This window comes from Camelus bactrianus, chromosome 3 (assembly GCF_048773025.1).
Source record: "Camelus bactrianus isolate YW-2024 breed Bactrian camel chromosome 3, ASM4877302v1, whole genome shotgun sequence".
NCBI classification, from domain to species: domain Eukaryota; kingdom Metazoa; phylum Chordata; class Mammalia; order Artiodactyla; family Camelidae; genus Camelus; species Camelus bactrianus.
The window spans coordinates 94173283-95050102 of NC_133541.1; the positions used below are offsets into that span (position 1 = coordinate 94173283).

The 876820-nt window shown below is 47.1% G+C and overlaps 5 protein-coding genes, 5 long non-coding RNA genes, 2 other non-coding genes and 2 pseudogenes across 19 annotated transcripts; 5 read left to right on the top strand and 9 right to left on the bottom strand.

Moving 5' to 3' along the window:
- Positions 1 to 31438: 31438 nt before the first annotated feature.
- On the bottom strand, positions 31439 to 498770 carry FSTL4 (follistatin like 4). Of its 6 annotated transcripts, none has more exons than XM_074360663.1 (16): positions 498638 to 498770; positions 398251 to 398386; positions 368250 to 368283; positions 230018 to 230266; positions 156841 to 157034; positions 154147 to 154270; positions 98240 to 98406; positions 84945 to 85065; positions 58544 to 58705; positions 58018 to 58152; positions 57059 to 57085; positions 54450 to 54568; positions 45748 to 45897; positions 41522 to 41629; positions 34537 to 34646; positions 31439 to 32763 (listed from the first exon to the last, which is right to left on the bottom strand). In XM_074360663.1, the coding sequence occupies exons 1-16, from the start codon at positions 498664 to 498666 to the stop codon at positions 32061 to 32063; spliced, it is 2568 nt and encodes an 855-aa protein (XP_074216764.1). In that variant the 5' UTR covers positions 498667 to 498770; the 3' UTR covers positions 31439 to 32060. The 6 variants fall into 6 exon arrangements, with proteins under 6 accessions (XP_074216764.1, XP_074216767.1, XP_074216766.1 ...); XM_074360666.1 differs by lacking the exon at positions 498638 to 498770 and adding an exon at positions 405908 to 406129; XM_074360665.1 differs by lacking the exon at positions 57059 to 57085.
- Positions 223189 to 226279, top strand: LOC141577080 (uncharacterized). The gene is made up of 3 exons (XR_012505636.1): positions 223189 to 223326; positions 225553 to 225754; positions 226069 to 226279. It is a non-coding gene; the product is annotated as an uncharacterized LOC141577080 (long non-coding RNA).
- Positions 498771 to 631273: 132503 nt separating the features above from the next.
- Positions 631274 to 659882, bottom strand: LOC141575282 (uncharacterized). Its single transcript, XR_012502755.1, has 3 exons — positions 659536 to 659882; positions 658730 to 658887; positions 631274 to 631475 (listed from the first exon to the last, which is right to left on the bottom strand). It is a non-coding gene; the product is annotated as an uncharacterized LOC141575282 (long non-coding RNA).
- A 27654-nt stretch (positions 659883 to 687536) lies between these two features.
- On the bottom strand, positions 687537 to 687611 carry TRNAA-UGC (transfer RNA alanine (anticodon UGC)). Its single transcript has one exon. It is a non-coding gene; the product is annotated as a tRNA-Ala (tRNA).
- A 13173-nt stretch (positions 687612 to 700784) lies between these two features.
- C3H5orf15 (chromosome 3 C5orf15 homolog) lies at positions 700785 to 712432 on the bottom strand. Its single transcript, XM_074360672.1, has 3 exons — positions 712243 to 712432; positions 703671 to 704197; positions 700785 to 702249 (listed from the first exon to the last, which is right to left on the bottom strand). Exons 1-3 carry the CDS (start codon positions 712379 to 712381, stop codon positions 702118 to 702120), a joined length of 798 nt encoding a protein of 265 aa, XP_074216773.1. The 5' UTR covers positions 712382 to 712432; the 3' UTR covers positions 700785 to 702117.
- A 47-nt stretch (positions 712433 to 712479) lies between these two features.
- LOC123613229 (uncharacterized) lies at positions 712480 to 715281 on the top strand. The gene is made up of 2 exons (XR_006720580.2): positions 712480 to 712660; positions 714933 to 715281. It is a non-coding gene; the product is annotated as an uncharacterized LOC123613229 (long non-coding RNA).
- A 115-nt stretch (positions 715282 to 715396) lies between these two features.
- VDAC1 (voltage dependent anion channel 1) lies at positions 715397 to 740517 on the bottom strand. 2 transcript variants are annotated; one of them, XM_074360671.1, is made up of 9 exons: positions 740365 to 740517; positions 729259 to 729331; positions 728683 to 728732; positions 727825 to 727977; positions 727677 to 727729; positions 721954 to 722181; positions 719154 to 719304; positions 717250 to 717307; positions 715397 to 716346 (listed from the first exon to the last, which is right to left on the bottom strand). In XM_074360671.1, exons 2-9 carry the CDS (start codon positions 729323 to 729325, stop codon positions 716255 to 716257), a joined length of 852 nt encoding a protein of 283 aa, XP_074216772.1. In that variant the 5' UTR covers positions 729326 to 729331; positions 740365 to 740517; the 3' UTR covers positions 715397 to 716254. The 2 variants fall into 2 exon arrangements, with proteins under 2 accessions (XP_074216772.1, XP_074216771.1); XM_074360670.1 differs by having other exon boundaries at positions 729259 to 729328; positions 740365 to 740432.
- On the bottom strand, positions 719699 to 719772 carry TRNAA-GGC (transfer RNA alanine (anticodon GGC)). Its single transcript has one exon. It is a non-coding gene; the product is annotated as a tRNA-Ala (tRNA).
- Positions 740518 to 748267: 7750 nt separating the features above from the next.
- On the bottom strand, positions 748268 to 765136 carry LOC141577081 (uncharacterized). The gene is made up of 4 exons (XR_012505637.1): positions 758634 to 765136; positions 750230 to 750307; positions 749977 to 750069; positions 748268 to 748878 (listed from the first exon to the last, which is right to left on the bottom strand). It is a non-coding gene; the product is annotated as an uncharacterized LOC141577081 (long non-coding RNA).
- LOC141577245 (mitochondrial pyruvate carrier 2 pseudogene) lies at positions 751368 to 753947 on the top strand (annotated as a pseudogene).
- A 28206-nt stretch (positions 765137 to 793342) lies between the features above and the next one.
- Positions 793343 to 812617, bottom strand: LOC141577082 (uncharacterized). The gene is made up of 2 exons (XR_012505638.1): positions 812223 to 812617; positions 793343 to 810991 (listed from the first exon to the last, which is right to left on the bottom strand). It is a non-coding gene; the product is annotated as an uncharacterized LOC141577082 (long non-coding RNA).
- Positions 811499 to 844034, top strand: TCF7 (transcription factor 7). Its single transcript, XM_074360669.1, is given in 13 exon segments — positions 811499 to 811978; positions 812173 to 812239; positions 812727 to 812851; positions 833397 to 833508; positions 834388 to 834478; positions 837343 to 837462; positions 837939 to 838101; positions 838209 to 838316; positions 838822 to 838870; positions 840063 to 840135; positions 841477 to 841645; positions 841647 to 841691; positions 841693 to 844034. Coding segments are annotated over 13 exon segments (1698 nt in total). The 5' UTR covers positions 811499 to 811528; the 3' UTR covers positions 841819 to 844034.
- A 5419-nt stretch (positions 844035 to 849453) lies between these two features.
- On the bottom strand, positions 849454 to 863479 carry SKP1 (S-phase kinase associated protein 1). 2 transcript variants are annotated; one of them, XM_045507733.2, is made up of 7 exons: positions 863322 to 863457; positions 862546 to 862649; positions 860419 to 860515; positions 855446 to 855519; positions 852507 to 852650; positions 850986 to 851126; positions 849454 to 850338 (listed from the first exon to the last, which is right to left on the bottom strand). In XM_045507733.2, the coding sequence occupies exons 3-7, from the start codon at positions 860513 to 860515 to the stop codon at positions 850303 to 850305; spliced, it is 492 nt and encodes a 163-aa protein (XP_045363689.1). In that variant the 5' UTR covers positions 862546 to 862649; positions 863322 to 863457; the 3' UTR covers positions 849454 to 850302. The 2 variants fall into 2 exon arrangements, with proteins under 2 accessions (XP_045363689.1, XP_010969918.1); XM_010971616.3 differs by lacking the exon at positions 862546 to 862649 and having other exon boundaries at positions 863322 to 863479.
- A 3009-nt stretch (positions 863480 to 866488) lies between these two features.
- On the top strand, positions 866489 to 866898 carry LOC105082254 (NADH dehydrogenase [ubiquinone] 1 beta subcomplex subunit 4 pseudogene; annotated as a pseudogene).
- The last annotated feature ends 9922 nt before the right edge of the window (positions 866899 to 876820 follow it).

Sequence of the window (876820 nt, forward strand, 5' to 3'; positions counted from 1 at the left end):
CATTATTAAAATGTCCCATTTCCTCCCTTTGATTTGAAATGCCTCTGTATACATATAAATCCATTTCTGAATTCCCGGTTATATTTTTCTAGTATATTTGCCTATCTTTACATTAATACACAGTGTGAATTCCTATAGTTTTGTAGTATGTTTTCATGTTTGGTAGGACAAACTCCCCTCTTTTTCAAACTTCTTTTTACTACATTTATATATTTACACTTTTTAAAAATGAAAAAAATTAATTTATTTTTCTATTCAGACTTAAATTCTAGAGCAGTTTATGCTTCTTAGCAAAACTGAGGGAAAGGAACAGAGATTTCCCATATACTTCCTATTTCCACACGAACCTCCCCTGTTATCAACACCCTCTACCAGAGTGGTACATTCATTACAGTTGATGAACCTAGGATGACATGTCCTAATTACCCAAAGTTTGTAGGTTGCATTAGGGTTCATGCTTGATGTACATTCTATGGGTTTGCACAAATGTATAATGACATGTATCCATCCTTAGATTATCATGCAGAATATTTTGACTCCTCTAAAGTTCCTCTGTACTCTACCTATTCATCCTTCCCTCCTCTTAACCCTGGCAACCACTGATATTTTATTGTCTTCATAGTTTTGCCTTTTCCAAGATGTCATACAGTTGGAATTACATATTATGTAGCCTTTTCAGATTGGCTTTTTTTTTTTTTTTCACTTGTTAATATGCATTTAAGTTTCCTCTGAGGGTGGTGATGGAAACATTCAGGGTTAACATCTGTGTTCTTGTTACCAGGTTAGTTAGTCACCACTGACCCAGGCCTTCTCTGGCTCTGAGTGTCTACTTTGAAAATGAAACATCTTTTATTTTTCCATCATTTTCCTTCCTTTCCCTCCCCCCCGCCCCCTTTCTGTCTTTCTTTTTTTGTATTTTATCCTGGCCAGTGGCATTTCTTTGCAGTTTTTAGCTTTTCTCTCTCTCTCTCTCTCTTTTTTTTTTTTTTTTTTTTTTTTTGCCTTTCATGGATTCCTCAGGTTTTATGGTCCACTAGAGTTTATTTTCCTGTTTTGAATGTAAGTACTTATTTATTATTAAAGCTCTTGCTATTATTTTTATGAATTTGTTGCCAGAGGAGAAGACTGTGTTTTGATTTAGTTTATCATCTTAAACGTGAAACTTCACTGCTTTTTCGTTTTTTCCTTTTTGGAATTTTGAAAAGAATTTTTGTTTATTAAAAAAGTTGGAAAATTATTCTGACCATCTAGAGCCACATTTGTGTTAAAGAACAGACTATTACAGTTTATGGTTTATACTTGTATATTTGTACTTTAAATAATAAAAAGTATAATAATGAATTAGTTTTAAAAAATAGGACATAGAATGAAGGAAAAAGGTTGGAATTCTCTCCAGATTCCTAAATTATTTACAATCTGGGTCTGACTTAACAACTGTGTTCATTATATAAAAATATAGAGGAGTACAGAGCAAACTCTGATGAGCCCATCACCTGTTCTCCACTAGCCTGTTTTATCCCATGTCATTATCCTGCCATATTTTCTTTAGATTGAAAAATAATAGATAGGATATTACAGATAGGGTTGAAGTGTCTTACATGCCCTGCCCTTATCCTGTTCTCTTCACCCCCACTCCTGATCTAACCACTGACAGGGATTTTTTGTTTGTTTGTTTGTCTTTATTATGTTTTTGTACTATCATTAAATATGAATGTATCAAAAGACAATGTATAGTATATTTTCAGTGTTTTAAAAACTTTATATAAATGATATCGTATTGTGCATATCTTTAAATAAGTTGCTTTTTAAAATTCAACCTTCTGTTTTAGTGATTTATCCATGCTAATACATGTGGTTCTAATTCATTCAGTTAACATTCCATTCTGTGAATAGACCACAATTTTTAATGTTTTTTTTCTTTCTTTTTTTTTTTTTTGCCAATGGTCCATTTAGATTGTTTCCAATTTTTCTTTATTACTAACAGTGGTACTGTGAACCTTCTTTAAATGTTTCTTTGTGCATTTGTACTAGACTCTCTTGAGTATATGCTTAGAAATGTAACTGCTGGATTACAGGATATACACATCTTTAACTTAATTAGATTTTGCCAAATTGCTCTCCAAAGTAGTGGTGCCAATTTGCACTTTCTCTAGAAGTATATAAAGACCCTGTTTCCCCTGGAGCTAATCAGCACTGGGTGTTATTGGACTTGTTAATTACTGCCATTCTTATGAGGGTAGAATTATATTGCAGTGTAAACTTAAATAGCATTTTTCTGGTTATTAATGAAATTGAGTAACCTTTCATTTTATTATTGCCCATAAGGTTTCACTCCTGTGATTTGTGTGTTCATATCTTTGCCCAGTTTTCATTGGAATGTCTTTTCCTTACTAAGAATTTCTTTGTGTAGTCCAATGTACTAATACTTCTTTTATATGTCTATAAACATCTTGCCTTAGATTGTGGCATGTCTTTTCACTTTTTTTTAATTGAAATACAGTCAATTAAAATGTGTCAGTTTCTGGTGTACAGTGCAATGTCCCAGTCATGCATACACATACATATATTCATTTTCGTTAAAGATTATTACAAGATGTTGCACATAGTTCCCTGTGCTATAGAGAAGAAACTTTCTTTTAAATCTATTTTTATATGTAGTGGCTAACATTTGTAAATCTCAAACTCCGAAATTTATCCCTTCCCACCCCGTTTCCCTGGTAACCATAAGATTGTTTACTATGTCTGTGAGTCTGTTTCATAGATGAGTTCAGTGTCTTTTTTTTTTTTTTTTTTTTAGGTTCCACATATGAGTGATATCGTATGGTATTCTCCTTTCTCTTTCTGGCTTACTTCACCTAGAATGACTCTCTAGGTCCATCCACATTGCTGCAAATGGCATTTTATCATTTTTTATAGCTGAGTAGTATTCCACAGTATATACCACAGCTTTATCCAGTCATCTGTCAATGGACAGTTAGGTTGTTTGAATGTCTTGGCGATTGGATATAGTGCTGCTATGAACATTGGGGTGGAGGTATCTTTTAAAATTAGAGTTCCCTTCCAACATATGCCTAGGAGTAGGATTGCTGGATCATATGGTAAGTCTATTTTTAGTGTTTTGAGGACTCTCCATACTGTTTTCCATAATGGCTGCCCCAAACTACTTTTCCACCAACAGTGTAGGAGGGTTCCTTTTTCTCCACATCCTCTCCAGCATTTGTTGTTCGTAGACACTTGAATGATGGCCATTCTGACTGGTGTGAGGTGATACCTCATTGTAGTTTTGATTTGCATTTGTCTGATAATTAGTGATATTGAGCATTTTTTCTTGTGTCTTTTGGCCATTTGTATGTCTTCACTGGAGAATTGCTTGTTTATGTCCTTTGCCCATTTTTGGATTGGGTTTTTTGTTTTGTTATTAAGTTGTATGAGCTGTTTATATATTCTGGAAGTTAAGCCTTTGTCAGTAACATCATTTGCAAATATTTTCTCCCATTCCATAAGTTGTCATTTTGTTTTGTTTATGGTTTCCTTTGCTGTGCCAAAGTTTCTAAGTTTAACTAGGTCCAATTTGTTTATTTTTGCTCTTATTTCCATTGCCTGGGTAGACTGCCCTAGGAGAACACTGCTATGATTTATGTCAGAGAATGTTTTGCCTATGTTTTCTTCTAGGAGATTTATTGTGTCTTGCCTTATATTTAAGTCTTTAAGCCATTTTGAGTTTATTTTTGTGTATGGAGTGAGGGAGTGTTCTAAATTCACTGATTTACATGCTGCTATCCAGTTTTCCCAACACCACTTGCTAAAGACACTGTCTTTTCTCAATTGTGTATTGCTGCCTCCTTTATCGAAGATTAATTGACCATTCGTCTGAGGATTTATTTCTGGGCTCTCTATTCTGTTCCATTGATCCATCTGTCTGTTTTTATGCCAATACTATGCTTTTTGATTACTGTAGATCTGTAGTATTGTCTGAAGTCTGAGAGGGTTATTCCTCCAGCTTCATTCTTTTTCTTCAATATTGCTTTGGCAACTCTGGGTCTTTTGTGATTCCGTATAAATTTTACGATTGTTTGTTTTAGTCTGTGAAAAATGTCCTGGGTAATTTGATAGAGATCACATTAAATCTGTAGAGTGCTTTGGGTAGTATGGCCATTTTAATGATATTGATTCTTCCAGTCCAAGAGCATGGGATATCTTTCCATTTCTTTAAGTAATCTTTAATTTCCTTAATCAATGATTTGTAGTTCTCCATGTATAAGTCTTTCACCTCCTTGGTGAGATTTATTCCTAAGTCTTGTATTGTTTTGGATGCAGTTTTAAAAGGGATTGTTTTTTTCCTTTCTTTTCCTGCTAATTCATAGTTAGTGTAAAGAAATGCAACTAATTTTGCATGTTAATCTTGTATCCTGCTACCTTGCCGAATTCTTTTATCAGCTCTACTAGTTTTTGTGTGGAGCTTTTAGGGTTTTCTATATGTAGTATCATGTCATCCACATATAGTGACAAGCTTACCTTTTCTTTTCCAGTTAGGATCCCATTTATTTCTTTTTCTTGCCTGATTGCTGTGGCTAGGACTTCCAAGACTATGTTGAATAGACATGAGAGTGGGCATCCTTGTTTCGTTCCAGATTTTAGTGGGAAATCTTTCAGTTTTTCACCATTAAGTATTATGCTGGCTGTAGTTTTGTGCTAAATAGCTTTATTATGTTGACATATGTTCCCTCTATAACCACTTTGGTAATAGTTTTTATCATAAATGGGTGTTGAATTTTCTTTTCATTTCTCTTATGATATCTTTTGAAATATAGACATTAAATAAATTATTTTTAAAATAGGTACTATAGTCATGTGGCTAACCATACTATAAGTATAAATGAAATGATTTTCTCTCAGTCTTACTCCCCATCTGTCCAGCCCCCTGGCACTGTTTTTCATTTCTTGTGCATCCTTTCTGAATTTTTTTTGTGTATAGAGAAGCAAGCAAGTACAAACATCTCCCTGCATATAAAATGTAGTCAAATGTATTTATCTTTTTCTTTATGGTTTGTATTTGTAGTTACTTGTTTAAGAAAACTTTTTCTCAGAGTCATATAGATATTTTCTGTTTTCTTCTAGAAGTTTTATGGTTTGCTTTAACCTTATCTTAATATGGTTAATTATCTTAGAACCAGTGAATTGCATATGTTTTCTCCCTGTTTTTGTAGTTGTTGTTGTTGATATACAGTGTTTCAGATGTACAGCAAAGTGATTCCATTATACATGTATATATCTATTCTTTTTCAGATTCTTTTCTATTTTAGATTATTACAAGAAATTGAATATAGTTCCCTGTGCTATACATTAGGTCCTTGTTTATCTATTTTATATATAGTAATATGTATCTGTTAATCCCAAACTCCTAATTTATCCTTCCCCCTCTTTTTCCCTTTGGTAACCATAGTTTGTTTTTTATGTCTGTGAGTCTATTTCTGGTTTGTAAATAAAATTTGTGTCTTCTTTTAGCTTCTACATATAAGTGATGCCAATTTGTATCTTTTTTTAGATTCCATATATAAATGATATCATACCAAAGATGTATTTGTCTTTGTCTGTCTTCACTTAGTGTGATAATCTCTAGGTCCACCCGTGTTGCTGCAGATGGCAATATTCAATTTTTATGGCCAAGTAATATTCCATTGTGTGTGTGTGTGTGTGTGTGTGTGTGTGTGTGTGTGTGTATTTTATTTTTATTGAAGTATAGTCAGTTACAATGTGTCAATTTCTGGTATACAGCATAGTGTCCCAGTCATGCATATACCTACTTATATTCATTTTCATATTCTTTTTGTTTAAAGTATACCACATCTTCTTAAACCATTCACCTGTTGATGGACACAGGTTGCTTCCATGTCTTGGCTGTTACAAGCAGTGCTTCTATGAACATTGGGGTACATGTATCTTTTTGAATTAGAGTTTTTGTCTTTTCTGTATATATACTGAGGGGTGGGATTGCTGGATCACATTGTAGCTCTAATTTTAGTTTTTTAAGGAAGCTCCATGACGCAGTGAACATTCTTGGTTTGTTGCTGACTCTAAAGAGAATGAGTTTAACATATCACCTTAAACATGATGTGAGCTTTAATTACCTCTATTATTTAAGATAATAACTTTGGAGGCTGCAATAGGCCTCCAAATCTCAGTGTCTGTAACAAAAAGTTTATTTCTTGCTCAGTTAACTTTAAAACCATGTCTTTCTAGTGGGTGGACAGTTAAATGATCACACCAGGGACCCAAGTTTTTTCCAAAACGTGGCTTCCTAGACCACCATGGAAGTGGAAGGAACGTAGACGGTCACACAGGAGGATTTTATGGGTCAGGCCTGGAAGTAGTGCACACCACTTATGCCTGCTTTTCAATGGCCAGGACTCAGTCATATCATCACAGGTAACTGAGATGGAGGCTGGATTCTGTAGTGTAGCTGTGTGCCTGGGAGGAGGAAGAAATGAGGTTTGTGCATATCCAGGCTATTTTTGCTAGTCTGTCCTTCTATTCACCAAAGATGTATTTCAATCTGGGTCACACTTGTAACATGGTACCCTCTTCCCAGGGGACACATGCCAGGGCACATCTAGTTACTCCCTCCAGACCAAATACCAGGAGATCTCTGGTAGCTGTGCAAGTTCTTTTAGGTCCTGATGTAGTTCCACATCATCTGATGATCTGTGAACTCGTAAGTTCTGGCTCTCCCCTTCCCCCAGCAAATGACCCAGTGGTGCAGCAAGTTCAGAATGGAGCCCTACATGGATTTCTATTCAGAAAACGGAAGAAGGGGACATATGCAGCAGTCCCTGGTCATCAGCAATGATTGAATGCCGCCAGCCAGGCACTGGGAGGTTCCTCTGCCCGCTCAGTTTCAAGTGCCAGTAATTGTACCCAAAGGACATTACTAGAGATAAGTGTTACTAAAGATAATTCTCAAAACTGATTTATTTCCCAAGTGCGGTCCCTTCTATTCCTAATTAGCTGAGTTTTTTTTTAAATCATAAATGGGTGTTGCATTTTATCAAGTGCTTTTTCTGTATTTCTTGAGGCAGTTACAGATTTTTCTTCCTTAATGTGTTAATGTAATGAGTTATACTAGTAGATTAGAATTTATCGATACTTGTATTCCTGGGATATGCTCTTCTTGGTCATGAGGTATTGTCCTCTAAAAATCTGATTTGCTGAAGTTTTATTGGGAATTTTTCTGTCTATCGTTCATAAGTGAGATTGGCCCATAATTTTCATTTCTTTTATTGTTCTCGTTTGGCATTTGTTTTAAGAGTTCTAGCATCATAAAATGAATTGAGGAGCTTTTCTTTTTTTCTATTTTCTGAAACATTTTGTGTAAGATAGAAATGCCTCTTAAACTGTCTGGGCCTGGTATTTTTGGTTTTGTTTTTGTGAGAAGATTACCTATTGATTTGCTTTCTTTTATAGGCTTATTCCGGTTTTCCATTTCTGCCTGAATTCATTTTGGCAAGCCATTTTTCTAGGAAATGGTCCATTTCATTTAAGTTTTCATGGAGACTGCATAAAATTGTTCATAGTAATCTGTTATGTTTTAAAAAAAATCTGCTAAAATTGTGATAACTTCATCTTCTTTTTCATTCTTAATGTTGTTTGTACTCTTTCCTGATCAGTCTTGCTGTGGATTTGCTATTTTGTTAGTTTTTGCAAAGAACCAGATTTTGGTTTTACCAATCCTTTCATCACTTGTTTTCTATTTTTAAAATGTTCTTATTCTATTTTTTTGTCTTTGATTTTCTTTAGATTTACTTCATTCTTCTTTTTGTAATTTCTTGAGTTTAATGCTCAAATCTCTGATGTTTATTTAGCCTTTCATTCTTTTCTGATATAGGCAATTTTTTCTAATGCACGTATTTCCCTCTGCTGTTGTATGTGTATCATACAAGTTCTGAGATACATCTTTAATAGATATCAAATAGTATCTATAGATGTATCGCTCATAACTTAATTTGTAATAGTTTCTACTGTCCATTATCATTTCTTCTTTGACTTATGAATTATTTACAGTTACACATTTAAGTCTCCAGATGTACAAGGATTCTTTGGTTCTTTCCTATTACTGATTTCTGTTTTACTGCACTGTGGTCAGAGAACATGTTTTATGATTTTGATTCTGTGGTACTGAAAAAAATTTTTGTGGCATTGTACCTTGTACATGGCTGGTTTTTTTTTTTATAAGGTTTCACATGGGTTTGAAAAGATTGTGTTTTCCCTAATTGCAGGGTTCTGTAGCCAACTATCAGTCAAGCTTATTTGTTGTGTGGTTCATATCTTCTGTATCCTTATCAATTTTTATTTGCTCAAGACAATTATTGAGAGAACTGTGTTAAAATTTCCTGGCGTGATGGTAGACTTTCAGTTCCTCCTTGTAACACTATCAGATTTTCTTTATGTATTTTGAGGCTGTGGTTTTATAATTTCATCTGCTTAGTGAGTAGCTACTTTTATCATGTAGTAATTCTCTTTACCCTACTGTTTGCCTTAAAGTCTATTGTCAGATATTAATATAACCAAAACAGTTTTTTAAAAAATTGCATTTGGCTTGTATTTCCAATCCATTGTTTAACATTTTTATTTACATATTTCTTAATAAGATATAATTCACACATCATAAAATCCATCCTTCTAAAGTATACAGTTAAGTGGTTTATAGTATATTCACATAGTTATGCAACCATCACTACTATCTATTTCCAGAACATTTTCATCTGCCCCAAAAGAAACACTGTCCTCTACATTTTCCTCTCCCCTAGCCCATGACAACTACACCTCTACTTTCTGTCTATGGTTTGCTTATTTTGGGCATTTCATATATGTGAATCATAATGTGGTCTTTTATGTCTGACTTCTTAGCATGATATTTTCAGGGTTCATCCAGGTTTTAGCATGTGTCAGTACTTCATTCCTTTTATTGTTTGTTTTTATTTTTGTTTGAGGGGGAGGTAATTAGGTTCAGTTATTTACTTTAATGAAGATACTTGGGATTGAACCCAGGACCTCGTGCATGCTAAGCACGCACTCTACCACTGAACTTATACCCTCCCCCCTTTTTGTTTTTTAAAATTTATTAAATTTTATTTTTGGGGAGGGGAGAGGGAGATAATTAGGTTTGTTTATTTATTTTTAGAGGAGGTACTGGGGATTGAACCCAGGACCTTGTGCATGCTAAGCATGAGCTCTACCACTTCAGCTATACACTGCCCCCTTCATTCCTTTTTATGGCTGAATAACATTCCATTTTATGGGTATACCAGTGTTTACCCATTCGTCAACTGATAGACATATGAGCTTTCCAATCCATTATTTTTATCTTTATGTATGCTTGTATCTTCCAAGTTTCTCTTACAAACAACATAGAGGAAAACTATATTTCTCAAATATAATCTAACAATCTGTTTAACTGGCAAGTTTCTTCCATTGTGATCACTGCCATTGGGATTTATTTCCAGCATTTTATTTTGTCATTTTTATTTATCATGCTATTTCTTTCCTACTTGTTTTTTCCTCCTCCTTTGTCTCCTTTTGAATTGATACAGAGGTTTATTTTTTGAGTATATCAATTCCCTTTTACTCCTTCTGTTGTTTTGGAAATCTTATATTCAATTTCAAAGTCAAAAAAATCCCTCTTCCTTCTGAACAATCTAAGGACTTTAGACTACTTTAGCTTGATTACTTCCCTCCTATCTGATGTATATTGTTGTCCAACATTTTAACTCCATGTTGATTTTATTTCCCTCAAGGTGATAATTCTGCTTTACCTGTTTAGATGTATATACTTATTTGTCTTGAATTTCTTTCCTTCTCAGTTTAATTTCAGTCTTCTGAAAATTCCTATGTTAGTAGTTTTTCTGGCATTAATTCTAGGTTAACTGTCATTTTCTCTAAGCACTTTGAGCATGTTATCCCATTGTTTTCTTATTGCTGTTGAGAAGTCTGTCAGTTTGATTGCTGTTCTTTAATAGGTAGACTATCTTTTCTCTTCGGTTACTTAGAGGATTCTCTTTGGTGATCTGCTTACTGTTTTACTACAAGAATGGATTTATTTTATTTTTCCAGTTCAGTGCTTGTTCTCACAGCCTGTTGACTCATGTATTTCATCCCTTCTCACCCATCATTGCTGAATATTGCATTTGTCCAAACTCACCGTTCTTTAGTTGGACCTCCTATTAGATGTGTGTTGATAGTTTCATTTTGTCTACTATATTTTTTAACCTCTGTTTATATTTTCCATCCTCTCATCTCTTTTGTCACATTTGAAACAGTTGTGCCCCTCTAGCTCACAATTCTAATGTGCTGTCCAGTGTGTATATTGAGCGTTCCATTTCTATGTCTATATCTTTCATTTATGGAAGTTCCACTTTGCCCCTTTTCATCTTTGCCTGTTCCTTTTTTGCAGCCTATTTTTTTTCTCTTGTGATTTTCAATTCCTTTTAAAATTTTTTATCACTTAAGACATGTTTCTATCAAACTATTTTAGTATCTGAAATTCTTGTGGGCTTTATACTGCTGTTTCTTAATTGTGCTGACTCTTGCTCATGGTGGATTTTTTCACTCATATACTTGAGTATTTTAAAATTTTGAGCTCATATTATACATAATTTATCTGTGAGAATCCTGTTTAGTCTGGATTGAGGGCATGTCCCTCAATAAAAGATATGCTTTTGTATATACTTCTGCTAGATGCCCCAGTGGGACTACTGGCCCAATACCAATTTTTATGCCTGATTTCTCACTTTGGGGGCTCCTGAACCACAAGAATAGTATGAATTTGAACTTGAAATCTATCTATATATATAGTGGGTCCATGGTTATGAATTCTTAGAGGAGGCATTTTTCTCTCACCCAGATATAGTGTCACATGTTTCTTCTCATTTCTTTGAACCAGTGGGTAAACCTCTTGAGAAACCTCTTTGCTTGAAGATGCAATCCTTTGACTATCTCACATTTATTCAAGAGTTTCAGTTTATGGTTCCTCAGTTTACTTGAGTCCAAGATTTTATTTTTGTTCCTACTTTAGTATCAAAACACAGGCCTCAATTTGGTTGTACTTTCTCTTCTGATTTATCTTTCTCTTTTTGGTAGTTTTTGTTGTCTTCAACTATGTGTTTAGGAGTATTTGTTAAAATTTCCCCAGCACTACAGGTGGTAATGGATTTTTTCTTTTTTGTTACATAGTTCACTAAACTGCCAAGAACAGACATCTTTTGATGAATATTTTAATGTAAGACATAACATAGAATGGAAAAGTACATATAACATAAATGAACAATTTAATAAATAATTATAATCACCACTAGGCCAGGAAATAGAACACTCTGTCAGCACCCAAGAACACCCCTCTGTGCCTCTTCTCAGTTGCAGTCTCTTCCCTTCTCTCGTTATTTTGACTTTGATGACAATCTTCATTTTTTGCCTCTCTTCATAGTTTTGTTACTTATATGTGTCTCTGAGAAATTACAGTTTAGTTTCAGTTTTGACTGTTTTTGAATTATACTCTTTTGTTCAATATTATGTTTGTTAGACTTAGAATATTGTGAATGGCTATACTTTGTTTTCATTGCTGTATTTTATTATATGAATATATCATAATTTGTTTATTCATTCTCCTCCTGAAAGACATTTGAGTTGTTTTCAGGATTTACTGTTACAACAAATGCTGCAATGACTATTTATTTATTGAGGGAGGGAATCAGGTTTATTTATTTTAATGGAGGTACCAGGGATTGAACTCAGGACCTTGTGCATGTTAAGCGTGCGCTTAACCACTGAGCTGTACCCTCCTCCTCTCATGCAGTGACTATTAATGAGCATGTATCCTGGTATGTACGGGCATGGGTTTCTATTGTGTATGTACCTAGGAGTAGAATTTCTGGGGCATAGATTATGAATATCTTCAACCTTTTAAGAAAATGCCAGGGGAGAGGATATAGCTCAGTGGTAGAGTGCGTGCTTAGCATGCATGAGGTCTTGGGTTCAATCTCCAGTACCTCCAATACAAATAAATAAATGAATGAATAAATAAATAAATAAATAAATAAACCTCTATTTAGTATGATATATTTATAAACATTTTTTGCACTAGTAATATTGAGTCAAATTGCCAAGGTAGTTTAAAAATATAGAACTAGACCAGAGACATATTTCCAGGATTGAATACCTCATTGGTCTAGTTTATGCAAAACAGCATAATCTGTTATGTTAATGTTATTTAAAATTTTGTTTTATATTTAATTTTTAAAGTTGCTTTAGTTTTGCAGCTCCATAAGAGTTATGAACATAATGAGTTCATATCTAATTTTATATCTATACTATTTTATTAATGCTAGAATAAAGAAAAAGTCATCACTCAAGATCTGGGAAATACAATTTTCTCTGAAAAGGTCCTTATATCTTTGAGATTTGAGAAACAAACCCACAAGTCTAGACTGATCCCATATATGTCACCAGTCTTACCTTTCATTTTCACTCCCCCAGTTCTGTTTTCCAGCCACACTTGATCTGCTTCTGTGCTCTGGGTGTGCTGTGTGTTCTCTCCTCTGGGCTGTTGCACATGTAGTTCTCTCTGCTCAGAGCCAGCTCCCCTCCCTCCACCTTCTTCCTTCCCTTCCTTCCTGCTACCTTTCTTTAGTCAGGCTAGCTGCAACCAGATCTTGGAGATGTTGTGTAATTTTAATTTTTATATCCTTAGCCTTAGTGCAGTGTCTGACACAGTATATGAACTGGTTACGTAGTTGTTGAGTGAACTAATGTTAACATTGCACCTTATATGTGGTGTAGGCCTATACTGAAGAGATGGATTTTAAAATCAGACTTGTAAAGCCTTTACAGTTCTTTCTGAATTCTGTTTAAATACGTCACAAGTCTGAATTTGAAAATATTTTTCAAAGTGGTTGTACCAATGTACACTATACCACCCATGGGTGAGTTTTCCTGTTGGTTTGCGTAGTCACCATCATTTGTTATATTAGTCATTTTAATTTTTGCCAATCAGATTGGGATGTATTTGTATCTCAAATACATTGAAATTTCTTTTAAAAATTTTTTTTATTGAATTATAGTCAGTTTACAGTGTTGTGTCAATTTCAATGTAGAGCAAAATTTTCCAGGTATATGTGAACATATGTATATTCATTGCCACATTCTTTTTCACTGTGAGCTAACACAAGATCTTGTATATATTTCCCTGTGCTATACAGTATAATCTTGTTTATCTATTCTACATATGCCTGTCAGTATCTACAAATTTTGAACTCCCAGTCTGTCCCTTCCCAGTCCTCTCCCCCTTGGCAACCACAAGTTTGTATTCTATGTCCATGAGTCTCTTTCTGTTTTGTATTTATGTTCTTCTTTTTTTTTTTTAGAGTCCACATATGAGCGATCTCATATGGTAATATTTTTTCTCTTTCTGGCTTATTTCACTTAGAATGACATTCTCCAGGGACATCCATGTTGCTGCAAATGGCATTATGTTGTCGTTTTTTATGGCTGAATAGTATTCCATTGTATAAATATACCACATCATCTTTATCCAGTCATCTGTTGATGGACATTTAGGCTGTTTCCGTGTCGTGGCTATTGTAAATAGTGCTGCTATGAACATTGAGGTGCAGGTGTCTTTTTGAAGTAGGGTTCCTTCTGGATATATGCCCAGGAGTGGGATTCCTGGTCATATGGTAAGTCTATTCCTAGTCTTTTGAGGAATCTCCATACTGTTTTCCACAGTGGCTCCACCAAACTGCATTCCTACCAGCAGTGTAGGAGGGTTCCTTTTTTTCCACATCCTCTCCAGCCTTTGTCACTTGTGGACTTTTGAATGATGGCCATTCTGACTGGTGTGAGGTAATACCTCATGGTAGTTTTGATTTGCATTTCTCTGATAATTAGTGATATTGAGCATTTTTCATGTATCCATTGATCATTTGTATTTCTTCCTTGGAGAATTGCTTTTTTAGGTCTTCTGCCCATTTTTGGATTGGGTTGTTTGTTTTTTTCTTGTTAAGTCGTATGAGCTGCTTATATATTCTGGAGATCAAGCCTTTGTCAGTTTCATCTTTTGCAAAAGTTTTCTCCCATTCTGTGGGTTGTTGTTTTGTTTTGCTTATGGTTTCCTTTGCTGTGCAGAAGCTTGTAAGTTTAGTTAGGTCCCATTTGTTTATTCTTTTATTTCTATTGCTTGGGTAGACTGCCCTAGGAGAGCATTTTTGAGATGTATATGAGATAATGTTTTGCCTATGTTTTCTTCTAGGAGGTTTATCGTGTCTTGTCTTACGGTTAAGTCTTTGATCCATTTTGAGTTTATTTTTGTGTATGGTGTAAAGTGGTGTTCTGGCTTCACTGATTTACATGCTGCTGTCCAGTTTTCCCAACACCATTTGCTGAAGAGGCTGTTTTTATTCCATTGTATGTTCTTTCCTCCTTTGTTGAAGATTAGTTGACTAAATTTTGTGGGATCATTTCTGGGCTGTCTATTCTGTTCCATTGGTCCATATGTCTGTTTTTGTACCAAATACCATGGTGTTTTGATTACTGTAGCTCTATAGTATTGTCTGAAGTCTGGGAGGGATATTCCTCCAGCCTCTTTCTTTTTCTTCAGTATACATTGACATTTCTTGATTTTATTTTGTTTATTTGATTACTAATGTGAATGAGCATCTTTTTATGTTTTTATTGGCTATCTGAATTTCCTCTTTTTTGAAGTGCTTTTTCAAGTCTTTTTTTTCCAGTTCTTGATTGGATCTGTAAATCTTTTTATTATTGACCATGAGAGTACTTTATATATTTTGGCTATTACTTCTTTGTTGGTTATATGAGTACTAAATGCCTTCTACTTGTTACCCTATCTTTTATATTTTGTGTAAAGAGTATAAATTATTAATTATTATTAATAATTTTAATATAGTTAAGCTTATTAATGTTTTGTATGTTATTTAAGAAATTAATTCCTACATCAAGGTCATAAACATTCTTTTTTTCCTACTAAGTGTTACTTTTTTTTTTTTTTTTTTGTATATTAAGTATTACTTTTTGAAATGTGCCTGGAGATGATTTTTGTGTATGGGGTAAGAAAAGGGTCCATTTTTTTTTCCCTTTATGGATACCCTTTTGCCTTAGCAACATCTACTGAAAAAAGTTCATCTTTTCCCAACCAATCTGCAGTATACCCTCTGCTATGTATTGAATTTTCACTTTTTTCTACTTCTAATTCTTCTATTCATTTCTGTTAACCTCTTTGTCTATTCTTGCTCAATTCCATAGTCTTCATGACTATACTTTTATGCTAAGTCTTGTTATTTGATAGGGTAAGTCCCCTCAACCCTTTATTTTCTTTAAGTGTCTTAGCTATTTGTGGCCTTTCAACGTCTATAAATTTTAGAATTAGCTTGCCAAAATCAGCTCTTGAAATGATGATTGAGATGATAATTGTTTTGTAAATCAGCCTGGGGAAAATTAACATCAGTATATTATTAAATCTTCCCATCCACCAACATGGTACGTCTCTCTATTTAGTGTTGTTAATATCTCTCACTTAGAGTTCTCTTCAGAGAGATCTTAGATATCTTTGTTGATTTTATCCCTGGGTACACTTTTAATGCTATTGTAAATGGCATCTTTCACAAGAGTAAATTTTATTTTTACTGTTTGTGCCAACATACAGAGATAGAATTGATTTTGTCGTACTAATTCTTTTATCCAGTAACCTTACAGAGCTCTCATTAATTTTATTTTTTATACTTTATTATTTTTAAGTGTTTACAATGACTTTATTCATTCATTTTTAATAATGTATCCTGTATATTTATTTTAATTTTCTACCTACACAATCATATAATATTTATTTCTTTCAAATCCTTATACCTTTTGTTTCGATTTTCTTATCTTATTGATCTAGTTAGGACCACAGTGTACAGGGCTGAATTGAAATGGCAAGTAAAATCTTTGCCTTGTTCCCCATCTGAACAGGAACACTTTCAATGTTTTACCATGAAGAATGTTGCTGTAGATTTTCATCTTAATAATAAAGTTTTCTTCTAATTTTACTTTGCAAAGAGGACACTATGAAAGTGAATGCAGTTAGAATTTTTTTTCAGTGCTTTTTTTTTTTTTACATCTCTTGAAATGCTCATGTGTTTTACCTCCTTTAATCTGATAATGTGGTAAATTATATCATTATTATTTCCTAATGTTAAGTCAACTTTGCATTTCTCAGATTAATCAGACTTGGTCATAATTCATGATCCCTTTTCTAAGTTGTTGGATTCAGTTGCTGATTTTTTTTTTTTAGGATTTTGGTATCTATTTCATAAGTCAGATAGGCTTTTAACTTTTTCTGTCTTGGATTGATCTTGTTGGGTTTTGGTATAAAAGGTTATTCTGGCATCACAAAATGAGCTGGGAATTTTAGCATTTTCTTTCTATTCTGTGGAAGAATCTATAAAACTGGTGTAATGCCTTCCTTAAATGTTGTTAGAATTCACTGGTGACACTGTCTGGGCCTGGAGGTTTTAAATTTAAAAAAAACCTTGAGATAATTGTAGATTCACATATAGTTGAGAGAAATAATATAGAGAGGTCTTCTGTACCCTTAATCCAGGTTCCTCCATATCTTGCACAGAGTACAACCTCACAGCCAGGATCTTGACGTTGACACAATCACGACACAACATTTCCACTGCAACAAGAATCTTCCATGTTGTCATTTCATAGCCAGACGCAGTGTCCTCCCACCCTTGTGCCCTTTCTAAATCTCCGACAACCACTAATCTGCTCTCCTTGTCTATGATTTTGCCATTTCAGGAAGTAATATAAATGGAATCCTATATTCAGAATGCGACCTTTTGGTACAGGCCTTTTCACTACTCAGCATAATTCTTTGGAGATTCATTCAAGGCTGCTGCGTGTGTCAGTAGTTTGTTCTTCTTTTTTGCTGAGTGGTGTTGCATGGTGTGGATGTGCCATGGTTTGTGTAATGATTCACATTTCAGATATTTCCAGTTTGGGGCTGTTATGAATAAAGCTGTTATGAACACTTGGATACAGGTTTTCATGTGAAGCTAAATCTTCGTTTCTGTAGGATAAATGCCCAGGAATGTAATTATTCGGTCAGAGAGTAGTTGAAAAACCTGCTCAACTGTCTTCCATTTTACATTCCCATCTGCAGTATATGAGTGATACATTTTTTGCTGCATCTTCAGCAGCATTTAGGGTTATGACTTTTTTATTTTAGCACAGTAGTATTTAAGAAATTCTGAGGGGGAGGTATAGCTCAAGTGGTAGAGTGCCTGCTTAGCATGTACAAGGTCCTGGGTTCAATCCCCAGTATCTCCACTAAAAATAAATAAATAAACTTATTTACCCCTCCAAAAAAAAAAAAAAATTCTGATAGTTGTGTAGTGATTTTTCACTGTGGTTTAAATTTGCATTTCCTTTATGGCTAACGATGATGAATATTTTTTCATGTGCTTATTTACTTTCTATATATTCTCTTTGGTGAAAGTTTGGCTTTAGAATTTTAGAATTCATGTACTTAGCGCATTTCCTAATTGGATTGCTTGATATTTTACTGTTGATTTTGAATGTTCTTTGTAATACACGAAGATACATGTCCTTCACTGGATAGATGGTTTGCAAATCTTTCCTCCTAATCAATAGTTTATCTTTTCATTCTTTAACAGGCTCTTTCACAGGGCAAACATTTTAAATTTTGGTGAGTGCTCATTTACAGATTTTTTCTTTATGGATCATGCTTTTGGTGTCAAGACTAAGAACTCTTGGCCTAGCCCTAGGTTCTGAAGATTCTCTATTTTTTTGTAAAAGTTTTCTGTTTTCATCTTTTACATTTAAGTTCATGATCTGTTTTGAGTTAATTTTTCTGTAAGATGTGAGTTGTAGGCTGAGGTTCTTTATTTTTTGCATGTAGATGTCTAACTGCTCTAGCACCATTTGTTGAAAAGGCTGTCTTTCCTCCATTGAATTTCTTTAGCACCTTTGTCAAAAGTCAGTGAGCAGACCATACCCAGTTATGTTGCCTTGTTCCCAGCTGTATCAGTCAATCAGGAGATTGAATCTATACCAGTTTGAACAGCAGAAATTTATATAAAGAGTTCACAGCTAGTGTCAGAGTTTTAAGAGGATTCTATGTGGTCCAAAGTGCCAAGTACAGAAACGTTGCTGACAGCCCGATGTAGGGAAGAGTGGATAGTGAAAGAACTAGGATGGCAGGGAGGGCACATCCCATCGCTCCATCAAGGCTGAGATTCAAATCACCTCAAGGAAGGCATGAATACAATAGTAACACACAGTCAGTGCTGAAGAAACTTGCTAGGGACAGTGAGCCCCAGTTGATTTGCCAGGTGGGGAGACACATGCCCGAGGGTGCAGCTAGACATGGAACGGAAGTGGCTGCTGGGCTGTGAGAGTGTGGTCTGAGGGCTTCCGGTCAGACTGCCGCCAAAGTGTATTCCAGGTGAGGAGGACACGACGTGGGGTGTCCCTGAAAGTGCAGCTGGGCTTGTGTGTGAGGGCTGCTGATGTGAGCATCAGCAAGTCTCCCATACTAGTCCTCTGGCTCCTCAGCTTAATGAAAAGGAAGGAGAAGAGGACTCAAGAAGGACAGTGCCTTCTTGCGTCTACCAATTCAGTGTCTGCCAGAGCCCTCTGCAGAAAAGCATAACATTGAGCCTGCTGGCACAGAAGGAAGGTATGCAGAGTTCAGCTCCACTGTCACAGTGCAGGGGAGAGGAGGGGGGTTTGGAGTTGAGAAAGGCTCACTTGGTAACTGCACACCAATCTTGAGGGAAGGTGTATTATGGTTCTTCAGAGAAACCGAACCAACAGAGTGTACGTATGGATGTGGGTAGGTGTCTGTCTAAAGGAATTGGCTCATATGTTGTGGAGGCTGCCAAGTCCAAAATTTACAGGGTAGGCTGGTAGCTGGAGACCTTGAGAAGAATTGATGCTACAGTTTGAGTCCAGAGGCAGTTTGCTGGCAGAATTCCCTCTTCCAGGGGTGTCAATTTTTTCCTTTTAAGGCCTTCCATTGATTGGGTGAGGTCCACTCACACCATGGAGAGTAATCTGCTTTACTTAAAGTCTATTGATTTACATGTTAAAATTAACCCTCACAAAAGGCATTTAGTTGTTCACCAATAAAGACGATGTTAGCTGTAAGTTTTTTGTAGGTGTCCTTTATCAGGCTGCAGAAGTTCCCTCCTATTTCTGCTTTGCTGAGAGTCTTTTTTAAATCATGATTGGATGTGGAATTTTATCAAATTCTTTTTCTGCTTCTCTTAACATGATCACATGGTTTTTCTGTTTTTACTCTATTGATATAGTAAATTACATTAACTGATTTTCACCTGTTAAGCCAATATTGCATTTTGGGATAAATCCTACTTGGTCATGATGTGTTATTCTATTTATATGATATTGGATTGGAATTTTTAAAATGTTGCTAAGGAAATTTGAATCTTCATTCTTGTTCTTGAGAAGTATTGGTCTGTTTTTTTTCCTTGTAATTTTTTGACCTGATTTTGTTATGTAGGTAATGCTTGGCTCATAGGATGAGTTGGGAAGTGTTCTTTCCTCTTCTGCTTTTCTGGAAGAATTTTTGTAGAATTAGTACTATTTTTTCTTAAATATTTTGCAGAATGAAACCATGTGGCACAGAGTTTTCTTTGTGGGAAGTTTCCCAGTTATAAATTAATTTTCTTCAATAGATGTAGAGCTATGCAGGTTATCTATTTCTTCTTGAGTGAGTGTTAGTAATTTTTCCTTTTGGAGTTTGAGAATTTTGATTAGTAGAGACTTAAATTTGAGTTTATATTGCTATTTCCAATCCTTAAGTTAATTACAGGGTTTTAATGAACTTTTCTGGAGTTTTTATTTGTATCTCTTTTCTTGTGTGTTAACATAAATACTGTGGTGGTCTTTAATGTTACTCACCTGATACTCTGTTTTTAGCTCTGCAGGAGCATATACAATTCTGAACTTCTTTGCCCTCTTGTGGTGGAATTTGCCCCCCTGACATGAATCTGGCCAATGAGTTGTGAGGAGAAATAGCATTTTTTTCACTTCCAGGCTAGATCACCTAATTGCCGATTCTGACTCCAATTTCTTTTGCCTAGCCTCAGCAATTGTGAAAATGCATTGAGATGGAGTTTTTATTAGCCTGGGTCCTTGTGAAACTATAATGAACAGAGCATCACATCCTGACAATCTCTATTGGATATATGGAATGTGCAAGGAATAAATCTGTTGTTTCAGGCCACTGAGGGTCTAAAGTTAATTATTATTACAGCAAAATCTATCCAGACTGATACCATTTCTTACTTGCTTTATCCTGCTAAATATATAAGACAGCTTAAAAATAACAATACAAATAATATTAATCATAATATCATTATGGTATATGTTAGATATATACTATAATATTATTAGCAATAATGCTACTGAGTGAAGTTTAATATTTCTTTTTACAGTTCTTCTAGCTCTCAATATGACCTTCTTAGGATGAGCAAACTACTATGTCCCAAAGTCCCTTGAAATCATCTTCTTTCTGTGACCATGTTACCTATTTTATATATAACTGAAACATCTTTAAACTAAACTTGAGGCTTAAGGTTTTTTGAGTGTGGGTGTTTTGAGTTTGGTCTGCAGAGGTGATTACGATTTTTCAGAAACCTTGACCCCTGCTCTCCTCAGCACCAACACAGCCTCCTTGAGGTTCCCTGGAGCTGGGGTGGGGATGAGTTAGTTGACTTCTAGTTCATCCTTAGCCTGAGGGTATAGCCCTTTGAGGCCCCAGCTTTCTGGGGGCGAGGATGTCCTAGCAGACTCCCACCTTCAGTGGGTCCTGACTGTTTCCTTGTGAGGCTGTTGGAATGAAAGCCCATTGGTTAGACAAGTCCTCTTAGGAAAACTTCACGGCCCTGCTTCCAGCTCTGGGTTCCCACTCATTTTCTTAAGCTCTTCTCACCTGCTTGATGTTTAAGAAGATGATCTGCTTTTAAGATATTTTTATCCAGTATTTTTTTTTCCTGTTTGCCAGATGTTCTTTTTTTAAAAAATTTAAAAATTTTTTATTGAAGTAGCATCAGTTACAATGTGTCAACTTTTGGTGTACAGCACAATGTCCCAGTCATGCATATACGTACATACATTTGTTTTCACATTCTTTTTTCATTAAAGGTTATTGAAAGATACTGAATTTAGTTCCCTGTGCTATACAGAAAGTTTTTTTTCCTCTAAAGTGAGCTTTCATCTTTTTGTTATTTTCTTTTTTTTTTTTTTAACATTTTTTTATTGAGTTATATGGCATTTAACAATGTTGTGTCAAATTCCAGTGTAGAGCACAATCTTTCAGTTATATGTAAACATACATATATTCATTGTCACACATTTTTTATTTGCTGTGAGCTAGAAGATCCTGTATATATTTCCCTGTGCTATACAGTATAATCTTGTTTATCTGTTCTACATTTTGAACTCCCAGTCTGTCCCTTCCCACCCCCCTTCCCCTTGGCAACCACAAGTTTGTATTCATTGTCTATGAATCTGTTTTTATTTTGTTTTTGTTTTTTTAGATCCCACATATGAGCGATTTCATATGGTATTTTTCTTTCTCTTTCTGGCTTACCTCACTTAGAATGACATTCTCCAGGGACATCCATGTTGCTGCAAACAAATGGCATTGTGTTGTCAGTTTTTATAGCTAAATAGTATTCCATTGTATAAATATACCACAACGTCTTTATCCAGTCATTTGTTGGTGGACATTTAGGTTGTTTCCATGTCTTGGCTATTGGATATAGTGCTGCTTTGAACATTGGCGTGCAGGTATCTTTTCAAATTAGAGTTCCCTCTGGATATATGCCAAGGAATGAGATTGCTGGATAATATGGTAAGCCTATTTTTAGTTTTTTGAGGACTCTCCATACTGTTTTCCATAATGGCTGCACCAAACTACATTCCTACCAGCACTATAGGAAGATTCCCTTTTCTCCACAGCCTCTCCAGCATTTGTCATTTGTGGACTTTTGAATGATAGCCATTCTGATTGGTGTGAGGTGATACCTCATTATAGTTTTGATTTACATTTCTCTGATAATTAATGATATTGAGCAGCTTTTCATGTGCCTATTGGCCATTTGTATGTCTTTATTGGAGAATTGCTTGTTTAGGTCTTCTGCCTATTTTTGGATTGGGTTCTTTGTTTTTTTGTTATTAAGTTGTATGAGCTATTTATAGTTTCTGGAAATTAAACTTTTTTCAGTTACATCATTTGTGAATATTTTCTCTCATTTTGTAGGTTGTTGTTTTGTTTTGCTTATGGTTTCTTTTGCTGTGCAAAAGCTTGTAAGTTTACTTAGGTCCTATTTGTTAATTTTTGCTTTTACTTCTATTGCCTGGGTAGGACATTGCTAAGGAGAACATTGCTACGATTTATCCAGTATTTTTAATGGTTGGGTTGTTGGAATGATTGAATCTGCCATATGCTCAGGGAGGGAAGTCTGACCACTGTTTCTGAGGTAGGAATTGATGAAGCATTAATATGGTAGTGGCTGGACTGTGGGAAGGATTCCATCATCTTTCCGTTAGCCCTCCTGGGTTTTGTCTTTCTTCCTGCAGTTGTTTGGAGAGGATAAGGCAGGTTCAACTTTTTCTTGTTGCTTTCACTTGGGAGATGAGTGTCTCCCCTCACAGTGCCCTCATTCACCAAAGACAGGGTCCTTCTTGTCCTTGCCTGCCCTAGATGGAACAAGAGTGGATGGAAAACATGACTCTCTGCCTTGCACCTGTGTGATTCATGGTTGGGTGTCAATGTCAGGTTCCTCCTCTTAATATAGACATAATGTAGAATAATATAGTTCATTGTAGACATTTTAGAAAATACAAATAAGCATAAAGAAGAAAACTAGACCACTTAAGATCCCAGAATTCAGTGATAAACATTTGGGCCCATTTTCCCCCTAGTATTCTTTTACAAAAATGAGAGCATACAGCATGAGTGTTGCTGTATCCTGAAGCAGTACTAGTGTGGTTGCCTAGCAGTACATCAGCCAGTGCTGATCAGATTGTCCTTCGGTTTTCAGAAAGCCCGATCAGTGTGAACACAGGACCATGGCTCCTTTTAGGGTTTCCCTGGGATGTCTGTGAGTCACGTTCTCTTTCTTGTGCCCCCGGGGAGGCTTAATGTCTCCCTGTTGGTCTGTCTGGGGGGTGTGTTCTGCCCATTGTACACTTGGTGGGCCCTGTTGATTGTCTGTTCCTGTCCCTTCCTCCTGGGCTGCTTGGGACACTACCCAGCAGTTCTTCTGGCCACTCCTGACCAACACTGCCTATCTGTAAACTGGATTTCACTTTGGCAGGAAACTCTGGCTTGAAGGGATAAACTCTGATGGCCAGTGTCTTTGGAGAAGGTGGACTAAGGAAAGAAATGAATTTTCTTTGGACAGATGAAAATGGTATCTTTGTACACAAAAAGATGATACCCGTCTAGACTTGAATATGATATAATGTACTATTTATTGCATAACATTTAGTTTTTAAAATTTTGATATTAACTTTAGATTCAGGCATAGCCAGCCCTGGCTAATAGAGAATTGTGTTTCTGGGACCATCTGCTAGCCTCCATCCATCCAATCTTCCTTCGTGGCTCACTGGTCCCCTGTGTGTTGGGTTATTAGGACCCTAGGCCTGTCTTAGTTTGCTCAGCCCCCTCTGGGGACTGTACCCCCCTACTTCTCAGTTCTCTCTTTCCCTCCTGTATTCCCCTCCCTCCCAGCACCTCATTCTCATCCTCATCTGTCCCCACCCCGCCTATGGAGCCCCAGCTTGTTTGGACACCTCTGGCCTACCAGACCCCTGTCCCTGTAGCCCCTGATAGAAGCTCCTCTGTGGTCATCAGGGTCCCAGGGTTCTGTGCTCATAGGAAAGGATCTGTGCATGGCCATCTGTCAGTTTCTGCCTGCTTCCCATAGGGGCATCTGCTTTCTCTGTCTTTATTCCTACAGCCTCCCCTTGAGCATAGTGACCCCCAGGCTATGGGTAACTGAGTGCCTGAGCCTCAAGGCATCTGGGTCCTGGATGCAGGCTGGGAGACAGAATCACTGCTCTTGGCAGCATCTTTCCTTCTTCCACTCTGCGGCCCCAGTTCCTGGCTGGGAAGGTGTTTCCCAGAGCCCAAAGGATGCTCTCTGTTTCTAGGACAACATGGCGCCCCACCATGCTGCTGCTGGCTTTGCTGTGTGTGATGGGCTCCCCTCACATAGCTGTCATGCCTCTGGTGCCATCACTCTTGCCTTCTCTCGTGTCAGTCCCTTGCTTTTGCTCTTCCTGTCTGCAGGCAGGCCCTCACCCCTGCAGCCTCTTATCAGGCCTTACCATTGACTTTCACATCGCCTCTCCCAGAGAGCCTTTCTCACCAAGCCCCTCTGCAGGTCCCTTGGTGACCCTGTGTGCCAGTGGCTCTTGGGTCCATTCGACTCCTGCAGACTGTGGGTTCCACCTGGGCACAAAGATGGATTTTGGAAGGTGATGGTTGAACAAGAAGAGTGGGTACATTGTGAAGGCTGTGATGGAGTTCTGGCCTTGGGTCCATTCAATTCCTGCAGACTGTGGGCTGCACCTGGGCTGGACCTGGGCACAAAGATGGTTTTTGGAAGGTGATAGTTGAAAAAGAGAGTGAGTACATTGTGAAGGCTGTGACAATGTTCTGGCTATGGGTGGAGCCAGAGAGCCTGCCCTCCTGCTCCATCTCCTGGAACTGGGCGTGTGGGAGCTAGGACCAAGCACTTTGCCTCTCTCTGAATGGCCTCCTTTCAGCCGGGCTGGGAGGGAACTGGTGTAACACTGGATAGGCTAGAAGCTTGTCACCTGTTTGGGTTGGGTCTTGTAGCGGGCTGCAGTTTTGCTGTTCCTCCCCCCTTCAACTCCCAGTCCCAACACCTGGTGTCCTGGGGCCTGTGAGCAGAACGTAGAAATCCAGGGGCGGTGCAGTGCTGAGCCCAGCCTCTGTGGGCAGTGAGCAAATTGACTATTGCTGTCTGCTTTCTATTGAGAGTTTTTGGTTTCTAATTAGATGCACTTCTTCTTGCCTGAGGGGACTGGCCAGACCCTAGATCTTCAGGGCTGGTCTGGGCAGTTAGGTCTCTTCACAGAAATTAGAGTAGAGCAGAACCCCTACCATACATGGCCTCTACCATCCAGGCACTGCCCTGCAAGGAAGTGAGGCAGGTGCAGCTGTGGTTCAGAATTTTTGTCAAGTTGGGTATTGCAGGGAGCAGGTTTAGTGGTTTAAGAGTATGTGTTTGGGTCTTGTAGACTTGGATTTGAATTGTGGCTCTGTGGCTCTGAGTCTGTTTCCTTGTCTATAGAATGGAGATGATAACAATTCCTCCTGCCATGCTGAGGGTGTGGTAAGGTTAAAACAGATGCTTATTAAGTGCGTATCACAGAGTGGGGCGCATAGCGGTTACTCCCTCAGGAGAGGGGGAGCAGCGTCTTGTATATGTCATTGTGATAGTTAATTTTGTGTCGACTTGGCTAGGCCACAGTACTCAAATAGATACTCAGTCAAACACTATTCTAGATGATTCTGTGAGAGTATTTTTTGTTAATAAGATTAACATTTAAATCAGTAGCCTTTGAGTAAAGCAAATTACCCTCCATAGTGTGGGTGTGACTTATCCAATCAGTTGAAGGCTTTAACAGAAAAAGCCTGAGTTCCCTTGAGGAAGAGGGAATTCAGCAAATAAACTGCCTTTGGACTCAAACTGCAACTTTTCTCTGGGTCTCCATCTGTCCACCTGCCCTTTGGATTTGGAGTTTCCAGCTTCCACAATTGCATGATCCAATTCCTTGAGATGTATCTTCCTCTCCCCCTGGCTTCCCCCGCCACACACACATACACACAGTGTGTGTTTCTCTGGAGAACCTGCACTAAATAATGATCATGGTGCAGTGGCCTTGAAGCTCACCAAGGGCAGGGACTGTGTCTCCTTTGTCCCGTCCTCTGTCCCCCTACCTGGCGCCATGCTGGCACATAGCAGGTGCTTCACATCAGTAGCTTGGTGATTACTGAGCACTTGATACATCCTACATTCTAGCTGGAAAGTCTGTCCCAGTGAGAACCAAGAGTGACTGGAGTCAAGAACCGATTAGAGTCTGAGGACTGGATTAGATTTTAAGGGCCTGCAGGGCAAGTGATGAGAAGTTTTGAACCAGATGTTGGTTGTGCATTTTGGGAGCTGAAACTTCAGCATGGGGAAGAGAGACTTGTGGAGTTGGTGGCTGCCTTTGTCCAGCCTCTCTTTGGACTGGGCCACAGCAGGGGCCATCTCACCTTGGCCATCAAGGACCCATAATGACGATAGAGAAGGACCCCGGGTAGTCCTGCCTTAATCATTTTTCACTTTAACAAGTGCGAACAGACTGGCACCAAAAAAGGTAACTTTTCTCAAGTTTTATTGTAAAATCCTCAGAAAAAGAGCATTTACAATGACAATACTTTATGATAATCTGTGAATTGTCTTCATATCAAGTGGTCCTGCAAATACATGGCGTGTCCAATACTGTGCAATACGTCAAAGTAAACAAACTTATTTCTGATGTCACATACAGTTACTGTGTTGGTACAAATTTCTACTAAAGTTGATGTATTAAAAATAATTTATATATATCTTATAAATAAGGAAAAATTCACATGTATAGTAATTACAGGAGGCCTTTTGAGAAAAACCAGTGATTACAGAAAATATATTTTGGAGTCTACACAACTGCTCAAAATAATGTAATCTGCCTCGATATCAGAGATCTGGACAAATGGTGTGTGTGTGTGACTTCATGTCTTGAGGGTTGTTCACTATTGCGTGAACACAGTGTGTGTGACGACCGCAGCAAAACTCCATGCTTTGCCTGCTTTTGCATGACCTCACACGGCCTTCAGAAGTAAGAGCAGCAGGCGGAGGGAATGGTGGGGTGTGAAGGGGTCAGGTCAGGGGATGGGGAAGTCAGGGTGTGGGCTGGGGGCACCACAGAGGGTGTGCTGTGGGTCGGGGGCTTACAGACCGCTGTCCCTCACCTCTCTGAAGCAGCTGAAGTAGCACGGGACCCACAACCCGTAAAGCTATGGCAGATGTCATGCTGGGCAGTAGATGAAGGTTTAGATTTAGGAAATGTTCTCATTCGAGAGCTCCTGTGCCCCATGTCCAGCCAGTACTGGTGGCCTTCCTCAGAAACACAGCTCTGATCTTGAAGAGGGTATCCCCAGGGGGGCAGCGTTATCCGATCCTGCCATGGTGACAGGTGGGGAGTCGTGTGTCACCAGGCTGGGTGGAGGGGCGGGTCAGCAGTTATGCTGTGGAGTGCAGGCTGTGCCTTTTACAGCTCTCTAGTGCATGGCCTGCTTTCTGGGGTTACAGGGTAAAGGGATGGCCCCATATTAGTCAAGGTGAGTTGTAAAGAGGGGTGTGTGAATGGTGGTTGTGTCCAAAAAAACAAGCACTTGTTCAATCCTCTCGTGCTGGCTAAAGAAGCCTCACTGTGAAATTTTGCAGGTCAACCCCCACTCTCCTTATATCTTCCATAATTTCACACATTGTGTTTGGTTAAATTCCCACTGCTGTTCACAGGTCCAAAGGATGCATGAGACCATGCTTGCTGGGCTCCTGGTGTCTGCTGGGTGGCTGGTGCCTAAACTGTGAAGGCTCAGAGAAGATTTTCAAATACTCGAGTGGCTTGGCCTGTAATCTGATGTAGACAAAAGCAGGAGTGGGTGGCATTCCACCAGGTATTTGGGGTCTTGCAGTCACACCTTGGGGACAGGCACTATATATTTCTTCCTTGAATCTCTGAAGCCTCTCTGTTCTATGATCTCTATTATTCTGGAGAGAAACCAAGGCAGCTAGTGACTTTCTTGAAGAGAACTACTTTGCCTCTGTGCCATTCTGAGAGCAAATAGAAGCATATGGCCCTATGAATGACTTCTCACTTGTACCCCAAAGTAAGGAAGCAGCATGGCAAAGGCCACGGGGGGCTGGTGTGGCGGTCAGGTGAGTTGCCTCTTGAATTGTAGGAGTGGCTCATGAGCAGGAGGCCCAAGGCATAGGAAGGGAGCAGGAAGGGCAGAGAACAGAGTGGGAGTGGATGGAGGTGTAGCTCAGACCCTCTAACGGACGAGGCTTGGCTGAGATGTCATGGTCTGTATTCCTGTCTGATAGTTTCTGATAATAGCTGACTTCCCTGACAGTTGTGAATTCTCTCTAGTCTTGATCACCTAACTCCAAAGGGCTGTGAGCTAGGGTTTGGGGGTGTGATTCTGGGCAGCAAGGAGCTGAGTCCCAATGGGTTCTGACTGCACTTGGAGTGGTATCCAGGGTCCTGGGTAGGGGAGGATGGCAAAGGACTTTGTCAGTATCATTGTCATCCTATGTCACCTGTCTGGCCTGGCACAGGGGCCACATTCCGGGGGTGCTGGGTGCAGGGAGACAGATGTGAGGTATATTGGTGGATGCATAGGAGGGAGTTGGAGCAGTGTGAATGCTCAAAGAGGCTGGCTTCTGAAGAGGAGGATAGGGGAGTGAGTTGTGGGATTTGGTAATGAAGATGGTATGGCATCCATGGCATATGAATGAAACACATTGTGAAAAATGAATCAATTACTTTTTAAGCCCCTCGTAGAAAAATATATCCAGCATTAATCTGTTTCATATCTCAGTTCTGAAATCTCCTTTAGTTCACAGGTTATTGGTCAACAGAAAAGAAGTGGCTCACGAAGCCAACTCCAGGCTGCTTCCCTCCATGAAGACTCAGCAGTTACAATTCCCCAGGGTAGCAGGTGGTTCTTGGCTTTATTTGGGCTTGAGAGCTGTCCTGGGTGCCTACCTGGAGCTGGGAGGAGGGGAGATGGCCGGGATGGAGTGGGAATTACAGGGACTGAGCTCCTGTCTCCAGTGATGTGAGCTCTAGGTCAAAGGACCGGAAGCTTGGTATTAGCGTGGGCCCAGCTAAGACTTTACAGGGCTCTTCTGGCTACTTCTGGGGGCTGAGAGAAAGCAATGGGACCCCCAAATGCCTTGGAGACTCAAGAAAGGAGCCTGCGCCAGCCCCAGGCAGGGCTTGCTGGGTCACGGTTGTTGGGGCTGGGATGACAGCATTTGGCTCATTGTGTGTGGTCTACAACCCAGCCTTCTCGTGTAGAAAGTTCATGCAGTTGTCTAGAAGCAGACCAATCCCTCTTCATACCATCAATCTGTGGGTGTCTGGGCGGGCTTTTGGACCCAGCACCTCTATGCAGGCAGAGTCCTGCTCACTTGGGCAGAACAATGAAGGCCTCCTTTTAAAATCCTTAATGTCATAGGTGTAGATTACTTGTGTGTTTAAGTTAAAAAAAATACCTATGTTGAATTTTTTGAAACTAATTTTATTTGAAAATTCAGAAATTTTGGAGTAGTTCATTATGTGAGTGGCTTTTTGGGTTATTCTTTTGGTAAAGGGAACATTTCTTTAATGTGAAATAATAGTAGTTGGTTGGTCACTTGTGTTCATCAGAAGGATCACTGGCTGGGTTTGCTTCAAGGCCCAGCTATCATGATGACTTTGCGCACCAGGGGCTTTCAAACTGTGTTCCATGAGCCTCTTCTGGGGCTGACGTGTGGGAGGAAGGGGCAGGCAGCGTGCTGGCCAGCCAGTCTCCTGCCTCCCACCCAAGCAGTTTTGTTGGTTACACTGCTGGAAAAACATTTACCTTCCTACCTTTGTGGATTTGCAAATTTCAGTTTTCAGGCCTGTGATTCCCTGGTCCTATTTAGTTGTGTCTGAGATGCTGGCAGCAAGACCTCAAGGGTCCGTCTCCAGCTTCATAACTGCACAGAGAAAACAGCGAGGGGCAGATACACTATCCAGACACACTCAGAAGTGGAAGGAGTAGTGGAAAAGGAGCCAGGTGCTGCTGAAGTCACTCCCAGTTTAAATGGCCAGTGGGGGCTGGGCTGGTCTTGTACTCAGGAATCCTGCAACCCAGGGGGCCGATATTCTGGCCCGGCAGCTGGTGGGCTCTTCCTCTGCTAGGCTCAGAGACTTTGATTTTCTTCCAGGGGCTGCCACGATCTAGAAGATTGTTTCAAATGGAGAAGCTTGTGAAACTTGGAGAGTTTCAGTGATAGCAGTAGGAGTTTGGAAGTAATGTGTCAAGAGACTGAGGCAAGAATGGGGAAAAGAAAAAAGGTAAGATTGTTTTCCACCTATCTCAGTCATTGTGAAACTAAATATGCTTTTGAGGTCAGTTTCCTCAACTTGTATTTACATGTTTTACCTTAAAAAACCTAAAATATGAATATACACATCTAGGCACACTCTCGGGAGTTGTAGGGGACAAGAGTTTGGTGGACCAAGATACATGAGACACACCAGAGGACTGGCTGATCTCAGGAAATCTGTTGGGGGCGGGGGCAGGAGGGGGGTTGGGTAGTTAGGTGGGAGTGAGGAGCAGTTATGTGTATTTCCAGTGAGACGGTCTCTGGTCTTCCTCTCCCTGAGAGGGGCCATTCCTCAGCCGCACAGGAACATTTGGCCATGTTGGCAAATGAAGGCAACTAAACTTGCTACCATGTCTGTGATGGGACCACTTCTCCCACTCCTGGCAGCGTGAACAATGATTATACAAGTCGGAAAGCATGTAAGCGTGCTTTGGCCACTGCTGTGCCTGAGAAGAAATGGGATGTTTGGAGAGCCCAAGAGAGCCTCTCCTTGCTGAGATTCTCCAACACAGGCTGTCTTCACAGGGTTGTTAAATTGTACTTCTTGGATGCCCAATGGGGAGTCCGCCACAGCCTGAGACATTTGGGAATAATGCACCCGTGCCAGCCCGCATCCTTCTGATTCTGACTTCTGGAGTGTGTGTTACTGGGGAGAGAGGGGCCCAGATGTGCTTTCTGTGCCATGATGATGCAGGGCCACAGGACAGGCGAAAAGGAAACTGGGTTTTAAAACAGATATACCCTAAGGAACCTGCCTGGACCCCACTTGTATCCTTGGGATTTCTGCATTGAGCCTGGAGGGCACTGTTCTGCAGGCCACCCACACCCTGCCAGGCAAGCTGGTCTGTCCTGAATCTGGCTTCCTGGGCCTGGCTAATAAATGTCCCCCTTCAGTGGTAAAAGCAGGCACATGGGGTTGGTCTTGGTCTCATGCGGACCCAACCCAGAACGGAGTCTTTACCAGTGTTGTGGCCTGATCTGCACTTGGGGGTGTCCGGGTGCAGAGGACCTCCATCTTTTGATGACCATCAATCTTCTTTCTGGCTGTGCGGTGGTGACACAGAGACGTGACCTAAGGCAGGGAAGAATACAGCTGGACCTCGGAGAGCGTCTTTCTGCTTATTAGCATTGGAGACTATAAAAAATTATTTTTTAATCAAAATTTCCAAAATAAAGTGAGTGATTTCCCCATTCCCCAAGATGCAGTAAGTCTTGTTGGTGCTCCCTCAGGCTCACAACAAGTCAGATGGAAAGAAAAGCGAGAAGCAGCTGCAAAGGAGAAAATGAGGTCCAGGGAGAGGGCGGCTGTGGCCCTCAGGCCAGGAGGGAAAGCCCTGCTCCTGGGGGGAGCCTGTGACTGCAGGCCCAGTTTCAGGCCCCTCCATCAGGGTAAAGTCTGGCAGGACCCGGCGGGAAAGGAGAATGACTATGCGAAGGCAACCGAGAGAAGCGTCAGCCTAGGAAGCAGGAGCTCCTTCCTGGTTCCCCAGCGGCCCAGGTAACGTGGTGCGTGGCTGGGCGCAGAAATGATTCCTTTACACGGTGGCATGTTCTCATCGTAGCTCAAGGCAGAAATCATACTTCTTAATGAAAAACCCCGATTTTGTTAGCAGCGCGTACCTTATACTAGCAAACTTGCAGGGAGACCAGTGTTGAACCACAAAGCGAAGACAGGTTTTTGCTATTGTCTGTGAAAATGTACAGGGCGCCTGCTCGGGGCTCGGTGTCAGGACGGGGAGGTGCTCTGTGGCTGCTTCATACCTCGCCCACCCACACCACGGTGGTCCCCCCCTTCACGCCTGCCACCTCACACCGCAGTGCGTTTTGTCTCCCACTGATGAGAAATAGCGACTCCCGGGCTGGTGTGAGGAGGTACTGACCAAACAGCCCGCTGTCCCTCACGATCCTGCGGGGCCCTGCCCAGGGCTGGGCGGGCCCCACAGGTGGCTCCTTCAGGCCCTTCAGCACGCCCGTCTTCCCCGTGGACAGCTCCAGGAACAGCAGGTCCGGCTGGCTCTCCAGCGTGGCGTACACATAGTACTGGTTGCCCTGGGTGAAGGAGCCCTGGAACGCCACGTCGGAGACGCCCTGGCTTACTTTCAGGTCATAGAGGGTCTGGATCTCCCCCCGCAGCGTGATCTCCTGCACGTGCAGCTGGGGGCTGGTGGCAGCAGCGCTGACGACGAAGCGCCCATCGGGGGACGTGTGTGGGGTGCCTGTCACGTTGCCGTTGGGGCCAACCACGGCGTCCGTGACGCTGTCGATCAGCAGCTGCGGGGCTGCCGTAGAGGAGCTGTCCTGTCGGCACTGGATGAAGAAGTAGCCGCCCAGGTGGGTGTGGGCCATGGCCTGCGGCACGCAGCCGTGCCTGTGCAGCCCGATGGTCTTGAGGAGCATCAGTGTCTCCAGGTCGACTTTGTGGATGGCAGGGTCAGTCTTGTTGAAGATGAAGCCGAACCTGGGAGGGGATGCAAACTGAGGTCAGAGGTCGGGAGGCCTTTTTGGGTAGGGGATCTGTCATTTGTCTTAAATGACTGCTCCCTTTATCATAATCCTTCAGTGATCCAACAGCCTATTAATCAGATCTACCACTCTGCAGGGGATGGTCTCATAAGCGATTCATCTATGATCTCAAACCAGGTGCAGGTGAGTTACATATTCCTGGACAGATGCTCTTGTAACATGCACACATCTTCAGAAATGGTAAAGGAGGAGGGCAAAACTGCCTGCAGCGGCTTCTCCCTCTGGCGTGCCTTTGCTTTGGTTTTCCTGATGCCCTGTGCCAGCTGGAAAGTGGTGGGCCTGTGGCTGGAGGCAAAGGACCAGAGCTGCCTTCCCTGACTCTGTCTGCGAGGAGGACAGGACAGGTGAGCCTATATCCGAGCTGTTTTCTGGACTAACTGGTGAGTCAGAATCTGGGGATGCAGATGCAGTGGAACAAGGACAGATGTCCTAACGGTGCTCTCTTGCTCTGGGAGAGGAACGTTAGGGCAGCCTCTTCCCTGGGCTGGGGATGAGGGGCACGTGGCTTGGCTCCCAGAGCCTCTGCAAATCTGAAGAGGGTCGTTCCTTCCAAGGGCTGTTGTTAGGATTCAATCTAAGAGGGAGCTTTAGTGGAAGAGCCCAGTGGGTGGTAGCTGCTCACACCTGGACTTTGTGAAATTCCTCTTTGGGGGTTGGTTGTGAGCTGCAGAAGGGCCTGACTCCGGGCAGGACTTCCCTCTAATTGTAAGAGGCTCTGCCTACATCCCTTGCTCACAGAGACCGCTGGGTGATATGTTCACCTGCAGGAGTAGAGAAGAATCTCCTCCACCGTTTTCTCTTGAATAACTAACTGCACCTCAGAGTGAGGAAAATGCCCACTTTACAGCATCTTTAAAATATCTTTAAAGAGCCAGAGCATGGAAAGAGCACACTATAAGGAACCGTAATGTCAAAGCCACGTGCAGGCTCTGTAGAGCTGGGTTTGCACTACTTCTAGCTGAATCCAGCTGCTTTGAGGCTTGATGACTTTATAGATGGGCCCGCTCAGTCTTCTGGCAGTGGTGCCTTTACAGAAAGTGTCAGGAGTTCTCTGAAGTGAAGAGGGGAGGGGAGAGGCCAGGCTGGGACAAGGCTTGCAGTTAAGGCCACAGCTGTCATTATTAAGCTGTTCTTCTGGATGGTAGCCAAGCAGGCACCCAGGAAGCCTCATTTCCCTGTGGGCCCCCTGTGTTGCCACTCTGGGGACTCCTAGAGGAACCACAGGTTGTGCTTAGCAGAGAATAAGGCAGAATGGGGCACTGAAAGGAGAGCTGACTTTGCATTTAGTCTGACTCTGCCAGTTTCTGGCTGTGTGACTTTGGCCAGTGTCAACTTCTGTGAGCTTCAGTTTCCTCATCTATAAAACAGGTTTGAGACCACCTCTGCTAGTTTTTTACATCAGGCAAGGAGAGGGAACTCAGCTAACCACAGCTGTTTCCTTCTTTCCTCTACTGTCTTCACCCAAGGATGAGACTTCCTGACCTCACTGGGCCCCTGAGGGCATTAGGAGCTGGGTACCTTCCTTAAATTTAACAGTTAAGGACTAGGGATGGATCGATTTCTCTGTCCCTTTCTGATGGGGTCCAAAGGCAGTCCAGAAGGAGTGAGGGAGACACTGAAAAGGAGCAGGGCCCTCCTGGGTGAAGCTCCCCCATGCAGGGCTGAGCCGGGGCAAGGAGCAGCTTAGGTCATTGCAGGGCAGTCTTACCTGATGTGGTTGATGATGAGATTTGTTGGGGGAATGAAGAAGTCATCCACTCCTGCAAAGGGTGTGCGGATGAGGTGCTGGCCCTGGCTGGTGCTGGCTTCCGTGATCACCTACCACATAGAAGGGAAGTCCTTGTGAGAGCCCATGCAAGCAGGGGGTTGCAAACCTGTAGACATCTGTCCACGCTGGTGGAGACCCCGGCAGACAGGCTGCTTGTGAGAGAGATGCTGGGCAGGCCAGTCTCAGGGAAGGGGTGAGGGCAGCAGAGCGGGAGCTGCTTGGGAATGTCGTAGGCAGGGGCCCATCCTTCCTGGGAGAGGAAGGTTGGGGCAGGGGTCATAACCTGCACTGTTCCCTCCTGCTCTGCCAGGCCTGCCTCTGACTGCACATTGTCAGCTGCCGTGATGTGACAGCAGTGAAGACTTGCAGGGACCATGTCAGGGCTTCTGAAGATCCCCAGAATGGAAACATGTCTGCTCAGAGACAAGTTCCCCTACAACAGGTAATCCCATCTTCTCAACACCTAGACCACCCTGGGAAGAGAGAGAGCGAGCTTTGAAATAACGAGAATGTTAGATGGTGGAATTGTGTACTGGTTCTGTATTTCTCCTGATGCCTGGTGCCGGGCTGTTGAGCGTCTCTGTCATACCCTGCTCGCAGAGGCATCTCTGACAACTGACTCCATCGTTTATTAGAGAAGGCAGCATCCTTTCAGAGATGCCAGACATTTAGATGCCTGTGATTAGAATGCTGGGGAGGGTTCCAGTTTCACAAAGGGGACTTGCTGTGAGAAGTGAAGAATTAGGTCCTGTGTTTTGTACAAATTTGTGGTGACAGAGCATGGCTGCCTCTATTCTCCTGGAGGTAACACTTTTTCTCCCCTATGATCTTGGCAGGAGGCAACTTGAGCCATTCTTTGGTGTGTGTCCCTGCTGTGTCTGTATTAGGAAAGGGGCCACTGGCAGCCCAGAACTGAGCCAAGTGATGTCTGGGGTAAGACAGGATGATAGCATGGTTTGGAGGTCCTGCCAGAAAGCCCCCTGTAGTCAGGCTGGGCTTCCGGCCATCAGCAGTGAGGCTTTGGGCACGGGCAGGCCAGAGACACCTCTTGCCTTCTGCATGTGCTCATGAGCCTCCAAGCTCAGGTGCTCACCCAGAAAGGTGGCAGACCTGCAGCCAGATAAGGGGCTTGGCCAGCTTGTGGGCAATGTTGGCTGGAGCACCCCAAGGGCAGGCCCAGACCCTCTGAGCAGGACAGGAGGCAGACACTAGACCCAGACCAGGGAGGTGAGATGCTTTTCCTGATCTTCATTTTGTGGCCGTGTATACAGAAGGAAGGATCCAGATTTTTGCAGCCTGAGGCTAAGGACATTGTCTGGTGGGTCTTTGTGACTCTCATGGCTTAGAGCTTTGGATGCTTTTTACCTTTTAAGGGTGGGACTGCCTTCTGGCTCTTATTCCAACCTCAAACCTGCCCTAGGAAGCAGGCCGGGTGCTGTCTGTCTTGTCATAAAAGTTTTTCGGATCATGCGTCCCTCAGGGGGTCAGCAGGCAGAATGCCGGAGTAGAATGATGAGGGCTGTGATATTCAGTCTTGGGGCAGCTCTACAGTTAGGTTATTTTCCTGTGATTAAAAAATAAACAGCCAAATGACACCTCCACGGCAGGTCCGTGGCACAAAACTCAGAAGTGGGCATTGAGAACATATCAGTATCAGGAAACTGGATCTTAGAGAGTCTGGGCGAAAATGCCAGAGAATTCCAAGAAGCCATGCAATGATTGCTTGGTATCAGGCCTGTCATTTTAGCTTATAACAGAGATGGAAAATTACAGGCTGTCAGCGGTCAGTGTCATTCATGCTTCACCACTCTGACACCCTATATTCAGAGGTTACTTCATCAAAACCCAGTAGTCATGGGCCATTGAACTGATGTGGGCTCATCAGCCTTGCTTCTCCAGTGGGTCACGAGTTCCTTCTTGGCCTGTGTCCTAGCACATGGCTGGGCACGTTTGTATGCAAGAGATCATTGTTGAGCCTCTCAAAGTTGCTGGCTCTTTGGTTGGTTCAGGAGGTGCACATGGGTGGCTGGATAGCAGGAGATTTTATTGGGTTAGGTGGTAATCAGCATGAGGTAAGGAAGTCTGAGCGTCAGCTTCAGGGGGATGGACGAAGACAGCTGAGAGGTGACAGCTGCGGAAGGGCAGGGCACAAAGTACCAAGTGGGACAGGCTGAGAGGCAGCTAAAAGCTGGGCCTGGGAGTGAGGTGGCATGAGTGTGATGGGCAGGATTCAAGAAGATGCCAAAGGTTCGAACACTGGCTCCTGGGGTAGGGCCTTGGTGGAATGAGCCTCATTTATAGGCCTGCTTTCATTGTAGTCAGAGCAAAGTTTGTTTAACCAGTTCTTTAGTGTTGGATATTTAGAAACAGTAGGATATTATTTTGAATGTTTTGTAAATATGAACAATTCAGTAACACATTGTTGGAGCTAAATCTTTGTCTCCATCCCTGATCACAGCTTGTGATGTCAGGTTGCTGGACTGGAGGTAGTGTTTTGAGGCTTCTGGTTCACATTTCCAAATGGCTTACCACAAAGTTGTGCCTGCTGACAATCCTCGGAGCAGCTTTTGCAAGCAGTGGTTTCCTGAACCCTACCTAGCCTACAGAGATGAAGGTAGGTTTATTCAGTCAATTTCATTTTCTTGTCATAGTCATTTTCTTAGACTTTCCAATTACGGTGATGGTGAGCCGCATGGTCTAATTCCTGTTATTAATTAAAATGCTTTTACTGTTTTGTCGTTTAGGTAAAATTTGATCTAGGTTTCCAGGAAACAGTCTTCATTATGTTTATGAATTTCCTTTTATTCCTATTTTTAGGTTTGTTTTATTAAGAATGCCTGCTGCATTTAGTTAAATGCCTTTCTAGCATTTATTGAAAATATTATAGTTTTCTTCTGTTTTAATTTGCTTGTGTTATAAAAAATGTTGACTGATTTCCTGAGAGGGAACCATCACTGCCTCCCAGGAATTTTTTCCTTGCTTGAGCATTTAGATGCACTGTTGGACTCTATTTTTAATACTAAGGAGCTGCACATTTTCCCCGCTCTGGTCTGGGATAGTTCAAATCATACTGAAATTATATTTTGATTGTTTGATAAAACTCAGCTGTACATTTTTCTGTGGTAGAGCTTATCTTTAAAAAACCTCTTCTCAGGTAATTGTTCTCTTTCAAGTTTTCCTTTTCTTAGGTCAGTTTATTTTTTTCTGCACTTTTCAAGCAATTGTCCATTTCTTTACCAGGTTTCCAAAGGGTTTACTAGTTATTGTTTGTTCTTTGTTTTGTTTCTACTAATTTCAGTCTTCTAAATAATTCCTTCCTGCCAGTTACTTTGTTCTTTTTCTAATTTATTAATACACATACTTCCTCTGCAGGTTGTTTTTTTTTTTTATTGAGTTATAGTCATTTTACAATGTTGTGTCAAATCCCAGCGTAGAGCACAATTTTCCGGTTATACATGAACATACATAAATTCATTGTCACATTTTTTTTTTTTTTTTTGCTGTGAGCTACCACAGATCTTGTATATATTTCCCTGTGCTATACAGTATAATCTTGTTTATCTATTCTACATATGCCTGTCAGTATCTACAAATTTTGAACTCCCAGTCTGTCCCTTCCCAATCCTCTCCCCCTTGGCAACCACAAATTTGTATTCTATGTCCATGAGTCTCTTTCTTTTTTGTATTTATGTTGTTCTTTTTTTTTTTTTAGAGTCCACATATGAGCGATCTCATATGGTAATATTCTTTCTCTTTCTGGCTTATTTCACTTGGATGTCCCTGGAGAATGTCATTCTATGTTGCTGCAAATGGCATTATGTTGTCATTTTTTTATGGCTGAATAGTATTCCATTATTCCATTGTATAAATATACCACATCATCTTTATCCAGTCATCTGTTGATGGACATTTAGGCTGTTTCCGTGTCATGGCTATTGTAAATAGTGCTGCTATGAACATTGAGGTGCAGGTGTCTTTTTGAAGTAGGGTTCCTTCTGGATATATGCCCAGGAGCGGGATTCTTGGGTCATATGGTAAGTCTATTCCTAGTCTTTTGAGGAATTTCCATACTGTTTTCCATAGTGGCTGCACCAAACTGCATTCCCCCCCAGCAGGCTTTTAAGACACAAGTATTCCTTGTGCACAGCGTTCTCTGTGTCCACAGGTTTTGCTGAGAGGAGTCTCGTATTCGTTGCTTTTGAGACAGTTTGTAATTTCCCTTTTAATTTCCTCTTTGATCAGCAACTATCTAGGAGTGTTTCCTTATTAGGCCACATTTTAATTATTTTAATTATCAGATAATGTAGCCTATCACATCAACTGTTACAAAATTTGTTAAAATTTTCTTTGTAATTACTGATACATGAACCTGTGGAAAAATTTTTTTGGCAGAGGAAAGGGTTCCTGTATATTAAACCAGGTTCCTTACTCATATTAATTTTCCCATGCCATTATTTTGTCTTTTCGGTATGTACAACTTAGGTGCAGTTTAAATCAAGTTCTCCTTGTATTTTTAATCACTGTTGTTTTATATATTTAGTTATGTTGTTTGCTATGTCTTGGCTGTTCATCTTCACATAGTATCTCTCCTTAGGCTGTTTAGTGCATTTAACCTTACATTTCACCTTGTCTGATATTAATATTACACTCATGCATATCTTTTTTGTTCCCCTATCATCACTATTCCCACTCCTTTCAGTTCAGCTTTTTATTCTCCCTTTGTTTCATGTGTTTCTTGTAAACAGGTAATAGCTAGTTTTCTTTCCCTCCCTCCCTTCCAAAGCCAATGTGATCTCTGCTTTTAACAGGAGAAATCAGTTTGTCACATTGGGAATAAGTAGATATTTAACTTTCTCAACTATTAATTTCATACAGTATTCTCTATAGCATCTCTTACCCCCATAAGATGACATTTTTGAGTGTTTTCACTACTCTTTCCTCCACTCCCTACTCTTACTGAAATAATTTATCACTTTTAGTTATAGGCTGGTATCAGACTTTCAGTGCATCTCTTCTAATTCAAATGTCTTTATTTAGCACTTACACACTTCCAGATAGTCTCTCCTCATCGATCATATTTTAATTTTGGACCTTCCTCTCTGGGTTTATTACTTAGGGCTGTCTCCTCTTAGTGTTATCTGGTTCATCTGATGTTTTTCTGGTATCTTCCATGATACACTCTCTGAATTCTTGCACATCCTCAGGCCTTTCTTCTGTCCTGAAAGGTAAATGATACCTTGGCGATCAGCCCTTTTATCTTAGTAACATGGATATGTGATCCTGTGGTCTCGGAGCTGCTGTTGCAGGTGGGAAGTCCAATGCCAACCTGGCGGTTCTTTCTTTTACAGGTAATTTGTTCTTTCTGCCTTGAAATTTCTAGTATTTTCACACCTATTCCTGGAAAGAGCATAAACGTGGTGGTGTTCCTCATCGTTTTAGCTGGGAGCTTGTAGATCCCTTTCAATCTATGTGATAAATTTTTTCAACTTGGAAGTTTTATTCCCAATTTATTTAATGTTTGACTCCATTCCAGCTGTTACCATTTCTCTTTCTAAATTTCTTTGGACTTTGAAACTCCTTTGAGACTTCACATCTCAGTCTTTTCATATATATTTGTTTTGTGACTTGAGAGATTTTCTTGCTCTGTATCTTTCAGGCTACTATTTTGAGTCTCAGTAGGAACCATGTCTTTTCAACTCATCTGCTGCAGTCTTAAATTAGGAAATCATTTTTGTTAATTTTTAGTTCTGGAAAACATTTTTTAGTAGTCCCTCCCCTTGAATTTTCTTACATGCTTTCTTAGAGTTACCAGACTAAATTCCAGGCTTATATTCTGTTCTGAGAGACCTTTATTCTGGCTCCTGGGTCCTCTCAGTGAGTTGCTTTTAGCTGTCATCAGCTCACTGGGGCCCAGGACAGGTTGATGGTGTCCATAGAGCAGCAACAGTCTCAGTTTACAGGCGGTGAAGAAGTGTCCTTCCCCTGGCCCAGCACAGGTAGGCAAGGCAGATGGCCAGTCCCTGGGAGGAAGCTTCTGGGGACTGTGTGTCCCTGGCCTCTTACCAGTCTTGGGAACAGGGTGAACTTGGCTCCATTTACAGCCCTTCTCATCTGAGGTTCTGGGAGAGAATAAAAGCCTACGATCTCGAGGTATCCATCATATGCAATGAATTAACACCTCTCCTGTGCCTCTAGATTAGTTCTATGCACCATCTTTGGGAGAGTTAAGGAAACAAGCATTCAAAGCACTTTTTGTAGGGCTTCCTCATCTTATGTACCCCTGATGAGAAAGGCTGAGCCAGGCACACTCAATGCCGGGTTGGTGTTGACCTTCCCCGACTGGTAGAGGAGGGAATCCCCGAGGCCTCCTGGGCCCAAGCTCTTCCCAGGAGGCAGCACAGTGCAGTGGCTGAATGTATGCTGAGGGTTGGACCAGGGCCAGTTATTAACCTTCCCTGTACCTGAGCATACCGGGAGCTCTCAGAAACGTGTGAACATACCGTCTGCTTCCTCCTTCCTTACTAGCCAGCGCTTGCTGTGACACTGTCCCGCAGGCCACACGGCCCAAGGTGAGGAAAGCCCTGGCTCCTTTCTCACTGCTTGGAGTCCAGAGGCTCATTCCTGCTTGGCCCTAGGAGCTCCTGGCTCAGGAGAGACAGGTGGTGTAGGTGGGTGGGGGCCAAGAGCCACATTCTGGTTGTCATGACATCAGAATCCTATCCATCATCAGTATTTTTGTCTTGGACAGCAGACCTGGCTGATTAACTGCTCCAAAGGGTATTGTCCTGAGGTGTTTTCTACTATCTCCTCAGCCTCCATGGACATATATTAGATAAATGTGATTAGCCACCTAGGGAAGCAGGAGACATCTGTCAGACAGGGAGAGAGTCCTTTCCTGCAGGTGGCTTCCATGTGCTTAACATACCTGGAGGCTCGGTTGGGACTTGTGCACATCTCCCCAGCTCAGGACCCACACTTGGTCGTGTGACTTGTCGTAGGACAGCTTTGCCGGCAGGGGGTCCACACCTATGGACTTGAAAAAAATAGCAACAAGTTGGTCACTGATGTTGCAGAAGCTGATTCATTTCTGGGCCACTCCTGGGTGAGTGGAAAGCCAGCTTAGCAGCTTTGGCAATGAGCCTGTTTGGGAACCCAGGGCAAACCCCTTGTGGGTTTGTCTTCAGAGGCATAAAGTTGGTTGTCAATAATGTTCTCCCTTTTAAAAACTTCTTGTACATTTTACTTAAAGGGGAACCAGATCATCTTGGCAAAAGCCTCAACACAGAGGCTTTCCATTTTCCACTCAAGAATCAGTTTCAGGACCCTCCCATCACCTCTCCTGGAAGCCTTTGGGGCCTCTTGACCTCTCAGCGTTCCCCAGCTCCTCCCACAGGGCCATCTGACTCTGAGATACCCATTGACACCTGTCTCATAACTTGGCGCAGACGCTGTCTTGTACATCCTTCACCCGGAGCCCCTGGGACTCTGACTGCAGCACAAGGTAGTCTTTTCCTACTGCTGTAACTCACATTCTGCTGTCTCCCGGGGACAGAGCTTCCCCAGTGGCCTGGTCAAATGGAAATGTTTTCTCCTTCTCATAATGTAGTATTATAAGTTCTAAACCTCTGTTTCATGATACACATCCTCTGACTATGACCCCTGCCCTTTCTGGCATTGGCCAGTCTCTTAAGCACTCCCTTTCTTCATCAAGACACTGCCTTCTCTGACACTTTCTCTGTCCCCAAGTTTGGTGACTTCATTCAAATCCCTGCTTTCTCAGTTCCTTCTTGGTTTCAATGATCTTTTCTTCCTCCCCACTGCAGCCACCATAACTTACACTTTGTCAATACAAGTTCTGAAATTTCAGCTTAATCCACCATAGTCTAGCCTGTCTGGGTTGGGGGTGGGGAGCTATCATCTCTGCCCTATTGGTTAAAAATTCTCTAAAGAAATGTCTGTGGAGTCTCTGAATCCACTTTTTCTTCATTGCTTCACTGAACTGTTTTCGAGCTTCATGGCAAATTCACAGATCACTTTGTGATCCTTCTCTACTTGACATTTCAGCAAGATTCCACATGGTTAACTATTCCCTTCTAGAAGTGTTTTCTTCACTCAGCCTCCCACCTCTCTGGCTTCTCTTCCTCATCCTGACATCTAGCTACTTCTAAATGTTGGCTTGTGCCACGTCTTCATCTTTGACCTCCTTCTGTCTACATCCTTTCCCTAGGTGAGCTCATCGAATGTATAGCTATAGTTTCAAATAATCCACTATACTCTGATGACTTTAGAATTCATTCCTCTGTTGATGACCTCAACATACACACAAAAAAGAACTCTTGATTTTGCCCACCTCTGCTGAAATATATTTCTTCTCCAGATCACCACCTTTGAAGTCTCCTTTTACTTTCCTGCTCTACTTAAAACTTCCTGTGCCCTGAAGCCCCAAGCAGATGGTGTATCTGTTTTCCTATGCTTCACATACCCCAGGTCCTTTGTTCCTGCCTCCAGCTACTCCTCCTTGCTCCTATCATCTGCCAGCTTCTCTTCATTTACCAAAGCCTGCAGAGTCTGGCACTGTCTTCGTCTACCCAGAGCTTCTTAGCCCACCAGTACTGATAACCACCTTGACACTGTCACTAATATTTTGTTGTCTCTCTCTCTTAAAAACCTTGATTACACATTCTCCTCCAGCTACCCCATTTGTCTGCCCTCTTCCCAAACTTCCCTTAAGTCTGGAGTTCAGTCATTATCTCTCCTTTCTGCTTGACTTTCTCCAATCATATTTCATATTCTCATTCTGAGCTAGTGTAGAGAAGGAGACTGAAAAGCTAAACGAGAATACATATGTGTAACTGAATCACTTTGATTTACAGTGTTTCAGGTATACAGCAGCTATACTTCAGTAAAAATAAACATTAACAAATTGATAAACATTAATATAATTCTCAAAACCCTGCTCACTGGTCTGACTTTAAATTTGCACACACGATCCTTAAGTGGGCCTTCACTATGACCCCCAAGTCCTACCTCTTTCCTCAGACCTCCAGCCTTAGTGATAATTCTCCTTATTTCACTGAGAAAACAGAGATAACCAGAAGAGAAGGTCATCCACCTACCACCAACTGTATCACATATTTGCACCTGTGCCTGAATACTTTCCATTTCCTTCTGTTATGACAAAAGAATGTGCTTTCTGTCCAAGGCTAGCATTTCCACCTGCATGCCCTGGATTCCACGGACACCTGCCTGCTGCGGTGACGCAGAAGAAAGGGAAGAGTTGTGGGAGTAGTTTTCCCCATTAGCATGCAAATGCTGTAATGTCACCTTCTTTAAAAGTTTTTTGCATTCTCTTCCAGCTAATGCCTCATTTGTCTACTTTTACTCACATTTACAGCAAAACCCTTCAAAATGGCTGGCTGTATTCACCATCTCCGCTCCTTCACTTACGACTCGAACTTGAATCCACTCCTGCAGGCTCACGTTCTGCCATTATCATCCTACCTGTTCCTGCCAAGGGGATCCACGTGGCACCAAATCCAAAGGTTAGTTCTCAATCTTCATAACATACAAATGCCGTCAGCAACATATGATGCCACTGGCCATGAACTCTCCCTTAAAACGCTCTATTTTGGGCTTCTGGAATACCACCCTTTCCTTACTTTCTTTCTACCTTTCCGGCTACTCCTTCCTGGTCCCCTTTGTTGGCTTCCTCTCTCGTCCCTGATCTTTATCAGGAGTACTTCAGGGCTCCAACCTTGACCTCTATGCTATCCTCAGCGATTTTCCCCAGTTCTCTGGGTTTAACACAGTTCATATGGCCACGATACCCAAGCTGATGTCTCCAGCCTAGACCTCTCCTTTGACAACAGACCCTTTTATCCAATTGCTTCCTTGACACCTCTACTTAACTATATTCTAGAGCAGCTTAAACTTAACTGAATTCCTAATTCTCCCCTCTGTTTCATGGCCTGTACCCCCTGCCTTGCTCAAAGTCTCTATTATAGTGTATTAGTTTCATATTGCTCCAGTAACACTGCCACCAACTTGGTGGCTTAAGACAACACAAATTTATTCTCTTATGGTTCTGGAGGCTCGAAGTCCAAAATTAATTTCACCAAGCCAAATCAGTATGTCTGCAAGGTGGTGCTCCCTCTAGGGGTTCTAGGGGAGAATGCATTTCATTGACTTCCAGCCTCTAGAGCTGCACTCCTTGGCTCACAGTCCCTTCCTCCAATCTTGGAAGCCAGCATTGTAACAAACTTACTTTAGTCCTTATATTGCCTCCTTCTCTTGTCGTCACATTTCTTCTTGCCTCCCCCTCTTGAGGATAATTGCGCCTTGCAATTAAAGCTCACCCAGAAAATCCAGGGTTAACTCTTCCATTTCAAAATCCTTAATTTAAATTTAATCACACCTGCAAAGTCCCCTTTGTCATACACGGTGACATCATAGGTTCTTGGGATTAGGATGTGGACATCTTGGGTGGCCATTATTCAACCCAGCAGAAAATCCTTTGGACCTCACATTTAAATGTATCAAGACTGATCACTTTTCACCACCTCCACTGGTGTCATCATCTCTTACCTGGATTATTTTAGTGGCCACATCTCTACACTATCTTCCATTATGCTCTTAACTGAGCAGCAGATTGACTCTCAAAATGTCAGATTATGTCACCCTCTTGATTAAAACACTCATAGTGGCTTGCTATCTCAGTGGACTTCCTTTAACCCTGACTTTGCACATCCCACTCTTCCCTTCATCACTCTACTCCAGCCCCACTGCCCTTCCCTCTGCTGCCAGAGCAGGAATCCCACTTGGCATTCAGATCTCAGATTCTGTTCACCTCTGGAGGGAGGAGCCACGTAACAAAGTCCTGCAGTTCCTCTGTCCTATGTAACCTGTAAATAGCTCTGACTATCTACAGCCCCCTGAACTTCTGATTGAAGTTGTTCGGCTTGCATATTGATGGTTGTTTTCCAAGCACCTAGACAGGTGACATTTGATGAGAAATGCACATGAATCTTCTTCGCCTTCCCCCTAAGTCTGACCACCTCTCCTAGAGCTGGGGAGTACGCAGAAGGCAGAGGGCTGTGTGTGTCAGGCTGTGCCCCAGCACCACAGTCCCGTCCCTCCCTCAGAGAGATGTACCTGGAGGACTTTCTGGGCTTGCACGTCTACCACGAGGACTCTGCTCAGTGCTGGCTGGGCCACGTAGATGTAGCGGTGCCTGACGTTCACGGCTGAAGCCCACTGGCAGGGCTGGGTGGCGCCTCCTTCCCTTTGAGGACAGATTTCTTCCTGTAGAGGAGACAGGCTGCCATGGGTCTTCTTAATCCTGTTCTCCCCACCATTGCTGGGTTCCCTCTCCCCTGATGCTCCCCCTCTCAGGCTCTTTTGCATCCACAGAGCACAGCACACATGCGTTCCTGCATCTCCAGCTTTTCCTTTCCGGTTCTGCTCATCTTTCACTTCCTCCTGCTCCTTCTAAGGCTGTCACTCTCCATCAGCAGCTGCCAGATCCATGTTCTTCCACTCTGGTGTGCTACCTCCTCCCTCTCCTCATCCCCATCCATCATGTAAAACACTTCTGTTAATGGCCAGACTCCTGAAAGACCTACACACTCTGTCTGCTGCCACACGTCCCACATGCTCCTTAATCTTCTGGCTTTAGTCCTCATCACAGAGCTGGCCGTGTTCTCACCAAGTTCCACGTAGACTTCTCAGTTACTAAATTAAACCTCCACCACCATTTAAATGAACCTGAGGCAATCTCTGACACTGTGTTGACTATCCGTCATTCTTTTCCCTCCTTCCTCTCCAGTGGCTGATCCTTCTCTGTCGCTCAATCCTATCCCTTTGCTGATATGTAGAGCTAGAAGGCTCAGGGTTCACTCCTGGATGACTTCTCTCAACTCCACTGCCTTTGTTAATCTTTGTTAATCCAAACCTATGACTTTAAATACAGTCTATGTGCTTACAACTCCCAAATTTATATCTGTAGCTCAGCCAGCCTTCTTCTCTGAATTCCAGACTCACATAGCCCACGACTTAGCTCTACTTGGTTGTTTAATTTACATCTCAAACTTGTAAGTATAAAGTCAACTCTCAATGTTACTTACCATGACTGCTCATTCCATTAAAAAAAAAAAAAAAAAAGGCAGCTCCCTTTTTACTTCCTTAGACCAAAACCTTTGAGGTCATCTTTACTCCACTTTTGCCGTGCACGCCCTCGGCCTTCATCCAATGCATCAAAAGGCCTTCGGCTTTACCTTCAACAATATATTCAGTGTAGAATGTAGTTTGGTACAGCCATTATGGAAAACAGTATGGAGATTCCTCAAAAAAAAACTAAAAATAGACTTACCATATGATCCAGCAATCCCGCTTCTGGGCATATATCCGGAGGGAATTCTAATTCTAAAAGACACCTGCACCCCAACGTTCATAGCAACACTATAGACAACAGCCAAGACATGGAAGCAACCTAAATGTCCATCAACAGATGACTGGATAAAGAAGTTGTGGTGTATTTATACACTAGAGTACTACTTAGCCATAAGAAAGAGTAAAATAACGCCATTTGCAGCAATTTAGGTAAGCCAGAAAGAGAAAGAAAAATACTATATGATAGCACTCATATGCGGAATTTAAAGCAAACAAAAAAAAGGACACTATGACCTTATCTACAAAACAAAAACAGACTCGCAGACATAGTAAACAATCATATGGTTACTGGGGAAAGTGGGTGGGAAGGGATAAATTTGAGAGTTTGAGATTTATAAACGCTAGCCACTATATATAAAAATAGATTTAAAAAGTTTCTTCTGTACAGCACAGGGAACTATGTTCAATATCTTGTAATAACATTTAATGAAAATGTATCTTGTAATAACATTTAATGAAAATGAATCTATGTATGTATATGCATGACTGGGACAGTGTGCTGTACACCAGAAACTGACACATTGTAACTGATGCTACTTCAATTAAAAAAACATATATTCAGAATTGAACACTCTTACCACTTCTACCTCAGGCCACTGGGCTCAAGCCAAATCTGTCCTTTGAGTAATTGCTTGAGCATCCAGACTGTGCTCCTTGATTCCACAGAAACCACAGGGATCACTGTGAAATACAAGTTGGCTCAACTCCCTCCACCCCAGTAACAACCTTTCTCACTGAGAACAAGGTCCAAGTCTTACCTGAAGCCAACAAAGCCACAAGCGCTCTGGCTCCGGGACTCCTCTGACCCATCTCGGGCTTTTCTCTCCCTTTTCCACCCTCCCCGTGCAGGTGGCATGCCACCCTCATGCACCTGTGCATTGGTTGTTCCCCAGATGTCAACCTGGTTTATTTCCTCATGTCCTTCAGGTGTTGACTTAAGTGTCACCTTCTTGAGACACCCTCTCTAGCCTCACCTAGTTCAGTGCTGCCCCCTCCACCCTCACCTTGATGCACTTCTCATCTAGCACTTGACCTTCTGCCTTTGTCTACGTGGGTTTAGCGTTCTTTCTTTCACTAGATTGTAAGCTCCTTGAGAGCAGAAGCTCTTTGTTGGGCTCACTGCTAGATACTTAACACCTAGTAAAGTGCCTGACACAGAATTGGTGCTTAAGATATATTGTTAAGCTCCGTTCATTTCTTGCTTCCTTCCTATCAAGCCTTCCATCCGTCCATCTGCCAACCCATGAACCTACCTATCCATAGACTCAACTTCTTTCTTTCTTTCTTTCTTTCTCTCTTTTTCTTTTTTTCTCTTTCTCTCTCTCTTTCTTTTTTGTCTCTCTCTCTCTCTCTTCCTTCCTTTCCTTTTCTTTTTCTTTCCTTTCTCTCTCTCTCTCCCTTCCTCCCTCTGTTTCTTTCTCCCTTCCTCCCTCCCCATCCACCAACCCATCTATCTACCTACCTTTTTACCTAACTATTGATTGGTCCAGTCACACACCCTGTGATAAATTGATCTAACAATCCAACTCCCTATCCACCCACCAATTTTCCTGCCTTCCTCCCTTCCTCTCTCCTTCCTGATCAATTGATCTACCTACCTACGTATATACCTATAATCTATCTAACTTATATCCTATCTATCCACCCAGCCACCCACTTTTTGATCCATCTATCTGGGAACGTATCTCCCTATCCATCCTTCCTTTCTCTCGTTCCTTTCCAATCTAGCTAGCTAGCTAGCTAGCTACCAGGCTATCTCCCTCCCTCTCTGTCTTTTTACCTACCTATCCATTCATCCAGGCACACTCTTTGGATCCATACCTCTAGAAACCTACCTCACTCTTCCTTCCTTCCTTCAATCTATCAGCCTACCTATTATTAGCCTACCTATCCACCCACCCACCCATTATTCTGTTTTTTTACCTACCTATCAGTTCATCCAGGGACACACCTTTTGATACATCGATCTAGGAACCTACTACCCTATCCACCCACACAGCCACCTTTCCTTCCTTCCTTCCTCCCTCCCTCTCTTCCATCTACCTCTTGCTTTCCCCCTATGTATCTATCTTTTAGCCTGCCTGCGCACCACGCACCCTCCTATTTATCTATCTCTTTACATACCTATCCGTTCGTCCAGGCACATGCACTTTGGATCCATACATATGGAAATCTACCTCACTATACTCATTCCTTCCTTCCTATCTACCTACTTACTTATCACCCACCCTCCTATTCTTTTTTTTAACCTGCCTTTCTTTCTGTCGCCTATTTATCACTCGCTTTCCCCTTCTGTCTCTCTCTGTGTATCTGTCTTTTATCCTGGCTGCGCAGCCACACATACTGCTATTTGTCTATCTCTTTACCTACCTATCCATTCGTCCAGGCACACGCACTTTGGATCCATCTTTCTTCCTATCTATGTATCAGCCTACCTATCCACCCACCCTCCTATTACTCTGTTTCTTTACCTACCTATCAGTTCATCCAGGAACACACCTTTTTATTTATCCATTTAGGAATCTACTACCCTATCCAGCCACCCAGCCACCCACCTTTCTTTCTCCCTCTGTCTCTGTCTCTATGTATCTATCTTTTAGCCTGCCTGCGCAGGCATGCATCCTCCTATTTGTTTCTTTACCTACCTATCCATTTGTCCAGGCACACACGCTTTAGATCCATACATCTAGAAACTTACCTCCCCACACTTCTATCTTTTTGTTTCTTTATGTACCTATCAATTCGTCCAGCCACACGCCTTTGGGTTCATCTATCTATGAACCTAAATCCCTATCCACCCGCCTTCTTTTCTTTCTCTCCCTCCCTCCCTCCCCATCCATCCACCCAGGAAGGAAAAAAACAACGTATTTCTTGATCTTACCTTTACGTCTTAAGTCTTTACTCCATTTGAGTTTATTTTTGTATATGGTATTAGAGAATCTTCTAGCAGTAGCTGTCCAGTTTTTTTCACACCGTTATTGAAGAAAGTGTCTTTTCTTCATTTTATATACTTGCAACCATTGTTTATGTTAACCATAAGTGAATGGGTTTATTTCTGGACTTTCTATCCTATTCCATTTATCTACATAAATGCCTCCACCATACTGTTTTGATTACTGTATCTTGTAGTATAAAGTACTTAAATGTAAGACCAGATATTATGAAAGTCCTAGAGGAAAACAAAGGCAGAACACTCTTGGACATAAATCGCACCAATATATTTCTTGAACCAGCTCATGGAGTAATGGAAATAAAAGCTAAAATAAACCAACGAGATGTCATTAAACGCTTTTGCACAGCTAACGATACCATCACTAAAAGAAAAAGAGAACCTACAGAATGGGAGAAGATATTTGCAAGTGATGTGACCAACAAGGGACTAATTTCCAAAATATCCTAACACCTTATACACCTTAATATCAGAAAAACAAGCAGCCCATTAAAAAATGTGCAGAAGACCTAAACAAACATCTCTCCAGAGGAGACATCCAGATGTCCAACAAGCACATGTAAAGATGCTCAACATCAGTAATTGTCAGAAAACTGCAGATCAAAACTACAGTGAAGTATCACCTCACACCAGCCAAAATGGCCATCAGTGAAAAGTCCACAAACAATAGATGCTGTAGAGGGTGTTGAGAATAGGGAACCCTCCTACACTGTTGGTGGGAGTAGTTTGGTGCAGCCACTATGGAGGACAGTATGGAGGCTCCTAAAAAAAACTGAGAATAGACTTACCATGTGATCCAGCACTCCTGGGGATATATCCAGAGAAAAATAAAATTCAAAAAGACACATGCCCTACAGTGTTCATAGCAGCACTATTTACAATAGCTTGGCCATCAAAACAACTCAACTGTCAATCAATAGATGACTGGATAAAGAAGATGTGATACATGTATACAAATGGAACATTACTCAGCCATAAAAAAGGATAAAATAATGACTTTTGCAGCAATATGGATGGACCTGAAGATTGTCATTCTAAGTGAACTAGGCCAGAAAGAGAAAGAAAAATGCCATATGATATATTATGTGGAATCTAAAAAAAAAAAAAAAATGACACAAATGAACTACTTATTCAAGAAATCAATCATGTAAGTAACAAATAATATGTGTAAGCACATTTGACTGTCCTTTATGACTGGATTACCACATTCTGTTGATTCTTATTTTGTGGTTGGCTTTATTCCTTTGAGAATTATGTAAGTTTAAAAATCTAGAGCTAAAGCTGTAATCTTAGAAACAATGAGCAGTACATCTATGTAAACTAAAACAAAGTGCAGTATATTGTATATGTTGCATTTACATGGAATATAATGTATATGTGCAAACTGTAGTAATTCTACCTAATAAAACTGAAAAAGGGGGAAAAACACTAAAAATAGACTTACCGTATGATCCAACAGTCTCACTCCTGGGCATATATCCTTAGAAGAATATAATTCAAAAAGACACATGTACCCTAATGTTCACAGCAGCACTATATAGGGTAGCCAGGACATGGAAACAACTCAAATGTCAATCAACAGATGATTGGACAAAGAAGATGTGGGCTATACACATACACACAATGGAATACTACTCAGCCATAAAATAATTGCCATGTGAAGCAACATGGATGGACCTGGAGATTGTCATTCTAGGTGAAGTAAGCCAGAAAGAGAAAGAAAAATGCTGTATGATAGCACTTGTAAGTGGAATCTAAAAAAAAAAAGGACACAAATGAACTACTTTTTATTTGTAACTTAGATGATTGATTTCTTCAATATGTGTAAGCACAGCTGACTGTCCTTTATGACTGGATTACCACATTCTGTTGATTCTTATTTTGTGGTTGGCTTTATTCCTTTGCTAACTATGTAAATTTAAAAAGCTAAAGCTCTAGACTGTTCTTAGAAACAATGAACAGTACATATATGTAAAAAAAAAAAGATATTTTTTGAACAAATAAATGAGTGCAAAGGGGACCTTCTTTCCCCTTGTCTTCCATGATATACATTCTCATGTTTGTCATTCTGACTCTGGCCCGTCGCTGTCTCAGTCTTTGTGGTTCACCTTGGTCTTTCTGCCCCTTCACTGCTGATAATCCTCAGGGTTCTGTGCTAGTGCTCAACTCAAATCACTCACACCCACCTTTGGCGATCTCATCTGCCGTCCTAGCTTTAGCTGGTGCTCGCAGGTTAATGGTTCCCAGATCTTTGCTTTAGCTCAGAACCACCGTTTCCAGTTCCCATGTGGTCCTCTTATAGTCATCTCATACTCAACCATCCACACCTGACTTGTTCCTCACCTCCATCCCTGCTCTTCCTTCTGGGTCCTCATCAGCATCTGGTCAGCTAAGTTCAAAGCATCTTTGATTCTTCCTTCTCCTACACAACTCATCATCCTCACTGAGTCCTTCTCCTGTTCCACTGGCCACTCTCTATCATCACGTCTCATCCTCACAGTAACCCCAATCTGCATGTGGGAAAATGGAGGCTTAGAGGGGTTGAGTAACTGTTCTGAAGCCACTCAGCCTGCTGAGTGACAGCAGTGGGATCTGCACCCACCTGCACAGATCCTAGTTCTAAAGCCTGTCCCCTGACTTGTTAATCCTGCTGTTTCACGCTGGACAAAGTGGACATCTAGTCCAGCAGAGAGGCCGGAGATGCTCCAACCTCCTCCTCACTCAGCACTTTAGAAGGACGGTTAGTTCACCTTCCTGTGAGGTGTCTGGGCACTTTCTAGATGAGAACTCTGTTGCCGGGACTGTCCCACAGCTGATGGTGGTCTTGGGTTGCCTGAAATGCTGGCAGGACCCCTCCTACTGTGTCTTGTTCTAACTTCTTCAGAAAACTGAGCCCTGATTAGGATTTGAGAGACTTCCCCTGCAGGCTACCGGTTAGATTATTGCACATATATGAGATATTAGTGCCAATGTGCTGGGGTGCAATTATTCAAACCTAACTGCAAGAAATGAACTAGGACTACTCTTTCTGGATGGTTTCATGGCTCTCACATGGAGGGAAAACTCATCACAGGTAACACTTTTAGAAAATGATTAATTCAAATTAAGTAGCCTGGAAAAGAGCTGTTCCCAAGTTACAAATGTGAGAAATGCCAACAGTCCAAGATACACCAATAGCCAGCACAGCAATACAACAAACTTTTTGGAACTTGCCTGGGCCAAACCCACTTGCTCCATGAGCGCCAAGCCCATCACTGTTCCCCAGTTTATTCACTGTATGTCCTCAAGGAGAGGGCATGGGGGACTTCTAGGTGACCCTCCGATTAATGCCATAGTTCTATCCTCAAGTAGCTAGGGATTAGCAGAAGAGGTCAGACCTCGTGCAAGAAACCACCAACACAAGGCCAAGGGGATACCAGTGGGAGGCACAGAGCCATGGGTGGGGTGGGAAGGCCCAGCCGGGGACGCCTCCCGCCAGCTGGGTCTTGAGGGCTAGAGGGGTGTTCCTGCACCTGCTACCCGCAGTCGTTTCCCCTGCCTCTGCCCGCCACGTGTCATGTTGCCACTTTCTACTTGGCCTCTCTGTTCACAGCAGCTTTGATGCTCGGGGGGTTCACATGTTCATGTTCTCTCCTGTTTCCTGGGGTCTCTAAGCTCTAAAATCTACTCAGTTCTCCCATCTCACTGCCACTGGCTTAACCCAGGTCCCCAGCCTCCCTCACCTGGATAATTTCCACAGCCTCTTCCTCAACTTCTGTGCGTCCAGTGCAGCCCTTCTGATCACTGCCCTCACTGAGGCCCTGCACATGTTCCAAAGCACCCTGGCCGGGGCGTCCTGCACTTGAACTCCTTCAGTGCTTCCCGTCAGAACTCCTCAGCCCTGACCCTCACCTACTGTTGTCCTAAGTCTCAGGCCCTTCCCACATCCATTCGTCCTTCCTGGCATACACAGTACTTTTGGTTCCCTGAACGTGACGTGATGTTTTGTGTCTCTGTTCTCCGTGTTCATGGCATTTCCTCTGGAAACCCATCACCCATTCCCACTTGTTCTTCACAACTGAGCCCCAGGAGCCCTCTCTGACTCTGTCCTCCTCAGGTCTGGAGGGGCCGCTCTCAATGCTCCAGCGCTCCCTGCAGATCCTTCTAGCAGTACCTACTTGGCAGCTGCCTGTTCACGCCGCTGTCTCCGTCATTTGATTGTGAGCTTATGGAGGCCAGAAACCCATCAATCCTCCCTGGCCTCCCCTTGGGCTCAGTGTGTGGAAGTGGCCACTGCAGGAAGGAGTGACTTTAAACTCTCAGCCTCCTATGCTCCCTCCTCAGCCTTGGAACACATCTGGAAGCACACCACATACAGCAACTGGAATTTAAGAAATCAGGCGGCGCACGTGGTGAAAGACTGCCAGTCAGGATGCTGTGTGTGTGATGCGGACGAGCACCAGGCACAGACACTTACGTAGCTCATGAAGATCTTCTCCGTGGGTTTGAGGTGCCTCTGGATCTCACAGTCCACAGGGTGCAGGACGATAATGCCATCATCGGAGAAGACGTAGAACATGTTTCCCACGCTGAGGCCTGGGGGGAAGCAAAAACACAGCCGTGGTTATGCCCCTCCTAGCGCTGGTCCTCAGGCGGGGTCACATGCCACGTGCAGCACACATGAAACCTGCAGGCACCGAGTGTAGGCCTGGTGGAGATGGGGTGCAGGAGATGAGCAGGCGGTGCACGGGGAGAAACTGCTCGTCCATGGAAGGCTCTGCAGTCCCCAGGCTGTCCCCCCAGACACGCACACCCGCTCTAGCTCAGCCAGGGCTGGCCATCAGCATGTTTTCAAATAAATGACAGCCTTGGCTCTGATACACATTTGACCTTTCCTGTTCTGTAAGGCAAAGCCACCCTTGGTCCTTGTCAACTAGTCAAATTAGAATGGATCACGTGATGCCAAAAAAGAAAGGCTTTGATTTTTAAAACACATTTCTGTACAGCACTGCTCCCTGGAGAGTGGGGGCGTCAGAAAGCTATTTCTGGTACTCCTTTGTCCATACCTGGCCAGTCTGCGCCAGTGAACCCCTTCCTTCAAGACGGTCTGCTCCAACCTCTGCCCCACCAGTTTCTCTGTGGCAGTCTCACGCCAGGTCCTGCCATCTGCCTGTACCCTGCCCCCCAACACCCTAGCCCAGGGCCATGGCTGTCTGGGGAGAAATCTCCTTAGACTAGCACAGAGGGACCTTGGGGACTAGCTGCTTCAGTCTCCTTATTTTAAAGATGAAGAAACTGAGGCCCAAGGAAGGGAGGGTCTTGGTTGAGGCCACTTGCCTTTGTGCCGAGCTGGGGTTGGACCCGTCCCCTCACCAGCCTCTCCAGAAAAGGTAGACAGGGCACAAGGATGGGTAAGGTCCACAGTTCTCACCTTCCTCCCTCCCATCTTTCTTTTGAAGGTAGAATGTTGAAAAGATTTCTATGAATTCTAAGAAAATCACATACACAGAGCCAGACGAAGCCGGCCAGTGCCACGTCTTGGCTCCCACACAGCGGCCCGGCGATGGGATTTGGGGAGGTGGCACGCACTTACTCTGACCCCTGTGTCTTGGCCCCAGTAGGACCTTCTCTTCTGTACACTCTCACCAGGCCAACTTCTCTCTCTCTCAAACCTAAGGGCCAGAGTGGGTCAAAGTCCCTGCAAAACCACAGACCCCAGGAACAGCCTTGTGAGGTTCAGGGAAAATCAATAGCTGGAAGAACCAACATGAGACTGGGACGGGCCGCCGGGCACCCTAGGATTCCCACCGGGACCTATGCCGAGTGCTCCTGGGTGTTTCCAGCTTCTGAGAGGCTGGGGTATAGCTGTTCCCAGTGGCAGAAGCCCTCCTACCCAGAGCCCCTCTCAGCTTTTCACACCCTCCAGGGTCTCCTGCATTCTCTGCAGATCTGAACTTGGGGACTGGAGTCCCTTTGTAGGAAACTCCCCTGAGAAAACACCTTTTAAAGACGCAGAGCCAAAGCTCTCTGTGTGCACTGTGGCCCGGGAGCTGGGTTCAGGTGGCATCAAGGGACCACTGTCCATGATTAGCGGCTGTAGTTATGACCTGTCCTTCCGAGGATCCCTAAAGCCTATTGGCAGCAACTCGTTTTCCAGACTCTGCCTTTGTTTTGCTCCCAGACTTACAGTGTGAGCTTTAGTGCCTGACATTCAGGAAACTGCTCTGAGCGTGTGTATGCATGCACGTGGTAGATGGTAACAGCATGCGAAGTTCCTGAGGACAAAATAAGAGGAAATATGCTGGTTTTTAAAGGAGGCGATTTAGTGTTTAACCCCAAAATTGCATGGTGCATTCTGCCGCTTCTCATACTCCCCTCCCTCGCCACTGAGCTGGAGAATAAGGCACCTCTGGACTCTGGTGGAGGGGTTCAGAGCCAGGGTTGGGGTCCACAAATGCACATGTGCCCAGGCCCAGCCTCAGGTTCTTTAACCCAGTGCCCACATGTGCCCACTATGTTTTGAGCCATGTGACATTGTCAGTATCAGACCATTTTTGATATACAAAAATGGCAATTTTGTATGGCCCAACCTAATACCTAAAGATGGTTGGATAGATACAAATTTGAAAAACTATACCATTCATTTAAAAACTACGTGTAGATACACACTTACAGAAATCATGGTAGCTCTTTTCTTCAGCATTTCCTGGAAGCATACGCTAAATCCCAGCACCAACATCACCTCCTGTAAGAAGGTTTAAGGCCCTGATCGGACCAGGAACCCCTGCCAAGAAGTCTGTTTCAGTGGAGGTTGCAAACTAGCTTTAAATTGAAACTTTCCTTTTTAAGATCCTGGTGGTCTAACGTCCATTAAAGACACCAGCTGGTTTTAAATCTGCCTCTCAATGTGTGCCACTTGCATTTGACATGGACTTCCCCTGTCCCATCTGATTTGGCCCATGGACCCCACCTGGCACACTGCTTGATGTTGGGAAAAGCTGATGGTGGCTCATGGAAAGATGGCCTATCACAGAACCATGGACACACATGATCACAGGCACGACACAGAACAAGTAAGCATGGTACCTTCCTCTCGCCATAGAATGTTTGCAACTGCAGCATCAGAGAATTAGGAAAGCAGGAACGTGATTGAAGGAAGGAAAAAAAAGAAGAAAGCCACGTCAGAACCTTCATTGCAGTGATTCAGTTCATGCGCATCCTGGTGTCTAGTCCATCATGTACCGAATCTGCACCGCTCGTCACCTCAGCAACAGGACTGGGGAGAGGGACTCTGGAAGTGGACAAATGCTTCCAGGGCTCAGGACCCTTTTGGTTCCTACTCAGTCAGGTCCCAGGATCACAGAAGCTAAAGGGATTCTCCTCTTCTGTAAATGATAATGAGCGAGCAACATCTGTCCCAGATCTCCAGGATTATTTCCAGTAGCAAACAGATTTTCAACTAGGGTTTTCCTTAGGAAGACTATCAGATACTTCTGATTATCTCTCTTGATGATGAAGACTCAGGTCAGAGTCTTTGATCAAGGGGGAGAAATCATGCCCAAAACCCATGCCACTGAAATGACACCTACAGTGTCACTTAGGGACCAGTGACTACAAAGGAGAGCCCGCTTAGGGCCCCATGTGGCCAGTAATCCCCGGAGTAAAGTCACGTGTGCGGGAGTGCACAGGCCAGTTCCTGGGCCACGGCGGGATGGCAGCAGCTGGTGGGTGGATAGTGTGAACGGTTTTGTGGATGAGGGATGCAGCCAGTAGGAGGCAGAACTGGGGACAGGATATACAGGCTTCTTTGTGATCCTGGGTTCTGTCTGTGGTCCATGGAGTTTCCCTGTCTATGTTTCCAGAGTCATCTAGGTTGCCAGGGAAGGTCTACTCACCTCTGGCTACCCTCTCTCCCCAGCTTTGAGCACAGAAGCATATGATGTTCACCCCTGCCTTCCGGGGCTCACGGTTGGTGGCTGTGGCCCCTGCCACCCAGTATCCCCCAACCAGCTCAGTGAGGAGCTCAAAGGCAAGAGTGGACTCACGGGTCTTTCTAGCTGAGTCTTCAATGAAGAGTGAGGAAATATCTTCATCCACGCCCACTTCATTTTTGGCGATGCAGGTGTACGCCCCTGTGTCTTCATACCGAACACTGCCAATGTGGAGTTCGCTCCCGTTGGCTGTAGAAGGGACAGTGCTCAGGGTGGCTTGCTCAGCTGGGACCTCCACCCGCTTCCTCCTCTCTCCTCTCTATTGAGAGTGTTGAGGTTAACAATACAGCCCTTCGGCATGGCTGAGGGCAGCCAGTAACCCTAATATATGTCCAGGAAGGGCTGGAACAGCTGAAAGGAATTGCAGGTGACCTGGGACCGAACTGACCGGTCTCATCATTGTGCTCAGAAAGCCTGTAAGATCTGTGTGAGTCCAGAGAGCAGGAAAAGTGGGGGAGACCTTTGCTCCTCAAATATCTGATGTAGAAACAAATCACTCCTTTCAGTTCCATTTCTGAGGAGAGTCTCACATGCAACTTGATGCGAATAGCAGCACAGAGACAGCAAGCGGGGCTCTTACCTAAAAGGGAGAGCTGTTTTGACATCTGGGTTGAGACATCCATGCCATTTTTCAGCCAAGAGATTCTGGGCATAGGAATGCCCTCTGCGTGACATCTCAGGCTGGCCGCCACCCCAGGCTCCTGTGCTTGGGTCTCTGGATAGACGCGGATGACTGGTGGCACTGTGGGTGACAGTCAGTGCTGGTAAGGAGAGGCCTTTACCTGCCTCCAGCCCATTGGTCCAACCCTGAGACCCTGCCCAGAGGGCTGAACCGAGAGGCAACTCTGGAGTTCTCTTTGTAACCAGCTTGCAGTCATCCTGCAGCAACTCACGCCCTGAAAGGAAGGGCTATAAAATGGATGGCAGGCAATAAACACATCAGGCTTTGTGCCCTGTAATTCATGGCTTTCATCATTATTCTAAATATGATCAGAAAGACATCCAAATATTTAAGGCTGTTCAGCTGCTACACGTAAAGAGCAATAACCGCTGAAATTTATTTCTAAATGCATAAAATTCAGATATATTATTTCTGTTATCAGAAAGCCACGGGACAGGGGCTTAATTTCTTGCAGGAAGTGCTTCACAAGGCACTTATGGGTACTGACTGGCAGGGCTACTAATTCCATCACTGCTCTGGGGAAGCCCGCTGATCTTCCGGGGGTCATGTTTATTTCTCCACTTCTCACCCCCTGGAACATGGGTGAAGGCAGGTGGGCCTCCTTGGCTCTTGACTCAGCTGGGGGCCCTGGCAGTCAGGTTCGGGGCTGGGATGTGACCCGGCCCACTCATCAGATGAGCACAGTGGGCCACGCATCAGCACCCTCCGCGGAGCTCTGGCCTTTCTTATGTGGGCTGTCTGTGGGCAGGGACGTGGAAGGAGTGAGGAATGTCTGAAGAATCTTCCCTCCTACCCCCAGATCTGGGCCCAGGAAATTAAAAACAGTATCACTTTCAGTGGAATTGAAGACTCTTACTTGTTCATGCATTTTACTCTACATACTTCCAAAAAAGGGTTAGCGACAGCTTACGTAAAGGCACCCACCCGCACATTAAACTAAACAAAAACATCATACACCTTTGGAAAGGTGGGAGATGGATTCTTCCTGAAGCAGGAACTACATTTTCCCAGAGTTATCTGGATGCTGTTATTGTCCAATAAAAAAAAAAAGCAACCCAGTACATTAGGAGAGAGACGGTAACTCTTGGGACCAGAACTAGAACAAACTGATGTGTATGTAGAAGGAAGTGCTAACGTTGATCCTGGAATCTGAGTAAGATTTCTATGTATCTGTGCTTGGGTGGGCTGAAGACAAAAGGAAAATTCCATCACCTCATTGAGAGAATCAGACTCTGCAGCTCTTGTCAAACCCGTTAGGAGGGATTTCTGGTCAAGACAGCTGAGTAGTAGGACCACAAGCTCGCCTCTCCACAGGACTACAACAAAATCGTGACTGACTGCTAAACAACCAGCGAAAAAAAAGACTAGAACTTAGCAAAAAACATCTTCAACTGGAAACATAAAGAGGGAACCACAGCAGGATGGTAGCAGGGGCGTACTCACAATATATTCGGGCCCCATACCCCTCAAGTGGGCAACCTGTAACCTAAAGAACAATTAAGTCGCAGAGGCCCTCCCACAGGAGTGAGAGTTCTGAGCCCCATGTCAGGCTCCCCAGCCCAGGGTTCTGCCATTGGGAGGAGGAGACCTCAGATCATCTGATTTTGAAGGTCAGCAAGGCTGAACTCTAGGAGCCCCACAGGACTGGGGGAAATAGAGACTTCACTCTCTTGGGAAGCATACACAGAATCTCGTACACACTGGGTCCAAGGGCAGAGGCAGTGATTTCATAGGAACCTGGGCCAGACCTGCTTTGCTGCTTTGGGAAGGTCTCCTGGGGAGTTAGGGGGCAGCTGTGGCTCCCCCTGGGTACATAAAAGCTGGTGGTGAACATTCAGACATTCGATCAGTGTTCCTTGAGGCTGATATCTTGCTTGGATCATTAGCACCAAGACCTAGCCCCACCCAACAGCCTGTAAGCCAAAGTGCTGGGAAGCCTCAGGCCAAACAACATACTGGGTGGGAACGCAGTCCCACCACCAGCAGACTTCCTGAGCCACAAATACGTCTAGATGTGCCCCTAGACAAGGCCTTACCCATCAGAGGACCAGGATCAAGCTCCACCTAGTGGTGCACAGGCACTGTTTTCTCCTGCCAGGAAACCTCCATAAGCCTGTAGTCCAGCCTCATACACCAGGAGCAGATACCAGAAGTAAGGAAAAACAATCCCAAAGCCTGTGGAAGGAATCCACAAATGTAGGCCAGACTCTCACTGGGACCAGCCAGACCCTGGCCCTTGGGTGACAAGAGATAAGTGTACTGCTGGGACACATAGGACGTCTCCCACAGAGGGCCACTTCTCCAAGGTTGAGACATGTAACTATCCTACCTAAAAATACAAATAGAAATCTATACAATATGAGGTAGCAGAGGAATATCTCCCAGGCCATGGCACAAGATAAAATCCCAGAAGAAGAAATAACTGATGAGGAGGTGGCAATCTATCTGAGAAAGAGCTTAGAGTAATGATGGCAAAGAAGTTCAGAGAACTCAAGAGAAGAACAGATGCACAGAGTGAGTTTTTTTTTTTTTAGTAAAGAGTTGTAAAATATAAAGAATACCCAAACAGAGCTGAAGAATAAAATCATTGAAATGAGTAACACACTAGAAGGAACCAAGAATAGAGTAAATGAAGCAGAAGAACAGATCAATAAGTTAGAAGACAGATTAGTGGAAATCACTACTGCAGAACAGAAAAAAGAAGAAAGAATAAAAAGAAATGAGGATAGTGTAAGAGAACTCTGGGACAACATGAAGTGCACTAGTATTTGCATTATAGGGGTCCCAGAAAGAGAAGACAGAGGGAAAGGATCTGAGAAAATTTTGGGGGAGATAATCACTGAAAAATTCCATAACTTGGGAAAGGAAACAGTTACCCAAGTCTAGAAAGTTCAGAGAGTTCCACACAAGATCAACCCAAAGAGGAAAACACTGAGGCACATAGTAATCAAACAGACAAAAATTAAAGATAAGGAGAAAATATTAAAACAGCAAGAGCAAAGCAACAAATAACATACAAGGGAGCTCCCATAAGGTCATCAGCTGATTTTTTAGCAGAAATTCTACAGGCCAGAAGAGGGCATTTAAAGTGATGATATATTTAAAGTGATGAAAGAGACAAACTTACAACCAAGAATACTTTATCCACGCACACACACATACATATACATACAATGAAATACTACTTGGCCATAAAAAAGAATAAAATAATGCCATTTGCAGCAACATGGCTGGACCAGGAGATCTTCATACTACATAAAGTAATCCAGAAAGAGAAACAAAATACCATATGGTATCACTTATATGTGAAACCTTAAAAAAATAAATAAATAAAGGAAAAACACTACGAACTCATCCTTATAAAACAGAAACATACTCACAGATGTCGTAAATAATCTTATGGTTACTAGGGAAAGGGGATGGGAAGAGATAAATTTGGGAGTTTGAGATTTACAAATGTTAGCCACTATATATAAAAAAATATTTTTAAAAAGTTTCTTCTGTATAGCACAGGGAACTATGTTTAATATCTTGTAATAACCTTTAATGAAAAATATGAAAACAACTATATGTATGTATATGCATGCCTGGGAAATTGTGCTGTACACCAGAAATCGACACATTGTAGCTGACTATACTTCAGTAAAAAAGTAAACAAACCACAAAAAAAGAAAAAAACAATCAAACCAAGAGCTGATTATTTGAAAGAGTAAAACACAGTTGACAAACCTCTGCCCAAGCTCACCAAGAAGAAAAGAGAACACAAATAAACAAATAAGAAAGGAAAATGGAGAAATTACAACCAATACCACAGAAATACAAAAAAACCATAAGAGAATACTAGGAACAACTATATGGAAACACAATGGACAACCTAGAAGAAATGGACAAGTTTCTGGAAACATACAGTCCACCAAAACACAATAAGAAACAGATGACTTGAACAGACTGATCACTAGAAATGAAATAGAATTAGCAATAAAAAACCTCCTTGAAAACAGAAGTCCAGGACCAGGTGGCTTCACTGGGGAATTCTACCAAACATACAAAGAAGAATTCATACTGGTCCTTCTGAAACTCTTCCAAAAGATTGAAAAGGAGGGAGTACTCCTAAACTCATTCTATGAAGCCACCATCACCCTGATACCAAAACCAGACAAAGACACTACCAAAAAAGAAAATTACAGGTCAGTGTCACTTGATGAACACAGATGCAAAAATCCTCAACAAAATTTTAGCAAACAGAATCCAACAACACATAAAAAAGATCATACACCATGATCAAGTTGGATTTATCCCAGGGACACAAGGATTGTTCAACATATGCAAATCCATCAGTGTGATACACCACATCCACAAAAGAAAAGGACAGTAACCACACAACCATCTCAATAGATGTAGAAAAAGCACTTGATAAAATTCAACACCCATTTACGATAAAAACTCTCACAAAGTGGGTATAAAGGGAATGTATCTCAACTTAATGAAAGCTATTTATGACAAACCTACAGCCAGCATAGTACTCAATGGTGAAAAACTGAAAGCCTTCCCACTAAAATCTGCAACAAGACAAGGATGCCTACTCTCAATACTTCTATTCAACATAGAAGTCCTAGCCACAGCAGTCTGGCAAGAAAAAGAAATAAAAGGGGTCCAAATCAGAAGAGAAGTGGTAAAATTGTCACTATATACAGATGACATGATACTGTATATAGAAAACCCTAAAAGCTCCACATAAAAACTATTACAATACAAGAGACCCACTTTAGGGAGAAGGACACATATAGATTGAGAGTGAAAGGATGGAAAAGGATATTCCATGCAAATAGAAAAGCCAAAAAAGCAGGTGTAGCAGTACTGATTTCAGACAAAATAGACTTTAAAACAAGGGCCATAAAGAAAGATAAAGAAGGACATTTTATAATGATTAAAGGAGTAAAACAAGATGACGATATTACAATCATTAACATATATGCACCCAACATAGGAGCACCTAAGTACATAAAACAACTACTAACAGAGATAAAGGGTGAAATTGATGGGAATACAATCATTGTCGGAGATTTTTAACACCGCATTAACATCACTAGACAGATCTTCTAGACAGAAAATAAATAAGGCAACAGAGAAATTAAATGATACAATAGAAAAATTAGATTTGGTGGATATTTTCAGAGCATTACACCCCCCCCCCAAATAGGCTATACATTCTTTTCAAGTGCACATGGAATATTTTCTAGGATTGATCATGTACTTGGGCACAAAAGAAGCCTCAACAATTTTAAGAAGATAGAAATTATCTCAAGCATCTTTACTGACCACAGTGCCATGAAACTAGAAATCAACTACAGAGAAACAAAGGAGAAAAAAAGGAAAGCATGGAGATTAAACAATATGTTATTAAAAAACCAATGGGTCAATGAGGAAATCAAAGCTGAAATTAAAAAATACCTTGAGACAAATGAAAATGAAAGCACAACCGCACAAAATTCATGAGACACAGCAAAGGCAGTGCTAAAAGGGAAGTTTATAGCGATACAGGCCTTCCTCAAAAAAGAACAATCTCAAATAATCTAACCCACCACCTAAAAGAACTAGAAAAAGAAGAGCAAAAACACCCAAAAGTCAGCAGAAGGAAGGAAATAATAAAGATCAGGGAGGAAATAAATAAAATAGAGATTAAGAAAACAGTAGAAAAAAATCAATCAAACCAAAAGCTGGTTTTTTGAAAGAGTAAATAAAGTTGACAAACCTCTGGCCAAACTCACAAAGAAGGAAAAAGCACAAATAAGCAAAATAAGAAAGGAAAATGGAGAAATTACAACAAATAACATAGAAATACAGAATATCATACGAGAATATTATGAAAAACTATATGGAACCAGAATGGATAACCTAGAGGAGATGGACAAGTTTCTGGAATCATACAGTCCACCAAGGCTGAATCAAGAAGAAACTGACCACTTGAACAAACCGATCACTAGAAATGAAATCGAATTAGCAATAAAAAACCTCCTTACAAATAAAAGTCCAGGACCGGATGGCTTCACCGGGGAATTCTACCAAACATACAAGGAAGAACTCATACCAGTCCTTCTCAAACTCTTCCAGAAGACTGAAAAAGAGGGAATACTCCCAAACTCATTCTATGAAGCCAACATCACCCTGATACCAAAACCAGGCAAAGACATCACCAAAAAAGAGAATTACAGACCAATATCACTGATGAACATAGATTCAAAAATCCTCAAGAAAATATTAGCAAATAGAATCCAACAGCACATAAAAAAGATTATACATCATGATCAAGTGGGGTTCATCCCAGGGATACAAGGATGGTTCAACATACGCAAATCAATCAATGTAATACATCACATCAACAAGACAAAGGACAAAAACCACATGATCATCTCAATAGATGCAGAAAAAACTTTTTATAAAATTCAACACCCATTTATGATAAAAACTCTCACCAAAGTGTGTATAGAGGGAACATATCTCAACATAATAAAAGCTATATATGACAAGCCTACAGCCAGCATAGTACTCAACGGTGAAAAACTCAAAAGCTTCCCACTAAAATCTGCGACAAGACAAGGCTGCCCACTATCACCACTGCTATTCAGCATAGTCTTGGAAGTCCTAGCCACAGCAATCAGGCAAGAGAGAGAAATAAAAGGGATCCAAATTGGAAAAGAAGAGGTTAAAGTGTCACTATATGCAGATGACATAATACTATATATAGAAAACCCTAAAAGGTCCACACAAAAACTACTAGAACTAATCGAAGAATTCAACAAGGTAGCAGGTTACAAGATTAACACTCAAAAATCAGTTGCATTTCTTTACACTAACGATGACTCAACAGAAAAAGAAAGTAAAGAAACAATCCCCTTTACAATAGCACCCAAAGTAATCTAATACCTAGGAGTAAATCTAACCAAGGAGGTGAAAGACTTATACACAGAAAACTATAAAACACTGATGAAGGAAATTAAAGAAGACTTAAAAAAATGGAAAGATAATCCATACTCCCGGATTAGAAGAATCAATATTGTTAAAATGGTCATACTGCCCAAGGCAGTCTACAGATTTAATGCAATCTATGTCAAATTACCCAGGACATACTTCACAGAACTAGAACAAATCATAATAAAATTTATATGGAACCACAAAAGATGTAGAATTGCCAAAGCATTACTGAAGAAAAAGAAAGAGGCTGGAGGAATAACTCTCCCAGACTTCAGACAATTCTACAGAGCTACAGTAATTAAGACACCATAGTATTGGTACAAAAACAGACATATGGACCAATGGAACAGAACAGAGAGCCCAGAAATGATCCCACAAACTTTTGGTCAACTAATCTTCGACAAAGGAGGCAAGAACATACAATGGAGAAAACACAGTCTCTTCAGCAAATGGTGTTGGGAAAACTGGACAGCAGCACGTAAATCAATGAATCTAGAACACTCCCTTACACCATACACAAAAATAAACTCAAATGGATCAAATACTTAACCATAAGACAAGATACAATAAACCTCCTAGAAGAAAACATAGGCAAAACATTATCTCATATACATCTCAAAAATGTTCTCCTAGGGCAGTCTACCCAAGCAATAGAAATAAAAGCAAGAATAAACAAATGGGACCTAATTAAACTTACAAGCTTCCGCACAGCAAAGGAAACCATAAATAAAACAGAACGACAACCCACGGAATGGAAGAAAATTTTGGCAAATGAAATCGACAAAGGCTTGATCTCCAGAATATATAAGCAGCTCATATGACTTAGTAAGAAACAACCAAACAACCCAATCCAAAAATGGGCAAAAGACCTAAACAAGCAATTCTCCAAGGAAGAAATACAAATGATCAATAGACACATGAAAAAATGCTCAATATCACTAATTATCAGAGAAATGTAAATCAAAACTACAATGAGGTATCACCTCACACCAGTCAGAATGGCCATCATTCAAAAGTCCACAAACGACAAATGTTGGAGAGGCTGTGGAGAAAAGGGAACCCTCCTACACTGCTGGTGGGAATGCAGTTTGGTGCAGCCACTGTGGAGAACAGTATGGAGATTCTTCAAAAGACTAGGAACAGACTTACCATATGACCCAGGAATCCCACTCCTGGGCATATATCCAGAAGGAACCCTACTTCAAAATGACACCTGCACCCCAATGTTCATAGCAGCCCTATTTACAATAGTCAAGACATGGAAACAGCCTGAATGTCCATCATCAGATGACTGGATTAAGAAGATGTGGTATATTTATACAATGGAATACTATTCAGCCATAAAACCCAACAACATAACGCCATTTGCAGCAACATGTATGTTACTGGAGAGTTTCATTCTAAGTGAAATAAGCCAGAAAGAGAAAGAAAAATATCATATGAGATCGCTCATGTGTGGAATCTAAAAAAAAACAAAAAACAAAACAGAGACTCATAGACATCGAATACAAACTTGTGGTTGCCAGGGGGTTGGGGGGAAGGGACAGACTGGGATTTCAAAATGTAGAATAGATAAACAAGATTGTACTGTGTAGCACAGGGAAATATATACAGGATCTTGTGGTGGCTCACAGCGAAAGAGAATGTGACAATGAATGTATGTATGTTCATGTATTGCTGAAAAATTGTGCTCTACACTGAAATTTGACACAACATTGTAGAATGACTATAACCGAATAAAAAAAGTTTAAAAAAAACTACTACAGCTGATAAAAGAATTCAGCAAGGTAGCAGGATATAAGATTAACATGCAAAAAGCAGTTGCATTTCTTTACACTAAGTATGAATTAGCAGGAAAAGAAAATAAAGAAACCACCTCTTTAAAAAATCTCATCCAAAACAATAGAACAGTCAGGAATAAATCTTACCAAGGAGGTGAAAGACTTATACCTGGAGAACTACCAAACACTGATTTTGGAAATTAATGATGACTTAAAGAAATGGAAAGATATCCCATACTCTTGGACTGGAAGAATCAATGTCATTAAAATGGCCATACTACCCAAGGCAATCTACAGATTTAATGCGATCTCTATCAAATTACCTAGGATATTCTTCACAGAACTAGAACAAACAATCGTAAAATTTATATGGAATCACAAAAGACCCAGAATTGCCAAAGCAATAGTGAAGAAAAAGAATGAAGCTAGAGGAATAACCCTCCCAGACTTCAGGCAATACTACAGAGCTACAGTAATCAAAACAGCATAGTCTTGGTACAAAAACAGACATATGGATCAATGGGATAAAATAGAGCCCAGAAATAAACCCACAGACGTATGATCAATTAATCTTCAACAAAGGAGGCAAGAATAGACAATGGCGAAAAGATAATCTCTTCAGCAAACAGTGTTGAGAAAACTGGATAGCTGCATGTAAATCAATGAATTTAGAACACTCCCTCACTCCATACACAAAAATAAACTCAAAATGGCTTAAAGACTTAAATATAAGGCAAGACATGATAAATCTCCTAGAAGAGAACATAGACAAAACATTCTCTGACATAAATCTCAGCAGCGTTCTCCGAGGGCAGCCTACCCAGGCAATAGAAATAAAAGCAAAAATAAACAAATGGGACCTAATTAAACTTACAAACTTTTGCACAGCAAAGGAAACCACAAGCAAAACAAAATGACAACCTACGGATTGGGAAAAATATCTGCAAATGGTGCGACTGATGAAGGCTTACTTTCCAGAATATATAGACAGCTCATACAACTTAATAGTAAAAAAACAAACAACCCAATCCAAAAATGAGCAGAAGACCTAAACAAGCAATTCTCTAATGAAGACATACAAATGGCCAATAGGCACATGAAAAAATGCTCAATATTGCTAATTATCAGAGAAAAGCAATCAAAACTATCATGAGGTATCACCTCACACCAGTCAGAATGTCCATCATTCAAAAGTCCATGAATGATAAATGCTGGAGAGGGTATGGAGAAATGGGAACACTCCTACACTGCTGGTGGGAATGTAGTTTGGTGCAGCCATTATGGAAAACAGTATGGAGAGTTCTCAAAAAACTAAAAATAGACTTACCTTATGTGCCAACAATCCCACTTCTGAGGGAATCAATTCAAAAAGATACATGCACTCCAACATTTCCAGCAGCACTATTTATAATAGCCAAGACATGGAAATAACCTAAATTGTCCTCTGACAGACGACTAGATAAAGAAGTTGCAGTGTATTTATATAATGGAATACTACTCAGCCATAAAAAAGAAAAATAATGCCATTTGCAGCAACATGGATGGACTTGGAGATTGTCATTCTAAGTGAAGTAGGCCAGAAAGAAAAAGAAAAATACCATATGATATCACTTATATGTAGGATCTAAAAAAAGGACATACAAACTTATTTACAAACAGAAAGAGACTCAATAGACTTAGAAAACAAATATATGGTTACCAGGGAGGCAAGGGGGTAGGAAGGGATAAATTGGTTGTTCAAGATTTGCAGATATTTAATATATATAAAATAAGCAATACTGTATAGCACAAGGAACTATATTCCATATCTTGTAGTAACTTATGGTGAAAAGAATATGAATACGAATGTATGTATGCATATGTATGACAGAGGCACTGTGCTCTACACCAGATACTGACACAACATTGTAAACTGACTATACTTCAATTAAAAAATATACAAAAATAGAGTGGAATTGATACATCTAAGACCTGGTTATTCATAAATATGAATAAAATAGCCAAAATTATGGTGAGTTTGGTCAGTGAAAAAAATAGAGACCACAGAGGAGATGAAAAAATATGAGATTATCATGTTCAATTATAAGAAAATCTCAATGAAATGAATCACTTAAAAGGAAACGTTAAAGGATGGACATGGAATTAAGAAGAGAATATTTACAACACTTTAATATACTACTCTTCAGTTATGCAGGATGAGTAAACTCTGAGGCCTGCGGTACAACACAGAGCCTTTAATCAGTAATATTATGTTGTGCACTTAAACGTCTATTAAGAAGGCAGATTGCAGGTTAAGTGTTCTGACTGCAAAAATAAACAAGAAAAACAAAGGGACACGAGGAAACTCGTAGAGGTGACGGTTATGGGTGATTGTGGTGATGGTGTCATGGGTATATGCGTATGTCTAAGCTCATCATACTGTGTACTTTACAGATGTGTAGTTTATCAATTATACCTCAATAAAGCTCTTAAACAAAGAACTACCAACCCCCAAAGCACCCAGATTAGTTTTATAGGGAAGTTCTTTTGTACATTTAAGGAATGGATAATTCCTAGTACAATAGAAGATGTTCCAAATTTTATCGTGAAGCCAGTAAAACCTTGACACCAAAACCTGCCAAAGACAGCACCAAATTGATGAGCATGACCTAACTCACTCACGAGAGATATCAAAATTCTAATATTAGCAAATTAAACCCAGCATGGTAGTAAAAGAACATACTACCAAGTATACTATGTTACAGCGATGAACTATTGGGAAAGCTGTAATTAATCATACCCAAGTCAAAGCCAGTCAAAAAAGAGAAACCAATTGATTCTCTTGCTCGATGCGGTGAAAGGGCCTTTGAAATAAATTCAAAATCCATTTCTTGGGAGGAAAAAACCTCAATAAAATAGGAACAGCAGAATATTTTCTTCCTACAATGAAGAATATGCCTATAAAAAGAAGAAACAGCCCCATTCTTTCCAGAATGGTGAAACATTAAGTCGGGAAAGCAGGAAGGGGGAAGGAGGCAATGCCAACATTCTGCTGGATGCTATTGTCAATGGAAGGCAAGAAATGGGAGGAACAAATATTAAAAAGATGGCAAAAAATGATATGCTCCACATAATGAACCCAGAAGTAGTAAGTTTTAGTAAGTTAGTACCATACAGGGCCAGCACCAAAACAAAACTGATAGCTTACTTATAGACCAGCAGCAACAAAGCAGAACAGAGTGGACTGAAACGAAGGAAAATGTAACATCTCACTGCAGACATTAAAAAAAAAAAAAAAGGCTTGAATAATTGGAGAGAGATGAGCTTGGATTGGAAGACCTGCTGTTGTTAAGAAACAAGATACTCCAAATTAAGCCAAACATTTAACCTCATTCTAATTCACATCAATCGTTGGGGTCTTGACGAAACAATTCTAAAATTTAGCCAGAAGCAAAAATGTGCGAGAACAGAAGAAATTTTGAAAAAGCAGAGTGATGACTGTGATTTTTCCATACCAGATATTTCAAAGTATTTCAAATATTATAGTAGCAAGTAGAGAGAGGGGGAGAGGCGGGGGATGGGGAAGGGCTGAGGGAATTCCCGTTTCTGAGTCCAGCACATTAATGGTCTTGTTTGATTTTACCAAGTTCTGTCAACTCACTATTGTGCAGCCAACAATTATTGAGCCCCAGCCAAGTGTCAGGCATTCCAGACACAGCAGTAAGATCTGCCCAGTGCCTGGCCTCGTGAAGCTTCCTATCGGGGAACGCTGATCAAACAACGGCAAGTGCGATAGAACTACCAGAAGGGAGCCCTGGGGACATGGGACAGGGATCCGGGAAGGCTCATCAGAACAGGGCACCCAGAACCACTCTCTCCACCTCACAGAGGAAATCCTGACCTCCCTGGTGCCTGTGGGGCCACACCCTTTATTGACAGAGTTCCTGGTTCACTGGACAGACCCAACTGGAGGTTTGTGGACTGGCCCCCTCAGTGAGATGGCCAGTGGGCAGCACCAGCCTTGAACACTGGCCTTTGCCTCTGCTCTGACCTTTGACGGGAATCTGTGGACCCACGAAGTTTTCAAACTTGAATGTGTGTCTGCACCTCTCAGGGAGGGGCTTGTTCAAACAACGCCAAGCACCCCCCACCTCCCGTGTCTGACTCCAGAGGTCTGGGCTGGGGATGGCGGGTTTGCTTCTACCTACGAGGTACCAGGGGAGACCCTGAGTCAGTCCTGACTTGGAAGCCCTTGCAGACCAATTCAGGGCTAATGTTCTAGGTGGCACTGTTCTAGAACAAAGTGAAACCTGACTGAAAGTCAGTGTGGAATGAGACGTTCACTTAAAAATATAGGACCAACTACTGGGCAGAGACACCTGGACCTCCAACTGGCAGAGGCAAAAAGACCGCTCATAAATGCTGAGTGAGACGCACCGTCAGCAGGCCTTGAGGTCTCCAGAAGCCAGTCATCCTGGGAGCTAAGGCCATTCCTTCTTGGACCTCCAGCCCTCCATCAGCAGGACCAGAGATGGCCTCTGACACCCTCATGCTCCACCTCCCAGTGGCCCCTCTCCTCAGTTCCCTCGTCTCCAACCAAGGATCATTAGGACCCCTGCATTCATGCCCTTGATTCAAGATCCTGTCAGTCTTCCCAAAAGCCTAAGTCTCTGGGGCATCCCTCGTCCCCATAACCTTCCACTGTGCCACCAGCAAAATGCCCACTGTCCTCAAACTCTTCTGTCAACGTTCTTTCACCTTCTTGCTCAGACGGAAACCTGGTGACACCCCTTTTGCTGCCTCTTGATTGGATGTAGGTCTCTCTGCCCTCAACTCCATGGCCTGGGTGGTGGGGCAGGGGTCCTCCTGGGACCTCATTGTCACCACCAGACCACTCTTATTCCCTTCTCCAGAGAAATGCTCAATTTTTAGTCTCATGCCGTCCTCATTCCTCAATTCCATCCCCTCATGCTGCGTCGAGGATGCGCTCCTGCACTTCCCTCCCACTCCCCCTTTCCACTTGATCTTTCCTATCAGGCCATAAAATGCTTTTAATTTCCATCTTGGAACTCTCACAAAACCTCTTCACCCCAACTTCTCTCCCCGGCTCTGTCCCATTTTTCTTCTTGGAAGCACCCTGAAACGTTGTCCTATTTGGTGGCTGTCACTCCTCTTCCTCCCTTGAGCCAGTTCTGGACAGACTTTCCCCACCATGTCAGGGAAACGGCTCTTCTCCGGGCCACAGTGACGCCTCCTCCCCATGTTGACCTTGACGCAACAGCCAGCTCTCTGTCCTCCCCTTCCCTGACCTGCCTGTGGCATTCAGCACAACCCATCACACCTCCTCCTTGGCCCCAGACACCACCTGGCCCCAGACGCCACATTCCTACCACACATCACATTTCCTCTGTCTCTGTGGTTTCCTCTCCGCCTGCCTTGCTCTTTCTCACCGGCCCCCGCCCGGCTTTCAGTGCTGCCATGCTCGGCCGTAGGACATTCTCGTTTTGAATTCCTACAGGGTCTATCCTGGTCCACTGGCTTTAAGTACCATCCACTCTGTGAGGCATCTGCAATTTCTATCTCCAGTCAAACCTCCCCCTTCAGCTCCAGTCTTAGACACCCAAGGGGCTGCACGACTCCTCACCTCTATCATGTCCCCGCGGGCTCCTCATCTTTCTTCCCCAAGCCTGCTCCTCTGCCCTCTCCTCGTCTCGGTGAATGGCCACTCTACTCCTCCTGGTGCTCAGACCAAGACCATTAGGAGGCATCTTTGACTTTCCCACCAAATTGACACGAGTGTCACCTTTTCAGTAAGGCCTGCCCTTGCCATCCTACCTAGAGTTTCTACCTTTTTTCTGACTCCCCTTACTCCCTCCCATTTTTAAGTTTTCCTCCCTAGGACGTTTCACCCTTTGACACGCTCCATGAGGACAGGGATTTTGGTCCATCCATTGCTTGGCCTGGTGAGTGGCATGGGGAGAAACTCAGGAAATGTTTGTTGAATGAATGATGACGGTACTGAAGGATAAGGTGGTCCCGGCAGCAAAGCAAGGCGGAGGGGGGAATGGGGGCGGGGAGGGAGCCTTCTCAGCCAAGGGAACAATCAGTGCAGGGCAGGGGAGTCAAGGATCCACTTTGTTCTAGAACAGTGCCACCCAGTTCAGTTCAACAGTAGCCCTGAATTAGCCCGGGCAGAGAGTTCACGGGGCTGCCGCACGTGGCGGGGTCGGGGCGGAGCCCACATCACGTATGCGTGCTGCATGTACGTGTCTGTGACCACAGACTGTGGGCTCACGGGGGCAGAAGCTGCTGCTGCCCCGCCTGTGACTCAGCGGCCCGGGCCTCCCCTCCTGTCGCTCCTGAGGGACTGGCATGGAGGAGACTGAAGCAGCACAGCCTGGGCAGGAGCAGTGGGAGGGGGCCCAGGAGACAGTCCCAGGTCCCCTGGGCCAGAGTGGGGTCAGAGGGCTTCCCAGCTCCACGCCCTACACAAGGGGACCTGTGACATGGAAGGCAACCCCCTGGGGCACCAAGGAGCTCCTCCGAGAAGCCCATCTTGCCCTGACTTAGTAAGTGGAAAACTGGCACAAGGATGTTATGGGGAAAAAAAAAAGAATCATCCCATGAGTTCGGTGGGAGCTCAGCTACAGCCTCCAGGACCCAACTGTCCTCACGTGTGATGAGGTGTCGCTAAGACTGCAGCTGGGAGCCCTGGATCCAGCCTCCGGCCAGGACACAGAGGGCCCAAAGAAAACCCTGGGCAGGGAGGCGTCTAAGACCTTGGTCCCCTTGGTCCCTGCTTGGCTGGGGCCCCGTCAGGAAAAGTCCTGCATTTTCTTTGTGAGAGACTGAGAAAGTGTCTGCCTTCCCAGGGTAGGGATCGGGTGGAGACGAAGCTTTCTGCTAGCAACAAGGCAAAGACCCAGCTGTTTTCATCTGGTCCTGATCTCCCCTCTTCTTTTCTGTTAATTCACACACTAAAAATTATTCGAAATTAATATAGCCTGGGTAAACACATTTGTTTCCTTTTAAACTTGCAAAACCTTCCCGTGAAAACATTTGAATACATAACACAAAGGCCCATTTTCTTTGGGAGACATCGATCATTTCCCAGGTGAAAGGCAGCATAAATATGTCCTAAGTAAGAGGCACATTCACAAAAGTACCAAGCTGGAGTAATAAACAGATTCGGGAGATTATGATTGTGTTTTGGGAGGGAATCGTTACTTGTCTGAACCGTGCGGAGGTCGAGGGTGTTTTTAATTTAATGGATTCATCATTTATGTCTGAAGTTTTCGCTCCTTTCTACGAAAGCAGTGCAGGAGGTTTGCATGAAGTTATAAATCATGTCAGTGTTCAGGCCTCATCTCTGGGAGGCCTTCTATGGGGAAGTTCTATTAATCATTTGAGAGAGGAAGTAGTTGCCTGGAAGGGTTCCCTTGAGCAAACCATGTCAAGGCAGAGTCATGGATGGGGAAGCCTCAGAAGATGGTGGCCCAGCCTGTGGATGAGGTCCTGCCCCTCCACCAGGGAGTGGGGCAGCTCCAGGCAGAAGTCTATTTTATTCCTTGCTTTGGCAGCTTCCTCTGGGTCTTGATTTTCTCATCTGTATAATGGGTGGGAAGCTCCCTGAGGGGCCGCCAGCTCAAATCATCTTTCTCCACCACTGACTGTTAAATATGGCTTGAGAGAAAACAAAATCTCCCCCATATCTGTCCCACCTTGGACTCTGAATTGTATCTGGCCAGGCATTTCCCAAGCACCTGACACATAGCTCATCAGGCCTGCGAAGCAGGAGGGACTGCAGTTGTCTTCACTTCACAGGTGAGTTTACTCACCTAAGACTGCATGTCAAGGAAGTACCAGCACTGGGACTTGAACCCAGGTCTCTCTGGCTCACAGTTCATGTCTTGACTCTGTGACAGAGAAGCTGCCACTCAGGTCTGCACTGTGTCTCGGGTAGAACAGCCCTACCCAGCTCCTGTTTGTGGGAGTGGGATCTCTGTCTCTTGGGCCCACCGGCCACACACTGCCTTCCCAGCACATCTGCTGTTCACCTGGAGTTTTCTGAGCCCTAAGTGAGGCAGGGAGCTGGCCAGGGCCTCCTTCCGCACTTCATCATCCTCCGCTTCCTGTCCTCCCTCTGACCGAGGAGAACCCAGCCGGAGGAGCTGACAGAGAACATCGCTTCCTGTCTGTGTGTCCTCAGCTCAGTCAGCACAGGCCAAGAAGGCTAGGCCAAGAAGGGCCCACACCCAACCCCCTGCAGCACAGCTGGGCGACAGCACTGAATGCTACACAAGCTGCTCAGGGACGTCTTTCATGCTTGTGACTCATGCTTGGGATGACGGTGAAAAGGAACACATCCTACAGGTGAATCTGTTACTAGCTTCTCACTCCTTTTTCACGAGGTACCTCAGCCAGACAGCGTTCCTTCCCTCCTGAGCACACACGGCACCTTGTCAGCCCTCCCAGGTCTTCCTGCCCGGAAGCTCTGCATGCCCACCGCCTCTGAGAGCCTTCCAGCAGTGCAGCCCTCCCGGGCCTCTCCTGGGAAGCCCTGCAGCATCAGGTGTCTGCATGTGACCTGCTGAGCTCACCTGGAGCTGGATGACCAAGGCAGTGGTTCACCAACCTCAGTCCTGCTGAGGACAGGGCTGCCCTTATATCTACGCCATGGGTCCTTTATCAGACGCTTGCTAGGTCAGCTGTTTCTGACCAGGCCTGTGCTCAGCACCAGGGCTGGGATAAAGGAGGCAGGGTTCCTATCCCCCACAGTGTGCCCCCCACAGCAGAGCAACACTGACCTGCCAAATGATCATACTCACAACCTACATCTGGATTCTCCAATAGCAACAATGCAATGTCCTGGTGGGGCAGGGAGGGGAGTTAGGGCAGGGTGGGGCAGGAAAGGCAGCAAGAGTCTAGGCTTTGTGATGGTGCTGACCTGGCAGTGCGACCGCACAGTTGCTGCAGGGCTGGCGGCTCTATCAGTGCAGGCCTCTAAGAGAAATGCGTGGAGTTTGATCATAGAGTGAGTGTAGGAGCTGCATTTGGCACTGGGGACAGCACTGACCCGACAGCAAGTCACAATCCAGGTGTGTGACCTAGAAGTTGGTGGATCTGCACTGGTAGAGGGCAGAGAAACTGGGGGACTCCAGGACAGAGCAATGACATTCCCACAGCTAAAGTGGGGACAAGGGTAGAGGCAGCGAAGAGTACTTAAAGTGCTCCAATCCCACCTCCCAAGCGCCACAGCTCAGAAACAGGTCTGGGAGCCTCCATGCCAACAAGAGGGGAACAGACCTGGCCCCTGTCAGGGCTGTGACAACTACAGAAGGTAAACGAGGCCCTGCTCAAAAACCAGGGCAGGCTCTGGTCACCCCAACACTGGCCACACACATGGGATAACAGCCAACACACACGGAAGAAAGACATTGCAACCATCCATACTAAAAACAGACCTCGTAACAAAATTATTAGAGGCACACAGTCTACGCAGGAACACATCCTCTTTAAAAAAGAAAAAAACAGCCCTTCAGGACCACAGTAGGTGACTGATACTCTGTAATCCATTGTGCCAGAGAGAGATAAATAAAATGAAGAAGCAGAGGAACTACTCCCAAGTAAAAGAACAAGAGAAGTCCCCTGAGAGAATGATCAATGAAATAGACCTCGATAGTCTACTAGATCATGACTTCAAAAAGGGGATGATGAAAGCACTGAAGGAAATAAGAGAGACTAGGAATAGAGAGAGAATACTATAGAAACTATAAAGAGGAGCCAATTAAAAACAGCAAACTCATTGGCTAAGAGCTGAGCAAAAGGCAGTCAAAAGTAGACAAGACAATGCACAGGAATGAATAGGTGACTTAGAAGACAGGATAACAGAAATCACCCAATCAGAACAGCAGACAGAAAAGCAAGTAAAAACCAGTGAAGGCAATATAAGGGATCTATGGGATAATATAAAGTGTGCCAACATATGCATAATAGGGATTCCAGAAGAAGAAAGAGAAAAGGGGATTGAAAAGGAATTTGAAGAAATCATGACTGAAAACTTCCCAAATGTGAAGAAGGAAACAGATATCTAAGTACAGGAAGCACAGAGGGTTCCCAACAAGAAGAACCCAAACAGACCTACACCATGACATATTATAATTAATATGGCCAAGGTTAAAGATAAAGAAATGATTCTAAAGGCAGCAAGAGAAAAACAAAGAGTCAGTTACAAGGGAACCCCCATAAGGCTTTCAGATGATTTCTCAACGCAAACTTTGTAGGCCAGAAGGGAGTGGCAGGATATATTCAAAGTCCTGAATGAAAAAAAGCTGCAACCTAGGATACTCTATCCAGCAAGGCTATTCTTTAGAATAGAAGGAGAGAGAAAGAATTTCACAGACAAGCAAAAACTAAAAGAATTCAGCAATACTAAACCTATGCTGCAAGAAATATTGAAAGGTCTACTCTAAATAGAAAAGAAGCAGGGTGCTATGGAAAGGAGAAAACCATAATTGGAAAGGTGGTAACTACAGCTACAACAAAATAAACATGAAGATGTAAAAGAGGACATCAAAATCATTAAAGGTGGGAAAGGGGAGCAAGAAAATATAGATTAAAAAATTTTTTTTCATTCTTTTTAGGATGTCGTTGAGCTTATATAACTATCAGTTTAAAGCAAACAGATGTAGTAATGGGTTAATATATTCATAAAACAGGTTAACCACAGATCCAAGGCATACAATAGAGTCATAAAAACCAAAAAGAAACCAAGATAATACAAAAGAAAATTATCAAACCACAAAAAGAAAAAGAAAAAGAAAAAGGAAGGAACAAAGAGGAAATACCAAATCAAGTTCAAATGGAAACTAAGTTCAAAATGGCAATAAACATACATCTATCAATAATTACCATAAATGTCAATGGACTAAATGCTCCCATCAAAAGACACAGAGTGGTAGATTAGATAATAAAACAAGAACCTACAATATGTGGCATACGAGAGACCCACTTTAGGGAGAAGGACACACACAGATTGAGAATGAGAGGATGGAAAAAATATTTCATGCAAATGGAAATGACAAGAAAGCAGGAGTAGCAGTACTGATTTCAGACAAAACAGACTTTAAAACGAAGGCCATAGAAAAAGATAAAGGAGGACACTACATAATGATTAAAGGAGTAATACAAGATGAGGATATTATACTCATTAACATATATGCACCCAATATAGAAGCACCTAAATATATAAAACAAATACTAATACACATAAAGGGAGAAATTGATGGGAACACAATCATGGCAGGAGATTTTAACACCCCATTAACATCATTGGACAGGTCTTCTAGACAGAAAATCAATAAGGCAACAGAGATGCCAAATGACACAATAGTACAGTTAGACTTGGTTGATATTTTTAGGACATCCCCCCCAAAACAGAACATATATTCTTTTCAAGTGCACATGGAACATTCTTTAGGATAGATTATGTACTCGGGCACAAGAGAAGCCTCAACAAATTTAAGAGGATAGAAATTATTTCAAATATCTTTTGTGACCACAATGCCATGAAACTAGAAATCAACCACAGAAAAACAAAGGAGAAAAAAACAACAGCATGGAGATTAAACGATATTCTACCAAAAAACCAATGGGTCAATGACAAAATCAAAGAAGAAATTAAAAATACGTTGAGACAAATGGCGATGAAAACACAACCACACAAAATCTATTGGCTGCAGCAAAAGCAGTGCTAAGAGGGAAGTTTATAGCGATACAGGCCTTCCTCAAAATACAAGAACAATCTCAAGTAAACAACCTAACCTATTACCTAAAAGAATTAGAAAAAGAAGAGCAAACAAAACCAAAAGTCAGCAGAAGGAAGGAAATAATAAAGATCAGGGAGGAAATAAATAGAGATTAAAAATAGAAAAAATATCAATCAAACCAAGAGCTGATTTTTTTTGAAATTGACAAACCTTTGCCCAGGCTCACCAATAAGAAGAGAGAGAACACAAAAAAACAAAATAAGAAAGGAAAGTGCAGAAATTACAACCAATACCACAGAAATACAAAAACCGTAAGAGAATACTAGGAACAACTATATGGAAACACAATGGACAACCTAGAAGAAATGGACAAGTTTCTGGAAACATTAGACCACCAAGACTGAATCAAGAAGAAACAGACCACTTGAACATCGGATCACTAGAAATAAAATAGAATTAGCAGTAAAATACCTCCCTGAAAACAAAAGTCCAGGACCAGATGGCTTCACTGGGGAATTCTACCAAACATACAAAGAAGAACTCATACTGGGCCTTCTCAAACTCTTCCAAAAGATTGAAAAGGAGGGAGTACTCCCAAACTCATTCTATGAAGCCACCATAACCCTGATACCAAAACCAGACAAAGACACTACCAAAAAAGAAAATTATAGGTCAATGTCACTTGATGAACATAGATGCAAAAATCCTCAACAAAATTTTAGCAAACAGAATCCAACAGCACATAAAAAAGATCATACACCATGATCAAGTTGTATTTATCCCAGGGACACAAGGATGGTTCAACATACACAGCAAGTCAATCAATATGATACACCATATCAACAAGAGAAAGGACAAAAATCACATGATTATCTCAATAGATGCAGAAAAAGCACTTGATAAAATTCAGCACCCATTTACAATAAAAACTCTCACCAAAGTGGGCATAGAGGAAACATATTTCAACATGATAAGAGGTATTTATGACAAACCCACAGCTAGCATATTGCTCAGTAGTGAAAACCTGAAAGCCTTCCCACTAAATCTGCAACAAGACAAGGATACCCACTCTCACTGCTTCTATTCAATATAGAACTGGAAGCCCTAGCCATAGCAAATAGACAAGAAAAAGAAACAAAAGGGATCCAAATTGGAACTGAAGAAGTAAAATTGTTCATTATATGCAGATGACATGATACTATACATAGAAAAAGTTAGAGGCTCCACACACAAACTACTAGAGCTGATAAAAAGAATTTGGCAAGGTAGCAGGATACAAGATTAACATACAGAAATCAGTTGCATTTCTTTACACTAACAATGAAATATCACAAAAGGAAAGTAAAGAAACAATCCCTTTTAAAATAACATCCAAAACAATAAAATATTTATGAATAAATATGACCAAGGAGGTGAAATAATTATACATGGACAACTATAAAACATTGACTAAGGAAATTGAAGATGACTTAAAGAAATGGAAAGATATCCCATGTTCTTGGACTGGAATAATCAGTAACATTAAAATGGCCACACTGCCCAAGACAATCTACAGATTTAATGTGATCCCCATCAAATTACCTAGGACATTCTTCACAGAACTAGAAAAAACAATCCTAAAATTTCCAGACTTCAGACAATGCTACAGAGCTACAGTAATGAAAACAGCATGGTATTGGCATAAAAACAGACATATGGATCAATGTAACAGAATAGAGAGCCCAGAAATAAACCCACAGACCTGTGGTCAATTAACCCTCAACAAAGGAGGCAAGAATATACAATGGAGAAAAGACAGTCTCTTCAGCAAACAGTGTTGAGAAAACTGGATAGCTGCATGTAAATCAACGAAGTTAGAATACTCCCTCACACCACACATAAAGATAAACTCAAAATGGCTTAAAGACTTCTACATAAGACAAGACAGTATAAATCTCTTAGAAGAAAACATAGGCAAAACATTCTCTGACATAAACCTCAGCAATGTTCTCCTAGGGCTGTCTAGAAATAAGAGCAATAATAGAAAAAAATGGGACCTAATTAAACTTATAAGCTTTTGCACAGCACAGGAAACCATAAGCAAAACAAAATGACAACCTATGGAATGGGAGAAAATATTTGCTAAAAATGAGACTGACAAGGTCCTAATTTCCAAAATATATAAACAGCTCATACAACTTAATAACATACAAACAACCCAATCCAAAAATGGGCAGCAGACCTAAACAAGCAATTCTCCAATGAAGACAAACAAATGGCCAATAGGAACATGAAAAAATGCTCAATATTGCTAATTATCAGAGAAATGCAATCAAAACTACAGTGAGGCATCACCTCACATCAGTCAGAATAGCCATCATTCAAAAGTCCACAAATGACAAATGCTGGAGAGGGTGTGGAGAAAAAGGGAACCTTCCTACACTGTTGGTGGGAATGTAGTTTGGTGCAGCCATTATGGAAAAGAGTATGGAGATTCTTCAAAGGACTAAAAATAGACCTACTATATGATCCAGCAATCCCACTCCTGGGCATATATCCAGGGGGAACCTTAATTCAAAAAGATACATGCACCCCAATATTCATAGCAGCACCTTTTACAACAGCCAAGACATGGAAACAACCTAAATTGTCCATCAACAGATAACTGGATAAAGAAATTGTGGTACATTTATACAATGGAATACTACTCAGTCATAAAGAATAATAAAATAATGCCATTTGCAGCAACATGGATGGCCCTGGAGATTGTCATTCTAAGTGAAATAAGCCAGAAAGAGAAAGAAAAATACCATATGATATCACCTATATGTGGGATCTAAAAGAGGACAAACTTATTTACAAAACAGAAACAGACTCACACATTGTTAAACAGTTATGGTTACCAGCAGGGCAAGAGGGTGGGAAGGGATAAATAGGGACTTCAAGATTTGCAGATATTAACTAATATATATAAAATAGATAAACAAGTTCATACTGTATAGCACAAGGAACTGTATTCAATATCTTGTAGTAAGTTAAGGTAAAAAAGAATGTGAAAGCGAATATATGTATGTTCATGTATGACTGAAGCACTGTGCTGTACACCAGATGCTGACAATACTGCAAACTGACTATACTTCAATAAAATATATATATAAGAAAAAAAATTAAATTAAAAACAAAAGAGGCTTTGGTGTCAAGATCTGTTGTGCAGTTACTAACTGTAGGGCTGGAGGTCTGGGGCAAATCACCTAACTGCTCTGAGTCCCAGTTTCCTCATCTATGAAACAGGAGTGGTGCCCAGCAGGCAGCAGGTACTCAGTAGATGTTCCTATTGTAATTGTGTCTTTCATACCATTCTACTTTCAACCACACCTTCCGACACAGATATGACAGTTTTTGTTCTCTGTCAACGCAGCAAGATTAACTTCTGGAATACTTTGAAAATCTTATTCCCAGGTCAGCAGGCAACGGACCCGTCTGGGAGGCAACACCAGCTCTACTTTAGTACAGTGCTCCCATGAGGGAGCTGGTGAATGAACCCAAATGCCACCCCCAAGTACATGGAGGTCAGCCCAGCCCAGAGACCTCATGTGCCTGTGGAGCTAGGACCATCCAAGTGGCCCGGACCAGCCCAGCCTTCGGGAGCTGAGCACAGTGAGCGCCGTAACGAGGGAGAAAACCCACCACAGAACGTGGAGGTCCCAGTGTGCTGCTGCCTGACTCCAGTACTCAGGCTGGGAGAGAAGTCTTAAATCTCTCAGCAATTAGGAAATAGATCTCAAGTGGGCCTCTCTCTGGATCTCAGTGGTGGAGGTTTTTCTGGTTAGACTCCCCAGGGCCCAAAGCAGCCTCTTGAGAACTGCTGGGTGGTGGGTGGGTGTGGTGAGGTGGGAGTGGAGGGCGAGGCTCAAACAGGACCCCCCAGGGCCAGCTGCAGTCTACCTCCCACCCAGGTAGCGACAGGGAGCAGCCCATTGTCTCCTCTGGGCCCAGCAACACCTCACTGTGTCTGTGGGCCTAGGCGTTGCTCCCGGATATGGTGCCAGGAGTGCAGAACTGGTTCATTCACACCATGAGCTCTGTCTCAGAATTCTGGGCTAACACGGGCCCGAGGGCCCTCCCAGCACCGTGCACCTGCCATTAATGTACTGAAGGCGTTTCAGACCACATACTCTCTTCCAGAAGCCCGAGGTGAGGACAGGCCCCCACCCATGAGTTACTCTGGGTCCTGGACAGGTGACTTCCCTCCCCTCCCCACAGATTTGTTCTGGAGGAAATGAAGGGGACCAGGCTCAAGCCCTCTCCTTGTGCCTTTGGTTCTTATGAGGTAGGGGCAGGATGCAAAGGGCTGGACTGAGGTTCTGGGACCACTGGGTGATTCCCTTTCCTGGGCTGGTCTGAGGACCCAAGGGACCTGGGCCAAACTGCGTGGAGTTGTTCTGCAATCACACATTCATGGACATTATACGCTGCTGGGCACCGCTTGCCAGCTGTGGATGGTAAAGCCCTCTTTAACTAGGAGCTAGGAACCCCTGGGTTCTTTCTGATGAAATACAGAAACTTCATTGTATGCCTGGATTCAAGCCAACAAGCACAGCCACAACCCCCTCCCCACTCAAATTAAGTATGTCCCAGCTCAAGGGAAATACTAATAAAATATGGCTCAGGCATGTATGAACATAAAAGTCCCTAAAACATCCAACAGAACAAACGCAGAGAAAACTGAGCTCATTCTGTTGTCCTTAAATGATTGTTACGCAGGATATTAGAGGTCAGTGACATCGAACCTTATGATGTAATCATTCTTGACACCGTGCTCACTTTATCTCAGAACTGAAGGCGTAGACACCAGCAGGCACAAAGGATCTGGGAGCTTTCACATCATTCCTTGCTGCACGGACACCCTGCTCAAGCCTGTTGGGTGATAGCAATGATGCTCAGCTGGGCTTGGCTGGACACGTCTGATTGCTCTGAGGTGCTAATCTGCCGTGGCACTGTGACAGCTTGTTTGTTGTGATGGCTGGAGTGGCCAGCAGTGTGACAGAGGTCAGAGCACAAGCCCTGGGTCTAGAATGACATCTACCAGTGGTGTGACCCCAGGCAAATGACCTTACCGAGAGACTCATCCCTACAGTGGGTTGAAGTATACCGACTCAGAGAGTCCACGTGCTGTGCTAGCCCAGGGACTGGCCAGGGAAAGTGCTCAGGACAGGCTGGCTATTGTAACTGTTATGCGGTCATCAGGAGGGGTTAATTCTTCCTAATTTCTAGGAGTCCTGACTTTTGAGTAGCAAAGACAAACTTGCTAAGCCTGCTGAGGTTCTGCTTGGCTGGGCCCAAGCTGAGGCTTGTTGAGCCTCTCGGGGAGCGAAATGAGAACCAGCCACTGTTGGAGGGAGTAAGGCCTCCCAACTGGACAAGTGATACAGGTCCACAGCACCTGAAGGAGGAGGGGTGTGTTCTAGACAGTCTCTGCTTCTCACTAGCCAGCACCACGTCACCTGCAGGGCACACTCCATATTCCACAGGGGCCTGCTGGAGCTGCTAGGCGTGACTCACCTAAATGACTCAAGCCCTCCCACCTGGACTCACTTCATCAGCGGAGGCTTTGGGTGAAGCCAGACCTGGAAATGAGTGGGCAGACTCTGCCCCTGCCCCACCTCCACCCCCTCGCCCAGCGCCCTTTACTCATGGGAGAGATGGGATACTTTGGGGTCAGCTATTAAAAACAGCAAATGCAGGAGGGGAAGGAGGGTTGTTCTGAGCATCATTTGGGGAGCGCTTTTGGGGGCGACATGCATGGAGCCATTTACTAACCATTCACCTGCAGGACGTGGGTCTGGAACAGCTGCTCGTAGCCAGAGGCGTGACAGGTATAATTGCCCATGTGGATGGTGGTCACCTTGGTGATGTAGAGGGAGTCGTCCTCTCCAAAGTCCTGTGTAGGCAAGGGAGACAACAAGATTGGTTTCTCTGCTGAGTAGGCTTGGGAAAGATAGCCAGGTCTCCAGTTTTGCAGGAAAACAGAAAGCGGGCAGCTGCAAGAGACCTCCTTTCTGCCTGGCCCCTCGCTCAGCCAGAGTGGCCTGCAGGGCTGGGCAGCAGAACCTCCATCTCTCTTTTGTGTTGCTTGCACAGACCCGCAGACCCGGTAAATCCTTTTAAGGCCTCCTTCACCTTCTCTGTGAGGCTGCTCGAACCTTCCCCAGCACAGAAGGCCCTCTCAATTTCTACAACTGGGCTCACCTGCCCCTCCTGTTAATCTGGCTGCTGATTCGCTGGTTTGCTGGGGGCTCTTATCCACCTGCTGAGAAGCTCTGGAGGGCGGCCTCCTCCAGGGCTGGGAAACTTTTTCTTAAAGGGCCAGAGAGCAAATATTTTGGCTTTGTGTGCTATTGGGTTTCCGTCAAGTACTCACCCCTGCCTTGTAGCATGAAAATAGCCATACAGGTGCCTAAATTGATGGATATCACTATGTTCCAATGAAACTTTAGTTTTTAAAAAAGGTGGTGGTCTGGATTTGGCCCACGGGCTGTAGTTTGCCTACCATTGGTTGAGATCTCACCTCCATCCCCAAAATAACTGCAGGCAGCTTGCAGAGATCTGGATAACCCAAGAGAAGGGAAATAGAATTCTGAAGAAAATGAGGGCAAACAGAAAACAAGGGCAGGGACATAAAAGAGAGGTGGGAGGGGCCGATGCCAGGGGTCCCACGAGAAATGGCTCAGTCAGCCTTGTCCCTGTGACCTCTGCAGCCTCACAAGGTGGGAGCCTATTGGGCCAGCATAGGGGATGGGCAGGAGGGGGCGGGGGAATGGGCGGGAGAGGGCTGTGGGCCGCTCAGAGCACTCCCCCAGGCCTTTCCAGCCGACTGCATTCCTTCCTGCAGAACCACACACAGTGCTGGCTCCATCCAGGCATCACTGCAGACATGCCAGGGAATGGAATTACCTGGTGTTTCAGGGAGACCCCTCTTTAGGTTTGGCTTTGGCTACTAAACATCTCTGAGGTGTGGTGTCAGAGCTGATGGGACAGAGGAGGTCCTGGCTCACTGGTGACAAACAGGACTGGGTAGTGTCGGCTGTGAGGACTGACGGGGGAGCCAAGAGCTGGCACTCAGGAGACTCAGGTTTTACCTAGAACTCTGTCACTGACCAAATGGCCCTTCATCCTTCTGGGCTCTGGTTTCCTCGTCCGTAAGCTGCAGACAATTGATACGCCCTGTCTACCTCGTGGGGTGTTGCAGAGATCTGGCAAGAGAATGCCTGTGAGTACATTTTCCAATGAGGGGAGCAGGACATACATAAGGGACACTAGTTTTCTTATCATTACCAGAAGATGCAAAACTCCTCATGACCCCCTGGAGACAACACCAACCCATCCCACCCGCTGATCCCCCTGCCCATCCTGGGCTTCCTTTTTCCCACAGAAGCAATCTGGCAGCAGGAGGGTTGGAAGGCCACTGGTCAGTGTGGCACGGGGTCGTCCAAGGGCATCTCCTGGTCCTTGTTTGCCTTCGTGCTCCTGCTCCCTGAAACGCTGGCCCTCTGCCTTGCTCACTCCCCAGAGGCCTGGCCACAACCATCATGAGTCCTTTAAAGTTGTTTTCTGGCTAATTAACCCAGTGAGGGGGAACAGGCCCAGGAGAGGTTTGGCTTAGGGCACAAGCTGGAAGCAGGAGAGGGGACGCATAGAACCTGCTCTCAGTATCAGACAGAAAATTCTCTGAAGTGCTCCCAATGGAGTAAAATATTGGAGAAGGCTGCTGGAACCCTTAAGAGTTTTTTCTGAGACATTGCTCTGCTTTAAAAAGCCCCATTCCTATCACTTGGTGGAAACTTCAGTAATAAAAATAAAACACCAGATAGGTGATTTGTCCTGTGTCATAACAGAGTCATAAAGGGTTCATACCGGAGTTGCTTACGAAAAGTTAATGGTTAGTCGATTCTGGGGCTGACATATTTCTAATCTAAGCTGTTTCCTGGGTCAAAAACGAAGTCGGCAGGAAAATATGTTTTGCTTGGAGTCTCAGTGGCGGAGTGGTATCTTGAAAGAGGGCTGGGGAGCTGGGTGCAGCCTCCACCCTGGGGGCCCCTCAACACCTCACTTGCTTGGTTCCAGGACAGACTGTCTCAAAGGGCAACACCAGAGCTGTTTGCAGGGAGTCTGGTGCAGGGGGTCCCCTGGCATCTTCCCTCCATCTGCCTTCCTGAGCCTTCATACCCCCAAGCCCTTCCTAGCAGGAGAACCCTTGAAGTCTCAGGGTCTGGTACCCTTTCCTCCTGCTGCCACCGAGATGGGGTTGCGATCACTGCATTCCTCTGACTGAGAAGAGCTCCAAGGCCAAGGTTCCCACAGATCAACAGCAGACTGATGCCCAGAAATAATTGCAGCTCGCCATCCTCATGAGCTGACTGTGTGCTGGGAAACTTGACACAGATCGCCTTGTTTAAGCCTCAGAAAAAAACCCTGAAAACTATAAAGCAAAACAAAAGCCCCATCCCCAAAGGGTGATAAGGTAGACCTCTCCTGCACAATTTATTCAGTCTGATCTCTCACCCCTTCCACTGCTACTGGCGTGGGCCACAGCACCATAGGCTTGTCTGGGGATGCACAGACCTCCACTGCTGCCCCTCTTCGGTCTGCCCTCCACACAGCCCACACCCCTCCTCACCCACAGTCACAGCCCTAGGGGGTCTGCAGGGACCACCTGCCATCCCCTCTCCACCTGACTTCTTCCACTCTCCCTTGCTCATTTCTCTCCAGCACTGCGGCCCCTTGCCATTGCCTGGCATCCAGCCCCCTCAGAAACATTCTACTTGCTGGCCCCCGCACCCCCTGTGGCTATTGGTCTGGCTTGCTCCCCCTCCCTTCAAGTCTGTTCAGCTGTTATCTGCTGGCTCTATATGTAACCTCCATGGGGCACCTGGCACGCAATTACTACCACTCAGCATACTTTTTGCTGCCTGTCTCCCTGACTAGAATTGGGAGCTCCATGGGGGACGGCAGGGACCCCCGTGCCCGGTGCTCACTGCTGTGCGGCCTAGTATGGGGCCAACACAGAGCGGGCCCTCAGTAGATATTCATAGAGCGGACTGGACCAGGCGCTGAGCAAGGCTTTCTGCAGGGACTGTGCCCTGGTTCTGGTTCTTTGGGTTTGACAGCGGAGGCTCCCACCTCCTATCTTCCTATGCCCCCAAATGTTGCCAATCACATGGGTCCAAACAAGGTGGTCTCAAGTCTTGTCCCCGCTTCCCCAGCCTGACTCCTTCTCCGTGCTGCATCCTCAGGCCTGGGAAGGCTGAGATGGCTCAACTCAGAGCAGCAGGCAGAGCCCGTGCATGTAATCCCGCACTGGGCTGAAAAGCTCTTGTGAGCCCCTAACAAAGTCACTTAACCTCTCTGTTTTTCCTAACTGCTCCCAGGAGCAGAGGCATACCTCTTGGGTGATCACTCAGATGTGGTGTGGGGAGCGGCCACTTTTCAAGGACACGCAGGGCTGCTGGATGCATTAAGGCTCTACATGAAGCACCCAACTTATTACCAGCCTGTGACTTAGGCTCTGGGGAGAACTTGACTCTGTACTAAATAAAATATTGTCTCTGGGCTAAAACAATAGGCACCATATAATTATAGGAAGAAGTGCATACTATTTTTTGGAACATGAACACTTGCTACAGAAATCAAATTTACCTCATTGGCTGTGAGGAAATTACTTTAAAAACTGATTTATAAGGAGCTACATAAAACTAAAACCTGCAATCCTTCCTCTCCTGAAGGTTCTCTGAGATGTGTCTGAATACTGCTATCACTGCTTGATTGCATCTCTGTAATTGTCTTTTTATGGATGGCTTTTTTTTCTCTGCTGCATAGAAATGTATTAGCAAAATCAAAGTTCCTTCCAGAAATAAACAGATGCCAGATTAGACCATTCTTTGTATTGATGCACATCTGTCTTTGGAAAGGAGACAATTTTACTTAAAGATATATTTTTTTGCCTTTTAAAAAGCTTTCCTTAAGTATCTGCCCTTAATAAAGAAAGTAATTAAATGAGACTTAAGTATTAAACAGCATTTAAGCAGAGGGAAGACGGAGGATGTTGTCATAGTGATACATGTGAGTCAGGTCTAAGTAATATGAAAATGAGCCACCAGTGCTGATTATTTCATGACTAAATGTCAGATACAAGGACTCCAGAGTGATTTCAGAGGTTAGGTTAAAGGTACTGTCCATGCTATAAGTTAAAACTCAGTTTAGAACATTTATTCAGAGCTTTTCTCCCTCTGCCCTTCTCAGGGGCACTCTTGGCTCTATTTGAAGAGGATGAAGTAAAGGAGAGTCTTTCCCCCTATGCTTGTTTGACTCTGGCCCCCAGAATTTCACTAACCCTAACATCCCACCTGCATAATTGTTCAAACGCAGTGGGCCCAAACACTGAGCGACGCAGTGCCTTGGTGATGGCCGGTCCTCAGAGATGTCTGCACTCCCACGAACACACACATCGATTATTCAGACCAAGCAGGGACCAGATGCATCAGTGGTGAGCACAAACACCCTCATGAGTACACACAGTAAAGATGAGCACGCACACACACACTGCAACCTACTGCTCTCCACAGCTGACCCCCGACCCCAGATCCACAGTGGGGTTCCTGTGCCCATCACCTCCCTTTCAGCCCCTCAGAGGACAGACTTGTCACTCTGCAAGGACCTGCAGAACCCGTCCTCTTGATCAAAGAGGAGTCCCTACAACTTGAAGTGATGTTTGAGTAGCCACTGACCCCTAGCGAGGACTGCTGTGGACAGTCAAGTGTGGCTCGAGCAGCCCAGAGGGGGTCTGTCCTCCTGCCAACACCCAGGCTCAGCCCAGGCCACAGGCATGAGCGAAGGCTTCCCCAGGACTGCCGGGAGTGTGTGCTCACTGGCTGACTGGGGTTTACGTGGTCAGTCTCCCCCATGACTGTGAATGCTGAAGGGGCGGCACCTCATCTCTCTGTGCACCCTGTGCTGTTTGCAGTGTGCGGCATGGTGCCTGGTGAGTAACTGGTTCTCTGTTGGTGTTTGTTGAATGAGTGGAGGTGTGTTAACCTAGGGTGCTGGCTCTCAGGGAGCTGCAGGGAATGGAAGTGAAGAGTAAGGTTACCCAGAGAGAGGTCTGGCATCTGCCCTCAGCTACTGGGAGGTGAACTCTAGGCCTTGGGATGTGCCTTTGTTTGCCTGCGCACACCAGACCATCAATGCAATTTATGACGGCAGCTCAAGGCCACGTGGTACCTGTTCTACCTCCTGAGCAGCTGGAGACCAGGGGTGAGCCGTGCAGGCAGTGTGGGATTGAGCTCCAGTGGAAGCTCTGGACACTGGCTTGGGCGAGGTTCCCTGATTGGCATGTTGTTACACATCAGTGCTGGGACCCACGCCCACGCCCGGAAAGGAAAGCGGAAGCTCTGCGTTTGCCCCTCCTGTTCTCTGCCCTGTGGACTTCTTCTCTCGGCTGCTTCCAATCTGTACTCCTTCCTGATAATAAACCATAACTGTGAGTATAACAGCTCTCAGTGAGTTCTGTGAGTCCTTCTAGTTAAATTATTGGACCTGAAGGTAGTTTTGGGGACTCCCCAAACTTGCAATTGATGTCAGAGTGAACCACTCCTCTAACTTTGTAATTGGCTCCAAAACTCAAATGGGGGGAGTCTGACCCAGTTGTGTGGGTAGTGAGCATTTGACCTGGGGTCAAGCCTGAGTGTCCGAGTGCACACAGGTGCCTGGGCACCTGCACCAGAAGGCTTATGCTCTGAGTGCTCAGCTTGTCCATCCTGAGGCCAGAGGGCAGACCCCTCTTGACTGGCCAGGACTGCAGAGTATCATGTGGGTGAGTGGCAGCGCACGGAGCCCTCTGCTGAGTTGAAGGCCTGAGCCCCTGCATGGGGCTTTGGATCCTTAGCCGATCAGCCTGGTGTGTCCAGCTGGGGCGGGAAGGGACTTGGGCAGTAGACTGCACTGCAGGGGTCAACTGAAGTTCTAGACCTGGAACCTGTTACCTTCACCTGGGAATCCTGCAGTCCCCTCCCTAGGGACACCTGTATCACTAATCCCCAGGCCAAGAGGGCCTTCCCAGCTTCTCTAACCTGGACCACACTCACAGCCCAGGCACCTGACCAGCATTCCTGCTGTTCCTGAAACACTCTAGGGAGGATTTGACTGAATTTCCTTCCATGGCTCATTTCAGGGACCAACAAGGCTTGCCATCAGGAATTTTCCCCTGATGTGGCTTTTAAAACTCTGGTCTGCTGTTGGAGAGTGTAAATCGGTGCGACTTTTTTTGGAGATCTGGCAATATCTATCAAAACAGAAAACACGTCCACCCTCATTGAAGTCATTCCACTTCTAAGAACATATCTCACAGACCTACATAACCAACGCGCAGAGAGGTGTGTATTAGAATGATCACTGCCGTATTGTCTGCAGTAGATAAAGCCTGAAAATAGCCTGAATGTGAGCTCCCCTGTGTGGGGCTTGGGGCGGGTGGAGCCCAGGCAGGGAAGGTGCTTGGATTTGGCTTGAGGCTCTGCATTCAGGGTCTGGAGGCTGGATGAGAACCTTCCTGAGGGACTTTGTACCTTGGAGATGTGGCCAGAAGAGGTCACTGAGCACAGTGATGCCTCGAAGCCAGTACTATGGGGAAAGAGGAGTGACACTGAGGAGGCCACTGGGAAGGCCAAGGACAGTGGAGGTACTTGGAAGAGTCCCTTCCATGAGTTCCACAGGCTGATGTACCACGGGCCTGGGTCCTGTCTCTTGGAGAGGTCTGGCCAATTCTCCTAGTGGTTTGAGTTCATCCAAAGCTCAAAAGAACTGGATATTCATCTGCAACCAGACCTTTTGAAACAAGCTGGAGAGAACTGGCCAAAACCTCTGAGTGCTTCAAGTATACTGTTTTCCAAGATTTTAAAACAAAATGTACCCAAGCGTGTAATGAGATTATTTTCATGCAGAACCTACAACCACCGTCTAGCATGTTGCAAACAGCTCTCCATGCTAATCAAACGCCTCTCATCTTTTACAATGGATTCATGACTGGTTCATATAAAGACAATAAAAATTAAATGAGTCATGAGCTCCTAAATCATTCTCTTTTGGTCTTTTTAATAACTCACTTCCAAAGAAGAGCTGGCTGCGAGCATATGCTTCATTAGAGTTATTTGTTCGTGGTTTTACACCATTTAGGTATGGGAAAAAAGTGAACCTTTTAACACATCCTTCAAATACTGCCACAAATACTTTCTTCTAATGGGTTTTGTTTTTCTGCTTTTATCACTGTACTCTGCCTGCCGACATTTAAAAGCCCCAAATAGTGAGATTTGGTGAAAGAAAAAAAAAAAAACAACAAAAAAGAGTGGCTCTTTCAAGTCGTTTGAAATATCCTGGGTTTGTTATAGGCCTTTTTTTTTTTTTTTTTTTAAGAAGAATACAATAGAAAAATGTTTCCTCTCTCTGAGAATATCTTGGCCAAACAATTCCATGTGCTGGTCTGAGAGCTTTCTGCCCCCTTCTTTGCTGTGGCGAAGGCCAGTGGCTAATGAGACCTGGAGGACCAGACATCTGGGCCGCGTCCACTGTGGCCCCATCCACTGGAGCCCGGGCACCGCAGTGGTCACTGCGGAAGCAAGAGGCAGGCCCAGCGGCCCAAGAGCGAGGCCTTGGCAATGCTGGGTGCTGGCTGCTGTGTCCCGGAACAAGGAGCCCAGAGCACGCCAGCTGGAGTGTGCAGGCTGGCTGCAGGCCCTGGCACGTTCCTGGACCTTCTGAGTGACAGAACCCCTCTGGCCTCCCAGGGGTGTGTGAGGAGTGAGATGATGCTTGTGAATGGACCAGCACGGGAACTGGCCCCTCCAGACACAGGAGCTGCTTAGTACTAATGATGGAGACACCAGCACTGACGCTAGCAGGGACTCCGGGCTCAGTTGTTTTCTGGGAGTTTGGGGATGTCTTCTCCCTGCTTCTGCTCCCCTCATGGGCAGCCCCTGTCCCTGAGGATATAAGGGACAGTGAGGAAGACAGTTATGAGGGGAGAGCAGGTAACACCACTGGGGCAGAGCATGTAGGCTGGGTTTGGGGACGGTCCCTTCACTTCTCTCTGATCAGCTACTTTGTGGTCTGGGCCGGGTGCCGAGGCCTGGGGTGGGTTTGCACCTTGTTCTGCTTCTGCAGAAAGTGAGGCAGGCTCCCCCTCCCCCAGAACCCGTAGTGTTGAGGCCAGGGTTGGGGGAGGAGCATGTGACTCTGCCTCTGAGATGGGTGACCACCCAGCCCCAGAGCCTGGCTCTGAGCCCTTGGGAGACACAGAAGGTGGGGGCTCCATAGTCCAGGTGAAAAAGTGAGAAGCCTCAGGGGCATTCCTGTCTCCTGTGCAGGACTCTCACGTCCCACTGGTCCCCGCCTCTCACGTGCCTTCCTCATCACAAGACTGTATGATCCCTGGGCCCAGAGAGCCCTCAGAGGCTAACCTGGTCGTCTCCTCGTATCTGCGGCGACAAGTATCTCACTGTCTCCTAAGGCAGAGTTCCTCCCGAGTATAAGCCTCCCCCAGGGGCTCTGGCTGTGGCCCATGGGAGTGACCGGTGCCCTTCCTCCGAGTGGTATCATGCTGTCTGAGCTGAGCAGGGCCACAGGCCACCGCAGGCACACAGTGGGAGGCCTGCAGGGTATGGGCTGGTCCGGGCACACCAGCAAGGGCGTACTCCCGGCCAGCGGCCTGGCCCAAGACCAGGACAGGCAGAGCTCAGGGGCCCTGCCCCCCACCCCTCACCCCCACGCCTCCAGCTTCCGAGGTGGAGTAATGGCCGTGGGTCCTTGAGGGCTGAGGTAGGGGCTGCAGGGTCAGGTCTGAAGCCACCCAGACCCACCACTGCTTCAGCAAAGAACACAGCAGCTGGCTGGGAAGTAAACAAATTCCAAGCCGCCCTTTGTTAGTTCTGGGGAACGCGCGAGTAGAAAGTATTGATTTCTCATCACGCAAACAGAAGTAACATAATCCAGAGACGTACTGCTGGGAGGCACAGCAGGGCAGGGGATCTATTATCTATCTCTTTTCTCAGAGGAGGAAACTAAGGCTGTCCTCAGTGCTGCCCTCTGACTCGGGGGGTTTGTTTTCCAGGTGCGGCTGAGGCAGGGCCCCTCCTGGCCTGGGCTGCGGTATCCTGTGGGGTGGGGGCTCAGGCATCCCTGGAAGGGCACACCAGGTCCCTAGAACCTGCCACACCCCGCTCTGCGTTTGTGGCTACCTCACTCCCACGAGGCTGGGGCAGTGTCTTCGCTCCACGCTCTGGCACAGGGCTTGCTGCTCTCGGGCACTTAGCAAGTGAATCCAGAGGACGGTCCCCCTGTCTGCCAACTGGACAGCCGTGTATACACTGGTGACTCATGAGTGCTCCTGACAGCGACCCTGCTCTCCGGGGAATCTGAGTGGCTCCTTCTCACTCTGCTCTGGGCTAGAGGGGCACATTTCCTTTCTGATCAAATATGATTCTGATGCTGGAGGCATCCTTGATGTTTGCAAGTCAGAAAAGTTTAATTACATGTGTCATTAGCATGGCATTCTGTAATAGCTCTGTGGCTGAATTCATTAACAGAATTCTTAACAGATAAGACAAGGCAAATTAATATTTTGTTGCCCATGAAAGCTTCTCATTAAGGGAGTAGTGAAAAAGTGATTAATATTTTGTTGCCAATCAAGAATGTCTCATACAGATGACAAAGAAAGGAGGCCCACACCTCTCCGTGCTCTAATCTCCCCGCCTTGGATTTTGTAGGCTGATCAGCTTCGCCTTTTGCGCAGCGTGTAGGAGCCGGTCGCTGATTACGAGGCCGGTGAGTGTGTTTCCTCTCTGACAGTGGCAGGTGGGGGCAGCCACAGAGATGCCACAGGCTGGGGGGCACTATGAACACATCAATCCCTGATCTTTGCTCCACCAGGGTTGCCCTCCTGAGCTGTTCTCCCTGGACCACTCTTGCTTCAGAAATGCCCTGTGAATCCTGGTGACCTGGCTCACCGCTCTCCAGCCTGATTTCCTCCTAAGACTGCTCTCCGCACTGGCACCAGAGTGGGGCTGCACGGATGAATCCCTGCTGAGTGTCAGGCACTGGATCAGGTGCTCCACACACACGCTTAGCCTGAAAATGCCCCTGAAGGAGGATGTCCCCATCCCCATTTCCCTACAGGCTCAGAGAAGGTATATGGCCAAGCCAGGGTGGCCCTGAGCTTGCTGGAGGTGGCTGGTCAGTGTCTCCCCTGGATGAATCAAGGCTGACCTGGACAGTGTAGCCTCATCCCTGACCATAGGCAGCAGTGGCACCCCTGGGTCACATCTCCCTGAAAGGGGAGCCTCACTAGACTGCGCGGGCTGCTGGGCTTGGACTCAGGCTGCAAGGGGTCGAGAGCGTTATCTGGCAGGAGCAGAAGTGATGATAACAATAGTAATAATAAGACTGGGAGCGGTATTAGCATGGACATGGGCTAAGAGCTTCATGTGTCTTTGATTCCTCACTATAATCTGTGAGGCAGGATCTACTATCTAGCCCTTTTCTCAGAGGAGGAAGCTGAGGCTTAGGGAAGTTGAGTCATTTCCAAGGTCACTCAACTAGTAAGTAGCAGAGCTGAGTAAGTAAACCCTGGTCCCTGTGACCACAGAGCCTGGGCCTTCATGAGTAGGCCGTGATGCCGCTCTCCTCTCCTGAAGGCAGATGCATGTGTGTGTGTGTGTGTGTGTGTGTGTGTGACTGTATGTGTTGTGTGTGTGTGTGAGTGTATTGTGTGTGTGTGCCTTCATGCATCAGGCAAGGACCCCTGTGGGGCTGGCGCTGCCCTGTATCCCCTGTACCCTCACATGGGGGTTTCTGAGAAGCACCAGGTCCTGCCTGTTTGTGGGCTGCTGACTTGCCCAGAGCAGCAAGTGTTTCCTGGGAGGTAACGAGAGGCCATTAATCTCTAGTTGCACCCACAATTACGCAAATTGCTAACCTCACCGTGAAAAGTAGAAATGCAATTGAGTTGGTGCTGGAGGCATGTTCCAGGGAGGGGAAAAATACTCAAAGTGATTAACTGATGGCAGTGCATTAAGAGGAGTTCTGCCTCTGTCTTTAATTCTGATGTCTTTAAATAGAGCATCAAGTAATGCATGTGGATGTTCAGACAGACACAGGTGGACCTGTCCTAGTTCTGAATCAATTACTACCGGCCAATCATGATTAAAAGCTGACAACCCACCTTGAGAGATTTGCACACACAAATGTGCACCTCAGCACACACACGTGCCCATGCACACATACACCCACACCCTAGTCTTTACAAACTGGACACTGTCTCCCCTTGCTAAGATCCCAGACAAGCCCTGGGCATCTTAGGCTCAGAAAATAAAGAACTCTGTCCATCCAGCATCTGTCTATCAAGCAGCCACCAGGCTTGTGGTGGTACATTCAGAGATGAGTAGGATAAAGGCTGTGCTCACTGTAGTGCGGGAAATTGCAAGGAAACGATCCTGCCTGGTGTGACAAGGGTGGGAGAAGGGCACTTCTGCACAGCTTTTCCAAGGTGGGACTATGGAGTGGCCCCCACTTTCCATCTGCTTCCTTCATGATCTCTAGGGTGCATCCAAAGGGACCTAGAGAATAGAAGAGTCCCAACCTTGTGGTTCCTGCAGAATTTCATGCTGGACCTCTCTCCCCACAATGCAGTCTCAGAGCTGGAAGGGATCTTCAGGGTCATGGGGTTTAGCTGCCTCTATGGCTAGCAGGATTGTTTACCATGGACCTGCTTGAGCTTGCATGCCTCTAGGGATGGGGAGCTCACTACCTCCTATGATGGCTCATTCCATTGTGGGCCAGGGCTGACGGCTGGGATGGTCTTCCATCTAAGCAGCCCAAATTCGTCTCTTTTCGGGGTGCACCCTGGCCCTTCGTGATGGTCCAACTCATGGGGTCACAAAGCCCAGCTCCCTCTGCCCCTGCATGTCCCCCACCTGCTTGGAGCTGCTAGCAGGAACCAGTCACTCATCCCACAGGCCTCCCTTCTCAGAGCCAAGCAGCTGCCCCTCGTCTGCTTGAAACTTGTACTCCTGTCACTGTAGCTCAAGACCTGTCAGCCACTTGGCAGTGCCCTACGTGGGTGACATCACTGTCTCCTCACGTGAACTTCTGGGAAGCCACCTCACCCCTGTGCCAAACCAGGGCCAGTAAATATTCTTGACTCAGTCCCTTTATTTTTCAAGTCCAAAAGAAGGGAGGCACTGCTAACCTTGCTTTCCCAATAGCTTCATTCACAGAGGATCAGCGGTTTAAGAAGCTGCTCAAAGTCATAAAGGCAGAGTGAGATGATGCTGGGATCGCATGGCAGGCTGCCCAGGCCCTCAGAGCCCAGGAGTACCCCTACTGCTCACGCTAGGCTGTGAGAGCTCAGGAGCTCTCTTCTTTCACACGTCACCTCCACAATCCCCTGCTCAGCAAACAAAACCCCCGGGCAGCTGCTTCTGTTCTGATGTCTCCTTTCATCTCCCCACTGGCCCCTCCCTCCAGCCCACCCAGCCCAGAGGCTCATGTCTGCTCTCCACAGGGAATGCCATGCATCCAGCTGTCTATGTTTTCCCCAGCTTTGGGGTCCAGAGTCTTTCCTGGGGGCACCCAGCCAGATGCTCTCCCTGCCTGAGAGCCTCCTGCCTCGATGTGTTCTCTGTTAGCCTGTGGTCCCTCCCTTCAAGTGGCAGGCTCGCTACACAGCCCTCTCCTCTCACATCCCATTCCCACACCCACCTCCTGGCTCTGGAGGCTGCAGCCTGTACGGAGACCGCCTGCCTCGCCCACTGCGCCTCCCTCGTCCACCTTATTCTGGGCCTGGCTGGCAGCTTACAGCCACCAGAGTGAGCCACAGCTGCCCCCGACCATACTAATCTCTGCAAGGGATGGGACTTGGATTTTCTGGTACCTCCAGGTATCAGACAACAGGCTGGAAGGCACCCACGTGGGATGTTAAAAGAAAGCCCTCTGGCCCTGCCACTGCCACACGGTGCACAGCTGGCTTCCCTGGGAGGTGCGTCTGTGCTCAGAGTCAGAGCCAAGTGACTTACATTGATGTCTTCCGAATCCAGGAAGTTCAGGGCTAGCCCGTTGCGCTTCCAGACGATGGGTGGCCGTAGGTCTCCGCGGATGGCGCAGGTCAGCACTGTGCTCAGCCCCACGGTCACTGTGGCCACACTGACCCTCTCCTCGGGGGCGAGGCTGAGCTGAACCACCTCTGTAGGAAAAAGGAGAAGGCAGTGAGGGGCAGGCTCAGGGGGTGGAGTCTTCACTAGAAGGGGATAGGGCCGTGGGGGGTCGACTGCAGCTCAGGAGCCTGGGCAGCTTCGGGAAAAGGAACATTGTCCACACTGTGCTGAATGAAGGTACAGATGGACACATCTCCTGGGACCAGGGATGCGACTTCCATTTGAATACATTAACTACTCAAAGAGGTCTGTGAGTCAAATCAGGTCAGGAACCACAGCTAGCGCAGCGGAAGTGTCTGGGCTGTGGATCTGTGAGCCGAGCCACAGATCCCTGTGTGGCCTGCCTGGGCCATGTGGGCCGCCCCGCTGTGACCAGGGCCAGATGTGCTGGGCCCTGCCCTGTGCTCGCCGGGTCCGGGGAAGCCGAGGCCTCGCTAAGCGCAGTCAAGCTCTGCTGACCGGGCGGACAGGTTTCTCCTCCACCTGGGGGCAAATTAAAGGTTGCACTGTCTGAAGCCTGGGGAGTGAACTGGCTGACCTTTGAAGGTCTGTTGCTGTCTAAGGATTCTCTGAACTTGGATTTGGCTTTTTGTTCAACGACCGTGCACTGTGCAGCCTTTAGTTTTTTGAAGTGTACTTTGGGCTGCACAGATTATTAATCCTTACCATTTTACACTTGATAACTGGCATTAAGACCAATCATTCATCAGGCAAATGCGAAGGGTCTAAAATATTTCCCTGCAATCACAGGCCTCTTGAAATTCTCAGGATTTAGGAAAAAAAATCAAACTCAGAGCATTCAAAGCCAAAATGGGATCAGGTTTGGAGGGAGAGGCACCAGCTCACGAACTGGACTGCCACCCTCTGCTCTGCCCCCAAATCTACTTGGGGAGATTGGGGAGGCAGCGGAGGCAGCATGAGTGGAGGGAGGTGGGCTGGCTCTGGGGGCCTGTGTTTATTCTGGGATGCCAGCAAAGATCTGGGACCTGGGGGAGTTCCGACAGGTGTGGAGTGAGGCACAGACCTGGGAACTGAGCTCTGTGACTCAGTGGACACTTCTGAGCTGTGTCCAGGCAGTGCATCTGTGCTTATACCCTCTTGCCAGTGTTTGTGGGGGAGGGAAGGGGGATGGAGGGAAAAGAGCCACAGGTGCCAGGCACTGCAAACCTAGTGCAGTGAAAATGGGTGCAGTAAGGTCCTGTCCTGAACACCGAAGCCCTGCCCCTCCACAAACATTCAGTGGCCCGGCCCTGGGCCCACAAAGATGAACAAGATATACACTAGGTGCTTAATCAACGCCTGTTGGGTGGATGGATGACAAATGGAGAAAATGGAAATAAAGAAGGAAAAAAGCCAAGAGGCCAGTGGAGAGGGGACAGTCACACACAGGAAAAATGTGACTCCCAGTGAAGGACCCGCATGAGGAAAGATAAGCAGGGAGTGATTGATGCAGACGCAACCGGCATCATATTTTACAAACATTAAAGTGATGCATTTCAAGTTCCCTCTTAAATCATGTTCCGCTGGCTGCCCTTCTACCTCTGAGTCATGAGGCATATCGCTCAGGGCAGAGATGGCACTAACCCTCTGTAGCAAGACCCAGACTTTGGAGATTTGGAGGGGCAGAGAGAGAGAGAGAGAAGAACCTGCTAAAATTGTTTAGCTCCCACTGCACTCAGAACCCAGAGTTTTCCCCAAGCGCAGAGGAGGTACCTCTTCTTCCACAGGACTCTGGACTCCACCAGGCTGAGGGCACCCAGACACGAGCACAGCCAGGTCTGACCTCTGCACGAGTGCCCACAGACAGGACCTCGGGGGTCCACGAAGGGGAACCAGAGGTGCAGAGGAAACCAGCTTGGGCAACTGGGAGTTGGAGACCCAAAGCATTTTTATTAGCTAGGGCATTACTTACATGAGCTCAAAATGATTAGCTTGGACTAAGCTTTACAGTGGATTGAATATTTAGGAGCATTCTCTCCCAGTGGCTGGTGGGTAGGGATGTGAAGGAGCCAGATGTGTCACACACACACACAAATCTGTTTTCCCTGCACATCTGAGCACCAGTGAGAGCACAAGGAAGAGACCAACTGGGAGGTCAGGGAGGGGCCCTCAGAGGAAGCAGGATCTCCCCAGGGTCCCAGAACCTGCTTCTCCAGTTGTGGTTTCCCCCACCACCTGCATCTCATCTCTGGGGGCGACTGGTTAAAACACAGACTCCCACCCCTCAAGCCCAGGCTGGCAAAAGACACTGGTGGCAGGGTGTGCATCAGATGTGAACAAGCATCCAGGGGTCTCCGGGGCATCTGAGGCCTGAGAATCACCGCCTTAAAATGTAAGGGGAAGGGTAGACGGAAAGGGGGCGTGTGGCTGGGGGATGCGGAGGTGAGGCAGTCTGGTTGGCAGGGTCTCAGGGGCCCTAATTACCAGGCTAGGAGCACAGGCCCTCATTCAGAATGTAAGACTTACGTGCAAGGTAGGAGCCCCTTCCTCCATGCGGCCCCAAACTCACATGATTTAAACAGATGTAGGAAAATGTCTGGGGAGCCTATAGCACAGGGCTAAAACAAACAAACAAACAAACAAATAACCCCAATGGGATGCCTGTGCGTCTCTCCATCCGCTACTAGGACAGCCGGTTCCTGCATCTTTCCCGAGTGCACACCCACCCCTCTTCCTCGAGCATTTCTATGTCTGAAGACGTGCACTTTTTGCAGGAAAGACTCATGCAAAATTACAATGCTTGGATACTGACAAAACCATCATAATTCTGCTCCTGTCAGCTACACAAATATTAACCAAACAGCAAATATTTGGATCATTTAAAGTTTAATTAAATGAATGTTTTATTAGATTTAGTTCATGTCAATATTCCCCAGATCCTTTAAAAATTCTGGAGAGATTTATGGCAACTGAACTGCTCCTCACTCCCAGTTATTTACTGTTTAACACGCCTTCCCCCAGCAGGCCCCACTTCCCCGTGAGTGACCTCCCAGGGTGATTTCCCAGCAAGTGAAAAATGAGGCAGCATCATGGGCTGGGGCTCGAGTGAACGGGGCAGAAGTGGGGCTATGGCTCTGGACACCTGGCTTCCAGGCCTGGCTCTGTTGGTGATGCCCGAGTGGCTTTGGGCAGGTCCCTTCTGGTCCCTGGGTCTCAGTTTAGACATCCATGAAATGAGGGAATGGGCTCTGGGGGCCCAGCCAGCTTTTAGGCTCTGGAACTCTGAGTGCATGGTTCTGAGCTGATGTCCCTGCTCCCCCTCCTCGGTCCTGCCAGGACCTGCTGCTCCCCTTGGTCCTCAAAGCCACCTGCCTCTGTTCTTTGCCCACTTGCCGTGATGGTACAAGTGATGCCTCAAGTGGCAGCATGAACAGCTGCCAAGCCCCACAAGGGAGTCCCTCCTGATAACCCCTAACTCTCCCCTTCCTCTCCATCCAGATCCTCAACAGCCTCCTGCGTGGTCACCCCTCCAGTTTCCCCCTGCTGCTCGTGAGTGTCCTGGTCACTACTTGGAGTACAAGGTACCTCATAGCTCTGCTCAAAAGCTCCCAGGGGCTCCCCACCACCCACAGATTCATCACGGAGGGTTCAGAACAGTCCCTGACCTTGCCCTGCATTCTCTTCCCAGGTGACTTAGCATGGCCCCGCTGGTCCCCGCGCCATGTGGTTTTGGGCTTAAGCATGTGCCTACTTGGCACCTTCTACTTGGTTCTCACGCCCTCACGGGATGTTTCTGCAACCCTGAAGTTTTAACACAAGGAGACACTTGGACAGGTATTGGGTGAGGAAGATTGAAAGAGATTATTCTGGTGAATTTGTCAGGACTTTTTCAGACTTAACTAGCAGAAACTCTCAGAAATGCTCAACTAGTTTAGGGGGAAAAAAAAAAAGGAGGATGATCTTAATGCCCATAACTGGGAAATCTAAGGGGGTGGAGGCAGCTGCGGGCATCCGGCGTCACCAACAGTGGCATTGTCTGCTGGGTGGCCCCACACCTAGACTGTCCCTGTACACAGGATCCCAGAGAAAGGGCCCACATCTCTCCTGAGAGCCCTTAAAAAAAGCATGGGGAGAAGTCCAATGGCCCAGACTCCCATCCTGTGTTATTCCATGAAGCAGTCTCCGAGGTGAGGTGGACGGAGTACTCTGCAGTCACAGGACTGACCGACACACAGGCCTGGGCCACGTGACCACCGCTGGGGCCAGGTGCTGGGAGGTTGGGGGTGGAGTCAAATGTCACGACAGAGAGGATGTGTTGGGCAGATCGACACTCTAGGACCACCACAGAGACAGAGAGAGGGTCTCTTCTGTCCCCTCTATTGTGTCACTACCCCACCTGGAAGTCTCAACAAGGTGCAAGATGGTGAGGGCAAGATGGGTGGAGCCTTGTGAGACAGTGAGAGGCATCAGAGCGAAACCTGATTTCTGCTATTGCCGTCCACCCCCACCTGCCCCTTCTCTGCAGAGTAACGGGGGAGGGCTTGGTGACCGTGGTTTGGCCTAGCTGAGGGGACCCCAACAGACCTCTTGAGCCTCACACTGGAAGGGGACAGGAGGGGCCAGGCAGGAAGGTGGAGCAGCCACACTGCAGCCCTCCAGGGAGCGGTCTGTGGAAGGGCCCCCGAGGCGTCCTTCCAGCTCCTGGCTGTGGCTCTGCTGCTCCCACAGTGCTGACCGTCTGTGGTCCCACAGGCCACTCTCTGGGAAGGGTCCCAAGGTCTCCTGTGCCCAGAGTATGGGGGGGCAGTGAAAGAGGGCTGGGTGAGGGGCTCCTGTCATGTGGGTCTGGGGTGAGGATGCATCTGTAGAAAGAGGCTGGTGTCCCTGCACAGGGAGGGCTGGGCTGGGGAGCTCGGTGGCACTACTGGCCGAGGTGCCTACAGATAGATGCTGCTTCTGCTGTAAGAGCTGGTGCTGGAAGGCTGCCTGGTGAGTAGGCAATTCAAGGAGGGCACGAGGGTTGAGGGCTTCCTCACAGCTTGGGACACCCTATGGTCCAGGCTTTGGGGCATTAGTGGGCTTCCCCTCGTTCCGCCTGGGATGAAGAGGCACAGGTGGCATTGCATGACTGTCAAGGTCAGCGTGGGTCAGTTAGCACAAGAGAGACCGTCCTGATACCCTCGCCAGGCTGCATGTCAGCAGGGAGATCCCAGCAGGGCTGTTCTGTGCTCTGGTGCCTAGTGTGGCACTGGGCACACAGTGGGTGGGCTTCGGGCCAAGTCCTGGGAGACACCTCACTAGCTCTCTAGGCCCTTCAGACCAGAGCAGCATCACCCTTGCTTTTCCAGACACAGCCCTCAGCCTCCTCCCTGCACACATGCTCTCCTTGCTCCTTGGAGCTTGGAGAGAAGGGCCCTCGTGGGGGATTGATGGGCCCACCATGAGCAGGCGAACGAGCACCCTTCCTGGAAGCATGAGGCATAAAATTTCCGTCGCTGGAGAATTGGGTTTTAGTTCCTATTACAGCTTTCCCTTAATCTCAGGCGCTATTTCTCACACTGACTTGAACTCGATGAGACACTCATAAACCCATCAGCACCCTCTCAAGCAGACTTCTGGTGCTTCACAGCAATAGAAATTAAATTTCTCAAATTCCTGTCAAGTTGGCGTTAGTTTTCTTATGCTAGAAATGCACTAATGGAACACATTCCTACCTGGACATTTGCCATTTTTCAAATGATGCTCTTGGTGGAAAGACTCTAGTCAAAAGCTCAGTCTACCAGCCCTCACATCAGTGCACTGATGGAGCTTAGCTCAGGGTGAAGCTGGGCTCAGGGGCCGGCTGGGGAACCAGGGTGATCTGCAGAGAGGCCTCTGCAGCGGCAGCCTCATTTCACACTGTTCTCCTTGTACGAGGGATGTGAATCCCCGGTGCCCTGGGGGAGCTCCCCATCCCCAGGTGGCCTGGGAGCTGCCCACATAGCTGTGGCCCCATGTGACAAACTTCATTGATCTGACCTTGCTCCTGTGACCAGGGCCACACTGGGAAGTTGGTGAGTGGGACAGAAACCAGGGTAGAGTGCTGCTGGCTTTCAGACTGGAACTTACTCTATGGGCTCTCCGGCGCCTCCAGCTGGCTGGCTGCAGATCTTGGGACTTCTCAGCCTCTATAATCATGTGAGCCAATTCCTTATAATAAATCTTTCTCTCCATCCATCCACTCACCCACCTCACTGGTTCTAATACTCTGGAGAACACTGACTAATGCAGTTGTCATCCACACTCTCTTCTTTTCTTTCATGGAAGACAGCATGGCCATGCATTTTGTGAGAACAAAGAACACAGCCTCCAAGTTGCTGCTTGAGGAGAGCTGCCTGACCCTATCGGACCTGATGAGGGTGAGAAACCAGTCCTTACTACATTATGCCCCTGAGATTTCATGGTTTCTACAGTATTGGTGTTGATTGCCTAATACACACCCCACCTCTCCAAGGGAAAGAAATACAAGTTAATTTATCTCCATGGAAGAAACTGTAATGAGATGTGGAACAGACCCTCGGGAGGCCAAGTCTCTCCGGTCAGAACCCTCAGAATCCTCTGATAAGAGATCTAACTTCTGTTCCAATCCCTAGCACAACTTCAGTGCAGGAAGCTCACTCTCTCATCCCGCTGCCGTTTCTACCACTTTCACTGCTAGTGTCCAAACTCCCTGCCTACTGGAGGGGGTATCTAAGGGTGGGCTGGGAGAAAATGTGGAAATAAATTACACAATACAATATGCTCCGTAGGCAGAAAGAACAAGATGCCGAGAGAGACTAGCAAGGGAGTCCTATCAAGGTGCAAGTGGAGAAATGTGGGGGAAGACTTGTGAGTAGGAGATACTTAAGTAGAGATCTGTAAGATAGGAATAAACCATCCAGGCCAAGAATGAGGGGAAGGACATTCTAGTCAGAGAATCAGCTCATGCAAAGGCCCTGAGGTAGGCTTAGAATGCTCTGGGAACTGAAGAAGGCCAGTGTGGCCAAAGCACAGGGAACGGTGCAGGGGTGCGTGGCACAGACGCAGTCACAGAGGCGGAAGCGGCCAGGTAGAACAGGCAGAGCCATGGTTCCTTAAGGGAAGACTTAATGGTTTCAATTTAAGGCAATGGAGAGTGATGGGAAGGATTTTAAGTCAAGAAGGACTGTGATATGATTTGCACGCTGAAAGGACTACTCTGGCTATTGTGAGAATAGACCATTGGGGGAGAGGAGAGGATGCTGGAGACCATCTAGGAGCCTGAGACAGTGGTTCAGGGGAGAGATAATCAATGACTGCAGATATGGGGAGAAGAAGAAGGCACGGGACTTGGAAGCAGTTTGGATGAGGGGGCAAGGGAAAGGGGCTTCAGGATGACTTCCTTCCGTGATCTGGGCTTGATCCTCTTGCATAATAAATACAGTGCCATTCCCTGAGGTGAGGCAAGCTGGGAGGGGAGGTCCAGGGACCCATACACAATCTTGGGGTGCCATCTCTGTCTTGACCGATAGCCCCCCAAACCTCCCCAAGGCATGTGACCTGAAATGCAGATTACAAACACATTGTAGCTCTCTTCACTGAATAAGATTTGAGGAGGATTTCTAAAAGGTGGTTTTTCTTTTTTTTTTTACTACAAGCCCTCGGCCGAGGAAGAGGATGGTCGCCAAGTCTCTATTATCAGGACTGCTCTCCCCACGACCCCAGGGACTGGACTGGGGTGTGTCCAAGCAGCAGAAGCCAGACTGGGAGCAGGTCCCTGATGTGTCCTCACTCCACCTCCGCCCCGCAGCCCATGCCGTGCCCCCTCTGAGCAGGGACTGTGCTTCATGCATGCAACGGGGAGAAGCCATTGGATCTTGCAAGAATATGGATAAATATAGCTTGTTTTCTGTTTAATTATTCAGTCTCCTGAGAATGCTAAGTCATAGCTGCGTTTTGTTAACAGGCATCAGCAGGCCATTTTGGAAAACAGCTTATATCAGTGTATTTGTTTTTGTTTCAAATTCCAACTTCCAGAGTGTGTCACAGCTCTGATGAACTCCTGAAGAGGGGTTCCTGAGGCTGACCATGGGCTCTGCTGCTCCCAGGGCCCCTGGAGCTACTGCCAACTTCTGTCTTAAAAGAAACACTGCTCACAGCCTACGTTCCTTTCCAGCATGGTTCCTAAGGACCTTGGCTCATAAACTCCAGGTCCAGGGTGAGCCATGCTGAGACTCTGTCCTTCCTCTGGGTTTTAGTTTTTCAGTTTCCATCTGAGAAACTCCCACAGCTTTGGTCACAGTATTTATCAACATGGCAGGGAGCTCAGCTGAGTCCAACCGTTGAAAGGAGAGGAAGTCTGTGGAGCACTGACCCTGACAGCCTGGCTTGGGTCTTGGCAGAGAGGGTTAAAGGCTGAATTCAGAGGAGCCTTTCCCTCACCAGCTGGTGATGCTATGGGCACAAGCAGGGCAAGGGTAGCATGGAGTCAGGGAGGAAGCCCCTGGGGGCAGTGGTCAGAGATGAGGCTGGAGATGTGTGTGGCCAGGAGCCAGACTGGCAGGGCCCCCTGACAGTGGTGAGGAGTTTGGGTTTTATTCTATGAGAAACCATTGGAGGATTTTAAGCAGGAGAATAAAATGGTCTGATTTACACTTTTAATGACCACCTATGTATTGGTGGAGACGTTTTCAGTTGCTTCAACAGAAAATCCTGACTGGAAGGGGCTGACTAGTAAGGAAAAGCTATGATCAACACCACGAGGAGAGCCCGGTGGGAGTTTCCCAGGGAGGCTCATCCCGTGGTACCAAGACGGCATGGGGCACACGGGCCCTCTTCCTCCTGCCCTGCAGCCTTCTGTGTGCAGCTGTGCAGCACAGGTTTGGGCATCATAGGCAGGCACTCCATCAGAGGGCGAAAGGAGGGACTCTCCCTTGTGCGTGAGCTGCAGGCACAGGGAAGCCTCTCCCAGAAGTCCTGGCGCCCCAACTTCCCCTCAGGTTTCTTTGGCCAGATTTGTGTCACGTGCTCACCCCAAAAGCAGCCACTGGTGAGGACCACCATGGCGGGCTTGGGGAGGCATTTGACTGTGGGAGGAGGTGGGCCAACTGAGGCTTTGTCAGAAAGGGTGGAGGGTGCTGGGGGTGGGGACCTGCTGTGGTTGTGAGGAGGGTGGACACAGCGGGCCGCAGAGGAAGCCGGGAGACCTGCTAGGTGCCAGACTGATTTGGGACAACTGTTGGAGGCAGGGCCAACAGATCTGTCGACTGACTAAACATTAAGGGAATGAGAGAAAGGGAAGAGTCAAGGATGAATATTAGAATTTTGGCCAGAAGAACTGGGTGGGTGTTGGTTGCGTTTACTGAAAGGTTGAGGAAGAAAGCAGAAATTTTAGCTAAAACCACAGTAGGTGGACTGATGGGTAGGCAGTTGGCTGTGTGAGTCTGAGTCTTGGGAGAGGGGTCCACGCCAGGGAGACAACTTTAGAATTCATCAATGCGAAGTGGTATTTAAAACCACGGGACCAAATGAGATCACCAGGGATTGTGTGAAGGGAGGGGAGAGGGCTGAGAACCGAGTCCTGGTCCCCAGGGCGGCTTAGAGGCGGGAGGGTGAGAAGTCACAGCAAGCCCGGGCAGGAGCCTGTGAGGAGGGGCGCGGGGCCCCTGTGTCCGGGGCTGCCAAGAGCTCCATCAGGCTGGGGCTGGGATTTGATCACCAGCTTGGCCACACAGAGGGTGCTTGGGAACTCGACATTTGGAGCCTCTAGTGTTCCATTAGAGGCCTGAGGAGTGAAGTCAGCTTTGGAACGGACTGAGAGGGAGCAGGAGGTGGAGAAGAGGAGCTCGTTAGAGGAGCTCAGTCACTAAGGGGAGCGGAGAAATGGGGTGTTGGGTGGAAGGTCACAGCAAGACTGGCTTGCAGACACAACAACTGGAAAAACACACCTGTGGGAACCATCGAACGTGGAGGGCGAACTTCATGATGCGAAAGAGGGAAGGGGGCAATTCTAGAAGAAAAGCCTCTGAGTGGGTGAGAGTGGGCAGCCCCCAGGGAGTAAGAGGAGGCCTGACCACTGATGGCGCAGACTTTGTGCTTTGTACGGGGGGTGGGTAGAGCCTGGGTGCAGACGGAGACCTGGGGGAGTGTACCTGATGGGGAGAGACAGGGAAAGGCCTGTTTGGTGTACCTTAGTGCTTCTCAACCTGGGGTGACTCTGCCCCTCAGGAGACATTTGTAATGTCTGGAGATTGGCTGTCACATCTCTGGGAGGGAGTGTTTTTCTCTTGGCATCTGGTGGGTGCTGGCCAGGGATGCTGTTAAACATCTTACAATGCACCCGAGATCCCCACATCAAAGAATTATCTGGCCCCATGGCAACGGGGGCACCATGGAGAACCATGGTCTACATTAGTAACCACAGTCAGCAGTGATAATGTGGCTCGCACAGCTCTAAAAGAAGCGCCCATTCTTAATCTTTGAAAGCCAGAGTCCTCTCTCTCACTGCCCTTTCCTGGGCAGGGCTGCCCCGCACACGTGGACACAGCCCTGTCTGGACCAATCCATGTCTTGGTGGTTGCACTGTAGGGGTTAGAGGAGGCCCTTCGTTCCTCACCCCAGCACGACAACAAGGCCAAACCTTACACGGGGGCTCGGCCGGCAAGCTTCCCTGCTGACACGGGACTTGGTGGGCCCCCTGCTGCTCCTCTCTATGCAGGCGGGTGACGGGGGTTGGGAGACCTCACCAACTGCGTGTTATGAGCATCATAGTTGTGACACAGAAACCAGCTCACTTGCCTTTGGCTGAAACCTTCCCTGTGTCGAGCAAGATGCATGGCACCAAAATATTAGGAAGTGAGAAATCTCTCTTCCTTGTATGGGGTATTTATCTTTCTCTTCTGTCCTGGGTAGGTTCTTTAAATTATCTTTCAGAGGGAACCCTATAATGTATGCTTTGTCCAAGGACAGATCTTGGTAAGAAAAATGCCTCCCGATTCCTCTCCAAAGACTCCTCCACCATCTGTCAGTTTGGAAATCTCCACATCTTGACCCGCGGCAAATTGCTTCTCGCTGCACTCGACCACGTGGTGCCTGCCTTGCGAGGCACACGCGGAGGCTGCAGGCTAGCTGAGTGAACGGTCCGTTTTAGGGATGAATGAGCCAAAATCTCATCCACTTCTCCCCATCTTTACAATTACAGCCAAACCGCCCTCGCACCTCTCTGAGTCTGCCCTTCCTCTTCATCTCCTCTGAGGCTGCCCCGGTCAGGACCTCATTATTGGCTGAAACAGCAGCCTCTTCTCTGGGAACATCTCCACCAACAGTCGGCTCCCCTCCAGGACTCCTCCCTGCTCATTGTCCCTGGAGGGAGCCCCACTCCTCCACCTGGTATTCAAGGCCCACGAGCACCTACTTCCAGCTGCATCTCCACTTAGCTTGAGCCAAACTCAGCTCTATGACACATTTTCCACCTGTGTCCTGCCCTAGACTGAGAGAGGGTACTTGGGGTACAAACCCTCAAAAATAGAGAAATTCCAATAATCACAAGAGTAGTGATCTTCAACTATTTGACGAATGCATTTGGTGGGCTGAATTTTGGAGAAGTGACCTCCAGACCAAATGCAGGGGAGTCATTCCCCAGTGAGAGACTCACAGGCTGGCAGGAGGGGCCCAACAGGCAGGCCACCCAGCATCCTTGCAGGGCCAGTGATCCCAGATCTCATGCCATTGGCAGGCCTGTCCCCACGTGGAGGACAGGAACATGAGGCCCAGAGAGTTACAGCGGCAGGACCGACACCCTACAGTTCCGCACGCTGCTGTGTACTTCATAGCACTGCATTTCGATGGGGTTGGAGAGGGCGATGATAAAATTCCAGGAGAGAATCTAGACTGCATCCTCTAGCAGCTAATGAGTCAGAGAATGGTAACTGAAGAGTTAAATGTGGTGTCTCTGCACCCTCCCCCTCAGCCCCTTAGCCAGGCTGGGGGAGCGGGCAGGGGGAGACCTGAGACCGAGCAATGGCAGCACTGTCCCTGGCAATGGGGACAGATTTATCTTGATTTCATATGTGTTTTTCTTGTGATTGTGGCGCTGAATGTCTTTACAGTTACAACTCAACAGTCTCATGCAGGCCGGGGCCACTGCAGGAGCTCGAGTGCCCTGGGGATAGGGGGCCACGTGCACAGCCTGAGAGAGGTCAGCATGTGACAAACGGCGCATTGGGAGGCCTGCACACTGTGTGTAGGGATGTGTTCTGGCCCCACCTGGGATGCAGCGCATTTCAGAAACCTACGCTGAAGCTGGGCTGGGCCCAGGCCCGGTTTCTCTTCTGCGCATTGTACAACAGGCCTGGGTTCAGGTGCAAAGGCGTCAGAATTCTTTGAAATAAGACAATCATCTGGGTTCTATAAATACCAATTGTATAAACAAACTGCACAGGTACCCTGTCTTCACTTCTCCATATCTGGAGACCCCAGTTTCACACCCCTACCTGCTTGCTTTATGATGACATCTGGCTGCCTGGAGGGCCCCTGGGAGACTGTCTCCTGCACACTGTAACCCTATCTGTGCCAGGGCGCCCCTTCACAGCCTCACCTCTGTCTCCACTCTGGCCCATCAGGAAGGAAAGGGTTCTGAGAAACTAGTTCCGGCTGAGGAGCCAAGAGCAGCTAAGTACAACCCTCCCAGATCCTGGTCGCGGTGCTTCTGGTCTCCTCTCACCTCTCCAGAATTCGTCTGCAGGCGTCCTGGGAAGGCTGGAGTTGGAGAAATGACCCTGACACCCAGAGGCCTCCTCCTGCCCTCAGCTCCAGGGAGGCCACATACCACTGGGCCAACCCAGCCGACCACAGGGCCAGTCCAGTGGTCCTTGGGAAGAACTGGGATTCACTGGTGCCATAGGCTCCTTCTGTTAAATCCATGGCACTTTAGAAGAATAGAGTTACAGGCTTGGAGCCCAGCTGAGCCCCTCTCTGCTTGAACCATATGGTATGGTGGGAAAGCAATCACAACTAAGAAAGTCCATCTGTCCCATCACACAGTCACTCATGCCGCACCCCACCAGCTGAGAGCCTTCTGGGCGCCAGGCCCTGTATGCCCCAGGGCTGTGTGGCCCCTGGCATTCCCGGCAGGGGCCAGCCTGAGCTCTTGTGGACCTGGTGCTCTGATGCCCACAGGACCTGTACCCTAGACGGCCAGTCTTCTCCCTCACCTCGTCTTCCCCCGCCCATCCCCCTTCCTGGGCCTGGCCTCATTCTCCACCTGTTTCCTTTCTCATTCCTTCAACCTCTTGCCCTCACAGTCCCAGGTCTGATCACCTCCTCCTTCCTGGGCCTTTCAGCTCAGCCTGTCCTCCACTCCCATAACCACAAGCCAGAGCCTCCAAAGGCCTCCTGCCTCCGGGTCTACGTTCTGACACCCATCCTGACATCTGGGAAGATCCTGGCGCCCTCTGTGAGCTGGTGCAGCCTGTCACTTCCTACTCCAGCTCCTCACCTTTCTCCACCCGCTGCACCTTCCTGAGGCTTCCAGGCTGCACCTGTGGCCACGCTCTCTTCTTGCCCCTAATGTTGGAACCATAGCCTTCTCGGGGTGCCCCACACCACAGGGGCTGTCATGTTCTGTGGAGACGAGGTGAATGGACCCTAAATGAGGTGGCATCAGCTGAAAAGGGGTACCTAGCAGGGCACACTGGGGTAGGGGTGAGGGGTAGGCAGCATCAGGAGAGGCAGGAACTCTCTCCGCCTGGTTTTCAGCTGCCCTCTCAGCATCTTGTATGGGGCCTGACACTCAGCTGATCCCAATAAACCCCAGTTGAATCAAGGGATACTAAGCTTACCAATATAAGAGGGGGTAAATGGGCAGCCTAGGCACAGAGGGACAGAAGGCCAGGCCAGGAGCTTGAGGTGCTGGGGCTGGGGAGGGTGGTAGGGAGCGGTGTGGCATGGGTCATAGCAGCCCTGGTTTCCCAAGCCCCCTGTAAGCAGGCACCATGGGAGATGCTCCACCCCATGGCCACCTTGCAGGGTGGGTACCTTATTTCTGCAGCTCAGAGAGGCAAAGGGGTGGCTCAGGGCTGCACAGCTGGGAAGCCATGAGGCTGCGGCTGAGCTCGGGTTCACTCACTGAGTGAACACGTTGGCCATGACAGTGAAGTTAGGACTCATAGCCAGGGCCTTATTTTGCCTCCCACCCCTTCCCCTTCACACTCACTGAGTGATGGGGGTTGTTCAAAACCCCAACCAGGATGTACTCTCCCTGAAGGCTGGCAGCGGGCATCCCAGTCATGTTGTCCCCACACCCCAGGCCCAGAAGTGTAACTTTCTCGTTAAGGGTAAGCGCACAGCCACTACACAGCACGGTGGACCTGGGGCTGCCAAGCCCAAAAGCCTCACTGCTTGTGACCACAGTGCTCCTGTTAGGTCCTGGCTGGGCGTTGTGAGCCCAGCTAGTACTAGCCAGGACCTCTGAGCATGTGCCCAGTGTGGGGGCCTCTGTGTGCAAACACCGGGTACACAGACCACAGCATGTGCAGACAATGTGGCTACTGAATGCTGTTTCCATGGCACTGGCCTTGAGAGCTGAAAATGAGTTCCCTTCCTCCTGGCAGTTCTACAGACAGGCCAGGAAGTTGTGGGCAGAACGGCTTCCCGTGGTCCCGAAACAACACCAGTTTAATGAGCTTCTGCACACATGGGGCAATCACCAGTGAAATGTGTCCATTAAAATGTATGTGGTTCAGGATGCCTGGCCCTCTCCCAGCTGAGAAGCAGCTGAGGGCAGACGCCTGGTGAGCTGGGGGCCTGCCTGGCTTGGGCAGGATCCCCCAAGCAGCCCCAGCCTCACCATCCTCCCCCAGAGCAGACTTCCACACTGGCTCCTGACCTCGGAGAGAAGGTGGTCAGCTAAGAATGGCATGGAACAAATGCCTGGGTGTCAGTGGAGCCTGGGGGATGCAGGAGGGCCAGGGCTTCGGGGTTTCTCTGTCCTGCTATGAGAAGGTGGGGTAGGCAGCCACTTGTTCCTGCCCAGCCCTTCACTGACTAAGAAGCGAGGGTCCCTGGCAGTGGAGAGCAAAGGACACCATCCACGCCTGCCTCCTGGGAGCTGGGCATGGACATTTGGGGAGCAGGCGTGGTTAGCCTGTAGCAGCTGTAGCTGCAGGGGCCACTGGCCCAGGGCAGCGACCAGGCTTCCCTTCTGGCCCTGGCTCTGCACTGTGTACCTTCAGCCTTTAGAAGGTCATGACGCTTCTTCCCTAGAAACCAGAAAGGGGTGAGCATGCCACTTGTCCCCATGCCCTCGGAGAGCACCAAGGTCCCCAAAAGGCACAAAGGTAGAGGGCCTGGCCTGCTGGCTGCACAGGGTGGGCCTCCGTCCTTGCACTGCTTCTCTCCCTGGAGTCTCTGTGACCCCATTCCTCAGGATCACCCTCCTGGGAGGAGGAAAAGGAGCAGCAGCAAAAACCTGAGTGATTTTGATTTGACGGGTCCTGTTGGGGAGGGAGAGGAGGAGAAAAGGCATGAAAGACAAGAGGAGAGAGGGAGGAGGTGACAGCTGGCTGCACCCTGTTAGGCACCCTGCAGCCTAACAGGATTCTGGGGGCCGGGTGAGGAGGTGGCCGTGGGTCAAGCACAGAACTGAAATTGACAGTGGCTGAAGGAGGCATCAGCCGTTGGGAGGCCGCGCACCCACTGTGTGTCAAAGATCAGCATGTCTGCAGTGGCTGTGAGGGCCTCTCCCTGAGCCCAGGCCTAGGAGGACCACAGGGCAGGTGACAGGGCATCCTGGGGCTGCAGTTAACCCGGTGGTGGCAATAAGGACAACCCTTTGTCACAAAGCACTTGCCCATCCAGGGTCTCATCACCCTATGGGGAGGCTAGGCAGGGAGGAAGCACTTGCCCATCTCACAGGTGACTCTGTGGCCAAATGAGGGGAAGCAACTTGCACAAGGTCTCAGAGGGGCTCCTCTCCCTGATGCCCAGAATGGTCAGATCGATGAAGGCATGGGGGCTGCCGTGAGGCCTCAGTGCCTGTGATGGGGAAGGTCTCAGTGTTGCCTTCCTGCCAACAGATACCAGAGTCCATCACTGGAGGGTCCTTTTGCAATTGAGACGTACTTGGAAAGGCAGAGCCTACCCTGGCTATCAATCGTTAACACAAAGGAGACTTCTAGATCTTTCCATCTGGTGGGGAGTTTGGCTTGCTAGGGCAGAGGAGCGGTCCAGAGATCAGAATGGGCACATCCGGGTAGAAGGTCATTAGACACAGGAAGCAAATTTTCCAACCTTCAAATTGCACTGTCCTGGCTGAGGTGCGAAGGCGGAGGGCTCCTTCTGGCAAACAGCTTCCCTTTTGGCCCCTGGGGGATGGTTTCCCGGGGAGGGCAGCTAATACCCCCGACTTCTCTTCCCCCGACCTCAAGTGCTGTGTGCTATGGGTTCGCAGGCTGTGTGGCTTCACTTGGCTCCAAGCAGTGCCAGAGCTGCTGTTTCGCTTCCTAGATTACATCACAGGCTCTGGGAGCTTCACTTGCTTGTGGCCCAAGCTCTGGGGTCACCAGACTACAGTGCAGAAGATTGTGCATTTTAAACACAGAGCTGGTCAAAGTTGTGCCTTCCCACCCCACGTGGTGGACAGTTTGATGTCAACACCCAGAGCTCCGTTTACCCCTCGTCTGTGCCGTTGCCTATGTGGCGGGAGGAGTCTGTAGGCCAGCATGCCCTGACACGGGAGCTGGTTTGAGAAGCTGGGCTGATGTGTGTGTGTTTGCGGATGGCTAAAAAGTCCCAGGAGTCGTGAGGCCTCTGCAGTTCAACCTAGAGTTGGTGGAGGCATGGCTCATCTGTCTTTGTAGCCCAGCTTCTTAGGAATAAATTCCAAGTGCAAATTTCAGCTGCCTCCCTCCTCATCCCGAGACAGGGAGTGGACTGTTTAGTCTTTCCAAACTTTCTAACTTTGGAAATTATAAGACAGAGAGACAAGGGCCTATAACTTTTGAAGGAGCTGCCAGGTACCTGCAAAATCAGACCCCCCAGGAGTATCTGTGAGTTTATTTGACAGTGTATTTATGTGCAAAGATGTCTTTGACCAATGATGCCGATTGTAGTTTGTTTGTGGTAATGAAAAACTAAGAACAACCTGACACCCATTATCAGGGGACTGGTTAACTACACTATGTTTCAGCCCCCAATAGAATATTATACAGCTATTGGAAGGATCCAGGTAAATCTATTTGTACTGACTTGATAGGGTTTTAAGTGAGAAAAGCAAGTTGCAAAACAATGTGTAGAGTCTGATCTGAGGTCACAAAAATACCTGTGTGGGTGTTTGTCTAGGCACAGAAGAAATCTTGGATGGGTCCACAGAGGTCGTTGTCCCTGAGGGATGGGACTCAGGGGCAGTGGGTTTGGGGAGGGGTTATCTTCAACTTCTTGTGCAGCTGTGTAAAGTTAACATATGCTATTTTGAAACAAAAAAGATATTATTTCAAGAAGAAAATGAAAGGAAGTCCTTGAGAGCATCTCTCTTTCAGGTCTCATGGTGACTGGACAGGGGCAGTTGGATTTGAGAGATGAGTTCTTGGAATTTGCGCTCTGGGAGTTTTCCATCAGCCTGATGCTCTGGTGCAAGCCCTCACCAGAGGGGAGGCCTGTGCCTTGCTCCACCTGAGGTTTGAGGGACCTGTTAATGCATTTGCCTTTGAGCTGACTTTGGGATCTAGAGTTCTACAAGGCACGGTAGAACTCATCTTGTTAGGTGATGGGCTGCCGAGCTGACTGCAGCTTGGACCTTCATGAATATTGGTTTGGTGAACACTGTGCTTGTAAAGCTGACAGAGAGGAGGCTTCATTTGATGCCATCAGTCACTCACTACCAACTTCTGAACGGAAAGCTAAATGCCCACATACATGGTTGTCTTCTCTCTTCCATCCCTCTCCCAGTCTTTAGTTCAGGTCCACCTGCCCTGGTAGCCCCTAACTCAATAGAGTGTGGGTGCCTAATACGGCCCTTCCTGTTGGGTTCCACTTCGTTCTCTCCATCACCCAACATGGAGATGGGGAAGAAGAGCACAGCCCCTCTCCGAGTGATTTAACAGGATGCTTTAATGATGTACTGAAAATGAACATTGACCCCAGGTAAGAGGTGCTAAACTGATACTTTAAAAGCATACCATCCCTTTCGCTCTGATGGACTCTCCTCCTTAAATCACTGTGTTGTCGTTTTTACGATGCACATCTAGCTATTGAGGCTACAGGACTGTGAAATGTCATATAAAAAAGCCAATAAGAAAAAATAAAATTAAGTTGCAGGGAGCGTGCATTAGCATTTCAAAAATGTTCTGTTGCATTATGCTATTATTCTCTCTCTGTCAAGGGGCACTGGGATCCTGTCCTCCCCATAAAGAGACTGTGCCACAGAACGTATCAGCGCTCCATTCTGGAAACGGTGTGGCAGCTGAAGGGCACAGTTACGCTAATGGTGAAATCCATTCTGGACTAAATTTGATAGGACACTGGGGTCATCCACCTCCTCTGATGACAAAGTCTTGATTGCTTCTCTCCTTGTTGGCTCAAGCCTGTGGCTTTCAGAGTTTTGACAAATTAATGTTTTCAGCACTTCTGCCCTGGAGGAAAGTAAAGAATGAGATCTGCTGAGGTGAGGGTCTGACTCTGCGCTGCAGGTGACGATGTCGGGGCTGGGATTCTGTGGGGCATAGGCCACCGCCAACCCGCACTTCCCTGCCCAGCAGCGTGTAAAATACCCTAAATTGCCCGAAGCCCAGACCACTTGACTTGCTGGATCTAGGGTTGAGTAGGCATGGCCTGCTGTGCTGCTGGAAAGGGCAAGTTTAATAATCTTGCTTGGGTCAGCAGGATGGGCCACCTCTGGGAGAACTTGTTCCTGTCCTTGGACTTCAACCCCTTGGCTCTCTGAGGGCTGTCTGACATTAGAGTCCAGCTTGTGCCTCTTCACGAGCTGGACTTGCAGGCCTGAGCTGGGCCAGATGGAGGGATGGTATCCGCAGAGGACAGGAAGACCAGCCAACAGTCGCCTTGAGGAGCCTCTGGCCTCCCAGGTAATTATGGGCATGCGATTCCCTTCTCTGGCTCTGAATTTGCCAGATTGGGGAAGATGAATCCAGTGCCCCCAGTTGCCGATTACACTAAACCACTGAGACAATTGCAGTGCTTTATCTGGACCTTTCAGAAAGCTGACTTGTTCCTTAGGAGCCATCGGCTTAATGGAATTCTGCTGTATTATTTTCCAATGTGATGTGCTGCAAAACTGGGTCGGTCAGCACTTTAGTTTGGGGAATATATTTTCATTTGAGAAGATGCCTCTGTGGGGCCTCTTGTGGCATTGGTTTGGGAAGCACAAGGCTCTCAGCACCGCTGAGGGAAGAGGGCCTGGGGGGGCCACCACGGCAGGGCAGGGAGCACTGAGCACTGAGCACAGACCTGCCAGCGGCGGCTGGGCCTTTTATTTTCATTTAAAAAAAATATATTCGGCATCAAGTCCAGCAAGTGAGGTTCTCCACTGAATTGAATGTTACTCTTAATGAGATACCATGTCCCTTCTCTTCTCAGGAATAGAGACCTTGAGAGTTTTTCTCAGAGAGCAAAAACAAACTTTTCACTGTTTTTGCATTTCCTAATAACATCCTGAGTTGTAGCCTGAATTTTTATGCAGCTAATTATGAGCATGACTTGGCCATGAAAGATTTATACGATCAGAAAAGAAATTACCTGTATTATCTCTGGGCAGGTGGGGGACGAGGCAGGGAGGGAAGTTCATCAGTTTCCTAGGTCACACAAACGGCACCTGCAGGCGCTGGCTGAGGCGGTGGGACTGAGGGATGTGGGGGACGCCCTCCTGGCACACGCCCCGCCCCCCAAGCTGCTCGCTCCTCCTCCACTAGGACAGCCAGTCTTGGCCACGGGGCCCTGGGAATCAGCACTTTCTCCCAGCACGACATTTCCACCCTCTGCTTCCTAAGACCAGCCCACCCAACTCACTGTCCTGAGCAAACGACATTAAGCACGTGGAGGTGACAGGGTTAACAGCGAACAGAGGCATTGCACAAAGGGGCAACTCCCATGATCAGGATGGAAGCTGGAATTCTAATGCATTTTGCCCCTTAAAGTTTCATTTTAGTTAAAAACAAAGACAGAAAATTAACTATGTGGCCATTCCTCGAAGCCCTCAACCGAAGGAATGAGTGTCTGCCAAGAAGCAATCTCTCTTGCCATCATCACACTCACTAAATGACTAACGTATTATTTCTCTGTGGAAAAAGCAGCTTGCCCAGCATGGCGGTAAGGAGCGGGTGATGGAGAGCTGGCCTGGAGAGCGTGGGAAGTCATGCGTGTGTTGGGCCGTAATGCAAGTTTAGTTACCCGGCCATTTGCTGAGGCCCACAACTGATTAATATACACAGACTTGTTCATTTACTCAGCATTATGTTTAATCATTTAATTTCACAAGAGTTTTCAGATCTTTTAATCATCCTAATATTCTTCTTATTGCAACATATTACTAAGCTGTTAGTTCAATTCAATTAAAAAGTGTCATCCAAAAGTAATTTATTCCATGTGCATTGTTAAGTGGGTACCCCAGATATGTCTGCATTTTAAAGGAATAATAACTCTTCCGATTTATCAGCCTGCAAATGACTGCACTGCGTTAGCACTAAAGGCGACATTGCGAGTGGGGAATGTCTGTGGGCACTGACTATTTCTCCAGATTTTGCTCTAAGATTCAGAAGAGACTATGAAAACTTGGACCATCTGTTAGTACTCAGGAGACCTCTGAAAACTCAGTGTGGCTCTCTGGTCCCGATAATATATACAACAGCACAGTCTCTGAGCTCCCCTATGGGGCCTCTTGGCTCGAGTTCTCACCAGCACTCCTCATTTTAGAAGCAGGTGCAGGAGGCCTTCGAGGACCAGGGTTTGGGGAATCTCCTGCCGTGGGTCTGCTGGGGAGACTTTAGTCCCCTCACCCCTTGTCAGAATTCTGTCCTTTCTGGATGACTTCTGAGATATTTCCTCTGTCCTCCCCAGAGTGGTGCTGTCCGGTGGAAACATAATGCAATGCAAAGCCACCCAACTGATTTAAATGTTCTAGCAGCCACAGAAAGTAAAAAGAAACAGGTGCCACTAATTCCCATAATATACTTCATGTAACTCAATGCATCTAAAATACCATTTCAACATTTAATCAATGAAGAAGTTAGTTAATGAGGTATTTTACGTTCTTCTCCCATAAAAGGCTTTGAAACCTGGCATGCACATCTCACTCTGGACGAGCCTCATTTCAGGGGCTCAGTGTCCACCTGGGGCTAGTGGCTACCATATTGGACAGCGCAGCTCTAGAGCCCTCCAGCAGGGGGGCCTTGTGTAGCCAGGCTGTGGGCTTGTGGCCCCCCCTGGATTGAGGTGGGAGCTGCTTGGGGTCCTGGGGGATCTGCCTGCAGAAGTTGGTGAAGCTTCCACAGGGGAACAGAGCAGGGCACATTGGCCACTGATGACCTCTGAGGCTCATCTGACCCTGAGGTTGCAGGAACCCAGCTGGTTCAGGAAGGGATGGCTGGTGGGAAGACACAGCTGCAAAGATGTCCCTTACTGTCTTTCCTTGTCCCTAGGTCTTTTGGGGAGCCAAAGGGAAACTCAGGTTTCAGGTGATGGAAGGAAGAAACCACTCCAGCACTAACAGGGGCGCTGGTGGTAGGCTCCCCATCTGCTCCTCACCCCTTCCCTGCCTGGCCAAGCGTGACCCTGGGCACACAAGGGGGTGCTGACTGGTGGGGAGGTCCCTTTTGCCTCTGCACCAGGAGAATAGCCCTGAGGGCTGATCACCAAGCTCAGGGAGTAAGCTTGTCCTTAGCCTGCTATGTCTCCCAAGGAAAGTCAACCTTTCTCTGGGGAACCAAGTCCTCTATAATGAGGACACTTGGGATATTAATGCCTGCACTTCGAGGCCTCAGTGTTCCTTCTCTTTGGGCAGACCAAGGCCAGTGGCTGGGGCTGATGGAGGATTGCTGCAGACATGTGCTCTGGGCAGGCAGGGATGTTTCTTGAGTCTTCTGACAGCCGCTAAGTGCCATTTCCACATCCTAGAACTTTGAGTAGTTAGTCCCCTGGGTCTGTCCCTTATCTGGGCCAGCTGAGAGCCTCAGGAATTCAGGGACAAACAGCGAGACCTGGCAAAATCTCATGCTGTCTCCTGCTCTTGCAGAATGCCCTGCCTATTAATATCTCACTCTAGGAAAGGGGCTATTTGTGCTGTTTTCTCTTTCTTTCTTTCTTTTTTTAGGATTACAGCAATAAAAAAGGGAAATTAAATTAGCAACTCTGCGTGAGCTTATAATCCATTAAAGTGTCTTCAACTCCATAACCTGCTACCTTAAACTATGGTCACTTACTTAAGTGGTTTCAAGAAAATAGCAGTATTCAGCCTGGCCCCATTTTGCACCAGCTACAATAAAAGTGATTGAATGCCAGAGGAGCCTGGGGGTCTGGTCCTGAGTCAGAGGGCTCAGCCTGCCCACGTGATCAAGGACGCTAATCCCTTCCTCAACAGACCCAAGTCCTCGCCCCAGAGCACACACCCAACTCCAAGAATTAGTCAAATACAATTACACACACGGGGTGGCCTCTCCAACCTCTATTAAATAGTGGGAAAATAAAACTGGCCTCAGAGGAAAATAGCACAAAGGAATTACAATTAGGAACAAGAACAGGGTGTCCGCAACAACAACGAACTCTTGCTGAGTGCCAACGGCGTGCCTGGCTCTGTGCTACGTAATTTGTGGAGCCCAGTACAAAATGCAGGGCCTTTGTTTAGAAAAGTAATAAGAATTTTAAGATGGAGACTGTACAGCATTAAACCAAGTGTGGGGCCATCTGAGGATGGAGGCCTACGTGGATGCTCAGGTCCCCTACCCACGGTGTGCCCTGGTCCACACTGTAGGTGCATTAACTGACTTAATTCTCACAAGAAGTCCTATTACGCTCTCTATTTTACAGATGAGCAGAGGCTCAGAGAGGTCCAGAGACTGCTGGAATGAAGGTTTTGGAGAGGTTTGAAGGGAGGAAAGTGGCGGGAGGGCGGAGTTATCTCCCCGCACACGGTGAAGTTGCAGAAAACCTCAAAGAACTGCAGCAGGCTACCCCAGAATCAGGCTGTGAGCACTGATTTAGTCTCAGGAAAAGAATATCATTTGTCCCATTAAATTAATGTTGTTAATTTGAAGTTTATTGGTTTTTCAGTTTGTTTTTATTTCATTTATAAATTTGTTTTAGCTTTATGGCTGGAAAAGAGCTCTACGCATAAGGAACGTGTACCTAGTTTTATGTTTGTACATATTTAACTAACATTATACTACACATAATTCAAGCCAACAGAGGGAAACCACAAGATTCCCCCTTTCAGTGGGGTACGCCTGTTTCTCAAGGAGGGAAATGCAACTCTTGTGCCTCAAGGTGGTGCTGCGTCCAGCGCAGCTCGGGACCGTGTCTGAGGACGGGTGACGCAAGACTTGAGAAACAAAAGTAAAGAGCAAAGATGGGACCAGGGAACTCAAGATCTCGTGGATCTAGAGTGCCGAAAGCCTGGTCGACATCATATTTATTAGGAGTATACAGCTCAGAAAAAAATGCGATCAAAGAGGTGGGGCTTTAGATATTCCATGCGATAAGCACTAAGTTCCGCTTGCTGATTAACTGATTAATTTCAGGCCTATCCCTTCCAGGAACAATCACCCTCCTCTATCCTGTTATTGCCTCTGGGACATCTCTAGATAGCAAAATTTCACATGCTTTCATGCCAGAACAAAGTTCTGTTAATGGATGACCTGGCCTTCCAGGACCATCCATTGTTTTACCCTAAGGAAATATCTGCCCTCCTTCTTGCCCTTATGGTCAATCTCAGGATTGCCCCTCACAAATTTTCTTTAGTGTAGTATGTGTTACAGGTCATCCTGCGTAAAACATTAAAACAAAGCAAGCATGTGCATTTTAAGCAAGTAAGTGTGAATATAATATTTTAAGCTCATGGAAATTTAGGTGCAGCTTGTTTTCTAGTTGCTTGTTTTCCAGTGGCTTGTTTCCCAGCAAGGTGGGAGCCATGGAGGGTGCTTGCAGCCCTAACCCTCAGCTGGCTGCCAGCAGGGGCTGTGCTGGCTGGATGCTGGACCCCAGTGGAGAGAGAGGGAGAGGAGGAAGTGGGGGAGAGGGAAGGGAGGGGGGGCAGGAGGGGACAACAGGTGGCTCCTTTTGAGCAGGTAGCTCTCTAAAGTGTCCTTGAAGGTCTCTCTGGCCCTGGCTCCCCTCCTGGCTGATGCATCACATCCCTTTGCCTGGGCCCAGGGAGCCCTGAGCCTATGATTCAGATTCCCAGAGAGGGACCTACAGGAACACCCAGGGCCTCAAGGCTGTGGTGGGGGAGCAGATATGACCTCTTAAGGGTAAGTCACTAGCTGGCCCTGAACAGGTGCCTTGGGCCTAAGGGCCACCCCCCACTTCCCCACCAATGTCTAAGTCCCTACTCTCACAATAGGAGCATGTTTAAAACCAGCAGTCAACACCTTGCCACTTTTGACTGGCAATTGCATCCCGAGATACAATTCCCACAAAAATGTATGTCAAATTTTTGTGTAAGAACATCCATAGGAACACTGTTTATAATTGCCCCAAACTGGAAACAAGCCAGGTACATCAACAGTGGAAGAGTCTTACAATGGAACATTATACACCAACGAAAAGGAACAAACCTCTGCTATTGGTGAAATTCAGCAGATGAGTCTCACAAACATGGTTTTGAGGAAGCAGCCAGACACAAAAGGGTCATATTATATGATTCCATTGATATAAAATTCAAAGGCAGGCAAAATGACTCCCAGGCCATTAGCTTGGCTCTCTAATAGTATTAGAAAGGCAGGGTAACAGTTACACTTGGGAGGAGGTGGGGGTGCCTGGGTGCTGGAATGCTATGTTTGTAAATCAGGATAGTGGCTACACAGGGATGTCCATACCTATGTCATTGAACCGTGAACTTATGTGCACTTTCTGTGTGTGGCATAGGTCAACTACAATTTAAAAAATGACAAACACACTCTAATTTGAAACATAGGGCTATATAGTGAACACAATATATAAAGAGAAAAAAATATACTGTTACTGCTCCCCATCAACCCCGACCTGCCTTCCAATGGGAGAGTCCTGGGGGGAGCCTCCGTGGAGGCCAGGGCCTTCCTTGGCCTCATCTGCCCAGTGGAATGAGCCAGATGCTCTGGGTAGAGCCACCCATGGTTCTCCAGGGGATTCAGGGGCCCTGGCTTTTTTCTCCCCACTTCGAGCAAAACCCTGTTCTGAACTGGGACTTGATACCCTGGATGCTCAGTGTTGCCATGAAGTAAAAGATGAAGAACTGCCAATCTGGGGTTAGTCAGGGACTCTTTTGTGAAGATATCCATGTGACAAAGGATTTCATCACCCTCTGCTCATCTCTGTGACCAGAGTTGTGTGCCCCTCCCAGCTCAGTCCCAAGGCTTGGACCATGTGACCCTCTCCACAACAGCAGGAAGGCATGCCTACTTCACAGATGGGACATCTCTTCCCAGGGACCTTAAGAGGCTGCATCCCCATCATATCCGTAGGGACCTGGTCTCATGGCCTATGCACAGGACGCCTGGGTGATGTTCTGAAGCACCCAGAGGTCCCATAACTGCTAGCTAAAAAGTGCCAGTCCACGGGAGGGCCAAGTGCCCTCACCCTGTCCAAAAGCCTGCCTCCCCTGCAGCTCCTGGGTCTGATGCGGCACGTGTGTTTGGGGCAAAAGGGATCTTATGAGACCTTGTGGAACCCCTGCAGAGGCTCCAGCGCTCCTCAGTGCACCACGGCCTCTGCCATGCCTGGGCTGCTGCCTTGACTCTTACCCCACATCTCACCGGCCAGCCAGCCACTCGGACAGCCTTTCTGTTCTCAAGTGTTTCTTTCCCACATTCCATCAAGGCCAACACCACCTTATGCTTCCCACTGTGTCATGACTCAGTTTTAATGATGACTTTCCCCATCCATCCACCCCGCCCTCTGAGGGCTCCTCAGGGAACATCAGAGGGGTGAGGAAGTTCACCCTAGAAGACTGGGAACCAGGTGCTGGGCTCAGAGGGCCGTGCTGGAGAGGGGCAGCCCTCTCTGGAGGGGGTTTCTGACAGGCCTGCACACCACTCTCGCTTCGAAAACTCTAGCCACTCCCTGACAGCTGGGCAGGGGCATGTCTGTGCTTCCACTCAGGACATCAGGGAAGAAAGGGTCCTTGAAGACCATCTGGTCCCCCTCTCCTCCTGCAGGTAACTAAACCAAGGGAGCCTCAGGTACACAGGGTCTGATAGCCTCGCTGGGTCTGAAACTCAGGCCCCAAACTCTCAGACCAGGGAGGGGGTGCTGGGCATCACCTCTTGACGATGCAGCTGCACACCTGTCTAACCCCCACGCACTGCGAGGCCCCAGCCCCTCGCCAGCCCTGGCCAGCCTGCTCATACGGTGTGGTTGTAATTCAAGTGCTGCTGTGATGCTGGGGTTCGTGTAGAAGAATGTCAGTTTCTGTAGAGAAGTTCTTTAGGGCTGACTGTGTGTTCTTTGGATTTCCAGCACTCTAGACCATAGCCAAACTTGGGTCTCAGGAGCCTGGGAGGAAGTGCAGGCTGAGCCTAGACTGACCACTGCACACATATCCTAGGAAGTTCAAGGATCCCTTGGATGGACCCAAGGGAACATGAGAACATGTGGCAGTGGGAGCTACAGAGCGTGGGAGTGGTCAGGACGTGGAGGTGCCATAGGGCAGGCACTTGTGAGGGTCAAGCCAGCGCGTAGCAGGCGTGTTATGCCAATTTCCTGCCAGGGTTACCTCCTAACGGGCTATGGTGGGTTGAACAGCATCCTCCTGAAATTCATGCCATCAGAACCTCAGAATATGAACTTATCTGAAAATAGGATCTTTGCAGATGTAATTATTTAAGGGTCTCAGGATAAAATTATCCTGGATTTATGGTGCTCTAAATCCAATGACTAGTGTCCTTTAAAGAAGAGGAAAAGACACAGAAACAAAGAGAAGGACATGTGAAGATGAAGGCAGAGACAGGAGTTGTGCTGCTTCAAGCCTCGGAACACTGGGAGCCAGCAGAAACTGGAATAGGGAAGGAAGGGTCCCTTCCTAGAAACTTTAGAGGGAGCATGGCTCTGCCAACACCTAGATTTCAGACTTCAGGCCTCCTGAACTGTGAGAGAATAAATTTACATTGTTTCCAGCCACTGGGCTGCAATTTGCTATGGCAGTCCTAGGAAACTTAAAAGGGGGCCTCTCTTGAGTTTAGGGGGGAAATCAACCCACAGCACACTCCAGGCCTACATGGGGCCACTGCTGTCACCCTGGCCAAATCATTTCAGTGCCCACCCACCCCCCGAGGCTTCCAGAAGCCACACTACTTAGCTGGCTCATGTGGAAAGCAGCAGGTAGGCATGGGGAAGAAGAGCTTGAAATCTTAAGCCATGGGCTCTGTCTAGCCCACTCACCCAGTTGCAGTTGGCTCAGAGTGCGCTGCCTTGAGCCCAGTCATGAATATTCATGAGCCAAGTTACCGAAAGCATCTCAAACTCCCAGCCAAGGTCCATGCCATGAGGGATATGGACTGGGCCAGGTGGGCGCAAATGAGGCATGAAAGTCATCCCCTATTGCTCTGAGAACTGCTCCTGAAATGTGGCTGCACCAAGCCCCCAGCCCTGAAGGGAGACTCCTAGACCTTCCCTATCAGGAGAACGGAGGCTCCTCCAGGGCAGGGACCTAGGCTGCCTGGTCTCACAGGGCCCAGCACAGAGCCTGGCACCCCATTACTCCAAACCAAGCCCCACCCACAGCTGTAGGGGTCTTTAATAAGCAGCTGTTCACCGCACACTGTGTGAGATCCAATCTCCTTCCTTTTGAGAACTACGCACCGACAGCTTCCCTGCACCACTACATCCCAACCGTGCGGCCTGCCTCCTGCTCCTGCAACACAGGGAGCTTGTTCCTGCCTCCGGGTCTTTGCACGGGCTGTGTCCTTGGCCTGGACTTGACTGGCTCCTTCTCATCCTTTAGGTCTCTTCCTTTACCTTATCCCTCAGTGGGACACCTCACCCTGTAACTATCCCATCTAGAGTGGATCGCCACTGTGTTTCAGTCTCTCTCCCCAAAGACTATAAGCTATCTGAGGGCAGGAACCACATTAGGTTTTGCTCACCATTGTAACCCAGAGACCTGCCCAGCGCCTGGCATGTGCAACACATTGGGTGAACACTTGGTGGGTGGGCAGAGAGGCCTGCACACTGGTTCCCTGGTTCTCTGGGATGCTCTGAGTTGGGGGAGGGGTCACCCTCATCCTACCATTTCCACCAGCCAGACCGCCAGAGCCAGCTAGCTCTCCTATTTGCTTGGTGTTTGTGATCTGCATTAATGGCCCTGAGGGCCACTCAAAGGTCATGGATTCAGAGTCTCCCAAAGACCCCTGGCTGGGTTCTGTAAACACACTACTGAGTAAACCTCAGAAGAACCCTATGAAACAGGTGCTCTTTTGACTGTCATTGTACAGATGAGAAAACTGAGGCTCAGAGAGGCGAACTGATCCAACTGTTCAGGGCTCCCCACCCGAGTTCCCGAAAGGCTGCCACAGTCCTGGTCCAGGTTTCTCCCAAGATGTGGGATAAATAACCAGAATGAGAGAATAACAGAGAAAGAATGTGATGGGACTGGAGACTGAGGAAACGCAGCCAGGGAGGGATTTTCTCTTCTCCTGAGGTACCAGTGCAGGGTTGGCACTGGGCAGGGCTGCTGTCCTGGTGTTTGGTTTTCCTAGGGATGGGCTGGGTCTCAAGGGAGCCAGTCAGAGCAGAAGTGGCCATGGAGTTTGTACAGGACTTCTGCCCAAGCGGTGGCCAGGATTTCACTACACGAACGGCTGGCAAGCCTAAGTCTGGGAGCAGGGTTCGTGGCTCCAAGACAAGGGATCAGGCCAGAGACTGCCTATCAGGTGGTGGAGCTGGTCGGGCATGCCGGTGCCTGTTTCCCCGGCAGTAGGAGTTAATGGAGCACTCACGATGTGCCAGGCCCCACGTGGGCTTGGGAAGTGGGAGATAAGTCCAGGAAGCTGAGCACAGGCCGGGCAGGGGACACCTGAGCTGAGTCTCGAAGGAGCTGAACCAAAGGATAGCGAAAGATGACCAGGAGACAGGCTTCCAAGCAGAGGACAAAGTATACGCGAAGACCCGGTACCCTGCTATGGGGACAGACGAGCAGCGGCAGGAACACCAAGCCACACGCTGAGGGCATGGCGGAGATTCCCTAAATGTTTGGGGCCTGAGAGGAGTGGCAGTGTATCCCTGCGTGTTCTGGGTGGGGAGCCTGGGCCGTCTGAGGGAGAAGCTGTCAGTTCTGGTTTCCTGCCAGCTCATGGTTGCATTATTCCAATGAACATTCAGAGTAATTGAAATATGTAATTGGAAAACTCAAAATGAATTTTAATCCCATTAGCAGTAGGGTTGTTTTCTCCCCATAGGACACCCCTTGGGAGAGGAGATGGAGGCGCAGTGGTGCCTCCTGGGGGCGTAGTCGAGGCCTTCTGTCCTAGAAGATGTCCCCTCTTCACGTCCCAGGCTAGGGCTGCCCCTGCGGGGGCAGATGCCTGGGCCACTTTGCCCCAGGGTGCGGCCTGCTGATTGTGCCCGGTCAGCAAGAACTGCCCTGAACTTTGCCTGGGCTCGGCTGCACTGAGCCAGAGGTTCACCACCCTCCCTCAAGTGCTCTGAGCCCCTGGACCCCGCTCTGGAAGGGTCTGTACTAACCTTTCTGCCACAAGGAACAAACAGCCCCTTTACCATGAAGGAAGTTTTCTCTAAACAAACACCACAGTTCCTCAAGGCCCACCTGACATTTGCCTCTTCTCAAGGAGACAGATGTCGACACTCACCAGGTTCTGAGAACTGATCTGGGAGCAGAGGGGCACGAACTGCCTGTGAGCACAAGGTAGGGACCCCGGGCAGGGGAGGTGCCACCATCCCAGCAGATGCGCCACTGTTTCCCCACCAGGCCACAGAGGGCTGGTTGTCAGTGAGAGTTTGGGTGTCCCTAACCGATTGCCCCCTAAAGACATGTTCCAGGAGCCCTACATGGAGCCTTTGGGCCCTGAGCCCAGTTGTGGGTGGTGTGCGCATCTTCAAGGCTCTAACAGAGCCATGCTGTGCCTTGAGGATTCAGCTTTGGGGCTGGCCCTTGGCTGTCCAGATGGCAGACAGGGACTTCGGCCCTGTCTTGGAAAGCTGTGTCCGTTGGAAAATGAGAAATGTACCCCAAGGTAGAACTTGTGAGAACTCTATTGGGAGGTCCAGATCTGGGGGGCAGCCTGCCCTATTGCTCAAACCCCAAAGTCAGAAACCAGTGGCTTTCCTCCTCATACAGGCCCTGGGTGGCAGATCATGAGGCCAGCGAATTCTCAGTGCGGCTTGCAGGGAACTGAGAGCAGGCCCTGCAGGTGTTTGGCCCAAGGGTGCAGACGGAGCCAGTGGATGCTCATGGAAACTGTTCTGGGGACTGTGGACAGAGGGTGCTGGCTCACAGCACCGTGTTAGCAGGAGACACACGTGTGAGGTGAGGGCTGATCTGCACAGACATGGGCGGGGGTCCTGCCCTGACCCACCTGCACCCTGGGAGAGACCGCATGCACTTCTGGAGCTCTGAGCACATCATAAGGAGAAAAGCTCACAAGTCTGTGCCCCCAGGTCAGACTGCTGCTGATCAGAGGGTTGTTTCCTTCACTTAGAACTGAGTCGTCATTAAAAACACTATCTTTCTATTGTTGAAGTGTGACATTCCTTCTTGATCCTAAGACATGTGTCCCTTGGGGCAGAAGCTGGGGGAAGGAGGTGGGCAGCAGGTGGCAGTGAGACAAGCAGACTTGCCTTTGGTATCTGCAGCTGAGACTCCTGCAGGTGTGGGGAGCGGCCCTCCAGTCAAGCACCCACTGCTGTTCTCCCCCCGAATCTCCCCCATTGTCATCCCCCTCCCCCACCAGTGCAGACATAGCACCTGGCACAGCTCTGCCCGGCATACGCGGCTCTGTAACTGCTCTGGGCCCTGATTCTGCTTTGGGCATTCGGTCTTTTTCTTATGTCCTTGGCCAGCCCTCCTGGAAAAGTCTCAGGCATCCAAGACCTGGATAAGACCCCCACCTGCCAATTTCCTTCCTACTTCCTGTTCTGGTTGACAAACTAATACTTTGAAATCTGAGACAATGTCCAGTGTCAACTGCTAGGGAGACAGGTGAATCAGACACAGTCCCTGCCTTCCTTGAACAAATGAGCTTTTTTTTTTTTTTTTTTTTTTTTTTTGCACTGGGGGAATGCAAATAGATGTGAGGAAAGAGACAGGCTGGGTAGGGCACTGGAGCAACATGAGCACAGCTGGCTGGGGCACGAGACCCAGGAGTGGGAGAGGTGTTGAGATGCAGTGAGGCAGGAAATAGGATGCCACAGAACGCTCTGGAGGAGGGGAATGCGAGGTGATGGGTGATGCTTTGTGAGCCCTGCCAGGCAGCCCTGCGAGGGGTCGGAGCACAGCATGGAGTCAGACTTGGCACTCTTGATGCTGCCCTCAATGTTCCTGGCCAGTTCCTGGGGGACAGGGAGGTCTCCACAGGTTCCTGTGCTCTCTTCTTATAAACAGAAAGAGCCCCAGCTGAGATAAGACAGAGTAGGCAAGAAAAATTTATGAACAATGAAAAGGCAAAGGGAGATCATGACGGAGACAGAACTGTTAAAACTCTGTAACAGGAATAATACTTTGGTTTTGTACAGTGCCTTGGCAAAATGAAGGGAGCTGATAAAGCTCAGGTAAGGTCCAGCCAGGTACCAGCCTGGCCGGGGCCTCAGCCTTGCCCCCCAAAGGCTGTCTCTGGCACCAAAGACTCTCTCTGACCTGGGCAGCACAGACCTGCCCACTCCCTTGGCCCTAATACCTCACCCTTCAAGCTACCATGGGGTGGGGTCTGAAGTCACACATTTTCCTGTCAACAGTTCTCAGATATCATTTCCCAGTGTCCTTCAAGTCCTAAGGATTCAAGTCCTGCCACCCAGGAAGCCTCCCTGACCCTCCAGCTCTCCTGATCTCTTTCCTCCAGATGTGGCCTTTGATGCCCCGGCTGAATGGAGCTTGGCACCGCCTGACACAGCGTGGGTCTGGGATGCCCCAGCAGCAGCAGGAGGAGCTGGCATCAAACTTTCCCCCAACCGCAGGATGGGCCCTCAGCTCGGCCATGTCCAGGCACAGACTGTCAAGACCTGCCTTGAGAGTTGTCAGCGCCCTCAGGGTTGACCTCAAGCCCTGAGCATAAGGTCCTGGCAAGGGAGCCAGGTCAGTGGCCCCATGCCGAGGGCACCAGTAACTCAGCTCTGCACTAAGCCCTGTTTTGGGGGCCAGAGCACAGCAGAATCTGCCCTGGCCTGCCTTCATGGAGCTTGCGGTATGGGTGTGTGGGTCATGTGGTCACAACATGAGGCTGACCGACTACAGAGTGTCCCAGGTTGTGAGGTCAAGCAGTGCTTTGGAGCCTGGGTTCTAACACCAGCTCCGCCGTTTGCTGACAGGGCCACTCTGGGCAATTCCTTTACCTCTCGGGGCCTTGGATTCTTCTGCTATAACATGGGTATCATGAGGGGATTGGCTCATAGACTTTTCGTGAGGATTTAATACGTAGAAAATATTTAGCATGTGCCAGCTCATGGTAACTATCTGTCAGCTTGTATTACTGTCTGCGAGGGACAACAGACCCCAGGGCTTCGGGAGACCTGCCCAGACCTCCAGATTCATGTACATGAAAACACGCACGTTGAGTTTTTTCCCGAGGAGATCTTGTTTTTATGGAGCATATTAGATACACATCCACCCACTGCAAGTTAATCATCTCTTCAGTCTTGACAGAACTTCTTTCTTACTCACTGGCCATGGTTCAAAGGGGCTTTTAAATGTTTTTATCTTTTTTTTTTTTTAATGGAGGTCCTGGGGGTTGAACCCAGGACCCCACGCTTGCTAAGCATGTGCTCTACCACTGAGCTATACTCGCCACCCCTCCACCCCTTTTTAACTTTTAAAAAACATCGTCTCAGAGAAGCTGCTGAGTGAGGAGAGAGAAGCATAGCCTGGTGAGCTGTGGGTGAGGGGGTGGCGGTGGGGCGCTGCCCACCCACTAGAGACCCTGCCCCAGCTCACGGCCGCGTCCTGGCATCGGGGATCCGCCCCACACATCCAAAGCGAGCAAGGGGCAGAGGGAAGGGGCAGATTCCTGGAGGAAAGGGCATTGGAATGGGTCCACAGTGATTGGAAGGATCCTGACAAGCCGCCGGGATCCTGGCTGCTTTGTGAAAATAATTTTGGTTCTCTTTGTTTTCACTCAAAGTGTGTGTGAGCATCTGGAAGTTATAAGACACACTAATCACCTTGATGCTGCCTACAGACCATATTCCTCCTCTTGGGCTTGAGTGGAGCGTTTTCAATCCCATAAAAGGAAAACCTAATTTGAGAAGTATTGATTTTAAATTTCTTTCCATCTCTTTCACTTAAAAACAACCCCTCAACTCTGGGCAGCCCCTGCCTTGCCAGGTTGCGCGGACTGGTGATCACATCTTAACATACACGGGGCCAAATGCCAGTGCTTTTCAGCCAGAAAGCCTCAGCTCTAAATGTATCAAAGCTTTAAAAAGTAACTATTTTGCAGGGGAAGGGAGCACCAGGAGTCACAGCCACAGGCCCTTTTGTTAAAGCAGCACTGGTTTGGGGATGCTACCCGGGTCTGGACTGTACACAGAAGGCAGCAGCTGGATCATTTCCTTTTCTAAGATGTAGGCATGGGAATCCCTCCCAGCTCAGCCCTGGCCCTGCCTCTCCTCTGCCCAGAGCTTTGGATGCCTGGCCTGGCGTTTGAGGCCTGTAGGCCCTGGGTGACCTCACCACTCTGGCTCCCGCTGCCCCCGACTGCCTGCACCCTGTGCTCTGGGATTCAGCAGTGCCCTCTTTCCTGAACGGATTCTGCACCCTCCAGCCTCCACGTCTTTGCTTACACTGTTCTTCCTGCCATTTGGTTCAGTCATACATATCCTTCTGGATGCCATTCAGATGCCAAATACTACTTCCTCCAAGGAGCTTTCCATGACTGCCACACCACAACCTGCATCTTTCCCTTATCCACCCCTCCTCCTGGGAAGAACAGTGCAGTGGAAAAGCTGTGTGTTTAGGAGTTGGACTTGCCTGGGTTTAATCCCAGCTCTACTATTGCCTGAGCTTATCTGTACAAGGGGGTTCACAGTAGTACCTGAGGACTGAAAACATAAAGTATATAAACTATTCAGCACAGTGCCTAGCATGAAGTCATGGCTCAGTAAAGAATAGTCATTGCCCTTTTAACAAAAATCATTAAATTTTTAAGCATGCCAGCTCTACCTCTTCCTGGCTGGGTAGCCCTGAGGTCAAGTGACTTACCCTTTCTGAGGCTGGGGACTTGTTGAGTCTGGGGACTTTAGACGAGAGTCTTGGGGACAGGCGCGGCTAGGGAGAGCTGCTGCCTGCCCCCCACCCCGCACCCCCCAGGGTCCCTCCCTTCCGGCCTGCTCACTGTATGAGCTGTTCTAGGCGGTGCTGTTACTCATGTAGAAACAGTGTCGCATCAGTACTTACAGGACCAATCACAGAACCTGCCCAGTCGTGAGTGCCTTCAAAACTGTCACAGTCACAGTGTTCAGAGCCTGACAGTGAGAACTCATCAGAACAAAGCACTAAGCTTCTAATGAGCCCCTACCCCACCCCCCTTGGCTGTGGACACTGGGACAGGCCTTCTTAGGGGGGCCCTTTGATCCTGAATTGCTGAGGTGCGCCCAAGGCCAGATGGTACCTGTGAGAAAGGCTGTGGTCCAGCTCTACTGACCTCCCCAGGTGGCAGCTCCTGTCAGGACAGCTGGACGGCACTGAAGGGGGCACACAGGGACTAAGGAGCACCCCACCTCTCTGGGTCTTGTGCCACCTCGCTGATTGTTCTACTTGCTCCTGGGTCACAGGAACAGCTCCCTGCCCTCTCTCCAAAGACAGATGTCAGAGTCTGTCAGTGGCTGTTCTTTATACCCCAGAGGTGTGTACCATGCCCTGTCCTCTTTCCTGTCCCTATAGCCGTGTTTGGGGAAGCACACCAAGGCCTGTAAAAGGCCCTTCGGGGAAGGGAGCTCCAGGTACTGCCCCTCTCTGATGGGACATTCACCCAGAGCAAGACAGCTCCGGGGCACTGGTTTCCCAACTGTTATGTCAACATTGCAGTGGTGCCAGAAATCCAAGTGGAACTCAGGCATGGGACACCCAGGTCTCTTCCTGCCCATGGGTGAGTGCATTCTGTACCACCCCGGAGACTGGGATAACAGCAGGGACCTTGGAGGCTGCCAGGTCTGGAGCCCCAGGGCAAAGCGGGACAGAGCTGGAGGTCACATGTCTCAGCCTGGCCTGGAGGCCCAGTCCCAACTGTTCCACAGTTGATCTGCCCAACTTCAGTCCTGTGTCATGCAGACCAGGAATACCGCAGGAACTTAATCAGTGTTGAATAAAGGTAAATTCTTGAACCCTCTCTTTTAATCCCTTCTCTGAACCTCTGTCTCACCACAGGGAAGAGCCCTTCCCTTCTCTCTCTGTCCAGGTCTACCCCATCCCCATTCTTCAAGTCCATCTGAAGTCCACCTTCTTCCAGGAAGCCTGCTGCCCTTTATGCTATTTCCACAGCACCTAGCACGTGGCCCCTGTGGTTTAGTGTCCTGCATTCCTGCACTGCCCGCTGCGAACGGGCCTCATTTCCCTAGATGTGTCGGGAGCTACAGAGCGCGGGCCTGGGTCACCACTTTCCTCCCCTTCTCGAATGAGCGACTGGGCATGTCTCATTTCCCCAGAATCTCTGCTGATGGGAAAGCCCTCTAAGACAGTGCTTCAGGCCCCAGGAATGAGTGAGGGACCACAGGGTGGTGGGACAAGTGTCCTGCAGTTGGGGTCACCTGACTCCCAGCTCACCTGACTCCTAGGTGGTCAACAGCATGGCCTGGTAAAGATGTAGCCTCGAGCCTATCATTCTGTCTCCAGAGCTGCCCAAAGCCAGGCACCAACCCTTGGCTAAAGCAACATGAGGGCTCCATGTGGCAGTAGGGGTGAGGGGTTTAGTTCACCTGCCACAGCCAGGCAGAATTGTTTATTTCCACTCTCCTTGGTTATCAGTTTACTTGATGAGAAACAGAAATAGAGCAATGGCTTCTGAAACAATCAGAGGCATCCACACTTAACCCCTCTGCGCCAGCACAAGACTCAGCACGGACAACGGAGCTGGAGGGCAGGGCTCCTGCAGGGCCATCGGGAAGCCTGCCAGCTTCCTCCATGTGGAAATAGCCCAGAGTCTTCCCTCTCAGCAAGTCAGCAGTACCTCGGAGAGGTAGACTCATGAGGGCAACTGGGAGCCCCATGGAGTTATACATTCTGCAGGGACTGTGGATCTTGATGGGTGTCTGAAGCCCTTGAGTTTTAGCTGCAGACATTAAGACTGGTCCTGGGCTGCATGGGCTCCCTGGAATGAAGCAAAGCAGGAACTACAGAAAATGAGGCCTGTGGCCCCAAAGAGCCCTCTCTGGGGCATTCATGGATGATGCTGAGCACCAGCCTGCCCTCTGCTCAGTGACTATCAGATCACTTGGAGACGGGCAGGCAGGGAGACAGGTGCCCAGGGCTCCTGGATACCTGCCCTTCACCTGTGGTCTCTTGCCTGCACCTCGCAAATCCACCTGCAAACTCCTTTTCCTTCAACATAATTCTTTGGGGCCCTGTTGAAATGCCAAGACTCTGCCTATTGGCAGACAGCGACCCTGGCCCAGTGAGCCCCACTGACGCCTTCCCAGTCCATTGCCACATCTCCCAGTGCTGCAATCTCTCCACCCGCCTCCAACTCTGGTGCCTGCTCCCACTGATACATGCAGCCTCTCAAAGACTCAACCACCCACTCGGAGGCACTTAGCAATCTGATTATAAATGAAATATGTCTAAGGGAAAAGGTGAAAGTACATCAGTGAGACAGGAGATGGGTTTGGGGGGGAGGATGGGAATTTGGTCAAACTAAGCATGTGGTACCCTCAGTGATGACCAAGGGGACACCAGGGGGCTGGTGACGACCTGCAGCAGGAAACTTGGTGTCTGGAGGTGTGGGCGGGGCAAGGCCCCCCTGAGGAGAGAAGCCTGTGTAAACGTCTCAGGAAGGCCCTCTGCCTGCTTTTGTAAATAGAGTTTGACTGGAACACAGCCACGCTCACCGGTCTACGGCTGCTTCTGCCCCACAATGTCGGAGTAACGTTGTCGTGACAGAGGCCGTGCGGCTTGCATAGCCTCAACTGCTTGCTGCCTGGCCATCTATAGAAGAAGCTTAAGAGGCTGGCAAAGGAGGTGGAGGAGCGTGGAAGGCAAATGGTTACTCAAGGAGAGGGAACAGTGGGGCCTGAAGAGGTCAAATCTGCTAAACGCCATGGTGTATCTACTGTATATGCCAACTGTAGGTCACCAGTGACCTTTGTAGGCCTCCGTTTCCTTATCTGTACAAGTGTGTGAGGTAGAGGTGGTGATGGAAGTGGCCAGGCTGCAGAGGGAGGAGGCAAGGCCATGGGGTCCATGGGCACAGATGACCCCTTTAAGATGCTCGGCTGTTTCAGGGAGAAGAGGGGGGCTGCAGGCAGTAGGGTGTATGGGGCAACTGGCAAACGCTTCTATACCAGATCCAAGCCTTGAAAACTTTTCTCAAATATCTGAGTCTGTTCTTCTATCTTGGTTACTATTGTCCAGTCAGCTGCACAGACTCGGCCTTGTCTCCAGTCTCCACCCAGGTCTGTGGAGCTGGGAGCTGGGGTGGAGAGGGGAGAGCAGCAGACCCAGGGCTGAACCTTGTGGGTCATACTGCCCTGGTACTGGCCCTTGCCAGGGTCATCTCACCAATTCTTTCCCGTCTCTTACCCCCTTTTCACACCAGAGCCCAGAAAATGCCTACTTAGTCTGCTTAGTTGAGGCTTTGCCATGCAGGCCCATCCCTTCCTTCTGGGGCTGCAGTGGCCCTTGGGTTCTCTCTGTGACCCAAGAGCTCAGCCTGCCAGGCTTGGCCCCAGTCCTGCCTCTAAGTGCTCCTCCCAAGACTCTGCTTCCCTGCCCCATGTAGGTGGGCTTTGGGGTCTCTGTCCCACCTTGCACATCCTGTGCCCAGTGGCCCACTCTAGGAGGTGTCCGGGCAGCCCTGCTGCCCTCCTAGAGTGTGCTGTCATGTTTCATCACAGCGGTGCCAAAACTCGACCCGCAGGCCAGCCCTCGAATAAAAAAAAAAAAGAGTGTGAAGTTAAGTAGCAAACTCATCATTTGAAAATCTCACGTTCCCGGAGATGGGATGATTCCCATTAACAAAACACCTTCATTTTCAGAAAATCCATGTTCACAGCTTGCTCTGTAGAGCTGCCCCCACAAGTTACGATATATATTTTATTACAAGGTGAAAAGAGACAAAAAAAAATCCTCGCATGGAAAAAAAAAAAAGCCCACTGACTCTTTATAGCAACTCCCAGGGCATTTGATTTAAAGGGACATTGTCATCTTTAATGTTTTCATCCAGAGGAATTAGAGAGCGCCACCACGATAATTTAGAATCTCCTGATTTAAGGGGCAGCCTCCGTGGTCTGGCTTCACTGTATTTCCCTTTTTATGGTTCCAGAGAGTATTTTCTGAGAGATAATAATGTTGGGTGATATTTCTCCTTTGTCATGTAGAGGCCTAAGAAGAAAATTAAAATCGCTCCTTTCCTTTCTTCCCCACTCTCTGAGGCCAGGATGTGGATCGAGGAGGACTGTCATGGGCCACCTGCAGCCACTTCATCTTCCCAAGGCCTGAGCTGGCCTTCTGGTGCCCCCACTGCCGAGACGGGGAGGCAGGCGGCTATCCTGGCCCTGCGGGAAGCAACTCCCACTCCAGCCAGTAGTCTCAAGGGCCTCTCAGTATCGTCTCTTTCTCTCTGCTCCCACTCCCGTCTCCATGTTCAGGTCTCCATCCCCACCTGAGTTTCCCAGCCCCCATGGGTATCTCCCCTGTGGGCATCTCCAGGTTAGTCCTTCTCAAGCTGGCTTTGATCCAGCCCCTCCCTGCTTCCCTGGTCTCCCTGACTTCCTTGACAAGCCCAAACCCTGTGCCTTGGATCTGGAGGCCTGTGGCAGAGACTGCTGTGTGCTCACCTAACCTGCTTCCATTCCTTCCTGCGGATGCAGCTAGACTACATTTCCCAGCTACTCCTGCGGTCAGGTGTGGCCAGATGACTTCTGGTCAATGGGATATGTCAGAAGGGATGCACCCAAGTCCCTCCAGGGCTCCCCCCAAATCTCTTCTACTCTCTCTATCCTTCTATATACTGGCTAGGTACAGGCCATCCAACAAAGGAATCCAAGCCCCAAGGAGGTGGCAGAGCCACAAAAATGAAGACGCCTGGGTCCCTGTGTCACCACGTGGCCACAAACTGAACTCCAGCACTGAACTGTTACAAGAAGAAATAAATCTGCATTGTGTTAAGCCCCTGAGATTTGGGGATTTGTGCCTGCATTTAGCCTCCCTGACTAACATAAGTGCTTGCTCCCCTGGTTCTAATCTTCCCCTCCAGCATCATCTTCTGTTTCTCTCTTGCTTGTCTATGACACAAGGAGCAAACTGGCCACGCCAGATGGTCTGGGGCCTTCCCATGTCTGCACTTTTGCTTAGGCTTAGTATGTTCCCTCTGACTGGGATGCCCTTCCCTACTCCCATGTCTGCTGATGAAATTCAACCCATCCTTCTCTGAGGACTTCCAGCAACACTTTGATTGGAGGTGTTACAGCAGTTTCCAGGGCGTTCTCTTGGCAACCATCACATAGCCTTTTTGCCTCATCTTTGCATGTGTATTAATTTCCCACAGGAGAGTGAACTCCTCAGAGGCAAGGACCAAATCTCCCTCCTGCCCAGCTCGGCCACGAGGTACGCCACGTGGTGGCCAGGGAGCCAGCTGTGGAGGCAGACTCCCTGATTTGAGTTGTAGCTCTACCACCACTTACTGACACTTTGGTTTCCTTTTCTGTCAAATAGGGATAAAAAGAGGACTCTACCTCAAAGAACCCACTCCTAGGGAGAGATGGACATGCCCATGTCACCCCTCTCTGCTGTAGCCATCTACTGAGTCTGGGTCACTCCCTACTTCCTTTCTGATGCTTGTAGCCTCTGGCTGACAACAGTCTCTCTGACATTCCTCCTGTGTTTACATCCACTGGATGATGTAACTATCCAAGTAGATTACTCTGCCAGCTCTTCACCTTACATCCCTCATTCCCATGACTACATCTCAGAGCCCAAACATTGTCATTACAAATAACGGCAACCTGGAAAAGCTTATCTTCGGGCACCCTCTTCTCTGATCACCACCCTCCACCAAATGCAAAGCATTTGGGGAAAATGCTCTCTACAGGAACCAAGAGGACCATTTTTCATGCTACATAGCATCACCCCAAACTGCTTTGCACTAATGTGTCCTGTCTCACGCGTGAGATCCCAAAGAACTGTGTAAACATGTATTCATTGATTTTTAACAACATCCCTGCCAGACAAAGGAGGAATCAGTCCCTTGATTGAAGAAAGAAAACTCAGTTTCATGACAGAATCAGGCACAAAGATGGAGTGTGGGGAGCTCCAGGGTTCCAGGGGCGAAGGAGAAACTCCTACCTGTCCTCAAGCCAAGGCTTACACTCAGTCACGTCTGGCCTCATCACAGATGTGCTAGTGGGGGTGCCGCCATGTCAGTGCCTGGATTTGAACCCACCACCTACTACGTCCCAGCTGGATGACCGTAGGCAAGTTACTTAATCTTTCAGTGCCTTGATTCCTCAACTCTAAAATGGGGATAAATAGTATCCTTTTTTTTTTGGAAGTATAGTTGATTTACAATGTTGTGTTAATTTCTCATGTATAGCATAGTGATTCATTTATACATATATATATATATATATATATATATACTCCTTTTCATATTCTTTTTTATTATAGGCCATTACAATGTATTGAATATAGTTCCCTGTGCTATACAGGAAGACATTCTTGCTTATTTATTTTATATATAGTAGTCAGTACATGCAAATCCTGAACTCCCACATTATCCTCCCCATCCCCTTTGTTCCCTGGTAACCATCAGTTTGTTTCTATGTCTGTGGCTCTGTCTCTGTCTTGTAGATAAGTTCATTTGTGTCCTTTTTTTTGTCTGTGTGTTGGTTTTATAAAGATTGTTGTCACGAGATAAGATAATGCAAAGCTGGTTACCATCAATAAATGTGATTAGTGATAATAAATGTTGTAGGAGAGCCAAGGGCCACAGCCCCACTGCCTGCCTCCTACGTCTGAGTGCTGTGCACCTGACTGGTCCCAGCTCCCTGTCACTCACAGCCCACAGATGCCCTGGGGGACAACAGGGAGCCACAGGAAGTACTTGCCAAATGGGTCCCGGCCAGCTGGGAGGAGGGCCACTGCAGCCCCCTGCGGTCCTTCACTGAGTGTGCTGGGAGGGCAGACTCTACACACAGGGGTGCTTCTGGTGGAGTGGCCTTTGTGGGCTCGGATGCTGGGGTGGGAGTGGGCGGGGTTGGGCCAGCTGTGCCCCCCTCCACTGGATACACCTCCCCTCCCCCAACCACTGGTACCCGCAAGGCCAGCACCTGACAGATGTGAGATACCACACAGGCCCTGCTGAGACACTCTGGGCATCGGAGCATCTAGAACTACTCAAGTGGCAGTTACAGCCTAGCTTGGCCTCTGAAGCCAGACTCCTGGGTTCAAATCCTGGCCTGCAACTACAGCTGTGAGGCACAGCCAGCTCTTCCAGTGCTCGGCGCTACTGGCTTTTTCTCCCAAATGGGCTGATGGTCAGGATGCATGGATTCACTTAGAACAGTGCCATGGTGCGTACTCAGCATGCAATAAGCATCGGCTCTTAATGCTGTTGTTATTCCCCAAGGCTAATTTTATGGCTTTAGAAGCAAGCTCTGTAACACATCGCGGGCCTGGCAGTTGCTCTGCGCCAGAGGCTTGGTGTCTCTGCACTGCGTGTTGGGCACCAGGTCTGCCCACACGGCAGATACGCCATCATGGAGGGCTTCCCCGAGTGGGCTACAAATCCAAGCTACCTCCAAGCAAACCTAATGAACTTGCGGACAGGATGACAGGGCCAGGCCTGCCACGGTTACCTCTGTGTTCCCAGGGCCCAGCCCAGCACATGCCTGGAGCAGGCACTAGGTGTGAATGAGAACCAGAGAGCAAATAGTCACTTGTTTCTTTAATTTGGAGGTGTTTCCTTAAACTTATGTTTACTCAGAGCTTCCTAACCTGATGGTTTTATGACTTCAAAGACCAGGGCTATCACAACTAAAGCTTCCTCCCATAAACAAGCCACGGCGCTGAGCCACCTGACACAGGCCAGGGGTGTTTCTGTTCACTCTGGAGGCTTACTGTCCTCCACAGAGACTGCAGGAATGGCTGCTGGCCAGGCAACTCACCCTGGAAGCACCCCTGTGTCACAGCATCCCTGCCTGGGGCCCGGAAGGCCATCCCTGCACATTCAGGGGACCCCAACTGCACCATCATAAGGACCACAGGGTCTCCTGTGGTGAGGGCCACCTCCCGCACCCGGGCACCTTGACAGATGTCCTGTCTGCAGGCATCACAGGGCTTGCAGGCCTCGGCCTCCTGGGCCGCTGTGCTTCAAAGGATCAGGCTTGCTGCGGGCAGTCTGGTCCACCACAGGCCTTTAAAAGTCGAGCTGCCCGGACTCTGGGCCTATGACTATTTCATCTACCCAGCTGCCCGGCCAGAGCTGCCCTCAATGGGGGCTGCGGCCTGTAGTCTGGTGGCCAGGGGTCAGGGATTGGGCTGGGTCTGTGCCCTTCACTCCAAGCAAGATCAATAACCTTCCTAGACTTTCAAGAGAGGTGGGCCCACGAGTGTGGAGTCTCAGGCAGGGCCCCCATCACAGACAACCCCAGTCCCTCTTCCTGTGTCCATTTAACCCTGGTTCCGCCCTCCTCTCCAAAACCACCGCTGCCCAGAGCCATTAATCAGCAGCACATCAAGCTGCTTTGAGTTTTCCCTCCTTCTGTCTCTGCTTCCCCTTCACAAGGGCTGCTTTCAAACTCTAACCAGGTGGTGGCTGGTAGGCAGGGAGGCAGGGAGGCTGCCAGGAATTCGAGCATGAATAATCCAAAGTGAACAATCAGCCTCTGAATGATGGAGGGCTGACTGCAGGGGACCAGGAGCCCACTCAGCCCACACCTTCATTGTTAATTTAGAGAACACAAGGAAAACATTCAAAGTGCAAGCGCATTGGCATTCCTCTCCGATTAGATGTAGCTACTGACTGTTTCTTCACCCAGCAGAAGCTGCTGCTCGCTTAGATGCTACACCAGCAGCACTTAGGTCTCCCACTGCCTCCCCTCCTGTCTGGAAAAGGGTGAATGTATCTCTGGCTGGAAGTGATCGTGGGGCTGGGGAAGGTGAAACTCCAGGAAACACTAGCAGAACTTCTAACTGTAGGACACAGTCAGCTTGAAAAACCATGGGGCAGACCTGACCTTTGTGTTCAGGCTAAGATACGCCAGGTTGCCTCCCAGGGCTTCCTGTAGGTGTGACCCATCCTGCTCTCTTTCCAAATCTCTGTTTTCCTTACAGCCAACCCTATGCCTGTGAACATTTCATGTTTTGTTTCTCCTCCAACCTGAAAGCCCTGAGCTTCATCAGGAAATGCTTCATCCACTGCCCACCATGCCACAGGACGTGAAATCTGTATGTGCATTAACCCTCAGGCCGTCTGAGTTCCCAGGAGGGACAGGACTGCACCACTGCAGGCATGGTCAGGACCCCTGATTCAGCCCTTACCCCCCACCTACCCCATTCTCACCAGGGTGGCAGATGTGGTCCAGGAGACATGACCACCACTGTCTTCATAGAGAGAGAGGGTCACTGAGTCCACTTGTCCAATCAGCACCCCAGGTGTCAGGGCTGGCTGGGCCCTGGGTAGCCTCAGGAGCTTTCTCCATGCCCTGTTTGACCTCTAGTCCTTTCCTGTCCAGCTTCAGACTCACCATTGGTCCTGTCTAAGCCAGTCATGGGCAGCCTCCACTGACCCTAAAATCCCCCATCGTGCCCTGTGTGCTGGGTGATGGTGGCCCCACATGTGGTCCAATGCAGTTGCTGCCTGAACAGCACTCAACCTGGCGAGTTCCTCCTCGGCTGTCAGCCTGAGCCCAGTTGTCAGCAAGGTGCCCCGGGGGAGGGGTGGTCTAAACACCCATGAACAGCAGTATTGTTCGCAAGCCACCCTGCTGTCGAGCACCAGCACATTTCTAGGCACCACTGCACAGAGGTGGACTTTTGAAGACTGGGGCCAACACTAGGACTGGACAGGGCTAAAAGGAGGAGGCTCTGGAAGTGTTTTTATTTGTGGGAGCTGAGAAGGGATTGCTATTTGATAGGTTCGGGGTTTGAAAGGAAAGCACCCCTGTGGGGAGACCTGATTGCTCAGGGAGCATGGGGATGTCTGTTCTGAGTGACAGGCTGCTCCCTGGGGCTTCAGCTTCCCTTGTGTGGCTGAAGCCCACCAGTCCTAAGGGGCTCTTTCCATGGTGTCATTGGACAGGGACCTGGTAAATGTGTCTGAAACCACGTGGGGCACAGAGACTTTGGGATCCAGGAGCATGTGGTACAGAGGCCCTTCCTCTACAGCAGCACATGGTAAATGGCCCTCAGAGCAGGTTTGGCCTCACTGATCCCTCCCTCTGCCCCGAGCCAGAGTCACAGATAGTGGGGGTCCCTTGGGATCTTGGCCTCTGGGGGTAGAAATGGAGACTCCAAAGGGTCCTGCCTAGAGCAGGGCCTGTAGGCAGTGCCTAAGTGCTCAGGTCTGGAATCTGCAGCCCTGGCTTTGTCTGGGACTCGATGTTAGCAGCTGTGGGCCCCTAGCAGGCCCCCAGCCTCCTGGGCTTCAGTTTTTTTATCTTCAGAATTTGGGGTTAGGAGGGAGGCCCTACCAGGTGTGGGCATGGTGCTAGGTACGCAGCGCGCGCTCCAGAGAGCCGTCAGCGCCTGGCCAGCGGGGCTCTACCTGGAGAGGCTGGAGAGCTTCGCGACGACAAGTGAACCAGAGAAGGCACTCAGGGGGTCCGCCCACCTGCCACCTGCAGAGGGGCAGAGTCCTCTGGGCCCCGTTTCCACTCCCACCTGCATTCAATTATTTGCAATCCTGACAAGTGTACAAACAGTTGTTGTGCCTGAAGCACCTGTCTGAAGACAGACGCCCATGCCATCTGGGGAGGATTGGCTCTCCAAAGGCTCAGCTCACAGACGGCCCGCACACCAGCCTCCCTCCCACCTCCCCCTGGGCAGACCGCACCGTGGAGGAGTGAGGAACCACATTGTGCCTGGGGACTTGGAATTCTGGCTGAAGCCTGAAACAGAAAACCACTGCTAAGGAGCTCCATGTTTAAAGAGCCACAGAAAGCTGCTTAGTGCTGGTGGCCCAACGGCTCAGTGATCCTCAGCGCATTCTCTCCATCAGCCCACCAGCAGGAGAAGCCTCAGGATTCACTGGAAAGTCTGCCCAGAGGAGAACGAAACTAGCTTCCTGCCTGGACCTCTGCTGAGACTGTGGTCTAAGCTGGTTACACAGGTTGCTTGTCCCAATACCGGCCTGGATCCCACAGGTCCAAGAACAACAGTGGCCTCCAGAAGCAGAGGCAAAGGTCTGAGCTCAAGAACCCACTCAGCCCTGTACGAGCTAAACAGGAACTCGGGGCTCAGAGTACATGGCTGTCAGGAGGCTTGCTGCCTACCCAGAATTGGAACACCTGTTTCTCTGTCAGTGGGGACACCCATTTCACTGCAAAGGGCATTTTCATCCCAGTCCACTCCTTGGCCTGGGGCCTCCTTACAGCGTCCAGCCTGGAGCCTCCGGGAAGCACTGGAAAGGACTTGTCAGATGCCGTAGCTATGAGGGGATCTAAGGGTGGAATGCCAACTTTTGGGGAAAAATAAGTTCCACCAGCTGAGCGGTGAGTGAAGCAGGGCACGGGTGGGTGCTGCCTCGGCTGAGGCCACGTCTCTGCCAACTTGGTGATCCAGCTGACCCGACACCCCTGTGGAGCCAGGGTGGGCCGTTCACCCTGGCTAGTGCCACGCGAGGGTGCTAGGAGGGCCTCCGCCACCAGCCAACTCCCGCCTCTGTTCTTCGTCCTCTCCAGGAACGGCTACAACTACCCCAACACCTGGTCTCTTTACTATAATTAAAAAAAAAAATCTATCATGGTCTTAATCCTTTCAACAAATGTTTATCAAGCACCTAGGACATACACCAGGCTGCAAATCCACCTTATGGAAAGCTCTAGGCTTCTCTCTCTCCCACTCCCTTTTTCTCCAGTTAGAACAAAATGCCTTTGGCAATAACAAACTCGCCTGCTCTCAGAGGCAGCCCCAACCTTCATTTGCCCTTTTTGCCTCCAAGGTTTGCTACTGCCTCGTCCCTTCTGCTACTGTCTGGCCTTTGCTCCTACGTCAGCCGCCTGCCATCTTCCCTGCCCTCGGTCCTCTGTCCAGAGGGGCCATGCCCTGGGCCAGGGGAGGCACCCTCAGCCTTTGGGGCTGGAGAGTTGCTGAGTAACAGTCACAGAAGGGGAGGACTGGAGAGCCAGCGGGTGTGGCGGATGCAGAGAAACCATCGATGGGTCACTGGCCTGTGGTCTGGGGTCTCCAGCAGGCCCCTCACGTGCCACCGACTGCCTGCTTTAGGGCATCCCCTGCCCTTCCCTTCTCGCCTACCTCTGTCCATCCAGACCCCCTCTGTGCCCAGGGCCTGGCTCTCCAGCCGCTCGTACCAGGGGCCACCCTGGTGCTGGGCTGTGTGTGTCCCTGGCCCTGAGAGTGGCCCCACGCTATCCGCCCAGGTGGTCGCTGTGCCCATGTGAGCAGAGCCCTTGCTCCTCTGCTTGTTCCTGCCCAGCCCACAAGCTGGGCCTACAGAGAGGCGGAGGGGGGTCTCATGGGGGCACTGTCATGGAGCCTGAATAAAAGTGGCTGGAGAGGAAGGAAAGACCACAAGGCAGAGGACAGTGATATATGCTCTAAGCACTTTTTCCTGGGCGTGGAAAGGCTTGGGAGGGCGTACCTCTCAGACACACATCCAGTAGGCCTTCTCTACACCTTAGAGCACTGGGAGGTCTCCTGGTGCTGCAGGGCCCACACCAACCCCCGGCTCTACCCACACTGAAACTCAGGTGCTGCTGCTAGGATGAGAACACAGTGGGCTCGGGGGTCCCCTGCCTGGCCTTCACCTCACTTTCCGGGCTCCTGCCTGGAGCCTGGGAGGCAGCCTGGGCATCTAAGGAGCCCCTTGGAAATCTGGGCTCTGGACAGCTCACCCACTCACATCCCAAGCCATCCCAGTACTCCAACCCCAGGGAGCAAGCTCAGAATTCAGCAATGCGCCCTTTAGTGCTTCACTGCACGTTTAGGTCCTCTGAAATCCTCACAAAAGGTTTTGCAAAAACACAGAGATTTATGAGGACAATAAGGTGCTATCCTGGTAAAAAGCTGACATCTAAATTGTTCTCATTTTATATCTTTGTAATGAAATTCCTTGTTTCCTCTGCAGCCATTTCTGAGTATTTACTAACATTCAAGTTTACTTTTACTAACTTCAAGTTTCCCCATGGTGCATCATGTCAAGCTGGGCTGGGTGACATGTGAGCGTCTTGACCCAGAGCCTGCCCTGCAGCCCTGATGGGAGTTCTCACCCCAGAACAGTGAGGATCAAGGTTTCCAGAACCCTTGCCCCTGCCTCTCACTCAAAGAGAAGGGTTTAAAAAAAATCACCAAAGCATCATGTTTTAATGAGTTTTCTTTGCAATTTATATATAATAGATTTTCAATAACAACCTATAATTAGTTCATTTTCTACTACTCAATTGTTCTTCACTGAGGCCATTGACAGCTTCCAGCTGAGATTTTAAAAATGGAAAGCACTTGACAATGCTGGAAAGTGCTGGGCTCAGCAATACAGCTGTTAACCTCAAACCACAGGAGATGGGAAGGAGGTGGTCTGGGTTTGAAAGTTCCCAGAAGAAACGAGTGGAGGGCAAGATGGCTGGTCAGCAGCAGTTCTGGCTCAGAACTGACCCCTCTACAGGGTGATGCATACCACCCCTACTCCGCATATGGATAAGAACACATTGAACACCCCCCTGCCCCCATATCCCCGCACCAAGGGCTGCCAATGGCTTTTCCTGCATAGCTGGGGGCACTGGAGGGGCAAGCATGCCCTCAGCTGTGCTTCTGCCTGCACGGAGAAGGACAAGAGAGAGCCTGGAGGGACAGCGTTCATGCACTGGAGCATCAGTTCCTTGAGGCCTTAGACAGTAGCTCAATTTCTTGTCCTGATAGTCATACCTGGAGATCTGAAGTGAAACGGACTTCAAAGGTTTGCTAGGGCTGGTGTCTGCAGCAAGGAAGCCTTACGACTTCCTCCAGCTCCTGCCAGGCTGCACAGATGGCTGGGCGAGGCCACTCAGATCCATGTTAAGTTGGCCTACTCCTGGCCTTGTCCCTCTGCCTGAGTGCTGCCCTCTGAGGCCCCACCGGTCAGCCATCCCCCTCGTGACAGCCTCCTGACTCACCCCAAGTCTGTTGCCCTTTCGGGACCACACCCTGACCCTACCTGTCCAGGACCCTTTCTCCTCCCTCTCTGTCTGGTTTTCTCCAGCTCTGTGTTCAGGCCTCACTCGAATGTCCCTTCCAGATCTCTCGGGGGAGAGGAGGTCCTCCCTGCCAAGCCTGCTCCCAGTGATTCTCTGTCCTATCCCCTACTTTGTTGATTTGGTGGGTGCTCTCTTTCCCAGCCACCCGCTGTCAGACTACAAGCTGCCCGCTGGTTGGGCCTGGGGGTCCAGCTGTGTCCTCTGCTTGCCCCAGAGTGGGCTCTGGGCATGTTGGTTGGCCTCACGTTTTCCTCCTTCTAATCCTCCCAATCTTCATCTGAACCTTTCCTCACGCGTGGCCCCCCTGCCCTGGCCAGGCTCCTCCGGAATGTTCTGGTGGCCAGCCTGCCCCCCTCAATGAACCCTGCCCTCCACGTGTGCCTCTGTGTGGCCCCTGCCCAGACGCTCCCTGCTTTCCGAGCCTGCCCCACACCAGCGCCAGGGCAGACATGCCAGTCTTCCCACGTGCTCCAGTAACCTGCTGCTGCCTCTCCTGGGGCTGGCCTGAGTCGGGGAGCTGGGATCTCAGTGCTTAGTGGTTCTGACCCAGAGGCCAGCCTCTCAGACTGCAGGGCCCAGCGTGGGGGCCTCAAGCTGCCAGAGGCTTCAGTTTTCAGCAGCACATGCTGTGTCCTCCTCTGTAGGTGTCGGCTTTGTAATGTGGCCTCAGGCAGGAGGGAGGTGGCCATGGAGGCCCAGCAGGGCCTGTGCCAGAGTCTGAGAAGAAGTGCAGACCCACATTCTGTGCTAACGAATTATTCCCCAAGGTGCACAGCTCTGCACAGAGAGGGCAAGGCTGACCTCCTAGCTGAGGGCAGGAGCTGTGGGGTTGAGCCTGGACCTCTCTCAGTGGGGTCTGCTGCCACCACTGGGGATGTGGCTGTGGGCCGAGGAGTAATGCTGAGCGGAGCCCTCATCTCCACACGCAGCTGTCAGGGGTGGAGGAAAGTGGGCAGTGAGCAGGAGACCTAGCAGAACACTTACCCTGAGGAGGCACAAGGGCAGTTAGTGGCCCTGGAGCAGAATGAGCTCAATGGGACAAACAGCTTTGCCTTCATTAAGGGAGCATTAGGCCCACGTGGCATCAGGGGCTCACCTCACAGCCCAGTCCCTCCTCCAGCAGATCAGGGACTCTGGGCTGCTGGGGCAGCCCCAGGGTGCCCTCTGGCTTGGTCTGGCCTGTCTGGTGCTCGCCCACCAGCAGTCCCAGCTTGGGGCCCCGACAAGGTACTTCCTTTGCTTCCCCTGGGGACAGGTAAAGGCCCTCTGGGACCCTTGGTGACAGTCACATTGTGTCTGGATCCCTCTGCTTGCCAGGTGTATTTATTTCTCCATATACTTCATCCTCCTCACGAACAAAGATTTACCAAGGGCTTTCCAGGTGCCAGACTCCCTGCTAGGCATGAGCATAACACTTTCTGGCCTCATGAAGCCTGTGGACTAATGTGGGCCGGATGACAATAATGTGGCAAAGAGTGACGGAGGCAGGGAGGGAGGGTCTGGGAACACACAGAAATCTTCATCATCACCGTCTCACCTCCATCACTGACCTGCCTGGTTAGTGACTACTTAGCACTTACCATATACAAGGCACCATTCTAATCACTTTACATGCATTATCTCATTTAGTCCTGAGTAACCCTGTGTGGTGGTTATTATGTGCATTTTACAGATAAGGAACTTAAAGCTCAGCTTAACCTCTGGTAATGACCTTTCCAAGATCACACAGCTAGTAACATGGCAGAACAAGGATTTGAACCAGGTCAGACTCAGTCCACACTCAACCACCAGGCCACAGTCTTGTTACTGTGTAGAGATGAACCCAGGCCCATTGGCACACAGAGGAAAGTGTATGGATTTTGGTAGAGGGAAGAGAATTAAGGAAGACTTCCTGGAGGAAGAGACCACTGAGCTGGGACTTGAAATTCAGGGAAACCCATTGTGGGGACAGTGAGAATCTCCTTTCTAGAGAGTGCTGATGAGTTGCAAAGTATGTTTAGATGCATGAGACTCTTTTGGAATCAGGCATTTGGGTTCAGCTCTGGTTCTCCCACCTGCTGGCTGTGTGACTTATGTTAGCTACTTAACTTCTCTGAGTTTCAGTTTTTTTCCATCTGTAAAACTGGGACATAATACACAGTGCTGACATATGATAAATGTTAGGTTTCATTTTGTGCGACTTGAGTAGTAAGACTTCATTCCTAACTAAAGCGATATTAACAAGTAAAAAACCATTCATATGGCACAGTCACTTTGGCTGCAGGGCCACATAGCAAGCTCACGTCGAAGCCTCCTAGGAGTCCCTCTCTCTACTGGAGATGAGGAGAAAGCACCTCCACCTCTGTCCTTGGGAGGGAGTGGTGAGACAGCTCCTCTGTCTTCCAGTTTCTAATTCCTCTTTTGGCGCCTCCAATTTAGCCATTTTATGCCTTTGAGCAAATGAAACACCAAGGGCAGTGAATCAGTTTTTTCTGCCACTTGATTTGCAAGTCATGTGTGAAGGAACCAGTTTCTCTCCCTTTGGGGTTAGGGGAGTCATCACAGGATAGACTTAGCCTCAGCCGACACTGAAACCAGTGCACAGGTAACTCTTACTCTCCAAAACTCAAGAGCCAAATAGATACAGGTAAAATTTTGGATAAACCCCATGCTATGTGAAATTTCACTACTCCCTATCCCAAAGTCAGGAACCAAACGAAGCAAGGTAAACCAGTATCCTCGCCAGCGGAGCTCCCTGTCTGAACTCACCCCACACAGATAAGCAGTTAGTCAGACCCGGGGAGGGATAGCTGCCGTTGTTTTATTTTACCATCCTGTTCATCGCAGGGTGGCTGTGAGGGCTGACTTAAGATAATGTGTCTGGCACAGGGTCTGGTCTGTGCAGGCATCATACATTCTGGAGGATAACGGCCTGCAAGGTGAAGCTGCACCATCCTTTCATTATGCAGCAACAATGGCAGAAAAACAGCTGTAAGTTCACCAGGTGACCACCTCCTCTGTTTTCCAGAGTTGCCCTCGATACAGAAGTGTTGCAATAGTCAGATTAAATTGCTGTTTTCCCTCCTGCTTGCCTGGATCTGAGGGAGGGCGTCTGACTCCCACGGTCAGCTCCCTGCTGACCTCCTGACATGGGTTCTCCTCCTGCACACTATGTATCCGTGATCCAGGAATGCTCACACGGGAAGCCCTTTATCCTGCACTGTTAACTGCACAAATCCTTCCTTCACATACCAGCACATTGCTCTCATAGGATTAATTAAAAGGACAAGTATCTTTCTAAAAAGCAGAAGAAACTCATAATGAATTTAAAGCAAGAGAAAGATCCTCATTTAAACAACATGTTTTTCCCGTGATCCCAACCCAAGCATCCAGAAAAGCGTCAAAACATGCATTATTGAAAAGATTTTTAAGCGAGCAACTTTTAGATTAATTTCTGGCAATGAACAGACAGGGCTGGCATGCATCTTGTTCACCAGTGACCCTGGAGCCCGGGTCTCTGCCTCACAGCAGGGACCACTGGTTCTGTGGCTTTTGTGGGGCAGGGTCAGAAGGAAGGGTGGAAGGCACGTTCCGAGAGGACGCTATGTCTTTAGTTCCTAGATCAGCCTGTGATTTGGAAAGCCAAAAGCAACCGGACGAGAATGTTCGGGTGATAGATGGAGGAAGAGAGAGAGGCCACCATCGCATTTCACTGCCATCAGTGTACCGAGATGGGTGATTCACAGCCTTTGCTCCTTCTAACAGAAAGAGGCTGAACTGACTTCCATGGCTAAGGGAACTTTTCCTGGGGAGGGTCACCTGTTCTGCGGAGCCAGGAGGAGGGTGCAGCCCCACCATGAACCAGCTCAAATGGGCATGGCAGCCGCCAGCCCTGAGATTGGTGGCATTGCCCTCAGCCAGCTGAAGACAATGGCAAACACCAGCCCAGCTGCAGTGAGGTCAGCTGCATAAGAAGACATTCGGGAGACCGTCCCTCCTTCCCTGGCTCAAACACTAAAATCTTGTAAACACAATCCACTTCTCCAGGGAAAAGGCCTCCAAACCCATCCTTAAATAGAGCAACCGAGTATGTGCCAGGAGTCACCCACAGACCCCACCCTGCCTGGTACCCAAGGATCCTGGCAAAACAGAAACTGAAAAATACAACTTTAAAGTCTCAACCTTTGCCAACTCCAGTTTTGAAAATTAAATCCAAAATATTGTTGCTGAAACGTTTGAGATATTACTTTCTGAGTTTTAGTGAGGTTTCTTTAATGCCACTGATTTCTGGGTAATAAGTTGTCCCTCTATGTCTCATTTCAATTACTATTTAACATTCACTGAACCATACATCTATTCCCAGAGCGATGGGAATTTAGCTTAGAGTTCCTGTGACTTTGAAAAACCACTGATCCCATGTGCTCCGAGTGGCCGAGTGTTGGGCCTTTACAGTCGGGTTAACTCATTTTGCGGCTTCCTTAATGGCTGTGAGTTTACATTTTATGGCATATCTATTATTTGGGTTGAGCTGTGATGAATGGTTTGGCTGCCTGGTTCAAAACAAGTCCAAGGCGACAGCAGAATCTAGTTTGCTTTAAAAATGATGATTATAAAGCTTTTCAAATAATAATCCAGGAAAGAGGGAAACAGCACGTTTCTCTGCATGAGACCTATGGCTGGAGGTGAAGAAGATGACTCCTCTTCTTTTCCACGGGGAGCTCCTGCTTATAAGGACCTTCATCAGGGAGGCCTCGTCTTTCATCAGGGATGCTGCTGTTTCCTCGAGAGCAGAGCCAATGGCTCCTGTTTGGCCCCAGACTAGTTCCCAGGAAGCAGGCTCATGGGTCAGAGGCTTCTGTGGCACCAGGTACCAGGAAGGGGCCTGACCAGCGCCATTCTCTGCATGATGATGCCATCATGGGACATCTGAGTGGTGACAACCTTAAAGCCCAGCCTTGGCCCTGGCTCTTCAGAGGCACTGATCTTTTCCTTCACTCCTTTTGCAGAGGGGCCTGAGCATTTTGCAGACAAAGCATTGCTGGGAATGTCTTAGAACTGTCCCCAGACAGCATGCTGCTGCTTCCCTAATGGGGGGGCTGCTTGCCCTGTCACCTTCCCCGACGTCTGCTCTTTTCTGGTTCATGATCTGTGAGATAAGCATCATCAAGGGGGATCAGTTCAGGGAAGGTGGATGGAAAGGATATTTCAGGGGGTGGATGCTGAGGAAGGAGGGGAGGGAGAGTCTTTCCCAGAGTGTGCAGGTCTGTGCCTAACATTGGGCAATCCTGAGGGAAAAAATGGCCTAGCCCTTCTGCAGCACCTGTGTAAATTTCTATGTTGTAAATACTCCCACTGTGGCTGATTGAAAGCTACTGACTGTTTAACTGTTTGCCTTGCAGAAGTCCTGAAAAATCTAACAATCGCCTCATAATTGAGCTAGGTCTCCAGAGTTGCTGATACTTCCGTACATTCTAAAATTTAGAGATTTATTTCAGGGAGTAAGCTCCTCAGTCCATAAACACTTCCCACAGCAGATGGAGCCTTTCAGGCATTCACACCTAATTATGAATCACTACCTGTAGGTAAGAGTTTCAATGGAGGCAGGAAAGAGGAAGATGGGGAGCCACACCCAGTCACTGTACATCAAGCAGAGCCCTGCAAATGGGGGTTGAACTTTGGTCCTGGGTAATAGAAATAGAATAGACACTGCTGTGGAAAGGCACCTTGTGCGTCAAACTCACGGACATTTTCCACAAGGAAGAATCACACTCGATTCTCTCCTCTGAGGGTATATGAGTACCTCTCCTAGCTGCCACAAGACCCCTTCTTGCCAACAAATCACGAGGGCTCCTTCTCAGGCCTTGTGAATATCGGGGATAACAACAGCACACAGAGGTGTCAACACGAAGCAGGAATGTCTTCCTGAAAAATGGAACTGCAGGCACAGACTGGGGTCAGGGCCGAGGATGCCCGGACCTGTAGTTCAGAGTACTCAGGGCACCCTGGGGATCTCATACCTGCTTCCCCAATTTCCAGGCCTGCAGTTAGGAGCTGTGAGCTTGCAGGTCATGTCCAAGTGCGCCTCACACAGGGCACACACACTACGTGCTTTAAGCAGGGCCTGAATGCTGTTTGACATAAAGGGCTTCATCTCCTTGGTACCTCTTGTCTTGAGTTAGGGCTCTGCACCGCCTTCCCTCTCCTCTCTGCTGACCTTGTCTGAGTTATCTGGGGCTCATTCTTGCATTTGCATCTCTCAGAAGCCCTGTCCCAGCTCCAGCTGTGGCTCACATGTGGTCATCTTTGGAGGAGCACCTCAGGGAGATGACCTAGGTCCTTAAGTCATCCTACCAGGGCATTGTACGCACCAGTGACCCCAGCGCAGGCCCACTCCGAGCACCTCCTCTATTTTCACATAGAGCATCTCTCTTCTCTCTTCTCCCTTCTCCAGGGATTCCCCTGCCTCTCTTCAAGCTGGATCCTCACTCTCCATCGTCCTTATTAGTGACTTCTCCCTCTCCTACCTGGCCAAGCCTCCAGGATCCTCCTGCAGGATCTGCCCCCAGGTGCAGTTCCCCGACGGGGCCGCGGCACTATCTGAGGATATCCTAAAATCTGCTCCCTCCACACGCAGTCATGGAATCCCCCAGAGATCAGAAGTGCCCTCCCAATCATGCTGAAATCTCAGTCCTGGGTTCCCCACACAAAAGCAGCAGCGAGAAGAGCCCTTATCCAAAGGGAGCAGAGTCAGTCCCCCCTCTCCCACCCACCTTACTCTTTTCTTAAAACTCAGGCTTATTGCAAAACAAATTCAACTGCATTCACCTATAAAAGAAAGCAACCTTAGAAATAACCAAGGACAGACTCCAGACCCTTGACATCATTTTGGTGTGGGACCTGTGCCCACCGGGAGCCCCAGCTGGGGCCTGACTTACGGAAGGCTGTGTAGAACTCGTGGAGGGTCAGGGAGCTGTCTCTGTTGTAGTCATCAAATTGCAGGAGGTCGTCTGGCGAGCACCCCAGGAAGTCCTCCTCCAGGTCCTGCCCCTCCAACACGTGCTGTGGGTGAGAAGGGAGCAAGGCCAAAGCCAGGAGTGAGTTCAGAGCTGTGGGCATTGTTGGTAAATGGCTCAGGCCAAATGGGACTGTGGTCACTGGCCTGGTGGGGCAGGAGGGGAGAGGACTCCAGCAACAGCTCAGAGGGCCACGGTTGATGTTTAATAGATGAAAAAACAGGCTCAGAGAGGGAAGGGGCCTTCCTAAGGTCACACAGTGATTGGGGCTGAGTAGGGATTAGCATTCAGGTCTTTTCCCTGTCTGGGCAAACAGACACCATGGTCTGAGATGTGAAGGATCCTTGCAGTCACCTGGTCTACCCCTTCGTGCTATAGATAGGGAAAGAGAAAAGAAGGCACCTGATCAAATAACCCCAGCAAACAGTGGCTGAACTCAGCAGCTCCCAGCTGTGTAGAGCTGGACAGTCCCTGCTCCATCAGTGCACCCCTCCCCACCCACTACCAGTCCTCACCAACCTCAGGGCAGTGCCTCCTAGCCACAGCACAGCCCACAAAAGAGGAAGCTGCCATTCTGCTGACCTAGGCCTAGCCCCCATCTCTTCCTGCCTTCTCCTGCCAGGAACGCAAACCACCACCCTTGGGATTCTGTCTTGGGGACCACGGGCAGGCCCTTGTGAAGTCCTCTCAGGATATGGCCTGGACTGCAGGGCTCAGAGGCCCCCCAAGCCTGACCAGTCACCTTTTGGTGTATGTGTCTGGAACTAGAGTCCTGCAAGGACAATCTCAGAAGAAAGAAAATGATTTTATTTTACTTGGTGGGTGAGGGGAGGGGAATAAAGGCATTTTCTCTTTACTCAACAGTCTCAGCTGGGCCTGCTATATTAAAGGCAATTTAATGTGATAATGTTAAAAAAAATGACCCTTCACCCAGCAAGTAAGAGTGTTCGATAAAAGGGAGATCAACCATAACGCCCGAAATCAATCTTCCAAAGATGAAAATTTCCCTTTGTCTATTTCTGCATTGGAAATTGATTAACTTTTCATATGATCAACACGTTTTTCCCTGACGCCTCTGACTCAGTGTCAAGGAAAGGCCCCCTTTAGCAGGGCCCTGCTTGGCAGATTTATGAAATGGACTTTAAATACATTAAATTTTAAAGAGGAAATCATAGTCCAATTACCACGCTTGTTAATGGCTTCAGGTGCCTTGGGGCACTTCCCTGCCAGGTTAGAGCAACGTGCCCAGGAAGGTTCTGTTTACCTGGCAGCTACCCAGGAATCATGTGGGCCAGGGGTGCCACAAACCCCTAGCTGCCTCTGTCCAGGGCGAGTCAAAGCTGCCAGCCCTTGGTGCACCCCACACAGCCTGCAGGAGGGGAATGGCCATATGGCTCTTCCTGCAGGTAACTGTAACTAACAGGACCTGGCCCTCCCCAGAGCAGCATGGGTCAGCTGTGGGTCCCTGGCACTGCCCCCTGGGGTCTTAGCCATAGCTGGGGGCTGAGGGCTGATGGAGGTGGTGACATGCAGGCTGGCCTGTGCCTGGGAGGCCTCCTGGGGCACAGGCCTTGGATGGGTTTGCATGTGTTGCCCTGGTGTGGGTGAGTAGAGTGAGGTCTGCAAGTGTCTTAGGATCCCTGGTTTCCAACGTGCTCCCTGCAAGCAGGCTCTGGACTGGCTGGACTCGAGAAGGGGACCCTGTGTGGTGAAATGTCTGGGTGATTGCTCAGTATTGAGGTTTTGTGGGTACCTGCTGTCCCCACAGACCTTGAGGGGATCAAATGGAGTCTTGGGGTGGGAGCCCTCCCCCATGGTGCCCCCTGTACTGGGAGGACAGCAGGTCCAGATTTGTACATCTGCCCTCCTGGGTTTTGTCTGAGTTCATCATGTCCCAGGCAGCGCACTCCTCAGGCAAGGTGCTTGATTTCTTGGATTCGGGGCTTCCTTATCTAAAAATATCTGTGAAGTGGGATAACAGTAGCACCCACCTCAGAGCAGAGGGTGGCTGAAATGTTCAAGGAGGAAACAGTGACAACAATAAAGGTGATTACGATACTAATGATAATCACTGTCACCTACTGAGAACGTACGCCGTGCAAGCAAGCAGGCTGGGCCGTGGGCTGCTGCCGCCTGGACGTCGCAGAGTGGCAAGGTCCAAGGGGGCGAGGACCTGGGGATGTCCGGGTTACCGCTCCAAAAGTGTGTGGTGGAAATGAGCCTGCTTCCTTTTAACCTTCCTGCTGAGGCAAGTGAAAGACTCAGGAAGAAAAGACTTATTTCCTAATGAAAACATCAGAGCCCAGCCCCGCTGAAGTGTTTTGCCAGCTAGCTGAGAGGGCCTCAGAGCTTGTTTGTAAATATTGGCTAAATGTGGCTGGTGGGAAGGAGACAGCGACATGGTTCTGTTTGTCAGATATTCTCAGAGGGTTGAACAGGCGCTCTGACTCCCGGGAGACGGCTTTTTCCTGCAGGAGCGGGGCCTCCTCGGCGGCTCGTTACAGAGTCAGTTACAAAGGACTCTCCCCACGTGGCTCTCCCGCTTCTCTTGGTCCACACACTGCATGGAACACCTCATTCCTCTGCAATGTGATTTCCACCGCGTGCTATACCCACCTGGGCCAGTTCAGAGCTGCTGAGGTGGCCGTCCCCATCTGCATCCAAGTCCTTAAACAGAGATTCCACCAGGAGGCGCTTCTGGGAGGCAGGGTCTTGTCTGCTGCCCCCTTCATGGAGCGGCTGCAGGCGGGTCTGCAGTGCCAGAAGGACCTTCTTCAGGCGGGCATAGTTGGCCATGGTGCATGGGTCACCTGGAAGAGAAGATGGGGTTATTGCAGCGAGACTCCTCCCTCAGTATCCAGAGAACGTCCATCCACCCCACCCATAAACAGTCACTGGGCACCCACTACGTGTAGTGCAGGCTGCACCCGGAGTAGATGGGGCTGGTTCATCATCTGCCTACCAGTCCATCCCATAAATATTTACTGAGCCCTGGATACATGCTACATATGATGCAAATGCTGGAAAGAGCCTGTTTGTTCATCTTGGAAATGTTTCTTGAACACCTACTCCATGCCAGACACAGTGATGCCAGACGGAGGGGACATTTGTCGGGGGAACTCCCATCGGCAGCCCCACAGCTGCCTGAGGAAAGCCGGCCCCAATTCCATTTCGTAATAGCTCGTCTTTGCCTTAATCCCACCTTAAAGGCTGCTTTGGAATCCTTGGCCTCGTAGACGAGGGAGGTCTAGTTAACAGGACTAATAAGCCCTGCTTACAGTAATTAGGTACACTCCCAGAGCTGGAGTACTTAAAAATGGACATGTGTACACAAGCCTACGACCAAGAAACAAAAGGCAGCTTTAAGAAATTAAAATCGAGGCACCACAGCCCATTACTCTTAGGCCTTTTATCACAGGTGTGCTCGCTTCGCAGCATCAGAACCACGCAGCGTTTTAGCAAATGAGGCCTGGGATGCACCGCGACGTGACATAGTTTATCTTGCTGGTAACGGGCCACGAGGTGTTTCCTTGCAGGACTGCACCATGAATAGGGGCTGCCAGGCTGTTAGCAGAGCAGGGCATCCCCTCCAGCCCCACTTCCTAATCTCCCGGGATGGAGTATGTGCTTCCAGCACCTGGCTTGGCTGAGTCCTAGAGAACAGGTGTGAGCTCCTCCCCAGCCATTCCAGGACGAAGCCTGTGCGCTGTTGGGAGGGGAGTGTCTGGGGTCTGGAGTTTTTCCCCTTAATTCCAAGGCCAGCTCTGGGCACCAGCTAATAACTCAGGGTTGGAGAGTCAGTATAAAGCACTGAAGGAGAGCACTGGCTCTGGAGTCCGCCAGGCTTGAGTCCTGGCTGTGCAGACTGAATGTGTACCTTGTACAAGGTGCCTCAGTGATTTCATCTGTGAAGTGGGGAGAACGGTGCCGCCCATATAGGGGTGTTCGGAGAGTTGAATAAGATATACATATAAAAGGCACAGCACTGACTTGGCACTGAGTAAGCGCTCAGAAAATCATAGCTCCTCTCTCCCTTAGTTATTGGAACCGCATTTGCTGAAGAGCAAGGAACTGGGAAGCTGCTTGGTGCAGAGAGGGCTAACGGGGAAATCTGTTTTCTCTGCCTCCCTCACCGGACAAGCCTGGACGGTCCAACCACTTTCTCTTGTGCTTTTTTGTGTTTTGAAATTTTCTACCCACTTGTGGTCAATTGATTCTTGTCAGAAACAGATGCCCGTTACCATTTCCTCCTGCATGTTTATTTAGAAAAAAAATCAATTGCTGTGTTCAATATAATCAAATCTATTTGTTCTCTGAGAGTTTTCCTGCTCTGACAAGACCAGCTCGCTCTTCCCCCTAAGCTTGCTGGCATCCCTCTTTGGCCAGGTAGGATAGCCATTCCTGGAAGCGCTTAGGGTCCCCAGTTGGCAAACGTGATTCTTAAGTCCATACCGCTGCACAGTGTTGCAAATAGTGGCTTTGTCCCACGATAACACGCTCCCACCCAGGGGAAGACATGGTAGGCCACGTCTGGGCCATTCTCCTGAGCCTACATAAAGGTCAGTCTGGGGAAAGGATGAGAAGAGTTTTGCCCAAATCTTGTCCCCTAGCCTCCAAGGGGGTGAAACCAGTCCTGGCCTATGGACAGAAGTGGGATGTGGTATGTGAGTGAAGACAGAAGCTCTGGTGGATATGGTGATCGAAGTCTCTGGGTGGAGGATCCCAGGGACCTGGGCTGGAGGGCCTGTCAGGCTTTCCTGGGGACAGGCATTCATGCCCAGAGGCCGGGGAGCCTGTGCACACAGTGGATGGATATGGGGCTGATAGGAGGCTCGACTCAATGCTAGCATACAATTAGGCTCCACACTAAGAACACAGTCCAGCAGGGCCACCCGAAGGATGTGCCCCACCAGGTCAGATGGGCAGAGGCATCTCATCCTCGCTGGTCCTCCCAACCAGCCCCCCATCTTCCTTATAGCCCTTGGTGGGCCCAGATCTCCTCTGAGCTGCCTGCTGCCCTGGGCCAGGGGTCTGCAGCTAGACAGCACTTCCCACACTGGCATCCCAGGAGAACCATGGAGGTGGGTCCTGCTGGGTGGGTTGCGTCAACCTCCCCAGGCTCTGTCCCCATTACATTCCCAGAGCTCACTGTGAGTTCACTGTGGCTTCTCTACCTTGGCCACTTCCTAGCACATGCCTCCTGGTCAGGAAGGAATGGACATGATCAGAAATCAACTTGGGGGAATGGGTGGGTGTCCCCCGTCTTCAGGGCCAGCTCCTTGAGTCCCTGTTCTGGCCTCCTGCTAGGGCCAGACCACCAGCCTCGCCCTTCCCTTCCTGTTACCAGTATTGACTCACAAACTCTGTGCCCGATGCTGGGTGGCACACTGAGGATACGATGGGCTTCCCGCCCTGGGCATCAGAGGGCCCATGGAGGGAGAGCTAAGGAGGCCAGGGTGAAGGAGGTCTCCCTAAGGATGAGACCTGCTGGATGAGGGTTCTGTGGGAGGAGGTGGCAGAGGGAAGGGAGTGCCAGGCTGCAGGGATTGCAGGGGCAAAGCTGGTGGCACCGTGTGCCTGGAGCCCCAGGGAACCTGGTGTGTCTGGGCTGGAGCGAGGTAGAAGGGGGCACAAGACAAGGCCAGAGGGAAGTATGGAGTTGAGTCAGGAAGCCAGGCCCTACAGATCATGCTTTGCAAAACTTCCTCTGTCCTTTGCTTTACCGAGCACCTCACTGTGCCTGGTGACTGCTGGACTTAGGGGTCCTGACATACATCGAGTGGCTCCTGGAAGAGAATCTGAAATCCTTCTTCATCCCAGGAGCAGTTGTACTTTATGTGAGTTTCAGCCTCAAATAGTTAAATCATTGGCCCAACGTTCCTGAGCTCCTCTAATATCCCTCCAGCTCTGGAGGGTCCATAAGCACCAGAGGAAAGACACCGTAATGGTGGCATTTCTGCACCGGTGGAGATGGGCACTTTAGATTCGAAAATCCAAACTCCCTCATCAAGTTCTTAGATATTTCATCTCCAGCAAGGACTGCCCTTTCAAAAAAAGCCTTCCCTCTTGGTTTCCAAAATGCATAGCTTCTGAGCTAGGCACGTAAAAGCACTAGTTTACTCAGTCCCAGGTTCAATTTTTCATTCATGATCCCCCCTCATCACACAGTGGGGTCAGACGAAGTAGCTCACAGAGGTGGAGCGTGGACATCTGTGAACCTGCCAGAGCTGGTCTCTAGCTAAAGGTTCCTACCCTACTGCCAGTTTTAAACCTTTATCTTATTGCAAAGGAAACATATATTCATCAAAACAAAACAAAACAAAACAAAAAAACCCAAAAAATCACTTGGAAAGTGCAGGTGAGTATAAAGAAAGAAAACAAATCACCCACAATCTCCCTCCCAGAAACTGGCTGGAGGTGAAGCCAGGTCCCCTGCACAAGTGACCCTGAGCTGTGAGTCCAGCCCTGGCTGCCTTGTCAGCTGCTCAGGCCAGAGGCCCCACCTACACAGCCTCTGTTTTCACACCTTCCTCTTCCTTTACTCGATTTGGGCAAGAGCTTCAGTACCCAAGGGCCTGGTCCTTCTCATGGTCACGCAGGTCATCACTATCCACCCACCTGGCCAGCCCACCAGGAGACGACAAGCTGAGGGTGGAGTGAGAAACGACTTCAGCAGCACTGGCTCTGCGAGCGAGCGTGCTGCCCTGGGGGTGGGGGTAGGGGTCACCCTGGGGGTGGGGGTAGGGGTGGCATTTACCGCTCCCTCCAGGGCTGTTTACCTGAATCTCCACCCGGCTTTCTTTTCCTGCATTGTGGCTGCTGCTGAGACATGGCCCGATCTAAACTGGCATCCCCCCGCTTCAGAATTCTTGGTGCTCCTCCCCTTTGGAGGGAAGGTCCCTGGAGGGGGGACGGCAGAGGCCTAGGGACCACAACACTCCTCCCAGGTGCCCCCACCATGGGGGCTGATGATGACGATGGTGAAAAAGGCAACACCCAGCCCAGCCGGTCCTGGGAGCCTGGAGCCAAGGACTCTATGGCCTGGCCTCACTCTTGATCCAGGGAGGGTGGGGCTTCCAGAGACTGGAGAGGAGGATGTTTGTGTATGATGCTGAGGTCTGTGCCCTGAACGAGCTCACCTGGGGCTGCCCAGTCGGGACCTGTAGGAGACCTGCTGCATGTGTGGGCAGGACTAAGGATTTGTACTAACCACATGCTTGGAAAGTCATTGAGTGTATCCTTTGTATCTTGGTGGTTTCTAGGTAAAGAAAACTTTGCTTCATTATAACATGGGGATTGTTGGGTCTCCCTGGTGAGCTTGGCCAAGTCAAAGCCTTCTGATGAGGCTTGGAGAGTCCCAGGGAAAATGCCTGCAGACCCAGCGCTCACCGTGCTCTGATCAAATCCGACAACGCAGGCCTGCTGGTGCCTTCTCCTGGGCTCTCTCCCCTCCTCTTCTCTCTGTTCCTGTGGGGCTCGCTCAGCACCCTCCCACTCACACAGAGAACCGCCTCCCTCCAACTTTCTCACTTGTCCTCCCTATACCTATGGAATGTTCTTTTGTGCGAGACTTGGACCTGTCTTAGTTTGGGCTCCTGCAGAGCAGCCTCTGAGAGGAGGACGGAGGGTGAGCAGTGCCTTTGGGGAGGATCCTAAGAAGTGCAGGAAGGAAGAAGGGAGACTGGGGAGGGCGGAAGGCCAACACAGGGTGGGGTGCCACTGAGGGCGCCTGGAGCTCAGCCTGTGGGACCTTGGAGAGATGAAGTTGAGCACAACACGTAGCTGCTCCACTGAGATCCCAGGGGGCAGGGTGCCCTTCCGCCAACTTCCAGCCCTTGTCGGCTGAGGGTTGCTCCCGGGGCATAACCCCCGTCTGATCCAGCACTTCTGGCCTCCCCAAGTGAGGCCAGGCTGCCCTCAGGCTGACGATGAGGTTGGATGCTATTTACAAGTGTTACCGGGAATAATCCACCAAAGCTGCACGGAACGTCTGGGTTGACTGCGGGAATCTGGATGGGGTGTTATCAGCGTCTGTTACATCCCTCTGTGGGACTGCAAGCTCCAAGCCGCTGGGACGGCACTGGACAGACAAACATGTGGCATTACAGTGTTAAATGCTTGTGAATGTGGTTAAGAAACCAGTCCTGTGGCTCCAGGGCAGAATCATTAAGAAGCCAGGGTGACTTTCCTGGGGTCTTAAGGGGGAGACAGACTTCTTCAGAGGCTGCCACGTCCACCTGACACCAACTCCACTTGTAACAATCATGGCAAGCTGGACAGAGCACTGGACAGGAGTCAGGAGACCCTCTGGCCCGGTCTTTGAGCGGCTGTGAGTCCCTGACCAATTCTTACTTTAGAATGGAGGCAATAAGAGCTCTGACCACCTTACAGGGTCCTGACATAACAGGAGGTGTTAGAGGACTTTACAGCGTCCACGTGGCCAGGAGAGCCTGAGGGCTTCTTTGTATGAACAGGGCTCGATGCCCCAGCTGAATCAGGGCCTGGAGCACTTGCCTTTGTCCCCGTCACTGATGCCCAGCGCCTGGCACAGGAGGCCACTAAATCAGTGAAGCCTTCCTCCCTCCCTTCCCATCTCCGGGAACATTTCTGCTCTCAGGGATCGAGGCTCATGTCCCGGTCAACCTGACCATGATGAGAATCCCCAACAGGCCCGTGGAAGGGCCCAGCCACCCTCCTGCCGGCTGGGCTGCCCTCTGTGTGGTGGCGCCGGCCCCGCGCGACCAGCCCCCGGCCCTGGCCTCAGGCTTCCCGCCGGCACGCGTGTGTGGGGCTCCTCCTGCTCACAGACCAGGCCTGTTCTGGCAGATAAAATATTGATCAGCCTGCTGAGGGGCCCACAGTGTGATCCTATTTTCATGTCAGAACTTGGTAATGAACCACATTTATCAAGCCTGTTCTCCACGAGAAAGGTCAGCCGCAGATCTGGCTAAGCTGTTATGACACCTCATTAATCTAGTTCCCTCCATAATTGTCCCTCTTTGAAGATTCTAATGTTCTCCTCTTCCCGCCACACTCTCTCCACTCCGAGGGAGGTTATTATAGTGGAAACACAGGCACACCCGCATTTAATTTTTTGAGCCAAGAGAGATAGGAAGCAGGTAGCAGCCTCTGGAATTAAACGTCCATCAAGGGCACACTTTCTACTGCAAAACAAAGAGAAGCGAAGGAGACACTGAATATTCCATCAGCCACGTGTGCCCCTGCCAGATTGGGCCTCAAAGGGATGGTCTTTACTCTGTGGCAGGCAAAGCTTCCGGTCCCAGGTGTGGGAGGGGCTGCTCGCTCCCAAGAGTCAAGGGTGTACCACGTGGGCAAGGTGGGAGATGCCAGCCAGGCAGCTGGGAGCTCAGATTCTAACCGAGAGAGACAGGCTGTGTGGTCAAGGCCCCAGATAGGCCCACGTCCTGGATATGAAGGCACCTGGAGGCAGGAGAGGGGGTGATGGAGACACCTGGCACCAGGAAGGGAGGAGTGGTATGGGGGACTGGAGAGAGTCTGTCTCTGCTTGCCTCCCTCTCCAACATCTCACCCCCATCTAAAGAGTTCCTGGCGTGCTGCCCCATTCTTCTCTGTCTCTGCACTGTCCCTAGGCATCACCCTGTTACTCCCATACTGTTGGGGTCAGGCTGCCCTGTTACATGGGAGCCCCTCGAGGCCTGCGCCTTGTCTTGCTGCAGAGGTGTGACCCCAGCCCCCGGTCCAGGCACCTGCATACAGAAGGTGCTCATTAAATGTCTGCTGAATGGATGACAGTGGAATCTTGGTGGAGAAGGGCTGCAGCCCTGCCCTGAGGAGAGGACAATCCCAGCCATCCTGAGCCACAGTGACGGAGGTCTGGAACTCTGGAGAGGGCTGGGGGCCTATGTCATCCATTGTATCAGCTCCTGGAAGTACGGGGTGTACGTGAGATATGGGTTTGGAGGGGCAGCTCCAGTGTGTGGTACATTTAGCTGGGGTGTGTGTATGGACGCTACCTCACTAGTGGGGCACCCCAAAACCTGCAACAGTGGCCAGAGTGAAATCTGGCATGGCCAGGTAGGGGGTGGTGAGGGGAAGGTGGTTGTGAGCCACAAAGGGGCGGCTGTCCCGTTAGACATTGGGTCCCATGGAAAATGGCTTGTCTGAACCCCTCTGGGGGGCACATGCAGCTCCTGAGGCCTGCCTCTGAAGAAGAGGAGGATGAAGAGTTCTGCCCTCTGGTTCCACCACCGGTCAGGACAGCCCTGCAAAAGGACAGGCGGGGGGCCTGTGCTTGTAACAGCAGCCCAGGTGGGAAGGCCTTGAGGGTGAATTCAACCATGGCACAGCTTCAGGAAAGGTCCAGTTCCATACCGAGGCTCTGATCAGTAACTGAGCACAGAGCTGACCCTGGCGATCCTCTGTGCTCCCAGCAAGAGCTTTAAACATGGGTAGAATTTTGAGGGGTCATGATGGGGGATCCCAAGGCCCCCACGAAGACCCCACCCCTGATGGCTTCCACCGTGCTGGCCCTTCCCTCACCGGGGCAGCCCTGCACTTCCAGAGTCCCCTGCAAACCCAAACTTCCAGGACAGGGGACTGCAGGGCACAGGTTACTCGACATCACAAACTCCTCTGCCGTTAGCAGAAGCCATCCCTCTTGGGGATGGATGTGGGCTAAGGAGCAGGTGGATGGGAAGGAAGGAAGTGCTGGGTAGGGGCTGGCGGGCCATGCTCTGAGACGCCAGCATGCGGGGGATGGGGGGACAGGGACCGGGGATGGGGGGGGGTGTGGAGGCCAGCTCCCTTCCCAAGCCATACACAGGCCCTCCCTTCAGAAGGCACACAGCAGCCAGCAGCACCCTGAGCCACACCCTCGAGACTCCAGTCCTTCCTGGACCTGGCAGGGAGGCCCAGCCCCTAGGCTCAGGTCCTGAGACCCTCACCTGGGAGAACCCCCAGAGAGGCCCAAGGGAGAGACCAGATGTGCCTACAATCTCTTGGCTGCTGTTGGGCCCGCTCATGAGTAGGCTCTTCCCAACCCCGACTGGAACATCAGCAGTCCTGTTTCCCACATTGTCCCCAGAGGGCCTGAGAAATAATGTTACTGCCGCAGACAAAGTTGCGATCTTCACCCCCAAAGCAAAAACTTAGCTTAATTGTCTGGCACCAGCATCGCAGCTGAATGCGGTTGTATTACACGGCCTCAGTTGCAGTGCACCAATCTGAGGTCTATTTTGAAGCTGCTAAGCCGAGCAAAGAGCAAGATGCATTTCACTCCCCGGTCTAATTTATGAGCCGCCGTAACTTTATTCGAGTTTAGCTTAAGAGGAACAGATGTTTAACTTGATGTAAATTCATGAACGTTAACAATCTTTCTGCTGCCATTTCTGGGAAAATTTAATTAACAATAAATGGCAAAACCAACGGGCTTATCTTTAGGATACATTTTCACTAATACAATGTAGTTTTACTGATGGTGTTGATCCAGCCACAAAATTCTGAAAATTTCTGGAGATTCTTACACACACATGATACGTTTTCCTTACAATCCCCAAACAGACACAAACAGGTGTCCTCAAAGGCATGGCACCTGGTGACTGCCTGCTGGCTGTCCCCTGGGGCCTGTGACTTCTGAGCAGATGAGTCACTATCGCCACACTCAAGCCTCCTGGGGAGGTATTTACCCCGTGGCTTAAGATGCAGCTCCTGGCCCCTCCCACTACCTGCAGAAAGCAGCCTGCAGAGTGGCTCCCACGTACCCATTCCTGGAAGGCCCTTTCTTTAAGTCTGACTTTTCTGCAAGGCCCAGCTCCAAGGAGCTTCTGCCTGCTCCAAGCCACACACTCTTGTTTAGCCTTTGCCTCTGCTCATCTTCTCCACAGACTGTGACTTTGCACGTCCTGTGTTGAGCGTCTTCAGTCTCTTAAAGAACTGGCCTTGGACTATAGTGGGCACCATCATGGGCCACGAGGGCTAGCTGCTGCCAGCCCATAGTTTAGGGTGCTGGGCTTGCCTCCCACCTGCCATCACTCCAGGATCCACCTGAGTCCCCTCCTCACTCACTAGTCCCAACCCCACTCCCAACCACATGCCTACCACACTCATTAGCAGCCCTTTACTGTCCCAGACTCCAAAGAGGGCCGCAGCATCAGGCTGACCAACTGTTCTTGCTCAGCGTTCCCTGCTCTTCTTCCTGGACTGTCCTATTTGTCACTCCAGCATCTGGAATGTTCTGGGTTGAAGGTATAGGGTCCACTTTGGGCCCACAGAGAGGATATGGACATCAAAGGCTCCACCTGGCCTTCTGAGCTGCCTGGCCCAACACACACCATGCAGACCACACCCCCCCTTCCCCAGCTGCTGCACAAGAGCAACTTCCACTCAGTTGCTGGGTGGAAGCAACCACCTCAGCCTGCGCCTGAATTCGCGGACGAAACCTCATCTCGATTTTCACCCAGCATCAGGTAATTTAAATGAACAGAACCACCCAGAGCTTTGCTAGATAAATGGTACATTTGCTCATGAATGCCTAGTTCTATTGATGTTGCTATACAATCTGCCGTTTGACATTTACAATGCTCTCTTCCATTCCTATTAGAGAAAGCAAAATTGGTTGGATTCCTGGGAGAGGGATCCACATAGACTTTTTAAGGTTGACTGGCACATGTATCAGGTGGCCCCCGAGTGAAAAGATAATGTTTGAAAACTTGAATAAATGCTAAAGCCCTCCCAGCATTAAGAACTTTAGTTTTTACTCTTGTGTTCCTGGGAAACCCATATAACTTGGTTCCCTACCAAGTCATCCATGCTTTCTAGAAGGAGGACACTGACTCCTTACAGACTCCGGCTCCTCCACTGCCCCATCTGGAAGCTCAGTCTCCTGCCCGCTCCCCACACTGCCCTCACCAGCACCGAGTGGAGAAGCAGTAGTGCTGGACCAGGGGGCGGCCACTGGAGTGGATGAGGGGGAGACAGTGGGCACCACCCCTCCTCTGGAATTTCATCAGTTTTGTTCCTGAGAATTGCGTGGAGGCCCCAGCCCTCCAAGCAGCTAAACAAAGGGAAGAATCCTGCTACTCAGATGTGGAAAATTCAGCTCCTCAGGGGTCGATGATGTCCAGAAATGCTGCTGCTTTGAGCTTTGAGCTTTGAGCTTCTGTGGTCTTTGAGTGGCCACTGAGCTGAGGGGGACCTCGCCCAGAGACACAGCAGGGTCTGAGGCTGCTGCTGGCTCAGTGAGTGCCTGGGACCAGACTCCTGGAGCCAGGGTGAGGCTGACATTCAGGCAAAGTGAACACTTGGCTCTGTGTGAACTCACAACACAGGAGAGGAGCTCTATAAATGATCCCAGGAAGGGGCGGAGCTATTCCCAGCACTTAATGGGTGGGGCCGGGGACCTTAGGGATCCCGCTCTTTGTAGTACAGTCCTGCCCAACAAACCTTTGCTGGGCTGGCATCTCATACAAGTTTTCAGATGTCCCGCTGGACGGTCACGGAGTGAAAGATCTAGTCAGTCACTGTTTTCCTGTTCCTAGAACCTAACATGATGTTACACACAAATTATTTGCCCGCCAAGGTTGGCAAGGGTTTTCCAAAGAGGCACCTATGCTGTATATTATAAATTCGGTTTTCAACTTTATCAAGAATTGTTCACCATTTTGGAGACTCACTCCTCTAGATGCAATGTCACTTGAGTACTCAAACTGTCAACCTCACATGCCTGTCACAGGCTACTTCTGCCGCCTCTGTGTTCACAGGACCCACGTGCCAGGGCTGACGTCTGACACTATGAGTCGGTGTGTGTAGCTGGTGTCCAAACAGTTACACACTGAAAGGCATGTTTTATGCCCACGAGTTTTCCTATATTTTCCCTTTATATCCCAGTTCTGGTTAAGACACATATTCACTTCAAGATAATACAGGGATGTTATGGAATATCTGCTATGAAAAGGCGGCTTCGGGTCTGAGAGGGTTAAAGACAAATCATCTATGTGAACAACTAATATCTGGTTTCCCCCAACTTTTTTATTGTTGGGGAATAATATAAAACATAATATAAAATATACCATTTTAAGTGTACAGTTCAGTGGTATTAAATACCTTCAGAATACTTGCAACTATCACCATCATCTGTCTCCAGAACTCTTTCCATACGTAAAGCTGAAACTCTGTCCCCGTCCCCCTCCTCCCAGCCCCTCAGCCCCTGCAGCCACCATTCTTCTTTCTGTGTCTATGGCTTTGACTATTCTAAACATCTCAAATAAGTGGACTTGTACTGTATTTACCTTTTTGTCTCTGGTTTATGTCTCTTAGCATAACGTCCTCAAGGTTCATCTCTGTTGTAGCATGCGTCAGAATACCCTTCCTTTTTAAGGCTGGGTAATATTTCTTGTATGAGCACCACATTCTGCTCATCCACCCACTAGCTGATAGACACTGAGTTGCCTTCAGGTTTCACCTACTGTGAACGATGCTGCTATGAACATGGATGTATAAATGTCTCTTACAGATCCTGCTTTCAGTTCTTTTGCATATACACTCAGAAGTGGAATTTGCTTGTGATTCCAGAAGTAGAACTATTGAATCATATGGTAATTCTATTTTAAATATTTTGAGGAACCGCCATACCATTTTCTACAGTGGCTGCAGCATTTAATATTCCCACCAATAGTTCCTGAGGGTTCTGATTTCTCCATATCCTTGCTGACACTTACTTTCTGTTTTACGGATAGTAGCCATCCTAATGGGTGTGAGGTGGTGGCCTTTCTCCCGTTGACACTCCTTGGTTCTGAGATTTTAAAGGACAGTGGGAACATTGTGGGAGTCCACCTGAGCACGTGTGTGTAGCCTCGGGATGTGCCGTGTACACATGTGTACTTGTGCACAAGCCCAGCCTGTGAAGGCCAAGCCCAGGGAGACAGAGGGTGCAGGGTCACACCCCTTGGCCATGGACCCTGCCTGGCCCTAGGAAGGCGTGTCCATCCCACTGGGGACAAGTGGCCCCCTGTTTGCATAACCAGGACACACGGGACCTGCCTCCCTCCTTCTCCAGAACTGGGCTCTTTCCTGGCTCTGTTCTTGTGGGATGCCCCTGGGCAGGGCCAGCCGGTGAGGAGACTGGGATGGAGAGGACTCTGAGCTGGTGTCTCACATGCCTGGCACGGCCTGTGGTTCTCTCCTCTCCTTGGGGTTGTCTGGGGGTGTCTGCTCAGACCCAGTAATCCTCAGCTTCTGAGCCAAGCCAGAGAGCCACTGGCTTTTAAAGGCAACAAGCAGAGACGCTCCCCCTTGGGCATGAGGGGTGTGTGGACTGCAAATCGATGCCGTTGAACTAGGGTCTCCAGGAAAGAGCTGCCTACGTGGGAACACGTTCCCCATTTCCACCAGTGGATGCTTGCCTGGGCTCGTGGGATTATTTACTTTAGAAGGGAAGGTATTACAGGAAAACTGCCTGAGAATGGTCTCAGAAGCCAGGGTGTGCTCTAAGCTGGGGATTCATGACTTTCTGTAGGCTCGGCAGGAAATGGCATTTCAGACAGAATTACCTGAACAGAGGTTTTTAGATCTGAGATGACTCGGAGAAGTTTCCTGGGGTTTGAAGATTTATCCGAACCTCTCGGACTTGTATGATTGACAGCAAATCCCAGGTCAAAACAAAGCAAAACAAAACTCTACAACAACTCTGAGACAGAACAACAGCCTTTTGGGGCGAGCTTTGGGGTATTTCCAGGGCTTGAGCTGCCCAGAGGAGAAGAAGGCTCTCCTTCCCCGCATGTACGCAAGGATCTGGGGATTATCCACACTGGAAACCTAGCAAAATTCAGGCAGCCTGTGGAGGAAGCCCAGAAACGTTTGTCTCCGTGAAAGTCGGCTCCGGGCGGGATGTGTCTGAGCTGAAGGGGGAGGTCACAGGGGTCCTGGCTCCCGTCCAGACCCAGAGCCTGGCAATGAGTCGCCGGGAGCCGACAGTGAAGGGGGGGCAGTGGGGACTGAAGAGGAATCGAGGGTAGGGCTCCTCTGCTGCTCTGAAAGCCCCTCCTCCTCCAGCAAATTGAGTTATTCCAGACACAGCTCAGCCATATCGCTGTCTGCTCTGTTTGCTCCCCAAACACCGCAGTGGGATTTGCAGCTGCGCTGGCTCTCATTAGATTCACACGCTGGGAAATTGCTCAGCCCGCTCCTTGCTCTCTTTATTCCTAAATTCTCATCTCCCAAGAATGGCCTCCTCATTGCCTTATCCCGCATGAGAATGGATTTGGTGTTTTAAGAGGTCTCTGCACCCCAGGAGATGGGAGTGATAGGGACCCTCCAGGATTCTCCCAAGGAGGATGTCTACAGCCTGGAGCACACCTGGGGGCAGCCAGATGGGGCCACGGCTCGGGGCTCTTCACACCCGGCGCTGTGGGCAGGTGCCCTGTGTGCGTCCCTGTGGGTGAGGTTCTGTCTGCCTGTGCCGTGGGACTAGCATGCTGTGCCTCAGCCTCGGGGGATGCTTACCTGTCTCCTTTTGGGTTGGGCTTTGAAAATGGCATGTCAAAATTTGATGAAAAACTTCCTGTGTAAAAGGGCAAATCTGAGAAACCTGGTGAGGCTCAAAACCCTCCAGTTAATGATGCTAATGTTCCCTAATAAAAACAGGAGCTATCAGTTAAATAAGTCAATCAACTCTCACCTTGATTTGTGTTTTCCCCACTAATGGTGCTCTGTCTGATGAGTGTAATGTCCTGGTAAGATTTTTAAGAGCGTGGGGTATCCAGCAATTCTACTCCTGGGCATACATCTAGAGGGAACTTTAATTCAAAAAGATATATGCACCCCAATGTTCACAGCAGCACTATTTACAATAGCCAAGACATGGAAACAACCTAAATGTCCATCAACAGATGACTGGATAAAGAAGTTCTGCTATATTTATACAATGAAATACTACTGAGCCATAAAATAGAATAAAATAATGCCATTTGCAGCAACATGGTTGGTCCTAGACAATGTCATTCTAAGTGAAGAAAGCCAGAAAGAGAAAGAAAAATACCATATGATATCATATATATGTGGAATCTAAAAAAAAAGACAAACAGACTTATTTACAAAACAAAAACAGAGTCACAGACATAGAAAACAAACTTACGGTTACCAAGGGTGGAAGCGGGTAGGAAGGGATAAACTGGAAGCTCGAGATTTGCAGATACTAACTAATATACATAAAATATATAAACAATAAATTTATACTGTATAGCACAGGGAACTATATTCAATATCTTGCAGTAACTTATGGTGAAAAGAATATGAAAATTAATATATATATGTTCATGTATGACTGAAGCATTATGCTGTACACCAGATATTGACACAGTATTTTAAATTGACTATACTTCAATAAAAATGTATTTTAAAAAAAGAGCATGGGGTGAAATGCTCTGTCTTTCATTTCTTTCGCAGGCCCTTAGCCGTCTACACGGGGCCAGGTGCACAGAGGACACTGGATGAGAAGTCCTTACACATGCAGACACACACACACACATACAGCTGTAGGTTTGGGGTGCAGCACAGTGACATTTGTCCTGTGCCAGTAGCTCAGCCCCAGTCTTGTCCCCCACCCTGTTTACCTCTTAGAGACCCCCCCACAGCCCACCCAGCACACGTCATAGGCCACAGACCCTAAGAGCATGGAGTAAAGGCTTTGGCATCATGTGGTCCGGCCTCCTCCTTGTGTTGACATAGAAACTTAGGCCAAGGAACAGTAAGGGTCTAACTTGGGGCCCAGGGTGTTGGTGATGGAGCCAGGCTATCACCTGCCTGGCACGTTGTGCTCAAACTCTTGGGAACCTTTCCTGCCCCAGCTCCACCTTCCTTCTCTTCTGATTCTCTTCTGGCTCTTGAAAAGAAACCCCATGAGATGTAAGACACTCATGGGGACAGATTAAGGAGACAGATGGGGAGAGGATGACAGACGGTATTTTCTATATCACGAGGTGGGCAGTGAAACCCTGCCCAGATATGAGGACCTGTTCCTGGGTAAATCTCGCCCCCACACACGGCCTTTTCCGCCAGCAGCCTTAGCTCAGAGTCTCATCCAGTGCCTGGAGAAGCAGGGCACACAAAGGTGGGGACTTCCAGGTCCCCCAGTTGGGAGGAGTTGGCCGATGCCCAGGGCCCACGCCCCTTGGAGAAGACAGAGCCACACTCAGCGAGGGCGTCTCCACTTGAGCCAGAGGCTGCCCTGAGCCTGGGCGGTCTCTGAGAGTGATGGAAAACAAAATCTAGAAAGATCCATGATACAGGATGCCACTCAGACACAGAGCCGCTGGGGCAGAGCTGCTCTTGGGAAGGGGGAGTGGACCAGACAAGGCCTGACCTGAAATGCCCTGTGTCTGACCTGTGGGCTACTGGAAGGCCCAGGCCCCACCCAGGTCCCACCCCGGTCCCAGGGCATCCCCCAGGGCAGGAAGAGCCAACAGGAGATCTCTATTTCCTACTCCACTAATAATTATAAATGCTTCCATTCAGAAGGCTCTCCTCTTTGTGTGTAGAGCTATTGTAACTCGTGCTATTAAATTCCGAGGTAGTTGCTCTGTGTTCTAAGTGCGGTGACCACGTCACAGTCGGCCTGTGCCTGCTGCACTCGCTGGACCATTCTCTTCCATACTCACATGGAGCTGTTCTTAGCGCTCTGGCCTCTGCTCTCTTCCCCAGTGTACCTCCCTTCTTGGGGCCTCTGCTAAGTGACAGTGTTGACTTTTGTCACCAATCTGGTTTATCATGTCTTTTCTTTCAAAAGGCAACCTGCACAGGGTTACGCTTGGATGGGGACTTGAATGGGGCAGAGTGTGGGGCGCTTCCAGGTGCTGCTTATGAGATGTGTTCTCTGTGAAAATTCATTGAGCTATGCACTTATGATTTATGCATTTTCTGTCTGTGTCATACTTCAATAATATGCTTATTTAAAAGAGGCAACCTGACATCTCTCAACATCAGTTACCTTGGGAAGGGTCTTTGTCCTTGGCCAGACACAGACCTGGGTGCATGGAGAGGGAATGGGGCTCACAGGAGAGGGTCCGTGATGTGAAACAGCAGCAGATTGCCTGGTTCCTCAACAAACCCCCTGGACTGGGCATCCATGGGCCAGGTGCCAGGCTATCCACCTTCCCTGGAGGTGTGTGTTAGGTTCTCAGGCCTGGGTCTCTGGGGAGGGCGCTGGGGTGAGGTTTGCCGAGGAGCCTCAGGAGGAGGAATGGAAGAGGCCGAGGTCGGGGAATCTGCACTGTCTGGGGCATCCTGGCCTCACCCTCACCCTCAGCTCCAAGCTCAGTCCAGGAGCTGGACAGGCCCTGTGAGCAAGGCTCTGAAACACCCTCGTGTGCAGCCTTGGCTCACGTCATCGGGGCTGGCTGGCAGCGGGCGGCTCTTGGCTCAGCGGTATTGCTATAGAGACAGGCCGTTCTCCATGAGAGTTGGCCCCTGGCATCAGAGTGGCCTCCTTGGAGGCCCCTGAGCACAGAGAGCTGGTGGGTAAGGTCCGTGGAGTGTCTTACAGACCACGCCCTGTCCTGCTCTGCCTCGTCTTCCCCTCCTGGGCTCCCAAGTTTGCAAGGACTGAAATGAGGGCCCCAAAGCCCTGGCTATTTGGCTCATGTGGCCCAGAAGTGGGCATCAAGGATCCCCTGCTCAGACAGGACTGGGATGGACCCTTCAGCAACCTCCCATCATGGTCCAACTGGGCCCGACTCACCAGCCGGACGGACGGACAGCATGGCTGGCCCTGCATGGCCTCACCCTCCTCTCCCCAAACCCCTCCCTGTCAGGGTGCTGGCCTGCCTGGCTGGGCCCAGCTCCAATCTCCTCTCCTGGAAAGCCGTCCCTGGCCAGCTCCCCTCTCCCTTTCTGTGGCCAGCAGGGTCCAGACCCTGTGTCCGACCTCCAGCATTAACTGCCCTGGGGCACCAACTTGCTTTCCTGTGTGTGGTGCTGCCTGCCAAGCAGAGGGCCTGGTGTGCCACAGAGGGAGCTTCAGCAGCAGGAAGGAGGTGCACCCTCTCTGGGTTCTGCACCCAGCATGCCCAGGTGGGATGCCCAGTCGCCGGGGACGGACTAATTGGTCCTAAGCAGCATGACATTCAGATAATTTACACCGGGGTAGTAGAGGGCAGTTTACTCCACAGCGGGAGATAATTTATAACCGTTCTGAATGTCTGCTTTGGCAGAGATGGGCAACCCCGTAGTTCACCCCTGCTCTGTGAATTCACAGGGACATGAATTACTGCTGGGCTTACCGTAACTCTGCATCTCAGGCTGAACATCGGCCAAAGGGGCACTGGGCAAAGAGCTCTGAACCCCCAAAACTGGGTGGCAGCCCCTCTCATCTGGAGGTCCCAAAAAACACGCTGGCATCCTCCCCAGCAAAGCTGTCCAGCTGAGGGAGGAGGAAGGAGTGGAGGGAGTGTGGAACGAGCACAGCCAGCCCTGAACAGGCCTTGGGTCCTGTCCCTATTTACTCAATAGATGTGCACTGACACCCCTTTGTACTTGGGGTGTGGGGGTGCCAGCCTTGGGCCAGGCAGTGGGGAAGAGAGAGGACAAGGCACAGGCCCTGCTCTCCAGATGGCCAGGACCTGAAAAGACAAGCAGCACGGCCAGGCTGCGTCCTTCCCTCCTGCGCCGGCACGCCCGGTCCCACCTACAGACCCGCTGCACAGGCTCCTCAGGCAAACCTCCCACCAAGGGACACCGTGCTTGCACTCTGAGTGGCAGTTTCTGTCCCTGTGACCCGAAAGACAAAGTCAAAGGTATATTTTCTTTTTTTTTTTTCCAAAGGTACATTTTCCAACTAAGAAGAGGGCTGTACAGAATCCTCTGCAACTGATTTGTACACATACTTCACCTGGTCTTTAAATGAAAGGTGATGAGGAGAACTGGCAATGGCCAGTGCTGCTTGTTAACTGGGGTGTGTTAGTGCGGAATGGAAGCCCACCGCATCTTCACGGAGGGGACCTGGGTCCCCTCATCGAGTCACACCCACCTGAGCAAATGGCTTTTAAACGATCCAGGCTTTTAAACGACTTAGTAGAACTAATGGATCACAGGAAAGAGTGTGGGACTAAAAGTAAATACGAAAGGAGGGAGTCTGCTGGCTTGGAAACCGGGCTGCTGCACGGGAACACCAGTGATAATTACATTTAAAATGCTGCCCGTGTCTTAGGGGATTCTTCTCCCACCTCGTGTCTCCAGGTTTTAGGCTGCATACTAGAGCTGCACACCTCTCAGAGCTTTAAATATGCACCAGGGAATGAAGGATTGTCATCCCATTCATCAGAAAGCAAACATAAGAGCTGGAAAAGCATCCTTCCCAAGGTCAGCCAGCTCAGCAGAGTTGATTTAGCTTTTAAGTGATATGTGGTGAGCATCCTGGCAGACACTGTTTGCAGAAATGGAGATTTAGTACTGAAAACAGTCATGACTCTTGCCTACAAGTCACTTATATCTGTGTGGCCCCATGTGAGGGTGTGGGAGTGTTTAGCACATGTGTGGAGGGCACCTGGCAAAGGACTTCTGTGTGCACAAGTGGGAGATGGACTCTCTGGGTACGTCAGTCTCCTGGGTCACCCATGGAGACACATGTGGTCAGCAGGTGAGTTTGGGAGGGTGGGCTGGGCTGGATGGAGCTAGTGGCCTCTGGCACCCCTGCCTGCCTGGGGCAGGGCATGAGTGACAGCCATGTTTCCAGAGGGACCTGGTTCATCCTTTCTGCCACTGTTGCTGCGGCCCAGTCCACCCTGTGCACTCTGGACACTGCTAACTGCCCAGGGATGGGTAATTCTGCCACTCACTGGCATGGCCTATGAACAGCCCCCAGGTGCATGCCCATGTGACACTCTGCTCTTGGAGGCCCCAGTGGGGTGTGGCCCTAGACGGCAGGGAAATCCTCTCTACATTTAACGAGTCAGACTCCTCGGACCCCCGGGTGTAGGGTGAGAGTGGGTGCCTATGGAAGTTTCTGGGAGTCCCATCTTTTTCCAGAAGAAACACCTCCAGTGCCTTGACCGCAGGGAAGCCACAGGGCCCAGAATAAACCCCCCTCTCCCTGGTGGCACTGGTTGGGGGGGCACCCATGTAGTGACTGTAATGGAAATATCAGTTATCCTGCTGTAAAGCAGTCACTTTAATATTTTACAATGACCGTTATAAACCTGCTAATAAATACCTTGGCCCCACACCACATTTTCTGGTATCTCTAAAGACACGAGGAGCAGGCAGGGGAGCCATAAAAGAAACATAAAAATACAGTTGCAGATGAGCCTAAAACTCATTCTATTGAAACTTAATTGATGAGAAAAGCTTCTGGCCCCAGAGAACTTCAAGGCCCATCGTGCAGATATTTGATTAAGCATCCCCATTTCACAGGCTACACTAAACTGGAAATCGTTATGCAGTAATTGCAAATATATTAATAAAATGATGATGTGGGTTTGCTCGGGACAGAAAACAGGAATGAAATAATTCACTCAGGTAACTCAACAAAAATGTACAGTCTGCCCCTGAGACAGCTGGGAGCAGTGTTGTTTGGGTCTCAGTCTTACCAGCCTGCTTGGTTTGGGGCCCAGGCCTCTGTTTTCAAAGGCTCTTGGGGTAGATGGAAGCACAGCCAGGCTTCAGAGCCACTGCCCGAGCCCAGCTATGTGACCCCTGAAGGGCCTCTGGACTTATCGTCCAGGAAGCCACCAGCCTGCCTGTGCTCCTGACCCCAGGCAGAGACAGAGAGCCAGGCCCCTCGGACAGCTTCAGCCATCACCTCTCTCCCAGACTACTAGAGGGCACAATCACATGTGTGTTAACTACCTAAGATCTAAGACAAAGCCAAGATGACTGCCCCTAACCACCAGCTGGCTTCCCACTGGAAGTCAGCTGGGCTCAGCCTCTGACTCCCATACCCCAGAACACAGCCAAAGAGAGGTTACCAGCCTCTTCTGGTGGTCCCTGGGCTCCCTGCCAAGAGTGTGTGTGGTGTGTGTGTGTCTTTGTGAATCAGGGGAGGAGCTCAGGAGTCCCAGGAATTGATAGGGAGATGGGGCCAGATGACCAGTGGACCATAAGGAGAGCTGGGAAGGACTGCCCCTGGGGAAGGCGGGCTGGAGAGTCTGGCAGCATCATTGGAAGCTCAGGGAATGGCAGGTGTGTGAGCAGAAGGGGAAAAAGTGCTGGACCCTCACGTGGCCAAAGTAGGGCAGGAGGAGCAGTGTGGGGAGTGGCTGTGAGGGTCAGCGGGTAAAGGGAAGGGGCAGAGCCAAGACAACTCGAAACCAGAGAGAACGAAACTGTGTCGTCGTTAGAGCAATGCACACCAGCAAGAAGAAGCTTGGAAACCTTGTATAATTCATCCCTGAATGAGCAACATCGTTTGTCTTCCACTTACAATACCTCAGTGAGGAGGCAAGCTGTCGACTTGCTCATTTGCCACATTTTCACTCCAAACACCAGAGGAAGGAAATACATTTGCAGTCGGCTCCGGCAGGGGCCGTGTGTCTCAGTGGGCCCAGGCACTTTGGAACTGCACGCATCTTTCCAAAGGGCTGCCCTGGACACCCGCAGAGCTGTGGGCAGCATGGAGCCCCTGCACTTCCACAACATGCGTGTGCATGTGCACACACCCACACAGGATGAGAGGACGCAGTGAAACAGATGACGTGTGCACCCGGGTGGGGTGGTTCTCCTGCAGCCCCGACACCAGAAGCAGGCAGAACAGACGGGACAGAAGGGCAGGGCTGCTCCGGGGCAGGCACTGCAGCAGCTGATGGGGCCCTAAGGCTGCCCAGACCTGGTACTAAACGGGCATCTGCCCAAGCAGGTCCTTGGAGACCTATGTGTGTGTCTGATCTCGGCTCCCTACTGAACTGAAGGTGTCCCTGGGAGAGCTCTATCTCTGACACAGAGATGTGTTCTTTTCTCTGAGCCTGGATCTGTCGGTTAGTCGGAGTGTTCTCAGCAAGGGAAGAACAGGAGAGAGAAGGAGAGGGCATCAGACCCAGGCAGTGTGGCTGAATCTCCTCCCTAAACCCTCACCCCTACGCAGCTCACTTGGCTGTAAAATTATCAAGAGCCCATGGCACGGGGCAAACTGCTGTTAAATGCAAAGAACTAAATTAGAGCCCTAAAAGTTCCCCTTTCATGGGAATTATGAGAAAATTTGGAAAAAGGAAAAAAATAACCACCAGTAATTCTTGAAGCTCTAATAGCAAGGCCACCTCTATTTCTGCATGGTCCCTTCTGCCGTTTGCCTTCATGCTGCACATATTTACATTACGGCGCTGACAACACTCATGGTACCCAGAGTTCTGCCTTTGTAACCATCTCCGGGAAGACTCGTGTTTCCACTAGCTACAGATCCTTTCCCTGGGAGGGAAGCCACTTCTCACCCTCCTGGAAAACCCCCCATACCGTCATCGTCCTGATGACTGTGGGGGTTTGGGCCTTTCCTTTCTTCTGAGGAGAAACAGGCCTGGGAGCTCTCCTACCAGCTCATCAGGATGAAGGATGCTCCTGTCATGTGGGTTATTATTATGCATTATAATGAGGGCCCACCCGCCCTGGAAAAATTCACTTTATTTTAGTTAGCAAGAAGTAAAGCAGAGCATAGATTTCCTAAGCAACTCTGGAAAAAGGAAAATTCTTGGACCCATCCTCTGAGCCCTCTGTGAGGAAGACAGAGAGAGGGCTGAGGCTGGTTCTGATGTGGAAAGTCCTCTTTGGACCGTTAGCTGTGCCAACAGAGGGCTGGACGCTCAGCATGGATGCCAAGCCCGCTTGCAGCCAGCTGCATCTGGGCTCCCTGGGAGGTCGGCCCAGGGCCACCTCTCTGTTCTGGAAACATCTGAGCAGCCCTGGAGCTTCACACAGAATGTGGAACACAGGGGACTTTTCAAAACACTGTGTCATCCTTCTGAACCCTGGGGCTTGAGACTCAGATCTAAAATCACATGAGTCAAAACTACACTTTTTGGTCAAACTGCTTACCACATTTGAAAGAGGAATCTGACCCTGTACTGCAGCATCAAGTTTTTATGACTGGGGGCTGCATTTTGTGTGTTCAGGGCGGTAAGAGACATTTTTATTAACGGCGCAGTTCCCATTTACTGGATTTCTATTTACTCTGCAAGACCTAATTCTGTATTGTCATTCTGAGAGCAATGCCACTGGAATTCAATCACTAGATTGTGAATTTCTTGAAGCAACTTCTATTTAGTCAAGGCCAGAATCTCAGTGGGTGGTAATAAATATCAAAGCACAGGATGGTTGAGGAAGCGAAGTAAAAAACCCCAATCAAATATGATCATTGATCAACACTGAACTGCCTTAATCATCTCTATGCTAATTCCAGATATATACACACAGAGTGGCGTTTTCATCACATAACTACATTGACATTTTCAGCTGAGAAAATATATTGAGCAATTCAAAATTGAAATCTTTGGAGAACAGCAAATATATAAAATACAGTAAAAGGCACAGAACAGAAAAGGCAGCAAATTCTTTTGACACAGCCTGTGACAATGAGTTGGGTAGAAACTCTTTAGATGTTCAACGTGGCGCCACTTTTTAAATATTTTGAGAGCAAAATATGCACACCATAAAAACAAACCCCCCCGAAATTTAAATCATACATTGAGATCAATTAGGCAGTCTTTCTTACTCCTTCACAGTGGAAGAAATCCAATCCCCTATCCTACCCTATTACTTCTGATTTAAATGATCTACAACATTAATTTTCACCTTGTTACATTTTGTAACTACAGGTAATAAGTGTCAGTTTCCATTCGTTGGCTCTAAACGTGAAAATGAATAGAGTATTACTAACGCTCTGGTCCATCATCCTCAGCAGAAAGACACAGCGAACCTCCCCTCAGGAAAGGAGGTGGCAGCTCCTGTGACTCTCCTGTGCTGTTTAGAGGAGGCTGTTTCAGGATTCACAGCCAAACAGTTCTTTTTCTTCATCCTCCTCTAGTTATGCAAAATGGTGATACATTTTAGCTTGCTTAATATTTGACCATGCCTTTCTTGGTCAGCAATTTGTTTTCCCCATAATTTTTAACTGCCTTAAAACTGTATTAAGAGATTTCTTTCTTTCTTTATCATATCACAAAGGTCTTAGAGCTTCTTAATCTTATTTTTGTGAAATGGAATCTGCTTTGTTATTGAGGACTTGCTTCTCAGAAGCTCTGACTTCCTCTTCAAACCTGAACAAATCGTGTCCCAGGTTTCTTACACAGCTGTCCTGCCTGTCGTGCTGGGGTTCATTGCACACCTGGGTTAGTTCTGCTGTTTCTGGGACCAGCTCTTCTTGTTAAATACCTCTTCTGTCTTACTAGATTATATCACTCCTACTTTTTTTTTTTTTAATTAAGAAAGAAGGTAATATTCTGTGTACTTGTGTGTCTAAAATTGTCTTTATTTGATACAAGATTCCAGGTACGAAACTGCTTGCCCTCAGAAATTTGAAGGCAATTACTTCACTGCCTGCCAGTGCTGATAACGCCAGTCTGATAGCAATGATTCCTGACTCTTTGTCGATGACATGTCTTTTCTCTCTGGAAGCTTTCAGAATCTTCTCTTTGATGTTCTGAAATCTCACGGGGATACGTGGCTGTGGCTCTTTCCTATTTCCCCTTCCCAGTTCTAACGACGACGTCTTTCCACCTGAAGGTCTGCGTCTTCGTTCAGCTCCAGGGGGTGCTCTGTTGTTACTCCCTGGATCATTTCCTCCTCTCACATTTCTTGGTTCTCTCTTTCTGAGTCGACTCATCTGAATAGATGGATATAGTTCCCCTAAATGGATCCTCATCTCTGTTTTTCTCACCTTTTCCATCTCTTCAAGTTTTAATCTATATTACAGGCTACTTCCTCAACTCTTCCTTTGACTCCCATTGAACTTTTAACTTTAGGAACTGTATTTTTAATTTCCAGGAAATATTTCTTGCTCTATTCTTCTTTGTCACAGTAGCCCTTTCTTTCTCTCTCTCTTTTTTTAATTGCAGTACAGTCAGTTACAATGTGTCAGTTGCTGGTGCACAGCACAATGTCCCACTCATGCACATACACACATATATTCATCTTCATATTAAAGTAGTCCTTTCTTATTTTATGAAAACATTATCATCTCAAGTCTCCCTAAGAGTTTTTATTAAATTTAAAAATTCCCTTTTGTTCCATGTCCTCCGGGGTAGCTGTGGGTTTTGTGGTTGATGCTCTTCCTGATTCTTCTCTTTAATGCTGGTGGTTTTCTTCAGGCGTCTCATGAATGCTGTTGGTCCAGTCCCTCCATGTGTGATCAGGCTGATCAGTGCACTTAGCTGACACCAGTTTCCTCTGTGGTTGCCCAGGTCCTTTGCCCTGGGAGGGCTGGCTGTGAACTCTGCACCACAGTGTGCATGTGTGTGAATGTGTGTGTGTGTGTCCCCCCGGTGGCTCACTTCAGTGTGCACAGGCAGACAAGCTACACTGCCCAGTCCTCCTGGACTTCCAATTCCTTGAGTCAGATCAGCCCCACGTAGCTTCCTCTTCCTAGTTCTCAAGAGGACCTTGAACATGACAATTATTAACTAATAAAAACAAACAAAAAAGTTTCTACCGTTCATTAAGGGCCTACTCTGAGCCAGATGTTTGACAGCTGCTTTATTTCCATTTATCATATTTATTTCCTCCAACCACCCTACTTTTCCTTTTTAGAGGCTAGGAAAAAGACTCAAAGACAGGGGGCATCTGCTCAAGCTCCCATGTGTGGGAGATGGCAGAGCCTGAAGAATCCAGCTCTCGGTGGCCCCAGAGCCTTGCTTCTCCCAGCACTACCTCCGTATTTGTTTGAGGCCAACAAACCAAACTTTACAACCTCCAGAAATCTACAGTCACTACCACCGCCCCTCACCATATCACCCCCACACTGTGTGTTTTATAAGTTCACAGTGTAGAGAATTATATTCAGTATCATCTCCAGGTCTGAGCTGGAGCAGAAACAGCTTTTTAAAGATGTGCAGTCACGTGACAAAGTCTCCACTGTAACACGGCCAGAGAGGCAGGTGTTCTGGTTGGGAAAGAGCTCCCAGGGAAGACTTGAGACCCCTCCCATGAGCCATTCACAGACAGGACTCTGGGCTTCAGAATCAGGCCTTATCTGCCCCAAGGAGACTTCTGGTTCTCCAAACACAAGAGGGCAAAACCACACATGGCATGGCAGACCCAGCTGGGCCTGCTCTGATGACCCAGGTCAGAGCTTTCACTGAAGTCAGCAGTGGCACTGTCACCTGCAGTCATCCTAGCTCAGAGAGGCTGGCCCCCCAGCCTCCTAGAGCACCAAGCCTGATTCTGCCTTTTGCTCCAAGGCCTTGGAGCTCCTGGAAAGAGCCAGCCATCCAGAGTCCTAAACACATCCTGATCAGTCGGCCCCCCAACCCCACCAGGAACAAACCCTGCAGACCCCATCTCTGTTGTGAAACTTCTGGGCCATGGTTCCAGGGACTTTCCGTCCAGCAACAAGCAGCACCTTGGGGGCCAAAGAGTTAATGCAGAAAACAAAAAAGGGCCTGATGGGCTTTAGCATGGACTTGGAGCTACCGAAAGTAACCCCTGTGGTCATGTAAATACCCTAAAATCAGTTCTCATTGAGAATCACAGCAGCCTTGGGAGACAAGCAGAGCACAGGGTGTTACCCCCATCTTACAGATAAGCAAACTGAGGCCTGGCAGTGAGTGTAATAGTCAGATTCCTCTAAGGGCATAAAAGAGGAGCTTAGGAAATTAATTTTCTTTACTAACTCAATTTTTAAATTAAAGTTACACTCTGATCCAGAAAGTTGCCCTAGGTGCCATCAGAAGTGTAAGAGTTGTTTGAGAGAGAAAATCTTATTGCAGAAAGGAGCTAAGGTGGCTTCAACACCGTCAAAATGTGCTGGGGTCTGTGTTGAGCCTGGTCATGCTTTCTAGTTCCTCTTTGCTGGTCTCAAATCTTCCCTGTCACTCCCCAGGGCCGAGGAACCCTAGATCCAGCTGCGCCAGGACTCCGGGCCTCTTCCCAACACTTGCTGCTCACAGGACCCCTTCAGAAGGCCAGTCCCCCACCAGGCCTAGAAACTGAGAGGACACACCGAGACAGGCAGAGGAGGGCAAAGGTACAGACTAGAGTTCAACTGCAAAACTCCTTTGCATTCAAAACTCTGCAAACTGGGGCAAAAGCCCGCCCTGCAGGGTCTGAGGATTTCCCCAGGAGAAGTCAGGCCCAGGCAGACCCTGGTGCTGGGCAGGGGGAGACTAACGGGTAGTTCCCAGTAATTCAATTCCCACTCGGCGGGTGGCACCTGTGGGTCTTGCGCCCAGAGGCCCTCTGCCTGCGCCCCCCCAACATCCTGCCCCTTCACCCTGCTTCCCACACTTCACTCCACAGCCCACTCTATTTTATGAATGCACAGAATGCGAAATCATCCAGTCTGAAGATGGAATATGTTAGCCGCAGCCAGAGACAGCAATGAATTTTACAAATAGCTTTCTAGAAGCCCTCATTCAAGTTCACAAATCAGGCCCATAACAACCCCAATTCTACATCCCCGCAGACGGAGATGGCCGGCTTCTCATTTTAGGTGAGACCATTTGTCTTGAGCCTAATCTCGTTCAGGCAGTGTGGGACGCTCAGAGTGAGCTTGGATTTCCCCAATTGTCTCAGACTGCAGATGAGAGACACCCTTCCTTGCTCACGTCCACTTGGAAAGAGCCCCAGGTAGCCTGCTGGAATGCCAGAGTCATGGGTCATCACCACTGGTAGGGATGGAGGGACCAGCAACTCCTCCCTCAAAAGACAAGGAACCCAGAGCTGGGTCTTCTCCAGAGCCACCACCCAGGGAGCAGGACAGTCTTTCAAAATGATAGCTCGTGGTTTTTCATTTTCAGCAAATAATTTTTTCTCTCCTCCTTTCTTTCATCATTAAAACGAGACACAAGGCTGAGTGTTATAACCTCAGGGGAGGGCAGGGTGCACAGAGCACAAAGGTGTCAAATTCTTGGCTCGTGAAACTCATAGCAGAGACAATTTTCTGGAAACTAAGTCTTCTCAATTTGCAGAAGACAGGCTTTTTGAAAAATAATTTATTTCTAAAGCTCTAAAAGCTTGGCTTTTAATAGCAAGAAATAAAACTATGGAGTCCATAAAATGTGGAGCAGAAGCAGCTGTGTTGGGCAGGATGTGTAGGAATCTAAGAGCTCATCTTCCCTGCAGTAGAGACGGAGCCTCTGGGCAGGGAGAGGAGTGGGGAGGAACTGGGCGATGAGCTCAGTAAAGGCCGTCCCTGGTGTCCCTCTTCTAGGGGGCCCTTAGGGCCCCTTTCCTTGGAGGAAGTGATCAAAACTCCATAAAAGCAAGCAGAGGTCCCAGACGAGAGGAGCCCTGTGCCATGGGAGAGGGGCTGCAGCCCTGCTAGGTTACATAACCCCGCGTCCAGCCCGGTGTGGGGACTGGAGGCCAGAGGGGCTGCGGGTGTCCCTCAGGGTGGGTCTGTGGGCAGCAGCAGGACACCCTGGCCGGGTGTCCCCACCTCGTCCCCCATGACATTTGAGTCCAATAGTCTGAACTCACCCATGGTTGCCTCCTCCATTTCCTTGTGGAGGGACTAGTAACTTATCTCTGCCTCAGTGTCCTCACTGAAAAGTGGGGACAATGCCTCACCGGGTAGTCGTGACGATTAAGTGAGATGATGCATGCAAAGCCCCAAGCACGCAGTCTGCTGCAGAGAAAGTGCCCGGAAAACACGGCTCTTATTACCGTTGTGAACAACGACACGCTGGCTTTGAAATCAACTAACTTAAACAAGCAGAACCGGGGAACTCCTGCAAGCAGGCTAATTAACACATCTAAGTCATCATCATCTTTTCAATAACTGCCAGTTAGAGCCAGGACACAAGGGCTTGCGGGGTTTGTAATCAGTCAGTGAAATCACAGCATAGTTCTCTCAAGTCCACAGGCGAAAAAACGAAACACGTCTTGTGACAACTCTACTCCTCTTTGCAGAAGAAAGGCTGGGGTGTAGACATTGCCTCTGTGTGAGAATTGTGACCCAAGACAGGGGCATCGGGCCATTCTGAGGGGAAAAGAAACAATGATCTTCTAATTGCTAAAAAACTGAGTGCACGTCTGTTTCCCTTCTTGGAAGCTTGTCAGTGCGGGCGTGCATGCACATGTGTGTCTGTGTGTGCATGTGTGTGCGTGCACACTTACACAAGTCTCTCTGTGCGTCCTCCTCCTCCTTGTGGCAGCTAGGTCTCTGAGGAGCTTCAAATGATGCAGAAACCACTGACCAACAGGACACAACCCCATTGCACCAAGGAAACTCAGCACAGCCAGCACTTCAAAGTGTAATGCCGCGACGCTGACCACGAGTGGTCACACCATAAAGGGCCCATGTTATGGGTGGACTCTGTATCTTTTTTTGTTCTCAGATAGAGTATCACGCACCTCCCAAGGGTGATGGTCATTGGAGGCACTGAGGCAGGACCCTTGAGGACCAGTGTAGCTGTGTAACTTTGAGATTTTGGTACTGAAGAGGCAGGTGGGGAGATGGATACTGGAAAGCAACTAGCAGTACCTGCCTTGTGTACATTTTTTATTTTGATGAGCAAAGGGAATTGTGCACAGATCTCCTCGCTGCCCTCTCCCTGCATTTCCACTCCATCCCTCCAAGGCCACCTTGTGGTTTCTAATATTCCGTTGTGTTCTGACATCTCTTGCTGTTGCCTCTGCCAGTCTAAGTGCTTCCCTTTTGTAGGTAATATGTTTTTGGATCTCTGGTTGCTCTTCAACTTTTCTCATTATCTCTGATGCCCTACAGCTTTACCATTATTTGCCCAATCTTAATTCCCAGCCATTATCTTTAAACATTGTCTCTCTCTCTCTCATTCTTGTCACTTTCACCTTCTCTAACCCCTGTTAGATGTGTACTGGATCTTTTCATTCTGCCATCCGTATTTTAGCTGCTGCTTCCTACTTCCGTTCTCTTTCTCTCTTGATGCTGCATTCTGGGTTATTTCTTCAGCTGCCTTCCAAATCACTAATTCTCTCTTCAGCTGTCTAAATCATATTTTGAATTCTTACTCATAATGACAATTACATTTTTTTTCTATAAGTTGCATTTCACTATCTTTTTTAGAGTATTTAGTTCTCTCAGGATAATCTAGTCTTTCCTATATCTTTAAATATTTAACATACTTCAAAAAGTTACATTTTAAACAAAGTTACATAAGCCCATAATTTAAAGAGCCTAAAGTTACTCAAGGCTCTTTATGGAAAACAGCAAGCCTTTGCCCTTTCCTTCCATTTCTCTTCCCTAGAGGCAGTCCCTTTCAGCAAACCTTGGTTATTTTGGAATTAACCTTAGAAACATACTACTTTTTTTAGTGTTAGGCATTATCCATTAACTTCTCAGTATGGAAGATGAGAATTTAGCTGTCTTTTGCATAATTCTTCCCCCCACTCTAAACAGGCACCCTCCTGTCTACCTCCTCCTAGTAGAAATATATAACATTTTGGTTAGCTCAATGTTTGTTTTATAAATGCTATTCACAGCCAAGACATGAATGCACCATGATGGCACCCTGGTCCAAGGGAGGAGGCCCTGGGAACTTTTCTTTTCTTGAACTTAAAAAAAAAATTCTGGTGATAATTTTTGGTGACAACCAACCAACCAACCCCTCTGCAGTAGAGGAAACAAAGGCCTGCAGGTGGGCTGGCGCCAGACTGCTCCCAGCCTGAGGGGTGCAAGAGGGGTCCCTTCCACATCCAAAAGGAAGTGAGGCTCTCCTCTGGACTCACTAGGGTTTGGTGACAAGGTGTGTGAGGTGTCCTTTCTCAGATGGCAATAACTTGGAGTGAGAATGAGAGTGTTACACAGATACCTTAGGGACTAATACTTGGTGGAGGGGGATGGCAGCAGCTGGAGCCACAAAAGGACAGAGCAACACTTCCTGGAAGGTTTTCTTTAGAAAGTTTCCAGCTGACAGTGTTACAGTGGAGACTCTGAGGAGACCCCCCCCCCCCGAAATAACAACTTCAGAAGCAGGAAGGAAGCATGCTGCATGCTGGCTTTGTTGGCTGCAGGTTTACACTGTACTTCCTAGAGTTTAGAACATTCTTCCTAGTGGTGGCAGGAACCTCAAACACGCTGGGCAGTGTAGGGGGCACAGTCGTCCCTGGCACTCCCCCTGTTGAGGATCAGAGCTATGACCAACAGGGGCAAAGGAACAAGGGGTGGACAACAGAAAACAAATGGCCCTGGCCATCCGCACTGTGCGCAGGCGGAGAGGCTGGGGCTGTGCTGGGCTCCCCGCTGGGCGGCCTCAGGAGCTCACACAGCCTCTCAGAACCTTAATTTGTCCATCTGTCCACCCCTGATATGCAGGACTACCCTAAGGATTGAGAGAAATGATACCGACAAAATGGAGTGTGGGAAGTTTGTAGTGCTACCCTGGAGAGGGTGGGCAGCTCTCACCAGAGTGGAAAGAGAAGGAGTTAGAACAACACACTGATAAGCTGGTCTCACTTGGCCCTAGAACAAAGGAGAGCAAAATCCCTGCTGCTGAAATGGGAACGTGATAGGTAGTTCTTAAAAAGGGTTTCTGTGAATGTGTTCAGAGCAGGATGGAGACTGTGGGGTAGACCTGAGGGTTTCCCAGCTCAGCCCTGCTGGCTGAGTGTGCATGGAAGCTGTGAGCTGGAGAGGACGGCATGGGGAGCCTTGGTGGCCCAGGTCTCTCTGCCTTCTGCCCCCAGCAGCTCTGTGCTCACCCAGCCTCTGGGCCTGCCCATTACCACTGTGTGTAGATTCCTTTAACCTTCCCAGTGAGGCCATATAAACTCCTTGTGCACAGAGACTGGACTCATCCCTGCTATGGCCCAAGACGGAGCCCCAGAGAGTGGGCTGGCTAACGGCTGGGCACTGGGCAGGTAATCAGTGACACCCGATCCACATCCAAAAGGAGGCGAGGCTCTCCTCTGGCCTCACTGGGGTTTGGTGGGAAGGTGTGTGCGGTGTCCTTTCTCAGATGGCAACAACTTGGAGCGAGAATGAGAGTGTTACACAGATACCTTAGGGACTAATACTTGGTGGAGGGGGACGGCAGCAGCTGGAGCTACTGAAGGACAGAGCAACACTCCATACCCGTTAGTGTAGCTAAGTGGGCACGGCACCAGCCCTCTAGCTGGTGGCTCTGTGACCGTCTTGTAATCCAAAGGTCATGCCTGTGCCCAGGCAGATCTCACCTCCCTTGTATCAAACCTCTAGCCCAGGAGACTATTGCTCCACCGAGTGGTGAACAGACTGACAGCGGCCCCGTGAGGGCGGCACTGTGCGTGCGTGCACAGGTGTGGGAAATGCCACTGTGAGCCTCGTGCTTGCTCTGCGCCTGCCGGCTCCTGCCACCCCCACCGTGGGCTCTGTCCACTGCTAACTGAATTCAGGAAACCCCACTGTCGGCAGCAATCGGGCTCTGGCTGTGGTATAGATTTCACTGGTCCTGAGCAGCTGTCAGTAAGCAGTTTGCATGTGAAAAGACTGGAAATACAGGACACCAGTCACAGGTGGCAGCCGCCTGTGCTAGACGTTCCTCCAGAACAGCTGAGGGAGCAGGGCTCTAGACGCCTGAGCATTCTAGTTCACAGATATTCCCAGATGGCTTATCAAGTTTTGAAGAGAGAAAGCAAATAAGCAATACTTAGCATGGAACTAAACTGAATATGACTGGATCTTTCCTCAGGCTCAGGAGGCTTGCCAAGCTCTAGTGGAAACTGAGAACCAGCATTAACAACTGCATTTGTAAACGGTCAAAAATAAATCCTTCAGCTCTTCAGGTTTTAATGGCCAAGAAGGGGTTTCTAATCCTTTATTTTGGACTCAGCGTTCCATTTTTCGTGCTGGCCCAAGATCCCCTCCACACTCCTGGAGCCTTGCAACTGACACCCACTGCTGTGCCCTGGTCTGTGGGAGGAGGTGTCGGGAACCCTCTGATGCTCAGTGAGGGCGGGTGTCCAGGCCTCCTGGGCTACCCAGTCTGGTGGCATTTTATCTTTTAAGAGGTAGAATTTCAAGGCATTTCACAGAGAATGGGGGGCCTGGGTCCCGAGGAGCCTTCAGGGTCATGGAGGCCAGGTATGACTCACTACTCAGATCTCTCTACAGGGGCCCTGCTAAAAGAAGTCTTTGTAGTTAAAAGATAGTCTTGCAAAGCAGACATATGGGGGCAGGCTTTTTACATTGCAAAGTAATTCTTATTTACCAAATATTCAACCACAAACACATACGGTGTGTCTGTTGGGTGCCAAGACCCGGGAACACAGCTGGGGCATCACCAGCTTCAGTCCCTCTGGGTGCTGTGGGTACTTCCAGGGAGGGGCAGAACCTGGATTTGGGGATGGGGCCCAGAGGGCCACGTGGAGGTGGTACCTGGAGGGTGCATCTCTGACTGAGAGAAAGAAGCATGTCACGGAGAGCCTGGGTGGCCAAGGCCAGGTCCCTGACCCGAGGTCGGCCACATCCCGAGGGGGAGAGACCAGGCCAGAGACGACAGGTTGGAGGCCCCTCAGCAGATCTCAGAGGAATCCCCAAGCTGTTCTCCAGGTGGGAACAGGTGCCAGAGAGGCCAACAGGGGGATCTGTTGATGGGCAAATGACAGTAACTGGGCAGCAGGAGACTAGAAACCACTCTGTGAGCAGAGCCTGCAGGGGACGCCACGAGACTAGAAGCTTAAACTGAAAAAGAAGTGAAGGGCCCACTCGTGGTTCCAGCATGCTGCCTTCTCAGAGATCCTTGGGTCTATATGGTCTTTTCAAAAAAGGACCTCCTGAAGCTTCCTCTGGGACTTTATGAGGATGCTGGGTATGCAAACGAGACCCCCTAGACCACATCAAGTAGCCCCTGGTCTGGAACAGTCCATCCCAAAGTGCACTCGCTCACAGCTGAGCAAATCAACTGGCACTTAATCTCCTTTTCACTTTCAGGTCAGTTTTACAGTCCAGGGCAAGAAGAGGGGGCAGAGCCCAGCTAAAGCTGTGCCAGCCCTGGAGTTGAGAGCCCAGGGGGCCATTGTGGAGCTGGGGAGCATGGGGACCATAGGGCAGCCCTCAGGCAGGGACCAGCAAGCTGCTGGTCAGCAGGGCCAGATCAGACCGCTGGTAGGTCTGGGAGGAAAGAGAGCCTTTGAGACTGGATGTAGTCTCAGGCCAGGGCTAAGAAGAGCAAATGTGATAGTTGTGGCAGTTTTTCACTTCCTTCCAGGCTGCACTCTCCCAGGGCTCTGCCCTCCCCACCACACTCCCACCTGCAGTTTGCCTCCTCCACACTGGGCGCCCTCGAGGCGGGCACGGGTCTTTCTCCCCGTCTCCTGGCTGGATCCCCAGGGCCCTCCCAGCATACGCAGATGGGGAATCATACACAGAACCAACTGGCAGGAAGTGAAAAGGGCACGTGCACCCGGTTGGGAGCCAGGGAACCAATTTCTAGCTGTGCTTGGGCTTTTACTGTTTTACGGAATGCAGTTTAGAAAGATGCTGATTTCAGCTAAGGCTTCGAGCTCTGTCTGACATCATTCCTTGTTAAGCAGAAATGAATTCTTCCCTTGGACGCTGCCTTCCCAAGTGATGGGGAGAACTGCACCCCTGCACACCCCCACCCTACGACTGTGTCCTCGTTGCCTCACTGCCTCCCACAGGCTTCACAGCCACAGCTGCCTTCACAGGGTTTCTTGCCTGATTCATTTCTGAAGATTTGCCTCCTCCAGCCTCACTCTCTACAATCCCCCTTCCCCAGCATGAGGCAGGGGCAGGGGACTTTGCTCTGAGACACCCACACTGAGGTCCCCAAAGGAAAAGTGTTCTGGGACCACCCTTTCCCCAGGCCCTTTCCTGAGGACGCTGCCACCTCCTCTCTGGCCGCTCCCAACACTTATCGTGTGTGGGCGGAGTAACCCATCCAGGACCAGCTCAGGCTCAGGACGGCCAGCCGGCTGGCCCTGGTGTCAGCTCAACCTGGCAAAGTGTGCGCCTGGCCTGCTCCAGGGCATGGCCTCACCTGCTGCTCTCACCGGGTCCTTCTCTCTCAGGACAATTGGCAGTCTGCAGTCACATTCTGTGGCTGCCTGAATAGACTGCCGCAGACTTGATGACTTCAACATGGATTTGTTATCTTTCAGATCTGGAGGTTCGAAGTCCAAAATAGGCCTTACTGAGCTAAAATTAAGGTGTCGGCACATTTGTCTTCCTCTCTGGCTTGCAAGAACCCTTTTGATTACACTGAGCCCACCTGGATAGCCTCCCATTACAAAGGCCTGAATGCCATCACACTTGCAAAGTTCCCTCTGCCATGTGAGGGAACATGCTCACAGGTTAGGGTGTGGGTACCTTTGGGGACGAACATCACTCTGCCTACCTCACTGTGCATCTCAATCCGTCAGTTCCAACATTAGCCAGTAAAATTTCTATGGAGAAATTATGTTGTACATGTCATTTTCCCAGAGAGTCAAACGGCAGCGCCTGGACTCTGATGGCAAAAGTGGCTCCATAATGGGGGGCTCTGTGGGGAGGATGAGGGGTCCCCTCCCCTCACCACCCCAAAGCTGCTCCCAGACACTTTGGGTTCACTAGGGTGATGGTGCCTGTCCAGCTGGAGTTTCTTCCCTTCTCAGGGTCTGGCCTGACCTGGCTGTTCTCTGACGACAACAAGTCTGCAGTAGGGGATGGATTTGCAAATGCTCCCAAGATCTTTCTTTCAGAAGAGAGAATTTTCCTGGGATCGTTCTTTTGTAATGAAATGTTTCAAAGTAACACACACTCCCTGAAGACAAGTTGGAATGTAAAGAAAAGCACCAAAAGGGAACTAAGTCTCCTATGGTCCCAGCACCCAGAGCGAGCATCCAGCTACAGGTACATAAATGGAAATTCTTTTCCGGGGATCAATTTGTACATGCTGTCCCATGAAATCTTCTTTGCTCTTAACCTACTGTCAACATTTTATGGTGTCCCTGGATGCTCTTCTAGCCAAAACATGATCTGTGACAGTGGGGTAGGATTCCGTCCTTCCCTCTACCGTAGAATGCTTAGTTTCTGGTGGCTGTTCTGTAACCTTTTCTCACTATTACAAGTAACGCTGCCCCCTAAGCCTTTTTTGCACTGTTACAATGGTTTGGGACACACTCCCAGCCACGGAAAAGGTGCAGAGTAAACTCCAAGAAGGCAGGTACCATGCCTATCTTTTTCATGGTGTCCACAGTGTAAAATACTATGCCTATTTAATAAATGACTAGGACACTGATGAATAAATGTGATGAATCTCAAAATCATTCAGCAGAGCAAAAGAAGCCAGATGCAAGAGAGTACATAGTATATGATTACACATAGAAGTTTAGAACAGGCAAAACTAATCCATATGAAGGAAAGCAGGCTAGCAATCCCCCAAAACTGCCCTGACAGACCAGAGCCAGGCGTCCAGAGCTCCAGTCTGCCCCAAGACCCTACACCCTCTACTTCCTAAAGCGTAGGAGGCAGGTTCCAAAAAAAAGCAGGTTTCCTACAGTGGTCCCAGGAAACAATGGTCCTGACAGTGGATGGAAGCTCAGGGACGTCCCCCTCTACTGCGTGCAGGGGCTTAGAGGCAACATACATGGCCCCCCCTCTCCATCCCCAGTCATCTATCTGCATCATAAACTGCAAGCACAATCTTCTCTGAACTTGTTTTTCAAACTGTGAAGGAGGACTTTGGGTGACTTCCCCCTACGTGCAGGTAGCCGTTCTCTGACCTTTTAAAGCCTGTTTTATGGTGAGAAAGAAAGACGAACCCACTGTTTAATTCAAAGCTGGCTCTGGGATCTGACCTTAACACATGGAAATGTGTTTCGGCCCAATGATCATTTTGCAGAATCTAAATCCGAAAATATTCTTATTTGTAATCTCAAGTTAAAAAACATAAACATTACTATTAGTGTCTCTTAGAGTTTGTCTTTCAGGCAATAAAAACTTTTTGCAAGAAACCAGCCTTCATTCTTCATGAACAATCTTTAAACTCACGAAGTTTGATAAGCTGGAAAAGGAAACCAGACGAGGCAATAAAATCCCCATAGGAGAGTTCCTACTGATGTGGGTACAGCTTGAGGGAAATAAGAGCTGACACATTTAAACAGCAAACTTCTCTTTACACCATCCCATCATGTTCAGTAAAAATAGAAAGAAGCTCAAAGAGGAGGCTACATTTTCAAAATTTGCTTTAATTTCAGGCAGTTAAGAGCAGCAATGCATTTCCCCTTCGAAAATAATAAATAAAGCTCCGGAGTAACTGCAAAGCCTCGCCATCCCCTCTGAGATGGCACATCCCTCTCTGCGCCACGCTTCCCAGTTACCACTGCGAGTGATACCCCCTCATACGGGGAGTTTAATTGCCATCTTTCCGTGTGTAGCATTTTTTGTTTCCTAAAGCAAAATTTGGGGAATTAAATCTTTGAGAATAAAACGGTTCAATCACAATAACACAACTGTGTATTAACTTTTCTCTCTCCTAGGAGTTTATAAACCTCAAAATTCTGCTCTGAGCCAGAAGCCAATTTTAGAAGTGGGTTAAATGACCCAGAGTCAGAAGAACATCCGATTAACTTTTTTCTGGGCCCTTCCAAATGAGACCAAGTCTGAAACATGACTCCCGACCTCTTCTTGCTCCAATAAATTTTCCAAGGAGGGGTTCACATTCCAACTGCACGACGCTGGCTTCTTTCCAGAGCTTTCTAATAACTAGATGAAAAGCCCTGTCTAGATGAACACTATACCAGAAACGGGAAGGAGCCCCTTACTTCTGACCCTTTATCTGTCATCTTGAGATGTTACAAGGACAATTGGACTTTATATTTATTTACTACTCTAATTGAGAAGCATCCTCTCTTCTGTCATCTGCTGTTCCTTCTGTAACGAGCAGCAGGAGCTCTAGTTCCTGCCTGCGCGCCCAGTTCTTCCCCAGCAGCTGTCTGTCCCCACGAGACCCACTTCACAGTCTCCTGCCCGGGAAGACTCAGAGCCCCACGGCCTCACGCCCATACACCTTGGCCAAAGCGCACACGTCTCTCTTGCAGGGTTTCCTGCTCTTGCTCCTAAATGTCTTCTTTCACCAATACCCCCCCCCCAAAAACCCCCAAAATTTCCCTGCCATTCTGACTCTTGGAATGTGTACTCAGAGAGCCAAGAGGAGGTCCAAAGGGCTGTGAAATGCTTTCTTGATCAGCCACATGTCCCTATCTAAGACAGTGGTTCTCAGTCAGAACTGCCTCCTAGTGGTCTTTCTGGAAATCCCTGGAGCATTCTGGATGGTCTCAATGACTGGGGTTGTGGTGGGCAGGGGAGGGCTGCTGTTAGCATTGAATGGAAAAGGACCAGGGATGCCAGACACCCTGCATGGCACAGGATCCATCCTTCACAACAGTGAATCGTCACATGTCCCCATTTTGGGGGAATGTCTCATTGGCTATTCATGTAGGTGAAAAGATAATGATTGGAGCCTAGAACCTAACTCTGGTTATTCATAAACACGAAGTCTCTTGTGCATGGTTTTTATATATTTGGAATTTTCCTGGGATACAAGTGCTATGAGAACCAAGGGAAGAGTACCCATTATTTTGTTCAGAACTTTATCAAAAACTGTTCACCATGACCTCATCACCAAGGGCTATGCATTGTTTGTGGAATGTGCTGCCAGCTCCGTACACCTGAGTCAGCTGCATTCGTGAGGGTGCTTCCATGCCAACGTCTGGCTACCTCGCTATGAATTCTACTGTGGTCTTGCATGAGCACACGACATCCTGGAATACGCAGTATTTTTCTACACACTACTTTCTTTGTATTTCTCATTTCTATTTCAATCAGGGCATCTCCCTTTGAAATCATATGTGTAAGCAGATTATATTATCTATAATTTTCATTTCAGGGTAATAAAGGGGGCATCACAAATGACTTGTTGTAAAGAGCGGGCACCCAGATCTGACAGTGTTGAGAACCAGGGCTTGAAGATGTGGCCGTGGACTTCAGCCGCCCAGCCTGAAAAGGGGAAGCCTTCGTCTGCTCACTTGCTTGTGTGTTCCGCAGTTCTCTCCCCCAGCACACGTTGCCTTCTAGGTGGCCATGAGGGGTCTATACACTCAGGGTTTGTCTGCTGGGCCCAGGTGCTGAGGCCTCTGGGCCTGCTTCTGCTTGTGTGTAAAGGAAGGACCCTCTCCCACCCAAACTGGAAAATGCTGCCCCTCCGGCCCGGGAAATAAGGATTGGAGAGGGTGGTGCCGGCTCCCCGCTCTGGGACCTTCCTCACAGCCCACCCACCTGTACACTGCCCAGCCTCCTCTTCTCTTCTCCTCTGCAGCTGTTTCTTCACTTTACTTACATTTTATTTTAAAATTCTATCTCATTATTTATTTTAACTTCACTTAATTTCTATGCTTTTAACCGATCTCTCTTTTTAATACTTAATTTACAAATTCATCCTGTCTTTTTATTCTTTGCTTTTCTATTTTATCTCAAGTTTAATATCTGGGATTTAAATTCCAGTCTTCTAATTCCCTTTCTCCTGTCTCATGTAGCTGTCGGCTTTTAAACCTCTTGCTTTCAACCTCATCTAGTTAGTTCATTGATTCTCCTCTCTTCTGACTCATTCTCCTGTGGGGCACATAAGGCAGTGGGGGCATCCACTGCAGCTGCCCTCAACCCTTGCTTTTCCCCAGAAATCCTGGGAATTCCTCCCCTAGACGATTTCCCTTTCCCGTTTTTTCCTGCTCCTAACCAGACCTTGCCCTGAGCTCAGTTCCCCTGGGAAGTCTTCTTGACCACTGCAGCCTACAGGACACGGGCAGCCCTGAATTCCTATGGCCAGGAGCAACGAAAATCTTTATTACCCTCCTTTTGATTTTGTCTCCTTTGCTCTTTCTTTTAAAAACAACAGCATTTAGCGTCCACTTAGGAGGCCAAGCAAGGATGTTCGTGAACCTCCAGTGTACTTGGCGCAAGAGCCAGGATGGCATTGGGCTGCGAGGTGAGGGCATCCCAGAGCTGGGAGGCCAAAGCCACAGGAGGCAGCTCTCAGTCACTAGCTCGGTCCCACTGCAATTTCCCACACCAAGGGCTGCCTAAAACGAGCACTGTCCAGACCCCATTGCACACCTCGTCTTTCCATCAGCATTAACAGTTGTGTGCCAGCCTCTCTGCACTGAGACCATCTCACACTGAGCTAACAATAGTTTTCTATGGCTGGGTTAATTCACAGACAGTGGGACAGAGGGCATTAAATTAACACTTGCCACTTTGCAGCAACTCACTGGCCTTCCCGCTGACTGGAGCCCACCTCTGGCCTTAAATGTGCTGTCAGGAGCAGACCTTTAAATAACCCCTTCCTACTGAGCACACTGGCTGAGGCGGCACGTGCCAAATTCCAGCATCAGCAGGCAGAGTGGTGGCTCAGAAACACGGGATCAGGCGTGTCTGAGGGGTGGGTGTTCCATCATCGCCCAGCCGGGAAAGTTCAGAGCCCATCCTGAGCTAGGCTTGCCTCTGAGACAGTGCGTCCCCAGACTGCTCTTAAGCTCTAAGGCTAGGTTCTGTTGTGGGTGTAGGTGGGCAGTGGGCACCAGTGAAGCCTGCCATCAGCAGGCCTGTGATGCCCGAAGGGACACATCATGCTTCCAGGGGATGAGGAGACTGTCGCTCCGGGAGGCAGTGGGGCTGTGAAAGGAAGAACACCCTGTGCCAGGGGCCTCCAGCTCCCGCTGGGTCCTGATTTAAGGCCCCAGAACCAAGACTCCTTGGCCCTCCTGGACAAGCCATCCCTCCCGAAGCATTAGCAAACAGCGCCTGGGAAATTGTGCGTTATGAGGCAGCTGCCGAAATGAATCCTGAAGGAGATGGTACATTTTTTTTTTCAGCCACTTAATTGAATCTGTGGCAGTAAATCTTTTAGTCTTCTCTTAGCATTTAGAATTTCAATTTACTCCATGGATTTTTGTGCTCAACCCCCAGTGAAAATGAGCATTTGTGCCGAAAAGCTTTTAATCAACTGTTCTCAAAATGTCAGTCCTCCTTATCTCCAAAGCCCACTGAAATCTTTGCGCTTTTGGTTTCAAAAATATATTCTGTGTATCCTGTTTCTCCCTTTCAGTTTCTAGCATCCTTTATCGTGGTTAAATCAGAGTCATTTTTGATGTTCATCCCTCTCTTAATCTTCTCAGATTTCTTTTTAAGGTGAGCTTTCCACTTCAATCCAGCTTCACCGACCTATTAAGATTCTCCGTGGCTGCTGCCTCGTAGATGAAGACACGCTTCTGTGGAAAGCCCTCACAAAGCCCTCTGTTTTAGCGCACAGAAGGTTAATTGCCCGGTCTTTAATTAAATCAGTCATTTTGCTTTAACGTTGTTTGTGGAACTCCGTAATAAATGAAGCCATAAACCTGTCCTCATTTTATGACGAGTTTGAGTTTTGACTGGTCTTGCTCACTCTTTTTCCAAAGGCTGGTCATGGCAAAAGCTAATTTCTAAAAACTCCTTAATGGAAAAAAAATAGAACTTTGGGGATTTTAATGGCAAGTGTTTTATTTAACCACGGTTTAGGGAGAGGCACTTTTTAATACTTTTCTGGTAAAACAAAAAAGGCTAAACCACTGGCTTGGCCGAAGCCCCCAGACAGGGCCTCCCTCCCCAGGGCGGGATGCGCACCAGGGTCCAGCTCACCTCCGGACGCTGCTGTCATCTGAGTAGCCACCAGGGGACAGCATCCCCCCCCCCCCCCCCCCCCCGGGCTGATCTGCTAATCAGCACTCCTGCTGCCCTGACCCCCTGCACGGGGCAGCAATGTTCCATCGATTTCTCTCTGGCCCTCTGATTTCCGATGAGCCTAATCAGCTGTGCAGCTAAGTCCTCGCTCCTTGATTTGTCAGGAGAATGAGTTATCTGAGCAGACACTCTGTGATTTGTAGGTTGGAGGACTCAGCTGTACTGCTGTGACCTTTTCAATATTCTGTTATTAGGTGGGCTGGCCATTTCAACTTTCTCCTGAACAAAGTGTCTTCCATGTGTGAAGTGGGAGAATGGCCAGTTAATCAGAACACCCAATGCTGAAAAGGTCGGACCAGGGCCACGGGTATTAACATTCTCCATCTGCATTAGCATCCTGCAGCCTGCAAAGCTCACATCCCGCAGTCTCTGGTGGGACCAGACAAAGGGATGAGGTTCAGCCCGCAGATCCTCTCCTATCTCTAGCAGACAGGTCTATAAGGTTCCCTCTGTCTGAGTCTCTGGCTCCTTCCCTGACCTCATCTCTCACCATTCCTTCACTTCATTTTTGAGGCTCCAGCCACAGTGGCCACTCCATGCCTTGAGCAGGCCAAGCTCCTTCCAGTCTCGGCCTTGCATGGGCTGACCCCAGCCTGGATCTCTCCGTCCCCAGGTTTTTGCACAGCAGCCTCCTGCTGAATATTCAGCTCTCAACTCAGATGTCACCTCACAGAGGCCTTCTCGATGGAGCCCCTAGTCATGACACTCATTGAAACATCACCATATTTACTTCCCTTTAGAATCATTTACGACACATGACAATCCGTGGGGTTATTCTGTGTCTCACTCTACTTGAATGTGAGCAACTCAAGGGCAAAGATGCCACCTGTCATGGTCACCCCCGTATCCCCAGCGCCTGGCATAGTCACAAGGATACAACAGATCCTCAATAAATGATTACTGACTGTTACGGACTGAATGTTTGTGTCCCCCCACATTTCATGTGCTGAAATCCTAACCCCCAATGTGATGGTATTTAGAGGTGGAACCTTTGGGTGACAATTAGGTCATCAGGGTGGAGCCCTCAGGAGTGGGATTAGTGCCTTTTAAAGCAGGGACAGGACAGCTGGTGTCTCTCTTTGCCCTCCACCATGTGGGGATACGAGAAGGCAGCCATCTGTAAACCAGCAAGTGGGCCTTGCCAGACGCCAGGTCTGCAATGCCTTGATCTTGGACTTCACAGACTCTAGAACGGTGAGAAATAAATGCTGTTTAAGCCACTTAACCCAGGCACATTTGTTACAGCAGCCTGAATGAAGACAGAATGAAGGTAACAGTACAGTGTTCTCAAACATAATCCCATAATTCAGACCCCACACTGAGCCCTGAAAGCTTTCTTCAACCTGCCTCCCTGAGCCCCCTTCTCACCCCTTCTTGGGAAGTTCCACAGCACATGTTCCCAGGACGTGGGGGCCAGGTGGGGCCCAGCACCCAGGATTTTAATTTACTGCAGTTATCCATTCAATATAACAGCAAGTGACTAAAAGAGATTTTTATACAAGCACAAGGCAACAATGTCACTTGTTGCAATGAAGCCATTTTCAAGACTGAAGGTTTGAACTTAGGCCTTCTTAAAGGACCCGCCCTAGCTTGAGAGGGCAAAGAAAGAAAAACCCCACAAGCACCCTTTGCTTAATTGGAGGGGGTGCTTTACTGCTGACCAATGATACATCTGAACTTGGATTTGTATTGAAATGTTGAAACTCAACAGCATCCACTCTAGTGAGATGAGAGGGAACCACTCTTGTGATTCAGTGACCTCCCTGTGAAGGCCTGTCCTGTTAGCATCTTTGGGGCAGATGGAGGTGGAGGAGAGCTGTCCTTTCCTGGAAGTGCTCAGCTCAGGGTTGAAGAGGGTGAGCAGACCCCACTGAACACCTGCTTAAGGCGGCATGGGGTGGGTGGGTACTGAGAAGTGCAGATCACTCACCCTACAGAGTGAAGACTCCAGCCAGCAATGCCGACACCAAAGGCCTGAGATACGTGTCCACATCCACACAAAGTGGAGGGGCACTGTTTTTAGCACTGTCTATAAATGGATGGGGTTGGAAGTGTTGTCTCTGAAATGATATGGAAGATTCTGGCCCAGAATCTCTCCCTTCAGCCCTAAGGTAAACAAAGAAACAGCCATAAGGCATAATTTATTCTTAGAGGGTTTTCAGGAATCCAACCAAAGCCTCCTAGAAAGGCCTGTGCTGCTTTATTTCCATTCCAGGCAGCCGCTGGGTGTTCAGGATCACGGTGTGAGGAGGCCTCACCGGCGGCACGGGCATTTTTCTGTGAGCACGTCTGCACCAGGTTCCCGGCTGCAGTGAGTGGGACCACTGAACAGCCGCAGCTTAGCCTGCTCACTCCCCTCGGCTCTCCCTCATCTGGAGGATGAAAGGTGTTCAGAAGTGCAAGGAAGCAGGTTTCCTTGCCACTGTGGGGTTTTCTGCAGTAAGGCCACACCAGGAGTTGGGCATCAAAGATCAGGGGAGTAGAAAAGGAAATTAAAGCTAATGGTTTTAAAGGGCCTGCCGGCTATGATCCTTGGGAAAGAACAAATCAAATGCAATTCCATAGGTGACAAGGGATGTACCTGAATAGAAACCTAACACAATTTCTCACTGCATTTGGCGGCTTGCTCAGAACTTTGTTCTCCATGCTCTGCTGTTGATAAACCCAGGTCCAACAAGCAGGATCAAGATTCCAGAGCCTGAGACCTTGAAGGAGCCAGGAGAACATGGTCTTATCCAACCCCTCCATTGTGCCGATGGAAAACACAGTAATCCTTTCAATGAACCTTGTCTGGGGAGAGTCTGGCCTTCACCCTCTGGCTCCTGGGGGGTGATCTCTGAGCCCCAGAATGTCTGGCCTGATAAGGGTCTTTACTGACCTGCAAGCTTTGGGCCCCATCAGATTGTCTACAGTAATAACGCAGTTTATGATGGGGTGGGGTCGGGGGTGGTGGGCACAGGCTACCTGGTATCAGCTCCACCTCTGAAAGGGCTGGAGATCAGTTGGCCATGTGAGCAGTCGGCCACGTCTGTGTGACTGAGCCCCAGTAAAGTGTGGGGATCCCAAGGCTCAGGTGAGAGTCCTTTGTTGGCAGTACTCCACATGTTGTCCCACATCACTGCTGGGAGAAGCAAGTGTGCACAACTCCTGGGGGAGGATGACTGGCAGCTCTGCTCTTGGAGCCTCCTGGACCCTGCCCTACGTGGCTCTTCTTTCTGCTGATTATCATCTGTATCCTTTTACCGTAATAAACCATAACCATGAGTATACTGGCTTTTCTGAGTTCTGTGAGTCCTTGTAGCAAATTGCCAAACATGAGGGTGGTCTCAGGGACTCCCAAACTTGCACTTGGTATCTGCAAATAGGGGGATCTTGTGGCCTGCCCAACTCTGTAGAGACTGAGGTTCAGAGAGCAGAAGGGAGACCCAGAGAGAACTCAGTCGTGCTGGTGCCCAGCCTAGCGCCCCAGCACCACAGGTGCATGGCATGCTGATGCTCTGAGCTGGGAAACAGATGTGTACCAGGACAGAACTACAGGCGGGGGCCCTACAGGAGGGCCCCAAGGGCACCTCCACTCTTGGCCTTGCTATCAGATACACCTGGATCCTTCAAGCCCAAGTCTACCAAGTCCTTCCCTTGTGCCCCAACTGTGGACACATTGTTGGTCTGCCATCTGGCCCATTCTAATCATTTTATTTCACTGAGTGAAGATCAGTTGGCAGGCCAGGATTTTTCTTGATGCCAACTGGCTTTTCTTGCAAAAGGGGATTTTCTGGCCGACAGCACGTCAGTGGGAAAAGCCATCCTTGAGGCAAACATAGGTGACCATTCCACTAGATGGAGAAGTCATCCCAGTAGATGGAGAAGTGGCAGACGCCAGATTGCAGGGTGACCTGGGCTCCATACGGGGTTCTTGGCAGGCATGTGCTGAAAGCCACCAGCCTCCAAACCACCCAAGTCTGCCCTTTCCTTGATGATGTTAATCTCTTTATACCTTTCAAAGCTCAGTGCCCATCTGGCATTTGAGAATTGGCTGAAGAGAATCATGTCTCTTAAAACAAGAAGCCAATTATGCAAGTTCTTGCACTTGGGAACTGGCATCTCACTAAAGCACAGCAGGAGCTGCCCCTCCTTCAGCCGCCTCCCTGGGGCGCAGTGCTCCTGCGGCTCCTCAGCGGGGCTGGGCTGGGCCCCCCACTGAGACAGGTAACGTCACTCACACAAGACTCACGGAACGTCACGGTGGGAAGGCGACGGAGAAAATAATCAGGCCAGCCCCTCACTGTACAGAAGGAGAAAGTGAGGCCACCTGCCAGGGGCAGGCTGGGGGCCAGGTTGGTTCAAAGTCATGACCCCAGGAGGTTGCAAAGCCAGGCCAGCGCAGCACCCCAGCCCAGCGCAGGCCTCATCCCCATCACTCTGGCGCCTGCTTCCTCATTTGCCACAAAATCTCAGCTTAGGCAGGCCCTATTCTGGCAGGCAGGTGTCTCCTACATGGTGAGAGTTTGGATGCACCAACTGGCACACTGGGCCTGAAATGGCATCATTAAGTAGCACTCATGTCACTCGATTTTCTGGGTGGACTCCTAGTCACCCAGTTACCCGAACTCTGTGAACTCAGACTCCACTCCCCTCCCTACTTCTGAAGCCCCAGAGTCTCAGAGCTGAGGACAGAACCCTCGGTGGCAAGGACACAAGACAGCTGAGTTTTGACAGAGGTGGAAGAGCAGCACTTCTCCGCCCAGGTGACAGTGAGGGTCTGGTGGGCAGTGCCCTTTGTTAAGGCTGGTCCTGGCTCTCTACCTCTGACCTGAGACCATCCTGCTGGGCTCCAATCCCACCTCCTCCAGGAAGTTCCCCAGTCCCCCAGCATTCACTGTTCCATCTCCTTTGAACTCTCACCGTGTGTGTTCAGAGACCCACATTCTTTTCTGGCAAGCACCCTCCTGAATCATACCCTAATGATTTTCAGTCTGCCCTGATGAGACTCCGAGGTCTCCAGGGCAGAGGAGAGAACTGGGTGCCTCCAGGAGTTCTCAGCTTGTGGCCAAGGGGATGACAAGGTAACGTGGAGAGTGCAGCCATGGTTGGCAGGCTGGGCAGTGGGCAGCCAGATGGCGTCTAAGACCGACTGCCCCAGCCCCACCACTTTGCCAGAGCTGCTTCCACCACTTGGCACCTGACCCTGGGCCAGTCCCACTGGAGAGGCTTACCCTGGATCATTTAAGGATCCCTGGAGCAGCTGGAATTTCTAAAAACATCAGCCATGGGCCCTGCAGGAAGCCCGGTGGAGGATACATAAAGGAAGAAGGGGCCTGTCCTACCCTGAAAAGAGACACCACGGTCTGTGTCCAGGGCAGGCCAGGGTGGTCAGGGACCTGAGGATGGGTGGAGGAGAGAGCCACGCAGGCTGGGGAAGGCTGGTCTTGGGGAGCATCATGGTTTGGATCCACAATCTCACCCGCTTGAGATGGGGGTGGGGTGTGAGAGAAGCAGCAGTGCTGAGGAGGCAGGAGAGACTGGAGGTGGGCATGTGCTGAGGCAGGGAGGGAGGACTCATGTCACCTGGAGGGGCCATCCGGCCTGGAGCCCAGGTATCTACTCCAGTAGACGCTGCTGGACCTCAGTGCTATTTAAGTCCTAATCAGTTTATTTAAATTATGCTCCCATAACAAACAATGCCCGCTGATCAGTGTGACCATTTTTTCAGCCCTCCCTCCCAGGGCAGAGAGTCCTCCTTCTCTTCCACCAGCCTCCACTGGTGCAGCCCCAGAAGGGGAGGCCATACGTCCTGCTGCTTACACAGCCCCCGCTGTTGGAAGGCTCACCATTTAATGGAGCAGACTGCTTCCAGAGGGGAGGAGATGAGATTCAGGATACTGACAAGCAGAGTCTGAAATCTGCCTCCCTGCCACCCACCCACAGGCCCAACATCCATCTGCTGGAGCGCCCCTTAATCCCACATCAAACTGCCAGGTGAAGGCCCTTCACACTTGAAGAGAGTTTTCTTGTTTCTCTTCCTAGGGAGACAACGCTTTATGCTGAGATTTGGGGGACCACTGGTGAAAACCTACAGTGCTGTTTTTACTGTCCCATGGATTGAAATTTCTAGACTGTGCTATCCTAGTCTTCCCACCCTGGAGGCCACCTTCTTGTCACAATCCCCCTAAACACACGAGGCCAGGAAGAGAACACGGGACTCAGTGGGGTGTCCCCTCCCTCCCTCGTGGTCCCTATGAGGACTGGGTCATTGCCAGGCCTCTAGGTCGCTGTCCACCAGGCCTTCTAACAACCTCCCCTGGAGCCAGTCGGAACCCCACCTTCAGGCTTCAAGGAGGGGCCTTTAAGGTGGGAAAAAGCCAAGGAGGGCAGTTACAGAGACTCCGCTTTGCTTTGGACCAGTTTCAGGTGACACTCACAGTGGGAAAAACAAGGCGGAATGAAAGTCAGGTGGTGTAGCTTTAACATCACGTACCCAGAATGGATGGGGGCACATTCTGAACATCACTCTCTCTAGACCTCTGGAGGGTTCCAGGAATCTGCATTTCAAATGTGGCATTTTATGGTGGAAACTGAGCTCCCAGGGGAGAAGCAGACATTTGTGACACTGACAAGGAGGACACTGTCTCTAATTGTGCCCGGAGGGAGGGCAGCTCCTTGTTTCAGGCTCTCCTACCAGCTGCCACCTGGTGGGAGCGGCGTGGCGGACCTTCCAGGGAGGAGTGAAGGTTGTAGGAAGAGCATGTGAGACTCTAGGGCCAGCAACCACCTGCCTGTATTTATAGGAACATACAGGGGACTGCCTGCACCTTAAGTCTTGGGCCTTGGGAAGTGACGGCGATTGGGAAGATTCATTCCAGTGGGTTTATGCCATCTAGAAAAACATCTCAAGAGTGATAATGTGAAATCCACGGGTCACAGCACCACGCAGGTGGGCTGTGCAACGAGGTGTCTATAGAAGAAGAGATTCACCGTGCGTGTACGAAAGGGAACTGTGTGAACAAGCAGCAGCACCTACATGAGAACGTGTGAGCTGGAATATTCTGCATCGGGGGCCAAGCCAACCTACCCAGTAGCAGCCCACAGCACTGGCTTCCCCGCTACGTCTCCACAGAGAGGCCGAAGCAGCTGAGGGGTCTGAGTGTTACGAGGGGACAAATATCACCAGGACGTAATGGCTTGGCACAGGTTGGAACGGTCCTTAAGCAGGGCAGCTGTGAGTCTGGGATGCTGGCCCCATGCTGGGTGACCATCTAGGTCAGACCCCCAACTCCCACACTCTTTGCAGGGGAAGCCCTGATCACAACCTAGGCCATGCAGTCTGGGATGGGGCCACAGTGCACCTTGGTCCCCTGAGGTGGGGTGCTAATGTGGGTGGCCAGCACCCGAGCAGGGGACAGTCCCCCAAGTCTCCGTATGAAGTGTCATCTGGCACACAGCACGTTGCTCCCCTCCACTCTGGCTTAAAGAGAGCCACTCACAGAGCTTTGAAATTGTCCCCTACCTTCTGGAAGATGAGAAGTTGCTTCCCTTACACTCTGCCTTCCTCCTGAGGTGAGCTTTCCCAGCCGCACAGACAGGAGGGCTCTGCTTGCCTGAAATGGAGGCCTTTGGGCAAGGGAACCCCAAGCCCACTCCTGAGCGGTAACTCAGGGCAATTTCACAGGCTCTGGGGAGGTCCTGCTGCCCATTCTCCCCTCAACGGCCCCACACTTGGGTTACTGGCCTGGTCACAAGGAGTTCATTTTATAATTAAAGGCAATTGTGCATATTTCTCCTATTCAGCAACTATGGAGACAATCTGTTCACACTAAGGTCCTTTCGGGGGAGGGTTCATGTCAGTGCAGAGCTTAAGGGAGGAGGGCAGGGTCTCAACAAGGGACCTGAGCCCAGGACACACAAACACTTCAGCAGAGACAAACTCTGAATCACCACCTCCTCTATGTACAAGGAAGTTGTGCAAGTAAGACTCAGCGACTTTTAGAATCTCCCTTCTAGATGAGAATAGCGATGGCATGACCATCCTGGTTAAGTACAGGTTCTTCTAACCGAGTTCCTAGAGGAGAGTTAACATCCTCATCTCAACAATTCAGGCCTCTGACAGGGAGACCTTGGAATCCCAACATTTTAGAATTGGAAGGAAATTTGAGGCCATGAGAATCCTAAGGTAAACATCCAAGATGAGCGGGCTAAGTTCCACGAGTGAGCTGGCACAGAACCTAACCAAGCACACGGTCCTGAAAGTGTTTACATGAAGCAGAACTGCAGGGGCTGTTTCCATTTGGACACCTCTGCCTCTCCTGAAGGCATCCTCTGCCCACCCATCCCAAAGGCATCCTCTGCCCACTTAACCTGCAGTGAACTCCTGCTACCCACCACCTGCCCTGCCGGGGCTGGACGCCCTTTTCCCAAGAGAGTGATGGTTTGATTTGCTGCTGAGTGAAGAAATCACGTTTAAAGTGCTATTTTGGAAAAAAACCAAAAAGTATGTGCATGGGTGTATATATACACATAAGGAAAAAAACTCTAGTTATATGCCAAAATATTATCCACGGTTCTCTCTGACCGTAAATACATTTTATTTTTCTCTTTAATGCTTTTCTGCATTTCCTGAATTTTCTGCAAATAATACATAATAACTTTGTAATCATAAAAACAACAATAAAAAGAAAGCAACAGTGGTTGCTTCAAAAAACCCCAATCAAGGTTTTCCTGCCTTGATTGAAACAGCAGAGCCTCATGCTAGTTCCCCATTGTCAGGAAACAGCTGGAATGTTGGGGAAAGCATGAAAGAAAACAAACTGGTTAGTAGAAAGTGGTGGAGGAGCTTCAAAGTAGGTGCTTCTTTGTGATAAAAATGTACCTTCCTCTACTCTTGCTCCCGTTGGGTATGGTTGATCCATTAGATGCAGCTCCTCAAATATCTACCAGTCTGGAAATCTGGCTTTCTGTCACGTATGGATTAGTAATAGACTCTAAGGTTAATTTGTTTCTCTCCCACTGACACAATTTAAAGTGAGATCAACCCTTGTGAGAAAAAAGTGGAGACAGCAGCAAATGTTACAAGTCACTGAAGGATGCATGGTCTGGAGAGCAGACATACTGCTTGTAACAACTGATATTCAGACCCAGACAAATGGAAACATAGGCTATGTGTGGGGATTAAAAGATACAGCTGTATAAAGATGTCAGTTCTCCCTGAACTGACCCATAGATTCAATGCAATACAAATCAAACTTCCAGTGGAGTGTGTGCACACATGCATGTGTGCACGTGCACTCATGTGCAGGCACTTAGCAAGGTGATTCTACAGTTTACTGATGGATGGAAAGAACCAAGGACAGTTGCAGTGCTCCCAAAGAGGAATAACATGGGCTTGCCTTAGGAGATATCAAAACTTATTATAAAATTCTACTAACTTGAGACAGTGTGGCACTGGTGTAGGAATAGATCAAATGAACAAAGGAAAGCGTTCCATGACAGGCCCCTGAAAATATAAGCATGTGCTACAGACAGAGGTGTTACTGTAGATTGCTGGCGGAACAGATGGACCTCTTAATAACTGATGCTAGCACAAGCTGGGATCCATGTGGGAAAAAAGTGGCCTGTGTTTTATACTATACCCTAAAAAATGACTTCCAGGTAGACTGAAAAATAAACATGGGGTTCTACTCCTGGAAAGATGGCATGAGGAGCTCTGTAGACATGCTTCCCAAGAAATAACCATAATTGGTAAAATGATTTTAAAAACGACTCTTTAAAGTGCCTGGAAATTGTCTTAAGGGCATACAAAACATGGAGTAACTTTTTTTTCCAAGAAGACCTACTAAATCTCAGTAAGAACAGTGAGAATCTTACTTAAGCCATGCCCTGCTTACTCCCCCCTCCCCTCTCTGGATGGGAACGACCCAGGAGATAGAGCCCCTTCTCTCCCAGCTCTCAGTCAAGGCCTATAAATATCTCCCTGGGAGGGCAGGAGACCAGAATTTTTCACCCTCCCTTCCTCCATGTTGCATAAGCTAAATTCAAGGCAAGTCCCACTGAGGGATCTGGGGTTGTAGGCCAGCTAGCTTACCAGGGAATACAACAAACAAATCAAAAATGAACAAAGCTTCAGAGAAATATGACATACCATTAAGCACATCAACATATGTATAATGGGAGTACTAGAAGGACTGGAGAGAGAAGGAACAGAAAAAATAATTAAAGTACTAATAGCTAAAAATGGTACAAAGGATCCCTCAATGTGATTGACAGCTAACTTCTCATCAGAAACAATGAAGGCCAGAAGGCAGTGGGAAGGCATATTCAAAGTGCTAAAAGAAAAACTGTCAGACAAGAATGTTATTGACAACAAAACTATTTTTCAAATACACAGGGAAAATAAGGACATTCCCAGGTTAACAAAAACTGCGATAATTTGTTGCTAGCACGTCCACCTTACATGAAATACTAAAGGAAGCCCTTCAGCCTGAAAGCAAGTAACCCCAGATTGTAATTCAAATCCACACACAAAAAATAAAAAGGACTGGGGAAAGTAATTATGTAATTATACAAGACAGTATAAAAATATATTTCTTCTCCTTTTTTGTCTTAGCTGATTTAAAAAGGAATTGTATAAAACAATACATATATAATTGTATTGTTGGGCCCATAACATATAGAAATGTAACATATTTGACAAGAACAGCACAAAAGACATGAGTGGATGCAAAATTGTACTGGAATAAAGAAATGATACTAAATGGTAAATTGAATCTCCAGAAATAAGAAAGAGAAGCAGAAATAGTAAATAAGAATGTTAATATAACAAATTCCATAAATATCTACCCATCTAGAAATCTACCTCCATTTCCTTTCTTCCTTCCTTCCTTCCGTCTGTCTGTCTATTAGCCTACCTATCCACCCACCCTCCTATCTTTCTGTTTCTTTACCTACCTATCAATTTGTCCAGCCACACACCTTTTGATCCATCCATCTAGGAACCTACTACCCTAACCACCTACCCAGCTACCTACCTTTCTTTCTCCCTCTTTATCTATCTATATGTTTATTACATAAGACAAGGCTTATTACATTTAAAAGGATTGAACTAAGATAAAATATGTTCTCCCACTACAACAAAATGAAATTAGAAATCAATACCAAAAATAAAATTTGGGAAATTCACCGATATGTGGAAATTAAACAACAAATTCCTAAATAACCAATGGATCACAGAAGAAATTACAAGGCAAATTAGAAAATACTTTGAGATGGATGAAAACAAAGATGCCATACAACAAAACTTATGGTATACAGCTAAAGCAGTGCTCAGAGGGGGAGGAATTTACAGCAGTAAATGCCTACATTAAATGAAAACCAAATCTCAAATCAATAACCTAAACTTTCTACCCTGAAGCACTGGAAAAGAAGAGCAAACTAAACCTAAAGCAAGTAGGGGAAGGAAACGGTAAAGATGAGAGTAGAAATCAGTGAAGTAAAGAACAGAAAGATAAACAAAATCAACAAAACTAAAGGCTGTTTCCTTAAAAATAATCAACAAAATTGACAAAACTTTTAGCTGGACTGATAAGGAAAAAAAATACAGAAGGCTCAGATTACTAAAAACAGGAATGAAAGAGGGGACATTACCACTGACTCCACAGAATAAAAAGAATAATGAGGTAATAATATGATATGAACTATTGTGTACTAGCACATTAGATAACTTTGATGAACTGGGTGAATTTGTAGAAATACAAACTACTGAAACTGACTCAAGAAGAAACAGAAAATCTATGTAAGTAAAGATATTTAATTAACTATTTAAAACTTATCACATACAAAAGTGCAAGATCAGATGGATTTATTAGTGAAGTCTACCAAACATTTAAAAAGAATGAATAATAACTCAATAAAAAATGTTAAAAAAATTAAATAAATAAAAAGAATGAATACCAATTCTGCATAAAGTCATCCATAAAACAGAACAGATGGGAACACTTCCCAGCTCATTCTATAAGGCCAGTACTACATTGACACTAAAACTAGTCAAGGCATTACAAGAAAATAAAACTACTGACCAGTATCTCTTATGATTATAGGTACAAAAAAATCATTCTCAGTAAACACTAACAAACCAAATCCAGCAACACATAAAAAGAATTATATACCATAACCAAATGGGATTTATCCAACTAATGTTAAGATTGGCTTAGCATATGAAATTAATTCACGTAATATACAATATAAATTTTAAAAAGAACAAAATCACATGATCATCTTAAGTGTTGCAGAAAAAATACTTGACAAAATTTAACATTCCTTTTTGATAAAAAGCACTCAACAAAGTAGGCACAGAAGGGAACTTCTCAACGTGATAATGCACATCTGTCAAAAACCCGCAGCTAACGTCATACTTAGCAGTGAAAGACTGAACGCTTTCCCCTAAGATCAGGAATGAGACAAGGATGTCTGCTTTTGCTACTTCTATTCAGCACTGTACTGGGGGTTCTAGCCAGGGCAGTCAGGTGAGAAAATGAAATGTAAGGCATCCAGATTAGAAAGGAAGAAGTAAAACTATCTCCATTTATGCTCCCATTATCTTATACATAGGTAATTCTGAGTCAATAAACGAGTTTGGCAAGCTTGCAGGGTACAAGATCAATGCACAAAAATCAAACAGATTTCTATACATGAGCAATAAGTGCTCTGAAAATGAAAATAATTCAATCTATAACATATTCAAAAAGAATAAAATACTTAGGAATAAATTTAACCAAAGAAGTGCAAAGGTTATACTCCAAAAACTACTAAACAGTGTTGAAAGAAACCAAAGAAGACCAAAATAAATGGAAAGACATCCCGTGGTCATGGATCAGAAGACTTAATACTGTCAAGATGGCAACACTTCCCAAACTGATCTACTCATTCAGTGCAGTCCCTATCAGAATCCCAGTTGACGTCTCTGCAGAAATTAGTAAGTTGATCCAAAAATTCATATGGAAATGTAAAGGACCCAGCATAGCCAAACCAGTCTTGCAAAAGAATAACAAAAGTTGGAGGATTCACATTTTCTGATTTCAAAACTTACTACAAGGCTGCAGTAATTAAGACAATGTGGTATCAGCCTAAGGACAGACATACAGATCATTATCAACAGAATAGAACTGAAAGCCTAGAAATAAACTCTTAACAGTTATGGTTAAATGATTTTCAACAAGAGTGCCAAGACAATTCAAAGGGAAAGAGTAGTCTTTAAAACAAATGGTGCTGGGACAACTGAATATCCACAAGTAATAATATGACATTGGACCCATATATCACAGTGTATGCAAAAATTAACTCAAAATGGACTTAAGATCTTAATATAAAATCTAAATGTAAATGCTAAAATGTAATATCTAATTGTAACTGCAGTAACTGTAAGCCTCTCAGAAAAAAATTGGAGTAAATCTTTGTGATCTTGGGTTAGGCAAAGCTATCTTAAATATGACACCAAAAGTACAACTGACAAAATAATAAATAGACAAATTGAACTTCATCAAAATTATTAACTTTTGTGCTTCAAAGGATAACATAAAGAAAGTGAAAAGGGAATCCACAGAATAGGAGAAAATATTTGCAAAGCATATATATGATAAGAGACGTATCAGGAATATATAATGAACTCTTGCAACTCAATAAGAAAAAGATAAATTGTCCAGTTTAAAATAAAGGATAGAAATAGACAGTTCTCCAAAGAAGATATACAGATGACCAATAATCACATGAAAAGATGCACAAAATCATTCTCCACCAAGGAAATGCAAATCAAAACCACATGAAGATACCTCTCCACACCTGGTTGGAAGACTGTAATTAAGAAGACAGATAATAACAAGTGTTGACAAAGATATGCAGAAATTGGAATCTGCATGTGCCGCTGCTGGGAATGTAACATGGTGTAGTTACTTTAGAAAATAGTTTGGCAGTTTCTCAAAAGGTTGAACACAGAGTTCAGGTATTACTCAGCAACTCTACTCTTACGTAAATACCCAGGAGAAATGATTATATATATATATTATATATATATATATATATATATATATATATATATATATATATATATATATATATATATATCTCCACACAAAAACTTGTACACAAGTCTTTATAGCAGCATATTTATGATAGCCTCAATTGATAAATGAATAACATTTGGTATATCTATGCAATGGAATTTTATTTGTCAATAAAAAGGAATGAGGTACTTATATATGCTACACTACGGGTGAAACTTGAAAACATTACACTAAGTGAAAGAAGCCAGTCATGAAAGACCACGTATTCTCTGAATTGTCCAGAATGGGAAAGTATGTAGAGACAGAATGTAGATTATGGTGTTGGCTGGGGCTGGGGAGTGGGGGTATGGCTGGGGTAGGAAGGAATGAAGGCTGACTGCTAATGGGTTCGGGGCTTCTTTTGGGGGGATTATGAAGATGTTTTAAAATTGTTTATTTTGATAGTCACACAACTCTTGATATACTTTTAAAAATATTGAATTACGTAACTTAAATGGGTGGCTTGAAAGGTATGTGAATTATATCTCAATATAGCTACTACACACACGAAAAAAACCCTCAAATGTAAAAAGTAACATTATAAAGTGGAAGATGATATAGAATAATGCAGGGCGGCAGGGAAAATATTTATTTTAAAAGGCACAAAATTCACTAATTATGATGGAAAAGGTTTTTGTTTTTGAATTGAGACATGATTGGCATGTAACACTGTGCAAGTTTAAATGGTACAACATGTTGATTTGATGCCTTTACATACTGCAGTATGACAAATTCATTAACATGAAGAACTTCTATCCTTAGAAAGAAACCAAGAAAGAGTGAAAAGTCAAGCCACCAGTGGAAGAATATGGTTGTAATAAATATAATCAACCAGGAGTAAGTATCCAGAACACATAGAACACTTACAAATCAATACAGAAAAAAAAAAACTGAATGGAAAAATGTACAGCTACTTGAGAGAAGAGGAAATCAAAATGGACAATATTGGATGAAATGATGCTCAATCCCACTGGTGATTAGGGAAGTCTCAGGCAGAACCACAATGAGCTAGCACTTCATACCCGCTAGACTAGCAAAAATTAAACACGTTTAGCTGCCACAAGTGTTAGTTGTGTGATGGTTGGAACTCTCAAAAGCTGCTTATTTTCGGGGGAAAGGGGCCAACAATTTTGGAAAACAGTATGACAATGTCCAGCTAGGCTAAAGCAGCACACTGCCCAGGGATATACACTAGAGATGCTCCTGCATGTGTGCAGTGGAAGACGTACACAAGAAGACATATTCCAGCAGCACTGCCTGGAACAGCTCCAAGTGGGAGCGGAAGCTGGCTGCCAGCAGTGGGATGGATAAACGATGGTGTATTCACATAAGGAGCTTTCAGCAACGCAAACGAGCAAGTTACAGCTGTACTCAACGCGGATGAGTCTTACAAATAGTGTTGCATAGGAGCAGCAAATCAAAAAAGAACACCTACAGCGCAGCTCCACTTATGTGAAGTTCAAGACCAGGAGAAAGCAAACCACATCTCAACAAGTATTTAGAGGAGACACTGTAAAGAAAAGCCAGAACATGCTGATTACAAAAGTCAAAGAGGACAGTAGTCACCTCCAGGGCCAGGAGGAAGATGCAAGTATGGTGGGGGTCAGGAGAGAGGGGGTGTTTCTAAAGCACAGCTAATTCCTGGAACATAGCTCTTCTCAATGTTTATTTAATTTGCACACAGACATTTTGTATCCTGTCTGTATGTCATGTATCATCATAAGAAATGAAGAAAAATACTTCACCTTCAACTAGCAGCTTCCCCTCCAATCCTGTGAACATGCTGGTGGCTCAGCTCTGCACGTGGGCACACCTGGGTGCAGGGGATGGCCAAGACTCGGGGAGCCTGACCTTGGAGGAGGAGCTGAGCCTGTGGGAGTGGGCATGGCCTTGGACACTGTGCACATCCTGCTGGAGGGGAGGGGACACTGTCAACAGGCGAGTAACAGGCTGAGTCCTGTTCATCGAGCTTTTCTCAGTCCCTCCTTGGCACTGCAATCATCAACCATTTGCTGTTCTACTGACCAGCGTGAAAACCATCCAGTCCCTTCCCTGCTCTCCCTCCCTCTCCTGAGCTGGTGTTTCTGGCTTGCTGACTCCATGTCAGCCCAGAATACAGCAGTGAGCAAGGCGGATCAGGTCTCTACAGTTCAGTGGCGGGACGATGTTCCCTATTACCTCCTAATTAACTGATCACTATCGTGCCAAGGGATGCAGAGGAACATTTAGGCTTCCACACACTCACACTTATCAAGCCAGACCCACACCCAGGCCCAGGTCAGAAACGTGGAAAACGTTGTGAAGTCTTTTAGTTTTGTCCTTAAAATATTAATTTTGAGGATATTCTTGAATACTCAGAGGCTTCAGGGATATAAAACTTGGTCATTAGGAAGCAATTTGTGTATGATTGATGTCCCTGCTTTTGTTATGCTAAAAATTTCAAACAGCTCTGACACGAAACTTTAAAGAACAGATTTTTTTTTGTGGCTTCATCATTTCTGTTTGTGAGTTCAGGAAACCTGGTGTGCAAAAGCTAAATGTAGATCTAATGACCAGGAGGGACTGAAATTACATGTAAGGAGATTGTTTTCTTCTGCTGCATGCGGTGAGACGAATTTTAGCCTTAAACCCATTAGCCCTCCTGTTCTGTTTTCGGGATTTACAGCCTCCGTATGGACTTTCTTCAGCTGTAGAGAGGGGCCAGGACGTGACGGGGAATGCGGTGGCCTTTTGCTCCTCCAACGCACTCCCACATGGCAATGTGTTCTGATGAAAGTGTACGTGTCCATTTGTAGACATGGCCTTACATGTGATTTTGACTATAGACTGAGTGGAACCTCAGAGCACAGCCCAGCCAGAGCTGTGCTCACTCACCAAACTCCCTTCCTCATCAGGAACGAGCGGGGAGCTGGTGTTGAACAGGGTCTGTGTGACACTGCTGGGCTGAGATGGCCGTGTGGTGGGAGGCCAAGTTCCTTCTGCCGGGTTACTGAGATTTGTCAGGCAGCAGAGCCCAGCACACCTCTGAAGCCTCGGTCCCCCCTTCTCAAGGGGAATAATTCCCACCCACCCGCCTGACTGTGTGTTCCCATCATCCCCTCCTCCTCCCTCTTTAAATTGGAGGCAAGAACACTGAGAAAAAATTCATCTGTTTGTTGAGTTAGTCACTTATTTATAACCAAGTCTGTGGTAGAAAAACTGGAGAGAACAGTTCCTCTAACCTTGCTGGCTCGCATGGAGGCGATGCCATTCACACCACGAGAGCCAGATGGAAGGGCTTCCATCCCCGCCACATGCTGGCCGATGACATCCAGGGGAGGGTGGACAAACCAGTATTTCAACGATGGTCTAAACGCCAGTGAAACTGGTTAAGTCATTAAAACTGCTTGTGCCACACAGTGGATACTCCCAGTTCACCGAGAAACGTGTAATTTTCCAGTGCTCGTTTTAGGTATGCGTGGGCACACCCAAGTCAGACCTCCTGGGGAGAGGGGTAGACAGGGAAAGCAGAATGGGGGGAGGAGAGCAGATGGGGGAGGGGGCGGTGGGGGAGAGACGCAGCGAGTCTGCACCTGCCTGGTGAATATTCAATCAGCTTCCCCCACTCTCAACTGGCCTCTGACTCCAGCTGGCCTAGGCCTGTGTGCCGACACGGCCTTTTCTGATGTATTACTCCTTGGTCCATTTGGAAGTGAACCTCTGCCTTGGCATGACCACCTCCTCCCCATCAGAGCCTTACTCACTGGGACACTGCCCTCCCCTGGGCTTCAAATGTCCCCCAGCACAGCCCCTCCTGTGGCCCACATCCTGCACTCACTCCTGGTCATCCCTGGAGCCCAGATCTCAGTGGGCTCCCAGCAGGGGCTCTCTGGATGTGGCCCGGAGTGGGGAGGAGAGCCTCCCTCTCTCAGACCTCTGACCATGTGCTCTGGGCACAGCCCTCTACAGCAAAATTCTCTTAGCTTCACAGATTCCCAGCCTTGCCCTCTGGCTCTGAGATCTCCCTGGTGAGAAATCTCCAACCACAGTCTCTGTGGTGGTGGGTGGAGGGGACAGGGGAGCCCGTCTGAAGGACTTGTCCTGTTTGGGTCAGGCAAAGATACTTGTCAAAAACAAACGTCAGCCCCAATGAATGACAAGCCAGAGCCCACGTCCCCGGAAGGAGTTTTTCTCCAATTAACTTCAGTCATGTACCTGCCTGTCTGACTGACCGGCCCCGGGGACTCTGGGAGCAGATGAGGCATCCCATCACTCAGCGGGGACACTTCAAACATTTGCTCTGTTAATTGGCCGCTGTCTTATTAGGAGGCTGGTCTCCTGCTGCCGCCTTCACTACCGATTTCCAGGAGGGACTACGGCTCCCTGCTCTCTCCCCACCCTCCAGTCAGCCAAGGCTGATTAAATACTTTGATTCCTGTTTCTCTGAACCTGGCAGCTTGCCAGCCAAGGTGTGTGGTTCTAGACAAAGGTATCCTTAGATCGGAGCCACATCAGGGTTTCATCAGCAGCCTTTGTGCCCCGGCACCATCTCCCGCCACCTGTGTACCTTTCTCACAGTCCAAGAAATCTGATGCCTTCGTTCCCCTTTGAGTTTTCTCCCCTCAAGTCTGCATCTTACACCATTTGAGTGTTTAAGTTTAATTTCAAACAGTTATTATTTTAAGCCACTAAGCTCATGGAAGAGAAGAACTTCACTGGGAAAGCAGTGACTGGCAGAAAGCACCTCTAAGGCTGGTGGATGCGGGAGGGTGGGGACGTCTGGGGGGTGCTGCTGCCCCCACTCTCCCGTGGAGCTCGTGGGTGCTGGGCTACAATTTGGGGAAGGCAGGTGCAGTGACCCTGAGAGTCAACACTCCCTCGACAGCCCAGGGATGTGGACTGAGCCCCATGGTGGGGGAAGCACACTGCTGACTGGACACCCAAGCAGTGCTTCCTTTCTGACCAGCGTCCTGCTCTCCAGACAGGGTGGCAATGGGGTGCGCCCCTGACAAAGGGCCAGTGTGGCTGCAGGGCTGTTCAGGGCCTGGCCCAGATGGGACGCTTGGCTCCTGCCGATTGAAGAGCCTCATGCGAGCCTACCCAACGACTGGCCTGTACTTCCAGTTGACAAGGACAGGCTAAGATCTGAGGGAGGCAGTTAGAACAATCCTGGGGGGAGCAGAGAGTGGTAAATTTTATGTGTCAATGTGGCTGGGCCACAGCACCCTGATAGGTGATCACACATAATTCTGGGTGTTTCTGTAAGGTTTTGAATGCGATTAACATCTAAATCAGTGGACTCTGAGTAAGCAGACAGACTTCCACAATGTGGGTGGGCCTCATCTAATCATTTGAGGGCCTGAATAGAACAAAAAGACCAATTATCCCTCAAGTAAGATAGAATTCTCCAGCAGACAGCCTTCAGACACAGACTGGAACATTGGCTCCTTCTGGGTCTCCAGCTGGCCCGTCCTACAGATTTGGGACTTCTTCGCCTCCATAATCACAGAAGCCAATTCCTTATAATAAATCTCTCTCTCTGTACACATCCTACTGTTTTTGTGTCTCTGGAGAGCCCTGACTAATCCAGTAGGGGCAGGGGGTGGGGCTGACTCTGCCAACCCCAAAGCATTTGAAAGCCTCTTTTTTGTTCCTCTTTGGATAACCCGGTTCTACCCATCATGAAGCACTCAGCCAGGACAGCACCTCCTCCAGGAGGCCTCCTGGCTCCTTGCATAGCAGACTGGAGGTGGTCCACTGTGGTGCTCCCCATCCTGGTTTACAGGCATCTCTGCGATGAGCTTCCCACTGGCCAGGGCCACATCACACTCCTCTTGAGTCCCCAAAACTGTGCAGGGTATACAGCAGATGCTTAGCATTGCTTGTGGAATAAATGAAATGCTGGGTTGTTGAGACCTGCCAAGCCATGCATGGCCACATATAGTGACCACTTTTTTCTAACAGTTTTTTCTAACAGTCCTAAAACCTAAAAGTGAAACTTGGTCCACGTAATGTTGAGGACAGACTCGCTGCTTTACTTGCCCCAGGAATGTGAGCCAACAGCTGGAATCAAGTCAGGGCACACCTTGGCGCTGCTCCTACGACCCTGTGTGATGTTGCCTTTTCCCCGATCATACCCGCTTTGAACCCATTCTCCAGGGCCACCATCTTGGGCCATCCCACAGGCTCCCAGTCCCCCTAGGGTCCCACTGGGGCCGAAGTAGGAGGCCGAGTCCGCTGGCAGCAGGCCTGGTCAGTGGCTCAGCCCCAAGCCCACTCTGTCCACCAGCACCTTTGAGGTTAGCACACACGGGCCCCAGCTAATCCTGACCCTGGGCCAGATGGGCGGTGCTCACTGCCAAGTCTCTTTCCTTTCTTATTTATAAAAAACAGCACATATACAGAAGGCATAAGAGAAGGAGCAAAGGCAACACAGGCACAAACATTTTCAAAAATATCACCATTTCTTTGCTGAGGCAAGCGGGGCTATCAGGGAGGTGACCATCAGCTCCATGTGTGAAAAACGCCTCCTTCAGAAGAGAACGTGCATGCAGGTACCATCTGCCACGTTGGTGAGCAACAATCATTGAGAGCTTGAAAAGTCCGATGATTCCCAAAGCTTGTTTTCTTTCATGAATTATAAGAATTTTTGTATGTATAAGAGACGTGGCAGAGCAGTAGGTGCTAGGACAACATGCAACATTTAAATAAAAGTCAGAGAGATGCACATCTGAACTGCAGCTCTCCCCCTCACCAGCTGGGTGATCTGCGCAAGTCACTGAACCTCTCTGAGCCTCGGTTTCCTCATCTGCTAAGTAAGGGTAATAGGAGCCCTTCCCCAGGGGAGGGCTGGGGAAGACTGAGGAGGGAGTGAAGGAAGTACTCAGCCTGGGCCCGGCACACAGCAAGCGTGTGCTTCTCCAGGTAGCTGTGACCCTGCCCTCCGTGCACATCCAGTCTCCCATCTCTTCAAGAGGGTGAGAAGTGAGAAATCATAGTAATTTGCTGCAAATTTTGATGATTGTGATGGCAGCCACCTGAGTCCCTGGCGAGATGTACCCAGGGGAAGCCCAGCAGTGCCTTCACTTGGAGTTACTTCCTCCTGGCCCTGTAGACAGGCACATCCAGGCTGCATCTTGTTTCCCGCCAACTGTTTCTCTCAGTTAGCACATGGGCTCCTGCTGGTGTTTCTCACAGGAGAGAAACCGCATTCCCCAGCAGTGGGCTCTGCCTTACGTCTCTACAGACCCCCGATCTCATTAGGTCCTCCTGATACCCACAACTGTTTGCTCTGAGGGCCACAAAACTTATTAAAATGGAAAGTTTGTTCCTTTACGACTGTAAGCAGAGTATCTATTGAGACAAGCCTGGCATGTGAGCAAGATCTTGCTGCTCAGTGTGGCAGGGGCTGGGGTGGGGCTGGGCAGGAACGCAGGTGAGAGGGAGATGCAGGGAGGCCCAGGGGACCGGGCGGCCCCCTTCCCCTGCGAGCAGAGCATGCTCACCAAGCTGGTCATGTCCCACGTCCATGTGGAGACAGCCACCGAGGTTTAAAACAGGTTGTATGACTGTCAACTTCTCTTTACTGTTCAAACAGATGTGTATAGGCTTTGGCTCCATGTACTCTCACCCTGGCTCTGGCAAAACAGTCCAGACTATAGAATTATGGCTACCTCTGTGTCACTGCCATTATATGTCACCACCGAGGCAGTCAAAACTTCCCTGTAAACAGCACTTGGGGCCAAGCAGATGAGGGACGCCCTTGAAAATCTGGAGTTTTGTTCGTGAGAGGAGAAAAGAACTTACAAGCTTACTCTGTACATAATTGGGACAGTGTGTCACTGCCCGTTCCTGCCACCACCTCCACTGTTACCGTGGTGCCCCTGGTGTCCCACGTGGAAATGTCTTCCTCACTCTGCGGTTTTCCTCCTTCTACAGTTTGGCAAAGATCTCTGTCTGTCTTTCCTGCCCATCACCGCCCTGTCAGGAGAGGTTCTGCCAGAAGACCCTTCATCCTCCCATGGCCTCTGATCTGAGGTTCTCAAAATCACAGGGCAGGCTCAGATGGGGCAGTTTAAAATCTCAGCTATGAGGGCCCACGCAGAGCTGGGTGCGTTTAAGGTCTGCCCGACTGGGTGAAGTGAAGGTCTCTGCAAAGCCCATTTGCAGAGGGTAGAGAGAGAAGGGGGTATGGGGAGAGGATGAGAGCTCAGCTGGGCAGAATCAGTAGGGCAGCAGGGTCTCACAGAAGCACTTGCTGAAACACTGGGTATCGGGCCTGCAGGCCACACCTCAGCTGACCTATGTGGGTGGGAAGGACTAAGGGACAGGCCATGGAACACAAGTTCCCCAAAGAAGACAAGTAAACAGACATGCCTGCCAGGCCACTGGATGAGCCCTTCTCGCTACAGAGAGAAATGCACAACTCACACCCTTTCTGATAACAAGTGGGCAGAGTTCACTGCGTCTGGTGATTTTAATTACCTGCAAGCAAAGTGATTTTTACTACTTTCATTTGGAGAGCTTTTCAAAAGTAGCTTCACTCTGATGACCTTCATTAATGAGTGACCAGAATGCATCAAAGCAGAAATGAGCACAAGAAGCAAGGTGGAGGGCAGGGCAGGGCAGGGCTTGCCAAGACGCGGTGCTCAAGTTGGGAAGCCACTGTGCAGCTCTGCCCTCATGACCCCGCTCTCCTGTGGCACCTGGCACAGGCCTACCTGCAAGAGGACCACGGCAGGTTCCTGGGTCCCAGGGCTCTGCAGAGCGCGGGCCCCGGCTTTGCCCCTTGGCTCTCTCGGCTGAGGACTCACTTCCACAGGCCGAGCACTGGACCTCCTTATTCATGCATTTGATGAGCCTGCTCTGCCAGGGGTGTCAACAGTCACCTGCCTCTCCTTGGGTTACTTTGTGGGTCTGCCCGTCCCCCGAACTCCCCTAATTAACTTCTGTTAATTTGGTGCAGTGGTAAGTGTGCCTCCTTCTCTTTGGAGAAAAAAGATGGCCCCACCTGGTCCACTACTTCCCTGCCCAGGAAAGCAGGCAGAGTGATGCAGGGGCTGCAGGTGAGAGAACCAAGAACAGGCTGACCTGCAGCCCTCGCTCGACTTCCGTGCCCACTGTCCTCCCGGCCACTGGCCCCTTTAACTCCTTACATCATCAGGGAACAGAAGAACCTAAAAGGGACTCCGCATGCACAGAAGAGCCGGAAAGTCCTTTCCTTCAGTCTGTTAGTAAGCAGGAAACACGTTCAGGCAGGGACCCAGAGTCAACATATTTGAGTTGTGGCTGGTCTGACAGCTGCTGAGTTTGTCACACAGATAATTAGATAAACTGCTTGGGCACAGAGATTCAATACGTGGTGTCATTTAGTGGCTGGTACACGGGGGCCTGGATCTTAATTGAAGGCGCAATAGGGGAGAACCTTAAAGAAGTCCCAAATCAACTTCTTCTCGCTCCAGTAATTAAACATTTGACTCCAGATCATCATCCAAAGCCTCCCAATGTTGGCCGTGGGCTCCAGTACATGGTGCTAAGCAGCCTGAACCAAGGGCCCCCTTCTCTCCATGCAGAGCCTTCCTCCGGTGGCCTCCTGCAGGGAAGCTTGGGGCGGGACAAGAGGCTCCGTGTCCCCCCACCCTCACCTACTGCTGTTCCCCTCCTTCCTCATGCTCCCTCAGTATGCCTCCCCCTTTGAGCAGGGTCCTCCCTATGAATCCATTGCCTCCTTTGCTGGGACCCTGTGACTTGCGCTGCATGCAGGGCCTCCAGCTAGGGCTTCCGCCCTCTCACATGGGCCCTCTGAGGGGCTGCATGGGTCCGATTTAACCCATAATCATCAGTTTGTGCATTCATCTAAGAAATGAACGGAGTATCTCCAATAAGCTAGGGATAGAAGGATAAATCACATTTCCCCACTTGTAAGGACTCCCAGGACGGTGGGAAGAAAGGCAAGCTAACAAGAAGTTGTAACAGAGGGAGGACCCTGCTCTTGCTGGGAGTTCTGCTGGCAGCTTGGTCAGCCTGGGGCTTACGCAGGAAATCCCCTGGGCCCGGGAGGTTTATCTCAGTTAGAAAGTGAACTTAGAAATGCTTGGTGACGAGCCCCTAGACAGCCTGTCTTTTCCAACCCACATGCCAATCACAGCTTCCTGGAGGTGGTGAAGGAGGGGGTCCCCTCGAGGCCACCTCTGGGTGGGCGTGGTGGAAACTAGAAAGACAACATAGCACAGTGGCTACAAGTTTGGGCTTTCAATGTGGACAAGGCCCTACTTGGATGATCTGTCCCCTTACCTGTCCGACTTCCTCTCGGACTGCCTCACCTTTCCTTGTTTGGCTCCAGCAACCCTGCCCCTGTGTCGGGCCCTACAGGGACCAGGAGAGCTCTCGCACCGGGGCTCTGCACTTGCTATCCCCTCTGCTGGGGCTCTCTTCCCCTGGGTACTCGAGAGCCTTACTCCCCAACCCCCAGCCTCCTTTAGGCCTTTGCTCAAAAGTCACTTCTTATGTTAGATGCTAACCAATGCCTTTCCCTGGCTGCTTCTTCTCCATGGCACTTGTCACCGCCTAAGACACCTCATCTCTGACTCACCGTCTCCCCCACAAGACCGCAAGTGCCGTGAGGGCAGGAATCCTGTCCATTTGGTCACTGCTGCGTCCCCAGTGCCCAAGGAGACCTGACTCACAGGAAGCATGTGCTCACTGAATGAACGGATGGAGGGGGCAAGCAGAAGGGTCCTGTGGTCTGAGTGACCTCCTGGAGGGCTCACCCCTGAAAGCCACATGGAAGGTGGGTTTGAAGAAGTATCTGACCAGGAGCTGGGACAACAGTTAGGGACCACAGACGTAGTCCAGGTGAAAGACTGGTGAGATGGACGTGGGTGTGGCAAATGAGGCCAGAGATAATCCTCAATAATCGAGAAATAATAAGGAAGTAAACTTGGCACAGCTTTGGTGCGGGGGTTCAGCTGCAAGGGGGAAGCAAGGAAGATCCCAGTCGCTTGGGGGTGGGGCTGCTGTTATCACCGAGATAGAGACTGAGGAAGAAAGAATGTCAGGGGTGGAGGGGCAGGGAGGTGGAGAGTTCACGTAGGAAACGCTGGATCTGAGGTGCCCAGGGGCCTCTGACAGGCAGCTGGAGACCTGCCACCAACTTGTGGAGGAGAGATCTGGGATGAAGATACAGCTGGGTCTCAACGGCAGGTGAGGCATGGCTGGAACTGTGAGAGGGGGAGGCATGGAAAGAGAAGGGGGCTGAGGAGGGGCCCCCGGAGAACCAACCTCCCTAAAAAGCTTCCAGGGAAGGACGGGCCTGTCAGGAGTCTGAGGGGCAGGGGCTGGACCAGGAAGACCTATGGATGCCACCGTAGGGGGGAAGCAGTAAGACCACGCCTGGAAAGTGGCATTTAGAAGGATACAGTGATCTGAACAGGGACAGGAGCCAGCTGCAGACGCTGGTGGGCAGAGCGAGGGGGAACTGGGGAAGTGGAGGCAGCCAGGGCAGGTAAGGCTTTGGGTATCTGAGATAGGATGAAGGGGAGAGGTGAAATGGTGCCTAGAAGGATGCCGGAATGAAGCCAGCTCCTTTTGGCTTTAGGATAAGACAGTGTGAGCTGTCAGTGCACACAGAGAAGGAGGGGCTGGAGAGAAGAAAGAAAGGTGCCAGGAAACAACACTGTGGGGCCTTGGAGGCTGCGACTTGTTTCCATAAGTGAAATCAATGCAGTGTGAGACGTTCTCAGCTCAATACCTTATTAGCAATTTTTAATTACTAGCATGTAATTAATTCATCCAAAGTGCAGCAGTTCTGTGAAGCACACCATACAAGCTGCACTGGTAGCACTCTTGCACATTTGCAGGGAGTTCACACCAGGGCACTTTCTTGCATAAACCTTAGGGGAAATATCCGGAGAACACACGTGCTTGTTTTCAGTCATATTTCTTGATTCTGGAAGCAGATACTATAAATGGGATGACTGGGACCTGAGGGACACGGTGCTGTTGGTGATGCACTGATGCTGGCAGAACCTACGGGGGAGGCTGCAAGAAGGAGGTGGTCAGTGAAGATTCCCATTGGTTCCTGAGGCCTGGGGATGTATCTGGCCCCACATGATGGCCCAGAGAGCAGGGGTGCTGGGGACTGGACCTTCACCTTCCTTTTGGCTATTAATTCCATGAGGTCAGGCCTGGTGTCCTAATCATACTGGTATCCTCAGCTCCTGCATGGCCTTTGTACCCAGTGGACAGTCAGCCATGTCTGTGAAGCTGGGTGGCTTGGTGGAAAATGGCCTACCCTGCTGTGTGGAACTCAGAGTGAAGGCCAGGAGGGTGCAGAGAGATTCCTTTGGAAGGCTGGGGGAGCAGCAGCAGCCTCTGGTGGGTCTGGAGTGGAAGGACAAATGGGAGCAATTGGAAACAGGAAGAGGGCCAGAGACACAGTGGAGGCCAGTGCCAAGAAGCCAGGAGGGCACACCCCAGAGGCTCTGCTGTTTCATGTCCAGCCTCTTCCAACAGCCTCTGGATGATCCTGAGTTTTCTGCTCCTTTCTTAGAGGGGAGCAAGTGATCTGGTGTTCTGGCATCTGGGGGCCCTGCGGTTCAGGATGACTGAGCCCGCTATCCTGAAGAAGCTCCCAGATGGACTCCCTCCTGACCTGCACAGCAGGGAGGCCTAGCCCAGCAACAGAGGCCTTTCCCACTGACCAGGGCTTCCAAGCCCTCCCTCTACAAAGGCTCCTGGGGGGAAAGGATAAAGAAGCCGCGTCTGCTGTGAACATGCCTTGCTGGGACCCAGCTAAAAAGGGCCCCAAAGCTGGGGGTGATTTTGAAGGATGGGCTGCAGTGGCAGTGCCTGTGTGACTTGGGACAGATACTGACTCTTTCTGGGCCACAACGCCCCTGTCTGGGAAACAGGAAAGTTGGACTAGTTCATTGGACACTCAGTCAGCTTGAGTTCAAATGACCTAGGTTGGCGCACGGGCCCCACTCTCACCCACTTGCCTGCATCTACCCATAGTCAGACCCCCACTGCCCCCTGCCAGGGCCTACATTTTAATCACCTGCTCTGCCCTGAGTCTGCAGTCACATCATGTCTGCACCCCAGGATGCCCGCACCCACCCTTCAAGATGTACCTTGAATGCCTCCTCTCCAGCTGCCTCCCTATACACTCCATTTTTCATCCCTCCCAGGCTCAACGGACGGTTCCTCAGAGCCTCTCATGCATTCCAGAAACTTCCTCTAGGCCTGGAATCAGGAGCTCTTCCTTCTCTGTGAGCTCAGGGGGTGAACTTGGATGACTCATTATATCTCTTTTCAAAAAGCAAGGCAGCTAGAGAAGGTGATGTAAGTTTGACCATTTGGAGGTCAAGCTCCAGTCATTCATTAAATAAATGTGGAGGACCAATGTTCTTCTCTCCCCTTGTTCATAAGGCACCTGCAGCCCTGCCCTCTCAGCCCATGTCCAGCTTTGTCACACGTGGGCAGGGGTCTTACAGCCTCCCGCGTCTGCTCCTCCACTCTGCCTTGATGTTTGCAACGACATCCCGACATCCTGAGTGCGGCTGATACCTCTGAGAGAAGAGCGCTCACAGTTGCCTGGCACTGCTCCTTTTTGCTCATGACACTCTATAAGGTAGGTACTATCATCAATCCCATTTTACAGATGTGGTAAATGGGGGGCACAGAGAGCTCATGTGTCTTGTCCAAGGTGGCGTGGTACAGCCCCATGGCCGATCTAAACCTGGTGCCTTGATCCTGTGCCACGTGCTCCCTCAGCGTGGGGCTCCCCAGGATGCCCTCTCAGGCTCCAGCAGAGTGAAACCAAGTCCCCAGGATGCCAGCCCCACCAGGGCCCTGCACCCGCAGCTCCCGCACCTTGGGAAGCTGAGTCTCCGGCCAAGAATGGGCTGAGACACAGCTGGGAAAGTGAGTAGCTCTCCCTGGCAGGGCAGAAGACACTTCCTGAAGTGTGGAGATACCCGGGAGGCGTGAGACTCAATTTATGTTTCTAAAGCAACAAGATTCAAAGTTACAACAACTAAACACCACTAAGAAGAAAAGAAGCCTTTGGCAGCAAGAGCTAGCTGCTCTGCTAACGTGTAACAGAAGGTTGGGTTTTTATTCTTGTGTTTAGTAATACTTAAGAAAGAATGGTTTGCAACTGAGCTTAGAGTATGTTTACTTTTTAAAATAAAAAGTGGCAATTATGCTCTCTGATTTCATAAACCTGGGAATTCCCCTCTGAAGCACCCAAGTACACCTACAAACTCCATGCAGGATGAGGAAGCTTAAGGGTCTATTTAGAACTGAATCCCTAACAGGTTCCTGTCTCCCATAATTTCCTGGTTTGTCTGGAGAACTGCCCAACTCTGACATTGTATCATCTGGGATAATACAAGCCTGGCATGGTGAGTGATGGCTGAGAGGCGAGCTTGTCTTCTCGAATAGCGTAGGAGATAAAGCGTGAATTCAGAACTGAGTCAGAAAAATCATTTAAAAAGTGCCAACTAGTACACAAATAGGAATGCCATGTCACAGATAACTTTTAAGACACAAAACTCTAGAAGAAGTTAAAGGTGCAGAGAAATCCACCCACTACTTGGTGTTTACTGGTGGTATTTGGTGTCGAATACAAATGTGATTCTAATTTTGCCCCAAGGAGAGAGCGAGATGACCTCCCACCTCCCTCATCCCTGACTTTCAGCGAGAGAGACCCTGTTTAGAACTTCAGGAGAGCTGGTGTCGAGCCACCGATACTCGCTGAAGCAACGCTCTGCAGTTCAGTTTTAATTTTCTCACAGGCTCATGATCCCTAAATGATGCTGTATTTCATTCTGTATTCACATGGAATCTCATTGCCATAGCAACTGGAATGTGATGCCAGAAGTTTTCTTGTAAAGGGGCTCTGAATGTTGCCTCTCCTCCCTTGCTGAGGGATGTGAGGGGCACGTGTCATGTGTTCGCAGGTGGTGCTCCTGAGAAGCCCCCACACCCCATGGGGAAGCAGGGGTTCTGGTGGCAGAGTACGCTCTGAACCGCAGTGGCCTGGCCCAGGCACCCACCGCCATGTACCCCGTGCTCCACATGCTCTGACCCCATAAGCATTGTCCTAATAGTGAATTCTGGAGGCAGAGAAAGCCCAAGAGAATGAAATCACAACTTCTCTTTGTAAAGTCTGGTAGGAAAAGAGAATGAAACATAGATAATTTCAGAATTTTTGTTTGCATGGAAAAAAAGATGTTTTTAAGATTCCTGGATCAAAAACTCCCTGGAAATTTGAGACAAAAGACAAATTGCCATCAATGGAACTCAAGATGGCATTAAATACTCTGCTGCAGTCTTGGGGTGAAGGCTGCAGGAAATTGTCCTTTACATCCACCTTCCTTTCTTCCAAGAATCCCCTCCACCTCTCCCCAGGCCTCTATCAATCCATTACCTGCTGCTCCCCATTGGAACCATGGTTCAGGCGAAAGTGGAGAAGTGCTAACCCAAAGCACACTCCTAGGGCTGGCCTGCCTGCCATGCCCGCCAAGGCCCTGGAATCAGTGAACAGGCCTCCACTGTCTGCCAGGCTCTCCCTGCGGAAATGCTAGAGGCAGAGAGGCCAGCCCGCCTTCACACCTCCAGGGACTGGAGCTGGCCCTGAACAGGAGGCAGTGAAGCTTCTCCATGGGGTCCAGATTCACGGGGCCAGGTCTGCAGAAAGGGGAGCCCTGGCTCCAGATGGGCATCTCCAGGACAGCATTAGGGCTCGACTCTCAGCACTGGCCCCCCAACTCTCCATCTACCAATAAGCCACCTGGGTCCAAGACCTGCTGAGTAGAACCCTTGTCCTCCCCTCATAGCTTGTCCTACAGTGGACCAGATAAATGATGACAAGAGGTGTCACAAACACCTGGCACATGTAATGTATCCAGCACATGCTGAGGGCTTTCTGTGCAGCACCTCATTTACTTTTCTCCAGGCAGCAGGTGCGAACTGCCAGCAGCCAAGGAGGCCTGGAGAGGTGGAGTCACGCACCCCAGGTCACTCCTGGAGCTTGCAGGTACCACTCTCCACTGACAAGGGATCTTTTAGAGAGTGGCTCTGCCACAGCGAGTGGGTGAGGATTAGCAAAACCTGTGACAAACTCAATGAATCAGAAGGATTCGGTGGATAAATTCAATCGGCACGAGGCAGAACAGAGACCTAATCTGCGTGCCTGCCCCCTCCCCATGCTCACCAGCTCACCGCCATCCCTCACCGCAGCCAGTTTTGTGGTGGTTGATTTTCCCTCGTGTGAAGTGAGAAATGCTTTTTAAATAACCGGTGGTGAGGGAGGCTGTGCACACTCTGATGCAGAAAGAAAAACCTCTAGAAAGATGCAATCTGGGTGATATTGGAAGCTGGAGAATGGAAGATCTGTCTATAAAATTCAACACAGCCAATAAATCTGGAGCCACTGGTCGAGTGTTTAGTGCTCATGGTGCTGAGGCGTCAGCAGGCCTGCACTGGGCAGTACGGCCAGGCCACAGACGTTTTTCCTGGGCTCATTTTGGCCTCATTTCCATAAAGGGCCTCATGATTTCAGAAGTACCTCTGCATTCACGTCATAAGCGCCACGTAAGGGTCCAAGACTATTCCCATCACAGGATAAACTGGACTTTCCAGAGCCCCACTGGCTCTGGGCCCCCTGAGGCCAGGGCCCGCAGGCAGGGTGGGGCCCTGGGCTCCTCCGCCGTGAATCCTCCCACCACACTGTCCTGGCGCCCGTGAGCGCTCGGCCCCCACTCTGGGTGCCCAGGCCCTGCAGCTGTGACAATATAGAAGCCCTGTCCACCAGTGTCGCAGGCACTTGGCGAGGTTCCGCCCTGCCGTCTCCTCCCCTCGACCCAGCCCTGCCCCACAGCAGGCCTCTGAGCTCACGCAGCCCCAGGTGGACTCCCCATCACCACTGCCCCCACAGGCTAGTGGGCCGGCTCCCACCTGCGCACATGCCACTGCTGCCACCTCACAACACCTAATTTAATCACTTGGTTTCAGGGTCACAAATATTTCTACAGGCTGTGGCAGGCGCCATTCACTAGTACCACATGGACACGGGAATTTGCGTTCTAACTCTCACATCATCAGGCTTCTGTGGGCTGTTGACACCGTCTTGGTGCAGGCCCTGCGCCAGGTCCTGGGAACATACTCATACACCGAGAGTCACAGCCCCTGCCCTGGAGGCTCTTAACCGGTTACTGGGATCCTGCACAGCCCTTCTCACTCAAGCGCAATGCAGAGCCTTTTTTTTTTTTAACAACAACAAAAAAATGATTTATTTGCAATACAGCCTAGTCCCCATCACTTCAATACAGCATAGGCGTAGAAAAGAGTCATACTGCAAGCCCCTTTGGCACCAACTCCACAGACACGTTCTGATGTCCACATAGGGCCTTCCTCATCTTGCTCAGAGGTGTTCGGCCAGGGAGCACTATGCCGTCTGTGACCGCTCCAGGCCACAGCTGGAGAACCTACATGCGGGAGACCACTGTGCTGGGGTCCATCTGATCAGAGTCTACACACAGCACAGCCTCCTGATGCAAGAGGCTCTGTCCAGAGAGGCAGACGTGCTCCCTGCCCACCCTGTGTGAGAGACCCGGGCAGCACCTTGCCAGCTGGCTCCCGCCAGACACATGCTCTGCACCAGGCAGTGCGCCTCCCTGGAATCTGCTCTCCCAGGGGCTTCCCCTAAGGGCAGGGGCCTCTGGAGGAGGACACAAATGAACATGCACTGCTGCCATGCTGTTAAGGTTCCCGTCTTTCTCTTTTTAAAGACACATTTAACCTGCATACTCAGCACCCAGCTCATTTGTCAGAAGGACATTAGAAATCCACGCCGAAACCCACAAGCACAAAAGGAGCCGTCTCCTACCTTTAAGGAAGCAGTCCTTGCTGTGGGCAATGCTGATCTTCTTTCCCAGCAGGCAGGCAGCTCGGTGGAGCTCACAGTGGTTTTCGTAAACCCGCCCGTCGGAGCCGCAGACAGGCATGTAGCTGGGCCTGCAGGCCTCTAGGCACCGGCACTCAGGCTCCCCGGTCTCCCTGCTGAGCGTGCACCTGCTCCCACGGCCGCAGAGCTTCTTCCCGCAGGAGGCCGGCAGCGCGTCGTGGCCGGAAAGTCCTGCCAGCACACAAACATAGAGGGTCAGCTGCAAGCCCTCGGGGGTGGGGGCTGGGCCACCTGTACAGCTCTTTCAGGGCATGCTGACAGAAGCTCCATATGCCTGTGAAGCTGAGGCCTGGGGGCTCGGGGTGCCCCATGGGGTCCTTGCCCCTCTAACGGGGGTGGGGGGAGTGGTACGAGCAGTGCCCTGCCATGTAGAGCTCGGGTTTTACCGCTGGCTCCCATCAAACATCTCAGACACAACCCCTGCCCATCCTGGGAGGGAGGGGCCAACTGAGGGCCACATGGAAGTGGCAAAGCACCAAAGGACCCTGCTGACTGAGAGGAGGAGGGCTTTCCAAGGGACAGAGGGCTTGAGCCAAGGCTCTCATAACCACATGGCAGGGAGCATTTGCCTGACTGAGGCAGGAGACCTGGCAGGAGGAGGAGTTTTGTGCAGGGGTTGGGGGAGAGGGGATAAGGGGTAGCAAGGTGTGGTTCTATCTTGCTGGACTCAGAAAGCCCAGCAGAGGAATTTCTGTCCACTGTGTTAGGCAATGGGGAGCCACTGTGGAGTCTAAGGAGTAAGTGTGGAGTAGGGAGGAAGAAGTCCTCTAAGTGTTCGGGATCGGGGGGCAGCCAAGGCAGGGAGGCCAGAGGTTGACCTTTTCCTCTGGGGAGAATATGGTTCTCCAGGACACACTAGGTCAGTGGTGGCACCAGCAGCCTCTGTGCACTGCTCAGTCCTTCTGAGCACAATGCTGCAGCCGTGGGCGAGAAGCCTGAGGCCGTGGAGACAGCAGCTCCTGTGCTGCTGTGGTCTCATCCCCGACACGCTGCTGTGTGTCTCCTGCCCCAACACATGCCCATAATGCTCTCACGCAGTGCTGCCCAGAGCTCACACACCAAAGCAGCAGGGCAGCTGGCAAAGCGGCTTATTGTTGAAATGGTACACTTATGGGGAGGGTCAAATAAGCATCTATAACCCACATGACCAAAGAGTCCAGAAAATCGGACAATGGCCACATGGCATGAATGGCAACAGATAGGAAGTTGAGAGAATTATAAAGGGACATCAGAACACAAATAATTAAAACATGAATGCAGATTTTATGGCCACAGAAATCTTTGCTTTTAAGTTTTAATTAAATCTTCTTCAAAATACTGGGAAGACAGAATGGCCCTGGCAGTCAAGAGAACGTATGGCCTCAACTCCTATCCCATGGGATTAAAATGCCTAAAGAAATTAAAAAAAAAAAAACCCTTCCTTGTCTTGTTTTTGGTTAAGTCTGCTTTTCATCATTATAGATTTGAAAGGGAAAAAAATAAGTTATCGGTAGATTAACTGCTTGATTCAATAACTCATTTAAATTCCTCCAGCCTTGGCAAGCTAAGAAATATTGACTTTTTCTTGAATCATAATAAACTAGAAGGTCAAAATATCTCTGAGCAGCGTAAAAGTGCAGACCCTAAGTGGGCATCTGAGTCTCCTTTATCCACTTTGCTAATTGTTGGTGTGTCACACGAAGGCCAGGTGGCATTCACCGGCCCCAGGGCTCGTCCTGCCATCAAGGCTGACGGGCAGCAGGAGCCAAGGCGCTCGGCAGTGGGGGCTCTGGGCTGCAGGCCCTCCACCCCTGGTGTTTAAGGCTGCTTTGCCACAGAGTGTGTTTGATTAGCTTGATTCTCCTGGGTTGTTGGAAAATGGGTTACCCTGGAAAGTGCTGGCGGCTGTTAGAAGAAACTACACAGCTAGCTCTAAAAATATCAGCCTTTGTTTTTTTCCCAAGACGAGGCCAGGACACAAGGCGCTGCCACTGTATCACCGGCTTAATAAGCTTCCCTGTGTGATGAGAAGGACACCTGCTAACCGCCCCATTTTGAAGAAACAGAGCCTGAGTTTCTGAGCCTCTGGTCTCTCAGCTCCTGCTCTGGTGCTTGTGTCCTGCCCGTGCTGCCCACCCAGACCGAGCTGTCTCTGGGCACAGCAGCTCCAACTCACCCTCGCGGTCCATGCCCTCCGTGAGGTGTCTGCTGCCACCTCAAGCCTGAGTGCTCCTCTCTGACTTCCCCTACCCAGAGAGGGTTGGCCCTGCTCCCTGGCCCAACGGGTCAGGCCCCATGGGGGGATGGCCTGTGTACGTTCAGAATTTAAGAAACACAACAGCTTTCCAAGCTGCTCTCCTTAACCCTGTTTTAGCACTCAAAGGCCAGGCAATAGCCTGAGATGGGAGGGTGGAGGGGGCCCCGCATGCAGTGACCTGTTCACAGTAGCATCTCTCTTGCCTCCTGCAAGTGGGGAGATGGAAGGACGGGGGCACGGAGGGAGACAGCAATCCGTCGAGGTGGGCCTTCTGGGGTAAAGGGGACTAGAACCTGGAGTAGCAGGGCAGGAAGGTGCTTCAGAGACCACCTGGTCCAGACCAGGCATCAAAGGAAAGCCAGCTCGCCAGGGACAGGGGTGGGGAGAATCCCCCAGCCCGACCCTTTCTCCTCTGAGACGCCCGCACGCGCAGGCGACAGCGAACACTCTGAGGACCAAGGCTACTTGTGGTGCCTCCCATGCCCACGTTTGATCAGCCTGCAGGTGTGGCTCTGAGGTCCTCCCCTAGGCTGTGCTCTGAAGGGTCAGTGTTAAGAAAACACTCGTGCCAGCCTGTGTTCTTTGAAGTTGCCAAGAGCACTCAGGCTCTCTCTGACTTGGAAATCGGCTGTTGGCAAATATTTGATTCCTAATTATCTGCAATTAAGACAAAAGCAGCTTGAAAGCCCTGCACCTGCCCTTCCCAGTCTGTGGCCAGCAGGCCCCACGACAAGCTGAGAACACCGTTCACAGGGGCGGCCTGGGGTCCCAGCCCCGGCCGCTGAGATGCCGGCCAAGCATGGTTTCGTTAAACGAGCCCCTTGTCGCCACTTCCTCCTTGTTATTGAAACAGAATGAATTCCCCACTCCTACCAGGACGATGATAAAACAGTAATGGGGAAGGTAACCAAGTGAGACTGCCAGCAACTGCCTACAGTATTTATGGGACGACCATGACGCCTGAAAAAGACGAAATGTGCTTAATTTATGGTCATAAAGAAAGTCGTTTACCCAGGTTAGAAACTGATCATCTTACCAAATAAGCTGCTTTTCAACACTAATTAAATTTACTGAACACGGTCAGACATGGGAATTGTTACATGAAAGTTATGGTGGCAGGAGAAACAAGTCCATTTGTACCAGTCAGTGCTAAAGCCTCCCTCTGTGATTCAAACAAGGATTCTCGCTCGATGTGACAGTTACAGACCCAGGAGTGCCCACTCCGAGCGTGGCTGGGGGTGGTGGAGTGTGGCAGTGGTCGCAGCCAAGCCTGCCGGACCCCAGTAGCAGAGGGATAAGAGGGGGAATCCCACAGAGAGAGCAGGCCTTCCTGGTTCATCAGAAGTGGGAAGCCTCACTCCTTTCCTCACCTCTGACCACGGCACAGGGCACAGACAGCTCAGTTATTCTGCTTCCAAACTCTGACTCAGTCTCTGTAACTGGTTCCTGGGCTCAAAGTAAACCAATGAGTGTTCTCCTCTCTGTGCCCCGAAAGGCGCACAAGAGGAAACCCTTTAGCAGTCGACTTGGGGATGCTAACTGCCTGCAGGCATGTTTGTCCAGTGCAGCATTTTCCATCTGAGAACCTGTGGTCCTCCGCTTGCCACCCTCCCCCCTTACACAGCCTAGGGAGGTCACTCAAGGACGTGAGCATATTTATACTGCAAGTACTGCCTAGTTTCAAAAGGCAGACTCGGCACAGCACGCTTCATACGTAATTCCTCGAGGAAAGGCTTCCCTGGCAGTTCCCTTACATCGGGAGTTTCCTTGACTCATGTCAAGTCTGTCCAGCTTCCAGGGGAGTCTGAAGTCACACATTCCCAGGGCACAGTGACCAGAACTGGCCTGCAGCACAAATTCTGCAGGCTCCACTGCACAGCTCCGGGCCCCTGACCTCAGGCGAGCCCTGGAGCTCAGTTCCAAAGGCAGCGGCCTTGGCACAGGTTCCAGTCCTGCGGACCACCGCTTCCCTCGGTCGGTCCTGGTGTTTCTCTTCCCTCTGGGAGCCCTTTGCACTGTTAGGCCAGCTCTCCCTCTATATTGTATGATGACAGTAAAGTTACCTGACTCAGAGCTTTCCCCCTGAGGCCTCCCACAGGCATGCTTCACTTAAAACGGGCTCCCAGGCGGCTGGCCTGGAGCTTGTTCTAGCTGCTTGCCAGCACGCCGTACTTCCCACCGTAAAAGTGAGGACCCCCTGCTCCTATGGCTCCCAGACAGAGCAGCAGGCTCTGGAGCAGGGCCCCCGCAGCTGGACATCACAGTTGCTCAAAACTCCAAGGCAGGCATGGGGTGGTCCCTCTGGTTTCAGGGCAAGGGCCAGGTTCCACGTATGTCCAGAGCTCAGCACAGGGCCTAGCACAGAGCGGGCTGAGGAAAATGCAGGTGAAAGATAGTCTTTTTAAGACACTGCAAAGACCCAGGGTCGCTGGCTAGAGATCTGAGTAGTCAGAAATCAACGAGTCTGAAGAAGCAGACGCAGTGACACACTGAGTAGTAGCCACAGTGGAGATTGTGGACAGCACTAGGGTGGGAGACGAGAGACCTGAGTTCTGTCTGGGTTCCACCCAAGGAAGTCTCTTTCACACGGGAGCTTCAGCTTCCTTTGTGATAACAAGAGCGAGGTGTCCAGAACTTCCTCGAGACTGAAGAGTAACCTTGCATCTGTGAATTTAGGGTGTCTATAAAAGCCGTGTTCTAACTTGCTCATCTTTTGGCTGTAAGAAAACTACAACAATCACTTCTTTTTCTTTTTGCCTCTATTTGCCCTATCAAGTTATCTCAGCTGGCCTTTGAAGAGTTGTTTCAGAGACATTCTTGGGAAGAAAAGCGGCATAAAAATGTGCAGCACAATAGGATTTCTGCCCTTGGAAGAGTTTCTTTTACAAAACGGTTTTGTTTTAGAGCATTTCCTCCAAAAACATTCTTATCCCCAAGTTCCTGTTCTTTGCCTAAAGCCTCTCCAGTTTGCATCCGTCTTATTCTCTGTCACCAAAGCCCTCATTTTTCCTCCTGGTACCAAGCTCCCTCGTCACTTTCTCTAGCTCCTCAGGGCTCCCTGTATCTTCTAGCTGACGGGCTGGATGTTGCTGCTCTCCATGGGTCTTCACTCTCTCACTGATGCCTCATTACGTGGGTTCGTTCCTGCTTCTCCACCAACTAATGATTCAAGGCCGTGACTCCTCTGGCTGCCTCCAATTATTTCAAGGATTATTGTGCAGACACTCAGCATGAGCCACTGTGTTGCTTCCCAACACTTTAGACTTGCGAGCACAGAGGGGATGCTGAATTCTTCAAGGGCCCTTTACCTGCTGCACAAGTGCTGCCCCCAGGTCAACACATTACCTGGGTAGATCACTCGTCATGGACGTGCCTTATAACCAGAGCGCATAATATGTGCTTTGTGATTATTCTTTTAAAGAAAGAAATGCAGCTCAGTGAAAATACCTAATACTAGCACAGAAAAATTTGGTATTTTTCTCATCAGAAGGCTGTCAGTTTCTCCTCTCAAAGATTTGTGCTTTTCTCTCAAGGGGATTAGTAGCCATAAAAATATGTGCTGAATAATATCAAAATAAAGCTTAATAAGAGTATCAAATAGATAACTGCATTTCTTCTCAGTAGCTACTGAGGCCTCTGGCAGGTGGACCCAAGGGCCCTGGGAGGCTAGCTTTCTGGACGAATGGGTGGGTTGGGTCTGCTCTACCCCTGAGACCGGAAGAGCACAAGGTGACCAGAAGGCAGGAGGCTGCCTCAAAGTGTGTCCCCAGGGGCCTGTGGACTCCTACACAGAGGCCCTCAGGGTCACATTTCCTACCAGACTCTGGATGTGAAACCACTACTGCATCAAGGTACTTCGGTACCTGACTTGAGCCCCAGTGGACAGGCAGTGGACAACAACCACCTACACAAAGGGAGTCCAGCCTCCGGGGGAGGAAGAACAACCAGAGTTAGAGCTGCTGGAGGAGAAGGATGACAACTTCAACAGAGACAGCAAAATACCCAAACTCCAGGAGAACTGAGTACAGCGCAAGGAGGCTTTCCAAGAAAGCCATGACTGCTGAACCAAGAAGGAAATCAGAGAAATTTAAGGGGAGAATGGTCACTATGGAGACTCAAATTAGGGTCCTCCAAGATCAAGCAGAGGACATACCTCCAAGTCCAGAGCAAAAACAGGAAAAAAGTCCTAAAGTTCAGGAGTTATTCCAAATAGTAATGTGAAGGGAAAAGGCACAGAGGAAGGCTTAAGTGTGTCCTCTTAAATAGCCAAACACTGTTTTAATTAACATCAGGATCGAGACGGATACTTGTCATCATTATTTTCATTCAAAAAGGAAGTATAGAAAACAAGAAAATAAAATAATTGGTAAAAATTCGGAAAAGGCAACTCACAACTATCTCTTTTTGCTGATTGTGTATCTGTATACTTAGAAAACCCAGAGACTCTCGGCAAAAAATATTAAAATTGTAAGAGAATTATGATGAGGTGGTTGGACAGATGATAAATATACCAAAATTAATCATTCTTCTCTTCATTAGCAAAATATTTAGAAATGGAAAGGAAAAAATAGTCTACTCATAATAATGGTAAAAACTATAAAATATTTATGAATAAATTTAACAAGAAAGTCATAGGACTGATACGAAAAAGACTATAAAATCTCATTGAAGGTCATAATATAAGATTTAAACAAATGCAAAGACATTTCTTATTCTTGGGTGGGAAGACATTACCATAAATTTACAAATTTAATTCAGTCCTTTGGGAATTGGATAAAATCATCTTAAGAAGTTCATTTGGAGGAGTAAGTGGCCCCAGATAACCAAGAAAAACAAGAAAAGGAATAGTGAAGGGGGATGTGCCTTACCAAATAGCAACATCAAACCAGAGAGCTGCTATGATCAAATCAGTAAGACACTGACTGAGGAATAGACAGATGAATGACTGTAGACGTGGCAATAAAAGACAGGCTCCAGAAATAAATCCCTGTATCTGAAAATTCAGTGTATGACAAGAGTGGCCACTGAATGGGGAAAGTGGCAGTCACTTGATAAATAATGCTGAGGCACCTGGCTATCCACTTGGAATAAAACAACATCGGAACCCTATTTCACACCACATAAAAGCCACATTAAAATAACTGCAAATGTTTAAGCTATTCTTATTAAATAATGAGGAGATATAAAAGAACACTTATACACCCTGTGGACAGCATAAGCATTACACTACGATGAACAACCACGTACCCACCTACCCATTTAAAGACCAAACCCAGTTTCATTAGTTTCGAATTTCTCCATGTTCCCCCCTCCAATTCTATTTCCTCGTTTCCACTCAAAAGGAAACAGGATCAGGAATTTTGTATTTATTATTATTTTGCTTTTCTTTGTAGTTTGATCTCATCCTTGTATTTCTATGCAATATATTGCCTTTTCCCCATGTTTCTGAACTTTACAGACATGTATCATATTGTATTTATGTATCTGAGAGTTACCTCCTTTGCTTTTACACTATGTTTTGTTTCATCTACATCTTTGCATATACCTGACATTCATTCATTTTTCACTTACAGTGCCCACTGTATACATGTGTCATCATTCATTTATATAGTCTAATTAGGTTGTTGTTTGCCTCTTTCTGTGGTCCTCTTTCTTTTGTTTCCTTAGTCTGGATCAAATACTTCACCTTTCATTTTTTTCTTCTACTCATATAAAAAAATATACCCTATTTATTCTTCTACTCTGCATTCCATAAACTTAAAAAAATGTGTAATTAACCCAGGGTCTAACATTAACCAATCATTTTATCCTCCATATGAAGAACCTCAGAGCATATAAATTCCAATCGCTCCTTTCCTGACCTAAATATATGACAATAGTACATATTCTATCTTTATTCCTCATAATTCCTCCTTATTCCTCAAATTCTCATAGTTGTGTGTGTCTAAAACATCCGTTTTTCAGGGGGAGGGTATAGCTCAGTGGTAAAGCATGTGCTTAGCATGCAGGATATCCTGGGTTCAATCCCCAGTACCTCCATTCAATCAGTCAATCAATCAATCAGATTACCTCCTCCCACCAAAAGATCCATTTTTATCCTCATTTTAAAGAAATATTTATGCTGTATAATTAATTCTGTAATCACAGATTTTTCCTCTCAACTCAATAAACATTTTACCCCCTTGCTCTTTGCCCTCACTGAGATGTCAGCTGACAGCCTTTCCTTTCCTTTGCAGGTAATCCATCTCTTCTTTTTGGATAGTGTTAAGATCTTCTCTTTGGTTTTCTGCAGTTTCTCTATGATGTAAGTATGCATATTTCTTTGCATTTGTTCTGCCTGTAATTCATTGGGTTTCCAGGAAGTGAGGATTTAAGTCATTCATCAATTTATGAAACTCACAGCTACCTTCCTTTAGATATCTCTGCTCCATTATTTCTCTCCTTTTTTCCCCCAGGCATTCTGATTAGACATGTGTTACAAGTTCTTGTTCTACCTCAGTATCTCTTATCTCTTTCACATCCCCCGTATTTGGTTTCTCTGTGCTGCATGCTGTGTAATTTTTTCCAATTCATCTTCCAGTTCCTGAATTCCCTCTTCAGCTTCTTCTAATCTATTCTTACATGCTCCCACTGAGTGTTTAACTTTGAATTTTTATTTCTAGAAGTCCTATTTAGTTCTTCACAATGATATGTCACTTGTAGAATCTCTTGATTTTCAATCATATTTCAATCTTTAAAATATTAAACATACATATTTTATATTCTGTGTCATTTTGCTGTTTGTGCTGCTTGTTATGTGGCGCTTTCCTTCATGGCGTTTTAAGAATTTTTTTTTTTTAAAGAATGATCTCAGATTTCCTGGAAGTTTATCTGAAAATTTTGGATGCACAGTTTGAAGATGGGCTCATCTTGATTGTGCCAGACACCCAAGGACTCCACAGTTCTGGGTTAAACTCAATTTCATGTCAGATTTTTCCGACTACCTAGGTAGTTTGCATCTGACCCACAATTTCCTGTGGCGATCAGCATATGCTCATATGGTCATATGTCATTATGGGACTTTTTCCCTCTACTCTAATTTTGTGCCAAGATTTGAGACAAGCACATTTTCTCATACTTGCAGGAACAGGGTAGGTTTCTTTCTTGTTTACTCTTCCACTATGAGTGTAACCCCTTGGAGTCCCAGGTAGGCGGTGGAATTTTCCCAAATGTGTCCACCTTGAAAGGACCTGGGACGTGTCCCTGGTACCCTGAATTATGCTGAGTGTACAAACTAAAGCTGATGTTCACCCAGTTTGGCAAAAGCCCTCGAGATAAAGCCAGTGTCACGGCTACATTATCTCTCTGGGTTCCTGGTTTCACTTGCTTCTTTAGCCTCTAAGTATTCCTTATATTCTTACCAGCACATCAATGCTTAAAAGAATTTAAAAATATATTTCTCTGCCACATTGCCAGTGGCAGAAGTCAGATTATGACTTTTAAAAATATTACATAACAATGAAGAAACTAAGATAAACACAGAGATATGGCTTTCAACACAGCACTATTAGCTCTTTGGAAAGTTCTGATAACTGTTCTTGCCACACAAGAGACTCAGAAAAGGCTGGGTCATTGCCAGATAGCCTGTGGTAATTTTCCTGAGTCCAGATGCATGTTTAGAGCAAATTTAAGCTCTTCCATCACCAGAAAGTCAAACAAGAAAGAGAAGTCTATTAATGGGGTGTAGTGGAGGGAAAAAGGACACAGCTGTCTCCAATAACCTATGTCCCTAACTTCTACCTCAAAGCCCAGAGTGGGGCCTCTCAGGAGCAGTACTGTCCTCAGTATACAGATGTAGCTGGAGACAAATGCAAGGTCAGTGGCTGAGCCCTTTGGGACCACTTCTGATACAAGAAATAAAAACGATGGAGTTGAGTCTGAAGTATCTTCTGAAAAAGCAACGCCTTTAGGCACAGTGAGGGTCTCTGAGCCCTAGTGTCATCTGATCTCTAGTTTATATTGACCCAAACAAGCCTGCTCTCCTGAGGCAGCAGCGTCAGAAAGTGAGGGCTTTACTCTCATTGACACATTTCTACCTAAAGCATGGCCAGAAGTCATTCTGTAACTGGTATTGGTTCAATCTTACTTATAGTGGCAAACTTAGACAATATTAAAAATCAAAATATCCTTCTAAGCAGGTCATAGTAACTAAAGCAAAATTATCTTTGATTTGTTACAACAAGCATACTTATTATCTCAACTTGAAGCATGTCAGAGTGAGTTCTGCTTTTTGATTCTAAGGAGAAAAAATGCTGATAATATTTTTGCTTCAAAAATTCATAGTTAAGAGGGAGGCAGCAGAGCATGATGGTGGCCAAGGTGGGGGAAGGGCATCACAAGGAAGGGGACCCAAGGATGATGGTCAAGTTGGTTCTGGTAGGCAACTGCATTGGGGGATGGCAAGGTGGGATTGGGACCCACAGAGGAAGGTGGGGTCAGAAAATTACATTACATACAGGGCACTGAGCAGTAAATAAACACAATGAGGATAATGGGAGCTAAGTCTCTCACTGAAGAGGAGAGTTACAAATATGAAAAGAGGGAAGCTAGAAGGAACCCTACAGAATGCACCCTGTAAGTACACACACACATACTTTCTGCATCTCTTCTCTTAGAGGATCTGGGAGCAGCAAAACCCCAGGAGCGAGGAGCATGTTTTACTATCATGTCTTGGTTTCTAAATACAATTCACCACTAACGTGAACCAAAGATCTCTGAAGAAATGGCTTATTCCAAGGAAGGGGCAGGGCAAGTATAAGAATAGCCCAGAATATCCTGTTGTGCCAGAAAGTAAGAAAGCACTTTAAGAAATCATGGGACATATCAAAGGATGCAGAAGCCAGTTTGAGGAAGAGCCCACTGGCCAATTCTGGGACACTTTGAGCATGAAAATAAATAATGATAGTAGCAAATAATATCCCAAAAGAATAAAGAGAAATGCACAAATCCAATTGATTTTTTAAAAGTGAGCAAATAAATGGGGAGAAAATTCTTCCATACAAGAGAATTTCAATTAATAAAAGTAGAAGAAATTAAGGAATTAGAAAATTTTCATTTGGCAATCATAGTACTAATTATTTTAGGCCAAAAAAAAAAAAAAATCAATAAATGCTACAACTAGTGGACGAAAGAGGAATAACAGGATACTTACATAGTTTCAATATGTCTTATCACAAAACAAGTTGACATCAATTCTTAACTGGTGGGATGCAGAAGAGCTCATGATAACTTCAGTTACATTCTTGCCCTAAATTCATAACCTTGATGTAGTCATGAGGAAACATCAGACAAATCCAAATTGAGAGACATTAAGATGACTGGCCTAAAATCTTTAAAAAAATGTTAAGAATATGAAGGGCAAGGAAGGACTGAAGAACTGTTCTAAATTGAAGCAGGCTGAAAACAGGTGATTTGGTTTGAATTCTCTTACTAAAAAGGACACTGTTGGCAAAATGTGAATGGGGTCTTTGGTGAAGTACATATGAGAGTTCCTCGTATCATTCTTACAATTTTCTAGTAATATGGAAAATTAAAATAACAGGGCATCTAAAAATTCAGACAGAATTCTACTTCTGTCTTGGACAGAGAATTGTACAATAGGTTGTTGTTCCCATTATAACAAGAAAAACCAGATGAATTAAAAGTCCTATCTTTTTCAAAGTCATGTGATAGTAATGAAGAAATACATGTCTAAGTAAATCAAATTCAGAGAAAAACAAGCCTATAATAGAATTAAAATATACAATATATGAAATAAAGGCTTTATTAAATGGACTTTGATAAGAATAAGCTGACTGGACACAACAGATAATGAGATCAATAAATTCAAAGACAAGTCAATAATAAAAAGGCCTAGACTGAAGTGCAGAGAAGAATAATGAAAAAAAATAGAACAGATCACTAAAGAGCTGGGGGATAATCTGACCAGGACTAACATACATATAATTGGAGTTATAGGAAACAAGAGGAAGAATAGGGCAAAAGGAACACTTGAGAAGACATTGGCTTAAAAGTTTACAAAACTGAAAGATATCAACCAAATATCCAATAAGGTGAGTGAACCCAAGTAAAAGGAACTCCTACAAAGGAAACCACAAAGCAAACCACCATCAAACTACTGAAAACCAATGATAACAAGAAAATGAAAACTCAGTCAGAGGAAAAAGATACATCAACTTTAAGAGAGTAGTAAGAATGATGTTTTATTTCTCATCAGAAACAGTGGAGGTCCCACTCTAAGAAGAAAAAGAAGGAAGCAGAAGGAAGAAAATAAAGGTAAGAAAAGAAATCACCAAGCTAGAAAACAGTCCCACCAGCAGTAAACGAGTGTTCTGTTTCTCCCATACCCTTGCCAACACTTGCTACGGTCAGTCTTTTAAATTTTAGAAATTCTAATAGGTGTTTAATGGTATATTCTTGTGGTTTTAATTTGCATTTCCTAATGACTGATGATGTTGAGCATCTTCTTATGTGCCTGCCATCTGTAAGTATTCATCCAAGAGAAATGAAAGTTTAGGTCCACGAAAGGACATGTACAAAAATCTTCATAGGAGCTTTATTTATAATAGTCCCCAAATGCGAACAGATCTAATGTGAATCAGCAGGAATGAGTCAGCAAACTGTGATGTGGCCATACAGCAAAACACAACTCAGCAATATAAAGGAACAAACTTACTTTCCAAGACACAGAGAAAACTCAAACACGTGACGCTGGGTGAAAGAAGCCAGACGCCAACGGTTCCCTACCCTACAGTTCCACTTACATGGTGTTCAGGAAGAGCTAAGGTCATCTGTAGTGATCAGAACTGTAACAGTGGTGTGGGGGAAGACTGACTGGAAAGGAACTGGAGATCACTTTCTAGGGTGATAGAAATGTTTAAAGTTTTGATTTGAGTGATGGTGTATACATTTGTCCCAAATTATTGACAAAGACCTATACATTCATTGCATGTAAATTATACTTCAATTTAAAACAAATCCACGTTCAGGTTTTACTTTTTTTAAGACAACACTTCAGATTAAGTGATCACAAACAGATATTTAAGAAATCTTTTACATTGTTCCCAAATCCGAAGCAATGCAAGGGCTTATCACCTATACAGGTTGGGTGGAAAGACTCTGGTCTTGATTCTGGGAGGGTGGTGGGGCCCTCAGACAGGGCGCCTGTGTAAATTCCCTGATGAAATCAGATAATCTCTAGCAGTGCCACCACAGCGCAGGAGCAGGAAGTCAGTGGGAGCCTGGCTGTGACCCGGAGCTGCTCATGCCGCAGAGCTGCTTCTGAAGCCAGAGAGGGTCACAGAGCAATCCTGTTTGGCCCACCTTTCTGGGATTACAGGTGGGTATGTGACTGGGGCAGGAATACAGGGTCCCCATACTCAGAGGGACCCTGTGACTGGGGATTAATGCTCTGGAGTTGCTGGCTTGAAATTCTTAATAATTATCTTTGAATTTGTGTTTTATAAGAAGATCTGATGGGACAGTCACTGGAGGATGTGTCAGGGCTTTGAGCCCTGCTCATGTGCAGTCCTGACTCATGCCACCTCCTCATCCCAAGATGGGGCTCTGCTGCCTCTTCCTACCCCTGCTGCCCTGGGTGGCCTTCCCCTACTCATCTTGGCTGCACCTTCCACCTTAGGCCAGGAGGGGGTCACTTTGCAGGAGGGATCTGCATTTTGTCGTTGACCTCCACCCCTGGCAGGAGTCCGGATGGGGGCATGAGCAGGGTGTTGGACCCATACTGCCAGGCACTTCAGGGTGGGGCATGATGGTGCTGCCCTTGCCCCGGGCTGACAGCACCACGGTACATATGGTGGGGCCCCTGGCCCGCCCTCTAGTCAGCTACTGCACAGCCCCCGGAGCAGGGCATGCAAGCCCTTGGGGGAGGCCCATCTGTGCTGGGTTGGGGCATGGAACTCAGGGGAGGTGGGCTGGACTTTCTCACTCTCGCTGGGGTCCCACATTCTCACTGTGCAGTGAGCCTTGCAAGTTCTATCGTCATTCCTGGACTCCCTGGCTGCTCTCTGCACTTCCCCTCTTGCAGGATGCCAGGCCAGACGGCTGTGCTTAGAGGAGGCCTAGTTTCTATTTGCTCAGCTCTCCATCTGCTGTCTCGGTGTATGTTCTCCAAATGGCCACACCCTGACCCTGGGAGACACTGTTAAGTTGGCTCTGGAAGTAGAGTCTTTCTGACACCTACGCACTCCCTTCAGAAATGAGTCCAAATGCTGCTCTTGGGAGAATCACGAGGAAGCCTAGCTTGTCATCTTGAATGACAGCTCATAGGACACAGAGCTGGGCAGAAGGGGCAGCAGGCTGGGCTGGGCATTACTGGTGCAGATAGTGCCCCTATTGAGCACTACCGTGTACCAGGCCCTGTTCTACATACTAGAGATAGAGTAGTGACCACAACACACACAATCCCTGCCCTTATGCAGCTTAAAGTCAAGTGGAAGAGACAGACAGGAAGTGATCAGTGTCATGAAGAAAAAGAAATCAGTGAAACTGGATGAGGAGGGAAGGGGTGAGAGGTTATTCAGATGAAGTGGTCAGGGAAGGCTTCTTGGAGGAGGTGGTGGCCTTTCAGTCTATACTGAGGTCCTTGCATGAAGTGAGGGAAAGAACCAGAGAGGATCTGAGGACAGAACAAATGCCAAATCCCTGCAGGGAATGGAATGGATTTGGTGTCTTCAAGGAAGACCAAGAAGGGTGGCTGGGGTGAAGGGGATGGAAGGAGAGCGAATGAAGATGGAGGTGGGACAGAGCCAGCAGGGCCTTGTGCGGAGCCTTGACTGCATCCCAAGTGTGATGACAAGCCACTGGGAGGCTTTGAGCAGGACAGTGAATCGATATGATTTACACTTTTAAAATGGATTCTGGCTGCTGGGGGAGGGGTGACAGACATGGTGGCCAACAGAGACGCAGAGAGACCAGTTAGGAGGCTGCTGGAGATGCCAGAGCAAGAGATGCCAGTGGCCTGGACTAGCCGGGACAGGGGGAGGAGCGGACGGGTTTCTGTGCTATTTTAGGCACAGCTTGCTGACACAGCAGATGATGCTGTGCGTGAAGGAGAGGGTCAAGGTTTTTGCCTGAATAACCAGGTAAATGCGGCTTAATATTCACTGAAATGGGGAGTATGGGGGATGATCAGGTTTGGCCATAAAATCAAGAGTTTTGTTCCAACTACGCTGAGACTGGGATTTCTAAGTGTCCAAGAGAAGAAAATCAAGGGGCAGTTGGTTCTGTGAGCCTGGAGTTCAGGAAAGAGGTGTGAACTGGAGACAGAGATTTGGAAGATTTTAAAATCATGAGACTAGATGATATCACCCAGGCAATGAGTGCACATCAAGAAGAAAAGAGTGTCAGCCTGGAAAATTATTCTTAGACAATTCTCAAGTGTGGAAATTTGTGAAATTTAACAATTCCACCTCTGCATTAGGAAATTTGTGTTTAATTTGAAAACGATGCGCTTAATTAGGTTATTCAGCCTACTTTAAAAGAAACTCTTGCCAAACCTATCTTATTTTTCCTTTACGTGTACAGGATGTTAACAGCTCAGAAATAACACACTCGGGCCTCAGGACTGAGGTTACTGTTCTAATGAATGAGGCTCCTGGTCTGGTGCTCTGAGAGCCTGAGGCCAAATGAACAGAGAACAGACCAGAGCTGTGTGGCCTTCCAGCAGCCAAGCCCCAGTTGTGAAGTTTCTGTCCACAGTTTCTGTATCAGGACCGTAAAGGAGAAAGAAGAGGTCCCCTGGCATTTCTGGCACAACAGTTTGGAGCTGGCATGTGGGCGGTGTCCTCGGACCGCACAAAGTAACTTGTTTCCTGGCCGGTGCCTCCGCCTCCTGTCTGACCCCTCAGCACTGCTCACCTCGATGGAGGCGGCAGCCCGAACCTGTGTTCATTTACATCAACGGAAACTTCAGTCCTCATCCCATTCACGTGGCACCTCTGGCTGTTCCATACGCATTTTAGGAGCTGAAGTGAGCACGTCTTCCTCCCTGGGGAGGCTCCCACCTTGCTGCTCATGTACCCTGTGCCCCCGCCGAGGGACTGCCCATGCTGCTCCCCGCAGAGGAGATGCTCCGCATATCTGTTTCTGAACCTCACAGGAGGTGTGCTGCCTGATTCCAGGGCAACATGAGGAATGAAGCCTCTGCCCCATGTAAATAGGAGCTTCCAGACAGCTGTGTGCTGGGAAGAGGTGGTGATGGTGCGGAGAGGGAGAGGTGCAGGGAGACTTTGACTGGGGACTGGAACGGGGACACGGCGTGGGGTGGAGGCAGTGACAGAGGTGAGGGGGAGGGTGGTGGCAGGATTGAGCAGTGGTGGGATGACGGTGGAGATGAAGTGGTGGCCCACGGCATGAGGAAGGGGATGGTGGTGGTGATGACAAGGTGGTTAGAAACAGACTGTTTTCTTCCGCTCTAAGAATGAGTCTCCCAAATGACTCATGAAGGAGACCATGGGGCCTGCACAGTCAGGAAGAAGACAGATAGGAATGAGTATAAGCCTTTCCACAAAACAACACTCAGTAGGCCCATAAAGGCTGGGCACCCACAGGTCAGGACGAGAACCCATCTGTGCACATGGTCCACGTGCTGAAGCCGAGGGTGGAGGTGGGGGCAGTGCTGTGGGTCCAGTGGTGAATCAACTCACCCTCAGATGTCACCACTTGCTCCGGGGCAGAGGGCATGCACAGATGAGTGGGGCCGTGCCTGCCTCTGTGAACCAGGATTGGCTGCCCGTAAGAAAGGGCACCCAGTGCGACAACACCAGGGGCGCCTGTGCCCCTGGTTTCAGGGACCACCGGGACGTGGGGCAGGCAGCTGCTCTGGGGCAGATGGTGCCTCTGAGCTTTCTAGTAGTCCAAAAAGTCCCTGCAGAGGAATTTCACTCACCAGTTACTAGCAGAGACCTGTGGGCAGTGCAGGAGGCCATGTTGGGAAATCTTATGAAATAATCATGTCAGTCTGAGGAAAGCACTCTCCTGAGACCAGCTGACAATGCAGGGAATTCATAGGAAATTTGAGGAATATACAACCTGATGGAAATGAAATGTTTTAGAGATGGGGAATAAAAGAGATTTTTATTCAACGCATCAGAGACAAGGAGATGGCATATTTTGAAGAGCTCTGAGTTTGAAATCACTCAGTTTTGATATTTCAAATGTCCAGGGGCACCTACGTCCCTTCCACCTCCCCTTGGTTTGCTGGTCCATGCCACCCCTCTGCTGGTGATGCTGCAGTACTGATGGGTTAAATGACGGTGTCCTCTGAAGGGCAACATTGCCCATCCCAGGCCAGAGGAAGGCTGGTCTGGACAGGAAAGCTGGCAGTGACCCAACCATGTGGTCACATAGGCAATTTTAGCTGAGTTCACTATGGACCGTTCCCATAACTGGGCTCACTTCTAAATACCCGAGAAGGGAAAGAATGCTGGCTCTGGGGTTGAACGATCTTGAGCTCCACATCTGGAAAATGAGAGAACAAATCTTCCCAAGGCTGGCAGAGAAGAATACAGCAATGAGCATAAAACACTTGGCACACCCCCTAGTCCACAGCAGCCTCCAGAAAAATGCTAGCTCTTTCCTCATCTACTGATGAAATGATCATTCCATTAAAAGGGAATCTATAAAAATAAATCAAAAGATCCTTTACATGGCAAAATTTCTCACCTATATCAGATTTTGCCCAAATTTTACACTGTGGATTAACCTATTTTGAGTGAACATAAAAGAGCCATGGGCTCACATTTATCAAGATTTTACTATGTTCCAGACATTAGAAGTGTTTGATGTAGATTTTCTTCATGGGTGATTGTGTTAAGAAGTTTTAAAAACCCTTTGCTACACAGGTTTTAGTTTGTGTATCTTTTTAATATTAAAATTTCATTAAAGTGACAAAAAAGAATGAGATTTAGCTAAAGCCCAAGATTTGTCCCAGAAGCTGTCCTCAAGCTACACTGATGGCCTGTCCTGACAGGTACTGCCCTTCAGCAGGACCCAGAGCAGGGCATCCTAACCGGCATACACAAGACGAGGCCCTTCCTGGGCGGTGAAGCTGTTAAACTGCCAGGCCTGAGGTTTAACAACTGTCCACAGCAGGGGTTGTGCTGAGATATTAAGAAAGAGACATAAGGGAAAACTATTTTGAATGTGAGTTCAGATTGTTCAGCAGAAAACTTGGCAAAGTAATTAGCAGACTCCTGTGAGGGAAGATTTAAGGCTCAACTGACCTCCTAAGATTCTCATGACATCTGAATCTCCACTGCTGCAGATTCATTTCTTGGGATAGCCCTTCTGGGTTCCTCTCTGAAAGTACAGATTTAAACTTTAAGTTAAAGCATGCATGCATGCATGAATGCATGCATTCATTCATTATTGAGTAATTTGTGCTCCTATATGGGTTAGGCACTAGGTCCTGGGAAGATATTAGAGAACAAGACAGAAATGGACTCTGCCCTGAGGTTTATGGCTTATGACCACCATGTATGGCTGTGCAGTTTGTGCACTGCGCAATATGTTTGGTGGGGGATTAAGCCCAGTTCATAGCCTATGTTTCCTGGCATGGGGTTGAATTTGTCTGGATGAAGGGACACTATTTTCTTTGCACAAAGATGCCATCTATCTGCCAAGCCAAAACCCCATAGGGCTCTGTTTGCCCAATTGGGGCGCTTTTATTCTGATATATACAATGGCTCTGGAGCTGGCACTGGTCCTGGGGAATTGGTCCTGAATGCACAGTCACAGGGCCATGACTGTCTCACTGATGTCTCCACACCTGTTGGTGTGGGCAGGCCTTAAAGGGAGGACAGAGACATGGAAAGGAGAGTCTGTGTTGGAATCTGGGGTGAGAGGAAGGGAAGCAGGAATGACTCGGGCAGGCTCCAGTCCCCCTGCCCAGGGTTGAGGACCCCACTGGACAAGACTTCCCTCTCTCTGGTCTTGGCCCCCTCTTCTTCTGTTTAGGGCCAGGTGGAACCGGACTGTTTTTGACCTCCCCTATAGCTCTCATCTTCCCTGATTCATTCACCATCCCTGAGAGTCAGCCTGTGATCTCAAAAGAAACCATCTCTCCCAGGTAGGAATTCTTAAAACACAGAATGTGCTATTGGAACAGCGAGCATGGTCCTTTATGCCTGACCACAGGAGGGTCTTCCCCACGAAGGGAAGGAGCACAGAGTAGCTGGGAGCCTGAGGATGTGAGGAGGAGACCTGCCTCCTGCCCCTCCCTGGGGCTGTGCTGACTGACAGGACCAGTGGACTTGGGTGTCCTGTATAATGAGTTGCTGTCACTCCACTGGGGCTCTGGGCAGACAGGCCACAAGGCCCTGCCAGCTCAGTCACTCTCTAATTGGAGAATGTCCCGAAGGTGGTCTCCTGCCAGAGGTCATTAGAGGAGAGACCGACAATTCTGATTACTCATAATGCAGCTCCCATGGCCAATGAGCAGCACAGGAGACTGGGGGAAGATCTATCGGCTCTGTGCCTCCTGGCAGGGTGGGACAGTGGGGCCGTGAAGGGAAGGAAGTGGTGGCAGAGAAGGGGCTGGAGGAGGAGTAATCTGTGGGCATCTGTCCTGTTGTTCCTCAACCTGAAGTGGGCAACATGCCAATCCCTGCTTCAATGACACATGGAGAGAAACTCTAAGTCCCTTCTTCAGCTTAGCAAACACCACTGCCCTCACAAGGCAGGAACCCTACCCTGGCTAAAATATCCCCTCCTTCCAAAAGTCAGCACAGGCTTTGGAAGGAGTAAGCCAAGGTTTCAAGTCCTAAAACCACGTCTCAGTCTCAGCTTGTCTTGTCACATTCTCAGCATTTGACCTCTGAGCTCAAAGGCTCAGGGGAAGTTTGGTTGCACAGAATCAGAAAATGCCCCAATGTCCCTTCCTTTAGGCTAGCTCACACCTCCTCCAGAAGATTCTGGCAGTGTCACCAGAAGAGTCAGCCAGCCCTGGTTTACAACTTTGTTTCTGCTTTTATCAGCTGTGTGGCCTTCGACCAGTCCAATAACCTCTCTGGGCCTCAAGTTTCTACAGATATAGAGCAGAGATAATAACTGGTACCTTGCCTAAGGATGAGAGATGGCTCATGCACAGCTCCCAGCACAGTGTGGGGCCACTAAAAGGTTCTTAGAACTTGGAAGGGCTCCTTGTTCTATCAGTTTGTACAGCCAAACACTGTTCTCAAGGAATGAACCCAGAAGCCTGAGAGAACAGGGCTCTTTCTGGCAGAAGAGCTGTCACTGTCCATCTCAGGGCTTGCCTTTCCCCATTCGCAGGGCTGCTGCCTTCTCTAGGGTCTCCAAGCCCTGAGAGACACTGGACTCCGCTTTGTAGGGGCGGTGGCAGGGGGAGGGCTATACAAGAGTGCTACTCACCTGTGCTTCCTGCCAGGAGTGCAAATAACTGGGGGCGGAGAAGGGGTGAGTGTTCAGCGTAAAAATGCAGATTCCTAGACCCCATGCCCAGAGATTCTGATTCAGTAGTTCCGGGACAGGGCTTGAGAATGTGCTTTTAAATGAGCACCCTGGCTGAAGTTAGGCTCCAAAGCTGTGGACCACATGCTGAGAAGCCCTGCAAGGCTCCAGCTCCTATACCTGGGACACACGGGGTGCTGAATTCCGGAAGATCCTGGCCTCCCCCGCAGCCAGGGAGGCAGGCCTGCTTGTGCTGAGGGTAACATCTGTTCAGAGTTTTCACCTGGCCATGTGGCACCAGAACGTGGGCATCTAGGTCTCCCAGGGCAGGTGTGGAGGACATCTGCTGTCCACAATGGATCCTTCTGTAAAGCTGGGGGTGCTTTCTTAGAGGGTGAGAGAGACAGCTGGGGGTGTGGTTATTTCAAGGACTCATCGGAAGCCCCTAATGGGAGAAGAATCACCTCTAAAACCAGATGTCAACTTCTATTAGTTGGGAGGTTGCAAGTAATGTGTGAATAACAATGGCTGAGGTGTGCCAAACTGGGAATGAGTTACTTTTAAGATAATGAATTCTGAGTGGATTTAAATTTATCCTGATAAAAATCTCATTCTCACACACTTGCATTCTGAAAAACTGTGGTATATATGAAAAGGGTTGCAGCTAACGTGTGTGAACCGGGCCGGACTTCTGGTCTACCATACCTGGGTATGCTACACTGATGATGTAACCTGTTGCACATGTCATGACAGAATAAGGACTTGCTGCACCACCTGGGTGGTGATCTGTGGCTCTCTGACTTGTCCCAGGGCCCCTGACCTGGTGTCTTGCTGACCTCTCCCTGCTGTCACCTCTGACTGGAGCCTTGGGGGCCTCTGAAAAGGCCTGTGGGGAGTGCCCTGTCCAAAGTGAACAAAACAGGAAAGACAGAGGGTTGAGATGGAGGGCTGAGGTAGGCCCATTACAAGTTCCAACAGTCCACTGTGAAGACAAGACATTCTGCACGTGAGAGACTCGTGAACGGGGGATGCTGTGCTGGTGCTTGGCTCGGCAGCAGCCGCAGCGCCCTGTGCAAACAGGAAGTGACTGTCCAGGTGTCGGTGTGCCACGGGCATCTTCACTCTGCAGACCAGCCCACCCACGACTGCAAACATACAAGTGGGCCCTCGAGCTCGGGATGCCCCTTTCTCCTTGACCATTAGCCTTAACGCAACTCTAAAATGGTTTCTTTTTTTTCCCCCTGGGGACTTTTCCTAAGCCCCAGCCCAGGACCAGCACACAGTTTGCCATCCCCAGCCACCAGCTTGCTTCACTGTGAAGGGAGTAAATGTGATATGTGAGCAGCACCAGCTCTGTTACCTCGTTAGACGCAAACATCATTATTCTAAGTTGTATCCTTAAGTCCTGGCTGCATTTTTTGGAAGTGAATGAGTGCCTCCCTGTCCACAGGCAGGGATTTCAGTTCTCTTTCCTGCCTTAGAGGTGGGCTCCTACGAACACCACAAAGGGCTGGGGGAGGAGGAATCAAACACTAAAGATCCCATAAAAGTAGCCTTGTGACCATCTCATCTCTGGAGTGGGCTAACCTGGGTCCTGGGCATGGTTAAACTCGTCTGCCCCTTGGTGGCTCATGTCAGTGGAGCTGTGTTCTCAGGAAGCCCATCACCACAGAGTCACTAACACTCAGGAGCTGCCCCTTAACCCTCAATTCAGATGGTGGCGAGGATGACGACGGTGATGGCACTATGTGGGCTGAACTCTTAGTGTGCACCAGGCTCCGTGCCAGCTGCCCTGCGGGCAGGACCTCATTCATCTTCATCACAGTTTCCTGAGGGAGGTTCTAGTATCCCTGGGTTTCAGGCGAGAAGAGAGGCAGAGGGAGGATTCTATGCCTGGATTGCCTGGGACCAGATCTTGCACTCAGACCACCACCACCCAAGGAAATAGAAAGAAACAGGGCAGCTGTGACAGCAATCATGCTGACAGAAGATGTCCAGGATGGGAAATAGGTCCAAGCTCATTCTCCCTTCAGAACCTGCCTGGCTCAAAATTAAGTCTGTCGTCTGTGGATCTCAAGGCTCTTGAGCTTAAACACATTTGAGGCCACTGGGGTTCACTGTGTTACGGGTGTCTGTACTTCCCAGTTGCCCACAGGAAGGAGGACGGAGCAGGGTAAGCTGAGGTCCCATTCCCACGAGGCATCAACTCTCAGCCTGAGGCTGTGGTCCCTCAGCGACCTCCCAGAATCCACAGGCACACACCACACCAGGGTGTAACTCAATTAGAGGATCAAGTCCCTTCCCTCCTATTTCAGGTTAACTGGGTCTGTACCATAGTTCACACATTCTTTTTTTCAGATCTCTGATTATTGATTAATGGCAGGTCATTGGTCACAGACACACACTGCATACCATCAGCATTTGAGATGTAAGCCGTAAATAAATGCTCATAATTAGTATTTGAGGAAGATTGGGTTGCCACAAGATACACAGAGCACTTAGAAAATGTGAGATGCAGTTCTTCCTTGTCCAGGCAATTTCCAAACTCTAGATATAAAGCTGCCTGTGCATGGAACAAAAGTTGGAAGTGAGTTTTTCACACTAGGGGCAAACTTTACAAGAGAAGAAATAATTGGAGAAAAACTGATTTAGTTAATTGTCTTTGTTTCACCTGCTGTTTCTAGGTACATAGAGCTAGACATTCTTCTTCCGACCTAGTCTTGCTTCAGCCACAGTGGCCCTGCGGGGGGAGTCTTGCAAGCTTCTGCAAACACTTCGCCATCTCCCAGGGGTTGGGCTTAATGGGAAAGTAGCATTTGCAAAGGTTTCAGGGAGTGGCTGTGGGACATTGATGTTTGTTGCTATGGAAATGAATATAAAGTCTCCAGTTCATCACTGCCATCTCAGTAGGACCTGGGAGAGGAACGGACAAGTCAGAGCCCTCATACGTTTGGTTGCAGATGCATTCGTGAACTCACAAAGAAGTGGAATAATAACTGTTCAGGCATGCCTTTGCTCCCTGTGTGTGTCATTTTAGCCAAACTCATATCAAAATCTTACTCTACAAAAGAGTAAAATATGGCTTTCTAAAATAATAAGCTAGCCTGCTTGCTTGCTTGCTTGCTTGCTTGCTTCCTTCCTTCCACAAATTCCCTTTGTGCAATTCAGTATGAGTCCACTGGGTAGAATTAGAGGTAATACAATCATTTGAGGTTTTCACTGCTGGTGGAAGGACACACACATAATTGGATGTAGAGATACCTGGCTGACCTTGCTTAACTGTGACTTGGCAAAACCACAGAGGGTGGTCAGCAAAGTCCTCAGAAGGCTTGTCCCAAAGGCATGGACGAGGCCTAGAGGAAAAGGGCACCTGATAAAGACACGAGTCCCCAGCATAGATCAAAGCCCTGCCATTCCTGAAAACTGGTGGTGAACCATAAAATTTCTAGTGAAACTTCCCGGTAGACAGTAGTTAGGTGCAATCAGAATGAACGGGTGATGGGAAGAAAATAGGGTAATGGAGAGAGGGCGGGTTACACATTCTGAAGGAGAAAGTCCCAAGTCAGGGAAGGCAAAAATGGGGCACTCATGCCCCCACTCCAAAGGCAGAGGGGAATCACCCCACCCTTGCCCACTGAACCCAGGCGTGGCCTTCTCCTTTCTCTTACTTACTACCGAGAGATGAGAGTTACTACCTGTGGGAGATTATAGAGGGCAACACATTATCCAATGCCTCTGAGAGGCAGGGTCTCACTGCCCTCCCCTCAAGTCTGGGCTGTCCTTAGTGACTTGCTTGACCATAGAGTGTGACGGACATGACTGGGACTCCTGAGGCAGAGAAGCCTTGCAGCTTCTACAAGGGTGTCTTGGAACACTCACTCTGGAGCCCGGGCCACCCTATAAGAAGTCTGACGATCTGCAGGATGGATTTGGGAGGAGAAGAGGGGTCCAGTTGACCCTGCCAAGGTACCAGACATGTGAGTGACACAGGCCAGGCCCCTCAATTCTAGCCCAGCTGGCAGCTGAATTCACTGAGCACCCCACCAATGCCATCTGCAGTAGCAGAACACCCAGCTGAGCCCTGACCACGTTCCTTACATGACTGTGAGACGTAATACTCAGGTTGTTTTTTAAAGCTGCTAAGTTTTGTGGTCATTTGTTTCACCACTATGAGTAACACGAAAACCACACAAGTGCTCACAGGTCTCCCTGGGTACAGATAAAAATTGTGTTCAGGGTCCAGTAAGAACTTTGAAGGCCTTTCCAGTAACATAATAGTAACACTAGTACTTATTAAGTGCTTACTCTGTGCAAGACACTTGGAGACATTTTATATGGAATAACTTATTTATATGTAAAATCTCCCCAGGTATCTGAAGACAGATACCAAACTCCCATGAATGGAGCCAAGTAATATTGGATTTATCTCACTGACAATTAACTCCACCAAACAGAATACCTAACAGAGGATTTGACAGAGATCCAATCATCTCTTTTCTCTCATTGGTGCCTCATCATAGCCCATATGAACTGGGCAAGACGGGTCCATTTTATACACACAAGCACATACACACACACACATACACATATACACATATATTTTAACATATGAGGAAACTGAGGCTCAGAGAGGTTGTGATTTGTCCAAGTTCATACTGGTTAGAGAAGAAAATGGAATTTGAACCCAGATATGATAATTCCCTAACCAGTGCTTTTCCATAACACATGGCCTCCCCAAACATGTTAGCCAGTAGAGAGAGGTTCTCACCATGACATTCCTGCTTCTCCCACAATATCTACTCCACACAATGAAGATCAGATGGGCCTTACAAAGGAGATGAACTCTAACTTTCAAAGAGACATGTGCAGCATAAGAGATTTGCAGCACCTAGGTGCTCAGGTTTGCCTCTGCAAAGTCCCCTCATGGGGGTGGTATGAGGACTAAGAGTTCAAGTCGCTGTGAGAATTGAACCAGGCAAGGCACACAGGGAGTGGTCCATGAGTGAGGATAAGGCTATCACTCATTTATTAACTCACTTGACATTAAGTACTAAACATCTGCTATGTGCATGCGATATTTTAGGTACGAGGGATTCAGTAGGGAACAAAATAGGCAGAAATCTGCTGCTTAAAGACCTTACACTCCAATATGGAGCGGAAGCGGCTATGAGATGGGATGCTGGGGGGCTGGCTAGGCCCACTCATTAGCTAAGTGATCTAATTTCACAAAACAGCCTTGGATCATAACTGATTCAAATTTATTCCACTGCAACATGACAACTCAGTGTCCTTTGGGGACTCTTACCATATAGTCACGACCATAAACACTAAATGTGTCAACTTTTGGATGTGCTCTAATGCCTTGCCGTGTGAGGTCATGGCACAGTCCCCATGAGCAGTCCTAAAGAGGGGCTTACAAAAGGGGAGGAGGCTTCTTGGGGCCCATTTCATTAAAGGGCATCTGGCTCCTCTGAATTCTCTACCTCTGACTTCTCAGGCTGTCACAGTGGGAAGGAGAAATTCCAGGAGTTGTGAGGCAAACAAGTATCTAAGCTGCTCTCTCTTTCAGTGAGTTGAAAGCCAGAGTTGAAATCTTGCATGTTTAAAACTGGAGCTCATTGGAATTCACCAAAACCTGGACAAGTTCCCCAGAGACCTGCAAAAGCCTAATAGTGTGATTTGTTTCTGAAGCAGGGGACACTGCAAATCCATTCCACCTGCCCACCCACATAAATGTCATTTTCTGGTCTGGGAGGTTAGAGAGGGGAGGGATTTCCCACTCTTTAGTGGGATGCCCTTCCAACCTGTAGATTTTACAGAGCATTGTTTGAAGATTGTTGGTCAAGTAGCCTGTTGTGATTTAACCTTTCCAATTGTGATGAAACATTTTTGGTTTCATTTTTTAGCTCACAGATTCAGCTAGCATTTACTGCCTACTAAGGCAGGGTTCTAAGTCAATACAGGAGGCTGTGATGGAGTTTACACTCTAGTGGAGGAAGTTTAGACAATACACAAAGAAATAGACACATGAAAAAAAAATTAGATGGTAATGAATGCTATGCAGAGAATTAAAATACACTGATTTGATCAGAAGGCCTCTTGGAGGAGATCACATTTAAGCTGACACCTGACAGGAAGGAACCAACTATGTAAAGGGCAGGCGGAAGCATCCCAGGCAGAGGGAGAGCTGGTGCTGGTCCAAGGCTAGGGACGTGAGGGGAAAAGCAGGGATCAGAGAGGCCACAGCACAGTGGGAGAAGTGAGAAGCTGGAGATGAGGTCAGAGAGGCAGGCTGGGATCCCTAGGGGCCTCTGGCCTTGGTAAAGGAAAGAGCTTTGGGTTTTACTCAAGGTGTGATGGGAAAACCCTGGAGAGTTTTAAGCAGGAGGTAATGTGATCTGATTTACATTGGAAACATTACTCTGGCTACCGCATGGAGACTGGCCTATAACAAGGCATGGGGGAGGAAGAGAGGGAGGCCAATGAGAGGCTGCTGTATTTGTCAAGGTGAAAGATGATGTTTGCTCTGACCAAGGCACTGTAGAGGGGATGGAGCAGGTCTGCAAGACTCAGGATGCGTTCTGGAAGTACAGCTGATAAAAGTTGGTTGATGGATGCCATGTGGAGATGTGGGGGATGGTTATAAAATAAATGCAATGTTCTTCAGAGAGAGTAACTCAACAGTTTAGTATATTTCACCCTAGTATATCCCAGTTACATAAACATACAGATGTATTTTTATAAAATTGGAAGCTGGATATAGTTTTACATCACGCTTTTCAACTTAACGTTCTTTTTGTGAGTATTTCTACAAGTCATAATTTTTAATGGCTGCATAATATCTCATCAAATAGGGCATACCATAATTTCTCTAACCAGTCACTGCTTGACATTTGGGCTGCTTCCAATATTTCTGCTATTATAAACAAAGCTACAGTCAACATCCCCAAACATAAATCTTTAGGCAATCTCTGATTTTCTTTCCTTGTGATAAATTGCCTGAAGTGGAATTACTGTATCAAAGGATTTTGAAAAAGAGACTTGATAAACAGGTACTGACAAATTACTTGCAAGAGAGGTGGTATCGTTTTATATTCTCATTGGCTGTATTTGATAGCGCCTATTGCACTTTATCTTGCTGAAACCGAATTTCATCATTCAAAATAGCCAACTTAATAGGCAAAAAATGTATTATGCTGTTTTAATTTGCCTTATTTTGATTATTGGTGAGGTTAAGCATCTCTCTAGTACTTAATGATCATGCACATTTGGTGGATGGAAGTGAATGTGTGTGTGTGTACTTTCCACCCATGCTCTTCGCCAACTTGGCTATTTGGATGGAGATCTTTTTAAATTGATCACTGAGAACTCTTCGTATAGTAAAGTCATTCCTAACTCCAGCTACTTTTTTCCCTTTGGTTTTTCATTTGCTTTATGCTATTCAGAAGCCTAAAGATTATATGTCATCAAATATACCAACCATTTCCCTCATTACGTCTTCCCCTTTTGTTTGGTTTAGGACAGCCTCATTCATCTGGATAAAAGCATATGTATATTTATGTGGTGTATATTTATTTTATGATTTTTTTGCAGAGCATGAAGCATCAATCTCATGAAATGTGAAAAGTTCTGTGGTCAAGTAATTCTGGGAACAGTATGTACTCTAGTTCTCTCTTGAAATGATCTAGTTCATAGAAGCAACAAAGATTTTGAAAAGTTGGCAATAAAGAAATCTGCTGACCTTGGCTTAACATGATGCTTCCCAGATTTATCTGACTATAGAACCCTTTTCCTGTTGTGATTGTTAGGATCCTATAAGAGTGTTTTGGGGCAAGCTTTACAAGAGCCATTTTCTCTTACTGGAATCATGGAGCAATCCTACTTTTTAAAAACAAACACTCATTTATCCCAGCAGCATCTGAAAAGAACCTATCCCTTCTTACAGTTCTGAAATCTGTCTTTATGTTAGTATTCTGTATGTAAGGCTTGCTCCTTGCCCTTCCGTTCAGCTCCGTTGGTCTGTCAAAGCCTCACACTACAGCTCTTCCCTTTCCTTCTGTTTCTAGCATTAACGTTAGGTTGATGTTATTTGGTACATAAAGCTCCTTGACCACAGCATCTTCATTACAGATTTTATCACTATCAGACAACCTCCTTTGTTCTCATTTAATGTTTTTACCTTGAAGTCTGCTTGGTCTATAAAATTGCTACCTTTCCTTTTCTGTGTTTTTGACTAATAGATATTTGCCTCCTCTTTTTCCTTTAACCTCCTTGTGCCACTTGATTTTCATTGTCTGCCTTTTCATATTCTTATTCGTCAAAAATGCATCGAGTACTTTCTACATGCCAAGTGTTAGGCACTAAGGAATACAATGGTGATCATAAAACAAATATGGAGCTTACCCTTATAGAAATTAAAGCACAGTATGAAAGATAGACATCAGTCAATCGATGATTTCCCAGATGTATGTAAAATTACAACAGTGGTGTATGTTTCACGGCATATGGCATTATGAGCTGCTAAGTGCTACAAAAGTTTATAAAGGAGTGACTTCATTTGGTTTGGGGGAGTGCTGAGGAAAGGCTTTCCTGAGGGAGAGACATTTAGGCTCAGCCCTAGAGGATGTTTTGTTAACCAGATTGGGAGGTGGGCACTGGGAGACTTCCAGACAGATAATGATCTTGTGGCAGGAAAGAGCCTGTTGCCAGCAAGTGGGGCTAGGTGCCAAGAACCAGGAGAATATGGTACGAGTTGAAGTTGAAAAGGTCAGCGGAGTCTGACCATGAAGCACCTTTTAAATTCTGCTGAGGATTTAAGCCTTTGTACTAGAAGCAATGAAAAGTCATTAAAGAGTATTAAGCAAAGGGTTTACAGGCAGTGATGTGCTGCAGACTTCTGCACACAAGAGCAGAACTGGGCACATCTCTTCCCAACTCTGTGTTCAGTGACATCACTGAACCGGTCACTTGAAATCACCTGTGGTGGCAATATTTACACCACAGAAATTGGCAAATGCTACATATCAGGTCTTTTCCCCCTTTTAGCGTCACATAACTGATTGACATAATCACCAATTGCATTTTGAAAAGAAATCACTCTGGTATATGTGTGGAAAATAGATTTCAAGAGAGCAAGAGAGGATATAGGGAGATTGGTTAGGATGTGATTATGAGAGTCTGGTTAAGAAATGCTGTACTTTGAATCAGAATGGTTGTAGTGGAGATGGAGAGAAGTGGGTGGGTTTGAGATACATATAGGATGTAAAGCCAAACAGACTTGGTGATGGAGTGGATCGGATAGCTGTAAGAGAAAAAGGTATGGAGATGGCTCCCAGATCATTGGCTTCTGTAAACGCACAGTTGGTGGTCTCATTTACTGACATATAAAAGCTGGCTGACATGTGTTTTGTTTTTGTTTTTGTTTTTGTTTTGGCAGGAGGCTTGGGGATGGGTAAAGACTATGAGTTTAGATTTGGACAGTTTGAGCTTGAGCTGCCCGTGAGACAAGCAAGTGCATGTGCCAAACAGGAAGCTGGACTTCTGGGCCTGGATGCCAGAGCAGAGGTCTAAGGAGGAGCTATAAAGGTGAGTCACTGCACCTGGGTGGTACTCGAAACTTGGAGCATGGATGAGGCAACTTGAGAATACAGAATCAGAAGAGAAAATTGTCTAAGACTAAATCTCCAAGATTAGAGCTTGAGGCAAGAATATTTATTAACCAACATTTAGTGCAAACAGTATGTAGTCAGGCTATGGGGTTTTTTTGGTGGGGGAGATCATCAATTTAGAAATCTTTGCCTTTTCATTGGGAAGCTGTTCTTTAAAATCTTTCTTCATTATTTCTGTTATTAATGTTCCTTTGCTTTGTCTTTTTCCTGTTATTATTTTTCCATTATTCCACTCAATAGGCTGAGTTTTCCTCCTTTCTTTCTTTCATTCTTCCTTCCCTTCCTCCTTCCCCCTCCATTTCTTCCCTCTCTCTCTTATTACTAATGAATTTTAATATATTGCTCTAATTATATATACTTAATTCTGTAATTAACTCATTTGGAATCTCATGGCCCATTCTTTCATGACACAATTTATCTTTCTGGATATTTATTCTGATTCATTTATCAATGGGGTAGAGTACTTTAAAGTACTTTTTTTTTTTTTTTTTTTTAGTATGAAAAAGCAGGAAGATGTCACATGCTTTTGAACTCATATATCTGAGAATGTCTTTCTCTTGCCTTCACACATGAACAACAATTGGGAAGGGTACAAAATTCTTGGATCATAATCATTTGCCCTTAAAACTCTAGCTACTGCTCCAGGATCCTCTGGTATCCAGTATTAACAGACAAAAGTCATGAATTGATTTGCTTTTTTCCCCCAGGATGCTAGTAGAATTTGTGTATGTTATTTCAAAACCCTTTCCAGGACATGTCTATGGACTAGGCAGTATTAATCAGGACAATATATTGTGTTTGTGGAAAGAAATATATTAGGGGTTGTAAACAGAAAAGAATCCATGAAGTCCTTGAAATCAGGGACAGACATACAGGTCACTAAGACGATGTGGAGAAATAGATACTGGAAGTGAGGAAAGAGGTAGATGTGGGAGAAACTGCACAATTTTTGCCTTCATAGGATCACAAATGTGACATGAGTAAGGAACACAGAGGGAGTTTGACTAACGCAAGCTTTCAGTGAAGGCAGAATTTTAAATTCATTATCCTGAGTGTCCTGACAACGGAGCTCACCCCTCAAGAGCATGGCATTATAAGGAGGAAAAACCACATGCAAATTAACTGCATGAGATGTAGAGGATGAACAGAACTGGTCTAGTTAGCTCCACCTTTGGGGAAGGTCTGAAGAGGAGTTAGGGAAGTATTTGGGCTGCAGGCAAAGACTGTGGTTTATGAGAAATGGTTTGTATTAACTGTGAAAGGCTCAGACGAGTGTAGATGCTCAAGGGCTGTTGGAATCCAACGCACCTTTTTTACTTCTCCTGCCCACTCTGGCGGTAGTCAGTAGAGATAATAAGTCATGAACCTGTGAGCTCACACTGCGTCGCCTACTCCACCAACTGGTAACAAGAAGAAAGCCTGGACAGGGAAACGGCAAAGAGCACTCCCTGGGGGCCTGGGGTCAGAGCCGGGGGCAGAGCGATGCTCTTGCTGGGACTCTATTCCCAGCCTTTGCCGATGTCCGGGAGGTTTGGGCCGTGTTAGGGGTGGGGTGGGGGCAGATGATGAGAGAGGAACAAGAGTGTCTAGAAGCTTTTTTCCCCCCTAGAACTCCGTGAGCCCTTTCAGTCTATTACCTATTGCATTTAAATAAGACATCCTTTTTAGAAGCCTCGTGACATGACCAGGCCCAGATCTGCCAGTATCTGGTTACTCTCGGGGCTGTGTGTTTCTGCCTTAAATCAGTACAAGTTATTTCAGAGCTCTGGGTGGACTGATGACTGATATCACAGGTTAACATTTTTATCCTGTTGTCAGGTGGCAGGTTGACTGTCCTCTCCACCGCTAAAATATCAATCGTTCAGGATTACCAGGAGTTACAAGTCAGAGGAAGCAGAGCACTGGCCTCTGGTGCCGCTTCAGGAATCTTCAGGTGCTGACCCCTGGGACACCTGGGGCAGCTCCCTTTCTTCATGGGGCTGTACCCGCCTTGTCTCTGAAACAAGGTCTAGAATGAGAGATGTTCCAGCTCTGGCACTGGAATCTAGGGCTGGAAAGATGGTGTCACTGTCCAAAGATGGCCTGTGCCTGGTGGTGTGGCAGGCCTGGGCCGCATGTGGGCAGAGCGCGCCGTGCCATGTGGAAGGCTCTGTGGAAGGGAGCTAGGTCCAGGGTATGCACGTGTTCGGCCCACCTCCACCCACCCCCACGCCTGGCACCCTCAGTGGTGGAAACCTCCTCATTAGGAATTCACTCCCTCAGTGGTAAGAACTGTTCTCATGAGGGCTCAGACCCCTGGGAGGAGTCAGATGTTGATCTACTCATTTTAAGCATAAACGACTTGTTCAGACACTCTAAGGACCGACAGACAGTTCTCGGAGAGCAGAGCTCTGCAGGTGGGAAACAGATGGGGTGGAAGAAGGGAGCATCACAGGTTGATAAGCCATCACCATGGAGGATAGACGAGGGACAGAGAACTGAGTGGGAGGCCTGAGGAAAGCATCTGTGACAGATAGGGACACGAGACCCAGGAAAAGGTCCAGGGAAATTTGAGTCACTTATACCAGGACACAGAGATGGCTGGTGGCAAGTTTAGGACTAAGGAACCCAGTTGCTGACTCGCAGCCCATGATGTTGCCTCCCACCCTCTCACAGGCATGTTCCAGTGTGGCCGGGCTGGGCGATTCCAATCTATGCTCACAGCATCATTAGTAAAGTCAACATCTATCTGGTGAGCCTGGCTTCTCTCATGTATGGGTTTCAGTCCAGGCTGGCAGGTGGGAAGGGGGATACTCCAGGATGGAGCAGCATGTCTCTGAATGGGTGTGGGCAGCCACCCTGGTCAACCAGTGAGCTGCTGGCATCATGCCCCTGATGGTGAGAAGCTGGGCCCATGGGGACAGAGATCTGCCTTCCCTCTGTCTCACAGAACCCACAGGAGACTCATTCCCTGGATCTGAAATTCCATCAAGCACTAGCTAGGCACATCGGAGGCAGGGCCACACAGCATCCTCCAGAAGGAATGAGGAGGCATCTCCATGCAACAGTCTCATTAGATGATCTGAGGTGGCAATAACCTCCTCGTGGCTAATAGCTTAAGGGCAGCTGTACATCCATGTCATGGCGCAACAGAATCTCAGCTGTCCTTCTCCCTCTATGCGGTTACAAGAAGATGCAACAAGACTGCAAACTGATAGCACAAGCATCTCTTTCAGTTCCCAATCACTTATCTTTGTTGCTAATGTACAGTTGAGATATCTTGCCATTACATCACTAGAATGAAAGATGCTAAATAGTCTGGGCCAGCCTGGAGTCAGATCCAGTTTTATTGAACATCCTCTTCTGTGGGTTTTCTTGAGAGATGTGATGTTGATGCTTTTTATCTACCTTTATTTATCAAGATTAAGGGAAAAAAAATCCTCATCTGTTTTTGGCCAGAGTCAAAAAAAGCATGGTTAGCAAAACCAGTACAATACAGCACAGGTGTCATTCTTTGATTTATCTTTCAAAAAGCTCTCATGCAATGGTACATCACCTTGAACTCTGGTGGAAGTAAGAAGAAAAAACATAGAGGCATCTGTGCAAATGACTCCCAGTCAAAGGACCCCAAAATTCATGCCCTTTCTTCTCCTGAGACAGACAGGCTCAACCAGGCTTTCACAGTCACCAAGACAAAAACCACTCACTGGTTAAGTCGCAGGAGACCATTAAGCCAATCCCGCCAGAATCTCCAGGCTTCAGACCTTAACCCTTCTTGTCATGTACAACTTCACACTTAGTACCTTCTGTAAAGCAACAACAGGTGCCCTGCCTGTTTTATGAAACAAGAAAAAAGCACATTAAGTCAAATATGATGTTTTTAAAGAGTATTTTTGAAGATTCATTTTATCAGAGAACCGTTATCTCTAAATCCACCTGCGGAAATACCATGCTTGTTCCATATGGACCACCTTTCTTTCCGCCCTCCCCAACCTCCCTTGCAGAAGGTTTGCCACATAACACCTCATGTTCATAAGGTAAGTGTGACATTCTAATTAGAAATCAAACGTGGTGGTGGAGTTAAATGTGGAATTTAAATTCACTCAAGGTCCAAAAATATCCAACTGTTGTGATCTAAGATTCTTCCAGGTCCAAGAAAGTGATAAGGGGAGGTTGGTTCCTCTAATGTGCCTCAAAGAGGAAATGGCAACATTAAGGATTCCCACCTGGGAAAGGAAAGCCCAAATGTTCTAAACATCCAGGCTTGAACAGACTTCTCACGCTCTCTGGTGTTGGGGCAACTCACTTACACTTTTCGAAGTCCCCTTCTGCTACTGTATCTGCTCCTTGAAACCAGGCAGGCGGGCGAGCCCTTCAGACCCATCCTGCTGGACACAGAGGATGTTAGGCTTTTCTGATGATATTCTCTGACCTGAGTACCTGTACTTGGTGAGGGGATGGTTGGTGGTGCCCAAGGTCCCCTTAGTTAAGGAATCCCACCCTCCTAGGCCAGTGCCCTTGTGGGTTCAGCCTGGTGCTCTGAGGGCCCCAGCACTGGTAGGTCAGTTCCTGCCACAAGGGCCTCTAGACTCACAGAGACTCCGTCCTGACTCTGCCCCTTGTGCCACGTTTCGGCCAGACTTCAGCACCTGCAGCAACCCCCACTCTGTATGAGGCTCTCTCTGCCCTGGCTTTTGCTTGTCTGTCCATCCTCTGCTCAGAACAGTCTCCTCTCCCTTCTTAGCCTTTCAGTTTACACATCACATCATCTGAGACCGCTTCTCACTTTCCGTAAATCTCCATTTGGGGATTAGGTTCCTGTTGCACGCTCCTCCAGCACCCCTCCTTCCCTCCAGACACCTGTGCTGAGCTGCAGCTGTCAGACCGGAGTGTGTGGAGGGGAACCGTGTCTGTGCTGGGGACTCTCCATCCCCAGCTCCTTACAGTGTTTCTTAACTGACTGAACAACTGAAAGGAAGATAGAAGTGAAAAGGAAAACATTAAGATAGACAGATAGGTAGATATCATCTGTCCATAGCCCCTGCTACGGTACGAAAGTGTCCTTCCCAAATGTCTATGTTGAAACAACCCCAAGGTGACGGTATTAGGAAGTAGGGCGTGCGGGGAGTAATTAGGTCACGAGAGCACAGCCCTCATGAATGGCGTTACTGCCCTTACAAAAGGGGCCTGAGACAGCCCCCAGCCTCTTCCAAACCTTGGGTGGACACAGTGCAAGGCTGGCAGTCAGCCACCTGGAAGAGGGTCCGCACCAGAACCCGATCACTGGGAATCCTGATCTCGGACTCCCAGCCTCCAGAGTGTGAGAAATAAATGTCTGTTGTTTATAAGCTGCCCAGTCTGTGGTGTTTTATTAACAGGAGCCCAGCTGACTAAGCCCCATGGGAGGGCTTGCCCACCAGACTGCCAGGGCGGTGAGACGTGCTGAGCACAACTGGCCAGCCCCTGCTTCTCCATTCCCACCACCGACACCCGCCACCAACGGTCCAGCACCTGACCCAGCTGCAGCCAGGTCTCCTTCTTTGGGGACCACACTGGTCCTCTACTTTCACTCCTGCTTGGGCTCAGTTCACACTCTGCCCCACTCTGGGTAATCCAGAAAGGTCTACGCTTTATGCACTTGGACCTTCTGTCCCTTGCTGGACCCCTGTCTGCCCCCAGCTGCTGCCCTATCTACGCCCTGGCCAGGCATGAACTAATGCGTTGGAGCTCCTGGGCCCTGGTTTCCCTTCTCTTTAGCCTGTGGGCTCTCGGGACTGGGCAGTGGCACAGGTGATGAAGGGGCTTCTGCAGGGCACTGGGTGGGCATGTCCACATTGAGGTCTCATATGGTCCCTTCCCTTACTCCACTGAGCCCACAGCATCCCCCTCCTCAGCCCCCAGGAAGAAGGGCAAGATGCCTGATTGCCTGTAGTCCCAGTTCAACCCCCACCATCTCCCACTACTGCCACTGAGCTTAACACGGAGCTGCAGAGAGGGAGAGCCGCCCAGAGCTGGGCCCGAATAGCACGTGGGAGAAAACAGGCCTCGCGCCTGGCACGCAGCTCCTCTCAAAAGGCCGGGTCTGACGACCCAGCCATGCAGATCTGGTTCTGATCCCATTTAGTTTGCACATTCAAGATTAAGTCTGCTTTCTTCTGACATGGGAAGCACCATCTACCCTTAAACAACAGAGAAGGGGAGGGGCAGCTGGCAGCTAAAAGGCCTTGCTGGGTGAGGATTAACCCGTGGGGACATCCACGTGAAGGACAGGTCTGGGTCCAGGTAGGCACCATCAGATCACCACCCCGAGCAGCTGTGGCCTTGGAGTGAAGGTCCAGCCTCGTCCCAGTCACCTGTGGGTGGGCTGCCACCCCATCGGCTTTGCCTGCCCTGGTGTCTGATAGAGTCCTGGGGCGCCACGTCTCAGCCAGGCCCTCCATCCAGGGGCTTCTAGGGGGAAACTGCATTACCCAGCAGCCAGTTGACCCCACCTGGAGAGTCTCTAAGACACCAGCTGCCAGGGACAGATGGCTCCCTCCTAGCACAGACCAGGATGGGTGGCTGGGGGAGCGCCAGGGCGGCCTTCAGCCAGGGCTTTCCTCCTCCAGAGTGGATGGGCCCTCCAGGTCCCCTAGACTGCGTATTCACCTGCTAGAGCAGCAGAAGTATTACACAAGGGAGATCTTTGGAGATTATTCAACTGAGTTTTGAATTTATGCTTGAGTTTTTGAAGAAGAAGAAAAAAAGGCAACCCTCTTTAAACAACTTCCATGAAAGGTTGTAAAACAAAGATAATTTACATGTGGGAGCAGATGGCAGGCTGGGTGCTCTTCTAGGCAAACCATGCATCCCCCGGCAGTTCCTTTTAATGGATGCTACACGTTTATATGTGGTTTATAAACTCAAGGGCTAGCAATTTCCCCGAGCAACTGTAGGGCATAAAAATGCTAACAGTCATGACCTTCACTGCTCCCAAGGAGACTCTCCTCTTATCCCGCCCCAATGCCAGGGCCACCCAGAGCCACATGAGCCCAGCAAGGTCCCCAGATCATCGTTTGCAAGTAGATTCTGACAGCTGCCAGACCAAGACTCCACAGCCCTCCTCTGCTCCTGAGTCTGCTGGCATCTGGTGCCCCAGCTCCAGGTCCACATCCCCCTTCTCTGATGTCTGCTCCATTCTTTTGAATAAGGGCTCCTATCACTACCCTCTCCCAGAGCCCCTGCATCAGGAGAGCCTGGTCCTGAAAGACCGTGCTGCCTTCTCCCTCCCAGGCCCTCCACAGGTGGGAGCCCTCCCATGGCCCAGCCCCAGCCCAGTGTCTCCCACGAAGGTCCCATTTCAGCTCAGGCCTCTGTAGGACGTGCTGCTCATTACGGAGCCCTCCCTCTGGCCGGGTCCAGGTCACAGGCCTGGCCCCTGTCCTCACCAGCTGCGTGGCCAGCACACCCTGTCCCCTCCCTGGACCTTAGTCTCCGGGTGCTCTCACCACCAGTGGCTTGGCTGTGGAGCAGCAGAGGTGGGTCAGGAGACATGACGGCGAGAGCACAAGTCTGCAGCGTTTGGATCCGGAAGAGCAAGTAGTTCACGTGGAGCGGAGAGAAAAAGGGGCTCCTATCATAACAGTTCCATTTCCTTTTAATCTTTGCAGGACCCGACTGAGACAGTTCATTCTGGGCTCCTCTGCCCGTGCCATGGGTCACTGCGTGTGCGCCACAACAGCAGGGGCGCGGCAGGGGGAGCAGGAGGAGCAGAAACGGCCGACGCAGCAGGAGTGCTTGTGTGCTAGACCTCATATGTGGGGTGAGCATCGTTACCAACCCATGTCAGTCAGGGAAACCAGGGCGCAGAGTGAGGAAAGACAGTCCCAAGGCCATGTGGGGCTACCTGAAGCCCAAGTTGCCCGCTAAGCCACTGTGCTAGTCTGCCTTTTCTCAAAGCGAATCTTTACTTCATAAAGCAGCAGGACATATTGCATCTCCTGGAAATTTTCAAACCTTGGGCAAGAGAAAAGCACCCTAGCTGGCACAGGGGAATACACAATATGCCTAGCGAGACCCAGGCCAGATTCCTACAGCTCAAACTGGATAAAGCTCACAGATGCACACAAAGAGCAATGAGGTAGGCAGGGTTATTATTTTTTAAACACCATTTTAGTGCAAGCTATACAATCCCACCATTCTGGTGGAAACTTCCTAATTTTTCAACAGAACTTTCCTTTTTATCTTTTTTCATGGAACAGATGGCAGCAAGATTTTTATCTCAAATAACTTCAACGAGGAAATTGTTATTTCTACCCTGTGTTTGCATGTGCGAGTACACCACGTTTCATATATTTGCATGAAAGTAGCTGTGTTTAGTCCTTGCTCACTCTTGAGATGCCGAGAAGACACTTTAAATTAAGCACTCTCAGTAACCAGTGATCATAAAGTAGCAGGAAGATAACATTGCACTAATTTGCCCCTGCTGAAGCCATATGCTGCTTCCCACCCCAGGGCTGCCTCTCTGAATGGTTTCTGTCGACTCTGTAACAGAGTTATGGCTTCCAACCTTCTCTTTATACCCTGTCTTCTGCAGGCCAGGTGACCTTCCTCAGTGACGTGGGAGAGCACTGGACCAGCACCCACACATCTGAGGGGGAGAAGCACCCAGGGCCACATGCCAGCTCTACAACCTGGGCACAGGTGTGCGAACAGCCTCTAGGGGCCTATGCCCATGGGTGTCACTCCTGTCCCCAACACCACAGAGCTCAGCCCTTGAATGTGTCCCCTCACAGCAAACACAGTGTCAGATGCTCCCCTACCCCTGGGGCTGACAGTGGGGCCACATTCAAGACAAGGGACTCCCCTCCATCACAGCCCCTGCCCCCCACTGGCATTTCTGTCTCCTCCCAATGGCACTGATGTGGGTACATTAACACCCCCGCCTTAGAGACAGAGGTGGAGGCTGATATTGTCGACAGCTCCCAAGGTTGGATGCTCTTCAGTGTTTCTCAGAGGGTGGCCCTGACCTCCTGCAGTGTTTGTTAAAAAATGTCCTACTGATTCCGGACCCCGAGGTGGGGTCTCTGAATGCTCTGTCTTCTGAACAAATGCCCCAGGTGCACAAAGCAGCCTGACACCCACTAAAGGTGATCAGACAGGCATTTAAATTCAAGTTCCCATATCCAGGCTCTTTTTAAACCACAGTTGCCACCAATGTTTCAGGTAATCGACTCCCTCACACCCAGATGTTTAATGGCCAATTGACTAATTCACACTGGGGAGGTAATTCCAACAGTAGTTTGAACAGATTTTCCCTCTAAGTGAGTATCACATTTTAGTAGTGGCCTTTCGGCATACAGACAGACACTGAAAAGTGAGGGGGGAAGCACGCCCAAGTCCTCCTCTCCTCTGGCCCCCTTGGTGTGTGTGCTGCACCTCACTGAAACTCCTGCGGTCCCGTGGGGCAGGGTGGCTGAGCCTTGGCTCTGCTCTGCACCTCAGTGCCTCACCCTAGACCAGCCCTGCCAGGCAGACCGTGAGCACCGAGACGACCCCCGACCACCCTCTGCCAAATGCTGGGCCTGATGCCTTGTTTGGGGGGCATCTTAATACCAGCATGTAGGGTCCCATGGAATTATTGCTAAGAAGTCTAGGACATGTGGGCTTCTCTTAAAGTTACGAGTAGTAAGTGGTCTCCTGAGAGAGGCAGGTTTTAGGGCTGGAATCTGGGGGTTGAGGTCAGGAGACTAGAATCTGTGACCCAATATAGTAATGAGGTGTGCCCTTGAGTGGGGGGATCCTGGAAGACAGAGCCCGAGAGGATGGGGTCCAGAGAGATGCCTGCCACAAGCATCCTGCCTGGGTGGAGTCACAGCCGTCTCTCCAGCATTTCAAAGTTCACATGAATAGTTTCCAGATTTCTCTCTGAGATGGCTGATTTTCCCGCTGTGGGCTCTCTTCTCGATGCCCTCCCCACAACACCACAGTGCAATTCATTTTCCCTACAGGTCTAAGTACTGGCAAATGTAGGAAATTCAAAGAAAAGGAAATGGCGGGAAGGTGGGTTTGTCCTGAGTGAAACAGATCTGCAGCAATTAATCTGCAGGCCCTCCGCTATGGGGGTACCACTGGCCCTTTACTGCGGACATGTGGTCGGCTGTCCAGCTGAAGTAACAATCCCGGCTCCTCCTTCTGCGTTTAGGTCAAGTTCGACTCAGACATGTGAACGTCTTCTGAGTTTGGCAGGAACTACACAAGACGCTTTGAAACACCACTTCCCAGCTAACTTTGAAAGAAGAGTCTTTTCTGCTTAGAGCTTACCCTGTTTCTTCACCACACACAAACACCAGCCTTTCCTCTGTTTCTATGCTGGGGAAAAAACCCAGGATGCAAACCCACAACCACCGAGCCAATTTCAAACAGGGAAACTCTGAAAAGCAGGGAAGACCATTCTCTTTATGATATACAACCTGAGTCTCCCCAACAGGAGGCAGCAGAGGAGGTCACCTGAGGGGACCCACTGACCCTGGAGTGATGGGCCCCTCAGGAGCTGAGGGCTCCACCAGGACTGTGCCTTCATGGCTGCCACTTTCACTTAGCCGTCTGCACACGCCCTGAGCAAGGGCTCCTGTATGCTCACAGCCCACGGGGCCCAGGGGAGCCCTGAGAACCATCACCAGTCTTGTCCGTCTTTCATAATTCAGGAGAATCAGGGTTAAAAAAAGTGCATGAGCAATCGACATAATTTATATGCTGCGGTGGACAAGCTGGCATCCTTTCGCATCATAAAGTTTAAATCACGGTGGTTTAATACCAGATGTAAGTGCAGCTGTCCTGAGCGGAACGCCATTAGCTCCATTACGACGGGAGACGGTACTTTCCCCAGTTCAGCATCCCCAGGAAAACATCGCACCTGTCATCTCAGTGCCACAAGCAGCTGACTTGATGCAGGAGTCTACCAGCGCCTTTTCAGATCACATCCATCAAGGAGCTGGGGCGTCCACAGAGGACGGGAGGCCAGGCTGCAGACCGACCAGAGAGGGGCCGGCCATGCCAGCACTTGGTGCCTGCTGGACAGGACCTGGACTCCGAGTTTTCCCAGGTGGCCTAGCTCTTCACACTGCGGGGATGGGGGGCAGGCGTGGGGTGAGTGCAGGGTTGGGGGAGAGGAGAAGAGGAGAAGGAGGGAGAAGAGGCTGAGGGAGGGACAGAGGAAGAGGGAGGAAGAGAAAGTGGGGAGGGAGGGGGAAAGGGGAGGAAGGGGGAGAGGCAGGGAGGGGAACTGGTAGGGGACAGTGGGCACTGGGCCTGAGCAACCTGGATGATAAAGCCTTCCCCCTGCCGCCCAGTTTTGGCAAAGCCCCTCGAGGGCAGGTTGAGTTGACCTGGGCAGGGACTGTACACCTTGCCTAGTTCCACCTATGCTGGCTAATGGTCAATGTTTCCATTCCAAGCAAGAACTCCATTGAGGGCCTATTCTACACAACGGGAAAACGTGAGAATGTTAACAGCAGCGAATGGGGGACAGGGCTCCACGCACCTCTGGACAGAGCCACAGGCCAGGCTCTGTGGAGCACTATGCAGGGCAGAGAGCAGTCTCATCTCACAGACAAGAAACTGACACCAAAAAAGGGAAAGGATTTCTCCCACACCCCTGGGGCAATTCAGAAGGCAAAAGAATTGTCAGAGTCAGGCAGAAGAACTGGGATTTTCTATTTCTTTGGCAATGAATGGCTGTAACTCTTCACCACAGAAAGAGAGCCCATACGGGGATCACCATGAGCTACGAGCACCAAGGTGGCCACAGCCGAAGAGAGAGGACCATCTGTCCCGCTGTCTGCCAGCCCTGTCACTTCCCCCATGTCAGGAGGCACTGCAAGTGCAGGCTTAAAAGACCCAGTCCCTCTTTTTCCTGGTACCCACAGCGGACTGGGAGGCAGACCTGCAGGGTACCTGGGTTCCATGGGGTCCACATACAGGTTGAGGGAGCACAGAGGATGGAGCCCCCTGACCTGGCCAAGGAGCAGGTGGCAGCAGTGAAGGTCAAAGTTGACCCCTGAAAACACACCCCAGGCTCCAGGTCAGTCTCCTATCAGCCCACCTGGGAGCCACGGCACACACCCGGGTGCAGCCTGTGAATGTGCAAAACCACTGGGGCCAAGAGCTGTGGCCAGGATGCTGGGCTGCAGGGGCCATGACCCTTGCAGACCAAGGTGACTGGGAGACGAAGATGTCATCAGTCTGTAAGGTCGGCTGCTTGGCCCAGTGTCCCATGTAACATAAAAACTCCAGCTGCACTGCTGAGAGCCACTCCTGCCTGTCTAAGAAGCTTGTCTAAGAAGATACGGACTGTTCAGTTTTCATCTTCCTTTGCTTACATCTCTCAAGGACCAAACCAAAGAGATGGATTTTAAAAAGATGACAAAGGTATTTGTGTTGCACCAAACAACGAGAGGAAAACAACACAGTGAATACTTAGCGGGATCCACAGCTGGGAAAATTTTCCTGATCTAAGAGGTTTCTGTGCAGGCAATTTCTGTAGACGGTTCTCATTTAAGTGGAAATTCCTCCAGAAACACTAACAACAGCAGCTAACACGTCCAGTGCTTTACTAGGTACCAGGCACTGTTCTGAGAGGTCTGTGAGTATTAACTCACTTAACCCTTACAACTATTTTGTGAGGTACATACCCTTATTACATGGACTTTGCAGATGAGAGAACTGAGGCTCAGAGAGCTTAAGCAATTAGCCCGAGATTACTCAGCTTATAAACAGCAAAGCCAGGCTTTGAACCCAGGCACAGTCTGTGCCTGAAGTCCATCATCTTAATTATGAATGTGCCGAGAATGGTAAATAGTCTGTAGTGAAAGCACTGAATTAACTTTCACAAGAACTGCCCACAATTCCAATGACCTGTGCAGTTAGTTTGGAGAGATTTATTTAGGAAGTTTTAATAGACCTTGACATAATTAGTTTAGGGAGTCCATTCCAGAAAGAATTCAGAGAGAGACTTTTCCAACAGGGAAAGGTGGAAATGCTTGCCACTCTGAGCTTCTGAGTCCTTCTTACACAGAAAAGGGGTTAGCTGTCTTTCACTAGGGAAGCAGGGCCCCAGGGGACTGAGTGAGGCGTGCTGGTGCCCCTCCCTCCCAGAGGGACCACACATGACACAGCTGTGCTGTCCTCATCTGAAAACCAGACATGATGGGATGTGGTTCTTCTCTGCTGCAGGCTCCCCCTGCACTGTGCCCCACTGGGTCACTGAATGCTCCCAGCAACCTTGGGAGGCAGCTGAGATGCAGAGGGGAAGTGACTTGGGATGATACAAGCAGTGCCTTGTGAACTTGGATACGTGTCAGTGTCTACGACTGTCCATGCTCCAGAAGGAATGAATGGATGGATAAACAAATGAATGAACAAACAAGTGAACACACTACTCCAGATCCAAACACAACAAAGGCAGTGGGAAGGCAAAAAGGACATACAGTTCTTCTCTCTCCTGCAAGGAGGCCTCATTCATGGGGGGGAAGCACTAGAGGTGAGGTGAGCCCAGCAACAGATCCTCACTATGGGCTTGGATGATGCCACCGTCTCCTCAAGTCTGTAATCTGACATCATCCTCATCATGTCCACGGTCTCACTATGACAATACTCTGAGTGGACAGTAGCTGGACTACAGCTTCCCAAGTTCGTGTCCTGAGACTAGATGGACTCCTGTGTGCGTGTTCCCCACCAGGCAATGGCACCTGTTCCAGGAGCAGCTCCTTGCTGTGCCTCGTGTTGGTGACTCACAGAGGGGACGGCGTTCTGACTCCTCTGAGCTGACTCCGGGGATCGACACCTTACCCAGGTCAGACCCTGAGGCTGGCCCTGACCTTTGCCTGGCCCAGGCTGCCAATTTGGGGAAGGAGATGGGAGAAAAGGAATAAGCCGCCTTCTCAGAGTCCATAACTGGGAGCCACAGCACACACCCAGGCGAGGGTGTGTGGTCCCCACGAGGGCCCATCACGTGGTTAGCACCCAGTAGGAGCCCTGGGGTTCCACTCAAGACTAATCAGGAAGAAGGTGTGTTGAGGGGCTGGAGGCTTGGGGTGAGGGTGGCCGCCAGCCTGTGACGCAGCGTTCTCAGTTCTGAAAGCCATCGCAGCATTTTTATCTTTCACAAAAAATGGAAACGACCAAGCTGGGTGGAGATGAGGCATACCGGCAGCAGAGCAGCCATCAGAAGAGAAGTATAAACCATTCTCAGCAAGAGAAATATCACATTTCTTCCTTAATCAGCGATTTTTAATTTATTTATCTAGCTGAGCTATGATGGATATAGTCTGCCCAAATATATTACATGGGGTAATGCAATCTCTTATCCGGAAAACCACCATATTATAGATACTATCAAGCTACTTCCTCAGAAGTGTTCGGTACCCTAGCAACCAAAAAATAAAAAATAAAAAAACAACAACTAAGACATAAAAATTACATTGAATCTGCAATACTCTGTTGAAATCGGCTTTGCAATAAAGTATGTATTGTAAAAACAAAGGTTTAATGATATATCAGTTTGGTGAAAATCTGATTACAAAGCAAAACCACATCCATCTAAGTAAAGTTGCAGAGCTTTTAAAAAAGAGACTTGGCAACAAGTCCTGGGCAAGCTCTATCTGAAAGGTGCAGGACGCGGCTTCTCCTCAACGGTGGGGCTGCGTCAGTGAAACCCCTTCCTCCACTCCCAGCCCTGCGACGCCAGCCCCAGTCCTCAAGTTGAACTTGCAGCAGCAACTACCAGAGTTTGTGCACTCACACAGAGGGCAGATGGTTGCTTGGACACATGAAACATTTGCCAAGACAGTGAGATCTCTCTGCCCCTAAAGGTGGCATTGCACTCGAGCTGGGGACACTGGGAGGCCCCAGAGAGACGGCTGCCACACCGTGTTACCAGCCGCCATCCAAATCCTGCTGCCCTGGAACGGGGTTCTTACGGATGCCACACACAGTCTGCCAGTCACTGGCTGGGGTGTGAAGGCTTTTGTTTAGCACCCTCTGTCTTCAGCAACCAGACTGAACCAGGAACTACCGAGACCCCAAGATGTGTGGGCTCCAAAGCACTCTGTCCTATCACTGGGCCCTCCTAGTGGCCTTCTGTTCTAGAATGTTCTCTGTTGCCAATCTCCTCCACAGTCTGGAGGGCTGCGGGAAAGGTCCATGCCTTACTTGACTCGGTGTCCCACCCCCAGCGTGGTGCGTGGCACGTAGTTGGCCTCACTCCACATGAGTTGGTTAAATGCCCAAATGGCAGGCTCTGTGCCAAGGGAGGAGGGCTGAGAGATGAGCAAGAGACAGCCCTGCCTGGAGCGGCTTCCAGCGCAGCTGGGAGAGGGAGAGAAAGGTGGAGGGGGCATATCCAGTCTCCCCGCTGGGCCCCCCTTCCTCTTAGGTCCTTCACCTTCCTGGGCTCCTTGCCTCACTACTTCCCAGATTTTCTGCTCCAGAGAAAGAATAAACTTATATCAAATGGCAGACATAGCATCTTGAGGAGCATTTTTATTTCCCAAGAAAATAATAGGCAGGGAACGTTTAACATAAAAGAACGAAGGGAGAGCAGCAGGCGCGGTGCCCCAGGGTGAAGGCGGCGGCAAGAGGACAGAAGTCTCTTCTTTAAACACTTACGCAGTGCCTCTTCCTCTGTTTCTTAACCTATAAGGATTGCCTTTTCAAATGAATTCGCCCTTTTAGAAAGGGTCAGGCAAGCAGGCTTCACCAGTGGAGGCTGAGGGCAGAGGGTCCTTGAAAAAGGCCTGCACGAGAGAAAAGTCTATAGGGAGAGAAAGGAGGAAAATCTCTGGGGAGGCTTATGTCAGGTAGAGGCCTTACCCAGGGAGGCTTCCACAGCACAACATGGGCTGGGAGAGGAGTGAAAAGGCAAAGGCAGGGAGCTGGTGATGAGATCAGACTCCTGGGCCTGTGGACAAGCGTTCCCAGGCAGGCCCCACTCAGTGACAAGCTGTGCTGTCCCCACTCCCTGGGTAGGATGGCGGAGCCTGGAGACCGGGCAGTGTCCAAAGGCCGTGCTTCTCCGTGCCTACGGAGAGGTCCATAGAGGACCTGGTCAGCCAGCCCTTCTCCCAGGGCCCCAGGCATCCTGTCATCAGCAAGGCCTGCATCTGCCATTCTGCATGGTAGGGGCCATTCTTCTGGGGATAGTGACATTAGCAGCTTGGGTATTTCCTGCAAAGAAACTCAGGCTTTTCACTGAGCAGATCAGGCTGTCAGAGGTGATTTCCGGATTTCATTATGATCCCAGGGGCCCACAGGGGAGCTCCTCAAAGCTCCTCTGTAGTGTGACTTCCGCATCACGTCTGGAGTACACACACACACACACACACACACACACACACCCAGGCCAAACATCCCGGTGGGTAGAAATGAAGCCCATTGGCTACGAAGTCAAGTCCAGCCTACACGTGTGGAGGACCAGCTAATGCCCTGCCTCTTGACCACACTGCCCGAGACCCAGAGACAGGCTTCTCCTGTGCAGGCTGACAATCGTCGGTGGTCACTGACATGTGGGTTAGGACTGAGAATAGGAAGCTTTCCTTTTTTTTTTTTTTTTCCCTAGAAAGACTTGCCAAAGGTCAAGGCATAACATCAAACACAGTTTTGCTTTTTAAAAGCCACCCTTCAGCACAAGTAGCAGGCCACTGAAGCCAGAGATCTTCTTCACCAGCTCTGACTCAACACAGGGACATGGGCCCCCTGTGCCCACCCAGTGATTCAAGAAGTTCTAAGTGGAGATATACCCAAAACACACACACCTGGCCTGCTCGGAGGTGAGAGGATGCCTCCACTCCGGGCCACCTGCACTCTGCCCACCTCTGGCTCCATTCCCAATCTGGTGGTGTCCCTGCAGATGGCCACCCAGTGTGGAGCTCACTGACAGGACCCGTGAAACAGGCCTGGGGAGATGCCATTCCACAGACCCTTAAGCAAGGATGAAGCTAAATGCACTGGGTGGAATTTACAACCTACAATCTTTTGTAACATTGTTCCCAGGGTGGGGAGGTAGAGAAGGAACAAAAAGAAAAAGAAAAAAGAGAAGAGAAGAGAAGGAAATATAATTTCAAATTCATTCATGATTTATCTGTTCCCTCTGCGTGGCTGCAGGGGAATTTTAACTCTGCTGTAAGATGGCCTGGCTGTGCGAGGCTGCAAGCCACGGAGCTGCAGCCAGCTTGGGCAACGTTAACCCCTCCTCTGCTGGTTGCTTCCAGCCGTCATCGTACTGCTGCCACCTGGCCTGGCATCTGGTTGATCTCAGCAACTGGGCAGGACATCACAGGCCTTCCGGGGCACACAGGTGGGTGCACCTGACTCACAGAGACTTGCCCCAGTCCACTCACAAACAAAATTCTCTGGAGCCAAAATGAAACAGAACGCATTTGAAATCTGTGTCCTTTCCACTTGTGCTGCTTTCTCCTTTATCCAATGCCTTCCCTTTGAAATGCTGTGAAGCCCTGAAGGGAGGTGAGAGAGCAGTGCGAAGCAGCCTTTCAGAAATGTCAGTTTCCATGTTAGCGAGCGGAGGCAGCGGGGCCAATCAAATGCTCCGTCGCCGCCTGTGTCGCTTGCTCAGATGGGCTCCATCTTCAAAGGAATCATCAGCATCTCAAGTCTGCATTGCCCCACACGGTTTATAAAAGCCCTTCCTCATGCATTTCCCCTTTCAGTCTGTTTCTGCCATTTAATCAAGGAGCCTTTAACTTCCATAAGAAAAGCGGGCACAGCGACCTTGGAAGGAGTGGACAAGGCCATTAATCAATGGTCTCCACATGCAAGTGAGGGGAGGCCCATTCGTACAGCCGAGCATCAGATTCCAATTACTGCACAAAACTGCGCCCAGAATAAAAGGGTTAATGCCAATGTCACTGGGCAAAAGAAACACGGGGAAAATTCATTCCCACAATCTGGCCTTCGACAAGCATCCATCTATCTATACGTTCAGCTGAACCTCCCCTTCCCATTCCACACGGTGAACAGTCATTGTTTAAAAATGTCACGATAATAATCAGCTTTTGCAGAGAAGATATGAAAAATGTATTGCAAGATCAAAAGGCTGATATTGTCTTCCAGCAGATTACACATTCCACCCAGAGAAAGGCTAATCTGATGTCCTCAGAGAGGAAATAGGTAAACATTCTCAACATTATCACCATCTGTGTTTCATTTCTTTGGGCCTACTCAAGAAAATAGTTATTTATATATAAATAAAAAAGAATGATTTTTGTCCTTAAGAAAATAGTAATGGAAGTCTTGAAATATCTGTTTTGGGTTTTACAACCCCAGCCAGTGCATCCAAGGGGATACATGGATGCCATCACCCAACTATCTTGGGGAGAGGCAGCCACACTCCTCCCATTTCCATTCTGTTTGCACCCCAGCTTGAAGTTAGCCTTGGAATTGGCCAAGGCAGTGTCCCACTGCACCCAGTTCACCAGAGGAAAATGGGCTCTCCTTGATGGGAGCTCCAGAGAGGTGCCCAGGGGTTGGAATCCCAGCCTCTCCACATCCAGTAAGATTTTTGTCCTGAGTCTGATGCCAGCTGTGAAATGGGGACAACCCAGACTCAGCGGTGTGTCCAGGGATGATGGGCAACTCTTGGCCATTTATGAGGGTCCTCACAGGTTGGAGGGGCTGGCATGACTGTCCTTAGCAGCAGAAGTACTGTCATTAAACACAGTATGGGGTCGGGGAGGGAAGAGTCCAGTGCTTTGAAACCTGCAGCTTTTTAGGTGATTTCACATAGTGTTTTCTGAATGACCTGCTGTGTGCTTAGGCCTTGGCCAGCCTCCTGGGCAGGGCATGACACATTCTGAAGGAGTGCTGGCCAGCAGGGGATGGAGAGTGGGTGCACACACCGCCACATTCTAGCAGGGGCAGGTGGGGAGCGTCATGGGGAAGGGAGACGTCCCAGCCTCTCTCACCGTGAAGGTGGGCTGGTGCTGGTGCTGACAGCTCAGATCTCTGCCTCTCCAAGGGGAGGTGCACTGTCATCTCCCCTGGCCCCAGCAGACCCATTGGCTGAACCCTCCAGGGGAACTTTCAGCCAGCAAACTTTCAGAAGCCAGGAGGTTTCACTGTTTTCCCTGTTTCCTTGGGCCTAAGAGGCTAATGCAAAGGGCACATATGTTGATTCTGAAGCTGACAACAAAGAGCAAGGCTAACTCATAAAGCATTCCCCAGTGCTTTCCCCCCGCCCTGCATCCAGGGAAGGGTTGGGGAGGGAGGCCGCCCATCAGCAACCACCCCGCCAAGAGCCTGCACCTGGAACTAATAGCATAGCAAGAGTCAGTCACTACTTGGGACAACCAAATATGATTAGGATTAGATTTGTGCATTCTAGATTTTAAAGAAACATTTGTCTAGAATTTCAACTACACATTTAAAATTGTATTAGTTTTAAAACATTGTTTTGCTCTCAGAAATCTATAAACTTGAGTAAATTCAATCAATAGATATCATCAAACATCTAAGGAGGGGACTGTAGAGAATTAAAAACAGAACAAATTGTCCTTGTCCCCAAGCAGCGTAGTCTGAGGCAACAGGTCAGAGAGAAGAGGTAAGAGACACTGGTTCCCAGTGTCTGAGGTGCCTCGCGGACAGAAGGCATGGTGAAACCATGAGGGGCCACACCCAGGCTGGACACCAGCCTGGGCTCCGTGATGTGAAACAATTTGGTGTTTATTTCTTGTTTTAGCCTTGATGGGCTCTGGGTTGTGCACACTTGGCGTATGGACTGTTTTTGAATGACCACCTCCCCTTCCCTTCATCAAGAGTTCTCCCCACCCCATCAGGACGGGGTTCTCTGTGCCACAGTGCTCCTGTCAACCAGGGCAGCAGCAAAGCTACACAGGGGAAGACAGGACAGCACCCTCTGTGCGGCCCTCTGCCCACCCCACCCTGGGGAGACTCTCAGAGGCACAGCCCTGCTTCTTCCCTCTGTGGCCAGCCCACCTCCTCCCTCCGCAGTCTTGGTTCCTGCTCTCCCGCTAGTTCCAGCTCCGGTACTTTCACTGTGTTGTCCTTTCTCACACAAACACACGTCTTCTCTCTTCTTCCTGTCTGTGAGCTCCAGGGCTCTGCTCCCAGAGAAGCCTGGTAGTAGTCCTAGGCCCCATCTCCAGTGAAAAAAGAAGGAACAGGACATATTTTATAGTGAAACTAGGAAGAACAGATGTCCATTGGAGCTTAACACTACCTGGAAGACCCTGAAAGTATCTGATAGTCTCTCTGGAAACTTTCCTCAGAACTTATTCACTGGGGGTGGCAGGGAAGGCCTAGGTTCTAGTCTCATGGGCTGTGTGACCTTGGGCCAAATACCGCAACTCTCTGAACCTCAGTTTCCTCATTTGACAAAGGAGGGCTTGAACTCAACTATCACTCAAACCCCTCCTACACTTGCACGCTGAGGTTAGCTTCTCACCTTCCTTCAGGTTACACCAATCAAGAAAAAAACCCAATTTCCTCTTCAGTCTTACTGTTTTACTTGTAACACTGGGGTCTCTGATATTAACCACATGTGTAGGGTATTTTTAGCTACATTAAGGGTTAAATAAAGTTTTGAACCCTCGTCTAGAAATGAACCCCCATTCCAGGGAATATGTCTGTGGAAAAAAAATGCATTCTGGCTTCCAAAGGTCCAAACAATGGCCTCACAACAGGCACCAGACTGCTGGGAACAAAACCCTCCTGTGAATTGTGGACTGCTTGCAAAATCACTTGCTCAAATTCCATCTGTTGACACTGCTTTTCTATTAAAATTTCCATTCTAAGAGGAAGATGCCATAGCTAGTGTGGGCTTCAGTCCTGTGTCTCAATATTGGGACCCACCGTCCATCCTCCCCTGTCGTAACAGACTGATTGCCTTCAGAAGCGGTTCTTCAAGAACAACGGGTGATTCTCACATTCTCAGCAGTTTGGTCTCTTGCAAGGGACTAAATTAAATTCCTAAGTAGTTTACTGGGGCATTTACAAATTTCCTGTCCCATATCCTAGCTCCATAGTGTAATCTCCCAGTTTTAGTTCACCAACGTTTCCTGCTGCAAATCTGTCCTTGAAACATCTTGGGATGAATGCAGATTTGATTTCTTTTCCCCGAAACCAAAAAAAAAAAAAAAAGTCAAGTTTCCAAAGAAATTCTACTGCAGTTACAGGCTACAGGCCCTGCAGGTGACAGATGAGACAAATCTGGGGGTTCACACATTTCACACCGGTGCCCTTGGAGATGGGCCGGGGGTTCAACCCTGTTCACTGCTATGCTATTTATATCTGAGCATTTTATACCATTTAGGTGATTTACTATGCCATTTGATCAGCCTGGGTAATAAATCTTGTAAATTTTTTTCATTTGAGAGCTCTGCCCCTTCACCCCCAACACATTTAAAAGGAAAAACCAAATGACCTGGAATGTTCAAATAAGAAAATAATTACACATTTTCATAAGCACACCTCAGACACTTCCAGCTCCCAGCAAGAATGAGGAAAGCTCTACCTATGCAGGTTTGGAGGAAGAGACCTGGCAAGCACCTCTCTGAGATCCCTCTGCTAGCCACCGTGCGAGAGGCAGCAGGTGGGACGTCTACTTTCACAGATCATCTGGCCTTGTCCTGAGTCACTCACAGCTGAGAAGGGGGTGGTGGGCATGGAGAAAGGCAGACATAGCTCCTCTCTCCCACATCCCCACTGGGGCCAGACAGCCGGTGACATTTGCTCCTACAAACTCCCCTCCGATCTCTGAGGCTCTGATGGCAGCTGGAACCATCTCAGAGTGAAAGCTGGCCAAGTAAGGGGCCAACTGGGTGCCAACGTGTAGGCCTGGCACACACAACCCTAAGGGGCAAGGCCTGGGACTCAGCACTCCCTTCTCCCCAACACCCAGGCGGGCCCCTAAGAAGCACTGCTGAGCTCTGCACCCCTTTGCTGTTAACACCTTACTCAGCCTCGACTCAGTCTATTAACACGGCACGCTGTGGCTCAGAATTCCCTTCACCTCGGGTGGACTGCATATAGCACACGAGGATGCGACGGTTGACTCCACAACTTCCTTTTCACCCACATTATTAAAGACATTCCTGAAATCCCATTTCCAAGCCAATGGTTGGTTCAGAAAGAGGCACATATCCCACTCCAACCAATGAAGGGTGAGGGGCAGTGCTCCGGGCACTGAAGGATTACGAAGAGACAGCCTTTTGCTCCCGTGGATATTGTAATGTCTGCTGTGACTCCTGCAGGGACCAGACAGATGGCAGAGCCAGTCCCCAGGGAGTGGCAGGGTGAAGGAGTCTGGTTCTTAATGGCATTATTGATGGTTGGAGCCTAGGGCCTGCCCGACCCACAGCAAGGTGTGAAAACTATCTTTCCCTAGCGCTTGGGCCACTTTGAGTCTGTAACCTGAGAGCGCAGGGTCTCGGGGATGGGAGACACGCTCCAGGGATCCTTTGCTCTCCTGGGCTTACAAACAAACAGGGTCTGGCCTGGACTTCTGCCCAGTGTCTCAGGAATTAAACCATGATTACTAGGCATGGGGCCCCAAGCAGAACTCAACAGCCAGGGGCCTCTCCAGCATACTTAGTGACAGTGCGCGGGGTCTTGCGGGTCACGTTCTCCCCTGTGAACACCTGGTGACAAAGACTTAACCAGACTTCAGCCAGGCTCTTGAGTCCTTGTCTCCACTAGGCCTTGACCTTGGCCTGCTGAGCCTCGTTTTAGGAAAGAATTCTTCTAATAATCCCCGCACTCTCGATATTCTCTCCAGCTCCTTTCCCCAAACACCCTTGATACCTCACCCAGGCATGCTCAGTAGTTTTCCATCCCCATCCTCACTCTGCCTGCTGGCTATAAATCCCTGCTTGTCCCTGTTGTTTGGAGTTGAGGTCAGTCTCTCTCTCCCCTATTGGAGTAGTCCCGAATGAAATCTTCCTTGCTGTTTTTAACAAGTGTTAGAACGACATCTCCCGAGCACTCCCCAGCACTCCCCCTCAGCGCCCCCACACTGCGGCTTGCTTCCTGGTGGTTCAGGCCCGGGCAGCAACGCGCAGGAACAGGCCTGTTACCCAAAGCACCATCTCCTCTCTCATCTCGTCCAGGTCTCTCAACCTCCTGGTACAAAATCTTTACATAAATAAGGAACAGGGCTTTCCATACCAGAATGAGGATGAAGGTTTAAAGTGCAAATATCCTGTGTCAAGGAGTCCAATTAATACACACTAAGGTTGTGAATGGCTGATGGCCCTTCCTGAGAGCAAATGATGAGAGGATGAATACAAATGGCTGCCCACAAGCCTAAATTAATCAACTAAGGCACTGAGCACCTGAAGGCAGGTAAGGGGATAGAAAGGACCAAAAAGACACATGGAGGCTGACGAGGGAAGGACTGACGCCTGTCATCGCCAATTTGCTGCAGGGCAGCCCCAAGCCTTCGTGCACCAAACAATTCCACCACGTCTGTATCGAGTCATTGTTCTAAATTCAGCTCCACTCACCTCCCCATGGGACAGACACTGGGCAGGAAGTGTGCACTCACTGACGTGTCACAACTGTCTCCCGTCTCCAGGGTCTCCCCAGATGTTCTCCCTAGAAACGCTGCTCCTGATGGCGCACACTTGCCTCAGGGATGTTAAAGCAGCTCTTGTCCCGCACTGGCACAACACAGGCACCACACGGGACCTGCCTTGGCCACGTCTGAGCATGAGTCTATCTGTGGCTCTACCTGGACTCTATATACAGGTTTTTCTGGTTCAATAATGAGAAAGACAGTCACATCCCCACCACCAAATGCCCTAAAAAAAAAAAAAATCCATAACCAAGCTTAAAATGTTCAAGTTGAGCATAGAAAATAGGTCTCTTTTCACAAAAGAAAACTATTTACTAGTTTTATAGCAAAACATCACCAGCCTGGTGGGCAAGTCCCTGTGGCTGCTGTGGCCCCGGCTCCAGGGACCTCTGCCCCTCTCTGCCCAGCAGCTGCCATCCCCACAGCAGAACCTGCATCCCGACCCCAGACAGCGAGAGCAGCTGTGGTACAGGAGGTGGGGGCTGTGACTTCAGGGCCTGGAGCCAGGGAGAAGGTGACCCCAGCTGCAGGGTTTGTTGGGGGAAATTCTCAAAGGTTATGTGAAAGAAGCCATTTTCTGGTTTCATGCTTTTCCTATGAAATGTTGCCGAGTGAACTAGTCGTTTCAATCACACCTTTCCAGGGCCTGCCTTCCCTGGATAGTCTGTGTAGTGAAGCCCACCTGTGGGCATCTCCCCCGCCCTGGGTGAAATGACCATGTGCCCACGAGGCAGTCGGGCCTCTCACTGCCAGTCCCAGGTGCTACCGTGCTGTCCTCCGCAGCCTCTGCCCGGCCCGTTCCCTCCTACGCCCATCACTACCTCCAGCCAGAGCACCCACTCCACTTCCCATCCATCCGTCAAAGTTGGGCTCCAGTTCTGGTTGCCTTCTTATGCAGCTGAGCCCACGTTCATCTCCCCTGAGCTCCTCCCCTGAGGCCACAGGACTGCTCCACAGAAACATGGAAGGCACCCCGTGCTGTCTAGTAGGACTCCTTGCTGCTTCCCATGTGACACGTTCTCCCTAGATAGGGAGTGAGCTTCCTGAGGGCAGCCCCAAGCCACATGTCCTTCAAGACCCCAGTGGGGTCGGGGCTCAAGCATGGGGAGCAGGGGGGATTTAGGGGAGGGGAAAACTAGCCGGGGCAGAGAGCCTGAGTTCCTGGGTGTGTGCAACCCAGAACCAGTGGGTCCCTGCTCCAGGAAAAGGCAGTGAGATCACACCCACTGGCCCCTCACACAGGGGAGCACTGGCCCAGCAGTGTCAGGGAAGGTGCCACCACTGCTCCAGGGAGCATGTCATCTCCTGCCGGGCCTCAGCGTGGGGCCTGAGACTCAGGCCAGGTTGTGTGACAGCCCAGTGTGATCTGAATGTCTGCTGATGGTGGGAAGAACAAAGCCTTAAGGATGAAATGGCACGCAGACAAGCGTGACTAAAACACCTTCCACGGGGGATACAGTGTTTCCAAGTCATTATATTGATGGTTGAAGGTTGAAGACACAAGGTAGTTTCGAGTATGTGGGATGAGCATGTGCTTCTGTAGGAGCAGGAGAAGCAGATCAAAGCAAGGAGGTGCAGGCAGCTGAGCCCGTGGGCGGGTTTCCAAGAGGCCAGGTCTGGGGCCTAAGGAAGGGACAACGATGTATGTGACTCAAGTTTCTGTCATTTAAAATTCTTCTCCAACGGCCACTGGAATCTCTCAGGCATGAGTCTAAACCTTCTCTTGCATACGAATCTCCAGGGCCGATAGTTTAAAACACTCATCTCAGAGACTGATTCACCAGCACTGGGGCAGGGCCCCTGAAGCTGACTTTTAAGAAACCCTCCCAAGTGACTGTGATGCTGGTGATCTGTGTCCTGGATTTTAGAGCCCCTTGAGTCCTGAGATCAGGACAGACCTTCTGGCGGCATCCTCCTCTGTTTTTCCAACATATCTTCAGGGAGAAATTTAAATGGATGAATGCTTCTGTGTTTTGGGATCTTCCTGTAGGGACACTGAAAGGGGAGGCTGATTGTCCACAAGACCAGACCTCCGCCCCTACGCTAACCAGGCTCCAATGCTTAAGGGAGAGATGAGGAGGGGGTTTGCTCAGTTTTCAGCTGGGGAGCAGGGAGAAAGGCTAATTTGTGAACGTTACTTCGTTTAGAGTGAAAGGAAATAGGATACAGCCTCTGTTATCCAATGCTGACCCACTCTTTGAACAAGTTTCTCACCATGTTACGCTCCTCACACAGGAAAGGGTGGTGCTGGGTGGAGAACAGAATCCCTAACTGAATCAATCCATCTTTCTTTTCTCCTGGGGTAGCTCCTGAATTTGAGCTGGGCTAGAACTCCCTGGGACAAGAGAATTTACCAATCCTCCATGCTACTCATTAATCCACTGTCTATCCATCCACCCATCTATGCATTTATCCATCCAACGTGTATTGAATTCTCTCTGAGTAATAGATCTCTTGCCACAGGCCAGGAGAAGAAGGCAAACAAAGCAAGGACCCTGCTCTCTCAGTGGCTTTCAGCCTGGAGAGGGCAACAGAGAGACAAATGGATATGGCACAGCAAACGTGCAATGAGCTCCAGGTCTAGGCCCAGACGGCATGAAGGAGAAAATACCTAACTCCTCCCGCCGTGTTAGGGAAACGTCACAAGGCACAGATACTGGGCCTAAGGGCTGAGGGACGGGGAGCAGTCTACGGTCAGAGCGCATGTATGTGCGTGAGTGTGTGTGTGAGCATCACATCCCACTGGGACATGAAGCACAGAGCAAAGCAGGATGAAACAAGACAACGTTCCAAGGCCTGCAGGTGGAGGCTGGGCTTCCAGCTCCCTGGTGCTAAAGGCTGTCTGGTAGCTTACAGGAAGTCACAAAGCTGTTCAGAAGTGGGGAGTTAGGATCCAGTTTGGGTTATTTGTGTTTCAGGTATGCCCAGGGTAAGCTGTGAGTTGGGGGCTGGGAGGGAGGTGGCTCAGCTAGTGGCTACTCTAGTGATCCAGGCCCCCAGGGGTGGGCGTGGGTCCAGGCAGTGGCAAGGGGGATGAGCAGGAGGACATAGCATCCACAGGGAGCAGGACGGCTTCCAGGCCACAGTCGGACCCTGAGGACACTCGGAGGCGGCCAGCAGCAGAGACTTCCCCGACCCCAGCCCCCATGGGGCACGCTGCTCACCCAAAAAGGTCCTGATCGCCTAAGTGCCCTGTTCCTTAGGCCTCCCTTATGCCTGTTAGCTCAGACACCACTGGCTGTGAACTAAATGCTCCTGAAACGTTTCTTATACATTGCAGACATTTTTCTGCCCTGAAACACTCGGGTGGTTTAATTTGTTTTCTGAAATAACAGAAGCAATTAGACTAATTGCCTTCAGAATGGGGCACTCATAGGGAACAGCCTCCGTGTGCACAGGCACGCCTAGCAGACTGCTTCCAGGCCAATCATTTACGGAGCAATCTGCCTGCAGTGTCACAGGCAGGTGTCTCGGCAAGAGAAAGGTGTGCGGGTGCCAGGCACCCCACTCTACGCCCCTGAGAGACTCCTCCTGCTGAAAGATGAAAGTAAGAGGCTACTTTCTGCCCTGGTGAGCCAGGAATGGTACTCACCCACCTAGCTCCATACCTCTGGCACCACCAGGGGCACTGAGGGCCTTCCTCAGTGCCACGTGGGTGTTACTGTCCCAAAGTGTCATGCATGGACTGCAGATGACACTGTCCTACTGAGTGAGACCGGACTCCAGGACCACCAACCAGGACAGCTGGCAATGATACCTGGACTCGGTTCATAGCCGTCTACAATTCAGTTTATTCCTCTAGCAAGCAGCTAACAAGCAGTACAAGGGATGGTGATGAGTTAAAGACGTAAGAGGGTGAATGTGGCTGTGTCACTCCCTTTGTTTTCCCACGGAGGTGCACTGGAAGCTTCTTAGAGAATCTTACTAAAGTTGCCCGCTAAGGCACGGGACACAGAGCTATGGAAGCGCCACCGCTTACAGCCCTAGCCACACTGGCATCCTAACAGCAGTGCCCCGACTCAGGCACCAGGTTTGCGATTCAGTAAGCTGCACTCCCAGGCCTGCCTCCAGGTTACAGCTTTGAGATTCCCTCATGCACCAGCACCAGGTACACTCCGCTTATCTGCTCCCTGTATTGTAATGTCCACCAAGGGGCTCTCAGTGGCTATCCACGACCAATCTCACCTCTCAGATCCCACAGCTCAGGGCAAACACACCTACTTAATCAATGCCCAAGTGCAGGGCAGGATGACCTACAAGATATAATAAGACGCAGGGAAGGGCTGAGAGAGTCCCTACAGGTGCAAGGATTCAGGAGACCTCCTCAGAGGCTCTAAGGGGTGGGCAGGATTTGAAAGAGGTATGAAAGACAGGGCATTTCAAATTGAACAAATGCACAGATTTGTAGACGCAGATGTGTCTGAGGGTGGTTGGTGGTGTCACTAGGTCAAAGGGCAGGAGGCAGAGGAGAGCAGATGGAGGCAAGCTTGGAAAGACAGCTCTGGATCAGAATGTGAAAAAGCTGGAAGGCCAGCCAGGTACTGGTTTCTCCTTTGTGGGCTGAGAGAGCCAACAACTCCAGTTCTGAGGACCACGAGCTGCCATGGCCAGGGTTGTTATGGAGTCAGGAAATTTGCCAGAAAGCTCAGCCCAAGGCTAAGACAATGGCCCAAGGGCCCGTAACCCAAACGGTGGGTTGAGACCCATCCGTGCTGAGCATCTGCTCCCTTCCTCCTGTATCCACCGTTTAAACCTGAGGTGAGCACCACTGTGTGGGGTACCATGCAGGCTGAATACACAGTGGAGAAGAAAACCAGCACAATTCCTACCCTCTGGGTACCTGGGGTCCAGCACACTACCCACCAATAACGTAGTTGACACACACATCATTTGTATGTAAATATGAACTGGATAAGGGCTTCAAAGAAAACGAATAGGTACAGGGATAAGAAAGGAGTGGACTTGGAGTGGACTCTGAGCAGTGCCTAAGGATGAGAAAGCGGGTGCCGTGTGGGGGGCTTGGGGCAGAGGGAGCCTGGCTCCTTGGATGAGGCCAGAGTGTCTGGAGCCAGAGGCAGAGGAGAGTGGGGACATGCTGAGGCCGGGAGGTCAGAAGGAGCTAGCTCATGCAGAAGGGCCTAGGGGTGGGAGGAAGGGGTTGGATTTTACTGAAAGGGCACGGGAGAGATGAGATGGGGTTACCTGTTAGGTCGTCACTTTGCCACAGGAAGAAAGGGCTGTGGGGGTAAGAACGGAAGGAGGGGGCCCAGTGCGCCGGGGATCAGAGTCTTGGCTTGTCTAGATTGGTGGCAGTGGGGGTCGAGATGAGGGAAAATTTGGGATACAAACACAGAAGGTAGAGCCCAAGGACTTGATGCTGGAGACGGGAAAGGGAGGAATGACAGACAAATCAGTTTTCCATTTAAGCAAGTGCGTGGACTTTAGTGCTGTTCCCTGAGGTGGGCATGACCGGAGGACAAGCAGATACTTCTGAGGGCTGGCAGAGCTTTGTTTTGGGCATGTTAAGCTTGGGATGCCAAATACAAATACCAGAAGGTCAGATCTTCCAAACAGGTTAGAAACAAAAGAAGAGAGTTCAGAATGACAAGTAGACACATGCATTTATTCCCTTCTCCTCCTGAGCCTCAATAAAAATGACCTTAAAAGAATAATCACAGAAATGAAGAAAATGGAGAGGCACCCTCAGTGAGCAAGGGATCTGAAGACATTTCTGGAAGAACATTCGCTGGTGAGCAGGGTGGAGGACACCTCCACCCACAGCAGCACGACCCCTCCCCCAGGGGCACGGTGAGCAGCTCTGTGTATGGAGCTTCTCATATACAAACCCTCATGCAGAAAGACACCCAGAGGGTTCTTCTGTAAGGAAATGGACTGAACTGCCTGAGGAGAGCCACAGCGGTTAACATGGGTGTCGGCGTCCTCCTCACTTGGGCACCTGGCGCCACCCAGCATGATGCCTGGCTCACAGCCTGCTCATCCTAAAGTGGGAACTGCTAGCTGACAAGCCCTGCCTGGAAGCGAAGCTCCCCTTCACTTGTACCTTCTGCATTCTCACATTTGGACAGTCAACCAAGAATCACCAGACCCACAACCTGAAGCAGACAGAGCAACTGGGAAACAGATCAACAAAAAAGGGCAATTAAAGGGAACCACACACAAAGATAATCCATGTGACAGAAGACCACTAAAGGTACAAGCAGAATTCAAACAGAAAACCAACAATGACTAACCAGTATCCTCAAACAGTTTCAAGACATCACTTCTGGAAATCAGAGAATGAGACAGTGTGCTTGGAAATTGAAAGCACAATCCAAGAAATAAGAAGTTCAATACTCAAATTGGATGATAAAGCCAAGGGAATTTTCCAGAATATAGAATAAAATATATGGAAACAAACTTTGAGAGAAAAGGTGTGACAGCAAATATTGGTCCAGGAGGTTATATATCCAAGTAAGATTTCCAGAAGGACAGAAGAGAAAACTGAGAAGAGGAAATTGTTTCAAAAAACCTTGTAATAGCTTTCATTTGAGGAAGGATATGTGTCTTTAGATTGAAGAGCCCACAGAAGGGTCCACAAAGAAAGGCACATGTAAAATTTTATAACACCAAGAATATCAATTTTTACTTTGTTCATTGTGAATTTTTTGTAATAATTTTTATTTTGTAAAATTTTGCATTAAATACTCATCTTGATTAGTGAGCTTTTGTGCTGGAAGTGAGGGTCTCAGGCACCTCACCCTAATCCCAGCCCTTTATATGCCAGGCAGAGACAGTGGAGATAAACTAGTGAGACAAACTTCCTGCTCTCATGGACCTTAAAGGAAATAGAGATTATCCTAAGAGCTTCCAGACAGATTAAAATGGAGTCAGCCACAAGGAACAAAAATCAGTCTAATTGGACTTGTTATCAGGCACACTTCTTGCTTGAATATGATACCTTTAAAAGTACGAAGGTGTGGTTCTCTCTACAAGCCTATATAAAGCACACTTCCCATCACCCTTGAAGCTAGACAGGGCGATCTGACTCATTCTCACAGAGAAGGTGTGGATAGAATGATACGTTACCTCTGGGCTGGCTCAGTTAAGAGCGGGTGAGCCTTGTCCCTACTCTTTTGTTCTTGTCTACAGTACCCTTGGAGGCCCCAGTGTAGAAGGACTCTGTCTGGATCCCCGAATTACTGTATGGGGCAGAGAAAATTCCAGTATGAAGGAGGAAGGAGCAGGCTGTGATGTGAGCGCACAGTAGACTCTTCGGTGCCGCTGGTATTTGAGTTATCCCACCTTGACTACTAGAACGGAAATTTTCAACTGTAATTCTACATCCAATCTGTCAAGTATGAAGACAGAATAAAAGCATTTTCAGACATTTGAGGAGTAGAAAGTCAAACTCCTATATATGCTTTCTTTGGAAGTTACATACAGGTGTTCCCCAGCAAAAGGAAGGTGTGAGCCAAGAAAGGCAAAGTCAGAACATCCTGGGAGGAGTGGTGTAACAACAACAACAACAACAACAACAACAACAACAACAACAACAACAACACACCCAAGAGGACTTGAGGCAAAAGAAACAACAGATGATAGAAGAGACAGTGTGAATGAATGTGGGGCTATGTGAAAGGCAACTGATGGAGGGTGAAAAAGGGGGACTCTGTCTGAACCTGATGCCAGAAATCAGTCTTCACTGAGTGACATGAGGGGTCACTATGCTGTGAACACAGAGAATGAAATGAAAAACTAGTACATCATTTGACTCTCCATGGAACAGTGTTTCATAGTCATAGTAATATAAATGTAATTTATTTGTCCTCAACTTTTAGAATCAGCCTATAGACAAATGATGGGAGGTCATGCAAATGCTGACATGATAGGAACAGATCTTGGCCTCTGAATCCAACCCCAGCCTTTAAAGATGAATGAACCAGAACTGGGACATGGATGTGATTTTCCCCAGGTCCCTCAGAGTGCAGCAGGGACTGGGGAAAGTGACCTTGCCCTCCTGGCCTTCATGCCCTGTCTCGCGCACTGCTCACCTGCCCGGATGCACTACCAACAAGCTGGGGCAGGCGGACCTTCCGCCTGCGACCTCGCTTTCTCAGCAGATTTATCTTCCAGTTCCAGCTCTGAGAAGCCTTCCCGGCCCTGTTTCTTTAGACACTTCTCCTCCCAGTAGGGGCAGCTGTTGATTCCCTCTCTAGAGAAGATAACTCTGCCTGTCCAACATGCTCTAATCTAGTGCTCTGTTCCTATAGTTTCTGGATGCTACTGGAAAGGCTCCAATTTGAAAAGAAAAAAAAAAATCAATGGTGTGTTTTGTAGAGGTGGCACATCAAAACACATTAGTCACTCAGCAGTTGGCCAGGAGGCAGCACCAGAGCCCCCGGTCTGCAGGGCACTAGCGAGGGGGGAGCATTGCTTGGCCTGCCAGTCAGGACTGGACAACGTGGCTCCTAGTCATGCATAGTGGGTCCCTCCTAGGGCTCTGTGAGTCTGGGATCAGGACTGACCTGGCACACTTGGGACGAGGCCACTGTCAACAGCCTGATGTGACAGCCACCCAAGTGGTTATGGGTTCAAGAGGTCAGCGAGACCCGGCCTCTGCCTCCAGTCTAGGGCTACTTCCTAGATATGCTTTCACAGCGTGGCGTCCACATATAGGGGTTTAGGGAGGACAGAATTTCTAGAGAAATCTCGCCTCAGGGGGTGGCATGACCTACTCCACAGTAAAGCAAAGACTTCAGGTCTCAGCTCAACTCTTCCTGCCGAACTTTCTTCTCATTCTAGGTTCAGTGAGGCTGCAGGGGAGCTGGTCCCCATCTTCAGTGCTACCTACGTCTCCCTGGAAACTGAGACACAAGGTGCACGGCATCCAGGGTGGTGTCCTGGGCACAGCTGGTGCCTGATAACCAGGGCACAGGACACACAAACACACACAGTCTCTCTACCCCAACCTCTGGGCACCTGCCTTCTGCCCACTCGCCACGCCCAGTAGCTCCAGTCATGCTGCCAGAGGAGGAAGGACAAAGGGGAGGGGGGGCAGAGGGCTCGCTGAGAGGCAGCAGGTGCTGAGGACCCAGCTAGGGGACGTGGGACCTCCGTGCGGCGGGCCCAGGCTGTCCTGGGTCAGGCCCCTTCTGCCCCAGCCCACTGAGGGAGCGCGCCCAGCCCCACCACGCCCAAGGGAGCACGCAGGCCGGCCTTGGACTTGCTGGTCCATGTCACCCATCCCATTCTGCACCTGTCATCAAGGGATGGGCAACCCCTACGGCTTTGAGGTCTTACAAGCCGGCACTGCAGCCACGTGCCAAGAAGGGGCTTCGTTTCCTGCTCCCCAACCCCAGCATTAATAAGGAAAGCACACCTGACTGCCAGGAGGGGCTGATGGAGGGAGAGAAAACTCTGAGTGCCAGACCAGTGGAGAGGGCTGGCGCACCGACGATTACTCTTAAATTATCAATAAACAAACAGCAATTTCTTTGTAGTTTTAACCAGCACTTGTCCCAGTGAACTAATTAGTCCTGTGATTTAAACTGATGGTACTCACTCACCCCCTCACCCATGGGAGGGAATCAGCCTCACAGGGTCCCCGGCAGCCTAAGTTGTCCGATGGTCCCAAATCATTCTAATACTCGGCTCCCACAGCCTGGTCCAAACAAGAAGAGACTGAAAGGGAAGGTCTGCAGGTCTCAAGGGGGCTCACATCCAGCCCAAGCCCGACCCGGGACATGGCCTTGGCAGACATTTAAGTCGGGGAGGGTTGGGAACATTCTTAGCTACGAACTAAAACTAAGGTCCAGGCTGAACTTCCTGAGAAGTTTGCTCCATCCGGACACCTGCATAAAGTTTCCCAGTTCACGAACAGGTGGGCGAGAAGGGCACACAACAAAATGTCATTTATAATTTAAAATTCATTACTGAAAAGGGCTCTGCAGTCATAGTCCAACTTCAATCATTTCGTAGATGCCTCCACGAAAGAGGCCCCGTGTCTGGTAACGGGAGGTCGTGCAGGGTTTCCCAGGACTACTTTCCCCCTTACCAGGCCTCCCCGCTCCCCGCCACAACCCTCCTTCCTGTCAGAAAGCTAGTTTATCTCTGGAGAAGTTTTATGCCAGGGATATATGACCAGAATACATGAAGGTCTTTTAAATTTATTTTCAATAGCCCTGCTACTCCCTTCTTTATGAAATATTTAGCATTTAACTCGTTATTTCTGCTGCCGGTGAAGTCTCAGGTGCAGGTGGCTTTGTCGAGATGGCAGAATGTCACACGAAGGTAATTGTTTCTCTTTATTTCCTCTAGATAGAGAATAAGTAATAGGCGAGTCTGAATTCTCGGGCGGTGCTTCCATCATGGGCTCTAACGATAACGTAAGCCAGGAGATTGAACTTGGAGTGCTCTGCATAATCAGCTCCTCCCCAACTCCAAAAATTTGCCTGAGAAGGAACCTGCATTCGTGCGCCACTTCTGAGACCCCGCTTCTCCTGGGTGTGTGATAGTCCCTGCTTCCTGGAAGCTCTGAGTGGAAGAGACTTTAATATCCACTGTCCAGAGTTGTCTGGGCAGGCGGGACCAGCAGGAAGATGCTCAGGGAAGGAGGAGAGAATTCAGGGGAGAAGGGAGTGGGGAGAGGAGGAAAGAGGTGGCCAGAAGGGCACTGGAGGGCAGCAGGGAGGTGTGAGAAGACAGGGTCATGGAGCAAAACCAAAGAGCACAGCACCCAGACGAGAGTCCCGATGAGTGTCAACCAAAAGGAATCAATCTCCAAACCTTCTGAAGCCTCTTCTCTTAGCTTCAAGTAAATTATGTTACATTCGACTACAAAAAGATGAAGGAAGGAAAGGCTGATCTATCTCCTGTTTATCCCCCTACCATGTCCTTATCTCTCGTTTACCTTATTACAATTCGGTGTCAATACACAGCAGACTCAGCTCTAACTGCACATTGGTCTAAGCACGTGGCTCAGCAGTACGCCGTTACTACCTTACACCAATGCTTTTGTACCTCAAAAAAACTGGAGACTGAGAACAAAGTTTGTTTGTTTTTCTCCTCCAAGCATTTTAAGCAGATAAGGCATAAATATTCATGAATGATAGGAAAGCTAGCTAGAGAGAAGTGGTAGTGGGGAAAATGATTCTGTGAACTTTTTATAGCCCAGTCACTTTCCTCTGTGGTAAACTCTTACTCAGAAAAAAGGGCATCCCGTGACACATTTACCATCCTTACCCACGGATGTTCATTCTCTGAGGAGACAGACGTCTCTGTCCAACGAAATGTTCCCACCAAGTTCTCCTGTGCCCTCACTTTCCTATTCCATCACAATTCCTCTGTTCAGGAGCCAAAGGGGGTCTTTTCTATAGAGTGGCCCTCACTGACCCCATGTCAGTGGGACACCCATTGAGTGATCTTCAGAGTTATGTATATCTATCATAAGCATAATTGGAAGACTAATTTGTCAGTTCCTTCTAATGTCGTAGCGTGAACCCCAGAGAGTGGCTGGATGAGGGACCAGGCTAACCCGGGGTCAGAGGTACTCAGTCCCGGGGGTTGGGGGTCATAGGATTCTTCCCTCATGACCTGGCCTTGCTGGCAAAGTGTTTCAACAGCTGTGGCTGTGCCTGGCACATAGAGAGTGCTTCATAAACCATCTTCTTATTGAGGACTTGTGAGTTCTGCCATGACCACTCCACTCAAAGAGCCTAAAGACTAATGCCAGCAACATGGAAATGCTTACCCACGACGTCTTAAGTCTGGTTTAAAATAACTGCCCGAGCGACTCAATTGTCCGCGACAAAAAGAAAATCAACGAAGGAAGGAAAGGAAAAAGGGAGAGTACTAAATACATTCCTCAGATCTGCTAATAGCGCAACTGGCCTATAAGAATATCGTTCTGACTCCCAATTTATTGGGATAAGTTTGAGATTTGCAGACACTAACTATTACATATAACATAGACAAACAAATTCATACTGTATAGCACAGGGAACTATATTCAATATCTTATAGTAACCTATAATGAAAAAGAATATGGAAATGAATATATGTATGTATATGTATGACTGAACTATTATGCTGTACACCAGAAATTGACACAACATTGTAAACTGTACTTCAGTAAAAAAAAAAAAAAAAAAAAGATATTGCTCTTATTTCTCAAGGGAGAAAGTCAAAATTTCCATACGTCATCAGTAAACAGTTGTACCATTTTCTCTCTCATTCTCTCCACTACCCCAATTCTACTCCTTCCATGTCTTTCCAACAGATCGCCATTCCGTTGGGCATTTACTTCATGCTGCTTACTTGGCTCACTGATTTTCACACTTCTCACTGGGTCCTCCCAGCAAACCTGTGGATAGGGCTTACAGTGTTGCCACCTTAGAGACGAGGAAACTGAGACTGGACAGTATGTGTGGCTTGCCCAAGGCCATGGAACTGGTTAGTACCGGAGCTGGGAATCGAACTATTCGTGTGAGTTCTGCTCTTAACCAATTCCCAGTATTTCTCTTTTCAAGAAGATACAGAGTGACAGATGTGACCCTTTAATGTTTTGTCTGCTTCTCTTCTGATAGAACAACCTGCTAAAATTTTAATTGGCTTGGGTGACAACATTTCTGAAAGCACCTTCTTCAAACTTTACTTTCTGAGCTCTGCAAAATCCTTTTTTTCCTTCCTGAGAAGTGCCAGTTTTCCAGAGAATTTAGACAGAAATTTGCCCAGATAATTGATAACTCTGTTCATGGGTACTGAAGCACACCTCTCACTGGGGACATTTGATATCACTTTATGCTTCAATTACTGAAAAGTTCCCATTGTCTGGCCTGTGTGACTTGATAGCAATGACATCTGAGGCAGATGCCGATCCATTAACGCCAGTGGGACAATTTTCTCTTTCTGAATCTCACTCTGGTTCATATCATTGTATGAGCCAGTTTCATTAGGAAGCAAATTATGTTCTTCCACTGAAGGTCCCTGTTGAACCAAAAACCACTTTTGATGTTCCTCCAAGATTTTCCTAATGAAAAATACGTGGCAATGAACCACATAACCAATTCCATGATTTTTTTTTCTCTTAATAAAACGTACGCTGTACAAAGCCTGCATTGTGGCCCCAGTTGGATTTAGACTCACGCAGCTACCTTCATCTGCACGATTTATGATGCGACTGTACACACAAATATTCTAAAGATATCTCGACTGCGCATCTGAAATTCTAACTTTACTGGTGAGCTACAAGTCGTCTGTCTCTGGTCTGCTTCCATAACCGACTGGGGTCCAAACCACAGGAAGGAGCATCTGTAACTGTGGTAACAGGCAGGGGATAAATAATGCATTTTCAGGAGAGAGCCTTATTTTGCTGCAGTTTTAGAATGCATTCCCAGTATTACAGGCTTGCAAATTTAATCTTAATTTCTTCTATGATTTTCTATTTAAGATTCTCCATTGATCCCCTGAGACCAGAAAATGCGTAGTTTATCATCTGCCTGATCAACAATGGCTGAGTTCACTTAAGTTGCCTCATCCGTTTCCTTCCATCAGATCAGGACAAGATTTTAATTTTTCATGAAGAGCAAAACTGTAGCTTTCTACATGGCCAGATAACTGGGGTAATTTGCTCACACACACTAATGCAGCTTCAGCTGGAGGCTCCTGAGACTGAGCTGCCCCCAGTTGTGGAATAGAAAGGATGCTGCCTTGTCAGGTGGAGGTGGGGTGGGGGGGTAGGGTAGAAACCTGTTGGGGCGGGCATGCATTCACCCTACTAAGTTTGGAGAGAAGCCCATTCCCCATCCACAAGGCAGTGCAGGGGTGTGTCCCTGAGGTATACACACAGAAATGACCTCTCTCAGGTCATTGAACATTTTCCATGCACAGTGAAATTATTTGGATAATACTTTAAGTAAGAGAGAAATTTCAAATGGTAGGGGAAAAAGTCTGGAGAATTTTAAGTAAAATAAAAAGGCTGAAAAAATTCTGAACTCCTTGTCACATGTTCTCACATCACCTTATGTTATTTCCTTCATAGCATTTATCACTACCTAACACTCAAAATTTTGTCTCTTTACTTGCTAACTACCTCCCCCTGCTAGAGTGAGAGTCTCACGGAAGCAGGGACTTTCTGCGTCTTGCTCACTGCAGCGCTCCTAGGGCTGAGCCCAGTGCCAGGCACAAAGGAGCTAAACAAGTGTTCTCTCGGATCAGCGAATGACCACGAAGCACCAGCCCGAGTCTCGCCTGACTCCACTGACGACGACCACGTAGCTGTAACAAGGGCCCAAGCTGAGACTCACTTTTTCTATCAAAGAGGATGATACAGTAGCCAAAAAGTGGAGATAACCCAGATCTTTCTTAACTGGTGGATGACTGAACAAAACGTGATACACAGGGCTGCATATAATTCAGCAATTAAAAGAAATGAAGCCCTCTCTGTCCTGGACAGTGTTTTCTGCTGTTTTGCCCCGTGATGCCTGTCACCAGTCCCCTTAGACTCTCACGTCTAATCCTTAAAGTCTCTGCTCTCAAATGACCTTCCACATGACCCTGAAGAAATGCTTCACTAGATGATGGGCCTGTTTTCCCGGGGAAAAGAAACTCAATTTTAAAATGAGATTTCTCTCCCGAAGGCTTTGTCTACCTTTCAGCAACATTTTCAAGGAAAGGGCAGCTCCTAACAGAGCACATTGCATTTGAGGTTTAGGGGGGTGGGGGTGGGCAATGGGCCACCCCGTGACACAGATGCAGTCCTGGCAATTCCAGACACCTCCAGGGTCCAGGCTGGAGGGACAGTGGCTATTGGTCTAATAAGTGAGTCTACCAGGGGCTGGGGATGATGTGGTTTCTGAGGACATCCTCAGAGTGGGCACAGGTCTGGTGCCTCCACAGGCTTGCAGGTGTGTGGTCCAGGTCTCTCTGGCCTGGGGATGTTTAAACCCCTGCCTGGGGGCTGGGTCATAGATTTTCTATCTTCTCCAAATCCCTCGTGAGCTACCAGGTATCACAGGCGGTCAGCCACTCGGCTCAAAAGAACATTTTATTTGCATATTCATTCAACCATGGCTGGCTCTGTGCCATGGTCTGTGTTCACAAGGGTGACATGTCAGCACAGTCCCTACCTGCAGGGAGTGATCCAGACCTGCCCCACCACCAAGAGGGTGAGTTCTGCCCCCAGAGATGGCAGCCTGATGCAGGGATAATACGGGGGTTTTAAGCCTTGGGCCCTCTTGTCAACATCTAAGAGAGCACCCCAGGAGATCAGACAGAGGCGGGGGGTCCCAGCTTTTGGGGCTGATTTGTCTTAAGAAGGAGGAAGTGAGAGGGGAAGGCAGCTGACTCCAGGTGGGAAAGAAAAACCATCTGAGAATGATGAGCAAGACCACAGTCGGGCAATGTCTGCCTGAACGTGTGGGATGGGGGCAAGGAGGAGATGTTGGTGGGCCAGACGGTGGGGGACCCAAGGCCTCCCTTGAAGAGGTTTGAGGATCCTCCCTTAGCCAGTGCAAGGGTCAGCTGCAATTTCGCAAGAGGAGGGAGGCTCAGAGCAGGTCCACTGGGGGTTGTGTGTCCCTGGGAGTGACAACCTCTGACTCCATGCAGACTATCCATAGGGACCACATGGGGGTGCTGTACAGAGTCTGCAGGTTCTCACGGACCAAAGCCACCCTCAGGGAGAGCACAGGCACCCAGCAAAGGGGGTGTGGCTGAAGACGGGCCTCTGCTCAGCAGCTGCGTGTAACATGCCCAAACACGCATGCACACTGTGGTGAGTCCATGCCCAGTGCCCAGTGCAGCAAAAGGGCTAGCATATGCTGGCTGGAGCTACAACTGGACTCTCTCTAAAGCCAGACCTTCTAAGGCCATTCAAATTCCCTTGGCCGTGTGAGCCATCACCTGTTCTCTGACCATAGATCACCCCTGACCTGGCCTCAGGCTGGTCTCATTATTTAGCTTGGAGGCCAAGGCGAGTTCACCAGCCAGCCTTTTCCTTTTGATGCCACTGTTTCACGGAGCTGCTTACTACCAGTTTTTGTGGCTCAGTGAGGTACATGTGGGACATGATGGTGGAAGGCACTAGGTCTCCGGGTAGGTGGGAGCCTCTGGGCAGGGGCAGAGGGGACTTGGCAGAAGATGAATCCTTCCCTGCTGTCAGTCCTGCCACAAAGCCCGCCGTCTGCCTCCCTAGCCCCTCACACAGGCGAGTCTCCCCAGATTCAGTACTAGAGGTCTGGCTTCAAAGTTCCCACAGCCTCCCTGCAGCCTCCAGGATCCTCCAGATCCTCCCTGCAGCCTGCCAAGCCTCCCAGCAAGAATGTCCATTCTCATTTTCTTTCTCTGGACCTTTCTCCCCCTACCCCAACTTCAAATCTCCAGCAACTGTCACTCTCCATGCCCTGGCTCCAGCCACATGCCTGCCTTTCAATGTCTCCAAATGGCTCTGCCATCCCCTTCACCCTGTCCCCTCCCGCCCCATATGCACCTCTGCCTGTGCATCAGGTCCACAAAGGTTCTCTGTTCCCTGGGTGTGGCAACTTCTCTGCTACACAGAAAACCGGGCAATTTCTCCATCTCCCAGGCATGGACCCTTACAAGCAAATGGAAGGCAGCAGCAGAAGTGGTACTATCATCATCTCTAAGCTTCCTTTTTGCAGAAAATTGAAATGCGGGAAGAAAAAAGCTTTTTGAGAAGGATGTTTCTCTCAAAGGCCTCTTACACAAAACTCCCAAGATGACACTGGAAGAGAGGCCACTTACACAAATAGGATGTAATTTTTTAAGAAAAAGAGTTAAAATCCCTGCATTCTTGACTGACCAAGAAGGAAAAGTAGAAGATGATACTTACTGACTTATATGCAAGAAGAACTACATTCTCCTACATTTAGAAGAACCATCATGTGTCAAAGAAAAACATGCTTTGGATAAGGTTTAAAACAGCTCATCTGAGAACCCTCATCCTGCTTTTGTCTGCCCATAAAGAGAACTTCTCCTCTCTCAGCTTCCATTGCTTCATCTGCACTTGGTGGTGGCACTTTTTACACACTGCTTGGCAACAATGTTTACTGTCTCTTAAGTGACAACATAACACAGTGACGAGCACCTGGTGCCAGCATTCAGCACACTCGAAAGCCAGCCCCACTTCTACAACTGATGTCAGCAGGAGGGCCTCAGTGTCCCTTTCTGTAAAACAAGGATGCCTTCCTTCTTACCTCACGTGGTGGTCGAAAGGATAAATTAAGATCATAAATGTTGGCTGACACTCCTTCTCTGAGCCAGGACTTGCCATCTACCAGGCACCATGCCCTTAGAGCAATCTAAATGTACGCACCTAGTATTTATTCATCAAGTAACAATTCTTACTGCTGCAAGAAAGATGCAATTCAGGCTACATCTCAATTCAGGCATGATTTGACTGGTAACTTCACCCAAAGAACTTTCCTAGCTCTTTTCTTGTTTTTATCTCTTTGTTAAGGATTTCAATACATTTATATTACCCTTGACAGTAGCCATGAATTTTGGCTTAAAAATGAAATGGAACTGCCCTAGGTAATGCCATTTCTCTGCCCAGAAAAAAACATTTATGAGACAGTCTAGAGCACTAAGACTTTCACTCGGTGGCAGCAGCAAAGACCTTGGAGCAGCCCATGCTGCAGGACGCCCATTCTCCCAGCGCATGCTTCGGAACACGCTCGGAGGCAGAGTCCACATTCCCACTTAGCTCTTAAGAGCATATGCGAAAAAGCATGTGTCTGGAGACTCATGGAGGAAGCAGGAGGGGGCCCTTTATAGGCAGGCAATGGCACTGCTACCCAGGCAGGCAAACCTCGCCAATCCAGGCTAATTGGGAGGATAGCCAGCCTGTGTTAGCAAAGGTTGAGCCTGAGCACACTGAAAGTGAAATCTAATTTAATTTCAGTTTTGCGGCAACTCAAAGTAACAAGTATGGCCAGGACTTGCTGCTCTGCAGAGGTCCCTTAAACCCACTTTAGAAGAGGTAAAGGATTTATTATCAGCACATTCTGAGCCAACACGCAAGTAAGAGCAGCCCAGACAGCTGCAAACAAGCTGCAGTCCTGAGTGGGTTGGCCGGGCAGGCCGCAGGCTCTGCTACAGGCTTGCAGTCAGTGCCCAGGTTCCCAGCTAACACTCTGTCCCTAGGAAACTTGGCCAGTTCTGGCTGCCAGATATGGTGGGTGTAGGAGGCTGAGTCGCTGAGGTACACAGGCTCACGCTGGTCCTGAACCACCGTTACCTGAGGGAGCGCCTCCTTATCACCCCAACCAATTAGTTGTGACAAGGGGCTTCTTGCAGAAGACAAACTCTCTCTCCAGCTGCAAATCCCTATTTTCTCCAACCCTGGACCAAGCTGACTTCCTGTTGGGAGATGGACATATTCCTGGGCTGAGGAGGGAGTCCTTGCCACAGCAGGATTAGCTCACACTCAGGAACTTGTAACTGATGTAAGCATCAGTAAAAAACACGGGCTCGCAGATGAGAAAGGGCAGGGTGTGTGTGTGAAGAAGAGAAGGGCTGAGAGACAGAGACAGAGACAGCGGGAGACAGCGAGAGAGGGAGGGAGGGCAGAAAGACAGGAGAGTGGTGGGGAGAGACAAAGACCGAGAGCAAGAGACTGACCCAGGAAGCAGGCAAGAGAGACTCTGAGAGTGTAAGAGAGAGACCTACAGAGGGGAGAGAGGGGACAGAGGGGCCACAGGGAGGGAAGAAAAGACCAAGAGGGAGCAAGAAAGACAGCTCTCGAGGAAACCTGAGACAGAGACATGGAGACAGGGAGAGATTGAAGGAGAGACCGAGAGGAAGAGGGAGAGAGACTGATTTCTCTAAGGAATGAGAGGGACAGAACTCCAGCAATCATTCCCACCTCCGTTCTGTCCTTCAGTTTCGTTAAAACTAGCTCAGTCATTGACCACGTCTGAAAATGCTTTTGAGGAGATAAGTTGAAGAAAAATGTGTTTCCCTGTGAAAAATCCATCATCCAACACAAGTTACTCTCACTGGTTTGCACTAAAGAAGCAAAAACAACCCAGGTGACCCTTCACAGCTGATTGACATGTTACTGGAAGCACCTAGAGACCACCCCGCCCCCCGGACCCCCAGTTCCCGGAGCCAGGCTGAGGCCACAGCCAGGAGTCGGGCTTATACGGGCTAGTGAGCCTGAGAGCTGGGGCTGCGGGTGAGGAGAGCTTTGGATCACACTGTCTTTGGCGCTGCAAACTGAGACTCCACAAAATCACACAAAGCAGTATTATCCCCTTTTGCCTGATGAGGAAACTGAGGTTCAGGCAGGGTAACGTGCTCGATGTTTCGCAGCAGTAGGAGAACCTTGGGCTCCTCCCTGACTCCTGCAGGAGCCCCTGATGTCTGTCTTCTGAGGAGAGAACTGTGCTTTGTCAAAGACTTCAATACATTTACACGGCTCTTGACAGCAGCTGTAGTGGGGCGGGGGCAGGGAGGAACTGGGTCTGATCCCAGAACTCAATACACCAGGGAAACATGGAGAAGAACTGGCAGAGGCTACGCAGAGCAGGAGGACAGCATGTACATTCCTGATGCCTTTTAAAAGCACCCCATGAGCCCGAGAGGATGCTCTACCGTGGGCATTTCACCATGTGAGCACTGGGCGGGCCTGACACAGAACTCTTGGTCTCACCGCCCACATCATGTGCTTACATCTCCCCACACTCCCCCCTCAGCGTGCACCACTCCAGGGGGTGCCAAGTTCAGGATGAACACACGCAAAGGGCAGGCGCCCACGATTTATGCTGCTGCCTGTTTGGTATTCTCCTCCGCCTGCAGTCTGAGCTGTCACCATCTTTCCTTGCGGATGATGGAGCATGAGCCACTCTGAGGTTAAGCATCACTCACCAGGGGCCTTAGATACATGATGGCAGGGTCCCCGTCTTGGTGAACTGCTCTGCTGTTGGTCTACCTCTGCGACCTCGGAGAAGTGACTGCCTCTGGGTTTTAGGTTTTCACTGTTAAATGTAAGATTCCTACCTCATCGGGTCTTGGGGAGTGTGTACTGAGCTGTAATGTGAACATATGGGCATGGTGCCCGGTAGACGGCAAGTCCTGGCTCAGAGAAGGAGAGTCAGCCATGGGAGGAGGCTGCTGCCCCCTGTGGGTCTCCAGCACACAGCAGGATCCCCACATGCCATCCCTCACCCTCTCCCATTGTGCTTACCAACCCCAATGCAACCCCAACACTTGGCTGACCCCTGCACGGAACCACAGCAAAGGACTGGCAACTCAGGCCATCTCTAATCCCCAGAAAATTCCAGGAGACCTGGGTCTCCAGCCTCCAACCCTGCTGCTGTGGGCCTGGAATTGTACATCGTTAGGACCAAACATAGATGTGAGATCTGAAAGCGATGGTCCTGCCAGCACTACCAGCTTGTACACAGGAAATTGGATGCTCTAGCAGGGAAGCAGCCATGCCGCACACAAAGATAGTTACGAAATGAGAATTAAGACCTCTTCCTACACCACTGTGTCCTAAAGGACTGGAAGCTAAACCAGAATATCTATCACTGTGTGTGTGTAATTTTAAACTGGTATTAATAACTTCGATTTTGTAGACATAATTATCTTATGTTACTTAGGAGTTTAAAAAAGCCTAGAAGAGATAACCACTGTGGTATGAAACCTACACGGATGGATGATGGAGTATTTCCCTTTGTGTGCAGGGTGGAGATCACGTGTTTTCCTCCAGGTAAGAAATGTTATTAAAAAGGTATGTTTGGAAGAAAAGTTCCCAAATCGTTGCCATTTTCATTCTTGAGGAAAAGGAAAACATCAAAGCAAGAACTTCCTTGGGGAGGTAGGGGTAGGCTGCATGCTAGGCTGTGAATAAACTAGATGTGTTTCAGAGGACCCACCTCCATCCTAATCGCACAGGCCCAGGATGCTCCCCACCTTCAAGGGAGGCACCTCACCCCTCCCACTGCCTCGAGACTCTGGCCCTTGCTTCTCTGGATCTGCTTTTCCTTATGGAGACGGCTCCCTGAAGCTCAGCTCCTGCTCCAGGACCTGCCCCAAAATCCATCTCGCCAACGTCACGCCAAGGGTCAGGCCCTGGGAGGGGCCCCGCAGATGGTATTTAATAAGTAGACTGGTGCCCCTGGAAGCTTGGCAACTCCTCCCTTTGAATCCATCCTGCCAGAGGGTGCTACTCATCAGGCCCAGAGACATCCAGGACTCTTAAGAGAAACACCAAACTCTGGACCTCTGAAATGAAGAGGTAGGCCCTCAGGGGAGCCCACTTTTTAGCTAACCTCTGGGGAACATCTACCCAGCCCAGTGTACAGTGGAAGCCTGGCTCCTGATGAGAAATTCTCATTGCACTGAGTGTGGGGAAGGGGCAATGTGATATGGAGTGAGGGAGAAACCTAGCCAACCTGATCACGTAATAACCGTATACCCATGGCTGTTGATGCAAGGGACTGCCACTGTGACTACCTGGGCAGCATGCAGGGAGGACCTCCGTTTCCAAGGGAGGAACCCTCCAGTGTCTCTGAGGTCCTGTCTAGAAGGTGCTACCATCTCAAATGTTGTCCACGACCCTCAGGAGAACCATAGTCTGAGACTACTGAAATGTTCTCAGAAGCCACGTAGAAGCTCAGGGACCAATGCTGATTCTGGGGAGAAAACTTCCCTTTTAGAGCACATACAGTGCCCTGTGGGCAATAGATATGTCCTACGTCACCACTTCAAGAGCCTCTATGTCTTCAGCTCCATACTGTCTGGGGGGCTCCTAACTCTGCCCACAGGTCCCCAAGGCTCTCCCTGGAGGCTGACGAAGGACAGGCAGCCACTCACCGCTGACATCTGAATAGATGCTCATGTACATAAGCCAGGTCAAAGGCTTACCTCTGCCCTGAATCAAGAATCTAGCCCGAATGCTGCAACCAGTGACATCATCTCCTATAGCTCATCCCTTTGCCAGGAAGTGCCCATTCCTGCGCTAACCTTGACTGCCAGGAACCATGGTCTCATTTCAGGTTCTTAGTGTAAAACATCCTCCTCTTGGCCAAATTTGTTTCTTCCCTCTTTAAGCTTTATTTTACCTGCCTTAGTAATTATATATAATTATTTCCTCATAAGTCACCTCCCATCCTTTTTGCCTCATTTATGGTTTTGTTTTGTTGCTTTTTAAAACAAATCTATATTGTGCCATTAAAAAAAAAGGGTCTGTCCTACAATGGAGGTGTTTTGCTCACATCTCATGAGTACCAGTAGCTGTGTGGTGAAATAACACACTTATCTGCCTCTTAGGTTGTTTTGACCTTAATTAAATGTAAGGCAGATATAAGTCTTTGGCATATGAGCATAATTACTATCAGTCTTGCTAGAGTTTAATGTATTTTATTCATTTTTTTCCAGGAGGCCACATTGTGGCTTCACGATCATCACAACTGTTCCTTTAATTTCTATTAATTTCTGTTCTTACATTTATCTTGAGTTGAACTCTTGGCACTTTAATTTTCAACTTTTCTAGTTTCCTAACATCACACCGAAGGCTAGAACTTTCCCTCCGAGTACCACATTAGCAGCATCCTATATACTTTGATATATAATGAATTCATTATTGTTCAGTTCTAAATATTCAGTAATTTTCATTACAACCATTTCCCTGACCCTTGAGTTACTGAGATAATTCAATATTTAATTTAGGTAACATTGGTTTATAACTTTATATAAAATTGTATTTTAGAAGTGTATCTTTAACTTTCTGAATGTATTATTTGTAGTGGACTCTTGTTACCTATTTTTAATTTTATTGCATATTGATCAAAGACTATGGTCTAGCAATTACTTGGTATTTGTTGAAGCTTTTTTGTGGCCTAGAATGCGGTTAATTTTTGTAATTGTATATGCAAAGGATGTATACTAGGTGCATAGTTTTACATACAGAGATTTGATTAAGTTAATCATAATTTTCAAACAGCAATTTTTAATGAATTTTTATTTGCTTGGCTTATTTTACGAAATATATATTAACCATCATGATGGTGGATTTGTAAATTTTCTTATTTAAGTTTCCAGGCTTTGCTTTATGTCTATTTAGCACCTATGTTAAGTGCATAATTGTTACATCTTCACAGTGAATTGTGTCTTTTGTCAGTGTGCAGTTAACCCAATAGTGTCCATGCCTTAAAGTACACTTTGATGTTAATGTTACCACAAAGCATTTTTTTCTTTTAATATATATACCTTTAGTAGTAAATCTTTTTCCACAGATTTCATTTCAAATTTTGAGCCATTATATTTAGACATGATACTTGTAAGTAGCACATCTCTGATGTTAAAAATTAAATCTAAGAATTGCAGTTGAGTAACAGATCAGCCCATTAAAAATTATTACTGATATTTTCAGACTTATACTTGCCATTTTACTTTATAAATTTATTTATGTATTGGCATTTTATTATTGTATATTATTACTATATTATTATGCTTTTACTCTGCTTCATTTTTTACACTTTCCTGCTTTCTGTATAAATGGTTGAATTTATTTAACCAAACCCTTTTTCCACTCTTCTGTGTTAGAAGTTATATTCTATTTCTGTTCTTTTACAGGTTACTCTTAAATTTTTAATATGCATTTTGACTTAAAAATCTGAAGTCTATTAAGGCCTATTATCTTCTCAAATAACACAAAAATCATAAAATGCTTTAGTATTGGTCATCATTATCATCTCCCATCTCATATTTAAACACCCCAAATTAATCCTCTTATAATTGCTATTTTTCTAAAGTCAATGCTTACTTATGTTTACCCATATGTTTGACTATTAGCCTTTCTTGTCAGTGATTTTTGTATCCCATTATTATCTTCTGGGTTCAATCACCTTCCTCCTAAAGTGTATCATTTAGTAGTTTTTCCAGAGAAAGGCTGTGAATGGTAACCTCTCAAATCTTTGTTATGAAGTATCTTTGCCCTCATTGTTGAATAGAATTCTAAGTTGACTATTTTCCCTCATAACTTGGAAGATATTCAATTCTCTTCTGGCCTCCACTGCTGCTAATAAAAATTTTGCAATCAGTAATTGTTCCTTTGCAGTTAATCTTTTTTTTTTTTTTTCTCTTTGGTTGCTTTTGTATTTTTGGTATTCTGCAGCTTGCTGTGATGTACCCTGTATTCATTCCGCTTGGGACTTGGTGTGCTTCTTCAGTCTAGAAATGTATGTATTCCTTTAATTCTGGGAAATTCTTAGCCATTACCACTTCCAATATTTCCTCTCCCCCATTCCCTTCATGCTTTCCTTAAGGACCTTCCTATTCTTTTTCCCCAAATCTTAACAATATCCTTTAACGATATCTCAGTGTCTCAACATTCTCTCTCAACATCTGTTTTATATTTTTCATCTTTGTGTCTCTCCGAGTTCTTTTCAGAAAATTTTCCCAGATCTATTTTCCAGTTCAATAATTCTCTTTAGCTATGTCTAATGTGCTTAATATGCTCCACTAAGTTATCAACTTTAATAACTTTGATTTCTAGAAATTCTACCTTTCCAAATTTACCTGTGTTTTTTCTCTACAATTCTGTCTTTATAATTCTCCTCTCTCTTTTTACTATTCTAATCATTCCAAATACAAAATTTTAAATAGTTACTTTTACATTGTTTTATTATCTAAAGATTCTGGAGGAGCTAACCTTCCTGTATGCTAAGTCAGTTAACTCTTCCTCATGACAAGTTACTTTCTTATGATCAGCAATTCTATATTTTTAGGCTCATGTTCCCTTTTTCCCTCGGGCATCCCATACAGTCTCATGTGAAGGTATTCCCCTGAAATGGATTTACATGTGTTTCTTCGAGGATCCCTAGTGGTTTTACTGAACTGGGACCTACCTTCAAGTTAATTTCTAGGTTTTGAATTTCAGTACCACGTAGATAGTGTAAATTCAGACCCTCATACTGATGTGTGGAGAAAACCCTAGATCACAAATTACTTGCCACTCTCCTGACCCAGCAGGTAAATTTTTTCTGTAGTCTCTGGCTGTCTCCCAGTCTTTGGCTTTATGCAGGGGCCTTTCTGTATTGTGTAGGCAGACCACACCTGCTCTGTTGGCATGGATATTAAAGGCCCTGCTACCAACCCCCATGGCTTGTGTCTGGATTTGACACTGCCCCATGAAACCGTAGAGTGCCATCACAGCGGCTTGCTCATTAATCACTGCCGTTGAGAGTGTTCATTTTGGCACCTAGGAATCTCCCTGACCTTCAGGTTCAGCCATATATTTAGAAAACAAAAAGCCCTTTTCTCCCAGTGATGTTTCATCCAGCATTTATACATGGTTGAGTGGGGATAGTGGAGGGGTCTGGTGTCAAGCCAGATCATCCCTCTGCCAGCAGTTGAGCCTTCTAGCCTCTTGCTTGAATATTTGTTTTCTTCTGAGGTTAAAAACCAGCTCCAGCCAACAGTTACTTCAAACTACACAAAATGAAACAAAACTCCCACAGTGAAGCACAGAGCTCTAGCATGTGTAATAGCAGCAGCAGACCCACTACGCGCCAGGCACTTTCTAAGCGCTTCAGCCATACTGAGATGTGTGATCACCCCGGCAGCCATATGAAATAGGTATTGTCATCCACTTCACAGTTAACTGAGGAACAGAGAGGCTACACACACAATAACATGTGAACAGCAGCAGAAAGAAGAAAAGGAAGATAATTCCACTTTCTGAGAGTCAGGACGATGGAGGATTTCATATGTGACAGTCTCACAACTGTTATCTGTCACTGTGGGCTTAACACTGGGTTAGCCTGTCTCAGATGATGCTTGTGGTGATGTCTTTTTTACAATTGTGTTGTACAAATGTGTAATTTAATTTCCTTGAAAGTTTCCCAAGCCCAGCATCACACAGGAGCAAATTCACGGAATCACTGGTGCCGCTGCCAATGCCGCAGAGGACATTAGTGCACATGGAATCTCACACTTGAAATACATTTGAAGACATTTTTGGATACCCTGCCAGCATAGAATACACTGAGAAGAGAGTTTTTGAAGATAAGATGTTCAACAACTGCGTCCTTAGACCTTATGGGATTTTGAGCACAGATTTTGATCAACTTAAATCTAACTTCCATGGGACTAAACTGTATCTGAAAACTGTGAAATCCCGATGCCCCTTTGAAGAGCGTGATCTGGTTTATGCACACATCTGTTTCCATTACAGCATTTAAACGAAGGTGGCCTGCAGCCTGCAGCCTGGGAAAACCCACTGGGGCGACTTTGGCATAAACACAAAGTTCCAGCATATAGAGAAGCACAGGACTCGATGCAAACACTTTGATCAACCTGGAAAGTGAACTGTGTTTTTTTTTTTCCTTTTCTTTTCACAGTCCTGGAACTGCAGGTTACTTTGAGCAAATATTTTGACTGGTGAGGCTGCAAACAACTGTCTCCATTTCTGAAGCAGAAAACCAAACAAATCCGTGTTGAGCAAAGAGGAGGGATGGTTCCTACTTTGGCCCATAGCATCCTGATGGGAATCAGTCCAGGAACAAGCACCAGAATAATTTATGAAAAGGATCGACACCAATGCTAGTCTGCTTACAAACCGGCCGGGACCGAGGGATCGCAGCTGACATGAGGTGTGGGAGGCACGTGCTGTTAATAAGCAGGGTTGGGACTTGCCCAGGCTCCTGTAGGGAGGGGCGAGGGGGGCAATAGTTCACAGCTCTCAGAGAAACTCTGCTGCTAGCTTCCAGGGCTTCCACCTGACTGCGGGTGAAAGCGCAAGGCTCTCAGGTGTGGTGGCCACCCCGAGAAGGCAGTTGTCCCTCTCAGTGAGGACAATGAAATAAAACTGAGTTTCAACCCTGGGAAGTGAATGCTATAAATCACAACCGAAAACTGGCACATTTGAGGATATTTCTAAGGGGACATGCAGATAATCCAAATAACTGAGCTTCAGATCTTTGCGAGGCAAAACTTGCTTTAGTCTAAGTATGATCATTCTGGATGAGTCCCTTTCCCAGGGCATTCCACACACACCTAGTCCTTTTATAAGGAGAGAAGTGAATAGCCCTTGGGGCTTCACAGAGAAGTCAGATTATCCTAGTGAACAACAATGACAGCCCATGCTCTGCTCCCAGGACCACCCCAGGGCCTAATGAGGTTTTGGAGGGAGGTCTGGGCCAACTCTGTGTAAACTAGGGACCTTCTGTCCACTTCTGCAGTTTGCTTTCAGGCTGCCATCTGTCCCCTGCACTGTGGCCAGAATCTGCAGCCTCTGGCAGCTCCCTTCCTGCATCTAATTGCTCATGGGCTATGAAACCAAGTCATCGAGGTGGTTAGAATTGTTTAAAGCAGGAGTCACTAGGCTCTCTGCCCTGAGAGAGGTTTCTCAAGTAATCATCGGCATTTTGCACAGGCGGTGGCCTCAGGATTGGCAGCTCAGGGGTCTTCTGGGTTCCCCTGGGTTCTGTGATGTACGGAGGCAGAGCAGGGGCAGATGTGCTGTGTGGTGGCTCTGCTGCTGGGAGCAGGAGGACCAACACCACCTACAGCACTTAACTGAGATCCATCCTCCTAACCATGTGTCATGTTCTACAACTATGTCTGAAATCCCAAACCATCTATACTTAATTTATTTAAATAGAATGCATGTATTTCATGGGTGGAGTGTACTTTTTGCAGGTGTGCAAACATTTGGACAAACCAAGAAAGCCGCCCTGGGGATTCAAACGCAGACTGCTCTTTAAGATGCTAACCTAGGAAGGGAGAACACACTGCCATTCTCGTGGTCTGGCCCTCGGCGCTCCCTCATGCTAACTCCTCCACAGCCCAGGTCCGCAGAGGTCTAAGGTCTCAGAGGAAAAGCCACCGATGACGTCACTTCCCCTCCACATCTGGCCACGTAGCCCTCCCACCAAAGGAACCACAGAGCCCCCAAGACCTGTGTCCTAGGCAAAGACCTACATTTGCTGAATGAGATTCTGAATTAACCCAGACCCAGGAGATAAGCCATCCTCTCTCACATGGGATGGAAGTGATGGTGAGGCCTCAGCAGGAAATGCACAGGCAAGGATGAGGACAAGAAAACCCTGTACCACCTCTACCTGCCTCTGCCCACCTTTCAGATTAGGGCTGTCCCAGAGGAGGCAGGGCCCAAGGGAGACTAAATCACTTTCAACTGGGCTCCTCTCTACTAGTCTCTTCCCCTCCCAGACAGCCCACAGGACAGTTCCTCCCCCCGTGGCTCAGGGCCTAGCCTTACTCCTGTTCACTGCCTATAGGACTGGCTAGGACCACCCCCAGCCACCCCCCCCAACCCAGAGGGAGTCCTTGATGCTGGCAGCTCCTTCGTATCTCTCACCTGTCCTTCTCCTGCCCACCTTCTGGTCTTGGAGGTCCTGAGCCTAATTCTCTCCCCTCACCTGTCCCTCAGGACCCAGTATCCTCCTCTTCCAGGACCTCCCCTGCTCACCTCAGCCCCTGGGTCTCCACTGGAGATGATTCCCTGCACTGTGTTGATTCCCAAGAGCCTTCATGAGGTCAGGGGCTGTGTCTGCTCCAACTCCTGCCTCTGGCTCTGCTAGAGCATCACCTCACACTAGACATCTGAGCAGGTGCTCAATAAAAAGCAGGTGAATCAGAACAGATCAGGTAGGCAGGGAGGGAAGAATGATGGTCATTTATGAAATCTGAAAAAGGCTCCAGAAAGTTGGAAAGGGCCTTAAAAGACATGATATATTATTTGTGAAAGGACAGCTTCAAAGTATAGCTTCTGTAATAATAACCCCAGTTCTTATCAGCCTCTGTGTTGCAATTCTTACTAAGCAAGACCATGAAGAGTGAGTCCCGGGCCAGAAAACTTTCTCAAACAGTACTTTGTTGGAGAAAGAGATGAGAGGATGTAGGATAAACCTCAATGGCAGTTATGGAAGCTCTGAGGAGGAGGGCAGTCATCATAAAGGAAGGGCAGCTGAGGATTTATTCTGAAGCCCCATTTGCCCAGCACACTTACAGCTCAGTTGAGGATGTGCATCTTTGAGGGAGGAGCTGAAGGATGCTAGGCAAGAGCTGCAGCCTCCCCTCCCCAGCCTCTCTTGGTGCCACCAGTATGTTGGCTGGTGCTAAGCCTGCAGACGACCTCACAAGTCACAGACAAGACCAGGGCACTGACCACTTAGTGTGGGTTCAGCACAAGTGCCTTCTGGGTAATTTCTTCCCTGCAAATCTCCTTCCTCCAAAACTTTGTCTAAATCCTGGCTTTCTTGGGAGCATCTCTTACTTAGAAAATAAAATAAAATTGTATAACCATATTCTATTCTGCCTTCCATTTAAAGAGCAAGGAAAAAAATGAGTGGGCAGAACAGGCAGTCCCAGGGACTCCTTGAGAGCATAGAGTTCATGCATCTCAGTCTGAATCACGTTCCAGGCTCATCAGAGATGTCGGATGTCAGTGCATTGGAGACTCTGGCCCTGGTGCCAGGTCAGAGGTCTTCAGCTCCAGCACCCTGTCTGCTGCCTTCCTGTGTGTGTGACATCGCAGATTCTGGATCCGATAGAGACAGTCTGCTCTTTCTTTGGATCAAGGACACTATGTCCCACAACTGGATGTCAGGGGAAGAAGCTTGATGAACGGGGATCCAGAACAAGCTGCAGGGCCGCCTGGGCTCAGGCTGAGCATGGAGCAGAGGTTTCTGCCCCAGCCTCTCTGGCAAACAAGAACAATAATAATATCAGCAGCCGTTGCTGCCGTCTGTTGAGTGGGTACTATGAGTTAAACAGTTTCAAGGGCTTTACACTTCTTTTTCTGACTTCCACACCTTCTCTAGGAGGTAGACTTTATTATATCCATCTTAGCGGAGAGGAGACTCAAGGAAGGCGAGCATCTCAAGGTCACATGGCTACCCAAGGGGTAGAAGCAGGACTGGAACTCATTTATCTGAGCCCCCAGGGCTCTAAGCCCTGCCCCCTCCAGGGGAAGCTCCTCCTCAGTGGAAAGGGAAGGTCTTGGATAGTCCCGTGGTGAACCAGTTACTTCAGAGCTGGGCTCAGCCATGGTGCCTGTGTGTCTTCCTCACTTAGAAGAAATGCCTACCCAGCCCCTACATGGGTGTCTGACAGGAAATACAGGAACTCCCCGGATCCCCAAAGCCCAGCACGTCGCCCGCATCAACAAGTCACACACACATGTGCACACACACAAACATACAGTGCTTGAACACACAACTTTTGCCCACTGGTAATTTTCCAAATATTTAACAGCTGGTGTGGCATGGGCAGCGACCAGCCAGACGGACCCCAGCCATAAATGCCCAGTTCAGATATCCGCTTGCAGGCTGACGGAACATCAGCCCTTTTCAAAATCACATTAAGAAATTGACACATGGGAGATCTGCGAGGTCGCTCTTTTTAGATCCCTGTCTAACATGGTCCTGAGATGCCTGGTTTAAAGCCAGGAAAATAGCTCCAAGATTAATCAGAGGCCAAGTCTCTGCTGAACTCTCTGGAAGGATCTGATCATTTCAGCAGAGTCTTCTCATGGTTACCTGGGAGGCACAGTAGAATCCCCTAGTGACCCAGGTAGAAGACTCACTTTGTTGTGGATTGAAGTAAAAGTCAGACTTCCCTGATCAGGGCAATGGAGTTGGAGTTTCCTGGAAAGATTTGCACCAACTGTAACTGCCTACCGCTTCTCCAGGTTCAAACCCAGGAGTGAAACAACATCCCAGGGTTCCAGTTCAGCTTAAAATTTGCTATTGAAAACAGTGACAGCTTATCTTCGCTTCAGTGAAGCACACTCTTACATGATGTTAAATCCCTTCTGAGATGAGCCCCGGTGTTGGGGGTGGGGCCACCGCCATGCTGCCAAGGCCATGCCACTCTGCCCCTCCCCTTCCCCCGGAAGTCTTTGAGGCAGCAGTGCTCTCTCCCTCTCCCCGCCTCCCATGGCAAACTGCTGATGGATAATGGGGTCCTGGATAAGCCAGGACCCAAACTCTGCCTTCTCACATTTGGTTTGACACTCATTTGTTCAATCAATCGAAATGTATCTAGTGCCCACGCCATGTAAGTCTTACCTTTACAACTAGACAGAGGGGCTGCGAACCACGTGGTATGTTTCCTTCTTATCATCTCTCATGGGCCAGCAAAAGGCTGGGGATGTAGAGGGTGCTTCATAAACATTCAGAGCATTGAACAAATATTTATTCTGCTGCAGGAGTAGAGAGGAGCTCCAGAGAGCCCATCGCAGGCCTCATTTTAAGCTGAAGTGTCTTATCTCACGAGGCCGGCTCTCCATCCCCCTCTTCACCACCATCCCACTTTCACTTCTAAGAACTCATGTGACCCTCCCAATGTCCCTGCAAAAGAAGCTGAGCCCTCACTTTGCAGAGAAAGACACAATGTTCATGGTAGGTTTGCTGACTGGTCTTGGTTCCATGCACCAATGAGACTCTGAGTGGACACAGTGGTCAGAGACAGAGCCCTGGTCTTGGGCTCATCACACTGCGTGACTCCGCTAGTGAACAAGGCTAATGAGACCAAGGTTATGGGCTCAAGTCCCCCCTCCTCAGAAGCCCTTCCTTGTGCTGTCTTCACAGAATGATCCACAACACAAAGCTTTGAGCCCAAAGGGTTTAGGTCAGAGCACACAAGCCTGGAACTTTGTTCAGCAGCAAGAAGGCTCAGGCTCCTGACTCTAGGGGGTGTCATATCATCTTAGGGTACAAAGGTCAGCTTGCAGAAACATAAAATAACAACGGTGATAATTTTCCAAGCTCACACTGTAAGGCTATTTTACCATATAGCTATGTTAAAAAAAAAAATCAAACTGATTAACATGTCAATCTTTGAAGATACAAAAGCTGATAAAACCACCAAGCCCATTTCCAGAAAGGATTTCCTAATGACTAGTTCTCCTCTCTAACCTTTCTGGATACAGTGGACGATCATACAATAACTTAGCATAATTAAATTCTCCGAAGGAAATTGCCCAGAAGAGAACAAACTGGATACACAGTGGGAAGCCATTCAGCTTTCAACATTCCTGTAAAACACGGACACCAACAAGACTCCTGTTTGCTTTGCAAGATGTGTGCTTTCACTTCTGAATTTGCCTGACATCTAGAGAAGGGGGAGAGAAAAGGGAGACTCTAAGTGCTGTGTAATTTCAGCCATCACTCCCTGCGGGAAAGGTGCTCCTGGGAAGATGAAAAGAGGGCAGACTGCAAATAGGTGGGCGCAGAGGTGACTCCAGCCTGCGCAGGCGCACCGCCAGAGAGTGGCAGGGTCGGGTGTGGTGGGCAGCTAGGGAGAGGAAAACGTCCTCCGACCACAACCACGCGAGGGAAAATGGGGAGCAATTTGTTATATGCTTCACAATCTCAAGAAAAAAATAAAAAGCAAGAGCAAACTCTCCTTTGCTGAGTGGAGCACAAAATTGGCCATGTTTGAAGGATGGGAGAGCGCTCTCTTATCACTGTGTCGCTTGTACGAACCACTCCATCAGCTCAGGTAGTAAATACCAAGCCTGCCCCGAGAGAGAGAGGAGTGCAGGCTGGGAGGCGGTCCTGTTTGGTAGAGGCAGACAATACAGTCCGAACTGGAGGAGGGAGGAACAGGTGTGACCTGAGACCATCCAAAGAGGGACCCCTGAGGGCACGGAATCTCTTTCTAGGTAAGTCAGCAAATGAGATGATTCCTTAAAGGGCATCTTTGGAGACTGTGGTAGGAAGAATTCTAAAAGTGTACCCCCAAACAGTGCCAGCGTGAGGGGACCGCATTTCTGTGATTACCTTATGTTCTGCTCCAAGGCACTGTAATGGGGTGAGCTGTGTCCCTCAAAAAGATTTGTTGAAGTCCTCACCCCTGGTACCTGTGAATGTGGCTATTTGGAAACAGGGTCTTTGTATGTGCAGTCAAATTAAGATGAAGTTATGAGGGTGGACCCTACTTCAACCTGACTGATGTCTTCATAAGAAGTGGGGAACTTGGACATGGACACAGTCACAGAGGGAAGACGGTCACATGAAGATGGAGGCAGAGATTACAGTCGTGCGGCCACAAACCAAGGAAGGCCTGGAGCTACCAGAAGCTCAAAGAGGCAAGGAAGGGTCCTCTTCTAGAGGCTTTGAGAAGAGAAGGCCCTGCTGACACCCTGATTTTGGACTTCTAACATCTAGAACCGTCAGAACAAACTTCCAGTGTTTTAAGCTACCCAGTTGCTGGTACTTTGTTACAGCAGCCTAGGAAACCAAGACAGGAAGAGTTAACCCTAAAATTGGGGATTATCTAGCGGGACTGATTTAATGGCACCAGCCCTTAAAGACAGAGTTGTCTATAGCTGGTGGCAGAGGAGTCAGAGGTCCTTCATGTGAGGACTCGATGTTCTGTCACTGACCTGAAGGTGGAGGGGCCCCGTGGGAAGGAAGGCATGTGATCTCTATGAGCAGAGTGGCCCCGTGCTGACAGCCAGTAAGAGGTCAGGGGTCTCAGTTCCACTTTCATAAGGAACTGAATTCTGCCAACAACATAAAGGAGCCTGGAAGTGGGTTTTTTCCTCCAGAGCCTCCAGACAAGAGTCCAGTCTGGCCAACCCCTTGACTTGCGCCTTGTAAGACCCTAAGCAGAAACCCAGCTGGGCCCAGGTGGACCCCTGACCTACAGAAACCTAGAGACAATAAATCTGTGTAGTTTCAGGTCTCTAAGCTTGTGATGATTTGTTACAGCAGCAACAGAAAATTGATACAGAGACTGGGGAGGTTCACCATGTCAACAAGTTCCTCACTTACTCCCTCTTTAGCAGAAGGGGCTGGTAACTTAAAACAAAATCAGAGGATATCAAAGTGATCACAAATAACTCTCCTTCTCAGATTCCAATGGAAATAATCCACAAAGTAGCATTGGAAACAAAATTGGTTATAAACAGTGGTGTGCTGGTAAATGTTTAGCAACTGGCTCTCGAGGAAAGGAAGTGAGGGGCAGATCCTAGTTTGTAGCCTTTGCCAATTTCCATGGTGGGAGTACTCCTTTGGTGGCCAATTTCAAACAACTGGCTCATCAAATTCCTGAATATTAAACAGAAGTTCCATGAATCAAAAGAGATGGCTTCAGCTAGCTTGACATGTTTAAACCAGGGTCCATTATCCACTCCCTAAGTCCTGGTCCTCCCCCAGGGGTCCCCACCGCAGCATCCAGTGACTCTGTCCAGTGGCAAAAGGCAGGAATCCAGGAAGCACCCTCGTTGCCTCTTTCTTGCTTTCCATATCTAGTAAGTTACCATATCTTAGTTAATACTCTCCTCCAACAAAGGAAAGAACAGGCAGACTTCCCCCACTCCTCCCATTTCTGCTATCACTCCATTCCAAAGCCCTGGCACTGCTCTTCCAGATTACTGTAGTAGCCTCCTAACTCAACTTCCCACAGCCACTCCAGAGGCCCCATTCCTTGCAACAGAATAATCCTGTAAAACCGTAAATCTTAATCAAGTCACATGCCTGATTAAATGTCATTGATGGCTTACCAATGCTCTTAGGATAAACCCAACATCCTTAACTGGGGCTCTGAGTGATCTGGTCCTGACCTACCTCTCCTGTGACATCCTGGGCCACCCACTCCCTCACTCTTTAAGCCACACAGACTGCTCTCAGCATCCCTGCCTCCCCGCCTTGTCTCCCTCCCCCTCTTCCCCTGGGCTCTTTGCTTTGACAATGAGGCTTACTTATCTGTCAGTTTTCTGCCTTCATGCAACTTCCTCAGGGAAGCCCTCCTGCTACCCTGACTAGGTCAGGTACCCACAGTCCCTGGTCCTTCTTCTTCATTGCTCTTATCACAGTTGTAAACAAGTGATTGTTGGTGCAATTATTTAATGCCTGTTCTCCCACCTCGGATGAGCACCCCATGAATTCTGGTCCCTGTGGGCCCAGTCATTGCTGCATCCTCACGACATCACAACAGCCTCTTTGTGCAGAGATGCAGAATATATATGTTTTAATAACAATAAATGAAAAATACAGTGTTAAGTGAAAAAAATCAGGTTACAGAATCAAGTGTCCAGGAACATCCCAGTTCGTGGAAACAACATAAAAGCTTTAAGGGAGAACAGGCTGAATATAAATCAGAATGATAATAAAGACAATCTCTGGTAGTGGGATTATAAGTAATTTTTGTTCCCCTCTCTACATATATATTCTTTTTTTTTTTAAAAAAGGACATGTCCTGTTTTGATAACCAGGAAAAAAAAATATGAAGAGTATTGTTTTCAAACGTAAGAACACAGCACAAGGGGCACTGTGTCTGAAGTTAAAGAATGAAGGAGGGTCCTGCCCTTGTCCTCTGGCTCTGGGCCCCAGGCGGGTCTCTGCACCAGTGAGCATCCCCATCGCACACCCTTGGCGGCAGCTGGTTCTCACAGGCTGACCTCTGTGCCCCAGGAGGCCCCCCACCCCATTGAGAACCTAAGATAAAATGTTCTTCCTGAAGTCTTACTAGCCCAGAAGACAAACAGTCAGAGAGGAAATGCCCATCTTGGCAGTTCCTTCTTAATCAAAACCCAGGGGAGATTCCTGGCCATTAAGTAGGATTTTTATTTCCACTGGGAGGAAGATATTTTAGAATAAATTCTCTCTTATTCCTTAGAACGAATTTTTAAAAGAGGGGATGCATTCCCTATAGCTACCGATTTTTTTTTTTTTATGAGTGGATGAGAAACTGCAATTCTAACATCTACGTGATAAATTAAGGTTCCTCCTAGTAGATGAAGCAATGGAAGGTTGTTTATAACGTTAATACTCCCGAGGCCTGAAATCACAGCATCAGGGCTGCATATCAACGTCTGGCAGAAACAAATCAGTTGCAAGATAAAATCCAATAAACCACATCTCTTCTCAACCCTCATCAAAAATACCCAAACCACTTGCTTGGGAATATATTTTTCAGGTAGGTTTATTTCAGGCAAGAAAACTGCAAAATCCCAGAGACTGAGGAAGGAGCTACCTGCAATCCCAACAAGGCTGGGGGTCTCTTTGGAGCTGGGAAAGGACCTTTAGCTTCAGGGAGTCCTCATGGCATATCATCAAAGCTGCCACCCTCTCAGGGAAAATGCTGGTAATTATTTTATACAAAAGAAAGGCTGTGCCAATTCCCAGGGGTCTGTGACATGGCAGAAATAAGCACTTGCTTAGTTATATAATTTTAGTCTGGGTGTATCCCCAATTCTAGCTAACAGTCTGCTGGAGCCAAAGGCGAGAGGTTAGTTTGACAAATCGATGCCTTTGTGGGTAGGGTAAAGCCAATGCACGGAAGATAACAGGGAGTCATCATCAGCTTCTACCCATTAGCACAGAGGACTTGATTCCATCAACTTATCACCCTGAGAAGTCAATAGCTCAACCCTGAAGGAATGAGGGAGGGGACAGGTTAGAGTTGATGAGCAGGGACAGAAAGAAGAAAGATAAGAAACACAACTGGGTGGACAAGAGGGGATGGGGAACAGGAATGAGAATTCTGGCTTCTGATTCACACTGACTTTGGTAGTTCATACAACCACCAATCACGCTCAGTCTGTTTTCTCACCTGTGTGACAGACAGCAGATGTGACACAAATACTCCACAGATTTGAGGGCAGGACACAAAGAAAGGTGAGAATCAGGCTGAAAGCAGAGTTGCTTAGACTTGTATCTCTGTTCCAGGGCCCAGGACAGTGCCTGCCACAAATGGGGTCATTCCACAAATATTTGTTGGAGGAAGGGCTGGCTGAACAAACAAAAAAATAGTAATACTTCTGCAAGGCTCATCTGGAATTAACTGGACTGGACCTTAGAAAAGCACATAATATGAAAAAGAAAATTTTAATGCAAATGAACAATGCAGCACGCTGTGCCAGTACTATATAGTTTCCCCAGTCAGGCTGCAGAGAGCTTGGGCCCATTGGGTCATTTCTGCAGGCCAATCAGAAGGCTGCTTTGGAACCTGCTCAGAAACTGCCTTCACCATCTCAACAGTCTAATGCTCTCTTTTGAAAGTAACTACAAACATATGAAAACAAAAAATTGGCAACAATTTTCAAGTGCAGGCATTTTCCTGCCACCCTATCATAGCCCTGTTCCCGTGCGGAAGCCTCCTAGAAACCATGGGAGGGCTTCCCCTGCAGTGTGGTTGTGCCATGGCCACAGGGCTGCCCAGCCCTGGGCTTCTGGACTCTTTTGGGACAGAATACACACACAGCAAAGACCTGGCCAACCTTCTCAGTTCCTCATTTCCATGTTCTGTTTAGATTTTTCTTTTCCTAATTTCCTCTTCTCTGATTCTTTATCAAAGAGGAGCCTTGGCCGTCCCCACCCCTGCCTCCTCCCTGCTTGTTACCACCGGCACCCTGAATACCCTCCCAGAGATGCACACCACTCAGCCAGCACCAATTCATCCAGAGAAAACCTTTTAAGGGGCTGGACCAACTCAGTGCTCACTCTTGCTATTCAAGCAGTTATTGCTCTCAGCCTAGGAATATGGCCGTGGGAGCTTTCACTTGTTTTCTTCTGGAAATGATTCATTTCATAACAACAGAGTCCTTCAACACAGGACTGCGACAGTATCTCGGTTGCTAAACATTCTGACTGTTTCATTATGGATAATGGGCTTAATACAATAATGTATGTAAGCAACCAGGAGAAGAGACAGCAAGCCAGCTGTGCAGCCGTGCACTTGGGGGCCAGCCCTGCCTCTCCTGCTGCCCTGGGCGGCCCCACCGGCCGAGGGCCTTGACTCTGCAGCACTGGCTCTGAGCCTGGCCGAGCAAGGACTCGGTTGTGCACATGTCAAATGCCTACCAGGCCCTGGGGACAAAGGTCTGGCACAACTCCCAGATGCCACGGTTCATACATGGAGAACGGGCAGAAGATCTGGTCCACTCGCCCATACTTAATTATCGTAGTTAAGATTTGAGGGCTCGCTGTTTGCCAGGCCCTGTGCCGAGATATTTGTATATATCATCTTTAATCCTAGCGATAAGTGTATGAGGCAAACATGAGTGTCATCCCCATTTTACAGTTGGGGGAGCTGAATTCAGTGTGGTTAACCAACTGCTCTAAGGTCACAGAGTTAAACGGACTGTGGAGCCTAGTTTTCCAGACTCTCAATGCTGAAGTCCTACCAACAGACTACAGCCTGTACCAAGCCCCGGACACAATGGTTCTATACAAAACCACCTGTTGGCATCACATATTAACAAAGCCACTGGCCCCAAAAGACCAAGTGGTAAGTCAAATGAGATTTTGCCCATTTCCCTATAAAATATTACCTTTCAAATCCCAAGGACCGTGCATGAATATTCCCAGGTTGAGCCACAAGCTCTTGTTGGCCAGACGGTACCTTCCTGTCAGCTTGCTCCGATAAATTTATGACTCCAGAAGTTTATTACTGTACCTACCCAGCAATGTCCCCGGCCCTCCCCGAGCACAGGCCACACAGGCTTTTAGGATGATCAATTTTCCCAGCAGAAGGAAAAACCACAGACTCAGCTCCCTACCCAGATTTTATCTCTTGCTCCAAGAGAATTGGGAGAAAACAAAACATTTTAAAGGCAAACGGGAACAAAATTTAGAATGTGTGTTACTTAAGGGCGCTGCCTACATGCAGCCCCAGGGAGACTTTTCTGGAAGGCAGGAAGCTCCATCAGAGTCACAGAATGGACCCAAGAGCAGGGTCAGAGCAGAAGCTGCATCCCACAATGGGAGGCTTCTGCTGCCCATCTCTTCTGGCTTTGGAATCCAGCTGTACAACAGGGTCGGGGAAGTCAGCTACCCACCAAAGAAGGTTCTTGTCCAGCTCTGGGCGTGGCAGCCTTTGTAGGAGCCCCTCTTCCAGTGCCTCTGCAGCAACTGCTGATTCTGCTGCTGGGTCACCTCTCAGGTCCACCTCCAAAAGGTTTCGTGAATCAGTTGCCGGGCCTGGGATATATCTCCTGAGTTCCAGCAAGGTCAGAGATTGCACCTTCAAGGACATCTGAAGCACAGCTGCGCTAGTGGGGGGGCCAGGCTCCTCTGGACCCCCACAAGCTAGGCTGGCATCTGTGTGGAGTGCGGGTGGTCTACCAAGGGCCCGTGTCCCTGGCACAGGACGTGACCAGAAGAAGCCTGAGATGTCCAGCTTCATTAGCTGAGGGAGCTGCATGTGACCTTTTTCCTTTCCAACCAGATCCTTGAGGACGAGAATCTAGACTTACACAATTGTGCTCAGCCCCCTCCCTCCCTGTGGCTAGCACATGACACCAGCCCAGTTGCTCACTGTTCTTACCACACCACAGCCCCTTCTGAGGAAAGCTATCTCAGCCACAGATCCAGCTAAAAGGATAGCAGTAGGCAGCCACATTTTGTACCCTGTGCCTTTCTATAACCACAGCTAATTGGATCAGGGAGCACACATGACCCAAAGGCAGCAAATCCACAATCTCTCCAGTGACATATTCCAAGAGATGAGCTGAGCCAGTTAGAGTCTCTGTTTTAGGAATTTAAACTGAATAAACACCAAATGCATAAACAAATTCGCCCCTGATCTGAGACTCAGAGGAAGCATTAATATAGATCTTGAGGGAGCATGGGACCCAGAAGGGTCAGAGCAGCCTCAGTTACGAGGAAGCAGAAGCCATGAGGCAAAGAAAAGTTTCAGGGCAGAGGGAACATAGCCAGCTGGCAGTGGCAGTGGTGGGCTGAAACTCAGCTCTGATCATACAGGTGTCCTCACAGCTCACAGGCTTCTGACTGACAAACAGTGCTGGCAGTGAACAACCTTGTAGGAAGAAAGATCAACGGTCTTACTGAGGGGGCTTGCCGCTCAACCAGACTGGACATGTGGGGTTTAAAATCGGCTACTGTCCAATATATTTTTTCAATTTCTCTCTTAACAGAGAGATCTGACACAGAATAATGCGGTGCTTCTCCCCCAAATTTAATACATCAAATTTCACAGTACGTATCACTCAATTATATTGTTACAGATTCTCAACAGTACTTCAGGCAGCATGTGTTTGTTTTTTAATCCCTTTTCATTCTGTATCATAAACTATGCATTATGTGCTGTGAAAAGATAAATACGTACCTGTACACATACACACATGTGTACACACATACTATACTCAGGCACCTATACACTCAGGAGGAAGAGCAATGGGTCTTGTGCATGGTGCTGACAGTAGCCTTAGTTGTCAACACAGAGATAGGATTACATTAAACAGGTGATACCAAGAAAGTGGATGAGATTTTCTACAATCTCATAGACCGCCTTCAGAGAGCTGCACCTTTGGTAGCCCAATTTGGAATGGGCATTTTGTTTGTGATGCTGAATCCTAAACTTTATGTCATATATAGATACATGTGTGTGCATGTTTATATCTACACACATGCATCTATACACACATACATAAATACACATACATATGTTTTCAAATCATATGTATTCTAACAGGGCAGAACTGTTTCTTTGCATAAATAAACATGATTTATTAATTATTATATGGGACAAAAATTAAATCGTTTCCTTTGGCCAGAGAGAACAAGGCTTCCTACCAGAACAAGCAGTGATACACTGAATTCGTTTTGACACAGTGTATGAGAGCAGAGATCCTAGCAGCAGTAGCTCTGGGAGCAGTTTGTTCTGCACCCTTCCACATGTCTGGCACTTCAGAGGAGCAGCCAGTGGGACTAAAAGATAGACTTGGTTAAACCTTCATCGTGAGCTGCAGATGGGACTGGATTCTAGTGAGTCTGTTCAGCTGCCCCTGTGGACAGACAGGACAGGAGCGTCTGAATACACTGTCTGCTGACAAACAAGTGGGCATGGACTGCTCCTCCTTCAGTGATGAGTAAAGGATAGAAATCCAACAGGAAGCCTGAGGCAAAGGCGTGGGGATGGGTGAAGGGTGGAATCTGCACATCAAGAGCATATCAGCCTCAAGAGTCATATCAGAAAATGATCAATTCTAGGATTCAGAAGAAAATTTAAGAGAAACTGCACCTCAGAAGAATTCAAGAAGTCATGGTTTCCGAGAGAGAGAGAGCAGCAGAAGTTCAGAGAGAAGAGGAATACATAAAAAGACAAGAGAATGAATTAAAAACTCAACAGAAGAGGATGGAGGCACAATAGGAAGAAATCCACTGTGAGGTAGTTTAGAAAAAGGGATTTTTAAGAAGCAGGAAATGAATTTGCATAACAAACATCCACATAGGAGCCAGGAAAGAGCAGAACTGAAATGGTACAAAACGCAATCAGCGATGCAGAAGATGAACTTCAGAAGCAAAGAGAAGAGAGAGAACGGAGGGACAGGGCAGGAGACAGAGATACACACACACACACAATCTGGAAGACAAACCAGAACGAATAATAAGACATAGTGGAGGAAAATTTTCCTAAAGATCAAAACCCAGATTAAAAATGCTCACCATGTTCCAGAAGAAAAAAATGATAAGAAACATATACCTATACTTATCAAAACAAAACATATGAATAACAAAAGCAAAGTACAAGTGGTTCTAGTGTTGTAAGAAGAAAATAAAAGAACAACAACGAACGGATTTTCTGCAAGGAAACAAAATCAGGCCTCCCTTGGAGATTTCTTCTGGAACACAAAATACTAGAAGATGATGGAGCAATGTCTACACGGTTGTAAGGGAAAATAATTCTATTTAAGAAGCACAGACAGGAACGTTGTCTTTCATGTAGAAAAGTATTATATTCTTGGATATGCAACATTTCAGACAATAGAATATTCATGCACTCTTCATTCAAATGCATGGCTTGAAAATACAGTATTAATACAACTAACCCAGGAGAAGAAAGTTAGTATCTCCTGACACAATAAAAGAGCTCTCAGTAAGACATGTGACTATATAAACAATAGATCAATCTAAATAAATGCTATTATGTTGGCTGATAGGCTAAAAAAACTGCCAACATATTTTTTACTGAAGTATAATTCATTTACAGTATTATATTAGTTTCAGGTATATGACATAGTGGTCCAATGTCTTATAGATTACACTCCATTTAACGTTATTGTAAAACATTGGCTGTATTCCCTGTGCTGTTCATTGCATCCTTGTATCTTAATTACTTTACACCTAGTAGTTTGTGCCTCTAACTCTCCTACTCATATTTTGCCCCTTCCCCAACCTCTCTCCCCTCTGTTAATCACTAGTTTGTATCTGTGAGTCAGTTTTGGTTTTGTTACATTTATTCATTTTATTTTTTATATTCCACATGTAAGTGAAAACATACAGTATTTATCTTTCTGTCTGATGTATTTCACTAAAAATAATACCCTCCAGCCCCATCCATGCTGTTAGAACCCACACTCTTAACCATTTTGCCAACATATTGACAGTCCAAAGGGGAGAAACCACTTAACAGATGTAGAAAAGGCAGCTGACCAAGTTCCAAAGACATTCCTAATGTAAAGCTCCTACTGAAAAGGAAGAATATGATGCTTGCTCTATTTGATAAATACTATTGACCTCAAATTAACAACCAACATAATTTTCAACTGTGATTTACTTAGGGGCATTCCCTTTACTTTTGGAATTAAGACAAAGACACCTGCATACTATAAATTATGACTTTGTGTTTAGCAAGGTCTAGTCATTGCAATTAGATAAGAAAATAAAATAGCAGTCAGAAAACAAGAAGAAAAAAAAATCTCTTTTCTGGAAAACATCTGCAATTCAAAAAAATTACCATTAGAACTTATTAGGAAGTAATAAAATAAAAGGAATAAAGTAAAATATTAGGAAGTAAGGCAACTGTTTACAACATAAATTAACAGAAAAACAGATATAATGGCCAAAAAAATCCAGTTTACAACAGCAATCAGAAACATGAAATGACTATGGAATGTGCTAAACACATATGAAGAAAATTATAAGAGTTTATTGAGAAAAATAAGAGACAATTAAATGAAATATTATAAAAATTTTAATTTTCTCTACATTTACTCATATTAACACAATTCCAATAAACCTCCAACAGGATTTTTTTTTTTTTGGAACATAACAAGGATTATTCAAATGCATGTGGAAAAAATTTTTCAAAAAAATATTTCGGAAAGGCAGTATAGGGTATACTTACCCAACATTAAACTGCATTGTAAAACTAGGGAAACTGAAACAGTGGCATATGGGAGTAGGAGCAGACAGAGCAAAATAACAGATGAGAAAATCCAGGAAGGAAAACTCATAAATGATAAGGGTGCCATTTCAAAGCAAAGAAAAAAGGATGTGCCATTCAATTGGGACAACTAGTTAACCACATGGGAGATAATTAAATCTCTACCTCATAACAAACATTAAATTCTCCACAGACTGAAAAAATGTAAAAACTGACATCATAATAGTATTAGAAGAAAGTGTAACTCAATGTTTTATTATCTTTGGCTTGGAAAGAATTTTCTAGCATATAAGCAAATGCAAATACTCTAAAGAAAAAAAAATGAAAAATTTGACTAAATAAATATTTTCAAAATCCTTCTACATGCCAAACCTATCATAAGCAAAATTAAAAGGCAAATGACAAATTGGGGAAATATTTACAAAATATATGCTGAAAAGTTAATGTCTTTAATATATTAAAATGTTATTTTACGAATCGGAAAGAAAAATACGTGAGCAAAAAAAGGGCAAAGGAACAATCAAGCTGCAAAGAAATCAATACAAGTGCTGATAAACAGACGAAGACATGTTCAATGCCACCAACAATCGAAGACAGACACATTAAACAAGGAAATACCACTTTTATACTACCAAATTAGTAAAGATTTTTAGAAATATTAACACCCAGCAAAGGATAGGAAGGGGAAAATGGAATTATGTTAAATGTCTGGTAGAGATGTGAATTAAAATAATCTCTTAAAATGGCATTTTGACACAATGTTTCTAAAGATCTCAAACTCTGCAAATACGCTGCTCCAAATTCCAACAGATTCACTATTAAAATTCTATGTTAAGGAAAAATTGGGACTGCAGAGATGAGGATGTAAGTACAAGATACGAAACGCTTGTTACTCTTAACCCCTGCATGGGGTAAAAAAAGCCTGGATGGGACATACATACAAACAGTAATGGTGTTTAATGTCCTGATGGTAGTTGAAAACGTTTTTTTCTGTTTTCCAAATTGACTAAAATACAGGTATATCAGTTTGGAAACGGAAAACAAATGAGAAGCTCTTTCAAAACTCAATTACAAAGGATATTATTCCTTGACCACTAAGGCATGCAACAAAATGGACAGTCATCTTTGTATATGGTTAGTCCCTTTCTGAGTCTTTTGCCAAACCAGAGAGAGAATAAAGACTATTAGTAGCACCACTTTACAGATAAAGGTACTGAGACCTGGGGGTGGGGGTGGGGGGACTTTTATAAAACCAAGTTCTGGGTTCCAAGGCTCACTTATCAGGTAGGGACCAAGGTCCTCCAAGCAAAGATGGGGTCCCCTCTCCGGCCTCTGCCTGTGACGTTCCACTGCTTGTCCTTACTGTTCAAGGTCGTTTACGGCACTTTCCAAAGGTTACCATTTGTCTGGGTTGCCATAAAAACCAACACCACTTCTCCCCTCCAGAGCCTCCCTTCCAAGAGCCAGGATGTGCCCACTGCTCTCTGGATGCACAGTGATAAGTGGGCATGAACAATCGCCCTGGAGCTGGCTCCCTCCCAGACCAGCACCCCTGGAGACAGCGGGGGACCCGGCACCTGCCCTGGGAAGTATGTGCTAGGTAGTGCCGTGGGCTTTTCTGTCCCCAGTCACCTGGGGGCGTGCTTCTTAGTCTGCTCTCCCCAAAGTAGCAATGCAAAGGAGAGCCCAGTGGACTCGACTATTTTGAGGCGGCTGCGTGCCTTTCAGAGACGGGCAGTGGCGGTAATAATGGTGCCGGCACTCCTCTGGCGTTTTTCAGGCAATAACTAGCTGTACTTTTCCAACCAGATATTACCCCTCCTTCCCCAGCAAGTTGCCTTTTACAGAGAATTTTGTTGTTTAGCAAGAATCCTTCCTGCTCTAAGAGGCACAGTCAGGAACGAGGATTCAAAATCAGTCATCTTTAGGGTCTCCTAATCAGAAGGAGAAGGCACAGGGCCTGCAACCCCACAAGTGACATGCATTCATTCTGGGTCTAATTACCATACTTAGGCAGCAGATGTGGGTGTCAGCCCTGGCAAGGGCTGCTACAGAAGATTGAGGGGAAATTTTCTATAGAAAAAAATTACATAAAATTACTTGGGATAAACAAGCAGCTAAATTAGACTGTGGGCACCACTGTGTTAAAAAAGTAACAACATAAACCAGATGAACACGAAAAGATCCTGGAAAGAAATAAGCCAAAGAGGTGACATATTTCTTCTCTCAATTTTCCTTCTCCTTTTTCTGCTCTTCTCCCTTCTCTCCTGCCCTTCTCATCTCTTTCCTCCTTCCCCCTTCCTCCCCTCCCTCCCTTCCACATTTTCTGTTTCCAATGTGGTTGTATTACTTAAGTACTAAAAAGCACAGGGTTTGAGGGGAAGACAGGGCAAAGGCAGACGGGCTGAGAACTTGTCAGACAGTGTCATCGGACATCATTGCAAGGAGTCCCAGCCACAGAGCAGATCCTGCGCCTGCACACTTCCCCGCAGTCCTGCAGACCCCTGGGCGGCCTCAAGGAAGCCATTCCAGTTAACCACCCCATACTGAGTGACGGCTCCACACTGCAGAGTGCTGGGTGCTGCACAGGGAAGAGAACCCCAGGACTGCCCCTTGAGATGCCCAACGTCAGGGGGCAGGGGTGGGGCGGGCAGACACCGAGGCAGCAAGTGACAGGCAGAGCTCTCATGGGACATAAACAAGGTGCGAGGGGAGCCCAGTCCTCTAGGAGGATAAAACAGCAGCTTCAGCATTCAGCAAACATTCACGGGCATCTACTGTGTGTCCAGCATGGGTCTAATGCCAGAACCAGAGGGCAGCTCGCTCCCTGTGCCATGCTGAGCCCAGGCACTGGTCAGAAAAAAGGGAGGGTAGAAAGTATTCAATGGAGGGATTTTTAAAAACAGGGTAGTTTTTATGAAAAGTCACTTATATGTGTGCATATCATATACATATATTTTTATTATATATAATAATTTAGAATTATGCATCATTTTGGAAAACAGAGAGTTAGGTGCTAGAGAACAAGACACAACAGGGATCAGTTCAGAAGAGTGAAAGGGTGAGGGTATGTGAGGCATCTGGAAGCATTGATGTGGAGGGAGACTGTTCTTGCAGAGAGTGCTGGGAAAGTGCAGCCAGCTGCTTCCCGAAGGAGCACAGTGCAGGGGAAGTACTGGGTTCAATGTCCAGCTCGGCTCCTTCCTGTGACCCCGTGTGGGTCATTTCAGCTTACCACAGTTTGTTTCCCTCTCTGGTGTGGTGGGAAGTAACTGCTTTTTTCCCCATCAAGCACACACTGTTCCTTCTCAGGGTGAGAGTACTTTGAACTGGCTTTAGAGTAACCACCCCAGCCCTACCCTTTGAGGGATGCTGTCCTCACATCCCCAGAACCAGAAGGAAAAAATGGTGGCCACCTGACCTTAGGTGCAGTCTTTCTTTCCGTCTACAATGAGCACTGGAGGATGGGCCTAAGACCCAAGGCGGTCCAGTGAGAGGAGGGGTTTTGGCTTAAGCAGCTGGGGAGAGGCCATCTCTGGCTTCCATATTGAGCTCTGAATCCTGCCATGTCTAGAGCCAGGAATCGCTGGCCTCTCCAGCTACACATCCCTTTCTCCTTGCTTAAGACAGTTGTGGTGGATTTCTGTCACTTGTGATTGTAAATCCTAGTTGACAAGGGATGGCAAGTTCCCGAGGGCAGGAACTCAGCATGTTTGCTGCCCCCTGCACCTATGAGTGAGTGCCTGGCATCTGGCTGGCTCTCAAAAACCTTTGTGGACTCACTGAAAGGATACAAGTGGGGACAATAGCGTCTCCTTTACAAATCTGCTATCTGTTAAAAGAAAAATGATTCTCAATAAACATTATTTCCTTTTCCATTTTGTTTCCCATTATCCTATTAACTCTTATTAAATTAACTCCCCAAGAGGGACCCTATTAACTCTTCGTGGTCATTAATGTCTTAGCAGGAATTTTTATTGAATTCCCTCTCATGGAGAGGCAGAGTGAGCAACTGTGATATTGCACCCATTGTTAAGTTCTAAGTAAGAACATCCCTGGATGTTTTGGCCACAAAGAGGCTTCACAGGTCATCTGTTTTAATCTCCTGCCTCCAGGTAGCAAGATCTATAAACTACAGGGTTGTCCCAAGAGCACAGTGATGCAACTTAGGAGGGATGCCAAGAGGCAATTAGATGATATAAAGCTTCCTTTATGACAAAGATGAGGATATTTCGGGAGAGACTGCACAAAAGGAGATAGGGATACAGGTCCCCAGGCCCCTAGAGTCCCCACAGGGACATACAGCTGTGGGGGAAGTTGTTACTAAGTAGCGAGAATTCCACCAGGCAAGAGAGGCTTGAGTTTACCTGCACAGTAACCATTCAAGACAAAGAACCTCAGGACAGGACCACCGTGAGCGCAATTCTCCTGCTCGTCTAATCAGCATTTAATCATGCTAAAAATCGACATGATCACTTCTCTGCCTCCTCCACCTTTCTTTTGCTGGACTTGAGCCCATAACTTCTATTAAATTTTCCAAGAAAATGTTAAACAGCTGGTCAGCATTCTTCTTTTAACCACCCCAGAAGACTATAAATTACCCATTTGCCATAATCTCTTGGGCATTGGGATTTTAAAAATTAAAAAAAAAAAAAAACACAACTCTTACCGCTTTACCTCACAGCATCATTTTCTGTCCCTTAATTCACCCTTGTTGTTCAGTTTTGGACCCTCTCCAGCTTTTCCACATTCTGCCTAAATTTCAGAGGCCAAAGCTGATGGCATAATGCTGATGCAGACATCTCTGTGATGTGACTTGCAGCCTAAACGATTTTCAGGCACATCTTTCACATTTAATATTTCAGTGGCTGCCACTTTTTAAATTAAGCTAATCGATTATCCAACTGACACGTTCTCAGCGTGGGTCTGCCCTGGTGGCCCCTCAGAGCCCAGGAGTGTCAGCAGGGGCATCCAGAATTCATTCCAAAGGCTCCATGTCCTTAGTAGAGCATACAACTCAATGACTCGATCATTTGAAACTCCAAGTTCCTTGAGGGCAGGGACCACACATTTCAGTGCTCTGTTTTGAGGCATCTGCTGGGAACTTCTGTATTTTAATCAGCCAGGTAGAGCTAAGGAGTTGGAAAAATGTTTTCCATGGAAAGTATTATGGACAGAATTGCACCTCCCCCAAATTCCTATGTTAAAGTCCTAACACCCATTGTGACTGTGTTTGCAGAAAGGACCTTTAAGGAGGTCAGGCCAGGGAGCCAAGAGTGCTAGGGACTACCTACTGGACAAGGTAGTAAGTTATTCACTTGTTCTTCAGAGACAGTGGTAGGTTTCCAGGCCAGACAGGTCTGGGTTTGAATCCTGGCTGTTATGTGTACTACACAAGTGACAATGAATTTAAGCTGTATGAATCTTGGTTTTCCCATATGTAAATACCACAAATCACTTAGAGTCGGTGTGATGATTAAATGGGTTAATGTAAGTAGCCTAACGCACAACAGGTGCTCAATACACTGCACTGCTACTATCCTGACTCATTCATTCATTCATTCAGTAATATTTTAGGCACCTTAGGCACAGTGGAAACCAACTCTGACAGGCTATTTTTCTCTTAGAGCTTACATTCTAGTTCTCTGGATGGATAGTAAACTATAAGTAAGACAATTTTGGATAATCATAGCTGTTGTGAAGGAACTAAAACAAAGTAACGGACAGTGGAGGGAAGAGGTGGCTCCCTGAGGTGAGTCAGCGATGGCCCTTCTGGGGAGTTACCATCCAAGGGCACATCTCGTGGTGGGAGGGCAGCAGCCGTGCAAGATCTGAGGGGAGACTTTCCAGGCAGAGGCAACAGCAAGCACAAAGGCTCTGGTGGAATCAACTTTGCTCTACTTGAGGGGCAGAAAGAAAGCAGATCACTGTGTCTGGAGCACGGGGCGTGGGTAGTGGGGGAGGGGGGAGGCAGGCAGGGCTGACATCACACAGGGCCTTGTAGGCTCTGGGAAGAAATTGGATTTTATCTTAAGCATAATGGGACGCCATTGGAGGGTTTCAGAAGATAAATCATTATCATTACTCTAGGTTTTCCAAAGTCTGACAATACAAAGGGAAAAGGCTTTGTGATGACTGAAGGGTAAGAAACGAGTCGCAGCCTCTGGCAGTGGAAGAGAGAAGGGTCAGAGCCGTGTCAGCCCCAAGGAGTTTATGAGGAACACACACCGTTTGTCACCTTGCCTTGTCACAGATGGCTGTGACTCAGGAAATAGAGGTCGAGAGCCGCCTGGCAGAGATAAGCCTGCTGTAGACAGAGCACTGGAGAAATGTGCTTGCTCCAATCCACACTGCTTGGGACGAGCACCGCCGCAGCACCTGGCACAGAGGACCCTCCGGAAATGCTCCCCACGGTGGCTCACATAATACTGCAGCGACTCAACCGTACAGAGTGAAACTCAGGACGGTCGCACCCAACACACAGCCGCCCAGGGGCCTCTGCACGCCCCAGTCAGCCGTCCCACCCGCGCGGCACATCTCAGGAAGGATGCCAGCCACCGGGGCACCAACTCAGACCTGCATTAGTCCTCTTTAAAGCCCTTTAGAACTACCTAATCTTGCTAATCTGTGTGTAAAAGCTTTAGATAAGAAATCCTTGAAGAGACCCATGTAGCACTAACCTCATGGATCACACAGTCCTTTGAAACTTCGCCTTTTAAACCCTGCCATGTGGAGTCTTCCCAAGAGACTGGTGCTCCAGGCTTCCTGATGTTTGGGCATAGCAGCCCCATGGACAGTAAGTCCAAGTCCACTTGATGTCTGGAGGGCTTCCATTAATTATGAATCCCTTTGGTTAAAAATGCAAATGATCCTTGGCAGCCATTTAGACCTCTGTGTGAATTAGCTTATCACACACATTCCAACCCCAAGCCAAGCCGGCCAAGTGCGATGTGTGATGAGGGCTGGTTCCGGGGCTGGATTCCTCCCTGCACCGACAGCGCCCGCATCTGGTTACCCGTCCTGGCTCCCTCCTCATGAGGAAACACTTAGTTCCCACTCAAAGGCAGCTCCTTCATTTCACAAGGAGAATGAAGAGATGCTTTGGGAAGGATTAGAGCTAGCTAAATTAGGAGTATTAAAACATCCTGCTCACTCATGTTCCCCAGCTCTGGACCCATAGCCTTCTCATCTGATGGTGGATGGGGGAGAGTTCTTATTCATCTTAAGCAGCCTCCTCACACTCTCTGCTCTCCTGGGGCTGGCAAACGGTCATCAGTATCCACACCAGCCTCGGCAGTGATGCCATCCTCACTAACAAGCTGTGTCTCCGCTCTGTAATTGTCAGCTAAAGAGCACCTCATCCTAATTAACCTCTTCAGGGACTGACAATAAAAGCATTAAGAATTTCTGAGTTCGCAGGATGTGAGCAGAACCCCTTGTTGTACAGATGAGAAAATGATGTCTGAGGATGATTAGGGCCCAAGGTCTCATAGCCAATTAGCAGAATGCCAGCCCTAGAAGCGGGGTCTCTAGACTGAAAACTGAAGCCCTGGCTCACTCACCAGCCAGTGGGAGCCGTCCATATCCCCTTCCTCTTTACCCCTTCAAATACGTCGAGCAAAGATGTATTAGTTGAGCATGTATCATGTGCTCTGTACCACGCTGGGCACTAGGGCCATGGGGAAGACATAATGACTTGTTCATTCTTCCAGTAACTATCTACTGGGCACTTACCATGTGCCACACACAGTGAGGGTGCTGGGTTAAAGCACTGCTTTTACAGGTGAAGAGCTCTGATTCCTGACAGTGGGATTTACTAACTAAAATGAGACATTGATACTAACCACACAGAGTTATTGAGCGTATGAAATACAGTGCTATTTAAGACAGGCTTGACCCAAACTTTGGCCCATAGTGAGTGATCAATATGCTGTAACTACCTTTATTCTCCTCATCACCCAGCTGGGGGGCCGAGGTAATCCACGAGACCAAGGGGGAAGCCTCATTATCAAGCACTGGACAATGAGGGGTGGGTGTGGGGCTGTGAAGAAAAGGCTGATGAACAGAGAGAAAATGAGATGAGACCTTAGCTGACTCTTGGAGTAAACAGAAAATTTATTCACAGATAGAAGCAGCCCAAATATGTAGCCAGAAGAAAGGGAGCAAGCTAGAGCAGGGTGGGCGGGACTTGTCACTGGCGAGGTAGGTGAGGATACACTGAGCATGGCCTTGGAATTTGGTTGGAAAAGCAGGGACGATTCCCAGCGACCTGCACGTCAGCTGTTTAGATCTCTGAGTGGAGGAGTTTACAGCACACATCCCACCCCAAACCGAGCCAGCCAAGGGTCAGGAGATAATACGGACCAGGAACGGAGGGGTGCTGGGCAGACCGGGCCAGAGATGCCTCTGCAGGGAACCGGGGAGGAGCATAGCGAGGCTGAGGAGGGTGGATCTGAAAGAGGAGGAGAATGTGTCGGCCACCTGGATGTGGCCAACACAGGACCAAGGGGAAACTGGGAGCGGGCTGAGATTTTGTGCTTGGGTGGATGGACTTGCCGGTTTCTCCCTCCATCTTTAATGGGATCCGAGGAGGAAGTTTCCCAGTCCTTCTCCTTCCCCCACAGCAGAGGGGTGATGGCAGCGAGCTGCCCTGTGAACATCCATGAAACCCCAGCTGGTGCGGACAGCAAGGACTCCTGAGCGCACCCTCTGTCCAGGGAGCCCATCAAGCCCGTGCGGTCTCCCCAGAGGACTGCTGGTGCGCTGCTCCTCGGTCATGGCACGCCTCTCTGCCTCTCATTTTGTCTCTACGTGGCTGGGAAACGAGAGGTTTCGGTGGAAGATGAAAAACTATCCTTTATTTTTATTCTGGGCCTGAACTCCTTCCACTTCTCTGTAAATTGAAGGGTATATTTTTTTGTACTTCGTCTAATGCTTGGCTAACAGAACCAGAGAATCAAGAATTAGTCAAGGTTCCAGGAAGATTGAAGCAGCGCCGTGCCTCACAGACCCACACCACTCTCACCAGACTGCTTCCAACTCCTCATGAAAACTGGGGTTGACCCTCAACCCGGGGGGTTTCCTGTGCCCATTCTCCCCTCCTCTCAGTTGTAATCCCCAACATACACATGCACACATGTGTGCGTGAGTGTTCACTGCAATACTGACCAGTGTTATAAGCATTCTGGACACAAAAAGCTGTTAAACAACCAGGAATCATCTCTGAAAATGCAGGCCAGAACTGGTCCTGGAAGAGCTGTAAGCTGAATAGCTGAGGGAACTCAGGGTACCAGAGTCATTCACACTTTATTGATTTCCCCCTTATTTTTCCTCCTCATTTGGAAACATCAAGGTGCAAGACAGACACGAGCATGCACAGACTGAGTGGAGTGATAACCAGCAGGGTCCATGGCCCAGCCAGGTATGTACAGCTCCGGGCCCAGCAGGAGGGTCCAAGTGACCCCCTCGATGGCCAGGGGTCAGCCAAAGAGCAGAGCATCTCGGCCTTGCTTGGCCCCTACCTCCCAGCCCCAGGGAGCACTGTGCGCTTGCCTTCAAGTCTGTAAAGACACAAATCTCATTAATTTAGCTCACCCAACTCAGCCAGCCCATGCTGGGAATGAGGACACCCTCTGGTCCCGAGGCTTGGTCCAAGCACCACAACATAGCCTTGGTGAGTGTCTGCCACTTCATCTCAGGGCTGTGGGTAGATGTGTCCATTGTGGACAGGTGGGAAGTGGTCCCAGAGCAACGGTGCCAGTAAAATACCACATGTTGTTTCAGTAATAATTCCTAGGACACACCACTGTGGCTCCAGAAAGTAAGTCACCTTTAGTAAAGGGACATTTCCCACAGGCTTGACCATAGCCTGAAGGTCAGCACCCCACACCTCCTGATCTCTTGGCTTCCCTTCCCCTACCCAAGGTCTGGCTGCATTTAGTTTCCATTCCTCACTCAGATGATGCTCCCGCTCCCTTGGGACTTTGCTCCAGACACCCCTCCTCCACCTGGCCCTGCCCGCCCTGCCCGCCCTGCCCCTGCCAGGCCAACTGCTTCTGCTCTCTGGTAGACGCCTCATCCTGGGTAAAGACGCCTTGACCGCCTTGTCCAGATTAGAAGCCCTGTGTGTACTCCCATGGTGCGTGTCACACTGTCCTATGACTCCAATTCACATCCACTCCTGTCAATGTGACCACTGTGTCCCCAGAACCTGGGGCAGGGCCTGGCACGCATTTCTCGGTGAACATTTCCTGAATTGATTTGGTCAGGGGACAACACAGGACTGGTACTGAGATGCCAAGTAAGCCACCACCTCACTCTGCTGCCAGCCTAAGCCACCATGCCCAGGTCCATGTGGCTCATTTTAGCTCAGATGACTTTCCACCCAGCAACACTTCTGAGTCAGCACAGCAGAGGGTATCACCTCCCACTTCAGAAATGAGCAAACTGAGATGTCTGGGAAAATCTGTTCTCCTCCTATGACAGAGAGGAATGACTTCTCCCAGCTGTTCTTGCTATTAGACGTGACCAGGTGATGAGTCCTCCTGATCAGAATGCACAGGGCAGTGACAGTGCCCCTCCAGGTCTGGCCATGAGACCCTCCTGCAGGCATGCCTCTTCCTCTTCCCTGGTCTGGCTGGGGGGCTGACGCCCAGGGCAACTTGGAAGCTGCCATCAGCCTGGGTCTCTGAATGACCTGGTGGAGGACAGCTGCCTTGACAACCTGAACACCCGCCCAGAACTGTTCCTGGAGCAAGAAGTAAACTTCTACTGCATTAAGGCATGGAAGTTGTGGGTCCCACTTGTTATTGTAACCTAGCATACCCTGACACACACCCTGAGGCTTGGAGAAGATAAACAACTTCCCCAAAATACTAAGAACCAATGCCAGCACCAGAATCCACGTTTTAATTGAGGGTTTTCCCACAATTCTCTGTGGAACTACCTTCATCATGGGGTATTTCTTCAGCTGTCTCCTCTAGACATCAGCTATCAACCCCAGTGCACAGGAGGCTCTCAACATTTTATTTTGCACACACTTAGATTTTATTTCCCATATGCCAGGCTCTAAAGTTTTTATAAACCTTCGTTTAATTCTATTAACTTCATGAGGTACACATTATCATCACCTCCAGCAGAAATAAGGAAACTGAGGCACGACTGCCTCGCCAGTGATGAATCAAGCAACTGGAAACTCCCCAACCCAGTCAGAGCATTCCCAGTCCTGAGCACACTCCCGGGCCCACGGAGGCTTAGCCAACAGAGATGGTCTGCTTCACTGAAGACTCGCTGCTTCAGAGTTGCTGGTTCAGATCTCTGTCGCATGGTTCTTTGTATAACACTATTCATCTGTAACATTTATTTTCTATAGAAAAGGAAAAGCAAGCAGTAAAATGGGTTTTTTTCCCCCTTAATTCCTTAGGGTAGCACTTGTGCAGCAGGCCCCACATGTGGATCCAAACCACTGCAAGAAGACAGTGACTTCGTGTAACCACCTCTCTTTTCTAAGGCAGCGAATCCAACCTTTTGGAGTGTGACACCCCATTTGCTTGTTTGGATTTCATGACATGTTTCTTCCTCCCCTCCTCCAAACTCAGCTGAAACTGCTGTGTTCTGCATATTTGTTTTCTGTTTGAAGCAAATGGTTTTGAGAATCCTGTGCCAGCCCTTGAGACAACTGCAGACACCCTGGGGTGCTGTAAAACTGAGGGTGGGAATCACTGATTTGACAGGAAAAAAAAAAGGGTGCAGGAAAAACTAGCATATCAGCATCTCCCAAAGGTGCAGCAAGATCCGGAGAGTGCGGCAGCTGCTCACACTCGGTTTCAAGGTTAGAGCAGGTGAGAACCACCTTGTAGGACTCCCAGCCCCCGCCTCTGCACCCTGCCCTTCTCTGGCTGCTCCAGGACAGCTCACCCGGCAGCTCCCCAGGGCCCCTGTAATCCTGAGTCTCGTGACATGCAGTTTTGTCGTCAGCACTAGCCTAGGCATCTTCTAAGCACAGGTTAAGCAAAAACATCATCCCTACCGCCAAAGAGATGGTAGTCTAGGCAGGAAGACGAGGCACACATAGGGTATGTTCTCATGTGTCACGAAGGACGTGCACTGGTTCCAACCACACACAGAAATAGAACTTCATCTTCTCCTCTTAGAAACTGCCATGAGTCTGGGCTGCTACTAGGTGGCCCTACAGTTAGGGACCCTGTCCCAACCACAGTACCCCCTCCCCACAAAGTCTCCAAAACACAAGACACTTGGGCAGAGGATCACCAAGTAACTCCTTGCTAGTAGCTGGACACAGTCCTCTTACTCCAGGGCAGAGATCTGGCAAGTGGTTCTGGGCCAGAAATTCAGGCTGAAGCAGGTTATAAGTGGGGTCTATGTGCTCCAAACTCAGGTATGGATCTTACCACACTTACCTGATCTGCAACAGCAGAGACACAAAAGAAACGATTTGCCCCACTGTCCAATGTATAGGCCTGGACCACCGCAGGCAGTGCCCAGACCCGACACGGGGCCAGATTCTAACACCTGGGGCACGAGCCTGGAGATGACTGGGCCCAGAGTTGAGCCAACGGTCTTCTTTGCCAAGAGAGCTAATGCAGAAAAGGATGGGCCCCAGCCATCTTGACTGACCCGCTCCCAGTGTCTCTCTGGGGACCACTGATGTGACTGTCTTCGTGCTATTTTTTCCCACATCTCTCCATCAAACTCTTGGCACCTTCTCAGAGACACATTCTCTTACGTAATTGTTACGAGGTACCCCTTTTGGAGAAAGTGCTGTGCTCCAGTGCTACAAGTGAGAGAAAATGAAAGAGCGGAGGAGTAAAGTGGCTGGAGCCCAGACCTTGGGTGGTCACCCTGCCAGGAAGAGACCTACACGGTGAATTTCGCAATCACTCCTACCAAGGACCCATGAGGCCTTGATCATCCTGCTTCTTCTGTGAAAGACCTGCTGGGAAGAACTAGGGGGCGAGCTGGGTGTGGTGTGCATCTCCCTGCACAGACAGGAACTGAGCCCCTCCAGGCTGACCTAGGTACCTAAAGGAACGTTGCTCCAAGGAGGTCTCTCAGTGCGGGGGAAGGTACAGTGACAGAGTGAGCAACAAATCATTTTATTTGCTAAGACTGTGAGCTACAACCTGAAATAAATCAGTGTGAAATGAGAAAATAGAAAGGGAAAGATGATCCTTTTCAAATTGCCAGTCAAGTTTCCGTTTACAAAATCACAGGTTAGCGATAGGAATGGCCATCACCAGACTCCGAGGTCACAGCACTAGTCTCAAACAAATGATACTAACAACTATTCCAGTAAGATTGTTCCCAGCACCCATCACCACTCTATGTAACCCTTCAGTAGTCCGTGTCCTTTTATCAGGGGAAGAGAAGCTAGAATGTGCCAGGGCAGGGGGCTGACCAGGGGTGGTCCCTAAGCCAGCTCTGTGGTAGACAGAATACTGCCCACAAGGTATCCACGCCCTGTCCCCGGGATCTGTGAACATGTTGCCTTACATGGCGAAAGGGACTTAAAGATGTGATCGAGTTAAAGGTCTCAGGGACGATTATCCTGCAACATCCTGGTGAGGTCAACGTAATCACATGGTCCTTACAAGAAGGAGGCAGGAGGGTCAGAGAAGGAGATGTGACAACAGAAGCAGAAGTCAGAATGATGTGGGGCCATGAGCAGGAAGGCAAGTTAACCTCAAAAAGCTAAAAAACACAAGAATCAGATTCTCGTCCAGAGCCTGTAGAAGGAAGCAATGCCTCGTGCTTGTTTGAGACCACACAGACCACCCAACTTTTACAACCTCCAGAAATCTACAGTCACTACCACCGCCCCTCACCGTATCACCCCCACGCTGTGTGTTTTATAAGTTCACAGTGTAGAGAATTATATTCAGTATCATCTCCAGGTCTGAGCTGGAGCAGAAACAGCTTTTTAAAGATGTGCAGTCACGTGACAAAGTCTCCACTGTAACACGGCCAGAGAGGCAGGTGTTCTGGTTGGGAAAGAGCTCCCAGGGAAGACTTGCTAGAAAGAACTGAGACCCCTCCCATGAGCCATTCACAGACAGGACTCTGGGCTTCAGAGTCAGGCCTTATCTGCCCCAAGGGGACTTCTGGTTCTCCAAACACAAGAGGGCAAAAACACACATGGCATGGCAGACCCAACTGGACCTGCTCTGATGACCCAGGTCAGAGCTTTCACTGAAGTCAGCAGTGGCACCATCACCTGCAGTCGTCCTGGCTCAGAGAGGCTGGTCCCAGGTGGGCTGGCCCCCTAGCCTCCTAGAGCAGCAAGCCTGATTCTGCCCTTTGCTCCAAGGCCCTGGATCTCCTGGAGAGAACCAACCATCCAGAGTCCTAAACACATCCTGACCAGTCGGCCCCCCAACCCCACCAGGGACAAACCCTGCAGACCCCACCTCTGCTATGAAACTTCTGGGCCATGGTTCCAGGGACTTCCTGCCCAGCAATAAGCAGCACCTTTGGACCTGGGAGTTAATGCAGGAAACAAGAGAGGGCATGGACTTGGAGCTACCAAAAATAACCCCTGTGGTCCTGATGTAGCTTGACACTGATTTTAGCCCAATGAATCTGATTTTGGATTTCTGACTTCCAGAACCACAAGAAAATAACATGTGTGCTGCTCTAAGCTACACAGTTGGTGGCAATTTGTCACAGCAGTGATATGAAACTAACACAAGCTCTCCCCAAGCACAGTTACCTCCACATCACTTTGAGGAGGACAGGAATCCAGAGAAGCCAGCAGAGGAGCCCTGACCACTGTCATCAGTTTCACCTCCCACCCTGCACACATACTCTAAAGCAGACCGACTTAGATCCCCAGCAAGGAGGAGGGGGTGGCCATTCAGACCCTGAGGAGTCTCCATCCTGCCTCACTGCCCTCTGGCCTCCTGACTTCTCTCTCCAATGGTGGGCCCCACCACTGGGGGTCCCCCCAGTCCTCTCCTCCCAATGCAGGGCGCGTGGTTCATGGTAACAGAGCTGCAGCCCCTCACCCACACCTCCACAGTGAAACCTCAGGCCAGAGCAAGTCACTTTAGAAGATAAACCGGTGGCATTTTTAAAAAACAAAAACTAAGAAAAAAAATTTTAATTAAAACCTTTGAAATAGGAGTCTGTACACTCAAGTTAACAAACCATCCTGAACTGCTGAATGCAAATTATTTTTATGTCACTTGAGTTTCAGAAAAGGTCAGTCAGTCAGCAAGCCCTCTGCCATTTCCTAGCCTGCCAAGGTCTGCTCTGCCTTCCCCAATCTGGTCCTAACAGGGACAAGTTCTGGCACGGGGAAGAACTGAGCCCCAGCATACGTTGCAAGGAAAATTTATTGTTGACCTTGTCAAACACACTTAACTACAGTAATGAGTTCCTGATACGCAGATGCATTTCTTCCCATTGCCCATACTGCTTCTATTCCTGGTGATGGAGTCTTGTCCTGGGCAACTCCATCCTTTGTGCTTTCCTTACTACTATTCTTGTGCAACCATTAAACCCAGACCCATACGGTTCAGTCCTGGAAGAATAATATGGTTGAAGCAACACAGTCCCAAGGTCAAAAATAATTTAAACAAGACAATTTCTTTACTTGCTCTTTTCTAAAACAGCTACTGGGACACACACACATAAATTACAGTAGTATCTGCTAACATCCTTTTTCTTTTCTCCTGCCTCCTTTTCCTTACCCCCGCCCCCACCCCCTGCCAGCTGTTCTAGGTGTCTCTCCCCGCAACGGCTGCCCTGGCCTTCCTTCCTTGCAACCACCTCTTCATTGTTTTAATGCATGGATCAAACCACCTCTTAATGAGCAAGGAAGGAGAATGAAGCAGGTAGAAATTGGGTTGGAAATTATAGGAATTTCTTTGGTTGACTGAAAGACATGAAGAGGTAGCAATCACTCTAGTATTAATGAGAGTGTCATGTAGTGTCATGATAGTGCATATGACACCGTATTATTTCTAAAGAGACTGAACTCCTCCAGCGCAGGGACCACGCCTTGCTAATCTTTTCCTTGTGCTGAGCAGAGGCTGCACACACACAACAGATACTCAGTATCACTGGATGACGGAGGAAAAACTGAATGAACGAATGATTATGTTCTCACCCACTAGTCTCTGTTTAGCAGATTTTACTCCCTTACACATGCTTACTCTGGAAAAATATTAGAAAATACAGATAGTCATGTAGAAAAGAAAAATTATTCAAGTTGACTATTTAAAAATAAGTCTTTTTTTGTTCTATATTCTTCTATATTTATCTTTTTTTTTTTTTTTTACAAAATAGAATCCAACAATACAGACTCCTTTTGTAACTTGATTTTTTTCCCCTTAACAGCATATTGTGAACAACTTCCCATTTCAACAACATCATTGTACAACACTGTTTTAAGTAGCTGCTTAGTATGCTAGGGGACAGATGTACCATGATTATTTTACTTAGTTGCTTTTTCTTACTTAAAAATAATCTATTATTATAATTGATGCTGTGATAAATATTATTTAAAATTTAAAATTAACTCTAATATAAACAAAGTTATTTATAAAATATATGTAGAATGTAAAATAATATGACTGAGTAAATTATTTAGTCTTTACTTAATATAAAGACATCATTTTGTAACTTGCTTTTTTTGCTCAATATTATATTCTTAAAATGTTATATCAATGTTATTACACGTAGATGTAATGCATTCATTTTCACCATGATGTAGTGTTCTATATCTGTCTCTCTCTCTCTTCTATGTATCACTAGAGAATAGACCACAATATTATCACTGTAGACTATACCACAATTTACTTATCATTCTTCTGTTGCTACACTTTTAAGTTATTTGTAGTTTTAAACTATTATAAACAAAGCTGCTTCAACTTTCTTGTTCAATATCTTTCAGTATAAACATGCAAGAAATTATGAGAGTATATACCAGGACTGGGATGTCTGAGTCCTACAGTACAAGCACTATCAGCTACATTAAGTAAGACCAAACTGTTTTCCAGAGGAGCCATACAATTCATATTCTCACCAGTGGTGTATGTATTAGAGCCCCTGATGTGTGTTTTTTCCTCAGGATGGCCATCACAATTTCTGGTCCTTTGGTTTACACATAAATTTTAGAACCAGCTTGTCAAATTATATACACACATTTACATACACCTGATAGAAAGTTAATGTACTGATCATTTTGAAGGAGAATAAACTTCTTTGCAGTATTGAGCTTTCTTATCCATTAATTTATTTCCTTTAATAAATGATCATAACTTTTCCCATGAATATTAATTCTTAGAAACTTTCTATTTTTGATGTCACTGATTTTGATGTTATTTTAAATTACATTTCTCTTTCTTGTTGTTACATAGAATTATTGGCTAATCCTAATAATTTATTCAGTGTCACAGTCTTTTGGATTCTCCATACAACCATATCATTGTGAATAATCAGTTTCATTGCTTCCTTTCCAATTTTTATGCTGTTTATTTCTTTTTCTTGCCTTATTGCACTATCTGTGCTCTACAGTGCAAAGTTCAACAGAAGAGACACAGCAGGAACCCTTTTTTGCTCATAATCTTAAAGGGAATGATTTCAACATTTCTCTGTTAAGAACAGTGTTTGCTGTACGTTTGTAACTTTTTATTTTGATACAATTTCAAACTTATAGAAAAATAGCAAGAATAGTATAAGGAATTCTTATACTTTTGATCGACTTATGATTTTGCCCTATTTGGTTACTGTTAATCTCTTTCTCTACATATAGTTATAGATATACACACATGTGTTTAGGTATATATGTATATACATATACACACACATGCACACTATCATGTGTGTATATATATCTTAATATATGAATACATATACACACACACACACGCACACACACACGTGTGTGCATGTGCGCACTTTGGGTAGAACCATTTGCAAACAAGCTAAAGGCATCATGTGCCTTTAACCATAAAGCATATATTTCCTAAGGTCAAAACACCTTTCTACAGTGCAGTTGTAACAATCAGCATTGCTGCATATTCAGTGTAATCCACAGTACATACTCAATTTTTATCAAGTGTCCTAATAGTATTCTTTATAGCTATTTTTTCCTACTATAGGATCCAACCCAGGATCATAGCTCTAGCTATGTTTCTTCAGTTTCCTTTTAACTGGAACAGTTTCTCAGCCTTTATGTGTGTTTCTTGACCTTGATATTTCTGAAGAGTGCAGGTAAGTTAGTTTCTAGAATATGCCTCAATAGGGATTTGTCTGATGTTTCCTCAAGACTCAAGTTACAAAGTTTTCACAAGAATACTACAGACATTGTGTCCTCCTCAGTACATCATATCAAGAGGCACATGATTTTTAGCTTGTCCTAGTTTGGTGATGTTAGCTTCAAGCACTTGGTTAAGGTGGTATCCACCAAGTGTCTTCAAAGTAGAGTCAATGTTTCCCCTTTGTAATTAAAAAATTATTGGTGAAGAAGTACTTTCAGAATATGTAATATTCTGTTCCTTATCAAATTTTGGCTGTTCGTTAACTTTGGCTACTGGTGACTTTTTTTAGCTCCATCATTCCTTCTATATTTCTTCTCTGGTATAAGGAAGAGCTTTCCTTTAATCCCATTTATGTATTCATCCATTTATATAAAAACAGACTCATGGATTCCTATTTTATCCAATGTGTTATAATCCTGTTCCAGTTATCTTTTGTTGTGCAACCAACCATTCAAAAATCTCATGGCATGAAGCAACAACACCTATTACATTATCTACTAGTTAAGCAACACAAAGTCCAGGATCTTGCTATTGAAAGCAGATCCAAGTTCAGATGAGGCTCCTCAGGTCAAATTCCTCAGTTCAACAACATGAGTACTGTTTCTCTTTAAGTTCTGTAAACTAAACAAATACATCTTCTCTACCTCCCCCTCCCATATACCAAACTACAATAGTGGGATAGGCATAGGATAATATTTATATATTACTAATATAAATTATTAGATATTTCCATTAAAAAAAGAAATTGTGAGGCACATTTCAATTACTGATCCATAGCAGTTCTGAATTTCAGCAGGTACTTGTTCCTTGATTAGGACTTGGTTCTACTCTTACCCAGGAATAATTCTGCATGGCTCCTGGCTCCATGCTCTGAATCATTTCTTTTTCTCATAAAAAGTAACCTACATTTATAGATAATCAGTTTTCTTAGACTGCTTCCTACTGATAGAAAGTACAGCATTCACAGGCTTCTTCACCTTGTTCTGTCTCTGTCCCTTTCAGTCCAAACTTGTATGATCCTTAAAAAAAAAAACTTGCATTTTTTTAAAGTTTTAGTTTATAATGTACCACGTGATGGTTAATTTTATGTATCAACCTGGCTGGGCAACCACGTCCAGATTTCGGTCAAACATTCTTGTAGATGTATCTGTGAAGATGTTTGTTGGATGAGGTTAACATTTAAATTGGTGGACTGAGTAAAGCAGATACCCTCTACAACGTGGGTGTGCCTCAGCCAACCAACTGAAGGCCTGACTAGAACAAAACTGACCTCCCCCGAACAAGAAAGAATCCTGCCACTGGACGGCCTTTGGACTCAAACTGCAACTCTCTCCTGGGCCTCCAGTCTGCCAGCCTACACAATTAGATTTTGGACTTGCCTGCTTCTACCACTGCATGATTCCTTAAGATTCCTCAAAATAAATTTCTTACTCTGGAAACTTATCCTGTTGGTTCTGTTTCTGTGGAAAAACCTAACAAACTCTTTTGGACAAAAGTCAAGCCCACAAACCTCTTCAAGATGAAGCCTACTGGATCTTGGGCCCCCTGTAAGGCTGGTATGTGCCAATGCTCTTAAGATGCTAGAAGCTCTACTCTTCAATAGAACGACACACCCTTAAGATCTTTAGAAGACCTCTTTCTCTCTCTCTTTTCTTCCATTCTTTTTTTGATTGGAAGGGTTTATGATACCTTAAATTTTTCTGAAATTTCAAAGAAGAATCACACAGGCCTTCTATGGATTTGATCTTTGCTCTGAAATCTTTTCTTAATTTGATCACTTTTTGCTGCCGACTTTGAGAGGCTGGGAATGAGAAACAGCTTGACTTTCAAAGTCGGTGAGTCCTGGTTCCTTTTTGTCCTTAGCTCACTTCTCTCATGTTTTCACCACAGGCAAGCAGCAGCCAGGGGGTACTTTCAATATTCTGCCTGATAATTGGTTTAGTGGGATCCTGAGTTCATTTGTTGTTATTTCCTATTGTATTACCACAGGTGACAATATTACCAGACCAACTTTTAATAACGTTTTCCCTTTCTGGCCTTCAAAATCTAACTGAGAGCCTCCTCAAGGCTCCTCAGGTTTCTGCTAACACGCTCACATATGCCCTTTAAGCTCGCAGCAGCAATCTCTTCAAGGCCCTTCCTGCTTCTTCCTGCCATCCAGCCCCCAAACCAACGTCACATGCTTTGATTTTTTGCTGTGGCACCATTTCACATACAGATCTTCAAATCTATTACAATGATCTACTGCTATGCAACGAGTCACCATAAAACCTAGTGACTTATAACAACCATAAGCTTTTTATTACTTCTCAGTATTCCTGTAGATCAGAAATTTGGGGAGGGTGCACCTGGGTGGTTTTGACTCAGAAGCTTTGATGTAGCTGTAGTCAGATGGTGGCTGAAGCTACAACAGTGGAAGCTGGAGCTGCTGTGGGCTGATACAGCATTATTCCTTCTCCATGAGGTCCCAGGGCCCCTCCATGTCACTCCTCCACATGGACTAGATTGGGCTTCCTTACAGCACAGTGACCTCAGGATAGTTAGACAGTTTGTATGACAGCTCAGGGTTCAGCATGAGGGCCCCAGTCGACAAGGTAGGAGCTACCATGCCCTCTATGATCTTGTCCTGGGAGCCACACAGCACCACTTCCACCCCACCACAAGCCTGCCCAGATCCAGGTTACACCCCTCACTGAGAGGGGTTTCAAAGGCACACTGGGAAAAGAAAGTATAAAATAGGAAATGCTGTTGTGGCTGTCTTTGGAAAATACAATCTGCCACAAATTCATTACTATCATTTTTTCCTGTTTAAGCTCAAAGTGTCCAGGTGTGCCCTTTCAAGTTGGCTGCTGTATCCCTTTGACAAGTCCTCATGATTTTTCTGGGGCAATACCTTGATTTGCGGGACAAAATAATGTTTTAGATTCACTGTGTACTTTTTCTGCTCCAGTGGGGTACCCGGCCATTTCTCCAGGAGGTATTGCATCCCTTTAGAGGAGAATCTGGGTGCTAAGGGCTTTCACTGCTATTGGGGTAACGTGCTTCTGGTCCAGCTGAGCAAACAGTTAGGAAATGTTACACACAAAGACATACACATACACACACACTGAGTTCTTAATGATACTTCCAACTCCAGTCCAACAACAAAGAGTACATTCTAGATGTGCCTCTTTCCATATTTGTAACCTGCTTTCCTAACAGTGAGAAATCTGGTTCTCATTGTACTCAATATATTTACTCATTTTTCTGCTGATGAGTTTTTAAAATTAAGTTAAATAAGCTCCTTTTTAGTCTAGTCTTCGTTTTCTAGTAATTTTTTTCTGTAATAGTCAATATTAGATTTTTCAGTGATTTTCCTACATCTAGTGAGTTGATCATATAACTTTTCCACTTTAAATTGTTGCTGAGAAGAAATACATCAGGATGTTTTTAGTGGCAACCTAAAAGCAAACTTAGAGAATAAATCCAAATTATTATAGTTTATCATCTTTTATTAATACATCTTTAATAAATACTGCTAAATTTAGTTTGCTAATTTTTGCTTAGGACTCTCACAGCTATGTTCAAAACCTACCTTTCCTTTCAAATTTTATTTATTTTTTATTTTTTTAATTGAAGTGTAGTTGATTTGCAATGTTCATTTCAGGTGTACAGCAAAGTGATTCAGTTATATATATACATATGTATTTTTTCTTTTTAGACTCTTTTCCTATATGTTGTTACAAGAAATTGAATATAGTTTCCTATGCTAGGTTCTCATTGTTTATTTCATATACAGTAATGTAGTATTTTTAATTTTCGATTGAAGTATAGTTGATTTACAATGTGTTAATTTCATGTGTATAGCAAAATGATTCAAATATGTAAGTGTATATATATATTCTCTTTTTCAAATTCTTTTCCATTATACATTATTGTAAGATATTGAATATAGTTCCCTGCACTATACAGTAGGTCCTTGTTTATTTTATACATCACAGTGCCTATCTGTTAATTCTGAACTCCTAATTTCTCCCTTCTCACCCCCTTTTGCCTTTGGTAACCGTAAGTTGGCTTTGTATGTATATTAGTCTGTTTTATAAATAAGTTCATTTGTATCATTTTTTTAGATTCCACATATAAGTGATATCATATCATATTTGTCTTTCTCTGTCTAACCTACTTCACTTAGTATGATAATCTGGGCCCATTCATATTGCTGCAAATGGCATTATTTCATCCTTTTTTATGGCTGAGTAACAGTCCATTGTGTGTTTATGTGTGTAGATATGAATATGAATGTAATATATAAATCACATCTTTATCTTGTCAATGAACATTTAGGTTGTTTGCGTGTCTTAGTCATTGTAAATAGTGCTGCTATGAACATTGGGGTGCACGTTATCTTTTCAAATTAGAGTTTCCTCCAGATATATGCCCACGAGTGGGATTGCTGGATCATACAGTAAGTCTATTTTTAGTTTTTTGAGGAATCTCCATACTGTTTTCCATAATGGCTGCACCAAATTACATTCCCACCAACAGTGTAGGAGGGTACCTTTTTCGCTACACCCTCTCCAGCATTTATTATTTGTAGATTTTTTGATGATGGCCATTCTGACTGGTGTGAGGTGATACCTCATTGTAGTTTTGATTTGCATTTCTCTAATAATTAGTGATTTTGAGCATCTTTCCATGTGCCTGTTGGCTATCTGTATGTCCTCTTTGGAGAAATGTCTTGTCAGTCACATTGTTTGCAAATATTTTCTCCCATTCCATAGGCAGTCTTTCCATTGTCCCACCTTTCTTTTTTAAATACCATTCTTGCCAGGTTTGGGTATCCAGTTTCTGCATTCTAGAATGGTTCATGTGAGATTAAAATTTTCATTCCTTGAATGTTTTTTAGTATCTACTCATTTCTGGATCTGATGTCATTTTCGTGGGAAGATTTCTAGTTAGAAGTCTGATTCTATTTCTTTAATGATTGTAAAACTGATTGGGTTTTTAATTTCTACTTAAGTTTTGCAGTTTTACTTTTTTTTTTTTTTTTAGGAATTTAACGATTAGAGCTCTCAAATTTATTGGCAAAATAAGATTCTATCACTGCTTTAATTTCTGCATCCTCAATAATTCCATCTCCTTTCACTCCCCACATTACATATTTATTCTCTCTCCCTCCTCCCCTCCCTCCCTCCACCTGCCCTTTACTCTCTAGTGGAGTTTTCCCAGTTGTACTAGTCCTTTGAAAGAACCTGCATTTGGCCTTGTTTATCCTTTCTGTGGTATTTGTTGTTTCAGCTTCATCGTTCCTTTGTAAGGTTTTTGTTAATCACTTTCTTCTCCTTTATTTGGGTTTCCTCTGCTGGTCTTTACCTACTCTTGTGAGCTGGATGTTTAATTCACTGACTTTGGACTTTTCTTCTACTTTTATAGAATTACTTTAAGACAATGGATTTCCCTCCGGAGTCTACCTTAGCTGCATTCCACACATTTCAATATGTAATGCTTGTTATTGTTTAGTTAGATACTCTCATTTGTCCTTTGACTCATGTATTATTTAGAAAAGTATTCCATCTTCACTCATATGGGAGTATTTCTTTAAATTTTTCTTATTTAACTACATTGGGTAGAAATTTTTAAGAACTGCTCTATGGTTCAGCTTGGGGCAAGATGCTTAAATGTTCTGTGTGCACGTGAGGAACACACACCTTTACGATGTGGTGTGTGCACTCTGGGGTAAGACTTCCAACCTTCCTTCTAGTTCTCTTTGTTATATCTAATTTGCTCTTAAATTCATCCACTGATTTTTAAAATTTCAATTATACTTTTTATTTCTAGACATTGTACTTGGTGACTTTTCAAATAATTGGGATCATTTATTACAGCCTTACTCTTTGTTCATATTATCAGTTCCCTTTTTTATATCTTTATAATGTATACTATAGTGGGGAGAGTATAGCTCAGTGGTAGAGTGTATGCTTAGCATGCACAAAGTCCTGGGTTCAATCCCCAGTACCTCCATTTAAGAAATTAATAATATATTCTACCTTGTCATTTTTAAAATCTGTATCTGTTAATTCCAATATCTGAAGTTCTGTTTCTACTGGTTTCCACTTTGGTATCTTTTTTTATTTTTGTAACTTTTTTTGGTTTTTGACTGTGAGCTCACATTCCTTGGATGGAATCATTAGAGTCCTCTGTGGAGGAAGGGTTCTTCTAGACAGGATTTGCCTTTCCTCTACCGTGTGCCTGAGAGCACTACCAACCAGGACGGCTTTGAACTGAATTCTTGGCTTCAGGTATTCTCAGACCAGTCTGTTGTATGAATTCAGCTGAAAACCCAGCTCGTAGTTCTAGCTCTCAGAAGAGATATTTTGACCCTCCACACAGCACCAAGGCTGGAGGCAGGCACTTTTCATACCCACCCCTGCATTTTCCTTCCACCCTCACACTACACACATAGCCTCTCGTGGTCTCAGCTCAAGGTCACTTGCATTGGGCAAATATCCTCAAAGCAAAAGGCAGCTTGAGTCTTGATATTCAACTTCCACCAAGTTTTTGGCCTCTTAGGAAATCTTCACTTTCCTGTCTTCTCACTGATAACACTAGAAGATTATTTATATGTTTTAGCCATCATTTTAGATGTTTTAGCCACCATTTTTAAGAGTCAGCTTAAAAGGGAGAGTCAGCTACGGAATCTAGCCACACAGCCAGAAACAAAAGCCCACATAACCAGTTCTAAACTTTTCAATTTATCATTGCCCATTCTTCTTGAAACAGTGGGCAAATGTAATTACTTAGGTTTGGTGAAAGAAAATAACTTGGTCCACTAAATCCAAGGCTTTCTAACCCAATTCATTTCAGCAAGTGCTCACTGCCAGTGTCCCAGTTTCCAGTACTACAGGCCTACCTGGAATTCTAAGACATAACCCAGCCAAGCCCGGCCCCAGTGTGAGTGAATCATCACTAACAGTGACGGCGAACACAGTCTGCTCAGAAGGCGGACCAGTGCTATGCTAAGTGTTTTTTTCAATGTGTATTTCATCCATTCAGCTACCATATGAGATAGAATTATTACTGCCATTGTAGAGGTGAGAAAACCAAGGCACAGAAGGTTAAGCAACTTGCCCAAATTAATACAGCCAGTAAGTGGGATCATACTCAGAATGTCTGGCTACATAAGTTTGAAAAATCACACAGAAAAATTAGAGAACACAGGAGTAGATGATGTGAGATTATCTGAGGAATAACAGCAGGAGAAAGTCCCCAGGTAACAGCGGATGGGAACGCGGCAGAGGAGCCAGCTTACAGGCAGAACAGCCTCTGGGTTGCCCTGCACTGTGCAGGGATGATTTTCTTGCCCTTTGATAGCGTGTCCCAAGTCACATGGTCATGGCACACTTAGGCCTGCCCCTGACTAGACGGCACGTCTCACTCCTCTCCCCCCCACAACCTGCGCTCTCACTGTGACTGACGGTGTTCTTCTAGTAAATCACCTTGACTTCATGTAAGTCCTTTCACAGCACAACAGCCAACCAACGGGGAGTCACTGTTCCAAAGACGAGGGGCGAGCCATAAGCAGCTGCTTGTAGCTCCAGCTCTGTTAGAGGTGAGTGATGTTTGCCTGCTTCCTGCCTCTGCTAATGACATTTTGGGGGAAAACAAGTGTGGGAGGGAGGATAAATCACTAGATAGTTTTTATAAAATGACTAATAAAGAAACAATGAGAACTCAGTAACTACCAATTACAGAGGCAAGAAAAATAATAAAAATAATAAAGCAGAAAATGTACAAAGCAAACAACTACGATTATTCTATTAAAACAGTACTTGCTACTCAGCAAGCATTAATTTTCACCACACAAGGGCAGTAACTGTTTATCATCCAAATTTTGCACATTAAGAAAATGACACAGAGAAAGTTAATAGGCTCCTTCAAGCTCTAGGATACAGGGAGCCAAGATTAAAAGTTAGCCATGCTCACTCTCAGGTTGCAATGTCATCTCTCATTAAATTCTAAATCATCTCAGAGAACACATCATGTTTATTTTACTTATACCATGTGACTGATTCTGGAGGAGCCAAGAGAATCTTTGGGGTAAATACATTGATTAAAAGATACTTTAACGAAGTCTTTTTTTTCAACCCAGTGGACCAAAATATATAAATCATAACTATTCTGGTCTACTGAGTACTGTAAATGTATATTTAGATGTAACAAAATATCAGTGGGAAATATCTTTGGAAAGTAATTACTTTCCAATATACGTGGAATGTTTTTTAAATGCTTAAAGCAACTGATCCATTTTAAAGACACAACTTACATAAAGAAGCACAAATATTAATTACCAGGCTGGAAACTCACTTGCAAACTTATAGCCTGGAGTGAATGGTTACAGAGCATAGCATAAATATCAGAAAATAAAATAGTTTAATAGAAGACTTAACTACCTAAACCAAGGACCCACTTGTAGACACCAGCTTCATAGGAGACACGCAAGGAGGGCCTGAATAGCTTAGGGTTACCCCAGCCTTTACAGTAAATTCTTCCCTGCTTCCTGCTCCCTTTCCCACCTCTCACCCTTACCGACATCTGGTTCTCCTGTGCTGTTATTAACAAGTTCTATATCTGAGTACAAAATAAGGACTGAAAACTCAAATGCTACTCAGGTAACTTAATAAGCATGATTCTTCCGGCATTTCAACTTGTTCATACTTATTTTTCACAACTGCGTCTAACACTGTCTCGGTGTCAAGGAGGCACTAGGGAGCAGAGCAGACTGTGGCAAACAGGAAAATGTGTACACTCTCCAAGGACATGGCTACTCTCTCCAGCCTGTTGTTGCCGTGAAGTCACAGGGCCCAGAGCCAACAAAGGGCTTCCCTTTTCAAAATAATCAGCCGATGTGGATGTGTAAGTAAAATTTCCTTGTTTTCAAATGTTGACAACTTATTCAAATTAAAATATAAACATTAAACAACCCCCTGCAGGCCAACACAATGTAAGTCAAACAGCAGGACCACCGGCTGATTCTGGTCCACAGAACACCAGTTTGAGACCCATCATACAGAACAAACATGGAACAGACATTGGGCACAGGGGTCTTAGGAAAAACCTGTGCTTGGTTTTCTTACAAAGAGGCAGACAGGTTTGGTGAGTTCCTCAGGCAGGGTATGATGTGGCTCATTGGAAGTTCTGTAACTCCTTCAGAACCTAAAATGATTTGGGGGTGTTCATGAGGAAAGAGGGGATGAAGCAGTAATGGCGGGTTTAGGTGTCAGTCAGCAGGCAGGAGAGGCAAGTGTGGGCAAAACTCATTTCTGGCCCCTTGAATAGAAGAGTGTCCTGCTGAATTCTCAGCATCCCCTGGGTGCAGGGTTAGGTAGCCTATGGCCAAAGTCTCTTGCTCCCCCCGCCCCCCCGCCCCGGACTCCTACCACAGTGGCTTTTTAGTCTCTATCATTAGGTCTCCTGGCTCACAAAATGGAACTCTCCCTCCAGCCTCCTGGGGGCTGCGGGGAGGGAGAACCTCGTGGTACTGGAGCTCAATGTATCACAGCGGGCAGACGTCCAGGTTTGTCCAGGACCAGCATCCTCACCTCTGCTCTAAGCTTCACAGTGCCTGGCCTCCGGACATTCTCTTTTCTCTGTTTCCTTCAGTCCTTCACACTGCTTCCTCTACCATCAGGTACAGCCTGAAGGTGTCTGCTCTTCTTAAGCTTTTCAAGGGCTGACCATCTAGAAATGGCTTTAGGGATTTCCCATAGAGCTGAGAATCCTCGGGACAGGGTCCTAGGGAGGCCACCACAGTGAGACACAAGGACATACTATCACAGAGGACTCTGAATGCTCTGTTACAATGAAGGTCACTGTGAGGGCTGCCTACTAACAGAAACACCCAGCCAGCCAGATCACTAATCCTTCCAAAGCCTGTGTTCCATCATCCGTAAAACAGAAGGTCACACCAGCTGGCCACACTGGACGGCTGAGTGTTGAAACAAATTAACTCAGCAAAGCTTACGGTAGGAACTTTAATAATGACAGTTGTTACCATGTGTTCCCTCTTGCATGGTCCCCTTCCCTCAATAGGAAGATACATGGAAATATTTTAAACAAAAGTCAAAGCAAAGAATTTAACTATATATCTCAACCAAGATGCCCATCACTAGGCAATGGTGGCTGAGTATCTAGGGTATGCGGGACACTGTGCCACCTCGAGAGAAAGGAAAGCCTGGCCCTGAGAACAGGAAGGGGAGAAAAGGCAGAAAGACAACCATAGTGGGCCCGCACGTCTGCACACACTGGCTCAGGTCCTCGTGTCCTGCCTCTGCTACTCACTAGCCATGGGCCTCAGATCTGTCACTTCCCTTGTTCAAGCATGTGTCTCCACCTTTGGAAATAATGGTGACCCTAAAGGGATTTTCCAGACCTGGACTTGGATCACTGGGATGATTCCATGAATGGCAGCATCAGGAAGCAAACCAGACGTCCCAAGGAAAGCATGGCCACCCGCAGGCAGAGGATGTGGGCAGGCTCTTGGTGACGGGGGTACAGCCATGAAGACTGGCTGTGGGACTGGCCTTGTGAGAGGGGAATGGGTGGGCACCTGGCCCAGAGTGCTAGGTACGTCCACTGTGCTCTCTGGTCATCTGAATGGGGCTGGGCCGGCTTTGGCATGTCTCTCACTATATTCCGAGTGTCTCTGATCCGTGACACCAGCATCCTAATGGATCCTGCTGTCAGCAATGGATAAGCACTGAGCTAATAGATGTCAAACAACATTTGCATTTCTGAGATGGCTTCATCTGCTCCCTCTCCCAGGACTCTCCAAAGTGAAATCTGAAATTTGGACAGACAGGTCCACTCTGGACAGCTCCTCTTCCAGAAATCTCATGGGAAAGAAATGACTATTTAATTATTTCCTAAACAAACAGCTCAGCTTATTAAACAATCACCACAACCCCAAGTGGAAGCTGTGTCTCAGCTTCCCATCCTGGGAAGGCATGCAATTCCCTGGGAGACACATGCCAGTGTGTGTCACCCTGTGGAGTTTACAGAGCTTTCATTCATTCATTCAAAGCACACGTCACAATGAATTGTCTGTTCATTAGAAATTCTGCAGAAGGCCAGTGAGAGGTTTGGGTTGGGAGAGCGTCAGGGAGGTTAGCACCTACAATATGATCCAAGAGACAAACTACGCTGCTAGATTCACCCACGCTCCCTCTGGATGATGACAGCAAGGTCAGAAGGGAGCTCTTGATCTGGGCTTCAGCTCTAGGGACATCTGTCACGATCTGAATAGGTTGCAGAATCGTCTCCGTGGCGAACATCTGTATTTGCGGGTTATGCTCAATGCAGTACCCGACACATGGTAATGGATGGATTTTCTGGCTCTTTCTGGCTCTATTTTAAACTGTCATCATTTTAAACCGTGAAATATGTCAAGCGATAATTAAGCCTCACCACAGACATGTACTGTGAAAATGATTAACTTTTACCATTTCCCCCACAAACATTTTGAATATTCTGAATCCCCAAGGTATGGGATCATTACATTGACAGATAAGAAAAGTTGTCTTCACAGTAATTTATTTTTAAAAGAACCAAAACAGGACTAAGAATTCTGTGCTTTCCCGTTGGGTTTTAATTTGAAAACTTCTGCTGTAAACTCACATTCACAGAGGAAGCCCGATGGGAGGAGCACAGAGCTGACCGCGCAGTTCCAGCCTTGCCTCCGTCAGCTGTGTGTGACCTGGGACAATCCCTGTGCCACCTCTGGGCATCAGGTCTCCCCACCAGTCAGTTACCAACAACAATATCTTCACTCCACCCAACTTGCAGGTTTTCTTGAATAGAATAAATGAGATGACAATGAGAATGCTCTTAGAGAGCAGAAAGCAGCCTGGTAATATGACCCAAGTATAAGATGTAAATTCTGCTAAAGGAAGGTAAGTGATAAGCTAGCACAGCTTTACAGACCTGCTGTCTTGAATAAAAAAAAAAAACCCTCAAAGCATTTTATTTTTTGCTGAAGTTTCTAAGCATGAGATTAGATCTGACCCTGTCAGATAAACATCTCCTCTTAGCCACAGGACTCCCATTTTGCATCCAAATACACAGTGATTCACACAAATGATAAAAATTCAAATGAAGCAGCCAAGCAGCTGGATGGGAATGCTGCTTCCAGCAAAAAGAGAGCACAAATAACTGCTAAAATTAGTAAAACAAACAGACTGAAATGTATTTTCACTCCCACAACTCTTTTCCAGACCCATGATTTTCTCCTTTAAGGCCCATTTCTTCTGAGCGTGGAGGTCTCTGGTTCTCTCTGGCAGCGGCTGCCCCGCGGGGTCCCAGAACCTCACCCTGCGGGCACTTCAACTGCAGAATGATGAGTCCACGTTTGCAAATGTGAACATTTCAATCAGAATTGTACAAACACTGCTGAATTTCCATCAAGAACGTGCTCTCCCAAATGACCTCAGTTAAGCCCATTTTAACTCTGATCAATTTCCTAGAGCATTCAAAATGTCTCCCATTTTTCTCTATTTACAAAATAAAATTGCGAAGTCTGTTTATAAAGATTAAATAAGAGACTGAGCATGAAAAGAAAACTCTTCCAGTCTGAGGGATTTATATTAAAGCAGTGAAGTCTTCGCCCCTAAATGAACGTATGGACAAATGGGAAATCGCTTACTTAAAAATGCCTCCGTGAACATGGGCGCTGGTTTTCTGTGAGGCGCAGGCCTCCCCACGCCATCTGTGTCCCTTGCCTGCCACATAACACCCACCTGGAAGCAGCAGCACAGTGAACCCCCATCAAACCTTCCCAAGAAAGAAGGGGATCTCTTATGGGAAATGGAAAATAAAGCCTCTGAAAGCCTCATGACGGTAAGTACTGAAGTCACCAAGGGGCAGGGGTGGGGGCTCCTTTGCACATTGGCTTTTGATCCACGAGCCCTTTGGCTGAAGGGCTAAAGAAAGGAGAACGCATTGAGGGTCCAAACAAACAATAACACCCTGACGGACCAGTGGATGCTGGCTGCACCTCACCAGGTCACTGTGTCTATCACAGGGGAAGGGGCTGAGGGAGCAGAAGACCCCGTCACTGGAGGCAGCTGTGATTTAAAAGAACCAAACGTGCCTGTATTTGTCATTAGGGGTCTGTGTTCCAAGTCACATTCTCTTATAAGCCCCTGTAACCTCGGATCATCAATGTTGTCTCTGAACCTCAGTCTCCTCAGAAGATGGGAGAGGTGCCCGCCCTTGAAATGCTAGGTGAACACTTATTGAAGCCTAGCCTGCCTTTGAGGCACTCAACACCCTTTGGGGTGGAAGATGTGACAGACACCCAGATGTGAAATAACTAAGTAACTGGTAATATGCGCCTTCCTGCATCATGCCCCCTGTGTGGGCAGAGCCCCAGTTGTCATCTGGGGCTCCATCTCCCTCCCACTCTTAACTCACGACACCTGGACTGCAGGGGCATGACCTATGAATCTGCTAAGCCCAGCAGCACGTAGCATCCCTTTGGCCTCAGTCTCTGATTCAGGAGGGAGCATGTGACCCAAGCCCATCCAATCTGAGTAGATTTTAGTACTTTTGCAGGAAATAGCAGACCAGAGGCTCCCCCTGTTCCACAGGTCTCAGAGCTGTGGGGAGAGGAAGCTGGCACAGACTGGAGGGGGAGTCAGCTGTGAGGGGTGCAATGAGTGAAACCAAGACCTAGTGACCTACGTCAGGTTTGCCTGAAGCCAGACCACCTCCCCTTTCCGCTCCCTGCCCAGCTGTCCAGTTACGTAAGCCAACAAGGTCCTCTGTTCGGGCTACTTGGATTGTGTTTTGTTATTTGCAACAACAAAAAATGCCCCCACTAATCAAGTGTGCCATTACTAATCAAAAGGAGACCCCCCACATCAGTAGATCTATCCTTCGGAGAGGAGACCCTGAGATGTCCCCTCCACCAGACGGTTCTGAGAGGTGTTCTCCTAGGCTCTCATGTCGCTCTCCCACTTCATGGTTGGCCGCTCTGTAAGGAGTCTGTCCATGGTGCAGGCCCCCAGGTGCCTTTCTGTCTACAGGATGATCACACATCTCCTGAGCTGACAGATACATGGATGCACATGCTCTGTAAAGGCAGGGTCCATGCCTTGTCATCACTGCACATCCAGCAAACTCCAACCTACCCGGGAAAATTTCATTTGCACCCAATAAAACTTCAATAAACCCTAAGAATGGTACTTATTTTTCCACAGGAGGGACTTCTCTTTTAGAAGTAGTTATAATCAAATTAGGTTCCCAGACATTGCTTTAGAAGCACTGCAGGGATAAGGGGGCAATTGAGGGGCTGAGAATTGCCCACAGAGGCCTCCAGAGAATGGGCGGGTGGGCAGTGAGCGGCCTGTGTACCTGAGTGAACTAGCATCACGATGCTGCCTGCACTCACACACTGGCCCAGACAGCCCCCTGTTGACTGCACCCATGTCCCAGAGGCTGCAGGTCACTGACCACAGCCCACAGAACCAGTGGCTGGTCAGTACCTGCTCATTTCTGTGGCACAAGTTTCCTGACTGCCTGGAGAGTACAAAGCAAACTAATCTTTTTTTAATCTCACGCAAAATTTGACATTTTGCAAAAAGTTTTCTATAGGCTGACCCAGAAGCATTTCTCAAAACCCAGTGACAGCCATGGCCAAGAAGTATAACCAAAATCAGAGTGGGCAGAATCCCTGGGCGGGCTGTGATGCCCAGGATCTCCGACCCTGGTTGCCTGATCTACAAGGGCCCTCCCAGCAAACGTGGCTTGCTCACCGTGCCCAGTGTGGCACTGGAGGACACAGGGTGAAGCCCTCCTCACCGCAGCTGCGAGGAGAAACAGGCCAACAGCTCAGTAGCAGTGAGAGCTCACAGATGAATGGGGCCAACCAGGAGAGAGCACCGGCAGGCCCCACTCCTTTAGAAAAGGCATCTCACCTTGCAGATTATTCCCCGTTTGGGCTCTGTGCCCACTGGAGCTGAGAGATTGATCTGTTGTTAAGAGACAACACAATTTGAAAATAAGGTGGAGACTTTTTTTTTTTAAGAGTTTTTAAAAGATGAACTAATTCTGGTGACAAGAAAGGAATTAGATCATAATGGTCAGTTGGATTCTGTCCCTTGTTTCCTAAGAAAGATTGCTGCCCAGCAATGAGACAAAGGAGACAGAAATAAATGATTTTTAAGTCACAGATAATTAACCTCAGAGGCTCGCTGGTGGCACATTAATATTGCGGGGCAAGTGGCTTAATGAGTTTGAAAAGGGCTTCAGTGCTTACATGCAAATCATTTCAAGGGTTCCTGAAAAGCAGAGAAATTCCCTCTGGCTTGGGGGCTAGGTGAGAGGCAAAAGTGACAAATGTCAACTTTCACTGCTGGCATCTCAGAAAGGAGAGGTGAGCCCCAGGCCGGAGGGGACCTGAGCAGGTCCAGAGGTAGTGTCATCTCCTCCCACTCTGGCTTCGATAGGCGGCGCACTCAGTGGGCTGCAGGGTTACGCTGCGTTGTGAAAGTCTTGCCTTACTGGCCTTATGATTCTGCAGTGGTTCATACCCTTTCTTCAAGAACAAGACTCTTTCCCTACAGATTCCAGATAGGGACGTATGGCCATATTTTGCAATGGCAACCCCCAAGGACTCTTCACCAACACAGCTCGCTGTGCTGGGCTTCACGACTGCCCAGACCTACCAAGGCCCATCAAACCACAGAGATTTGGCTCCTTTGCACAAGCACCTTTTAAGGACTCTTTATCAAGGACTAACACCCACAAGTTGTCAGGAAGAGCAGAGTTGCTCCCTGAGTACGGTCATTAAGGAGAGAAGGCCCCCCACCAAGGACGGTAGCGGGAAGAGCAAGCACAGCAGACGGGATGGGGTGCCCAGGAGCTGTGGGGTCCACAGCCAAACCACCTGGCAGCTCCTACACCTGCGACTGTACTTGATGAGGAGTGGAGATGTGACCCAGAGCCACGTCAGCCCCAGGACAGGCCAGGGTCTAGCACTTTTTCGGTGCTTGCTGTGCATACGGGGCAGGAGACCTTGGAAGGAAGAGCCTGGATCCCTGCCCTCCCAGGGCTCATCCTACACAGCAGTGTGAGAGCTGCCCCTACAACACAGGCCACGGCTACCAGCGCTGTGCGCTGTGGTGCTGAGGCACTGGGTGAGGCGTGACACCCGTGCAATTCAAACACGGTATGGGTGGCTCCCATCACCAGCCCTGAGGTGCACACGGCAAGATCCTGCTTCCCCACATCCCTGGGAAAGCTGAAATCAGCCAGGCAACAGGATAGAACAGCCACTTAGCCAGAGCCTGGAAGACCCTCGACCAAGGAAGAACACGTACAGGAGCAGCAATGAGAACTCAGGCTCACCTGGGCAGTCCTGACCTACATCTGGTCTTCCAGGGTCCAGGCACTTACAATTATCTCAAAGAAGCTTGGAGAACGGAAGCTTGGGGTTATCCACAGCCCAAGAATCCTCTGGCTAAGGCTGTACTTGTCCCTGGGAAGAGCCCTTGTCTACACTTCCTGAGCTTTATTAGGACGCAGTAATTGAAAGGAAATATGAAACGTACAGTAACTGTGATGCTCAAGGCAGTTTCTGACCCCAGTGCCCAGAAACCCTTTAATCTGGTGAGGGAAATTTTATGTGTGTTTGTCCTTACATTCTGAAAGACATCGTCCAAGAAGAGGGCTTCTTGGTTCTTCTGATGGCAGAATAAGAGAATTTGAGCAAAAAGTTAAAGACTCTGACCGAGGGCAGGGATGCAAATAGGCTAAATTTCAGAAAATCCTTCATGGGAAAAGCCAACAGGCTACAACATGCAAGGTTATCTGTAAGTCTGCTTGGACACAGAGAAATGGACTTGGTGACTTAGATATTCCTCATTCTACATCTAAGGCCAGATCTACAGATATAGTATGAGAATAGCCATAATGGACACTACCAATCTCACTGGACAATGATGTCACTGCCCACACTGCACCAAGGGCTCTCTACACCCAACCCCTCCCCATAATATGTCCAGGAGGCTGTGCAGGGCATCCTTTGCATGCTGTCCAGCATCCTTCCTCTGTGGACCAAACCTGTCCCCACTCCCCAGCATCTGAGTCAGGATAATTCATTCTGCAAAGCCTAAGGGGAAAACATGTCATCTCACCTGGCCATTCACAGTATTCCAACCTCTCCCTGCCACAGTCATTGGTTTAGGGCTTGAGTCATGATACAAGGCCAGCAAATCAGAATCCTTGCTGGGACTTTTCTGCTGTCATTCTGAGGGAAAGTAGTTTCACCCTCTAGGATGGTGAGCAGTGAGGACTCTGAGAGATGCAGCTGCTAGTAGCCAACCTGGAAGGTAGTGTGGAAGAGACCAACAAGCCCAGAGAAGGAAAAAGAGGGAGAATCTAAGAAACCCTGTATCAGCTGTTCTTGGAGCCAGATCCACCTTTAGATTCTGCAGTTTCATGAGCCTTTCAGGCTTCGACCAGTATAAGTTGGGTTTCTACAACCCAGAGTTGGAACTACTGATCTGTACTATTACTGTCCCCCCCCCTTTTTTTTTTTTCAGATAAGATTAACTTACACAAAGTCACGCTGTGCCTAAGTGGAGAGGTGAGATTCTACCGCCTGCCAATTGGTCATGATCAAAATTGGGTACCAAATCATTGTATGCAACCAGAACACACCAGCCAGCTGTGCCATCCACTCTCCACTCAACCTGGGGCAACCAGGTAACCAGGTACAATATAGTTCTCCAGCAGCTGAAAACCGGCAGCACTATCCAGAAAGAGTCAACTTCTGTGGGGTTAAAAGTGGAAGGAGACAGATGTCACTCCCCAACTTTTGGAGCCCAGTGACTGCAGGAGAGAACGAGTAAGCTCCACCATAGAGAGCCGGGGTAGGATGGCAAAGGAAACCCCATTTCTGTCCCCAGATGGCAGTCTTGATTGGAAGAGGACCCACCACCCCAGGCACTGTCAAATCTGGATTGCTCCCTTTTAATATCCCTACATCTGCAGCCATTAAAGAAGTTACCTCAAAAGAAGCTAGGAGTTTATTAATCTGTTTCACTGAACAGAGTCAGCCAATTCACATTATACCAAGACAGATTATGCAGGCAACTGAGAGATCCAGAAAACATCTGCTAAACAAAATCAAAATTAATGGTAAACAGAATGGAATCCTTGATAGTTGAAGTTCACCCAGATGTAGAGAACTATAAAGGGGCTATTAAAGGCAGCTGCCAATTAGGAACTGATTCCAAGGATTTTCACGAAGTGGGGCTCAGGACTGTCAGGTCATGTTTATGTAGCAGATTTGCATTGCTAAGAAGCCAGAGCCACCCTGGCTATGTGTGTGTCTGTCACTCCTGTCTCTTTTTCCACAAAGACAGCAGTATCCCTGCCCTCAGGTCTCCCTCATAGCCCTGCTGGAAGCCACGCCAGGCTGGTCTAGCCTGGAAGGTGTGAGTGAGTCATCGTTGGGAGGGTGGGTGATGCCATGCGACACTGGTGCCCACCCCAAAACCTACAGCCTCTAATCACAGACATCTGGAGTAGCTTACAAGATCACTCCATGGTCTAAGAGACGGCCAACAAGGGCTGAATTATCCCGGCCGCTGGCTCAGCTCACTCAAGCGTTGTCTCATGGCTGTAATTCAATGTGATGGGATCAGTTAGAGAAAAGTACTGGTTTGAGATGATGACTTCTGGCAGTCATACTCAGCAGCAGCCTTCGGAGTGGACTTGGGAGTGTCTCAGAGAGGTGAGGTTGGCACCTTTTGCTGAAGCTTCAGAAAAAGTTGCAATTAAATTGTAGGTGTCTAGAGAGAGGTGTAAAAACACCTGCATTCGAAAGCAGATGAAGAAGCAGCCCTCTCTTCTTCCCTGTGCAGCTGGCCCAGGTGGGTCCCAGGGCATGAGGATAACACAGGACTGCCGTGCAAGTGGAAGCAGGTCCAGCTGGGGTGGGTATGTGCCCTTCCCAAAGGACATCCTACCAATCTTGCAGCCCTGACACGAGCTCTGATATTCTATCTCCCTCCAGGTCCCCCCTGAGAGTCCTTAACACAAATCTAACTTGGAAACAAAGCTCCCCTAAGGAGTTTTCTTCTAGGAGACCCTCTCGGCTTGCTGGGCTTAGCAGTGAACACGTACATATAGAAATCCTTGGATGATGAAGTGAGATTAAGTCATTGAAACCCGCCCATTAGAAAGAGGTTCCATGCATCAGAGGGATACTGGTCCAGAGGGACACTGGCCCAGAGGAGTCTTTATTCCTACTAAAATGAGCCTGGAGAGGAAGGAAGGAGCCTCACCTGTAAGGGGCTATCTGCTCTGCTCATATCATGAGTTACCAACAGTCAAAGGAGGTCAAGGGTATGAAAGCTCTCTGCAAACTTCAGAACAACTGACATGTAACTGTGACTACCTGATGACAGTCACTGGTGCTGTGGCATGTCCTGCACTCTGACAAAGTACTCCTTCTTCGTGGACTCTCTCTAGAGCAGGGCCTGCAAATGGCACTGCACAGAACGCCAGCTCAGAGATGGTTAAAAACAACAAATCAAGATGCCATGGGAAATGCTGCATATTACACCTGCTTTTGAAAGTCCTATTTAGCATCTTAAAGACCTGTGAGGTTCTGCAGTAAAAAAAAAAAAAAAAAAAAAGCAACAACAACTAGTTCAATATTGAGTCCAGCATTTACCAAGTATATTATCTTCCTAAGGCTGCTCTAACAGACTGAAACAAACTGAGGGGTTTAACATGAAAAATATGAAAATCTGTTCTCTCACAGTTCTGGAGGCTAGAAGTCAGAAATCAAGGTGTTGGCATGTCCATGCTCCCTCTGAAGACTCTAGGCATGGATTCTTTGTTGCTTATTCCTGGCTTCTGGTGATCGTCAGCAACACTTGGGGTTCCTTGGCTTACAGACTCATCATTCCAATCTCTGCCTCCATCCATACACACTGTTCTCCCTGTGTGTCTATGTCTAAATTTCTCTCTTCTCAAAAGAATCTCACTCATTGCATTAGGGCCCATCCTATTCCAGTATAATCTCATCTCAATTTAATTACGCATCTGCCAAGACCTCATTTCCAAGTAAGGTTACGTTCACTTCATGTGATGTCAACATATCTTTTGAACGTTAGGTTAGGACTTCAACATATCTTTCTGTGAGACACAATCCAAGCCATAACACCAAGCTTATTTGAACATGGTACACTTTCATAAATACATCTCCCAGGAATACGTGGATATTCACAGAATTATCCCTGAAATGCCTTTGTAGAACCAAATGACGCAGCGCCTGACTTGTGTATCACCAGAACAGGATCAGAGTGAAGAATATGCACACAAAGAAATTTTGTAGTTTGCATTTACAGAAGAAGTGATTACTGAGCAACTATAGGTCCTGGGCTAAGGCCTTGAGGAATTTGGAGTGAATGAGGGAAGGATCTCTGCTCTCAGGAAATGAATGGTTGACCTAATAGGAACCCTTAACACTCAGATAAGGTGGGGTAAGCAAAACACTTAGGAATGAGTTAGAGGGATGAGGGAGAGGTGGTATTTAACAAAGACGAGAGACAAAAAGCATGCAGGTTGCAGGGACAGTCCAGAAGCAAGAAAGCTGGGCTACAATCTGGGAACCATGATGCCACTGGATCCAAGGCTGGGAGAAGCATGGGGAAAATAAGGCAGAGAGGTCTAAGGCACACAGTATATTCATGTCACCCTAATAATTTCCAATCCAACTGTGATTTAGCCTAGACTCCATTTCCTGGGCCTGGTAAACTGGGCAGAAAAATTCAGTGTTACTTAATTACTCCTCTTTCAGTTCCAGTTCAAGTCAAAGATAAGAAACCAGCCTTAAATGTTTATTACTAGACAATAATATCTTATTTATTTTTGTAGGAATAATAATTTATTGAAATATTCACAGTGCCTCTGCTATTTTTATAGCCATACACTGTTCTGGAGAAGGTGAACAACACTACCACCAAGCCAGTGAATCTGAAACTTGAAAATACTTGGATCCAACCTGCAAGGTCCCACGCTTCCTTCCTTTCTGCCAGGTTACAAGCATTGACATTAAGGCACAGGGCTATTTCAGGAATTCTTAAACATTCAACTTTGACAGAAACAAGCAAGAAAGACATCAGGAAGAAAAAAGTTTATGTGATGTCAAGACAAATTTACCAATACAAACTCAAAGCATACGTTCCAGTCAGCCAGTTGTGAAAGACACTGCTTCGAGAGGAAAGAGGCTTATGGGTGAGTGCAGAACAGCCAGGCTGTGCCTTTTCTCATCCTCAGACACTCATTCTGCTAGGTATTTGGAGCCTCAGGGACATTCAGGCCCTTTTTAAGTCTTTGAACAAAAATAGGTTCTCTCACACCCTAGCGTTACAATGTAGGGACAATTCTAACACAAGGACAGTAAGGTTCCAAAACAGTTAAGTTTATATGTGATTCCATCATGCAAATTAATCCTAAACATTCAGACTCAGGAGTATTGACATGAATAGAACATTATTCTAAACCAAAGTTCATGCCACCCACCCATTGTAAACACAACTTTCAATAAGAAATGTAGCTTCCCTGCCCCACCCACCTTCATCCAATTTCATTTGGTTTTGATATTAAAACAATGAAGTTTACCCTATGGATGCAATTCAGAGGACATTGAGTCCAAAACCAGAGACAAGCAAATGGGAATGAAAACCAGAACGTTCATCCTAGAGCAAGATTATCCAGATCCTTTGTATCCAGGATCCCAGCACCATGGGTACCAGCAAATGATCAGTTGTTAATTCACCAATATCGATAGAATGGAAGGTTTAGGTTGTCAAGTTCTAGAAAAACATTTGGATAACATGGCCATTCTATCTCTTCCACTGTAACGTATGAAGTAAGAACTAACCAGGAGGCAAGGCTTGTTAGATATGGGATTCAATATGGAATTTGCTCACTTTTTAAGATCGGCACTCTTTTTGGAGACAATGCCACAAAGAAGGAGGTATGGTTGAGGCTAAAACCGAAGGCCAGATCCTAGACCAAGAGCTCACTTTGGTTTCTAACTCCATCTTCGTATCGCTTCAATAAAGGAATGATTGGTGGTGATTTCAATAAATCATACAAAAGACACCCTCTTATTAGAGACTAGGTATTACTGAAAGCAGGTAAGGGAAAATTTAATTTCCACTAAAAGATTTCAGCAATTACCACCCATGTATATTTACCTCAGAGACCAAAAAACAAATGTGCTAAAGGAACTACGGCAGGGAAAGTAAAACATCATGGAATTGTTTTCAAAAGGGAAATTTAATTGCTTATTCCTATTTCAGTTTAGCTAAAGTTGTAAAAAATCTAATCAGAAGTATTTTTCACTGTGGCACCTTTTCCCCAATATTGAAATACCTCAAACTATAAACCTTTTTTTTTTTTTTTTTTTTTTTACCGTTGATGTTGTTTTCACCAAGTGAAACTAATTACTTTAAACTCGACTCACAAGTGAGGCTTCTCTCAAGAGACTAAACATGCTCATGTAGGAGCCAGTTCCCCCGACCCCACCTCTGACATCTGAAGGTAGAAGACATAATTCTCACAGCAAACCTGGACTCCAATTCCCACAGTCCATAGAGGCAATTGCCAACAAGTCAGTACCCAGAAAAGGCCACATGAAATTTCAAAGAATAGGCTGCCCACAGTCTGAAGTTCATTTTAACTTCAACAAAGCACATCCAAAACGTCAACAATGAGAATGAAATGGGTATAAATGCATCTTCCCTACCTTCTCTTCTTGTGACTTCAAAGCTTCTGGATTCCTGCAAGAAAAGAAAGACTTGGTGTTTTTGATGAATAATTCGTATGTAGAGATACTTGCAAATACCTCATCTCTTGTTAGCCATTTATTTAGAGAAAGGTGAACAACCTCATAAGAACAAGACATTCAGCAATGGTGTGTCTACTAAACTCTCAATATACACACACACATATGTAAATGTAAACCACTTTTTGCTTTGGTGGTTGAAGCAAAAATTATTATTACTCGTGCAGGCTTTAACAAGCAGAGCCAACTCTCATGGTCTTCCTTATGTGGAAACTGGGCTGGTACAATTGTTAAGAAAGAGTTTCTTCCAGGTGGAATTCCCATCCTCTACCTACAACTGCAGGCACTTGTAGGGCCTGGAGAAAACCTAAGTAGACAGGGGCCATAATTATCTGAGCAGCAGCAGGTTCTGATTGTGGTACCAAGGAGAAGACCACTATTGCTCCCATGTGGGTCACTAGCATGATCTGGTGATTGGTTATGCTCCTAAACAACTTCCAAAGGGACCGTTTGGATAGCCAGTTCACGTCACTGGACTAAATTAAGCCCTTGGGTTTTCTTAACTCAATCCCAACAAAGTGTTTCAGAAATTACACAGGTAAATGGAGTCCCTACATTGATGATATTCACAGTTGAACAGAAGGGCACAGAGCAAACACAAATTACTGAGAAATAAAGGGGTGATTTTTGCCTTGATAAATACCAGGTCATCCACATTCAAATTAAAGAACCTTTGAAAATAGCACTGAAGACTGGGAAGGCTTTCAGAAAAGAATAAGGGAAGGAGGGTGCAACAGGAAGAGAGAATGACTTGAGAAAAGGCAGGGTGAGGCAAGAGTACAGGGCATGCTCAGAATGCAGGGAAAGGCCCAGTGAGAAATAGTGGGTCAGGGGGTGGGTGGGGGGTGGAAAGGCTGGAAACATACTGGGGTTTCTTAACTAATAAAAATATCTACAGTCCATTATAAATGACCAGTTTAAGATAAAAAGTCTAACATGGAGAATAAGCTGAGTGAAGAAGAGAAGCTCAAACAGCAATCTTGGGCCAACTCCTCACCACTGCCACCAGGAAGACTGCTCAGCCCCAGCATTTTTTACACTAATGACATTGTCTTTCACACCTTAGCACTCTCGCCTGATGTTCTTAGAGCCAGGAAGGGTTGGGGGCAATATTAGAGAGAAAAATGAGGAGGCACTGAAAAGAATGTCCTACCCAAATGACACTTTCTGACTGCCATCTGAGTCAAAAGCCCAAGTGGAGACCAGTGGAAGATACATGCTCTCGACCAGCAGCCCCTCAGCACAGCACAATTAACCAAACAAGCTTCTGGAATGCTGGTTGCTCAAGGGGCACGCATCAGATCCAGGTTCAAAAGAGAGAGCTTGGAGAGTGGTTATTGCAATGAGAGACGTGAAAGCCATGAAGCACATCACGCACAGAGTAAACTGAGCTCCTTCCACACTGCTCCTCAGCTCCCTGCTCCAGGGGCTGGCACCCCCTTTCCTGGAAGCAACTATTATTTGTGGAACAGAGAATTGACTGCGACAGTTCTAGAAAAAAACTTCATGGGAGTTTTATTTTAATTACACAAAATTTATAAATTAACTTAGGGTAAGTCCACATCCATATCCTGTTGTATCTTCTTATCCAACAACATGGTATTTTTAATAATTTGTTCAAGTCTACTCTTATTTCTTTCAAGAGTATTTTATAGTTTTCCCATATATATTTTCAATATTTATTACTTATCTTTTTTTCTCATAAGTGGAATTTATTTTTTCATTACACTTTTTAAATTGAAGTACAGTTGATTTACAATGTTGTGTTAGTTTCCGGTGTACAGCATAGTGATTCAGTTATATATAGATATATATTCCTTTTCATATTCTTTTTCATTATAGGTTATCACAAGATATTGAATATAGTTCTCTGTGCTGTACAGCAAGACCTTGTTGTTTATATATCTTATATATAGTAGTTAGCATCTGCAAAACTGCTTTTATTTGTATATATGACAGCAATTGATTTTCATATATTGATTTTATAACAAACCACTTGACTAAATTTCTTATTGTTTGTAGTAGTTTTCCCATCGATTCTTTTGGGGTTTCCATTTGTATATTTATATAATTTGCAAATAGCAATGATTTTCTTTCTTTCTTCCAGTTTCTACATCTATAGTTGCTTTCTCTAGTCTTATTGTTTTAGCTAATTCATCAACCTAATCCAAGTGTTGTGGACATAGTGGGCATCCAGTCTTATTTCCAATTTTAAGAAGAAAATCTTTAGTGTTCAATTAAGTAAAATACTGGCTTTGGGCCCAAAGTATGTTTATTGTATTAATAAAACCTATGCATATTTTATTGAGTTTTTAAAATAAATGTGTGTTCTAGCTTGTCCTCTTACTTGTTTATTTATTGGCTGTTTCCCTCCACTGGAATGTGAGTTGGGATGCTGCCAGTATCTTTTTCACTCTTGCATCCTCAGTATTATTTATAATAGGGCAGATGCTCAATACATATTTGTTGAATAAAAAGAAAACAAATGTGTGTTGAATTTTATCAAATACTTTTTCTGCATTTATGGAGGTGATCGTACAATGTTTTTTTTCCTTAGCTCTAGTAATTTGATGGCTTATCTAGTAGATTTTGTAGTATTCAACTATCCCTGTATTTCTAGAATAAGCTTTTCTTAATCATGATGCATTTTTAAAATATGCTGTCGGATTCTATTTGCTGTGATTTTAAATATGTTGTATTAATATTCATAAATGGGATTGGTCTATAATTTTTAGGTGTCAGTTTTCTCAGTTTCAGGAATTAAAATTATACCAGTTTTATCTAATGGCTCTGGAAATTTTCCTTTTATGATACACTGAAATCGTTTAAATAAAAGTGGGATTATCTGATCTTTAAAGTTTCTGCAACTTCATTTCTCAGATATATATAAAAAGCCAAGTAAGTAGAGCATCAGAGGTTAAAATTTGTTCAAGTGCTCACATTTTAGTCAACGGCCAGCTGAGATTCAAATTCTAAAGTCAAATTCCGAAATCATGCATGTAACAACATTTCACCTTTACTTAATTCATAGTGTAAAAATTAGATAAGTTAGACTTCTGCTTCAGGTTATGAAAGAATAGCTTATATTAGACCAATCCTTCTGTTAAGAACAACCATAAAATTGGATAAATAACCAAAAAAGTTTCTGAAGGCATATGAGAGCAACAAAAGTGGACAGAACTTAGCCAATATTTGGAGAGAAGAAAAGGCTACTGAGGTGAGCCCCATATTTACTGCAGATTTTCCCTTTGGGAAATTTGTGGTTTTGCAGAGAAGTCAAATAGAAAGTACTGTTCTGGAGCTTAAAGAAGTCTCACTGAATTGGGAGAGACCTAAGTTGGGACTACAGAGGCAGCCAGACCTTAAAGATCTACAATCCTAGAAAAGGCTATCAGAAAGAAGTGAGCCCAATATTCTGCACATAGCTTCCCCTTCAGTCAAATTATTATGCTTGAGCTGAACATATAAAGAGTAAAATGTTGAGAAATAAGCAAAACATTAATCTCAAACAAGACAAAAAACTAAGCATGGATTTTGACAGTATCATGGTGCTAGGAAGACAAAAATTAAGCTTTCAAAGAAAGAATGGTCCTGGTAAATGCAGCTGACTTCAGTTAAGATCACATATTCTCTAAGAATTTCTGTTCTTGAGTAGATCAAGATGATCTGCCAGCATGCTCTATCTAACAAAGAAAAGTAAATCCTCCCTGAAAGACAATAAAGTTATCCACAGGCTTTACAATTTTTCATATTTTGACCAAAAACAAATAGACTGCCAGTTATTCTCCAACAACAACAACAAAAAAAGGGTTTATTCAGGATCAGCAGAGAGTTGAAATTCAGGGTGTGCAACCATGATGAGCCATGTGCAAGTCCCTACATAGCAAGGGAAAGAAAACTCTTTTATAGAGGAGAAAAGGAAATTGGGAGGGCCATAATAACAGAGTATTTGGCTTTTCATTTGCTGAGTTGTTGCCAGAAATAAACAGAGTCTTCTTCCTTTTGGGTTCTGCTATCATCACAAGATGTGAGAGCACCCCATTCTGGTCTCCTGGATCTTTTTAACTGAGGTTTCTGTTTATGATTTTTTTTTTTACACAATATATAATGTCCAGCATCCAATCCAAAATTACTAAGCATAGTACGAAATGGGTCAAATGACTAAAATCCTATAAAATAGACATTAGAAACTGATCCACAGGTTATCTACATTTTAGAATTATCAGACACAAGCTCTAGAATAATTACGACCAATATGTTCAGGAAAATAGAATTTTTCCTGAATTTCACCATAAAACTTGAATCTATTAAAATAAGAATCCAATGGCAATTCTAGAACTGAAAATTTAATAACTTAAAGAATCCAACAGATGAATTTAATATAAAATTAAACACAGTTAAGGAAAGGAATAATAAAATAGAAGTTAGGCCATTAGAAAACAACCAGAATGAAAATCTAAAAAGAAAAATTAAGAATAAAAATCACAAAAATCAACCAAACCAAAAGCTGGTTTTTTGAAAAAGTAAATAAAATCGACAAACCTCTGGCCAAACTCACAAAGAAGAAAAAAGAGAGAGCACAAATTAGCAAAATAAGAAAGGAAAATGGAGAAATTACAACAAACAAAATAGAAATACAGAATATCATATGAGAATATTATGAAAAACTATATGGAACCAAACTGGATAACCTAGAGGAGATGGACAAGTTTCTGGAAACATACTGTCCACCAAAACTGAATCAAGAAGAATCTGAACACTTGAACAATCTGATCACTAGAAAGGAAATAGAAATAGCAATTAAAAACCTCCCTACAAATAAAAGTCCAGGACCGGACGGCTTCACTGGGGAATTCTACCAAACATACAAAGAAGAACTCATAACAGTCCTTCTCAAACTCTTCCAGATGATTGAAAAGGAGGGAATACTCCCAAACTCATTCTATGAAGCCACCATCACCCTGATACCAAAACCAGGCAAAGACACTACAAAAAAAGAGAATTATAGGCCAATATCACTAATGAACATAGACGCCAAAATCCTCACCAAAATTTTAGCAAATAGAATCCAACAACACATAAAAAAGATTATACATCATGACCAAGTGGGGTTCATCCCAGGGACACAAGGCTGGTTCAACATACGCAAATCAATCAATGTAATACATCACATCAACAAGACAAAGGACAAAAACCACATGATCATCTCAATCGATGCAGAAAAAGCATTTGATAAAATTCAACACCCATTTATGATAAAAACTCTCGCCAAAGTGGGTATAGAGGGAACATATCTCAACATAATAAAAGCTATATATGACAAACCTACAGCCAGCATAGTACTCAATGGTGAAAAACTCAAAAGCTTCCCACTAAAATCTGGGACAAGACAAGGATGCCCACTATCACCACTCCTATTCAACATAGTCCTGGAAGTCCTAGCCACAGCAGTCAGGCAAGAGAAAGAAATAAAAGGGATCCAAATTGGAAAAGAAGAGGTAAAAGTGTCATTATATGCTGATGACATGTTACTATATATAGAAAACCCTAAAAGGTCCACACAAAAGCTACTAGAGCTGATTGAAGAATTCAGCAAGGTAGCAGGTTACAAAATTAACGTTCAAAAATCAGTTGCATTTCTTTACATTAACAATAAATCAACAGAAGAAGAAAGTAAAGAAACAATCCCCTTTAAAATAGCACCCAAAGTAATAAAATATCTGGGAATAAATCTAACCAAGGAGGTGAAAGAATTATACACAGAAAACTATAAACCATTGATGAAGGAAATTAAAGAAGACTTTAAAAATTGGAAAGATATTCCATGCTCTTGGATTGGAAGAATCAATATTGTTAAAATGGTCACACTGCCCAAGGCAATCTACAGATTTAATGCAATCCCTATCCAATTACCCGGGACATATTTCACAGAACTAGAAAAAATCATAATAAAATTCATATGGAACCATCAAAGACCTAGAATTGCCAAAGCATTACTGAAGAGAAAGAAAGAGGCTGGAGGAATAACTCTCCCAGACTTCAGACAATACTATAGAGCTACAGTCATCAAGACAGCATGGTATTGGTACCAAAACAGACATATAGACCAATGGAACAGAATAGAGAGCCCAGAAATGAACCCACAAACTTTTGGTCAACTCATCTTCGACAAAGGAGGCAAGAATATACAATGGAATAAAGACAGTCTCTTCAGCAAATGGTGTTGGGAAAACTGGACAGCAGCATGTAAAACAATGAAGCTAGAACACTCCCTTACACCATATACAAAAATCAACTCAAAATGGATTAAAGACTTAAACATAAGACAAGATACAATAAACCTCCTAGAGGAAAACATAGGCAAAACATTATCTGACATACATTTCAAAAATTTTCTCCTAGAAGAAATAAAAGCAAGAATAAACAAATGGGACCTAATGAAACTTACAAGCTTCTGCACAGCAAAGGAAACCAGAAGTAAAACAAGAAGAAAACTTACGGAATGGGAGAAAATTTTTGCAAGTGAAACCGACAAAGGCTTGATCTCCAGAATATATAAGCAGCTCATACGACTCAATAAGAAAAAAATAAACAACCCAATCCAAAAATGGGCAGAAGACCTAAACAAGCAATTCTCCAAGGAAGACATACAAATGATCAAAAAGCACATGAAAAAATGCTCAATATCACTAATTATCAGAGAAATGCAAATCAAAACTACAATGAGGTATCACCTCACACCAGTCAGAATGGCCGTCATTCAAAAATCCACAAATGACAAATGCTGGAGAGGCTGTGGAGAAAGGGGAACCCTCCTACACTGCTGGTGAGAATGCAGTTTGGTGCAGCCACTATGGAAAACAGTGTGGAGATTCCTCAAAAGACTAGGAATAGACTTACCATATGACCCAGGAATCCCACTCCTGGGCTTGTATCCAGAAGGAAATCTACTTCAGGATGACACCTGCACCCCAATGTTCATAGCAGCACTATTTACAATAGCCAAGACATGGAAACAGCCTAAATGTCCATCAACAGGTGACTGGATAAAGAAGATGTGGTATATTTATACAATGGAATACTACTCAGCCATAAAAACCGACAACATAATGCCATTTGCAGCAACATGGATGTTCCTGGAGAATGTCATTCTAAATGAAGTAAGCCAGAAAGAGAAAGAAAAATACCATATGAGATTGCTCATATGTGGAATCTAAAAAACAAGAACAAAAACAAACAACAAAACGTAAATACAGGACAGAAATAGACTCACAGACAGAGAATACAGACTTGTGGTTACCAGGGGGGTGGAGGGTGGGAAGGGATAGACTGGGATTTCAAAATTGTAGAATAGATAAACAAGATTACACTGTATAGCACAGGGAAATATACACAAAATGTTATAACTCACAGAGAAAAAAAATGTGACAATGAGTGTGTATATTTCTATGAATGACTGAAAAATTGTGCTGAACACTGGAATTTGACACAACATTGTAAAATGATTATAAATCAATAAAAAATGTTAAAAAAAAAAAAAAGAATAAAAATCACAGTTGAGTGTGAGAGACATTATGAGATAGGGTAAAAAGTTCTAAGCATGTAACTGAAGTTTTAGAGTGAAAGGAAATTAGGCAGAATTAATATATGAAGAGATACGGTTGAAAATTTTCCAAAATTGACAAAAGAAATCAAGTCAGAGATTTACGAATCTCTACAAACCCTTAACATGATGAATACAAAGAAAACTATCACTAGGTACTCATAGAAATATAGTTGAATAGTCAAAGACAAAAAGATAAAAAGAAAATCTTTCAAATAGCCAGAAGGTAGGTGGTAGAGGTGGAGTGGGCATATTACTTATAAAGGAGTAACAATAACATTAACAGCTGACTTTTCAGGAGAAAATAATGGAACCAGAAGACAATGGAAGAATGTCTTCAAAATTCTGAAAAAGTCAGAATTCTATACCCACTGAAAATATGGGTATTCATAAGGTAAAAATAAAGATATATCTAGACAGACAAAAACTGAGAGAATATACTGCCAGCAGATTAATACTAAGAGCAATATAAAGGGGACTTTGAACAGAAGGAAAAATTTTCAGATGAATGCATTATTATGCAAGAAGGAATAAAGAGCACCAGAAAGGGTTAAGAAATGAATAATGTTGCCTGCTTAACACAACAACAATAATGCCCTCTATGGTAATAATATTTATAGAACTAAAATATGTGACAACACAAAAGGTCAGGAGGTCAAATGGAATTTAAGTATTATAATCCTATTACTGTCCAAAAAATGGTAAACGTAGTGCTATAAAGTCAAAAGAGTGGGATTACAAGAAACTAATCCAAAAGAAGACAAGAAAGAGTAGGAAGAAAAAAAAAAGAAGAGAGAATAATATGTTAAAGTCTAGTTAAAATAAAAGTGGACTAAATAATCCAGCTAAGGTACAAAGACTGAAACAATAGGTAAAACAAAATCCAATTACATGCTGCTTATCAGCAACACAAAGGCTGAAGGTAAAAAGATAAACCATACTAACTCCAACCAGGAGAAAGTTGGTGTAGATCAAGTCAACTCTAATGCAAGAATTACTAGTAAGTGACAAAGAGGGAGGCTTCATAATGATGAAAGGACAATTTAACAAGAATAGCAACTCTAAACTTGGACACACCTAACTGCAATAGCCTAAGCATATACAAAATCAAAACTAGAAGAACTGAAAGAAGAAATCCACAGTGACAAATTCACAATAATGACTAAAGAATTTAAGAAACCTCTGTCACTAAATGATAGAATAGAGGCAAAAACCAGTACAGATATAGAATACTTGGCCCTTGTGATTAACAACCTTCACCTAGCTGATGTACGTATCAAACACCATACCAACAATGCTTACCACACATGCACGTGTCCATTCAGCCTTTTTGAAAACTGACCATATTTTGAGCCACCAGGAAGTTTTAACCAGTTTCAAATTATTTAAAGAATATAGACAACATATATAGTTTGGGGACTATAGTGAAATTAAATTAGAAATAAGTAATGGAAGAAATGGAGAAAAATTGCCAGTTGACTCTGAGATTTAGAAGTATATTGCATAATTTCCAAAGAGAAAAATCACAAAGGAAGTAAGAAGACACAAAGGAAATCTGAATGACAGCTGAATTACAGCATTTAAAAAATTGTGAGATGTGGTTAAAGCAGTGCTTAGAGTAAAATTGTAGTCTTAAAGGCCTATGTTAGAAAAAAATAAGCACTAGAAATTGATGACCTAAGCATCTATCTCTAAAAGCTAGAAAAGGCCAAATTAAATCCACAAAAAGTAGAAGGGAAAAATGCAATAGGAGCAGAATCAATGAACTAGAGGAAAGTAATTATACCGTTAAAAAATAAAGCAAAAAAGCTAGTTCCTTGAAAAGATTAATAAAATTGATCCTTAAGAAGGCAGATCAAGAAAAAAAAAAAGAGAAAGTATACAGAATTTGAAGTCAAGCAAGAAGTCACATGTATCCAGTTTTGGGGTTAATGACAAAGGTGTCAATGCAATACAATGGGAAAAGAACAGCTTTACAACAGATGAAGCTGGAACCACTGGATAGGCAAGCAGAAAAAACTGACCTCCTACCTTACAACAGAGAGAAAAATCATTTCCAGACAGACTGTGGATCTAAATGTAAAAGTTAAAACAGTAATGTTTTTAGAAAATATCACAAAAGAATATCTTCATGATCTTTAAGTAAGTGAAAATCTCTTAAATGCAATGTGAAAGGCAGCACCATAAAGGACAAGAATGATATACTGGACTTTTTTTTTAAATAGAGACTTCTGTTCATTAAAAAATTTAATTAAAACAGTGAAAAGTTGAGCCATTAAGGGAATGGATTTGAAATATATATATATAAATATATGCATATATATATCTGAGAAAGCACTCATTCAGAATATAGAAGATACTTTTGCAGAAAAGTAAGACAAATATGAATAAAATGAGAAAATGAGCAAAAGACTTGAAAAGGAACTTCACAAGTTAAACCCACATTGGGATACAGCTCTACACCACAGAAAAAATAACAAGAAAACAAAGCAAAACTAGTAATACCAAATGCTTACAAGGATACGGAACAACTGTAATTCTCATTTAGAAATTTACTCTGCACCAGCACCAGCAGGACTCTCCTCATTGGTCTGAGCCTCAGCTTTCCAGGGCTCCCCCACCCAGAGACAAGAGCAGCTTCCAGCATATATATTGCTCTCAGTTACCTCAGTGGTCCTTCCCCCACACCCTACCCCAGCTCCTTTTGGCTTTTAACCCTTTAATATCTTTTGAGCCAATTCCCTATATTAAATTCTATTAAAATAAGTAGTGTGATTTCTGTCTTAGTGACTCTACAATTCCTCTCCTAGGTAAATGTCCAACTTAAGTATATTCACCTGAGTACCAAAACCCACATGTGACAAGAATCCTGACAGCAGCATGATGTGTAATAGCCAAGAATAAGGAACAACCCAAAAGTCCACCAACAGTAGAATGGATAACGTTTGGCATATCCATACAATGGAAACCTCACAGCAATGCAAAAGAACAGACTCTGCTGGGGGAAGGGTATAGCTCAAGTGGTAGAGCGCATGCTCAGCACCCAATAGATCCTGGGGTTCAATCCCCAGTGCCTCCTCCAAGCGGAAATCAATGAAGAAGACTAATTACCTCCCCCTCATATATACAAACAAGAACAGACTCTGCAATATGCATTAACTTGGATGAATCTCACAGACATAATGTTGAGTTTAAAAAAAAAAAAGCAGTCATGAAAGAGTACAATGTATAGGGTGTTGTTTTTATGAATTTCAGAAACAAGCAAAAGCAATCTCTGGTGACAGCTTAGTGGTCACCTTTGGGAAGATAATGACAGGGGGATTCAAAGGTGGTTTGGGGGCCTCTGGGAATGTTCTAAATTATGATCTTGGTGGTAGTTATCTGGGCGTGTTCACTTTGTAAAAACTAATTGAGCTCCACACCTAAGATCTGTGTACTTTTCAATATATTTGTTGGCCTTAATCAAAAATTTAAAAATATAATAGGACAAATTGTGTACCTAACAGTACGCAGCAGAAACTTGTTGAATAGAGGGAATAAATCACACTCCCTAATTTACAGATGAGGAAGGTTCTACGGAGGAAAAGGCTGCAGCTTGCTGAATTATCAGAGTGGTAAGCAGCCAAGTCAAGGCTAGGCTCAAGTCTCGGAAATCCTACCACTACACTCTGCTGCCTCAAAGCAAATACTTGGTGACTATTCACAAGACATATGACAGGGGTTAAAAGGTGGGACTCTTAAGTCAGATGGATCTGAGTTGGATTCTGGCTTATTCCTGACCGCCAGCCCCCTGCACCTTTGGTGCATCATCTCACCTTTCTAAGCCTCAGTTTGTTCATCTGTAAAATAAGGGTAGGAATGGTACCTTCTTCATAGAGTTGTTGGGATGATTGAGTGAAATAACAAGTCTGCACTATGCTTAGCATGGTGGTTGGCATACAGTCCTCCTTAAATGGTGGCCATCACCATCTTTATTGCCATTAATGAAGAAGACTAAGGGACAGAGACGGTAAGATCACTTGAGGAGGGAAATGAGTTCAGTATCTCCATCAATTATTGAGGCTAAATAAGAATGTCTTTGCAGTTGTTGAAAAAGCTCATCCCAAAAAGCTGTACAGAACAGAATTCACTGCCATACATGACACCAAGGCCTCAGATGCTCTGCCTAAGAAGGAAACTACTCACTGCAGAAGCTTCAAACCAGATGGTTATAAATGAAAGTTAGCACATGGGCATTACTTAATGACTAAATTTCTTTAACTAAAAATCTAATTTTATTATGGTATAAATCACACTTTCTCGAAGCAGGGAATTAATTTTAGATTTTTCATTTACTGTTCATAACCTTTCCACAAATTTGACAGCCAAATCATTTTAAATGTCATTTAACCAATACAATGCAACAGCTTTATTCCTCATTGTGCCCTTCCTGAGTCCATTATCTTCCACTATAAATGCAGAAGAACTAAAAAATTACCATTCCATAAAGCTGTACTTTATTGTGCAGTTGAACTGCATAATCTTTATTTTTGAATCAATAAAATGTGAGTGCTGAGTAATTTTTTTCATAATCCAAAAATCTATTACAAATTCTCAACTACAAAAAAATAGTTTGAGAGTTGCTGAAAGAGTACAAATGAATTCCACGTCTGGATCCTTCTCATCCATCCGAGGCTGCGCTCAGGATCTTAGGCTGTATGTGAGGCTCAGGAGAAGGGCGGCGCAGCCTGGCTACAGATCAAAGTCACCCCTCCTGGTCCATGTATCCAGCCATCCTCTGTGAAAGAGGAAGTCTCAGTTTGTCACTTGAAATACTGTGGGATTCTGTGGCTTCTGGGAAGATATTGGCTCTGTGGGTTAGGAAAGCAGGGATCAAAAAGACCCACTACTCAGAAGAAGGTAGTGAAAACAGCAAGCTCAATGGAGCTCGACCCAGGTGGTCTTCACAGACAAAGCAGAGGTGAGTCTGGTGCCGGTGGGCAAGGCCGGCTGAGGCGGGCAGCTGTGGGCCCTCTGCCCCTGCCTGCGTCTTGGTGGTGAGCCCGTGACCAGCAGCACGTCAGTCCCGCATCAGAGGAGCTAAGGAAGCCCTCTGAGTTCCACTTCAGAGTTCCTCAGGCTCCCACTGCCTGAAGAAATTACAAAAGGAAGCCCAGATGTTCAATTTATAAACTAGTTGGTACAGGTGGAATGGAGGCTTTGCTAAGAGCACTCATCACTATGAAATTCTGACATCTAAATTCTAAGGTTTTCACACCTGACATGCTCTTAAAATTAACGCTTCTTTAACAACCTTTCTTACAATTTTTCATTTATTCATCCAAATTTTTAAAACCTTGACTCTTAACTACTTTCATTTTTGCCAGCAAGACACCATTCTGCAGCGAAAGCCTTCATAGGACTGACAGGAGGCGGCTAAGTGATGCCTTACGTAGCATCGATCCCATCACTGGCTCCCATTCACTGCAAACACACCAAGCGTTTCGTACACTTTATCTCATTTTTATGGCTCACGTAAAGGCAGAAGGAAACCCTTTGTGTTATTAGATTTCCTAGTACATCACATCTGGGCCTTCAAAGCCAGATGAAGAGAGGGTTAGGGGATTAACCCTCAGCTCAAGAGCTAGTTTGAGAGCCAAGGTGAACAATCCACTAAGAAGAGGACTTCCTGGGGGGAAGTCTGAACATCAGCTGCCTCCTCCGGCCATGTGGGGCCCACAGCAAGGTGCCCACTCTGGAGGAAGGCCACCTGGGCGAGAGGTCAGAGCTCACCTCCACCTCTCAGAGGACAGTGCCTCATGCCCACGAGTCCTTTGGGACAGAGAAGTAGTCCCCAGTAGACTGCCTCACGGCCCTCAAGGCCAGAGAGGCCCAGACGGCAGTCCTACACCTCAGGGTCCTTAGGTAGTGAAGGAAGGTAGAGCACGGGCCTTTCCACCTTCAGCCCGCACGCAGCCCATCCAGCGTGGCCTCCCTGGCCTTCCTTGGGAAACCAAGAACACAAGGGTGGGTGGGCCAGGACCACACAGGAAAGGAGAGGGGCCTTCTCTGAGACTCTGGGGCTGAAACACAGACAATACAGCAAGTTCTGGGTCCCTCCTGTTTCCTATCCAGCAATAAACAGGTCAGTGTAAACAAACTGGTCTTTACACAGGACCCAAGCGTTTAAGGGAAGTTTGTCATTTTTGTTTATCATTTTGATTTTGAAAAAAAAAATCACAGAAATTTCTTTATGATAAACGTCCAAGTCATCTTTTTTTTTTTTTTTTAAATCATTGGTATGTGCCTACCAATAGCCTCCTGTAGTACATTTGTGGGGAACATCAATTTTATGATGTCTATGAGGGAAACAAGACCCTCACAGCCCCCAGCAGGTCTGAATAGCCTGATTTTAGTAGTAACTGCTCTACCAGCCGCACCCTTGAGGGAGGCATCCAGACACCGCCCACGCCAGGTTACCCAGCTGTGAAGGGGCAGACCAGACAGCCCAGCCAGGATGAATTAGGTGACAACTCAGAAACACGGAATCTCACAAGCCATTCTGCCCAGCGCTTTCTGATGAGAAGCACAGGGGGCCTGCATGGGAGAAAGCTATGATTCTCTAAAGAGAAAAGGTATTAATGGTGATTACAAGGCACTTGATAGAAAAGAAAATAGGAGGTCATTTGCCAGGCCTTCAGAAATTAAGATGACTTGGATGTTAATTCTCTTCTTTTTTAAAAGTAAAGAATGAGTAGAATGTGAAATGAGGATTTAGGGATTTTAAATTCTAGGCATTATTTAAGGCTATATATGAAAGGTTATTAATTTACAATTAAGAAAGAAAAGTTGGCTCTGAATTTAAGGCCATCTTCTGTAGCAAATCTACCAAAGCGACAGTAAGAGTAAACATTAAATTACATTTGATGGAATAAATGTCAATGGCTAATTGATCACTCCACCTTATTAAACATAACCACCTGCACATAGCCAGATTAAGAGCCCAAGAAGGAAAGGGGGGAACTTTCCAGTTTTATCTCTTTGACAACCCAACAAATTAAAAACTAATTAAGTTTTTGATTTAGAAAGTAATCTACATTTCTGCTGGAGAACAAGCAATCACTGAGCGCAGGACCATTGAACAGTTAGCAGCATGGGGCTCTAACTCGGCACCCCGGGGAGCACTTCATTAACAGTCATCATCTCCAGAAACACTAGGCAGGCTCCACATAGCCCAGCCCATCACATGCAGAGCTGCTTACCCACAACGAGCCACGGTCACGCAGGACTGTCATTACTAAAGCAGCATCTGTCTCCCCCACAGCCCCACCTCTTTCCTCTCTTACCCCATGACAGGCACTAAACAAATTGACTGCAAGAATGAAATCAGTTTATTTCATCATCTCCTAATGAGAATACGGGGTGAGTGAGGTTCTCCTCAAGGCTCGTGGAACACACACAACCACATCTGTCATTGAAGCCTTTCTATATTTTCCATTTTTAGGTAAGTTTCCACAGAATCAGGGACACTCTGGGATGCCGTCCTCATTCTGGGAAGCTTCATGCCCACCAGCTGTCCTGTCCTGCACTGTTCTAGCCATCCGCGCACCACAAGACAATCAAGACCATCTTGTGGGTGTTGAGGGGAGGACAGGTGGCTCCTGGGAGGAATAGGGACAGGAGTTTACATTTTAATTATTCATTATACCCTCCAGGTATCCTCCAATAGATAATGTAACTTAGCATCAACCTGTTTAATGTGATATTCAAATCTGCCACTTTTTTTTTCTGCCAGCTGCAAGCCCACAATGATGTTTAGAATAATCTGTGTCTAAAAAATTAAAAGACAAAAAGGAAAGAAAGGTTGCCGCCCAGCACAGTCCTATGTCTGAGTCCATTTTTCATTCTTTTTCTTACATATGGTGTGGGGAGTAGATCACAGATCTGACAGAGACAAAAAAGTTCTAGAGTCATGTTGAGGCTCTTTTTTTCCCTCCAAACCACAGAATATTTATTGCATAATGAATTATGCACAAGAATTGTGTGTGGCACACAATCCAGCTGTATTTTTTTTTTACATCCATTCACTTTCCATTTGGCAACTTCCATCACATTAGTAGAGTAACCAATAACTTGTTTGTTGCCTGTTTTCTAAAAGTCTCTCCCATCACTGTCTGCGTCACTCACAGTCTTACAGGTACTAGAGCTGAGTTGAGAGAGTAGCTAAAATTTGCCTGGCAGACCCATTTGAGCCTAAGTCTCCAGCCCAGATACACCTCCTTATGGGCACAAGCAGGGAACAGAACATGGCTGCAGGGAGTGAGAAGGCTGGCAGCCTAGGAAAAGTAGAGCAGGCCAGGGGAGGGCAGGGCAGTATCTGATAGGAATAAGGCTGAAAACACCCTGTGTGGCCAAGGTCTAAGGACAGGCACACCCAGCATCCCCAAAGGAAGTAGTAAATATCTGTTAGTCCAAGTGTCACAACCAGAACCTCTCATCTTGCCCAGAAACATGTCCCCTCCCCCAAGCCCTCCTGCCTGGCCAGTGGCCCCTCCTGGGCATCTCCTTCACTTCCTCTTTCATCACTTCCAGCCTCTGCAGACTGGCCTTTGCAGATGCATTTTTGTCAGGCCTTATCCTGCTATCCCCACCACCTTGATTTTCCCTGAGACACTCAGGGCTCCCAGCAGAGCTCCTGGTAAGGCTCCTGCCCATTTCATGTATTCATACCTTCATCTATCCATGTCCTTGTTCATCCCATAAATATTTACTGTCCCGGGGGTTCAGCAATGCCAAGACGGCCACAGCCCCCATCTCCATGGAGCTTATGATCTCACCCAGAGAGACAGACAGCAAACAAGCAAAGAAATGTCTAAGAAGTGGTCATGGTAAGAAGTGCCACGGTCAAAAATAAAGCAAGGAAGGGAGACAGAATGACAGAGGGGAAAGGGTTTTCTACTTTAGATAAGGTGGCCAGGGAGGGCCCCTCTGGGGGCTGCTATGTAAGTAGAGACTTGTCCCTTGCTCTGCAGAACATGAGCTGCCCGGGACTGTTCAGCCACCCCTTCGAGCCACCTGCAAGCTCTGCCCCCTCCATCACCATCCCCCTCGTCCACAGCTGTGGCACCAGTAGTGAGAACTAGCAGGGGAAGCAGCTGTGGCCCGAGATGGCAGTGAGTGTCACAATGCTGAGCCTCTCCACCCCAACCTCCGACCTTCACAGCCCTGTGGGGGAGTTCTCCACGCCTAGTTACTCACACCAGCCCCCACCACCATGCCACCCACTCAGGACTTGACGATTTTTGATTGTTGTCTGAATAAGTAATTAGCCTGGGCTCGCATGGGTATCTGCTTCTCTACAGGGAGATAAATCCACAAACACACTTTGATTAGAAGGCACTTTCATTATACCACTATAAACTTGTATTAAAAATGGAACCTCAATAGTTTAAATCAAATGAGTTATATATAATTAAAAAGCCTTTAAGGCACAATAAGGCTCTTTTTCAATTTTCTTTTATAACAGAGTCACAGAGAAAGAAAGGCACCCAATGGTCAGCATAGCTGGATTGCTATTCACTTAGCAGCTGGCCCATCCCAGTCCCAGGTAAAACCAAGTTTTTCCCCGTCCTTCACCTGCTCCACCTAAATGGGAAGCTCCATGAACTTGAGTTTGCTCACCTGAGATGGCATTCAGGGTGGTGCCTGCAAGGTTCTGAGAATGAGGTGGATGCAGAGAACACTGAGCATCACTCCTCGGCTGGAGAGATGCCTGCCCTCCACCTGCCAGTTCAGGAGCCCCACCAGCCTTAGCTACCCGCACCTCCCGCAGGGGCCTGGCACTTGGGGCAAAAGCGCATGGGAGCTTTGTCTCCAACAGCCGGAATCATCTCTGCCCCTGAAAGCATTTGTTGAGAAGGACAATAATGAGAGAAGTGGGCATTTTGTCTGCACTTCTTCCACAGGCTAACCCAGTGGTTGCCAAACAGAGATCTTTTAAACAATCCAGAGCTCAGGCCACAGCCCAGACCAATTAAATCACAACCTCTAGGGCTGGGACCCAGGCATCCGTATGTTCATAAAGCTGCCCAGGGGATTCCAGTGTGTGGACACGGTTGGGAACCACTGGGCTAACCAAGCCTCTTACGGACTCTCTTCCCCACAACAGGGCTCTTACCCTGCTTGTCACTGCTGCTTTTCGCAGTGCGGGGCAGGCTCTGGTGGACCAGCACAGCTTCCGCAGGTGCCAGCAAGGATCTCCCAGGCACAGGTGCTGTACATGGTGGCACTGATTTCTCTTTCCCAGCAACATTCAGTAAAGCAGGGGGATGGATCTCTTTCCACAGGGAGCGACGTCACCTCCACATCCAGGTCTAAACAGGTCTCAGCAGCCACTGGGTACAGGTGGGAAGGGCAGGCTCAGCACACAGAGCTGGGAGCCTCTCCAGTGATGGGGAGAACATGAGATGGAGTGCAGGAGCTGGCCTTGAGCAGCTGCAAAGGTGCTCATCCCGGCCTGGCACCCTGAGTCTCCAGCTGTAAGGGGCTAGCCTCCAAGAGCTCAATCTCCTCAGCTGTAAGGTGGGATCCAGGGAAATGCCTGTGAGGCTGTTGGGAGAGCTGACAGAGGCAGGGGGCTTGGTGGCCCCCACCCACAGACAGCATCTGGGGGACCGCCGGGCATCACTCTGCCCCTATCCCTGAGCATAGTGCCCAGGATGGAAAAGATGCTCATCAGTATCTCGGGGCCTCTGGAGCAGGGAGGGGCTGAAACTTCTGCTGTGGTCAGTGGGCAATGACTGTCAGAGACACAGTGGGGGGATGGCTCCATCAGTTGGTACAGTGTCAATCGTGAACCATCAATACCCTGCCAGAGCTGTCCCCTTGCTGCTCCTCAAACCCACTCCCTGACTTCCTTTCACTCTCTGGAGCTGCCCATTGGCTCAATGGCTCAGCACACTTAAATGCCAGGATACCTTCCTCACAGTGTTCTGCAGAGTGGGCACTCTGTATATCCCTGTCCTGTCCCCAGATCTGACCTTCCCCACTCGCTGATGGGGCAGAGGCTGTGACTTCCTGGTGTGCTCACCCACTTGGATAAGGTAGATATACCTCTGAAGGAGCCACCACCTGCCCCAAGCTTCATGCCTCGTGTGCCCGGGGTTGCCCTACCATTCCCACCTCTGAGGAAGAGAAGCACCCTCCATGACAGCCTCCTCCCAACAGCAGGAGCACAGGGAGCTTGCCTCTAGCTGTAACACATCACTGACCACACTGCTCTCTTCCAGTGGCTAGTAAAAGAGTCAGCAAATACAGACATTTTCCCACTGAGTGTCCTGACCCTCCAGACAGTATCTGATAGTTACCACCTTGATCACCTTTGTCACTGATGCTGGGAATCTTGCCCCTTCCCCAAATTCAGGATGCCAGAGTCCAGCTTCTGAAAGGGAGACTGTTCTCAGCAACCCTTAGGTGCTTCCCAAGGCCAACTCTTAAAAGCAGAAACAGAGACCACCACATACCATCACGCTTAGGTCTCCATCCAGAGCCCAGACCCTCACCTCTCCATGTGCCCAGGCACAGCAGTGGGCCTGGCCAGGCTCTGCCCTACCTAAGGGTAGATGCTCAGGGACTCCCAGAGCAGTGGCTGCAAAGTCCTCACCTGATCCCCTTGAAGAACTGGAAGGAAATAGCCAAAGAGATGTTAATTCTCATGAGCTCAGCGCTGACACAGGGCATGCACTGCCGCACCCCACAGGGAAGGTCAAGAGGCTACCCCTAGCCCAGTCTGAGGAGGTACAGCAAGCTTTGCTGCCCTCTGGGAGGGGAGGATACTTTATCTGATGTGATAGGGTCTGCTTTGGCCTTCAAAGCTCATCATCATCAAATGTCCTTTTCTGAGCCTCAGAAATATGTAAGGGGTGGTAAAGCACAGCTGGAGCTCTCGAGGAGCACAGCAGGACAGTCAGAAGGCCGGGTGCAAACTCTCCACCACTTAGTACACGGGAAACCTCAGACAACTCACCAATCATCCGGAAGCCTCAGTTTCCCCATGTATGCAATAAACAAGTTAACGAGACCTCATAAGATCTTTTTGAGAAGTCAATGAAGTAATGCACTTAGAGCTTTGACAAAACGATAGAGGATTATTAATGTTGTCGACATTAATAGCTATAGAGTTCAAAGGATTCCATATCAGGAATCAGAATTCCTATCAGGAATCTCCTCCTTATTCCTGTAAAGGAAGGATGAGAAGCATCATTCAGACTCCCAGCTCTGAGCTCCAGAGGCCACCCTGACCTGATATCCCCACCCTAGAGCTGCCTCTGGTTCCCCAACACTCCGTAACTCTTGGTTACACAGAAATAGACATCACAGCAAAACCCAAGTTCCTAATGCAACAAGACTTTGCAGCTGACTGGGAGCAAAGCTCAGCCTCACAACTCAGGGAGCAGCTATTGTGTCTCACCTTCCATGATGACTAGCCTATGATCCCACGCCAGCTCAACTGTAACGATGCTCACTGGATTCCACAGGGAAGCAGACTCTCTAAGAAAAGACATCTGGTAAAGCCATGACTCCCCTCCCATGTAGCCCTTCTTTCTTCCCAAGAACAATTCCAGCTAAACCTCCAGCACTAAGGAGCACCCCACATCACAAGAGATGTGAACTCTCGACTCACAGGGCCACATCCAAGCCCCAAAGGCCTATTCAGTCCCTTTTGGTAGGCAGGGCCTGAACACAGGCACCAGGAGGGTCAGGGTGGGGACCAGTGAGATGTGAGTCAGCACAAGGAAGTCAGGTGTGCTTCACAGCCCATCTGCTCGGATAACCCAGGGAGGGGTCAGTTGGGCTTCTGAGCTGCCCAGCTGCAGACAGGCAGGTTGGTGTTGTGAGGGTACTAATGAGGCAGGCAGAGGACGGTCGGCACGCAAGCAGAAGAACAAAGATTTAAAACCACATAGGCAGGCCCTCCTACCCCCAATTCCACCTCTGAAGATCTATCGGAAAGCTCAGCTTCATAAAACGCCTGCACTTCTAAAAACTCAGCTCACATTGCTCTGAGTGCTGAGAGGCTAGATGGAGGCTGGCTCATCAGCCTTGCCAGCCCCAGCCACCCATGATGACCTGCTCTCTCACTCCTTCACTAGAGCCTCCCCGGCCCACACCCACAGCTTCTGCTTAGAGGCCCTGAATGAGACTTCATCTCTGGGGACCTGTCCCCTGGCCACAGGTGATGGGATCAGGGCAGACACTTGTGCAAGTCAAGACAACCAGGTTCTCAGAGACTAGACTTCGATTGGGTAGTGCCTCCCTGCTCCCATCTCTCCCGTCACCCACAACATGACCCAGACTGCTAACCCAATACATTTCATACCATTTTAACTGCTCACCATGTGCACGTATATAGGTGATTTCTTAAAGCTGTTTGTGATTATTCCCTTTCCTTTTCCATAATCCTGTGGTGAGACATCTGCCCACCACATACAGGAATTTCCTGTAGAACGCAGCCCATGATCATCCTTTCTTGTAATATTAGAACAGTCATTTTGAATGAGAAGGCTTAATTTTTATTGCACATTTCCATCTAGAATGTGAAATGAAGCTCAAGTCCTTCTGTCCTAGCCAGTATGGCCAGAGAAGCGTTTTCTTCCTGAAAGTTACAAAACCAATTGGTACAACCAATTGGAAAAGGACAGACACTGAGTTCAAGAAGAGACTCTAAACCAAGAGCTAAGACTTCCAGGTATGACAGTCTGGGCCCTGGGGAGGTAATGTCACATGCTGCAGAGCCCTCAGCAAGATGAGCCAGAGCAACAATGAGCAGACACCCCCGCCCCATCACCAGGCCAAGTCCTCTAAGCCAACAAGATGGCAGGACCACACCAAGCAGAACCACTTCAGGAGAAAGCCTCGGTGGGGGCAGGCTCTGCTCTGCCAGATGGGTTCTGGAAGGTAGGGGAGAGGTTGTGACTGAAGTTCTGAGCCCTGGACACCACAGGGCTGCTGCAGTCAGCACTGTGTCCAGCATGTCTGATGACATTGAGACTCCAGCTTCTTCCAGCCCTCAACCAACCCTCTAAGGACTCCAGAGGAGCTGTGTCACGTGCCAGGACGAACCTGTGACACTAGATCTGCCATCAGCCACAAGTCCTCTGGGGAGGAGAAAGTCTGGTCTGTGAGAACAACCACCCTTCTTGGGGACCAGGGCTGGATCAATGTGACCGGGCAAGGCAGGAGCCACTTCCTCCTTTACTACTCAATAAAGACCTCATTTCCTTTAGGCTAAAGTTGAGAATTTCATTTAATCACTACACATAGCTTGAAAAAGAACAGTAGACATGGGTGTTTAATTCCCTCTGCTAACTCAGTTCCTGCTCAGCAACAACCAAGTGCTCCCTCCCCCTCCCAATCCCCAACCCTACCCTCATGCCCCACTGGTCCTTAAGTCCCAAGAATGGAATCCCAAATCCCATTTCTCTTCAACCACTCGGTCCTAGGACAAGGACAAGCACACAATGGGGTGCTCAGCACATACCTGATCTTGACTAAGAGAGAAGACCACTAGACGTCTCGGTTGGCCCAGAGACCCATACTAGGTAGGTGCATAGCATCCTGAGAAGGTCCCTGCTTAGGGGCACAAAGACACAGTCCACAAAGACACTGCCAGGGGATGAACACCCAAGCGTGACGCAGAGAATCCCATTCCTCACAGTCAAATGCTAAAGTGAAAACAACTGCACATGTAACAACCCAACAGAAGAGAGGGGAGGAGGGGGAACAGTGGGGCAGATTTCAGGAGCACTCCACTTAGAGCAGTGCCTGGCAGGTCTCTTCCATTAGACATTTCCTGGTAGTCCCAAATGAAAGTCTGCTTCCCTGGAATGAATGCACAAAATATAACATCAGCAGAACCACAGAAACATGAGATCTTTACTACAGAGGAAGTTTCCAGCATGTTTTAAACGCAAGGCTAGAAGGGGAAATAAATGGGGAAAGAGTTCTGTTTTTATTTAGAGAGCAAGCTTTAAATGGTACAACAGCTTCAGTAAGCCTTTGCTCCAACTTTCCTAAGACTAGCATCAAGAATGATCAGTACGCATGGGTAAACTAAAAAAAAGTGCAGTATATTATATGTATTTACATGCAATACATTGTATATGTGCAGTCAAACTGTAACAACTCTAAGAAAACAGAAGAAGGAAGGAAGGAAGGAAGGACGTATATCAGGAAGTTCACACCTATTTAACAGTTGGAGAAGTTTGTTCTCACTGGCCTCAATCCCTTCCTCCCTTTGTAGACACTGTTGGCAGCAACCCTCCACAGACCATTTCTGCTGACCCTGAAAATTCTAAGCATAAGCAGAACATCCTGCATCTGAGTTTACATTGCACTCTCGGGGTTCCCATTTTGGGTGAGGGAGGGCCTGGTGTACCTGCCTGGTGTGCTGGCCTCTTTGGAGAAGAGATAGCCAGGGCCAGGCAGGCCCCAAAGAACACTCTACAAAGAGTATAGCAGCTGAGCCAGGGATCCCACAGCACCCCCTACACACAGCCTACAGAACTCTCTTAAGTTTCTACTAATTCAAGAAGGATGTTGGGAAGATTTGTGACTGTGATGGGATTCTACTGCAAGTAGAAACGAAAGACAGTCAGGTTTCTCCTGGGATTGCTTCTGTAAGGAGTCCTAAAAACTCAGATCACCTTGTTTAAATCCCTACCTGATGCCAAAATGAATAATAAAAGACTGCTGACTCATTCACTCACTTGACAAATACCTGAACATCCTGTGTACCAGGCTCTCCTGGACACTGGGGACCCAAGGCCCAGATCCCAGGATACTCACCATTCCACCAGAACGAGGAGCCCCCCTCCCCAAGAGCCACGGCCACAGATCAATGGCCAGAGCCAGCAGTGCTAGTCACTAACCCAATGGTCACACTTCACAGCTCTCTCCCTCCACATGCCCACTGCTCCCTCCACTTCTGTCCCACCTCACCACATCCAGATTCTTCCCTCGGGGACTATTTCCTCCAAAACCTGATTGTATGAGAGAAAGAAGCACCAGACAAACCACTAGCTGCCCTGCCCCTCCCCACCTGCTTCCCGCCAGAACTCGGTCCACTCTCCACCCTGTCTCGGTGGGACTTCTGCCAGACAAAACCCACAATGGGGTCCACTCATGGCTGGATTCTACATCACCACTCCCTACTAAGCCCAGAAACGCTGTCAATGAGACATGTTAAAATTATGCTGAAGCAAAATTAATTTTACTTTCTGAATTACACTATACTCTCTGAAATATCTGAGCACAGCATGAGACTGGGAACAGCTGGTCTTCAGGGTAAGCTGGACATCCCATTCACACGAAGCAGTGAATGAGGCTACCCAGGTAAAAAAGAAGGAAATAAAGAGAAGAAAGAAAAGCAAGTTTGCTCATGGTTTTAGAGCCAGGATCCCATAAGGGCAGACACTAGGTTTCTCTGGGTCCAGACCTTCCTGGCTCAGGGAATGCCTAAGGCCAAGATGCAAATGCGCGTGGCCACCAACAAGACAGGGGCCAGGCTCAAGGGACAGGCGGCTTCTCCAAGCCACAGGGGCTCAGCTCCAGGCCCGCTTTCTCCACCCAGCACCATGCACCTACCCCACTATTGTTTTCTCAGGTACAGGGCCCCTCTCCTCTGACGTCCTCCCACTCCCAGGTGGCTGATGACGACAAGCCTCAACAGGAACCACAGCAGTGGAGGCAGAAGGACTGGGCCACCGTTTGCAGGACAGGAAAGTGGAGCCCCTACACACGGGGCTTGCTAGAGTCTGACACCGACACGGCGTTCACTTCTCTCTAAATGGGAAGCAAGAGAGAGAACCCACAAGTCACAGAGAATGAATCAGGCAGATGACTGGGGCCTGCCAGAGCCGATGCTGCCAAGTCCCCGAAAAATGGAAGTCAGAGCCCCACTTACAACGCACGGCCCGACGTCCTGATTACTAGGCTGGGAACTTCCCTAGAGAAGCAGATTATTTAGGAGCAGAGGCATAAATGAAATAGTTAGATGAGTAAACGCTAAATTAAGAGGAAGAAGAATAATTGTTTTCTGTGAACTCGTAAATGTTTATTTTCCTGGGTCACAGAATTTTTCAGAGCCAATTAAAGCTCTGCCAACTGTGATCTCAAAATACTAAAGGGGTCACAGCACACTAACTGGTACAGAGCAGAAGGCGTGTGGGAGCACAGAGAACGAGGACCATGGCTTCCCCCACCCAAGGACAAAAATGAAAACAAGACCTCAAAACACAGCACCAGCCTGGCAGCTGTGGTCCCCAAAGCAGCTTGGCTGGGTGCTGAGGCCAGAAACTGGGCAGGACACCAGGATGGGTGGCAGACAGATGGTGATGGTGAGAACACAAGAGTGTGGGCTGACCCTCCGGATTTAAACCAAACTACAGACAAGCCAGGGCAGAACCCGGATTCAGAGTTCTAAGTTTACCTATCTGCCTACTTGCTTAAAAAAAAAATTGAAAATGACCCTCCAGCCGAGGCTGCTTCAATTCACCTCTCCCCTCACCTACCTGCCCCTGCCCCCTGCTCCCTGGGCCAATCTCATGTCAAGCTATTTCCCGGTCTGATGGCAGCCAGCGTGTTTTTCTCCTTTTCCTGACTGCAGTCAGCGTCATCATGTTAGCAAGAAGCTAACAAAGGCCAGGATTAACCACCAGCTGGATTCTCCTTCTTAGGAGGTGATGGTGGGGGGACACCCCTAGGGCCTTTCTGACCAGTGTCCTTGGGACTGAAAGTATAGGCATCACCTGGAGCTTAGGAGAAATGCAGAATCTCAGGGCCCACCCCGCACCTACTACACCTGCATTTTAACAGGTCCTATGCTCTTCACAAGCACACTGGAGCTCAAAAGGCACTGGCTGGAGGAGGCACAGTCTGCACTGTCTCTGAGGATGGTAACCCATTCATCCAGCATTCCTGGGACTTGGAACACTACCTCTGACCTTGAAAATGATGCACTGACTCACATCTGCAGATGGGAGGTTGCACTCTCCCAATTTTACCTGAGAGACTAATATCCATACCCTCTGACACACAGTAATAAGCAGACAGCCACGGCCCAAATTCTAGGATCAGAGAAGGGGTCGCACATACACCCTGCTGGCACTGTACGTGCAGTGGAATGCCTGGAGTCTCAGACAAGGGACGCCACCTGCATCCCAGCGCACCACACCCAGTCAGAGGTCCAAGGACCACTTGTGCCTCCTGCTGAGACACCTTGCCCAGAGTCTCCTCTTCTTTGAAAGCCAGTCTAATGCTGCAGTCGGCACCCAGGAGTATGTAGGAAGGGTGATTCCACAGAAAACAGACACAAGAGCTGCATGCAGGCCTGGACTGCAGATGAGCTTGGAAAATGCTAAGCATTCAGCCTAGACCCCTGTCTGTTCACAGGGAGGAGGGAGTTTGTTTTCTCCACATCCACAAACAGAGTGAGGGGCCAGAGTGAGTCGAGATGCCCAAAGGCAGACCTCAAACCCCACAGAAGATCAACTATTCTTCCCCAGCAATCAATCAATCAAAAAGAAGCCAGGGGGACGGGGTGGGGGCCGTGGGGGAGAACACCACTAGAAAGGGGAGGAGAGCGTTGTCCTAAATTCAATCAAATGTGCAAGAATGAGGACACTTATTAAGGAAGAAGATATTTTAAAAATTAACGCCCAAGTCCTCAGAATGCACAACCAATGCAGAAAGAAGCCAGAGCATTTAAGCTCTCTGCAATTCAAACAGGGACAGGAGTGCAGTCAGCAGACACGGGAAGGGCCATTAGCCAGGCAGGATCCTGCTCTCTTAGGCTGATCCCTGGAGTTGGGGAGGACAAGAATCATCCTTACTACTGGTACCTTACTGGTATTTTATTCCTCAAAGACTCTTATGAGCATCACACATGCTGAAAACAAATAGTGCCTGACCTCAAAGCTCTTACCTGGTTTCTAAACACCAAAGTATACAAAGCTAATAATTTTAAATGGAACCAATATTAATATTTACAGTCATCTAGTGCTCGTCTAAAAACTATGGGTAAGAGCAAGTTAGGAAAAGTGGAGTAAAATTCAAGGATGCCTAATGCTGTGTAACGGCCACCATCCAATCCCAGAGCCCAGCGAGCAATGAGAACACAGCATCCAGGGCTCAGAGGGGAGGAGCTCTCCCCAAAAATGCCTGCCCCTCAAGAGGGGGTGGGTCCCTAGGGACTGTTATTGCATCCCTTCTCACTTTCCCGGTCCCCTCAATATAAAATTCTCCCAATATTGACTTTACTACCATATCTATCTTGGCAGAGTATCAGGGAAAGGAGGAAAGTAGAATTCTACTGCAGAATTTCAATAAGTTGTATCTCTCAGAATTGTTTCCTCTGAATTCAGAATTGCATTAGTATTCTAGGCCATGCTCTGCCACTCGGCTCCTATTAAGAGGCACTCCACCCAGCTGCATTTCTTTTTATCTACATTTGTGAAATGGTAAACTCCTTCAAGCTATTTCATCTGTAGTCTTTGTACATAAAACAATTCAACAAAACTCACTTCTGTTGTAATTGCTTTAAAAATGTACACACACACGCACATTGGTCATTTAAGCCGTATTTACCCTTAGGACACTCAAGTAATTGGCATAATAACTTGAAAGGCAAATCAAATCTTATTAATGCTTCCCAAGTACTTCAAAAACCTTAAGTCAATGAATGTTTCGGAAAGTACTATCAGGAAGAAAACATACACAGGAACATTTTACCATTTAGTTCCTGGAAAGGTTTTTTTAAATTTATTTATGGAGACTCAGGAAACTGTTGGTTTTCATTCTTCTGGAAAATAAGACTGAGGAAACTGCTACAAAAGTTTCTTATGGTTTGGCCAGTGAGTTCTGGGTGTATTAATAGCTACAATTCAAAGAAGAAACTATCCAAAACCTGTAACACACAAGACTATCTTGGATTTTGCCAAGTTACAAGCTTGGCTTGGTGCACAGGCTGCTTGCAGGTTTGTCAGGGGGACCATTCATGTCCCCAGTGGAAAAGAGCCTGCTGCACAGCGAGGTGTGAAAAACTCACTTAAATACATAATAATCTAGCCTGAATTTTGAAAGCATCAAGGTGACTTGTACTAAATTTTGAATAAATATCAATTGACTCAAATTTTCCTTTTAAAATTATTAGACATTGAAAGAAAGAGAAGGATAAAGAAGACAGGCCAAGACTAGGAGTTCAAAGAAAGAGATCAAATGTGACCAAGAATGGTTAAAGAGAATTCTAGAGTAAAGGAAAGAACCAGAGCTGGGCCCTGGAGCAGGGACTGGTTGAGACTTGTGGAAGGAAGGAACAGCACTGGGTCAGGAGGACCCTAGTGAGCGAAGGCATGGAGGGGCCGGGCATCTAACCAGTTACAATATATGTCCTGCTCGTGCTCTCTACACATTCAGAGGCTGTCCTGTGTCCTGGGCCCATTCATACTGACCTCTTCATCTCCTCATTTAAAAGCTGGCATAAGCAGACTCAATGAATAGAAGTTACAACACTTTGCAAAAACTCAGTCTACGGCCAAGGGGACTGGGTGAGTAGGGCAGCTGTTCCTGCATCCGGGAGTCCACAGAGGCATCACTTTATTTTCCCAAAGCAGTGAGATTCCCAAACAGCATCTCTTGGGCTCTATCCTATTGTGGGGAGCGGATGGAGCAAAACACCACCTCCAAACAAACAAACAAACAAATGCCTCACTTGCTCAGGATGAGCAGCATCTCCTCTTTCTTGTTCGTATATGAAGTATTAGGGGGTTACTAGCTAAAATAAAGAGGCCCTAGGTTGATATCAACTTGCTTTCAATTTACCCCCAGCTAAATCCCACCTTAATTGGCTTGACTCTTTTAATTGAAATAGTGATTTACAACAGTTGGCCAATGAGCCTCAACAGTAAGAAGACTAAATACACATACCTGTGTGTTTGCCTGTTTGCTTTGCTATTAAATAGTCAACAATACATTTATAAGGTTTAAGCGATCGTTTGCCCTCTGTACAGACAGGAGTACAACGATTAAACCGTTCCCAATGGGAAATGCTATGCTCACTAGCAAGTCAGCCTCCAGACTCTTTCAAAAGAGCATTAAGTTGTGTCCTTCATGGATTTAGATGGGAGAGATAGTGTTTCTATTTAATCATCTGCTCACCACAAAAGGAAGCCACACTAACTTTAGCAAGAAAAGTGTGCACATTAAATTACTTCTGAAGCTCCCTGAAGATTAAGGCTTGTAGGTTTGGGATTGCATTACAATTAAGTAATAATAAAAGAGAAATCGTGTCTTTCAGTCAAATAATGCATTAATCCTACCATACACTGTGTACCATTATTCACTCTCTGGTAATGTTGACTTTTTGAGATGATTTTTCTTCCTCATTCCACAGGATGGGAAACACGCACAGAGAAAAGGTAAAGGGTGTGCATCAAGGAAGACAATGGGAGTTCAAATGCCCTGGAAAGCTCTCAGGTAAGAATTAGTATTCACCACAACATAAAGGAAATCCTAGGCAGTTTTAATGAAAGGGTGCAGTCATTTCTTTAGGTTCAGCATATACAAACCATTTTCTGCAGAAAAAGTACATCCCTCCCGAGCCCCAAATTCATGAAGCCTCCTACCTAAGCAGGGCTGCGTGCAGTTTACGACTCCTCTTCCCTGCTTCAGACCAGAGTGCACTAAGCAATTAGCGGGGTATCGAGACTCTCCCGGGAGGCATTTGAGCACAAGTTTTTCAAGCACTTTAGAAGCATTTATATATCCTAACATGTCATTAATCATTCTTATCTGTTCATTAAGGCCGTCTCCCTTAGGACTGCTACTTGCCAGTTCTTACTCAGCCTGGTTCTTTTTATCAACATAGCTGAAAAGGAGTCTATTTCTTTTAAAATATATTTTATAATTAAAAGCTTTCATTAATTCACATGGGTGTGCTCCACCAATAAGCCTGCAGAGTTCTATTAAATATACCGAAAGGCCATTCTCTGGAGGGTCTGTGTGGAAGACAAAACAGGCAGCTACAGCTTGATCTGGGGATACGTTCTTGGTGCTGGAGAGATTTTAGACCATTACTTACAGCATTATATAAACCTGTCTTTATCAACACACAGGCTTCCTTCTGTCTCCTACCAAAAAGAGGGTAGCATTTTAATTCACACTGAAACCTGTTTGATATAAACTAAAGGTGGAAGGGAAATCAGACACTGTTACACGGAAAAGCAATGAGTTTTAAATGTCATGTCAGCTGTTATGTAATGATACCTCTGCCGGAGATTCCCCCACGCCCACGTTCAGGACTCTGCTGGTTCCTGGGTCCAACCATCCCAGAGCGGCAGGCAGGGAGGCTCCAAGCAGTGTGAGATGCAGCCAAAAGCCTCCTGGTTTCATTTTGTTGAGCCTGTTGAGGAAACAACAAATGCTCAGAACCAAGCATTGCAAAATGTAAACAAGGGGTGGTGAGTTAGTGAGCACCTGTACTCCAGAATCAGATTAACCTGAGTTTAAATCCTGGCACCAACCCTCCGTTTCTACTGTGGAGAAGTTATATTGCTTCAGTGCCTTAGTTTACTCATTTCTAAAAGGGGGGCCAAGAATATGCACCCCATAGGGTTGCTGTAAGAACTGAAGGAGGCTGTGTCAGACACACAGGGAGAACTCTGTAAATAAATATAAAGCACGCTGCGTGGAAACCCACTTGAAACGCACCTACCACTACACCTACAAGAACAACCGCGGGTGAGAAGGCTGAGGCACCTCGGGTAGGTTACCGCACATCCCTGCTGCAGCTTCCTCAGAAAGTGTCTGCAGCTGGGCACCCAGCTAGCACTCAATAAACACTGATGAGGAATCACGTGAAATCTGCAGCTCATTTGTAGCTGATGCCTCAATTTGCAAGACAGCAAACTTCATAACAGCATTTTAAGGTCCAATATTTTCATTTTCGTTTCAAGACCAGCCATTCTTGTAGTAGAATCCAAACACCCAGTGGATAATAGAATTTCAATAATATTTAAGGTGATTTCCGAGGCTCACTTGATAAATTGTCTAACATCCTAGAAGCCAAGAAATGGGCAATTCAAAGTAATCAAAGAATTCCAAGGATGAAAAAACTGAGAATCAGCTATAATAAAAATTTAACTCCCTATCATGTGCTGGGCACTGTGTTAAGGGAACAAAGACACAGACTAGTGCACTTGTCCAATTAGCTGTACTTTTATTTTTTTTTAAGGTTTCCACTGTGAACATATTCCAACCTTAATTTCAGTATCTACAAGAAACATAGCCAGATGTAAATACTGCATGATGAGTTCTAACTCTTACTTAAGGGAACTTTAGGGGTTATTGATTTCTGTGAGTGCCACACAATTTAGTGCTTAATTGCATGCGGCCCACACTGCATCCAGACCATGGCCAGGGAGATGAAAACACAGAGCTCCTTAGAGGCCAGCACCCCTCTGTGACCTGGTTTAGGGCTGGTCCAGAGTAGGTGTCTGAGTCAGAAATGATTATCTGCTTGAGAGACATTAAGCCTGTTTGAGGGGTCCATCCCTGCTCACCCTCAAAGCCAGCAGCTTTGGAGGATCCCTGCTCTGCACAAGAGGTAGAGGAGGAGGAGACAGAGGAGAAGTAGAGGTGTCACATGATCACTAGTGCTGGTGCCCGGCTACCAAACACACTCATGCCACGTCCCAGGTTTCCTTTGGCTGCCTCCACACCCAAATAGGGACGCCGCTCCAGATTTGCTTCACGTCCCCAACTTGAGACAGAAATGCCCACAGGAAGGAGAAGTCGGACTGAAAATTGTAGGCATGTGAAAACACAAGGTTATAAGTTATAACTATATTTTAAGAGATGGTGTCTTTTTAAAAAAACAAAACAAAACAAGAGTCCACAAGCTCCTACTCCTACCTCTGTTTCCTCAGCCGTGGTCTTTGACATCAGCTGGGAAAGCTGGAGCTACTGGGAAAACAGTCTGGGTGGCCAGTGACCACAATGGGAAGGTCACAGCTGCAACACCATCAGCACCTGCTCCACACTCTGCAGAAGGCGGAGTTGAGCAGAACAGGGCAGCTTCGGCAGTACCTGGGAGAGGGCTGCAGGCATTATTAGCAGCCACCCAGCGCCACACTCCCCATCTGGGGCACTAGCTAGGGCGTGTGTTCTTACAGGGATGAGGAGGAGTGAAAAATCACATTCAGGGCTAAAAGAGAATAAAAATGTCTTTCCCTAACTGCAACCAGTTTTTCTAAAAATAAATAGGGCAACTCCCCACTCTCCATAAATTATTCTCTTCTGAACGCAGAGCCATGTTCCTGAGACTGCAGAAAGCAGTTACTGGATTTTGGGAAATTTTTTTTTTAAAGCAGCAACAGTAACTCAAACTAGAACTAGAAAGACATTGCTTTCTATTCTACTTTATTAATTCTCCCCTATTTATTTACCATCCAACAGTGCTCAAGGAGTAAACACACATATAAGTCTTCTTTTCACCTTTTTCATGACTTGAAGCCCAAATAAACTAAAAACAGCAAGATAATGAAAACTTACTCTAGATAATGTATAGATAATTCCAGGAGTTACAAAATACTCAAGCCACAATATCTAGTATTTCATTTTCAATTTGCCTAGTAATCCAAGACCACTTATTCTTGGTGTTTTATTACTCATGGGTAGCATCAGAATAAATTCCATTCATTTCAATTGTTTTGGCAAGCACCAAATCATTTAAGAGGGTGCACCCAGACCTCTGGCATTAAAACAGCTGTTTGGAGCTATGCTTCTGGAAGCTGGAGCTGCAGTCCCGCTGCACCTGGAGCTGTCTCTGGTTTTATCTGATTTGTGTTGAACTGCCCCGTAAGATTTTATTGAAAGTCAGGGAAACACATGAGCCAGGTCCACTACTGAAATATTCCTAGGCAGCCGCCCTATAAAGTTTATTTCAGCTTGGCTACCACTAGATCGAAACTCATTTGCACGGCAGCGTCTTAGATGTCATTTTATACTCATGGTGATTGACAATTCATTGAGTCTACAGCAGCAACAGCCTAAAAATTTACAGCTCAAGTTTTATGACAGTTCGGTTCATAAAAAAAGAATTAATATTGGGTCTAAATCAATTTTGATGATCTGTCTAATAACCAAATAGAGACTATCTATTTGGTTAACACTTACGCAGCAATTACTACATGTCAGGTACTGTTCTAAATGCTTTATGGAACTAACTCGTAATTCTCATTCCTACTCCATGAGCATGGCAATGATTACCCCCTCGTCAGATGACAGAGGAGACGGGTCACAGAAAGGGTTCAGTACCCTACCCAGGCCATGTGGCAAATAAATGGCAGAGCTGGGACTGCAAGCCAGTTAGGTGGACTTGATGTCTATACTCTTAATTCCCGTCCTCTGCTGCCTCTTGATACTTAACAATATTTTATTTAGACAAATACTTGTTTTTAGTATGACTGGGGAAAATCTATGTAGAGTAAGATCAGAGGCTCTGAGCCCCACGTCTCTCCTCTCCTCTGAAAAACACTAAGAGCTGTCCTCCTCCAGCTTCCATGGCTCCGAGCACGGCGAGGGGAGCAGAGCAAGAGGGAAGCCAGGCTGCCCCCTCCTACATCCCACCCAGGATGGAGCCACTTAGCACATTCTCCTCAGCCCTCACCTCTGCTGTCTTTATTTGCCAAGAAGGAATGTGGATGAAACAAAGAAATATGAGGAGATAGATGCCCAGGGCACCAGGCAGCAAGGATGCCCCTCAGCTCACAGGGAGCACCAGCCTGGCAGATGGTCACTTTGGGGGAAGGGGACCTGTTGAAAGAGTAATTACTCCAAAATTCAAAAAGCCCTACTGGCCCTCAGAAGAAAATACTGCAAGAATCTCCCCATTACAGAAATGGGAAAGCACCATCAATAAGGTCACAAACCCTCGTTTTCAACCCAGAGCTTCTTTTGAAATCAATTTAGGTTTATACGCTTCATTCAATCCATGCTAGAGTCCCAAGATTGGTTATAAATCTACCTGAGATTGTGCTCATAAAAGATCTAGGACTACCTTTCCTTTCAAACAACTCATAAAGCACACTCACTTGATATTTAAGACATCTCCTTTCCAAGAGAAGTACTTCACTGCTTCCTCCGAGGTTTCCCACCTGAGCCACACTTTCCCCCATGTTCTTGAGAGTCAGGTGCCAGCCTGGCCGCCGCACAGACAGGACACCAGAGACCCAGCAGGTTGAGGAATTCACCCAAAGTGTGAAGCCAACTCAGTGGCCAGACCTAGACTAAAACCCAGGCATCACAACCCCTAGGCAACTGTTCTGTTATTATAGTATCACAAACTTACATATGGCATTTTTATTACATATGCATTATATATGCATTCTGTTTAGACAGACTGATTTTACTTTTTTGTTTCTCAAGTGCTGGACAGGCTCCATTCGATCATCTACCTCCTTACTATGAAAACCACTGGATTTTCTGGTCTTCTAAGCTGATACCTGTGCTTAATTTTTTGTATTTAAAACTATTGAGGTACTACAAATCTGTAGAACGTAACATGCTAAATACTGGCTTGCCTTTTGAAGAAAGTTGAAAAACAAATGTTACATAAGAATTCAAATGGTCGGGGAGAAATAGATTTGAACATGAAAATTCCAAATCTGCCCCACTACAGACCACACACCAGCACGTAAGTCATCACTACTGAACAGGGTCACAGGCCAGAGAAAATCACCAACATTAAATACAAGCTTTTCTTTTCTCCTCCAGGAACCAGCCCTGTTTGGGAAGAGTGGGAATTCTCACCCTAGGAGATTTGGGGCCCTCTCTCCTAGAATACAGTAGCATTACCAAACCAGACATTAATGGATTAGCCACATGGAAATGGCTTCTCTTTGTAACTGATAGGACCAGAAATTATGAAGGTGATTTGGCAGAACCAAGCAGCACCACCCAGCCTTGAAGAGAACGGTAAGGTTTGTATCTCTGAGGCACCTCAACTTCCAATCTTTCAAACTGAAAAGTGTATGCTTAAGCCAATTACTTTAGGTGCACTGCATTTTACAAATGGGATGTTAGCAATCAACAAATGGAAACCAACTGGGAACCACCAATATCCTACAGTTCTCTTCTGCATGTCTGTCCAATGTTAAAAGAGGAAAAAAAAGAAGCTATATCAACCCCCACCTAAAACCAGGAGGCTATAAGTTCATTTCTTTCGAAAGCCTTAGGACCCCAGTTTTGATTTGTGTTTTAGGGGAAAAAAAGAGGGGTTCAAATTTCCAAAAGTAGTCCCTAAACACAGCACAGGGAAATTAGGCATGGAAAGATACCAATCCTGAAGCAACCCAAAACGAAACTATTTTGCGTTTCCCATTAATTACCTACTCTGTATCTTTCCTTAACTTTTCCAACATTTGATAAATTTGATACCTATATTAGTCTATGTGCAATGTGTAAATCTATGATATTCCTATTTTCTGTGAAGTTAAGGTACAGGAACCTTTACCTTTCCAACATTCAAATGATTCCCCCTAAGTACTAGTTATTCCCAATACAATTCTATTTTACTTGAAGTTCTACACCTTGTATTATACCATTAAGAGGGAAAATGGAAGGAAAGACGTGCTCTTGAAATAACTGCCTAATTTGATTAAGTTTAGTAAGCACACAGCAACACAAGAAGGTTGAGTTTGCAAAGAAATACTAAAAAAAAAAAGAAAGGCAAAGTAGCAAATAAGGTAGATTTTAGGAAATCTTGAATATTCAATGCCAATTTTTGAAATACAATGTTGTCAAAAAATAAAATCGCATGATGAAGATCACTTTTGAAAAAATTCTGCAGCCCTTAGAAGGAGAAGAATCCTGAGTGACTGGCAGGTCAAGGTAGAAAACTCCAACGTACCCAACCCTCAACCACCTTCAGGACACAGCGAAAGGGATAAAATGCCCAAAAGAACAAACTAGCCCTTCTCTGGAACAAAAAGCCTTCCTGGAATTAACAATTGAGGGTGATCAAAAAATCTGAAGAAAGAAAAAGCCATTGAAACAACTTTTATTAAGCTACTTTAATACATTAAATCAAAGACTATTTTCTTGTATGACCTTTGGCTCAGTCTGAACAGAAATGACCTAGTTTTGTATAACTAAGTTGGGAAGCATGCACAGGCCCTGTGGGGCCCCAGCTCAGGTCTTCCGTTAGAGTTACTGCCTGAGGGTAGCTGGGTCTCTGGGGTCCGAGACCCCAGACCATTTGCTTCCCAGGCGAGCCTTGCACCTGACCACTCTGCCCAGACCCAGCTTGTCTGGGCCATTCCAGGATTAAGAGGACACTGTTAAAAGTCATCTCTGGTTTTCCCCTAACCCTGATGGTAGGACGATAACTTGGGACATTTGAGAAAAGTCCAAATTTCTTCCGGATCCCTTTTCTCCTCTCACGAATAGTGAACTAGGCCCATTCCTGATACACATTTTGATTGTCACCGTACCACGTCTACTGAAATTGTTTCTGTGGCCCAGTGAATGTGGTCGGATGTTTGTGTCTCAGGGATCCATCTAATACAATTCCTGGTGCAGAGGCTTGCAACAAATAAGAAGGGAACAGAGCAAAGCTACTGGCGTTGTATTTCACTCGCCGGAAACCTCGGCGGAAGCGACACCTAGAGGGGGAGCGGAGGTGAAGCTGCGGAACCGCTATTCGTCAATGTCCGCGACAATTATCAGAACCAACTCTCTGGGCGAGGTGCAGACCTAGCAGGGCCGAACTCTGCTGGTCCCCAAAAACTTCTATAGGCCGACGGCTGCACGGGATGCTCTCCACGTTCTAGGCATTGTGAGAAACCCTACTGCTTCCAGCAGGTTTCTGCTCCTCCAACAGGGGAGGGTGCCGAAGTTCTCAGGTGGCAGGCCTCTGGCGAACACGCTCCGGGCACCGCTTTGTCAGCTGAAAGGAGCCCCGAAGGCTCGCGCAGAGCTTGCCCCCAAACTCGAGGCGATACACGCTCCCAAAGCGGAGCGCTCTGCCTGGGTCGCCTAGGTCTCCCCAAAACTTGGAATAGTTTTTGTTGTTGTTGTTGTTGTTGTTTGTTTGTTTTTTGCTGGCGCAAAGAAGAGCGGATTTCACCCACATTACAAGCTCTTAAGACCAAGTGCCTTGCCTGAACATCACCAACCAAAACAAACTGCTCACTAGTGACTCCCCAGTACGTAATACTGGCCAATCGCTTGGAACAGCGGGCCGAAGGAGAGCGCGGGCTGCCCGAGACGTGTAGGGTCCCAGGTCCTTCCCCTGCCTCCGCCTCTGAGCCCAAATGCTAAGCTCTGAACGCGGCGGCCCTCGGGGTAGTGAGGGCCAGCGGGGCTCGCGGGTCCTTCCAGCTGTAGGGAGCAGACGCAAGTTTCCTTGCAAACCTGGAGGGAGAAGGTAATGAGGACTCCCGCCCCGTGCCCCAGCCCAGGCCAAGGGCACGGGTCCGAGCCCAGGTGCTGCCGCGCGTCCGGCTCAACGAGGCCGCTCGGCGTCCGGAGCCCGAGCTAACTGCAGGTTGTTGGAACCCGGCGCCTGCTGCAGGCTCGGCCCGAGTGGTTCTGCGCCGCGCTCCGCCCGCCACCCCAGTCACTCCGGTCCCCACTGCAGACCCGGGCCACATGCCTTGGCGCCCCAGCCTTTACCCAGAGTCCTGGCCCTGGCGTCGGTAGCCCTGCCCAACCCGGGTTCCGGGGTCCCGTGCCCGCCTCCCGGCAGGCGGGCAAACTTGGCTCTCCCGGTGCGGCGGTGAGGACGAGCGAGCGCCCGGCTGGGCCCTGCAGCGAGACGCGGGGCCGCGGGCGCCCGGACCCCAGCAGGACGCAGCGGGACTGGTTGGCGGCGGCAGCTTGGCGTCCTCCCCGGGCGCGCTCCGAAGATGCGCTCGCGTACCTGAGGCGGCCGGAGCCGAGGTGAAGACCAGGTGGCCGGACTCGGCACGCTGGAGGGAGCGCCCCGTGGTGGCGGCGGCGACCCGGCCCCGCGTCCTTCGGTCGGTCTCTCCGGCTGTTGGCGGGTCCTGGGCGAGCTGAAGGCTGTCGCGGTTCCAGCTCTCTGAGCCGCCTCTGCCCCGCTGCTGTAGCACCGCCGCCGCGGCTGCCCTATTTCTGCCGCCGGGACCGGAGCCCGTGACGTCACCCACCCGGCCCCGCCTGCCCAATCGCCGCCACCTGTGCGCGCCGCCCGCCCGCCGCTCAGACCCGCACGGGGCCCGCGGCAGGTGCGCGGAGCAGCTGGGCGCGCACGCGGGTTGGGAGGACTCCCTGCGCTCCAGGGCACTCTCTCCAGCAGCCGCGGGGAGGGGGTGCGCTCCCGCCCCAGGCTCGTGTGGAGCCCGGCAGGCGACAAGCCCTCCCACCACACAAAATACCCCTCCTCCCGGCTCCTCCCGGCTCCTGCCGGGAGGGGTTCCCCAAGGCTGTGCTTTCAACATGCGCTGCTGGTCTTAATCAGGGGTCAGAGCTTGTGCAGCCCAGGCGAGCAAGTACCCCGCACCAAGAGAGCTGTCCCTGGGGGTGAAGTCAAGTGACACTCCCCCTCGCTGAGAGCCAACAATCTGAGAAAAAACGAAGTTTTCATTTCTCTCTTCTGAATCTGCCCTCTCTCACTGCAGAATCCTATAAAATCCTGGGCATGCAGGGTGACATTTGCCTAGCCTGGCCAAGCTGTGACAAGAGTGTCCCTTTTCCTTTAGAACCAGACAGGAAGCAAGGACCTACCTCCAGACCTGAGGCTCCCAAACCTTTCTAGATCCCTCTTCAGAAGAATATCCACAACTCTTGGAGACAACAGCCCAGTGATCATTTTGTTTTTATTAATTGACCTAAAGATCAGTCTTGGTGCCCAAATAAACTGGAACAACTTTGTAACAAATAGGGCCACCCCCTCCCCCAAATGGTTATATTGTGGCTCCAATCCGGCATCAAATTTAGGAGGGAGACTCTAGCCAGTCCAAGCTGGTAGTAACTGATGGGCAGGAAAATTTCAGGGGGAAAGTCTCCTGCTCTGGCTGTGTGAGCACCAGGTGACTTTCTGGCTTAGGGGAACAGTGTCTTGTCAATGCCCCTGTGATCTTTTCTGGCCTGGAGGAGGGGCAGAGGGCCTTTTCTGAGATTACGGTTAGTTAAATATCAGGAGAACGGGAAGAATAATAAAAGCTGACACGGAGGAAGAGGTGTTATATTTATTCTTTCCTCCAGCGGATAAAATACTGGGTCCTCCTATCTACTAGTCACTGTACTAGGTGCTGGAGAGACAGCAGTGGATGGGCCACCATGGTCCCTGCCCTCACACAGGTTTTATTCTGGGATCCAGCACTCCCTCTACTGCTGCACAGCTTGTAACCCAAAGCCAGTCATATCTCTGCTATTGGTATGTTTCCAGGTCTGTAAAATAAGGACTTGTAAGAAACCTGGGTGACTTCCAGGTCTCGGTCTGCTGTGACTTTCCCCCATAGATACCATGATTTGTGCTCAGAAGGATAAAGTCTACTCCACCATCAGTGCCCCTGGCCTTGGAAGGCATGATACTCTCTCAGAATTGACCATGAATCTTTGCCAAGGCCACCCATGACTGAACCCAAGGCTGGCTTGAGGCCAGATTCTCTAAGCTGGGTCAGGAAAGGACTGGCACTTTCTGTCTTGGGGAAAAAGAAAGACAGGGCATAAAAGGAAGCAGGAAGTTTTGGAAACATGCTGAGCCTCCCCCTGAAATTTAATTTTAAGTTGGTGGTCAAGATGGAGCCCCAGAGCCCAGAGGCTGGCTTCAGCTTCCTGCCCAGGCTGTCAGGTGTTTGGAAAAGCCAGTTTCTGTTCTCAGCCTTGAGCACAAACTCCCTGACTCAGTCTAGTGGTTCTATTACATAACCAAGGCAGGCCTTGGGCGGGGGGAGGGGGGTTTAATAACTCAGGGTCATATGTAAATCAGAGTCTGTAGATCAACCAAGATTAGAAATAGCTCCATTAAATGCAAAGAACAGACACTGGACTTCCACAAACTTCCTCTGCTTCCCAAAAAAGAGGGGCATGTAGCTGCTGCAAATCAGATGTACGGAATATCCCTTAGAGATAATGCTAACATCTGAAGTGAGCTATTGTGACTACTGTGCATAAAATAAGACTGGAATTAAAAGTCACCTTGGAATAAAGAGGTGAAGTGTGAATGACGAAATAAAACAAGCCTTCAGGGAAGCAGCATCAGATGGCAGCAGACCTTGACACCTCTTTGAATTGCTCTGTGCTTTCACCTCTCAGGGCAATTCTTGGTTTAATAATACTCCCCAACTTGGAAAATAGGCTAGATTTTACACAGAGAATTTCAGAATTTGCCTGAAACCCTGTTTCAGAACTTGCAAGCATACTGATGATTCTCTGTAGCCAACTATGATGCTTAGGAAAAAAAGAATTGGCTAAGTTTTGAAATCATACAATTCAGTCAGCTTGAAAGAACAAGTTAAAAGGCAACATAAATTCTGATTACTGCTCCTAACCCCCACTCTAAGTTATTGATGAGTGATTTAGGCAGGCAGACTCAGAGACACACAAAAGAAAGTTATCAGTGTGTTTTTTTAAATAAGATCAAGAAGTTTAAAAATCCCCAATATATACTGGGGATTTTACTTTACCAGTTTTAAAACTTTTTTCTATTTTTAATCTTACCAAAAACACAACGATATGACCCAAAACTGCTGCCAAGTAATGTGCCTTCTATAGGTCATTTCAGATTGCAGCTGCATATCAATATACCCAGAGATGGCACATAGCTGTGGGGGTCAGAAGGAAGCGGGGGACCTCCTCCAGATTCTACTGGAAGTTACCCTGTCACTAGCGATGGGTCAGGTGCACCCTGGGCTGATCAGACAGTGCCCAGAAATACCAGTTAGAAGCCAGACTGGGAGGTCCTGTGAGAAGGTGGGAATAGGCAGGGAACTGTCTTCCTGTGTCTTGCATAATTTAATGTTCTGCTGCCTGTCCAAAAATGTCTTAGTAAATCTTCAAACCAAACTATGCAGTTGATTAAAGAAGCAGTCTGGATCTTAGGAGAGCCTTGGACTTGGAGAGACATAAGGACTTGCTCCCTCTCCTGCCTCTGCCCCTCTCTGTCTGTGTGGGTCTGATTGAGTCCCCCCTTTTCTAGGCTTGTTCCCTATCAAAAGCAGGCTGGGGGTGGGTGGAGTGGGAGGTGGTCATATTCAATGAACTTCTGGGGCCATTTTCAATTCTACAAGTTGATGCCTTTATTTTGCTGGAAGTTAGGACTACTCTGATGTAGAGCTGAGATGTTAAAGGTTTCCCTTTAAGTCTAATGTTAATGCTGATGTCTTAAGTGATGATTCACTGTCAGCTAGAAATTAAGCCCATGGAGGTGACAAATTCAAAATTCCAGACCTAAAATCACACTCAGAAATCACTGCTTTAAACTCTGATTTAGGGAGAAAAGTAGCCAGCATGGAGATAAGGTATTCATTCTAGAGGTAACGGATTGAGGAAATTTTTCAAGGCCATGAAGAAGTGGTGTAGAGTAGTTTTAATTAAGACGGTGGGATGGATGAGAAGATGCAGCAATGAAAAGGGAATTGTGAATGGGGAGAGCAGAGGGAGGTGAACAACAAAACCCTTCACCACGGTATTGTTTCAGAGACAAAAGTCCCATCTAACTCCCAGGGCTGAGATTGATGGCACAAAGGGCCGCAGAAAGGCACAGATAACAAGAGGAAACGAAGCTGAGCTATTCTCAGAATTCCATGTGCACAGGGAGAATCTGGGATGAGAAGGCCCAGCCTCCAAGCCACAAAGCATCACTCATACTAGGAAGGGGGAGCCGGATGAAAGAGGGAGCACAGTAGGAGGAGAACCAAGGGAGGGGCCAACCTTCTTTATTCAAAAGGAGTGTTTTTGTCACGATCCTGTTTTCCACGCATTAGTATAGAGAGATAAACAGCATGACAATCTGAAACAGAGATCATTCAAAAAAATGAGCTCCTACTTTACAGAGATTCCATTCTTGAGAATATCTGTGCCATTCAAATGAATATGCAGTATTCTGGCAGGTCCTCTTAAGTGTTATGGACAGAACTACACAAGATGAGGATGTGTAAGATGGTGCTGGACTTGGTTTATATACCACCCAAATCTGAGCAACCATGCTGACCTCTCCGCCCCCTTCCCCACCAGGGCTCTCGCTGCTTGCCTTGCTTCCTGGCCAGAGGAGCCCCATCAACTGTTCCATGCTACTTGCACAGTCTTAGTGCCAGACCCCACTGCTGTTACTATCAGTAGCTCGGATCACTAGTCCCACGTGTGGTACCAACTGACAAGGAGACACTGGCCTCCACGCCTATGCACTGGTCAGACCAGACCCCTGAGGCTCTGGCTTCCCCAGAGGCTGCCTGGAGGGGCTCCTCCCTACATCACAGAGGTTGGCCTGGGAGAGTTCCTGCCTGAGGGGTGGACTTGACCAGTGATGGGGTCCAAGAGGGAGCCAGCAGATCAATTCTCTCTTCCTTCCCTGGATGGTCTGGACAGAGATGCAGAGCTCCCTGGCTCCCATCTCAGGACATCCCTGCGGACCAAGCCCTCAGCTACACTGATTACAAAGCTCGAGCCCGTTCAGCACTTGTTCTTTCTTCTTCCTTGTTCCGGCTTCCCTGGGACAGTATTCCTCCTCGATAGTGTTAGTACATAAACTTTCGCCTCAGGTTGTTTTCTAGACAATCCAGACTAATAGAAGGAGTAACTGGAAGTCAGAGCGGTGACTGTTTTTAAGAGGGCAGCTGACAAAGTTCTCTTTGAGGAGGTGCTTAGAGCAGAGACATGAATAAATGAGGGGCAAGATCTGAGATCTAGTAGGGAGAGTGTTCAGGCTGAAGGCACAACAGGCATAAAAAAATGTGATGTAGGAACTGGCTTGATGTGATTCAGGCAACATAGCAGTGGGATCCGGGTGGAGCTGTTGAAGTCAGAGCGCCAGGCAAGGGCCAGACCACATCGGGCCCGAGGGGCTGTGGTGAGTCAGGACCTGAGATCTGATTTTAGATGTAATGGGAGCCATGAGAGGGCGCCGAGCAGGAGAATGACATGACCTACTGTATGTCTTTAACAGATCACTCTGGATGCTGTAAGGGGAATAGATGGGTGGAGGGGATAGTGGCTGGTGGGAAGAGTGAAAGCAGGGAAGACAGCTGTTTAGCTGTTGAGAGGTACCTTGTTATGTCTAGTTTGTTATCATTACCACTGCATCACACCTGCATTGAACTGGTTTACTGACTGCTGACTAGGCACTGGGCACTAGGCCTAACCCTTCACACGTACTGTTTCACCTCATCCTCACAACAATGCTGTTAGGTCCTCATTTTATAAATTAAGCCCAGGGAAGTTACACAGCTGACCTAAGGCAGTTCGTCTGGCAAATGGCAGAGCTAGGATGTGACTCGGAGCCTGCCCTCACAGTCACTGTGCAATTCTGCATCAGCTGCACACAGTGGAATTGTGTGTGGCAGCTAATACAGATCTCAGAATTCACCTTCTACAAATTGGTGCCTGGAGAACATTTTGTTCGGAACCTACTGGTGTATTTACTTAATTGTCCTCATCACGAACCCTTATTATAGCAAAACCAAACACGGCGTCTCTCCCTCTTCTTCTCTGCCTATGCTACGTCCGTTCTGTTCAGCACAGCCTAAGGAGATCATGGAGCTTCCATTCTTCTTGCTGGGAACTGGCTAAGGGGTGAGCGGGGGATTCAGGTTTGGGCAAGGAGAGGTGAGAAGAAGTCAGCTGGGAAGATGAGATGCACAGGAGGAGATGGTGCCTCTTTTCTCTCTTGATACCCCCATCAACTTCGGGGATCCCTAGACTCATGATCACCATCACGTGACTCCAAGAGCAGCTGAGCTGACCCAAGAATGACAGAAGAACAGGGAAAGGAACCTAGGACCTTCATGACCTGCTGAAATGAGCTGCTGAAATAAACAACTCTGAAGCTGCCCTACCTCGGGATTTCCAGTTTCCTCGTGACTTCAATCAATCAACTTGGGGTTTTCTGTTATGCAGAGTGAAAAACATACCAAATGAGAAAGATGCTAAAATGTAAATAAAAACCTGATGCATTATTTGACTGGCTTTAGACACTCACCATGGGAGGCACGTGTCTATTAATATTGTCACCATCCTTCTTTATTTGTCCTAGAACCCCAGGCTAGTCGAAGGCTGAAATATCTGGATACCAATCCAGTGCTCAGACATAGGGGAATTTTCAGTTATGGAGTACATGTCATTAACCAGGACCCTCATTTCCTAAATGCCCTAGAGAAGTGCCAGTGGGAGCATAACAGCTGGTGTGTACAGGATGCTTTAAAGCTGACAAATGCATGCACACCCACGGCACAGCCTAGCCGTGTGTGACTTGCAAACGCCTTTCACTACAATCCTCTTCAAAAATTTTAAACTGGTTATTTTGTGGTATGTGACAAAGAAGTGATGTAAACTTTCAAACAAATCACTTAAGAGTATCATTTAAATACTGTATTCTACAGTTTGTTTTAATGCATTCATTAATAATATTCATAATATAGAGTCACTACAGATTTCTACTTCACATCATTTAACAGCAAATGCATGTTTCCCTTTCTTTAAATTATATGAGAAAGCATAATTTCCTAAATTATACTAAATAAATATACTAAAATATAGTGTCAAATCTGGTTTGGGGACTGGATGTATACTACAAATATTTTGGGATTTAACTCCACGACACAGCACCAGTACAAGCAAAAACTGTTTTCCAAGAATTCATGTCTGAAATTACGGAATTTTATGCTAAAAACGCCCCTGATTTATTTTTATAATTTCTATGTTTTGTTTATAAATGACAGGAGGGGACAGATTTCAGGCCGCTATTTGCAAGCACTCTGCAAATAACACATTGTGGGTATGGATAGACCCTTTATTCTCAATAAATGAAAAGCCAAATTGGATATAATTGTCACTCTATTTTCTCTTCTTAACACTGTTTTTGAAGTACCAGAGACATCTTGATGTTCTATATAAGGATTTTGTTATCAGATGAATGCAATCTACAGATTGGGGAAGGTAATTCTGAAGTAGGATTATAGTCTTACCATTTTTTGCTCTTAATTATCTTGTATTTCATCATCGGGTTCCTTATGTTTCTAGTCTTTAAACACGATCTATTATGGGCACAAATCAAACATATTTCACCAAGAAGAAAAGCAATTTAAAATGTAACGATCTCAACCATCCCAGCAGTCAGTGCTGTTCAGCCAAGAGAGAAACTGAATGATGGAATCCTGAGTGTCCTCATCTGACCTCTCCCTAACCAACGTGTGTGCTCACTTGTCGCACACAGGCTTGCAGTGTTTTATTATACATGGAAAAAATTAAATGATGTAGCACTTGTTGGTTTTTTAATTAAACCGTTTATTTTCAAATACTTGGAGATTCACCTACAGGTGTAAGAAATAACATACGGCGATCACGTGTATCCTTTACCTGGTTTCCTCCAACCATAACACCTTGCAAAACTATCGTACAATATCACAACTAGAATATTGACATTGACGCAGTCAAGATACAGAAACTTTCTACCACCACGAGGATCCCTCACATGGCTCTTGATCAACAACCTAAATATAGCAGCTAAAACCACAAAGTTTAAGAAGAAAACATAGGGGTAAATTTTCATATCTTTGGATTTGGCAGTGGATTCTTAGATATGACACCAAAAGCATGAGTAACAAAAGAAAAAAAAAACAGATAAGATTAGAAAAAAACAGATTAGATTTTCCCTAAATTAAAAACTTTTGTACATCAAAGAACATTATCAAGAAAGTGAAAAGATAATCTGCAGAATGGAAAAAATATTTTTAAATCATATAATCTGATAAGAGACTAATATTCAAAATGTATAAACAACTCTTACAACTCAATAGAAAGACAAACATCCCAATTAAAAATTCACAAAGAACTTGAATAGACATTTCTCTAGAGAAGATATATAAAAAGCCAAAAAGCTCATGAAAAGATGCTCAACTATCTTAGCCATTAAAGAAATGCAAATCAAAATCAAATTTAGATACTACTTTGTGCCCACTAACATGCCTATAATGATTTTTTTTTTAAGGAAAATAACAAGTATTGGTAAGGACATGGATAACTGGAAACCTTGTACATTGTTGGTGGAAATGTAAACTGGTTCAGTTGCTATGGAAAACAGTATAGCAGTTCCTCAAAAAATTAAACATAGAATGACTACATGACCTAGCAATTCTGCTTCTAAGTATATACCCAAAAGAACTGTAAACTAGCTCTCAAACAAAGACTTGTACATGAATGTTCAAAGCAGCACTACTGACAACAGCAAAAACTTATAAACAACCCTATTAACAGATAAATGGATAAACAACTTGTGGAAAGCACATGCAATGGAATATTATTCAGTGATAAAAAGGAATGAAGTACTGATACATGCTACAATATGGATGAACCTCAAAGACAACGTGTTAAGGCAAAGAAGCCAGACACAAAATGTCACATGTTGTCTGATTCTATTTACACGAAATATTCAGAATAAGTAAATCCATAAAGCAAATTGGTGGTTGGAGGGAAGAGTGAGAAGTAATCACTTAATGGGTATGGGGTTTTATTTTGGAATGATGAAAATGTTTTGGAACTAGATGGAGGTGGTGGTTGCAGAACATTACAAATGTACTAAATGCCACTGATTGGTTTCATTTTCAAATGGTTAATTTTATGTTATATGAATTTTATCTCAATAACAATGAAATAAAATAATTAGTCACATTTTGAAGGTCTATTTCTGGATTCTCTAGTCTGTTCTATTGATCTATGTGTCTATTCCTCTACTAATATTACACAGTCTTGATTACTGTAGCTATATGTCTTAAAATTGGGAAGTGTTTCCTCACATTTTGTTCTTTTTTCAGAATTGTTTTAGCTGTTCTCAGTCCTTTATCTTTCCACATAACTTTGATAATGATTTTGTATATACTTTCAATTTGGCCCAGGATATGGTCTTTGTATATGTTTTCTGTACATACTTGAAAACAATGTGTATTCTGCTGTTGTTGGGTAGAGTTTCCTCTAAATGTTGATTACATCATGTTGGTTAATGATGTTGAGTTTCCTATACTTGCTGATTTTCTGTTTACTTGTTCTATCAATTATTCAGAGGGGGCTGTTTACATCTCCAGCTATAATTGTGTCTGTTTTTTCTTTCAGTGTCCTCAGTTTCTGCTTTACATATTTTGCAGCTCTGTGGTTTGATGCGTACACATTTAGGGTTGTTTTCTCTTCTTGGTGGACTGGCCCTTTTATCATCATATGATGTCTCTCTGTCTCTGACATTTTCTTTGCTCTGAAGACTACATTATCTGCTATTAATATAGCCACTCTGACTTCCTTTTGATTAATGTATGCATCCTTTTACATTCAACTTTCCTTTATGTTTCCTATATTTGAAGTGAGTTTCTTCTAAATGGCATGTTTTTCATTCCACTCTGAAAATCTATTTTTAATTGTTGTATTTAGACCATTTACACTTAGTTGACATATTAATGCTTGAGGCTATCACTTTAATTTTTGTTGTCTGTCTGTTCTCTTGGTTTTCCATTTCTGTTTTCTTTGTCTTGCCTCTTTATGAGTTACTCACACATATTTTAGAATTCCACTTTGACTTATCTGTAGCATTTTTTGGTGTGTCTCTTCATACATAGAGATTTTTAGGGGCTGCTCTAAGTATTATATCATCTCTATATAACATTGTATTCTACTGGCTTCATAATCTTACTACTTCAAGTATAGAAACATTATCTTCCTTTATATCCCATTACCCATCCATTTATATTGTCTTAAATCTTTTCTCCACACACTTTTAGAACCATATCAGACAGTGTTACAATTTTGCTTCAAACATCAAACATAATTTAGAAAACCCAAGAGGAGAAGAAAAATTGTTGTATTCAGCTGCATTTTTGTTTATACTACATTCTTCCTTTCTGATGTTCTAAGATGCCTTTTTGTTATTGTCTTTCTTTTTTGAAAATTTCCTTCAGACATTCTTTTAGAGCAGTTTTTCTGGAGACAAATTCTCTTAGCTTTCCTTTTCATAAGAATACCTTGGTTATTCTTTCATTCCTTAAAGATATTTTCTCTGGATATAATATTTGAGGATGACAGGTTTTTTCCCTATTAGTTCGAAAATGTTGTGCCACATCTTTCTGACCTCTATAATCTCTGATGGAAAAGCCCTGTAATTCAAATTGTTTTTGCCATATAGATAAAGTGTAATTTCTCTCTTGCTGCTGCTTTCAAGATTTTTGATTTGTATTTAGTTTTCAGAAGTTTGGCTATGATGTGTCTTGGTGTGGATTTATCTGGGTTTACCCTACTTGTAGTTGCTAACCTCCCTGAATCTATAAATTAGGTCTTTTACCTGATTTGGCTTTACACCATCATTTCTTTGAGCACCTCTTCAGTCCTGCTCTCTTTCTCCTCTCCTTCCAGGACTCTTGTAACAAAAATGTTAGAGCTGTTGTCATAGTCCCATAGGCTCCTGATACTCTGCTAATTTCAGCCTATTTTTCTCTATGTTGTTCACATTGGGAAATCTACTGTTCTATCAAGTTACACAAATTATTTCTTCTATCCCCTCCATTCTGCTATTGAGTCCATCCATTAAATTTATTTCAGTTACTGTACTTATCAGCTTTAAAATTTTCTTTACATCTATTTCTTTGTTGAGGCTTTCTATCTTTTCATTTGTCTCAAGTGTGTTCATAATTGCTTAGTAAAGTATTGTGAAGATGGCTGCTTTAAAATCTTATCAGATAATTCTAACATCTCATTCATCTCAATGTAGCATTTATGATTTGTTTTCATAGTTTGAGATCTTCCTGTCTCTTTGTATGATGAAAGATTTTTTAATGAAACATGGACATTTTAGATACTATGTTTGAAGGCTCTGGATCTTATTTGTTTATTTGTTTTCAGACTTATTGAGGTATAACTGACAAATAAAATACTATATTTTTAAACCATACAATGTGATGATTTGACATATGTATACTCTATGAAATGATTACCACAGTCTAGTTAATTAACACACTTAGATCTTATTGAAATCTGTTTTAGCCAGATTCCTCTGACATTGCTCCTACAGAGGGAGGAGAGGTGCCATCCTGTTACTGCCAAGTGGCAGTGGAAGTCCAGGTTCTCTACTCAGCTCCCTAGGGGGGTGGGGACTCCTTGTTGTGGCTACGCAGGGGTGGCAGTTCTATCTGCCTACAAAGCTTTCACTGATACCTCCTTGGGGGAGAAGGATAGGAGTGTCTCATTACTACTCACCAAATGGCCTCCACTGACACCATGGGGTTGTGGGAAATGGAGGGAGAGCAGCCTTGTTACCAAGAGGGGTAGTGGTGAGAGTTGTGACTCTATTAGGCCTCTTTTGGCACCACCTCAGCAAGAAAAGGGAGGGGCTCCTTGTCCCTGATGGTAAGGGTGGAAGCCCAGGTTCCTTACTTGACTGTCTCTAACACCATTTTGGTAAGGACACTGAGGAACCTCACTACAGTCTAGCAAGGGTGGAAATCTAGGCTTCCTGCTTGGCCTTTATTGATGTGTGTATGGATGGAGCAATTGTTTTTTCCTGTGGAGTGTGCCTAGAGTAGATTGGTTATTGTCTAAAAGTGCTCTGTCTTGCTAAGCTGACCCTTTCCTGGTGTGTCGGCTAGAGAATGCAGGCTTTTGTTGGGGTTCTTTTGTCTGTACTTGGTGACATTTCCAGGTTGCTGGCTTCTTACCGCCAAGTCTGGCACATATAAGGCAAAAAGTAAACCCAGGCGACTCACCACTGTGACATTCCTTGGATCCTGAAGTCCTTACTAGGTCTACCTTTTCTCTTCACCTTTCAGAGTCTTATTATGTTTATAATGTCTAGGGTTTCTAGTTGAACTTAGTGGGACGAATAGGGGGAAATCTGTCTGCTCCATCTCCCTAAAGTAGAAGTCCACTCATTGATTTCTGCAAGTAGCAATACAAATCCTCTGGAACACCACCAGCTGGGAGGGCCTGACACAGATGACATCGGCTGAGATGTGTGCTATGTCAGACATGCTACTGAGGAAAGAACTGTACACAGGGGTCCTCATGCCCTGTTCCGCTACCTTTCTTTGGCTGATCCTTTCCAGAGAGCAGCTCATATTCCACAGCAAGCAGCCTGAAAACAGACTTCCCCTAGGAGATGGGGAGCACTGCCTTTTTTACCAAAAGCTTAGTTTTATATGTTAAAAATATATACAATACATTTAAAAACAAAAGACTCCAGACATTAGAACATCTTATTGATTGCACCATCATCGGTGAAGGGAAAAGGCATAAATGGTTCCTCTACATGGTGCTTTACTGATCTCTTGTCTATTTTACTCTTTTTAAAAAAATCATTAGAAGGAGACTATAAACATCATACTGCCATCCCATCTGTTCTTTACATCTAAGTTGGAGTGGAAAGCAGTCACCTGATAATTTACATTTAAAAGCAGTTAGAAAGTGAGGATTCATTGGTTTCAGGAGGCTTCAATAATGAGTCATATGCATGATGTACTCTGAGGATCAGAGCTCCCCAAGGGAGTGAGCGACTAAAATTCAATAGGACTCCTATGGTCAGAGAAGACAAGATAGCCTCCAGAGAGCACAATGTATATATGCTCAATAATGGTGGTCCTGATGTGAAGTAAGCCAACTGCTCCTACAATTAGTCTGAAAAGACTGAAAGACAAATGCCTGTTGTTTGTATATAGGGAAGCATGTGGACCTGGAACACTACCAGCTCCTTAAAAGTCCCCTGGAACCCTCCTACACTGCTGGTGGGAATGCAGTTTGGTGCAGCCACTATGGAAAACAGTGTGGAGATTCCTCAAAAGACTAGGAATAGACTTACCATATGACCCAGGAATCCCACTCCTGGGCTTGTATCCAGAAGGAAATCTACTTCAGGATGACACCTGCACCCCAATGTTCATAGCAGCACTATTTACAATAGCCAAGACATGGAAACAGCCTAAATGTCCATCAACAGGTGACTGCATAAAGAAGATGTGGTATATTTATACAATGGAATACTACTCAGCCATAAAAACCGACAACATAATGTCATTTGCAGCAACATGGATGCTCCTGGAGAATGTCATTCTAAATGAAGTAAGCCAGAAAGAGAAAGAAAAATACCATATGAGATCGCTCATATGTGGAATCTAAAATACAAGAACAAAAACAAACAAACAACAAAACGTAAATACAGGACAGAAATAGACTCACAGACAGAGAATACAGACTTGTGGTTACCAGGGGGGTGGAGGGTGGGAAGGGATAGACTGGGATTTCAAAATTGTAGAATAGACTACACTGTATAGCACAAGGAAATATACACAAAATGTTATGATAACTCACAGAGAAAAAAATGTGACAATGAGTGTGTATATGTCCATGAATAACTAAAAAATTGTGCTGAACACTGGAATTTGACACAACATTGTAAAATGATTATAAATCAATAAAAAATGTTAAAAAGAAAAAAAAGTCCCCTGGCTTCTCCTTCCTGAGTTTGCAGAAACAAAGAGTGAAAATAGTCCTACTTCTCTTCCCTCAACAAAATCCAAGTGAGTCCAACTTAAGATAAATGGTAAGAGAGGTCCTGCTGTGGGTGTGAATGACCCTGATTGGGGGAAGGAGGCAGTATACCCATACAGTATGATGTCACCTCACAGTGCATGGTACCACGTGGTCAGGGACTCTGTCATGTCCACCGATTCCTCAGAGCCCAGGTCAGCACCTGGACATAATAGTCCCTCAATAAATAAGTGCTGAATGAATGAATAAACAACCTTGAGAGGCTGTGAGGACAAATGGCTGTTTCATAGAAGATATTTACTGAGTCCTAGTGATATGTAAGACAAGACTAATATTCCAGGACTCGAAGGTTCCAGAGCAGAAGCACACTCTCAAGGAGCTTGAAGACTCATATGGTAGGGTAACACTCAGCAGCCTGAGTGAGACACGCAGTAGGGCTGCAGGAGTTAAAAAGATGTGCATAGGCCCTAAGTGGTCAGGGAGACCATGCTGTGAGCTCCTTGAGGAAACAGACAGAGCTTTTTGCATATCTAATCCCCAGTGTCCAGCCCAGGGCCTGGATCCCAGTAAACACTTGACAAAGCTTTACTGAATAGCAGATGAATGAAACCATTTGGCTCTTCTGCCTGAGAGCAGTGCAACCAGAGACAAGACATCACACCACTCTGTGCCTCAATTTTCATTTCTATAGAATGGGAACAATAACACAACCTACCATCCAGGGCTGCTCTGAGAATTAAATGCGTGCATAAGTATAAAGTACTAATTTAGTAAAGAGTAAGCCCTGTGTAAATGTTTGCTATTATTATGATGATGATGATGATGATGATGATGATGATGATGATGATGATGATGATGCATAAATGAATGGAAAGTCTTGGAGAGGATTTTAATAGATAGACTATAGAGGGGTGGAACTAGCACCAGCAAATGTGCAAAAACAGGAATAAAACTTACAGATATTTATTGGATACCAACTGAGCACTAGCACTTAATTCCCTTAACCACCCCATGAGGCAAATATAGTAATTATCCCTATTACACAGATGAGGAAACTGAGGCTCAGAGAGGTTAAGTGACTTGCTCATAGTTAAACAGCTCTTAAGGGGCACAGTTGGGATCTACATTGTCTGGCTGAAATAGAAAGGTATTAGAAGGATAGCAAAAAGCAAGGATGAAATGATGGGTGGCAGCTGGATTGTGGCAGAAGAGTTTGGACTTTATTCGGTGGGGGTGCTGCAGTGACAACTGAAAGCCAGGCTCTTGGACAAGGACCCTATCAATAATGTGACAGGATGGACTGGACTTGACACCATACTTTCTCCAGCTACAAGCTCACTTCTGTGTTCTCTGTCCTGTGCCTGCACCTGTACTCCTTCTCCATCGGATGCCACTCCTAAACAGATTTTCACCCGCATCCACACTACCGAAATTGCTCTTTTAGGTCACCCAAGACCTCCACATTGCTAAAGCCAATGGCGAATTCTCAGTCTTCATCCTACTTGACCTACTTATTCATTCAACAAATTATTTGTTGAACATCTGCTATGTGCCAGGTCCCAGTGTAAGGGATAAATTGGGAATTCAAGATCTGCAGTAATTAACTAATATATATAAAATAGATAAACAAGTTTATTGCATAGCACAGGGAACTATATTCAATATCTTGTAGTAACTTACAGTGAAAAAGAATATGAAAATGAATATATGTATGTTCATGTATGACTGAAGCTTTATGCTGTACACCAGATATTGACACAACGTTGTAAACTGACTATACTTCAATTAAAAATATATATATATTATATATATATATATAAAGAAGCATAGAATAAAATAGGAAAGAGTCCCTGTGCTCATGACTTTGCAGTCGTAATCAGAAGACCTGGACACAGCTGATCACACCCTTGCCTCCGCAACACTTCCTCCACTCAGTTTCTGGGATGTCAGTCTTTCTGGGTTTCTTTCTCCCTCCCTGACCATCCTTGCTTGGGCTGCTATGCTGGTTCCTACTTGCGTCTCCCACCTCCAAGTATTGGGGTGCTCTGGGTCCTAGATATGGGATCTCTGCTCTTCAATATCTTTATTCACTATGTTTAGCTCTTCACTGCATGGCTCTTATTACCCATGTATGGTGACAACTCTGAAACTTGTGTCCTTAGCCTGGACCTCCCTCCTGAATTTCAGGCTCCTGTATCAAGCACCCTGAGCACATCCACTTGAAGTCATCTCAAACTTAATGGGCTCAAATTTGATTCTTGACTTTTCTTACTCGAAAGCTGCTCCACTCAATCTTCCTTAGATCCAATCACGGAGGCTCCATTCTTTCAGATCCTTTCAGCTCAGTCCAAAACCCTGGAGTCATCCTTGGCTTGTCTTCTTTCTCCCACATTGTAATCCAATCTATCAGCAAATCTTTTTAGCTTCACATTCTCAACAGATCCAAAACCAGACAGTGTCACTGCCTTTACAGCCACCTTAGCAGGGCACAGGCCACCACCAACTCCCAGCTGCCTCATGAGCTCCTGCTTTCCCTCCCCGCAACCCAGCAGAGCTTCCTCTTAAATACCAGTTGGACCATGTCACTCCTCTTCTTAACCCCCTCCTCTAATGACCTCTCATTTCACTCCAATGAAAACCCCAAGTCCTCATCAGAGCTGATAAGCCCTACACAATCAGCGCATCATCTCTCTGACTTGTGTCTGCCTTCTCTGCCCCGGGTTCACTCTGCTGCAGCCGCACTGGCCTGGTGGACAACTCCAGGCACACTCCTGCCTGAGGACGCCTCCCCGGACACCCACTGGGCTCCCTGCTCCACAGGGCTCTGCTTCTCCATGAGGCCTTTCCTGGCCCGCCTACTTAAAACCTCAACTCCCCCCTCCATCCCAGCATGACCTGTCCCTTTCCTCTGCTTTATTTTTCTCCCATTGCACTTATTTTTGTTCAACATACTTTATATTTTGCTTTTGTCTCTCTATCCCCATTGAAATGTAAACTCCACAAGGGCTGGTCGTTTATCCATTTGGTTCATTACTATGTCCTCAATCCGTAGACTAGTGTGGCAATAGATCTATAAATATTTGGTTTTTCTTTAATTGAGGTATAGTCTATCAATATTTGTTGATTGGATGAGTTAGTACATAAATGGGGAGATGAGAGTCAAAGAGCGGAAGGTCTGTGGCCAGCCCATCAGATTTTCCCTAACCCCAAGTCAGCGGAGAAGATGTGTGAAGCTTATCTTGTAACCATGGAGAGGGATGAGATTTCCCTGGTAGATTTCCTAACAGCCTCAGCCCCTTCCCTAAGAGAAGCCCTGCCCTGTCCTCAGAGTTTTCTTTGCTTTCAAAGGATATCTAGAGCTCTAAATCAAGTCAGGAAACTCCAGGCAGGGGGAGGAAGGAGGGCCCCCTGCCCTGGGGCCATCTGAGGAAGCCCCACTGTGTGCAGGGAGGAGCCTGAGCTCAGAGTACAGCTTGCAACCCACCTTCTCAGGGCGAATGCCCTCTCCTTCTGCTGCAGGGGCTTCAGGGGCCCCCACAACAAGGGGAAGCAACAAGCTTTTATCTACCATCTTCTGTGCTGAGCCTGGGTAGCAGACCATGTGGCCACCCCAACCATGGTGATCTTTCCCATGGACTCTGAAGGGTCAGCACCCAAGACAGGGACATTCTCCGGCCCCAGTCTCCTTGCCCAGATGCTCAGTGAGCCAGGAGAATAGTCCAAACTGACTTTTTAGAACAAGAAGAAAGAATCCGCACTGCTTCCGATTAACATGAAAAGGCAGGCCCCATTCACATCCACCACAGGTATGTTAAGCAAACACAAAAGTGACAACAGGCACAGTGCAGTGACAGAAGAGCCTATGGTTATCATGGTGACAAGGTGCGTCTGGCCTACATGCCATTCATTAAGGTTTTTCACTCTGCTGATGCATGAAATTATCCACCCTGACGGAGCTGTGCCTACATTCATGCCAACTAGCAACATGGCATCCTCTCATTATTCCCTTGGTCACAGACCCACCTGGAGGGGTGTGATTAATGAGGATCTCATAAAACCTGGGGGAATGGGCCAGCCCTAGTGCCCTGTGAGAGTGAAATTGCCACTCATAGCCACATAAATCACCACGTGTCAATCCCTGCTTCCTCGCTGTCACACCTTGGTGAGCCACCCCATGGCCTCCAAGATGTGACACATTTTCTAGGACAGCAGAATCTGCTGTTCTCGAGGACACCTTATACCCAACTCCAAAGCAAGGTCAGAGTTGAGCTCTAATTATCCCAGCACTCTCCTGGCTCTGAGACCTCCTAACAGGGCGAAGAAAGAAGCAGGGAAAATACTAAATGTGGAGCGATGGCCTGATTCATTTCACAGCTGTAGTCTTTTTTGATTTGTTCGTAATTTTCTACACTACTGCTTCCAATTTGATACTGTCTGGGCCTAGGATGACAATAAAAATGGGATAACAGATGATGAGCTCGAAATACGGAGCACAATCAGAGTCACCCTGCATGTATGTACAATCAATATGTCACTTGGAAGAAGAAACCATTGGCTGCTGGGCAGAGTGGGGAATGTAAAATGTCACAGAACTCAAGATACATTTCTTATGTACTTAGGAGTTGTCACCACAGCTGCCTCACTGCTCCAAAAAGGAAATGGGCTTAATGTTTCATAATCAGTTGCCTTAGACAAATGAATTAAAAGTCCCAAAGAAGTATTGGGAGGATTTGCAGGTGACTCCTTTTGCTTGGCTTGGCAGGGGTGCTATGGAATGTTGTGCAGGTTGCCTACTGCACAACTCCAGGGGGGCAAAATTTCCGTAGACTATGTGGTGAAACAGCACCTCCTGGAGTCATGAAGTCATTTCAGTATAACCATATGCAGCAACCCTGTGAGTGGTTGAACAACCTGGACTTAATAGTCATAAAGGCTCGAAGAATGTCACAAAAATGGATCACAAAGACCCAATGATAGCCCCACAGATGACTAGTTAGAGTGCACTTTCTTTTATCAGGCTTGGTAGGGCAAGCGGCCACTCCATTTATTCTGGATATTCTGCACTAAAGCTATCATGTAAAAACATGCATGTGTTAATAAGTTTTTCATTATTTGAATATTATTAAAACTCTCTAAACTTGACAACTCCTTTAAACATGACCTATCTTTGTTGAGGGGCATTTCAACAAGCTTTTAGGAAGGGATAATGTTATGATACGTATCAAAATATAAGATTTTAAATAGCCTGTGACCAGCCGTTCTACTCCTAAGAATTAATCTGATAAAAATAAATTAAAGTATACAAATACATTTGTATGTTTTTGTTTATATGTGTGTGTGTAGTATGATTTTTAATATCAAAAACAAAGGAAATTACTTGAATGCATGCTAATAAGGGGTTCTCTAAATTAATTATATTACATGCATAAAATGCAATACTATGCAGACTTTAAAATAACCCACTATAGTTATTTCTTTGTGTAGAGGACTTCTTCCTCTTCCTTCTCTTCCACCTCTTCCACCTCTTCCTCCCCTTCCCCTGCTCCTTCCTCTCCTCCTCCTCCTTTTCTGCAGTCCCAACAGCTTTTGAACATCCTTTTAATGTTTGCAGAATTACCTGTCTTATGATACCCTCTCCCCAAGGCAGAAGTCAGAAATCCTGCTCCCCAGCCTCCTCCATAGCTGGGATGCAGGGATGTAATACAGTTCTACTAAAGAGACACACCTCACAAGACTTCGAAAAGGAAGCAAGGAGACAGGCTCAGAGAGGGGCAGCATTTTGCTGGTGAGGAGAGTGCCTGCTTGAGGACTGGCGAGGTGAGTTTCTGCCACAGAAGCCCTATCAGTACTAGTGTCGGGGGTGCTTTCAGCAAAAGTGAGTTCCCAGCACAGACAGCAGCAGCCCCTAGGGCTTCCTGGTGGTGTTTTGCCATCAGGGCTTAGCCACTGTTCCTCAAAGCAGAGCTCCAGACCTAGTGCTCTGGCCCCACACCTCTGTGAGATTCTTTTTAGTAAGCTCGTTTTCTTCTTACAGAGCTGAGTCAGCTTCCACTACCTGTGAAGACATCTACAATACAGGTATCTTTGACTTTACCATTTCAACTTTTGAATAACCCACACTGCTGTGCATCACATGTGGAGACCCTCTAAGCTACCACTCAACTGCCAGCTTTCGACCTTCAGAACTCAGCAGAAGGATGCGTATTCGAGATCACTGCACTGTCCATCAGCCCCCACCCACGTTAAGGAGCATTGCCAGGCAGTTTTGTGTAACCATTCCTTGACTATTTTATCACGTCGTGCCCTTTGTTTTATTAAAATGAATAATAAGAGAAATTAAAATGTTGATATTTACAACAAGAAGACAAGGTCTCATATGCCTAATAAAACAGAAACAAAGAAATTACTGGGGCACTGCAAGGAGCCATCTTTAGCCTTGATTTGCTGCTCATTGGACTTAAGCTTAAGGACTTTGTGTTCAACTGCAAAGTATAAGAACAAATTGTAAGAATGTGAATGAGATGCCAGAATAATTTAGACCTCTGAGATTGCAATTGCCTTAGAAAATGTATGTTGATTATTTACTTTTGCATATTTAACTTCTAAACTTCTTTTCAGAAATGCATTATGTGGGAAAGCAGGACTTCCCATACCTTCTAAAGTAGGATAAGTAGGATACAGGAACGTGTGCAAAGGTTTGACCCCAGCTTTAAAACAATGATGTAAACATCCAAAAATCTGGAACTATACCCTGTAAGCTCTGAATACTTGTTAACTCTGTAGGCTGAGATGGTAAAGGAATTTCACTGGCTATTTTACACAGCTGTGAATGGTCTGAAATGTTGCAATGAGCAAGTTTTACTTACTACTATCATCATCAAAAACGTTAAAGGTAGTTCCATTGTGAAGAAAGAACATGATAGTTCTTCAGAGCTTTCCAAGACCTGGGGCCATTGTGTAGGGATAAGCCCCAGACCCTGAGCCTCAGGAGACCCCATCCTCTCCCAGACCCTCCTTCAGGCTGATGGGAACCCTCTGCTTTACATCTTGATCCCTAAAATAAGGAGTGGCACCCACTCTCTGGAGTTTTTCACAATGAACACAGGGTTCAACCACCATCCAGGGCAGGGCAGCTCACCCACCGGACAGGTGCCCCTCCCATAACACTGTCAATAGACACGAGAACTAAGCCCTGTCTTAAGAGAAACTGCCTGACAATGTAGAGCAGGGTGAATAAAACTGATTGTTCTGTTTCATAAAGTGAGATCCTGCCCCAAAGGCAGCATGGGCCACAGAGCTCACAAAGATCAGAGAGAAAACAGAGTGAAGCCAGCCTCCCGACTCTTTACAAGGAGGGAGGGGAGAGCCTGCCAGTAGGTCGGGAAGGGATGAAACAGCATGCGTCGAAGATCCAAGGGCAGAAGGAAGCTATTCTTATCTTGCTGCTTTGCAGGGAGGTAGCTTATCCTTTCTACCATTTCTAATACTTCCATTATTATTCCAGTAAATTAAAAAAAAAATTTCCTAAATTCAAGCAGTTATCAAAATAAAATGGTAAGAAAGGACCCACTGTACAGGACTGGGAACTATATTCAATTTCTTATAATAACATATAATGGAAAAGAATCTGAAAAGAAAAAATATATATGTATGTATATGTATAACTGAATCACTTTGCTGAACACCTGAAACTAACACTGTAAATCAATTACGCATTAATTAAAAATTTAAAAATTTTTAAAATTAAAAAAAATAATAAAATGGTGAGAAAGGGGTAAAGGTGTTGAGCTTCGTAAAACGTGTGCTTCTCAGGGCCACATGGATGTGCTTTGCTGGGAGAAAAGAGGGTTCAGCTCAGATGCCCAGGTGTCCAGGAGAGACAAGGAATCTGCTTCCAACTGGAGCCGCCCTTCTAGCTGCTGGAGTCCAAGCCTGCAGCTGTTCTGAGAAAGACCACTCCAGTTCTCATCCTTCCCTTGGTTCCAACTTGCAAGTCAGAAGTTAAAGTCCTCTTTTTCTTTCTAAGCATGTGGTAGGGCAGGGGCTGACCATGAAACCCATGGTGGAATTACAGGTCTTGCTGGGAGCCTCCCCTGCTGGCTGTACAGCCTCGCTGGGCTTTAGCCCCTGCTCTCCACAGGCACCGTCACCCTCCAGAGCCTTTGGCAAATGTGGCTCTTGCTGTCCCCAACCCTCAGAGTGAAACAACCATACTGTAACCATTGGAACCATGGAGGTAAGTCTCCCTGCTTACACAGAGGGAGGGTGGTGAAGGCGGGAAAGAATGGTGGGGGAGGGAGGGAAGGAGCCATCAACTCTAAGTTTCTTACTTAAATTCCCTTATTTAGACCAAGCAGCAGCCCCTCCTACCTCCTGACTCTCTGATCCTTCAAATGGAATCATCACTGGTAACTTGCCCTGCTGGTCATTTTCCATTTGCCTCTCCACCACACCCATGTCCTGTCTTCTTCCTGGCTCTGTGCCCCAGAGACTGACAGCTATGGACTACGGGCAGCACCTACAAGCCCCCTTTCCTCTGGCTCTGGTTGGGTTCTGCCCACTGGGAACACCAGCAGATCAGAGGATAGAGGAGGGACAGGTTGGGCACTTCTCTCCCTACTCCCTCCTTGCTTTGACATTGTCTCTATGACTATAGCTCCTGCCAGGCAGCTCCATAGCTTAGCTCTCACAGTGCTCTGTCAGCATTACTTCTGTCCTCTGTGTCTTTGGTCCTAAGAGTGGTAAGACTGTCCTACTGGGGACCACATCATCCCTTTATGTTCCCTCCTGCCCACACTAAGTAGTCTTCTCATTAAAGCCTTTTCAATTGACCCATCTGGGTGGACACTGTTTCCTTTCAAAATCTTAAATGATACATCTGCCATCCCTTTGCTTTAGGGAGTCTGCTTTTTCCTCCCAAGTGGGTGATACAGAGGGTCTCTGAACAAAGAGAAGCCCCAGGAGAGAGCCATGATGCTCAGATGATGGGCGAAGCACACATCTTGGGTATACAGGCAAGTGCTCATGCAGCGGGCCCAGCACCCTCTTGGAAAAGATACCTGAAGGCAAATATTTCTAATCAAGGGTGAGGGGCACAGAGACAAGCTGGCAGGTTTTTCTGATCACAGCAGCCCTGGTTGTTATGACTCACTCATTCATTCAAAACGTTTTAGAGCACCTACTGGGTGAAAGGAACTTTACAAGGTACACTGGGCTGACTAGTGTCCCCCACCAGTATTTCCACATCCTAATCCCCAGAACCTGTGGATATAACTTTATATGGCAAAAGATGTGACCAAGGATTTTGAGAGGAGGAGTATCCTGAATAGTCTGGGTGGGCCCTAAATCCAGTGGCCACTGTCCTTATAAGAGCAAGGGAGACGGAGATTTGAAAGACGAGGAGGAAGCAATATGATCATGGAGGCAGAGACTGGAGTGATGTAGCCACAAGCCAAGGACACCTGGAGCCACCAGAAGCTGGAAGAGATAAGGAAGAGTCCTTCCTTAGGGCTTCTGGAGGGAGCACGGCCTTACCAACACCTCCCAGTCTCTCCTGGGATTTCTGACCTCTGGAACTCTGTAAGAATAAGTTTCTCTTGTTTTAAGCCATCCAGTTTGTGGTACTTTGTATGGCAACCCCAGGAAACTGGTACATTATGTTCTGAGGATATAATACTGATCAATACATACATGGTCCCTAACCTCCTAGAGTGTACGGTCTAGGAAAGCAAGCAGATAATGAACAAGTGAACAAATAAATAATTACAAACTATGATGAGTGCAATGGTGTACTTCAGTAGAGAAAAGTGCAGAGGAGCACTTTATTTAGATTAGAGTTCAGAACCAGCATATTTGGGGTGGTGACCTTTGAGATTAGACTTGAAGGATGAGAGGGAACCAGCCATAGGAAGTTCATGGAGAAGAGTGTCTAGGCAGAAGAGATAAGTCAAAGGCCGTGAGGTAGGAAACATACTCACATGTTCTAGAAACACAAAGAAGTCTAGAATAGGCGGTATGAAGTCAGAAAGGTGGAGAGGGCCAGGACATACAGGGCTTATGGGCTATGGTAAGGTCTTGGTATTTTATTCTGGCATGAAAAGACATCTGCTGGTTGAGACCAGTGGGATGCTATAAGCTAATTTAAAGTTTTATGTCAATTCCTATGGTTATTGGTGGGAAATAGCTTGGAAGGGGATAAAGGGAGAGCTTGGAGACCAGTTGGTAGACTCTTATAGTCTTCTAGTCAAGCACTGAAGATGGACTACAGTGATCCCTTAAAGCTAGAAAGGAGATGGATTGAAGACATATTTTGAAGATAGAATTGTCAAGAAGTGGTGGATATTGGGGATATTGGGGATATTTGGTATGAGAGAAAGACTGAGTCAAAAATGACAAGATCTATGACTTGAGTTATTGAGATGAGAGGATGAGTGGGCATGAGGAAAACAACAGGAGAGGGATGAAACTGGGAAATGTCCACCCACTCCCTTTGCAGTGTCAATCAAATCTTCTGAAATACAGAAAGCTATTTCCGTTTCTGTTGTTTTAGGACCCCAAGGAAAAGTATCCAGGCTCCTGCATAAGGGATACTAGGACCACTGGTCACCTCGATCTAATCCCCTAATACCATACACAACAATGCACTGAGAAAACCGGCCAAAGTAACAAGTGGAGTCTTCTAAGGGAGAAATATATTCTGTCTCCCATGCTGCATCAAGAGTCCACTGTAACTGAGGGTTCCAACGATTGGGATCTAATTTAAAATACCTACACCCCATCCAATTTATTCTACCAATCACTCACCATAGTCTTGACCCTGCTGGAGGAACCATGAGAAGATACGGGAGAGGTAATGATTGAAAGATATATCCTAAATACCTGAGCAAACCACTCCTTACCAAACACTCCACTAAAATATGTTATGTTTTAGGTCAATGTCACCTTAGTATTTTGAGTTCTGAAACTTGACTACCCCTTCCAACCCTCCCTCCAAAAATAGATTATGAGAAAATTACTCTGTAAAAGGACAGTATATCCTCACAGTCTAAACTTTCCTCAACAACTCACCTATCTTTCAGGGAAGAGGTAATAAGGAAACCTGCCACGCTGGAGCCTGCACGGGGCCAGACAAATGAAGTCTTGTACTAAAATCCTAGATGACCATCTGTCTGGAGAAGGTATCTGAAGGATCACCTCCCAAATATGTGAGCCATTCTTTTCACTCTTCTCTAGCAGAGAGTATAGCACTAAGATTCATGAAGAAGGCAAAACACACACATGGCCTCATGCCAGTAGCCAAAGGTTTATGCATATTTCTCATCAGAAATACATTCACTCTAGTTTACCTCTGCCCTCCTTAGAATTTATTTTAAGGCCATGCCCAATCCTAACATTGTTGATGATCCAATTTCCCAACTCACAAGAAATTAGCAACAATAACTGTGAAAAGAAGACAGGTAATTCTAGAACCAGGGACCTACCAAAGAGTGGCAACTAAAAGTATGAGAACGAAAGTGGTGACAAATAGAAATTAAAAAGCAGAAATATGAATCGGAAAAGTTTGGGGCCAAAAAGTACCAGGGCAAACAGTCCCATTCAGTTCAGTAACCCTGGGGACAGCACTGAACTGCTGTGTGGTTTAATAATTAGTGGTCCCTGTGCAGCTACTGGGCAAAGAAAGATCTCCTCTGACTAAAGTCATCAGCACCAGCCTTTTTCCAGGGTGAACCATCTCTTTCTAGGCTGACCCCCAGAAAGAGCGGTCCCACATCTGCTCAATAAAGCTGGCATGCATCATGCACCTGTGGTGCACCAAGCACAGCTCTAAGCCTGGAGGAAGCCAAGCACAGCTGCCTCCTGAGTCATGGGGTGCTCATCAGCCTCAGCTCTGCTGGCTTCAAAGGGTCTGCTGGGCACTGACACTGCAGGCCAGAGAAAGGGACTTTTTAAAATTAGAAACAAGGATCCACACTTGTTTTGATGAACACTAACATCCAGACAATATTCCAGTAGATATATTAAGTAAACACAAATGTGACAACGGCCCACAGTTATCACAGCGAAAACACACATCATTTTCTCAGGTATTTCACTCTGACTATAAAATTACCCACAATCCGTGCTGGGAATGGGTTTATATACCCAGAAATTACCCTATACATACATACTCATTCCCTGTGAGTATCAGATGATGCTGCCTTAGGCCTCAGACAAAACAAGACACATGCCACACATGCACCTTCATGGCCCAGAGGACATACGTGTTGAGTCAAAGTGTAAGTTGTTAGTGCAAGAATGGCCTTGAGCAATGAAATGGCTCAGCCTCCACCTTCTGAGTGGGGAAACTCGAGTGAAGGGGAGGGAAAGGACTCCTAAAGTCCCCTCCAGTCCAAAGTCATCATCTTGACTCACAGACTTATATAGTTCACACAGCATTTTGTCCCTGAGGCCCCGTCTCCCCAGGAGACAAACTTTCTCAGGTGAAGCTCCAACCACTCAGAACTCAAGTCAAATCATTGGAGGCCTCTACAGAACCCCAAACTCTTTGGGTCATAAGGAGACAACTGTGCTTGAACACTGGCTCTGGAAATCTCTTCCTCAGAAAATATCCCTCCCTGCCCCAACACTGGCCCCTGCCCAGAATTTCTCTCTCCTGCTGAGGATTACCTACACCGCCTCATGGGCAGGAAATGAGTTCTCTGCTGCTTATTGTGGTCAAATCCTAAAATGAAGTCAATACAGCAGTGAAGGCTAGATAAGCGGATGTCTGCTAATTAATTCATCAGGCGCATTGCAGTCCAGCACAGTCCATGGTGAGGCTGATGGAAGCCGAAAAGGGGTGCATGTTAAATTACGTCTTTGATAACTTCTCTGTCAGGGATCATGAAGAGTAAATATCTGTGATTTATCCCTATGTTAATCTCAACAGGCACACACATGCACACGCACATGTACGCATACCAGCTAATGAAAGACTGCCCCAGACTGCATCTCAAATGCGACTCCAGCAATTTACAGTGTGAAATCAGAGAAAGGTCAGTGCTGATAGGCCATAACAGAAGCTTATTTATTCCTCTATTCCTTCATTAACTTGTCCATTCACCTTTTCCTCATCAGCTCTGTACTTGCTAAAAAGGATCTTGTGCTAGGCAGGAAAGAGATTCCAGGGTGGGGGTGGGGATGCAAAATTGCTAATTTCTAGGCAAACAGCCTGGCAATAATAATCTGAATGTGTATTTGAAGCAATTTTTTTTTCTGAAGTTGATTTACAATGCTGTATTAGTTTCTGGTATATAGTATAGTGATTCAGTTATACATAAATATATATATATATATCTTCTTTTTCATAGTCTTTTTCATTATAGGTTATTACAATCTATTGACTACAGTTCCCTGTGCTGTACAGAAGGACCCTGTTGTCTCTTGAGCTCTGCCTCTCCCAGGTCAAGCAGCCTCAGCAAACCTGTTTGTCTTCTCTAGTCTGGAGTGCTGGAAATCACAGCAGTCACCATGTACCAAGACTTAGTATGTACTGAGCACTGATACTGGGTCCTCTGCATGAAGTGAGTACGATTCATTTGCTCTTTTTACAGCCTAGAAGTCTGAGGCTCAGAGAAGTCATATCACCTGCCCAAGCAGCCAAGCTACAAACAGGGATGCAAAGCCCAAATGATCAGACTTCAGAGCCCATGTTCCTACCCACTCCCAAGCCCTGGGAAAATCCTTCACTTTATAGACTGCACTGGGTCACAAGTGATGACTGCCTGCATTTCCAGTTTTCACCATCAGTTCGTTGGTGCTGCAGGTGAAGTCATCTTGCTGTCTTTCTTTCTGGATTTCTGCTGGTGGTGCTGGTCATGTGGAAGGGACTTCTCCTAACCTGGTCTCAGTCCTCCCAGGGCTAGCTTCAGAGCCAGGGGGATACCAGATAAGGAAGAGGAAAGAAGAGAAAAATGGCAAACATCCTTGATGGAGAGTTCCTGGTACAAGTGCAAAGGAATCCACAGGGATGCAGGAATCCAGGCCTTTCCCAGTGGGAACACAGGCCTGCAGCAAGGCCGCCACGCCCCATTTAGACCTTCAGAGGCCCTCTGAAATTGCTTGTGACTCTCTTTGGACAGAATTTGGTGATCACATTTCCTTACATTGCTTTAACCTTTTCCATGCCACGACATATCTACCAATTTTTGTCTCCGAGCCTTACCTTGGTCCTAAGTTGCAGACCAGTATATCTAAGCAGGCACCAACATCTGTCCCCACCCAGTGACCTATATTTTTTAAACCCAACACAGTTCAAACTAGATTCAACATCTTTTACCCACACCTGTTTCCTCCAGTGTTTCATTTCACTCTCTGCTTGTCTGGAACCAGGCTTCAGACCTCGGAATCTCCTCCCATAGGCCCTCCTCTTCTTCCCCATAATTGCTACCTGTGTCCAAGATCTTGGCACATCTCATCTCTTCACCTCTTATCTGCATTAGGCTAAGCCAGAGCCTCCAACAGGACTCCTGCCTCCAGTCTCGAGCTGCCCCAGTCCAATTACACCTACTGCCAGAGTGAGCTTCTGGAAACACAACACCAAATGAAGTCACTTCTCTGCTCCAAACACACATATGCCCTCCCCTTCCCCTATGCACACATGCTTTCAGCAGAAATTTTAAACAGTGCCATCTTCTTGTCCAATAGGAGGTACCAGTGGGGAAACTCTTCAAGGGTCTTTTAAGAAAGGTGTTGACTGAGAGTCATTGGCCAAACAAATGTGCCTGAGTACTGACTGTGAGCCAGGCCCTGAGCTAGGAGCTTGGTTTACAGTGGTGAGCTGCACAGTGAGTCCCTGTGCTCTGGATCCTACTAAGGATCCTACTGAGGGAGATGGAAAGTAAAAGATGAACAAACAGAATGTACTGTGATATTAGATAGTGATATGATGCCATGAGGATTAAATGTGCTAATAAGTCTGGTGCACCTGGAGCATAGCCTGGCATGTAGTAAGCACTCAATAAATGTTACCTCGTGACCTCTCAACACCTCAACAAAAATAGCTCTTGGCCTCATTACTATTATTACTTCTTGTTTTACAGATGAGAAAATTGAGCACAGGAGCCCAAGTCCACAGTGAGTGAGCAGTGGGGCCAGGCTTTTCTCCCAGCAACCTCAGAACCCACTGTCATGCTGTGTCCCTTCTCCAGGAGATGGCATTTCAGTTGAGACTTGCTGGGGTTGGCAGTGTCTTAGTTTGAGTTCTACCAGAAGTAGAACTGAGACAAAGATTCACGGGCAGGCAGTTTATTTACAAGGTAACCCAAGGAAGCCCTGGCAGAGGAGTGGGAAGGTAAAAGAAGGGATGGCAGCCTCTAAAGGGTGTCATCAAGCCAGTTAACGACTCTGGGCAGATGGAGCCTAATCCTGCAGGAGGACCTCTGGGATCCTGTGTAAAACACACTCCTCTAAATCTCCTTCCCACTCAAAGGGCTGGGGGAGCTGGGGTATTTCTACACCAACTTCCATCTCATTAGTGGAGGGCTGCTTCAGGGGCATGAATTCTCTGGCACTTCTAACTGGCCATGTGCAGAGGAGGCTGTCACCAGAGAAAGTACCCAGGCAAGGAGATCCAGCTGCTGGCAGGTGGAATTCTAGCTGTGTGCACAGGGATGTGGAGGCCCAAGAGGATCCAGTCAAGGCACCAACAGCAACTGCTAGAGCATTCCAGGCAGAGGGGAGACCATGGGAAAAGGCCCACCGATAAGAACAAACCTGGAGTGCTCAAGCAGCAAAGAGAAGTGGCTAGTTGAGTGACCAAGGCAGTATGGTGGGAATTGTAGCCAGAGAGGGCGCCAGAGGCTAGATCGTGTAGGGTCTCATGGATCATGATAAGAAGCTGGCATTTTAATATAAGTATGATGGGGAGGCCATGGGAAGTTTTAAAGCAGGAGAGTGTCTTTATATCTTAAAAATGTCATTGTGGTTGCTGGGTGAAGAACGGACAACAGAGGACAAGAATAGAAGAAGGAAGACCAGTTCGGAGGCTGTGACAGTTCAAGTGATAGATATGTAGGCTTGGACTAGGGTGGCATTTACATTGCGGCTAGGTACAGGCTATAGTTTAAATTTACAGTTGATCAGAATTAGTGACAGAATGGTCACGGTGTATGGAGGAGAAGTGTCACTGATTGAGATGGAGAGAAAAAGGAAGACACCAATTCAGAGCAGTGGCGGAGGGTACAGATCCAGAAGTCAATATTGGACATTTAGTAAGTTTGACATGTCCATTAGGAGGTTGCTGGAGACATGAGTCCAAAGCTCGAAGGAGAGCTCAGTTAAATTTGCTGTGCTGTGCTGTGCTGTGCTGTGACCATCCCCACCTCCCCTTGCCTCTCCACTGCCCTGAACCTTCAGGAGACCCCTCCTAGGGCAGTGTCTAGCCTGTGGTAGAGAGCTCACACAGCTTCCAAGAGGGGCGACAGCAGACTCAGAAACACAGTGGAGAGCTGGATTGGTAGCTCTGAGGCTGAGATAGCCAGGAGAAAAGTGAGCCCCAAGAGATACTGGGGTGCATCCAGGTTACCTCACTGCATGGGAGCTTTTTATCATCCTTTGATACACAGGTGCACAGAGCTGAGTGGATCCTGTTGCTCAATTCAATGCAGTCTTCATTGGTTCACACAGGGGTTGTCTCTGGCTTTATGTTTTAGTACTTCCTCTAGTCCCTTGTTTCCATAGCTATTCGTCCCTGCTCATAGAAAGGTACCCTCTCTAACACATTTATCAGTGCCACCAGATATATGGACATCCATGAAAAATATGTCTTGCTGTTTTACAATTCAGAAATTATACATTTTATTCTTTACTCAATTCTATATTACAATGGATTTGCGTTACTATAGGTAAATCTAGTTTATTTTTCACCAATTACTGTGTAGTGGTTTTGTAGGGGGGGTAGGGGTTGTGGTTTGGGGAGGGTTTGTTTTTTTTAAACAGATTATAGACTACGTTTTTTAATCCGTTCTCCTAAAGGGGGACACTTGGGCTGCCTCAAACTCCTCCTTTATAAATGATGCTGTAAGAAATGACATTTAAAAAAAATAAGTTTTTAGTAGCTAGACTTAAGATTGAGAATTCTTTTTTTATTCTGGTTTTCTCAGTGTATTTTTTTAATGATGAATAGATGTTGAACTTTATCAAATGCTTCATTTGCATGTACTGAAGCGATTATGAGATTTTTCTCTTGTACTCAATATATTGAATCACAATGATAGATTTTCTAATGTTTGAACCTTCTTACATTTCTTGGATAAATTCAAGTTGACTGTACATGTTTTGAAAAAATATACCATTAGATTTCATAAGCTAATATCGTATTTGGGATTTTTCACATCTATGTTCATAGTGAAACTGGGCTCTAACTTTCTTTTCCTGAATTGTTTTCCTCCAGTTCTGAAATCAGGGTTATACTAACCTGATAAAATTATGTGAACAATTTTCCATCTATTTGTTTTTCTACAGCAAGTTTATAAGGTTGGGATTATCTCTTCCTTGAAAGTATTACTGTCATAGCTGTAAAACCATCTGGAGCGGGGGGTTTTTTTGGAAGGGTGATGATGATTTCATTTCAGTTTCTTTAAGGGTTACAGTTTTACGATCTTGGGCCACATTTAGCATTTTCACATTTTTTCAGAACTTCATCTAGTTCATCTAAGTATCCAATTTATTAGCGTATAGTTATACATATATTCTCTCTCATATTTTGTTTATTCACATTTCCTCCTCCTTTCTGTCTCCCTTGAGTCTTGCCAGAGGCTGATCTATTTTGTTAGTCTTTCTAAAGAACACTTTGAATCTTGTTAATTTCCTATTTGTTTTTGTTACCTTGATTTATTGGCTTTTGCCTCTACTCTTATTTATATCCTTGCTTCTTATTTACTTGGGTTTACTGTTTCTCTCTTCTGAACTTTGTTAAGTTGAAATCTTAACTCTCTTGTTTGCGTTCCTCTTAATTTCTGCCATATTTAAAGCTGTAAGTTGACCTCTGAGTGCTGCTGTGAATATGATCCACAAAATTTGACATGTGTTGCTTTCATTGCCATTCACATCTAAGTATTTTATACCTTCTCTTTGATTGCTTTTATAGCCCAATGATATATGGTAGTATTTTTTAAATTTGTAGACATAGGATTTTAGATGTAATTTAATTCTATCATGGTCAGGAATATCACGTTGTGTATATGACGCTGACTCAAATTTACTGAAGTTTCTTCTGTGGCCTAGCATATCCGTGTGTATATGAGAAGAAAATACTTTGTTTTTTGGGGAAAGATGGTCAGGCAAATCATATCACTATAATTTTGTATAACTTAGCTTATTTTCATAGGCTTCAAGTACTAGTTTTTTTTTTTTAATTTAAGTGTAGTTGATTTATGTTAGCTTCAGGTATATAGCAAAGGGATTCAGTTATATATATATATATGCACATATATTTTCAGATTCTTTTCCATTATAGCTTATTATAAGAAACTGAATATAGTTCCCTGTGCTATACAGTAGGTCCTTGTTAACTACTGGGTTTTGAGAGGATATACTAAAATCTTCAACTATTATATATGATTTATTATTTCTATCCAAGATCTGTCTGTTGTTGCTTAATGCATTTTGATGCTATATTATCAGGGGCATACATATTCATGATCATTACATTTCTTGATATGTTATTTGATATATTATTTGTTTTACCAATATATAACATCTTCATTTCTCTCAATACTGTATGCCTTAAATTCATATTTCTTTCATATTGAAATTTCTATCTTGGCTTAATTTTTTTAATATATTTTTATTGAAGTATAGTCAGTTTACAATGTTGTGCCAGTTTCTGGTGTACAGCACAATGCTTCAGTCATTGGCTTAATTTTGATAAATCTTTTCCTTTCTATCCTTTCTGTACCTTGTAGTTTTTAACATGTATCTCATAGGCATATATTGTTTGATCTTTTAAATTCAATTACACAGACTTTATACTTTGAAGGGTTTTAACTACTTACACTTACTGTAATTCTTCTTATATCAATATTTATTTCCACCTTTTTTATATTCCCAAGTTTCTTTTTTATCCTTTCCTTCTTTTCCTGTATTCTTTTGAGTAAATTGAATTTTTTTCTCCTGGTGTGTAAGTTACGCATTCTATTTTTACTCTTCTACTGGTTGTTCCTAAGTTATTAAGGAACAATATCTTTTTGCTCTATCAATTTATTAAGCTAACAGTATGTATTTGTTTCTCCAAGAAAAGAATTTCAGAGAAATAGACAGATCAAAGTAACAGAGAAAAGGTAAAAGGAAGAAAATGAATGAGGTAGCAAGGGGTCAGCAAGGAACAGAAAAAAGAGAAAAACATACAAGTCAACAAAAAGAATAAAGCCAGGAGTCCTGTACACCCAACATGCTCAAATTCAGACAGTGAGAAAAACTCAAGGCTCCATTCATTCCTTTCATGTAATGTCCCCATATCATTTCTTTCTTCCCTTGCTTGGGAAAGAATTACAAATTATTTCTTGACTATTTACTAAGCAGCCACTGTGTTCTAGGCCCTCTTTCAGGCCTGGGGACAAAGCAGTGAACAAGTAGATCATCTTCTCACCCTCCTAGGGCTCACAATTAAGATAAATAGTTTTCAAAAGCAATTACCAGGGACGGGGGAGGGTACAGCCCAGTGGTAGTGTGTGCTTAGAATGCATGAGGTCCTAGGTTCAATCCCCAATACCTCCGTTAAAAAACAAATAACTAAACCTAATTACCTCCCCCCACAAAAAAACAAAAGAACAAACAAAATAAAACAAAAAAAGCAACTGCAACAGAGGAGGGGAAGTATAGGCACCTTGGGAGCATCCAGCAAGGGAAATGCAACCTTGTCTGACAGAGTCAGGGAAATCCTCCCATGCAAAGTGATACCTAAGCTGAGATTGGAAGGACATCACTCCTTTGCCAGTGGGTGCCAAGGGCAGAGGCTGGCTTTAACGGCTGCCCTGCTGCTGGCCACTGGTCCTCTGCAGTCTGTAGGGCTGTGGGCAGGACATACCCATATGGTCAAGGCCATGGTGCTTGCACTTGTCATGAGCACATATCTATAAACAGCCCAGGTTCTCTCAGTACACATGCCCAGAATTCACAAGATCCTCACCCTGTCCCATCTCCCCAGGCTGTGTCACTGGGGAACTGGAAACTGGCGTCCATGTGACCACATGGTTCCTAAGGCTGACCACTTCTCAGTGTAGGTTGCCTATGTATTTGCTCCATGCCTTAATTTTCTTTTATGCACAATCACACTCACTGATTTAGATGGATCAAGGAAATCCTAAAAGGAAAAAAAAGTGATTATTATTGTTTCCAAGGAGCTGCAGTAAATCCAGTGAGGCCCATTTCAAATGCCATCCACACTGGCATTGATGAATAGATAGAGACAAAAGAGTATGGAAAAAGTAGAGGAGATTATAAACTCCCACTTTGGAGGCAATTACCTGGGTTCAAGCTCTGATTTTACCACTGCTGTCACTGTGACCTTGGGAACACCACTGAAGTGCTCTGTACCTCAGTTAACTCATTTGTAAAGACCCTGGTTATAGCTTCACAAGGCAGTGGTGAAGGTTAAACAGCATCATACCTGTGACATGCTTAGCACAGAGCCTGGCACTCAACAAGGGCTCAAAAAGGTAGTTGCTTGGTATTAGTGTTGGTGTTAGTATTGCTGTATTACCGCCTGACCTGGGAGTACTAATGAAGGAGATGGTGTCACTATTTTCTTGGGTAAGAAAGTATCAAAAGTGGTATCCAGTGCATGCACAATACCTAATCTATAATATTTACTAATCATTTCTTAGAACTGGTTTAAACAAAATACAATGCTCTAGTATATAAAAATAACTGTTATTAAGGGATTTGAATAGCTCCTTCATGAACTTTTGTATTGTCCTAAAGTTTGCATTATTTGCTTCATTTAATAATGTAAGACATCTGCTCACTTCTTATTAACTTATCCTCATTCATTCAGTCATTCATTCATCATTTATTCAACAAATGTTTGTTGGATGCCTATTAGAGAGACATTTGTTCAAAGTAGACATCCATAAATGTTTGTTGAATTTAAAATATAATTATATTTTAAAAAGATAGTCATATATATGCGTTTGATTATGTTTATAAAATGTTTTGAGTTTACTTTGCTTCACCTCTGAAAAAAATTAGCTAATCTATAACCAAGAAATTTTTTAAAACTTTTAGAAGAGTATATATATAATATATACATATTTTTCTAGATGGAGGTACTGGGGATTGAACCCAGGACCTCGTGCATGCTAAGCACACACTCTACTTCTGAGCTATACCCTCCCTCCCCCTATAGCCAAGAAATTTTTACTTTTGAGGATTGCTTCAGAAATTTTTCATTCCATTAAACCTCCCAGACTTCTCAAAGGGTGAGGGGGAAAACTCAAATTCCTTGTTGAGTGCAATGCTGTAAATAGATAAATTCACTAAATATCCATTTTCATTCCTAAAACACAAGCAACTCTCTTTTGCATCTAATCCTCAATTTTTACCTACTTTACTTTTTCACTTACAGTTGAAAGTCTCCGAAGCAATATTCCGTTTTGCCAAATCACTGTGGATATGTTCACTCTATGGCTAATCACTTTTGAGTTTAACTGAGTCAGACTGGAATCTGAATTTGTACAACTTTTCTCCAAATCTGACAATGATAGAGTACACATACCCTTTGAAGGTATACACCATGGAAAGAGCTAGAAATATGATAGCCCTGTCCCTGTCAAAATGCCTCCCTGAAGAAAAAAATCTATAGGTTGACAAGTTTCATTGCTCTTAATTTTTATGCCCACCTTTTGAAAATGCTGAAATGGGTAGGCTATGCAAAATGTTAGTGTTTTAAAGCACAGAGAGAGTTAGAAGAGGAAGGCAAAATTTTGAATGCATCTCGTTCACAGTTCCAAAGCCCAGGGGAGCTTCATGAGGCTGTGCCAGGAGAGCCTCCCTGGGGTCACCCAGCTCATGCTACCAATGCTCCATGTACTGGCCATGGGGCAGGGTCACTCTTCCACCCTCAACTCAGTGGTTTACTTACTTAACTGTCTGCATTCAGGAGGCCTTGGCACATTGTCCAAGACAAAAATATAAAACCATCATGATTTAGGATCATGAGTACATGTAATTAGAAGATACCCATGGGCATTATGCAGAGTAGAAAAAAGCCAATCTCAGTTACATACTGTACAATTCCATTGATACAGCTTTCTCAAAGTGAGAAAAGTATAGTGAGAGAAAACAGATCAGAGGTTTCCAGGGTTGGGGGAAGGATGCAGTTATGAGGGAGTGATGTGAGAGAGTTTCTCTGTAGTGATGGAACAGTTCTGTGTCCTGATTGTGGAGATGCTTACTCAGTCTACATATGTGATAAAATATCATAGAACCACACGCATGCCCACGCACACACACACACACACACACACACACACACACAAGACTGCATGTGAAAACTGGTAAAATCCAAATAGGTCTGTAACTGAGTTAAAAAGTACCGCCCCAATACCATTTTCCTGTTTTTGACCATGTATTATGGTAGTGTCATTATCATTGGAGGAAGCAACATTAAGGATACATGGGAACTCTAGGCACTATTTTTTGCAACTTCTTGTGAGCCTTAAACTGTTTCTTTTTAATTTGTAAAGATATCAGTGGGCCATTCTTCACCAATACCTTTTCATTGGGCCAAGACAAGAGCTTTTATCATTTGAGAAAGAGGTGTTAGCACATGCCTTACCTATGCCACTGACAGCACGAGGAGAGTGGTACTTAGCTCTCACACACAGTGTTTTGATACCATGGCCTGCCTGTCTGCCATCATTGAACTATGTAGGAGTTAAGTCGGAAAGGGGATTTTTCCAGTGACTTCACTGTATGCTGGAGAAGTTGGAGCAGTGAGACTTTTAAAGCCAGAAGTGCTCCAAAACCTGCTGTGGGCTAGAGTCATGCCTTGAGGCAGCTCGGCAGGCAGCCAGGGCAAATGTAAACAGGCAAGCTGTCCCCAGGCCTCTGACGCCTGCAGCAAGCCAGGGAGGCCAACCAGGAGATGAGGGCTCAGGAAGCCACGTTGTGCTTCTGAATCAAGCTGGGATGCTCAGCCTGGAGAGAAGGTGTGGAGCCACGTGTGTATGTGGGGAGGCAACACCTGGCCGCTATAAGCAAATATCTACAGGGCTGTTGTGTAGGGGATGGATCAGACTTGCCCTCTATTATTAACCCTGAGGGCAGGTCTCCTACCTGTAGGTAGAAGCAAGATGAAAGCAGGTTTCAACTCAATATAGAAAGCTGTCCAACAGACCTTCTTTACAGGTAATACGCTCCCAGACACTGGAAATATTTGAACAGAGATCAAATGACCACCTGTCGAGGATGCTATAAGGGGTCCCAAAGAAGGGTTTCCATCCCACTCCAAGGAGATGACACCAACAGTGAAGACACAGGAGGGAGGGGACCCTGATCTGAAGATGGGATTCAGTGCAGCTCCTCCCTTTTAATTTTTCAAACTCTATTCTTACATATCTGCTTCCCTAAACCCATTAACTCATCGGGGGTTCATCACGTCCACAAATAAATCTCATCTCCTCAGCAGATCCCCAGGCCCATGGTTAAGAGAGACACCGCCTGCTCTGTTGCTTCTTTCCCCACAGAGTCTGGCTGAGGTGGATGCAGTAGGGAAGCTCTGGAAACATCTGAAGCCAGGTGAATGATAGCTTTGGCACACCTGAAGCAGGAAGCCAGCCCGGCTGCCCGCTGAAGTCCTCTTGTGCTGAGAGTCCATATATTTTATGACCTCAGAGTGCTTCCTGGCACAGACTCCCCACAATGGTGATTCATTTCTCCTTTGCAGCTTTGTCAGTATTTGGGTTTTCGACTTAGTTCGCAATGAACCAGCTATCATAGTTATAGCTCCCTAGGAAATGCCATACAGTAACTCTGTCACGGTTTTTATTTGCTTGGACAAATCGTTTTATTTCAGCAAGGTGTTTTATTAGCTTAGAGAGTCATGAATCACTTCAAAGGTAGATGAAAGATGACCCAAAACACACAATTTTATATGAGATGTTTTTTCTACTGAAGATCGTGTCTCCTTGATTAGGGCTGCGATTAATTTAATTTCATGCAAATTATGAAAACTGAATCACATCAGCATACCCATGCACCCAACCTGGACAGAGCTAAAAGGTTGACTCTGATGCCCAGCTGGTTACCACCAGGCAGGAAATCTGTCATCAACACACAGGGTTATAATGGTCCTAAACAAAGCAGATCAAGTCTGAAATATATGCCCTCCTGGACCCAAACTACATCAATGATGAAGACTCCACAAAGTAAGAGAGTGGCTTTGAGAAAGGAGTTGTATTAGCTAGGATAGGCTCTACAATGCTGCAGTAATACCAAAGCCCTTAAATCTCCAAGGCTTAACCCATCAAATGTTTATTTCTCATTCTCATCAGGTTTCCACTGAGGTTTGGTCAGGCCACATTTCACTGTGACTAGGAATCAATCCTGTCCTCTTTCATCTTGGTACAGCAGGAAGAGGAGAGGGAACAAAGAACTCCACTCACTTTTTTTTCCTTCCTTCCTTCCTTCCTTCCTTCCTTCCTTCCTTCCTTCCTTCCTCCCTCCCTCCCTCCCTCCCTCCCTTCCTTCCTTTCTTCCCTCATTCTGCAGTTTTAGATTCACATCAAAATTGAGGGGAAGGTACAGAGATTTCTCATATATACCTCCTACCCACACCCTCCAACGTGCATAGCCACTCCCATTATCAACATCCCCCACCATAGTGGTACCTTTGTTACAACTGATGAACTTACATTGACACAGCATGATCACTCAAAGTTCATATTTTACTTTCTGGTTCACTCTTGATACTGGACATTGGATGGGTTTGGATAGTTGCCTAATGACATGCATTCATTATTACCATATTATACAGAATATTTTCATTGCCCTAAAAATCCTATGTGCTCTACCTATTCACCTCTCCTCTCCAATCCCTGGCAAACACTGATATTTTTCTTTCTTCATTGTTTTGCCTTTTCCAGAACATTATATAGTTGAGATCATACAATATGTATCCTTCTCAGATTTTAGAAATATGCATTTAAAGCTTCTCCTTGTCTTCTCATGGCTTGATACTTCATTCCTTTTTTAGTGCTGATTAGTATTCCATTGTCTGGATGTATCATAGTTTATCCATTCACCTACTAAAGGACATCTTGGTTGCTTCCAAATTTTGTCAATTATGGATAAAGTCTCTGTAAACATATGTGTGCAGATTTTTATGTAGACTTAAGTTTTCGACTCCTTTGGGTAGATACCAAGGAGTGTGGTTGCTAGATTGTATGGTAAGAGTATGACAGTTCTGTAAGAAACTGCCAACTCTTCCAAGATGGCTGTATCGTTCTGCACTCCCACCAGCAACGAATGAGAGTTCCCGTTGCTCTACATCCTTACAGCATTTGGTGCTGCCAGTGTTCCAATTTCGGCCATTATAATAGGTGTGTAGTGGTACCTCACTGTTGTCTTAATCTCCCTGATGACATTCACCCACTTTTAAGTGCCTGGGGGAAGTGACACTCACTGCTTTTATTCACAGTCCACCAGCCAGAACTAGGCATAGCCAGGACCTGACAGCAAAGTCTAAGAAACACAGGGGAACACTTGGGTTTTCAGGAAGCACAAGATGTCTCTGCTGCAGGGCTTAACTCCCTGGGAATGGCTTTCTTAGCACCTACCTTCCACCTTAATCTGTCACCGTGGGACCCAGATCTGTTCTAGTGTGCATGTGGGACTGGGAAAACAGCCTCAATTCTGTGACTGAAGAAGAACTGGGAACCACAGCTCAGGAAGTCTCTTCTGGAAGCAAAAATCAGGAGTTAGATGTGCTGGACCTGGGAACAGCTGGGTTGATCTGGAGCACGCAGCAGAGGGTGCTGCAAGGATCTCTTCCTCCTCCTCTGCATTCACATCTGACAACAGCCAGCCAGCAAGGAAATGCAGAGGAAGTGAGCACCGTCATGGCTCTGCACAGCCCTTAGCTCCCTTTGCTCAAGGAGGCAGCTCTGCTTGAAGCTGGCAGAGCTGGGCTGTGGCAGAATCTGAGAGCACCACACACCTGGCTACGCGGGACTGTGGCAGCTCAGGTGTGCTGTTTTCCCCAGACCCTGACCCCCCGGTTTAATATCAGTCAAAGTCCCCATCAGAAAGTCGGGATTGGGAGTGTCCTACATGTCATATCTCTTGTGCCAGTTACAAAAAAAAAAAAAAGAAGAAGATAATCACTAAAGAAATAGCTTGTAAGATGCAGAAGAATCTCATCTGCACAAGAACCAGCCAAGCTGCTCTGATATTACATTACACCACTATGGAATTCACCATAAAGCATCTGCAATGCAAAGAATCATTTCAGTGAACAAATGCTTTTTTTTCTTCCAAGTCCTATTTTAATTAGAAAATTGATGGAAAATCTAGAACTACCTCCCTATAGCTAGTTTCAAAAAAAAATCTGGGTGGAAGCCTTGAAAATATTGATGAATTATGAAAGAAATTGAACTCTGATACTATTCTCCTATTTTATTGCTCCCTATTGCCTGAAAAGCCTCCAAACACTGTATTTCTATAGCTCAGAATAAGGATGTATTTTCCCCCTTAGAACCTGTAGGTATTCTAATTATATGTAAATCAGCTCACAGAAATAAATATCCATGGTTAAAGGACATTTAAAATGTTAAAAGCTTTTTCTCAACTGTTCACTGTTAAAAAAAAACAAACCTCTATTTTCAGAATCCTGATAGTTCTAACCCCTTTTCATGACTGCACAGAAGCAACAGCTCATGCCATGCCATCGTCCTGGGCTGTTCTCCTGAAACACCTCAAGTGGGGACCACAGTTTGAATAGGATTTTGAGACAAGTCTATGCAAATCGCCTTTTCTTAACATTGAATATGTTTCCCTTTTATTCAGAATTGGACACAGAAACAGAATAGAAATTAAGAAAACTGTTTCTATATTGAAAAAGATTTCTTAAGTATTGTCCTTTATGTGCTGAAAACATTGCCACAGATGTATGTTTAAAGCATTGTGATTTCCCTGATATCTGCACTGTATTCTGTTCTAGTCCCCTGGCCATAAACACCATCAAAATGCTGATGATTCCCCTTTCTGTGTCCACCTTGGACTTCTCGACTCACATAGCCAAGTACTGATTTAATACCTGCACTTGGTTATTGCATAGGCGTTGAAAGCATGTCCAAAACCTAATCCCTGATTGTCTGCAAACCTGCCCCTCCTCCACTTTCTCCTTCTCAGCAAAGGGCGGCACTGCTCTTCTGGCTTCTCAGGGCAAAAGCCTTGCAGTTATCCTTGATTCTGCTCTTTCTCTCACAGTCTACTTTCAATCCATCAGCAAAGTCCTATTGGCTCACTCTTCAAAAATTTGTCCAGGATGTGACCATTTGTTACCACCTCCACCATTATTACTCTGGTCCAAGCCACCATCATCACTTGCCTACATTTTTGCACTGGTCTTGTCCCTGATTCTGACCTTGTCCTCCTACAGTCTAATCTGAACACCACAGCTAGAATGATCCTTTGAAAACATGAAGAGAATCATGTCACTTCAGTGCTCTAAACCCTCCATGGCCCCCTATATCACCCAGTGTCAAAGCAGAGTCCTTAAAATGGCCCATAAAACTCCCTTTGGGCTCAATTTCTACATTTCTCCCCCGACTCACTCAGCTCCAGCTGAAGGCATTTGTTTCTCAAATCCACCAGGCCTGTTTCCACCACAGGACCTTTGCACTGGCTGCTCCTTTGCTGGGAATGCTCTTTCCCAGATATCTGCAAGGCTCTTGCTCCAGTATCATCCTGATGACTGCAGCTGCAGCATCCTCCCTCCTAGCCTGCCCTCCCTTCCCCACTGCATCTTCCTTCATATTACTTGTCATCTAACATACTTTATATTCTACTTTATTATCTTTCTCTTCTACTAGAATATAAACTCCACCAGGTCAGAGGTTTTTACCTGTTTTGTTCACTGCTTTGTCCATCCATTTAGAAACAGTACCTGCCACACAATAGACACTTACGAAGTATTTGTTGAATGAATGAATGAATGAAATTTTATTCAGTAGTGACTCAATGCATTTGGGTAAATTAGGGACTCATTCTCACCTTTCATGCCTCTAACATTCCTCACTCATACATTTGTGACACATGAGCCCATGAATGGCTAAGGGACCCCTTGTGACAGGACCAGCAGGTGCTAAGCTTGTAAGTGAATCTTAAAGATGATTTTCAACATCAGAATGTACCTGTAGGCTTCACGCTGGAATTTCTTAGCTGGGCCCGCTGGGTCAGTCACTGTAGGCACCTCGATGAACTGGGGCGGGGGTCTGCACAAGTCCATCACATCTGAGGTACCCCCAGAAGTCATCATGCCAGAAGACAGAACTGAAGGGTCAGAGGGTAGGGGTGATTCTGAAGAGGGCCACATGGATGTGAGTAGATCAGACTTTCTCCAATATCTTCATCTGGTCAGAGGAGGGTTATAAGTAAAAATGCAGATTTGTTTCACTAAATGCTGAAACAAATGTATACCTGCAGACAGGTGCACAAAGAGGTGAGAAGCACCTTTTCCCTTCCACCACAGGTATCACATAGCTCCACCTCCTCCAGGCTCAGTAAGCTGCAGGAACAAACTAGTCTGTGAGCCCAAGAGACACTCCCAGGGAACTTCCAAAACATTTAGGAAGGGCTGAGGGCCCAAGCAGCTGGGGACTCACAAGACAATCTGGCATTCGAGTTATGCTGCTAACAAGACCTCATCAGTAGCCAAAGACTGGCCAGGCCTGGGGATGCTGGGGCCCCTCTTGGGTGACCTCACCAGTTCTGCTGGGTCCTGGATGTGCTGCCTCATGGCCTCATCAAGCTGCAGGTAAAGCTGCCTGAGGAGGAGTGATTCTTAGGGGTGGAGTAAGTCATCACTAAAATAAATGAGCAGGACCCATGGGGCATGCTGCTTTTAACAAGTCCGGAAAAGTTCCAAGATGGGATGAAATCTAACTAAATACGTCACAAGCAGAAAGGGTAAGGAATGTTTCCAAGTTTCCTTTGCTCTTAAGAAGTGACATTAGGAAGAAAATGAATCTGATGAGGAGGAAAAGGCGAATTATGATATTAAAAATTCATTGCCATTTAGCAAATTTGCCATTAGCATCACAATTCACGATAGTTTAATAATTAGACACTCACATAGGTGGCATAATTGGCTGCCTCACTGATAGGATTTAAAGAGCACCAGAAAACTCTCCTTTCCCAAATCACTTCTTCACCAGCCTGAGGTTAGCTACTAGGGCTGGACACAGCTGACCCTTTCCAGATTCCTTCTCTAAATACGCTTTCCTGTAAGTGGGGGGTGCCAACAACTGGGACCCAGATCTTCCTGGCAAGTGGGTAGAGCAGATGAGAGCCCCAAAGCAAAGACTGAGCATGGGAAGTGGGGCTCCAGGCGGCCACCCGGCACCCTGGGAGGCTTGTCCTCTGTGAGTGCATCTTCACACTGACCTGCTCCTGCTGAAAACAAAAGTGCTCAGGAGGACAGTGCTTTCTGTAAAGAATACAGGAGAGATGCCAGGAGGTGTGCAGCAGGATATCCTTCAGCCCGGAACAGTCCTGCCATGGTCTGGGTCAGGAAGGGCTGGGGTGCACCCTGACCTCTGAGCATCTCCACCTGACAGTACCAGTCAGGGCACATCTGAAGACTCACTAGGCCCCCTGCCTCCCTTCAGTCAGGTTCCTACTGAGCCTCTGGAACAAGTAAAGGATCCTTTTATGATTCGATCTCAGATATCCACACTCACGCTTTGCTGACAAGGCAAGTCCAGAGGAGATAAGCCCCAGCTGAAGCAATAATTCTGAGGGTCCCAGTGCCTCTTCTTTCAACAATGAGCCTCAGGGAAGGTGAGTTTGTTCCTGGACTACAGCCCCACTCATTCCATGCTCCACACTTATCTCCCCAGTGCAACTAGAGGGACTTCTGAAGTGCTAGGCTGAGCTTCTCTGTTTTCTCAGTTTAAAAGTCATCTATAGCTCCCCAGCAACCTCAAGGAAAAGGCCCACATCCTGGCCTGGTATACAGAGTTGCACAAGATCTGGGTGCTGCCCATTCTCAAGTCTCCACCACACTCCCACACAGCTCCTGTGTCCAGCCACAAGCACAGCTCCTGAGATGCCCACACTACTGAGGACCTGTGTGCTCTCCTATGACAACCACACCCTTCTCCATCTTGGGCTCCCAGTTGTTTCAGCTGCAGCCTAGGTCCTGCTCCCAGAAGGATGGCATAGGAAAAGGGGTGGGGACAGAGTAAGTTAAATGCAAGAGAGTTTGATTTTTACTAAGATTCTGCTGTTTCTCTTTAATAAACATTCCTCATATTGTTGCAAGCCTTTGCTTACTTTCTAAAGTTCTGAAAAACTTAATCTTGACAACTTTTATCAGTATTCTTAGCTTTACTTTATAAAGGAGTAGGTTTTCGAGGCCCTTACTCTGCCAGTACAGAAGCAATCTCACCAGTGAGCTGGTTTTTGACAAAGGTGCAAAGACAAATCCCTGGTTAAAAGGTAGTCTTTCTGCAAATGGACTGGAACAATTACATATTCATATTAAACCAATCAACAAATAAAAGCAAAAAGAACTTTGATCCATACCTTGTACCATGCAAAAAAATAAGCCAAAAGGATCATAAAACCTCATGTAAAATCTAAAGCTACAAAATTTCTAGAAGAAAACATTTCTAGAAGAGAAGGCAGAGCAGGCATCTAGGGATTGTGGGGCTGAGGTCCCTCTGGAGCTGCGCTGTGGGGCTGAGGAGAAAGCTGGCTGCTGCCTCCCATCGAAGGTCCCTGAAGAATCGACTCAAAGCAGGCACAATAGGGTAGTCATGAGCATACATGAGGCAACTCCAGCCTTCTCTCTGTGGATTAGGAGCCTAGGAAGTCACCTGGAACAGGTGCAGCCCCAGACAGGGCCAGCTGGGGGCCCTCCCGTGGGAGGGGCGCCTCCTCCAGGCTCCACCACCCCGGCTGATTCTCACTGCCGATCTTCCTCCCCTCAAACTAGGATGGCTTCTCAGCACTCCTGTCACTCCAACTTTGTCAACAAAAATAACCAGTATCAGCTGAGTAATCAATTCACATCCTCAATCTGACATCTCAGGATGTCCACTGGCCACTGTGGATTCAAATTCAACTCATCTGCCTCCACTTTGAACTCTCCAATTTAGGTGACTTTTCCAGATACCAAACTTTAATTCTATGCAAATTAACAAATGCTTATCTGGGGCTTATTATGTGCACAGAGCTATAGACAGGAAATAAATAAAACATCCTCTCTGCCTCCTGGGACTCAAAAATCAAGTAAAGGAGAAAGATTTAAGTAAAAGGAGCCTTAAAGCAAAGCCAAGTTTGATAAGAGCTATATTAGAGAGACAAAGGCAACAAAAAAAACAGGATGAGCAAGATTCAAGCCCTCCAAGTTCCTCTCAGCGCCAGGACTTACTTATCTGTGTGTTTTTTGACTATAATTTTTCTACAGTGCAATTCTTACTGGTTTTCCTCAATAATGAGCAGCCTTAGGAACATTATTAAACATTTGTACTCACTATAACAGTAATTACAGGACAAGACAGGGCTACAGCAACAACAGAGACCCCACTGTAGGACCGGTGGTGGCCCGCAGGAGACTCCAGGAGGCTATATTGTCTGCGGGGACATCAGTCTCCCTCTGTGAGTGAAGGGCTTGCACATTGCTGTCTGTGGACCATTGCTTCTATCCTGCTAACTTCTATCACACACAACGATCTTGATACTGAGGGCTCTTCTGCCTTCCCACTAAGTAAAATGCATCACTTGAATAACAACTTGCCCCTCCATGAGATTTTTTCCCCCACCCACTTCAAAGCTTTTGACTATCTTATTAATGCTGGAGGTCACTGCAATCCTGTCCTGCAGGTACAGGGGGGTTGTAGGGTTATCATTTCTACTACTACTGGTCAGCCTGAGGATCCACCCTTCACACAAAGTACCCAGAAGAGGGAAAGGTTCTCTGCATACTGTAATAAATAAGGAAAGCAAAATTTTATTGATTCAGGTCCCATTAAGACAAAAGGAACCTTGACCAATCACAGAGAATGAAGCAGGAAAGATCAAGGAGATGTCCGGGGTTGGGGGGGTATAATAAAAACTGCACACATGAACATGAAATAGCAGAGATCTTTTTTGTTCTGCTGCCTGAAATCACAGATGGTTATGTCAGAATGCCACGCCTGGCACACAGTAGGTGCTCAATAAATGAATTCAATAAACTGAATTCAACTAGAGCAAAATCACATGATCTGTGTGGGTAAAGAAAAAGAACCTGCTCATAGGCATCAGGGTAGAAAATTAAATATTCTTCTCGACATAAGCTGGCAGATTTCTCATTATAATCACACATTCATTAATTTAGCCAAGAAATCCATTCACTGCACATTTATTGAGTTCAAGCTATGTTTCAGGCACTAGTCTAGGTACTGGGCTCACTGCAGGGAATAAGTCTGCCTGGAGACTGCACTCTAGTGCTGATGCAGACAGTGAGGCAGTAAACTTAAAAATCAGGTTGTAGGGGTGGGAGGTAGTAGAGCACATGCTTAGCATGCACAAGGTCCTTGGTTCAATCCCCAGTACCTCTATTTAAAAAAAAAAAGGTTAAAAAAACAGATTATGATTTGTTCTATAAAGAAAATGAAACAGTGATGTGGTAGTGTCTGGGGGAGGGGTTAGGTTGCGGGGCCCATGAAGGCCTCTCCAAGAAATGACATTTAAGTGGAGACATGAAAGATAAGTGGTTCCTTTGCATGAGTTCTAAAGGAAAAGCATTTGTGCAGAAGGAACAGCTTGCACAAAGGATCTAACGTGACAAAGAGCTTGGAACAGAAGTGGGAACATGGAATAATTTAAAATGTGGGGAGAGTATTTTTAAATTGACACTTTTAAAAAGTGATATTTGTTGCCAATGTCACCCAATCTCAACATGACAGAGTGAGTAGAAGTCACTGATCCTAAAACCACCCATTCATTGCAACCCAGGCACGGCCGGAGGGTAGGAGGCAGCTAGGCCTTCTGCTTGCCATGGACCTCGGGCAAGCCACTCACCTCCCAGCCCCAATTTCCACCTAAAGAAGGTCAATGCCATTGACCCACAGGAGTGTTTCTGAGGATCAGGTGAGACGATGTGCTGTGTCAATGTTAGAGATGGTAGTCATCAAGGCCCCGCCCTGTACAAAGCCTGTTGGCAGGAAGGAGAGGGTCGTGGGCACTGACACAGCTAGAATGGATCAAGTGAGGGACCTTTGCCAGGTCTGGCCTCAGGACTTGAGATTTAACCCTTCCAGGCTGGTTTGCATAAGAAGCCCATTACCATCGCCCTAAATTGGCTGGGGTTGACACAAAAATGAAGAACACACAAAAATTCAAGGTTCAGTGAGCAAAGCCCCCTAATCTCACCTGGGTAGCTCTCAGTGACCAACTCAGCAGAGGGGCAGGAAGGAGCTGCCCCTTGCTCCTGACAGCCTTGGCACTAGGAAGCCCTGCTGTCTGGCCTCCAGGTCCAGACTCCCTCCAGGACTGCAGAGTCAGCCCCCAGTGAGTCTGACAGGCCCTGGGACCAGCTGGGATGCTCTGGAGCCCTGCCCTTGGTGACTTCCCACTCCAGACACAACCCCTCCCTACCCCAGTCTCCTGGCCAGACTCCAGGGGACTGGGGGATCATCAAATGGATGAACAGATTAGAGTGCTGAATTTTTAGTAGACTAGAGGATACAGAGGCATTTTAGACTCCACAGCAAAATATAATAGTGGGTGAGGGGATTAATATCTGCTTATCATGTGTTTGCTAAGAAATATCTTATCCTAAGGATTTTTCAAAAAATGTAACACTAACATCAGTTTGGGAAAATGAGGTTTACTTTTTTGCTTTTTGTTTATTTGTTTGTTTTGCTCTCCTGTAACCCCATGGACTAACACCACCTCTGGGATTTTTCTAGTTACTCTTCAACCACTTTCAGATGGAGAAAAATTCGAACAATACCTTTTGTTAAGAACACTTGAAATTCCATGTATTCTTAGCTCTCTAAAAGTGATCCTGCTTTTAACAAGACTTTTTTTATTAATTAGCTTCTTTCAAGATTCCAGTTCTTCAAAAACTGCCTTGAAATGAAACTATTCTCCCTGTATTTTTCTTTTTCTTAGAAAAGCCTTCTCCTCAGTCTTAGAAAGAGTTGGATAATAACCAGTTTGGAGTGGAACAGCAAAAAACATTAGTGTTAATATTGCCAATTTTCTGTCACATGAAGATGCATGAACACCATGAAGTTCCGATTTTGACTAAATCTTCAGGCTCAGATGTTTAAAAGATAGATTGTTCTTCTGGCCTTCTTAGGACAAAATTGAGTCAAGTTTGTGTCAGCCTGAAAATTAAATTGTGAATATTGTCATAATGGAAATTTCTTACATTTGCAAGCCAGTCCCTTATCAGAAAGTGCAAGGGAAAAAGGCGTGTATCCCTGTACTTCTCTCTAATTCTGTATTCTGTTTAGTCTTCTGATGTTAATAGTTTAAATTACTCTGAGTACTTTTCCACCACGAGGGCTTTAGCTCTGCTTTCAAACATCTATAGATATAATGATGTGCTTCCCCAAATGCCACGAGAAGTTTTATGAACTCTTTTAGAACCCTTCCCCAGAGAAGGTGCATTTAATAGAGGAAAATGTCATGTTTCATTAGTATATTCGTGCTCACACAAATTTAGTCTTCGGAAAAGATAGTGCTTGTAAACCTGAAACCAAAGTTGTCAAATTGTGCTTCTGTTTAAAAGCTGAAATAGAGAATCATTCTCACACATATCAGCATGAATCCATAAAACATTTACTTTCCCCTCAAATAAAAATTCTTCTGCTAAGACATTTTTCCTAGGATACAAATCTAGAGACCAACGTCCTGAGTCCTGGAGGTCATTTAGCTGAATTCCATGGGCTCTGGGCAGTTTTATCTATGATTTGGCCCCTGCATGGGTGATGTGGATGTGGAATGAGGAACACCTTTTACCCTCGCTGCCCAGAGACTACACATGAATGACATCTTTGGTCTCCACCCCACTTTGACGTCAGAAGGAGGGGCCCTCTTAGGAACCAGAAAAATCTACAGTGGAGAGACCATCAGGTATGGAGCAAAGTGGATTCCATCCACTGCAGACACCAACCAAAGGCTTGGGAAATGTATCCTGCTTGTGAACAGTTTGATAAATGGAGATTTACATACTTCATTTCTGATCCTCAGAAAATATTCTCCTCAGGTCTGAGAGCATAGGAAGCAGACAAATATGTGGGAGAGTCTAGCAGAGCACTACAACCTTGGACTCAAAAGAGAATTCAAATCCCAAATGTGCCACTTGATAGCTTAATGACTTTGGTTGAGTTACCTAATTGTTCCAAGTTTTAATGTCCTCAAAGGGTTATTGTGAGGATTTAGTAAGATGTTTTGTTTACTGAATTATTCCTTCAACAAAGAACCACTGAAAACCAGGGGCTTTTCTAGAGGCCATAGATACAGCAGGGAACAAACCAATAAAGTCCTGACTCTCATGAAGCTTATATTTTTAACACAAGGAAGCAGATAATAAACAAATGAACAAAGATTATGTTGGGTTGTGGTAAGTACTATGAAGAATATTGTAAAAGGATCACCCTGGCTAGTGTGCTGAGAACAAACTCAAGGGAGGCAGAGGTGAAAAACAGGTTAGAGGGATATTGTAATAAATTACGCAAATAGGGCCCAAATTAAAAAATTAGAAATGAAATAGAAATAGCACAGAAATACAATCATAAGAGAATACTACAAGCAAATATGCCAACAAATTTGACAACCTAGAAGAAATGGATAAATTCCTAGAAACATAGAATCTTCCAAGACTGAATCAAGAAGAAACAGACCATATGAACAGACCAGTTACTAGCATTGAAATTGAATCAGTAATCAAAAAACTCCCCAAAAAACCAAAAGTCAAGGACTGGGTGGCTTCACAGGGAAATTCTACCAAACATTTAAAGAGGAGTTAATCCTTCTCCTTCTCAAACTATTCCAAATTGAAGAGAATGGAACACTTCCAAACTCATTCTATGAGGCCAGCATTACCTGGATACCAAAACCAGACAAACACGGTACATAAAAGAAAATTACAGGCCAGTATCCCTGATGAACATAGATACAAAAATCCTCAACAAAATATTAGCAAACCAAATGCAATGTTGCATGAAAAGGATCATATGCCATGATCGAGTGGGACTTATTCCAGGGACGGAAGGATATTTCAATATCAGCAAATCCATCAATGTGATACACCACATTAATAAAATGAAGGGTAAAAATCACGTGATCACCTCAACAGATGCAGAAAAGCATATGACAAAATTCAACATCCATATATGATAAAAACTCTCAACCAAGTTGGCATAGAGGGAATATAACTTGACATAACAAAGGCCATTTATGACAAACCCACAGCTAACATCATACTCAACAGTGAAAAGCTAAAAGCTTATCCTCTAAGATCAAGAACAAAACAAGGATTCTTCTTCTAATTAACACAGTATTGGAAGTCCTTCCCACAGCAATTAGACAAGAAAAAGAAATAAAAGGCATCTAAATTGGAGCAGAAGAAATAAAACTGTCACTATATGACATGATACTGTGTATAGAAAGTCCTAAAGCATCTACCAAAAAACTATTCGAACTAATAAATGAATTCAGTAAAGTTGCAGGATACAAGATTAATATACCAAAATCTGTTGCATTTCTATACTAACAATAAACTGTCAGAAAGAATACTCAGGAAAACAACTGCTTTTACAATTACAGCTAAAAAAAAATAATAACTAGGAATATATTTAACCAAGGAGATGAAAGATCTGTACTCTGAAAACTGTAAGACATTGAAGAAGGAAATTGAAGATGACACATATAGATGGAAAGATATCCTATGTTTATAGATTGGAAGAATTAATATCATTAAAATGTCCATACTACTCAAAGTGACTACATATTCAGTGCAACTCCTATCAAAATACTCATATTTTTCACAGAACTAAAACAGGTAATCCTAAAATTTGTATGGAACCACAAAAGAATCTGAATGGCCTAAGTAATTTTGAGAAAAAAGAACAAAGCTGGTGGCATCACACTCCCTGACTTCAGACTATACTACAAATATACAGTAATCAAAACAGTATGGTACTAGCACAAAAACAGACACAAGATCAATGTAAAAGAATAGAGAGCCCAGAAATAAAACCATGCATATATGGTCAACTAATCTATGATAAAAGAGGCAAGAATATACAATGAAGAAAAGACAGTCTCTTCAATAAGTAGTGTTGGGAAAACTGTGTAGGTATATGTAAAAGAATCAAATTAGAACATTTCCTTACACCATATACAAAAATAAACTCAAAATGGATTAAAGACCTAAAGGTAAGACCTGAAACCATAAAACTCCTAGAAGAAAACATAGAAAGTATTTTCTTTGGCATTGGTCTTAGCAATATTTTTTTGGATCTGTCTCCTCAGGCAAAAGAAACAAAACCAAAAATAAACTAATGGGGGTAAATCAAACTAAAAAGCTTTTGCACAATGAAGGAAACTATCAATGAAATGAAAAGACAACCTATTGAATGGGAGAAGATATTTGCAAATGGTATATCAGGTAAGGGATTAATATCCAAAACATAGACAGAACTCCTACAACTCAATATCAAAAATCAAAACAAAAACAACCCCACTAAAAAAAATGGACAGAGGACTTGAACAGACGTTTTTCCAAAAAAGACATACAGATGCCAACAGGCACATGAAAAGGTGCTCAACATCACTAGTCATCAGGGAACTGCAAATCAAAATCACAATGAGGCATTGCCTCACACCTTTCAGAAGAGCTATTGTCAAAAAGACAAGAAATATGTGATGGTGAGGATGTGGAGAAAAGGGAACCCTCATACATTGTTGGTGGGAATGTAAATTGGTACAGCCACATCAGAGAAGAATACAAAGATTCCTCCAAAAATTAAGAACAGAGCAACAACAGATCATACAACAATATGATCCAGTAATTCCAGTCCTAGGTATATATCCAAAGAAAACAAAAACACTAATTTGAAAAGATATATGTACCCCAAATTTCATAGCAGCACTATTCACAATAGCCAAGATATGGAAGCAACTTAAGTATCCAGTAACAGAAGAATGGATAAAGATGATGTGCTATATATACACAATAGAATATTACTCAGCCATAAAAAATAATGAAAATTTGCCATTTGCAATAACCTGGATGGACCTTGAAGGTATTATGGTAAATTAAATAAGTCAGATAGAGAAAGACAAATACTGTATGATATCACTTATATGTGAAATCTAAAAAATAAAACAAATGAACATATATAACAAATATAACAAAACAAAAACAGACTCACAGATATAGAGAACTGGTAGTTGCCAAAGGGGAGAAGGGTAGGAGGGGCTAAGTGGGTGAGGGGCATTAAGAGGTACAAAACACTAGGTATAAAATAGATAAGTCACAAGGATGTCATGTAGCCAATTATTTTATAGTAACTTTATATGGAGATAATCTATAAAAATAACCAAATTATTGTGTTGTACACCTAAGCTAATATAATATTGTAAGTCAACTATACTTCATTTTAAAAAGAAGAAATCACTCAATCAATCAATTGATCAATCAAACAAAAGATAATGATGGTTTGGGGGGTTGGCAGTAGAACATTAACAGAACACTAGTCAGATTTTGGATTTATTTTGAAGGTAAAGATGATGGCATTTGCTGAAGGCTTGGAGATGGAGTATAAGAAAAATAAAGAAAGCAAAGATAATTCCAAGATTATAGATCTAAGCAGCAACCATATGAGTGTGAGGACCAGTAAGTGGCATGGGGATGCCTGGGGGAGGGGTAGGTCTGTGTATTAATACGCAAGGTGTGTGTGTGTGTCCAGAGAAGGGAATTAAGAGTTCAGTATTGGACATGTTCATTTTGAGGTGCCTATTTTATATACAAGTGGTGCTATTGAGTAGATGGTTGGATATATAAGTTTAGATTTCAGGGCGAGAAGACAGGGATGGAGATATACACTTGGGAGTCATCACTCTATAGAAGGTACACAAAGCCCCAAGACTAGGTGAGATCACCTGGGGAGGATGTATAGATGCAGAAGAAAACAGAATCAAGGATTAAGGCCTGGATAGGTCAATATTTAGAGGCTGGTGAGAAGAGGAGCCAGCAAAAGGAGGCTGAGAAGAAGTGGCCAGGTGGGGTTAGGGTGGTGGGGACAGAAAATGGGCAACCAAGAGGTATAGCATCAGTTATGACCACATCCAGAAAGGGTGGGATCCTGATTTACAGGATTCAGTATATGCTCTGGATCAGCATCCAGCACATGCTACTATCTTCCCTACACTGGAATACACGGGGCTGGAATCGAGGGGTGGACACAGGAATTTCTCCTTTCATTACAGCTAATAACTCACTCACAGAATTTTTCTTTCCACCCTTGCAACTTTGGTCTCTGCTGGTTCAGAGGTCTTGGAACTTAAGGAAAGAATCTCCACCTGGAGACACAAAAACGATGCCACTGAACTAGAAATTGAGACAGCTCCCTGGCCATGGGGGCTTCTCCTGCAACTAACAGAGGACTACAGTTCTGGGATTACCAATCCTTCTTCCCAAAATCACATTGCAGCTGCACAGCAGGAGCAGAAAGGACTGTCTAGTATCCAGGGGATTGTCTAGACCACTTCTTGGTACTTCCATGTCCACTGCAAGTTCATGGAAAACTACTGCAACCAAAAAAGGCAAGACCATTGCGGATTAAGACCTTCAAGCATGAAGGTTTAGAATACCCCAGCATTAAAAACCCCAACCAGGTAAGGGCAAAGGAACATAGAAAGGGCAGCAACAGAAAAGAATTGTAAATATCAATTACAGCCTTGTGACCAGTTACAGAAACACAGACTGTTACAGCTTTGCCTGTGTTCTTTCCTGCCTGTTTATATGCATATATAACAACTAATTTTCTCTTCCCATGCTGTTCTTTCCCATATTTGAGCTGAAGAATTATTGGTGGGGATCAACTTCAAATTTTTTATTTGTCTTTACATTACAGATAGTTAAGTAACCATAACTGACTTAAAAGAATAATTAGCTTCACCAGGTACAGATATGAGCTGTCATACTTCCCCTTTTTAGGAAAAGACCACCTTTGTTTGTACAAAGGATATTTGCACCTTGTTTGCAAAACACACAAGTTGTATGAAAGTTCATAGACGCACGTGGCAGGGAGCATGTGGCAGCTGAGCAACCCAAGGGGTAGACCGTGCCAGTGAGTAAGCTACTGGCTCTCAGCCCCCAACCCTCTATTATATATTCTGCTCTATGATGTCAGCACAAGGACTTGAGATGTTTTCCTTGGCCACCCGGATTCCTGCTAGGTTCTCCCTGGAGAGGCACTAGAGGGAAGAGAGAAGCAGAGAGGAGGGACTTTCTTGTCCCCATCAGCCTCACCCCAGCCGTGGCCTTCAACTAGGCAGTGGCAGTAGACTCCAGCACCACCTGAGCAGTGCCACCCTCAGATGTCTGAGTCTCAACTCCACAGGCGCCCCTACCCACAAGCTGCTAGGTTCTGACAGCTTCAACCTCTTCCCTCTGTTCCCCACCCGTGGGGTAGTATTGTGGTTACAATCAGTAAAAAATGAAGCCAGCACAACACCTGGTATGCTTTCTGTTTTCCTAACTAGATCCTGACTGGACTCTGGTGGAAGGAAGCTGTGATTAACTTCATAAAATGCCACTCCAAGGTTGCAGGAGACAAGGATGAGGAATGGACTCTTATCTTTTGCAGTTGAGAGAACAAGAGCTTGGCTCAGTGCTTTCTGCAGAGAAGCATTCAATAAATGAGATCTGCTACTATTGCTGCTATGATTATTATGACTTTTTTCCATGAGGCAAATTTTGTCTGCCTCACCTCCCGGCACCATCAAACTGGCCTGCGGCAATCAGACCCAATCCAGCCCCATGGGCTGATGACCAAGTGCCCCGGTGAAGGGAAGACAGAACTGAGATGAGTGTTGGGTAGGCTCCTTGTCCCTGGGCACTCACAGCCTTGGAGAAGGAGAAGCTGGTGATGGGGGTCTGGTGGAGATCCCCAAGAGCCCTCCCCATCCAGACAGTCACTACGACACTCAGCATAGAGCCGTGCTCAGGGGTAAGAGTTATTATGGTAAGATGGTAAAGATATACTGCTGGGTCATAAGGAGAAAAAACCCAGACAGGGTCTGGAGGAACCCATGTGCAGGCAGCCTTATGCTCTTTCCCTCCCATGAGGGGTCACACAGAGCTCACTCTTCCCTCAGTGTGAAAAAGGCAGTATCATGGGTGAGACATTTCTCCCAAGCATTCCCATTAAGACCAAGGTTGTTATTGGGACTGGTCACACAGACACCCTCTGTCTAGCACATACCAAAATCCCAGACTCCCAGGAGGAAAGCAGTTGTTCAGCATAAACCACACTGTACAAACCGTCTAGGCACAGTGAGCCACATATACCACTTAGGGGAAGTTTCAAATCAGTACAGGGAACTACTGACCAGCCAAGTTCCCAGATGTCAACCAAGTGCCCACCTGCAGGCACACCTTTCTTAGGATAGCAGTCTCAGGAGAATGCCAACTCCTTCCTGCACAGTGGGAGCCGTGCGCCCTCGAGCATCTGAGGACCAGATGCTGGTCTTGCGGTGTTTCTAAGCAACCTCAGTAACCAAACTCTTGAAAAGTTCCAATGACGAGCCCATCACTTGGGCAGCTGAGAGACGACCTCCTGAATACAGGCTCAGAAAGCTGGAAAGTTGGCTGGATTAATCCCAAGCTTCACATGGGAATTCCTGAAAGTAAACTTTCTGGGAGTGCCTGCAAAAAAGGCCATGTCGGTCACTATGAGCAAAGCAGATGTCTGCTCAGGTCCTGAGTGGATGGGAGCTGGCCTTCTCTGCAGGAGCTCTCTGCTCATAGCCCCCGGCCTGCCCTCTTAGTTCCACTTCCCTGGACTACAGTGACAACCTGGGCCCTAGCCTCCCTCTCCCTTCAGCCAGGTATTTCTTCCCTCTGTCCTCCCAAGCAGCCTACCGCGGGGTGACCCCAATAGGTAAGATATCTGTATGATCATGAATAAGACTTCAATAGAACTCACAAAAGTCATGGTAATGAGACGAGCTGCGGGGTCAGAGTGGCAGGTAGCTATCTTTTGTTTTGACTCCACAAGTCCTAAGTCTGATCATTTCCAAAAACCTTTGCTGATGCCCCAAAGTCTACATAACATATCCCAGATTGCATTCCACAAAATAGCCCAATTTTCATGCCTTCTCATTCATTCATTCATTCATTCATTCACATTTTCATTCATTTACTCAACATTACTGGGGCCTACTCTGAGGCCCTGTGCTAGATTCTAGAGATATACAAACAGCAGCACACCATCCTCTTTGTACCCCTACCCCACTCCACCCTACCCCTATTTCACCCTCCCACCCCCACCCCCAGAAGCACGCAGCTGAGGGAGGAGGCATACATGTGAACCAAGGCTTTCTACCAGATGTGCAACACCTGAGCTTGGGGTCCCCAAGTACAGCCCCAAACATAAGATCCTCCCAAAAGGGGTAGCCCTCATCCTTCCAGCCTTGCCTCATGCCTCCTCCTCCAGGCAGACTTCTGTGGGCTCCTCTCAACCCTGTCCAGGGTTCCCATAGCACAGGACCCACTTCTGAGAGGATGACCAAATCTCTCCACTCTGGTCTCCTCTCCTCCAGGATGTCACTAAGGACAAGAAACAACTCATGATTACAGCCAAGCTTGATTCCCAGTGAGTCCTCAGCACACAACCATCAAATGAGAACCTCTTCTCAGCCCACAGGAGAAAGCCCCTCCTTGCAGGCGCCCCATCCCACCTCTGGCAGAGAGGAAGGGCGGACACAAAGCAGTGCAGCAATCTGGTTATAGCAGAATAGATGCTGACATCACAATAGCCACCCTTGGCAGAGATGCACAGCATTCCGGGTCCTGTCCTGATAGTCATACGCATTACCTCCTGTGACCTCAAAATGGTGCTGCTCATCACCTTCTTTCACAGGTGAGGAAACTGAAGCTCACCAAGGGGAATGACTTGCCTGAAACAAAGCTGCTGGTCACGGGTAGAGTCAAAAGTGAACCCACACCTCTGGGACTCGAGAGCCAGAGTCCTTCCCATTGGGTGCTGTGACCTTTCTGCTGATGCCTGGGTGTCTGAATGAAGCAGGGGCAGCAGGGCAGGCAGAGGGGAGCATGGCACAGGCTCGCCTGAGTGGGTGTGACAGGCTATCTCCCGGTACTTCTCCTGTTCGTGGCGCAGCACCAGCCACCTGGAGCAGGGCAAATGCGGAAGGAGAGGCGGCAGGCAGGCAGGCTGGCACCACCCCCACCTCGGCCTCCTGGCTTTGTTTCTAGCTGTCCAGGGAGGGCAGACCCCAGATAGACCATAGCAAGTGGTCACCCCACCCTCTGCTTTCCTGAGCTGCCCCCAATGATGTGAGGCTCGGGTTGGGAATAGTGAGTGAAGCAGGGAAAATCTTTACTTCACACCCACACGTTCCCCACCCTCGGGGAAGTAAGAGGTGATTGTTACAGCCCTTTCTGACTCCAATGGCCCTGAGTCAGATTCTTCCCTCTGGATCCACCAGAAGGACTCGGCTGCAGCCCTGTGAAGTCTGTGATACATTCCCGGAAACGTTAAGATATTCTAAAGCCAAATGTAGGAGTAATGTACTCTTTGAAAATCAAGAGGAGACTTTCTGATCATCCTGTGACTGAGGGAAGAGGGAAAAAAAACAACCTTGACATGACAATTGTCATTGATAATGTGATGTACTCAACTTGCGGGTTCCTGGGGCTGATAATTACAAAGTGTGATTGTAGAAATGCTGCTAATCAGATGGAGGAATCGGGAGTCTCCCTAGGAGAGGAGCAGTCCTGGTGCTCGGGTAAAGAGGCTGGGTGATAGCCTCCCTTCCTTACCATCCACATACTGATGTTGAAGCCATCAACTCCCCCACCCACTGGCTAATGTCAAGACATCCTTTGAAAAAATGTTTGTGGAGCCTTTGGGATGTGGCTGAAGACTCTGCACATCACAGACAAGCAGAAAAAAAGAGATTTGACACGGTCCATATTTTCCCAAGTATTTTCTAGGCGTGTCTGCTGAGAGTGGTTGAAACACAGATACAGAAAGAGAGTCAAGGTGTGCATATCTTAAGACCAGGCACAGGAAAATCCTAATGAGAAAAGATGAATGTTGTATTTTTTATGCAGGAAGGGCACCAGCGGACAGTTACATCTGCCATCCCCTAAATTAGAGCTATTTGTTCTCATAGAATTAATTGCAGAAATAAATAAAATCCATCTTCAATATTTGGCATGTGATCTTAGAAATTAGAATTCATGAGCTCACATTTTTGATAACTCACATATAAATATAGACAAACGGATATTTTAATGCAAATTTAATATACAGTAGTTAAATTAATGATTTTTCTCAGTTCGTTTTTAATTGGGGGAAAAAACCTCAGCCACACCGTATAAATCAAACTTGCCCAGCATGTTTGGGTGATAGAGAAGTCAGCACGTTCACAGGCCATGTATCAAGATCCGATTTACTTAAAATAAATGACTCCTGCTTCCACCTCCAAACGCGGCATCACATTAATGCATATTCATAACTGGCCATTCCTTTCCTTTTTTTCTCTTCTGTGTTTCGTATTTTCTGAATTGAAAACATAACCAAGGACATTTGTTCCCAGGGGCCATCTGGGTCAGGAATGCTGTATTCAATTGGATTAAAGACGTGATGAAGCATTTCACTGCCCTAAAAGCAGACTGGGAAAGAAAAGCACCTACTTCAGAACTGGACTTGGGCCGTGGGATTCCATGGTGGGAGCCCTCCCTGCGGGGGCCCAGGCGGACCGTGCGGGCACAAGGAGATGGTGAAGGACGGGACCCAGGACGCAGGCTCCGCTAATTGCTCCTGCACAAGGCTCATCTTGCCTCATCCGAGGTGATTGCCTCTTGATTTCATGCCGGATGGCTATACTGCTACCAGGAGCCTCTTGGTGAGTTTGTGGACCATACGAAAAAGGCATTTTTATCACCGGTTTAATGCCCCATGGCTGACAGGGAACAGGCGAGAGAGAGAAGCGATGCTCGGGCTCGGGCATTAAAGGGATCATTAAACTCCATGTTAGGGAAAGGTCTTGTTTTCAGTTACATGCCAAGCGCAGAGCTGAAAGTGACAGGTAAGCAAAAGGCAGGAGGGGATGCTCACCTTGCCTGGCTAGCTGCTGCCCTGCACCCCCACCTCCTCTGTCCTCCCTCCCCTCCTACTTTCCTGGTCAACATGGGGTAATTGCAGAGGGGAAAGCATCGGCAAGGATGGCGGGGAGCAGGTTGTGTTGCACCCCAACTCCACTAACTGGCTGCATGCCTCTGGGAGGTGATGCAACCCCACCACCCTCCCCTCACTTGTTGCTTCTCAGCCACCCTAAGCTTCCCCACCTCAGAGAGGCAACTGCTGGCACTGACCCTCTCCTTCACCCCAGGCCACTGCTGCTCCCTGAGTACCCAGTGAAGCCTCTCTTTGATGCTTGGCAGAGAGAGGCACACACACCCTCTGTCAAGCCTAATCCTTGGTCTTTCTTTCCCTCCAAGTATCCAGGGACTCATCACTGAGATAGTTTGTGGAACATAAGCATTCAACCAGGGAACTTGAAGCATTTCAAGAAATGGGCAGCTGTCCTTGTGGTAGCATTAGCTAGTACACAGACATCACCCACAGTGATGGCAGTCTGGAGAGATGGCTCCACGGAAAGAAGAAATCAAGCATAATTGAGGGTTGCATAATTTATGGATGACCTGGGGCAGCTGTAAATAATGAACATCCCCAAATTATTATTCATTGTTTTATTAGGCACCCTATTTCTTCCCAAAAAGAAGCCTCAGGGATTGAGACTTATTTGTGACAAGATTTAAATGGCAGCCACGTTGCTTTAGTCTATACCCAGAGGACCTGTTCCAAGGAGCCTATAAATTCTTCTCTAACAAATAGTTAGTTGCCAGCATTGAACTCCAGACCAAGTGCAGAGGGTCTGTCCAGTCCTAGAAGGTTTAGCCAACCAGAGGCAACAGAAACACACAGATCTAATTTTCAAAGGGCAACAGTAACAGCTTCTCTGGTGTCAGGAACGTGTCCCCAAAGATTCAGTGACTCTCCTGAGATGGGGTCACCACTTTTCCAGATAGTATGTTGTTTCTTCTGCTAGAAAACCAAAGAAACTCTAACTCTTTCCCATTCAATTCAAAGTTTGTGGGCTTTCAATATGGCACCTCAGAAGGAACACAGCAGCTCATACTGGGGTAAGGTCCTTGGTTGGCTGAGTTGGGAAGGGAGAGCTAAAAGAATAAAACTTCTGACCAGTGGTAATGGTCACCAAGGGCCCAGTACACACTGCATCTACACAAAGAAAAAAAATCCAGGAGTGCAAAATGTGGCAGATAAAACAAGAGAAGTGCATGTACTCAGAAAGCGTGAAATGCTATGTTAACATAAGGGAGGGTTACTCCTTGCTGCTGCAACCTCATGGCAAAGCCATAACGCTCACGCTGTATCCTGGTGCTCCAGCAAGCCTTACCTAGGATGGAACTGCCTCAGTCCTCTTCTTCTTTTACCCACAGATGATTCAGTGGAATTATCCAAGCCCTGTTAGGCATCCACTCTATGCCAGTCATAATAGTAATGGAAGTGTGGAACAACTAGCCAGGTATGAGCCAGAGGATGCGGGCTCATAATCAGCACTGGCAAGAGGCAGGCTGGCAGCAATTCCCCAGTGATGGATGTATGTGAAACCAGTCCCAATCGCTCTACCAGTGATTGCTTTTAAAAACCTAGTGCTCACTGTGTTCCATCCATGTCCCTGAGGCTTATCAGCTCTGATATACTCTTGATTCATTTATTTTTCTTATTCTCTCCACCATCACTTCTAGAGGGGCATAATTTCCCTGGCAAATGTTGTGGTTGTCAGATTACCTGATTAAGAGACCTGCATTTATTACAGTGAAATCACCGACCCTGCATTTAAAGGGAGCCCACCAGATAGCAATGTGAGACTCTGTTCGGGGATTTCTATTTCTCTTCTGATGCCAAACGAAGACTGCAATTGTGACCATTTGCCATGACAGAGCTACCAGCCCTCTGGCCCTTTGGAAAGATAGCAGGTGCAAAGGTGGACAGCCTGGATTGCAGAGCTGGACTGCCTGCCTTCAGACCATTGTCCTTCCACTCACCAACTTTGCCCTCCAGCAGTGTTTTCAACCTCTTAGTTTCCCCATCTGTAAAATGGGTATAAGAGAGGCACTCACCTCAGAAAGTGGCAAATAGGATTAAATGAGATAACACTGTAAAACATTTAACCAGTGCCTGGCACACAGTAAGTGCTTTTTAAATGTTTGGACAAATGAATAAACCACTGCAGTTGATTCAGTGTCAGAACTGGTCTTATTTGTTGGATGTGACTCAGAAGCCGTCCCAGTATCATGGCTTGGAAAACTGATGTGTATGTCCACACTGGGCAGAAGGGGACACTTATCCATGCATGTTCCTCAACACTTACAAAGGCCAGATGAGACAGGCAAAAGAACAATTATTACCTCCATTTCATACACAGAGGATAAGGGAAATGAGTTAGTCAAGGTCACAAGGACAGGACAAAACCAGAGTTGCCTGATGTATTTGTTACACTCATTGATGTCCACTCTGAACCGGGGGCCAGGAATTAAGATAAAGGTAACCCAGGCTCTGTCCTCAGGCAGCCATGGTGATGGATAGACAAACTCCAGAGAACTGACCTCAACGGAGGGAAATTCTGAGATGGAAGTGTAGTTGTGCTATGGGGCAGCAAGGCAGGGAGGGCCAGCTCTGCAGGACCGTGGAGAGTGGGTAGACGCTGGCAAGGGCTGAGCCATGGAGGATGAGAAGCTCACCAGTTTCCAAGTAGACTCAGCAAAACCAGCAAGACATGGATATAGGCAGTGGCGCCATGACCTGGGAGCTGACAGTTGTACCAGGAACTGAGCCCGTGGCCCAGGGGCACATGTAGGAGGAACTGGGACCCCAGGAGTAACTCAAGGGGTGTAGATGCCATCCTGCAGGGAGCTAATGACAGGCAGGGGCAAGGGGCCGGCTAGGTAATAAGATGTGCATGGTAGCAAGGTTAAGAAAATGTGTAGACCAGACCAGAGGAAGAGAGCAGTGAGCTCAGAAGCCAGAAGACAAAGTTTGAGCTCTAGGTATACTAATTCAGTCGGCATCAATGGAGAACCTGTTGTTGGCAAGGTGTTCTTTGTAGTGTGGGGATACGCAGTGAACAAAAATCCCTGTTCTCGTGGAGCTGGCATTTCAATCCGGTAAGAGATGATGAGCTTCTCAGCCAGGGTGGTGCTAACTGGAGTAAGACTGGAGAATAGCCAAGGGGGCTTCCCAGGACAGTGAGTTTTCCAAACTCATTGCCAACTGGCAGGTCTTAAGAAAACCTTTCATTTTTCCCTCTTGTGAAGGAATGCCCCAAGGCAGCGAATCCAAATATTTTTGCGTTGCCAAAATTTTAAAACAGTTTGTTTATACATCTTCCTAATTCTCCAACTGTACACATTCAGCTTTCAAATGAAAGAATTATATAAATGAGGATCCATATTAACCGCTGACAAGAGAGACCCAGGGTAACAGCAGCTTCGGTAAGTGAGAGATCTATTTCTCCGGTGCATGACAACTTGGCTCAGTGACTCCACAGTGCGGGTGGGTCCCAGACCCCTTCTACCTGAGTCCCACACCCATCCCGAGGGGGCTGCCTTCTCCCTGGGGTCCTGGACATCTCATCCCACCACGCCTGCATTCCAGATAAAATGGGAAGGAAAAATGGTGGGAGAATACAAGGCACACGGTTTAAGGGCACATTGTAGAAGTGGCTCACATCACCGCGCTCACCTTCCACAGTCCAGCACTTAGGAAGTGGTCAAAGCCAGCTGGCAGGAGGGCTGGGAAGTGGAGCGATGGGCCAACTGCAGAATGATGGTTCTAGAGAAGAGAGGGTGGATGTTGAGGACAACTCGTTCTCTCTGGGAAAAAAAAAGGCCGGGAGGGGGGGGTGGAGTGGGGTGGGGGCGGCTTTTGTACTTTGCCATTGACTTGAAAATGCTTTACGACTTAGCCTCACAATAGTCTCTGCTCTCCACTTTTCTCATCACAGTCATTCCAAGAACAAAGATTTTGCAGACAGAGCTCACACAAAAGCCAGACAACTGGATTTAACCTTCAAGGGGAATAAATAAGCCTGACTTGGGGCTCATTTTTTCCTAAATTCAATTACTCTGACTTCTTCAGTAAACATGTGACTTGTATGGAAAATATGAAGAGCCCACAGTTTTGATGCTCTGCAGGGTAGAAACCCATGCTTAGCTGCTGAATTCCCTAGACTTTCTGTTTTGTTCCCCAAGGCCTCTGATGCCATCAGCTGTAACCCCAAGCCAGGCGTCCAGCACTCTGCTGAGATTGGGGGGCGGGGAGGAATCCAATTTCATAGCCTGTAAAACAAGACCCTGTAGGCCCCTCTCACTGCTTGGTCCTTTAGCTCCTGGTGTGGGTGGTAGCCGCCCACTCAGGGTGACAGGAGCCCTAATCCAAGGCGGCGCCCCTCAGGAGAGAAAGGGCACCCATGTCCTTGCCTGTCTCCCTGAGCAGAACGCTATGCCTTTGCTCCCTGCCTCTCCCCACAGTCCTTCGGATTGTCCCCTGCTCTACACCCACCTTTCCAGGCCCTCACACCCCATTCTCTCCCCAGTGGGCCCCCTGGCCAGCCAGTCTCTTCTCTCCCACCTCTCCAACCTGCCCTTGACTCAGCTCCAGAACCATCTCCACAGAGCCCACCTTGGACCAGTACTCATCCTTGTCCAAACACCCCACTTGCTGACTCCACCCAGGGCAGTAGTGCCCAACCTCTGGGGCAGGAGGTTCTCCTCCTAACAGTAAAACCAACAACTAAACTTGGGAGTAATCCTGTAAGTTTGGGAAACATTGCTCCAGACAATCTACAGTGCCAAACAGCTACTTCAAATTTAATATATCTTTTCAGTAAAATTGCATCTTTTCACACCGGCCTCCACATATTCAGGTACAGCTGTGGGTACCTATGGAAGAAGGTAGGATTTATTCCATCTACAGACGGTGTTGTGCTGGGTGTGCAGATGGGAGGAAGGACCCCCTGCACAAACTCTGACCCCTCACTTGGAACTTTAGTTCCCTGAATAAAGAGAAAACTCTTCAAGAGGGGTTCAGCTCTCTGTCCAGCAGGCCCCACCCTACATACTTGTTCCTTGTTCCCCAAAATTCAGCCCAGACTCACAATCATGTTGGTGGTTTCAGTGTCCTCATTCCCCCACTCACACTCCCCTTCCACCAGTCAGCTCATTCTCCCCTTCAGCTGTATACCCTGCTATGAAAAATGCCCATCATATTTTTCTAATTCTTTTTCATTATAGGTTACTATAAGCTACTGTATATAGTTCCCTGTGCTATACAGTAGGACCCTGTTGTTTATCTACTTTGTGGATACCAGTGTGTACCTGGTACACCAGAAACACAACACTGTAAATCAAATTACTATCCTTCAATTAAAAAAAAAATGCCCATCTTCTTTCCCTAACATAAAGGGAACCCTTCCTTTCATTCATTATCTTAAATTTCATTCACAATGTCAGATATGGATCTAGTCCTTCTCCTCCAGGAAGCCTTCCTGGCTGCTCAGGCTTCTCTAGTTCCTATCATACACCCAGGAAAGATCTCATGGTGAGGACAAGAGAGAGAACCAGGGTCAAGTGTACCATGTGTATTGAGTCTGTCTCTCCAAATAAGATGCCACTTTTCTTAAGTGAAGGATCATGACATATGTCTCTTGTACCTTACATATGCCTAGCATAAGCGATCAATAACTATCTGATGGTTAATTACAGTTACGGAAAGCCTGATGGTTGATTATAAAAAGTTACTATAAAAAGAATAAATATCTTTCAATTCCTGCTTGTGTGAATATGGCTGGCCCCATGCAAGGAATATAAAGCATCTGGGTAGATGACAAATTCCAATGTTGATCCAGATGTTTGCAAATATAAAGATACAGGGCAAACACTGGCCCTGAATTTTTGACTTTTCATATGAATGTTTTGGGGCTATGCATGGACAGCTTAAAATCCTTTTCTGCAAACCTTTGCCCATCGAGAAAGTAATTTGCACATCCTCTTTGCCAGCAGTTTCTAAACTCTAAACCTCATATCTGCTTCTTCTAATAATTTTCCTCTGAACACCTGCCTGCTGCTCCATTACCGTGGGATGACTCTGAAAGAACAAGCCATCCTTTGCTGTCACGTTTCCTCCACCCCTGCAGGGGCATCTCAGGATGTAAGCCATCTCCCAGAGAGCTCTGTGAAAGATGAGCTAACTGGCTAGGACTGTTTAAGGGAATCAGGGAAGCTCTGAGCCCAAGATATCCTGAGATGACCAATAATAACCATGCTGTGCTTTGGATCAGAGGCTTCTGATTTAGGCCTTTCTTACCCTGAACCACATTGGTTTTCACAATTTCTCTGAAAAAATCAATTTGAAAGGCATTTTGGGGGGAAAGCAAATAAAATTTTGTTACTGAATTTTATTTAGAGAAAAATGTAGTACTTTCCATAAAAACGCAATTTGATTATATTACAATTTCATTCCTAATCTGTATTTCCTATGTCAAAGCATTCTTTAATGGATCAGAAACAGATAATTGCCAGCCATATACTCTGTTGCAGCCTCCGGAAACAATGTCTCTAATGTCTTCTCCCTGAGCTCTGCTTCGCTATCAATACTCAGGGCAGACTCCCGCCAGATGGATGGCCCGCCCAGCTGCCTTGTCTTACCACCGAGTCAGCTGTGATCATGAAGGTAGCTCTGACTGAGCTGCTCAGAGCTGAGAACTTGAGGGAACAGACCCCCTCACATCATTTCCCTACTTACTCCTGAATTCCTCACCTCTGTCCCAGAAAGGATTTGAAGCTGAGCTACCACTGAACTCCCCATAGGTCCAAGTCTCCCACTGAAACCTGCTCACATCCATTCCAGCGTGGCTGAACACTCGAGGCTGGGGTAGATGTGTGGAGGCCTGTCTGAGCCCCAGACCGACTCCCTCAACAAGCAGAGAAAAAGTGTCCACGGGATGTTTCATGATTGATGTCAATAGGAAGTCAGAGCCCGGGAAGGGATAAGAGGCTGTGCTGAGCATCCCAGTGAGGCGAAGAGACAGGACACAGCCACCGCAGCCACTGAGCTGTCACTTCACCACTCACTCATTCACTGAGCACCCGCTGTGTGCAGTGCTGTGTAGACCCTGAAGACACACTGCACTGTGAATAAGACAGCTGTGTTCTCCGTCTCAGGGAATATACAGTCCAGAAGGAGAAAATCAATACTAAACAAGCCTCTCCAGCAAAGTGGAGTGCAAGAGCAGATCCAGGAGCTGGAAGAAGGCTGCAGCAGGAGTCGTGGGACGCCTCCCAGAATAGGTGACTTTTAAGCTCAGAAGTGAAGGATGGGAAGGAATTTGCCAGATGCATAAGGGGTAGGGTGGGGTTGGGGCGAGCAGAGTAAATGGCATGTGCAGAGACCCTGAGGAGAGGCAGAGCGGGGTGTCTGGAATGTATACAGCAGGGCCTGAGAGCAGGTGTCATCCATTGATGGTAGGAGTCCATTGAAGGATTTGAGCAAGGGTGTGATGTGATCAGATCTGTCCTACCTGAAGACCCCTCTCTGGCTATGAAGGACGGTGAGGAGGCTCTTGTCTGTCCCAGGGGGCTATAGTGAGAAATGGCGGGGGACTTGTGTAGCACAGCTGTATCTGGTCCCCAGAGCCATGGCTACATGCAAAACGGACAAGGTGAACAAAAGAAAGCCTTGTGAAGGATGTTGATGGAAGAGGCTGATGGGAGTGACGGGGGCTCTGACCTCTCTAGCAGGGGCACAAGCTCCATATTCTCCAGGATGAGATCTTTGCTGCTCTGGCCCCAGCAGGGAGTGGGGAAGAACTGATGTCTTCCCCAGTGTGAGAAGAGAACAGGTCAGACTCCCTCCCACCTCGTGATGCTCCCTGAGCTTGGAGTGCTCCCTCACCCTTTATCCAATTAACTCCTAATTATCCTTCACAGCTGTACTCAAAGTTCACTTCCTGGGGGTGGGGGGGCTTCTCCGACCTCCTCAATTAGATCAGACACACCATCACTGGCTTTCACTGCCCCGTGCAACTCGCACCCACAGCTTGCATCACAACTGCAATGTTATATTCCTTAGAGTGATTATACAATCCATGATGGTAGACCTACAACAGCGCCTGGCACATAGTAGGTGCTCAATGAATGTTTGTTCATGAATGTGGAATAAAGTCAGCTGCATACTTTGTCTCAGGTGGTAACAGTTCTGGCAAATGAGGAAAGATTTCCATTTGTAAGAAAGTTCTCTCCCTCTTGACCACCCTCCTGGAAGATGGTGCCAGCACCTGGCTGGGGCCATTGCCTCTGCTCTGCTCAGAAGACTCGGACCCACTGAAAAGCATACAGCCAGCAGAATTCAAACTTGACACTAACACTTATAAAAAAATTAAAAACAAAAAACTTTTAAAGATGGACCATTCTGGAGCCCAGAAAACATATTTTCATAATTAGAAGATTAGGGAGCCTTTTATGAGAACAAAACTATCATTATCACACTTTATTACAAGGAATTATATACAAATTATACAATTATAAATATTTGTTGCATCCTCCCAAATTACAACACCCTATGTATCTCCTGAGGAAAATTGCATTTCTGTTTCCACCCAGAGGGAATAGGGGGTTCTGATTTGATAGTTTGAGGAGGATCAGTGTAAGTTAATGTTAGCATCCATGTTTTATTGATAAATTCATTGACTCGGTTCCCCCAGCTCTGTCTTTCCAAGGGCTCTGATGGCCACCTTACTACAGACAAATGCTCACGTGCTGGGCATTACAAACCCTACTCAAGTTCTGGGTGGAGGCCCAAAGACTCCAAATCCCAGACTAGCACCCTCTGATCCCCTGCAAAGCCACAAAGACCATCCAGTGTTGCACTGTGTGCCTGGGACGGGAGAGAACCTAGTAGAGGAGATGGAGGACCTGCCCTCCAAAAGGTGTCACATCTGCATCACACTGTCCCAGGCCCAGGGCAGGCCCCCTTTGTGAGTGCTACTAAGGCCCAGGTCCACCTGGAGCTGAAGTCTACTTTTGCCTCCATGATTCACAATTTTCTCTGTACCCCACCCCATGGATATTCCCTGGTCCCCTCCACTCACTCAACTACATCCATTCACCAGATATTAAATGAGCAAGCAGTCTGTACAGGCACTTTGCTGGGTGCTGGGGACACAATGGGGACAAAAACTAAACGTGGTTCCTGCCGACTTGGAGCTGAGTCCAGCAGGGGCGGCAGGCACTGCTCAGCATTCTCCCGAGGCACACAATCACGAGCCCTGCGGAGGGCCCTCCTAGTGCTCTCTGCCCGCCTTATTTCCCACATCTGCTACCATCCATCTTGTTTTGAGTTCTCCGTGTTGTGGCACCAGATGACGCCTCAGACCCCCAGGTCCATCCCCTCAGCAGCAGGAATGAACAGAGCCAGGCCTGCTGTGATGTTGCAGTTGACCACGGCCCTCTTCATTCCCTGCTCTTCCTGATGAGGATTGCCACAAACATCTTCAAGGCCACCAGCTCCTGAGCACCTACCAGCAGAGTTGCTTTGCTAGAGCATTCTCATCTTCCCCTCTGGTTTCAAACTGTTTCTGGCTCATGTTTGTGGTCTGTGGCCCCAGTACCCAGCACCACCCACAGCACTCCAATCCCTCCCGGCAAGCTCAGAGCCAGAGAGGCACAGCTCTAATGTCACACAGCAGAGGAAAAGGCAGGCTTCCCAGATGTCAAAGCAGGCAGGACCTTTATTTTCCTTAAGACATCACTTTTTTCAAGGGATTTGTAAATAAACATAGCTCCCCCAAAACAGTCCTCTCCCCTGTGATCAAAGAGACCGGGGGCTAGAGGCCCCATGCCAATGACGAGGAGTTACAGGGCAGTGGCCAAAGTAGGAAGGTGCAGGGGGCCACCAAAATCAAGTCCAGCACCTGCCTCAGCCACACCCTCTAAACCTGTCATTGGCACAAGCCTGGTACATCTCAGAGCCGGGCACTAGTGCTGTCCCCAGAGGCCCTGGCCAGAGCCAGGAGAGCCTAAGACCAAAGGAGTTCCCTCCCTGCAAACCAGAAGTGAGCAGACTGTGGGAAGGAGGGAGGAACCACGTGGGAGTCAAGACTAGTTGCCTCTGCAGAAGTCAGCTGGGGGAGGTTTGTCCTGCCTACAAAATAAAGCCTAGATCCCAGTGTTGGTTTCAGATGGCTCTATTCACGACCAAGCCCAGACCCACCTCTCTCTCCCATCTCTTCTCCTTGGAGATAAAGCCACACCTCAACTGAAGCTCCATCTCCACTTCACTATGGTGGCAAAGTCTGTGCCCTGACCTTTATTTCTGTTATCTAATTGAACCTCTGTGTGCACATGCTGTGAGGACGCCCTCATCACCCTCATCAGGACACAGAGGTTCAGAAGCTCAGAGACAGGCCCCTGATCACACAGCTGGTCCATGGGGAACAGCACTCGGGTCTGCCAGCCTCCAGAGGTTCCTGGCTTCCACACTGTCCCTCCTCCCTTCCCACACCTCTGCTCACTCCTGGTCTTGGGGGCTAGGAGTGAAAGGTAGGTGACACTCCAGTGTTTGTCTGTCCTCGCTCTGTCCAGGGCCTCTGCGGGCAGGCCTGGTGCCCAGCTCCCAGTTTTGCCTTCAGGTCCTGCTGGTGTCCTGGTGGCTGTCCTTCTACGGGTCTGCTCCACCCACTGGCCTCCTCGCAGACCTTGAGGATCCCTCCCAGGGCCCTAAACAAACTCAGCCCCTCAACCCTGTGCCTCTGCTCACACTGACCCCTCTCATGAATTCCCTTGCCCTCCTCGGCTCCTCTGAAGTGTTGCGAATCCCTGAGCTCCCTCTCCCGCAAGGCCCGGAGTCCTTTGGTTGAGCTTTCCTTTCAGCATGTGTATCCCTCATTTTAATTACTCGTGTCCCCTGCCTCTGACAAAAGGCCCACTCTGACCAGTTCAGTGTTGTACACTTCCATGGCATGGGGCCAACCCTCAAAAAAGTATCTGTTGAGTGAAAAACTGTACACGTGATTGAGCAGATAAATGGACAGACAGATTCCTCCTGTGACTCTAATTCATCTGGGTTAGGTAAGAAGGGCTGTGGGAAGGGAGGAGGAAGCCCCAGCTGGGCAGCACCCTTGGGGATAAGTACCTCCCCAAGGTATTTATCTCTGCATTAGGGAGAACATGTGTGCGCACGTGCATGCGTGCGTAACGTGTGGAGAAAGGGGTCTGAAACTCCAGCGTGAAATTATCAAAGTGTGAGGCTGAGAGGCAGCCTGTGGGTCACCCCACGGCCCAGGGCCCCTAAAGCTTATCTAGGCACTGAGCTTGCCTCAGAGAGGGGCCCTCTGCAGGAGAGGGGCCCCAACGTTTAGGTGAGGTCCTGGGCCAGACAACATGGCCACCTCAGCGGCAGTGCCTGAAACACAGAACGATTAGGAGGAATCAGCAGAGGGCAGTGAGGGGGGCTTGGAAGCTGTCATGGCAACTATGGGCACATCCTTTGTGCAGCTGTCCTCTTTGTCCCTGCCAGTGAATAGCAAAGGCATTACATAAGCAGCAAATGCGCTCTCTGTTGGTACCCAGCCCTCATCGCTGGCGGGCCGGGGCCAGGAGGCCCCATGCAGGACTCCTGCTCTTCCTGTCCGCCGCCCTGAGGAAGGGCTTGGGGAGCCTGAGCCAAAGCCCACCGAGGCCACCCCAGGTGAAACCCACTGCCCATTCATCCCCCGCTCCCCAGAGCAGCCTCCACCATCCACCATGAGCAGCCAGAACATAGAATCAATGGGTGCCTTGTCCTCAGCCCCAGACTGTGCTGACATCTCTCTCTCAAAATACACTTTCACTCTCTGTTCAAAAGCCATGGGAAAGACAGTCTCCACCCACTTCCCCCACTCACATGAATTTACCAAGAAAACCCAAGGCACATCAACAGCTAATGAGGAGTGAAAACTGAAGCCCCACTTGTCAGAATCTCTTCCTTTTTAAGAGGCTGATTTATAAACTCACTCTGAAATGGGCCCCCTCCGGCATGACACAGGGATTCTCCCCACGGCACCAGCATGCCGGGCCCTCAGAGGCAGAGCAAGTGAAGGCCAGTTGCCCATGGTCCCAGGGAGGGTCACCACCTTCTGACCAAGCTGAGAGACCACCCACCAGCAAAGCCTTGCAAAGTCACCACGGTGCCAGGACAAGCTGAGATTTCTGACAGCGCCTTCCCTGCTCGAGAATGCCTGTCTAGCACACCCTCCCAGCAGCCGTCCCTGTCACCAAGGGAAGAAAAGTTTTCAAAAAAATATAACTCAAAGAGTTGAGGGCTCATCTCCAGGCCTTAACCCTCAGCCTCATAGATTTATGTCCAACAGAGCGCTAGAACTTTCTTGAGGCCAGTCTCTTTTCTTTCCTTTTAACTCCAGTCAGTGGGTACTGATCAAGCACCCACTGTGCGCATGGTTCCATAGAATAAACCAAACGGGGGAACAGTCTCTGAGCCCAGACTGTCTAAGTCAAAGCCACCCAGGGAAAACAACTTTAATCCCTTTCTTAAATCTCACACCCGCAGGCTTCCAGAAAGCACTCAGTATCAAGGAGAGCCCCAAGGGAAATGAGAGGAGCAATGTTCCAGAAGCCAGAAACTTCCAGAGTAACACAGGAGCATCCATATTGAAGGACTGGATGCAGCCAGACAGGGACAATCACCGTGGAAATGACGAGCACAGCATGACATCACTAACCTGGCTCCAAACCCCAGCTCTGCCACTTGTCAGCCAGGTGACCCTGGGCAGGCTCTTTACCTCTCTTAGCCTCTATTTCCTCTTCTGTAAAACAGCAGTGGAGATAGAACCACGTGGTGGAGTTGCTGTGACAATCACAGGTGAGCGTGCACGCAGCACACCTGGCTTGTGGAGAATGGTTTCACTACAAGGAAAGGGAGATGGTCCTGGGTCTGTTCTAAAAAGCTCTTCAAGAAGCTTGAGCTTTGGTTCTACTCATGGTGACGGCCAGAGTTCCCTCCTGGGCTGGAAGGACTAGTGACCACAATGTAGAACAGGGCCTAGAGACCCTGGGCAGGGGTTCTGAGACCCATTGGGTCTCCTGGAAGGAGAGGAACCCATAGCATTCAGGCAGGGCACCTTCTCCTTCTCTTCAGAGAGAGAGATTATTCCTGAGGACAAGGCACCAACTGCTCTGACCTCTCCTTCACAGGATGATGGTGACAAGGTCAGTGCCTTGGAGCACAGAACCTCAATGGATCCAGAAGGAAAGGCAGCCAGTGGTGGGGTGTCATGGGACCTACTGCAACCCAGGCCCTCAGACCCTGGCCTTCTGCCAGCCTCTGACTCTCTGAGGGGCAGGGCATGACATTTAGAACAACTAAGGAATGAAAATGCATTTACTGTGAGCCCTTCCATGTTGTCACTCTGGCTAAATGGAGTCCCAGGCAGGGCCTGAGGAATCCATTCTAAATTCTACTTGCTTTGGCAAGCCAGCCCACTAGGGCTGGGAGGGTGAGAGGGACAAAACCTGCTGGAATCAGCCTCTATCCAAAAGTCAGGGACTCCCCCTCTGTCACTAACAGCATGAGCATCAAAATCTACACTCAGAAAATAAAAAACTCTGAGTACTTACTATATGCCAGGAATGGTATTATTTCATGTATTCCTCACAAAGGCTGGTACTGGTGTTTCTATTTTATCCAGAAAGAAGTGGAGGCTCCAAAGAGTGAGTGAGTTGCCCAAGGGCATTGTGCTAGTCAGTTTCTGCTGCGTAACAAATAACTTCATCTATCTCAGTGCCTTAGATAATAAACATTTATTTTCCCAGGTCTGAAGGTCAGTTTCAATTTGACTAATCTGGTTTGAGCTTGGCTGCAGCAGACTGGACTCCGGACTTCTCATCAGATTCACATCTGCCCATGGGTCTTCATTCTGTGGTCCTCCATCCCTGGGCAAGCTTTCCAAATGACAGATCAAGCAGCACAAGAGAGCAAGCAAGACCAAAGAAGCACACTGAAAGCCTCTGCCCACATTGTGCCCGCTAACATTCCCATGGTCAAGCCAAGCATCCATGATAGGCAGGCAAGTATGTACTCTGCCAATGCCAAGGACCTGGATGCACAATTATATTCCAGGATAGAGTGCAGACCCAGGACAGCATCCAATCTGCCACTGTCATGTAGCTCCCAAGCAGCAGAAGTAGGAGATGAACCCAGACAGACCATTCTCCTCACCGCTCTGCTATCCCAGCTACTGTGTAACTTTTGTTAAGTCACTTTACCTCTCAGCCTCAGTTTTCTCATCCACACACTGGGTATAGCATGGGCCTTGTAAGAATCCAATGAGGTGGTGTGTGAAGACTTTGAAGGAATCCAGGGGCACATGAAGACAAAGTCTCTCCTAGCCCTCATTTGGAAATTCCACAGGATTCTGACTCTCTTCCAGACATATACAATGTCAGAACTGCAAAGAGGCAGCATTGCCCCACAACCTTGGTAATGACGGACTGCTCTTTACCAGTTTGGACACAGACTGATCCTCAGGCACATTTCGTGTGAATATCTCAATTATGACAACTGTCAAGCCTTGGCCAGGTTGACTGCCTTGGGGAGGACATTTCACACTGAATACCAACCCCAGGTAAGGACCTTGGTAGAGAAACACACGGTTAAGGAGGGCAGCCTCAGGCTTGGTGCACACTGGCACTGCTGGGCAGCACGGTGCATCACGGCTGGGGGACACAGGTGGGACTGTTACTCTTCACTGATCATTCATCCCATGCACATATCTTCTGATTGGTACATTTTGACATTTTATTTTAAGACCAAAATAACAGCAGGGATCATGCTTCTAAATAGAAATGATAACAAAAAGCACAGGTTTAGTCTCAAAGTGCACACAACAAAACACGTTTGCATGTTTTCCCAACAGAATACCTGAGCCTACCCACTCGGTTCCTCAGAGAACAGCTCAGATTCTACAGCACTGCTGTCTGGGTTCAAGTCCTGCCTCCACCTCCACACTGAGACTCAGTTTCCTTATCTGTAAAAGGGGAGCTGTCATAGTACCTACATCACAGATAGAAGGATTCAACAAGGAAATCTGTACGAATCACTTAGCACAGGCCTGGCACCAGGAAGTGCTCAGCAAACTATCGCTGTCATTAGCACCCCTTGGCTCCTTGACAGGCATCCTCTAATAAAACAATCCCCACCCCCTCAGAAACTTCTCTCTGCCTCTTGCAGAGATTCTGGGAAGCAGAGAGCCACACATCCCCGAGGATCCCATTTTAGCACTGAGAACACATCACCACAATCTGATTTTAGGCATCACTGTGTAAACATATGACCCTTTAATTCTATTTCAACTCAATTATGCAAATCTAATCATACATTCAGTATCAAATCATTTTTCTTTCCTCTCAAAATCTGTCGACCAATGGCCAACTGAAACTACTACTACCAGTTTGGGGCCCAGAGTGAGCAGAATCCCAGCATCTTCAACTTGGAAATGCGCCGCTCCTCAGCCCGAGCCCAGAGAGAGGCCAGCGGCGGGTGCTGACCGCCCCAGAGCCTGAGAGTCGAGGCAGAAGGCAGGACCGAGATCATTCCACCAGGCACCTTCCCCCATGCTCCATGGGGCCGCAAGAGGGCAGGAGGTGCCTGGAGCCCTCTCTGCGTGAGAACAGAAGAGAGGTCAGTGGAAACTGACAGGGAAACAGGACCCACTCTCCACTTGTCCCCCAAAACAGGTCACATTGCTTGTTCTACAGACTGAGGTTCCACGGAAATCTTAGTCGGAAAAAAAAGATGCTGTTGCTTTTATGTTGGGGGAAAAAAAGATGGCAACAAAGAAGGAATAATTAACCCTGTCCTAGAATCTTTATTCTGGAAGTGAGGAAACTGAGTTCCAGTGAGAGAAGAGAGTTAGGTAAAAGCTTAGAGAGACTCAGAGTCAGCGCCAAGAGCAGAACCAGAGCAGGCCTGTTTCCACTTGCACGTGGAGCCCAACTCCTACTTAAGGAGACCAGAGTTACCAGAGCTTCCTCCGAAGGCCAGGAACAGGGCTACGCCATGCCATGGCTCCATCTTCTCTCTGCACGGGGGCAGGAGTGGAAGGGGCAGCAGACAGAGCCCTGACACAGAGCCAAGCCACAGCCCCGTCTCGTCCTGTCTGCTCCCACGGCAGAGAGGCCCTTTGGGCAGGAGAGCTGGGCTGACGGTGAGCGCAGGAGGCCTGCGAAGTCTTAATATGGCCTGTCTTAGCTTATTAACAGGAGATGGATAATATCTGACAAATGACGGGAGATAAATTGTTAAGCAATATGCAAATATGCCTGCAGCAAAAATGGAAAATTACTATACAGTAAAAGCTTTTATGGCTGCAAGAAAATTCAGAGGTAATTTGTCTCTGCGTCTCCTCAAATTCCAATCTCGCCGTTAGCTATGGCAGAATGCTATATCCGTTACCATTCCAATTAGATCATTATAAAGGGGCTCCCGCGTGGACATCAACTTTAAAGGGCCAGGGAGGAAAAGGCATTTACAAAGCCAGGGTCAGCCTCTGCCCCAGCTTCCCAGGGCTGTCTCTCTGTCCATGGACTGCCACTTAGGCAAGAGCCAGGATTATACACCAGGACCATCTCCAACAATTGCATGCCCATTCATTTATGATCCCTGCAGCCAGCCAGTTCCTCACCAGACACTTCTACAGGACACTAGACAAAGCGTGTAAATGGCCACAGTCTGCCGGTGCCAAAGAGAGGGGCCGGCGGGATGGAGGACTTTTGCCTAGGGAAACTTCCAGAGAGGGGATGGAGCCAACTGTGAAAGGAGATCTCACAGCCCCCAGAGGAACCCCTAGACTCAGCCTGACACAGAAACAGAAAGAGATAGAAACTCTAGGATACCAGGCAGGAAGAGAAAGCCAAGAACTCAGTGAGGGCACAGATGTGGGCACGTGGACTGCAAGCCTGGTGGACTTTCAGAGAGGGAGGCCTCAGACAGAAAGGGACACAGGGAGGGGCACGGGAAGCTGCCTAGGACCCAGCAGAGCCCCAGCTTCTCCAGAAAGCACAGCCAGTGCAGCTGGTCTGTCCTGGGAGTGGAGGACTGCAGGGGTGGGGTGGGGCACAGCAGAGGCCCTCCACCCCCAGCAGAGAGGGGCCTTGGCAAGCAGAGGAAGGGGTGCACTTGGGGGCAGAGTGAGCTGGATTGGGAGGTGGGTGGTGGGGAGGAGCCATAGGTCCTCATCCCTGGTCGGCAGGAAGGGAAACTGACCTGGGGGCAAGGCACCGAGCCCAGGCTGAGTCGGGCCACTCCACCTGCACGTAGCAAAGTCAGCAAACGACACAGGTGAGGCTCGTGAACAGGTATTGGAGGAGAGCTCAGTAAACAGCTCCATCTGCATTATGGAGGGAAAACCAGGAAATTCAGTCCCATAACTACCTTGTTTCAAGGGACTTTGCTTGCTTGCTTGCTTTTCGGGGGGGGGGGGGGTTCCCATCTGATTTTTTTTTTTTTTTCAGCTAATCATGCCAAGAAATCAGTATAACTAACAGCCTCATGAAACTGACAGGCAGTTCTGGGATCCTATGGGCAGAGCCCTAGCAAAGGATCTAGAGCAGATAAGCAGAGAACCATGAGACCAACCTCATGACACCTGTCTCCCAGAAAGTGAAGGCTCAGGCCCTCAGGCAAGAGATAGACCCCATCTCAGATTGAACCCAGAGCACAGAAAGCCAGTCCCCAATCCTGGATGCCCACCAAAGGGGCCGTAGGCTCAGGGTGGCCTGTGTTCTGACCTGGCAAGAGCACCCAGGGATACCCGATAGAGCCAGGGGTCACTTGATCCAAATTCACAGGAGCTCAGGGATGCCCTTCCTCATTGAAGCTCCCCGGCTTGGCATGGTCACTCACTGTCACCAGTGCCAGAATCACCCTGCGCCAGGCACGGTGTCAGGCAGGTCACATGCTAGATCCTCATGGTACACCCTCTGCTATCCTGAGATGGGACGCCAGCAGAATCAGGGTTCATCTGTGATCTGGGATCCCCAAAAAGACCTTTGCCCAATCCCTGGGAGTTATAACTTCAGGGACAGTGCATATTTATCTTTGCACAATGATCCAGATACCGGCTAAAGTGCCAGAGGACTGTGAGGGGACATGAAGGTTAGTGCACTGTGTGTTTTACAGATTAACTCTGGCCATGGTTATAGACATGACAAAGAATCTGCCTGCAGACTCCACCACCTCCTTCTGGAACAGGGACCCTCTGTCCCCATCTGTGCCTGGCCCTGGCCCCTACCAGGCCTCTGTGCAGGTCCTGCTCCCCTCCTGCCCCAGGGCTGCCTCCGATGGGCTGTGAGTCCTTTTCACAAGACACCTGCCAAGCACCACAGGCTCCAAGCTCACCCTGTGTGTTCCTCTGATCCTGCAGGGAGCCTACTGAGGGGTTCATTGGGGCAAGTCAGGGATGTGGGGGGTCACCCCCATAGAATCCCAATATCTATCTGAACAGCACCTTCAGTTTTCTCTCCCTCCCTATTACCAGTCCTCTGGCCCCCAGCCAGAGCCTTTATCCATCTCCTCACCATTTCCCCTGCATTATTCAGGCACCAAACCAAGTTGCCCCTGTCCCACCGTCTCTCTGACTCCTGCACCTCCCTCTCTCTTTGACTGTGTCTCTGTGTCTCTCTCAGGGTAGCTCTCACACATCTCAGCTATTTGAATCATTCACGTGGCATGGAACACTCAATCGTGAAAAGTTAATTGGTAATACCTCTTTTACTAAGCTCTTTTACTAACCAGTTAGGAAAAGAATGTTCTGGTTAGTTAATCATCTTGGTTAAAAGAAAAGTTACCAGAGCTGCCATACTGGAGCTACCCATTTTTCAAGGAATAAAGAGCATATACTACAACTTAATAATTATGAATCTGAAGATGTTTAAGACTCTCCTAAGGCTTTCAGACATCACTGAGAATCTTTTGTGCCAGGAAATTTCATAAATGCCACTAAACAGGGTTTTCTGATTGCTAGCATGAGATGCCATCCCACCTTTACCATGTGAATTACAGACCTGCACATAAGTAAATACTCCAGCCAGCCACCCTTCACACGGCTCTTCCATCTCCAACCAACACAATAGAAACGGGATTGTTTAATTCCACCCATCCGCCCCTCTTGCTGGGCCAGAGCCCTTGAGTTTGGAAACCATGAGTGTGCTGCTCAGGGGAAGAATGACATGGAGGAATAACCTTCAAGCAGGGCGGAGAATCCCCAGCCAAACAGCTACTTCCCTCGGGCAGCCATCTCATCCCCCATAGGCCCCCACCAGGCAGGCCCAGTTCCCTGACCCAGGGGAGAAAGCACAGGGAGGCCTGGTAGTGGCGGAGCCAGGAAAGGCACTCTCCCATTCATCATCTTTTGCTCAGAAGCACACTGTCATTTCTTTCCAGGAGCTAAGTAAGCATTCATGACAGTTCCAAGGTTTAGGTGAGCTCCCCCTCTTTTCCAAGAAGGAGGGTGCCAGGGGACTGCGTTAGCGCCCCCTCAGATCAGGAAGGAGGGTGCCAGGGGACTGCGCTAGCGCCCCCTCAGATCAGGAAGGAGGGTGCCAGGGGACTGCGTTAGGGCCCCCTCAGATCAGGAAGGAGGGTGCCAGGGGACTGCGCTAGCGCCCCCTCAGATCAGGAAGGAGGGTGCCAGGGGACTGCGCTAGCGCCCCCTCAGATCAGGAAGGAGGGTGCCAGGGGACTGCGTTAGGGCCCCCTCAGATCAGGAAGGAGGGTGCCAGGGGACTGCGCTAGCGCCCCCTCAGATCAGGAAGGAGGGTGCCAGGGGACTGCGCTAGCGCCCCCTCAGATCAGGAAGGAGGGTGCCAGGGGACTGCGTTAGCGCCCCCTCAGATCAGGAAGGAGGGTGCCAGGGGACTGCGCTAGCGCCCCCTCAGATCAGGAAGGAGGGTGCCAGGGGACTGCGCTAGCGCCCCCTCAGATCAGGAAGGAGGGTGCCAGGGGACTGCGTTAGCGCCCCCTCAGATCAGGAAGGAGGGTGCCAGGGGACTGTGCTAGCGCCCCCTCAGATCAGGAAGGAGGGTGCCAGGGGACTGTGCTAGCGCCCCCTCAGATCAGGAAGGAGGGTGCCAGGGGACTGCGTTAGCGCCCCCTCAGATCAGGAAGGAGGGTGCCAGGGGACTGCGTTAGCACCCCCTCAGATCAGGAAGGAGGGTGCCAGGGGACTGCGCTAGCGCCCCCTCAGATCAGGAAGGAGGGTGCCAGGGGACTGCGTTAGGGCCCCCTCAGATCAGGAAGGAGGGTGCCAGGGGACTGCGTTAGCACCCCCTCAGATCAGGAAGGAGGGTGCCAGGGGACTGCGCTAGCGCCCCCTCAGATCAGGCGATGTGCTGACTCACAGCACTTTCCCGCCACTGCTCTCCTGTTCCCTGACTCAATCCTGGTTTGTTTAAATAACTGGGGTGATTTTGTGCCCCAACTCTTCCAGGATCCAGCCTGTGAGCAGTTGCCAAGCTCCCTGGCCCACTGGAAGCCCCTCTCTCACTGCTGTCTGGCCAATTATGGAAGAGGTTTACTCACATGGTCCCGGAGGCAAGGGCTGATGAAGCCCACAAAATCCCCTAGAGCCGGGGAGCAGCTTCTGACATTTCAAAAGGTCAATCAATCATGCTATTTCATGGAACGTAATCATCTCCCAGGACCTAAATGCAACAATAAAACCAAACAGCGCCAAACAGTTGGGGGAAATGAATGATTCACATGGAGAAGAAAGGCTACAGTTGGCTCAGAAAACATCTCCACAGCCTGTCCTGGAGCCCCAGGCCCTGGGTTTGAGCCCTGCCTCTGCCACTGGCCTTGAGCAAGTCCTCACCCCACTCACAGCCTCAAGGATGAAGTGAGCTGGCCTTGGGACACTGTGCTCTGAGCACTCAACAGAAGTTTCTCTAGAGGAGAAAGTGTAAGAGGCCAGAAGGAATCCTCCAAGCCACTGAGAGGTGTGTCCAAAGACAGCCCTCAGCTACTTGTGGCTCATGGTTGGGGGTGGGTGGACCAGAGGGGCACCCTCACCCATAGTAAGGAGCCACCGAGCCCTGTTTCCTCGAGGCAAACCCGAGAAGTCTCCCCTGGACCCAAAGAGGGGAAAGGCAGCTGTTTGCTCTGTGAAACAAGCACCACCACGGCCCTGCCAGGTCTCCTTTCTTAGGGAGACATGAAGTGGGCCCTGCCCTTCACCTCTCACACAGCCGTCCTCCCTCCTAGGGAGCTGTACCAGGTTGGGGGGCGCCTACCGCAAGGGGCTGCCCTGCAGCTGTGCCTGACACCAGTCCGAGCATATGAGACGTCTTTCAGGGTCTGGCCACAACTCGCCCGGACCTCCTCGGTCTTCCCTCCTTGCCACGGCCGCCCCTCCCCTTCTTCCCTCCCACCCTGCCCTGCCTCCTGACCCTACCAAGCCCCCCCAGGACTCTTTTCATTGTAACCCCCTCCCCCGTCCACAGCCCCCTCACCTGGCTGTCCCGGCCTCCTCCCCTGAGGCTCTCTCTCATCCTCCTCACCGCATTTAGTTCTTCAGAACTGGCGGCCTTCCTCCTCTCCCCCGCACTCACTCAAACCTCCCTCCTCCTCAGACCAGTGGTTCTCACCTGCACATTCATTAGGAGCATTAGAATCAACTGAGGGGCTTCTGAAACTCCCAGGGCTCGGGCCACATCCCAGACCAGTGACAGCAACATCCCCAGGTGCGGCCAGGCAGCAGTGTTTGTAGAGCTGCACAGGTCGGCGGAGGGTGGGGGCAGACCCAGCAGCCCTGACACAGGCTCGGCCCTTGGCTGGGCTCTAGAATGGACCCTCGTTGCTTCCTCCTGGAGACCGTGGTCGGCACAGACCTTCCCTGAACCCCAGCCTCAGGTACCGCTTTATGCCCCGGCATAACTGGGGAGGTTTCCCAGCTCACAGCAGCACATCTGGGGTCTTTCCCCATCTGTGCTCCGACAGGCATGTCTGATTGTCAGGTTAGAAAGAGAAAGCAGTCTGTGGTTTCCCTGACATCTGGGATGTGTCCCCAGTGCCCAGAACAGAGCCGGGTGCATGTTACTGTCAGCAAATAGCTGTGGGGTAGAAAGAAAGGAAGTGAAAGAGAGGGAGGGAGTGAGGGAGGAAAGAAAGAAGGAAGGGTGGGGAAAAGATGTAACAGTGATGTCCAGGTTGCACCTATCCCTTAAAAATGAGGTGGTTTGCATTTATTTGGGCCCTGACTGCCCCTTCAAGGGAGGTTTCCAGAGCAGGGTGCTCTGCTCTGATCTTCCCCATCTGCCATCTGGTGAGTCTTTGCTTATTTCAGAGTGGGTGGGGCTACAGTAGGGCCACATCCCAGGCGGCCCGTCTGTGGATATGTGCCCCTGTTACCTACCAGCCACCTCACTGCTGGACCTGAGACACTGAACCAGACCCATGGACCTGACCGCTGCCCTTCCCAGGCCTGGGCACCACCCTGCTCCACTGCAGCAATATACCTCACTCCACAGGCTCCTCAAAACCATCAGCTCGTGGTACCTGGCACGTGGGAGAGTCCATGGGACCACAGAAGACCCTGCAGAGTGCTCCACCCACACACAGTCCAAGGAGCTGCATCTGTGTCCTGACATGGTCACGCTCTCTGGTTATTCTCCCCTTTTAAAATTTGGGAACTGACTGCTCAGTCTGGCCCAAACACAGGGCAGGGGAGAGGTCACCTTGGTCTGGGTCTCCCTGAGGTAAGGTTGGGGGAACACTCAAACCGGCCTTAATTTCCAGGGCAAGGAAAGCTGGCAAAGGCTCTCTCCTCCATTAGAAAGCCTCTTTCATGAGAAGAGGACCCGGATGGTCACATTCGCCTCCACATTCTCCCCCAGCAGCCTCTGGCACACAGTAGGCACGTGATAAATACCCCGTCATGATCAATGATCATATCAATGCATAACAAACTTCCCCAGAGCATTAAAAAAGGGATATGACTTACAAATCATTCTACACACTTCAGACAAGAGTCCAATATGAATGTGAACCACAGCTGTTACAAACAGGCCAAAGGAAGTCTTTCCAGATTACAGACCACGCATGTCAAACCCATTTTGACCACTTTAGGAGGATCTGAGGAGACAGGGGAGAAAATGAGGGTTTTTATAGTGATTGGACCAAACGTTCCCCCAAGTAAGAGCCCATTTATTCACTAGAATCAGCTCCAATCTTGAGACACCAGCTAGCAGTTTTGTCAGATAAACCACGTTCTCTTCTTTAGGTACCAACTCCACATTTGACTTCTGCTTGAGATATGAGCTCTACAAGGACTGGTTTCACTTATTCTAAAAACACTGGCTCCTTCAGTATATTTTTCCTCCTCAGCAGCAGAAAGGGCACTTTCAGAGATGTTTATTTTCCCTGATGAAATACAGTGATGCAGCCATCAGGCATGCTTGGCATAACTGAGCAATGGCCTGGACCACTCCAGAGTGTTTCAGAGCAGGACACAGAAGCTCCTATGTCCACCTTCTGGACAGTGACTTGCCCTAATCATACTGTCCCCCTTCTGCTCCTCCCTCACTGCCCAGAGGTCCCGTCTCAAGCCACCTGAAGGGCCAGAGACCCCACGGTGAATAGGTTTCCGACACAGCAGCCTGACCCACAATGCTCATGCCTCCGCCAGCTCAAAAGAGCCATTTGAGAGGGTGGCTATCCAGTCACCTTATGTAGGCCATCAATTTTATTTATATTGTGTTGGTGATGAAGGGGCTTTGACACGTCTCGGTAAATTTGTGGAATTGATGTACTCTCCCTGGGGCATGCTTGGCAGGAAGACCAGAAAGACGGAGTTTAGAGTGTGGGGACATCTCTTTCCCTGCTCTGCACTCCAGGAAGACCTGCATCCAAGGTCTTAAGTAAGAACTGAGGCTGACATGGAGGGGCTCAGGGAGCAGCACCCAGGAGGCGGGGCTCTGCACTCCAGCCCGGCAGTCGGGAAGGTGGTGCACGTGACCAGCATCAGCCATCAGCCCTCCCCAATGCCTATTCCTTAGAAAAAGAGAGAAGCAGACCCTCCAAAGTAGTGCTCACCTTTAGAACAGTTGGTTGCATCTGACTACACCATCCCTCCCTGGGGGTTTGCAATCTGAACCAAATCCTTTCCTCTGTCGGGCTTAGTCTGGACTCCCCTCTGCATCAAGCCTTCCGTCACCTCCCAGCCTGATGTGATGGGAGACCAGATGTGCCAGTTTACCTGAGCCAGCTCTGGTTTACACCTCCTGTCCGTTGTAATTATTAATAGTGCTCCCTGTCATTCAGGTGTCCCAGTTTGGATGATAAGTCGTATAAGTATCATTTTGCTCATCCTCCTCAGCCTGGCCCCTCGGGGGCACCCATCAGATGCACATGAACTTGTGCAATGCTCGTGGGGCACAAGCCTACCTTCCTGGGGCGGTGGCCACATCTTCTCCCTTCTCATCCGCTGTCTACACACAGCCTTCAGCCCCAGCCTGACCATACAGAGGTGCCCAAAAAGCATCACCCGGACCTGGGCACCTGGCTTATACAAAAAATGGTAAATGCACAAGCAAACAGGCAAAGAACCAAGCTTACAGGACCAGGTTGTGGGTTGCAGGCCACTGAGTAGCTCAGGACCATCTGGTCAGTGAGAGCCAAGGAACCAAGTTTTCACACCACGAGGATACGACTGCCTCACTTCTGTGCCAAAACTTCAATAAATACTGTTGAAAACAATATAAACCTTCAGAATGAATGGCTGAACAAACAAATGCAGGTACAAATGAGCAAGTGGACAGAAGCAGCCATGGCCTCTATCTGCACTGTGGGCACAGAGCCACGCTTGCTTTCAAGCTCCACATGGATGCCTGGCAGTTCTCTCAGCCAGAGAATTTGGGTAACAAAGAGCAGCACAACCTCTCTGGCATCCCCTGTACTGGGAGGAGAAATGGTGGAAAGGAAGGGACTGCTGACATCTGCTAAGCTTGGGGCTTTAACTCTTCTCAAAACAGCACACCCAGGTGTTCTTTTCATTTTACAGGTGAGAAAACTGAAGAAAGCTCAGAGAGGTGGCATAACTTACCGAAGGTCACACAGCTACAAAATATCCAGCCCAGTCCTTGGGACTTTTCTACCCAAACCAGGACCTCCCCAAGAAAACTAACAACTGAGACACACAAGAATACGTGAGAACTAGAGAGGGTGAGTGTTTGGATTCAGAGCTGGCAGTTAAAATGCATCAAGGGCAACGCAGAGTCGTAACTCCCCGTCACCACTCATGATCTATGCAGACGCTTCCCATTAGCTCTAATGGATGTGAGGAGCGTAAATCCCAGAGCACAGCTCCAGACAGGCTCTTGTGAATGAAATGCCACTAAAATCAATGACACCGTCCCGGTACCGATACAGCAAGAGTGGCACTTCACAAATAGGCCTGGTGGGCTTGGAAGAGGAGTGGAGTCAGCCTGTCCGCTACAGCCTGTCTGCGATGCCCCTGCTCATGGGAAGGGCGGCCCTCTCTGCAGTCCTGCAGGGTGGACCGAAAGCACAGATTCCAGAGCCAGGTCCTGGGTTCAAATCCCCGCCGCCAGACTCACCAGCTGTGTGAGCTGACAAGCTACTGAAGTGCTCTGAGGCTCAGTCTCAACATCTGTAAAATGGGAATTAAATGAGTTATCATACATAAAGCCCTTAGGGCAGTGCCTGGCTGTGAAGTAAAGCTTCACTTTGAGAAACACCAGAGGCTGATGTAGACCATTTAAAAGAGAATCACTCTGTTTAGGTTTGTCCTGGAGACCTTCAGAGCAGATTGCAACCCAAAGCCCAGTCAGCAGGAGGGTCAGGATTCCTAGGAGGGCCTTTGAAGGTCAAGGCCCATGAGTCTGTGCAGGTGTCGGGAAAGGCAGGGGGGAGGCTGGATCCCACCAGTTGTGCTCGGCCAGGCTCCTGCCCCAGCAGGCACGGCTGCCACCCGACAACAGCGGCACATGAAGACACCCCCTGGGTTATACATGGTTCTCACAGCTGCCCCCCATCTTTCTCTGCCCCTGGCTGAAGACAGATGAGCGTAGAAGAACCTGGTGTCTGAAACTCACTGGGAGGGTAGAATTATGTTCTACCTTTAACATCGATATTTCAATCACTATTTTAAAAATAAATCCATGCAGAGGTCTTGGCTCTCCAAGAATAACAGGTAACAGAGACAAAGGCCTCTGTAACTCCACTCAAAACAGGGACAAAAATCCACAATGAGGGGTGAACAAAAGCTTCTATTGAGACTTTCAAAAAATTAAAACTAAAAATTATAAAGATACATTAATTTTTAGCTTATGTTTTTAAATGTGAACATAGAAACTGCTAATTATTAGAAGGAACAAAGAACAAATGATAGGTTGGCATAATCACTCCACCATTTGCTTTGGACAAATCCATAAAAAAGCAAAGCAGAGTGCGTGATCTGATGGGGAGGAAATAACTCAGGATCTTCCTCCCCTGCCTGGGTTCAGCTGTCCTAAGCCTGCCGGGCTACCCTCCCTGCAGGTCCAGAGCCAACTGAAGCTGCCTTTGCACTGTAGAAAGCAGCACAGAATGGCGACACACAGAAGCTGGATTAAAAGAAAGATAACAAAAGCCTGCAGAATTCCCAAGAAGACAGGGTAGATGCACTCAATCAAGGAACATGAGCTCGAGCTGGCTACCAGACAGCTTTGGGGGGTCATTCCATCATCCCCCCCTGTTTGGTCCAGGCCAATCCCCTACCAGGGAGCTTTCATCCAGCAGTACAACTCCACCTTCTGGGTCCCGGATGGGGGCAGGGAGAAGGTGGGCGTGTCGAGTCTTTGATCTCCCTGCCTGAGCAAGATCTGAGGACTTCAGAGAAGAGAAGATAAACAACCAAACTAGGTGCGATGGGATGGCTTGTTTTCTTCCAACACTGAAATCAGGGAAGCAGCCAAGGGGAAGCCATCTCAGCCCTTCCTACTTCATTGTGGTGGACAGGGTATGCCTGCAGGCATCCGTTACCCTACACACCAGCCCACTGAGGGTGCCTGGACACCAACCCCCGTGGAGACCCAGAGAGAGTCGCTGCCATCTTTTCCACAGTAAGAAGGCACTCTCCAGGAGGGGCCTGCTTCTAGCAGACCCTTGCTCACTTATCCACGGAAAAGGTGAGAAACTGGAAACAGCAGCAGGGGCCCAGCTGGGCTCCAGGCTGGAATCATACAATAATGGTATGATCAGAGATGGTCAGAAGCAGCTCCACAGGACTGCTCTGGCCCAGACATGGGAGAGATACAAAAATACCAGACAGCTCTTGTTCAACATGATCCCTTCTCTCAGGGAACAGAGAATAATAACCACGACTTATCAAGCTCCTTCCACGAACCAAGGACTGTGCTCCACCCTCGCATTTAACCCTCCAACAACTCTGTGACTCAGCTACTCATGTTACAAACGGGAGAGCCAAGATGCATGCCTGAGAAGAGATACAGACCAGTTAGAATCTGGATTAGGCCCTGCTGCCTAATCCAGAAGCCCATGCTCCTAACGGCCAGACTGGTCTGCCCTCCAGCGATCTCACCAAGAGCTCTGGTGTCTCAAACAGAAGCTGACGTGGGAAGGTCAAAAATATCTCATGGGATATGCCTATACTTCACAACAACCTGGAGAATTAGAAAAACTTGGCAGATAATTTAAGCTTCATAAAACGCCTGCCAAGTTGTGATTACGTGAGTAAATCTTGACTGTGAGCTCTTGAAGCCGGGATCTCAGTCAGATGCTTGCTTTGTCCCCCCAGAGCGCCATAGCTCCCCTGCTTTGCATTTTAACTCGTGGTCATATGATTCACTGAGTAACTGTCTCCCCCATTAGTGTTTGTGTTACCCCAGCATGACGTCCATGACTGGCACATAGTAGGCACACAGTGAATACTCCCTGAATGGGGAGGTAAATGACCAGCAAGGAAGTTGGCATGGCTGGACCTTAGCCAGGACAGTAAAGAGCATGGTGGTGGGAGCAGGGCTCCAGAAACGGTACCTCCCCACCGACAGGGAATCCTGGGCACCTCCAAGCATTCAGTCAAGCCCTGGAGTTTCCTGTCTCCTTTGGGATCTCCACCTGGGGCCGAGGCAGGCCTGGCCCCCTGATTTGATGCCTTCAGGACAGACTTTACTCATTCACATCCTTAAAATGTTCCTCAGTCATTTTAAATATGGAAATTTTGTCCTGAATAGAAGAAAATGCTCTGAAAACTTATGCTTTGCCTTTCAAATGAGCAAAGATTCCCTGAATTATGAAAGTAAACAAATTAGGGTAGAAGATCTCCAAATAATCACATAAACTCCAATTTCCTATGTTTTAACATAAACATCAAAATAATAAACTCAGGCATATATGGGGGGAAAAAAATCCAGCCTGATGCTGTTGCATTCTTTAGAAGCTGAAACCTAAATGACTAAATTGGCAGTTTATTAACAGGAAAATTATGCTAAGTGGCTTCATGTTGATGTCAAGAATTTTATGCGGAGAGTTATGGTGTGGTACCCTGAGTGCCTCATTTGCATTTTCTCATTTAGAGAGAACAATGGCTCCAAATGAGTGCAGCATGTTCACATTACACACCCAAGAACATTTGCACAGATGGAAAGGAATATCTTGATACCAGAGTGATTAAGCCTTTTGTTCATTATGCTCTAGCCTAGACGTAGGGGAAAAGGGGGAGATTAACATCACTTAGGCTGGTAATAAAGGGACCTGGGGCCAGAGCTCTTAAATTTCTCAGAGGACAAGCAGCCACAGCTCACAGGACACTATTTTTCAGGGCTCCTCTGGTTTGGTTTTACTCAATGGGAACTGGGCAGTGTGGGATGAATGAATAAATACTTGCCCCACATCAAATCATGGAAGACTTTGTGAGAAGAGTGGCAGGGAGAACCAGACACAGCCCACACCTGTAAAACCTGGGCTGTTCAGCTCCACAGAGTGGGTGCTTCCCATTGGTTGTTCAACCAATGTCTATCAAAAACACAAATGTATTGTGCACTCACCTTGTGCTTAGTCCCCCGCTGGATGAGAGAGCAGAAGGAAGAACCATGCCAACTCTCTATGAGTTTATGGACCAATTAAGGAAACAATCCTTAGATATGTGGCATCTTTAGAAACCACGTGATTCTATAAAACCAAGTGCTGGATCAAGTGCCATTACACAAGCAAACACAGGTGCAGTTAATCATGGCTATGGACCAGGAACGGATCATTGGAAGAAGTAACTCTGGGCATCCCAGAATGGATCAGAATTTCAGCTCATCCAACAGAAAAATGGAGGGCATTCCAGCGGGAAGGAACTGTCCAAGCTAAAGTATAAAAGCACAGGTGATGGAGACCATCAGGAAGACTTGTGTTCGCATCACACAAGGCTCACTTTTCCAAAAAACCTAATGCCATCGGCAGAGACTTAGCCTACTCTAGAGTTAATGTAGCAGAAACCATGCTATGTGGTTACCAAATCTCACTTCACATTCCTCCTTGTCTGGGAACAGGAAAAATTGTGTTTCCCAGCCCCCCTGCAGTCAGGCTGAGCCATGTAACTAGTTCTGTGGGAAAGATAAACTTTTGTCATGTAGTCACACTGAGCTCTAGGAGGTGTTTGTTACTGCAGCATAACCTATTGTATCTTGACTAATACATAGAACAAACTTATTCATTATTTGAAGCCTGACATCATATTCATACAATCATCCAAAGAATCTTCATTAAGATCTCTTAATGTGCTGGACACTCCATTAAGCACTGGAAACACAGCAGTAAGCAAGAACCACAGAGCCCCTTCCCTCATAAGGCTTATTGTCAAATGGACATCAATCCCAAATATTAACTTTCATGGATCACAAAATCCAATTCCATTTTTTAAAAGGGGAAACTGTAGATAGAACACCTGATAAATTACTGAATTGGAATAAGATCTTCCAAACCCATACATCATTCAGTGTATCTGTCCCTTGGCCAGTTGGCTGTTTGGAAAATCCTCTACCTGGTCCCTGAAAGTCAGAGTGTCCTCAGCCAGAGTGACTCTACAGGCAGCCACTCTCTGGCCTATAAATGGTTTTCTCTGATTCCCATTTGAAGAGCAAGCCCTGGGAGTTCATTATCACAGCCAACACTCCAGAAAGGGCACTAACTTCAGAAGTTCCAAAGAGGCCCATGAGAGAAATATCTTTTTCTCTTCAAAACAATATTATTATCATTTCATTAGAATGAAACATGTTGAATTTTTTTAAATGTGCTTTGTACTATATTGTTTTTAATTAAGTTTACTGAGGTACAACTTACAAACAATAAAATGCATCTATTTTAAACATATGTTTTGATGAATTTTGACAAATTTTTACATTCATGTAAACTGCCAACTACAGTCAAAATATAGAATGTTTCCATCAGAGTGAAAAATTCCCTTCTGTCCCACCCAGTCAATCCCACCAACCTCAGGCAAACATTGATCTGCTTTCTGTGCCCATAGATTAGATTTGTCTTTTCCAGAGCTTCATTTAAATAAATATATATTCTTGGCTGTCTTGGCTACTCTCACTCAACATAATGTTTTTGAGCATTATCCATGTCATTACACATACCATAATTCATTCCTTTTTCTTGCTGAGTGGTATTCTGTTGTGTGGATATACCACAATTTATCCTGCTGACATATACTTGGATTGTTTCCAGCATTTAACTATTATGAATAATGCTGCTATGAACTTCCATGTACAAGTTTTAGGACGAGTATGTTTTCACCTTACATGGTTATATACTTTGGAGTGGAATTGATGGATCTTACTGTAAATGTACTTTTAACTGTATAAAAAACTGACCAACCTCATATGTGGAATCTAAAAAACAAAAACAAAAACAAACAAACAAACAAAAACAAAGCATAAATAAAGGACAGAAATAGACTCACAGACAGAGAATACAGACTTGTGGTTACCAGGGGGTGGAGGGTGGGAAGGGATAGACTGGGATTTCAAAATTGTAGAATAGACTACACTGTATAGCACAGGGAAATATACACAAAATGTTATGATAACTCTCAGAGAAAAAAATGTGACAATGAGTGTGTACATGTCCATGAATAACTGAAAAATTGTGCTGAACACTGGAATTTGACACAACATTGTAAAATGATTATAAATCAATAAAAAATGTTAAAAAAAAACTGACCAACTATTCTACAAAGTAGTTGGCCCCTTGTACACTCTCACCAACAAGGTATAAGGGTTCCAGTTGCTCCATATCCTCTCCAACATGGTATTATTTTAACTGTAGCCATTCTAATGTACATGTAGTGGTATCTCCTTGCAGTCTTAATTTGCATTTGCCTAGTGACAAATAATACGGAGTAGCTTTTCATGTGTTTTTTGGCTGCTCATATATTTGTGTGTACGTGAAGCATCTGTTCAAATCCTTTGCCCTTTTAAAGATTAGGTTGTTTGTCTTTCTATTGTTGATTTTTAAGAGTTCTTTATATATTCTGAATAAAAGTTATTTGTCAGAAATACATATTTAAAGTATTTTCTCTCAATCTGTGGCTTGACTTTCCATTTCATTAACAGTGTCTTTAAAAGATCAGATTATTTTAATTTTGATGCAATCAAATGTATCAATTTTATCTCTTCTAGTTTGTGTTTTTTGTTTTCTACACATCTTTGCACATCCCAAGGTCATGAAGATTTTCTCCCACTTTTTTCCTGGAGGTCTTATAGTTTTTAGCATTTACAGTTAGGTTTATGATCCATTTTAAGTTAATTTCTGTGTACAACATGAAGTAAAAGTTGAGGAGCATTTTTGTTTCCATGTGAGTATCCAGCTGTTCCAGCCCTATCATTTCTGTTGAACAGACTATCATTTCTCCTTTGAATTAACTTGGCATCATTGTTGAAAATCAATTGACCACATGTGCAGGGGTCTATTTCTAGCCTCTATTCTGGTTCATTGATCTCTATGTCTACATTTATGCCAATACCACACCATGATGATTACAGTAGCTTTTTGGTAAGTCTTATAATCAGGGAGTGTAAGTCCTCCAACTTTTTTCTCCTCTTTTCAAATTGTTTTAGCTATTCTAGATCCTTACCATTTTCATATAAAATTCAGAACATTATCTTTAGAGGGTATTTCAAAGTGTGGTGTTTCACTGTGTTGACATTATCAGAAAAAAGCTCAAACTAGATCCAGAGATGAAAACTTAGATGCAACTTGGAGATTGGTTAGTTCTGTGCAGTGATGGGGAAAATGGCCTATTACTAAGATATCGCGTTAGTCTGTCAATAAATGGCTGGTCCACCAGAGATGGGCACTCCATAAGACACCAGCTCCTCAGATCTGTGATTTGTTTTGTTTAGGAAAGGAAAATCTTTCAGACATGGCTGCCATGCTTTTAAATTGTTGATCATAGAGACAATCAACCTTCGAAATCCTGCCTCTGCCTCCCTCCTGCCTTTCACCGAATCCTGGCTAACAGTCTGGGGCTACTAGCTGGAGTCTTGTCATCTCTGGGCGAGGTGGCCTGCACCACACTCTGGGAATCACAGGAGTGTGAAGAGTGACACTAAAACACTATGATAGATGGGGACATTCGGGAAAGGATGAAGCTCTATACCAGTGTAAGGGGTTGTTATTAATAGCAACCTTCATAATACTTGAGAGAGGATGTCTGGGTATGCGGGACTAAAGCTGGCTTCATGGCTCCAGAACTGCAGTTAATCATGTGATAAAGGGCAGTTTACCTTGTGCTGAACACCAGAGGGCCCTCCATTTGTTAACACTGGGGAGACGCATTTTAGGAAAATAAAGAGATGAAGGTCTAGATAGGAAATTTTGTCAGTACCAGTGTCATTCATGAGATAAAACTTTCAAGGACATTGACCGACACCCCCCCCCCCAATCCTCTCTGTCCCTTAGTCTGTTCTGAAGCCGAGAATCTAGATTAAGCCAGCCAAGAACAATGTTATCACCAGACCATCCTTATTGTTTTCACCTTCTCCAGCATTCCGAGTACTCTGCTCACTAATAGCTGAGATATCAAAGGGTGCCTAATGTCATCTCCCCGGTGTAGAACTGATACCCATGTGAGCTAGTCAGTATCCCTATGCCTGACCCCCAGGCCTGAGCCCACCTCACTCATACATGCAAGATGGAAACCAGCTGCAAAGTGATTGTATGACCCAACTGGGCCATGCCATTCATCTAGACCTTACCAAGACCCCTGCAATACTCAGCCTTGCTGGCCATGGGGATACTTGGTATCAAGAGACGGCATCCACCCCTGAGCACAACACAGCCAACAATACCTGAAAACACTGAAGCTGGTGCCCCCCATCCACGGGGAAGGGCAGCTTCTCCTCCATGTCCTTTGTGGGGGGCTTCACCTCACCACAGCACGGCCATCCTCACTCTCCTCCAGGAAACACTGCTTTGGAAATTGTCTAATTTCCTTTATCCCTGTGAATGAGTCAAAAGAAGAAAGCAGGGTTTTTTGAGGTTCGAGGAGCATTTCTTTCTGTTGCTGAGTCTAACATATTTTAGTATTGTATACACTGAAAATAATGAAGGGATAGATTCAAGAGAGGCAGGGCAGTTGGCTCCGAATAGAGCTCCTGGTACAGGAAGAAGATCCCAGATGAATAACACACCTCCAACTTCAAAACAGTATGAAGGGATTCAATTTGTAAAACCAATCAGACTTCAAATATTGAAAATAAAGCCAGTTTGAACAATTCTTTCTTTTTCTCCCATCCTCTGCTGAATGAAATTAAGAAAGGCATATCACCACTTCACATGCAAGATTAAGCACTGTTTCATGTAAAAGCAGTCTCATTTTTTTTCAAAGTCCAGAGCCTCCTATGTTAATGTTTGAATTATTATTGAGCTGCAAATTGGAGCCAGTGGCACATCAGTGTGTTAACAATACATTCGAAAGCTGGGTGGCAGGTGGGGGACCATCACTTTATTCCCAATCATGTCTTCACATTATACAAACCACATCCCACATCCAGAGCTAACTATGTCACAGACAAAGGCAAGATTCAGGGAGCCAGAGAGCCATCCACTTTCAGAAGTAATGGGACAGACAATGAAATGGGAAAGCTCCAACAGGCAGCAAACTTGGCAACAACAAAAGGCATTTTAATGACTAGAAGATTTAGCCAGACTCTCGTGGAAGCTGAAATAGAGACAGCTCCTTCCTGGGATGTTAAGAAATTGTAGCAGACAGATCAGAATGTGAGTTTAAACTTTTTGTTGAAAAGGACACCACGACCTCCTCTTCCATTGCTGAAGCAGTCATCTTGCAGGTGCTATATCTCTGCAGTCCAGGTGCCCCCATCATCCGCAGGAGAAAGAAATCACCATTGTACCCAGGTTCCCACTGACACAGGAAAGTGTGGGGTGAGAGGATGGCCATGTCCCAGGTCTCATTTGAGTCCCTGGGATGCACCCCACCAAGTGTGGGTGCTTGGCTTCAAGTAGGAAATAATTCAAAAGCGAGCCACAGTTGAGTAAAAGCAGATTTATTCAGAGAGAGACAGAGTACAGGCTGTCTCAGAAGGCAAGAGAAATGCTACTAGGCACAGGGTTGGGTGCTTAGTTTAAAGTAAAAGTAGATACACACTCCACAGAGTGCAGTCCGTCTCACTCAGAAGGGAGAGTGGCCATGGGGTGTGGGGTTGCTAGTTTTTATGGGCTCAGTAACTTCATATGCTAACACGTGGGAGGATTATTCCAACTACTCTGGGGAAGAGGATGGGATTCCCAGGAACTGGGCCACTGCCCACTTTTTGACCTTTTATGGTCAGCCTTATGTCATGACATGACATGACATTGACCTGTCATGGTGCATATGGGCATGTCATTCACCATGTTAATAGCTTACAGTGAGTGCATAATGAAGCTCAAGGTCTACCAGAAGTCAAATCATGCACCACTCGGTATTAATTGCTGTGACATTCCTTGAATGGCTGTGCCCTGTCCCCTTCCTTCCTATCTCACCACCAAACAGACCTGGGGAGCAGTCACCAAAGGTTGTGGGATAAGGCTAACTGTGATGGGACAACCCAGGGGACAATCACTTCAAGAGCCTAGGAGCAGGAGGTGCTGCCCTCAGGGGAAGAAGTAAAATAAGGAGGCCTTGTTAGGGACAGAGAGGTGAAGACCCAGCCAGTATCTTAGTTTCTAAGGCCAAGAAGATTGCAAAGCAGGACATAGACTTCCTCCCCAAATCTGAACCCTAGAACCATTCCACACTGGTTTAAAAGGGGCAGTTCAAGTGTGACCCAGAGATCATCCAGTCTCACACAGATGAAATAAGTCCTTGCAACCTCATCCTGACATAGTGAGGAAGCTGGGGATAGACAGAGTGAAAAGGACAGAGGGTTCCAGGACAGCTTTAGGGGAACCAAGAGGATGAGGGCAGTTACTGGTCAGGGGGAGCCATCCACCACCCTTAAAACTCCATCAGGAACTATGGGCCTGGAAGGGAAGGGATGGGAAGAGAAGCACTGATAACTTACAGACAAGCTCTGCTGGTCCTTTGTGCACAGAAAGAAAGAATGGGGAGGTGAAAAGGGCCAAGGTGAGGGAGCACCCAGCTCTGGGATATTCTATCCAGAGCCTGACCAAGAACAAGGCAAGGATCTTCAGAGGCTGGTGTTCCAGCCTGTTGAAGGGAGCTGTACCCTTCACTCACTCAACAGTTTCGTATTGTTCCAAGCCTGGGAGTGGCCATTTGAAATAGAACAGTGAATAAGAAGAGGTCTCCTGCCTAGCGCCTAGCAGATTATGAGTGCTCGGCAAACAATGATGCAGAGCCAAAAGGCACTCCCGGCTCAAGGATCTTGGGATGAGAGCCTGTGGAAGCACAGTTCTCCCAGGTGCGGATCAATATCCACCAGGCGTCCAAGTTAGAGCCTCTGCAGCTAGAGTGCCTGGGAATCTACACACCTTCGATCAGGGCAGCAGCTCCTGGAAATCTCCCAGAAGGGACTCATACTATCACGGGATCTGGAAATGAGCTGCTGGGGTAAGGAAGTTCTCCCAATTTTATCACTGGAAGCAGGGCTCCATGTTTCCTAAGCAAGATACCTCCAGACATGGAGGGACAGAAATGAAAGGAAGGAACTGGAAAGAGGGTACAACTCTAGGTCCTTGAAGCTAAACCATCTTTGTTACAGAGACTGGAATCAGCCTGCATGCATACAACAGTCCCTCATGCAGTCAATTTCCTCTTGGGAATTGCAACATGGTATGAAATGACTTAGAGATAAAATGGTCAGCAACCAAACTGAATTACTGGGGAAAAAAACAAAAAACAAGAAGAAGTGAGGAGAGTATCAGATAAGGTTCTTTAGTTGTAAGCATTGTACATTAGAGGGAAGGGAGAGAAAGAGGGAGAGGGGGAAAAGAAAAGAAAGAAAGAAGAAAGGAAGGGGAAAGATCCTGGAAAAAGAAAAGATTGAAAAGAAAGGAATTTATCAGACTATTAAAGGGACGCTCAGAGAAGCAAAGGTCTTGGGAAGGACAGGAATTCAATCTGTCCAAGAGCTGCCCTGGGTGACATGAGTCACAGGCCACATCCTTAAGGCACAGAGCTCAGGACAACTCCACCCCAGATTCAAATCCAGGGGCTGGTAGGCCCAGCGCAGCTTTGTGTCTACCCGTGGTCTAGTTCTGTGAGCAATGGTCCCTGAAATTTGGTATAGGAACTTCCCCAAAAGACAAGAGGGGTGCTTACCAGAAAAGGAAAGGAAAGGCCAAGTAACTGAAATAAAAGAAGTGCATCATGTACAACCTCCTGGCTGCTTGGCACGTGCTTGCCTGCATATGTAGATTCATGAACACGTGGGTGCACACACACACACACACACACACACTCCTGCCCAGATAGCCATATACCTTAGGGCTTTGGAACCAGCCTGTCAAGGTTTGAATCCTGTCTTGACCAATACATGACCTTGGGAGAACTATTTAAATTTTCTGTATCTGTTTCCTTATTGATAAAACAGGGATAATATCACCATTAAGGCTTGCTGGGAGGATTACACAAATAATGCATGTGAAGTTTTAGCACAGTGCCTGGCACCCAGTAAGAGCTCAGTAAGTGTTAACTGTGGAGGTTTCCTCGCATACACTTTTAAAAAATTCCTCCATCTAACATTGTATTACCATCCCATCCCTTCTCAAAAGCAAACAGCCAAAAGTCATCTCTACTACTGCTCCAACTTCAGGCCCAAGATCTCTGGGTAACATTCATTTCTACCACCTCAATATTCTACCACCTACAGACTAAATGGTAAATTTACCCACCACCAACACACCCTACTAATAATGGGAGAAAGGAAGAAGAAAAAGAAAGAAAATTTTAAGGTTGTATGATTCAGAAAGCAAGGAGATACAGAGAGGATCCTGTTCTTCGTACTACCCTGCTCCCCAGTTCAGAGGGGTGGGTGTCCAATTCCAGAAAGATCTGGTCCTGGGCATTAGAAGAATGAGTCTCGGGAATAGAGGGGTGTGCTTGGTGGGAACATCCCTGAGAACACCCAACACTCGTGGCTCTTATTCTGTGCTCATCAACAACCTTCTGATAATCAGAGCAGTTTCATGGTCTCTGACAATCTCTAGCAGAACAATGTGACCAACTGGTCATCTGGTAGACCCCTTGTCCCCTTACAACTGGACTTTAACAGGATAAACTTCAATGGAGTGAATGAGGCTAGCCTGACAGAAGAGTCTTTTTTAGGACTTAATTCTCTTTATATGAACAGACTGAGGCTCTCAGGCATGAGACTGAAGACCAAATATTCAAGTGGTTTGGGAAGATAGAACTTTATTCATCTCTTATTTCTAAGGCTGGAGAGTTCCAAAGTGGAGATAGTAAGAGTTCAAGTCTCTCAACCATGCCCACCTCATCAAGACTCTCAAATTCCTCTTGAAGAAGATCATCCATTCATTCTTCTAACGACATCTTATTCAGCCTCTTCTCTGAGACAGGCTCCGTAATGTAAAAGAAAGGAAGCTGAACCAGGAGACCCAGCTTTTATTCCCAGCTGTGTGATCCTGGGCCATTGCTCTCCAAGGACGCATGTCCCACAGCCGCACAATGAAGGCAGGACAGAATGATCTGGCATGTCTTATTCAGCCTGAATCATGCCCAGTTCTACACAAGTTGGGGGATCTCACATTCCAGCTGGTCATTTCTGGTCAACAGCATCCTTTGCCAAGTCCAGCAAAGCTGCTAGACGCCTTCTGGAGGGAGGTATGGCCAGGCCCAGATGGCTTATTAAAAACAGGAAGCTTTTGTGATGGCAAACTAGCCATCGAGAAGAGACATGCAAGTTAACTGTAACATATGAGCATCCCGTTTACTCTGAGATGATTTTTAAATTTCATTTTGGCTAAAGAAATCAGTCCATCTGTCTGGCTTCTGGAGCAATTAGAGAACACAGTAGAACTTGAAAGGCAAAAAAATGAAACAAACAAACAAATAGAGTCAGAAATACGACAAAGAAAGAGATGCTAAATGCCTTGGATATGTCCCAGAGGAGAAAAGAGATGGGAGTTGGACACGGGGTTGGGCATGTAGACTCCAGACCTGACTGGGACACTTCAGGGCCAGAGGGCTGCTCTGATCCTGATCTGCTTTGGGACTCCCAGGCAGTTGGGAGAGCTGGCGGGAAGGCAGGGCAGAGAGCTCACCCCATTTCCCTCCATATAAGCAGCAGAGAGAAGGGCTAAAGAAACAACAGGCACAATTTTAGGGTGGGCACACTTTTCTTGCCTAATTCAGGGCCCACACTGGACATCTCTCTCAGGAAGATTGAGATCAAATCATCCATGACCTCCAACAAGAGCTCATTCACCTTTTGGTCCAGGCTAGGCTGCACTGGACGAGCCCTGGTCTGAAGGCAGGGATGGACACAGGGGAAGTCCATCAACACACTGGAAAAGATTCAAAATACTGTTTCAGTCAGCACCACTGCACACAGCACAGGAGAGAGAGCAGGCTGAAGATGAGAACATCAGAGGAAACCAGAGAGGTCCGGAGACACCCCAAGGCCACACAGCAATCTAAAACATAAACACGCTGACACCTGGTCTGATCTCCTTGTCCACAGCATCTAGAAAGTGGAAGGGAGGTTTCGCAGAGAGCTGAAAGGCTGGGAGTTTATACATACACAGTGGAAAAGGTACAGACGGGGATTTAGAGCTTGGCTAAGGTAGGGGGCCAAGAGAGTTACGGGGTCACAGTTATTTTTACACTATCGCTCGAGAGTAGCAATAAAGAAAAAAGGAAAAAGATAAAGCAGAACAAAAGGAATGCTGGCAGGTGGTGGGATGCCCGTTGATTTGCAGAGCACGCCCGAAGGCTCAGGGAGAAGCAGACAGGCACTACCTGCAAGGGTGCCAGCGCTTTCCTTTAAGTCTGGTCAGAGATTTCCACACAGAGAAATAAGGAAAGACTTTCTAATTACCTCTAAAACCAGTGTTCCTTCTTCTCCCTTGTTCTGTGATTCCAGCTTCTCTTAAAGTATCTCCCAGCCCTGTTGCCACAGGGCCAGAGAGACACCCCCAGCTGAGGGTGGCACCCAGTGATTCATGCACAACCAACCCACATGCTCCCCACTGGGCACCTGGGGCTGATGGGAACCCCCTAAAGTCAATCCAGAGCCAGTAGTCAGAGGAGCAGGAAACCTTCCGACAGGAGGCAGTTTGTGAGCACCTGGGGCCCTCCTGGGCCTGTTTCTAGTGTAAGAAAGAGAGGAGGCTTCTGGTAAAGACTATAACCAGGGCCTGTGCCCTGACCATGGCTAGGACTGCACTCTGGGCCCTACGAAAGATGGCCCTGCAAAGACGGTCCCTCCACACTCAGCGGATCCCAGAACTCCTGGCAGAAGAGACAGCAGGTGGAACTGGAGGGCTGGTGGGCTGCCACCTCTATTGCTCCCTGCCCAGCTTGGAGCCTGTGCTTTCCCACAAGGATGCTCTTTCCTCTTCCACACGTCCAGACCCTCGGGCAGCAGTGGGATTCGGTCCAGGCCTGCACCGCCCACAGCTGAGGGGTTTCCCAGCTCTCTCCACTTTCCATCAGATACTCCTGAAGCAGGGGCCGACCTGAGCTGGCTTGGAACAACAGCCTGACCAGGACAGTTTACAACTAGACTGAAGATTATTTCTTGGATTCTCTCTATGCATCAGTGTCTCAGTCTCACCACCTGGCCCTTGACTCCACACATGGCTTCTCCATGTTCAAGTCTTAATTTCATTCCTTCCTGCACAGTTCAAGTTCCAGCCCCTACCTAGCATAGTGCCTGGGCACATGGGAGGTTCGTAAACAGTTGTTGAATTAAAAATAAATGCATGAATAAATGACAGACATCAAGGTATTTTCCCCCAAGAAGTATATGTGGCTGGTATATATTTCTAAACTTTTGCATATCAGAATCAGTCATTCTATCATCTTTACTCACAAATAAAAACCAGCTTGGTTAGTTATAAAATTCTTGGATTCCAACTGCGTCTCATGGTGGGTAATCTAGTTTTTCTAACTATAGGACTACTTTCCCTTTGTCCTTGAAGTTCAAAAATGTAGCCAGACCCCCTGAACCCACTGATCAGTCTTAACACTATTAAGCATGAGACACCCAGACACTGGGTACCTCCTGACGTTCATCATTTCATGCACAAAGCACCACCTATAAAGTATTCTTGCCAAAAATGTTGAACCACAACCAAGTTTCTAGAGCTAACTTCCATTTGCAGGAAACAAAGAGGACAAAAGAACAAGTTAAAAGACACTATAAGGAAGTTAGTGGATGAATCTGGATGATGGGACATTCTATAAAAGAACTGATTCAGGTTCTATTGCATGAAAAAAATGAAAGGGGGCTGTGCTCTAGATTGAAACAGAGGTTAAAAAACAATAAATATTTATAATCCCACAATTTCTGTGGATCAGGAATTCAAAAGGGGATTAGCTAGGTGGTGGTGGCTCAGGGTCTCTCATAAGGTTGCAGTCAGAATGTGAGCTGGGGCTGTGGACTTACCTGAAAGTTTGCCTGGAACTGAGGAAGGGTTTCCAAGATTGCTTACTCACATGGCTGGTAAGCTGATACCCATTATTGGCAGGAGGCCTCACTGTCTCCCATGAGGACCTTTCCACAGGCTGCTGAGTGTCTTCACAACATGGCAACCTGCTTTCCTCACAATGAGCCCTCCAAGAGAGCACAAGGTGGTACACTGATGTCTTTACAACCCAGCCTTGGAAATCATATCCAGCTACTTCCGTCACATTCCTTGTTAAAAGCAAGCCACGCTCAGGGAAAGCATCTTGTGTGTGTGCTGATCAGTATCCTGGGTAAACCAGCAAGAGAGTGTGAAAGTAAGCAGGGGGCTGCGCAGTGCAGGACCTCAAAGAGCAGGGCATCCCTGCGGGGCTGTCAGAGCAGGCTCCTTACCCAGAAGTGCCCCCTTATGACCTCCTTTTCCTAATGTGCCTCTCAGTGTCCAAGGCAGGTCCCTCTTTATCAACATCCATCAGATGTTTCCCTCTGGAAGGGCCCAGAAACATCTCATGCCTAACTCCTTTCTCCCTACAATCAACACGAGTTTAGGAAGAAAAGGCCACAGCATAGTCCATGCTGGAATTTTTTTCTTTTTCTTTTTTGTTTTTGTTTGTCTGTTTTTTCCTTTGCCAAGATAAACATCTGTCCCCAAACAAACTCTGCTGTTTTTAATCTCTGCTGCTCCCTTCCTGCCTCCGAGTCACAGTCTATTAACAAGGGTCTGAAGTTTCTTTGCAATAACAGCAACAGAAAAACATTTGCCAACCTGCCAGTGTAGGTCTATTTTGTCATAAGCAAACTAGGTCCTCTACAAGCTAAAAAGATGCCCAGAATCTTCAGAATGGCGCACACTTTATTTTTGCTACCCCTCAGTTTGTAAGGATGAGAGAAGCACTTCCTAAAGACCTGCCGGGTGCTCCAGCTCACCTGAAAGAGGGAGAGAGAAGCAAAGCCAAGTCATGACAGAATTACCAAAGCTAGCACTCAATTCTCCACCACCAATCCTCTGACTCTGTGAGTCAGGTCTTCAGTCTCTGGTGCTGGAAATGCAGAGAAAGACAACCAGTGGGTGCAACTGTGTGTTACCCACACTCGACCATCCCTGACCTGAATGCTATCTGAGGACTGTGGCTGGAGGTTGGAGGACTGGAAGCCATCATGCAGGGTCCTGCAGGCCATGCCAAGGGTGCTTCCAGGGAGTGCTTTTTGTTCTTCGTGAAAAGAAAACTGTGAAGGACATGCTCGGTTGCATGCTAGAAAAATTTTTCTGTCCACAGTGTGGAAGACGAATTGGAGGAGGCAAGATTGAAGGCAAGAAGGCCTCATAAGGGGGTTATTGTAAAGTCCAGGATACCAATTATTACTTTAATTCCAGCAGTGTCCATGTGCCTGACCCATTCCTGTGGACATTTCCAGACCAGAGGCTCTGATGTCAATAAGAGAGGCCATGGGTCACACACAACTCCTCAAACTCTGTAATGGCACCTCCCATCATCTTTCAAACCAACAGCAGAAGGAAAATGAGATCTTAAACAAACAATCTTGAATCCGCTAATCTAGAAAAAAGTACATTACCTTGAAATGTTAGTGCTTTAGGTATTATCAGCCGTACACTACATATGACCATCTCATCACTCACCTGGATCGTGAAAGGCCCACAAGGAGTGGGCCACAGCATCGCAAGAGATGCCAGTGGTGTATGACCTGGGGGAGTGCCCATGGAGAGGGAAGGGAGAGGCTTAGCGTAATCAGACAGCTCTCAGGATGTACTCAACCTGTCTCTGATCCACTGAGTGGAAGCCTCCCATCAGCATCCCAGCCAGGATACCCTCACCCAGGGCTCCCGCCAACCCAGGGGCAAAGAGTCACTGGGCTTCTACCTCCCAGACTCTCCCCCTCTCCTTTATAATGCGGAGTCCCAGACTCCAGAGACTTATTGGATTAAAGGCTTCCTAATTGGATTTCCTTGGAGTTTCCTCTTTGAAGAGTTTAGTACTCTGAACTGTGAACTTACTGGGGTTTGCCTGCTTGTGTGTGTTTTCTTATAAAACAAACATTCTATACTGCAGACCCTGGCCTCCATCTGTGAAGCCTGTAGAATGAGGATATGGTTTCAACCTCTCCTCTCTCCTCCTGTGACCTGGACAGATCTGGCCAAGGTCATGTTTGCAACCCTAATACCTAAGGATGGATCACATGAGTGAGTCTTTGAGGGCTTGAAAAAGCTCCCAGTTCCCTCCTCTGCCCATACCATCCCACTCTGCTTGGCCATCATGGTGGGGGTGAGAGTAGCTGTTCTTCTGTACCAAAGAACTTATTTTGTTTTTCCAAATGGCAAGTTGGACCCTGTTGCCATCTTTTGGGAGTCCCTTACTGGCCACCTCCTTTCTTCTGGGGGAGTTAATGCACTTGTCCAAGAAAGGATAAATTTCTCAGGAGAAAAAGAAGAGGATTTTGATGACAAGCGCAACACAGTCAGGCAAAGATATCCTAGAGTGGTGAGCATGGTTTATAGGAGTCATCATGCCACCCGGTCCGAAGCTAATGATAAATGGAGGTTTTACTTCAATGAGGTGTCAGAACCTAGGTTGGGGCCCCTCTGAACTTACCCACCTCTCCTCCTCACTCCTGCCCAGCTGTGGAACCCAGCTCCTCAGTTGGCAGCTAGAGCAGTCCCAGTGCAAAGAGAAGTTTCTGCCATGGGTCTCACTGGGTCGGAATTCACTGATCAATTGCTTTTAGCCAGCACCTCCCCACCATGGAGGCAGCTGTGCCCCTGAGAGTCCATGGCTGCCAGGCAACAGGATGGCTACAGTGCTGCCAGCAATGCATCTGCAATATTTTTTACTGAGCACCAAACCCAAATTCCTGTTAGACTCAACCCTCCGTTACACAGATCACCCTAACCTGGAGGGAAAACCACAAATTATCCCAAACTGCAGGCAATCCAAAAATTCAGGCCACACAGAGCCTAAGAAACCAATGAAGACTTTGATGCGTTTTTTTCAACATCAAGCAGCTTTGTGATCTAGTGGACCTTGTGTTGTCATGGAAGTAAGCCTGCCAGTGGGCACTGGGGAGGGGGCGGTAGATAAGGACCAGCTATAGAACCATGCCACCGCCAGCAGAGACTCGAGGATCCACCTGGCTGGGTCTTTGGGAAGGACACACATGTTTATCTTGCCCAATCAGAGGAAGAGGCAAACCCAAAGAAGAATTAGTACGTGAATAAGTACATAAAAGGATGCAAATTTAATAAATAAGTAAAAAGAATTTCTGAGAAGAGCAGAAATCATGGGTTTAGATCTTGCTCCGTCATTAAACCAACCATTCCACAATCCAGCCTGGGAACCCTTCTAAATGTCCAAATGTCCTAAGAAAGGGTAAATGGCCTTCAGGAGGAAGAGCTCACATTTACTGAGCACCAACCAGGTGCTGGGCATTGTGCTAAACATGTTGTATACATAATCTCCTCTAATCCTCACAATAGCTCTAGTAAGGAATAGAACTGAGATTTGGACCAGAACTTAAGCTCTTAAGTGCTAAGCAATACCACCTTCAAAAAGTGGAAGACAGTTTTTTCAATCTGCTTATACTAGAGATTGATACATCTCCAAACTCCAAGGGTGAGGGAGGCATAGTCTCCTGTAAGCACATGCTTGAAGTCCTGCCCCTGCCCTGCATTAATCCATAAAGCAATCCAGATCCATTTTGTTAATGCCTCAATCTTGATATGAAAATACTTGTGACAGCCAAACCCGTATCCTCAGCGTGGCCCAGACAGTGTGTGCCAACCCACCCCCTCCCCCTAAACCCCCCAAATCCCACCGCAGGCCATGAAATGTTCACCCACTGATTGAAATAATGCAATTAGGGGATACAGAAAATCCATTCCACATGGTACCATCTGCATTCTCTTCTGACAGCTAATTTGATTGGCGTTCTTTAATCAATAAAGCACTCACGCAGCAGCCGGATAATTTGCCTCGATTTTTTTCTACACCATTTGTAAATGAAAAACACTCCCTCTTGTACTTCTGCAGTGACCCAGGGCCGGGTGGTAAGCCTCTAGGAAAACAAACTCATGAAATGGCAGAGAACATACTAAAGGTGTGTCATGCTGAGTCCACCAGGCCAGTTCCCACTTCTGGACTGGGGTTCTTCTTGGCCGGGAGCAATGGCACCTATCCTTCTGTTTCCCAGCCTTACTCATTCTCTAGAGAAACAGAAATGAAACCCAGGCTAGAAGCAATAGGTAGCCCCAGGCATCTACTGGTGGCTGCAATAAGGCGGCCCCAAGTCTTCATCTGGGCAGAATCTGAATTCTGGTTTTTCACCATGCAGGAGGTTTGAAGGTCAGTCTCTGGATAAATGGATGGGTGGACAGATGGGCAGAAGGGTGGATCAATGGGTGAATGGGTGAGTAGGTGACTGCATGCAGGTATATGAACCAACAAAGGAGGGAAAAAGAGAGAAAGGGTTGGGGGAGGCAAAGGAGAAAGGGTCTGCATGACTGGGATGTAGGAAGGACACCCCTCCCCAGCCCCTGCCCATATATTCTATGCTGATGACACAATCCTGGTCATCAGCGACCAGGTACCTTAAGCAGATTCCCTAGAAGCAAGCACTAGGGCATGGATTTGGGTTTGTGTGATCTGTTGAGCAAATATTTTCAGGAATATTTATTAAACTCAACAAATATTATTGGGAGGAATGAGGCAAGAGGACAAGGGAAAGGAAGGTGCAAGCAAGCACGTGGTCACCTGTGGAGTCTGGCTCCAGCCTGACACATGCTCTGAAGCACCAATCATCCCCATGAAGTTGGTCCCACCCTGAGACGCACAGGCTGGCCTTTTGTTCCCCCTTGTCAGTCACTCATTGGCCCCAGGGGTGGTGGAGGTGATAAAATTCCGGGGCAAGGTAGCTTCCATTCGGCAGAGGGTAATTCCTAGAGAACGCACAGCACACAGCAGCCGGGAAATGGGAGCACTGGGAGAAAGGGTGTCAGGACGGGGCACCAGTAGCATCCACCACATCCTCTAACAGACTGCAAAAGCCGGAAAGCCTGAAGAGACCACAGAGCTGCACTCCCAGGTGGAAAATCTGAGGCTTAGGCTGTCACCATGAAACTCTGGTACCCACATCCATTGTGGCCTTAAGCGCTTCCTTTTCCACAGGCCATTCCTTAAAAAGCTAACCCAGAAAGGCACAAGGAGTCAGCGTGACCTCCCTCCTAGCCCTTGTGACTGAGGGTAGATATAAAATGGGGTTTAGGAAATGTCTGTGTCTTTAGGAAGACATTCTGTGACATATTTCATAATTCAGAGTTGGCTTTTGACATCTTTGGAAGATTCCATCACTCTCTGTCACCCGGAGCTATCACCTCTCTAGGACAAACAGCTCCACATCATGACAGACCATGCTGGATCAGCTTCTGTTTCTGGACCCTGCAGAAGGGAAACATGAACGTGGCATTTTGCCCACAGAGCCTTTGTGCACGGGGGTCACTGCCTCAGTGTCACAGACACCTGCACCCTCGTACTTCCAGCAGGTCCACATGGTAAAAAAGAAGCTCATTAATTTGAACACAGATGCAGTCAATCATCCTGGTGTTCGGCCCGCACGATGCCAAGGAAGAAGCAGGACTGCCCTGTGGAGTGCACTAAGCAGGCAGACGTTGGGTCTGGGCACACCCACCACCAGCAGAAGCGCCATCTCCCGCGCCCCGAGCCTGCTGGCACATGGACACAGCCACCAACCGCCCCAAGAGAAGAAAAATGCAATGACCCACAAAAGAAAAGGAACATGGTCAATCAGGAAACAAAAGCTATTTTCAAGGCTGATGATAGAGATACCTACACAGATGGAGGGAAAGTAAAATCTCAGATGTAACTGCTATTGGGCAGACATTAAGCAGTAATCCCAAATTGGTACATTCAGAGCAACAGCCCCACCTACGGGGGCACATATTATGCCTGGATTGTGAGCGTCCATGAGCCCTCAGGGCGGGGCTGGGGGGTGCTCTAAGGAGACAGAGAGTGAAAAGAACATCACGATGGCAAAGCCATATGAAAGGCACAATATGCTACTGAAAATTAAATTTCCCTCCTCTGGACATGGAGGGAGTGAGTTTCATTTCATTTCATTTTCAATCCCTGTGAATTGAGGGCCCAGTGAACTCTGGGGTCCCTAGAGGAACAATGTGTACACCAGGGCAGAGAGCCTATCTAAATGATGATAGAGGGGCACACAGTGGAGTCCTGAGTCCACTGGCTATAAAGTGACACACCTCAGGTAGTTGCACCATCACTGGAAACTCATACCGGGGGGTGATGTGTCTGCTGCTTTTAGATTCTTTAAGATAATCAGTGAAAATAATGAATATTCCTTTTATTTAGGAGAAAAACAAGAGTCTATGAAAGGAATCATCTTTCCCAAAAAAGAAGTATACCAGGAAAAAAATTCCCTCCCTCCGAGAAGCAAAAAATTCCAAGCACACCTCAGACTCAGGGACTCCTGGGCTGTCTGAGCTGGAAATGACCCAAGAAACCATGGGGCCCAAGCCCCCATTTTTCCAAGTGAGGTGGCTGAGGCTCAGGGGAAGGCAGAGATCCAAGCAAGGTCTTAAGACAGGTTAGTGGCAAGAACAAGCCTGGAACCCAGGAATCTGGAGAACACTTCCCTGGAAAGGCCAGAGGGTGCAGAAAAAGGGTCAACCCCTTTCTGGTTGGAAAATCCTTAGCCTGCAATATGTATTTAGTGCTTCTGGCATCTTGCTTTTGAATGCATGGACTTTGGAGTCACAGACCTGAGTCCAAATGCTGGTTCTGCCACTTACTGTGCCTTTGGACAAGTCACTTCGCTTCTCTGTGCCTCGGTTTCCCCACCTATACAAAAGGGTTGATGTTAATGCATGATCCTAATCTCGGGGTTAAATGATGCCATTCATATGAAGTGCTAGTGTATCAAACTCTTTTAGATCTAAAAGTAAATTCCCAAATAAATGGTAGCTGCTGACATTTATGAACCTAAGTTGTTATTATTATAATTATCTGTAAATAGATATTAGCAGGCAAAGATATGGGTAAACTCAAGTCACGTCCTTTGTGAAACTGTAGTGAACATTTGTCGTCTGCCTCCCTGAATCCACCCCTCTTCAACAGCTCCTCATTTCCACTAGAGTAAAAGCTGACTGTGCCCCACAAGCATAGAGCTTGGGAGCTCCTTCTGTCCACCTGCAGTTGGTTCAGGAGTGGTCACGTGAGCCAAGACAGTCCAGCTAGGGTGAATTTCTGGAATGCTGGGAAAGTCGAGGCAAAGAAGTCTGTTTTTCCTGCTGGATGTGGAGGAAGAGCCTGCAGCCCCAGGAGCTGCCAAGAGCCAGCATGGGCCCATCTAGGAAATCAGTCAAAAGGTAGCACAGAAAAAGGAAAGAAATTTGGTGACATCATCAAGTTCCTGGATTCATCCTCGCCTGAACTGACATCCGAACTCTTCTGTTAACTGTACCAGCAGATTTCCTTCATAGTTTAAGCCTGTTTAATTTTCTTCTCTTTCCTTTCTTTTTTTTTTTTCTTGATCACTTGCAACTCAAAGATGTATAATCATGACAATGATCTTAAATGTCAAAGCCCCATCTTCCCCTTTTCTAAGTTGGAAATTTTCCCAGCACAGTTGGAACTACTGTCTTCTTAAGAACAAACAGCATGGGGTCTCCTGGTTCTCCTAAGACCCCAGCAGGACCACAATTCTGTGGTTTCTAGCCCTGTGTCAAGGACAAGCCCTGCTCCCGCTGTGTGATGAGTACCTCACATAATCGAGGCTTTGATCTTTGAAGTCACAGCCCCTGCTGCGCTACAAGGTACCGCACAAGAAGCTGTCACCAGGTGTAGAGACATCCCTTTGTAGGTCCTGCCCTGGTGCCAAGTGTGGGGATCATGACACCATCCAGCAGAGGTGGCTGCAACTGAACTCAGCTCTTAGCTCCAACAGAAATCAAAGCCCTGGCTCCGCATCCCTCTTCCCCAAGAGCGCAGCAGTACACCGCCAGGGACAAAAAGGCCTATTATCAGCTTTACAAGTTTTCCTCCATCTGTCTCCCCTTGCTGCTGTTTGGGCTGAATGCAAGCACACAACCAGGCATGGCTTGGACCAAGATGCACCCTCCCTGCTCACTGAAGTGTCAATGGATGTGGGAACTCTGAATAACTCCTCCAGAGGATTTTAAAGATTCCACTTGGGTTTCCATGGTAATTTTACAGAGCCAGCACTCCATAAGTGTTTGTTAAGTTGAATTTATTGAAGAGTGAAGTGAATTGGATAGTCCCATACCTGGACTGCATCACCACAGAAAATTCCCTGGCCTAGCAAAGGGACAAGCTAGGAGTTGGAGGCAGGGAAATTCTACCAGTGATGGAGTCAAAGCCACCTGTTCTCAGGAATGAGGACTCTGCTTTGGCCTTCCTCCCCAGCTGTACCAGGAGGGTGGCATTCTGTAAGAATCCAGGGTGGCTTAGGTAAAAAATGAAACTCAACTCTAAAAAGAGACACTCGCTTCTGGCCCTTCTGCCGTGACAAGAAAGGTTTGCAAAGTGAGGGGGATTTGGTCCCCAGCCCCAGCAAAGCCCCTTCGGTGAAAATACCCTGAGGGTCCTTTAGGGATCTAACTTCCCTTCCAACTGGATGATCCTCAAGCTTCAGCTTTATTGAAGAATGTTTTAGACCTACAATAGAATTTAACAGGCAACTTTGCTGAATAAGAGCAAAAAAGTGAAAAGTCACCAGCCCCAGCCAGGAATCAATAGCACACAAGTCAATAAGCACATAAGAGGACAAGCCATGGAGGCTCTTTGGGGACGTGACGTAGTGGTGAGTATGTACAGAGATTAATATTCCTTTAGCCAGAGACCCAAATAAATATAAATGTGCCACTTCCCCCAAGCAGGCAAAGCCCGTGGCAGCTGGGCTGCATTGAAAATAAGCCACATTCTTGGCAGAAATGTGGAATTAAATGTAGATTCCAAGGTGCCCTGCCCTTTGACCTCTCAGGCTCATCAGACTCATCCACAGAAACCTTGCTCAGGGCCAAAGCTGCCTGGCAGATTCATCTACAAACCAACTCCTGTTCCACTTGCAACAACTGCCACCTGTCAGCTTTGTTAAAACTACCAACTGTCATTTTGTCAATAGGTACAGCCCATTTCTGAGATCAGATCGATTCCAGAACAAAGTTTTGAGCGACAACATTACCCCTGGAGGGGTTCCAGGAGCTCTGGCTTTTGCATCCCCCTCACGTTAATGACAAACAAGTTCCCCATGATGGATATACCTGCAATTAATATTGAAGGGACAGTTAATGATTTCAAGGCACCGCCATACAAGCCTCATATTTCAAATTTAAAACTCTCCTCTCAAAGTGGGATTAGTTTTCAAAGCCTAGGAATGAATGCTAATATATTAGGCAAAACAAGTTTTTTTAATGCCTCAAAAAAATAAAGCAAAGAAAATTAATATTAAGGACTCCACTCAGTTGAGACAACCCCATTATCCTTGAAACACTCACAATGAGGCTTTGTTCTAGAGACCTCTCTTGTCACTCCTTGTTTCAAGGGTTTGAGATCTACAAATCATGGATTCAAGGGTGTACAATACATATATTATTCCGAAGAACACATCAGTTAGCAAGCAGGCCTTATGCATGTATATGATTTCTGTTCTCTCTCTTTATAGTCCATTGGAGATTATAAATGTAAGTTCATGAACCAACATGGCTCTGTCCTTTCAGACATACATAGGCACACAATTAGAAACTTACAAAGCAAAAAAAAAAAAAAAAAAAAGCATTTAATATCTGAATCATAAAATCAATTTAGCTCCTAAATCTGAGGAAATTGCTTTCCAAATATAGTGACTTTTTTTTCCCATAGGCGGAGGCAGAAAAAAATCATTTCTGGCCCAAAAAGCCAGACAAACTGTTAGTGGTAACCAAATGAAACACTGATTCCAAGCTAAATGAACAAGAGCCAGTGTGAAAGGAAGACTGGTATTGCAAAAAGACATTGACAGCATGCAAAGAGCTGTGTTCTGTATTCACCAAGGAGAAAAAAAAGAAAGCAAATAGACATTTAGGTAGTAAAATGACAAAACTAGACATTGACAATAACAGTGGTAGATCACTGCCAACTGCTAAACTGCCTCATCCAGCTATGAGACTAAGCAGCAGATGAAAAAATTCCCAGCCTCAGGCTTCCTGAGGGGCCTGGAGGAAATGCTCCATTAATTCCTCCTGGCCCCTAGGGGCGCTGTGAGGATAAATAAGAAGCTTCTCTTTGACCATTAAGCACATGGCTCAGAGTCCACGGCTGTGCCCTGTTATGCCCTCTCTGTTGTTTATATTGCTTAATGTGGTCCTCCTCTCACAGGTCTCCTTTGGGGACTAGAGCCTCCTGCCATCTGCAGCAGTGGCAGCAGAGAAAGCAGGGCCTAGAACTCTGGGGCACAAAGATAGGCCAATGCACTAAATTTGCCACCTGCGTTATTCTATAAAAACATAAATTTTCCCCTTCCCACTTAGTCTACTAGCTTTGCCAGGCCCATGGAAGCTAAAGAATACCCCCCAGAGAACCCAAACCCAGTGATTGTATCAGAGCTGAGGCACCTGGTAATTTAGCGACCCTTTATTGCAATGCTGATCAATCCTGATGGCAAATCCCACAACACAGAGCAGCCACTGTTAGTAACAACCTCTGGTTCCTGCAGAGACCTCTGGGTCTCCCAGAATTATGCTTACAATAAATTGCCTCCCCCCACCCACCCCAGCCAAATATATGAGTCCAACGTGAGACTCTCAGGCTCTATTATCACCAATTAAAAAGCAGGTTAAGAGAGAATGTAAACCAAGATAGATTACGTAATCCGACCCTAATAAGATCTAGTGGTTAGAGGATGAATCTGGGTTAATTTTCTTTTTCTTTTGATTAGCACCTAAAGAACTGCTGTCCTTGACTGTCTCCACCCCCTTCTTCCTGGCCTCAGACCTTGCCTGGGTCCTGGGGGGAGTCCAGAGCATGGCTGGTAGTGGACTGAAGCCAAAGACTGGCTTTAGACAGATTGATTTGTTGGGTAACAGGTGGGGTCTCCCAAGGGCATTAAATGACTGATGTACTCAGTTTTGAGCCCCTAAACTCTGCCTTCAATGAACTGTTCCCTGCCCCCGCTGAGTCTGTGGGAGGAATTTTTGCATAGAAGACAAAAGGAAGTTTCTCAATTGCTTACTGGGGATTTACATCCTCTCCCCATGAGCCACTCAGGTCATTGAACAGACGGGGCTACGTGGAAAGGGCCTTTGCTCTGGGCTGAAGGCAGTAGAGTCAGCCAAGAGAGTTTCTTTTTAAATACAGACAGACCCAACGTCATGACCCTGCCTGACCTTCTTAAGTGGGGGAAGTAGCCCCAGGGCCTGCCTACTTGGCCATGTCGGGGAAAGGCAGAAGGAGGCAGGGAAAGAGTTGAGACTATGGGTGAGAGGTTCAGAGTCAGAGCTGGAGATGCAAACTTAGAGGCCACTGTCAGGAGCAGACGCATGAACTGTGGGAACAGACCCAGAGGCCTCATGAGGATAGTGCGATGGGTGCCAGTGGCAGGAGAAAATGGTCAGAGAGGGAGGAACTCCTCCCTGAGTGCATCGGTAGAAACAGGTCAGAGGAACTGATCTTAATGAGTCAGTACTGCCTGGCAGAGGCCCTCAGCTGGGCCCCAGGACCCTCAAGGAATGCAATGATGCTTGAACTTCAGAGGAAGCAGGGGTAGGGCAACACTGGGGACAATGGCAAATGAGAGCCAGAGGGCATCAAGTTAAGGCATGGGTACTCTTTCCTGGAGGGATTCACAAGGTGTGGACTTCTGAGTGACCAGGCCCTGCTCTGAGACCAGCCTGGTGGTTCGCAGCCACTGTCACCGCCAGCCTATTCTTTTGTATGAATAAGAAAACATGCACACAGTTTGGTATCACAGTGCTGACTAGATTTCAGCCCCCATTTGCTCCTTTGGCTGAGCACCTCTGAGCAGTGCACAACCTGCTCAAGCATCCAGCTCTTAAGTGAAATACCAGCCACAAGCTGAAAGCAAGGGACAAGGCCCACCCACGTGACACTGAACCCTAATATGTTTATATGGTCACATGGTGCCCCTTCCCAAGCCTCCCACCCGCTGTCTCCTATGGAGGGGATACAGCAGGGGTCACCGACCTATTGAGCTGATGAGGACAGAGCTGGGAACCATCCTTGTAGGGTATATTTTACAGTCCAGTTCTTCCCTCCCACAATCCCCGCCACTCTCCTCAGCCCTCCTGCAAGGTGGAAGTATCAAAACAAAAGCATCATATTATCACTAAATCGCCCTGAGCCTGAGAAGTGACTTGAGTAGGGTTGAGGGTAGAAATACTTAAGCCTGGAATTATAAGAGCTCAAGAGACATGGTGAAAATCTCCTAACAGTTTATTTAATCCAGCTCCTTAAGTTAAATGTGTTCTGTAGAGGGGAACAGGTCACAAAATCCTTTTCTCTCTGGGAGTTCCCAATCCACGTCTGTAAGGATTCACTCCATTACAGGTGACCTGACTACAGATTACTGAGAGGTGTGGGACAGGGGGTGGGGGGAGAGGGGAGACAGACTCATATTTTGAGTCAAGAAGTAAGTTGAAGCTTGTTGAGTTTTTCACAAAGCGGTGCCAGGCAGGGACAGTACTGGAATGACTCAGGCCCCAGAGGGACCCCAAGAAATCCTCGTTTCCGGCATGTGTCTGATCTACTAATTACCTAAAACATCCAGAGCGTTAGCTTGCTCCCCCAGTTAATTATTCACAAAAGCCTAAAGCAGCCAGAATTAAAGCAAAATGTTGGTGGAAGATGCTTTTTTTGGAGAATCACTTCACAATTTCTGTGCCCATTTCTCTCTGCTCCAGCCTCCAAGGATGTCTGCCCCTTCATGGGGTGAAAGGAGATTTTCCAACTCCAGCTTTCCCTTCCTCCCACCACAGCCTGGGCCTCCTGATGTGTAGCCCCAGCATGGACAAGCAGGCTCGGCCTGAGCAGCAGCATCATGGAAAGGTGAGGGCAGCAGTGCCTCTCGGGAGCCGGCTCATGGCCTGTGAGAGAGGAGAAGCACAAGGGAGAATGAGTCTCTAGAGTGGGAATGAGGACCCCACTCCAGGGGGATCTGAGGAGCCTGGTGGCCTCCCTGTCCCAGGCTCCTATCATGCCAGTTGGCCTTTGATTCTTCTGCTAAAACACCCCCAAAATGTTGGCCCCAGCGCCCGGCACCCAGCGTGCCTCAGTAATGGTCATCTTGTTGTTAGTCCTTGTCTCTGGGATCCCTCCCTCCACTGCCATGGGGCTGAGGCAGGAGGGGCATCTTCCCTCTGCTTGCAGGCATGACTGTGGATCTACCCAACTCAGCCCAGGTCATAAGACCCCAGTCCTGATAACTCATTCACAGACCTTCCCCTCCCCATAGGGCAGCCTCCTCCAAACAGGTCCCCGCTGACCACTCTGTATTTGCACCAAAACATTCTGGGTGTCTTCACCCTCCCTGTCTCCCCTGCTCCCCATTTAGCAAGGCTCTTCCCATCCTTAACCACCTGTGTGCACCCTACCTCTACATGAAGCCTCTTGGGATCCAACTTCCTCTGGCCTCAGGGACCTCCCTCCCTCGGAGCTCCTACCTGCCACTCACGCCTGTCCCAGGGGCTCTCACCCAAAATCTCGCTCTCCCAGACCACAAAGGCCCTAGGAAGCAGGACTCAGGCCCCCGCTTCTCCCTAAGACTTCTGCAGGCCCTTCAGGCTAAGGGCAAGGCACTCTGGAAGAATTCCCTCTCACAGAAGGCAGCACACGTTCATCAAAGTCAATGCTCAGTGTATTTCAGAACCATTTGTCATTCTAGTGGCCTACTTATCAACTTCCCATCTTGTAAATACATCCCTCTGGGAGTAAGAACTGCTGCTTCTTGTTATCTAAGGAAATTGTGAAATACTAGTGTTCAATGGAACAGTTGTCAAATCTGGCTTTGGAGTGCCCTGTATCGTAGAAATTAAATGTTTTCTTCATCTCGCCATATTGAACAGCTGAGATTGCCACGGCCGGTCATTAGAGAGACAGATGCTTCCACGTTCTGTGGGGCGGCTGCCGGGAGAGGCACCAACTCTGGTGGCAGATGGAAGGGGAGGGAGCGAGGATCATCATAAACAAACTGGAATTATTGACTGTCTGAGAGATGTCGGGCGAAATAGACTCTACCTAGAATGAATAGTCCTGTTACAAAATGCTTTGGGGAGATGCAACTGCCATTTCTTCTTTCTCTGCCCAAAACTACCTGTGAAAGGGACGCAGATGAACATGTTTCTGCAGAACGCTGTTTGGAGTCACAGGTGGGTTCTGGAATCTTTTTCTCACAGTCTGATAGGTCAGTTGCTAATGGACTCAATCAAAGGAAGACTCGCTGGCGGGTCAGCCGTCTGGGCCTCGCTCCACATGTCTGCTGCTAATGGAGGGAGGCAAAGGCTGCCGAACCTGGGGGTCGTCCAGCAAGTCCCGCCGTCCCAGCCACAGCCCTGAGATCAGCCGCCCAAGATGCTAAACCAAGGAGAAGTCCACGCTGGCCCCAGAGAAGACAGTAAAGAAGGCAGACTGGCAAAGAGGCCCCAGGGCTTGCGTTTGCCCAGCATGCTAAAAAATACTCTGTCAAGACAGGCTCCTTGGATGTGGGGACTCACTGGGGTGGAATATTAGAAATAGAAGGAGTATCTCCAGCTTCAAAGAGCAAAGCCATCACCTTATGGTTAACCCCTGGCCAGACTTCTGGGAGCACAGGAAGGACACCAAAGGCAAGGACCCCCAGGCTCATACTACTCGCTTCCCAGCCACAGCCCTCCTCTCCTCACAGACTTCCTTTCCCAGTATTAGTGGAAAATATCTGAGATGTGGAGCTTGGAAAGTCCTCTTCCCTTGCATATATAATTGTGAGCATTTGTCGTCATGCAGGACAGTGGGGTTTGAGAGTCCCCCAGCTTTCCACCCCAGCCTGCCACCTGCCACTCAGCTTCTTCTCTCAAATGAGGCCAAGTGTATGGTTATTTTCACCTGCTCTGAGCCCCACACTTCCTTTCTTTGTGTGAATGTGGGCTTTCAGGAAAGAAAGGAAAAAAAACAAGACCCTTTTTAACTCTCAAACTATTATAATTCTGACTATGATGGTCATTATGAAATAACCCTTTAAAGGAAAACTGCACCACAATGAACCAGCACCCTTTATATAGTCAGAAAAAGGAAATATGTTACAATACAAAGAAAATGCCTTCTTTGCAGTCACTTCAGGACCAGAAATATTCACAGTGGAGGCCAAAATAGGCAACTGTGTGTGTTCCCAGGCCCACACACTGAAGAGGCAGCCCTCCCCTCTGCTCCCTGCTCAGCGTCCCACAGACAGGGCCAGAGGTCTGGAGGTACTTCTCAGCTCCTTCTAATGGGAAAACCAGTCCCTGTCAAGAGCCCGAGGGTCCCAGGATGGACGTGTGGCACGGCAGACGTGGTCACTTCTAGAAGTGATTTTAACTGTCCCCGTCACCAAGAATCGTCTCCCAAATTCTCTGAAATAAAGGAAATTGAGGTTCCCCTTCTCAGACAACTCACACTCCCTGCTCCCCTATCAAACTGGCCACCCAGTGCATTGGGAAGATTTGAAGACACTGAGCTAAGCCGAAGGGTGACCCCCACAGAGGGTGGCCCACGGGATGGAAACTTGGGTTCTAGTCAGTTATGCTACCCAACACTGCTGGACCCTGGGCTTAGCCTGTCTCTCCTCTGGGCCTTTGTTTCCACGGTTATAGTGTATGTATGTATATGTGTGTGTGTGTGTGTGTGTAATGAGGGGGAGGATCTGGACAGACATTCTATGACCATAACCAACTTGCCCCTGCCCACCCCTCCAAATGGCATCAGGCAATGAGTGGTGTCTGCTGAGCACACAAATACAGTGAAATATAGTGTAACCCAGTGGTTTTAACTGTGGTCTCTGGATTCAGACAAACCTGGGTTCAAATTCCCAATTATGCCCCTTAGCTCCTCTAAGCTGCAGTTTGCACCTCTGTAAAATGGGATAAGAAAGGAGAATTCTATGACATAACTGAATTGAGCACTGGAAAGTGCTGGCACAGGGACAGCACGGAGTGAGTGTTGTTGGGAGCTGTCACGCAGCTGAGAGGGAAGTCCCGCCACTTGCTTGCACAGGCCCTGAGGATGTCCCAGCCTCACCAACAAAGGGGATGACGAACACAGCACCCAGAGCAACCAGAAACCAACAGAAGAATTAGATTCACAATTCGCTCACCCAAGCCTGGACAAGAGAGGAAACCAGAGCCACCTCACAGAGTCTACCCGTAATTTTGTAATAAGTTAGTGAAGATAAAAATATAAATAATCAATCTTCTATCCTAGTCATAATGAATTTTATTAGAAGGAATAATCTCCTCAAAACAGAACTGCTAATGGTTAAAATTTCACATGGTATAATTTGTTAGTGTTATATATATATATATATATATCAAATTGTCTTGATAAAATTTAGATCTGCAAATATTTGTCCAGGAAAATTGGATTTGATAGAAACAATGGTCACAAAAGAAAATTCATAATGTCAGAAGTTATAATAGATACAATTTGATAGATATATTAAATCCTTCCTATAAAGTTTACACAAAACAAAATTAAATACTTTGAAAATAATTTTAGTAAAATTAAAATAAAAATATTAGAAATAAGTCTACTAGACAGGATAGGAAATGGATCAAGGCATTAAACTGGCTTAAGGGAGCTCATTTCAGAAAATTCATTACATCTACATTCAAAAACACATCATCCAAACACCCATGTGAACACCCAGGTCCACACTCTGGGGACAAAATGCCCAGTGCCTACTAGGGGGATGTATCCTGAGCCCAGTGGAACTCAGGCACATGCCTGGAGACAGCCTGGTTGATTCTGCTCTCCAGAGTCTACCATTTAAGACAGCCATGCCTGGGCACCACCCACTTTTCCAGCCATTTCTCCCACCTTCCTCTCCCCCTCCAGTCAAATTCAGTGACTTCTCCAGCCTGGGTTCCTTCACTTACATCATCCCTTCTTCGTGGCAGGTATTCCCATGCCCCACATCCTACCTTTCCTTCAAGACCCAGGTCCAGCTCCTCCTCATTACTTCCTAGGTGGTCTTCATGCCACTGCACCTCATACCTTGGTCCCTCTCATACTTCCAGTGGGGAAGTCAGCAATGACCTCTGTGTTGGGGAAGTCACCAATGACCTCTGTGTTCCCAAATCCAGCAGAAACTCCCAGACTGCCTTCTCTGCCCACCACTCTCTCCTTCTGGTAACCATTTCTTGCCAAGTTTCCATGGCTCCTTGGGCAAGGCAGCTCTTTCTGGCCAAGGTCAAGGCCCTGAAAGTAATGCAGCTGTGAGCCATTATGAACCTATAGCCAAGCCAGCTGGGAGAAGGAGGGCCTCAGTCCTGACAGGGAGCTGGGCAGTGTACACCACATGCCTCAAACTCATTTGGTCCTGACCATTCCACTTCCCAATTATTTCTGATTGTCACTGCCTTGGTTGAAGTTCTCATCACTTCCTAACCAGATTGATATGCCAGCCCCCTTCTTGGGGGCTTGACCAACTCCAGTCCATCCATTGCACAGTCACCAGTTAGCTAACTTTTAAAAGACAGATTCGATAATGTCATCCCATGCTGGGAGGGAGGGAGGGATGGAGAGAGGGAGTTAGAAGACCCCATAATGTCTTAGATCAGCTTCTAATTCCTTAGCATATGTGGTGGGGGCCACCAGCTCTTGAGTCATCACCCCAAATAGTCCTCCTTGCTTCATCCACACTCCCCCACAGATAAGATATAATGCATTCAACATTATCTACAGGTGTGTATATAATTGGTAAAGTAGGAATGCTAGTAGAATTCATAAGCTAATAAGGTTTTAAGCTCATGCCACCAATGAGAAGCAAAAGTATGGGCAATCATCCATCATGAACAGAGCAGAGCTTAATAGCCACCTCTCCATGAGAGACTACATTATTCCACATGTGCAGCAGGAGGCAAGATGCAGACAAGAGCAGGACAGTGCACCTGTGTGGTGTGACATGGGAGAAAACGCCAAGCCCCTCATCCGGCACAAATCCCAGATATACCATCAAAATGTCTCCATGTTGGGGAAGGATACAGCTCGGGGGTAGAGTGCATGCTTAGCATGCACAAGGTCCTGGGTTCAATCTCTAGTACCTCCATTTTAATTAACTATTAATTAATTAAACAAACCCAATTACCTCCCTCCCAAAACTAACAAAAATTGTTTTTAAGTCACCATATCTCACCCTTCAGGAATTTTTTTGTAATTCTGAAAGCTTGGAGTCTTAAAACTTACTGCAATACAAAAGCTTATCACAAAATCAGTGATATAAGCAACACAAATTTATTCTCTTAACGGTTATGGAGGTCAGGAGGTCAGAAGGATGAGCCTTACGGAGCTGAAATCAAGGTATCAGCAGGACTGGTTCCTTCTGGAGTCTCCCGGGGAGAATCCGTTTCCCTGCCAGCTCTGGAGCCTGCCTACATTCCTCAGTGAGCACCCCATCCTGCCTCTTCATTGCCAGTGGCCTGGCTCCTTCTCTCTAGTTCTGCTTCTGGCATCACGTGGCCTTCTCTCTACTCCTCCTGCCTCCCCTTTGGAGAGCCCTTGTGATTATATCAAGCCCAGCCAGATAATCCAGGATAATATCTCCTCATCTCAAGATCCTTAACTTAATCACATCAGCAAAGTTCCCTTCACCATGTAATGTCGCATATTTACAAGTTCCAGGGATCAGGACAAGGACAAATTTAGGGGCCGTTGTTCAGCCTACCACAGTCTCTAAGAAGGACATTTGCTGATGCCTGAGGTCAAACCCCTCCTCCTTAAACTTTGTGATGCTTTTCTCTGTGATAATTTGGCTGTTTATTTCCATCCCCTCCCACCTTGGGCAAAGTGTGCAGCCCTGCCCCACTGGTGTTGGGCTGGGTCATGTGACTGACTGCCCAATGGAAGGCTAGTAGGAGTGAGAAGCACAGCAGCCTTAAATATGTGGATGCAGTTCAGCTTGACTCATGTGCTCTGGTGAGGCACTAGAACAGCCCACCCTTTCTGGCTGCTGCCCCCAGAGCCTGGGCACCAGGAGGAACACACAAGGAATATACCTGAATGCAACCTCAGCCAGAACACCCCTCCCCCACCATGTGCCACCTATATGAACTGAACCACATTCAACCTAAAGATTCCTGAGTCTGAGAACATTTGTCACTGCCAAGCACTGAGTTTGGGGAGGGTTTGTTACGAAGCATTCTCATAATAATAGCTGACTTTTCTAATACACAGCACCAATCTCTCCACCTTCCCTTTCCCTTATGCACACAAGGAGAGTGTGCCATTGTATATGAAGATCTGCAAATGTGATGAATATGCTAGTAAATGTTTGGGGTGTCTGTCACCAATGAGACTCTGAATACAAGGAAGAGCCCATCACCTACGACCTGGACCAGTAAGATGTGATGGCAACCACTCCTTGGGTATCAAAAGTCAGACTCTCATGGGTGCACCACCAAGCCCACAATACAGCCAGCAAGACAGTGAAAACATCCCACCACTTACCACAGTAGGACCTGCCCCCCCATTCAGTACTGAACTGAGATTGCAGGTCTTTATTCCTGGAGATGGAATGCTGTCACCAGCTTAGCACACTCACTCTGTCCCAGCTGGCAGCAAATATGATTTTTATTCCCTCTAAACATTCTAATGACCAAGAGCTGGTCCTGGGACAACAGCAGCATCAATGAATCTGTCCTTCCACCTGCTAAACCATGGATACCCTTGTTATCTGCCCCACCAGCTCTCTGGGCTTGGAAATGGCCCTGAACCCAAAGTGACAGGACACAGGTGCCCCTTCCATCAGGCCATCAGGCCCTCTCCTCCCACTGCCCACCTGCCTCTCACACACACACTAGACCGCACCCCCACATCTGAGCACACCTCAAAGCTGGGCACACATCTCTGTCTAAAATTTGCCTTTCCTTTTTTCTGCCTGATAGGTGTCTATTTGCTTCTTCAAAATTCAGCCCTAATCTCACTGCCCAAAGCAGCCTGCCCCACTGGTCACAGCCCTTGTGCTTTACATGTTGACTGTGTCATCAGCACCTTCAGGGCAGAGACTGTTCTGCAATGCTTTGGACCCTGGGAAGGGCATGTCACCTACTAGGGTGCAAGCAGGAAACAACCTTATTCTTTCTCACAATTGCTTCCTTCAATCATCTCTGTGTTCAGTCCCTCTTCCCTGCCCTGGGGGAAAACCTCTGGCAAATCTCAGAGCTGCATGGTCACTTTGATTTGACCTACTCCACAAATACTGTTGGACCCCTATGTCCCACGTTGCCTCAATGCATCAATAAACAAAATGGGCAGCAAAACACAGCACAACACAACAAAAACAGCCTCGCAGCCCTCAGAGAGCTTATGTTCTGGGAGCAAAAGAGTTATATTAAACAATGAAACGCAAAGCATGCTGTATGGAGCAGGCAGCTGGGAAGAGCACAGTTATGATTTTAGTTGGGTTGAGAAAGCAGGCTTTGAGTGGAGACCTGAGGGAGAAAAGGAAATGAGCTGCCCAGACATCTGAGGTCAGAGCATTTGGGGCGGAGGGAAGAACAGACACAGGTTCTGGGCTTGGTGCTTGCCTGCACGGGACAGCAGGGAGCCTACATGGCAGGAGCTGGGGGAAGAGACGAGAGGATGTGGCACAGAAGGGGCAGGAGGGGATGGCTCTCACAGACTGTTGTAGGACTGTGGCTTTTAATCCAAGAGAGAGGGCAGCCACTGGAGGGGTCTGAGCAGAGGAAGGACCTGATTCAACCTACATATTAATATGTTCACTCTGGCTGCTGGGTTAAGATGAGATCACAGGGTAATAAGTGAATTGGCCCTTTTTTGTCAGGTTGACAAAAACACCAATGTGATAACCAAACTTACCAATTTGCCCTTCTCCTAGCTCCAGCCCTCTGTGGGAGAGGGGTTGCGAGGGCCTCCCCCAACACTGAGCATCCAGCCCCCCAGGAAGGAGGTGGGGTCAGAGGAGCGTAGGTTAGAGGCTGAAAACATAGGGTGGCGAAATGTCAGCAGTGCTGTCTGATGAAGTCCTGAAGGCTGGGTCTTTCTATGGGTATTGGAGTGGGGTTACATCTCTATTTCAGAAGCACCTTTCTCATCGCTGGGGGGAGAGGGGTCTGTCACCTGCTGTCTTCTGGTAGGGACAGTGCCTCCTCTTGCTGTCTGCTTCCAACCTCTGCCCCAGCTAGCAGTTTCTGAAAGCCAACCAGAACAACCAGTTTCTGTGTGCTGAGGACTCAATCTACCCCTTGCAGACAACAGTCTTAGGTGGGGTTGTTCTCAGGTTTCCCCTGCCTGAATCTCTCATTTGGATGGCAGCCCTGTCTGGCTCTTCAGATTCATAGGAATCATGGACAACAGGCCCAACAAGCTCTGGAATCTCTAGCGCCTCCCCAGACAACCCCCTCTTTGGCAAGACCTTCACATGTGGTCTAACTGTGCACTGTCTGCAAGAAATACGTGAGCCTCCTGGGTGATTTTAAAGTTTCTAGTGGCCACATTACAAAAGTAAAAAGAAACAGATGATGTTAAATTTAATAATGTGGTTTTATTTTTTTGGGGGGGGGTAATTAAATTTATTTATTTAGTTAGTTTTGATGGAGGTACTGGGGATTGAACCCAGGACCTTGTGCATGCTAGGCACACATTCTACCACTGAGCTATGCACTCCCCCCACCAATAATGTGTTTTATTTAACCCTATTTGGTTAAGACATTATCGTTTCAATGTGTAATCAATATAAAAGTCTACTAATGAGATATCTCACATCCTTTTTTTTTAAATCATACTAATCCAGAACCCAGTGTGTACTTTACACACATAGGGCCTCTCAGTTTGGACTCGCCATGTCCAGTGCTCAGTAGCTGCATTTGGCTGATACCTACTGTACTGGACAGCACAGGACTAGCCCCTCACTTTAGAGTGTGGGGCACTTGTGTTCTCCACCTCGGGGCCTTCACTAGACTCAGAGAAATCAGGAAAAGGTGCAGCCGGAATCATCATGTTATGCATGTTTGCTGAGCTAACTGATCCCAGGGCCCTGCCCTTGGGGAGAGCTCAGAATGTGGGGGGAGTAAGGGTTGGGGTGTCCTGAGCCTTTGCTGAGTTGAAGGAAGTGTAAACACAGAGCTTGGTGCGTGAGGCAGAACAGACCTCAGACCAACATCAAAGGCGCTAGTTGATTCAGGGAAGCATAATTTGCATGATTTTCACATAAATTTAAATGTTGAAGTCAAGAGGTGGTAACTCCACATGTGTACAATCTAAAACAAAGCTAACTAATTTGTACTGCATACAAGGGATTTCAAATCCAAGGATTGACACATCTGAAAGGGAGTCAAAGCTCACTGCTCTGGAATGAGGGCAGCCTGGCTCTGCCAGAGCTGGTAAAACAATTCATCCAGGTACCGTACGCACCTCCTCTTAACACAAGTTTGGTTACTCTGAGTTGAGGGAGTCAGCATGCTTGGGTTTACGTCCTCCTCATTATTAGTGAAAACAACAGCAGCAAACATTTCTGACTTGCTCACCATGTCTCAGGTCCTGCACTTTACCTGCACTGTCTGATTTCATGTTGAGAACTCATCCACCAGGCATTAACATTATTATCCCCATTTTACAGTCAGGGCACTAAGATGCACATTTCACCCGGGTAGCTGAAAATCTATGCATCACTGAGTTCATCAACTTTCAGTTACTCTTATGTTGTCTTATCATCAAAAATCAAGTAAAAGTTATGTGCTCTGTTGGTATATATTGCACATTACTGAACCCTATGGTTGGACTTACTTAACCCAGCAGAGCTAAGATATTACCATTTCAATGTGTAATCAACATAAAAATTTACTAGTGAGATATTTTACCGCCTTTTTTTGCATACAAAATCTCCAGAATCCAGTGTATATTTGACACTGACAAGGCCTCTCAGTTTGAAGACTCCCTATGTCCAGTGCTCAGTAACCACATGTGGCTGGAAGCAACCATATCAGACAGCCCAGGTCTAACCCCTCACTTTAGTGTGTGAAGGACTTGGTGGATAAGGTTTGTTCTCCATCTTTGGGGCCTTAGCTAAACTCCTCTTCCATGAGGTTGCAGTTAAAGGTCAGCCAAGCCTGCAGTCAACTGAAGGCTTGGCTGGGGCTGGAAGATCGACCTCTAAAGTGCTCACTCATGCGCTGGCAGGTCGGTTCCACCTTTATTGGGAGACCTTAGTTTCTCTCCACACAACTTTCACCTCTACTTCAGTGGGCTGCTTGAGTGTCCTAACAACATGGCTGCCAACTCCCCTGGAGCAAACTGTTTCAGAGTGTGAAAACTGCAGTGTCTTTCCTGGTCAAGACTTGGAAGTCACTCATCGTCACTTCTGCCACATTCTGTTCTTTAGAAGTGAAACACTAAGTCCAGCCAACACTGAACGAAATGGGACTTAGTCTCCACCTTTTGAAAAAAGAGTGACAAAGAATGTGCAGGCTTATTTTCAAACCATCACACAATCCAATAGGAAAATGAGCAAAAGATATAAGCAGGAATTCAGGAAAGGCTAACATGCATATGAAAAAGTTCAAACTTGAAAATAACCAAGAAATGTAAATTAACCAAGCAGATGCCATCAGACTACCAAGGATTAAAAAGAATGACACTATTTAGTGTTGGTGATGATATGGAATGTGGGCTCATGCACAGGGTGAGGATAAACTGGTACAATCTTTTCAGAGAAAGGTGGTGATTCATATAAACAGCCCTAAACATGTGACTACCCTTGGCCAAGCCATTCCACTCTAGGAATTTATCCTAATAAAAAAATCAGAAATGTGCTCAAAGATTAACCTAGAAAGCTCTTCATTGTGACAATGTTTATAAGAGAGATAACTTGCTAATGGCCTTAAAGCCCAATAACAGGGCCCACTAACATACGGTATATACAACTAGAGTACCACACAATTAGTCAAAGTTTTAAACAAAAAACCACTTATATACAAAGGAATCCTATTATTACGATTCTCAAATTGTACACCAAAGTAACCCCAGGCACTCTAGCAAACTCATAGGAAGCCAGAGGGTATTTTTACTCTTTGGAAGAAACACAGTGATACTCAACATTGTCAGATGCCACATGAACTGCTGGCCAGAGTTCATTCACAATTTCAGCACTAGATCCTTCTACACTTCTGTAGATGGTTGAGGGATGATTTTTGGGGTTCTCCATTATGCTTCTGTTTAATAAGCATGGCAGAAAAAAAAAACACTAAATGCCAAGATGTACTTTGGTTTTGACTGATGTGGAAGGACTAGACAGACTGAGCACTTTCTCTCCAACTCTCCATCCTTCCTGACCCCAGCCTCCGTGGACCTCTCAGAAAGCCCCTGAGGGCAGTAAGAGAGAGGGTCTGTTCCTGGAGACGGCAGGGGGCTGGCAGAGGCAGGCAGGGAGTAGCAGCCTTGCCATGGCTACATCCTGAGATGGCACCAGGCCCCCAGGTAGGTTGGACCAAGGACACCAGAATGGTTGACTTTGGCCAAGAGTCCTTTCAGTGGTGAATGGAAGCCACAGAGTCACTGGACGACAAGGGTCCATGGGGTCAATCTGAGGCTCCTATTCTCTCAGCCCTACCAGAATTGTGCGGTTCCTAGAAAGGGGTGGAGACTCCAATCTCTAGAATCACTGCCTGGCTACTGAATTCTTCATCACCTCTTCTGTCTGGTGAGTGGCAGCTCTGCCGCCTCCACACCATCACACAGGAAATGTGGGGCCCTGTGGCTGCAGCTCCATCTCTAGAGATGCATCATGTCTGGGGCTTTTCACCCACCCTCGGGTGCCTAGACAGGGCCATCTCATCGAGGGTGATAGGCAGAAGCTCTCTGCCTCTTGCTTTTCCCATGCATTCTGCCTTTATCCTAAAATCCCATCCTATACCACAGGTTTGAGCTTGTAGAAAATAAAAGAAGTCATATAGGTGACTTCTGCTTGCAGCCTGGCCATGCAGTTCCACTGATGCAATGAAGCCCCAAGCCTGCTCCCTGCTTGGATGGGAAGAAGATGGAGCAGCAGAGGGGAAGACAAGAAAAATTAATATCTCAAAATATGATTCAGCCCACAGGCACTACCTGTTCAGCCATGATGGCATGATATGTTAGCAAACCAGAGCCACAGTGAGTGGCATTTCATCCACTGACCTCCAGATTCAAGTGACATCATAAAACAGCAAACACTGTGGCCAGCTCCAGGCAGAGGGATGTGGAGAAGTGACCTTCAGGTTCAGCACGGTGGAAGCTCCTGGCTCGCCCGCTCCAGCCCATTAGACCTGGGCCATAATTGATCACTGCAGCAAATCAATGCAAGTGAGGTCCCTTCCAAAGCTCTGTACAAACTGACTTCATAATGAAATATGAGCTTGTGAAGTTTCTCATTTTGTACTATTCTGACATTTCTTGCAATGTGATTAAAATATAATAAGATTCAATAGAAAAGACTATTTGCTCAATCACCGCCAAACCTAACACAGTCAATAGTCCAATTCCATCCAGGAAGAAAAGTCATTTCCAAGACTCCATAAAGAAGCCTACATTTAAATTTCATGTTCTCTGCTGTTACTGTGAAAAATTACATGTTTTAAATATAGGACAAATACAGGGCAGACCAATTCTTGCTATAATAAATTTTTTTCCAACACTCTTGGTAAATAAAATCTCCAAGTCCTAGCCAATGAATGGCTGCTTCAACGTTCATTCTATAATACATAATTCCAGTCCAAATAATAATTTGCTCAATTCCTTTGAAGTCTAATTCAAGCCCCATTTCCCCTGAGAAAGCCCAGATCCCAACCATTGCTTCCTTTTTCCAGAATTCAGAGAATACATACACCTGCAAAGTGCGCCCGGGGTGGGAGGCATGTGTGCCTTCTCTTGCTGGCCTGACACAGCAGCTCCTCAAGGTCAAGGGATGCTCTTCTCCCCCTTTAACACCATCCAGCACACATGGATTCTGGGTACCAGCCCGAAGGTAGGCAGGCTGCAGGTGCTTGACAGCTATTTCCTGATTGAAAGAGCCTATAATGGTGGCGCTTAACCCATGGCAGGCTTTCCAGCTATCCATCTCCTGCGTGACTATCCCACATTATACCAATCGTTTCTAGTGAAGACATTATGTTATCCTCCGAGACCTCAACACACATGATCATTTTACACACTGTCAGCTGCATCTATTAATTTTCTTACTGTCAGAGACAGTTAAGGGAGCCTATGTGGAAGCATCTGAGGATTTGTAAAATGGAAGCTTGTTTGTTTGGCTCCCCTGACATATGGGCTTAGGAAGCGTACAATTTCAAGTACCAAAGTGAGCTCTAACACTTACAGATAATTGACTCTTGGAGGTAAGAACACAACTTAGAAGTGATTATTTTCTCAACTTACTAGTAGTTTCCAATCCACAGATCATGTGAATAACAAACCTCAACTTTTAAGTTGGGTTCTAGACCATCTCCAATGCCCGACAAACCAACTGCAAGCTAGACCAGCCTCTAGACTTAGGTGCCCCAACAATGCAAAGAGAACCTCTCCATGCTTGCAAAAGGAGATGACCTGAGATGACCTGGTCCAAGAGGTTCCAGCACAAATCAGCTTCCAGCATTCCTACCTCCGAAACAATGCCTGGGTGTTTGAGAAGAACATGAGCCCCAAATGTTCATTTCCACCTGCTTTGGGCTCTAATCCCAGGACATAAAAAATAGTTAAGCCACTGACTTCTAGGACTGAAAGGGTCCTGAGAAACCAACAGGTTCTACACGTCAGTTAGAAAGCACTTGATGCAAAAATCAGAAAAGTCAGCGCAAACTGACTTGAACGATAATGGAGATTAATGGACTCATGGCTCCAGAAAGTCCAGCCCCATTTCTGTGTGATTCCTGTCTGCTCAGGGGCCCTTCAGGTGTTAATTTTGTCTTTAGATCAGCTTCCCTCATGGTCACAAAATAGCTGCCAACAGCAACCAGGACTCAGTGCTTCACTGTTCACATCCAGTGTGGGGAAGAGTGCCATTTCTCAGACCACTGAACTAAAGCCCTAAGCTTTGTTCTGATTGGACTGTCTCTCCATCTATCCCTCCAGTAAGGTGGGAGTGGGATTTCTCTGATCCACTTGGACCAATTAGGGCCACTCAAATCATGAGACTGCTAGACCAGGAAGAGTGTGGGTACATGCTGACAAGACAACCGTAATGTCCATTTCCTCTGCCTCTAAGCAGGATGGAACTACACCTCTAACCCAATGGGTTCTCACCCCATTCCTGACAGTTTTTCCTTCTCCCTTGGAAATGGCCTTAGAGTCCAGGAGCATTATTTGCAGGATCATTCAGTTTAAACCAAACCTCAGGAGGGTCAGAAGTGCTGAGAATCACTCATCTCCCATCAGGATTCTGAATCAGGAAATTCCCAGCTATTTGGACCCAAATCTTTCTATTAACTGGAACACTCCACCATCTCCCCCAACTCTGGGATGGGCCACTGGCCATGTTCACCCTCAAGAAGAGCCAGCACCTGCTCTGCCACTGGAAGTGTGCTAAGACTGTCTTGCATAGCTCAGCATTCTGGAATTAATTAAGTGGCTCTAGTAACTGACTCTTATCCTCATTCTCATCAGCTTAGGGCTGGAGCCCAAGGTCCTCCTTCCTCAACTTTCCTGACAAATGAGTCTTCACCCATTCCACTGAGGAGCTGATAAGTCTCCTGTGACAGTGCCCCAGCCCTCCAAGCCCCCTCCATGAGTTCCCAGGCTCCTGACAACTTTGACCCCATGCATTTCACAGGAGCATCTGTTTGATCAGCTGACTACAGGGTACAATCCCACCAACCAGACCCCAGACAGGAGGACCCTTGTCCAGCACATTCAGCTGGATCTGTTTCCCCAGGTGTCTTCTGTATTTTACAGTTTGTAAAACCCAGTTGCAATGCCTCACCACCTCCCGCAATGAAGCCTGGGAAGAATAAAAATATACACTGCAAAGACTTCTACAGAAAGAGTGAAATCCAGAGGGGGAACCAGGTGATTCAAGGTATACTGAGAACCAGAGTCAGGCCCAGAGACCAAGCCCTCAGACCTTCTGTCCAGTGCCCCTATCTCTGCAGCGGACTGCCTCCTTCAGCACCCACAGCAGCTCCTGGCAGTACTTCTGGAACAAAAGAATGGGCCAGCAGCCTGGCCCATGCTCTGCTCACCAGAGCCAGAGCCCAAGCCAGCCCGAGGCAGCTGCTTCCTGCTACAGTCACCTCAGAAGCACTCTGCTCTACATCCCCTGCCTGCCAGCATCCAGGGCTGGCTAGAGCCCAAACCTTCCTGGGCTCAGAGGTAACTGCTCAGAGTGAGCACCTCAGAAAATCCAATTTGTATTTTCTCTTGCAGTCTTTGCTTTGCTTATTGCTTTGAGATTTCTTTTGCAGCTATTTGGGTCTTAGATTCAGAAGTTGGATCTTCAGTGAATGCAGCCTTTTCCTTCCTCTTCTGTGTCCAGCTCCTAGCCCAGCCTTCCTGGAAAACCAAGTAGCCTCTTTCCTTTAGGAGGAGGCAGGGCAGAGTGCTCTGGGATCAGAGCAGCCCAGGTTCAAGCCCCAGTGCAGTCCTTTTATTATTCACTTATTGAATCATTCAACCCATACATATACATTGAGAGCCAGCTATGCACCAGGCACCACTCCAGGAGCTGGGACCCAGCAGGGAACAAGCCAAAGGATCCAACCAACCTCATGGAGCATCTCAACACCTGAGACCGTGCCACCGGTGAGGATTTTGGGGTCCAATATTCTTTGCAAATCTACAGAAAGCCCTAGACTCTCCCTAGAAGAATGCAGATAAGCACAGGCACATAAAACTTCATGCATTTTCAGAGGGCTGGTGGATCCCTGAAGCCCACAGGTGGACTCCTTGGGGTCTGAGAACACCAGGTTAGGAACCTCTGAGCAAATAAAAAGCTGATACAAGATCCTCTTCAGTGGGCAGCACTCTCTGAGCAGTCTGTTCAACTCCACCATGATCTGTTGAATTCCTTCAATAGATCATAATCACATTCAACCTGAATCCTCAGATCTTGACTTTCCTGCACTCCAAAGACAGGTTCTTACAGGTGAACTTCTTAAGATAAAAGAGTAGTAGAAATCTGCATTCTGGAATGTGAACTTGCTGCCCTGTGGGGTTTGGGGCAGAATACCCACATCAGACTTGCAAATGATCTTTTCCGCACATACATGGGGTAACAATTTTCTCCAGGTGAGCATGAATATGCCTGGCTTTATGCACTCCCTATGCTCCTGGAAAGTTGTACCTGAATCAAAACCTTGCAAATAAGACCACTTAAAATGCACTAAGAGAGCTCACTACTTTATAAAAGTTGGCAATGAATTCTTCTGCAAACCAAGGGAAACTTTGGAAAGTGCAAATTATTTCTCCTCTAGTTACAGTGGATTTCTGTAAAATGGGTAACTCTGAGTGAAGAATCCCAGTAGGGAATGGGGGCAATTTAAGGCACAAGGTTTCTATTTAACATGTATCTCTGCCTCCAAGAATGGCCTTTTCATAGGAAAAGTTATTTTTTACTATCTATTGCAAAAGCCAAATTAACTAGCACATAACTAAACTCTTTGAGGTGAAGAGGGCAATGATGCCAAGGGATCTAATTCATCATGGAGGCAGCCATCATGGTGAATAGTGTAGGGCAGGGCTCTGACACTCAGGAAACTCTGAGTTCAAAACAGTGCCAGGCTGCAGCCAGTAAGTGGACACCGCATCGGGCACTGAGCAGCTGTGACTTCAAGCTGACATCAGGGCCTGGACCACTGCAGAACCTTGGGGACCAGTCATGGAAGAGACTGTATGTACAAGAGACAGAAAGGCCATCAGTGATTCTGGGGAAGATTCCTGACAGTCAGGAAGGGAGGAGAGTTGGATGAAGCCAGAGGCAGAGTGCAGTGAAGGAAGGAGGCCATAGAAACAAGAGAAGGACATATAGCAAATGTGATGGGAAAGGGGTAAAGGATGGGGGCCAGGTGGGAGGTTAATACGGAGTCAGTTTCCAAAGTAAAAAGATAGATAAGATTATGCCATTACACAGAAAATTAAATCAAGCAGAGCAGCCATTTAGGAAGGAAGAGATAGCTGACCTCCAGCTGAAATTAAAATTACAATCAAGTGGAGAGAACCATGTTGTTCCAGAGCAGCCATGCAGAGAAAGAGCAAGGTGGTGTGGGAAGGGAACCCAGCCCAGGGCAACGGTCAGCACCATGGTCAGCTCATTGCAACACCTCGGGAATATTTCACAACCTGCCAGGTATGTACCCAGCCTGGGAGGAGATCTGTCAGGAGTAACTTTGCCAAAGAGGCACTCAATAAATGTTGTTTGGATGAATCATTGAAATAACACAGGGGCAGCTCACAGCCTGTTTTTGTACTGCCTGAGAGCTAAGAATGGTTTTAAAATTTTTAAGGGTTGTGAAGGTGAAGTAGAAGAGGAGGAGCAGGAAGAGGAGGAGGCAGCAGCATCAGAAACTATATGTGTCCCAGAAAGCCTACACTATTTACTGTCTGACTCTTTACAAAATAAGTTTGCCAATCCCTGAAATAATGGTTACTGTAAGCATTTTGAATTTAAGACCCACCCTTGTATTTTTATCACTGTAGGCACTATGCCTAGAACATGGTTCACTAGCTGAATATATTGGTTGCCTGAAGAATTTTAAGAATCCTGTCTTGGCCTCTAGTTTGGAGGATGGTTCAGAGGAGGAGACTCAACTTGCCTCCAAAGAAAGAATGCAGGGCACTAGGCCACTGAGTCTCAGGATGGGTATCTTAGCAAAGTGGGTATAAGGAGAGGGTCACAATAATTTGGGGGAGCTGAGGGAGTCTAATTCAATAAGCATTTGTTGAAGGCTCCAGGGCCAAGCTTCAGGTTAGATGAGGCAGGGGATAAAAACATTTAGAAAGGCCTCATTCCTACAGTGAAGACAGACATCAAATCCAATGAACAACACTATAATGTAGAGAGGGATACGAGCAGAATGTGTGATGGGAATGCTGGGTGGCATCCTGGGGAAGGCTTCCTGGAAGAGGCCACCTTTCCAGAAGGGAGTCCAGAAGGCAGAGATGGGGACACATCCTGGGTGGAGCACCTGGCTTCAGCAAAGGTGCAAAGACAGATGGAACCAGGAGATGGTCAGAGAAAGGCAGCGCCTCTGGTGAGGGGCAGAGAAGGAAGAAGTCAGTTGGTGACTTAATCTGGGGTCCCCCAGAAGCAGACCCTCAGATAAAGACTGGAGTGTAAGTAGTATGTTTGCGAGGTGGTCCCCTGAAACGCCAGCTGTGAGAGAGACAAAGCAGAACAGGCACCTCAGAGTTGTCTCACCCAAGAGCCAAGGAAGCAAGGGCATTTGTACATCAGCTCCCATCAGTCACTGATTATTGAGGAATGCTCTCAGGGATAAGGAAGGCATTAATTCCTGGCCCTTCTAGCCTATCCTGTGCTCTGACCGGGTGGGCTCTGCAGCCAGGGCCCAATATTTACATATCTATGCGAATGGGTGCTGAGGCACAGAGCAGGAGATACTGGCAGGTGGAGGGCACTGCTGTGGTAAGACCTGAAAGACATGAGCAGCATCTGCTATAGGTGGATCCTGCTTGTGGGGGCCTAGCTTCTGTGCTAGGGATCTACTGGTCTACAGGGAATGGGGAGCAAACAAGGCTTCTCAGCCTAGGGGTGACATGGCTATGACTTAGAGTATGACTCAAGGGATAAGTGAGCTAGGAACCTTCCAGAGGGTTATGTGGGGCCAGAAACAGGCCATGATGATGGGGTGGAGAAAAGGGAACACACACGCAGGGACGCCCTGGAGGCCACCAGTGGTGGCTCCCACAGTTCCAGCAGGCAGTCAGCTGGGAGAAGCCGCATGGAGAGGGAAGAGCGGGTGGGTTGCAGGGGGTGGGGGCTCTGGAGGGGTGCTGGGTTTAAGAGGCATTGGCTCTGCAGCTGGAAAGGAGTCTGGAGCTCAAGTGAGAACACAGGACTGAAAAGTCTGTTGAGAAATCAACGGCAAAAAGGTTGAGTGATGGTCATGATTATTCAGGGAGGGGATTCAGAGAGAAGAGACAAAGGCTGAGATCAGAACTTTGACAAATGTTGATGGAAGAGGAGGAGGAATATGAGTCAGAGAAACCACAGAAGAAAGTTGGGAATGCAAGGGAGAAACACCAAGAAGAGGATTTTTAGCAACTAAACTTCCAGCATAAGGTAATTCTTCAAGTGGGGTCCACATACGGGCCCAGCACCCATCTCTCTGCAGGCAGCTGGTAGGGGTTGTGTTGGCTCCAACTCTGCTCCACACAGGACCAAAGATGTCATCAACCTCAGCATCCTGAACCTCAGGCACACGGATTTCTGTATAGTCTGTGAATGCTGACCCCCACCGCAACATGTCTGCAGAATTCAGCCTGCCTGTGCAGTGGACATTTTGTGTAGGAGATGACCCATCACTTTCAGTGATTCCCAAAGGGCTCTAAACCTGTGGCAGGCGAGAACCACAGCTGGAAGTAACCAGTGAAGCAGTTGCCTCTCGGCACTCACATTCTGCCCACGGTAGGGTCATGAGAGGGAGACCAGAGACCTCCCTGAATGAATGGGAATGGAAATTTCCATACTCTTTGTGGAAGAAAATCATCAGGACCAAAACACTAGACCTGCTGTGGCTGCAGGCACATCTTTCGTCTTTGTGGAAATTTCACTCTTGTGCCTGCCCCGAGACCACTGCCATCTCGGCTTATCTGCTATGCAAAGGTTGCAGACAGAGCCACCAGCCAGCAAAAATATTACCCTGAAACTTCCTTCAGAGAACAGAGAACCTTCTGTTGGGGGGAGAAGGGGAGAAAGGGAAAAGAGACTAAAGCTCCAATTTAAAAGGCTTTGAACAGCTTTTCAATGCAAGGAAGTTAGCACCACTTCTGGGGCTCCTTGACGTTTCAGAAAGACAGCAATTATTTCCTACATCTTATATCAGGTGTTTGAGGCTCTCGGGTCTGTCCTGTGGGTCACAAAGATTGTTGTGTGGAAAGCCACATTGCTTCTCGTAAGAGGACACAGCCTACCCATCTCAGCTTCCACTTGCAGGCTTTACCAGCAACTCCTGGCTCCAAGGAGGGTCTTTGCATGTTTGCTTTCTAATTCCATAACAGAACCACACATACCTAAATCTACTCAGTTCCCCAGGTACATAAATCTCGGGATTTGTAATCACTCCTGGACTCCAGAAATAAATGCACATCTTTGTCATCCCCCCAGCCTCAGCAGGCCACTTGGAAAAGCCACTATGCCTGCCACAGTAATGAGGATCTGGAATCCCCGTGGAGGCAGGCAGGGCATGTGCTCAACAGCAAACCTTTTCCAGAATCATTTGTAAGGAAAGAAGAGATAGTACTAGCTTTCATCACAACTAATAAATCTCTGGGATTGTTTCCTCCTCAGCACAGAATATTAAAAGACATCTGGACCATATGACTCCAATGCCTCTTCCAACTCTGATGTGTTGGACATTTGGCCTCCTGGGGGCTGATTCTTCATTTCATGGGGCCAGGCCATCCCTGCCTCCTGCAAAGCTGTTGCACCCCACAGCATCATTCATGGCAAAACCAGAGTGGAACCAAAAGTGCTTCTTGCTCTGTCTGACCCAAAGAGCACCTCCAAACCTTCTGGAGGGTTACAGAGGGTAGAAAGGGTTCATGTCCACAAGCAAGGATTTCCATTTCCCTCAAAAAATAATAATAACACAAAATAATTCTTTAAAAGTTAAAGAACTCCTAGGCACAAACTACTCTGTATAAAATGAGGATATATCGTACAGCACAGGGAATGTGGCCACTATTTTATAGTAACTATACATAGAGTATAACCTTTCAAAACTGTGAATCACTATGTTGTACCCCTGAAACTCATATAATGTTGTAAATCAACTATACCTCAATAAAAGAAAAGTTAAAGAACTCCTTAAGGTGCATTAAGAGAGCAAGAATGGCAGTTAGTGGAGATGAGACGAACTTGCTAACAGACCAGTTTCTTAATCAATTGGTAAATTAGCTGAACAAGTGCTAACTGCGATAGTGGGGTTGGTCATTATAGTCTTTTTTAATGTCCTATTCTTATACATTGTTTAATTTATACTCATAATGGGCCATTGGTTATATTCAGGAAGCATAAGAAACACTGATGTTAAAATACAACCAATTAATGAAGACAATAAAAAATGATAATAATTCTGCGAACTCACCCTAGGATGGTTTTTCCCAGATGAGGAAGTTGCAGCCATCGGATCAGAAATCACAGATAGTACGCCTAGATATCACATACAGATAGTACATCTAGCTATCTTTACTCCTTCAAAATTTGAATGTTTAAGAAGAAAATATAGTGACAATTATATCCAATTTGGTTTTTCATTTGTTGAGAACCAAGACTGCCCATATGCACAATATGTTACTTGTGACAAAATGCTTACAAGTAACAGTATGAGGCCATCTCTTTTAGCTTGTCATTTAAAACATAGTCAAAATAAACCATTTGTGCTTGTTAGTGCAAAATGCAAGAATCCAGAACACCAGGTCATGAAAGCAGCTCTTGTCTGTTTGATGTCAAATCATATAATTAAATTTCAATCTGCACTTTAATACATATGCAGTCCCCAATGAACATGATAAATGTCATATTTATTTGTTGACAAGACATGCTTTTTCTTGCATAACTAATTAAAAAGAAATTAAATTAGCTAATGCTTGCAAAGCACTCACTATAGCATTTAATACGGAGAAAACACAAAATAAATGTTAGCCAGTATTTTTATTATTATTAAATATTATTAGTTGTTAAATAGGAAAATTTTTAATTTATTTTAACATATAATTAATATTATTAAATGCTATTTGTGGAATCAACTTCATAATATAAACTTTAACTATAATGATCTCATTTTTTAAATTAAAACTATATTAAAATTATCTAATCTGCACCCAATTTTATGTATTTCTTCTTAATCTCTCAAAGTAGATTCTACTTACAAATTACAAGGGCTCATCAGTAATAGACAATCATTTTTCTGTTCTGTGTTAGCAATAACCAATTAAAAGGAACACTAGGGGGAGAAAACTATCTCATTCACATAGCCACAATGATATATCTAAGCACTTTTTAACATCTGATGAGTGTATCAGAATAATTAAGAACATGGGCTTTTGGAGAGACTCTGGTTCTGACTTCGGACCCAGGGTATCAGGGACAAATTATCTAATCTCCATGTTCCTCAGTTTCACCACTGTTGAATGAGAATAATGGCAAACCTCTCTCTTACAGTCTTAAAAGTTAAACATATTCATAAGGTAAAGCATTTACAACAAAGCCTTGCACAGAAGTAATTTTCAATAAGTATTGTCTATTTTCCTATGATGTCGGAAATTATAGAACTCCACTGAAAAATATAAAAGAAGAACTGAAGAAAAGAGGATACACATTATGTTTCAGGATGGAAAGAAAGTTTATTATAGAAATGTCAATTCTCAGATTATTCTGTAAGTATCATTAACTTCTGATCTGAATTCAAGTAACAGCAATTCTTTTTGGAAATTGATGACATGACTATAAAAATGCAACTGGGAGAACAAATTTATGAGAATGCCTAAGCAAAAATGAGAAATTAGAGTAATGCAAGTTAGTTGTTTTACTGGATATTAAAATGTCATAAAGTCATTATAATTATGTCAATGATGACAAAGCCAGAATAAACCAGAAGATAAATTTAAGACACTAGGTTTCCCAGAAATGGATCCTAAAATGTGCAAAAGCAAAATATTTGGTAAAAATCATGGCACAAACTAATGAGGAAGGAATGTACTATTCAATAAAATATACTGGAATATTTATTCAGCTACTTGGAAAATAAATTAATTTAGAGCCTGTCTTCATACCTGACACCAAAATAATATCCAGGAAATTTTTTTAATTAAACTATAATAAAGTTAAAAGAAAATAGAGGTAAAAATATATTTGATCACCAGACAGATAATGAACATTAAGTAATGAAAGAATTCTGTATTCATTATCCTCGTCATAGATAGTACTTACTGAACATTTAGTATGTGCTAGGCAGTACAGAAAGTGCTTTGCATACTTTTCTCAAAGCAACAATATCTCTTCTTGACTCTATTCTAGACACATGGAAACTAAGGTAAAGGAAGCTTGAGGAAGGTCACGTGGCCAGGAAGTGGCAGAATCAGGCTATGAACTTCGGTAGTCTGAGTCTAGAACCTGTGCTCTTAGATTTTTACCACGAAATATACATATAATGGAAATAAAATTGGAGAGGAAAAGACAAAATGATTAGAAGAAAGAAAGAAAAGGAAAGAAAGAAAATAAATGAGCCAAAATATAAACAAAAATTTTGAAATAGAACAAATGCAAATGAAAAATAAACTTGAAAAAAAAAAGTTGAACTCCTGTAAGTAGTTGCACACACACAAAACTTAATACACTTTTTTAAAAATATAAAATCTATGCAGCTTTCTTTGTTTTCCTTTACAATGATCATACTTAGAACTAGTAACATCTTGAGGAGGCATCAATTAGACATTGTCAAACCACCTTCCAGAAGTGACAGCCAATTTATACAAAGAGCAAAAGAACAGAGAAAGCCTTAAAAGTATTCATAGCTTTTGATATAGAAATTCTACCTCTAGGAATCTATCCTAAAGAAAATTTTGGAAATGCAGTCAGTTAGAATCAGAGAGATGTGTTTAAAATTTTTTATTAGAATAAGAAAACTTGGGAAATAATCTAAATGCCCAGCAGTAAGAAAATGGTTGAGTAAATTAAGGTATATCCATGAGATATTATACCATATTATACAGTAGCTCAGGGGTCAGCAAACTATGGCCTGTGGGCTGAGTCCAGTCTACTGGCTGTTTATTTCCTCCTGCTTTTGTCCATAAAATTGGAACACAGCCACATAAAAATAAATAAAGAAGAACACACAGAAGGTGCTCAGTAAATGCTTATTGGATGATAAAGAAATAAATAAAATTATGCCTCCATTATATACCACTTGAAAATAATTAAGTGATCTTTAAAATTCTTTGGGGGCTGGTAGATTAAATTATTGCAAAAGAAGTTGAAGAGAGAGAGAAAGAGAGAGAAAAGAAAAAAGGAAGGAAGGAAGGAAGGAAGGAAGGAAGGAAGGAAGGAAGGAAAGAAGGAAGGAAGGAAAGAAAGAAAGAAAGAAAGAAAGAAAGAAAGAAAGAAAGAAAGAAAGAAAGAAAGAAAGAAAGAAAGAAAGAAAGAAAGAAAGAAAGAAAGAAAGAAAGAGAAAGAAAGGAAGGAAGGAAGGAAGGAAGAAAGAGAAAGGAAGGAAGGAAGGAAGGAAGGAAGGAAGATAGATAGATAGATAGATAGATAGATAGATAGATAGATAGATAGATAGATACTGCAGAAGGTCCTGGCTATAAGCTGCTCTGTGGCTCTGTTATGTGAGGACCTAGCACATCCAATTGTACTAGAAATATCTGTGGCAGCTAGAGATGTTTTATAGAGCCTCTAGCAAGCCCTAATATAAAAATTACAGCACAGATCACAAGGTTTTAGAGTCGGAATTTTGCTAATAATAGAGCTCAATTTGTAAAGCAGCTTCTGGCTTCCTGATAAGCCATGGAAAAGACTGAACACCAGAAACCATAGGACACCAAGTGACTACAGGACACAAACCACCCATCATGAACTGAGTGTTATATGATCTGCTGAATCTAAAATTGGAAGTACAGAGCAGAATTCCATTGTCAACTGGAAATGGTATACAGAAGATCAAGCCTGAACAGGTCAGAAGGGAAGAGTAGATTGTACAGCAGGTGGCTCAGACTCGCACGGTACTTACTTCTACTGCTTCGGCACAACCCATACCTATGCCTCCTACTGAGCTCCCTGCAGTCAGTAAAAAGAGGAGGGAAAAGCATGGCCGGGTTTATTGCTGGCTTGCACAGTATGCTGAACTGAGTCAGAAGTAACTGGACAACATACTGCAATCCCACTCAAGGGTGAACCCTGAAAGTCAATGGTGAGGGGAAACCCTCCCAATGGGCAGAAACTCGGGACATACCTGTAGTTGTCTCCATTACATGGAAGGAGAAAGAGCCTGATAAATCTACACAAATTAGTCAGTCACTCAAAGGTAGACAGCTTCTCAGAAACATACAAAGAGCAAATTGGAATATTAGTAACACAGACATGTCTGAGGAAAGATGACTTGGCATGAGTTCAAAGTATGTGTGAAGATATTCAGGTCCCACAGGTATCCTCACCAGAGGGTATTCATGGCACAAAGGCTTCTCAATAATCAGATGGATGAAATGACCATCTCTGTGTATGCTGTCACCTATTTTTCCAATCACCCCAGCACTTGATCAGTAGACCCATGTACAAACTTCTAACTACTAGGTTAAAAAAATAAGCCAACTAGCCAAGGTGCTGGCAGAGGATGAGTGGCACGTGGAATGGTTGGTGAAAAATCAAAGCTCTGATTATCAACTTATGCCTCATAACCAGCTGCAGAACAGACTGTAGCTCCTGTGTTTTATATTAATTAACTGTTTATTTCTCCCCCACTACCTTATATGAAGTATACCAGTAGAGGCCAACGCTTTAATTGGTTTCCTGGTGGGAGTATAACTGGATTGATCTCATCACGCTAAGATCCAATAGCTGATGGACTCTGCATTTCCATTGTGTTGGGGCCATAGTTTTTCCCCCTGACAAAGGAGTAGAACCCTGTTCTGTGCCCCGATGGCTGGCCTAGGCAGACTACCTTTCTCAGGCTCCCTTGTCACCTCTGGCTTTTGGTTGGGTTTGTCAATGACAGGAGACTGGGGAATTGGAGGAAAAAGAGGTTGTAGTGTTTTAACCCCCCGCCCCCAGCTCCCTCTATGCCAAATCTCAGTGTACAAAACAGATTAAGGCCACAGGTTCTGTTCAGCAACCTTTCTCTTATGACTGCAGGTCTCGTGAGTTCCCTATAGTTCCTTTCCCCTCCCCCTTCAAGCCCTAGGGGTAGAAATTGTTTCCAGGTGATGCAATTGCTAGCCCTGGGGTACATCACCATTCCCCACTGGTTCCTTTAATCCTGCCCACAACATTGTAAATATTCCCCTCTTTAAACTCTCTTTAATTGCCCCTTTTGGGGTTTTTGTCTCTTTCCTGCTACAGGCAGCTTCATTTCTGAGAGCAGAAAACTGGGGCGCAGAAGGTTGGGTGCAGCTGCTCCCTGACTGCCCACAAGCACCTCTCTGGGGACCAAACCACAAGATTCTGCCTGGACACAATCATCCAGAGAACACACCTCTGGAAGTCTCCTTTTCTGTATTCAGATCACAGAATGGTTTGCAGGCTAGTGAAAAATCTTTTCCAGAGAAGGGAAGAGGGTTAGTGGAGAGCAAGCCCCCAGCACAGGACTGTAGGGCCCCAGTGTGGAATGTTCCCATGCCATCTGCTGTCATTATTTCACAGAAGAGACTTGTGTATCCAAAAGGTACCACTGACCTGACCTGCCAGACTCTGGCTTGAATGTGTGGCCCAGTCTCCTCTGCCTGAGTTACCCTCGGACAGCCAGGGCTGGTCCACCTCTTGGGAAGCACCCCCGCCTCCCATCACCTTCTTCCACACACGCACACGTGCACACATAGCGACCACACTCCATTTACTATGTTGCACCACACACGGGAATAGTAATGATTTTAGTTGTCTCTCAGACTGGTGGAAGATTTCCTAGGCAAACAGAGATCACTTTTAAAGTGGGGAGGAAAAATGGGAAACGGCTAAACACTCAAAGTGGAAAATTATGCAGCTATTAAGGATATTTATGGAGAGTTTGAAACAGTACAGAAAGTGTCTATGACAAATGTTAAGAGGGAAAGTTTCAGGGTATAAAATGATATCTGTATAATGTGCTCAACACTATGTAAAAATGCCGAAGGAAAAAATGGACTGGAAGGAAATGCACCAAAATGCTAGCAGTGTAATGTAGGGTGACATTTCTCTGTATTTAATGAATCTCTTGTAATGGGCATTAATTACTTTATGTCCTGTCTTAACCTTCTTCACTATACAAGAAGTTTTGAAAAATATTCTCATTTTTAAAATACTCCAACTGTAGATATGAAACAAAAGTCCCCCTTAAGGATGCCACCCCCAATCCCAGTCCCCTCCCGAGATAATCACTGTTTTCAGTTTGCTTTGTCTAATTTCTTATATATATAAAGAAATAAAGTTATCATTTATGGGAGGGTTTTAACATAAATGGTATGTTATACAAATTATTCTGTACCTTCCTTTTTTCACTTAGTAATAAAACCTGAGGGTCTTTACATAATGCTGTGCACATATCTAGCTAAAGGATTTTTTAACCTTTAATGGCAGGTCCTAATATGACTATTCCACAGTTTAATTAATATTCAGGACACTTAAGCATGTTTCCATTTTGTCACTGTAAAAAACAGGTTGGAATCTTTGCACACATTAGGACTGTGTTATTTCCAGAGTAGACACTAAGAAGTGGATTTCTGGTTGAAGGTTGCATATTTAATGTTAAAAGTTGCCATAGACAGGTCAAACCCATCTAGACACCATTGGCTACTTCTGGGGAAACTGGGGTCTCAGCCAGTCAGTTGGTCCTATGGCTCTAGAGGTGGGGTTTCCTAGCTTCCCAGGGGCCCATGGGGGTCACTGAGAGGCTGTCCAGCACCCATGTACTCTCCACATCTGCCCACCAGATGTGCCCTGGGGATCAAACCGACAGTTCTAGCCACCTGCAGCATCCTATGTCATACTCAGATCATGTAAATTTACGTAGCCTAGGGGAAAAGGTTTCTTGAAGGAAGCCCACCACCCACTAAAGCTCACCATGAACTTTTATGTCTTAAGCAGAAAGGAGTTTATTTATCTTAAGAACTGTGTCCTGGGGCTCTGAAAGTCAGAACCAAGTGTTTTAATATTCCAGAGACTTCATACCCGGAAGAAACAGAACTTATAAAGACTGTCTTGCTTTTTGAGGAAATGGTGTCTTTATTCACAGAAGCAAAATGGATTCCAACTCAACCCAATCACAGCTAAAGAAGGTTCTGTCTGACCCTTGTCCTCAAAGGAGGGTCCCCAGGAGGGCCCATAGGAACCCCCAGCCTGTGAAAGGCTGGGCTGCACACCACTCAGCTCGGCCCATGTGATACAGGCTGGGTCTCAGTGGGGGCCCCCTTAGCCTCACACCTCAGGCACAGCCCTCAACACAACCTCCATTTAAAGGCCCCTGAACAGACTGAATAGGCCTCAGAGGGGCCTCTGCACTCCCACCTCTGATTTCCTTCAATCCAAGACAAGGGGCCAGGCCCAGGGAGGGGGCAGGACCTGCCCGAGACCTCACTATCCTGCCAGAGCTCTTCCCACATGACCTTCCAACAGGGCCCAATGGGCCTGCAGCCAGGACGAGATACAGTGACGTTGGAAAGGTTCCATCAAGGGGCTTCCGTGTTCAGAGGAAGGAGAGGTTTCCTCCTGCGTCTGTGGTGGGTGGGGGAGGACCCATGAGGAGCACCACCTCAGGACCACTACCAGCCCATGGGCCCCATTTTGAACTCTTAGACTTGCTAGGACTTTGGGTAAATTATGAAACTGAATCCATGTGTCTAAACATTAACAGTGACTAATCACTACCAATCCTCAGAACAAACTACAAATCCATCCCCTCGGCTACCCTCCGAGTTCAAGCCCATCACACCCCTCCTGGGTGACTACCGCCGCCTCCTAACGGGTCCCCTGACCCACTCTTGTCCCCCGATAGTCTACTCTCTACACGGTAGCCAGAGAGGTTTTTTTTTTTATGAAATAAATCATATAATGTTACTCCTTTGCCTAGAAACTTCAAATAACTTCCTATTGCTCTTGGAGAACATTCAAATCTATCACAAGTCCCCGGATGATGCAGCCCTGCCTCTGCTCCACTCAGCCTCTTCCCACTTTCTGCTGGTCTCTTGTTATTCCTTCAACATGTCACAGTCCTTCCTGATTCCCAGGCGGAGTTAGGGTCCCCAGAAGCTGGCAGGAGGTTCACGTGAAAGTGATTTATTAGGGGACTGTTCCAGGAAAGTCAGTGAGGAAGCGAGCCAGAAGGATCAGGAGGGGACGAAGCCAGGTGAGTGAGCACCAACTAGCCGAGTCCCATGATGGTGGCTCAACACAATACCTCTGGGGAGCCCAGGAAACAGTGGAGGTCACTCCCCATTAGGGGCAAAGCACTTGGGGGTGGACCAGTGCACCCAGCAGTCACTGGTTAAAGGTGGCCTCCAGCGGGTGGGGGGTTGAAGATTCCCGGGTATCTCCTGCTGTCCTGGTGGAGGGAAAGGAGCCCCAGCAGCCTGAGGTCAGTTTGCCAATAAAGAGCCACAGGCACTAGTGGTTGGGAGGGAAGGCACAGACGCAGGAGAAGTGTGCATGAGTGTGGGAGGGGACCCACAGGGACAGGGCAAAGCAGCCACAGCCTCAGCTAAGGGACTCTGCCTGCTTTTTCCTCCGCCTCTTCCTATGACAAGCTCCCCCCTTTCACTAAGGTGTCCACGCAAATGTGGCTCCACCTACTTAAAATACCCTTCCTTCCTGTCCTGTCATTCCTCACCCCCTTACCCTGCTTTCCTCCTCTTCATGGCACAAACCCCATCTGCCATGATTCTGCTCACTGACTGGTCTCCTGGGTCTCCCTTAGACTGGAAGTGGGGACCTGGTCTGGCTCCTTCACATCTGTGTCCCCAGCACTTAGCACAGTGGGCGTTTTGAGCACTTGGTTAGTGCTGCCTGTTACAGCTCAGGCAGTTTATGCAACTTTTATTTATTTATACTTAACAAGCACGCATGCAGCATGTACTTCTCTAAAGTCCTTACAACCCATTTAATTCTCCAAGTAATGCAGTGAGGTCAGTACTGTTATTATCCTCATTTCACATGTCAGGGAACTGAGACTCAAAGGCTGAGTAACTTGACTGCCACCGCACAGATGGAGAGAGGCATGGACAGGGAGTCAGGCCATCCAAGTGGCTCCGGAGGCTGGGCCACCTCTAAAGTGACCCGCTGCAAGATAGGCGTCCTCATCCGCTGTTTGTGGAAGAGGGAGCAGTGGCCCAGAGAGGGGCTGTGACTTTCCAAGAACTGGTGGGAGATGGGGCTGAGATTCTGACCCCTAAGTCAGGTCCCCCAATAAGGTGCTGCCATGAGTGGATGCCCTTAGGCAGTGTAAACAGACCGTCCCTCTTCCTGTGGCTCCCCACTGCACATTCTTAGCCATCTCCTTTGGTCCCTGGTGACAATTTCTAGCCCACTTCCCAAGGGGAAAGAAACACTGCCCCATAGCTGAGGAAATCTCCCAGAAGGGGATAACTCAGCATAATTCCCACTGAGACAGGGGGACCCAGGACTGAAGCCCCTTCCTCCTCCCACAAGCTCTACACATTGGGTGGCTGAAGTTGGGATGCTAATGTGATCCAGACACACTGCAGCCAGTAACTGTCACTGCAGGATGTTCAGCTGCCCCTGTCAGAGGCAGAACAAAACTCTCACAAAGTAATACTCCAGAAAACCAAGCCAGTAAGGCTTACGCACTGGTGTGGCAGGGGGAGGGGGAGTATGTGTGTGCTGGAAGGGATAAAGCAGGGCTGGAGGGACACATATACAGGCAGACAGATGAAGCAGTGACTGGTTGTCCCACCTCTCAGGCTGGAAAATTCCCACCATTGTTAACCCAGCTAGCACACGACTGGGATGGAGGGTGCATACAGCCCACCATGCCGCCCACCAGGCAAGACAGCTCAGCCGAAGGGAGCCCTCCAAATCAGCAAAGTGATTCCGGCCCCAATGCATTTATCCTGCCCATCAACTTGGCTTTGCCGCAGACACACGTGCACCACCCCTGCCAGCATGCCCACCTCCCAGCTCACGTTGCCAACAATTACAGCCAATTCCCAAATTACTACAGACAACTCATTGGGAGTTAGTACCTTCTAATTAGTGTTATACAGTGATTATCTGAGGCTACTGATATTGGCCCTAATCAGTAATTACAATTCTCACATAAAATATTTAATAACCATTCATAATATGAGAAATGTGATTAAGGAGAGAGCAGTTTTCTCAGATTTCCACAGTGGTTTCCTGAAGACTCAGCTGGCTTTTTCCAGGCAGAAGTAAATACAGTCAACACAATTATGCACCAAAGGCAGTAGAAAATAGCAAACTCAGATTCAGCCACCCCCACTCCTCTGAAATACTCAGCAATAGCTACCCAAAAAATGGCAAAGACCACAGACAGGCGAGTCACAAAAGAGGAAATACAGATGGCCAGTGAATCTCACTAATAATCAAGGAATACATACATTCAAATCAGACATTGTTCCTTCAAAAAACTGACGGCTATACCTCTGCTACTGTTGGTAAAATCATGTGCTGGTCCACTAGAGTTTTCTCTGCCGTGTTCTTTCCCTCTTCTAGAAAATGCACCCCTACTACAAGGAACTCCTTCTCCCCATCTTCAGCCATGTGGCAGGAAGTGCAGCTGCCATGTTCCGCCTTTCTGTCACCTACAGCTACTGCGAATGTCCAAAATTAGAGCTGTGGCCTAAGCCAGGCCACCCGCAAATCCCTCCACTATCCTCAGTGATTGGTCAGGACAGTCCAGTAAGACAGTTCCCTGTGAGTTTTCCATTTGGGGCAGAAAAGATGGCTTCATTCCCTCTCTGGTGGCAAAGATGCAAGATACAAGCCAGGGGAGCCAGCAGAAACCATATTCTATCAAACTCACTGTGACACTTACACACAGGATTATAAAACTTAGGACTTGGAAGAAGGGAGAGCTGCGTAACATTGTGGTCAGAAACAGCAGGGAACAGGTACCCAGCCACAGCCCTCCACCCCTGCCTGTTGTCCTCAGAAATAATGGCAATTTGCCTGAATTCTCATCCCAGGCACAGTGAGAGGACAACCCAAGGACCCCAAAGTGACGTTGTCATCAGCTCCTCACATTGCCTTTGGGAGGTGGGAGGAGCCCTCCTGCAACTGTCACTGTCAGCGTTGCTGAGGGAGGTCTCAGGGACGCCAGGAACTCCCTCTCGAGAGAACTCCAATTATTGCACTATCAGTGCTCAGCACAGATACCACCCCTACCCCCACATACAAAAGAGTACAAAGTTTAGAGTCTGAGAAGTGATTCCCAAAACTCCAAAAGTTCCCTTTAGGCGGAAGAACCTAATCACAGAAACTCTCAAAGTCTCACAGCTTCGCAGCCCCCCAGCCTTCCAAGGAGCTCGGTGGCTTTCCTCTTCCAAGTTCCCTTCTCTGCCTTTTAACGGTCAAGTTCAATACAGTTAAGTAAACTGTCACACAACTTCTAAATGTGGATACAACTCATATCAGATTAACAGGGTCCTGCTCCTGACAGGCCAGAAGGGTTGCTTTAATAAATAAATAGGAACACAATCTACAACTGTACCAAGGACAGTCTCATTTAACACTATCATCCCAGTGCAAGTATTAATAATACCTGTCAAGCAAAGGCATCCTGGTTTGGGCAATAAATTAGCCTTATCTATATATAAATCTACAAACCACCCAGCCCCAGACCCACAAACACACCCCCCTCCACGTGCCCTCTTGCTTCCTTCATCATGGTGGAATCCTCCACCCAGTCTGAGCTCCAGGCAATATCTATTAAACTTTCCTTCCGTCATGTGCAAAATGCCCAAGAAGCAAAATCCAAGCTCTTTTCCAGCCGTCAGCTCACAAAATGGCTGAGCCAGCCCTGTGCCCTTTCCCTCGTTTGTGTGCTGGGCTGCCTTGCCCTTTTCAGCATGCAAGCATCTTTAAATGGTTTGGGGAAGTATTTCTCTCTCCAGACTGGTCTTTAGTTCAACGAAAATTACCACAGCTTGACTGGTGTTAGAATCCAGGAGAAAACGAAATCACCTTCATGGGGCTCCTTCTTCTAGGTTTGTTAAAAAACAGGAGAAGTTCCTTCCCACCCCCCACCACCACGGTCCACTCCTTCTAGAATGATAGGCTCACAGGCAGGACTTGGGAAAGCTCCTCCCATGCCAGCCTGCCTGTTATTTCTCTTCTCTGGAGTCAGACTGCCAAGGTTCAAATCCTGCCTCCATCACTCACTAGTTCTATGACCTTGGGCTCACTTGACCTCACTTGGGCTCTTGACCTCACTAGTTCTAATTCCCTTAATATCTCTAGGCCTCAGCACTATCAGCTACTGAGTTGAGAGGTCAAATGGGAGAGCACATGCAGAGAATTTAGCCCAGACTTTGTACCATGAGAAATTTTAGATCAACGTTAGCTACTGTCGTGAGTAATAGTAATGATCCAATAATGCACATTTAAAGTCGATGGGTAGGTTATACCCCAGCAATTAATGGCTTCAGCATTTGGAAAGTTGACTTGCTGATATTCATAACTAATCTAAATACATACTTTATCTATTTCATGGATGCACAAACTGAGACAAGGAAGGCCAAGTGCTTGCCCCTAAACTCCAACCTCCAAAAGTCCAAGCAGGGATAAAGGTCCCACACTCATCTCTCCACCCTGGGGAGAACACACCATTCCTTGAAGAGCACCCACCAAAGAATTCACTTTTTATGCATATATGCATAGGGTGATAGGCATCATTGGTATCCCCATTCTGCAGCAGAGATGGAGGCCTTGAGAGGTTAAGGAACTCATCCCAGACTGCACACTCTGTAAGTGGCAGAGAGGGATATGATCCTACATCCATCAGAATCCCGAGCCTCCGGTATTAACAGGGAGCTCATGTCATGGTTTTCTCCACTCCAAGGAAAAGCTTTTGGTCTTGCACAGCAGTAAGGCACAAATAAACAGGACCCAGGGAAATGATGACTTTGGGGAGGAAGGACGAGAGGTCCAGGGGAACAGGGCCACAGGGGTGATGAGAACCCAGCTGATGGGGAACATACTCATACACCCTGACCTCCAGCAGGAAGAGACCTTCCCCGGCCCAGGGCTAGCCCACCTCCTGCTCTGTCTCCCCTCTGAAAGCTCTTGGTTCACACCGCACTCTCACTACACACCCTGCTCAGTCCCCACACTGAGGGCTGCACTCCTGCAGCCACTACCATTGGCCTTTTCCTTCTCATGGCCATGGGCAGCAGTGCTCCAAGGGCCGGGAGGGCCTAAAGCAAGGAGACTGACTCCAGGTAGGCACACACCCTGATTCCGAGATGGCCAAGAGTGACCCGCCACAGGGCAGGCGGGCCTGGGAAAGTCTGTCATCATCCCTTTAGCTGGCAAGTGACCCCCACCCCAACCCCAGCAGGCTCAGCTGAAACACGACATGCCTGGCCCAAAGCCCACAAGGGCAGGAGAAGGAGGAAGAAGGTGCCCACCTTCCTGAAGCAGGGAGGTCTGGGAGACCCTTACCATGGCTCAGGGTAACGTCTGGGTCTTTCAGAGATAGAAATCATGGCCAGGCGGGGGACCAGCCATGCTGGCTGAAGCCTCACAGTGGAAGCCAACACAGACAGTTTGTTTGCAGGGTCGGAGTCTGCAGCCCTTCTTCCTTGACGCCCAAGTTCACCAGCAGCATCAGGCCAGGAGGGTCAGCAGATGCCAGCCCGCTGAGGGCCAGGTCTGTGCTGCTGGTGGGCAAGACACAGGACAAGCGTGACACCTGTGGGGGATTTTTGAGGACCCAGGGTCACATTGTCTAATGACCCCTCAGCATGTTCAGGTGCGCACTGTTGCGCTCTGGGCTAAGAGAGCCGGAGAGCGTCTGCTGAGCCCGTGGCTGGGCTCCCAGGGCCCCCAGGACTCTTCTCCACCCAAACCAGCCCCGTCCCAGGGCTCGGCACCTCCTGGGTGGCCTTATACCCCGAGACGCCCACAAACAAAGGAGGTCATCCCGCGGTTTACACCCTCCCTTGGGCAAAGCTGCCTCCCCAACCATCCCACTTCTTTGAAGCAGGGAGCAAGCAATGTTTTCTCCTTTAATGGCCGCAATTAAATGTTTCATGGGCCAAAACTGAGGCCAGATCACTTTATAATCATTCTTCTGGCTCCTGCATAATTGATGTCCCTTATGCACTTTTCATGATCTCATTTATCTACGTCCTAATATATTTTGTAAAACCTGAGTCCCATCTGTAATGATCCCTGTCCCACTATCAAGTCAACCAAAGGATTTGCTACCCAAGCCCCGTTTGTGGGCATCAACTAAGCTGCACTGAGTGGAGGCATGATTGTTTCCAGCAGGAAGGGAGGTCTGATGGGTCTAAGCAAATCTAGAGAGTTTCACTTAAAAAACACAATCAGGGGACTCAGAGGGTTGGGGGACTCCCCAGAGAGGCCTGCCTGGAGGAGGAGAGGCAGGAGGTGAGGGAGCAGAGGGCCTCCTGGGGACAGCCACAGAGCACCCGGAGTAGTGGTGACAATAATAACGGAGGCCACCACTCTGCTGAGACCAAGGGGCAGGCACTGTGCTAGCACTCTCCAGGCATCATCTCCTGTGTTCCTCACTCGTCAGGGAAGGACTCTTGCTCTTCCCACGTCACAGGTAAGGAAACTGAGAGGGCAGTAATTTTCTCACGTACTCGGAGTCCCCCTAGTTAGTAAATGAGGAAAATGGATTCAGTTCTGAGCTGTCTGATCCAGAGCTCAGGCTCCTAACCTCTGTTTTAGCTGTACCTTCTAGGCGAGCCTGGTTACTAAAACTTGTATGTCCCATGAACCTAGAAACCCTTGAGTTTCAATAACCAACCAGCAAGCCTTTTAGCACAAGGTTGCCAGATTTTGCTATATAAAAAATAAAGGACACAACTAAATGTGAATGTCAGTAAACAATAATTCTGTAATATAATGATGTTCCAAACATTTCATGCAATAGCCCATGAAATATTTGGGGCAGAGTTATATGAAAATTATTATTGATTGTTTATGTGAAATTCAAATTTAACTGGGTATCCTCTATTTCATCAGGCAGCACTCAGCACGTGTCCAGGCCTGTGCTGGGGTCTTTGGGACATGGAAGACTGTCCTCAGACAACCCAGGATGCCTGGGGAAACAAGATGAACCCCTGGGCAAGAGACAGGCACAGACAAGTGTCACAGTCTGCTCCAAACCTGCCTGCTAGAGGGCTGAGGGCTGTTGGGGGTCAGAGGTTTACAATGGACCAGTGTTCTTGAGGAGCAGGGACTATGCTGGCCCCTGAAATGGGAGGAAGGAGAGAAAGAACAGGAAGAACACCCCCCTGTGCCCCCCCAGCCCTGGAGACTGGCATTTCAGCTCCCGGGTGCAACCCAAAGACCCCAGGATGACGTCCAACACCCAGAGCTACAAGCTCCAAAGGAGAACAAAGCTCACAGGTGACACTGCCACTCCATAGGTGACACTGCCACCCCATAGGTGACACTGCCAGGAGTGGCCCGCCTGCGGCCTGCTTTGCCGCCCCAAGTCGACACAACTCCCACACTCACGCCTGGGCCTTTCTTATTCTGCCCTCCCATCTGGAAGCCACCAGTCCTCCCCAGACTCTACCTTTCATGAAGGTCCAGCTCGGCTCCACCTTCTCTAAGAAGCCTTCACCCACCCCACCCCCCACAAGCCATCTCACCCCTGTTGGGCCACCCTGAGAACTTTGCCCTCATACCAAACACTAATTATGCATTGAGCACGTAGCATGAAACTAAAACACAGCTGGTGCTCAATAAATGCTTATTGGATGAATGAATGAGTGAGGGAGAGTTACTGTGGCTTTGTCCTGCACGTTGCCTTCTAAGTGTGCAGTTCTCAGGCAAGGGAACAGGGGGCCTGCCAGGAGAGGTGAAGTAAAACCCTCCCACAACTTTACGTCTTCCCACAACCCCGGCACCCAGCCAGGTCCTGGCAGAGAGCACATTCAATACCTGTTTGCCGGAGAGGTGGAGGTAAGACAGGGAAAGAGGAAATGTGGCAGGGAGAATGCAAGCCGGTACCACTGGGGCCAGGCCCTGGGAACCACTGGCTCTCCTCCAGGTTTAACCATGCCTTGGTCTAGGATGCAGACAAATCACAAACCCCTCTTTGCTCCAGTTTCCTTAGCTGGAAAACACACATGTGCACCTCACTTGTTACTGGGATTATGCGATCACTGTGATGTCAGTACCTTCCCACCATAAAAAGTCAGTGCTCCTTGGCAAGTTCCTCCACCAAGGGCAGCCCCCAGAGCCCAGACATCTCCCTGCCCCTGATGGTGATGAACTCCCTCTCACAAACCCAGCCACGGAGCCCTGCCCACGTCTGTGCTTGTCCAGGTCCAGCCTCCCCGAGCAGAGGCCAGATAAAGATGGATGGTCTCTTTCACGGCAAGCACTACACCTCAGTCCATCTCTTGGCACTCGAACCACGCTTGGTGTTCTTGTGCAGAATTCCACAGATGCTTATAAATGCTTCCATTACTTCTCAAGTTTTATTTATGGTTTTTGTTAAACCTTTACTCTGAAATTTGCCATTTTAAACACTCCCTGACTAAGATTTATACAGGTTCTTCACACAGAAGCTACCTGGAACAGACAGAGCCAAAATCAATTTATAGGGCCTCAAGAGCAGCTGACAACTCATTTTTATTGAGAAAGAGTTTTCTCAGAAAAAGGAGAGAAAACATTAAGATCCCAGGAATAGCCACGTCCCATGAGGCTGATGGCAATGAACACGCCTCTCTGTGCCTCCTTGAAAATTAGCTCCAACAACACCAGAACCTGCTCCTCCTTAAATAGGGGATGGAAACGAGGGTGCCAGCCTCCTCGGGGGCCCCTGCCCCTCAGAGCGGAATGCTCAGGGATGCACATGCTGCCAGTGAACCCAGTGATTTGATGGAAGCCAAGAGCAGGAGTGGCAAGGGTGGTGGGAAGAAGTCAGCCTATGTTGCAAATTTATGTAATGTTCTAAAATCCCCATCCGGAATATTGTGACATTTCTCAATTGCAGGATATAATTACCATCACATCATTTGTTGGCACAGGGGTGATTTTAGAGCTGGAATTGGGCCCTGGATTGTGATCTGGTGCTTTCAGTCCAGAGGCAGTGGAAATGCCTCATCTAGAAGTCCAGTCCACTGGAAAGGGAAGGTGAACCTAACCTCCTACACTACAGGACTTCCAGGAAAGGAAGGTCGGCTTCCCCGGATGACTTCCTCCCCCATATGTAGTACAAGCTGGCACAGCTTTTCTTACTCCTCAGATGTGTCCCTCTACCAGCATTTCAAAAAGTATGCTGCACTTTCATCAAGGCACATCATTATGATGTCTTTCCCCAGTCTTCTGGGAAGGGAATGGAGATAGAAGTGGGATCCCCGGACTCCCCCACCCTCTGCTCAGGGTTGGGTGGGGGTGCCGCTGCCCCACCCCTCCTCTGGCTCAGGAACTGTCTCCTTGACCACAGCATTTCTGTAGGGGAAGGTTCTTAATCCCCTGATGTGCCTGCCTTTCTCTTTAAGCTGCATGCCCAGAAACCTGAGCGGATCTTTCTGCAATAGTGAACCCCTAGGCCACTGAAGAGCAACACGGCTTCACCGGATGCAAGAGATGGAATCGACAGGCAGGGCCTTTTCAAGCCTTTAGAGAAGAAAATGAAATTATTTCATCTTTGGACTTTTCAGTACTGTTGGAATGATTTTCTTCTTTCTCAACAGTGATAATAATGTTATAAAAGCCTCTTTTTTGTTATTTGTTTGCATCCCTCCCCTACACATTGGTGTTTTCAACTGAAAAAAATAAAAACAGAAAAAAAAATGACACTACTTTTTGTACAAAACGCTTAAAAGATTCTTAAAAAACAAAATTAAAATAAAATCCCCATCTGAAAGGTACCTCACCCGCCTTTCTTCAGGGCTTGTCAAATAAATTAGGAAATATCTTCCTTTGAAGATCAATGGTACAGAGATGACTTTGAACTCTTAATATCAGGCATTAGCAAGAAAATGTTAGGTCTTATTAAGAATGAAAAGAATTTACCCAATTTCTTCCAGCAACTCTCTGGGCTCCACAAAGAAGCTAATCACTATGTAATTGTTCAATGACTCCTCTGGTCCACTCAGAAATGTTTAGAGCAGAGGAAGAGAAGTTCCTTAAGAGACCAGTTACAAAGCTTCTGGGCCCTGCAGCTTGGCAAGAAGACATAGATCCAGAAAAAGCCAGAACACCAGAAAGTCTGGGTGTATTAGTCTGCTTGGGCTGCTATAACAAAACCCCAGGTTGGGTAACTTAACCAGAAGACATTTATTTCTCTCAGTTCTGGAGGCTGGAAGTCCACGATCAAGACTCTGGTGATTGGGTTGCTGGTGAGAGCTCTCTTCCTGACTTGAAGATAGCCTCCTTCTGGCTCTGTCCTCACAGTGCGTTTCCTCAGTGAGTGTACACAGAAAGAGAACGTGAGCTCTCCTGAGTCACTCCCACAAGGACACTAATCCGATCAGATCAAGGGCCCACCCTTGTGACCCCATTTAACCTTAACTAACTCCTTAAAGGCCCCATCTCCAAATGTAGCCATGTGGGTGTGAGGGCTTCAACATGTGAACTTGGGGGTAAAACAAACATTCAGTTCATAACACCGGGTTCAGCACACCTGGTTCTCCCCTTTGCAGGGAAAGGGTTCCAAGCCCTGTTTCTAGCCTCCACTGGGTGGTCCAAACCTTCTCTAAGTTCCTGCCTCTGGTCTCTACCTCTCCCCATCCTGGTACTTCCTTCAGGAGTCCCTAGGTTCCAGATGCCTCTTCCTGACCCACAGCTCTGAGTCCTTCCTCTGCACAAACCCCTCAGTAGATTCTCTACTGGGCATGGAATTTCGTCCATATTTCAGAGCTCACAAGTGCAATGATTAAAAATTTGGACTCAGACAGACCAACATGCAAATTCTGGCTCCGACCTTTTGTAGCAGTAATTTACTTAACACCTCTGACCCTCAGGTTCACCCTCTGTCAAATGGTGAAATAAGAACTCGCATTTCAACAGCTTGTGGTGGAGACAGAGAGGCAAAGCTGGGAAGTACGTAACACAATGTCTGGCACTTAAAACTAAACAAAACCTTAGCCCTGATTGTCGCCATGCTCTATCAACCCCTCGGCGATCTCATTCCATCTCACAGCTGTAACACTATCTACAGGCCAAAGGCCCCCAGATTTACATCTCCAGCCCAGCCTCTCTCCAGAACACTATGGGTAAAGCCGGCTGCCCCACACTCCTCCATGCAGACGTCAATGGACATCTCATCTCGGGCTTGTCATGCCTAAAGCAGCTCCTGATCTAGCCCCAGCTGCTTTGCCCACAGCCCTTCCCACCCCAATTGCTGAGGCTGAAACTGCAGCATCCTCTTTAATCCTCCTGTCTCTCACACTCACATTCAGTCCATTAAGGAATAGTCCATCTCAAGAACAGAATGACTCCACACCACCTCCCCGACACCGCTCCAGCCCAGGCTGTCACCACCTCTCACCAGGGGCTGCAGCAGCATCCCAATAGGTCTCTCTGCTTCCAGATCTTCACACGGACAGGTTTTCACACAACACATAGAATGATACTTTTCAAACAGAAGTCACATCATATTTCTCCTCTACTCAAAGTCCCCCAGAGGCCTCCACATCACTGAGGATAAAGCCCAAAGCCCTACACTGGCCTTCAGGACCCCCAGTGGCTCTCTGACCTTTTCTCCTCACTATCACAACCACGTTTGCTCACCCACTGTGCCAGGCATGCCTCAGCCGTTCTAGAAAAATTTAGAAGTGCACGAGCATGCATCTGTATATCAGCCTGCAAATTGAAAAGTCAAAAGTAAACCCTAGTTTTGAAGAGTCAGCTAATTTGGCCCCCTGAGACTAGACTGACATGTAATGATGTAATTACCTTCCTGGCTCACAGCCCCGACAACAGCCCCAGAAGGAATATGCTGCCTCTCCTTGAGATGCAAGATTCGTCTCTGTAACGCAGCCCGAGGGCAGCCCATACCCCACTGCAGCCGATGTGCAGCCCTCCCCTCCCCTCGAGCCCAACCGGGCCCCACCAAGACTGTTCCTCTAAGCCCATGAGCTTGGAGAAAAACCCCATACAGAACTCTGTGCACTTAGGAAAAGAAAAATGATACATATGGTACAAGCATGGAGGTCTACATGGCACCACACATTAGTTCAACTGGATTTTATCCTTGAAGTCATGAGTTATGTTCTTTAATTTCTTGCCTCAGAGAAGGAATGGGACATCCTCATGCACGTGATGAAAAATACATTCTCCAGCCCTGCCCTGAGACCTCATTCTGTGGGAAACCAGCTGACACATCACTCATGACACCCCAGAGCTCATTACATTCTGCAAAGGTCGCTCACCATACGTGTCCGTGTCATTGTAGGAACGAGTATAAAAGCAACATCTGTGTTTCCGACACTTCGTCTGACTCTCATCCTCCTCTTAGCAGGGAACCGATGGCGCCAAGGTTAGGAGAGGGGGCAAGGCCTCTGCTTTAATCACATCTCCACCCCTTTTCTCACCTTCCCAGAGGGGAATGCAGTGGAAGTCACAGAACGTCTAAAGAGCAGGATTATGTTAAATTAGACATCCCTGACCAAGTCAACAGTGACCCCATGGCCCGAAGCAGCAATCCAAATTTTATTTGCTCATAAACATTAATGGAACCAAACCTCAGGGAAAGGAACAGGAAAAGCCAAATGCCAGAGAGCAAGCAGCCCTGTGAAACACTGGCAAGGGGCAGGGAAGAGAGGTCAGGGCTTGGGGGAAGGGGGCTCCAAATTCTCCCTCCACAGAGGGACTGGCTTTGCCAGTTTAGAGGGATGGATCTGGGTAGCTTTTCTAATTCCTTAGAATTCTATAAACACTGGGTCTTGAGGAGGAAGAAAACATTTAAAATAAGAGCTGTGTTCTCAGTGGTCCAACCTCTGCCAAAGAGCAGCATTGATAGAGCTCCGGCCGGCAGGTGCTTCTCCCAGACCTAGCCAAGACCTGGCGAGAGACCCCTGTATCAGAGCAGGGCCGGGACATCCGCCTGGAGAACTGAGAGACCCCAATCCCAGTCCTGCCTGACCAATAACAACCCAAGTGATTTTAGGAAAAATCACACAGCCTTTCTCAGCCTCTGCTTTGTCATCTCTAATGCGGGACACATCCCCTCTGCCAGCCACAGGGGCCTGGGGCTGTGTGATTAATGACAGTGTATGTGATTAATGAGAGTGTATTATAAACCAGGCCCGTGCTAAGCCCTTTGTATGCCCTAACTTACTTGATTCTTTCAACAATCCTTTGAGATAAGTACTATGATCTCCATTTTACAGACAGAACCTGAGGCTCAGAGTCTAAGCCCCTGGTTCAAGGTCTCACCACTAGAACATGGCAGAGCTGAGAACAGAATCCAGATCCATGTCAAGGGCTTTTTAAGCCATAAGCTCTCAGACCTGATTCCATACAGTGCCAGGCCCAGTACCTGCACACAGCAGTGCTTAAGCAAAGCCTGTTCAATTAAATTGAGGCCCACTTCCTTGGGCTCACATGTCCCGGCAGCAGCCTTTGAAGGCCTCTTCACCAGGCCAGGTTAGAAGCAACTCCAGGTCTGTTTTTCTCTCTCCTACTGGGAGAAGAATCTCAGGAAAGTAGAAGCTGTTTCTGACCCCCATCCAGCTCTGTATCCAGGGGGGAGACCATATTTTCTTTCCCAATTTCTTCTCTCATTTGAATGTTGGATTTCCAAATGTTTTGGACTTGTAGAAGCCCAGTCCCCCAGAGGAATTCCCTAAGAAGCCATCTGTTCATGTGCTTCTGAGACACCTTGGCAAAGGGAAATGCAGGATGCTAATCAATCATCCGAGGGGGGCCGCTCACTCTTTCCCTGGGAGAGATGGGCATGCACATGGCCTTAAGAATGAGGACTATGTCACCAGAGAGACACAGATTCAGGCCCTGCAGATGCTCTGACCGTTCCAGGGTCAACTCTGACTTGGGTCAGGTCGGATCTGTCCAAGCCAGGGGCCAGGGCAGTGGAGAGCCAGGACAGGGGGCCAGGCAAGGCCTTGGAGAGGCTGACACTTTGTATCAGAAATGCCAGGGGACTGTTACCACGTCTGTGCCCAGAGCAGACCCTCTTCCAGATACATGCAGGGATACAGACATAACACTGTGAGGACACTCGCCAGGAGTCAAGTCACAGGGATACCCTAGGAGGTCAGGAATGTGGCTGGCCAATGCCACACTGACCCTTGGCTATGGCTGCCCCAACTCCGGTACCATCTTGGTGGGCATAAAAGCCCGGGTCTATCTGAGCCACAGTCACACAGGTGGGCCTGTGCTCTAGTGCAGCCCTTTCTTCCAGGACGGCCACTGGGTCCAGTGTGTCTCACTAAGAATCAAGGCATCATTGGCAACAAATGTGTACACAGACAAACCAGCTTCTGAATAGATCCTATTAACTAAACCTTGACAAGCCCTGAGCACCTAGTCCACCATGCAGTTTTATCAGTGGAAAAAGCCAAGCCCTGAGAGGGACAAGAACTCGCCCAAGGACACACAACAAGCTTTCCAGTTCAGGACTCCATCCCAGCACTCACCAGAACCACGTCCTCCCAGGCTCCAGGTCAGCAGTGTCCACCTTGTGTAGCCAGCAGGGACAAGGCAGGAGAAGGTGGCCACTCTGAGCCATCCTTAGCCCCTCTCAAGGGAGCGCCAACCTCTGGAGTGGTTCCTGCATCCTCTCTGTGTCCCTCTGTTCCTCTCTCCAAGCTCCAGGGATTACTGTCACACGTTCAGGCTGTCTCTGTGCCTTAACAAAAATAGTTTTCAAAACTGGAAGCATTTCCTTTAATATTTTATCGCTATATACAAAACAAGGCAGTCAGAAAAGCCCAGGGCCTGCGCTGCTGCAGTGGAGAGGGGATTTGGCAGACCGAGTGTTTCTGCTCACTTCCAGTCCTCCACCAAGCAGCCTGGGCCCAGGTGAGCATCATTTGGCCGGGAAGGTGAGCACACAGACCAGCCCTTGGGCCAACTGCTCTGGCTGCACCAGGAAGTGTGAACCAGGAAGAGTGAACCAGGAAGTAATCGGTCTGCAAACTCAGGCAGGCAGAGGGGCAGGCTGATTGGTTGGAGTGAGCAGATGCATCTGCGCTCTGGCTTGGGGGGGCCTGCTCCAAGCTCAGAGGAGGCCACAGCAGGCCAGGTGACAAATGCACTGGCCAATTTTCACTGTGGGAGGAAATTCAGAGTGTATGATTCCACGTGGTAGTTAGAATGAGACCATACAGCAATCAGAGGACCCCAAGGGGTGTGTAAGGAACAGGATACTTGCATGATAGGCTTTCTGTCGCAAAGTGATCTGTGGTCAAATGAGTTAAAGGATTAAAGAAAGTTTAACAGATTTGTTTTGCAGAAGGACTTCTCAGAGCCTTTGAAATACTACGGTTGACTGGGAACCTCCAAGAAGGAAGCAGAGGATGTGGCATCTCTCAGTATTATTCATCGGGCCTTCGGCAACTTTAACAGAGCACCTCCCAGGACTTGCACCCTTTAAAAGGATCCTTTGAAATGGAGTGAAATGGTGTCTAGAGCAAGTTCTGAAGAGAGCTGCAAATATTCACAGGAGCCATGTCTCTGTGAGGTCTTGGGACTCGGCCTCCTCTCCTGTGAGCCCTAAATCCCCCACCTGGGAACCACCAATGAGTAAGGGAAGTGCACCGCCCAAGCCTGGTGTCCATGTGGACACGTGGTGTGGCGTGGGAAGGTAGGTATGTGGGGGGAGGGGTCCTCTCTGGGAGTCACAGGGCTCCCAAGCACCAAAGACCCTGACACCCCTCTGAGGCCCTGACGACCCTGCCCCAGGCACCCTGTTCTCTCCCTGACCCTTGACCTTCTCTGCTCCCAGTCCTCCTTCCTCCCCCAATTACTTTCCGGAATGTCCCTTACACAGCTGTCTCTCCGATAAGCACGCAAGTTTCTTAGAGACAGAGAAACAAATCTGTGCTACCAGATTAACAAACAAAGCCAAAACACTTTGAGAAATCTGAGAAATGAACAGTGCCACCCCCGGCTCTCCTGAAGACCAGACTGTGCTGAGCCCAGGACTCCTTAGTCCCCTTCACGTCTCGTTCTCCTCTCAGCCCCTCCTAGGGGTCAGCCCCAACCCCGTCTGTCCCCAGGGCCGGGCACCTTGTTTCCATCTTTCGTCACTCACTCCATCATCTCGGCCCTCACTCCTCTCGGACCCCCAAACCCGTCTCATCCCTTGGGCAGTGCTACACTTCCCAGATATTCCCTGAGGTCAACCAGTATCCCCAGAGACCCTCAGCAAACCATGGAAGCCCGGACGTGCCATCCTTCTGCCCTTGCTTGTCACCCCAGGACAGGACCTAAAGGCACTTTCATCGCAGGGGGACCCAACAGCCCCTGAGCTGAACAGAGACCAGCGGCCACCCAGCAGCGTCACGTCTCATCTTGCTGCACCCCACTGCCCCGCAGGCCTGTTCCCCACACTGTTTTCTCCTTCTGGGGTGACAAAGTCCTTCAGAGGTTTCTCCTCATCAGGCTGAAAAGAGGTAAAGAATATTTAATTCATGCACTTTAGGGTCCCAAAACAATGGGTTCTAGAGGTTCATAATGTTATCATCTTTGAAATTCAGCTAATCGTGCCGCCTCATCTCCCAGAGGAGCACACTTGGGCTGCGGGGGTTGAGGAGAGCTGCAGTTCTGATAGGATGGGTCTGTGGAGGGACGTTTTTAAAAATACCAATTTTATTATTGTGCACACATGAACCCTTCTCCTGTATGTGGTTCCTGGGCGTGGCTTTACATTAGCTCGGCAATGAGACTGGGTTTAGAGAGAAAACTTCCAAAACTATCACACAAGCCAGCGTTTACATGGGGAAAACAGAAGAGAAACAACACACACCACCTGCAGGTGTGAGACTCAGGGAGATGCCAGGGGCTGGAGACTGGCACCCACAGGTAGTGCCTCTCAGCACCTCTCAGCTCCTGCCAGGTCGGCAGATCTGCCTTCCCAGAAGCTCACCTGTCTGAACCCCCTCCTGGTAACAGGGCTCTGAGGCAGGTCTTGGACTCCCACTGGGACCCAGAGACACTTGGTGCCACGGCTAGAGTCTCCTCTTCCACCCTGGTTGTGTGCTATATGCTGTCTTAATGATCTCGTCTTAATCCCAGTGATGCTTCTGGGCAGTCCTCCCCAGCTAGCCTGTCTAGCTGCTCTGATCTTGACAACCACAGTAAAGCTGAGGACACACACACATACACACACATACACATACACACACACACAATTCATTCACCCAGCCTGCATTTGCCCCGGGCAGCCTCCCCTGGGACATAACAAGACCCAGGACAGAGACAGGATGGGTGCCGAGTACCAGCTCCCCCACAGCACTTGGCCCCTTAGCAAGGAGGAGAGGAGCCTGTGATGTTCTGCAGAGTTCATCCCATGCCAGCCCCTTGAGTGCCCTCTCTCTCAGCATGGACACAGCCTGTTGGGGGAAGCAGAGATGTGCATGAAACAGCAGGATGAGGGTCCCCAGCCATGAACATGCATGGGTCATGCAGGAGGTCAGTGAGGATACTGGGGGCACGAAAATTTAGGGAAAGGAATCCACAAAATGGGTTAATTTTGGAAAGGATGGTATTGAAAAGCGGTCATTCCAAATAGGGGAGCAGTGAAGGCAAGGGTCAGGAGGTGGAGGTACGGACAGGGCAGGAAGCAGGGAAGCCCAGCCCTGCCCAAGGCCAAGGTAAATGGGAGACTCTGCTACCTCCTCCCACCACCCACCTCAAGCCCCCCAGCTGGCATTTTCTCCTTCTCCCCCTACAAAAAATATTTCCCTTCCTCAAAACGACTACTTTGCAGCACTTTCTTGAGGGGCTTTCAATGGCTTTTGCAATCTAAGCCCAGAGAAGCAAATGCTGCCTGGCCCATTTGCTGGGATGCATCCCCTCCCCAGAAATTCCTTCTAAAATGACTTTCCTTCTTCCACCACAAACAGAGCCTTTGGAGCAATGGGCTTTTTAATCAACAAATTACACAAAGTTTTAAAAGTCTCTTGTAAAAGGCTGTCACAATGAGCCTGCTCAGCTCTTTTCTCTATTCCTGAGGGGCTGCCTGGTGGCGGCACGAAGTGTGTGCCAGCAGGAGGCGGGTGGGCTCCAGCAGCCCTCATCCATCACCTGGTGACAGGCCCCTGGTGCCTGGGGGTCCTCAGAGTACACATCTGCAGCCAGGACAGCGCAGAAATGATTTATCACAGGAGGGTTGTCACCTGTGATCTGTCGGGTCTGTTCGCTGGACGCTTCTCCTCTCGCAGACCTCCACATGCTCCAGTTCCTGGGGACCTAGGCCTGGTCTCCCCCAAACCCACACACAGGCGCCAGAGCCACGACATGACTCACCATCTCTGGGCTGAGAACTCCCACACTTGTGTCTCTAGCCCAGACCCATATACCCAACTGCTTCTCTGATATCTGAGGATGTCTCAAAATGTCCAAGGCAGAATGTATGTGCCTGTATTTATTTCCTCCATATCAGCTGCCACTAAGACTTCTGCACCTCAGCGAATGGCACCGCCATCCACCCAGGCTGCAGCCTTGCAACCACCCTTATTCTCTTTCTCCTCATCACCACACCCCCCTCCAACTCCACCCAGGAGTCCACACGGCTTTTCCTCCAAACCACATCCTGAATTGGACACTTGGTACCACCTCCACTGCTAACAGCCTCTTCCAAGCACCACCATCTCTCTCGACCCAACAGCCCAGCCCCCTCTTCCTCTGCTTCCTACACAGCAGGGAGGCTGTCCTGCAGTTAGCACAACTACAGCAGCACCCCCACCCCATTGCCAGCCTGGCCTTGACTTAAGAGGTTCAAGTGCAGTTAGAGGAATGCCCTCCTCCCTGCCAGGTGATGTAGGGGTGAGGAGCATTTAAAGGAAGTATGTGGGAGCTGGACAGCGACTATTCCCCTGGTGCTTACAGCTGAGGGCTCTGGTGGGATGGAATCAAGGTCCTACTCCCAGGCAAACATGGCAGGGTTGGGGAGAGGAGACCCTACGCCCCAGTGTGGCCTTGAGGCCCTCAAATATTGCCCCTTCCAACCTACTCACCCAGCCCTGCGAGGCAGGAACCCTGCTTTCCTTGCTCAGAGCCCTGCCATCCAAACACATTTCCCATTCCCTACTGCCTTTGCCTTGTCGAAAACCAAAATCCAGCCATCCACCAGCTCTCAGCTTAACGTCCCTCCTCAGGGAAGCCTCCTGCCCCAGAGCCAGGTCAGTCCCAAATTGTCCGAACACCCCATGCTTCCCCCTTGGAGCATGTATCCGATCACTTGGGCCAAAAATGATGTTTATTGACATGTAGCTGACAAATTCAGGAGTATTCTGCTTCAGACAAGGGTGGATTCAGCAGCACACAGTTCTGAGGCTAGCCATAAAAGGTCAAAAAGTGGGCAGTGGCCCAATTCCTGGGAATCCTCACCCATTCCCCACAGTAGCTGGAATAATCCGCCCACTTGTTAGCATGTGAAATAACCAAACTCATAAGAACTAACAATCCCACACCTTGTGGGAATTTCTCTTGCCTTTTGAGATGGCCTGCACTCTGTGGAGTGTGTATCTGTCTAAATAAACCTACTTTTACTCAACTGTGGCTCGCTCTTGAATTCTTTCCTGCGTGAAGCCAAGGACCCTCATTTGGCAGGGTGCATCCCTGGGACTTGCCTGGGACCTGGGCCACAGCCATCCTCTCGTGCCCCATTTTCCTGTATCATTCTCATCAAACACCCAGCAGGTACCCAGACCCCCATTCTGCCAAAGAGCCTGCCCTGGGCACAACCCTGCATGCTATTTACAGAGACAGCCTTGGCCTCCATTTGCCCCTTGAGGTCCCCCAACACGGTGTAGGCCCCTAAAGAAGGTATGTGTGCCATGCTCCAGCCAGAGGGGAATAAAAGAGCAAACAGAAAAACCAGCCTTCACACGTGCATATGGAAAAACAAAGGCAAAACGGCCACTGTTGTATCAAGGTGATAAGATGGTGGAGTTATTTTTTAGGATTTCCTATTATTATAAGATATTTTCAACAAAAAGAAAGTAAAGTATAGAGAGCACTAGATCTCTCAGGGCTTCTTTAAATGGGTGCTGAAATTAGCCCACACAGTGGGAGCAGTGCTTTCCCAACCACTCCTCGTCTGAAAAAACTGTCCCACTTCCAGGATGTCCTATGACCTACTCTCTACTCAGTTCCCCAACGGACCTGAGAATTCCATGGACTGTTATCTGAGCACTGTTTTGAGTTCTATAAGAAACATCCAACCATGTGGAAGCTGTGGGTGTAGCCCCTCCCCAGCCATCAGTTTCCTATCAGATTTCTTAGCTCAAGGTCCCTACTCTGGATCTCAACATTATCATCTCCATGGGGCAGAGTGTGCAAGCCAAGTTAGTATCACTATGGAGACTGGAGCCCAGGATCCCACCAACCTTCATAAGGAAGATTCTTTCCAGGTCACCAAGTTTGCCTATATCCCCATGTATGGCATACAGCCTAATGAAATTTGCTGGAATCCCCCGCCCCAGCCAATAGTGCTAACTTTTCTCTTCTGTTCTAAAAACCTGTCAAACTCATCATCTCTGCCCCACAAAACAAATTTATTTTTGAGTCATGTAGGAAAAAAATTGACGTTGAAATGCTATGAGGGTAGAAGCTTTTGTCTTGGTGTTAGGCGTCTGTGAAATCTAATGGAGCCATTCTTTGACAACATTATCTGTGTTTGGCTAATTTGGTGGAGCAGACACTGTCCTCTATTGAGCAGAAAGAATAGAATGCACAGTCCTAGAAAAGCAGAGAGTTGGCCCATCGTGGATAATTTGCTTCCACTATTCATCCTGCAGATAGGCCCTCAATTACAGAGGCGTTCATAGGTAAATTTCCATTCATTCTTTTATCACCTCCACACATTCATTTCATCACCTTCATTTTATCAATAAAATAGTCATTTTCAAAATAGCTTGAAGCAGAGATGTATGTCAGTAAACAAAAGGGCAGGCTTCCCAATCCCACTGCATTTTGCCCTGATTATTTGTTCTTCTCCCCTCAGAAAGCTCTGCGGCTAATTTGCTTTTGTGGTCCCCTCTTGCCAATTTTTTTTCCTGTTAATGCATCCCTGACTGGTTCTCAAATGAGCAGTAGCAATAGTAAACCTTTCCTAAGATCCATGTTCAAGGGCCTGGCCCCTGGGCTGAGGCTAGCTGAGGGGACAGGAAGCACCTCTGTCCCTAAGGGACCCAATCAAATCAGAGGCAGAGCCAGGCAGCCCAAGCAAGGGAGCCCAGAACTCACAGGTGGTCTGTCACGGGTGGCCATGCAGGACAGGGATGGGGGCAGCAGGCATGGCTCACTGCCCAGAGGCACGGGCATCTGAATGCCCCAGGACCACTAGGAGAACTGCCCACAGAGCCATGCCCCAGGAGTCAGCTCAGCATATTGTCCAAGCTCTTCCTCTGTGCAAGGTCTGGTGCTGGGTAGCAAAGGTGCGAGGATGAGTCAGCCAGGATCCCAGTCTCCACGAGGCTTTCATACAGGAAGAAATCAAGGTGAGGGAGGGTCATCTCTGCCACAAACTCAGGTTAAAACTGGGACTCAAACCCTGGAAGGTTTTTCTTCCAGGATGAAGCACAACTTGAAAGAGCCATGGCAAGAAGCTGGTTCCAGAAAATCCTGACAAGCTCAGTTATGAGTGGCTCATAGTCCCACACCAGGGTCACAAGAAGTCCCTGACATCAAATATCAGGGAAGCCAAGTGTGATGGTTCATTTTATGTGTCAACCTCACTAAACCACAGTACCCAGATATTTGGTCAAACACTATTCTAGATGTTTCTGTAAAGGTATTTTCTAAATGAGATTAACATTTAAATCAGTGGCCTCTGAGTAAAGCAGAGTACCCTCCATGACACAGGTGGGCTTCATCCAATCAAATGAAGGCCTGAGTAGGAAAAGATCTGAGCTTCCCTCAGTTGAGAAGAGGCAACTCTGCCAGCAGACGGCCTTTGGACTTGAACTGTACTATCCACCCTTTGCTGGGTCTCTAGCCTGCCAGCCTATCCTGCGGACTTGGACTTGACAGCCTCCACAGTCTGGAGAACCAGCCAACTCCTTAATATAAATACCTAGGGAGCTGAGTGGATCTCTCTCACCTAATCCAAAACTCTACTGTAATAGCCCCCTAGAATAAAATCTGCTTACTCTCTTTAAAAGTACATAATAAAGAAACTTAAAGACTGAAACATAAGACAAGACACTGTAAACCTCCTAGAAGAAAACATAAGCAAAACATTTTCTGACATAAATCTTAGCAATTTCTCCTAGGGCAGTCTACCCAAGCAATAGAAATAAAAGCAAAAATCAACATTTGGGACCTAATTAAACTTACAAGCTTTCATGCAGCAAAGGAAATCATAAGCAAAATAAAATGACCACAGAATGGGAGAAAATATTTGCAAATGATGTGACTGACAAAGATTTAATTTCCAGAATATATAAACAGCTCACACAACTTAATAACAATAACAAAAAAAAAATTACCCAATCCAAAAATGGGCAGAAGACCTAAACAAACAATTCTCCAAGGAAGACATACAAATGGCCGTTAAGCACATGAAAAAAATGCTCAATATCGCTAATTATCAGAGAAATGCAAATCAAAACTACAAAGAGGTATCACCTCACACCCATCAGAATGACCATCATTCAAAAGTCCACAAATGATAAATGATAACTGCTGGAGAGGCTGTGGAGAAAAGCCTACACTGCTGGTGGGAATGCAGTTCAGTGCAGCCACTGTGGAAAACAGTATGGAGATTCTTCAAAAAACTAAAAATAGGCTTACCATATGATCCAGCAATCCCACTCCTGGGCATATATCCAAAAGGAATTTTAGTTTGAAAATATACATGCACCCCAATGTCCATAGCAGCACTATATACAGTAGCTAAGACATGGAAACAACCTAAATGTCCTTCAACAGGTAACTGGATAAAGAAGCTGTGGTATATTTATACAATGGGATACTACTCAGCCATAAAAAATAAAATAATGCCATCTGCAGCAACATGGATGGACCTGGACATCATCATTCTAAGTGAAGTAAGCCAGAAAGAGAAAGAAGAATAATATATGATGTCATTCATATGTGGAATCTAAAAAAAAGGAAAAAGAAGACACAAATGAACTCATCTACAAAACAGAAACAGACTTGCAGACATAGACAATCTTATGGTTACTGGGGGGAAAGGGGGTGGGAAGGGATAAACTGGGAGTTTGAGATTTGCAAATATTAACTACTATATATAAAATAGATAAAAAACAAATTTCTTCTGTATAGCACAGGGAACTATATTCAATATCTTCTAGTAACCTATAACAAAAAAGACTATGAAAAGGAATATATGTATGTATATGTACGATTGAAACATTATGCCACACACCAAAAATTGACACATTATAAATGACTACACTTCAATTTTTAAAAAAAGGATTTAAAAAAAAAAAGAAACCAATAAATGAATGGATGGATGGCTATTTCTCTAGAGAACCCTGACCAGTAACGTCAAGCAGCAGAATCCCACACATTCTGTGGCAGGTGTGGAAAGCACCTAGCCAGCCTGCCCCAAGACATTGAGGAGGTTCGCATCCCACTCAGAGAGTGCTGAGGTTTCAGACGTGGATGAGCAAGGCAATGGGAGCTGCAGGTGAAACCGAGAACTGGGAAAACAGGTGTTCCACGTTTGCAGAGGCCTCCACAACATCGACATCCACCTGTCATCTCCAACCAGGAACACAGAGCAAGGTCTGGACCACTGCGTAGCTTCTAGACTCTGCCAATGGCAGAAGGCAAACGGCACTGTCTTGAGCCCACAGCATGGGTCCCAGGATGGTACGTGGGTTGCCTAAGCTCCCAGAATGAAGAAAGTACCTAGTGAGGAAGTCGCAGGCGCCCACCTGGCGAGCACCAGGCTTCTCGCCTCCTCCCCTCTTCTGCCCCGAGAGAAACCGGCTCCTGGGTGCTGCTGGGTTAGCCACATCGTGCTTACTGGCTTCTGTTACCAATTATGCTTCCCTGTCATGGGGAAATGTTTATTTTCCCAAAGCGGGACTTGGAGCAACCTGGAGGAGGGCACCAGCTGTGCGTGAGAGGGAAGACAAGTACCCCAGGTGACCCTCCAGGCAGCCAGTACCTGAAGGGGCCCAGTCCCTGCAGAGCCCACCCAGGTCAGGGCAGATGCCCAGGCTCCTGGCTGAGAGGCCTTTTGAGGGTGCATGGGAAAGAAATGGTTCAGGTGTGGGCTGTCAATCACACTCTCACTTTATGAATATGCATAAGTGCCATGGACATGCACGAGCATCCCATCAACCTTGCAGCAATAACACAATTCCTTTTGCTGTTCATCAGCCTCTTAACATCAGGTGGTCTGCTGCGTTGGGGGAGGAGGCCGGGAAGGAAGAGCACATCTCTCCTTGTTCCTCAGTCTCCCGACAGCAAGACAGGGTTAATATTTACTTACTGTAGTTAAAATCTAAAATGCCCCATGCCTTTTGGGGGAAGCTGCTGCATTCCAAATACAAGCAGGACCCCACGAGTGCTGCTCCCCTCCCCCGGCTCTTTCAACAGAGACGGTGTTCAAATCGCATCTCTGTAAATGGAATTTCACTTCAGAGAGTTTTTCTTAAGACATTCTTTCATGACTGGCCTGTAAGGGGTCAAGAGGGCTCTTCACACTTTGAATGGAGGACAAATGCAATAATCAACGAGGATGTTCTGCAAACACACACTTAAACAAACAGACAGATGCTCAAAATTTACAGAAGCCGGTCATGCCACTTCTCTCCCTTGGAACTCTGTTCCCTCGCTTCTCACCAACTGACTATTGCCTCTGCAAGTCCTGAGAACACTCTGTAACCAGAAAAGAGCTGCAGACGCGTGGGCGTTTCAGGAAAAGCTGTGGAAACCAGAGGCCTTGAGTAAACAGGTGCAGGGGGAAAGAGAGCCACAGGGTGGCCTCTTGAAGCTTCCATGGTCAGGTCCTCTCATTGCAAATCCAGATGAAACTAAGGGAGGCCCTAGTCACACATTTGGACAGCAGCTGCCCACAGTGCATGAGCCCATCTTGTCCCTGGATGGTAAGACAGCATCTTCCCGTCATGCTCTGGGTGGTACCTTCTGGGAGAAACTTCTCCATCTCCAGTCTTAACCCTCCTCATCCACAGCTCCACCCCAGACTTCCTGCACTTCAGGTGCTGCCTTCTCACCTCAGATTTCCCCTCTGCTGTCTCTCCACCAGACACTATGAACTTAAACGAAGCAGTTTCCCCACCACACAGCCTCAAATAAATCCTTGCCAGTTGCACTTTGTTTTCAAGGCATAAAATATGAAATCCTCAAGTGACTTTTTTTTAAAAAATATAGTCAAATGTGTTTAACTTCCCCCTAGAGATTAAGCTCTCTAAGTGTTGTTGCTCCAAACTAGAAGGCAAGTTTCCGCCATTTTTAAGATTTAGCACTTTTCCAACAGAACACGACTCAGGGTGCTGAGTACACATGGAACCCACAGGACTAGATTCAGGGGAGATGCACAGAAGCAGGGAAGCGGGGAGCATCTCCCAGACAGAACAAAGTCATGTCATTCAATCTGGGGCACATCTGGCAAAGCTCAGTCTCCAGTCCTGATGGTCCAAACCAATTAACTGCTACCAGACATGACTCTCGTCATCTTGCCCTCAAACCCATCCAAGCTTGAGGGCCAGCATGGGGCTGGGAACCAAAGATAACACCTGCAGCTGCAAGACCAGATGTTAAGGGACTTGGTGTGAACTTTGCAGTATTTAAAAAATAAAAAATTCAAAAAACGAAAGAGAAAAGTGAAGTATGCTATTTTGGCTGGTATCCTTCAGAATGACTTTGAAAGCCTGATGGCCAAATAGAGCCTTTTGGAATTTCCTTCCCTCATGCCTCCCCCAAAGTCATTGAAGGAAGATGTCAAGGAGCAAGCCAGCTGGGATCCCACCCAGCTGGCCCCGCTGGGCTTCTGCACTCAGGGAAAAGATGGAGACCCCAGAGCCCCGTGAAGACACAAACGCCACGAGAGGCACACACGCCTTCACTCCTCTGCCGCCCATGTGCACAAAACCTGACAGAACCTAGGAAACAGCACAGAAAAAATGAACTCAATGAAACCACCAGAACTGTTACTCCTGCCTCAGGTTTTGGTTTCTTACCTAGAGGGCCCTCTCCCATCTTAATTCTCCTGCCCTTCAAGGCTTATTCAGGGCTTGCCTCTTCTGTGAAGTCTTCCCACATTGCTCTCACCAGCAGAGACCTGGCTGAAATCCCACCCTGAACGAATAGCTGTTCCCGCAGCATCCTGGGTGTGCCGATCCCTTGAGAGAGAGTGTGTGTTCAGCCTTCACATCAGCACATAATGGGCTCTTTCTTGTCATTCAAACCTATACTTAAACTTCACCTCCTCCGAGAAGCCTTCCAAGACCACCAAATTTAAAGTAGCTTCCCACATCTCCCTCCATCATTTTGGACTCAATGTCTCTGCTTTATTTTACATCCATACAGCTGTCAGTCTCTAAAGGCATCTTATTCACTTATTTACGTACTTGTTTATGGTCTGTTTTCGCCAGTGGAGGGTAAGCTCTGGGAGGGCAAGAGCCTATCTGCCATGTCCATGGCTGCATCCCAGCACCCGAGACAGTGCCTGGCACTCAAGAGGCACTTAATAAATGTTTGTTGGATGTTTCCTGAACTCTGTGACATGGTTTCTAGGTTGGGTCCTGCAAGGTAACACTCCTGGCCTGATCAAAGAAAAAGCACAAACTGGGATGGGGCTTCCAAAAGGAAGTTCACGGGCAGACGGCTTCCCGTGGGTCATCTCATTAACCTTCTGGTGACTGGCTTTCCAGAAAGAGCAGACTCAAGCAAAGGACAGGCTGAGACAACCAGGGAGCATCTCAAGGGCCATCCTCATCTCTAGAAGTCATCAGCCACAGTCCAGCATGGGGAGAGCTCATCTTCCACATCGTGCAACAGAAATGTAACATAAGCCACAAACAAGAGCCAAACAGGTAACTATGAATTGTCTAGTGGCTACATTTTAAAAAGGAAAAAAGAAACATGTGAAAGTAATTTAAATAATACATTTTATTCAACCCAAAATATCTCAAATATTATTTCAATCAATATAAAAAATCAATTGGGTATTTTACATATTTTCTTCATACCAAATCTCCAAACTCGAATGTGTATTTTACACTTACAGAACATCTCAGTTTGGACAAGCCACATTTCAAGTGCTCGACAGCCACGTGCAGCTGGTGGCCATTCTGTTGAATGATATGGATCTAGAACAACCAAGCTTTACCTGTGGTAGGTTTGAGAAAAGCACTTTGTCAAATCTGGGATGCAGTTCATTCTCATATGTATAATCTTTTTCCATGATGCAGGTTTTCCTACATTAAGATTAAAACACAGAGTCTGCATTGATTTTTTTTTTTCCTTTCCTCTAAAGTTCTGCAACAAAAGCCTTTGCAGTGCCTTGAATTCACTGCCTGTACAAGTGGCAGAAGACAGCCCTCCCCTGCTGAGGAACAGAAGCAGCATTTCCCTCATGGCATTGCTGTGATCAGGCTCCTGTATTTCCTGGCTCCGGGTCCACTGAGAGACTACCACAGTTTATTAGCTGACTTTAATAGGGATCTGTTTCTAATAGTAGAATTAATGAATCCTATAAACCAGTTGCAAAGGGTGAGAGCAATTCCATTGCAAAGAGAGAAGAGGCTTATTTGGAAACCTAAGAGTGTGCAGACTCACACACCTTCATATTAACAAATCCCACCCCTGGCTGGTCAAAATCTCCTCCAACAAACTCATTTCCTAGGCTAAACACCACACAACAGGGGCTGTGAAACCAGGGGGTGTCACCAACAAGGACAGCGACAACCAGCTGAAGTGGGAACATGCCACCTGACGATACTACTCCTCATGCTCGCCTCTTATAGGGAACCCAGTGCAGGAAGAGCATGAAATTCAACAGACTTTAATACGGTGAGTGTTTCCTGGGGCTGGCTGGCTCTTAGCACAAGGCTCAGGTTGGGGAAGAAGCACATGGAGGAACAGAAGAGATGTGCATCTTCCCCTTAGAGATGGTAAGGAAGCCACACTCGGTTTTAAAAAGCAAAGGCTTCCAGCACTCAACATAAGGAACATGTTCCTCTTTTGGAAGCTGAATTGGGCAGGAGCTGGAGGGGTTTGCGGGTAACTTGATTGCAGGCCAGTGGCCCTCACACGGTGTAGGACAGCAATACCCGCCACTCAGAAGATGTGTCAGATGCAAGGGGGCGGTGAAGAGAAACACAGCGACGGTACGGGCTTCCTTCTTCCTCCCTTTCCTCTGTGATGCTCTGGGGAGAGAGCATTTGAATAACTCAGAGGAGAAGAAAGGTCGGCCTCCCGTCGTAAAAACGTAGGGGCCAGAGAGGGCTCAGACAGTGAAAAGGAGAGATAAGGAAAAGCAGTAAACCAAGCAGCTCTGTCAAGAGCAGGAGTTCGCCGTCATCGGCAAGCAGGGGTCTGGGGGCTTGTCCTCTGTCAGTGTCGTTTTGAAGCATCAAGTGCTACAAAGAGAAAGATCATTTCAAATTATCTGAAAAACTGAACAAGGAGCCTTCAGGACGAGGAAAACTAGAGTTTAGTACGGAAAGTTCTAACTGCCTCCGTGTTGATATTTTCTCAAATTTTGCTCTAATTTAGCTCCCACTGTACCTCATACGTGCATGTGAGAACATGGCTTGTTCCGGGTGCTGCTCAGGTCCAGGGGTGCGTCAGGACCCAGGCCAGAGCCCCACCTCGACCAACTGGATCAGAACCTCAGTGCAAGGAGCCTGGCTACCAGTAAGTAGTTCTAACACGCAGCCAGGGTTAAAAACCCCTGCTCGAGTGGGCTGAAAGGGACAGAAGGAAGGACATCCACTCTAGGAACAGAGAAGGCTCTAATGCATCAGCCACCCGTGGGGTCACCGACACAGCACGGAGGAGGGCTCCTCTTGCTGGGATCATTCTAGCACTGATTGAATCATGCAGAGGAGATTCTTGGATTGCTCTTTGCTAAACCTTAAATTCCAAGAGAATTGATAATCAAGTGCTTCATGATTCAACTGTTTTTATGCGCAGGCCCCCATTTCCCTTTTTTTTTTTTTTTCTTTTAATTCAGGAGGACATCCTCTGCCTTATTCATGTCTGAGAGGTGGCCTGAGACACTCACCTTGGGTAACAAAACCTGGGCGGTTCTGGGCTATTTCAGTGGCCTGTGGGAGCAAAGGAACAGAATATGTGGAGTAAGACTGTCCCTAGTAATGTAGGATGTGGCGTAGTTTTAAGGTCATTAGTCAGCTTGTATGTTGTTCTATGCCAGATTTCCCGAACTCCACTGGACACCAGAATTATCTGGGAATCTGCCTTTATAACACACGTTCCCAGGCCCTGCCTTCAGATTTAATAAAACAGAATTTTGGGGGATGTGGCCTAGAAATTGTATTTTTCAATATTTGCCCAGGCATTTCTGGCACAAAGTCAAATTAAGAAAACATTGGTCTGTGCTCCTCCCCTATCCACAGGTGAGGAAGGCCAGCACATTGCCTCACACAGCAGTTACCTGAAAACTCTGTCTTCCTGGTTAGAGTACCCAGAATTGCACCCAAGGCCCCAGCAGGAAATCCACATCCCTATAGAGCTGGTCATGCAATCCCTAGCATTACAGAAGCCAGCAGAGACTCCAGCCTGACATTTGCAAAGACCTGGAGAATCATTTCTGGCCAAATCTAATGAAGTGTTTGTTATACAAGACAGAGGAGGCAGTAGGTGGGGAGGTAAGTGGGCCTCTGAACAGCAGGGAAAGCGCCCTAGAGCCTTAAAGATCAAACAAGACCTGCACTCACGGAGAGGAGAGGGCATCGCCAGCAAGGTTGGGGGGCATGGCAAAGGCCGGGGGCAGGAAGGTGCACCCTGGGAGCTAACCTGCCTGAAGGAGAGGATGCTCTGGAGGCCGGAGGGCTCCCAGTGAGGAGGGCAGAGGGTAGAGGGAGGACCTTGCACTCGGAGCTACTGGTGTTCTTCTGAACACTGGGTCCCACCTCCAGCACCCCAGGAGCGTCCTGGGAAAAGGCAGGTCCCCACAGCGTGCAGGCAGGTGGCAAGTCAACACAGTCCAGATGACCTGCTTAGGATGCAAATTGTCACAACTCTGCTGATTCAGATCCTACCAATGTTGGCCAAGGCTCTGTGTGCTCATCATAACCCCTCCCTCCCCCAGAAATAAAAAGCCCAGAGAAAGCCATTCACAGAGACTGACCCAGCACTCCACGAGGGCCTGAGGGATGGCCCTGCATTCCCTCCCAGGCCCTGTGACTCTCAGATAACTCCCAGGGTGGAGCCAGCACCACTCTCCCCACTGGAGAATCTAAGTAAGAAGTGCTGGGAAGTTTGGTCACCCAGCAGCAGATGAAATATTCCAGCTCTCCAAACCCCAGGAGTGTCATTCTGAGCAGAAGATAATATTATAGGCTAGTGTGAGGTCATTGGCTAATTAGGTAAAATGAATGACTAAGTAGATTTTAAAAGCCACGCCACCAGTGATGCCTCACACTGGGGCACTGACCCAACCTCACTTATCGGAGCCCTGGAGACTTGCAGAAAAGGCCATTGTACTTATGGTGGTCTCCTATTGGGCCAGCCCCAGGGAGGGCCCCACTTTGGTGCTTAGCTGAAGCTCTGGGCTAAGCTGGGAGAGGATATGAGGCAGCTCCAGCCACTCCCAACCACACAGCCTCCAGGCCCCGCACAGCTCCCTGCTGCCCACAGACACCCCGGCCCAAGCCCACCACTCACATGCCCTTCCCAGTGGCCTCCCCAGCACTCCCTGGGCCAACTGAGAAAGCAACAAACACTTCTAGAAACATCTCCTCATGCCATGCTTGCTGTCCATTACCACACTACATGAAGTTCTCATTTCTGTTATTCAAGAAGTGTGTCTCATTAAATCCTCCCAATAAACCCAGGAAGCTGAGTCTACTATTGTCCCATTTTACAGGGGTACATGTGGTGGCTCAGGTCACACAGCAGGGAAGGGGTGGAGCCAAGATGTGTGAGCCTTGCCTTGTATGATTCTGAGGCCATGCTCCTGTTATGATTAACAGGAGTTCCACTGCCTCAATCAGAGTCAAGTCAGGGACACAGAAATCACGCAAGGTCCTCCACACAGAGGAGATTGAACACGGCGAACTGCATACACACGTACCGGAACAGCGTGAAGGAGAAGGTGAGGTGACCCAGAGATTAGGAAACACAAGGAGCTGATACCTCTCCCGGGGCTGGAGGCACAAAGGGAGAAGATGAGGTTACCCCAGCTGGAGGCGGACAGCAGGGGCTTTGGCTCCAGGAGCTGGGAGCGTGGAGGAAGGGCCGCTGCAGGGGCTGCCCACCTCGGAGACCCCACTGGAAGGAGAAGGAAGAGAGGGAGAGAGCAAGGAAGAACCAAGGCCCCCTCTTCCACTGCCTGCCCATCTTCAGGCTTCCTATGGGCAGAACCCTCCAGGAGGTCACTGGTAAGGAAGCCTGGGAGGCACAGTCTGTGGACTCACCGGTCCAGAGACACAGACGGTTGGGTGAGGCTGACAGACAGCAAGTGAGGACTTGGCGTGGTTTCTATGGTGCCTGGCACAGGGCTACATGCTTTCCAGAACTTGTGCCCTATAATCCTCCCCAAATCCCTGCACACTAGTATCAATATTGTTTCTATTTTAGAAACAATGAAACCGAAGCTCAGGATACTATGCAACATCCAGCAGAATTCGGATTCAACCCCATGCCTGCTTGGCTTTTAACCGGAGGGCACACAGGGAATGGGCGCAGGGGTGGACATAGCAACCTTGTCCTGGGGACCTGAGACCCAAGGATCTCATGGCATGCGGCCAACCTGAGTGAGTTATCGTCCCCATGGTACAGGCTGGTCACTCCTTCAGGGACCATAAGCACGGGGCTGACTTCTACGTCACCATCACACACTTCAGCTCCCACCGGGCACTTCTGACAGCAGCAGCAAGAGCCACGATGGGCAGTGGAACTAACATCATTCACTCAGCCAGGAGCCATGAACCAGAACCCCCAGGAAGGCCAGACAGCACTATTGCCCAGGCAGAGCCCAGTCAGGGCCAATCTCTGAAGGCTTGGGTCTCACCATTTTGGGTCCCTGCCAATTTCATTCACCCTCTAACCCCAAACTCCACTAGCCCCCTGCCACCACCTCCTTCCTGAATCCAGCAACTGGAGAGGGGAGCTGGATTTGCCACTAGGGAATGGAACAAGGCTAATTCCTCTGAAACCGCCATTAACTTTACTACTTCTCTGTAAGTGCTTCATTGTAAATAATGATTCCACACCACGGAAACACACTGCTGGAATCTCCCAGCGGTCATAAAATTAAATTCATCTCCCACAGCCCACTCAGGCAGCGTACTGTGATAGCTGTATCATCTTCCAAGCCTCAGACGGCTGCAAAGTTCTTCCACCAAGTCCAGGGGAGGCACTGGTGTCATCTGCCCTAAAGAACAGGTCCATGCACACCTACATTTTCTCCCACCCCACACAAAATCCCCTCCCTCTCCTTTTCTAGAAGGAGGAATTAGACTTCAGTTGTGAGCACAAAAAGAACTCCACTCTTCTGAGAAGAGATTTGGCTTGAAATCCCCCACCCAGCCCCTGAGCCCTTCTCTCCCAACAAATTCTAAGAAAGGATGTTTTTGAAGACAAAATAGGTGCACACAATTTCCAGGAAGATCAACAGGATTTCACGAACCATGCGAATTTGCCCAGCCCTTCACCCCGATGCCCACCCCACACACAGCTTTCCAATCTTTTGTCAATGCTCCAGGCCCTGCCTGCTGCTTCCCTGTCTCCTGTATACAGTGAACACCTCCCTCCAGCCCTGAGGACAGACACCACAGGGTTCAGCTAAAATAAGACCCACCTAGAACAAGAGACTAAAATCAGCTTCACTTAGAAAATAAACAGGCACACACTCCATCTCCTACCAGCTAGGTGGGAGCAGGAACAGCTGGCGGGTGCAGGGCCCTGGGGAGGAAAGCTTCCCTCCTGACAGTTCTTAGACAACAGGTTCCAGTGACATCAGAGCCCCAGGTCTCCACTCTGCTCGGCAGCTGAGAAGCACCAGGGTCACCACTGAGCCCACAGGACCCTTGTGTTTGGCCTCCTGGACCACAGGCAAGGCTTCTCAGCCTCTCTACAGAACAAAGTGCAGCCTGGGGGGCCCTGGATCTGCAGGCTCTAATTTACATGTCTCTCTGTGTCTACGCATGCTTTACTTGCTAAACTCATGGCAGCAATGGGGTTGCAGGCAGGTTCAGGTGACCTAAGACGTTCACAGCACATCCAGAGATCAAGATGAAACCCGGCTGCCCACACACGTTGTTCTGGATGAGCCCTCCTGTTTTCCAACTTCAAATTTCCAACTCTGATGTTTAAAAAAAAGAAAGAAAAAGGCTGTTTTTCAGAAATATATAAAGAATAAATAAAGCCTTGAATAGGAAGACTATTCAGACTGGGGGACCCAATGCAAACCTCCTGCGGCCGGTTCCTTCTTATTAATTAACTAACAGTGTGCCTGCCATGCTTCCTGCCCTTGGAGACATGACTGCACTGAGTCCTCGCAGCAGCTCGAGTGGGCATTAGCTTCAGCTCCATTTCCAGATGAGGGAGTGCCGACTCAGGTATGTGACTTGCTCAAGGTCACTCAACTAGAGTAAGCGGCAGAGGTAAGACTTGAACTCTGATCTTCTCACTCCGGATCCTCTTCCCAGCTCAGCACAGCTCCTGCCCTGTGGCACCCCAGTGCCAGCAGTCCTGGAGGGGTCACTGCTTTGCTGAGGCCTTGTCTCCCGCGGGGTCACTTCCCAGCAAGCACCTCATCCCCGGAGTCCTTCCCCACAGAGCCAGCGCAGCATGGCGGGCAGGCTGGGAGGGTTCAGCTGTCACACCGCATTTCTCTCCACTTATTTCTGCTTCCCTCATGACCTCGGTTTCACCAAGATGTTCCTTTAAATTAGATCCCAGAAGGAACTTCAAGGCCAATTCCTCCATGTGTGACGTTTATGGGACTTGTCACTGTTTATGCTATTTATAGTGCCATCAGATGCCCGGGAACGCTCCTCCTGGTTACCACAGTGGTTTTCTTCCCCTCGGGCAGGAAGCACACTCAAAAACAAAGGCTTGTCTGGCACAGGCCTTACCTCTTCATCCCCTACCCCACTCCATGTCCATTTTTCCCCTGTGAAACATTTAAATGGTCCTTCAGTTTGACCACTCCTAGCGCCTGTGATTCATACATTACATCATCTGTTGGCCCATGTACAACAGCAAGGAAACAGTTCCTTTCCAGGGAGAGCAGAGGTCCCCAAATCTACAACATTCCACCAAACCCAAAACCACATGCAGCTTGAACTTTCTTAAGTGCTAACGTTCAGACTTTGTGAGTTACTTCTTTTCTAGGCAACTGAAAAGCAGTCTACCAACCCACTAGCAATATTTGTGGCTGGCCCTGAGCTGAGGGGTGAAGGAGGAACCAAGACATATAATATCTCATTCCTTCTCTGGGGGCTTCTATAATTGTTGGAGGGGGAAAAATCATGTTAAACTATTGCAAAACAATGCCATGTATGTTTATATAATTAAGGGGCTATTTTCAGAAAAGGGAAGGAATTGATAGAAGTTTAAGATTTGCAAGCAAGTTATAAGAGCAGCTACTATTTTATTCGAAAACTATGTCTTCTGAAAACTTATTTTAATGCTTCCCTCTAAACATCGAATACAAACTATGTTATAGGCTGTTGTCAAACTTTGGAGAATTCATGAGGAGGTTAGGAAAGAAAGTGAATGTTAAATAGAAGAAACACTGATTAAAGAGAAAAGGCCTTCTCTTTAGAGTAAAGAGCTTTCTTCTGATTAGTGGCAGAATTTCTTGAAGGATGCATGATGATGTCATGCCTCCCACATCTCTTTTTCCTCTGGTTCTTGCAAAGGCTGAGCTAAAAATAGATCCTCCCTAGGACCTGGGGACATCAAGGGAAGAATCAGAGAGTGGGCAAGATGAGCAACAACTAGCAGAATGAGAAGTCCACACCCAAAGGCTATAACGAATGGAAACCATGCAGCGATCACAATGCCCCGAGTTTCCACACGTGGTTGCACCACTCAAGCCAGGCTCTGCACAAACCAAGAAAGTCATGGCAGAACTGTCTGCAAAAATGTACTCTCCCTCTCCCGTAGTGCAGCATCGTCCTGGGAGGTGGGGACAACAAGGGAATCCACTTGCCCTTCTTGCCTCTAGGACTGATCTCGTGACTGACTCTCACTAACAAAATGAGAAACTACGGGTGTCACTTCCTGACAGGTAAGAAGCAGGTGTGCATCCTCCACCCTCTCTTCCTCCTTCCAGCTCGACACCAAAAGTCACACGGCCCTCGGGAACAGAGAAGTCAAAAGGAGCAGAGCCTGGGACCCTGAATCACTGGGTAGGGCAAAGCTGTCTGCTGACCAGTACATCAATAACAACTAAGCTGTCACTGTATGAAGCCAGTGACACTTGGGGGCTACCTTTTACAGCAGCTAGGGTTGCCACAACAAATGCTAGACCAGATGAGTTGTTCTCCCCAGACTCAGCCAGCAGTTGGTACAATTTTTTTTTCAACAAAAAACACATTTTACATTTTAAAATGGAGTTACTATTTGTAAGCAAACCACTCTGGTGAATGTAAGCAGAAAAGAAAGTATGAAAGAACAATGAGTAGACCATGATGATCAGTGGAGGTGGAAAGAGGTGAACAATTAAAGGGGAACTGGATATTCACAGGCTGCCAGCTCAGTGTCCACGGATGACCTGCTGCTGTAAAGTAAAAAGCCCAGTTTTGTAATGAAGGATTCAGGCTGCCACCAACAGAACCTGCTGATCAAACTGGTAGCCCTACAAGTTGGGGCACAGATGCTGGGAGCCCCCAGTGCAATGCAGAGTGAAGCACATAGCATTACCACCAAAGATTCTTGCCAAAACAGTTCAAACTGAATCTACTCAAATCTCTACATCAATTTCTTATTTGCAGTAAATGCCAGGGATAGGAGAACAAAAAGAGACCCCATTGCCAGGAAGTAGTCATTTGGATTTAGAGTATGAGACTTTCTCCAGGACAACAGAGCTGATGTCTTCAGCAAAGCAAGTCATGGATGATTCTACAGTAACAGAGACTTCTGAGACAGAAAAGCTACATGCAAAGCGTGGATCCCGACTTAAACAAACAATAAAAAGGCATTTTTGAAACAATCAGGGAAATACAGACTGCACAGTAAACAATGTTAATGAATTACTCTTAACTGTATGAGGTAAGATGCAAATCGCAAGGCTGTATAAGAAATTGTCTTCATTTTTTAGAAATTCATACTTATGTATTAGGAGTGAAATTTTCTTAAAATTCTTTAGATAAAAAAAGAGACAGAAAGAAAGGGAGTGAGAGAAAAACAAAGTATAGGGAAGTTTTATTATAATTGTTGATTCTGCTTGGTGAGCATGCAGGGGCTTGGGTTCATTGTGTGATTTTTTCTCTCTCTCTTCTTTCGTTAATGGTTAACCTTTTTTTTTATAACAAAGAATGTTAAACAGCCCAGAGTCACCAGGAAGGCCAGAGAACCAACCTTGGGGGTACACTACTGGGAATACATCTCCACCTCTGCTCCAGAGCTGGTCGAGAGAAGCCACCCCCAATGCCCCCGTGACAGGTGCAGACACCTCGGCTGAAGCTGCCACCAACACCTGAAAGGAGACACCACCATAAGGACCACTGCCTGCCGTCACGGTGGCCATGCTCGCCAGACTGGAGTCCAGATGGTCCCTTCCTGGACCCTGTTTTCAAGAGAAGCTAGAAAGTGAGTAGCTGGCATTTTTAATTATATTAGTAAGAGAGACAGTTTGCCTCAAAAGGAGGAAATTCCTTAAGAATAAGAAGGTTCAGATACTGGGAAAACAAAATGAATGGCAATGACCGTGACACGAATATGTCCGAATCATGAGTGACAACATCCTGTGCTCTTACCTGCGCTCCAATTCTTGGCACTAATGGAAAGGACCCCTCCTGATGCAGAACCCAGGCTCTGGGTCTGGGTACCACCACTCACCTACTGGGAGGTACTCAGATGAGAAGCACAGAGCCAGGAGAAATGAAGAGCCTCTGGCACGTAGCCTCATAGTGGAGACTTAGAAACTCCAACTCAACAGAAGTTCCCTGAAATGAGCCATCAAGGACAGCAAAGACTTGAGCTGAACTTAGCCAAAGGGCAAGAATGAATTTGGAAAGTAGAGAACAAGGGCAGGACACAGCTCAGGTGGCCCGCGTCCTGGTTTCCTGGGACCATCCATCTCACACTCATTGTCCCTCCAAAGTTATTAATAGTGTCCCCTTTCATTATCAAAACCATCCTAGTTTGAACAATAGACCACATGGGCCAGCCTAGAAGTAGTGGGAGCAAAAGTTTTAGAGGCAGGAATTAGCAGAGGGGTGGGCGGCAGGGAAGGGCACTATGAAAAGCCAGCCCAAATGGAGAGTGGAGCACATTTGGGGAAAGGAAACAAGGTGTTATGGAGGAATATGATGACTGGGTCAAGCCGGACCTGGAAGCCAGGGGGAGGAGCTCCCACTTCCTCCTACGAGCAGTGGGGAGTCACTGAGAATTCTTGAGCAGGGTAATTAGAGACATGCTCAGAAAGGATGGGGAGGGAGAGACTGGAAGCAAGGAGAGCAGTCAGAAATCCAGGTGCCAGGAGCACAGTGGTTCAGGAAGGAGGATCACAAACAGCAGGTGTAACAGATGCCACAAGTCTTACAGAAGAGGGCTGTATATCTGACGGGCTACAGTGGGAGGGAAGTGTGGGGAAAGCGGCCGTGGGGTCACACTCATGCACGTTTCTAAATCACATCTGCTGCCCTCCTTGAGTGACAGAGACGCCCTTTCCTCCAAGACTCTGTGTTAGCCTAAGGAAAGAGAAAAGCTGATGTGACAAAACGCTAAGAATTACGTCTTTGATGTATGAACACGCCTCGCCCCTTCGGACCCTGATACACAAGAGTTCACTCCACACCCACCGATGTGTCCGAGGTGCACGGCTTCAATAACAAGAGGTCTCTGAAGGCAGATTTCCTCTTACAGTCGAGGGGCTATTTCCATTTTAGGGGCTTCGAAATGCTTCCGATTGTTAATTTAGCCTTTTGAGACCTCAATTTATATGTGGCATTGACCAGTGTCTGCAAACAATGTGAGCCGAGGAAGGAAGAGGTCCTGAGGAAATTAATGTAATAGGTTCAGCTCATTACAAGAAGAGCTTGTTCTTAGAGCCCAGCAACTTCATTCATTTCTTCAAAACCCATCTAAAATCCAATTAAAATAGGAGGCCACACACAGCAGTGTTGTTTATTTCCTCATTACTGAGAGGTGAGAGCGGACTTCAAAACGGCAGAAACCAAAGGAGGTGAGTAGAGCCCAGTGAATTAACACTGAGTCCAGCATGAAGCAGGACAACTGTGGACACTGACACTCCAGGCACCATCATGGAAATGCACAGGCACAGTCTGGGGAAGGCATCATTTCTAAAAGAATATGGATCCCATCTTGAGGAAATAGCTTTATATTCCTTCAGCAGACATCAAGCACCCTTTCTTGGAACCCACAAATTTTAAGTCCACCCAAAAAGAAGCCAAAAAGAATTAAAGAAGCAGAGAATGAAGGAGAGGGTATAGCTCAGTAGTAGAGTGTGTGCTTAGCATGCACGAGGTCCTGGGTTCAATCCCTAGTATCTCCATTTAAAAAAAAAAAAAAAAAACACTTTTTTTAAGAAGCAGAGAATTAACCTTCCAGAGAAAGGCCAAAGGTCTGCAGATATGTGGGAAGGAAATGTTAGTCCCTCATTCGTTTATCCTCCTGACAATATCTATTGAGAGTTTACTCAGGCTACAGCAGTGAACAAACAGACAGCATCTCTGCCGTGGAGGTTACATTTGCAGGCACAGGCATGAAAACAGAGCAGAAACAGCAGACATAATAAATAGGGAGAGTGTATGGTATGTTAGAAGGTGATTAAGTGCCTTGGCATTCAAGAGACAAATATGAGGCAAATTTTCAATCAAGAAGCCAAGAGTTTCTCCAGGGTCAAAGAACGAGTAAGGACAAGTAGAAAGCAGAGCCAGATCTGGTCATCACCAGGTGCCTGGGCACCCATATTCCCCATCAGTTCCTTCCAGAATCAGCTTCACCTCTCAGGAGGCAAATCAGATGGAAAACATCAGAAGAGAGTGTCCCAAGGCAGCCCTGCTGGTCTACTGAGCTACAATCACATTCCGTAGGACAGGGTCCTCCCTACCCTGGCTCCCATTCCCTCCCCTCCCCTCCCCTCCCCTCCTCTTTCCTCTTCTCTCCTCTTGAGGGCCTGAATCAGGCCTCCCCAGACAGGAATGGTGAGGCCTTAGCCTGACATTAAGTCTTAGGGGACTAGTCATACAGTGGGGAGATTTTATTGGAGGCCAAGTCCTCAGGAAATCAGAGATCCAACTCCCAGCAGGGCTGAGAACAACTCCCAGAGAGGCAGTGTGGTGTCAGAGACAAAACACCCCCTCTGCCTCCCTCCCCACTCCTCCACCAACCCAGAAACCAGGAGAATTCTGCTTGGCCATGAGCCCAGTGGACACTGGGCCTCTCTGAGTCTTGGGTACCTCTGCTATAACATTAGCAGGTCAGTCCTACCATGGGGTAGTTTTCTGACCAAGGTCGGCACACCCTGGGATTGGGGTGAGAGAAGTCCTTGTGCTCCCTCAGAGGCCAGCCTGCCCCAGGGAGGGGGTCAGCTAGGAAGGGCCACACGTCCCCCACTGCAGATCAGCCCCCATACTTCTTTTTTTGGCCTTATGTCTTGAATTTCCTCAAAAAGTTTTGTTTTTTTAAAGGGTGTTGCTGCTATACAGATATTTGAAAGCTACCTCTAGGGTTTGGCAGTGAATACCCAAACATTTCACCACCATTAAACAAGAGGTGATTATTATTGATACAAAACAGAAGTAAAAAGACTGAGGGCACAGAAGGCTTGTGCCTTTCTATGACATGCTGGAAGTGTCTTGCCTGCATGCCAGCTCCTCACCAGATTGCTCATTGCCAAAAGAGCCAAGCTTTTCCTGCCCTGGAGGCAGGCGAGGGGAGGATCCAGGAGCCTGCTGGGAAGAAACCACTACCCTCCTGCTAGATCGCTGAGTCCTTCACCTGTCAAGATTGCTGAATAGTACCTCTGCCCAGGACACCCACCAAAGACAAGCCCCCAACTCCACAGACCAACAAGTTAAGAACATCCTGGCTCCCTTCAAAGGCGGCTGAGTGTCTGAGAACAAAGTGAGCGTCCTGGCACCAGTCAGCCCTTTCCTGTCGGCCCTGGAATCTCTCATCACAACCACAGGGCAAGAGTCTGGGGTGGTAGAGATGGAGGAATTTGGGGGGCTAGTCCCATATCCCCATTTGGCAGAGACCCTGAGGTACGCAGGGCTGTAGGATCAGTCAAACCAGGCCTCAGGTTTCGCGACTTCCCAGCTCTTGTGTCATGTTAAAGGACACACACTCCAGAAGCCACTAGCTTGCTCCTTTTTCAGGGCTACATATAGAAGAAATAAGCCCAGACCCTCCTTTGCTCAAAATGTCCCAAGGCTGAGATGAAAGCCTTTCAGGTGGCACCACACTTTGGTCTCAAATCAGGAACTCATTTCAAAGTGCTTTTCAAGGTGGTTCTTGCATAAATTCCCCCGAGCACAAAGTGGGTCCTCACTGCAATTCTTCTGCCACCCCAGCCACTTACCGCCACACTGACCTTTGCTTCTAGGTTAATTATGAATAGTTTCGTCTATTGGAGAAATTGAACTGAATTAGCCTAGTTTTCATCTCTCATCAATAATTCAAATGACCATTTCCCACAAATGAAAATCCTGTCCAGGATGGGTGAATGAGACCCCCACTCCGAGTGAGTTTTCATCAGGAGAGGGAAGGGGCACAGCTCTGGCCAGCAGGCCCACAGCCTCCCTCATTGGCCCCATGCTTCACTTCCCCTAGTCTGAGCTGGACCAGTGCCAGGGAGCACGGAGGATGTCCCAGGCCGGTCCGGCCCTGTCTGACAGCCTATTAGCCCCAGCTGTCGGAGACATCTGCCTGCTCTGATTACCGTCAGAGCGGAGGAGAAGCGATGGCCCCCAGCGTCCCGCTGTCTCCCCCTGCACTGAACTGTCATCAAGTGATTGTACTTCCACTTCAAGGCACTCACAACCCATGCCTGGCTGCTATTTATAACTTTCCTGTGAGGTCACCTGCCGGTGAGGCTGGAGAGGGAGCAGGCCACTTCAGGGCTGAAGGCCCCAAACAGCACCAACTTTCCTGCCACTGCCTCCAGGCAAAAAACAGGCAACCTCGGAGCTGAGCAAAATCCATTCATAAAAAATGTATGGGCAACATCAGGTCAGCTTTCGCTGGGCCCCAGGGCTGGAGACTCTGGGGCACACGAGAAGGACACCAAAACTATGGCAGCTTGTGATGCCACAGATGTCACGGGAGGCCTGGAGGGGTGGAGGAGGTGTTGCCACATGTCTCCTTGCCCAGGCCGCACCCCAACAGGGCCACCGTGATGTCCAAAAGGGGGCTCAAAATCCCCAGCTCTGACGGGCTGGGCCACCCTGTGTTATCTTCCTGCAGCTGCTGTAACAAATTACTGCAAAACAAGTGGGTTTTAACAACAGAAACTTATTCTCTCACATTTCTGAAGCCCAGAAGTCTAAAACCCTGCAGAGCCATACACCCTCCCAGGGCTCGAATGGAGAGTCCCTTCCTTGCCTCTTTCAGCTCCTGGTGGCTCAGGTACCATGACTTGTGGCCACATCACCCTGCTCTCTATCTCTGAGGTCTGATTGCCTCTTCTCCTCCTGTCTGTCTCTTCTCCTCTCTGCCTGCCTCAAATCTCCTTCTGTCTTTCTCTTGTAAGGACACTTGTCATTGGGTTTAGGGCCCATCGGGTAATACAAGATGGTCCCCCCATCTCAAAATGCTTAACCTAATTACACCTGCAAAGGCCCTTTTTCCAGAAAGGGTCACATCTACAGGTTTCAGGGACATTGACATATCTTTGGTGAGGGGGGCGTGGGGTCACTCATTCAACCCTTTACACACCTCACCTACGGAAAAAGAGCAAGAGCAAGACTTTCAGGTCAGGAAGCTCTGGGTTTAAATCCCACCTCAGCCATTCATACTTTAATAACTACAATTCACTCCCTTCTTAGGATGTGACCAACACTCAGTTTGATTCCCTGCCCTCCCCAGCAGGGCAGTGATGTGAGAACAAGCCGTGCCGTCCTCCCCTCTCACATGGACACCCCCCACCCACCCACTGCCCACTCAGCGGTAGCCCCACCCCAGGCCCAGATGGGAGTGAGGACTTCCTGTGTCCTGCAGGACAGCCTGAGTTGGGCCATGTGCTTCCCCGCTGCAGGAACTCAGCCCCTCTGTCACCTCTCAGGGCACCACGTCTTCCTGGGTTCTAGAACCTGGCTGCCCTCCCTCTTGTTTCTGCCTCAGCGCCCCCAGCAACACCAGGAGGCCTCCATCCAGGCTTTGTTTGCCTTTAATTACTGAGCTAACTAACGAGCCCCCCAGCGCTGCGCTGTGCAGACACACCTGGCTGCCTCTGACAGGTAATGAATCCTCAGCCATGTTCAAGGGCAGGCCTTCCTGACAGCAGAGGGGCGATCGACTGAACACATTCTGGGTGAGCTGAGAGGTCAAAGAATATTGAATGAGGAGTGTGACCCCCCCACCCCACAGGGCCCCTGCCTCCCTCCCACCTCCCCTGGACTCAGCGAATATTGACGCACACTTAGCCTCGAAACTTGGTGTTTCTGACAAGGAGGATTGATTTCTCTGGGAAAATGGAAAGTGGACATTGAACAAATGCTCTCTTATAAATCGGCACCAAGGCAGAGATCCTTTAACGTCACCTGTGAGAGACTGAGAGAAGAAAAGTCAAGTTTTTCCTAAGGCCAGGGAGAAGACCTACACTTGTAAGACTCTAGTATTATTTTCCTCCACAAGCTCAAAGGCCTGCAAAGCCATGGCTTTCTTCCACCCCACCCCACCCCACCCCACCCCAAATTCTGCACCCTGCATGCAAGCCTGGCCACACACCTTCTGGAGCCATCCTCAGCCAGATGAAGGTCATGTTCAATGATTCAGGGAGAGGCAAAAGGCGAAGCAAGAGACACAGGCACAAATGAGGGTCCTGCGGGGCTCCAGGATCAGGACTCGCCTCAAGGCCAGAGAGGCCAGCCACACAAGGGCACTTTGTGCCCATCCCGGCACCCGGGAAGGGAAGAGCCACCAAGAGGCTCAGAACAGCTTGGAATTTCCTGGGTGACAGAGCCATCGCCACTGAGGGACACCAGAGGGGACTCAGCCTCAATTCCTTCCCATGAGGAGCGGTGCAGAGCTCTGGGTGTTGGTGACACGTGGGCCACTTTCAGTCACCCTGCTAGGTGATAAGGTGGAGCAGATTCCCAAGGGGATGGCGGTAGCCAGGAAAAAGGAAGCCTTTGTGTGAGCTGACAGGTTAGCCAGCTTCCTAGAGAACCAAAGACACCATGGCTGTGAGGAGAAAAGACAAGTACACTTTTGATCCCTTTCTTGTAAAAAGTGTAAGTGCACATGTATAGGTATAGAAACACACACACATAAACCCTGGAAGAGTCTCTAGAAGGCCACACACACTAACGTGTTAACCGTGTTTTATCCTCAGTGGCAGGATTTGGGATTTGTTTTTCATTGTGCTTTGTCTCTATTTTCCAAATCTTCTACAATGCACACCATATTACTTTTCTAATGTGGAGAAAGTGCTATTTTTTTAAACTGCACAAATGTAGAATTGGCAATCTTAACAACTTTCACATCCCTGCATCCACTCTGCAAGAACTATTTCTAACACTGTGCCTAATTAGATTATAGTGAAAACCGAACCACGCCCTTAGCAGATTGTGTATGGGGTACCCCAGGGACCAGGGAGATGCTGGGCCCTCGGTTCTTCTCCCCTGCAAATACTGCAGCCCCTACACTGCTGTTTATCCCATTTAAGAATAACCAAAAGATTCAAACAGATTTCATAAATCATTTAGTCTTTACAGCTTTCTCCTCAAGGACACGCACAGGCTTCCAGCAAAGATGACGCAAAATAACAAGACAGATGTAGTAACTAATACAAAGAGCTTGGTCCACCAAAGAGATGTTGACGCTGTAACTCAATTTACGTTGGCATAATAGGACCTGAGAGGGCTAAGAGGAGCCATATACAATCGACAGGCAGCCCTGAGGGCAAAGGAGCCCAGGAGAGCTTCCTGCCACCCACCTCTCCCTGAAACAGCTCACTTGGGACATCAGAAGGACATTCTCCCTCAGGTGAGATTCAGGGGAGTTTTTCACTTTCCTCCAAGAAAAGACTCTGAAACAGCCCAAAGACCAAATCCAACCATCTTCTCTTCCATGGGCCCTCCTCACCCATCCATCCATTCATTCAGCACCTACCATGTGTCAAACACCTACTGTGTGCTCCAAGGTGAGTATGGAATCTGACAGTCACCAGCCCTCAGGAGTTCTCCAGCTGATGGATACTTTCCTGGTGTTGTCAAGGGATGCTGAAAAAGGGTAAACATTCCTGCTATCCCTGCAGACCCCAGAGCGACAAAACAGAGCCCAATCTGCCAGCTCCTGCAGGCGCCCGCCTGGGGACTGATGGGAGAACCTCATGCCTAGTCGTCATATGAAGTCTGGTCTCCTCTCAGAGGCCATTCCAGAGCTTCATGGCCAGCCCTGAGGAAGAAGGCCTTCCCGAGGACCCCGTCTGGTCTGTGCCTGGGTGGCCTGTCATCTCTCCTCCACCCTCACAGCCAGGATCCCTCTGTGCTCACCTTCATGGTGAGAAGACCCTCAGTGTCTGGGGTTCCAGTGGCCCACCCTCCTTCAAGGCTCCTTGTGAGGCCTTGGACAAGACATTCCCTTCTCTGAGGGCCAGAGTGCCCGCTGGTGATAGTCAGGATTGGCCTGGATAGAGGTCGGTCTAACTCTGCTCTCAGAGATTCTCAGAGGAACTTCCTAAGTGACCCCCAAAAAGCTGGCCTAGTGACAAAATTAACAAGCATCTGCCCACTTCTTCGGGACAAATGGGCCAATGCGACTATTACAGCCCCAACCCAGCAGCCAATAGTCCTCCTTCTGTCCTCAGGCTCGTGTGCCCAAGTCGAGGCCAGAGGTTCGGGGGTGATGAGCTCATCCCCAGCTGAGCGGGCTTCTTGGCCGTGAACCAGGAGACTGTGCCACAGTCGGTATGAGACGAGCTGCCACAGGGCACTCTGCCTATCCCCAGTCCCCAGTGCCCACCTAATACAGGTAGAAGCCGCTCCCAGAGGCAGGCCAGGGATCCATGCCACCACATGGAGGAAATGAGGGGCCACCCCTGCCCACCAAATGGCCAGGGCTCACCACACTCACACTCTCCCTCCACCCCTACCCAGCCTCACCCGGACCGAGGAGGGGAGCACCGAAGCATGAGCCTACCATGAGATTCTCACAGGCACACAGGGAGGCCAAAGGAGCAGAAAGTCATCCCTATTTCCCAGAGGGGAAACTGAGGCTCAGCCACAGCAGGCGTGCAAGGGGCAGAGCTGGCACCTAACCCCAGCCCCAGAGCTCCCTCCTCCGTGCCACTCTGCTGCTTCCACGGGAGTCTTCCTCACTTGGCAGGACTCTGGTGGGATGGCCTGAACCACCCTGTGCCCAGTAATGGAGCTGCCACAGCGATTCTCCTCTCCTCCCCAACCCATCCATTCCAAAGCTGGGCCTGGGCACTGGGAGAGATGTGCTATTCCCCACTCTGCACCCACTACGTGTGACCATGGCAAAGTAGATCACCTCCCCAAGCCCCTGGTTCCCATCTGTAAAGTGACCAGCTAGACTAAAAGCCATCTGAGGCCTCCCCACCTCTACCCCCTACACTCCAGGGGCACCCAAGAGGTGTAAGTCTTGCGGAGTGCTGAGAGTGACAGAGCTGAGGTGTTCAGAGGGTGGAGATTCAAGCCTATTTCTTCCCCTTCCACTTAGCTGGAAGAGATACTGAAATGGGAAACATGGTACCCATTTCAAAGACCCCACACTCTTGTTGGAAGATGAGACAGCCCATGAGCCAAGGCCATCTACAATAGAGGGTGGAATAACTGAACCCCCCAGTAAGTGCTCTGAGTGCTTCCTGGAGGAGGTAGCCAGAAGACTGGAGGGGTATATCCAGATGGACTATGGGCAGGCACCTCACGTAGGGGAACAACATCTGCAGAGGCCTAGAGACAGCAAAGAGCATGGTGGGTCCAGGGCCACTGGGATCTGTGCACAGAAACCTGCCCTGAGCTACTAGCTCAAGTAAGGACAAAGGCCTTGCATATTGAGGTTACCAAATTCCTTTTAATGACTCTTAAGTGCTTCTTTACAACTTTCTATAAATCCGCCAGCTCATCCCCGTCCCAGAACTCCACACACAACCTCATTAGGAAGCAGTAAGTGGTGGGAAAAATTGATACTTCTGGCTAATCGCGTTATTAATAATATTACCATTCATATCACCTCGTAAACCACTCTTATAGGACATTTAGCATGGCTAAGTCCAAATGAAGATAATACTATTGCTAATTATATCTCTATAAACGTATTTTATGGCAGAGAACAAGAGCTCTCATATCCTCTGATTACTCAATTGCCAGAACCATAAGGAAGTAGGCAAGACTTCATGAAGACGTGCCCTCTGGGGATGATTCATTATGAATAACTGTGGTTAGCAAAAGCACAAGAGCTTTCGGATTTTTAAAAGAAAGGGAGTGTAACTTGTAAAAGGGAAGTCAGGGAGGAAACAGCTCAGGCAGCCAGAATAAGCGAGGCCGACTCTTTGGGCTCAGTTGCTCTGGAACCGCTGGTCCGCATGCCCAAGCTTGCTCTCTCGAGCCTGTGTGTCCACAGGGCTGACAGTGGTCTGGGCAGGGCCTGCCAGAAGCTCATTGGTAGTGTCCATACACTGGTGTCAGTGACCCGGAGCTCACGAAGGAAAGCTGAGCGTGTGTCTATGTCTCTTAAGAGGCGTCTAAATCCAGCAGCCCTAAGATAACGCTTGGAAATTATTCACATTTCTTCTTTTCTTAATGGTTTACTTAGCATCCATGGACTTAACGGGGGGAACTTGTCTGAAGCGGGCAGAGGGGCTTACGACTGTCTCAGGGAGCAGAGCCAGCCTCGCTAGTCCCCCTCCTGCACAAGATAAGGGTCAAAACGCTTACTCTAAAGGAGGCTGCAAATAAGAAAATAAACACTTTTCTTTTTCTCTTTCTAGCTGAGCTCAGACAATTTACAGTATTAAAGGTCCCCTTGTACTCTGGAGAACTGGAATTGATTTTTTTTTTTTAAATTGCTCATTGGGTTGGTTATAAATTTCGCTAGCTGTTGTTATCAAGTAGTAAATTGAAATTATGAGAATAATCACAGATCAATTGCAGCCATTCTAAGGCAGGGCTATTCCGCACGAACGTAGGCACTTCAGACTTTTGACAGGCATCTAAAATAAATTAACTGGAGTTCTGATTCAATTCATTAAGAGTTGGTGAGACCTCAGCCAGACACTAGGGAGTTCACCTTCCCTCTGTCTATGGGTTTGTCATCAGCGCTATTCACCAAATAGTTCCAGTTCTCCTTCTTACATGCATTTCTCCATCTCTTCTAAAGTTAGCCAAGGCCAAGGGACTTGTTTTGGCCAGTGAAATATCAGCATGAGTGAGCATCATTATCAGTTCCAGGCAGGTGCTTTAAAACAGACATCAGCCAGCTTTTCCCCTGAAAGGCCAGATAGTATATATTTTAGGCTCTGTGAGCCACAAGGTCAGGGTCACAACTACTCACCTCTGCCATTATAATATGAAAGCAGCCACAGATGATATGTAATCAAATGGATGTGGCTATGTTCTCATTAAACTTTACTTATGGACACTGAAATTTGACGTTCTTACAATTTTTGTGTGTCTCAAAAAATGTTGTTCTTCTTTTGATTTTTTTAACCATTTGAAAACATTAAAAAAAAATTCCTAACTTGCAGAATATACAAAAACAGGTGACAGGTCAGATTTGGCCCAAAGGCTTTGCCAAATCTGACCTGTTTGCCAACCTCTGCCTCAAAAGAATCATTGGGTGATTTGTTATACCTGCTTCTCCCACTAAACAATGACCACAGAAGCATGTGTGGAGACAGAGCCTCCATCAGCCTGGGTTCATAAGTGCCTCTGATGAGCAGAGCCCCTAGGCAGTTCCCACTGGACACAAAGAGTGAACAAAAAATACACTCTTGTTGCTTACATCACTGGGATTTGGGGGATTATTTGTTACTACAGCAAACTTAGCCTATCCTGTCTGAAACAATCTATGAAAGATTTTTTAAGTGAATTAATAAAATAGATAAAATCCTAATATAAAAGTTCTATTAAGAAATGATTTTTCAACACACTTTAAACATCTTTTGTAGCACCCATTTTCATTAAAATCATAAATTATGCATAAATGACTTTAATCTGTTCATTAAAGCAAATCCTGAACATGCTGAAACTTGACCTCTCCTAAATCTGCTTAGAATCAAAGTGGATTTTTAGAGTTATTTCCTTTTCAAAGATATTCACATTCAGACTAGACTTTCTTCTAATCTGCCCCATTAAGTGAGAATGACAGTTTGGGAATCTCAGATTCATACCCAGTATTTCCATCCTTAGCCCAGATAACAGGAAAGGAATAGCAGAGGTTTCCAGATAGACTGAGCCATTCCAAATGTCACATTTTAATAATACATGGCTGAGAAAACAGAGGCAAGTAGACAGATACAGAGAGATATGCCATGCGGCTTTGGGCATGTCCTTCATGTCCCTTTTCTTCTCTGGGTTACAGTTTTCCCATCTGTAAAACTGGGAGATGGAATAAATGTCCTCTATGTGCTCTTTAAGTTCAGACATTCCAAGACTAGATATAATTTCAGACAACTAAAAACAGACCTTTTTGGATCCAACAAACAAAACAGAAAGGAACTTAGGATACAACTTCATCTAGAATTTTGGATAAGAGCCTTCACCTAAACAAGTCACACATGTCCCTGTTTGGAACCCACAGAACTGAACTAGCATGGCAAGGAAATTAACAGAGAATGAAATACAGATGGACAATGAATATGTAAGAAAATGTTCAACCTCCTCAGAAATCAAAGTAATGCCAATTTAAAGATCAAGATACCATTTTCCACCTCCTGGATTTGCAAAGGTTCATTAGAAAGATCATGTCCCACATGGGTTAGGGTAAGATCAGGTACGGGTAAAGAGGACCTGTGCTGATGGAAATGTAAGTTGGCATGACTTTTCTGGAAGGCAATGTGGCAATATGAATTGACAAGCATAAGCATGGGCATACCTTTTGACCAAGCAGTTAAACTTCAAAAATTTTTTCTAAAAAAACTAGATAAGTGTCACCAAATATAGATTACCCGACTGATCAATGCAGCATTGTTTTCAATAGCAAAAAAAAAATTAGAAAAATGTAAATGACCAAAGGTAAGAAACTATATAAATAAAAAAATGTCACATTGATACAGTGGGCTACAATCCAGCCATTAAAAGTAATGTTGCCTTGTATAAAATGAGCCTAATTTTGTTTTAGGAGGAAAAAAAAGTAGAAATTATATACATGGAAAAAAATCTGAAAAATTTTTACCAAAAGTAGAAGTAATCATCTCTAGAGATGTTAATTTTCTTAATTTCCCCTTTTTTGTATTTTCTATGTTATTATAAAATTAGGAGAAAAAATTAAATGGTACTAAAAATAAAAACTATAACCCTGTATTTATTGACTTTAAAAGGCATTCTTGATACAATTGAAAAGTTTTAAAAAGTAAGCAATCAAATAATAAGTAGTTAAAGTCTGTTCTGGAAAATAAGGAAAAGACTAGAAGGAAATGAAATAAAAATTAAGTTATCACTAGAGGTAGAATTATGAGTGATTATTTTTCTTCTTACTTGTCACTTTTTTTCTGGTTATTCCATATGGAATATAAATTATTTATGAAAAAATAATAAAAGGAAAGCAACTTTTAAAAAATAAAGAAAGAAATTGAAAAGGATCCAGATGGCTCAGGTAGGTTTGTTCTCAGTACTAAATAAAAATCACCTAGACCAGCCTCCCTTACCCTCCTTCCAAAAAGAGATACCACCTCAATGGTCCATATCACCACGGCCTGCAAGAACAGGCTGCCTGGAAGAGGCAGGTGGGCACATCTGAGCTCAGGACTCCATGATGAGGAGGGACACACCTTTGACACAATCATATACCAGTGTGATGGCTGGAAGTGAGGTCTTTTGGAAGATCTTTAGATTTAGATGAGATCATGTGGATAAGGCCCATGATAGGAGAAGTGTCTTTATAGGAAGAGGAAAAGAGACCATGGCTCCTTCTCTCTCTTCCATGTGAGGACACAGCAAGGAGGCAGCCATCTGCAAGTCAGGAAGAGAGTCCTAACCAGGAACCAAATCTTCCAGCACCCTGATCTTGGACTTTCCTGCCTCAAACTGTGAGAAATAAATGTCTGTTGTTTAAACTTATGGTATTTTTGTTGTAGCAGCCTAAGCTGACTAACAGAGAGGTTATTTTCTTTCACCATTAATAATGTCATTACATTGTCTTCAAGTTTCCACTGTTTCCTTGGAAGTCAGTATCATGCTCAGCACTGCTCTTAGAAGGTAATGAGTCCTTTTTTCCTTTGAATCTTTTAAGATCTTTTCTTTTTATTTCCAGCAGTTTTACTGTGATGTGCCTAGGTATGTTCCTTTTAATTTATTCTACTTAGGGTTCATGGTGCTTCTTGATGTTTTTGCCAGTTTGGGAAATCCTTAGCCATTGTCTATTCAAATATTGCTTCTACTCCTCCTCTTCCTCTTTCTGGGATTCAAATTATACATGTTAGACCATTTCCTTATGTCCCATGTGTCTTATGCTTTTTCTGTATTTTCTTTCATTTTTTTCATCTGTCCTTCAAACTGGAAATTTTCCGAGTATCTTTCTTCTAGTTCACCAGTCTGCTCTTCCACTGTGTCTAATAGGCAGTTCAACCCCTCTATTGAAGTCTCAGTTATTGATTTCTCAGTGATTGAGTTCTCAATTCTCAACTTTCTGTATGATTATTTTATAGTTTCCAATTCTCCACAGAAAGTCTCTGTGTTGCTGTTCAGATTCTTGAGTATGGTAATCTCAGTTGGCTTAAAGTCCATGTCCAATAATTCTAGTTGCCAAACTTCCTTTAAGTCTATTCTATTATGTATTTTCCCTTGGTTTTCAATCACTTGTTGCCTTGTGTACACCTAACTATTTCTAATGAATTCCAGATATTATATAAATAATGTAAGTTTCTGGATAATGCTGCCTTGCCTAAGAGAGGATTTTTGTCTCTGGTGGCAGAAAGGGTAGAGACAGATAAACTTAACCCAGTAGTGGCTGAGCTGACTTCAAGGCAGTCTTCAGCTTTTACAAGGGCTATTCTATTTCAAGTTCAACTTTACTCTAAGGAGTTGCAACTGAAAGTCTGGGGTGTTTACCAGGGCCCCTTCTACTTGGCAGGATCTGAACCCCAATTTTACCCCAAAGCCCCATGAAAATGCCAAAAGCTGCAATCAATTTCTCAGCCATTTAGCAGCCACCTTCTGCTCAGCCTCTCAGCTATTGCATTTGAGTCCACAATTAACTTGAGGGTGAAAGTGGCTGGCTCTCCTCTTGGGAGTTCCCTTCGTTCAAGAATCCTGGCCCCTGAGCCAAGCCTTTGTTATTTTGATAGCTTTCCAAAGATTTCAACATGTTTTATGGATTTTGTGGATCTGCTTTCTAGTTATTATGGCTGCACACCAAATTTCCCCAAAACTTTCCCCAAAAAGCCAAAACTGTGGCTTTGAACAATATCTGTCACTTTTTACCTTTCATGGTTACTATAATCAGGAATTCAGGAGTAGTTCAGCTGGGTGATCCTGGCCTGAGATCTCTCATAAGGTTGCAATCAGATGGTGGATTTGGCTGGGATCAACTCAAATGTTTCTTTACTCACATATCTGGTACCTGGTCTGGGTAGACTCAAATCACTGTGAATTGGGCTCCCCAGGCATCTCACTATGTCTTCATAATCTCTCTATGTTGCTGTTACAACATGGAGGCTTCAGGTTAGTTGCACTTCTTACAGGTTGGCTCAGGGCTCCCAAGGCATGTATCCCAGTAGAGAAAAGGAGAAGCAAGTGGAAGCGTTTATGACATAGGTTTGGAAGTCAAGCAACTTCACTTCTGCCACATTCTGTTAGTCAAGGCTACTCCAAAAGTCCATCCATGTTCATGGGAAGAAACACAAAATCTACCTCTCAATGCAGGAGTGTCAATGCCGTGTTATAAGAAGACATGACATGCATGGGTGTGTGGTATGGAATAGATATCGATGCAGCAATATGGAAAATGTAATCTGCCACACCTTTTCTAATTGTTCTTGACAGCAGTTTGGCCTGAAATAAGCTAGAATGTTACCTCCATGCACAGAAATTCCCTTCTCCACTAACTTGGGGTTTTCTTTAATTGAGCTAAGACTGCTATGAGTATGTTTTGGTGAAAGATACTTCTGGAGCTATTCTCTTAGCTCAGACGAACCCACCTTCCAGGCAGGCAGCATCTGTCACATCAATACTGGGTAAATCTTTCAAGAGGCCGAGTGAGAGTTCAGGCACCATTTCGGCAAGGCTTTGGCTACCCTGACTGTCATAGCCTGACTCTCCCACTACCTACTCAGACTCACTCCTAATGCTGTTTTCTCTAAGCCCAACACAGCAAAGAAAATCTGGACCACTTCTCATAGTCTAGTCTACCTTTGCTTTATTCCCAAAGACTATTCTGTAAAAACTCTGGTCCTACAAGATGTGAATTCTGTTTTTTAAAAAATTCACAGAACTTTATTTTCTCTATATTTCCTCCTCTTTCAAATTCATAATGCATATTAACACACAGCCTCTGAAAAGTCCTGCAGCAAAGAAATCTGTTTAACTTTGTTTCACCCCCATGTCTCATGAGTTTATTTAATCATGGAAAGTGGATTTGGAGAAAGTTATCTTTTTACTAACAGGATGCCAATTAACACCCCATAAACATTGTATAGAACATATCAACATTGCCCACAACATCCTCAGATTTTTTATTCCATCTTTGTTCTTGTGGGACTGTAGAACCAAGTTGTTCATAATAAAATATTCCGTCTCACATTGCCTGGTGGGAGCAAGGTCACGGCTGATCACGCTTTTGCTCAGTGGGATGCATTTCTGGGTGTTCCAAAGCAAAAATGGGCTGTGGACCGTTTTCCAAATTAGGCTGATAAATGCATCAACCTTTTCCACCTGCCAGTAACACAACGAGAAGTTTTTAAAAGGCTTGTGTTTACTGTCTGCCAATACACATGGGGCCATTAGCCAGTTGGCTGGCCTTGTGTAAGCTTCGTTTCCACCAGCCTGCAGTGAGCTGCCCAATCCCTAGTTGAGAGCCACAATCAATACCCCTTCCCTGCTAAAGGACTGCAGGGATGAGGGGTGAAGGAGCAATTTGGTTTGATGAGGGAGTGAGAAACAGGGAGATAGGGACAAAGCCTTCCTTCTAACCTCTGCATTACAGAGTTCTCCCACTCGAAGCCTCATTCCAGGCATTGCTGCCTGTCTGTTCTACCAATCTCTTGATAATTTAGATGTGCTTCCAACTGAGAGCTGCATTGTTTAATAAAGCAAAGACAACTGACTCTTCCTCAGTGTTATAATAGCCTCTCTGTGTGTTTACTTGAGAGCAAATGCTGTTGTAATTTCTTTGGGGAATCAATATCTTCTGGTGCATATGCACTGCCCTATTGGAGTTCAGATTGTGTAAGGAGAGAAGGGGAAATTTATTGCCTTGTAAATGCCGGCAGAAGGTAGTAGTCTAGTGAGAGCTGTAATTAAAGTTTTGCTGATAATAAAAAATGGAGGCAATAAACAATCACACAGATTTTCCAGTCTTCAGCCCAAGAACAGCTAAACCACCACAGGGTCATGCACACTTGCTGGTCTCTGCATAATCAGCCTCTAAAAGTAAAGGTCCCGTGGCCCCCAAAGGCTGTCAGCTCCTTGAAACTCTACACGCTCCAGGGCCCAGCAAACTACCATCACTCAACTTCAATCTACTCTCTTCAAGTTTAGGGGCAGTAGGGCCAACATTTGTTTTATCAACTACTTCCAAGGGTGGCTATTCAAGCCAGAACCCTGCCAGGTTAGCAGTCTACACAGGATTCGAGATTGGGGAGCACAATTTGGAGGCAAGGACCGGTGCTCCAAAAAGAACTCCAATGTAGGGAAGTGAATCACTTCCTGCAACCTGATTGAAAGGGACCCCTCTCTCCACCCCACGCGCCAGGAATCTAGCTCAAGCTTTCCAGAGCAGCACACAAAGATTTCCCCAAAATGACTACTCATTTCTCAACTCCCAATGAAGCACTTGCTGGGCAGTTTTGTGTCTGTTCTGGGCTGGATGGAGGCCAAGGAATTGCGTGGTTGTGGGGCAGAGGGAGTGGAGCTCTCTCAGCATCCACAGGAGGCTAATAAATGCTGGCCGTGTCCACAAGTTTCCACCGACCCCCTGCCACTGGGCCAAGGAGGTCTGCACTAACTTTTCCAAGCAAGATAAAATCACAATCACCTCTCCCTGAGTTCCCGTGCAAAAGAATGTCAGGCAACAGAGGAAGGAGGCATTTCTCTGGCCCACAGGAATGGAGGCATCTTCAAGCCTTCCTTGGCACCAGGCACCAAAGAAAGATCAACCAACCTAAGGAAAACCAGAAAATATCACCACTCGCTGGTCTAAACACCAGCACCATCCCTTCCCAGGCAAACTTCCCCAAGAGGAAGAACTTTGTCTATAATCTCTGTAATTACCCACTCAATCAGTATTCACTGACTACCTGCTACTTGCCTCACATGGTAACACCAACACCCAACACCAAACACTTGCAGAAAGAACAGATAAGTGGATAAACAACAAGGTCCTTTTGTACAGCACAGGGAACTGTATTCAACACCTTGTAATAGCCTATAATGAAAAAGAATATGAAAAGGAATATATATACGTATAACTGATTGACTCTGCATTACACCAGAAATTAACACAACATTGTAAACCGAGGATGCTTCAATTTTTTAAAAAATCAATCTGAAAAGGCAAATAAATAAATAAACAAATGAGTGAGTAAATTAACCTCAATATCAGCCAGAAGGTTTCTCTTAGAATACAAGAGATTGAATTTTTCTAAAAGTAATAAAATAATCTATACTGAGCACCTACTATGTGCCAAACAGCATACAAAGCCCTTCCAGACATTCATTCTCTCTTTTGGTTGTTACAATCATCCCCTGTGAGGTGGAGATGATAGGCATCTTTGGCAGATGAGGGCCGTAAGGTTCAGGGGTAAGCATCGTGCCCAGGAGCGACATCACCCCACCAGCACAGGGCAGGGCTGGGGCATTAAGCCAGGTCAGCTGTGCTCCAAAGCCCACGTTCTTCTGTTATGCCATACTCCCTGTCACCTGTGCCACATGAGCCCTCACCTGCCATCACACATCTTCAACTCCCCAACATCTGCTGGTGGGGGAGGGAGAAGGTGCAAAGAGAGGGTCAGATGAGGGTCCTTGAAGGCCCTTCCTGTAGGAAGGAGGGACTGACCCTTCCAAAAAGAACCACAGAGAAGCAGTGAAGGGAGCTGGTCTAGAGCAAAAGAAAAGCAGGGTGAGGGGCTTATCCATCCACGGGAAGCAGGCCTGGCTGGGACTCTCGCCTGCCAGCATCTCTGGATTCCGTGCCTTTCTCTCCTGTCTCATAATCTATCCTATAGCCTTCCTCTAAAAAGACCCAAGGTCTAAGAACTTGCAAGGGTTTTCAGTACGGTCCCCTTGCCTGGTCCACTGCACAGAGCACCAAGGCAGCCACAGCCCCAAGCTCCACCCGCAAGGGGCTCCTCCAGCCAGCACCAGGCATGCCCATCTCTCTCCTAGGCTGGACCACTGCAGCAGACTCAGCTAGCACCAGACGAGACAGAGCACAGGGCTTTGTGCACGAGCTAGCTGCCCCCACAACGCAAGACAGGACAGTTGTGCGGCTCCCTGCTGGGAGGCTCCCCCGAGAGTCAAGGTGGGCCTGCACCAGCTCTGATGCTCTGCCTGCAATCTCTCCCTCCAGACTCCTCAGAAGCTACCCTGACCTTATCGCTCAGCTCCAAATGAGTGAGGGACTTGCTCTGCCCTCACCTGCCCAGCATCTGCCTGCAGGGAGCTGCAGGACCAGGGCAAGTCCCAAGAAAGTGCTCACCTTTGCAACTGCAAGCCCTGAAGCTTCTCCAAAGAATCCAATGGCCCTGGATGAGGAGGGTTCCAGAGCTCAGGCCGTGGTGGGACCCTGAGCTGCTGATGATCCAATAAAATTACCAGCAGGCATTAAATCTATCCTCAGTTAACCCAGTGCCTTTAATAATAAAAAAAATATTTTGCACAGGGGATAAATACTATGTCTCATTTTCTCACTCTCACTGGTCTCCCGTCACCATGCACTTATTAATACAATCGCTAATATACAGCTCCCAATCAGCTACTAAAAGGCTGCTGTTATTCCTACTAATTCGACAATAAAATGTGGCTGTGCCAGGCCATAAAAGTGGGCCGTCATGTGACTGGGGGCTCTAGGGGAGGCGAGTCATGAGGCCCAGGGGTCTAGAACTGGCCACCAGGACCTGAGCCACCACAGCCACCGAGTAAGCCACACCCACGGCACAGCCCCTGCAGGCCCTGACCGCCAAGGGCCCAGATGCCACCCAGAACTCAGACAGAGGTGCTCCCCATTGTATTTGTTTCCTATTGCTGCATGACATGTCACCACAAACTTAGTAGCTTAAAACGACACCCACTCATTGTCTCACAGCTCTATAGGTCAGACAGAGCTCAGCTGGACTCTCTGGTCAGCGTCTTACAAGGTGAACATCAAGGTGTCAGCAGGACTGCACTGGTGGCTGGACTGGGGAAGAATCCGGCTCCAAGCCCATTCAGGTTGTTGGCAGAATTCAGTTCCTTGCACTTGTAGGACAGAGGTCCCTGTTTCTTGCTGGCCATCAGCTAGGGGCACCCTCGCCCCTAGTGGCTGCCCTAGGTCCTGGCCACCAGGTCCTCTCCACAATGTGGCAACGTACTCCTTCAAAGCCAACAGGCAAATCTCTCATCACTGGAGAGCTGCCCTGTCGTACTTACAGTCCCTCTTGTACTTAAGCACGGACACCAGGCATGGCAATCGTGGGGGCCATCTGAGAATTCTGTGTTGAAACCAACCATCTGTCTGTCTTGGTGTATAGGCAGTGGGAGCTACTCCACTTCCCTTCCTCTGCACACCCTTGAGGGTTTGCTGGTCTGGCCCCAACCAAGCCTCCACGTCTGGCCAAGTGGAGAGGCAGGTCAGAAAACAGCCAGCGTGAGGACAGTGGTGGAGGGATGGAGGAATACAGGAGCAGCCCCTCACTGGCGAGCACAGCATGGAAGAAATTTCCAAAAGTTGACTCTTGACTGAGTGATGGGAATTCACACCCAGTGGAAAGGAGGCCTTGCCTCAGACCTTCTTTCGGCTTCTCCTCCTCTGTCTCCCACCTTCCCCCAGTTACCAAGTTAAGCAAACCATTTATCACTTCCTTGCCCTGGATCTGGACATCCAGGATCTGGACACCCAGGAGCCACTGTTCTCAAGGAGGCTGGGAGGGAGGGAGGGCCACATCTAGGAGCACCAAGGAGGATAGGAAACCCAGCCCAGGGGTGGGGCTGAAGGGAAGAGGTGTTGCTGGCTGTACATGAGCTGTGTTCTGGTTATCCATAATAAGCCGCCTAAACTTGATGCTATAAAATAACAATCATTTACTGTGATCATCTCCCATGATCCTGGACACTGACTGGGCTCATCTGTGGGTTCTCCTTCAGGGTCTCTAGAGTGGTTACAGTCAGATGGTGGCTGTGGTGAGCACCATTCTTGAAGGCTTCCTCACTCACCTGCCTGGTGTTGCAGGCTGGCTCTCGGTCAGAACCTCAGCTGGGGCTCTGATGGCGTCTCTACGTAACCTGGGCTTCCCCCACAGGATGGCGGCTGCAGAAGAGCAGTCCTGAGAGTCAGGTGGAGCTACATAGCCTTTGATGAATTAGCCTTGGGGATAATGTAGCATCACTTCTGATGCGCTCTCTTCACTACTACTTGTCAACCACACTCTTAAATAAGCCATTTAACTTCTCTGGGCCTTAGTCTCCTCATTTGGAAATGTGGATGATGATGATGATGATGATGATGATGATGATGATGATGATGATATCACTCACAACTATCATGAGGATTAACAAGAGAATCCAGGTAAATCACCTAGAGAAGGATCTAGCAGAGGTAAGTGCAAGAGAGAGTGGTCAGGAAGGCTTCCTGGAAGAAAGGGCACTGGAGCTGGCCTGGAAAATGGACCAGGATCTGAAAAGGGGAAAGGGATGATGGGACAGTAAATGCCTCCTATGATTTCCATCCTGCTACCCTCCTGAAGAAGGGAATTCCAGGCCTGGAGGTTCTTCCCCTGCCCTGGAAGGTCCCCTCCCTGCCGCTACCCCACTCTCCCAGCCCATGTGGAAGCAAACCCTTTCCCTCCTCCACCTGAAAGCAGTTGGGGTAGATTTCTCAATGTTGAAGTTTTTTAATTTTTCAAGAGAAAGACACTCCAGGAGAAAAGGAACTCATAAGGAAAATGTAAACACCTAAGAAGAAGGCTTTTAAAGAACACAGGGTGCTGCCAGGAAAGAGGTGCTAATGGCCAGCCACTCACAGACATGCCGATGGCTGTGGCCAACTTCCTTCTAAAATCAGCATTTGCTGCCATGACTCATGTCTGCTCCCCCTGGGCCTAGGTTTGCAGTGAGGAGAGAGAGGGAAGGATGGAGAGCAAGTCACTGGGGTGACCCATCTTGGGACAGTACAGGAAGTGCACAGAAGTGCTTCTAGACTGAGCCCTCCTCTGACTCAATGTGTGACCCAAAAAGAATTAGATAAATTCTGGACCTCACCCTCGCATCTATAAAATGGGGACAGCAATGCCTTCCCATCACTAGACCCAAAGTCCGGGCCGGACACTTCCCAGAACATGAGACTTGCCAACGTGGGATTCTGCAGAACAGAAAACTGGGGAGACTGTCCAGGCAACAATGCTGGGTTCCCCAGGATGGGGCCTGAGCCCTCCCCAGAGCTCTAACAAAAGTACCTCTGCTCACACAGAGCATCCCAGGGGCTGGGCAGGCAGCCAGTGCCCCGACTGGACACTGTCTAGTTCCACGTCCAGTACAGTGCTCAGTATCCAGACTTCAAAACCATCGTGAATAATCTGGCCCTATCTGGGAAAGGCACTCTGCTGTTACTGTGAATCGAGCAAACGCAAGCAGAGGAAATTACTGTGGCCCACACATCACAGGGTGTCAGAGAAGCTATTTTAAGGACCCTGCTGTTGAGTTCATCTTCACATCCTTTGCTCTGACTTTTCCCTGTGCTCCAAGAGCTGAGTCACTAGACAGGCAGGCCCTGATGGGCACTGTGGATCCTGGGGGAGGGGACTTTGCAGACTGCAGAGCCAGGCCCAAGGATAGGCCCGGGAAAACCGGCCTGTGCTGACACAGCATTGAATGTCACATGTAATCTCAGTCCCCCACATTTAAGATGATAAAACTGAGGGAGAAGGGGAAGTACCAGAGGCAAAGTCAGGTGAGGTGACCTGACAACATAACCCAGCAAAACCCTAAGCTGGAAAGTACCTGAAGGATAACCTCTTCTCATCCCTCAGAGTTCAGTCCAGACATCATGTCCTCCAGGAAGCCTTCCCGAACTGCGTCAGGTGCCTCTCCTCTGGGCAATCCCAGCACCCATATTCCCCCTTCCCAGGACTTGCCGCCCTACAAGGCTGACAGGTGACTTGGCATCTCTGTACCGCCTGTGACTGGTACACAGTTGGCTCCATAAATTCTGGCTCAGAGAATAAGCATGCTTGTTAATAAATCCAGCCAATCTCATGGCCCGGGGCCCTCACACGCGCAAATATTCACAGACTCAGCAAACACCCTCCTGAGTCATTACTGCAAAGATCGTGCTGAGAGAGCCTTTGAAGTTCAGGGAAATGCTGGGCCCAGTTCCTTGGGCCTTGATGGAGGCCGGTAGGCAGAGACAGACCCCCTACCAGTGTCATCGCCTCACCCTCTCCCCAACCCCCAAGAAATCTACCCTGCAGTTTTATGAGGAAAGGAAGCCAACAAAGGCAGCAGCTGCGTCCCTCAACAGCCAGACCCCCAGAGAGTTTAAATGGAATTAAAATAATCTCTCTTTGTTGCCCCAACCACAGACAGAATCAGGAGAGAACAGCCCGCTAACTGCTTCTTTGAAGAGGCAAAGACTCTAGTACCCAAAAGCTATTTGTCCTCCGTAAATAGGATTTCAGAAACAGAGCTGAAAGGGGAGGCGATGGCCTCAAGAGCTGAAGCTTGTATTATACATTAGACAGATATTTAAAAATAAATAGTGATTAAAAGGAAAGCCATGAGTGACAGCAGAGAGCTCCAGACCTCCAAGGCCTTCATGCAAATGTCTCACTGCTCTCTCAGCACCAGAAATCTGGGCCAAACTGGAATCATTTCTCTGATTTAAAAAAAAAAAAATTGTCACCTGGCTGCTTTGAGAGGCTATGCTCGGGTCCAGGTGGTGTGACCAAGCCCGAGGAGGGGAGGCCTCTGAGTGGGTGCCCAGGGTCGACCCTCACCAAGGAGAGCTGTGGGTGTGCTCGGGGCTTGGCTCAGTGCTCCCGGGTCCCTGAAGCTCCCTTGCCCATCACCCTGGCTAGGTCAGTGCAACTGTTCCCAACACTCCACACACCCTGTGCTGAGGCCTGTGTCCTCGCCAGTCTCCCCACCAGCCGTAACTCCAGGGGTCAGGACCTTGCCCCACGCTGGGTAAGCTGTCAGTGAGATTCACTGATGAGCAGTCTGCCCTGATACACACTCTAAGAGGCAGGCCAGAAGGGAGGGTGGACATCTGCCTTAGTCAGCCTAAATCTGACTTGCCAGTTATTGCTGTTAGTATTACTGTTGTTGTTGTCGTTGTTGTTGTCATTAGCATTAGCACTAGCATCAGTGATGACTTAGCTGGAGACTTCGATCACTGCAAATGCCCCTCTGGGGCAATCACATGTTCAACTTTTCTCAGTTGCTCCCTTTTCAGAGAAAATGAGTTTGGATCATTTTTTTTTTCTAGCTGAAGTCCATACTTCTTTCAGATTTTATTAGTTCTGATCTGATGTTCTTCTCCTATTCTGGGAGCCCAGGATATCACAGCACATTTAGTCATCCCCTTAGTCCCCTCTTAGCTGTGAGAGTTTCTCTGGCTTGCCTGGTCTTTGACAACCTTGACAGTTTTGAGGGGTACTGGTCAGGTGTTTTGCCGGATGTGACTCTGCTGGAGTTTGTCTGAGGTTCTTCTCATGATTAGACTTGAGTTATGGGCTTTATGAAGGAAGGCCACAGAGATGGTGTCACTCTCATAGCAAAAGTATATACTATCAACATGATGTGTCACCATTGATGTTGGCCCTGGTCACCTGGCTGCAGTAGTGTTTGTCAGGTTTCTCTAGATCTTTCAGCTGAAGTCCCCTCCCCTTCCCTAAGAGGCCGGGTCAAAAAACTACCTCCTCCTAGAAGCCTCCCCAAATTACACACACACTCACTGTACACCTCTCAGTACTCCAAGTATTTCAGGTGTCCCTGAACTTGTCTCCTTATTCTGATTGGGGTTTAGTGAGGGCAGGGATGTAACACCTAGCAACATCTAGCCCATAATAAAAAGCCTTAAAAGTGACCACTTATTTCATGCTAAGTGCCAGCTCTGTGCTAAGCACCTCACTGGCACAACCCGGCTATAACCCAGTGAGGGAGGGTCTCTTATTATCACTATCTTACAAATGAAGAAGCGCTCGGGAACCAGCACAGCGAGTAACCAGCACAGCCAGGATCCCGGCTGTTTGGCTCTACAGCCTGTCCCTTTATCCCTCTGCTCTGCTCCTCTCCACGTGGGTGTTTAAGAGCTCTCAGTGTACCCTCAACTCCTGCTCAAGGACAAGCTGCCACAGTGAGGGCAGAAATGTTCAGTGGGCTGAGAACAACAGCACCAAAGACATGACCCTTGCCCAGCTCCATCCCATACCCAGCCCCAGTGAGTGTGGAAGAGGCCACCTGCCCACCTCCATCCCTGCAAGTCCTCAACAACCACCATGCCTTCAATTTTCGACATCCAGAGACGGGGAGGCACGGCTGTGCGTCCAACATGCTGCATCAGCAAGAAGCCAAATGATGCATGTGAAGCTGGAACATCGCCCATAAATTTTGTTTTATTAAATTTTAAACTTTAATAAAACAATGACATTTCAAGTGCCAGCTCTGGGCTCCCCCAGCTCCATCAGAATACCATCCTTGGGCTCACCAAAAAACCCTCTCGCTGGCAGGTTCTTTAGTGCATCGAAGTCTTTCTTGGGTGTTGACAGACACTCAGGGTCCTGGGCAGGGGAAGCAGAAGACGGGGGCAGGTAGGGGTAGATGCCTTTAGCAGGTCCAGTCCCAGGCCCAGGTGGGTATCAGGCTGGGCATGATCAAGGCAACCAATACAAGAGGCATCCAGTCCTCAAGACAAGAGAGCAAGCTGGCATTGTCAGCTCTGGTTGGGGGTGAGGCTCCAGTCCCTCAGGGGCCCAGATTTAAACAGTGGAGTTAAGAGCCAGGGCCAGTTTCCTAGCCATGGCCTCAGACAAGGCAGTCAGGGCACCAGGGACACATGTGGCCAACTCACGGCGATCCTCAGGGCTGAGGAGGAAAACCCCCACTGCCCCTTCCCCAAGCAGCTTCCAAAGCACCCCTGTTCACCTCCTCTCTTCTCACCACATTCCCAGCCCAGACCCAGCAGCCAGGCAATCAGTGAGCTTTTTCAAAACTAGCTCTAAGGAAGCTCCCAGATTCACAGACCGCCCCCCCCCGACAAGGTGCCCCTCCTCCTGTCCCATGACCAAGCTCCTAGAAGGCGCTCAAGGCCCTCCACAGTTAGCTTCTATTTTACCCCTCCCACCCCAACACTCCAGCACCCACACCCATGCTCAGCACTGAATCTCCCTCTTTTCACTCCCCTCGTACCCACCTCCAGGCCTTCTCTCTTGCTGACCCCCAAACCTGGAATGTCCTTTCAAATATTCCCGTCAGATCCAACAGAGTCCAGGAGATGTGCTTCCTCACCCTAAAGCCTTCCCTGACTGCGAGTTCCAGTGCCACCTGAGTGTCCCAAAAAGCCCCTCTCCTGAGACCCTCTCCACCCTCTGCTGAGAACACAGTCAGGATGGACATGTAGCATCTTCTTTGCTACCCAGCAAGCTCTGGGCCATTCAGGACAGTCTCTTCATCACTTTGCAACCCCCCTGCCAATCTCACAGTGTCTAGGCAGTAGAAAGGACCAGGGACAACAAAAGGAGTGGGAGGGGGACAGTTCACAGAGAGCCAAGGTCAGATTCATGAGAAGGGCCCAGAGAGCCACCTCCAAGAGTCAGGTGGACAGTGGACAGGGCCCCAAAGATATGCCCCTTCTCTCCATCAGCTCTACCAGAACAGCAGGCCCTTCCTCCTGTGCCCCTTCTCCCCTTCTTCCCTCAAATCCAAATAAAAGGCAGGGAACAAAGTAATCAGACACCTGAATGCCCGTGGTCAGGACACTCCTCTGTCCCTCACCTCTCCTCACCTTGCCGCCCCACCTGGGCTCTGGTCTGGGGGGATGAGAGCCCTGTCACGCTTGTCCCCACCATAGTCCTTTCCAGCAGAAGGAGGGAGCAAGGGAGTCTCCTGCACAGGGAGAGGACAGTGACCTCCCAGTTCCCCTGTGACCCAGCAACAGCCTCGAGGACCTGGCTTCCTAATCCCCAAGCCCACCACTCACCACTCACCACTCACCACTCACTGGATTCTAACAGGATTTCTGCAGAAATGCTTCAAGGAAAAATGCTACAAAGCAAACTGGTGACTGGGTGTGCAGAGCTGAGATTCATGTGTAAGAAGCCTGCCAGGTCTCCTGACATCCTGTCTACCAGGCCCTCAGCTACACACTTTTTATGGAATCCCCATGAGATTCCATGGAAGGTCGAACTCCATAGCTCAGCTCCTTTCAAGGATGAGCTCCAGCCATAATCATTTTTTTTCCAATCCAGACATCTTGTCAGGAGGGTGGAAGGGAAGAGAGAAAGGTCTGCTTCTCTAGGAACAATTCTGCTGTCCCTCCAGCCAGTGCTCTTCCAACAACCTTATAAAGCTTTTCCTGTAAAGCAGCCTCCATTTCCCGGGAAAGGAACCAGCGCACAGAATTCCAGCAGAGGACCCAGGAGTCCTGGGAGCTAACAAGGGACCTCCCCCAACTGGTGTTGGATTTCAAGGACCCTCAGGGTTGCTGGCAGCCCCTTCCTCCCTCACTTCTAAACCACACCCATTATATTTTCTTCAATTCTCAATGCCCTTCATGGATAAATATGTTTCCTTAAAATGAAGAAATGTTTTCTCTGCAGTTTCCTGCACCAAAGGGTGAGAATGTTTTACACTGGGGAGAAGATTGGGGGAAATGGTTCAATTAGTTGGAAGACGTAAGCCTGCCAAACCCCCTCTTCTGTAATTGAAAGTAATGAACTTTAATAAAAAACCAGCACAGCCCCTTGGGCGGCAGATTAGATGTCGCTGAAACTCATTTGAGCGCTGTCTTTCAAGGTTCCTTCCTCAGGGCATCGCAATGAGTGAGAGCCATGGAGAAGAAGGGGAGGTTAATAGCCCTGACTCCCTCCTAATCAGCCTCATCTGGAAGAGGATTCCAGAACCAGGTATCTTTGTGCCCACCAAGGTCCACCCCCAGATCTGCAGAGCCCAAATCAGGGGCTTGGCCTCCGTCCTCTCACTGGTGAGATGGTCACTACATACACACACACACACACACACACACACACACACACACACACACACACACACAGCAGGGAAGGTCACTGTGATGTGATGAGCCAAGAGCCCCTCCCTGGCAGCATCCTTCACTCAACCGACAGGAGGTCCATGGTCCTCTCCCAGCCAACACAGAATACTCATTCCGGCCCATGATGTCACAGTCATTTCAAGAAGAACCCTTGAACCCTGACCCTCTTTCTCTAAGCACCCATGGGGCCATCACCTCAGCACAACAAAACAGAACCTGCCAGCAGCTTCCACCCAAAAGATGCTCCTCCTCCTTTCGAACTGTTCCTCCTCCCTACCCTAGTCGTTTTTGCAATGTTTTATTTTTATTACAAAAGTAACGGATGTTCATTATAGAAAATTCAGGAAATATAGATAAGCAATAAGAAGAAAATGAAAATATCTCATAACATCACCACTCAGAAATCACATTAACATTTTGGTTTATAGCCTTCCACCCATTTTTCTCTGCATATAAAGACACGTTTTTGCTTTTGTGGGGTTTTTTTTCCCCCTGAAGCAAATGTGGGATCAGATGTGTTCCTATGACAGTGCATTCTGGGTTACACAGACTCCAAACTTCTGACTCCTCTGTCCCCCAAAACCCACCCTGGGCACTCACTAAACTTACGGCCTCTCCTTTATCTGTCCCTTTCTCTGCATTCTCATGACTGTGTCCAGCCTCCACCCAGAGCCTAGACTCTCATGAGCTCCCTCAAGGTCCCATCCTCTGAGCCGAGAGGGAGAGGTTCATTGGTTTTGCCAGCCATCTGTTTATACCATGAGTCTATCTGCAGGGCTCACAGCCAACATCAGCAGATACCCCAGCCCCAGGGATCAGTTAAATTATGGTACATTCCAATAATGGAAGACATGGCAGCCAGGAACAAGTGATGTCGTGGTAGAATGTTTAAGACATGGAGAAATGTTTAAAAAGCAGTATACAAAACTGTATTTCCAGGAAAATCTCAACTTTATATATATTTATTAATACACACACACATATCCCTCTAACAATGAAGTGACATGCACCAATAAGGTAACACTAATCTTCAGGTAATTTAAATTCCCTTGTATTGCTTTGCTGAATTTTCCAACACGTTTATATATATTTTATATATTATATATTTATATATTATATACAACACACTTATAAAGCATCAGAATCACCTGGAGAGCTTGTTAAGCTACAGACTGTTGGGCCCCACCCCCAGGTTTTCTGTCTCAGAAGGTCTAGGGTGGAAGGGCTTAGAATTTAAATTTCTAACAAGTCCCAGGTGCTGCTGCTAGTGGTCTAGGGACCACACTCTGAGAAGCTCTAGGCTGAGAGATATCCAACAGATGGCATTAGGGAAGAAGGCCACCAGGGCTTCGGTGTGCTCAAGCAATGAAAGAAGTCCCCTCCCTACTAGGGGGAGACAATGACCTTCTACGGATCCCTGAGCCTCTCACCTGCCCCAAAAGGAAGGAGGAGGGAGGCACCTGAGAAGTATAATGAACACAACTGCACTAACCTGAACTCTCTCTTTTCCCAGAGCAGGCCGTCCAAAGTGCATTAACCCCTGGTCATAGGGGCATGGCCCCCTCCTCCCACCGTGCAGAGAGACAGCCACAGAGATGGTACCAGAGAGACAAGGCCTGGAGGAGGAAGCTGCCAAGCTGGTGAGCTTCTGAGACCCCAGGGAAACCCCACACAGAGACCACCAAATATAGAAAGAGATGTCCAGGCCCAGTACCCCCACCCCATCACAGAAGGATGCTGGACCCTGTAGCCCCATGTTGCCAGTCCAGCCTTCTTTCTTTAAGCCCATCCTTTCATTTCTTGTTTCATTAATTTATTCAGCTCTCAGCTCACCATCCCATCCAGCTGGACAGACAAGAAACCAAACACAGTAGTACAGGGTGGTCCATGGTCTGGGGTATACATGAGGGCCATAGGTACACCAAGGAGGGCATCAGAATAGGGTTTGAGGGTGGTAGGAGTTTTTAAATAACATAGGCTTCATAAAAGCAAGACAGCAAAATGGTTAAGAATGTGGGCTCCCAGCTCATACAGAGCTGGATTCAAATCCTAGGTCTACCTTTTACTAGTTTGACCTCTCTGGACTTCAGTTGTCCCATCTGTAAAGTGGGTGTGGAAGGCAGAGTCTAAGATGGTCCCCAATGATCTCCACCTAGCATATTCACACCCCGGTGTAATCCCCTCTGCATGAATGTGGCTGGATCTAGTCACCGGCTTCTAGTGGACAGAATGGCAGAAGTGACAGGATATCACTTCTGAGATTGTGATAAAAGGACTATGGCTTCCATTTTGAGTTCCCTCTCCCTTTCCCTCATTCTCTCTCTCATCCCTTACTCTGGGGAAACCAGCAGCCTTGTTGTGAACAGCCAAATGGAGAAGGGACTGGAGCCTCTCTATCCAAGAGCCAGGGCACCGGAGAACTCCCACCCATCACGTGAGTGAGCTGGGATGTGGACCTGCCCCGAGTCAAGCCTTGAGATGACTACAGCCCCAGTCCACACCCTGACAACAGTCTCATGAGAGATCCTGAGCCAAAACCACTCAGCTAAGCATCCCCCAGACTCCTGACCCACAGAAACTATGAGATAATAAATGTATCTTGTTTTAAACTACAATCTGTTACAGAGCAATAGATAACAATACAGCCTGGAGAACGATGGGTTTTCTGAACTCCAAAGACTGCAGGGTTGATGTGAGAACTCAGTAGGTAATGCAGGTGGAGCTCTTAACACAGACTATGACACCTAGTAAGTGCTTACAGTGTTACCAGTTGTCATTATAATAAGGAATATCTGTTTTCCAAGGTGCCCAGAAGGAGTCGTTGTGATGGTGCTACTTTAGGCACACGGCAAGCTGCAGCAGGAAGGAGACACAAGGGTACCTGTATTAGTATCCTACTGCTGCTGTAACAAATTACCACAAATCTAGTGGCTTAAAACAACACAAATTTGTCACCTTACAGTTCAGGAATTCAGAAGTCCAAAATGGATCATAAAAGGCTGAAATCAAGGTGTCAACGGAGCTGTGTTCCTTCTGGAGGCTCTAGAGAATTATTCCTTGCCCTTTCCAGCTCTGGCAGCTGCCTGAATTCCTTAGCTCATGATGTCCTCACTCCAAACTCAGCTTATGTGATCACATCGCCTTCTCTGGCTCTGAGACTCCTGCCTCTCTCTTAAAAGGACCCTTGTGGTTTCTTTGGGATCACCTGGATAACCCAGGATAACCTTCTTAACTCAGGATCCTAACTTAATCACATCTGCAAAGTCCCTCTGGCATGTAAGGGAACATATGCACAGGTTCCAGGGATTAGGACAAGGTCATCTCGTGGGGCCATGATTTGAAGTACCACAGTGGGGTTCCTCCTTATTCTGTGAGTCTCCTCTTCTCCAGGGAAAGCATCCCCAGTCCCATCAGCTGTTCCTCCACTAAGGACTTCATTCCCTCTTCCTCTCAATGCCCTCCATGTCCCTGTCACCTGATTCTTTAGAAATCAGGTTGGGATGGAAAATCTTGACACTGTATTCCTACAGGACCAAATTTAATAAGTGAAGACTCTGGTTCTCGCACATTTTGCCACACTTCAGAAAAACAAACAGCATCTCCTCCCCTCCCCTGCTAACACTGTTATCAGCATGAAAGTTCCTGCCTCCTATTCTAGCTGCTGCGAAGTTGCTCACATGAGAAAAGTGAATTATTCAGTGCTGTGTTTAAGCGACATTTAATATTTGATCAATTAGCATTCTTTGATCCATGTCCTAACAGTGGGATGTCCCTGCTCTGTAGCTGGATGAGCTGGGCTTGCTGTTTGGGGGGGGGGGGGGGGAGGTGCGGGGGGGAGGGAGGGTGTTCAAGGCGGAAAGAGGCTCACACACATGACCTGTGTCTGAAACGCAAGCAGCCTGAGCCTGTGTGGGAGAGGAGGGGAGGTCGGGGTGAAACTTGAAGGAGAGCAGGAGCTCACAAGTTAGCAGAGTGGGCAACAGCCTGGGAATCCCTCACCTGGGCCAGCTGAGTGCCCACTGGGCTCCCGTGTCCCTGATCATCTTGCATCACTGCCACCTCCCCCCTCGGCTTTGGGCAACCCTACGCCTGGCCCACCGCACGTAACCCGTGTTTGATCAAAGGAACAAAGGATCTAAACCTGGGAGCTTTCATGGAGCTTCCACATCCAGATCCCCACGAATTTGGACTCAGGAGCAGGCTTTGCCCTCCACCACCTGCCATGCATGCAGGGACTGTGGAGGGGCTTAAGATGGTGGGTAAAATGCTCTTTGCCCTGAAAAAGGGAGTTAATGAATCACCCTCACATGGACTGTCTTCTACGTTGCCAATTTACTTCCAGGAACTAGGCTCTTGGATTTTGGGTTTCTGAGATGGGAATACGGCAAAAAGAGGAATGCTACCTCCTGACTCATTAGGGAGAAGCCTAGACATGGCAGAGACACAGATGGACAGACACACACATATATATGCACATACACATGTATGTGTATATATACACACACATGCATACACACACCTATATGAACACACACTTCAGGAGTCTCTCCAGTTAAGCACAGCCCATCTGGGGAGTTGGGAGCAGGTACAGGGCCAAAAAGAGGCTCTCTTACGGGCACCCCCAGCTTCCATTCAAGGCTCCTGGATGGGAGTGGGGATATGGGGGGGGGGGATTCTGACCAATGTGGCCTGGGACTCAGCCACATTTTAGTCCCCTCTTCCTCCCCTAGTTTCTGAACAATACCACAAGCCAGATGTGCTGCTTAACACATGATAAGTGGCCCTTTTGTGTCAGAATGAGACTTTAAGCTTCTGCACCCTTCCCACTGTGAAATGATTTCTGTGTATGCGTTTACTTGTCCCAGACTATGAAAGAACTGAGGCTCCTGTTGGTCAGGTATTATTAAACACAATCATCAGCCACCTCCTGCATCCGTCATCGATTGAGATAAATGACACTATTTTTTTCTTTAAAAAAAAAATCTACGCTTAATGAAGTCTCTTCCATGCCACAATCTCAGCAGCGAGATAAATGAAAAACAATTTCTTGGTATCCATTATTTTAAATTACAGATATCAACCCTGATGCTGTTTTCAAGGTTTATTGAATTTTCACAGACTATCATCAGCTCCTACATTCTACACGTGTAACAGAAACCTGAACTCAGACAGGTTTTATGGCCACCTTTTAAAGCCTCAAAGAGAATGGGCCCCACTCCCCAGCCTCCCCAAGAAACCTTCCAGAAAGTTCCAGGCTCTCCCTGTCTGGCCAGAAGAGAGAAGGGGAAGGAGAAGGGAAATCGGGCAGAAGGAAGGTAAGAGAAGAAGAGGGGGGTGGGGAACACACAAGGGGCTCCGGGTGTGTTTCTACTTTCCTCTGCTGAGCAGGGAGTCCCCCTCCGTGGCACAGAAGCCTGTTTCCCTCTCAGCCTCCCCACACCTGAGGGAGCCAAAGCTAGGCCTGCGTTATTCTTGGTACCTGGCTGCCCAACTAACCTCTCCCCGGCCCCAGCCTCCCCTTTCAGACAATAAATCCCATAGACAACCAGGCTTGACTGCAGCCCAGAGTAAACCCTTGTGAGAAGTGATCTGATGCAATAACGCCCTCACAGAAGTCCCTCCCCACCCTCACTCCCAGGCAAGTCGCTCCAGGCTCCTGGGACCCTCCTGCTGTTGCCACAGCTGACAGGCACATTCCAGGCACTTTGACTACCAGAAGCAGACAGCAGAAGGTATCACATAAGCTCCTGGATCACCAAGGAAGGGGATCACAGAGACTTTATCACTATCCCTGTGCAGGGAAACTGAAGCCCAGAGAGGTTAGGCTGACCCTAAGGCCACACAGCAGGAACACTGGCAGCTTTCACAGACTGGATCTCAAATAAATGGCAGGGGCAGGTGAGAAGGTCCAGGTCCACTTGCAAGCTCTGTTCTCAACTACCTGAAGTCTCCAAGCTGCTGAAGCCTGCAGAGGCTTGGTGTGAGTATGTGCATGTGTGTCCGTCTGTCGGGTTGCATGGGCACGTGTGCATGTGGGTATGCATGTGTGGTTGCGCCCTTTCACTTAATGGCCATTCACTGAGCACCCAGTGTGTGTCAGACCCTGAAGTAAGCCCTGGGCATCCTGCAGTGAAACCAGTGCCAGTCCCCACAAAGCTGATAGTCCAGGAGGAGAGGTCAAAAGTAAGCAAGTAAATGAGCAAGAAAATATGTAGGAGAGCTAGCCGGAAGACCAGGGACAGTCAGACCTGATACCTGAGGAGGGACGACTACAAAGGTGCGGGCAGTGTTTAAAGAGGGAGAGTAACTGCCTCTAGGCCTGAAGGGTCAAAGGGAAAGAGAAGTCGCTGGAACACTGAGGACTGCATGATGGGAGCTGAGGCCTTCAGCAAAGGGACACAGCCAAGCCATGGAGACCCATGGGTAAGGGGCCAGAAGAATAAAAACGCCAAGCTGACTTTCCTCCCGCCCTCCAAGCTCCGGCCTGTACCCCACTGAATGAACTCAATAGGTGCGGCCCAGACAGGTCAGCTCCTGGCACAGAGGCAGACGGGGTGGAGTGGACATCTGAGGGACCAGTGGACTGTACGTGGCACTTGGCTATGTAAAGACAAATTGGTCCTCATGCTCAGGCGGCAGCATGAGCTACAGTAAAAAGATAAGTGGGTGAGAGAGTGGAGAAGGTCTTTCTAAAAAGTGACATTTTTAAGGAGAAAGAGTGAGCAGGGGTGAGCTCAGGCCCTCAGAGGCTGGCACGTTGGTATGCGAGGAAACTCAGGGTGGAAGATGAGGCTGGGAGGGTGGGCAGACGGAAGGCCCAAGAGAACATGGTCAGAGTTTGGGCATCATTCTAAAGGTGATCAGAGTGCACTGATGGATTTCAGCAGTGACTGTAAAGGGGTAACACCCACAAAGATGTGAATGGAATAGGAGATAAATGACATCAGAATCTGGGAAGCTGGAACACAGATGGCTGAAGAGAACCTAGCAGAGCAGAGAAAACCAGGACAAGGCAGCGGTGGGGAAAGCCAGGAAGCGACGGATCTGCACCTCCCCAACCCCGCACAGGCCCTGGAAGCAGAGGTCCGGGGTACCTGTGAGGGGGGGCAAAGGTGACACTCAATACAAAGGGACTGCCTGCCAATCTCAACAAGCATGGAGACCCCAGTGCCCTCCCCGCCCAGCACAGCTGGGAGCCACACCCCCATGCACATGCAACCTCAGGAGAGGTTGATCCAGAGCGACTGCTCTCTGGAACTCCAAGCCCCACTGAAAATGAATGAAATGAAAGTCCACCAATGGCAAGAGTCCCACTCCCTTTCCCTGCCTGGTTCTGGGCACCCTGGTCACCGACTGAAAGGAATATTACCACGTCAAGAAAAGAGACTTACAGATATAGACAGACAAGGGTCCCCTTTGTGGTGGATTAAAGTGTTCCCCCAAAATTCACAGCTACCCAGAACCTCAGAATGTGATCTCATTTGGAAATAGGGTCCTTGCAGAAGTAACGAAGGTAAGAATTAATGTGAGACAGTACTGTGTCAGGTGGGCCCTAAATCCAATGAGAGTGTCCTTAAGACAGCAAAGGATACACAGAGACATAAGGAAGATGGCCATGTGAAGACCCAGACTAGAGTTGTGCTCCCACAAGCCAAGGGACCCCAGGAGCCACACAAAAGCTGTAAGAGGCAAGGAAGCCTCCAGCCAGCTTCAATTTCAGACTTCAGGCCTCCAGAACTGTTTACAGTAATGTCTCATGGCACCCTTAGGAAACTAATGCACCCTGCAATTCCAGTTACCCTCAGTGAAGCCGACTGCTGGGCAAAACACACACGCACACCACACTTCCACCCCGCTATTTAGTGCCTCACTCTTAAACATGTGCACAGCTCTGCAGTTCTTCTGGTTGCGGGGCTTTAATTTCCTTTGCCTTCTCCTAGAACACCAGGATCTTCTGACCCCTTCCCCAGGGGAGCAGGGCGCAGGGTCCCAGCAGCTCAGAGGCCTTCTCCCTCCTTGCTAACTGCTGCCAGGGGTCTGCTCCTCCTCCCCTCCCTCTGGAAGATGAGAGAATCTGAATCCTCACAAGCAACATAAGCCTATTTTCCTTGCCTCCTTCCTTCCCCTGTAGCAAGGTCAGAGCCCAGCTAATCATGGCAGCTCACCCAGTTGGTGCCATCCCTCACTGCATGTGTCCCGGGCTCAGCTCCCCACAAACACAAGTTCACCCTGGCAGACTCTGGACAAGGACTTGGAGGCCACACCCTGCAGGTCAGCAGGGCCTGCAACTGTGGGCTTAGCCCTAGGGAGTGCACACACCCCTTCTCTGGACCCCAGGGAAGGGGGAGGGTGGCAGAGACTTAGAGAAACCCACAGTGCCCAGCACCCAACATCAGAGTCACAGCTGGGATCCTCCTCAACTCACTCACTGTTCACAGATGGAGAAACTGAGGCCAGACAAGAGGACCTGCATACATTTACAGTACACTAAGTTCCATCAGCCATTCATTGAGTCAGCATTTATTGAGCTCCTACTGTTTGTCAGGTCCCGAATTAGACTATGATGATACAGAGATGAGTAGAATAAAATATGCACCCTCAAAAAGCCCCGAGGCACCCCAGGGAAAAGAATGCCAAGCAGTGGCAAGTACTAAACTGCACAGAGGCACAGCCCTGTGGGGAACTAGCATTTGTCCACCAAGCATGCACGCTTTGTGCCAGGACCCCAGCCCAGCCCCATTTCTGGCACAGCACCCCCACCAACTCTGTTACCGCAAAATTGTCAGATTGCATGCTCTCCTATCTCATCTGCTCACACCCCAAACATCATCTCAGGCCCCAGGTAAGACCCTGGAGCCACAGAGACCAAGAAAATGACAGCCCCATCCTTGAGGGTCCCCACCCTCACAGTGAATGGGAGGGAGGGGTGGGAACAGCCTGGAGCACGATGAATGGGTGAGCTCCAGGGCCAGAACCACTGGGGCCTCTGCACTGGAGAGCCAGGGAGGACTTCCTGACCAGGTGCTTGATAGCAGGGAGGGCAGAGGAAAGGCCTGGTATCTGGAGAGCAGGGCAGCCACTTGGTGGTGAGGGGACTTAAGAGTGGGCAAGGCCAGAACAGAAGGGCCTCAAGTGCCCCGAGTGCCTGGACCCCTTCACTCAGGCAAAGATTGTTGTTCCCAGCTTTGTTCTCACTGCCCACAGCCGATTACTGCCTGTTACTATCTTTGCAAATTCCCTTGCTCATCTGAGCTCCTTACATTGTTCCTTTGCACAGTAAAAGGTGGTTGTTTTTCTTTGTTCTCTCCCTGTACAGATCATCCTATCCTGAGTACTTCTCTGACTTCAGCTCCAAGAGGAAAATTACCTCCGCTGGCGTTACAGAGACACAGGGTGCTGGGGCTCACATATAAGCAAAGAACAGAGCCTGGTCACAGTCCTCCCACCTCTGCCCCTTGCCACACCTCATGCTGCACCCAGGCTGGGGTGGGCAGGGCCTGGCACCTGCCTCCCTGCTGCAGGGCCCTCTGTCCCAGCCTGACCCTGCTCTGTCCTGGGGGCTTTGGGAGCTCAGGGCATCTTCTGTGGCTCAGACTCTGGAGGGCTTGTGGGACCAGAGTGAGGAGTCTCACCCGGATGCAGCCCCGTAAGAGAAGGCGACAGCGCAGCATGTGGGCTGCCTGGGCCTAGAGGCTGCCAGGTCCCGGGCTCTCCCCAAAGAGTGCGAGCTCCAACTGAGGGGGCACAAATGGCCCCAGAGCAGCCCCTGGTCCTTCCAGGAGATTGACACTAGACCCCAGAGTACTGCTCCTCCATCCAGAATAAGGTTTGGGGTATCTTTCAGTATCTGCTGGGCAAGACACCAGCCCTTTTTCTGGCTTCAAGCTTCAGGCTGGGGCTCCACATCCCCCAAGGAGTTCTTAAGCCTCCCCAGCCAGACAGGCGGGAGCAGACCTGGCCTCAGTGGTTTCTGTAGTTCTGCCCTTGGGACGCCACCCCGTCTGGGCACACCCTGCTCAGATTTACACGTAGAGAGGAGAGAAGCAAGCACAGAACCTCACTCTGGCATCCCAGGCCCTTGTGATCTGGCCCCAAAGCCACTGCCCCCTTGTTATACCCCATACTTCAGACAGCCAGGGCACCCCTAACAGTGCATATTCCCCACCTCCAAGACTTCACCCTTGCGTCAGCCGAGAACCTCTCACCCCCTCCTGCTTATCAACCCTCCCCAGAAAGGACATATGCAGTGGCTCAGCTCCAGCCCCCATTCAAGGTCCCAGGTATCCCTGTGACCCCCAAATCACAATTCTCTTCAGTTCATCAAGATCAGAATTTGCTGTGGCCCAGGCTCTGTGTGTGGCCTGTGAACTGCAGCATCCCACAGGATGGTTCTGTTTCCTCCACTGGACTGTGAGCTCCCTCCCTGATCAGCACACATGGCCACCCTCAGAGAAATGCCCGGTTGCTGACATGCAGGTGAAACATGTCCACAGAGTCACTGCCAGTGGCATCAGTGCCATCTGATCACATCACAAGTAGGGTCCAGCACTTTGAGAAAGGGAAAGGGGCCTCAAGGAGGAAAACAACCCCAAAGTCTCTTCCAAGGGGGTCTGGGAGCCTGGGGTCCCATCAAGCCAGGTCCCTCCCTGCCTAGGCCTACATATCACCTCATTTCATGCCTGCTTCCAGCCCTTCTAATGCCTTGCCCCCTCTTCATGTCTTACCTCACCTCCTCCAATAGCCTTCCCAGTTTTCTCAGTGCAGGCAGATCTGCCCCAGTTGTGTCCTCACATCAGGCTCTCCAGGACCACAGTTCTGCCCTTGCGTCAGCCTGAGCCTGGGCTCCTGCCTGCCCAAGGGCTCAACAGGTAGCCCAGGCAGGCAGGGAAGTGCTTGCCCGGTCCCTAGGTGACACTCTGTTTAGCCCACCCCTCTGGCTCTCTCTCCTGTAGTTCCAACACCCTAGGGTGGTCCAGGATTGCTGAGTCCCTTAGGTGTGGAGGCTGCTGAGATGACATCCCTGTCCTGATGGAGCTGACAGTCCAGCAGAGAAGATGGCTGCTGAGCAGGACGGGGCCGGAGACTTGCCTAGAGCCTCCCCTCACTCTGCTCACCCTGGGGAAGACAGTACCACGTCCACCCCACATACTGCCAGCTCCCCCAAGGGAGAAAGGCTGTCTGGGGCCTGAGGCTGCAGCCCCACTCCCAGCCCCAGGCTCCTTCCCATCCTGGGCTCTGGAAATTGTGTGTGTGCACTAGGTGCCTGTGTTTCCAAAGAGTTTCTTTCAACTTTGCGCAATAATGAAGTCTCCAACATAAAAATAGAGAGCCCATCGGCTGCAATCTGCTATTATATTTTTACTGGGACCCTCCATTGAGCGAGAATGTAATCTGTAAGATAATATAAGTGCTAATAATATTTTCCAGGGAAGCATTTCTCACTGTTACAAACACAAACGGCTATTAATGGGTATATTTGTTAGCATTGATGAGACATAGATTACCCGGCTTCTGCAACTAGATGGGAACAGGCTGCTTTTTTTCCCCTCTAAGCTGCTCAGTCTCTGAAAAAAAATTAGCATAATGTGCTGAGTGTTCTACACAATTCTAAGTTAATCTTAAAAACTCCTTTGTGATTCCTCTCCCATTAAAGACTTTAAATATCTTTATTCTCTTTTAATAGAGCAATTCATCAATGTATTCCTCTAAAAGGTAAGTAATACAGATAAATGAGACAGGGGGACATGTTATATGAAGAGGAATGCTCCATCAGAATTAATACACTAATACCCTGCCTGGCACTTAGTAGGTGCTTAACAAATGGATATTAGGTTAGTTGATTGATTGTACTTTCCTAACATTTATAAAGTAAGGATTTTCAATATCATTTCAAATTTTTTAAAAGTAAGAAATGCTTGATCATCATTTTCTGTGTAATTTTGAAGTTAGGTGGATTCTGAAGCTCTCCTGACAGGCATTCCTCCCAGACGGGGACTGCGGACTTTGACAGAGCGCCACCTACTGCCCAAGCCTTGCCACCTCCACTCACCAGCTCCCAGATCGTCTAGTAGCCCCACAGGGAAACCCAGAAAATGGTATGTTTTACCCTCAAGCATTCAGCCAGCCTGCACTGAGCCTCTACTCCATGTGTGGCAGGACCCGGGGAAACAGACAAGCTAGAACATATCCCTGCTCTGAGGTGTTCAGCCTACAGGAGAAATGAGCAGACAGGCAGAGCTAAATGGGGTGTCACCCACCCCAGGAAGGGTCACAGGAGAGAAGCCCCCACCAGCTTCATGCACCACCCCCTCAAAATCCCCTCCCAGAAGGTCACTCTCCCTCAACCACCTGGACACTTTCACACACACCCAGCATGGCCACCAGGTCTCTTGTGGCCCTCACCTCTGCGGGGGCAGTGGAGACGGCCGGTCACTCAGGACTCGGGCATTGTCCATTAAAGCAGCACCATATGTAGGAAAACTCACGTAGAGCAAACAAAGGCTTCAGAAGCAGGCTCTCTACTCAGGGCTGTGCTCTATGTGGCAAACAGGTTGTAGTCCCATGTCTGCAAGGATGCAATTAATTATTGATCCTCATGCAAAATGGGCATTGATAACTCCATACGGAGCTGATGCTATAAATAAACTGCGCATCATCGGGAGGCACGGCATGTGCAAATGATTCAACACATATTGTTATCAAGGGAAATTCTGCCTCAATATGGCTGAGAAAGCCAAACAGTGTTAGGAGGTGGAGCAGCAGCTTTTGCACTAACTTACAGCTGTTCTCTCATTCATTCAATGAGCACAAATGGGGCACCTTTTTCAAACCTCTGGCTATGTGCTGGGCCTGGAAGACATAGGGTCAATTGAGCCCCTTCCCGAGCCACACCCAAGTTGCTCACTACCCAGGGCAGAGCTGGTGGAGTACAGGAGACCTGAGTCAGGGTGGGCCTCTGCTAAGTAACTCCCTGGGGGCCAGACCCTGGGATGGGCACGTTACTCTCAACTTCCCGGCAATCCCTGATGCAGGAGTTCCTGGCCCAGTTCTACAATTGAGAAAACTGAAGCTTAGAGAGGCTAATTGGTCACATAGCTAGTAAGTGGCAGTGGGGGGCATCTGAACCCAGGGCTGCCCAGTTTTAAAGCCTAGACTCCTTTCTGACCTGGTTTTTGCAACTAGTGTCTTGAATGTGATAAGAGATCAGGCTGTTTGCACAACCACAGACCATCCTCCAACCCAGGCAGCCTACAAGCAGTGGCCACATGAGAATGGGGTCTCACAGAAGCAGCCTTCCAGCCCTCGGAGGCTCAGGTCTGAGGCCAAGCCCTCTAGCAGGTGGTGGACCAGGAATCCCAGACACTGCTGGGTGCCTACCCCACAGCATGAACCCCATCTCCCTTGCTAACAGAACCTGGGCTATCTAGGCATCCCTGAAGTGGGAAGACTGCCCCTAACCCAGCCCCACCACAGGATGTTAATCTGGATTAATTTAAACCAATTAGAGTCGTTTTATTCCTTTCACCAATGACTCGTTTAGGAAGAAGCACATTACAAAATTCTGGCCAAGGAGACCTTGCTCAAGAGAACAAGTCTGCTGCAGAAGCTCCTGGGAATGGTTACTTAGCTCTTCAATAGAGACACAAGGACCATTTTTCACCTATCAGATTGGCGAGAATCCAAAGGTTACAAAGATACCCTGTGGGTTGTAAGTAAACCAGCCCTTCGTACATTGCTGATGGGAGAATAAACTGGTACAAACCCCAGGAAGGACAATTTGCAACATCTGTCAAGGTCACAAATACATAACCCTTTTGCCTCAGCAATTTTACTTCTGGGAATTTATCCTCTAGGAAAACTAACAGATTTGCAGAATTTATTATAATAGCAAATATGGGAAACAACTTAAATATCTATCAAAAGATGACTGGTTAAATAAATTAGGTTACATGCATATAATGCAGTATGATATAGCTATAAAACAATGTTAAGGATGTGCTTTATGTACCAAAATATTTTGCTAGATGAAAAGAAAAGCCAATGTCAAAAAATGCTTAGAGTATGCTATCTTTTGGGAAAAGTAAGAGTGGGGCAGATAAAACCTTGCATATATTCATATTTGCTTGTAATATGCCTTATTACACAAAAAGATTCTGGAAAAATAGTAAGAAGATAGGATAGGAATAATAGAGAGACTTTTTATTGCATACCTTTTAAGTATTTTAAATTGCTAATCTATGGATAAAACACCTATTCAAACAATTTGCTATGGTCTGAATGTTTGTGTCCTCCCCTGACAATTCATATGTTATAATCTTAACTCCGAAGGTGATGATATTAGGATGTGGGGTCTTTGGGAGGTGGTTAGTGTTGGGCCCACTGACATTCTTCAAAGTCCAACAACCCCCATTTCTGGGCTCTCAGATGTCATCCTGTGATCCCTCAACAGATAAAGTACATTGTTTGCCGGGCATCTTTCCCCTTGCAAACTGATAGCCCCAGGCAATGCCTACCTTATCAGTCATAGACCCTACCATCCTTCACAAACCCTAAACCTCTTACCTCACCTACAACCAACCAAAGACTTGTGCATAAACCGATCAGGCACCTTGTGACTCGACCTTATAAATACACCATAACAATCCTCGGTGCTCACACAGGCACCCTTTGCCTGTGTGGCCCACTGTTGTCTATGACAGGGTACCGAAATAAACTCCTAAACTATTCTTATATTTAATCTCTGGTAAATTCTTTTACCAACCTGTGTTACCAGCACACCCCATTGTGCACACAACGGTTAGGTCATGATGTCATGACTGGGATTAATGCCCTTATAAAAGAGGTTCTAGAGAGATTTCCTAAATGCTTCAACCACGTGAGGAAACAGCAAAAAGACAGATATCTAATGAATCAGGAAGCCCTCACCAAACATGGAATCTGCCAGAACCATGAGTCTGGACTTGCCAGCCTCAGAAACATGAGAAATAAATGTTTGCTGTTTATAAGCCACCCGGTCTATGGCATTTTGTTATAGGAGGCTGGATGGACTAAGACATAATTATACATTTTTTAAGAGAGTAAAACAACAAAGGGATGCTATATTTTCTGTCTATGGACATTTATAGACAAGGACATGAAGGGTGGATGGAGCCACAGCAGCCATTCTGTGACCATGAAGGACACTACAGTAGAGTGGAAAAATGGAAACAGTTTGTGCCCTCAGTGACATTGCTGAGCTGTTGAATTAACCAAACCTGGAGCTGCTCTACCACAGAGCTTCTCATTAGATAAGATAAATTTCTGTCCCGTTTAAGCCGTTTGGGTTGAGTTTTCCAGCACACAACAGCATGTCATCAAGAAAACAGGGCCCTGATATAAATAGGCCATCCTTGTAAGGACACATAACAAACAGATGATCTGTGCCTCTGTTCAAGCTTCCATCATAAAGAAAAACTCAGGAGTTCAGGGCAAACTCGGAGGACTAAACATACGCTCTTACTTCTGCCACCCTCCAGAAGAAACCCCCCCTAAAATAGCCCTGAAGGTCTAACAGTGATAGGACCCCACGAGGACAAAGAAAAGAGAAGCCAACAGAGGCAAGTTACAGCAACAACAGTGTGGAAGCTGGAAAGCAGGTGGGCAGCAGCCAGCTGGCTTAGCCAATCTGGGAAAGCAGAAACGTAAGCCTGCATTTGGATGAGCAAACCCATCAGAACACTGAAAGGACCAGAAACTGAGGAAGCAACACACACTACCTCAGAAGGCATAGGCATCGGTGGGATTTAAACCAGGAGGACCTGTGGAAAGTCCACATGAAAACCAGGAATCCTACTGCCACTGCCTAGCAAGATGACTACCCTCCTCTCACCATGAAAAATGATGGGAAGCCAACTCTCTGGAGAGTTTGGGTGAAAGAGGTTCTGGACTCAAGGGCAGCAGACACAGCTGAGCAAGAGGGTGGGGGGCCATATTGAAAACAGGGAAAATTAAAGTAATTCTACAAGTTGAACAGTGAAGACTCATGTCACCTTCTCCCAGTGAGCTTCTGGAAAGTTCACACCCAGAACTACACCCCTCCTCCAGGCCGATACTGACATCAGGGAGTCCCAGAGGGCAATAACCAATTCACCCACCCGCAATCACTCTGTACTGGAGCCTACTGGTCATCAAGCCTCACCCAAGCACAGGGAGCTTCCCTGGGGGTATCTGGTGCCTCACTCTTGGATGTGTGTTCGAGGCCTTCAGCACCTGCTGTTGGAGAAAAGCCTCTAACTGAAGGCAGATCAGAGCAAACAGGAAGTAAAAGAATTCCAAAGGAAGTAGAGAGATGGCAGGAGACAGAGGGAAAAATATACATAATGTATGTATTTTAATACCCTCAGAAAATTAGAAGATACCACATCTCATGAAATAAGAATAAGGGTACTATAAAAATGAATATTCAGGAAACAGGAAAACACTTGGAAATTTAAAATATGACAGCAGAATTTTTTTAATCAACATAATATTTGAAAAATAAAATAGAAGAAATCTCCATTAAAAATAGGGAAAAAAGTAAAAAATAAGAAAGATAAGAAAATTCAAGGATTAAGAGGTCCATTATTCAACAAATAGGAGCTACAGAAAAGAAAATAAAGAGAACAGAGAGGATGCAATTATCAAAAAAATAATGTAAGATACTGTTCCAGAACTGAAGGAAATGTATTTTGAGATTTAACTGATCTTCTAAGTATATGGCACCACGAATTCAACTATAAAAAAATTTTTTTCTTTAATTTTTAAAAAAATTTTAAACCATTTCAAGGAACATCATCATGAGGTGCAGAACAAAGAGATGGAGAGAAATCCTACCAACTCCCAAAGTAAGGAAGCAGGTCACAGAGAAACCTCAGGATCTGAAAGGTATTGGACAGCCTGTCCATGTCTCGACACAAGGGAAGCAAGAAGACGATAGAAGAATGCCTTCAAAATTCTGAGGGAAAACAATTTCCAATTTAGAGTCAGCCACACTATCAATCAAATGCAAGGCTAGAACAAAGACATTTTCAGATAAATAAGGTATCCAAAAACTTACCTCCTCATCCCCTTTCTCTGGAAGTTACTAGAGGAAGTATTCCCCCCCAAAGAGGGGAAGAATCCAGGAAAAAAGACGAAGTGCAATCCAGGGTGCAGGGGATGTCCTGGAAGACGGTGGAAGAAAGTTCAGGGAAGAATCTGGGTGCTGCTTGTAGAGAAGAACCGTCCAGACAGCAGCTGCAGGCTGGAGGCTCCTACAAGCTGTCTGAAAAATAAACAAACAAACAAGACCATTCACTCAGTGCTGGGTTTAAAATATTCAGAGATTTTCATTTCTGTCACGGAGTTTAGGAAATAATGTGTAATTGGTACACATAAAACAAAACAAAGGAAAAGAAAGGGGCAATTATTAACTTCTGAGAAAATTAAAAGTTGTACAAGAAACTATAATCATAGTACTGCATGTGGCTCTCTGTAAATAATAGTTACATAGTCATAATAATGTAAACATTGAATACTGACTTAACCCAAAATGAAGATTTAACATTCTCAGGGGAGAGGAAGGGGAAGCTGTTGGGGACGAGGCAGGTGGGGGGTGGGATGGAGGATTCTGTGCAGGTAATAAAAATTAAAAACCCTTCCCTTCCACAGGAGAAAGTCAATAGATCGTATTCAAAATGAAAAAAAAATCAGATAAAGGCAGTTAAATTAAGTAGCACAGAAATATGGAGAAAATACAAGAAATACAAGAAAAACTAGATTGAACATTGAAAGCAGGTGATTCCTGGCAACTGGGAGCAGGGAACAAGGGGGAGAGCACTGCTGTCTTTCACTCTAAGCTCTCTAGTTCTTTTGGGTTCTGAACCTACGTACACAGAATCTGGATTTTTTAAAGTTTACAAAGGAAAATCAAAAAACAGAAAGTGTCTGCTGATCTTCTGGCATATGGGCAGGTCTGTGTCCATTTCTGGGAGCCTGGGAGCCAGCAAAGGACTCAGCTCCTGAGACACAAGACCAAGAAAGACAACAGGCTGTTTCAAGGTTGCACCACTACCAGCAGTACCACATACGGGACCATCGCCAGGATGCCGCCTTGCTGGTGGTCGCACATCTAGAAGCTGGGTGGCCAGGGAAAAGGTGCAGTGGTTTAATTTTAATAGATACTGCCAAATTACCCTGCATGAAGTCTGCCCCAACGTGCACTGCCACTGGCAATGCTGAAAATCTTCCCTCATCTTTGCCAACACTGGATGATAGCAATCTTTTTAATGTTTGCTAAACTATCAGGTGAAAAAGCTGCATCTCCTTTTCTTTTTTTAATTTACATCCTCATGATCATCAGTCATCTTCATCTGTTCAGGCTGCTATAACAGAATTACCAGAGACTGGGACACGGGGTTCATAAACAGACATTTATCTCTCACTGTTCTAGAGGCTGGAGTCTAAGACCAACGTGCCAACAGATTTAGCTAGTGAGGGCCTGCTTCCTGATTCATAGATGGCTCGCTGTGTCCTCACATGACAGAAAGGGCAAGGGAGCTCTCCGTGGTCTCTTTTACAGAGACACTAATCCCATTCGTGAGAGCCCCACCTTCATGACCTAATCAGTCACCTCCCAAAGGTTCTTCACCTCCTAATACCATCACCTGGGGGGTTAGGTTTCAACATAGAAATTTGTCAAATACACTGCAACATTTTAACAGGGTAAAGTGTTGGCATGTGTTGACGTGAGAATATCTCCACAACACTTCAGCAAAGGAAGCAATTTGCAAACGATAAATACCAAATGATACTGTTTATGTTCAAAAACATGCAAAAACTTGGTGTTATGGGTAAATTCATGTGAAAGGTCTGAAAGAAGACACATAAATCAGTAACTGGTCTTTACTTCAGGAGGAGAAGGAAGCAGGATTGTGGGGGAAAGAGGGATATTCTCAAGGGTACTTATAGTTTCTCCATAAGCACAGGACTCAAACACACTGGCTCTGGACCAGCCTACCATTCTAAGCCCAGATGTGTAGCCTCCAGCAAGGGCCTCCGTTTTCTCTTCTGTGAAATAGGAAACATAATACTTATCTCACAGGAATGTATGAGGATTAACTATTATGTACATCTATATATACAAACACACACATCTAAGATCAGCTGGGAGGAACTGTTTCAAAGTGGTAAGAGAGGAGGTGAGAACATATGTGGTAGTCGAAGGGTACTGTGTACTGTAATCCAGCACACAGCTCAGTAGAAGGTTGCTACTGGCCATGAGGAACAGATATCTTAGTCAATGGTTTTAGTGCTTTCCTAGTATGGAAAGATGCAAGAATTTGGGTTCAGAAAATTTTCTCCCGAAACTATCTGAAGGACTATCTGAAGTTCCACCAGTCAGTCCTTTTCCCAGAGCACAGGGTACCTTATTCCTGATCTGTGCCCAGAATTGCTTTCAGGGTGTATTAAAGGTCATTGACCGCAGAAGCTAATGACTCGATCCTTGTAGAACCAAATGGCAAGCAATGTTCTTGAGTTGGCAATATTCTCACCCATAGTGCGTGATTTCTTAACAAGGAGGCCTCATGTATTAATTGTGCAATTTTCTTAAGAAGGAACAGGGGAAAAAGAAGAAATGAAACCAAGGTGGACAAAATATAACCAAGCGCCCATCCAAAAAAAAAAAAAGCCAGCACACATGGTACCAAGGCAAGAGAGAGCTGACCAAGCTTGGCCACCACGACCAGAGGCAGAGGCCCAAGGTGAAGGGCACAGCACCCTGGAGTTGGCCCTACCACTCACCAACTGGGTGACCTTGGCCCATCCCTTCCCTCTCTGAGCCTCAGTTTCCTCACCTGTACACGGGAGGTTGGGAAGCCAGGAGACTATGAGATAACCAGACTTAGAAGAAAGAGCCCCAACGCCTCTCAGGCTGTTTCCAGTTCCATACTCACCAGGCCGTCTGAGACCCCGTCACCCAGACGGCCAAGTCCAGAGCCTACTGCGAGCCCTATCCTGTCACCCCAGGCCTTCCTGGAGCCTACCACTCTAGGGCCACTGTCCCCTCCTATTGCCATCTGGAGACTCACAAGGTCTTGCACCTCCAGGCTCTGACACTGCCCCCTTTTCTCTTGCCAGAGCCTGACGGTCCTTCTCAAATTGGGGGGTAGTGAGATGCAACACATCTGTTTCGATGGCCCCATATTCAGAACAATGCTTCTCTGTAAGATCCCCACCTGGCCTGGGCCCCCAAAGTGCATCCATCTCTGACCACGTTGCCTGAGGGCAGCATCTCAGATCTGGGCCAACAGGGCTGCTGCCACCCTCTGACCGAAAGTCCCTGCTGCCCCCACCCACCTCATGGAGGACCAGCCTCCCTGTCCAGGCTGCAGCCGGAGCTGCATTTCAGAGCCCACAGGTGCCCACTCACAGACTCCCTCTCTTTAAAACACTCCACACAAAGGAGCTTTTATCTGGTTCAAAAACAGGCTTTAAAAGATTTAAAAGTCTTTGCAGTGGTTTCCCATGTTCTGGTCTCTTTCAGATGATAATGGTTTTAATTATAACAATCATTATACTATAATACCTTCAATTTAGGCAATCAGCCTCATTCAGTATATTCAAATCAGGGGAAGGGTGACTGTGGGCATGCCTAGGTTTTCTCTACACTTGGTTTCAGAAAGAAGCTCCCTGGGCCTGGCAGGTGCTAGCTGCAGCCCTGGGGATGGGAGGCCCACTCCAGGGAGTGCTGTGGGAGAAGTCTGGGAGCCGAAGTGCCTGGGCCTCCTGGGAGCAGGCCTAGGGGCAGCCCACAGGGATTCCAGCACGGGAATCCCCAGGCCTCCCAGGAGAAACCCTGCAGCCCTCCGAGACCTACTGTGGCTCCCTATTGCCCAGAGAGTAAGGTTCCAGTTCTTCAGTTTTCTCCTGTCCAACTCCAGGCTCATCTTGCACAAAATTCCTGCACACACCACTTGCACCTGACTGGTTCCATACTCTTCCCACACACAAGACACAACTGCCACCACCTATCAGGCACCAACCCAGTGCCAGGCTCCCTGCCTGCAAGGTGACCAGTTGTCTCGGTTTGCTGAGAACTATCCCCATTTTAGTTCTAAAAATCCTACATCCTGGGATACCCCTCAATCCCAGACAAAGACCATCCCAGGGTGGTTAGTTGCCCAAAAAGTGAGGCACTGGACCCATGGTGGTGACCCAGACTCGCTCCCTGACCTGACCAAGCCTTTGCTCTAGAGGGGGTGACAGCTTCCAAAATACTGACATTGGGATTGTATTAGTGCCCTAGGGCTGCTGTAACAAATTACCACAAACCAAGTAACTTAAAACAACAGAAACTTATTCTCTCACAGTTCAGGAGGCCAGAAGTCCAAATTCAAGGTGTTGGCAGGATTGGCTCTTTCTGGAAGTAATGCGGGGATCTGTCGCATGGTTCTCTCATAGCTCCTGGTAGTCACCAGCAATCCTTGGTGTTCCCCAGCTTTTAGATGCATCACTTCAGCTTCTGCCTCCCTCTTCACATGGCCTCCTTCCCTGTGTATCTCTGTATCTTCTCCTTATATAAGCACCAGTATTCCACGCGTCCACCTTATATCCAGGATGACTTTATGCCAAGATTCTTAACTAATTACATCTGCAAAAACCATCTTTCCAAATAAGGTCCTGTTCCGATGTTCCCAGTTGACATGAATTGGGGGGGGGGGGGGTGCAGACACTATTCAACCTCCCACAGGAATGAACTAAGTAAATGCCAACTTAGGTTCATAAAAATCCTCTGGGAGTCCCAAGACTGGAGGGAGAGGAAAGCTTCATTCATCCATTCCTTATTTATCAAGTGAGCATTCACTACACACCAGACCCTCCTCTATAAGCTAGGGAAACACCAGGGAATGAAATCAGGAGTCCCTGTGCTTGTGGGGCTCAGAGTGAGTGGAGGGGGAAGCACTGGGGAAAAGTCCTGAAGGGCAGCCAGGACTTGGACAAAGAATGAAAGCTGTTCTAGGTCAAGAACAGCCCTTAGTGGATTAAAAATGTGTGTCTGTCCTTGGATGGAGGACCAGAAGAGAGGGCTGATATTGGGGGGCACCCATCAGCCCTTCAATGGATGCAGACCAGGCACTGAGAAAAGTGGAAGAGCTAAGGGGAGACTGGGGGTGTCTTTGAGGCCTCCTCAATCCCATCACTGCCCCCACTCTTCATGAGAAAATTGACCACATGAAGTGCCACACAAACACAGCTAGTCCTCTAGCCCACTTTTCCACACACCCCTCAGTCCATGTAGGACCTCTGGAGTCTACAAGTGGGGACCACTCCCCAGAGCTTGGTGCAGAATGAGAAGCCTGGACTTGGTCCCAAGGGCTATCTCTGAACCTTGACTCAGGGAAACTCATGAGGATCTAACACAAGTAGGACATTTCCCCAGGGCCAGGTCTCTGCGGGGGCATTCAGGGCTTTAAGGATCCTGTGTCCTGAAAGTCACAGAGGCCTGCCTCTTCCAGGAAGCACTCCCAGATTTTCACCTTCTTACAGTAGATGAATTCACTTCCTCTCACTCTTCAACTAAACCACTGATACATTTCTATTTTTTGTGATAAATATATTGTACATTCACAGCTCTCCACCCACTCTGGTCATTGTCTCAGACCCTGGCCTTCTCCCTGTGCTTGATAACATAATGCACCAACCAAAATCTTCCCATTAAAGAGCCCATCCGAGGGCAGAACCAGATGCTCCCTGAATCCCCATCTCCTCCTGCTTTGAGTGCATGGCAGCCACCAAGATATGCATTGCAGCCCTTTCCTTTTTAACACAAAGGGACCCTTCCGTTTGTGCAACAAATAGAGTCATTCCCCTCTAAGGGGCAGGTCCTGCGACTCATAAACCACAGGTCAATGCTAACCAATATGTTTCTTTCCTCAGGGCTGTAATCTTTCAAATAACCCACTGCTGGACTGCAGTTCCCTCAGAGATAAATGTGTGTGCCCATCCCTAATGCATTCACCGACTGTCATGTCTCAGAAGGCATCATACTCACACTCACACACACACACAGCTCCCAGAGGGGCTGGCTGGCCTCTAATCCCTCCCACCACACTGGCAGGGGGCTGGAGGGGGCTGCACCACCTTGAGTGGGACGTGTCCCACCTCTCCCCTCTCTCTTCAAAGTCTGAAAAAGGAGCTGACAGATGCCTTTTCTGCACTCAGTCTGCCCTGAACTTAGATGCTCTACCCACAGACCAAATGCCAACTTACCAAACTGATCCTCTATGCAGTGGAAAGGGGGCCTCATCCCCTTACTGAGGAGTTAATTTAGGGAAAGAAAGCTTGTTTCTTGTCACTCCCTTGCATAAAACCCTGATACGGCTTCCTATGGCTTTTAGGATAAGGACTCACAGCTCACCAGCCCCAGAGACCACGTGTAACTGAACGACACCACACTGGCAAGCACTCCCAGCCTTGGCCCCATGGCTGCTAAAGGTCCCTCAGCACCAAGCTCTCTCCTCCTCTAGGGCTGTCCCTCCTGGCCAGCTCACTTCTCAGGTCCAGTTTAAACATGGCTTCCTTCAAGAAGTCTTCCCTACCTCCCATGTAATCCAAATTTACTCTTTCTTCTCTAAGAGGCAATAAAGCATAGTGGTTAGCAGCAAGGAATTTGGAATCAAGCATCCTGATTCAAATCCCAGGTCTGCTGCTTACTAGCTGTATGGCTAGGCAAGTTACTTAACTTCTCTGAGCCTCCATTTCCCCATCTGTAAAACGGAACTAATTCATAGAGTTAGGAGGATAAAAGAACATAATCCACTGAAAGTGTTACGTAGTAAACCATTAGTGTCAGCCGTCATTACTATTGCCATCATTTCACGAGCTCCCAGCTCTCTCTTTGCTTTGCTTTCCCAACCCTTCTCACAGTCGGCAACTCTACTTGGTGGTTATTTGCTAAGATGCCAGCTCCATGAGTGAGAGGAACCTCGATGCCTGGCACGGTGCCTGGTGTGCATCAGCGCTCAGTAATTAACAACTGTTGATTAAAAAATAATAACCACTGGCTCTTCCCAACTTCAGGTGGGAGGGGGCTGTGGAGGAGGGAGGTGGTCAGGATAGATGTGCAGGGAGGGGCTGAGGCCCCCACTAGGACACAGGTGGATGGGCAGCCCGGGGGCCCGCCTGGGGGCAGCTGGTGAACAGCAGAGCTCAGAGTCAGTCCTCCCAGGCTTGAGGCCCAGCTGCACCTCTGACCGGTGGTGTGGCCTGTGAAACTCCAACGGGAAACCTTCGTTCATTCAGTACCAGTTAGGGCAATGTCCTGGGCGGGGAGAGCAAGGCGAGCTCGGGTTCCTCTTCCCTGCTGGCCGACGCTGCACTCCTGACTGTCCCCCACATCTGCACTGCCACCTGTAGGGCATGTAAATCTACACAATTAATATCCGCCGTCATTTTACCACGACTATTTTTCTTCCTGAATGTGTTCAGTTTCAGGGATCATGGCATGTTCTGGAGGCACATTAACATTTCATTATCTCTAAAAGCTTAACTACCGTAACTAATGCTAGATTAATAAGTAGCCCCAGCGAACAACTACTTTAAACAACACCACTTACACAGTCTCCCTGGTGGTGGCTGAGGGCTCTTTGAACCAGTGGCTGTGGCTGAGAAGAGGTCAGTTGAGCTAAGCAGGTCTAATTTCCGTATCTCCCACAAGAGACATCACATGTTGTTCTATCTGAGCCATTAAATCTAGGCCAAAGCTATCAATTTCCCAGGCCCCTGTGAACCTGGCACTGGAAGACGGTTTAGGCTGTGTCCACATGGCCCACCAGGGGTGTTCCCAATCCCCGCGCCCAACGGGGCCCTGCCTGGGCTCCGAGCAGGATGCCCAGCTACCTTGTGTGTGCTAAGTGATGGCACTGGGTAATACTCATTAGCTGCTGGAAGCATCACATGCAGGTGTAAAGAAGAAGAAAAGAAGCAGCCAAGTTTAGAGACATCAAAGACAGACACTGGCTAGAGGCCCTGAGGCCACCTTCCAAAGGACAGAGTGTGAGGCCTGCCAGCAAAGCAGCCACAGGCACCAGGCCCTCCCTGGGCCTTAGCCAGCCCTGGATGCCCCCTAGAAGTGCATGCTTTATAAATCTGAGGTGGTGCTATTTGGGGAGGTGTTAATTATCACTGTATTTCTATAGCACAGGCGAGAATGAAATATCACAGTGAACTAATGATGCGGGTAGAGGCAGGTTTCAGAAATCTTTTCCTCTAAACTTTCATCCCACCTGACTCCTTCCTCAGGCCCCCAACTTCTCAGCTCAGGCAATTGATTGGGGTGTGGCTGTTGGGACATCTCGTCAATGCAGTGTTCAATGTTCATGGAAGGCCCTTCTTCCACAAGGGTCTGCTCTGCCCTGAGAACTTGGTCATGGAGCAAGGCAAAGGCCTTTGCCCCCTCCACCCTCCAATTACCCCTACTCACTCTGTACACCACCTCTGAGAGCCCCCTGCTTCCCTTGCACAAATACTCTGGACCTGCTCCTGATTTTTAACACAGCAGACCCAGCCCAGCTTTTGAAGAGTGGCCCAGGACTTGGAGCTTCAGCACTGGGAGCCAGGGAGGAGCCTTGCTTAAGGAAGCCCCATCTTCTGCTCCCTGTCCAAGAAACTGGGGTCCAAGGGCCCCCAAAATTCTGGTCCTCTAGCTGTTGTCCATTCCTGACCATGTGAAACTAACCTACCCACTGTCTACTAAGCCTCCTCCCCAGGAGGGTCCAGGCTCTCCCTGAGATCTGGAGAACAGTGCTGGTGCCCATCCTGGACAAAGGATCCCAGTTGCTCAGGGGCATCTAAAGTTTGCACGCCCTAGGGGCATTTTCTATCTCCCTGGCAAGTGGGGGAAGCAACACAGAACAGAGCACCTGTGGATCTTGCCCAAGCCCCATGGGTGGCAACCCCACCTCTGCATCAGGAATTGTCCTGTGACCCCTGTGTATGGCTTAGAAATCAAACTCAAATCCTGTGGGAAGCTGACAAATCTGATCGCTAATATCCTTCTTCCAAGCATCCCACCAAAAGTGTCCATCTCCCAGAAAGGATTACGAGTCCTGTGCCCTTCATGAGCAATGAGAATTTCCCATCATGCAAGGTGACTAACCAGCAGAGCCTACTGTTGAACAGCACATGGACAGGGAGGGGTACAGCCAGAGAAGAATAGGGCATCTCATTCCCTGCTCCGCCCAATATGGTGAGCCTAGGAAAGCTCATGAGGGCAGGAGACACCCCTGCCAGCTAGATTTCCCCTGCAGCTCCCCAGTCAGAAACAGGGAGGTTAATAAACCACAAGACGAGGGTCTCCCGAGGGACAGCTCTTGGCCGCCTCTGAAGTTTACAAAAGCAGAGCTTCTGATGCCTCAAAGGCCGCCTGCCACGGCTCCCTGTGAATTATTACACTGCAGGTTTTCAGGACACTCTGTCTGCAATGCCTTGGGAATTATAGAGTAATTGTATTTTATCTGTTTGCCAAGAGTTTTCAGTAAACTCCTTTAATGTACTTTAAAACTCATAGCCCCAAATAGCAATGCGTGTCTTCTAGTTTATGCACCAGGCACTGAATAAACACAGAGTGATATATGGGGCTGGAGAGGACACTATTCATATATTTACACCCTTTACCAAAACACACATTCATCTTAATGACGTTACTTGCCACAGAGCCCAACAAAAGGAGCCCTGTGAAGGTCACAGTCACAGACCTTTCTCTGAGATGGTTCCCTTCACATGCAAAAGGCCCCAAGGTAGTCCCTGCCCTAAGATTCCCCCATAGGCAGTCAGGTCTCCCAGCCCAATCCCTGGGAGCCAGAAACCTGAGGCAGGATGACTGTCAGAGCTTCCCCCCTCGCTCTCCCCGCCAGGGCCCAGGCAGCTCATGGGCACTGATTGCCTTCACCACACAGATGCCAGCAATGCACTACCCCAAAATCAGCTTCAACTGCAGCCTCCTGCAGCCTGGACAAGAGAGGAGAGACAGCAGGAGGAGGAGGGGCCTGATAAAGGAGGAAGGGGAGATGGATGGCATTGATGGAGAAGGAGGGTGGCCTGGCATGAGGAGGGGGTGCTGGGGGCACAGAGGACAGGACAAGGCACAAAGGACAGGGTGGAGCACACCTGACCTACAGCCATGCCCTCCCAACCCTTCAAAGCAAGAGTCACCCCAGACAGGACATGAAAGAACAGCCGCCCAGGGGACAGCACTGGGAAGTGCTGTGTGAGGCCACCAGATCCTGCAGGAGTCTGGACAAGGGTTTTCTCCCAAGCCCACTCAATTTCCCCATCTGGAACCAAGTGTCTTTTGAGACAGCCTTCTCACCACTGTAATGCAAGACACATCTCCTTCTTTTGGAGGTAAGATTCTCCAGAAAGCTGGGCTGGCTCCTAACTAGCCCCCCTCCATGTACACCCAGAGTGAGGTCACCAGACCAGGTGATGGCTGGCATATAGGCTGCCCCAGACTGTCCAGATGCTTCAGGAAAAAACTTCAGACACGAGAGAATGTGGACACTGGAGATCTTGGACAGTGACATGAGAAACCATGGCTAATAGACAAGAAGGATCACAGACACAGACACCAAGACCAAGGGCACCAGACGTGGAAAATCATGGACAGTGGACTAGATGCCACAACCACCAAATATGGAAGAAAACAGCCTCTGGCTGAGGGGTTGACTGGATGGTGCGGGCACTTCCCAGGAAGCCCCGGACTCCCCTTTCTTAGGCCTGTTTGGAGGGCAGCCCTCACCTTCTCTCACCTGGGGCCCCTTGTCGGCACTGAGCAGCTGCTGCGTGACTCCCATACTTGGCTCTCGCCTGGTGAGTGAGACCCAAAGCTCCCCAGGGGCTGAGACGGCATGGCAGTACCAGGTAGTGGTCAGCCCCCAGCCGGAGAGAGCCGAGCTGATGCCACAAAGTCCCTTCTGTGCTACTTGGCCCACAACTGACCCTCATCAATGGGAACTGCTGTGCTGGTGACCACGCCCCATGATCCCTCCTGGCCAATTCCTTGATAATAGTCCCCATCTTTCTGTCTCCCTAAATTGAGTAAGATTTTGCAGGAACCAGTTATTGTTAGAAATCCTGAGTCCCACCCCACCTCCTAAACACTAAACCCGCTTCTCCCACTGTCTCCCCTATTTCAGAGAGAAACAAGGTCATCCTTCCAGTCACTCAGGCCAAAACCAAGGAGTTACAGTGCTTGACCTCCTTCTCTTGCATGCCACGTCCAATCTCTCGGCAGATCCTGTTACTGCTACCCTTGAAACAAATGCAGAATCTGATCATTCTGCTCCATCGCCATTCTGCAATCCTGGGTCAAGCCACACTCCCTCTTGTTGAATTATTGCACTGGCCTCCTCCTGGCCTCCTGGCTTCCTCCTTCTGTCCCCCACCCACCACTATCACATCCATTCCTGTGGGAGGCAAAATAATGCCACTACCCCCTGCCCACCCCAGTCAAAGATGTCCGTGCACTAATCCCTGGAATCTGGGAATATTTTGCCTTAAAATATTGGCTATAATAAATAGTAGCAAAAGGAATTTTGCAAATGTGATTAAGGTTAAGGATGGAGAGACCACTGTGGATTATCTGGGTGGGCTCAGCCTAATCACGGGGGGTCTTTAAAATCAGAGAACCTTTCCAACTGTGGTCAGAGAGAGAAGAAGGTCAGAGAAAAGGCAGTGTGAGATGGACTCCACACCTGGTGCTGGCTCTGAGATGTAGTCTCCGTGCAAGATGGGAATGGCCTGGAGGAGCGAAGGGCAGCCCCAGCTGAGAGTCAGCAAGAAAACGGGACCTCAGTCCTACAAGTCAACATTCTTATAAAGGTGTATGAGGCCCACACAATGTGCACAAGGCCCCGCTCTCTGACCTCATGCCTCCCACTCCCCTCTGTGCTCATCCAGCTCCAGGCTCACTGGCTTCCACCTCTGGCTGCTCTTCATGCCCCAGACGCACTTTAACCCCAGGATCTTTGCACGTGCTGTTCCCTCCACCTGGAATGCCCTCCCAGGTATCTGCAAGGGTCCCTTCTTCCCTTCTGTCTCTACAGTGTTATCATCACAAGGTCTCAGATTCCACCGCATAAAGGTGTGGATGTCCCTTCCCAGCACTCCCCACCTCCCTTCCTACTTTATTCTACTTCTAAACATTTTCTAAGGACTGAATGTTTGTCCCCCAACAAATTCATATGTTGAAACTTAACCCCCAATGTGGTGGCATTGGGAGTTAGGGCCTTTAGGACATAATTAGGTCATGATGGAGCAGGTCCTCACCAGACACTGAATAGACTGGCACCTTGATCTGGGACTTCCAAGCCTCCAGAACTGGGAGAAATAGATTTCTGTTGTTTACAAACCACCCAGTCTGTGGTATTTTGCTACAGCAACCCAGATGGACTAAGACATATATTTATTTGTTTATTGTCTATCTCTCTACACACCTCTCCCAACTAAACCACTCCATGAAGCAGGAATTTTGTTTATTTCTTTTACTGCTCTATTTACTCCCAGATCCTAGAGCAGAACCTTCCATGTAGTCAGGGCTTTGAAGTCTTTGTCGAAGGACGGATGACCTTGTTTCCTGTCTCACAAAGAAATTGTATTATAGGGGAAGCAAGAGGGCATGGGGGAAGCTGTCAGTTCACAAGGCCCACGCCCCCAGGAAGTTTACCTCTGAACTCTTTCCAGCCTGTGTGATGGGAGCCCTAGGACCTGGCCCCCTGGTCATCTGGGGAGGGAACAATATGTGCAAAGAACTAAGGATTGGCCCCACCACCCCCAGCTGTCCTGGGTCCCCTGGGAAAAGGCAATGATGGGTTATCAGCCCTTCCAGATCCAGACACTATCTTCCTGCATCCTACCCCGCCTCCCACACACCCACCTAGAGCAGGCCCTATGCTGTCCAGGATGGTAACTACAAGCCACATGCAGTTATGGAGCACATTAAATGTGACCAGTCCAAATGGATGTGTGTGACTATGACACGGCAGATTTCAAAGGCTTTATACAAAAAGAGAATGCAAGCTACCTCATTAACAACTTTGTATATTGATTACATTTTGAAATGATAGTATTTTGGATAGATTGAGTTAAATAAAATGTATTATTCAATTTAATGTTACCTGTCCCTTTCTAGTTTTTTTATGTGGCTATTAGAAATTTTTAAATTACCTATGCTGCTTGCATTATATTTGGATAGCATGGAGCTACTCTAGAGGAAAAAGTCACCTGAGCAGCAGTGCTGACCACAAGTAAGGGGCCTTTCCTCTGAAACCCCCAAGCTCCACACTTATTCCAACTCCACGTGCAACAGCACAGCCAGGGAGCAGGGCCCTCCTCCGGAGCCAGGAAGCACTGGCATCACCGGGTGCTGATGGAGCTCGGGTCCTCTGTTGCCTGCACACTGGCCAGAGGTGTCAACACGACAGCTCCACATCGGGTTCCCTTTGCCAGGTGTGGCCTTTGTGCCCAGAGGGCCCCAAACCTCGCCCTCCCCTGGGGTGGGATTCATGTGAAACATATCTGAGCTGGAAGGAGAAACAGCTGAGTTAGAAGCCCTGCCTCCTCAGACCAGACTCTGTCCAAGTTGCAGTCATGAAGACTTGGAACCTAATACGGACACCCACAAGGATGAGCCCTGACAGCATCCCCAGCGCTGAGGTGACACTAGGGCTGTGCCTGTTTGATGACATGGCCTGAGGTGTGGGTTGGAACATCTGGTGATGTGACAAAACTGTTTTCAAAAATAAGATGAAACCGCATTTCTGGCACTCCTGACTCTCAGATCCTATTACCTTTAAAAATATCCCCCAAAGACGGCTGCTGTCACTGCATTTTTAGCACATTCTGACTATTTCCAAGGTGGCAAACATTCCAGAGCTTTGCTGGGGTGGAGACTGCAGATGTGCGAGTCGGTGCAGGGAGCAGCAGCAGTGGAGGTGGGACCAGCCCCTTCTGATCTGAGCAGGCTCAGGGGCTGTGTTTCAGCCTCTGCTCAGGAGGAGCAAGGAGCAAGGTGGGGTCCCCAACTCTGAGACTTCGTGGGTGACCTTCCCTAGAGAGCTCAGGGACCAACCATTAGCCTTCCCCAAATCTACCACCTCCCCCACATTCACACGTAGGTTAGAGGTCTCTTAGGGACACCCTGAGGTCCATGCATCTGAGAGTTCCAAACCCCTGGGTTTCCCACCCACAAGGAAAAGTTTGGTGAAGGAAGCCCAAAACAACAAAGTCCAGGTTGATTACGTTTTTGTTCTTTGGGAGATTCAGAGATGTCAAATTGGAATAATAAAGATTTAGAAACTGACACAGACATCCTGGGATTAAACCACAGGAATTCCTTTTCATTCCCAATGAGGTTTTAAACTTTCCAGAGTTTCCCCAAAGTTCAGAGCTCTCTCAGGCAACTTCTCTCCAAATGTGGATTATCTAGGATAACATTAAACTTGCATTCTGATCAGTGCCCAGAGAATCAGAGAAGGGAAACTTACATCAGTATTTGTCAGCTATAAAACAAATAGCAATAGAAATCCTGGGTGCATTCTAAAGCTACACTTCAATGTCTGGAGTGGTGGGGGATGTCAGTCACTGTTTTGGATAATCTTTGCCCAGAGTCTGCGGTCATGGTCCAGGGGACTGAGCTAGGAGAGGAGGCTCAGAGAGGGACCAGGAAAGCCACACATTCACCTCTGCCCTCTGGGGCTGTGTGTAGAAGGATGCTTGAGAGTCCGGGCCAGAAGCAAGCTGATCCCCTTCTGGCCCTTGGGATGCCTCTTTGGTCTCTGAGGATGGCAAGGACTGGGGCTCAAGTGGCAGTGGAATATGGGAGCCTTGCAGGGGAGCCAGCCCTGATGGGGGCAGTGTCACTGAGCTAGCCCCAACCTCTGGCCTCCTGGCCTTCGACTCACCAGGTTACTGCCCTCGAGAGCCTGTGAACTTGATGGACATCCTCTTCCTTCTGAGTAGGTCTGGCTGGTATAAAGAAGGGACTCAAAGAATATAAGATTCAGAAGGATGGAAGACTTGTCCTCCCTTCCAGCCATGCTGACCCCAATTATGGAGTGGAAGACAGTGGATGTGTAAAAGCACAGATTTGGGAGTCAAAGACTCCTGGGTTCAAATCCCAGTTCTGCCATTTTCTGGTTTGAGACCTTGGGAATGGGAATAATAATAAGGTGGCTATGAGTCTTGAGTGAGATGCTGCATGGAAACTCTTTGCTTTCCCAGAATACACCACTGGGGGCAAACCCAGGGCTGGGAAGGAGATGCTGGCCAAGCTGGCAGTCTGCTGCTCAGGAGGTGGGTGGGGGTGGGCACACAGGCCCTGGGGAAAGACTATGGTGGAGGCTACTGCTTTGCCCACATTTACTGGTACTGTGGGTCCACTCACATACACAGTGCTCCTTCAAGAACATACCTGGAGCATGGGCCCCACCACCACCCTCTGCAGTGAGCTGGCTAGGTCAGGCTCCTAAGACAGGGCCATGAGAGTCACTCTGAGTCCTTGGGCCAGAGTCAGAGCACAGAGTCACCAGGGCTGATGATTTATTTCCAAGCTGCTCACCCTTCTTCCATGCCACTTGGTTTATGGGCTTTTAGGGCCACCCCTTCATGGCCAATGAAAATTGAGATAAATAAATTTGGCTAAGTTAAAAGTCCCAGTCCAGAGAAGCTCAGGTGAAGACTTAGACCCACAGATTCTATTAATAGAGCATATTTCAACCAGAGACTCTTAAATTGTGAAGGCTCCATGGTGGAAGCTGTAGGGGTGATGGATGTACTCACTCTAATGGCTGGACGGGAGCTGGAAATCAAAGTGAGACGTAAGCGTGCGGTGCTTGGTGCTTGGAAGAGGGCCCTTCTGTCCAGGTTCCCTGTATTGGCGGCCAGGGCCAGTTCAGGCCAGGCCGGCCAGGATACTGGCTGCTTTCAGACTTGGCTGTCTCATTTGAGTAAAGAGAATTGAGTGACCAGTAAGAGCAGTACTGAGGCCCAACCAGAGGTCCAAGGGAGCCCTGGCCTGCGAGTCAGGCCACCTGCAGCCAGCTCGCTGTGGGCCGTCACAAAGGGGCAGTTTCTTCAACTGTCCTGGGAGCCAGCAGAATTGGATGGGCTCTAAGGATGCTGAGATTTGGGGCCTTCTCTCTCATGCTAGATGCCACAGCTTCTTAAAGTGGGGAGTGTGAAAGACATCAGAACATGAGGCACTGCCTCCCAAGATGAAAATCAAGTGCCTTGCTCCAGAGGAGCCCAACTTCCCCGGGAATTCCCAATGCGATGAGAGTGGAGGGTTTGAAGATCCGGCTGACTCAGGAGTTGAGAATAAAGAACAACATGAGCTACTTTAGGGCCCCCAGGGGCAGAGACAGTGGGTCAGACAGGAAAGGACTTGGTGCTTGAGAAGGCCAGGGGGAGCAATGTGAGACCACAACCGCACTAAGGCCACCTCAGCCCAAATCACATCTGCTCCAGGAACAGGACCAGGAGCACCACCTGTTAAGCCTCAGGTTGCAGCAAATATCCTTAAGAATCCAAGCCCTCCTTTTTCTCTCCTTGTCTCCTGCCCTCATGGTTTTCCCTCCTGTTTTCTCTACCACTCACTCCCCCTTTACTGGCAGTGACAGAGCGCTCCATCTCTGTGTCACCACTAACATGACAGGCAGGTGAGCTGACAAAGGTACAACAGAACAACTTTTTTTTTAATCAATCAGCAATGACATCCCAACACAAATATGTGGCTCAAACACCATGGCCACAAAACAAATGCAAGAAAGATGGACAGAAATGCCCCCGACTATACATTCTACTCTGAGTGACAAATCAAGGAAATTAGCAGGAAAATTATAGACTAAGAAACCTGACAAATGTTGTCCAACAGCTAATGTGCAGAGGGAACCTGTGTTAGGATCCTAGGGCTGCTGTAGCCAAATACCACAAATTGAGTGGCTTTAAACAACAGAAATTTGTTCTCTAATAGTTCTAGAAGCCAGAAGTTGTAAAGCAAGGTATCAGCAGGGTCGTGCTTCCTCTGAGACTCTGGATAAAACCTTTCCTTGCCTCCTCCTGGCTTCTGACAGTGGCTGTCAATCCTTGGCGTCCCTTGGCTTGGAGATTCATCACTCCCATCTCTGCCCCTGTCATCATACAATGTTCTCCCTGTGTGTCTGTGTCCAGATTTTCCCCTCTTCTTATAAAGTCAATCATTCAGAGTGAATTAGGGCTGCCTAACGACCTCATCTTAACTTGATTATATCTGCAAAGTCTCCATCTCCAAATAAGGTCACATTCATAGGCACTGGGGTTAGGACTTTCACATATCTTTTGGGGGAACACAATGCAACCCATAACAGAACTCAGTGACAAAGCAAGAGAATACACTTTCTTTGCAAGTGTGCTAGTGGCATTCGGTGCCACATCTTGGACTTCTTACAGATACAAGTCCATATCTGCGTATCTGTTCACATAATTGAAATCAATATCCTCCCTGGATCTTACAAATCTCTTTTGTATTATTTGTTGCATCTCATGTTTCATTTCTGGTTCTATTTGTTTATATATTTGTTCTTTCTTTGATCAGCTGGACTAATGGCTTTGTGGATTTTTTTCAAAGACCTAATGATTGGTTTTAGCCATCAATACTCATTTTCTTCTGTCTTGTTTATTCAGCTTTATTATTGCTTGCTTTCCTAATTTTCTTAGCCTCTTTCTTACATGTCTAAAATCTTTAATATAGGGACTCAGTCCACTGTGCGTATGGGTTTTTTGTTTTTTTTTTTTTTTTTAATCTTTCCTAGAGACATAGGGATTTAAAATAATACAATCTTTCTAAATGTATTGTTTTGGCAACATCCCAAATGTTTTGATAATTTGTACTTTTTAAAAAATTATTCTGATTTGTGTTCTGGATTTTCTTATTGACTTAGGCATCTTTTCAGGCAATTTTTTAAGTGTCCCTACAGTGGTACACCCCCAAATTTCTTTTAATTTATTTCTAAACTTCTTGGGCTATGGCTGGGAATATGGTAAATGGAATTTCACCCACAGTCCAGCTAGAGGAAATGGCCCTATTTGGGATGCACAGGTGTGATTGATCATTGGCTCAACACCTGCGTGACCATGGATGTGCCCAGCCTCTCAGCCTGGGTGCCCTAGCATATAAGCCATGCAGAGTTGGCCCACCTCATGGGCTGTCTGGGTATAAATTTGCTTTTAACAAAGTACTAGGCCAAAAATTAAATATAACTGCAAAGCAAGCTAAAGGGAGAATTCTTCATAAAGCATGGCACAAGTTCTTAAAATCTTCTTTCTCCACCTTTCACTCTGTTAGCATCCCACCCACCTGCAGCTGTACCCACCCCTAAAAACTCTCCCACCCAGACCCTGCAAGCCCCCTGATCTCTTCTGCCCCTCCTCCTTCTTACATCAGTCTTTCTGCTTCCAACTTGTGGCTCTCTGGCATTGCCCAGTGGAAAGTTTCCTATGGGGCTCACCAGACGAAGGCTGAGTCCTCTAGTCAGGGATGGATTCAGGAGGAGGCTGAAGAGCAAGAGGATTTGGATGCTTTCATCCTGGTCACATCTGTGAAAGGGCAGATGCTCCTCCAAGCCAACAATAGAGGTCTGAGGACCTTCCTCTGAGTGCCAGACAGATGAGAATGTGGTCTGGTCCTGGCTCCCTACCTATCTCCAACGACACCCAACAGGCTAAGCCACCACTTCAGAACACCCACCCCAGCTCTCTGAGATGGCACCCCCCTACTGTCTGATTCAGGCCTTTCCCTCCAGAGACCTTACCCCCTCTGCCCCAACCAGGTACCATGGCCACCAGTGCACTTACTCCATCTGGCTGGACCCCTCTCCCTCCTCCTCATCACCAGCCCTCACCCCACTCCCAGAGGCAGGAGAGAGGATGAAGATGCCCACCAGAGAGGGCACCTTCATGGGTTCTCTGCCTCTGGATCCCACTTATGCCAATCCCACTGCTTAGAACACTCTGTCTTGGGCTATTTCTTACTCAGCCTACAGGTCTCAGCTTATTAGCTAGAGACCTGAGCACATACCAGGTGCCAGGCACTATGCTAAGTACTTTACATCTATTATTCCATTAAATCCTCACCATAACCAAAGATAGACATTGTTAGCTCCATCTCAGAGATGAGAAGACTGAGGCTCCGATAGGTAAACTCACTCATCCACAGTCCCTCAGCTTGCAGAATTGGGACTTAAACCCAGGGCCACCTGACCCCAAAGCCCCCCTCTCTCAAGCACTAGGTCTCCTGGCCTAAATATTGCTGACTCTGGAAGGCTCCTCTGACCCCTCCCCTCCATTCACTCCACTATCCCTGGGTCTGTGCCTCCTCTGGCTCCCACAGCCCCTGACCACCCTGTGTGATAATTGTTTTCTGGCCTTTCTGCCTTGGCCACTAGACAAGGGGCTTTTAGAGGCAGGAAATGGATTTGGCTTGTTAGCTGCTTTGTTCCTGGCACTTAGAAAAAGGCTTAAAAGTCTCTAAGTACTCAATAATATTGGTTAAATTAATAGACGAAGGGAGGATGGGTGGATGGATGGATAGGTGGATGGATGCTAAGTGCTGGGACATGGAGACTCATAAGACACTACACCTGTCCTCAGAGAACACTTGGTACCTAAGAGGGAAGACAGCCAAGAATAAGGATATAGGTGACTACGAGTGGGTGGAACATGGTAGAACCAGTCTGCCAGAGGCTGGTTCATGGGGCATACGCTCAGTGAAGCATCCAGATGAAAGCTCTTATAGGTAGAACCTAAGATCTGTTAAAGGTTATGAAATCAATGCTGCAGTGAACTTAGTTCTTCCATGTGTATTTTACAGAATTAAGAAGCGTCTCTAAACTGGAAAGCACATTTAAAGGCTGCGCTAAACCTGAGAAATAAAAGTAACTATTGCCACCACCTTCCGCCAGTCTCATTTTTCTAAACTGTAAAGTGGGATTGGATCTGGGTAAGTGGAAGTGGGCCCTAAAGAACTCTGAAATAGGATACCTCAAATGCAGTGAAACACTCCACTGAGTCCATAGCAGAGCAGCAGCATGGAGCGGGAAATACATTCATGCCCAGGGCAGCAGGAGGGTGGGGGCTCACGTGGCTGAAGCAGGGGGAAGCAGAGGTCAGGGGTTTGTAAAGCTGGTTTGAGTCCTGATGATGATTTCCAGGAAAATGAATCAGACATTGTTCTGCAAACAATGGGTGACACTCACAGGGCCAGAGCAGGGGGGGTGAGGTGGTATAGAATGTTTACAGTTGTACCTTGGGAAGCACCTCTGCAGTGTGATGTGTGCAGGACGATGCTTGAGCGGGGCGAGGGGAGCATGTCAGGAGGTGGGCACCTCAAACACTCTGGCTGGTCACAGGGAAGCTGCTCTTTTGGCCTGGAAGGTCAGGTGCTCGCAGCATGGTAAGAAGCAGGAATTGAATTCCCATGGAGCTGCTGTCCTTCCGGGACAAACCTGCAGAAGCACAGAGATATTTCTGAAAACTAGGCGGGAGGTGGGGGAGGTGGGTGTTGAGAACTGTGGAATGGACCAAAAATTACAAGCTGTCAGAGGAGTTTTCTGCCTAGTTACACTTTAGCAATTTGAATCTCCAATACTAATTTGAATATTAATCATTTTGAAAAACATACTCATGCAAATATTTTTCCTTTTAAACACCTGTCGCCAGGATCCTGACAAATGGCTTGCTCAGCAGTCTGGCTTGCATCCAGAATCAGCCCCGCCACCTCTTTTTCTGCACAGCCTCACAGACTCCTCCCTCACCTAGTGCTCTGACCCCTCCTCCCTGGGCAGGTCTGGTCTTCCCACTTTGTCCCAGAGTTCCCGAAAAGAGAGGATCCCCCAGGACATCCTCCACAAGTCCCAGCTTGGCCAGAACTGGGCACATTGATGAACAACCTCCCAACTAAATTAACCAAGTGTTCAAAAGGATGCAGAGTCTCTCCCACTTCCACCATGGGCATCTAAGTCGGGCCTAAGGATCTGACCCAGAGAAAGTGGCCAAGGCAAAGGATGAAACCAATGAGGAGGTTCTGGACTCCCAAGCAGTGTGTAATGGGCAGTGCTAGAAAGATGCTCACCATAGCCTCAGAGGAGCCGTGAGAGGGGCCAGCAGCACGTGCATCTCCTCCCTTTGCACCTCATGCCTGCCTGGTCAGGACTCCAAGGAAAGCTCTGCAGTTTGGGGCAACTGAGAAGTGTCTGGAAACCAGTGAGGATCATAATAACGGGTACACTGATGAGGGCAGTGGTGGGAGTTCATGTGTATTGAGCCCTCCCAGTACGCCAGGCACCATGCTGACAGCTTTCAAAGTATTATCTCATGGAACCCACACCACGGTACCCAGAGAAGAGTGTGTTTATCATCTCCACTTCACAGATGAGAAAGCCAAAATCTGGAAAGGTCACAGCTCTTGTCCAGTGGTGGCACCAGGACTGACCCTAGATCTGAACCAAGAGCCTGCATCATTAACCTCCAGGCCATGTTGCCCTTGACTGTGACCCCTGCCCTCACTCTCCAGCACTCAGCATGGTCCCTGCAGCTCTAGCCTCTGGCTCTCTCTCTAGCCCTTCTCAGCTGCTCTCCTGCAGCCTCCTTCCTCCCCTTCCCGGAGGGAGCCCCAAACCTCAACTTCACCTCCACCCACGGCCCTGGACACCCCAGCTGCGGACCTCACTCCCACCTCTGCAGGCCCCACCTGGCGGCTCCCCACGCTCCCCTTCAAGCTGAGCTCCAGTTGGGACCCTTGTGGGGACCCAGTCTACTTTATCCAAGTAGGACTGAGGAACTTGGTCATTCTTTCAGCTGGCATCTGCTGAGCATGTGCCATTGCCCCCGCTGTGCCAGGCATGAGGGGAAGTGGTCCCTGGTCCCCAGTGCTCAGGTTGCTCCCCGATGGGGCCTATGGGCACCTTCCTCTTCTGCCTTCACCAGCAGAGCTTCACAGACAGACGGTTCCACCAGGGCCAGCTCCATCCCCAGGGCCAGAGGCTTTGCTGCCACTGGCACAGGTGACCACTGGTCCTAACCAGAGTTGTTTCTGGGAATGAGACACCAGGGGTACAAGGACACAGGCCAGAGGCAGGTCCTGGCACATGGCCAATTACTGCTGCACAAACAGGGAACTGAGTAGGTTCTCAAATACTAAAATAGGTGTGGGAGAGAGGGCTAGAATTGCCTTTTCTTGGGTCTTTACTTAAACGGGATGCAGACAAGGCTTGTCCTGAAGAGGTAGGCACAGAGGAAACTGAATTTTCCCGTGGGACTCTGCAGTTGGCAAGTTTATGCATGTCCATTACTTCATTTTCATCTCTCACAAAAACCCAGTGGGGTGAGGCATCTAAGGAATACTGGACCCAATTTACAGATGAAGAAGCCGAGGCTCAGAGGAGGAAAGCAAATTCCCAAATATAATCCAGTTGGTAAGGGATACAGCCAAGTCACCCCACCACCACCACCAAAATTAACAAGCTGATGAATTTCTACCTGAGCTCCACCTTCCTAAAGGTGCCTGTGTCTGACTGTTGCATGGCAGAGTCCCCTGCTTCACATGTGGGGTGTGGACCCCAGTCTGCATTTCAGAGCTGATAGGTCTCAGCTTGCTGAGCATCCCTGTACACCAGTCCAGATCTGGGCAGGAGAGACCATCATTTACGACCGACCCACTCAGCAGCAGCCAAGCTCCTCCTTGATAAGTCACGGCCTCTGTTATTTCCTCAGCCCTGAAACACACTTGGCCTCTTGAAGCCAAGTTTTGAGCACTAGGTTGGCCTAGGCTAGACACCCTCTCCCCACCCCGCTCCACTGCTGCCCGGCCAGCACCTTCTCTCCAGGCCCTGAGGGATGGAGAAGCTAATTTATTCAGATGTGTGACAGCTAACAGGCTGATCTAACTACAGTAAAATAATTTTCTGTATTATTCATGTGATATTTGAAATCATGATTGTAGGAACAAATGAGCTACCCAAAAACTGGAAATGAAGGCTGCCTCATTAATAATGCATTGGGCAGGACACGCTGGAAAGCGGGAGCACAGACGGCTCTGAGCATATGGATGGGAGAGTCGCAGTCCCCGGGGCCCTTCCAGGACAGGCAGCACAGGCCAGGCCGGCAAAGAGGGCCAGGGGTCAGCACCAGGATACACCTGTGCTTCCTCTTTGAGGATGGGTCTGCTTCAACCTCATGGGGCCTTGCTTCTCTCTTCAGGTGTCCCCAAGGCTTGCCTTCCGCATCTGGCCAGGACCACTGTCTGCCCCTCTGATCCCTCAGCCCTGCCCAGGTCATGAACTAGCAGACCTCACAGAGGCCAGGAAGCCATAACACTGGCTCCTGGTCCTCAGAGCTAGAACGTGTCTGGTTGGGAGACTACCACATTCACTGCTGTGAGATTCAATCCTCTTGTCCCGGGAAGTCAGCATGTGACTTTGCAACAAACAAAACCCCAAAGTCATATCCACTTGTCAGGTGAAAACTTAAAGCCATTCTGTTGGAGAGGGTAGCACCACCAGCCTGTCTCTCTGAGACTTTGATGATGAGGGTATAGGACGGGAGGGGAGAAAGCACCTCCCTATTGGCATGTTAAGTCTGGTTTTTCCAGACAAGCACCCAAGAGCTGGGGCAGTATGTTCAGGCTTTATGGCTCTGCGTGAACTGACCCGAAAACTGGGGCAAGTCAAGCAGCCTCTCTGGCCTGAGTTTCCTCTTTCGGCAAATGGAATTAGTAGTAGCTACATGTCATAGTATCCTGTGACAAAGAGGACCATTTTAGAAGGAAATAATTGAGAGCCTAGTTGGGAAGCTCTCTGGTAGGTATAAATGTAGCAATATAGTATTGTCCAGTTCATTTCTTTACCTAATTACACTTTACCTGTCCCAAGGGTCATGGTACTACCAGTGCTACCAACTCTCTAACCACACCCCTAATGCCAGGTTCTGGCCTTAGAGATCTGGAGACCGCTCCTAGGTCTTGCATGGAGTGCTGGACTGGGAGAACGTGAGAAGCTCCCCAACCCCCCAAGAAGTGTGACAGGCTAGGTGCTTCCCCAAACGGGGCTGGGAGTGGCCTTGGAAATGACTACAGAGGTGGTTGGGCCAGCTCCAGCGTAAGGAGGCCGTCACCACCTGTATAGCCTGAGCCACCAGCGAGGCCCTTCCAGGCTACCACGGAACAGACAAGAGCACATTGGTGAGATGTCGGGGGAGAAGAGGCACCATCGCTAACAGGCATTTATGCAGGGTCAGGACCTCACATCCTCCGGGTCTGACAGCTGGCCTTCCAGAGGGACCCGTGGGTCCTGTGTGCTGCCTTGAGCAACTTCACCTTACGGCTGTCACCTACTCACGTGCATAGGACCACCCCCCCAAGGCTTCTTCCAGAGGCACCTTTGAGCCTCTGACCTCCTCCTGGAAGCTTGTCAGGCCAGACCCAGCCACAGCGGCCATGCTGGTCACCCACAGCCTGGATAGCAGGGTCAGCTGACCACACACTGCTGTGAACAAAGTCGACATCAACCAGGAGGCAGCAAGGAGCAACCTCCATTCTCAGGCCCAACCTCTATATACGTCAAATATGATGGAATCCCCACTCAAATTGTCTCAGATTTTTTTTTGCAAGAAAACAAATGTGCTCCCTTAAAAAATGAATTATTTCTAGTTTAGTTAAAATTCATGGGGAGGGGCAGAGAAAAATGTGGGCAATTGCTCCCCACCACTGTCAACCAGACTGGTGATTCTGAGCTATATTATGACCTACCTCCAAGAAGCTACGTAAACCTTGAGGACTTAAGAAGGTTAATAGAAAAATAAAGAATTGTTCTTGAATTATGCCCAGCAAGGACCTGCTGCACACCCATGGTGAGTGCCTGCTGGAGGCACAGGTATTAAAGGAGGAGGATCAGGAGACAGGGCCCTGTCCACTGGTCCTTGCACCCTCGGCGGGAGCTGAATACAGCTATGGCTAGTTGGCCCCGGGGGTAGGGGCTTCCTCAGCTGACCCCCCACACTTTGCTCCATAGCCCACATTCTGATTCTACATCCACTTCCTAAACCCAGCTTACTCCTCCTCATCTTCAAATCTTCCATCTCAGCAACATTGTCACTTCCTCCAGGAAGTCTTCCCTGACTTCAATGACTAGATCAAATGTTCACGCTGTAGCCCTCCCAGCACCATACCATAGAGGTGCCCCCTTTCCTGGCATTTACCACTGTTGTCAGTTTTTGTGTATATAGACAGATGGACAGATACGTAAACATGCAGATGATTACAGATAGATAGATACACTCAGGAAATTAATGGGCAAATGTCCACCTGCTCCAGGAGGCTGACCTCCACACAGGAGGTTTCTCATCTGTGTGCCCTGCTGCCTGCCAGGCCTGGTTCACTGAACACCTTCAGGAAACACATGTTGAATGACTGAGCAAAGAGTAAGTGGATGGTCCTCTGTGTCCTCAGGACCCAGGGGAGGCTCCGAGGCAGGAGGTCACAGAGCTGACTACAGATGCAGGAGTAGTCAGAGCAAGGACAACAGGGCCCCCTCCTGCTGGGACCTCGGTTCCAGGCACAGTGAAGGGGGAGATCAACACCTGGGAAGGCCTAGCTCTAAGGGACCAACACCCTGACGGGGGAGACCAGAAGGAACCCAAAAATTCTCCCAGTCAGGAGCCCAGAGAACCTGTGCTCCAGAGCACCTTGCTGCGTGGCCTTGGAGCCGAGTATGTTGCAGTTTTAGCCCAAGAAAAACACACTGGTTAGGGGCTTCCAGCTCTAAGAAGAGCAATCAGCCAGAGAACATGGGTTATCAGGAATTTAAAGACAGAACAAGGGCCTGGACTTTCCTCCTGCCAACTGAGTGCCAGTCCATGAGGTATAAAGTAGGTCAGTTGCTCCCTGGTGTGGAGGTGCTGTATATTTTTATAACTAGGTTTGAACATCATCAGGTGATGAGCTTATAACACTGCTGTCCCCTAGGGCATGGCCTCAATTTATAAGCCTAATTTTTAACTGAAGGCGGGATCAAATGCCACTAATGCGTTAAGATCCCCAGGGAGGACGGGTATACAGTGCACAGTGATTATACAAAGGGTCAAGGTGGATGGCCTGGCTGTGGAAGGCAGGGCAACGCCTAATGAATCATGCACACTGGGTACGTGAGGATCCTCAGGGCTGGCTGTCCACAGCCTTTTGTGGAACATGCCCAGCTGTGATCAGCCTCCTTTTCCTTCTGCCTCCTCCTCCTAATAGCACTTTATCTTCTCTGGGTGCCTTCAGTTGTTCCTCTAACAGCTCTGAGAGGCAGGCTGGGCTCATCAGGTATTGGAGCCAGGAGAGGTGCGAGGCCTCACCCATGGTCACCTGTATATCTGTCAGGGCCAGAGCCCAGTCCTAGCCTGGCCTACACTACTCAGGGCCTCTGATACCAGAGGCACCTGGGCCTTCAGCAAGGGGCTCACCTGGCCTGAGAGATGCCCAGGGAGCAGCAGGGAGACATGCCAGCATTCTGAGACTGTAGCTGGCCCCCGCATGGCCATGCCAGGCCTTATGGCAGAGCACTACATGCTCCCCCAAACTTGTTTCCCCCTCCTCCTGGGCCTTCAGCTAGATGACATGTCCCAGCTGCCCCTGTGGTTAGATGTGGCCATGTGCCTGAGTCCTGACCTGTGGAATGTGGGCACAAGTGATGCGTGCTCCTTGCAAACCTAGCCCGTACAAACCCCTGCCCCTGGAGAGTCACCTGCTGCTTTCCATTCTGGCCAGAGTGGAGACCACCCCTAAGTGGCCATGGGTCCTTGAAGTCAGCAGTCATGACATGGAGGGGCCTGAGTCCCTCAGTCGCTGCATCAGCTGCCTGATCAGGGTCACCCCAAATGGACTAAGTGTGAGTGAGAAATAAGCTTTAATAACATTATTGGTCTAAGCCACTGAAATATCAAGAATGTTCTGTCTTCCCTTGATAGATACCCCAAGCGGCCATGACCGATACTACCTGGCCTCCTCTCCCAGCTCAGGAAGCTACAGAGCTAGGTATAGAAATGCAGTTTAAGGATCAGGAGCGCAGAAAGGGACAGACAACCACCATGCAGAAAAGGAATAGAAGCCTAAGTGAGCTTGGGCCTGGCCAGAACTTTCCACAGGCAGGCACACCTGAGCTCCAAGTTGAGCCTCTCAGGGCTCATGCACATCTGACCACAATAGGAGGCAGAAGGGCCTGGTGGGAGAAGCACCTGCCCTCGGGAAAGCCAGTCCCACTACAGGGCCCTGCGTGCTCCCTGGGGATCAGATCCCTCGCCTATAAAGAGGAGCAGCAATAGCCTCTAAGGCAACAGAAGTGAATATGCCAAAGATGAAACTGCTTCAAAAAGTCAAGCAATTAAGGTACTTTGACTTTTTCTATGAGGGGACCTCCAACTGGAGAACTGGATCCCACCGTGGCCCCACCTTGGATGCCATAGACTTACCAAAAGCAGTGATCAGCCTTAAAGGGAAACGTGTCTGAAGCAGTCCTCTCATAGCTCAGAGCAGCTTCTGACTCTTCTGGACAGAAAAAAAGAAACGGGAGTACCAGATGCAGCACCTGCCGGGACCTCTGGCCTGGCCTCTCTGTCCCAGCCGTAACCTGGGAAAGAGCCGTGAGGATGGAGTTAGCTGCTGTGCATAAGGCATTCTGCACACAATAAGCCTCACTAAAAGTTGGCTGATACTCTTAGATTCAGGCAAGTGGGGAAGAGGAAAGCTGGTGAGGGCTCCGGCTGAGTTCTGGACGCCCTGACCCTCTGCATTCTCCCACATGCCAAGCCCCAAAGGCAGGCTTCCTGAATTCAGAAGCTAAATTTGAATCCCAAACTTGACAGAGAGAAAGGCCACCCAGCCCTGAGTTCCCAGATTTGAGCAGCCATGCCTGCGTGGGGAAGCATCCCGACCTCAGGCGGCCTGCTCCAGGCTCCGTGTGCTACCACACCTCCAAGGACGGACCAGCCCAGTGCAGCCAGGCAACAGGCTAGGAACCCTGCTCTCAAGGCAGGCAAGGGAGCCAAGAGGCAAGACACAGCCACAGCAGCTCCAAACAGCCCCACAGGCAGGAGCTGCTGGGAGTGCTAAGGAGGAGTGAGCTGGCTGCAAAACAGCGAGGCCAGGCCTGGGCGTGGAGCAGGTGTAGGATGCACACACAAGGCCCGGAGGAAAGCCCAGAGGACTTCTGTCTGACCCCAAAGACCACAACCTACATACTCTATGCAGACTGGCCCCGGGCTAGCAGGATGCTCACCATATGGAGGCCAAGCCAACAGGAGAGAGACCAAGGCATCTTCGGAACGCTGGCATGGGAGCTGCACTGAACGAACCACCTTCTGAGGGTGGCCAAGATGGCGGAGTAGAAGGATGCTCGTAGCTCACCCTGTCCCACGAATACACCGAGAGAGACATCCACGGACCCACCCAATCACTCAGAACATTTGCTGAATTCTGACAGGACATTGCCTTCTTCAAAAGACAAAATTCACCACAAATCTTGTAGGAAAAAAGAAAGAAGGAAAAAGGAATTTAGTGCAAGACCGGTCCTTCAGGAGGAAGTGGCAAAGGAGGAATAGCGCTCATTCGCTGGGTCTCCCCCTCTCCAACAGAGGTCAGCGGGATGGAGGGGGAACCTCCGAGGCTTGGATCTGTACAGAACAGCCCTTGACCAACAGAATTAAGTGAAACAGGCACAAAGGGTCCCCGAGACCCCCAGCCCTAGACGCGAACCTGCATGGGTGGGACAGGCTGCCAGAGCCGGGCAGAGGAGTAGGGCCGGCTGTATAGAGGCAACCCCGGGGGACTGCAGTGTGCTGTGCGCTGTGGCTGGGAGGGTATTCAGAGACCAACATGGGTGCCCCATAAAATAAAATTTTTAAAAAAGCAAAGCAACACTGCTGGTGTGCACTGTGGGGAGGGGCGCCGTAGCCTTTGTCTCCTCAGACCCTCAGCACCATTGCTGGCCCGTTCTCAGGAGAAGAGAGGCGGGGCCCAGCCACAGCCACCATATTCCCAGGTGCGCTCCCAGGTGGAGGCGGGGTAGAAACCAGAATCCGTACCCAGGTGCTCTGCAACCTCATAGGCAGGACTGAGATTTGTTTACAGCCCCAGGCAGAAGGGAGGGTTCAGCTCTGCGCCTCTGTGGACTCGTGCCTCTAAGACAGAGGAACAAGGAGTGGAGTTCTGACACAGAGGAGGGGCGAGGGCTGGTGCGGCCATTTTTTGTGAGACAGCGTGGAGCAGCCCCAGGAGCGACACTGAACTGGGCATGACCCGCCCACCTACTTTGCGCAGTCGCAGCGCTGGGAGGGGGCCGTGACCTGCCCGCCAACCACCAACCCGGAGCAGACTTGGGGCTGAGAGCTGCACAGACCAGGGGGGCGAACTGAGGGCTTCTGGAACAACCGATGGGAGTTTCCACAGCGGGGCGAGGGCGGGAGCAGCAACAACCACAGAACAAAAAGGAATCTGCACTCAATAGCCAAGGTAGGCTCTGGCCACCACAACGCCAGCCACACCTCCAAACAAAAGGATAACAGCCAAAAGGCAGGGAAGGAAGACTTGGCAATTACCCATACTAAAAACAGGCCTCGTGACAAAATTATTATGAGTGCACCATCTCCATGGGAACACATTCTCTCCCTTTTTTCATTTTTCTTTTTTTTTTTAAATTTTTATTTAATTTTTTATTCTTTTTATTTTTTAAATCTTTTCTTAAATTTTCTTTTTTTAAATGTTATTGAGTTTTTATAATTTGTCTCAATTTGATTTTCTTTTTCTTTTGCTCTTCTGTTATTTATTATATTCTGTTTTCAAATCTTTTTTCTTTTAAAATTTTTTAATTTTTTAAATTTTCTTAATGTTTTTTATTTTAGTTTTTATTTTAATTTTTTTTAATTTTTCCCCTTTAAAAATTTTTTTTAATTTTTTTGTTTAAAGAGAAAAGACAGTCTCTTCAGCAAGTCGTGTTGGGAAAACTGGATAGCAGCGTGTAAATCAGTGATGTTAGAACACTCACTCCATACACAAAAATAAACTTAAAATGGCTTAAAGACTTAAATATAAGACAAGACACAATAAATCTCCTAGAAGAAAACATAGGCAAAACATTCTCTGACATAAATCTTAGCAACATTCTCCTAGGGCAGTCTATCTAGGCAATAGAAATAAGAACAAAAATAAACAAGTGGGACCTAATTAAACTCATAAGCTTTTGTACAGCAAAGGAAACCATAAGCAAAACAAAATGACAACCTACGGAATGGGAGAAAATATTTGCAAATGATGCGACTGACAAAGGCTTGATTTCCAGAATATATGAACAGCTCACACAACTTAATAACAAAAGAACAACCCACCCAATCCAAAAATGGGCAGAAGACCTAATCAAGCATTTCTCTAATGAAGACATATAAACGGCCAATAGACATATGAAAAAATGTTCAATATCACTAATTATCAGAGAAATACAATGAGGTATCACCTCACACCAGTCAGAATGGCCATCATCCAAAAGTCCATGAATGATAAATGCTGGAGAGGGTGTGGAGAAAAGGGAACCCTCCTACACTGCTGGTGGGAATGTAGTTTGGTGCAGCCATTATGGAAAAAGTATGCAGATTTCTCAAAAAACTAAAAATAGACTTACCATATGATCCAGCAATCCCACTTCTGGGTATATATCCAGAAGGAGCTCTAAGTCGAAAAGACACATGCACCCCAATGTTCATAGCAGCACTATATCCAATAGCCAAGACATGTAAGCAACCTAAATGTCCATTGATAGATGACTGGATAAAGAAGCTGTAGTACATTTATATACTGGAATACTACTCTGCCATAAAAAAGAATAAAATAATGCCATTTGCAGCAACATGGATAGACCTAGAGATCATCATTCTAAGTGAAGTAAGCCAGAAAGAGAAAGAAAAATACCACATGATATCACTCATACGTGGTATCTAAAAAAGAAAAACAAAAGGGACACTATGAACCCATCTACAAAACAGAAACAGACTCGTAGATTTAGTAAACAATCTTATGGTTACTGGGCAAAGGGGGTGGGAGGGGATAAATTTGGAAGTTTGAGATTTACAATGTTAACAACTATATATAAAAATAGATTTTTTTAAAGTTTATTTTGTATAGCACAGGAAACTATGTTCAATATCTTGTAATAACTTTTAATGGAAAAAAATATGAAAACAAATATATGTATGTATATGCATGACTGGGATATTGTGCTGTACATCAGAGATAGACACATTGTAATTGACTGTACTTCAATTAAAAAAAAACCTTCCCCCTTAACCCAGATATCATTAAGTCCCAGCAAGGGATCACCTGGGGCCCAGGGTCATCACCTTGAACAATAGCTTCTCCTTTGTCCCAGCATTCACCTTATATCTGGAGAACATCTCCAGTCTGTGCAAGGAGCCTGGTCCACTCTCCTCTACCCAGCCTCCCTTCCCTCTCACCAAGCCTTACATTCCTCATACTCTTCTCCCTCCTCAGTTCAACTCAGGAACCTGGTAAATAACTACACCCTTCTCTTCCTGAACCTGAACCATCTGACGAATAAAATACTAAGGGAGAGAAGACCAAAAAGGCAATCTGGGCCAAGCTAGAGAGGGTCCAGGTTAGGATTCAAAAAACCAGGGGAAACAAATGATGGGTTTGGGGTATCAAGTTAGAGACATTCAGTACATGCCAGGTCCTCAGTGACTTAGCACAGAGACATTGTGAACACGCAGATTAAAAACCTCTGCTTCATGGCACCTACACTCTAGTGGGACAGACTACAAAAGCAAGACACACTAGTGACACGTGAAACAGAGAAATAAGGCAGGAAATGGGATAGGGAGTGTGTGGAGGTGGGTGCAATTTTAAGTAGGGTGTGTAGGGAAGGGCTTGCTGAAAGGGTGACACTTGAGTAAAGGCATAATCAAAATTGCACGCTCAGGAACAGGGCTTGTGTGGCCAATGGAGAATGGATGGTAGGGGAGAAAGGCTGGAGACTTGTGGCCACTAGGGAGCTATGGCCATGGTCAGGGTGGAGGAGCCATGTCCCTGCTGTAGGCTGAGCCCTGTGACTTCCCCCAGGTTCACACCAGCAAAGCAAGTGAGTTCTATGCCCTCCTCTTCACTCTTGGTCACACATAGTCCCTGAGCTGAGCTGGGAGGGTTAATTCGAGCAGGCCTGGTATTGGGCTGAGCTGTGTTACTGAAGCAAGAGACGTACCTGCACAGTGCTGCCCCGGTGATCAGCACAGGAAACTCACTGATTAACAGTGTTGCTTTGCAACCACAGGTCCGAGGAGTTTCAGGGCACTTTGTACCAGCTTGACAGCATCGTTTATTGAGAACAGCAAGACTGATGATTCGCACTTAGCCTCAGTGAGACCCCCAAAAGCTTCCACCATTAGGTCAGTACCACAGCAAGAATATGCCTCTATGACCAGCAGGGTATGAGTCCTGGCCAAGACTCCATTTCAGGCTTCCTAGTTTGAGGTGTTCCGGGAACACGTTGGAGATTCCTGGTCCAAGAGAGGAAGTACATCCAGAAAGGCCCTTCACAGAGAGGACAACTGGAGCCCAAGCCTGGCCTCTCCAGTCGGTGCCAGGAGGCAACCTTTGTATCCTTGTCTTGCAGTAAACTGTGGGTTCTTAAGCATCACTATTTGGGGTCCTGTGAGTCTGCTTTAGCAATCACTGTCTAACTGCCAATGTGAGCACTCGACCTGGTGCTCTTCCTGTTTGAAGGTGGTGGGCAGAGGTCCTCTGGCATTCTAAATTAGACCTTCGAGCTGGGCCAGCACTGCAGCCACTTTTCAGTGTCTTTCCCTCTATACGCCAGAACCAGTCACTGCGGGTGGGATGGGGCTCAAAATTTGGAAATGTTTCCACCTATTTAAAAAAAAAAAAAAAGGTTTTCTGAATTAAAACTTGTGGTAGTGGAAACCTGAATTTAAAATCAGACTTTCTAACTGAATTAAAGGCTATGCAATTAAGCAAATGAATGACTAATGAAATGATTATAAAGCACTTTGCTGAAACGTTATGTAAATGCAGGCAGAGAATAACAAAATGTGATGACAGTTGCACTGCCATTGCTTCTGATTTGGGACAGCACAGTTCTGAGTCCTCCTGCAGGAACACTATACTGATATATATCCAAAACACATCACTGCCCTGACAGCTCAGAGGCTGGGCCCTTTGCATGTGTGGTCATCTATTGTTTGTCTGGTCAACAGATTTTATGTGTTTTGATTTTGTGTGTATGCTCATCTACTGTTTGGTCAATAGATAATAACATAATGAGAACGAGAAAGCAGCCAACATTTCTAGTTTGTCATGTGCCAGCCACTAGGTTAAGCATAATTTTATATAATCCTTGTCACCGCCCTTTGAGGTAGATACTGTTATAATCCCCATTTTACATTTGAGGAAACTGAGGCTTGTACAGGCAAGCCACCTATGGTGAGGAAGAGTCTGGAATCTAGGGGCTAGCACTTTTAACTCCTGTGCCTTTATGGTCGTTTTTAGAAAACTCAGTTCATAGAAACCTGACAGTTCATGGACAAGTTATTCACATAACACAAGGACCTTTTACTCTGGGAGAGGATTCACCTGGAATTTTGAGCAAACTTTCTTAATGTGTTTAAAATGTGATCTGATTTGCAAATAGACTCATGGACATAGAAAACAAACTGTGGTTACCAGCAGGGAAAGGGATGGGGAGGAATAGATGGGGAGTTTGGGACTGACAGATACACATTACTATATGTGAAGTGGATAAGCAGCAAGGACCTACTGTATATATAGCACAGGGAACTATACTCAATGTCTTGCAATGAGCCGTAATGGAAAGGAAACAGAAAATATATATATGTATGTGTGTATGTGTAACTAAATCACTGTACACCTGAAACTAACATTGTAAATTGACTACACTTCAATAAAAAGTAAGAATTAAAAATGAATAAATTAATTAATTAAATAAAATGTGATCTGATTTGCAATGTTTTAGTGTCCTGCCTGTGACCTAATGGGAGCTTACAATTGCCCCCCAGGTGATCTCAGCTGCTGTCCTGTGACTTTCCCTATAGGGAAGAAGGCTCAATCCGTCCTGGACCTGGGAATGCTGGCCCAGGCCTGCCTGGTACCCAGCCCTCTCTGGCTGGGCTTTGACTTCTCCCCTTGGAGAGGAGTCTGGGATAATGTTTAGGGGGCAGAGGCCCACACTCCGGCCCAGACCTGCTTGGTGACCTTGAGTGGACAGCTCAGCTACTCACGCTCTGCTGGAGGTAACCCTGGCCGCGACGACTCGCCCTTGCTGGGGTTGCCAGGTGTATCTAATTAATGATGTAAAGCACTTAGAGACACAAGTGCTTGATGGCTGGGGCCCATCCATTACCACAGATGGAGCCCTGAGTGTTATGATGCTTCACTTGTGCTTGTTCTCAATAATGAATAATTATCTTCTCAGACCTGCAGTCTGACTCCACATCCAAAAACTTCCCTCCACAATCCAAGCCTGGAGGAGTCATTGACCCTGACTGCTGGGCTTCCTCAAAGGGTCATGGGCAAGAACCAACACAATGCTTGGTCTTTGATTGGATACTACTCTGAAGAAACAATTCTATAAGTAATGACTGGGGAAATTTGAATATAGATGGGATATTAGACGGTGTCAGGGAACTGTGAACTTGGTTAGGTATAATAATGACTGTGACAGTTTATTTCATGTGTCACATGACTGGGCCAACAGGGGTTTCAGACATTTGGTCAAACATTATCCTGAGGGTGTCTGTGAGAGTTTTTTGGATGAGTATAACATTTGAATAGGTACACTGAGTAAAACAGATGACCCAATCTCATGTGGATGGGCGTCATCTGCTCAGTTGAAGGCCTGACTAGAACAGAAAGGCTGACAGGGTGACTCTCCCACTAGTGAGAGGGAACGCCTCCTGCCTGACCACATGGGACATGGGACTGAACCATCCGCTTTTCCTGCATCGCCAGCTTGCCAAGTGTAGATCTTGGGATTTCTCAGCCTCCATAATTGGGAGCCAATTCCTTATAGTAAAATCTCTTTCTTTGCATCTATGTACATCCTGTTGGTTCTGTTTCTCTGGAGAACCCTAACTGACATAATGGCCTTATGATTGTGTATCACTATTACCTTATGTTTTGGAGGTATGTATTGAAATAGTTATGGGTGAAATATAATAATGTCTGTAGTTTATTTTTAAATACTTCAGAAATAAAAAACAGACAAAGTTAATACAACAGGATATAAACAGCAGTTCAACCTAGGTGACAGGCCTAAAGATGTCCCCTTTACTCCTATAATGTACATTATACTTTATATGCCCATTGTACCATTCCCTCTACTTTTCTATATATATTTTTTCATAGTATACATTTCAAAAACAAAACGAACAAGCAAACCTGGCCAAAGGCACAATTCTCCCTCATAAGCAAAAGAATGAGGAAGATGAGCAAGTCACTGAAAAAGCACAGCCTGGGGCAGGGAGGGGTGGGAATGGGGGTCTCATGCTGGTGTACAGACTGGGGAGAATAGGCACCCAACAAGTATACCTAAATATGGGGGGGGGGGTTGCTTACATAATAGTAGTTTATTTCTTGCTTACACAGCAATTTAAAGCAAAGGTCCCAGGCTGGTGTACAGCATCCTCCACACAGTGACTCAGGGCCCTGGGATCTATTTCTGTGGCTCCATCATCTCTTATGGCCTGTGGTCTTCTTCATGCAGCTGATGAAAGGAGAAAGAATCTGGGCCTTGAAGTAACATACGTCTCTTGCATTCACTTTCCATTGTCAAAAATCGGTCACAGAAAAGAAACTCGTCACATGCTTAGATGGGTGGGATGGAGGTAGGGAAGTGGGGATGTGGCTGGAAAATGTCTCTGGATGGGCTTCCCAGCTACTGCTGTGTGCTATGGCCAGGGGAGGGTGGTTGCGGCCGGCAGCCAGCCATCTCCGCCACGTGTGTCTCAGGCTGAGTTGTCGATGGGCTAGTGATAGTCACTATAGTCCAGAGCAGGGAATGAGCCCCCTGGAGGGTGGAACAAGCTGAGCAGGAGCCCCAGCTCTGAGTCTGATCCTGTGCTCAGATGTGCTGCAGGGGACCACGAAGGAGGCAGAGAAGCCCCAGCCTCTAGGAACCCCCAGACCTACTGAGACTCTAATGCATGGCATCAGCAGGCACCAGCCTAGAGCAGGGGGTCATCAAAGGCTGAACGGTGCCTGGCACAAAGATGAGGGTGTACATTTTTTGAGGAAAGGAACTGTAACTGTATGTTGATGGCTGAATCCTCTGGGCCCAGCACAAGGACTGGCATGGAGCCAAAGCTTACAAGATCTCTGCTCACTCATATTCAACTGTCTGGGGGAGATGGGGCAGATGGTGGCCCTGAGTGTTCTGTGACCTTCCTCTGAAGGATTACTGGGGTGGAGGTTTACTCAAATAAAGGCCTAGGGCCGGAACCAAATCTACCAAGTGCTAGGACAGGGGTGTTCTCTCCCGCCAGAGGGTAGCGGGAGTGCTTTAGGAGGTGGGGCAGCTGACTGGGCTCTTTTCCTTCATGACACTGACCATTGGTAGTTACATATGAATCTGCTGCACCAGACTGTGAGCCCCCTGAGGGCCAGCGCCCACCTGTCCTAGGCACCACTGTGCCCACGGGCCCTGAGCAGGCCCCGGCCCATGCTGGGTGCTCAACAAACAAATACATGAGTGAATGAATATAAGGCTGGCTGGGGAGACAGTGAGCTACTGTCTGCACCATGAGGCTGCCCGAGGGAGGGAGGTATCCCCCTACTTATCTGTCTACTCTGCCTAGAGCTTTTTTTTTTAACTTCCAGCCTGAACTCCTTTGTTTGCTCATTAATTTAATATTTACTGTGTTCCACCAAGGGGCCTCAAGACGCCTGTAAGTTTTCCTTCTCCTACAAAAACTAACTGACATCTTACCTTATATGGCTTCATTTACCTCACAGTGGACCCCATCCTGATGCACCATACTCCCCCACCTCCAAGCCCCCCTGGAAGTGATGGCCTGCTAGGGTACACTTCCATGTCTCCAGAGAAAATCCGGGGACTTCCCTGGCAGTGACTGGGGGGACAAGGGTTAGCAAGCAGATCTGGGGTTCCTCCAGGGGCCTCTGCGGCTGCAAAGTCTCCTTCAGGAGATGTTAGACCCAGCTGTGACCTATTCATCTGCCTTATCTGTAAGAAAGCAAATGTTGGAACATTAATATGTTTGGGAGTCATTTTTTACTTTAATTAGAAAACACATTCAAACAGCATCAAACATTCATGAGACTTGCAGGGGGATGGCTCATAAGCAAACATATTTAATTAAAGTGTGGCTGAGCCCTCTCCCCACCGCCTGGCTCTGTTGTCGCCAGCATCCCTCCGGGCTGGTCAGTGAGGACCACTCCCTGCAACCACATTCAGCAAGGCCGGCCTCCAGACTAGCCCCTGCTGATGGCTTCGCCACTGAGCTGGGGACTTTCAAGCCTCTTTCTACCCTGACAACGGACTTCCTTTTCTGTCCATTTATCCTCATATTGATTTTGCTGTAAACCCACACGGCACTCCCCTCCCAGGCCAGTGAGAGAAACCTCCATTGATTATATTGGAAGAAGGTTTGTTGTAAAAAAGCGAAATGCCTAAAACATCGAAATGAAGTGAGCTTTTTGAGGGTCCATAAATCACCCAGGATAATGCCGCAAATGAACAGGGCTTCTTAAACACCCAGAAAATACGACACCATAAAACAGTTCTGACAAGAAATCACAGCCCCTCTCTCTCTGTAGCTGCCATGTAAGAAGCACCATCAATAATGGTTATTGCTGTTTGGTGAGCAAAAGAGGGAAGTTGTGTCAGACTCCTTTAGAAAGTTCCCTCAAAGTCACTTTGCCCGAACGGCAGCGTGGCATTTTTTTTTTGCACAGTAAATACATCCCAATTATGAGCGTGTCATGTTAGCTTTTACAGTTCACTAATCACAAACTTTTTTGTATGTCATTGCCAATCGGCGTCTTTCCCTAATCGGAATTTATGGTTCGGTTTGGCCATTAGTGGCAGTCAGCAGGGTCATAGCGGTGTCGCTATTTCAGAGCTAGAGGGCTCAGCTTGGCCCAAGGTCATCTCCTCCTGCCCTCCGCTCCTCTGAAGGCCGAGGTTCTGCAGGTCCTTCTGCAGAAACACTCCTCTGGAGTCCCCTCATCCCCAGGGCCCAGGCCACAAGGCCCGACTTGGGAGCCCTGGTCTGGTTCACCTCTGAGGACCCACCTTCTCAAAAGCTCCAAACCACTCAGGGGTCAAACACATTCAGAGAAGCCTGAAGTCAGATGCATCTCAGAAGGGGACTAGCTTTGGCTCTTCTGAGAGAGACGCTGAGCCCATAGGACCCCTCTCTTCCTGGGTCACCAGATGGCCACTAGGCGGGGTTTGCCACCAGCCTGTTTCTTGGCCCCTTGGGGCTCGCGTCATGCCCTCCAGCAGACGCCCTGCACCCAGCACTCCGGGCCTGCGAGCCTCACAGTGCCAGGTTGTCTCTAAGACGCCCCAAGCCTCCCCAGCCCTGACCTGGCTTTGCAGTTTGGCCTACGAGCCTGCACTCTGGGGACTGCTCCCAAGCCCAGCAGTTTCAAAATTAGCCAAGGAATTTGCAGCTGCAATAACGTGGCTCCACACCAGCATGCTGGTGTCACCAGAATGTTGCCCTGGGCCCCCATCCTTCTGTGTTGCCTCTCCAGTCATGTGGCCCTGGGTGTATAAACCGGAGAACGCAGGATGCAGATGAAGGATGCCATCAGGCACCTTCTGCTCTGAGGAGGCCCGTGGGGCTGGGCTGGTAGAGGCAGGGCCCAGAGCAGGCCACCGCACATCCGGGGGCTGCATCAGCCCATGGCAGACACCACACAGCATGGCCACAGCCCCACCATCAGGAGCACAGGGCAGAGCTGGGTCAAGACCTGTGATTCCAGATAAAAACAAAGCAAACCACACTGAAGTGAAAGATGGTCTAACACCATTCTGATGTCCCCATGATAAGTACTTTGATGCTTTTTCAGGCAAATTTTTTTCTTGGTGCCTCTGAGTTTCCAAGTACCACAAACTGTGTAGCTTAAAACAGGAATTCATTCTCTCACAATTCTGGAGGCCAGAAGTCCACAATCAAGGTGTTGACAGGGCCCTCCTTCTGAGGGAGCTTGGCCTGTGGCTGCAAAACAATAATCTCTGTCTGTCTTCACATGGCCTTGTCTAGGAGTGGGTCTTTCTTATCTAGCTCTTGAGGAGGGTTGGAGGTCCAGCCCCCAGGCTCTCCAAGGGGGAAGAGATGGATGAGGGCTGGGCTGACTAGAGAAGGCTTTCTGGAGGAGGAGGGTCTGGAGTAACCAGCAGAAGTTGAGAGGCACAGGGAGAAACAGAGCAGTGGGGAGACAGCTCCCAGGGGAGGGATTTCCAGCAGCCCCTGCCGGGGTCTGATCCATCTGTGAGCTTGGTGTGAGTGACAGGGGAGATCCCTGTCACTATGTTCCACCAGAGCCAGGGCTACACTGGGGAGAAGTGAGTGGAACTCCTCCTGGAACCAGTAACCAGGGTAGTAGCACCTGACTAGGGTAAGGACTTAGTCACAAGGGTCCAGAGAGGTCTGTAACCAGAGATGGGGCTCATCCTGGAGTCAGGGGCAGGTGGGAGCCAGTCAGTGGTCAGAGCTGAGAGCCAGATAACGTTCTGGAGCAGAGCCCATAGCGGGGATGACATTCATAGCCTTAACCTCTCAGGACAGCCCCGGGGCCCAGCAGGAGGAGTTCCAACTCAGCCACCCCTGATTTGCTCTGGAGCTTCTTAAGGGAGGGAGGCGGATGGCACACAGACCATCCTTACAAGTGACAGTCATTTTCTTCCAGGTCTAGATGTTGAGACAGCTCATTCAGGGGCTAGGAGTATTGGTCATCTCTGGAGTGGCGAAAGAAGTGATTCTTTGCAGTGTAATTTTCCTTAAAAAGGCACAGAGCAAGAGTCCTATTCTGTGGAAAACAGTACAGAGATTCCTCAAGAGACTAAAAATAGACTTTTCATATGATCCAGCAATCCCACTCCTAGGCATATATCCAGAGGGAACCTTAATTCAAAAAGATACATGCACTCCAATGTTCATAGCTGCATTATTTATAATAACCAAGACATGGAAACAACCTAAATGTCCATCAACAGTTGACTGGATGAAGAAGTTGTGGTATATTTATACAGTGGAATACTACTCAGCCATAAAAAATAATAGAATAATGCCATTTGCAGCAACATGGATGGACCTGGAGATTGTCATTCTGAGTGAAGTAAGCCAGAAAGAGAAAGAAAAATACCACATGATATCACTTATATGTGGAATCTTAAAAAAAAACATAAGACAAACAAACTTATTTACAAAACAGACACAGACCTACAGACAGAAAATAAACTTATGGTTACCAGGGGGGATGTGGGTAGGAAGAGTTAAATTGGGAGTTTGAGATTTGCAGATACTAATTAATATATATAAAATAGATAAACAACAAGTTCATGCTGTATAGCACAGGGAACTATATTCAACACCTTGTAGCAACCTATAACAGAAAAGAATATGAAAACAAATATATGTATGTATATGTATGACTGAAACATTATGCTGTACACCAGAAATTGATACAACATTGTAAACTGACTACACTTCAATAAAAATATGTATATATACCAAAAAAAAAAAAAAAAGAGAGTGAGTCCTATTCTGGACCAGGAGAAAAGGAATTGAGGGGCTCACGACGGAGTACATGCAGCACTTCACCCACTGCCCACCTCCTCCCACCCTCCAGGGCCACCTTCTCCCTGGCTACCCTCCAGGGAGGAGGACCTCATCTCAACTTTTCTCCTCCTCTGTCCTCCTGGGCACAGGTTTGCCCCCACCCACAGGGCATGGAGGCAGCCATTTGTCCCTCTAGCCTGTGAGACCTCAGGTACAGGCAGGGCGGGGTCTGTGTCAGGAGTGACACGAGGTGCACAAGTGGGTTGTGACTGTCAGCAAGTGCTGTTTTTTCTGCCTCTTTTAATATTATCACAGGGCTTGTGACTGGTTCTGCTCATTCAGCCTCGGGACAGATGGAGCTCTTACTTTTGGTAATTATCCTGCATCCTCCCAGCTTCAGAAAAAGGGAGCTGTTGCTCTGTGAAGTGGGGTCTGGATGGTGATCACTTGTGACTTGTATTAATATTTACAACAATAACATTTTTCATGGCCGGGTTTTTTTTTTTTTTGTCACTGCAGGAAATAAATGTAAATTAACAACTGTAAAGATTGTAACATAATGAAATAGGACATAAGTGATGAAGAACCAATGAATTAAGTGACTCCAAAGCATGGAGGAAAAAATGCCCTTCAAAAGCAAACATGTAGACAGAGCAAGAGATTAATAATCTTGGAGGGATGGGGGAAACTCAGGGGTCAGGGCCTGGGTTTGCCCCTCCAAGGGGCTGGTCCCTCTCAACCCTACACCTGACTCAGTGGCTCTCCCCTCTCCACTCAGTTGCTTTAGACAAAACAAAAAACAAACAAGAAAAGAAAAGAAAAAAAAAAACAGGAGTCCTTCTTGACTCCATTCCCCTCACATTCTCTCAACATGTCCTAACTTTTGAAGATTTCGACTTCCCTTGAAGAGATCACATGCCAATTCCTCAATTCAGGAGCCTGTCCTCTGAATATCCCTGAATATCCCTCCTCACTCTCCTGAGCCTCCGTACCTCACAGCCATCATGATGCAAAATACAGGTACAATCCTGTCATTCCCCCCTTTTTTGAACTTAATAAAGCTGAATAATACAAAGCAAAGCAAATAATAAACCACCAAACAAACAAAAAAATTCTCTCTGGTGATTCTCCATTGCTTTCTCATCAGCCTCAGATAAAGGGGACTGCTGTAGGATGTCCCTATGAAAGACGATTCAGTGCCACATGGAACAAGGGTTCAACATGTCATGGGGGTAGCCTCAAAATGGCAGTGGGGAGTGTTCTCCACATGGATGGTATTAGAGTAAGGGCACATTACTGCTTTGGTCAAAACTCTTTTGGTTGCAAATGACAGAAATCCAGTTCAAACTGACTTAAGCAAAACTGGGAAACTAAATGTCTAGGGATTTCAGGCATGGCTGGATCCAGGGCATAAATGATTCATCAGGGTTCTGCCTTCCTTTGTGTCTCTGAGGCTTTGATTCTGTGCTGGCTGTTCACTCCAGTGGGTAAAATGGCTATTAACAGCTCCAGGCTCATCCACCCAGCTAAGGACCATGAAGCAGAAGAGAGTTTGCTTCTTACCCTTTGTGATTCCAGTAAGAGCCCTGAATGTAGTCCAATTAGGCCAACTTGGGTCATGCGCCTGAACCAGCCACTGTGGCCAGAGGAATGAAAAATACAATAGGTATCCTTCTTGAAACATGTGTCTTTAGCTTCCAGCATACAGAGTCTTTGCCAGTTCCTCCTCTTCTCTCGCACTGTTTAACATTGGCCATCTCGGGACACAAGCTTCAGGTATCTTCCCTTTACTGCCAACAATCCTCTACTTGTGATATCATCCAGGCTCAAGACTTTAAATGCCCTCCATCTGCTGACATTCCCAACTTGATATCTCCAGCCCAGACTCACCCCCAAGCTCCAAGGTCACTTGACAGCTTACTAGGATTTCTAATGGACATCACAAACCTTACATTTCCAGGATGGAAATCCTGTCTTTTCACTATAAGCCTGTTTTTCCTACATCATCCACCTCTCAGTTAGTGGAAATCCATCCTTCTGTTTGCTTATGCTAAAAGAACCCTCAGAGCTTCCTCTCTCTCCTCTCAATCTCTCTCTCTCCACATCCAAATGTTTCAAAATCTGGCTCCTTCCACCACCTCCTCCCTGGTCCAGGCACCCACTGCCATCTCTCACCTGGATTATACTGCGCCAACCTCCCGACAGCCCTCCCTGCTTCCACCCCTGCCCCTGCCATCCATTCTCAGCACAGAGTGTTCCTGTCAAAACATGTGTGAGACGCCAGCACGTCTTTGCTCAGAACCCTTCAGGGCCTTCCCATCTCCCCCCAAAAAAACCAAAGTTCTACCTCTGCCCCACCTCCAGGTCGTCCCTCCCTTCCCTCTAACCATAGTAGGCTCCTGGCTGTTCTTCAAACTCATCGGCATGCTCCTGCTCAGAGACGTGGTCCTTTCTGTGTCCCCGTGTGGGCTACTCTCCACCAGCCCTCTGCCAGCTTTCTCTCAGCTCCTTGAAGTCTTCACTCATATGTCACTGGCCCAGCCTGTCAGCCCATTTCAATTCCCACCCAACACATATCCCATCACCCTGCTCACCCTTATTTTTCTCCCAACCACTTATAATCTTCTAATATAGTTGGTGCTTATTGCTTACTTATTTTGTTTCTTGTCTGTCTTTCTCCACTAGAATGTCAACCTCACAAGGCAGGCATATTTGCCTCTTTTGTTCATGGCTGTATCCCCAGCACCTAAACTGTGCCTGCTATGTAGTAAGTGCTCAGTAGGCATTTGCTGACTTGGCCAGGAGTTCCTACTGGAGATGGGAGTGGTAGAGGCAGGCCCTTCTAAACATATACACTGAGAGTGCAGGAGGGGATGTTCCCCAGGGCAGGGCCTGCTTTGAACCACAGGGCACAGGGGCTCCCATCTTCAGGACGAGCTGCCCCCAGCCCCACCCTCCTGGGACCTCTCCCAGCCTGGCCTTCCTTGGAATTCCCTGACCCTAACCCACTGGTGCTGGGGAAGGAATTTTGGAATTTTGAGCTGCAAGACCAGGATTGTGTGACCAGGAGCAGATAAACTTCTCCCTTCTGCAAGCTGTGGTTTCCCATTGTCCTGGCAGCTTGGGCTGCTATAACACAACACCATAGATTGAGTGGCTTAAACAACACATTTCTCACAGTTCTCAAGGCTGGAAGTCTGAGATCAGAGTGAGCAGGGCTGCACTCTAGTGAGGGCTCTCTTCCCAGCTTATAGACAGCCTCCTTCTCACTGTGTCCTCAGGAGGCGAGAGGAAGCTCTGACGTCAAGATACTAGTCTTGGGGGGAGGGTATAGCTCAAGGGTAGAGCGAGTGCTTAGCACACAAGAAGTCCTAGGTTCAATCCCTAGTACCCCCATTTAAATTTTTTAATTAATTAATTAAACCTAATTACCTCCCCATTCTCTCCAAAAAAATAGAGTTTTGAAAAATAAATAAAATAAACTTATTTTTTAAATCTATTAAAAAAGACATTAATCTTATCATGAGGTCCCCACCCTTATGACTTCATCTAAACTTAAATTACCTCCCAAAATCCCCACTTTCAAATACTATCACAGTGTGCGGTAGGGCTTCAGCTTGTGAATTTGGGGGAGGCATAAACATTCAGTCCCTAACACCCAACCTGAAGACACCAATTGGAGGTGCAGGTGCTTTGTAAACACTAAAGTCCAAGCTCACGTGGAAGGCAAGAGGTGCATTCAGAGTTCATTGAGTCAGGCCGGGGCCTGTGCTGGCTCTCACCCAGGCCCTGACACCGTGGCCCATCTCTAACCCTGTTGGCCTGTCTACAGTCACCAGCCTGGGGCTCCCCACCGGCCCTTCCCAGCCCAGTAGGCTGGCCCCAGCCTCTGGCCAAGCACTCAATGATGGGGCCCACAGCCCACATGGCCCAGCACAGGTCTGGGTAGATGCTCAGAGACAGCACAGCGTTGAAGCAGATGCTTCTGTAGCCCAGGGAGGCCCATTCAGAACACAAATCCCAACCATTTGGCGTTTCCCTCTCTCTGAAACTGGGGAAGACTCCCATGGGGAGCCTTGGAGTCGCGTGGGTGGGTGCCGGGCCAGGCAGACTGCCCCCCAGTGCCTCCTCACGGGCAGCCTGAGCAGATGAGCCCCTCCAAACACGGATTCCATTTTCATACAAATGTCTGTGGTTGTGGTAAATACACGACAGGGAGGCAGAAATAGAACAGAAGAGCCAAGTCAATTCTACGGAAGATGCTTCCTGGTGTTCAGGGGGCTTCTGAGAGCCCTGTTAGCCACCTGTCAGAAATGGTGCGGGAACCAGATGGAGCTCTTTGGAGAAGTATCAAACAAGTTTGAGATAAATCTGCAAGGAGAAGGGTAACGTAATCAGGCCCGGAGCTGCTGGTGGGGTGGGCAGCGCTCTTCAGGAGAAGCAAATAATTAACCACAGTCCGCTCCACTGGCTTAGGAGGGCAGCTGCTGCCATGGGACTCGGCTCTTTCCCTGTACCCCAGTGGGTGCCAGGAATGGGAGTGCCTCACGTGGGCCCAGCACCCCAGTTCACCCCTAGGGGAGGTTCCCAGGGCTGCCGTAACCAGTGACCACACACTGGGTGGCTTAAAACAACAGAAATTCATTCTCTCGCTGCTCTGGACACTAGACGTCCAAAGTCAAGGTGCCGCAGGCTGAGCTCCCTCTGAAGGCTCCTGGGGACAATCCTTCCTTGCTTCTCCCTCACTCTGGTGGCGCCAGCACTCCTGGGCCTTCCTTGGTTCGTGGATGTGTCACTCCACCCTCTGTCTCTGTGTCACATGGACATCTCCCCTGAGTGTCTTCACACAGATACCCATCTGGATTTAGGGTCTGCCATAATCCAGTATGACTTCACCTTAAGTAATTACATCTGCAAATTGTTTACAAATAACATCACATTCTGGAGTACCAGAGGTCAGGCCGTCCACACCACTTTAGGGGTTAGGGGTGGGGTGCACAGTTCAACCTACAACACCCCCCACACACACGCTCTCACATTACGGTCTCACTCTGTTTCTTCATTGGTACCTCAGGCCTGGGCAGGAAGAACATTCTGGACAGGTGGCGCAGCAACTCTGCAGGATCCTGGGACTGGGGAGAGCCCAGAGTGTGTGTGTGGTGGTGACTGAGGACTTGCAAGTGCCCGAGGTTTGGGCCTCGGTCCTCCGGGCATCTGCGGAGGCACCATGGGTGTCCTCTCTTCCAAGGTAGCTCAGAAAGAGCCTTGGGCTCACAAAGCTTCGCTGACCACAGTGACCCCTTTTCCAAGGGGAGTGTTTCCAACAACAAGTCACTTTGGGGGCCCCCACTGGAGACCATGACATCCCTGCCCCACTGCCATTTTCAAGTCTCCTTCTCACTGCTTGGATGCGGGAGGTGGAGGTGGACAGCAGCTCTGAGCTGAATGAATGTGGAGAAAGTGTCAGGTTCAACAGTCCTGAGTTGGGGGAGTCTGAACACCCACCAGAAAGCTGGGGTGTGTGAAACACAAGTGAGAAAGTAAAGAGCAGCGGGGAAGGGGCAGGGGTGCGGGAGCCACCGCTAGACACATGGGGTCCACATTCAAGCCGGAGCCCCTCTCTGCACTGCCTGGGCTGTTTGCTTTTCTTTGTTTTGTCTTTAAGTCCAGCACTGCCACTTACTGACTCTGTGGCCTTGGGCGATTAATTGGCTCTGTCTGTGCTCAGTTCCCTCATCTGAGTTGAGGCAGGAACAGCGTCCACCTTAGAAGGTGGTGGGGAAGGTTTGAACAAGATCACACAGGTAAAGGGAAGTTTAGCTTTAACCACCCTCACTAAGTGGAAGAGAGCTCTGAAAATGGGCATTTGCCTCTAGCTTTGGACCTCTAGGTCAAGAGACCCCCCTCTACTCCAGAGCAGAGTCTTTACATGATGATACTTGACAAATCTCTTTATCAGAGACACACAAATGGTTTGATGTGCAAGGATATTTACTGCAACATTACCAATAATAGCCAAAAACTGGAAACAACCCAAATTACCTAAAATAGGGAAAGTGTTACATGATTGCAGATCTACAGAGTAGAATATCGTGCAGCTGTTAAACCAAAGGCCGAAGTAAAACCCTCTCCACAGTGAATCCTTGTCCTATAAACTGGACATACATGAGTCTAAATACACATAAGGTGACTGCAGGGAAACACGCCGAGACAGCAGTCATGCTTACCCCTGGGTGAGGTTGGTTGTCTTTGTACTTTGCCATAATTTCCAAATTTTCTAAGACAGATCACTTAGAATAAAATGAGCTTGCAGTGTTTCAATAGCATGCCGCTGACCAAGGTTGATGAGAAATAAATCTGTCAGGATTTAAGGAGGCCTCTATCCCTCCCTAGAGTCGTACAATATTCTTGGAGGTCATGCACAGAGCAGAATATTCAGGAAGACTCTAATGCCTTCCTTGGTCACCCATGATGTGACATCAAGGGTGGACCTTTGCCAGGCCCACCACCTACACATCCTCCATGAGGCCCTGCCCACCCTTAGGGAATGCCTGGGCCTGGGGCATTGTCGCTACTATTGTAAGACCTACAAACCAAACCACCAGCCCCTTCCCAGGCTGAGGAAAAGGGCCCCAAATGTTTCAGTGAGAGCAAAACACATCCATAACCAAATGAACTGTCCCTGCATCCTGTGTTTTACACACAACTCGGGAAGGTGTAATAAGGATGAGGGCCTTTGAGGACAGAGGCTCCGGTGTGTGACACTGGAAAAGGTCCATGGGAGGGCAGGTGAAATCCCAGCAGGAGCTCCAGGAAGGCTCGGAGGAAGTCTTGGGGCCTGGCGCAGGGGGCGGCAGAGCAGCAAGCCCCGGGTGAGGAGGGCTGCAGTGGCTGCTGCGGTGCAGTGCAGCTGGGAGGAGCCGACGCATCAGAGTGAGAAGGTGGAGACAAAGGTCCTGAGCAGAGGGCAGAGCCATGGAAATCTGGAGTGTGTGACCCTGAGCCATGTCTCTCCATCTTGCCCCTGGCTCCCCGAGGCCCACCTGAGCCTGGATCCAGAGTTTGGGGGTGGGAGATCAAAGGACACTCTGTGGGGCTTTCCACCTCCCAGGAGCCTGAGCCTGCCCCTACCGGGGTCAGTCTGCCCCCAGGTGGCTGGGCTCCTGGCCTTGGGACTCCTGGCCCAAGGACACCCACATATGTGCTCCCTATCAGTTCAAAAAAATGGAGCTGTTCCTCCAGGGGGAGTAAGTTTGACTTAGTCTAAACACAGCAGGGGCAGCCTCAAGAAACACCCACAGCCACGTGCCAGCCAGAGGAGAACTTTCATCTGTCTCCCGGGCCCCCTCCCAGGCCCCTCCCAAGCTCTCACTGAGCACCCTGCACATGTGACCATCTGCTCAGCCTCCTCCTGTGTCACTCCCTGTACTTTCAGCAGGAACTCTGTGGCCCAAAATTGAAGCCTAATGTTATGTGCTGCCCAACACCTGATGAAAACAGGAGGGCCTTTAACGACCTACCTGTAGCGCCCCTCCCCACTCTGCCCCCACAGATAAGGTCCCCCAGACAACAGCCCTCTCAGTCACTTCCTGCTTATCCCTGAGGAGCGGGGCTCCGCTCCCAGCTAGTCACTGAACTACTCACTCACACAAGCCAGCCACATCCTCCCAAGGGAACAGAGGCCAGCCACCTCACCCTCCTGATGCTACCAGCCCTGACCCTCACAAACCCTGGTTGTCCGCTCTGTTCCCACATACAACCCCCGTGTGGCCCTGCCGGGGGTGCTGTGTCCTCCTTCCCCAGGCTGGGCGTATATATGACCCATAAATTGCTGTCACTCTCATCTGTCCAACGTGGGGTACTGGGTGTTTGGCATCCTCAATCACCCTAGGGTGGGTAAGCGGCGATGAAAACATTCTCACGTTCTCTCGGGGTAGGGAGTATGGAGGCCTGTGGCCTGGGCACAGCCAGCGAGGGGAGACCTGCACACTCCTGCAGCCTGGGGCTCTGTCCCTGAGAAAGGCCCTCTTGGCCAGGCTGCCGGTGGCCAAAAAGTCTGGACCACTTTCATTTTTCTAGGCCTCAGAGAGATTAAAAACCAAGGCTTGCCAAGATAGAGCTATAAACCTGTGGCATGTTTTAAATGCTTACATTTAACAAGTTACTGCTTTTAACATTAAAATCTCACTTGGAATAATTCCTGAAGTTTAAATGTGAAGAAGTGGTTGTAATCGTGAGGCTTAGGCCAGAAGGCCCCCTGCCCTGGCACCAGGGCAGGCCCTGCACCCCCAGGGGTTGTGCTGGGGCCACGCATGTGCCTGACCAGGCCTGCCCCAGTGACCTTGAGGCCAGGGCATCTCCCACCCCCTTCCTTCTACTCTACCTTCCCATCCCTCTCCTCCCCTCCCTGCTTCTGCCCGATCCTCCTCCTGTCAGACCTCTGAGCCCTGTAAGCTGTGGAGACCTGTGGCCCTGGCTAGAACAACTGCTCCCGGCTAACCAAGCCTTTGCCTTGGCCCTGGGACTTGCTGGGCTGGGGCTTGCCCAGGGCTGCCAGACTTCCAGCTCTCTGGAGGAGGATCTAAATGACCGTGTGTCATCACACTGCCAGTGTGGACAGCGAAGCCTGGACTCATCATGTGAGAACTGAAGCCAATTGCGGCGTCTTCCCTGTGGCCTCATGTCTGTCTCCTGATACAACTCGGAGCCTTGAGCATCCCCTCCTGAAGCTTGGACAGCCTCCATCATGCAAGTACCCTCCCCAGGAGGCCTCGCCCCTCCACAGCCTGCCTTGTAGATATAGGGTGGTCTCCCTGCACCCTCTGGACCCCTCGGGGGCTAACACGATCGCACCGACTGTGAACCAATGTGCATCCATCATCCCTGCTGCCATCACACTCCTGCTGCCCAAAGGCCTCAGCCCAGAGCTCCCAGCAATATGTCCTCAGTACATCCCGGCCTCAGAGAGGTCTCAGCTGGCCCTTCCATCACCTTCAGCTAGACTAAGCTGCTGAGGTGACTAGATGTTTCCAAGGAGGTGGAGGGAGATCTCAGCTGTTGAAATATGGATGCTTCTGGCCATAGAGAAGGGTGGGCTCTGCTAGATATGCCTTCTTTCATTCACTGCATACTCTGCACACCTCACTGCATGCGAAGCCCTGTGCAAAGGGCTAGGGAAACAGGGAGAAACAAGCCAGACTCTGCCCTGTCCTCACAGAGACATTCCTCCCAAAGGTGGGAGACAGTCAGTCGACAGTGACACCAATGAGGGCACAATAACTATTAGAATCCGAGGTACCCAGGAAAAATACAGAGCCTTATGAGTGTGCACCAAGGGTGCAGTGGTCAGGGAAAGCTCACCTGCAGAATTTAGGCTGAGATGTGAAGGGTGGGTGAGAGGGGCTGGTTAGAGGAACAAGAAGAGGCAGGTGCTCTGGGCAAGGAGGAGAGTGCTGTGTGGAGCCAGGGCTTGGTGCTTGTGAGGTCCCAAAAACGGTCCACATTGTGGAAAGCACAGTTGGTGGGCAGGGGCGGGGTGGTGGTAAGAGCAGGCTGGAGCCAGACCCCCCAACCCCAGAATGTGGTCCACTTCCTGGAGCTGAACAGCTCAGGTAGAATCCTCCGAGCAGGGTCCCAGGCCTGACCTTGGAGACCGGCTCCTCCCCAAACTGCCCCAGCTGTGGCCTCTACTATCTCACAGTCTCCAAGAAGAATGCACTCAGGACAGAGGACCCAGAGGTGTCTCTTTGATCAGATGAGGGATGGGGGGACCGTGTAGGGCCACTAGAGGGGGCTGGAGGATGGTTTTCTCTGTGCAGCCAAAGGCTGTTCCCAGGGGCTCCTACCCCACTCCTCCAGGCCAGTCCTGGTGTTAATGATCAGAGTGTGGAGAGGTCCAAGGGTACCTGCAGCTGGGACTGCCTGCCGCACTTCAGGCCCTCTGCTCCTCCCTGCACCGCCAGCTCCACTAGTCACATCCCAGATGACACTTACTTTCATCTCTACCACTGGGTAATTAAGCTCCCAGGGGTGCTATATTTAAGATTTTGTCAACATGGCTATTTATAAAATGCTGCTTCTCAGGCATGGATCAGAAGCTCAAGGGGAGTTGTGGGGGTGGGAACGGTGCTGCTCCAGAGCTTAGGGCCTGGGCTCGGGGCTGCAGAGGCCGGTGGGAACATGTACGGTCACCACAGTGGACCCGGCCCAACAACACACCACCGCCGCCCTGGCTGCAGGGGGCAGGTGTGCATGCCGGCCCTGGCCTTCACCCACAATGCTCTCTGCCTCACGCCCCTCATCCCCCTCCCATCTTCAATTGTTCAAATCCTCCCACCTGTCAGTGTTCGGCTCGGATGCCTTCAAGCCTCCTTTGTGTCCACAGCCCCTGAAGTTCGCCTTGATGTTATCACAGCCCTGCCGCTGGCTCTGTTCCTGGTTTAAAGAAAGGCTTCTGCTCCACAGAGGCAAACAACCTGGAGCTCTGTTTTTTCTTTTTCCTCTCATCCCTGCCTCCAAACACACTCCACTGGATCTCCTTTCCTGTTGCTTGGAACCATCTCGGGCAAATCCCATAACTTTCCGGGTCACTTCTCACTGGAAGGAATGATCTCATCTTCAGGTATTAAGAAGTCCTCCCTGGCCCAATTTAAATCAAAACTTCACACAACAATGTGAATATATTAACACTGCTGAAGTGTACACTTTAAAATGGTCACGATGGTAAATTTTATGTTATGTGTATTTTATCACAATTAAAAATAAATTTTAAGAATTTTTTTTTAACCTTTACTTTCACAACCAATTTTAGCTTTTTTGTAGCCCCCAGCTCAGGCCCGTACCTCTGCTTAGGGACCAGCTGTCAGGGCCAGTCATGTCACCGCATGGTTGTATTAGAGTTCTCCAGAGAAGAAGAACCAACAGGAGGTATACATATATGACAGAGAGAGAGACTGACATAATCACTTGAGAGGGACTGGCTCAAGTGATTATGGAGGCTGGCAAGTCCAAAATCTGATGTCCCAGTTCAAAGGCCATCACGCAGGATGACTCTTCCTCAGGAGAAAGTCAGCCTTTTGTTCTAGTCAGTTCAGGAAAGAATTAGAGGAGGCCTGTCCCCTGGGGAGGGCAATTTACTCAGTCTACCAATTCAAGGTTCGTCTTATCCAAAAACACCCTCACAGAAACACCCAGAATGATGTTCAACTCAACAACTGGGCACCATCGCCCAGTCAAGTCAACACAAAAAATCAACCATCCTGGTGGTAGGGAACAACAGAGATGATAAAGGCAGGTCAGGAGGCCCGGGCTCCACTCTGCTTCTGGCCCTCACTCTCTGGGCCTCAGTTTCCATGTCTCAACAGGTGAGACAAGGCCCTGAACCCTTCTGTCAGCTGTAAAGGACTCTACAGCTGTGAGCTGTGCTGGTGGTGGTAGTGATTATGACTATTTTAGCTGCTCGGAAAGTTGCCGAGGGCCTGGGCAGGGTGCCCACATGCAGCTGGGGTGAGGGTAGGGTAAAGTAATTGCCAAGTATCTTCCTGGCATGTTGATTTCCAGACGGGATTTAGGGGCCCTGGTCATCATTATTTCAGGGCAACGTATCAAAAAAAAAGTGCCCACAGCCTCATCATAAGCACTTATTCCACAGGAAAGTTGTTTGCAAAACACAACAGACATCAATTGTTCATAGAGCTGTAAATCTTCTAAGCCTGCCTTCCCTTCCTGGGGACTAAGGCACTTGATTTGGTTGTCCAGGAGCTCAGAAGTTTCCAAATAGATAACAGAATCCCAGAGTCCATTAAGCAAGGTAATTTACAATAGTGGCAGGCCAAATTCAGGGAAATGCATTAGAGCAGCTTCCCATTTGGCTGGTAGAAAAGACATTATTCTAAGCACACACCTAATGCATGCTGTTAGGTGACAATGAGGACGTCGGTTAGCTCTCTTAACGAGTATGTTTATCCCCCTCACCACGCAGTGCATTCATTTTGAGTGAAACTTGTACCACCAGATAAGTCTCAAAGCCCTGACGTAGACACCTGGGACCTCATTTCCAACCCATTAAATAGGCAACCGACCCATTAAACTGGACATTGTAACAAGGAGAAGTGAGGCGACGGGTAGAGGGAAGCAGCTTCATGCAGAGCTCTGACTCAGACCTTAAGCTATCCTTTGTCAAAGGTGTGAAATAAAGAAGCAGTTTCAAACTTTGTACTGCAAGAAGCTTCCAGAGGTCCTGGGGAGAGACTGGGGGAAGGAATTAAACACAAAATGATATTGGTGAATTGCTCTTTTTTTTTTTTCATGTTTAAAATGACAACCAAAAGTTTGGCTCTGTTCTCTGCTGCTCTGTCCAGGTTGCCCTCTCATCACCCCTGGAGTGGACTGCATCTCCAGGTATCATCAAGACAGGAGGCTCCCACCCAGACTAAAAACATAAAATATATGCGCTATTCTGTGACCCAATAATTGAGCAACCTAGATATAGAAGAAAAACTAACCTGTAATTCAGTAGCTATTGAGCTCCTATTGTGTATCTTTGTTGCAAAGGACAGAACACCAACTTTAACTTAACAAAACAGTGAATTTATTGGTAATTGGGATTGATCATCCCAACCAGTTTAGTAGATAAACTCTTTCTTTGCCCATTGGCTCAGTGTCATGAGGAGACCAAAATAGCCAGGTCTCAGTCTCCACTTCCAACTCTACTGTGTGGTTGTGGCTTCCTGGGGAAAGCATTTCTCCCTTTGAAATCAAGACTTCAAAACAAGCTGAGCCCAGAGATACAGGGCCACGAAGGAAAAATCATCCGAGCAGGTTATCGGGGACGGTAGTGAAAGGAGCTTCTCCCACATTCACCCTCTGGATTCCCAGATCCCTATATTCTGGCTGTGGTCAAATAAGACCCAGGCTATGATGGGTAGTTCAGGTTACCTGTCTACTAAGGTCAGGAATTTACTCTACCAAGGCCCAGTAGGAAGCCCAGAGCTGTTTCTTAAATGGAGATAGTTCTTTGCATAAAAAAGGTTTTTCTTCAGAACTGTAAGGGTCTATGCCTGGATGACTAGTCTCCACAAGGCATCTTTATTTACCACAGACACTTTCTAGGTCCTAAAGCTCCGTCTCAGAGCATCTGTGATGCTGCCTGGACCTCTGGCAGTCTTCTCTTGCTCTGGGCTCTGCAAAACTGTCAGCCAATAGATTAATAAATAGGTCAGAGCAGCACACTCAAATGTTGTATACTGCTTCCAAGATCCAAAGAGGCCCCAAATCATTGTGCCTCTTTAAAGGCAAGGGTTACAAGATGCAGCAACTTTTCTTTCACTTTGGAGGGCATATCCCCGTGTTCTCCAAACCACTAGACTCCAAAAAATCTCAAAGTATTTTCTTGGAGTTAATCTCTCATCCTCTGGCTTGTATGTGTCTTTCTAAGGCTTCAAAGATACTAACTACTTCTTGCTTATCTGGTCCAATCAGCAGGCTGTTATCAAGGTAATGCATCTGTGATGTCCTTTGGAATGTTAAGACGATCAAGATCTCTCCAGTCTATAATATGGCAAATAGCAGAAGAGATGACATAACCCTGAGATGACATTAGGAAGGTGCCCTGTCAAAAGCGTGCCTCACGGGTAAAATCAAAAATATTGTCAGATCAAAAACTTGCATACAGTGTGCCAGGGGCTGTGTTGATTTGTTCCAATAAAGATACCCCAACTGGAACAGTGGCTGCAACTAGAATTACCAATTAATTTAGGTTTATGATAATCCATAGTAATTTTCCAAAGTCCCCCCACCTTCCACACAAGCCAAATAGATGAGTTAAATGGGCACGTGATAGAAATCACTACCTCTGTATCTTTCAAGACTTTTTGATGCTGATCTCTGAAATCCTCCCTCCACCCCTACCAAGGATGCAATATTGTTTTTGGCTTAATGTCCTTGTAGAAAGGGGAAATTCCATATTAGTTCTCACTCCACAGGTCAGGGACCTAATGACAATTCTGTCGATTGCTGAATGTATCTATGCCAATTATATATTTAGAGACGAGGGACGGACCGCAGAGAAGGGTCATGGGCCCCGCGTGAGATGAAGATTGTCCAAAACTCCATTTATCATTTCATCATCATTAACCTTTTCTTTGACTGGTAAACTACAGTGGCATTTTGAGTCTGCAAGATTTAGCAAAAATTAAGATTCAGTATCAAGTTCCCCCACAAAGGGCTGTATATTTCCTTAGTCTACAGTCACCCTGGTGAATGGCTATACATCCCCTTGGGGAAGGCTTGGGAGCATGTTTACAGTATACACTTGAGTGTATCTGTGGCACTGTTGCAGATTTCTTCCTCAAGAGGGCCAACAACCCCCTGCAGTCATGTGTTTTCAGGTATGTGAACTGGCCAGAGTCTGGGAAACTGAGTGAGAGAGCACGGCTCTCCAGTGCAGAGACTGAAGTCTGGCTTCTGGCCATTGGATCTAGTCTTTCCTGTTACATAGACCAAGTAGTATTTTAGTATGCTGCCCATCGACTTCCTCACCAGGAGCATTGTGATAAAGTAGCTACCAACAAAAATGTCCATGAACAAAGTATTCTGATTACCACGATGAATGCGAGAGAAGGAGAAGGATATTTGACTGTCACCATTGTCATCTGGCACTGGCTTCCTCTGGTCACAGCTGATGTTTAAAGCTGGTTTTCTCTAGACTTGACCTTCCTCTCAGGAGTTCTTCTGTGGCTTCCTTAGAGACCAACATGGTAACGTATGGTTGCATTTTCCTCTGGATGGCTGTTGATATCCTCCCTCCCTCAATCTAGGGGCATTTCAGGATCTATCTGTCTTTAGGGCTGCCTTCCCCTTCTGATCTATCTTTTTAGACCATCCCTCTGCCCCTTGTGCCCATATCTGGCCTATAAGAACATGTATGTATCAATGCCCTTGCTTTTGGCAAAAGCACAGTTGGCTCCAAATGCACCTCACACCTCTCTCTCTCCTCCCGTCCTCTCCTCTCCTTTCCTCTTCTCATCCATCCCACTCTATCTCACATTTAGACTCTGCAGGTGTCTATCAGAGGAAGCCACATTCAAACTATCCAATTAATTTTCCTATAAGTTATCTTACTGAACCCCCTCTTGTTAGACTTGCCGAGTTTGGGACTTCAGATGAAACTTAGGTAGAGAACCCATTTCAACAATTTGTCACATTTGCAGAGATGACTACACCTGCATGAATTGTCTCCAGAAGGGTACACAAGAACAGCGACCATACAGGGGACAGAAGTGGGATGGAGATTTAGTTTTCATCATTTCCTACTGTTTGAATTAATTTCTTATGCGTATGTTTTAGCAATTTGAAAAATACAAACTAACCTATCACATTTTAAATTAATTTGGGGGGGAGTTAATTAGGTTTTTATTTACTTTATTTATTTTAATGGAGATACTGGGGATTGAACCCAGGACCTCATGCATGCAAGGTGTGCACTCTACCACTGAGCTATATACCCTCCCCACTTTTAATTAACTTTTTTAAGTGACCTCCTTGCTGCAGACCTCACTGGACAGTTTTCTCAGACAGAGACATTCAGAGTCCCAACTCAGGGGCTCTGTGGTCTTGGGGAAAGTTGTCAGTGAGCCGGAAAAGCCCACTACTGGCTTGAGGAAGCCCCTATGTTTTCTAGCATCAGTAACCCATCTGCCAGACGTCTGCCCTCCCATCCTCCCTGAATTCCAGGAAGTCAATCCATCTGCCATATCAAAGTGTGACAGAACACCTTTCTCAAGCCTGAAGGATGCTGCCATTCCTCCCTGCTCCTAACACTGTGCAGGGCGGGCCGTGCTGTACTTTCCAAGACCCACGTCCCCCTCCAGATCAGATGGTGCAAGCATCTGGGGTGGGAGGGACCTGAACATGTCTCCTGCTCCTCAGCCAGCCTCCTCTGAGCCCCCTACTCAAGTTTCTGCCTCAGCGAGTTCTCCCTGGAAGTCTTTAATTCAACCTCTCTACATCTCAGATTCTACCTTATATAATTGGAACATTATAAATAGTATATAAAATACGTGTATAATATCATATGTGTATTATATATAGCACTTACATCATAAAGTTCTTGTGAAAATTAAATTGGGTAATCCATGTGAAGAACTTAGCTAGTGTTAAAGTGCTCAAAACTGCTACATATTATTATTACTACTTTAAACCGGAGTACACAAACGGCCCCAAATGATCAACCAGGTCAGAAATTAAGGAACGTGTCCTTATCATCTGCAACACGGGCAGTGAAAGGCAAATCTCTCAAATGCGCTTGCGGTGAGCAGGCACACACGCACACAGCTTCCTTGAACTCGAGCCCCTTGGCAGCAAAGGCCAGTTCGTGTGAGGTGCAGTGGTGGGGAGCAAGAGGCCTCCCACGTGGGCATGGCCTTGGACGTGCAGACATTGTGCAGTTATACTCCTTCTGATTGATCTCTCTGGCTGCCGGCAGGTGGATGGTTGGGAGGGTGGAGTTAGCGGTCTGTGATAGCTTAGCATTTTCTCTTCACAAGGGGCCTAGAGGCTAGGGGAGGAATCTGGAGAAGCTACAAAGATAACTCAGGGCTGCTTTGAACATCTGAACCAAAAGCCCTTCTGAAGCCAAGAGGAGGAGCAGCAACATCGATCTTTAAGTTCTTCAGAGCTGGAGCCTCTGACATGGGCTGTGTTGAGGGACCCAGCCTCTAAACTCCACACGGAAGTTAGTCAGAGATCTCCCAGCCTAGCTTTGCTGGGGACCAGATACAAAAATCCCTCCTAAAACAATCAGCCTTCAGCGTCCTGAGCAGGCCCTGGTGTGGTCAGAAACGTCAGTGGAGTCACCTCCAGGAAGCTCTTTCGCCTGTTCCCCAAGGCATGAGACCACTGCCAGGGCTGGGTCGACAGATTGCCCAGGGCGAGAGTCAGCTGATACCTTACCTTCTCCCCAGGGTCCTCCACAGGTGAGAGAGGTCGGAGCTGACACAACCACATCCCACCAATAGCCTCGCCCCGTCCCCTCTGGGAACGATATATAGAAACAGTTGGCTCCAGGCTATGAGGAAGATGGGACTTTTTCACAGGCTTCTGCCTGAGAAACTCTATTCAGCTTAGAGATTTGCTTACTGAAACTGAAACTGCCCCACACCAACAAATGGTCTCTCAGGGGCAGTGCCATCCACTAATGTATGAAACACCTCTGCAGATCTGTGTACCCCCAACCTCTAATTCCTACCAACTGGCTATCTGGTTTGGGAACCATCTGTGTATCCCTAAGGAAGCAAGGTGTCAAATACCTGCCACTGAATCAGTACTGTCGACTGAGGCCAAAGCCATCTTTCCAAGTTCATGTCTGCACTTTGCTTTCCATGAAGTCAGTGGACCTGGGGATTGAGCATAGAATGACTTGACAGTGGGGCTGATGGACCCCAAGTGCCCAAGGCTTGGGGGAGCAAGTGGTGATAGTTGTGCATCCTTTTACCCTCAATGCCTGTCAAAGCCTTGGACCCACTGTCAAAGCCAGATTCATTCTTCCATGATGCTCAAAAACTCTCAAGTTTCACTTTTCTGGAGAACAGAGGTAAAGGGTTCCCTTTATGGTGTAGTCACACTACCCCCTGCTGGACAGAAGGCAGCATGACAATGAGGTCAGCCGTGACCAGCATTTGTAGACATTTGCCAAGTCACTGTGGGCAAGGCACCAGCTATACAGTAAAGACACAATACATGTTAGTCATTGTTACTGTTGTAGCTTAGTTGTTGTCATTGTCGCCAGTGCTGTCAAACAGTGAGCAGCAAGGGAGGTTAGTGTGGGCTGAGAGGAGTAGGGAAGAAGGGGTCCGGGACAGGCCTCAGATAAGGGGAACTTAGAAAAGCAAAAGGGGTACCATGAGTGAGGGCAGAGCTGGGCCACATCAGGAGAGGCAGCAAGACGTGCTCTGCTTCCTGACTCTGCCTTGGGCTGTCACTTTTACCAGATAGAGAGCTTCTGCAGGTGTAAGCCCTTTGCTCAGGGCCCTTCCTCAAAGTCAGAGGGTAAGGGGCCACAGCAGCACCTCCCACCTCCCCTGCCAGCCCAGCCAAACCAGCCAGAAAGAGTACTGTGGGTGCTGCATCTCCTTAGCCCTGTTCCACTAGCAGATCCTCTGCAAACACTGCTGTTTCCCACACTGCAAACATTTGCTGAGCTGGTCCAGCTTAATTTCAGCTGTCACAGACCAAAACCTCCAGTGAGCTACCATGACCTTGCTATTTTCATTTTCATCAAGATAAGAAAATGCCACGATAAGTAATTGTCACAGTTAATAATTTAACAATGCAATAGACCTTGTAATTAAAAATAAGCAGAAGGAGGCCACAATGTGATTGTAGTAATGTTTCAAGGACCAATTATAGAAAAGCTTCCTCTCACTGTGCGGAGAGTGTGAGAAGGGAGGAATCAAACTCATTAGGGCTCAGAGCAGTTCATGCACCATGAAAACCTGGTTCTCCAAGTCTGGTCTATCAGAAAACTTTGGATACCTTTGGCCAATACTGGCTCACAGCTTCATACATTTTCCCTATTTATTGATGTATCTGTTTGTTGTTTTCATTTTTTTTTCTACTGAGTCAGAAGTAATTGTGAACTCCCCTTCTCTGTCTGTCCCTGCCACTCCTCCCCTTCGGGCACATTCCTGGAGAATCCAGAGCACCATTTCTAAGTCTTGGTCCCATTACTCCCTCGGTTAATGTTACAACCAAACAGCTTACTTCTTTTGTACAATAGAGCAGGTTATAGAACAGTGTCCTCTTTCTTGGCTAGCATTCACACCTGCTCTCCTGAGAGACAAGAGCTGGCGTTATAACTAATAACCCAGGAAAGCGGTAGCTCAACTTCTGGCGACCCCTGGTGGTAGTACTGACAAGGTTCCCTCTGCTCCTCAGGTCAGGCTCCAGCCTCCTGAGTCCGCAATCCCATTTCAACCACAAAACAGAGCATACCACGTAGTCCACCTATTTCCACCTAGAGAACCTATTCTAAGCTATCTTATCCAGACCTAATTGTTTTCTTATATTTTTAAGTCAATACATTTCTATCACAAATAATGACCGTGATAGCATAGACTTTTCCTCCCTCCAGAAAAAAAAAATGTTTCCTCAAAAATCTAAGCCTGCCCATGGAGGGGCACCACATATGTGAGGACCATTATCATGCCCGTGACAGTGGTAAAAGGGAGAAAGGGCTGTGCAGTGTGGTGGGTGGGGCAGAGGAGAGAGGACGGGGAATCCAGGACAAGGAATAGCCAAGGGCATTGTCCAGGAACACAGCCCCAGATAGTGTCTGACCCCAAAATGGAAGCTTTATCCAACAATGTGGCCAAGAAAACCTCAAAACTACACCAGCAGGCAAGAAAACTCTGCCTGCCTTCCCTTATTCTATGACTCCAGGCACCTAAGCCAGAAGACTCACAATGACCGAAGAAAGAAAGAAGTCACAGCTATATTTATGAAACTAATGAAAGGAAGCCTAGGTAGTCTCTGAAGTCATAGGACCATTAGACCCTGCAGAGACCTCCCTTCAACAGAAAGTGAATTTTCAGAGAAAATACCAAGAATTTATCTGAGGGTGGTGGACTCACTTATCCAAAGAACACAGACCCACAAATGTTCATCCTGGCCAGCAGTCTTCCGGCTCCAGAGTCAGGCTCATGGCACCTAGGATAGAAATTCCCCTGTTCTACCTACCAGAAACCCACCTACAGAGTGAGGGTCCCAGGAGGGCAAGAATGGACGGTCTGGTCCAGGAGTAACCCAGGGATGGAGTCCATGCCTACTCCTACATGTGGGCTGGTCTGCCTCAAACTCGGATATCTATTTCTTGGAGAAAGGAGGAAGAGGAGGGAAATCAGGAGTCCTCGGCCTCCAGAAAGGCTGGAGCCTGTCCACTCCTTCAGCTGTGGAAACACAGATAGGTATGGGCTTCTGAGAGGGCCTGTTCTAAGAGTGTGGGGGTGGGTAGAACACAGCCAGAGGTCTCCCTCAAAGCAGTACCCCAGCTTCCAAAATGAAATCTCTGGATCCTTTTCCAGAAAATAAGTTCAGTTTATATGCTCTTTTCTTCAAACAGAAATATGGAAAAGACACGTTCAGTGCAATTTTTTCCTTAATTTTCTTTGAAACCAAGATTTGACCCTAGGAGCCAGCTCAAGTCCTTGATGAATATTTGTCTCACCCTGTATCCCCTGGTACCCAACACAGGGCCTGGCTCAGTACAGGCAGTCATCAAATGTCTGTTGAATGAATGAGTTGTCTGTGGGCTTCTGGAGTAGGGTGTGATGCCAAGCTTCATATCCCTTTACAGGCGTAGCATGTCTCAGAGTATCTTCTCTGTTTTAATGTTTGACTTGGCTATGCCTCCTTCCTAATGGGCTGAAAGATATCCCTTGTGTGTCTGCCTCTGCTGGAACATGGTTTACAACATGGCTTTCTGCCTGCAGGCCCAAGGCTGGGAGTCTGGTCCATGTGCTAATGACTTACAGTAGCTAAGAAGCCAAACAGAACTTTGAAGATGTGCTCCCATCAACCCTCCACCAGGCCACAGGGCAAACTTAACTTCCTTGCTGCAAAAGGGCAGGCTAATAGAGGCAGAACTGAGTTTTTAATGAGAAATGAACACACTTTTTATTTGTTGGCAACAATGAGGTGAATGACTTCTAGGATCCAAGAGAATCTTGCTATCAGGGCTCATGTAGTAGGAGTCCCTTCACGTGGAGTATACTAAGGATGGGGGATGCAAGACATCACATCCATGCGCTCCCAGAGCCTAACAAGGGATTTCCCTACTGCTTAGAGAGACCTGACAAAGGCAGGGGTCGGAGAGAGTGGCTAGCTCTGCCTAACATCTGTCTCAACATCTTTGCCAACACAGTCCGTTTCATCCAGAAAGAAAGAAGGAGGACGCTGCCTCTAACTCTGACGGAGTTGCCAATACCAGTCTGGCTCTCCCACCATAAACAACTATAAAACTGGAATATTTATTTGTTTGTTTGTTTCCCAATCATGTTTCAAACAGCTGGAGTCCAAACAGAGCAGGACAGTACTACTTACTGGGCTGAAGAGGAAGAGCTCAGAGTTTAGAGCAGCTAAAGCAGCTATAATCTGAGAGGCAGGGCAGTGGAAAGACCCAGTATAGGGGTTTCTTATAAATCTGTGACTGATGGCTAGGCTACACATGTGTGGGAAGAGACCACCTGAAGCTTGCCAGACAGTAGCTCCTATTGGGTTGAAAGAAAGAGTGCTGAAGGAAATTGGTGTTACGGCCCTGCCAGAGTGAAGAAATCTTATTAACACAGGTTAACACCACATTAACAGTCCTGGCACTCAGATGAGACATCCAGAAATTACTGAGCTGAAAAGTATAATAACTAAAATTCACTAGAGGAGTTCAACAGCATATTTGGGCAGGCAGAAATATAATCAGCAAACATGAAGATTGACCACTGAAATTATTAAGCCTAAAGAGCAGAGAGGAAAAAACAAAATGAACAGTCTTAAGGGACCTGTGGTATACCACCAAGCACCCCAAAATATAGATTGTGGGAAACTTAGAAGGGGAAGAGAGAGAGAAAGGGCAGAAAGAGTATCTGAAGAAAAATGATAACCAAATCTTCCCAAATTGGACGGAAAACATAAATCTACAAATCCAAAAATCCAAGAAGCTCAATTCCAAGCAGGACAAACTTAAAGAGATCCACACTGAGGCACATTATAATCAAACTCATGAAAAATAAAGACAAAGAGAAAATCTTAAAAGCAGCAAGAGAGAAGCAACTGATCATAAAGGAGATCCCCAATAGGATTAACAATTTCTCATCTGAGACCAAGGAAGCCAGATGACAGTGGGATGTCTAAAGTGCTGAAAGGAAAAACTATCAACTAATCATCCTAAATCCAGCAAAACTGTCCTTCAAAAATGAGAGATAAATTAAGACACCCCAAGATTTTTAAAAACTGAGGGAGTTCAGTACTATCAGACCTGCCCTACAAGAATGTCAAAGGGGGTCCCCTCAGACAAATGAAAGGACACTAGACAGTACATAAAGTCACAAGAAGAAATAAAGATCTCTGGTCAGATAAATACACGGGCAAATACAAAAACAACTACTATTACATTTTTGGTTTATAACTCCACTTTCTGTTTCCCACAAGATTTAAAAGACAAACACATGGAAAATAATTACAAATCTATGCTACTGAGCACACGATGCATAAAGATGTTGTGAGTGACAACAACTTAAAGGGGGGAGGATGGAGATGTGTAAGAGCAAAGTTTTAAAATAGATTGTTATAAAATTAGGCTGTTAAATGTGATCCCCATGGATTAACAGACACACATTACTACATATAAAATAAACAACAAGGACCTACTGTAGAGCACAGGGACTTATATTCAATTTCTTGTAATAACATATAATGGCTCTCTTGCTTTCTCACCTTCCAAGACAGCCGCACTCTATGGAGTGTACATCTCTCTGAATAAATCTACTCTTACTCAGAAAACATATATGTAATGGAAAAGAATCTGAAAAGAAAAAATATATATGTATGTATATGTACAACTGAATCACTTTGCTATACACCTGAAAGTAACAACAACATTCTTGAAATGACAAAATAATAGAAATGGAGACCAGATTGGTGGTTGCCAGGGATTAAGAAGGGGTTGAGAGTGGGAGGGAAGTGGGAATGGCTATAAAAGGGCAACAAGTGGGATCTTTGTGGTGATACAAATGCTCTGTATCTTGACTGTATCAATGTTAATATCTTGGCTGTGATAGTGGACTATTTAGTACTAGTTTTACAAAATGTCATCAAGGAAAATTGGGTAAGAGATACACAGGGTCTTTATATTATTTCTTATAATTGCACATTAATCTATAATTACCTCAAAATGTAAAGTTTAATATTATACATTTAATATATTAAGTATTAAATATTATTAAAGTATCAACATACATGTAATATGTATAATATATATTAAATCCATATACATATACATATACATCTAGAAACAATACAAATGTCCATCAACAGAAGAATGAATAAACAAATGATGTCCTATTAGTTCAACGACCACTACTCAGCAATAAAAAGCAACAAACTGCTGATAATGCAAAAATATGGGTGAATCTAAAAACAAAACACAGAAGTAAAACCACCGTGTTAATCAAAAGAAGTAAGATACAATAGAATACACTTTTTATCCCACCTATATGAAGTTCCAGAACAGGTCGAACCAACCTATGGTGATAAAAATCAGAAAATGGTTACCTCTGAACGGTAGGTAAAGGAGCACCTGGAAAGAAGCACTAGGGAACTTTTCTGGGGTGATGGATATGTCATATGTGCTGTTTGGGGTGGGGTCACACAGATATAAACAATTGTCAAAACTGATTGAACAACTTAAAATCTGTGAATTTAAATGTGCAAAGTTGATCTCAATAAAACAGCTATTATTTCCTCAAAAAAACTTCTGTTCATTAAAAGACGCCATTAGGAGTGCCAAGGCAAGCCAGACACAGAACAGGAGGAACAATTTGTCACATATATAATCAACTAAGGGCTCGTATCCAAAACAGAGAACTTTCATAAAACAATAAGAAAAAGACAGACACTCCGATAGAAAAATAAGCAAGACTTGAAAAAGCACTTCACAAATCCCATAAACATATGGGAAAATGATCAATACAATTAAACAGCAAGGAACTGCAAAGTCAGACCACAATGAGCGATCCAGAAGATTACCTAAAATTAAGAACACTAACAATGCCAAGCATTAGCAAGGATATAGAGCAACAGGAAGTCTCACACACTGCTAGAGGAAGGAGTGTAAATTGGTTCAATCAACTTGAGACAACTGTTTGGCATTAGCTATTTAAGTTGAATGTATGCATCCAGCAATTCAACTCCTAGGCACATACCCACTAGAAATGCAAAGTTTACTCCTGTAAGCAGCAAAAAACATGTCTATGTATAAGAACGTTCCTAACAGTATTATCCATAATACTCTGAAACTGGCAATAGCTCAAACGTTCATTAACAGTAGACTAGATAAATATACTGCATTATATTTTACAATACCATTCAGCAACGAAAGTGAATGAACTACCGCTACACACTGAACTAACATGACAAATCTCAAAATCATATGTAGAATGAAAGAAGCCAGTCACGAAAGAATATATACAAAGCATACTGTATGACTCAGTTTATATGAAAGTCCAAAATTCAGTAAACTGTATGCATATATATTTAGGTGGAAAATCTAAAAAGAAAAGCAAGGTAATGATTGCCATGAAAGTCAAAATCATAGCTCCCTATGGAGGGAGGGGGTGGTGGTGATTGGGAAAATGAGCATGGGCTGCTGGCGAAGTTCTATTTCTCTGCCTGGGTGATAGCTACATAAGCATTTGCTTTTTAATAATTTGTTAAGCTGTACATCTGTTTGATGCATTTTCCTATAGTGTGTTATGTTATGTTCATAAAAAAAAGCAACTTTAAAAGGAAGAAAAAGAGAATGTTTAGGGCCTAAAGAGAGAGAAGCTTTGGATAGTTTTTCTTCTTACTTTTGTGTAGCTGTCTCATTTTTTATAATAAGAGTCAATCAGTGATTAAAATCAGGGAGGCTGGGGTCAGATCTTACCTTAATTCAAATCCCGGTTCTCTCTCATCAGCTCTATGACCTCAGGCAAGTCGCTTAACTGTGTGCTTGTTCCCTTACCTGTGAAATGGAGATAATAATAGTAACTACTTTATTTGACCGGTGTGCACACATGGAACAGTGAGTCCCTGGTCCATAGCCCTCACCGTTAGCTGCTATTGTAATGTCTAAATTACCTTTACCACGAAGAAACAAAAGTGAAATCCAGCTTTTGGCACTCACACACTTCACCATAACTGCTCAGTTCTTTTTCTTCTCTGCCTAACAGTGGGCATCATGTCTGACCTGCTGTCGTCCCCAGCTCACAGCACAGGGCCCCGGTGAAAGAAGCCCAGGTGTTTGGCTTTTAACACAACGCCGTGGTAATTGCAGAAGGCGAACACCTTAGAGTGAACGTCAGCGGCCTGGCCCAGCCTCCGTCCTCAGGCATGCTAAGGAACCTCCCAGCACCCCTCTTGGGGTTCCTGGGTCCCACTGCCGTTAGGCACAGGTTCTTGAGAACAGCCCAGGGCATGATGGAAAGGATCCTTTGGCCTTTTGGGGGGGAAATGTGAGAATGAGGAACAGAGAATGGGGTTGGGAGGCTCCAAGGAAGCCCCGCCTGTCCCCTAGCAAGCCATACAACCCTGGATGACTGGGGATAAACTCAGCTCTGACAAGCTGCGTGCTTCCACGGAGCCCTGGGGGTGCTGGGCAGGCAGTCCCAGCACTGTCGGCAGCTCCTAGCACCTCCTTCGGGCTCTCACTCCTTGGTAGACCTAAGTCTCAAGCTAGCTCTTTATAGTCAGTGACATGTTGGAAATTCCTCCCTGTACACACACATCCTTTCACAAATATAAATCCATCTTTTTTCTTTCTGACAAACCTGTAAGCTAATCAGTTGCCCATTTGACAGGGTAGGAGGCTGATACACAGGACTCAGACCAAGGTCATGCAGACTTGACCTCCCCTCACACTCCTTCTTCCCCTCCATTTCTCCCCAGGTCTCTCTTCCTAGAAGAGCAGATAGGTACAACATGGGGCAGGATGTCCTCACCCCAGCAAAGCCCAGGACATTCAAGTTAGCCCTGGAGACCCCAGACCCTTCCTCACTCCCAGGGGATCAGGAAATGTATTTGGTCTCTCCCTGGTGGATGCAGAATGGCATGGGAAGGCTCAGGCCCAGAGTGGGAATCCAGCCCAGACCTGTCTGACCCTCCACAGCTCTAGCCCACTAAGCCACTGCCTCCTCTGGAAGGGTCTCAGATGGGAGTACTGTCCAATCCACATGCCAAGGGGTGGCCTGGGAGAGAAGCACAAAGAGCCCTATAAAGAAGGACATGCAGGGAGTAAAGGATTCCCAGAACGTGGCATCTCTAGGCTTCCTAGCAGACAAATGAGGTAGTTTTGGGGTTTTGAGAGAAAGAACTATAGGATTTCTGAGCAGAGATTAATTATAGCGTTAGGTAGAGAAAGGCTTCTTAAGGAGGGGCTTTTAAATCTGGAGCCTCATCAATAGTGGCCATGGGGACTGGGACTCCTTAGGAGGGAGCTAGAAGAGAAGTAAGCTTGGAGCTTATGGGGTAAAAGCTGCTGCTTACTGGTCCAAAGTCAGGCTCCCTGGAATCACTTCGGCAACCTAGACAGCAGGTCACAACCGCACAGGGGTATTGAGATAGGAGTCAGCAATGGCCCCACCTCCATTTCCAGAATATGTCCCAGCAGCTTCCCCTCCTCACATCAAGTGAAAACCATAGGTGAACAGAATCATCCCCTGACCTCAAACCTCAGGGCAGCCTCCTTCTCAGTCCCCTTGGAAGATGTCTGGCCCTCACAAGATACTTTTAATCTCTTGAACTAGGAAGTTCCCACACCATTTTGAGTTGAACCCAGAAGGAAGGCAAACTGTTGCACCACCAGATCAGGTTGAGAGAAGGCAAAAGGCAAAGTCAGCCAGAGAGAGAGAGAGAACCAGAACACTTTGGCAGCTCTGCCAGCAGTAACCTCCATCGCCTTCACCTATACGGGCAACAGCTGCTCTTCTGATCAGAACCTGGGATTTGGGAGAAGAGGGGATATCTCACACAATTAACGTGGGCTTCATGTAGGAATGCGGATGTTCAGATAAAACTGATACACATCTTGGTTCTCCCCCACTGCTTGCAACACTAGGTCCCAGATTTTAGTAGTATTAGACTGTGTCCTGACTACCTGAGCCAACGCATAGCCTGTTTTCTCCTCATCTAATCTCACAAATACGTCATTGATTTCAAGGCAGTGCTGAACAAGGTGCTAGAGATGAGTAAGAGCCAGTCTCCATTCTCAAGCTCGGCTACAGAGAGGGCCACCTCCTACACATAGTCTACTAAAGAGCTTACACTCACCCTCATGAGTTCACAGCTAAAATCAAAACCCCACTCAAGACATGCCTGCCGGCACAAATTCTAAATGTTTCTCTCTGCCTCACAGCTTTCAACACATTCCTTTTCAGATAAGATACAGAAACAGGAGCTAGGGTGAAACCTAGTATGCCATAGTACCAACATTTGGTGCAGAGCTTCTGGTCTCTCCAGAAAGTGACGAAGGGAGAAGGGAGGAGACAAGACAACATGTGAGTAGGATGCATTAGTGCTCTAAGACAGAAATGTGGGTCTTATTTGTGCCATCCAATACTCCTTTGCCTCATGTAACGCAACAAATTGATTCCAGTACCAAAATGTTCACAATACTATTTCCAAACCAAAAATTTGAGATCATCTAAACATTCAAAAGGAAAACAGCTAAATAAATTATGTAGCTATTTAATGTTTTTAAAGAATATTAATAATGTAGAAAATGCTCATGATCTGTTAGGTAAGAAGCAAGATACAAAACACTAAATGAAACCAAATGCATTTAAAATTTATTAACATACACATATGTCTGAATTATACACACATGTATAGACCAGTGGCTTGGGGGCCTCTGTAAGAATCTGGCAGCATTTTTAATCAATGTACAATCTGATGCTCCAAAAGTCAGGGACTACTTGATTGGAGCACTGGGACACAAGTAGCAAAAATTGCCATCAGGAAGCACCCAAGAACCCCAGATCCACTAAAGTGGGGATGATCCTCCAGGATGGGGAAGCCAGGATGCTAGAAGCACACGTTGATGTAGCTACTTTACTTTTCTTTGCAATCTTACTTTGCTATAGTTTTCAACAAATTTTAGTACCCAGCAGTAAACTGGACCTAAAGTAGGACTGAGAAATGTACAAGGAATTCATAGAAGCAGAGTTCTATTGCTAAAAAGGAACAAAAGCAAGCTAATCACAGCACTATTTACAATACCCAAGACATGGAAACAACCTAAATGTCCATCAACAGATGACTAGATAAAGAAGTTGTACTATATTTATATAATGGAATACTATTCAGCCATAAAAAAGACATGATGTCATTTGCAGCAACATGGATGTCCCTGGAGAATGTCATTCTAAGTGAAATAAGCCAGAAAGAGAAAGAAAAATACCATATGGTATCGCTCATATGTGGAATCTAAAAAAAAAAAAAAAAAAAAAAAAAAGACAAATGAACTTAAATATAAAACAGAAAGAGACTCACAGATATAGAATACAAACTTGTGGTTGCCGGTGGGGGGGGTGGTGGGAAGGGACAGACAGGGAGTTTGAGATTTGTAGATACTGACAGGTATATATAGAATAGATAAAACAAGTTTATATTGCATAGGACAGGGAAATATATTCAAGATCTTGTAGTAGCTCACAATGAAAAAGAATGTGACAATGAATATATGTATAATCATGTATGACTAAAAAAATGTGTTGTACACCAGAAACTTGACACAACATTGTAAACTGACTATAACTCAATTAAAAAAAAAAAAAAAAAAGCAAGCTAATCAGCTTAGCTTCTTCTCAAAGCACTACCCATCTGTCACCACCCACATGAAGGACCACATGCCATTAAAATGAAACACATTTATAAAACATGGATTTATACCTTTGCCATTTATTTTTTAAAATCTTATTCAAAATATTAAATAATACAATTTCAGATATGAAAAAAATTACTGCAATAAAACAGTTCAGGTGTATTTCCATTGTGCTTCCCTTCCTTATAACAGTAAATTGCCCACCCAAGAGAAATGATGAACTGCCCTGCCTCTTCCATCTCTATACAAAGCACATGCCCACTGGTTCACTCAGGCTTCATGAGTGGTATTTAACATATTAGGCGTTATGTTTTCTAAAATGTTGTAGTGATTCCTGTAAGTCAACCATGGTTCAAATCACATATTTACATACTAATCAACTGCTTATGATAGAAAGGGTAAAATGAAGTAACAGTAAATAATTTCCAGTTGCTATTAAAAAACAATTTAAAAACTACAAGGGGAGAGTCAGTGTACACATATATCCTTTATGTATACAAACAACCTCATTCAGATATAATTTTAATTTGAAAGACCTAGATGTAATATTACTTAAGTGATAATGGCCCCTAAGATTTATTCAAACTTCCTATAAAATAATAAACAAGTGAACAGATATAATTTTAAACTCTGCCCCTTACTTGAAAGCTTGGAGGAAACCGTGCTACAATCAATTGCTAACTAAAAGCAATTGTACACATATTTAATATTTTACCACAATTTCTACCTCTAAATTTAATTCAGTAATTCAAACAAAAAATGCTATCTCTATAACATTTTATCTATGTCCGCTGTAAATTGCAAAGTCTCTATTGCCAGAATTTCTAGACATATTTATTAAAATGTTACCTAAAATTGTGGTCAGAATGAGCAATAATAAATTATGTATAAATTATCCAAAAATATTCAAAGCAATTTTCCTGGAAGAAAAAAAACGTATACGCAAGGTACTATTACATACATCCTTATAGACTACCGTTTGGGAGCACAAAGAAATGTGTGCTTAAGAAATAGGATTTGGATGGTGGAAAGAGAAGCTGAGTCAGCAGTATCAGATATGTTAGAATTTATTACAAGTTTGGGATCTCTTAAAAGTAGTATTACTAACACTTCCAGAAGAAGTATAATAAAGAAATCTAAAACAATAAAAACTAACAGGTAATGCTTAGCTCCACATTTTGGCCACCTGATTGAATTCACCTCTAAAAATGTAGATAAAAAATTATATACTCCTTGTTTGTGATACTTAATTTCCAAAGCACCGAGGCAAAATAAAGAGAGGCTCACCTCTCATTTAAGTACTAACTGCCAATGGCAAACATCTGCACAATATCATATAAAAAGTCAAGCAAATAAAATTACATAATAAGCAAATTCAAATCACAGTGCTTTAAAATATATAATCATTGGTAATCTTCAGAGAAGGCATTGCTTCATTAACATTCTGGTCTAGACGATGATATTCCACTGTTTTGGAACAAAAACCATCACGCCATTTTCTGCTTTGAACTAGAAGGAAAATCTGGAATAAAACAAAATAAATTAGATTTGCAAAAGAGAAAATAGAGGATACACTAAACGTTTTCATAACAAGTGAAGTATCTCTTTCCTAGGTTACCAAATACAAAAGTAAAATATCAACAATAAAAGGGCTATTTTGTTTTCCATCTTGTAAACAAGGTAAGATGGTGCTTCTCAAAATTTCATGTACATAGGGGTACTTGTTAAGGACTGATTCCTGGCCCCAATCTTCAGAGATGAGTTAATAGAGTGCAGTGGAGCCCAGAAACCTACCTGTTTAACAAGTCCCTTAAGTCTTTAAAATAGAGATGGCCCAACACTAAACACTGGGATAGAATATCAGTGGCATTCAAATTTTTGTTCACCTACAAATATTTATAGAGCTAGTGATAAGCCACTAAACCACAAATAACCAAAAGAATCTGTTTGTTTGCTTGTTGTCTAACTCAAAACCACAAACAAGATATTAGAATCACTGATTCCCAAAACTGGAAGGCATTCTAAAAGTATCTGATCCACTTCTATCATTTCTCAGGTGAGAAAATCAAGGTCCCAAAGGGGAAGGTGACTTGCCAGGAATCACAAAGCAAGTTATAATAAAGTCAAGAAATGAGATTTCCTGGCCACTAAGTATTAAAAAGGACATTGTGTTTTCCTTAAAAATAAAAAAAAAAAAAAAAAAAGACAAACCAATTCCAGCACAGAATTGTTCATCACAATATTATTTCTGAACCAAAACTGGAAACGATCTAAATACTCAACAGGAAAATAGCTAAATAAATTATGAAGCTATTAAATCATGTTTTTAAAGAATATTAATGATATGAAAAATGCTCATGATTTGTACAGGTACAAAACTATATGAAATTAAATTCATTTAGAAATTAACACCCACATATGTCTGAATTATACACACATTTACAGACCAGAAATACACCAAAATGTTAATAATGCTCAGCTTTGGTAGTAGCTTAAGTTTTCTTTTCTGTATTTCCCTGTGTTTTCTGAATTCCCTAAAATAGACATATAACACTCGTACAACAGGGGGAAAAGTTATTAAAATATCATTAAGTTCCACGCTTAAAAAAATTAAAAGTACTAAATTAACAATCTTTCTCCACAAGTATTGCCACTGAACTAGCAATGCTAATTAAGATATAAAACCTTTTTTTAAAAAAATCACTGGGCTTTGGTTTTGCTCAATAAAAATAATTTGGCTTCTTTTTTTAGAAGCACATGTAGTAAAGCATTCTGTCATTTTTTAAAATACACCACAGATTTATAAACTGATCAGACATCTGAATATTTTACCATTACTTAAAACCTGACTAAACAAAAAACTCTGAATCATCAAAAGCATTAATAAGAAATATGACTGAAATAACAGAGGGCAACTAGAGGGGCTGAAAATCCCAAACTTACCTTCCTTTTGTTGTGATATGTAATATAAACAACTGCAATGCAAAAAGCAAAAATAATAAGATGGAAAAAGAAATGGCTATCTTCCTCTTCTATATTTGAGGGTGGGTTCTTAAAAGATCTCACTGACTGTTCAATTTCCATGTAGCCCCTGTTTTCTTCCAAGGCTTCATTTGACTCATCGTCCCTGGGGCTGGTGGTCCAGTCATAGTCTGGTTCTCCATAATCTACATTGTCCAGAGTTTCTTTGGCGGTGGACGGAGAACTATTCAGTGTGAGGAGATCCTCCTCCTCTATGTTAGGATCTTCATTGTTATCAGCTTCCTCTTGGGACAGAGAAGTAGTAGGCGAGGGATGAGGGGACACAGATGCCACTCCACTTTTTTCTGTACTAGTTGTGGGAGGGAGAGTGGTGCTGATTTGGGAAATAGAAGGTTTGGTTTGGTTCTCATGTGTTAAAGTATTCATACTTGTAGCAGAAACATCTTGCTTGAGTACAGTCTGGTTCAGCCAATCAGTTTGTGATCCAGCTAAAATAAGTGAATAAAGTACATTAAACTGAAACCTCTAAATTTTTCTCCACCAAGCTAGAAGCATATACACCTAAATTTTTCACTAAGCTAGGATCAGCCACCTCTTTTTCTGTTCTGGGGATGAGGTGGAGTCCAGGCAAGGATTGCTGAGGTCCAACCTCTGTGAAATGAAAATAAGGGGGTACAAGCTCTGTGTGGACTTTCCCACTGTGACCTAAAGTCAGACCCCTCTCTATTCTCTCTTCTTTTTCTTACGATGGCAGGTTATGTAACGCAGTAGGTCTCTAATGCTGCTTAAGTTGTTACTGTCTGGAAAGGCCACTGGTATCTGGTAGATAATTCATTTTTTATTTCTTTTTTTTTTTCATTTTTTATTCAATTTTAAATTCAACACCCAAAATTCAGATGTGCATGTAATGCTGTCAACAATTATACTGTATTTTCCTAGTCCCTTCACCCTCCTATTCCCTTAGGAGACCATTCACATTTTCCTCTGTACTCAAACTTCCAACACCTGTTGTCCTCATTTTCAATGCTATCACCACTTCCTAAATCCTCTGAGAAAAATGAAGCCATCAAAAGAGAACTTCCATGAACAACCAGAAATCTAGACTCATAAATCCAACTGTCTACCTGATATCCTCCTTAATGTCTGTCATTCAAATCAACATGTTCAAAATTAATTCTTATTTTGGCTTCCAGGAAGGTGGAATAGATCTATTTTTCCCTATTCTTCCCACTAAAAACAACTAAAAACCCTACCTATGACTTATAAAATAACGTAAGAAGGCTTTCTGAAAGGTGGAGAGGATAAGGCAGAGTGGTTAGAGACCTCAGGACCTAAAAAACAACCCAGTGGTGACTTTTCTGGATTTTCTATTTACTTCATGTATTCCAGTCGTGGAGCTGAAGAAGCCAGCAGCAACCTGGAAACACCCAGGGGTATGGACAAAAAGAGCCAGCAAAAAAGCCTGCTCTCTCTTGCCAGAAGATGAGGAGAGAGGCATCCTAGCTAGAAAGAAAACTTTTAGACAGCAAATGCTCTACTCCGAGCAAACAGAAAAAACTATAGTTCCAATCACACCTACACGAGCAAAGGCTGGGGGGGGAGTGCAGATTTCCACCCTCAACAAGCTATAACGAGGTACTTCCTCTCCACAATAGGATGGTGTCAGAGAAGCCCTAGTGGAGAGTCAAGACTTTAGTCATGGCCCAGCAGTAATGAGGCCGCTCCCACCATTGTGTCAGTGAAGACCATGAGGGGAGCCAAAACTCCTACCCCTGCCCAGAACTAACAGAACCACCACCACCACCCTTCGAGAGTCAACACAAATCAAGTGGAAACACTAGATTTCTATCTTCTCCTGGTGGTAATGTGCAGCAACCCCCACCTCCTCCACCACAGCAACTCATAAAAAGCCAACTAAAAGTGAACAAACTGCTGCAACTTACCCCATATGAAATACATAATTTGAATAGCCCCGTAACTATTCAGAAAATTGAATCTTAATTTTAAAATTCCCAAAAAATAAATCTCCAGGCCCAGATGGTTTCCCTGAAGAATTCTACCAAAAGTTTAATGAAGAATTAACACCAATTCTACACAATCTCTTACACAAAACTGAAGGCAGGGAACACTTTACGATTCATTTTATAAAGCTAATATTATTATCCTCATACCAAAGCCAAAGATAATACAGGAAAAGGAAACTACAGACTGATATCTTTCATGAACCCAGATGCAAAAAATTCTTAACAAAATATTAGCAAAGAGAAATCAGCAATAAGTAAATAGAATGAATTCTATGATCAGTGAGGTTTATTCCAGGGATGCAAGACTTGCTCAATATTCAAAAATCAATGCAATCCACCATATTAACAAGCTAAATGAACCTCAACCTAAGTCTCACACCTTTTACAAAAATTAACTAAAAATGGATCACAAATTTAAATGTAAAATGTAAAACAATAAAGATTTTAGAAAAAGGCACAAGACAAAATCTTCAGAATCTAGGGCTAGGCAACAAATTCTTAGACCTGACATCAAAAACACAATACACAAAAGAAAAATTCATAAATTGGATTCCATCAAAATTTTATAACTCTGTTCAATTAAAGACCTTCCTGTGAGGATGAAAAGACAAACTACAAAGTGGGAGAAATATCTGTAAGCCCCATACCTAACAAAAGACTAGTATCTAGAATACATAAAGAACACTGAAAACTCAAAAGTGAAAAAGCAAACAATCTAATTAGAACATAGGCAAAACACAGAGACATTTCACCACAAAGTATATACAGATGGTAAATAAGCACATGTAAAGATGTTAACCATTAGGGAAAAGCAACTTAAAACCTCAATGAGATATCACTGCACACCTATCAGAATGGCTAAAATAAAAATAATGAAAACACCAAATATTGGCAGGGACGCAGAGAAACAAGATCACTCATATGTTGCTGGTGGTGATGTAAAATAAGTCAACCATTCCAGAAAACAGTTTGGCAGTTTCTTAAAAATTAAATGTGCAACTCCCATATGACCCAGCAATTACAGTCCTGGGCATTTATCCCAGAGAAATGAAAACTTATGTTCACAGAAAAATCTGTACATAAATGTTTAGAACGGTCTTATTCATAACAGCCAAAAACTGGAAATATACCAGATATCCTTCAATGAATGAATGGTTAAACAAAGTGTAGTACATCCATACCATAGAATATCACTCAGCATTAAAAAGGAGCAAGATACTGACACACGAAACAACTTGGATGAATCTCCCAAGAATTATGCTAGGTAAAAAAAGCTAATCCCAAAAAGTTGCACACCATATGATTCCATTGATATCATATTCACAAACTGATGAAATTACAGAAATAAAAAAGACAAGTGGTTGCAGGGATTTCAGGAGGAAGTAGGGATAAAAGGGAAGTGTGGGTGACTGTAAAAAAGCAACAGGAAAGGTCCTTATGGTGACGGAAATGCTCTGTATCTTGACTATCAAAGTCAGTATCTCAGTTGTGGTATTACTCTATAGTTTTGCAGGATGTTACCAATGGGAAAAACTGGGTAAAGAGCACACAATCTCTGTATTATTCCTTACAACTGCAAATGAATCTACAATTATTTCAGAATTAAAAGTTTAAAGAAATGCATTTTTACTCCCCACTCCAAAAAGAAAAAAGAAACAAAACAAAACAAAACAAAAATGTTCTATTTACAATCTCCTTTTCGGTTAATGGCAACTTTATTTTTCTGTCACTCAAGCCAAAATCCTTCACATCATCATTTTAACACCCCACATCCAATGTTACTCTACCTTCAAGATACATGCAGAATTTGAAGAGTTTTCACTCTCCACCACTGCTGCCTAGTCCAAACCACCTTCATCTCACCTGGATTACTACAGTAGCCTTCTCAATAATCTGCTTGCTTCTACCCTAACCCCTAGTGTCCAAGGTCAACAAAACAGCCAGAGTCATCCTGTAAAAACTTAAGATGCTCTACTCTGCTTAAAACCATCTAGTAGTTCTCTATTTCTCTCAAAAGTGAAATTCAAAGACTTTACAAAGCCTATGAGAGCCTATATGATCTGGTCCCCATTATCTCAATGCTATTACCTCTCACTAATCTTACTAACTAATCCCCACTGCCAACTTAACAGACAGCAGGCATTCAGTTAATATTTACTAAATATCCAAAAAAAAAATTTACTAAATATCCTCTTGACCCAACTTTCATCACAAATCCTACACTGCTTCCCAAGTAGCATTTTTGCACCTACAACACCCTCTGAAAAGCCTTTCCCATAGTTCTCAGCCAGGTAAAACCCTACTTACTCTTCTAAGGCTACCTCCAATGTCACCCTATTTGTTGTAACTCCAATACCTACCATTAAGTAGGAGCAGAATTAATATTGTTCAAGGGGTGAAAACTGGGGGGGGGGGGGGGGGGGAGCAGTATACCTCAATGGTAGAGCATATGCTTAGCCATGTGCAAAGTCCTGGGTTCAATTCCCAGTACCTCCATTACAAAAAAAATTTAATTTAATTTAATTTAAAAGGGAGTAAAAGCTTAGAAGTTACATACAAGAAAACAAACTAAGAATTCATCTGAAATGTTTAATGCAAATTAGATCAACCTCCTGGACCTCCACTCCTTCAAATCACAGAATTTGATCCATTCAGATATCAAGAGTATTCTGAACAAAGTGGTATCTTTGACTTTATGGATTTCATTGTTTGAGCTTATATATATGTAAACTTTAGACTTCTAAATGTATGTTCCATTCCTATTCTTTCCTATTTTATACTACCTCTCTAGTTAAAACTTAACATTTTAAAAATAAAAAATTTTAAATTTAATTCTATTCTACTGGTTCTTTCAAAAAAAAAACTGCCTTAAAATAAACTATATCAATATTTCTCAAACAAGAATGCACAAGACCCTGAGAATTCATTCACATATTGGGGACTGCAAAACATGCCTTAAAAATTAAATACATTACACATTAAATAAATTTAGGCCACAGCTGGGAGCAATACAATGACAAATGTAGTAAGTAGGCACTTTTGAAGTAACACGGCAAGACTTGGTCATAAAGTGATCCTGTGATCATAAAGCATCCTGTGATTCAAAATAAAGCTTACATTAATTTTTTTAACTTTATCAAAACAAAAACATAAAATTTATGCAGTCTTACAGATTGCCAAGAATATACCCAAGCAATGAAATTTTAAGAACCCTAATAAGGACAAGTTTTTAAAAATCTGATATGGTAACTTTCTAACTTTCTACACTTGGTTGAAGTATGGAAATCAATACATTCTAGCTAGTCTTTAATTTTCTTATTACAAGAGTAAGTACTTTGAAATCATTCTACCATAAGGCATGCTTACTAAAAAGACGTTTATTACCCAAAGTTTTGCAAATGCTACACTGTACTGCAATGGAGCTAATTCCCTATTAAAAACAGATATGTTAGTTTTCATTTACCTTCAGTAGAGAACAATCTGAATTTAAAACTGATGCATACAAAAAAAAAAAAGCTGATGCATACAAAAACTTAATTAAAAAAAAGATTCCCTAAAATGTCCCAGGATAGTTGGAGCAATACTTATGGCCCCCTAACAAATAAAAACAGACACAAGAGGACACCTTAACAGTCTACACTCCCTCTCGCTTACCCACTGATTACAAGATTTTCAATCATCTCTTAGGGGTAAAAGTTTTTCTCTGAAACCACACTTACCAACTATACATACGCCAAGCATTCCAGCAGGAAATATAAATGTTTAAATGTCAGTGTTTCTTTAGATGATTAAATGACCAAAATAACCATGCTACTTTAGTACCTTAGGAACAGGAGTATCTCTATCAACCAGAGAAATCCTCATTATATTTTACTAGCAATAAAAGGGCCTTGGGAAAATGGACCACTGTTCTCCACAGACTCAGAAACACCTCTGGGAGGGTAGTCCAGTTCTCCGCCCTCAGTGCTGCTGGGGAAACCCAAGTAAGTCACCACAGCACTGTAGTAGAGGCATGTATGGCTAGACAGCCCCTGCTGCCAAGTAAGTCTACACTACTCTGTTCACACTGCTTTTCATCTGAACTCAAACAGATTTAGGGAGAAAAAGCAGGACCGTGTTTTGGCCTGAAGTAAAAAAGGGACTACTAAACAAGATATTGCTTAATCATTATAATTTCTTATCAGCGGATTTGTTCCCCCTAAGTATCAGGCTCTGGTTTACAGATTTCCTCATTTCTCAAGAAAGCCTTTAAATCTTCGTTCACAGTGTAATGTTTCTAAGGAAAGGAATACTTAATCATGCAGCATTATTTACAATAGCCAAGACATGGAAACAACCTAAGTGCCCATGGATTAATGAATGGATAAAAAATTGTGGAATATATACACAATGGAATATCATTCAGCCACAAAAAAGAATGGAATTGGAATCCTGCCATTTGCAAAAACATGGATGGACCTTATGCTAAGTGAGGGCATTATGTTAAGTGAAATAAGTCAGATAGAGAACCACAAATACCATATAATTTCACTTGCATGTGGAATCTATTAAAAAAATCAAAAAGATTCATACAGAATTGTGGGTCTGTGTGTATGTGTACATGTATGTGTGGGGTGGGGGGGATGAAGGGAATCAAAAGGTACAAACTTCAGTTATAAAATATATGTTATGAAGATGTAAAGTACATGATGGTGACTATAGTAATAATACTGTATCACATACTTGAAAGTTGCTAACAGAGTAAAATTTTTTTAATTGAAGTACAGTTATAACATGCCAATTTCTGGTGTACAGCATAATGTCCCAGTCATGCATAAACATACATATGTTCATTTTCATATTCTTTTTCATTAAAGGTTATTACAAGATATTGAATATAGTTCCATGTGCTATATAGAAGAAATTCAATTTTTATCTATTTATAAATATAACGGTTAATATCTGGAAATCTCAAACTCCTAAATTTATCCCTTCCCACCCCCTTTACCCCGGTAACCGTAAGTTTACTATGTCTGCGAGTCTGTTTCTGTTTTGCAGATGAGTTCATCAATGTCCTAAGAGAGTAAACCTTAAAAGTTCACATTATAAGAAAAAAATTTTTTTGTTAATTATGTATAGTGATGGATGGTAACTAGACTTATTGTGGTGATCTCAGTGTATACAAAAATCGGATCATTATGCTGTACACTTGAAACTAATACGTCAATTGTATCTCCATAAAATTTTTAAAATAAATACTTAAAATCCTATAGATCCATTAAAATGAAGCAGGGTTGTCCAGTTAACCCAGGGTTAAAAAGGGGACCATGTTTACCAAGAATCTCCCTTGTCCCAGAACTCCTCGTCTTCTCCCAAGCCCTCAGAAGCACAACGCCCCAGTATTCTCTCTTTACCAAGCACCAGAACCTCCCAGTCCTCAGAGATGCCCCAGTACTCAAAGATCGCTCTTTCCCCTCCACTATACTTCTCCAAAATATTCCATCAGCTCAGTCCTGTCACTGCCCCCTACCCTTCTTGGTTTTTACCACTGATCTCACCCATCCTGGAGAGCCCCCACCTTCCCATGGCCCAGACAGACCTCTGGAGCCCGCTCCTGACTTTGGGACTCTCTCCAGACACCACACCTCCTAACCTCAGCCATCTCCTCAGCACCTGTCCGCTGTGCCCCTTCTTTGAGACCCTCCTAAATACCACCTCTGTAAAGAAAAAAAGTTGTTGCCTGACATGTCAGTTCTACAAGGATCAAGCCATTAGTCACTGCCGCTGCCCACTGACAGTGTGCCTGAGGGGAATTTAGGATGGAAAAAAACAGGATGAAGTATTCTGTGTTCTGGATATTCGAACCCTAGACAGTTAAGATGAATGTCTAAGGAATCGTTTCAATGACCCAAGATTCTTGCATCTTCCACTACATAGAAAAGTACTTAAATCATGAACTTGAGATGTCTGTTCTTTGTGATTAGTCACTTTTTGATGTTCGACTATTTCCAGCAAAAAAGTCATACATATCCAGACTCCTCCCTTACTTCTTACAACAATTTCTCAGAACTATGTCAGACGCTGTCTCCCCAGAGACAGTCCTCAGGAAGACACTGAATAAACTCAACTCACAGCTGTTACAGTTGTGCGGTTTGTTTTTTCAGTCGACACCTCCAAGGAATTTCGGAGACCGCATCACCTCCATTCTCCGTGGCAACCATTCTCCAAGACTCGCTAGACACCACCACCACCACTCCTCCCTCCCCGCCCATCTACACACTCCGCTCCCTGGGCCCCCGCAGCTCTCAACCTCACTTTTCAGGCCCCTCAGAGACCCCACCTCCATAGCCCCCTTCACAAACCCTACTCCCTCCTCGGGACCCGTAGAGACCTTGCCCCTCTAGACATCACCACCTGCTCGGGACACTCGGAAGCGCCCGTTCCCTGGCCGGGCCTATTTCGCGGCCGGCGGCCGGCGCCCGGGCCCTCCCCGTCTTCCCGCGCCCGCCCCGCCGCCGCTCCCGCTTTACCACTGGACGTGGCGGCGGAGGCAAGCAGGAGCGCCAGGAACAGCGGCTGCGCCAGCCCCCCGGCGACCTGAATGGCCCGCCTGGGCGGCAGCTTCTCTTCCTCAAACCCCCTCATCCTCCTCAGGGCGGCAGCGGCCATAAACGTCTCGGCTGGGAGCCTGCGCGGTTGCTAGGCTCTACGTCATGACGTCAGACACTGCGTAAGACATCACGGCCCTAGGCGTCTACGTCCCAGCGTGAGGGCGTCGCAGCCGGGAACCGGGAGCTGGGTGGAAGCGGAAATGAGGAAGACGGGTAGCTGGAGTTGCGGCAGAGGGGAATAACCCCCACCCCCAACCCCACCAGGCCAAACTCAGCTCGGAGCTAAGGATGTACTGTGTGAGGTGTGAAGACGACCAGAGCCCACCCTCCTTCGCACGTAATTGGCTACTATACAGCTAATAACGGGGTGGCGGGGGGCGGGAAGTAATTAGATTTATTTTTTTAATGAAGGTATTGGGAATTGCACCCAGGACCTGATGCTAGGCGTGCGTTCTGCCACTGAACCATACCCTCCTCCCAGGTGATAACAGTGTTTTAAAACATTTTTAGAAGAAATATCCAACTGTGTATAGTAGACTGATCCCGAAGGAGAAGTAACTGTCCTCCCCCTCGCAACAGCAAAGGAAACATAAATGTTAAGCGTGAGTGGTGGAATTTTAGGTAAATATTTTATTTTTTATCTTTCCCCATAATCATTTATTACTTCAACAAATATTTAGCACCCCTCCATTACAATATACAGCAGTGAACAAAACGAACCCCCGACCTTTGTGTGGAATTTATTTTCCTGTGAGGGAAACTATAGTGTAAAATATATACTATATTCAATGATAAGGGTATTACGGAGGAAAAGCAAGGAGGCGGGCTAGGAAACAGGGATGCAAACAGCTTACAAATTTCCTACAATAAGCTTCTATTACTTTTTAAATTTTATAACTTAAAACCCCCAGTATATGAAAATGCAAATTTAGATATTTCCAGAAAATTCCCTTATGGCCCTAGCAACAATGATTTGGTCTGTGTTCTGTAAATATTTTCTTGATAAATGTCTATAGGTTTCAGATCATAAAAGTTCCATTTCATTGGTTGGCAGGAAAATCAGTATGGCATGAAGGCATTTATTTTACCCAGGGCTTCACCACTCTGGTCTCCATGAGTCCCTCAGAACATTGCTGTTACCGCCCAGGGACAGTTGAGTCTGCTCTCTGAAGAGAAAAGGGCCTGTGTTCTGAGTCTGGTTTCCCTTAACATTTATCTGGCCCTGGTGACCACTCTGAAATACACAAACTCTGTGTTAAGAAAACTAAGAGGTCATTCATCTGTTTATTTCCCTACACCCACCACAAGCCCAGATAGACTGAATGGTGCCGTTATTGCAAAACTTCCAGGGTAGCCAGGGTACAAAGTCCTCCCAAGTTCCCCTCGAGCTTTCCCTCTGTGAGCACAGAAACCATCACTCAATTTAGTGAATAAGCCTCTCAATTCCAGCTTCTGCTTGTTGGGAGATTCAAACTTAAACAGGCCTTTTTTTCTATAGTAAACACACATTAAGTCATCTCTTCTTTGTCCACTTTGTTCCTTTGTCCCCATATAGGATTGTGTCAGTTCTCTTACTGGTAAGATACCGTGAACTCAAGGCATTTTGCACAATATTCTGACATGCTGCATGCTACAGGCAGACACGAAATATGTAAATGGCAGGAAAATATTCCCTCATACTCAGAGGGCCCTGTGTACATTTCAGAATACCAGTACTGCACCTGGCATCCGACTGGATGTATCCAACAACCTTTATGTGCCAAAATCTCTGGACAAATTTAACAAAGTTCACTTTGAAATAGCTGCAGGACCTTATGAACCTCATGAAGACAGTATGACAAAAACTGAGTCCAGATTTTGGGTGACTGTTTACACAAAATACTTCAAGTAAATCTGCTGTTTAGAACTGTCACTTCCAAATATCCATACAAAGGAATTCTGCCTAAAAATATGTAATATTGAATAGAAAAAATACTGATATTTGATGAAGCTGGATAATGCGGAATTCTTATTCTACTTCGTAAACATTTAAAATTTCCACAATCAAGTTAATTTTTTAAATATATATGGCAGAATCCTAAAACCATCCCCAATGACCCATGCCTTTATATGATCCCTTGCCCTTGTGCGAGAAGGACCTGTGAATATGATGGGGTATCATTCCTGTGATTAGGTTGTATTATGTGGAAAGCTGAAGTTAAGAATGGGAGATATCTTCAGTGGACCTAACATCATCAGGTCAGCCCTTAAAAAGGTTGGTACAGTTATAAAATAAATAAGTTATGGGCATGTAATGTACAGCATCGTGACCATAATAAATGATACTGTTGTATACTTGAAAGTTGCAAGGAGAGATCTTCAAAGTCCCTACCACAAGAAAAAAAATCATCTCTATATAGTGATGGCTGTTAACCAGATTTATTGTGATGATCATTTCACAGCATTCACAAAGATCAAGTTATTATGTTGTACACCTGAAAATAATTTGCTATATGTCAATTATATCTTAACTTTTAAAATATATGTATTTTTTAAGTTTAAAGAGGTTGGGGCTCTTCTGGAGATTTGAAGTGTGGGAGGGATTTGACAGTGAAGTTTTTCTATTCTAGCTTTGAAGATGGAGGAGACCACATGGCAAGCAATGCAGGTGGTCTCTATTTGCTAAAAGTGGCCCCTAGCTGATGACCAGCAAGAAGATAGAAACCACTGTCTTATAACCAAAGGTAACTGAATTCTGCTTAACCATGTGAGCCCCCAGTCTTGTGGAAGAGGACTCCAAGCTTCAGATAAGAACACAGTTCAACTGACATCCTAATTTCAGCATCGTGAGAACCTTAAGAGAGAGCCCAAGCACCCAGTGCTTGGTCTTCTAACCTACAGACCTGTGAAATACGTAAATGTTTTAAACCACTAAATTTGTGGTAATTTGTTATGCAGTAATAAAAAACTAAAAATGTCTCTTTTTCACTCTCTCTCATACACACCCACATAGCCGTTTTCAAGGTGCCAAAAAGCAAGACCAAACAAATGCCCTCTTTATTTACACTTTTATTAATAAAGACAACAAAAAAGATAAGGTTTCAATATTTTATTCAAGTTTTATTTTAAGTGATGTTAATTACAGCATTTGAGGGGAAAGATCTAATTCCACACAAAATGGAAGACTCTAAAATGTACCCATTAAACTGCTAAAAAATAAACTGAGTGGCAAGAATACAACAGAAGTCTGATTTAGATTTTGAGTGCTGTCACCATGTGATTACAGTCACAGAGACTCTTCCCAGCTTGCAGCTGGAACTCTTAGAAGCTATTTCATACTCTGGTGCAATGGCAAAAAAACCACAACATGAGAGGGAATTAAGTCCTGAATTATTGGCTTCATCACATCCACCTTCTCCACCCCAAAATGGCACAAAAGAAACAGCTACCACATCCTGCAGACTACTTTTGGTGTAAAAGAGGTGATGGACTGGGTGGAAACAGGCCATGAAGATCTGTCTAAAAAAGTCCCTTTCAGATTAGTTTGTACACACCATCAAACAACGAGCCTCTCCTCAATTAGGGTAGGAAACCAAGGTTCAATTCTCAGGAAGTCACAATTTCATTCATTTACTCAATATGGATTTACAAAGTGCCTACAAATTATCAGCTTCCACTTGCAGCCATTTCTAGGTAAAAAGAAACCTGGCATCTCTAGAGGGGCCAGCAAGTTCCCCCCAAGTCTACAGCTGAAAGGACCTTTTTTAGAATTGGTTTCTTCTGTACCTTTGAAAGGGCAACACCCTAAAGCTGAATCATCTTTACCCTGGGAGTCTAACATGATATTTAGCAATACTTGCATCCCAGACATACAACATTAAAAGGTACACTAAATTCTGAAGGTAGCTATGCTGCAAAATAGTTTAAAATTAAACGATTGTACAGTATTCATTTATGCTTGAAACTCCAGTCCTAGACCAAGCTTGTGTCCACCAGCGTTGACATTCTTGCCATCCAGCAAAGCTGACAGCGTCAGTTTGATTCCTGCAGGGGAAAAATTGGGGCGAGGAAAGGAAGAGAGATGGAGGAAAGAAAAGAGAAGAAAGGTGAGCACAAGAGGAACGCTGAAGCACACTGGTGACACCACACCAGATTCAGAACCTGTTCAGCCAAGTGTGATCAGCAAGGGCAAAACCACATGGCCCTTCAATCCCTGTTACTCAGCACCATCTGACTAATGACCAGGTAGCCTAGGATGAGCTTATGAAACAATAATGGTGATTCCACAGCCCACCCAAATCGACTTCAGGGACTCCACTTTCCTTTATCCTTTCACCATCCTCACTGCAATTAATCAATCTACAGTCAGCACCACACAGTAAACTTCTTCAGCAATACCCCCGTGAAATAAAACCCCAACCATGAATCAGACTCCGAGGTCTCACGCTTCCACCCACAGCATGCATGCAAACACACACGCATGCATACACATGACTAAATGCAATTTTCTCTAGATTGACTTGATCTGCCATCAAGTCTGTTTGACCAGAATAACCCCAAGGTGGTATTATCTCCTGTAGCTGTAATACACCATGGACTGGCCTAACTAACAGTGCAGAGGAAACCTCCAATAGGGATGATTTATGGGCTAGTTTTAAGAGCCTGCTAGAAGGGGGTATCAAGCATTATGTACACACTAGAAAAAAGGTTGTAAGAAAATAATCAAAAATGTACTATTTGTTAGCCTTGGCCATTTTTTCCTCCTACTTAATACTTCTATTCTCCAAATGTTTTATAATGACTGTAGTCCTTTACATTCAACTATAAAACTTTATATAAACTCATTTGCAATGTATTAGTCATTTTATAATCAATAACAGAAAGCAGCAAACCAGCACCACTTTTTTTTAAGACAAAGAACTGACTTCACATACAACCAACACATACCTGGCTTTAGGGTCTGAGTGTATCCTAAACCTATCAGGCTGGAGTTGTTCACTTTAGCCTAGTCAAGGAAAAGATACGACAGTGAAAATGTTAAGTATTTCACGGTTCAGTCTCCAAAATGAATAAGAGCTTTTTAACCAACCAACTCTGGACTTCAGAATCAAATTCCCAGTTGAGAGGGTATACCTCAATGGTAGAGTGCATGCCTGGCATGCACAAAGTCCTGGGTTCAATCCCCAGTACCTCCATTAAAATAAATAAAAACCTAATTACCTCCCCCACCAAAAAGAATAAAAAATAATTTTAAAAAAAGAATCAAATTCTCTTTTTTCATGACCATCTTGTTTACAGGATTTAGTAAATTCAATTTGAAACTATCAAATTTGGGAACTGGGACTCAGAAGAGTAACTCAAAGAGTCAATGCAATTTTCAATTAAAAGGAAGTTATTATTTACATTTGATTCCTGAAGTTATGTATCATCAATTCAATTTATACTGAGGAGGTCTGTTTTTAAGTATAATAGGTGAGAACACCTTCGTTTATGGCCAGAGAGATAGAAGTCTTTCTTGTATGGAAGATTTCTTCAAGATCTTTTTGTTAGAATAAGGAAATACAGAGCAAATGTCAGATGGGATTTTTGTGACTTTTTTTTTAAATGGCAGAACATTGTTCATATTTTCTCTTCATGAGCAAAAATCCTATTGATGTGAAGAAAATTTGGCACTGACAAGCCTAAATTTAAAGCTTGCTGCTATACTGGAGCAAAAGAATGACTTAGTCAATCATTTAAATTTCAGCACTTAGAGAATGGTGATTAATAATTAAGTTCAATAAAGCAGCTGAGTCAATAATAATTTTGCCCTCATTCTTCTGCCTGAGATGGAGGTAAATCTGGGCCTCTCCCTGACCCCTTTCTGGGAAAGTAAGGAGGGTCAGGAGCAGAGCAAGCTCAAACCATGAAAACACCCAGTCCTGGCAAAAGCTAGGGCTGCCAGGGTGCATGTTTTCCTGCTCTCATGCTGTTTTCAGACCCAGCACTTCCCAGGGGAGAAAATGGGAAGGAAGACCTCCCAGGAGTCAGTGCCCCATCTAGCTGTTCCATCTTGCCCATGCCATCCAAATAACAAGGCCTCTTTTCCTTTGTAAGTGCCTAACATTAAGGAAGCCAAATTCAGTCCCTATTTCAGGAGACTTAAAATGGGCTGTCTGTAAATTACACAAGCCAGCCCAGAAACCATCGTGCAACGTGAGATTTCCTCATTCCACCCCAAAAGGGGCGCAGCCAGCACTGCCTGCAACAACACAGATGAGCTCAACAGGATTTAATGCAAAAACTATGCAGCAACCCAGGGGTCCAGGAGCAATGCCAGAGTTGCAAGACAAGATGCCAACTGCCCAAGGCCAGGCCCCAATTTCTTAATATGCAGTATAGGAGCGGGGCAAGAGAATGAAAACTGAGGGAGAAATGAACATATAAAACCTTAGGGTTCAAGGCCACCCCCTTTACAGTCTGCAGCATGGAGCAGAAACTGGTTAGAGGGGAAGGCTCCACAGCAAGGCAGTCTGGGTCAAACACAGGCCCCAGCACGTGCCAACTGCCTGCCTGCCGTTGGGCAAGTTACTCAACCACTCTAAGCTTCCAGTTCCTCATCTGTGACAACATGGATGGAATAATTTAAGAACCCTCTCTCAAATGGGTTGTGTAAGAATTAAATACAGCAATCCAAATATAATGGGCTACACGGTGCCTGGCACGCAGAGTGAGCACTATTACCGTTTTACCCATTGTGAACTTTTCACGGAAAAAACCTCTGGCCAAAGCATGGAACTCCATCCATCCAAAAGGATTCCAACCTAAGGGTCGGGGGGGCCTCAGAGATACACGATTCCGCAGGTACCCACCGAGAAGCAGGCATCAGGATCGATCTGGTACTTGGCTGCTATTCCGAAGCGAGTGTTACTGTTTCCTGCTGTCCAGGCGAGGTTAACAGCAGTCTCCAACTTCTTGTTCACCTTCTGATAAATGGAGCCACCAAACTCTGTCCCATCATTTCTGCAAACAAGCACAGCAGAGATGTCAAAGCACCCAGGAAGGTGTGTTGAGCTGAGCAGAGCCGCCCAAGTCTAAGGACATGGGTGCTGTAAAACGGACTAAACTGATCACAAGACAGACACCAAATTATGATAGAAACAGCTCAGACACCAGAGTCCAGAAGGTTCAGAGGAAGGGAAGTCTACCTGAGCCATCACTGGGAGCATCCACAGGCAGCTCAGCCAACCGCTCAGGCTGTGTGGAACTGGAGGTTTGCTTCCAAAATGTTCTTTAAAATAAAAGCACTAACTAGGGCACCATGATTATGGATTCTGAGTGATTTCTTTCCTCTGCTGCTAAGGTTATTACCTTTTGGGGGGGGGGGTAATAATTAGGTTTATTTATTTATCCTTAGAGGAGGTACTGGGGATTGAACCCAGGACCTCATGCATGCCAAGCAGGTGCTCTACCACTTGAGCTATACCCTCCCCCTAAGGTTATTAGTTTTATAAATGCTCTATCATAAAAATGGTAAAAGGGAACTCAGCCAGAAATGGCAAGAAACTCTATAACGTTTCACACCAGCAGCTGAGCCAGTGCTGCTCAGCCAGAACTGACCCAGCCCCTCGGAGGAGGAGCAGCAGTTACAAAAGAGCTTAACCTACAACTCAGGCCCGTCCACCTGGGCATACTGTTAGCCCATGTGGCAATATCTACCATCCTGGAGAGATTTGAAAAGGTGCAACTTGCTATGCTACAGAATGTTTATGTCTTTCAAAAATGGAATGAAGTACAGCTAGCCAAACTCCTTCCTCTCTTCGAAACACAGCATACTGACCCCAGCCTCTGGGAATACCCTCTTCCCCTCCCTGACATTTTTAACATAAAAATACAAGGTCAAAGCTCTGCCTTATCATTTGGGATCTCTCCAGTGGAAACGGCACTAGCAACTGTTAGGGCAGAGCTCATGTGCTTTGGAATCCAGCAAAGAGCTTAGAACTCACTCATCCAAGAACAAACTGCTGCTGTTTCATTGCAGACTCTGCTCTTCACTAGTACATTCTCCCTAAAGTAGATGCTCATTAAATACATTCTAAATTCTTAGTTTCTTTCCCCTGAAATTCAGCCAGACAGGCACGGTGCTTCCTTCCAAAGAAGGGAGCCCAGGCACCACCTGATTCACAGGGAATCCTGACTTCTTCAGAAAGTTTGAACACGCTACAAAACAGCAGCTTGTCCAAAATAATAGATTTTTTGAGTGACTGTGGTATAACTCAAATGGGAAACTTTCTTGGGCTTAAATGTGTTTAAAAGTTAGATTTTTCAATACATTCTAAAACCAGCCACACTGCCTTCCTGTACTGAACTCTCAAAACCATAAACTCTATGCTCTATCAAACTTATTCAAATTCATCTATATGAAGCATAAAGAACATCTGTTACACATCTGGGCCTCTGCAAGAGCAGGGCAACCCAAATTAGCTGTGTCAGCTGTTTCCACGCCAGCTCCAAAAATAAACCATGTCCATTTACTAAAAATCTTGAAGCTCAGGTAATGAAAACAGCTCATGGCCATTATTCTTCCTAGAACTGGTACCAGTTCCCAATTCCAAGCCAAGGAAGCACCTTCCCTGTCAGCCAAAACTCTCAATTAAAAAACACTTCTATGCTTGTGATATTTTTCCTCTGACTTGTTGCATGTTACCTTTCTTGGATTTACATTATTTTTTAACCTTTTTTGGTATACATTTCTATGAATTTTAACATATGCGCAGACTCGTATGACCAGGACACAAAACGGTCCTACACCAAATTCCTCTGTGCCAACTCACTGGGCTGTCCAGCTCTAGTTTCCCTGTGACTTTTCAGTTTTAAAAAACCCAAATTTTGTTAATTGTATTGTATTAATTTTTATTAATTATAAAAATTCCTCAGAAGTTTTTGTTAATGGAAATTCTATTAGTTTAGACACAAATACCAGTTTCTTGTCTCTAAATTTAAAAAGTCACTTCTTTAGTGACCTCTAGTGGAAAGAAAGAAATACGGCAAAGTTGTGCTCAGCTTCTGCCACCCTTTAGCTCCTCACGTCTACAGGAATTTCATGGATGAAATTTTTGTTTCCCTTAAATCTAACTCAGCACTCTACTTCAACTCTCAAGTTGGAGTACAAGGGTCTCTCTCTAACCCACCCTGTAATTTTCTCTTCCCTTCATGATACTGTCCAGTTAATAAACTTTTAAATGCTCTGCTGTGCATAGAAGACACTCTATTTAATTTGTATCCCATGCCTATATTTCATTAAGCACAGCACTCTGGTCCTCAGGCCATACACTGAGAAAGACAGAGCTACACCTTCCCCCTCCCTGTGTTAACTAAAACTGAAAGGCCCTCCAATGTCCACAATGCTACAGGGAAGGGACACTCCTGGGGACTGACATCATGCCCTTACCACACCCGATCAGTCTCTCTGTGTGTACCAGTGACAGCATTTACTGTTCACAGAATAGAAAGAACCTACATCACTTCAGGAAATGGGGTAGGTGAGAAACAAGAAAAATACTAGCAGGCCATTTGGCTCATCTGATTCCAACAAACTCACTTCACAGTGATTAAAAACTGAGCTCAAGAAAAAAATCATGAAAAACAATCCCCTCCACTGCACACACTCACACATTAGTGTGAAGCTGGAACTCATCGGTCTTGTAGCCAACCGCAAAGTTGCTCTGGGTCACTCGAGACTTCGCGGTCTCAAAGTTCATCTGGTAGCCAGCCAGCCAGCCCTCATAGCCCAGCACCAGAGCACCCCGGATGGAGGGCCCAGCGATGTCAAAATCCACGTCACAGCCCAGGTTGATGTGCTCCCGTTTGTACCCTGTCTTGATTTTAGCATTTTTTTTCCTGCAGGAAAAGAAATTGTATTAAAATCAGAAGTGACCTCACTTTGCAACAACCACGCCAAGAAATGCAAATTTTTTAAAAATGATCCCAGTTTGAAAAGGTGGATAGGGAGGCAGTCAGGGCCCCAGATCTTCCTTAAATAGCTGCTGTACCACAATGGGAAGAACACAACCTCTCTTCAACCGGAATCCAGAATAATTCAGAAATGCCACCATGATGAAGCAAGAACACAGGCAGGAAAAGCTAGAAAAATAAGTGCTAAGTAATTTTTACTGTCCTCCCCCTGTTTAATGTAGTGGCCTACACAGGCATTCATTAGGTAGAGTGCCACCATGTAATTAGGAAACAGATGCATCTTTGCTGTCTTCCAAGTCTGCAGAAAAGATACATCTGTCACAAAGGCAGCCATCTAAACAGCAGCTTTTAAGGACACAGTCGTCTTCTTACTTTGTGGCTCACTTAGTACATAAAGAAACAAATACTAGATCCATTCTAAGTAATTACAACAGTTAGACAGCTTCTAATTCAGTATTCATGAGATCCCAGTGAGTACATATTACAAAGAACTGGGTAGTGATGTGGAACCTGGGGCCTTGCAGTCACAGGAGACCAGGAAGCCCTGTTGGACCAGACAAGACCCCAGGTCTAGTCCACTGATCCCAGATTTGCGTACATGGCCTGATCAGTGCCTCCACTGCCTATTACTCAAGACCCAGCATTTCTCAGGAGAGGAAGGTAAGTCGTGTTACCAGCAAATATATATTACCATGCCTCTTAGCACAAGTCAGCATCAGAGACAAGATCACATATATCAAAAAAAATCTAGACTAATGTCACCTGATTGTTTGTGCCATTCAGCTACAAAGTGGACATCTCCCACAGCAAGCTACATTCTCAGCAGAGACCACAGGAGAAACCAGATCTGCTTCAAGGCTCAAGGACCACACAGCCCTGTCCACCCCAGCTTCACTCACACTGAGATTAAAGCTTCATCCCCAGCACCCAGACTGTGGGCCCTAAATACCACCCCCTCCTAAAAGGAACCAGCACGCCTCAGAAAACTGGAGATTACAAATTGGGGCAGGAAATGGGCAAGGTGAGCTGGAAGCATCTATCAAACTCTCAGACTTTGAAGTTGGAGCAAAAGGACTTGAGAGCTAAGATGAAGAGGCTCCCAAGGGCTTCAAACACAGGACAACATGAACATCATTAAGAATAATATTGGCAAAGGATTGAAACATATTAAGTATGTTTAAATCTATGAGATAATAATGACACTCAAAACACACACACATTAGTCATCTTTAGAGACTAGAGAACCAATTTGTTATTTTGAAAACAGTAAATAAAAAAGGAACTAAACATTTATCCCACCTTTCCTGTACTAACTATATCTCAAGATAACCAAAGAGTTGATGAGAAGTGTCTCTCTTTTTTTATTCATAAATTTTCTTTTAATTGAACTATAGTCAGTTTACAATGTTGGATCAACTTCTGGTGTACAGCATATTTCAGGCATCCATATACATACAGAGATTCGTTTTCATATTCTTTTTCATTATAGGTTACCACACAATATTGAATATAGTTCCCTGTGCTACACAGTATAAACTTGTTGTTTACCTACTTTATATATACCGGTTAGTATCTGCAAGAGAAGTTTCTCTTTACTGAAATATTCCAGATAGAAAATGAAGGAAGGATAAAGGTAGAATTATCACTGATTTGTAACCCCTCATGAGCAGATCATGAATGGCACTAACATACCAAGAGAAAACCAGGCTTTCCTTCTATGTGCATCTCAATGAAACCATATTTTAGCAACACCACCACCCCTTCAGTGGAATCCAAATGTGATGAAGCCTTTAGACTTACCAATTCACAGGAAATACGGGGGGCAGGGGAACAAGTTAAATACCCACCACAGAACGCAAACAGCAACATTTACTCTATATGTAATCCTACAGGACAAATGATCTAGCTTTAACAAATAAATTGTAAGGGGAAGACAAGAAGAAAAATCTAAAAACTAAGATTTATAGAAGCCATAAAAACCAATTTTTACAATTTTGCATGGACAATTTTTGATTTGTAAATAACTTTCATGAAATCACATACATTTGGAGACTAGACTTGACAATATTATGGAATTATGATTAATTTTTTACAATGTAATGATATTGTGCTTATGTTTTTTAAAGGAATCTTATTTAAAGATACATATTAAAATATTTACAGATAAAATTACGTGATATCTGTTATTTACTTAAAAATACTCTGAGTGTGGGAGGGACTGATTATGGATGTATAAATAAAACATGATTGGCCATGGGTTAATTATTAAAGCTGGGTGATGGGAACATGATGAGAGTATAATGTAATTTTCTGCATTCTTTTGAATGTTTGAAATTTTCCATAATAAAAAATTTAAAGATTAAACACTCCAAGTTTTCAATGAGACACAAGAATTTCAGAGGTCATAGGTGAAAATAAAGTCAACACCCTTCCCCAGTGACCATGAAACTTGCACCTTTTATTCAAGTTGCTTCTGTGCATTTTTGCAAGCTTTGAAAAAAAGGAGTGACAACCAAATAAATTATCTCTCAATAAGAAAAACTTAAAATAAACCTGTTTTGGTCTGTCTGCTCTTTAGGAGAAGAAGCCTCAATTATGACCAAGTACCTAACCGGCACCAAGCAGGGTGAGGTGACTGATGAAAAGACAGCTGCTCAGAGGCTGACATTTAGAAAGCAGGGGAGACCAATATATGTACAAATCAGGCATCTAGTAACCACTGGGTAAAACGTGGTTGTCCACACAAAGTGTGACACCTGTGGCAGGGCCTCTGACCAGTGGTGTGCAACAGCCACACCGCACAGCTACACAGCACCTCCATACACTGCCTCACTGGATTCTGGTCAGGAGAGCCCTAGAGAATGGGCACTGTTTGGGCAGTGACACAATTTCCAGGCTTGTGCCCTAAGGCAGCATTCCACACCTTTGGAGCTTTTCCTCTTTCAGATATTATTGGGATCTTTTTAAAGCTATTTAAACAGTGAAGCTAATTTGACAAGCACCTGAGAAAGGCATGACTCTGATCTGTGGTTAACAAGCTGGCTTTATCTGTGGTAGGTAGTCAGTGTGGGTGCTGGTCCCCAGGCAAGGTCTGTCTGCAGCTTCATCCAAAAGCGATGTATGCTTAGCTCCTTACGGAAGCAAGGATATTTTCCCAAGCTGTACCCTTCTGTCACTTTGGAAAGGCAGTTTTCAATTCCAATCTCCATCAAGTTATCAAAACTTTCCTCAAACACCCAGTAGCAATGAGTACTTCTTGTGCCCATAGTCTTGCTTTCTAAACACCATTCTTCAATAAAAGGAACCAAGGCTCCTTGGAGAAATGGCTGATAGCAGGGCTGGGGAAGAACAAGTACACTTTCTGAAGTGCTCAAAAAAAATGACAGGGGCTTGTCAAAACCACACAGGATGTCAACTTGAAGGCACTCCCAATAGCCTTATCTGGGACAATATGAATAACAAAATAAATTACAGTAATGGATTATAATCCATAGAATAAAATAAGTGTTCAAGAATCCATATCGATAAAAATAACTGATCAAATAAACAGAAAGTGGAGAAGGAAGAACTCAAATCTTCCTTAACAGTAAAATCCAAATTAATAAATGTAGAAGGAATGACGGGAATAGAAAACTCACCATTCACCAAACACAGCTGTTTGCAAAAATCACCAATGGATGCTAATATTTGTGAGTCAAAGTATAAGAAAGAATATTTGTATGGTCTTAAAGCATGTCCCCAAAAATGCTTGTTACTTACAAATGGGAAAAAAGTCGCTTTACAGAGAAATCTAGCAAACACCACTTTAAGTAATCAAAGTAATGTCACCAATAATGAGGTACATTGACATATACCTCATGATGTCAGGCACCAGGATGGACACAACACATCATGTCTATGGTTGTCAAAAATGCATAACCACTGGGAAACATCAGACAAATCCAAATTGAAGGAGTCTACAAAATAATTGCCCAAGCATCTTTAAAAGTGTCAAAGTCATGAAAGATACAGAAAGACTATACCCCAGATTAGAAGAGACAAAGCAGACTTGACAACTAAATACAATGTAGTGTCCTGAACTTAGTCATGGACCAGAAATAAGGTATCAGGAGAAGAACAGATGAGTTAACTATATGATATCAACATAAATTTCCTGGTTCTCATTATTATATTATAGTTATAAAAGATGTTAACATTAGGAGAAGCTGGGTAAAGGATATAAAAGAATTCTACACACTATTTGTGCAACATTTTTGTATATGTTAAGTATAAAATAAAAAGCTAATTAAAGTTAAAAAAAAAAAACTTTTTTCATATGTATATTACTCCAAGACCTGGAAACTTCTCTGCAAACCTCCCAAAGGCAATGGGAAATCCCTTTACAAATTCCAAAGTGTGCCACCTCAGGGCAGCAGGCAAAGTCCTAGGCAGCAAACTCAAGCATGTGGGCACTCCTTCCAGTCCTCGTCCTATCAGAGGGTTTCTGGATAACCTCTCCCATCACAGCAGGGTGCCTGATGGAGAGTGGAGACGCAGGAAGTGGGAGAAACTACAGCAGTGATTAGAACAAGGGAAAATTCAGCTCCTGGCCAATGGTCTTCAGATCAACCATAACCAAGTTATAAAAAGACTATAACCTCCAGAGGCAGGAGCCCTGTGTGCCCAGTCCCTTGTGGTCACCCTGCACAGGGTATGCTCAGTAGATCCTCCCTCTAATAAACATCTGTTGGAAGAGGAAAATGGAAGGAGAGAGAGGAAAATATGCAATGGCAAAAATGAATTTTTAAATGCTGCTGAACCATACACTTAAAGATGGCTGAGATGGTAAATTTTGTGTATTTTACCACAATTTTTAAAAACTGAAAAACTAAGAAATGGAACTCAATGTATGCCCTTCATCAGCGTGCAAAACAACCTTTCCCAGGTTTATGAGACCCATTGTTCTGAGTGGAAAAAGCCAAGAGTGCACTCTAGAGGAGAATGACTCCTTCCAGCCCCTCTGAAAAGCACCTGGAGCTGAGGCAGACCAACAAGCACCCTGACACACCCTGACGTGGCCAATAACCAGCCAGTGTAATCTGTGGCTGGAGGGCCTGGAGCAGGGAAGTGCAGCCTCAGGACCCACCCTGCAGTTAAGCCCACACGCCCTCAGTGTCTCTAAGTAAGAAGCTGGTGAAAGGGCCCTCTAAGCCTGGAATACGGGGCTGGCAACAATGACCCTTAGCCTCTGCTTCCAAACGCTGCCCGTTGCCCTACATCCATGGTCACATGCCTCACTCACGTGGAATGGAGCTTTACTGGACCAGAAATCCTGCAGCCTCCACAGCTGAGGCCAGGAGAACAGTGACAGACAGCACGGAGTCTTATTCTATAATAACACTGCTAAATGTCCCCGTGGAGAACACAGATGAAATTCTTACCCAGTGTTTGGTGAGAAGGATGAATCAAAGGTCAGCTTCAGTCCACGTGCAAGCTGAACAGTAAAGAAATTCGCCAATAGGTTGAGTCACAAGGCAGGTCAGCAAATGTCAATTAATAAAACTGCATCTCTTCACAGGCAACCATTACCTGATCTTCCACAGTAATTTCCGTGCCTAGTGTGTTGTCAGTGTTCCATTTCTCCGTAAACGTCAGACCATATTCGGTCCATCTGTACTTGGTTTCCAGACTGCCTGTCACTTTGGTGGTCTCCGTGTTGGCTGAACCTGAGCTTGTAAATTCCTTTAAAGAAGAAAGAGAGTCACAGCCTGCATGCCAGCACTTCATTCTGCATCACTCCACCCCTGAGCGGACTCTACTTTCCTTTATGCAAGAGGTGAGACCCTGACTGTGTGGAGGTAAAGCTCATTCTATAATTCAACTAGATATTTCAAGTACAGATGGAGTCTGCTAATTAAGGGAATCCTACAGGGAATTCTTATTAGAAGACAGCTTCCTTCCTCCCTGTAACTCTTTAGACTGGACAGGAAGGCAATCATCCTTCTGTCCTACCTCCAGCCTCAGACAGAGAAAAAGCTTTAAGATAAAGCTAGCATTACAGTAATTCAAGCCAAAACTTCCTCCTTTCAACAATTACCACAGGCACAATCTAACAGGAACTACTAAAGTTTTTTTTGTTTGTTTGTTTGTTTTGTTTTTTTAAAATAATCACATGGTATGGAACACTGGTCAATTCTGAAATAAGAAATATAAAGAAAAACAAAGCTAAGATCTGTCCCATATTCTCACGAGTATTATGAGCTGCTGAACTGGGGACCCAGTGGCATGGTTCCCCTGGACCACCCATCCCACAGAGGATGCAATGAATGTGAGAGCCACAAACTGCCACAATCAGAAAAGCCCCTCTGTTTGACTCTGCTACCCAGATGGCAGTTATTCATTGATCTGTAATAAGTATTCATGTTCCATGTGGGCCAGACAACTTACCAGTCCATTCTCAGATTTTGTTTTCAAATCAAGCTTTATTAAGCCAAATCCTAAAGAGAGAAGATGGTAACAGTTAACAGGTTAAATAGCTAACTTGAGAGCAGCATCTCCGCCTCCCTTAGTCTGTTTAAAAATGCCATGAGTGCGGAGGGCACCTGTCTCCACTGCTGCCTGCCTGTGTGTGCGGAGCCTGGTTGCCATGGAACAGTGGCAGACGGAACAGGCACAGGCCCCACCTGCGTTCCAAGTGGAGTCAGAGAAAAAAAGGCATGACAGTGTGGGCACATGCCTAAGGAGGAGCTAAATTTAGAAATCGCACTCCACTGCAGCATCCAGAGACCTGCCCCCGCCTGAGACAGGAAACAAGAATGTCCACTTGTCTGCAGCAATTCGCAAACCTACCCATTCTGGGTGCACAACCAAAACTGCTCTACCAGGCAGAGAAGGCTTATCTTTTTCCCCTGACATGAAAGTTCTGAGAGCTGACTGACACAGGTCTCTCAAACTGTGATGGGTGAAATCCCAAACATGCCAGCTCAGTCTCTGAGGTGAAAGGCCGCTCCATGCAACACTCACCATAGCCCTTGGTGAAGACGTCCCTGGCAGATTTGCCAAGATCAGCGTATGTGGGAGGCACAGCCATCTTCTGCTACAATAAAAGAACCACCAAAGTAAACACACTGGTAATTATAGATATTAGTTTTCCACCTACAAATATCGTCAGCACTGAGTTCCAGGTACCTTATTTCCCCGGGTGTGGATAGGAAAGCCTGTGCTATCTCCCGCTTCTTTTCGTAGCTAGAGTTTTAAACACCCAGTAAGTTTTTATTGACAGCAGATCAGCCTGACTTCGGAGCTCTTCTACTAGGCATCCCCAAGACTGAGCACAGGCCCAGAATATGGCAGGAGTCAGTCAATGTTTGCTGAATGAATTAATTGTCAAAGACACATTACCATAAGCCAGCTACTTTACTGAATTGCAGGACTCTTGCCAATAAAACGTATCTTCTTACAAAATATCAACTGCTAGGACATTAAATACACTGAACAGAAATCAGAGCTTTTCATGGCAACCTATTTTCCATACAGCTGTGACTTCATTCATGCAACAAATATTTATGGAGTAAAGGGGAAGGTACAGCTCAGTGGTGCTTAGCATGCACAAGGTCCTGGGTTCAATCCCCAGTGCCTCCTCCAAGAATAAATAAATAAATAAACCTAATTACCTCCCCCCACCAAAAATACATATATATATATATTTATGGAGTACCTACTATGTGTCAGAATGGACCCAACCCTTCACAAAACTTTTGCATTTTATGGGAATCCACTTTTAGAGCATCATCACATTCCTCACAGAGAAAACAGTAAAACCTAACTAGGCAACTCTTCATATGGAAGGAAATGCAATGACCCCCCCCCAATTTAATTCAAACAAACATTTATTGAGCTCCAAAGTAACTGTATTTTTAAAAATATCGGAGTACTACTTGGGATTGGTGCATATCATTAAGTCAGTCAACAAGTATTTATTAAATACCACAGTGTTCAAGGGAGGCAAGTACTTCAAATAGTCCTTGCCCTGATGACCACACTGCATCTCTGAGAGGCTCTGCACTGACACCTCATGTACACAGAATTAAACTCCCAATCTGGACAGCACACACTCTGTGCTCCATCCAGGAGGAGAGGGGAACGTGATAAAGCACCATCTTCTGCATCTTCTCAAGCTCCCAAATTGTTAGCCTCAATGGGCCAGAAATTCAACTAACTTACCAAGGATGGTTCCAGCCATTTTAAATACAGTATACCTAAATTACCGAACTTAATTTGCATCTACCCCAACCAAAGTCACATATATATGTACTTACACAAATGAACACCCATATGGCATGTTCCTGGTATGTGGGAACCCACTAAAAGTGGTCCAAGTGATCCCAGGGGAACAATATCACAATTGGAAGCTGCATTCCTGACCAAAGCCTCACCTTCAAAGACACTGCAGGGAGCCCACAGAACCAAAGAGTATAATGTAATAAATAGATAAATAAATAAACTTCCACAATTTTAAATTATAAAACTGTGGTCCAGGTCCTATTTCACGTTTTTCAGGGGTTTTGCTAATTCTGTCCCAACTCCCTTTTGTATCAGGGCAGAGAGGAGCAACCCAATAAGCTGTCTACGCTATCCTATTTTTGTTGCTGTTATGTCTCACACATGATCAGGCTGGAACCATGGGCAACTCAGTCCACATGAGGATCAGGGCACAAAGAACATGGGGAAGACCCACTAGGCTGCTCCCACTGGCTCTTTCAAGTCTGGGGACTCCCCTCTCCCAACTTGCTCCCCTTCCACCAAAAATGAACCCCATAGGCACACTCACCCCAGGGACAGACCAGGACACAATCTACCAGGTCCTCCAGAAATACCCCCACCTTAGGCAGATGCCCCCGCCACAGATGGGGCTGGCCCCTCCCAGGAGAAGCAATGAAACAACCCTGGATCGAAGGCTGGTATAATACAGCCCCAAAGAAACGTGCAGAGGGCCGAGAAGATTCTCCACCCCCATCAGAGTATCAGTGGACCACCAACCCCTCTTCAGGGCTGCCCCCCTCCCAGCTGGGCCACAAACTCAGCCCCAGCCAGGTTGGAGCAGTCCAGTGGCAACATCTCTGGGTCAGCTAAGACTTCCGGCACCTCAGGAGCCAGAGCCCTCCCAAATATCCTCCCCAGGCTCCAGGACCCGCCTCAGCAGACACACACTGCTTTCACATCTGGACTGGTCCATCCCTCAGGAAAAAAGGCAGAACACGCATCATTTAATGTTCCCCAAATGCCCTCTTATCCCTAATCCCCAAAATCAAAATGCAAAGCCACCTGTCAAAAAAACACTCCACCCACAGCAAACATCACCCTAAAGTGGCCAGTAAGAAGATTACCAGCCAAGGACAAGAGAGGTGGGATGGCAGGGGGAGCTCACACAAGGCCAGGCTCTCCTCGCAGCCCCAGCACAGCACCTGGCAGGGAAGATGCACAGGAACCACTGGCTGAGTGGAGGCAAATCCACTCCCGGACCTGAGGTAACACCCACCGAGGCAGGCAAGAGGCTGACTCCCCCTTCGCCAAAGGCCCCCAGTGACTGTGTGGTTATAGTTTCCCCTCTGCTTCTCATGTAGTCTTCCTCATTCCCCACCTTCTGTCTCCTGCCCCACTTGTCTGACAGGACTGAGGCAGCTCTGCCTCTCTGAGAAGCTTGACTTTCTTACAACTGCAAACAGCATCCAACACAGTTCTCAGCACTCATTTCAAAAACAATTTTATAGTAGAAATAATGATGTCCATTCATGTTTTCTCAGGCCAGCACTAGAGGGAAGAGAATTCAGCATCCTGTATTCTCACTTAACATCCTGCCTGCACTTACTTGGAGGCTGAACCCTGGCCTTAGCCTTCCCCTCTCCCAGATCAGCTCCAAATTGCTCCCCATCTGTCTCTGCAGCATCCACCCTAAGTGCCTTCAGAAAAGAGAACACTCATGCACCGCTGGTGAGAATGTAACTGGCGTAGCCACTACAAAAACAGTACAGAGATTCCTCAATAAATTAAGAACAGAATTACCATATGATCCAGCAATTCCACTTCTGGGTATTCAAAGAATATGAAAAGCACTAATTCACAAAAACACTCGCACCCCCATGCTCACTGCAGTATTATTTACAATAGCCAAGAAATGGAAGCAACCTAACTGCAATCAATGAACGACCTTGAGGGTATTATGCTAAATGAAATAAGTCAGACAGAGAATACAAACACCCTATGATTTCACTCGTATGTGGAATATCGGTTTGGGGTAGGGGAATGAACTGGTAAAGGGATCAGCTGTATGGTGATGGGTGGAAACTAAATTTTTGGTGGTGAGCACGCTGTAGGGGACACAGAAGTAGAAATATAAGGTTGGATACATGAAACTTATAGAATATTATAAACCAATGTTACCTCAAAAAGAAGGAAAAAAAAAAAAAAAAAGCAGCAGCAGCCCACCTTCTAGAGGCTGAGCATGAAGTGGGGTATTCTGACATGGGCAAGCAGCCCGCCCTGGAAATCAGAAGGATGCCTGGAGAAGGTGGGACCCCAGGCCTCCACCTAGGTAATGGCTTCAAGGCAGATCTTGGGTGCATGGCTCCCAAGGATAAGTGGGAAGTAAAGAATAGGCAGGGTCAGGCTGAGCAGACCTGCTACAGTCACTGATGACTTTGAGAAGGACCAGCAAGTCACACGAGAAAAGGAATTGCTGCTTCCCCTCTACTGCCTGCCAGCCTACCTACCCAGCCATTCCCTGGCTGACCTTGAACAGATTATGCAAGCTCCTCTCCAGCTGAGGAATGAAAATCCAGCCCATACTGGAAGCTCAGAGGGGAAAGATAGTATATCGCCCAGCACAGTCTGCGTAAAACTTACATAATCTCCATCTTGGGGAGACATATCCTCCTTGACTCATCAGCTGCACGACAGCAACAGCTGCTCTGTTCCTGGTGCCCCACTACTACAAACGCACACCCATCCCCCAATCACACCCTTGAATTCAAAGCATCCCAGAGCCTGTCATGTATAAATTTAGCCAAAATATGGGCAAGACTATGTGTACAAAGATGCCAAGGCCTGGTGTGAAGGAAAAGCCAGGCTGGTCTAACTAAGATAACTCACAAGTCTAAGAATGTGAAGGAGAGGCTGGGCTGGTCTAACAAGATAACTCACAAATCTAAGTATCGGAATACTGATCTGAATTCTGCTGGACTAACTTGTAAATCTAAGTTAATTAGTGTTGGTTTGCTGTTCCTGATTTTTTGCCAGCCAGCTGGGTTTTCAAAGATACATATCTGGCTTTGGAATGTTGATTTGCTGCCTCCCCGCCTCCATTTTTGTGCTAAAGCTGTTCCATGCCTATTGGCCGAATACCCCAAGCTTGTACCTTACCCTATAAAACCTCATGCACACGTCTTGGAGGTGCTCAGAGCTTCGGAGCAGAAGCCCCTCTGAGCCCGCCAGCATAATACATCTGGGTACTCCAACCCTCCGAGTGGTGCTTGTTTCTTGACTGGCCTGTCATTGCCGTAACACTGGCACATAGTAGGTATTCAATATACATGTTTGTTTAATGAGTAAATTCGCAGTGAGCATCAAAGTATTTTTAGAGTAGGGAAAAAAAGAAACAGTATCTGACAATAGGGACTAAGTAAATAACAATGTAACCAGTAGGCAGGAGCTCCCTCTACACCGAAGCCAAGCGGCAGCAGCACCAGGGATGTGGGAAAGACCCACAATTAACATGCCTCACCCCCACATTGGCCTTAGGAGAGCTGAACTCACGTTGAGGAGACCTAGCGTCTTCAGAAGCCAGCATGGCCACTTCTGACCTCCAAGCCAAATATGGACTTTATTCTAGGGGCCTTAGGGAGTTACATTAGAGAGACTGACACATCCGTGTTTGGGAAGCTCACTCAACCAACAGATTCACAAAAATGTAAATGAGAATACCTACTGCTGGTGTGGAACAGTTGCTCCCATTCACTCCAAGCAGCAGTACTATGTACAGTACAGCCCCTGAGAAGCCCACTGCTGGGCAGTGCCTAAGTGGACACGTATTAACTCTAGTGGCAATTCTACTGTTAGGAACCCACCCACAATGATACCCAAGACACCCAAAGATGCATACACAAGGATGCTCACTGTAGGGTTATCCATAACACAAAACCCAGGAGCAACCTAAATGTCCATCAATAGGGAAACGAATACATAAAAACTAAGTTACTTGCAAACTAAAGAGTACTGTGTGGCAATCAAAAAGACTGATGGATTTCTATATGGTGGCATGGAAAGCTACCTGTGATATAGTTCAATGAAAAAAAAAAAGTCACAGAAAATGTGTAATTCCATGTAACTGGAGGAAAACCTTTTCACAGACGCATCTTTATATGTCCACGCATTTGTGTAATGGATGGAAAAGCAAGTGCAAGGAAAGGATACGAGCTACTCGGAAAACTGTGGCTGCCTTGGAGCTGCTTCTGGAAAGGAAAGGAGGTTTAGAGAAGGAGTAAAGTCAAAACAGGATTTTCCTTTTTTGATTCTAGTTAATCATTTAAGTTGCCTATGCATTTGATAATTTTCTTTTTTAAGAACAGAAAATTTTAAAACATAACTGAAATTGAGCCCCACTGCATTCACAATGCCACAAGTCATGTTCCAAAAGGCTGCTGCAGCAGAGGTGCCAGAAGGAAAAGTTATCTAGAAGGTGTCTATACTGGTTCCAAGGACAGATTCAAACCACACTGAGGTGGTAGGGTTAAAAGATAACGCCTGTGGGGAGTACATTCTACCCCTAGGTGACATCAGTGGCTTTGGCCACCCTGCCCAGAAGGCATAACTTCAGTATGCATGAGAATAGCTTGAATCACTTGTTCAAATGCCTCCTTTCCTCCCTCTCAGCCTTTCAATTGCCTAACTCACAGGCAGGGCAGCCCTCAGATGCCACTGAGACAAGTGGGCTGGCTCCCTGCACCAAGCGCCCACCAGAATCCCCACCTTGAAGTATGCTCTTTTCTCTGCAGAAGCTCCCTCAAAACGATCCAGGCAGGGGAGCCTTGGTGCCCCCAGAGAGATAATAACCACTACAATGGTTGATACAGAGAGCAGGGTGGCCATGGGGCCCCAGGGCTCAGTCAGGAACAGCTGAGGAAAAGTCTTCTGAACACACGTAACACCCAATGGGTTGAGAGACAACATTTTCAAGGGCAAAGGGATAACAGGGCTAGGACCTCAACATCAAGAGCCACCCTGCCATGGCATTTCTCTGCCCATCCGAACGCCCCGGCAGCAGGGCACAGTGACTAAGGAAGGGACTGCAAGCCTGGCAGAGGTTCTAGCCAATGCCAGCCTTTACTAGCTGTGTGACTTTGGACAAGCCACTTAGAATTCCAGGATCTCATTTTGCTCATCTGTAACATGGGGCTAATGACAGTGCCTTTTCTACTGCCATTGTTGCAAGGATTAAGTGAGGTACACAGATAGAGTATGTAGAAATATCTGGCACACAGTGAGCACTCAATAAATGGTAGTGTAACTACAACCCATCATTATGGATATTCTTTGCTTGCCCCTCCAGATCCACCTTCCTCCTCCATCCTGCTCTATGCCCCTAGAGCAGATCATTATGGACTGTTGTCAATGGGCTATGGGTTGGGCTCAGCCAATAGGAGGCACGAGCAGAAGAGGGGAGAGTGAAGTTGCGGCATTCGTCCCCCAGGCTCCCGCCCTCCTGGGCCTCGGATGGGCAGTGATGACTTTCCTCTACCCAAGGCTAGAGCTACTGCCAATGGACCCCAGGACCCAACCCTTGTCAGTTCCCCCACACTCTGCCCACACCTTCGCAAATGATCCCTTCACTATGCTTTCTTTGACTACCCCATGTGAGTGTGTATCTGATTCCTTCAAGGACCCCAACCCACAAAATCATCGCCATCACCATCACTATCACCATCCTGGGTTCCCCTTAGGAAGGGAGAATTGTAGGAAAGCATTTGGCTCTATTTCTAACATCATTCTAGGCAGTCTGTCAGGGCAGAAATGGGCCAGCCTATTAGAGAAGCATCAGGCCAGCCAGGGATTAGAGCAAAAGCAACTCTTCCTAACTCTGGGGACCACGAAAGACAACTTTCCCAGTAGGAGGCGAGAGCTTTCTGAAAGCCAGTATGTGAGGTCAACACCATCAAGAACCTCCCTACACACCCCCACCCCACACTTCCTCACCAGGAAGAGGCAGCCCAGGGGAACAGCCCTTGGTTGGGTCTCCAGAATGCTGGCAAAGCCAATACCCCTGCTCTGGTAGGTCTGCATTCCCGGTGCAGCTGTCCTCCCTCCCCCCTTCCATGAGCGTCTCACACAGGGCAGCCTGGCTTTCCAGGTGATGCTTCTATTTTAAAACACCCTGGGAACTGGGCCACCACCGGCACAGCCTTCTACAAGCCTCAAGAGAATGTGGCTGACTTGGGGATACCCTGCCCACACACCCACCCATCCAGAGGAGAAGACCTAGGCTGGCAGGCAGCATGCCACGGCCTGAGTCCCAGGCACACCTAAGGCTTTTCTGCCTGGCCTTAGGCACCTCAAGTTCCCTGGAGCCTCACTGCTTGGCTTGACCTAGTTGGGGTAAAACTGACAGTGCCTGAGCAGGAAGACTCTGAAGTCAAGCAGACCTGAGTTCCAACCCTACTCCACCACTCTCTCGTTATTTGATCTTGAGCAAGTCACAACCTATTTGCACCTCATTTTTCTTCCACTCCAATACAAAGAGAGAGTACCTGACTCAGCATCATTGTGAGGACTGAACTAGACTGTTAGCATAAAGACAGTACAGTGGCTGGGACCCAGTAAACATTCAACAAGCACAGACAGTATTTATTACAGGTTTTCACTTTATACATTTCTTATTAAAATTACAGCTGTTGTGCAGGTTGCCAAAAGGTCACCCGGAACCACCGGGTCCAGAGCCTTCCCAACTATAATGAGGTATTGTTTAGCTGAATATTGTCCAGCCAGGTCCTAGAAGAATGCCTCCCACCTCATCCAGGGAAAATTGACCCTTCTTCTGATAAACATCCTGTGCCACTGTCCTTGCAACAAACAGAGTGACTTCACTAACCACTGTCCACTGACAGCTAGCCTACACCCAACCATGCACACTGTCACTCTGATCAGTGTAAAAGAATAACACTTCTCCTCTGAAAAGCAAATTCTACTTTTCAAAGGACGCTCACATCTATAAGCTCCTTGCAGTGGCCCTTTGCAGCGGTAACTGCAGTGTGAAAGCATCAGCACTGGAGGTAGCCAGGCCAGGCCCTGAACCCCACCTCCACTCCCCACCTCCTGAGCTGTAACCTTGGGGTGGTTATTTCACCTCTCTGTGCTCAAGCCTCCTGACCCGAGAAATGGAAACAATAGTACCTCTCTCCCAAAGCTTGTAGGATGGTGGATTCAACATCACACAAGGTATGTCAAGTCCCCAAGAGGGTGCTAAGCAGGCCCACAATAAAGAATGGCTGTGATGATGATGGTCACATTCCTATAGTGGAGAAACTGAGGGACAAGAAAGTAACTTGACCTGTACTAGACCCTGTGGCTCACGTCAGAGCTGAGTTGTATGAGCTGAGTCTGCCCTGCAGGGCTCTTTCCAGCACAGCTCTGGGTGAAGGGCTATGACTCCCAGTCACCCTGACCCCTCTGAGAGCAAGCAGTGAAACAGACCTTTGTGCCCAGGTCCAGCTGAGGAGCCCCCTGATCACCTCTCTTCAGTAGCGACCAGAAGGGAGCCCAAAGCTACCCAGAGCAGCTTAAGGGGCTAACTGCAGGCTTGGGCTGGCTCTCAGCCACACGTGCCTCTCTCTCACTACCACCAAAAACATCACACCTTGAGAAATCTCATCTGGGGCAAAGTGGACTTTGGGAGCATCTTACCAGTAAAGAGGGGGTGAATGTCCCCCACAACCACCAGCTTGGAGGTGGTTATCCATATCTGCCTGGGGTCCAATGGGACCAGAGGCCCATAGGCAACTTACTATATGGTTCCCCTAAGGCCCTCTGTCTACAAATAGCCCCTGCCTATAGAACAGCAGAAATAAACTAAGCAACTGAAAGCAGCACCCACCCCTCATCCCCAGTGTCAAGCACTTTATTCAAAACAACTGCACTAGAAGCCACTGACCCACTCACCATCAGAGAGGGAACAGGCACCAGGCCCCAGGTCTTCAGGAGAATCCCATTCACCCATGTCACCCTCCCCTATGAGCCCTGAAACAGCAGTTCAACAAGTTTCCCAAAGGACTTGGAAAGTCACAGAATGAGGATAACATGTTTAAAGCAGTTATTTCAAATTAGGGCCTGGTGGACCAGCAAGAGGGCTGTACGCACCGTTGCAGCTCTTTAATTACTTGTGACTATCTGCAAGGCAAGCCTGTTCTCTGGAAATGAGACATGTGTCCCTCAAAAAGGATGTCCAGGATTAAGGGACTATGGATTATATATGGCTGCTGGCCATTACATGTGGCCATTCAACAATCCCACAATTACTTAATGAGCATTTACTATAAGCCACATACTGGAATGGCAAAAACTATCCTTATGTCAATAAGAGTGAGTAAACTCTTGAATAAAAAGCAAGAATACATGCACCCCAACAGACCCTTCTTAAGCACCTACTGTGTGCCAGGTGGCAACAGCCCAGGCACTGAAAAACAAAGCTGCATAGGGCTTAAGCATGACCCCGCAGGAACTCATTCCAAAGCTGGGATGGAAAGAAGGCAGGCCCTGGGTCGTCTGTCCTGGCCTTGCCAACAGCATATTAGGCAAAGGAGGAGCTCATTTCCGTATCTCCTCTGCAGAAGGGAGGCTGGTCCGGGAGGAAAGGCCTAGGCTTAGCCCAGGTCTGCACCCACTTCAACTTCCTGCTCCAGCCTGACCTTCTCTGTCTGTAAACTTAAATCTTTTTCATGAATTATCCTGAAAGTTACTCAATGTCTGGCACATAAATGCTTAATAATAATATCTAAAATAACAGGGGCTACCTTTATTGAACCCTTTCCAGAATACCATGTGGAGTAGTCTTCAAGGGATGGTCTAGATCCTTCCAAAAAGCCTCAAGGGTAAGTGTCAGCATTTCTACTGAAGCCTTCTCCCTGTCAGGCATTGTTCTGAACGTCTGAAGTTAATCACCTCATTTGATTCTTCCCAAAAACCCAAGATATAATTGCTCCCATTCTACAGATGAAAAAAAACTGAGGCTTGGTATCATCCCAGCTGTGTGACCTTGGACAAGTAACTAGGGCTGCGGGCCTCATATCCAAAGGTCTAGGAACCAGTTTCGAGAATGCACCACTGCATTTGGTGAATGAATGAGTAACCGAACCAGGAAGGAATCCCTCCTATGGCCAAGGGGGCCACATCACTCTCGACGGTACCTCATTTTCCAAGGCCTAACCTCCTGCCCAGGGCCCAACCCCGGCCTCGGCCCCAGCTCCAGCTCTTGCGGCCTAAGTCGACTGTTAGCCTCCCGTTCCGCCTGGAAGGCGCTGGCACTCGCGGACAGTGCTGGGGGAGCCAGCTTCTGCGGGCGTGGACTGGCCTGGGCGTGCAGGGCTGGGGGCGCTGGGCCACGGTCGTCACATGAGCTCATGCCTGCGGCGACAGCATGGCCCGCGCAGGTCCGTGAGCCTGGCCCCGCGAGCATAAAGTGGCGGGCGGGTCCCTGCCCGACCCACGCTGGCGGGATCGAGGGCCAGAGGGCGCCTCCGGGGAAGGTCACCTAGACCTGCAGCCGGCCCGGCCTCCACGCGGCGGCCCGTGCCCTTCCGCCCGCAGGTCCCCGCGCTCTTGTCCCCAGCTGCAGGCGCCTCCGGATGTCCGGCCTCCTGCTCCCCGGCCCAGATCCGCTCGCCACCCGCCCGCCCCGCGCGGCCTGCTCTGCCTGCCGCTGACCTGCCAGGCCCGCGAGGGCCGCTCCGGTTCCCAGCCCCGACCCGGCCCTAGGCCCCTAGCCCTCGTCCGCTCCCCGCCCCATCTCCTCCCTTCAACTCTCCAGGGGCCCGGCCGGCGGCCGGAGGCGCAAGCAGAACCCGGGCCCCTCTCCGCCGCGCTTACCTCAGAAGCGGTGGCAGTGGGCTCCGCGGCAGCTACGGCGGGGGCTGCAGCGTGAGGAACGGAGTGAGTGGCTGGGCCGAGGGCGGGGCGGCGCGGACGGCGGCGGCGCAGACCCGCCCCTAACCAGCGCGCCCGGCCCGGCGAGCTCCGCCCCTTGGGCCCTCCCGGGACACCGCCCCGACCCGGCCCGGCCCCGCCCCGCCTGGCCCAGCCCGGCCCCGGTCCACTTCCCTTTCCCGAGCCGCGCGTAGACCTTTATGGGCCCCTCAGTCCCCGCGGCGGACGCGTGTGCCCACGGGCGTGTGCGGACACGCGTGAGGGCTGCGTGCGCCTTGGCACGGAGCGGCGGGATGGCGTGGAGCTGACGTGCGCACAGTTGTGTGCGTGCGCAGGGACACGCGTGTCGCCACCCGCGCGGGCAGTCCTTGCTGGAAATCCCGCCTGGTTGAAGCACTTGAGGAGGGAGGGGTCTTCCGGTTGGCTGAGCGGTGGCCTAGGTCCCCAACTCTATTAGAAGACACGCGGGGTCCTGGGCCTCCTGCTCAGTCTCGGGCCTGAAAGACAGTACCCTTCCCCCCGGGAGTTGGTGTGGCGGGTGTCACTGGACCAAGGCCTGGCCTGGGTGGAAGGGGTGATCGCCCCCAGCAAAGCCCGCGCAGGGTGTTTAATAAGGCTCTGAGCCCCTGTGGCGTGTCACAGCCTGGGCTGGGAAAATGGGCGCCTGAAGCGGCTGGGATACAGAGGAGCGTCCACGACCGTTCTTCCTTGGCTCCTGACTCTCGGCTCCTGACTCCCGGCTCCCGACACAGTGTTTCCGGTGCCTTCGACCTTCCCTCTTGCCGCGCCGGGCTCTCAGATCCCTGCGGTGGCAGAGAATGAAGTGCCGAGAAAACCCCTGTGCGCACTCAAGAAGAGCAGTTATCCCCTGTAGCGAAGCTGCTAGCCGCCATTTTCAAGCATCTGAAAAGTGAAAAAAGTAAACTGTGTTTTGCAAGAACGTCCTCTGCTGGGTCGCACGGCGCGCGGACCAGCCGAGGGCTCCTCCAGGAACCCGCATTCAGTAGGGACCTGCCTCCCCGCTGGGCTCGGTTAAAGCCTGCGGCGTTGCCTCGCTAGGCCTATGCGGCCCACCCCTAGGAGACTTGCAGAATTAACGAATTCGTGGCTGGATGAGGTTCTGCACATCCCTCGCCTTCAGCCAACAAACGTTCTCCAAGGCTGGAGGCGTCTAGGGCTCCTTGGAGGAGGCGCCAGCCTGTAGAATCAGGACACTCGCTCACAACCAGCTGTGGCACAAATTAAAGAAGCAGGCAACTGGAGTATGTGAAAAGGCAATCAGGACAGGTTACTGGAAGGAAGTGGCAGCTTCAATGGGAAAGTGGCAACTGGTGTTTTCAGCGGGCGCGAAGTGTTGAGAAAGAACGGAACTTACTTACGGGGGAGAGGGGGTGTGGACAAGGTGTCCTGACACCTATAGGGGCTCAGATCTGATTGAAAGTGTGAGGGAGACCCTGTGGGCCCCTTGAGGTCCTGGAGAGTAGAGGACCAATGCTAGAACTCTCCCCAGGCTCATGACCTGCCCCGTGACTGATTGGGGACTCAGGGCTCCCCAACCTGGCTGTCCCCACCCCCACATAAAGATCCCCGCCCACTCCTAGAGAAGTTCGGGCAGGGAAAGCCACTGAATCACCTACCAGTGCAATGAAGCAGAGTTTGGGAGGACAGGACCTCAGGAAGGCAGGACAGGACCTCAGGGAAACAGGCAGGACCAGATGGCTCTTGAAAAAGACACAGCTTCAGAAGCCTCACATGAGCTAGAAGAAGATGTCTGCCCTGGGTCACTGAAGCCCAGGTATGACACTTGGACCAAATGTCCAAGGTGCTCTGCCTCCTCCAGCACCTCTCTGTCAACCCCCCTTTCAGGACCTTCAGCCTGGGGAGAGTTCCCCATGCCCCACCTGCTCCAGGTCCCTTCTGGGGCTCCCCTAGGTGCCACTTTCAGATGAATTACCTGAGTGCCCTTTCAGTCACTTACTGGCTGTGTGACCCTGGGCAACAGGCCTAACCTCTCAGCTGCAACTTCATAGGGCTGTTGTGAGTTTAACACATACAAGTAAGCACTCAGAAAACTGAAGGAATCAGGTAGGACACGGACACCCTCAGGCCCTAGTGTGGACCCCTCCCCACCACAACACTGAGGGAAATGCTGAGCAAAGGCAGCCTGTGCTACCAGGCTAACCACACTACCACTAGCCCCACAGCCAGCCCAGCCTCCACTCCATCTGCCACAGCTGATTGAGTTGGGGGTGGGCACCTGACCCAAGACCAGCCAATCAGGTCCACTCTTGAAAATTCAAACTAAGAAATCCAGGTCAAGTCTAACAGTTTTCCTTTAGGGAAATGACCTTTTTCTTTCTCCTCTCAGTCCACAAGCTTTCATGGAGCTGACTTCATCCCTGACTTCAGGGCATCCTTGGGGTGACCCTCTGGCAGAGCTGACCAATCAGAGCACTGCACTCCCTGGCTACAGCAGTGGACCAGTGAGATCCTGTCAGACTGCCTGGGGCTACTGAAATAGAGACTTTCCCTAAAAATGAAGCCAGCTCACAAAACAGAGACAGAAACCAGGTCCTGAGGACATCTTGTTCTGGGATAGGGCCCTGTCTCTGACTAATCCCTGTGCTTTCTTGCTATCTTGAAAGAAAAACTCCCTTTTTACTTAGTCCAGTTTGGATTAGGTTTTCTTCCAGGTTCTAAGTTCCTTTCCTCCCTTCAAGCAGAACAATGTACAACATCCAGGGAAGAAAAGATTTTTCTTTTGTTTTTAATACTGGAATGGGTGACCAGTGTCAAAATATGTTGTCTTCCATTTCTTTTATCAGCGTCTTATAGTTTTCTGAGCACAGGCCTTTCACCTCCTTAGTTAGAGTTAGTCCTATGTATTGTATTCTTCTTGGTGTCTCTCTGATAGTTCCTCGTTAGTATATAGAAATGCAACAGATTTCTGTATGTTAATCTTATATCAGGCAACCTTACCACATTCACTGATGAGTTGTAGTTTTTTGGTGGCATCTTGAGAATTTCCTATATGCAGTATCATGTCATCTGCAAATAGCGACAGTTTTACTTCTTCCTTTCCAATTTGGATTCCTTTTATTTCTTTTTCTTGTCTGACTGCTGTGGCCAGGACTTTCTCAACATGATTTCTTAATCTGTCTTTGTCAGGTAACCACAGCTTGAAGATGGGGTCCATGAAAGTAGAAATGGAAAATGGAAGGTGCAAAAAATTAATTTTTAAACGTAGTCTGCTTGTAACCAGCATCAATGAATTGGATTACAAAGCTGAACTGTCATAAAATCTAATCTTTCTAACCATTTCTCAGACTAGAGACTGAGTAGGAGGAGTCAAGATTGAGGATTTGTGGTCAAGAATCTCAGGCCATACTCCCCACATTATGCCCTGTCACTCATTATCCAGGGAAGGGCCTGGCCAGGTCTCCAGGTTCTGAGTGACATGGAGAACAGAAATCAATTGGGAAAATGGATGGGAGCCATCCCAAGATAAGTACAATAAAAGTTATTCTCCTGCATATCCAAAAACATGAGGTGTCTGTCCCACATCTAAAATAGCTACCAGAAGTTCCGGTATTATAACCATGTTTTTTTAAATTATACAAAGACAGAAATATTAGAAAGAATTGCATTAAGTATTAGTGAAAGTTGTGTTTCAATTTATAGGACTATGAGGGATTTTTTCCCCCTTTGGCTCTTTCTATATTTCCCAAATATTCTTTAATGAGGACATAATACCTTTACTATAAAAACAGAGTATTTTTTATTTTTAAGAAAAGCAAATGAGGTTAATTAAGAGAGATTATGTAAAATAACACAATTCTGAAAAGCAATGAGGCAATATGTAATACAAATCATGAGCCTACTCCCTTTGACCTGTTCCTTGGAACCTATGCTAAGGTAATAATCCCAAGTATGGGGAATGCTGGCTTCAGAAAGATGTATAGCAGCCCTGAATGCATTACAGGCTGGCTTCCAGCTTGAGCAAACTGAGGCACATCCCCCTATTGGGGCATTCATGGCCTTGAGGAAAGAAGATGACAAAGACTTCCCGGGGGAAACATTGCTATTATGGTGCTCACTGAAGGAAATCATATTTCAGTATTACTACAACCACAGCATTAAAAACTATAGAGACAAACTATGGTAGACAGAATAATGACCTCCCAAAGAGGTTCTTGTCCTAATCACCCAAACCTCACATGTTAAAAGGAACTTAGCAGATGTGATTTTGTTAAGGATCTTGAGATGGAGAGATTAACCTGGATTGTTCAGGTAGGCCCAATGTAACCACAAGGGTCTTTACAAGAGGAAGACCAGAGCCTCAGAGTGAGAGAAGGTGATGTAACAACAGAAACAAAGAGAGAGAGAGGTTGGAAGATGCTACGCTGCTGGCTTTGAAGATGGAAGAAGGGACCATAAGCCACGAGATGCAGGCAGCCTAGAGAAGCTGGAGAAGGCAAGGGAACAGATTCTCCCTTCAGAACCTCTACAAGGAATCAGCCTTTCTGTCACCTTAACTTTACACCAGTGAGACTGGTTTTGGACTTCTGACCTCCAGAAATGTAAAATAATAAATCTAAATTGCTTTAAGCCACTAAATCAGTGGTAGTTAGTTATGACGGAAATAGGAAACTAATACATGAACCTCTGGAAGATAGTATTATAAAGGATTTGTTGGAATGCTGTCTTAGCGAGCTCAGGCTGCTACATATAACAGAAGACCGGGGGGCTTAAATAAGAGACATTTATTTCTCACAGTTCTGGAGGCTGGAAGTCTGAGATCAGGGAGCCAACACAGTCAGATTCTTGGAGAGACCCCTCTTCCTGGTTACATCCTCACATGGTCTTCCTTCAGTGTGTGCACGCAGAGAGCCCAGTCTCGTCTCCTTTTTATATGGGCATTAATCCCATCATGAAGGCCCCCACCCTCAGGACTTAATCTAACCCTAATTACCTCCCAAAGGCCCCACCTCCTAAGACCTTCCCACTGGTGGTTTGCATTTCCACATTGGAATTTGGGGGTGGACACAAACATGCAGTCCATAATAAATGGTAAGTTTCCAAGTGGCTTTTTGCTTTTATAATTCTGTACTTTCCAACTTTTAAATAATGTGGTAAACATGTTAAAATCAAACAATCACGAAAAGAGGCAGGGATTTCTGCTGTATAAAACCAACTGTGGTTTGGAGCACAGACCTTTCTATGATTGTGCGGCCAACCCAGGCCTCAATCCAGGCCCGGCTCTGGTACTTGTAGGTTCTCCTGGGAGGGACACCAATGTGTGTACCTGTGCACATGGGTGTGGGTTGTGGGCATGGGAGTGAGGGTGGTAAGTACAATTATCCTGGGCTGGAATCCTACCAGCGACCTCTGACCAAAGAGAAGCAGAGTTTCTCCTTTGTTCAGCATGGGCTGACTGCAAAGAAAGATAAAGAAAACCAGGAAGAAATTTAGCTAGGATCCCCTTTTATGGCAAGGGAGCAGGAACCCCTTTTCCAGGCCCCATCAGTGAGGAGACACACGTGGCTTTCCCTAAAGGCAGACATGGAACCGCCTCTTCCCCATGACTTGCATTCACTGCTCCAAGGGCCTGGGGTTTGATGAAGAATTCCCCAATTTCTACTTCATGGGCTCTGCTAACAGGCACAACTTGGTTTTTTGGGTTTTTTTTTTTCTTTTAGTTATTTTAATTGTGGGAGAGGTAAGATGGAGTTAAAATGGCCTTGTATCTGGTGCCAACCTGGTAGGGCTGCCCAAGGGTGCTGGCTTCCAGGCACTGTCTGTCCAAGCCTGCCATGTAGGGTGGAGTGGGTGACACACTGCACAAGCACAGGCCAAGGGGATCCTCCCCATGCACAATTCAACAAAGCCTTGGGTCCCAACAAGACTGTGTCAGCCACAAGGAAGGGACTGAGTTTCTGCTTCTGGGCACCTTTCCACAATCTGTTTGAAGGCGTCAGCTGGCAGCTGAGGTCCGTGTTTCCCTCTGCCAGGCGTGCTCTTCTGCTGATCTTCCCATAGCCAGTGCCTTCTCATTCCCTGGGCCTCAGTTTCAATGGGACCTTCTCAAAGCTGCATTTCCCTGCCCACAGTCTAAGGCAGGTTCCTTCCTCCCCTCACCCTCACTTGGAGCCTCGCCTTTATTTCCTGCATAGCACATAGCACGCTTTAAATGACTTAATAGTTGGTTTGCTCTCTGTTATCTCTCTCCCCGACTAGAATGAGCGCTGATGACACAACAGGTGTTCAGTAAATGGTGAGTAAACAAATGACTGAATAGATGATGAGGGACTCGCAGCCTAAAGAAACGTGACTGACCTGGAGTCGCTTACCACCCCTCTCTGCAGGTTATACACCTCAGGAACAGCTGTTTTCTGTCCTACAGAAACAGCTAGGACATCTAGGAAACATGCTCCATGCGTTGTCAATCCTCCAGGAAAAATGGACTCGCAGCCATGGTGTGGGCTGGGACTGTTTAATTAAGCCACACCCAAAGGAAGGTCTGGCCTTTGCTCTAGGCTCCTGGAAAGCACTCTCTAAGCACTAGCAATGTCACACCAGATAGGAGTATCCTGATTTAGGACAAGGGCTGGCCACACAGGATAGATTAACAGTGTGATTTAGGGTGGGGACTGGCCACACAGGGTGAACTAACAGTGTGATTTAGGGTGGGGACCTTGAGCCACACAGTATCAGCTGGACCTCCAGAGGGGCTGGGGGCTGATGTCAGCTATGTGGACAGCTGACTGCAGAGCCCTAATGAATCTCTGGACATCAGGCTTGGGTGAACTTCCCTGGTTGGCAATATTCCACATGTACTATCACCCATCACTGCTGGAGGAGTTAACACTGTCTGTGACTCCACTGGGTGAGGACAGCTGGAAGCTCTGTTTGGAACCCAACTGGACTTTACCCCAGGCTTCTCATATCTGCGCTGAAATTAATCTGTACCCTTTCCCTGTAACAAACCATAACTGGGAGTCTAATGGCCCCCAGTGAGTCCTGCAAGGCCTTCTAGTGAATCACCAAATGTAAGGATGGTCTTGGAGATCCCAAGCTTGCAGCTGGTGTCAGCAGTGGGTGGGGTCCTGTGGATTATGCTCCCTCTAAAGCTACACTGCCGTGAAGGCCCCCACACACAGGTGTATATCTGCCCGAGAAGGACTGGCTTCTCCTGGCTGACCGAGGTCTGCTGTCAGACCAGGCATCTGCCCTTGCTGGGACCATGCTGCCTACTGGTTCTTATTCTCCAAAGACCTCCTCCAGGAGCTGGGGAGTAGTTGCTGCCTCTCCTCAGTCCTGGCTGGTGGGAGGAACCTTCTTTCCAATGTGGGCAGTGATACATAAACAGACAAGTTGGCAGCTGGGTTGGCTATGGAGCCCAACCGTCCCTGCCTTTGTCCCCACCCCAGCCTCTCCTGTGCCCTTCCTCTGTGACCTGCTCTAGTCTTTGCAGGAGGAGAGATTGTGGAGGGTGGGCTGACCCTCCCACAAGATTTTCTCTGGCAATGCCGCAGCTTTCCTAAAACATGTTAGATCCCTTGTTCCTCTAGTGCCCACCACCACCACCCCAGCCGCCCAGCGGAGACGGCAGAGCCCCAGACAAAGTCCTTCCCGCCACAGTAAGCACAGCTTGGGGCAGCAGCAGCTTCAGATGCTTCTCAAAGTTTAGAAGTTTCAGGTTCAAATCTAAACTTAGTAGCCCTGTTGCCCTGGTAGTACAAAACAAATTCTTCCATGACTCGTATGTAAGAAGATTAGGCCCTCCATCCCTCCCTCCCTCCTCCCCAGCTCCTCCTCACCCCAGGAAAATGTTTGCTTCCCCTTAACTACGCCAGAAGCCCATCCCACATCAAGGGCCCCACCTCTCCTCTCCCTAAGCCCCAAACACAAACCTCATCGTTCTACACACAGTAAATCTGAAGGAGAGAACCAAGTTTCACTCTCTCCCTGCCTGGTGTGGTTTAAACACCATCCTGTCCAAACGCAGAGGACTGGACACGTAATCTCACCATGATCCTGAGCACCAGGCTCAGCAAAAGGTAGGGAAACACACTGTACTTTCCAGGGATGATGGCACAGGCTGCTTATTTACAAGGCCTTCCAGGAGAAATAGAGTTACTAAGGTCTTAAGAGACACAAGGTGACCTAAAGCAAAAGCCAGCCCAAGAAAATCCAAACTCAGAACACAGAAATGGAAAGGCGATGTTTCTTAAAATGTGGTACACACAAAAATCACCTGGAGGGCTCATGGACCATGCAGGTGGCAGGGCCTTGCCCCTTAAGCCTCTCCGTTAGTATTTCTGGGGTGGGGCTAGCACTTTTGTTTTTCACAAGCACGCTGAGTGATCCTGGAACAGCAGGCTCAGAGAATGGCTGTGACCTTACAGAACATCCCAGGAAGAAATTCAGGGTGTGGCTGCTCTGAACACCAGTTCCCTGGGAGGGTTAAAGAAAATCAATTCAGAATATGTTTTTAAATACCCCTCTTCTTCAAGATCCAGTATCTGTGTGCTGTAAAGAGGTATGACTCTCAAGGAAGATGCTTCACTTTTTGCCCTCTGTCCTGTCCCTCCCACTCATCATTCAGCCAATAGTCTTTGCAGGTTACTGTTTTCCAGACACTGCCGTAACAACTCAAGATCTAATATAATGGTGGATAGAAACAGACACTGTCCCTTCCCTTGTGGAAAAGGTTGCTCAAATCATCGTACAAATAAACACATAATAATGAATTTTGATAAGTGCTATGGAAACAAATGTTGAGCTCCTGCCACGGGCCAGGTACTCTTCTATGCGCTGGGGACTCAGCAGTGAAATAAACAGATACAGTCCTTCCCCTCTTTGAGCTTACTGTCTCGTAGGCGAGACTGACAGCAAATAAACATGGACTACGATGTCAAGTGCTGGTAAGTGTTCTGGAGAAAATTAAGTCAGGGTTCAGTTAGAGAGCAATGGGGGGTCTACCCAGGACAGCCAGGGAAAGCCTCTCCAGGGAGGTGACTTGTGAACAGAAATCAATGATATGAATGAAGTGAACAAGTGGATGTTTAATGGAGGGCATGACCTGGCCAGAGGGAGGTGGGCGCGGTGGGCTGCCTGCAAAGAGGGTGGCTAAATCCTCCCAACCCCTCCTCTCATCAAGAGGTGGAGTCTACTTCCGTTGACTTGCTCTGACCAACAGAAGTGGGTGGAGGAGACACTGTCCCAGTTCTGAGCCTAGACCTAAGAGGCCAGTCAACTTCTGTTCTCTGTCCTTTATAGTCCTGGTTCCCAAATAAGTTCAACTACCCTGCTGGAGAGAGAGGCTCAGATGCCTCCCCACCCCAACCCCTACCCCCAGTAGCCATTTAGAACACCCCAGCCCCATCAGGCTCCCAGCTAGATGCAACCACAAGTGTGACCCCAGGCAATACCACATGGAACAGAGGAACCACCCCGCTGAGCCACAATCCTGGCCCAGGCTTGGGTTGAGTATGGCTCAGGCAGTAGTGGCAGCGGCAGTGAAGGTGGGAGGGTTGGAGGAAGCAGACAAACCTGTAGGGCTCAGTGACGGAGGTGATGCTTCTGGCTGGGTAACGAGGGGCTGGTGTGTCCCTGCTGAGATGGGAGCACTCAGGAGGAGCAAGTCTGGGGAAAGACAGTGAGTCTGGGTTTGGATATTGGAGGTGCCAACCTCCTGCCCTTTCCCCCAAACTGAACCTGGGGGAGGGGGTGCCTCTGGGACCATCAGCAGTCTGGCCAAGGGGAGTGGCTGAGGAGCAAGAAGCTGGGCTTAACTCCAACTCACAGGGTCCCCGTCCTGAAGCAAACCCTTGAGGACCAAGCCCCAAATCAGAGGGAGTCTGAGGAGGAGGGATCATCATTCCTGGAGGAAAAAGGGAGAGGACAGTAAATGAAGTTGGCCTGATTTTTTTAACAAGTAGATCATTAAACATTTGACCCAAATGATACGAAAATGTCCCATTCCCATTGACTTCTCTGGTTGCCTGGCAACACACCCTGGCTGGCCTTACTTGGGGGTCCCCTGGCCCAGCCTGAGGGAGAGGCCTTTAGCCCCACAGCAGCCCATCTGTGGCCCTGGGCTAGTTGAACCAAGGATGCACTCCCACCCACTCACCAACAGGTGGCAGCACACTCTGTGCCTACTACCCAGAGGCTCCAAATAAATTCTCAAAGGAGCTGTTTCTGTGTGTGAGACAGGCAGCTGTCTCTTCATTTATTTGCCCAGCTCATCTTCATGCAAAGATTTCAGGCCACTAGGGTGCTGGGCTGCCTTTCTGATCCAGCTCCGAGGGCAATCCTCAGGGGCATTTGGCAACATCTGTAGATAAGTTTAATTGTCACAACAGGGGAGCTTGCACTCCTGGCAAACACTGGATAGAGGCCAGGGATGCTGCCAAGCATCTTACACAGGACGGCCCCCACAACAAGAATTACCTAGGCCAAAAGAGCAACAGTGCCGAGGTTCAGAAAACCTATTTAATCAAATTCTCAAGATTAGTTGGCCCTTGGGGTCTCAGACATCCCCGGATCAGGGGCCACTGAACCAGGCAATCCCCCAGGCAGCCATGAGAGGCTCCCGTTGCCTCCTTCACTTGCCGCGTCTCCCTCCTCCTGCCCTCAGACCTCAATCATGCCTCAGTTAACAGTTTCTGAGCAACAAGCATCTTAAGGCATTGTGCTGGCCCTGAAGGGACCAGGGGAGACAAAAACAGAGTCCCTGCCTTTTTCAGGGAGCTCAGAGGCTGCTGGGATAAACAACGTATTCAAATATGACAAGTGCTATGTGGGTACAAACACTAAGATATCAAATGAAAGAGGGGCCCAACTTTAACCAAACGATTGGAAAAGCCTCTGAAAGGTGACAGTTGAGGTCTGAAGCAGGAGCCTTCTTTTAATGAAAAGACAATATAAGTAATACTAACATGTACCTCTTGGCTGGGGGGCAGCCTGAGCCACAGGAAGGGCGCCCTGGGGGCAAGGAGGACATGAGCAGTGAGGCGTTGTGGCCGTGGAAAGTGAGGAGAAGCCCTTCACTGTCAGCCGGGGGCGAGCACACGGCCACGCTCCCACCCAGCTGCCCACAGTCACTCGGAAGAAACGTCAGCCGCCGGCCTGCGGGCCACCTACCAGCGAGTCCTCGATAGAGTGGAGCTCCTGCTGCCTGAGAAATTGAGGCCGTGTACAACCACCCAGCAGGGCCCAGAACAGTATTTTCCTGGGCTCCAATTATGAAATGGGGCTTGGTGTGTGCTGGATTGGCTGACATGGCCAGACCCGCAGAAAAGCTCAGCACAGCTCAATCGGCTGTTTTGATGGCAACAGGGTTCATTTGGTCAAGATATCCACTTGTAATTATTCCAAAAAAGTGGAGTCTGTTTGCTGTTAGTTTCTTTGTTGGTGCAGTAGAAGCCTCTCAGCTCTTTTGTATTTGGAGATACAACCAAGAATTAAAAGCTAAAGCAAACAAATAAGAGCTCCTGATTACCCTAACGGTCTAGACGTGTAACCACTGGGACTTGGTTTAATTTATCATTCAGTTATTTACAAGGTGGTGCTAACTGTGCTGAAGTTTGGAAGGCATAAAACAAATCTAACTGTGATTGGGAGATAGTACATGATTCAACAGAAAAATAAAGCAAACTTTTAGTTAAAAAAATAAAATAACATGCATCTCTTCACATTACTCACAATTCTCTCCCCCACCCCCACCTACCATAACTGCAACTACGTTGTTTTTTTTTAATATAATAAACTCATCTCCGGACTCTGTCCATGCATTGCTATAGCATTTCAACCGCCACTCAAGTATCTATATTGTGTCATGAGCTTTTCTCCTTTGTTGCTGTCTAGTTTGGTGACGATCATTTGTAACCGTGGTCAGTGTTGCAGGGCTGATTTTCTAAATGGTTCCCCGACTGTTGTTCATTTATACTGTGGGAAAGGTCACTCATGTAGAGCTTCAGGAGTCATGCTCAGCTCACCAATTTCACCGGCCTGGAGCTGCCCTCCCGCTGTTCCCTCTGTGAGTGCTACTGAGGTAAGTGGGATGACCACTATTTTATGGTGGGACAAGACCTTGAGATGGGCAAACCTGATTGCACACTGGGGAGCCTTGATAAAGTGCAGATTCCTGAGCCCTATCCCATTTGCCCAATCACGATCTCAGGTGGAGGTTTAAAATATGTCCAATTATTCTTTCACAATCTTCCTTTCAAAAGGTGGATCCTAATTCCCCTCTCTTTGAATGTGGACCGAAGGATTTAGTGACTTGCTTCTAATGAAAAAATGCAGAAGAAGTGATGCCATGTGACTTCCAAGGCAGGTCAGAAAAAACATTGGAGCACCTGCCTTGCTCTCCCTAGGATCAATGCGGGAGGAGCCGGCGGCCATGGCATCAGGACACTCAAGTAGCCCTGCAAGAGGCCCACGATGGGAGGAACTGACTCCTCCTGCCAACAACTGTACTCTTTGTCCAGGACAGTCTGTGTTCACACTAAAGTCCCATATCCCAGGAAATCTCTTATTACTGGGCAAATGGAGATGAGTGGTCACCCCAACCCCAAAGAGGCAGCACCATCTTCCCAGCCATGTGAGTGAGTCACTGTGCAGGCCAGGCCCCCAGGCCCAGCCAAGCCTTCAGATGACCTCAGCCCCGGCTAACACTTCATGAACTTCACATGAGACTCTGAGCCTAGTTACACAGCTGAGTCACTCTTTAACTCCTGACCTACAGAAGTATACAAGATAATAAAGTTTGATTGTTGTTTCAAGCCACTACATTTATTTAGCAGCAATAGATGAGTAATATACTCAGGAATCTCTGTTTCAAGACACTTCTGGGTGATGTGGTCTATGAATCAGCATTTGTGAACCATGGATCTGCTCTGATTCCCTAAGCAGCACTTTCCAACAGATCTTCCTGCAGTGATGAAGCAGTGGCACATCTGTGCAGTCCAATATGGAAGTCAGTAGTCAGCTATGGCTATTGAGCTTAGAAATGTGGCTGGTGTGACTGAGGAACTGAATTTTTAATTGATTTAATTTTAATGAATTAAATTTTCAATTTAAATAGCACACGTGTATGAGTCCATTTATATAACATTCTCAAAATGACAAAATTATGCAGACGGAAAACAGATTAGTAGTTACCAGGGGTTAGAGATGGAGGGTAAGAGTGGTGGGTGTGATTATAAAGATGAGAGATTTCTGTGGTCATGGAGTAGTTCTGTATCTTGATTGTGGTAGTGGTTACACAAATCTATACATCTGAGAACGTGACCTAGAACTTTATACACATTGTAGCAACATCAATTTCCTGGTTTTGACACTGCACCATAGTAACGTAAGATGTAACCATTGGGAGGAACTAGGTAAAGGGTTCATGAGACCTCTCTGCACTACTGTTCAACTTCCTGTTAATCTATAATTATTTCAAAATTAAAAGTTTACTTTTTTTTTAAGTAAGAGATAAGCACAAAGCATCAAAGAGCACACACGGCTATTCCTACCATGCCGGCCAGTGAGGCCCCAAATAATGCACAGATCCCCCTGATCTCTTCTGGTCATGTAGCCTCTGTCCAGAACTCCTGGTGACAGGAAACTCACTGCCTCACGAGGTTTTGTTTGGCAGCTCTAATAATAAGAAAGCTCAGGTCAGCAGGTTTCAGGGTAGAAAAGCTTTCCCCTCAGCTCTCCATTTGTGCTAGAATCGTGAATTAGGCCCAGACCTGGAACGAGTTCTCACCCCTAGGGAGAGAGCCCAAGGGACCCAACAGGAAAAGGGCTCCAGTCACCCACCACTTTCATTACCATCACTTGTCACTCAGGAGACAGACTGCAAGGACCTCGCCCTTTGCCCAGTGCAGCCCTGGGTGACCACCGTGTCAGACGCAGAGGCAGCCATTACTGAGCATCCCAGCTGACCAAGGGAAAACTAAACCCAGGTACAGGAGTTTAGACAGTGAGGAACCTTGCAGACCTTCTGGTCTTATTCCCTGCCTTTTATAGATGGGAAAATGAAGACTTGGAGTAAATGTATAGGGATCAAATTCACTTAGTTCAAACAAGCATGTATTATCTGTGGGAAGCTGACAAATGCTTCATGCTGGCTTTGAAGATGGAAAAAGAGACCATGAGCCAAGGGATGCAGGTCTAGATGCTGGAAAAGGCAAGAAAGTAAGATTCTCTCTGAGAGCCTTGGAGGGAACATGGCCCTGACAGTACCTTGGTCTGGGCTCAGTGAGACCATTTCAGATTTCTGGCTTCCAGAACTGTAAGACAATACATTCCTGCTGCTTAAAGCCACAGCATTTGTGGCAGTTTGTTACAGGGTTAGGAAACTATGATACTGCCTAACAAAACTACATCTGCTCTCACCTTTGACCCAGGAACCCACTTCTAGGACTTACTCTGCAGCTACACCTCCGATGTGAAATATGTATGCACAAGGTTATTCATTGCAGAATTGTTTGTAATTGCAACATCCTGGAAACCAGTAAATGTTTACGCACATGGCTGAATAAACTATGGTATGACTACACCATGGAGTAGTATGTAGCTATAATTTAAAATGAGGAAACTAATACCAATTGATTCCCCAGAGATGTTAAGTGAAAAAAACAAAAACATAAAAGAGTATTTATGGTATGCTACCTTTTCATGGAAAGAAGAAGGGAATATAAGAAAATATGTGTATACCTGCTCATTGTGCAAAAAAAAACATTGAGGAAGGAGACACTATTAATGAGATGCTTACCTACATGGGAGGATGGGAACGGATGATGATGAGGAGGGAAGGGGAATGGGCAGAAGTCATGATGGGGGAGTGCCTCCCCTCTGACTTTGTCTTTTTGTATAGTTCTGAGTCTTAAAACCGTGGTAATATTTCATATACCAAAAATGTTAATGAAAAACAACCAGGATACGGGGGAGACCCAAACTGAATAAAGACAGTAACGAATGCACTTACCTGTATTAGAAACAAGTAACAGAGCCAGTCACACCAGAAAGAGGGGAAGAAAAGAGCTCATCTAAGTAACTTTGGAGAACATGATTTTGACTACGCGTGGTTAGACCACAGACAAAAAGAGAACTGTGCCCATTTATTTTAGTTGGTAAACTTGCCTTTCAGAAGAGTATGGGTCAGCAACTCTAAAACTACTTTGTGTGTGTAGTGGATTAAGCTGTGTCCCCAAAAAAGATAGGTCCAAGTCCTAATCCCCAGCACCTATGAATGTGACCTCACTTGGAAATGGAGTCTGAGCAGATGTAATCAAGTCAAAGACCTTGAGATGAGAGTGGGCCCTGAATCCAATGACTGGTGTCCTTATAAGACAAAGAAGAGGGAGACTGGGCACCCAGAAACACACGGGGAAGAGGCCATGGGACTGGAGTTACGCAGGCACATGCCAGGGAACGCCAAGGGCTGTCTGCAGTCACCAGAAGCTGGGAGAGAGGCACGACCACATATTCCCTCAGCACCTCCAGAAGGAACCAACCCAGCTGACACCATGATTTTAGAACTGTGAGAAAATAAAATTCTGTTGTTTTAAGCCACCCAGTTTGTGGTAATTTGTTGTAGTGACTTTAGGAAATTAATAGACTGTGTATAGTGGGAACAAGAAAATAAGTAAGTACATGTGGATAATGAGGACCAAGGCTCTCACTTTTGAAGAAAGGAGTTACAAACAAGGAAAGGAAAGAAAGTTAAAATAAACCCTGGGGTATTCAATTGGGATCAGAGGTATCAATATAAATTCACGATTGTTTAAGAGAAAGAGAGAAAAGAAAGAGATGGAGGTGTGGGCGTATGTGTCTACACACAGTGGACAGCTTTGTCCACTGACAGGGCTTAGAAGCAATGATACTTCAGTAACGATGAGTCCACCTGGTCCCCAGATCTTGGTTTGTAAGCACCATGCTCCAGTAGAGGGAACCAGGGTTGCCTGGAAAAATGGCTGCCGCCAGGGCTGAGGCAGGGACAGTATAAGTCGAGACTGGTATATTTTGTGATTCCAGAAATTACAAATTTGCTAAGAAAAAAGTATATGGGTGTACACAGGAGGCAATCTGAAAGAGCTCTTGATTGCCAGACCTGGGAAAATTTGAGCAACAAATAAGGATATTAATTAATTGTAATCCACAGAATAAAATAAATCTCCATGAATCCATACTGATATAAATAAATATTAAATAAACAAATGGAGTAGAAGGGACAACTTTTCCTTACCTTAGAATTCTAATTAATAAATGTAGAGGAACTACTGGAAATAGAAAGTCACCCTTTGCCAAACACCACAGTAATTGTTGCAGGCAAGAACTGTCAACAGATGCTAAAACTAGTGAGCGAAAACATGACAAGAGATAGAATATTTGCATACACAAGAGATAGAATATTTGCATAGTCTGAACGTGTTTCCTCTCAAGATATTTTTTAATTACAAAGTGAAAAAATAGTAGCTTTACAGTGAGGAAACCTGGCAGACACCACCTTAACCACATGATCAAAGTTATCATCCCCAGTAATGAGACATGTAAGCACACGTGCCTCCTGACCTCACACTCAGGGAAGAACGCGGCACCACTTCCACGGTGTTCTGGCCAGTGCGCACGACCTTAGCCTAATCGGGAAAGACCGGGGGACAGTCACAAAACAAACGGCCAATACTCTTCAAGTGTCAAGTCATGAATGACTGGGGAACAATCCTAGATTGGGAGAAAATAAAGAGACAAGACAACTAAAAACAGGATATAATCTCCGGATTGAAAAAAGGACACTAGTTAGTCAACTGAAGTTCTGTTAAGATCTGTAGATTAGTGAATTGTATTGTATCAATAGTAATTCCTCTTTTTAGATCATTTTACTGTGATTATAAATGATACTGGTATTAGGGTAAGCAGAGTGAAAGTGCATCTGAACTCTCAGTACTATTTTTACAATTAAAATTATTTCAAAATAAAGGAACTTTTTTAAAGAGAATTAATTAAATCACATCTATGTGTGAGGGACTGTGCTATTGTAATAAATGCTAGATATGCCCTCTATCCTCAAAGAGTTACAAAGCATGGAGTTTACAAACAATAAACAAGGAAACAAATAAATATATATAAATGATATATTATTTCAAAGAGTGAAAAGTGCAACAGAGAACATGAAATGGGGAGAAGAATTAGATAAGTGTTCTAGTTTACTTAGGGTGGCAATAAAAGGTAAGGGCTGAAGCCTCGGGAAAACTCAGAAGGGAAACCATGTAAACATCTGACAGAAGAGTGGACCAGGCAAAACAGACAGCAAGTGCAAAAGCCCTGAGCGGGGAACAAGCTTGATATGTTTGATAAGCAAAAAAGGTTGACTGTGGCTGGAGTGAAGCCAGTGAGGGTGTTAACAGTATGAGAAGAGATTGGAAGAAGGGCTGGAGCAGAGCTTCCGGGGTTTTGACTGCCCAGATCAAGAGTGGAGATTTTCTTTCTCACCCAAATACCAGTGGCTCCTCTCCCCACACCCTACCCCCAAACATCACTCACAATGTGAATATATGTAGGACAGCATGAGGCAGGTGCTTATGAGTTCAAAATAACTACAGTGTTGTTTTGAAAACATGAAAAGATTTTTGGAAAGATGACTCAATTCTCCCAAGCCTACTTTTCTTGATTCAAACTGCTATAAAACCTTCATTTGTAGAATGATCTGGTGTGTTCCCTGAGCTTTTGCCTGGTTGGAACACATGCTTCACCAAGTAAGTCCTCACCGTTTGCTAATCAGCCGGTAAAAAAGTAGTTCTGCACATCAGTATGACAGTAAGCTGCAAGTCTACCGTAGACCACAAAACCTCTGAAGAGAAAGTCAGTGAACAGCCTGCCAGGTAATGCAAGGTGTGTCTATGTTGACTTGTAAATATTATCACTGAGACAAAACATAAAATGAGCAAATGTCCGTAGTACAAAACCTGTGGACCCCAACAAAATGTCCACAGACACTGAGGTAAAGGCCTAGTCACAGACACATTCTTTACTTACAATATTCTCTAAGGACCCAGTCGTGACCCGCTGACCTGCATGCCACACATTGTCACAGCACTGCAGCGGGCCCACATGAGGGAAATGAAGCATGTTCTTCAGAAAGAGTCTGGAATTTCTCCCCACCTCAACCCACCCTTCCTCGAGGGCTGGCAAAGGACCCGGGAACCAACCTTTTGGTGCTGCAGTGATTCGCAGCCCTGGCTTCACATTGGTATCATCTGGAGAGTTCTGCACACCCGGGTGCCCGCCCACTCCAAGAGACGACGATTTAATTGCTCTGGGATGGGCCCCCGCCGAAGGCAGTACTTCCAAAAGCGCCCTCTGGTGACTTCCGCGCAGCCGCGGCTGACCACCTTCTACAGCCAAATGCAGACCTGGTTGCTGCTAGAGAATTGGCCACCAGACGGCGCTAGAAGCTAATGCAAAGGCGCTATGGGCTGTTCTCAAACTCTGCTGTCGCTTGGAGGAGACAGTCCTTGAAATTAAGGGTGCAGACGCTAGCCTCTGGCCTCTAGCAGGTTTTTTCATCCTAAGAGTGTGGGATGTCTGCCTAGGGGCGTTTCCCCCAGATTTCCAGGCTGCTCTTGGCTGGAGCCCGCCTGGGCCTTAGTAGGGTGCAGGGGATCCCAGAAACAGCACCTCTCCCCCACACCTGTGATCTGGTCAACCAAGAAAACAAGGGGTGCCCGCCCACCCCTAGAGACGACTATTTAATTGCTCTGGGATGGCCCCCCCGCCGAAGGCAGTACTTCCAAAAGCGCCCTCTGGTGACTCTTCCGCGCAGCCGCGGCTGACCACCTTCTACAGCCAAATGCAGACCTGGTTGCTGCTAGAGAATTGGCCACCAGATGGCGCTATAAGCTAATGCAAAGGCGCGATGGGCGGTTCTCAACCTGCTGAGTCGCTGGGAGGAGACCAAATCCTTAAAATTAAGGGTGCAGACACTAGCCTCTGGCCTCTAGCAGGTTTTTTCATCCTAAGAGTGTGGGATGTCTGCCTAGGGGCGTTTCCCCCAGATTTCCAGGCTGCTCTTGGCTGGAGGCCGCCTGGGTCTTAATAGGCGGCAGGGGATCCCAGAAACAGCACCTCTCTCACTCACAAACGGAGCAAATTTCCCCACACCTGTGATCTGGTCAACCAAGAAAACAAGGGGTGTCAGCACACCCCTTCTGGGTGCAGGAGCTCTAGGGACACCAAAATAGGCCTCTCCATAGGCCCGGGGGAGGAGGGGGCTTAGTTCCCAGGCAAGGTAACAAGAATGCTACCTTTCCCTTTGGCAACCAAGAGTAATCTCTAAGAGGGCAACACTCATGCCTTAAAATAAGTGGTGGTACCCATCTCGAAATGCCCTTGAAGAAAACCCCAGTTACTCAGTAGTGCCTACTCCCTGAACAAGAAAGAGGAGATTCTAAGAAGGCATCTGTACCTGAATTACCTTAACTTTCCAAGAATGCAACATGGAGTGTTATGAAACCCTTCAAATCTGGCCCAAAATTCTGTGTGTGCAATTTTTTCCCCAAGAAGAGAGTCTATAGCTTTCACCTGAAAGATTAAGAATACAAAAGATTAAGAGTTATCCAAACAGATGGACTTTAATAAAGAAATTTAAAATATTTGGGATCCAGTTCATTTATTCTAGAATAAACATGTGCACTTTGCTCATCTCGCTGCCACTGGACCCACTCAAGGGGAATCACTCCTGGCCCCTTCCCTTGGTGGTTCAAGGACTTGGCCAGCCCAGGGCCTCCTTCTCAACGTCTCTGGCCACCTGCAGGCTCTGGGCACGATGGAGCTCGCCTTGCTCAGGTGAATTCTTTCCTTGGGAAGTAGCAGAAAAGAGGTCTTCCTGCCTATAGACTGAAAATTCCTTGAACTACCTTTTCTGCTTCAGGTACCTGCATACCTTACAGGAGGGGTCACAGGCCCAATGGGGCACATCCGTGGATTATAGCCCCAGGCTATGTGGGAGCCTCTACCACACCAGCAGGAAGATGGAGGAGGGGAGCTGGGGCTGGAGGAGACAGGCCTGACGGCCAAGGTCCCAGCAGGATATAAGGTCCCAGCAGGATATGACACACTTTCTAATGGGCCCAGGACTGACTGCTCAGCTGGACCCCAGAAGTCAATGCCGTGAGTGGCTCTGGATGGGGGATAACTCCCTTGCCCCCCACTGAGAGTGGGAGACACAGAGTGGAACAGAGCCCAATCCCTCATTTCACCAGGGAGGAAACCTAAGTTCACAGAGGGGCAGTTCTTGCCTAGTATCACCCAGAGCCACACCTCTGACCCAGGCCTGCTGCCTTCAATGTGGGGCCCTTCCCTGGCCCCATGAGGAGTCCCCAGCTCCAAGTATCCCTATGGCTGATGACCCACGCAGGGCAGGCTGGCCGACCTGCCCTCTGAGGGAGTGAGGTGCCACCCCAGCCACCAGCCACCCCTCCCCAGACACCCTCACACTCCCTGACCCGCCTGGCCACCCTCGAAGCTCCCGAGGTGACCCATTTCCCTCAGCTTCAAAACAAACCAAAATGCAGACCAACATCCTTTGTTTGTTTTGGGGGATCAGAGAAAGGGGAAAGCAGTTCTGTGGGTTTGCACTTAAAAACAAAACTGCTCTGAGCTGCCCGAGCAGAAACCAAACCAAAGGTAAATTCAGAGGCCAGAAACCCTCGTGGCAATGCTGTCTCGGAATGAGTCAGGGGAGGGTGTGGCGGGCTTGGAAACAAGGCTGCCCACTGACCCAGCACTGGTGCCCCAGGTGGGACAGCCGCAGTGGCGGCTCAAGACCATGGCCACCCCACACTCACCCTGCACAGTGTGGACTTGGCAGGAGACCAGGCCCTGATGGGGCCGGGCCTCCTCCCTTAGCAAGGGGGGGTAAGGAGTTGCGCACGGCTGTGGAGCCTGAGCCAGTGACTTGGGACCTCACAGCCCCAACCTACCCTCCATGTCAGCATCCCTAGCCTATTAGCCAGTGCTGAGTGCCCAGGACCAGGTGAAATATATCTGGGCCCTGCCCCATGGGAGCTCCCGGCCAGCAGGTGAGAGAACGGGGACGTGGACTTGGTCAGGTCCTGCATCACCCGTAGGACTTGTGCTTCCTGATGAAACTGGGCTTCCCCAGGCTTCTACCTCCAGGAAGGACCGCACAGCAGGGCAGAAACCAGGATGCCCTCCAAGCATCTGGGGGCTCCTTCCATCTCAATACCCAGGGCATATAGGCCATGGGAGACATGCTTGCTGGGGACTTTACCCAGGTCTTTTCCTGAATTTGAAAGGAGTGGGAGCACCTGAAGCCAGGCCTGCAGAGGCCCAGCTGGTGCTGTTGGAGCCTGTCAACAGCCTCAGTGAACACCCATGAGCCTAGTGTGGCAGGAGGTGGAAGGAGGACAGTGGTCAGAGACTCAAGGGTCAGCTTGAGTATCATCAATATGAATGTCCAAGGATGACCAGAGATGCTCCCAGCTAAGTGAGGATGCCTCACTTCTCCTAAGACTTTCAGATGCACAGTCTCATTTGAGCCTCAGGTCTCTCCAAGCTGAAGAGAATGAAGCAGCTGGGGTTCAGAGAGGCAAAGCAATTACTCAAGGTCACACAGCAAGCCAGTACCATGTCAGCATGGGTCGTACCCCTCCCAGGAATCAGCCCACCCAGAGCAGGATTCTAGACCGTGGGACTGACTGATGGGAGGTAGCTGGAGAGGACCCCTCCCCGCCTCCCTGGTTATTCCAGTCTAGGATGGGTTGAGTAGACTTTGGACTGAGTACCTCCATTTTCTTAAGCTACCCTTTAGGAGTTCTCCGGCAACAAACTGAGCCCCTGACTCTCATTTTCTCCTCCAGTCCTCCCTCCAGCCCTGACCACTTGGTGCCTTCACTGGCCCAATTCAGAGATGATGAAGCTGACACTCATGACCCAGCCCAGGTCACATAGCTGGGACATGGACCCAAACCCTGTCTTTCCAACTCCATAGCAGGCCTCTTTTCTGCTCGGTACCATCCCTCTCCTGTTTCTTTACCAGTGGGAATTTCTACCTTGCACTTCCTCGTTTCCATAATTGCCCTGAAGTTGGGCCTCCTCCAGGATCCCATGTGGGTTGTGATGTGGGGTCTAACCTTCAGAGGCTCATCTCCACTTGGAGGGAGGTGGATGCATACATCTGTGCAGGGGGCCCTGTCCCCTCCCCATGCCCAGCTCCAGATCCCATTGTGTGCAGGTGTGTGTACCCACCAACGGCAGCCAACATCTGGCTACCCACCAACTATCAATGGGAGATCTGCCCGTCCTTCCTGCCTGGTCCCCCTCAGCTGCTGGGCCCCACAGGGAAGCCCCCAGTGCCTGTGGATTCATAATAACTTCCAAGGCCCTGTTAGCTAGCCAGCATTGCAACTCTCTCAGGGGGACAGAGTATCCTCTTCCTCCAGAACAAGGGCTCAACAGCACATGTGTGTGCACATCTGTGTGTGTGTGCACATTCCTATCGGGGTGTGTGTGCACTTGTATACAGTGCCTAAGTGTGTGTACAGGTATAGAGATAACCATGTGATTTGCTGAGCTGTCTGTGTCTCTGTGTGTGTGTCACTGCATCATTCATATACACAATTCTTGAGCACCTGCTCCATGTAAGTCACCGCATCAGTGCTGGGAACACAAGAGAGAACCGGGCCACATGGAGAGCAGAGCCCTCATGGAGACACCCTCAGCCCAGGCCATGCTGAGGAGAGGAGGCTGGAGCGAGGGCCTCAGTTCTGCACGGGAGCCAGAGGGCAGTTTCGGCTTTTAGGGAACTAGTCTCAAGTCAAGGGCCAGCCCAAGGGCCCAGCAACCCCCAAGAAGGTCTGCCCTGCAAAGCCCCACTCCTTCCTCCCCGACCTCGTCACAGGCCAGCCCTCTAGTGCCACCAAAGACAAAGCAACACCTCCTTCCAGGAAGGAAAAAGCACAGCCAGGGGTCAAGATTCCCAAAGAAAGTCCACTTAGTCAGTCAGAACAACTCCAGGCCCCGCTAGCTTGAACTTGGCTGCTGGTGGAGGAAGCACAATGTGGCCAAGCTGCCTTGTTCACAGAGGGCGCAGCTGGTGCCCTTCTATCTGTTTCCTGTTGCTGCTGGAACACATTACCACAAACATGGTGCCTCCAAACAACACAGATTGATTATCTCACAGCTCTGGAGGTCAGGAGTCCTCAAATCAAGGTGTCAGCATGGCTGCCTTCCTTCAGGAGGCTCTCAGAGAGAATCATGTTCTTGCCTTTCCCGGCTTCTTCTGGCTGCCTGCCTTCCTGGACTCCCGACCTCATCCCGGTCTGCAGGGCCGGCAGCGCCGCAGTGCCAAACACCCCGCACCTCTGCTCTTGTTGTGCCCCCTGTTCTCACCGGCTCTCCTGTGTCCCGCTGGAAGGAGCCTTGTGGTTTCTTTGGCCCCACCTGCATAATCCAGCCTCGTCTCCCCTCTCAAGCTCTTTCAGCACATCTGCAAAGTCCCTTTGGCCATGTAAGGGAGCCTGTTCCCAGGTTCTGGGGATTTGGACGCAGACATTTCAGGGAGGTGGGGAACATTTTTCTGCCCACCACACCCAGAAATGGAAGAACCTAGCCAAGGTCTGAAGGGGTTGGGTGAAGGCCAGAGCTCAGGCTGTGGGTCCCCCAGTTCTGTGTCCTTTTGAGCAGCACCTCAGGATAGAGGAAAGAGAAGCTGGTCTCCTAAAATGTGCTGTGCAGACAGGTCAATAGCACCTGGTTTGCTTTGCATGCCAGTCCACCACCTACTAGTGGGGTGACCTTGGGCACGTGGCTTAATGTCTCAGCACCTCAGTCATCCCACCTGTGAAGTGGGATGAGGAGGAGCCACCGTGAAGCCTGGTTTGAGGCTGCAGAGAGCTTACATCACTGTCAGAGCTGAGGCATTGATCTCAGCCGGCCCCCAGCCCCCTACTCACCCCATTTAGAAATTCGAGAAGCGAGCACCTGAGAGGGAAGGGAGGCACACATGCACCCAGCAGGCCTGGTAACCAAGATAGTGCCCTTGACCCTTGGAGCCTTCTCCTGGCCGCCCCAGAGCAGTGGGGTGCCGCTTTCCTGGAATCTCCCCAGGGAATGAAGCCTTTGATAACTAAGTGGGTCACAGAAAGGGAAAAAAGACTGTTTCTTGCATGAAAAGCAGCCTGATGCAGGGAAGAAATCCTGGCTAAAACAGTTGGGTGTTGCATGCAAGCAGTCCATGGGGTCCCCCCCCCCCCGGAGTGGGTGCCCAGACAGAGGCAACAGAGATTCCGTGCGTCCCCACAGTTTGGAAGGAGGATGATGTCAGAGGTGCTGCCGAGGTCTCTCCAAACAGGAGGTTAGGATGGGGTAAGAAGAGGTCCCCGGGGCTTAGGCAGGCTTCCAGGGTGGAAGGGCATGAGCCAGGCCTCAGAGGACCATTCCTGTAGGAGAGAGAGAAGATGCTTTCCTGTCCATCTCCAGGCCACGGGGTCTCCATTCAGTCCCACAGGCGGAAACTCCGGGCCACCAAAGACTGCCTCCCAGTCCCCTCCCCCTGGTCCCCTGATGCTGCCTCCTCACTGTCATACGTCCAATAAGTATTTCATTTGCTCATGGTTCTGCAGACCCTGCCATCTGCTGCAACCCTCTGGGGTGTTTCCTTTTTGCCTTTGCTGTTTTCTGTTTTGATTCTGCACACCTTTTTGTGCCACGTGGATATACGCAAAGCAAATCAGCACATGACCTGTGGTGTTCCCACGTGGGGCGGTGAGGCTGGCTTGGCAGTGAAGCAGGACGTGTGGGGGGGGTCTTCGAGGCACGCTTCACTGCAGTGCCCTGCTTTTCACAACACCCACATCACGGCATGATCCTGGGTCATAAAAGATTAATCAGTATGCTCCAACATTTTTCTCTGACTTTTTAAAAACACAGAAATTCCATCACTACTCATAAAAGAAAGTCATACTCATTAAAGAAAATGGGGTGGTGAGGACAGACCCCCCCCCCCCCAATGACCTCACTGTCCAAAGACAATTATAGCTAATGTCTTGGTCTATTTCCTTCTCATCTTTTTTTTCCCCTGGGCATCTTTTTATTTTTAACATATCTGTGCTGGTGCTGCATGCTTACCTTCTGTTCTGGTTTTTTTTTTTTCGCCTTTAGCATTAACTTACTTACTGCTCTATCTCCAGAGTTTAGAGCAGCACTTGACACAGACAGGACCTCAACATCTATTTGCTGAACTAATGAATGAATGAGCATAGGTAATTTTTTGTTATGCAAAAATGATGATAATGATCATAACATGTGACAACTGAGGGCTTAAGTACTTTATAAACATTCTTTCATGTGACACTCACAGTAACCCTATGATGTAGGTACTATCATTATCCCCATTTTGCAGATTTATAAACTAAAGTTTACAGAGAGAGCTGTCCCAGGGTTATCCAGGTCGCACCTGGTCTCAAACCCAGGTCTGACTGACCCCAAGCCTATATTGCCAATGCTAATATATTGTATCACTGCCTCTCAGTGAACGTTTCTAGAAACAACATTTAAAACGACTTCATAATATTTTTTTTTCAATGGGCTTAGCCATTCCTCAGTCTCAGCATATTTTGGTTATTTTCTCTTTTTTCCCTCTACTTTCGTAAATAATTCTACAATAAACAACTTTATGCATAACCAAACTCCATATTTAAGGTCTATTCATTAGCAAAGACTCCCCAGAAATTGAATTACTGGTTCAAATGGTGCATTTTTTAAAGCTTTCAGGCATGTTTTTCCTTCCATGATGTTTTGTTTTGTTTTATATATGGAAATTTAGATGTATTAAACCCACCACCTACTCTTTTGTTATGTCATCCACTGTTTCCAGCTTTGAAACACCTTCCCTTTCCAGAGAAGTTAATAATTCTATTTTTCAGGGGTTGTACGGTTTGCTTTTAAATTATTCAACCCTTTAGTTCTTCAGTGCATCCTTTGAGGGATGCTCTAGAGAGAGGCCCCCATTTACACTTCCAAGTCCCCCCAGGAGTCCCCCTCCTCTGGGCAGGGGGAAGATGAAAGGGAATGTGAAATAAAGAGAGTGAGAAATTCTTTGGATGCTAGTGTTTTCCTAATTACAGGGGAAGGATTGCCACTTCTACACATGAGTGACTTTCTCCCAAGGTCTTCTATTTCTTCTCAGAAGCTTCTAAAGTGCACTGGTTGACCTGGAGTTAAGACAGAATTGTCCTAATAAGAACTGGCTTAAGAAACTCCTGGGAAAACTCAAAGGATGCAAAAAATTCTTCAGATGGAATATGAGAAATATGTCAAATTGGGGTGAGGATGCTGCTGGGCACACCGGGGAATGGGCTTTGGGCAAGGGGGTGATGGAGTCAGGGTAGGAATAGGGTCAGCGACCCAGGTGGATAAAGACCTCCCCCACTTCCCAGCAAAAGAACCACAGGGGAGAAGGGGGAAGGCCTCTGGAGGATGAAGGAAGCCACCCTCTGACTCCCCACACCCCATAGAATAGGCTTCTGGGTGGTCCTTGAGGGCATGCACAGCATCCTGGCTTTGGGAAGAGCAGGCAGCTTATCAGGCCACATATAGGGCATGGGTTGTGCCCAGCAGGAGGCGCGTGGTCAAGGGAGCCAGTGAGGCTGAAGTCCAGCCCACACCCTCCAGCTGAGAGGATGGAACCCTTCTTCCAGCTTTCTCAAAGGGGCCGGTAGGGCCAGTGGCTGCCTGGACTGTCACACTGAATTGCAAAGCCCTGGACCAAAACCCAGGAGGCCAGGCCCTGACTCCCACTGGTCATGGCTCTCCAGGTGGGAACCTGAAATACTCTCTCTATGCCTCAGTATCCCCATCTATATGATGAAGGGGTCGGCCAGGCGAGTCCACCAATCCCCATGGAACTCTGCGCTCTGATAATGAGTCTATTCTCAGAGTCTGCAAGCAGCTCTCACACTGCGCTCTAAGCGCTCCACCTGCAGGGCCGAGAGAGAAGACACACGGATCAGGCCAAATGACCGAATAACCAGCCCTCTCCCAACAGAAAGACTATTTCAGAGCAACCTGCATTTTAGTGTGGGGTCAGAACTCCCCAAGGTGCCTTTCCCTTCCAGCTCCCTTTAGAGGGCTTCATTGTCACAGCCTTGTGAGTAAGTCAGCGAGTCCCCTCACTCACTCTCTGGTTGTGACACCAGCTGTACCATCTCCCTTTCCTCTTCCTGTAAACCCAGCTGAAGTAGTATTAACAATCAACACTGGCAGAGAGGGTATAGCTCAAGTGGTAGAGCACATGCTTAGTATGCATGAGGTCCTGGGTTCAATCCCTGGTACTGCCTCCAAAAAAATATATAAGTAAGTAAATCTAATTACCCTGCCCCCTCAAAATTAATAAAAATCATAACTCACAACTTTAAAAAAGTTGAAAAAAAAAAAGAAAAACAATCAACACCAACCAATGTCTTGAGCATTGTCAGGCATCATCAACAAGCCTGTGATGGGTCACTGAACCCCCACCTGTCTGCCCAGAGGCCACGCTCCCCCTTTTGCAAGGTTAAGGAACAGAGGCTCCAAATCCAACAACACAACCAAGCAGGATTCGAACTCAGATCACACCGACCCCCAAACCCAGGCCCTCATGACATTTCTACCTCTTTTGTAGATGAGGAAACGGAAGCAAGGAGTGGTTGTTTCACTTGCCTAGCTCCCCCCCCCCCAGCAAGTCAGCAAAAAGGTGACTTTCAATTTATTCTGAAAAGGCCCCACTCTATTCACCAGCCCCTGCAATGCCTCATCCCCTCCAAAGCCCGGGAGACTGCATTCTGTCAGTTTCCCTTGGATCAATGGACCTATTGCTCAACCCCCCACCGTTTGCTAGGTCCCTCCCCTGAGCCATGCCAGGGCCAGGTGCTCTGGGGAGAAGGCCAGGCCCCCATCCTGCAGGGAGAAGTGCTCAGTCCTAGAGAGCCGGGCTGGGAGGAAGTCCAAGGGTGGGGGTGGGGGACAGAGCAGGTTGTTCACTCCATTCTGCCTGCCTCACCACATTCCAGGACAGGAGCAGTGCCCGCCCATCCCACACTGATGAACAGGAACCTCCACTTTGCTGGGCAACTTGGGCCACTCAGTATCTCTGTGCTACCTCCAGGCCACAGCCCACCCACCGTGGCAGGTATTCAACCAACCCCTGCAGCCTCACCTGGGAGAGATGCGTTTTCCCTAAACCACAAATCAACCAGTCAGAAACAACGCTTCCTCCCATTCTTTATGTCGGGTTCCTCCCAGAGCTGGCATTTACTCATAGGCATTAAAAACGCACAGAACCGAGTACAGCGGAGAAGTTACGACTTCCCGCGGTTTGCAGAGCCAAGAGGAGGGAACAAGGGGCTCCTTTGTTGCGAGGGTTGCTGTTTGTCACTGACTACGGCATTCTTAAGGAATTATGATATTAAAGATTTAATAACCATTTGATATATGCAGTAAAACGATTCAATTACAGCATTTCTGGAAAGTGCTGTCATCTGTTACAGGAATTTACCAAGCGTCTTTTAATAAAGTCGGTTCTAAATGAGACACCTCTTTGGCGCGGTAATTTTCTGAATGAAGCTACCCTGAAGTACTAATTAGTTTGTTTTTAATGCTTAATTTACTCTGCCAACAGAGTGGTTAGGGTGGAGCTGACCTGCTGGAACTGGATGAGGTACAATGTGCAGCAGGTATGGCCTCTCCCCGCTGGAGAAAGGGAGGGATTTCATTTCACCCCATCAAACTTCTACGTTGCCTGCTGAACTGACCACAGACTTCAAATTTACCTGGGAAATGCCTCAGCCACTGCCCCTGCTCCTGATTAAGGCAAGGAAGCCACTTCACACAGGAAGCGAGGGTGAGTTGCCTTGGATGGGAGTGGCTGCCCTGTCATTCGTGGTGTCAAGCAGAGTGCATTTGGGTGTCAGGTTGGAAAGCGGCCTGGCTGATCTCAGAGGTCCCTTCCTGTCCAGTGTCCCTCTGACGGTTCCTTTATGGTTCACTGGCCAAACATTGATTAGACCCCTCTCTGTGCACATAAATGAAGAACAAAGAGGGGCACGATCCTGCCTTGGCAGTGCCCACAGTGGGACTGCACAGGATGGAAGGGGATAGCCAAGGTGAGGAAGCCACAAAGGAGACAGGCAGGCGGCTCTGGAAGCACAGGGTGGGGACAGGGAGGCCCCCCAGGGAAGTCACAAGGAGGGTTGGAGGGTGGATGTAGGAAGTGGTTTAGGAACAGGAGATAGACCCGGTTGTGGCACCCACTGGGTGATTTGCCCTGAGGGAAGACAGGCCCTGGGAAGAGTTTTCAGCCCCAAAGGAGGCAGGAGAAATCTCGAACACTTCCCCACTAGTCATGTGTGCACGTGTACATCCCCACACTCATCAGGTCCTCATGATGTATAAGGACAATTGCTTATGTTGTTTTTAATTCTTTTTTCTTCTTACTTGAAAGTAAACACACACTTGTAAAAATGTCACACAATATAGGAATATATAGATTAAAGAGTAAAAGTCTCCCATTATCTCAATTAGCAGCCCCCTCCCAGAGAAACCACCACAGACATCCTTCCAGACCTTCTCCTAAGTGAATGCGTGCACGTGCACACACGCACGCGTGCACATACACACACACATTGCTTGTTTTACAATATCATATAAAACACATGGTTCTGTGACTTCTTTTCACTTTATGGCATATCATGAACATCCTTTCATATCAGTTGGTACATACAAGTCTACTTCATTCTTTTTACTTTAATTAATTAATTAATTTTTTAATGGAGGTACTGGGGATTGAACACAGGACCTCATGTCTGCTAAGCACACACTCTGCCACTGAGCTATACCTTCCTTTTTGACAGCTATGAGTATTCAATAGCACAGTCTACTTTATTTGTATCACCCTATGATGGACATTAAGGATTTTTTTTTCAACAATTGCAAATAAAGCTGCAGTGAACATTCCTGAACATAACTTTTTCTGTTACTTACCCTGTAGACATATTTGGAATAGCAAGATGCTTCTCTCTTATTGTGTAAGTTTTTCTATATGAAATGTTCTCAGAAGTGTACTCCTGGGTCAAAAGTACACATGTCTTTTAAATGGTAACAGATACTTCTAAGTGGCCCTTCGGGAACAGGCTGGGACCCTTTGCTCCCTGCTATGTTCATACAATAGTACCTGTTTCCCTGCATTCTCTTCAACGCTGGGTATTATTCATCCTTTAAATTTTTTGCCAATCTGATGAGCAAAAAAAAAAAAAAAAAAAAATCAAAAGGTGCTGCTCACTTTTGTCACTTCTGTCCTTGTTTTCTAAGTAAGTGGTACAGGAAGGCTGCGTAAGTGGATGGAGGACCCCAGGGCAGCAGCCTGGCCGTCCCTGGCTGACCGGGACCCTGACCTCCTGCGAGACCTTGGGCAGACCGCCCACTGCACCAGCCTCAAGCATCCAGGTGTGCTCGGGGCAGAGCCGACAGGGAGCAGAGTCCCAGGGCCTGAGGGGTCTGAAGAGGCAGGGCCTTCCTCAGGCTCAGACCCTGACAGAGCAACACTGACCTGGGCTCCACTGACCTGGGGACTGTGGCCCCGGTGGACAGGCTCTGCTCCCTGCTTCGCCCTTTCCCCATGAGTTGAGGCCAGGCCACCCAGCAGTCAAGGGTGGGCCTCCCCACTCCCCCCATTGCCTCCCAGACTGGCCTTCCCAGCACTCCTCAGCAGAAGAGACAAGCCCACGTGACTCAGCACTGCACATGGTCCCTGGTCTGAGACGGGCCATGACTCACACATGATGAGCCTTCCGTCCGAGGCTTTGCCAGCCTGTGAGGCGGCAACACTGGCAGGGAGCATCAGAACTCTAGGCTTGGGGCGATGGGGAAAGAAAGGCCCTGATGGGAGCAGCAGGCTGGGCTCTCTTACAGCTTCCCTCCCCACCAGCCAACGTGAGGCTCGCAGGCTCGCAGGCCACAGAGCCAAGTCCAGTTTCAGGGGTGTGAGCCCGGGCGGAAGGCTTAGACATGCTCAGACCCAGTTCTTCCCCGGCTCCAGACCAGGAGGAAACTGGCTGGCGTCAGAGCCCAGTGGAGTTTCAGAGCCTGCGTCTTCCAACCGAAACTACCAGAGTCCAGTGACAGGGCACCTGCCACGTGCAGTGGGTGTTGGACCCTGGGAGGGGCTCCCCTGTCCTTCAGGACATGCCCCACACCCAGTGCCTAAGCAGCCTTGCTCACAGTCACCAGTGGGAGCTGACACCCCAGGTGTGCTGAACATCGGCACATCCCCAAGCCATTTTAGCACACAAGGGTTTCCAGAGTTTTTGGAGAACTAGGTGATTCCTTTGTTCTAGAATAGTGAGTCCAGACACAGCCTGCACCCCCTACCCCAACCATGCCCCCCACACAAAATGCCTTTAGTTCAAGAACAGATTCTCAGCAGCAGCAAACTTAAATGCTACCCATTTGATGTCTTGTTTGTTTCCTTTTGTTGTAAATGTTTGATTGTGTGGCTGAAGGTGATGCAGAGAGGCACAGGCTGCAAGGGGTGAGGGCCAAAGCCAGCCTTGGGCAGAGGCCCAGGGAGACTGTGTGTCTCCTGCAGGAGCCATCATACCCCTACCAGGGCTCCAGCCTTCACTCTCTGGATCATGAAATCCACAGGCCTCCCTGCAGCCTCCAGGGCCCAAGTTGCCCCACTGTGGGCTCTGCTGGTAATGACTTGTTTACATGCTGGGCTGCTGGCCTTCAAAACTGCATGGAACAGGCTGAATACTGACTCTAACTGGCATGCATTGCACACAGTGAACCCAAGGGCAGGACTAACAAGGGACAGACCCTATACTTTGGCAGCTGAAAACTTGGCAGCTGAGCCATTTCTTAAGAACCAGTCATAGTAATGGCCCCCATATCCAGAGGCAACTGTGGTTGGCAACTGTGCTCCAGCCACCAGACTGATGCATCTCACACATATCATCCCAGCCTGTGCTGAACTGCCCACCCAATGATAAGAGCCTGCGTCCCCAATCCCTGGCACCAGGAGATGCTCAATCAGGAAGTACTGTTGCATGAACAGTAAGGCGGACACAGATAAGGAAACCAAAGCCCTTTCCAGTCAGGGTACTCTTTCCAAACATTTCTCTCCTATAATCATTTTCCTTTTGGAGATGTGACATGTTTTGCTTTATTTTCTTTTAATTTTGAAGCATTTCAAACTCGTGGAAAAGTACGGAAAATAATATGATAGATCAAACTCCATTTTTAAAAAGCAAAGAATTTATCAGTGCAGCATTCAGGATAGGGATTCCCTCTGGGCTGAAAGACAAGGGGTGGGGAAGGGGGACACAGGTGGGGAAATGGTGTTGGAGGGATCAACGGGCTCATTTTCAAATTGTACTTCACAAACCACATATCTGTTGCATAAATCATTCTATGTGTATTATGTATATTACACAGAAACTTATAAAAAAGAAAACCAAAAAAAGATATTTTAATACTTAACCATAAGTATAAATTTCTTATAAATAAATTAGAAATCTTGGGGAAAAAAAAGAAAACCATATAACATACTTGTACACACCATCCAGATTTAACAAATGAGATTATATCGTTTTGGCTTCAGATCTCCTCCCTCTTTTTGTCTTTCAGGAAATAAACATTACACATCTGGTAAAGCCCATCCTCCATCCTGTTCCCTATCTTTCCTCCTGGAGACAACTATGTCTTATACCCCGTTTGTATCTTGACCTTATATCCAACCATCTTACTTAACTCTTCTTTGTTCAAACAGCTTGCCTCTATATTTCCCCGAATTTTTTGTGTAGACAATCATGTCATCTGCATATAAAATTGCAATTTTTTTCTTCCATTTAAATTTTTATTCTTTTTCTTGTCTTACTCTGCTGGCTGAAACATGTAGTACAATGTTGAATGGTATTAGCAATAGCAGGTCGACTTCTCCCATGTATGATTTTAAAGGAAAGGCTTCAAATATTTTGCCATCAAGGATATTGTCTGCTGTTGGTATTGATAGACATCCTTTATCAGGTTCAGAATGTTTCCTTCAGTTCTGAGTTGGCCAAGAGTTTTTATAATGACTGATGTTAAATTTTTATCAAATGCTTTTTCTGTTTGCATCTATTGAGATGATTACATGAGTTTTCTTCTTTACTCTATTAATTTGGTAAATTACTTCGGGTTTTCTTGTTTTAAACTGTCCTTGTATCCCTGCTGGGTCAATTATAGATATATTCAGTTCACTAATACTTCATTTAGGATTTTTGCCTTTCTCTTCATAAGCAAAATTGGCCTATAATTTTCTTTTCTCAAATTGTCCTTAACCAGCTTGCATATCAACATTACATTAACCTCATAAAGTTAATCACAAAACATCCCTTCTTTTTCAATTTTCTGAAACAGTTTTTTTTAAAAAGGGAGGATATCTGTTCCTTGAATAATTTAGCAAAAACCACTCATAAAACTATCTGGGCCAATTGTGTGTCAGTATGTTGGAGGGCTGTTGTTAGTTTTTAAATAAAGTTTGAATTTAGGAATAATTTTTGATTTGATTAGAAAGAAAAGTTTTGCAAAGTAGCCAAGAGGGTTCCCCCTCACCTCTCACCTAGTTTCCCCTAATGCTAATATGAGGGCATACCCATGGTACACTTGTCAAAATAAGAAACTAACATTGACTGTTAAATAAACTCCAGACTTCATTTGGATTTCACCAGGTTTTCCAATATGTCTTTTTTTCGTTTCAGCATCCAACGTGGAAAACCACATTATATTTAGGGAAGTTTGCATTTTATGTTTACTTAACAGTTTTGGTTCATTGTTATAGTAACGAGCCCCTATTGAATGCCTATCCCTGTCTCCTTACTGATGTATAACCCCTCCCACATTGATTCAGTGACTTGCTTTGGCCAAGATTTGTTATTATTTGGCCAGTGAGACACTGGCAAATGTGACACAAGCAGAGGCTTGAATATAATTGTGCCCTGGGGCTTGCCCATTCTGCTGCTTGCCGGGAATCCTTCTGCTAATATGAGAAGCACGGAATAGCCTGATGGAGATGTGTGTCTCAGCTGACAGCCAATATCAACTACCTGACATCTAAGGCAGGCCATCCTGGACCATCTAGACCCAGCAGAGCTGCCAGACGGCTGCCACTGCCTGAGTGACCCAGGGTGAGACCTGCAGAAGACCTCTTCTTACGACAATGCCTGGCTAACCTGCTGACCCGCAGAATCATGAGCAAATAAAAGGGTTATTCTTTTAAGACACTATGTTTTATGGTATTGTTACTCAGCAAAAAGTAACTGATACAAAGGATACAGAACTGTTGTTTTTCTATAACTTCTTGAATCAGTTTTGGACATTTACATGTTTCTAGAAAATTACCCATTTCTTTTGAAATTTTGAATTCATCGGCATTAAGCTGCTTGTAATATTCTCTCCTAATTAAAAAGAAATCTCTACAGTATCTTTTAGCACATTCACTTTTTAATTATTTTAAATTAAATCATTTAATAAGTTAATTTAGTAAACTAATCTATTGTTATTTGTCCCTTTTCTCTCTCTCTCTCTCTTTTTTTTTTTTTTTTGGTGGTCCATCTTGCCAGAGGTTTGTCTTGGTCTTGTCAAAGATCTAACTTTTGTTTCTGTTTCTCTCTCTATTGTTTGTTTTTTACTCTACTTGTTTCCCTTCCTATTTCCTTTTCACTATGTTCTTCAGGTTATTCTATTATTCTTTTTCTAATTCTTGAGTTAGATATACTCAACTTACTAATTTTTAGTCTTTTTCTAACATATATTTTAAAAGCTATAAATTTCTCTCTAATCATTGCGCTACCTGATTTCCACAAATTTTCTTATATTGTGTTTTAATATCCTGCACTTCCAAGTATTTCGTAATTTCCTTTACGATTTCCTCTTTTCCCTATGAATCCTTTAGACACACTCCCAAATATAATGAGTTTATTTTGGCTATCTCTTTGATTTTGACTTCTTATTTTATTTCATTAAGATCAGAGAATATAGCCAGTATGTTATTCTTTGATTTTTGTTAAAATTTGCTTTATGACCTAATTCAGGGGTCATCACACTTTCTCCCTGTAAAGGGTCAAGCAGTGATTATTATTTATTTTGCAGGCCATTCAGCCTCTATTGCAACTATTCAACTCCAGCAATTGTACTGTGATTACACCGCAGATAGAGGCAAGATGTAGTAGATGAGTGTGGCTCTGTTTATGTTGTTTTTGTTTTTGTTTTATTCTAACCTGAAAATCATCATCAGAACGCTGACTCCAAATACCTCCTTTTATCGTATTAATCATCGTCTACTACTTCTTCCCTTATTTTTAACCCCTCCGCAATCAGTTGCCAATATTACAGTTGTTGCTTTTTACCTGCAAGGCTTATTTAGATTTACCCACAGTGTCCATTTATTTTCTCAGTGTTGCTTCTTTCATCCACTCCTTCCTTTGGGGTTTAATTTCTTTCTTCCTGAGGAACATCCTTTAGAAGATCTTTCATTGAAGACATGTAAGTGAAAATCTTTCTCAGGCCTTTTTTATTTGAAATGTATTTTGCCCTCCTTCTTGAACAGCTCAGTGTAGAATCTGAGGGTGAGCATTCTCTTCCCTCGGCACTCGGCACTCTGATTATAGTATTCTCACCTCCTTTGTTGCTGTTTAGTTATTTCTCTGTAGGTAATTTTTCTTTTTTCTGTGGTTTCTCTTAGGATTTTCTCATTATCTTTGGTGTTATGAAGTTTCACTACAATGCGGCATAGTATAGAGCAATTCATATTTTCTCTGCCCAGAAATCACTGTGCCTCTTCAATGGGAGGGTTGGCGTAGCCGTCAGTTCTGGAAAATTAGTAGCTGCCAGCTCTTTGAGTGTTGCTTCTTTCCCATTCTCTCCATTGTCCTCTTCTGAAATTCACATTAGAGGTGTTGGACCTGCTTTTCTGTCCTCTGTGTATCTTAGTCTCCTTTTCTCATTTATTTTCAATCTTTTAAAAAAAATCCCTACGTTGAATTGGTACAGTTGTCTAAAGTGAATTTAGAGCAGAAAAAAGTTCTCTGGGAAGTAATTTTTGTGTGTTTTAGTAAAACCAAATTTTACTTAGTAGCCGTACCCTCCAGGGGGCCCCAGCAATACTCCCACCCACACAGCCACCCCCCAGGTTTTACTGTGCATTCAGAGGAAAACAAAGATGAATGTTAAAAGAAATCAGAAGCACAGAATGACTTAGAGTCATAAACTGCCAAGTTAGAAACAAGAACATCAAAAGATCAGCAAAGCTAACTAGAGAAAAGGGAAATTTTTTTAGTAGTCTCTAAACCTTACGGGGAAGACAGAGGCCCATTTCAATCACAGTAACCATTTCAGCTGGGCTCCAACTCTCTGAATACATCCCAAGACAGCAGAGCTCTCCTCAGCACTTCTCCCCCACCATCCATGCCCTGAGAATTCAGGACTGTTCTTAACCACATGAGGGATCAGCCATGAATGGATTGCTGGGGGTAGAGGATGATCACACAAAGGTGGAGGGACTCCCACAGCTAACTAATCACCAGCTCTGGGGAAGAAAGTTGAATGTAGGACAAGTCCAAGGCATGTAGAAACTCCCTCCCATCACCTCAGGGCTCCTGAGCAGCATCAGAGAGAAAAGGAGGGTGAAAAAAAACCAGACCCAGGACCTCTGGAGACAATAGCCTGGGGGTCATGTTCCTGTTTTCTAACATTTCTAACACTTATCTCTTTACCATTAAGGGTTTGAGTTGCAATTTGGGGGCAGGGCCAGGGCAGGTGTTGCATGCTGGTGGAATCAAGGAGGCCAAGAATGCCTGAGTCCAGGCCACACCCTGAAGGGACATCTGGCCTGCAGCAGACAGAGTCCCGGGGAGCTTGTGTAGGAGGCTCCGCTCTGCACACCACTCCCTTCCCATCTTCCACTCCATGACTCCATACACACTCTGCAAACTAGCAAGAGCTCTGTGCTTCAGAAAGACCAGTGTTGGCCCTGCTGTGCTCCTACCTACAAGCCATCTATCACCTGCCAAGGCACCAGTCTTCTCATCTCTGAAATGGGGATAATAATAATTGCCCACCCACCCCTCAGGCTGGGGGCCTGCCTGTTTCAAAAACAAAAGAGAAAAGTATATTAAAGTGCTGTGAGTCTTGTGGCATGCTATTCAAGTTCAGAAATTATTGAGAAGCCTGGCAAAATTTTGTTTTAAATTCTTAGAACTGAAGTTTTACTTAAATAAAATTCATTTTAAAAGACATGATTACAGTATAAAGTATAATAAATTTCAGGAAAGCCTAAGACAATGAGTCATCCTTTATCTCAGCACCCAAGGAAAACCATATCTTCCAGTCTTTTTCCCTTACACGTATGCACTATACTTGTCTTAATATAACATCAAGAGCATTGTTTTTAGTAGTAAATATTCTACATTATCATTGCTAAGGATCTGAAGTCATGGATTTCCTCCAACGGTACCTGGCCCGTGCTAACCTAGTCCATTAGCGAGTAGAAGCAATCCCCACTGCTGGATATGTTCACAATTTTCCTTTTATAAACCACGCTCCAGTATATTGTATGTACAAACGTCTTTGCACATACCTACGATTACTGTCTTAGCAGCAACGGAGTTACTGGATCAAAGTTCTGCATAGTTTTCAAGCACTGGTACAAATAATGTTGCCAAATAGCCGGTTGGAATTTCATTGAAAACGTCGGTGAGCGCATCCCTGGCTCTCCTCCCCTCGGCCAACTCTTCAGTGCTTAGGTCCGGCCCAGCCCGCAGGGGAACCTGTGGGGCCTCTGACTGTCCCACCTTTGGTCGGGAGGAGGTCTCCAACCTCGAAAGAGAGATGTTGGGGGAAGCTAAGCCTAGACACCTCGGCCGTGGGACCCGGGAGGCGAATTCTCTAGGAGCAGCCTCTGGCCAGGCCTTCCCGGGGATGAATTTACAAAGAGCGCCCAGCGGGTACCACGGGGCCCATTTTCATGCAAAGCTCGGCCACTGCCAAGGTGCGGGCGCAGCAGGGGAGGCGCCGCGCTGGGGACGGGGGCTGGGAACCCGGCCACTTCAAAGCGCTCCGTTGGGGCGGGCAGAGGAAGGGCCCGGTTCCCAGGCCCTCAAACGGAAGCCTCCAGGGGCTGCGCTTCTTCCCAAGGGGCCGGGAGGCGCGGCGGGGCCGAGCAAAGCCACGCTCTGCGGAGGGGGGGGGGGGGGGGCTCTGCGGCTCCGCCTCAGCCCCCCCGCGCAGACCCTTGGCGCCCCCAGCCTGGGGCACTTTTGGTCCGAGGAATGGGTTGTGAACGCCGAAGACCAGCCCCACCCACACCAAAAGTAACACCCTGAGCCTTTCCACCGAGCAGAATTCCCCCAGCCTCGCTTTCGCTTTTTGGGTTAGAAGCGGGTGTCTTGAGAGAAATGAGAAGTTAAGTTTTGAGTCTGAAAGGATTAAAAGTCTCTCCCTCCCTACCCCTCAGTTCCAGTATTACTGCTGAGTTGGCGAGAGAAGGCGACGGGGTGGGGTGGGGTGGGGGGTGGCGACGACCCTGGACAGAGCCTGACCTTGCCCTGAGGGCGCACGGCCGGACCCTGGCTGGACTCAGAAATCATTCCATCCCCTCTGACGCGGGAAGCGGGAAGCCAGCCCCCCTGTCCACACTCTGCCCCGCGGCTGGCCTGTCCCAGGATAAGCCCTGCATAGGAGGCAGAGTTTCCCCACGGCCCCTTTCACAGCTGAGGTTGCACAGAGGTTGTTCCTGTGGTGGGACCTGCACCCCGCACAGCTGCTGCGGTGCAGAACAGGCTCAGATAGCTGAATAGGGTCTAGCCTTAGGGCCTAGCCCCACTTCCGAGGGATGAGCAGCCTGAATCCATTTTGCCGACAACTTCTAAGATATTTGTTTGTTCATTTATTCAGAAGGGCCTGTTAGGCTCTTACCAGGTGCTAGATGCCGGGGTTACCAGCATGAACACATCAGATAGGACATTTAAGACTTTAGACATAACCTAAGAGAGAGAGACACACACAGGCACAGCAACCTGCCTCAAAGGACATTCCTACCTGGGATTACAACGGGGTCTAAAATTTGTCCCCACGAAGGAGAGGGGCCTGGAGCAGCTATCCTGAGCTCCAAAGGCGCTCCCATCCCATCCCTTGTGACTTTGCGGCTAAGGCATCCTCCTTCCTCCCTTCTGTTACCTCCAGCAAACATAGGAGCCAGCTATCCAGAGGAAGCGTACTTCTGATGATTCAGGCTGTTGATGTTTATGGACAGCACACTGGGGTGGGGGGTGTCAAAGGGCAGGGACCTGGTGAGCTCTGGGTGGAGGTTCAGGCCAAATGCCCATTGGGGTCTGACCCTCAGCCTGCAACTTGACCATTCTTAGGCGCAGAAGTTACCCTGTCAAAGGAAGGTCTGGGAAGGGGGATGCCTTTTAGTTCCTAGAGTCCAGACTCCCGGTACCCCCACCCCAACCCCAGAAAGGCTCTCCCCTAACCCCAGTGCGACCTCCTGCAGTCCAGCTGGAAACAAAGAGCGCCTCAGGGTCCTGAAACCTCAAGACCTTTAGAAGACCTTCTTTGGGGATGTGGTCTCCTGTTGTTTCTTTTATGAAAACCCCAGAGCACTTTCCAATCACGCTGTGTAAACAGCTCACTACCAGGCTCAGCTCTTCATTAGGCTCCACTGGGAAAAATGGGGTGGGGTCAGGAGTGGGGAGGTTGGTGCCCAGAAAAGACTGGTGCTGCAGGCTGTGTCTAGTCAAGAGGCCCTGAGCTTCTGTGCCAGCTGGAAAATCTGCCCGACAGCATTGCTAGCCAGACCTCTGGAACCATTACCAGAGCCCTGAAGGGCCCTGCCTCCCTGAGGGCTGCCAGTTAGAAAACCCACTTCTCAGTAGTGGGAGGGACCCAGGGTGAGTTCTCCCTGAACACTGCCTCCCAATGGTGAGGTCATTATTCAAGTAAGCAAGTGGAGGCTGAGTAGCAAACACCCAGAGGCAGTGATTCTCCAAGTAGGGTTCCTGAACCAGCAGCAGAATTTGTTCAAAATACAAATTCTCAGACCCATCCAAGACTTCCTGAATCAGAAACTCCAGGGGTTTGGCCCAGCAATCTGTAGCTTAAGAAGCTCTCCAGGTGATTCTCATGCACAATCAAGTTTACGCATCACTGTTCTGTGCTGAGGAAGACATGTTATTTCACTTTTTACTTGAATACCTCCTCCAACAGAGATCTCATCATGAGTTAAGATAAGCTACCTTTGCATTGAGCTAGACTGAAAGTCACATACAAGGATTTATTTGCTTGTGATGGTACTGTTTGTAATGGTGACAATCTGGAAACAATATGAATGACTGTTCATCAGTGAGAGAATGGATAAATAACCTACAGGAATGTACAGTTGGGAAAACTATGCAGTCATTAAAAAGGAACATTGTGGGACTGCATACATTCATGTGCAAAGATTTCCAAGATGGACCATTAAGTGAAAAAGGAAATTGCTAAATAATACATAGAACTTAGATTTATGTTTGAAAAAATACATCAAACAAAACTGTCTCTTTGTATCTACATATACATACATGAAAATGCACCGAAAAAAGACCAGAAGAACCAGCCACCTGATACCCACCCTCAGGTAGGGGACTGGGATGGGAGAACTCTAGTTCTGACCATGCTGTTTATTTTCTTTTTTCAATATCTGTATGACTTATATCATTAAGTCAATTTTAAAGAGTGAATAAAAACTTCAAAATTACTCTAATTTGATAAAGGAAGTTAACTTGAGAAAGCATGCTGAAGTGGGGGGTCCTGCAAGCTGGCATGACCACAGAGCTTGGATGGGACTCTGGCTCCTGACTCCCACCCCAGCTCACAAACAGAGCGAGGAAGCGCTGAATAGTGCAAGTGGAAGGCAGGAAATTTTGTTGCCCGGGGGGCTGCTGGTCAGGCCAGGTCAACCTAACCTATAAGCTGTCTCTAGCAGCCTCACTCCCTCCCAGGCCTTTTCCCTCCTGGTTCCCTCAAACCCATCCCAGTCACTCAGCAGTGGGAGGACCACTGGCTCTCCTTTGCCAAGAGTACTTGGAGTTTAAAAAGAAATCTAGAGAAGAACAATGTTTACCCCACCCTGCAAGGAACCTCGGGCTGATGGAGGGAAATCCAAGTGGGTGTGCAGATATTTGGCATTAGACAGTCCTCACATATGCTGTGAAAATGTCCACCATCCAAGGCTCATTTCCCATGGAAACCTAGACAGAGGATGCGGCGCCATCATGGGTGGGCCCATGCCTCTCCTCCAGATCCCCTGTAACCTCACTCAACTGTGCAGCTCCTCCTGCCTCTGTCTTTCAACAGGCCCCAGGACCTTCTCACACAGTGTTCCCAGGCCTGCAATGCTCTCTCCCCAAAATCCCACTCACCAAGGTAACTCCGATGCTCGCTTCAGGTCTCTGCTGAGCCTCACTTCTTGGGGACGCCTTCCTGAGTCCCTGAGACCAGGTTGTTTCCTGCTGAGGTCAGCCCTCACTTTCATCTCGGACACTTCCTTTGTACGTGGCACATGTTACAATGATATGTTTATATATGGCTCATGTTTGTGCAATGTCTGTCTCCCCATCTCCCCTCCTGGCCCCTGAGCTCCATGCGGGCAGGGCTGAGTCACCTTTGCTCACTGCTGTCTCCCTAGCACCCAGAACCCAGCACAACCTGGTCCCCAGTGGATTCAGGTCTGAGGAGGGTCTGTGTGGGAGGGACTCCAGGCCCAGTCTGAGAGCTCTTACAGCACAGCAGCCTGCAAAGGGTTCAGGACATGGCCCTCCCTCCGTGGTGGCCATGTGCACCTGGTCATGGGGCAGGGGGCTGGGCCAAATGCCCTCCATGGGGCGTCATCCCATCCAAGGACCCAGGGCCATTAGGAGCAGGAGGCTGAAGAGGCAGGAGAGACAACAACCTGACCCTATGGAAGCTGAATCAGGTTGTTTTCAAGAAATGCAGATTGCCCACTCTTTGTCCAATTTGGCCCCATTCTGGGGGAAGGTATGACTTAGTGACCAGAAAATAATTATTACTAAGTAGCACTGTCCTTGTAAGCACTTAAAATGTCTCCTCTTTTAAGAGATTAAACCTTCATCCTTAAACCTCCTTACTCTCAATTATCTAGCAAAGTCTTCCTTCCCTGGCACAGGAAAAAACTTCACTTCACCTGGTCCAAAAAACCAAAAACTTAACTTCTTTCAATAAACTCTTATGAAGCATCTGGAATGTGCCAGAAGCAGCCTTTCCCCTATCAGAACTTAGCCCTCATAAAAGAGGGGTCTCTGGCCCAGCCCCACTGTGCAGTGGGATCTGTGCACTTCCTGCGATGCTGCGATGCTGCGATGCCCACGGACCTTCGTCATCACCATCATCTTCAAGACTCACATATATAGCACTAACTGTGCGTCTCTCTCTGTTTAAGAGCTTTATGTATATTCACTCATGTAATCCTCACAATAACCACGGAAAAGAGCTAGGAACTTCCTTTTGCCTTCCCAGCCTCCATCCAGTCCAGGAGTCCAGGAATATTGAATACTTCAGAGCTCAACAAAAATGGAATGTGGTTGGCTGAATGTTCCAGCCTTGGACACAGGTCAGATCTCCAGCTAAAGCCAGAGAAGGACACGAAAGGCATTCAATGTCCATAGAAGTTCCCTCCGGAAAGAGACCCGTCCCCTTTGGCCTTACCCCTAACTATCAATGCCACAGGACATGTCCCTTATAAAGCAAGCTGCATCAGGGGGCCTGGGGGGCAGAGAGAGGTGAGGAGTCCCTGCTATATACCAGCTGCTTCCTGACCCAAGTCAGATCCCCTGAGTCTATGAAGAGCACAGAGAGATGGCTGTCCAGCACACACCTGCCAAGCCCCTGCTCCATGTGGGATCCTCCTTGACCGGACAGGGCTGGGTTGGCCCGCGGACATAGAGCCAAATCAGACCCCTGCCCTCAGAAACTGGAAATATATGTGGGTGACACATGCAAAACCAAGTTACACACACATGCACAGGAGGGAAATCAACTAGGGCAATTCCTCAGGAAAGGTGAAAGAGAATGGGGAGGGGGGATTCGGCTGGAGGGTGAGAGGTCTAGGGGCAGGTAGGGGCCTCTTCAGAGCATCATGCAAAGCCCAAGAGGCCAGGAAGACTAAGGCTTGCTTAGGGAACCCCAAGTGTCTGAGTATCCACAGCCCCCAGAGAACACCTTGGGAGCAGGGGTGAGTTCTGAGAGATGGGCCTTGTAGGCCTCAGCAGGAACTTTAGAGTTTCCACACAATGTTCACAAGGATAGTAAGCAAAGAAGGTCCATTTGTGATGTGGTCCCTCAAGTGTCTAAAAAGGAGGGCTCTGGTTGCTGTGTGGTCTGTGGATGGAGCAGGACCAGGTGGGACAGAAGAGAGAGTGACAGTATCACATGAAGGGGGCCAGGGGTCTGGACTAAGATCATCACAGAGATTGTTGGGATGAGGGAATGGATTTGAGAAACATCAAGCAAAAAGGACAGATGGACTGAGTGTCCGCCTGGTGGGAAAGGAGGGAGTAAAACAGCTGGAGAGGTGCCACTAGTGTGTCTGGCCCAAGAGAAGAGGTGAAGGTGATATTTGCTGAGCCAGCAACCTGGGAGGAGCTGCATTTGTTCTGAGACATACTATATTTCAGTCTAGATTAGTTGAACAAACATGTGTGGAAGGCCTACTATGTGCCTGGTTAGAAGCTCCCTTGGTTTACAAAGTCATAGATGAGCGAAGTCGTTTTCATAGCCTGCTGGCAGAAAGTCCTCCTTCACGCTTCCCCAAGTGAGAAGATTCTGGCCAAGGCTTCTGCTGGTGGGGACCACTAGACTTTCACCCCAAGAAACCAGCTCCACAAGAGAGCCCAGAGGCCAGAATAGAAAGACAGAAAGAAACGTTGTTGTTGACACGAGAGGAAAAACCAGGCTTCCTGTTTGAACTCAGGCAGGTACTGGAAGCTGTGAGTAATGTCGAATCTTGGCCTGCCCCGAAGGCGGCCTGCGGTGGGGGCTTCTCACACTTGCTATGAAGGGTGGCTTTGAATCAGTCACTTGCCAAAACAGGCTGTGTAGAAGGACCACTGCATTGACGTGGGGAGGCTGCAGGGTGGGTGACATCAACTCTGCTCGCTGCGGTCAATCACCCTCGTTAAGGACCCAACATCAGATGCCGAGGGCTTTTCAAGTTACAGTCCCCAGTGGCCTTGGCTTCCACCAGCCAGACCATTCTCAAGCCCTTGGAGACTGGGATTATTCCCTTTCGTTCCATTTGGGGTTGGGCCAGTGCAGGATGCTTGGGGCCAGAGACACACTCTAACAGGGAATGCTGGCCTGCACTGCACCAACTCACCACAGGACCTAGGGCAGGCTCCTTGGCCTCTTCCAGGCCCAGGCTCCCTCATAGTGGAATAAAAACTGCAAGCCATGTTCAGAAGTAAAGCACCAGATATTGCACTAATGTCTTATCTCATTTAAGCCTCATAACAATATTCCTGGGTCACAGACAAGGAAAGCATCCTTTCCTTAAAATGCACATTTTTTTCAACTTCATTGAGGTAGAAACTCTACATATTTAAAATATACAGTGAAGTTCTGACCTGTTTATACTCACGCAATATTGCCACAATCAACTTAACAGACATTCCCATCACCCCCCAAAGATCCCTCATACCTCTTTGTAATCCATTCCTCCCTCCTTCCACCCCAGCGCTAGGCAACCATGGACCTACTTGCTGTCAATATAGATTCCTTTACATTTTCTAGAGTTTTATATAAATCGAAACACAGTATGTATCCTCTTTTGTCTGGATTTTCTCATTCAACATTGTTGTGAGATTTATCCAGATTGTTGCGTATGGCAATAGTTAACTACTTTTAGTTGCTGAGTGCTATTCCATTGAATGCATGTACTACAATTTGTTTATCTATTCACTTATTAGTAGACATTTGGGATGTTTCCAGTTTGGGGCTATTACAAAATAAGTTTTCTCTAAACATTTATAGACAAGTCATTGTGTGCATTTATTTTCATTTCTCTTGGGTAAGTATCTAGAAATAGAATGTCTGGGTCATATCATAGGTATATGTTTAAGTTTTCAAGAAACTGCCAAACTATTATCCAAAGTGGTTTTATAGTCTCAGCAGCAGTACAGTTGCTTCACACCCTCACCAACACCCAGTATGTTGTTAGGTTAGTCTGGGATTTTTTTAAAGCCGTTTTGATGGCTATGGTAGTGGTATCTCTCTGTGATTTTTAAATTGTGTTTCCCTGATGACTAATGATATTGAGCATGTTTTCATGTGCTTATCAGCCATTCGAATATTTTCTTTTGTGAAGTGTCTAGACAAATCTTAAATTGAGATGTACCTTACAATTGATGACTTAGCATAGTTTAACTGGCAGGAAGGGTTTTGTCCTTTCTTGTTGGGCCATAAAATATGGTGCACCTTACGATGGATGGAATCTTAGATTCACAAAATACATAAAGTCACTTGCCTTGGGTCACACAGCAGTTGAGGGACAGAGTATCCAAACTTGACCATGTGCTTTTAAACAGCACGTTATTCTACACATTTAGAAGAGTTAGGACCAAGTTTGTGGGCAGTATGGGAAAAACAAACTGGGTCACTCTACTGAAGTGCTGTGCCCTAAGTTCTAGGCCAGGAAGCCCTGGAACATTTAGTGGCTGGGCCCTATAGGTCCAGCTGGAAGAAAGAGTAGCCCCTAGGCTTACAGACCTCAGCTGGCTCAGCTGGCCCTGTTACCGTGCTGCACAACAGATGTCTTCACCAACTAGCATGGACTTACTAAGACCAACTATGTGCCAGGCAGGTGTATGGAGTGGATGGTGTGGAACAGGATGCAGCCTCTGACCTGCAAGGCTCAGAGCCCAGAGAGGGAGACAAGCGAGACCCATGGAACACACACTCAGCAAGGATGAGAGTGCTCATAAGAGGGGGGGTGGTCCCTAAGTGCTTTGTGAATGGATAAAGAAAGTCAGTGTCCTCTGATGCCTGCAACCCTGAGCATTTTAAGTCATAAGGTTCAAATCCTGGCTCCAGCCCCCCCAGCTGTGTGACCTCAAGCATATGACTTAACCCTCTGAGCCTCAGTTTCCCCATCTGCAAAGTGAGGGATAAATGATGTTGACCGAGGGTATTGCTGTTCCATTTTACAGATGAGTAAAACAGAGGATTAAATAAGAAAATGTATGTGGAGCGCTCAAGGGAGGGCTTTTTGGTCTGGGCTTTAAGGATAGCTAAGAATTTAATTGGCAGGAGGAATGAGGGAATTCCAATAGGAGAACCCTGTGTGATCCAAGCCAGGGGGTGTGGATACACAGGAAAGGGTCTGAGGTGGGAAGAGTCTGCTGGAGCAGTGATTCCCCAGCCTCTGCTTCCAAAGGCCTTTGTAGCTGCCTCCCTAAACAGCTCCTGGAATGCTGCCAGGTGTTCTGTGTGAAGCCCAGCCACTGGGGCTACACATGACAAGGAGGCCCAGAGGCCCAGGCACTCTAAACTAGACCCTTAAGCTCTGGGACTCCTTAGTCCCCTCCAGGATAACCCAGGAGGGATCCCTGACTGAAGGGGCTGTCCACGAGACAGTCCAGAAATCACATGTCTGCTCAGGTACTGGCCAGCACCAGCTTGCTAGAGTTCCTAAGGCTAGCCACTTCATCTTTCTGCACCTCAATTTCTCCATCTCTCAAATGGGGATATGAAAATATGGTACGCCTGCCTGCCCACCCCACAGAGCTGTGGCCGAGATCAAATGAACTGCTGAAAGTTATGTGAAAGTGCTTCGAAACCTGTAAGTTGTTATGTGTATGCAAATTCAGGGTAATTCATAGAATCACAAAATCACAGACTGTCATGCCTAGCAGGGACCCTGAAGAGATTTTACAATGACACGTGTATTTTCCTGACGAGGAAACGGAGGCCCATAGAGGTAAAGTAACTCACCTAAAGTCACACAGCTGATAAGCCAGATTCATGCCTCAGTTTGTCTGATCCAAGTCAGCTCTAATCCCTCTGCCTCACAGGCTGAGGATCTCTGGGGTCCCTGGGAACAGGGCAAAGTTACAAATGAAGTCAGGAGCCAAGATGGTCTCTCCTAGATTTGGAAGCCACTGATTTTAGCCTAAAGCTTAGAGGTCTTTGAAAACGCTTGGTCTTTGCCGAGACAATGATGACATCTCCATTGAAAAGTCCCTCTCTTGGTCTTGGGGCATTTTTGCAGTTGTCACTCTAGTCACTCTAACCATATCTGTACCATGGGCATAGTACCCTACTGGGGTTTGTGCTGGCCACCATGTTGATGTCAACCTCCTACACGGGATGGGAGATGAGATAATGGATATCAAAGTGCTGTGAAAAAACCAACCACCACTTACACAACTCAAGGGTCTGTTCCTATTGTGATGTTATGACTCCAGGTGTGGGCAGCCCTTGATAGAGTCTAAATATCAAATGAACAAACGGAAGAGCTTTAACTCAACCACAGGAGATGCAGCACCTGATAAATCCAGACCTTCAAGACCACACCCACCCCGGGAGAGCACCGACATTCCCAAGCTCTCTGGGCCGATTAACATCAGCCTCACAGAGTCTTTTTTGGTTAAGGAAACCTGATGGGCATGAATGTGCAGGTTCTTAGCATCTTTTGCTAGTGGGAAAACAGCTCTTTCTAGGACAAGGCCCACCATTTTCTCTTCTGATTGGTCCCTGGTTCTCTCTCTCTCTCTCTTGTTTGGCCAAATCTTCAATACAGGCAGCAGAGAGGAGGATTTCACAGACTCAGCACATTCCTATCCCAATTCTCATAAGTTCGGGCACCCGATTTTCTCTTGTGACGCGCATCCTATGGGTAAGCACGAGGTACAGTGAGTGGTTTTGAAGGCAGTTCCTTATCATGGAGCGTTATCTGGGCCATCAAAGTACACATAAAGAAAAAAGCAGTTTCAACATCAAACTTGAAGGGGTGACTGTTAAAAGGAAGAGCCGGGACAAAGCGACCACAGCTTTTATCGCACATTTATGAGGGCGGCATGCGGTGGGAATACTATATTTTGGGCCTACTGCTGAGAATGCCTCCCTGGCCTTTGAACAAAAAACAAACCATGCTGTGGAAATTGCCGGTAATTGTCTTTACCTACAGTTTCAGAGGGCGCACACCGGGCCTTGCGGTTGTGGGCGCCGTTTCATGCCGGGGGTTCGCGTCCCCGCTCTGCTTGGCACAAAGAGAATGGAACAGATCGGGGCCTCAGATCTGCGCACACCTGTGGTCGCTGCGAGGAGGTGAGGCGGGGATTGCCACGAGATAAGGCAACAATGGAAAGTTTCTCACCTGAAAGTTCTGTGGAAGAGCCCCAAGGCCCAGGCAGGTGCCTGGGGGAGACTCATCTGCTCCCAGAAATTAAGGGTGTGGAGGCAGCCAGCCCCCTAGACTAGCCCCTCCCACCGAGGAACCTCAACCCCACACTTTTCATTTTCCCCTACGGTTCCTTCAGCCCCAACTTTGAGGGATTCCTTTTACCCATGAAAAGGCCACACCTGCCTCTCTCTATCAATAGTTCTCCTTGAAGAAAATTAAAAGAGCAAACAGAACTTTGAAGATCAGAGATTTTTCTTCAAAAATTAGACATGTTCTAAAGATTGCCCTCTGTTCACAGTGAAGGTACCCAGGGTGTCCCTCAAAGAGAGCTAGGTTGCCACGGCAAGCCCCCTGACGGAGGCCATCTGACGGCCGTCCACACAGGTGCTCTGGCCCCTCAGCCTGCAAGCAGTTCCTGCGGGGACAGAGGCAGGGATGTACAGGCAGCTCTGACTGTTCGGCAGTTTAAATAGAAATGAGCACTGAGCAGGGGGAGAGGAAGGGGAAAGGAACAACCCAGAAAATAACTGTATGTCTGCACTCAGGAAGGGGGACTCCAGAAATTTTTACTTTCTCTAAATAAGGGCCAGTAAAAGAAGCCAGTTAAATCAAAATGCTGCAGCTGAGCATAAGAGAAGGCCCTGGTATAGCTTGACCCAGTAAACCTGCCCAAAAGGGGTGGGCGTGCCAGAGCACAGGGAACCTGAGTTGTCAATCAATCAATCACGAGACCAGGATATAAAAACAGGAAAGACAAAGGAACAGCACCATTTTTCCTCTCTTGGACTGGCCTGCTCCCAATTCTCAGGGGTGTGCTATCTCTCACTAGTTTTTTTTTTTTTTTTTTTTTTTACTTCACTAATAAAAATCTTGCTTATAGCATGCTTTTTGTCTCTCATCAAAAATTCTTTTTTTTTTTTTGATGACTAAGAACCGAGGTAATTCTTATTTTCCTCTTCCCAGTAACATGACAACTCCTGATCTGATGAGGGACCGTGGGGAGCCTCTCAGAGCCAGGAAAGTCCTGCCAGTTGATCCAGGACCCAGTGCTGGGCTAGGCCCAGAGTGGCAGGGCTACTGAGAAGGGGGCCCCATAGCCCCACAGGCTTCAGGGCTCTCTGGGGATCAGGAAGTCCCCCTGGTCTGTGACTCCATCAGCACCAGGGAAGGCCTGGGCCTGACCCAGCCTGGGTGAGACAAGTGGGGCAGGGCTGACTGCTGAGGGGCAAGAAAGAGAGTGTTCCAGGGCCCTGAGGACGGAAGTGAGATGGAGAGAGGAGGGCAGCGAGTGCTCAGCCATTCGGTGCCCTCTGACTTTGTTTTCTTAGCCCTTTTTATTGTGAGAGATAGCCCACTCAGAAGTCCATAAAGCATACATGTACAGCACAATGATTGATGGCAGTGAACACTCCTGTGGTCACCTCCAGGATCAAGAGCTAGAATACAGCCTGCCCCCAGGATTCCCTCCTTCCCCCCAACCCCATCCTGTCCCCTCCCTCCTCACTCAATTTACCACCACCCCAACTTCCAGGGTCTTCACTTCCAACTCTAGTTTTATCTCCTAAGCTTACCTCTAACATCACAGAATAACTGTACCTGGTTTTGAACTGTATATGAGTGGAATTTATCATTCATATTCTTTCGCTCTGTGCCACGTGTTTAAGATCCAGCCACCTCGTGTGTAGCCACGGTTCATGTGTCTTCACTGCAGCTGGCCTCCTGGCCGACTTCCGTGTACTGCCTCTCGGTTTGCCAGCAGTGCCTGGGGGAGCCCAGAGCCCTCGCTCCCCACAGTTAGCCTGGGGTGCCAGGCCCCCCACAGGCTCTCCCAGACTCGGCTGTCTCCAGCTGGCTTTGCTCTGTGGGGACAGGCGAGGACAAAGAGCAGTGTGCTCACAGCTTCCTCTGCAGGGCTTCACAGTGGGGCACACAGGAGGCTGGCAGGACTCACAACAGAGACTCACCCCAGCCTCGTCAGGGACTCCTGGCAAGGGTAGTGATCCATGGCCACCCTGCCCTCTCTCCCAACCAGCTGGGCCCTGAAAACAAACAGTCAACACAGGCACATCCCAAATGAGAAGCAGGCGGCTCCCTGGGACAAGATTTCTTAACACTGGTTTGCCCTGCTGCAATGTGGTTCCCACTTGAAGGAGTCTGAGCCTTCGGAGCCTGTAACCCATATGAAAAATGATATAAATTACAGCTCACCAGCCCAGCCTTGGCTGTTTGGGATTTTGGCATAAACATGAAGGAAGGGCCACCCTGATTATAAGGTAGAGGCACTGGGGAGAGATGGGGAGGGCTGGGCAGCCCCCCAACGTGCCTCTGCTCCCCTCTGGGTGTGGGGAGCAGCCAGCTCACCTCTCCCAGTCACCTTTGAAACTGAGGCTCAACAGAACTTAGACTCTGATCCCTGGGAGTGTGAGCAGGTCCCCTCCTGTCTCGCTCCTGCCTCTGCCATGTCTCCCATTGTTCCCCACGTTCAGGCCCAGGGAGTTTCCACCTCCCAGCTCTTGCCCATGCTGCTGGGCCATCCTCTCACCTACCCAAGTTTTACCCTTCCCAGACCCCGCGAGCTATTCTAATTCTCCATGGACTCTTCGTGGGCAGTTGGTTCAGAAACCCACTGATGTCCTGCCCCTAAAAGCCTAGCATTCCTCCTCCTCATCTGAACCACACCAATTAGCTCTGATTACAGAATGCATGCATTGTTCTCTAAGGGTTCCATGCATGCAAGTCCCAAATCCCCAGATGGAGAAGGGGGGAGGGGCTGGCAAATCCTCTGCTCTTCTCTGGGCCTTCATGCTCCCTTGTCTGAAAAGAGATGGAGCCAGAGGCCTCTCAGACTCCCCCGGCCTTGCCCACCCGCCAAGTATATGGCCTGGGGGCTCTGGTCTTCAGGAAAGATATGTGATGACGGACTTCCCACCCTCAGCCTCCACCCTCAGGCCCTCTGCTGCCAGGAAACCCACTCTCAGCAACCCTCAGCCTGAGGTCGCATCCCTTGGCCCCCACCCCAGCCCCACCCCCTACCACTGAAAGGCAGCATTGGGGCAAACATCCTAAACCACCAAGCACTTCTAAAAATATGGTGTTTTTGTCAGAGAGCAACTTTCTACTTCCTTCGGGCTTTGATCTCCATGCAACCCACGAAGAGAAGACACACTTACAATAACAGTTTAAGGCCTTCATCTTCCTTTGGGGGCTACCTCTCAAGGGCTTTGAATCCCCAGCTGGGTGGTGGTACCCCGCAGTCCTTCTGAGCATGCTCAGATCCATCTGCCGTTGGCTCGGGGATGGGAGACTGACACATCTGCCCCTTGGGTGGGTCTGTGCTCAGGAAGAAAAGTCAGACAGAGAAGATGCCGGGGTACAAACTGGCCCTGGACCCTATGCAGGTTATAAGGCCCTTTGCCCTCTAAAATCTGGAGAGAAAATTAATGCTACAGCATAAGGTGGAATACACAAGTGTTCAAGTACAGAAATGGGCTGAGAAAAAAGAATGGAGAGGTTAACACTAGCACAGTGTTTGGACAGAGTAGGCATTCAGTAAATATTTGTGGGATGTTCAATTAATGTTTCTGACGGGTTAGATCAGGAAAGTTCTTCGCATTCTTCCCACAGCCTTGCTGGCCGGGATGGAGGAGTAAGGGGCTTCTTAGCAATGGAACAGCCTGGGCAAAGGCTTAGCCACATACTGAACAAGAAAAGCTCAAATTCACACCATATTTGGCAGAAACAGAGCTATGGAAACTCTCCCACTACCTCTACAGACATGAGCCGTTGCTACCCTGACGGAAACACAGGTACAGACAGAAAGAATAGGGACAGCGATAAGCTCATCCATGAGCACCAACTGTATGCCAGGCACCAATTCTAAGCACTGAACATGCAGTCCCTGCAATAGACCTACACAGTAGTCATCCACATTTCTTTTTCCTTCAGGGAAATGGCCTCGGAGAGGGCAAGTCCTTTGGCCCCAGGTCAGTGGCAGATTTGGGATTTGAACTCAGACAGCCCTGCTCATGATCCATAAGGCCGAACAGGCTCTGCTTCAGGCCTCAGTCCAAGCTGATTCTGTGTTTGCAGAGCAAGACCCCAGCCTCCCTGCTCAATTAAGAAATAACCCCAAAGCCCATTTCTTCAAGCCTCCTGGGAGCCAACCATTCTCTGCTTACTACCTCGTTTAGTCCCTCAGCAACTCTTGAACTAAATGCTGGTACTGGTTAATGAAACCAGATGAGGGAACAGAGGCTCAGAGCAGTTAACTCACACAGTTGGTAAGTGGCAGAGTGGGGATTTGAACTCATTTCCATCTGACCCCAGATCCTGTGCCCCTAACTTCTCTGCAGCTCTCTGGGTCTCACCCCCTGCCTAGGAATTCCAGACTGTGAGTAATTCAAACATGTCTGAAAAAGTCAAAATCACTATAATTTCCTAAAGACTTTAATAGCGGCAGAACATCTCACTTCAAAACAAAAAATTGATCAGCAGAACTACGGAGCGTGTCCTGAGTCACTGTCTTGGGCTTCTCTCTGTTCTGGAGAGGGAGCTGTGTGCAGGAGGGCTCCCAGACGGGGGCCAGGCTTGGAAGACCAAGGTTGGAGTCCCAGCTTTGCCCCTTATGCTGTTAAATCCTGGGGTAATGTCTTGATGTTTCTGGCTCCATTTCCTCACCTAGAGACGTGCAGTTTTCTGGGGGTGATCTCCAACACAGATGCTAGAGCCTCCTATGTATGCCAATTCCTCCCAACAACCCCCACTGGCCCCCCACAAGGAAGGAACAAAGGTACTATACTTGTTGTTTGCCATGTGGTTCAGTAAGTTCGCTACTGGGGCTTAGATGATCACAGATTGGCATCCAAGTCTTTCTTGCTTGCAACCCTTACGACTTTTCAGGGACCAGTAGAACAGCTGGAGTTTCCTTATGATGGCTTCTAGCTTAGACCAAAGACACTTGCAGCAAAGGCTTCTTTCAATCTAGTGCTCAATCATCCTTCCAGGGGATAAAGGTGATTTGTGGATTCGTAAGTCTACCAGAGATCTGCGTGGTTGAGAACAGCAGCTGCCCTGGCCCTTGGCAAGCCTGAATGTACAAGTGAGTCATCGGCGCATGGGTGCACCTCACTTGCTTGAGCTGAGTATGGTCCTGAGCAGTTCAATGTAAAGGGGACCCACTTCAAATGCCCTGAGGGAAGCCATGAGTTTCCAAGAGTGGGCAATAAGGCTGCTTGTTATTTTTAGTCAAGTTGGATTTTCGTGTATTGGGGGTACTGAAGTGTGGTGAGAAAGGTGTGCATGGTCACAAGACTGACACAAATGCATGCATCTGTGTCCCCAGCCTGGCCACACATGTCCCATGTGAATGGTGTCCCCAGAGTTGTTCCATGGTAGCCCTGCGTGTGTGTCCAGCATGCCCTCAGGGAAACAGGCCCGGCTGCAGGACTCTAGGCTGAGGCAGAGCTGAGAGTCCCATCTCGGCCCAAGCACTACAGACTTGTAATTGCCCAGGTTACTGGTGATGTCTTTTCACAGGGCCTGACCAGACCTCCCAGACTTCAGACTTCACAGAGTCGGCGGCAGCAGGTACTCCAGAGCTCCCATCAGTGCGTCTCATGTCAAACTCAGAGTGCAGGTCTGGGTAGGAGAGAACAGGCCTCCATGCAGGGCAGAGCCCTGCACCCACAGAGTCCTGAGGGAACTGGGGTGAGGGCCCTTTTTCCTGTTCCCAGAGAGGACTGAGCCCTCCCCCGAGGGACTGATGGCTGCTGGGCCATAACCCTGCAGAAAGGGGTAGAAAATGGCTGTGGCTGCCCTTCTCCTGTTGGCCGTTCCCTATTCTGATAAGCACTGCGGGAAACCTTTGAATGTCCCCTAGCTGGAATCCCCTGCCTCACTAGAGAGTAGCTGTTACTTCCCTGCAGTTTGCAGCTCCAGCCCCACTGAGGTGCTTGTAGATCAGGGCTGTGTGATCCCAGACTGCCATCCCCTCCCACTCCCAGGGGCTCCAGGGAGCTGCGAGAGGCTGCCAGGGCCCAGGGACTAGAGCTGTGCTATCAAGAAGTTTGCCACTAGCCACAAGTGGCTATTTACATTCAAATTAATTTAAATGTAATTTAATTTAAAATGCAGCCCCTCAGCACACTAGTCCATTTTAAGTGCTCAATAGGCACCCGTGTTCTAGACAGCACAGACCATCTCTGAGACTGAATATGAGAGAAAGCAAAGGCTGCGTCTGAGAAAGGATGGACAGGAGAGGGGTGGAAAGGAAACAGTTTGTCCACATCTATTTGCACATTTTGAAGTTTGTCCTATTACCTATGTGACCCTTAAAGCTTAAGATGAGATCCTGGTGGGCTTGACACCACTCTTCCAGGCCCCTCAGCTGCCATACTGAAGAGGGGTGCTTTCAGCCGAGTCTGCGGGGAGGTGCAGCAGAGTAGATCTGGCTGCAAGGGAAGTCAGCCACTGTGCCATCCGTGGCTTGGCAAGTGACAAAACAGTACACTGTGTGGCCTTGGTTCCAGGAAAAAGCAAAAATCCATATCTGCGTGGAAAAGAAAGTCTGGAAGAAGTACGTCGAAAACTTAACAGGGGTTAACTCTGGATACTGAAATTGTAGATTATTTTTATCTCGTTTTCTACCATGAATGTGTATTATGTTTTAACTCAGTTCTCAGCTGGGGGTAATTCTGTCCCTAAGGGGACATTTGACAACACCTGGAGACACTTTTGGCTTCACGAAAGTGGGGGGGGGGGTGCCGTGTGCTGCTGGTGTCTAGTGGGTAGAGGTCAATGATGTGGCTAAACACCTTAAAATGCACGGGACAACTCACCTCCTGCAACAAAGATTACCTGGCTGAAATGGCAATAGTGCCGAGACTGAGAAACCCAGAGGAAAACATCAGAAGTCTCTCTGACAGAGACTGGAGTTGGGAGGCACAAGGCGCTGCAAGCCAATTTCCCCTGTCCCAGGGCCTCATCCACCTCACTGTGTTTGGGTGGACACCTATGCGCTCTCCAGCAGGTGCACTGAGGCCTGGCCAAGGGGCTGACAGCCCCCTCTCAGGGAGCGGTGAATTTCCTGGGACCCAGACCACAGCCAGAGGTTCACAGCCCCCAGAACATATGCCATCAACATCCTTAGTTTTACCTCTTCCCAAAGCACATCCCTGCCTAGTGAAAAGACATCAACACACAGTCACACTTTCAGGAGCCTTAATGCCACTGCAGTCAGTGAAACCCCAAGTTCTCAAAAATCCCGTTTCCAACATTTTGACAACAGTATCCGGTTTGCTTTTGGAAGAAAATCCAGGTTGGATTGATTAACAAATGCAATCATTATTTAACCTCAAAACTTGGTTTTGAAATTAATTTACAATAAAAGAAAAAGTCTACACTAAATAATCTTTAATTATATGTTAAGGGCTCAGAATGGAAAACATTCAGGATCACAAAGGCACGACCAAGCTCATTTAGCTCTGTTTTTCTTCTAAAGTATCACTGTGGCAACTCGCTGAGGGTCCAGGCGGTGAAAAGGGCTTTTAAAATTGGATCCTCAAGTACTTCTCCCAGAACAGCCACAACACAGAACTCTTTTAAATACATCTTCAGTTGATGAAACGGTGAGGGTGTTTCCAGTGGCAGCTGGGCACAAGCTTAGGGAAGCCACCCCTTCCTGGAAGCCCACGGCCCTGCTTGGTTCATCCGGGAGAGGTCATTCCAGTGGCTCGAGAGTGTGTGGTCCCTGCCGCTCTACATGTCCACACCTGTGGAGGGGCTGCTGGCAAGCAGGCCTCGGGGTGCTCCTCAGGGTGGTGGGGAGGACAGGAGAAGCAGTGTGTTTGTCCAGAAGGAGGCTCACAGCCACAGAAGAGACAATGATCTAGATATACAGTGGTCTCGGTATACAAAATGTGCAAATAGATGTGTACAACTATGGTTCGGGTTCCTGAGGACTTTCTCACGGAGACCCTCACAGGACAGGTCTTGCCAACACAAGGATTTCTTTTTCTTGGACTAGTCCTCTGCCAGCCTCTGACACTGCTCCCCTCTCACCCTCCACTCCTCTGGGCCTGGACAGGTAATGGTGCCCTGTGTGGTCCTGACCACCAGCCCCATCTTCGTTACGTGAAGCTCTTTGGCCCCACGGCCCTGAGGCTTCTTGCATGAGTGCGCCCGATCTGGTCCTTGAAGCCTGCACAGGTAGGGGGTTTAGCTCATAGTGCCCAAGGCCAGCCCAGCACCTACCCTCTCTCCTGGAGGCTCACCCAGAGGAACTGAGGCACTGAGGAGGTAGAAGAGTCCCAAGGGGCCAAGTTTTGGTCCACAAAGGACAGGAAAACAACCCAGGTGGGTTGCAGTGCACTCAAAGTTGTGTTGAGGGCCTGTTGTTCCCGGGCCTGTCTGTCCAGGAGCAGTGGGCAAGCCAGGCCGGGCTCCAGGCTCAGATCCTACAGCCGTGATGAGCAAAAAAGTCAGAAGCTGCTGGGGCTGCCCCGGTGCGGGTAATATTTTGAGGCTGAGGAGAAATGGAGCTTCATAGAGAGAAGCCAGTGAGAGGGAAGGGCGAGGAGGGGAAATAGGCCTTGTTTGTTTTCGTGGGGGAGGTAATTAGGTCTATTTATTTATTATTAGTTTTGTTTTTTTTAACGGAGGTACTAGGGACTGAACCCATGACTTCGTACATGCTAAGCACACACTCTACCACTGAGCTATACCCTCCTCCCCTTTTTATTTCTTAATTTAAACTTTATGCCCCACTTACTTCTCACAAGGATTTGAGGCCCCTCAGGGAGTACTAAGTGCCCAGGGGTACAGACTCTAGCGGCAGCCAGGGCCCATTTCTAGAAGAAGGTGGCAATGGATCTGACCAAAGCCGGGGCTCTCCCTGGGGGCAAGCTAGGTTGAGTATTTTCTGGAAGGCACAGAGCAGCCAGAGCCAGGTCCCCTCCCTTCAACTCCTACCAGCTGCTGGGCTTTGAGGGCACCCATTTGTTTGCATATAATTAGCTTTTCATTTGCAAGTGATGCAAAGGATGGAAAATCCCTCCCCAGCAGTGGGCCCCAAGATTACAGTCCCTAATGCTTTGCTCCCATATCTGTAGCACCCAGTGGTAGACAGGGTCCTGCCCGTGATCTAGGCCTCCTACCTAGAGGTGGCAGCTGCTGTGAAGGTGGTGGCAGCAGCAGACACGGGCCTGGCAAAACAAGAGACTTTCACATGTGACTCACACACTGAGGACTAGAAACAAAATTACAGTGTGAAAACCCAAGCAGGCAGAGTCCTCTCTGGGGAATCCCCTCCAGCTCCCTCTCTGTTTCACTCCTTTAAAAGCCCTGGCACCGCCCAGCACTCTGGAACCCTCCAAGAAATTGCCCTGCTTTCTCAGGGATGGAGGGCAGAGGCTGTGCCACCAGGCTGGATACCTTAGAAGCTTTCTCTTAGGTCTCTGGGTCTCAAAAAACACATCAAAGCAGAGAAAAAGGCAGAAGTGAATTCATCTTGCAGGTGGTGATGAGTTGAGGCTTCTGAGCAGTTGCTGCCTTCCAGGCCCCAGGACTGCTTCACGTCCATTTTTTCCCAGCCTGGCTCCTTCCTTCCAATCCCTTCTGTGAACTATCCCAATACGTCCAATACACTCCTATTCTGCCCCAAATCACCAAAGCTGATTTCTGTTGCTTGCAAGCAGTAATCCCAGCAGGCACATTCCCTGTGATGGCAGGATGCCCTGAAACCCTTAGCAAAGCCACCTTCAGCTCCTGACACAACCCTTGGGATTTCTGCCACTCCCAAGAGACCAGCCTGGCTCCAAATCCCGCTCCTGTCAGCTACTAGTGGCCTGAATTTGGAGACACACTTCCACCCTCTGAGCCTCTAGTTCCCTCACTTGTAAAATGAAGCTGCCTATCAGGAAACATAGGATTGGGGTAGAGATTAAACGAGATAAGGGTGAGCTGACAGATGAGTGGGGACGCAGCAAAGCTTAGTTTTCTTTCATTGTCATAGTTCTTGGCAATCATATCAATTTTCTATCAATTCTTCTGATTGCTTTATCTCATTACTATTTTCATTGTTATTGTTGGAAGCAAGAGTAACGTGGTACACTCAGGCAGTACCAGGTGAAGGAGTAAGGCAGTCATTATTATTCCCCACTTTATCGAGGGAAACTGAGGACCAGAGAGAGTGATTTAGAGGGTGGGCCACCAAGTCAGACTCAAATTCCATCCCCAACACTAACAAGCTGTGTGACCTTGGGCCAAGTTACTGGTCCTCTCAGAATCTCTCCTTCCTTATCTGGAAAATGGGGACAGTAAAAGTACCTGCCTCACAGGCTAGTATTAGATAACACCAAGGAATTATGACTTTTTTTTTTTTGGCTGCGATAATGCCTTTGTGGTTACACAAGAAAATGTCCATGTTTTTAGAAATACATACTAAAGCATGCAAGAGTGAGATGACATGATGTCTGGGACTTGTTTTAAAATATTTAAAAAGAGAAAGAAAAAAAGGTAAGAAGGAAGGAAGGGAGAAAGAAAGTAAGGAAAAGCAAAACAATTGTAGTAAATCTTGATAATTGTGAAATTGGAATGAAATTGGGTTCATTATACAATGCTCTCTACCTTAAAGATTTTTCACTAAAAAAAAGACTACATGGAAAAAAAAGAGAGACCATCTGCCTCATAGAGCTGTTATGAGGCTTCACCTGTGCGGGCCTGGAGGCAGCACTCAGGAAACAGGGGACGTGAGCTGACTTTGCTACTGCCATCACTGTTGTCACTATCCTGTCAGCCTGAGCAGCGAGCCAGGGTAGAGCAGGGACTCCTCAGGGACACCCCTCACTGTGGGCTGTGTGCCATGGCTCTGTCAGCAACACTGGAGGTGGGGTCAGTCTGATGCTCAGGAACAACGGGAGCCTTCCAGGCTCTCGTGCTGCCTGTCACCGCCATCAGGCCCTGTGTGAGCGACTTTTTTCTAAAAGATCCCCTGCTGGGGCTCTGTTGAACCTGCAGATCTGGCCGCCAGGCCTGCAGCAAAGCCCGGGTGAGTATCCTGTCACAGCTCCCTGATAAATGAGGGAGATGAATTCTGCCAGTGGGACCCAGCTTCTGTACTCTAATGTGCAATGGTAGCCGCTGTGGAAGGAGGCAGCGACCAAACTCCTTACTTCCCACCCTTGCCGTTCAGACATAGCCTCCTCCAGAGCCAGCCACCAGGGGGTGCTATGCACAGGCCCAGCTGCTCCCCAGCGGGATCCCACCTTCCCCGGAGGGAGCGGGAGGAGACTGTTGGACTAGCTGCCTGGTCACCCTGGGTCAGGGCAGTGAGTGAGTGTAGTTTTTGTAATGCAGCAAGCTCTCAAGCCTCACCCTACCCCCAAAGTGTTTATTTCCTCCTACATTTAAAAAAAAATAACATGAAATGGTTTATTTTTTATTACAAGAGCAACTCATACTCATACACTAAATGCGTGCTTTGGATTTTTGTTTTTCTCTTGCTGCATGATTCAAGATTTCCTGAGCTTGGGGCAGGAGGCTTCTAAATTCTTTGGGCTATGGAGTAGAGGAAGGGGCTCCAGTGGCCTGAGACCTGCCCCTCTGGGCCTCGGTTTCCCCTGTCTGCATGTTTGGGGGTCCTGGCCATCTCATGGGTCTCTCTGAGCTCTAGCAGTCTGGCTTTCCTCAGTGCTTGGGGCTGGTCCAGGGAAGGTAGGAGGGGGAGGATCACCTCTCAACCTCGGCTCCAAAGGCCCCCCTCCCTTTCACCCCCCTCACTTGCCCTTCAGTGCAGCTCTGGGGTTCCTCCTCCAGGGCTCCTCCCTAACCACTCTGATCCTCACTGCTCTTCCCCTCTCTGAGGCCTGCACAACTAGACTCTGCTGTCCAGGGCATGGAATTACACCAGGCTGTTGTCCACACAGTGGAATTCTAACTGCCCACTGATGCCCCCCATTCTCTGGGGTCTGTGGCACTAGCAGTGAACAAGACAGGCTCAGTCCTCACTGTGCTGGCATCATAGATCCCTGACTAGCCTGCGAGCTGGTGCTCTGGGCAACTTCAGGAATTTCTGTGGGTGTACAGGAAAGACCAAGACAGCATTTCCCACTCTGGGGTGCAGGCGTGCTGCGGGTCTGTCTCAGGTACAAGTCCCAGCAACCAAAGGGGTTTTAAGCGCTTTCCCCCTGCAGATCTGAATCTTGTCTTCGAACATAAAACAAAAAGTTAGAGCTCAGCTACAAAAGCACGAGTAGTTTGGGAACCAGCCAGGTCCTACCCCTACTATTTTGGAGGGGGAGCAGGGGCAAAAAGGATTGCAACTTCTATCCTTCCTAGTTTGGGATCCTGGGTGCAGGGCTGAGGAGGAGGCTGGGAGCATTTCTCTGGCTCCAGGGTAGAGGTAGGAATTCAAGCTAATCTCTGACAGCCTGGTGGTTCTCAGTTCTGCAGTCCTGCCCTCCCAAAAACCAACTGTCAGAATGGATAGGGCCACCCTAGCCCCCCACTTAAGTCCAGGAATCCACTGCAAAGGGCTGGTGGCTATGGCCTAGCATAGCGCAGAAACCCCCGCCCAAGCCAGAGGGGCTGCGAATTTCAGAAGGGGAGTTTTCAGCCTAAACCTAGTCCCACAATGAATCAGGATGGGCAGAGGGGCCCCACAAAAAACTTTTTCTATCCCCCATCTTGTCAAGATCTGCCATGTCCCCATCTTCCCAGGGCACTACCGGCCCCAAGAAGTGATGATTGTTTATGGTTAGTGGGCTCAGTTGTACTAGAAGCTTCCCCCAGCAGTGGCAGCAGCCCTGAGAGGGGGAGAATGTTGGAGGGAAGGGGAGGGGGTGGGTCATGGCAGCCAAGGGCCTTATATATGCAGGGCTAGAGGCACCAAATCCCCACTTAGAACAAGAAAAAGAATTCCCAGTTCAAAGGGGCATGTTCTCCCGCAAGTGTTGCCCTCAGAGCTGGGTCCACCCTGCGGGCCCCTCAGGTCTGCTGGGGACAGGGACAGGGGGGTGAGGGACACAGGGGGAAGTTGCTTTCAAACTGCCCCTCATCTACCTCCTGCTTCAGCATCTTCCAAAACCACAGCCGGGAGCAGGCAGAAGAGGAGAGAAGTTCTAAAACTATAAAAACAAAAGACAAAGCTTGACCAGAAGGGGAAACCCTTTAAGATGTCAGTAATAATAGAGCAGTGAACAAAAAGTAAAACGGCAGAGCTGACGAGGAAAACCACAGCTGTCAGCAGAGGCCCACCAGTGACCCAGAGGTGAAGAGATGCACTTTCACCGCTGCAGAATGGAGGCTGGCTCCAGAAAGTGAGCCGCTGCCCCTCGCTCCAGGACAGCTCCAGAGGCTAGAGGCATGAGAAGGGGGGATCTCAGACAGTTCTCTGGTGCTCTGTTTCCAGGGAACAGAGTGCTATTGCCCCAAAATGAGGCACAGCTCTGATTTCCCACCTTTAGGACAATGACTTGGATTCATCTCCCTGGCAGAGAGCTCCTGAGAGCTTGGACTAACTGACACCGATGAGAGGCTGGGAAAGAACTCAGCATCCCTGAGCCCCTGCGCCCCAGTGAGAAGCCATGGAGGCTGTGACTCTGTGGCCCGGTTGATGATAAGACCATTTCCCTTGACCGTTTCTGAGAAGTACTTCTGTGCTGAAGGAGGCCATGGGGACCTCCACCAACAATGGGTTCCTTCTGTCCCCCCACTGCCTCACACAATGACAGGAGAGACATCTCTGCTGGGCTGCAGAGCTACAGTTAATTTGGAGCCCCGAGACCCGGGTTTGAGCTGCATGACCTTGGGCAAGTCACTTCCTCTCTCTGAGCCACAGTTTCCTCATCTGTAAAATGGGGTTAAAAGATCTACCTCTCAGGGCTGTTGTGAGGATCCGATGAGATAACAGTGGGGAAAGAGTTTTGTAAACAGTCAAGTGTAGTGTCTGGAGACATTCTGGAATCCAACACATATTTCTTGGACATCTGCTCCCTGCCCGCCCTGGCTCAGCCCAGGACACACAGTCATGAGCAAGAGAGAGGAGTCCAGCTGGGACAGAAGGAAAAATGAGAGTGAGCAGGACACCCTAAGCCCACATTTGGGATTCCGCGCCACCCAGGGAGACTGTCTAGGGAACCCAGGCCTCCCAGCTCCTGTCCTTTGCCCCTGGAGGTTGTCTGGGTGGCTCAGCTCCCTCAGCTGTGTCACCACCAAGGCAAACTCAGCCATCCTAGAACCCCCAATACTTCCAGGACCACCCCCTGCCCCCCACCATGGAGATTACTCAGCTGGAAGAAGCAGGGCTATAATTTGTAATCGGAGTCACCCAGCAATGTTTCCACAAATTAGTCAGAGAGATCTCTCCTGGGCAGCAGCCACGAGAAGGGGCTTCCAGCCTGAGCAAGGCAGATGTGGGGGACGTCTCTGACCCCTTTCCGCCATCAATCCGTTGTTACCCTGCACTTGTGCTTTGTCTCCCTAGAGAGGATGCAAACCTGTGGGGCAGCAGAAATGAGTGATTGAGAGCCAGACCATCCTGAGTTTAAGCTTTCACTCTACCTCTCACCAGCTGTGTGACCTTGGGCAGGGAATTGACTGCTGGGATTCACTTTCCCTAATAATAGGAGTTTCAATCTCATTACGCTGTTGTGGAGACTAAACAAGGAGATTAATGTAAAGCCCCTTGCAGGGTAGACTAGGCATAGGCGAGTTTATCAATTAATTTTTGTCTATTTAGCAAATACTTACATGGTACTTCCTATGGACCACAAACAATAACTCACTTAATCCTCACAAGAAGATAGGTATTACTGTCATTCTGTCTTACAGGTGAGGAAACTGAAGCAGAGAGGTTAGGTGACTTGTCCAGTCACAGAGCTACCAAATGGCCAATATTGTAACCCAGGCTTTTTCCTCTCCTGCTTCTTCCCATCTGTTTCCTCCCAGCCCCTGCTTTTAGAAGTTGAAGTGAGGGGAGGCTGATTTAAGAACAAGCCCCCTCCCACCATCAATCTCTGTCCTTCTTGGCCCCGGCAGGCCTGAGAGGGGCATCTGGGCGCAGAACAGGCTAGGGTCTATGATGTCAGCCCTCTAACCAAGCTGCCACCTCAGAAAGGTGACGCTGTGGTTACTAACCCCCTTGAGATCAGCCTCTTACAGCAACGCCCTCCCCCCTCCCAAATTCTGGCCCCAGTTTGGAGCCGGAAATGTTCAAGCCTTTGCCCTCACACTCCACACAGAGCCAGTGTTGCTCAGACACCTAGTGGGCTCAATGGGCCACGTGAGAGCCAGACCCACTCAGGAAGTACAAGGGACTGCCCACAGCCTCGGAGGAGCCTCAAGGGTAGAAACCCACTCAGAGGCTTCCCTCCCTTGGAAGCCCTCAGCCTCTGTTCGCGCACCTCTGGTGACAGGGAGCTCACTGCCTCTGTCAGGGGCCCGGCCGGGCCACGGTTGGCCAGTTCTGCCTAGCAGACGTGCTTCCTCAAGCTGAGATGAAATCTCTCTGTGTAATTTCCTCCCATTAGTCCTCTCTCTGCCCTGAGGCCCCACAGGCCAGCTGGCTCCCTCCGGCCTGCAGACATCTGGAGATGGCCATCTCTTGGCAGGAGGAGTCTCCACTCAGGCTGAACACTCGGTGGCCTCAGAAGGCAGGGTTCCTGGTGCCTTCCCCACCCTGGCCCCCACTCTCCACCCATGACTAGCAGGACTGCAGGATTGCAAGGACAGCCTCTGCTAAGCACTTCAAAGGGCTGGTCCTAAGCCCAGCCCTGCTGGCTGGGAACAATAATAATTGACACTGGCCGCCACTTAGCAAGAACCTACTCCCAACTAGACATTGTGTGAAGTACTTTACAAGCAGGAATTCATCTCTTCTTCCTAGATCTTGAGACAACATATTTTTTATTATTGCTCCCACTTAACAGATGAAAAACCGAAGGCTCCAAGAAGGAGGTGATTCACCGAAGGTCCCACCCACAACGAGTAAGTGGAGAAGCCCCAGTTCACACACAGGCTCTGAGCTCTAAGCCCACCCCTTGACTCTCAGACGACAAAGACAGCAGTCAGGACACAGAAGACTCACTCACAAGAAAGAGACTGAACAGTTCAGGAGAAACTGAGGGGCTTCAATTCTAAAGGCAATGGGAGTCTGGAAGGGAGAGAGGTCTCTTTGGACTGGAGTAGGTGAGAAGGCTTCCTGGATAAGGGAGAGACCAGAGATGAGCCTTGGAAAAAAACAAGGCATTTCAGACGCTGCAGAATTCCCAGCTAACGAAACAATGGGAGTAGCCCCTGGGAGTTTGAGGGGCTGAAATGGATTGGACCTTCACACAACAGCTCCATCCCATCAGCAGCAGGCATTTACTAAGCACCACAGTATGCTTGGTTCATGTTAGCACTCAGCAGGGACACAGGTGAAGGTACTGTGATCCCAAGAAGCTGAGAGTCCAGTAGCGCTAGAGTGAAGTCTGGTTAGAGCTATGAAGACCAGTTTGGGGTTCAACTACCATTAATTTCCTCCATATCAGGGTCAAACATTGGGATATATTTTGAGTAAGGAGTACCCCTCCCTGCCTCCTGAAACCAGGGATACCAGCATTCCCCAAAGACTTTCAGAGGAGCCATGTTCTTTGGAAAATCATGCATGGAAAAATAGTTTTATAGTCAAATAAGTTTGGGAGGCACTTAACTGAAGAAAGCTAGACAAGGTTTCTCTGGTACAGGACTTCTCAGAGTCTTTACTGGTGGTATACATTGGACTGACTGTGACTACAGGTCCTCCGGCACAGGTCCTCTTTAAGTCCTCCCTTCTCACCATGTCCTGTTGCTCCTCCCCGCACCCCCCACACACACTCCAGCTGCTAGAAATAAGAGGGGGCAGTCTACATGGGGCACTGAACCAGGAAAACCTTGAAGCCCAGTGCACAATGGTAGATTACGCACCCAGGAGGTAGTCTGCCCAAGGAGAGGGAGCAAACAGGGAGAGCCAGTATCTGGGGAGACAATACTTGGGAAGATTTGTCCCAGTTGGTGGGGGATGGGGGGACTATAGGAACTGGGGCATGGTGATGTGCCATTCGGAAGGAATCAATAGATGGCCAAACTCTCCCAGGATCCTGGTTCACCTAGGCCCCAGAGACCCTATGGGGTCAAAGTCCTTCACAACACAGAATGTGGGCTACTGCTCCGCCTGATGAAGGCCCTGGCCTACTAAATCCTTCTTGCCTCCTAAGCTGACCTTCTTCCTCCAGGAAGCCCTCCCTGTCTTCCATGACATGCACATAACAGCCAGGTTTCTGAACTCCTGGCTCCTGGAAACTCTAGTGGCCTGATATCCCCTACAAGTTGGCAAGTTTCTTGAAAGCAGGTACTGGGCCTGCTACTTCCTCCCCACATTCTAAGTGATCACTGCTATGAATGACTCACCCATCCATCTATCCATCAAGTCAGGCATCCACCCCAAAATTTCTAAGCACTGCAGTTTGCCAGCTCTGTGTCAGACCCTAGCAATAAGCGGCAAAGCCCTGACAGCCCTGACTCAAAGGAAGACATCTAATGGTACTTACTACAAGTAAGACATCAGGACATCAGTGTGTCTGGGGCTGTTCCCACACCCCAAACAGGAGCGAATGTGGGCACACTCCCCTGTGAAGCTGCAGGCGACTCTCACGTGGATACTGGGCCTCAGTGTCCCCCACTTCCTGTTGCATTTCTGATGCCTTCTGGACTCATCACAATGGGCTTCTCACTGCATCCCTGCAACTAGGTAAGGGGCACTGGGTCCAGAGAAGGCAGTTCACTCAGCAGGCCAGTCGCGGAACAGGGACCAGGACACAGGCCTCCTACTACTGAACTCTTGGGAGACTAGTGCACCCTGGGGGCCCAGTGATTGGCACGTAGCATCCATTCCCAGTTTGCCTTTGCTGCTGACACCTTGGCTTCTGACTCCAGACCCCCTCCTAATGGAAACCCAGGACTATTTATTCCTCCTGGTGAGTGAATCCCAGCCTCAATCACTGGGAACAATGGCTGGCACCTTGTGAGAAATTAGCCCCTGGGAAATTGTCATAACAAACCTTCTGAACCTGTGGGGCATCTCTCTTTATAATCTCACCAACACCACCCCTCAAGCCAATTAGACCAAACTTCCTTGGGATTTCATCAAGAAAAGCTAACATCTAGCTTAATTATTAAATTTCTATTTTAAGAGCAATTCTTGGTTATTGCCTTAATTCTAGGGAGCTGGGGGGAGAACACACAGAATATTATAAAGAAGGAAGAAATGACCCCAAACCCTTCCTGCTTCATTTCAAAGGCAGCTGCCAGAGCAGTCCCACCCCAGCAATTGTGTGTCTTTGCTGTTCTGCAGGCCACAACCTCCCACAAGTACGCACACAGACACACATGCACAGACATGCAGTGAAACTACACAGTTTTCAGAGAGCAAACTGTGTTTCTAGTAACAAACCACAGTCTGCCTCTAGGATGTGTGACCAGGCTTTGCCCTGAGAGAGAAAGTTCCACGGGAAGTGTTCCTGCCCGGAGCTAGGCGGTGATCAGCAAGTCCCAACAGGATGTCAGGCAGCTGGCGGGCAGGAAGAGACCCTCTCCGAACCTCGACCCGTTGTAGTTTACCACATCCATCTGGGGCTCCTTTGAGCCATTTTCTGGAAATGCCACATTTCAAGGGTCTCCCTGTTAGAAAAGGTCAGAGAGTTCATGCAGGCCTTTCATGTTAAAGGAACATGAAAGAAAAGGAAAGGAAATGTATGTTTTTAGCCTTAGTTATGATTAAGTGGGCTCAGGGCATGAGAATATTTAGATGATTTACATGACGTTACATGAAGAGCCAATTAGCTTAACAACTTCCGAAAACTATCTAGTGCAAGAGCACCCATTTATTAGAGCACTTGGACTGTGCTGGGTGCCGTGCTAAGCTCTTTCCTAGGATACATGAGTCATCTCAACCCTGCTCCCACAGTGGGAGGCAGGCTCTGGGGTGATACCCATTTTACCCATGAGGAAGCTGAGGCTCAGAGAGGGTCAGTGATTTGTCTGGGATCCCCCAGCTAGTAAATGAAAGGGTAGGGACCGAAACCATATCTGTCTAAATCTAAATCCGGACCTCTCCTGTTCCAATCCTCAGCCCTTAAGAGCTCTGCATTTGTCCTGCATTCAGCATCTGAGGACAGTGCAGTCTGCCTGGTTCATATGCATGGAGATGAAGCCTTGTTAAATTTCCAGCTCTGACCTGGGTTGCATGAATCTAGAAGATTCTGTGGCCTCCCTGAAGCTGCCTCTGGTCCCCAAATTGCCTGGTCACCTCCGGGGGGCAGCCACAGCAATATCCCAGTCACTACCCCTTGGAAGAGCCCCAGGATCTACTGTCTCTGTTTGGGATCTGAGTCAACACCCAGCGCAGGCAGTCTAGGGTGGGCGCAGGGAGAGAGATGGTACAGACTGAGGTCTGTCGGACTCAGTGCTCTGGGCCTTCTCACCCAGTGAAGGCTTTGAGCCACCCTATACAGACCACCCAGGGAGTTGCCCCAGTCCTCCTGGTGGCCCCTGTATGCAACATGAGACACCTAGAAAGTTGGGACTCTATTAGTGACAGCTCATTCATCAGCACTTGTCTGCAAAGACCACAAAGCAGATAGGGACACCCTCTGGAATTTTAGAAATCATAATGGAACACTAGAATGTGGTTATGAGGGTAGCTCAGGAATCAGACTGCCTGGATTTGCAATTCTAATACCTTCACTTCCAAGCGGTGAGATCTAGGGTAACTTATTCAACCTATCTGAGCTTTAGTTTCTTCATTCATAAAAGGGGACAGTAGTCCCTATGTCATAGGATCAGTATGATGATTCAATGAGATAATGTATGTGAAGCCTGGTACATAGTAATCACTCAGTAATATGAAGTCACTGTGTGAATGATGGCAATGATGATGGAATCTGTGCTGACCAGACAAGGGGCTACTGCAGAGCTGGATCTGCCTTTTGAGGACAAGCCTGAGTAACTTTTCCTCTCTGTCTCTCCAAGCCCTACAGAGCTTTCCAGGCCCACATGAAGTCCGCCTCCTTCAGGAAGCCAGCCTGACTACTCCAGCCACATTGATCTCCCCGTATCTGAGCTCCTCCTGCCCACCCATGGTCTGTAAAGATTAATTCAGTAACAAACTCAGCTCTAATAATTTCTCAGCTTCTCAAGCAATCAATGCCTCCTGGAGGGCAGGTCCCCTCCTCTGACCCTGCCTTCTCCAAGCCTGAGTCCAGAGTAAGTACAGGGTAGATGCTCCCTCATAGGTCTTCAGGCTGATTCCAGAGTGGCTGTGGATGTCTGAGACTCAGCCTCTCTCTCCCTACCTTTAGCCTACCTCACACCCCTCTTTTCCCTACTTACCCACCCCCTCCCCTGGTTCTACCCAGCAGGGCAAGTAGTTGGAGCCGTGACTGCATAGGGCAGTGGCTCCCAGACTTTGGGATTTCACAGCCCTATAAAATGTCCAAAGAAATTTGGGGGTGGGAAAGAGTGAACTGAGAATGGCTAAGTTTTTCAAATAAGGATATTTTAAAAATCAATTCTCACTATCATTTTAGTAAAGAAAAGCTGTTTTCACACCTATAGAGCAGACAGTTCATTATCTTTGATTAAAGGCTAATACTTTAAGCTGAAAAAATTTAGCCTTATTGAGAAAAACAAACAAACCACCTCACTGTTGCCCTCACTTCTGTCCTTTCTCCATGGAGAAAATTTCAATCCCCACTAGTCTATGTCCACTGGGACCTCATGGGTCTGCGGACTTTCATCCTGGAGGAGGCTCTTGCTAAGCTGGGCTCACCCTCAAATGCAGGAGGACATCCAAAGCCTTTGGGTTAGGCAGATTCATATTCCCATTCAGCTTCCCAGAGAAGGCTCATACCAAATAGAGATCCTACAACCTCAGGGGCAGAGGAGGTGGGGGAGGCCTTGGGCCCCTCCTCCTGTACCCTCTCCCTGCCCAACTGGGCTACATTGGGCTTGAATAACAACTCCCCTCCTCCCTGGCCCAACCCTATCCCCTTCTAGAGGGGATGAGTGAGACTAAACAGCAAGCTCACACCCAGGAAAGGAGACTGGGGAGACCTAATGGGCAGGGTTCTCCCCACATCACCATCCGCCAAGCTGAGCACTAGTGCCCACCCCCGCTCCCCCTCCCCCCCCAGCCCCCGGAAGGAAAGAAAAGTGGGCGCTCCAGCCTTGAGGTGGGGGACTGAGGCGCCCCGCTGAGCGGGTGGAGATAGGATCTGAACGCTGAGAAGGGCGGCCCTGGCTCTTTGATCCGCAGCCAGCCTGGCTGGGCCTGGACCCGCAGGGGCGGCGCGGCCCTCTTCCGGCCAGGCTTTGCGCCGCTGCAGGAATCCTCTGGGGCTCTGAGCCGGAGAGGCGTCCAAGATGCCCTCCCCTCCTAAGTATCCTGTGCCCCAGTTGCTTTCGGGAGACATGGGAACGTCTACCGTGAATCCGCTGGGGGCTGCGGTTTACTGCACCGCGATCCAAAAGGGCTAGTGTCTTTCCTAGATGAATGGTTGAGCCGAGGTCAAGTGTGCTGAGGAGGCCCACGTGGACATGACTCAGGGTGCCTGGTAGATGCGATGAAAGCTGAAGCACATTCCCGCGCTCCTTGGGCTTTAGACCCTGCAGCCTAGACTTTGGAGGGCCCGCCTGCGCCAGGCTCAGAGGCAGTGGGCTCCGCGGGAATGCGACTTTCAGGTTGAGCTGCTTGGGACCACCGACCACTCGTCAGAATCCCGCGGCCCACGTAGCTGCCCAAAGCCTCGCATCCCCTGGCCGCAGTTCCAGGCATACAATTCACTTGGGAGAGTCGTTGTGGAGGGTGGGGGGTGCGGCTAGAGGATCGGTATTGGGTGGGAGCAGGATACTTCTTCCTTGTCGTCTTGGCTGTGTTGGCGCCTCAGAGCCGCCACATGTCTGAGGGGCCCGTCACAGACGTGTGATGTATGAGTCCCGCATGCAACAGACACTCAATAAATGTATGAGGGATATATGCTTCCATTCGGACTGTGTGCAGGCGACCTAGAAGGAGGTCCCAAATTGTCAGAGGGCTAGAGAATGAGCCAGAGAATGGGGTTTTGAGGAGTTCTAACTCTGCCGGCCAGGTGTTCCAGCACAGCCTCGAGCAGCCCCCAAGCTCTAGGAAGCCCCCAGTTCCAAGCCTAGGACATACTGGGCCCCGGGGACAGACGCAATTCACACCTTGACCCCCCTTCCAAGCCACCCCCAAGCTCCAAGGGCCTAATAGACCAGCACCCTCCACAGCCGGAGGAGAAACCTGGGCGCGGGGCGGAAAACTCTGGTTGTAGGTGAGGAAGCGGGATCGGGAGTCTCCTTTAGAATCCTCGCATTTCAAGAGAAGGGTGATGTTTTTTAGGCTCGTCCGGCGCCTCACTCGGGTTACGTCTGGGGGAGCGAGCCCTTTAAGACTGTGCCCAATTGGGCTCGTCCCTGCCTCTCCAGGGAGAGGAGGAGCGGGGCGCTTTGGCTCCGCCCACCGACCGGGCCCGCCTCCGGCGTCCCCACCCCGCCCCCGGCACTCCGCCGGCGGCGCCTTTGATGTTCGGACCCGCCAGCTCCCCGAGCGGCTCAGCCAGGCGCCCGCGCCCCGCGCCCGCAGCCCGCCCAGGCGGAGTCAGCCCGCGCTCCGCCTGCCGCGCTCCGGGCTCGGAGGTCGGGACTCCGGGCTCGCCGCCTCCCTGGCCGGCTCCGCGCCCCACACCCCCGCGCCCTGCACCCCCGCGGGCGGAGCGCACCATGCCGCAGCTGGACTCGGGCGGGGGCGGCGCGGGCGGCGGCGACGACCTCGGCGCGCCGGACGAGCTCCTGGCCTTCCAGGATGAGGGCGAGGAGCCGGACAACAAGAGCCAGGACAGCGCCACGGGCCCCGAGCGCGACCTGGCTGAGCTCAAATCGTCCCTCGTCAATGAGTCCGAGGGCGCGGCCGGCGGCGCGGGGGTCCCGGGGGAGGGCGCCGGGGCCCGTGGCGAGGCCGAGGTCGGGGCCGAGGTGAGCGCTGGCCCGCGCCCCGCTGCTGCCCGGCAGCTGCGGCGCTCCAACCCCGACGCGCGGCTCGCCCTTCCCTCCCCTCCCTTCCGCGGTCCTTGGGGGTCCCTATCCCTCAGACCCCTCCTGTCGCGGGCCCGGGGCCCGAGCCCCCAGCTTCCCCAACCCCCTCAAGGCCCCTCTGGATCTCTCCGCAGGCTCTGGGGCGGGAACACACTTCGCAGAGACTTTTCCCCGACAAACTTACGGAGTCTCTGGAAGACGGTGAGTTTATGCACAGCCTGGCCTGGGTTAAGAGAGCGGGGCCCCCGAGGACGGAAGGGAGCCGAGGGGCTGCCTCCCCTCAACTGCTGCTCAAGGAGGCGGTAAAACCGAGGGGGTGGGGGAGTGGGGGGCGGGTTTCCCGGGCGCCGCCAGGCTCGAGTCACTTCCGGTGCCCTGACCTTTATAGGAGTAAACAGACCCCCGCCATCTCCGCCTCCCCTCCTGCCCAGGTGACTGACTAATCCCCTGTATTGAGGAGCAAGCGTTGGCCAAGGTTCCTTGGCCAGAGCGTGGCGTGGAGGTCGAGTAAGGAAGGCCTGAACTCGAGGTCCTTCGTCCAAACTTGGCACTGCGGGCGGCCCCAGCCCTTCAAGTCACAAACTTGAAGGGGACCCCTTGGCAATTCTGATTTTTTCTCGAGAGAGAACGGACAGCCTTTGGCCTAGCCACCCCGGCTGGCGCGTCTGACCAGCTGTGGTTTTTCCAGGCCTGAAGGCTCCGGAGTGCTCCAGCGGCATGTACAAAGACACCGTCTACTCCGCCTTCAATCTGCTCATGCACTACCCACCCCCCTCGGGAGCAGGGCAACATCCCCAGCCGCAGCCACCGCTGGTAAGTGGCCCCAGCAGCCCAGCCTGCTTTGTGCCTGCTGCCTCCTTGATCAGGTATGGACAAGAAGTGACCTCTGCCTAGAACAAAATAGGTACAGGACAACTCTGTTCTCTTTTCTCAAACACTTCTAGTGGGATCTGAACCAGAAGGAGAACTTTCCTGAAGGGAGGAGGGCTGCCCTGGGCACCCTCCTTTCCACCAGCTGTTGGCTTGTGTCTTCCCAGCTTGCTCACAAGCAGGTGTGCGCCCTGTTGTGGTGCTGGGTGATGCTGGGGTGGAGTTTTCTTGGAGAACTTTTAAGCTGAGACCACCCACCCCTCCTGAGGGTGGTGGACGCAGTACGGTTGGAGCTGTGAGCTTTGCTGTTAGCATTCTCCCACTAAGTCCCAAGCCTCAGTGTTTGGAGGAATGGGCAGAAAAGCTGGTCTGCTTCAGGTCTGGTGGTGCAGGAGGAGCATGCTGTACTCCGTCTGTCCTTATTAGCATGAATGCGCCCTTGCTAGAGAAAGAGCCCAAACGCAATGTGTGGAAAGTAGGTTTTTATGAAGCTGGCTTAGTTTCAGATGCACCAGGACGGGTTTGCAGAGGTGTTTCAAATCAGTAGTGTCAGTAAGAGGCCTGTTTAATGAATTTGCAAATTAAATATGTTTAAGTACCGTGTGCTTTGAAAAGACTCCGTGATCATTAGAAACCATGCTTTTCTGCCCCTTGGTGCAGATGACCTAAGGGTGAAGAGCCTATTCTGAGTGCTTAGAGCAGTAAAGCTGCGCTTACAAAAAATTCAAATTAGTGTTTCAGACCGTGTTCAGTTGGCCCAAACAGGGGTGAGATTAGAGCTTCAAGAGTACATGAAAGGTCTGGGGACTCTGGTGGGCGGGTGTTGGGAGCAAATGTAGGCCTGGTGCAGGTGGGGCCAGCAGTGGGAGGCTCACACAGCTAGTGGTGGGGGTCACCCAGAGGGCGGAGAGTGACTGCCCAGCTGTTTCAGATCAGGAGTGAGAAGCGTTGGTTCTGAAGGCTGTTTCATGCTGAAGCTGGTGGGACATGAGAAAATGGATCATGTCTTCCCTCCAGAAACCCAGGATGGAAAACCTGGCAGACAGCTGACTAAAATGAGCTCTTTGCCCTTTGGACTCCTGTTCCTCCATCTGTAAAGGAACATGTTAGTTGAGGGTTCAGTCTGGCTTTCTGCTCTGGGGTGGCTCCATCATGGGGTACTTCTTTCCACTTCTGTGGGGGAAAGGGCTTGTCTTCTGACCTTGCCACCTGACATAGCAGCTCTCCCCAGAAATCTCTATAGTGCATGAGCTGATACTTAACAAAGATGTTTTCAGGGCCCCCTACAAGATGTAAAGCCTTAGATTCGAGGCCAAGTGGTGGGACATAACCCACCACTGCCCAACCAACAGCAGATGAGTTGTTTAGACAGGGGGCTGGGGTCACTGTGATAACCATGACTAGACCAAAGGCCTAAGCCTCAAAACAGTCCTAGCAAGGCAGGTTCCCTCCAGCCTCTTGTGAGTCCACAGAGGCACAGGGAAAAGACAGCATGGGCAAGTGGTAGGAGAGTGCCCAGAGTGGCAGCGCCTGGTTCTCCGTAAGGGTGTGGTGATGGGACCATTCAGTGTCCTTTAGATTACACTGGTCAAAGTTTAGGCAGATGGAGGGCTGCCTACAGCAGTCAGAAGTGAGGGCTGAGGTAGGCACACCACCATGTCCCTGGCCTGAATCATTTATTTTGTTCAACTTTGGAATCTTTCTGAAGCTACAGCAGATGCATTTGTGTGTTACACCCTTTCTTATAGGGACAAATCCCTTTGTCCTCCTCCCCACCCAGCTGTAGCCTCCCACTGCCTGTCTTCTGGGAACACAGGGGGACATCAGGTTTTGGAGCTGACTTTCTGTGCCCTGGCATCAGCTGCTCCATGGGCCTGGGGAGAAGGACGGAGGCGGGGGCCTAAGTTGGGGAGATGCTGGGTGAGGAAGGTGTACATGAATGTAGGGAACCCTCTTAAGCAAATCTGATAGCTACAAATGAGTAGCAAGTAAGAGGCTTAGTTGCTTGTGTTACTCGAAGAGTTGTGTGAACATTTAAAATATGGTTGAGTTTCAAAAAGCAAAATTAATTGACCCCATGTTTTTCAAGCACATTTATCATGTGATTTAGGGTTCAAGTATCTGGAATGAAGAAAACTCTCATGGGGGTCAGGAACTCCTTGCAGGGGCCCTGACGAAAAACCACCTTTGGAGGTTTTTTCCGAAACTGTGCTTTCCCCCAGCCCATCTTCAGGGAACAGATGACACGCTGTCCAGCCACTGTCCTTGGGCCTTAGAACTAGCTACCCCCAACCCTGCCTTTGCTTTTTGCCCTCTCTGAGAGAATCTAACTGCTCAAATCACTTGACCTCCCCAGACGGTGGGGAGAACCCATGCCAGGAACCCCTTTATCCACTTGTGGGTTGAATGCCCATGTGGCTACCACGTTGGAGGCCTCAAAGCAGGCAGATTCGAACCTTGGCCAGGAGCAACAGGGCGAATGACCACCTCACAGCCAACTGCCAGGAGGCAGAGGGAGATTTTGCCCAAAAGGTTGCTGCTTTTTGGTACCTGGCTTCTTGCAAACTCTGTTTTAGAAAGGGGAAATTAGGTTAAAGTTTATTTCATGGCTAACGTTTCTCTGGCATCTCATGTAGGCTTGCATAGTTACTGGCCTAGACCAGTAGCCACTGCTTGTTTTGTGCTTGCTGTGCTCTAAGATTGAAACGGGACGAGCTGTGGGCTGTTCCTGGGCTAGGCTTTGAGGGATTCTGGGGTGAGTACGGCATCTCCTTAGAGAAACTCAGAATCTTGAACTGACAGTCTGGTGCACATCCTCATCTCAAAAAGGTTATGAGGCGATGTCGCGCTTCTGGCCCCTTCTATGGGCTCTGCTTGGAGCCTGTGGCCTGGAAGGCTGCTGAGCCTTTTGCCATTTAGATGATGCCCAGAATAGGCCAATTCATAGAGACAGAAAGTAGATTTGTGGCTGCCAGAGGCTGAGAGAAGAGGAGAAAGGGAAGTAACTGCTAATGGGTGTGGGGTTTCTTTTTGGGGTCATGAATATGTTCTGGAATTAGTGGTGATAGTTGTACAACCTTGTGAATATACTAAAAGCTGCTGAATTGTATATTTTAAAATGGTGAATTTTGTTATGTGAATTACATGTCAATTTTTTAAAAAAGAGCTGAGCTGAGCCTTTTGGCTCTTGCAGTTACTGGGGGCTGTTTCCCTATGCCTGACCTCCACTGCTGTCCTGGTGTCTGGGCATGTCCCAAGGGCTCTGGTATGGAGGAGCCACTTGAAGCATTGGACTCATCTCTGTGTTCCTGGCCATCGGGCTCACAGTCCCTGATTCCAAATTCTGAGGTCCAAGTGAGGGCCGTGCAAGTGAGCCCTGGGGGAGCAGGAGGTGAGGGTACGAGCAAGACTTGAGCAAAGGAAGGAAGTGCTGCTGACGCATGGCCAGCCTGTCCAGGGGAGCTCTGCAGAGATGCACCCACCCAGCCCTCCACACCCCTCCGAGAGCAAGCAGCAGGGCCTTGCTGGCTAGGGTGAGTGATGGTTGGTCACCAGCCCTGTGGTTGGAGTGAAGCCTGTTAGGAGGGAGTCTGGCACCAGCCTGGGCACTGGACGGACCAAAACCAGCCTCTGCCTCTGGGAGTGTGTAGCTGAGCAGAGGAGACAGATGAATAGACCTGGATCCCTGGCCAGAGGAGTCTTGTCACAAAAGGCCCTGCTGAGCGTGTCCTGGGCAGAACTGTCCCCGACTTGGGCTGTGGCAGAGGGTCCGCTGAGCAGCTTCCTGAAGGAGTTAGAGCTGTGTGACAGATAAAGAGGGGACTGGCAGGCACCTGAGCTCCCCTCCAAACATCCCAAATCTTCCACTTCTTTAGTCGCCGTCCTCCAGCCCAAGCCACCACCATCCCTCCCCTAGAGGGCAGGAACAGCCTTCTCCTGGTCCCTCTGCCCCACTTGGGTCCCCACCGTAACCCCTACCCTAACCTCCAATCCAGGCTCCACAGCACAGCCAAACATAAGTCAGATCCTGTCTCTCTCCAAACTAAACCCTGTAGAGGCTTCCATTGCTCTTGGAGTAAAATCCAAGCCACTCACCACAGCCTGGGTGCCCAGGTGGCCAGCGCCTGCTAACCTCCCCTCCTTGCCTGCACCAGACTCTTCCTCTCTCCCTAAAAAGCAGCTATTGCAGCCATCAGGTTCTCTCCCATCTCTCCACCTTTGCACTGGGTCCCACGGCTTCCCGTTCTCTCTAGCTCTTCACATAGCTGCCGCCTTCTCATTCCTCACTTTGGCCTTATCCAGATGTCACCTCCTCAGAGAGACTGCTTCTGACCACTCAAGTGGGACCCTCCACCGTCCCCTCTGGGCCTTGGTTGCCTTGCCCACCCTGGCAGCTCTTCAGACCAAGGTGGTTGGCACTGCCCTATGATGTACTTGCCATGCTTAGGCCAAAGGCAGTTCCTCTGTCAGAAGGCTCTGGACTTCTGAGCCTTAGTTTCCTCATCTGCACAATGGGACTGACAAGCCCTCCTCCCAGAGCTGGAGTGAGGACTGGAGGCAGCAGTGCTAGGGACGTGCTCAGCTAGGTGCCAGCTTGGCCTGGGCTTGGGGGTGGAGGTTTGGCCATGACTGATCCCTTTCCCTTGCTGTCCTGGCTCCCCTGGGACCAGCAATGGCTCAGTGGGAGGAAGGCTTCATGTGGACTCCTGTCTATAGAGCTGTCTCCACTTTGGGCCATGGGGTTTGGGGCTAGGATTCAGGTGTACAGGCCCTGTCCTCAATGCCCTACCTCACCCAGGGATTCTTGGGAGGAAAAGTGTTATTCCTGGGGCCAGGCTGGGAGCCATAGCCACTCATCCCGTCCTGAGAATCCTTTCCCACCACTCCCAAGATTTGTCTGAAAGGGGCCCCCCTTCCTCAGCCATACAGAAGCCCTTTACACAAGATGTTAAGTGCTTAAGCTATTTTGTAAGAGAAAAAAAAGGGAAAAGAACTTCATGGCCATTAGCCTCTGAACCACTCACAGGGCTTTTTTCACACGGCTCCTCCGCCCCCGCATCGGGGTGCATGTTTGCAGGCCCCCAGGCAGTGCCCGTGTTCAGCTGCTTTATTTGTTTCCCTCATCTTTATTGTTCATTTCTCCATCATGTGGCTTCTAGTTTGCTCACAGGTTGCCTTCTCTACCAGTGGGAATGATGCTCTGTACAAATCACCCTATAGTTTCCATTTTGATTATTTTCCTGGAGCATAATGTTCATGGAGAATTATGGGTTTGAGAGATAGGAGGAATTGAGGCGCTTTGCTTTCCTGTGTCCCCAGTTTGCTGCAGGTTCCTTGCAGTGTCTGAGCACAGCCATCTTGAAGTTTCCCCTTTTTGTTGTTCATTTAATAGGTTCGTGATGGGCAGTGAGACTTAAAAGTAATTTTGACTTGCATTCCTTCCTGACTTGGAAGGCCATGTGGTATTGGCTGTGGTATTGGCTGTGGTATTTGGAAAATCTGCAGCCCCTTCAGCTGCTCCCAAGGTGGGACTTTGTTTCAGGGGGCCTGTCTGATGCCTTTCACGGCCAGGAAAGTGCGATGAAGGAGGCCCATCCTGCAGACCCCTGCTCCCGCCTGTCCTCAGGGGCTACAGTTTTAGGGCCACTTGTCCACTCCTCCAGCTCAGCGGGGTAGAGGGCCTGACAGAGAGCCCTGGGGTCATCGCCAGGTGTTCTTTCCCCACCCTATCAGGGTTTCACCAAACCAGCTTCCACCACCAGTGAACGGGAATCTCCATACTAGCTCTGCCCACCTCCCCGGCTACCCCGAGACTCAGGTGTGAGTGGGGTTGAAGCTGGGAGGACTTGGCCATCCCCTCTCCAAGGCGATCAGCAGCCCCAGCCTGCACCCTCCTGGATCTCCTGAGACCACACCCACCCTGTGGCCCTGTAGGAGGGAGGTCTAGCTGGGCTGTAAGAATGGGCTCCAGGGGCGCTGGTTTCAATGTGCATAACTCCTGAGGTCAGAACGGATTAGGGTGGGCACAGAGCCACATGGAGTGGGGCAGGAGGAGCCACAGCCTCCCTCTGAGCCTCCCCGGGCAGCTGTGGTCCTGAAGCCTTACAGTCACACTCCCTCACACCTTGTGATGGGCTGCTTCCTGCCACTGTGTACAAACAAGGCTCCACTGGAGGAAACAGGTGTTTTATCAGGTCACAGCACCCCCCCCCAACAGTACAGTGCACAGATCCTTGGGTAACAAGGCTCCTTCTGTAGGTGGGGACAGAAAGGCCAGAGTGGAAGGGGAAGGCATTGAGTAGGAAGATCCACCCTCAAATATCCTATCTATCTGCTGCTCCTTGGCTGAGTGGTCCTGGGTAAGTTGACCCCTGTGGACCTTAGTTTTCTCATCTAAAAACCAAGGTGGTGAGGGTTCCTACCTCCTTGGGTTGCTGTGGAATGGAGCTTCATGAGTGGAAGCCACTGTGGGAGGGATGGTCAACATGGTGGGAATGGCCCTGGTAAAGGACCTGGCCCTTGTGCCAGGCAGGTGCAGTACTCCCGAAGCTGAGGTGGACCGATGACCCCGAAGCTCTGCCTTCCTCAGCTCAGTAGCCAGCTTCCCCGGGGCAGGGCAAAGAGGATAGCTGTCTGGCCCACCCGGCCCTCAGCTGGTTGACGACTTAGTGCCAGCTCTATTTAGAATCCTTGTCCAGACCCCTCACTGGTATTTACTGAGCCCCACATGTGCTTGGCTTTGGCTGAACACAGAGGGGATGGCTGCCTCTGCCCCCGTAGAACTCAGTTCTGGCAAAGCAAAGAGACTGTTCATGAGGCTCACAGTCGGCCACACTGGATGAGGGGTACTGGGGAGTGAGAGAGACCAGTGTGGGCAACCAGGGGAGAATTCCAGCTGGCCCAGAACCTGTGAAGGTGATAGTGGGAGGACGCTCTAGGTTGGAGGATAGTTTAAGCAGAGGAGGAGAGGCAGAAATTAATATGTTCTTCGTCATCAGAAGGGCTGCTTGAGGCCCACAGTCTGTGAGGCTGTGACCCTCATTCTCAGGCGCTGCTGATTCCAGAGCCTGGGAGTGGCTAGTGGACACAGGCAGTGAAGGGCAGGATGGTGCCCACCAGCAGATGGTTTGAGTTGGACATAGAGGGTGAGGCAGGCAGAGCCAGCAGCTGGGGCAGGTAGATGCTAGGAGGCGCAGTGGTGATTGGAGAAGTGCGAGCAGGGCCAAGGTGGAGGTGGGCTCTGGGCAGGGGAGACTGGAGCCAGCTGGCACATGCAAGGCAAGAGTGCCTCGGAGGGGGAAGTTTAGTGTTATCATTTATTTCTTTTGACCCTCAGTCTCTCTACAGGGTCACGAATCCAGGATCTTGGCCCCTGTTTACTGGGCCAGGGGTGGCCAGTCAGCCTCTCCCAAAAAGCCCAGTTTGCCCATGATAGGAGGGGGCTGTAATGGAAGGAAGCCAGGGACCAAGGGCACCTCTTGCCCTGGCTGTGTGACCTCAAGCAAATGTTAACCTCTCTAGGACTCAGTTTTCTTCTGTAAATGAGAGTGGGGATTCCTGGCCATGAGTATTTCTTTGGTTCAGATAAGTGTCTGCGGAAGAGGTTTGGGTGGGCCTCGGGTGGGCCTCAGTTGGGGCTGTGTTGGGCATTGCCCAGCCTCCCCACCAGGCAAGAAGGAATTGTGGGGAGGGAGGGACAGGTGACAAGAGTCCAGCTGAGGGTATTCTGACTAACTCTGACCTGGCTCTGGTGGCAGTAGGCCCAGCTTCCCAGTCTGCTGGGCCGCCTTCTGAAATGCATTACCAATGCTTTGTAAACTCCACATCATTTGGCCACATGAAAGCCTGAGATCTAAAAATAACCACTCCCAGAGAACGCTCCGCATTGGCGGGGTTCAGCTGACCTCTGCACGCACACCCACCACCAGGCCACCTCCCTTGCCAGGGAGCCCCTACTGGCAGGGCCACACCCACTCACCCTCCCAGTGTGGGCAGCCACTGCCTAGGGCCACTTTATCTGGGTACAGATCTCATCTAGCTGGTCTAGGCTTCAGGCCCCAAGGCCTTACCCAGGGCAGAATGTCTGGAGGAGCCAGGAAGAGGCGGCTGAGGGTGTGTCAGTAGCCCCAGGACCCCTTCCCCAGCCCCATACATGCCTCGCCTGTCTGTGGGAAGCTTGTTGGGAAGCCAGTGGAACCATCTTACAGATGAGGACCCTGGGGCCTTGCAGAGGATGAGCACAGGATGCGGGACTTGGCCACCGTGACATGGTGAGGAGGAGGGCCACTGGCTGATGTGCTGGTGTGAAAAGGGCAGGGTCCTGCCTGGGATCCTGTGGTGTTGGTGGAGAATCTGCCCCAGCAGGAAGGCAGGGCAGCTGTGGGTCTCCAGGCTGCTTGGGTTGACTCTGCCCTACTTTCTGTGGGCTCCCTCTCCCTATGGTCTCTATGACCAACTGCAAACCACTCTTTTCCCTAAAAATAAACATGCTTATGGGATTGGGGGAAGCTTTGTAGCTATCAAAGGAAATAATAGGGTGTTTAAGAAAATTACATTGCATTTTAAATAACCAGCATGAAAGTCATTAAGTTTGAAGTTTCATTCAAATCAGATGGCTCTGTGGCTGGCCCGGTGGCCAGGCAGGCAGAGGGTGGGTGGGCCCTCAGGGATGCTGAGCAGCAGCATGTGGAGAGCTTTGCAGCAGCAGCAGTGAGGTCTCTGCTGGGTACAGCCCGGATCCAGGCAGGGTGGCCCTGAGTGTAAGCTGGGCTGCAGCAGCCCCCCCAGAGCTTGCTGGCAGGCTTTGAAGCAGTATGCAGCCAGGGAGCCTCCCAGCTGTGGTGGGCAACCTCGTGGGTGGGGCTGGGGGGGCCACAGTCCAGAGATGAAGCTGGGATTGCTAAGGCCACAGGGCTGATGGCCATGCTGAGGTGGGGGTTTAAGAGATGGTAGTTTGGATCACAAGGGCTGGAAGGGATCTACAGGGCCAGGACCACATCTGTCCTTATCACTGCTGGAATCTCAATGGTCAGCACAGGGTGTGACACGAAGTAGGTGCTCGTAAACAGTTGTTGAAAGAATAAACACAGCCACAACAACAGTGCATGTGTTGAGAACTTCCCAAGTGCCAGACCCGTGCTAGGGACTTTTAATCCCAGTATCAAGGGCCCTACAAGAAGCCGGGAAAGTAGATACTATTATTGCTCTCGTTTTACAGGTGGGGAAACTGAGACTCAGAGAGGTTAAGAACGTGCTAGTATCTGGCAGAGTCAGGACTTGGACACAGGTCTGTTTTACCCCAAATCCCATGCTCTGCCCCTTTGCTCTCAAATGTGTGGAGCTGAAGGCATTGCAGGCTGCAAAGCTGAGCATTACTTCCATTCCTGTTTGGTTCATGAGCTGGCTTTCTCTGGCCTCAAAGAAAGACTTGGCCCTTACTGCACTCCTGGTCATGACCTCAGAGCTCTGGGCCTGGGTCAGGGCTGGACCAGATGCCTGGCAAGAGCAGGGCTCTTAGGGCCAAAAGGGCTGTGTTTCTTGGTTGAAAGCAGGAGCTCAGGGCTTCCAGAATAAATACTACTTGGAAAGGTGTTTATAAATGACATTTAAGATTACCTCAGTTGTGACGCATGATGCAAGGACAGGTAAGAACTATGTATAGATGGAGTCCTTTCTAACTCTGGTCCTGGTCCTGGCTTAGCTTGGCGCCCACTCTTTGACTTCTTTGGGCCAGGTGCCCTCCTCTTTGTGGTCCAGGGATGGGCTAGAGGGTGTCCTAGGCCCTGAGGCGATGGGAATGGCTGGACTGAGGAATCTGAGAGCGTCCCTGGATATAGGTGTCCTCCCTCCATCCCCCACAGGAAAGTTGTTTGGGAACCAGAGCCGCCTGTTGGCCTAGCTGGGGCATTTTGAGAGTTTCTTCTTCTACCCTCATCTGCACTTCCCAACCCCACCCCTCAGCTCTGGTCATTGAAGGCCAGTCAGGAGCTCAGGAATTTGGCCTGACAACAATCAGACAGTAGCCCAAAGGAAATCGAGGGCCAGTAGCCTCGGACTAGCACAAAGGCTGGCTTCCCTGAAAAGGCTTGGTCTAGGGACATGCTTGCCTTCATCTTTTGTTTTTTTCTTCATTAATTTAAAAAATATTAGCAGACACAAATATTACTTCATTCAGTCCCCATGAGATACGGACATTGAACACAAAGCATGCAAAGACTTGTACCTTGTAAGTGCTGGAGGAGAGATGTGAACTCAGGCATCTGCCTTTGTGTTCCTGCCCTTACCCCATGCTATCTGGCCTTGCAGGCAATATATCTAGCCATTCATTTTTGAAAAATTAGGTTTTATAGCAGCACCTGGGTCCCCTTGGCTCCCCTGTCCCATTCATCCCCACTTCTTACCCCCCAGGAATTTGGTATTTTGCCCTCTCCCCTGTACTTTTATACTGTTAGACCCAGGTGTGTATCTGTAAGAGCTGTTTGGTGAGTCCCCTAACTCAACCTCATTAGGGGGCTCCACCTCAAGAGGGCCCCTGTGGCAGTTGGAGCAGCCCTGCCCTCCTCCCTCTGCTTACACTGGGCATGAGGGGCTTGGGTGGGAGCATTCTGGGGCTCGAAGCCTCCAGCAACCCCTTTCCACTCTTTGCCTTGTTTCCCTTGGACTGAGCCCAGGCAGAGCCACAAGGGCCTTAACTGGCAATAGCTGCAAGGATTAGACCAAGTAAGCTTCCTGACCATGGCCCCAGGGCAGAACTGTCCTCCTGGGGCTGGTACAGGCAGCTGAACAGACCAGGTAACTCAGAGACCCCCATCTGGTCTTTGCTCCTCGGAAGCTGGCTGGAATCAGTCAGGACAGGAATGCAGAGCGAGGGCTCAGATGAGACCTCCAAGCCTCCTCTCCCTCACACCCTCGAGCCACTGCTGAACCTTAGCCTCCTCAGCCTCCCTCTCTCCGGGCCCTGCCGGGGCTCTCCCAGCTTCCACCCCTAGGCAGCACACTTACTCTGTCAAGCCCTGGTGAGAGCCACCCCAGCTGCCAGTGGCTGTCCCACCCCGCCTTGCATGTGGAGGAGGAGAACAGAGGCCAGATCTTGTGGGAAGAATGACTTCTCATGGCTCCTTTAGTCATTTACAACTGAGAACCAAAACCACCCCCTATGAGGGCAGGGTGAAGACACCTTTCACATAGGGCTGGTGGAGGTCAGAGCTATGCTGTTAGACAATTTTTTCCAAGAAAGATTATTGCAGGGTGTTGCTGGCAAAATCAGTGATCCCAGGTCCTGGGTAGGGGGAGGTCTTAATGCGGAGGGAGGGGGAATCCGGCAACCGTGGCTCCTGGGACCACATGTAGTCTCCATGCTGGCAGGCTACCAGCTGGCCTGTGAGGTGTCACTGAGTGGTAAAGACCTCTGGCCAGGAACCCCAAAGGGCTGGATTCAAGTCCAGATCCGTCTCTACTTGCTCTGAGATCGTGGGCGAGTCATCTGAGCTCTCCAAGCTCCCCTTTCCTCATCTGTACACACGCCTCAATGCGGCTGGGAAGACTGATGGGATTCTGGTGGGGGGACGGGACTCTGCTAGGTGTGCGGTGTGTCGGCAGTAGGCTGTCAATAACGGGGGCTGCCATCTCTAAATCTGCTCCTCTGCCGCTTTCTTCACGCTTTTTTACAAAGCCTTTTGGTTTTGCTCCCAGGGGAACAAAACCTCTGCACTCCTCAAATGTGTCCTTCCACACTGCCATCCACAGCCTGAGCGGCGGTTGTACCCGGCCTGCCTCAGCCTACGTGGGCTCCTGGATGGCTGGGCGCTGAGGGACTGGGTACCGACTGCTGGGCGGGAGGGATGCCCAGCCCAGGGCTGCTGCAGAGTCCCCACACACTGTCGGTGGCATCAGCGAGCAGCTTGGTTGCAGCAACTCCCGGAAGCTTACATTTTCCTCTAAAAACATCCTGTCCTGAGGGGCGTTTACCTCAAAGAGGAGGAAGGAAAACAAAAGTAAACGAATGCATAGAAACCACTGGAGGCTGTGGGCCAGGCCACTCAGCTCAGTGAGGTTCCGCTAGCTGGGCTGGGTCTAGAGCACGCCTGTGGTTTGCCAGGGCTGCATGCAGGGACTCAGATCCTCACCTCTGCTGTGGCAGGGACCTGTTATCTGATGTCGAGGCCAGGCAGCTGATAGACTGACCACACTCACCTGGCAGGGCTCTGTGCATCCATGGCAACAGTCCTATGCTGGCAGACAGGGCTGGAGTCTCCTGGTCCACAAGGGTGTGGCCCAGCCATCCCCCAGCCCTCCATCTCAGCTGGCCAACAGCCACGGCTCCATGCCCTGTGGTGGGCGTCTGGCACAAGGCATCCGGCACGCTGTGGGCGGGGAGCTTGAGGATCAACCTGGGGAGAGCACCATGTCCTGGGCAGCAGGGCCCAGAGAGAGGGGCTGGGGATAAAAGGGCACGAGCCCAGCTAGGGTGTACCTGCAGCAGCCCACAAATCAAGGCCTGGCTGATATGCAGGTGAATCCCCTTTGGAAAGGGGAACTGCCTCCTTCTGGGAAGTTCATTCCCGTGGTTCCATGCCTTGAGGGAGCTTCCCACTCAGCAACTGGCCAGATTCCTTGGTACTTAAGCACTGTTGGTGCTAGACAGTGGATCGCCAGCTCCAGACAGAGGCCGGGGGAAATGTGGTGGGCCCTGGAACTGGGAGAAGAGTCTGGAGGAACTGATCAGGGCCAGAGTAGATGCTCAGGGGCAGGCCTTGGATAGAGCCTGGCTGCGAGCTGATAAGCCTGGCTCCTGGCAATGCAAGGAGGAGAAGTGAGAACTGGAGAGGGCCTTCTGAGCTGGGCCACTGTGTAGGGTTGTGCAGGGGAGCTGGGCCAAGGAGCTGAAACCCAGCTGGCACCATGCTTCTCAAGCTGCGTGCCCTGGTGTGAGTTCAGGTATGTCTTCAGAGGAAGGGGTACTTTTTCTACTTAGCACAAAGGCACCACATGAATTAGTGGTGGCCCTGGCTTTGGTCAGTTCTGACTACCAAGGTATTGCAGGAAGGAAGAGATGGAGTAGGAGGTAACATGGGGTCTCAGGTGCCAGGCAGGATATCCCTGACTCCTTGCAGTGGTCCCAGCTCCTCCCAGCTTCCTGTGTACTGCTGTGACCCTGTGCCCAGCCCCAGCCAGCCCCAGCCAGCCCCAGCGCTGCCACATAAACACCGGCTCACATTGGGCCCCACCCATACTGCTGGAGACTCAACTTGGAGGGCCCAGCAAATGGGGGGAGAGTTGTTCAGGCGGAGGGAACAGCATGGCCCTTGGGGCCAGCAGCCCTCAGTGTCTGGGGCACCGAGGGAGAGGAGGGGAGGGATGAGAGAGTAGCTGTCTTGCAGCACTGAAGACCCTGAGAGCCCTTAAAGGGGTCCGCAGCACTGAGCTGATGGAGGACAGTGTATGGGAAACCTCAGCACCACTGAGCTTCATTTCCCTCATGTGTAAAATTGGAATGATAATGCCTGCCTCAAATGGGTTGTCACATGTGACATTTACAATACTTAGTTTCACCTCTGTGCACTTGGTGGAGAGAATAATAACTATGGAGAGCCCACCTTTCTGTGTGGCTCCAGGTGTGGATCTGCCACTCCTTCTGTGGACTCATCCCCAAGGGCCTTTCCCCAGCTCTAGAGCAGCCATCAGAAACAACCCCCACCCCCCCAGGCAGGAGCTGAGAGACTGAAGGCAGCTTCACCGCAGATGAGCGGGTGGGCATGCAGAGGTTCTGGGGCACCAGGGATTCTAGAGGCCTTCATTCAACAAGTCTTAGTGAACATGCCAAATACAGAACCTGGAGAGGCAGAGATGACTAACAAGCTGATTCTGCCCTCCAGGACCCCCAAGCCAACCTCTGCACCAAGTGGACATCTCTGCCTGCTGGGCCTGTGGAACCCCATCCAGGTCACGTCCTTTCCCAGGAAGTGGTCCTTAGACTGAGGTCAGGATGAGAAGGAACCAGTCTGGCAAAGAGCAGGAGGAAGTATGGGAAGTTGGGAGGGGAAGGCGGAAGGGGCGGGTAAAGGCGGTGAGGCAAAGAAGAGCTGGATACCTGGGTAAGAAGGAAGCAGGCCTGTGTTGTTTGGGCATGACTAGTGTGTAGTTGTGCCATGGTGAGCAGGGGAGATGTGGGCTGGGGACATGCAGGCCATGTCCAACTATCACCATCAGGCAAGCTGCCAGTGTCAGCAGCCCTGGCGGGCAGGCATGGGGTATGGCTAGAACCCCAACCCCAGGGTCCCAGAGCCTGCTGAAGCATTTATAGGGTCAGGAAAGCACATGGCCTCGCAGTCCAAGGGTCTGACCAACTAGGTTGAAGAAGGGAGAGACTGAATTTAGGACCGGGACCCCCTGGCCCCTGCTCCCCCCTTTTCTGTCCACAGTGACCATAGGGCTTTTGCAGTACAATGGGTGGAATGTCAACTCTGCCACTATGAGCTGTGTGACCTTGAGCAAGCTCTGTAACATCTCTGTGCCTCAGTTTCTTCATCTATCAAATGAGGATAATAATTATACCTATGTCATAGGTTTATTTTAGGAGTGTATGAGTTAAACTCTGTAAGGCACTCAGAACTATGTCTAGCATATGGCAAAAAATCAGCTGTCATTAATAGAAGCTGTTCCCTTGGTCTGAAACATTCTTTTGCCTGATACATAGTAGAAGCTTAGTAAATAAATCCTGATTGAATGTTTCTGCTGATAGTGATCAACTGCGATTTCTGGTGCAGTGTGTGTATGTGTGAGTGTGTGTTAGTGGAGGGGGTGCTTCTGGCACAGTCCCCTGCCAAGGGGAGGCCGCCTTGGGAGGGCCATGTCAGGCCTCCCACGCTCCCCATCCCCCAGGCTTGAGGCCAGAGGAAGCGGCAACTTTCTTCGCTGGGAAAGTGTTGTGGGGCTCAAGCATTTGGGGGTTTTTAGAGTCAACCGTCAGAGGCGAGGGAGTTTCTCTGCTGGCGGTGGCAAGGGCTTTCAGGGTGCACACAGCCTGTGAGCAGACCTCTGCGGTCTGCAGGGAAAATGCCGACTGTGTTTATTTTTCACCTGAGCCTGCAGGAAGTGGGGTTGGGGGGTGGGGAGAGGGAGGCGGGAGCAGCCCAGCCAGGCCCCAGCTCGACTTCAGAGCAGAGGAGACCTACCTCAGGAGTCCCTCATTTCCTCCTCCTGCCCAGCCCTGCCCTAGGGCCCCTTCCTGGCTCCAGCCTGCTCAACAAAAGGAGGGCATGCTGGGGCACCAGAATGAGGAATTTCCAGCCATGGGCTCATGAAAATATCCCAGAAGGACGAGGACCGCCTTTGGGACCATAGGTTTTGAACTGGCATGGGGAAGAGCAGTAAGAGCAGTGCCAGTGCAGGAAGGACCGCCTCTGCTAAGGCTGTGGCAGACATGGCCTCGCAGTCAGTCCAAGGGCCTCAGAGTCCTGCACTCCGGAGGGGTACAGGGGAAAGGGACTGTACACAAACGCCAAGAACGGGGGTCCTGGAGTGTCCTGTGCAAGGAGTATGGACTGCTATTGAGTCTTCCGTTCGTTTACACATCCTACCATGCTGTGAGCACTTACTGAGTGCCCAGCTCTGTGCTTGGCACTCTGCCCTCAGAGGTAAGGGAGATGAAGTTGTGCCATCGAGATGCTCAGGGACCGGTGGGGACAATCAATCCAGGCCTGCCTCCATCCCTTGGAGGTTGGGCACAGTCACCATTGGAGGAGGAGAGGAGGGGCTCCCCGTACACAGGCCAGGCCCCAGGCAACTCCTCCCTGTTGTCTCGGCAGCCTAGCCCTGGGACAGCCTTGTGCTGGGGCCATGGAGCGGGACGTTCCAGTGGCTGAGGGGGCCGTGGGGCCCTGCACCAGTCAGTTCCCCCTGGCTATCACCACCAGGCACGGAGGGGGTCTATGGAGTGAGGTGGAGAAGCAGCCTGCATGAACGTGGGAAGGACTGGCCGGGCCATCAGTGCCCTGCTCTGGAGTCTGGCACCTCAGGGCTTCCAGCTGCCGGCAGGCTCTCAGCCCTAGTTCTGCCCACCTGGCACCTCTCCTGTGGTTTGGCTGCATACTCCTGTTTAATGAGGCTTTTCCCCAGTTCCTAGGGAATGCTGGTTGCCAGGGTGAGCCCTCCGTCCACCAGACAAACCACCCCCACCCCGCCTGCCATCCCCCTGCCCGTCACACACACACATACCAGGCCAGAGGCTGTAGGCAGAGCTGGATTCCTAGGTCTAGACTGAGCGGTGCTACAACATGAGGCTTCACCAGCCTGGTCAAGGAGGCTCAGCTCTAGCCGTCCCTTGGGCCAGAGGGCTCTCCAGGGATTCCTGGCCAAAGCTAGCCCTCCCCAGGGAGGGTGGTTGGCTGAGAAACATGCTGTGGAATCACCCTCTCCCTGACTTGGAGCAGACACCCCACACTCCCCACACCCTGGGCAGAGTGGGACTTTGGACCTGACTTCCTGGAGCTGGCACCTTGGACCCCAGGCCCTGCTCCCAAGGGTCAGAGCTGCCCACTTCACTGCCTAGGCTTACAGTCAGGGGGGCCGACAAGCCAGAGCCAAGGGTGGATGGCAGGGCCTTCTCTGAAGCAGAAGTTTAGACTTGAAAGCGCCTAGTGCAGAAGGACCTGTGGAGGGTGTTCATTCCTACTGGGCTGGAGATCCAGGCATTCATGCCCTTAGACAGGAAACGGTGGAGTGCCTCCCGCCAGGGTCCCAGGTTCCTAAGGGAGTAGGCCCTGAGGTTCAGGCTCCCTGTGTGCCATGAGGCTTAGGATCTGGCTACCACTGTCTTGGGAACCTATCAAGGTAGAGAGGCCCCTGAGGTTTCCAGGAAGCTTTCCACCTTCAGAGGCCCCTGGCTCCTGCTCCTAAAAATTCTAGGGTAAAGCAGGATTTTTGCATCTGTGACCAGTGAGGTAGGCAGGGTTGATATTCTCATGCTCATTTTACAAGGGCCAGACTGGCCCAGGATCCTATGGTGAAAAAGTCCGCAAGCCTAGAGCTGCACTTCCAGCCCACTTCCCATCACGGCCTGGTGTGGAAATTGTCACTGGAGTAACCAGAGGAGGCTAGAAGCTGAAGCACCCTTGGCAAGTCCTGGCATAGTGAGCGAGGAAAGAGGAAGGTAATGGGGTTAGAGAGGTAGTTAGGGGCCTGGTCACACAGTTTTGTGGGCCTGGGTCAGGCTGTCGGAGGCTCTAGGCTGAGCAGCAATGTGATCTGATTTCTATGACTGCTGGATGGAGGCCTGAGGGAGCAGGAGGCTGCTGCGGTCACCAGGTGAGAAATGACTGTGGCTTGGACTAGGTGGGGATAGGGTGAAAAGAAGAAGTGGTTGTGGGGGAGGGTATAGCTCAGTGGTGGAGTGCCTGCCTAGCATGCATGAAGTCCTGGGTTCAATCCCCAGTACCTCCATTTAAAAAATTAATAAACCTAATTACCCCCCCAAAACAAAAACAAAAACAAAAAAGAAATGGTGGTTGGACTCTGATATATTTTGAAAGCAGAGCCATTAGGATTTGCTGACAAATCAGATGTGTAGTGTGAGAAAAAGAGCGTCAAAGATGACTCCAAGCAGTTTGGTCACAGCAGCTGGAAGGAGGGAATTGCCATCAACTAAGGAAGATACAGTGTCTGGGGCAAAAGTCAAAGGTTCTACTTTGGATGTGTTGTTTGGGACATGCCTACTCTGAGTTGTTGAGTAGGCATTTGGAGAGTGGCATTCCTAGGAGAAGTGGGGCTGGAGATAGAGATGTGGAGTCATCAGATGAAGACTTTTAAAGCCATAAGCCTGGATGAGAGCACCCTGGGAGGTGAGGATTGATAGAGAATTGAGGGCCCATTTTGGATCAGGTCAGGAAGAGGATGAAGAGCCACAAACATGGCCGAGAAGGAGTGGCCCGTGAGGCTGGAGGAAAATCATGGAAGTGTGACATTCTGGAAGTGAAGTGAGGAAACTGTTGCAAGGAGAAAGGAGATACCAGTTGTGTTCAGTGCTGCTGAGAGGTCAGGTAAAAGGAAGACTCAGAATTGACCACTGATATCAGCAACATGGAAGTATTGGGGACCTTGACAAGGGTCACCTGGTAAAGTGAGGGGGCCAGAGACTGGCTTGGATGAAGGGATAAAGAGAGCTAAGAACCAGAGGCAGTGAATGGGGACAGCTCTGCTGAGGTTTGCAGTAATGGGGAGCAAGACTTGAGGTGGCACCTAGAGGATTTACAGGTGAGAGAAATGGCAACCTGTTGGTACCCTGTTGGGACAAAGATTGGGCTTGCAAAGTGCTTGGCAGAGTGCCTGGCATGTGGCAGGTACTCCGTACATGAAGGATTTCACGTGCCCCACACACCCCACACCCATCGCCAGTCTACTCCTCTCTCTCTTGCCAGCCACCTGCAGGCCTGGACCCCACGTTCCACCTTCCATTCCCCCATACTCCTGATCTGTTACCGTTGTGTCTGGTTTGGTGCTGGGGATAAAAGAAAGCCTGAGAGTGCCACGAGATTCCCCCAGCTCGCTCAGGAAGCCTGGCCTTGGATCAGCAGCAGGAAAGTCACTGCAACCCAGGCCCAGGGATGGCATGGCACTGTCATCACTCTCCCCAGGTGATGCTCCCAGTGGGCTGCCAGGTGTGTCTGCCATCTCCAGACAAACTCCTTTCAGCATAAGACCAAAACGTCTGGCCCGTGTAAGTCCTGGCACCAGAAGGCTAGGGAAGCCCTATGAGTTGCATTTCCTTATGACATGAGGGACATGAGGAGCTTCCTGCATGTCCCTTTCCCATTACCTGACATCAGAGTAATGGAGTTCCTGGGTATTGTCTTGCTTTATCCTCACAACAACCCTATGATCATCTCCACTTAAGACAAGGTAATGGAGGCTCAGATACTGTAATAAGTTCTTAAAGGCCAAGAACTGAGCGTGGTCGGTGGACACTTCCTCAAGCTCACAGTGGAGAGCCCTCCTTGGGGCTGAGAGGGAAGTTCTTCTGCCCTGCCCCAGGAGGCCAGCTGGGGGCTCTGGTCAGAGGTGAGGCATCAGGCTCAGGAAGAGGCTGGTGCCAAATCCATGCCAGCCCCAAAGGAGGAGCCACTGCTATTAGAACATTAACTCCTGCCTCAGAAGGCAGGCTGATTAGCCCTGGTATGTAAGGCTCCTCCTGGTGGGCAGACGGATGAGCAGGTGGCAACGCCAGCAATTTCCCAAGCCCTGAGGGGAAGGGTGCAGCTTGCAGCCCAGCCTCAAGCTCCCCTGGAGGGAGGAATGTGGGGAAGGTGGTGGCTGTTGCTGGGAGGTGTGAGGCCCTGTGCCCCCCTAGGAGCCCATAGCCACCCTTCCCTCTAGCCCCACCCTGGACCCCCAATAGCCAGTACCAAGGGACCTGTGCCAGGCCTCCTCACCAAGAGCTACCCTGACCTTCCCCAGACCTGGTGATAAAGGGATCATGAACCCCGTCCGTGAACACAGGAGAGGAAACTGAAGCCCAGGGATGTTAAGGAGTCTGGCTAAATTCACCCAGTGAGAAATTTCACCTGCAGGGTGGGAAGGCGCCCAGACCACAACCTCATTACTGTCTTGCCCCACAGATGTCCCTTTTCTTCTGTGCCGCGGGGTCAGAATTCACTCATCTGTGCTCCTAACAGCAGCATCCCTACAGGTGGTCTTTTCTAAGTGGAGCTGAGCTTCAGTTGTAGGTGATGTCTCCAGGACCCTGGCTTGCACAGGTGTGCACTGAGGATATGCAGAGCCGGGCCGCAGCCCAGAGCAGCAGACTCCCTGTGGCTGGGTCTCGTGGGGAGCCCCCTTCCCAGCCTGAGTGAGTCATCTCATGACAAATCCATGTGACTAGTGTGAAAAGTAAGAGTCCTGTGGTGCTTAGGAAACAGGAAGTGTGGAGGCTGGGGGGACTGGCCGCACCTGGCCCCACCTCCCCTGAGTTAGAGGACCGAGGAGGGGGGTCCCTTCCCTATGTCAACAAATCCTCTTAAGCCTGAGGTGATTCCAGAGGGTCAGACTTAAGACCCCCAGTCTGGGGGCTGAAGGAGGAAGAAAGCAAGCTTCAGACTGTCCTGGGGCTGGAGGCTTGTGAGTAGCCCACTAGAAAAGCCAGAGGGCCTCAGAGAAACTGGGAGATCTCTGAAAGCAGGAGGCATGAAGAATTTCCTGTACAGAGGAGATGTGCCTCCTAGAATTGGGGGCACAGAAAGACCAAGAGGCTCTCTAGGAAGTTGAACTGCTTGGGCAAAGTTGGAGGCAGGCGGAGACTGCCAGGAGGGCAGGGCCACTGAACACAGGGTGGCTTGAGTGGGGCCCTGTCCTGTGAGGCATGTGGTTTTGACCACTCCACTTTCCTTTGACAGTTGGGCTTCCTGCACACAGCTAATTGGGGCTCTTCCTATACGTGCACCCCAGCCCTGTGTCTTCCTCAGGTCACCCCCATTCACCCACCCTCCTCGTTTTTCAGCACAACAAGGCCAGTCAGCCTTCCCATGGCGTTCCCCAACTCTCTCCTCTCTATGAACATTTCAGCAGCCCACACCCCACACCAGCACCAGCTGACATCAGCCAGAAGCAAGGTACGGATCTAGGATGGGGAGGGACTCAATGGGACCCAGAGCCAGGGAGTTGGGGCGGGGGGCAGTCAAGAGACCAGGTGGCTGGACCCTTTGTACAAATGGAGAACCGGGGGCTGCACAAACTCAGGGCCTCCCAAAATGCCAAGAAGAATGAGGGGCCTGAGGATACCAAAGAGCTGGGGGAGAGAGTGCCAGGTCAAAATTTGAAGGCTTCAGGTTGAGATAGGAATCTAAAGCCTGAGTGACTATCCAGTGCCTGTATGGGAGCAGGCCTTTGTGTAAAGTTAATAAATATAAAACTTGAAGCCTTTCTTTGTGTAAAGTTGATAAATACAAAACTTGAAGCCTTTCCCTCCCCACAGTGAGAAAATGGAAAGTGGTGGTTGTGACGGCTGATTCACCTCAGCCTCAGGCAAAGTCATTCTGAAATCAGCCATTGTCGGCTATGGGAAATCTGCTGACTCAACCCTGGGGAGGAAGGGGCAAGGTGGGTGTGTGGAGCCCTGGATCCCCAGGCCAGGGGGTCTGCCTCCTGCCCAGAAAGCTAGGCTAGAGCCCCCAGCAGAGATGGCCAATAGCAGACCAGTCCTGGACCAGGGTGTGGTGAGGTCTGGCCTAGACGACTCCAGCTGTGCCACTGGCCAGCCAGTGTCCTTAGGCAAGTCACCCAAACCCTCTGCCCTTATTTCCCCTAGCCTGTAAATGGGGTGCTATAAATTATCACACTGGGATAGTCCTAAACAAACCAGCATGTCTGGTCCTCTAGCACAGGGAGGTGGGATCTTAGGAGGGCTCCACAGGAGGCTTTAGGATGCATTAACTAGCTGAAGTGGCCTCCAGGTCGGGCTGGCTCACTTACTTGGCTCCTCTCCACTGCAGGAGTTCACAGGCCTCTGCAGACCCCTGACCTCTCTGGCTTCTACTCTCTGACCTCAGGCAGCATGGGACAGCTCCCCCACACTGTGAGCTGGTGAGTGAGGGCCCAATGGGAAAGGGGTACCTTGTGCTGTTTGGACTCATACCTGCCCTTCCGTTTTCCTCCTGCACCCTTCTGTGCCGAGCACCTAGCTGCCAGCTCTGAGTAGGTACCAGAGGCTGGCCAGCAGCTCTATCTGCTCATCAGCCAGCCAGACAGACTCCTTTTGGGAAGGCAGGAAACCTAGCTCTTGGTCCCAGCCCCAGTCGCACTTGAATCCCACCTTAATGTCTACGAGACTTGAATAGGGGAACCATGGGCTGTTCAGGGCCATGTTGAGTATGTGAGGAAGAAAAGGTAGGCCTGAAAAGGGAAGTGACAGCATGAATGATCACAAGAGAGGCTGTTGCTTTTTGGTGGCCTGGTGGACAGGGGGCTATTTCCCACTCGCCTCAATGTCTACTGCTGGCTGGTCCCTTCCTTGGCTGAGCTGCTTGAAGGGCAGGTTCCTCCCTGCCCCTGTGGTACCTGCTTGAGTTCAGGCCCCTCGCCAGCCTGCTTGAGCGTCTACAAAAGCTGGGCCAGGAAGAGCCAGCCTGGATCCCATTTGCTAGGCCAAAACATGGGCCAGAGGGCACGTCTTCAGCTGGAGTTGGGCCTCCTACGTGGCCCTTTGTTCATCAACCACAGTGTGACCCGGGCAGGGCTCTAGTCTCTCTAGGCTGGGGCAATCACCCAATGGCAGGAAAGCTTGGCTTCCCAGGAAGGCGGGGCAGGGCAGAAGTCCAACCATGGGCGCCCCTGCTCCTTTCCCCTTGCCCTTTATCCAAGTTCAGCTTACTCTTCCATGTCCAAATTCTCTCTGGATAAAGTTCCACCTTGAAAATAAATCAGGACTACCCCTACTAGTACCTCCCAGGATTGAAGTGCACATGGCAGGTTCTGGGTACCAAAGCAGCGCTGCTGAAGCTGGTTCATTCTCAGGTCCCTGCCCTCTCAGAACTCAGCCCACCTAACACACAACTCGGGCAAGTGGCCGGACAGTGACTGGGCACTGTTAGCAGTTCCTTGGGAACTGCAGGAGCCCAGAGGGATGCCTCATCCATCTTGGACTCTCAAAGGCTTTCAAGAGAAAGGATGTTTTGGGCCAAGCAAGACCATGATGGATGACCAGGAGTTGAAGCAGACAAAGTAGAGCAGAAGAACAATCCCGACAGTGTGAACAGTGGGTACAAAGCCCGTAGGGCAGGCATCAACCCTGTATTGGCAGGGAAATTTCAGGAGGCGAAGCTGAAGGGGAGTTCAGGGGCCTACTAAGCTGGGTTCCAGAAGAATGATGCCATTTCTATCCCTTAAGCACCAGTAGAGGGAAGGTAAGTCTGTAGAGGGAAACAGGTATAGCACAGGTTGCCCTCCGGTGGCAGGTGTTAAAAACATACATTGGAGAGGTCTAAGCAGAAGCCAATTTGCCCTATTACACTAGGGGTCAGGCCCAAGCAAGGTGGCGAAGTCCTTCCCCACCTTTGGCCAGTAGTCAGATTGCTAACAGCTATCTCTCCCAACCACAGGCCCAGTCCTCCTCTCTACCCCCTGTCCCCTTCCTGCGGATATAGACAGCACTTCCCTGCCCCCACCGCAGCCCCTGGCGCCCCCTACCCCAGGTGAGTCCCCTACCCTGAAGCTAGGCTCCTGCTTCCTGTTGCCCAGGCTTCAGTGCCCACAAGAGGCCATGCCCAGGCCAGTGCTTGCCCTGTGTTAGTCGTCTGTCCATCTGTCCGTCTGTCATTCTGCAGCCCCATGCTGCCCTGTACCTGAGAATGAAGCCAGTGGGAGTACAAGAGGCCTAAGCCCAGGCCGTACTGTGCAGAGCACTGCAGAGCAGGGAGAGACAGTGCACTCACCTTTGTTGTGTATCCCTGATGAGAGAAGGGTAGGCGGGGCAGGACAACTCTCTTGGGCATCCCCTGAGGTCTGCCCAAGGCAGCACCTTTTACATGTGTCTCCAACCCCCAGCCCTTAGGGGCTACATGCTGAGACTCCATACCTGCACAAGCAGCAAGGGACAGACTGGTGTCCATCGAACAGCCAGAAAGTTGGGGGTATGTGTATACGTGTGTCCTTTCACTTAGCTCACTCCCTCAGTGACAGAGCCATGCCAGGTAGGAAACAAGGAGTTCAGCAGACATTTCTAGCCCTACTGGAGCTCGTAGTCCCAGGGTGGGAGGTATAGACAAAACAGCAGCAGCTGAAGGGATACCTGGGCGATGGGGAAGCCCCCAAGGAGACTCCAGCCAGGTCTGATGGGTCAGGGAGAGCCTCATGAAAAGGAAGCTCATGAGGGGGACAAAGGGAACAGCAGTAACAGTAATAGCAGGAGATGGCTGGGGGTGGGAAGTGATGGGAAACAGGAAGGGGAGAGTGGGGGGGGATGCAGCTAGAAACGTCAGCAGGGTAGTCATGCAGGACTGTGCAAGGCCTAGGGAAAAGCCTGAGTTTTATCCTATGGGCAGTGGGGGAATTTTAACACAAGTGGCCAGGAGCACTCAGGTGTTTTTAAAAGGTCACTCTGGCTGTTACATGGAGAGAGGACTGGGAGGTCAAGCAGGAAAGCAATGAAGCCCACAGGGCAGCCACAGGCTGAGGCTGAGCTGGTGAGGGAAGGAAGTAAGAAGGGGACAGATTCAAAAGCTATTTAGGACTTAAGTAAACACCTGAGTTTGACATATATGTAGATTTTGTCGATGTGTCTGTGCAGTGTGTTGGGAGCAGGTATTTGTATATGTCTGTGTAACTGTTTGCAGGCCAGTGGAGGTGGGGCATCTATTCACTTGTCCTCATGTCTGTGCAGGGGCCTCTCTGTGTTCAAAGGTCTGGCTCATACGTTCCCGGCTCAGTGTTAACTCTCCTTCTGCCTCTAGGTTCACCCACCCATCCCTGATGTTAGGCTCTGGTGTACCTGGTCACCCCGCAGCCATTCCCCACCCAGCCATTGTGCCCCCTTCAGGGAAGCAGGAGCTGCAGCCCTATGACCGCAGCCTGTGAGTGAAAAGACAGGAGGGAGGGGAAGGGGTGAGGGTAAGCAGACCTCAGCGTACACATTCCTCCCACCAGGCCCAAGACCTGCTGCCTGGAAGCTCCAGAGACTGCCAAAGGAGGCCTCTGGTCAAGCTGTCTTGTGGCATTTGCCACTGACCAACCACTGTTTTTTGATCCTCAGAAGCAGCAGGGAGGGGCGGGATGGAGAACGAGTATTTAGTTTGAGCCAATAGGGAAGGGGCTGGAAGTCCTGCACATACTTTCCTTACTTAGCAGCAGTATTCCTATAAGGAACAGTAACTTAACTCTGCTCGTCTATTTTGAGGCAGCTAAAAAAAAAAAAAAAAAAAAAAAAGACTCCATTAAAAAAACCCTAGTATCCATGCATTTACATACATTCTAGACACACTAGAAGAGAGTGGTAGCATTAGGTGGACACCATGGTGGCTCCTGAGTGATCTGTTTATGTGCCTCTCAGGAAGACACAGGCAGAATCCAAGGCAGAGAAGGAGGCCAAGAAGCCAACCATCAAGAAGCCACTCAATGCCTTCATGCTGTACATGAAGGAGATGAGAGCCAAGGTCATTGCAGAATGCACGCTCAAGGAGAGCGCTGCCATCAACCAAATCTTGGGCCGCAGGGTGAGGATGAGGGGCAGGTGGGCTGGTATGGGTGGCCCCAGACTACCTTCACCCTGGTGCAGCCTGCTGACTCCCTGATGCACCCCCATGTGCCCCCTCCCCTGCAGTGGCACGCATTGTCGCGAGAAGAGCAGGCCAAATATTATGAGCTGGCCCGCAAGGAGAGGCAGCTGCACATGCAGCTATACCCAGGCTGGTCGGCGCGGGACAACTATGTGAGTGGCCAACAACATACAGTAGGGGAACCTTCAAAATGTCATACTCCAGGCCACAGTCTCACCAGGGAAGGCAGGACTACTGTCCTGAAGGCACAGATGAGGAGGGGAAGTGGTGGAACAGGGGGTCAGAAGAGGACCAAACAAGGGGAGCTGCCCCTAAAGGCTGGCTCATGTCCTATTTTCCCCCCAGTGTGCACTTCCACACAGGGTCCAGTATTTGACTGGAGAACAACAGGAGGGGAGGAAGGGGCCTGGAAGTCACCTCCATTCAAAAGGGAGACCAGTGTGAGAGAGGGAGGAGGAGCCCCTAACTGCCCCAGGGTAACCTAGCAAAAATTGCAGTCAAGAAACACCAGGGTCCCCAGCTCAGAGTGGACTGTGTGCCTGGAATCCCAGTGGCAGCCAGGCTAGGCAGAAGGCTGCAGGTGTACCAACCACCCGCTCACTGGGGTTACAGTGTCCGCCTCCCAGACCTGAGCATCCCCTGCTTTGTTCTCTGCAGGGGAAGAAGAAGAGGCGGTCAAGGGAGAAGCACCAAGAATCCAACACAGGTGAGGCCTTCTCTCAGCAGTAGTGGAGGCTCCTCTCCAGATCCTCATTTCATGAGCAGCCCCAGCCCTGCTTTGCCCAGAGGGTGAGGCAGAGTTCTCAGCCACGAACCTTGAAGGCCTGGAGCCTGGGCCCTCTGGAAACAAGGCCTGCATCTCACAAGTTAAACCCTCACCAGAGGAGCAGCTATATTAAGTCCCAGGAAGACACAGAAGCCAATTCTTAAAGCAGTGGTTTCCACCACTCCCCCCTCACCCAGCTTCTGTTAGTCCCGCTCACAGGTAGCCTCTGCCAGAGAAAGTAGTGAGGAACTGACCGGTTGACTCATGACTAAACCCAAACACTGCCTCCTAGTTAGTTCTGCGGAGGTGGGCAGCAGGCTGTCTGAGCAAAGGCTGAGCCAGGCCCCATGCCTGAGTCTAGTAGTCAGACAGCCTGCTGTGTGACTGGCAATTTCTCTATCACCCCACCCCCAGTTTCTCATGATGATGCACAGTGCTCTGTGGTAGAGGACCCAAGGAGGCCACACCCTGCTGCAATCTTCTGTGGGTGAATTCCTGCCCCAACTCTGATTATTCAAACTCCACATCCATGAATAACTTTCTCAGCTGTGCTGCCCCGACACAAGGAAGCTAGAGGCTAAGACTGGGGCATAGCAGAGACCTCAGCCTTTATTCAAAGGCTGAAAAATGGACTTTACTTCTGGAAGAGTGTGTAGCATTAGCTTAAGCTACAGCTTGCAGGGATATGGGTCAGGCACATTGGGCATTGGCAAAGATGAAGAAAATCCAGACAAAATGGGGAGGGGGCAGGTAGCCCTAAGACAGAAGAGGCTGGGTCTCCACAGGCCCCTGTAGGCCCTTCTCCCTTCAGCTCCCTTGCTGTAAGGGGCCCCACAAGCCATGGAGAGGAGCCAGCCAATAGGGTCCCTTTTCTCCCCACCCCCACCATTCTTCCCACTGCCTCTATACTGCCAGCTGGGTGCCAACCTTTCCTGACATCTCTCAGTTCTGGGCCCTAGGGCTCCCACTGGGGCTGGCTGTGCCATGGAGAGGCCCTCTGCCTGTGGGGGCTATGGGGCATCTGTGACTGGCTAACACTTATGTTACCTCTTCTTTCTGGGCCCTGCTCTGCCCTGCTGCCTGCCTGCTCGCCCTCTGCCCTGCTCTGCCCCTCTGGCATGGCTGTGAGCAGACCCTGGCTCGCCTAAGAAATGCCGTGCTCGCTTTGGCCTCAACCAGCAGACGGATTGGTGTGGTCCATGCAGGTGGGTTTGTCCCCACCACCATCCTCCCTTTGCTTCAAGCTGCTTCCCTGACTCTGCACACATTCTGCTGGGCCTGCAGCCCTCTTTTGCCCCCAGCATACCCACAGACTGGGGGGCCCATACATCCTAAGAATGAGAACAAACACGGAACACAGCTTGTGGGGATATCACTTGGGTCTAGGTGGGAGGAGGGGGAGAGGCAATGTTCTAGAAGGTAAGGAAAAGCAGACTTAGAAGATAGTTCTGGTGCTTGGGGTCCTCTAGTAATGATGGTCTGGTGCTAGCAGATCGGCAGCAGACGTATCTCACACACACCATTTAGGTGGCCTGAGTCCCTGCTCCCAGGCCTCAAAGTCATCATGGGCCACCAGCTTCCTCACTTCTCCAAATTGGGATATTAGCTATACTATCCTGAGCCCTTAAACCAAAGAACAAAATGACAGTAGAGAACAACCTGAATAACCTAGATGCCACGTGGCCCCGTGATGTATTGTCAGGTCCCTACTGAGTCCAGAGGGTTTGAGAGGTAGGGAGGGACAAGCAGGGGTACCCCTATTCAGGCCTTGAGGCACTAAACCTGTGTGTTTTACCGTATAATAGAGAGATACTTGTGTATGTGAAAAGAAGGTATACCTACCAACTGGCTAACGTTGCCTAGTTTAGGATCAGGCCATGCCAGGTAGGGCCAAGGCTGAGGCTACTCCAGGCAGTAAGTTCACTGACTCCAGGGAATACTGGTCCAGTTTCTCAGAGTGCCCACCATGCTCCCTGTCCAAGGACAAAGAGGAACTGGGGGAATAAGTATGTATGTGTATGTATATATGATGGGAGGTGACCCTGTCCTCATCCATTCCAATTTCAGAGACAAATTATGGCCCAGAGAACTGTAAGATGGTAGAAATGGTTGAGATGAGTCAATGTCCATTTCTTCCTTTTCTCTGTTCTGAGCTTAGCTTCGAGCACTAGGATTGCTCAGCCCAAGAAGCCTCAAGTATTGCAGGCCCTTTGCTTAATCAGATCTGAGCCCCACAGATACGTGAAGCAGAGCCTCAATGGCCTAGACTAGGAGATGGCTCACCAAAAAACAACAGGCCGACCACAGGCTAAACTACAAAAGGTCCCTGTGCCACCATGTGGCTATGCTGGGAACTGCACCTGCCCCACATCTGGACAGGCTCAGAATAGGTGCAGTGCTAAGTGAAGGCACAGGCATGTCACCCAAGTCACGGGGAGAGGGGCCAAGAGGTCAGTTAGGCCTGTGCAAGGACAGCATTTTTTGGTTGTGGTGTATGACTATGAATTCACCCTCTGTTTACAGATAACTCTCTTCACTATTCCTAGGAGGAAAAAGAAATGCATTCGGTACTTACCCGGAGAAGGCCGCTGCCCCAGCCCCGTTCCTTCCGATGACAGTGCTCTAGGCTGCCCCGGGTCCCCAGCCCCCCAGGACTCGCCCTCATACCTCCTGCTGCCCCACTTTCCCACAGAACTGCTTGCTAGCCCTGCGGAGCCAGCACCTACATCACCAGGTCTCTCGGCCACTCTCAGCCTCCCAGCACCTTGGGCCCCCTCAGGCCCCTCACAGCGACCTACAGAGCACAGAGGTACAGCAACAGGAGCCTCAGAGACAGGCAGCCTAGCGTGCACAGGACACACAGCCTCCTCCAGGGGTCCGCCCTCTGAGAGGAGACGGCAGAGCCCCAAAGCCCGTGTAAGCCGGCCAGGGGCCCTGTTAGTTCCCTCTCAGGGTCCAGGCCCTGGAGATTTCAGAGGCTGCACAACTTCTGCCTGAAACTGGGGCCATCAATTCAAACTGCTCCAAATGGTGGGAATCAGATCTGTGTTGTGCTATCTGATATGCCTATGGCGGCCTGCATCTATTCTTCTCACATCTGTCTTGCTAGCCAGATGCCCCTGCTTCCCTTGCTTTTCTGCTATAGGTCGTAGGTGGGCTGGACTGAGCCCAACTGCTTTCCCCACCCTGCCCCCCCCAACCCCACCACTGCCAAGCCCTCCCCATACCAGATACTTCATGGACCAAGAATGAGCTGGTTTATCAAACATGTGAGCATGGTCACAACCACAAAGCTCAAGACAACAGAAGCCATTTACAGAAAACCAGCTGCTATCTCTATGATGGACCAGAGGAAACCTCTTGCCACATTCTCAGGAGCTTGCAAGAAGAGAAGCAAATGGAATTGGTTAGCTTTAGGCCTGTCACCCTAGGCAACAAGAATAACCTGACACTACCTTATCAGGCAAGTGTGGGTAGTGGGGGTATGCAGATCTAGTTCAAATTACTTGGAAATGTTTCCTGAGAAACTCAATCACTTAAGACTCCCTGATACCAAAGGCCTCAGTCATTACTGGCTGCAATCAAAGGTTCAAGTAAGTCATGGCTCAAAATCCAGTGTGCATCCCTCCCCCTTTTGAGAGCCTTTTTCACAGCTCCAATTCCAGCTTATCCATGTCAGTCTAGGCAGCTCTCAGTTCTAAGACAGGGCAAACCAAACCTCAAGACAGCCAGTGCCTGTCTTCCAGCATGAAACTAGGCCAGCTTCAGTTTCCCTATGGGGCTGCAGGAAGGAGGACCATTACAACCAAAGCAAGGCACCCAGAAAACCTCTCGTGGTGGACAGTGGGTTTTCACCACAGCCTACTTTAACCCACTTCTGAGCCAAGCTTCAATTGAGCCTTAAAAAAATTTTTTTTTAATTTAATTTAAGTTGTATTTTTTTTTTTTTTTGCCTCCTCTTCACTGTACATAGCCTGAATCCAAAGAAAAAGGGCTGTTCCTGTACCCACACACTCCCCCTCAACAAAAGCCTTTAGTTCTTACTTTACCCACTGGCTTCTCAGAATCCAAAGATCTATATTCTAGTGTAGCGTTGCAAGAACTCTTGAGGAAAAAATGACCATCGTGGTATTCAAACTATTTTTGTATTGGTAATGCATATCATAGAAAAACTTTTCTGACTTGAGAATAAAGATAATTTTTACTGGGTTTCTTTTTTAAAGCTTGACCCTGAGGAATAAGCTATTTCAGTAACAGTATGTATGACATTTTTCTTTTCCCTACAGCCACAAAACTTGGCGCTTATTCTCTATTATGGTAAACATGTTCTCAGGACTTTGAACCTACACAAGCCAGGGATTACTCTTGCCATCTCCCCTTAGATAAGTCCTGCCACAACTGAGAGAGTGGGGCTCACACTAGGTATAAGCTCCCATTCCAATCTCTGCTCTTAACCCTTCAATCCTCTGACCTCACATCTGACTGCAGGCGCAGGCCAGCCTGCCACCATTGCTCTTATGAGAATGCGCTGGAAACTGCCACCCACAGCCCCTAAAAAAGTCCAGCCAGAAACATGCACATCACCACTGGGCTTCATTTTCCTCTGAGGGCAGAGAGAAAAGACCGAACACTCCACAAGTACATACCCTATTTAGAGGAAAACAAGGACAAAGAGGACTCTTACTACTTTGTATCATCCATCATAAAATCCAAAAGGGGTATTTTAATAGTACCCTTACCTCCCAAGACTACTAAAGTGCTTGAAGTATTTCCTGAAGTATTCATATTTTTATACAAAACCTCTCAAGTTTGAAAAAACCTATTTAACACAGTAACTTCCATCATGTTAAAGTATATTGTTAATTTCTTGAGAACCATCATGAATGTAAAAGGTGTCTGTCATAAAGCCACCACAATAGGTCAGTCAACCATTAGAATACTGGGCAAGAAGTGTATCCCAACAGCCAACCACTGGGCCACCATCATGCATTGTAATTTCTACTTCATTGAGTTATATTTTTTGGATTTTATGTTTTAAAATATTTATAAATAAAGTCATCTTCCAGAGAAGTGTCTATTTAAAGTAGGCCACTGGAAGCTGTAATCCCAGACTTGCTTTTTTTCTGGAAGGGTGCTAAAGGAGACCAGCCATTCTCTCGGCATCTGTCCCATTTAAAGAATTCCGCTCTGGCTACTGGCCTAGTTGTTTCAAAAAACTACATTTTAACCAAGGCTTATGCAAGACTGAGTTGCTCCATCTGATCTGGTGTCTTATTTAGAGCACACTGGGTACATGAACAATGTATTCTTTGTTTATGTGAGGGTAAAGAGAGGGGCTTTGGCCACTTTGTTAAACTCAAACCAGCCTTAAAAAAATTTTTTTTTCTTTTAAACTGACTTCAAAGAAGAAACTCAAATCTTCCTAGATCAGACCAGCACATTCCTGTGGGATCACGGGGTGATCTGAGAGTGTAGCCCCAAATTCAACTTCTAATACCACAGCAGTCCCACCCAGGGAAGAACCAGCTCTGTCTTCTGAGATATCGTAGCACAAGTTACCCCAGCCTCCCTTACACATTCCTGTACAACTGGCAGACTTGCTTGAAGTATAGAACTTGACCCCTCTCCTGCTGCAGCTGCTACTTCTGCCCATCCTGGGCTCAGGGGACATGGTAAGGGCTCAGCCCAACAAGCTAGCAGGGCCTTCTCAAGTCTCCCAATTGGAGAGTGTTTCCTCCTTTTACAGGAGGCCCTGTGGCTAGACTCTCTTCTAACTGTATAACTACATTTTGAAAGGCCCAGCTCTATTCAGTGTACAATAAAAGCCTGGCTAGGAAGGCCACATGTGCGGCGAAGCAGAATGGTTCTTTACATTGTTCCAAAGAAAGGGAATCAGCTCCCGCATGCACTTCTAGAAACACAACAAGGCACAGAAGGGGCAAGGGTAACACAGACTGACCAGGCCTATATCTCAAAGTATAGGATTTGAGACTGAAACTAATTCATTATACTAAAGAAGCTGAAATGGCTTTTGTGAGGTTAGAAAGGCTGCTTTAGGATGACTGTTTCTCAAGTCTCTAGAATTTTAAGAGTTCACCAAGGGTCCTTGAAACAGAGCTGGCCACCCAAGCAGAACTTGGTTCCTAGGTTGTGTCAACTTGACCAGTCCCAACTATTCTAGTCACCTTCTGTTTCAGATCTTAAATCACCATGGGCCTCTTTTTAAACTCAGGCTCCTGAATTCTCTACTGATCTACCTGTCCACAATGGGCAGTGGGGGTTTGAGAGGAGCCATAGCTAAATGTACTCCAACAGCAGAGAGTTTTAAAACAGAGAAAAACAGATGGGAATGTACTCATAGTCAGGTCCCTAAAATAAAAGTCCAGCTTAGGTCAGGAAAGATTTTGAAGTTGTTAAGAACAGTATGGGATTAGACAAAGAGTTAACTGGAAAGGGCAAATTCTGTCCTAGGGGTACGGACTATCCAGTCCCTAGCAGTCTTCAAGAGTTAGGTCACTAGCAACACAAGGTAAGGGTTATTTCAGCAGCTATGCATTATAAGGGAGATACTTACTAGTTTAGGTTCACATTTAAGTTCACCAGGGTCTCTGGACCAGGTCTTCCCTTTACAGGTGTTCTCACATTCCTTTATCTGAAATCTTGTTCCTGCAGGCATGTGCAGTCATGAGTAGGGGCAGTGGGGTGGGGGGTACTACGGAGGAGCAGGAATTAGGTTCCAGTCTCTCTCTCTCTCACACACACACACACACACACACACACACAAACAGCCACTCTGGAAACTCTTGAATATAGTTTTCTGAGTTTTCTTGTATTCCTACCCCTCCTGTAAGCCCCCTAGGGCAAAAATATCTGCAAAGCATTTGAAGGTAAGTTAGAGGTTGTGAAATGGCACACTGGCACACAAAGGACAAATATTAATTTGCACCATAAACAGATGGGAAGTACTGAAGGTGAGAGCACGTTTATGGAATAGGCTTGTCCTCAGAGTGAAAGACAGTGGCACAAAGCAGGTTAAATGCTCAGTAAATAACTTCCTGAAAATTTCAAGTTGAGCAGTCTCAGAAGGTCACGAGAACTAGAGACACGGAAGCAGATATTGTTGTGAGCAACTATATTCCTCCCACAAAATGCCTCTCACTCTCAGTATTGGCACACACGCCAGATTAGCTAACAATGCAAAATACTGCAAGGCAGCAAGTATTTTATCCATGAATTAACAATTATCGCTCAATTATCGCTCAAACGGAAGTCCCACATTGGAAACTCTTCAAAGAGTCCTTTCACCAACACCTTTATGCCACCAACGATGCTCAGATCCACTGACAGCTCAACAGGAAGGATTGCATTCAGTCTACCTTGCTTAGGTATCCATATGGCTCAATCCTGGGCCAAGGGACATGTTCTAAACGTCTTAACATCATTCTTCATCTTAATATACACATCCAGTTCTTACTCTCCCTGCCTCTTTGGAGGTAGTGATTTTTACCAACAGTAAATAAGAAAAAGGCATCAAGATTCTAAGTGTAAAACCCCCAATATTCAGAATACTTTTGTCCAGTACTATTAAAAAAATGTTTTAGTTCAAAGATTCAAGGAGGGAGGGTATAGCTCAGTAGTAGAGTGTGTGCTTAGCATGCACGAGGTCCTGGGTTCAATCCCCGATAACTCCGTTTTAATAATAATAATAATAATAACAACAACAACAACAAAAACGATTCAAGAACTGTACTGCCTGACATGAGTCTAATGAATACTCTTCCTAGAGCGTTACCAAAATTCTTTCACCAATCTAACCCTAAATTCTCTTTCCAGACTACATCCTCTAGCAGGCCTACCGACACCCAACCTCTGCTGCTAGTTCCAGCCTGAACACTGCTTTCTCGTTTACCCTGGCATCCCTCTACCCCAACCAAATCCAACTTGACTTTTGAAATCAAGTTAGTTTCTCAGCCTTGTAGCCCTCATTTGCTCATTTATCTTGTTCTGTCCCAGAACATTTTTATTGAAGTTATTCATTTATTTATGCTTTGCCTCCTTAGTTATGCCAAAAGCTCCCAAGAGGGCAACTATATCTTATACTTCCCACAAAGCCAGGAGCTATACTTCAGGGATTCAACCATTTCATGTGCTTACCCTTTACTTCCAATCTTCTCCCTTATTCTCTTCTAGTTTTCATACAAATCCAGGTAGTTGAAGATTATCATCTTTTTAAAGCGCAAACAACTTGTAGGGAGAACACTTACTTGGTACCTTCCCACTTGGGTAAGATGTACACTGAGCTTTAGAAAAAGAAAAATCACAAAGGTCTTCAAATGGAACTGGAGATGAGCAAAAGTTAAATAAGTCTTGAAAGCTGAGATTCTGACGGAACATGTATAAGGTTAAGGGCGTTCAGATTAAGAGGTCTGCTGCTTTCTCAGTTTTCTCTCTCACCTTGTGGAAGCCACTTCCTTTCCCTGTTCAAACTGCCCTACTAAGAGCCTAGGCAACCTGTCTAATTTTTTAATTTATCTTGGATCAGAAAACAGATTACAGGATTCGCCAATTTTTAAGTAAACTGAAAGATCATGTGATTTGGAGTATCTGCCTGCCCTGATTCATGTGCCCATCGTGACTCACTGCTACTCTCCTTCTACTGCTAGCATTACCATGACATATGTTACAGGGCTGCAGTCCTAGTTACATACAGATTTGCTCAATTAATTCCAGCAGCCGGTGTGTTCAAGCAGTTGTAGAATAAACAAATCACAGCTATAATGCCACTAAGGGATCTGTAACTTAAAGGAATGCCTCTGAAAATCTTTGGGAAAATGCAATACCTACTTTGTATTTTAAAGGCAGATTTATGAAGGGGAGCTAATAAAATGTAACAGCACTTCAAAAGAGGTAACTTGCTTCTACAATGTAAGAATTATTAGAGTTTGTCTGAGGGGACATACCCCTAGACCATGACAACATGAAGGAGAAAGTAACAAGGTAACATTCAGAAAGGGTTTGGTTTACTTTTGATATCAAGTGACCCAGAAAATCAATGAAAAACTGAGAAGCCAAAGGACTGTCACAGAGGAGTCTTCATCACCAACAGCACCACATGACAGATGGCTACTATTTCCGACTTACCCAAGACCAGATAAGCACTAAGAGGCAGAGGCAGGATTCCAGCCTCACAATATGGCTTCATGCTACAGTATGAACTTAGAATAACTGGGAAGTAAGAGGCTAGACAGGAGTGAGTGTATCTCTAAAGACAGGTTTGGCTACTAGGGATAAAAACTTGTAAAAAAAATAAAAAAAAAAAAGGTAAAGTCTAGGGCCAAAGTCTACAGAAAGTCAGGAAAGGAACAAAATTTAAACTACTATATTGTCTGTCCATTCAATACTACATATTCAGAAAGACTCCAGTATCCTTTAAATATGTTAGTTAGTCCTATAATTCTAACAATTCTTGGGTGTCATAGGATTGAGAGAGAGTTAACAGTAATAGGCTCCTGCTTCCCTGAAGCTGATACTTTCATTTTAAATTAAATAGAGCACATGCTAGTAATCCTGGACTTTCAGTAAAGATTTGTTTGTTATGATATTGCTAGGGATACACTTAGGGTAGTTAAGCTCTTTGCAAGAGTTGACTAGTATAGCAAGAAACAGCAGAAATGAGAGACCCTAGCTAGAACTGAACTCTGCTACCTTCCCCACTAAAACCAGGACAAGTGGAAAAGCAAGCTTACTTCTTGAGTAAAGGGAATCAGGGACCCAAAAGTAGCCTAAGGGGTTGGAAATCCTTTTCTGTAAAGGGCCAGAGAGTAAATACTTTAGGCTTTTTGGTCTAATACAGTCTCTCTGTGTGTATATTTTTTTAACAATCCTTTAAAAATGTAAAAACCATTTTTAACTCACAGACTGCAAAAACAGGTTGTGGGCTGGATTTTACCCATACACAGGGTATAGTATGCTTTCTCTGGTTCAAACAAATGGTGATTCATGTGAGACAGCATATGGGATTTTATTAAAAAGGTAAATTTGGGACAATGGGTGAAATGAAAGCAAACTAACTGTCAAGTAATAATCTAAGCAAGAACAGCGCACAATAAACATGAAGATAGCACATTAAGACTACATGTGAATACAGGTGATTCTAACTGGGAAAGGAAGAAAAGAGGAGCCCGAGGAGGAAAGAAAAAAAAAATTAACATTTCGTGAGCTATCTCAAGCCATCAAGAAAACTTCATTCTACTGTAGGGAAGAGGCAGAAACCACAGCAGTGCAGTTTGGTGTGCCTGAGTACACCAGTTATGAAATGAAGCAGTGGTTCCAGTGAACCATTATCAATGACAGTTAGAAGAGACAGAGTCTCTCAGAACCTTATTATTAAGTCAGCAGCCTCTAGTGAGCTAGGCTGTGAATTGCCTGCAAGACTTTTCCAGCTAACCAACCATATATAAATTTAACTCTTTTAAGTAAAGAGACACATTTAAGTACACAAAAACAAACCATTTACTACCTACTATGTAACTTACTTTTTATTGAAAGTATCTTGCATTCATGACGGATGCTTTCTGCATTTTGCCACACATTTTAATGTTAAAAGTTAAATTACTTTTTACATGCAAGTAGTGTGAACAGTTTTCCCCACGTAGGATCACTGATTATAAAAAGATGACACACCACATAGGTTAAGTGTCTTTCTTAATTGAAAAGCTAACAAACTGTCTAGTTATATTTCCCCTAAATCACAAACTGAGTAGTAACTGAGTCTCTAGCCAACATATTCAAAGCTGAGAAGATTAAAAATGCAAAAACGAGTCCTCAGATCCAATTAAGGAAGCCTTGCTACATACAGGCTAATCAGTATTAGTGGTACTTCTTGACTCCAGGAAGCTGGAAGACATCCTAATAACCCCACTCAGAACATTTACCTCAAGTAGCATTTTTCCAGTTTCCAACATACGAATAATGATAATAAGTTGTTAATTCTATTTCAGAAAACTTTTTGCAAGTTGTTTTATTTACAATGCCAACTTTTAAAAGTCACTAAAGTTAACTGGACAATAAACTAGGCAGAAATCGCTTTACAAAAAGAGGGAAAGCCCAAAATGCCACTTTCTATAGAGAACCCACAGTTCAATTTTATTCAGAGCAAAGAAAAAACACTTTTGATCATACTAGAAGAAATTCAGCCATACATTTGGAATCTGTACTCAAACTACACATGCAATGAGGACAATATTCTGCTGAAACAATTGATTTGCTGCTGCATTTGTCTACTGTTTTTCTACTATTAACAATTATAAACAGAGCAGTGCAACTAGTATTTGGAACAATCCTTACAGTGTTACAGCATCAGGCACAAAATTTCACTTCTCCTCACACCACTGGTTCTCTTTGCGTACCTAGAAGAGACAGATATAAGGAAGTGCCTTAAATTAAATAGTCTTTCCTAACACTACCACCTGATGATTCATCAATAGCCTGCGAAGTGGATCAGAAACAGACAGATGGAAACCAGAAAAATCAGATTAGGAATACACTTCCAGGTCACCATTCTTTGCTTCCCCAGGTTTTATTGTGCCCTGCTGACATTATCAAAAAAGTCAAAGGCAATGAGCAATTACAGCTTTGGTCACCAGAACTGACCTGCATCAACAAAATCATTCTCCTCTAGTCATTCATTTCTCCCCCATTCACTAAGCTGCTCTGAAGTAAACTGACATACAGTCATTCATAGGGCCTGCATTTGTGAAGTCAAATATTTATGGCTTACATTTAAGGTCCAGGTGCCACAACTAGTAACTGCTAAGGAATAAATATCAAACAGCATCTCTGGCTGAAAACTAATCGTTCTTATGTTTATAAAAGAGCAATATCATCTAAGCGTTTAGACTAAGAGACAAAGTAGAATATTTTTAGCCCACAGAAGGTACCTATTATCCCTCAAGTAAGGTCATGATTCCTTGATATAGATACCTCTTTTCCTAGCATGTTATTATTTAGTCTCTCTTAAAAAGCATTTGATCAAGAACAAGCTGTGAGCACCTACCTGGGCTTCCTCTTCTTCAGTAAAATCATTTTTGATATTGAAGGTCTTGCGTATCTCCTCAGGAGTTTTCCCCTTGATCATATTGGCAACAGTCTTGCATGTAACATCAAGCAAACCTTTGATGTCTAAGTAGTTTGCAGCCTGTAAAGTAATTGTTATTTTCATTAAAGTATACTTGATGTTTTAAATTAAACCCAAAGTTAGTGAATAACAATCCATACCTACTTAAGCTTGAAATGTTAATTTTAAGAAATTAGAGAATAAATAACAAGACAAACTCTTCTGTGCAAGATTTTTCTATGTCCCTTTCTTTGTTATACTTCTATAATCCTGAGTCCTTGTGTTGCCTTAAACAAATCACACTACTTCAAATGTTAAAGAATGGCCACTACTGACAGTTTTGTGTGCGTATGCGCACACAAAAGCACAAGTCAAATCCTGACAAAAATATTTACTCCCTTTCTTTGTGTTTAATTTCATCTTTCCTTAGTTTCTTAAGGTAAAAGCTTAGATCACTAATTTGAGATTTTTCTTCTTTTTCAATATAGGTGTTTAGTGCTATCAATTTCCCTCTAAATGCTACTTTAGCTGCATCTCACAGATTTTCATGTCATGCTTCAATTCCGTTCAGTTTAAAATACTAATTTTTCTTTCAATTTCTTCAACTCATGGATTACTGAGAAATGTGTTATTCAGTTTTCAAATATTTACAGATTTTCCAGACAGCTTTCTGTTCCTGATTTCTAATTTAATTCCATTGTGATCAGAAAACAAACACATTTTGTGTGACTTGAATCCTTTCAAATTTGAGACTTGCTTTATGGCCCAGAACATGTCTATCTTGGGAGTATACACTTGAAAATAGTACGTATCCTGCTTCATTAGATACAACGTTCTTAAAATGTCTGTCAGGACAAGCTGGTTGTTATTCAAGTCTTCTACATTCTCACTGATTCTGTCTACTTGTTTTACCAATTATTTAGAAACAGGTGCTAAAATCTCTAACTATGATTGTAGATCTACCTATTTACCCTTCAGACTTCTATTGGCTTTTGCTTCACTTTTTCAAAGTTCTGCTTTTAGGTAGATTGACATTTAGGATTCTTACGTACTCTGTTAATAACAAACTGAACCCTTTATCATTACACAATGACCCTCCTTAGTCCTGGTAATATTGTTTTGAAATCTACTTTAATGTAGTCATTACAGTTTTCTTATGATTATTATCTTTTTCCACCCTTTAAACCTAATTGTCTTAATATTTAAAGTGAGTTTTTTGCAGACTGAATAGCTAAGTCTTGCTTTTTTATCCAACATGATAATCTCTAACCTCTAATTGTGGTATTTAGACCATTTACTTTTATTGTGGTTACTGATATACAGATTTAAATATAGCACTGCAATTGACTTTAGAGAGCATTAATATTCAGTATCAGTGAATTTAACAAATTTAACTCTTACTGAAAAAGTGATAAAGGCTCTGGACTAGAAATATCAAATAATATGCATTTAAAAACATACCAGAATAAGTTCAAAAAGCGTTCCTTGGTCAACTTTCAGGAATTCTTGGTCCCAAACAGGGATATCATCTGTTCGCTTTTCTTTGTTCTCATCATCCTCAGGAGGAGGAGGATCATCCTTGTGGTGGGTGCACCACTGAATAACCTACAACAACAAAAGTTCATTCTTCTGTGGCATTTTCTCACAAGGTACTCATTCTACTGTGGGGGCAAGGTTTTTCCTACACTGGGCTAAGAACTAGCTATAAGTCAATTTGAATAACAGTTAGTAGCCAAGCCTGAAAAGCACAACCCTAGAGGGTAGAAGATCTTAGTAACAGTGAACCATGCAGATTACTATACTTGACCATATTAAAAGCACCTATGCAAAAAACATAAATGAAGTCGGATACTACTTTAGACTGCACCCCCCACCCCAAAATAAAAAAAAATTGAAATGTTGATACTAAGCATTGGCAATAGTGTGAGGGCAACATGAACTCTTCTCCTGTAGAGTGTAAATTGGTATAATCCTTTTGAAAAGTAATCTAGGAATACCTAGTGAAGCTGAGTATGGGCATACGTTATTACCAAGCACTTCTAAACACCCTTGACATGTACTATTTGCTTTAAGAACAAAGCAGGAAAAGCCCAATGTTCTCTTAGTAGGGGAATGAACATATTACAGTTAAAACTTTCTGGAAGTTGATTAGCTAGACTGTGTAACATCATAAAGACAATGTACATGGAAACTGTTCAGTTGGAGAACCTAGGTGGTAGGAAAATGGGTGTTTGCTGTATAATTTAACTTCTCTGTATAATTAAACCTTTTCATATTATAATGTTAGGGGAATGAATATGTTAAGAGAAAATGAGAGAGCTGAGAAATTTACTACCAGGATACAAAAAAAAGGGAAAGAACTATTTCTAGAAAGAGAAGCCAAGCATAAAGGGCTTTAATTAAATTAACAGCTTTTTAAGAAGTTCCAGTAATTTAAGAAAGTAATTAGTAACATATTGGCATTAAAGAACTCTTAAAAAGATAGGTAAGAAATTAACGTTGATGGAGTTTCTGGTCAGATGAGAGACAAGGAAGGGAAATTTTATTGCATATTTTAGTTTTTGGATTATATTATTAGTAAATATATTTAAGTTTAAATAATTGTAATTGATAATGCAAATAGGTTGGAAAAAAATTATTCTAAGTGGCCCTATATCACCCAGCCCATTAACTCTGACCTTTTCTATTACTTCCTTGCCTGTTCATTATGTTCAAGCCACCACACTAGCTCCCTGGCCTTTCCTCAAAAGACGGGGTATACTCTTATCTTAGGGTCACTGCACTTGTTTCCACTGCCCAGAAATTTACTTCCCCCACATATTCATGTCTTTGTTCAAAGATCAGCTTCTCACAGTAAGGCATTTCCTGAACATCTTTATTTTAAAAATAGCCAACTCCCCACCTACCAATCCTCTTATATTCCACAGCTTTTCCAGCTGACATATTTTTTATGTTGTGCATTTGCCCCTTCATCTTTACAATTTAAACTCAAGGACAGAGATTTTTGTCTCTTTAGTGCACTGCTATACCTCCAGCACCTAAAACATGCCTGGCATCTGAATGAATGCAAGCAAAAGTCCTTTCAGAAACATTTTATATTAGCATAATGTTGAATGTTGATTTGCAAGACAATGCTCAGAAGTCAGAAAGGATATCTAACTAGATAAAATACAAAGCTTCTAAACCATAAAATACTATAAATTGACATATGACAAGCAAACTAGTAGAACCTCCATATAAAGAACTCCTATAAAAAGCCTAGACTACAAAACAAATGAACCTCTAAAACATGCCAAGTAGAATAAGCCAGACACAAAAGGATAAATATTCTACAATTCCATTTTATAAGGTACCCAGTATAGTCAAAGTTCATAAAGATAAAAAAAACAGAATAGTGGTTACAAGGGGCTAGAGGAGGTCCTACTGGGGAATTCTTATTTAGTTGGTAGTTTCAGTTTGGGATGATGAAAAGGTTCTCTAGATTGTTAGTGGTGATGATTTACACAACCATGTAAATGTACTTAATGCCACTGAATTGTACACTTAAAAAACTTAAAATAAAAAAAGTTAATATGATAAATTTTATGTTATGTGTATTTCACTACCTTTTTTTTAAAAGTCTGTTTGAAAGATGGGCAAAGGAAGACGGACAATAAAGAAAACATAAATGGCCAATCACAAATATAAAAAACATTCAGGCTTAGAGAATCACTTCACACCCAGTCTAAGGATATTAAAAAGATTGGTAATAGCCAATTGTGGTAAGAATATGGAAAAATATGCAGTGCAGCTGCATCTCATGTTAGGGTCAAGAGGATGCATAAGATGAAATTGTGTATGGTTAATGACCTCTGAAAATCCCTCAGCAATGAGCCAACTGTTACTGACTACTGCCACCTCTAAGCCTAGTCAGCTTTCCCCCTCAAGTGTGGAAACTGGTTGCTCTTTCTGCAGATAAGCATTCAATTAAACAGGTGGCTCTGTTAAGGAGTCATATCCTCTGAAACACTAAAATCCTACTGAATGTAGAGAGCTGTTTATGCTTAGAAACAGAGTAAGGTGATCAACTGAAAAAACAAACAAACAAAACATATTTCTTGTTCTCAAACTCCTTCTGAGGCATACCCATTCAGTGGACAAACAATACAAAAATTTCTCCTTTTTGCTAAGCACATACTGTAATACAATAAACAATAATTTAAATGTGTTAATGAAAAAGACTAGACAATTTAAATATTTAAATATTCACGTGGCCAGGTTAAACAAACCACAACAAATATCTACAGTCGTAATTGTACTATGTAGTTTTTTTTATAGGAAGCTATCTTATAGAAAGATCACCAGGATATTGCTAAATGAAGAAAGGAATGCATATGTATACATGTAGTTTGCTACCTTACCTTTTTTAATATTGCTGCATTAACATTAGGTAGAGGAACTGGATCATCATCTCCTTCATCATCCATTCCCAAATCTAAGAAAACCAGAAGACAGTTGCCATCATTTCCTAAAGCCATTGTAACATTGGCTATGTTTCAGACAAGTAACTTGCAAGACATGTTGTCTGAAAGACTATAAAAAGTGCTTTATTAAGAAAAGTTGTCTTAAAAAGCATTTAAAATTGGTGGTTCCTAACAACAGCTCCATGAACTACCCAAAACTATATAAAGTTGTGTGAGTACACAAATACAGAAATATTGTATGAAGAGAGTTCTTAATTAGGAGGAAAAGTGATTTAATAACTGAGCAGTCATCTGGGAAAAAATTAAAGCCAGAACCTTATCCTTACTCTTTATACCAAACTCTCTAGATGGACCCCACTTAGAAAAATAAAACAACGTAAAGTATTGCAAAAGTAACAGCATCTCAGTCTATTAAAATCTGAAGCCCAAAGATGTACATATACACACACAACAGATCATGCAGCCACTGACAAAAACAAGGCAGGCAGCTCCATACATACTGGTATGATTTCAGGATTAAAAGTTTTTAAAAGCCAGATATAAAAAGATAAATGTTATCTGACTAAAAATGGGAACATACTTATATATTTATAATTAAAATACCTCCAAAAGGATATATAAGGAACTGTTAACAATATTATGCCTATGAAAGTTAATGAGAAAATGGGTTGAGGGACTTACACCCTTTAGTGTTTATTTGTCATGTACATATTACCTATAATCTTGAACCTATTATGTTTCTCCGGCAAAAAGGCCTAACTTTTAGATTATCAAAGTGGCTGGTGAGCTCCAAAGAAAAAACTTAAAACCCGTATATTACTTAAAGATTCTAAATAAGAGCATTTTTGAAACTAAATGTCCTTCAGTTTCTACACAACTGAAAAAGAGCTGCCAAAGAAAGTTACACAACAGAAGTACCAAGGTTAGAGGTCAAAAGTTACTATAGCACTATATTGGTTGTAGCAGAGTATCAGTTATGCTGACACGGTCAGTACTGAGTCAAACATCTGAGTCCCTAATAAATATCAGGTGCTGTCCTAGGCGGTGAAGAATCAACAATGAACACAGGAGGATGGGAGGAACTGTTGCAATTTTAGATACAGGGTGCTTTACAGAGAAAATGACAACTAAAGGAGAGAACACCTAAGCAGAGGAAATGGCAAAGGCAAAGGCCTTCTGATGGGAGTGTCTGGAAAGTTCTAAAGATTATAAGGAATCTAGTGTTACAAGAGCAGAGTTAGCCAGGGTGAAAGGAGGAGATGAAATCAATACAAGGAGGCCTAATAGGACCTTGTGCAATTTGGCTACTGTATTAAAGCAGCAGGAAAAGAGGGAAAACAATTATGGCACTAGCAACTATTCAGGCAAGTACAGGTGGCTTGTAAACGGTTTATAGCTATGGAAAAAGAAATAGTATGAATTTTGAAAGTAAAGGCAATAGGATTTGCCAACAGAAAGAAAGGAGAATGTGAGAGGAGTCAGGGAAGGCCAAGGTTTATGACACGAGGAACTAGATGGATGGAGCTGCCCCTGGAGTTGCCATTAATATGGAGAAGGTTGTCAGAGATCTCATTTTGGAGGGCAGAGAATTGAGAATTAACAAGCCTAAGTTTCATAAGTTTGAGATATCTATTAAATATCTAATGGTAGATGAAGCAGTTAAAAAAATGCAAGTCTAAAAATGAAAAGACAATTGTAGGTAAGTTTGAGAACTGATGTATAAATGATTTATAACACTATGAGACTACATGAGGTGACCAAGGGAAATGAAGGAGCATATAGTAAAGAGTAAGCAAACCTCAGGGAAATGAAGGCTTTAAAGACGGGAAGAGAGAAGGCTGTGTGTTAGGTAAGTAACAAGCATCCTGGAAGCCAAATGTGAAGGGACTGATCAACTGTCAAAGACTATCAATCAGTCTAGATGAGAAATAAAACAAATGATCCACTTGACACACGGAGATCAATTTAACAACTAGTTCCAGCGGAGTGGTAAAGATGAGAGTAGATTAAAAAAGTATCTTATTTTCCTGTAGTGGTGGATTCACTCATCTACCCTTCCCTTCCTCCCACCAATGCCTTTTCCTGATCAGTCTAGAGTAAAACTATAAAATGACAGTATTTCATCTGGATCAAGTCACTTATGCTTTATCTGATCTAGTATGAAATATTTTTAATCAGAGGGGAGAGAAGTTACATTATGTAAAAATTTGTGCTTGGGAAATGAACATATTAGAAGAAATATAATACAGAAGACCAGCTAATTTAGATCTAAATGTTACTAGGAAGAAGGCTTAAGTCACATTAAAAATAAGTGCCTTACAGTTGTAAAGGATCACATCTCTAGCACTTAAACTAAGGATTTGCAATGTTTTTTGCTTTTAGACTGAATGCACAAGTTTCAACAGTCATTCCTTCAAGCCATTTAGTTTCTAGGACTTTCCAAAAACACCTGTATCCTGATACCATACCCTGAACCTGGACAAATCAGTCAATCCTTATGAACACACATGCCAAGATTTTCATTTCTGATTATCCTGTGATTAGGTTTCAACAAACTCCAATCCTCAAAGGCTAGAACTCTATATAAACCAGTGTACTTAAGATAAAGCCATTCACCCCTGGTGCCCAAATGCTATATAAGCAAAGAGTCATTTAACTGTTGCTGTCTATCAGTGATTCAGTGATCAAAGTTGGTGTGGAAAACCTTCAAGAAGCCCTATGTTCTTACATTGGCAAATGCTTCTTTGAAGCAGCACAGGACAGATTAGTGTGCCAGGCACCAACTAAGATGAAATAAATAACACTTTCATTGCCAAAGCAAGTATTCAGGCAGCAGTTTTGGTATCAGTTTCTACATCTTCTAGATAAAGCCTTACTCACCTGCCTTTAGGGACCCCTGGATTGCTTTCACACTTTTATTAGTGACCATACCATAGTTCTTCATTCAACAGGTACTTGATGAACAGTGACTGTGGGATGTACCAAGGGGTTTACAACTTAATAGCAGCAATCTATGTATGTAAGTTACGAGGGTACAGGATTATAAGTGCCACATGACTGCTGTCAATTACCAAAAAAAAAAACAAAACTTAACATTGAGCTTTTATTTTCTATTAGAAAACAGAAGACAAACCCACTGCAATTGAGCTTCTGCCTCTACCACACCTATCATCTGCTGTTAGAAGTCCTCTAACTTACTATCTCTGAAATCCTAAGTGACCAGTCTGCAGTATATAATTCTGATAATCACTCTGGTCACTTCAAAATGCCTCCCTTAGCTTTCACAAACCCCACCTTACTGATTCTCCACCTCTGACTTCTACTCTTAACACCCCACCCTACCCCAATGTAGCCACTTGCCAACCTCACTTACTCCCATAACCCACCATACAAATAAAGTCTATCTCCAGCAGTCTACAATTCAGGGACCAAGATCCACATACTCAACTGACTAGTAGCTTATTACAAAGATCTTTTGAAGGCATCTCATAAATATATAACATGTCCAAGTCCAAAGTCATTTTCTTTCCATTTCTCCCAAATCTGTTCTTCAGCTCTACCAAGTACAGTATCACAATCACAACCCCAACTAAAAACCTATTTTACCTTAAAAAAAAAAAAAAATCCTGTCTACTTTACTAGATTTGAAATATCACCTCACTAGTTTGATACACTACATTCTCTCCACAAACCTAAAGAATAACATCAGCCAAGATGTTTCCACAGCACTATTTCACACACAACTTTATTAATACACTAATTATATCATGTGACAGTTTGCCTTGTTTAATGTCTGCCTCCCTTCCTGGTTTATACATCCTTCAAGGGCAAAACCCATTTCTCACCTACTTTCTTTTCACCAGCACATAACCCTTCACTGAAATATCTATAATATATAGAGAAACAAAAACTTTTGATATTTGAGTACAGTCAGCCCTCCATATCCACAGGTTCCACACCCATGGATTCAAACAGCCACAGATACAAAGTACTAAAAAATAAAATTAAAACATTCCAGAAAGTTTCAAAAAGCAAAACTTGAATTTGTCACACACAGGCAACTATTTACAGAGCACTTATGGTGTTATCAGGTATAAGTAACCTAGAGACAATTTAAAGTATAAGGAAAGATATATGTAGGTTATATTCAAATACTATACCATTTTATATAAGGGATTTGAGTATCCACAGATTTTGGTATCCGCAGGGGGCCATGGAACCAATCCCCTGCAGACACAGGGAGGTGACTGCACTGAAGAACATTCTTATTACTACTAAGGTTTTTTCCACCAATTTTAGAAACTCCATATACTATTAACGTCTAGCAGCCCACTGACAATATTAAGAGATCCACATAATAAGTTTCAAAACCCATTTTCTTGCCTTCTTTGATGTACTGCATATATGCTTTGTAGCAGTTTTAAAGGAATGACAGAACAGATGAGAGAAAACTCGGTATAAAAAAAAAAGAAAAAGACATCTCCTCAGTTTACAATCTACTCAGCTTACTCTCTCTGTTGAAACAAGGTGCTCTATTTAGCTACCATATATAAGGTATCTCTTTTCCAAAGGCTCTAGGTTTTGTCATTAGAAATTGTGAACCCAAATCTACATGAAAGAGAAACAGGCCATTGTGTAAGGCTTGGAAACCATTTCAGTATTAGCTTATGGTATTACCTATTTAATAAGGGGAAAAAACTCATTAATTCAGACAATGTAGGGGGAAAAAAGTCACCTGTACCAGAAAAATGCAGTTACTATTTTAAAGAAAAGAAACGTAAACTATATCCCTTTATACTCTTGAGCATTTTATGACAGATTATTACTTGTATAGACTCAATGTTCACAGATTATCTCAAGATACACAGTTCCTTCCCTTTCCCCTGACCAAGGTTTTCTAATAAACTTACCTTCCAACATGGTCTTGATAGTCACAGATTGTTTGGCAATTTCAACATCAACTTCGAATATCTCTCCATCAGAACTCTGCAACTTAATTGAAGGCATCTAAAAAAAAAAAGGTATCACACTGAATTTTAAATTTAAGAGACATTACTTCTAGATGACATTTCATCAACTACACGCTGTTAGAAGCCCTCTAACTTATTAACTATAAAGGACCTGCAGTGTATAACCCTAGAAAACATTCCAAGTGATTATTCACAGGTCACCATACAAGCGTTTCTATAAAATTTTTTTCAAAATGTAACTCCTAAGACCAGAAGCTTTTAAGCCCTGCCCCACTGAACTCATTACCGATATAATTTTAGAGTTAACACTTTATATTTTTGATGTCAAATTTATCTAAAGTAGACTTATTTATTCTTTGCCTGCCTTTCTGCTTTCATGAATACTGACTGCTCCTATTTGAATAGTTAACTGCCACAATTAACCTCACCTCCAAACCTGAGGGAGGTCAGACCAAAATAAACAAAGCTACTAAATAAGACAGTAATTTCCCCATAATGAGACTTCCCAATGAAAAATGAACTCAGATCCAAAGAGAAGATCAAGATATATTTATGTTCAGATTAATGCAAAATCATATACAAGAGAATAAAATACTTAAGGATAAGCAGATGTTGATCTAACTCCCTAAACCAAGTAACAAATTTCAGTCCTTTTTATCTTTCATTACTGACTGTCCAGGTGTCCAAGTCTGAGGTCATCTGCCCAAAACTTAATAGTAAAAACCTATTACTTACTCCAAAAATGTATTTATTAACTCAGATTAATTATGGTCATTAGGAAAAAGACATCGCTTACATAAAAGTTAATTAAGCAATTAACTTCAAAGGACTGGAATTCCGGAAAAAAACAAAACAAAAACAACAACAAAAAAACCTCTTTAAAATTAAAGTTTTAAGCCAGCAATTTTTTTTTTACCATCTTCAGGTTCTTGGGGGAACAAGCACAAGGGGGAAGGGCAGCAATACCTGACTGTAAAAATTCAAGACCTCTTTACATTTCAAGTATAGATTTTAAACGCCCATATTTCTGAGATGTTCATAATCCTGTGATGTCACTATAACCTAAATGTATAGAATTTGGCATTTGAAACATTGACTGAGCCTATTTTAGGTTCCAAGACTTAAAGACCCATTAAATCAGTAAAAATAGTCATTCAGTTCTTCCCAGACAACTGTCTTCAACCCTCAAAACAGACAAGCTGATAGGGCAAGGAAGCAAAAAGGTAACTGTTTTAAAACCAGCCACTGAAATATCCAGCTTTTACTCATCCATGGTTGGAGAGAATTTCACTTTTCAATTCACTCAATGTCTACTTCTCCATGTTGCTCAGTGCTTGCCAATAATGCAGGACAAAGAGCAGAGGACCTTCCCTGTGACAAGGCTGTAACATAAGGTATACTCCCAAAGAAGTATTTTAATGTGAGCCCAATTATTAACCATAAAACATTCTATGTTCTTTTTATGGTCCACAGTACTGGAATAAACATTACAGAATCACAAGTCTGGCAATGCAGGTGATAAAATTACTTTTAAGCAAGACAAACATTTGGTATTTCAACTAAGTCTTGATAAACAGCAAGATCTGCTTAGTCATAGTCAAATTTGTGTATTAAGTTACTCTTATGGGGGTTGAGATCTTACTAAATAAATAGCAGGGAAGCAATCACTTAATCTGTAATTCGATGCACTTTGTAGTGCTAAACTTGATATTCTAATTTTTTTTAGTGTTAAATAGATGGGATTCAGTGCAAAGTTTTCAGATATTAATGGATGGTATTTTGATTTAACATGCTTTCAAGACCATTCCTTCAATTCCTTAAACTCCTGTACATGGAAATTAAATCACCCTCCATGGCTGGCATGAGGTGGGTTCTATCATCATAATTTAAAAAACCTGTTTAAAATAACCAGAAATTGACACCTCTTTTTAGAGGGCAGAGTTAAGTCTACACTGCTCCATTACACAGAAACATTCTACTGTGACGCTCTGATGAAAAAATTAATAACCCAAAACCCAAGCCTTAAGTCTCCATTAAAAAGTGAACCAAAACAGGTGAACGTCCTACCCCTTCAAAGCCAGGCACCTCGAGTTAAGTTTTAGTGTCCCCGAAACTCACACCACTATGGCGATGGCATCTGCTATTACAACAGTTGTTTCAGCAATCGCAGGCTACGGCAAAAAAAAAAAAAAAAGGAAACAAATATTCCGAAGAAGCAGACGGCTCTCTGCAAGATTTGGCCCCAGCACAGTTAAGCAGGAATGGGGACTAGTGACGCCAGATACAAGGGCGAAAAAGGATGGACGCCAAGAGTCCAGCGCTCCCGGATTATCACTGCCACGCTCCTTCCGGACACCAAAACAACAAACATGGACACATGCCCACGCTCACGCCGCCCCAGGGAACTCTATTAAAAGCCCCACCACCATCCACGTCTCGGGTTCCCGGGGCGGGCAGGCTTGACGCCAAGGGAGGCCCCCAGCCGCAGCGTGGGCCTTCAGACGAGCTCCGCGACGGCTGACTGTCGTCCAGTGCATAGAAGGCCCAATCCTGGGACCGGCTCGCTCGCACCTTCTCCCACCCGCCTGACCGGGTGCCCACGGGGCGACGTGAAGACGCGCGGCTAGAGGAGGCCTCGCCGAGTCGAGGGGCGGGGTGGGAAAAAGGGGCCCGCCCGCCCGCACCTCCCGGAGAATGGGGTCGGCAACGGGTTCCACCGGGCCTGACGGACGGCGGGGCCCAAGTGCCTCTGGCCTCGAGCAGGGCCAAAGTCGCAGCGGTGCGGTCAAGAGCTCCAGTCAGCGGCGCCACCGCCCCTCCCAGCTCGGTCGGTGGCTACTCACGGTGTTAGGTCTCAAAGACACGGCAGGCCGGAGGCTGACGAGAGGAGGGTGGCGTCAGGAAACAGAAAAAGAGAAAGGCAGAGAACAAGGCCACTTCAGCGGCGCGGCGCGGCGTCTAGCTTTATAGGCGCGGGCGCAGGCGCCGAGGACCCCGGGGCCCGTGGCGTCACAGAGCCGCCGGGGCTGGCCGCCGAGATCGCCTGATTGCAGGCTGGGCGGGCCGGGCGAAAAGCGGCCTGGCGGGGCGGGGCGCAGCAGCTCTGGACTCTCACCCCCACCCTCGAAAGCGCAGCTCGCCCTCCTCTAAGCGGGAACCGAGGACTGGCTGGGGTACTCCACGGCCTGCGAGGATCCCTCAGGCGGGGGCTGTCCTAGCCGAATTAAAGACCCCAGTCCCAAAGAGCCTAGAAGCCGCTGGAGAGTTTGGTTATGTGTGTGCAGGGCCAAGGGGCTGTCTGCGTCTCCCCTTTCATGACGAGGAAACTGGGGCTCAGAGAAAGAATGGGAGCTGGCCTTTTCAGTCAGCGCTGTGAGATTCCGCTCAGAGCCTCAGTGTCCTCCCCTGAACCTAACAGTTGTTAGCTCAACTCCCATCAGTAACTCATGGGGTGAAATACCGGTACCCTTTTCTCTTTTATTTGGAAGCGAATGGGTTCAGAACGGTTCAGTGGCAGAGCAAGGATTTTTCGGTACTCTTAACCCTCATTTCCCATCACTGATTTCTGAAGAGGCCTCCAGTCCAAAATAACCATTGTTGCAGGGAAACCCCAGGTGTAGAGAGGAGGCCTCTAACTGCCAGTGAATATCCGTTCATTCAGCAAAAGTGTATTAAGCCCATATGAATGCCCGAGTAGGGCGGCGTGGGGAACAAGGGGTGGTAGTAGTACACAGTGCTGGGGATTCAGCGTGGAACCAGGCATCCAGAGTCTAGCCTGCCCAGAACTTCTGTATGGGATGCTCCCTGAATGCTGTGTGATAGGGTCCCTAGGATGAAGCCGACTTCTAAGAGTAAAGGGTTAGTTTGAAAATTCCCAGCCCCACCCTCCCCAGTCAGGGACTTTGACCCGCTCTACCTTGCTCTGCTTAGGGAATATTGCCACCCCTCCCTAGGAGACTAAGGCGCCAGGCTCACCTAACCAACGGGCACGTGATGGTATTCCTGACGCCAAAGAGACAAAAGGCACTTCCACACAGGGCCCCCTAAGGAAATCAGAGGCCTACAGCTCTTCTGGGATTGGACTGGGCAGGGAGGCCAGGCAGCTCCTTGGGTTACCAGGTCTTTGTCTGCAAGCTGTGGTATCCAGTGTCTGTCAGGTGCCACAGCTGATGACAGGAAGATGAAAGGACCTACAGTTCTCATACTTTTTCTCCACAACGGTGCCCTGCCCTCTAGCTCAAGCTTCAAGTCTTCAAGTCAAGGCCCCCTGAATCTCCTTTGCTCGCCCACCCATGACAGACAAAGTGGCATTTTGTAGTCTTGTTGAGCATCCTAAGCAGGACTGGGCAGTGCCAGGTCATACATCTAGCCTGAGGATCCAGCTCAGGGCCTGGCATAAAGTAGGTGTATGTTTTTCCACGTATGTCTAGGGGCCCCTAATATTAGAATCACCGAAAGATTCTTGTTTTTAAAATGCAGGTTTCATTTGCTCATATAGATGTTATATGCATAGATTCTCTCAGGAAAGGTAAACAAGAAATTGACTCCAAGGAAGGGAACTAGGTAATTGGAGAATAAGGGTTAGGGTGCTTTTTTACTTTATACCTTTTTCTACCTTTTGAATTTTGATCCATATAAATGTGTTACTTATTCAAAATTTTCTTTACGTCAAAAAAATTCACATCAGATCAAGAAAAATTCAGATTCATGAGTCCACTCTTGATCTGATGAATCAGGTTGCCTAGGGGCAGGTTTTTCTGCCTTTTAAACAAGTCCTCCAAGTGACTTAAGCCCAGGATAAGTTGAGAAACCACTATAGTAGGGAATCAGTGATGAAGCACTGCTAAGGGGCCAGCAGTGTCTGTCAAAGGTTACTCATTTAGCTTCACATTTTCTGAATCAACTCTCCCCTTTACTTAGGAGAGACAAGACAGTTACAGGACTATGGTTGCAGGCTGGGGAACATGCATCGCCACTCAATGGTCCATAATCACCAGCCCAGGTCGAAAAGGACTGGCCCCCGCAGAGTCCCCTTGGTATGTGTGGGTGTGAGAGTTTGCGGGATTCCACTGATCCCAGAGCTGGCCCTGAGAAGGCCGAGGTCCTTACTTCAATCACTCCACACACCATGTCATTAAACTCCTTGTGCTTATACCTGACACTAACACAACACTGTAAATCTTCATTTTTTTTTTAAATCAAAAAACAAAAATGAAAAACCTCCTTGTGCTATAGAGGAAGAAAATAAAACCAAAGAGAAGGGACTTTTCCAGTGTCACACAGCCACTGCAGCCCCAGCCATGTTTCTGCAACTACAGCCCAGATATTGAATTTTAGCCCCTTTCCTCAAATGCCAGGAGTATTTTGTGATTTACAACTGTTCCCAGCGTACTATCTCCAGGGAAGCTAAAGGCCTGAAATTCAAGCAGTCCATGTGGGAAAGTCTGGTTTTTATGATGAAATTCATTTCCAGAAATGATCTCCTTTTGTAAATAGAGTTCCACTGTTTTAAAGGGTTCACAGGGGCACTCCTATGAGGATCGATCCTTTCGGTGGATCTAAATGGGACTTTCCTGCCCAGAATTCAGTTCAAACTCCCTTTCTCAGGCACCGACCCATGGTACCAACCCTGGACTCTGGATGTGTGTTCCAGCCCATAGGACAGCATGTAAGCTAAGAAGTAAGCCAGCCCCCATGGTCAAAGATCTCCTGGCTGCACGCTGCCATTGTGTCAACTTTCTCTGTCTTGCTCACCTGGTAGAGCTGTAAGCACAGGAACTCTGTTATGTGATCTTGGGCAAGTTATTTCACCTCTCCGAGCCTCATCTTCCTCTGCTTAGCCCCTTCTCCTTCCCTTTTGCAAGAGTCTAAGCCTTCCATCTAAAAATCAGACCACCTTATTGCTCCAGAGGAAAAAGTGCTGAATGCAAAGAAAAAAAGTTAAATTCTTGGATCTTGACTTGCAAAATGAACTCTTGAAACCCAAAGCTTTTCAGCCCAAGAAAGTTTTATGGAGTGCCCGGTTGCCAAGATATTGTTCCCCAAGTACAAGCTGTTGCCCCTGGCCACCCTGCCCACTACCCTTGACTCAGCTGAATACTACATATCTCCGGAAACTTGGAAGGCACAAGCCGAGCTGTTGGCCATAAGATCCCAGCTTCAACAGGAGTACCTACTTCAGTACAATGACCCCAGCCGCCAAGGGGTCATCAAAGATCTTGCCTTGATTTGCTGGATCTACACAAAATCAGGAAATGTCTATTCAAATTTCAGACCCACTCCCAAGACCCCCTGTTAGAAGCTCTATTTGGAATTGTGCCCTTCTTCTTCTGGTATTATGTTTTCAAAACTGACAGAGATAAGAAAGAACAACTTATCCAGGAAGGAAAATTTGATCAAACATTTAACATCTCATATTAAGTCTGGCAATAATGACTATATACACTACTGTTTAAATAAATCTATTAATCATTAAAAAAGAGAAAGTTTTATGGGGCAATGAAAGCCCAAGAGGCTTAGGATTCAGATCTTAAATTTTATACCAGCAACAGAAGAGTTGGGAAGAAGGAGGTGTGATAATACCAGAGCCAAAGGCTGGGGATGGGGAAAAAATTAAGGCAAGGAGAACATTGCAGTTAGCTACTGGGACAGATCTCTGAGAAGGGACTCTGTCCCACTCCCTCCCCTAATTCCCACTACCCAGGGATAGGGAGAGATTAGGACCCCCAGATAGGTTTGAGAGCTCTGAGAGTGATGAAAATCTGTGCCTTGGTCTGTGAGTAAGGTCTAAAGTCTTCCAAGATGAGAAAGTATGGCTGCAGTGAAGTAGAAATGGCAGCTTGGGGTGCCTGGGCAGGTGGGCCTGGGAGCATCTCAGGCTGGTGCCTAGTGTGTATGTGTAAGGATCCCAAGGAGCACTGAAGTATATCCTCAGATCCTAAAACAGCATAGAAGTGGCTCAAAGAGGGGCTAGAGAAACAGCAAGGGGCTTGTGGAATGTAATAAAGGGCACAAATTGAAACTAGATGTGTCTGGACAGTCCAAGCCAGAGAGCAAAACACAAACCCAGACATCTGTAGGCACAGCAGAAACTAAAGACGACAGTTCACAACTGGCAGGTGTCATGTCTGCCTGCCTGCTTGCCTGCCTCCCTGAGTAGAGGAAGATGGATGATGACCAAGGACCAGATAATCTCCAGCCTCCTTACCTCCCACTCTATGCCATGACCACATAAGCTTAGGATGTAGCTGTGATCCTGGATAGCAAAAGAGGGAGCAAAACCCTCAAATTGACTGAGTCAACCCCTGAAATGACTGAGTGATCAGACAGGCACTTGACTGAAGTGACCAGATTATATTTCTGCTATCAAATGGAAATCAGTACCATAGAAAGTAATTAAGAAAATAAGAGAGCTATCATTTTGGCACACCTGAACTTTCTGACTTTACAATTTCATTTGGCCATGGTGCACAGGAGTCATGCAGACCTGCTGCTGCCCACTTGCTGCTCACATCGTGTGATCTGTGGCTTCCTCTCTCTAGCCTCAATCTTCTTGTCTGTAGAATGGGCTTTATAGCAATACCTAACTCACAGGATTTTTGTGAAAATTAATTTAGTCAATCACTGGAATGGGTAAACATAAGAGTAACAATACCAAATATTGACAAGGATGTGGAGCAATTGGAATTCTCACACATTGCTGGTGGGAATACAGATTGGTACACTTCAGAAAATTGACAGCATCTCCTAAAGCTAAACATGCATATACCCAATGGCTCAGCAATTCCAATTCTGAAGTAATCCTCATTAGGAATAAGTCCTTATGTCTACCAAAAGATATGTTTAGGAATATTCCCAGCAACTTTGTCCATAAAAAAAATAGAAATAACAAATACATCAACTGTCAAATGAAAAAATGAACTTATATGGTCATATGATGGAATACTAAACAGCAGTGAAAAAGAAACTACTGATAAAACCATGGATGTATCTCACAATGTTAAACAAAACAAGGCAGACACAAGAGTACTTACTGTATGAGCCCTTTGAAAGGAAGACTAACAACATGCAAAATCTAATGTGGGTTAGAGAAGATACAATAATTGTTCCCTTTGCCAGGGAGGCAGGTATTATGAGGGAAGATTCTGGGATGCTGGCAAGTCCCTATCTTGATCCAGGTAGTGGTTTCACGGGTATATGAATGTACGCAAATTCACTGAGCTATAATTGTATTTGTGTACTGCATGCAAGTCATAACTCAATGTAAAAAGGGGGAGGTGTGAAAATGTGAAAAATGTATGTCACGTGCTTAGCACAGTGCCAGTGTCAGTTCCTGAAGGAACACTGAGCCCCTGTAGCCTCTCCTCCACATGGCTTCCTGACCCTCCACAGCCAAGGCTGCAGGCATAATGGAAGACTTTGGGAGGGAGGAAGGGGGGGATTGTTGCAAGGCCACTGTGCCCAGGTTGGATTTATCTATCCAGGGCTTCAGAGTCCAACTGAGGCATTAAACAAAGCTGCAGAAAGGGTCACTCGCCGGCTTCCTTGCTTCTATCACAGCCAGCCAGTGCAGTGTCTCCCCTGGTGAGCTATGGACCCACCCTTCGAAAACTGTCATGGAAGCTCTTAACATCCAACCTAAATGGTACAGAAGAAATTTCCTGACCCATACCTGTACCCAGCACCATCAGAGAGCTGTGGGCCCAGGCTAGACTGGAGGATTGTCAAGTCAGAGTGGGCCTGCCCAAGAGGCTGAGATGGTTGATAAGAGCCTGCCCCAGGCCACAAAGAAGGGAAGTGGGAATTTGAAGTAGGTCTGGTTGACTTACAACAGAAGAGTCAAAGTTTCCCAGAAGAGCATGGGCTACCCTCTACTCCACCTCTTCCCCAGAGGGAAAGTCTATGGAGATAGGTGGGTGCCCTCTGTGGTTTGAGAATGGCCAGGCTGGATCGAAGGCAGGCACAGGTATGGGGTTGCCCTATAGTCTGGTCCTGACCAATCCCCAAGAACTACCAACACTGATTGGTTTCAGCCAGCAGATGGTGCCAGAGGGCCAGATGGCTGTCCAAAGACAGCATCTGTACTGAGCCTTCCTCCACACTGAGATGCCTCCAGAAACTGCCTCTCTGCTCTCCAGGACCCAGAATCCTGTACAGATCCCTGGTCTGGCCATCAGAGGATGAACGCCAGAGCAACTTGACCACACACACCGTGGTTGTAGCCTCCAGCCCTGTGGGCCACAGTGTCCCTCTGTGAAATCCAATTCACATACAGCAATTTCTCTTTTGAAGATGACAAAGCCATGACAGGCATTACCTACCATCTCCAGCTATGTCTTCCCACCATTTGCCTCTGTGGGGAGCCAGAGGACCCCAGCACAAACATGTCATCTAGAGCCAGCATACTGGGGCAAAGACCACCAGACAGGGCAATATGTCTGAAAGGTGTGCAGCCCAGCCTACTAGGTGGCTGCCCATGAAGCTCCAGTCCAGACCCTAAGATGCTGAACATTTCGGGAGCCAGACTCGAGGAGACATCAGTGAGGTGAAGGCAAGTGTGATTTGATTATGTCCTATAAGGCAAGTGCCAGCTTGTGACTGCTGAATGCCCATGCTGGAAGACCTGTCTGCCAAGGGGCCACTGAGTGGCAAGGATTTCCCCAGGAGAATTTCTTAGTCAGTGACCCACTAACTGGCCTAGAAAGCTGCCAGTGTCAATTAGCTAGTTCCCTCTAAGCCCCTCTCCTGCTGCCCCTGATCTCCCAGCCCTGGCAACTGAAAGCAGAAATCTTTCGGGATATTGTAAGGTCACAATCAGTACTGCTCTACAAACTACACAGTTAAGTGTCATCTTGAGATAAACTGTGTCTAATACAGACTGGTGAGAAGGGAGAAGGGATAGCTCCTTCCAACCTTTAGGTCTCAGCTCAATGTCACCTCCTCAGAAACCACCAGCCTCATTACTAACCCAATCAGTGCACTGTTAAATTTAATGAAAATACATCTAAATCAAAAAATTAAAAGCCACTACATCAAAATGTCTTTTTGCCATTATGCAGAAAATTGTCATAATTCAGTAATCCACAAACTCGTTGAGCCATGCAGTGGACAACCTGCACAATAGTATATGCAGGCTCTGGCTTCAATGGCACCTCTTTTTACCCTCTTGCCTCTTACCCTGCTCATTCTTCTTCCCAGCACATTCTTCCTATCTGACTTTTATATGTCTCTCATTAAGTATAAGCTCCACAAGGGCAGACACTTGGTGTTGTACAGCACTGTATTTATTCCCAGTGCCTAATAAAAACACCTGGCACATAACAGGAAGCTCTAAGTAGTCACTGAATGAGTGTTTAAATCTCTTTCCTTCTGTTTGCCTTTTCAAAGGTTGTTATATTTTAAAAGGCTCCTGGCTAACACAGAAGTGGCTAATGAAGAAACTTCAAAGCTGTAACTACCCAGGACAACACTCCTGGGATTAGGGGCCTCACTATACTCTTCCACTTCTTTCACCATACAGTTGTCTGATGAGGAAAGGACACAGACAGCCCTGTGCTGTGATGAAGTCAAAATTGCTACCTAGCCCACCCAGGCCATCCTGCCACTCTAACTCAATGTACCTGTGATACACTACTGGAACCAGCCGCTACCTGCACTCGACCAAACCACTCAATTCAGCTGGTGCTCTACAGTGGCTTACTTACCTCATGGACATTACTCAAAACTTTGGCAACATATGTTCTTGCTCCACTCAGTTGCTGTGCTCCCCCAGATGGCATCCCCTTACTACATTCTGAATGAGAGGACTAAGCCCTCTTGCTGGAATCACATATGCCATCCCATCCCCCTTTCTTCCCCTTCTTTCTGTCAATTTATTATTACCTCTGATCTCCCCCTTAGGCAAATATCTCTGCCTTTCGCCTCAAAACTTGTAAAGCCTTGAAATTATTTTATAAACAAAAACATCAATAAAGCACAAATCTTGAAATGCTGGGAGTCTGCAGGTTCTAGAATCATAGGTTTTAAATGCAAAGACTGGTTTCTGCTGACCCAAGATACCAGGCCAAGCAACAGATGGACTTAGGACTCAGGTCTGAATCAGGTCATTCAGCTACCACCTCCCCAACTCCTCTATCACAAATCCAGATGAAAGCCAAAGCAGAGCTAGATTCTGCCAAGTTGGTAAGGGTGGAGAGGCTTTCTGTTCCTAGAAGAGGTAGGCAGAGAACCCTACACTGGGGTGACCAACTGCCCCAGTTTGAGAACTGAAAGTTCTGCTTCCTGGGAAACCCTTAAGTCCTAGGCAAATTGAGACAACTGGTCCTTCTATCCTGAGTTGTGCCCAATCATGGCCACACACGAACAACTTGGTGAATTAACTTAGTTTTGCCTCTGTTTAACATTTAGCTACTTGAGGGACTCAGCATACTGTCACTTTCTACTGTTACTTATAGAATAATTAAAAGTTCATACCAGTTGACACAATATCCAAGATGTTAAAACTTTAAGAAAGTAATGTACAGAACAATGCCTGCTACCATCTGTTTAAGGAGGGCCAGGAGTAACACACACACAACAGTACCTTTGTGTTGACACATGCAAAATTAACCTAAATTGCTCTCACGGAGGTAATTTAATTTCATAATGATCATGAAATAAGTATGATAGAACATGACCACCCTATAAAAAGGCATGCTTTTATGTGCTGGTATGTGTGCCTGTGAAAGTATCCACAAATCATTAATAGTACTCTCCTCACAGGAATAAGGTTGGAGAGACTACATTTTTACTGCTTCACTTTGCAAGTATTATAATAAAAGTAGGAAAGATTAAAAAAAAAAATACATACAGATCAGAGGTGGGCAGCATTTGTGCATTCAAGTCCTCCCTATCAGAAATTTGTGGATGGTTAACTAGCAGCAGACCAGACAAGAAAGTCATTTGGTTTTGGCTTCTGAATTCTCTCAAAGATGACAAGGGTCTTCAGAAAGGTGAAGAGATTGTCAGGTGATGAAAGGCTAGCATGAGATTCCATTTACTCTACTTGTTAAAGCCTAAACAGCTGACTAGTTTCCAACAGTCTTGTACAAAATACCAGAAGTTTAATTAAGAGTCTAAAATATCAAGGTCACTTCTCAGCTACAAGAATACTCCAAAATCAACTGGACTTCCAAGGAGAAAAAGGAGACTTACTTCACTTATATGCAACAGACTAGGGTGGGGTGGTGAATAGGTAGAGCACAGAGGATTTTCAGGGCAGTGTAAATACTACATATATTACAATGGTGAATACATGTCATTATTACATGTCCAAACCCACAGAATGTACGAGACCAAGAGAGAACTCTAATATAACCTGTGGACTCCAGGTGATTTATGTCAATGTAGGTTTATCAATTTTAACAGAAGTACAACTCTGTTAGGGGATGTTGATAATGGGGAAAGTTATGCATATGTGGGGGAGGGGCATATAGGAAACCTCTATCTTCTCAATTTTTCTGTGAACCAAACTCTAAAAGTCTTCAAAAAGGTGGGGGTGGGGGTAGGATATTCCACTCTATTCATACCTCCTCAAAATAAACAATACGTTTTCCTCTTCATTTGAAATACATTTGTCAATCTAAGCCCACTGTGAAATTTCCTTTATTTTCAAGAACAGGCTGTGGTGGCGGGCAGTGAGTTGAAAATCATTTCCTTGGTCAGCCTCAACTGTCTTCCCAAATCTGGCTGATACAAATGTCCTTGAAACAGTCAAGTCATTCCATAAGCTTCAGGAGTGCAGTGACTAGAATACTTGATTTTGGCCAACACTCAAGAGAGCCAGTGTCTCCCTAACTACGATTCCCAAAGGGCCTCCCATCTATTTAGCTTAACTGAAGCAGGGTCAGGTGAGCGAGCACACACACATGCATCACTTTCCCTAGACTCAAAAGCTGTGTAGCCTCTTGCCCACCCTTCAAAGATCACTAAACACAAAATTCAGCAAAGGAAAGAGAATTCTAATGCTTTCTGAAAGCCGAGGACTTGGGTCAGACTGCTTTACCTTCCCATCCCTTCAAAACTATTGAGACAACTCAATAAAATGATCCATATAAAATGTCTGGCACATGGGAAATGCTCAGGGTTAGAGATTATTCACTATTAGCTATTTCTGCCATTTCAAGGCCTTAAGGTCCAATACCTAACACTCTTCTGACCACTTTGAATTCAGCAAAACCCTTTACAGTAATGGTCATTTCAGCACTCTATTCTCATTCACAAATGAGTATGTTCAGGAACAATGACTTACTTCAGAACATCAGCTACTGCTTTAGGACTACATCAAATTTATGTTATTTCAGAAGCTACAAATCACTTACTCTGCAGTCTTCTGACATACCTAATGATGTAGGCCATCTGCCACTCAGGTTGACAGCATAAATGTCAAAGTACTTCCAAGAGGTGGCTTAAACCAATGCACTCATTATGAAACTCCAAGTCATCTACCACATTCCCAGCCCTACTTTTAAAATCCTGGCTTCTGACTTCTAAAGTAGGATTATTTTTCCTAAGACCTGAGGTGAAGTTGGAAAAACCCAAAGGCCTACAATACAATCATTGTTTTAAAGAAATCCAGCATCTGAAACTAGTATTATAAATCAGTTTACTTCAATTAAAAAAATAAAAATAAAGAAATCCAGAGCCAAGGACAGAATATGCTGCAGTGGCACCAAACGAAGAGGCCATAACAAGATCTCTTATCACCTGGAGCTTTTCAGAGGCACTGCCACCCCAAGACCTTGATCCATATTTGAACATCCTCTCTCCAGCCTTTTCTACAACCAGCTAATGTGGCTATGGGGAGGGAGCACAGAACTGGGGCTTATGTTTGTCATTGGGTCTACTTTTAATCACAGATCATTGAAAGGATTAAAATTAAAATGACAGTTTTATTTGGACCAAGGTAGAGAGATTATTCACCTTTTGCATATGACTACGGGAAATAAAGACTGCTTAAAACCAAAATTATATAGCTTCTCCTCCCACTCCTCTTGCCTGCTACATTCAACACACACCCAGATCCACCACTGCTGCTGGTAAAGGACTTACCTTGAAAGGAAAGCTGGACCCAACAGCAAGGGCATATTCTACACATTTCACATCTGGTGTTTCCCCGTACCTTATAGCCTGGCTTTTTTCCTGAGACAAGCTTTGAGTCAGGTTTACCCTTGACCAGGTTTTACAAAACCTGACTTTCCCACTACCCACTAGGTACCACTGCCACAGTGAAGGAGTTCTCCATCTGCAAACCTACACCAAATTAGATCACCATGTCTCCTTGCAGCTAAAATATATTATTAAGCCTTGAGGCAGAGGTGCTTGAAGGCCTTTGGCATTTATAATAGTTTGAATTTGACCTTTCACTTTGGTCTTCCTAATCTGTAAATCAAGCACTTTTAACTTTTCTATCACACAATTCTGGTCTTCGACTTCCACCATCAGGCAACAGACTTGCTGGTGGCTGCAACCTACCACTACGCGAAGTCTGCTAAACCATCTCTTCGAAGAAAATACCAGTTACTGTCCATTAATGCCTGCGGAGGCTTTCCTAATGACAGTATCGGGATGGCTGATGCTTTCTCAAGAGATTCCCAAGGATCTAAGTAGCCACATGAAATGGTCTGCCCCATTCGCAGCATTTCTGGCAGAGAAAACTTAATAGACCACCTAATTATCCCAAACCTGTTGAGGATACAAACCACTTACAATTAAACTTAAGCCATGAAAATTTGTTTTGCCTAAAAAAATAAAAACCAACAGGGACAGAAAGCCAAAACAACAAAAATGGCCTTTTTTTCAGCATTCAATCATTAGCTATAATACTCTCCTCTTTGAACTCCTGAAAGAGGAATTCTGGTTGAGTATGACAAGAACCATAAATCTGGGGTTTGTTGCTCAATCCAATTACTCTTGGTTATCAGTGCTTTTTGTATGTTCATCAACTTTAAAGCAAATTTGTACATTATACATACCCATAATCCTCATTTTCCTTCCCTTGAATTTATACACCAGATGCTAAATGAACATTGTAATCTATTTATAGGATAGCACTAGGACTTCAAGCCAACAGTACCATTTCTGTGACATACCACTTTTGTCTGCATGACAATACCTGTGCAATTAATATATACAAAAAAACCCCCCAAAAACCCAGAAATAAAACATACTTATAATCATAAGACATAAGACTTAAACTATAATTGAGGCAAACAAGAACATCAGGCATGTCCAATAATACACCTACAACCTTCAAAAGGTTATTCAGGGGGTAGGGTATAGGTTAGTGGTAGAGTGCATGCCTAGCATGCACAAGGTCCTGGGTTCAATCCCCAGTACCTCCATTAAAATATTTAAATGAAAATCTTTTTACCGTCTTCCCCCCAAGGATTATTCAATAGAATAAATGTACAACTGTAAAGGGAAAAAGAACCTAACTTTTTAAAAAGTCTATAAAAGCTAGTAATGTCAAAGAATGTATGAGAACAGATTAAACCTGTAAATGAAATAAAGTTTTAGCTCATGGGAATAGACTCTACCTCATAACAAACAAGACTATTACTAAACTCTAAGGTTTATTTCTAGTGACACATTATGGTTGAAAGTAAGGGGCTGCTTATTATACAGGAGAGATAAAAGTTACCACTGAAACAAAGTAACACTCACATAGTATATTATAATTATTTGCCAAAGCCCAAACCACCACCAATCACCACAAAAACCATTATTCTTAAATGTATAGTTAGGAAACTGAGCAGTGATTCTTTTAAAATGTAAATTAGGAACGTTATTGATAAATGTGGCATGGCACTATGACAAGAAAACTAAATTGAGTAACTTGGTATTTCTGAGCAATGGTTCGTAAGCCTAGATATAAATTAAAACCACTTGGGAAACTTAAAAATACCCATACTTGGGCCTTCCTCCTAACACTTTAAATTAGAATCTCTGGGCATCCAGGTTAAGAACCATAGAAATAACCATCCTTTTCCTACAAAACTAAAGCTAAATAAGTCTTTCTGAAAAATAATCTAATACTGACACACTATACTTTCATTTAAAACATACCTATTGCAACCAAGGAAAAACAGTCATCTATGTTTGCTTAGGATAGTCAACCTAAGAAATGAGTACATTGTTTTACCAGTTCATTTTACCCTTACAAAGTAAGTTCCAAAGCAAATTTCTCCAAATTCTCGGTTTAGAATACTCAAAAAACACTCATTTTTTTGAACAAGAAGCTTTATAAAAATGGTAATTCTATTTTAATGTTTCTAATTGACAAATCAGCAACCCCAATTATATA

What these genes read in the sequence shown, in the direction of transcription:
- SKP1 (XM_010971616.3), bottom strand. Translation starts at nt 860,515, where the DNA reads ATGCCTTCAATTAAGTTGCAGAGTTCTGATGGAGAGATATTCGAAGTT. An exon ending in CGCTTTTTGAACTTATTCTG is followed by an intron (nt 851,127 to 852,506) that starts GTATGTTTTTAA and finishes ATTACTTTACAG; the next exon opens with GCTGCAAACTACTTAGACAT. An exon ending in CTGAAGAAGAGGAAGCCCAG is followed by an intron (nt 850,339 to 850,985) that starts GTAGGTGCTCAC and finishes TGTCTCTTCTAG; the next exon opens with GTACGCAAAGAGAACCAGTG.
- VDAC1 (XM_074360671.1), bottom strand. Translation starts at nt 729,325, where the DNA reads ATGGCTGTGCCTCCCACATACGCTGATCTTGGCAAATCTGCCAGGGAC. An exon ending in AAATTACTGTGGAAGATCAG is followed by an intron (nt 727,730 to 727,824) that starts GTAATGGTTGCC and finishes TTTACTGTTCAG; the next exon opens with CTTGCACGTGGACTGAAGCT. An exon ending in TTCCAGCTTCACACTAATGT is followed by an intron (nt 719,305 to 721,953) that starts GTGAGTGTGTGC and finishes GCTTGTTTGCAG; the next exon opens with AAATGATGGGACAGAGTTTG.
- C3H5orf15 (XM_074360672.1), bottom strand. Translation starts at nt 712,381, where the DNA reads ATGGCCGCTGCCGCCCTGAGGAGGATGAGGGGGTTTGAGGAAGAGAAG. An exon ending in CTCCGCCGCCACGTCCAGTG is followed by an intron (nt 704,198 to 712,242) that starts GTAAAGCGGGAG and finishes CACTTATTTTAG; the next exon opens with CTGGATCACAAACTGATTGG. An exon ending in CATATCACAACAAAAGGAAG is followed by an intron (nt 702,250 to 703,670) that starts GTAAGTTTGGGA and finishes GTTTTATTCCAG; the next exon opens with ATTTTCCTTCTAGTTCAAAG.
- FSTL4 (XM_074360663.1), bottom strand. Translation starts at nt 498,666, where the DNA reads ATGGGGGGCACCAGCTTCAGTGTTTTCAG. An exon ending in CAAGGACTGCTTCCTTAAAG is followed by an intron (nt 157,035 to 230,017) that starts GTAGGAGACGGC and finishes CTTCTCTTCCAG; the next exon opens with GTGACCCATGCACCATGGCC. An exon ending in AGAAGATCTTCATGAGCTAC is followed by an intron (nt 45,898 to 54,449) that starts GTAAGTGTCTGT and finishes TCTCCTCTACAG; the next exon opens with GAAGAAATCTGTCCTCAAAG.